Source organism: Schistocerca nitens, chromosome 1, assembly GCF_023898315.1.
Source record: "Schistocerca nitens isolate TAMUIC-IGC-003100 chromosome 1, iqSchNite1.1, whole genome shotgun sequence".
In the NCBI taxonomy this organism is placed as follows: Eukaryota; Metazoa; Arthropoda; class Insecta; order Orthoptera; family Acrididae; genus Schistocerca; species Schistocerca nitens.
The window spans coordinates 16073526-17226958 of NC_064614.1; the positions used below are offsets into that span (position 1 = coordinate 16073526).

Consider the following 1153433-nt stretch of genomic DNA (forward strand, 5'->3'; position numbering starts at 1 on the left):
AGAAGGCGGCCGCGATGCAGTCCCACTCGCCGCTGCGCCTTCCGCGTTGACGGTCAGGGCGGCCGTCCCCCGGCCACACCTGTGCCGGGCCGGCAGCTACCCGCGGCCGGGAATCAATTTGCCGTCCCGGCCGTTAATTATCGTCTGGGCGCGTCTTCATTGTGGACGCGCGTCGCGGCGGACGTCACCGTTTTTGTGGTCGCCACCGCGTCGGCATCGCGCACGAAAAACGTCCCCGGCGGAGCGCTAATTAAAATTTTCAATGCTCCGCCTAAAAGCGGCGAGTGCAGCCGCATAAAGGGCCCTAAACAGTTTGCTTTCAGCGGCCGCGCCGGCTTCTGCCTGCATTCCTGGCGGCCGCTTTTTTGCGGCGTCCACGTCGCGGTCACGCGGGCCGCCGGTCGGCCGCTCATTCAGTCGCGCTGCCGCGGGAGACAATGGACCGGGCCCCGCCGTTCCCAGGGGCTCCCTCTCCTCTGCCCCTGCCACTGCTGTGTCCGCCGTCGCCTTCCCGCCCCCTGACCCTCCCACACTGACCACCGGACTGACCACAGACTCACCCGTGTGGGGCGAAAATAACGCGAGCACCCACCTAATATGATGTTTTGTTTGTTTATACGGACTGATTCAGCTTCCCCTACCTACGGGATACATGCAACCCGCAACACTTTCAAATACCACGTGCATGTTTCCATATTTTCTCACTCGCTATGCAGAAACAACTATTCCTACAGAAAAATTAATTATACATTTTCGTAGGAACTTTAAAGCAGTTCAATTTTGAACTGATATACGTTTTCGCTAGAGTCCGTATTTTTCGAATTATTCCACAAAAACGTACAAAAGTGACCTTCAAACGCGTTTTTCTTGAATAACTCTAAAACCGTGCCCTCGAACGAAAACGTGTCCCTGTGTAAAATTCAATTACATTATTTCCTAAAAAAGGTCCTGTTCATTGTTTCTCTAGAACTAATTGCGTGAAGCGAGCGAGAGAAAATGAAACTCTCGATTGTGATTTTTGAAGGCGTGGCAGGTTGCATAAAACCCATAGGTAGGTCGTTGACGCTTTGTCTCAAGTGTGAATAGCACCCGCGAAATTGTTCTCATCCATTCAACAGAACGTCACAGTGCGCAGTTTATTCACCGTTACCCAATGTCATCCTGCCGTTCACAACAATGCAGTCTACGCGTTATTTTCAATACTTTAGCAGCGTCGTAACACACGAAAATCTGCCACTAACCAAGCCATACGACACCATCACGAACTCTGTCTACTATACATAATTCATTCTCGACTTACGAATACACTCTCACAACGGAAATCACCTGCTCATTATCTGAAACTTTATGGTCTAACACGTACGTTTGTAATTATTAAAATCAGTGTGAAGCATTTCATGAACAGACCCACGTAATTTTATGTAAATTTGACGTCGAAAAACCAAAAGTGTGCCCTTTTGTATTTATTTACTGTAAATAACTTCAAATCTAAATAACTTATATCAATTAATTTTGTGAAATTTTGTCATTATTTCATAAACAATATTTCAAAGATAGTACTTTTTTTTTTATAAAGTAAGGAGTGTTCCTGCTCTGATCTCTCTCTCTCTCTCTCTCTCTCTCTCTCTCTCTCTCTCTCTCTTGTCTGTTAGCCTTTATGCCTTTATACTGATAGGATGCACTATAGCTGTGTTCCTTGCGTATCACTAATACTCTTTCCTTTGTGTAGACAAATCTGATGTCAGTCTCATGTATTAGCTTTAGAACCATTTGCAATCAACTTAATGTAAAATAGTTAAATCTCATGAGTTCTCATTTTATCGGTTCTCCTAATACATATGCGATACAAGAAATGTTTTAATGTTTTACTGTTACAGCCAACGACCGATACGAGCTCGACGGATCGTGGCATGGAGACGCAATCGCCGAATAAAATTAGTGTTTTGTCAGTTATTCATTTGCAACTAGATAGAGCATCCCTCAGATTAATTGCCGATTATTACAAAGTGTTTAGCAAACTAATGCAAGCGCGGAATCTTAAATAACCTGGCCACAATCTCCAAGTTATGATTCCCTTTCACCCGTAAATAATGGATACAGGCTCTGTAAAACTGATTGTAATATTGAAAGGTGTAATCTTTTTTAAATTTTATAGCATTATTGTAGAAGTCAATCTGGCAACCAACAAAGATACACTCGTCATCAACAAGGACCGTCTGCTCCAGTTAATTTTAACAGTTTTCACTCCAGTGATTAATTTCAGTTGCTATTTACAATTCTTTTAGTAATCTTGCGTGGGCAGCGCGTCGAGTGGCGGCATACTATTAATTAAACATTACAAAATTAGTTAAAAAGAAAGGGAAAATTATTTACATATGCTGACCGTAGGTATTTCGCTACGAGTAATGCAGTTGGCTATTCCAGTCTGTGCATGATGGAAACTTTGATCTCGAAATGCTCATTTTTTTTCCTGTAAAGGGAAGCTGCTTTTATGGGAGGCACAGTGGTTTGCGATGCAAGCTCCACACGTCTTGAACTTCTCGTCTACGACTCTTTCCAGTGACACAGAAAAAAATCACGTAGGACCAACAAAAAAACAAAGTCGGTGGTATAATTTGGCAGCTATAAAAGTTAAAACTACTCGCATACGTTATAAAATTCGTCGCATCGCTTCCCAACATCTTTAATCGTTCCCAGCTCACGGCTCTCGCCTTTACCTCTTAGGAGGTGATGCTGTGGAACGCATGATCGTCATCTGCTTGGTGTGCTTGCAAGGTGCGTGGGAGTTTTCTTTAGAGGTAGTCGCCCATACTGCGCTTTAAGGCTGCACAGGACCACAGTAAGGTAAAGTCTTTCTCTGTCCGTCTCCTGCCCCTCCCCTCTCCTGCCCTCACTCTCTCTCTCTCTCTCCCTCTCTCTCCAAAGCCCGATTTATCCGTGAGGTATCGGCATGGCGCCTGTAGAGTGCGGTATCAGTTTCCTTGAAGCGATCATTTTCTCACCGGCTCATGATTGGAGGACACAGTCAGAGACTTAGAAACTGTTGTAGTATGCCGCATCTTTCCATCTTCTTCTGCACTTCACCAATTGCCCAAGCCAACTAATAATAACAATGCGTATTCCTCTGGATACATCACCATGCTTTCAGCCGCTTCTGGTCGGGGGGTGAAGGTCTGAACGATGATATCAAATCAAATGAAACTATATGGTTTCAGAGACCTTTCCAAGTCTCAGACATCTATGACGTATAAACACTGAAGAGCCAAAGAAACTGGCACACCTGCCTAATATCGTGTAGGACCCCCGCGAGCACGCAGAAGTGCTGCAGCGCGACGTGGCATGGACTCGACTAATGTCTGAAGTAGTGCTGGAGGGAACTGACACCATGAATCCTGCAGGGCTGTCCATAAATCTGTCAGGCACTTTATTGTGAACACCAGAGTAATTACGTGGACGTAAGAGTACGAGGGGGTGGAGATCTCTTCTGAACGACACGTTGCCAGGCATCCCAGATATGCTCAATAATGTTCATGTCTGGCGAGTTTGGTGCCCAGAGGAAGGGTTTAAACTCAGAAGGATGTTCCTGGAGCAACTCTGTAGCAATTCTGCACGTGTGGGGTGACGCATTGTCCTTCTATAATTGCCCAAGTCCGTCGGAATGAACAATGAACATGAATGGATACAGGTGGTCACACAGGATGCTTACGTACGTGTTACCTGTCAGAGTCGTATCAAGACGTATCAGGTGTCCCATATCACTCCAACTGCACACGCCCCACGTCATTACACAACCTCCACCAGCTTATACAGTACCCTGCCGACACGCATGATCCAAGGATTCTGAGGTTGTCTCTACATTCATACATCTCCATCCGCTCGATACAATTTGAAATGAGACTCGTCCTACCAGGCAGCACGTTTCCAGTCATCAACAGTCCATTGTCGGTGTTGACAGGCCCAAGCGAGGTGTAAAGCTTTCTGCCGAGCAGTCATCAAGGATACACGAGTAGAAATGGTTCAAATGGCTCGTAGCACTATGGTACTTAACTTCTGAGGTCATCAGTCCCCTAGAACTTAGAACTACTTAAACCTAACTAACCTAAGGACATCACACACAGCCATGCCCGAGGCAGGATTCGAACCTGCGACCGTAGCAGCAGCGCGGTTCCAGACTGAAGCGCCTAGAACCGCTCGGCCACAGCGGTCGGCCCAATGGGTAAACACAGCCTATACTTTTGTCACTCGAGAGTGCAATGAACTCTGGCACCTGAATACAGTATGTTCACGTTAAGGTTGGAGCTAACAGATCAGAACAAACTATTTGCATTAATATAACAGATAACAAAACACACTATTATCTTGAGGACTTAGTCAAACTGAATGATCTTAATAACGTTACTCTTAATATTCACTGTAGGATCGTAAATTGGACATAGGTTCAGTATTACTTTTCAAACAAATTGTTATCTTACAAAAAATTGTAAATGTAGTTCACTGCAAATTTAGTTACGCTGCATAGATTAAGTCTTTCACTACTAAACACCTTTCTACTTAGAATTAAAATTAAATGGAATTCACTAACAGGTTACTTTTCACTGTCTTTTAAATAAAGAAATTATTGTTTTCACAAATAGTGGTCTTTCTATTAATCGTTATCTAGCATGAGCAGAATAGACAAATTGTTGGTCCTGTTACGCCATTAATATGCACTTTTAATACACAAGAAGAGCACAATATTGTACAGAATTTCACTTGAGTAGCTAGAGTAATTGAAACTTTCTATAATTAAGTAACTTTGTGCATTTGCACTACTTTCAATGGAGGGGGGCCCTTAATCTTGACCACTGTAGAAGAGCAAACTAAACACACTCTCAATGCACTAGAGAAACAAGTACGTAGCAAGCATGAACATATAACTCTCAACAGTTGCAGTTCTTAACTTTTACTGCAGTGAAACACAAATTTGAGATATTTGTAAGATTCTTTCAACAAACAGTATTAAATTTAGCACACTCTAATGCCATATTAATATTAATATGCCTTCAATAAAGGACACTCGGTAAACACTTTAGCGTGGGAGGGGCCCTAAGTGGATATGTGACTGAGGATAAGTCACGGTAGGTACAAGAGTTCAGTCAAATTTTACCTTATACTTGGATACACTATAACATCTTATGAGCTGATCCTTCACTGTACATTACTATAGTGTTCAATTACAGTGATTGCGCAATGTGGTGGCGTTTGCTTGTTGGTAGGTAGATTTGCAGGTAGATTTGCAGGTAGAATTGCTGGACTCTGTCATTTCTTGGTGGCGATGATAGATACCAATTCCAGAATAGTTCCAGCTCTTTATCCATCCATCCCAGGGACTGGAAAGCGTCGGGAAAAGCCTCTCTCGGACCAGCACAATACACAACTGTTACATGAGCAGTTGAGAGTTTGGTAGCTCGTCTCCGACTGACTCTTTGTTCCATCTTTTCTACCTAGGCCAACCACATTTTGCGTGCGCTACGCAGTTCCGTTCCCGAGGGGAACCACAACAACTTCTACATACGAAATAACTAAGAACCCTAAGTGAAGTTCAGCAGTCTACGTAACAGCAACCAAACATATTAAATAAAACAGTACATTTGCACATATTGACATTTCTACAAAAAATTATTCAACCTCAAAGATAACCAAAGAGATTATATCAGAAAGGCAAAACATCATTTCCTCATATTATGCATATTACAGAGATTACACTTCATTACAGTATCGAATTAATCATACACTAATTGCAGAAGTTCAATGATGGGCTGTTGAACAAAATAGGAAGCTAAATGAATTAATAAAAGGTGTGTAGTGTCTAAGCTATGGTGTTACAACCCAATCTGGAATTCGATTGACGGGGCCTCGGACAACGGACGCCCTTGCAGCAGGCATTACTGGATTTTTCTTTGATGGCGTGAGAGTTCATGGTCGCCACTGCCACTGATCTACATTTCCGGAAAATCACCTCAGCAATCCAAATGGAATGGTCAGAGTACGCTCTTCTGGAAGCAGATTCAGAGTGGCATACATTTTTCCTAAAATGCGACCTACTCAGTGTTGTCTAGGGGTCTTCATGCTTGCCACAGAAGAACAAAGTGGTTGTGTCGTCATCCCACTGGCGTAGCACAGCTGATGCGTGGATCGATCTGTGGTATGTCTTGAGTGAAGGTTCTGGCGTGGCGACACGTCTACTGGATCACAGTCGATAACACTGAGAGGGGTGGGGCATTGGTTATCACACTGGATTCGCATTCAGGAGTACGGCGGTTCGAATCTCCGTCTGCCCATCGAGATTCGCGTTTTCCTTGATTTAACTAAATCACTTCAGGCAAATGCTGGCATGGTTCCTTTGAAAAGGACGCGGTCTATCTCCTTCTCCATCCTTCCGTATTCTGAGCTTCTGCTCCATCTGTATTGATGTAGCTATCGACGGAAAGTTTAATTGTAAACTCCTCCACCTGGCAATCATACCAACATTGGGTACATTGTGTGGGCTTGCTTGGGTTGCGCACAGTAAATGGCTGCACTGCTATGCCACTTTTCCCCTTTGCCTGTCCTGTAGTACCCTTGGGACAGGATGCGCATCAATTTTGCTGACCGTTTTTAGGAAGCCTGTGGTTCTCGATGGTGAATGTGTCGTCCAGTTTCCTCTATGCTGTCGAACGGTTCCCCGAGCTTTGCCAGTCATATTTGCTGTCGAAGGCTCCTCCTGGACCTTCGCGTCTGATAACGGACGGCAATTTGTGTCACTTACAGCTTGAGGTATTTTGCATTCGCTGTGGTACCCATCATCTGACTACCAACCTGTTTCGCCTGTCTTCTAACTTACAGGTGAAGCACTTCGTGCGAACGTTCGAGATCCAAATGAAGAAGTTCGTATCTACGTCGTCCCGCAACGATGCACTGTGTAGCTTTCTAGCCACCTACCAGGTTATTTCGGTTAACGAGTGCAGCTCGGCGGAAAGTTTGGCTCCAGCTGGTGTCGTCTTGGATTTTTAACAACCTGAGTCGCAGAACACCGCATTTCCCCCACAGGACTGCTGTTTGGATTTGTTCTTTCGGCCAGCAGCATGGTGACTGCAATGTGTAGTGGTGGTGGGCCACAGAGGTCAATATTTGTTTGTGGTGGATGTCGGTCTGATCATTCAGTTCAGTTGTATCCATGACCCATGGGGCCCAAGATGCCGCCATCTCTGCGCGAGCTGAGTAATGTGGTCAATTGTGGTGTTTCTCGCCTAGGAGGCTCCCAACTTCGACAGCGTGCGTACCAGTTCCCGCCTTCACCGTTCCTTGCACCGTCTAGTTTTCGCCATGGAACAGGGCGCTGACGCCGATCGCTCATGTGACTGTCAATGCTGAGCCCATGGAGTTGGAACCAACACTCTCCTTCCCCTACTCACCCGTGGATGAGTACTCGTCCCCGTCGATGCAGGCAAACCAGCCGTTACACCAGCCTCCGCAAACATCCACCATTCCGGTGGCTGCCTACTTCGATGGCAGGCGCACTGCCAGAGAAACTCGTGCTGCCACCGGATCTGGGACGGAGGTCGTAGCGAAAACAAGTCATTTTCGATCCACGTAGTCTTTTCGTGGGGGTGGATTCAGTATCCCCGCAATCAGAAATACGTATGGACGCTTGTGAGCTCTCGTGGGTCTCGCAGCAGACTAGTGTAGAAAGCTATCACGGACAACATGTGCACAGCGTGCCGAGCTGGTTGTTTGGTTACCATCGGCAAAAGGCTGGACGACTCTACGATCCACCGACACGGGCCTGGCTTTTACATCGCAACGCTCTTGATTCCACGCGCTGGTCGTTCCGGTCATTCTCGATGTTCGCGTTTCGTGTGTTCTCTGTACGGTATCCGGACGCTCTCCTCACCCGTAGATTGACCAACACGTCTAGATTTCCTTCTTCTGGGATACGGCTCCTCGGCTTCCGGGTCAAACATCCATAATCGGCTATTTGTGTCGATAAAAAGGTTTTGCGGAATGGTCACGCCTGTGCAGATACAAAAGATGACATTCTCTTGGGTAAAATATTTCGGAGGTAAAATAGCCCGGGAAATATTCAGCAGGATGTCCCCATCAGGAAAAAAACAAAATTAGCATTTAACGGATCGGGGCATGGAATGTTACATCCCTTAAGCAGGTAAATAAGTTAGAGAGTCTGAAAAGGAAAATGGATAGTGGAAGTGTTAGAATTTGTAATGTTGTTGCATTAATTTGAGGTGTAAGCGGTGCTGATATTCAAGACCATAAAAGTGGGTTAAAAGCTGTGAGCTATGCGGGAAAGTTAACCTTGCATTACTGCGAAACTGTTTCACCAGGTATCCAGTCTAGCTTACCAAATTCCCAACCAGACTAACATTAATTATAATCTTTTAATCGTCATACGACAACCGGTGATATATATATATATATATATATATATATATATATATATATATATATAGAGAGAGAGAGAGAGAGAGAGAGAGAGAGAGAGAGAGAGAGAGAGAGAGAGAGAATTTAAATAAAAAGAAATAAATCAGTTTATATTTGGAAATTTATTTTAACATTGATCATTGAAATTTCAGCATATTAAACTTGATTCATAACTGAACTGGTGCCTTATTTAGGATTGTGAAAATGTGAGTTTGTAATCTTACAGAATACATCAAATATGTAGCCAAGATTGGGAGACTGTATACAACACCGCATTCATAAAATAACCCACGAAGAACGTTGAAACATATGCAAGAGGAAATTAACCACAACCAACCGATTCAATTTTCACCCAAAGAAGTTACGTTCGTAGCGCAATCCTGTCCGTCATGTAATTACCACACACTGGTATACTAAATTCATACTAACTCTCTGTGAAATCTTCCCGAAAAGAATAGCTGAGGGCTACTTTGATGATTACACCACATGCTTCACGTGGTCAACTTGGTTTACACAAAGAGTGTAACTCCACAATAATTTTGATAGTTAAAATAAATTAGATTGAAAAGCAATTTACAAAAGAAAAACCTCGAACTGGTTACTATCGTCTTACTATTAACCTGATGGGTCAAACAATTGTATAAGCACGTGGTACTGGTCTCACAAAGTACACCCCACGTGGGTTGAACATAAAGAAAAGTTGCTATATTGAAAAATATTGTCAAGACGAGACGTTATAATCTCACGCACATTCGCATTTAAGATTGATGATCTTAGTTAGAGTTACTGATCAACACGTGGTTCCACTTTACTCACAAAGTAGTGACAAAGCAACTACCGGAATATATCCTGAACTTCACACTCGAATTACACTGCGTTGCAATTTAAGATAACATTAGATATTTTAGAGCTAAACATCAAATAAAGGTGATTAAATTTTCAGTTAGGCTGATCTTAAGAAATCCATTGTCCTATGGACTTAGCAGACACGCGCTTAGCCGGAGATCTTACCACTTCAGACGCTCACTGCGGACAGACTGAGCTGGGCCCCTACCGAGCGTGCTGAACAGATACAAACGGAAGTGACCAGAGAGGCAGCTTCTTATACCAACATGACAAGGGACAGACAGGACCATACTAAGAATAGAAACCTCTCTGCTTTTAGAAAGCGTAGCTACCTGTTCCGACGTTGGTCCTACTGTTATCTAGCAGACAGGCTTGTCTGCTACCATCCAGCATGCAACTAGAAATACATTTGCTCATTCATCCTCTCACACAGAAGGGAAGAGGGATGACAGTATCTTATCATATACAGTATATAAAAGAAAGCGGATGTAGGTTCCCTATGAGACTGTGTGACATGAATCACATATAAACTGTGTTTTAAAGTGTAGTAGTGTGACAGATCGTTCTTGTTAATGTGTAAAAGTAACACGTTTCGCTGTTCAGTCTCCTCCCAGATAGTCAGAAACACCACAGTAAATTTAGAAGAGGAATTTATGCCGTAAATGACAACAGATTTAAGAAATTAACATGAAAGGAATCCAACATAGACCTTTCAAGTTAGTAGAGGATTATTAACACAAAATCAGATAGCGGTAATGCACGAGTAGGCCTAATAATAAATAAGAAAATAAGAACATGATTAAGCTGCTGTGAAAACATAGTCAACGTATTAACGTAGCAAAGGCAGACATGGAGGTAACACCCATCACAAAAAAGCAAGATTATATCTATTAGCTCCGAAAACTGTAAAGGCATTGAAACAAAATATGAGGAGATAACAGAAATTACTTAGGCATTTAGACAAGAAGAACACTTAATTGTGTTAGAAGACTGGATGGAATACGGTATAAGGACAAGGAAGACAAGGAAAAATAATAGGATAATAAGAGAGGCAAGAGCAAGCCCCCTGGTACAATTTTTCACAGACGGTAACTTAATCATCGTGAACAATTGCCGTAACAATCATGAAAGAATGTCGTATACGCAGAAGACGCCTGTTATAAAATTGTAAGATAGAGACTTCGAAACAATATTTTAAGCTAGTAAAACAATTCCAGGGGCAGATTTGGACTCTGATCATAATGTATTGGCTTCGAACAGCAGGCTAAAATTTGATAAATTGCAAAAAGAGATGAACTTACGGAGATGGTACCTGGCTAAACTGAAGGAACCAGTGTTTGTTGAGAATTTTAGAGGGAGCATTAGGCAACGTTGAATGGGAACAGGGGACAGGAATACAATAGAAAGCGAATGTGTCGCTTTCAGAAACGAAATAGAGAAGGCAGCAAAAGATTACATAAGTAAAAAGACAAGGCATAGTAGCACTCATTTGATAAAAATGCAACAAAAAAGCACGCGAAAGTGAATAAAGACGCTAAACAACAAGACTGACAGAAAGTGCAAAAAAGCAAAGCAGGAACGTCCAGAGGAAACATGCTAGGCTGTAGAAACATACCTAACTAGGGGAAGATATTTCTCTGCCTCGTGATGACTGGGTGTTGTGTGATGTCCTTAGGCTAGTTAGGTTTAAGTAGTTCTAAGTTCTAGGGGACTGATGACCATAGATGTTAAGTCCCATAGTGCTCAGAGCCATTTTTTAGGGGAAGATAGATGCTGCCTACAGGAAAATTAAAGGGACCTTTGGGGAAAGGAGATGCAACTGTATGAATATCAAGACCTTAAGTGGCAATCCAAATGAAAGAGGGAAAAACTGGAAGGTGTGAGGAATAGAGAGAAGGGGAACACAGTTGAACACATTACCATAAAAGCGCACTAATCGAAAATACAGAACAGCTACTTTTCTCTCAAAGAAGTAAATAAATATACATGAGTGCAACCTGCAAGGAATTTAAGATCCATAACGGATTGTATGATACAACCGCTAAATTCAGAACTACGACTTAACTTAAAAGATTTGCTGGAGAGAAGGCAGTCCTACAATTATAGCATTCGTAGATTTAGAGAAACCTCTTGACTATGTGGACTGGACTACACTCTAAAATTTTTAAGGTAGGAAAGATAAAATATAGGAAGCGAAACGTAATTTATTATTTGTACAGAAACCAGATTGCAGTTGTAAGAGACGAACGACATGAATGGGGAGCAGCAGTTGAGAAAGAAGTGAGATGGGGTTGTAGACTATCCCCAGTGTTATTCAGTTTGTGCACCGAACAACGAACGAGACACTTGGAAAGTTAACTAAGGGAGAAGAAATAAACACCTCGCGGTTTGCCGATGACACTGTAATTCTGTCACAGATTGCAAAGGATGTGGAAGAACAGTTGAATGGAATGATGGTGTCTTGAAGAGAAATTGTAAGCTGAATGTCAACATAATTAAAACAAGGGTAACGGATAGTAATCGAAGTAAATTAGGTGATGCAGAGAGAATTAGATTAGGAACTGAGACACCTGAAGTATAAGACGAATTTTACTATTTGGGCAGCAGAATAACTGCTGATGGCCGAAATTGGGAAATATATAAAATGCAGACTGGAAAAAGCAAGAAAGTGTTTCTGAAAAAGAGGCATTTGTTAACGTCTAATACGAGTTCAAATGTTAGGAAGTCTTTCATGAAGGTATTTGTCTGGAGTGTAGCCTCTTATGGAAGTGATACGTCAACGACATGTAATTCAGACAAGAAGATAAAAGTTTCTGAAATGTGGTGCTATAGAAGAATGCTGAAGGTTGGATGGGTAGACCGAATAATAAATGAGGAGGTACTGGAAAGAACTGGGGAAAATGAAATTTCTGGCACACCTAGAGTAAAATGACGGATCGGTTAATAGAACACATCGTAAGCAAGGGTGCCAATACGGTAGTTTGTAGGAGGGACCCAAGACCTGGGGTTACGGAGTACAGTATTTTTAACATTTTGAAAGATGAATGGCGTCTTGCAAGCAGCCATAAGAAAGTTCCAATTCCGACCCTGTTACAAAATTGCTTAGTACCGATTTATAAGTTTATTTCTTGATAGAAAAAACCTGACTACACTTTATTTTCCCTTTCCTTGAGAGCAAGGGGGGGGGGTCACCTCTTCCTCCCCAAGCATGGGTACCCTTGATCCAAAGGCATCAAGGAATGGTAAATTTGGCAGTGGAAGGACATAAAAATTGTAGAGGCAGACCAGGTATTGCACACAACAACCGGAATCAGACAGATGGAGGTTGCGGTTGTTATGCAATGCAAAGATGAACAGATTCGCATTGCCTAGACTAACACGGTGATCTGCATCAAACTGGTCTTCGGATTGAAGAGCGCAACAGCAAAGTCTCTTCCCCAATGAAGTTGTACTGACTGTTAAGCAGGAGTTACAGCTACAATAAAGTAACAATGGCATGAGATATAGCAAGGAAGATGGAGGGGAGGGGGGCAGGAAGAGGCAGTGTTACTCTCGACGTGGCTTGGAATGTAACTGCAAAACAGAGCAGCCAACAAAACACAGCGAGCACTTTGCTTTCACGGCAGAGCTGCGCCTGGCTGCCTGCTGGACCCTACCACTCGGCACGCTCAGACGACTGTCAGGAAGTTATTTTAACAGCAGCACGAACAGGAGACGCAGCTGACAGTGGTGAGCCGGCAGGCGGGGCTCCTCCTGGTTAATTAGCCGCAGAGTCAGGTGGCAGGGCCGCGGATGACTCGCAGCGGGGCCCCGCGGGGGTCCACCCCGCGCCTTACCAACCTGACGGCCCTAATTAGTCCTCCCCCCGTAGCAAAAGTCCCTCCCGAACAGCTCCTGTCGCGCTCGTTCGATTCGGTGTTTAGCTCCTCGTTGACACCCGCGCCGTGGGAAACGGAACACTCGTGTACAATTCGACAGGGCTCCGTGGAAAAATCGGCGCCGAGGAACAGTCCCTTCTCCCCACTCCCCTCCCTCCAGTGATTTATTGAGGCCTTTGTACAATTAACCCAACTGTGGAGATGTCATCCGGCTCACAAGGCCAGCCCAGGCCGTGCCCTGAAAGTTGCAGCTCATCCATTACCCTTCACTTCGCGTGTATTTTTCATCACTGTCATATTATCAACAATTTTTTATGTTTCTCTTCACCAATAGGGGTGGCGCTGTGGATTTGCTTTAAAGAGGTGTGTGATTTTTTTCATTAGTCCCAGTCGCAAACCTTTACAGGTTTCACTGGTTTGGGTGTTTGAATCATCCCTACACACTGATGAGCCAAAACAAGATGACCACCGCCCACCGCAAGTTTCAATACCTCCTGGTGGTGTTGCGGGCCGTTACACAGTAAGGAAAGAATGTAAGCAGAAGAGAGGCGAATGAGCAGTCATTATAGCGAAGATATGAGGTGAAAATGCGGAAATCGACTGATACGCAATGCGATCATAAGTATCCGGATACCTGGTTGAAAATGGCCTACAAGTTCGTGCCGCCCTCCATCGGTAACGCTGGAATTCAGTATGGTGTTGGGCCACCATTAGCCATGATGACAGCTTCCACTCTCGCGGCCACACGTTCAGTCAAGCTGGAAGGTTTCTTGGGGAGTGGCAACCCATTCTTCACGGAGGGTTGCGCTGATGAGAGGTATCGATGCCGGTCGGTGAGGCCTGGCACGAAGTCGGCGTTCCAAAACATCCCAGAGGTGTTCTATGGGATTCAGGTAGGACTCTGTGCAGGGCAGTCCATTACAGGGAGGTAATTGTCTTATAACGACTCCGCCACAGGCCGTACATTATGAACAGGTGCTCGATCGTGTTGGAAGATGTAGTCAACAGTGGAAAGCAAAAAGGTGCTAAAAACATCAATGTAGGCCTGTGCTGTGATAGTGCCAAGCAAAACAACAAGGGGTGCCAGACCCCTATATGAAAAAGACGACCACACCATAACATCACCGCCTCCGAATTTTACTGTTGGCACTGCACGTGCTAGCAGATGACGTTCACCGGGCATTCGCCATACCCACAACGTGCCATCGGATCGCCACATTGTGTATCGTGATCGTCTCTCCACACAACGTTTTTCCACTGTTCAATTGTCCGGTGTTTCCGCTTCTTACACCAAGCAAGGCGTCGTTTGGCATTTACCGGCATGATGTGTATCTTATGAGCAGCCGCTCGACCATGAAATCCAAGTTTTCTCACCTCCAGCCTAACTGTCGTAGTACTTGCAATGGATTCTGAGGCAGTTTGGAATTCGTGTGTGATGGTCTGAATAGATGTCTTCCTATTACACTTAACGAACCTCTTCAACTGTCGGCGGTCTCTGTCAGCCAACTGACAAGGTCGACCTTACTCTTTTGTGCTGTACGTGTCCCTTCGCGTTTCCACTTCACTTTCGTATCAGAAGCAGTGGACCTAGGGATGTTTAGGAGTGTGAAAATCTCGCATACAGACGTGTGACACAAGTGACACCCAATCACCTGACAACGTTCGAAGTCCGTGAGTTCCGCAGAGCGCCCCATTGTGCCCTCTCACGATGTCTAATGACTACTGAGGTCGCTGATAGGGGGTACCTGGCAACAGGTAGCAGCACAATGCACCTAATATGAAAAACGTATATTCTTGGGGGTGTCCGGATACTTTTGACCACATAGTGTATAAGCTGACATATTGTAACAGAGGTTATATTATTATGGTCTTGTGGCTGGAAACGAGAATCTCTGAAACGGCGAAGGTGATGGCCTGTTGGCGTACCACTGTCGTGAGCACCTACGAAAAGTGGTTGAAGGATGGTGGAATAACGTGTGGGCCGTATTGTACTGGACGCTCGAGTCTCGTCACAAAACGTAGACGTCGGACGATTCCCATTTTGGTAATTCAGGGTAGGCAGCGATCTGTGGCAGACCTGAGGACAGAGTACAATGCTGGTTGCGGCAGAACTGTTTCGGAGCACACCATTCAAAAGTCATTGTTGCCACGGAGCTCCGCTACGTGCTCTTGTGTTGTTGACGCCACGACCGCAGTGGGCGCTGCATCACCGGCCACCGTGCATCAATAGAAACGTGTCGCCTGTCGAATGAATCGCATTTCTTATTACACCAGGTCGAAGGTTGGGTCCTTACACGCCATCATCGAGGCAAATGTCTGCCTGAAACGTGCACCGCGCCACAGGTGCAGACCGATGAGAGCACAATCATGCCATGGGGGGCATTGAGTTGGGCTTCTATGACACCTATGATAGTATTTTCAACATAGCTGCACAACAGCAACGGTTCCACGTATTAAAATTATAAACAGCCGACCAGTGCCAATGGATAAAGAATTCTTTACCTAGGTTTCAACAAATTTAAATTTGCCTTCTTCAGAAGGTGGCCTAAGGACAATGAACATCATCGCTTACATTAGAAAGGTATGAAACTTAAGTCAAGAATTTTTTTTTTCTTTATTGAATTTCAATTCCCCCCGAAGGGGGCGGGCTGGCAGCAGCTGACTACGCCGCTCTGCAGCCTACAGAATGTGTGTTAAAAAGAGGAAGATAATAAAAAATAACAGTTGGCGATAAAATCGGTGACTTAAAGGTAAAATGGCAGAAAATTCTAGAACTTAAAACATAAAACACATGGGTGATGATGCTAAGATAATACACAAGAAGCAGAAAAATAACAGACAGACAGTTAAAAAAACACGGCGACAGTCTGGTTTCTGTTCGCAAGATATAAAATGCACACCCAGCGACAGCATGATTTCTGTTCGCAACACTGTGGAAAGACGCACAACACTGAACACTCACTTAAACACGGCACTAAAAAGTTGGCACAAATATGACATACCACAGCCGAGAGCAGGTGGGGGGGGAAACTGGACAGATGATGGAGAAAAAAAAGGGGGGGAAAAGGGGGGGAATAAGTCAAGAATAGATTTTAACACAAATTAGAGAGCTCCTGCATTACAAAAATATGAGAACGACGACTGGTACTTACAATTTTACATTAGTATGGACTGATGTATCATCGCCGTTTTTACAAATGTCGGTATAAGTCCATTTGTCAAAATTAAAATATAGCCCTAGAAATAGGATTTGTCAAATAAATATAAATTAGTACATGGATGTTGTAGAGCTCACAACCGACTGAGTGTAATCGGCCAACGTAGTTACTCTGCGACCAGGGCAGGTGGCGCTCATGGCGCGAACCATGTGCCAATTGGCGTACAAAAGCAACATGAAATTATCAGTATTAATAACGTCCTTAGATAAAGTAACAATAAAAAGAAGGAAAGCGTTTAACACTCCCGTTATAACAGTATGGGAGCCTTGGTACAATTAATGTAGTTATACATCAAAAAGGCAGGTGGCGCTTACGCCGAGACAGTTACGCACAGTGGCATATACAGTCGGAATATAAAAATTACATTACTGTATTAGTGAAACCCACACACGGTATACATGTCAGAACTTCAAAATTGACAATAATGGCTCTTAAGACAGAATTACGAACCCTGGTCCACAATCCAGTTAATACACATTCGCAGGGAACCAACGTTTTAGAGCCAGACAAAATCACATAAGGGCCGATGTAGTGGCAGCCATACATCGTGAGAAAACCACATTAGATAAAGGGTAGTGAGCTTAAAGATTTGAAAGCGCATCATAGCTTCCTGAGAAAATAGACCACTGTGGTTACCAGCATTAATGTTATACCATAAACAGTACAGGTTTAAAGCCTTCGAAAAATTGTCTACAAGCAAGGTTCAACTGGCCGTTCAGTATATTACCGTCCTTGAGCTCTAGATGTTTAAAAATTTGTAACTCTTCCCACAGATCTAGTCTACGCCCTTTGACTTGTCTGTGTAGGATAACAGTGTCTTCTAACTGTTTAGGCGTATGGCCGGCTATCAAGAGGTGTTCAGCAAAAGTAGAGCTGTGTATATTCGCTCCTTTTTTACCTAATAGGTGTTCTTTATATCTTGTTTTCACAGCTCTGCCTGTTTGACCAATATAATATGAAGGGCAGTTATTACAGGTTATTTTGTAAACACCTGAATTGGAAAACCAATCGCTGGCAATCTCTACTGAATGTACAAGATTTCTTTTTAAACTGTTATCTGTAGAGAAGGAGACGTTACAGTTATTTTTTTTTTCTTTAGAAGACGTTTAATCCTATACGATATATTACCCAAGAAAGGAATGGAAATAAATTTTTTAGCTTCTTTGCTATCAGTGGGGAGGTTGTTGCTCAAAGTCGAACAGTTTTGGGTAGTTTTCTTACTGAACAAGTAATCAATCATATTCTGATTGTACCCATTATTAGCCGCAATCGCTTTGATGACATTCAATTCCTTTTGCTGATCAGTAGGTGATAAAGGAGTAGTTACCATTCGGCGAATGGCAGGATGAAAAAACGCCAGTTTATGAGCTTTTGGATGAGTTGAGTCAGCAGGGATGACATTATCTGAATACGTTTCCTTACGGAAGATATTGAAATTGAAGGAACTATCCTGTATAGAAATTGTTAAATCGAGGAAGTTAAGTTCACCTTTTTCATTCTGAAGTTCTTTTGTGAAGGAAATCTTTTCATGTAAACCATTGAAAGTATTGAAGAGAAGCTCTAACTCATGATCAGTACCATCAAAATCAATGATAATGTCGTCAACATAACGTGCATAATAGCGGATTTTGTGGCGTAATTCTGAACTTGAATTGAAGAACGTTATTTCCAGGGCGTTGATAAAAACATCTGCTAAAATACCGGCGAGGGGGCTACCCACTGCTAGACCATCTGGTTGCACATACATTTTCCCATTAAACGTGAAATAATTCTATGATAGTATGATAGTATTCGAAGACACCATGGCAGCAGTGAAGTAAGACAGTATTATTGCAGACATTATTGCGGGCCACCTGGCTCGCTACATGGTTGAAGTCTCCTCTGATGGCGGTGGCATCTTCCAGCAGCATACCTCTCCGCTACACAAGGCCACAGTCGTGCTACAGTGATATGAAGAGCATGATAGTGAACTCACATTCATGTATTAGCCGAAAAATGCTCCATATCTGTAACCATTTAAACACATATCGGGCGTCAGCTGCGTGCCACAAACCACTGTCCCGTAATTTGTGGGAATTTAGTGACCTTTGACTAGACATCTAGTGCCACATACTTTGGAAACCTGTAAAGCACTTGTAGAATCCATGCCAAGCAGAATCGCTGCTGTACTGTGTTTCAAAAGTGGACCAGCACGCTATAAAACGGCTGGTCATAATGTTTCGGCTTATCGGTGTGTAGACTGTGCTATTGCGGCTACTGATATGCCTAGGAACATCGCCATTACTAACATTTTTCTGATGAACATAGATTTGCTTGCCCGTCGAAATTGATCAGACCTGAAAAAGTACACTAGACACACCAAAAAAAGTTTTGCCTCACCTCGGTACCGAGAGTTCCGGAACCTGTACATAATACTGGAATAGAGATCAACGTAAACGTTATTTCCGCCCTTTTTATTGCTCATGAAAATCACACATTGCATGTTGTACCGGTCCGCAGCTCGTGGTCGTGCGGTAGCGTTCTCGCTTCCCACGCCCGGGTTCCCGGGTTCGATTCCCGGCGGGGTCAGGGATTGTCTCTGCCTCGTGATGACTGGGTGTTGTGTGATGTCCTTAGGTTAGTTAGGTTTAAGTAGTTCTAAGTTCTAGGGGACTGATGACCATAGCTGTTAAGTCCCATAGTGCTCAGAGCCATTTGAACCATTTGAACGAAGTTGTACCACCATACAGCCAGACCTTCAGAGGTGGTTGTTCAGACTGCTGTACACACTGGTACCTCTAATACCCAGTAGCACGTCCTCTTGCAATGATGTATGCCTGTATTCGTCGTGGCATAGTATCCACAATTTCATCAAGGCACTGTTGGTCCAGATTGTCCCACTTCAAAGTGGTGATTCGGCGTAGATCCCTCAGAGTGGTTGGTAGGTCATGTCGTCTATTAATAGCCCTTTTCAATCTATCCCAGGCATGTTCGATAGGGTTTATGTCTGGAGAACATGCTGGCCAATCTAGTCGAGCGATGTCGTTATCTTGAAGGAAGTCATTCACTAAATGTGTACGATGGGGGCACGAACTGTCGTTCATGAAGACGAATGCCTCACCAATATGCTGCCGATTTGGTTGCACTATCGGCCGGAGGATGGCATTCACGTACCATTTAGCAGTCACGCCATGGCGCCTACCGTGTCCATCAGGGGCGTACGTTGGTCTCACTCCGAGACGCCTGGACACTTCCCTTGTTGAGAACCCTTCCTGGCACGAAGCAACAATGCGGACGCGATCGAACTGCGATATTGACCGTCGAGGCATGATTGAACTACAGACAACACGAGCCTTGTACCTCCTTCCTAGTGGAATGACTGGAAGTGATCGGCTGTCTGACCCCCTGCGTCTAATAGGCGCTGCACGTGAATGATTGTTTACATCTTTGATCGGGTTTAGTGACATCTCTGAACAGTCAAAGGGACTGTGTCTGTGATACAATATCCACAGTCAACGTTTATCTTCACGAGTCCCGGGAACCGGGTGGATGCAAAACTTTTTTTGATGTGTGTGTTTGGACTAAAAATAAAAATGAATTGTAATAACTGACAGTAGGACAATGTCAGAATCTGAACTTAAGACAGCTAATCTTTCACTGATGATATAATGATTCTAACAGAAACAGAAGACCAAGAGAGATGATGTGCAAAAGCTACGTTAATTAAATCGGAAGTCATAAACTAAAATATTGACAAAGTGGTAAGTGTGACGACAAGCTGTAGAAGAACGTACGCATTAGCGAAGTAGGTGAACACATTGACGTATTAGTGGGAGCGGATAGAGCCGATTGGAGAAGACAACGAAGCTAATAAAATTATAATTAAGAAAGTGAAATTGGCTTATTAGCTGGCGCAACACATTTACAATAATAAATTGGTATTCAGGAAAACTAAACTGTGGCATTTCAACATGTTGATAAGGCCAAATACATTGCATACATCCCGATATCTGTACAACGGCAAAATAGAAAACGAGTAGATGATTAAAAGAGAGAGGAAAAATTAAAGAAGACATTGGACCCTAGAAAGGAAGACAGTTTTGGAAGAAAAGGAGAAATCAGTAACTGTAGATAAAGATCTACGAATTATGTGACGAAATGTTTGCCGTAGAATTTGCGCTATCAGACTACCCAGGAGGATCCTAGTAAACCAGGGCTAATTACTGAAGAAGTGGGTACGCAACACGTATAAAAGAGAGACAGATCCACACAAAGAAGTCAACAAATCTCAGAAATTGATAGGGAGAGGGAGAAGTCATGAAAATGGGAAACGTTAGCTAAAGTCAGTGCGCAGGAGGCCCCAGTGGAAGTAAATAACATGAAACTAATCTGAATTATTAATTGCATTGAGCACTCAATTAAAATATGCGAGCACTACGCACTCATCATCACAGTAAACAGCTTTGCATATTATGCAACGTTGCACTAATAATTTGGCCACCCTGTACAGTAACACCGTCACACTGAAAGCACGTTTTAGTATGTTCCTGATTATATTTGTTGAATGTCACTTAATCGTGGAAGAAGTTGTAGGAAGTGTGGTTCACAAGTTTTACACTTACTGAAGTTTAATTCAGATTTAAAAACCAACACAGAATCCTGCAGCCGCATTTAAAGTGAGCACGCTGGGGCTAAGGTGTCGCTGTGGCCGTGCGTAAGGAATCAACGCGCAGAAAGCACTACTTCGGAGTACAATGAACAGGCCCTGGAACCTCCCTAGAATGTCACTCAAGATTTGAGTAATGCGTTTGTGTCACAACTCGAAGGTAGATACGGGTTGTTCCAGAATTTGTGTCCTTATATGAGAAGCTTTCAGGCACTCTCCAATAGTCTCTTCCGCCCGCTTTTATATGAAACAAGTGTAACCGAATTGATACACGATCATGAAACAATCCGTACCAGTCGTGCTACAAATACTGACAACCGCTCATGCTCCGCCTTCACGTGGCTCATTTCAGCATCGTCGTTTAACTTCGACTTGAGTCGGTTGAGGTATGGACGTCTCCTTCGACAAGGCTACAAAAGGTTTCCACCTGAATCTTTTTTGGTTTGAACTAGTTTACCCACTTTACAAGCTACCAGCACTTCCTAGACGACAACCAAGATGTCTTATCCATACGAAGCTTTTACGCTGTCAGTGGGTGAAGGCATCCGGAAGCCAGTCACACATCCCTCTCACACAACCACTGTAGGTGACACTTGCCTATGACATGAACATTCACCTTCACTCAGCCCATTAATGCGTCCCCTCCCAGACCCAATTAACTAAGACCGTTCTGTAGATTTCCACACAGAGACAAGTAGTACTGTTCAGCACCTCGTCAAAAGTAGAAGCAGAACTCCATTAGACGCCAAACGTCATTGCTCCACATCTAATCTGTCAGTGGCCCCAAAAAGTGAATTCCTTCTGATGGCAGCATCATCCAACATTAAACGCCATGTGACTTGTCTCCTATGCAGTTGTGTGCCCAGTCTAGCTCAAGCCACGTACAGCCTTAGCAAGTGATGCTTGTGTCAGAATGCGGAGTCATTTGTGTAGCTTAATAAAGTAAAGCTACCTCAATTCGAAGGCTGGATTAAAGTATCAAGCGTTCCACGCCACGACCCGCAAACCGCCAGAATTTTTAATGGCGGGTGATTTCACCTCCGGAAAATTTTTCGCAAGACGATGTCATCGTCCTTAAATTACGAGGTAGAGATGCATGTCTTCGGAAAATATGACGGTTGTACTTTCCCTTCTGCTTTCAGCTGTGCCGCAGTCATCATCATAGTAAGGTCATGTAGATTAATGCCACAAGATCAGATCAGTCAGCTTTTGGGATGTTGCCCTTGCAACCATTGAAAGATAGCTGCACTTCTTTAATAACCATACGTTAGTCTATCCTCTCCATAGACAGAACTCCGATATTGTTGAAACACAAGGAAGTCTACCACGGAAAGGATCGGAAAGGACACCGACATTTCCATTTAGGCTACCAATCGCAGTACACCTCGGTGTTCTTTTCCATTAACAAATCATTGCATGAGATGAAAAAGGCAGTAAGTTACAGAGACGATTGGGGGTTGAACGCTGGACCTTTGGATATGAAGTCACTTACTCGCTTACTCACTTAGCCACTGAAGCAGGGGTTTATAGCATACATTTGAAAAAAGCGCGTCGTTCAAGGTACTTCAGCCAACTCACAACATTAAAGACGACAATCTACAGTACAGAGCATGGTAGAGGGTTACTTCATAACAGTACAGTTATCTCCATTATTTTATTTGCATACTAAGGATGGAAAGAACTGATGAATATACTCCTCCGTTGCGACCCACTCCTGCATCTCTCTCTCATGGTCAATCTATCACAAGGACCGGGAACTGCATTAACACGAGAAGTTTCGCAAGAGAAACTTCGCCTTTAAAAATTCTAATTTAAATTACACGAACATCAATTTCAACACACTCCTAACGGAAGGACCAACCATGGTTCAATAACACTGTTAGAAAGCCGCTCTGAAAGCAGAGAATTCTGTATGGTAGATTCAAATGATATCGCATGCTTCTCGACAAACAAACGCTGAACGAAGTGAAAACAAGTATTAGGACAGCCGTGCGAGAAGCACTCATTGAAGTTGAAAGCAAGACATTACCTCTTCAGGTACCTAAAAATCTTAAAATGTTTTGGTGCTACGAAAAATCAATCAGTTTATATCGATCTGTCGAGATACCAGTTGTTCGTGATGAAACAAAAATGAAAGATAATACATTAAAACTGGAATATACATTTTTTCTCTGAAGTACGAGAAAGACATGTACAGAAATAACTGAGTCCAAGTAGTCAGTTCACGTCCCTCGATACAGAAGACTCTATTGGACCTGATGTGTTTAATTTCTGCGAGCCAGTGGTCCGTCTCGCAGCAACACTTTGGCTCCGCATGATCGAATAGTAAACAAAAGAAAGGCAATACGGCTGTCGTTATTTATAAAAGTATTACATGGATAAAATCCAGTAGTTTTTCCAGCACAATGATATTTGTGGTGTCACCGCCAGACACCACACTTGCTAGGTGGTAGCCTTTAAATCGGCCGCGGTCCGCTAGTATACGTCGGACCCGCGTGTCGCCACTGTCAGTGACTGCAGACCGAGCGCCGCCACACGGCAGGTCTAGAGAGACGTCCTAGCACTCGCCCCAGTTGTACAGCAGACTTTGCCACAGATGGATCACTGACAAATACGCTCTCATTTGCCGAGACGATAGTTAGCATAGCCTTCAGCTACGTCATTTGCTACGACCTAGCAACGCGCCATTACCAGTTTATATTGAGATTGTAATTATGTATCATCAAGAGCGATGTTCTCCAATTATGGATTAAAGTTAAATATTCCAGAAGCTATGTACTATTTTTGGCTACTATAACTCCTTTAATTGTTCCAGACCTCACGCCAGTCTGCGTGTAATTAAACGCGTGCATTTCGGCCTCCTCTAGCAACACGGTGTTGGCTCTTCTGCCAACACATCAATATTTGCGAAATAGATCACGATATTACCAGGACTTATGCTCTATGCTAGGTGGATGCTAGGTGGATGCGCATGTATGACACCTCTGACCTCTGAGCCCATTTTAGAGAGGTAAATCCTAAGGTCCCTAACATGCGTGCACAAATAAAGACTCTCAAGGCGGAATTCCCTATATGTCCTGTTATTAACTTATTAACCGGATTGGAAACCCAGGTGAGCTGGTCGCTAATTTACAATGAGTTCACATTTCTCGAAAATTTTGCCATTTATAATAGTAAGGAATTTGTTCGACTCTTACATGATAAATTTTTCCCTTCAGGCCGCACTTTACTGTCGCTTGATATAAAAACTTTGTATACAAACGTCCCTCTAGCAGAGACTATATCAATTATTCAGCATAACCTTCTTTGGTACCGACGCCTGTGCACTGAGGAAATTGTCGAGGTTATCTACATCTACTTCTACATCTACATCTACGTGATTACTCTGCTATTCACAATTAAATGCCCGGCAGAGGGTTCAATGAACCACCTTCAAGCTGTCTCTCTGCCGTTCCTCTCTCGAACGGCACGAAGGAAAAACGAACACTTACATTTTTCTGTGCGAGCCCTGATTTCTCTTATTTTATCGCGATGATCATTTCTCCCTATGTAGATGGGTGCCAACAGAATTTTTTTGCAATCGGAGGAGAAAACTGGCGATTGAAATTTCATAGGAAGATCCCGTCGCAACGAAAAACGCCTTTGTTTTAATGATAGCCACTCCATTTCAGATATAATGTCTATGGCACTATCTCCCCTATTTCGCGATAATACAAAACGAGCTGCCCTTCTTTGTACTTTTTCGGTGTCATCCGTCAGTCCCACCTGACGGGGATCCCACACCGCTCAGCAGTACTCCAGAATAGAGAGGACAAGCGTGGTGTAAGCAGTCTCTTTGGTAGACCTGTTGCACCTTCTAAGTGTTCTGCCAATGAATCGCAGTCTTTGGTTGGCTCTATCCACAACATTATCTATGTGATCGTTCCAATTTAGGGTATTTGTAATTGTAATCCCCTAAGTATTTGGTTGAATTTACAGCCTTCAGATTTGTATGACTTATCGCGTAACCGAAATTTAGCGGATTTCTTTTAGTAGTCATGTGAAAGACTTCACACTTTTCTTTACTCAGGGTAATGCTCCAGACAGATATCTTATCTGGATCATTTAGCAATTCATTTTGGTCATCTGATGACTTTACAAGACGGTAAATGAGAGCATCATCTGCAAACAGTCTGAGACGGCTACTCAGATTGTCTCCTATGTCATCAATATAGATCAGGAACAATACAGGGCCTATAACACTTCCTTGGGGAACGCCGGATATTATTTCTGTTTTACTCGATGACTTTCCGTTTATTACTACGAACTGTGACCCTTCTGACAGGAAATCACGAGTCCACTCTCACAACTGAGGCGATATTCCATACGCACACAGTTTGGTTAGAAGACGCTTGTGAAGAACGGTGTCGAAAGCCTTCTGGAAATCTAAAAATATGGAATCAATTTGACATCGCATGTCGGTAGCACTCATTACTTAGCCTCTTGACATCATACAACTACTTCACTTTAAATAACAAATTCTATAAGTAGTCAGCTGGATTAGCCTTGGGTAATTGTGTTGCGGGGTTCTTGCTGATATATTCGTGAATTATTCTGAGTGCGACTATTTCATCTGGGTCTCCACCAATAAAAAAAAAAAAAAAGCTTTTGCTGGTAATATGCCGACAACATAACAATTGTTTTTGACAGTGAAGGATCGGATATTATGACTAAAATTTAACATTTATTGCAAGCCTTCTAAAAGCGCCTCAGTTATAGAAGCTACGTCGAATCATCCCTAGGTACTTTGGATCAATGATGCAGCGTATCACTGAAGTTCCACTTAGCGCTGAATCTATTACAAGGGAGCTGGAGAACTTGATATATATCGCTTCCTGTAATGGCTACAGCCCCTCCATCATTGACAAACTATACATGCATAAAACATCGCCCACACGACCGTGAAACCACTCGCAGTCCTGAATCTCAAAATTACAGGTTTACTAAGTTTCCTTTTTTAGGTAATGTGTCCTATGCCATAGCTCAACTCTTTCGTGATCAAAATAAAAGAGTAGCGTATACCACATCCAATAACTCCTATATCAATACGCTCACAATGAGCGTCCCCAGAAAGATAAATACGCTTCCTCTGGCGTATATAAGCTCGGGTGTTGTAAATGTCAGGTAGCTTATATCGGTCAGAGGGGAAGGCTTTTAAAATTAGATTTCAGGAGGATTTATTCATTAAGAAGGGGGAGGTTAAGCATAATTCCACCTCCGTTGAGCAACTGACGTCAGTGGCCACCAGCCACCTATGCTCGGGAACTTAAGGGTTTTGCACCAGGTTCCTAAAGGTAAGGGTGTCAGTCTTGAAGAGATCGAAATTGTTAAACACTCACTCGGTAAGAAGGATATGTTACTCGATGATCAGTTATCAAGCAAAAAGCCGGTTTTCTATGATTGCATGTTTCCCATTTTTAAAGAATGTGCTAGTCTTTAGCTTTTTATTAGCAGGACATTGGTCGTTTATCATGTGTATGCAGTTGTATTTTATCTTTTTAGCATTTTTCCTTTTAGCCATGTATTTGTAGTCTAATATTTATTTTATTTTACAAGTATTTGCTTCATTATTCTTTTATTCTGCTTTTGAGCGTAAGGATTTTCTATATCTCTGTGTATAACTTTCGATCTGGGATGTCCTGCATTGTGCATATTCCCGTATATTCTATTACGTTTTCTATACTTCTTGATTTATCCATTGCTATTTGAGTTTTACGCCCGCCGTTTTCAATGTACTCCCGACGGCAGCGCCGCATGGTGACTGTCAATACTACTAGCCAAATTTTTTGCACGAGCCCCTACCATTCATACGTATGCATTATGAGAATACAAACGGGCCTCCGGGGCCGATACAGCGTACGGCTGTTTACAATTTGCGCGCGGGACCCGTTCTGCGCTGCTATGCCTGCCGTCGAATTCATGAGGTTGCCTTTTAGTACGTTTTATGCCGTATCATATCTTCTTGACGAATGCGTTTTGGCAGACATTTTTTGTATTATTAACACAACCTAATAATGCCCTATCTGGTCGAAAAGCGGCGGCCTTAAGTTAATAAAAAACATTGTGTTTTTTAAATAAATACTAAAACAAAAGACGTGCATACGGAATATAAGAGTAGGTAAGTGAATGGATTGTAATAAAAGAAGTTAGTACATGGTTCTTAAAGCAGAAGCATCACCGGAAGCGAAAACAGCTCCCATCGTACCTCATGGTACAGTGAGACTGCCGCCATTGTTCACGATACAACTGAGTCGGCATGTAACACCTGCTGCTTTCTTATGCTGCTCTCGGCTGTGTACGGGAAGGTGACGTCGCGACCTTAGAAAAGTTTTTTTTTTCAAATAAATTGTACATAGCGGATACACGCCTGTTAAGGACTAAAATAACCATTTAACAGTGAAAAAGCAATATTTGATTTACTTGACGTAATTCTGGTAGTTAGTTACATGGCTACCGACATTTACTTCACTACCCTATTACTCTAGTCCAGTCAAATGCACTGAAGTTCATTAAACATTGATTAAGATCGTTACATTTCAGTCATTGAAGTTTGTTGTATAGATCTCTTCAAGTTCCTATAGTGAAGTGAGAAAAAAGGAATTAGAGAAGTAGACCTTCTTTCAGAGCAGTTTGTGTTTGTTGGACACGCTGCTAAATATGAGTATCTCGCAGAGATGAAATGTTAACAAGACGGTCGCCCTAGAATTCTCTGTACGCTCCACGCCGTTGCAGCTGCAATTTCTTGTTGCACTGAAACTTAAAAAAGGGTTTAGCGTACACTGCAGACAGATTGAAGACTAGCATGCAATGTAGCGCTCTCCAGGAAGTAACGGCGCTGGTGTGCTTAAGGAGAAAATTAATATGTGATGTAACGACTTCCCCCATGAACCATGGACCTTGCCGTTGGTGGGGAGGCTTGCGTGCCTCAGCGATACAGATGGCAGTACCGTAGGTGCAACCACAACGGAGGGGTATCTGTTGAGAGGCCAGACAAACATGTGGTTCCTGAAGAGGGGCAGCAGCCTTTTCAGTAGTTGGCAGGGGCAACAGTCTGGATGATTGACTGATCTGGCCTTGTAACATTAACCAAAACGGCCTTGCTGTGCTGGTACTGCGAACGGCTGAAAGCAAGGGGAAACTACAGCCGTAATTTTTCCCGAGGACATGCAGCTTTACTGTATGATTAAATGATGATGGCGTCCTCTTGGGTAAAATATTCCGGAGGTAAAATAGTCCCCCATTCGGATCTCCTGGCGGGGACTACTCAAGAGGACGTCGTTATCAGGAGAAAGAAAACTGGCATTCTACGGATCGGAGCGTGGAATGCCAGATCCCTTAATCGGGCAGGTAGGTTAGAAAATTTAAAAAGGGAAATGGATAGGTTAAAGTTAGATATAGTGGGAATTAGTGAAGTTCGGTGGCAGGAGGAACAAGACTTTTGGTCAGATGATTACAGGGTTATAAATACAAAATCAAATAGGGGTAATGCAGTAGTAGGTTTAATAATGAATAAAAAAATAGGAGTGCGGGTTAGCTACTACAAACAGCATAGTGAACGCATTATTGTGGCCAAGATAGACACAAAGCCCATGCCTACTACAGTAGTACAAGTTTATATGCCAACTAGCTCCGCAGATGATGAAGAAATTGATGAAATGTATGACAAAAGAAATTATTCAGGTAGTGAAGGGAGACGAAAATTTAATAGTCATGGGTGACTGGAATTCGTCAGTAGGAAAAGGGAGAGAAGGAAACATAGTAGGTGAATATGGATTGGGGGGAAGAAATGAAAGAGGAAGCCGCCTTGTAGAATTTTGCACAGAGCACAACTTAATCATAGCTAACACTTGGTTCAAGAATCATAAAAGAAGGTTGTATACCTGGAAGAATCCTGGATATACTAAAAGGTATCAGATAGATTATATAATGGTAAGACAGAGATTTAGGAACCAGGTTTTAAATTGTAAGACATTTCCAGGGGCAGATGTGGATTCTGACCACAATCTATTGGTTATGAACTGCAGATTGAAACTGAAGAAACTGCAAAAAGGTGGGAATTTAAGGAGATGGGACCTGGATAAACTGAAAGAACCAGAGGTTGTAGAGAGTTTCAGGGAGAGCATAAGGGAACAATTGACAGGAATGGGGGAAAGAAATACAGTACAAGAAGAATGGGTAGCTCTGAGGGATGAAGTAGTGAAGGCAGCAGAGGATCAAGTAGGTAAAAAGACGAGGGCTAATAGAAATCCTTGGGTAACAGAAGAAATATTGAATTTAATTTATGAAAGGAGAAAATATAAAAATGCAGTAAATGAAGCAGGCAAAAAGGAATACATACGTCTCAAAAATGAGATCGACAGGAAGTGTAAAATGGCTAAGCAGGGATGGCTAGAGGACAAATGTAAGGATGTAGAGGCTTGTCTCACTAGGGGTAAGATAGATACTGCCTGCAGGAAAATTAAAGAGACCTTTGGACAGAAGAGAACCACTTGTATGAATATCAAGAGCTCAGATGGCAATCCAGTTCTAAGCAAAGAAGGGAAGGCAGAAATGTGGAAGGAGTATATAGAGGGTTTATACAAGGGCGATGCACTTGAGGACAATATTATGGAAATGGAAGAGGATGTAGATGAAGATGAAATGGGAGATAAGATACTGTGTGAAGAGTTTGACAGAGCCTTGAAAGACCTGAGTCGAAACAAGGCCCCGGGAGTAGACAACATTCCATTAGAACTACTGATGGCCTTGGGAGAGCCAGTCATCACAAAACTCTACCATCTGGTGAGCAAGATGTATGAGACAGGCGAAATACCCACAGACTTCAAGAAGAATATAATTATTCCAATCCCAAAGAAAGCAGGTGTTGACAGATGTGAAAATTACCGAACTATCAGTTTAATAAGTCACAGCTGCAAAATACTAACGCGAATTCTTTACAGACGAATGGAAAAACTGGTAGAAGCGGACCTCGGGGAAGATCAGTTTGGATTCCGTAGAAATGTTGGAACACGTGAGGCAATACTAACCTTACGACTTATCTTAGAAGAAAGATTAAGAAAAGGCAAACCTACGTTTCTAGCATTTGTAGACTTAGAGAAAGCTTTTGACAACGTTAACTGGAATACCCTCTTTCAAATTTTGAAGGTGGCAGGGGTAAAATACAAGGAGCGAAAGGCTATTTACAATTTGTACAGAAACCCGATGGCAGTTATAAGAGTCGAGGGGCATGAAAGGGAAGCAGTGGTTGGGAAAGGAGTGAGACAGGGTTGTAGCCTCTCCCCGATGTTATTCAATCTGTATATTGAGCAAGCAGTAAAGGGAACAAAAGAAAAATTCGGAGTAGGTATTAAAATTCATGGAGAAGAAGTAAAAACTTTGAGGTTCGCCGATGACACTGTAATTCTGTCAGAGAGAGCAAAGGACTTGGAAGAGCAGTTGAACGGAATGGACAGTGTCTTGAAAGGAGGATATAAGATGAACATCAACAAAAGCAAAACGAGGATAATGGAATGTAGTCAAATGAATTCGGGTGATGCTGAGGGGATTAGATTAGGAAATGAGACACTTAAAGTAGTAAAGGAGTTTTGCTATTTAGGGAGTAAAATAACTGATGATGGTCGAAGTAGAGAGGATATAAAATGTAGAATGGCAATGGCAAGGAAATCGTTTCTGAAGAAGAGAAATTTGTTAACATCGAGTATATATTGAAGTGTCAGGAAGTCGTTTCTGAAAGTATTTGTATGGAGTGTAGCCATGTATGGAAGTGAAACATGGGCGATAACCAGTTTGGACAAGAAGAGAATAGAAGCTTTCGAAATGTGGTGCTACAGAAGAATGCTGAAGATAGGGTGGGTAGATCAAGTAACTAATGAGGAGGTATTGAATAGGATTGGGGAGAAGAGACGTTTGTGGCACAACTTGACTAGAAGAAGGGATCGGTTGGTAGGACATGTTCTGAGGAATCAAGGGATCACAAATTTAGTATTGGAGGGCAGCGTGGAGGGTAAAAATCGTAGAGGGAGACCAAGAGATGAATACACTAAGCAGATTCAGAAGGATGTAGGTTGCAGTAGGTACTGGGAGATGAAGGAGCTTGCACAGGATAGATTAGCATGGAGAGCTGCATCAAACCAGTCTCAGGACTGAAGACCACAACAACAACAACAACGACTTTAACGGGGAAAATCCTTCCATATATAAGACGGAGCGCAAGTAGTTTCGAACCCACGATCATTCCTCACGGAATCCAACAGTCTGAATACTATCTGTCCGTAGCGGTTGAAATCTGATTTCGGAGGACAGGGCGGATCAGGTTATGGTTGTGGAAAGGGGCCAAGGTCAGTTACTGTTAGTTGCACAAAACACACAAACTTTATTTTCCTAAAAACACTTAATCACACATGCCTTTAAAAGGATTCAAAACAATACGGCCGAAATCCCGAACACAAGTTTTTAGGATTACTTTAAGGAATACACGCGGCTGAAGGCATTATCTTAAAAATATTTGACATAAAAGCTCGGCTGAAGGCCACATATTGAACATAGAACAACTCACGGCTTAAGGCCTGAATAACAAGGGTTTGCAATAGACAAAAATTTCCCTTTTTTCTTTTTTTAAAAAAATTAGTCAAACAAGAATCTACAAAATTTTAATTTAAGACGGCTCAAAGCCTTATCTTAAAATTAATACAAAGTAAATTAATAGGCGGCTGAAGGCCTCGCACCGTACTTGAGACAAAAATCACAATCTACAAACAACAGAACAATGGAGCTGAGAATGGTTCCAATGTTCGGCCTGGGGAGGTAACTCTGAAATGGCTCTGAGCACTATGGGACTTAACATCTATGGTCATCAGTCCCCTAGAACTTAGAACTACTTAAACCTAACTAACCGAAGGACAGCACACAACACCCAACCATCACGAGGCAGAGAAAATCCCTGACCCCGCCGGGAATCGAACCCGGGAACCCGGGCGTGGGATGCGAGAACGCTACCGCATGACCACGAGATGCGGGCGAGGTAACTCTAACGTAAAGTTAGGTGAGATACGCAACCAAGAATAAGATTAAGTAATGAGGTGGCAACCCAACTCCGGGACGGCTGAAGCACCGACCAAGAACCTGATCAATTCCGCTGCGCCGTCCAACGGCACGAGAACGGAAAGGATCAGCCGAGGACGAAGATACCAGCAGCACTACGTCTTGAAAATTGGCTTCTAGAAACATCCAAGGCGCAATAACGACTCAAAAATATGAACAACACCAAAATCTGTCGAAATACTCGCGGTACGGACAGCATCAACACGGCGAGGAAAAACACTGCGGAACACTACGCTAATGACCTCGCCGCGGAGACTTCGTCGCTGGTCTGTCCCAACCGACCGACTGCCTACTTCAGTACGCAGACAGCATAAACATAACTGCTCAGTCGAAATTACACGAGCTAGACACAGTTCCACGAAAACACTTCCACAAGAACTCGAACACTCTTAAAAGCAATCACTGTGGAACAACAATGACGAATGACAAGTCGAGACACACATTGAACCCGAAGAGGTCGGCGATCAAATATGCGTCGTCCGATGAGACGACCGACCGAACGGCCAACCAAGGTGTCCCCACTCAAGTCATGTGTGTCGGCAACGGTCGGGCGAGTCTTGGCTGTCGGGAACTCACTTCAGCTCCATCCCGACTCAACTCCGTGTCCGTTCCGAAATCGGAGACACGGCGACCCGGGCACACTTGCTCGGATCCAACCATGCAGAGGTAACACGAGCGCATTGGCCAAACGACGTCTCTGCAGAAGCTAGGAAGCGACCCACGTCCGGAACGACCAACTGACGAGAAGAAACGGTCAAAAGACACTTATATATACGTCGTCGGATGAGGCGATCGACCAAACGACCAACCAACGGTCGTTCCCGCTCCAGTCTCCTTCCGTCAGACAGTGCATGTGTGTGTCGCCAGCGGTCGGCGAGTACCGGCTGTCTGGACCTCACTGGCGCTCCGTTGCAACAGAACTCCCGACACACGACGAGCCGAAAATACTAGCGGTCGCTCCAGAGATAGTACAACAGTGCACTTATCGATAAGCGCCGCTGCTGCCACTCACGGGCAAGCAACCAGCAGCTTAGTGACGCCAGTAAATCGAATAAGAAACGAGGCAACAGTACAGTAAAGACAAGATGACGAGCAATAAACGGCACTAACACGAGCCGCGCACGTCTCAGCGGTAATTACCTGAGTAGGTTTTGTGGGAGAAGAGTATTTTACCTCGTTAAATACCTTCAGTTTGCTCATAAAAAACCGTTTGCTAGCTAACTGAACACTCTTTTACATTTATAGAACAGTGTAGCCCAATGCAGAAGTACAATCATGAGTAGCTCTTCTCTTTACCTACAATTAATCATAGACGACCTGGCAACCCCCAGTACTGCAGCACTCGTGGTACTTTATACCGTATATTGTTGTCGCTGTTTGTGACCAACTCGCAGTTGAAAAAAGGTGCATCTACAATCGTTGCGCGCGCAAGATGCCGAAATCACATTTAAATATATTGTCTCTCAAGTCTGCGACGTGCATTAATACCATTTCAAAATGTCTTAAGGGGAGAACGTACGTCCTATACTCACAGTGTTAAATTTGCATTGTTGATGACCCATTACCTCAGAACCTGTGACAGATAGAGATCTGAATATAGTATCACTCCTTCTCTGATTACTGAACCAGAATCAAAATGTAGAGAGAAATAATTAGCTAGTTATGATTTTTTAAAAATGTTGTTCAATATTTCTTTCGTAAGTAAAAAACCGTTAGAGGTAGAGATGTTTTGGGATGTTCAGTAGCTGCAGTATACTAAGTGGTAACGTAGTGTAAACTTAAAGATATGTATCTGTAATAATTCCTGAGACAATGGGTCAAATAATTTTAAAAATGTCATTTCCGGCAAATCAAGTTCGAACATTTTACACTCCTGGAAATTGAAATAAGAACACCGTGAATTCATTGTCCCAGGAAGGGGAAACTTTATTGACACATTCCTCGGGTCAGATACATCACATGATCACACTGACAGAACCACAGGCACATAGACACAGGCAACAGAGCATGCACAATGTCGGCACTAGTACAGTGTATATCCACCTTTCGCAGCAATGCAGGCTGCTATTCTCCCATGGAGACGATCGTAGAGATGCTGGATGTAGTCCTGTGGAACGGCTTGCCATGCCATTTCCACCTGGCGCCTCAGTTGGACCAGCGTTCGTGCTGGACGTGCAGACCGCGTGAGACGACGCTTCATCCAGTCCCAAACATGCTCAATGGGGGACAGATCCGGAGATCTTGCTGGCCAGGGTAGTTGACTTACACCTTCTAGAGCACGTTGGGTGGCACGGGATACATGCGGACGTGCATTGTCCTGTTGGAACAGCAAGTTCCCTTGCCGGTCTAGGAATGGTAGAACGATGGGTTCGATGACGGTTTGGATGTACCGTGTACTATTCAGTGTCCCCTCGACGATCACCAGTGGTGTACGGCCAGTGTAGGAGATCGCTCCCCACACCATGATGCCGGGTGTTGGCCCTGTGTGCCTCGGTCGTATGCAGTCCTGATTGTGGCGCTCACCTGCACGGCGCCAAACACGCATACGACCATCATTGGCACCAAGGCAGAAGCGACTCTCATCGCTGAAGACGACACGTCTCCATTCGTCCCTCCATTCACGCCTGTCGCGACACCACTGGAGGCGGGCTGCACGATGTTGGGGCGTGAGCGGAAGACGGCCTAACGGTGTGCGGGACCGTAGCCCAGCTTCATGGAGACGGTTGCGAATGGTCCTCGCCGATACCCCAGGAGCAACAGTGTCCCTAATTTGCTGGGAAGTGGCGGTGCGGTCCCCTACGGCACTGCGTAGGATCCTACGGTCTTGGCGTGCATCCGTGCGTCGCTGCGGTCCGGTCCCAGGTCGACGGGCACGTGCACCTTCCACCGACCACTGGCGACAACATCGATGTACTGTGGAGACCTCACGCCCCACGTGTTGAGCAATTCGGCGGTACGTCCACCCGGCCTCCCGCATGCCCACTATACGCCCTCGCTCAAAGTCCGTCAACTGCACATACGGTTCACGTCCACGCTGTCGCGGCATGCTACCAGTGTTAAAGACTGCGATGGAGCTCCGTATGCCACGCCAAACTGGCTGACACTGACGGCGGCGGTGCACAAATGCTGCGCAGCTAGCGCCATTCGACGGCCAACACCACGGTTCCTGATGTGTCCGCTGTGCCGTGCGTGTGATCATTGCTTGTACAGCCCTCTCGCAGTGTCCGGAGCAAGTATGGTGGGTCTGACACACCGGTGTCAATGTGTTCTTTTTTCCATTTCCAGGAGTGTATTTGATATTAACTTACTCATGGAGGCATGCCAGCTTCTAGGAACAGCCAGGCCCATAATCAGCATTATCTTGATCCTGATCTTGACCATCCTGCAGACCTAGAAGCTTCCTTCTTCTCCTGTATCTTTACTTCTTTAGTCATTTCCTCTGCTGCACGCTGGGCTTTCATGATCCTAAGTCGATCCATTCGCTGAAAGGTTTGCAGTGTGTTGGCACCCATAGTGATACCAAGTTCTTCCCTTTATACCATCATTAAACGTTATCACAGCATCACAAACACCCAAGCATAGAGTTTTCCTTCCTACAAAGACATTTTATGGTATGCGGGTCCAAATTAGATTATTGAAAGACTCATTCGGGTTTTGTGTTCGACCATGGATACATTTGGAAAGAAGGTCAGGATGAGCTAATTCTCTACATATTGGTTTAATGGCTTCCATCACTGCAGATGGTGTGCTATTTTTGTGCCTAAATTGTTCCTCGCTACCCACTGCCTGAGCTTTGCTATACGTGCACCATGAATCAGCACCATGTGGACAAAGACCATGTATAGGTGTATCATCAGTGGAAGATTTGTGGAAGAATGTAGCCCAAACTGCTCGTTTCATCCCTTGAAGGTCATGTGTATTGTTTCGTATTACCATTCCATAATAATGCTGGAATTCATCAATGTTTTTGTATGTAAGTCTGCCTTTACCATTTAGAGTCTTTCCATCTGATAACTTCTCTTTTCCTTATGTCTGCTTCAATTTTCGTATACGTGTTCCCATCCATTTTTGAACGTGGCCCACACATTCAATCTTAACAATATGCTTATTATCATAAGGTTGGTTTCCACTACTGATTTGTAAGCTTTTGAATTACCATCCCCAAAGTACTCAGTGTAACACACACCTCTCTCCTGTTCTGGTCTGAACATAGAAGCAACTGCAGTAGCCTCCATACCCCCACTAGTTCCCTCGTAATTCTTAGCACAATTTGTTTTATGGCTTTCACTTGTTTCATCAACTGATTTACACTGATGACAGTATTTAGTTAGCACTTCAATGTCTGAAACTTTACCTGTGTGAACACTAGTGACAGTTGCAACTGTATTTTTAGATGTGTGACCTCTCTTCTCCCATCAACTGCCACAGGTAAGTCTGTTGTGTTATTTAATTCTACTGCTTCTTTAGCAGCAGCTTTCATAGAAGCAACAGCAACAGATTTGACACATTCACCAATTACGTCTGTGTGCTTACTTGATCTGGTTCGTGGGTTTGGCAAGTTCAGCGTTGCACATAACACTTCTGCTGCAGTCAATCCTTTCCCAATGCACCTCATTCCATACAGGAATCTAACATTGCTCCCAAACAATTCATTCTGCGCTTTTCAGAAGTCCAAAATGATCTCGAGAGCCTGCAAACTTCGCACTGAATATCAAGTTTGTTAGCCAGTCCAGTCCTTGCAGATGTCCTCAGAGATGCTAATTTGCCCACCACAAACCTTACACGACACAGCATCTTGCAAAACATGTCCTAACAGACTCAAATCTAAAAGAACATAACCTACACTGTTTTGATCTTTGCCAATAAATAAATCCTCATGGTCTCCAAGCTTCCTCTTCGAAGCACTAGTAGGTGTGTCCTTATCACGGGTCTGTGAAAAATTTATTTCACGATCGACACTGGATTCAGATTTTGTGATATGCTGATTTCCATGGAAACGTCGCTTCTTAAAACAACCCTTTCTTTTCGTCATGTTCAAAAGAGATATAAGAGCGTATAACAACACACCAAACCACTATGTTTTCAGTTCAAAACTTACGAAACACGACACCCACAAAGTAAATAAACAAAATGCATGTGCTATACCGCCATTTCTGTTTACACAGTGCATCCAACCTCTTAAGACGAACATTAACATGATTTGAAGGAATAAATAGCTGAAAACCACAGCCTTCTAGATTGAATAGTTCAACAGATAGAGATACTTAGGCAAGTCAGTGCAGAACGACCGGATAATTTTACACACGCACTTTTAACTTCGAAATGATAAAAGCTACACTTCCAATCGGAATTTTTCGACAAATAATGCATCAAATTATTCAGGAGAGATCAAATATTAATAAGAGATAATAATCCGGAAATGTCACTTTTTGATAAATTCCGTCATACGTACTCCTCTTAACCTCTGACAAATTGATCCGTTATACGTGACACACCTTCATCTCAGTCTTCCATTCTTACATTTTCTCCACAGTTCTGTACATACTGTGTATTATCCGTCTTACACTTTCCGTTGTAGAACACCTTTTCTAGTTCGAAGAAGCCCGTGAAAATCTCTCGATTTCTCTCAAGTCTTACTTTCATTAACCGTAATGTCAGAACCGAGCGAGGTGGCGCAGCTGACTCATACAGTTCAGACCACCGTCCGGTCATCCTGATTTAGGTTTTCCGTGATTTCCTAAATTGTTTAAGGCAAATGTCGGGATAGTTCCTCTGAAAGGGCACAACCACCTTCCTTCTCCATCCTTCTCTAATCCGAGCTTGTGCTCCGTGCCTAATGACCTCATTGTCGACGGAACGTTATACACTAATAACCTCCTCCTCTACTCTGAATTACCTGCTGGTGCTTTTACCTTTCCTAATGACAGTCTGGTTGCTATGTAAAAAATCCTCGGTTTTCTTTTTCATTTTTCTATAAGTGACTAACAAGGATGCTGACTGGAATAATTTCCGCATTTAGGGGGGAACCAGACGAAGTGACCAGGTTAAGGTATTCCTATTTTTTATGCTAAGTAGCAATAACGTTATAGAAATGCTTGATTATAATCTGCAACTACTGAAGTATGATATTGAATACTTTAATAGGTTCAAACAATTCAATTTTCACGAAGTGGGCCACAGTGGACTCGCATTCGGGAGGACAACACTACGAACAGGCGTCCGAACATCCTGATTTAAGTTCTCCGTGATTTCCCTAAATCGCTTCGCGGTTCTGTTCTGACTTGTACGTCTCATCATTGCCACAGCCTCTGATTACTTGATAAGCGGATCTTATTGACTACTTAATGATTTGCGAGATGTTTAGTCTTCCCGGAATTTTGGGGAACACGTGATGTTACCCTGTCCGTCAATACGTCGCCGTTTGGGGTGGCTTCAGTGACGGGTTATGTTTGCCCGGAGTTATCTTGTGTGGGGCTGAAATTGACTGTCGAAGCCTGGTACACTGCTTTGCCTCTCGTTTGGTAAGCCTGCATAAGTTGACCTTGAGGGACCTTTAAGGGGCTCCGGAAAGGCTCAAAATCATGAAAAGTTCAATTTTTACTTTTTTGCGTTTTCTGAATCTGCAGACTATTACCTTTTAATAGATATATAATTTATTCAATTCCGAAGACTACAAATATTTTTAAATTTTTTTTGAAATGTGTTCTACATGGGCGTGACCCACTGTGGCGCTGTTAAACTGCTGTCAAATGGTGTTATTATTAACGTCCGTGTTCATCAGGTACATTTTAGTGATGTGAGATAAAGTATGTGTTGTGGCTAACCTGTGATGGTTCAATATATATCGCTGGTGTGATTGTCGATTGTTTCATGTTTATTTACTCGTAATTAATTCTGTTTCTTGAGTCTCTGTTTTGTTGAAGTATAATAATGAGTAAAAGTAAAGTTATTAGAAATCCTCTGAAGGCTTTTCAGAAAAGGAGAAATGTTGGAAAGCCAAAGGTATGTGTTATTACTGTAAACAATAAAGACGATAACCAAGTGAGTGAACCTAACCTCTCAAGTACACCTGCCCATAGCAGTCAAAGTGGGAAAGAAAATACTTCACAGAAGAAGCTTGGTTCAATGAGGTGATAAAACCTATTTTCAGAGACTTAGCAGCACCTGAACTGTTGAAAAAGTGTATACACGGAAAAACTCAAAAGTATTCTCTAATTAAGTTGGATCTGGTAATTGCTGAACTGTTTCCTCTCGCTGGGACCAAAGTGACGTTTTGCTGCCTAATGGATTTTGGTAAACTTCCCTTGTGTGTTGCCGATTAAAAGGATGTTGTCATTTTGGGGGAAATGGTATGGTTCTTTGAGCCCACGTTAAGCAAATTAAAGAGGTTATTGACTTGTGCCATTTCTCTTAAGCTCTAGTTGTGTGGTTTATACAGACATCAAAAAAACTTTTGCATCGCCCCAGTTCCCAGAACTCCTGAAGATAGGCGTTGACTGTGGATATTGCATCACAGGCACACACTCTTTGACTGTTCATAGATATCACTAAACCCACTCAAAGATATAAACAACCATGCATGAGCAGCGTCTATTAAACGGGTGGGGTCCGACAGCCGATCGGTTGCAGTCATTCCACCAGGAAGGAGGTACACGGCTCGTGTTGTCTGTAATGCCTTAACGGTCAACATCGCGGTTCGATCGCGTCAGCATTGTTAATTTGTGTAAGGAAGGGCTCTCAACAAGGCAAGTCTCCATGCGTCTCGAACTGAACCAAAGCGATGTTGTCGTACGTGGAGGAGATACAGAGAGACAGGAACTGTCGATGACATGCCTCGCTCAGGCCGCCCAAGGGCTACTACTGCAGTGGATGACCGCTTCCTACGGATTATGGCTCGGAGGAAACCTGACAGCAACGCCTCCATGTTGAATACGCTTTTCGTGCAGCCACAGGACGTCGTGTTACGACTCAAACTGTGCGCAGTAGGTTGCGCGATACGCAACATCACGCCCGACGTCCATGGCGAGGTCCAATTTTGCAACGACACCATGCAGCACGCTACAGATGGGCCCAACAATATACTGAATAGACTGCTCAGGATTGGCATCAAGTTTTCTTCACCCATGAGTGTCGCATATGGCTTCAACCAGAAATCGTCGAAGAGACACTGTTCAGCGAGTGCACCAAGGTGGAGGTTCCTTGCTGTTTTGGGGTGTCATTATGTGGGGCCGACGTAAGCCGCTGATGGTCATGGAAGGCGCCGTAACGGCTGTACGATACGTGAATGTCATCCTCCGACCCATAGTTCGACCATATCGGCAGCATATTGGGGAGGCATTCGTCTTCATGGACGACAATTCCCGCCCCCATCGTGCACTTCTTGTGAATGACATCCTTCAGGATGACGACATCGCTCGACTAGAGTGGCCAGCATGTTCTCCAGACATGAACCCTATCTAACATGTCTGGGATGGACTGAAAGGGGCTGTTCATGGACGATATGACGCACCAACCACTCTGAGGGATGTACGCCGAATCGCCGTTGAGGAAAGGGACAATCTGGACCAACACTGTCATGATGAACTTGTGGATAGTGTGCCACGACGAATACAGGCATGCATCAATGCAAGAGGACGTGCTACTTGATATTAGAGGTACCAGTGTGTACAGCAATCTGGGCCACCACTTCTGAAGGTCTCGCTGTATGGTGGTAAATGGTTTTCATGAGCAACATAAAGGACGGATATGATGTTAATGTTGATCTCTATTCCAATTTTCTGCAGAGGTTCCGGAACTCTCGGAACCTTTTTTTTGGTGTGTGTATTAAAGTAGGAAATAAAGAAATTGTTGCTCTTGTCGTTAATAGGTATTTCTCACATTTCCATGTTGTTTAGAGGATACTTCACTTGGCGTTGAAAAAGCGGGAGCCCCAGTTTTTCCAGGCTGCCCATATTGTAACGAATGCGGAAATTTTTCCGGTGACGCCGGGGTGTACCTCCAGTCCTGAGAATTTCGCCGGCCGCGGTGGCCGAGCGGTTCTAGGCGCTCAGTCCGGAACCGCGCGATTGCTACGGTCGCAGGTCCGAATCCTGCCTCGGGCATGGATGTGTGTGATGTCCTTAGGTTAGTTAGGTTTAAGTAGTTCTAAGTTCTAGGGGACTGATGACCTCAGCAGTTAAGTCCCATAGTGCTCACAGCCATTTGAACGATTTGAACCTGAGCATTTCCTTGTTTGCTACATTTACCCCACATTTTGGTCTCGTCTTTCAAATTGTCACGTTTGTTGTAAATTTTGTCATAAATTAATTTGATTAGGACAGCTTCAGTTTAACTTTTAAAAGGTTACAATATTTCTCTTTCGTTTCCGAAATTTTTAAAGGTTTCCAAAAATTCTGTTAACTTTTCAAACTTTAAGATGTTCAAATTTTTTGGTTTAACTTCAGTTTATTTTATTTTATCTGTTATTTTAAGAAATTAAAAGGTGAAACGTCCCCTTAGAAAAATTAATGAATTACTGTGCTGATAAACCCCTTACGTTATTTGATTTACAAACAGCTGAGCAAAACTCAACGTACTCAAACATTTCGCTCTTTACTTATTCTGATCAACACTAAACTGACACACAATATTTTTAGCGCAACACAGTCTGACTTTTAATAATCCCTACAAAAGAATGGGTCTGACTAACAATAACCTATACCTTTCACAAATCACTTACCTCACAAAAATCTTCGTTACTCGAACTACTGCAATACAGCGAGAGCCACTACTGCCAGGTAAATAAAAGATTCAAAATACTGAAGGCACTAACTACTGATAGGCATAGTTAGCAAATGAAAGATTTTGATGGAGAACAAACAATGTATTTACCTTAATATTGTTCAAAAGTCATATTATATATATCACTTCATGACATGCAGTCTTACAAATTTACTGTCTCTGTCCAGATCATCCGCTCTCAAAATTCCGCCATCTCTCTCCCCACATCCACCACTGCTGGCGGCTCACCTCCAAATGCGCAACACTACGCGCTGTTAACAGCCAACTGCCCAACACTACAATAGCCAACAACAATGCAGACCAGCCACAGACTGCACACAGCACAGTCAGTGATTTTGATACAGAGCGCTACGTGGCGGTGGCGTTACCAATATAAGAACCTAAACAGCCTACTTACAAAGGGCACAAAGGAAGCTAGTCATTTTCTTAGGTTTTAATGCTGGTTTCTTCATTGGTTAACATAAATATTCAGACTCTTTATTATTGTCTGAACTAAGTCCCCTGTAAGGTAATACTAAATTGCGATGGAATTTAACTTTTTGTGTGTATAATCGTTGCCAATAGCGATCATTCTCTGAAGGTCCGGTCATTTCTTCCAAATCAACCAAAATACAAGTAGAGTTTAACAGTGGGGTGGTATGTTTCCAAAAATGGTTCAAATGGCTCTGAGCGCTATGGGTCTTAACTTCTGAGGTCATCAGTCCCCTAGAACTTAGAACTACTTAAATCTAACTAACCTAAGGACATCACACACATCCATGCGCGGGGCAGGATTCGAACCTGCGGCCATAACGGTCGCGTGGTTCCAGTCTGTAGCGCCTAGAACCGCTCGGCCACACCGGCCGGCGGTACGTTTCCAGTGTGACTAGCACGATATAGCGATATTGGCTACGGAAGCGTAGCTGTTCGTTGCTTTACATTGTCAAACAGTTTGCTGAGACGCCAGTTTGCGGTAAATTCACTTTTCGTGTGGTACCGGGGCTTGAACCCGGACCTCCGCTGCAGAAGGCCTTCGCCCGGCCACCGGCTGGGCCGGTTTCCTGGCAGGCGGCCCGCCCGTGGCGGCGGACGCGCGGCCCCGCTCAGTGAGTGGCAGCTGTCGGCGTTTCGGCGGCCGCGCCCGCTGCCATCCTCGGGCGGCGCGTGCCCCGCTGACCGGCGGCTCAGGCAGGAAGCGGCGGCCCGCGCGCATGCGCGCAAATTGCCGCCCGCGGCGCGGAAGCTGCGTGACCCAGTGAGCCGGCGCGTCTGCGCCACCTCGCCACCAGCTAATGACATCCGCCAGCACGGCCATCGGCGCCGCTAATGAATGGCGCGGCGGTCCGGCGCTACTCACGTCCACAGTGAATTCAGAGGCGCAGCGTCTGGATATATGATACTCGAGAAAAACCAGTACCGGTTCTGCAAACATACCGCCAAATCAATGAGCGTTTTAATAGCCCTCATCCGCAATACAGATTGCGTCAAACTTGATGAAGAGGTCATAATCCGGAAGGAAAAAACATCTTGTCCTAGGGTTTCCCCGTTAATTTTAAATTTCCGCAGAACGCGAGCTCACCGGAGGCGACACATCAGCGCAGTTTGATAAAGATCTACATCTATATATAACCTCTAAAGTGCGCTGCAGCTGCAGAGGCAATATTTTCCGTAGCTATATTCAGGTTTCTTGTCTTTCCATTCTCGGATGGCATGTAGGAAGAGAGAGCGTGTGAGTTTTTTATTTGCTTGATTTGAATAATATTTACGTCAGTGATATGTGCGGCTGAGGTACACTCGTATTTTCTGCCCTAAAATACGGATACTGGATTTTACCAAGCAATTATATCACAAGATATACGACGTCTTTCGTCCAGCAGTCCGGCACTTGAGGTCTGTCAACTTCCCTATTACACTCTCTCTGCCCTTGTTCGTATACGCTCCATGTTCCTCCTCCAATTAAACCATCAGTTGTGAAAATTACTGATTTAGCAACGTACTTCTACACTGTGGATCTTGCTTGTGTAGTGTGGTATTAATGAGCGAACGCTATAAAATTGGTCGTTCTCACCATGGAAAAGCTGACATGTTATCGAATTCAGTACCTCAAGTTTTACCCCATTGTCTGCCACCCTACCTCCGTCAGCTACGAGGTTGCAGCAGTGTATGGAGAGTGAGTCGACGTATCTATCTCTACATACTCAAGTTTGGGTCCAAGTTTTAGGATTCAATTGCAGACTTCAAAGAGCAGGCTGTAGTGAGCCTTTGTGCGGTGGGGGAGGGGGGTATGGGGGGGGAGGGTGGCCAAACAACTGAGAAAGCACACACAGTATTTGGACAACGCCTTCTCAGGTAGCCACATTCCCCAACTACAGTACACTGCTTTGTAAGGTGGTTATAATTTCTCACCTTATAACCACTCATCCACATACTTTGCCGTGAACTACAACCACAAATAGATATCAGTTGATAGGTTGTACATCGTATACATGAATATTTAAAGCAGACTGGCATTATCATGTACACCTGGTAAATAATTGTTAACGCTTATTGCATGAAAGGTGACGGAGTGTCTTTATTATAAAAACGGTGTAATGAATGATTGCCTTTACTAGTTGAGGTTAGAACGCCAGTGGATATGAAAGAGCAGGCAGAACTCAAACTCTGGCGGAAGGCCTGCACAGGTGTTGGTCCTGCTTGAAAACAGGAAGTCCCTAGACAGGCGTCGTGACACCTGAGCGCTGGGGCGCAATAGAGTCGCGACCGGCCAATATTGTAGCCAGGCGGGAAGGATTAATCTTCGGAAACTACGAAAATCTTGGACGCAGCTGAAACGCAGGCTGGGTTATTTCCAAGGATTTTTACTCAGAAGCGTACCACTGTACGAGTCTAGGTTTTTCCTCGTAAAATTTCCGCGCTGGACGACAACAGACCAAAATATGGTTGGTCGGCGTTCGGAAGAATCTGTAGAGAGGGAGAATATTCCGTGGTTTCGGGGATATGATTCTTTTTCGGAATTACGAGGGTGGGGAGCCGAGCCTTGCTGGGAGGCCAGCGGTGAAGGGGACGAGGTCTTCCGTTGTGAGCGCCCGCGTGTGACGGTAGCTCGATATCAGCTTTGTTGGTACAGACGGGTGGAGATCTCTTCTGAACAGCAGACATGCTCAATAATGTTCATGTCTGGGGAGTCTGGTGGCCAGCGGAAGTGTTTAAACTCGGAAGAGTGTTCCTGGAGCCACTCTACGGCAATTCTACACGTGTGGGGGTGTGGCATTGTCCTGCTGGAATTGCCGAAGTCCGTCGGAATGCACAATGGACATGAGTGGATGCAGGTGATCAGACAGAGTCGTATATAGACGTATAGGGGGTCCCATATAGCTCCAACGCCACACGCCACTTGCAACACGGTCCAATTTGCCATCATCAGCCACCACCTTCGACCGAACATCAGCTTTGATATTGGTAAATTCCAGTCAGAAACACGAAAGAAATTGGCAGGTGGAATACATGGTGTGCCGGAAAGAGTCTCAGGCATAAAGCTGTGAGCAATTTGTTTCAACATAACTTTCTGCCACTGGGAAAAGGCCAATAACTTCAGAGAAATACTCCATCATCAGTTAATAAGGGCGCAGCAACAGTCTAATGCATTGGTGCAGAACTATTTTGTCAGTTAATTGGGAATCAAATGTTCAGGTTTGGTTTCTTAAACTGCTGACCTTTATTTCACTAAAGCCTTAAATACCCCTAACTGAAAAATTGAGTACTTTCACGTGGAATTCTGTTTCGGTCCCAAAGTAGGAGCAGGTAGGACACAGCCCGACATTGCTGTACTGAAGACTGCACACTCTGCCTACGAAAGGCAAGTGAACATTAGCATTACGTATAACAGTAACCATGTCCTTTCACTGGGAAGATTCTGTTTCTAGCGTGGCTTGTTGCTGGAGTCGTCATTATCCTCATTAGTTTTTTTACTAGCAATAATAGCGGTGCAAAAAACTGTAGACGATATTAGTGGTTTTGATTCTCGGTGTGTAAGTTGGAGTCAAGACGTATTACAGCATTGGCATGCGTATATTATATAGGGTGTAACAGGTATAACTAAGGATATTTTTATTTGTTGCACCTTAATATTTGCACTCATCAGTGTGTTGTTTTTTCTTTGCATCTGTGGTGTCACCGCCAGACACCACACTTGCTAGGTGGTAGCCTTTAAATCGGCCGCGGTCCGCTAGTATACGTCGGACCCGCGTGTCGCCACTACCAGTGATTGCAGACCGAGCGCCGCCACACGGCAGGTCTAGAGACACTTCCTAGCACTCGCCCCAGTTGTACAGCCGACTTTGCTAGCGATGGTTCACTGACAAATTACGCTCTCATTTGCCGAGACGATAGTTAGCATAGCCTTCAGCTACGTCATTTGCTACGACCTAGCAAGGCGCCATTATCATTTGCTATTTATCTTGTGATGCTTGTACCGTCAGACCGATGTTCACCAATTATGGATTAAAGTTAAGTATTCCAGAAGCTTCGTACTATTTTTGCTACTATAACAACCGTGTCCTGTTCCAGACCTCACGCCAGCCTGCGTGAGCTAAACGCGTGCCTTTCGGCTTCCTCCAAACCCCGTGGATTGGCTCCTGCCAATTCACAACAGCATCAAACGATCTTCCACAGGCATGTCACATAATTTGGGACCTGATATATTCTGCATGGTCGTCGCTCACTACTAAGTGAACCACACCTGTCAGTATAGACTAAACATTTTGCGTGCCTCTCTCGGCTCAACACCTAACCTGCTGCCCCGGGGGGAAAAGAAGCATTACACTTGATTGCTCGTCCTGCAGCCCCACGAGAAAACCGACGTTATGCTTCAACAACTGAGCTGGCGCCCTGGGGGGGGGGGGGGGGGGGGAGAAGCATTAATGGCTTGCTCTTGCCGCATGTGCTTGAAGATACTAACCAGCCTACAGACATACTACTCCGAATAGCTTTAATCAATGGTCTGCAAATGAAGTAAATACTAATGCAACGTTGTCCAGTACACTATCGTCAGTCAACAATAAAAATATTTACACTTGCACCCATTACACCATTACACCACATACACATATACAGACACCACGTTATACACTATTCTGATTGTGGTTTTGATGTTGGCATTGATGAAGATTGATTATATAATAACAGATCAGGAATTCAGGAAGGCTGTGAGGGACACACGTGTATTCAGGGGATTCTTTGATGACACTGATCATTATTTAATCTGTAGTGAAATTGGGATTGTGAGGCCGAAAGTGCAGGAGGTCAGGTCCATATGTAGGATGATAAGAGTGGAGAAAATTCAGGATAAGGAAATCAGGCACAAGTACATAACAGCGATCTCAGAAAGATACCAGTTAGTTGAATGTAGTCAATTACAGTCATTGGAAAAGGAATGGACAAGGTACAGGGACACAGTACTAGAAGTGGCTAAAGAATGTCTTGGAACAGTAGTGTGTAAAAGTAGGAGGAAGCAAACAGCTTGGTGGAATGACACAGTCAAGGCAGCCTGTAAAAGGAAAAAGAAGGCGTATAAAAATGGCTACATACTAGAACTCAGGTAGACAGAGAAAGTTATGTTGAAGAAATAAACAAAGCCAAACAGATAATTGCAGCATCCAAGAAGAAATCTTGGGAAGACTTTGGAAACAGGTTGGAGACATTGGGTCAAGCTGCTGGAAAACCATTCTGGAGTGTAATTAGCAGTCTTCGAAAGGGAGGTAAGAAGGAAATGACAAGTATTTTGGACAGGTCGGGAAAACTGCTGGTGAATCCTGTGGATGCCTTGGGCAGATGGAGGGAATATTTTGAAGAGTTGCTCAATGTAGGTGAAAATACGATCAGTAATGTTTCAGATTTCGAGGTAGAATGGGATAGGAATGATGATGGAAATAGGATCACATTTGAGGAAGTGGAGAAAATGGTCAGTAGATTGCAGTGCAATAAAGCAGCTGGGGTGGATGAAATTAAGTCGGAACTCATCAAATACAGTGGAATGTCAGGTCTTAAATGGCTACACAGGATAATTGAAATGGCCTGGGAGTCGGGACAGGTTCCATCAGACTGGACAAAAGCAGTAATCACACCAATCTTTAAACATGGAAACAGAAAAGATTGTAACAACTACAGAGGTATCTCTTTAATCAGCGTTGTGGGTAAAATCTTCTCAGTTATTGTTGAAAGGAAAGTGCGAGTATTGATTGAGGAGCAATTGGATGAAAATCAGTGTGGGTTTAGGCCTCTTAGAGGTTGTCAGGACCAGATCTTTAGCTTAAGACAAATAATAGAGAAGTGTTATGAGTGGAACAGGGAATTGTATCTATGCTTTATAGATCTAGAAAAGGCATATGACCGGGTTCCTAGGAGGAAGTTATTGTCTGTTCTACGAGATTATGGAATAGGAGGCAAACTTTTGCAAGCAATTAAAGGTCTTTACATGGATAGTCAGGCAGCAGTTAGAGTTGACGGTAAACTGAGTTCATGGTTCAGAGTAGTTTCAGGGGTAAGACAAGGCTGCAACATGTCTCCACTGTTGTTCATATTATTTATGGATCATATGTTGAAACCAATAGACTGGCTGGGTGAGATTAAGATATGTGAACACAAAATAAGCAGTCTTGCATATGCGGATGACTTAGTTGTGATGGCAGATTCGATTGAAAGTTTGCAGAGTAATATTTCAGAGCTAGATCAGAAATGTAAGGACTATGGTATGAAGATTAGCATCTCCAAAACGGAAGTAATGTCAGTGGGAAAGAAATATAAACGGATTGAGTGCCAAATAGGAGGAACAAAGTTAGAACAGGTGAACGGTTTCAAGTACTTAGGATGCATATTCTCACAGGATGGCAACATAGTGAAAGAACTGGAAGCGAGGTGTAGCAAGGCTAATGCAGTGAGCGCTCAGCTACGATCTACTCTCTTCTGTAAGAAGGAAGTCAGTAACAAGACTAAGTTATCTGCGCACCGTTCAATCTTTCGACCAACTTTGTTGTATGGGAGTGAAAGCTGGGTGGATTCAGGTTACCTTATCAATAAGGTTGAGGTTACGGATATGAAAGTAGCTAGGATGATTGCAGGTACTAGTAGATGGGAACAATGGCAGGAGGGTGTCCACAATGAGGAAATCAAAGAAAAACTGGGAATGAACTCTATAGATGTAGCAGTCAGGGCGAACAGGCTTAGATGGTGGGGTCATGTTACACGCATGGGAGAAGCAAGGTTACCCAAGAGACTCATAAGTTCAGCAGTAGAGGGTAGGAGGAGTCGGGGCAGACCAAGGAGAAGGTACCTGGATTCGGTTAAGAATGATTTTGAAGTAATAGGTTTAACATCAGAAGTGGCACCAATGTTAGCACTGAATAGGGGATCATGGAGGAATTTTATAAGGGGGGCTATGCTCCAGATTGAACGCTGAAAGGCACAATCAGTCTTAAATGATGATGATGATGATGATGATTGATGAAGATATGTGGCTGCTCTATGGTGCCAAATCTAATTTCCTTTGTGACTCCACTTTTTCAAGTTTTTTCAACGAAATTTAATAGTTCGTTTATTCAATATTATCAGTTTTTATGGATTCATAAATTTTATTTCACAGTTCTGAAAGTTTCTTTTTTCTTTTTTTTGTATTTGTGGCTACGCTCTGTTAAGCAGGCTCTACGTGTTAACTTGGAATTGTCTTTTATGTATACTTTTTATTATTGTATATGGTTATTTGTTTCCACATTCTGTGAGACTTTCTCAAATATTTTAGTTTCCATGTATGGACATTATAAAAGTACATCATCTTACTGGGTGGTTTACACGTCAAGACTGCTGGCGCCAGAGGCTAGCTGCTTTCTGTGAACTGTGTGCCTTAATGCGCGTCTGATAAATTATTTTCATGGCTGTGGAGCTCATGTCCTCTTCTAATGCACTTTTGTACTTGTTTGCAATAAACTTGTTTACATTTTCTTATTTTCTCTAAAGAGAAGTACTGATCTTCAGTCAAATAAAATAATGTCCTTTTTTGGGGGGGACGGGAGGGAGGGGAGGGAGGGGAGGGAGGGCAGGGGAATGGATTTTTACTGACAGTTTCCACTCCCAGTTCCTCGCTCTCTACCTTTCCAGTTTCGGAATGAATTTTCTTAACAGTAAGTAAAGTCGATAGATCTGTGGCCCAAAACAGAAAAGAAATTGTAAAGTATTCGCTTTATATTCATGCAGTTGGTATACTTAATCGTTTTCTTTCCTATTAGTTTTGAATGTTGCACACATCTGCAATTTGGTACTTAATAAATGTTACTAACACAGTTTCTCAAGATGAAAAATGCCGCCACATTAATTAACTTCCACAGTTGGCCTAAGCAGAAGCACTCAGGACACAAGATATTTTACCAGCGTGTGGCTTAAGAGCAAACTGCCCACAAGAAGCCCACCTGTGAACTATCCACGGGCCATCATTTGATTCCACCATTAGCAGCGGGGTTGCGCGCGGATACAAAGAATGAGTTGCGGCAAACGGAAGACTGTGAATAAACCTCAAACTGGCGTTGCTGGGTATAACGAAAACCTGTATAACCTTAGGTCCGTCGACATCACAAGGCAGTAGGCGTCGTGGAAGACAATGTCCCCTGTGTTCTGCGCAGTACTTCAGAAAAATTTCATATCCGTGCAGCTCACTGTGGTGAATGGGACCGGCTTCTGGGATAATTCTGTGTAATGCTTTTGGGTTGCTGCTGGTGGTTGCCTTTCATCCCTTTCAAATTATTATCTATTTTATGTACATATCATGCCTTCAGTACTCGTGACAATAGAGTGAAATGTACTGAGAAAATTAAAAAAGTGCGAGTAAGGTTCGCCCTGTGAGGTTTCCACACAGACCACATAGACAGCCCTGTCTTTTGATTGTTCTGACTTAGAAACTCACATTTTTATGCCGCCAAGGTATCGTAGACCTTGGTATTTGACATAAACTCCAACTTCATACCTCTAACCGAGAAAAATATGTCTTAATAGACGGACGAATAGAGACAAAGAAGTGTTCCTTTTTCTACCGCTTGAAGTAGGAACATTATAAATCATCTAATATTCATAGGGATTATAAAGGAAAGTATCCAGAACCAGGATATTTTTTCAATGTAGTGTTGAAAAACGGCAAGTTAACTAGGTGGAAAAACAGAAGAAGAAGAAGATCCGAGAAACTCGGTCTAAAGAACGGAAACAAACTCATAACAAAACAATCTGTTGCATTTGGGGACGCAAGCCGTGACAGTAAACTATCCAGCTACTCAGTGCAGTCTTCAATTGTATAATTAAAAAAGCAAAAATGACATGTAATGTAGTAGGCGGTGACGACTGAAATTTTGCTCAGCTTATTCGTAATTGGATACTATACATTAACTGCCAATTCTCTCAGTGGTTTAATTCGCAAAGCTGTCTGAAGTAATCACGACTGCCTTGCCAACACAATCTCGCGCGCACCCACCCACCCGCCCTCCCACACAAACACACACTCACACACACACACACACACTTTGCTCGCTTAATTAGCACCCGTTGTTTGACCTTAATTTATAACGATATTAATTTCCGGCGTTCCCTTTTAATTTGCCTGCTTCGTCATGCTTCCTCTTCCTTACTATCGCACATGTCTATTTTTCCCGTTAGGACACACTTTCTTCTTACTGCTCATCTTCAATGAGTGATGAAATCTTTCTGTCCGGTGTGCTGACCTGCTTTTGCAGATGTATGAATGAGAATGCAGTTTTTGTTCTCCATTTGTATCCTCTTCATTGGCAAACGCTCTTGAGGTGGTGGTGGTTAGTGTTTAACGTCCCGTCGACAACGAGGTCATTAGAGACTGAGCGCAAGCTCGGGTTAGGGAAGGATTGGGAAGGAAATCGGCCGTGCCCTTTCAAAGGAACCATCCCGGCATTTGCCTGAAACGATTTAGGGAAATCACGGAAAACCTAAATCAGGATGGCTGGAGACGGGATTGAACCGTCGTCCTCCCGAATGCGAGTCCAGTGTGCTAACCACTGCGCCACCTCGCTCGGTGCAAACGCTCTTGAAAAGCATTCTTAAACTCACATTCCGTGGTTAGAACATGTTCTTGTAACGGTTGCATCCGAAGACTGAAGCACTTCTGCGCTATCCAAGGGAGTTCACTGCAAGTATTCCTTCATTAAGGCTGCATCCAAAGATTTGGCATTTCCGTCCTGTCAGAGGCATCCACCTATAATGTCCCACCCTGGTTTAGATTAATCTAAGTTCTTGGGTACTGTAGTTTTCTGTCGTATTGGTTTGGCGTCTGACTTGATCCTGACAGCACTCTGGTGGGTCGCTTTACTCCCAGGGTACCTGTACCACAGTAATAAAGTTCCTAACCTTGTTCCTATGTAAAATTCGCTCTCTCTAACTCTCACTCACACTACTCCAATTATTTGATTCGCTAACAAATAAAATATAATAATAAAACTTTCTTATTTTAGTTTGCGTTCGTATAAGACGTTCCTCATGATCTGACAAAAGTCGTGGGATACCTTCTTATATCGTCGGACCACCGGCGTAGCGCAGCAGACTGATGTGCCATGGACTCAGACTCAGCAGTCGTTTGAAGTCCCCCTGCAGAAATATTGCTCCACGGTGCCTCTATAGCCGTCGATAATTGCGAAAGTATTGCCGGCGCAGGACGTTGTGCATGAAATGACCTCTCGATCAAGTCCCAGAAATGTTCATTGGAATTGATGTCGGCCGATCTGGGTAGTCGAATCGTTCTCTGGAACTGTCCACAATGTTCTTCAAGCCAATTGCAAACAGGTGTGGCGCGGCGACACGGCGCATTGTCATCCATAATTGAAGTCCATGAAGTCCAATCAGTGATCAGCTGGACCACAGGACCCACATTCCACGTAAACACAACCCACATCACTATGGAGCCATCGCCAGTTTGCATAGTGCCTTGCTGACAAGTTGGGCAATGGCTTTGTGGGGTCTGCACCACACGCAAACCCTACCATCAGCTCTTACCCACTGACATAGCGGCTCATCCGACCAGGCAGCGGTTTTCCATTCGTCTACGGTCCAACAGATACGGTGACGAGCCCAGCAAAATCCCTGCAGGCGACGTCGTGCCGCCAGCAGAGGCACTCTCGTCGGTCGTCTGCTGCCACAGCCAATTAACGCCACATTTCACCGCACTGTTTTAACAGATACGTTCGCAGTACGTTCCACATTAATTTCTGAAGTTATTTCAGGCAATGTTGCTTGTCTGTTAGCACCGATAACTGCTCTCGGTCGTTAAGTAAAGACTGCCGTGGTGAGAGGCAGCGCCTGTAATCTGGTATTCTCCGAACACTGTTGACGCTATGGATATCGAAATACTGAACTCCTCAACGATTTCCAAAATGGAACGTCCCATGTGTCGATCTCCACATACCATTTCGCGTTCAAAGTCTTTTAATTCGCGTCGTGCGGCCACAATCACTTAGGAAAACTTTCCACATGAATCACCAAAGAACAAATGACAGCTGCGCCAAACCAGTGCCCTTCTGCACCTGGTGTACGCGATGTTACGGCCCTCTGTGTTTGTGCACATCGCATTTGTCACCTCAGTGTAAGGTTCATTCACAGTATATTAGCATTCACACTATACCACAACTATATTGCTTGCTAATTCAATATGGTCTCCATGAATTATTACAAGTTTTCCCATTTCATACAAAAGTAATGTGAGTCAGCAGTTATTAACTTTGGCGCCTACTTTCTGCACTGCGATGCGTGACCGTCCACGCCGTGCTCGCCTACGAGCAATTGCCGCCCTACAAGTCGTAACGCGCCAAAACGCTCCTACACTAGGATGAAGAGGCCTCTCCACGTCACCCTTGGGCTCGGGTCCGGCTCAGGTGAATAAAGATACGATTCGATACTTAGGAACTGTATCGATATCTCTACCACTATAGACTGCTAGCTTGTATTGTATATTCTTATACGCCTTTTTTCCTGTAATTAACATCGATGGCAAAGCACTTAAAGTAAATAAAATATTTATTCAACAGAAGCTGACAGTAAGAATATTGTGTAAAACCGATAACAGAACGTCTAAGATGTATTCTTGCTGAGGTCTCTCTAAAGATCTTGGAATTCTTACACTCTCTTCGTTGCACATGTCCCTCAGATGACCCGCTATTAGGGCAATCACATTACGAGACCCAAAAATAAATTTCATGTAGGCTTCGTCGTCTTGTCTGGGTTTAATTGTTCAGCTGCATACACTTGGGGAAAGGGCTTCCTCTAAAACAAAGCAAGAAACCCGTAATACCTACCAAATGAAATAGAAAATACGAGTAATAGCATTTCTCCATTCTCATTTCTACAAATTATCTGATTACTTTGATTCAGTAACTGAGAATTGTAAGTATGAATGTTCACTGTAGTCTGAATCAAAAATACTTGTGTATTGTAGGACTTGGTCTGTTTTATTTTATTTCAAAAATACCAATGTATCCATATCAGTCTTAAGTTACTAGTTGGAGGTTTAATACACCTGTGGAAACATTGCCTCTTTTCAAAGTAGTGGCATTCCTGCTACGTTGTATTTAGGTTTAGAAACAAAATTACTTTTTCCTTTCTTCAGTATTACTGTTTAAGTTCCTATATGGACTTAGCCAGCCGGTGTGGCCGTGCGGTTCTAGGCGCTACAGTCTGGAACCGCGTGACCGCTACCGTCGCAGGTTCCAATCCTGCCTCGGGCATGGATGTGTGTGATGTCATAGGTTAGTTAGGTTCAATTATTTCTAAGTTCTAGGCCACTGATGACCTGAGAAGTTAAGTCGCATAGTGCTCAGAGCCATTTGAAACATTTCAACATATATGGACTTAGCGTTTTATATGAAAGACATTTTAAGTTCTGTTATTATACACACATATAAAAAAGTTTTGCATCACCTCGGTTCCGAGAGTTCTGGAACCTGTACAGAAAATTGGAATAGACATCAACATAAACATCACTTCCGCCCTTTTTATTGCTCATGAAAACCACACATTGCATGTTGTACCACCACACAGCCAGACCTTCAGAGGTGGTGGACCAGATTGCTGTACACACCAGTACCTCTAATTTCCAGTAGCACGTCCTCTTGCACATATGCATGCCTGCATTCGTCGTGGCATACTATCCACAAGTTCATCAAGGCACTGTTGGTCCAGATTGTCCCCCTCCTCAACGGCGATTCGGCGAAGAACCCTCAGAGTGGTTGGTGGAACACATCGTCCATAAACAGCCCTCTTCAGTCTATCCCAGGCATGTTCGATAGGGTTCACGTCTGGAGAACATGCTCGCCACTCTAGTCGAGCGATGTCGTTACCCTGAAGGAAGTTATTCACAAGACGTGCACGATGGGGGCGCGAATTTTCGCCCATGAAGCCGAATGCTTTGCCAATATGCTGCCGATATGGTTGCACTATCGGAGGGAGGATGGCATTCACGTACCGTACTGCCGTTACGGCGCCTTCGATGACCACCAGCGGCGTACGTCGGCCCCACATAATGCCACCCCAAAACATCAGGGAACCTCTACCTTGCTGCACTCGCTGGACAGTATGTCTAAGGCGTTCACCCTGACCGGGTTGCTTCCAAACACTTCTCCGATGATTGTATGGTTGAAAACACATGCGACACTCAACAGTGAAGAGAACGTGATGCCAGTCCTGAGCGGACCATTCGGCATGTTGTTGGGCCCATCTGTACCGCGCTGTATGGTGTCGTCGTTGCAAAGATGGACCTCGCCATGGATGTCGGGAGTGAAGTTGCGCATCATGCAGCCTATTGCGCAGAGGTTGAGTCGTAACACGACGTTCTGTGGCTATACGAAAAGCATTATTCAAGTTGGTGTCGTTGCTGTCAGGTTTCCTCTGAGCCATTATCCGAAGTTAGCGGTCATCCACTGCAGTAGTAGCCCTTGGGCGGCCTGAGCGAGGCATGTCATCGACAGTTCCTGTCTCTCTGTATCTCCTCCATGTCCGAACAACATCACTTTTGTTCACTCCGAGACGCCTGGACACTTCCCTTGTTGAGAGCCCTTCCTGGCACAAAGTAACAATGCGGACGCGATCGAACCGCGGTATTGACCGTCTAGGCATGCTTGAACTACAGACAACGCGAGCCGAGTACCTCCTTCCTGGTGGAATGACTGGAACTGATCGGCTGTCGGACCCCCTCGGTTTAATAGACGCTGCTCGTGCAAGGTTGTTTACATCTTTGGGTGGGTTTAGCGACGTCTCTGAACAGTCAAAGGGACTGTGTGTGTTCCACAATATCCACAGTCAACGTCTTTCTTCAGAAGTTCTGGTAACCGGGGTGATGCAAAACTTTTTTCATGTTTGTATATACTTTATTAGTCATAAAACAGTTCTTTTCTTATTATTTTTATATAAATAAAACGGTAGTTACAGCAGGTGTTTTACCTTGCCTTCCTTTCATACGACCACAGGATCGAAGACGCTCATCCAGTTACCTTAGAAAAATGTAACACATATTCACAGCAAAATTTTCCATTTCATGTCTTTCCAGAAGCAAGCCTGCGTGACTTGAGCATTTCACTGATGATACCACAATTAACTAAGGTGATGATCATAAATTTTCAGCCTCCCAGTGACATCAGAAGCCTTCTAAAGACATCAGAAAAGGAGTTGAAAGGTCAAATTCTGAAGAGCCGTAATGGAACAACCCAGAAGATTTTACTTTTAGTTTCAAGATAAGAACTGCCGCAGTTTCGGGGGAAAAGCTGTTTACTTATCACCTGTTGTTTGTTTCTATGTCAAAGTCTTTCCAACATACTGTACGGTTCTGTTTGTTCTGTCTCTCTCTACCTGTCCCCCTGTCTCTCTCTCTCTCTCTCTCTCTCTCTCTCTCTCTCTCTCTCTCTCTTTCTCTCTCTCTCTCTCTCTGTTGGTTGGTTGTTTTGGGGAAGGAGACCAGACAGCGAGGTCATCGGTCTCATCGGATTAGGGAAGGATGGGGAAGGAAGTCGGCCGTGCCCTTTCAGAGGAAGCATCCCGGCATTTGCCTGGAGTGATTTAGGGAAATCACGGAAAACCTAAATCAGGATGGCCGGACGCGGGATTGAACCGTCGTCCTCCCGAATGCGAGTCCAGTGTCTCACCACTGCGCCACCTCGCTCGGTTTCTCTCTCTCTCTCTCTCTCTCTCTCTCTCTCTCTCTCTCTCTCTCTCTCTGTGTGTGTGTGTGTGTGTGTGTGTGTGTGTGTGTGTGTGTGCAAAGGGGTAAAGGAGCGCAAATTTTGAATTTTCGGAGGTAGAGAGGGAGGACAATGTTTCAAATATGTGATTAATTTATGTAAAAACATTGCTTTATTCTACTCGACAGCATCCACTAGAGATACATTTCATATAAAAGGCGAAATGTGTCTGGAAAGTTAAATACTAATATCGCTACGGGGTTTCCTCTCCACACTTGACACTCTGCCAGGAGCGGCTCTTAAGAAAAGCGTGAAGCTGATTTTGTGTGGGAACTCCTGTACAATCTTTATGAATGAATCTCTGGAGAAACGAATGCTGATGCACTTACTTGAATCTTACAACCACGTACAGGCAGTATATTTCCAACTAGACCGCTGGCAAGCGGCATCACCATGGTATACGGTATCTATATAGATTGCTCTGTAATTGGTGGGCTCAGTAAAATTAGTAATGGCCTGCCAGATTATGATACACAGGCAGTAATGTTGAAAGTAATGAAGGCTGAGGCATTCCCCATCTGTAGCTACATTACTGCTTTTCAACTCACATTCAAGCGTTTGTCAGCGGGTTCACAGAAGCAATTTGAGACTATTTCTCGATCATTTAACTTCTGAATCTTTCGGTGCGAGCTCTAACTTCTCTTATTTTATAACGATGGTCTTTTTTTCCTACGCAAGTGGGAGTAAACAAAATATTTTCGGATTCGGGCGAGAAAGTGGTGATTGAAATTTTGTAAAAAGTTCTCGCCGCAACGGGAAACGGCTTTGATGTAATTATTGCCACTACAGGTAGTGTATCAAATCTGCGACACTTTTTCTCCTATTTCGCGATAGTAGGAAATTAGCCGCACTTTTTTGAACTTTTTCATTATCCTCAGTTAGTATTATCTGGTAAGGATCCTATATCGCGCAGCAGTACTCAAACAGAGGACGGACAATCGCAGTGCACAATAGATTTAGCGGTGTGAGTCCACTTACAATACAGACAAATTTAACAACATGTCTACAACATACAAAAGACAAATATACGTATAATACACTCATTCAAACGTTTACCACTCTGCGAACTTCCAGCATGTTGAAGTGTCTGTGGGTCAGCAACTTCTGTTAATCAGCACAAAGAAAAACCAGTCGAAAGCTGCAAATTTTATTTTTTTATCTCATTCACTCGATGACTAGTTTCGGGCCGAGACTCATTTTTAAATCATGAATCTTCGTAGTCAAAAATGATATTTCCGAAGATGTGAAAACCATGTCAAAAATGTGCAACGAACAGGTTACAGCGATACAGATCTCTGTATACGCTGTAACTGTTCGTTGCACATTTTTGATAAGGTTTTCACATCTTCGGAAATATCATTTTCCACTATGCTTCGATGATTTGGAATTGGGTCTAAGCACGAAACTAGTCAGCGAATGAATAAAAAATAAATAAAATTTGCAACTTTCGACTGGTTTTTCGCTGTATTTCATCACTTTATTTGGCAGCTTCTTCCCATTAACACATTTCAGGCAACGATTTAGATACCCAGTGACATTTGAATATCATGCAAGAAGAATCGGTGGCTTTATATGGACATTCAGACAGTTTCATTACAGACAAAAATGTAAAGGACCGAGGAATGTCGTCAGACGGCTAGAATGATATATTGTATTGAGAGAATAGAAAGCTCTCAGAACAAAATTAGAACTGTATGGACACCTGTGAAAGAGATGTCAGGGGACTGTGTCGGTGCTCAGCATACTTCATCCCTATTATGTGAGAAGGAAACTGTTAATGATCCAGCAGGACTGCGCAGATCATTTAATAATTACTTACTGTCAATAGCTGTCAATAGTTGCGAAGTTGAATCTAAGTTTTCTTGGTACAGGTAAACATGCAGAAGTCTTGAAAGGTGGTGTTACGAGACAATTACATGACCTGCAGCTACAGAAAAGACGCTAAGATTGAAATGAATCAATTATTATATCGAAGAACTGCGAATACGATTACACTTGAGCTGTACAATTTATTAAGGACATAAGAATATTTTTGCCAGACCTGTAGGCGACCCTGAACTTCCCGTTTTACGGGTGCGGTCGCCTTAGACACTTATTTTATTTTTTATATTTTTTCGTACTTTTTAACTGAGGATGCCCATCCGGTCATACAACATAAGGGCGACGACCACTGGAAACACCAGAAAATAAACGCTGTCCGGTCCTAACTCCCCACAGCGGGAACCTTGGTACGTCTTCTAGGAGTACATTCCTGTTCAATGGCGCATTGCGAGATGTAAATCAGTGCCCAGATTCGGGGGAACGGAAATCCTTGAATAGACCATTAAGTAATTAGCAAAAATCTGCATATACCTAGAAGAATATTTCATGTTATCGTGTCGTTCCTGTAGGAGAAGTCAAAAGTCAAATCACATCTTTGAGACCGTTCTGAAAAATGTTGTTGTTGTTGTGGTTTTCAGTCCTGAGACTGGTTTGATGCAGCTCTCCATGCTAATCTATCCTGTGCAAGCTCCTTCATCTCCCAGTACCTACTGCAACCTACATCCTTCTGAATCTGCTTAGTGTCTTCATCTCTTGGTCTCCCTCTACAATTTTTACCCTCCACGCTGCCCTCCAATGCTAAATTTGTGATCCCTTGATGCCTCAGGACATGTCCTACCAACCGATCCCTTCTTCTAGTCAAGTTGCGCCACAAACTTCTCTTCTCCCCAATCCTATTCAATACCTCCTCATTAGTTACGTGATCTACCCACCTAATCTTCAACATTCTTCTGTAGCACCACATTTCGAAAGCTTCTATTCTCTTCTTGTCCAAACTATTTATTGTCCATGTTTCACTTCCGTACATGGCTACACTCAATACAAATACTTTCAGAAACGACATCCTGGCACTTAAATCTATACTCGATGTTAACAAATTTCTCTTCTTCAGAAACGCTTTCCTTGCCATTGCCAGTCTACATTTTATATCATCTCTACTTCGACCATCATCAGTTATTTTGCTCCCCAAATAGCAAAACTCCTTTACTACTTTAAGTGTCTCATTTCCTAATCTAATTCCCTCAGCATCAACCGACTTAATTCGACTACATTCCATTATCCTCGTTTTACTTTTGTTGATGTTCATCTTATATCCTCCTTTCAAGACACTGTCCATTCCGTTCAACTCCTCTTCCAAGTCCTTTGCTGTCTCTGACAGAATTACAATGTCATCGGCGAACCTCAAAGTTTTTATTTCTTCTCCATGAATTTTAATACCTACTCCGAATTTTTCTTTTGTTTCCTTTACTGCTTGCTCAATATACAGATTGAATAACATCGGGGAGAGGCTACAACCCTGTCTCACTCCTTTCCCAACTACTGCTTCCCTTTCATGCCCATCGACTCTTATAACTGCCACCTGGTTTCTGTACAAATTGTAAATAGCCTTTCGCTCCCTGTATTTTACCCCTGCCACCTTCAGAATTTGAAAGAGAGTATTCCAGTTAACATTGTCAAAAGCTTTCTCTAAGTCTACAAATGCTAGAAACGTAGGTTTCCCTTTTCTTAATCTTTCTTCTAAGACAAGTCGTAAGGTTAGTATTGCCTCACGTGTTCCAACATTTCTACGGAATCCAAACTGATCTTCCCTGAGGTCCGCTTCTACCAGTTTTTCCATTCGTCTGTAAAGAATTCGCGTTAGTATTTTGCAGCTGTGACTTATTAAACTGATAGTTCGGTAATTTTCACATCTGTCAACAACTGCTTTCTTTGGGATTGGAATTATTATATTCTTCTTGAAGTCTGAGGGTATTTCGCCTGTCTCATACATCTTGCTCACCAGATGGTAGAGTTTTGTCATGACTGGCTCTCCCAAGGCCATCAGTAGTTCTAATGGAATGTTGTCTACTCCCGGGGCCTTCTTTCGACTCAGGTCTTTCAGTGCTCTGTCAAACTCTTCACGCAGTATCTTATCTCCCATTTCGTCTTCATCTACATCCTCTTCCATTTCCATAATATTGTCCTCAAGTACATCGCCCTTGTATAAACCCTCTATATACTCCTTCCACCTTTCTGCCTTCCCTTCTTTGCTTAGAACTTGGTTCCCATCTGAGCTCTTGATATTCATACAAGTGGTTCTCTTCTCTCCAAAGGTCTCTTTAATTTTCCTGTAGGCAGTATCTATCTTACCCCTAGTGAGACAAGCCTCTACATCCTTACATTTGTCCTCTAGCCATCCCTGCTTAGCCATTTTGCACTTCCTGTCAATCTCATTTTTGAGACGTTTGTATTCCTTTTTGCCTGCTTCATTTACTGCATTTTTATATTTTCTCCTTTCATCAATTAAATTCAATATTTCTTCTGTTACCCAAGGATTTCTATTAGCCCTCGTCATTTTACCTACTTGATCGTTTGCTGCCTTCACTACTTCATCCCTCAGAGCTACCCATTCTTCTTCTACTGTATTTCTTTCCCCCATTCCTGTCAATTGTTCCCTTATGCTCTCCCTGAAACTCAGTACAACCTCTGGTTTAGTCAGTTTATCCAGGTCCCATCTGCTTAAATTCCCACCTTTTCGCAATTTCTTCAGTTTTAATCTACAGTTCACAACCAATAGATTGTGGTCAGAGTCCGCATCTGCCCCTGGAAATGTTCTACAATTTAAAACCTGGTTCCTAAATCTCTGTCTTACCATTATATAATCTATCTGATACCTTTTAGTATCTCCAGGATTCTTCCATGTATACAACCTTCTTTTATGATTCTTGAACCAAGTGTTAGCTATGATTAAGTTATGCTCTGTGCAAAATTCTACCAGACGGCTTCCTCTTTCATTTCTTAGCCCCAATCCATATTCACCTACTATGTTTCCTTCTCTCCCTTTTCCTACCAGTCACCCATTACTATTAAATTTTCGTTTCCCTTCACTACCTGAATAATTTCTTTTATCTCATCATACATTTCTTCAATTTCTTCGTCGTCTGCAGAGCTAGTTTGCATATGAACTTGTACAACTGTAGTAGGCATGGGCTTCGTGTCTATCTTGGCCACTATAATACGTTCACTATGCTGTTTGTAGTAGCTTACCCGCACTACTATTTTTTTATTCATTATTAAACCTACTCCTGCATTACCCCTATTTGATTTTGTATTTATAACCCTGTATTCATCTGACCAGAAGTCTTGTTCCTCCTGCCACCGAACTTCACTAATTCACACTATATCTAACTTTAACCTATCCATTTCAGTTCTTCAATTTTCTAACCTACCTGCCCGATTAAGGGATCTGACATTCCACGCTCCGATCCGTAGAATGCCAGTTTTCTTTCTCCTGATAACAACGTCCTCTTGAGTAGTCCCCGCCCAGAGATCCGAATGGAGGACTATTTTACCTCCGGAATATTTTACCCAAGAGGACGCCATCATCATTTAACCATACAGTAAAGCTGCATGCCCTCGGGAAAAATTACGGCTGTAGTTTCCCCTTGCGTTTAGCCGTTCGCAGTACCACAACAGCAAGGCCGTTTTGGTTAGTGTTACAAGGCCAGATCAGTGAATCATCCACACTGTTGCCCCTGCAACTACTGAAAAGGCTGCTGCCCCTCTTCAGGAACCACACGTTTGTCTGGCCTCCCAACAGATACCCCTCCGTTGTGGTTGCACCTACGGTACGGCCCTCGTGATGGCTGGGTGTTGTGTGCTGTCCTTAGGTTAGTTAGGTTTACGTAGTTCTAAGTTCTAGGGGACTGATGACCATAGATGTTAAGTCCCATAGTGCTCAGAGCCATTTTTACGGTACGGCTATCTGTATCGTTGAGGCACGCAAGCCTCCCCACCAACGGCAAGGCCCATGGTTCATGGGGTGAGGCTGAAAAAGGTAGTACATGGAAAGTCTTTTGATCCATTTCATCGCACGCGTCTTTGATTCGGAAAGGTAGGTCTCAACCGAGCGAAGGAGAATGCCGAGCTCGATGGTGTGGGGTTTCACTCGGAGACAGAAGGCAAGTATCTTCTGAATTAAAAGTCAGGTATCTGCTGAAGGTCCGCACGCCAGGCGGCCGCACAACACTGCGTGCACATTCTGGATTTGGTCGGAGCAGTGTCGCGTAGTGTATGCCTTTTCGTTGGCCACGAGGCGCGGATCTCCGTCGAGGAAGGTGCTCAGTGAATCGCTCGCCACACCGCAGGCAGCGCCGGTCTCTCAACCGCATTTCGAGGGTGATTCGTTATCAACAGGCCGTACATTATATCATGCGCCGTAGGTGCTCTGGAACGGAGGAAGAATGTTTTGATGTGAAACAGGGAGCGGGCAGGGGCATCATCAATGATGTGACCAGTGAAACTGTGTCGACAATGGGCCCACGTCTGTAGTACGGTGCTGATAAAAAGGACCGCGGGAAGCGAATTCCATTGCTACCGAAGTATCCAGACGCCACCTGGATCCGCTGTGCCATCGTCGGTTTCATCGGTAGAATCTACGCCAAGTGTTGTAACTGGGACGTCATGTGGGTGTTAATGAAGTCAACCGTTTGGACGATATCTAACGTATGGAGAGCGTGTAAAAGGCGTTTACAGTTCAGCGCTGTCGTACGGTGGCCATCTCTCGCAAATATCCAAATACGGGAGTGTATCCGTCGTCCTCAGTGGAGCCACACTCCCCTTTCGGAGCCCTTTGCTGATTTCCACGGCACCTAACCTGACCGTGTACATGTTCCTGCCTGCCGCGTTCCCATACCGCTCGACCCATCCTAGCACCATCCACATTTCCTGTTCAAAACGGGCGAAAAATGCTAGACCATCCGCTTAAGCGCGGCATTGGAAATTGTGTCCTCTTGGCGTTATCCCCAAAGATGTCGTTTCAGCCCCTCGGAGAAGAGACTCTGTTCTTGCTGCGATAGGATAATTGAGAGGGTACATCCGTGTCGAACTTAATGTAAGATTGCGATGCGTACTTTCATCCTCCCATTAATCATAACCGTCGACGTGGCGCCATAGACAATAGGCATGGTTACTCGGCTAAAGGTAGCAGGGAAAGCCAGACGATCCATAACGGCGAGGTTTGGGCTGCAAACAACCGACAGGCCGACCCAAGGGCTATCACATTTCGATAGTCACTGAGGGCCGTCTAAATATTACTGTCGTCCCGTTTCCCCCCAAAGAGGTTTGTTCATATGAAATAACTTTTCACAATATACGCTTACGACACTTCGACAAGATTGAGCTTTAAATCACGTTTGTTCAATTGGCCTGGGCACTGGAATAATCAGACATTCCACTAATCTCGGTGGAATGGGAACTGCTAATTGCAGCAAGTCTTGGTACATCTCTTTCCACTGACAGGCCATGAGACCCTTACGTCTGGCAGAATTCCAAGTGACACACATCTGGACCTAAATATTAACTACCCCCCATGGCAAGGGCATCCACAACATCATCACACAACATCTCCTCTAAAAACGATGCCATTGCCATATCATCAAGTGTGTCAGTTAGGGTCTAGGGGATTGCTACGAAGTCCATTGTGATGCACCTCGTGATATAATCGATGACAGATGTCGACGAACGCATGTACGACGTCCTCTTGGGTCGTTACCCTGCAACCATCCACGAGAAGCAGATCGTGCACCAATTTTCGTCGTCTTTGTCTTCGTTCGGAGAAAATGTGTTGCGTTGAGGGAGGTTAGCCACAAATCCTGTCTTGGCATCTCATTGGCATAATGACACCTTCTAGCCTATGGTGGGTAAGGGTGAGACGCTTCGCTCGGGCATGACGAATCTCTGCCTGACGATCTTGTTATGGTGGGTGCGCCGTAAGCTATTGGAGAAGCGCAAAACAGCAGTCTGTCGTTTGTCGGTTCCAGAGCGATCATTTCCTAGCGTAACCAACCAGCACACGCTGTAAAGACATTCTGATGCATTCGAGATACCATCGAATCGTCAACAGATACAGCAGCAATCGACGTTCAGTCGCTATTAGTTGCGTACATTCCGGATTCTCAAGGAGTTCAGTTTCCATAATTTCCGACTTGTCCACACTGTGTGCTTCTGGAGCTTGATTGAGCAGATGTATGTTGTCCGAGAAAGACGTGAGCCAGCGTCCGCTTCCAGAATCGACGATGCAAGGTCAGAGAATATGTATCTACGATCGAGTCTGCTGGCGGAATGGATAGTTATATAAGTAAAGGCAGGGCGGTCACCACCCCAATATCAGCAAGATGCAGGTGTTGTACTAGGACACAGTTTGGAGCATGGAGTGTAGTTTTGGGTTGTTGGTCCTTCTGAGATAGTACACTATTAAAATTTCTGACAGTAATAATGTGGTCATAGCGGCCCACAAACAGAGGCTTAATTTCTTCCTCATAAAACCGTGAACAGTCCCGCGTTTTACCTGTTCCAGAAGGGCATAGACATTAATAACTCGATTAGAGTAGATTAGATTAGTACTTGTTCCATAGATCATGAATACGACACTTCGTAATGATGTGGAACGCGTCAGGCTAACAAAGTTGTCTATCCAAGATATTACATTGCACAAAATATTACATGACACTTAATATTTTAAATATTTTTTTTGTGGGTGTTGGGGTAATTAGCCACTTACTATATCCAAAAATTCGTCTAATGAGTAGAAGGAGTTGCCTTTAAGAAATTCTTTTAATTTCCTTTTAAATGCTATATGGGTATCTGTCAGACTTTTGATGCTATTAGGTAAGTGACCAAAGACTTTTGTGGCAGCATAATTTACCCCCTTCTGAGCCAAAGTTAGATTTAACCTTGAGTAGTGAAGATCATCCTTTCTCCTAGTGTTGTAGCCATGTACACTGCTATTACTTTTGAATTCGTTCGGATTGTTAATAAAAAATTTCATAAGTGAATATATATATATATATATATATATATATATATATATATATATATATATATATATATATATATTTCTAGCTCTTTAAGTAAGTGTCTGCAGGATGATCTTGGATGAGCTCCATAAAAAGAAGTCAAATGGGGTGGTGTCAGGAGAGCGTGGAGGCCAAACCCTTTGCCCATCACGACCCATGCATCGCCCAGGAAAGGTCATATCGAGATAGGCACGGACGTCCAAACCCCAATGAGGCGGTGCACCGTCTTGCTGAAATAAGACATCAGGGTGATACTGAAGCAGCTGTGGAACAGCATACAGTTGCAACATGCCCAGATACACTGCAGATTTGATGGCAGCCTCAGCGAAGAAGAATGGTCCGATAATTCGATCGTGCAACAGCGCGCACCAAACATTCACCTTTGGACGTGCTACCAAGGGTGCTCATGTGGACGTTTACTGATGTGTGAAAAAAAGTTGGATAGATTGTAAACAATTAGACACCAGTTTCATATTTGTGTCTTACTTCTAGCCTGAGTTATCAATTTATGTAATCAGGGAAAGACTTTTCGGATACCCTGTAGATTGGGAAACCCTGAACAAAGTACACTGAGCTTAACTGAAACCTCACTGTTGAAAATTGTATTTTTGGCCAAATTGACAGCCGAGCCAGGACGTGCTTAGTTTGTACAAAATTGCATTGACCGAAATTATGGGTACCCTATTAATATGTGTATTTGTGACGCAAGAATCGAGGTGTTTGGCACCAAAGTGAAAAAAACCGTCAGCGTGCGCTCGTGCACTGTTTAACGCCGGCCCCCAACGGATCGCTTCATAAATAGCTCTTTGTGCGCGAGATGGGCCGCAGCCGTGAAGGCAGCGGCCGGACTGCGGGACTTAATGGGCGCCTTCCTGGACGGCGGGCGTGTAACGGCGCACCGGCCGCAGCTTCCGGTCGATCACTTTCCCTGGTCCAGTGTCCAGCCGGGGCCGGACCTGTTATGTGGAGAAGCGCGGGCACGCCGGCCGAGTTTCCCGGCCGCAGCGCCAGCGGGCGCCGCGATTAGCCGCGAGATCCTACGCAGGATGCGGCCACTTACAGAGGCGCGGGCAGCCCGAGCAGGCGCGCCAGGTGTCGGCAGGTGGGACACGAGCCACTCGTCCAGCAGGAAGCTCGCACTGCACTAAAGCCACTGACAGTTAGAACACGGGGACTGTCATCTAGCACTGCTTGTGGAGCTTCAGTCCAGTTTATCGTCTCCCACATCATTATACCCGGGATATCTGGAAATATTCTACTCGTCTGCAGTCCGGACCTTCAAAGGCATCGATTCAATGGCGGTCACGGCCTGAATCCAAGCACTCTCGGCGATATACACTACTGGTCATTAAAATTGCTACACCACCAAGATGACGTGCTACAGACGTGAAATTTAACCGACAGCAAGAAGATGCTGTGATATGCAAATGATTAGCTTTTCACAGCATTCACACAAGGTTGGCGCCGGTGGCGACACCTACAACGTGCTGACATAAGGAAACTTTCCAATCGATTTCTCATACACAAACAGCACTTGATCGGCGTTGCCTGGTGAAACGTTGTTGTGATGCCTCGTGTAAGGAGGAGAAATGCGTACCATCACGTTTCCGACTTTGATGAAAGTCGGATTCTAGTTTATCGCGGTTGCGGTTTATCGTATCGCGACATTGCTGATCGAGTTGGTCGGCATCCAATAACTGTTAGCAGAATATGGAATCCATGGGTTCAGGAGGGTAATACGGAACGCCGTGCTGGATCCCAACGGCCTCGTATCACTAGCAGTCGAGATGACAGGCATCTTATCCGCATGGCTGTAACGGATCGTGCAGCCACGTCTCGATCCCTGACTAAACAGATGGGGACGTTTGCAAGACAACAACCATCTGCACGAACAGTTACACTTTTGCAGCAGCATGGACTATCAGCTCGGAGACCATGGTTGCGGCTACCCTTGACGCTGCATCAGCTACGGGAGCGCCTGCGATGGTGTACTCAACGACGAACCTGGGTGCACGAATGGCAAAACGTCATTTTTTCGGATGAATCCAGGTTCTGTTTACAGCACCATGATGGTTGCATTCGTGTTTGGAGACATCGCGGTGAACGCACATTGTAAGCGTGTATTCGTCATCGCCATACTGGCGTATCACCCGGCCTGATGGTATGGGGTGCCATTGGTTACACGTCTCGGTCACCTCTTGTTCGCAATGACGGCACTTTGAACAGTGGACGTTACATTTCAGATGTGTTACGACCCGCGGCTCTAACCTTGATTCGATCCCTGCGAAACCCTACATTTCAGTAGGATAATGCACGACCGCATGTTGAAGGCCCTGTACGGGCCTTTCTGAATACAGAAAATGTTCGACTGATGCCCTGCCCAGCACATTCTCCAGATCTCTCGCAAATTGAAAACGTCTCGTCAATGGTGGCCCAGCAACTGGCTCGTCACAATACGCCAGTCACTACTCTTGATGAACTGTGGTATCGTGTTGAAGCTGCATGGGCAGCTGTATCTTTACACGCCATCCAAGCTCTGTTTGACTCAATGGCTAGGCGTGTCAAGGCTGTAATTACGGCAGAGGTGGTTGTTCTGGGTACTGATTTCTCAGGATCTATGTACCCAAACTACGTGAAAATGTTATCACATGTCAGTTCTAGTATAATATATTTGTCCAATGAATATCCGTTTGTCATTGCATTTTTTCTTGGTGTGGCAATTTTAATGGCCAGTAGTGTATGTAGCGAGCGAGACTATTTAGGCTATGGGCTGCTACTCATGAACAAACATTTCTAAGTAAGAGTCACCAGCCTCGCTTTTAACCACGGGACAGGTTCTTAACATATACACTGCCGGTAAACAATTAATACAAACTTTTCCAGGTTTCCAGTTCACTAAGGATTTGTTGTTGCAACAGTGTCTACAGCATGCATGAAATGATTACGTTTACATATCAATAGCACAAGCGGTTCTGAGGTACGAGGAATCGACCTATGCTTAAACACGTACATTATGTGATCAAAAGTATCCGGACACCCCCAAAAACGTATTTTTTCGTATTAGGTGCACTGTGCTGCCACCTAGGGCCAGGTACCCCATATCATCGACCTCAGTAGTCATTAGACATCGCGAGAGAGCAGAATGGGGCGCACCGCGGAACTCACGGACTTCGAACTCGGTCAGGTGATTGGGTGTCACTTGTGTCACACGTCTGTACGCGAGATTTCCACACTCCTAAACATCCCTAGGCCTACTGTTTCGGATGAAATAGCGAAGTTAAAACGTGGAGGAACACGTACAGCACAAAAGCGTGCAAGTCGACCTCGTCTCTTGACTGACAGAGACCGCCAACAGTTGAAGAAGATCGCTAAGTGTTATAGGCAGACATCTGTCCAGACCATCACACAAGGATTCCAAACCGCAACTACAGAGTACTATGACACTTAGGCAGGAGGTGAGAAACTTGGATTTCGTGGCCTAGCGGTTGCTCATAAGCCACGCATCACGCCGGTAAATGCCAAATTACGCATCGCTTGATCGCTTGGTGTACGGATCGTAAACGTTGGACGATTGAACAGTGAAAAACCGTAGTGTGGAGTGACGAATCACGATACACAATGTGGCGAATTGGTGGTAGGGTGAATGCCCGGTGAACGTCATCTGCCAGCGTGTGTAGTGCCAACAGTAAAGTTTGAAAGTGGTGGTGTTGTGGTGTGGTCGTGTTTCTCATGGAGGGAGCTTGCACCCTTGTTTTGCTTGGCACTATCACAGCACAAGCCTATATTGATGTTTTAAGCACGTTCTTGCTTCCCAGTGTTGAAGAGCAATTCGGGGATGTCGATTGTATCTTTCAACACGATCGAGCACCTGTTCATAATGCACAGCTTGTGGTGGAGTGGTTACACGACAGTAACATCCCTGTAATGGACTCTCCTGCACAGAGTCCTGACCTGAATCCTATAGAACACCTTTGGGATGTTTTGGAACGCCGACTTCGTCCCATGCCTCACCGACCGACATCGATATCTCTCCTCAGTGCAGCACCATGTGAAGAAAGGGCTACCATTCCCCAAGAAACCTGCCAGCAGCTGACTGAACGTGTACCTGCGGGAGTGGAAGTTGTGATCACGGCTACGGGTGGGCCAACATCATAGTGAATACCAGCATTACAGGTGGAGGGCGCCACGAACTTGTAAGTCATTTTCAGCCAGGTGCCCGGATACTTTTGATGACCTAGTGTATTTGTATGTTGTGTAGCCTCCACGAGCGGCAATGCAGGCGCTGGATCTGCCATTCAGCGGATAGTATAGATGGTGAATACTGTCGTGGGATACGTTATGCCGTGCCTGTTCGACATGTTCACGTAATTGTTGGTTGACAAGTCGCACGAGTCACTTCTCGTTCCATCATATCCCACACATGCTTGACTCGAGACAAGTCCAGAGATAATGCTGGTCGGTGAAGTTGCTGCACGTCTTACAGAGCACGTTGAGTTTCACGGGTAATGTGTGGTCGAATATTACCCTGTTCGAACAACACATTACCTTCCTGTTGGAAGAACGGCAAGGGAACGAGTGCAACAACGTTCTGCATGTACTGAGCGCTGGTTAGCGTCCGATCCAGAAACACCAAAGGTGAACGAGAGGTCCCTGTATCTTGGATGAATGCATCCTACGAGACAGCGCTAGCCAGGTCTACGATGTACGTGCGAAAGACGATCACTTCCGTGTAGGCAGAATCAGATTTCATCGCTGAAGGCTGCGGCGCTCCTTTCCATCTTCGTAGAGATCCTCTGACGGCACCAGTCGAGCCACGGATGTCGACGCTGAGTGGCGAGAGTGGAAGACGGGCTTGAGGTGTGCGTTCCCGTAGCCCCACTGCTAACAACAGTGCGGGTGTTGATACCTCTGGCGTCACCAGCCGTTGTGGTAGCTGTACGATCTGCCACTGCTGCCCTTACAGTGCGACGATCCTGGAGGGCGTCTGTGCTTCGTGGACGTCCAGAACTTCGTGTTCGCACAGTCCCTGACACCAGTTGTACTTACAATGCTCGCACAACTTTTGTTGCAGTCCTCCGGAAGGACCATCCCGCCACTCGGAAGGTCATAGTATGACCCCTTTCGAACTCATTCGCTTTAAGAAGCACGATGTCGTCTCTTTGGCATGGTTGCCTGTTTGCTTCACTCGTTTGCACCACACTGAGTCTGCTGCATGCGAGCATTCCCTACTGAAAGGTAGACACAGATGTTGCTCTGAAAGCCATGCCGCCACGCTGTCTGTTGTCAGACGACGTTGAAACCATTATTGGTACATCTAGTGTCCCGCAGGTGGCATAGGTCGTCATCGTATAAAAATCGACATCGTCTCCCAGGTGCACTGTTTCTTTTCTGACAGTGGATAATAGTCCCATACGCATCAGATGAGCGTTCCGGAGCAGATGGAGGAATCATACAGTGAAGGCTTTCACTACCGGACGTTTCAGCTGCCAAGCATTCTTCTGGGTTGTATTGCCATGGTCCATGGAAGTCTTCTATCCCTGACGTTTCGTCCAAGGCTACGTTGGACATCCCTGTGTCCTATCGTTGTCATTAGGCCTCCTGTTATTCGGTCGCAGCGATGGAACAACACAGTTTCTTTACCCTTCATCAAAAAAGTAACGGATCAAATCGGCAAGATTTTAAGGAAACATAACGTTCGACCGATTTTCAGACCAACTAAGAAAATAGGTCGAGCACTTCGTTCCGTTAAGGATAAACGTCCCCCTCTGTCTGCAAGTGGTGTATATAAGATTCCGTGTACATGTGGTAACGTCCACATTGGAACTACAAAGAGAAGTGTGAATACACGGTTGAAGGAACATAATAGTCTTTGCCGACTGGGGGAAACAGACAAGTTGCCGACTAGGGAAAACAGACAAATCAGCCGTGGCGGAACATGCTCTTCAGTCGGGTGATCACGCAGTGAAATTTTCGGAAACTGACGAACTATTATGCACGGCTATATAGAGAAGCCATCGAAATATATAAAGATGTGGATAATTTTGACAGAAAAGAAGATCACATGAAACTCAGCGATATATGGACAGTACCGCTATACAATCGATGAGAAGTTTTTGTCTTTGACATACTATGACCGACAGTTATATTTTATCTTTGACAAGATTTATCTCTGCTATCACGTGAAATCCAGACAGCGCCCACTTTCCACGGTATTTAGGCCGCTCTTACACGTCCGACTCGTCAGTCGGCAAGACTCAGCACAACCAGGAGCACTTCCGAAGATGTCCAACGTAACCTTGGACGAAACGTCAGGGATAGAAGAGTTCCATGTACCACGGCTATACAACCCGGAAGAATTCTCGGCAGATGGAGGAATCGTGCACCTCCGCTCGCGGCAAGATCCTAGTTGTAGTGGTTTGCCGTTGTCTTCCCCCTACCTGTTGTTAGTTGCTCAGTGAGTGCCTGCGTCGTCGAAATGACTGGGGAGTGCTTGTGCAACGCAGTGTAGTGCTGGGTTCGTGTTGCTATGAATGAAAGGAAGGGAGAGGGTGAAACCCTGTGCTGACACGCAGCCCACTCCTGTGGAAAAGCACCAAGAGACCGCTGAGCTTAACTTCGCCATCCGACTAACGGTTCCCCATCAGTTATGTCACAAGCCATCACTTCAAGAGGCAGTGTAGAAAGGTTTGGAATTTAATCCAGGACATTTGCGCAAAGACTCATGGTCAGGTACTTTACGCTACCACCTTTCCTCCCTTTGTCGGCCAAACATTAGGAGTGAAAATTTCACCCACCAGGACTCGAGGCGGCTTATTTTCGAGTCGAATGCCACTGCAATGACGTGCATTAGCGACCACAGCTACGGAGGCAAATTATGAAAACCCTGTAAAAATCCAACTTCTTTCAGAAATATTCCCAAACTGGCTCCTAATAATTCTCGACGATAATCCGTCCGCAACGAAACAGGAATACAGTTGAACACCAACTACGACAAAGTCACACGAAAACACCACACACAAATTTCCACAGAAACAGAGAAAACTTATTGGTTTCTATAAAGCCCTGCAGCATCTCTCTCGCTGGCTACACCGCCACCTTTCAGTCAGCTACGAGTGCTTGGTTTCAAAGTGGCTCTTCCTGTTGAGCACTTACAGGCTCACTAAAAGGCATCAGTCGCGCAGAAAAACAGGAAAAGGACTAAACAGAAGTCCAAACCCCTGTAAGGGAACACACTTTCCAATCTTGTGGTCTCCCATAGTTGAAAAATAACTTCATTGATCACAAAGGATCGCTAACGCTCAATTACAGTTCAACGCTTTAAAACTCCGTGACATTACTGTCAAGCAAATATTGATTCATTTTTCCCGCGGTTTCGTCGTTAATTTTCTTTAGAGTTTACGGGGCACATATGCTAGGAGGAAAACTTTGCGTTTTTGTCACAGGTAAGTTAAATTCCCGGTATGATTCTATGTCCTCTTCGTCGTCAGCAGATGGTCTGTGATTCTTATTAAGAAGTGCAGAGGTGTACTGGGAACCTGGCAGTATTCGCTTCAGTAAGGCTGCGACATGCTTCGTGGTTAAATCGACAGAGCTGGACACTCTCCTAGCCCTGAGTAGAAGCTGCCGTCCCACAAATGCCATCCACATAGAATAATTGAGCTGGTCATCTTTTTTGTTTCACTTCGATAACACAGGACGAGGCACCGAGGCGATAACCTGACCAGTAAAGGAAAGTCCATTGCTTTCATTCCAAAATTTGTTGTTTCCAGTCGAACTGAGTCACTGCGCCACAGTGTTTGGAGCAAAAAGGCCGACCAATCAATAGGGCCATTGCTCCATCCAATACCAACCTCTTACTTGTTACGGTGAGTTTTGCACGCCAAGAGTGTTGGCAACAACATTGAGCTGCACGCTCTATATAGACTTTTATTGTATTCCGTTGCCTCGAATTGTGGAGCGAGATCTATCTTTCGCATTCATTCGACTGACGCCCACCGTGAGGATCGCTCGTCTCCTTGTCGCCGTTTAATGCCGACGGGTGCACAGTTTTCTAATTTTGGGGAATTGTAAGTGACGCATTTGCAGTATCACGATCCATATTCTGAACAGCTTTTCATTTCCTTATTTTGCCACTCAGTTTCTGTTATATAATTTGATTATAATTTGGGGCATCTTCTTATGCCATTAAATTTGATTTTGCGAGCTGCCCAGATGAGGAGATACAGTCTCTCCATGCAGTCTTCCACACTCTCAGCGTCAATTTTTAATTTGATCGTAATTTTGAATAATTTTGTCTTCTGTTAATTTTTGTTGTGGTTTTTGTCAGTCATTAGAGCAAATAGATATCTGTTTATCTCAGTCGTGATCTAGGTGACAAGATTGTCTTACAACTTTTCCATGTTTAGATGACCCACTAATAATAAATACAACCCGGTGCACACCTGTGTTTGTTGTTCTGACGGTGACGACGTTACGGCTGTGCACAGTGGGCAGACTCGGCAATCAGTTATGTGAAGACCTCAGACTAAAGCACAACCATTGCACTTGCTCGTCTTTTATGATCACACACCCGTTTTATAATAAGCATTGTACTTAAGCTCCTCGGTTCTGATTCAGAGCTCGCACGCAGCTTTCAACGCCAACTCCGTCCTACAGTGCCCACAACTTGCGACGTGAAACCCACAACCCATCTAGGAGGGTTAGGGGAACACCACCCCAGCACTCCAGCCTACAGAGAATCTCCTTCTCTTCGATGTCGGTAAATGGTAATCGAGGATGAGCACACGGGAGCGGCAAGGAAATGTATTACAATCTGTTCCACCAGTTGCAATGGATAAAGAATTCTTTACCTAGGTTTCAACAAATTTAAATTTGTCTTCTTCAGAAGGTGGCCTAAGGACAATGAACATCATAGCTTACATTAGAAAGGTATGAAACTTAAGTCAAGAATAGATTATAACATAAATTAAAGAGCTCTTGCATTACAGAAATATGAGAACGACGACTGGTACTTACAATTTTACATTAGTAAGGATTAATGTACCATCGCCGTTTTCACAAATGTCGGCATAGATCCATTTATCAAAATTAAAATATAGCCCTAGAAATAGGGTTTGTCACGTAAATATAAATTAGTACATGGTTCTTGCAGAGCTCACAACCGACTGAGTGTAATCGGCCAGCGTAGTTACTCTGCGGCCAGGGCAGGTGGCGCTCATGGCGCGAACTATGTGCCAATTGGCGTACAAAAGCAACGTGTAAATTATCAGTATTAATAACGTCCTTAGATAAAGTAACAATAAAAAGAAGGAAAGCGTTTAACACTCCCGTTATAACAGTATGGGTGCCTTGGTACAATTAATGTAGTTGTACATCAAAAAGGCAGGTGGCGCTTACGCCGAGACAGTTACGCACAGTGGCATATACAGGCAAAATATAAAAATTACATTACTATATTAGCGAAGCCCACAAACGGTATATATGTCAGAACTTTAAAATTGACAATAATTGCTCTTAAGACAGAATTACGAACCCTGGTCCACAATCCAGTTAATACACATTCGCAGGGAACCAACGTTTTAGAGCCAGACAAAATCACATAAGGGCCGATGTAGTGGCAGCCATACATCGTGAGAAAACCACATTACATAAAGGGTAGTGAGCTTAAAGCATTGAAAGTGCATCATAGCTTCCTGAGAAAATAGACCACTAAGGTTACCAGCATTAATGTTATACCATAAACAGTACAGGTTTAAAGCCTTCGAAAAATTGTCTACAACCAAGGTTCAACTGTTCGTTCAGTATATTACCGTCCTTGAGCTCTAGATCTTTAAAAATTTGTAACTCTTCCCACAGATCTAGTCTACGCCCTTTGACTTCTCTGTGTAGGATAACAGTGTCTTCTAACTGTTTAGGCGTATGGCCGGCTATCAAGAAGTGTTCAGCAAAAGTAGAGCTGTGTATATTCGCTCCTTTTTTACCTAATAGGTGTTCTTTATATCTTGTTTTCACAGCTCTGCCTGTTTGACCAATATAATCTGAAGGACAGTTATTACAGGTTAGTTTGTAAACACCTGAATTGGAAAACCAATCGCTGGCAATCTCTACTGAATGTACAAGATTTCTTTTTAAACTGTTATCTGTAGAGAAGGAGACGTTACAGTTATATTTTTTCCTTAGAAGACGTGTAATCCTATACGATATATTACCCAAGAAAGGAATGGAAATAAATTTTTTAGCTTATTTGCTATCAGTGGGGAGGTTGTTGCTCAAAGTCGAACAGTTTTGGGAAGTTTTCTTACTAAACAAGTAATCAATCATATTCTGATTGTACCCATTACTAGCCGCAATCGCTTTGATGACATTCAATTCCTTTTGTTGATAGGCAGGTGATAAAGGAGTAGTTACCATACGGTGAATGGCAGAATGAAAAAACGCCAGTTTATGAGCTTTTGGATGAATTGAGTCAGCAGGGATGACATTATCTGAATACGTTTCCTTACGGAAGATATTGAAATTGAAGGAACTATTCTGTATAGAAATTGTTAAATCGAGGAAGTTAAGTTCACCTTTTTCATTCTGAAGTTCTTTTGTGAAGGAAATCTTTTCATGTAAACCATTGAAAGTATTGAAAAGAAGCTCTAACTCATGATCAGTACCATCAAAAGCAATGATAATGTCGTCAACATAACGTTGTTCCATTAGTTCCTGTAAATCCTTGAACACCGTTTCACTTACCCGATCGACTCACTCTCCCCTACTGGGATTCTTTACCAACTCACCAACGTGTAAAGTCAACCCTTCCGTCTACGATGCTGCAGAGCCAATACCAACACATCCCACCCAACCTACAGCTTTACACCCTCCAGATCCTCTCCCAATGGTACTTCCATAGACTCCTTCTAGCAGACAATAAAATCTGCCCCGATACTTACCCTTCTTAACTTATTTAATCTGCTTGAATTTTCTGAATGTGGAAATAACGAAGGGCGATCTGTTTTAATTGTTAAAAACCATTCAAAAGCCCAAGATCGCACAAAATATTTTTTTATTCAAGACGACCCCCGCTTTCAACAGTCTTAGCTGTTATCTTCAGGTCGTAAACATGTTGTGTACTAAAACATGTTCATTTTACACTGACCTCACGCACAAGATGTCAAGTGGGTAAAACTCAGCACATTTATCCACTTGACATCCTGTGCAGGAGATCAACCTAAAATGAACATGTTTTGCCACAAAAAAATGTTTCATGACGTGGAGATGACAATTAAGACTGTTGAAACCGGTTGTCTTGAATTAAAGAAAAGTGCGATCTTGGCTTTTCAATGGTTTTAATAATTTAATCCACTCCCCCCCCCATACTTCCTAATCCCAGGGTTCTCTCTTTGTTTCCCACCTTGTCCATTCCTTTTCTACATCTGTTCTGTTGACACCTTTAGTCCGAAAACTAGTTAGATGCGGCTCTTCGTGCTACTTAATTCTGTGCAACCGCTTTTCATTTCTGTAACCGACATCCCTTTGAACCAGATTGCTACATTCACGCTTTGGTCTTCCTCGAAAGCTTTCAGTTGACGGTGATGCCAAGCACTCCAGCAGTACGCAGGAATGGGTCGCACAAACGTTTTGTATACTTGTGTGCAATTCTCGCCACAGGCAATAACCTTGCCTTATCTCAATCACCCTGTCCGAGATCCTATGCTTCCTCCAACCACTTCCTCGTACTATACCCTTCCACGGCACCACTTAACCGTTCTGCACCCAAGTTCAGGTTTCCCAGTAGAGAACCTTCAACTTACGGCAGTAAAATGAAGTTGTTCGTTATTATTGGTTTCTTTTATTCTAAGAGAGGACACACATTTATAACATCTTTAATATGCAACCATTCTTTTTAATAATTGTCGAAAAGAATAGAATGAAGACCAAGAATGAGACAACAGCAAACAACAGTAACAGCAACAAAGAAAAAGTAGCTCTCTGGATAAACTAAGGCCCACTTCTCACTGCAAGAAACGAAAGAGTGGCTAAGAAGTGTAGCTAACTGTGACCTTGTGGCATCTATGTTTCTGCCAGTGTACATAGTGACGTTTGTTACAGCCATGCTGCAGGCATTTGTTCCACTGTTTGTATTCTCAGGAATATTCGGTAAATTTAAAAGTTATTGCCAGGTACTAACTTTGAATTACCTGTGAAACTAAATCCGATTATGCCCTGATTTGAAAAACTGTGCTCTCTTATACCGGGTGGTTTTGATCGTGCGGACCGAGCATTTGGAAACGATCGGCTGATAATCTGATCGTTTCCAAATGTGTTTCGGAGAAGCAGGTGAACTTCACGAGCGACGTGCGGTGGGGCCTCATCTTCAGTGGAAACTGTTGAGATCAATGCGTCTCTCTCCTGTAGAGCGGGTATGACACGCTGACGAAGCATATCGCAGTAAAGCTTGCCAATCACACTGCACGTCTCTGGTCCTTGAGAACCAACCTGTCCAATGATGAACGTAGCAGTGAAGCCACAGCATAGAGAGGAACTTCACGCACAGTGACTGGAGGTGAAGATCCCCACACGCGGCAATTCTGTGTTATCACCTCATCCGTCAGAGAAAAATGAAATTCATCTGTCTATAGGATGGTCCAGGTCCAGCCCTCGTCAACTTCAGTCCTTGCGAGAAAGAGGAGAGCGAAGTCAACACGTGGTTGTGCACCCTGTGGTGAAAGCTGCTGTATGATACGGATCATGTACAGATACCATTTGAGAATGGTTTAAAGCATCTTCCGTACAGTGGGCCACGGGATGTTCAACTGTGGTGACACAGCACACCCACAGACCTGGCGATCGGGAATTGCGCGCAACGTTGTCTGCCACCGCAACAGCGATTCCATCAACCACCCGTGGTGCAACAGGTCGTCGGCCTCTTCTCGGAGCGAAGCTCAATTCTCCAATTGACTCCGGCTTCCTCATCGTGCTCAGCGCAGCATGTGGGGAAGAGCCCCCTCCGGTAATCCTTTCAGCCGGCGATATTCTCGAAGTGCAGCTGCAGCATTAGTGTTGTTTTGATAATAGGGCTTCACCAACAATGCTCTGCTCCTTTTTCCAAGCTCATGTTGACACGTCAACAATTGCAAAGCGACTGGTCAGGTGAGTGAGACTTTGAGTCACGATGACTGATCACGGCACGTGGTGGTCATAGTTGGAACTGGACGGTGGCGCTCTGGCGCCTGGAAATCATGCACCCCATACTCTGGACATTAATGCTACCAAGTTTGGTACTCGTACGTAATAAGTTTCTGTATTGTAACATGTTAAAAGGGTAAGTTTAATTATAACCACCAGCTATACAGAATTCTCAACCATGAATCAAATTTAAGAACGCGATCTCACTGCGATGTGATGTAGAAAATTACCGAGGCAGTTAACACATGGTTTGTTAGACAACTATTAACAGTGGGCATAGCAAAGCGCAAACGGAATTTAAGTAAGTAGAGACAATCACGTCAGATATCTCACAGAGCGGTGAAAGTGTTCACGCAACTTGAGTTATACACATTTTCAGTGCAATGGGAATGTGGCCCTAGTTTGTTGTTGTGATACACAAAACATTAGACACTGAATAAACATACTTCCTGCAGAACAAACAATGCATCTCTGGAATCTGTGTCAGTGTCAAGACTTACTTGATCTGCTCGAAATCATTCAAGGAAATGTGCATGTAATATCCATGCTACCGGTGTAAATCGTAGTGAGAAATTCATTAAATGTTATCAACTGCTGAATGCAGATGGTATGTTATGCAGCGTGCGATTGCGGGATACAAGTCAAGAAGAAAAACTGGTGGCAAAGAAAATTGATAGGAAAAAATACTTTAGTGCAAACTCATATATTGACTTCAGAAAAATGAATCATGTGGCACACACAGTTCCATTATACACGAAGAGTAAGTAAATGGAGCTCAATACAACTCGCAAAGCAACTACGAAGATTCATTAACAGGGAGTGTGACTATATTCACTGTAAAAATATATATATATATATATATATATGAAATGATCGTGTGCAGCCGGCCGCTGTGGCCAAGCGGTTCTACACGCTTCAGTCTGGAACCGCGCTGCTGCTATGGTCATAAGTTCGAATCCTGCCTCGGGCAGGGATGTGTGTGATGTCCTTAGGTTAGTTACGTTTAAGTAGTTCTAAGTCTAGGGGACTGATGACCTCAGATGTTAAGTCCCATACTGCTTAGAGCCATTTGAACCATTTTTTGATCGTGTGGTATTGGTGGTCAGGAGGCCCCAACAGGTAAAGTTCGCCCGCCGGGTGCAAGTTTCATTTCAGGTGACGCCACATCGGGCGACCTGCGCGTCGGTGATGACGAAATAGCACAACGCCCAGTCCACGACCGGAGAAAATCTTAACTCGGCCGGGAATCGAACCCGGGCTCGTTGCACGGTAGGCAATCACGTTACCACTCAGCTAAACAGGCAGACAACATTCACTCTGATGTATTCGGATCAGTTAATAGCAAGCACAACCTGTACTGTGCCTCAAGGCGAACTCGCCTCACAAAGACACAAAGAGTCGACAACCAATTCTGAGACGTGACTGCTAGTTATAGCAGTTTCACGGCGCGAATCACGAAGATAGTTAAGCATGAACAGCACGATCGTCCTGAAACTTCAACAAAATCATATAGCAAATGTGCATTTCTTGCATTCAACTAAGCAACAAAATGGTTCAAATGGCTCTGAGCACTATGGGACTCAACTGCTGAGGTCATTAGTCCCCTAGAACTTAGAACTAGTTAAACCTAACTAACCTAAGGACATCACAAACATCCATGCCCGAGGCAGGATTCGAACCTGCGACCGTAGCGGTCTTGCGGTTCCAGACTGCAGCGCCTTTAACCGCACGGCCACTTCGGCCGGCAACTAAGCAACACCTCACCAAACCACCGACCAGCGACCAGTAACATACGGCATTCTACCGCAAACATGTCCTTTCTCTGCACGACGGAAAACAGGAGCACGTATTCAAAACTCAAGCCCAATATCCCTAGCGCGGCGGGTAGCAGTCTGGTTGGCTCACTAAACCAGAACCCAAAGATGTATCCCACATACCTCAAACACCGCCCCGCCCAAAGCTAACCAGACTGTTACCAATCCACACTAGCTTCAGAGTAGCATCTTTCAGTATGTCTGAGATGACTAGTATGCGAAATAAATGAAATGTAAAAATAGAAAATTGAAAATTTCATAGTAACAGCGAACTTTCAAAGGGAATTTACTTTTTAGAGCATTTCAACACCTAGAATGTGTTCATCCTGCATATAGCCACCATGTGATGAGAGATGTCTGTGTACACGCAGATCAGTGGTAAATACACTGGCGGAAAAAAAATCACAACACCTTGAAGGAGTTGAGCGACATAAAGGAAAGTTGGTAGGCGTGTTTCTACTTCTGAAAGATGATGTATACTGAAATTAAGCGCGAGTCGCATAAGACTTGTGCTAATGACACCTCTGTGAGGATTAGAATGAGGTGTGCTTCGCATACACGCTGTAACGCTCCTGAACATTACTTACCTTTGAGACTGGACGTGGTGAGTTGATGCTAGTCAAGGAAGCCTTTAAACAGACGAAGACACCATTATCAACATGTCGCTGATTTTGAACAAGATCATGTAACAGGGCCACGAGAATCTGGATGTTCCTTCTGCAGTATTGCAGAAAGACTTGACAGGAATGTAGCACTAGCCACTGTTCACAGTTGCTGGCAGCGGGCCCACGAGAATGTGAGGTCGCAAGAAGACCGGGCCCTGAACGGCCGCGTGCCACTACCGACAGGGAAGACCACCGTGTTCGGCGTGTGGCTCTGGTGCATCCTGCTGCATCTGCAGCAGAACACTGAGCAGAATTTGGCACCACGATGACGCAACGAACTGTTACAGATCGGTTACTCCAAGGGCAGCTCTGGGCACTGACCCCCAACCATGGCCACTGGTGGCAAGTGAGATCCTAATTGGAGGTTTTATAATGAAATCTGGGTCTGTCTCGATGCCGATAATGGTCGTGTGGGTGAGAAGGAGTCCTGTTGAGGGCCTGCAGCCAACCTGTCTGCGTGCTAGACACACTGGACCTACACCTGGAGTTATGGTCTGGGGTGCGATTTCGTATGACAGCAGGAGTACTCTCGTTTTTATCCCACGCACCCTTGTAAGTAGGCTGTTTAGGTTTTCTTATTGGCAACGTTACGTAGCGCTCTGTATGAAAATCACTGGCTGTGCTGTGTGCAGTCTGTGGGTAGTTTGCATTGTTGTCTGCCATTGTAGTGTTGGGCAGCGGCAGCTGGATGTGAACAGCGCGTAGCGTTGCGCAGTTGGAGGTGAGCCGCCAGCAGTGGTGGATGTGGGGAGAGAGATGGCGGAGTTTTGAAATTTTTAAAACTGGATGTCATGAACTGATATGTATATTATGAGTTTTCAACATTATTAAGGTAAATACATTGTTTGTTCTCTATTAAAATCTTTCATTTGCTAACTATGCCCATCAGTAGTTAGTGCCTTCCGTAGTTTGAATCTTTTATTTAGCTGGCAGTAGTGGCGCTCGCTGTATTGCAGTAGTTCGAGTAACCAAGATTTTTGTGAGGTAAGTGATTTGTGAAACGTATAGTTTAATGTTAGTCAGGGCCATTCTTTTGTAGGGAATTTTGAAAGTCAGATTGCGTTGCGCTAAAAATATTGTGTGTCAGGTTAAGCACAGTCCTGTATAATTTTTCAAAGGGGACGTTTCACCCTGACTGCTATTTGTATGTCAATCTGGTGATTCGACCTGATGTGCTGTCATTCATGACCAGGTTACGCTCTCTCACATGCCGCTGTTGTAACCCAGCGTGCTCAACAAAGTGTCGACGTGTTGCCTGGGCCTGCTCGATCACCAGATCTGTCTCCGATGGAGCACATACGGTACATTATTGGACGACAACTCCAGCATCATCCATAATCAGCATTAACTGTCCCTCTATTGGCCGACTAAGCGCACCAGGCATAGAAGTGCATCCCACTCTGCACTCGTACAGCACAATGGATGCACCTTTGCTGCCAACATTCTGGCGGCTACACTGGTTACTCATGTACTACATTTCACATTTGCAATGGCAATTTTGTTAAAGTGTCTTCGTGATTCGCATCGTGAAACTGCTACAAGCTGCACTGACGTCTCAGAGTTGGTTGTCGGTTCTTTGCGTGTTTGTGAGGCGAGTTCCCTTTCAGGCTCAGTACAGATTCTGCCTTCAATCTGCTTGTTATTAACTCATTCGAATATATCAAAACGGATACAGTCCGCCTTCTTACCTGACAAGGGAACCTCCCCATCGCACCCCCCTCAGATTTAGTTATAAGTTGCCACAGTGGATAGACCTTGAAAAACTGAACACAGATCAATCGAGAAAACAGGAAGAAGTTGTGTGGAACTATGATAAAATAAGCAAAATATACAAACTGAGTAGTCCATGCGCAGGATAGGCAACATCAAGTACCGACAGAACACAGGAGCGCCGTGGTCCCGTGGTTAGCGTGAGCAGCTGCGGAACTAGAGGTCCTTGGTTCAAGTCTACCTTCGAGCAAAAAGTTTAATTCTTTATTTTCAGACAATTATCAAAGTTCAGGCACTCACACATAATCAACTTCGCTCTCCAAAATTCCAGGACATGTTCAGATTTGCTTGGACATATGCAGGATTTGACGCTCTACACACGGAAAAATTTGAAAACGTAAAAAATATATGTTTTGACAGAGCACAGGGAAAAGTGTGCGAGTGTGAGACTTTTGGATTCATTTGTTGCAGTTTATGTGACAAACTCTTATGTTTTCATCACTTTTTTGGGAGTAATTATCACATCCACAAGAAAACCTAATCGGGCAACGTAGAAGAATCTTTTTACCCATTCTCCAAGTGTACAAGTTAGTTGGGTCGACAACATATTCCTGTCATGTAACGCACATGCCGTCACCAGTGTCGTATAGAATATATCAGACGTGTTTTCCTGTGGAGGAATCGGTTGACCTATGACCTTACGATCAAAAGTTTTCGGTTCCCATTTGAGAGGCACTTCCTTTCGTCTACTAATCGCACGGTTTTGCGGTGCGGCTGCAAAACACAGACACTAAACTTATTACAGTGAACAGAGACGTCAATGAACGTATGGATGGATCATAACTTTGCTAAAATAAAGAAAAACTTCTCGTTTGAGGGGAGACTTGAACCAAGGACCTCTCGCTCCGCAGTCGCTCACGCTAACCACGGGACCACGGGACCACGGCGCTCCTAATCTCAGAATGTCCATGATGTTGCATATCTTCGCGTGGACTACTCAGTTCGTATATTTTGCTTATTTTTTTATAATTCCACACAACTTCTTCCTGTTTTCTCGATCGATCTGTGTTCAGTTTTTCAAGGCCTATCCACTGTGCCAACTTATAACTAAATCTTCGGGGGGTGCGATGGGGAGGTTCCCTTGTCAGTAGTAGCGTGATTGCCTACCATATAACGAGCCCGGGTTCCATTGCCGGCCGAGTTGGAGATTTTCTCCGCTCGTGGACTGGGTATTGTGCTGCCCTCACATTAATCTGTGATCTTTCTGTGTTAATCAATTAAATATGTCACATAGATAAATGTATTTCCGAAGTTTCAGTACGCTACATTCATTACTTTTTGTGCTGCTTTTTTTTCATCTGTGTATTTGCCGTCTTCCATATATTCGGTTTATTTCGGATCAACTACTCATCAGCCACTTTTACTGTTATCTCTGAACCCACTGGTGGAATTCCGTACGTCAGCTGCGGCGCCTGCAACGTTAGCTTTCTCTGCCGACGATCTTTGAGGCGAGTGCGGCCTCAGCCAATGAGGAGTGGAGGTACTCAGACGATAGGTTTGCAACTCTTACATTCTACTCTGTTCAAGGCTGTGCTACACCACAGAAGGTGTGTGTTTTTTTTTTTTTTTTTTTTTTTTTTAGGTTTGATAAATCGTACTATTCGAAGTGACTGCATTTAAGTGCACTGGGGAGCCGTGAGGGAGAGAGGTGGGGGGTGATGGCGGGAGGAGGGGGGAGAAAGGAGGAGAGAAAATTACGTATAACAGTAGCAGTAGGTTTGTATTAGTGAAGCACTACGTAAAATTATGAAGCTTCAAACACGCAAATATTCTGGAACCGAAGGCAACATTTTTTTCTGCATCTGTATGTTAGAGAGTCATATTCGATTGGCGAGATTTCTTAGGTTCTGACATTGAACGCATAGCAGAGTGACACTTGTGGTTACAATCAAGTGAGTAAGATTCTGTTCTGTGTAGAAACAGTATCTGATTCGCGATCCTGTTTAGTAAGACAATAATTCATTCACCGAAAACGTTTTGCATCTAATATGCCTTTGATCTAATGTACGTAGTAGAGCAGGTGTTTGCGAGTCTGTGCTGTGGGCTCCATATGTCTCACTTAACCTCAATCGCTTTTCCTTTGTTCAAATGGTTCAAATTACTCTGAGCACTATGGGACTTAACTTCCGAGGTCATCAGTCCCCTAGAACTTAGAACTACTTAAACCTAACTAACCTACGGACATCACACACATCCATGCCCGAGGCAGGATTCGAACCTGCGACCGTAGCGGTTGCGCGGTTCCGGACTGTAGCGCCTAGAACCACTCGGCTACTCTGGCCGGCGCTTTTCCTTTGTAAAATTTTTTATCGTTGGGAGTAAATAATAAAGTTCTGAGGAATCTCACACATTAATTTCATAATTCATTCCCTTCATCAGTCAAATTACAGTAAGAACGCATGTTGCAAGACGTTAGCACGGGGGTTTTCACTAGTGCTTCATGTGCAGGTAGTTAAATAAACGTTTCCCTGTCTTTAATTCAAATGTTAGTTTAACCAGAACCACTAATGGTCATAGTACGTAATCAGATATCAAGTACTCTTTTGAATTTGATAACAAGAGGTAAATTAGTCTAGAAACTTGAGGAGGGAACCAATTTCGCCATTCGAATTGTATGTTTTGCGGTAGCGTGGACTATCAGTTCACAAAAGCGAAGTATGTTAAATTTGGGAAGGAATGAATCCATGGTCTTCGGGTGCATATCCTCTCGATCAGTTCCAAACGAATTATTGTTCGTGGTATTCAGATTTGGGTACAATAAAGAGAAAGTTACTCAGTGGTCAACAGTAATACACTTCAGATGCTAAAGAATTTTGTGTTGCATTTACGTGTGTGTGTGGTCTCTGGCGAGCCACACCTGGGAATAGTCAGATTGCGTAATATTTTCTTTCGGGGATTATTATTTTTTTTTAAAAAAAAGAAAGAAAAAAAAGGCAAGTATTCTGTGAAAATTAGCAACAACTGAAAGAAGCACATAGATACATACAACTATAATTTTTCATAGACATCATACAAGATTTCATACTAATATTGCATACCGGCGTCGCTAATGCTTATTTGCACACGGGGAAAGCCGCAGGGCCTACGAAACGGAGCTGTTTCTTGACCGGCCAGCCGACAATCCATTCCTCCCTAACAGCTCCTCCTCCCGTCCCCTCTAACAGTCGAGGATATTATCCGATTTACCACTACAGTCCTACAAAACACACTCCAACATTTGTCCATATCTGCCTACTCCATCTTCCATCTCAGTGTAACGGACTCACTCTCAGAACCAGAGTCAGCCCATTTTCTGCAGTTTATACGCCATAGTTTAACCCACCTACCAACGCATTTATTCCCATGGCTTTGAAATGGGACGATAGAAAAAACAGGGAGTCACATTTTACTCCAACATCGGCTCAACGTGAACAAAGCATCGCTTTCCAACAACCTCTTCCTAGATTGAAAGATTCCTTAAATCATTTTCCAGTGCCAATCAGACTACGACGGCATAAATGGAACTAACGTATCGACCAGCTACCGTAAAACGCATGGAAACTTTCATCCACTTCAACACTCATGTTTCAAGGAGAAGGAGACTGCTGTCATTAATAGGTTCAGGGTAGGACACATGGCAACGAACAAAACGAAACGTCTGCTCTAGTTAATACCTTCCAGAACTAAGAGTAATGTATAACTGGAAAGAACATTGTTCAGTTGTTAGTGGACTACGCAAGTTATAACAGACAAAGAGCAAAAACGCTAACGAAGTTCTCAAATTTCGTTATCACTGCCCTTACCGATTAGTTGAGAGTTCTTTGAACAATCAAGCTTTTAAATATGTTCGTAAATTCATCGTATAATGGACCTACACTTCGGTTAATTAGGATTTTTTTTAAATGACAGGTGCAGCTAATATTATCTGTTGTTTGTGAAAGGCATCTGTTCCGAAGAAAAATGAAAATACTGAAAAATGCAGATACAGTTACATCCTGATCGCCTCGCACGATAACAATCGAAAGGAATGCTTACAAAAAAGGTAAAAATAATAAATAGTTAGTGAAATTTGGAATATATAAGCTCAACCTGTTATAATTATAGACAGCTAATTACTTAAGAACGCTCGTCAGCTCAATGTGTGAGCAAAAATTACTGTATGATTATTAATTGTTTATAAACCGTAATTATGAACTAATCACAGAATTTGAATCAAGCGAAGATGGAACTAAAGGCACTGACTCGAGCTCAGATATAAAAACACAGTTAATGCCGTGAATCGAAGTCAATCAGAAAACCAGCAGAATAACATGCACTGAAAACATGCACGTAAAAGCTAATTCCTTGCAAAACAGTTCGCTTAGTGAATAGCTTTGAGTTACTCAGTGTAATGCTGTTCCTGATTTGAGAATTGTAAATTTTCAAAAATACTTCTTTTATTATATAGTACTTCTGGAAATTCCTTAATGTTCCATCAATGAGGAATAAGTATCTTTACACTACACTGTTATGTAAGTCGCAAATGTGAGCAGAGTTTGCAGTGTACACAAAGAACATGAAATTTATTATTCTGAAGTAATATTCTGTCAACATTCACTTAAATTATGTTTTTACTCTTTTACTGTTAGTCATCATTCTTTGACAAATTCTTTAAGCAAGCAACCAAGTTCACTATTGTGAGATGAGTTTTGGAGAGTTCTCAATTGCACTTCTTTATCTTACTTACCGAAATTAAATAAGCTCATCACTTTAAATATTTTACAATTCTTTCAATCGGAGTCAACAACGGTGATAGGATAGCATCCTATTAGGTAAAGTTCAGAAATACTGTAACAGTTGTTGCATTAAGCACTCTGTTATTTAAGAAAAAGTACTGTGCTGGCTAGCCATGTACGACCTAAGGACGAAACTGGTCTGATCTTACATTGTTGAGTTGCTGCTGGTGCGGTATAAGGTATTATTCGTTGACAATGTATGGCAACAGGCTCTTCTTTATCGTCGCTCCGTACAAGAAGTTCGGGCCCAAAGTACTCTTCTTGAATGTTAATTCCTCTTCATGACAATTTACTGTTCCCATATACAATCACATAATATGCCTTGCAGCTTATTCCTTACATTCCCGCGCGTCGTGTCTGTACTAGACCGCTCGTCGCTAATAACTCTCTCCATCGACTGCTTCTGCCCTCTGTACAATAGCGGACTTCCCTGAGTAGACCAGCGTTTTTACATAGTTCGTTGGAATTAATTCTTTTACATTTGCTTTGGCAACATTAATTAAATAATAAAAGCTACATGTGACAGAAATTAAAACAGAGTTATATTATGGCTACATAATTAATTATGTGAAAAAATTATTAGGCACCGTGTTGTGCTTTCCTCATAGCAAAAGGCCTAGTGAACTGTAGGTTTATTGGCTTCTATAAAGCCCTGCCAACGTCTGTCTCCCTGTTTACATCACCACCAACGGGTACTTGCCTTCGAAGCGCCTCTTCCTGTCGATGTTGCACGCTTTGCGTTTTCCTCACTGGGAAGGTACAGTCTCGGTGCGGTCTCTTTGGATTTTGTAAAAAGAATCTTGAACGTTAAATTAAGCTTTTACTTCATACTGACTTCTTCATTCGTCAGTGTCTTCAAGTTCATGAAAGGAAAAGTACACAGCGATAAACTTTTTAAAAAATTAGTAAGTTCATGTTTTATATACTTTGTACTTCAGTTTAATCTTGTCTCGAATTTTCTTAGTTCTGAATTTTGTTTCATGGATCATTCTCCGAATTAAAACAAAGGAAATAAAAAAGGTACCCCCCATGTTTCTGAGCATCTATCCTAAAGGAAACTTCCCTTCAACGTCGCCCCATGTCTCCGCATAACTAACAACAGACTGACAGCCCAAGAAGTGACCAGCGACAAGGTAGACACGGGGAACCTGAGCAGCATGGCACTTCGGCCACCTCTCTCAAACACTTTAGCTTGAAAGACACCTAGTTAAATAAACATGACTGATTCTTCCCGCAAGATTGCTTTTCGGTTTAGCAGTGTGGTCTTAGCTTTTGGATAACACAGCCTCGCCGCTATGACTTTGCCTGTCAGCTTGCCGAGGGGCCTTCCACCTGTCAGAGGTTTTCGTTGCCATGTGCCCTGCGTGCTGGCTGCTAGTAGTAATTTGTGGAAAACGTGCCGCGCGAGAGAACGTCCTCTCTGCCACTGGTTCCAGCTTCCGCCCGCTGGAAGCGACTGGTTCCAGCATCCGTACCAGGGGCTACTGATGAACAGCTGCGGCAGCAGCCGGCCATGCTAATTAGCTCCTCGATGATTGGTGTCCCCAGGCGACGATCAAAGAGCGCCGGGGCTGCCCTCAGTGCGGTCCGTTTTGTGGCGGAAACCAGCGAAACTGGAACACGTCCTCTGCCCGCTACTAGTGGTTGCTAGTGGTTACATGCCGGTCTCTTATTCACCTGAAGTGATTTAACACGTCACATTCTAATCAAACACATCCCATCAGTCAAAGGAGTTTCGATACTGGTCAATAAAAAATAGAGAAAAGTCAAGGTGATGATTTTAATATTTTAGGTGCTCTACTTCAGTACAAAGCACATAACATCTATATGGCTGTGTAAAAACTTTATGACCTAAAATACCAAGAAAACTATCACTAAAATAACCTGTAAATATCGATAAAAATACGTAAAAATTATATAAAACATACGTGAATATTTTTAAAATGAACTAGAGTAAAAAAGAACCTTATAGGAGACTGGAATTGAAATTTTAAAAAAGATGAGGCCAAATTCATTTCCTTTAAGAAATCGCTTTGTGTGAAGATATACGAAAATTGTTGTGTAACCATCTTAGAGCTATTGCAGTGTGTGACCGTAAGCGCGCAGAAGGTCTCGAGAGCGAGGGAACATCTGTTGCGCATAACAAGTGCTTGATTAATGGTGAGCTTCCGGGAGTTCTGTCAAGTTATTACTTACATTTTATGCAGAATATTTCGACGTTCGATCCAGTAGTCTTCTTCAGGTGCTGCAAGTTTTGCTGTTATGTCTACTCGCTGCCTCCAGCCAGACTGTAGGTACCCAGAAGTATACCCTTAATCAATCACTTCGAGAAAACCTTAGATATCACAACATGTGCGTGTAGTTCGAAAATATTTTTCCAACGTTTGCTGAAATCGTTGGTACGCGCACATTAATTTTTCCATTAAGTTCACAAATGAATAAAAAAAACGACACATTAATATCGATATTACACAAATGGACGATATATTTGGTACAATAGGGATATTTTTCGTTCAGTGCCCATTACCCCGGTACAACGTAACAACAATGATACAACAATGACAGTACGCAGATGAATCATCAGTTTATTTTTTTGAATCTAAAAATACATTCTTGTGCATCACTGTTGTGTTTTTTCTGGAGGCATGTGCATCGTTCATTCTTACCAACATTAAAAGATTTAATTGTTGAAGCTGCGTCATAAATGGTCTTTAAATGCAAACATGTAAAAAATGAAGTAAAATCTTAAAAATGACGTCTAAAAACTAAACGGTAGAAGATCACACGACGTCGTCTGGCTTCCGCTGTCACCCTTTGCATTGTGGCGTCCTGCGTATGCAATATGGAGGGGCGTGGGGTCTGTACGCTACTCTCCCGGTCGTTCTCGACATTCCAGTCCTTAGAGGCGCTGCTTCTCGTACAAGTAGTTCCTCATTTGGTGTCATGAAGTTGTGTGCATCACGTTGGAGTCCTCCTACCAAGGAAAAACCCGTAGTAATACTGGCAACTGAACTTGTGTCCTCCATATGAGAGTCGGATGCGGTGATCAATCGGCTATGGAGGTAGATTAAGAGCGACGCCATCCTTGACAAATCAAATACTGTACAGTGCCTTTCTTTTTTGCGTCATCAGTCTTCTGATTGGTTTGATTAGAGCCGCCACAAATTCCTCTCCTGTGCTAACCTCTTCATCTCAGAGTACCACTTGCAACCTACATCCTCAATCATTTGCTGGATGTATGCCAATCTCTGTCTACATCTTCAGTTTTTGCCCTCTACAGCTGCCTCTAGTGCCATGGAAGTTGTAAGCGTGTGGGGTTGCTATTCTGTCATTCTGCACAATGGATTAATCTGAGATGCAGCCTTTACCCTTTGGCTCCTGCTAGATGCAATTTCCACCCCAACACTACTACAGAAGTCAGACAGACGCTCCTAACGTTCTAAAGAGAAATGCCTGAAAAACTTTCAGCAATAAATATCTTCTGGAGTCGTCCGCTGTAAGGAAATGACACAAAAATTCACAAAATTTCTTACGTAACTAGTGGGATACTTGGGTACTGGAGTAGTGCTAGTTAGTGTAAGAAAAACATGAAACTAACGAAAATTATTATTTATTTTGCAAAAATTCTGAGAAATCACAATGGCACTTTTAGTTATGAACTGAACACGTTATTTTCTGGTTCTTTTCGAAATGTGAAGTTACCTCTCAAGGATAGGATTAGCTAATGAAATTTCTTTACAAAGTTTAAGATTGTTATTGACGTGGTAAAATGGCTGAGAGCCGCGCCTACTCAACTTGAATAATTATCCGTTAGAATGTTGCTAGGTATGGTCGAGGTGGTCGTGTGTGAAATGCAGTTAATTGTACTGTTGTGAAGGAAATAAGGGGCTCGCAAGAGCTGTAGTGCACAATACCGTAAGCTGCGATGACTGCTGTCTGCGCCGCTCGCTGCTGACAAATAAGATAACTCTCGTTCTATCTGGAATGATCTTCGCCAATCAAACTCTTGATGATGTCAAGGACTCCTCTTCACCCCTAGTCTAACTATTGGCGTGGTACACCGGTCAGATAACCCGTCCACCATGATGCGACTCAAAATTCGCTCGCAGGCGTTTAACTATAAATGTGTCCGTTCACACCACACACTGAATGTTTCAGCCAACACAGTGAACAATGCTTAATCATAAGGACTCAATATAGAGTCGCTCTCGGACTCGCTCTCGGCAGAGGTGCTCTCCCAGTGAAGTACTGAGGAGGGACTTGTTCCTCACTCTTTGAGTACACGTACGAGCGCGCACGCTCTCGTTACGTGTTCTCGCTCCAGGAGCGACAACGGAACGGCCCCCCTCCACGCCAGACGTGAAGGGGTATATCTTTCGGTCTCTTCCATTACTCCTTCAGCTCAAGGCGTCAGAAATATCGTATGCCAATCAGCATTGCTCTTCTAAAACGGGAGAATGACGTTTCGTTTAAGGCGACCAATCCGGAAATCTGTAGTATCGGCGTTTGGCGTTTTCTGTCTCCTGTGAAAATCTCTGAAACTGCTTGCTATGTGTAAAGAATGTGTAGGCTGGCCGTTCCCACACAATGTAGCGGAATTTGCTTTTAAGCCGAACACGGGGTCGTCCTTTCACTCGGGCAAACGCTGTCTGCTCTACAAGCGGTCACCGGCCGACGTAGAAGGGTTGGGACCGGCCTCCTGGCGTGCGGTTGCGTCTCTCGAACTAAACGCTCCTGCGACCGTCGTGTCTGGAATGTATGTGTGAACGCCAGCCTCGAGTATTTCAACCAAGGTGCGCACTTGCGATTTATTAGTTATTTGCATTTCTTTTAAATGAATTCATACAACATTGACTTTATCTTATCGAGTTTGGGTTCGAATGAAGCGTCTTGATGTGCGGAATATGACTGTGAGGGCGGGATATGTAAGCAATACAGGTCAGGAGACCACGATGTCTTACAAAGTCATTCCCTCATGTCTTAACAGATGTCCTATCATCCTGTCCCTTCGCCATGTCAGTGTTTCCCACATACACCTCCCCTCTCCAAATCTGCACAGAACCTTCTCATCGCTTACCTCATCAGTCCATATAATTTTCAACGTATGTCAGTAGCATCACACTTCAAATGCGTAGATTCTGATGTCCTTCTTGCTCTGTCCATCATTGGTTATTTTGCTACCTAGGTAGCGGAATTTCCTAACTTCATGTACTTCGTGACCATCAGTCCTGTGGCGTTCAGCAAAGAAAACGAACGGGCGACCAGGACGCCACCACAGACCGCCGACATGGGTGCAGACTGCGGAGAGAACGCCTCATAGGGGGAGGGGAATTAAGACGGACGCCCGCCCTCAGCAGCTCAGTTCGTCAGCACACCTGACGGTGGCGACATTTCTGATCGCCGAAATATTGAGCCTGTTGGACATTACGGACCGGCAGTACACCCGTGGACTGTTCGAGCATCAATCCTGATATTAAGTTTCTCGCTGTTCTCATTTCTGATACTTCTCACTGCTTTCGTCTTTCTTCGATTTACGCTCAACCCATATTCTGTACTCATTAGATTGTTCGTTCCAGTCAGCAGATTATGTAATTCTCCTCCACTTTCACTCAGCATAGCAACGTCATCAGCGAATCGTATCAGTGATATCGTGTCACCTTAAATTTTAATCCCACTCCTGGACCTTTCATTTATTTCAACCATTGCTTCTTCAGTGTAATGATTGAACAGTAGGGGCGAAAGAGTACATCCTTGTCTTACACCCTTCGTTCTTGATCGTCCACTCTTATTATTCCCTCTTGGCTCTTGTACAATTGTATATTACCCGTCGCTCCCTAAAGCTTACTCTTATTTTTCTCAGAATTTCAATTATTCCCTCTTGGCTCTTGTACAATTGTATATTACCCGTCGCTTCCTAAAGCTTACCCTTATTTTTCTCAGAATTTCAAACACCTTGCACCATTTTACGTTGTTGAACGCTTTTTCCAGATCGACAGACCCTATGACCGTCTCTTGATTTTTACCAAAATAGACCACAATTTCATCTTTTACACTTAACACCATTCATAAAAACTAAAAAGAAATCTATATTTTATCATCTCAAGACTTTCTAAATGATTTGCTTCAGCGTTTACAAAGCTAAGCTAAATGTAAGAAAGACTAGTCTTAATACAATTTACTTTCAGATTTTTGAATTTACTTGATGTGCAAGAATAACTTTGCCTCTAATCAATATTTACGTCAACAGTGAAGTTACTGAGGCGGATTAAAAAATACTTTTACTTTGGTTTTCAAAATTATTAAAAAATGTAGAAATAAGCTGGCTCTGAAATGAAATCTGATATATTTCTTTCCTTTCAAATATCAATTGGTTCAAATGGCTCTGAGCACTATGGGACTTAACTGCTGTGATCATCAGTCCCCTAGAACGTAGAACTACTTAAGCCTAACTAACCTAAGGACATCACACACATCCATGCCCAAGGCAGGATTCGAACCTGCGACCGTAGCGGGCAGACGGTTCCAGACTGTAGCGCCTAGAACCGGTCGGCCACTCCAGCCGGCGCAATATCGACGTTGGATTATTTCAGTACCAGGAATGAACATGGAACCTAATTGTTAATAACGACTTTGGATAATTACTAGGTTAAAGTTTCTAAGTTTTTGCAGTAATTATTATTAAAACTAAATGTTCATCAATATCACTGGGTAATGTCGTTACATAGCTGTTAAAATAACATGATCTAAGTGGAACAGTCTTAAAGTTGAGAGCCGTGGCTGTCGTCGACAATGCTGCAGTAGTTACAGAACAGATTTACTTAGCAGTGACCACTGGCGGGGCAGGACCTGGATATGAATGGAGCTGCCCTTTCATCCGCCCACGCTCGCCAACTGCTATCGTGCCGCCAGTGAAAACTGACTTCGCACACAACTCGCGCGTCCCATCAAATCAGAGTCCGCAGCCAGGTGCCTGCGCAGTGCTGACGTCACTCCTCTCGCGTCCAGAGACGCCGCTGCACAGTGCGCCTTAACTCTTTGATACAGACTCCTAACTTTTCCCTAACACCACTGACCCATTATAGATTACAGTTATTTACAGTACCATTTACACAGATCAATAAACATTCTTTACACTTACAAAAATCTTTTAAGGCTTCGGAGAAACTCGAAATACAGTATTTGTAGTATACAAAGGGAAAAATTTTAAATACATACATCTGGTTAAACGGTTACAAACTATTTTTGGCGCAAAGAAGCAATTTCCCAAATCGTCAGTTAATTCCAACTTCCAAAGCATGTTCTTCATCCCCAGGGCGGAAAGAGGACCTCACGGTATTCCTTTAATTCGTCGATATACGCGAAGAGCAGCAGCGTGTTGCTGTTGTTTTGACACAACAGCTTTACGAGTAAAGCCCTGCTCATCTCGTCCAGAGCCGTGTAACTGTCTGCAACTGTAATTCACGCCACTGCTTGTGTTTCAACTATACGTACCGACGTCTAACAGCAAGTTATTACACTAACTTTATTAACAACGCAAATGCTGCAGCATACATTCTGAACATCGTTCTTAAAGAGTTGAGTACCCTTACGATAAATAGTTTTCCGTTTACTCTGGCTCGACTAGCGGAAGTTCAATTCTAGCAACCCTGTCCTCGTATATCAACATCCTAAAAATAAAAGTCCCTAAAAGTTTTCCCTCGACTTTCTAAACAAAGGTATGTTTCAGAGAAACACAAAATCAGTGGTAGAACTAGAATCATTACATTATAGGTTACAACAGCGCAGCAACAGCGTCAGTCGTAAACAGGATGTGGTTAAAAAGTGGAATATGCCAACAGCTTCAAATCACACTCATACTCCAAAAACCTAGATTCATGCAGAAACTACTCGGTGGAGCACTGAAACATAACTCTTGTCAATTCTACTACCTTCTAATTTGTGTAATCTGTAGAGTGAAATTTTTATGCGCTATTTGTGCAGTGTTGTGTGTCAGACATCAGTTGAAGGGCTTATTTCAATAGTGGTACAAGTCCACTCTTGTTCATATTTAGATACAGAGTCCTAAAGTTAAATGAGCGCTGAAAAATCTGTAGTTGAGATACCAGAAATATTCAAGCATGTGGCTTCTTGCTAGAGATGAACCTTTCTTTCTGTCTGTTTGGCTCATTAATTTCAGAAGCATTATAGACAGAGAAGTGGAGATAATGGACTTCTACCACTATTGAAATAAGCCCTTCAGTTATTGTCAGAGACTTAATGATTACTTTCAGATACAAGATAATTCGTTTTTATCGACGTGCAGCTATTGACAATGAAAAGTAGAATTGAAACAGTGACCCAGTTTTATGATTCCGTAGGGAAACAATTTAGTGAGACTGAACTTGTTAGTGTCTTTGTTCCTGTTTTTGTTGCCAACAGACTGAAAAGTGGTATGAGTAGTTGTGCACTCTAACGTAACCTGTACAAGTCTCTTCATATCTGAGTAACTAGATGTCTTCGAACCTTATGTCCGTACTCAACTCTTAGCACCATCTACAATTCCTATCAACTTACCGCTTCTTTTGTTCTAGTTGCTCAAAAAATCTCTCTTCTCTCCGATTCAGTACCTCTATATTATTTCCTGAAACTTTCCCATCGAGCGACGTGATGCTGTGGTTAGCACACTGGACTCTCATTCGGGAGAAGGACGATTCAAACCACCGTCCGGCCATCCTGATTTAGGTTTTCCTTGATTTCCCTAAATTGCTTCGCATAACTGCCGGGATGGTTCCGTTGAAAGGGTATGGGTTGAAAGGGCATGGGCGATTTCATTCCTCATCCTTCTCCAATCCCAGCTTATGCTCCGTCTCCTATGGCCTCGTTGTCAACGCGACGTTAAACAGTAATCTCCTCCTCCTTCTCAAACTATCCGTCTAATCTCCATTATTCTTCCGCAGCACCGTACCTTTGATTATGCTCTTCTGTGCACTGTTCGTCGCCCAAGTTTCACTTCCCTATAACGTTACGGTCCAGACAAATACTTTCAGAAAAGATTACCTAACACTTCAATTTATATTCGACGTTAACAAACGTTTTCCTCGTTAAAGTTTTTGGGTGATATTGCCAGTCTACATTTTCAATCCTGCTTATGTCGATGTAAATATATCCATCTTCCTCAGAAAGTTTTTCTTGCTGTTACCATTCAGTTTTTTGTATCTGCTTCATTTCGTCACCATTTTGCTACCTAAATAGCGAAACTAGTCTACGACATGAAGTGTTTCATTTCCTAATCTAATTCCCTGCAGCATAAGCTCATTTAACTCAATTACATTCGATTATCCCTGTTTTACTTTTGTTGATTATCACATTAAAATCTATTTTCAAGACACTATCAGTTCTGTTCAACGGATCTTCCAATTCGTTTGTCATCTCTGAGAGAATTACAACTTTACTGTCAAATCTAAAACTTTTTATTTGACATCCTAACTTTGAATCAGTTTGTAAATTTATGTGTGATTCTGTTAACTACTTACTCTATATGCAGATTGATTTGGATGAGGGATAGAGTATGACTTCATCTCGCTCTGTTCTCAAATACTGCCTCTCTTTCGTGTTCCTGAACTGCAGCCTTGGTACAGAACAAGTTGTTGATAAACTTTCGTTCCCTATGTTTATCCGTGGTAGCTTCATAACTGCAAAGGATACAGTCATCACTGCCAAAATCTTTTTCTTATTCTATAAAACCTTTGAATTTGTGTCAATATGTGTCCTTCAACCTATTCTCTGGGGTAAGGTGTGGGATTAGATGCCCGGTAGCTACCTCTGTCATCAAATACAGCGGTGCTGTGCTGTTGATGCAGTAGGTAGCGTTTTGGGTGAGGATGCAGGAGGAATCGCGCTGGGAAGTCCGAGTGCACGAACTTTTCTTCACCCTGTACACGCTCCTAAACGCAAGATGATATCCTCCCGGGCTGGCTTGCATCAGTCGTTCCATTCTGCTGTTGATACTTTGAGCCAGCGTCGATCGTGGCCAGACCCATCTTCAGTATGAACTACATTCGTCCTGGAAGCACCCACAGCACTAAAGGGTCTGCAATCGACGTCCGCTAGCTTAGACAGCTCATCTCTGCTCCTAACAGATTCCTGCCACTTTTTCGAGCCCAGTTCACCGGTTCCTTAATATGCTTATCCTAACTTGGGTTTTTAATCTTAGCTGATACTTTATTTTTACATTACAAAGCTAATAATTGCATCCCGGCACAAGAACCAATGAACATTCAATGTTTCTCTACATATTTTTTAATTACTACCGTTATATATCTTATATATTATGTTTACAGTAAATATGATATAAATAATATTCTATTTTTTAATTACACTTGAAATAATTTTCACATTAAAAACTGAAATTTACTGAGTGTGTTTTTCTGCATGTGTTACAAACTTGCAAGACATGTCAGGGAGAAACTACATCATGCAGGGCAGAACTAAAAGCAGATCGCGATTCACTGCCAGACTAATCCGGAGGAGTAGGGCACGACTTAGGAATCTGCAAGACGACATCACTCCTTGTTGTGTTGACGCACTCGGTTTATCAGTTTCATTCACTCTCTCTTCTTGAAATTTGGTATGTACTGTAACGAAAATTTATTTAAATTCAAGGATCTAATTATTCCCCAGAGAATACCTCATTAGCTTACATCACAAAAACTCTGTTTTGATCAAGTATGAACTGTTTTCAAAATATTGTCATACGACTTGATCTTATTTCGACTCTTTTCTCTTGCTTCTTGATCGTTCTCTCGAATCCTACTAACCCGAACCATTTATTCGTTTCCAATAAATTAAGCCGTTTGAAGTGGTCAGTTTGGTGTCACGACGATCGCATGCCATCAGCGACCGGTAGATTTACATTTTAACAAGTCGAAACTGAAATCCAGTTTTCTTTTTACGAAGTCCGATTGTCTACTCTATTGTCATGAAAATTATTTATTAGATTGAAATTTAATTTTGTCACGGTCCTGCGTCAGCAAGCTTTTCCGTTCTCCAGTGAAGACTTCTGCACCAGACTTTTACAAGTCTCAGGTATCGGAATTTTATCCCACGCAGGAGGAGTGTCGAATTTTACGATTAATAATAGAAAATTATAGTTTCAAGTTATTGCTATACTCCAACTGTCGTCAACGTGTGTGATTCACTTCTCGAACAATGAACATTGAAAAATCATCATTATTTTATTTATTTTATTTTTGTGGAACATATTACAGTATGCATCTCATAGGACACGTTCTTAGCAACTTCTTGTAAATGAATCATGTGTTCTCGATGTAAATAAAAGACACAAGAATCATTAACTGGTGCATTGTGCACTAAATACCACTAATTAATATCATGCTTGACTCATAAACAAGGCACACAGAAACAAAATATGTTGAGAATCTAACTACACTGTTTATTTTTTTTTTATTCTTCAGCATTTCTACTGGTTTCCTACTATCGTCCATCTTTTCCTATCTTTTCATCCTTTCGTAGCTTTTACACTCATCATCCTGTATAACATTTTGAACACTGTACTCTCTGTCTGCCGCTGCATCGCCTGCCCCCCACCACCTCCTTTGTCTACATTTTTGTACTGCTATACTCCACGGAGCGTTCTAAGTACTCAGTGACGTCACGTTGACCGTCTTCTCGTGTGGCTGTCCGGACGACGGGCTCAGCTTGAGACGGGCCGCCAGTCGCTGGTTCGACTGTGTTCCGCTGCGTCGCCCGCGCGCCTTCATATGAAACAGAAAAAAATAAAACAAGCGTCAGTTGCAAATAGTAATAGATTGTCTTACTATAAAAATTACAAATCTACTCCGATAAACGCTTCAACTGTACGCCCTAATGTGAGGAGGCCATCAGCGAATTTTGTCACACAACACTACCCAGGAAGTAACGAAAATTCATTACCAGCAACGACTCATTCAAGGACGACGATAGCTCGCGGCAAGTTAAATGCATTGAAAATGAAACGAACTGTGCAACACATGACACGCTATGCATCAATCAGTACCAGACTGATATCTGTGCGACTGTATCGAAGAACATACTGAAAATGTGCAAAGAAAATCATCACAGTGAGGCCATTTCACCGCACTTGCTGTCACTGGAAGAACCAAAACTTGCCTATATTTTGTTTCCGTTACTATGCAGTGTCAGTGTCTGTGCATAACTACGGCCATTCTAAGGTCAGCGTGTGAGAGTAACAGTGTACTCGTGAGAACTAGGTCATATTTCACAGTAAAGGGCACAGCAACAAGCCTATCTAGAACAGAGTACTGCTTATGAATGTACAGTTACATCCATGATTCTCAGGCACTGTACATACATCTGAAAATGGCTGAAAGTGTACAGTAATTTAAACAAAATGAAGGGACGTCTTTCTCCAGTGGTAGACACCGTGAAAGACTGTTACCATTCACATACTGTACGTAAGCATTTGACCCTACACTTCCCGATCAACGAATGAGTCTGTCTCACGCAACAGAGATGAAGCCAGCAGAGGAGACGGGGTAGCTGTCACAATTTATAATCTTTAATTTTTGAGGAGCCATTGTTCACAGTTTCCATTTCTGCATTAGTGTATCTCGTAATTTGGAGCCTGTATGTAACGTTGCAGTGGGTGTCATGCTGTTAGCAGAGGCACTCGCGGCGGTCGTCTGCTACCATAGCTCATTAACGCCAAACGCCTAATTGATACGTTCGCAGTGCGTCCCACATTGATGTCTGTGATTGTTTCACGCAGCCTGCTACTCTGTTAGCAGTGACAACTCCATGCAAACGCTGCCGCTCTCAGTCGTTAAGGCCAGTATTACACTATCAAATTTCTTTGTCAAATATCTTTGTCCAATATCTTTGTCAAAGATATTTGATGGTGTAATAGGGAGTTTTGTCAAATGTCGTCCAATATTTGATCAAAACTAGGGCCTCGCTGTAGATTTGATCAAAGAAGTCACTTGTCTTCTGTTCACTGCAATGTGGCATGTTACCACATGGAGCGCTAGCATCGCTGCAGCATTCTGTCGTCTGTAGTGTTTTTATAAACATTGCCGGTAAATACGATTGGTGTGTGCCGACAACTACAAAATTAATAGAGATGTATGAGCTGATGAGGCGCTTTACAAGGTAAGGCACGCTGAATACAAAAATACATTAAGAAGATTGGAGACCTGATCTGACCTAACCTAACCTAACCTAACCCTCTCCTGCAGCAAGGATTCTGAGTGTTACAGTGAGCCTGTCTTCTGAAGATGTAGCAGTTCTTAAGTGAATATTGTGCTTTGTGATATGAGGATACACTTCATTGAGCACATAAAGAGATCAATGCTCATCCATTCTTAAGTATTTGATGTACGACTTGACGTCCTCCACTGTAAGCTCACGTAACAAGTTTTGTTGAATGCTTGTATCGTATCGTCGTAAAACCCACGGCTTCACCGAGGTATGTTCACTTTTTTTCCCCCGCTTCTTTCCGCTTGTGCACACAGCGCAATTGTTGTTGTCAGTCATCTTGAACTTTGACGAAAAATATGATGACAGAGTAATACCCCTTCTAGCGCTACGTCAAAGATCTTTGTCAAATATATTTGACGGATTATTGGATCACATGTTTGATTAAATCTCTGACAAAGAAATTTGATAGTGAAATACCGGCCTAAGTGAAGCCCGTCGGCCCCTGCGTTGACCGTGGTGAGAGGTAATGCCTGAAATTTTGTATTCTCGCACACACTTGACACTGTAGATCTGGGAACATTGAACTGCCTAACGATTTCCGAAATGGAATATCACATGCGTCTATATATCCAAATACCGTTCCGCGCTGAAAGTCAGTTAATTCCCCTCGTGCAGCCATAATCAAGTCCAAATTCATTTCATATGATCATATGAATCACCTGAATGCAAACTACAGCTCCCCAAAGCACTGCCCTCTTATACCTTATTTACCGATACCACCCCCATCATTCATGGAGCGCCATTTCACTCAATAATGTGCACATCGGTATCCCACGACTTTTCACCTCGGTTTTAAGTTACTGTCGAGTTTCTGGGCTTCTCCGGCGGCGTGCGTGGCGGGCGCGCCTACATTCCGGGGCCGTGTGTTGTGTGGGCCTCATGCGTGGTGTCGCCGGCGGCGCGTTGTGCGGGCTGCCTGCCTCCGTGTATGCGCCGTGTAGCCACCAGCCAGCACACGGCGCACGCCCCAGGTCACGCCGGGCAGCTGGCTTTCGTTCATAAAACAGCTCTCTCTCTTCTCTCCTCCTCTCTCTCTCTCTCTTTCTCTTCTTTCCAGTTTGCTAATTCTTTTCCATGTTCGTAGTAGGACAGACGCCCATGGCTAGAGGTCCACGATCTTCGCGCCACTTCAATGTAGAATTATGGAAAGTGCTATGATCACGCATAATGTATAGCAGCCTGAACAGTTTCTCTGTCAGAATCGACACAAATTCTGCAAGGACACGTCGTGGAAAACACGATTCACTCTTGCTATTGCTGAGATTCGGAAGACCGTAGACGACGAGCGAGCCCAAAAATTGGCTGCGCTTCTCGACTTACATTCTTACGAAATGTGAGATCACGCATACGATTCGCAAACAAAACTCAGTACTCACTCTCTGATGCCTCTCTCTTCATCTTCGAGGCGCTTTCCATATTGATCTTTTCCCATCATTCGTGGTGCCCCATTTGACTCATGAATGTAGTGCTTTGGTCTAAGCGTAGGTGGTAGGACAAGCACTGACAGTGTAAGCCTTGCACGCTACAGTCTATTTTCCCATCTGCTGTCAGTACGTCAGCGTACAATATGGAGTATGATCACATCAAAGCGCTGGACGACAGAGTTTCTGTGGAAGAAGGGCGTAAACAATACAGATATTCATAGGCGATTGGTAGCAATGTATGGGGAATGTACACTGTCTCGAAATGTGCTCTTCCAACATGACAACGCTCGTCCGCATGCGAATCGGAAATTCACGGTTTCCACCGTTGAAATTCTCCTGACTCGGTCCCTGTAACTTCTGTAGGTCCTCCTTTTTTGGAGCCCGTCGCAGTCACCGAAAGACAACAGTTACTGAAAGTCTGCAAAATGATGTCTGTGCAGAGGTAGCTTCATAGTTCGGAAGAGCTGGTAGTCAGAGAGAGCCAAGTCAGGAAAATATGGTGGGTGTGACGGTACTTGGAATCCCATTTCAACTATTGGAACCGTGATTTCCCGAATCGTATACATGAAATTTAACAAAGTTGTCAAGCTGATTCTCATAAGAAAATAACAAATGATACACTGTTAGTCTGAATGGAAGGGCTGCCTCCAGACGTATTAACAATGAACTTCAGTCGGCAAATCCAACGTGGCTGGTTGCCATAGCATTGCCTACGAATGGTAACGTCCCTGAATGAGTTGCCGTCCGACGCGTTGTGTTTATCCAACAAATAATTTCAGCATATCAGCAAGTGAAATACTGCACCAAAAGATTAACCCTACATTAAGAAAACGATCATTCTTATTTTATCGGCTATGGGAAATAGCCGACTCGTTCTAATAACTTATTCCAAACATCCCGACTCTGATGATCAATCGATTCAATAAACTGCTTCAAGTCAGTTCCTTTATTATGCCTTTTTATAGGTAATGTAAAAATAAAAAATCTCGCTTACTTTGATTCTGTATTGTCATGCGGTATTATATTTTTGGTTAACTCATTAACGAAAGATAAAGTTATATAAATGTAAAAGCGCCTAATACGGATTATTTATGGCGTAAATTCAAGGACGTCTTGAAGAAGCCTGCTGAAATAACTGGATATCCTAACTACAGCTTCTTAGTATAGTCATTCTTTTATGAAATTTTTTGTAGTAATAGAGTCTTATAGAGCAGCAGTTCTGTCACGAATCCCTAACAGGAAGAAGATTCCAGAATGAGATTTTCACTCTGCAGAGTGAAAATCTCATTCTGGAAACATCCCCCAGGCTGTGGCTAAGCCATGTCTCCGCAATATCCTTTCTTTCAGGAGTGCTAGCTCTGCAAGGTTCGCAGGAGAGCTTCTGTAAAGTTTGGAAGGTAGGAGACGCGGTACTGGCAGAAGTAAAGCTGTAAGTACCGGGCGTGAGTCGTGCTTCGGTAGTTCAGTTGGTAGAGCACTTGCCCGCGAAAGGCAAAGGTCCCGAGTTCGAGTCTCGGTCGGGCACACAGTTTTAATCTGCCAGGAAGTTTCAGGAAGAAGATTATTTTTCATGAAGGAGTAGTCGCTCACTTTGCAGCAGAAAGCTTTTCCTTATTCATTTCGGTAGCATTCCAGCAGTCATACGTTAACTGTTGATAAAGTGCAGCAAAAGACTGAAGTTTAAAAGATTTGTTGGTGGGCAACTGCTGCTATTCCACTAATAGATTCCTCAGCAGAACCAACTGCTTTAGTTATTAATGACTACGTCACATTACATTAAAGCTTTCTAATGTCTGAGTGTGGCATAGCTTCAGTGTATTATTACAGGAGAGTGCTGTAACTTTTTTTACGATTTTTGGGTACAATAACCTTGGAATCATCTTATGCATTGTAGGACATAAACGTACAATGTTTCTTAATTAATGTGGAAAAGCATATTTTTGTCCAGATCTTTGAAAACCATCTCAGTTAGGATCTATAGAAAAGAACATTTTCAAATCAGTTCTCTTGCAAACATTGTCTGACACGTTTCACATCCTCGACGATCTCGTCAAGTTCTCAATGTAGTGGAAGGATTGGCAGCTTGTTTTAAATGTACCTAGATATTAAATTGTTAATTTCAGAAAACTTATAATGCTATGACCACAGTATGAATGACATACAATTGGTATCAATCAACTCTTCGGCGTAGATGAAAGACGTGACTGACTTCAGTCTTCAGTGCTAGGCTTCTGGGGAAATGTAATTAGTTCACAAAAGACTCTCGTGCAACCCATCCTCGAATATTGTGGAACACAATCCACAGAGGACTACCAGGGGATGTTGAACGTATATAAATATGAATGACAAGAAAGGTCACAGGTTTGTTTGATTGAGCGGCGAGTTTTTCGGAAATGCTGAAAAACCTACAGTAGCAGATGCTTCATTTTCGACGTCAACTGTGCCGAGAAAGCCTGCTAACATAGGCTCAAGAACCAATGTTAAATGAAAAATGTAGGAGCGTACTACAATCTCCCATGTACCACTCCCCTGTGGACTGTGAAGAAAGCGTTAGACTAATTGAAACTCTCAGAGTGGCATTTAGGGAGTCAATTTTGCAGCACTATATAAGTGAATGGAAGGGGAAAAGGGAATAATATGCTGTACAAAAGGAAATGCCCTCTTTATGTCGATGCTGATTGAGTTCTGGACCTACCGAACGAATAGTGCACTTAATCTACTGTAAGATTTCGACGCGACTGATGCTTCAACGTCGTACCTATCTTAGACTGCAATTGAGTCCCGTGTTTCTAATGATGTAGGTACGGAAGTCAGAAAATACCACTATAACGAATAACATGGACATTAGGACGTCTTCCGATAACGCAGTGGTGGGTTTAGCCACAGTGTGGAGCCTTTGTGACGCTGGGTTGTAGGAGGAGTACAGAGGAACGCGCAGATGGAGATGAGGAAATGTATGGCCGGTCATAGTCGGCTGCGCCCGGCAGGAAACCCGGCGGGACCCGCGCAGAGCAGAGCGGAGGAGAGGCACATATTAGGGGGAGAGAGCGCGCCTTCACCGGCCCTGATTACATCTGCTCGGCTGGAGAAAGCCGCGCCGGACCCCACGGTGCGCTATGACGCGCCAGCCGGCGTTTCCCTGTTCTGCACAACACAGCACATCACTTCGGACAGCCTCGTCCGCTGACCACGAGGCGGTGTCCGCGTTCTTGCCGGAGTTGGCGTCCACAGCTGGGAGGCGCCTAACTGCGGCAGCGTCCCACTCGAGCGACTCAAACTGAATAAAAATTACTTTCAAACAAGTTCTACCACCCATCAAGGTATTTTATCTTTCAAACTCTGCATATGTGTACAATCGATGTTCGAAGATTGACAAATTTAAAGACTGTAAAAGAACAATAATAGAGACACTTATGGCCTGCAGATTCATAAATGTTTAGTCGGCAAAAGGTCAACGTTTGCTTAAAACTATTGGGAGGTATTCAGCTGCCCCTACCGCGGTCGTTTTATGCTGTCCGCAGTGTTATATTTGGACTTCATAAACCACGAGCGAGATTTTCACATTCTCTGGCATGACTACGCGCAAAATACTAATCCTACAGCAAAATGAACGTGACTCTTTTTTGTAGGAAATTTAATGTAATTAAATTTTGTGTCGGGATACGTTTCCGCTGTAGGCCACAATTTTTGAGTTATTCAAGAAAAACGTACAAAAGTGACCTTCAAACGCACATACCTCCACACTAACGAAAGACAAACGACTTTCGTTAACGTTAAGCTAAAACTAATTACGGTGACAGTTCGATCCAAACTTAACCCTTACAAGCACAGTAGGTCAGAAGTCAGAAGAGCTTACGAAAGCAACGATGTAATTGCTTACTTTATTCTGTTAAAATTCATAAAAATTGTAGGGAAAATTTACACAAACTTCAGTTTTGCACTTTGTAAGTGCTCGACTAAACCGGTGGCGTAATAAGGCCAGTCAACATAGGAAAAAAAATTCGAATGTGGGAAATAATTAGCGCACTCGCCAATTTTTGTGCAGTGGTAGGAGCGAAAACATATTCCAGTACAAAATTTAACTACGTTAAATGTCGTGTTCGTTTTTTCTGTAGGACTAATAGTTTGCGCGTAGCGACCGGGAGAATATGAAAACCTCGCGCGTGGTTTATGAAGACCAGATGTAACATTTCGGGTTGCATAAATCTACATCGGTAAGTGCAGTTGTATGATCCTGTATATTAACAAATGGTCGATATTTCACCATCCGTGTTCACGTTGTCTGCACCGACATACAAAGCAATGTTGACAAACGCGTGGAAAAGATCCGATGTCGATACTCCTCTTTGATCCTCTGATAATGTGAGCAGTGTGGCTTCTGAGTTTGGACTGTCGCAGTGATGTAGGGCGTTTACATTGGCTTTGTCAAGTGTGCATAGTCTTCTGTTGAGCCTTGTTTTAGTAACTACTTTGAAAATCCACATTTTAACTTCGATGACAAATAAGTATATAAACAGAGAGATTTTGTTTTGGGAAATCTGAGTCCGCAAGTACTATTTGTTAACATTGTTTCAAGCAAATGCTTAGCTTCTTGTCACGTAATACCACTTTTCCGACTACTGTGAATCTTCTGGTCATTACTGTCTGTTACACGGTAGCGTTTACTAGTAAATATCTCTCATGGTTAGCAGAACAGACATATGTCCGTATTTAAAAATCACTTTATCCCATTTCAGCCGTCCTGACTGGAGTGCTTTCCCTTGTAAGCGAAAGCGTGAACCAGTTTAAAGAAAACTAAGTACCTTCCACGGATTTTGTGAACTACGCAACATTTAATGATTATTGGTGAATAACGGAACCAGCCACAAATACCTTTTTAAAATAATTTTTTTTTTCAGAGCCGTAACCGGTTTCCGACATTCATGCCCGTCTTCAGATGGCTAATGTTTCCAGTTACATAAATGTTTTCACCAGCAGCATGTCGTCAGCTCCACCACTGCAGAACAATATTTGAATATTTAGTGCAACTTTTATGTTGTTTCGATAGCAAAATCATGCTAATATGCCTGCAGTTACTTATACATATAACTGCTTCATCCTATACATAGCTAAATTCAGATATATTAGCATATTTCTGCCATCTAAATAACATAAAGGGGGGCTAAATATTCAAATATTCATGTGCAGTGCTGGACTAGCAACATTCTGCTGATGGAAATATTTATGTAACTAGAAAGGTTAAACCGGTTACAACTCTGAAATAAAATCATTTTAAAACCATTTGTGGCTGGCTGCTTTATTCACGAACAATTTCCATAATTGGTTGGTTTGTGGGATTAAAGGGACCAGACTGCGACGGTCATCGGTCCCTCTTTCCAAACAAAATTAAAACCACCCAAAGAGAATAAAAACGAACAACAGGAAAGACGTCAGACGACACAGGACAAGAAATACTCCGACAGAGAGCAGACAAAACAAATTAAAATCACACAGAGTGTGTCGGTGGTTGGCCGACCATAGAAACAAAAAGGAAAAGCCAACCACCGGGAAACACATTAAAAACGCAGACTAAAATCGTAGGCCAAAGGCCAGAATCAACACAAAAGGACATAAAAAACACTCAGATGAGACGATAAAAAACCCCTGCCCGAATAAAACGTAAAACTAAGCCAGCCATAGCAGGGTCATCAGATAAAAGGGGAGGGAGCGTATCAGGCAGCGGAAAGGTCTGTCTGAGTACAGCTAAAAGCGGACACTCCAATAAAATGTGGACCACAGATAAAATGGAGCCGCAGCGACATAGAGGTGGGTCCTCACGGCTCAATAAGTGGCCGTGGGTCATCCGTGTGTGCCCAATGCGCAGTCAGCAGAGGACGACAGACTCCTTGCGAGAGACGCGCAAGGAGGAGTGCCACACAGTCGTCGTCTCCTTGACGGCACGAAGTTTGTTATGGGTGGCCAGACCGCGCCATTCAGCGTCCCAAAGCGAGGAAATGTGTCGTCGGAGGACTGCCCTCAAATCAGTCTCCGGGAGGCCAATGTCCAGAGATGGTGTACTGGTGGCCTCTTTCGCCAGGCGGTCAACATTTTCATTTCCGGGTATCCCAACATGGCCCGGGGTCCAAACAAAGACCACAGAGCGGCCGCAACGCGCAAGAGTATGCAGGGACTCCTGGATAGCCATCACCAGACGAGAACGAGGGAAACACTGGTCGAGAGCTCGTAAACCGCTCAGGGAATCGCTACAAAACACGAAGGACTCACCTGAGCAGGAGCGGATATACTCTAGGGCACGAAAGATGGCGACCAGCTCAGAAGTGTAAACGCTGCAGCCAGCCGGCAATGAACATTGTTCGGAATGGTCCCCTAGAGTAAGCGCATAACCGACACGACCAGCAACCATCGAGCCGTCAGTGTACGCAATGCCAGAGCCCTGATACATTGCAAGGAGGGAAGGAAAGCGGCGGCGGAAGGCCTCCGGAGGGACTGAGTCCTTCGGGCCCTGTGCCAATTCCAGCTGCAGGCGAGGGCGAGGCACACACCATGGGGGTGTACGCAGAGGTGCCCGGAAAGGAGGCGGAAGAGGTAAAGCCCCAAGCCCGGAGAGAAGCTCTCGGACGCGGACCGCGATCGTACAACCTGACCGGGGCCGACGTTCTGGCAGATGGACGACCAATCGCGGGAACAGGAGACGACAGTTTGGATGCCCGGGCAAGCTAAAAACATGGGCAGCATAAGCGGCCAGTAAATGTTGGCGCCTGAACCGCAATGGAGGGACACCTGCATCCGCAAGTATGCTGTCCACTGGGCTGGTCCGGAAAGCACCAGTTGCAAGCCGTATGTCGCTGTGTAGAATTGGGTCGAGTGCCCGCAGCGCAGATGGGGATGCTGAGCCATAAGCCAGGCTCCCGTAATCCAGACGAGACTGGATTAACGCCTGGTAGAGCCGTAACAGGGTAGATCGGTCGGCGCCCCAGCGGGTGTGGCTCAAGCATCTCAGAGCATTTAGATGCCGCCAACACGCCTGTTTAAGCTGCCGAATGTGTGGTAGCCAGGTCAGCCGGGCATCAAAAACTACACCCAAAAACCTGTGGGTCTCCACCACAGCAAGGAGTTCGTCGGCAAGATAAAGCCGCGGCTCAGGATGGACCGTTCGGCGCCGGAAGAAATGCATAACACGGGTCTTGGCAGCCGAAAACTGAAAACCATGCGCTACAGCCCAAGACTGGGCCTTGCGGATAGCGCCCTGTAGCTGACGTTCAACAGCTGCAATGCCAGTAGAGCTGTAGTAAAGGCAGAAGTCGTCAGCATACAGGGAAGCGGAGACAGAATTTCCCACCACTGCAGCGAGCCCGTTTATTCCGATTAAAAACAGACACTGAGGACAGAGCCCTGTGGTACCCCGTTCTCCTGGACTCGGGAGGAACTATGAGAGGCCGCGACTTGCACGCGGAAGGTACGATACGACAAAAAATTTCGGATAAAGATCGGCAGAGAGCCCCGAAGACCCCATCCATGAAGCGTAGAAAGTATGTGATGACGCCATATCGTATCGTACGCCTTCCGCATGTCGAAGAAGACAGCGACCAGGTGCTGACGGCGGGAAAAGGCGGAACGGGTGGCCGACTCCAGGCTCACCAGATTGTCGGTGGCTTAGCGGCCTTTACGGAACCCACCCTGAGACGGAGCCAGAAGGCCCTGAGACTCCAGTACCCAATTCAAGCGCCGGCTCACCATCCGTTCGAGAAGCTTGCAAAGAACGTTGGTGAGGCTAATGGGCCAGTAGCTGTCCACCTCCAAAGGGTTCTTCCCAGGTTTCAGAATGGGGATAACAACACTTTCCCTCCATTGAGACGGAAACTCACCCTCGACCCAAATGCGGTTGTAAAGGTCGAGGAGCCGTCGCTGGCAGTCCATTGAAAGGTGTTTCAGCATCTGACAGTGGATGCCATCTGGCCCAGGAGCGGTATAAGGGCAAGCGGCAAGGGCGCTGTGAAATTCCCACTCACTGAATGGAACATTGTAGGATTCCGGATGGTGGGTTCGAAAAGAAAGGCTCCGATGGTCCATCCGCTCTTTAATGGAGCGGAAGGTCAGTGGGTAATTGGAAGAAGCGGAACTAAGAGCAAAATGCTCTGCCAAGCTGTTGGCAATTTCGTCGGAGTCTGTACAAACTGCTCCATTTAGTGAGAGCGCAGGGACGCTGACAGGGGTCCGATAGCCATAGAGGCGTCGGATCTTGGCCCAGACCTGCGATGGAGAGACATGGAGGCCAATGGTGGACACATACCGCTCCCAGCACTCCTGCTTGCTTTGGCGAATAAGGCGGCGGGCCCGCGCACGCAGCCGTTTGAAGGTGATGAGATGTTCAATGCAGGGATGTCGCTTGTGACGCTGGAGCGCCCGCCGGCGATCTTTAATCGCTGCAGCGATCTCAGGCGACCACCAAGGCACAGTCCGCCGCCGAGGGGACCCAGAAGAACGGGGAATGGCAGATTCGGCGGCAATAACGATGCCCGTGGTGACCGATTGAACCACCGCATCAATGTCATCACTAGAGAGAGGCTCAATAGCGGCAGTGGAGGAGAACAAGTCCCAGTCAGCCTTATTCATAGCCCACCTGCAAGGGCGCAGAGAAGACTGACGCTGTGGCAGTGACAGAAAGATCGGAAAGTGGTCACTACCACACAGGTCGTCATGCACTCGCCATTGCACAGACGGTAAGAGGCTTGGGCTGCAGATCGAAAGGTCGATGGCGGAGTACGTGCCATGCGCCACGCTAAAGTGTGTGGAGGAACCATCATTTAAAAGCGAAAGATCGAGCTGTGCTAATAAATGCTCAATGGTGGCGCCACGACCTGTCGCCACTGACCCACCCCACAGTGGGTTATGGGCTTTGAAGTCGCCCATTAACAAGAAAGGCGGCGGCAATTGGGCTATCAGAGCAGCCAGGACATGCTGCGCGACAGCACCATCCAGTGAAAGGTAAAGACTGCAGACGGTAACAGTCTGTGGCGTCCACACCCGAACAGCGACAGCCTCTAAAGCTGTTTGTAGAGGGACAGTCTCGCTGTGAAGAGAGTTAAGGACATAGATGCAGACGCCACCAGACACCCTTTCATAAGCTGCCCGGTTCTTATAATAACCCCGATAGCCACGGAGGGCGGGGGTTCGCATTGCTGGAAAACAAATTTCCTGAATAGCAATGCAGAAGAAAAGGTGAAGGCTGATAAGTTGTCGGAGCTCAGCTAGATGACGGAAGAAACTGCTGCAGTTCCACTGGAGGATGGTATTGTCCATGTCTGAGAGAGGCGTGACGGGACTGGGAAGGCAGATTACGCCGCTGGGTCACCTGCTGCCTCCAATTGAGCACCGGTGTTAGCGCTATCCATGGCGTCGGAGGGACCGGCGAGATCGAGGTCCTCAGCGGACGCCAGAATCTCCACTTCGTCCTCAGACGCAGAGCTGGAAGGTTGCGGTGGGGTGGCTGCCACCGCGAGTTCCTTGGGCTTAGAGCTCTTCTTCTTGGATTTCTCACGCTGCTCCTTGGGTTTAACTGGCTGGGAGGGCTTCACCGATTCAGTCTCCGGGACTGAGGAGGATCGTGAAGCCCTACGACCAGCGGATTGTGGGCACTTACGCAACTGTCGGTCGTCACCCTTCCCGCTGGTGGAAACCTGGGAAGGGAGGGACCCAAGGGACCCCTTGCGAGCGTGAGAAGCCGAAGAAGTTGGACACTTCTCCGGCTTAGAAGCAGGGACGGACGTCGCCGATGGGTGGGATGGTGTTGCTCCTGAGGTAGGTGGCGCAGGAGTAACCCGGTGGGTAGAGCCCCCCACTGGCAAGGGGGCAGGAGGAGTTGTACTACTCGTCGATCCGGCCGGAAGTCGCGAAACTGATGGGGCTAGCACAGGTGTTGTAGCAGCGGCGTAGGAAGATGTCATTCTCACGGGGTGTAATCGGTCGTATTTCCTTTTGGCCTCAGTATAGGTCAGTCGGTCGAGGGTCTTATATTCCATGATTTTGCGCTCTTTCTGGAAGATTCTGCAGTCTGGCGAGCAAGGTGAATGGTGCTCCCCGCAGTTGACACAGATGGGAGGCGGGGCACATGGAGTATCGGGATGAGACGGGCGTCCGCAATCTCGACATGTGAGGCTGGAAGTGCAGCGGGAAGACATATGGCCGAACTTCCAGCACTTGAAGCACCGCATCGGGGGAGGGATATAGGGATTGACGTCACATCGATAGACCATCACATTGACCTTTTCCGGTAACGTATCACCCTCGAAGGCCAAGATGAAGGCACCGGTAGCAACCTGATTTTCCTTCGGACCCCGATGAACGCGCCGGACGAAATGAACACCTCTACGCTCTAAGTTGGCGCGCAGCTCGTCATCAGACTGCAAAAGGAGGTCCCAGGACCATATTTAAACTCTTATGCGGTGTGATCGTAACAGCAACATCCCCCAACTTGTCACAAGCAAGTAACCGTCGTGACTGGGCAGAGGATGCCGTTTGTATCAGGACCAATCCAGAGCGCATTCTGGACAAGCCCTCCACCTCCCCAAACTTGTCCTCTAAATGCTCGACGAAGAACTGAGGCTTTGTGGAGAGAAAAGACTCCCCATCAGCTCTCGTACAAACTAAGAATCGGGGCGAATAACTGCTACTGCCATCCTGAGACTTACGTTCCTCCCACGGTGAGGCCAGGGAGGGGAACGTTTTCGGATGGTACTTCTGAGCGTTAAAGTGAGCCCGAGAACGCTTAGAGACTGCTGGCGGCTGGCCACCAGCGAGAGACGATGTACCACGCTTCATTGCGAGTCATCCGCGCTGTTGCCACCTACTCCGACCAAGGGCCCTCCCCACGGGCGCCACCCAGCCACAGCAAAGGCCACCTGGCAGGATGGCCATTGCCGGGAGTCCTGATGCCCCAAGGAGATGGGCATCTGCTCCTTGGCATACGTGGGGAGTTAACGGCGCAGGCATCAGTAGAGCGATTCGTGTGTTGTCAGGGGGCTACAACCAACAGGGTACATGGCGGCCCCACCACAACGGGCTGGCTACCGTGCTGGATGTTAGGTGACATGTGGTCCATGGTCGACGTCAGTGCAGAAAGAGGCACTGCACAGTGCAAGGTGTAATCAGCACGAAGGAACGTATCCATGCCCAAGAGATGGAGAGCGAGCAGGACTGCAATTCAACGGCGAATAACCTGGCGAAAGGTCTGATCGCAAGATGGACACAATGCACCAAGTAAGGCGCCCTTCCCCAATCGGCTCGCTCTTCGGAAAATTTTGAGAGATGGAGGTCAAACCCAACAGGGGACCATCACATAACGCCGAAACGTGTGAGACTCCTTTTAGCCGCCTCATACGACAGGCAGGAATACCGCGGGCCTATTTTAACCCCCGAACCCGCAGGGGGTTTTCCATAATTATTTGAGGAGTTACAGTATTCTTTCGCCTGTTAGTATTGGTGTTTTGGCAAGTGTAGTGATGAAACAGCAGACGTCCAAATAATTTCCAACATGGCTATACAAATGGTGTTAAGAATGCGGATCCCACTTTAAATGTATGTACTATTCATCACCGGCACAACTCTTTACCACTGCCGTGTTGTCTGTACGCTGGACAGGCGATGAAGAAACAGAACTGGAAACGAAGTGCGAGGAAGACAGATACAAATGTTAATGTCACAGCAGATTATTGCTGACAGTAAGTAGAAATTTAAAAAGGCAGTATACTGAGTGCACACGAATTATGTGGTGCATAATATAAGAAGAAACGAAATAATGAAAAAAGCTATGAAAAGTTACAGAAATGATAACTGTCAGGTGCACACAAAGAATGAAAAATTTCAGTAGAACAAATTACAGAATTCTAATTACTAGGGACGAGATAATATACTTTTTAGAAATCATAATTATGGTACGACAGAATGTGCCGTTTCAGTATGGCCTTGTGATTCGGCCTGGTGACATGCTGCCTTGTGTGTTACTCTATTACCTTCTCACATTTTATAGACTCAGCAAATGGATATCGGAGATCTAGATTCAAATGGTCATGGTCGACGCACAGCCTGCAATAACGTCGTTCTTAAAGCCCGTGGACGGTCTGTTGTTTGACCGGAGATAGCGGTGTTTTAATAAAGAAGCTGTTATGCGAAACTATAGTTTTTGAAAAGGTTTTAGAAACTGTAAAATGTCGATACAAGAAACATGCAATTAGCAGAAGTAAGTATAACGTCAGTTTCTGAAACTGTACGGCAGAAAATTTACATCATATAAAGATTATATTGCGCTATAGAAGACTATAATAAATTAAGTGACGGGGTAAGAGACAAAGACGAACTGTGTCCCAAAAGTGGAAGACAGTATTCCCGTTATGAGAAATAAGATAACTGTAGTAATGAAAGATTTGAAGACGCTGTAGTAAAGGTTCGTATTAACAGAGGACAAAGTAGAGCACAGAAAAAACCTAATCGCAGATTCAGGAGTCGAAACTTATAAATGTCGTCTCTAGCCACACTCGAGACGTCCATTACGTGAGTCACTTTGTTGCATCTCAAAACATTCACCTCAGATTTTATGGCAAATATAACGTAATTTTCTTATTCGAACATTCCATTAGGTCACATTAAATACTCTTAACCTGTGCGAATATCTTTTCTTTGTGTATTTTGTTCCTTTCTGACCTAAAAGAAGCTTTTTTTTATAAGTGTTCGCGTATGGCCACTTTCGTTTGCATCAAAGAAACATCTCTTGTGAGACTACAGAATGGAGGCAATTAATGATACGGCGTAGACACTGCCAGAAATGATTCATAGGCCGGCCGCCGGTTCTCTGTGACGCTGCGACAGCCGGTCCGCAAGGAAACGCAAACACAATGCACAGACAACTAGCAACAAGGTCGTTTGCGATAGCTGTTTTGACCTGTGAGTGCGTTTCAGTGCGAGAGTTTCGAGTCTATGTTAGATAGCGTGACCATACGCTTTGTTAATAAACAGGAGTTTTGAAGTTGATTGTGCCCGCATCTCGTGGTCGTGCGGTAGCGTTCTCGCTTCCCACGCCCGGGTTCGATTCCCGGCGGGGTCAGGGATTTTCTCTGCCTCGTGATGGCTGGGTGTTGTGTGATGTCCTTAGGTTAGTTAGGTTTAAGTAGTTCTAAGTTCTAGGGGACTGATGACCAAAGATGTTAAGTCCCATAGTGCTCAGAGCCATTTTTTTTTTTAAGTTGATTGTTCACCGAACTGAGACGAGATAATCCTCACCAAATTTCTAGGTTTTAACGGACGAGAGGGACCTAAATAGCCACAAGGATGACACACTGTGACAAAAAAACAAAAGAAGCCGAAGGTAACTTGGATCAAATAAATTAGGAAAGAACTGGAAAGGAATAACACAAAAGAAATTGTTTTAGCACTAAGATCCTCGATTTAGAAGGCCACCAAGACAGGAAAAATAAAATTTCAACAAGGAAAACAGAAACAATGGATGGAAGAAAAAATGCGAAGTGGAGAGAAAATGAAGCAGCTTTGAAAAAAAAAATAGGGAACAAGGAATGTAAGGTAAGTGAAGTTGTGACTCGATCACAGTCCATCAGTACGCAGATGTCTATGTTCTTAAATAATCGCGCTAAAAACTAGCTACTGCCTTCCTTTCAAAGGTGCTGTTAGATTACCAGAGGACAGAGAGGAAATTACGGTAGAGTAACTTCATTAACTGTAGTGAACGGATCACTTCTGTCAACCGACGCAGGTGACGTGAAATGAAAACAAGTACGTGGAAACAGATGCCCGTTCACAGGTCACGCTTTTCCTGTAATTACGATATCGTGATCCATAAGCACTGCTCCCAGATGTGCTGTGTACCTGAAAATCGTCAGCACGCTCATCGAACTATTGTGGCAAAACATGGTCCTGTTATATGGATAACAATATTTTTCAAGTTTTGGGCGTAACTGCGTAAGCGTGGCGCCTCCCGCCGCAGCTGCAGGGGTCGGCGATGTGCGTATGACAGCCACCCCTCCCACAGAACAACACTGCCCCAGACAACCTTGTACTTCATACCTTGCAAACTATGAATAGTTGTCACCTGAGTCAGGAGGAAAGGTATAGGGTTTGAGGGCTGCTAGTGTAAACGATTCTGAACAAAAATCTTCGTATGGACATATGCCCTATTGCGAATGGTTTCCGAGATAGAACGTACGTAATAATACTTTGTTTCTTATTTTCTGTGTTATTCAAACATCGTTATTGTTCAAAACGTACGACGGTAGCGCAGAGGAACCTGAGATGAACTGTTTGATACAGGACACGTGTGTTCCATCAGGTCAGGAAACTACTTCAAATTGGGCCACAAAGAGTACCTAAGCTACAGCGCATGCTCATCGCGCCGGATTTTCAATATACTCGCGCAGTGGTTGGGCCAACTGTAAGTCCTAGAGAAACATGAATCGGTCCTTTTTTTGCAGGGAACTGAATGTAATTTTGTACTGCGACATGTTTTCCAAGGAGGGTGCGGGTTTCGAGTGATTCAAGAAATCATAGAAAAGTGAAATTACATGTTACTTTCGAATACATTATGGGAGTGACAGTGATCAATATGTTACAAATATTTACTATTTGAAACAGTCTTGATCACAATTTGTTTAGTACAGTGACCGGTTTCGACCACTACTGTGGTAGTGTAGTCATTGTCTAGCAGAAGGAGGTTCTTACTCATGGGTCTGAAGATGACCACAGTAGAGGTCGAAACCGGTCACCGTACTAAATAAATTGTGATCAAGACTGTTTTAATAGTAAATACTTGATATTACATGTGTTTTATCTCGGAAACCATTCGGAACATTGCATTTGCCCATAAGGAGTTTTTTTTTATTCAGTCAGTAATGCTATCATCCCTCAATGCATGTCCCTTTCCTCCTGACCCACACTGTATTTCTGAGAGCTCATCCCCTCAGTTCCGTGGTCCCTTGAGTAAAATGAAGCAGTTATCAAACCGCAGTGCTTCACAATCCTTGGCTCCACTTTCAGTGCCATGTCCTCACCTTGCTTTTACCTAACAACTGGTTCTTCTGGTGAACAGTGACGGGACGCACATTTTTACATTTATTTATTTATTTTTTATTTATTTATTTATTGTTCCGTGTGACCAAATTAAGGAGAAGGCTCCATGGTCATGGAACGAGTCAATACATGAAATTATAACACGATATTGGAAACAGATAAAATGAAACATAAAAAATCGTGTTCGAATCACTTCGGTACTTGGTATGTCTATATACGCACTCCTTTCGTAGACCTATATATCACGTTATTGCCAGAAAAATAATTCTTAGGACGCACGGAGCACTGAACCATGGTGTTTGGCTCTTATCCTGACGCTCTGGTATCCACCAACCCACTCTCTTCCCAGACGGTCCTACACCCATTACATTCTTAACTGGCAGTGTCATCCAGTCAACAACGTCAAATGGACGGATCCTCTGCTGCCAGTGGAGCGAGACGCTGAGAGGCGGCACGGTGTTTAAAACATTGTGAGGTGGCGTGGTGCTTGAAACACTGGGTGAGCATCTGGGAGGTTGGCGTTAAAATGCCCGCCCTACCGTCCATATGTAGGTTTCCCGTAGAGCCCCAGAATCTTTTAAGGTAAATCACAGGCTGGTTCCTTCCACAGTCGAAGACTTCGCTCAGTCGCTACTGATCCCATCGTCGATGCGACGTTAAATTCTACTTTTCTTCCTTCTTACGGATGATGATGATGATTGGGTTGCTCAACTGCGCGGTTATCAGCGCCCGTACAAATTCCCAACCTTTGCTCAGTCCAATCACGCCACTTTCGTGAATGATGATGAACTGATGAGGACACCACAAACACCCAGTCATCTCGAGGCAGGTGAAAATCCCTGACCCCGCCGGTAATCGAACCGGGACCCCGTGCTCGGGAAGCGAGAACGCGACCGCGAGACCACGAGCTGCGGACCCTTGTACTGGAAAGCCCATCTGCAACAATTTGAGATGAATGGTGCACCACGATAAGCAGCTGTGTTACTTCATTGTCTCTGATCAGCTCCGAAGCTGCCATGCAAAGCGTGTAAAACTCCTAGATGTACGTTCTTAAGAGACGCGGGCGTTCAACGTTTTCTGTGCTCTACTACTGACTCCACTTTCTTTCGTCAGCTTCCGGCAGAGGCAAACGATCGCAAAACGTGAAATTCTGAAAAGCGTCGTCTGTTTCCAACAAATCACTCCCAGTTGTCAGGTTATTGCAATTAGTCTCACCTAAACTAATAGCTGGCGGCAACTGTTTCCGCTCATATCTCAAGTGTGCGCACTCATTCGCGCAGTACAGTGATCTCAGAACGCCCTGCCACTGAACCCGAAAACAGTAGCGATGCCGTGTTTTGTTTCCCAAGAAAATCTTAATCAACATCAAGAATCGCGTGATGCCGTGATTTGTAGTTCGCTTCGCTCCTCAGTTCTTGGTCATAAAAAGGGGAGCAATTTCTCAAGACTAGCCGCGCCACTTATGCAGAGCGGTAGCGAAACAATCGGATAGATTTCCGCAGAAAAGAAACCGTGGGGCGGGTGGAGCGTGTCGTGAAGGCCGCCGCCGGCTCAGCAGGACACGACAGGAGCGAGACGAGACGAAACGGCCCAGATACAGACCTAGCCAGGCCTACGTGGCCAACAGCACACAGCTAGACGCCACCATCTTGCGGAGGCAATGCGGAACATGACAAAACTGGTGACCGTCCCAGGAAACCATCTCACGGAAACTGAGACTTATCGGCACGACGTGCAAACTTCACAATCGCGCAAGACGTTGATGGGCAGCCGACTAATAACGGGGTCAGGCCTTGTGCAGCTCTTAGTGTGTCGTTCACGTTAGAGACCTTACGATTGTTCCAGAGATTTTTTACACAGTTTTCATTAGAAATTTTGTATCACCAATCTACTATGGAGGCATTGTACTGTTGCCTCCAGTTCAGGTAAACCTGAACAGAAAATGTAAGAGCTCGGTGGAATAAGACTGAAAGTGTACTTGAAAATCAATTACATTAAGACTAAAATAATGTATACCAACATATTGAAAAGAAAATCAACAATGAAATCATAGAGGCAGTGGATGAGATTTTGTACTTAATGAATGGATGGACAAGAAAATAAGTAAATGGAAGAGCTCAGAGTGCTTTCTGTAAATAAAATATAGTTTTCATAAATCAGCTTCTGATGTGTCTGAATAGGAACGTTCGTAATCAGTGTTTGTACGTTTCTACCCTATTTATCCTGGATATCTGATTGGTCCTCAGGATCATGTGCAGGCTGCAAGGAGAGGAATCTCACAAACATTGTTGGTAACATCCTGTGCAGCTCATCTGAGGAAAGGTCTACGACCATCACCAGTTAACACCTAAGTCATCAAATATGTTTATTTTATCTGTTCCACAGAGCATCCATCAAGATAGTTATTAATTTCTTTGAGGACTGTGTGCCACGACTGCACGGCGTACAAATCGTGCTATTCAGTAAACTCGGCGGCCCTCTGGACAGGCCTCCACACAGCGACTCATATCCTCGCGCACTATTGCACAACACTTACTGCACGCTAGTGGGCGCCAAACCAGAACCTCGATTCAGACCAGAGACAAAGAGCATTGTACTCTTACACTCTGACAACAGTAGGTAATTCAGAAAACTCACACACACAGGTACACCATTCAATAAACTGACACAAAACTGGAACACCTGAGGTACACGTATAACTCACAGGTGTATGTCACCAGTTCTGTCTTGCGCCAATGTCAATGCGAGAATCAATCCAAAACTTAAAGTGCTGAGCGACCAATGAAAAGATGTGCCTTGGAAATAACTAGGAGAGGCAGTAAAACAAGAAAAATTGGTCAGGGAGCAGAGTGGGGTGGAAGACTTAATTATGACGGCTATAGAAATGTAATTGAAATAGATGGGACGGGTATCCAAGTGAAAGGATGATAGCTGTAGCACGAAAGTTCTTTGCTGAAGTCCAAGACATTACAAAATAAATAGATGGGTACGATGAACTAAAGGACGATAGTTAGAAGACATTATGAAACTTGCAGGAACACCATGCGCTTAACTTAGACAGTAGTGCATGCAAATATTTAGAGACGGCGTTTATTCAGTACTGGATGTGGAATACCTGTTGATGGATTTTTTTGTAAAATAATAAGTAATGCTTATAGAATTTTTATGACTCACTCCAGAAAAATTTGAAAAAGAGAGATGAAATAAAATGCCCATCAACTTTATAAAGTAAATAGAATGTGATAACAACAGTCATCGAGGTGCAAATACACTGTACAATATTTTAAAAATTAAGGATTCTTTTTCTTAGTTCTATGAAAAGTCCGTTGCTAAATGTATTTTCCATTTCATTTGTCTTTGTAAAAGAAAACATTGTTTATAGCTCAGCTAATTCAACCTTCACAAGTCTCTTTAAACTGACAATCATAATTTCAATAGCTGTTTACACGCCTCCCTGTCTATTTCCATCTTCTGCCAGTTGAAGCCTGAGACTTTCTTCAGCTTTCCATCCCAGACGTCGGGGATCTGCCTTGCAGCCCTCTTCTTTGTCTGGTACACCGCTCTAGTACTGTTTTTGTCCATCTTCCGTCACTCCTTCCAATTTAGAGCCTTTACCCTTTCCACAACATCCTGAATTCCTGTTATTGCTCTTATGTCTTCAGTTTTTCCCCTCTTTGTTATGTAACCTAGGAGTGACCGTTCCATACCTCTCTGAACTGTTCTTACTTTTCGTTTCAAAAACTCGTTTTAAGTCCAAGTTTCATAGCCAAAGGGTATACGTTAGCACGGGAAGAACACTCTATTCAAAAACAACAGATTTACAGATTTAAAAACGAGTGCATTTCGTCCACAGGCCTTCCAACCTAGCTCGATTTGGCGAAATTTTTCTGTTTTAAGTTTCCTTGGATATCAATTAACTGTCCCCAGATGAACGCATTGCTTAACATTTTTAGACAGTTGTTGCTCAATATTATTTGTTTTGCAGTTATCCAGTTGTTGTGCATAGTATTTGTTTTGGACAGATTTATCTTCAGGCTGTTTTTCACATATCGGATAAATCCTTTATAGAGGCTTGCAGTTCTGTCATATTGTTCCCAAGGACTACTACATCCTCTACGAATCTCACGTTATTGACTGTTTTGTCATCAGTTCGAGACCCCTTTCTTTCCAAATAATTTTGTGTCGAGCACTGGTGTAAATAGTTTCGCGAATGTAGGATCGCCCTGCTCGCGCGTTTTCCTATGCTGACAGAAGGATCATAGACGTTAAATTATAAAATGTGTGTTTTTACTGTAATTGTGCAGTAAGACTAAAATACTTTTTAGACTAACCATCTCACATAATTGTTTGCTTATCTTGTTTCCAAATAATATATTGTTTAATTTTTTGTAGTTAGTTACACAGATGTCGTATTTGTATTATTATCTCACATAATCGTAAATGGTGAAATGGGCTTTGCCTGAATCCGATCAAAAATAAAATAAAAAAGGCTCACCGCTCACAACGGAAAATGAAATTTTGTTATTGTTTAGAGTTTTATTGTGCACTATTCATCCAGTAATGAAATTTATGTGACTACCTCAGACTGAAGATAAGACCTTTTATGACTTAGTTTCATGCATTATTGTATCATATAATTATTTCTTACCTGCACTACTTTCAGTTATAGCCAAACATTTGGACGGAATAAATGTGTTCTATTGCAGTACAGCGCTGATAATTTCTCTGTAGTCTTGTGCTTAATTTTTAATACCTTCTGTGAATGGGTGTTAATGAAGAGTACGTGTAGTTGTAGAGGTACCGAACAGATTCAGATATTTAGAGAGTTCACTTATTAAAGTTTCTTGAGTTCGTTAGAGTTACCTAGCAAAACAACAGCAAATTAACTGGGATGTTGTTTGCAGTGCTCTCTATAACTGTCTGCGTACATATTGCGTCATGTGGCTAGTAGAATCCCCCACATAACTTCTCTTGCTTCTCTGGCATATACACAGCAAGAGAACGCATAGACACATTTTTCTACGACATTCGGTAACGAAATTAAATCACACGGCCATACGACGTGTGTTTTAGTTGAGATATACGGCTGTGGTGAGTATGTCATCGTAAAGAAGCACACTCATACGTGAACAGAAAATATTTTCTTCATATATCGTAACTAGTTCCCGTTATATACATAAGAAATCGGAAAAAGGACCTTTGGAGAGGTGGGCCTTACTCATTATTTACTCAAATTGTTGCATTCTAGGAGAAGAGTATACTTATTAATAAAGCGGCTTTCCATTAATTGAATATGCAGTTGCTGAACAACTTTGAACATGGAGAAATTAATAACTGGACATATATTTGTTCAGACAGAGCTATATTCTGTCAGTATTTATACCCGAAGTAGAAGTACGTTTCTAAATAATTGTAAAATTACGATAATTGTATGCACTTCCACAACATGAGTGATATAATTTTAGTTGTAGTGTATTACTACAAATTCCTCTCAATGCTTCCCGCACATTAACATTTTTTATGACAGTACTTAACTCATTCCTGATAATGAATTCGTAAAGACAAATCCTGTTGCTAATAGAAATAAATACTACCTTACTACTCACATTACTGGATTTTTCATTGTACCGTTAGAACATTTCACCAAAATGTATCACAACGGTTAAGGGCATTTGCAACAGTAACCGAAAAGTTTGGCTATGCAGCGACATGACGACCCGGTAACAAATTCAAAAAAAAAATTTTTTGAAGGAATACATTGTGCATTAATTGATTATTTCACCGCTATGTATTAGAAGAAATTCATCTTTACCATTGAAACACATGAACTGAGAATCTTGTGGCGTGTTAATCTTCTGTTCTAAAATATTTTACGGCTTAGTAGGATAGAATCAGACAACAAGTTACTGCAGAAATTTCGCAGTTTTTATATCTGTTCGTAGTGAATGAACAGAGACGGTGGAGAACATCTGTTGTTAGTAAAAGATTAAATTGTCTTAAGATTTATTTGTCACAAGAAATCATTTGTTACAGGCAGTTATTGGGTTTTTTGTAAAAAGTGACACTCCCTTTAATAGTAAAGAACGTAAATTCGGTACGGCCTGTACCCTTGTAATACATCAGATTCATTTGCAAGCTGCACATGCAATATCATAAATCATTGTTTTTGCTCACGACTGAGAGTCACGAACGACAAATATAAACTTACTACTCGCGAGAGCCTCAGGAAGCGGAATAATAATGGAGCGATAAGGTTTCAATGAACCAATTTTGCACACAGGCAAACAGTGACAATTATAGTTCAACGTGGACTCCGAAGCACAGTGCAGCTCGGCCTTTTGCATTAATAAACATTGAAGGGGCGAGAGGAGCGATGAGCCAGACAGGAGATCGAAGTACAGAACTTTGCATCCATACCCTGATAATTCAGAAGTGGGCCACCGAGACGCGGTCTAGTGATAATTATCGCAATTTGGAAAATACAGCCGGCAAGTAGTAACCAGTGGCGAGATGTACTGCTACGTGCGAGAGTAATTAGCACTTCACATTTTGATCCACTCCATCACTGGATCTCTACCGGCTGCCGTGTCGACATCTCGGCACGCAGACGGGAGGATGTTTTCCGTCGTACACGCAGCAGGAATTCTCAGCCTGCGAGGCGAGGCAAGTGGAAAGTGGTGTGTCCCTCCCCACTCTCAGTCTGTCCACAGGACAACAGCATATGCTACTTGTTTGCGAATAACAAAACTGTTAACTGTCGATGGCTTTACGAAATTATGCCACGTCAAGAATAGGAATTGCGTGATTTCTTCCACAGCGTCAAGTAAACATCTTCAGGTTGGAGTAACTGCAGCATTTAACGCGACAAAAGTTGTACCTTACGGCAGAAAGAGTTCATAATGCTTACGGGCATAATGTGTTTTTCGGTGAAAACTCCGTCTCTGATATCTGGTGCAACTTTGGATATGGCTAAAAGTAACGTCCGGTATGAGCCAAGGAAGCGTGATAAGACGTCACTGTAATGTTGTCAGTATATTACACAATTTATCAGATAGGACTGCGAACAGTTTACAGAGCTAGTCGTTTCGGAAATACTTTCACCCTTGGAAGAAACGCCCATGACCGTGCTCTTCTGGGCGTCAGATGAACCGCTGCGTTTCCGCATTATGAAAACGACTGCACTGTTTCCAGCGTCCCCCCCCCCTCCCCTCCCCCAATCCCGACACGCTATATATACCCTCCACTGCTAGTGCTGCCACCTGCCGCATGTGAGTGGTCACTGCATCGAATCCGAAGAGTTCGTCCAGACAAGCAGCACCCTCTCCTCCAGGATAACAATGCCAGACCACAGAGTAGTGGCCGCTGCGTCATCTGCAACAATCCGGTGTTTTGGGTTCGCTGTTATCGATCATTCCCCATAGAGTCCCGACTTGACCCCAGCCGATTTCCATCTCATTGCAAAACATAAAGAAAACCTTCGAGGGTATCACTTTGACAGTCATGAAGCGGTGCAAGCAGAGATGAGGTTGTGGCTCCGTCAAGAAAGTCAGACACTCTACAGTGAGGCTATCAACAAACGGGAGTCTCGTTGGGAGAAACGTGTTCTTCGTCAGAGTGATCATGTTAAGAAATAAATATGTAGACACGAAGAAAAAAGATGGAGAATGTTAATAACGTTTGTTTCGTTTAAAAGCCTTAAGAGTTTTCACATAAAATGTTCAGAGGCATTACTTTTCTGCAAACCCTCGTAGAAAGACTTGGCCGAAAACTCCGCATGTTGAAAGTATCTCTCTCTAAGTGTGGCTAATTCCACATAACGCTTATGACGAAGACAAAGAAGCCGATAGTATCCGATTAAGTTGCCAGATACGGGAATATCCCGAAGACTTTTTCAGTAATAGAACCCAGAATTTGTCCTGTACGGCTAGTGTACATCAGAGACCAGGGTATTTTCTGAGTGCCTCAGGGAAGTCTTGCAGGAGTGACCTTGTTCTCCATGTAAATGAAAGATCTGTCGGATAAGGTGAGCAGCTGTCTGCAGCTGTTTTCTGACGCTGATGTAGCGTATGGGAAAGTGTCGTCGCCGTGTGGCTGTAGGACGATAAAGGATGACGTAGGCAGAACTTCATTGTTGCATTGCTTCATCTAGATAAAACACTTCTTTATGGGGACGCCAGATGACTTGAAATTTCAGTGCCAATGTATCGTACGATAAAACTGCTCTCAGCCGCCACCCTTTGTTGTGCTGGGCAATGCGACAGAGAATCGAGTCGGTGTTGCATTGCCGTCGTTTTGCTGTGAACCAGTTAAGTCGCTTCGTTCAGTTGTCCGCGCACTCCACCGACGCGGATTGCTCCTGGGTCGTACCACGGGCCGTATCACGTATCGTATCACATATCGTGAGGACTAAGCCTTAGAAAATCTGATCAAACGTATCCGGATACGACCGCGTAATGCAAAATGCCCACTAGACGTGATGAGAGTAGACCCGCCAGTACTGCGTTGTCAGTGGGGAAGCAGCAACGACAGTATGGGTCAGTCACGAGAGCTCACTGATTTCGAACAGGGACTCGTCACTGGATGTTACCTGAGTAACAAATCCATCAGGAAGATTTTAACTCTTCTAAAGCAGCCCAGGTCGACTGTTGGTGATGTGATTGTGAAGGGAAAACGTGAAGTAACAACGACTGCTAAACTTAGAGCAGGCAGACCTCATCTATTGACGGATAGAGGCCGCGGAGTACTGCGGAAGGTGGTTGTAAAAGATCCTATGAAATCAGACGAAGGAATCCCTTGTGAGTTTCAAAGTGCTACCAACAGTCCGTCTAGCTCTATGAATGAGCGTAAGGAGTTAAAAATAATAGGGTAAAATTGTCGAACAGTTCCTAATGAGCCACAAATTTTTCAAGCGACGCTTGAGGTGGTATCAAGAACTACGCCACTGGACAGTGGACGATAAGCAACGAGTAACGTGAAGGAAGGTAGGGGTGAAGATTTGGATGTAACGCCCCGTCGCCATCGAGGTCATTAGAGACGGTGATTTGGAGTGATTAATTCGTGCTTTACCCTGTAGCAATCCGATGGAAGGGTTTGTGTCTGGAGAATGCCTGTAGAAAGGTACCTGCTATCATGCGCAACAGCAACAGTGAAGTGTGGATGAGTTACGTTAAAATGTGGTCTCCTTATTGCGCTTAAGGAAACGCTAAATGTGGAACGTATATGATCATACTTTACAGAACTGTGTACGGAGTACGTCAGAGGAACAGTTCGGAGACGATGGCCGTTTGTATCAAGATGACAATGCACCCAGTCATAAGGCGGCATCTATGAGACAATGTTTTGTGGACAATAACGTCCCTGAAATGGACCGACTTGCCCATTGCTCCTAACTGAATCCAATGAAACACCTTTTGGATGACTACGGACTTCGACTTCGCTCCAAAGCCCAAAGCTAATATGACCATTATCTCTGGTTTCGGGTCTTCAGGAAGAGTGGGCTGACCTTCCATCACAGATATTCAGATTCCCCATTGAAAGGGTCTCCAGGAGAGATCCAGACGTCATAAATGAGAAGGTTGGACACACCTCATACTGAAATGTGCGTATGGTACTATTGGCAGGGAGATCCCATCTAGGATATTCGACTACTCTTTTTATTTGACGTCACATCGGTGACTTGCGCTTCAGTGGTGATGAAATGGCGATACGGACAATACACACACCGGTTCCCGAGTGGAGAAAATCACCGACCCCGCAGGGCCCCCTGATCGATAGTCATTATTAATATTAATATTAATGTCCACTAATGGTGTCTGTATACTTTTGATGAGATGGTCAAGTAATTTGTACGAAATGTCTTTCGTAGAAACATTGTAATACCCCAGTCCCCTATCCCGTTTGCTTTACCTACAGTGGATCCTATGCTCGTTCCACGTCGTATTTTACACAGTGTTACTCCGCAATATTTGTACGCAACGCGTGACTGTAACTCATTAGTCCTGTAGCCATAGGACACTTTTACATTTTGTAGAGGGCACAACTTTGCAGTTATCTAGAGTAATAGCTAGCAGTCAGTTTTTGTGAATGCCAACCTTAACGACAGATTTAGAAACGGACGGCATTTCAGTACATCTTCCACTTGAGTTGTATATGTACATGTCACATAATACTTGTTTACATGGACCGTCTGCAATGACACGCGGACTAACGAAACCCCACACCTGTGTAAAGAGTGTAAAACGGATATAGCTGTAGTTCAAGTTAGACGGTGCTGGAACCGTGGCACTCGCCAGCTCCCAGTTACAACCGCCTCCCTTTGCCCTTTGATCTGGAAAGTATGAGTACTTTGCTACATTTTTACTGTGTCAAGAACGTAAAGTATGCTAGTGGTGTGACTATAGTAATAATTTAGAACCAGGGAACGTGGAAATACAAAACAAATAGCACTGTAGCAAAGTATTTTGATACATCAAAAAATCTGTCGCATTTTCTCGGAAGTCAGAAGCCACTTCTAAGGCAGAAATGGTGTCTAGTATTCGGCAAGTAGTTTAAAAATATTCCGAGAACTTAATCAAAGTTAAAAGGGGTTTAAATGTTGATCATAGCAGACGTGTGACGTTGTACCAGTCGTGAAGCCTAGTTTACGTATAAATGAGTTCAAAAATTAGCTGTTAAAGTCGTTTTAAAATATACGAGGTGAAACTGGGTGACTGAAGCAACATCGCAGTGCTGCAAATATTCATTGTTTCAGCAGCCACGTATGACAAGAGAATATCAATACTGAGGGCGGAAGAATAGCTACTCCGTTTTAGATTAGACTTTTGTGAGGCCTCAAGGTATTTTCATACAAAGGACGCGGCTCCATTAGTAACTATATGGAAGCCAATTGTTTGCAGATATGTTGTTCAGTATGCAAATATCTACTCGAAGAAAAATTGTTGTCGGATATTGTCCTCAAACAAGGATGCACAGATAGGGAGGATATAGTGAAGACGGGAAACCGTTCCATCTGATGGAGGATATCTATTGTTACCAAAAGGTAAACGAACTATAGCGTGTGTACCCGAGAGACGCACGGTTTATCCATACCACTTGAGGCGGACGTCGTAATGAATGCAAAGTCACGGATGTCCAGATCAGATCTCTTATGACTTCCCTCCGTTCATTCGAAAGGTGGTGTTTGAACTTGTACTATTGTACCACGCTGGCGACGGAGTAATTGATGTTTACAACACACCGTATTTTTTACAAATATTAATATTTTCCCTTTCTCCTTTCCACGTAACAGAAACGGTAATTTCACAATAACAAAAGATGACCAAATAAAGAACGCACGTTGACTGACCTTTAAAGCGGTAACTTGTTGGTCGAGATGTTGAAGTGCTTCACTTATACCTGTAAGTTACATAATGGACTAGTCAGTTTGTCAGAAAGGTTTGGTTTTGAACAGATGCTACTTTTGAACAGATGCTACTTCGTCAGCTTTCATAATCTTTTGCAATGTGAGATTACGTTCTACGGAAAAAGATAAAACAATCAACGTAAATAAAATTAGTTTCTTGAAAGAAGTGATTTCCGCGCATCTAGTTATTTCTAAATGAAACAAACTCTTTATTCCAGTAATGATTAGCTAATTTGGCCCCCTTTGGCACTACCAAGCAACTCACCATAATATTACATTTCATTCTTCGATTTGTCAGAACGTCATCATTCACACAGCAGTGTTGAATAGTTAAATATGTAACATTGCCCCACATTTTCGTCTAATGGCGTAATCTCTAGCAATCACTAATCAGGTTCTATTTCAAGCGTAGCGAAGTGCCACCCATCACAGACAACATATTGTAATAAAATGGGGAAAGATAAGTCTTGAAATAAAAACACACAGGCTGTAGTGAACGTCTCGAAATCAGTTAACATAAAGGGAAAAAAAACCCTATTATCAAAAATTTATTGACTGATGTTGGCTGATAAAGCTCACATTCGCAGAACTACGAAATCACCAAAGAAATAGAGGGTTAGTTTTAAATACAAAATCATCCTGATTCAAGAAAATGATTTCTTTCATGAAATTTACTGCGGCTGTACAACGAAGGATGATAATTAAAATGTAGCCAGTTCTTGTTTTTGACTCCATAAAGTACGTAGTGGCACTGTTCAGCCCTTACCAAAGCACTCGGCACGCCTTCCAAATCTGTGCCATGCACCCAGCTAATAGAATATTGTAAATGACATTCGACTTTTGTAAATGCCCAGGTCACATAATTAAACTGTGAGTGTTTTTATGTATGCTTGTGCATCTACACTTATGTACGTACATACCTCACAAAAGAGCGAGGAAAAAAACGGCTCTCTTTTTTTTAAAAAAAGAAAAAGTCATCGGTCTTCTGACTGGTTTGATACAGCCAGTCACGAATTCCTCTCGTGTGTCAACCTTTTCGTCTAAGAGTAATCTCCGTAACAGACCTTATTTCTTTTATCTTTGTGGTCCTTCACTGAATGTACGTCGGCGGTAACAATGTCGCTCTGCAGACAGCTTCAAATCCCGGTTTTCTTAATTTTCTCAATACTGGGAGTGTTTCGCGAAAAGGGCATCGCCGTCCCCCCACGGATTCCCATCTGCGTTCGCGAAACGACTCCGTAATACTCGCCTATTTACCGAACCTACCAGTAACAAGTCTAGCAGCAAAGCCCTGAACGGCTTCTATGTGTTCCTTTAGTCCGACCTAGTGGGAATCCGAAACAATTGAGCAGTACTCAAAAGTGGGTAGTACTAACGTTCTACACGCGGACTTCATTACAGATGAGCCACAGTTTCCTAAATTTGCCCCAATAAACCGAAGTGGACCATTCGCCTTCCCTATTGCCGTCCTTACGTCCTCATACAATTTCATGTCACTTTCCAGTGTTATGCCTGGATATGTAATCGTCATGGTTGTGTAAAGCCGTATTCTAACAATGCGGGATCATTTTTCCTGTTCATCTGCATCAACTTTTTTTTCTGTATTTAGAACAAGTGCCATTCATGACACCTAACAGAAATTTTGTCTCAGTTATCTTGTATTATCCTCCACCGTCCCAAATACACAGCGTCATCAGAAAACTACTGCAGATTGCTGCTCAGCCTGTCCGCCAGCCACAGAATAAGAGGCACTGCTGCTGATACCCCTGTCTCTGATGAACACTCGCTGCCCCGAGAGTTCTATTACTTAAGAAGTCTTGGGGGCACTCACATACCTGGGGACCTATTCCCTATGCTCGTACCTTCGTTAATAGTCTGCAGTGAGCCGCGGTGTCAAGCGCTTTCCTGAACTCTAGAAATATGGAGTCCACCTGTTGCCTTGACACACAGACACAGAGCAGCCATCCGCTAACGTTATACACAAAACACTGAAGATCTGTCTCTTAGTGGACGCACGTTGTCAACAACAGCAGCTGATGGCCACTACCTACAAAATATGGCTAGTAGGTAAAATCAGCAGAATGAGTCTATGCGCTGCCTTCTGGGAAGCAACTTTTGGGGCTGTGTCGACGCAGACAGTATGCAACCGTCTCCAAACACCTAGGCCTTCATTACGACCAACATTACAAACCACAGCACCTAGGTGCCCGAGTAAGTGCACAGGAGAACACCTAGGATGAAACACTAATCTGTAGCTTCGGGTTCTCTTCAACGAAAGGACCTGATGAGAGTCGTAAAAGGGCGTGGAGGTGGCCAAGTACCAATAAACACCTCAGGCATGCAGTCCCTCCGATTCACACAGAGATAGTTAGTTACATTTTGTGACGCTGTCACGCATGAATTTCAGACGCCTCTCCTCGCTGTGGATGATACTCGTAATTTGAGGGCTGTGCGGTACAGTAGGGGAGGAATCCTGCAAGCTAGTGTCTAACTTCTAAAGCCAACTTTTGGCAGTGGGTACGCCTTCCAAGACGACGTCACGTCCATGAAGTGAACACTGTCTTTCTGGAGGAAGGAACTAGATGAATGGAATGGTCTGCTCTTCCTTCTGACATTAACCCGATTCACTATGTCTGGAACTAGCTGGAAATATCAGTGCCTTTTCGCAGCAACCCTCCATCTTACACTGGATGAACTCGGAAGGGGGTGGGACGCAATCGGATAGCAGGCGGTGGGCGGGGGGGGCGGGGGGGGGGAGGGAGTAGGAGGCGCAGAGAATCGACGTCCAGACCACCTTTTAGACGGCATACCAAGGAGGATTCAAGAGTGCGGGGTGAAGCGAACCGGTTACCGAGTAGCTGAGTTTGATTTCACATATGTGTCGATGTAGAACAGACTCATCAAACTCAGCCCACAGCTAATAGCAGCTTTATTTGAAAAATTAATTTAAAAGGTTACAAAAGGACGTCGTCTGTTCATGCTCTCGATCCGTTGAGACCGGTGTTCGCCGTTTTGAACTCTTGTTGTAAAATACGGAAATGCGTGTCGTCATCTGTCGTTCCCACATGACTGTGAATGCTAAGAACTTGATGTTGAAGACAACGCGCACGGTCGATACAAAGTATTGGTGATGATGATATCCCGTGGAATGGCTTTGCGATTTCCAAGGAATCTAAAAAGTTTGCCGCGCTTTATTTGTTTCAAGAACCATATCAAAGCGGAGCTTCTTCCAAGACAGCAAGTCACTTTAGAGCGTCTATCTCCGTACACACTCGGCCAGCCCCTGCAGAGCGTAGAGAGCAATGTTTGTGGCTTCTAGAAAGCCCGGCTGACTCGGGCGGCGGTCTTCCGCAGGAAAGTGCAGTTACCGGATTATCTGGGTTCTCGTCGAACAGCGCGCTTTCGTAGCGCTGCACCGCACTAAACTCGGTTCGTTCCGCGTTTAACGATGTTGCAATTTTCTGATGCGCGGTTTTAAGGAACGCTCACAAAACACTCTCATACATCGCAGTTTCAGCACAGAGAATTCCCAAAAGCAAAACACTACCTTAATTTTTTTACGAAGCGTTATTTTAAGGAATAGTAAATGACGAAACATTTTACACTGAGGACCGAACATCTGCTTATGGAGAACATGAAAAATATTTAGGAGGTACCTATGAGTCTTATGATTTTCAAATTCTTTGAGTTTGAAACTTTACCGTAACACAGTGTGCGCAAGATTAAGCTACGTCTTTTAAGGCGTTTAATCGAAGTACTAAAGCTCTTTAGACTACTGGGTTCGTTAATAAATGTGTGAGAAGAATTGTCTGTCAGTGTGAGGTCTCACGTGTAAACACTTTTCTCGAATGCGGCAGATTTTTTTTTTTTTATTAAAACATTATTCGCCACGATTGCAGTGTAGAAAACACTAACCACTCTTTTCTACATTGCAATCACTGACGTTGGAGGTTTTAGTAAAAAAATCTACAGTTTTCAAGTTTACAGACCGTTGCCTCCATGCCATGTCAGGTAATTAGAAAAGCTTACTCCATTCCACTGATTTTTACATGCTATTAACAGGTGAACGGTCAACTACTACAAACGTGCCTCCATGCCATGTCAGGTAATTAGAAAAGCTTACACCATACCACTGATTTTTACACGCTGTTAGCAGCTGAATGGCCAGTATCTACAAACATGCTTGCATGCCGTGCCAGGTAATTGCAAAAGCTTACTCTATACCACTGAGTTTTACGTGCTGGTAGCAGCTGAATGGTCAACATCTAGAAACACTGAATTCTTCAAGCCACCGTATGTATAACGTGTTTTCCATTCTCTAACGTAGAATGAAAAAAAAAAAAAAAAAGAAAAAAACGTAGATCAATTGTGCATTCGTAGCACTCACGCGAGGCTAACTGTAGGCTAACGAAAACAATAATATAATAACGGGGGTACCAAAAGAAAGTATCATAAGGCCATATTGTTTACATTATAAGTAAATAATTTAGTGGTGAGTCGGAAGTTCTGTGAAGCTGTTCGCAGACGATGCTGTAGTCTGTAGGAGGATTGCGATAACGACTGCAGTGAAGTACGAGAAGACTCGCAGAGGTTCGAAGGTTGGTGATTGGTGCAGGGGCCGGTAACTGATCCCGCTTGTAAATAAATACGGCGTAAGTACAGCACATAAAACGCTGAAGACATTTATTACTGTTCGATTAAACCATAGGCGATAAAGCATTGTAAAGAGAAAACAATCGTAAAATACCTGGGACTACATCTCCAAAGCAATCAAACGTGGAATCATCATATAAAATAGTAGCAGAAAGGCAGATGCCAGTTTAAGATTCATTGTAAAAATCTTACGGAAATGTAGCTCATCCACGAAGAAAGTGGTTTACGGAACCGCCGCTCGAGCGGTTCTTTACTCTTGCTTGTCAGACTGGGACATTTCCGAAATTTTATTAACACAAGAGATAGGGAAAATCCAACGCAAAGCGGCGCCTTTCGTCAGGGGATCATTTAGTAAACGTGGTAGCGTCGCGGCGATGCTCATCGAACTCCAGTGGCACGCGCTACAAGAGAGGTGTTCCGTATCACAGAGAGATACCTCGACACTCCGAGAGCGTACGTTCCAAAAAGAGTCGGGCAGTATATTACTTTCTACCAAATACGTCTCGCGAAATGACTGTGACGACAAAATCAGAGCAAATGGAACGTATATGTAGAGCAATCAACAGGGGCACAAAAGAAGCGTTACGTACCGTACAGACTCGTTCAAATTCCGCTAGTGTAGATTTCAAAAGTAATCGGACAACGTATTACTTCCTTCCGTATTCGTCCCACGAAATGATCATGACGAAATTATTAGAGAAATTACAGCTCATATGATTTACTAACAGTCGTTCTTTTCTCGCGAATGCAACAGGCAAAGGATGAAATAACCGTGCTACCAGACATACCCTCAGCCGTACACCTAGCTTGTAGGGTTGGGTATACATGTAATTGTAGTTGGTCACAGTAAAATCGTTTTTCTCTCAGTAGCAAATGCACATTCACAAAATTTACCCAATATTAACGTCCTCTTACTTCTTAGTAACCCCACTTTTTCCTTCATAAATCCGCATTTTCCCACTCAGTGATTGGAGCCCATGTGCGCGACTCTGACGTTTTCCCACCTGTCCGTTCGGACCGATCTCACGACACCCCAAATGCTGCAGCAAAACTTTAGAAAATGGTTGTAGTAGAGGCGAATACGTTCGTATATACTCTACACTTTCGTAACATTCTCCCCTCTCTTATGGACCTTGCTGCTATTAATTCCTCGTATTGAACCTCATACTAGTTGGTAACTTTACACGTAGATATTTCTCACACTGCGTAGCAGACGGTTCACTCGTTCTAAGGTTGACTAACAGCCTCATTCTTTCTTGGGCCACACGCAAGTCTTTCTCTATATCTGATGAACACCAGTCATCCCAGCATCGCTCGTTACGTCCGTTAAGAATAGGAAAGAAAGTTAGCGTCCAGCGTTCCGTCGAGACGACGTGATTAGAGAAGGAGCACAGTCCGGGATAGGAAGAGGCTGCGAAGGAAATGGACCGTCCCGTTTCAATGAAATCATCCCGATTTTACCTTAAGCGATTCAGGAAAATCACAGGAAACCTAAATCTGGATTACCGGGAGTGGATCTGAACCGCCGTCCTTCCCAACAGAACTCCATTGTCTGTTTTACTGCTCCCTCAGGCACCTTCCTTGGCTCTGTTAAGAACAGACATTTAATACGACTATATGGATGTCAGTAGGCAGTGTGTCATAAGTACAGCTGAAATCCAGGCAGATGAAGTCTAACTTTTCTCTTTCGACACCAGCTCGGGACCATAAGGTGGATGAAGACAATCAACTGTTTTTGACACGATTGGTACTTCTTAAATACGCCCTAATTTTAGAGATACTACCGGAAACCACCAAGTGCATGAATTTGAGTACTGATCGCACCCCTTCACTGTAAAGCTTTCAGACTGCCTATCAGAAAACATGAAACCAATCTACTGAAACCGTATCACGTGTCGAATATTTTCGATAGACGCTGCTCCACAGCCCTAAAGTATTTCATTTTATGGAAGTCGCATTCGAAAACACTCTGACAGCTGCTAAGTGAATCTCTTTATTGTGCGAGCAGTCTACAGCGAAATTATTAGATCACAAAATATCACATTACCATGTGTACGTATAGTACATCGCGATTTCGATGACGGCCATTGTGTTTATAGTTTAAAACGTGATGTGATAATATGTATCGCTGCGCGCTGTAACGATGATGTCTAGATTTGAACGTCAGACAGTTTAAGCTATGACAGAACTGACATGCACATCTTGCTCTTCCACAGTTTCTGGCATTTGACGCCAGCAGAGAAGTGTGTGAGAAGGTGTCGGCTTTATAAATTAAGCTGTGACGCATATTGTACACGTTCAACTTGTGATTTTGTTGATATCTGACATTTCGAAGGCAGAAATGTATGATCAATGAAACCTTACATATTTTAAACTTGAGACAGAACGCACATTATAAAAATTACGATATATTATACATACACTAATGCAAAATTTTGTAGTCTAATCACTTTGTAGATCGTAACTGAGTGTACTCCAAAGAGATTCGCCTGCAAGCTGGCGGTGAGTGTTTAAACAAGTGAATTTAACGTCACTTGTCTTCTGCTACAGATCGAGTGGATAGTTACGGACAGCAAACGAACTGCGATTTGTATCCAATATCCAGGTAGATTATGTACATGACTGTTTGCAATCCGACTACTTTACCTAAAAGTTTCATTTTTAGTGGATATTACTCTAAACTTTCAGTCGTTGCTCCTCTTTCCTCTCCTCCCTTTGCAACGATTATCATAAGGACTGGCGGACAGTAGGGTAGCTAATTAGTCTGTCCGGCGTCGTCTTCGTGGAAGGAAGTTGCCGTCTACACGTTGAAACTCGTAGTAGACGCGGCGCCGCTGTTCTCACTGCCTGCACTTGCTTTACGGTTCTCTCTCCCGTCGGGGAATTCGGTAACTTTTTTCCGTGATACATTTCGCAAGGGGATGACCGACTGTCTTCCAACTCTTAAAGAAAGCAGGAATTCAACCATATTCTACAAAAACACCTTGCTCCGAAATCTGTATCCATAAACGGGAAAATATTCTAAAAAATCTGGAAACACGATAGGCTTTATGACACCTAGACGGCTCTCTTATCAGATCCGTTACTATCACATATTTTTTACGAGAAAGTTGCCCGCCTCGAACTGCACTGAAGCGTTGCAGAAAACACACTGAAGCTAGTCAGTAATATTTGATGCAAGACAGTCCTTTATATAGGTAAACATGTTAATCATAACATGTTCATCATCTATTCCAAAGGACACAATGGAGACTCGTCAGAAAATGGAGATTAATTGCCAACAGCGCGTTACGTATGGGCCTCTAATACTAAGTTCCTATAGATTTAGTTAATAAATAGGATGAATGTTTGCACATAATTAAACGTGTCATTCGCTACTAAATAAATGGATCTTTCGTCCACGGAATAAGAGTCTCTCCCACGGCTGTTGTGATAATTATGTCATCGTTAACACTAGTCGTCTTCTGCCCTCAGACTTTTTTAAACTTCTCTGTTGCACTAAGTAATAGTCATTATTCCATAACACGCTACAAATAGGTAGAGTGTCGTGAAAGATCCGTTTTATTACAGAGGACACAATAAACGTGTTACGTTACGGCACAGACCATTTTCAGACTGTCATCAGATCATTGGTATTCGAACTCCAACGCAGAAAGTGAAAGCATAATTTGATCAGAAGGGCACGTCGTTGGCATCTTAGAGAAACCTTTCCCCGTGATACAAGTGTGTACCCGTTTCACAGATCGGAAAATAAAAAATAAGTTACACTTCCTTCCAACGGACAAGAGCAGTTACTCTCAAGAAGCTGTTTACTATCGATCCGCTGTATACTTTGCGTTCACTGAAACAGTGTGTCTCGTAATGAACGACATGTGTGTTTTACTAGGCACGTGCATTAATTGGCAGGTCAAGGTTGTGTTATTAAAATTATTCTACAATTTGCTTCTTGGTCTAAGGATTCATGCGAGTCTCCATTATAGTCAACAAGTCGATTCTGACGTAGTCATCACTTATGTCGTACATTTGTACCCCGTCTATTGTGATCGTTAACTGGATGTCCTTCATTTTAAATGCAGGCTGTGTAGAAATTACCTTTGTGACCTTGCCGAGATAATCGTCTGAGTTTTGTTTACTGCAGGGTCTGCGTACAACAGCATGCCTCCGTAATGACCAAGGCTCTCCGCAGACATCTGACAGAAACTCTCTTCTAAACGTTTCGCACCTGCTAATGATTACTGTGAATTTTTACGAGTCATGTCTGTCATTCTGAAAGTAACTACGTTGCTGTTTGTATATCGTATCTGTCGGGTCTAATTTCAACTGATAGTGAAGAAGAAGAAGAAGAAGAAGAAGAAATATAACCGATCACTATTCCTCTAGTTCAATGCATCACAATGCCTTTCGGAGCCTATTGTTCATCATAAAGTGATACCCAAGCCGGGCAGCTTCACTTCCTGCCACCATAACATTTACATTGTTCTGAATGACACAAACTCCCAGCCCTTTTATTGACTAAAAAGCCGTTGCTAATAGTGACAAGTCTTTCCAGCTTCGGCCACAAAAGAGTGCGGAGCTCTGTATCGATCTACAAGTTACAGTGTTGGATCGGAAGCAGGGAGCCTTGTACATCACCTGATAATGGTGCACAGAGTTCGAAACGATATGTGATAACTATAAAACTAAACCAGAGAAGAAACAAAGAAAGAAAGAAACCCTCAATCGTTCCTGTTTTTTCTCCTCTTTCATTGCTACGAGTTCTCACAGTTCTTTCGTCCAGATCGCCTACATCAGTTCACAGTCACATACACAGTCCGTACTGTCGCTTGGAAACAATGCAAGACACAATTTTTTTTTTACAAATAAACATAACTGATAATTACTTTTAGAAATCACACAGTTACCGATAGCGCGTTACGTGTCACAGTGCGTGGTTTCCAGGCTGTTTCAACACCGTCGCTTACAACTGGGGTAACTAAGCAGAGCTACCGACAGCGGGTCAGCGCAGAACGGACGGCACGAGATGGCAGTTGGAAGCCCGGCGGCGGCGGAGCGCCCTCGGACGGTCGGCACCGGCTGGCTACGCAGGACCGCACTCGCCAGCTCAGCCGGCGTCGCCAACGCAACCGACGCCTGCCGCCGCGGCGCCGCAGTGCAACAGGTGTCCGGGCCGGAGGTTTTTGCGTATTGCCGCGGCGCGTCCTCCGGGCGGCTCGGCAGCGGCTGTGTGGGTGTGTGGGCGGCTGCGGCCGCGGGGGGGCGGGGCCAGCGGCAGGTGTCGGCCAATAGGAGGCCGCGGGCCGCGGGGGAAGGGACGCGCGCGCGGCGGTGGGGGCGGCGGTGCGGCCCAGGTGCGCCACGCCGCGCCACTACGCTCCAGCAGTCGCGTGTGTAGTTCTGTACAGTGCGCGCGCGCGCGCTCGGGCAACCGGAAAAACTACTCGCTCGCGTCGCGTCGCACCTCATGTGACTCGGAGCGTCTCGCCGCGCCCAGCTCTCAGTGATAGCCACCGTGACGACCAAACTGCCGACCCAGTGCCTCATCCACGGCGGCTCGGCGCTTTTCCGAAAAGGTAAGCACTTTGACAGTGTTTGCGGAGACGCACGCGCACTGTTGCGCTCTTCGAGTGTTGTGTGTGGATCGTGATGTTGCGGGTGGTCATCGAGATCTGTGTCTGAGTGGCTTCCCAGTGGTGCGTAGCTCTAGCTGGAGCGTTCTTCCCAGTGATGCATCCTCCTAAGTGGAGCGTTTGTTGTGCCTAAAGCCATCAGTTTTGTGGGTTGATCTGGATTTGTCACACAGGTGATTCATTTTTTTCACACTATATGTATCTTATTAACCTGAGTGCCGACGCCAACCTTGACCTACGAGTGAGTTAATGTACTACCTGTCTTTGCAGACCTTGTGGCGTCGAATTTCGTCTGACTTTCTCACTGTGCAAATATTTGTCAAACGCAAGAGGCTGCGCTCATAATTGTAGAAAGAAATCATCCGCAGTATATGTACATAATACGTGTTTCTAACCATGTGACACATCTTTAGCGAGCGTCGATGCAGGCCCACTTAGGGCCGCACTCGTAGCTACAGGTGGTCACCGCTCCGCAGTGGAGACTCCGACGCGCGGTCGGAACAGCAACACTTAGCGCATCAGCGCTGCCCGCCCATTATCTTATCCGCCTGGCCGACCCTAGGCGAGACCGCGCAGAGTATCGCATTGCGTGCTCGACTGAAGACCACGCCGAGATGCACTTGACAGAACACCGGTTTGCCCCGCTCTCCGAGGCGCGAAGGTTAGCCGCCGCCAGAATGGTGCAGGCTAAAAATAGCGGGGGCCCAGGGCACCGCTTGCGGTCTCCGCCCGGGCCCGCGCCGGCTAGAAAGCGTAACCGCAGCGTGCCACTCCAGCCCCGGCAGGAGCAGAGGTTCCGGGCAATTACTGTCAACGGCTAGTATAATTGCTGTTATAAAAACCGACACCACACGTGTGCTCTACAAAAAGTGATTATTTTCGAAACCGTTGTGGTGAACATACGCTTAACAGGATGATTCGGGATAGCTCGTGTCAAGTTATAATGAAGCTCGTATCTTTTGTTCGAAACCGGAAGCGATATTTGTTTTTATGTAGCAACAGCATAGAATTATCTTCGTTGACAAATATTGCCTTCTTCGAAAGAGTTTATGTGGTCTAGCGGTAGGTTTTCAAGGAAGGAAAAAAATAATAATAACAATAATAATAATAATAATAATGACAAAAATTTACCTTCTATGCCTGTGTTTTGTAGTGCTGGACTGAAACCTAGCTAGTGTTATATGATACCGATAGTATGTAGTTAACAGTGATACGCTTCGGGCTCGGAGCGGCAGAGTCCACTTGAAAACTTGGTATGTTTGGGGTTCGCTAGTTGCGCGTAGAAATCACAGGTCCGTACTTAGCGGCGGTGAGTCACGGGCTGACTTTCTAGCTGCAGCCTGCGATGCGTGACAAGGCAACAAACCCGTGTCACTGAACTGCCGCCCACTGCTTTTTAGATTTCCCTACGCTTGCTCCACGTCCTGGCAAAAATACTTTCTTAAGTAATGACGCTAGTGGGACAAAGGGGAATTTTTTTACGGTCTGGTCACTGTGGCTGTAGCAGCTCCATTCCAATACAACGTAGGGTTGTGGGAGCCCGCTATAGAAACGCTGAGAACCAAACTGTTTTCGAAAGCTCTGGTCGATTAGTGTGAAATTACCCAGTGACTTGTTATCGGTTAGCGGGTTCGCTCTTTTTCCGAATACTATGCTGCAATATGCAAAAGATAGTGTGATCTCTAGCAGTGGCTAGCTGCGAAGACGTGTCTCAAACTGATATATTTAGAGTGAAAATTAATTTCGTGTTTTAATATTGGCTTCATAGCCTCGTGGCTTCAGGGAAAGACGACTACACTCTTTTGGGACAAATCGGGTAATGCACTGCAGCGCAAAATTTACAGAACTATGATGCCTCAGCAGTAGCAAAGTTTCGAGATTGTACATTAGGAATGACATCATTGAAAACATATGAATGACACCTAAATATTTGATCAAATAACACCGCCCATCGACAAACGTTTATGTTGTAAGTGTACAAACTTAAGGAAAATATGTGACGCGAGTATTTTATAAACAGAGTAAATTTCGCCTTCCGATATTACTGGAAGAGGTCATTGATCGAAAGAGTTTGTGTTTCTCTTTCCGTAAGCATTAATGTCCTACCGGCTACTTATCGGAAAAATATTGTTACCTTCAACCCCACGTCAAATTCGTCAATATTGCTGTCAGGGACACTTGGTCTATTGCTGCTATTCTTTTCCCGCACTTCCATTTTATCCAAAAACCGTATAATTTGTGCACTTCGTCGTACGTATTTCAGAATCATTTTCAGATGTACCGACTGTGGACATCTGTCGCGTCTGTTCATAACATTCACCTGTCAGAACATCCCACTACAATAGCTGTAGATGAATGGTTCGTTTAAGTAGATGGGCACTGTGTGTGGGAGTAAAAACCGAGCTCAGTATTACCACTATACGTCACAAGTAAGAAACATGTTTTCTTGAAGGTGCACATTGTAAAAAGAAAAAATTTAAAATGTCAAGCAAACCTAAAGTTGTTCAGCCCAGGGGTTTCCTGTACCGAATTTCTAAAATCAAATTGTATGACTGCATCTTATTTTGGTAGAGTAACGGAGTAATGTTCTTTTTTATTCTGTCAGCAGAAAGATGATGTCTTCACAAGGCATTAGCTTAATAAAATGCTACAGAATTACTTCAAAGTTGTCTATTAATCTTTCGTGGACTTTTTGTCTCTCCAAACGATTTTATTCAGTCAGTATTTAGAAAAACTCGCGTTATCATTCTCCTCACTTCTTCCAACAAAACAGAAACTAAGACTTGTTTCCGCATGTATCACATTTTTGTCCCTATATCTACATCAAAATGCTGCAGATCACTACAGTAACGTCAGGTGTTACTGTTTAGTGTGCCTCATGACACTGCTAAACAAAATTAACGTGTGTTTCGTCGAATACCTGCCAATTCATAACCTTCTGTCAGTCACATTCCCCCTGGATTCAAACACGTCCGGGAGTATTCTGGGTATGAGCTCGACATTTGCTGGTTTGTATTCCGACCCGATATGCTGCCCACGTATTTGAATAGTATTTTAGTACAGTTCGTACAACCGTTTCGTAAGCGACCCCTTTCAAAGAAGTAGTGTTGTTTCCCAGTCTCCTACACGAGATTGGAAACTCGGTGCTGTCTTTACGAATGACTGAGTCTGTGACATTGATCACCTCCATAACGTCAGGGATAACGAGTCCAGCTGACGTCACCGATAACAGGTGTGCCTCATTAATAGTGTTGTGAAAACAACAATTAGTTTACTTTGAAGTGGTATTTTGCTAGTCCGTGTCTGGTATAATTTACGGCTTTGATCAAAAATCTCTTCTCAGCCACTTTGAACTTATTACATGACCGGTTATATGAGACTGATGCCGTATTTTCAATTGCATCGTAAACCACTTACCTCGTAACTAAAATAGATATTTACCTCTAAGAAAAGCGTGTACAGAGATGTTCTGAATATATTACATAGTTGCTCGACAGTGCCGATTTCTGCTACAAAATAACTGGTTTATGAACCATTTCAAACTGTGACACTGAGAGCTCAAAACCAGTCATATAATGAATAGCTCAAATGGCTATTTTGTCAAAAATCAACATTTTTGCAGAATATAGAGCAGCAACCAGACTAAATTTAGTTTCATTCCATGTCACTTTTTTTATAAAATACAAACTAAAAATACGTCTGTACGAATTTCGAATTTTCAAAATTCATCCTCAGACAGCTTTACGTGCTTCTGCCTTCAAAACACATGAGTCGAAATCAGCTGCTCTACACCTCACACGTAGTTTCTGCATTAGGATACACAAAAATGAACGATCTTAAAAGAGGGACAATGTTGGCAGAAATAGAGCTTGGGTTACAAATATCGTGTTACAGTGTAACTTACGTGGTACGTCAACAGAAATATTTGCAGTCAATGTATTTCCCCAGTGAGTAACGTCTCATAGTACTAAGTGGCTGTGGAAAGATTTTTAGTCAAATTTCTATAGCGAAGTCAATGATTTTATACTCTATAAAGCATCGAGTAAAAATTTCTGAACATTAAGAGCTAGGTGCCAACGTTCAGTGGAGGCTAATTTAACTGGACATAGCCACAGTCCTTATCGAATACTTCTTGCACATAGATAACAGCGACGTATATAAAACAATCGCACATTAGAGGTAAGACAATGAGCCAAATCCTTAATTTATATACACACGGTAAGTCTAAATCAGAAAAGTATTGCAATGACCTCTTGCTGTTGTGCATAATAAATCAAGAACAGCTGTTATTTTTCTTGTGCTATTCGGTTACAAAACAAACAAAAAAGACGGACAATTTAACGAGACATTGAAGAACCTCGAGATCGGTATGTTTATTCTCCCACAGACGCCTAACATGACATATCTAAATCCTGATTGATAGGAGCCAGTGCTAGATTGTTCAAATGTGTGTGAAATCTTATGGGATTTAACTGCTAAGGTCATCAGTCCCTAAGCTTACACACTACTTAACCTAAATTATCCTAAGGACAAACACACACACCCATGCCCGAAGGAGGACTCGAACCTCCGCCGGGACCAGCAGCGCTAGAAATACATGCAGTAAAAACTCAGAGAAATGGTATGACAACTTGTGAGCCACACGATGCCGACAATGACGGAGTGTACAGTTTCATGTGTTGCCAAGTTGGAGCTCTTAGCGGAAATAGCGACCGACAGCTCCTACTACTGCAACGTGTCCACATCTTCTTTCTAGGTACTCTTTCCTCCTGGTTTATATAGGCCCATTGGATCACAATAAAGTTCATCCACATTTCTCGATTTTATGTTTAGTTCCATTGCCATTTGTTGTCGCTGGAACTTGGGGGAAATTATTTTTTACTTGCGGCTCAGTGAGTGCCACTATAAAAAAAATTATTTTTTCTCGTGTACGTCACCTCGTATATTTCGAATGAGACTGGTGACTTTGCAACAGTTCCCATTTTATTAGTGACGACTGCATCACATTTACAGTTATTCTGTGGCTTTAGGATTTCTGCACCGCGCCTTTGGCGAGCTGAGAGAATAACGTAGCGGCGAGGCGATGGCTATCAGCCGGGAGCTGTTCTTTCATTCCGCGGAGCGCCGGGCTGCTGTAAACAAGCGCTTATTATGACGGCGGAGCCTCCGCGGTATGCAAAGCGGCGGCCGGCGATGCCCGTCACGGCCGCGCCGGCGCTGGCAGAGCCTGCGGACAATGGCCGGCCGCCCGCTGGCTGCTCCGGCTGCCGGGCTCCCCGCTCTGTGCGCCTACCTGCCGCGGCTCAGGGCAGAGCGGGGGCGAGGCCGTCCGAACGCCGACACCCCGCAACGTGTTGACGCACGTGGCGCTGGTCCCACCTGCTGCGTCTGCCACTCCCTGTTTGACTCGAAGGAGAAGACTTTAACAACGGCCTCTGCTAAGTTTCACCAGTGTGGCATTGGAACGGTTCTTTCCTTATGGTCCTACCAGTTTCCACTTTACGTAGCTCGTTATTCGTCTGAGTGTGTAGCTGCTCCCAACCGTTGCCATGTGGTTTTGGGGCTCTGCGTAAGATGCGGGGAAAATACAGGAGGCGGTAGCAGATTCCGCGGTTTACATTGACAACCGCATGTGTTGCCAACGTAGACAACACTATGCTTGTTCCCGGTCCTTACCTCGGAACTGTGACGAAGTCTACTGAAAAAGCACAAGCACACAGAACAAATTTTATATGATTTACGAACATCTACATCTATGTCTGCATGATTACTCCTATTAAGTGCCTGGGAGAGGGTTCATCGAACCACCTTAACGCTACTTCTATAGCGTTCCACTCTCGAATATGGCGCGGGAAAAACGAACTCTTAAACATTACCGTGCGAGCTCTGACTTCTCTTATTTTATCACTTCTCCCTAAGTAGGTGGGCGCCAACAAAATATTTACGCACTCTGAGGACAAATTTTGCGATCAAACTTTAATGAGAAGGTCCTCCCACAACTAAAAACGCCTCTGTTTTAATGACTGCCACCATAATTCTTGTGCGGTAGCGTTCTCGCTTCCCGCGCCCGGGTTCCCGGGTTCGATTCCCGGCGGGGTCAGGGATTTCCTCTGCCTCGTGATGACTGGGTGTTGTGTGATGTCCTTAGGTTAGTTAGGTTTAAGTAGTTCTAAGTTCTAGGGGACTGATGACCATAGATGTTAAGTCCCATAGTGCTCAGAGCCTAATTCTTGTATCATATCCGTGGCACTATTTCTCTCTCCAATTTCGCGATAATACAAAACGAGCTGCCCTTCTTTGAATTTTTTCGATATCATCCGTCAATTCTGTCTAATGCGGCGGATCTCACAACGCACAGCAGTACTCCAGAAGACGGCGGACAAGAGTATTAAGCAGTCTCTTTAGTAGACCTGTTAAATTTTCTAAGCATTCTGCCAATAAATCGCAGACTTTGGTTGGCTGTCCCTATAACATTAGCTATGTGATCATTCTAATTTAAGTTACTCGTCATTGTAATCCCTAAGCATTTAGTTGAATTTACAGCCTTTAAATTTGTATGATTTTCTTGTAACTGAAATTTATCGGTTTCTTTTTAGTGCTCAGGTGGATGACTTGACACTTTTCATGATTTAGATTCAGTTGCCACATTTTGCACCAGACAGAATCTTGTCTAATTCGTTTTGCAGTTCATTTTGATTACCTGATGACTTAACATGTTGGTCAGCATCATCTGCAAACAATATAAGAGGACTGCTCAGATTGTCTCCTAAATCGTTTTTGTAGATCAAGAACAACAGAGGGCCTGTAACACTTCCTTGGCGAACGCCAGATGTTACTTCTGTTTTACTCGATAACTTTCTCTCAGTTATTACGAACTGTGACCTTTTTGACTGGAAATGACGAATCCAGTCACACAACTGAGACCATACTCCATAAGCACACAATTTAACTACAGTGGCTTGTGACGACTAGTGTCAAAAGCCTTCTGGAAATCTAAAAATGTGTAATCAATTTGACGTCCACTGTCGATAGCACTCATTACTTCGTGAGAATAAAGAGCTAGTTGCGCTTCACAAGAACGATAATTCTGTAATCCGTGGTGCCTATTTGCCAATCGTTTTCTTCGAGGTGATTCATGAAGCTTGAGCACATTATATGTTCCAAAATCCTACTGCAAGTCGACGAAAAAATATGGGTCTGTAATTCAGCGGATTATTCCTATTTCCTTTCTTAGGTATTGGTGTGACTGGTGCAGCTTTCCAGTCTTTGGGTACGGATCATTCTAGAAGCGAGCTGTTGTATAACCGACATATACGATATTGTAATGGCCGGCCGGTGTGGCCGTGCGGTTCTAGACGCTTCAGTCTGGAACCGCGTGACCGCTACGGTCGCAGGATCGAATGCTGCCTCGGGCATGGATGTGTGTGATGTCCTTAGGTTAGTTAGGTTTAAGTAGTTCTAAGTTCTAGGGGACTGATGACCACAGATGTTAAGTCCCATAGTGCTCAGAGCCGTTTGAACCATTTTTGATATTGTAATGTGGTAACGGAGTCCCCATTCTGTTAAAGAAATAAAACAGTGCTCAGTAGATCATCATTTCAAGCATCGCACTAGCGCGAGACCTACGGTAGCGAAAGAGAACAAGACAATGGTCAAAACGGCAGTTATTTGTACAAAGCCGGTCAGAGTAAAAATAAAAATTAACTTACGAGGATTTACAAAATCAGTGTTCTAGTAGTTTCGTTGCGAATAAACCGTGTTATAGCTAAACAGTGATCGTCGCCTTGTGTAATGAGACGTACAGCAAACACGAGTGTTTGTTTCAGTTGAGAGTCACTCTCTGCTGCTATGACTCCATTTTTGCATCCAGTTCCACTCGTAGCAGATCATCAACTACGGAAAACATTTATCACCTCCGCATTTGTGTATCACTCCAACCATTACCGTATAAAAACATAGTAAGCCTTGTAGAATAACTTATCAAAAACGTCACAGACCATCTGTAACTTTTTTCGAAAGTTATTCGTCAACGCTTAGATCTTTTTTCATTTCTTGCTTGTAATGATACACTAATGCTAAATCATAAAAAAAATTATTCGTTTCTCATGACGGTCCGTTAATGGTGCTGTTGCCGAAATGAAGGTGACTTGTCGTAGCCGCAGGTGGTGCGACTTCATATGATTTTAAACAAATGTTTACAGCCCGTGCAGCATCACCTACTGAAAAGTTCCTTTAATTTCGTTGGTCCACAAAATCAGGCAATCGATGCCCTTCAGAATGATCTATCATTCAGCCCTTTTCACGTAACAGACCGTACTCGTTACCCGTGGATTCGCAGATACGCATTACCATCGTTTTCATGGGGCTACTCAGTGTCATATCCACACCGACTGTCCAGCATATCTTCACGATGGCAGTTCGATTCATTTGCCAACGCAACCCTGTGCATAGGGCTTGAAATGCGATTCGACTCAAATCTTCCTTCCCAAGACTCGGGATACGTTGCCAGTCCATCGCGAGCGAACCGCGACGTCCATCTGTTTCTCCGTAGGGCTACCTGTGTTCCCTCTGAACTGCGTCGATGTGTTCTAACTAGCTCCCTGTGGTTTACCATCTTCAAAAGATGCAGATGAAGTATCTTTCTTTAATTTTTTAAGTTCTTCCTCTAACGTGATCTTGCAAGTCTACTCTCTGTGCGCGACAAAGGGTTCGCGACACCACCTTATTTTAGACACACTCCTGTTTCATTCACGAGTCGTTCGCGGAGAAGCGGTCGTTGTGTCCATCGTGGCCTTCCTGTGTATGCCGAGACAGGAATATGCATTTTGGGTCGTCACCGGGGACAGTTTTTCGGAATCTCCGTGTTAGATTATAGCTTTCGCCTGGTTTTCCAACGCTTCCGTATCGCTTTCGGCCTTGCAGAGGAAACTGACCAGCTCCGCTCGGTACATCCCTCTTTGTTGTGGCCTCCGCTGGCGAGTGTCGGGACGGCCCGGCTGACAGCAACAGGTGTGAGGCGCGGCGTGGCCGTCTCGGGTGTTTGGTGTCGGGTGACTGGGGGGCAGCGGGCAGCGCCGGGTCCCTGCTTGACCACGCCACTGAAGGAGGACACGCTCTCCGGCCTCCTAAACGCCGTGCATGTCTGAACAACGTCCAACTCACCTGCACACCTTCTTCTAATTCTGATGTCCAGGCCCCACGATTACACTTACTCACGGGTTTCATTGACAGCAGACTCAACTTGGTCGGCAGGACGTATAACCGTTACCAAGTTAACAAGAAAAATGTGAGTTAGCAGCAGCAATATTTTCAGAAGTGCAGCCGGGTTTTCGGAGCAAGTTTTATGCATAATGTGTCAACCACTGACCTCTTCCTCTACGTCTCATATAAATGCGTTCTTCGCCTGGTCTCCAACCTGTCTGAGCAAAAATCGGCATCCCGTCTCGACACCGACAAACGCACCTTCCAGCAATCACGCCGTTCAAAAGCCTTAAATCGCGAGCGGTTCCCCATTGTCCACGTAAAACCGTCATTTCGGGCTCAGTCCCTCCATTACCGACTGGACGTTAACCGCGTTCCGTTTCCCTGTGCCTCTTCCTTAATTTTCTGCTAATTTCGGTTTTAACTGTCATCCAGCATTCCAAGGATTTACCTTTCTCTCCTCCCTGCAATCTTTTCTTCGGCGACTCTTCCTTACACACAACTTAATTCACAATACATATCCCAACACTAATGCTTCCCCCAGTCTCATGTTTTCCTTCCCCTTTTTTTCTGAGAAGTGTTGCTTCATTATTTATTTGATTAATCCATTTCACTTTAAGCATCTTTTTCCACAACCTCATTCCAGAAGTATCAAAAAGTATGTTTTCTCTTTCATTTTGACTGTCTACGATTAACTTTCATATAATACTACACTTTGGATAAAATAATAAAATGCTATTTTATCTGATAACTTCTCAATAATAAATAAGCTGTGATGGTTCAAATGGTTCAAATGGCTCTGAGCACTATGGAAATTAACATCTGACGTCATCAGTCCCCTAGAACTTAGAACTACTTAAACCTAACCAACCTAACGACATCACACACATCCATGCCCGAGGCAGGATTCGAGCGTGCGACCGTAGCGGTCCAGACTGAAGTGCCTAGAACCGCTCGGCCACACCGGCCGGCTAAGCAATGATGAACACTGTCGTAATTATTTATGTGAAGCGAGAAGGTTGAAGTAATGGTGAATATCTACATTACAGTGTCGTTATGCTGACAGATCTTTTTCTGTGAATCTTGCAATCATTCAACAACACTGCATCCGACACACAATATTTCTTTCCCATCGTGTTCAGAATCGTAGCAGTTATGCCTCTTTTAGTGATATGCGCTTGAAGGCCCGAAGGGCGAAAACGAAGCCGTTGAACTCTCCGGGCGGTCGGTGTTCTTCCAGTGAGAGGTCCAGAAATGGTTTAGATACTTGTCATTTAGACTTTAATTGGTTTCAGTGCTAATTAATTGCCTTTTAACCGCATTGTGGCTTTAGCACCTCACAAAAAAACATATCTTGAGAAATGTTTTTTACTAAAACTACCAGTAGAAATATGTAAACATGTGAGGTGTGTACACGATAAATTTAGTTGGCTAAACATTGGTTTCTTTGGAGGAAAAGGAAAATTTCATCCAGATTATAACACAGCGATTAAGAGAAAGTATAACTGAATTCTTTTCTTTTAATGTTCTGTCTTGCTCTTCCTTAAAAGTCGATTTTTGTTCAAGAGTAACATTACAAATCTGACGGAACTTTAATTCATCTTCATAGTCGTCAGTGACATATTCTTCTACCTTTCATATTGTTACTGCTAGTACAGTGTTTTGACAAGTAGGTAAAGTGCCTATTGCTTGCCTGATATCTTCTGGCATACCTCTTAGCTGTCCATTTCAATGATTTGAATAGTACATGGCACCAGTGAATAACTCCGTACAGTCCTTTTCTTTTCCACGGCATCCTCTGCTGCCGCTCTCAGCAAATTTCTGTGTTTGTGTTCCCTCTGAATGTAAGCTAGCAGAATTCCGTTTACAACAGAAAACCTAATTCCACCTCGTAAGTGTCTGTAATGTACTGCCATAATTTTTGTTGATTTTGTTCACCTGTAGCTCGAGCCTCATCCATCCCCAAAGTGTTGGCTCTAGCCTACTTTGTAGTGAATCTGAATCGCGAACAGAATAAAATTCTGGTTTGCGTGACACACTGGAATATTCTATTGCGTAACGAGTCGCGGCGGTCTTAATTCCCCGAGCCGCGCTTCTGCCGCTCGCGTCCGGCTTTGTGATTCAGGACTGGTTAACGAAGCTAATTACTCGGCCTCTCCTTTTCCCCGGCCCGTGTTGTTAGTGACGTTGGCAGGGCCTCCTTAATGAAGGCTCCCCGTCTCCCCGGCAGCCGGTTTGCACGTAACGCCGCCCGCGCTGGTCCGGGACAATTACGCCTACTGCCCCAGTAGCTCGCCTTCCCTGCGCCGCTGTTTAAGTAGTCTGCAGGCGTACGGAAGAACCCGCAGCCGCGCACAGACGTCTTCGTGGGGTCGCGTTCCCCATAACACGGGCCAGACCAGAAGGCTCTGCAATCCTAACACACGGTACAATGTTTCAGTACGTAACGTCGTTGCAAACTCAGTAATGAAATCTCTCTTTCACTACATTGCATGGGCTCCGGAACCGGTATTCTTAAGCCGATTTCTCAGTCCCCCTTTTGGTTACCGATTCTGGAAATTCATTTCTGGCCTCCAGCTCTCACAATCCGATTTCGGTCAGTATTTGCGCCGTGATTAAGTTGTCGGGTTCTTAAAATGTTGGTCACTGTGAGCGAAGCGATTTATGTGGAGTAAAGAAGAAGTAGCACTGAATTGACGAGTAAGTTACTAATTTCCTTCGTTGGTGAGAAACGAATTTTTTTCTTTGTGTTACGGATCGGGATACATGAATTCTAATATATTTACTGAATTAGCAAATTCGAACCGCTTGGCAACAACCTATATTCTGAGTAGCCGGCTAAATGCTAAACTACTATACCCACTCTCGCATTCATTGGAAAAAACTCCCCACACCATCAATAGCTGTTGACAAAATAATGCCCGCATCTCGTGGTCGTGCGGTAGCGTTCTCACTTCCCACGCCCGGGTTCCCGGGTTCGATTCCCGGCGGGGTTAGGGATTTTCTCTGCCTCGTGATGGCTGGGTGTTGTGTGATGTCCTTAGGTTAGTTAGGTTTAAGTAGTTCTAAGTTCTAGGGGACTGATGACCATAGATGTTAAGTCCCATAGTGCTCAGAGCCATTTGAACCATTTTGAACAAAATAATCGCTAATTCTATGTGTAGGGTTAAGAAAGTGTCTTTTCTCCTTTTTTCGTCATCAAGTTTTCTAGACATTCCAAATTGTAAATTGCTATACGCTGTCTCGCTTTTAGTTGAAAAAGGCTCCCCACACAATGATTAGCTGTTGATAAAATAATCACCAGTTTCTTTCGCAGGAGTAGGAAAGTGTTTTTTCTCTTTATTAAGTTTTCTAGACACTCCAAGTTTCCAGAACTTTAGCGTATAATAATGTTCCACCAGTTATCGGTTAATACTTTTTCAATAACTTGAATGATCTAGGTGAGTGTACTAAAACAGCTGCGCACGCATTAATTGGCGTCGTTAAGATTATTGTAAACATCTTTCCTTTAAGATTCTTATCCAAGTTCCCCATTCTCTTCCCTAGGAGTTCACTGACATCCGTATGGAATTCATACTCTCTCTTTATCAAACAAAACAGATTACGGTAGTTCTTATAACTTCACTTTATCGTGTTAACGAAATAGTTGCAGCTGATTTACAAACACCGTTCGCGCAAAACAAGGTATTCACGGGAAACCACTCTTCGATCGAACTATCAAAATCAGTTCTGGCCTCACATGTCAACTGGACAGCAAGTACCGTTTTCCGAATTTCACATTCGGCCCATTGCAATTTGCGTTGCATATAAACGTGGTGATCGTAGCTCACAATTTCGTGCAACAATAACACATTAACAGTTAAAAATAACGATCGATTAGGTTTGCAAGATGGCGCAGTGTCTGAATGCCATCACACCAAGTTCCACGTACAGTTAATCTTCCACTGATCAAAAGACACACACAGATATTTTGCAGTAATAGTACAATAAAAATTTACACCTGCACAAAATCACATTTCAAATCAGACAATATGATTAATCACAATAACTTCTCCTCCTGAATATTTCTGTAGTTAGCATTTTTCATTAAAAATAGAATTTCTGATACAAAGGAAAATCATAACAGTAATAATTTTTTTAAAAAAATTATGGTTTTACGAGTTATACTATTACAAATCGACAGTGTAAATATCCGGAACATACAGAATAATTTGTTTCGTGCATTTTACCCATGTGGATCTGTCTTCAAACTATAGTTAGTCGTTAGATTAACTAGAGTTTCGGAATTATTCCACCTCGGTGGAGGTTAGTAAAATACCAAATGTAATATCAACGATAGCCGGTACTTCGATGAGGCAATATAATAACACAAAATGGAACTCTATTTAATCATAAATATCAGTATCAGAATTTAACAGCTAATTCGATACGAGATGAGACTCTCAGTCCAAAACACATTATATGATAGATGCACAACACCAGTTGCGCGTTCAACATGTCAGGAAGGTCGCAGTTCGTAGTAATAGACGGCAAATCATCGAGTAAAACTGAAGTGATATCAGGCGTTCCCCAGGGAATCGTCTTGGGACCTCTGCTGTTCCTGATCTATATAAATGACCTGGGTGACAATCTGAGCAGTTCTCTTAGGTTGTTCGCAGATGATGCTGTAATTTACCGTCTAGTAAGGTCATCCGAAGACCAGTATCAGTTGCAAAGCGATTTAGAAAAGATTGCTGTATAGTGTGGCAGGTGGCAGTTGACGCTAAATAACGAAAAGTGTGAGGTGATCCACATGAGTTCCAAAAGAAATCCGTTGGAATTCGATTACTCGATAAATAGTACAATTCTCAAGGCTGTCAATTCAACTAACTACCTGGGTGTTAAAATTACGAACAACTTCAGTTGGAAAGACCACATAGATGATATTATGGGGAAGGCGAGCCAAAGATTGCGTTTCATTGGCAGGACACTTAGAAGATGCAACAAGTCCACTAAAGAGACAGCTTACACAACACTCGTTCGTCCTCTGTTAGAATACTGCTGCGCGGTGTGGGATCCTTACCAGGTGGGATTGACGGAGGACATCGAAAGGGTGCAAAAAAGGGGAGCTCGTCTTGTATTATCACGTAGTAGGGGAGAGAGTGTGGCAGATATGATACGCGAATTGGGATGGAAGTCATTACAGCAAAGACGTTTTTCGTCGCGGCGAGATCTATTTACGAAATTTCAGTCACCAACTTTCTCTTCCGAATGCGAAAATATTTTGTTGAGCCCAACCTACATAGGTAGGAATGATCATCAAAATTAAATAAGAGAAATCAGAGCTCGAACAGGAAGGTTTAGGTGTTCGTTTTCCCCGCGCGCTGTTCGGGAGTGGAATGGTAGAGAGATAGTATGATTGTGGTTGGATGAACCCTCCGCCAAGCACTTAAATGTGAATTGCATAGTAGTCATGTAGATGTAGATGTAGATGGACACAGAAGTGCGCACGCATTATCTAGCTTTCTGCACACCAACCACCGATTCGTATCGAGAACTTAAACACGAGAAATATTATTTTCTGGAAAGTTGCCGCTTAGAAGTAGGCGTCAATGTTTTGTAAATAACATTTGTTCTAAACATGCTAACCTGTGTTTACCTTATTGAGTAATAGATTAACAAATTCAGATTGAATTAATGTAACTTTAATGGAATTTTCACCTCTGGCAAAGCTTCGCGCATTCGGCAAATGCTAAACTATATGACGGTTCTGATTCGGCGGTAACTGTTAGTCAACTTGTAAATGATCAGATAAAGTGGTCCCCACGTTCGATAAAGACAAGATATTTTACCTTCGGCAGATCCACTCATGTTACGGCGCTGCGGTGCTCCGTTGGGCTGGAGCGCTGATGGCCTTTTTCTTATCAGAATAACTGATTTTCTTTCCTTTTCACTTTCCGTCAGTAGCACTGAATTTTCCGGCAGACATTCCTCTCCAAGTGCTTCTTAACCTGACAGATGCTCAGCCAGAATTCGAGAGCACTGTTGTACAGTACAGCAGTGTTTTCTTTCTTCAGTTTTACTGTTCCACACTTCCCACAGCTTGTATTATAGTATTCCACACGTGTTGAAAATTAAATTTGAGCGACGGGATGCACGTGCACCCTGCTTCTGATACGAGTGTCCTTTGTTTCAAGAACGTTGGCAGCTGACTAGCATCTTACAATACGATCGACATGAAAGGGTGATTTACTTAGGAACATGGGTAAATATTTTTTTCCACTTTATCGCCAAATTTATTCGCATTAAACATACACTGAAGACAGTGCCTGAAGCAAAATATAATTCATTTTTTGCTCAGTTTGCCCAAACACCTTTCGGTGATGTAACATCATCTTCAGTGGGTTTCGTTTTATTCTATTGTAAAACACAAGTACATTTTACCAGTAATATAGGTTACACACCGTCTTTTGCAACTGTAATAAAAGTCTTTTTTAGGCCATTCGCTTTTCACTTTGTTTCAAGACAGGAATTGTAAATGGATCTACGCAACACGGAAACGAAAATATATTCAGTGTCAGTGAAGTGCAGGGTACTAAAAGTTGAACACCCGTTCTAGAAGGCCTCAGGAAGCAAAATAAATCTGACCGCTGGAGATACTTTAAAATAAAACGAAACGCGTTTCTTTTAAATAAGACTTTCATTACGATCGCAGAAGACGATACAGATATTACTTGTATAATTGCGACTAGGAAAAAAGAGGCATTCAAACAAAACAAAAGCAACACGCGTAAGTAAAGTTGTATGACAAAACATTTAAGCTCCTATCATGTTCATTCTCAAAGATGCTTCAAGAACTTATTCACAGCCTTTTCGTCGGGATGTTTTACAAAACGGCTTTGCCGTCTCCTGATTTCACGTTAATCTCTGGGCCTGGAAAGGTCAATCGCCGCTTCGAGCGAGAGGCCCTCCTGTGTTTGATTAAAAACCACGTTTTTTGCAGATCCTCCATGGAAGTCTTACATTCTGACTCGTTCACCACTGGCGGTAATGTTATGGAAATTCATACGAATAACAACAAACCTCTCACTGAAACTTTATGTCGGCGATGCCAGTTTGGTTTTGAAAAAATACGGTCTCCTTTATTTTGAAGAAAATATCATGTAGTAAACCGGGCTATCGGTGTAATAACAAACTCCGCCTGGAAGAAAAATACACAGGAAATACGACGAACGGAGAGGCCAAAGGAGGAAAAAATTGCCTAGGTGGATAGAAGGCAGTTACTGTTTGTTTGTTACATTATGTCATAGGTTTTGTGGTAACAGACGTGCAATAATTTGTAGAAAATTTCAGTAGACAAATGCTGTGAAAATCGGCAGCGCTCGGGGATTCGAAGCCTGCAGCTGGAATCATGAACGGGAAGTGTCCAGTTATTTCAGTGACTCATACCCTCCGGAGGTCTTTTAGCAATCGGGTGAGTCATGCTAGACACAGGAGGGCATTGCAGGCACATCAGGGAAATACGCATTCCCACAACAGACATTCAAAGAAAGCGCTAAAAATCGCGTGTAAAGATACAGACATCAGAAATTTCCAAGAAGTAGCTTTCTGAGAGGAATCTATCAACAGTCTCCAGCCCACTGTTATTCGCTTCCGTTCCCACTTTGGAGATAAAATTAGGATAACAAAAAGTTGGCACGCCTGCTTATAAGCCTTTATTTTCTCCGCGGTTCGGCATTGGATATGCAAAAAAATAATAATTTCTGTAGTTTTTAGCGCAGCAACGGTAATTCAGTCGTGTTCACTGAGTATGAAGTCTCAGAGAGTATTGTAAAATTCTTCAGAACCAGGAAATATGTGGCCGTTTTTATTTGACTATGTCTCCAGAGCATCCCCTTTTCTCCTCGTCGCCAAGATAGACAGGACGTTCACTGTATAGGATTTTCCACATCAGTCGTCCGTTTCATGTTTCCTTTAAACTTGTTGATCAGGAAAACAGAGACATTTGTTTTTAGTGTGTACAATCAACTTTTATCCACAGCCTTGGAAGCACTTTCAAATGGCTGTCAACTTTTTGCGATTGGAGGGATACTGTCTTAAGCAGTTGTTGGTTTAATAAATTGTCCTTGTTTTAAAATACGATTTTATACTGAACATAGGATTAAAATGAACTCGAGCTCAGTTACAGATCAGACGCTGAAATTATTTCTGGTCACTTTATCTGAAAGCTTCGCAGATGACGAAGATTACACAAGTCTCCCACAAGTGATGTAACATAGTGAAATTCTGTCACTTGAAAATGAAGAGAATCAAAATGTTTCGAACGCACTGACTGAAGTAATTCAACAATTGATTTACTCGTATTAAAGTCCATTATAAAATTTTCATTTTGGTTTTCAAACTGTTAAATTACAATTTCGTTAGGAAATCCTCAATATTAGACACAGTTGCAACACGAATCACTTCATAAAACTTAACACATCAAGCCGTACTGGTCCTGCTATGAAATTAATATACAGAACATTGCTTCAGTCAGAATTTTCATTTGTAAAGTCTTGGCTATAATAACCAACAAACACAAATAAATTTAATGTAATCATATCATATTATAAAAACGTATTTTCGAATGTATAGTAACAGTCAATAGAAATTGAAATTTAAATAAGTTTACGATGCACCTGAAACATCATGGCCCCTTTCTTTTATATCTTTAGGGAGTGATTGAGGTTAGCGAGCTATCGATGAATCTACTGGTGTCAGTTTCCGCATGTATTTCATAATCACGCTATGAACTTTACATATTCCATATCTATAAATGAGATTATTGCTTTATTACACTTAGCGCAGTTGTTTCTGTACGGAGTAAAATATGATCCGTACTTCGCCAAACGTCAGTGCTTGCAGCGTTATAGAGCAGGTAAGGCCAGAAGTGGCTTACTAATAGCTGCTTGGGAGCTTCGGTTGGTAACCGTTGTCAGCGTAAGGGGAAGACTCGGGTTCGAGTACCACTCTGGCAAATTGTCTCAGTCTACCTCGACGATTTGTAAGCACAATGAATTTCGCCGGGATGTTCTGCCTCTAGAAAGGTCGAACACTTTACAGACTACCGTAGTACCTGTGAGCAAACGCACTCGGGCAGGTTTTATCGTGTTCATAATTTATAGTCTGCAGTTGTATCAAAAATATTCCTTGTGGTGGTTTTCCTCTCATCATCATATGCGCTTAACTCTTGCAGTACTCCTGATAATTAGTTTCATGTAAATTCATTATTAATTCTTATATAAAATTTGTGAGGTTTTCTTAAAACTTAGTATCTTCGTTTCCACAGATTTTCTTTGAATGGACTTATTTCTTTCCGTCATCTACATTCTGAAATTTAAAAAAAGGTAAAGACACCAGAGGTGTCGCCATCAGAGAAAATACTACAGAATTAATGTTGTGAATTAGTTTTGGACCACTATATTGAGAGAACTAAACAACATTTGATTTGCTAACAATTGTTTCTCTTGTCCTATAATATACCCCTAAACGAAAAATAAATAATTTTTCTCTCTTTTCAGTTCTTCTACGGGTTTGATACGTAGTCTAACTATTCACTTAAAGCATTCCTTTCGTTCCTAGTGAACTTTGTGCTAAGAATTCGTTTATTTCTTTATCTAAAATTTTAGTACAAATTCGAATTAGCTATTGTCGAATGCCAGACTAGTAATATCCTATGAAATTACATTAGATAAAGCTACTTTTTAATGTTTCTTCTCTTTTGTCTTTCAAATAAACAGTAATAAGGATGGTTTGTAATAAGCTTCTAAGTGAGGTATAAATTTTTGCCAATACCGGTAGGAGCAGAATATTCGTACTGCAATTTGTTCCTAGAACATCCAATGAAATGTGATTCTTCACCTAAATACGTTCTCAGTTGTTCCACGACATTTCATGCGAGCTGCTGGATGTCAACAACGAGCTACCGCGATATTTCAGTGCAGAATCTTCTGACCATTTTCAGGTGTGTAACACCAAAAGTCCACTGAACTCACCCCCATTTGAAACCCCGTCAGCGCCCGCGTTGTTAGAGTATACAACGGAAGATGATGAGAAGACTCTGCTTCCAAATATTGTGGAGCAAGTTATCAACATCCGGCAGTTCTCCCGAAATTTGATGGAACAATTGAAATTTCACACATTTTTAGTTGTCATCTTCCTTAAAAAAATTTCTGTTGTTTCGAATCTTTGAAAATCATCTGCAACATTCGTTCTGACCGTCTTCGGACTGCTCAAAATACGCCACTGATTCATACTGAAGTGGCTTCTACAGTAATTTATTGATTTATTTATATATTGTTATTATTATTGTTTTTCATTAGTCCTCTGACTGGCTTGATGACGGCACCAACGATTTCGCTTCCCTCCCGTAATTTTGCAGAGTAGCACCTACATCTAACATTTTCACTAATTTTCTGTAGGCCTATATATTCCGATCTCAGAATTCCCCTACACTTGCGCTCTACATTTCTCTCTGGGTCGGGCGCTGCACTTTATCGGCAATCAGGCAAATATTCCGATCACGAGCTTGCACCACAGATCTTACATTTCCTTTTACTGTTGCCTCTAGTACCCTGAAAGTTATTTCTTGTAAGTATCTACCACGCTGTCCCTTCCTCCAGTCAGTGTTTTCAACATATTTCTTTCCTCTTCGTACTGCAGAAAACGTCCTCTTCACTTAGCGTTTCACTGAAATTTGGGCACCCTTTTGTAACACCACATCTCAGTCCCTCCGGTGCTTTTCTTTTGCCATTTTCCCGCAATCCATACTCCACTTCCGTTAAGTGCTGTGCTCCAGACGTATATTCTGACAGATGACTTTCTAAATTAAGACTGTTTGAAAATAATAAACTTGTCTTGGTGAGGCATGCTCTGCTTCCCTGTGGTGCTCCTCTTATCCCCTGCTGGCTTCTTTCATCACGCTTTACACATACGAGCAGTCTTCCAGCAACGAACTGCTTCGTGTAAGAAGACGAATTCATGAACAGCCCAGCAGTAGGCCACCGTTCCACCACGTGCTGACTGCGACGTTCCCACCAGGTATCGAGTCGACGTTAATGGCCACCCCCTTAACGCCGCTTCCCCCATAACCTGCGTGGCCCCAGTAATTGCGGAGTACAAAGCGGCGAGTGGCGAGTGCGGCCCCCGCCCCTGCCCCCCTGCCCCCCTGCCCCCGGCACGGGGCAGCGGAGCGCGTCCGCCCCCGACTTCCGGCGCCCCCGCCACCCTCTTCCGCTGGCGCTGCTGCTGCCCTCAGTGGGGACACTCAACAAGTCTCCCGCTATGCATGCCGCGCCTCAGCGACCGCGCACAACAAATGACGCGACCCTCACCCCCCTCCCTTATCTCGCCTTTGTTTCCCTCTGTGGTTATCCGCCCTCGGTGAAACTCGTGCTCGAGCTGTCCAACCGCCTGATCTCTGCCCCGTTTAGTCCTCGGCGCGACGGCTTTGATTACGGTACTGGAAAGGAGACGTAACGTGTTGCGCACAGAAGAAAAGTTTTCTCCGTGTGGAGCAGCGTCACGATGTTACGGAGAAGTTTCTCCGCTAGTAATCAGTTGTTATTCCATCTCTCTCTCTCTCTCTCTCTCTCTCTCTCTCTCTCTCTCTTCTCAGCGATCACAGGCCCTGTAGACCACGCGCTGCATCAATGATCTGCTTCCATCGCCTTCTATCTCTCGCAGCCTCTCTCCACCCTGCGGAAATTCCTAATGCTGCGATTTCCTTCTCTATGTCATCTTTCCACCTTGTACGAGGTCGGCCCAATCGTCTTGTTGCCTGGAGAGTTCCTTCAAATTATTTCTTGGTGATTCTGTTGTTTTCCATTCTGGCCACATGTCCAGCCCATTGTAGTCTCCTACTTTTTAATTTCTGGATGATAGTGTGTTGCTTCATTAACTGATAAATTTAATTGTTCTTTAGAATTCTCCATACGCCATTCTTCAACACAGGTCCCCAGATTTTTCTCCTTACTTTTCTTTCAAAAACATTCAGTTTTTCTCTTTCATTCTTTGTAAGCGTCCAGCTTTCTGAACCGTACAGTACTATGGGGAAGATAATAGTGTTGTATATCTTCATCTTTGTGGTGATTGACAAAGCTTTACTTTTGAGTGGGCTGATTAGTGAGTGCAGACATCTTGACCCTGAGGCTATTCTTTCGTTTATATCCATTGTTATGATATTTTTAATGTTGAAACGTGATCCAAGGTATTTAAACTGGAGAACTTTTCTGAATTTAGAATGTTGTTCAATTTCGAAGTAAGGATTTGGGTTTATCACTCGACCTATTTCCATATATTCGGTTTACTCCATCGGTTATTCCATCTTTTATTAAAATTTGTTAAACACGTTTTTCAGAGACTGCTTCTGGTCCATCAGTTCTTCACTAACTTGCTTACATTATTTTAATATTGTACATGTTTCGAGGTATGACCCAACCATAACGGAAAACGACAATATAACGATTTTCCCCGTGAATACCACACACATGTTACGTACCAGTCATCTGTGTTATAGACTGCGCCGCACTACATTGAGAGCGACGTGTATTCGCGTTAAAAGTTTTTATGCTACTATTTTGCCTGATGATGTTTCATTTCGAAACGTGTTGTAACACAAAATAATTTAAGCAATCTGACAAAGAATTTTCTGAGAGACTGCACTGTCTGAAAAACGTGTATACAAATTCTCCACCACGAGACCATGAGAAGACCAGTACAACCGTGGCGTTAGCTTTCGTTTTACCCCTCTAGTGACAGTTACTTTATAATATGGCCTGACCCAACGCCCACAAATTATGTCAGATACCATTTCCGTGGCAGCCTACGCAATTATATACTTCTAATAAATAGACGGGATGCCTATTAATGTTCGATTTCACTGTTAGTGATAAAGCACTTGGAAAAGTAACATTTAAGATATATAAAAGAAGCTATCCATGTTGTTGTTGTTGTGGTCTTCAGTCCAGAGTGGTTTGTTGCAGCTCTCCATACTACTCTGTCCCGTGCAAGCTTCTTCATCTCCAAGTACCAACTGCAACCTACATCCTTCTGAATCTGCTTCGTGTTTTCATCTCTTGCTCTCCCTCTACGATTTTTACCCTCCACGCTGCCCTCCAATACTAAATTGGTGAGCCCTTGATGCCTCAGCTGTCCATAGCCAACTAAAACTGAATGACGACACAAAACTAGCTATCTGATGCCAGGCAGAGTTTCATTGGGAAAATGCTAAAGAAATATAATTCATTTTCCGATAAAATTCTTCTGGGTGTTCGACTATATAATTCAGCCTTCGTCAGGATAAAATGTAATCCATCCAAGAGATAAATTAATTACAAAACACTCAATCGACTGGTTTTTGAGCTCCGTTCGTCCGCCTGCTATATTTAGCAGGTAGGGTGGAAAAAGAGAAGATCCAAAGAAACGTTTAGTAAGTGTTTTACTTCGATCGTCGTCAAAGTCCAGTGGCAGGCAATACAAGACATGTGTTGTGCGTCACGAGGAGGCTTGAAGTTAAAATAGCGACAGCATTCTTTCCAAGAGGAGTCAGGCAACACATTACATCCTCGCCCACACATCTCCCGAAACAGTCACGACAGTTTGAACATTTGCGCCACTGCCAAGCGCGCTTGGATTAGAACATTCTTACAGTAGCTGCACATCCGAACTAAAAACCACAAACTGCTCCTACGATCAGTATAACAGGTTTGTATAAGAGTCCACACCCGCCGAAATATGTTAACCTATAATGTGCGCGGAGAAGTGACCACTCTGTTCACTCGAATGTGAGCACATCTAGACACATGTTTCACTTGTCATGCGCGCCGGTGTACCAACGATTCGCGGCTTTTGTTGTTGACGTGGGCTTAGTTTAAGAATCTTCTAATCCATGGCCACTTGACAACGGCGCAAATGCCGAAATAGATCGCTAGTGCAGAAAAAAATGTTTATTTTAAATGAACAGTATTTCCAGAAATGATTTTTTTCTTCATCATCACTTTTTGTATTGGTTATCAGCTCTCCATCTGTATCATTTACAAGCTAACTCCTTCATTTCGGCACAGTTATATATTCCCGCATTATTCGTGGGTTGTTTTAAAAATGCCGATCAGATCTTCCTTGCACTTATTTCCTTAGATTGACTTTTGTAGAAAATTTACGACAAAATATTTGTGGCTTCGTCTTCGTTCGATTGTTTTCGTCAATGCTCTTTCGTCAGCAGTTCTTTGAAAGACTTCCTGCTTGGTTATTCTTTTCGTCCATTTAATCTTTTAGCTCATTCCTCCAGTGCCACACCTAAAAGTCTTGAAGAGTTTTCCTTTCCCTTCTGCTCCTGGTCCATGTTTGATACCCGTAGTGTGATACAGCTCAAATTCAATTTTCAACCACTTTTTCCTCCCTTAACCGAGCGAGCTGGCGGACTGGTTAGGACACTGGAGTCGTATTTAGGAGGACGATACTTCAGATCCATGTGCGGCCATCCATATTTCCGTTCTTCGAGATTTCCTTAAATCGCTCGAGACAAATGCCGGGATGGTTCTTTTGAAAAGGGCACGGCCGATTTCCTTCCCCATCCTTCCGTATTCCGAGGAAGCGTTCCGCCTCTAACGGCAGCGTCTTCCTTCCTTTTGAGTAAGGCATTTTCTTTTTATTCAAAAACATTTCGTTTGGACTCCATTTTTTATTTTATACCTTCCGCGTTTGTTCCATATTCAGTTATTTTGCTACTTAACTACTTTTCTGGACCTGATAACTTATCTCCTTTAATTTGAATTTTTAGTGCTCTGATTCCTTGGATCAACGAAGTATTTATGTTCTTTTGTGTTAATTTTCATTTTGTCGTCATCTCTTAAGTACTGAATGCATATCTTCTAAGTTCGTTTGGATGTTATTTTTATCTGGAGCTGTGAAAGCTATGCCATCCACAAACCTAAGCATCTGCATACTTTACCCATTTATTCTAGTACGTGTACAGCATTCTCTGCACTCATTTACTCTCTATTCTATATAGATGTTGACAGGAACGGGGATAAATTTCTTTCACATCTAACGCCTTTAGGAGTTCTTTCTTCTTCCCCTGTATCGTTTATTTTTACTATCGCTGTTTCTATTTTTTACATTTGCCTAGCTATTTACGGAATCCGCCGAAACTGCGGTGCCCGAATGCTGAGCTGGTTCCCCGGTTGCTCCGCTGGCTCTCCACCCCCGCTCGCCCTCCATGACACGGCGCGCTATCAGCCGCCAGCTGTCGCCAGTTGCAGTGCGGCGTCCTGTGCTGGCGCGCCACCTGGCGGCAGATAGCGCTATCGCAAGGCCGCGGCCTTTTACGCAGACAGCGCCGCCGAAAGCCTTCCGCTCGCCGCGCGCACCTGGGCCTAGCATCGCTTTTCCATTTCCACCGCCGCCGCCATCCTTGTTCCTCGTTTTACGACGGCCCGCAAGGCGTGCACCCAGTCACCGGGCGCGCCTCACTCCACTCCGCACGTTTCCTTTCTCTCTCCCGAACTCCTCTTACTACTGTAAGAAGATTACTGTTCGTCGTCACAACCTTTCCTTGCAGCTTCTTCCTCCGATTCATCTTCCACGTGAAGCATCCTTTGCTCATAATTTATCATTGCTTTTTCTCTCGTATAAAACACTATTCGCTACATTTATTCCAGCTACGTCCTTTCTGTTACCAACTTCGCCATATTTCTTTCATTATTTCCCAGTACATGTGGTTTCCCCCTTCAGTTAGCTTCCTTTTCTGTTCTCCGTTTTTTTCTTCAGATAAACTAAGAAATCTTACAATCTACCCTAAAGTAGGCTACACTTCACAATATTTCTGGTGCGTCTTGCTGGTTTTCGGTTGAACTCATAAAAGAATTTTGTTTTATTCATTTGAGCATTAATGTTAGCCGACAAAGATATCACATGATTCTGAATATTACCAGACATGGTCAGAGAATGTGTTGACAGCTTACACGGCACTTTGCAAGTTAAATGATTTACACAAATAATAATAATAACAGAAATAGTCATCAACACAGGTACCACAGTAATGTCAGTGTTAGCAGCATTTTGTCAAAACCGTTTCTCAGATAATAACATTACTGTAGAGTAGAAGTAATGATACATTAACAGAAGTTCTTGGCGGCGCTACAGAAATAATCAGATCAGGAGGAGAACTGCTCTGGGGAATAGCGAGAAACTGTAATGTTAGGAGATGTTACACAAGAAGGAAACAGAAATAGATACGAACTAATAGAGTTGGGAGAGCGTTGATGATGTGGAGATTCATTCCTTTACGGCGGTGGTTGTCAACTGCGGCCCCCGGGCTGCATGCGGCGCCGATCAAGGAGACCTTCCCGAGCGGCCCGCGGTTGTCAGCCGTATTTTATAATACACTCATGGAAATTGAAATAAGAACACCGTGAATTCATTGTCCCAGGAAGGGGAAACTTTATTGACACATTCCTGGGGTCAGATACATCACATTCACACTGACAGAACCACAGGCACATAGACACAGGCAACAGAGCATGCACAATGTCGGCACTAGTACAGTGTATATCCACCTTTCGCAGCAATGCAGGCTGCTATTCTCCCATGGAGACGATCGTAGAGATGCTGGATGTAGTCCTGTGGAACGGCTTGCCATGCCATTTCCACCTGGCGCCTCAGTTGGACCAGCGTTCGTGCTGGACGTGCAGACCGCGTGAGACGACGCTTCATCCAGTCCCAAACATGCTCAATGGGGGACAGATCCGGATATCTTGCTGGCCAGGGTAGTTGACTACACCTTCTAGAGCACGTTGGGTGGCACGGGATACATGCGGACGTGCATTGTCCTGTTGGAACAGCAAGTTCCCTTGCCGGTCTAGGAATGGTAGAACGATGGGTTCGATGACGGTTTGGATGTACCGTGCACTATTCAGTGTCCCCTCGACGATCACCAGTGGTGTACGGCCAGTGTAGGAGATCGCTCCCCACACCATGATGCCGGGTGTTGGCCCTGTGTGCCTCGGTCGTATGCAGTCCTGATTGTGGCGCTCACCTGCACGGCGCCAAACACGCATACGACCACCATTGGCACCAAGGCAGAAGCGACTCTCATCGCTGAAGACGACACGTCTCCATTCGTCCCTCCATTCACGCCTGTCGCGACACCACTGGAGGCGGGCTGCACGATGTTGGGGCGTGAGCGGAAGACGGCCTAACGGTGTGCGGGACCGTAGCCCAGCTTCATGGAGACGGTTGCGAATGGTCCTCGCCGATACCCCAGAAGCAACAGTGTCCCTAATTTGCTGGGAAGTGGCGGTGCGGTCCCCTACGGCACTGCGTAGGATCCTACGGTCTTGGCGTGCATCCGTGCGTCGCTGCGGTCCGGTCCCAGGTCGACGGGCACGTGCACCTTCCGCCGACCACTGGCGACAACATCGATGTACTGTGGAGACCTCACGCCCCACGTGTTGAGCAATTCGGCGGTACGTCCACCCGGCCTCCCGCATGCCCACTATACGCCCTCGCTCAAAGTCCGTCAACTGCACATACGGTTCACGTCCACGCTGTCGCGGCATGCTACCAGTGTTAAAGACTGCGATGGAGCTCCGTATGCCACGGCAAACTGGCTGACACTGACGGCGGCGGTGCACAAATGCTGCGCAGCTAGCGCCATTCGACGGCCAACACCGCGGTTCCTGGTGTGTCCGCTGTGCCGTGCGTGTGATCATTGCTTGTACAGCCCTCTCGCAGTGTCCGGAGCAAGTATGGTGGGTCTGACACACCGGTGTCAATGTGTTCTTTTTTCCATTTCCAGGAGTGTAATTTGGGTCTTGAAACTAACAGACCAACAGAAGAACGACCGCTAAAGTTAAGAGCTTCTTAAGAATGTAGTTTCCGTCCTCACTAAGAAACAGAAATATTTCCAGAGGCAGTAATATTTTAAGATGGGTTTAATTTTAACCGTCGTTGATGGGTTCGGCTGTGAGCTACGTAAAGTTGGCCGCTTAGCTCAGGGGTAGAGCGGTAAGTACCGTGGCCGTGGCTGGTTAAGTTGAGAGTGGGGAATGTTTTATTATTTGTTCCAAACGCGTGTGAAACTCGTACCGATTAGCTGCTATGGTATGAATTTCAAACCGAAGAAACATGGACTTGTCAATGAGCACTACAGAGATGGTCAACTTTAAATGCGACACTTGTAACAAAGAACATGAAAATAAATTAAGGGTGCTATAATACAAGGCAATGAGACCCTGGAAGAAAAATGACATTAAATATACTCAGTCAGCTTTTGTGATCGTGTGTCATATTGCATATTGCATTGAACTATAAGAACGATTACTGTTATTAATCAATTAATCGTTGCTAACACAGAAAAAACAACGACACTTCGAAGGGCAATTACACAATTTTGGGGTTGCTGATGGTGGCAGCAATCTCAAACAAGGATCATTAGACACGAAGTGTTCCAAATGGTGCCGATTTTTAACGATCAGTACTTGGGGGGAGAGAGATTCGACGGTCAACATATAGCGCCCTTATTACAGCAAGTCTACTGGGGTCCATAACATACAAATTTACGTCAGTTACCCATTATTGGTAAGATCATTGCTTATGCGGACCAATGTGCCTCCCAATAATGGCAGAATTTGCCCTTGAGGAAAAATGTTTAAGAACCACTGCATTATGGTGTCCGTAGTACCTATCTTCTGGGTATTCATTCCTTGATGGTGTCTGTAAAGACAATCTTCTGTTTGTAAGTGTATATATATATATATATATATATATATATATATATATATATATATATATATATATATATGTGTGTGTGTGTGTGTGTGTGTTGTCAAATTTTTTTTTCTGTTGTATTTTCCTCTATTCACTAGGTGCATATTTTTACGTCCATAATTTATTTCTGATTACGTTCTTCCTTCTCGATTTCTCCCAATGAAACCCTTCTCTCCACGTCCCATTACATCATTCTTTTTCCTTTTCTGGTTCTGTTGACATCGAGTTTCTCGCTGATGGAAAAAATTAATACTTCTTTACCTTCTTTCACTAAAATATGTTCTGTGTCTACATTTGGCTATAATGTATGATTCTGTCAGACGTGTAACATAAATTTCTGAGCTACCTGAGTGTTTTCAGAACTTTGTCTGGCATCTGTTTCCCATCAACGCGATTACTCACGTTGGAGTAAATCCATTCCGATTAGTAACCACTTTATTTTTATCTTACCTCAATTTTGTTCTAGCCTTATCAGTTGGAAAGAGACTCGTTACTTCCATGGGCAACACTCTATACTGGAAATGAACTGGTATTCGGAATGACAACGGTTCAAATCCCCGTCCGGCAATCCAGAACTAGGTTTTCCGTGATTGCCCTATGCCGCTCCAGGCATTGAAAAAGGCTCGGCCGATTTCCTCCCCCGTCCTTCCGTAATCTTGTACTCCATTTCTAGGGACGGCGCTGTCGACGGGACGTTAAACTCTAATATTCCTTCTTGTTTTCTTCAGCTGAGCCAGGCAAAGTAACTGATAGTTATTAGTTGTTCCGGTTCTAAGCGATTTAGGGTAATCACGGTAAACGGTAATGTGGATGGCCGGACGTGGGTTTGAACCGTCTTCCTCCCGAATGCGAGTGTGTGCTAACCACTGCGCCACCCAGCTCGGTGGGAGCGCAGGGGTCTCCCCATACCAGACGAGGAGACACGTGCCTGTACTTGCGTGTGGGGTCAACACAGCCGCACGGCGACTTGCCGCAAGGCGCATAGAGATGAACGCGTGCGGCTGTGTTTGCTTCACACGCAAATAGAGACACGTGTCTCCCCGTCTCCCCCGTGCGCACAATTGAAACACATGCACGACTTTGCACCGGTACATGCGTCTCCTTGCCTCTTCCTGCTACGGCTGCGTGCGCCATAGTTCAATTCTTTTATCTTGGCGGTTCGCGCATGCCCGCCCAGACGCTGGAGATTGCTGCGTTGCCAGTTGCGCGCGCCAAGAGAAGCAGCGCAATAGTATAGTTCGCAAACTTAGGTTTAGGGGGGGAGCGCGCAGTTTATGAAGTAAAGCCACCGCGGCCGCATTAACCCTTTCGCTGCTACAGAGACGTGCTCCCCGCATTCCGCGCTTTTGTCATCACTGCACTGCTCGCCTATGCAGACACATGGTGATTCGACTGCTTTGACACACTTTATCATTCGATTTCACGAAACCTATTTGGCCCAAAAATTTGATTTTTACATATCTTCTTGACTGATACCTTCCCCCCCCCCCCCCCCCCATAAATGATTTAATTTTGTTTCGATGTTCAACGCAGTTGTTGTGCAGCATTAGATGTAGTAAACCACTGCACGAAATTTTGAAGAGTTTGCAGAGGTAAAAGTCCATAGAGTATACTTTCTGTATGGACGATTTTAGTTGCCAGTAGAAATTTCGAAAAATTACATACAAACGAATGAAATTCATGAAGTAAGACCCTTCGATATTGTTTTTAAATAGAAAATATTCAGCACCGAACAAGGCTTGAACTCGGAACCTTTCGCTTAGCAACCAAACATTTTAACCATTATGCTAACACAGCTCATCGTCCAAAGGACTTTCTGGAGGGCTTTAAAATATCACGCAAAATACCGACAAACACTGTTGGTGTGACTATTACTTACTCACGTTTCGTCGAAGTACAATAGGAAATAAACAATCACCGCTGTTCTTTATTGCGAAAAAGCGGTTAGTGAGAATGATACAAACACCTTTCCTTGCTATCGCCTGAATTAGGAGGCTTATTGCTTGTTTGGTTTAATTAATTAATAGAATATGAAGCAGTTGGTATAAAGAATGCTTTTTCGAAACTTTCTATAAAAGAAAGTCTGCTATGAAGACATTGCTTTAGTTCAATTACTTTAAATGACTGAACGTTTCTAAAACTGAAGACACTCGTCCGTGCTCTGCACTGCCGTCGAGCTCTGGCAGCGTCGTTCTCTGTTCATTGGCTGACCGTGTTTTGTGACGTCAGATGCGCAGAACGAACCTAAACTCGGCCGCCGTCGTAAATGAGGCGCACTTTAGTGCCCACGGAAAGTAGACGGGGTGGCGGGTGGTCTAACCAGGAAGCTGCAGGGGAACGGAGGCTGGGAGGCGGCGCCACCTTGCGGGAGCCCCACTGTAAACACGGGGGCCTGGGGCCGAGGTTGGGGATGGGGGCCCCCGAGCCAGCAGTAAGTCATGCGCGCCCATTAGCGGCGTTTAATTGCCGGCGGGGGCGGCGTCGGCGGGTCGGCGCGACTACTTTGTATGCAAATCGCCGCCACAATGGCTGATCGCCGGCGCGGCCGGACCCCGGCTGATGCAAGGCGGGCGGCGCGTGCTGCTGGTAACAGCGGCAGCCGCGGTGCCAGGGGTCAGGACCGCGGGGGCCACAGCGCGCCCGGACCTGCGGCTCTGCGGCCGTCTCCCACCTGGTGGCACTGACTGAGAAGAGCACTGCGTTTCGTCACCGGTTCGTTCTGTAGCTGCCAAAGCGTCACTGAGGTAGAGACGCAGTACATCACGGTGTGGTTTAGTGTTAAGACCCCAGGACGTAGAACAGATCAGCCAGAACATTGTAACCTCCTACCTAGTAGCCAGTATGTCCACCTTTGGCACCGGCAAAAGTGGCGACACGTCGTGGCACGAAAGCAATGAGGCCTTGGTAGGCCGCTGGAGGTAGCTGGCACCACATCTACACAAACGTCATTTAATCCCCATAAATTCCGAGGAGGGGGCGATGAGCTCTGACGCCACGTCCAATCACAACCCAGATGAGTTCGACCAGGTTCAGATCTTTGTGCATCCATGGTTGAAATGGAGGACAGTGGGACGTCATCTACATCTACATCCACATCTACAACTACATCCATACTCCGCAAGCCACCTGACGGTGTGTGCCGGAGGGTACCTTGAGTACCTGTATCGGTTCTCCCTTCTATTCCAGTCTCGTATTGTTCGTGGAAAGAAGGATTGTCGGTATGCCTCTGTGTGGGCTCTAATCTCTCTGATTTTATCCTCATGGTCTCTTCGCGAGATATACGTAGGAGGGAGCAATATACTGCTTGACTCCTCGGTGAAGGTATGTTCACGAAACTTCAACAAAAGCCCGTACCGAGCTACTGAGCGTCTCTCCTGCAGAGTCTTCCACTGGAGTTTATCTATCATCTCCGTAACGCTTTCGCGATTACTAAATGATCCTGTAACGAATCGCGCTGCTCTCCATTGGATCTTCTCTATCTCTTCTATCAACCCAATGTGGCACGGATCCCACACTGCTGAGCAGTATTCAAGCAATGGGGGACCAAGAGTACTGTAACCTACTTCCTTTGTTTTCGGATTGCATTTTCTTAAGATTCTTCCAATGAATCTCAGTCTGGGATCTGCTTTACCGACGATTAATTTTATATGGTCATTCCATTTTAGATCACTCCTAATGCGTACTCCCAGATAATTTATGGAATTAACTGCTTCCAGTTGCTTACCTGCTATATTGTAGCTAAATGATAAAGGCTCTTTCTTTCTATGTATTCGCAGCACATTACACTTGTCTACGTTGAGATTAAATTGCCATTCCCTGCACCATGCGTCAATTCGTTGCAGATCCTCCTGCATTTCAGTACAATTTTCCATTGTTACAACCTCTCGATATACCACAGCATCATCCGCAAAAGCCTCAGTGAACTTCCAATGTTATCCACAAGGTCATTTATGTATATTGTGAATAGCAACGGTCCTACGACACTCCCCTGCGGCACACCCGAAATCACTCTTACTTCGGAAGACTTCTCTCCATTGAGAATGACGTGCTGCGTTCTGTTATCTAGGAACTCTTCAATCCAATCACACAATTGGTCTGGTAGTCCATATGCTCTTACTTTGTTCATTGAACGACTGTGGGGAACTGTATCGAACGCCTTGCGGAAGTCAAGAAACACGACTGGTATGAATTTATATTAAAAATGAAGAAATTCCTCCAGCCGTATTTAAGGTGTCGATTTTATTTTGGCAGCTAGTTTCAACGTTGCAACAACGTCATCTTCAGGCCCATACACTTGTTGACGTCAACTGCGTGCGGCTGATACTAGAAGTCAGTGGTGAGATACGGACGTGCTCCGTGTGGAAGGTGGTTAATAACTAACACGATAATAACTAACTCGATATAGTTTCCACATATGGAGATTTTGAAATCGATATTGAAAAGCGTGATACTGGTTCAAAAGCGCTAAAGCTGGGTAATGTTATCTATATGAAATTAATGGCAGGAAAACAAATAATTGAGCGAATAGTGCTCAAGGTGGATCGAATAGAAAATTACGTAAATCGCAGGAAGAAGTGAAATCTGGCAATGTAAAAACAGATTTTACTTTCAAAATATCCACGGGTGTACTGCCGGTCTATAGTGTCCAACGGGCACAATATTTCGGCGATCATACATGTCGCCATCATCAGGTGATCTGACGGACACTGTAGACCGGCAGTACACCCATGGATATTTTGATCATCAAATACGCCGGGAGAAACTCAAGAATCACAAGATTTTACTTTAATTATAGTGTTAATTAGTTTTTGTTCGTAACACGGACCACTTATTAAAAGTACACTGTAGAAAGTAATAGGAGAAAATGCTGAGCAGATAACAGAGTCCTCAAAATTTCTAAATCGCGTATGGGGAAAATGTTGTGCCCCTACTGACATGATAACTTTTGGATGCCGCTGGGTATAGTGCTGAGTTGAAATAGAGGGACCTAATTTGAGCATTCCGATCCCTGAGCAGCCGGGTGAGAATGGTAGCGGCACGCGTGCTTTCGGTCCTGGTTGGATCGCCCCCAACCGCCAGTTCTTGCGTCGCCTCTATTAGAGTCTAGAAAGTGCGCGCCCGTTTCTGTAAAAACGACGCAGCGAACGCCAACAACAGCTTTATACGTCGTAGTAATAATGTGGAGTCTCAGAAGAGCCTATAAAGTTTCCATCGGGTGTTTCTCTTACAAAAAGCAATAGCACCAGCTGTTTGCCTAGCCCGCTCTGTTTGCTCAGCTGAAATACTATTGTCCAGTGACGGACAGTTTCAAGAGCGTGTTCGTATTACGTATAAGAGACGAATATACACATTTCTCCACACGTACTTAAGTCTTGATTGCGATAGAAGGAACAACGAAATTCCACGTGATTTGTGACTGTAAATAAATATTGGTAAAATTAATCAAAATTACCAAGATATAACAATAATTACATTTGTAGGACACAAACGGATCATAAGATTCTCTCTTATACTTCTATAAAAGTCGCCAATGTTGCTCTCATTTCTTCGCAATTATTACTCATTTTTACAGAACATAGAATTTGAACTGCGATCGTTATGAGAAGCAACGAATACACTGACGACTACACAAAGAGAAAATTCTCCAGCTGCTTATTACTTTAGTAAAGGACAAGTAGCTGCTGAAACAGGTGCTGTCCTGTTCAGAATGAAATTATATTTAATTTGCCAAACCTTTCACAAAGGAATAGCTTTCAAATTAAAATTCTCCTACCACGGTGTCCAATTTATTTGGCGTTACGCAATATAAGAAGGTGTTCCCTGCACTGTAATTACGTGATCCGCAGACACAGACCTTGGGTAACCAAGAGCCACGGAGGAAGCACCGTATTCCTGTTTCTGAGCAGACTCGGCTTTTTCACAAAGCCTCTCGGTCCCCGGTCTTTCCTGCAGATTATAATGAGAGAACAGATAAGCAATTAAACAAAAATATTTAATCAGTTACCCTTAGTTCATACACTGCTGCCAATGTTTGTTCCAACATTGGGCAATATTTATGGGACGGCACCCCCACACATTCGAACCAACGTTCAGTTGAATTCGTACAGAGCCAAGGTAAACGTGTCTGACGCACACATCGCGGCCGCTGCATTTGCGTTTTTCATCGTGAATAATTATATTTTGTCATAGCAAAACAAAAAAAGAAAAATACGTAAAAGAAGGTGGAGGGTGCACGCATAACGAAACCAGTAATTTTTAAATAAGGCATAGGATCGTAGGCGAACCATATACTTGGATATATTTCATCAGAACTAATTCTTTTATATCTTTCGGTAAGGGCAATAAGTTGACTTCAAGACTCCTTTTTTTTTTTTTTAATTCGGCTATGGTGCAATCCGTGTTGAATTTTTGCTGGATACATTGCCATTCATACACAGTGGTGTAGCGATTATCATAGTTCCCCGTAGAAGGATTCCGCAAATGTATTTCTTGTTAGTAAAGTTGCAAACACTAAGGAACTTACATGTTACTGTACTGTTTCTGAGAAGCTGTGATTTCAAAAATCCAATCTGGAAGAGCAAGCGACAAGCAACAAACGAACTCGGGTTTCCAAACGACAACCACTGTTCGGCATATCGAAGGGACAATGTTGGTTTCAATGCTATTTCATCACCTACACACTGCAGAAACGCTGTTGGTGCACCAAGCTTGATCCCACTGTATGGGTCCGATCTTATTAAAAATGGTATTGTGTGTCTTATTTTCACCACGTTAACTGTAAAATGGTATGAAATGAGGAAGGAAATAATTTTCTGCTAGAAATATTTATTTTCATTTTCCATGGCAGTTTTCGAGCAGCCACGTGCGGCTAAAGCCTACACAGTTAAATACCACTGGAAAGCAGTAACTACAAAAGTGATTGAAATTTGTTCTAAACTTCACGTCGGAGGGCACTTTCATTGCGAAGCACGGTGTGTTTTCATAAGTGTGGTCCCACCTTCACGCGCTTATGTCAGGCGTCGATAAATCATTCTGTCGATCAGTAGCTCAACGAGTTTCCAGTAAGGTAGAAATCAAAAGTGATGAGAAAGTGCAAGGAAAATTTGGCAGATGACTATTTACTTGTTCATACAGACGACAGTCACAGTTTTTAGTTACACACTGACTGGTTTCGACTGTAGCCTAAAGTTATCTTCAGACCAAATGAGTAATAACCCAAAAATTTACACCAAACGTGGTATCTCTTCTGAAGGCAAATATTCACAGAAAGTCATATTTACGTATCACTGACAGCTGTTGATAAAGGTGACCTTTACCGGCTACCAGTTAGAATTAAAACGACCATCATGAGCCAACAATAAATAAAATACTATCATCATTATTGCGGGGCCAATAGAAATAGATACACTGCGTTCCAGTCTTCAGGGGTAAAATTTGTTTACACAATTGAGGGACTAGCGATGTATTGATCACATGTTCCACACTCATAGATCGCTCCTCGTATTGCCTTGTACGCAGCAGTTGGCCAGTCAGAACTTGCCTAAAGACTAATCCGTAGTGGTGCTTACGTTCATAATTACTTTCCTAATCACGGTGGAACAGAACGCACTGTCAAATTATAGCAGTGTATTTTACATCAATTGAAATCAAATTCTAGAAACTATATGAACAGTTAATTTTAAAATCGAGGTTGAAGAGACAGCCATCTACTTGTGTCCATAATACAGGTAGATAGAGCTGTCACTGGCACGCGCTTCATAACCTTCAAACCTTCTCTACAGTTCCGTCAAACTGTTGACATACACCGATGATACTGCGCTCTTCAAGCATTGTCGCAACCCACTTTATATTGTTAGGGATCTTCGAGTCGTCTGTACAAAATCAAATAGTTTTACAATGAACGGAAGATGAAAATACGTCGAAACAAAAGACAAAAAATTGCGTTCATTGAGAAGCTAAGACGCACTTACAGCAGTTCACAGTCGGCAGAACGGACTTGACTTGAAGTGGGTCGGTCACATACGTTGTTCTTACGGAAGACAGGAAACTGAAGCGGCGGTTGGAGACAACCAGTGCGATCCAGTGCGATAAACAAAGGTGGCCCCCTAATTGGCCAGTTATTCCGGATCTGACGACAGTGACGTCACAAAAGTGGATGGCGCGCCATCGTTCACCCTGTCATCCTGTGTGGTTCGGAACTGTGGTCAACAGCGCCTAAAACTTCGGCAGACTGTCTAAAACAAACTCTTCGCAGGCATCGCCGACGTCGACCGCTATGCCCCCGACACCACTTAGGGCAACTAACCTGTCACATCATCCAGCTGAACTCCATCAGTATTTATATTATAACAAATGCTCCTGTTTTTGTAGCAAAAACTACCAGGAGAAAGTAATCGCCCGCTAGTGGAAATTTCCAGTTCGATCTACGACTGTTATCGAAAACAAGATACTTGTCTTTCCGTTATTTAGGCAGTGACATAAATCTGGAAGCAAAGACGTAGAAAGAAAACCAAGAAATTTCAAGATATATGTGGAATTTAAACAAAGCTTTAAAAAGTGAAGTTTACAACTCCACAAAATAGAAACTGTATAAAATAATTGTAGTGCCCATGCTACTTCATGGCGACGAATCATGGACTGAGAGAAAAAGGGATGAAAATAATACACTGTCAGCAGAAATGAGATTAGATTTTGAAGAACTGTCAAAGGGGTATGTATGATCTGACAGTATGCGAACTGTTTGACGGAACTTTAGGAAAGGCTTAGCAGGTTACGAAGTGAGTGTCGATGACACCTTTGTCTGTCATGGAACAGAATAGCGATTGTCAAGGAGTGACAAGTACCCGTGCATCCGGACAGAATTTGAAATTTATAATTTAAATGAGAAATGCACATTTGGATTCGACCTCCAGCGGGAATCTAAAATTAGCGAGCATGGGGAAGATGAGCGGAGACCGCGGAAAAGCGGATACGCTAGGTGGGAGTGGATGCTTCGGCCGAGGATCTCGCCGAGATAGTGTGTGCATTTGCTGTGTCTGGGTGGCGCAGTGGTTAACGCAAATAAGCAGGATGTCCTGAGTTCGAGTCCCAGTCCAGCACATACTTCACTCGCCGTCGCTGATTCCGCATAAAGTCCCGATGCAGCTGATACCATCAGTTTCTTCCCTTTCCTTTCCTTTCTCCTCCCCACCACCTTCACATTAAATTTACATTAAATGAGAAAACTGAAAAATGCGGAGAAGAATGGAGAGACCTCAAGCGGATAGATGAGGAAAGGATTCCATTCGTTGTAAACAAGTACAGGCCCTCAGGAAGCAGAGATATAGGACGGCCGAGGAAGAGATAGAGTTGATTACATGAAGTCGGTACATGCGTATTGCCGAAGCATTTAAGTGTATAAGAAGAAGAGGAAGAGAAATAAATACTTCTTACAATCTCAGAAACTCATTAGGACAAGAACTCCCAAATCCTGTTCACAAGGTGACCCTCACAAGATACTTAAGGGACTGAGACACTCATTCTCAGACGATGCAAGCACTCTCGTACAGACAATATTTGCAGCTTTCCACGGCATAATGAATAATCCTTTAAATTTCTCACCTGTGGTCTCATGGCTCATACTGAGTGTGTCAGGAAAGTACGTGATAGGAATATCAGCGGAAGAAATGGAATTTACAGCGCTGCATGCCCGAAATTAAATGTATCACACGGTTAATAACCAGTCACATTGCTGTACATCTGTAGTGGTGTCAGAACAGAGACTGGCATGTCACTTAATGAGCTGGTCTCGTACTACGTTAAGATGAAACAGGCCCTCGGTATACCACCGAAAGGTCCTGCTGCATAATTATATACGGTGGCGCACGAAATGTGTTACCATTTTGTTTTTGAATATAAACTTTATTGTCAATACAGTCTGAAAGGAACATATACTACAATGAAGAGCCGTCCATGGAGATTTGTTCTAACTCAGCACATGCTCAATATGTCCACCATTTCGTTTCCTAACTTCCTTCAAAAGAACACTGAAGTTAGTGATTACCCTACGGCACATGTCGCCCGTAATTTCACTGCAAGCTTGAAGAATAAGTCTTCTGAGCTCCATTAAATCACGTGGACGTTTCGGGAAAATTTTTTCCTTTAGGTACCCCCAAAGAAAAACGTCACATTGATTGAGGTCTGGACTACTGGGGGGGCCAATTTTGTCTGTCATTGAAGCGACCTGGAAACCTGAGTGAAATGATCCGCATGTCGAAATGCTCGTGTAAAAACTCCAACACAGTGTTTGCAGCATGTGGTCTTGCTCCATCTTGCACGAACCACTGCGTGTTGAAGGGCAAGGCAGTAGCAAGATTCTGTGTAATGAAGCTGTTGCGAAGCATGCTCAAATAACGCTCGCTGTTCACAGTTTCTTCAAAGAAAAATGGTCCAGTAAGTCCGTGACTGGAAATTGCTGCCCACGCTGTAATCCTCGGAGTATAATGTTGTCGTTCATGAAGCACTTAAGGGTTTTCAGTGGCCCAAAAGCGTACATTTTGTTTGTTAACCACACCGTCTAAATGAAAATGCGCCTCGTCTGAAAACTAAACGTTGTTGAGAGTTTTTTTGCTATCCTCCGCCCACTGAGCAAGCAGTATAGTCTGCTGCTTATGTTTTTCAGTGAGCTTCTGTGCACGGGTCATCTTGTATGGTTACATATGGAGGTCACTTTTAAGAATGCGTTGAACAGAGCGTCTGGATATTCCCAGTTGCACTGCTGCCTTTCTACAGGATTTCCTCTGTAAGGACGTTCTACAGGAATTTCCTCTGTACAGCAACTCGTACCGCTTCAATATTCTCCGGCGAACAAACAGGCTTAGGCCGAGGTCGCTTCGCTTCCAGCACTATTCCTTCCTGTACAAATTGTTCGTACAACCTGTGGATGGTCTTCTTGCAAGGGACCCATCGTCTGTTAAATTGTTGTCGAAAACGCCTCTGAGACACAACAAGGCTTTTCGTTTCATGAAAAAGTAACACAACTGCCGATCGTTGCTGTGTCGTCAGTCTTCCATTGTCAACCATTGCTGCTTACTAGTCTCCTAGCGGCAGTATCGTGAACTACACGTCATTTCGTAACTCTTTTGTTTTTCCAAGTTCTGCTGGTACTGCTGTAGATTCCAGCGGGATATCTAATGTGCGTCGTAAATTGTGACAGAAAAAAATTGGTAACACATTTCTTGCGCCACCCTGTAGAATACGAGCGGTCAGGAGAAGAGACGAAAGTGCCGCGAGCGAAATCTACTTGCTGGCAGGTTGTGGAGTAAAATGAGTGTAAATCTAATTCGAGTTACGCGGTAGAGGACGAGGCTGTCAGACTGCTGCGAGGCGGTGACAAAAACAGAGCGCGAACTGGCGGCCCTCCAGCATAGCAAGTGGAGGCGGGCAGAGCGGCCGGGCGACAGGTGGCGGCGCGGACCGGCCGAGTGGGGCACGAGCCGGCCTGCAACCGGAGCCGACGCGCTCCGCCGTGCGCGAACCCAACCGCCGGCTGCCGGCCGCCGCCACAACACGGGGCACGGGGAAGCGCCGCTCCGGAACGCCGCCACGCGACACGGCGCTCCGGCCGGCCGGCACGCGGCAAGCGGCGTCTCGTCTCAGCCCGGAAATGTTTCACAAACATTGCCGCCCATATGGACCGTGACGCAACGTTTCCTGCAAACACTACTCCAGAACTTGTGAAAAAAAAAAAAAAAAAGCCCACGACAAGTGAGATAGCACTCGCGCTCTGAGGGTCCCGTACGAACTTAAATACGTATGCTGGGTCACTCAGCTACTCCTACCGATAGGTTTTATGCAACCCGCAGTGCATTCGAAAACCATGCTTGTAATTTTCATATTTTCTCACTCGCTACGCGAAAACTGTTGGTCCTACAGAAAAAATTAACATGATTTTTTTGCAGGAAATTTAATGTAGTTGAATTTTGTACCGAGATACGTTTTCGCTGCAGGCCACGGTTTTCGAGTTATTCGAGAAAAACGCGTTTGGGGGTCAGTTGTGTACGTTTTTCCCGAATAATTCGAGAACCGCTGCCTCTAGCGGAAACGTATCCCAGTACAGAATTTAACTTCATTAAATTTCCTGCAAAAAGGTTCTATCCAATTTTTTTTATCGGACTGACAGTTTGGGTGTAGTGAGAAAGAAAATATGAAAATCTTTCACGTGGTATTTGAAGGTGTCGCAGGTTGCATGAAATCCGTGGGTAAGGGCAGACAGACAGTTCACCTATTGGTTTTGATGAGCGAGTGTGCGAGTATCGAAATATGTGACATAAATGGCCGTATCTTTTGATTGCATTGACTAGGATGCTTAAATGAGATACAATGTCAAGGAGGCCATAGGCGTTAGCATTTGAGACAAACTTCAACTTACACTTATAACCGTTCCTGAGAAAACGGGGATCTTAGCAGACGAACAGAAAGACTGACGCACAACAAATGGTAGATATATTTTTTTGCGTGACGTAATAATAAATTAGCAATCTTCGATCTTTTTCCTTTCTTGTACAGTGAAACCTGGATTACTGCCAAATTTCGTGTTTCTAGGTTAACGGGAAGTACTCTACAGGTTTTGAGGACTGAGTCTGCGAGTATCAAGATACGTGACATAGAGGGCCATGTCTTTTTATTGCACTGACATAGAAGCTTAAATTTTTTTTACCCAGACAAGGGACTGTAGGCATTATTCGAGATGAGTTTCAACTTGATACCTTTGCCAATTCCTCAGAAAAAGGGGGATTAACAGAGGGACAAACAGATGGACAACAAAGTGATCCGGTAACGGTTCCGTTTTTACTGATTGAGGTAAAAATGGCAACAGGGAAGCTGCTCTACGGATAAATACTCTTTAGTGATAAGCGGTTTCGATGAGATGACCACTTTATGATCGACATGAAGCATACGTACACTTCCTTAGCGTCAAATACCAACACTTTTTTGTGCATTGTACAACACAGCTTCAAAGTAACTTACAAATTAACTCGTTATTTTTCACACCAGTTGCTAAGTGTTTTGCTTGACTACTGGCTACCATTACACGGTCATCTTTCAGACGTCAGCTGTACGCCGTAATATTAAATTTCGTTATAGCCGGCCGGAGTGGCCATGTGGTTCTAGGCGCTACAGTCTGGAACCGCGAGACCGCTACCTTCGCAGGTTCGAATCCTGTCTCGGGCATGGATGTGTGTGATGTCCTTAGGTTAGTTAGGTTTAAGTAGTTCTAAGTTCTAGGGGACTGATGACCTCAGAAGTTGAGTCCCATAGTGCTCAGAGCCATTTGAACCATTGCGTTATAGGCGCTCGTCAAATTCTTACATAGCTTCCGTTTCGGTAAAAAGGCGTAGTTTCGTCATTTCAGGACAGCTCGATCAAAGCATAACAGCAAGTAGAGGGAAATATTGTCGTATTAAACGTCACGTATGCGTAGTAACGCTGCTAGTCATAATCGAAACAATTATTTGTTACATCTGCAATATTTGTCACGATTTTGCAATAATATATTCTCCTGTTTCTGGTAACGTGAAACTCTATCCTGACAGCATAGTGAATGGCATGCAACAATGTAAAGTTTGCTTATAACATGGTGTAACATTACGAAAATTTTTTACATCTGATCATGGCCAAGGGAATGTAACCTGCAATGCAACATCTGTGGTGGAGAAGAACGACATTATAAGGGGTTGGGGACGACGGTACCGTAATATCAAAGCTCAAGGAATGATCATATTCACTAGGGGTTCCCTGTCTCTAACGCCATAGCGCAGCGATCTGAAATGAACGCAGTATTGACTATATTCAGTGTTCTTCACTTTACCTTCAGCTTAGTTTGCACATGATACAACATTAACCATAAATCCAGGTGCATGTTCATAAAAAATATAAGAAATAAAAGGCTAAATTTTGTAATTTCCGATTTCTATTCTGATGTCTATCACTTGAGGTATACACGGGTAGTGGAAGTTTTATTATATCTGGAGGCATCGAGAGTGTTTGCGCTGTGGTTGAGACAGTCGACTCGCTATCTGTAGAAACGGGGCATTCAGAGTTACGTTTTCTCAGGTATTCCATGTTCCTTTTTCACTTTTTTTTCCTATATCACTTCACTGTGGTGTTATTCTCCAATAACCCATACCTTTGGCGGCACGGAGGTGGGCTCAGAGAATGGTGGCGGTATTATTTGCGTCTAAGACAGTTCTGCTTTCGGATACTGCGACTCTGCGTGTCTTGGCAAACACGTGACACGTGGGTGGTCGTCGCACCGCACTAGGGAAATAAACAGCCGGCCCGCAGCGTGAATCGGCAGTCCGCGTCTCGTGTCTTAAATGTCGTTTCCCTGATTCGCGAATACGTTTCCTCTGTTTTATGGCCGTGGACTTTGATTCGGAACTTTGGGTTTTGTTGCTTATAACGACGCTGGCGACGTTCGTCGATGCTGCTTTGAAGTGGTTTACCTGCAGTAGGAGCTACTGCGTTCTTGACCCTCGACCTTGCGTCGATCTTGTTATCCAGACCCAAACTCACATTTCAAAGTCTCATTAGGTTGAGTATAGCAGATAAGTTAGATTAAGAATTCCCTGCATGATTTTCTTTAATTTGTTACCTTTCTTTATTTTAAAGCATTTTTCGTAAAACATATCGAGATTGAATTCCAAATTGTATCTAAACTGTTAAAACTTGAACATAGAAATGTGATATCACTCAACAATAAAAGATAAAGGTGAACAACGCAGAAAGTGGTCCGGCTCCACGTGGCAGGGACGGGCAACATCGAGGGTGGCCGGAAGCTAGCAAACTTGCGGCCAGTCACGATGGCTAAGAGACCAGAAAACCTTGTTGGGTATATCACAAAAGTATTTTTTGTGGTAAAAAAGGACCAGCGATATACCCAGAGGCGGCTGGTCACCCACCTGGTTTATATAATATAATAAAAATAAAATATCCAGACGCTATGGGGTTCGTGGTTGTTTGGAAAGGCCACAGCCGATATCTTTGCCCATCCTCGTGCACTCGGACCTTGTGGCTCGCTTCCAATGACGTCGTCATCGATAGGATGATAGTAACCTCCCTTCCTTCCTTCTTTACGTATGAAGAGGTCGAAACGCCTTGAGGTACTGGCTTCAAAACGTTAGAATCGTTAATGAAATGCCTCGGTACGGTACGCTCGCGTATCGCGGTGCGTGAATTGTAGCGGTGCTGGGATTTGCCGCACGGCAACAGGTGGGACGCGGCAGATAGCTCGCACACACCTGCCGCGTGCGCACGCTCCGGCGCTCGTCTCGGCCCGGCACGTCAGGCAGAAAAGCGGCCGCGTGTCGTCGATACGGCACGGCGCCCAGACTGCTGACCGCGCGCAGCTGCTGCTGAGGATGGCGGCGCGCCGCCGCACCGGAACGCCGCGGCAGGTGCCGCGCGCAGATTGCCGCGTTCCGCCCACTGCTCGCAGCTACAGCTGACTGCTCGCCTCTCTCAAACTTGTCACACTGCGTGCCGCCTCACCGCTTCTCCAATTACAACCTCTAACACGATACACATCGAGTCAGGCACACATCCCAATAGACGTATATGCGTACGTAGGACTGTAGTGTATTTCAGTTTTTTAGCTCTTTCTTCCTACACTGTTCGTCGTTATAATTGTAACACCATACAACAGACGTCAAATTGGCATGAAGTGTGCCACGTGTTTGTACCGGGTCGTTCTAATTAAACTGTTCCGAGTGCTCCAGTGCGGGCTGTACACATCGCAGGATGTTGAAACAGCGAAGGACAGGGTGACAATTACCGAACTATATGAAAAAAAACGTAAATTAGTTAACAACTACGGCGTGCACACTGATATTCGCATTTAGGTTAGTCTCCAGAGGAAAGTAGGCGTTCTTTTCGTGAATCGCGACTCAGGAAATTTAGAGGACCAGCGTTTGAGGCTGACTGCAGTACAATTTTACTGCCGCCAACTTACATTTCGCGGAGAGACCACAAAGATAAGATGAGAGAGATTAGGGCTCGTACAGAGGCATATAGGCAGTCATTTTTCTCTCATTCTGTTTGGGAGCGGAACAGGGAGAGAAGATGCTAGTCATGGTACGAGGTACCCTCCGCCACGCACCGTATGGTGGATTGCGGAGTATGTATGTAGATGTAGATGTAGATGACATGTTCAATATGACTGCCATCGTTTGCGATGACGTGGCGCAGACGAATAGCGAAATTCCGCGTGACTCGCTGAAGTGTCGGAATATCGGTGCTGTCGATGACCTGCTGAACGGCTGTTTCCAACTCAGCACTGGTTTTGGGGTTATTGCTGTACTCCTAATCTTTAATACAGCCCAGCAGAAAGGAGTCGCTTCAGTTGAGAGCCGGAGAACACTGCGGCCAATCGAGGCCCGTACCACTGGCCTCTGGGTGCCACAGAGCCAGAATGCGGTCCCCAGTGTACTCCTGCAGCACAACAAACACTCTCCCGCCTCGACGGCGACGAGCTCCGTCTTGCATGAACCACATCTTGTCGAAGTAAGTGTCACTTTTGACAATGGGGATGAAATCATGTTCCAAAACCTTCACTTACCGTTCGGTAATCAGCGTGCCATCGAGGAATATCGCACCGATTATTCCGTGACTGGACACTGCACACCACACAGTCATCCGTTGAGGGTGATGAGACTTCCCGATGGCGAAATGCGGATTCTCAGTCTCCCAAATGCGCCAATTTTGCTTACTGACGAACCCATCCAAATGAAAGTGAGCTTCATCGCTAAACCGAACCATGCATGCGCATACTAATTCCCGTCATGCCCCGCGGTCAACCGAGCAGTTTAAACGTCCTAACGCAAATCGTTCAGAAGTTATCACGATTTTATTTTACATGGTTCAATAATTGTCACCCTGTATGATCGTCAACACCTTAGGCATGTATTTTTCGTACATATTCTCCTTTCGCAGTGGATAATTTCCCGTAGCTCTAACAGTGCCACATGCCTTGCTTACTTATTAGAATATGTATTGAGAATGAAATTTTGTTTTCCCATCACCAGCCGTTTTCTGTGTGAAATATTTTAAATCGTGTTGCACAGAGAGAAACTGGGTAAAAAGTTTGGGAAATTCCTAGCTATAAGACGGGTCACCTTTGGTGTTCGAGGTAAGATATTCAATAGGTAACAATAATAACGTGTCTCGCAATGGCCGAGTGCAAGTGTTTCGAGAAGACGCCACTCCGGCTGTAAGCTACCCCAGTTACCCAACCGCAGAAAGAAGTCCCGCTGTTTAACGTGGAATCAGAACTACATACCGTTCGTAGAGTACTCTCACATTGTGAGGTGGAGGTTACGTTAAAGGCAGACTGGAAATTGTTGCACTCCGACCGGGTTTCGATCGCCGGTACGCGCGTTACCGCTCGACCACAAGGAGCAACCACCAATTCAGGGTCCTTCAGCGGAAAGGATACGGACAACTGTTCCCTAAGACTAGTCATTAATTCCATTATGTTTTTTGTCGTCTTTTGTTATTCAGGGCGCATGCAGCATACAACGTCCAATAAACGGCGTTAATTTCGTGACAATATTTTTCCCGTCTCTTCCTGGCCATTTGCTAGCTTTGCAACTTGGAGTTCCTTCTGCTAACGCCTGCCACATTCCTTTTTATAATGCATGACAGAACCTGGCTTTTTCACGATGGCAGTCTTTGAATTTCCTTCTTGAAATGTATCGTCACGGGACGTGCCAAGCACCATGAGGTCTCTTTTGTCCTTCCACGTCATCAAGATCTACTTGTTCCTGTGCGAAGTTTTGTATTCGTCCTTCCTCCTCCTGTTTCTTCTTTCGTTTTTCATGAAAGCAGGGAAATCCTCCTTTTTGTGCCGTAATGTTCAGAAAACGTCGGTTTCCTAACCCATTAGTTTCTGGACTGTGTACGGAATAATGTACCAATTCTCGCCGTAAATACAACAACCCTTTCCTAGCAAATAATAAGCAAACTCCAAAGAAAGTCGAACTCTTCAGTATAACGATTGCCAGAATCTGTGTCCACACTAGTATAAACAATGAAAAACGTTATGGTAGCCAACAGTGCTTTATATAGAGTGATGAGAGGTACTATCTACTGGAGGAAACATTAAATAATAGCATTATAGCAACTGCTGCCCGGAAACTTGTCAGTGTCATTAGCTAAAGTGTACAGTATCTGCGAACCTATTGAGAAAGAGCAGGCCATAGCCAAGTATATCCATTATGCTCCCTTAACGAGTTAATCAGTGCGCTCGCGGAGCATGTTGAAAAAAACATCAGGTGAAGATATAGAGTTGTAATCAGTCAGCATGTGAATGTTTCATGTTCTTGGCGATCCGTGTTGATTTCTTTTGTGAAGTGATGTTGGTGTCAAGGGTTAAGAAGGTTGAAGTTTTCCGTACTAAACGCTTGGCTGTTGCAAAGAAAGACAATGTACTGCTGGTACAGTTGTTGTATCAGAACGGCAGCAAATGCAGCTGCGGGAATAGCGCCGATAGAGACAGCTGCGAAGAGTCCCCCTGTCAATAAATGGGTTAAAGAATATGTTTAAGAATTCTGTAAAACAGGTGAATTAGGTGATGCAGCGGGGATAGAGAGGCGGTCCATTCCCAAGACAGATGTTGAAATTGCTTCAGCTACAGCCGACGGTGAAGGTACATACCTCAAATTCTGCAGCCAGTGCTCGAACTGTGTCACGGGAATTGTCTCTCTCCTGGTCAACGGTTCAGAAGATTGTGTGGCGCATTTTACCCGGGTAACCTTACAAGATTTAGAATGCGCCGGATGAAGGCCAAAGGTGGGCTACCAAGACCGTCACCTTGCCCTCGTTTTTTTGGCGCCCACGGTAATGGGTGACATGTAGCCGGGGAACATTCTTTGGACGGACGAAGCACATTTTACTCTGCGCGGTGCCGTGAATCCACAGAACTGTCGCACAAGGGGTTCTGTTGCCTCACATGTTGTGCCTGGACAACCACTGCACGTAGCTGTGTGGTGGAGGTTACCTTTTGTACCACTGTCCACTCCCAATTTTCTTGTTCCAGTCGCGTACGGTTCGGGGAAGAACGACTGCTGGCAAGCCTCGGTGTGGACTCGAATCTTTCTAATTTTATCTTCATGGCCTTTATGCGAGTTATATGTAAGAGAAAACAGTGTATTTGTTGACTCTTTCACGAATTTACCCTCCCGGAATTTTAACAGGAGGCTCTATCGTATTGCAGGACGTCTCTCTTGCAGCATCTGTCACTGGTCTTGACCGAGCGTATCCGTGACGCTTTCGTGCTTACTAAATGAACGTGTCATGACACATGCTGCTCTTCCTTAGTTTTTTTCTATTTTCTCTATCAATTCTATCTGGTGCAGATCCTATAGTGACGAGCAATATTCAAACATTCGTCGAACGAGTGATTTGTAAGCTACTTCCTTTGTTGACGGACTACATTTCCTGAGTGTTCTTCCAATAAATCTCAGTCTGGCATCCGCCTTACCCGTGATTACTTTTATATGTTCATTCCATTTCAGATCGATCCGCATGTACAATCTTATTTGTTTTATGGAAGTCGAAGAAAGTTCTGCTTTTGAATGCTACGACTCTCCGTGTCTTGGCAAACACGCGACACGCGGATGGTCATCGTCCCGCACTCGAGAAGTACACTCCTGGAAATTGAAATAATAACACCGTGAATTCATTGTCCCAGGAAGGGGAAACTTTATTGACACATTCCTGGGGTCAGATACATCACATGATCACACTGACAGAACCACAGGCACATAGACACAGGCAACAGAGCATGCACAATGTCGGCACTAGTACAGTGTATATCCACCTTTCGCAGCAATGCAGGCTGCTATTCTCCCATGGAGACGATCGTAGAGATGCTGGATGTAGTCCTGTGGAACGGCTTGCCATGCCATTTCCACCTGGCGCCTCAGTTGGACCAGCGTTCGTGCTGGACGTGCAGACCGCGTGAGACGACGCTTCATCCAGTCCCAAACATGCTCAATGGGGGACAGATCCGGAGATCTTGCTGGCCAGGGTAGTTGACTTACACCTTCTAGAGCACGTTGGGTGGCACGGGATACATGCGGACGTGCATTGTCCTGTGGGAACAGCAAGTTCCCTTGCCGGTCTAGGAATGGTAGAACGATGGGTTCGATGACGGTTTGGATGTACCGTGCACTATTCAGTGTCCCCTCGACGATCACCAGTGGTGTACGGCCAGTGTAGGAGATCGCTCCCCACACCATGATGCCGGGTGCTGGCCCTGTGTGCCTCGGTCGTATGCAGTCCTGATTGTGGCGCTCACCTGCACGGCGCCAAACACGCATACGACCATCATTGGCACCAAGGCAGAAGCAACTCTCACCGCTGAAGACGACACGTCTCCATTCGTCCCTCCATTCACGCCTGTCGCGACACCACTGGAGGCGGGCTGCACGATGTTGGGGCGTGAGCGGAAGACGGCCTAACGGTGTGCGGGACCGTAGCCCAGCTTCATGGAGACGGTTGCGAATGGTCCTCGCCGATACCCCAGGAGCAACAGTGTCCCTAATTTGCTGGGAAGTGGCGGTGCGGTCCCCTACGGCACTGCGTAGGATCCTACGGTCTTGGCGTGCATCCGTGCGTCGCTGCGGTCCGGTCCCAGGTCGACGGGCACGTGCAGCTTCCGCCGACCACTGGCGACAACATCGATGTACTGTGGAGACCTCACGCCCCACGTGTTGAGCAATTCGGCGGTACGTCCACCCGGCCTCCCGCATGCCCACTATACGCCCTCGCTCAAAGTCCGTCAACTGCACATACGGTTCACGTTCACGTTGTCGCGGCATGCTACCAGTGTTAAAGACTGCGATGGAGCTCCGTATGCCACGGCAAACTGGCTGACACTGACGGCGGCGGTGCACAAATGCTGCGCAGCTAGCGCCATTCGACGGCCAACACCGCGGTTCCTGGTGTGTCCGCTGTGCCGTGCGTGTGATCATTGCTTGTACAGCCCTCTCGCAGTGTCCGGAGCAAGTATGGTGGGTCTGACACACCGGTGTCAATGTGTTCTTTTTTCCATTTCCAGGAGTGTATATAGCCGGCCCGAAGGGTGAATAGGCAGTTCCCGTCTAGTGTCTTAAACGTCCGTTACCCTGATTCGCGAATACGTTACCTCGCTTTTATGGACATGGACATTGATTTGGAACTTTGAGTTTTGTTGGTTTAACGACTCAGACCGGACTTGTCTCCTTCTGATTTTCGTCTCTTTGCCCACATGAGGCGCTGACTATGAGGTCAACATTTTGACACAGACAACGAGCTGCAGACCAGTGTAGAGAATTGGCGGAAAGCGTGGGTGCATGCCTTCTATGACGGGGTACCGGAAACTTGGTACCGCGCTACGACAGATGTCTAAGTCTGAGCGGGGACTACGAAGAGAGGTAGCTGCAAGGTGTAGCTAAATGTTGCAAATAAAACATTTTTGAGTTTCACTGTGGTTTCCGTTTCACGACAGAAATGAGCCCGAAAAAAATTGTTGTTGAATTATTTTTTTTAGTATTACTTGTGTAACTACTCTTAAAAGCTATGTGGTACGCTCAACGGCACTCTTGGACACAGGACCGACATTACGCCGCCGTTTCAGACGTGTCCCAAGTTCAGCGTACAGCACGACGATGCACGTATACGTGTAGAGGCTCCGAGGATAATGAACGTTGCCAGGTTGCGTTCCTCGCCGTCATACGGGCGCAGCAGCTGGCGTGGAGGTATGGCGTACCACTGGGTACACAACACGACAGCGTCTGCTACCCGCAGCCGCTACTTTTGAAAGCACCCGTCTCACACGTGACGAGCTAAGGCCTGTGGCTGTGCACTACCTTCGAGGTCTCTGTGTCTTTCTTTCAGTAAGAAAAAAATGGTTCAAATGGCTCTGAGCACTATGGGACTTAACATCTATGGTCATCAGTCCCCAAGAACTTAGAACTACTTAAACCTAACTAACCTAAGGACATCACACAACACCCAGCCATCACGAGGCAGAGAAAATCCCTGACCCCGCCGGGAATCGAACCCGGGAACCCGGGCGTGGGAAGCGAGAACGCTACCGCACGACCACGAGACGCGGGCTTTCAGTAAGACAATGCAAGACCGCATGTTGCCCGTGCTGTTCCGACCTATCTCGATGCGGCGTGTGTTTGACTGTTGTCTTGTAGATGACTTTGTCCAGATTGTAAACATTTGGCCATCAATCTCTTGGTAGGCACGTCATCACTTGAAAACTATTTTGATAAACTCTGGCATAAAGTTGGAGCGGCACTGAATGTCACGGCTGAATCTGTCATCTAAATTCAGTTCGCCACATGCCCAGTCATATTAGATCCATTTTTGTTGAGGCTCTGAGTACTAAATTTCGCACCTCATGCAGTCGGGGATGAGAAATACTAGATAGTTCCGAACAGAGCGCAATAGCTACGCAGCAATTAAAAGATTAGCACCAGTTACGAAAAGATGCAGGACACCATGAAACGAATGGTTGAAGATACAAAATATTGTCATTAGACCTTAGAACCTGTACGACACGACGCAATGCCTTCTGTTAAGCCTGTGTGTTATCTCAATTGCAGGGCCGTTTTGCTCAGAGTTTCGGCTGTCCAGTGAAAGCCAACGTTTCGTTCACGGTAAATTAACAAAAACCAACCAATACGTGCAGAGTACGAAAAAGACACTGTTTTCTGAGGGGTTGCGTGACTTTTAGGAGAGGGCAAAAGTAAACAAACTTATAACGAGTTATTAAATAAAATAACTAGCACTTCTAGCATGAGCTTAACGAAATGAATACAGTTTGAGTAACAGTTTAAGAGTGATATCGCCAGATGTTTTGATAGTTTAATGATTATCAGGAATCAAACCTCACTAAAGTTCACTGTGTGTTGATCCACTTTGAAGCGGCTTTTCCCCGTAGATTCCCAGCGCTGCTCTAGGTAGTCATAGAGCGCTGGACAGTGGCTTCACGCTTTCTGGCCCGCCTTTCACGCAGCCACTTCCTCGCGGATGTCGAGAGCGGCGTCTTCGGGAACACTCCGTAACTGGAGCAGTTTGCCACCCCTCAGCGCCACGCAGGAACGCTTAGCGTCGGCTCTTTCCCTCCCACTCCAGAACACCGAACAGCGCTTTATCAGAACACGTGGTGGGTGAAAATGAAGAACATTGTTAGTTTATTCTTTCCAACTCGATAACGAATCAATATAATACTATACTCGATTCCCCTTTACTGATGTCCGTTGCCTTTACCCTTGAAACATCCCCTTAGAAAAATTAATGAATTGCTGTGCTGGTAAACCCCTTACGTTATCTGATTTTCAAACAGCTGAGCAAAACTGAACGTACTCAGACGTTTCTCTCTTTACTTATTCTGATCAACACTAAACTGACACACACTATTTTTAGCGCAACGCAATCTGACTTTCAATAATCCCTACAAAAGAATGGCCCTGACTTACAATAACCTATGCCTTTCACGAATCACTTACCTCACAAAAATCTTCGTTACTCGAACTACTGCAATGCAGCGAGCGCCAATACTGCCAGCTAAATAAAAGACTCAAACTACGGAAGGCACTAACTACTGATAGGCACAGTCAGCAAATGAAAGATTTTGATAGAGAACAAACAATGTATTTACTTTAATAGTGTTCAAACGTCATTATATATATATATATATATATATATATATATATATATATATATATATATATATATATATTCATGAGATGCAGTCTTACAAATTTCGTTTTTCTGACGGACACACGTCCAGATCGTCCTCTCTCAAAACTCTGCCATCTCTCTCCCCACATCCACCACTGCTGGCGGCTCACCTCCAACTGCGCAACGCTACGCGCTCTTCCCATTCAACTGCCCAACACCACAATAGCAAATATTCCAAGAATGCAAACCAGCCACAGACTGCATACAGCACATTCAGCGATTTTCTTACAGAGCATTACGTGGCCTTACCAACATAAAAACCTAAACAGCCTACTTACACCCTGTCTAACAGTATGAATAACTGACTGACGATAAAATTACTTCTACATTATCTTATTTAATGTAAATATGATTTCATTCCTAAAACTGATACTACACCTTAGTGAGGGCGGACCTTAATTATCTCTCAATCTATTCTCTGCGAACAGTGTTCTTCTCGGCCACTTCTACCTGTACCAGTGAATCAATATATCTGGCATGAGATCTGTTTTATTACTGTTACTTGTGCAGGGCCCTTTTGCATAGTGCTGCACCTTTATGATTCATGTTTAAAACCTCCCACACGTTTCTTATCTTCTTTCTGCGGTTCTCTTCGTTATTTGCAGTCTCTAGAAGTTTCTACTACCACATTAGACTATTTCAGAGATTTTTACTCGGTTCTATTCTGTATCCGTCCTCAATTTTTTTTTTTTTTTTTTTTTTTTTTTTAACAAGAACTTTGCTCATACTCCTTGGTTCCCTCGAGAATGTTTCCCACACTGCATTTCCTCTCGAATACTGAAGTTTCAGTCACATTCGTCGTTTCAGACTTGATTGCTGTGTCCAATAGCTCTGTAGATGTTACGTGTTCTCCAGTACTCTCACTTGATTTTCTGTAAAGTAACACTCGGTGTCATTTTTCCAACCGACGCAGCTGCTTTATTGTATACTTGCCTTCTGCGTTTCTTTCCCCAAATTCCTATCGGATGTTCGGTACAGAGTCTCGCTGGAACTGCTGGACGCTCACTGCAGAGCCGGAGCCTGTCTGCACCTTGCGCCTGTCACAGCTCCGCTTTGTCCCGCCAGACTGTTGTGACGCCCCCCTTGCCGCGGTGGAACTTTGCTGCGCGGGTTGCAGCGGCGACGCTCGCAGGGGCAGCCGCACCGCTCGGCCGTAGGCAGTCAGTCGGGCTCCGGAGGGGAGGCATTCGCCGAGTAGTAAGGTTGCGTCGTGTGGCGCGGCCTCACCGTCGCACAAAAACACCTGCATTTTCCTCGCGAGTTTCTGAAACATGAAAACAATTTCTGCGTCCGTGATGCTCTTCATGCAGTGTTGCATACATTCACGAAAACTGAAATACGAATAATGGAGAGGGAGAAATACTACAGTTACGATACTACATTTGAATATGAATATACCGATTTTGCTGCCAGTACGTATTGAAGCAGGGAGTGAATGAATGACGGAGCACCATTTTCTCTCCGAAGTAATCAGCCAGAAGCACCCACTTGTAGTACTATGGAAGCCCCAGGCATGAGTCAAGCCCCACTGCAAAACGATAGGTTGGTCAGGAACTGACCGTGAAAAGAATTTTGTGACAGTTCATTTCATTTAACGCGCTACACGAAACGTTTCGATAGGCGCATTTCGTCCGAACTTTTTCCATAAAAGCATAAAGCTGTGGCAAATGTATCAATACGTAATAAAATTTAATGTGAAATTTATTCGAAAACTTTCTCAGTTATTTTCTCCTTAATCAGATATGCACCGTAAATTCTCGTTAATCACTTCTGCTGAATTAGCATCGTCGATCGCCGTAACACTGTGGCAACAGGTATACTTGAAAAAAGAGACAGCATTGGTCGTATATTTTTTACTATTGCAAAATCGATTTTCTGTCACTGAGTGACCATCTTCAATAGTAAAAAATATACGACCAATGCTGTCTCTTTTTTCAAGTATACCTGTTATTCTGGACGTTGTGCACAAGACAACATGGAGTCGCCAATCAACTGTGGCAACAGTCACATAATTAACAGAACATGGAACAAGGGCCGTCAGTACGATATAACTGGCGAGTATTTATACGTGGAGATGTAATAAGTCTTCGTTTCTGAATAAGTCGTGTAACGAGGCATTACAAGTCCTTCAAAAATGCCCTGTGAAAAGAAATTTGGGTGCCTGTCATGATTAACGAATAGAGAATTTTCTGATTAACAATGCTTTTGGCACACATATTTCGTCCAAAGCACTACTTGAAAATTTCTAACTGGCCTCTATGTTATAAACAATAACTCCATGGAGGGGGGGGAGACGTTTACTTATGTTATTCCACAGGGTGATCGGAAATTTCCGTTATAGACATCTAGGACTTTTGTAGAGGGGAGAGAATAGATGATATTTTGAAATGGAATCCATGCCCGGAAACATACCGTTTGAAAACATTTTGGTAACTTTTACAAGTAACTGATTGGGCGTGAGCAAGTACGTCACTTGTGTTACAACTTCACTCATTAATCGCCAGAGAAACTGCTCGAGTACTCGTTGAATGGTTTTGTTCAACGTGATCCAGCATACGGCCTCTTCCATTTCGGGAGTGCGGCGTCTCCCTGGAGCACGAGTCACGCCTGCTGACGGTGAAGGTAGCCTTTCTCGAAGCCGCTGCATAATTGTGGCGAATAGCGTATGCAATGGAGTCGGACGTTCTGGACAACGATATTGATAAAGGCGACAAGCAGCTCTTCCATTACCGTGAACTTCGCCATTCACAAGTACCATGACGGCGTATTCCGCAAACGTGTACTCAGCCATGTTTCTCTATCACTCACAGGTACGTGAATGAAGCTCGAACCAGGTCAGAGAGGTAGGATGGACGTCAAATGGCGTCAGCCGATCCGAAGTAACCACCCACCCAGCCATGACTACCCTGTTGTAGACCTACCTAGCAAACATTATTTTCAAACGGCTGTAGCACGGAAACGGTACGTTTCCGGACGTGAGTTCCTGTTCAAAATATTATGTGCTCACTCCCCTCTACAAGTGCCAGAAATTTGTAACGGCAATTTCCAAAGACATTGTATATGCTGCAATGAATAAAGAAAAACTTTTCCTCAAGGAAGTAAAACGTATAGACACATTGCATATAATCTAAAAGCTTTTGCAAACAACAGAAATACGGATATTCTGAAGTATTATGGGAGAAAAATGTGGTATTTGTACGAGAAATCCGTTATACTGTCTCACCATGGCCATCGGTTCCAAACCAGGAGCGGCGAAATAAATACTGTGATTCGTTCAGAAAGTATGGATGCTGTCAATTTTCCTCTTCAGTATTATTCAGTAGATACGTCACCGACTGTTCCATAAGCGACTCGCTTATACGGCGAAGTGAGCGTTTACTGTAACTACGTACCTCGCATAGCCTTGACGTAAGCCTGACGACAATAGAGATGGCTCTTGGCAGACTCGGACAGACCTCACAGACTAAGCAGTTAATGGCTCTCACTTCTCAGCACCACCTATCGTTTCTGACATCGAGTGTTACGCTGCTGTAATTTCCCAAGTCTCTCACCAGATGTCTCACAGCATCACGACAGCCAGTAACAGAAGCACTGTTACTCCTACCTCTTCTGTTCGTGTCCAGAAGCCTAATCAGACCGTGCGTTCCAATTTCCGGGTAACCTTGGTAAATTTATTTATTAGTTTCAAGAATTCATCGGTCTGCCGTCTACGTAGTATAACTAAAACCGAAGAGGCCTCGGAAGGCCCAACGGCACCGACCGACCGCCGTGTCATCCTCAGCAACAGGCGTCAGTGATACGGATACGGAGGGCGATGTGGTCAGCACGTCATTCTTCCGGCAGTTGATAGTTTTCGTGACCGGAGCCGCTGCTTCTCACAGTAACTCCTGAATTGGCCTCACAAGGGCCGAGTGCACATCGCTTGTGACAGCGCTCGGCGCACCCCGACGGTCACCCAACCAAATGCTAGCCCAGCCCGACAGCGCTTAACTTCTGTGATCCGACGGAAACCGGTGTTAGCACTGCGGCAAGGTGTTTGGCGTCTACGTAGTATGATGGACGATAATTCCATTCAGGTTCCTAGGTAGATTTATTTCTTTGTTTATTTATTAGTTAGTAGGTATTACGCTGGACGAAACATTCCTGTAACGTTACAACTAACAACCACTGCTGTAATAATTAAATAATACACAATTATGGCATTCGGTCACAATTCATCTATATAGTGTAGTTTTAAAGTACAGTAACAATTTGAAGAATAATAGTTCTATTAGTAGTTTGTGTATCCTGTCATTATTTAATGGCTGTAAGCACTATGGGACTTAACATCTGAGGCCATCAGTCCCCTAGAACTTAGAACTACTTAAACCTAACTAAACTAAGGACATCACACACATCCATGCCCGAGGCAGGATTCGAACCTGCGACCGTAGTAGCAGCGCGGTTCCGGACTGAAGCGCCTAGAACCACTCGGCCACAGCGTCCGGCCATTATTTAATCTAAAAGCTATGAACTATGTGGAAAACTGAAGAAATTTGACTAAAATATGGTAAGAGAAAAGACGAAATTAGGGAGAGACAGAGGTTAGTTCTCCATCACAGCCACAGAGGTCGTGACCTTGGAACACGCACCCAGTACTGACCGCCACGGCCAGTTGCGTACATATTTTTACTATATTCCGCTTCTCTGGAGTTCTGCAGATGTTCAAAGGCTGTATCTGAAGATCTAGAGCAGTGATCGACACGTACTAGGGCGTAAAGATGCCTAGAACATGTGCTCGGAAATCAGAAAAACAAACATGGAGTCCTGTTGCGATGGCACTGGCCGCAGTACCCCCTTAGGTACGGAAAATTGTCCACTATGTAAGCCTTAAGAAAAATGCTTGTATCTCCAAATATGTAAGTGGTAAGCTTCTACCAGTAACCAAGATTGGTGAAAATTGAATTTCTGTTTGAGTAACAACTTAAGCCCTTTCCCATCTGCTCTTTCTATGCGACCAGAGATGACGCCCTACAATGACAGTACAGGGTGATCGTTGCTAATAACTACGGAAAATTATGCTACAACACAAAGTCGTGGTTGTATTTTACACTGAAGACACCCTTTAGCTGTTCTCATTATAACTGTTACACTAGGAGTTATCTAGGCGTCCGTGCGTGACTTGCACCTGGTGTGGGGATTGCACTTCGTTTTCTGTTGTTTACGTTGCGTTTTCCAGTAACACAGTCTCCTCCGCCTGGCGCCCCATGTACGCTAGCATTCCCTGCCATATTGGGAATTCCGCGGCTGTCTGTTTGTTCGCTACGTCGTTAACACAACGCCACTGGGTCGCTCGGAACAAGCGGTACGGAGGTGGCAGAGTGCGCCAGCGTCGCCGGCCGCTATCTGGGATGGATCTGGGCGCCTCATTTGCACGGCCGCCAAGGTCGCCCCCCGCCTCCCAGACGCGCCACAGGAGCAATTAAAGCCTCGCCCCCCGCCCCCTCTGCTATCTGTGTTCCCGCTTCCGGCGCTCGCTCTGCCGGCCTTGGGCGTCCCCGCACGCTGATTGGCCGCTTCCTGCTGTCTGCTTTCAGTTGTCATCCTCCACTCCTCCGCATTCAGCAACAATGATTCGTAATCAGCGTGAAGGCTGCTGTCTGTTACGTGTCGACGGTTCGATGACGATGACGGAGACTGCCGTCGAAAGCTCGAATATTTAAAACGAAATGACGCGGCTCGCCAACCGGTAAGATTCTGTTCGGGCGTGCCGCTGCGGAAGATTCCTGGTCACGACACGGAAAACTGGTTGCCCTCTTCTCCGGTATGTTGAGTTGTGGCTGAAACGCTGACCCCCTGTGAACAATGGCTGGTCCGCCTCCCAGGCTTATACAACTGACAATAAGTAAATCACTAAGGCTTAATAGAAGTCGCTATGGTTGTGCTTAGTGTAAATGACATTTTAGATATGGAGATATGGGGATGAACATGGTTCGTTGAGAAGTCTTGGGAGTAATAGCTGCCATGGCGTCTCACTTTGTCGTACGCAACACTGATAAGTAAAAGACCTGAGATTGTTTATGTCTCTGTCAGAACTTTGTAAGAAGGATAGGAGTGCTGGACCTTAACGTCTAGTCGAAAATGAAATCATTACGGTTTGCCTGTCTAACAATACCACCACTTGCAAAGTAGGTTAGAAATCAGATTAATAATGTTGCTCACGCAGCATATGTTCGCTTTATCGGCCAACAAATGGTTCAAATGGCTCTGAGCACTATGGGACTCAACTGCTGTGGTCATAAGTCCCCTAGAACTTAGAACTACTTAAACCTAACTAACCTAAGGACAGCACACAACACCCAGCCATCACGAGGCAGAGAAAATCCCTGACCCCGCCGGGAATCGAACCCGGGAACCCGGGCGTGGGAAGCGAGAACGCTACCGCACGACCACGAGATGCGGGCATCGGCCAACAACCAAGTTATTGACTGTGGACGGTATCGTCAGAATGGAAATAATGAGGTCACTGTAAAAAAGTCATTAATTTGGCACTTATCTTGAATGGATTCCCACGTAGATTTCGTCGAAGTCGTTATGGCTTATCTTGCTGATTCTAGGGTGATTCCACTATGACTGCTAGAAGGTCCAGATCTGTATTTTAGCAATATTTGAAGACCTAACAAATGCGTTTTTCAGGAAATTCTTAATGATCAAACAATCCCAGATCAGAACAATGGTATGGTAGAAGTAATTTTTGACTTGGTGTTCACGATCCACATTTTTATTAAACTTCTTGTAAATTCACATATACTTCTTCTTAATTGTCACATTATCAAGAAAACAGTTTTGTATCAATCTTCATATATTTAATTTCCACCTTAACCAAACACAAGACTTGACTGTTCTTTTACTAAGCGAAATAACAACTTAACCTCTGCCAAAGTGAAACAAAGACTGCTCCGTGCTCTCTGCGCATTCGTGTCAAAACGATTACAAGTAAGTCAGAGATTATGACAGTCTCACAGAAATGAATACACAGAAGAACCATACCACTGTAATATATCGATACATCGGAGTACCTATACATTAATAAAACCAAATGTGAATGTTGTTGTTGTCTTCAGTCCTGAGACTGGTTTGATGCAGCTCTCCATGCTACTCTATCCTGTGCAAGCTTCTTCATCTCCCAGTACTTACAGCAACCTACATCCTTCTGAATCTGCTTAGTGTATTCATCTCTTGGTCCCCCTCTACGAATATTGTCACAAAAATATGTCTGTTACTTCGCAGAAAAGTAGTACGATACTACTGGTATGTAGAACTGGGGTTGGAGTGCCGTAACAATCATGTAAATAGGGAGCCATTGCACCTGAGCGACCGAGAGTCTGCAGCCTGGTCGAAAGACTGTCCCATTTGTGGCCAAATAGATTTAGCGAAAACTGTGCATATCCGAATCGGGCAGCCAGACGGGTACTTGAACGTCGTCCTCCACCAATAAGGGTCAAGTGTGTTAAACGACCTGCTTCATGCTGCAGCCGCTATGAATCGATATTTGGTATTTCGACAATGATTGGCGTTCCACATTAAGCTACACATCCGCTATGAACGATTCAGAGCGCAGGGTCAAGAGCACACTGCCTCTGCCGGAATCACACCACCAGAACGCCGTACTGTACAAACATCTGAGTTGATCAGACTTTTACTTGATCTGTGTATGAAGGGGGAGTGTTGCGATGGCGGCTCGTTGTGCACCACGACACAACCTATCGAGAGTCGTGGCGAGCTAAAGTCCTTCCCGAACTGTCATTCCCAGCTGCCAAGGACGTGTAATCAACCCTCTCCTGAGCAAATGAAAGCTACTAGCGTGCTCACTTAGCGCTGGGACTTAGGTTCGTTTCCAGGTCCTGTATAAAACGTTATTCACCAAATTCAGATTTTAATCTAACCATAATCGACAAGAAACTCCATGAGTATAGTAAATAAATTTAGCGTTGAGTAAAAACAGAAACCATTCATTTGCGCCAGTTTTCATGTAGTTCATTACGAGTTTCCAGCACCTGTGCTCATCCTCAGGTGGTACACCCTCTGTCACTGTCGCGGCCCGCTGGTTGGCTGTAAGCAGCAACCATCACCGACGATCTCCACTGTACACTCACCTGCCTATTACACCTGGCACTATCTCTCTCACCGCCCCTAAGGCTGCATTTTTCAGCAACTATTCAAGTCGTACTCTGTGCTCAACCGTCATATCTTTTCAGTTCATCGCATTCTTTTAATTCAGGCTCTTTTTTCTCGCTGACTCCTGCAGGACATCCTCAGACGTTACTCGATAACTCCACATGATTTTTCAGTTCCGCTTTCCGCCCTGCCCACGTTTCGCACCCAGATACAGATACAGTCTCAGCGTGATTTTTCATGAATCTCTTACTGCTCTCAGACATCATACTTTTCAATTTTACCCGCAGATGCCTTTTTATAGAAAGCTCTTTTACCTGTACTCTCCTAGTTGTCGGCCTGTTCTGCCTCGAAGATACTAAAATTCATTCACCTCTCGAGGATTTCCTCCTTCTTTAAAAACGTGAAACTCATAAATCCGAAAGTTGGTTTTAACATCATGATACTTTCCATCCATTTTCAACCACGGAGGAACTCGGCAGTATTCACATTAACAAACGTTGCCAGAGGTGACACAAGTGATATGTGACAAATAAAAATCATAGGACTATCCAGGGACTAAACCAGGCGCTTTAGTAATGACCCATATCATCCTCCCTTATACGAATGTGTTTACTTTGGAGGGTATCAGTTTTCACCCTGAAGGTAACAAGGGATTACTTCAGTCCACATTCACGCATTTTTTGGTACATGCCTTGAAAAATACAGTGTAAAATCGTTGAGCTGCCGGTTTCTGCGTGTGGTGGCATCGAAATGCACGCCACCTTAAGACGAGCCTTCTCGCTCGAAACCGTTGATGGCACTAAAACGCGTTGATGATGTTCCGTTCCCGCCGGACTCAGAAGGAATGATCGACAAACTGCGACCCCTCGTGGTCTGAAGATAAGCGAAGCAAAAATGAAAGCGATGAAGAGTAGTAGAAAGGAGACTAACCATTTGCTTAGCATGAAATTCCAGAAAAAGTGAAAAAATTCTATTATGTACGGAGCAAGAGATCTGGAGAAGAAACTGGAATCTTTTGAAGCGTGATGCTATCGAAGAATAGTAAAAATTGAGTGGACAATTAAAGTTCAAAACAAAGAGGTATTAGGATGGTGCATAAGTTCGCGGCGTTTTGTTTCGCTTGTTGGTATTCTGGTTGCTATGGGTTTACTTATCGATTGTCATTTTTTATTTGTAGTTCTGTGTTGCTATTTGAGTTTACATATTGAAATTTTGTCATTTGTAAAGAGCGAGCGGAGTTGTGGACGCTAAGAAATGGAGTGCCAAGTGGAGAAACCGTATTGTTTTCCGACATATTCTTTTGTTTGAGTTCAATAAAGGGGTGACAGCAGCGGAGGCAGACAGAAATGTTTGCGCCGCACGTGGGTATAATGCGACTGAACAGAGCACGACAAGGAAGCGGTTTCCTCGTTTTTAGGTGGATTGTTTTGACATTAGTGACTCTCCACGTTCAGGAAGACCTTGGGGGTTGATGAAGATCGTTCAAACGTATTACTTGAGAATGATTCACGGCAGGGGAGCGACGAATGTTACGAACTGTACTCATTCCACCATCGTGCGACATTTGCATGCAGTGGGGAAGGTTCAAAACACGAGCGTATTGGTACCGCAAGCTCTGAGCCAAAATCACAGAAACCTGCGGGTGGCCATAAAATGCATATCGACTTGCTCGCCATCGACTGCAGTACCATTTTACTGCCGCCAACTTATATTTCGCGGAAAGACCACAAAGATAAGATAAGAGAGATTAGGGCTCGTACAGAGGCATATAGGCAGTCATTTTTCCCTCGTTCTGTTTGGGAGTGGAACAGGGAGAGAAGATGCTAGTCTGCTGACATTTATTGCCAACAGCTGAGGCGTCTTGCAGACGCACTCCAGGAACAACGACCAGAAAGACTGCGTGAACTGATGCTACTCCACCAAAACGCCCGCCCGCATTCTGCTAGACTGACAAAACAACACTATACAGGAGTTGGATTGGGAAGGCATTCTGCACCCACCTTACTCACCTGATCTTGTGCCCCACACATTTTAACCTTTTCTGCTCTCAATCGTACAATCTTCAAGGATCGTCCTTTCCGGATGAAAATGCGCTCCTGACATGGCTCGACCAGCTGTTCGCCTCAAAACCACGTGATTTCTAGAGTCGCGGAATAGGAAAGTTGCCGTAGTGTTGGCAGATTGTCGTAAATAGTGAAAGTGAACATATTATTGATGGCTCGAGTCTCTGTTATAAACTTATGGATAAACCCTACCAACTTATGCACCAACCGAATAGTAAAGAGAATGGGTAAGGAATCGTGCCCGTTGATGAATTTTACCAGAAGAAGGGACAATTTAGACGTACATCTGCCACGGTATCCAGGAACGTGGTCATGACGCTGGTAGGAAAGTAGCTTTAGGGGCAGACAAATACTGGAATACGCAAAACGGATTATAGAGGATGTCGACTTGTAGTAGTTATGCAGAGATGAAAAGACCAGCACAAGTAGATCAGCAAAAAGTGAGAAAAGACGGCAGCGTCAAACGTGTCGCGAGAGTGATTAAACTGCTGTAGGTTGTTGCTGTTCTTGCTAGTTATCGGTTTAATTTCGCTTTTATTTCCGCCCGGCACGAATAGGGGCCGACGTCAGACAGCTGCGACGTGTTCAGTTACTGCAGTGGAGTGGAAGAGGGCAGGCGCGGCCCGGTGGCGGAGACGTTTCGACAAAGGCTGCAACATCAGGAGACAGGCCGCGTCAGCAGACGGCGCATGCGCCGGGCGCAGCGCGGCAGGCCGTTGCCTCAGCGCGCCGATTTCGTCGCTAACTGTGCCGATCGCTAATTACCCGCGCCACGGCGAGGCGAGGCGAAACGAAGCGCGCCGATTTCTCCGCGGTGTCTCAACCGGAAGCGGCGCCAGGCGTCGTGACGAGCGGCGACGCCGCCGCGCTGCAGCCGTGGCAGGGCGCGGCGGTCCCTCCGACGACTCAGCCACAGATGCCTCTCGTTAAGCATTTGCGAACCCCGCACGTTCATCTTCAGGTGCTGCTTACAGCGTGGAGATTCCCCAGTGTCGGGTAGTGAACATTCACGCGCCTTCCGCGAAAAGATTCTTAACAAGCTACCTTTTTTTACCCCAACACGGAATATATTTTAAGATACCTAATAGGTTTTTGACAACCACTGACAACCACTACTGTACACATTCTATGGAGAATCGGCGACGAAAGGAATATACGAAAAACACTGACAAATGAACGGACAGGATGACAGGACAACTGTTAAGACATGAGGGAATGACTTCCATGATACTAGAGGGCGCTGTAGAGGGTAAAATCTGTAGAGGAAGGCAGAGATTGGAATACATCGAGCAAATAATTGAGAACGTAGGTTGCAAGTGTTACTCTGAGAAGGGGAGGTTGGCACAATAGAGGAATTCGTGGCGGGCAGCATCAAACCATTCACAACACTGATGACTTACAAAAAAAAAAAAAAAAAAAAAAAAAAAAGTTACAGACCTGTTCACACACTGCGGTGTTCAGAAAAACTGATCCATGTCGCTCCTGCGCGTCTTATAACAAAACCACCTGCTATTACGTCGTCGTATCGATCTTTGCTTACCTGTTGCACTCCAGCAAACAACTCCCTTGCCCCATTCGACTGTCTACCTGTCCCGCATACCTATATTTCATTTTCATTACTTTCATAGTTTTAGTCAGCTTTCCTCTCTCTCTCCCACTTTCTCGTTCTGTTTCTCTCAGTAACTCCTATCTCACCCATTAATTCCCATCATGCATCTCTCCATTGCTCGCCAAGCAAAACTCGGTATTTGAGTGGCTTGTTTGTTTTTTATTATAAACCCAAGTCCAGCTGTCTTTCGTCAAAACTAGCACTACACACACACTTAAACTTTCCGTTCCACGCACGTGACTAGCTTGCTTTTCAATCCTCCATTTAGTCTACCAAAAGCACTCCTGAGTGGTTTTACTCTTCGGTGTGCTTCTGTTTCTTCCCAGCTCTTGCCTCCATCTGTCCTAAATATAAAAACTCATCAACTGGATCTATCATTACATTATTAATTTATACAATTTTCTTTTCGATGTCTAACTGCTGACTACCTGTCCCATCTTCGTCAGACTAGACGTGTAAGTATGCATTGGCCCGTTTATACGAATTACATTATTTTGTAGTTCTTAAATTGTAACACCAAGACACGTGCAATATCCTTGTAAAAGTGAGCTACAAATGAAGAAAAGAACTTCAGTTACTACTACTACTATTACTTAAGTGATATTTCTCGTTTCGTAACTGACACTCAAAGCAAACAAAAGAAAAACATTAATTTAACGGGATTGCAGCGAAGTAAGCGACACCTTTTATGCATCTATACAGTTTTCGACCTCTCTTCTCATCAAGTTCTCATCAAGTAGTTAGGTTTAAGTAGTTCTAAGTTCTAGGGGACTGATGACCTCAGAAGTTAAGTCCCATAGTGCTCAGAGCCATTTGAAGCGAAGAAATAATACAAGTATCTGTACAGCAGTTTCTCACTTAACGATAATTTGAAATATAGTCCTGAAATTTTGCATCCAAGGACTAAAAACATTTTTTGTTTTAATTCCATTGTTTTCTTTCTCTAATTACCTGTATCTATTATCACATTTACATATGCATTCTGTTGGCACTGTTTTAAACTATAGAGTACCTGCGGACACTGTAACAGGATAATGAGGGTTTAATACTTAATATTAAAATTAACAGCTGTTTAAATGCATTTTTCCCCACACAAGGGATGCCAAGTGTAACACTGTCACAGCGGGCAGGGGAATGAGTGTTCTAAGTATCGTCTCCCACAGTATGTACACGGGGACGCATGAGGATGCTAAATATGATTCACGTATGCAAGTCGATGGCGCCCGCCCACCGTTCTCGTAACTGAACTTTATCCAAGTTGCTTATTTCGTGTCTTGTAGACTTTGCCACGATTAGTTTCTTCTCCGTTGGTCGTGAACTCTAACAATTGTACGATAAACATTGCCCAATAATGTGGCACGTGGGTGGGTTTAAATACTTAAGTATAATAAGAATTGTAAAATGTCAGCTAATTTTGTTTTATTTGTCCAATAGTAAAATTAGCAAAACTGTTTCTAGAGACACTCTCTCGTTACATTAATAACAAGATTTCCGCTCATTAATCATTAGTTTCCACGCACCGTAGAAGTCACAGAACACTTCACACGATCGTAGAATCCACATGAGATCAAACAAATATGTTTCCCCAATTTTAACACTAATTCTGGTGTGTCACCTCGAAAACCTTTCCTAGACTGACTAGGATTAACAAACGCAACATCGCTCAAGTACGTCATCCGAGGCAATTTTTCAACAAATTGTTTCGTCTTTACATGAGATCATATTTTATGCACAGATTCATAACTTCCACGGAAACCGATAGTATACTAGTAGTGAGCTGTCTTAGCAGTTTGGCGCCTGCTCTCACAGGTCCGTCATTTCCATCAATAAATACTGACAGTAACTAAAATTTGTAATTATCATTTTCTGGTGAACTGAGTGATACTGAAATTATTATTAACAAGTTCTCAGTGTATGTAACGTCATCAGCGTGGTTGGAGCTGTATATTACACTACTGGCCATTAAACTTGCTACACCAAGAGGAAATGCAGATGATAAACGGGTATTCATTGGACAAATATATTTTACTAGAACTGACATGTGATTACATTTTCACGCAATTTGGGTGCACAGATCCTGAGAAATCAGTATCCAGAACAACCACCTCTGGCCGTAATAACGGCATTGATACGCCTGGGCATTCAGTCAAACAGAGCTGGAATGGTGTGTACAGGTACAGCTACCCATGCAGCTTCAATACCTTACCACAGTTGATCAAGAGTAGTGACTGGCGTATTGTGAAGAGCCAGTTGCTCGGTCACCGTTGACCAGACGTTTTCAATTAGTGAGAGATCTGGAGAATGTGCTGGCCAGGGCAGCAGTCGAACATTTTCTGTATCCAGAAAGGCCCGTACAGGGCCTGCAACATGCGGTCGTGCATTATCCTGCTGAAATGTAGGGTTTCGCAGGGATCGAATCAAGGTTGGAGCCGCGGGTCGTAACACATCTGAAATTTAACGTCCACTGTTCAAAGTGCCGTCATTGCGAACAAGAGGTGACCGAGACGTGTAACCAATGGCACCCCATACCATCACGCCGGGTGATACGCCAGTATGGCGATGACGAATGCACGCTTCCAATGTGCGTTCACCGGGATGTCGCCAAACATGGATGCGACCATCATGATGCTGTAAACAGAACCCGGATTCATCCGAAAAAATGACGTTTTGCCATTCGTGTACCCAGGTTCGTCGTTGAGTACACCATCGCAGGCGCTCCTGTCTGTGATGCAGCGTCAAGGGTAACCGCAGCCACGGCCTCCGAGCTGATAGTTCATGCTGCTGCAAACGTCGTCGAACTGTTCGTGCCGGCCGCGGTGGTCTAGCGGTTCTAGGCGCTCAGTCAGGAGCCACGGGACTGCTACGGTCGCAGGTTCGAATCCTGCCTCGGGCATGGCTGTGTGTGATGTCCTTAGGTTAGTTAGGTTTAAGAAGTTCTAAGTTCTAGGGGACTGATGACCATAGATGTTAAGTCCCATAGTGCTCAGAGCCATTTGAACCATTTGAACTGTTCGTGCAGATGATTGTTGTCTTGCAAACGTCCCCATCTGTTGACTCAGGGATCGTGACGTGGCTGCACGATCCGTTACAGCTATGCGGATAAGATGCCTCTCATCTCGACTGCTAGTGATACGAGGCCGTTGGGATCCAGCACGGCGTTCCGTATTACCCTCCTGAAGCCACCGATTCCATATTCTGCTAACAGTCATTGGATCTCGACCAACGCGAGCAGCAATGTTGCGATACGATAAACCGAAATCGCGATAGGCTACAATCCGACCTTTATCAAAGTCGGAAACGTGATGGTACGCATTTCTCCTCCTTATACGAGGCATCACAACAACGTTTCACCAGGTAGCGCCGGTCAACTGCTGTTTGTGTATGAGAAATCGGTTGGAAACTTTCCTCATGTCCGCACGTTGTAGGTATCGCTACCGGCGCCAACCTTGTGTGAATGCTCTGAAAAGCCAATCATTTGCAAATCACAACATCATCTTGCTGTCGGTTAAAATTCGCGTCTGTAGCACGTCATCTTCGTGGTGTAGCAATTTTAATGGCCAGTAGTGTAATATTTAAACGGCAAACATAAATAATAAAAGGTACTCTCCTTGGTGCCCAGCGTTCTAGGTGAACCCCATTGTCTCCCTCTGCTCCAGTACGATACGGTCTTTCTCGTCCGGCCGTTTTGACAGTGAGTCTGCCTTATGTCCCTGCCTACTCGCTAGCTTCCCGTCACAGAATGTTCCTGTACAGTGCAGTAAAACATAGCACAAAAAATGTAATAAACGTGGGCACGGTTGTGGCACTAACGCCACAATACCACGGCGATACAAATTAGGAAGGAAACCTCGGCTTGTCAGAAACAGAAGCGCAGTAAAGGAGCTTCGCCTGGAGGAGATGAGGTGGAGGATGGGTGAGGCGAGGAGGTGCCCGCAGCGCGTTGCCCCTCTCTGTGTGCAGTGGTGCAGGGAGCAGCCGGTGTGGCGCGGCTCGCAGGCAGCTCGGCCAGCGCCCGGTGCCGGGCCGGCCTCTTGATTTATGCGTGTCGGGGGGAGGGGGGGGGGGGAGGGGGCCTCTAATTGTGTGCCGGGGCGGCCAATTACGGTGCCGCGGGCCTGCAGGGCCGCCTAATTGTGCGATTCGCGATCGCGGCCGGCGCGCCGCGCAGATAGAGCCGTCCTGCGCACACGCCGGGCTGGGCGCCCCGGACTACACCTAACTCTGCCCGGCCGGCTGCCGTCGCGTCACCTGCTCTGCGAACGTCGGCGCACCAGGCTGTTGTTCCTGGTGGCAAGCCGGACCGGGCCGGCATTCCGCTGCGCGCCTTATTGACTTAGCAGCTTTCTACAGAACGATAACGTCGAAGCTTCGTGGAGGCAGACGGGGAGCTGTCAAAATTAGGGAGGCGCCTGTATCGGAGCAGAATTCTGGAGCTACGCGTACCAGAGCATTTCCTAAAGAGTCTCCCCTTGCAGCTTGTCATTTCCTAGGCAAGCAAACAAGTGAGTGACAAATTACGGAGCTGTTTCTTTTTAACTTTCCGAACGAATGGTTCAAATGGCTCTGAGCACTATGGGACTTAAGATCAGCTGTCATCAGTGACCTAGAACTTAGAACTACTTAAACCTAACCAACCTAAGAACATCACACACATCCATGCCCGAGGCAGGATTCGAACCTGCGACGGTAGGGGTCTCGCGGTTCCAGACTAAAGCGCCTCGAGCAGCTCGGTCACAGTGGCCGGCACTTTCCGAATGACTTCGACTTCTCAGCCTTTACAACAGGTGAAAGGTGCACGAGGATGACCGCACGAATGTCTTGCACAGTTTTAATCTCTTCGCTAGATCCTTGTGCAAAATTTTGTCATTCTGATGCAGTTTTACTGCTTAGAATGTTCAGTGAATTAACAGTATCACGTGTTAATCGTACGTGACGTGAGTGTAGCACTTTCGTGGAAATTATTTGGAACATACAGTACCATTACTCCAGAATTTTTAGGGAGTGCATCCGGGATATTATCAACTCCAGTGCCGATACTTCGGCTGGCAACATTTCAGATATTCTCAACGTAAGTCGCTCGCAAGATTTTTAAAGGACGCGCATGCGCTTACCCCACAGCGTAAAGCGCTTTAAAAAGCTTGCAAGCGACTCACCTTGAGTATGGTTGAAAGGTCGTGATCCTAAAGAGTTAATAATATCGCAGATGCACTCCCCGAAAAGATCATGGAACATTCGGTCCACCGGGGAAAACTTCACGAAATACAGTACCATGGCCGGCCGCTGTGACCGATCGGTTCGAGCCGCTACTACGGCCACTACGGTCGCAGGTTCGAATCCTGCCTCGGGCATGGATGTGTGTGATGTCCTTAGGTTAGTTAGGTTTAAGTAGTTCTAAGTCTAGGGGTCCGATGACCTCAGATGTTAAGTCCCATAGTGCTTAGAGGCATTTGAACCATTTTTGAGTATTATACGAATAGTGAGGAAAAGTTTAGGTCCAACCAAGAAGCAAACATGAAATATATTAAAACTAGCTACCTGTCCCAACTTCACACTCAGAGCACAACGTATGTACGGCCGGATGACTTGCCTGTCGCAACGACAACACGCTACGTATACATTCAAACTATCCTCGTGAATTAGTCTATTTCTAGCGAAAACCTTATCACAATTCCCACAGTAGTTCCTGAGACAGCCTTCATATAAAGATATTAAAATGCGGCGGAGAAGTTAATTTAAAATACGAGTATATGTAGAAGAAGATATCTACAGATGTGGAGATTTTGGTTATAAACAGACGAAGCAAATCTTCGAGTATCTTTGGGAAAATAATTCAAGAAGTTAGATCATTGAAGCAGAAGAATCAGCAGAAAGAGCTATTTTCAGAAGAAAAATGTTAACGCTACAAGGATTCCATGCCAGAAACAGTAACGGAAGAGGCATGAAGTAGCCTGAAGCAAGAAAAAGAGAATGAAACAATTTTAAAGGCAAAGAGAATATGAGATGAGAAGGAATTAAAATTGTTACGTGGTCCGTAACTGCCTAAAACAGAAGAGGATAAAATAAAAATGAATAAATACACTCCTGGAAATGGAAAAAAGAACACATTGACACCGGTGTGTCAGACCCACCATACTTGCTCCGGACACTGCGAGAGGGCTGTACAAGCAATGATCACACGCACGGCACAGCGGACACACCAGGAACCGCGGTGTTGGCCGTCGAATGGCGCTAGCTGCGCAGCATTTGTGCACCGCCGCCGTCAGTGTCAGCCAGTTTGCCGTGGCATACGGAGCTCCATCGCAGTCTTTAACACTGGTAGCATGCCGCGACAGCGTGGACGTGAACCGTATGTGCAGTTGACGGACTTTGAGCGAGGGCGTATAGTGGGCATGCGGGAGGCCGGGTGGACGTACCGCCGAATTGCTCAACACGTGGGGCGTGAGGTCTCCACAGTACATCGATGTTGTCGCCAGTGGTCGGCGGAAGGTGCACGTGCCCGTCGACCTGGGACCGGACCGCAGCGACACACGGATGCACGCCAAGACCGTAGGATCCTACGCAGTGCCGTAGGGGACCGCACCGCCACTTCCCAGCAAATTAGGGACACTGTTGCTCCTGGGGTATCGGCGAGGACCATTCGCAACCGTCTCCATGAAGCTGGGCTACGGTCCCGCACACCGTTAGGCCGTCTTCCGCTCACGCCCCAACATCGTGCAGCCCGCCTCCAGTGGTGTCGCGACAGGCGTGAATGGAGGGACGAATGGAGACGTGTCGTCTTCAGCGATGAGAGTCGCTTCTGGCTTGGTGCCAATGATGGTCGTATGCGTGTTTGGCGCCGTGCAGGTGAGCGCCACAATCAGGACTGCATACGACCGAGGCACACAGGGCCAACACCCGGCATCATGGTGTGGGGAGCGATCTCCTACACTGGCCGTACACCACTGGTGATCGTCGAGGGGACACTGAATAGTGCACGGTACATCCAAACCGTCATCGAACCCATCGTTCTACCATTCCTAGACCGGCAAGGGAACTTGCTGTTCCAACAGGACAATGTACGTACGCATGTATCCCGTGCTACCCAACGTGCTCTAGAAGGTGTAAGTCAACTATCCTGGCCAGCAAGATCTTCGGATCTGTCCGCCATTGAGCATGTTTGGGACTGGATGAAGCGTCGTCTCACGCGGTCTGCACGTCCAGCACGAACGCTTGTCCAACTGAGGCGCCAGGTGGAAATGGCATGGCAAGCCGTTCCACAGGACTACATCCAGCATCTCTACGATCGTCTCCATGGGAGAATAGCAGCCTGCATTGCTGCGAAAGGTGGATATACAATGTACTAGTGCCGACATTGTGCATGCTCTGTTGCCTGTGTCTATGTGTCTGTGGTTCTGTCAGTGTGATCATGTGATGTATCTGACCCCAGGAATGTGTCAATAAAGTTTCCCCTTCCTGGGACAATGAATTCACGGTGTTCTTATTTCAATTTCCAGGAGTGTATGTATTTGTGATCGCAGTGAAGTCGTATTCTGCCACGATGCCCCTTGCCCGGCTTCGGTCCAGCGACTTTCTCGAGGACGGGGGGTTAGAGCATCACCTCCCTTCCCCCCCTCCCCCCTCTCCCCTCACACAACCTCCTAGTCGACAGCAGGGCTTGGCTTGCCCGTACTCCTGTAGATACCGCGCGAGATGTGACGCAGCGTGTAGGTGCTGCCCGCCGCCGCCGTATCCAGAGAGATGCGAGCCACGTGTGGCGGCCGACGTGGGCACGTGCTGCGTGCTGATAGCCGTGTGCCTCACGTGTCACGAGTCCGCAAACTGCCTCTGCCGCCGCCTCCGGTCGTGCCTCCCTACGTCAGCAGGCCTAGCTGGATCCTCAGTTTGCACACTCCAGTCTCAGCACATTGGACTCGCGTTCGGGAGGACGACGGTTCAGACCCGCATCCGGCCATCCTGATTTAGGTTTTCCGTGATTTCCCTAAATACCTTCAAGAAAATACCGGGATGGTTCCTGTGAAAGAGCACGGCCGTCTCCCTTCCCCATCCTTCCCTAATCCCCCGGGACCGATGACCTCCCTGTGTGATTCCCTCCCCTAAATAAACCAACCAACCTTATCGACCGTGTTTATCCAAACAATCGAAGATACATTCGCGGATTGTGGCTCCAACAAAATACCACTGTTTCTTTCACAAGTTCCGGTGCTGTTACACTACCCTCAGTTCATTCCTCTTTATTTCACTAAACGGCACGGCACGATAGATTACTCGTGCTGCTTTCTGCCTTAGTAATTACCAGTGATGTTTTAGAGCAGTTAACTTCTGCCAAACTGCTACTCAAATACTTCAGGATATGAATCATGGACAGTTACAATTTACTTTACTGCGTGTTTATTTTGTCGTAACTAGTTTCGGAGCTAATTCCCCAGTATCAAATTTACGCTGTATGATGCTGTCGAGTTTTTGATAATGAGGCTTCAACGATGAAAGTAGTTATGACAAAATAAATATATAAGGGTAAATTGTAGATGTCGGAGATTTTATCTTCTGACAAGTTATTATCAGCTGTCGACCGATAGTATTTCTCTCTGAAAAAATAGAGAAAATTATGAAGAATGCTGTTATAATTACGTTAGCTTCATGCTGGACGTCCGTTTTTAACCACGTAATTTCATTTTCCATCAGCATATTCTTTTGTTGCTGTAAATGGTTATTTTCCCACTGTTAAATGACTCGTTACAAAATACGTTCAAAATTTTTGTATGCTCAATAAGTTTAGTTTGCTTATTTTATTTTAATGAACGAGTGTGGACTTGCGGACCGAAAAACGATGCTTTTTCATTATTTGGTGGCTGAATTTTGTCTGCCATTCCCAGTGATATCCGTTAAACGCACATTCTGAATGCGTCCCCACTTTTTGTTCAGCGCAGAGTTCAGTTACGCAACTGCAGCGCACAGACGCTGTGAAGTGCTGTTGCAGAGTAGTGTTGCATTTCGTTGTTGATGATAACTTTGGAGCGAATGCAAAAGAGGTGGCGGAAGTCAGCAACTGAAAGTCCTCCAACGGACAGTTCAACATGGCTGCCACGATGTGAAGAGATTCGAGGTTCAACTTAGGACTCTAGCGTGCGGTGCACATAGCGTGTAAGCCGCCGGCGTTCCTCATCCTACCGCCAATGTGAGAGACCTTCGCTAGTTTAATGATTAGAAGCGCTCTATTTATGAGTTTTACGTAGGCACCTCCATGTTCAACATCGTCAGACCGCCGTTACACGGTAACGGTCGACCTGGACTCTAGCGGAGTGAGACAATACGGCGTGCGCTACCGTCTCCTGACTTACACTACAGGTCGCTTTGTAGGGCTTCGCTGACCCATGGCAGAAGATGCTTTTGGTGGGCACCTTTATTTCGGCAGTCCCCTTGGTGCCGACAGAGAAGGCCAGGTTGTCGATCCACACTTAGCGATAACTCCTCGCTGCACTTGAAAAGAGTGCTCAGCAAGGTCATACGTGCTACTCACCTCAGTTTCGTACAAATGATCCACACGACAAATGAATGCCGTTTCGCCAAAGAAGCTGTGACACCTTCGTTGTCTCCGTCGTAATAACCGCTCTTCTCCTCCGATTACTTAATCAGGACCAGGTACTTGTCGTCCTTATGGTAGTACAGTTCGTCATCAAACTTCCAGGTTCCGTCTTTCAACGCTAAATCACTAAACTCTCGTAAAATTTACCGTTTCAGCGGGATTAAAAAAAAACGGAACATATTGTAGTTAATTTGGTATGTAACATACCATTGGAGATTCCATAACTTAGTTAACTAATGCATAACCTCTAAATTGAGACTTCTTTTGAACAAAATGTAGACTAGCAAACTTTACGATGGTGTAGTACCAATGCAACATCCCCCCCCTCCCCCCACCTGAAGTGTTCTAGGGATACTTCTGATATTTTACGAGATACTGCAGAATTGCTGCCACTATGCTTCGGTGTGGCGTCAGCACGAAAAATGCACTCTGACGCCAGATGAGAGTTCGGCTGGGCGACGCGCCTGCGTGAAACGCACCTGCTGAATGAGGACGCCGGTCACGCCCCCTGCCGGCCTGCTCTGCATGCGACGAACCCCGCCCGTCTGTCAGCCGTCAGCCGTCAGCCGTCAGCCGTCAGCCGCTGCTGAATGAATGCTGCTTTCCCTTATCTGCCGTGGAGCGGACGTGGAGCGGCCCTGTATGCTCCTCACGGCGAACGGAACTCGTGTCCGCTGGCTGCGTTGCCCGGCAGCAGCTGGGTGCGAGCTGAGATTTCCACGTGTCGGTGGACAGCAACCAAGTACAAGGCGGTGGCAAACATCTGGAGTGCAACGCAGCCCCATCAAATAATGAGGGGTTTGACTCTTTTTTTTTCTTTTTTGAAGCGGTCAGGTGTAGCGCGGTGGGTCTGTAAACAAAATCACATACAAGACACTAGTGTAATCGGTTCTAAAGTAGAGCCCCAGCGTTTGGAGTCCTTATCAAGTGCGTGATTACAAAGTAGACGCAGTTAAGGAATTCTGCTGACTTGTAAACAAAGTAACCCATGACAGACGAAGTGAGGAGGACGTAAGAGGCAGACCAGCACCAGGCGAAGAGGACATTCCCGGCCAAGTGAAGACCACTGGTATCAAACACAGGCCTTAATTTCTGGAAAAAATTTCTCAGAATCAGCGTTTTCAGCACAGTACTGTATGGTAGTGAGCCACTAAGGTACAGAAAATAACTGAAGCGTTTGAGACGTGCTGCTATGAAAGAATGTTGAAAATCAGGGGGGCTACTAAGATAAGGGATGAGGAGGTTCTCCGCAGAATCGCGAAGAAAGGAACATATGGAAAACAGTGACAAGAAGAGAGGACAGGATGATTGTACATGTGTTAAGGCATCAGGAAGTAATCTCCTTGGTCGAAAATGGGCTGCATACGACATGAAATATAGAGGAAGACAGAGACTGTAATAGATCCAGCAAATAATTGAGGACATCGGCTGCAAGTGTTACTCGGAGGTGAAGAGGTTGGCGGAGGAGACGAATTCGTGGTGGGCCGCGTCAAACCAGTCAGAAGACTAATCGCTCAAGAAAGAACGCAACAGATACCGAACGGATTCGCAGACGCGCTTCTAGGAACGCAACTGGTCGGCATAGCGGATACGAAAAGTAGCAGAGATGCTCGTGGTACGTAAAACGAATCTTTGGAAGAAAGCCTACGTTGTTATCGCGAAAGTCAATTTGGCAGATTTAGAGACCTATATTTGAGAAAGACTGTGGGGCAATTCCTCTGCGTAGGGCCTCGCGTGCTGACTATAAGATCAACAGAAAGATTAAAGGGCCAACGACAAGGCATTTTTCTCTCGTTCAGTACGCTAGTGCGAGAAGACAGAAGTACACTGTACTGTGCAGTCGCTTGCGCAGTATAGCTGTAGATGTAGATGTGCCGCGTAAGTGACTTATCAAGTCAGGTTCCGCTACTGTCAGTTAAACTGTAGCAGTTAGTTTCATATAGAGCGGATAAGGTAAAGTACTTTGTACAACTCCGTCTGATAAAGAACAGAAGGCCAGTCCTACGTGGGAACGGAGATCTGCTATAGACGAGTTTGCTTTTCATTTCATTTTTCCCTTTCATATCTTTGCATCCCTAGACAATGACAGAAAACTGCGGGAGGTTCATTTTCGGTAGGTGTTTTCCTTCCGTTCTTTCTGTTACTGATCAACGTAAGTGTGGGTGCCAGTTGGCCTCGAGATGTGTTAGAAACGCAGTGTTCTCAACGACAGCACGGAACGATCTGCTCTACTCCACCGATTCATACTGTCATGATCAACGTAAGTGTGGGTGCCAGTTGGCCTCGAGATTTGTTAGAAACGCAGTGTTCTCAACGACAGCACGGAACGATCTGCTCTACTCCACCGATTCATACTGTCATCAAGGAACGCGATGATGATCTCTGTAATCGATCGTAACCGGTCATCCACAAATGAAAAATAACAGCTTACATGCGACCACGACTGTGTTTACTAAATAAATTATAATACTATTAGATAGCTGTTTCGTGGAACAATTTACCAAAAAATTTTAAATATTAGAAGTGCGTTGTTCTTCACAGAAATAAGGTATTCGTTTACAATTGTCCACTTCCATAAACAAAACGAATCCTCGTTCTGGTACCCTAACTGACGTTTAGATTAGATCAGATTAGATTTACTTTCATTGCAATCGATCCGTAGTGAGGAGGTCCTCCAGGATGTAGAACAGGAAAACAATAACACATGACAAATATTTACAACTGAAACGAATAATCTGCCGGCCGGTGTGGCCGTGCGGTTCTAGGCGCTTCAGTCTGGAACCGCGTGACCGCTACGGTCGCAGGTTCGAATCCTGCCTCGGGCATGGATGTGTGTCATGTCCTTAGGTTAGTTATGTTTAAGCAGTTCCAAGTTCTAGGGGACTGATGACCACAGATGTTAAGTCCCATAGCGCTCAGAGCCATTTGAACCATTTTGAATCAAATAATCTACTGTACCTTCCACATGTCCCAAGTGGATTGATAGTCAACTTTTTTTAATGAACACTATATGGAACAATCATTTTACAAACACAAATGCACTGAATTTAAAATAAAAAAGTTTTTTTTTATTTATAAGGTAATAAACATGTAATGGAACTACTATAATACTAATTTGCAATGAACACATTACTGCACTGAAATAGTGCAGAAGTTACATTGTACTTACACACGCACACACACACACACACACACACACACACACACTTATTTACAATGAACACATTACTGCACTGAAACTGTGCAGAAGTTACATTGCACTTATACAAATCAGTTGGTTCTACTGAGAAATTCGTGAATGGAATAGAAGGAGTTGGCCACCAATAAATCCTTTAGGCTTCACTTAAACTGAATTTCATCGGCTGTTAAGCTTTTTATGGCGTCCGGCAAGTTATTGAAAATGTGTGTTCCTGAATAATGCACACCTTTTTGTGCAAGGAGTAAGTGACTTTAAATCCTTGTGAAGATTATTCTTATTTCTAGTACTGATTCCATGAATTGAGCTGTTGGTTTGAAAAAGTGATATATTTTTAGTGACAAATTTCATTAAGGAATAAATATATTGGGAAGCAGTAGTTAGTATCCCTAGTTCCCTAAACAGGCTTCTGCACGATGTTCTTAAGTTCGCACCACAGATAAACGTTGTTACGAAGTATCTACCCACATACATTGGCTATACTTTCGGCCAGCCAAGAGTTTTGCTGAGAGACTCTGGTACTGTCTTTCTCTTGAGCTCGGCACGTCTTTTCCCTTGACGTATACTTGTTCGACTGTCCCAGTCTAACAGGATCTGGCGAAGTGGGATTAAAGAAACATCGTGGAACGCTGGTCTTGACGCAAAACACGTACACAAACGCATACACACACGAAAAGGGAGGGAGAGAGAGATAGAGAGAGGGAGAGAGGGAGACGGTTGTGTACTAACGCATGGACGAGGTATGCTTTTGTGTCTCGTTACATACTAACGTAGCGAAGAGCGCGCACATGCGCGCGTACACACACGCACAGATACGGAGAAAGAGAGAGAGAGAGAGAGAGAGAGAGAGACAAGGGGGCGGGCGAGAGGGTTTTGAGGGGAGCCTCTCAGCATTCAGCGCCAGCCACATACCCCGACCGCGTAGCTTTGGTTTTCGCGGTAGCCGCCGGCACCGCCCACGTGGCCGGCTCCCCCTGCCAGACACCGGCAGTGGCGAGACGTGAGGCGTGGCCCGGCAGCTCGGTCACGGGCGTGTCGTGGGAACAGCCGCCTCAGCCCGGCCGCCGTCTCTCCCGCTCTGCTCTGCTGTGCGGCCAGGCGGATTCCAGGCGGCAGCGCCGGCACTCCAGGGGCCTGGAACCTGGAACACGGCCACCGAGCCTCGGCCGGCGTGACTGGCCGCACGCAGTGTCTGCTCACCTCGCTGTACGCGTGTCGCCGGCGCAACGGGAAGAAGTAGAGCTCGCAGTATGCACAACTGTCACCTGTCAGACCGCGTCGCCGATTATAACTCGTCACAGAGCTAGAGTTCGCGACACTTTCCGTCAACGTACCATTCCAGCACATGCTGCCTCCCAAACCCCAGCAGTGACAACAGAGACTAGAACCACGCAAGACCCTTCAGATCAGAATGTCGGCGATAAGACTCTCATAAAATTTCCTCCGGTTGTGATGATGGCAGCTCTCCCTGAATGTGGATAAATAGAAGACAATGTCTGCCGGCCGGGGTGGCCGAGCGGTTCTAGGCGCTTCAGTTCGCAACCGCGCAGCTGCTACGGTCGCAGGTTCGAATCCTGCCTCGGGCATGGATGTGTGTGATGTCCTTAGCTCAGTTAGGTTTAAGTAGTTCTAAGTTCTAGGGGACTGATGACCTCAGAAGTTAAGTCCCATAGTGCTCAGAGCCATTATTTTGAAGACAATGTATGTAACACGGATAAATCGCGGCAGTGTTCGGAATAGAAAGTTACTGGTGAGCAATTGGAGCACATTACATTCTTTAAATACGATATCTGATCAAAAGTACGACGGGCGTTTCAAAAGTCCGTGCAAAAATAAAAGCTACTTACGTGTTTGGGGTAAACCTTTTTTATTTTTCGACATAGTCTCCTTTTAGACTTACACACTTCGTCCGACGCTGTTCTAATTCGTTGATCCCTTCCGAATAATAGGAATTGTCCAAGTCTGCAAAATAGCTATTACGAGGGTTGTTTTTTAAGTAAGGGCCGTTTTTATTTTTAAAAAAAGATACAAATACTTTTGTAAAAAAACTTTTATTTTCTGATTCTACACACTTTTACCTATTTTTCTACATAGTTGCCTTGTTTATTTAAGCACTTGTCAAACCGTACAACTAAGTTTTTAATTCCCTCTTCAAAGAATTCGGTCGCCTGCTCCGACAGCCAAGAGTTCACGGCCGCTTCCACTTCATCGTCGTCATTGAAGCGCTGCCTGCCAAGATGGTGTTTCAGGTACCGGAAAAGGTGAAAATCGCTAGGAGAAAGGTCGGGGCTGTATGGTGCATGGTCCAAAACATCCCAGCCAAAAGAATCAATCAAATCCCAAGTCTTTTGAGAGGTGTGAGGCCTAGCGTTATCGTGCAGGGGCAAAACTCCTTTTGTCAGCATGCCGCGCCTTTTGTTTTGAATTGCTTTGCGGAGCTTCTTTAGAGTTGCACAGTACGCATCTGAGTTGATTGTCGTTCCTCGTGGCATAAAGTACACTGGCTAAACACCGCGCCGGTCCCAGAACACAGTTGCCATAATCTTGCGCTTTGACAGCGTCTGTTTGGATTTGACCTTGACGGGTGTGGTTGTGTGTCGCCATTCCATCGACTGTCACTTGCTTTCGGGAGCGATATGGGATACCCATGTTTCATCTCCAGTGACAATTTGACTCAGCATGTCATCCCCTTCTTCCTCGTAACGAATCAAAAAGTCCAATGAAGTGGCAAATCTCTTCCCTTTGTGGTCCTCTGTGAGGAGTCTGGGTACCCACCGAGAACACAGTTTCTTAAAGTTTAGGTTTTCAAACACAATTTTGTACAAAACCGATCTTAAAACTTGTGGAAATTCCAAAGAAAGAGTGGAAATTGTGAATCTTCTGTCCTCACGAATCTTTGTTTCGACTGCAGCCACCAAATCATCAGTGATCACAGAGGGCCGGCCTGAGCGTTCTTCGTCATGGACGTTTTGACGGCCATTTTTAAACTCTCTAACCCATTGACGCACTTTACCTTCACTCATTGCATTCAAGCCATAAACTTCTGTTAACTGACGATGAATTTCTTCAGCTGATAGGCTTCTCGCGGTCAAAAAACGTGTCACTAACCGTATCTCACACGCGGCGGGCGATTCAAAAATCGTAAACATTATAAAGTAGCACAGCGATGCGTACACGTCAGCTACAAAGCTGCAACTTGCATCAGTGTGAACGGGAAGGATGCCGGCAAGTGGCGCGGTGGCTTGTTGCGGCGTCCGCGCGAACTACGGGACTATACGCGCGAACGGCCCTTACTTAAAAAACAACCCTCGTAGTTGCTACAATCACCTCCTCGTTTGAATAAATTCTTTGTCCCGCCTGCCATTTCTTCAAATTGGGGAACAAATAGTACTCCGAGGGAGCCAAGTCTGGAGAATAGGGGGGGGGGGATGTGAAACGAGTTGGGATCCTGTTTCCATTAATTTTGCGACCACAACTGCTGAGGTGTGTGCTGCTGCATTGTCGTGATGGAAAAGGACTTTTTTGCTGTCCAATCGCCGGCGTTTTTCTTGCAGCTCGGTTTTCAAACGGTCCAATAACGATGAATAATATTCACCTGTAATAGTTTTACCCTTTTCCAGATAGTCGATGAGGATTATCCCTTGCGAATCCCAAAAGACAGTCGCCATAACCATTCCGGCTGAAGGAATCGTCTTCGCCTTTCTTGGTGCAGATTCTCCCTTGGTAACGCATTGTTTGGATTGTCGTTTGGTCTTAGGAGTGTAGCAATGTATCCATGTTTCATCTACAGTGACGAAACGACGCTTAAAGTCCTGCGGATTCTTCCTGAACAGCTGCAAACTATCCTTGCAACACTTCACACGATTCCGTTTTTGGTCAAGCCTGAGCAATCGCGAAGCCCATCTTGCGGATAGCTTTCTCACGTCCAAATGTTTATGCAAAATATTATGTACCCGTTCATTCGAGATGCCCACAGCACTAGCAATCTCACGCACCTCAACTCTTCTCTCATTCACCAACATATCACGGATTTTATCAATGATTTCTGGAGTCTTAACCTCCACAGGGCGTCCAGAACGTTCAGCATCACTTGTGCCCATATGGCCACTCCGAAAATTTTGAAACCACTCATAAACTGTTCTAATCGAGTATGCAGAGTCCACCGTAATGCTTATCAAGCTTCTCTTTAGTCTCCTGAGGCGTTTTTCCTTTCATAAAGTAATGTTTAATCACCACACGAAATTCTTTTTCGTCCATTTTTTGACAATCACTCGACTTCCTTGATTCACACGAATGCCAAACACAAAGAAATAGACCAACATGGCTGAAACTTGGTGTGCTCTCTTTCAAAGATGCTACTAACTAAACATGACCTCGATACGCGTCGGTAGTGCCATCTCTCGGACTTTGCAAGGACTTTTCGAACGCCCCTCGTATTCCAAAATCACTATGTAATGCGGAATTGACTACTACATGTCGCCAGAGGTGGACCCGATAGTATAAGAGGAAGTGTAGAGTTTAGTGTTGACAACAGAGAAGTGGTAACTGGGAAATGGGCCGGTCACAAGATCTCAATGACTTCGAATGTGTCTTACTCATTGGATGTTACTTGAATAACAAATCCATCAGGGACATTTCAACACTTTTAAAGTTCCCGAAGTCGACCGTTGCTGATGTGACTGTGATGTTCAAACGCGAAGGAGCACCACACTTAAGCCAAGACCAGGTAGATCTCATCTACTGACGGTCAGGGATTGTCGAGCATTGCGGACAGTGGTGGTAAAAAAATGACATGAAATTAGCGGAAGGAATCACTCGAGGCTACTTGCAATCATGAGCAGTACCAACAGTGATGTACAGAGGAGGTGGTGTTGCGGTATGGAGGTGTTTCTCGTGGTTAGGGTGCGGTGGCCTCATTGCGCTTAAGAAAAATCTAAGTGCGGTATTATACGAACACACGTTACATCATTGTATACCGCGTACAGTACATGAATAGTTCGGAGCTGATGACTGTCGTTTCAGCATGACAATGCACTGTCATAAAGTGGTAACTGTGCGGCAGTGGTTTGTGGACAACGACAACCCTGAAATGGAACAGCCTGTCCAGATTCCCGAGCTGAACCCAACGAACACTTCTGGGGTCGACTAAGCTCAGACCCCAGAGTCGAATGTCATTACCTTCTCTGTTTCGGCTCTTGAGGAGGAATGGACTACCATTCCTCCAAACTCATTCAGACACTTCATGGAACCTCTAGTGTAGTTCAAGCCACCATAAAGGCGAAGGATGGATACGCCACATATTAATGTCCAATAACAGGCGTCCACACTCTTTTCATCAGATGCTATGTTTACGACCAACACTAAGAAATGTTATCAAAATATGAAACGGGAGTAGGAATGGTTCTGGGAAAGTGTAACTCTTCCTTTTATATATATATATATATATATATATATATATATATATATATATATATATATATATATATGCCCAAGGCAGGATTCGAACCTGCGACCATAGCAACAGCGCGGTTCGGGACTGAAGGGCCTAGAACCGCTCGGCCACAGCTCCCGGCAGAAGAGAAGAGAAAATCGATAATATTCATTGTACCGCCAAGGGTTGCACAGTTGTTTCCGAAGTGTACATGCATGTTGCAAGAATTAACGAGAAGACTGTTCACGGCAGGTCACGCTGTACGTCTGTACCACGTTAACGCTTTCCACACGACACAACTTTCTCGCACACACCTTGCTGTACTAGCACTGTCGCGGAATACGGCATGGTGAAGAATGGCTTAATCTTTGCTTAAACTTTGTATGTTGAAGAAAACAGTGTCATTTTTAGCGGGATGTCAACACAGTGCAATGAAGCTTCCTCACAGATTGCACCTGACGTTGCTCTGGGACCCACACTTCCTTGGGTCTGTCTGAAGACATTTCTTTTATTGTTATTATTATTATTATTATTATTATTACAGATGTTTCTCTCCAGGATATAGATTAACTCGAATATTACAGGATTATTCATTTTTTCCTTGTTTCCTTCTTCTTTTTTCGTTATTCTTTGGTTGTGTTACTGTTTCCTTTCCTCTGTCCATATTTTACCTGTTTTCCTCCCTTCTTTTACTTCAAATTTCGTTTTCGTAACTTTGTTTCCGAATTTGTCTCTTGCATGTATCATTTCAATACTGATCCCTGCTTGGTTTAGTTCTTCTTCTATTTTTTCAAATATTTTTTTTTATTTTTATTTATTTATTTATTTATTTATTTTTTTTTTTTTTTTTTTTTTTTTGACTGAACTGTTTACTGCATCAAAAATCCTCTTCGTGAGTCTGCTTTTGTTCAGTCTATGTATGTGACGATTGAATGTTAGTCGGCGTTTTCTGATCATGTCCGTGTTCATATAATTCTTTGGTTGGTCTCTTTATCCATATACCATCTCTGTGTACTGCTCCAAAAAATTTTCTGAGGATTTTACGTTCTATTTGTTCTGTCCCTGATGCTCCGACTGCGGTCGTTTCTGATGCGTAGACCGCTTCTTGCAGTAAGTTCAGCCCGTCCTGGAGTGTTTCTTTTATTGTAGTGCGTTCACGTCAGTTCATATGCTTTCTGAAGTTTTCCGTTCTTTGTATGTTGGATGCCTTCTTTGATGCTCCTATCTGTATATATTCCACGAGGTATTTGAATTTTTCCACTTTGTTAACCTATCCGTATTTTGTGTACAAATGGTTCAAATGGCTCTGAGCACTATGGGACTTAACTTCTGAGGTCATCAGTCCCCTAGAACCTAGAACTAGTTAAACCTTACTAACCTAAGGACATCACACACATCCATGCCCGAGGCAGGATTGGAACCTGCGACCGTAGCGGTCGCGCGGCTCCAGACTGTAGCGCCTAGAACCGCTCGGCCACTCGGGCCGGCTATTTTGAGTACATGGCTTGGTTGTTGTTGTTCTTTCTTTCCATCTATGGCGTCTTCTGTAGACCTCTGTCCACAGAGACCTCATGTAAGAATTCCAGTACTTCTTGTGCTTCTTGTCTATTGTTGCTGAGTACTGTCAGATCTGCAAATGGAAGGCATTTTACGATCGTCTTCTTTGCACGCGTTCTTTCTAACTGAATTGCTTTTACTTTTCCTTCACATTGCTATTATTATTATCATTATTATTATTACTGTAACTGAAGGAGTATGGAAAAAGTTTTACTTTTTATTTACAGCTATTAATTTCATTATACTGTTCAAGTGAGTAGCAAGTCAGCCGAAAAAGGAAATCGATCGGCAAAAGCCTACACATACAATCTGACATTGACACGTGTCAGAAGAGCCGAGGTGAACTCTTGGCTGCCCGCTGTACGTGACGGGAGGAATGGGGCGTGGGCGTGTCGGCTGAGGTGCGTGCGCTGAGCGGCTTATAGGGAGGCGGCGGCGCGTTTTAAGGCAGCGGCCGACAGCGGCCTGCGTGGCACGTGTCAGCGGCAGCTACGAAGCCCGCAGCCATCGTGGAACGAACGCCCGGCCTTGCAGCTCTCCTACTGAACGCTTTGTGTAAAGCATTTCCTGCCAGCATTGAAAGAACTCTAACGAAATGTAATTCATCCACGAAACAAATAACTTACGAAATACTAGTAAGACACATTCGTGGATCTGCGACTTTTACCGGGGACGACTGATATAGAAGATTGAGGGGATCAAAAGAAGAGCGGAGTATTTCGTCACAGGTGTGTTTAGTAAGCGCTAGTTTGTGACGGAGATACTTAAAGACTCCAGTCCGAGCGCATACGTTCCGAGAAATGGCAATGCAGCGACACTTCGTAAGACACGCAGCTCGTGAAATGACGACGACAGGAAAAATTAGAGAATGTTAGAGCTTATAAGGAGGCCTGCAGACAGACGTTGTTTCCGGATACGATTCGCGAATGGAAGACCGATGGGGCCACAAACGCGGGATGAAGATGTCACGCAGTTCCGAGCTGATCTGCACAGCCCACTTACCGCAATATACAGGTTGTTTCAAAGTCTTTGCGTCAGACGTCTAGCAGCGACAGATCACATCATGGCGAACAACTTTTGTTAGAGACAAAGAGTTCGGCGACACTTTCTGGCTACGCTGGTTATGCCCCTGAGAGGCGGCAGGGCGTTAGGACTCTGCACTTTGGATATGTCTTGTGTGTTCCCTATAATCCAGTCATCCGCTCCGTTCGAAACTGTGCAGGCCCAGCAAAACTAATTTCCTGATTCGCTTCTAAAATATCAAGTAGCGCTACCACAGTTTCGTATTCCAGGCTGCATACATGGGAAGAACTTGCACCAGGTAGCGGGCGAGATAAATATTGATAGGCCATCGGTGTCTCAGGTTATTATTGTACCCTGTATTAGACAGTGGGTAGACAGTGGGAAGGCATGGACTGCGACCCTACTTGCAGGAAGCCACTGATTTGAATGGATACTGGCTGAAAGGTTAGCACTAAACCGCAACACAAATAAAATATTTACAAACTAACAGAAAGAGATATATTGCGAAATCAGCAAAGAACAGCGTACTCTTAACTGAGGGCAACCTTCACTGACATAGACGCATTTTCAGAATGACATATAGAAAGAGCAATTACCTATAACTACACAAGTTTAACTGAGACAAGTTCTGAGAGGGAATACTGAACCATCAGAACCAGGTTTCGGCAGCGGAAAGGGGTTGGCAGATTCCGGTGAATCTTACCGCACAGCTAGCGCTGCTGCTCTCGTGAAATACTCGCGATCACCGAACGACCGAAACGGCGACCGAATCCGACCATCATCGGGAAGAGGCCGTCGCGGGCGAGACGGTGGCTGGTGAACCTTCCAAGAAAACGTTGCAGGATGGGCGATGCTCAGGGATTTTGTTAGCTCACCGGCACCTCACACCGGAAGTGAGCCTACGGCTGATAGAAGTAGTTCTGGTGCTAACTTGCTGGATGGTCAAGCGGCTAGCCGTCGACTTCTAGGTTACAGAACGCGTCGCTTCCTTTTTGCATCAGAGGTTCCCTAACCAGGAGCAGTTTCGGCCGTTGGGAGGGCGGGCTTTTCTGTGTTCGTCCGCGCCTCAAGACCAAGAAAACGCTGTGTTTAAAACTGAGTCTCTTTAACAGCTGCCACCGTACTGAACAATTTCTTTCAAAATGACAGCAGCCGAAATCTGGTTACAGATTTCGGCTCCCCTGTATGTAGGGAATTGTTATAACAAGCTTTCTTTCGTTTTTGCAAATCTTTAGGAGATTTAATTTGCGGTTGATTCTTTAGATGCACCGAAATAAAAGTGATATGGAATTTATGGATAGAGCAGCTGTTTGTTCCTCATCAGAAAGTCCCGAATCTGTCACCTGATTTTATGTCCGTTAATAACTTCTCGATTCAGCCTTTGTTTCCGGCCCTGCGCGGTTGCCCACGCGCTCGTCACAGCCCTTAAGTTTCGTAACACGGTGTCTTGTGAGGTGCGCTGAGCAACTGATGGATGGTGCTTTGGTCCCCAACCGCTGGCAGTACACCTACGAATTATTTTGTGACGAGAAATATCGTTGCTGTAACAGTTTGTAAGCCTCAGATATGCCCACTGGTTGGTGATTTGCTTCGCATGACACAGCCCTATTGTGTAAATTGAAGGTGTAGAGGGGGCGGGGGGAGGGGGAGGAGTAGGAGGAGAAAGGAAAGGAAAGGGAAGAAACTGTGTGCCAAACCGGGACTCGAAACTGGGCTGCCCTGCTTACTAGGCACTTGCATTAACCACTGGCCGCCCGGACACAGTGTTTACCGCAACTGCGGCGCCTACCTCGGCCGATCCGCAGCCCCATCTCGCACCACCTGGCCGCGGTCCCCGCCCATATCCTACATTTTCATTACTTTGAGATTCCCGCAGGAGGTGGAACGTGACGGTGCACCCGCACTGAAGGTGGTGGACTCATTGGCCATCGAGGCGAATCGATTACATGAATGCGCGGACACCACGCATTGGTATAACTGACACGGCCCTGCCGACACGTTTTCCCGGAGCTCCAGCAGAGCGGTCGGCGCGCCGGAAGCCGGCAGACGCGCCGGCCTTCACAGCGGCAGGAGGCGGGGGCGGCGGCGGCGGCGGCGCAGGCAGCCACTGTGCGTCGCAACAGCACGCTGCTCTGCTCTCGTCGCTCCTCCCTCCCTCTCTCAGCTGGAGGTGCCGCTAGGCCCCTGATGTCTAAAGCGGTCGCACACTCGTCCCTTGAACTCAAAATTTCAGCTTCTGGTAGATGAAAATCTGCGACCAGTCAGTGGTAGGCAGCCGCGGCTGTGCTCGTCTCAGGGTCAGCAGTTTTATTGGTTTACTACAGTCACATATTTTACGTAACACGCTTGTGCAGTGGCATAGCTGGATGCTGTAGGTAAAGCGGAAGGTTGCTTTTCTTTATGTACTTCATTGTCTCTGACTACCCAGTCACTTTCCCTGAGGTTGCTATGAAGCAACCGTTCTCGGTCGTGAAAGTTTCGAACACGTAAAGTGAAAACGTGACGCATTTTTTTGAACTTAAATACACAGCTGATATAAAGCCAGCGGTCACGACAGCACGACAACACGCGCGTCACTACGAAGCTGATGCCTGTGTCTGCACCACCGTCGCGCCCTCGTAACACGCTGCAACTGATATCCGCTGGCCACAGAGGCGTGTTCACGACACCCTTGCCGGCCGAAGTGGCCGTGCGGTTAAAGGCGCTGCAGTCTGGAACCGCAAGACCGCTACGGTCGCAGGTTCGAATCCTGCCTCGGGCATGGATGTTTGTGATGTCCTTAGGTTAGTTAGGTTTAACTAGTTCTAAGTTCTAGGGGACTAATGACCTCAGCAGTTGAGTCCCATAGTGCTCAGAGCCATCTGAACGACACCCTTGTCTGCCGAGTCTCAGCAGTGCGAGGCCTGCGCCACGGTTTTAGCGCTGTAAAAGCAATATTTGTTGTCTCAGAATGAATCGTTCGCTCTGCAGCGAAGTGTGCAGTAGTCTGAAACTTTTGTGACAGATTGAAACTGTGTGGCACACCAGGACTCGAGCCCGGAAGCTTTCCTGTTGCCCACTGAGTTACACACGCGCGAATGACAAACTTACCTCCGCCAGTACATCTTTCCTACTTTACAAACTTCACAGGGGCACTCCTGCAAACCTCTCAGCACTTGGAATTATAACTGAAAAAGACTAAGATACATTGTCTCCGAGATTTAACATGCAAACGAGCGCAGGATGTTTAAAAAAAGGATCTTCGGCGGGCGCCGCTGCGATGTAAGGCTGCCTATACATTTACAGTGTTGGGAGAGCCTGTGGATGCGAAGACGTTGCTGTCAGCTGAGTGACGACGTGAAATACACTGCCGGAAAGAAATGAGTACACCTCGAAAGACGATGACGTCATGTGACGCCTGGGAGACAGTAGGCGTACTGAGAATGGTTTCAACGTCGTTCGCAACAGATAGCGTAGTGGCGTAGCTACCAGAGCACCACCGAGAATACTCACGGCCAGAGGCATCAGTGTGGGAAGCAATCACGCCTCGAAGATGCACTCGTGCTTCCTACAGCCAACTGAGCGAGTCTGAAAGAGGTGAAAGTGTGGCCTTCCGAGTGGCTGGATGGTCCTTTCGGAGAATTGCCACAGACGTTGGACGTGCTACGTCAGCTGTGCAATGATGCTGGTCACGAGAACATTCTCACACCCGTAGACGACATTCTGGACGTCCAGGCAGCACAGACGTCCGCTAGCATCGTCGTACTGTAAGGGCAGTAGTGGCGGATCGTACAGCTACCACACCACAGATAAGAGGGCCTGTGGACGCATAGGTGTGAACACGATCTGTTGCGAAACGGTTATTGGCAGTGGGACCAGGGGGCGCACACGCCTAGCCCGTCTCCCACTCGTGCCGCAGCATCCACGTGCACAGGTCGACTGGAGTGGTCAGACGACCACTTGGAATGGCGCGCCGTGGTCTTCAGCGATGAAAGCAGACGTAGACCGGGTGAGCGCTGTTTCTTGGGGTGCATTCGTCGGAGACACATTGGTCCGAACCCAGTTCTTATGGTCTGGGATGTGATAAGCTACAACTTTCGTTCACCTTTGAGGTTTCTGTAAGGGACGCTAACCAGCGCTAGGTACAGGCAGTATGTTGTTAGTCCCGTTCTTTTGCCGTTGTACCAACAGGAAAGTGATACGTTGTTCCAACAGGATAACGCTCGCCGACACATTGCCCGTGGAACTCAAATGCTCTGCAAAACGTGCGACAAATTCCCTGACCACCACGATCTCCGCATTTGTCTCCAATTGGCACGTGTGCGATATGGTGGGGTGAGAAGTGACTCGCGCGACTCGTCAACTAACAACTCTCACAGAACTACGTAAACAGATCGAGCAGGTGAGGCATAACGTTTCCTAGGACAGAATTCGCCATCTGTATGGTCGACATGATGATGAATTCAGCGCCTGCAATGCCGCCCGTGGAGGCTACACCACGCAGTAATATCGGTTTTTCAGCATGGGGAGGTACCTAGTACCTCAGAACCGCTTGTGCTACTGTTCTGTAAATGTAATCATTTCGTGTACTCCATATGCACTGTTGCAACAATAAATCTTGAGTGAATCGGGAACCTTTGAAAGGGCGTACGTTTTTTTCGCAGCAGTGTATTTGTTTGTTGAGCTTGAATTTCGCAATAAAATGCAAATAATATTTAAAATGATAATTAATTGAAACCCTCAGCTGCCGACAGGTGTCGTTGACATACCTCGATGGGATATATATATATATATATATATATATATATATATATATATATATATATATATATATATATATAGTTAAAGGCTACCCGACCATTGACCATCGTCCATCGTCTCTGCGAATGCGCACAGGTTGCTCGAACTCTTACGGGAATCGTCACCTTAATGGGCGCGAGTAATGAGTAGATGGGTGAATATGTATTAGGTACATTACGTATGTAGATTGTGGACAGTTGGGAATGTGGGTCTCACGGGAAGCGAGCAAGGGATAAGTCCCTGCAGTCGCGCTATTCATCTGTGTCCTCGGTGACTCAGATGGATAGAGCGTGTGCCATGTAAGCGGGAGATCCCGGGTTCGAGTCCCGGTCGGGACACAAATTTTCAACTGTTTCCATCGAGGTATATCAAAACTGTCGGCAGCTGAGGGTTTCAGTTAATTATCATTTATTCTAGAGAAGCTGCACGGTCATCAATGGGATCTGTTATTTCGAGAACAGTTACTATCTTCATATAAATATTTAAAATGTATTTCAAAATGAAGTCTACTTATTCATCTCGGGCGTAATTGTAATTCGAAGCGAGATTTTAATGCAGAGCTAGATTACATCATTCTGGGAGCTCGCAACGTCGAGTCCGGTAACAAAATATACTGTCCGCGTGTTAGTGAGGTACACTTTCGCGCCTTCTCGTTTTTGGGTTAGTGAAGACGCAGCAGGTGAGTCGCGGGCAGATTCAGCCTCCGCGGCTGCAGCCGGGCAGAAGCCCGCGTTAATGGGGCGTCCACAGGTGGAGCCCGGCGCGTACGAAATCGATTCTGCCCGCCGCTGCCCCTGCCCTTGTCGCTGCCGCTGCTCTGGGGGCGGCGGCGGCTGATTGCAGAGTCGCGGGGGCGGCGTGGAGAAGGCGCCGCGGGGGTCGGCGGAGGCGGCGGAGGAGGCGGAGGCGTGAATTAATGAGCGGCCGCGCGCATGGGCCCTGATTTACGAGCGCCGCGGCGCGAATCGGGCCGTGCTGTGATGCCGCGGCCTGCCCCCGGCTGGCCTCTGCTGCCCCCGCGCGCACATACACACACACACACGCACACACACACACACACAAGCATCACTGCCGCGCGCTCCTGCAGGTGCCTGGCGTCATCATAAGGGCGCGGCGGGAGGCCGCGTGTCTGCAGCGCCAACAGTAGCCGCCCCCTGCGGGCGCAGACGCCTCTCGACGGGCACGTCGTCACGGCCACGGTAATTCCACTCACATCTATCTTACGCAGGCTTCTGTCTGCCGGCACAAAAAGGGTTGCCCCGGGAGAAAATCTCTATACACTGGGTGTGTCAAAGTCTTTACGTCAAATGTCTACGGGTGATAGATCGCTTCAGGGGAGTAACGGTCGTGAGAGACAATATCTTCTCGACGCCTCCTGGCAACACTTTACGTCCTTCAGTATTCGCCGCCCTGGGACGACGAGATTTCACCGAAGTAGCGGGATCTACCAGGCGTTCTGCATAGCACCTAACCCAGTAAACTGATAAGAGTTTTATTCAACAAGAAAACCTTAAGAATGAGTGCCTATAAGCCTTACATCTCCTTACAACGCCGGCCGAAGTGGCCGCGCGGTTCTGGCGCTGCAGTCTGGAACCGCGAGACCGCTACGGTCGCAGGTTCGAATCCTGCCTCGGGCATGGATGTGTGTGATGTCCTTAGGTTAGTTAGGTTTAACTAGTTCTAAGTTCTAGGGGACTAATGACCTCAGCAGTTGAGTCCCATAGTGCTCAGAGCCATTTGAACCATCCTTACAACGGCACGCGATGCAAATTACGCGACATTTGCCTTCAAATATTTACGAAAAAATGTTTATTGAGGAACCGGGACTAAGCGTGTGCGGTCTAAACAGGGGTCGTCAAAAGTGGCTCTGAGCGCTATGGGACTTAACATCTGAGATCATCAGTCCCCTACACTTAGAACTACTTAAACCTAACTAACCTAAGGACATCACACACATCCATGCCCGAGGCAGGATTCGAACCTGCGACCGTAGCAGCAGATCGGTTCCGGACTGAAGCGCCCAGAGCCGCTCGGGCACAACGGCCGGCTTTAAACAGGGGTAATCCGCGAGAGAATCTGAAACTTGTTAGCGCTGCAAAACGAATGAGTAATACACTGGAGTTGTCTTGCTGTATTCCGAAGGATTCCGAGACCCTGAATGGAAAATGTACAGCGCTGAAATAAACTGCTTCCAGCTGGTTTCATTAATGTACTCTGATCATCCACTCCTGAAAGAAAGGATATTGCGGAGAGCAGGAGTGCTAGTTGTGCAAGCTTCGCAGGAGAACTTCTGTGAAGTTTGGAAGGTAGGAGACGAGGTACTGGCGGAATTAAAGCTGTGAGGACGGGACGTGAGTCGTGCTTGGGTAGCTCAGATGGTAGAGCACTTGCCCGCGTAAGGCGAAGGTCCCGAGTTGGAGTCTCGGCCCAGCACACAGTTATAGTGTGCCAGGAAGTTTCACATCAGCGCACACTCCGCTGTAGACTGAAAAGTTCATTCTACTAACTCTTACAAGTGGAACGATGTTATTTTCGTGGTATCTGTGTAGGAGCCTAACTGTTCCGCTTTATATTGTTTCCTTTGTGCTTTTTCAAAGTTTGAATCACACTGGTTGGTGGTAAAGTAGGAGAGTGAGTGTGGGGCCCTGACACGCACAGTGTGTCAGCGCGGCGCCGTGCTCAGGCGGCCTCGGTGTCTGCGGAAAGCGGAAGCACCTGCCTTCCTCCGCCGGCCTTGGCCGGCAGGGGCGCGTCGCGCATCCTCCGGCCGCCTGCCGCGGCTCTCAGACGTCCCTCCGTCTCTTTCTCGGCACTCCACGGCGTCCCAGTCGCAGCCGCGTCCGCAATCCACGTGGTTTACGGAGCGCGGCACACGTTACGCGACGTGATGCTCCGAAGACTGACGAGGGAAATCTTAATTACCAGACCCGGATCAATTCACTCTACTTAACAACCGTCACCAGCCCTGCGAAACAGAGTAAACCTATGAACGCCCTCTTCAACGAGCACAGAAACACGAACCTCTTTGAGGGACGTATCCCTGGAGAGAGTTCATGTCCTCTCAACAGAGAAAGCAAATGCTGACACTAGCGTTGATCGAACCACCTCCTCCGTGCGACAGATTATTTTTACACTATGTTCCAGCAGCGAGAATCGAACCCTTCCTCCTCGGTGAAAGCCAGGAGTCCTAACGACTATATCACACTAACTGACAGAGCGTGACAGGTAGGTCGCTTGACTAAAGCGCTGTACAGTATCTACTTATAATGATTCAGAGAAAGTTGCTCATTTGTCAGTAGACAACGTGGCCGAGTGGTTTCATACAATATACGCTACACCTTTCCCAGCACTGTGTGCCGATAGGGGCACGTATTTGTGAGAGACTGGGTGTCAGCGGGGCTCCTTGAAGGCTGTCGCGGCACACAGATCGCCATATTGGCCCAGCAGAACGGCCCAGCGTAGCAGCCAGTTGCCAGGAGCTCACAGTGTTGGTGACACGCGTCTCAGCGCCCTGCAGCAGCTGTATGAACGGCCAGTCCAAGACCCCCGCCCGCCTGCCAGCAGGGACGCTCCTGGCGCAGGGGTCGTCAGTTCGTTGTCGTTGTTGGGTTGGGGGAAGAGACCAAACTGCGAGGTCATCGGTCTCATCGGATTAGGGAAGGACGGCGAAGGAAGCCGGCCGTGCCCTTTCAGAGGAACCATCCCGGCATTTGCATGGAGCGATTTAGGGAAATCACGGAAAACCTAAATCGGGATGGCCGGGTGCGGGCTTGAACCGTCGTCCTCCCGAGTCCAGTGTGGTAACCACTGCGCCACCTCGCTCGCTGGTCGTCAGTTCGACGACCGCCCCAGCCCCCCCTCCCATACCCCACGTTGGGTCGCTGCCTCACGTGACGTCACATGTTGTAACTGTCGGCTTTGTCTAGCTGTAGCCGTGGGGGATCAGGGGATCTGTAACTTCTCTGCGAGTAGCGCTCGCAAGCTGCTCTGTACACTGTAAACAACGTTCCATCAGACGAGGCCTGGTGCATCCTTTCTGGGAATAGTTACTCGCAGAACATGTGTCAGTCTATACTCTGTCCAACTACAAGATCAGTGATGAACGTTTCGCACTGTATAAATATTTAGGGACAATACTAACAAGGGGGCCACACGGCAGTCAGATTTTTGAATTTTTTAATATTTTTGATACGGGAAGTTTAGAAAAATATCATTCTCCCAAAGCAGGTCCACACAACTCTGAAAAATTCTCGAGAAAATCGTCTTTGATTTGTTCTGACAGCTTGATATCCTGCGGAAAGAACGACTATTTCGACGGACGGTGTGGCCCTGTCGTAGAATTCCATGTAAGGTTCTTGGTCCGGCTACTAACCGATGTTAACTTTTAAATAAAGGTGCAAGTTCTACGATCATTTTCGTGAAGCGTGAAATGCATAAACATGGAAAACATCAGTGGCGCTCGAGACTGGTAATCTCTGGATCGCTGTGTCGCTGGTTTCAGTGTCGCCTCCCTTATCATTTTTTTCGTTTTTTTCGTTCATTTCGAATACATACGCTATTTACATATAAATCTGTCAAATACATGCTGTTTAACACGTATCTAAATGTTTTTTATGAAAAAGCACGTCTTCTTGTTTCTAATTTCATATCGCACACAAAAATCCAGTTTTTCATTGCAAATATTAATTTTCAGCTATCGATCTTTTACAAAAAGACTGTTAACAAAGACTCTTTAAATTTTACAAAATTACAAACTACTCATGTATTGTACGCTTTACAAGAATGCTCATGGAACTTGCATCTTTGTTAAAAAAACTGCCACGGCCAGGAATCGAACCCAGGCCATCCACGTTTTGAAGGTTGCATCCAATTAATTAAAAACAGAGATCAGTAGGAAGTATTCTGGGAAGGCGCAATGCATATGGGTAGTAAATCGCACATAAGACGCTACTGTGGTCGATTCTACAGTCCTGTTCCAACATTTGGTGCTCGTATCAGGCGGTCACGACAGCAGACATCGAACGGATTGAGACAAGAACTGCTAGGATCGTAACGGGACGTGATATGATAGAAATCCTGCAGGAATGTATATGGAAATCATCAAAAGAAAGGTGACGTAGATCTATCGCCACATATCTCGTGTAGCGATCAAGAGACAGAGACCGGAGAGATTATATCGCGTGTAGAGGCATACTGACATTCATTTTTACCTTGCTCGGTACACGAATGGAATACGGCAGAAATCATTATGTTGGTAAAAAGCTCCCTCCGCCATCCACTGAACATGCAGATGAAGGAAAACTTCGTCATTGCGATGGACAGCCGTTGCACAATACAGTGACAGGATTTCGGCGCGCCACATCCGAGAGTTTCATTTTTTAACATTTAGATTGTAGAGCTCTCACAAGTCGTATGTAACTTTTTCCTTATCTTACATGTTTCACTCAACCAACGCGAGCTTCTTTAGAAATTATCTGGCCGGGGGCCACTCGTTACAAACATCAGGTTGAGTAAAGCGCCGCCGTCATACATAGTTTTATTTTTTGCTATCCTCTATTAGGTATGCTAACTGCTCGTGCAACGCATTTGCCGCCTGTATAAGATATAAATAAAATGCTCTTCATCTTTCCATACCCCATCCCGTCTCTGCTTTTGCTGACTTTTTCCTCCGCACTCACGCCGCAGTACGGCGACATTGCTGATATCGATGCGACATGCACATCTTCCGCCCAGAAAAGTGTAGGCAATGCCAGCGCGTTGCAATTCGGCGAAATTACGTCGCAACTTCTCGTATCTCATTTCTATTGCCCATAGAGTACCGCTCTTTGAAAATTCGTTAATCGCATGAAATCGATTACAGGATACTTAAATCCCTGCCCTTAGCTTCTTCTGGTCGTCACCAGTAACCCAATTCGTAAGCCCAGTGCCAATCGAGCTAGATGAACGCCAGAAACCGAGCTACTGCCCACCGGGAAGAGACCACGCGGGAGCGACTTGGCGCGAGAGCTGCAGAGGGCGCCGCTGAGATGGTCGTCAGAGTCGTGTTGATGGCGCCGTGCCAAACCGACCATGAAATAGCTTAGCGCGGGGCGAAAGCCGCGACGGAAGAGCGGGATACACGAAAACGCCGCGGATTGGCAGCTTCTTTGGAAATCCGATTTCTGTACCGGTAACACGATAAGCCTCTAAATTTACAGCTTCGTGTGTCCTGCGTGATGTCTGACATGGAGCACTTCACGAGTCATTGGTGAACTGTTTCACGTTATGCACTCTTCTTTACCGACCACCAACGTAATGTGTTGTTCTGTTTACATTATCCAAAGCAGTTCTACTCGGTCTCATTGTAAGATTACATGACTTGCTAGATAATCGTCGCTCTTGTCAGCATGTCTGCAGTAGTCTTGTTAACGCTCCGAATATCTGAAGCAGTGTTCTGGTTTGAAGTGTAAAGCTGGCACCAGAAACCTGTCTATTGCCACAAATTTCAAAGACTACAGTTTCATTTAATTTGTTATTTTTTTACTGTTCCTTTTTTTTCTCAACAGTGAGGCAGTATGTAAGATTTATTTAATTCGAGGTGCTACGTAATATTATTACTGTTTGTACTTACGTAACTAGCCTGCTGTTGAAAGCTGCTGTAACATCAAAACCGTGTTTTGACATGCGTGCATTATTATCTGTTATGAAATATGTTGTACCAAAATACTGGTGATGTACTTGCGTTTTTAACGACATGTTACTTGAACAGTTATATGATACCAGATAGCAGATCATTCAAAACGGCAATAACAGATGACAACTTGGTAAAATTGTAGCAGTGTATTCAATATACAATTAGTTTTGTACTAGTCTGCAATATTTCGTGGACACCGGCCTCCCTAGCAAAGTTTCATTCTTTCATTTTAATTACTGGAGTCTTCCACGCCAGTCATCCGCCTCCAAACAGTTGAACACTTCATACAGCGTTCAATGATTGAAGAACAATAGTTCGCGAAGAAGAGAAAATGTTTTATCACAAACAGTTCAAATTTAAACTCTTTATTAGTCTCTACCTCTGATTAAGCAACGTTCAGAGATGCTTAACTTTCAAAAGATATCATTGCCCCTTAAAGTTATTTTATTTACATATCTCACATCTGCAGTTTAAGCCATTGTACTGTTCTCAGCTGGAACAATTTGATGATTTAGCACGTATCAAAATTCAAAATGTATAAGACAAGTATCCAATGTCAACGTCACATGGTTCATCAGCAGTGGCTGCGTATATAATGTTGGCGTTTCTAGCATTCTGAGTATAAGTAACAGCAAACCAAATTGCATGTCCAGCATTTGGATAAGAAATGTTAAGATTCGTGAAGTCTAGTATGTTACTACTACATCTTGTAGTGAGTTTAGATGCTGTACACTGAAGATGTATTTGGGAACTGCTGGTAGTGTTGAATTAGCTGAGTGACAGTGAGTTCTCAGGATGATTCCCAACAGTGGGGTCGAAACATCGTGAACTGAAAACAAAAATGACACGGCCAGGCCAGAAGATGAACTGGATTCAACCGCTGAAACGAAATGACTGGAGCGACGGAAACGAAACCAGAATGACGTGGTACGCCTGCGTCTGGCCTGGGACACACTGAGACAACGTAAACAGCTAAGGCGACTGCTCTCTATGAACTCGAAGTGCGACTTCGAGTCGCGGGCTGAGACAAGTTTTGAGTTTGAAACTTGTTCAAAAATGTTCAAATGTGTGTGAAATCTTATGGGACTTAACTGCTAAGGTCATCTGTCCCTAAGCTTACACGCTACTTAACCTAAATTATCCTAAGAACAAACACACACACCCATGCCCGAGGGGTTTGAAACTTCATTGCAGATTCTGTGTACCAGATGCGTACTCGAACATGGAACCTTTGTCTTTCGCGTGAGTATCCTAACCGGCTGAGGTATCCAAGCTTCACTCACGCCGCGCTCTCACAGCTGTACTTCCGCCAGTACGTCATCTGCTACCTTCCAAACTTCACAGAAGGTCTGCTGGAAATCTTGCGAGCGTAGCATTCCTGGAAGAAAGATACTGCGGAGACATTTCTTAGCCACAGCCTAGAGGATTGTTGTCTGTGTGAAATTATCACTCTGCAGCAGAGTGTGCGCTGTTTCAATACTTCCTAACAGATTAAAACTGTTTGACAGACCGATACTCGAATATTTTGTTTTTCACCAGAAAGTGCTCTAGCGACTGACCTATCCAAGTGCGATTCACGACCCGTCCTCACAGCCCCACTTCCGCCAGGTTGGAAGAAGATAGGAGATGAGGTTCTGGTAGAAGTAAAGCTGCGACGGCGGCTCGTGTGTTGTGCTTGGATACCTCAGTCGTTCCCAGGTTCGAGACTCGTTCCGGCACTCAGTTTTAATCTGTCAGGAAGTTTCAAACCAGCGCACACGCCGCTGCAGAGTGAAAATTCGCTGTGGAAGTTTTGAGATGACGGAAGACTCTCAGTTGAGGAGACGCCACTCGGGCTGTCGTGTCCAGCTTCTGCTGGTGCAGGAGGGCCGCCCCGGGCACCTCGCCCTGACCCGTCGGCCTCGTCGACACGGCCTCCCTCAGTGCCGCGCCGCGCACGCGCAGTGACCGCGCCGCGCCCCGGAGGACCGCCAGACTCCGGGCGCCAGACACGCCCGGAGGTGGTCCTGGGCGCTCTCGAGTCCGCGCCGGCCTTCCCGGCGTGGGCGGCCTCTGGCGGGCTGCGTGGGCGTCGGCGGCCTTTGGCGGCGGCTGCGAGGCCGCGGGCCCGCGGAATCGGCGCCATCTGCCGGCCTTGGCCAACTCGCGCGCTGCCAGCTGCTACCGTGGGAAACACTCTCCCCTCCCTGGCCGTGCTCCGCATGGGCAAGCCAGATCAGCTGAAAACAGCCAACATAGGAAAACACGGCCACTAAGCAGTACCATCGGCCTCAGTAATTCTGCGACCGGCATCCAACGTATTCAGAAATGCAATGTCGGTATAGTTTCTACAAAAGTGTAACAGAAATGCACGGGAGCTTACATGAGAATGCTTGGAAGGAAGGCGATGTTCTTCTCAACAAACCCCGTTGGTGAAATTTGTTGTTGTTGTTGTTGTGGCTTCAGTCCAGAGACTGGTTTGATGCAGCTCTCCATGCTACTCTATCCTGTGCAAGCTTCTTCACTACTGTAGCCTACATCCTTCTGAATCTGCTTAGTGTATTCATCTGGTGGTCTCTCTCTACGATTTTTACCCTCCACGCTGCCCTCCAATACTAAATTTGTGATCCCTTGATGCCTCAGAACATGTCCTACCAACCGATCCCTTCTTCTAGTCAAGTTGGGCCACAAACTTCTCTTCTCCCCAATCCTATTCAATACCTCCTCATTAGTTACGTGATCTACCCACCTTATCTTCAGCATTCTTCTGTAGCACCACATTTCGAAAGCTTCTATTCTCTTCTTGTCCAAACTACTTATCGTCTCACTTCCATACATGGCTACACTCCATACAAATACTTTCAGAAACGACTTCCTGACACTTAAATCTATACTCGATGTTAACAAATTTCTCTTCTTCAGAAACGCTTTCCTTCCCATTGCCAGTCTACATTTTATATCCTCTCTACTTCGACCATCATCAGGTATTTTGCTCCCCAAATAGCAAAACTCCTTTTTCTACTTCAAGTGTCTCATTTCCTAATCTAATTCCCTCAGCATCACCCGACTTAATTCGACTACATTCCATTATCCTCGTTTTGCTTTTGTTGATGTTCATCTTATATCCTCCTGTCGATTCCGTTCAACTGCTCTTCCAAGTCCTTTGCTGTTTCTAACAGAATTACAATGTCATCGGCGAACCTCAAAGTTTTTATTTCTTCTCCATGCATTTTAGTTCCTACTCCAAATTTTTCTTTTGTTTCCTTTACTGCTTGCTCAATATACAGATTGAATAACATCGGGGAGAGGCTACAACCCTGTCTTACTCCCTTCCCAACCGCTGCCTCCCTTTCATGTTCCTTGACTCTTCTAACTGCCAGCTGGTTTCTGTACAAATTGTAAATAGCCTTTCGCTCCCTGTATTTTACCCCTGCCACATTCAGAATTTGAAAGAGAGTATTCCAGTCAACATTTTCAAAAGCTTTTTCTAAGTCTACAAATGCTAGAAACGTACGTTTGCCTTTCCTTAATATATTTTCTAAATTTCTAAATTTAGGAAACCTATATTCGAAAAATGCTGTGAGACAGTTCTGTTGTCAGCATCCTGTATCTCGAATACGATATATGAGAGTGAGGTCAGATAAACTGGGGTGCGTAGTGAGGAATGCAGACAGTCAAAAAGCGAATGGAATAGCAAACAAATCGCCAGTACTCTTATGAAGTAGCCTCCGTCACACACTGTACATCAACTTCCAGTGAGTTATGTGGATGTAGATGTGCGTGTAGGTGTGGACTGGAACCATGGCTGGCAACGGATTTTTAACACAAAGGCCGGAGTTAGCAGAAACGAGTGGAAAGGCTTGCCCGCGCGTACCTCGACAGAGAGAGCCGAGTTTGACACCTTCCGATGTGGCCTCAGACCCACACAAACACATCTTCCGTTTACGATTGGTGATGGGGGGGGGGAGGGGGTAGCGTGCGAGACTGCTGATGTCCAGTTCGGCCACGTCTAGCTAGCTTCTCCGTTGTTTCGCTTAGCTTCTTCAAAGAAATGCTGGAAAGGAGGCTTCAAAAAGGCTGCCATCGACATCCTGACTCATCCTGTCCAAGCCGAAATTTTGCTCCTGGACTTAAATTTCTAATTCAGTCCTGTATTCCTTTCCGTCAGTTTTGTAGCATCTTAGAGGGCGGTAAAAGGCTCCCTTAAGGTGTACAATATAACGTCATCTCTTCCCGTTATGAGCCGGCCGGCCGCGGTGGTCTCGCGGTTCTAGGCGCGCAGTCCGGAACCGTGCGACTGCTACGGTCGCAGGTTCGAATCCTGCCTCGGGCATGGATGTGTGTGATGTCCGTAGGTTCGTTAGGTTTAATTAGTTCTAAGTTCTAGGGGACTTATGACCACAGCAGTTGAGTCCCATAGTGCTCAGAGCCATTTTTGAACCGTTACGAGCCATTTTATCATGTCCTTGAAGAGTGCTATGTTTTCGCGTCCTTTGATGTGCACAATTCTTTATGTCAATACTACTTTTAACATAGCTGCTGAGTGTACAGTAACGACGAGAAAGTCGATTACTAGAATCGAACACCGCTACCAAATTTACTGTCAACACATAAATTTCCTAAAGACAAGCACTGGATGTCTCAAACCTTTAAAGGGGATCGTAAACTGAGACTTTTGTCGGAAGGAACTAACTACGAAAAAGAGACGGTTATTTTTTGTTATAACAACTTAAATGCGTAGCAGTAGTTCATAGACACGCTTCCAAGTCTCAATCCATGCTATAGAATGCCGCATGAAATTTTTCCAACACCATCTCCCTAAATTCTATTGTACGAACGGCAGCCATGTCATTTGTAAGTTTTATCGGTGGCGATAAATGTCTCGAGTCAAAATGCAGTTTCTGATTTGTTTTCATTCCTTCGGCCTTCCGAACACCACACACCGCCAGTTACTGCGGCCAGTGACGGACAGTAAACGGTGGTCACCTCCTCAGTAAATTGCTATTCAACGCAACGCCGACTGTGCCGATGTAGCTGGCAGTGGTTTGTAATGGAACTTAAGGAAGCAATTTACGAATACCATTGTCATACGCGTTGCTCATTGAAGTCTACATATTACCTTAAATGTCCATTTTTGAACACTGCTGGATACCGAGCTACTCTCGACTTTCCCGTGCATACGTACAGGGGCTCGACAGAATACGGAAACATAAAGAACACTACACACCTTCAAATTAGTACGGTGTAGCAATACCATTTGCGTTCAAAACAGCCTGCAGTTATTGTTGTGTTGGCAGAAGAGCCAACACCGTGTTACTAGTGGAGGTCGAAATGCACGCGTTTTAGCTCACGCAGGCTGGCGTGAGGAGGGAAGAACTATACTGACGTGAGGTCTGAAACATGACAAGGAATTAGAATTCAGAAAGCGGATGTAATTAGTTTGATAATTAACTTTAATCCATTAATGATGAACGTCGCTCTTGACGGTACATGAGTCACAATATTATCTGTTCAGAAGACATAGTAACTGAATATGGCGCCTTGCTAGGTGGTAGCAAATGACGTAGCTGAAGGCTATGCTAAACTATCGTCTCTGCAAATGAGAACGTATGTAGTCAGTGAACCAACGCTAGCAAAGTCGGCTGTACAACTGGGGCGAGTGCTAGGAAGTCTCTCTAGACTAGACCTGCCGTGTGGCGGCGCTCGGTCTGCAATCACTGATAGTGGCGACACGCGGGTCCGACGTATACTAACGGACCGCGGCCGATTTAAAGGCTACCACCTAGCAAGTGTGGTGTCTGGCGGTGACACCACAGTTATCTCGTAATGGATAAATACGGGTCCTGCATGGTTTTCAAGTGAATATTATTCCATTCTTCCTGCATCTGTAGTGGCATTTCAGTTAACGATGATGAAGGTGGACAGCGATCACGTGACCTTCTCACCAAAGTATAGTACGAAGTATGAAGGCTTTCACGACCGGATGACATATCTTCTGGTAAACCTTCCGGGATGAAAGGTCGTGGTCCAGATAAGAAACCATCTCGCTGGTATGTAGACGATACATTTGTGGTGTGGCCACATGGTAGAGAAGCCTTAGACGAATTTTTTGATTACCTTAATAATATAAATCCAAGCATCCAGTTTACCATGGAGAGAGAAAATGATAACAAAATACCGTTTTTGTATGTTTTAGTTATGAGACAGACAGATGGAAGATTGAAACAACAGATTTTTACAAAAATAACGCACACAGACAGATACTTACATAAAAACTCTAACCACCATCCACAACAAAAGAGAGGTGTGATTAAAAGTCTCGTTGACAGAGCCAGACGGATTTGCACGCCGGAGTATCTAGACATCGAATTAAAACATCTAGAGCACGCTTTTGAGAAAAATGGCTACTCAAAGAAAGAAGTAAGCAGAATTCTGCACCCAAACAACAAAAAGCCTAAGGACAAGCCCGAAAAACTATGGAAGAATACAGTCTCTCTCCCTTTTATAAAGAAAGTAATGGATCAGATTGGAAAGATTTTAAGTAAACATGATATTAGACCTGTTTTTAGACCAACGAAGAAAAATTGTCATGTTCACTGGTCTGTAAAAGATAAACGCGCTCCGCTATTAGCCAGTGGCTTATATAAAATTCCGTGTACATGTGGTAAAGTTTATATTGGAACAACAAAAAGAAGCGTAAATACACGGTTAAAAGAACACAGAAGTCTTTGCCGATTAGGATGGTTCAAATGGCTCTGAGCACTGTGGGACTCAACTGCTGTGGTCATCAGTCCCCTAGAACTTAGAACTACTTAAACCTAACCAACCTAAGGACATCACACACATCCATGTCCGAGGCAGGATTCGAACCTGCGACCGTAGCAGTCGCACGCCGATTAGGAAAAACAGATAAATCGGCTGTAGCAGAACACGCTTTTCAGTCAGGAAATCATCAAGTGAGGTTTTCCGAAACAAAAATTTTATCTACGACGACGAACTATTACCCACGGCTTTGTAGAGAAGCAATTGAAATATATAAACATAGGGATAATTTTAATAGGAAAGAAGAGACCATGAAACTTAGTGATATTTGGACAGTAGCGCTACAGAATTGCTAGACAGTTTTATCCGTGACGAGATTACGATCGATAGTTAAGTTTTATCTCTGACAAAGATTATCTCTGCATATCACGTGTAATTCTGGTCACGCCCACTTTCTACGATATATAAGTGGCTCTCAGACGTCCGACCCGTCAGTCGGCAAGACTCACCGAAGGAGAAACACCCCTCTGAAGATGTCCAGCGCAGCTCTGGACGAAACGTTAGGAGCTGAAGAGTTTCATGGACCACGACCTTACATCCCGGAAGGTTTACCAGAAGATAAAGTACGAAGGCTCAATAACACTGAAATCTGGTGACTGTAGTGACGAGGTGAGAGGCAATAATTTCTTCCAGTGCTCACAAAACCAGTCCTGGACGATGCGAGGTGTGTGGAGACCTGCTGTCTTGGGAAAGAACATCATCGATGGGCATAGGAAGGTCCTGACAAGGCAAAACGGTCACGTAACGCTTGGCAGTAATGGCACCTTGCAGATTAAACATGGATCCCATGGAATACCACAGTATGGAAGCCGAAATCATCGCTGAACCCCCTCCCTGTTCCAGTCTTACCAGCAAGCAATCGACACCGTCATTTGGGATGGCGAAATCCGGACGTATACTCAGCCTGAAGTTGGAAGCTGTGTCAGACATGCCTCATCTGACAAAATGACTTACATCCGTTGATCCAAAGTCCAGGTTTTATGGGTCCGGCACCACGTTTTCCTGTTACGAACGTTTTCGTCCTGATGAGTGGTTTTGGAATTACAGCTCGTCTTGCAGTTTCCAATTATGGAGCCCCCTTCGAGCTTTCTGTGCTGGCAGTGGTCGCGAGTAAGACATTCAGGTTCTGCTGTGATTTTTGCAGCTGTCGTCCTCTTACTTTTCATAACAATCCTCTTCAGTGGCCGTCTGTCTGATAACTCAACACTCACTACCGCTAGCGTTGTGACTTAGTGGAAGACGCTTTTCCGCTTTCCCTGCATGCGGTATAAATCTTCGATGCGGCGCCTCTTGAAACACCAAAGTCTTCGGCTTACGGAAGCACCCACAATACTAAGCCACGTTCGAATTCGTGTAGCTCCAACACAGTGCATTGGCGTCTATGGAAAAAATGGCTCTAAGGACTATGGGACTTAACATCAGTCCCCTAGAACTTAGAACTACGTAAACGTAACTAACCTAAGGACATCACAGGCAGCCATGCCCGAGGCAGGATTCGAGCCTGCGACCGTAGCAGCAGCGCGATTCCGGGCTGAAGCGCCTAGAACCGCTCGGCCACAGCGGCCGGCGACGTCTATAGAGAATACTGTTCTGACCAAGACTCACACTTACAACGTATTGAGGGCATTGCACAGGTGCCACTCGTCAAGTACAACAGCGCCAGCTGCTGACTTGTCTAGCACCTGCATTTGTGTACAAGCACGTATTTCTCTCGGCGTTCCCTTCCTTTTGTCCGACCCCCGTAATATATAGATGAGGCGCTGATTTAACGGACGGCCGAGTCGGCTCGGCAGGCCAGCAGCTAGCGCGACGTGCCGGGGCTGCTTCCGCAGGCTGGCAGGCCGGCAGGCGACACGTCACGCGGCGCTCCGCGGCCGGAAGCTGCGGAGGACGCGAGGCGTCCGGCCAGAGCAGGCAGCGCCCACGGCCAGTGAGTCAGTGGCGCTCCGGGACGGCCCGGCGCTGCTCTGCTCTGCTCTGCAGCGTGGCGCTGGCGCTGAGGTAGCCCGCAGTCTCAGAGAGCCGGCAACGCTGTCTGTGGTTCAAATGGCTCTGAGCACTATGGGACTTAATATCTGAGGTCATCAGTCCCCTAGAACTTATAACTACTTAAACCTAACTAACCTAAGGACATCACACACACATCCATGCCCGGGGCAGGATTCGAACCTGCGACCATATCAGCAGCGCGGTTCCGGACTGGAGTGCCTAGAACCGCTCGACCACAACGGCCGGCAGGCTGGTTTACGTACAGCATCGTTTACGTACACCATACAACCCTCAGGTGTACCAGACGCCAGTTTCTCTTCAACGTGTGGCGTTCAATAACCAGTGCAATACTTCTTTTCCGAAAGCGGGTTTCTTTTATTCAGAATTCCAATACTTCATATTACTCCCCACTCTTTTGGCTACAAAACAATGTTTTTCGATATAATAACCGTTCAATGCGACGGCCTTACTCCACGTTACTGGGAGCGCCTGTAAGCTCACACGGTAGTCTTCTACTGGTCGACGTCAGAGCTCGATAACTCTGTATGCGCTGTAAATGTTAGTTCCAATTTTTGACATGGTTTTCACATCTTCGGAAATAACACTGTCGACTATATTACGATGATCTGAAAATGGGTCTCGGCCCGAAATTAGTCATCGAGTGAATAAAAAAACTTTGGACTGGTTTTTCGTTGTACTGATTAACAGTATTTGCTGACCCACAGCTATTCCAGCATCCTGAAAGTTCGTAACTAGGATACTTTTTCTAAACTTTTCTCGTTTATTACTATATTCGATTTGACTGGATTCTTTCTTTGAAAGCTGTTGCCTTGTTATTGTTGTTGCGGCCTTCAATCCAGACACTGGTTTGATGCAGCTCTCCATGCTACTCAATCCTGTGCAAGCCACTTCTTCTCCGAGTACCTACTGCAACCTACATCCTGCTGAATCTGCTCAATCTTTTCATCTCTTGGTCTCCCTCTACGATTTTTACCCCCCACGCTTCCCCCTAGTACTAACTGGTGATTCTTTAATGCCTCAGAACGCGTCCTACCAACCGATCCCCTCATCTAGTCAAGTTGTGCCACAAAATCCGTTTCTTCCCATTCTTTGTCTTATTTGCAGGTAAAGTTGTAATATATCTCATTCTGGCTCCATCTATATACAGCGCTTTATACGTTATCTTCTGTTTCCTGCATAATTATCTGGTCATCACCGAATAACAGGGTACTTACTGGTGCGCTAAATCGTATTTTAATTCATCTTTCCATTTCATAACTAGGTCGTGAACATATAAATAAAATAATGTCGTTGATAAGCTGCATCCTTGTCGAACAACTTGATTTATTAAAATTTTATCTGATATTTTCGCACATGAACTTATAACTATTTTCGCACTTGGATATTGACTTCCTATGTCATTAATAAGATGTTTAGGAAACCTTTTTATTTCCAGTCTTTTCCACAAAAGGGGTCTTTGTGCCTTATAAAAGGTGTTCTCATAATCAGTAAATGCTAATGTGCTAAGGAGAGTTCAAAACGATAGTAAATAAAAGAATCTACCGTGAAGTGGTAAATACCCGTACGTAACAGTGGAGATTGACTGAATGTCATACAAAAACGAACACTTAAAAAGCTGTTGCAATAATGTAAATTATGCTTCCAAGTGCAAAAGATAAAAAATAAAATGTATGCAATAAAACACAGCAGGATGAGGACAGCAGCTGTTTTACCGCGCCGTCTTTGACAGAATTACGATGTCATCGGCGAAACCTTAAAGCTTTCGTCCCTTTCTTTACACTTTTAACTCCCATCCCAAATTTCTTCCTACTTCTTGTAAGCGCTTTCTCATTGACGACTCCCTGCCATGCCTTCTGATTCCCGACTGTAGTCTTGTTTGTGTACAAGTTTTAATTAACTTTCCGGTCCCTTTATTTCATCCTCGCTAATTTGAACATTCCAGATTTCGTGATGAAATAAATATTATTTTGTTTAGTTGTAGTGTATGTGTGATCTCAGGTGTGTTATGCGAAATATTAAAGCAAGTGTACTAGAGAACCACCCGCAGTCTGCTGCTCGGGGCACGCGTTGAGGCTGCCGCGGAAGTGAGCAGGTAGGTCCCCCGGCAAGCAGAGGCTAGCAAGCGCCCAGCCACCACGCCTCACGCACCACGCGGCTACAGCTACAGCTTTGCTTTCTTTTCTTTGCAGATGTTAATTGCTTCCTTCCAGGATGCAATGGGACTTCATGAGTCGAACCTCTTGACGTCAGACGGCCGCCTCTCCGCGTTCGCAGGTCCATCACCGATCCTTACCTCTCTGGCGCTCTGCTCTCTAGCTCTCTCAGTACTCTGTAGTTTGCCTGCATGATCTGTAGAGGACACGTCCTGTATGTAGCATCCGTATGGTACCAGAGTGTGGCTGCGCAGTGCTCCACACCTTTACATTTGACGATTAGCGTAGCATGAGTAAGTAGAGTAGGAACCTAACCACAGTGTTGAAAGTAGAAATTGTCGGAAACTGTACATTAACCTCATCACTTTCAGAGTTCCTAGTCATTTTGCTTTCCATTTCATCACGATTACTAACGAAATAAAAGTGTTGCATGTATCTGAGATGTGTAGTGTAGTGTCAAGTTGTGTACCGACTGCGTCGTGCTGCATGCGTATCATGTTTAAGGTAACTAGTGCTGGAAGATCTTTTATTTTTCCAGCTTAGTGTCACAAAAATGCTCTCGTTCCCGGTTAAGAATTGTTAGCGGGTCATCTTCAAATGATATTTCTTAAAAACAAAGTAAAAATACTAGGAAACTAAATTACACGATCAAATTAACTTGCACAAGGTGGTCAGAAACAGTCTGAAAAGCTTGTAAGGTGGTTGCAAGGGACATTGCGCTGAGAAATAACTGTCGGGTTATTTAGGATTGCAGTTAGCCAATCAGATCGTCCTGTGCGCAAAGTCAAGCAGGCTACAAGAGGCGGTGTCGCCAAACGCCTTCTTCGTTTGCTTTCCTCAAACCGAGGAAACGTAACTTTTGCTCATTGCCTTAAATTGATCACTTCGGAAAAGGCACATTTTAACTGATAATGAGAAAGTGGTAAATCGTCCCACAGATGACTGTGCATTACCACGTTCTAGTGGGTTGAATGTGCTTGAATTTTCGTACGATGACCTGATTGTCAAACTTCAATATTAAATAACTCGTAAAAGGCGCAATGTATCGAAATTTTTTCTTAACGTTTACTTCTCAGCACAACCTATCCTGCAACAACCTTACAAGCTATTTCAGACTTTTCTGACCGCCCAGTAGACACAACTACATTGCATTTAAGCAAGCGTTCAGTTCATAGTGCTGTAGAATGTGGAAAAAAACCGCAAATTGGCATTCATAAGAAGAAGAAGAACACCAAAAATGCAACAGGAGCGTAATATGTAAGAAATTGTCCACGCAACCTGCCACTGATGATGCCTTGCAGAAAATAAAGGCGAAACGCGTATGGCACTAAAATTGCGTTTTATTCAGTTGCTGTCAGACGGTCCCTAAGTAAAAATTATCAATTACCGTAACAACTACATGCACTTGTCCAAAAATGTGTGGGAATTCCTAAGGAACCGAACTACTGAGGTCATGGATCCATAGACTTACACAGTATTTAAACGAGGTTATACTAACTTATGCTCTTGGGAGGACTCGAACCTCCGGCGCGAGGGGCCGCGCAATCCGAGACATAGCGCCTCTAACCATGCGGCCACTCCGCGCGGCACACGCACTTCAATTCACTGCATAGCAACTCGTCAAAGTACAGCTGAGGAAGCTAGCAGAGGTTCTCGCAATGTAATATCTGCGTTCTGATTGCTGGACCAGAAGTTTACAGTCAACTGAGTGAAAATATTATGCTGATACATTTTAAATCTCAAAAAATATTAAAAGATAAACGTGCAGGAAGTTAAATGGCGGTCAACTACAGATGTGATCCACGAGTGCCAACTTCCAGTACAGGTCTAGGTTTCCGTACACCAACAACTTTTGTAAATTAAAAATTGAAATAATATGTGTGTCAGTTTTTAATATGTCAAATCTGCCGACAGAACGTTCCACAAAAGTTGCCTTCGTAACTGTTTACTAGTTTCGCTTTGACGAGGGCTTATGTCGCAATCAATTCTATATCGTAATTATTTCAATCTTATTTTTGCGTTTTCAAACGTACCAGCTTTCTATTATTACGTAGTTGACTGAATCTTCTGTTCTGAGAATCAGAGCGCAAATATAATGGTACTGCGAACTGACGAGTTGCTTCATTTTAAACAGGTTATCTGGTGATGACCTGCTAAGACGTCGAAACCAGCCACGACACTATTTGTGTGACCCGAGTCTAGAAAAAGTACAGAGGCACCGTGACGTCTACGAGACGGTCAGCGTGTTGCGCCAAGGCAGTACAGTAGGCCTGCACAGGGTGTTGTGTATATGTTCTCGCCTCGCGGGCGGCCTGCAGTTACGTCACACCCCCACTGCCATCTCTTAGGTCGACAGAGAAAACGCACCGGACAGGAGCAGCAAGTAGGGGTTGCGGGGACACGAGGCGTGAATGCTGCAGTGGCGCCGAGTGGCAATTCTTCCAGCGATCCGCTTCTGCCGCTAAGCGGACCAGTGCCACGCCTGCTCACCACAGCAGGCGTGCATCAGCTTCGTTAACGATCCCAGCATCCACACAGTTATTCACACACAATACTGCAGGGAATACTTTTAACGCGCTTAAACTTCCCATTATTTTCGGCATAAAAGACTTTAATGTATGTTCATTATAGTTAATATCACAGTCAGAAGTAACAAGATGAAAAAATATTTCTCTCCGTTTTCGAACATGGGGAGGGATGGGGCATACAGCGTTATTCAAAAGGACCTCTGCGGTTTCAGAAGACAGCCGCACAAAAACTACAAGACTTATTGAAAACAGACACACGTCAGTAGAGACAGCATCTCTCCAACATTTAACTCACAGTACAGCTGCTCCATACGGGCACCGTTAGTGATGCGGCAAACGTCGAAACGCACGTGGGGCTCATCACATTCATAATCCGGAAAGGCAGCCCGCTTTACAAACCTGTCCATTGGGTTGCATATCAGCAGGCGCGATGCGCCAATACGGGACGAAGCAGAGGGTTAACAATGAAACTTGAAGACAGCACAGCCAACAGGTGCAAGGTGTAATTACATGATTTCCGCAGGTAATTAGCAGGGTTAATAGTGAGCTTCCGGGTGTTATTCGCTCTACGAGTGGAACACTGATACATCGCAATCATATGCAGCAAATTCCCACTGGTTCTCTGATTGGGAGCATACGTCTCAATGGTAATGAAAAAAAATCAGTATTTAACAAATTTGAATGCTGTTTATTTACCGAATCTCTAACTGGAACTGGAGTATTTGAAATTACTGGTCTATTGACATTTGCGAGCATATAGATTCAGAGAACTCAACGGTTAACGCAACAGCACTTCTCGCACTGAACCGCGTTCCTACAGCAGGTCTCGTTCACAGCATTGGCGCTGCACGGTGGACGCTCCGCAGAAACGGTACTTACGTCGTCTGTGGCACAGAGAAAGACTGCAGGGCCGATTACGCTCTCCGCACAGCAGGAGTCTCTCACTGTTTGCGGACGACGACGCTGCCTACAGAGCGGAGAGCCCACTGGATGATTCTAAGGAAATGTAAAACGAGAAGGGCAATGTTTCCGTTTGGTACACCGAATACCAGCTCTCATTAAATCTGGAGACACGCAAGATAATGCCCGCAACAAAAGGAAAGACTCCAACAGCATCCGATTGCGAAATTAGTCGAAATCATTAGGGGCCTGCCAAACACTATAAACTGACGAATGCAATAACAGACGGAGAAATACATACTGGAAATTACTGTACAAGCAGAGAGATAGGAAAAAGACTGGCGTGAAAGACGTAATCACGGCTGTAATCACAAATGGAATGGAGTTGGCCGGGCCATGTAACAAGGCGAATAAAAATTAGACATACCAACGAAGTTATCTGTTAAATTCCTATTAGTGAGGCAACACGGACACCACCACCTTGTGCAAGCTGCCTAGACGCCATTAGGAGACATGCAGGAGTGATGCTGGAGCAGGCTGCCCTGCACACAAGAGTCTGCAGGGGGCTTTTACTGAGCTGGTGGCAAATGACTGATAACAATCATGCTGAATCAACAAGTTGATACTATATCTGAAAATTTAGAAGTGCATAAAATAGTTGGTAACTGTTTCACTGTTCTGGGAAGGTGCGGTGCTTCGGCACGCTAAAAAGCGTAGAAAACGCTAACGCGACGAAGTGTAGAGTACTTCCCCGCCTTGTGGAGTTCTTAACGAGGAGGTACGCCAGTAGGCATTGGAATCAGAGCGAAACAAGCCGGAGCAGACAACCTAAATTTTAATAGAGGCGCTCCGTGGGCTTGAATGGGAATCTTTTAAAGAAAGATCTCGAAAAACAATTTAGAGATACGGCATTCGCTCAACACTGTGTGAAAATTCTACTGCCCTGACCGTGTTTCTCGAGTAGGGAGCATGAGAATAAGATCGTCAATATTATGTCTCCATCCACGAATGCAGCAGGGTGAGGAGTTGCTAATAGTAGCACAAAATACCCTATGTCATGCACTGTACGTCGGTTTGCGAAGTAAGTATGTAGCTGAAACACTGTAGCAAGATACGATCAGACCATACTAAGTCGTTTTGTTTCTCATGGCTTTTCGAAGGCTGCTCTCCATCTTCATGTCATCTACATTTAGTTTCATCTTCGCAAATCGCCCGTCCCTGATAACAGCAACTTGATTTACATGCCAGTGTCACTGTACCTCAAAGGAAGCTATTCCGGACAGTGAGTAGGTCTCGAAGCAGTTATTTAATGGCCATCAAGGTGAAATGACCTTTCACCGTTATTTAGTTTTTGTATGAAAGACTGCTGGTTGCGTTTCGCTGCGGTACGAAATGTGTAGGAAAAGATGCAAACAGTGATTAATTTTCCTGCTCACGCTTTTTATTTTGTAGAGTCGTCAAGGAAGAACCAAGCAAAGAATCAAACACTGCACCCCTATACGCCAGCTACAAGGTGCAATCAAGTTAGCGCTACATTTTTGAACGCGAGCTGCAGGGGGAAGCCGTTAGTAAAACAAGGAAAGCAAAAGTGTGTTAATGTACAGTTTAAAATAGTTGCATCTCGGACGGCAGTGAAGACAGTGTGTAAACACTGCGCTAGGGCGCCCGATACTCCTTAAAGCCTGTACTATAGTAAGTTGACGGTCTTCACCTTAAGAGAAAGGATTTTTGTATAGACATTGACCGCGTGTACCTGAATGGAGGCAAATCAGACTTACACCCACTCAGTAATAACAATGATACATCAAGCAAGTCCGAAATGCAACTACACGTCAGGACGGACAAGAAACAACACAGAAGATGTTACCAATTTGTTAATAATACGGTCGCCAGCCTAATTAGGCATTAACTGAGTTTCTTCTCTGTACAAGTTGATGTACGTTCGAGCATAACAACACGTAGTAACACTGCATAATATGGTAAATTTTAGAACCAGAAAATCTACTGAACTGATAATACCACTTTCTGTACCAATATGGATAAACCATCAATACACAACATTACGCTATAATGTTTACTACGAAACTTCGTACTGTCTATTGATCTAATTAAAATCGGGCATAGGTTACCCTAGAAATAGCACTTTCGAAACACACACACAATGTCAATTTTGATAAATGTAAAACACTGATAAATTTTGGTTTTTGTATTGGCTTTAACTTTACTGGTCTAATCAGTTTAGAACACTTCAGAATTCAAATGAATAAAAAAAAAGGGGGGGGGGGTCCTGAAACTATTATGATCACTGTATTGAAACTATTAACTATTGAAAGCATTAAGCACTCAAGATTTCCAATATATGAATTACTACTCTTTTTAGCTTATTTCCTGCTCATTTAATTACCATTATATCTGCCTCAAAATAATTAAACTTCATTACTAAACCAATTTCAAAATTATCTTCCCACTTTGTCAGACCTTTGTTATTTACCTATAGATTCATTAACAAAACAGTTCTTTAAACATCATTCTAACATAGCTAGGTCTGCAAGTAATTATTATTAACATAAACTTTAAATCTTCATCTCGGGACACTCGGATTGCACCACATGTGGAAAGGACCCTGTCTAGGTTAGTTGTGAGGATAATTAAATGATAGGACAGTTCTGGTAAAATTTAAGTTGTTATTGAACAGTATGGAACAAAAGTAACACTGGTCCACACGAATACAGTACTAAAAGTTTCAACCTGTTCGTATCGATGCGGCGGTCGGCAGGCAGCGAGATGGCGAAGCACAGGGCACACATACAATCACAGCAATGGCTCTTGATGTATCGGCACTTTACTTCTTCATAGCGTCGCAATACTTTTCCGTTTAGTGCCTATGGAATATTGCCATGTTGTATAGGCGTCGGAAACGGCACATCCGAGGCTCAATGAAACTGCGTCTTCCAGGAGAGCCTCCTCGATCCAGAACGTGTTGCTCAGACCAATGCCCAACTCCGACTACTACTGCTGAGCCCGTTATGCCGTGCCGCGCCCGTGTGCATTTTCCCGCGCTCGCCTGCCATCCACCTTTTACCGCTCCCCTACAGACAGGGTATTCACCCGAGGTTTTGCATTCTACATATCCTAATACATTGCCTACGTATGGACCAGACGCACAATTACAACTTCGACATCTTACAATAGTTTCAACGTTTCTTACATTTCAATTCTGTTATAACATTGCTTGATATTTGACATAAATATTAATATTTACATTGAAAGTTGTTTATAGTTTCCTTAACATAATGGCATGAAACAAAAAAAAAGAAATGAAATCAGAACATCGATTACACTAATTTATCAAAAATCAGAAGAAAAAAATTATTATATGTACAATAGGACAACGTTGTTGTTGTTACAAGTGCACTTGTCTAAGTTATGTTTCCGCCTCAAACATGCCCACACTACATTCCCTTGCGAAACATTCTGCATGTTAGATCACAAACATTATGTTAAAGTGGTGCAAATTTAGCTTTCTCGCAGGAATTGCTTCAAGGGAATGATGGCATCAGGATCACCACTGCCAGAACACATGTGCTCCCTCATAGAGAGACAGTTTTTTTTTTCTTTCTTGTAATGCGGGTGGGAACAGGGATAAAGGACGCAAGCTGGTCTGTGGCCACCGTGACGTATGACCCCGCCGGTTCCCGCTGGCTGCTCAGTTTCCACCAAGAGGGCCCGCGAGTGCCCTCCGACACTTCCTCCTTTCTCCCGGCTGGTACGGTGCGGACAGCCGACGCCGATACACACCGGGATAGCAGGCGCGACTTTCACAGGCCGATACACGCGGTTTTACGACCCGCAGTTAGTTCCGGCGTCAAAGGCGTTCTTAGCACTCCTTTTGCCGTGAAGAACGAACCCTTCTTCAGAGATGTTAATCCCGTGAACGACTGACGCCGCATACAGCTCCGTAGCGGAAATTAATTCTGCTGCCGCGGCCAGTGCGTAAATGGCGGAAGGACGAGGCTGCTGGTCAAATGTGTGAATAATGGGGCGTGACTACAGCCGATATACAGTATATATACAGGGTGAGTCACCTAACGTTACCGCTGGATATATTTCGTAAACCACATCAAATACTGACGAACCGATTCCACAGACCGAACGTGACGAGAGGGGCTAGTGTAATTGTTTAATACAAACCGTACAAAAATGCACGGAAGTATGTTTTTAACACAAACCTACGTTTTTTAAATGGAACCCCGTTAGTTTTGTTAGCACATCTGAACATATAAACAAATACGTAATCAGTGCCGTTTGTTGCACTGTAAAATGTTAATTACATCCGGAGATATTGTAACCTAAAGTTGACGCTTGAGTACCACTCCTCCGCTGTTCGATCGTGTGTATCGGAGAGCACTGCAACATACATAGCGTTTCTACAGAATGATCTGCCAACGTTGCTCGAAAATGTCCCACTGGAAACGCGTCGACGTATGTGGTATCAGCATGATGGTGCACCTGCACATTCCGCAATTAACACTAGGCTGACCCTTGACAGGATGTTCGAAGGGCGTTTCATAGGACGTGGAGGACGCATAAATTGGCCAGCCCGTTCTCCTGATCTTACACCTCTGGAATTTTTTCTGTGGGGTACGTTAAAGGAGAATGTGTACCGTGATGTACCTACAAACCCAGATGATATGAAACAAAGTATTGTGGCAGCCTGCGGCGACATTACACCAGATGTACTGCGGCGTGTACGACATTCCTTACGCCTGAGATTGCAATTGTGTGCAGCAAATGATGGCCACCACATTGAACATCTATTGGCCTGACATGTCGGGACACACTCTATTCCACTCCGTAATTGAAAACGGAAACCACGTGTGTACGTGTACCTCACCCCTCATGGTAATGTACATGTGCGTCAGTGAAAAAGACCAATAAAAAAGTGTTAGCATGTGGACGTAATGTCCACGACAAGACTCAGTCGTGCTCACGTGTCACTGTTGAAAACCAGCCTCACGCATCGAATTAGTAGATAAATAAACAAAGACCGTTTGGATCACTTTTCTTATTGCCTACTACCGGTTCAATCTGTGTTGCAAATCATCTATAGGCCTGGCGCCGCAAAGTGCAGTTTGTCAACTAATTGCCCAACTGCACTTTGCGGCTCCGTACCGTGAGATAATCTGCAGCGCAGACTGGAACCGATAGTGGGTAATAAAAGAAGTGATTCAGACGGTGTCTGTTTATTTGTTATAATAAAAGAGATCAAGGTTCCTCCGACAAGGCGTTAACTGTAATGAGAAGATGATCGAAGAAGCCGTTGGTCAGTACCAGAAGTCACGTGTAAACTCCGGTGTGTAGACAGAATCTTTGAAGGGAATGAGCGTCTACTGGCCAGATATGTAGATGTAGTGTCTGATCGTGCCACAGACATCTCCTCCAGCCGGCCGCGGTGGCCGAGCGGTCCTAGGCGCCACAGTCCGGAGCCGCGCGACTGCTACGGTCGCAGGTTCGAATCCTGCCTCGGGCATGGATGTGTGTCATGTTCTTAGGTTAGTTAGGTTTAGGTACATCTAAGTTCTAGGGGACTGGTGACCTCAGATGCTAAGTCCCACAGTGCTCAGAGCCACTTGAACCATCTCCTCCAACGGAAATGACATTTCCAGTACAGTTGCTCCTTCGAGTGCTTGAAGCGTACGACGAGGACACTCAAGTACGTGTACGAATTCTGAATGTTGGCATGTAATAGAATATCCTTTATAAAACAATGAAATCTACATCTACATTTATACTCCGCAAGCCACCCAACGGTGTGTGGCGGAGGGCACTTTATGTGCCACTGTCATTACCTCCCTTTTCTGTTCCAGTCGCGTACGGTTCGCGGGAAGAACGACTGTCTGAAAGCCTCCGTGCGCGCTCTAATCTCTCTAATTTTACATTCGTGATCTCCTCGGGAGGTATAAGTAGGGGGAATCAATATACTCGATACCTCATATAGAAACGCACCCTCTCGAAACCTGGCGAGCAAGCTACACCGCGATGCAGAGCGCCTCTCTTGCAGAGTCTGCCACTTGAGTTTGCTAAACATCTCCGTAACGCTATCACGGTTACCAAATAACCCTGTGACGAAAGGCGCCGCTCTTCTTTGGATCTTCTCTATCTCCTCCGTCAACCCGTTCTGGCACTGATCCCACACTGATGAGCAGTACTCAAGTATAGGTCGAACGAGTGTTTTGTAAGCCACCTCCTTTGTTGATGGACTACATTTTCTAAGGACTCTCCCAATGAATCTCAACCTGGTACCCGCCTTACCAACAATTAATTTTATATGATCATTCCACTTCAAATCGTTCCGCACGCATACACCCAGATATTTTACAGAAGTAACTGGTACCAGTGTTTGTTCCGCTATCATATAATCATACAATAAAGGATCCTTCTTTCTATGTCTTCGCAATACAAAGAAAGTCGAAATACATAATCATATTTCAAGAAAAAGTCAGCTAATGTAGAAGGCAGTTGCAGTGACTGGCTCCGGTCTAGATAGCCATTCTCCTGTTTGTATGTTGTACAGCAAAGCACTCAGTTGGGGTGTGTTGTCAACACGTAGCTGCCGCACCCGTTAACGTCAGCTTGTTCATTCAAGCAGTTCCTCAGATGTCCTGATGCCGACAAAAATCGCCTCCTAGAACAGGGGCTGCGGCCCGGTACCTCGCGTGCCAATGAGACACGGCGACTTCTCAGCTGTCCAGAACGGTCTCACCAGGTGCTAACTTGCTCCAGTAAAGCGCTGGGTGCCGGACACTTGTCAGTCGAGGCCTCGGGTAGCAAAGTGCAGCGTCGCGGAGCAGAACCAATTACCCGGGGGCTGCGGCTGCGGTGGCGGCGGCGGCGGCGACCCCGGGGGCCGCGGAGGCGGCGGCGGCGGCGATGCGGCGCCAGATAGCCGGCCGCGCTCATTAGGCGCCATTGTTCCGGGGAGCGCACCGCCGAGCCGCGCCGCGCCGCGCCGCGCCGCGCCGCGCCGCGGACAATACCGCCGCTACCTCACTGCCCGCACCGCCGGATTCCTCAGCCGAGCTCAACACGACTGCCCTTCTCATTTGTTTCCCCTGCTTTTTCTGTGTCTTGGACCCCCCCGACGCTAAGCGAGTCTGCAAAAAATGAAATGATGGTATGGCATTTTTGGCCGGGACACCCCATCGGGGCTTGTTCGGCCATCTAGTGCAAATAATTTGGGATAACGCGGAAGTGTTATGATTGAGTCATTGTTCTATCCATATCCAGCACGGAGAATAGGTCGGCCGCTGTGGCCGAGCGGTTCTAGGCGCTTCAGTCCGGAAACGCGCGCGGCTGCGACGGTCGCAGGTTCGAATCCTGCCTCGTGCTTGGATGTATGTGATGTCCTTAGGTTAGTTAGGTTTAAGTAGTTCTAAGTCTAGGGGACTTGCTACGGTCGCAGGTTCGAATCCTGCCTCGGGCATGGATGTGTGTGATGTCCTTAGGTTAGTTAGGTTTAAGTAGTTCTAAGTTCTAGGGGACTGATGACCACAGATGTTAAGTCCCATAGTGCTTAGAGCCATTTGAACCATTTGATGAAGGGAAATCACCAACACCTAAATCGGGATTTAGGGAAAGCATGGAAAACATAAATCAGCCGGTTTGAACCATCATCCTACCGAATGGGAGTCCAGTGTGCTAACCACTGCGCAACCTTCCTCGTTCCCAGATGTACATTAAGAGACACTCGATCGACAATAAGTTAATCCAGCTGCCTTCAGTCGGTAATCAAATGCTCAATTCCATTATTTGCAACAGAGACGTCCTGGACCAGAAGGGTCAAATACTGAAAGCCACTGAATAGGGTAACGAACATGTACATCTATTAACGCGTTAGATGGACAGGCAGATAATTTTAAAACTGGGGCAGCCACACCTAAAATAGTTACACATGATTCATTGGCAATTCATGCAGTACAGTAAGTGTTTCAATACAGGTGTTAAAACTATTGAAATGTAAAATTGAATACAAGTCCAACAATCCGCTGTAGCTGTATTTATTTAAGTCAGTTAGAGAGCCACAAAACCAGTTTCGCCACTTTAAAGTTGCATCACTTATAATATGGTATAGGGAGTTGTTACAGAATGCCACAGAGTAACAGTTGGCGTTGCTGGGTTGTCTGTAGCTTGACGTAGGCCGAAAGGAACGTACTTTAGCCGGTAAAATGATGACAGTTCGTGATTTGAACGCACACTGGAAATTCATCATAGATGATGATTTTTATCAATTGTGGAGGGTTGATAACATTACGTAACCAAGCCAACTGTTACTCTGCGGCATTCTGTAACAACTGCCTATACCATATAACATAGCATTAACGTACATCATAAGATGCAACTTAAAGTTGCGAAACTGGTTGTGTGGGTCTCTAATTGACTTAAGGGTGGTAGGACGTGAAACAGGCCAACTTGGAGCAGGATAGGCACCACAAGACATTTTAATTTGCACTGTCTATACTGTTACAAATAAATTCATAAAACTTTGTCAGCATGACCAGGAAGAATTCAGGATTCACACACATAGCAGAGGAAGTTCAAAAACATAACAAAACAAATTTTTTTACATGTGAAATTTCATCATTTTTTCACTTGGTATTGGCTGCATTTGTTGCTGTAGGTTCACGTTTCTTCATAAGTAAGAGAGATTCTTCGATGAATTTTGCACAGCATACAAACAATACTTACAGGTGTATGAAACTCAAGAATTTCCCAAATCTGTTAAAAACTGTGGTAAAAATTGAGATAATTAACTATAAAATTCGAGTTTTCCCTAAACACGAAGTTTAAAATGTAACAGCCCATTCATTTTTCCATAGATTAAATAAATTCTAGAGTTTCTTTCACCTGTAAGTATGGTTTGTAAGCTGTGCAAAATTCATCAAAGAATCTCTCTTACTTATGAAGAAAAGTGTACCTATAGCAACAAATGCAGCCAACAGTAAGTAAAAAGAAATCATGAAATTTCACATTTACAAAATATTATTTTTTCGTGTTTTTGAGCTTCCACTGCTATGGGTGTGAATCCTGAATCCTTACTGGTCATGCTGATAAAGTTTCATGAATTTATTTTTAAAAGTATAGACAGTGCAAATTAAAATGTCCTGTGGTGTCTCTCCTTCTCGAAGTCGGCCCGTTTGACGTCCTCCCCCCTTAAATAAATACAGCTACTGTGGACTATCGGATTTTTCATTCAGTTTTGTATTTTAATAGTTTTAACAGCTGTATTTAAATGTCTGTTGCGCTGTATGAATTGTCAATCGATCGTGTATAGTCGAATGGAGATCAGTGATCAACAACGGCAAAGCAAGTGCAAATCACTGTTCTGCCAGTAGACTGAAAGCGGGGCACTACACAAACTGAACCTACGTTAACCCATGCGATGCCGGCGCTCATGAGTCGTGAACTGAAGCCGATATGAGAACCGAAGTGAGGCCGAAATGAGCGCGCCAGTCGAATTAGCCGGCGCCCGCTGTGCGACTGCCGAGCGCACCCAGCACTCCGGAAGCACTGCCGCCCGGCGGGCCACGCCCTGCTGCATCGCTCCAGAGGCCCAGACGCAGCGGCTGCGGCGGTGCGGGCGCCGCGCCGGGCAGCTGCCTCATCAGCCGGGACGCCGGAGGCTCGCACAGGTAGCCGAGAGCCGGCGGCGGCGGAGGCGGCGCACGCTCGTCCTTGCCTCCCCCTCCCCCTCCTCCCCCGGCGCCGCCCCCGCATCGCGACGCTGGTCAGGCCCGAACCGCGGCCCCCCAACGCGGCGCGGTGCGATGCACGCGGCCCGCATCTCATTGCGGCAGTCCTAACGGTGACACACACACACAAACGCACACACACACACACACACACACACGAGCACGAGCGCGCACACGCTAAACCCTCCCACAGCGACAAGCTCGCGATACACCTCCCGACGTACTTCCCGAACGTCTCCGTTACCAAATAGATTCACGTCTAGAAATACGTTGGCTTCAATGAGATCTGCATGTCCGATTGCATGAGAATGATTGTGCCCCACGACCGTGATGTAATCCGGGACAGAAAGAATGTTACGACCGATGCTCCTTACTGTCCTGGATTCAATGAAATCCTTGTGGATATTAGGTTGCTACGTTTTGCGACTCAAAAAGTAAGCATAAAAACCAAACAAAAACATGTAATAACTAATGGAAACAAAACCGACGTTTCGATTGTCTTCGAAGTGGTCTCTTCAGGAGACGAAATTATTCGGTTCTGATGATGACCTTTCCACAAAACACCGTCCTATTCCGTGGAAACTGACGCCACTATTCAGCAACGTCACTGGACAGTCCAAAGTCAAGAGGCCTTAGGACGCGTGGTTGTGATGGTGGTTAGCGTCTGTGCTCCTCTAGCAGGTTCATGTGTTGGTAGTCGAAGTGGCCAATAAACACAATCAGAATCTACAAAATGATAACACAATAATCACTTTATTTGCAGTATGAACAGGTAATAATTGAGATAAGCATTGAAGTGCTGTAAGACCTTCGCCGTGGCTAAGTTAAATGTAAGGGGCAGCCAAAGGAAAACCTAACACCAGCCACATCGGGACCACGGAATGTTTCCATTCAAAAGTAATCACCATACGCATTAAGACACTAATCCCACTGGGACACTAGGCGATCAGTTCCTGTTTCGTAGCACCCACTGGGCTGTTTCTCTAGGTTAACCATTTCCAGGGCTGCGAATCGAAGTTCTCGTATGTGTGTTTTGAACTATGGCGCTTTTGATTGTGAGTAGCCTGTCCGTCGTTGACCTCACACTAGGCTTTAAGTTCAGGATTTAGGGATAAACTTTTGCCATCCACAATTCACAGTCTTCTTTGATTTCATTCTGTACTTCTATAACATAAGATATACACATCCAAATACTGTTGATAGAGCCACTAAAATCGTCCAAATTACCGCCCTACGTTTCGCACATTCGCACAAAAATCGTATGAAGTCAGTGGTAAGGCACGCAAAACCTACAAATAAATAGCACACCTACGCACTGGTGCAGATACGACCATTTATATTGAAACGTCCCCTTAGAAAAATTTATGAATGACTGTGCTGATAAACCTCTTACATTATTTGCTTTTCAAACAGCTGAGCAATACTGAACGTACTCAGACATTACTCTCTTTACTTATTCTGATCGACACTAAACTGACACACGATATTTTTATTGCAACGCAGTCTGACTTTTAATAATCTCTACAAAAGAATGGCCCTGACTAACAATAACCTATACCTTTCATGAATCACTTATCTCACAAAAATCTTCGTTACTCAAACTACTGCAATACAGCGAGCGCCAATACAGCCAGCTAAATAAAAGATTCAAACTACTGAAGGCACTAACTACTGATAGGCATAGTTAGCAAATGAAAGATTTTGATAAAGAACAAACAATGTGTTCAAAAGTCATATATATATTAGTTTATAACATGCAGTCTTACAAATTTACTGTCTCTGATGGACACGAGTCCAGATCATCCGCTCTCAAAACTCCGCCATCTCTCTCCCCACATCCACCACTGCTGGCGGCTCACCTCCAACTGCGCAACGCTACGCGCTGTTAACAGCCAACTGCCCAACACTACAATAGCAAATTACAACAATGCCAACCAGTCACAGACTGGACACATCACAGTCAGTGATTTTCATATTGAGCGCTACGTGGCGTTACCAGCATGAAAACCTAAACAACCTACTTACAATATCCGTCTTTCACAGCCACAGAAGTAGACATCGGAACATAAAGCTCTATCAGCCTCTTCTTGACAAGGCATTTGCAAGAAAAGACCATCAGTTTTTTCTTTGTATAGAAAAGCCTCTTTGCTGTGCATTAGGATTCTATCAGGACTTTATTCTGAACGTGCCTACAAGTACACTCAAGGCCTCCTTCCTGTCCTGCTCTGTTTTTCTTTCCTTTCTTGTCTCGTCCGGTGCTTCACACGATTCAGTACGTTACTCATAGGACTCGGTGGCGTACGGACGTTATATCTGGTATCTTAAATTAATACAATGACGTCTCCGAAACTCTATAACTGTGTTCTGTACAGTCCCTAGGTTGCGATATGGGAGCACAGGATGTATCGACTTACCTCTTTTTCTCCGCGTCGATTATAATCCGATCCACGAACGATGGCGGTTCGAGCATGTCCAGGCAGAGACGGGGATTGCATTACTGACAGTTCCAAACAAAAGTCGCTGAACGCGCATCCACGTGTTTTTCGCTTGAATAAAGCGTATATTACGTCTCTCGCTTGCTTCTGCAGAATTTATCGCTTACCACCACTATCAGCGATGACAACTCGCAGCAAATGCAATAGAAAATCACTGAACAACTCGTTACGATCAGTTGAATGCTTAGCCACGGCATTAACAGGAGACTTTGCAAAAACAGACATAACGTCTGACGGGATACCGCAATCAAGGGTTATACAATGTCACTTATAATCCGTTTTGATTGCAAAAATGTTTATTCAGATGACCGGTTTCGGTTCCTCTAGAACCATCTTAAGATCTGCAATTTCGGTTACGGGAGTAACCCGTCCAAACACAGCAACCTTTGCTGAATAAACATTTTTGCAATCAAGACGGATTATAAGTGACATTAATTAAAAGCAGAGCCCGCACAATGCTACTGAACGCCCATTGGCTTTCGGACAATGCGTGACGTAGGTGCGTAAGCCCCACCGCCATCGTTCGTGACTCAAACTACAGGGTGATTCAAAAAGAATACCACAACTTTAAAAATGTCTATTTAATGAAAGAAACATAATATAACCTTCTGTTATACATCATTACAAAGAGTATTTAAAAAGGTTTTTTTTTTCACTCAAAAACAAGTTCAGAGATGTTCAATATGGCCCCCTCCAGACACACGAGCAATATCAACCCGATACTCCAACTCGTTCCACACTCTCTGTGGGATGTCAGGCGTAACAGTTTGGATAGCTGCTGTTATTTCTCGTTTCAAATCATCAATGGTGGCTGGGAGAGGTGGCCGAAACACCATATCCTTAACATACCCCCATAAGAAAAAATCGCAGGGGGTAAGATCAGGGCTTCTTGGAGGCCAGTGATGAAGTGCTCTGTCACGGGCTGCCTGGCGGCCGATCCATCGCCTCGGGTAGTTGACGTTCAGGTACTTACGGACAGATAAGTGCCTTTTTCGTAGGACTCTCCATACAGTTGATTGTGGAATTTGCAGCTCTCTGCTAGCTCTGCGAGTCGATTTTCCTGGGCTGCGAACAAATGCTTGCTGGATGCGTGCTACATTTTCATCACTCGTTCTCGGCCGTCCAGAACTTTTCCCTTTGCACAAACACCCATTCTCTGTAAACTGTTTATACCAACGTTTAATACACCACCTATCAGGAGGTTTAACACCATACTTCGTTCGAAATGCACGCTGAACAACTGTCGTCGATTCACTTCTGCCGTACTCAATAACACAAAAAGCTTTCTGTTGAGCGGTCGCCATCTTAGCATCAACTGACGCTGACGCCTCGTCAACAGCGCCTCAAGCGAACAAATGTACAACTAAATGAAACTTTATAGCTCCCTTAATTAACCGACAGATAGTGCTTAGCTCTGCCTTTTGCCGTTGCAGAGTTTTAAATTCCTAAAGTTGGGGTATTCTTTTTGAATCACCCTGTATAACGAGATACTTTCGCCGCCATCGGCAAAAACTTGCTTGTCCACGTAAATCGTTGACACCAGCGCAACGCACCGCAGTTGGTAGTCTTTTTGCAAGCAGAAATCGTTAAGGATAGGAATTGGTTCCCTGGTGAAGACTAGCCCTAACGAAGAGGTAGATGGCGTGTAATGGGCTGCTAATGAGAGTGACCTGCAGCTGGGCAGCAGGTGACTGTACATTCCCGCTGACGGGTGGACGCCGGAGCACGCCACGTGTCTCCCTCTGCTTTGCAGCGCAGCAGAGCAAGGGCACCGCTAATGGCGAGCAGAGGCGCGGATTTACGCATCCGGCGCCTCGTCAGCTGCGGCACACACGGCTATAACGAGTGAGACAGACATCTGCGAGACCGGGCTGCCGCCGGCACGCGCCGGGCTGCTCTGACGTCACCCGCCGCTGCTGGCCGCCCGGCAGAGCGCCGACGGGTGCCAAACTGCCACTCACCCTGACTCTCGAGCTCGTGGGAAACACGGATTTGTCAGCCGCCGGAGGCTTCTGAATCACAACTGCTGCTCACTCCTACGCGTGTTCGCCTTCCTGAATGTTACTTGTGTATCCTCTACGTCTGCTCCGCAACCCACCGTACGGTGTGTGGCGGAGGGTACCTTGTAATACTATTAGGTACTTCCTTTCCCGTTCCACTGGCAAATAGAACAAGGAGAAAACGGCTGCTTATATGCTTCCGTATGAGCCCCAGATTCTCGTATCTTATCTGCGCGGTCCTTACGCGACATGTATGTTCGCGGCAGTAGAATCGTTCTGCAATTAGATTCAGATTCCGGTTCTCTATATTTTTTCAATAGCGTTCCTCGAAAAGAACGCCACCTTTCCTCCAGAGATTTCGATTTGAGTTCCCGAAGCATCTCCGAACAACTTCCGTGTTGTTCGAACTTAACAACGAGAATACTAGCAGCCCGCCTCCACACTGCTTCGGTGTCTTCCTTTAATCCGACCTAGTACGGATTCCAAACACTCGAGGTGTACTCAGGAACTGATCGCATTAGCGTTCTATATGCTGTCTCCTTTACAGACGTATTACACTTTCCCAACATTCTCCCAATAAACCGAAATCGACTATTCGCCTTTCCTACACAATCGTCAAATGCTCATTCCATTTCATATTGCTTTGCAACGTTACGTCCATACATTTAAACGACGGGACTGTGTCAACAGGTCAATACTAACGAACATTACGGGTTTGTTTTTCCTACTCATCCATGTTAACTTACATTTCTCTAGATTTAGAGCTAGATGCCAGTCGTCACAGCAACTACAAATTTTGTCTGAGTCATCTGTTATACTCCTACAGTCGACCCCTTCCCGTACACCACAGCATCATCAGCAAACAATCGTAGATTGCTGCCCACCCTGTCCGCCAGATCATTTATGTATATCGAAAATAATAGCGGACCTATCACATTTTCCTGGAGCAATCCGGACGATATTCTTGTCTCTGATGACAACTCACCGTTGACGACGTGCCGAATGCTTTCCGGAAATCTAGAAATACGGAATCTGACTGTTCCGCTTCATCCATAGTTCCCAGTATACCACGTGAGGAAACGGCAGGCTGAGTTTCGCACGAGTGGCGCTTTTTAAACCCGTGCTGATTCGTGGGCATTAGCTTCTCGCTCTCAAGAAAATTTATTGTATTCTAACTGAGAATATGTTCCACGAATCTGTAGCAAACCAATGTTCGGAATATTGGTCTGTAATTTTGCGGGTCCGTTATTCTACCCTTCTTGTATACTGGAGTCACCTGCGCTTTTTTCCAGTCGCTTGGAACGTTGAGCCCGGCGGGAGATTCTGGATAAATGCGAGCTGAGTAAGGGGCTAACGTCGTAGAGAGCTCGTTGTAAAACCAAATTGGGTTTCCATCCAAACCTGGTGACATTAAACTCACCTCGCCGTACAGATTCTGCTATCCGTCTTCCCCTCTTTCCATACCTTTCTTCTCTCAACCAGATGCTCAACAGCCTGGACAAATTCGGTCCTCTCTTTACATCTCCTTTAAGACTGTTCACATTTCCACAGAGGGACAGGCCGACTACAACTCTGAACCGACACAGTCACCGCCCCAGCCTCATCTATCGCCTGCTCGCATTCAGCCCCAATTTTCCAAACTACCTACTAAGCCCGCAAGTCACCCTTCATGGCCAACTATCGCCTCCCAACAACACACTCCCCAACACTCGTCAACTGGTCCCTGACGTAGCACATCTAATGGTTCAAATGGCTCTAAGCAGTATGGGACTTAACATCTGAAGTCATCAGTCTCCTAGACTTAGAACTACTTATACCTAACTAACGTAAGGACATCACACACATCCATGCCCGAGTCAAGATTCGAACCTGCGACCGTAGCAGCAGCGCGGTTCTGGATTGAAGCTCCTAGAACCGCTGGCGTAGCACATCACCCAACGCCGTTTCTCATCTCGCAAAATTACCTTCATTGCCTCTCACGGAGATCAGGAACATCCACAAATGAGTCGTAGTAGCAGTAAGGTCATCATCAGTGAACACTGCATGCATACACTCCAATCACCAAACGAATTCTATCATCAGTAGTAATATTTACAGTCAAGTACTATCAACGGAAATAGATTTTTATTGTACATAATCCTGAGAGGTGGCATCTTACGATATTCGTCTCTAATTGCATGCGGTGAAAAGTTGCTGTTGCTTCACACGCGGACTTCCCACGCAGCATCTCTCGTCACCTGGGTGGTCCGGTGACAGGCGTGCTCCGCTGATCTGGAAAGGGTTAAGCCGACGGGTGTGAGGAAGTCGAGTGAATGCTTTGCAGACGCCGACATTGTCAAAAGACACGCCCGGAGGGGTCTGAAGTAGCGGCTGGGCTAGAGGTTCCGTTACTTCGCAGAATCTTAGCGAAAACACTTTCTGGCGGGCTACCAGCGAGGCGTGGGAATGACTTGTGTACCCAGGCAGTTGTGGCGGGAAAATTCCCGCGCTTTCTGCAAAATAGTAACTGTGATTGGCTTGCTCAGGGCATAGCTCCGTGACGTAGCAAAATCAGCGCAGAAATTGGCGCGAAGAATCTCCATTGGTGGAATGGTAGTGCTCCGGCAATGGAGTGGAATTTTCCGCCGGTTTTCGAGTTGCTGATTGGAACGTTTAACCACGGCCACTGTCGTGGGGACGGGAATGTTGTGTGTTCGGCCTGTACGGGTGCTCTAGGCAGTCGGCTCTCCCCTTTCGGTCGAGGACGTCGAAGCAACCAGCCATCGCCTCCGGTACGCCAGATCGTGTTCGGGCAGTTAAGAAGACAGTTTGGTAATGTATGTCCGCAGCACCGGCAGATAGGGATTTTCCTAGGTGATAATCAGAGCTCAGCAGAGCGCGCCTGTTCGTCTTTTTCTAACTTTGTTCTGTCTTGAGTAGCAGCAATTAATGTTGGGTTAGCTGTGTGTCTCTCTTAAGATTTGAGTGGGAAGGAATTGGCTCCACATACCACTTCGTCATAAATCTCACAATCTAGTTTAGGGACAACTTCACCTTCACAGCGTTTGTTTGAGTATCCAATTTGAGCCAGTTTGATGTATTATAAATGTTTCATGTGTTTTTGTTTATTATTTTGTATTTAGTCTTAATAAATCATACTGTTATTTTGGACAGAACTTTCATTCTGTTAATCGGTAGAGCAACCCTATCATTCCTCACTATGTTAATGAGACCTTCGTTTATTTAACTTATTTATCAAATTAAATTATTGCAGGTACTAAACTCTCTTCTACTCCACTGGCAGGGTTGATTAGAGTCAGTTCGCGTATTTTTTGTAATCCTTGTGCAACAGCAAAAGTCGGAGTTAGAATAGGGGGGGGGGCCTTAGAGCATCATTTACATATGTAGATTCTAGAAGAATTTAGTGTTAAATACACTGCTATCCCCGGCACCTCGCAATCCTCAACTCCCCTATCCTGAAGATAGTAAAAATCTCACCTCAGTTTTAAATTCCCATCGGCCGCAGAGCAGCAATATGAATGCTGTCAGCTCGCCCACAACGTGAGAGGAAGAAGGGCCGAAAGTCAGGAAAAAAGAGTCCGACCTGTGGTTGCATGAGAAGGGCTCAAAGCCCACGGCATATTTTGCGAGAGCATCGTTTAAGGTAGATTTTACTTCAACCAGAATTCAAAAGTTGTCTGCTGGGACGAAACTTTGTTACACAAGCTGCGGCATGATCGCGAATAGAACAATGATCCACGAAGTGTAGAATAAATTTGTTTTATGTCCGTCTATGATCAGAAAATTGTCAGGTCCTTAGACTACCAGTTTCTGTCGGCGACGACCATCTTCAGATCCGTTTTAAAACGTGTCTTTTGTCGACTTTGTGGTTATTTTCTGACGATGCCACTGTAGCTTTATTATATTAGAACGGATTTTAAAACAGGTCGCAAGATGGTCATCGCTGACCGAAACCAGTAGCGTAAGGAAATTACCATTTTGTGGTCATAGACGGAAATAAAAGATGTTTACTCGAAACTCTGTACATCAAGATGATTGCTTCTAGCGATTCCACTCGTGGTTAAAAAAAGATCTGTTGCTATACAGGGCTGTATAGCACCTCGCGAAATATTTTGCAATACTCAACGGATCCTTTATCTTCTAGACCAGGGGTCTCCAAACTACGGCCCGCGGGCCGAAACCGGACCACGAGGGCCGGCAAACCGGCCCGCGTTAGCTGGCCGGACACCCCCGGTATCCGGCCCGCCAAATATTTGAGGTGCTACCTGTACTGCCAACTATTGAGTTTCGAGGCCTACCGCGACCAATAAACCGCGACGTTGTCGGACCCAATCACGCAACAGAACTATCAAATATATGCTCTGGCTCTGCTACTCGCTACCAGAGTACACAACTAAACTTATTGTTGCGCCGCTTGAAATAACAATGCGTTGACATTCTCTACCTGTACGGCTTGCAGTAATAGTGTTTCTAACAATGATTTTGAGATTTCGTTAACTTTGCAGGACGCTTTCGTGAAGAATGTGCGGTGACATACTTTTTTTCGGTGAAATTCGCCAGAATAAAATACGCCAGAATTTCGGTCAGGTACGTCCACCAATGAAAATTATGTACTTAAATAAAAATCGTACATCGTTTCAGTGTTAGCTATTCCCACAACCTTAGATTTTTGCGATTTCATCTTTTCTTTAGCCTTACATTACGGTGATCGTGGAGTGCTAGGGTGCTTTAACCCCACTACGTAGATCTTGGCCCTTATGACTTCGTGGAGGAGTCAATGTGGCCCGCGGACTAAAAAGTTTGGAGACCACTGTTCTAGACCATAAATCATCATTTGATTGTTCACCAGCAGATTAGCATTCTGAATAAAAAGGGATGGGTGTTCATTTCGCATAGTGCAGCTTCACTGCTTACAAGCACTTGCCAAGGTGCTGTCGATTCTGGCTCACCGTGCGTGGAACAAGCACAGGTCGCTCAGTTCCAGCCTCAAACAGCAACATAATGGTAAGGTGAGCGGGCGCCCGACAGAGCAGAGAGTGAGAGGACCCGGCACGCAGGTGCCGCAAAAAGCGGCCGCCGCCCCGCCGCCCCCGCCGCCCCCACTCCGCCGTAATGGCAGCTATTAGCGCCAGCTCGCAGGGCCGGTCTGGCGGCAGAGCTGCCCAAAGGCCGGTCCTGCACTGTGCTCCCTGCACGGGGCGTCTCCGGCGCGCACTCCGCTGCTGGCGGAGCAGAGCCAGCTAACCTCATCCCGCTCTGTAAGTCCCTCTCGCAGGGGCCACGGCAGAAACCACGGCCACGTGACACTGAGAAACAGCAAACATTTCCACGTCACAAAATTAGCTTAATACATTTATTACTTGTTACGGTTTACTACTCACCCGGGTTAATTTATTGCCGTATTTCTACACTCCTGGAAATTGAAATAAGAACACCGTGAATTCATTGTCCCAGGAAGGGGAAACTTTATTGACACATTCCTGGGGTCAGATACATCACATGATCACACTGACAGAACCACAGGCACATAGACACAGGCAACAGAGCATGCAGAATGTCGGCACTAGTACAGTGTATATCCACCTTTCGCAGCAATGCAGGCTGCTACTCTCCCATGGAGACGATCGTAGAGATGCTGGATGTAGTCCTGTGGAACGGCTTGCCATGCCATTTCCACCTGGCGCCTCAGTTGGACCAGCGTTCGTGCTGGACGTGCAGACCGCGTGAGACGACGCTTCATCCAGTCCCAAACATGCTCAATGGGGGACAGATCCGGAGATCTTGCTGGCCAGGGTAGTTGACTTACACCTTCTAGAGCACGTTGGGTGGCACGGGATACATGCGGACGTGCATTGTCCTGTTGGAACAGCAAGTTCCCTTGCCGGTCGAGGAATGGTAGAACGATGGGTTCGATGACGGTTTGGATGTACCGTGCACTATTCAGTGTCCCCTCGACGATCACCAGTGGTGTACGGCCAGTGTAGGAGATCGCTACCCACACCATGATGCCGGGTGTTGGCCCTGTGTGCCTCGGTCGTATGCAGTCCTGATTGTGGCGCTCACCTGCACGGCGCCAAACACGCATACGACCATCATTGGCACCAAGGCAGAAGCGACTCTCATCGCTGAAGACGACACGTCTCCATTCGTCCCTCCATTCACGCCTGTCGCGACACCACTGGAGGCGGGCTGCACGATGTTAGGGCGTGAGCGGAAGACGGCCTAACGGTGTGCGGGACCGTAGCCCAGCTTCATGGAGACGGTTGCGAATGGTCCTCGCCGATACCCCAGGAGCAACAGTGTCCCTAATTTGCTGGGAAGTGGCGGTGCGGTCCCCTACGGCACTGCGTAGGATCCTACGGTCTTGGCGTGCATCCGTGCGTCGCTGCGGTCCGGTCCCAGGTCGACGGGCACGTGCACCTTCCGCCGACCACTGGCGACAACATCGATGTACTGTGGAGACCTCACGCCCCACGTGTTGAGCAATTCGGCGGTACGTCCACCCGGCCTCCCGCATGCCCACTATACGCCCTCGCTCAAAGTCCGTCAACTGCACATACGGTTCACGTCCACGCTGTCGCGGCATGCTACCAGTGTTAAAGACTACGATGGAGCTCCGTATGCCACGGCAAACTGGCTGACACTGACGGCGGCGGTGCACAAATGCTGCGCAGCTAGCGCCATTCGACGGCCAACACCGCGGTTCCTGGTGTGTCCGCTGTGCCGTGCGTGTGATCATTGCTTGTACAGCCCTCTCGCAGTGTCCGGAGCAAGTATGGTGGGTCTGACACACCGGTGTCAATGTGTTCTTTTTTCCATTTCCAGGAGTGTATGTTAAGCATTGGTTCACTTCCATACGAAAAGGTACAGTCGAGGACAAAACGAGCGAGCCCCCTCGCCTTTTCGTTATGCTGATCCGCACAGCTTTAAAGTCTGGTACACAGCATAACAGACAAGGCGACCAAGTGTTACCAACATACTATGCACACGCGTGAAATTGACAAACTATCCGAACTTTGTCAGACTGTTTTCAGTCATGTGTAAGACTATATTAATGCTGATTAGTGTGTTAAATACAACACGTAAATATAAGATATAAACGAAAGACGAAACGCTAATTAGCATGAACTGCAGAACAAAAATCAATTTCAGCTTATCGAGATAACACAACTGTTCTACTAAGACAAAGTACCCGAGATCGTTACGTATTAGCAAAATATTATGCGCACTCGTCCGCGAAACGGTTTGTGTCAACTTTCAGACCAGTCGTAGTGGATTACCATTGCTAACCTACCACGAAAGTGTGCAAATTTAGCAATGCGTGAAGATTCATAACGAAATTCAGTTAAAAATCATTCAGTGCCACACGTAAGTCAATTCAATTATTGACAGAAGCGGGAAAAGGAAGGCAGTAACAAGTATGAAATTCTACAAGTGTTTCATATTGACATCCACAGGGCGCCACTACAGAGTAAATGTAGCAATAAAACGTACTGGGGGCGCGAGAATTTCTTAAAATTGCTTTACTGATAGTCCATCTGCCTCCATAGAGATCAGAACCGAAAACAAACCAGACCTCCTTTGCAATAGCAAACACCTTGAGAGGTGGCATGAGCCCCCTCTCATATTTCTATCTTACGATTCTCCTCTCTAGTTGCATGCGGTGGAGGTTCCGTTGTTCCTTCACACGCGGACTTCCCATGTAGCGTCTCTCGCCACCCGGGTGGTCCAGTGACAGGCGGGCTCTTCTCACTTTGAAAGGGTAGGCTGACAGGTGTGGGGGCCGAGTGAATACTCTCCGGACGCCGACATTGTCAGGAGACGCGGCCGCGAAAGCCGGAAGTGGCGGCTGGGCTGGTGGTTCCGTTGCTTCGCAGAAGCTTAGCGAAAACACTTTCTGGCGGGCTACCAGCGAGGCGTGGGAATGACTTATGTACCCAGGCAGCTGGGGCGGGAAAATTACCGCGCTTGCTGCAAAATAGGAACTGTGATTGGCTTGCTAAGGGCATAGCTCCGTGACGGGGCAAAATCAGCACAGAAATTGGCGCCAAGAATCTCCATTGGTGGAATGGTAGTGCTCCGGCAATGGAGTGGAATTTCCGCCGGTTTTGGTGTTGCTGATTGGAACGTAACCACGACCACTGTCGTGGGGGCGGGAAGGTTGTGTGTTCGGCCTGTACGGGTGCTCTGGGGTAGTCGGCAGTCGCCTTTCGGTCGAGGACGTTGAAGCAGCCAGCCCTCGCCTGCGGTACGCCAGATCGTGTTCTGGGAGATAAGAAGACTGTTGGTAATGTACATCCGCAGCACCGGCAGATAGGGATTTTCCTAGGTGATAATCAGAGCTCAGCAGAGCGCGCCTGTTCATCCTTTTCTAACTTTGTTCAGTTTCGAGTAACAGCAATTACCATTGGGTTAGCTGTGTGTCTCTCTTGAGATTTGAGTGGAAAGGAATTGGCTCCACATACCACTTCGTCTTAAACCTCACGATCTAAGTTAGGGACAACTTCACCTTTATAGTGTTTGTATGAATCTCCAATTTTAGCCAATTTGATGTTTTATAAATTTGCTGTGTTTCTTTTACTATTCTGTGTCTAATCTTAATAAATCATATTGTTAGTTTGAACAGAACTTTCATTCTGTTAATCAATAGAGCAACCCTATCATTCCTCACTATGCTAATGAAACCTTTGTTTATTTAACTTATGTATCAAATTAAATTACTGCAGGTGCCAAACTCTCTTCTACTCCACTAGCAGGGTTGATTAGAGTCAGTTCGCGTATTTTTTTTATCCTTGTGCAACAGCAAAAGTCGGAGTTAGAATAGGGGGGGCTTAGAGCATGATTTACACATGTGGATTCTAGTAGAATTTAGTGATAAATACACTACTAGCCCCGGCACCTCGCATAATATGGCGACCCTGCCAGGATCTTTCCTGCGAATCTTCTGATAAGCAAGCAGTAATATTAGTAGGGACACTCAGAATTTTTTTTGCTTAATTTTTATTGATTAATACGCAAGTTTTTTCTGGTAGTTCCGCATTTAGTTTTTAAGTAGCGGCGCATGTTTACTGTTTTTGTTTTCAGCGTATATATTTGTTTGTTTGTTCATTGTTTTATATGTTTCTTTGATGTGGTGTCCGTACCACTTCACACTTTGTCGAATTTGTGTGCGGTTTCTGTACCACAACAAATCGTGCGTATAATTACAGCGTTGGAGCGGCGTTGTTGAAATTTTATGTTTATGTGTAAAAATATATGGAGTAGATTAATTTTATTGTGCATTTTAGATAAATTTGTTTTTCATGAATGATAACGAGAAGTAAGGCACGACTATTATCGAGCGCAGCTAAAACAAAAGAGGATAGCATAATGGATAAGGGGCAGCTTACTGACGGGAATAGGTTCGGAGATGAGATGGGCACATTTTTAGCAGGGCAGGACGCCAGGGTCATTGATGAGAAAGGTGATTTGGACGCGATCTCAGAACAGCGTTGCGGCCGTGATTATGATAGTGAAGTAGAGGATGAAACAGAGACAGGCACACAGGTCGAGACGGTAGCAGAAATTTATAATCAAACGAACGAGAGCAGACAGGGGCTAGCTCGGCCACGTCAGAGCTCTAGCGCCCAGGTGTCCAGAGTTACATCTCCCACGTTTGAAGAGGATCAAAAAGATGACGTAAACCCAATACTGAGCTTCCTACGATCCATGAAAGAAGAAGATGAGAAACAGCGTAAGAAGGACACTCAGACTATAATTTCGCATATAGGGGAAATTCGTGGGGAATTACTAACAATAAAGAAAGAATGTGGAGAAGCAAAACAAATGTCAATAGCTGCACAAAAAGTAGCAGGCCTGGCCAAAACGGCAGCAACAGGGGCAATGAAAATCGCAAAAGTAACTTCTCAACTTGTAGGTCGCTTGCGACGTGCGACACAAGCCCACTCAAAATCCCTAGCGTTCTTAAAAACCCAAGGTAGTATTGCGGTTACCAACATCACGAAACGAATGAAAGAAGTAGAGAGTCGGATAGCGAAACTAGAGCGAAACGGGCACACGAGCACTGCGCGTTCGGATACCAATGATGGAGTACACAGAAGTGTGTCTCCGAGGAAAAGCCCGCCGTGCTCTAGCCCAGTGACAGAGGGCGGAACTAACAATGCACACGCAGAAACACCTAGTAATAGCTCCAATAATTGTAGCCCACTTAGGAGAGTGAATTCTGAGTGTCACCGCCACTGTGATACAGAGGTAGCACATCACAGTTATCAGCAAGATAGATCAGGACACTCAGCAGACGTGCAAGTATCGGAAACGAGTGACAACACCAGTGCGAGGATCGGACAGGATTTTGATCACAATCACTTCCTGTCGATACTAAAATTCCAAAAGTTCAGAGATAATGGAGGGTCGATGCATCCGAAGAGCTGGGTGACGCAGTTTACTAATTCATTACCGTCATCATGGCCAACCCACGCAAAATTAGAATTCATGTGTGGACACATCGAGGGCCGAGCCGCGGAAAAGATGCGGGGTGTGGCAGCGACGTGTCGGACCTATCAGGAATTTGTTGATGCATTCCTGCGGACCTACTGGTCAAAGGAAACGCAAGACAGGATTAAAGAGGAAATAATATTTTGTCCTGAACTGGAAGTGTCCGGGCATAAGAACGCAACCAAATTTTTTGATGATTTACTCAAGAAGAATCAGTTTTTAGATAGTCCATATAGCAACGGAGAAATCATTAAATTTTGCTTTTCCAAATTGCCTATTAGGTATCAACAGACACTTGTCGGGAAGTGTGGATCGGACATAGAAGCATTCAAGAGTCTATTGCGCGAACTCGAAGTAGTCTTCGATAAACAAGACGCAAAGGACAGGAAGAAGGCGCAAAATAACAAATACCACGGGCCAGCAAGGGCAGACGACAACAGATCGCATAATCGCGCTCGTCGGTTAGGAAACCGGGGTTACGGAAATCAAGGTTACGCAAGTCAAGGTTATGGAAACCAGAGACACGGAAACGAGAACGTTAGGGAACAAGGTCAATCTAGACAAGGAATCTGGGACAGGAGGAATGACGAACGGCAAAGCGACCGTAATTGGAGAGAGCGAAATCAAGGACAACAGGAGAACCGGGAGATAGAAATTAGACCTCCAAATCCTAATACACGTCAGAGGAGGGGGAGTCTAAGAAGGGATTGACGCTAGTCCATAGGACTCCACCACTTCTCTCACACAAAGAAGTTCGTGGAATAGTAGTAGTGTAAGAAATGTACATAGTAGAATAGGCAAAGATATGAACCTTTTTTCGGGGAACAATAACCGTTGAATTAATAGATTAAGATTGCTAAAGTGTTAACACGCTGCGTTGTCTTGCATAAGAATTTACTGCTGCTATCCTCTTTTTGTTTATGTTTGCGATCTCCAATGTCGATGGAGTAGGAGACACTACCTTTTCATGAGCAATGTTTTTGTCCTTTCCTATCTGGTGTCCATGTTAAGGGATAAGGATGAGTGACGAGACGTCGCACAAACGGGCGCATACAAGAACGTGCTCTTAGAAGCGTTCTGAGAGGTCGTGATACGCTCCATAGCGGCCACAACCAGTTCGTGAGACGTTCATACCAATGCTTGCAGGCACGCGTCAGTGCACTGCACGATTGTGGTATATTGCGCGATTTCGAGGGTGAATATGGGCAGTATAGTTTTGCAGAGCTGCGCCGGTATCGTTGTCTTGCAAGTCGGGGTGAACCTGTGAGCATTTGACTCTAATGGTGCCCTAGACGAGAGAAATGAGGGCATAAAAGCCTACCATGCTAATGTGCTGGTTGGGGATTTAGCGTGCTGCTCGTTTTTGTCACAGATGAATCACCAAGGAATTGTACTTGGATATTCGTGACATACTGTGTAGCTGGCGTGTGTTGGGTGTCTGAATCCTCAACAGGAACCAGTCCTGGCTTGGTCATATTACATTGCTTCTGGAAAGGTGTACTTCGATCGCGAAAACCGCTTCACATAGAGAAGGAAGTTGCAACTATAAATTTATTGTCGTGTATAGCCATGGCTAACCCAGTCTCTGGAGTTTCAGTGAGGCGTAATGAAAACTCGGAGGTCATGTCGTACGGCGCGCACATCACTGTCGTCAATAGCGGCGAGCAGCAAGACATCTCAGCGTAACAGGAACTATGTAAGGGTATTGTATAAGGTAAAAAAAAAAAAAAATAAATAAATAAATAAATAAATAAATAAATAAAATAAAATAAATAAATAAATAAATAAAAGGGAAAGTACGATACTAGGATAAGTTAATCTGTAGGATTTAACAATAACTAGATTAATATTGTGGGGGTTTTCTACCACAAGTGTGGCGCGCGCCTGTTGAGTTGCTATTTTTCAGGTCACCAAACCACAGACCCGAGATGGAGGGACGACGGGCTAGCGAAAGTAGCGTAGTTGCATGTTCTTTACAGCACAGTAAAACTTAGACCTGCATAACAACATAATTTAATTAAAAGACGTAGAATGTAGATCGTTGGGATATGGTAGTTAATTCTTGAAGCATGTCTACTGTCGATCTATATAATTAATAGTAATATTAGTGCGGGCCCGCACATTTAGTTGTTCATCCATTATAAAGCATCAGTTATCACACACCATGTACATACTGAGATCAGTCTCTACACATATATCAAAATAAATTATTTCCATGTCTAGATTAGATGTTATAATGATTGCCATAGATTAATAACTATAAAAGTGAAATAAGAGTGTCTGAAATGACAGACCATCAATGTATCACTATGTAAATTTATTATAACATAGAAGGTCATGGGAAAAAGTTAGGCTTAAGATTTTTGTAAGAATTGTTCAGATGACGAGGAACGTGGCAATGCAGAGGCCAGCCAGCGCAAAAACAAGAGGTCTTCGGCTACCTGCTAGAGGGCGAGCGTCCCGTCCTACACGCTGACAGTCACCCGGCTGCCTACCTGAGGGATTACACGGGACCCTTGCCCCGCCACAAGCGAAAGTGGGGCTGGCCGTTGACCCTGACACGCGACAGCCTGCTAGCTCTCCGGACGCGGCAGCCGCTTGGAGGGATTCCCTGCGGCAGACCACGTTGTCGTGAGTACACGAAGAAGATCACATATCGTGTCAGAACCTGCGCCTCATATGCCTCAGGACAGAAAGGGACGCTCTATACTCACCTGTTTGGGTTTTTACAACTCACTAGCATTGGCCGATCTGCATACACAAAGCAGCATCGTGCCACACTAACAAATGTATGGTCTCATGTCTTACTTCTCCTCTCTATTAGAGAGCAGTTTTTAACAATAGTCGCTCCTAGTTCGATCCTGTATGGATGACCTCACACACTTGTGGAGTCACTCCACGTGCCATCATCCCTCGTCGAACTGCAATATTGGGAAACGTAAAGTTCTGTCCAGCGAGAGAAGAGACCTAGACTAGCGATGTATCCCAACAAGGAGATCTCAGAGACAATTAATCGACGTGAGGAGAACCTATCACTGTGTCTTCCTACCGTACTGCCGTGATCATATGCGTGGGTCTGACTACAATCTCAACAGCGTACTGCAGACACTCCAGAACTCCCTATTGCTGTTGCCACAACGTAGCAACTACACCCGACGTTTAGCCTTATGTGATGTCAGTACGGTGGAATTTGTGAAGTGCCACGGATATTTCTAACAATGTGATTTAGTGCCTCATTCTCAGCACAGTCGTGAACTTTGTGCAATGTGCACGCACAATTTGATGCCCCATGAACCTTGTTTTTTTTGTTTTTCTTAAATTTCTTTCTCTTATGTTGTTTCTGTAATGTATGTTATACCTTGTATGCGTTTGTGTTTTACACTGTAATTCTTATTACAGATTATTGTATTGTTCTCCACATCATGTTTTTTATGTATTTTGTGTTTATTGTTGTGTGTATGCTAACAGTGTGCCTGAAGTCCCCATAAACTGAAGCAGATACCACCACTGTCATTGTGAATGAACCATCAGTTCAGGGAACATTTTGTAAAGGTTATTCTTGCTGCAGGGAGACAGAATGAATCGGAGGTTGTAACTAGATTCGGAAAACTCACAAAGAGATTGTTAACTTAAATATTACCATGTGTGAGTGAGGTCAGGTTAGTTTAATGATTAAAATTGTTGTAACATCTTGGGCATTTAATTGCGGAGCACTCCAACTCTGATTGTAAAGAATAAACTGCTCCATATTTGGCTCAGATGCCCGGGCCATGTTTAGAGCGTGAATGTCTGCGTGAATCGGTGTTTGGAAGGGGCTCCCTGGGTATGGATGTGTGATGTGAGTGTTAGTGTTCCATATTAAGAAGGTGAAGTTGGCTACATCATAAATAATCCTCCCTCTATGAGCTGCATTTTTCAGTTGCAGTGATTTTCTTTATAGAGTGCGGCATGTGGAGTCACTTTGTAAGATTGTTCTTGGGCGATTGACTCACTACCTTGCTCCTAAGTGAGCCAACCGCTCACCAATTACAATCTAAAATGGCGTAGGGGCAATGAGAGGTGGCATGAGCCCCCTCTCATATTTCTATCTTACGATTCTCCTCTCTAGTTGCATGCGGTGGAGGTTCCGTTGTTCCTTCACACGCGGACTTCCCATGTAGCGTCTCTCGCCACCCGGGTGGTCCAGTGACAGGCGGGCTCTTCTCACTTTGAAAGGGTAGGCTGACAGGTGTGGGGGCCGAGTGAATACTCTCCGGACGCCGACATTGTCAGGAGACGCGGCCGCGAAAGCCGGAAGTGGCGGCTGGGCTGGTGGTTCCGTTGCTTCGCAGAAGCTTAGCGAAAACACTTTCTGGCGGGCTACCAGCGAGGCGTGGGAATGACTTATGTACCCAGGCAGCTGGGGCGGGAAAATTACCGCGCTTGCTGCAAAATAGGAACTGTGATTGGCTTGCTAAGGGCATAGCTCCGTGACGGGGCAAAATCAGCACAGAAATTGGCGCCAAGAATCTCCATTGGTGGAATGGTAGTGCTCCGGCAATGGAGTGGAATTTCCGCCGGTTTTGGTGTTGCTGATTGGAACGTAACCACGACCACTGTCGTGGGGGCGGGAAGGTTGTGTGTTCGGCCTGTACGGGTGCTCTGGGGTAGTCGGCAGTCGCCTTTCGGTCGAGGACGTTGAAGCAGCCAGCCCTCGCCTGCGGTACGCCAGATCGTGTTCTGGGAGATAAGAAGACTGTTGGTAATGTACATCCGCAGCACCGGCAGATAGGGATTTTCCTAGGTGATAATCAGAGCTCAGCAGAGCGCGCCTGTTCATCCTTTTCTAACTTTGTTCAGTTTCGAGTAACAGCAATTACCATTGGGTTAGCTGTGTGTCTCTCTTGAGATTTGAGTGGAAAGGAATTGGCTCCACATACCACTTCGTCTTAAACCTCACGATCTAAGTTAGGGACAACTTCACCTTTATAGTGTTTGTATGAATCTCCAATTTTAGCCAATTTGATGTTTTATAAATTTGCTGTGTTTCTTTTACTATTCTGTGTCTAATCTTAATAAATCATATTGTTAGTTTGAACAGAACTTTCATTCTGTTAATCAATAGAGCAACCCTATCATTCCTCACTATGCTAATGAAACCTTTGTTTATTTAACTTATGTATCAAATTAAATTACTGCAGGTGCCAAACTCTCTTCTACTCCACTAGCAGGGTTGATTAGAGTCAGTTCGCGTATTTTTTTTATCCTTGTGCAACAGCAAAAGTCGGAGTTAGAATAGGGGGGGCTTAGAGCATGATTTACACATGTGGATTCTAGTAGAATTTAGTGATAAATACACTACTAGCCCCGGCACCTCGCAACCTTTCACTACGCTAGCAGACAACCCTGGCAAACAGCCCTCTATTATTACCCCAGACATGAATAAGCCGGCAATTTGGCAATGAAAATCGAAAAATGATCTGCAGTTTCGGTTGCATAGAGCTTTCTGGACTTTAAAACATGAATTTTTTACCTTTATGTCACCTCTTATGTGACAATCATTCGGGATGTTTATCCAAATAACAAAATACTGTTATTAGCCAGTAGCGGCAACGGTTTCTACACAACGCTGGTGACTACTTTGAAGGACAGTAACAGGTGCAATCATGTAACCCTTTTGTATCGGTTGTGAATAAATAGTTGTCACTATTTAAGTTCACACCCTCGTATAGTCTTACATATGATTGAATACAATCTGACAAAGTTTGGATAGTTCGTCAGTTTCACGCCTGTGCATAAAAATGTTGGTAGCACTTCGTCGCCTTGCCTGTTATACTGTGTGGCAGACTTTAAAGCTGTGCAGATCAGCATAACGAGAAGGCGAGGCGTTTTGTCCACGACTGTACATGAACACAACCGTTAATGTACCGGGTGATCAAAAAGTCGGTATAAATTTGAAAACTTAATAAACCACGGAATAATGTAGATAGAAAGGTAAAAATTGACACACATGCTTGGAATGACATGGGGTTTCACTAGAACCAAAAAAAAAAAAATAAACGAAGTTCACAAAATGTCCGAAGATGGCGCTAACTGCTACGGTGACGGGCGAGAGGTACGCCGATATGTTACAGAATCGCATCATCCCCACCCTGGCTGATAAACACCTGCTGGAACGTACGCGGGATTAGCCGAGTGGTCTTAGGCGCAACAGTCGTGGACTGTGCGGCTGATCCCGGCGAAGGTTCGAGTCCTCCCTCGGGCATGGGTGTGTGTGTTTGTCATTAGGGTAATTTAGGTTAAGTAGTGTGTAAGCTTAGGGACTGATGACCTTAGCAGTTAAGTCCCATAAGATTTCACACACATTTGAACATTTTTTTTTTTTTGAACGTACGATGTTTATGCAGGATGGCAGTCCACCCCATATTGCTAGACGCATGAAAGATGTCTTGCGCTCGTCGTTTGGTGATGATCGTGTGCTCAGCCGCCACTTTCGTCATGCTTGGACTCCCAGGTCCCTAGATCTCAGTCCGTGCGATTATTGGCTTTGGGGTTACCTAAAGTGGCAAGTGTATCGTGATCGACCGACATCTCTAGGGATGCTGAAAGACAACATCCGACGCCAATGCCTCACCATAACTCCGGACATCTTTATAGTGCTGTTCACAACATTAATCCTCGACTACAGCTATTGTTGAGAAATGATGGTGGACGTATTGAGCATTTCCTGTAAAGAACATCATCTTTGCTTTGTCTTACTTTGTTATGCTAATTATTGCTATTCTGATCAGATGAAGCGCCATCTGTCGGACATTTTTTGAACTTTTGTATTTTTTTGGTTCTAATAAAACCACATGTCATTGCAAGCATGTGTGTTAATTTGTACCTTTCTGTCCACATTATTCCGTGATTTATTCAGTTTTCAAATTTATACTGACTTTTTGATCACCCGGTAATATACATAAGGAATATGAACGTGGTGATGAGCTCATACACTGACGGAAAAAAGTCGCAACTCCAAGAGGGAGACACGCGGCATAAATGAAAGTTCGTCGGTGTGTTCCTACACCTGAAAGATGATGGGTATTCAAAGTTACCACCAACTTCATAAGAGTGGTCCTAGCAGTGCAACTATGAGGATGCAAATCGGGTTCGCTTTAAATACACGCTGTAGCGGTCGTGAGAGTTAGCTGCCTTTGAGATTGGACGTGGTAAGTCGACGTTAGTCGAGAATGCCTTCAGGGTAACAAAGTTGCCGTTATCAACACCTCACCTAGTTCGAACGAGCTCATGTAATAGGACTACGAGAATCTGGATGTTCTTTCTGCGATATTTCGGAGAGACTTGGCAGGAATGTAGTTACTGAACATGGCTGCTGGGAGCGGTGGTCACGAGAGTGAACGGCCAGGTAGCGCGACCGAGAGGCAAGACCATCGTGCTCCGGATACGCCTCTGGCGCACCGTAACTCCATCTGCAGCGCCAATCTGAGCAGTGGTTGGCACCACAGCGACACAAATCGGTCACTTCAAGGACAGCTTTGAGCCGGACGCGCTGTAGCGTGCATTCCGCTGACGCCAAACCACCGCCACTTGCGACTTCATTGGTGTCAAACGAGAGGTCATTGCACAGCAGGTGGAGAGATCTGTTGTGTTTTCTGATGGAAGTTGGTTCCCCTTTGGCGCCACTGATGGCCATGCATTGGTTAGAAAGTCAGCCGAGGTCCTGCAGTCAGTCTGACTGCTATCCACACCGGTTCTACACCTGGAGTTATGGTCTGAGGTGCGATTTCGTGTGACAGCGCGAGCACTTTCGTGGTTATCCCACGCACCCTGACTGTAAATTTCTACGTCAGTCTGGTGATTCTTGAACAACAAAAAATGGTTCAAATGGCTCTGATCACTACGGGACTTAATTTCTGAGGTCATGAGTCCCCTAGAACATAGAACTACTTAAACCTAACTAACCTAAGGACATCACACACATCCATGCCCGAGGCAGGATTCGAACCTGCGACCGTAGCGGTCATGGGGTTCCAGACTGAAGCGCCTAGAACCGCTCGGCCACTCTGGTCGGCAAGAACAACATTCCAGGGTGTGTTTTCCAATAGGATAAAGCTCGCCCACATACCGCTTTTCGAACCCAACATGCCGTACAGAGTGTCGACATGTTACCTGGTTCTATTCGATTATCAGATCCGTTTCCAATCGCGCACGTATGGGACATATACAGACAGCATTAAACGTCCCTGTATTGACAACAGGCGTGGAACTCCATCCCACAAACTGACTTCCGGCACCTGTATAACACAATACGCACGTTTGCATGCTTGCATTCAACATTCTGGCGGTAAGACCGCTTATTGATGTAGCAGCATTTCACACTTGCAATAGCTTATCTCGCGCTTACATTAACCTGGAATCTTGCAAGGTTAATCACTTAAATTTCTTCCCTAGACAAATTTATTCCCGAAAATTCATTACCCTACATTCTTTATTTTTTGGTGTTGCCATTTTTTTTCTCGGTGTGTATCTAAACATGCGTATGAAATAAATTCATTCATCTGTTTCCCACTTACTGAGTCGACTTATTTGTTATAGTAAGAGTAGGCGATCATTTTTATTAGCACGTTATTACAATGAACAGTCATGTTCGCAATTTTATCGAACAAACATCCCAGATAATTAGTTTCGGGCAGTGGTCCTCATATGATCGGAGGTCATCATCAGAGGAATAGTCGGATACTAAGCATCTGGTACAAGGCGGTTGCATATTACGTCTGACGAGACGATTTTTATCGGAAGACAGCTGCAAGTAGAATAAGACAATGACCACTGATCGAAAATATTTACCGTTTGGGTTGTGTAATGTGTATAATTTCGATCTCTCCTCTGCATTATACCGTCAGTCAGCCCGTGTCATTTAGCCACTACATCGACCGACAACGCCTTAACGAGGCAAAGACACCGGCGCCGCCCAGCTGCGGATCTCCACAGCAGTTGTGGGACCCCCCCGACACGGGCAGCCGGAAGGAAGCCCCTGGCGGCCCAGCTGTGGCCACGAGTGGACGGCAAGTAGCGGCAGCGGCCGACAGGCCCAGGCGTCGTGTGCAGGGCGGCTGCTGGGGACGCCGACCCACTGTTCTGTGAAGGGGCAGATTACACTGCAGTAGGAAGCGATGACCCCGCAGTTGTGGTCTCATAAGACCTTACCACTACAAAATTACCCTGTAGTCCAGAGCTCGTCAAAAGTTTCGGCTCAACAGCCAATAACGACATGTGGGCAGGCACCTAGGGCCGCATATGTACCGATCTCGTTGTTAATTGGCGATCTACACGAGCTAGTGTTTTGTAAGCACCCAATAGAGAAGCTACAGCAAGTTGGCCAGCGGCACCTTTGTACTCATCGTCGGCAGCATTCGGAAAACTTCTTGTCGACTGTTCTCTGTTTCGTATTGCTGCCACCCACAGCGTCCCTAAAGTTGTGACACTGGCGAAGCGTTGGGCTACCTGTGTGAGCGGACGATTAATTGATTAACAACAGTGGCGGAACTATATTTAAATGCCTTACGCAACAGGAGACACATTTAGTAAGCGTTTTGAACGTCGCTTTTCTTCTGCTCGCTGCACTGTATAACAACAGCCTTAATTTAATTCCATGATTTTTGGTACTACAAGTATGAACCGCTGTTGAAGATTATCATTCCTATAATGTGCATTGACGAATCCGTGTTACTCCCAATGAAATGGTAATTAAATCAAAACCCTAAGCTGTCGACAGGCGTTGATATGCATCAACGGGGACAGCTGAAATTGTGTGCCCTGAGCGGAACTCGAACGGTCTATCCATCTGAGCCTCTGAGGGCACAGAGGATAGTGCGACTGGAGGGATTTATCCCTTGCACGGTCCTCGTGAGACCCTCATTCCCAACTTAACGTCCACACACTACATTCTCAGTGCCCCTGCCCATTACACTCATTACTCGCGGCAGACAATCTTACCGAGTCCCGTAAGAGTTGGGGCAATGCGTGTGCATCCAGCACAGAAGAAGGAGGTCAATGGCCGGTTAGCCTTAACTATATGAACATGGTATCTGTTCTTTCGGACATGTCCGAAAGAACAGACACAATCTTCAAATAGTGTTACTTTCATGTCAAGATTTGTATCATAGTAGCTGCTTGATACGTTCGCGCACGCCAATGATTGTCAGTACTGGAAGAGAAACAACAAAAATGGTTCAAATGGCTCTGAGGACCGCTCGGCCACCGCGGCCGGCAGAAACAACAAAACGTTCCCTCTCTAACATCCTCTAACCACGCAGCATCTGTGCTACTTATCCCTCTATCCTGAGGTATGCAGCTAACTTGAGTCATTTCACGGCAGAATAAACAAAAGTCGGTTACAGTGAGCACTTCGTGAAATATTACTGTCGCTGTAAGTATTTTTATTTGTTACTGAGCATGAAAACTATACTCTTAAGAAGTTCGTAATGTTATTTGACGTTCTTGGATTCGGCTGTTTGCTGCTAGTTGCGTATTATTATAAAATACGTCTGAGAACCGCGGGCCGCGTGAATACTTAATTCACGCCTCACGCAGCCCGCGGTCCGCAGTTTGACGACCAGTGCTGTAATAACGTGTCGCAGAGCATGCCCTCCTTGTGGACAAAAATGGGACAACGAACAGGCCGTCTCCTTAACCGATGTAGCGAAACCATGGAAAACGTAAATATACTTGGCTGGGCGGGGATTCGAAACCTGCTTCTTCCGAATGCGGTCACACTGTTACTGTGATTTTAGTTGACCTTTCTGCCTTTTCATTGAACGCATCACTCTATCTTTTCCACAGATTACTGAAAATACGACGAGCAATTCATAAATGGTTATATTTTGTCAAAAGTACGAAGCGTTAGAAAGGAAGCTCTTGTCCCAGTTTGACCTGCTCCGTAAGTACCAAGTTCGATAGTCCAGTGTATTATTAAATGCTGCCTTGACCAGCTCGCTCGGTAACATGGCAACAGGTGCTAAGGCTCATGCTGCCTCTTCCCTATATTTCCTGTGGGCCAAATTGTTCAAATGGCTCTGAGCACTATGGGACTTAACATCTGAGGTCATCAGTCCCCTAGAACTTAGAACTACTTAAACCTAACTAACCTAAGGACATCACACACATCCATGTCCGAGGCAGGATTCGAACCTGCGACCGTAGCGGCCGCACGGTTCCAGACTGAAGCGCCTAGAACCGCTCGGCCACACCGCCCGGCCCCGCACATAGCTGCAGAGTTTTAGGCACATGGACCGAGTGTGGTGCAAGCGGAAAGGCGACTCTCTGACAAACCAAATGCCGTCACTGGGTTTAAAAGTACAGCAGCAGTGAGGTGCGAGGATGCACCTGTTACCCAGTAAAAAAAAAAAAACGCTGATCGAGATAGCAGAGAATAGGTTTAACGTTTGTTAGAAATCTAGGAATACGTCAGCCCGGTGGAGAAAGCTCATGGTGTTCATCGTGGCAGTACACAAGCTGAAGCTGCCACGGAGATGGCTTCTCGCAGGCAGATGTTACACGTGCAAATGAAATATTTGTTCTCATGTTTCCTTGATATGAAGCGCTACAAAGCGTTTTGACGATGTGTATGTCTGTCTGACAGAACGCAACACTGACGTTACCGTAACGGCTCAGGCTGGATTTAGCTCACGCTTCCAGGAGAGAACTGCGAGAAAAGAAGAAGCAAAACATTCGCCCCTGCGGGCTGACACCTCGGATCCTGGCGCACTATATGCAGGTGACGTCAGAGAACCAGAACCTGGCCCCGTCTAGAGTGCTGTATCGTTTACGTGAAGCTGGGAGCGAGTCACGAACTGTGCTGAGGAATAGCTGACGATTCGAGCCAGCGAAATGTCTCGAGCCACTTTATGTATCGTGTCCGTAGAGGACCGAACGGGATACAACGGCGGTAGTAGGCGATGCTGGTTGAGCCTCGCGGCGGCGATCGTTTCGGCCGCTGGTGGGCGCTCATCGCCGGGAAAAATAGAAGGGCGCGGCGCCAGATGCGGTCGGCCAGGTGTGCGGCAGGCGAGCTGACAAATGCAGCGCATTAGCAGTGTGTGGCGGGGGCTACCTGCTGCTGCTGCTGCTGCTGAGGCGCGCCATCCCGGGGCCTTAGGAGACCGGCGAGGCATTAGCCCTACTCCGAACTGTGGCACTTGTGTGCGGCACAAAAACAAATCACGAGTAAAAACACAGCGACCAAAACATATTTCGCGAGTTCTGCTGGCTCAACTTCACGAGCAAGTTCCTGTTTACATCTTTAAAATCATTAAGGTGTAGCAATACAATCTAAACTCGAAAGGCATGAAAGGAGTAGGAGTCTGCCACCGAGATGTAACTTCGCCGTGATTTTCCTAAATCAGTTAAGGCACATTTCAGATGCTCCTTATTCAATAGCTTTGTCGTTGACGATACGTTAAATCTTCAACACCCTCATTTATTTTCTGTCGAATGCGTTGCGAACGAAACGCAGAACTCATAATATTAGTATCTGTACAGAGTGAACTTCATTAACGTAATTTCTGACGTTAACAGGCTTAATAGCCTTGTGGGAGCCCTTTTTAAAATTTAAATGGTAGTAAAAATTTTATTATGTTCAATAAATTTTCAAGTACGCTTTTCGTGAAGCGGTGCTTTTAAACTTTGTACACGCACGGCAATGTAACAGTGATGAAGAGGGGCACTTTAGGCATTTCCATAAGTGAAACTGCACGGAGATTCCGACTGCCTCTCGAGTGCAGTGCGAAGCACCCAGGTGTGTCCGGTTGACTGCCTCGACGCGTCTTCAAAGTGTTGTTACGGCAAGTAAAAGGAGAGCCCCGGCAACCTCCTCCTAACAGCACAGGGCAGCACCGACCTTCAGTGCCAGTAAAACCCGCCCGACTGCACCTGACTTGGGGCTCGAACCCAGAGCACTGGCTCAGATTCGCCAGCTGTGGACTGATTGCTACCATCTCTCCTTTGCAGATACCGTCGATGGGAATAATAAATCGCCCGCTGTTATTCGCTCGGCTGTGCGAGGTTTAATGCTGTGTTACCCCATTCAGTCGGGCATTGTGATGGAAGACAGGCGCAAGCCTGAAACTGGTCGTACGGTATTAAATTACTCACACACATCGAGAGGAAACTTTTTATTAATGCTGGTCGGAGTGGCCGAGCGGTTGTAGGCCCTACAGTCTGGAACCGAGCGGCAGCTACGGTCGCAGGTTCGAATCCTGCCTCGGGCATGGATGTGTGTGATGTGCTTAGGTTAGTTAGGTTTATGTAGTTCTAAGTTCTAGGGGACTGATGACCTAAGATGTTAAGTCCCATAGTGCTCAGAGCCATTTGAACCATTTGAATTGATATGACATGTTGACAAATTCCTCGTTGTTAGATATGATTTTCTTGCTATTGCCAGTCTGTATTTTATCTCAAGTTCTCCCATAATCAGTTATTTCGCTACCCTAATCGCAAAACTCATCTGCTACTTTAAGTATCTCATTTCCTAGCCTACACTAACGGAAAAGAATCGCAGCACCAAAAAATAATTAATGTAGCGTAATGAAATTTCGGGAATACATTTGTCTTGATAACATATTTAAGTGTTTGACATTAACAGATCATAGGTTAATTTAAAGTACGCGATAAGCCATTGGAAAAGCGAAATACTGGTACAATAATAGCCTGTGTAACCGCCCGAATGTTGAAAGCAAGTATGCAAAGGCTCATGCGTTGAGCTGTACGGGTGGCAGATATGAGTTTGTGGGATGGAGTTCCATTCCCGTTGCACCTGGTCAGACAGTGCAGCGACTGTTAATGCTGTTTGTGGATGACGCTGGAGTTGTCGTACGTGCTCGACTGGACACAGGTCAGCTGATGGAGCAGGCCAAGGCCACATCTCGAAACCTCATACAGCATGTTGGGTTACAACAAAAAAAAATGGTTCAAATAGCTCTGAGCACTATGGGATTTAACATCTGTGGTCATCAGTCCCCTAGAACTTAGAACTACTTAAACCTAACTAACCTAAGGACATCACACACATCCATGCCCGAGGCAGGATTAGAACCTGCGACCGTGGCGGTCACGCGGTTCCAGACTGAAGCGCGTAGAACCGCACGGCCACACCGGCCGGCGGGTTACAACAGCGGTATGCGGGCGAGCGTTATTCTATTGGAAAACACCACGTGGAATGTTGTTCATGAATGGCAGCAAAAAAGGTCGAATCACGAGATTAATGTACAGATTTGGAGTGAACGTAAATGGTATAACCACGAGAGCGCTCTTGCTGTTATACGAAATCGGACCGCGGAACATAACTCCTAGTGTAGGTTCGCCGCGTGTAGCACACAGACAGGTTGATTGGTCTCCCAAGTCTTTTACCGTGTCTAACAGAACTCCAATGTCATCGGGAAACCGAGTTTTTATTGTTCCACTGAATTTCGAGCGAACAGCCGGATGCGTTTATTTCTTCTCCCGGATACTTAATTCCCTTTCCCATTTTTCTCCTTTCTTTAATTTTTAATGTCTAACATTCGTTGCTTGTTGCATTACCCTCGCAATTAATAGCTAGTGAAAGCGGACAAAGTGCTGAGGCATGTTTGCTAGTAGCGAACAAGAGTAAGTGACTGTTTTTTAGTCCTGCACGTGTTTTTGCTATGGAAGCATGGAAAACAATAGGACTAAAATATCAACAAGTAGCACGTGATGCCGCCAGACCGGTGCTAACACCTGTGGCTGTCGGTGAGAGGTGGTCGCCGACTCGGCTTGAACAGTGTGGGTCCGCCGGCCGCGGCCGCTGCCGGTCGGCAAGTGTCTGCTGCTGCGCTGGCTGCCGGCGATCAGCTGTGACGCGGGCGGCAGATGGCAGGCGGCGGCCGTAGCCGGCAGCGGCGTAGCAGCGGCTCACCAGCGGCAGCCGCATTCCGCGGGGCGTGGCGGGGCGCCGACCGCTCCGGCCGGCCGCTCGAGTGGCCCGCGCTGTACAGCCGGGCCCGCGGCCCGCCTCAACACTTCTCCTCGTCCCGCGGCTTTTCGGCGCCGTCGCACCTCTGGTCGCGCAGTCGCGGTCGCTGTTTGGGGTGGGGCAGGTCCTGTTAGACTGCATCTGTTAATCGACCAGTGACTCAGTGAACAAAGTCACGCTATGTACCTAACACCAACACTGCAACATTATACCTTCCGCGCAGTTTATCGCGACCGTCTCAGTATTCCGCGATAAAAAAAAGGCTGATATTTCGATGTCACCGTAGTTCCAAAACGGTTCATTGTTTCCAATATACAGCAGAGATTAAAAGAATTGTTGTTTGTTGTGGTCTTCAGTCCTGAGACTGGTTGGATGCAGCTCTCCATGCTACTCTATCCTGTGCAAGCTTCTTCATCTCCCAGTACCTACTGCATCCTACATCCTTCTGCATCTGCTTAGTGAATTCATCTCTTGGTCTCCTTCTACGATTTTTACCCTCCACGCTGCCCTCCAGTACTAAATTTGTCATCCCTTGATGCCTCAGAACATGTCCTACCAACCGGTCCCTTCTTCTTGCCAAGTTGTGCCACAAACTTCTCTTCTCCCCAATCCTGTTCAATACCTCCTCATTAGTTATGTGATCTACCCATCTAATCTTCAGCATTCTTCTGTAGCACCACATTTCGAAAGCTTCTATTCGCTTCTTGTCTAAACTATTTATCGTCCATGTTTCTCTTCCATACATGGCTGCACTCCATATAAATACTTTCAGAAACGTCTTCCTGACACTTAAATCAATACTGGATGCTAACAAATCTCTCTTCTTCAGAAACGCTTTCCTTGCCATTGCCAGTCTACATTTTATATCCTCTCTGCTTCGACCATCATCAGTTATTTTGCTCCCCAAGTAGCAAAACTCCTTTACTACTTTAAGTGTCTCATTTCTCAATCTAATTCCCTCAGCATCTCCCGACTTAATTCGACTACATTCCATTATCTTCGTTTTGCTTTTGTTGATCTTCATCTTATAGCCTCCTTTCAAGACACTGTCCAAGTCCTTTGCTGTCTCTGATAGAATTACAGTGTCATCGGCGAACCTCAAAGTTTCTATTTCTTCTCCACGGATTTTAATACCTACTCCGAACTTTCCTTTCTCTTTCCTTTACTGCTTGCTCAATATACAGATTGAATAGCATCGGGGAGAGGCTACAACCCTATCTCATTCCCTTCCCAACCACTGCTTTCCTTTCGTGTCCCCAAAGAATTATAAGAAGCGAAAATGTAAAAAAGAGCTACGCTGGTGCGAGTAACTTAAGGGCGAAAGTAACTTTCGCACGATGCGTCACTGCCAAATAACACAGCTCGGCGATTCTTTGACCATACATACAAAGAACTGCTACATTATATAGCAGTACAGTACAGAAGGTATTCCAAAGATAAATGCAATGAGACGAACAGAAACGATACTTTTACTCAAAGGCAATAATTGTGCTGAAGTCACTACGATTCACGATGGTCTTGTGGACACTACAAGACGCGGGACACGGTCATCAATAGGGTGAGCGATCACCGCGAACGGTGATGCATGCTCTGCAACGCGCTCACATGCTGGCCACAATGCGATTGCGCACAGGTTGCCCGAACTCTTACGGGAATCGTCACCTTAGTGTGCGAGGGTAATGAGTGCATGGGCAAATATCTATTAGGAACACTACGTATGTAGGTTGCGGACAGTTGGGAATGTGTGTCTCAGGGGAAGCGTGCTAGCGATAAGTCCCTCCAGTCGCGCTATTCGTCTGTGGCCTCAGTGGCTCAGATGGATAGAGCGTTTGCCTTGTAAGCAGGAGATCCCGGGTTCGAGTTAAATCGGACTTGGAAATTCCTCTTCATTCTCTGTCTGCCTCCAAAGTTCTGGACAACCACGCTGTTTGACACCCACTCTGTTATTTTCCACCTAAGGTCTCATCGTTCCTTCTACAAACATCGTATACAGGAACAAATCTATTTAAACTCGCTGACATTTTATGATGATGATGATGATGATGAAGTCCCATACAAAGCGTAGGGGACGGCGCGGCAAACCCGCACCGCCGTACTAGGCAAGGTTCTAGCGGAGGTGGTTTGCCATTGCCTTCCTCCGACCGTAATGGGGACGAATGAAGATGATGAACGCGACACAACAACACCGACTCATCTCGAGGCAGGTGAAAATCCTGACCCCGCCGGGAATCGAACCCAGGACCCCGTGCTCGGGAAGCGAGAACGCTACCGCGACACCACGAGCTTACAGCACCGAAAAATAATGACTTCCATGCAGTTTCTTGCAAGGAGGTGCGGTACCATCGTCTCTACACGGCATCCACGCCGTGCCATGGTTATTGCTTCGTCAAATGCATCTGTCTGAACTGAGCTACCTCACACACGTGAAAACGTAAAATAGTAGCCGAACACAGCTGAGCACTGACTACCAGACTGACAGTACCCAATAAGAGCATTATGTCGGCATACTCGGAGACGACCAGATCTGAGGGATCTAGACAGCGTCTCCGTCTCTTGGAGCTAAGCAGAGGCAAGTGGGGAAAAATGCATCAAGGGAAGATGAGGGGCAAGGAAGGACACTGCCGAACAGAAGGCGGGAGCTTCTGAATAAAATTTCATTTACAGCATCTGCGGTCAGATTAAGGATTAATTCTAGAGCAAAACTATGAATATTTTATTTTGCGAATGATGATGCCACCGGAAATAGGAGGGCTCGAATAAAAGCCTTGGCTTGCGCAAAACTGGATTTCAGTCTCATGCACGCTGTGTGCAATCCTAATGTAACCCCACTTGGGGTAGTGACTAGAATTAGATTTGTGTCGCAAAAGCCGAATGACATAGATTTAATTGCGTGGAACCGACTGACCCACTCACAGAGATCAATTAGAGGACGTATTGAAGCATTATGTAGATTGTTGTTCACTATTCCCCCTAGAGTTTCAGTCAGGATTTTGGCCACTGGTGATTGCTCTGCAAAATTTTACATCCGACGGAGTGGCTATGGCGATTTTTTTTTTGTCTCTGTGTTAGTCCTGTAAGGATTAATACGTATGTAGTATGTATGTTCTCTCTATTCATAGGCTAATTTCAAACCGGTGATCCTCAGTGATAGCATAAGATAAGTTGGCCCTCCGTAGATACGGGTATTTCAGGAAAACGGAAGACGAGTGCGGCTTTCTGCCGTCATTAAGTCGAGCTAGTCTTGCAACATTCAGTAACGTCACTTACGGAAGGGAGCATGCAAAAATGTTCCGTTACAATACCCAAGGGCGGTTCTTCAAGTACAAATAATGATTTTATTACATTTCTAAAGTTTTTGTAGGTATTTAATATCTTGTTAACAAGCATTGGTTCATTAGATATTAGGCAACACTTCTGGATCATTTAAGGAAAGATAACGTTGCGTTACTTACCGTCGTAAAAATTTCTCCTAATACAATGAAATTTCGCGAGACCCTTTACGGTCAGAAGACAGACACGCGGAACAGCGTGTCCTATGGCTCTAGACAATGAACCGATCGATTATTTCCTCACTGCCTCGGTTTTAATAGTACTCGCGTCACGAGCTACTGTGCGCGCTCTTATTCAGATTTTCGCGGAAATTAATCGAACACGAACAGGCCCCCGGCGCGAGCTTATCGCGTGCCACGAGCGGGAAGGTGGAGAGTTTTCTAAAGAAGGTCATCGTGTGGTGTGGGCGTATCGCGCACGAGATCGCTAATTAGACAATAGGCGGACCGCGGAATGTCACGGGCTTCCCACGTGTGTCGCCGGCGCGGGCCGCGTTCCAGCGCGCTGGAATCCAGAGGCCCCTTCCACCCGAGCTCCAGCTCCACGTCATCTCACGGCGATCAAGTACCGCCGTCATACCGCGGCCGCTGACACACCTCAATGATCACTTTGCAGCGCTGCTTAGTTGTTTTTCTTCAAATTTTGGAGGAGTTTTCATGTTGCACAACCTAACTTGTCCCAGTCACGATATAAAGATCACCTACGCTACGTCAATGACTACTGATTTTGCTATTCCACATTGGCAAATCTGCTTTGAAATGATGGTACTAATGTATTAATCAAGTAATTGACTGCGACACTGGTATGCGGATCCTCAAAAATTTCGCCTCAAATGAGCGTATCGCCGATTATTATGTTGTCCTGGAATATCATTTATCAACGTTAGTGATTTTCTTGGGGTGGTGTCACTAACGAGTGGTGCCATGTTGTTTGTCCTAACGAACTACACCGAAGCGCCAATGAAGCTCGTACAGGCATGCGTATTCAAATACAGAGATATGTAAACAGGCAGAATACGGCGCTGCCGTCGGCAACGCCTATATAAGACAGCGGGTGTCTGGCGGACTTGTTAGATCGGTTACTGGTGCTACAATGCCAGGTTATCAAGATTTAAATGAGTTTGATCGTGCTGTTATAGTCGGGGCACGAGCGATGGGACACAGCATCTTCGAGGTAGCGACGAAGTGGGAATTTCCCCGTGCGACCATTTCACGATTGTTCCGTGAACATCAGGAATCCGGTAAAACATCAGTGTCCGACATCGCTGCGGCCGAAAAGAGATCCTCCAAGAACGGGACCAATGACGACTGACATGTGATTACATTTTCACGCAATTTGGGTGCATAGGTCCTGAAAAATCACTACCCAGAAGAACCACCTATGGCCGTAATAACGACCTTGATACGCCTGGGCATCGAGTCAAACAGAGTCTGGATGGGGTGTACAGGTACAGCTGTCCATACAGCTTCAAGACGAACCCACAGTTCTTCAAGAGTAGTGACTGGCGTATTGTGACCAGCCAGTTGCTAGGCCACCATTGACCGGACGTTTTCAATTGGTGAGAGATCTGGAGAATGTGGAGGCCAGGGCAGCAGTCGAACATTTTCTGTATCCAGAAAGGCCCGTACAGGACCTGCATCATGTGGTCGTGCATTATCCTGCTGAAACGTAGGGTTTCGCAGGGATCGAATGAAGGGTAGAGCCACGGGCCGTAACACGCCTGAAATGTAACGTCCACTGTTCAAAGTGCCGTCAATGCGAACAAGAGGTGACCGCGACGTGTAACCAATGGCACCCCATACCATCACGCCGAATGAGACGCCAGTATGGTGATGAGGAATACACGCTTCTAATGTGCGTTCACCGCGATGTCGCCAAACACGGATGCGGCCATCATGATGCTGTAAACACAACCTGGATTCATCCGAATAAATGACGTTCTGCCACTCGTGCACCCAGGTTCGTCGTTGAGTACACCATCACAGGCGCTCCTGTCTGTGATGCAGCGTCAAAGGTAACCGAAGCTACGGTCTCCGAGCTGATAGTCCGTGCCGCTGCAAACGTCGTCGAACTGTTCGTGCAGTTGGTTGTTGTCTTGCAAACGTCCCCATCTGTTGACTCACGGATCGAGACGTCGCTGCACGATCCGTTACAGCCGTGCGGATAAGATGCCTACCATCTCGACTGATAGTGATACGAGGCCGTTGGGGTCCAGCACGGGGTTCCGTATTACGCTCCTGAACCCACCGATTCCACATTCTGCTAACAGTCATTGGATCTCGACCAACGCGAGCAGCAATGTCGCGATACGATAAACTGCAATCGCGATAGGCTACAATCCGACCTTTATCAAAGTCGGAAACGTGATGGTGCGCATTTCTCCTCCTTACACGAGGCACCACAACGTTTCGCCAGGCAACGCCGGTGAACTGCTGTTTGTGTATGAGAAATCGGTTGGAAACTTTCTTCATGTCAGCAGGTTGTAGGTGTCGCCACCGGCGTCAACCTTGTGTGTGGGTGCTCTGAAAAGCTAATCATTTGCATATCACAGCATCTTCTTCCTGTCGGTTAAATTTCGCGCCTGTAGCACGCCATCTTCGTGGTGTAGCAACTTTAATGGCCAGTAGTGTATCTGCGTGCTGTTAAGGTGCTCCAGATCTGTTGCCGACGGAACATTTGTGGGACCAGCTCGGACGTCAGCGCCGTCCTTTTGTCAGTACGCAGTCAGTTAAGGACAGTTAGAACAGCTGTGTGGGAGCATGTCTCAGAGGAGGATACAACGGTTTTATGACAGCCTTCCCGGCCGAATCAGTGCAGCCACCCAGGCCAGGCTAGACTGGTAAGTGGGCTGATCTGCCAAGGTCTCTGCAGACTGGACGCAGCAGGTGGGGAGTGACGGCTGTGCCGTGACCTGGCCACGGGAGCCACGCAGGTGTTCAGCCGCAGACACAGACACGGGCACTTGTTTGTGGCTATTGAGGTAGCGCAGCAGCGGGTCTACAACACGTGCACTGGCCGGCTGCTGACTGGACTAATAATGGTGATGCGACACGACACGCCGGCGGGCCGAGCCTGGCCGGGCGTGGGAACGGCCGGGCAGGGCTTCCGGATCTGCCTGCGCTCGCAGCCGCGGGCGCGGACCTGCCGACGCTACGCGGCAGGCTTACAAGTTCACACGCGCACGGGCGGGAACGTGCCGGAGCGCATTCCACATTCCTGCTCCGAACATTCTTCTACTTGCCCGGAAAAGTCGTTACACTTCATAATGTTGCTCGGGACATCGCTTCGACGACTGGTTTCGTGCAGCTCCTCTGCAAACCATTTCATCTTTGCATAACTACATCCACTCGAGCATGCCTACTGTAGCCAGGCGTTGGACTGCCTCCGCAATCCCTCCTCCCCCTTCCGATATCCCGCTCTCCCTTGTCTCCACTCACAACCTGACTCTCTCTTTTAACTGAGATGTTAATGAATTTCTTTTCTGCAAAATTCGATTTAGCATCTCGTAATTAGTTACTCGGTGTGCCCACCTAACTTCATCATTTCTTATATCATCAGTTACTGAAAACCTCGTTTCGTCGTCTATGCCGCCTCACTACCACTCTAGACAATTGCTTTCAGAAAATACTTATTAACATCTTGATTTATACTATATCCTAACATATTTTTCTCTTTCCGGAAGCTTCTTCTTGGTATTTCCAGTCTACGTTTTAGACCCTTTGCCGGCCGGAGTGGCCGTGCAGTTCTAGGCGCTACAGTCTGGAGCCGAGCTACCGCTACGGTCGCAGGTTCGAATCCTGCCTCGCGCATGGATGTGTGTGATGTCCTTAGGTTAGTTTGGTTTAAGTTCTATGGGACTGATGACCTCAGAAGTTAAGTCGCATGGTGCTCAGAGCCATGTGAACCATTTTTAGACCCTTTTTCATTCAGTTATCGTGAGTTACTTTGCGGCGCAAATAGCAAAACTCATGTACTACAGCCAGTGTCTCATTTTCTGATCTAAGTTCTTCAACATCACACGGCTCAATTCGAATATATTACATTCTCTTGGTTATACGTTTATTAATGTTTATTTTATAATCTCTCTTAAAGATATTATCTATTTCGTTCACCTCATCTTCCAAGTCCTTTGTCGGCTCTGACAGAATTACAGTGTCATCGGCAAATCTCAAATTTTGTATTTGCTCTGCATGACAATGATTCCTTTCCCAAATTTCTCCTTGACTTCCTCTACATGTTGTTCAGTGTGATGAATACTGGGATTGGCTACAACCCTATTGTACTTCATTCTCAGCTACTGACTCCCTTTCACACCCTTAGAGTGTATAAGACGTAGATACGCTTCCACTCTTTTTATTTACCAGTGAAATCATCAGAATTGCAAAGACGATATTCCAGTCAACATTTCCAAAAGCTTTTTCTACGTAGGCTAAATAATATGTAGGCTAAATGTAAGTTCATTACTTTGAAACTGAAAAGAAAATGATGGTAACGCACGATCCTAGATGACGAGACTTGAGAACCAACAGGTAATTCGGTACATTAGTAAAATCATAACACGTTTTTCTCCAGTTTGCGAACAAGATAATTAATGCATTAATCAGTCACACAACGAATGTGTAGAGATTCCGAGATGTGAAACTCAAACGAGGATTTGCTCCGCGCAGGGGAGAAGCAAAGCCAGGCTTGAGCATTAGACTTTACCAAGGTCAAAGCATTTGATGCAGGAAAAAAGTGCTGAAGTCTTCAGCATGATGACAGACCTCTTCATTGGAGCACGCAGCTTTCCGTCGAGACGCATTAACATCAGTTATTGCTTGTCTCGACGTCGCCAGTCTGCGTAGAGCGCGGAGAACATTTCCAGGCGGCGTGCCATTCAGACGGCCGCAGCAACACCAGTTGTGTATTCTGTGCAGTCTTCCGTCCAACGCACGCATCGTCACCGACAGCGCCACATGCCCTCACTCTGTGAGACACGGCGGCGTGGTTTGGGATCGAACCGAGGACACCCGAGCCAAGAGTCTCAATCAGGAGCTGAACGCCATCGCCACTTCTCCTCTTGCCGTTCAAATGCTAACGCAGAAAATTTTGGCCACACTGAGGAGTCGAACCAGCAACCTAATATCCGAAAGCCGTCGATAAAGTGTCAGCTACTGACGTCACTACGCAGGCGAGTATAAGATTTTTCAGTGAATTTATCTCTTCTACATCTACATCTACATACATACTCCGCAATCCACCATACGGTGCGTGGCGGAGGGTACCTCGTACCACAACTAGCATCTTCTCTCCCTGTTCCACTCCCAAACAGAAGGAGGGAAAAATGACTGCCTATATGCCTCTTTACAAGCCCTAATCTCTCTCATCTTATCTCTGTGGTCTTTCCGCGATATGTAAGTTGGCGGCAGTAAAATTGTACTGCAGTCAGCCTCAAATGCTGGTTCTCTAAATTTCCTCAGTAGCGATTCACGAAAAGAACGCCTCCTTTCCTCCAGAGACTCCCACCCTAGTTCCTGAATCATTTCCATAACACTCGCGTGATGATCAAACCTACCAGTAACAAATCTAACAGCCCGCCTCGGAATTCCTTCTATGTCCTCCCTCAATCCGAACTCTCTCTTAAAGATTTTCCGGCGAGAAAATACCGTAGTTTCATCTAGCAAAACAAGGTTCGTGCCTGTTGCTCGGTAGTTACGAATGTTGCCAAAACGCTTCGGTATTTGTTTCGTCAACCCCTAGGTTCCTACTTTCCTGTCTCAAAACACCTTGCAAGTATCTTCAAAGAGTCAAAAGCTACGGTGGGTGTAAACGGCAGGCGCCTCTCCCGGCGGGTCTAACCCTCAAGACTTGATGCTGCGCATTTCTGGAACGGCCGTGAAACGTGCCGGCTGGAGGGGGCGGGCAGAATGTGCCGCAGGTGTGCCTGGAGAGCGGCGCTGGAGGCTGCTCGGACCGCCACGTAATAATAACCAGCGGCCGGCCGCCTCCCCCGGCGCTGCCCTCATTTTTCAATTATTGCGCGATGGCGGCCGGTGATAGCGGGAATTAGATTTGTTAGCCCGCCTGGCGATTCTCGCTCGGCCGGGGTTCTTCCCTGCGCCGCGCCGCAAACACGTGTCCGCCTCCCCGCCCTGCCGCGGAAGAGACGCGCGGCGCTCAGCTCAGCTCAGCACGGCGCGGCGGGCCGGACGTCGCCTCTGATCTCCGACGTAACGATGTAGCGCTGTGTGACGTCATACCTGCACAAAATGAACTGTAACTTCACACTGTCAATATTTAGAAAATGCTTCTGTATCAGTATCTGAAATACGGTTTGTGGTAACGGACTTATCAGTAGTGCAGCCCTTGGACTAGGTTATGTTGGAAGCCAACAATCTCTTTGACAGTCAGAGAATGTGATTTATTTATTTATGTATTGAGTTATCAGCTTTCTGACTGGTTTGATGTGGCCCGCTGTGAATTCCTCTCCTGTGCCAACCTCTTCATCTCAGAGTAGCACTTGCAACCTACGTCCTCAATTATGTGTTGGATGTAGTCGAATCTCCGTCTTCCCTTACAGTCTTTACTCTCTACAGCCCCTTCTTGTACCATGGGCGTTATTGGCTCAAATGGCTCTGAGCACTATGGGACTTAAGATGTCAGGTCATCAGTCCCCTAGAACTTAGAACTACTTAAACCTAACTCACCTAAAGGACATCACCCACATCCGTGCCCGAGGCAGGATTCGAACCTGCGACCGTAGCGGTCGCGCGGTTCCAGACTGTAGCGCCTAGAGCCGCCCGAAGTGGCCGTGCGGTTAAAGGCGCTGCAGTCTGGAACCGCAAGACCGCTACGGTCGCAGGTTCGAATCCTGCCTCGGGCATGGATGTTTGTGATGTCCTTAGGTTAGTTAGGTTTAACTAGTTCTAAGTTCTAGGGGACTAATGACCTCAGCAGTTGAGTCCCATAGTGCTCAGAGCCATTTTTTTGTAGCGCCTAGAGCCGCTCGGCCACTCCGGCCGCCTGGGAGTTATTCCCTGATGTCTTAACAGGTGTCTTACCATGATGATGATGATGATGATGATGTTGGGTGTGTGGGGCACTCATCTGCGCGGTCCAGTCTAACCAATGTCACGAATGATGATGATGATGAAATGATGAGGACAACACAAACACCCAGTCCCCGGGCAGAGAAAATCCCCAACCCGGCCGGGAATCGAGCCCGGGACCTCGTGACCCAGAGGCAGCCACGCTAGCCACTAGACCGCGAGCTGCGGACGTCATCCTGTCCCTTCTCCTTGTCCTCGCCAATTCGGCGGAGAACCTCCTCATTTCTTGTCTTATAACTCCATCTAATTTTCAACATTCTTCTCTGTTCAAAGGTTCGTGAAATCTTATGGGACTTAAGCTGCTAAGGTCATCAGTCCCTAACCTTACACACTATTGAGCCTAAATTATCCTAAGGACAAACACACACACCCATGCCCGAGGGAGGACTCGAACCTCCGCCGGGACCAGCCGCACAGTCCATGACTGCAGCGCCGAACACCGCTCGGCTAATCCCGCGCGGCATTCTTCTCTAACACTACATCTCTAATGCTTCGATTCTCTTCTGTTCCGGTTTTCTGTTTCACAGCCATACAATGCGTGATCCAAACTTAGATTCTCACGAATTTCTTGCTCAAATTAACACCTATGTTTGATACTAGTAGTCTTCTCTTGGCCAGAAATGCCCTTTTTGCCAGTGCTAGTCTGCCTTTAGGCCGGACAGCCCAGAGTGAAGGTGTGGGGTGCCATTTCTTTTCATAGCAGGACACCTTTGGTTGTCACACACGACACCCTTACAGCACAGCTGTACGTCGACGATATTCTACGTTCTGTTTTGTTGCCCTTCATGGCAACTCATCCTAGGCTTACATTTAAGCAAGATAATGTCGACCCACACACGGCGGGAGTTTCTGCTGCTTGTCCTAGTGCATGTAAAATCCTACCTTGGCCTGCAACGCGGCTGGATCCGTCCTCAATTGAGAACATTTGGAGCATTATCGGAAGTGCTATTTAACCAACTCGGGACTGGACAGAACTTAGCACGAATCGCCCAAGAAGACATCCAATAACTCTATCGATCAATGCCAGGCCAAAAAATTGCTTTCATGAGAGTCAGAGGTGGACCAAAACTTTACTACATTGCTCAGTTTGTGACGCTTTTTCTCTTGAATAAATCATCCAATTTTCCTGAAACTGTTATCATTTCTTTGTCTGTACGTGTAAGTCACATATACCCGTTTCCGCGCAAATAGAATAATTTCTTCGTGGTGCGTTGTTTCTTTTGTTTCTCTTAGAATGTACTTTCAGGAGGAAGGAACATTAGGGTGTAACTTCGCGTCGAGCTCATAAGAGACGGTGTTCGGAATGTTCCAGGGTTGGGGAGGGTAATCGGCAGTGCCCTTTCAAAGGAACCGTCCAGGCATTTGCTGGAACGATTTAGGAAAATCAGGGAGAACCTGATCTGCGAGTGCACTTTCAGTGAATGAATATGAAATCAGTGTGTGTTCAAATGTGTGTGAAATCCTATGGGACTTAACTGCTAAAGTTATCATTGCCTAAACTTACACACTACTTAGCCTAAATTATCCTGAGGACAAACTCACACACCCACGCCCGAAGGAGGCTCAAATGGCTCTGAGCACTATGGTCATCAGTCCCCTAGAACTTAGAACTACTTAAACCTAACTAACCTAAGGACAGCACACAACACCCAGTCATCACGAGGCAGAGAAAATCCCTGACCCCGCCGGGAATCGAACCCGGGAACCCGGGCGTGGGAAGCGAGAACGCTACCGCACGACCACGAGATGCGGGCGCCCGAGAGAGGACTCGAACCTCCGCCGGAACCAGCCGCACAGACCATGACTGCAGCGCCTTAGACCGCTCGGGAAATCAGTCTTTCCTGAAATTAGTTTCCTGCGGTCGTTCCACTTTCAAGCACTGCGTAGACCTACTCCCAGGTAAAGAATTTCCGCTGATTGTGCTGCGATCTTGTAATCGTACACTGACGATTGTTTCTCCGTATTTACGAGCAAATGTCGTATTTGTTTATATCGAGGGTCAACTTCGAATCGCTGTTTAAAGCTTCGAATTTCTGCTGGTCTTCCAGTATTTCACTGCAACTGTCTAGCGTCGTCAATAACAGCATCGTCTAGGGACAGCGTCATGGCATACGGGATTTTGTCTGTTAGGTTATTCAGGCATATTGTGACCAGTAATAATCCTATAGCACGGCGTCTAAGTACTCTCGACGTTAGTTTTGCGTCTGGAGATTCCTCTCCCTTAAGAAAGACCTGTTCTCTTTGCTCGGAACTCTTCAGTGGAATCAAATGCCCCGGGCTCCTACCCCGTGACCTGCGTCACGTCTCTGGCTGCCAGCTGTCCTTCGCACAGCCTGTGCCACCTGAGCTCAGGACGGTGGCTAGCAGTGCGCAGCACACTCTGCAACTGCGGCGCGACCGCCCCGCCATCTGGCGCTGCGCAGCACCCAGCTCTCCAGCTCTCCAGCTCTCCAGCTTTTTCCGCGCTTTTACGGCGGCCACAGGTGCGCCGGCGCGGGCGCGGGCGGTTCCCACGTGTCCCGCCACCTGCCGACGGCCGACGGCCGGCCCGACAGTAAATCGTAATTACGCCAGCAGCGCCGATTTACGGACTTCTTCTGGCCGCGGGCGAGCCGAGCCGGCTGCAAAAGTCCCGCCAGGCGGCCGATTGTCGGGTAAATATTTAAACAGCGCTGCCGGCTTAACCGCCGCTGCGGCCGCGTCGTGAATCAGCCAGTGGCGAGACGCAGGTGCCGGCAGCATCTCCGTAAATCAGCGAGCCGGACGAGGGAGACCTCTTGGCGCCCGCCTACCTCTGCACTGCACTGCACTGCACTGGGCTGGGCCGGCCATTCCGTGGCTTCCCCAGATCACGTCAGGCCACATATTCTGAGTTCGAACATAACAAACTCGCTTGAGATATAAAAGCTTCTGTTCACAAATCAGCACGGATTGCTCGTGCGAAACTCACCTTGCCCGTTTCTCACAGGATATTCTACAGACAATCGATGGAGCGCAACAGTAAGATTCCATATTCCTAGCTTTCCAGGAAGCTTTTGACACAGTGCCCCACTGCGTATTGTTGACGAACGTCCGAGCATTCGGTTCTGCCTCCTAGGTACGTGAGATGTTTCAAAACGTTTTACACAATAGAGACCAGTAAGTGGTCCTCAACGGCGAGAATCCATCAGAGACAATAGTATCGTCACGAGTGCCAAATGGTCCAAATTGGTGTAAGCACTATGGGACTAAACATCTGAGGTCATCAGTCCCGTAGAACTTAGAACTACTTAAACCTAACTAACCTAAGGACATCACACACTTCCATGCCCGAGGCAGGATTCGAACCTGCTACCGTAGCAGCAGCGCGGTTCCGGACTAAAGCTCCTAGAACCGCCCTGCCACAGCGGCCGGCGTCACGAGTGCCCCGGGGAAGTGTGCGAGCAGCAATTTACAGCTCTGTACTGATGAGACTGTGTTGTATGCGACTGTAGGAATACACGAGACGACACAGACAAAACTTGTAGTTGGTATGATGAGCGGCAGCTTACTCTAAATGTAGGAAATGTAAGTTAATGCAGATGCGTAGGGAAAACATTCAGATACAGAATTAATAGGCTGCAGCTTGAGACATTCACTTCGATTTAACATCTATGCCTAACGTCGCAAGGCGATACTGAATAGAATGAGCAGATCAGATTGCTAGTAGGTTGGAGAGTCCTCGATTTTATTTTATTGGCACACTTTGTTATCTGTAAAGGACATTGCGTACATAAGGTTAGTACGACCCATTCTTAAGTACTGTTAGAGTGCTTGGGATCCCCACCAGGTCGGATTAAAGGGAGACATCGATACAATTCACAGGCGGGCTGCTAGATTTATTAGCGGTAGCCTCGATCAGCACGAAAGTAATACGGAGGTCCTTCGTGAACTAAAATGGAAATCCCTGGACGAAAGACGATGCTCTTTCAGCGAGGTCATTACTGGGCAAATTTAGAGAACCGGCTTTTGAGACCGGCTGCAGAAAGACTCTACTGCCGCCAATGTACCTTTCGCGAAAGGGCCATGAAGAAAAGACACGAGAAATTAGGACCAGTTGTTTTAGGAAGTCCTTTTACCCTCGGTCTGTTTGAGACATGAACATGAGAGACCATGACTAGTAGTCTTACGAGACGCCCGCCAACATGCACCATACCATCATTTAGACGCACAATGCTTCCTTTGTCTTCCTAGCGCTGCGGCCTATTTCATCCGCCGTCCTTCATGAACAGAGCGACTGCTTCGTAGCCAGTGATGTCCCCTCCAACGGGCAGCCCAATCCGCAACCTTCATTGTCACGGTCGAGCAATATCTCTTCATAGCTAGTCGCTGAAAGTACTCGAAGCACTGTACGGCGGTCGGTTCACCCCCTCATCCGTATTTTTTTACCCAAGCAGCGCCTACCATTTCTCTCTATAATGTGTTTATTTTTGGCAGTTGCTTGGGCATGAAAACTAAGCTCACACCCTCATGCCGCGAACATACGCCACAGGGCAAAAAACTACCGTCCTTGGCAGCTAGAACTGGCAATCCGTCCACACTCCACCGCCAGTTTCCCTCCCTCGGTGCAGCTACCAGAGTCTCTTTATCATTCTGTAGAATTGATCAGCCCAGTACGGACACTCACTCTGCTTGCTCGAAACTTCCTGGCAGATTAAAACTGTGTGCCGGACCGAGACTCGAACTCGAGGCCGTTGCCTTTCGTGGGCTTCACAGAAGCTCCTTTCTTCCAGGAGTGCTAGTTCTGCAAGGTTCGCAAAAGAGCTTCTGTGAAGTTTGGAAGGTAGGAGACGACGTAATGGCAGAATTGAAGCTGTGAGGATGGGGCGTGAGTCATGCTTGGGCAGCTCAGTCGGTAGAGCAATTGCCCACAAAAGGCAAAGGTCCCGAGTTCGAGTCTCGGTCCGGCACGCAGTTTTAATCTGCCCGTAAGTTTCATATCAGCGAACACTCCACTGCAGAGTGAAAATCTCATTGTGGACTCTGCTTGCTTTTGCCAGCTGCACAGATGGGCAGGGATAAGAGGAATTGCACTTGGACGGCAACACCAAAGAAGTACGTGCGTTCAGCAATGCACCGCCAGCAGAACACGCTGAGTGCAGCCAACACCGACTGAAAGGAAGGCCTCGGCGCTTGTTGGTGACGTCACGTCAGCTAGGCACGGCGAACGCCAGGTCTGTTGCAGGCAGAAACGCTTCGGCGTGCTTATCACTATAAATCTCTTATTTTTGGACAAAATGTTTGGTATTGTTTTGGAATCTGCAGTTTTATTTAGATGAAAGATTTTCTAACTATCGTAAAGCTACAAATGAAGATCATAGTTCTGTATTACTGAATCCTGTCGAAACAAACGTAGATCAATATGAGAAGACGTTTTGCCCCATTGCAAGCTTCGGAAATTTTACATTCAAGTAACTGTATTTACTTGATCCATTTTGCTATCGAAACTTACCCCAACCCCATTACAATGAACTCGTTTCTTTTATTTATTTATTTATTTTCGTTTGACATCGTCACTGGAAATGTGAACTAATTTACATGTGTAAATGTCCAACTGTTGCCAGTCATTAGATTACTGTCGTTTTCAACGAAAGGAATTCTAAACAGGAAACAAAATAGCTTCATACATCGAAAATACTGCTGAGCTTAAACTTTTTTAAACATGCACATTAGAAAAGATAAATATTCCCCTCTTGCAACTGAGAGGAGGAACTTTATAAGATAAAAATTTTTTTTGATAAAACAAGTATCTCTGTTTTGCCTCTTCTTCTGTCCCCCACCCCCTCCCCCAACGTGTACAATCGCAAGATATTTCATTAACATTCAGTGCTCCTCACCCCATAGTCAACCAAGATACCTAAAGAAGAGCACCAATATGTTCACAGTTTCTTGTAAAAGCAACCCAGAACAAACGTAACTTCCTCAGATTTCCAAATAAGGTAAAGAAGCACGAATTCTGTTGCTGCTGGACCAGAAAGTTGTTTTTGTATGTCAGTCCTTAAAACAGGTGGAAATTTAAGTTCAGGAGTACACTATTTGTTAGGAAGTGTAATCAATTGCACAATTAATTGGTCAACTACCGCCAATAGTTTCACATTTTCCTGTGTCAGGGAGGGAGACACCACCATTACGAGTATGCCCCTGCAACAGACCTGGCGTTCGCCGTGCCTAGCTGACGTGACGTCACGAACGAGCGCCGAGGCCTTCCTTTGAGTCGGTGTGGGTGCAGCGCGCCGACCGCAGCTGCGTTCCCGAGCTGTTTGCAAGCGCCCGCAGGAAACGTTGCGACGGAAGCCTGCGGACAGGATCCGGAACCGACCCGGTGCGATACGCCCCTCAGGCAGGTACTTGCACGGTGTGGGGGGTCGCAACAGGTGGCACGCGGCTCGGCGCATGCGCGCGCTGTGACGTCATCGCGGCTGGCTAAGGCTGCGGTTGCGGCGCCTGCTCGGGCACTGGGGCTCATTAGCCCGGCGGCGCACATGGCGCTCGTTACGGGCGGGCTGCGGAGACGTGAGAGGGATTTGCCCAGCTCGTCTTCCAGGCCTCGTTGTCCCTAGTGAGGAGCAAAGGGTGCGCCTGACATATGTGTGCGGGCAAGTCTGGCCGGCAGCTGCCGCGGCTACGCTTCCTCTAATTGTTCTGGTACCTCCTTGCCGAGTCAGACCTAACACGTGGGCAACTGCACATCTCCGTCTCCAGACTGTCTTTAGGCGCGTACGTACTAGGCCAACGAACGACAGCCAACCGCTTCGTTGGCCGAGGTTTGCTTACTGTGTACTGAGCCAACGAAGATTTGGCGGTTGGTTGGCGTTGGGACAACACCGACTCAAAGGAAGGCCTCGGCGCTCGTTCGTGACGTCACGTCAGCTAGGCACGGCGAACGCCAGGTCTGTTGCAGGCATACTCTATACAGTTCTTAACAGATAGTGTACTCATGACCTTAAATTTCCACCTGTTTTAAGGACTGACATACAAAAACAACTTCATGGTCCAGCAGCAACAGAATTCGTGCTTCTTTACCTTATTTGGAAATCTGAGGAAGTTACGTTTGTACTGGGTTGCTTTTACAGGAAACTGTGAACATACTGGTGCTCTTCTTTGGGTATCTTGATTGACTATGGGGTGAGGAGCACTGAATGTTAATGAAATATCTTGCGATTGTACACGTTGGGGGAGGGGGTGGGGGACAGAAGAAGAGGCAAAACAGAGATACTTGTTTTATCAAATAAATTTTTTTTATCTTATAAAGTTCCTCCTTTCAGTTGCAAGAGAGGAATATTTATCTTTTCTAATGTGCATGTTTAAAAAAGTTTAAGCTCAGCAGTATTTTCGACGTATGAAGCTATTTTGTTTCCTGTTTAGAATTCCTTTCGTTGAAAACGACTGTAATCTAATGACTGGCAACAGTTGGACATTTACACATGTAAATTAGTTCACATTTCCAGTGACGATGTCAAACGTAAATAAATAAATAAATAAAAGAAACGAGTTCATTGTAAGGAGGTTGGGGTAAGTTTCGATAACAAAATGGATCAAGTAAATATAGTTGCTGGAATGTAAAATTTCCGAAGCTTGAAATGGGGCAAAGCATCTTCTCGTATTGATCTACGTTTGTTTCGACAGGATTCAGTAATACAGAACTATGATCTTCATTTGTAGCTTTACGATAGTAAGAAAATCTTTCATCTAAATAAAACTGCAGATTCCAAAACATTACCAAACATTTTGCCCAAAATAAGAGATTTATAGTGATAAGCACGCCGAGGCGTTTCTGCCTGCAGCAGACCTGGCGTTCGCCGTGCCTAGCTGACGTGACGTCACCAACAAGCGCCGACGCCTTCCTTTGAGTCGGTGTTGGTTGGGACCCCTCTCCTAGTGTGGACGCCGGGTGGGATGTTTGCTGGTTCACCAGCCATTTGCTGTTTCTCTAGAGCGGGTGTGTATTTAAGTTTTTTCAAGACGGCCACAAGTCGCTCTGATTACGTTTTATTGGCTGCTTTCCTCCTTTAATTTAATGAGAGCATCATCAGAGGCTGTCTAATTTAGAGTTTAATGGGCACTAGTTGGCTGATAAAGAGCGTAACCAGTCAATAAAACATACTGCGACTTGTGGCAAACATGAAAAAATTTCAACAGATGCTATTTCCCCCTACAGACAATACCTGGTCTCGCCTAGCGCGTGTATTTATCGTGTTTAGAAACACTGGAGTATCGAGAAGAATTGGAGAGAGAGCGTTAAAGCTGATAAAATTATATCGCGAATGGGAATGTTTATGGGCACCTACAAGCTGCGATTATAAAAAAAAAAAATGGTTCAAATGGCTCTGACCACTGTGGGACTTAACTGCTGAAGTCATCAGTCACCTAGAATATAGAACTACTTAAACCTAACTAACCTAAGGACATCACACAGATCCATGCCCGAGGCAGTATTCGAACATGCGACCGTAGCGTTCGCGCGGTTCCAGACTGAAGCGCTTAGAACCGCTCGGCCACCTTGGCCGGCGCTGCAATTATAAAAAGAAATTGAAAAGCCTGGACGCTTGGAGAGGAATAACTGAGCTATTAGAAGATGATATGCACAATATGAAAAAGAAAGTGTTTTCTTTACTGACATATTTTCACTGTGAACGAGAAAGAGAAACAAACAAAACTGGGAGTGACTATTAACTTTCTACTCCAGTACAACCATCCTAAAAGAGGTACTCTCCTTGATAATTTTAGGACCACACAGTTCAATAAAAATTCGAAATCTGTAGCTTTCACTTGGAAAAAAATTATGAAATAACCCATAGTTTAATTCACATTTAACGTAGACATTAGTTTTGTCCTGCCACACTGATACCTATTATTTATGGCCGTCCATCAGGCCGGCTGTAGTGGCCTAGCGGTTCTAGGCGCTTCAGTCTGGAACCGCGTGACCGCTACGGTCGCAGGTTCGAATCCTGCCTCGGGCACGGATGTGTGTGATGTCCTTAGATTAGTTAGGTTTAAGTAGTTCTAAGTTCTAGGCGAGTGATGACCTCAGAAGTTAAGTCCCATTGTGCTCAGAGCCATGAACCATATTTTTCGTCCATCAGCGTCGCTTCTTCTTCTTCCTTTATGTCTGAAGATCAGCATCTTCCAGTAAAATAAATACTGCACACGCGACGGCTCCTAATTCCTCTTCTTTCTTCACAATATCGGGCGGTGAAATTGTAGTTAAAATGCTACCTTATAGCGATAACAAAACGGGAGCCACGTCGGCAAGTTATCAGAGCTAACCGTCGTCCCACATGCCAGATTCCCTTGGCCCCATGGTTATGTGTGAGAGATCTTGCGGAAGACAAAATCTGAATTACGAAAACAGTTTTTCACTGTCGTGTTTAAAAGCCTGAAGCGGATTCCCTAGCCTATTCAAATATGGCTTGTGGAAAACAGCTGATCCTCTTTCTGATTTAATCAGCACGATAGCTATTTCTCTTAAATATTAGAAGTAGACATCTTCATGCTCAGTCTAATGTTTCCACTTCTCTTTCACCGTGCAAAAAGCCACTCTGTCCATATTAGTCGAAAATTTTTAAAACCAATACTTAACCTGATAGCACAAGCACGTTTCAGAAACGGTTGCGCGTTTACATGGTAGCGCAAATGAATAGTGGAAGTGGAAAACCAGCAGCTGGAATCGAATTTACAGAATCGAGTTTGAAGCGCTTACGTGGCCAACCAGAATCGGTATTGGGAAATTGGTTAACGGAACTGGGAGGCGCATGTAAACGTAGTAACTCTTATGTACGTACATAGGCTTCCACGGTCTGTGTCTTTCTGAATAAAATAATTTTGGGTAATGGGCATCGCCATTGCAGGCTACTAAAGCGCCGCGCGGAGTGGCCGCGCGGTTTGAGGCGCCATGTCACGGACTGCGCGGCCCCTCGCGCCGGAGGTTTGAGTCCTCCCTCGGGCACGGGTGTGTCTATTGTTCTTAGCATAAGTTAGATAAAGTTAGTTTAAGTAGTGTGTAAGTCTAGGGACCGATGACCTGAGCAGTTTGGTCCCATAAAAAAACTACTAAAGCAACTGCCGGCTGGTGTGGCCGAGCGGTTCTAGGCGCTACAGTCTGGAACCGCACGACCGCTACGGTCGCAGATTCGAATCCTGCCTCTGGCATGGATGTGTGTGATGTCCTTCCGTTAGGTAGGTTTAAGTAGTTCTAAGTTCTATTGGACTGATGACGACAGAAGTAAAGTCCCATACTGCTCTGAGCCATTTGAGCCATTTGAACTAAAGCAAGTAATTACCGACGTTTCCATTGACTTGCTGTGGCCCTCTTCAGGGCGGTGAACGTCCGCAATTAGTTGCTTTAGTGATTTGAAATAACACGGTCCAATGTCCAAAATTATTTTATTCAAGATAGTAAGTCTTAACGCACAATTAATGCTGCCGGAAAAGAGAACCCTAGAGAGAACCGAATAGTAATGGCAATAAACTTGAGGGCAACAATGTATGTAGGGCATTACTTTTCTTTACAGCAGTGAATACCATCAACATTGGCACTGCTGTGCACAGTAAGTGCAATACCAATACAAAGTTACTGGGGCATAAAACCACTCGAAATACAATTATTCTGCAACGATCCGCCGGAGACCGTGGTTCACTTATACCAAAATACTCAGAAGATACAATCGTTGGAAGACCGTCGGTGGAGTTTTGGTTGAACCTGTACATTTTCATGCAGATGTACATGTCTGGGTTCGGTAACTAGCGATCCTCATAGTTCCGAGGGTGCGGAATGGGAGAGTGTTGGGGGAGGTTCAAATGGTTCAAATGGCTCTGAGCACTATGGGACTTACCTTCGGAGGTCATCAGTCCCCTAGAACTTAGAACTACTTAAACCTAACTAACCTAAGGACATCACACACACCCATGGCCGAGGCAGGATTCGAACTTGCGACCGTATCGGTCGCGCGGTTCCAGACTGAAGCGGCTAGAACCGAGCTGCCACACCGCCCGAATTTTGGGGGAGGGGGAGGTAGATGGAGTGATTACTTGGGTGAACGCAACACCGTGAGAGAACGCTCACTCTGTGTAGGAAGACAGCAGCTCATCTGTACTGCGGACGAGAGGGAAATGTGCTCGGCTTGGCTTCCACGGTGACACTGCAGGGCAGCGGCTTGTGGGCAGCGCGCAGCAAGTTGCTGCAGCCATTATCTAGAGCTAGGCGTATCTCTCTAGGAGGAATCGAGATTCTAGAAGGTGCCAATATCGTCCTTGGCTGCAGGAAGGCAAAATCCTCCCCGTGGGAGATGGGGGGGGGGGCGGATTTTTGTTCATATATGGAGACGGACGGTTACTCGGGAACCGAGTTCTCCTGTGCAACTGTCAACACCCACTGTGGAAGGTTGACAAAAGGGAGGAAAACTGGAGCAGCTTCACACCCCTCGACCGCCATCGAGTGCTAATTCCTATTGTGAGTGACAGCGCGGGTTTGGCAGTGTCCGTGGACTGCGGCTATTCTGTAGCCTGAAGGCAAAGGGGTGGGTTCCAGTAACCCGGCTGAAGGACGGTGGCCTGTATCGACTGGGTGGTGTTCAAAGGCGAGTGTTTCTCTCACAAAATGCCTCGCATTTGCTAGTGCCGTTGAGAAACAAACGTCCGACCGGGACAGCACGCAGCAGCACCTTACAATAGATCTATGAGTGTTAGCAGGCAATGGCCTATAACAGTGTACGTTTACCGCTCTGGAAGCTGGCTGGCCGTAATGTCAGAATGTGAAAGACGTTTAGTGGAGCTGGTGGCATCTCACCAAATGGTGGAGTCGGTCGGTGGCAGTGATAGGGTGCAAGAGGAGGGTGAAGCCACCTGCGATGGAGGTGGTGCGGAGGCGTGTTTCGGAAGTTTACACCGAGCGAGGTTGTGCAGTCATCAACACACCGGATTCGCATTCGGGAGGACGATGGTTCAAACCCACGTCCGGCAGTCCTGGTCTAGATTTCCCGTGATTACCCTAAATCGCTTCTGGCAAATGGCGGGATGGTTGCTGTGAAAGGGCACAACCGATTTCCTTCCGAATCCTTCCGTTATCCGAGCCTGTGCTCCATCTCTAATGACCTCGTTGTCGACGGGACGTTAAACAGTAACCTCGTCCTCGTCCTCCTTGGAAGTTTAGTAGTCAGGGTCCAGTAAGGTTATTTTCTAGACATGGAAAGTTCAGAAGTGTTCAAATGTGCATTTACTTTCGCGCACTTGGGAAATGTCTTAATATTGTTATTTTTCGAGGTTGGAGCTCACGTTAGGGACCATACGGGGCCTGTTAAGTAAGAGACCGCCTGACAATGTTCCATAAAGTGAGTGAAGCTTCTAAATGTACGGCACAGCGTATGACAGCCTATGGGAAGCCCTAATGTTCAAGGCTATCGTGGTATGCTTCGCTACACTAATGAAACTACACGTTCTGGAGAGCTGCGGTCGATACCAGTCATAAAACAGCTGTGTCGTATATGCCTGCACTTCAATGGACGAGAACACATCTACTCGTTGAGAGTCGTAAAACAGGTATGTCGGAGAATTCGTACGTGCCTGCACATTAATGGACGAGAGTGGAGACATGCGTCTGCTGCAAAGTGTTGTTGCGATGATGGCCGTCTTACCCAGGACACGAAGACGTGACACACGGTGGTCGACATCCCATCCTGGGCTGCTGGAAGGCGGAGCTCGCGGCCGTCAGAGGACCTGCGGCAGTGCCGGAGTCCTGTGGGACGTGCCCCAGGGAGATATGAAATTGAGGGAAAGGGGGAGGGGGGGGGGTGGCGCTTAGGGTGGGCGCCGCGTCCCGCGAGATGGCCGCCGGCGGAATCCCGATGAGGTAACGGGACGCACACGCGGCGCGCCGCGCGCAGTCTACGCACGGGTGCGACACGCGACTCGGCGTGCTTCTGGGAACAGCACGTGCTGCCACACCTCCAAACGCGGCGCCGCGCCGCCGACAGGGGCGGAACTCTTCCGTCCGGGCGCTCCTCAGGGGTCTGTACCGGGCCCTGCTCTACCCGAGAGCTCGGCCACCGCCACTCGTCAGCGCTTAATTTCAGTGATCTCAAGGAGCCGGTATATCCACTGCGGCAAGGGCGTTGTCAGTCCTTTGAAGGCCTAGTAATATTATCGGTAACGTTTAAAATACCGATTTGCGTCGTAATTCGGAATCGACAATTAGCTGCAGGTGCTTCTGTAGTTGGCTGAGTAAATGAGTTCAAAGGTCGGAGTAAGGCGGACGCTTACCACCTGCCAGAGGACCGCGTGCAGTGAACCAGCGCGGTGACGCCTCTACCTCAGGGGCTCTGCGCATCGCCGGCCTCCCCGGCTGTGTACACGGAACAGGTGAACTGCAGCTACAGAGCCGGCGGCCCGGCGCAGCAGGTTGCAGGGCAGTCGTGATTCGGAGGCCGGGAAATTAGAATATGGATCGTGCCGGGGGAGGAGGCGTTGCGCAGCGAGGGCGAGACTGCGGAGTGGAGCAACTGGTGCAGCCGCGGCCGTAAAGCAGCGCCGCGTGCCGCGTAAACAAAGTGTGAAGAGCGTTGGCCAAGCGGCCGCGGCGCCGGCGCTGGCGGCGGCGGTGGCCGTCGGCCCGAGCTGCTGCTGGCCGCCGCCCGCCGCCCGCCGCCCGCCGGCCGGCTGAAACACGAGACACCGGGATGGGCGCGTTGGGCAACGCGCGATGCCCCGCGCCTGATAGGCCGCTCCGCGCCGCGCCGCGCCGCGCCGCACTCTGCCGGCACCGCCGCCGTGCCTTACCTTACCGCACCGTGCTGTGTAAGGCCGAGCGCGCCGGGTCGCCGCCTTACGAAATGCGGGGGAGGCGCCGCCGCTCCCCACTGCCCGTCCGGCCACTGCGCCAGCGGGTCAGAACCCACCGTTGCAGCAGAGTCCAGCTGGGTATGTCAGCTGCGGCGTTCTCACAAAACTCGACGTCAATAAACAAATTTATTCTGAGTCACCACACTAGGAGAGGCGTTCTATATGTAACACAACTTTTTTTTTCTCCGCCAATTTGGGCTGAAAATATACGGAATTTGTTGTGGGACAGCGTGCAATAGTCCCGCTTCAGCTCCTATAGTTTCATGACGTTTCGACAGGTGGCTGTGCTTTACGTTCATACAATGAAGTCTTTCACGACCGGATGTTTCAGCTGCCGAGAATTCTTCCGGGTTGTATGGCCGTGGTCCATGCAACTCCTCTACCCCTGACGTTACGTCCAGAGCTACGTTGGACATCTTTGGAGGCGTGTACTATAACGAACTATTTTCCACGGCTACATAGAGAAGCCATCGAAATATATAAACATGTGGACAATTTTAACAGAAAAGAAGAAGCTATTAAAGTCAGCGATATATGGACAGTGGCGCTACAGAATCGATGAGAAGTTTTTATCTTTCACGTACTATGATCTATAGTTATATTTTATCCTTGATAAGGTTTATCTATGCTAACACGTGAAATCCAGACCACGCCCACTTTCCACGGTATTTAGGCAGCTCTTCGACGTCCGACTCGTCAGTCGGCAAGACTCAGCACAACCAGGAGCACCTCCGAAGATGTCCAACGTACCGCTGGACGAAACGTCAGGGACAGAACAGTTGCATGGACCAAGGCCATACAACTCGGAAGAATTCTCGTCGGCTGTGCTGTACGTTGCTTTCAAAATGGAGTCTTTAGCGGAGTTTCGTTCCAAGCAGAGAGCTGCCATTGAGTTTCTTTTCGTGCAAAATCAGTGCATCTCAGAGATTCATAGGCGTCTGTACAATGTGTAGGCAGACCGCTCAGCGAACAAAAGCACGTTGAGTCGTTGGGTGAGGCATCTGTCATCATCGCATCAAGGTTGCGCAAACCTGCCGGCCGATCTCACTCGAGTATCTCTCCTGCGATGCTGAACAAAAGCACGTTGAGTCGTTGGCCGATGCATCTGTCATCATCGCAACGAGGTCGCGCAAACCTGCCGCCAGATCTCACTCGAGTGTCGGTCCTGCGATGCTGGACCTCAACGTGTTCGCACACACCTGTGATTCCTGCAGTGCCGCACTTCAGAGCGTTCGTCGCCACAAAAATGCGAACTAACTTCTCCATGACAACGCAAGTAGTCGCACGAGTCTGCACACCCGAGAGGAGCTCACAGAGCTTCGTTGGACTTCGCTTTTCTTCCTCACGCACCTGACAGCCTTCCATCCGTTTGGCCCAGTGACGGACGCACTCCGCGGGAAGCAGTGCGTCGACGATGGGGAGATTATTGATGCAGCGACACGTTTGCTCTGACGTCGACCAGTGGAGCAGTACCACATGGGCATACGGGCCCCTCCAACAACGTGCCGCAACATTATGTTGCAAAATAGGGTTTTGTAGCTCAAATAGTGGGCAATAATATAATGATTGGAATCCTAAATAAAACTAATAACTTTTTGAATGCCCCTCGTCTTTTACCAGAAATTCGTATTATTACCATACTATTAACGGACTGAAACCTAAACATATCATTTTTTAACCCTGCAGGAGAGTGAGACCCAATTCTATATCAACATTTATTTGGATTCTTTGGGCACCCAGACGTTTACGTTTTAATTTTACCAGGATTTGGTATCATTTCACATACTGTATGTCAAGAAAGAGTGAAAATCGAATCATTCGGAACACTAGCATTTCATCGATAGTTAACTGTCAATTAATTAAACTAGCTGGAGTCCATTCCCGAGATTTTTTCCCAGACTTCTCTTTTATTGACAGCGCGTTCCGTGTACAGCCTAATAAGTCTAAACATGTTTACGTATAACTACACTGATTATGTGAACGCAGTTCACATAGACAGTCACAATAACAACAGCCATCGCCAAGGTTTTTGCAGGGTTGCCAGTTTAATTTAGGCAGGCTTTCACAGAAACATGGTTACTGTAGGTCACAATGACCTATCTAAATATCAGCTTCCAATGAACTCTTAAAAATCTGTATATCGTGTGGTTATAATTGAAGTGTATCTACTCACAGAGGACCATTGTGCGCTGTAATAATTACATCAACGTCGTAGCAATAATATTTGAGTCAATGATTGTTCCCGCAACTCGTTCTGCCATCTTAGCAAGTGGATATAAATGTAATTTGTACGAAAATAGAAATGACTGTAAAATTATGCTAAAATTCCTCACCTTGAACGAATTTTGTACTGATCCCAAAAATTGTGTTACTTTTTCCGAGTCCGTAATATTTATGAATTTCATAGTATGATTAACATTTTGTTAATATCATTTCACCTGATGCGTTTCGCTCACTGTCGTATGTGAAAAATACGATCTTTCGTTCTCTATCATTACATAAACGAACGCTGCTTTTTAAAACAGTCGTCTAAATGAATTTCAGTATTGCACCATACAATATTTCGTTGATAAGTGACACAATCTTGGGATTAGTCACCTGAATACGCCCTCACGAAATTTGTTAAACTGTTATGACTTTTAGTCGTTACAGACCCTCAAAGCATGGCAGCAAAGTATGGCGTGACGAATTTAACTGGTTTCCTTCGGACATGACCTCTATAATACGATTTCATAAGGATTCTTAGGTATCTGTGGAATCAGCAAGCAATCAGCAACGTAGTGCTGGTCTTATTAAAGGTGTCTCATATTTTTTAAATAGAGTATACGTCATATATCTAGATTAAGTTCAAAGAGTATATTGCTAGTGATCGTGATAGGCTTTGCTTTGATAATCGATAGTGGACATCATACGACAATAGACGAGGCAGGACAGTGTAGCCTAATCCTTTCGCCTTTGCGGCTCTGGCAATGAACATATGCGTCCTCCCCCGAATACCTCGCGAAAACATCACGAAGACAAAATTATAGATATTCGTATTCACTCAGATGCTTACTAACAATCGTTCTTATCGCGAACCCTGTGCGACTAGTGTAGGAAGGAGAGGGAATCACAATCGCACAAAAAGTACTCTCCGCGATACACTATAATGTAGCTGGTAGAGTATAGATGTAGATGTAGACTTTCCGTATTGCAGAAGTGGCTTAGCTGATCATGAAGAACCACTAACTATTGACTTCAGAAATATTAAATACACACATCAAAAAAAGTTTTCCATCGCCTCGGTTCCGAGAGTTCCGGAACCTGTACAGAAAATTGCAATAGAGACCAACATAAACATCATTTCCGCCTTTCATTGCCCATGAAAACCACACATTGCATGTTGTACCACCACACAGCGAGACCTTCAGAGGTGGTGGTCCAGATGCTCTACACACCGGTACCTCTTATACCCAGTAGCACGTCCTCTTGCATTGATGCATGCCTGTATTCATTGTGGCATACTATCCACAAGTTCATCAAGTCCCACTCCTCAACGGCGATTCGGCGTAGATCCCTCAGAGTGGTTGGTGGGTCACGTCGTCCATAAACAGCCCATTTCAATCTACCCCAGGCAAGTTCGATGTCTGGAGAACATGCTGGCCACTCTAGTCGAGCGATGCCGTTATCCTGAATGAAGTCTTTCACAAGATGTGCACGATGGGGGCGCGAATTATCGTCCATCAAGACGAATGCCCCGCCAATATGCTGCCAATATGGTTGGACTATCGGTCGGAGGATGGCATTCACGTATCGTACAGCCGTTACGGCGCCTTCCATGATCACCAGCGGTGTAAATCGGCCCCACATTAGCCAGCACAAAACATCAGGGAACCTCCACCTTGCTGCACTCGCTAGACAGTATCTCTAAGGCGTTCAGCGCGACCAGGTTGCCTCCAAACAGGTCACCGGCGACTGTCTGGTTGAAGGCATACGCGACACTCATCGGTGAAGAGAACGTGATGCCAATCGTGAGATGTCCATTCGGCATGTTCTTGGGCTAATCTGTAAAGCGCTGCATGGTGTCGTTGCAAAGATGGACTTCGCCTTGGACGTCGGGAGTGAAGTAGTGCATCATGTAGCCCACTGCGTACAGTTTGAGTCGTAACACGACGTCCTGTGGCTGCACGAAATCATTATTTAATATGGTGGCGTTGCTGTCAAGGTTCCTCCGAGCCATAATCCGTAGGTAGCGGTCGTCCACTGCAGTAGTAGGCCTTGGACGACCTGAGCGAGGCATGCCATCGACAGTCTCTCTGTATCTCTTCCATGTCCGAACGTCGCTTTGGTTCACTCCGAGACGCCTGGACACTTCTCTTGTTGAGATCCCTTCCTGGCACAAAGTAACAATACGGACGCGATCGAACCACGGTATTGACCGTCTAGGCATGGTTAATTACAATCAACACGAGCCGTGTACCTCCTTCCTGGTGGAATGAGTGGAACTCATCGGCTGTCGGACCCGCTGCGTCTAATAGGCGCTGCTCATGCATGGTTGTTTACATCTTTCGGCGGGTTTAGTGACATCTCTGAATAGCCAAAGGGACTGTGTCTGAGATACAATATGCATAGTCAACGTCTGTCTTCAGGAGTTCTGGGAACCGGGTGATGCAAAACGTTTGTTGATGTGTGTGGTTTGAAACAGCACCTCCGCCGAAAAAATCCACGACTTGCCTCTGACACCCACGACTAATGTCTACCGACGCAGCGTCCTTCTCACCTACAGGCAAACCTGCTAAAATTGTTAATCACATCTAATCCTTCCGACGGATCGACCTCAGGAGCATAGTGTAACTACCTTGATCAGACAGTTCCTGCTCCCACTGACAGCACTCTTCTACATAGAGTTGCTTCCTTTCCGACACATGCTAAAAAACACCTGTCTGTACCCTAGAGACTCCAGCACTGCATATTCCGACCACAAACCACGTCTCTTGGGTTGGACAGAGACCCCTTCCAGCAGACACAGGGGGCGACAGGTCGCACTGTGCACGCACGGCGCCCAGCCGGCGTTCGCCCTCGTCGCGTACTGAGTGGCGCGTGACGCGTGTTGCAGAGTCGGCCGGAGGCGGCGGCGTGGAGACCGGGGTTCGCGGCCGCGGCGAGGCTATGCTCAGCATGGAGCTGCCGTCGGCCGGCGCGCTCCACCCGCAGCAGCTGCACATGGCGCACGTGGCCGAGCACATGGCGCAGCACCAGCAGCCGCAGCAGCAGCAGCAGCAGCAGCAGCAACAGCAGCACGGCCTCATGCACCACGCCATGGCGCACGACGAGCCCAAGAAGAAACGTGAGTACCCACACAGCCTCACTGCACTTTCTCCACTCTGCGGCGGGCAAAAGCGTACGTATTTCAGGTCGCGGAAGATGTTTCGAAATAAAACGACAGCTATACCAACTCAGCTTCTTCACCTACACACTGATGTTTCTGTAGTTCCGTCTTGTCTAAATGGAATGGGACTGCGGCTGGTCAAAGACTTGAAAAAAATAACAACAGCCGTAATTATATAAATTATTATATTTGACTATCAGTTTCGGTGCCTCATTGGCACTATCTTCAGGCCCCTATACACGTAGGTAAATATGTCATATAAAAATCTGTGTCATTATAGGGACGACTAATTTCAACTGGATACCGTAGATTCTGAAACTTCCCTGTGGATGTGAGCTCTCCACACTTCCAACAACTGTCAGCTCAAGTCTTCGAATACACAGATGTGTCCTTTAAGAAGTATTAAGACTATAAATTTGTAACCAATTGGGATTCATCGTTGCCGATGCTCGAAAGTTTCACTTCCAACGTCGCTACAGTTAGTATCCCCGAAGGAACAACTGCTTCACGGCCTCGAAACTTCCTAACCAGTTACGGAATGATCGTCGCTGCTTCAAATATTCTTACGCTTAGCTCTTCATGCCCCTTGACTTCCGCTCTCTCGACCTTGTTTGGCTGTCGTTTAGTGACGGCAGTCATTCCACAGCTGTGCGTTTGCTCGATGCGACGTCCCGTGCCCTGGCCTGACTTTTTTTGGGGTTTTTTCTGTGTACCCTAAGCTGCCTCCATAGTTACGAAATACTGAATTCTGGAGTTGAGACCAGTAACTTAACTGAGGGTGGGGGGCGGGCGGAGGGGGCGCATGAGAAATTTTAATACTCTGAAGGAAATCTCATAAACTCCAATGTTTTCAAGACAATGTAAATAAATTTGGTATAGTTGTTAAGACATATTACGTGCATACACACTTACGTTTTCGTGCTTATTCACATTATAACGTTTTAGTTATAAACAACTGAATTTTTTTCAAAAAGGCGAGCACAAATATTCCTTTTTTAAAAAAAAGTCTATCAGAAGGAAATTAACGCCTTTTTGTACAAATTTTGATATACAGTTATTACAAATATCTGTGGAACAGAATTTTGATGTATTCTTTTGCTGGGCTTCAAAAGCTCTCCAAGTATCTGTGAAAAAATGCATGAAACTTTAGATCTTTTTTCTGACGTAAATGGCTTAACACTGTATTAAATGAAAATTCCTTCCACATAATGTTTGATTATAGTATTGACTAATTGCATGCCAATTTAAGTACTCTAACGTCAGTTGTTTGTGAGGAAACGGTACATAAAGATTCCAAAATGTTATTTGCGGGAAACCTGAATCAAAAATTTGACTCTGTTTTTATCAGGCCTTACCTTATCTGTGTGAACTAGTGCAAACCATACCCATACTCCCCTTCATCCTCAAGCAATCTTTTCTTTGTTTGTCTTCTTGGGTTAACCCGATTTTTAAACTGAGCAGAAACGACGTCGGGTAAACCAGTTCTCCTGTTCAAAGCACTTGCTTCCTTGTTCCAAGAGACGTCTTCATTCATTACTAGTGAGCTAGTTTTCAAGTTGTTTTTATGACATCAAGAGGACGGACACTTCCTAACCCTTTTCAGCACTTTACTAGAACTATGCATACTACAGAAAGTAATAATGGAGCTACACACAACTTTCGTAAAAGTTACTGCTTTGCAAACCAAAGAATGCAACATCAGTGGCAGTTATGGTATTCCAAAGCCTTTTTTGATGTACCACACGAAAATCATTCCCCGCGTTGTGACTACATAAAACTGCAACAAAACGCCGCAGGTATAAAAAATACGGTGAGGAAATACAAAACAAGTAAGGGGCTTGGCGCCGTGGAAGAGTTTGTCAATTATCATTTTATCACATTTACCAGTAGAATTGGAAATTAATATTCCGGAACTGAAATTTCAATACCATGCAGTAAATGAAGTGCCAGTAATTTTTGACAGTTTTAGTCGCTTTCACGTACGCCCCCCCCCCCCCTTAAAGATATAAAGAACCTACTTTTCCTTTAAATGTTATAGAGTATGTTCGGGAATGAAATAGATATAAAGGGGGCAGTTCCAGGTATAGCAGCGATACCCCGCAGTATTGTGCCGGCCGCGGTGGTCTCGCGGTTCTAGGCGCGCAGTCCGCAACCGTGCAACTGCTACGGTCGCAGGTTCGAATCCTGCCTCGGGCATGGATGTGTGTGATGTCCTTACGTTAGTTAAGTTCAAGTAGTTCTAAGTTCTAGGGGACTGATGACCACAGCAGTTGAGTCCCATAGTACTCAGAGCCATTTGAGCCAGCCAGTATTGTGATCAGATGGATACTCCGGAATCAGTACTTGATATGTTTGGTACGAGAATAGGCACTACGTTGACGGAATTTCACCGTCATTTACTCATGCTCAACACGGAAAATTTTGTTCCTTTTCATCAGAGCTCGTGGGACGTTTCTTCTCTGTTTTTCTTCATCTTAACGAGTCAACTGTGTGTCTAAGGCGCTTGTGAGATAACGATGTCAACTTGTACCGTGTAGTGCTGTGACTGAGCTGCTGTGGATGACGGTGAAAATGAGAGGCTGCGAGACGATGAAGTGGCAAACTCCACTCGAAGTTGCAAGTGTACCGCCAGACCTAACGAACACACCAGTGGTATCACATCGCCTCACTACATGATGCACTGACGAGACGTTTGGATATTGGCGCTGAAGAGTGTCGCACACTCTGATAATAAACAAAGTCTCACCTGTTGTCCTTTAGCGGAAAATGTTCTTCCGCGACTAGTATTCGAGTCCTACGCCACACAGCTGTCATCCGTGACAGCGTGAGCGCCTGTGTAGATGGCGTGGGACGGCTTACTTGGTGTAACAGAATACTCCAAAAAAAGTGAGCAGCAGTACAGAATAACGGATCTATACTGAAATGGAGCCCACTGCTATTGTGACAAACTTCCGATCACAAGATGAGTGGGGACATTAACTGTGCTGTTCCGTGCACACAACTACTGACCAAACTCCTGTTTTAAGGCTTTATTCTGATACACTACTATCAACAATAACAAATTTAGGAAACTGTCAGGCACACGAAAAAGTAATGGGACGATGGGAAAAATATCACGTAACCAATCAGTAGTTGTGAAAATCCCGGGAAAAGGCCGGAGAAACCTCTCGCTGCTGCGGCGCAGAGAAGAATGCGATCTGCGAGCCTACGGAATTGCGGCGGTGCTCGACCGTTAGCTCCACATTTTTTGGGTCACCGGTAGTCAATTCAAACTCGTTTCACGTGATTTTGCCGGACGGCGGCGTCCGAATCTTTCGTACCCCCAATTTCGCGGGACATGACTGGTGAGATTCGGGAGGTAATTTCGGAAGTCAACAGAAGGTAAAAAAACGGAGCCGCAAAACACGTCGGCCTGCGCAGCTGCGGGCAGAAGCGGCGGGCAAGCCACAGTGCAGCGCTACGGGGCACGCATCTGGAGCGGAACCCGGCAGACCTCACTCCAGCTCCAGCGCGCGGCCCAGCAGTCGGCGCAGCGCCAGGAGGAGCAGGTGGCGATTCGCCACTCAGACGTGGCGGAGGACGCGCTCCTCTGTCCGCCAGTCGCCGCCGCTCGTGGCAAACTGGGTAAATGGCTAAATGGTCACGTGACGGTCCCACGGAGGTAATCACTCACTCGGCATTCAGCGAGCGATTCAGTGTTTGCTGTGGGTGCATTTTAATCTGGGACTTCTTCATAATGATTAATTTTTTTGTATTTAATTTGTTTTCTTTCTTGCTTTGCCTCAGTCTCATCTCGACTGATTTGCCCTGTTCTCGTACGTATATTGCATTGGCTAATATGGGTCCTCTCTTTATTTGAAAGATGAGTGTACTTGCGAGATGAGGTCAGCAAGCTAACGTAGGTTGTCAAGCCCTATTTTATCATGACTACTGTTGAATTTTGGACTTGTGCCCGAGACGTGTTCACTGTGAGAAATATAAATTAATGGCGCAGTCATGGATGAAGATGGTGCTTGAACAGTCTTCATCGTGGTCTGGTAGAGCACTGGGATGCGGGATGACTGCTGAGGAAAAGACAAAGTGTGAGTTCAAATGGCTCTGAGTAATATGGGACTAAACATCTGAGGTCATCAGTCCCCTAGACTCAGAACTACTTGAACCTAACTAACCTAAGGACATCACACACATCCATGCCTGAGGCAGGATTCGAACCTGCGACACTAGCAGCAGCGCGGTTCGGGACTGAAGCGCCTAGAACCGCTCGGCCACAGCGGCCGTCAAAGTGTGAGTACAGAGGCAGAAAGGCAGAGGAGATCCCAGGGGTCGACGGTCTAACGACGGACCCATTAATATCAAACCAATATCTTCTGTACTCGCTTTGGGGATCTTTTCATTGCAAAATGAGTATGATCTATCTATAAGTGCAACCGTTGCATGTAAACGATATATCGTTTTCTTGTAGGGCAGAAACGGGTTTTCGTGGATGAGAGGAATACAAAACAGAGTGAAGGATTACCATAAGCGGAGTGTGTGATTCCCTTTCTCCACGACACAATTCGGAGAAGTTTATAATGTAACATACAATTTAGTGATCAAGAAATTTACCCTTTGTCCTTCTTATCGGGAAGTGTTCGGTCCATCCGTATTCGAAGCTGCGGCGACAGCGAACACAGCAATGAGGCAGTCGACGCCTTATTTACTCACACTTTCCATGCCTCCCTGAGTGCTTTGAAGAAAATTTAAAAGCCACGATCGCATTCTCGCGTTAGTTCTACTTGTCCCTGCTGGCCGGTTTCAACAGTTAAGACTATCATTTTTTAAACAAAAAATTTTGTTGCTATACGTCCTGTTCCGTTAAGGCTGTATCACACATACGATGTTCACTTTATAGTGAATACTGTTTAACACACTCTACGCATCTTTGTTAAAAACCGGTTTTTTGTTGTTTTTAACAAACATGTGTTACGTAATATACACTATAATGTCAACGTGGTACGTGTGATGCAGTCATAATGCAACAGGACGCATAATAACAAGCTTTTTAAGCACGTAGGCTTCCGCAGCCATTGTCACATTCAATAAAACACAAAAAAAAACATCCTGAAGAAGGTCGCTTACAACAGGGACCGAAACGTCGGTAGTTTTATATATGTTGACAATGCGGTCACAAACCCAGAAAAATTTTGTAGGATGTTCAGAAGATGACAGTCTTGACTGTTGAAATATGTCATCAGGAATAAATAATACTGATTGCGATCCTGGTTATTTAATTTTCTTCGAAGCACTTACGGATCCCTACTTCTTATCTCTAATTATGAGAATTTCCATCCTAAGTGAATGCGGCCGTATGAACTTGGCGTTACCCTCGTGGAGCTTACCCGCTCTAGAGTTTAGCAGTGCGATGTGAGGCATAGTCACTCATTCGCTTACTCTCGGCAGAGGAGCAAGCATAGGACTGGTTGCAGGTATCACGGTCCCGTTGCAGACTAGCAGCGATAAGAATTTGGCAAACGTAACTGGCAGAGGTGAAAGTATCATCAACTAGACAACAAACTGCTATGACCTTTTGATTTGTGATCTGGTGTTCACCTTCCTTTAGTAAGCCGCACTGTTTGCTGACTGATTAAAGAAAGACGTCACGTCGTAAGAAAAGAGCGTTCGCAAGAGGTGGCGGCCGTAGTCAGCATTGCCCCACCACGCAGAGCCCGCAGCAGGTCACAGGCGAGCCCCGCCGTAACGAGGCGCCCCTCACGTGCCGCCCAGCCAGCCGGGCCCGTCACTTCCGGACCGGAGCCGTAATCTGCGCAGCTCAGCGCGTGCCACCGCCGCAAATTGTCTCGCACACAACAGCACAGCACGGGCCGTGATTCCGCCAGTACTTGCCGACAGCTGCGCTCCACTAACCAACCCCCCCTGCAGCCGCACCCGTCGTATTTGTAAACTCAGCACGCCATTGTCCGCTACAAGGTGGAAGGCCCTGTTATTTCAGGTCGCTGATGATACCAGAGGTAATAATTTCTCGTACTTCACCAGGTTCCCTGATCTAATAGCTACGATCTTCTACTGAAATAATGGTTCTCTATATGAATCATAGCGGTTTCCCACATTTCTTAAAAAATAAGGGTGTCTTCGAATCGTTCCAATGATGAAATGTGACACTACTTAGCCGAGAGCTTGTACTGAAGCCCCTTCTTGAGTAGTTAAAATTTTCGGACTCAGCGACACGAAAAAAACCAAGACTAGAGTTCAACGCTTCGTCGACGCCGATATCATTGTAAACGGACTTACTTTGCAGTCTCAGTTTTAGGATGACGAACATTAAAATTTCCTTGGTTATATACGGTTTCTGTGACTTTGGTCAATATGCTAGGTACAATTGTCTCTTGTCTCCTGATGGCAAAGATGTCACGGGCTATCGAGATAGCTCTCTCCATTCCCCGATGTTTACTGTTTCAAAAAACTGATTAGTTTCAACACAGCCTAAGTAAGCCATTTGCCATGAGGGAAGTAAACATGAAATGTGGACGTGCATGCATTAAAATAATATCACTTAGTTTTATTTGTCCCTGGTTGTTTGACCTTGATGACTACAATGGTCTGACCAGTAGGCAACGTTCTTCCAAAATTTTGCATCTTTCAACATTATTTAATGGATGAAACTAGAAATATTGTTGTCAATAACAACGTGCCAGAAATATCCACTGGCTGACGTTATTAGTGAATACTAAATGTCTGTATCCATAACACACAAAATAGGTGAGCAAATACGAAATAAGTAGCACATATACTACTTTTCTAAATCACTGATGCTGTCTAAATCAATCGTGCTAAATATGGGCGGTTGACAAATAAAATAAAATCCAGTCCCAACAGACGAGGTTGTCGTTTCGAATAATTAAGCAAAAAAGAAAAGCTTGTAAATGTACTTTTTGTTCGCCACTCAATGAAGAGTCACAGTGCCAATTATGTACGGTGACAGATCCCGTGCGAACGCCAGGTAGGCCGGAGACTTGGACGCGCGGTAGGGAAGGGAACCCGGAGCGGTGCGACAAGGCCGGCGGGGCTCGCCCAGCCTTGGCCAGCTGGGCAGAACACCTGTTGCTGCAGCCGTCGCTTTTTGCTCGCCCCCCCCCCCCCCACCCCTCCGCCGCCCTCCGCATATTTACACTGGTCGGCTACTGGGAACAGCGCTCGGCCGCAGATTAACTGGCCGCCCACCAGCAGCATCCAGCCAGCATTCCTCCGAGCATTCACACGCGCTTTCTCACGGGAGCCGATCATTGTCCGGTCCTGCCTGACGCTTCCAGTTCGTTCCTCTGACATGGGATTCCTCTGACATGGGAGGCCCACCTCACGTCTCGTTAAAAGTCTCGGAACAGAGAGCAGATTAAAAGATCGGGAGACGTTTGACAGTGACATTGCGAAGCACTGGAGGGGCAGCCGTCTGCTCCTGTTCCTCTCCTTACGTTCCTGTTCTTTTTGTGTCACACAGTAGTTCAGTGACAGTTTTAGCCAGGCTTCAAGTGAGGTGCAGACAAAAGTTATACAGTCGCGTAACATACTTTTTGAATAGTTCTAACAGCTAGTATCATGTGAGAACTGGCGGAAATTTGACATCACTCGATTAAAGCTGAGGACTACTATTTAGAAGCAATGACTGTGATGAAGGCAGTAGCTGAAGAGCCAGGTCTCCTTTTCTCACGGTAGAAGATGATTCGCAGGCGGGACTGTTGCCTACGCTCCATCATTGTCACGCCCACCTCTTCCGAGTCCTACGTACTCTACAGCGGAATGACGCCTGGTTATGTCCTAATTACTTCAGCATTACATCCACATATTTTCGACATCCGTTTCCAAAGAAATTTCAAGTATGTCTCTGCTCCAAGCGTCCTGATATCTGGATGCCCTACCAAGTATAACACACCTTCACTTCTCTCTCGAAACCAGAACTGCTCTCAAATCCTACCCATTTCTGAAGCTGATCTGAGGATATGTACCAAGGTTATAATATTCCTTTCACACCTCACCATTTTATTTACTATTCTTCTACGCACTGATCTCTACAGTATTTACACCCATTTCTCCATTTGCCACTTTTCTTTGAAACATTCTGATGTGTATACTTTAGCAATTTTTTGCACTTTCCTTCAGCGTTTGGGTTGTGAATTATCACCTAATTCTGAAACTGAAAAGCTTCAAATAAATTGCTTCAGTTAATACGTACACCATAAAAACTAATATCTTCATTCTTTTTTTTTAAATTTCTTTTATTTTACACTTTTTAAAAAGTTTTAAGTAATTGAAGTTACATTTAAGCGCCCGGGAGAATAGCAGAAATCACTGTATCTTAGTCGTTCAGCTTTACTCCTGATGAAGATGCTGCTCGTTATGCTCGAAACTTTGAACCTGAACCCGGGTTTCGACATTGCTGACAGGCCGGGGATAATTTTTGTGAACAGTAGCGAAATTCCACGTGTTAGGTAGGGAACTGTTTTTAGCAATACGTTGTTGAAGGAAGGAAGCGTTTATAGTCTCTTCGACAGCGAGGTCGTTAGACATTTAGCACAAGCTCCAACGGCGGAAGAATGGAGAAGGACATCGGTCGTGTCTTTTCGAAAAAAGAAATTCTGGCATTTTCCTTAGCGGTTTAGGAAAATAGCAGAAAATGACAGGACGGGTATTTGAAGCAGCATCCTAGCGAGTTCGAGTCCAGTCTCGTACCACTGTGCGAGCTCGCTCGGCAAGAATTGGCTGATGTACGAGAGGAAGCAGAAGAGGAAATCGGCGAAAAGAGCTGTGTCAAAGCAGAAGGAGCTGAGAGCTACAGTTGCGTGGCTTGTTGACACGGACGAGAGAGTGGCGATGTTGAGGATCCGTTCGGACGACAGTTCGTTCGGAGGGAGCAGGAAGCAGTGAGAAGGAGGCAGATGGGCGTCCGCTGCTATCAGCAAGCGGCAAGGACAGGCGCGGCGCGCTTTGGGAACCAGTTCCTTCTCTCACGGCCGCTGTGTGCGCAAAAAGAAACGACTGCAGGGGCCCCGCCCGCGCTTCTGTCCGCTGCCGGCGTGGAAACGGGGGGGGGGGACACCCAGCGGGCCAGCCACAAGACGCACTCTCAACTATTACGTGTGAAAGTTCTTTATTTGTCCAGACTCCTCGAAGAGAGAGCAGCTTAGCTTGTCTAGACGAACTTACTGAATGTGTTGTCTTACGAACACATAAAAATGGTAACCAAACGTGGATATTTTTAATACTTTACACGCAGAACATGAAAAACTGTTCGATTATGTCACGGTAACAACGACGTGTAAATATTACATTCACTTGGAAAGCCTATCAGAAGCATGTTACAACTTTATGTGGATTTGTTACTAAAGACCGGCGCTACAGTCTGGAACCGCACGACCGCTACGGTCGGAGGTTCGAATCCTGCGTGGGGCATGGATGTGTGTGATGTCCTTAGGTTAGTTAAGTTTAAGTAGTTCTAAATTCTAGGGGACTGATGACCTGTGAAGTTAAGTCCCATAGAGCTCAGAGCCATTTGACCCATTTTTTGACTAAAGACCGGATGCTAGCGAAAGAGTGAATTATTACCGCCAGTTACTCTTCCAACCGTTTTGTACTACTTGAGATGCTAATTGTATACAAGTCGAAGACTAGAGCAGGTAGGAGTTAAAGACACAACGTATGGAGCAACAAATTGACAAGTGTCGAAGTTATGGAAGATCGAGGGAGGAAAGACAAACTTTCAACGTCTATTGATACTGAGATCGCTAGGAAGAGAAGATTTGTTTGGTTAAAAGTAAGGAGAGAGAACAAACTATTCATATATCCGGGAGAACTTATTCAGCGAAAATGCGAAGAACCTAAATCAGGATGGCCAGTACAGGGTCCGAAGCCTCCTTTGCAGACGGGAGTCCCGTGTGGGCCGGCCGGTGTAGCCGAGCGGTTTTAGGCGATTCAGTCTGGAACCGCGCGACCGCTACGGTCGCAGGAACGAATCCTGCCTCGGGCATGGATGTGTGTCATGTCCTTACGTTAGTTAGCTTTAAGTAGTTCTAAGTTCTAGGGGACTGATGACCTCAGATGTTAAGTCCCATAGTGCTCAGAGCCATTTGAAGTCCCGTGTGTTGATATTGTTCACATGCTCTACTGTGCCCGCAATAGGAAGAAACTCCACTATTTGGTATAACAAAAAAATACCGTCCACGTGCATTTCATGTCGCTTCGTTGATTATAGATATACATGGTTTGTAGACGTAGAACAACTGTGCAACCTTGTTCGACCGAAAGTAAGAAGAGAAAGTAATGAAATATTGATACAAAATGGCAGACTACCTTGACAGCGGTTAGAACGGGAAATCTATCAAAGGAACCAGGAAGACGTGTCATATGTAAATAAATAAAACTTGAACGAAAAGTATGGATGTAGGTTTTCATGTTACAGTGCGAAACTAATCACTAAATGGACAAACAAACTATGAAGATACTATTAAGTATAATAACTGAAGAAAGAATTAAATCAGATTAAAGTTAGAAGTCAAAGACAGGAGAAAATCAAATCTAGTACATGTAATACAGCCAGCTTACAACGCTGGATCTTGGAGAAAGAGGGATGAAAGGTTACGATTGAACGCCCCGTCTACGACGGAGCACAAAATCTTGATTGCAGACGGATAGGGAAGAAATCGGCAATGCCCTTTCAACGGAACTAGCGCAGCATTCACCTAAAGCAATATACGGCAATCAAAAGGAACTTAAATTTGGAAGGCCGACGAAAATTTGAACTACCGTCTTTCCGAATGATGTAGGAAACGTACAGTTATGAAGAACTGGCGGCAACGTCAGAACCATAGAGAATTTGATGACACAGGAGAGAAGTTAGTTAAAAGTCCATATCGAGAAAACTCCGACGTCAGGTAAGCAATAGTACGGCAAGTGCACAACTGATACTTGTTTTAGGTATGACCATTTCGTTTGCCAGATAGGAAAAGAGAAGCGACTTTCTGCTCGTGCTTTATCACGAACTGCCACTATGGCTGCGTGATTTTTAGGGAACTTCCCCGGGTATATGTGGGAACTACTTCTGGGAACTACTCGTAACAAGAAACGTACACAGCAGTTTGAGATGACACTGAAAGTCTGAGAGGCACGGCAGTTGAAAAACGGGCGAGTAATGGAGAGGAAAGGAGTAGAGAGGAGACGAGGGGTGGGGAGAGGAGAGGAGAGGAGGGGAGGGAAGACAAGTGGCCGCGACAGACGGCAAAGCTGCCACCACCGAGTCAAAGCCACAGGTTGTCAGGCCGTGCAGAGCCGCGCCGTGAATTCAGCGGCGCGCCGTAATTGCCGGAATTAGCGGCGGCGCAGCAGAGCAGCAGGTGTCTCCCCCCCCCCCCCCCCCCAACCCCATGCCTTCCGCACTCCGGCTGCTCACTGCTCACTTAATCCTAATAGCGCTGCTCCAACTGTCAACATCGCAAGGCATCGATGCCTACGTGTGTACCCCGCACTGCGTGTGACTGTGCGGCGGTCCGTACACCACGTACAGTCCCTCGCTGTTGCTCTCCTAATTACGTGCAGGAGGAACCACGCCATATTCACCTCCGTGTGAGTCCGGATTTTCCTATCTTTGTTGTTGTGCGAAATGTTCAGCTAAATATTTCATTTTAAGCACTAATTTGGCGTTTCAACCTTGACTGTGTCTTTCAGTTCAGTTTTAAATAACAGCCACACACATCGAGAAACATTCATTTATTACTGCGTCACACTTTTCGTGCCGATTCATCTTCAGGTACTCTGTCTTTTATGCGCCATTTAAGTCATGTGTTTGGAACACAGCACTTAAATGGCTGTGGGAAAAGCAGAAAAGAAGAAAATCTGAGCGTTTGAGACGTGGCGCTACAGAGGAATATTGAAAATTTAGTGGACTGATAAGGTAATGAATGAGGAGGTTCTCCAGAGAATCTGTTAGGAAAGGAATATATGGAGCCGGCCGGGGTGACCGAGCGGTTCTAGGCGCTATAGTCTGGAGCCGCGCGACCGCTACGGTCGCAGGTTCGAATCCTGCCTCGGGCATGGATGTTTGTGATGTCCTTAAGTTAGTTAGGTTTAAGTAGTTCTAAGTTCTAGGGGACTGATGACCTCAGAAGTTAAGTTCCATAGTGCCCAGAGCCATTTGAACAATTTTGAATATATGGAAAACACTTACAAGAAGAAGGAACATCTGTTAAAACATAATGGAATAACTCCCACGGTACTAGAGGGAGCTGTAGAGGATAAAAATTGTAGAGGAATACTGCAGCAAATACTTGAAGATGTAGGTTGCAACTGCTACTCTAAGATCAAGAGGTTGGTACAAGAGAGGAATTCGTGGCGGGCCGCATCAAACCAGTCAGAAGACTGATGACCCAAGAATTGCTTGTTGTCAAGCGTACTGTTTTTTGTAATTATTTACACATCTCTCCTCATATTTTTGGGAATGGAGTACTTAGAAAATGATGGAAATAAGTTTCATCTGCCGTTTCAATCGTCAATTAATTTGCAGGTTCAAATGGTTCAAATGGCTCTGAGCACTATGGGACTTAACAGCTATGGTCATCAGTCCCCTAGAACTTAGATCTACTTAAACCTAACTAACCTAAGGACATCACACAACACCCAGCCATAATTTGCAGAGGATCGTAAAACAACCACAGTTTGTGTTATCAGTAACAAAATTTAAATATTGCAGGACATTCTCAATTTAATTTTTCAGTGATAATCCATCAACATGTGAAAACGTGTCAGCGCAGAGCAACTGTTCGTCTCTCAAAGTATATCGTTGAAGCTCGTAGAAAACTTCGCCCAACACATATAGCTTAACGAAAAACGTCTGAGCCAGGATCTTACACAAAATTACGTGTACGTCACGTCGTTAGGAGCTTAGACTCTGAAAATATATAAATGTCTTACAGGGCTATAATCGAAAACAGAGAGTGCTCCTACTGCATGCTGAATTTTAAAAATTCGCGAGAAAATGAGCAGGTAGGTGGCATGTCTTAATACAGGCAGATAAATAAACAGAGCCTCCGAGTGCTTGAGCAAAGGCATATTCCAGATTCTTCTTAAAATTGAATTATCTACTACGATTTGTCGCGTCGGAGAAGTTATGTCTTACAGGGCTATAATCGAAAACAGAGAGTGCTCCTACTGCATGCTGAATTTTAAAAATTCGCGAGAAAATGAGCAGGTAGGTGGCATGTCTTAATACAGGCAGATAAATAAACAGAGCCTCCGAGTGCTTGAGCAAAGGCATATTCCAGATTCTTCTTAAAATTGAATTATCTACTACGATTTGTCGCGTCGGAGAAGTTATGTCGCCTACTAGAAAACGTTTTATATATATATATATATATATATATATATATATATATATATATATATATTTTCTGGACTGGTTTCCTCTACCACTCTTAAGAGTGAAGTGCTTTGCAATCGCTGTGCTAGAGGCCCATCACCTGTTGATTTACCACTTTACACAGTTCAGGAAGATTATCTGTTGTGGTCTTGACGAATGAGCCGTAACTGTTCATTCGGTGTTGCCTGACGGACGGACCTGTCCGTGGCCAGCGCACCAGAGAGCCGGCTGTGCAGGCGGGCAGCGAGTGCAGGTGATCGGCGCGGTCGTGACGACACTTGCTGCCGCGGGAGGAGTGACGTCAGCGGCGGGGGCGGGGCGTGCGTGCCGCCCTAAGATAATCGGCGAGTTATTAGGGGAAAAGCTCGTATTTTACGGAGGCGGCCGGCGGCCGGCGGTCGTGAATCACGACTGCGCCCCGCTGCCGCACCGCCGGCACGCATGCGCAGAGCGTCCGCGCGGGTAGGCCCCGAGCTATACAGTAGAGGCTCTGCGGGCTCCAGAGTGCGCCGGCTCAGCGTGGAGCGAATCCTCTCCGTCCACTTTGAGGGCTGCACTAAAATCTGAATCAAGCTAGCGAGGATATTCTTTTTGCCCCACAGTACAATAATGACTGCTTAGGCAGTTATCAGTAGTAACTAGAGTTGTAAAACTACAGTAGTCTACAGTAGAATATCGTAAGTAAGCGTAGACTACGGTAGGTTACCTAGTAGCTTTGGTCGGTGCCCGTGTTACCTGTATGTTACGTGTGTTGCATACCTATCGGGCGTTACCTCGTTAAAGGTCGCTTTCTTTACATATATGTCTTACTAGGTTCTCCTAAAAATCGGAATAGGTGAACAGTCTAGAAACTGAGTGAGGATAGGGCTGGGGGACCTACGGAACAGTTTTGTTCTACATAGTTAACCTCCTGTCTGTTATTTAAGAATAAACACTATTTATAGAAAAATTGAAACTGTCGATGTTTAAGTCAGGTTTCATTAAAAAATTATTGATTTGTATGGTGAACAGAGGTATGTCATAGAAAAATAAAGAAAGCAATACAGATTTATCATATAGCGCTAGAAAACGCCATTCCTCTACAAAAAGATAAAATAATGCATCAATGCCTCATGGACTAAAGCAACTTTCTGTTGTTCACAAACAACTTCCGCGTTTATCAGCAACAATGGGAAACTCTTGCCTTTGATCATGATGAAGAAAGTTGTACTGAATAGAAAATAACAACAATAATTATATATATTTTTATGTTTGTGCATTTAAACTGTATTTCCCTCGAAAGTAACTACCTTGCTTACAATAAGCGCATACGTTACGCGATCAACTAATTTTTATTACTTATAAAAGGCAATTTACAAAACACACCAATACAGTAATCCTACCATTTATGTGGTGTACCAAAACTGTCGAACGGTAGTTTTTACAGATCGAAACTCTCGTGTCGCAGTGTGCACAGCTCGGTGTACAGTTAGCACATTATTGTGAAGAATGTGTTTCCTACGCTTCCCGTATTAGACCATTTCTTGCCTCTTAGTCCCAAACTTTTCTTTACACTGCTGACACACATATCTCTGTCTGGCGTGGCCTTTTTCATTAACTACTTCCTGTCACCGAAGTTGCCACACGAATAAATTCTTCGGAAACTGTACGAGTAAGGTGCTACGATTTGTATCAAGGTGGGAACTTGCACTCCAAAATAAGGAATGAAGATCGTTTTAATATGAAAGACGGCAAATTAATCACGATTTGTAGGTTCCACTGGATGAAGTAATGGTCACCCAGGCAGCAGTGACAGCACTAACGATACGTACACCACTGGGCATTGCGACCCATCCCTCTGTGGTTCCAGAGGACTCAAGCCAAAGCCACGCCGATAACTGCCTACAACCTCAAAGGAGGGTACGTGACACAGCGTGTGTACACTATGTGATCCAAAGTATCCGGACACCTGGCTGAAAATGACTTACAAGTTCGTGGCGCCCTCCACCGGTAATGCTGGAATTCAATACGGTGCTGGCCCACCCTTACCCTTGATGATAGCTTCCACTCTCGCAGGTATACGTTCAATCAGGTGCTGGAAGGTTTATTGGGGAATGACAGCCCATTCTCACGGAGTGCTGCACAGAGGAGAGGTATCGATGTCGGTCGGTGAGCCCTGGTACGAAGTCGGCGTTCCAAAGCATCCCAAAGGTGTTGTATAGGATTCCGTGCGACCGTAGCAGCAGCGCGGTTCCGGACTGAAGTGCCTAGAACCACTCGGCCACAACGGCCGGCTTCGCATTCGGGACGACGACGGTTCAAGCCCCCGTCCGGCCATCCTGATTTAGGTTTTCCGTGACTTTCCTAAATCGCTTCAGGCAAATGCCGGGATGGTTCCTTATGAAATGGCACGGCCGACTTCCTTCTCTATCATTCCTTAATCCGATGGGACCAATGACCTCCCTGTTTGGGCCCCTCCCCCGAATCAACCAACCAGCCAGTGGCAGAATAAAAGGTTAAATTTGGCAATATTTCACGTGAAGTACCTTAAAACAATTGTTCTTTTGGTACAAAGCAAAGACACACGCAATTTTTTCACATTTTGCAGACGAATACCCTTGAGAGCAATGCTCACATCTCCGTTCTTGGCCCATACTCTGGCCAGTAACAAAAACTTTCACATCGAATATGGTTCAGTGGCACAGGAGCTGCTGTTTTCTTCTTCTTCTGGACTTTTTTATATCCAACAGCCAAAACCAGAGTTCCTCTTGCTAGAAAATATCTGTCGATTTGCAATGTGACAGATAATAACTCGTTTACACATTTGTATAATAGCGCAATCACAAGACCTCTTCTTTTCGTTTATAATTAATTTGTGTTGCAAAAGAAAATACAGCGTCACAAAATCGAAAGAAACTGCTACGCCGGTAATTGATGCTCACATAACCTTGCATGGTATCAATTGCAGAAGGATATTATTCAGAATCTTTTCACTGGAGGCAATAGAATACCGCTCTATATGAGAACTTGCTTGAAAGCGCCATTACCCATCCAAAGGTGTAATTTGAAACATCTTACAGAAAAGAGGTGTGCAATTTTGATGTTATTTAAGAACAAAATTGCCAAATAAAGGATTAGTGAAAGCGTGGAACACTTAAATCCGAGTGGCCGGACTGAAATTCGGACGCAGCCCACCGTGATCCGCTAAGCGGCTATGGGCTGAAAACGATTCTGCCGTCCATCAAGGACGTTATGCGTTTTACTGCCTATTATGACAATAATCATTATCCCTGGTGCATCAGCTACAAGCTTGTTATTTACGCACTTCTTACGACTGCAAATGGCTACATTCACAAAACCATTGTCTCTGACGTTCGTATCAGCTTCCACGGCATGTCTTACACACAAAGAGCCCCCTCTAGAAACGACGCACACGGTACACGTCGGTCTCTCTAATTAGCGGCGTAGTAAAATACGCATCTGGGGGTAACAAAGCAACTCATTAATAATTGATAAGAAGGGTCTGTCATCCTTTACCGCTCCCTGGCCCTCGAGCAGAGGAAGTCGTATACTTTTTGTGGGTTACTATGAGGAAGAGCCTCTATTGTTAGACGCGTACTTAATTTTATGCGGAAATGTCGCCACATGCTAAGAGTGGCAATGATTTTTCATTCGTACGGTAGTGGCAGATACGAGTGACAAGCGGAGAGTACGACTAACCTCAGAGACCAGGATTGGCTGAATTGTAATTACCAGTCCTTCATTGTACTACTTAGTCACTTAAATAATCCCGTCCACTCGTAAATATCGCCCATTTCAACAGTCTCTGACATTCGAAATGTCGCTCGTGAAATTCTGGTGGAACAGTGAACGTTCCTGAGTAGCAAACAGTATACACTCATGCTCATAAATTAAGGATAATTGCAGAATGTGGTGCCACACAACGTGGCACTACACAAAACTGGCGCTAATAGCATAGACACATAGGGAAAACATACGACACAGATCTGTAAGTCCACGGTATTGGTGATAAGTTGAGAAAACCGTCCCGAAACACATGTGCTACAAAACGCCACTGTTTCCTGCGCATGTACCACGACATCAATATAGGATATGATCACCAGGCACATGTACATAGGCCGCACAACGGGTTGGCATTCTCTGTATCAGGTGGTCGAGCAGCTGCTGGGGTGTAGCCTCCCATTCTTGCACCAGTGCCTATCGGAGCTCCTGAAGTGTTGTAGGGGTTTGAAGACGTGCAGCGATACGTCGACCGAGAGCATCCCAGACGTGCTCAGTGGGGTTTAGGTCTGGAGAACAGGCAGGCCACTCCATTCGCCTGATATCTTCCGTTTCAAGGTACTCCTCCACGATGGCATTTCGTTGGGGCCATGCGTTATTATCCATCAGGAGGAAGGTGGGACCCACTGCACCCCTCAAAAGGCGGACATACTGGTGCAAAATGACGTCCCGATACACCTGACCTGTTACAGTTCCTCTGTCAAAGACATGCAGGGGTGTACGTGCACCAATCACACACACACACACTCCTCCCCCCCCCCCCCCCCGCACCATCAAACCACGACCTCCATACAGGGTTCTTTCAAGGACATTATGGGGTTGGAATCTGGTTCCTGGTTCACACCAGATGAAAACCCGAAGAGAATCACTGTTCAGACTATACCTGGACTCGTCCGTGAACATAACCTGGGCCACTGTTCCAATGACCATGTACTGTGTTCTTGACACCAGGCTTTACGGTCTCTCCTGTGAGCAGGGGTCAGTGGAATGCACCTTGCAGGTCTCCGGGTGAATAAACCATATCTGTTCAGTCGTCTGTAGACTGTGTGTCTGGAAACAACGGTCCCAATGGCTGCGGTAAGGTCCCGAGCGATATCTTGTGCTGTTGTACACTGTGGACGTCCCGTACTGTAGCGCCTGGACACGTTTCCTGTCTGCTGAAATCGTTGCCATAATCTTGAGATCACACTTTGTGGCACACGGAGGGCCCATGCTACGACCTGCTGAATTTGACCAGCCTCCAGTCGCCCTAGTATTCTACCCCTCATAACGTCATCAATATGTGTTCTTTGAGCCGTTTTCAACACACAGTCACCATTAGCACGTCTGAAAACCATTATCAACACACAGTCACCATTAGCACGTCTGAAATCGTCTGCACACTCACTCGCTGCACCGTACTCTGACATGCACCAACACACCTCTGCGCATCTGAACTGCTGCCAGCGCCACCGTGCGACGACCGCTGCTCAAATGCACCGCATGGCCATACCCCGAGGTGATTTAAACCCGCAAACCGCCCACCAGAGCGTTGTTTCAACATGTATCGGCATTATCGTTAATTTATGAACATGAGTGCAGTAAACTTTTAACGACCCGTTTCGTGGAACTTTCCCCTTCGGGCAGGCACCCATACCATTCATGCATTCTTCCTCCACAGCGAGTGTCAGAAGTGTTGCGACAAACTTCGAGGGGTTTTGAGGGTGTCTTGAGCAACAAATCGAGGTCTGAAAACGTCATCCAACGACGCTACAGAGCATTGGAATTATTGGAGCCGCCGCAAGCCGCTAGACCATCCCTGGAGCGGCAAACGATTGACTGCATATTTCTGTATTTTTCTTGTGTACTTTAATCTAGATTTCTGCTTTAACGCCACTGGCGAATACAATGTTCTTACACCATTAACATAATTTTGCTGTGTACTGTGCAGTATGAGAAATACACAGCAGAGATAATGTATTCGTCATCTTGCACAGTAAGCAGCAAACTGATGTTAATGGTCTTGGTTCAAATGGCTCTGAGTACTATGGGACTTAACATCTGAGGTCATCAGTCCCCTAGAACTACTTAAACCTAACCAACCTAAGGACATCACACACATCCATGCCCGAGGCACGATTCGAACCTGCAACCGTAGCGGTCGCGTGGTACCAGACTGTAGCGCCTAGATCCGCTCGGCCACCTCGGCCGGCTGTTAATGGTCTAAGAACATTAAAGCCGAAATCTAGATTAAAGTACAGAAGAAAAATACATAAGTATACAGCCAAGTGGCGACGTATTCTTTCAGAGAAGACTGTGTGAGTGTGTCCCAGCATCATCTAAACCATTAAATGTGAGTTTTTACGCTGACAGACAACAGGCGGAAGGTTTCGCATTGTTGCTTGTTATTCAGTAATCGTACTCAGTGATCGTCACGATCGGCAGAGGAAAAGATGGAGCTAGTTGATGTGTAGACAGGCCTCGTCTCCCATGAATGCGGTACGCTGTTGCCTTGGTGGATGACGGTTCCGGTCACGGATTTTGACCTACAGTTTATTTTTCTCTTGCATATCGAAAATCGCTGGTTATTTTAGAGGGTGCCAGAAGAAAAATAAACTGCGGATGGAATTCTCACTGATGAAACTTCGCCCTTCTGAATTGGGATACAGTTTTACAGATAATCCACCGTATCTGAGTCCGGGGTTACCGAAGTATATTTTTGTCACAAGCACAACACACCTTCCGTGCAGAGCCCCAATAGAGAGGCGCCTTCGTCCTTCACCTGCTAAGTTATTGGCTATGCTGCGTATAGTGACGGCTTGTATGCGAAGCGGCGTACGTGTTCATTAGTGCGGACTTGCCATTTCAGCCGGCCGGAGTGGCCGTGCGGTTCTAGGCGCTACAGTCTGGAGCCGAGCGACCGCTACGGTTGCAGGTTCGAATCCTGCCTCGGGCGTGGAAGTGTGTGATGTCCTTAGGTTGTTGTTGTTGTTGTTGTTGTTGTTGTTGTTGGGGTCTTCAGTCCTGAGACTGTTTTGATGCAGCTCTCCATGCTACTCTATCCTGTGCAAGCTTCTTCATCTCCCAGTACCTACTGCAGCCTACATGCTTCTGAGTCTGCCTAGTGTATTCATCTCTTGGTCTCCCTCTATGATTTTTACCTCCCACGCTGCCCTCCAACACTAAACTGCAGATCCCTCGATGTCTCAGAACATGTCCTACCAACCGATCCCTTCTTCTAGTCAAGTTGTGTCACAAGCTCCTCTTCTCCCCAATTCTATTCACTACCTCCTTAGGTTAGTTAGGTTTAATTAGTTCTACGTTCTAGGCGACTGATGACCTCAGAAGTTACGTCGCATAGTGCTCAGAGCCATTTGAACAATTTTTTTGCCCTTTTCATCGTCCTGGCTTCTGTTAAAGTCACACAAAGAGAATTCACTACGCTTACTGTCAGTTCTTGACAGGAACATTATCATCTGAAACTGAATATAAACGGTCCTTGCACATTTTTCAAATGGTTCAAAAGGCTGTGAGCACTATGGGACCTAACAGCTGAGGTCATCAGTCCCCTAGAAGTTAGAGCTAATTAAACCTAACTAACCTAAGGACATCACACACATCCATGGCCGAGGCAGGATTCGAGCCTGCGACCGTAGCGGTCGGGTGGTTCCAGACTGTAGCGCCTAGAACTGCTCGGCCACACTGGGCGGCGCACGTTTTTCCTCAGTTCTCGTACCTGCCGGATTCACAGTGTGATGCAGGGCCGTGGTCTGTAACTGAAATCTAAAACGATGTGGAATGAAATATTTGAAATACTCAAAGGACAAAGGGTCTTTTTTTTTTTTTTACATAACGAACGCTTTACTGGGCTCCTCGCCAACTCATACGAATAAGGAAAACGAATAGTGTTTATGCGTCACGCTAGGCAGCAATGCTCTGACACCGGTGTAAACAACGTTAGGATAGTCACAATACGTCTGAGACCTGACTCTCACACTTCATCAGCCGTACGCGGAATGCCTGGCATTCGGAACGGCAGTTCAGAAACCTGCGGGAGAATCACTTCCAGATTTTGCTGGCATAATAGCAGTAACATGCGCTTCTACAAAACCTATCACATCCCAGTGACACGGTGACGGATGGTCGTACTGGCGACACTGTAACATCTTGATTGGAAGTAACGAGTGTGGAACTACTGGCTGCTCATCTCTAGCAGCGCAGAGGAACAGCGGGCGTGTTACATGGGCGGCGACAGGCGCAGTTGCTGCTGCCTCTTCAAAGCACAATAACGGAGTAACCTCGCTAAATCTGGCGCGTACTGTATTCGCGTCTATGGATCATGTGACGCCGTTTACAAAGACAATTCAAGCCAGTGTGGCAGTAATTTATTTTACTGAGGCTTTTCTTCAGAACTCGGTTACTTGTCTGCACAATCGTTTTCTGGCACTATAATGTTAGGGGTGGAAAGTCAACGCAGAGGACGATTGTTTGTTTTTTATTTTATTTTTAATCGGCGAAATGGGAGAATGGAGGAGAGCGGAACAAATTGCATCAGGCTTTTGTTGTCTGGACGACAAAACCCAGCAGTCAGCGGGTCTGTTGGCGGCAGACGACTGACAAGCGGGACATGACGGGAAAGTCGCTGTGTTCTTAGCCGGGCGCTTCTGGGAAGTCGCGCCTCGCGGGCGGACGGGCAGAAATAAATTGGCGGCGCAGCTGGCGGCGTAAAAAAAGTATAGTGGAGTGAAGGGGGCGCCTAGGGACAGGTCCGCCTTTCGCTGAGGCCGCGGAGGGCACCCGCTACACCCTTCGTGACGTCACGCCGCCCTGCAAAGGAAGCAACGCGGAACTCGCCCCGCTTGTCAGTTTCTGTCGGAGAGGCAAGTGTTTTTAGGTGTGACATCAGATGACGGCCTTACTTTATAAACAAGAAAACATCTCTGTTGGCAATAAATAGCTATGGTAGCAAAATAAAAATCAGTGACAAAAATTTCTGTAGGTGCTACTCGAATTACTTTTATGGAGTCTTTCGCAAGCATCGTAGGACAGCCTTTCGCAGTTCCTGGAAGTCCGCGAAATTATGTCCGCGCAAAGTTTTCTTCATAGTCCCGAATAGATGCTAATGAGAAGGGGCCAAGTAGGGAGAATACGGTGGGCATGGCAGTATCTGCGGCCCCGTTTCCCGACTCGTACGAGGACGAGCGTTGTCGCAATGGAAGATAACTTCTTGTGACGTTTCAAGAAATTCAAGCAAAATGAGGAATAGAAACAATGAATGCAGTAAAGTGAACGAAGAAATACAATGATAAAACGAAAGAAATTAAATGGAAATTAATACGTAAAATTAATTAAAATCACATGTGCAAAGCTTTCAAGCAGAAAAAGAGTGATACAAAGAAAAATGAGACCAAATGAAGACGTTGATATGGTGATTAAAATGATGTGTTAAAGGAACACAAATAAAACTTTACATTTAAACCAATTAATTGAAGAAACATAATGAGCATAGACATTCCGATGAAAATTTAAAAAAAAATTAAAGTACCTGACGAGATTCAAACCCACGACCTTCCCCAATTGAAGTCCTTACCCTAGTAATTACGCCATGCAGCAGGTCTATATGATACTACTTTTTTAATGCTATTGCGCGTCACTCAAATTTCCGAAGTTATTTTGCTCAATTACTTGCAACAGACGCGACTAGACCGAGTGGCTGCACAGTTTGATACCTGGGATCTTAAGGGGAGTTGGAACGCCCTATCCCGACAATGTAAAATATAGTGACTTGGCTTTCCCTGTATTTCACGAACCACTGTAGCCATTGACATGAAACTTTTTCAGGACAGTAAACAGCATGTTTTGAGTCTACTGAACTACAATAGCTGCATTTCAGCCACTACTTTCGGAAATACAATTCTTTAATTGCACAGTTAAAATTTTGTCATTTTTTTGTACGTTATCCTAAATAACTCCAATTATACATAACATTATGTTCTTCTTTTAGTTCAGTAGACTCAGGATATGTATGTTATTAAGTGTTTACTCACTTAACATATGCTTAATTTTTTTTAATTTTTAGTCGCTGCACCGTACTGTGTATCATCCTCTTGATCTTAATCTAAGTTTTTTCTTCTTTTCTTCTTTCTGGACTCTTTAGTGGCCAACTGTGCCGCATTCTCTGCTTCATCAGTGCGAATCTTGTCCATTCGTTCAAGTTCTCTGATGCAGTTTGCTCCAGGTTTAATTCCCGTGTGCTGTAGCACTTTCACCCTACCAATGTTGCCATCATTAAAAGCAATAACAGCATCACTGACCCCACAATTCAGTGTCTTCATTCCAACAAAAACAAGTGTTGGTAAGCGAGTCCATATAAGATTACTGAACGACTCACTGGGATTCTGAGTCTGACCATGCTGACACTTCTTCAGTAATGCGGGATTTGTGAGGTTTTATGGTATCAACGACTGCTGCTGGGATGGAATGTTTATGGTTGTATGAACTGTCTGAGGACTGGGCGTTGCGGTAATTGCACCGTGAATCAGATCCAGGAGGGCAAAGGTGGTGTATCGGTTTTTCATCAGTTGACAGTCTGTGGAAGAAGGTAGCCCATACTACCTGCTTCATTTTCAACAAATCCTCAGTATTATTTCTAATGGCCATGCCATAACACCGCTGTAGTTCATCAATCGTTTTGTGTGTGAGCCTGCGTCTTATGGTTTTACTATCAGAAAGTTTCTTTTCTCTCAAACTTCGTTTCAACTTCCTCAATCTGGTGCCCATCCGGGGCATGACTTTTATAATACAGCAATCCACAACCTCCTACATAAAAAAAATTACCGATTCTATTAGATCTTGAAGTAATGCACGTAAAAATTTTAACATTTTCAACTGGTGCAGATTATATTTAAAAAATAAAATAAAATACTTCCCATGTGAGTTTATATACAGGTTGGTCCACTGATCGTGACCGGGCGAAATATCTCACGAAATAAGCGTCAAACTAAAAAACTACAAAGAACGAAACTTATCTAGCTTGAAGGGGGAAACCAGATGGCGCCATGGTTGGCCCGCTAGGTGGCGCTGCCGTAGGTCAAACGGGTACCAACTGCCGTTCTTTAAAAAATAGGAACCCCCAATTTTATTACATATTCGTGTAGTACGTCAAGAAATATCAATGTTTTAGTTGGACCACTTTTTTCGCTTTGTGATAGATTGCCAAATGCATTGAGGTTGACGGACATCATTTTCAGCATTAATTGCATTAATGTGGTATTTACAGGTAATCACGCTGTAACAGGATGCGTTCTCAGAAATGATAAGTTCACAAAGGTACATGTATCACATTGGAACAACCGAAATAAAATGTTCAGACTTACCTACGTTCTGTATTTTAATTTACAAAACCTACCTGTTACCAACTGTTCGTCTAAAATTGCGAGCCATATGTTTGTGACTTTTACAGCGCCATCCATCACAAAGCGAAAAAAGTGGTCGAAATAAAACATTCATATTTCTTTACATACTACACGAATATGTAATAAAATTGGGGGTTCCTATTTATAAAAAAACGCAGTTGATATCCGTTTGACCTATGGCAGCGCCATCTAGCGGGCCAACCATAGCGCCATCTGGTTTCCCCCTTCAAGCTAGACGAGTTTCGTTCTTTGTAGTTTTTTTCGTTTGATGCTGATTTCGTGAGATATTTGGCCGGGTCACTATCAATGGACCACCCTGTATGCAGAGTGTTAGAAAAACGTACGGCCAAACTTTCAGGAAACATTCCTCACACACAAATAAAGAAAAGATGTTATGTGGACATGTGTCAGGAAACGATTAATTTCCATGTTATAGCTTATTTTAGTTTCGTCCACCTACGCTCAATGGAGCACGTGATCATGGTTTCATACAGGATATTCTACCTGTGCTGCTAGAGCATGTGCGTTTACAAGTACGACACAACTTGTGGTTCATGCACGATGGAGCTCCTGCACATTTCAGTCGAAGTGTTCGTACACTTCTCAACAACAGATTCGGTGACCGATGGATTGGTAGAGGCGGACCAATTCCATGGCCACCACGCTCTCCTGACCTCAACCCTCTTGACTTTCATTTATGGGGGCATTTGAAAGCTCTTGTCTACGCAACCCCGGTACCAAATGTAGAGTCTCTTCGTGCTCGTATTGTGGACGGCTGTGATACAATACGCCATTCTCCAGGGCTGCATCAGCGCATCAGGGATTCCATGCGTCGGAGGGTGGATGCATGTATCATCGCTAGCGGAGAACATTTTGAACATTTCGTGTAACAAAGTGTTTGAAGTCACGCTGGTACGTTCTGTTGCTGTCAGTTTCCATTCTATGACTAACGTGATTTGAAGAGAAGTAATAAAATGAGCTCTAACATGGAAAGTAAGCGTTTCCGGACACATGTCCACATAACATATTTTCTTTCTTTGTGCGTGAGGAATGTTTCCTGAAAGTTTCGCCGTACCTTTTTGTAACACCGTGTATATATGATTTTATTCGAAAAACTGCAAATTCTGTAATGAGATAAAAATCGGAAAATGTGAAAAAAATTTCCGTTCTAACTCCCCTTAAGGGGCTCCGGAACGCCCTATACTTGCAATGTTAAAATAACGCTTATAAATTACATCTTTCCTCACAAAGTATTTGAGGTAGGAAGTTGAACTTTTTACATATTATTTATTGGAATATGGGCTACAACTTAACACAGGGATTTTACAAAATTTTAGTTCAGTTATTAAAGATGATTTTTTTTCAATTGTAATGAAAATTCATAACATTTTTTTGCAATTTTCTATTTATATATTCAAAAATATACAGTTTTTTGGAAAAAGGCTGTGTTAAATTATGCAGAAGGTACTGTGTAACATTTACTGAAAGTTTGAAACAAATATGTTTTGAAGATCCTTAGAAAACATGTAATTAGTATGAGAAAATAAAAGTTTTGGGAATCGAGCGACAAAGATTGGATTAACTTTTTAGTGCATTCCAGGTCCATAGGATGGATTATCTTCATCCTCTGCAAACTCCTCCTCCAGCTTCCTCTTGTTCCTCCTCCTGTTTACTGTTGCTTGTGTTTGTAGACTCTTTACAGCCCTGTCTGCAGCCCGAAGGCGTTCCTTGTCTAAAGCAAGCATCGCTCGTACCATGTTAGAACCTATCTACATTCCCAAATTTCTAAATACCTTGCACCTTACAATGTTGCCATCATTGAAAGTCGCAACAGCATCATACACACCAAAGTGAAGTGTTTCTATTCCAACAAATACTGTCTTGGGGATTCTCGACCATATAACACTATTTACACTTTCATTGGGGTTTTGAGTTTTTCCGTGAATACACTTTTTCAACAGTTCAGGTGCTGCTAAGTCTCTGAAAATAGGTTTTATCACCTCCATTATTGCACGAGGCAGACTATGCTTATGAGTGTACACTTCACCAGTTAGCAATCCTTTGTTATATTTACACCAACTGTCTTCTTCTTTGGGACACAAGCTATGTTGGGGATTTTCATCGTCTTTATTGTTTACAGTATTAACACATACCTTTGGCTTTCCAACATTTCTCCTTTTCTTAAAAGCCTTCAGAGGATTTCTAATAACTTTACTTTTACTCATTATTATACTTCAACAAAACAGAGACTCGAGAAACAGAATTAATTACGAATATTTTCGAGATAACGACAGAGTAAATAAACATGAAACAATCGACAATCACACCAGCGATATATATTGAACCATCACAGGTTAGCCACAACACATACTTTATCTCACATCACTAAAATGTACCTGATGAACACGGACGTTAATAATAACACCATTTGACAGCAGTTTAACAGCGCCACAGTGGGTCACGCCCATGTAGAACACATTTCAAAAAAAATTTAAAAATATTTGTAGTCTTCGGAATTGAATAAATTATATATCTATTAAAAGGTAATAGTCTGCAGATTCAGAAAACGCAAAAAACTAAAAATTGAACTTTTCATGATTTTGAGCCTTTCCGGAGCCCCTTAACCTTCACCGCTGTACGAATGATTTCAAAAAGTCGACCCCACCGTGGGGTCCCCTTTTTGTTAAGACACGAGTCCCGTACAATATATCCCAGCTAACCTCTAGAATTTATGGAACGTAGAGAGTGGAAAAATTGACGGACAAAAGGCATCGACTGAGAATGGGAGCACGCCGGCCGGCGAGCGAGTGCAGGCAGCGACTTTGAGCGGCGGCGTATTTCATGTGGCGGTCGGTCGGTCGGCCGGGCGGCCGCTATCTGCGGCATCTGGATGCGCCTGCAGGCCGGGCTACACGCCGGCGCTGCGGCCTCAGCCAGCCCCGGCCGAGCCGCGCAGCGCTCGTGACGCCCCGGCCTTGCCTTCCGCCGAGCTTTATAGGCCGGCGCTGGCGCTCGCAGCCCGGCCGGCCGGCTCTTCTTCTTGTTCTGCGGCCGCCAGCGATTGAAACCGCCCGCCTCCGCCCCCGCAGCCGCCTCCGCCGACTCTTTTTGTGTGGCCGCGCGGCGCTCGCTTCTATTTCTGTCCCCCTTTGAGGACGGCCGTTGGCCCTGCCCCGCCGGCCAGCCCTGCGCCGGCGCGCGCCTCATAAAGGGCTGCCGACGCCCGGGGGCAGGCGGAGGCGGCGCGCCCGTGGGAACCGCCGCCGGGCGTCGCCACTGGCCGCCGAAACGTAATTAAGTTTCCTTCTGGAAAAAAGGACTGCTGCCGGAGCCGAGGCGATCCTTGCGCCATTGTCGCCGGCGTGTCGGGGCGCACACCTCCTTAATTGATGATTTAGCTCCGACAATGCGGCGCGGACTCCCCGGTGACCGCAAGAAGTCCGGCAGGCTGCTGCAGATTTCGCCCGAGGAGGCTGCGGCAGCAACGACAGTCGCGACCTCTCACTTCGGCTCGTTCTCCGACGTAACAGGAGGAACCACCTCTGTACCGTCCGCGGAAAAAAGTAGGCGCCCCTGCTCGGTAATTGATTTCTTGCCACTCGGCCGGCCGGTTTGACACCAGAGCCAACATATAGAGCGCCACTCTTTTCCAACCGTTTCAATTTTCAGTCAATACGGATTTTTGGGTTTTCAACAAATCACACTAGATTTAATGTTACTCACCATCTCTTCTTTCGGAGATCCTGGAGTTAGTTAACGTACGAGTAGTGCAGAACATCCCACTTACACACACGTACAACATTACTGGTTTTATAGTCGATTTCTGAAGCTAGATACAGTTTTCTTGCTGGGTATACAATCCGTCATTAAGCAATAGAAAGTTGCTAACAATTTTTCTTTTCTCGTATTCGCTTTTCCCATTACATGTTTCTTAAGCAGATATTGCGTGACACACCTAAAGCGTTTCAAGTCGGGTGTAGACGACCTGACGCCTAGCGGTGGAATCGTTTAAATGGTTCAAATGGCTCTAAGAACTAAGGGACTTAACATCTGAGGTCATCAGTTCCCTACACTTAGAACTACTTAAACCTAACTAACCTAAGGGCATCACACACATCCATGCCCGAGGCAGGATTCGAACCTGTGACCGGAGCGGTCGCTCGGCTCCAGACTCTAGCGCCTAGAACCGCTCGGCCACTACGTCCGGCCGGCGGAATGGGTGAAGCTGCAATTTCAGTAGACGGGTTGTTCCAGGGAGAAATAAGAACCGTTCTATTCTGCCGTGGACCTGCGCATGCGCATGCTTTAAACAGGTTTATATGCCGTCGGATATATTTATATTGGAGGTATCGGACCAAAAAATCCCTTAACATCTGTACATAAGCCCTAATTGATCCCAAATTCTTACTGCTAGAACCCCTTTCACCTATTACACAGGCGTTAACCACTGTCAACATATACGAGCCACCTGACTTCTTGTTCAAGTCACTACTAAATACACTTCAAAAATGTGTGTGAAATCTTACGGGACTTAACTGCTAAGGTCATCAGTCCCTAAGCTTACACACTACCTAACCTAAATTATCCTAAGGACAAACAGATACACCCATGCCCGAGGGAGGACTCGAACCTCCGCCGGGACCAGCCGCACAGTCCACGACTGCAGCGTCCTAGACCGCTCGGCTAATCCCGCGCGGCCGGCCGGAGTGGCCGAGAGGTTGTAGGCGCTACAGTCTGGTTCGAATCCTGCCTCGGGCATGGATTTGTGTGATGTCCTCAGATTAGTTAGGTTTAAGTAGTTCTAAGTTCTAGGGGACTGATGACCACAGCAGTTAATTCCCACAGTACTCAGAGCCATTTGAGCCAATCCCGCGTGGCATTAAATACATTACCAGGGGTGCCTAGCTCAGAGACAAGTACAGACGTTGCCATTCGTACTGCCGTCTACTGAATCAACAGCCACTTGGCGAAACTACTAATCAACTGGTCCTTAGTCTAATGCACAGGAGTCTGGCACTCTGCAGCTAATTCTTCCTAACATCAAACGAATTCCGCTACACTTCTATTTGACATACAGAAACACTCTGTTTTCCATACTAGTGAATGAAACATATACAAGATACTTGTAAAATTGCTACTCATTAGAAAGAGGCAATGTTCGCTGCCCACACTGGATTCGCATTCGGGAGGACGGCGGTTCAATCCCGCGTCCGGCCATCCTGATTTAGGTTTTCCATTATTTCCCTAAATCGCTCCAGGCAAATGCCGGCATGGTTCCTTTGAAAGGGGACGGCCGACTTCCTTCCCCCTCCTTCCCTAATCCAATGAGACCGATGGCCTCGCTGTTTGGCCTGTTCCCCAAACAACCCAACCCAACCCAATGGTGCCTGCCTGTTATCGGCGGATAAATACTGCAGTGCCTATGTTGTTAAGAAGTATGATGGAATGTTCCTTCAGACATGCATGCATGGCTCTTATTAACAACACAAGCACTGGAATGTAGTATTTATCAGTCGCTACTAGACAACCACTTCTATTAAACTTTCTGTTATAATGTTCTCCTCTGTACGGGAATTACGTAATGTGTACGAATACAGGTTGTCACGCAGGAATGACGACGTATGGAAGTTCGTGTCTGGTGGTGAGTCGTGCACGGTTAACCTAAGCACTAAACGTGACCACTCACGTACAGCAACAATTACGGGTTCGGGTCCCGGTCCGGCACAACGTTTCATTGTCGTCATTCCTTTATACAGCTGATTGTTGTTCGTATTCACCAATGTGAATACATTTCATGTATTTGATAGCGGCTACAGTCGCCGCAGTGGCTGTTCCTTCGTGCATGCATGCATCCTCGAAGCAATACCGCATTGTTCTTCGTAACAACACAGGCCCTGCAATGTCGTACTTCTCGACGCTCAGCCACTGCGCTGCTCTGCTGCTCTCCTCCATTGCTGGCTCGATACTGCCTACGGCATACCCATATCGAGAGCCTTTGTCTACTCGGATCTGGTTGCATACTACCTGCTTCATTATCTTTCTGCAACATTCCGTCTACTCTTGATCACCTTAATTTGCGTCTGACAGCCAAGACTCGTGGTTGGACGCTTGCTGTCACGAGCGTGCCCTCAACGCTCACCTCACTTGCCACGGACTGGCTCCTTAGCCGACCTTGCTGCAGTGTCCAGAGCGTTACCTCTATCAAACGTCCTGGCTGCGTCCTCACACACACACACACATATGCAAGCACTGGGCCCAGGTTCGATTCCCGGCCGGACTGGAGATTGTCGCCGCTCGTGGACTTGGTGTTGTGTTGTCTTCCTTCTCATCATTGGCCGCAAATCGCCCCACGTGGCGCCAGCTGAAGTAAGATTTGCACTTGACGGCGGAACCCAAATGGGACATCACGGTCACGAATGCCATACGACCATTTCATTTTATTTTTTCATGTGACATTTAAAAAAATATAATTTCCTGTCACGACAAGGGATTCAGTCGCACACCATAGCTTCCACTTACCCACTTCATTATTATTATTTTTATTATTAATGTTCAAATGTGTGTGAAAGCTTATGGGACTTAACTGCTAAGGTCATCAGTCCCTAAGCTTACACACTACTCAACCTAAATTATCCTAAGGACAAACACACACACCCATGCCCGAGGGAGGACTCGAACCTCCACCGGGACCAGCCGCACAGTCCAGGACTGCAGCGCCTTAGACCGCTCGGCTAATCCCGCGCGGCTATTATTATTATTTAACCACTTGTCCAGTCAAGGTGTCGAAGGGATTCTTGAAATCATCATCACCCTCGTTGGACGAAGCATTGCTACTGTTACTTGACTAATTCTGTGTGGAACGTGAACTGGCTTCGAACCTCGGTCGCCTGCGATGGTAACACAGTTGCTCTGCCATTCAGCTACTGCAGGTTTCCCCTAAAAAACGTTGTGAAACGGGAGCGTCGACTTGCTTGCAGAATGGCCGTACGTTTTGGTCTAATAAGTGGCGGTAACAGGCAGAACTAACCGAAACGGGCAGCCGTACGGCTGCGATCACACAATATGACAAAGGAGCAGGCGGAATGCCGACGCCGCGGTCAGATTGACTCGCGGCCGCGAAAAACAGGCGTGTGGAGCAGAGATGTGCGTGCTCGGGCGCGCCGGCGCACAAAGGCGGAGGCGTTTTTGTGGGGGAGAGTGCGGCCGGGCGCACCCCGGAACAACCGCTACGCATTCAGCGGCTAACTGGCTGGCCGGCGAGCCCGCGCCAGCCGCAGCCCTGCAGGCGCTCCCGTCTTTGCAGGGGGTGGGGGGGGGGGAGAGACAGTCACGTGCCGTACTGGCAGCAAAAGGGGAGCGTCGCAGCGTCCTGCACATTTCTCCACTGCACGGGCAGACCTTCCTGTCACTGCTGCGATAACTTCAGATACAGAACGTCACTAATGCGACCTCGTATGTTCCGATCCCTCGCTTAAGCCATTACAACACTATCATATTTCTTTTTGAAAGTCGGTTGTTTTGTTGCTGTTGTGGTCTTCAGTCCTGAGACTGGTTTGATGCAGCTCTCCATGCTACTCTATCCTATACAAGCTTCTTCATCTCCCAGTACTTACTGCAACCAACATCCTTCTGAATATGCTTAGTATATTCATCTCTTGGTCTCCCTCTACGATTTTTACCCTCCACGCTGCCCTCCAATGCTAAATTTGTGATCCCCTGATGCCCCAGAACATGTCCTACCAACCGGTCCCTTCTTCTTGTCAAGTTGTGCCACAAACTCCTCTTCTGCCCAATTCTATTCAATACCTCCTCATTAGTTATGTGATCTACCCATCTAATCTTCAGCATCCTTCTGTAGCACCATATTTCGAAAGCTTCTATTCTCTTCTTGTCCAAACTATTTATCGTCCATGTTTCACTTCCATACATTGCTACACTCCATACAAATACTTTCAGAAACGCCTTCCTGACACTTAAATCAGTACTGGATGTTAACAAATTTCTCTTCTTCAGAAATTTGACAGTGTAATAGGACAATGTCAAATCTCTCCCCGCCTATGACTCGATCATAAAAGCCTTTCATCTTCCGTCCACTGCCGTGTGAAATCTAACCGCTTGGAACGCTGGCATCGCTAGACCTATTTGACGTCTCTGTTGTGTGTTTGTAAACACGGCTTCAAACTTTAGTTGGTGTGTTGCTTCAGGTCTTTTTAATAACCTTGCTTCGACTGCGGTGGGAGGTGAGCAGTGGGCATAATGCATGCGACTAATCGTGTGGTGATGTGGTGATCGGGAAGCGGGAAGTACTGGAGCCGTTCACCTCTACATCTGGAAACATCCAAGCAGAGGAGGAGGAGGGCACACACTAAAATAAAAGATTTTTCCTTAGCTTTCCATTCTATTTCGTCAATTTTTGAACTCCGGATACCACAAATTAAAAAAGTGCTTCATCTGTTTCGTACTTTTTATTGATTTTGTAGTTGTTGGAACACTAACTCTGTTAATTAAATGTTGTCTTTTTTTTAACTCTGGATACCACAAGTTAAGAAAGTGCTTCATCTGTTTCGTACTTGTTATTAATATGTAGTAGTTGGAACACTAACTCTGTTAATTAAATTATTGAAAAATAAAAATAGCTATTACTGGCCATATTATGTACTAAACATTTATTTATCTTCACATATTCCTCCTTCAGAGCTTCATAAATCGCTTCACACATTTCTGGAATTATTTTGGTTAATGTGCACTGTGCTATGCGAGTGCTGTATTGCAAACTAGAGTAGCTCTCTCCTGTGTCAAGAAATCGCAGTGTTATGGCGAGCCTGTCTTCTGCAAATATAGCATTTCTCAAGTGAGTTCGTAATATGAGAAGCCAACTTACTGGGAAAACAGTGAACTGCATTCTTATCCATTCGTAAGTAGCTTATATAAAACTTCAAGTCGTCCACTTGCAGCTCTCGTAACAGATTTTACTGAACTGTTTATCATCTCAATTTAAAACCCACAGCTTCACTCAAGTATGCTTCCTTTTTACCGCCGCTTCTCTTCCAAATGCACACACAACGCAACTGTGGTACAAACAACTGCAGCGCATAATAAGTTGTTGTTGTTCGCCATCTTGAACTTTGACGAAAAATATGATGACAATGTAATACGGGATATTTAGTGCCACCTGAAACGTTTTTGTCAAAGAAATCTCACGAATATTAGGTCATATTTCTCTGTCAAAGAAATACCATGTTGTAATACCTGCCTTAGTCCGAACATCCCATTTCCGGTGTTTGTTTACCTACATCGGCCGCTGCTACAGTCAGGACTAGACTTGTCGACGGTTCATCGTCTGCGATATGGATCAGTAGGCAGTTGATAGTTGCTAGGTGTGACCGTTCGACTTGTCGATGGCTCATCGTCTGCCATACGGATCAGTAGATTGGTTCAAATGGCTCTGAGCACTATGGGACTTAACTTCTGAGGTCATCAGTCCACTAGAACTTAGAACTATTTAAACCTAACTAATCTAAGGTCATCAGACACATCCATGCCCGAGGCAGGATTCGAACCTGCGACCGTAGCGGTCACGCGGTTCCAGACTGAAGCGCCTAGAACCGCACGGCCACACAGTCCGGCGATAAGTTTGTGGCTATGGCAGCCATACGAAAAAAAAAACCTATTTAAATCTCAGTGCTACTGCCACTATAGATTGAGAATCAATCTTTTATCTCCCAGTTTATTCAAAATTCTCTTTGTTTTTCGTATAGTATCTTAAAGTCCACTCTGTCAAAAACCTTCTGTTAATGAAGGCGGCATACACTTTCCTGCTCATTTCAGTTATTCTTTCCAAGAACTTTCGTATTGCCGTTACAGGTTCCCTGGTTAATTTCCTTTCCTGAATTCAAACTGCTCTTCTACTAAATGTTGGTTAATTTTAGATTTTAGCCTTTGCTTCAACAGTAATGAGTAGAATTTTTTTTGGGCGCGGCTTAGTAATGCCAAGGTTCTATAATCTGAACAGTAGTTCGCGTTTCCTTTCTTAGGTGTGATAATTGTTTTACTTTTTTATTAATTCCATTGGTTGTGTTCCAGCCTTACAGCAGACACAGATAACTCTGTACTGTTATTCTTTCGCCTTATCTCCAGCATTCTCTAATAATTAGTCTGTTCCAGTCACTTCGTTATTGTTCACGCTGTTTAAAGTATTTTTGGATTCTGATCTAGTAGCCGGTGGTCCTATGCATTCATTTTCCATTGACCTTATGTAATTTGAATAATATATGACGTCTCCTCCATCACATAAAATTCTTCAATGTATTCATTCCACGAATGCGCTGATTTTTTTTTTTTCAAGTTTGATAGGGTTTTTTAAGCTGTGCTATTGCCACTACTTATCGAATAGCGTGTACGGGAACTTCTGGTCCACGCAGTACATTTTGCGCTTTCAAAACAGTGCGCGATTCGCCACTCATTTGTTTTTCACGTTGACTTGATCAGGTCGCAGTGCCTCAGTCGTCAAAGCACAATGCCTGGCCAAAAATCCCCTCGGCTTTAAATGCGTCCCGCACCACATAATAAAACAAATACAACTAATCTCTCAGCAGCCAGCTACGTCTTGTGTTCATATGGCGTACTGGCGGTTAAATGCGTCCCGCACCACATGATAAAACAAGTACAACTAATCTCTCTGCAGCAAGCACAACCAGCTACATCTTGTGTTCGTCGAACTGACGGTGCAGTCTGTAAGCGCGGCTTAGCATCTGGGATACAACGCCACAACTATGGGCACATGACTTATAAATAATAAGATCGATGTGAGTGAAGTCGAAGCATTACTTTTGATGGTGCAAAAAAAGCGTATCGAAATGGGTAAATTTTGGGGCTGATAAGGCTGCAGATGGTGGCGAGTGATTATTAGTGTCCATGGGACGATTTTACCCCCGTAATTTCGTATATCTCCTGAGCAAGTGTCAACCACATTAATACAAATTACAGCGGAACGTTTGAAAGCAGTGAAAACTGCAATCATTAATTTTTTTAGGAAAGACATTGAAAGTTTATTTCCATTCAGTTTTTTTAATGTTGATCCGTAGTGGATATTTGGCACGAATTCATTTCAGTATTTTACCAAAAACGTCAAAACGTGGTAACCAAAACAGCAGTCAAAATTTCCGATATATTTTGCAGAGGTAATTATAGTACCATTGAATTCCAGAAAATTGTAATATGACGAGACGAGGAATGGGATCACATAAATTTGGTAAGCAACCTGATGCTCAGTTTAAGGTTTCGTAGAAATCATCTCCATAAATAGCATGAAGTTCTTACAGCATCGAGTACTTTCGTATTGGATGGCTTCTATAATTAAATATCATTAAATGTTGTCTCATCAACGGCATCACAACTCAATTACTCTTTGTGTGTTACATCACAAACTTTCATATATGCACCTCCTTGATCGTAGAAAAATACACAGAAGCTACGAACCGGTAAGATTTAGATATTGCACTCGTGTACAACCTGTGAAAAACTGAGACTATATCTGATATCGCTGACAGCATCTTGCAACAATAAGTATTGCTGTCGGATGCGCTTTGTGATTTGACGATTCGAATCAAGTTACGGTTTCACATCCTACGAGGTGGCGTGTGAGTTGTCGACCTATTTTTGCCAGTGTTCATTATTGTCCTGTTCATTATTATTTGACAATATGCATCGAAGTATTAAAGATGATCGAGTATTACACCAGCGTTAAAACAGCTGTGCAACCAAAGAGCTTACTCGGTCGAATTAAATAATATCACTGCTCTGCAAATTGCTGCCATTTTGTGTTCAATTAGCAATAAGTGCTGTAAGAATTATGATCGCTTCAAGTCTGCAGATGATTTTACGTGCTCCACTAACAAGAACTGCAAACTGTAAGTGATATTACGTATATCTTTCCAATCAAATCAATAAATTCGTGTTTTACGAGAGCTGTTTAACCGAATGAGTTGTATAATAGCAATCCACGGTATGCGTACTCTGTTCTCCGAGCTGATGCGTAAGTTTGTTTATGACTTTTCATACGTAATTTAAACGTTAATATGAGTTCAAGGTGTTCTTCGTTGGCGATGTTACGCTGCATTTCAAAATGCACAGACTTTTTATGACACGTTTCGAAAGACATAGCGACGATTGTAATTCTAAATAGCCTAAATAGATTTCGATAACGATACTTGATTTCGGTGGAGAGTTTAGGTTCATAAATATGGAATCAAAACTGATGGCTATCTCCTGGATAAGAAATTGAAATTTGCAGTTTTAGTTACTATCACCGAAACTCTCTCTGTTTCGATAGATCACGGCGCATTTATTAAAGATAATCGTCATCGTTAGGAAGCTAGTGTTGCGAATCACAGCCAAAGTTTTACAATTTATGCTCTATCCATTACGCCTTTAATTTGATTTTCGGTATCGCCTTATTTGATAAGAGCACAACTTTAAGTTCAACTGACAGCTTAAAAATTGCGCAAGAATGCTTGGCTAACAAGGGGAGGCCGCCAACTGTGAAATTCAGATTCGATTCATACTGCGCATAATAAAAGCTCATGGCCAGAGGTGTAATGTGGCAAAGCACCAAGATGCACTTCTCAGCCGTTGAGAAAATCGACAGTTAAAAGAAACCGTTGCGGTGAAATACTCTCTACGATTAGTAGTTATCTACAGCGTCGTGGTGCAGCGGTAAGCGCTCGGGTTCGTAATCCGAAGGTCGCCAGATCGAATCTCGCGCCATGCAATTTTTTTGTTATTAGTTTTTTGTAATTCATATATATATATATATATATATATATATATATATATATATATATATATATATAAACTATTAATGAATTGCTTATGCATGTTGGTGAAGGCGGATCGCTCTCCAATTGTACCGCCTCCATTTTTCCGTTTTTTTTTTTAACAGGGTGTACCAAAGCTCTCCCGTCCGCACTGATTTTCGACGATGTTATAAGTTGCGCTAGGGACCGCATCTAACCTTCTTTCGAAGTTAGCAGGCAACTACGCTGTTATGCGGCGGCTCGTTTCGGCCCATTCAACATCTGTCCTTCAAGTGTAACGAGCGAGTAACGGAGTTTATATTTCATACCTGCCACAGCGAATTTGTGTTCGTGGGGTCTCTATTCTAATTCGAACGTTTGACTTACACTATACGTATTCGTTTCGGAATATCGTTTCTACGTCTTCCGTTAACTATACGTGGTTAACATTATGAAGACAATTAATAACATTTGTGAAATACAACTTTGTTTGCGGAAAACATAATGATGTTCCAAGTCGCCAATTTTTCCACGACAAACGACTTTCAACAACTTATTATATGCATAATTGTTGCAACTGATTGCCGGGATATATATATATATATATATATATATATATATATATATATATATATTTGAATTACAAAAAACAAATACTAAATAAAAAAGTTTGCATGGTGCGAGATTCGATCCGGCGACCTTCGGATTACAAACACGAGCGCTTACCGCTGCGCCACGACGCTGTAGAAAATTATTAATCGTAGAGAGTATTTCACCGCAACGGTTTCTTTTAACTGTCGATTTTCTCGACAACGGCTGAGAAGTGCATCTTGGTGCTTTGCCACATTACACCTCTGGCCATGAGCTTTTATTATGCGCAGTATGAATCGAAACTGAATTTCACAATTGGCGGCCTCCCCTTGTAAGTAACTTGTGAAACTGATTATATGTCAGAGAATCTCTAATATTCCAATATATCCACTGTATATTCCAGCGACTGCACTAGTTTTATTCCAAGTACAGTGCAACATTAAGTTTCATACTGTTAAATAATCGATTGCACGTTATGTCAATAGTAATTATAGTAACAGGATGCCACTCTCAAGATTTATTACTCATACAGAGCAGACCGAATTTGCCGTTGTCTTCGGCGTCTATAATTCAACAGTTTCAACGGTTAATCTTTTCTTATCCTACGACCTAATTATTTCTACAAGTAGGCCTGATTTGTAGCACGGGCGTTAACAGTCACCGTCTTCTGATATTTTATTTTCATACCAGTCAAATCGTTTGTTACAGTTTTTAAGTCTGTCAGAAATCTTAGGTTACAAGTTTGCATGTATGTAAACATTTTTTGCGACAATCCAAGTTTTGCATAAATAAGTCAGTATCAGAAAAGCTTTAGTATTGTATAACTTAATAGTTATAGAACGAAGACACTGTGTTACCAGAAGAGAACAGAGATTTTGTTTTGTACTTCCGTGAACAAAGCACAGTCTCGATCATGTTATTTATTTCTGCGACAGTTTTCGTCGAGTTACACCATCTTCAGATATGAAAGATGGAGACAGTGATGGGTACCAACAGCACCAGATGGTGGAATTTGTCAAAATCGGTCATCCTCTGCATATTTTAGATCTGGAAATGGCCTAAATCAGCTTAATCCGGTCATGGCAATAAAACCAGTTTCATAGTTTTTTATGTGTTAGCTTTATGGCTGGCCCAGCATTTCTATTAACCCCTGGGCGGTGCTCTTGGCGATGCCAAAGCATTTTATTTGTAGGCAAACTCATCACGAGAACATTGGGTAGAACGGACATACGCAGAAATAACAAGATACATGGATTTCTGGAAAAAGATGGCTTGCAAAGAAATATGTTACACCTCTTGCAATCAATGATGTCAAACATAATTTTTTTTTAAAACAATCGGCACTAAGAAAGAGTATTGCATACGCTAAAGTCCAACAACTATCGGCTTTCTTACATGTTTCATTGGTAATGTTAGTAAGTTGCATAAATATAACATTTTTAAATGTTTGGCTGCGTTCAGACAGATAATTTACATTTGTCTCTAGTAAAGTCAATTAATTCTAAGTTTTTCTTAAATAGTCATATTGTTGTTGTTGTTGTTGTTGTGGTCTTCAGTCCTGAGACTGGTTTGATGCAGCTCTGTCCATAAATAGACGGATATTTTATGTTAAAAAAAAACTCTGTGGAAAAGTAGAAATTTTAAGTTACTTTTATAGTCTGTAATAGCGTTCTGCTTTTGAATCCATCTTTTATGTGTAATCGGGAGCAGTCGGAAATGACGGTATTTTAAAGAGGGGGAATCTGTTACGCATAGTTGCTTATAATGTAATCATAGGCGTACATCTTATATTGTCCTGATTTGTGCATTTTTATCAGCAATGCATATTTTCTAATTGCAGAATAGCCTCAACAAAATAGTGTGACGTAAATGACTCAAAAGAAGGTGTCTACATTACCTGAATCACTAACGGTAACACAACATATTTTGCTGAACTCGGCGATTTCAGGAGATCTTCAGTATGTTGCTGTTATGCCATTTTCTTCGCAGAGTACCCGCCAAAAAAATTGAATTTTGTGTTTCCCATATTACCTGTACCTTACGCCAGCGATGATTCAGTTATTTGGTTTTGGCGGCAGAAGCTCTACTAGTAACGTATCGTCTTTCTGTTTGTTTGCACCTTTGCCTTGTTGACTGCTGCGCTAGTTTTATATAGTTAGAGCTGTGTAGAACTGCACGCTTGCACTGTTGCACGCGCATGACACGTTGTGTTTTGTTTTTGTAGAGGACAGCGGAGGGCACGGCCTGGGACAAGAGGGTGAGTCCGCACACCACCCTGCACCCTGCACCCTGCACCGCGGCCGCCAGTAAGTGCGCGCGCTCATGACACTCACGTAGACGCACCACACTTGCATGCGCACCGCTCCCATTGTCTCACGCCACATGCTTTTTTTTTTTTTATCGTCCTTACTGCGAGAGATCCACAACAGTCAAAGTGGGTTCTGCGCGGCTGCTTCTATTGTGTCTGCACGTCCAATCACGTAACGCGATTTTATGTCTCTCTGGCAACGCTTCAGTGTTGCCGAAACACGGGTATGGTTTTGCATGCAGTACTGAAGGCAGACTTTAGCGCTTTGCAATTGAAAGCTGTCGACAGCGCTGCCAACTGTGTGGGTTGTACTGTCCCCGTATGCAGTGTAGTGGTCAACATGGACTCAAGCGAAGTTGTGTTAGCGCCTGTGATTCGTAGGAAGCTGTGGGCGCATTGTAGAGCTGGAGTGCATACACTATCATTCGCTTGACCAATCATTGTTATTAGCAGCCATGAAAAGTAGTAACTCTACAATCTCGATAGGGATAACAAAGTGACTAACAGCTGAGGCGATATCGCCGGTTCACGGCAGTTCGTAACCATCCTTCCTGTTTCACGCGCTACGCGTTAACGTGCAAGATTGACTTTCCTTTGTGGGATCGTAATAGCTTTATAACCCCTAGCTTCACTCATTCTGCCTCGTAAAAGGAACGCATCCTGCAGGGACGCAAGGCACATAACAACATGTCACAATTTTGTTACAGGCCGCAACTGTCATCGTCAGCTGTGTTGTATCTAGGGAACTAGTGAGAGTGGGGTGGCGCAGGCATAATCACGTGTTATGAGCGCCATGCACGCACTGTACAAAGGTGTCGTACTCGTGAAAGAATCGCCACCTCGAGGTATTATACGGCAAAATGTTCTGTAGAACGTGTAGACCAGATACACTCTACGGCTTTAGACTTTCCATCTTTGTTTTTAAAATCTTCCAATAACAGCGATTGTCGATTTCACAAATTTTAGATAGAAAAATATAAGCGTTAAATCAAGCAATGTTTTTTATTTTCATTACAGATAACTTTTCAAAATTTCGAGCTTGGAATATGAAATTATAGAACGGGTTATTAGAAAAACGGTTGAATAGTACACAAAAGCCAGTGAATTATATCTCACCTAAACTTCTCATTCTCCTTCCGCGCAGTCGCTCATAAGCAATATTTTATCCAGTCGTTTCGCTGATAATCTGTTACGTGACAACGTGCTGCCTGCCCCTTAAAATAAACGCTCCGAGGGTGCTGATGTGAGTAGATATGCCAGGCATTTGTTGGCTAGCATACGTAACTGGAGAAATAAGACCGTCATACCTTCCCATTTCTTTAAACTAAAGGATTAGCCTGCAGTAATGACGTAGGTCTTACCAAATAAAGGCTCATTACGTCTTTTTGATCAACCAGAGAATGTTCGGAAGGGGCAAATTTTTTTCTATCTTTTCCAGTATTATAATGACACGGAAAGTCGTATACCGTTTCAAGAGCACAATCGCTATCTGGTACGCTGCTATTGGTGCCAGCGGCAGCAGCAAGATTAGTTGCTGATAAAAGCCGTATTATAGATATTGCCCTAGCACAAGATCTAGGATACCTGGAACCCTGAAAATGCATATTTTTCAATCTGTGGTTAAACAAACAGCCAAATGATTATCTTCAGTTTGTCAATATCTGCTCTCTATTTGCTTGTTTAAATCTATTTTACTGTCTCTACTACATTGCTGTTAGGTCAGTCATCTGACTTTTTGAAACCATATATCAGTGCTTATAAGGCACTCACCTTTAGTAGAATTTTTGCTTATTCTCACATAATGCTCATCTGACAGCTTTTCGGTCACGTGTTATACTGGATTCTAAGTATTAAGCAACAGTTTAATCCATAAAAATATTATAAATGCGAAAATAACTCTGTTACCTTTTCACGACAAAACCGCTGAACCGATTTGGCTGAAATTTGGAAAGGAGATAGCTTGAAAGCTGAGGAAGGACATAGACTACTTTACAAAGTGTGTAGTGCAAGATATTTATTTATTTGAAGAATATTAGGTGAATCAGGGGAAAATATTTACTCTTTGACTTTTGAATTTTATCATAATCGTGAAAATGCTTTCATTGGTTGGTATGTCCTACACAATACGATTCAAGGTAATGAATGCAACGCTTATATTCTTCTCATCGTGTTTAATTCGTACTTTCATACGATAATATAATTGCGAAGGTTATCTTTGTCCGTTTTGTTTTCACGACTAAACCGCTGACGGATTTAAGCGAAATTTGATATAAAATGGCTTGAAATCTGAGGAAAAAAATAGGCTACTTTATAAAGTTTAAAAACATCGACCACTAAATGATACATTAGAGAAAAGAACAACTTTTTCCGTCGGTGACCATAAACCATAGTAAAAATTATTTAATTTGCTGCTTATTGTATAGCTACTGTGTATACCGCATCAGGAGTTGTGACTATTCGAACAGGCAGTCATGCAAGGGCAGCTGCTGTTATTACATATACAATAGCTTATTTACTAAGCATCAATCATCATAACATAACTACTGATATGCAAGTTGAGCAACGGGTGACAGCAAGTACCCCATATTTCTAACGCTGAAAGAATAGGTTGTGCCTTTGTATTTTTAGTGTCAAAATCTAGTGTACAGTATAACCTAAACCAGTCCGTGCGGCCGTAATTTAGGGTAAATAGTAAAAACTTAATAAATCATTACAAGATCTTTCGATACGATACCTTCTATGAAATATCGATACGAGGAAAAATATCAAGTGAAAAGTTACGGTAGAAAAGGTATCGGTATCTCGATGAAAATGCGCGACACTATATCCGTGTATTTACCGTAACCCAGCTAAATATGGACAAGGGGAATGTATGTATGCCTCACGATGAGGTCTCATGGACGTAAAGGAAAGTGTTGTTCCAACTCTTGCAGCAAATGAGACAGTAAGACATTTCGTATGACTGTCCTCTCAGAAGACGGAGTTTTAAAACACGAGTAAGCAAGCCGACCCAGTACGCGATGATTTCAGCCCGGCCTGCGGAAGAAATTCATTGGACAGGGAGCGAGTAAGGCCCATCAGATTCTCAGTATTGTTACAAAATGTCAATATAATGACCGTGTGAGGGAGAATATTGACGTATTGTCAGCGCTAGAAATATTGACGGACAGTATTGATGCCGACCTAAATGCTAAATATCACCAAGGTCGAGCGATTTAGACTTTTAAGCGTTTTAAAATGAACAAAAATGATAGCTTAATTTATTTAATGTTAGAGAAGAAACCCACGACTGTCCGATAAGTCAAGAAAAAGTATGTTTGGACAAATATTTAAAAAATTCTACCTAATAGCGTTCCAGGATATTAACACCCTCTAATGACGTGCCTATGGCTAAAAACCGCAACCGACTGGTACTGCCTATCTCATTGCATTATTTTGTTTTTCTGTTCTTACTCGTACTAACATTTATAAATAATTTTCGTGCGTTGTGGACGTATCAGAATATTGCAACTGTTGAAACTGAAGGTATTTTATCATCAATTACCTGCAACTAGTTTCTTTTATAGGCGTTATTCTTAGATGTGTGACATCAAACCTACAAATGTTTGCATTTATTTACGTGTCTTGAGCATTGTTGCTTTGGTAACGCCGTTGCACAATTTGGCAACGTAAGTTTTTAAGACAGCTATTGTGAACCATGTTAAGGAAAGAAACAGATTTCATGAACCACAACAAATGTAAATATCTGAAGAATGGGTGGCCATAAATGAAACGCGTGTTTTGAGGCACAATTTGTTGGCGTGACGTGTGAGAGAAGGGGTGTTATTTGTATCCGTGTGTTATTCTGTAAACATTTAACGTCACGGACGCTTTAGTTTTCACTTCATGCGCTAAGAGCGCTGCCGTCGCGTCACGTGACTAGACGGCCTGCGAAAACCATAGGCAGGCGGGATGCAGCTAACGCTGACGTGCATGCAGGCGGTATATCAAAAGTTACGAGACAAGCACCGTGCGCACATGGCACGAGCTGCCTAACGTGATTTTTTTGCGCTCTATAGCGGCAGTTATCGCCTTTATTTAGCTTGCAAATCACACAGTTTGTTCACGAAAGTGGACGCACATAAAATTTGTACGTTAGCTAGCTCTGTTATAACGCACGTATCCAAGCTTGACCATATGCTATTCATGCTGATCTGTATTTGGTACACATAAATAAAAACGTCAATATCCGCGAACGTGTAATAAAGCAAAAGCGAAAGATACTTACCAGTCACACAAGAGTCATAATGTACTATTATTTGGTAAGAAAGTAAATATTTACTTTAACAAATATACTTAAAAAAAATTTATGAAGTCGCATTTCCCAAAACAGATGTTGCTGTATTGCCATACGTTCCTTCCTTAATCATGATCAAAGAGCGAAACTGGAATTTCAGTGACGTTGTTAAAAACACGGAAAAATAGAAAAGCTATGGGTAAGTGATTACTGTCCCTTCTGCAATGGACTGGTGCCGTGAAGACACATCGGAATTGATGTAGCTTGTGTACATGTTAGATTTTGCCTTTCTCAAGCTTGCATACTGCCCCATATCTCATTTTTTCCTCGCGAATCTGCTGGTAATAATTGTCCCATATGGCTGACAATGGCAAGCGAAAAAATGTTGAGTGTTGACACGCTGCACTACATGCTTTGTGAACAATTTGGGTCTCGATCGATTATTCAGATTTGTGACCATTCCCTCGAAGCTGATTGAACGTTGAGGTTAGGTCTCTTCCGGAATCGAATTGGAACGACTTAAAAATTCGACGTGACGCAAAATCAGACAAGATGTTCAAATGGTTCAAATGGCTCTGAGCACTATGGGACTCAACTGCTGTGGTCATTAGTCCCCTAGAACTTAGAACTACTTAAACCTAACTAACCTAAGGACATCACAAACATCCATGCCCGAGGCAGGATTCGAACCTGCGACCGTAGCAGTCGCACGGTTCCGGACTGCGCGCCTAGAACCGCGAGACCACCGCGGCCGGCGACAAGATGTAGTAACGAATTCGTTTTACGCTGTGGTTATTTAATACTCATGTTTACTGGTTTCTCGATGAAATGTATTACAGTGCATGGACAATCTGTAATGGGGACCATGCTGAATCTTCACCAACGCTTCACTTTGATGAACCCTTTAACAAACTACCCAGCCTTTGGTAAAGTTCTAAACTACATGACAAGTCTTATATAAATTTACGAATAACCCAATCAGCTTGATGCAATTATAGACAGAGCTTGAAGATTCTCTTCTTAAATTTGTATAATATCAGTTCTATTAATCGGGCTCGGGTGAACCATCCCTAAAAAGGGGCCTGACATAAAAATCCAGGATAATAGCAACGGGTCTAGTACATAAATCCCTACTGGGACCCTAAATTTCTGACTTGACTGCGAATTCATTCCGACGGTAACAAGAGTTCCGGTGCCCCGGGCATGTAATAATGCAAAGAGTACTCAGCAATAATTCCAAGAGTAAACAATACTCCCCACAACGTAACATTCTCCAAATGAAATTAAAAGCCGCACAGCACTGTAAATTAGTAAAATAATCATCACATTATCATTGAAATCCAGTGAATTGCTGTGAACGAAGAAATCCTAAATATATTCTGAAAACACATATACAGCTATTGCGCCTTGTGATATGACTATTCCTTTGATGAAAATGGAACACATTCAGTTCAACCAATCTGGCCTGGCGCAATAAGGACTGAACAAAAGTCTGCATTCGACACAAGACAATGCCTGATGCTTTACAAATTTATTTCAAATCATCATTTTTCTCTCTAACAGCATACTGTATGTGTACTTCGTGCTGCACGGGCCATTGTTATATACTGTCACCGCCCACGCCGCCTCCTTCCAGGTAATCCACCCCTGGCGGCTCAGTAGCTCGTAATCGTTGAGAATATATAACATGTTTTATAACACAATTAATAACTTGATTTTCCCCCATTTGCGATCATTATTCCATCACTGAGCAGGCATTTTTAATGCATCGCCACAGCCTTACTACTTTAAATGGAGACACAGTAAAGCGCATTTGCGGCGAATGTAGTCGGATCGTCACAAGGGAGATGAGACGCGGTGGAGCTAATTGGTAGTGTGGGCTGTGTCGCCATTCGGGGCAATGGAACAGCCACTTATGCCCCTCCCCAGTTCCGTAATAAATCAACCCAGGGTCTATAGAGTGTGGCTACCAAATGCGTTATGTCAAGCGGCTGAAATCATGCGGCATAGATGTATAAGATATCGTTGTGTCATTTATTCCTTCTATATTGCTACTGTCTTTTGTATTTAGGAGCCGGCCGAAGTGGCCGTGCGGTTAAAGGCGCTGCAGTCTGGAACCGCAAGACCGCTACGGTCGCAGGTTCGAATCTTGCCTCGGGCATGGATGTTTGTGATGTCCTTAGGTTAGTTAGGTTTAACTAGTTCTAAGTTCTAGGGGACTAATAACCTCAGCAGTTGAGTCCCATAGTGCTCAGAGCCATTTGAACCATTTGTATTTAGAGAAGAGGGCTAATTTGCCAGGGCAAGCGAATAAAGTAGCATTTGTTATCAATATTCCGTCTGGATCGTAATTTGTCAGATCATCTTCTGTAGTTCACAAGTATCAGATAGCATCGTCATCTGTCAAGACTGCATTTATTGATTGCGAGTCGGTATTAATCCTGGCTTGCGACATCATATTTTACACGAAATATGTTTATTGTATAATTTAATTCAATGGATTCTGATCCAGACTGAACACTTTTTTATAAGAGCAAGATGTATTTATATTGAACTGTGCGAGACTAGTGTAATACGATAATAAGAATTTAGGAAATTTGTCAGGGCAGCGGGCTCTGTCATTTCTTTTGTTTGCGATCAGCCAGCCACACTTCCCTGGGCTCGTATTTTAGCCTTAGCAGATTTTCGAACAAAGCAGCGAAAGAGGTGACTTGCAAAATAATCGTTGGACCTATTCTTGAATACTGTTCGTCTGTTAGAATAAGCGAAGAGAGATAACAGATTCAAGAAGAGATGCATGATTTTTCTTCGATTTGTTTGGTGCATGTCACTAAAATTCACAACGAACGGGCAGTGGGAGACGCCACAAGAGAGACGAAATTGCGAGAACCCACGTTCCGAAATTATTGAAGAAACACAGTATTTCCTCCAGCACTACGCTACAACTAGGGAATTTCCGGCGCATACGGACGAACATCGACTCTTTTTCTTTTTCTTGCATACCTTCCATGAAGGACAAACAATGAAGTGAGTGGAGGGTGAGGGGAGACGGGTTGGGAGAAAAGATGCGGTACAGTGTGTACCCTCCGTACGGTGACGTGTGGACTGCGGATGATGGAGATGCGGAGCTAGAGGTACGACTTGCAAGAGGTAAGCGAGGGGGTCACGGAGCGCACGAAAGGCCAGTCCGCTGCGAGGTTCCGACATCGGGAGCAGTAGTGGTTACACGCAGCGCCGGGCTGTGATCGGTCGCCCCGGTGCTCCCCCTCGGCACGGTGAGTCAGAGACGGCCGCGGCGCGGTGTCGGCTATTAGTCTGCTTTACAGCGCGTTTTGTTCCGACGCGCAGCCGCATCCGTCCCTGGTCGGCGGTCGTAGCTCTCGCTAACGATATCATTTTTCCCTAATGCGCGTCGTCGCGAGCTTTCATATGCTCTCGAACGAGCCCCGTACCGGCGGTTATTTATTCGTCCATTACCGCGGGCGGACCGGTAGATATTTCAGCGGCAGTAACCCCGCGTAAACAGAAATCGAGTAATAATCGAGTGTTAGCTCGCAGGCGCGCCGTCGGAAATTTAATTATAGATCTCCGTTCCCGGAGGTGTCAACATGATTTAGGAGTCGGGCACCTACCGGCGAGAGGCGTTCCATTTGTCTGGCCGGCAGCAGGCGCGCGTTTCTAACAAGCGGTCGCCGGAGATTTATGCGCCGCCGGGCGTGGTCCGGCGTCGTCGCCGGCGCCCAATAGGCTCGTTACACGCGTCGGCGCGGCGTCGGCAGAGGGCTGCGATCGGAGAAATACGCCGGCCCGTCGGTTCGTTCTAGAGACGTCGCAGCGTGATCAATTACAGGATTTATGGCACTCTGCAGAAACCTGTTACGTGCCATTATCATTTAGAACATATGCGACGGCCCGTCCGGCATTTTTGCGGTAAGACAGCTAGTGACTCGAATTCACTGGCACAGAAGCGGGCAGCTGAAATGGTCTGCGTCAATAAGTACGCACAGATTCATGATTAATGCTGTGCTTCGTGAAATAACGCATTATTTATACATGTCTCGGCGGCTGTCATCACCAGATACAAACTTACTGCTTCTCGAACGAAATCTGTGTCAGTATGCAGCATACCCTTTTCTGAAGCTGGCCGTTTTTGTGCATTATTTTCAGAAGTTTCAAGTGTGGTTTTGGCAATAGCAGTGGCCAAAACATGTTATTTTATAAAAACAAAATTTCACCAAGCGAAGTACCCAGTATTATTTGTTAAATTCCACAGTGACCGCGAACTCATTTCAGGGATTGAAGGTGTCGGCAGAAGGAAGTACGAACTATGTAACACGCCCGGGGGTACGACTGGGTGGGGTGGTACCCTTAAACTGTTTGTCGATTCGTTGCTTTTCTTGACCGTGCGCCCTGTCCACACCACGTACCTGGTAATCCCGCGGCGGTCGTACTGTTCTGCTCCACACTGCTGCTGGGTTGCCTGAAATTATTTATCGAAATATGTAAGCATTTATCGAAATATGCAAGCGAATAAGGCGAGCCACTCAACGTTAAGCACAACACTGTCCTACGTCTGGTATGAACATCTGTATTCTGAGACGATATGGAAATCACAGGTTGCACTGTTTACACTATAAGTCGTAAATGTTTATCCCAACTAACAGTCTTGATGATTATCTGTCCACTTGGACGAGCGTACGCGTACCGAACACGGCGCGGATGATTGTTGTTGATGCGGAAGCCGAATGGTCGCACGAAAGTTCTTACGCTCGTCACGCATACACAGATATTTAGTACCAGTCCTCCTAGACACTAGTAATAAATTTTATCACTGTTCACAAGGTTAAATTTACAGTTCACAATTCTTTAGTTGTACGAGCGTGCGCGTAACAGTCGCGGCGCGGCTGATTGTTGATTACGCGGAACGCGATGATCGAACGGACGTCCTCACGTTCGCTACAAGACACTGGCACTTGACTGCACTCTTTTGTGGTAACTAATTTTTTTCTGATTACATTAGTTCATTCTGGGAGACCGAACACGGCGCGGATGATTGATACTGTACGGTACGACACGCAATGAGAGGATGCACAAATAGGTTATCAGCAGCACTGCTCATTTTTAAATTACTTCTTGACGCACTTTCCTCTGAATCATTTACTTATTTTATCACTTTACTACAATAGCACTTGTAGCATCACTTCAACTTCCATACTAACAATGCCTCTCACATGCAGAGCTACACACTACGCAACAGTTCCGTGTCCGGTGCTCGATTCACAGACGCGGCTGCCTGCAAAGATACTCCGCAACCAAACCAGCGATATGACAGTAAGTTTACAGCTACAAGAGCGTATTTCGTGTTAGTACCTGTTATATGTTCGGCAAAATTCACAGACAAGGTAAGGAACACAGTGGCCAAGAAGTTTATACAGGATATTCGGAAATCCCTATTACAAACTCCTAGGTCTTACAGAGAGGAGTTAATACGTAAAACCCATGTCCGGAAACGTGCCGTTTCCGTTCTACGACGGTTTCAATTCTTATGTTTAACCTGTCCACCTCTGCTAGGGGAAAGAGAAAAGTCTCAGAGTTACTTGTCCTGGTATGCAGTAGGGTATACAGGATGACGTGTACCACGTCACTTAACGTCTGCCTTACTACGAGACTCCTGCAAAGACAGAGGAAGATCTGCTGGCACGAGTTCTGGCCGTTGCACTAGAAATTTGAGAGACATCACGTGGGATGGAGAAAGTGTACTACAACATGCATCGTAGGCACAATGTGTGCAACAACGTTGGTGGTCGCCACATCGAGCCGCCGTTGTAACGCGTCAGTACTGTTCTTTACGTGCAGTATGTTGGATTCATTTTTGTTTTGCAATAATGTAAACACGTAAGGTTTAAGTGGTTAATACAGACAAATGTGGTTAAGTGATAAATGGATGTTTCGTAACGTTTCCTTTCGAATTGTTATTGATGACAAAGTGACACAGGACGGAGTGATGGTTGGGTGCAGACGACGAACCGACTAGAATCAGGAATGCAAAGGAACTCAGCTATAGTCTTTTCAAAGGAACCACCCAAGGATTCTCCTGAAGACGTTAAAAAAAAGTTATGATTGCGTAACAGCTCCCGAATAGGCTATCAAGTGAGAACACCGAGTCAATTATCCTAATTAGAGCAAATCGAGAGACCTGTAGACAGCCGTTATCCCCTAACTAAATTATGTTCAGGAATCGAACACAGACTGAGTTTAATACAAACAGTAGTAATAAGAACCCTATGTCAGGGACTTCACAGTTTCCATAGAAAAGAAGTTGATTTAAGCATAGTGCCGTTGCAGAGATTTAGTTAGAAGCGCACCAATGGTTTCGAAAGTGGAAGTATTATAAATCACAGCTGAAGACATGACCGTATTCACTCACGGAACGTTCAGACTAAGTTTTGTATACTGTATCTCAGCCCAGAGATACATGTGTCGCTTAGCTGTAACTTTCAAACATATGAATTTCACGTTGCAAGTTTTATTCCTTTCCTCTCATCACAAAATCGTACACTAACATGTCTCAGAAAGTATTCTAGCGATATGCCGACCATATGCATATGTCATAGAGTCATTATTTGATAGTATGTATTAAAGACGGCGTAGCATTAATGTTGATACGTGTACATTATGGCGATCCAAGAGCACTGAAGAAATTATTGCTACAGTTCTCGAATGTTACATTTATTGCTTTATCATTCAGTAAATAATATGTTGCTGTAACTGAGCAGGTAAACTGGACCACTTAAGATACTGAAATGTATTATGTGGTTCGAAGTCATTAAAAAAGAAACTAGGTACTTTGTATTTTGGATAGCTTGAAGCTGACCGCATGATTCAACTGCGACGGACGTTGGACATAAAATTTGAGCCATTTCAGACTGCAAATGATTCTGAATCTTTTCAGTCAACGACTCAGTATTACTAGTGGACGCAACTACATAACACTGAAGTGTTCCTGTTTAAAATATATTGTGTGGCTCCACAACTGACATTCAGTTGGAGGGAATATACGGTAAGGTAGTGATCTCTGTTTTGTCTATTTCTTGGAATCTCGAGTATATGAAACAGTGAAGCTCCCAGTACGAAACGGAAAGTTTCCGCCCACCATTTCGCTTCACATCCTGCCGGAGTCGCACGTTGCGGATGCGTCCTTGACTTCATTGCACAAGGTTTGTGAATGTCTAGGCAGATAATGAACGTGGGAATCTGCGTACAAAGGAGTGCGGCGATGCTAGATTACGTTAACGGCCGCCGTTTTTCCAGCATTCATCAACTTACTAATCTGGAAGCCCCAAACTGGACGGCAAGCAGGGAAAATTAAAATGCGACGCTTGTGAAAAATTGATTTAGATCGGATTTGTAACGCTTGTCGGTAGAGCGAACACATGGAGATTGGCGACAGAGAAGAAAGTATCCGATAGTGAAAGATAGTTATAAGAAACGTTGGTGTGGTTTATGAAACTCAAAACCTGCTGCATAGTTTTCTGTAAAAGATGTACTGGGGCAATGAATGGGGAGAGAGAGAAAAATAATTGTGCTAATAATGTAGGAATTTAAGAGCTATCAGAACAGATATGTTAAGAAAGGAAGGAATAAGAATGGTAAAACGGCAAGGAATAAGAAGGGCGCAGGTTGCGAAACTGAAGAGATTGACCTGGCACACACGGGAAGAAATGGATCACCTCACGTCACAGGGCGTGACTGCGGTGCCTGGTGGACGCTGCCACCTGAAATACTGGACAACACGGCAGAGATTTACATCTACACACTCCAGGAGACAGTCGCAGAGAAAGCACATTTTAACCAAACAGGCAACAAAATGCCTTATCAGGGACGAAAACAGTTTCGCCCGCGATAGACGTTTGATGTTGTGCCGGTACTCACTGTAGAACAGTGAACAGAAAAAGATTGCTCGGCCGAAGTGAGACTTGCTCAACAGCGGCAGGCAAGAGCGAAGGACGACGCGACACTAAAGCTGTAGGCTGGAAACACTTCCTGAGGCTGCGCTTTACAGCGCCTTACTGCGTACCGCTCAGCGACCGTGAGTGGGTGAGTGGTCACTCGTCAGCTCTTCCGTCACGTACCTCTTGCGCAGTTCCTGGATTCTGTGTAGCCTCTGGTATCATGTATGCATCATCAGCCGAAACTTTGAATTTAACTGTTTTGTCTATCACGACTTTTGACTGAAGTGGACATTACTACAGAAACTCAGCCAGGCATTATCAGTGGACTTTTTATAAGACGTGCAACAGTTCGAGCTGATGTAAAATGTACCTCCTTCTGTTTCGTATTGATGGATTCACTACTGGTGTTCGCGCTAGAAATCTGACGCATCGGTTCTGTGAGGAGTGATTGTATAATAATGGCCTGTAGCAAGCACCTCGCCCTGGTGCTACTCGGAATGTCTGCTACAGTGCCACTGTCTTCGACAACTACTTGAGTGTTCTCACGAGGCTCAGCAAAATATGTGCCACATGTAAAAACAAAAAAGTGGTCACTTCGTTCCCTGTGTAATTTTTACCCAGCACTTCTTGCTCCATTATCAAGTAAACTATCCTTGATGCCTCGGGATACGCCTTACCAACGTGTCGCTTCTTTTTGTCAAGTTACGCCGTAAATCCCTTTTCGATTTTCGCCTCTTGAGTTATCAATCAATCCTAGTAATCTTCAGCACTATATTTCACAATCTTTTATTCTCTTTTCGTTTTTGCTGTTTATCGTCCTCGTTTCACTTCCAGTTAAGGCAGCGCTCTAGGCAAATACTTCCAGCAAAGACTTCCTAATAATTAGATTTGTATTCGCTGTAAATATGTGTTTCTTTGGAGAAAGATTGTTACTGATGCCAGTCTGCGTTTTTTATGCTCTTTTTTGCCATCGTCAGTTATCCTAGTGTTCCAACAGTAAGAAATGTCTAGTACTTTTGTGTAGTGTCACTACACTTCGTTAACCTCTTCTTTTAGTTTTGCTGGAGTTCATCTTATAATTTGTTCCCAAGATACTAGACCATCTGATTAACCGATCTTCCAAGTTCTTTGAAACTCTGATAAAATAACAATAGTAAGTTTTTCCTTCTTATCTGTGAACTTAATTTCCTATTCTGCGAAATAAATTAAATAGACTTGATCGCAAAAAAGTATTATAATTGGCTCATTACCGGTTTCAGTTGACTGACAACCATCTTCAGATCGTGCTTACTGCGGAAACACTATGATGCAGAATGTTGGGCACCACACGATCTATACTAAGTATAGCTCTGACCTTCTAACTAAGGAATCTGTATCGAAATACAAAGTTGGCTTCATCATCGTTACCAAGTGCAACAAGCCAATAGTAAAAAGTTGGCCAAAACACGCCTGTTAACGTCCAAAATCATCAGTCGACTAACCTCTCCAAATCAGCTTAGCCCACTTACGTCTGAGATGAATTTCCACAGCAGATATTTCCTGTTTGACACGGAATTCGGAACAGCACGCACATTTGTAAATAACTGACGGAAAAAAAATTGCAACACCAAAAAAAAAAAAAAAATGTAAAGTAATGAAATTTCGAGACTTGATTTGTCTAGGTAACAGATTTATGTCATTAACATTGCAAGATCACAGGTTAATTTTAAGTGCGAGATAAGCCATTGCAGATGTGAAATGCTGGGTCATTAATAACCGGTGTAACCGCCAGAATGTTCAATGCAAGTATGCAAATGCTCAAAACATTGTCGTGTGCAGGTGTCGGAAATGGGTTTGCGGGATGGAGTTCCGTGTCTGTGGCACATGCTCCGTCAGTACAGGGACGGTTAATGCTGTTTATGGATGACTCTGCAGTCGTCGTCCGATGATGTTCCATGTGTGCTCAATTGGAGACAGGTTTGTTGATCTAGCAGGCCAAGGCAAAACATCGACACTCTTCAGGCATGTTGAGTAACAACAGCAGTATGTGGGCGAGCATTATTGGCTCTGAGCACTATGGGACTTAACATCTATGGTCATCAGGCCCCTAGAACTTAGAACTACTTAAACCTAACCTAAGGACATCACACAACACCCAGTCATCACGAGGCAGAGAAAGGCGAGCATTATTCTGATGGAAAACACGCTCAGAAATGCTGTTCATGGCAGCACAACAGATAGAATCTCCAGACTGACGTACAAATATGAAATCGGCGTGCGTGGGGTAACCACGGAGTGCTCCTACTGTCGTACGTAATCGCGCCGCAGACCATAACTCCAGGCGTAGCTCCCTGCGTGTCTGGCACGCCGACACGTTGGTTGCAGGCCCTCAATTGGCCTGCTCCTAACCAACACACGGCCATCACTGGCGCCGAGCCAGAACCAGCTTTCAGCAGGAAACACAACAGACCTCCACCCTGCCTTTCAGTGAGATCTCGTTTGACACCACTGAAGTCGCAAATGGCGATGGCTTGGGATCACGCTACAGGACGTCTGTCTCGGAGTTGTTCTCGAAGTATCCACTTTGTAACAGTTCGCTGTGTCACTGTGGTGCCAATTACGGCTGCGGATACAGTACGATGCACCAGAGCCATATCCCAAACACGATGCTGTTTCATCTTGATAGTGCCACGTGGCTTTCCGGAGCCCGGTCTTCTTGCGTCTTTACATTCTCGAGACCACCGCTGCCAGCAGTCATATACTGTGGCTACATTCCTGGCACGTCTTTCTGCAATATCGCGGAAGAAATATCCAGCTTCTCGTAACCCTATTACACGACCTCGGTCAAGCACGGTGAGCGTTGATAATGGCAGGCATTCTTGACTACTAACATCATCTCACTATGTCCACTTTCAAAGATAACTAACGATCACGACCGTTACAGTGTGTATTTAAAGGAAACCTGATTCGCATCCTCATAACGGCGGTGCTAGCGCCACTCTTATGCGACTGGTGCGTAATTTGAACAGGTATTCTCTTTCAGATGTCGAAACACACCTACGACTTTCGTTTGTACCGCACATCTCCTTCTTGGTGTTGCAATGTTTTTCCGTCAGTGTAAATTGCGTGGTGTTTAGACTGCGGTAAAGCAGTTGCTTTATTAGATTAGCAACGGGGCTGCTCTCGCCTCGGAGTATGACCCTCGCTGGATGAGCTGTCTGCTCTTTCCACCGAGGGGGTTTGTGGCTGGCGATTGGCGGCAGGCAGTTTAGCGCATCTGGCGGCCGCGGCGCACCTGTTGCCGCTGTCCCAGAGTTCGCACCTCGTGCCCTCACAACGCACGCCCCAGGCTTGCCTTCGGCCTCGCCTCAGCTCGCGCTGCCATTCGCGCTTTGGCTACAGTATCTGTTGCGTCTGTGTACGCTGTTACGCCGAGATCAACCGGTCGTTAAAACCCAACCTTCATTCCTTCCTTTCTCCAAAAAGCTTTTACTGAGGCGCTGCAGGTTCTGGGTGCGAAGAACACACTAGAAAGCGCAGGCTGCTGTCTGGTTCAACACGGCGCAAAACTGTTAGCCGACTACACCACATACGAATGCAGCTCGTCAAGTACATTAGTGACGTCGATCTGCTGGCGAGTACATTTCTAAGTGATTTATTTTCGTTAATGGTCATCAATTACGTAACTAATATCGATCGTGCCCGCCCGGTTAGCCGTGCGGTCTACCGCACTGCTTTCCGGGCGGGAAGGCGTGCCGTTCCCGGCACGAATCCGCCCGTCGGATTAGTGTCGAGGTCCGGTCTGCCGGCCAGCCTGTGGATGGTTTATAAGGCGGGCTTTCATCTGCCTCGGCGAATGCGGGCTGGTTCCCCTTATTCCGCCTCAGTTACACTATGTCGGCGATTGCTGCTCAGTCACTTTCTCCACGTACGCATACACCTTAATTACTATACCATGCAAACATTTGGGGGTTACACTCGTCTGGTGTGAGACGTTCCCTTGGGGGTCCACTGGGGGCGGAACCGCACAGTAAACCTGGGTTCGGTGTGGGGCGGCGGTGGGGTGAGTGGACTGCTGTAGCCTGTTATGGGGTTGTGAACCTCTGAGGGCTACGGCGGGGAAGAAGCCTATCCGACGTTTCTAGGTCCCCAGTTCAATACAATTAATAATGATAATAATATGACTTAAAACACGGATTACATAAAGAATAAGGCGTACATTACAACCAACAAAAGATTGAAAAATGTGCCATAAAGAGATATACGTAAATATAAGCAAAATTTCGGAAGTAATAGCAAAGCAAAGGATAATTTTCTTTGGGCACCGCTACTCAGTGAATGATAACAGTGTAAGAAAACAAATGTTCCAGCATTTCTGGAGAAAGAAGTCAGCCATTGCCTCAGTTACAGAAATAAAAAAAATTTGCGCTCTAGTAGATAATGGCTCGTAGCAGGAGTGCCCTGGAGCTGGTGTGTCCCTCCTATTAACCGATGACCTGGCATTCCACAGCAGGACGTGGTCAGGCGTGCGTACTGCTCCACAATAAAGTAACAATATGAAAGTATCGGAAATAAAATAAACTATTGTGAGAATAAATTCCTAAATGTAGAAGGTTGCAAGGCAGATAAAAATGAGGTATTAGGGACAGAAAAAGATTGCATGGGGAGAAGTTGAAGGAATAGAGGAAAATAGAAACAACAAAGAAAGAAGAGGAATAGAAGTTGATATGTGATTTCAGTAACTAAATACACGGATAAGAAAGAGCGAGAAAGAGGAAGAAAATGGTAAAAAGAATAGAAAAGAAGAACTTCTGTGTGCACAGTTTGGTTCCGCGCTGTTGATATTTTGTGAAAACTTGGGGATGAAATCATAATAGCTGTTTTGTATTAATATATAATTAAATTATCGATGTCTTTTATACAATCGTTACACGGAGTAATGTAACGGTTACAGAGCATATACATCACAAGTTTGGATTGTCGCTGGCCGCTGCACACCCGATGGGCCAGCTACGTAATCACTTTGCGCCCTTTTTCATTTGCTTTTCGACGCTGTCGTAGCTTTCAAAATCACTCCGCAAAATGGTATTCTGGCGAATGTCTTTATTGTCTCACTTTGGGTCCTAATAATGCTCCAATAACTCTTCACAATGGCGCCCGCATCAACGCCCTAGCCAAACGCATTTCCACACTACGGAGTTTGTAACTTCACACTAAGCTACTGCATAACAACACTAGTACGATGACGTCACAGGCAAAACAAATACTGCGCGACAAACACGTAGAGACATGATTTATCCGTGTCGACTCAACCATTGTTTACACATAATTAGTCTGACAGTTAGTGATTCAAATCTAACGGTATTTTGTCCACAAATAAGTTCGACAGGAGAACGAATAGCCTTTTTCACACAGAAAAAAGCAACAAAACAAATTATTTGCCACTATCACTAAAACATGCTGAGGAGCCCACTATAACTAATCTCAGCGGCTGTGGGACTCTACAGTTAGTTTCCACGCTACTTTTTGTTTCCACGCCGCACTAGTTTCTAGGAACCTCATATCCGAAAGGAAGCCGGTGGTCTACTGGCATATTTTCCATTACACAACCGCTGTAATGGCTAGGTACTCCAGATCCAGTCTACCTTTCAGACTCGTCTTTATATAAAAACACAAGATTACAGTTTCCTGCATACGTTTGTCTTCACTCGGTTAGCCAATTCTTATCCTGTCAGGAAACCCCTCCCTTCTTATACGACCGCCGGCCGCGGTGGTCTAGCGGTTCTGGCGCTGCAGTCCGGAACCGCGGGACTGCTACGGTCGCAGGTTCGAATCCTGCCTCGGGCATGGGTGTGTGTGATGTCCTTAGGTTAGTTAGGTTTAAGTAGTTCTAAGTTCTACGGGACTTATGACCTAAGATGTTGAGTCCCATAGTGCTCAGAGCCATTTGAATCTTATACGACCCGCCGTGTGCATCTGCCGTGTGCACCCATTACTTGATCACAATGTTATCTTTCAGCTGTCGGCGAGAAAAATTTTGCGCTCTAGTAGATAATGGCTCGTAGCAGGAGTGCCCTGGAGCTGGTGTGTCCCTCCTATTAACCGATGACCTGGCATTCCACAGCAGGACGTGGTCAGGCGTGCGTACTGCTCCACAGTCGGAGCTGGGTTGCGAAGCCCGTTCTCTCGACTGTGTCCAGAGTGTGCTGGGTATGGGCCGTTGGGCCGTGGCCGGCTGTCCTCTCCCAGCGCCTCAGCAACCGCGACAGCTGTAGCAGGACGCTGCCCTGCGGTCGCCCGCCTAACGGAGCGCCTTCGGCCTCCCCCGCTATTCCGTTTTGCTCCCGGTTTTTGTAGTCTTCTGCCTGGACGCTTGCAGAGGAGCAGGCGGCCGCACCAGCCATTGTAAGCATTGATACAAATACCGCAACAATGAGAGCAAAAAGGAAAAAGCCAGCAATACCGCTGCTGGCACTTTTTCGCACTTATTCCCTGAACTAAAAGCATTCGCATATCCCCTTTCGAAGGCAATTTCATAATAAAAGGAAAGATATATGCGTCTTTCAGCCGCATGTTGCTGCTTACGGTAGTCTGCTCGTGCCTTCTTCCTGTCGACTTAATGATTTCACTTTTCTGTACAATAATTCGACAACTGACCTGATCATGTACACTACCGGAAGTCCCAAAAACTTAGGGTGAGAAATATGCATACTGCACAGGATCCTGAACTGAGTATGCTCAGGTAAGGAATTAATGACGGGCAATTAATGTAGTAGTTTCTTATTGGCAGAAACAACTTACACCTTACAGCAACACTTTAAGCTCATAGTATCTGCTAAAACTGACGACCGCCAGTCGCTGCGTCACCGCGGGGCATAAAATTTTGACACACTCTGTAAAATAACCCCCGCTGAATGTCGTACAAAGCCACAGGCAGCTAGAACAGTAGCAACCAGTTATTATTTACTCTCAGCTTTCTACTGGGATCTCATACACCTCCGGCTTCACAGAACTCTCTTGCGAAAAAATTCTCCGTGGACGTATTTCAAAGGGGCGCCACCAAAGTCGATGGAGAAACGAAAGCTGTCTATGCATACGGACCAAATATGCACTGATCATTGAACACTTCGTATCGCCTGAAATATTCATTCACGGGCGTTGGTTCCTTATCTCAGTATACTCAGTTAATATTCTGTATACGTTTCATCCTAGACGTTTGGAACACCCAAGAGAAGATGCTGAAGATCATCTTAGGTTTTGCAGCATCACTCCACAGAGAGAAACCAATTAACCACTTTACCAATTAATCCTGCAGTAACCTGTCGTCATTAACGCGCTTGACTTAAGACAAAGGCATGTTCCGGTTGCTAGCGCCGTATGCTACCGTTCCATAGATCAGAGAATGTTAATAGTGAATTAATCGAACCAGATAATAATCTGTAGCTTTTTGCGTTTGTAGCTGGACTTCTGAATCCCAAGCTATCTTTTTTGGCTCGAAATATCGCGTAAAACTACATTTAGTTTTTTGCGAACTAAATTATCTGACTAAGCAGTTTCACCGAGATAGCTTGAAAGATCGAATCACAAGAGTATCCTGAATCTGATTAAAAGGAGAGCAGTATTTCTGATAGGAATTTGACTAAGTCAAGTAGTCCTGAATTAAGACAGTCCCTAACGTTTGTTGGTTGAGACACCATTATACAGGGTGGTGAGAAACGGGTTCAAAATCTTGCAAGTCTGTTGTAGGGTACGTTGGGCTGAGAAATAATTGTTAACAAAACAATTCGATACGTTGCGTCGTTTCAGAGTTAATTAGCACTGAAGTTAGCCAATTAGGCAGTTGCGCGCGGAAATTCAAGCGGCCCGCCGGAGACGATATCACCAAACGTTATTCGTTTGGTTTCCTAAAACCGAACAAGAGAGCGATACAAAAACTGGACATGGGGCGGTAGTAAGAATCGAACCCGAGCTTAAGGGTGTGCAGTCTCGCGCGCTATCATCTACTATGTGAGGAGAACTGGCGTTAATTGTCTCTGACGGGCCGCTTGAATTTCTAACAATTATTTCTCAGTACAACCTACCCTGCGAGACCCTCACAACATTTTGAGAGAGTTTCTGACCACACTGTATATAATCGCTATTTGCCGTCATCCAACCCTCCCCCAAACCTATTGTAATGAAAGGCTCCGTTCGGATGCACTGTTTGCAGGCCAAGTATTTTTCGGAAACTATGTTTATCTTTCTGTGAAACAATGCAAGCTTTTCTGACTTTAGTTTTTCCATTGCATGCACCTTCAAAAGTGAAATGAATGGTGCCATACCTCTACTTATAACTGTCATTCTGAAAATCACTACCGGATTACTGTTGACGCAGTGTGCGCGGAAAGCACCCCTCAGTCAGAAAACTGGCAGCTCTGCGAAACTCACTGTTGGCATTCGGAACAGCTCAACAAAACCGTTGTGCGCTCGGATATCTACGATTGTGCATACTGTTCTTGCTAAATTGTCAGTAAGGAAAGTGGCAACTGGTTGTATACTAATCAACGTGGTTTTTGGACATTCCTCCGCATTCATGGACGACATTTCTGGTTATGGTTTTACGTTTTATGTTGTCAGTTCCTCTCTGTTATACGTGACAGAAAGCTACTTTGCTCATTAAGGTAGACTTTTGAAAGATAACAGCAGCCACTTCATCGCCTCCAGTAGTACAAAGCAAAATGAAGTTAATGCATCCCTAATGACCCTTATGTTGGCGGCAGAATATTTTAGAAGATCGAAAACAGAGCAAGGAAATAAATAAATGTTGGATGATAAAAAAAAGAATAGAAAGTTACTTGCCGACAGCAGCATTCTTCTGCCGTGCAGACGAGCTTATTAGGCGTGTTCTGAGGGGAGGGGCAGCTAATTGTCCCCGCTTTCAGTCACGGACATGGACATCCTCGTTAGAGGTTCCTGAAATACATATCGCGGGGAAAGCATCGCGATAGGTCGCCGCCCGCCCGATAGCATCGTGCAGGTTCCTGCGTAACAAAGCACCGGTAATTTGTTTTGCACTGTTTCCCTGCCGTCGCTGGTCCGCCGAGATTATCTGTTGCACGTGGCACGCTCGCGCTCTCGAACTCCTGACAAATAACCCGGCCGCGTTTCGTGACCAGTGCGTGCGTTCAGAACCAGAAAGCAGTCGCGCCCGCAACAGTTTTCTGATAGCTGTACAGAAGGGCACTGGACTGCCTGAATATGCGTGACAGGTTTTGTCGAAATGTTTGTTGTACTGGATTGTATGACAGGTCGTCACTTTGCGGCAGCGAAGTGATATAGGACCGTTTTACCGCAGAAGAGGACTGTAGCAAGGTCGGTTTGAAGATACTATTTTTATTGTTAAAACAAAACCAAGACAAAGCGCTGCACTTGCGATGTTGAATACGAATAGTCTAGCTGCCTTTTTACCGTAAGTATATAAGTAAACTATTTCACTAGTCGCGTTTAATGGCTACAAGTGAAGCAACTAATGAAGTGATAGTAAATTTCTCCCGGCAGACTCGGAGAATTCCTGTGGTTCCGAACCGGCACATGCCCTGTTCAAACTGCTGTCTGCACAGCCGTGAGAGCTTGTAAGGCTGCTTAGTTAGCAACATTGTCTAGGTGTGGTCACCTGATACGTCTCGGTTTTCTGTGTTCTTAATACCAAAGTATGATATCTGTGTGCTTCACTACTCATCCTTCATGACCGCTGTCGAGTTATTTGGTCACTTTGTCGTAAAGATGAATCCCTATTTCACTTGCATCACGAGCTTTGAATGACATTTCATATCTTGAACAGAAAAGCTTAAACTCATATTCGGTATGTAAAGTACTGCCATAACACTTGCAGTTCCCATCTCGAAACGAATTACATTTAATTAATTTCAGCATATTTGATAACAATACCGAGAAACGTTGAGGGATTGTTGATTGAGCAACTACAGACGTCGAGTTAACAATCACTATCATTTTCCATTTTTATCTCTTGTTCGTCTGCTAGCTTATATGTCCTGCCAGTACATCTTCAGCCCGTTAGTCATGCCTTCTTCTGGTCTTCTGACAGAGTTCCCCTTCGTCTTTTGGGCTCTTCTCCTAGCCCTTATGAAATAACAGATATTCTATATTAGACGATCATCGGACATTCTGAAGATATGCCCATAGAAAAACAACCTTTATCTTTCAATCGATGAATTTATAGGTTTTGTCTTGCTGTACTGTTCGTCATTTGATTTCAAAATTGTGTTCCCATTAATCCATCTGCTGCCTAAAATCTTCCCTAATATCCTGCGTTCTGCTTTGACTAATATATCGATTATTCCCCATCTGATCAGTCAACATCTCGGATGCTTGAAATCCTCCTGATATGACAACCATATCGAGTTGTCGTAACTTGGTTCCAGTGCTCAGCAACTTCTTATTATTGAAAGTCTTTTGTCAGGAAGTATGCTCGGTCCTATTTGCAGGTCTAAGATTGATCGCTTCCTGTTCTGAGACATTCTGTTGGATTACCTCACTTAGCTATCCACACTTCTTCACACCATTGATCTCCTCTTAATGTAAAATAATCCATTCTGGTCCATCGCCGATGTTTGTTGTTTATTTTGTCTTCTCAAAGGAGACCTGTAACCATACTTTCCCAGCTGCCTCTGTCAATCGACCAGTCTTTATGACTGCTGAGTCAGTATCGAGTATCTCTTCTAATATTCCACACGGCATCACGAATCCAGAACTAATGTAAGATGTACCTGATCTCACGGGAACACTGAAACAGCGTAGTTCACAGAAACCCGATGGAGGTAAGTTGCCGCGATATATCGAGCGTGCTAAGACATTCAGACTATGGCAGATGTTATCTAAGCATGCGTTAGCCAGTGGTTTGTCCTGTGAGCGGTAGGCTGTTCGAATACTTCCTGTAATTTACTATTCTTTTTTAGCGTTATCTTCAGCGATAGTCTTCCAATTCTAACTTGCACAAAAATCGTTGATATCTTCGAACGTTTGCTGTTACTTATGGATCTCGAATCATTACCTGAATACTCATATCGAAATAAAGGCTGACAGTACACGTGCAACGCCTCTATTAGAAACAGTAAATATGTATTAATAAATGTATGTTACAAATAGTAAATATGTGGAAGATAAATAGTACATCAGTGAAGAAATTTGTAATAGAGTACATATAGCATTATATGCGCGTCAGATTTAAAAAGAATACTAGTGTAAGGAATTTCTAAATACAAATTATCTTTAAGCCAGACCGGCTCCGGGCGCGCGTCCAAAGAATAATTCCTTCAAGATTGAAGAAGATCCCGAAAACAAACAAACAAACAAAAAACTTTTATGCATAACAAAGCATTCATAGGAATCTGGCGGCTGTTGGTTTTGGACTTCAGGATGCAGTTCTCCGGCATTAGCATTCATTGGTATAATGGAGCGACGAAAATCCGAATGGGAATTGCCGGATTCGGCCTGAATCCTTCTGCTGAGTCTAGCGACTTGACCACTGAGGTACGTTGTCGAGATTTATTACCAGATGGTGACCGTGATGTTGAGGAGAAATGTAAGGTGACAGCGCGAGTAGAAAGCCAGGGATTTCTCCGCGGAAGTGTCCTCTGGGCGGAACCAGATGAGGATGGGCACGCGCTAATTACGGCGCCACCTGCGCTCTGTTCCGGCCCTCGAGCCCGGCCATTAGAGCGGGGTTAGGCGCCGCTTACCAGAGCGTCGCAGCCACGGCGCGTGCCCACGCCGGCCGCCTGCCTACCTGCTCCCTAGCAGAGCGGTGCCGCCTTGTCCCTGAAATGTGTGCTGTAAGCTGACCGCCAGACGCTTGGCCCCTACCGATCTGCCGGACTGTTGTAGCATTTACACTTACGTCGGTGACCGAAGCGGTGAGGAACCAGCACGGAAAAAATTCGTACTCACTCAGAAGTAGGCTGAGTGAGGTGGCATAGTTGTTTGCCCGCGGATTAGCCGAGGGTCTAAGGCGCTGCAGACGTGGACTGTGCGGCTGGTCCCGGCGGAGGTTCGAGTCCTTCCTCGGGCATAGTTGTGTGTGTGTTTGTCCTTAGGATAATTTAGGTTAAGTAGTGTGTAAGTTTAGGGACTGACGACCTTAGCAGTTACGTCCCATAAGATTTCACACACATTTGAACACTTTTGTTTTCCCACTAGACTAGAATTCCGGAGGACAGTTGTTCAAAAACCCACCTAGCCATCCAGATTTAGGTCTTCCGTGGTTTCTCTAAATCGCTCGAAAGAAGTACCAGGATGATTCCTTTGAAACGGAGACGGTACGTTTCCTCTCTCCATCAGAGTTTGTGCGCCGACACTAGTAGCGAGATATTAAAGCCCTAATCTCCCATCTGTTTTGCGGAGGAAGGCTGTAGCTCATTCTTCCTAATAAGACGCGTGTAAGCCGTTCTTCAAAGAAAACAAGTTAGAAGCAAATCTGCAGGAGGTGTAAGATTTATTAAAGCGGAAAGAGCGTGAAAACTGCCTCAAATACCTGAAATGAGAAATGCATCTCTAGAAATATGGAACTAAAGTCCTGTTTACCCTGCAGTAGGCATACGTTCTACGAGTAGTTCTTAGAAATAATCTGCAGACTGGATGGAACTGGAAGAAAACCTACATGGGAAGGTAGGCAGAAGGAAAATTGGGAACAACGAGGAACGAAGACGACTCATATGTGTTGCGTAATCAGAAGATTAAAAGTCTCGGTAACAATAAAAAATCATGAAGTCATTTTTGTGTTACCCTAATCAAAACTGCATATATTCGTTTTGTTTCTTAGTTCGGAATAGAAGTTGGTAGCAATGAGATGGCTCTTGGAACAATTAGGGTCCTCTTTCTGGTTTTTGACTGTCGTGAACTTCGAATAAAATTTTTAGTAAATATCATAATAGCGTTTCACAACCGATTAAAAGCAATTTTGCGTGACCTCCAGCCTGGCACAAACCTTTCGATTTGAAGTGAGGCTTGAGTGTCAGTAATGCTGCTTACATGCCTTCGCCTTTTCAGTCTCAGGCTCTGTGAAGCTCGATGCGACCTTACATTCTTTATTATTGTTATTATTATTATTATTTACATATAGCGTCACTTTGTTGTGTACGACTTTGCACACATTGGTAAGGAGAGATGGGCTACAGAGCGGTGCAACAACTGACGTCATAGGAAAACTGGACAGGAGCAGAAATAATTAACGAACTAGTTACCACAATAAACAGAAGATTTACTTAACCTGTATTTCTCCAAGTGTACGAAGACTCATTACAAATAATACAGCAAGAATAGATCCAGCTATCATTGTCAACGAGGAAGAGGCTCGGTGTACTAAGCCCGGACGATGGCATCGGAGCAACGACTAGGCGGCTTCAGCTAGCGTCTCTTAGCAAAGTGGCTTCAACTACGAGTGGGTTGGGTGGCTGCCACCGGCTGTCCTGTACTGCGGGCGGCGAGGGCGTTCGTGGTACGAAGTCGCAGCGTGCGCACTGTTGGGTCCGCCAGACCCCGTGCGACCGCTATATATCGGCGGCGGACTTAGAATACCGTTGCCAATTCCCGTGGTGATAGCACACACTTCAGTTCTAACAAGGGAACCTCCCCATCGCACGCCCCTCAGATTTAGTTATAAGTTGGCATAGTCGATAGGTCTTGAAAAACTGAACACAGATCAATCGAGAAAACAGGAAAAAGTTGTGTGTAACTATGAAAAAAATAAGCAAAATATACAAACTGAGTAGTCCATAAGCAAGATAGGTAACATCACGGTTAATGTTAGCTCAGGAGCGCCATGGTCTCGTGGTTAGCGTGAGCAGCTGCGGAACGAGAGTTGCTTGGTTCAAGTTTTCCCTCGAGTGAAAAGTTTAATTTTTTTTATTTTCAGACAATTATTATCTGTCCGTCCGTCCGATGCGAGATAACTGCGCCTTAGTATGGGGACGCTGCACCTAAACAAACATCGAAACAAAACATCTGTTTTGACAGAGCACAGGGAAATTTGTGCGACTGTGAAACTATTGCATTCATTTGTTGCAGTTTATGTGACAAACTCTTATGTTTTCATCACTTTTTTGGGAGTGATTATCACATCCACAAGAAAACCTAAATCGGGCAAGGTAGAAGAATCTTTTTACCCATTCGCCAAGTGTACAAGTTAGGTGGGTCGACAACATATTCCTGTCATATGACGCACATGCCGTCACCATTGTCGTATAGAATATATCAGACGTGTTTTCCTGTGGAGGAATCGGTTGACCTATGACCTTGCGTTCAAATGTTTTCGGTTCCCGTTGGAGTGGCACGTCCTCTCGTTACTAATCGCACGGTTTTGCGGTGGGGTCGCAAAACGCAGACACTAAACTTATTACAGTGAACAGAGGCGTCAATGAACGAACGGACGGATCATAACTTTGCGAAAATAAAGAGAGAAGACTTTTCACTTGAGGGAAGACTTGAACCAAGGACCACTCACTCCACAAGTGCTCACGCTAACCACGGGACCACGGGGCTCCTGAGCTCATGTTGTCCTTAATGTTGTCTATCTTGCACATGGACTACTCAGTTTCTATATTTTGCTTATTTTTTACATAGTTCCACACAACTGTTTTCTCGATTGATCTGTGTTCAGTTTTTCAAGGCCTATCCACTGTGCCAACTTATAACTAAATCTGATGGGGAAGCGATGGGGAGGTTCCCTTGTAAGTACCATAGTTCTGGTCATAGAGCGAACCCCAAGTATCTGGATCCGCTGTCTAATGCCTTTTGACTTCTCCGTGCCACAGAGGAGGAACAGCTTCCGAGAACACGGGCAGAGCGACACGAGGTAGGAGACAAGTGGCGGGAGTGAGAGGGGGTAAGTAGCAGAGCGCCGGGATGAGGCGAGCTCTCATTACGGGGGATTTATGGAGGGGCGTCGTGACCGGCACCGGGCGGCGCAGCGCGGCGCGGCGATAAGCGGGCCGCAAATACTGCGACGTCAGATGCGCGATACCTGTGTTCGGCCCTCTGCCCGCGCGCTGCCCGCCCTATCGGCCCGCCGCTGAGTAATGGCCGGCCTCCCGAAACCCCACAGCGGGCACAAGCCGGGGGCCGATAACCGAGGCGCGGGCGCTGCCTCCAGCTCCGGTTCCTTCCTTCACACTCACTCCCGCGACACGCGGTGAAACCTCTGACGTCCGATTCTCCTCGTTCCTTCTCTCCTTTGTTAGGCTGAGGCGTTGACGGAAACTACGTGCAACTGACACGGTCTCGATTCGAAACCACTGCCTTTCACGGATATTGCTGCTCCCGTACGCTACCCGTGCACGGCTTACAATCTGCTAAAAGGCATGTAGGCCGTAATGTAACTTGCCAGTTTATAGTCGTCACATGTCTTTTGACGATTCATAAAGTGGGTTAATAGGAAAGCTACGTTACTACTCTCATCTTATTCTTCCCTCTCCGGATTTCACTATTGTAGCTTAAAACAATAAACCTGCCATACTCTCGCATGACACTCACCAGAACCTCTCACTTTTCTTTGTGTCATATTTCTTTTCTTTTTAATATTATCATCTCTCTAATTAGAACGAAACTTTCTCTCTTTAGCGAAGAGCTTGCTAAAATGAAAAACAAATATTTTCTTTCACAGTGAGTATCCACTTGAAGTCGTTCACAGTATGTGTGAAGCCTTCCACAGTTGAAGTTCTGCCGTGGAAAGTGTGGGTAATAGCTTGTGCAAGTCGAGTGAGTGGCCATCTCTTGGACCGACGAATGGCAGCGGGACACCTGCTCGGCGATCAGATATGCGGTCACGGAGTCGGCTCCTTCGCAGGTTATCGGTCTGCATCCTCTTTCGGCGCTCCACATTTGCGGCCGGCGCAGGTACTGGCTCTCTTACTTGCAGGTGTGATTGACGCAATAAAAATAACGAAGGTAATCGTGGAAAAGACGGAAAACTTGGCTCGTTGAAACTGGTGGACGGAGAAATGAAGGTCTCGCGAATATTGCATCTCTTTTGACTCTCCCTCTCTAACAAGCTTCGGTAGAAATTTGGCGGTAATATCGTTGGTTGTGGTAAGAGAATGGGAAAAGTACGGTCGGCATAGCATTTTAAGGTCTGATCGGTAGTGAAATGGAAACCGAGGTGAAAATGAAAAATATTTTATTCGCATCATTCAGCTACACCGTCCAGCTGCTTCTCTTACATGGTCACCCTTCCAACGTAGACGTTTGTCCAACGTGGTACCAACTTTCCAATACTCTCCTCATAGAAGGCAGCCGCCTCTGCTTTCCGCCAGTTCTCTGCGCTGCTCTGCAGTTCGTCGTCTGTGCCAAAACGCTGTCCTTATAGCCAGCGATTCGTGTGAGCGAAGAGATGAAAGACAGAGCGAGTCATGACCGGCTTATGTGGTGGTCGATCCCATCGAAAACGCTGTAGGGGCATCTTTGTTGCAGCGGCAACGTAAGTGCAGTCGAGCATTTTACAAAGAGGGACAATGCCTGATGAAAACATTCGTCTTCGCTTGTTCTGAACTGCCGTTCGTAGACGAAGCTCTCGAATCGCCTTCGTTCAATAAGACCATCGCGTTCACACTCACTCACTTCCTTCCCTGACCACCTGCATCACGAAGGCCCGTGCGTCCTGCTTCAAAATTCCTGCGCTGTTGCCGCTCTTTGTTGTCACGCATGACAATTTGTAACACCTCCGTTTATTTATCCCGACCTGATCTGATAGAATAGCAGCCCAATAATTATTATTAATGTGACCGTGTACCTAATGGGGCTGGCAATCGGAATTGACTGCTACGGAAGTTGTTACTTTCCAGTTCGTGCTTCTCAGTACTGTAATAATGAAATGTCTGGTAACAAGAAAAACACCAACACAGTTTCACTAATTACGAACCTATATTCGTCTCAAGTACACAAAAAGGAGGAGACAGCCACTGCCTTCGTTATACATATCTAATTATGGCTAACCTCAGCACAGGCTTCTTCATTCTCCATTATCATCACACGCTAATCCATCACTGCATCCAACACTGCAATCCAAGGTGATGCCGGCGCGGTAGACGCGAAACCAAAATATCGGCACTAGAAATGTCACTGACCACTTCCGTAATGATACTTCTTCACTTTCCCGGTATTACTTGTAGTACAAAGGGGTCTAACCACGGCGATGGCGACTTCCGTAATGATACTTCTTCACTTTCCCGGTATTATTTGTAGTACGAAGGGGTCTAACCACGGCGATGGCGACTCCCTTCTCCGATAAAGCCTCGCATTACAACAACTGGCCTCCACACACCTCTACCCGCAACATGGCACTCGCTCAACTCCACACTCGCTCTCGCAACACGACACAATCGATTGCTCACCCTATCGACCTGTGCCGAGTGCAAATTTATAGTAAGGGCCTACGGACCCCTTACAAGTTACGTTTTCTGGGCTGCATGAAATCAGGCGCAAAGAAACTGAATGACAGAATACACTTCACACATGCCGGGAGACCACTGTTCCAGGCATCTTTCCGTGCCTTTGTGCTCCCAGAACTGACGAATACCAAGTGACGTGATCGACAGGCAAAGTAGAGACACTGCGCAACCCATATGCGTTAAAGCTTCATCGGACCGTAGTTTTGATCTCGCGACCTATCGGACCTAGGGAGAAAAAAGTAGCACCCGTACAAGAAGAGTGATTCTTGAACTAACATATGACACAGAGGATCGCCTGTCCTTAAGATACTGTGTTTATAAAATGATTTCTCAGCTTAATTCATTTTTTATCCAGTATTTACTAGCACGACAGTTTTCGGCTGTATGCTGCTATCATCAGCTGCCTAAAACAATTATTAATTGCCATTGCAAGTGAAGTGACGAAATTTTTTCCTAGGTATACCAGGGAGCTCATGTTCCGAATGTAACTACCCTTGTTGATGAAAGCAGCATGTTGCAGAAACGCGTCGGGCGAATAAATATTGCATAAAAAGTGCCTGAAGCTGAGAAACTGCTATTTTATAAATTTATTATTATAGTCGCAGATGCAAGTAACTCTGCCTAATACGCACAAAATTAAGTATGAGATACTGTAATTTAATTGGGAGTGTACTGCGGTGAAATCCACGGACAATGAAACTTTTATGTTTATTAGTGACTCCTAAATCACTTACAGTGAACAGCCAACCACTTTGCGCTGGTCAAATGGTGGCGATGGCGGAGGGTCGATGTGCAGTGACCGGTGTAGGCGCGACAGCGGCTGCGGCAGGGAAAGGTGGAGAACAGAATACCGCGCAGTGTAGACCTTGCAACGGGGCGTCAAAGTTGGCGCTCACAAATGGAGCGGTTTCTCAGCTGAGCGAGCCGCCTCGTGACCGCAGACTGCGCCGAGGCAGGCTACTGGCCAGCCGGGCCGCCTCTCCTGTTGCGGGAGAATAATTTGTCAGGCGGCGGCATTATGCTCGCTGCACGTGTCCGGCCGCCGTAAACGTCGGCGCGCCAGAGTTAAGGCACACGTCGCGGGGCCCGAGCCGGGGTCACCAGCCGGCCAAAGCCCGCCACCCGCCTGTCACTTGTTCTGAGCTCAAGCCACTGTAGTGTCAACGGTGGGCAGTTTCAAGCTGCAAAGCCAGAGAGTCAGCTTCAGATCCACAGTGACACCTATCGCTTTCACCTTGGCAATGATCTGTATACATTAAAAATGCACCTTGGTGAGGAGTCTTTGTCAGTGACAATGTAAGTCAGTTCAAACTTCGGAGGCAGGCAAGTGCGTACCACATCCACTAGGAACGTGCCAAATAAAGCACTGTGTTGTTCACATCAGTCTGTAGAGCCTTATCCTTTAAAGTAACTTGCTAGTTTTGACGTGTGGCTCGTAGGAGGGGAGAAGGTGCCGTTGCCCCTTTGACGGTTCCAATCAAGTGCCCGCCGCCAACATTGCTGTTGATAAAGTATACCCTCTCTGCGAGTGACAGCAACAACTCCGTCCCCTGTTGTCAGCAGCCTCGAATAATTTTAATAACAACACTGAACAGTGACATATTAGCGTTTGTTTCACCTCAAGTTGCATGCAATAACATTGCGCAAACTTGAAAGTGAAGAATATGTACGTAAATATTTCTACAGCCGTTAACCTTCACCACAATAAAAGGGAATTGAATATGAAATATCAGAACTGACATTGGTCTCACCCCTCAGTATCCTAATGTGATATTTAGGGGTGAGACCAATGTCAATTTTGATAGGTCCCGCACCCAGCGACAGGTGGCAAAACTAATCTCTAAGCTTTTACATTTGAGGGTTAGCCCGTTTTTCTGCGCATGTCTTTAGTTGAGGATGGAAAGTGTAATCAGACATTTTATATCACGAAAACTATTCTCCTTAGCTGCAGAGCCGGTTTTCAGATCCCTGTATTGGGAAAAGCAAAGAGGGGTAACCATTTCCACTGTGTTAATGACAGAACCAAACAGGCTACGTTTTACAAGCATTCATTAAAAATGAGTCATAATACGCTTAAAATAATATACACCAAAGACACAGAGAAGAAAATAATAAAAATTAACAATAAAGTCTCAGGAACGGTTGGTCACATTTTGTACTTCAGGCACTTAGTCAACTGTTGAGCGGACAGCATACGAAACAAATGAAAGTGTAAAACTGGCCTGGAATGCTTTTTGTAAGTTAAGAGTGATTTTAAAAAGTAAGATTTCGAGGTGTCAGTAATGTTGATGGAAAGTGTGTATTCCCAGGTTTGCCTCCACTTTCAGTGCGAAAACGATCCAAACACTGAAGGTTGCTCACCGGGTAACAGGGAGATAATTGTTAGGAATTGCTACGAGAAACAGGAAAAGAAAATAGTGGATTGGGAAACAGACTGAAATGGAAGAGGGAATTATGAACTCGATTAAATGAAATCGAGGTTACAGTACATGAAGCCGTGCGGATTTACGATAGTCTCACCGAGGAAGTTCTCGCTGACCGAGATGACCTGATGGACGGTGGCTGGATGACGTAAGAAAACGTGCAGGAGCAACTTGCGAGCGTGTGGCTGACACAGCAAAGCACGGACGTCAGGGGGGTAACTTTATGCAGCAGGGGACGTCAAATGGCTGATCACGGCGACCACGATGACCTACAGTAACTCATTCCGTTACAAACAAATTCCGAACGAACAGTCACTAAATGATAACGAATTACGGAAATTGCGGTACAGTGTATCTGCACGAAAACCGTACTCGTTCACTCGTAGAACTGCAGATGGAAGCAGTGGCGTGGTGCAGACCGTTAACTACAGTACGCCCACCCACCTGTTGCTGTCGCCTAATCTTATTTACGCAGAGGTAAATATGGGAACTGACTGCTGTTGGCAGCGGTAGGTTTCGCGAGGGCCTGCACTGGCCGAGGCGTGGCATCCTTTCGGCGACCCGCGAGGCCGCGTATTTCAGCATTAGGCGGCCGGCGGTCCCGCCTCCTCGTCCTCCGCCTACGGCAGCCCGCACCAGCAGCAGTAGCAGGGATCAGGGGCCACGGACCAGGCAACTCGCGTACGACGCATCGTGCACAGAATTTTTGCTATGGGTCTCTTCTATTTTCCGGATCGTTGAAGCAAATACTGTTTCTCCAAATACTCCAAACAGCATTTAGGAACTCTTAGAAAGTATGCTGTAGTGAAACGGTCTCGGTCGAAAATTGTAGTCAAAATTTCTCCAAAGGAAATGTGCTAAATGTGAAGGCCACGTCAGGGTTTCCGTCCCTGTATGCGATATTAAAGTGGCACTGAAGGTAAATTTTCACCATGCAGAATTAGTACATTTCTCACATTTTTCATCCCAGAAGTATCAAAGCGAATTTTAACAAGTATCGTATCGCCACGCTCCTTTTTAAATATTTTAAACACCATTAAAAAATTCTTTATTTGCGTGGCCGTATTGTCCGTAGTTGTTTTACAGTTACTGAGGGTATTTTCGTTCCGTCGTTACAACTGCAATAAAATGCGAGTTCTTTTCACCAGACGCGTTTCGCTTTATGGAGATAAAGCAGCATCAATGGTCTGTAATTAAAGATCTTTACAATTTGATTTGTTTTTAATATCTGAAAAACCTGTTCGTTAACAATATGTTGGTTTTTACTTACTGAGAATTCTGCTTGGTTCCTCGTCTATATCAGGATATGCCATCTTTGGTTTCTTTCTTCAGCAGACACTGAACTGTCGTTCCACTGAATACCATTGTGTACCACTGTGGGTAGTGAACTACATCTGCAAACAGCAAATACCTGCCACTAACATTATGAATGGGTGCGAGGGAAGGGTAACATATGGTAGGCTCGTCCGAAGGTTTCATTCCATTTATATGTCATTGGAAAGTTACAATTAGTCTGCGAAAAACACTGAAGATCAACGATTTTCTCGATGTAGGCAATTAAGACTTGCAGAGGATATACAAAGGATATTAAAAAGTCAAAATACTGACCCAGTCACTCGAAACTTCAACAGAAATTATGAAGAATGAGAAAGTGCATACGCTTAATAGAAGACAGATTATCCGGTGAATACCTGACTACTACCTAGCAGCACACTACACACCACTACCGTGGCTTTTCACAGTCCCTGCATCAAGTGGAAAGAGCGGTGACAATGGAAAGCACATTTTTTCTAAAATGGTTCAAATGGCTCTGAGCACTATGGGACTTAACATCTGAGTCATCAGTCCCCTAGAACTTAGAACTAACCAGAACTACGTAAACCTAACTAACCTAAGGACAGCACACACACCCATGCCCGAGGCAACATTCGAACCTGCGAAATTTTTATACACACAGGCATTATCAGATACAGATGTCGATAAGAAATGAAATTTCCCCTACTATAGCGACAGACACAGTGAAGACCTGCACAGTGTTCACCGGTAGTAGTGTCAATGCTCTCTCCCTCTTTGTCGTGCAAGAGCTGCCAGCGGTATTTGCGCACGCTCTCTCACTCACCACAGGCAACAGGTGAGAATATGCTGCAGTGGTATGTCTTCCGCGTTATGCTGTGCTGCGTTTAGAAAGTGACAGAAAGTCGTCTTACCCATGACACCGAAACGGAAATGTAAGCAGTAAAGCACCTGGCTGTGAGCTAGTAGGTAGCAAGTGTTGTTATCATAGGTGTATACGATGATTTCGACTATTTCTCTAATATGACCTTGCATGACCAGAAAAACCTGCGCTCATTACGGAAGGCGCAAGGTGGAAAGAAAGAAATAAGCTGTCACTGCAGGACTAGGTGCGAAGTGTGTCTCGCAGGCTGTAACCTGTCTGCAGTGACATCAAGGCAAACCGCATAGACCATATCAAAGCTAATTTTCATCTGGTAGCGCAATCCAAGTATTGAATTCGAGCCAGGATGAAGTAAACATTTTTGTCTGAAGCCAAGGCTACACGTATTGCACAGTATGCAGTAAGCTAAAAATTCAGTCAAAATATCAGCATTAAGGTACGTTTAATTCTGTTACGTCTCCTTTCTGTCTTCCGAATGTGACAGGTTGGCAGCAGTGTGGAGTGTTTCCAACGAACTCTGAACCCCAGTGGTATACGTCTGTGCGTTACGAAACTCTATACAACATATGTATTTTGAGATATTTCTTTTAGTTACATATTCCTCGTGTCAGTGTACGGTTTAAGGTGGAGAGGACCCCGTGCCATTGCTAGTCACTCCGTTATCTATTCTACTCGCAAGTGGAATAAGGGAAATTAACTGCCTGTACGGTTCTGTATGAGCCCTGATTTTCCTCTTTTTCCCTTCTGTCCTTACGCGAGATGACTGTTGGAGAAGGTAGAATCGTTCTACAGTCTGTCGCAAATATTAGCACTCTAAAGTAACCCAAATGTGTTTCATGGAAGGCTCGTTTGCTTTCCTCGAAGAATTCCCATCTAAGCTCAAGGCCGCGCGGTATACCCGCGTGGTATAGGGCGCCTTGCCACGGTTCGGCTTTCCCCCCTCCCCCGTCGGAGGTTCTAGTCCTCCCTCGGGCATGGGGCCCGCAGCTCATGGTCGTGCGGTTGCGTTCTCGCTTCCCACGCCCGGGTTCCCGGGTTCGATTCCCGGCGGGGTCAGGGATTTTCTCTGCCTCGTGATGGCTGGGTGTTGTGTGATGTCCTTAGGTTAGTTAGGTTTAAGTAGTTCTAAGTTCTAGGGGACTGATGACCATAGATGTTAAGTCCCATAGTGCTCAGAGCCATCGGGCATGGGTGTGTGTGTTATCCTTATCGTAAGTTAGTTTAAGTTAGATTAAGTAGCGTGTAAACCTAGGGACGAATGACCTCAGCGGTTTGGTCCCATAGGAACTGACCACACACATTAAGCTCATCGTGCTGATCCGATAGACCGATAAGATAGTATAACAATGTGCCTCCTGAAATGCTCGGACGTCTTGTTTTAATCCAACCTGGTCGGGATGCAAACACTCAAACAGTATTCAAGTCTAGGTCACACGAGCTCCTCTACATGATCCCCTTCATACGGTGCCACACTTTTCCACGACTTTCCAAGTAAATGGCAGTGGGCACTTGGCCTCCTCTCCAGCTGACCGTCGTCGTGTCGTTCACCAGCACAACGCCTAGATATACGGAGTGAACATTAATAGAATCGACTAACTGCAGGGTCGGATTACTGACAGGAAATGGAGGAAAAAAGGTCCTATGAACACGTGTCCGGAAATGCGTAATTGCCACGGTAGATTGCGCTGACGAATGAACGTTCATCTGACGACGTGCCATGTGTTCCTCATGTGTTGCAGGCTGTCTGACTGAAGCAGCGTAGAGAGGCAGCACGGTTATACCAAAATAAATACCTTCACAGACACCACACATCACACAACATTTCAAGCCCCTGGTTGGGTGTTTGTGTGATCGTGGGTCCTTTCAGACAGACGAACGTGCAGGGAGACGTCGGACTGTGCGCACACCAGATTTGGAGGACCTGGTTGTACAGGATAATAAGACGAACCATAGCACAAGCTCCAGGCAAGTGGCCCGCCAACATGGTTTAAGCCAAAGTACGATTTTGTGGATCCTGAATGACAGCCGCTACTATCCCTATCACGTACAATTCCATGGAAGCCACTTTGAAATTCTGTTGTGACGCGATGGAGCTCTGTACTGTGTTCCGGTCAGGAATCCGCCTCTGCAGTTTGTGGTCTTATTAATGTTCACACTGTATATTGTGAAACTACAGAGAAGTTTACCTTACCCATTCGTATTAAGTTAAAGTCATCCACATTTATAGCTACCTGTCACTGATAGCACCGGCATGTACCAGTGTTACGTGTGGTCGTCATACCAGCTGACCTAAGATCGCAGGTACTGGAGGTAAATCATGAGGAACATTGTCCGCAGGTATAGGTGCTAGTGTATATTTTTCCCAGTGCCGGTGACGACTGAGAAGATCGTGAAGACATGGTGAGGCAGCGGCAGAGGTCGAGGGCCGGCCGAGCCCGCAGGTTGAGAGTTGCGTGTGCTGGGATCCGGGTCGGCGCCGGCAATTTGAGTCGCAGGCGCGGCGCGGCGCTGGAGACTGCTCACTGCCGGGCGGACAAATTGCGGCAGGGGTCGCCGCTCCGCGCTCTTCCCGGTCACTGGCGACTGGCCGCGGTGCGTGGAAGCCGGCAAGTTCCCAACCCGCAGTTTTCGCCTGCGGATGACGCGTAGAAACCGGAATGTTACTTCGGAAACTCCGGTTATTACTCGGATGATAATGGGACAGTTCAGGAGATGCATAACTCTGCGAGCTGGGTCGGCCTGCAGCTGACTGGCGTGGCGGATAACGTCTTTACCCTATGAGGCTTTACGAAGAGAACGCAGTACTGTACAGGGATGTGACATCGTTAGAAAATTGTTACGAAATTTTAGTGGAACTTGTTGACGATCAACGCCTGGTGGAAAGAGGGAGAGCTAATTCTAAATATGTAGACAAATGTTGTCTAAGACTTACAAGTAAGCGAGAACATCCGATCTCGCCCGACTAGGCGGTCGGCGAAAGTTCACTTGACCAAACCTTCAAATCCTGTCCTCAGCGATTTTAGGTACAGTAACAGAATCAATTGAAGAACTAAAGACAGATGCCAGACGCAGATTTCTGGAAGAATCGTAGGGAAGTCTTAATTAACGCACGACAAAGGTCTCTTCGACCAATTCTTGCCTTTGTCGTTGTTCTGAGATATTTTCCGAGGCGGGAGGGACAGAAAAGTATAATGCGGAATTTCTCTCAGACAGAAGAGATTCATAGAAGAACTGTACGATTAGTCGTGGGCTTTAGTCAGTTTGAAAATGTCACGAAAATACTCGGTGAACTATACTGGCAGACATCACGCTACTCACAAAATTCCGAAATCCCACATTCCAAAATGAGGCAGCAATCTCACTACTTCCGCCAGAATAGCCAACATGTCACGTAATGGCCACGATGCTGGAATTAGTCAAGTTCGGCAGATGTAGAGAACATTTCACAGCAAACTGAGCCACGGCTACCGTTGTGAGCAGCACGCAGACAAACACCCACAGGCCGCACACAGTTTGGCGTCACAACCGGTTTCGCGCCCAGTACATGGGCGTCGTTAGGTACTCGTTACTGTGGTAGCAGCACGCTGGTGGGTTAAAAGTACCGATCGGTACCGAAGTAAATACTTGGTGTTTACCGAATTGCCCATTAAAACGCAAAATCCAGAAAGCATTACTTCTAATTCTAATGGAAACAGTGAGAAGCATATTGATTAGAGAATGCTAATGATGAAATTTAGCGAGTTAAATTCATCACAGGACTCGCTTCTGCGCATAACATACACGCCATTTTCTTCATAATGCAGAATATATTACGCAAAGAAATTAAGTACGTAAAATGATACAGAGGACGATAGGTCGTTGGAACGTCGTGAATTTTGAAGAATGAGGTGTCGTTTTGAGAGAACCAATCTGCGTCATTATGTGACTGTTTTGCAATGCCATGGTTCTGAGGCAGACGACGCCTTCAGTGGATTTAGTATTACACACAGAAGCTTCTTTTCGAGTTAACAGCCCAGGATGTACAAGAAAACGTATTCGTTTTGTGAGTTAAAACAAAATAGTGTGGTGAGCTGAGAATGAACTTGGAGAACGAAAATAATGATGTATATTGCCAGGGCCGTTTCTACCATTACGCAAGACTAGGCGGCCACCTAGGGCGACAAAATTTTAGGGGCGGCAGAGGGCGGAAGAAGTTACTTTCAAATCAAAATCAGAAAAATTTGAGCATATGAGGAGATAAAATTGTTTAGAAAAGCATACGGAACAGTTACTTAATAAGTCTTTACTTACTTTGACGAAAGTAAACACATTGCCTCTATCTGCATCAAAACTAATTCAAACTTATTAAGTATTTCGTGGCCAGTTCTTGAAAAATTGCCTGTTGGCTTCTGTCTGAGGTTCTACGAGCGGCGTTTGTTTGGTGAGTTTGTGACGTTCCGCCACCACTCGTGCTGGCGTAACATCAGAAAAATCATCAAACAAACGCCTATTGAAAAACTCGAGACAGAGGCCAATAGACAGTTCGTCAAAACTAATTGTTAGGAATTACTTTGGGATATTTCAAAAATTCAGGAGAAAAATACGAAATTGAGGACAAATCATGAAAATTGAGGAAAGCCTCCAGAAGGAGATTTGCTTTGTTGTGCCTTTGGCTATTGGTGGTGATTGCGTCTGGAGCGCAGGGTGGGGGGGGGGGGGCTGGTAAAAACGGGGAGACAGATGGTAGTAAAAACGGAGCGTCATTTTTCAGTTTTCGACTAGCGCAACAGAACACCCAGCTATGGACCTGTGTGTACCGCAGCACTGAGTATAACAAATGCCGATAACCTGAGCTTCTGGTATCGGAGACATGTTTCGGACACTGACAGGGAGCCAGCTGCCGCCCACCTGGCAGACGCTGTCGCCCTCGAGTTGAGCCGGCGGACAGAGGATGACTGGCCGGCGGCCACGCGCCCGCGCAAAGTGCCCGGCGCGCACGGCCGCTCTAATTGGCCGGCGGGCGGCGGCCGGACCGCCATCTGGCAGCTCCAGCGCCCGTGATGCTGCAGACCGCAGCTGACGCCCGCGCACCAGCTGTTCCCCAGCTCGCCTTGCCGTTACCGCTCAAAATGCCTCCGCAATTACACTCTCGCCGGCCATATTTTCTGTGCTTTGGGAACTCCCCGATTTGGGTTCGCATCCAGGCAAGTGCCAGACACTACACACCACTGCCAATAGATCGAAAAAAAGGCATCGTCTCGTGTCGATATTAGAGGCCCTCACACGTACGGTTTTAACCGCGCGGCTGAGTGGGGGCACCTGCGCATGCGCGGAGAACCGTAGTGCGCAAGCGCGAGGAATGAAGTTTAGGGTCAAGTTCCTACCAGCGCGCAGCCGGCCGCTGTGGCCGAGCGGTTCTAGGTGCTTCAGTCTTGAACCGCGCGACCGCTACGGTCGGAGGTTCGGATCCTGCCTCGGGCATGGATGTGTGTGATGTCCTTAGATTAGTTAGGTTTAAGTAGTTCTAAGTTGCAGGGGACTGATGGCCACAGATGTTAAGTCCCATAGTGCTCAGAGCCATTTGAACCTGTAAGTAGGCTGTTTAGGTTTTATATTGGTAACGCCACGTAGCTCTCTGTATGAAAATCACTGGCTGTGCTGTGTGCAGTCTGTGGCTGGTTGGCATTGTTGGAATATTCGCCATTGTAGTGTTGGGCAGTTGGCTGTTAACAGCGCGTAGCGTTGCGCAGTTGGAGGTGAGCCGCCAGCAGTGGTGGATGTGGGGAGTGAGATGGCGGAGTTTTGAGAGCGGATGATCTGGACAGAGACAGTAAATTTGTAAGACTGCATGTCATGAACTGATATACACTCCTGGAAATGGAAAAAAGAACACATTGACACCGGTGTGTCAGACCCACCATACTTGCTCAGGACACTGCGAGAGGGCTGTACAAGCAATGATCACACGCACGGCACAGCGGACACACCAGGAACCGCGGTGTTGGCCGTCGAATGGCGCTAGCTGCGCAGCATTTGTGCACCGCCGCCGTCAGTGTCAGCCAGTTTGCCGTGGCATACGGAGCTCCATCGCAGTCTTTAACACTGGTAGCATGCCGCGACAGCGTGGACGTGAACCGTATGTGCAGTTGACGGACTTGGAGCGAGGGCGTGTAGTGGGCATGCGGGAGGCCGGGTGGACGTACCGCCGAATTGCTCAACACGTGGGGCGTGAGGTCTCCACAGTACATCGATGTTGTCGCCAGTGGTCGGCGGAAGGTGCACGTGCCCGTCGACCTGGGACCGGACCGCAGCGACGCACGGATGCACGCCAAGACCGTAGGATCCTACGCAGTGCCGTGGGGGACCGCACCGCCACTTCCCAGCAAATTAGGGACACTGTTGCTCCTGGGGTATCGGCGAGGACCATTCGCAACCGTCTCCATGAAGCTGGGCTACGGTCCCGCACACCGTTAGGCCGTCTTCCGCTCACGCCCCAACATCGTGCAGCCCGCCTCCAGTGGTGTCGCGACAGGCGTGAATGGAGGGACGAATGGAGACGTGTCGTCTTCAGCGATGAGAGTCGCTTCTGCCTTGGTGCCAATGATGGTCGTATGCGTGTTTGGCGCCGTGCAGGTGAGCGCCACAATCAGGATTGCATACGACCGAGGCACACAGGGCCAACACCCGGCATCATGGTGTGGGGAGCGATCTCCTACACTGGCCGTACACCACTGGTGATCGTCGAGGGGACACTGAATAGTGCACGGTACATCCAAACCGTCATCGAACCCATCGTTCTACCATTCCTAGACCGGCAAGGGAACTTGCTGTTCCAACAGGACAATGCACGTCCGCATGTATCCCGTGCCACCCAACGTGCTCTAGAAGGTGTAAGTCAACTACCCTGGCCAGCAAGATCTCCGGATCTGTCCCGCATTGAGCATGTTTGGGACTGGATGAAGCGTCGTCTCACGCGGTCTGCACGTCCAGCACGAACGCTGGTCCAACTGAGGCGCCAGGTGGAAATGGCATGGCAAGCCGTTCCACAGGACTACATCCAGCATCTCTACGATCGTCTCCATGGGAGAATAGCAGCCTGCATTGCTGCGAAAGGTGGATATACACTGTACCAGTGCCGACATTGTTCATGCTCTGTTGCCTGTGTCTATGTGCCTGTGGTTCTGTCAGTGTGATCATGTGATGTATCTGACCCCAGGAATGTGTCAATAAAGTTTCCCCTTCCTGGCACAATGAATTCACGGTGTTCTTATTTCAATTTCCAGGAGTATATATATATATATATATATATATATATATATATATATATATATATATATATATGTGTGTGTGTGTGTGTGTGTGTGTGTGTGTATAATGACTTTTGAACACTATTAAGGTAAATATATTGTTTGTTCTCTATCAAAATCTTTCATTTGCTAACTATGCCTATCAGTAGTTAGTGCCTTCAGTAGTTTGAATCTTTTATTTAGCTGACAGTAGTGGCGCTCGCTGTATTGCAGTAGTTCGAGTAACGAAGATTTTTGTGAGGTAAAAATTCATGAAAGGTATAGTTTAATGTTAGTCAGGGCCATAGGGATTATTGAAAGTTAGATATTGTGTGTCAGTTTAGTGTTGATCAGAATAGGTAAAGAGCGAAATGTCTGAGTACGTTCAGTTCTGCTCAGCTGTTTGAAAATTGAATAATGTAAGAGGTTTATCAGCACAGTAATTCATAAATTTTTCTAAGGGGACGTTTCAAACCTACCCGCGCGCATGTCGGAGCTCAGAAGTGCCATGCGCAAATGATTGCGTGTAAATGGTAGAGCCCGCGCGCAAGCGTGGCGTGAGGAGTTTCATCAGTAATGAAATCTTGCGTGGCGTGTCCGCGGCAAGGACGTTATCTGCAGCCATGTTCCGTGCGAGAACGGATCTACCGACTATTACTATCGCCGCTTCAGCAATAGATGTTGCAGCTAGGAACATGAACATAAAACGAAGCAAACATGCTACTTGGGTTAAGGAGTGGAATTACCGTCACAAGCATACTTCTTTGATTAAAGATCCGCAAGAAAATTACCCGTATGACTATCGAAAATATTTGAGAATATTACATAGCCGGATATCGTTAAGTACAGATTCAGCTGGAATGACACAGTTATGAGGAAGAGCATTTCTGCAAAGGACATTTTTCAGCTTTTCTATTTTTTTAGTGAAGTGTCACTCTCTCGAAAAATTTGCCACAACAATTTCCACATCGTCACAGACTAATATAATTCCCGAAACATTCAAAGCACTTCATTATACGCTACGGCTAGAGGTCAGTAACGTAAACAACTAACGCTACGGCTAGAGGTCAGTAACGTAAACAACTAAAAGTATTGATTATTGTGTTCATATTATTTATTTATGACACTGCTGAAAATTGAATGGAAGAAATCTTACAAAAGCATCGAAGTAAATTTCTTAGCGACGTCACTGCTTAAAAACGAGAAACTCTGACTCTGTGGTTATTTAATTACGATATTGGACGTAAAATGTGTTAAGAGAAGTGTGTGAGTCCTACAGGTGCAGGAGGCAAAGGGGAAAAAGAGTTGAAACGCGGGATGATGCTGCAAACGGCCTGACTTTTTCTACACATATTATTGACAATCAAATCAGTCTGTGTAGTCAAAGTTTTCAGCAAGCCTTGGAATCTTTTGATCCACAGTAAATAAAAGCAAATCATAGTACCAAAAAGTTGATGCATAAATGTAATCGAGAGACCTTCCACTGTATTTACTGTCACAAAATTCCTTCAGTTTCTTTCTAAATAATACACGTAAGTCTCCTACCATTTTTTGCACAAGCTCTCGTATGCTAATGTTCCTGCCAATGAACCTGACTAAGATGGTTCTCAACGACAAGGATATCGAAAACGTCAAAATTTCATTTAAGTGTTGACTGAAATGATTATCGCAACATTTAAATGTCAACAAGGCAAAATGCTTAATAGGATTCAAGGATATTATAGTCAAATATCGTAGAAAAAAGTTGCAGAACTTGCTTACACAACCGCACTGAAGCTATACGAAAGTCAAGTATTGTAGTATTCATGTTGAGTGATATAGTTAATAATACATTAATCAGTTGGTTCTGATGAGATGGTAGCTAAACCTGTTATTGTTGCCGAGAAGCAGTCGAAAACGTTTATTGCTGAACATTGGACATATATCTGCATCAATGTGTGTGGCTTTAAGACTTTATGAAGTTTATTCTTCTTCCTAGTGTTGTTTCCGTGAACAGAGCTGTTCGTTTGAAATAGACTGTATCTTGTGCCACATTCTGTTGAGGAATAAGTATAATGAGAAGCGGCAATCAGTAAACTCTTTTTTTTTTTTTTTTTTTTTTTGGTACGTGCAGTTGGTTCTTAAATTTACATCAAAATCGTGATGGCCAACTAGAATGTTTTGAGCTAACTAACTATTTCTGAAATCACAAAATCAGTCAGTAATAAGGCCAAGATATATTTTCCACATTAACACTTTAATAATTATTTCAAAATCTTTCCTGACTATGCAGCAACGCACAGAACAAAAGTTTTTAAAATATAGGTTTGGTAATACAAATGAAAACATTCACTTTGAAAAATGTTGCATAGTGCTTGACAGAGGAACGAATTATAACAGAAATTAGCGTCGAAAGAAGAGGCCGTGGAGTGAACTGTAAATGTTGAGCAAAACAGTATTACCTAGTTTGGTGAAACAAAAAAGGGAATGCATTTTCCTGTCCACCAGTGTAAATCACAACGTTTGCTTTAGAATAGTTCTTAACTTCGGAGAACCAATTAAATGCAAAAAGGAAAGGATGAAGGTGAGGTTTTAAAACTCGCCCTGGACGACGAGATCGTAAGGGACGCGACACAAACTCGATTGGACATGAACGAAGAAGGATACAGGCCATGACCTTCGCAAAGGAAGGATCCCGGCAGTGCTTTTAGCGATTCTGCTTAAATTAACAGAGATTATACTATGTGATTGTACCTATCGTCATAAACGATTCTTTTTCGGGTACGTTTGGCGGTTCTGGGCAACTGTATGGTGTGACAAGTAGTGAACACACTGCTTCTGTCGCCCTCACAAGACTTCCAAGTCCGTCCCACCGCTCTCATGAACAGCTCTATTTCATGCAGGACGAACCCAGATACTTCACGTGGCTGTCAGGCATGTTCCCACGAACGCGGATTGCCTGTTGTTACTGGTACTACATCTCTCACAAACCTCAGTTTTTATTCGTTCATGTTCGCCATACCCGCTCGGGTATTCCCTCGAAATGGATACCAAAACTCGCTTTACCAGAAATGTTCAAGAGGCTGGCTGCGGATGGCCGCCGCAGCGGTGACCGAGGCCGCTGACCCGCTGCAACTCAACACTCAGGGCTAATCTGCTTACTGTGACTAATGGCCGGCCGGTAATGCGACGCCCGGAAAAAAAGGCCAGCAACTCGCTTCCCTTTCAATGGGCTCCTCTTTCTCCCGTCTTCTGTCGGCTATTACGTTTATCCGGTACAACCTCTTGGGAATAACCTGTCCATATTCCGTCTCTAGAATGTGATACGTTGTTCATTAGATGGCACACATTTTTTTTATCCTTTTGGACAGATCATACAGCTGTGTAATGGTAGTTAAAGCTGAACAGCACCAGAGTATGGTATGCTGAATTTTTTAGTCGTTTCTCCGAAAACTGTCGAAACTATCATACGCAACTCAATGGGCTTTAGACCGAACAGACCTTAAACACGGGAATAAACACCAAGTACTGTGAGAGTAATTTTTCTTTCACCACTTTCTATGTGCTGCTCTATGAACTAGCCAGAGACAAGAGTGTTGCACTTAAATTACTCCGCTTCACCGACTGGTGCAATTGCAGACCGACAATTACGAGGCAAGTATCTTGCAAGGCATGTAACGAGCGCCTCACGCAAAGGCTTAACAAGAGATTTACAGCGAAGTAAGTGACGCGAGTGAGGTGCCGAACCGACAACAGGTTCGTCTTTTTTCGGAAAGAAATCCAATTTACATTTACTCTCTCTCCCCAAACCACTTTTTTTTTGTGGCACGTTTGTAGTTAACAGCGTGGAAAACAATCGTTTTGTCTGCCAGAGCCACGTTAAACGAAAATAATTGCCCTCTTTCTTTTGTTACATCTTAAAATGCTAAAACCAAAATGGTTATATGCATCGATTTAGTAAAAGCAGCCATTACACATGCTGCTGACTTTCTCACTAATACAGGTTTTCAGAAATAATTACAACGAGTCGTTTATTGTGATGGTAGAATTTTTAGTTTACCATGCTCAATTTCAAGTCGCCCAACGATTCATCATCACTAGCGACGCATTATCAGACGGTTTGTACCATTGTGGTGATGGTTGTATAGTTGTCGCAAGACAGAAAGAACCGAAACAAGTAAGCACTGAGTGTGGCAAGAAGCGACCAACATTTACCTAATAAGGTCGAGTTGATGGTTTTACTTACAATTATACAATTCAGTTTGGGAAACATCATGTTTTCAGGTCATTTTTTACTGGAAAGCATAAACAATTTTTTTGACGCTTAATCTGGAGTGAGATTTAGCCCAGAACATTGCTCACAGCTTGATTATCTAGAGCTACACGTCACGTTCTCTCGTCCCCTTGTCGGGTAAGAACTGGTTACGAAACATTCTTCTGCCGTCAGTACTCGAACCAGCTACCTCCGCTGTGAAATACTCATTCACTGACAGAGATCTGCTAACATAAGCCGTTAATACTTGTAGTAACCTACCTGTATATTGGATAAAGGTACGTATAAACGTGTGGAATAAATAGCGACACCCTGATTAGTATATGTAGGATCATCGGCATTTCTTCTAGAGCTTTTATTTCGTCAATCGTCGTACACTAACAGTCCGCTCGAATTTATTTTTAATGTCTCGTTAACGTTGATTCATTATAAACCGAATACTAGCTCATACTGATTAAGTTATGGAAGAAATAGGCTGTAGTCTTCGTTTCTGAAAAGCGCCTAAAATTCGCCGCTGGTAATCTAGGGGAAGTACAGGAATGTAAAACATCCGGACAGGAAACTGAAACTTGCTCCTCCAGAGTGCAAAAGCAGTGTCTTACTACCATCTTCTCGAGGTATTTTTACCCTCTCAACTTACAGTCGTACTCGATTAACAATAAAATACTTACAGGTCCTGAACTTTCAAGAAAGCAAAAATTTTTGTTCTTTACTCTGATCCGAAATGTTTCGACCATCAGTATATCGTCAGTGGTTCAGTAGTTACTATAAACAAGTAGATAAGGATATGGAAGTGGTCATCGTTTGCACTAAAATTTTACAAAGAAATATTCCCACACTCAATAGATTTACTCAACAAGTGGCTTAGTTGCACGTACGCCAGCACAACAGGGACATGTTTTGGAACCAAGAACCATTTCAGTACGCGAGGTTGTAAACGTCCGGTAGGTATTAAAAATCTCAGTGCCTGCAGAAATGCATACAGAAAATTCCCCTTATTATAATACTCTCTGTAACCATGAATATTGATGGTGAAACTGATGTTGTACCGCGATCTGATTTCATTTAATAAACAGCTTAACACAGGCATCATTTATTTAGCGCAACGGCGTAAAGAATATTTAATCCACATTAATGATCAAATTTCGTTCCAATAAAACTGTTACTTGACCTCTGAAACGTTTAATATACTCCGTGCAGAGAGCATACTAGGCTCATAATAAGAGCTTAAACTATTTTCGACAATGAATCTGAAAATATCGACCAATAGAAGAACGCCGTTGGTATATGTCATAGCCTTTGCTGCTCCGAAGATAACAAACCTGTGAAAACCGTTCCAAAAATACTGCTGTCTGCCTTAACGCTGATTAATTTAGTGAGGCACATGGAAAACAATCCTCACTCAGTAAATACTATTGCCGAAGGCAAAAAGTCACAGTACACTCCCTATTACTGAATAATTTATAAGTTGATGACCACGTGGCTTCTTGAAAAGAAAAGTTTTGTAAATGCTCCCAATGTATAACATTTTGTATCATTATTAATTATTGCAGTCCGAAGATATAGTTATTTTACTTGAATGACGTAATTTAAGTTACGTGGACCACGTGATATCTGCACCACAGAATGACAAAGACTCCGCTCACACAGTATTCATGAAAGAAATGAAAATATAAATAATTGTTAGATGAATGAAGAACTGATTTCCACATCTCTCCTACGAAACAAATGCGAAGGATAAAGATAACGAATGCTGGTCCACACTAACCGAAACTGCATGTCTCACAATCTCACAGTGGCTCAGTACAGACGCGAGTACCTTGCGTCAATACGGCACGCCAAGCAAGCATTTGCAGCGTGTATTACCTGATATCTCGTGTACGGAGATACGCAGGATAAGTTTCCACGTACAAACCCAGTTTGTGTAACCAACCAGTATGTTTCCCTCTCGATATACCTCTGAGCAGCCACGGTTCCTTCTTAAAACCGATGCAGCACAGACCATCCTGGAGCAAAAACTTTTTCTCCTCATTAAAATGTACGGACTGTGCTGCTCACACTGGCCGTGTCGAGTTCGCATTGGCCGAACCGCCACTCACCCAAAGAATGTCACAGCTAAGTCAGGACTGACTACATCACAGATATCGACTGGTAGGCACAGATTAATTATCACAGCAAAACTGCTCGCGAGCTAACAGACGCATAAAACAGAATAAACTGGAAGTTGACAAATGTAACAGGCAACTTTCAAGGTTCGTATATGATACGATGTTTTAAAACAACAAATGGGGGTGTGGGTGACGGTACAAGAGTAGTGGCTGGACGGAGCAGTCGACTCGAGGCCCACGAGAAAGACAGGCCGCGGCACGTTCGTCACGAAGGTAGTCCTGAACTTGTTCGCTCGCTCAGGTCAGCAGACAAAATGCGTTTCTAAACCTGTTAACTCGCAACTGGGCGTGTAAGTACTTTCGAGAAATATATCTTCCACTGGAATCTACTGCTATGAAGTCTTACTGATTAACAGTACTACAGCAGAATTTAAGATGAGTACTCGATATAAATGGCATATTGGCTTGTTTATAACATTTAGTCTCTTCTGCTTAACAGTACTCATCACATGCTGGAAGTGGTGCCTTATGCAACTGATAATCATTTTAGCACGATTTTATTTTATTGTACGCCAGTACAACCGTAACAAATTATAAGTAGCCCCATGGACTTCCCATCATTCCATAATAGCGGATTCCAGTAGAAGATTCAGTTTTCGCTTGTACGGACACGCCTAGTTACGAGTTAACAGGTGTGGAAACGTAGTTTGTCTGCCGATTTGAGCGAGCGAGCGCAGGACTACCTTCGTGACGTACGCGCCGCGGCCTGTCTTTCTCGTGGGCCTCGAGTGGACTGTGCTTCGGCGCTGGCAGACGGGGGAGGCGAGGTGGGCGGCCGCGCACCTCTTGCCCCTGGCCCGGCGCGCCCAGCTGCGGTGCACTCGAGCCGCCGATCTCATTTGAATAGAGGCCGCGCCGCGCCGCAGCCGCTCCTCTGCTCGCGGTCCGCTGGAGCACCGGGAAGCCGAGCACACCCCACGGCGCTCCTCATTAGCGGCTCCTGCCAGCAACACTTGCGGGCACTCAGTCTCCGGCAGTCTCAACCTGGTAAGAGCAGTCATACCACAAGGCGAGGAGTATGCTGATACAGTAGCTCCGTACTCAGTAATCGTATACAGCCGCTCGCTCGTGGAAAGATTCGTACCCAAACAACGGAAAGTTGCACAAGTCACACCAGTAACCAAGAAGGAAAGTAGGAGTAATCCGCTGAATTACAGACCCATATCGCTAACGTTGATTTGCGGTAGGATTTCGGAACACTGTGTTCGAACACTAAGACATACCTTGAAGAAAACGATTTATTGACAAATACTCAAAACGGATTCAGAAAATATCGTTCGTGTGAAACACAAGTATCTCTTTATTCTCACGAAGTGATCAGTGCCATCGACAGGGGACGTCAGATTGATTCCATATTTTCAGACTTCCAGAAGGGTTTTCACACTGTTCCTCACAAGCGACTTATAATTAAATTGGATTACAATGGGGTATCGTCTCAGTTGTGTGACTAGATCCCTAATATCACGTCAGAAAGGTCACAGTTCGTAATAACTGACAGAAAGTCATTGAGTAAAACGAAAGTAATATCTGGCGTTTCCCAAGGAAGTATTATAGGCCCTCTGTTGCTCCTGATCTACATAAACGACTTAGAAGACAATGTGAGCAGCCCTCGTAGATCGATTGCAGATCTTGCCGTCATTTACCGCCATGTAATCAGATTATCAAAGCGAATTGCAAAGTTATGTAGACGAGATACCTGCATGGTGCAAAAAGTGACATTAAATCAGGAAAAGTGTGAAGTTATCCATAGGAGAACTAAAAAGAATCCGCTAAATTTCAGTTACACGATAAATCACGCAAATCAAAAGGCTGTAAACTCAACTAAATAGACGGGGATACAATTACAAATAACTTAAATTGGAACGACCACATAAATAATGTTGTGGGGAAAGCAAACTAAACGCTGCGATTTATTGGCAGTACACATAGTAGATGCAACAGATCTACTAAAGAGACTGTATGAGACTGCACACACTACCCTTGTCCGCGCTCTTCTGGAGTACTGCTGTGCAGTGTTGGATCCGCATCAGATAGGATTGATGGAGGACATCGAAGTTCAAAGAAGGGCTGTTGGTTTTGTATTACCGTGAAATAAGGAAGAGAGTGCCACGCATATAATTCAGGAATTGCGGTGGCAGTCATTAAGACAAAGGCGTTTTTATTTGTGACATAAAATCTGAATCACCAACTTTCTCCTCAGAGTGTGAAAACATTGCACGTACCGCAGCATTCGCTACTGGACTGCTATTTTTTGAGTCTATTCCATGGAACACGGATAGGTCTTATATTTCGTAAACACCTCATCAAGACACCGGATCATGGTTTTTCGCAAGTGCTAGTACACCAAAGAACCGAGTATATTGCGGTATGGTTACTGCTTAGACCCTAAGACGACTATCCTATGCGTCCTCTTTTCTCGATTTTTTTCTGAAGCTACATGCCGTTTAATTCTGTGATAACGTATGACGAGGATTAAGCCAAACAAGCATTGCCTGTGGGGTTTTTCGCAAGAACGAGGAAGAGTAGTGTTCAGCGTCACTTCAGGGCAGGGCAGGAGCTCAGATTTGGGAAGGAAGAAACGGAAAATAGAGTTTGACTCGTCGACAACGAGGCCATTAGAGACGGAGCACGAGCTCGGATTAGCTAAGGATGGTCACGGATATCGGCCGCGCCCTTTTCAAACGAACTATTCTGGCATTTGCGTAAGCACACACGCGGACCGGCACCCCAAGTCAGTTAACATCGAACTAGAACTTCTGCGTTTAAAACTAAACGTTCACGATGCATCACGCGGCGCACTCCTTCCTGATTGGTTGCCAAAGTGTTTTCACACATATTCCTAATGAACAATTGTCAAACACAGCTGTACTTTCAGATGTGAACAGAAACATCGTTGCAGATTGTCTGCCATTTAGAATAAGCGTAAGAAATGTCGGTTCTGTAAGTTGCAGTTGTGAGGGGCAGCTTACAGGCTGAAGTGTCTCAACCGCCGCGCCACTTCGTTCCGTGTGTTTCACTTGGCCCACATAGTCTTCGCTGCTCCACGTATAAATTACTGTCTGTCATTCTCTGTCCGCACCAGGAAGTGTCCTTGAACTGAATACCACAGCCAAACTAATTTGCGGTCGCTAAATTGAATGAGGAAGTAGAATTACTCTTCAGGCATCATTTTGTTTGTTACTACGGTTTAATTGCCAATATGGCTTGTTGCTACTGTTTACTTGTTGACACGGCGTCCCAGGGGACACCCATTAGCTAGCAGTATTCGTTTGTACTGGGCTACCTAAACATCACAAGAAATAAACTGAGAATAACCTGAGAAATATTAGAGAAAAGGTACATAAAAACTGCCACGAGACACTCCTACTGTATATGAATGGCGCACTTAATAGGGAATTACTGAAAGGAGGAGTAAAAGAAGTGTGCTAGATGTGAAAGCGAAAGTTGTGAATAAGATGCCCCGTTTGCTACTATTCAGTGGGCGATAGAGGCGCAACTGCTCTGTGCATCGTACTTGCCTTCTCATTTAACAGCTTTCCCGTAGCCAGCAGCAAGATGTTTGGAGTGAGAAACGAATCTCCCCCCAGTCTGTGTGTGACTACTGCACTCCGTCCTCTAGAGTGCTAATGTATAAGTCTGTTGTGTCGAACTATCTTTTAGTGTGGTTGATTTAGGCTTAGTAACGTTCGAGTACACACTCTTGTGGCTTTATACATTTGAGACCCTAAGTGCTAGATGCTTCGAATCGATCGGGTGGCCTAATTGTTGAGATCATGGATTAGTATTCGGAAGGAGCGAAGTTCAAAACCCCGTGCCATCATCCACGTGAGGTCTTCCGTGATTTGCGTTAAACCGCTTGGTGCGAATGCTAGGATGGCTCCTTCGGTGAACCGATGACCCGCTGCTATCCATACCCTTGTCCAGCTGACCCACTGGTTCTACTCTAAAAACAAGGTTATCGACAAGATGTTAAACTTTTAGCCCACGGTGTTTCTTTTTTATGCCTTGGAAAGCCTGAAATGGATCTATATGTTGGGAACGCGGCTACCACGTGCAGTGACTTGTCACCTGACCGTAGGACACGTGTACATTTGTAGCCTTGCCGACCGAGAGGTGACGTCCTGCAGTGACGCCAATTACGAGATGGCGTAGCCCGGGGGCAAACACGTCCGTCGCGCCGGCTGATTCTGAGCGCAAACAGCACCACGCCTACCACTCGCCCGGATCACTTTCTGGTAGGCGGGGCAGCGGGCAGCCGCTCTGCTGCCGTGCCGCCACGTCTACATACAGTAAACGTAGCGACTCTCTTATTTTACAGGCTGGGATTTGCACTGTTGCATACGTACTTACGGCAGAGAGTGGGTGAAGACAAAACAAATGGACGGCTGAGAATTCCTGGGAAACAGTGTGAGAACGTGGAATGCCTGACCTCGGGCGTAACCGACAAAGTTATGCCTAGGACGGGTCGAGCTGTGAATGCAGAGGCGATGCCGGCCACGTGTGGCGATTTACTGGTGACGTTTACTACCGGCAGCCGCTAATGAATAAATAAACTTGTCGCGGCCGCTTTGAGGCGGGCGGGTCTGCGCCGTATTTCGCGGCGCCGCCGTCGGATTTGGAAGCGGCGCGCCCCGCTATGAATAGTTCATCCCGCGCCACCGCCGCACGAGCCCAGCCTCCAGATGGCTGCGGGTCGGCGCTCCAGCCGCGCCACTTCACAGCACCGCCTCTCCAGTCCTGCTGCTGGGACACAGTGTCGTCTGCCCAGAGATACGGTCGCGTACAGTTAATAATCGCCACACTCTACACTCTCGTATAGGATAAGGGCATGTGACTTTCTTGACGGTCAACCGTCCGTCCTACGGGGACGCCCTTGGGCACAGTTGAAACACGGCCGCATTTGATTCTTCTTTCTCCTCTCACAGTGAAATTGAGTCATCCCATTCATAATCAGGGATAATACTTCATTTATGCTCAACAATAATCTCAGACTAGTTTCATTCACTGCAGACATTTTGTCCTTTGTGTATGTAGTGGGCATTTGGAAGGAATGGGCACTCCATTTAGAGGTATCCGAGAAGCTGAAATAGCTTATCCTCTATACATTCTAATGTCTTTTTGCTCACTTCTCCGTCTGAATTTAGTATCCCATTTCGTCTCGTTGTCGTAGCAAAGGAAGTCCCTTCAGTCAGCTTAAGCCGTGAACACACAACTGTGCTAATCTTGTATCTTAAACGAACATTTAACTCTGAAACGCCTGGAACAAACGAAGAGAAGTAACACAATGGTTAGCACACTGAACTCGTATTTGGAAGAACTCCGAGTTGGGAAATTCTGATTTAAGTTTACCGTGATTTCCCAAAATCGCTCCGGGGAAGTTCCGGAATAGGTCCTTTGAAAAGGAGACGGCAGTCTTCCTTTCCCGTTCTTTAGTAACCCGAGCTTGTGCTCCGTCTCTAATGACCTCGCTGTCAACGGGATGTTAAACTATGATATTCCTTCTTCCTTTTTCCTGGAGTAATTTTAAATGATTTTCATTTACACTTGACTACTAAGTGAAACAAATTACTGTCGAGTTGCGACGCTTCTACACAGTGAGCATTTTACTGGAAAATCAATAATCGGACAATCAGGTACTTAGCCGATAAAACATGCCGGTATAGGAGAAGAGAGAGATGTTACCACTTATGTTTACATTCGTTCTACTCATTCGGGTCACTAAGAAAAGCCGCTTCGGCTGTCATAAAACTAACCCCCCAACATTTTACCCGACGCACTTATTGTACATTTACAACTTCGAGTCGACGACTATATTCCGCTCCAGTTTATTCACGACTTCTGTGTATTTTTTGATATTTTCAAATAAACTCGTCATCTGTTGCTTTTTATTTTGTAATTTCTATAGGCATTTTCACTGAATACTGCTTCTAGACCAACCAGAAATATTCAGGGATGATTTGTACTATAGTCGAGAAACTGTAGTTCTGCAACAATCCATTACGTGAAACGTCTGGCGTCGGCTGCTGCTAATGAGTACCGGGATTGTTCTCGATAGGGCGTGGGCGATTTCGCGCTCTACAGTCCTCGTCCTAGCTTCTTCAATGTAAATGCGCGAGACTACTTTCTTCCGCTTCTTCTCTCTTCGTCAGCGAACATTTTGAGTTTCCCACACTGGCTGTGGTTCATAATTAGTGTCGACACGAGCGCGAGTTTTTCATTGTTCTCCGTAACAACCTGCTGGGCCGTGCCCGCCGAGTGTCGGCGTGGCCAAGCGAGAGGAATCCGCGGCGCTAGGGAGCTGCCGAGGTGACCGCTGCGCTGGCGAGGGTATTTTATTAGCGACCCGTGGCGCGCGCACGTGACCGCATTTCCATCCCGCGTCCGTTTGTGAGGTAGCGCGCCGCTTCTCACCTCGCGATCCACCATTTTTATTGCCATTTCGCCTTTTTCTCTTGTTTTCGCCGCTCGGACCGCTTCGTCCTCCTCTTAAATACCGGCCGGCGTACATTTTTATCGCCGCATCGGCGAGCGCCCGGTAAATTACCATATTACCGGCAGTGCATATCTAATCTGGCGAGAGCTGCCGAGATTGACACGTTCGATAGCCGGCCGCGATGTCTATCGGGGGCCGGCGGCCCTCGTTATGAGATGGTAATTGATGAATGGAGCGGGCCTGCGCCTCGCCCCCGCCCGCGGCGGCATCCGCGGTTCGCGCGCGTCTAAATCTCGCGCTAATCGTGGAAGGCGTCACGCGCAGCTGGGGGCAGACGCCGCGCCGGCCGGGACTCGCAGGCCGCGTCCGAGGCGCGGGATGATGTGAGGCAGGACACACGCTCCAGTTGCCTAAACCTGGATGACCGGACAATGATCTGGACGTCGCTGTCCACTCCCTCAACCACTGTGTGGAAACACAGAGAGTGGGAGGAATGACTTACTTACATGCATAGAGGTGCGAGAGACAGAGCGTGATATGTCAGTCAGAAAAAAGAAATAGTTTAGCAATTATTTACTGAGCAATGGGACAACATACAAATTCTGTTCCGGTAAGTCAACGATTCCCGTTGGTCTCATCTCGGCGGTGTCTGTTGCTTGGCACGGTTTACACGGCATTTAACTAATGACACAGTAGCTTGACTCATAAGGGGAGGCCGCCAATTGTGAAATTCAGATTCGATTCATACTGCGCATAATAAAAACTCATGGCCAGAGATGTAATGTGGCAAAGCACCAAGATGCACTTCTCAGCCGTTGTCGAGAAAATCGACAGTTAAAAGAAACCGTTGCGGTGAAATACTCTCTACGATTAACAATTTTCGACGGCGTCGTGGCGCAGCGGTAAGCGCTCGGGTTCGTAATCCGAAGGTTGCCGGATCGAATCTCGCGCCATGCATTTTTTTTATTAGTTTTTTGTAATTTTTATATATATATATATACTATTAATGAATTGCTTATGCATGTTGGTGAAGGCGGGTCGCTCTCCAATTGTACCGCCTCCATTTTTCCGTTTGTTTAACAGGGTGTACCAAAGCTCTCACGTCCGCACTGATTTTCGACGATGTTATAAGTTGCGCTAGGGGCCGCATCTACCTTCTTTCGAAGTTAGCAGGCAACTACGCTGTTATGCGGCGGCTCGTTTCGGCCCATTCAGCATCTGTCCTTCAAGTGTAACGAGCGAGTAACGGAGTTTGTATTTCATAGCTGCCACAGCAAATTTGTGTTCGTGGGGTCTCTATTCTAATTCGAACGTTTGACTTACGCTATACTTATTCGTTTCGGAATATCGTTTCTACGTCTTCCGTTAACTATACATAGTTAACATTATGAAGACAATTAATAACATTTGTGAAATACATCTCTGTTTGCGGAAAACATAATGATGTTCGAAGTCGCCAGTTTTTCCAAGACAAACGACTTTCAACAACTTATTATATGCATAATTGCTGCAACTGATTGCCGGGAATTTAATGTGTGTGTGTGTGTGTGTGTGTGTGTGTGTGTGTGTGTGTGTACACATTTGAATTACAAAAAACAAATACTAAAAAAAAAAATTGCACGGCGCGAGATTCGATCCGGCGACCTTCGGATTACGAACCCGAGCGCTTACCGCTGCGCCACGACGCTGTAGAAAACTATTAATCGTAGAGAGTATTTCACCGCAACGGTTTCTTTTAACTGTCGATTTTCTCGACAACGGCTGAGAAGTGCATCTTGGTGCTTTGCCACATTACACCTCTGGCCATGAGCTTTTATTATGCGCAGTATGAATCGGATCTGAATTTCACAATTGGCGGCCTCCCCTTGTCAGTCTACTTCCTACTACGTCTAGAAGGAGGATAGATTAGTATTTAACGTCGCCTCGACAACGAGGTAGTTAGAGACGGAGGACAACCTCGGATTGGCTGTGGATGAGGAAGGAAATCGATCGTGCTATTTCAAAAGAAACATCCCAGCATTTGCGTTAAGCAATTTGAGTAAGTCATGGAAAACCTACAGTTGGACGCAAATTCGATCGAACTGTCACCCTCTGCAGTACGAGCTCAGTGTGCTACACACTGCGACACCTGAAGCAGCTTGCATTCTGCAGATGCTGGGCATCGCCTCACTAAAAAATCGTTACATCTCCGGGCGACCAACGCTTAACAGCTGAAGAAAAACGTAAGAAAATATATTACATATAATCACAAACGGGCGAAAAGGTGATCTGATTTTACCGCTGCCGAACGATCACTGTAATCAAATATGGCTTTCAAATATTTAGTATCATCTATCCGCAGCGATTTGGGGTGAAATGACTTCATAAATGTAGATACTCGAGAGACATGTGAATCAAAGCACTCACTCCGTCTTCAGGCAACGAGTGGCCTACCGGGACCATCCGACCGCCGTGTCATCCTTACTGGAGGATGCGGATAGGAGGGGCGTGGGGTCAGCACACCGCTCTCCAGACCGTTATGATGGTATTCTTGACCGAAGCCGCTACTATTCGGTCGAGTAGCTCCTCAATTGGCATCACGAGGCTGAGTGCACCCCGACATATGAATCAAAGAAGTGTTATATCCACGAAGAAATTAACTTGCGCAGTCCTCATACTATTGATTCGTTACTATTGTTATTATTTCTGGGACATTCACCAATTTAGAATAACATAAAGTATGGAGAAGTTTCAGAGCGTAGTTTCGTAATTCTGGGGTTGCCGCCATTGGTCCCAACAAACACGAATGTAAGCTTAACGTTCCAAAATAACTCAAAAAAAATGGTTCAAATGGCTCTGAGCACTATGCGACTTAACTTCTGAGATCATCAGTCGCCTAGAACTTAGAACTAATTAAACCTAACTAACCTAAGGACATCACACACATCCATGCCCGAGGCAGGATTCGAACCTGCGACCGTAGCGGTCACGCGGTTCCAGACTGAAGCGCCTGTAACCGCACGGCCACACCGGCCGGCCGAAATAACTCGATAAACGTACTATTTACTCCTATCATCTCCAGTAACGGTGGTGTCGGTGGAATGAAAGATTTCGGGTGTATAATAAAGAGACGTACAGTTTCATTCAGTACGTGCGAATTAAATAGAAAGTGGGTAAATTAATGCTGGTGCCCACATATCCTCCCTCAGGCACTCTATGCCAAATTGTGGAATACAAACGTTGTCGGTGCAGAGATGTGCTTTTAGTCTACCATTGCTTAAACGTTGTCCGAACCTCTGTCTTGATTATTGAACGCCGGCCGGTGTGGCCGTGCGGTTCTAGGCGCTTCTGTTTGGAACCGCGTGACCGCTACGGTCGCATGTTCGAATCCTGCCTCGGGAATGGATGTATGTGATGTCCTTAGGTTAATTAGGTTTAAGTAGTTCTAAGTTCCAGGGGACTTATGACCTCAGCAGTTGAGTCCCATAGTGCTCAGTGCCATTTGATTTGATTATTGAACATTTTGGATTCACAAATTTTTCGCGTTCAGAAGATTAGATCTTGCAAGTTATCCGAAAAACGATTTTTTTTCTTTTTTAGTCTTTGCCGGTGGTATTGCGCTAATGCGTTGTTGTTGTGGGGTGTCGAATCACACTAAGAGACAAAGCAGCGCTCGACTTTCTTTCTTTCTCGCCATTACACTGTTACACAACGACGCAGAACGCCCTCTGCCATTCTGTGAGCATTATCCCGTTCTAATAGCTGCCCGGAGTACGTTTTGCGTCTTTGCCGTTCTCCCCTTGCGTCATAGGTGTTTACTGTCAGCGAGACGTAAGTGCAGGAAATAAAGATCGATAATCGGAAGGGTTCGGTTCGGCTGCAGAACGTATTTGTTTTTTTTTTTTTTGCGAAGCAGCGAGCGGAGGGCCTGGCTCACTTGTGCGAGCTTTCGCCGGTCACGGAGCGTTCGGCGAGGTCGCAGGTTAACTACCGCGGGGACACGCCCGCAGGGATAGTGCGCAGGCGCGTGTTGTGTACCATAGTGTACAGCGGCCAGGGGGAAAGCCGGCGTGGAGAACGGGCCGCAGCGGCAGCGTGGCAGGCGGGGCAGAAGCGCGGCTGCACGGTGCTGTACTTGGCTCGTACGAATTTAATTACTGTAGTGAAAAAAAAACTCACGCTGCAGTGTCCGCCCATTGGATGTTGTGAAGCCGCTAGAGCTAACAATGCTTAATACATAAATAATATATTAATCATTGTATTAGACTTCTTGATTGTTATTGCTAATCTCTGTTTCAAATTCCATTACACAGTGACTTTCCCTGTGTGCCAGTCAGGCCCCTATAATCCTGTAGTTCGTATGCCCTGTAAAATATGTGACGTTACTTCGCGTTTTTCAGTGAAAATTACATACTGAAATCCGTTAAAAAGAAACGAGAAACATGATTTTTAGGAAAAAATCCATCGATAAACACATGGCTGATTGCGGAAATAACCTCTGAGTTCACTGTTGTTTTTGATCGAATGAGTTGGATGCGCGCTAAGAAAAATAATTTATTATTCGACTGGTAGGACACTTTTATGCTGCAGCAGATCAAAACGACCTTCGGAGTGTGCAGCGCGATTAATGTGCCAGAATAGAAACTCGCCAGTCGCGAAGTTGCTTTGTAAACGTGCTCACATAATTACTTGATAGAGCGTGATTTAGGAACGACGGATGGAGCACTCCATTACGTGACAACAAACGCGGAAGGATACATTACGCAATTTTTACTTCGTGTTAAACTTGCAGTGAACAGAGTCTACGTACAGAGGTACATAAGGTGGTTATCCTTAATGATTCATGAATAATGAAAGACATCGTAATAGTCTACGCTACTTGCTAGAACACTAATGACCTAGTATTTTGCTCCATAGATAGGCCTGAGGTTGTGAAGATAGAAAGTGTAACGTCCCACATCTGACAAGGAGGACGAATAAAAGCTCGAGTTGCGAAAGGATGGACAAGGAAATCGTCCTTATCCCTTTCAAAGGAGCAAATCCAGCTTTTGCTCTAAATGACTTAGGGAAATAATGGAGTACCTAAATTTGGATGGCCGGATGTGGACCTCGAAATGCCTGTCGAGTGTCTCACCACTGGGCTAACTCTTTGAGTAGTTGATTGTCAGAAGAGAACTGGCGCGATGTAACACCTGTCAACACTGACGTCAAATGTTTCGCAATAAAAAGTGGGAAATGTACCAAATGTGCGGTGGACAAAATAAAACTGGCTGAAAAACTGTTTTCCGCATTTCGTGACGACGAGGCAGAAAGCGGAGAGGTCATCAGAAAAGTAATGAAAAGCGCTGAGCACCAGAAAACATATCTCCGGTGAAAGGTAGCCTTTAGAGAAGTGTGATAAAGACAACATTGTTACGCTATACTGTTGTGGAAATGAGAATTAAAGGGGGTAGTGTCACAGCATAATCAAAAATCCTTACAATTTTTTTTTTGTTGCGCGAGAGTTAACGCTGTCAGGTCAGCCTACTCGTTTTTAGATTTACTGGTGACGTCCGACTGACGTGGCGTCAGGATTTTAGGAACCTCAGTTTTTCATTACTCCACATGCGGCCGAGATAGGGTTGTCCTGCTATGCGAACTCACAAAACAAGAAAAGCTCCACTATGCATCATAAAATCCTAATCAGTGTTAGTAACCATTTTACAGTGTTTGGGGTGATTCATAATTCCGCACCAATTTTATTTTGAACAGTATACGGGTCTAAGTCTGCCAGCGAAATGCAGTTCCGCATATATTTCGTCTGTGCACCTTTTATACTGCACTGAAAGTGCAGTCTCCTTGCAGCCCAAAGCTTCAGTGTAAACACGCCATGCATGTACGAATACACTCCTCGATCCACTACTGCCGAATGCTGCCAAAAAAGAACGTCTTTACATTAATTTCTGTACGTTGGCAGCTAAACTGACGGACATTAGGTGTAATCTGTATCGCCGGACCCTACCCTCCTGCTAACAGGTAGCTCGCTACCGAATTCGAGGCATTAGGGAGTGGTTCTCCTTCTGATCCAGGGGACGCCACCACACGAACACTTGAAAATGCGACAGAAGCGATAACGTTGCATACAGGGGAGATTTTAGAGTGAAGCTCGTTGCTCTACTCCGCATATTGAGTAGTCTTGGGTGTAGGAAATCAAAAGGCAACGCAGATAACCTCCAACGCTACAAATGCAAAATTAACCGGGAGAAGGGATGACAAATGAAAATAAGGAAAGTACACGTACAACTGTATCTACACCTGTACTCCGCAGCCAGCTTACGTTGTGCGGAGGGTAATTTCTGTACCATTGTCACTTCCCCCGCTCCTTTTCCAGTCAGAATGGTTCGCCTGCTGGTAAGCATCCGTGTAAGTTTGAATCTCTTTGGCTGTGCGTTCATCGTCTTTTTTTGAGATGTACGTGGGAGAAAGTGGTTGACTCTTCTAGGAACGCACTGTCTCGGGATTCTAACAGTAAACCTCACAGTGATGCAGATCGGTTCTCTTGGCGCTTCTGACACTGCAGTATACTGAGTGTGTGCTTAACTCGCTTTGGCTCTTTCAGAATGAACCTGTAGCGAAATGCGACGCTATTCTTTAGATCTTCTCTACATCGTCTGCCAATCCTTTCTGGTACGGATCCCATACTGATGAGCAATATCCACGTATACGTCGACTGAGAGTTCTGTAAGCTACCTCTTGTGAGGGAAGAGTACGTTTCCTGAGGATCCTTAAATCGTTCCATACGCGTGGTTCTAGGCTGATTGTGGATATGGCTGCATCCAGTGGTTGTTGCGCAATCGTGTTTCATACAGTACATCTACATCTACATCCATACTCCGCAAGCCACCTGACGGTGTGTGGCGGAGGGTACCTTCAGTACCTCTATTGGTTCTCCCTTCTATTCCAGGCTCGTATTGTTCGTGGAAAGAAGGATTGTCGGTATGCTTCTGTGTGGGCTCTAATCTCTCTGATTTTATCCTCGTGGTCTCTTCGCGAGATATACGTAGGAGGGAGCAATATACTGCTTGGCTCTTCGGTGAAGGTATGTTCTCGAAACTTTAACAAAAGCCCGTACCGAGCTACTGAGCGTCTCTCCTGCAGAGTTTTCCACTAATGTTTATGCCTATTTATGCGCAATATGTTACATTAGTTTATGGGTCTACTGCCAACCCCTACACCAAGCGTCAACCTCTGTGGGTCTTTCTGCGTTTCGATACAGTTTTCTAGCATTGCAATTTCTCTTTATTTACCAGCATCATCCGCGTAAAGCCACTACGTGATTTATATAGACTGTGAAACGTAATGGTGCTATAAGACTCTCTTGAAATACGCCCGAAGTTACTTTCGCGTCTGAAGATTTCTCTCCGTCGAGAACGACATGCTGCGCTTCTATTTCCCCTAGGCATTTTTCGTTCCAGTTACACAGGTGGTGTGGTATTCCCCGTACGCTTTTATTTTGTTCGTTAGACGGCAGTGCGGGACTGCATCGAAAGCCTTCCGGAAGTCAAGGACCTCGGCATCAACCTGGGTTCCGGTATCCACTGCTTTCTGGGTTTCGTGGGCTTCCAGAGCAAGCTGTGTTTCACACGATCGTTGTTTTCGGAACTCGCGTTGATTTCTAAAGAGGAGTTTTTCAGTGTCCAGAAATGTCATAAGAGGCGAGGATAAAACAAGTTCTAAAATTCTAAGACAGACCGACGTCAGAGATATAGGCCTATAGTTCTTTCCGTCTGTTGGACGATCCTTCTTGAAAAGGGGAACGCTTCTCTTCTCCAGCGACCTACGGTAGACTGCTGCTGGAAAAGCAGTAAGTTGTTTCGCATACTCTGCGTAGAACTGATTTGGTATCCAGAGGCGTTTCCTAAGTTGAGCGATTTTCGTTACTTTTCTGTCCTAGAGTCACTTTTTTCGACATGTCATTCTGACGCTTGTGTGACTATTTAAAGGAGGAGTTACAGTACGACCTTCCTCGGTGAAACGTTCTAGGAAAAGGCGTTTAGTATTTCGGCCTCCTTTGAATCATCCTCTGTTTCGATGTTATTATGGTCGCAGTATGTTCCGTCAGATGGCTTCGTTTTTTTTAGTAATTTAACATACCAAAACTTCTTGGGATTTTCTGTCAAGTCGGCAGACAGAATTATACTTTCGAATTCATTGAACGCTTCACGGATGGCTCTCGGTACCTCAATTTTGGATTCGTTCAATTTTTGTTTGAGCGAGGCTTTGGCTAAGTTTAAATTTGCAGTGAAGCTCTCTCTGCTTAGTAGCGGTTACCTGACACGGCGCCATAATGTCGAATCATGGCTGGTCTTAATCACGCCTCACAACTTCACTCGTCACGTATACATGTCTAAAGCGTATGGTACAATACTCGTGAACTTTGTCCATTTATGAATTTTTCATATCGACTGCTCAGGGAATCTGAATCTTTTTCTTGTCGTTCTTGCAAAGTGGTAATATCTTGTTTTCTTTGTATTTCTATTTACAGCTGTATACCGTGTGTAACGACTCCGTGATGACTGATTCCCTCTTCTGCGCTGAATCCAGAAGTACACCAGTATTTACGAAGAGCATTAAGCTGCAGTAAAGGTCAGACATTGCAACAGCAGCTCGTGTGTTTGTGGGAAATATCCGCAGTGTGACTTCAAGTCGAAAGCTGATTGGTTATTAGAATTTTCAGCCGGTGCACAGGCCTCACCTGCACCTAGCTGGTGTTGCTTGCGATAAAGCGTGCATTCTTTTTCATACTTGCAGGCGCTTCTGCGTCACAGGTGCAGAAGCAGTCGATAAAGCGTAGGATTTCCCCAAGTTAATTTATATACACCACCGCATAAGTGAGCAATGTTCAGTATTACGGAAGACCTGCGCAGTCATCTTTGAAAGCGTATTTATTAATTTACTTATTGCCAAATTATAGACCTCTTACGTGATGTTTTTAAACACGTCGTACATCTTAGAATCTTGAAAGCGTAGGAGGAACGTACGCAATGGTAGTATCGGTTCTTACAAGCGTAGACGAAGCTCATTCACCATTTTAATACTCTTAAAACGCTTTTGGCCAACCAGTCCCTTACGTACAGCAGCAAGGGAAGGGAAGGGAAGGTCAGCTAACGGCCATAATTCCATTACATTATTACTCGTGTTGTAAATGGAGTGACGAAATCAGCGCCCAAATGATGTGACATTAACTTTTGCAACTGTGCGGCGTACATCAGCATTTACCGAAAAAGGCCGTATCCCGGTGTTTACGACCTGCGGCCTGACCCCGGCAGGACGCGTAGCGGATAAGTCCCGGGAGGGCGAGAGAATTAGGCGGCCATTGAGGCCGTTCCGGCGCGATGTTTCGGCACGCCCGCCGCTTACGGGACGCACAATTTCGCGGCGGGCCTGACATATGGCGAGCGGCGCGGCGAGGGCGCTAATCCGGCGTGATGGTGAGGACTGGAGAGGGGGTGGGCCGCCGGGGGAGGAGCGGCCGCGGATTAATGAGCGAGCTGCGGGCTGCCGGCCGACGAAAGCGGCCGCTCCTCCGCTGGCTGCGCTCTTGTTTTGCTTGTGCGGCCGAGGCTGCGGCCCTGCCGGTAATAACTCGATGTAATCTCCGGGTTCAGTTTAGACTGGAAATTGTTAAGAAGCCGAGGTCCGGTCACGATACGGTTTTTGATCCGGCCCCGGGAGAACAACACACCTCTCCCGCATCGGGGAACGATCTCGCGGCCGGGGTGGGGTGGGGTTATTGTGCTGTGGCGAGCTGCACACGGCACGGCGAGCGCGGCATGGCGGGCCGGTCACGACGCGAGGTGCGGCTGCGCTGCGGCCTGAGGTAGCCGCCGGGTCGCATCGCCATCGCCAGCCCTGCCCCTGCCCTGCCCTGCTACGCCGAGGCCCGCCACCGCCCGTCTAACGGGCCCTGCAATCACTAATGGTGCTGCACACGGGCCCACGGTTTGCTACGCGAGGGTAAGAGAGACGCCTGCGGAACTTAAATGGGAATATCTGAAAGAACGACATTGTTTTCGCGCGATCCTCCTGGGTATGTTTAGAGAAGATTTTTTTTCCACTAGCTGCTTATTTTTTTGACCCACCGTCTAGTTTCTTATGGTGGGTCGTATGTTGGCACTTAGCCGCTGTGACTGGGCCCGGGGTCCGGTGTGACTTAAAGTGACGCCACACCGGCTCCCGTCGCCACTCACACCGTTGCCCGAGTCCCGCCACGTGGAGGCGGGCTCCATTTGCTTACATCCATTTGATATCTTTTCTGTGCAGCATTAGAAAAACTTACAACTAATACAAAATCAAGTGAGATATTAATACACAAACCGAAATTGAGTATTTAGAAAGAAGGAAGGAAGAGAATTGAATAGAGAAGAGATAGGTATAATATTGCCCGTCACCTGTTTGTGGGCGGCGGCCCGGGTCTTGGAATGACCCTCAAGACGCTGGCCGCCGCTCACCATGCCTTTAACATCTACCATCCTAAAAACTAACTTAACTAGAAGAGATTAGGGTACGTTAAAGCTAGAACCTAAGACTGAGACCTCCATGTCCAACATGCTAAACTTTTTGCGATATACAATAGAGAGGTAGCCGATTTGGTGCTTGGCTCAAAGTTGCTAGTGAAACGGTACTTGTGATAAAAGTAATAAAGGTAATGACGCTAACGGTTTGTGTTCAGGCGCGAGCACGTCCCGGCCCCGCCGACAACACGACCTGAACGGTGGTTTTCCCCGATCTACCATAGGTATCCGTCGGGTTGGGCTCAAAAGAGAGGAACCACAATTAGAGAAGACTGTACGACAGTTCTTCTGCACCATCGTATACCTCGATTTGGGACCACTTCACTGTTTTGCATTTGTTGCTCCGTATATGACGCAGCGCCTGATTTCTCAAATGGCTGTGAGCACTATGGGTTCAAATGGTTCAAATGGCTCTGAGCACTATGGGACTCAACTGCTGTGGTCATAAGTCCCCTTGAACTTAGAACTACTTAAACCTAACTAACCTAAGGACAGCACACAACACCCAGCCATCACGAGGCAGAGAAAATCCCTGACCCCGCCGGGAATCGAACCCGGGAACCCGTGCGTGGGAAGCGAGAACGCTACCGCACGACCACGAGATGCGGGCTGAGCACTATGGGACTTAACATCTGAGGTCATCAGTCCCCTAGAACTTAGAACTACTTGAACCTAACTAACCTAAGGACATCACACACATCCATGCCCGAGACAGAATTCGAACCTGCGACCGTAGCGGTCGCGCGGTGCCAGACTGAAGCGCCTAGAACCGCTCGGCCACCAAAGCCGGCGCCTGATTTCTCATGCTGAGTCGTTTTTGGCTTCTTAGCCGCTGCACTCGTTGGCCAACAGTCCCTGCGCCCACACGCACCGCTGCTCGTGTCTGCCGCGACGAGGCGGATCATTTCGTTTAGTCTTTTGGTTTATTTATTTTTCAAGTTGCTACGAGCCGACAATGCGAGGCCTCAAAGGAAGATGGTAAATAAAGAAATGCTTTTTGGGAGGGGAGGGGGATCATCAGGCGTCCGATTTGATGCGGCCCGCCACGACTTCCTCTGCTGTTATATCCTTTCCATCTCGCATTAGCATTTGCGTTTCCCCAATTATTTTTTGGATATATTCGAATCTCTGTATTCTCTGCCAACAGCTTCCTGAGTTACCACGGCAGTTATTCCTCTATGCCTTAACACGTGTCCCTTCTTCTTATGAATGTTTTCCACATTTCCCCTCCACGCCAAGTCTGCGGAGAAGTTCCTCATTTCTTATCAGTCCACCAAATTTTCAACATTCTTTTATAGCACCACACCTCAAGCGCTTCGATTCTCTTCCTTTCCGGTTTCGCCACAGTGCACAAGAGCCATGCGACCAATCACATATCTCTTGCTCAGACGGAATGGTGCTGTACAAAAGATGACAAGTACTGGCAATAAGAACGCTCCTACAGAGAACACACAGTGATTTGTCGAGTACACTTATACAGGGTGGTCGTAAACAGTCTGAAAAGCTTTTGCAAACTAGATTGCGCCGAGATATAATTCTTAAGAAGAAGTTCCATACGTTTCGCCGTTTCCGAGTCAGTTAGCGTTGAAGTAAGCCAATCAGGCCGTTTTGCACGCAAGTTCAAACGGTCCGCCTGTTGGAATTAACAGCTGTTATTCTTATAGTGGAGGTGATAGCGCACGTGACTGGTCAGCCTCGGGCTCGGGTTCGATCCTTATTACCGTCCCACGTCCAATTTTTGTATCGGTCTCTTGTTCGGCCTGAGGAAACACCGTCTCTGGCGGGGCACTTGAATGTGCGAGCGCACCCGGCCTAATTAGCTAACTTCAATTCTAATTAACTCGGAAACATCGCAACGTACTGTATTTTTTTTAACAGCTATTTTCCAGTACAAGCTAACCCGCAACACCCTCTCGAGCTGTTCAGACTGTTTCTGATCACCATGTCTATACAGACGTAGACTTGCGCGAAGTAATGTGAACCCGCCACTTGTGGCAGAAAATTTTACTGAAAATGGTTTGTTGTTCCGGAACTCACATGCTGTGCGTGGCAACGACCTTCTCAAAGTAATTTTAACCACCCAAATGTGAGTGCATTTTGTGCAAATTAACGATGAAAACTTACTCGCAACTTGTTGAAGTTTGACCTTTAAGGAATGTGTGGTCGACGCCTAGACTAGCAGCAAAAGAAAATTACAGGAGAGTAAAAGTGGCCTGTAATGTTTACAATCAGCGACTTTAACTAGCTTCGTCTTGTGGCAATGACATGTGGGCTTTTGTTGTTTAAAGTATTCGTCGAGCTATGGAAGACATGTATTGGGAATTACTGGGAGAGGCTTGTACGCTACGGTCGCAGGTTCGAATCCTGCCGCGGGCACGGATGTGTGTGATGTCCTTAGGTTAGTTAGGTTTATTTAGTTCTAAGTTCTAGGCGACTAATGACCTCAGAAGTTAAGTCGCATAGTGCTCAGAGCCATTTTAGAGGCTTGTAGACAAGCTTGTGGACCGGGGAGCAGTCTGTAGTGGAAAAATGGCTCTGAGCACTATGGGACTCAACATCTGTGGTCATAAGTCCCCTAGAACTTAGAACTACTGAAACCTAACTAACCTAAGGACATCACACACATCCATGCCCGAGGCAGGATTCGAACCTGCGACCGTAGCAGTCGCGTGGTTCCTGACTGAGCGCCTAGAACCGCTAGACCACCGCGGCCGGCAGTCTGTAGTGGAAGATGCAAACATGACTAATGAAAATAAAATGGAAGTGTACGGGACATGTAGCCAGGCGAATAGATGTTGTGTGAACCAAGGAACTTTTTTGTTGGTTTTCAAGAGATTCTTATCTATATCGAGACGACGATCTAATGGAGTTTGGACTGGCGACTTTGGGAAACGAGCAGCCGTATGTAGCCAAAGATCCTAACGCATCCATAAGTCGGGAGGAGGGAGGGAGGGGGGGGGAGCGAGAGAGGCTGTAAAATAACTAACGATGATGATGAGGTGAGAAATATGTGGCTGGATTTCACGTTCTCCTTGCGGGAGCGGAAGTACGACGTAGGCTACAGGTGCTTTCGTGTCCCGTATGACTGGGGCATGGGCAAGCTGTTTATTGTGACTCGGTAACGTTACGGCATCCCTCGGGAGGTGGAGGTAGCCTAGCACATGGGAAGCGAGGAATGCAGCGAGCGACCGGCGTCGCGTCGCGGACGACGACGACGAGGACGAGGACGCCGCGCGCGCCCCGGCCGCCCAGCGCCGCAGTAATAGCGGCGCGCCCTATCTGCGCCATCGGCCATGCGTGCCGCAGCACGTGCCGGCCGGACCGGGGCAGACGACCCCGCCAAATTGGTTGCCGTGTCCCGAAATTACAGCCGCGGGAAAAATGCGGCCGCCGAATATTATTTATAAAGCGGCGGTGATTACACGCATTTGCCGCTATCAGCACATCGTATAAAACAATGTCGTGGCGCGGCGCGGCCGTTGTTTATCGCCGGTTTCCGGGGATTACAGGCATTAGGCCGCGGGCCGGCTCGGCGGCGCGGACCACGGGCCGCGGACCGAATGAGCCGTCACAGCTGCGGCCGTGTCCGAGCCGTAAGCAGGGTGCGTCTGCTGCGACGTTGCTGTCGCTCGGCACGGTCCGATGCTTTCTGGACACCGTCCCATTCGACCGTGCTCTCTCCGGATTTTCTACTTTCCGGTTGATATTCCCTACTTCAGTGCTGTAAGCAGTTTTGATAAATTCACAATGGACGTGACGGACTTGAAGGTTGTCTGTACTCGGTTTTCACCAGTTTGTGGTCAGACTCCTCAATTAATTCTAGACAACGGTTAAGCCATATGAAAACAAATACAACTAACTGCAAGTTGAGAGAAAATCAGACATGTGGAATACGAGGGCTATCGACAAAGTACATTACGTTTTGGAATTAAAAATAAATAAAGTATTGGACATTTTTTTATTACATACAGATGAAAGCCACACTTAAATACTACTTTTCTACATAGTTACCATTTAAATTAAGGCACTTATCGTAGCGATGGACGAGCTTGGAAATTCCTTCGTCGTAAAATTCGGCCGCCTGCGCCTTCAACCACGTGGTTACCTCTTCTTGAAGCTGTGCGTCGTCATCAAACGCTGCATAGCCAACCACTTCTTCATTGCTGGGAATAAGTGGAAGTCGCTCGGTGCCAGGTCGGGACTGTACGGCGGATGAGGAAACAACTCCCACTTAAAAGATTCGAGAACTTCACGAGTGGCATTTGCCGTGTGGGCCCGGGCGTTGTCGTGAATCGGCAAGATCTTTGAGCCCAACTTTCCCCTGCGCTTGATTTGTATTGCTCTTCTGAGGTTGTGCAGAGTTTGGCAAAACCTTTGAGAGTTTATTGTAGTGCCTCTTTCCAGGAAATCCACAAAGATCACACCTTTTCTGTCCCAAAAGACAGTCGCCACGTGGTGGAAGGCGCAGGCGGCCGAATTTTACGACGAAGGAATTTCCAAGCTCGTCCATCGCTACGATAAGTGCCTTAATTTAAATGGCAACTATGTGGAAAAGTAGTATTAAAGTGTGGCTTTCACCTGTATATAATTTTAAAAAATTCCAATACTTTACTTATTTTTAATTCCAAAACGTAATGTACTTTGTGGATAGCCCTCGTATATAGTGAATGTATCACCATAGATAGCACAGTTGAAAATCAGAAACAAACATAAGTTACAGATTCCTTTCACGTTTCCGCTATATGCAAAAATGGTGCAAATGGCTCTGAGTACTATGGGACTTAACTTCTAAGGTCATCAGTCCCCTAGAACTTAGAACTACTTAAACCTACCTAACCTAAGGACATCACACACATCCATGCCCGAGGCAGGATTCGAACCTGCGACCGTAGCGGTCGCGCGTTTCCAAACAGTAGCGCGTAGACGCGCTCGGCCACTTCGGCCGGCGATGCCGTTGTACACCGGTGTTCAAAAAGTAAGAACGAAGAAAGATTGACATTATGTGTCACTACTAGTTAACATAACTAGATGAGACGCAAACAATACACAAAATAGTGACGGTATAGTACATAAGCTAACTGAAGGAAATACGCATCGAGACTAACAGAAATGTTATTTTTATTCAAAGACAGTAATTAACTGAAGTCATGGCGATGCATGATGGGTCCTGAACATTGCAAAAGTCGGGACACGGTTGTTGATAGATTCTGTGATCAACACGAACGACAGTGTGTGCTCTGCAACTCCCTCTCGTTCCGACCACAAGGTTGGTAAGGAGCTCATTTGATAGGGCGATCCATTCCTCCTGCAGCGCTGTTGACGCCTGCTGCGTGTCGATGGTGCAGTACGTGTCCCCAAAGCATCGCACAGGTGCTCGATGGGATCCGACACTGTCACCCATAAGAATAAAGTGACGCCGACTGTGCGCCTGAAGTTGCACATATGGCGAAGGAGTTCAATGTGACAATAACCTTTGACCGGAGAGCGTGCCGTGTTCAAAGATTTGTAGCTCTTGCAAGATTTGCCTCCCACACCACCACCTAGACCAACTAAACTATCATGTACGACAATGTTCGTCGCCGCATTGTGTGTTCCTACCTCTCGCCATAAGAGGGTGTCTCCACCACAGTCGAGGCCGATCATTTGGTGATTCATGTGTTACCGTGTGGGGGCGGCATAGTGTTGCATGGGCATGCTGACCAGCAAATCATTGGACGCGGTTCACTCACTACTCAGAGTTATTGTAATACTGCACTAGATTTCCACGTGCGTCTTTTGAGGGTCTCTTTCGGCCGTAATTTCATTTTCACGGTTCACAGTGCGCACCCTCATCCAACAGGGCAGGCGGAGAAGCTTTCGTAACAACACGATGGAGAGGCCTGCTCGTTCCCCGACTTAAATCCTACCGAGCACGTGCTTGGTGCTTTGGGGAGAGGTATGCAGTACGTCCACATGCACCAACGACCATCTACCAGTTGGGGGAATGGATCGCCCTAGTAGAACAATTCCTTACCAGCCTTGTCACGGCATGGCAGCACACTGTAAACCCTGCGTTCCCATCACACAACCTAGTAACAACCATGTCCCGCCTTCTTTAATGTCCAGGAGACCATCATGCATCGCAGTGACTTAAATGTAATTATTGTCTTCGAATAAAAGTGTCATTTCTGCTCCCCCCATTGCACGCTTCTTTCAGTTTTGTGCTGAAGTATACTGCAGCAGTTGTTTCTGTTTACGGTCCAGGTTTCCACTAGCTACGTTATTTTGCAGTGACACATCATGCGAAAGTTACTTTCGTTCTTAAGTTTTGCACATCAGTAACTCCTGACTTTGCAAGTGTAGGTACCACAGGAATTATGACGTAATTCGTGCAAAAATGGTTAATTTCGCAGAATGGAGCCATGGTTGTGGTAGATTCGTAAGACTGAGGCACTTCTGAAGACAAACAGTGTCTCTGAACTTACTCTCCCCGAAATCAATTCTGTATTGTGGGTACAACGTCCAGGCAGTTCAATGGCTCTGAGCACTATGGGACTTAACATCTATGGTCATCAGTCCCCTAGAACTTAGAACTACTGAAACCTAACTAACCTAAGGACATCACACAACACCCAGTCATCACGAGGCAGAGAAAATCCCTGACCCAGCCGGGAATCGAACCCGGGCGCGGGAAGCGAGAACGCTACCGCAAGACCACGAGCTGCGGACTCCAGACAGTTCACAAGGATGTTTTGCGCGGTTATGTGGGATCTGCATCCCATAGTAATGAACAAAACGTTTCAAGAAATTCAGAAAAGAGAACTGAATAGCCTAGATTTCTTGAAATAGTTCAAATGGCTCTGTGCACTATGGGACTTAACATCTAAGGTCATCAGTCCCCTAGAACTACTTAAACCTAACTAAGGACAACACACACATCCATGCCCGAGGCAGGATTCGAACCTGCGATTGTAGCGGTCGCGCGGTTCCGGACTGAACCGCCTAGAACCGCTCGGCCACAGCGGCCGGCTTCTTGAAATGAAAACCGCGTACTGATAACTAGACCTAAGAAAGAGAGAAGTTTAGGAAGTTATTGCTCTACTTGTCTTGCTCTGATGATTCTAAATGTGTATGGTGTTAAGATGTGAGGGCTTAGGGCATTTGTCGAAGGGTACGGCCTAATTTTTTCTGTGGATGTCTCGAAAATTTGACTAGAATAGGAGGCAGTGGGTGGAAATAATGGCTTTTTTGCATAGTTCCCGTCATACGCCGTTACAGCAGACAAGTAAATGTAGCGTAACTGCATGGCACAGGAGTCTCGCCTGCTGCCTAAGGCGTCACTGAAGGGCGCTGTTGCAGGGCCACGAGATGACACGCAGGTCACCCGGCTCCACAGCCGGAGCGTCCGCGGTGCGGATTTCCAGTCTAGGACACGCCCCACTGTTACCGAAATTGTGGTTGCCTGGAGAGCGAGGTGTGACGTGGGCCGCGTCTCCCCCGCACAACATCGCGCATGCGCGGCGGGGTGGCGTCGGCGACGTGCAGCGCCTGCGCATTGCAGAGCCCGCTGTCTGCAGCGTGCACGCGCATTCCTCGCAAGGCAGACGGCCGCAGCTGCACTGCGCCGAGTTTGACGTTACTCATATCACGAGCAACAGTCCAGAAATGTATTTATTCCTCTACTCAAGTGATTTGCATTATTAGAAATTAAATGGATGGATCGAGGAGGACGAAACTAATGACACTGAAAACCGCAAATCCGTCGTGAGGAGAACAAATGTGTAGAGTTTGGAAGTAAAAGGACGGCTTAACAGTAACAATGGAAATTTGAATCGGACCTGCAGGCGTAGTGAGTTGCGTAGTGGTTCAAGTGACTGCTCGCTAAAAGTAGGAAATCCGGGTAATAATGCTGGCGTGGCACAAATTTTCAGTTGTCATGATATATTCGTTTCTCTATTATACTGTAACCATAAACTGCGAAATTTTGGCAGTTTTATAGTTGTAAATAATGACAGTATTGGAGTAAGTGAAGTCGTTTGGATAAGGGTAGTTGTGGGAATGACGAGAAAACAGCTTCAAAAACGAATCGAACTATGTGAAATAATAGCCATGAATTTACGATACATCCTTGTGTATACATTTCCCTGTATCTAATTTTGGACAAAATTCTTTGCAGAGCATTACAGAACTTCAGTGTAAACTATATTTGACGTAAGAATAATCTTCTCCTACTTTTTTCATTTTCTTTGAGCGATACAAAAATGTAAAATTTAGTTACCCCTGCAAAAGCTACGAACAATTGTCCGTGAGTAAAGACGTGACTTTGTAAATACAATCGCTCTTTCACGCGTTTGTCCGTGCGAAATGGTTAAGTTAGAACTTAGTGTTCGCTTCTCATCTGGTATATCACTAAGTATACAATAACCTCTAACTGTATTTGAAGATTTTGATTACATTTCTTAGTTTATGCTATAGTAGCAACATGTAAGTGCACTACAGAAGCAGCATTTACAAATATGTATTTGCGTCGAAAAACGTGTCCAAAACGTATTTTGCATTGGGAATGGTGGTCCCGGCTTGTATGACGGGCGGAGATGAGGGATGTGAGTTGGGCCTCATAACGTATAACATTAACCCGACAAGCATTTTTCAATTACAGCAAGCACGTTAGGCCATACCAGCAGTAGGTAAATCACAATTCAATGTGAAATGACAAATATGTTTGTCATTTAGGAAAGTACATTCGTTTAGAAAAGTCAACTTGTACGAAGGGCAGATATAATGGACTACCGCAGTGGTCACGGGTATTATCTATGACAGTTCTGTATACAAATTATCCAATTAATAAGTACTTTAAAAGAAATAAAGTGGTATATGTAATAAAGTGATATGAAAAAATTCTCTTATTCGTGATTTATATGTTACCCTGCGTGAAATATAGATAGGAATCGAGGCATCAATGATGTCTTTTTGGTTATGATACTTAAAAGCCTCATTTATGTTAAATTTCTCCACAAACAGTAAGTTTTAGCACAATATCGTTTTGCGATATCAGAAGCGAGTTAAAAAACCTTTCTAATGATACTTCATTCATCCCTTTACGATTAGTGTGTGCTGAGAAAACGAGATGTCGACTTCAGAAATAACATATATGATGATTTAAAATGTGAAAACAAAAACAGAGATTTAATTTACCAACTAGACACAACGGATATTAAAGAAACCAGCCTAAAACAATTACCTAAGATGTAGACTAAAGAAATCGATGTAGCATGTGTTAATGAAGATACTGTTTCCCAACATCTACACCATTCTTATAGGAGTGACCTGAGAAAAGACAGCGCGTCTGCTGACACTCATGCAGGGGGCTACGCAATGTTGCACACCTGTTGTATGTGGAAATTGCTAGCATCAGTTATCGGTGAATCCCCACACCGGCACTTACAGATAAAGCGCAGCACGCTAGATTTCGTTAGCCTTACGGGGTCGCTGAGCTATCGACCGCTGGTCCAGTACAAATGCTGACCAGCGAGTGGTTGTTAGGTTGTTTCCTCACAATCGTCGAAGTAAATGCCACGTCGCCTTAGAATCACAGCGTGTAACCGATTCAGGGATCGAATACAATGGAAGCAAGTTCACATACGCCACAGACAAGCGATCCTTCACCCTCGGAATAACTGACATTCCGATATTAGGAAAGGCGAGCGGCCGCGGAATGAAAAGAGAATCAATTGACACTTCGTGGAAGAATGATTGCGGCTCCTCAGTGGAAGAAGCTGTCACTGTCAGACAAGCACTGAAGGCAACGAAAGAAATTGATAAGTGGGCATAAGGTGCCTAGTTTGGTGGATTAGGGCATTGGTGGAGTGACTAAGAAATCAAGAATTATGAAGTGTACAACACGTGCTGATAAGCAAGAAAGTGTTACGGGACGTTCTTCACAGACTATCGTGGACAAAATCGTAGGCTGCTGACTTGCTATGTGCAGGGCGGCCTCTGCCAAAGAGGTGTCACCGCTGCATCGTACACGCAGTGTAAGAGGCGAGTCGCCTCGCAGCTGCATGCATCGTCTACATACGTCATGCGGGCTGTAAAGGCTGAGGTTTAGTTGGGAGCGACGCCGTATACCGGAACGAAAATACAAGTTGTAATAGTGGAGGGGGCTAATAAACTTCAAGGACCCCAGAAGCGTACCGAAGGTGCTGAATAGCTTATACCAAAAGAATGGATTACCGCAAGGGAGCGTTGTTTCTCCTGTTGTGACCAATATGTACACAAGCAACACCAGCAGGAAATAAAAAAAAAGTCATATATGCAGACAAGAGTCAATCACTGCTCAAGAAAGAAGATTTGAGGAGGTTGAAGGAAAACCGGCAGAGGCTATAAGAAAAATCATCTGCGACTTAACACAGGAAAGGTCAAGCATGCTGATTCCATCTGTGTAATTGAGAAGCGACAAGACAGTTGAAATGAGAATGTAGAAGGGTCAGACTAGACCATTTCACCAACCTAGAATACTTGCGAGTCACCTACACTGTACGCTATCACTTTTAAAAGACACTGTACTGAGCTTAAAAGAAAAATGTGTGTAAGAAACAATATTATACGTAAACTGTCTGGGGAGCGCAGCCTAAAGTTCTTCGATCATCAGCAAAGGGACTTGGGTTTGGAGCTGAGGAATATGCATTACCAGTATGTCGCTCCAAAGAAGCAGACGCCGCTTTAAATGAGGTGGCCAGGATTGTCCCGAAGCGTGAGGCCTACACCTACCTGTCCACCAAAAATACCCACTTGGGGCCATGGCACCACCAGAGATCAGACGCAAAATCGCCGATGCGGTAGGCAAGGAAAAACTGAAAATGGACCACGACATTTAATGAATGACCACCATATCGTTCGAACTTGTCTTAAATCGAGGAAGAGCTTTGTCCAATGGATAGCTCCGCAAGAAGCTGACTTGAGACCGGTCGAGTATACCTATGGTTGGACTCTGTAAAGTATAGACCTCCACCGACAAGAGGAAATCACATAAGGGCAGCGATTCAATAGTATAGTAGAAGGAGACCACGGAAATGACTAAGATCAGGAGTCGCGAAACCTAAAGTAAACATGAATAAGTGCGACTGCTATGAAAATGACCAGTGTGTTTGTGCAGAAACACAGTACTGAACAGCTGTTCACGTGCCCAAGAATGGAATTTGCTTCTACAATGGAAGATCTATTTTTATCCAATGACGCGACTATTAAAACTGCGGAATTTTGGAGGAAGCTAGTGTAGATGTTCCTGCCCGTACACGGAAAGTGAAGAAAGGAAGTTTACGGTGGCCGTGTGGCCGTGTCGGCGCTCGCTCGCGGGGAGCCGGCCGGCTGCCGGCTGTGGTGGATCGCGGCGGGGATGAATGGGAGGAAGGGCACGGGCGCGCGCGCTGGCATCTTGATTGGCGACCGGAAGCCGCGGCCGCGGCCGCGGCCGCCGCAAAACACGGTCGCCGCCGGCGGCGGGGGCGACTCGCGCTGCGCGTCACGTCTGCGCGCGGAATGCCGCCGGCTGCAGCCGCGCACGGGGGCGGGGGTTCCCCGGCGTCGTGGGAACGGCGCCGCTGTTTACTGCCGCCGATGCTAATGACGGCGCCGGCGCCGGCGCCACCGGCCATTAGCGCGTATCTGCGCGCATCTCAAACCCGGCGCCAACTGACGCCGACTGCGTGAATCTCGTCATAGCCACACGTCCCCTCCGTGCCCTTCTCTGAAAGACCTTGCAGTCTCTGACTAAGGGGGATCTTAGTAGTAGAAGCAAATCAAGTGGGACGAAAGGCAGGACTTGCGATATCTTATGCTATTATAAACACAAAATAACTCTGAAATAATCCACATGCAGCTCATAATATTATTAGTTTTTTATTTATGAATAACTCCCAAAAATGCTTAGGGAATGAATAAGTCATTTTTACGTACTAGTGCGACAATCGACAGTGGTCTGGCTTTTCTCAAACCATACTAAATTTTCCTCTGTGTGGTATTGTATGTTAACCGGGGACCTAGAAACGACGGAGAGGCTCCGTCCCCGCCGCAGCCGCAGTGGTCCACAACCCCACGACGACTGCCGCAGTCCATTTCACCCCTCCGCCGCCCCACACCGAACCCAGGGTTATTGTGCGGTTCGGCCCCCGGTGGACCCCCCAGGGAACGTCTCACACCAGACGAGTGTAACCCCTACGTTTGCTTGTGTACACGTACGTGGAGAACTTGTTTGACCAGGAATCACCGACATAGTGTAACTGAGGCGGAATAAGGGGAACCAGCCCGCATTCGCAGAGGCGGATGGAACACAGCCTAAAAACCATCCACAGGCTGGCCGGCTCACCGGACCTCTACACAAATCTGTCGAGCGGAGTCCTTAGTATATCGTATTCAAATGTGCGATATCTTTTATGTGAGGAGGCCGAGGATTTGATAGTTAAAATGGAGTGACGCGTGCAGTCTTCACTTGAAGGAATGAAACATAGGGCATCCTTTCATGTCTCATTAGCATCGTTATAATACAAGTTGTACAGAGAAGGAACTTTTTAGACGTGGACAAATGTCGGAACGGAACTTTTGAGACAAGTATGGGTTAGGGGGGCGGATTTATTGAACTAACTTGGGAAAATACATTTTGAACTAGTATGATGAGGGAATGTGTTGCACATATTGAGAACTTCCTAGACTCGTCCTTCGGGATACTGTGGCATCACACGATTTGTTGCACCACTGTTCAGCAAAGAAAGTTTATCAGCGGTTCCGAATCACTTCTTGGCAGTACCATCGTCAGGACCGCAGTCTCGATTTGATCCACAAAACACAATTACAGTTGTCACTGCTCCAGCTGATTGTAATAACTAACAATCACCAATGTAGTCGCATCCTCCCCCCTCCCCCCACCCCCACCCCTCGGTTCATATTTTTCCTCGAATGTAAAATACTGGCGCTGAAACTTTCTGCAAAAGGATACGAACTACTTTCCTTATGCGCGAATGGTTTTGCAGTCGCATGTGTCAGCGGGCTTGGCAGTGAAGATGAATCTCTGTATGTTTTGGATTGGATCGCCACATTGGCCCGTACTTCAGTGCAACTATTAGCCTCCACACTCTGGGCTCTCTCCATAAAAGACGTCACGTTAGTCGCAGAACGTATACTGCGATCATTTTGGGAGGCATCCGGGTGAACCTCGACCCGCCTGCCGTGCGCGGTGTGAGAGGGGAGAGGGGGCTCGGCTCGGCGCGGCTCGGCGGTATGCGCGGGACGCGGCGGCGAGGCCGCGGGCCTAATTGCCGATGCGCGGGCCGAGCGCCGGCGGCCGCCCGGCCCGCATTTTGACAGCTCGGCTCGCCGCCATCGGCATGCGGCGCTGCGCGTCGCGGCGCGGCGCCGGCGCGCCCGGCTCCGCCCATGCTGATTGGCCCGGGCCGCGGCGCTAATTATGCGCGTCTGCCCAGCATCCCGGGATTACCGGCGCCACTGGAAATCCCAGGGTCACGGCCGCGCCGTGGGAACGCCTCTGCTCCACTCCCAGAGGACTCCGACGCTTTCCATACCGACGCGGGCGCTAAGAAATGATGGGTCGTGAAAAGGAAATCACAGTGAAAATCCGATAAGGCTTAGCACAGGTGTGTTGGGCAGTGACTCTAGTATGCCCGTAGATAGTGTCACGTCGGTCTCCTCAGTTCTGAGCGGGCAGTCAGCACGTAAGGACGCCCAAAACAATAGTGTCCCTTCGTTTCGCCTGACGTCATGCAGCCCGCATAACGTAACTACCATGCGTTTCCTTCTTCGCGACCATTCTGGGTGGCAGGGGCAATGAGAACGTCCCGGCAACGTTTTCCGTGGGAAGTGTTTCGTCACCCACCGTACAGACCGGACTTGGTTCCCTTTCATTATCATCGCTACTCAAATGAACCGCTGGCTATGAAGACAACATTTTGGGCCCGAAAATGAGCTGCAGTCCAGTGCAGAAAATTATCGGAAAGCGCGACAGGTTGCCTTCTATGACGAGAGTATTGAGAAGTCGACACAACGCTACGACAGATGTCTAAATCGGAGCGGCGACTATGTACAGAGGTAGCTGGAAGGTGTAGCTAACTGTTGCAAATAAAACAGTTTTGATTTTCACTGCGTTTTCCACTTCGTGAGACATCGGAACTCGCTTTCCGAATAGCCCGCGTAATCACTAAGAAGATACTAAGATTAACCACGAAGTGAATTACTCAGAGAGGTTGTACGGAAGCAATACATTTACAGCGATCGCTGAATTACTTCTCAACCTACTCACTAAGGCAATTGAGGCATACATCATAGTGCCAAATATCTGCTATATTCTCATATCTTAGAAATATGCCACCCGAAATTTGAACCAGAGTTTGCAGCCGTGTACAGCATTTCGTCATTGTGAAAGATGCAGGACGGCCCACACAGTTAATAGTGCTTTTCATAATGCTGCGTTCTGCGTCTTCGGAAGTTGTATCACAGATGTATTCCCGGTGCAGGCGAGAGGAAGAATCATTGTAAAAGCGATTCTGAGAGCGGCCGTAGAGCACCATCGCTCTCATCCTCTGTATGTGCGCACTCACTGCTACTGGACAGTGCGTGGCCTGTCTGTTCTCGGAGTGGAGAAATTGCTTTCGGACCCTCGCGTATGCAGCGCACTTCAATTTCCTGTATAATAGCCTTGGAATATTGTAATGCAGATAATGGTAAAATTGTAACTGTCCCTAAACTGCGAATACAGATGAAATGAAAACAACTGGAATCCGTCCTCCCATACATGTATCTGTGTGTGAAAAAGCGTAACTGGCATCATTCTGGGCTACTGCAGTTTGTCTACACAAGAGGGTGGCGTCTGAAACGACAGCGCGGCTTTCAGTAGGATGTTGCTCTTTTGAGTGAGATTTCTGCATTGTAGAAAGATTAACTTCAGTGCTGTATTACGTTTCCTATATCTGCTCAGGGATACTCAGCAACATAGTCCTACTCGCTTAATACTCATATTTTCCAATCTTTTGCACACAGTTATAATTTCTTCTACCGCTGGTGAAGGTAAATTCGAACTTGAATCCCAGGAGAGCAACCAAAATACGTACGTCGTTTTTTAACTAGGATAACAGTCTGAGACATGTTAAACTGATCCGTAGAATTTATATTTCTCTGCGCTGTTAAAATCATACGGAGCTCCTAGTTCCACTATTTGAAGCTCAGTTGTGAGTTATCTCAAATTTTGCCCCACGTATTCCAGTACCCTGGTTTGAAACATACCTGCAGATGTTGTATTCTAATTGACACAACAATGGTGCAGTGTCTGGTAAACATCAATGCAATCCTGTGACTACTTTTGTTAATAGGATACACATCGCTTCAGATGGAGAAGACGGAAAAGACGGATAGCGCGTTCGGGCAGCATTCCACGATTGCCGTGGAACACAGAACGCGTCTACCCTACCTGAAATTTCGGGACCGCCGATGATTCTGGAGTAGCACACCTTGCAAAAACTAAATAATTCAAATTTAGTTCGGATTTAGTTTGGCCGGTCACCAAGCCTCACTGTCGAGTTCTGTTCGTCGAGGCCCTTGGCGCACGAGCTGCGGAAGCACACGTGTCCGCTATCAGAGGCTCCTCCCACTCGTCTCGGAGCGCCAGAATTGAGCAGTGAGAATCTCTGAGCGGCGTCGCTTTTAGACCACTAGTAAACGCCGCAACTAACTAGAAGACAAAACCGTGCGGGATACTTTTCAGAGTCGTTAAAAGGAACGCCTGTTTTTGTATAACGACGGCTGTTACTGCTCGGCCGCAGTCATAAATTCCGCAGCTGCGTTGAGGGGCGCATGGGCTGTGTTTTTTCTCCGGCGCTATTACGTTTTTTCTCTCACTGTGCCGACTTAATAGACCCGTGACAAGGCGACAGTAGCGGCCTGCCCTGGCCGCAAGAACGCCGATTGCCGTATGAGGCGACACCTGTTGCGGCGGCTTCCGTTTCTTGCTTTGCCCCGCCTCCGGCTCTCTCCTTATTGTACCCTTCACTGTGTAGACGCGCTGGACTTGCCGAACAGGAAATGAGTCTACCGAATGAAGTAATGCATACCACTAATTCTGAAGGATTTCAGTCGTGTTTCATCCTTGTCAGAAATGAAGACGTGATATTTAGAAAAACGAACTATATTTATTTTCGAAAAGATTACTTTTTTTGAACCTACACTTACCCAAACGTCTCCGCCAGTTAGTTACCTGCTTAAAAAAATGAGGAACTGTCAAAATGTCAGACTCTGTGAAATGTGCCTCTGTTTCTTACGGTGACGTCTTCACTTTCGCAGATTTTTTTATTCCTGCGAGTCGTTTCCTCACGTTTGGGAACAAGGACACCAACGGAGCAAGGCCGGGCGAACAAGGGACGTGCAACAGCGATCCGTAGCGCATCTCGGCAAGTTTTACGGTGTCAGATACAGAGGAATGTGGTGGCTCGTTTTCGTAGTCTTTAGTCAAACTGGGTTGGTTCCTTGTATTTCTTATTAAAGCGGCCCAGAATTTCGCAGTAGTTTTGTTCATTAATCGTTCGTCTCGCTCTTAAGAAGTCCAATGGGAATGACGCCTTTCCCATTCCAAAAGATCGTCGCCACAACCTTCCCGCCGAATGTAAACGTCTTTGTCTTCTTTGGAGCAGATTCGTCGAATAAAATGCATTGCTTTCATTGTTGCTTGGTTTATTGGGTACACTGACAAATGCAGTCTCGAGAAAATGACGGCCTGACGCAGTAAATATGTGGTTGAATAGCTCCAAACACAGATTATAAATCGAAAGTCGCACCCGATTGTTACTCACCGTCACCCGTCGGGCGGAAGTGTTTCAGTCGTCACATTATCACGTACATCGGCAAAACTGCATCCTGCACTATTTCGCCACGAGCGAGAATGATGTCGTGGTTTTTTCAATGATTTCTTCGGTAATCACATCCGCCTGGGCGTCGCGGGCGATCCTTACCAAAAACGGCCATGTCTGAAATATCTGAACCAATATCTATTCAGACTGATGGCCCAGGGGTTTTCTGCATCCAGTTTCAGTTCTAACTGGTCAGACGCTTTCCGTCCAAAAGTAAAAATTCAAACACTGAACGCTCCGGTATTTCCTTCACCTCGGCGAAAACCTATTAATACAAGTTACTGAAACGACTGCCAAATCGAAACTGACCTGCGAATCAGTATAATTTTTATTTTAGCGTAACCAATGACACTAAGATGCGTTAGCAGCGACATTGGTCTCCAAACACGGGTACTACATTCTTCACCTGTGTTTGGAATAAAATGCGCAGGTCATTCTTTAGAGTCTTATGTCGCTAACTTTAGTCAGTTGTTGAATTACGAGAAACTGTTAATGCTCTCGCATTACTACTTTTATGGCGTACGCAACTCTTCACTGTGACACTGATTTCATAAACAAAGCTATCTTTTTAACCTCAGAAACACAGAGGATGACACACTGGGGCTCCCAAGATGACGTCGTGTTCCTTGACTTCGATAGAGTTCGGTACTGTCGCCTAGTGAGCAGTATACGAGCTTTTGGAATATCGGGCCAGGTTTTTGATTGGATTGAGGACTTGTTACTAACAGGAATGATTCGCCGAGTCGTTCTTAGTGGGGAAAATATTTACTCCGCGGAATAATATCTGGAGAACTGAATTCGTTAAACCATTGTCGCCGCAGCGTGATAGCTTGCAACCTTGTTTGACATATCTTGAGTTTCATCTATTATGTTAACACGTCTTTTAATAACATTTTTAAGCGTAATTAGAAGACACCTCTTCTAATTACACTGAAGTAAGACATGACTGAAAGAAAGAAACGGTTGATCTCGCGGAGCCGGACCGCGAAATGTTTGTGGTGATCCGTGCGGCCTCGGCTGCTCACAGCAGGTGGACTGTGGCGCAATTAATATCGTCGTCCACCTGACAGGGTCCGTCATATCCGTATAATTCCTCTTCTCGTGCTGGACGTCTCTCACTGTGATTCCCTTCGGTACAGTAGGTGTCAGAGAGACGGTCTCACAGAGCTGTGCCCAGTAGATCGGTCTTCTTTGCGTTCGTTTGCGGCTGACATGGTGACTACTTCGCGGGTCTTTAATTGAGAAATAACAGAATGAACATTTATATAATTTGCTTCTTGTAGTAAGGGGAAAATAATTTATTCATTCTGTTTTAAATTATTTTCAGTCTTTAGCAATTATTGTGTGATAACGTCATTACTGTCACTGCTAACAATTTCTCCAAAATGCCTTTTTTTGATGAGCGTAGAGCTCTTCTCAGATAGCCATACTGAGCTCCAGTCACTAATGGACATAGTAAAGAAACTGGAATTCTGAATCATTAAACAGAGGCCAGGCCACGATGAACACATGGTACATAAACAAACTGCGGGAAGCCCGTTACGGTGATTAATTTACTGATCTATAATTTCTTTCTGAAGAAGACAGAATAAGACAAAACTAGAACGGCGAAGGCGTGGACCACTGAGTGTAGCTGGAGTGACATCAGACGGCCAGAATTGATCTCTCTGTGTCGTGTACACTACTAGCGAACAGGAGGGCGATCGGCCGCAGTGTAGCTGCCCCGCGGCAGCGCGACACGACGCCCGGGAGGCCCGCGAGAGCGAGCGAGCGAGCGCACGAGCGCACGTGCGCCGCCGGCGGGCTGCTCTGCGCTGCCCTGCTCTGCCCTGCTCATCCCATTGTGCTGCTCCGCTCCGCTCCCGAGGCGCATTAATTATGAAGCGGCGTGTTAAATGCTAATGGAGGGCGCGGGCCGCGGCGACGTCCGCGTCATTACGGCTGGACGCGACGCGCAGCTGCGGCTTTAATTGCGCGCCTCGGTATGCGCGCCGCGTCTGCAATGAGGCGCTCCAGCACGCGCGGCTTTTTCCTCTCCGCACACCGGAAGGGCCGCCTGCTGCGCTCTTTGTGCCGGCCTCCAGACGTCTCGGCATTCTGCTGCGGTTCGAGCCGGCACAAAGTCCAACTGCCAAATTCCGTCGTCTCGCAAAGAGTCTGAGGCCACATTTCATTCCCATAAGTATGTGAGGGCCCAGTGCAGAAATTCCTTGTTGCAGGAGTAATGTTAACATAAGCTCTGTTTACAGCTTCTGTTTTATTCAGACAGCCGTGTTGAGTAGACCCGATACTATTGATTGCAGCCATGCTACGTTTGTGCTAGTCGTGAGTGCTCCGGGCTTGACATGTGTGCGTACAGTCAGCCAGCCAGAGGAGTTCAGCGTCGTGTGAGCGTCCGTAGCACTGAAGGCCGGCCGCGGCGCAGGTGGCTGGCCCGACCGCCGGCCTGGCCCGGCCCAGCCCGGCCGAGCGCAATTAGCGGCCTGAGTTATGCCCGGGGCCGGGATTGCACGCCCCCCGTAAGCACCGCATTACTCCTCCCACCCACGGCGTTTTGTTCCTTCGCCAGTTCACAGCGATTAGGTAATTAGAACCTCTAAGAGACGGACTGCCAATTTGTTTGTACCTGCTCGGCGGCACGGCTGTAGCCTGCTCTCCCGAAAGCGTGCAATTTCAGCTCACAGATGCTCAGTCGTTACGAGGGCACAGAGCAAACAGAGACTTGCATACCATTAGGCGGGCAGTAACGAGCCCGGCGTATCCGCCGCCGGCGATTACGCGATCGCAGTTTACTGAAGCTGAGTGCTGCTCCGAATGAAGGAAGCGCGGTTCTGCTGCCCAGGGAGCTGGCCTCGATGCGAGGCATCGGCGCCGGCCGTCAACTGCCAGAGACTGCGGCAGCAGCGAGGGCGTGCGTACTGCACTGTGCTCCTCCTGTTAGAGGACTCTGTTACTTAACGTGGTTCTGGTGTGGACAACAGCAGCGAGGCTATAAAGCCAGTGCATTCCAGCGATTTTTCTGTCATTTATCGCTTATTCTATCTGTATCAATAAATTATTAATGTGAAAAATGCTAAGGTGCATCGTGCTTGAGGTCCTCTATAACTGGCTGGATAAATAATGTCACCATTTAGGAAATGCAAGGACTTTCCACTTCCAGTAATAACATGCCTTGTGAAACACTAAACCAGCCTCCTAGTTAAGTGCAGCTTTACATTCTCAGGAGTGCAAAGTAATATTTTCGTCATGGACTGTTTGTGGATTGAAACCTAAGAACACTTTTGGGATAGCAGTAGTCACACGTCTTGTATAAATTGGAGCCAGCAGTACTGCCATGAGTATTATTCGAGTAGAATTCGCACTTGTATGTAGAGGAGCGACATTTTTGCTATGCTTTGCTGACTAAACGAGTTTTGTCTCTACATTGCCTGGCAAGGACTACTTTGCGCTAGAAAGGCTTCCAATTACTATCTCCTTATAGCTTCAGACGAAAGGTGGAATGCCTGTTTGAATAAGGCTAGCACCGTTTCCGTTCCGCAGTCCTTGTTCAATTCAGTTAATGCTTTGTCGACAGACGGTTGTGAAGCTAAAAACTTCTGATTATTGTCCAAACACAACAAATAAGAAAATTGAAGCCGTTTTATGCACCGTCACTGAATTACCACTTGCAACATCTCACTCGGTCCCAAACCAAACTGTTGTAAAAGCATTCTCAGAGTGACACCACTGACTATGTAGCCAGAGAGCGGGACATTTTTTCGGACATCTTGACACACTACAGAAACAGTCAACGAAATAGTTAACACTTAAAAAATAGTTGAAAATTTTAACGCTAAAGGGGGCTTTCCTACGTGTCCAACGACGTCTTGAACTATCTTCGATACGCCCTCATGCTGCTTCTCAGTTGGTTTTGAGCTCTCAAACAAAAGTTGAGGCAATGTCGTCAGAGGGCAGTGAGTCACGTGAAACGTGCAGACTTCGTTGGCAACGCAGGTCGAAGCGCTCGATATCTTGGAAACTCAGACCGGTGTACCTTCGTACGCGCTATAAACTCGAACCATGTGAAAAATTTTCCAATTAAAACACGATCGCTGTTCTATTGCCGATAAAATCGATCGCACTCTTAATTGTGCCCCTATATCGCTTAAATCAGATATATACGTCGAGATAAATTCTGCAACGGCGATTGATAATAAAGCTGTCAATTAGCGGCCGGGCAGTAAATCAGCGCCCGCAGCGAGCGCTAAGCCAGCTTCCATTAAGTATCCGCGCAGCCGCAATTAACACAGGCCAGCCTAGAACGAGCGCGTGAAAACAGCGGCTGCGTAATTACTGGCGGCTGCTGTTGATGACGATGCTGCCGAGCAGCGCGGGGGAAGGGCAGCAGCCCGTCGTCGCCGCTCCTGGTTGTAATTCAAGAGTGGCCGCTGGAAATAGTTCTGCGCGCCGGAAGCTCGACTACCCGATCAGACATAATCTGGATATTAATACGGGGTGTGTCCGTCCATCGCCTTTATGGCGGCATGAGCTCTGCTGGGGACACTTTCAGTGAGGTATTTGACCGAACCCAGAGAAGGCAGTGTTGTTGCAAGCTGGAGTCGGCAGCGAAGTCGCCGTTCTGACCCTCCCTAGAAGTGTTCCATTTGGTTCAGGTCGAGACTCTGGGCAGGCGCCTCTATTTCAGGAACGTCCGCAAACCACTGCATCATAGACGCTGCTTTATGACAGGCTCCATTCACATGCTAATACGGATACTGATCGTCCTCAAACTTTTCGTCTACTCTCATCAGCACACAATGCTGTAAATGTGTTCATATCCTTCCGCATGTAGCGCAGTAAAGGGTCCAGACCCATTCACGAGGGATTCCTTCAGTTTTAACATGCCGCTGTTCACAGCCACTCTCTGCAATTGTCGACGGCCCCTGTCCGTCAGTAAACGTAGCCTGCGTGGTCTTAGTTAAGCTGTGGTTGTTTCTTCGCGTCTCCACTTCACAGTCACATCGGTAGCAGTCGACTTGGCAGCTTTAGAAAGGTTCAAATGTCTCCGACGGATGTGTTACGCGGGTGACATCCAGTGGCTAGTCCACGTTCGAAGTCATTGAGCTGTCATGACCGACCCATTCTGCTGTTATTGCTTATATACTGACAATACTTACTGCGTCCTGTTGCACTGGTGGGTCCCTCTCGTGACATGTAGTGGTCAGTTCCGTATTACATATGGATGTCCGGAGACTCTTCATCAGGTTATTGTGTACGGGTGCTCAGTTACTACAGAGCATGCCGCTGAATTACCAGTACGGCCGACGTCGAGTTTTGGAATGAAAAGAGCGCACTGAAGAATGGAGGAATTTTAATTAATAGAACGGAACTGTCTGACAAATGATGTAGGGAGAAAGTAATACTTCGAGAAGTGGCTGACATTTGGCTTCAAGAGACAATAGGAAAACCACAAGATTTTATAACAAGATTGCTGCGGAAGACAAGGGCCTATGTTCGAGCTACTTTTAGTCGAAATTTAATCTGTACTGCTTGAGGAGCAGAGATACTGGCGTTATAGCTTCAGGCGGGGGGAGGGGGGGGGTGAGTAGGTGACGACAATGGAGCACTCAGAGTATTTTGTAAAATAGGTCTTCGGCGATGTGTGAACTCTCAGGATCCTTAACAAAATATGTTATATGACCTCTGCAGTACAACTAAAATTAGTAGTTTTTGTCATATATTCCTGACATTGTCAGTCAGGGGCGATCTGCGATGTGCAATAAATGAAGGAAACTTCGCAAGCCAAGATCCTGACATCGTCAATCAGGGGCGATCTCCGAAAACTTCACAAACCAAGATCGTTAAAGAGTTTTATTGGGTGACTGGTTTCGGCAGAGTTATGCTGTTATCATCGGATCTCATGCTTTAAAATTTTAAAACAAAAGATCCGATGATTTCAGCACAGCCTTGTCGAAACCGGTCATCCAATAAAATTCTTTTTAGCGAGCTTGCCTTGTGAAATTTTCTTCAGTTATCATAATAATTTTGCGTTGTAACCAGTAACCAGTAACCGTGAGCCTCCTTATAAGACCAAATAATATTTCAATTTGAGCGGAGAGATATAAAACTGCTGACGATCGATGTGATACGGTAGAAAAACAGCAGACGCGCGTACGGCAAGAAATAGCTTTCATCGTGAGCAGTGTATCCAAATTATGATTTGTCGTAGTTTTCCTGAATCATAGTTACAGATAGTGTACCAATTTGTCAAATATCGTCTTTCGTAGATCAATGTAAGAACTGTTCTTTGTTGCATATCTAGGGCTTCACTATTTTTCGTCTAAATAGACTTTTTAAGATAAGGATGTGAATTATTTTCTCGTATCAGTTATGAAAACTACTAAGGGGCTGTTTTTACTTGGCAGTTTTTTTAGATTAGGACATCGACTCAACAAGAAATGTCCGGTGGACTGGAACTATTTCTTCAAAGTAATAATTATAGCTTTCGCCTCAACGTGAATAAAAATACGATTTCTGATGGCAGCATTCGCTGTCTACAGTTGGTTAAATTACTAGTTTGTTGAAATATTATCCGTCTGGATGAATACGAATGTTGGAAAAGTCGATAATGTTATTACAAGACGGAGTCAAGTAGTGCCACTGGTAAGACAGAAGACGAACGGTGTGTATATCTCTCGCATGTCATTGTTGGCTTGGTTATTTATCAAGGCCATGATAAATGCTACCTCCTTGTCTCGTCTAGCGGAGCATCGACGGGTCTTTACCCTCTAACGTTCCTTCAAAATGAGAGAAACAGGAATAACAACATCCTCTATTTGTTGTAGCAGTCATCAAGGTCGACGGAGTGTGAACAGAATACGTTGGGAATGTGTTTGTTCGTCGCTGAGTAGGACCAGAGTACTTTGGAAATGCGTTTGTTCGTCGCTAAGCAGGGGCGAGACATTTGTAGAGTTGCGACGGACCCGGGCTGGCCGTAATGTAACGGGTGTGAGGGCGGACAGGCGATGCACGCACGGATCGGCTGGCTGCCGCCTCTGGCCGCCGCGGGCGTCGACGCCGGGCCTCGTTAGCACGGCCCGCAGTCACGCGCGCGGCCCGGCCGGGCTGGGGTAGGCTGCGTCGCTCACTGCCGCCGCACTCGCCCTCGTCCAACGCATATGCGATTCCAAGACGTTGGTACTAACGATAAGAGTCCGTAACTGCTGTACTTGTTCCACCCCACAAAACACTGTGCGGTGTACGGTGGCGGTAAGAAAGCGACGGCGAGGCGCATTCGCGTAGCAAGCAGAAGTAACGCTGCTTGTATGCCTCAGCGTGAACTCTTATTTCTGTAATTTGATCGTCCAAGTCACTGAAGTGTGAATGCGGAGTGTTTCCATATGAACTCTCACTAACTGGTGCCGAACCAAGCACGTGCTGTTCGTATGTTTTGTCTTTATTATATAACTGCCAATTACTAAGCAACTTCAACGAAAGGAATGGTGGTAAAATTATTCGAACGATAGTTTCATTTGTTACTTCTTTCACAGAAAGACAAGTAGTCCCCGCAGTATATCGCATTACTAGCACCACAGAAACGAGTTTCCACATTCATTTCTCAGTAATAACGTATCCTGGGGTCGGTCAAAAAGTTTTAATTTGGCGTGGCGGTGTGTGAGTGCGATGCTCTTGCGCTGTTTAAGGGTGCAGTTGTGAACCTGCCTGTCGTCTGCTCTTCCTGCCCTTAATGTGGGCCTGTCATCTTACGCCGCGTCTTACGTTCAGCTGTAAGTATGAGCTTACGTTGACTGTCTGCATCGACGTGATCACCGATGCAGTGCTCAGGTGAAGCCTGGAATTATCATCAGTTGATGCAAATTACCCTCTGATTTAGTTGAGGATTGATTTTCAGTTGGCGCCTAAGATTTCAGGTATCTCCAAGTTTTCTACACTTTGTTACAATTTTCTAACAGATCGCATTCTATGAACAGAACACTGCGCTACATCAAGTGTTGTCATTGTGTACTAAGTTTTAATCTCCACTCCGAGATAGTAATATTTTTCGGTATGTCTTTATATTTTCGTAGGTCTATGTTTTGTTATTCTGTTTACCCCGGCATTTCGACATTTTGTCTCGGTATGAACTTAATGTCAAGAATGGAGCTAACTTCAGTAACTGCAGCACGTTGTAGAAAAAGTGGAATCTTCTTGCTGTTGTTAGCAACAGTTAGGACGACCGTACTACACTGCCTGCTAACGAACAATTCCTGGGTTGCTCCGCTGAGTGTATCGTGTAGCACTAGGTCACTTGTCTGCATCTCAATGCGAGGCGCCGCTGCGCCGTCCCGCAAGTGCCGTCCGTTGCAACTTGTGCTTGTTACGGCATCCCTAGGAGAAGATGCCGCAACAGGCGGAACCGGCCGGTCACGGAAAATTAATATTTATGTGGCGCGGGATCACGTGTTGGCGCTAAATTTATGCGTTGCGCGGCAGATAACAGCTAGGTACCTCCTCCCCCTCAACCTCCGCAGCACTCGTGCGCTATGGAGTCGCGTTTCCAAATGCGCAAATTGGATCCGCGAAGCCGTGCGTTTCGGAATCGATGTCTGATGCCGGAGCGTGACGTTGTTTCACTTGCAAGCCGTGGAGACCCGCCTCTTTACTTTCACCGCACGCACCGGGAATTTGGAAACACGCATTAACATGCGCCTGTACTTTTACTGGCATTCCGGGGCAAGACGTTGGTCGGTCCGATTTCGGAATGAAAAACGGCGACCGTCAGATCATAACATCTGGCAGGAAAACGTTAACGTTGCATGTAGACACAGACCCTGTTTACACTGTATCCAGTGTTCTCGCTAGAAGATAAACCTCTCTGTTCATTCCGAAATGGGGTACAAATTCACCGAGTTTATAGTGTGGCAATTCAGTCGTCCATTCATATCTGTCATTTTGACAAATTCACTTACACTGTGCAGAAATAGTGACATTTTTGTGTAGCTACAGAGGTAGGAAAGAATGGCACTGCTTGCCATAATCACTTCTCAAGACATTTGAGTTCTGTTGTCAGATATGTCTGATTTTATACTCCTTGGCATATAATTAAAAATGGTAGTAGGATGAGATCGAACTAGTTGACATTGATGGTCAGATATTCACTCGAATCTGGGAATGGAGTTGTTCAGATCCTCCTAAATAATTTCAGGCGATTGGAGCACTTTCTCCATTCGACCACTGTTTATACACTGACCTCGTTCTCTAGTTTTGTGGTGTTCTGTCTCCGGAAACCTCAGCAACAACAAGATGTTCAGGCGCTGTCTTTTTAATTATCTGTAGTACTGGGGTGTACGAATAAAAGGATTAGTACCTTCATGCCTTAGTCATTGGTGCCATAATAACACTGAATCCTGCAGCACGTAATAATAAAATAAATAGCAGGGTTGGCAGAAAATATCCCAGTCATCGTATTAAACCACTACTACTTCATAAAGTATTAGTAGACGAGCTGAAATCCGCACTGTCCTGCCGAAACAGTCGCTCACATCATCTTCATCAGGACCATTCGGAGATGGCAGTTCGACCGTTTCATTCGAGTTGTTGTGCTCCATAGTCCGAACACAAGGTAGCTGCAGCTAGTCTGTCCTCTATCCTCCGCAAGCCTCTTCATATTTTATAACTACTGCAATGTACTTACGTTAACACGTGCATATTGTGATCGAACCTTCGTCTCCCTCTACAGCTGTTTCACCTCCCACCCCCACCCCCACTCACACACTTCCCTGCACTGACAAACTAATAACTCACTGACGGCTCAGGATGCGTACTGTCAACCGTTATTAGCTTTAAATCAGTTTGTACAATAAATTACTTTCTTTCTGTAATTCAGTTGAATATCTCCTCATTAATTATTTGATCTAACCATATAATCTTCTGCAGTCTTCAGTAGCAACTTTCAAAAGCTTTTATTCTCTACTTGTCTGAACTGTTTATCGTCCGTACTTACTTTCCATACAAGGTCAGATACAAGAAAAGTACGGTAGAAAATACTTTTTAACACTTAAATTTATACTCGATGTTAACAAATTTCTCTTTTTTAAAAACACATATCTTGATATTCTCATTCTGCGTTTTATACCTTCTATTTCAGCAGTCACCACTTACACTACTCCCTAAACTTCATAACTCGTATACAGCTTTCAGTGTCTCATTCCTAATCTGATTCCCTCAGAATCGCCTAATTTAATTCGACTTCATTCCAGCACCCTTGTTTTACCTTTGTTGGTAAGCCTCCTTTTACACTATCCATCCCGTTCAATTGATCTCCCTGTCTTTCACTGTCTCTTTCAGTGAACTTTAGTTCCCTTTCCAGATTTATCGTTCGTTTCCTTCACTGCTTGTTCACTTTACTGGTTGCTCTACGTCAGGGATAGGCTTATGTGTTCGATATCTATTTTTTTGTTTGCTGCTCCCACCAACTGTACAGTAACTGCGAGCCGTCTCTTCATTTTGCCATTTCATTTATTTTGGAAGTGTTGTTTGATATGCATTCACCTGTTGGCTTTCTTTTTTAACCTGTGAGAGCGCTGACGGAGTGATCAAAGCGCACTTCGTATTTCCGAGATGATTATTGCAGTCAGGGTCACGACATGATCATGAATTTCATTCAGAAACGCTGCACCTTTTAATATTGCTTTGTCCGAACCGTTAGTGTACCACTCCAAAATGTTTTCCCATATTTACTTAATTCAGTCAAAACCCGCTGTGGAACTTACATAGGTTCATCGTAGCGATATGGAACCACGTAGTCGTATTACGAGGCAGCAGTCCGTCTTCGTCGTGTAACATTTTTTTTCTACGGGCAATCGTTACTGCTTCCCACAGACTCATACTAATCTCTACGGAACCAAAATATAAAATATTTATGAAAAGGAATAAACATACGCATAAAAACATGTACTGTGAACATACAGATTGCTATGTACAGCTTATGAATATACACATTGGACTAATGACAGAAATATGCTGTTGGTTTCAGAAGTTAGTACTGTATGAATTACTAATACTCAAGTATTAGTATACCAGACGAGGTCACCAACAAGTTCGTTATGTAGTGTAATATATGATACAACATCGCATCTTACTTGCACACAGTTACGTCATTTACATAAAATTACATTTCTGATGCTTATAAGCTACTATGAACAACATGCTGAACGCATTGTCGTAGGCAAAATATACACGAAGCCAACACTAACCACAGTAATACAAGTTTATATGACAACTAGTTCCGTAGAATATGAAAATATTGAAAAAAATGTATGACGATATAAAAGTTGGTGAATATGGCCTCGAACAAAGGAATGAAAGAGAGAGATAACTGAGAGAATTCTGCACCCAGCATAACTGAATCATCGCTAACACTTGGTGTAAGAATCACGAAAGAAGGTTGTACATGTGGAAGAGACCTCGGGACATAGGAAGGTTTTTGAGACTGATTACATAATGGTAAGACAGAGATTTCGGAACTATATTTTAAACTGTAGGGCATTTCCAGAGGCAGATGTGGACTCTGACCACCGTTTAATGGTTATGAACTGAAGATTAAAAGTGAAGAAATTGCAGAAAGGTAGGAAATTAAGGAGACATAGATAAGTTGAAAGAACCAGAGGCGAACGAATTAAAGTACAGAAGAAGACAAAAATATTGGGATTTTCCAATGACACTGTAAATCTGTCAGAGCCAGCAAAGGACTTGGAAGGGCAGTTGGAGGAAACTGATACTGTCATGAAACGAGGACATAAGATGAACACCAACATAAGAAGAACAAGAGTAATGGAATGTGACAGCATTAAATTAGGCGAGGCTGAGGGAATTAGGTTAGGAAACGAAACACTAAAATTTGCAGATGAGTTTTACTATTTGGGCAGCAAAATACCTCATGATGGCCGAGGAACAGAGAATATAAAATATAGACAGGCAAAAAAAAAAAAAAAAAAAATAAAATAAAATAAAAAGAGAGAGAGAGAGAGATTGACAAGAAAGGAAATTTGTTAACATCCAATAAAGATTAAACTGTTAGAAAGTTTTTTGAAGGTATTTGTTTGTCGTGCAGCCTTGTATGAAAGTGAAAAGTAGACGATAAACGGTTCAGACGAGAAAATAGCTTTTGAAACATGGTAATACAGAATAATCCCTTCCTTGGCTGAAGGAAGGGATCAGTTAATAGGACACATTCTGAGATATGAAGGGATCACCAGTTTAGTTACTGGAGGGTAGGACGGGGGTGGAGAGGGGACAGGGAATTGTAGAAGGATACTAAGAGGTGAGGAGACCAACAGATGAATACAGTAAGTAGTTTCAAAAGGTTGTAGGATGCAATACTTATTCGGAGACGAAGAGGCTTGCACAAGATAGAGTAACATGGAGAGCTGCTTCAACCAATCTTCGGACTGAGGACCAGAACAACAACGTTAAATCTCCCCCACATGGTCATCAATATTCCGCTGAAAAGTATTTGTCGAAATAAATTTCTGCTATAAAAATGGTAATGCCAAACTTATTCGGGTTGTACAGGATGACAGCTGTTGAAGTATATGAAATAATGTCGTCATAACTTCTGAACGGTTTGCGTTAGTATGTTCAAACTGTACGGTTGGCCACTGGGCTTGGTGGGAATTGGTATAAGCATGTATGGTTTGGTTTAGCGACGAAGCCCACTTTAATTTGGGTGGGTTCTTCAGTAGGCAAAACTGGCGCGTTTGGGGGGACTGAGAATCCGCATTTGGCGATCGAGAAGCCTCTTCACCCTCAACGCGTGACTATGGGGTGTGCAATGTCCAGTCACGAAATAATCGGTGCGACATTCCTTGATGGCCCGGGAGTCACCTTCCAAAACGCGAAGATTTTAGAAGATGATTTCATTTCCTTTATCCAAAGTGATCCTGATTTCGACAAGATGCTCTTCATGCCAGACGGAACTGGACCTCGTAGAAGAAGGAGAGTGTCTGACGTCCCGGAGGAGCACTTTGGGGACCGCATTCTGGCTCTGGGGTACGCAGATGCCACTGGCGTGGGCCTCGATTGGCCGACATATTCTCCGGATCTGAACACAAGCGACTCCTTTTTGTGGGGCTATATTAAAGACAAGGTATACAGCAATAACCCCAAAACCATAACCGATCTGAAAACAGCCATTCAGGAAGTCACCGACAGCAGCGACGTTTCGCCGCTTCAGCGGTTGATGCAGACTTCCGCTATTCGTCTGCGCTGCATCATCGCTAAGGATGGCAGGCATATCGAACGTGTCATAACCTAAATCCGAACATCTGTAGTGACGTTTACATGTTGAATTAAGTGTGTGTGCGCCGTTTGTAATTAATTTACGTTTTTTTTTCATACAGGTCAATACTTGTCACCTGTAGAGCTCTGATATCTCTACCAGTAGCATTCAGACGGTACCGTAACGATACATAAGACGAGCAGGATGGTGCAGTAGCAACAACCTCGACGTGTATCCGTAAGATACGAATCTATATTCGTTTGCGGTGACTCCACTTTCCCTAATTGAAGAGTACCGTAACTATTTTCAAGCAATATCTTGGCAGATTTGTTTCCTAATCCTCGGCAGTTTCTGTGCTTCGTTGTCCCTAATGACTAGGTGCTGTGTGAAGGGAAGACAGGAGAAGGTGATGGCTAAATTGTGTGGCTTGCGATACACACAACTTCCCCGAGTGAGTGTCTCTACGTCGTGTTACACGGCGACAAAGGAAATTCTCACGTGCAGTGTTGACGCCGGGCAGAGTTTTGGCAGCTAACGACGGCCGGACGCAGACACGCAAATGTATGCAAGCGAGGGGGCGAAGTGTACCAATTCGGATTCAGAGCGGGCCGGGGGCGTGGCGCGCTGCCAACCCCGCCGCCGCCGCCGCCGCCGTCGCGACGCCGCCAGCATGGCGATGCGCGCGCAAATGGCGCCCATTTGTCAGCGTTCGGCGGCGCCTAATGTGGCCCTCACGTCTGACACGGCCGCCACCTTGCGAATCCCAAGTCTGCCTACACTGCAGCCGTAGCTGTCCGCGTACTGTAAGTAAACGGTACTACTCATATCGGGAGGAAAACGGCAGCAGCTGCACCAAGTTTTGGTACTCGTACTACTTGGAAAACCTCCATATCATAGATTTGCGTGCCTTACCTGCATATTATCGTCGTCGTATAACAGTGATTAGTATTATTAGTCTTCCCCGCCATATTATTTGGAACATATTTCGCTGTTGGCACGCCGTCGGGTCGGTAAATGGTTCTGAGAGTGGGATTGTTGTGTAAAATTAGCCGGAATCCTGAGTTCAGGCGACATCACGATCGTTAGAGAGGGATTACTGCCTCGTCTGGATAACGAGTGGGGAAGGAAGCGATCGCAGTCTCGATGAGCTAATTATGGCCGTATTCACCGGATTCGTGTAGAAAAGCAACGGATATTCTGATGAGCTGAAGGAGACATTGCGATTGTGATGCCTCGCATAGAGGCGGCGGCATCCGGCGGCCCGCAGATCCTCGGATTCGTCCGTGGGGCGCCGGCAGGTGCCGGCATTCCAATGCGGCGACGGATAATCGAGATGGTGACGTGTCAAGGCTGGCAGGATGTGGCTGGCGGCCGCGTCCTCGTGCCGGCCGCAGCTTCCGCGGTCTCAGGCGCGCCGCGCCGTGGACCTGCTGACCGAGCGAGCCGCCCCGTAACGAGAGCGTCTCGAGCGCTGCACATTGCCGTCGTCATCTTTTTATAATTATGTGCAGGTGGTAGTATACGGAATTGGACGCTAATCAAATTCGTCGTTAATCATCAAAATCATTTTGAGTATAGAGAATCAATGTGGAAACAGAAATTGGATAAAGGCAGTCTGAAAAGTTGGAACATTAAAGAAAAACTTCCTGCTGGATCACAATTGGAATGGAGAGTTTGGAAGAGCCTAAATAGACTTAGATGTCAAATGGGAAGATCACAGGATAACCCGATCAAGTGGGGATACGCCGAAGAAGAGCCCTGCCAATGTGGAGGAAAACAAACCGTGACACACCTGCTGACCTGTCCATCTTTGCTGGCCCCATGCACCTTCCAAGACCTGTTGTTGGCCAACGACGCTGCAGTGAAGTGTGCCGAACACTGGAGAGAGATATGAGCCTTGCTTTAGACAATAATGACGACTTACAATATGTGAAGATCATGAATGTATATATGAATGAATAACTACCATTTACTTGTATTTCTAATCTAGTATATATAGCGTAGTAATTAATTACAGATGTAGCTCAGACACGATTAAATAAATAAATAAATTTTGAGTAGAACAGTCATGTCAGCATCCATAACATAATAGGGAAAAATAACTTTTATTACCCTTTATTAAATCTGTCAGTGGATCAGCAAGGAGTTCAAAATGCAACAACAAAAGTTTTTGCCAAATAACACATACTGTCTGTCAGGTAGCAAAGTATGTTTTAAATCTAACCTAAAATGATGTTGGACGAGCCGGACTAAAAAAATGCACTAAAAGTACACCAAATATGCATACATATTCTGTAAACTAATTCGTTCTCTTCTGGCAGTAGGATAAACTTTATCCTCCCTGGTTCGAATCTTAAAATTAATGGTTTAACCAGCCTCCCTCGACTCTCGACGCACTTCATACCTACCATTACAACTCACAGCCGAGCATTGTCGCCATATCGCAGAGATAATATGGTGATGCTGTTGTTGTGGTCTTCAGTCCAAAGCTATCTTGTGCAAGCCTCTTCATCTCCGAGTAACTACTGCAACCCATATCCGTCTGAATCTGCTTGCTGCATTCATCTCTTGGTCTCCCTCCGCTATTTTTACCCCTCACGCTTCCCTCCAGTACTAAATTCGTGATTCCTTGGTGCACCAGAATGTATCCTACCAACCGATCTGTTCTTTTAGTCGGGTTGTACCACAAATTTCTCTTCTCCCAAGTTCTGTTCACTACCTCCTTGTTAGTTACATGATCTATCCCTTTAATCTTCAGCATTCTTCTATAGCACCACATTTCAAAAACTTCTATTCGCTTCCCGTCTAAATCGTCTATTATCCATGTTTCACTTCCATACATGGCTACACTCCATACAAATACTTTCAAAAAGGACTTTCTGACACTTATATCTATGCTCGATTGCCTCACTATAAAGAGACAATTCTGTTCACTATGTCCGCAGCTCGTGGTCGTGCGGTAGCGTTCTCGCTTCCCGCGCCCGGGGTCCCGGGTTCGATTCCCGGCGGGGTCAGGGATTTTCTCTGCCTCGTGATGACTGGGTGTTGTGTGCTGTCCTTATGTTAGTTAGGTTTAAGTAGTTCTAAGTTCTAGGGGACTGATGACCATAGATGTTAAGTCCCATAGTGCTCAGAACCATTTGAACCTGTTCACTATTTTCGCTGCCTGTTGCGTCATGCTCTTCCGCAAAAAGGCTGGCATTAGACTGCGCCACTCCTGAAATTGTGATGTGCATTGATTCACTCATTTCATTCATTCATTTACATGACCTGTTTCACGGTATTTTGTTTGGAAATTTGTGATATTTACAGCGTGGTGTAATACTACTACTAATAATTGTAGTAATAATAGTGTAATTGATGACTAAAAAAATCCTACGATCATAGCCCATATATAAACTGCTCCAGTTCTCAGAATTATTTCGAACATAAACTCTGCTATAGATTGGATCCGTGCCAGTCTCGGTAAACTCGAGTGTCGGCGCTCACTGTGCTTGTTATCAGTTTCTGTTGTCCATACAGAGCCTTATGCTTTCGAGGACTCGGTAGAGGTAGAGCTGCACCGCCTCATTCCGGTTGCCATGTGTCCAGTTGTATGATACCCAGCATGAACTATACACGACTTATTACGCACCTCAGTCCGGAACCGTGCTGCTACTACGGTCGCAGGTTAGAATCCCGCCTCGGACATGGATGCGTGTGATTTCCTTAGGTTGGTTGGGTTTAAGTAGCTCTAAGTATAGGGGACTGATGACCTCAGAGGTTATGTCCCATAGTGCTTAGAGCCATTTGAATCATTCTTTATTACGTACCAGGAGTCTTGTCTTAAGGGAACGATAAAGGATGATGTACAATATGCAGTATGTGTTTAACATATTAGGCAGCAATAATTGTTCTTTCTGTTGTCTGAAAATGTGATTGCAATAAACTTTGGTGCGCTTGATGCTTCGGCTGCTTAATTTCTTTGTGCCCTGAACTTAAGAAGTTTACTGTGGGTTATTTGGTTAGCAATGTTATTTATAACAACCCAAGAATCAGGGAGCCGAAGGTCCACATCTACAGCAGTGCCACATTCGCATCTCTCTGATTTGTTTTTGGCCCATTGTTTACAGATATATGTCCCGTTGTGAAGTGGATCAACCCATTACTTGGGTTCAACATGCTTCTTTTCTCGAATGGTAAACAGGATGACGAGTTCCTTATTGTCCAGTCAATTTGGCACCTATCTGTTCTCCACGACATAAGTTGCACTTTGTTCGCGATCTGCCTAAGCTTTTCAGTGTCCCCTTTCCGCAACGAGTAGCACGCGGCTCTGTACCTGACGCTTCTATTGGCAGGATATTAAGACGGACACATGTCTTGCACATTTATCGATTCGCTGTGGCGTCACCGCCGAAGTAGAACGCCCGAAGCAGACAAGACGTCTCCGAACATCCGCCGCCCTAGACGTGGAGACATTGGCCCAGTGGCATCGCCGTCTGCAGAACAGCAGGAATCGCCCCTGGTGGGGGAGGCCCCAGCCGCCTTGCGTCATTACGTGTGTGTGGGAAGCTCTCGGCTCCCACCGTGGCCGGCCAAGGCCGCGGGAAATGCCGCTGCAGTTCACACCGCACTAAAAACTGAACACCGACTGCGCGATCTCAGCGCCGACGCGGTGGCGCAGCTTACAGTTCTGCGTTTACATCGCAGTAGAGGGCGCCTGCAGGTGAGAACTGGTCGCTGTACCGCCATTCGAAGGCTATTACTCCCTGGAGTGCGGATCAAAGCCATCGTGCTGTGGCTTCCGCAGATGTAGTCTTAAAGAAACAACATCTCAGATTCTTGTCCAGCTAGGATAGTGTTCCGATCCTAATGACAGTATCCTTGATGGGCCATTTATCTCGAAATGGACTAGCAGCGACAGCGACTCACATCAAAAACACAACTCTTAATGTTAACTTTGTACGAGGTTGTAGGCGGAGATGTCCTCTAGAAGATTAACCTAGTAAATGTGTTTATCTGCATCTGTCTGTTTGTGAAGTTTATGGACACAAACTGTTGTGTGCGTGCCTGTTTGAAGTGCTTCTACAGTGCTATTGTTCTGAAATGATCGTTTGATATTATTGGTCGGGGTAATTCGGCCGCCTAGTGCAAGTCTTTCTGTTCGACACCATTTCAACGAGTTGCACCTCAATGAGTATGAGATGAAATGAGGAGGACAACACAACACCTAATCCACGAGCGAAGAAATTTTCCAATCGTCCACGCGTGGAACCCGGGACTCCAAGACACACGGGCGGCGACGATAACCACCTTTTTCTGGTTATTTTTTATCTTTGACCTGTTTCTCCGTTGTTTATTCGTCACTGGTTCTGTTCGAATGTTGCATGAGCTCTTTCAAATTACATCGATGAGAGTTTTTTTTCCGTTATTGCAGAGGGTGGCCAGTCTCCTGAGCGAACTCGATGAGCTACTGTGCCGGCCTGCTGACTATTGATCACAGTGTAGTAGAAAAGAGACGGAGAGCAGTCGTGCTCGATTCATAGCCTGCGCTTTCCCGTTGCAACAAGGGGGCTGTTATGTTGAACGTTCCATTCCTACGAATGGCCGCGCGGGGTAGCCGCGCGGTCTGGGACGCCTCGCCACGGCCCGCGTGGCTCACCCCGTCGGAATTTCGAGTCCTCCCTGGGGCACGGATGTGTGTGCGTGTTGGTGTGTTATCCTTAGCATAAATTAGTTTAAGTTAGATTAAGTAGTGTGTAAGCCTAGGGACCCACGACCTCGGCAGTTTGGTCCCATAGGAACTTACCATAAATTTCCAATTTTTCTCAAGAGCAGATTACAGTGCCACGCACTCTCATTCCGTGAGACGTGGCGAAAAGCTTTGGTATTTGGCCCGGAATACTGGTTCGAAATTTCATAACCGTGGACTGTATGTGTGGTGTGCACTTCTCTCTCCTCTCCCCGTAGGTACTGGTTGTAAAAATGTCTTCTACTACCAGAACTGGAACCGGCTACTCTGAGTCCAGCTGCACCATTCTGGAATGAATTAGTGACTTCGCGGAGACGATGAAAAGGACCACTGGCGGGATATTACGCGTGAAACTGTAAATGGAGGGCGAAGAGAGAGGAGCAGGAGGAAGAGTGGCTGGGTGGGGGGGACCGGCGAGGCAGGACGCCCCGCCTCTAATTGCCCTGCCAGCTGCTTCTGCGGCCGCGGCTTTTAGCAGAGCGAGCCGAGCTGGAGCTGCGTGCCTCTTATCCGCGCGCCACATCGCCACCCCCTGCGACACTTTATGGCCTCGCCCATAAAACCCGCTAATAAAGATACCGGCGGGCCTGATTTGTCGGTGTTTTACGGTTAATTGCCTGCCGAGTGTGCGGCGCCGTAACTGCGGCCGGTTTATTATGAGCAGCAGTTAAGCCATCAAATTCGAGTGAATTAAATTTGTTAGCAGCTTATATAGTAGCCGCTTTTATGGCGTATAACTCCTGGCGACTGCGGCCGCTGAAAAATTTGCATGTTCTTCGTCCGACAGAGATTTCCGATAAGGCGCTCCTCAGACAAAGCCGGAGGAGGTTACGTACGGCGTGTGCAAAGTGAAGCGCGTATCTCGGGGCGTTAGTCTCGGCCGGTGCGGAGTGGGCTTTGCGGGTAGCGAACGGGCTGTCCGCGGGAGGTATGGAGCGGCCGGCGCCCTGGTGTTTACTCGCCCCTAACGAGCTGGCACGCCGCCGCTTCACCACGAGCGCCTCCCAGTCTGTTTCACTGACTGACTTGGGGTTAAATCTGTTGCGAAACTAAATATGATGTGGCCGTATGTACTTAAATATAAAATGTAGGGAACAGCGAACCAAGGTTCCTGCCCAAGTCGAGAGCTCCTCAAAAGTCGACGGAAGGCAATTGAGAAAGGATGAAATGAAATGGCTCTGAGCACTATGGGACTTAACTTCTAAGGTCATCAGTCCCCTAGAACTTAGAACTATTTAACCCTAACTAACCTAAGGACATCACACACATCCATGCCCGAGGCAGGATTCGAACCTGCGACCATAGCGGTCACGCGGTTCAAGACTGTAGCGCCTAGAACCGCTCGGCCACACCGGCCGGCGAGAAAGGATGATTACTGTTTAATATCTCGTCGATAAATCTGTGGCAGCCCTAGTTCATGCAGAAGAAGGATGCAGAAGGCAGTCGGCCGTGTGCTATTCAGAGGAACCTGCAGGTCATCGCCGTAGCCAGTTTCACTGAAAACCGAAAGCTGCATGGCCAGATGGGTTGCCGCACCCCGCCGCTCCTGGTGCCAGCACTGCTCGGAGGAAGAGGTAGTCTGATTCTCCGAACAGTGTGTGGGACACAGAAGGAAATGTTGGCCATTCTTTAACCAGTAAGCCATGTTTCGGTATGAGATGCGCTAAGGTACTTATTTTCTCTGATAATGCCTGTATTCTCCAAGACGTTTTACCCGACGAATCGCTTAGTGTCGGTTATTTGAGTTACCTTTTTCGGTGTTGCCAAACAAGACTCATTACACTCGTTGCTATTGTTTGTACCCTAACATCGGACAGTACAGTGTACTATTTTCTCAGTGGGTGGCTTACTATAGAACTCTCAAACTCTTTATAGCTGTATTTCTCTTTTCGTCAAATTTAGTGATCCCAGTTCGCTATTTTTCGGCTCCTTTCTGTCTAAACATCCCACATTGCTTCTTCTTAGGAATCACTGCTGTTTATCAGACATTTGATTCGTAGACTCTGAACATTCAAACAATGCACACCTACTTGAAGCGGAAGGAAGCTGGTGGGGGGAGTGGTAAGATGCTGGGCCAATAACTGCATACAGAATTTTAACAACAATTCATTAAGAGTCACCAAATAAACAGATAGTGAACACTTAATGTGAAAGCTCTTATGGTTCTCGAGAAAGCGCTTTGAAAGGCAGAATAAAAAAGTATTACAATAGTCCCCGAGAAATGAATTTAGAAGGACATTTGGATACTGTTCTTTTAGTACCACACATAAATACACACTTAATAACAACTGAACGACTTACGACAATAATTAAAAAAATAGAATTAAAAAATTTAAATAAATTTTAAAGCTTCTGGCGAATGAATAATTATCTAAAAAACAATACTTACTGCCAACGGCAAATTATAAGTTAACACCAAGTGGGGCGCCTCAAAACTGTACCAAACTTAAAGTACACAGAATGAAAGACTGGAATAAAGGCAAAGCCAACTGAGGATAAGAAAAATAATTTTAAGCCAGAATTCGCCGACAACGGTCAGTTACAAGTTAGAGACTGAAAATCGCCTCGCGACGGTACCAACAAAAATTTATTTTAGTTTCTTTAACGAAAGAAAACCACCAAGGCCACGTATACTTAGGCTTAGAACAAGCGCCTTATAGCAAGCTTAATAAATCAGCTAAAACGCCTTGGGGCAACAAGCAAATTAAAACTTTTTAAAAATAAAGAAAAATTCTTGGTAATCAGTTAACAAAAAAATTATATTGTCCTCATTGAACGGTCAGAAACAGTAACAAAAAATTCTTAAATTAATTTTTGTCAGAAGAGGTAGGAGAGAGAGGCAGAACGTCAGAGAACAACAGAAAATGATGGCAATACCGCAAAGGGTCGAGCTCACCCAAAATGTGGCTCAACCGTTCAAAAATTACAACAGAAGCACACGAATCTAACTAGTTCGCCAGCTGCTTTAATAAAAAGAGACAGAAACCTTTGTTAGCCATTGCATTCTGAATAAATAGTAGGTCAAGGGGCTCTTTGTTTCCAACCAGTTGTAAACGGAGGTGCCTGATAGGAGGCAACGTAGCTCTATACAGGGTGGCCTACTTCTGGGCTTCTTTACCATGTGGGTGGAATAATAATAATAATAATAATAATAATAATAATAATAATGTGCACGTGCTACATAGGGATATATATTAATAAAGTCCCTACCGACACACACACACTCACTAAAAGAGCTGCAATATAGCAGACGAAGCTTCCGTGAGCACCAACGAGCTACACACCTGCAGTAAACACAGCAACCACTCGCCTGGCGACGTTAACAAGAAAATTCAGCAATTAATAGAGGCACCCAGCAATTCACAATGCTTGCTCAAAACGGCCAGAAACAACCTAGCACAGTTAGCTGACGAGCGCACTCCCGCCCGCTTTTATGCGACGCAAATGAAAAACGCTTGGGAGGTGTGACGTAACCGGGACGACGGGCTCTCAGGATACGTGTTCAACAAGTTCAAATCGTTATTCAATGACGGAGATAGATGCCCACCATAAAGAACCCGACAGTTTTAGATGAGAAGATATTCCAGGCCAGGTTCCCCTCCGTTAAATGGTCGAGTGGCTAGTGGCTCGAATTCAGACAGGTGTCTCAGCGCCAACAGTCCTCAGTCCAGGCTGCCGCTTTTGCCCCGATGGTCAGCCCGCTGGGCAGGTAAACAACTCGGCAGTAACAGAGAACCCCGAACAGCACACTGTGCCTACAGTAAAGGCAGCTCTCTGCATGCCCATATATCGCCGTTCGGTTCGGTATCACTTCGCTTTGGGGAATCGCGTCCACCGGTCACCCAGCAACTAGGCAAAGACGCTCCTGCTGAGCGACTGCTAACGATTTCGCACGCGCCGCTCAGTGCTTGTTCTGCTGCGGAAGTTGTCTGGAATTGTTGTTTGAAATAGCTCTGAGCACTATGGGACTTAACTTCTGAGGTCATCAGTCCCCTAGAACTTAGAACTACTTAAACCTAACTAACCCAAGGACATCACACACATCCATGCCCGGGGCAGGATTCGAACCGGCGACCGTAGCGGTCGCGCTGTTCCAGACCGTAGCGCCTTGAGCCGCTCGGCCACTCCGTCCGGCGGAATTGTTGTTTGACGTGACGACATGCCACTGCGACAGTGGTGGGTATCGATAACTAGCAGAATGCGAGGAATGAGGAGACTACCAGTACTGCTTAAATATTGTACTGAATAGGGGTTGCAGCTACTGGGATTATTTCCCCCGTCCTCGGCGGAATACTCTTATTACCTGTTGGAAGCGATCGAAGATTCGACGAACTGCGGGATAGACTGATGGTATGCCATAGCAAATCGAAAAGGAATCGAAGCGTTCGAGATACGGTGTTACAGGATACTGAAAATGAAGTAGACTGATAGCATACGATATGAGGAGAACCTCCACAAAATAGGCGGCAAAAGAAATATGCGAAAAACAGGAACTGCATCAGGGAATATCTTCGTAGATACTAGAGCGGAGGGACACACGACAAAAACCGCAGGGGGAAGGAAAAGCCTTGAATAGCAGTATTAAATTCCGTAAATAACTGGCGACGTTGTGTGTGCCTGGAATAGCAGTATTAAATACTGTAAATAACCGGGGACGTTGGTGCGTGGGTGTGTTACTGTGAGGTGAAGAGGTTTGCACAGGAGAGAAAATACTAGGAGGGCGTGCCGAAGGACACAAAAGTCGCATGATTATCCCTCCCTATTCTCCCCCCCCTCCACCCCCCTGACGCAAAAAAAGGAAAAAAGATAAATACATCGAAGTAAACATCTTAACTGCAGCGTCATATCGTGCTGGAATGCTGATCTCCGTATACACGTATCTGATTGTCCCACGCGGCCTGCACGGCCCTGTGAGGTCCCACGGCTCGCTCCTCGCGGCCCACAGCCTGCTTACCGACTCGCGACCGCACGGTCCACCGGCTACCCCAGCCGCGGGACGCTGCAGGCGCTGCCCGCGCTCACGTTCTCAAAGAGGAAGGCTGCCTTACCGGCGCGATGCCCCATTCTGGTCTGCTAAATTATCGCGACCGAGAGCATATCCACTCGGCCCTGTGGACCTCCAAAGTGCCGAAGAAGGTTGTGTCGTAATGTTACAAACGAGGCAGATAATCCAGAAGAGCGGAGCCGGCAGCGTAGCTCGTGCAGCGAGAAGTGCTAACAGAGGACATTACCGGAGATTGCGGGGAGTTTTTCCGCCAAACGTAACGTAATGGCTGCTGCGGTGACGGAGCGTTGCTCCCGGCCGCCGAGGGGCAAGAAGCGTCCTTGGAGACGGGAGGGAGGCCGTGCGCGGCCCCGCCCTGCAGTCTGGAGCCTGCGGGCAGGCGCTAAGCGACAGCGACAGCGACAGGCGCCGCTGACAGCACAAAAGGCCGTAAACAACGGCCGGCGGCGGCGGCGGCTGCTTCTGCCAGGGAACACCCGAATATCAATTCTTTGCCGCCCATTGTCAGCCGAGGCGTACTGGTCATTCTGTCGATTAGGCAACTGGAGCCTCGAGGCGTCCGTCACGCCGCTGAAACCGAACTCGTACTGGTGCACGTCCTGTGCACCGGCGTCATAACCGTGACAGACCCGAATGAAGGCGTATAGAATCTTCTGTGTTGTTAGGCAACGTCACTGTGTTCTTTTTTATAATTGCCGGGAGAAGGAGAAGCGGTGGGTGCGTAACTTTCCCTCACTGGACTGGGTTACACTTCAGACTGCACTCCCCAGTTCCTCCCGAATTGAGGCCATATGGTGACTGACATATTTGAGGGAGGTCTATCCTTTGCGTGGTACACCACGGTGGTTTTCTAGAAAAGTTGGCTATGTATTGGCTCTGTGTCTGCGTCTTTCCCTCATCATCATATCATCAACAGCAAGAACGCGAAGAAAATCAACAGGTATCACTCTCACTCACACGAAACAGAGCTAAGACTGCTGATAACACAAGCGCCCAAGCCACCTTAAGAGGAAAGCTTGTACGGTGCCGTGAACCAGATGAATAAATAAGAAATAAACTGAAATCATTTCAGACCGCTGATCACTGAAGTACTCGTGAATGATATCGCAGTAGTGCGACTGGACCGTGCAACTGGTGAAGAGGAGGAAGTAGCCAGTGAGCGTAGCCTGACAACCTACGAGAATTCGTACACATTTACAACGACCTTTGAAGACTGCCTCCTATATAGATTTCTGTGAGTCAGAAGGATGCGCGGTACACCTTGTGCGGTGAGCGGCGGGGGAAAGGGGGAATAAGGAGGGTATGCGTGCGTCCGTGGGGATAGTTCAGGGTCACTGTTAATAAACTTAAGAAGTGAGAATGTTGGTGAAGTACCAAAGCTAGTCATTGGTGCCTTTAGCCCGCTGTACCAACCATATTCAAAGGTCCTCGTCTACTATTGCGCAGGACTTGGGGTGCAGTCCAGAAGCAGTACCGGCGCCATGGCGACAAAGCGACGCGTCCAAAGACGGCAGCACTCTGCTTTCACAGCGACCGTGACTTCCAGGAGCTGCTGACAGCAACACGCGTAGAAGTGGCGCAGGCAACAGCCCTCATAACCTGTGGAGCTGAAACGCTTTTCTGCAATGAATACCGTATCTCTATCTCTGTAGCTGCAGGGTGGAAGAACGGTTTACATCTCTCGAGGAAATTATCCCAGTCATAACCGCTGAAGCGGAATAAAATTGATTTTAAAATACGAAGACGTGTATGATCTACTAGCCATAAAATTAATGTACCTGCAAAATTCATTATCGTGTACAATTTATGTTTGAATTTAAAGATAGAAAAACAAGTCACTAAAGAAGTAGTACCAATAACTAGGAGACACAAGAATCAAGGTATTCTCTGTCAAACAGCTAAAAACTTCCTTGAAACAATATAAATTAGCAAACACAGTACTTGCAAACTGATATTTAGTTGGAATGGCAATCATTGAAAAAAAGGACGTTTTCCTTTCTGGCGTCATCTTTTCACGAAATTTCAATCACCAACTTTCTTTGCGGACAGCAAAAATATTTTATTGGCGGCCACCTGGATGGGGAGAAATCACACAGGAAGATTCAAGTGTTCGTTTTTCCACGCGCTGTTAGAGAGTGCAACGGAGGAGATATAGCTTGAAGGCAGATCGATGAATCCTCTGTCACTTAATTGTGAATTGCTTAGTAGTTGCTGGACGGAGGTATTTCCCAGTGTAGAAGTTACTGTCCTGTCGCATGTCCTTGCCTTAGCCGTCAAATTTGGAGTTTAGTTGAAGTGATTAAAACACAGCGGGGCCACACCCTTGTGCAGAGACGCGGCGTGTGCGATGCGCAGCAGCCGAGGAGGCGGGCCTCGGCCGCTCTGGAGACTGTGTCGGTAGGTGAGCGCCGGCGGCAGGCGGCAGGCGGCAGCCGGCTCATGCATCATGCAGCGCACGCACTTGCACGCGGGATGTGCACGACTTGGACACTGCAGCTGTGCACTCTGCCAGCGGCCTTATTTGAATTTGCCGGATAATATATATTGCCATGGGGAGCCTGAAATCCGGCAGTTTTTTTTTCCATTTAGCTGTGAGTACATTGGCCCACGGGTACTCATCCCTCTCGAGTCGATCCTCAGGTCTCACTCGTCACGCACCTGTGTTTTGTACTCGGTTCCTAATCAACCACTGCTGTCGTAAACCAGGCGTTTCTTGTTCTAGGTCCGAGAGGTGCCTCAAGCCAAATGCGGTATAGCTGCACGAAGTACCTTTATATACTTAACATCTTATTCATTACTCATTTGACTGTAGCTACAGACAGCTTGTTAGAGATATTCTTCTGCGATCCTTGACAGTCCAACATGCGCCGCAATTAATTGCAGAACACAATATATTCAATTTTAGTGATGAACAGACAGATTTGCATCTTCAGCATCTCCTAGCGTCGACATCGACAGTTATGAATCACATTTTCTTTTAAAAAATTGATACCTAACTTGACACAAACAAAACCGCAATCATCAGCATACAATTATTTGTAGTGTGTTGCAGCCAAGCAGCATCGATCAGAAAACAGTTTACCACAGTCATATTTTACGCATATTTAAATTTATCTGTTATTATTAATAAAGTATACATTAATTGGTCCTACAAAGACCTTTGTCAGTGCAGTAGAAGTAACTGGCCACAAATAAATCTTTTAGGCTCCTCTCGTCCTGTACTTTATTACAAGCTACACTCCTGGAAATGGAAAAAGGAACACATTGACACCGGTGTGTCAGACCAACCATACTTGCTCCGGACACTGCGAGAGGGCTGTACAAGCAATGATCACACGCACGGCACGGCGGACACACCAGGAACCGCGGTGTTGGCCGTCGAATGGCGCTAGCTGCGCAGCATTTGTGCACCGCCGCCGTCAGTGTCAGCCAGTTTGCCGTGGCATACGGAGCTGCATCGCAGTCTTTAACACTGGTAGCATGCCGCGACAGCGTGGACGTGAACCGTATGTGCAGTTGACGGACTTTGAGCGAGGGCGTATAGTGGGCATGCGGGAGGCCGGGTGGACGTACCGCCGAATTGCTCAACACGTGGGGCGTGAGGTCTCCACAGTACATCGATGTTGTCGCCAGTGGTCGGCGGAAGGTGCACGTGCCCGTCGACCTGGGACCGGACCGCAGCGACGCACGGATGCTCGCCAAGACCGTAGGATCCTACGCAGTGCCGTAGGGGACCGCACCGCCACTTCCCAGCAAATTAGGGACACTGTTGCTCCTGGGGTATCGGCGAGGACCATTCGCAACCGTCTCCATGAAGCTGGGCTACGGTCCCGCGCACCGTTAGGCCGTCTTCCGCTCACGCCCCAACATCGTGCAGCCCGCCTCCAGTGGTGTCGCGACAGACGTGAATGGAGGGACAAATGGAGACGTGTCGTCTTCAGCGATGAGAGTCGCTTCTGTCTTGGTGCCAATGATGGTCGTATGCGTGTTTGGCGCCGTGCAGGTGAGCGCCACAATCAGGACTGCATACGACCGAGGCACACAGGGCCAACACCCGCCATCATGGTGTGGGGAGCGATCTCCTACACTGGCCGTACACCACTGGTGATCGTAGAGGGGACACTGAATAGTGCACGGTACATCCAAACCGTCATCGAACCCATCGTTCTACCATTCCTAGACCGGCAAGGGAACTTACTGTTCCTACAGGACAATGCACGTCCGCATGTATCCCGTGCCACCCAACGTGCTCTAGAAGGTGTAAGTCAACTACCCTGGCCAGCAAGATCTCCGGATCTGTCCCCCATTGAGCATGTTTGGGACTGGATGAAGCGTCGTCTCACGCGGTCTGCACGTCCAGCACGAACGCTGGTCCAACTGAGGCGCCAGGTGGAAATGGCATGGCAAGCCGTTCCACAGGACTACATCCAGCATCTCTACGATCGTCTCCATGGGAGAATAGCAGCCTGCATTGCTGCGAAAGGTGGATATACACTGTACTAGTGCCGACATTGTGCATGCTCTGTTGCCTGTGTCTATGTGCCTGTGGTTCTGTCAGTGTGATCATGTGATGTATCTGACCCCAGGAATGTGTCAATAAAGTTTCCCCTTCCTGGGACAATGAATTCACGGTGTTCTTATTTCAATTTCCAGGAGTGTATTTTCCAAGGTTGCTGGCACGTTATTGAAGATACATTTTTATAATTTATCTTCATTTGACAATTACAGAACGTCTACACTGGCCATCATCAGAACTGTTAAACGAAAGCAGCAAATGACGAGGACGATGACAGACACTATGGGAAGATCTGAGTGAAAAGATTTGAGACATTCTGCTCTGTGATAGTTCCACTCACGTTTAGAGAATTAAGTAGTAAACTGTGATAAATGGGAAATTTGAGCGTGCTCATACACAAATATTCTTTTTACTAGCGAAAAATGTTTCGGCACTCTAGCGAGTTTTTCAAGTTTACTCTTTTGTTCAGATCTTAAAAATTTAGGTCGAAGCACCAAAGTACTCAGAATAGAAAGAAATAAACATACAAATGTTATGTTTCAGAAAAATTTCTCTACTGAAGAAACTACACTTTTACAAAATACACTGACAATGAACACTGAAAATGTGATCTTTTTCACCTCTGGTGTCGTGTGAGCGGGAGTTATACATTTCTCTGACGATGCTTGACTAGCGACGAATGAAAAAGCAGATTACGTTTGCTTTTGTTTTTCTTCTTCATTGCCTCGCACTGTCGAGTAAAATACGTGATGAAATTCCTGGAAAAGTAAATTCTTCTCAGAGAAGCGTTTCGTAATTTCACGCCAAACCGCGAAATTAGTGACAGTGAAAAGGAAGAAACAAACAAAGGGTTCTACCGCGAAGAAACAATTAAGTTACACTGTATTTTTAGTTTACGTAAGCTGATGGCCTGAGTGACAGATCGGATTGTCAAATACACAAAAGAAATGCTTCATTCAAGAACAACTGTCAATGGTAATAGTAAAAACACAATTGATTTAAAACGTATGCGTGTACGGGAAAAATGCATTGACGGAAAAGAGCAGTGGAGGGAAAGAGTAATTTGTAAATGAGTTTCTTCTTGAGCTGTATTTTCTGTATGAGCCTTTGGCCACCTTAACCATGTTTTCAACGAAAGTATATGAAATGTTTTATACTGCGCTAGAAACCGCAAATGTCGAGCCAGAAGCGTTTGCCCGTTATTTCCTATTGTCGTGTAATTTGCTAGTTTACTTTTCTAAAGCCTCTTCGTATATGCCTCTTCATGTGTGAAGAAACACGCAAGTGTTTTTTTTTCTGATACATGCGTACACGGTAGAGGAAACCTGCTTCAGATTGAAATCTGTGTTTCAAAGAATATGAATTACAAGAATGAAATCTGTCTTGATGTCAGGACAAGAACCAGATAACATGCTAGGCTGTGTTCAGTGAAGGTAATCTGGTGGTACTAAGCTTCTTTGTGATAGTGGGAAGCATTACCTTACTTTTTTGTGGAGCTCTTTGAAAGACTGACTTACATTGCGTTTCATTTTTTTCCAAGGCAGCTCCACGCAGGAAGTAGTTTGCGCGATGAGTTCAGCATTCACCTCAGTAATTATCGAACATGTCAGAGGAACGCCTGTTTTAGGCCAATTGACAAGCCGGCAACTAAGACATCTACGAAAACTCACATGACCTTAAGGTAACTAACAAAGCTCTGACTTTGTCGTACCGCACAATGGAAAACAGGGATCAAGAACGCGTGTAGTAAACACACATAGATACAAAATTGTGAACACTGCCCTAATATTTTTTCATCCCAGAATTCTTAATAGCTGAGTGACATGATTGCGAGAGAGTTAAAACTGTTGCTCTTCTTCTAAATCTTCGTTCATTCCCAAAGAGAAGAAAGGAAGTATGCTTACCAAGGACAAATAAGCTAAAAAAACTAAAATATGTTGGTTGTGATTTTCGTTTAGTATTCTTCCGTTTAGGTGAAACCCGCGCGTAAACCAAGCGGCTGCTACAGCGGTATGATAGTCATTCCAAGATTACCTACTGAATATCTCCATCCTAAAACGCTAGGTTGCTGTCCCATTTTTTCCCAGTACCCAAATAACTGAAATTAACAGAGATCCAAGACACAGATGTAAATGACCTGTTCCAGCAAAAGATGATGGTGGCCCCAGCAAGCCCACTAATAAAAAGGACTGTGTACGATGGTTGTCTTCTTCCTCTAATAATCATTGCTGTGCCATTAATGTAAGGTAGTCGATCTAAGCAACTCGAAATATTCACTGAATCAGGCAGTGCTTTTTGTCAAATTTAACGTGTGATAAAAAAAAGGTAGAACCACTATACTGTGTTTATTTTCTGGATAGCAGTTGAAGTAACACGGGTAAAGACAGTTCGTAAAAGAAGTGTGAAAATAATGTTCGTTAGAGCGCGAGTGCTTTCTGTGCGTGAATCTGAGGAAGGTTGCATGACTGCTAGCGTTACCAATAACTGAGAACCAAGCCACACAAACGCTTATGTGGTACGCATTGCTCAAACTGGAACTCGATATGAAAAAAATAGTTCAAATGGTTCTGAGCACTATGGGACTTAACTTCTGAGGTCATCAGTCCCCTAGAACTTAGAACTACTTAAACCTAACTAACCTAAGAACATGACACACATCCATGCCCGAGGCAGATTTCGAACCTGCGACCGTAGCGGTCGCGCGGTTCCAGACTGTAGCGCCTAGAACCGCTCGGCCACATTCCGGCCGGCGAACTCGATATCATGTTGCACTTTACCATTCTTCGTAGAGACCTTGTACTTGTATATGTGAAGCCGGCCGCGGTGGTCTCGCGGTTCTAGGCGCGCAGTCCGGAACCGTGCGACTGCTACGGTCGCAGGTTCGAATCCTGCCTCGGGCATGGATGTGTGTGATGTCCTTAGGTTAGTTAGGTTTAAGTAGTTCTAAGTTCTAGGGGACTGATGACCACAGCAGTTGAGTCCCATAGTGCTCAGAGCCATTTTTTGTATATGTGAAAGTCATGACAATACAAGAACTTACTCAAACGTCAAATTTGTTGAATGGCGTGCACTTACGGAACTACAAAGGTCCAGTGACACTTGGACTTGCACGCTGTTTGGGTGAGTAATGGCGACCGTTAGGCGAGGCAACGGCCGCGGCTGTGGCTCCTGCGAACTTCCGGCGGCTACCTGTGGAGGGCGGAAGTTCGCGTTTCACGACTAATGCCCCATCAGGGGGGACGACGGAAGTGACGTCCGCACATTAATATCCCCACAGCTCCGCTCTTCTTCCGATGACATTCACGCTTCCCCAGACCGTTGCTTGCTTGAGAAGACAGTATACATGTTGGCTATTAGACAAACAACGCGGCCGGCCGCGGTGGTCTCGCGGTTCTAGGCGCGCAGTCCGGAACCGTGCGAGTGCTACGGTCGCAGGTTCGAATCCTGCCTCGGGCATGGATGTGTGTGATGTCCTTCGGTTAGTTAGGTTTAAGTAGTTCTAAGTTCTAGGGGACTAATGACCACAGCAGTTGAGTCCCATAGTGCTCAGAGCCATTTGAACCATTTTTGAACAAACAACGCATTGCAAAAAAAAAAAAAAGAAAAAAAAAGTTCAAATGTGTGTGAAATCTTATGGGACTTAACTGCTAAGGTCATCAGTCCCTAAGCTTACACACTACTTAACCTAAATTATCCTAAGGACAAACACACACACCCATGCCCGAGGGAGGATTCGAATCTCCGCCGGGACCAGCCGCACAGTCCATGACTGCAGCGCCTGAGACCACTCGGCTAATCCCACGTGGCCGACACATTGCAGAAAAGATTAAAAACACCCAGCGCTAACATAGATAAATCGAACAAAGCATGCCTATACCAGCCAATCAGCAAAGACTGTGATTCAGTATACATCGGACAGACATGTAGAATTTCAGGACAAGATACTCAGAACAGTTGAGAGTACTCGAAAGTGACGGGACACATTCCACATTTTGCGATGCCTCATTAAAAACAACGAGCATCCCAATGCATAGGAACCGACCTCAAAATCCTGAAACTCAGTAATCATCTGTACCATTTTTTAACAACAGAAAAATTACCACTTCCAAATAGCTATCACAAAGAGCAAAAAAGTCATCAATGACCAAACAGTACTACGCAACAAAATACTGTTAAACACTCTAAACGAACTATCAGACAACACAAAATAAAACAGAAGCACACACACACACACACACACACACACAGATAGATAGAGAGAGAGAGGGGGGGGGGGGGAAGAGAAGAGAATGAAAACAGACGGAACAGATTCAAACTTGCTGACGTCAAATCAAAACAAAATAAACAAACGCAGTCGGAAGCGCACGAGAAACTCAAATTTGTACAGTTCAAATGGCTCTAAGCACTATGGGACTTAGCATCTGAGGTCATCAGTCCCCTACACTTAGAACTACTTAAACGTAACCTAAGGACATCACACACATCCATGCCCGAAGCAGGATTCGAACCTGCGACCGTAGCAACAGCGCTGTTCCGGTCTGAAGCGCCTAGACCCGCTCGGTCACAACGGCCGGCGAAATTTGTGCAGTTAAACGTGTCCTAGCCACAGCAACATAACAAGAAGTAGTATTCACAAATGAGCAGTGGAAAACATGAGTAAACACTGTTAAAATAGGAATTGTAAACCATGAATAACAAACTGCACGAAATAGTTCTCCATACTTAAGCTGCACAAAAGTTTTACCTATGTTCACTGGTTAGTCTAGTTACACAAAAACACGTTTGGTAGACAAAAACATATCAACCACAGTTCAGGACTAGCCAGATACTGCAATGGTAAGGCCAAAATAAAGGCATAAGCGACGATTTTTACATTTTAGAGGTTGTATTATAAATAAAAATTCAGTGTAGGCAATATCCTAACATCCCTCATGTTTGCAGATGACGTGGTGTACTAGTTTAGACTAGAGGGTGATTTTGGTTCGCAGTCACAGAACATGCACCACCTAAAATAAGAGGTAAAGTTCATACACAATTTAAATAACAACAAACCACGATGTAACATATTTTCTAACATAATCTGTATGTATGTATTTCAGAAAAATAAAAGAAAATACTCACTGAGGAGTCCACAGCTGTGGCGAAACATTTTCGTGTGTTAAGCGATAGTATAATTGTGTACTTGCAAAAAGGCACACCATCCTTAATTTATTATTAGTGTGAAATACTTCATTTTACGCAAGAGAACATATTAAATCACATTAAAAGCGAGGCAGAGAAGTACTAAGCTCCATCTTAACGTTTGAATTACGGTGCTGTAGAAAGTAAAATTTGAGCGAGATGCCTCAAACATTGAAACCCAAGAAACACTGAGAACGAAGCACTCTTGTTACATCGGCAAGTAACAGCTTAGATCTGGATCTCCAGACTGGGGTCCCCGCAGCTGAACCGTGCAGAGAGCGTCATTCGTAGGTGTACGTGAAGTTTGGTCGTAGAGTCGAGACTGTTCGCAATGAAGAACGTAGTCGTGGCTGTCAAAAGAAACTGAAGGGAAGTTGTCGGTCAGTCAGTACAGGGAATAAGGCGTTGAAACATAACGGTGCCAACAGTTACAACCCGATTGACTGGAGGAAAGTGCCACTACTTTATCAGCACAGGTAGCATTTTCCCTGCGGCACTAATTTGCTTTGGGGAGCACACTTGTCCATAATAACTGCAAATAACATAAAGCGAAGACTGGGATGGGTCCTTAACAAGTACACCTTCAGCTCGGTTCGTGTTTCTGTGTAAGGAGAAACGTAAGTTATCCAAAGTAGGAAGCCCATACTGTGCGTTAAGAACAGATACATTTACATAGAACAGTTATTACATTAACTGCAAACATCAGTTTGATTGTTGTTTATGCGCGTCATTTTGCTCATTCATTTCATTCCTCTCTGTACATTCTTCTTGTTACAGTGAAGCTAACTCGGTGGATTAAACACTTTTCTCAGGAAGGCACGGATACCCGAGCGCATTGAGACGAGTTTTATTTTGTGAGAGAGCGTGCTGAGGCTCGCCCACGCGTCGCGCCAGCTCAGCCACTGAAGCGCCTCCTTGCCGCCTGTTGCTGACGACAGCAGAAGCCAGCAGGTATAACGGCGGCGGGCCAGGTGTCGGGCTCTTTAGCGCATTGTCTCTGCGACCGGCTCGTGTGGTTTTTTGCCCGCGCAGCTGCGGCCGCCCTTGACAGATTACGGGTCCTGGCGGCTGGCTGCTGACGTTGCGAATATTAGTTCTGTAATAGCGAGCCGCACGCCACCTGACGTGACCGAACCAGTCATTTCCTATTGTGGCCGTGTTTGCCTTCCGACCTCCCGCCACTCGACACCGCCACGGTACCTCACCGGAGGGAGCCGCCGCACAACCGCCGCCTTCAGAGGTGCCTTGAGCCTTACGGGCGCAGGACGGAACCCTTTTTGTATTTATAGCAGCAGGCGCGCGTAGTTATTTGTTCGAATTCATTGGTCTAGCTTATGCGCAAATAACCATACATCATTACTGCTACTTTTATTATTGTTGTTATTTAATTCTTCCGCCTGCATTTGCCATTATAGATGCTCTGCAGCTTTTATGCTTGGGAAATCAACAATTCTGTTGTACCGCTATCTAGTCGAAAAATAAAACGTAGGGGCCGTGACTGTGCAAAGACAAAAGTTAATTCTTAGAAAAAGTAAAAAGAAAGCAACAATACTGTTTATTAAAAAAATGGCCAGGTGAAATTAGGAGACGGCCACTTAAGGTTCCGAACAGACTTAATTACGTATACAGGCGGTTGATTCATTCCAGGAATCGAGAATCCCGACGAGTTTTGCCTATTATCGACATTGATATTCTCAGCATATTGGTCCCAGGGATTCCAAGACTTTCAAGAATGTTTTCATTTCAATTTCGAAGTCGGATAACAAATGACATAAGAAATATTTTTTCGTGTGATATAATTGTAAATTAACAATTTCCTATTTTTTTCCCCGTACTTGTACTGTGAAACCTTGCTTCTTGCCGAAGATCATGAGTCTGTGCCAAGAGGAGAACCGCACCGGAAATGACCGCGGAGAAGCCCTCGGACGTTGGCGCGCCAGGTACATATAGTCTGTGCCCGCGAGCTCGCCTCCAGTTCACCACCGGCAATGGAGGGTGAAGCTTTGACAATGCCAGCCACTCGTGCTGGCGAAACGTCAGAAAAATCACAAGATGAACGTCGGCCGAAGAACCCGAGACAGAAGCCAATAGGCAGTTTGTCAACAAGTGGCCACGAAAGCCTTAACAATTTTGTAACGGAAACTAACTTACAGGATTTAATGAGTGAGTTTGTGAGCGTCAACAAATGGTTCAAATGGCTCTGAGCACTATGGAACTTAACTTCTGAGGTCATCAGTCACCTAGAATTTACAACTACTTAAACCTAACTAACCTAAGGACATCACACACATCCATGCCCGAGGCAGGATTCGAACATGCGACCGTAGCGGTCGCGCGGTTCCAGACTGTAGCGCCTAGAACCGCTCGGCTCCTTCGGCCGGCCTGAACGTCAACACATGTGACATAAATGGCCGAATCTTTTGACTGCATTGACTTAGAAGCTAGCGTTTATCAAACCGCCAAGAAACCATAGACCTTACAAGGGAACCTCCCCATCGCACCCCCCTCAGATTTAGTTATAAGTTGGCACAGTGGATAGGCCTTGAGAAACTGAACACAGATCAATCGAGAGAACAGGAGTAAGTTGTGTGGAACTACGAAAAAATAATCAAAATATACAAACTGAGTAGCCCATGTGCAAGATAGGCAACATCAAGGCTAATTCAGAATTAGGAGCGCCGTGGTCCCGTGGTTAGCGTGAGCAGCTGCGGAGCGAGAGGTCCTTCGTTCAAGTCTTCCCTCCAGTGAAAAATTTAATTTTTTTTCAGTTCATCTGACAAACTCTTATGTTTTCATCACTTTTTTGGGAGTGATTATCACATCCACAAGAAAACCGAAATCGGGTAAGGTAGAAGAAGAATCTTTTTACCCATTCGCCAAGTGTACAAGTTAGGTGGGTCGACAACATATTCCTGTCATGTGACGCACATGCCGTCACCAGTGTCGTATAGAATATATCAGACACGTTTTCCTGTGGAGGAATCGGTTGACCTATGACCTTGCGATCAAATGTTTTCGGTTCCCATTGGAGACCGAGCGAGGTGGCGCAGTGGTTAGCACACTGGACTCGCATTCGGGAGGACGACGGTTCAATCCCGTCTCCGACCATCCTGATTTAGGTTTTCCGTGATTTCCCTAAATCGCTTCAGGCAAATGCCGGGATGGTTCCTTTGAAAGGGCACGGCCGATTTCCTTCCCCATCCTTCCCTCACCCGAGCTTGCGCTCCGTCTCTAATGACCTCGTTGTCGACGGGACGTTAAACACTAACCACCACCACCCATTGGAGAGCCACGTCCTTTCGTTTACTAATCGCACGGTTTACCGTTGCGGTCGCAAAACACAGACACTAAACTTATTACAGTGAACAGAGACGTTAATGAACGAACGGACAGATCATAACTTTGTGAAAATAAAGAAATTAAAATTTTGAATGAAGAAAAGATTTGAACCAAGGACCTCTCGTTCCGCAGCGGCTCACGCTAACCACGGGACCACTGCGCTGCTGAGCTCATGTCAGCCTTGATGTTGCCTATGTTACGCATGGACTACTCAGTTCGTATATTTTGCTTATTTTTTCACAGTTCCACACAACTTCTTCCTGTTTTCTCGATTGATCTGTGTTCAGTTTTTCAAGGCCTATCCACTCTGCCAACTTATATCTAAATCTGAGGGGGGTGCGATGGGGAGGTTCCCTTGTTAGTATGTCATATAAATTTCAATTTGGTACATGTATCCGCACCTGAGAAAAAAATAGGTCGTAGTAGACGGACGGACAGACAGTCTAATATTAAATGACTTACAAATTAACAACTGTCGGAATTTTTCCTTTGGTTACATTGTGTGACATTGCTTCCTACCAATCTTCATAATTTTAGGTCAGCGGGAAGTGCTCTATAGGTTTTGATGCGTGAATTTATATGGCTTAAATGTCTGTATCCTACGGTTACATGACTTAGAAGCTTACATTTATTACACCGGCGGATGACCATAGACCTTACTAACGTAGATTTTAACTTGATACAGCTACCTGTACTTGAGAAAAGGGTTTTTGACAGTTGGACAGACAGTCAGACGCATAACGAGGTGTACCTATAAGTTCTGCGTTTTCACCGACTGAGGTCCGGAACAGAAAAAAAAGGATGCCGCCGTTACACAGGCCAGTACCCAGGCAGCTGAGCCACGTTAATTTTTGTCACATTAATTATACTGCACGCAATACGACGGCGGTTTTTGCTTGTAGGGAAAGTTCCTTGGGTTGACACTGCCGCTGAAAGTCCTGCATCGTTTTTGTGGCACAGTTGACTGTTGTTAAACATATTCTGCGGAATATTAGGTCTGACAAAACTGAAACAAACCCTTATTCTAATGCAGGTACAAAGGGCCTGATCATTCAGAGAAGCTTCCGCAACAGCTTGAAACCACTGACATGTTTTGTACAGCATAATTTAAATGACAAATAAACGTGAACACCCGCCGAATGATGTTGAATGTGTCAGTTCATATCGGCTAAAGTTGCTATTTTCTTTTTACAAACAACATTATTAACAGTGGGTGGTTGTTGTCCTTTTACTTTTTGTAAGAATTAATCTATTATTTTCTTCTGGGCCGACTCCTCTTTCACAAAATGGATGTACAATACTGCCGACTCACACATCTCCAGCGGCACCAGGAAATTACAAACTGAAGATAAAATAGGCCCGAAACTACTTCCATTTTGTACAGCTTCAGTCGATCTTGAATGAAAATACCCCTTTTCCACTTTTATATATATATTAATAAACGGTGGCATTTCGACAAGACGAACAAAATAACGAGGTCTATGATATTCAGTGATTTTTCGCTAGTGTTACAGTCAGTTTTAATTGCAAAGACAGCGCTTAACGTAGGTCGTAAACATAATCATTTTTTGCCACCTGTATGTTGATACTTAGTTTAGACGTGATTTGGGGTTTTTAAATAACGTACGGTACCTGAAGGTGAGCTCTCAAGGTCTCTAAATGTTTTGGAGGCTGAATGTTTCACCCAGATTAACTGACAAGCGTCACGTGAAACGCAGTCGCCATGGGTATCGCGGTGCTAATGCGTGTTTTCTAATTGTATATGACGCTAAGTTCCACTTACCTGCAAAGATTTGCGGTGTGTGAAGTTACCTTCGAGCAAATGTTTTACACTGGAAAATATACTGTATATTGAGAACGATTTATGCAGAGCTTATGTGAGAGTATATAGTGTGGTATGAAAGACAGTATTATAAATTTAGCACGCAAACGTTTGAGAAAGTGTCACGAAAAAAGGTGCCCCAAATTTTGATGTTATCATGAGCAAATTGAAATATGAATAGTGAACGCAAGGAACAGGAAAGAAAAGAAAGATCCATGTTGTTTGGGCAGGTTGAGGAAAAACAAGAACTGCTAAGTAATGCTCTGTTTAGGGAACGTGTAATGCATCGCTTTCGAAACATCAGTTCATCAGTGTCAACAGTCCTCAGGAACTGTGCTGAATTTCCTGTTATCCAATTTTGGCATCTCTGTTTGTTGAGTTAACAAAGGAACTCAACGACGCCGTTGGTTCTGTCTTGGAGAAAGAACGGCAGTAGCTGCGAGGTGTAGTGGTACACCGGGGGCCGAAGCCGCAGCAGGCGCGGCTGAGATGCCACCCAGGCGACAGCAGCGGTTCCCACGCCACGCGCATGCGCATACCCAATGACGGATAGACGAGCGCGCTGGCGCGAGATGCAAATCGACGGCGGGGGCGGCGGGGGCGACGCGCCATTGTGGCCGTCCGCGCGCTCCCCGCATACCCAATGGCCTTATCAGCGGCGAGGCGGCGCGCCGCGGCCGCACGGCAGGTCCCGCGTCCCCGCTCCCCGCCGTCTGCCATATTAATCGCCGGCGCTGCCAGTCTTAATATGCTCGCAGCACAGCTCTGCTAGTTAGCGACTGCTTGGCAAGGGCCAGCGTGTGAGCGCCTTCCAGCCCAGTCGCGAAACTGGTGGCTGCTGGCTGCAGGTCGCAAAGCAGTTCCAGTTGCCCAGCTGCGGAAGTGCCGTTCGTGAAGCCGATACTCGATACAACTGCGTAGGTGGGCAGCATGCAGTCAAACGGCACCAGACGTTAAATCTTGGGCAGAGTCCGTCACCGACCAACGGCTCATCAATTGAGTTACTAAATATGTAAAGACTACACGAACCATTTAAAAAATTGTTAAATATTAACTTATACCGCAGAATGTTAATCATTAAACAGTTCATTAATTCTCACAAATTTTTGATTATCTGCCTGATGTTTCGGAGATTTATTGTAATTGCACCGTTTTGACGATTACTTCCTTGCTGTGCGAATCTAGAGCAATGATGGGTGGGCAGGAGAACTTAAGCGAATAGAGAACCTGATTCTCAAGAACCAAAAGGAATCGAACGCACGTTCGAGAACATTTACCACTTAACGAGTAAGTCTAGTTACTAGGGGCACAAGACGCTTCAGCAACGTAGTCGGTTGTACTCGTCAAGTTCTCAGTTCCATCGCCTACTTTCTAGCGTGCATCCATCCGTAGTGTGTGATTTCGTGTCACCTAGTGCACTCTTAAAGTAACTAGCTTTATGTAAATGTGACAAAGCAATGTCCGTTTCTGAAGTTATTTTTTCGGATAATATTTTACTTTTTCGATGAGTTCATTGATACAATTGTAATATATGTGCGAGCCAATATTGCTTTTTTTATGAATCTTTCAATGTAACATTCTTTTTCACATATCAGATGAAGCCGTTTCATCAATTGGTGCAAATGGCTCTGAGCACTATGGGACTCAACTTCTGAGGTCATTAGTCCCCTAGAACGTAGAACTAGTTAAACCTAACTAACCTAAGGACATCACAAACATCCATGCCCGAGGCAGGATTCGAACCTGCGACCGTAGCGGTCTTGCGGTTACAGACTGCAGCGCCTTTAACCGCACGGCCACTTCGGCCGGCGTTTCATCAATTCCCGTAGTAACAGATAGCAAACGGTTACGAATACGCTTGCGAGAACCTTTAGGAGGACAACCAAAAACTAATCTCGTGCTCCCTGTAGCAGTTAATCCAAAATGTGGTATTGAAATACTAGACCTCGGTTCTCGGAAAAAGGTACAAGAACACGTTGGAAAAAAATATTCATCGTTCTTTGTTCTCGGATTGCCCAATACTCTTTTTTTTTTTTTTTAATCTGATTTTGTTCGCTTCATCTGCTACGGGCGGACGTCGTAAGACGTCCATTTAGGTTCGTTGTTGATCGATTAACCCAGTTTTTTTTTATTACAGAGGGCAGCTAACCCTCTGACCGAACACGCCGAGCTACCGTGCCGGCAATACTAGTCAATATCCGACTTCCACTAATGCACATTTTGCACCTGTTATTCATGCTGGCTACAGAATTGTTGAGGAGTCATTGAAGCATATTGTGCCACTCCTCTCTTAAGTTGCTTTTCAGTTCATGTACGTTCTGGGAAGGGGTATTTGCTGATAAACACGTCTGCCAAGAGCATCTCAGGCACGCTCCATAGTGTTTAGCGCCGGGGAGTACGCAGGCCGTTCCATTCGTTCAATATCTTCGCTTTCCAGTGTGTCCGATAACTCAGCAGTCCTGTAACGACGGGCATTGTCGTCTGTTTGTAACCTCCCCCTCGCTTATCGACCTTAATGACAGTGAAAAATTAAACCGCATGTACCTAATGGAAATTTGGGAAAAGCAATCGTCACCGAAGTTAATTTGTCGGTAAAGAGGGAGGAAAGGGTTACATCTAAATGAAAGGAAAAATTAAAATGAAACTGGGGGAAATTAATTTTGAAAAGGGGTAAAGTTAATAAAGAAAGTAAATGTGCGGCCGTTACGTCAACAATTAACCAGCGGTAATTAGATATTTGAGATTTGGGGGAAATTACGGTCGCCAGTCCTAAGGACAATTACAATAGTAACTGAAAAAGAAAGGTTATTACACATATAATTAGCACTAGAAGCGTGGCAACTGAAGGTTGACACGTGTAGTGTGAAAACTGAAAGTTTGTCAGAAGTAATAAATTTCGCTACACTCTGACTTAATTTAGCAAAAGAATTAATAAAACCAGAAAATTGAAAGTTAATTTAGTGACTGAAATTAATAGTGAACTTTGTTTCTGAAGCATATTGAAATTCTGTAAAATACAGTTAGTCTTGGGCTACCTCAGCAATCATTTCAAAAGCTACTTGAATCTGCGCAATTTAGAAATAAGAGATTTAACTTTGAACTTGAATTTAATGATTCTGAACAATTAACAATAGTAAAATTTAGTACGTACCAAGCTGAGCTGCAGTCACAGGTAAGCTAAAATACGGTAACAAAACTCGCACTCTTAATTTGTGCTTGTGTAATCTAAATATTGTAGCCAGCTATGAATACCTTAACTGAACTTTGAAATTAAAGCAGTGAAATCGAATGATATTACTTTAATGCTGGCGTTTGAATTTCAACGACACTCGGGTTCATTCCGGAAAAGGAAGGGACCCAGCTTGGTAATGCAATTGGGACAATGAGCAACAAAGGTTCATGCTACGTTGCTGTAATTTAGTGAGAAAAATTTAACAGTTTGAAAAGCTGAGGTCTGCCATACAGTTCTAAAACTTTACGTGCTACCAGTCTTCCTTGTTGGTTTATTGAAGGTTTGAAGTCGTCGATCGAGGAGGTGGCGACAGTCACTCATCGTCGGCCGTCGCTGTTGCAGAAGCTTGATGTTGGCGCACCTTCTCCTCGACACGGTCTCCAGGGGAAACGGGCTCTTGATGTGTGCCAGGTAATGCTTCCCGTCCGCGACACCGTGCTAGAAACTAACAAAGCCAGTCGATCGCAATTACACGCTGCCAAACCCCGAAAGCGCGGCAACTTGCGGGAGCGTCACACAACACACCTGCTCAATCGCACTACTCCAACCAGACTTCCTCTCGCTGCCCGCGCTCCACGCGGCAGAGTTAACACTACCAAAGGTCCTAAACACTTTGGTTCGCCACACGACCTATTGATGTATTCGTTCGATAGCATAGTTTTCCCTAGGCCAGACCCAGCGTATAAATACAAATAATATTCACAAAACAAACCAATATATATATATATATATATATATATATATATATATATATATATATATATATATATATATAAACAGTACAACAATTACAATATATAAAGAAACAGAAAAGTCATCTCTTGAGGTAACAAAACAAGGAAAACAATTTGCAGTGCAATAGATGGAAATAGGTGGATATGCATTTCCGGCGTTACACGTTAACAGAAGGTCGGGACCTATCGCACCCCTAAACAGACGGAATTGATCAAGACTAATGTCCCTGCAATACTGCTGTGTTGTAATGGTACCTCGCGCTAACATATGCAGCAATATTCCACTGCTCATAGTGCCTTCCCGTAGTGCCTAGGTCATACCGATGACGGTCACGCACATTTGCGGTGTGTAAGGTGTTCACTCTCTCCGCATTAACTCGCCACTGTGACGGGGGATTCGTCGAGAACATAATTTTGGATGACTGTAGCTGAACCCACGATCACTTTCTGTTCGATGACGTGGTTGAGTGGGATCCATTTGACAGGCTTCCGAGCGTACAGACCAGTCTGATGTAATCGCCGTGAAATGGTTCTGGAAGAGACTCGTGTTCCGGCAGTGGCTGCAGTGTCTACAGCGACCTGCCTAGGCATGAGATGACTGGTACTTTCCGTCACTATGGCTACGTAACGATCCTCTTGCGGCGAGGTAGTCCGTCTGCGTCCACCCGTGTACTTCCGTATAGCATTTCTATCGCCAGTGGCCTTTTTTAAGTACGAAATGACACTTTTGCACACACCCATTGCTGTCACCAGCAGTACTCACACTTTGACCAGCTTCGAGCCGTTCAACTGCTCTTCCACGAACGAGAGCACTCAAATGATGTCTTGCGGACATGTTGCCGTATTACGCGGAATGTTGCACTAAGCGGATCCACAACAACGTTCGTCAAACATCGTACTGCGTGAACTGCCGTATGCATACAGAGCGTTCATGCACAGACTTCGCTGCAGTTAACACGTCCCGCCATCTACATTCCTTATATTTTTGGTCGGGTGTTCCGGAGCAATTACCTGTTGTTCCGTAGCAAGAGTCAGTTGTTACTTAGCAACTGTCAAGCAGTGTAAATTAAAGAAATATCTAAGAACGAATCAATAAAAGCTCTAGTTTAAAACTGTGAACTGTGGTACTTGTTGGGGAACTTTCGAAATGATTGTAGAAACTCGTATGTACCCGTTCTGTGGAACAGCGAAACTGGAGTTAAGAATAGGCATCGGTGTGGTTCGGGTCCGTGGGCTGCGGCTGCGGCTGCAAATACGCTACGACGGTGCGCCCAGGGCGACCGAAGCATACTGCTAATAAACACTGAGATGACACGTGACGTCAGAGCGGAAGCGGCGAAGAGAAGCGTTGCGGCTGCTGTATCTTTCCATCGCTGCCAGTATTATTATGAAGTAAACTAGGAATATTTATTAGACTGCCGAAGGATCTAAACAAAGTGTGGGGCGGCAGGTTGGAAAATATTATTTACTGTTGTATAAATGTTTGAATGTAGAAACACTTCCCGGCCGATTAACCATATGTGCGGCGGCGGGTGAAATTATTGTTCTTAAAAATGTTCCTATTATTTTTGCTGTTGTTTGCCGTTCTCAACACTGGCTCTCTAACTACAATATTGGCTACCAGAAAGTGATTAGCAAAACGTGAAGCCTGTAATTCGAATTCCTAGTGCCCACTTCATCTGAGAATACACTTATAGTTACAGCTTATAGCTCTGAGGAATTAGGAGATTGTCCGGGATTTATAATCAAAAACGATTTTCTAAAATAGTTGAGTATATTCTGAAAGTCACAGATGAAAAACAAAAGAATCCACACAACCTAACTAACAGAGCAGTTCAGAGTCTAATGCGCTGATGCATCTATAAATGTCCAAATTAAATGTTAAAATGAATGCTCGCCATAATTTGATGATTAGGTTCATCAAACGCCACGTTAAATAATTGGTAGAATGTCTGTCCCGCGGCGGCACGTTAAAATACGACAATACGCAAACTGAAGATCGATAACTAAAGTCATCCCAGAATTAACACTTCACTCGAAAATGATTTCATGGTTACGCGTATCTCGAGTAACTGAATACGGCATTCGAGGCTGTTTGTAGCAATGATACCGACGCGACGCGACGCGACTCCCGACACAGATGGCGTGCTATTCAGCGTCTGGAGAGAACTGGGGCCTTCCTACCTCGCGCAGCGTTCTTATATACACTCCTGGAAATGGAAAAAAGAACACATTGACACCGATGTGTCAGACCCACCATACTTGCTCCGGACACTGCGAGAGGGCTGTGTACAAGCAATGATCACACGCACGGCACGGCGGACACACCAGGAACCGCGGTGTTGGGCGTCGAATGGCGCTAGCTGCGCAGCATTTGTGCACCGCCGCCGTCAGTGTCAGCCAGTTTGCCGTGGCATACGGAGCTGCATCGCAGTCTTTAACACTGGTAGCATGCCGCGACAGCGTGGACGTGAACCGTATGTGCAGTTGACGGACTTTGAGCGAGGGCGTATAGTGGGCATGCGGGAGGCCGGGTGGACGTACCGCCGAATTGCTCAACACGTGGGGCGTGAGGTCTCCACAGTACATCGATGTTGTCGCCAGTGGTCGGCGGAAGGTGCACGTCCCCTTCGACCTGGGACCGGACCGCAGCGACGCACGGATGCACGCCAAGACCGTAGGATCCTACGCAGTGCCGTAGGGGACCGCACCGCCACTTCCCAGCAAATTAGGGACACTGTTGCTCCTGGGGTATCGGCGAGGACCATTCGCAACCGTCTCCATGAAGCTGGGCTACGGTCCCGCACACCGTTAGGCCTTCTTCCACTCACGCCCCAACATCGTGCAGCCCGCCTCCAGTGGTGTCGCGACAGGCGTGAATGGAGGGACGAATGGAGACGTGTCGTCTTCAGCGATGAGAGTCGCTTCTGCCTTGGTGCCAATGATGGTCGTATGCGTGTTTGGCGCCGTGCAGGTGAGCGCCACAATCAGGACTGCATACGACCGAGGCACACAGGGCCAACACCCGGCATCATGGTGTGGGGAGCGATCTCCTACACTGGCCGTACACCACTGGTGATCGTCGAGGGGACACTGAATAGTGCACGGTACATCCAAACCGTCATCGAACCCATCGTTCTACCATTCCTAGACCGGCAAGGGAACTTGCTGTTACAACAGGACAATGCACGTCCGCATGTATCCCGTGCCACCCAACGTGCTCTAGAAGGTGTAAGTCAACTACCCTGGCCAGCAAGATCTCCGGATCTGTCCCCCATTGAGCATGTTTGGGACTGGATGAAGCGTCGTCTCACGCGGTCTGCACGTCCAGCACGAACGCTGGTCCAACTGAGGCGCCAGGTGGAAATGACATGGCAAGCCATTCCACAGGACTACATCCAGCATCTCTACGATCGTCTCCATGGGAGAATAGCAGCCTGCATTGCTGTGAAAGGTGGATATACACTGTACTAGTGCCGACATTGTGCATGCTCTGTTGCCTGTGTCTATGTGCCTGTGGTTCTGTCAGTGTGATCATGTGATGTATCTGACCCCAGGAATGTGTCAATAAAGTTTCCCCTTCCTGGGACAATGAATTCACGGTGTTCTTATTTCAATTTCCAGGAGTGTATAAAGCCGCGGTGCGGACGGCTAAGGGAACGCCTGATCAAATCGGCTCTCCCGACTAGCCGCTGGGCTAGTATTGCACCACTTTAAGTTACCTAATAAATCATAGCTTCTCTTGCTGATGGCCGATGAAGCTCTTAATTTAAATGTGCATTCAGCACGCAGGTAAGTATTGATAATAAAATTTTGACGTGGCTAAGTTAAATATTTTGGGCGAGAGAATTAATTTAATTACACTGCACGCAGTAGACGAGCTATGAACTGGCCCTTTGGAGATACGCTATCGTTACAGTTTTATAGGTATTCAAATGAAACTTCTCACATCTTCATAGTTATAGCGGATCTCCAACCTACTTAAATATAAACATCCTAGCCTTATTTGTTAGCCTACTTAATCTATCTTGCTTCCTTAAGTTTTAAGACAAAAACCAGAAAATATTGAATTTCAACTAAAATCTTAAATTGTGAGATCCAGAAGACTGTTTCTATTAAATATTTATGAAAAAGGAATCTAATTATAAATTTTGAAGTCTCTAGCTCTTTTCTGTTGCGCCAATGATTTTTACAGAAAAACGTCCAAATTTCGAAAATGGTTAAAGTTATCGAACTGATATTCAACACATATTAATTTAGTATTACTCCTGACATGCTAGAAATGTTTTAGGTTATTTACTTGATTTTTAAAGTATTGCGCAACATTTATGACGTCAGAGCTAGTTACAGCGGACTGGCTGGCACACAATGGAAAGACTGCTGTGAATTTACTACGGCGTGAGTAGGCTGCTTCCCTACAAAAGACTCCACTGAAGAAACTCGTTGGCATTTCATTACTAGCGCTTGTTTGAGTGAGCAGCGAGATAATCGGTTCGACTATAAATCAGACTTTTTTTTTTCAAATGCATTGCCCCGAATTAGTTTCTAACCAATGTGTGTGGGATACTTAGCAGTCGGGGGCAGTGAGGGAATTAACACTCTTGATTCATTCGAAATAAATACAAAAATCATGCGGCGCCGAATGGCCGCGCGGTTTAAGGCGCCATGTCACGGATTACGCGGCCCCTCCCGCAGGAGGTTCGAGTCCTCCCTCGAGTCCTAACTTATCATAAGTTAGTTTAAATAATGTGCAAGTCTAGGGACCGATGATCTCAGCAGTTTGGTCCCTTAGGAATTCACACTCACACATTCTACAAAAATCTTGGAAAAACTGAAATGGCATTTTCTGAGAAAAGCCTACATTTTTGTACCGCTGGGACAGAATCTGGAAAGTTTTTGCTCAGCTTCTATTGGTTCTGCGTCTCGGGCCGCCAAATATGGTTCAAATGGCTGTAAGCACTATGGGACTTAACATCTTAGGTCATCAGTCCCCTAGACTTAGAACTACGTAAACCCAACTAACCTAAGGACATCACACACATCCATGCCCAAGGCAGGATTCGAACCTGCGACTGTTGTAGCCGCGTGGTTCCGGACTGAAGCGCCTAGAACGGCTCGCGCACCGCGGCCGGATTATTGTCGCCAGAGGTGCGGTTGTAATTAGTTATGAGATTATGAGACGTACCCTATCTGCGAATAATATATTTTTATTATGTTTTTATGTTTTTCGTTTGAGGCGGATATGGATAGTTGCATAAAGCATTGCTTATCGTCTGTTATGAATTCAAATTGGAATCCTCGTCTTAGAATATCATAGTTCTATGAATTTACCACCAGACATGTTCTTCTTTGAGTTGTCTTTCAACTCCTCCGAAATGGATTAGCTCCGAAGAATCTCTCCCCCTTGTCTCCTAGGGAAGTTGGAAAATCACTCCAGTGAATAAGCTGACTGTAAATTGTCTATTCGCTTACTTAGTGGTTTTAGTAAAAACAAAACTGAATGAACTGCTGGAGGTGGTATAACTTCTTTAGTTGATGATATCGGTGTAATCTGTCTATTTAATGGACGAGAGACAGTTGGAATGTACACGCATGAAAGCATTTTATACTTGATTGTGCCACTCTACTTTTATTCTGATCTGTTCTATTGGCATATGACGTTTTTATGTTTCGCAAAACAGTCACCAAACGATAAATCGGTGTCTATCAAATTAAACCTCCAAGAGGCTGAGCACTGATCATCTGGGTCCAGGTCGCAGCGTCTGAAGGCGCTGGTTGTTCGGAAGCCGAAAACCGAAGCAAAAAGCAGGCGGGCACGCTGCGCGCGGTGTCCGGTGGAGGCATACGCCACCTGGGGGCAGGGAGCCGAGCCGAGCCGACGGCGCGCCGGCCGCGGTGGGTTTTTCGAAGCGCAGCCGCGGCGGATCAGGTTTGCGCTGTGGGCGGAGGAAGCGGCCGGAGCAGTGGCCGGGCCGAAGGCTGTGCGGCCGCCGGAAGCGGCAAGTGTTTCCCTGTCCGCGACACGGACTGCCACTCTGCCGCGGCGCGGCGCGGCGCGTCACCTGCCCCACGCCAGCCGGTGGACTCGCCCGCAGTCAGGTGCCACGCGAAGCTAAGTACTGTATCCGACGTCGCATAATCTCTACGTGGGAACAGGACTCAGCTCTGTATAAATTTTTGTATTAGTGTCAACTGATGTCCACAGAAAAAGAAACAACCTCAGCATCACCTAACTCATCTTACGGTCCGTTCCAGTGTACACAGCTCCAAACTGAACACACCAGGGTTCACAATTTTAACTACCAAAAAGTAGTTGGATGAGTGACGTTATTTGGAAAATAGGCGTAAAAAATAGTTGTCTCGCGCGAAAAAATTATTATTGTAGCTATCAGTCAGAGTACTAGTTTGATACGAGTCTCTACGATCTTCTGTCTTGTGCAAGTCTCTTCCTCTCAGCATAACTACTGCACCCGAGACCCTTTTCAAATGCTTACTGTATTTAAGTCCTCAGTTTTTACACAGTTTCTACTCCTGTTACTTACTTCCATCACCAGACTGATGGTTCAGGATGTGTTGCATTAGCCTAGCCATTATTTTAACAAGTTTTTCCATAAAGCTCGCTTCTCCCCAATACGAGTCTGTACCTCCTCATTAGTTATTCGATCTAAGAGCATTTCTCTGCGGTACCTCATTTTACAAGCTTCTATTCTCTTCCTCCCTGAACTGCTTATCGTCACATTTCACTTCCGTACAAGGCTGCACTCCAGATATTTATCTGCTATTGTCAGAAAGAATATTATATCTTCTTTACTTTTATCGCCGTCAATTATTGCGCTGCCGAAAAAATGGTCCAGATGGCTCTGAGCACTATGGGACTGAACTTCTGAGGTCATCAGTCCCCTAGAACTTAGAACTAATTAAACCTAATTAACCTAAGGACATCACACACATCCGTGCCCGAGGCAGGATTCGGACCTGACACCATAGCGGTCGCGCGGTTGCAGACTGTAGCGCCTAGAACCGCTCGACCACCACGGCCGGCTGTGCTCCCGAAACAAGAAAACTGTGCTACTACTTTTAATGTCTTCTTTTTTTTTTTTCGAGTCTAACTTGGTCTACATATTCACGTTTTCCCGATTGGTCTATAATTTATGATTATTTTGGGTAGTCGGTTTTCAGCCTTTAGTGTGTCACTTCCTAATCTAATTCCGTCGGCTTCACCTGCTTGTATTCGACTGCATTCCATTACCTTTGTTTAACTTTTGGCGATATTCAACTAACGAACTGTTTTCAAGACACTGTCGACGGAAGTTCAACTTATTTGTCACGTCGTTTGCCGTTTTACAATGCCATCGGCAAAAGTTAAAAGTTTTTACTTCTTCTCGCTTTAAAAATTTCTCCTTAGTTTCTTATACTTTTTGATCAGTGGCTGGATTGAATAACTTGGGGTATAGGCTACAACCGTGACTCCTTTTTGTGTCCTAAGACTCCTAGTACGGGAATCTGATTTTTGTACAGGTAGTAGGACCTTTTGCTACCCCTATCATTAATTGGAAAAAGATTAATAAGTAATAAGTTCTTGTCGGTTTCGTTAGTTTTGTTAAAGTACTGCCCTTCAGCTAGTCCATATTCATCGTGTAATGTGTGTGAATAAATTAACTGCTGAAAGTTACTGACATACCTCACCCGGGTTTTACAGTCACATACCAATACCTATGAAACACGCAATTAACTCCGTCTTGTCAAGGAGTCCGTGAACGTATCGAGGAACGAGAATATTTAAATTTTCTCAAGACAAAACCACTTGAAATGTAACTCTTTCGCTTCCGAAATGTCTAATGGCGGTTCGGACACGTGTAGCTCTTGATGCCCTGCGGTTGCTCCTCACCAGTGTCCTCGGCCGTCTCCTGTTGAGTCCCGCTGCATCCAAGAGGAAGGGGAGAGGGGGGGGGGGGAGGACGAGTAATTGACAGTCAGTAGTAGTAGGTGTAGGTGAGTGGAGTGATTGGCTAAGTGAGCGCCTGTACGACAGTAAGTGACAACATTACTTACAGGCGGTGGTAGGCCATTTATGTTTTGTGAAAGATTTGGAAGCCGTTCCGGATCGAAGATAAAGCGGAATGTTACATTTTCTTAAAACTAATGTTCTGTCATAATTTGCATTTTTTCAGATATATGTATGTCCAAAGTAACTGTCAATCGCCAACTGCTCTTATTCCGATTATTTCTCTTACTGACTATCTTTTTGTGAAGTGTCATTTTCCGATGCAGTGACAGGGATTGGGGAAAAGTATAGGTGGAAAGAACGAAAATGATCCTTGCCAGCGGAGCGGAGTTCGTGCTAGTAGTAAAACTAATTGCGAACCAAGTCTCAGTACAAACGACTCGATGTTCTAGTCCATGTTTTGTCTGCGCAATCAGAAGTGAAGGAAATCGCACAGTGGCAGACGTTGATTGCGAAATGCTTGTACAATTCATACTTCGGTGTAAGGGAATGCACCTCAAGTAAAAACAAACTGAATGACAAGTCGCATAGATAGCTTCCTTGCTTATGGCAAAACATAAAAATTACCACCCGTCGCAACATCTGCAGGATGGAATAGGTTTCGACAGGTACTTGTTCCCGTGTGACAGGTCACAGTCAGGAGGCTGGAAGGTAAGTGAGTACCTCTCTCTCGGAGCAGTCGCTGCGAGTCCGTCGCGGGATGGGTGCGGTGTGGGCGGTCGGGCGCTGTGACGGCCGCTTCCTGCCGTCGGGTCGCATAGCCCACGAGCGCGGCCGGTAAAAAGGCGGCGCCCGCCACCGCCCGCGCCTCTCGGCTTATAAATCGGTTAATCGCGGCGGCGGCCGGCGCTGCTGACGGGGCCGGGCGCCGTGTCCATCACTGTCCGCTTGTCCGCCGGTGATGCATCGCCCGCGCCGCCGCTCCCCGCCCCCGGTACAGCTTTTTTGCCTCTGCAAACGCAGCCGGCTGCTGCACTCGCCGTCCTTCACATCTCGTCTCGTATAAAGCGCAAAGTTGCTGTCCGCGCGTGACAGCTGCTCTGCCACCACATAACGATCTTGATATTATCGCCTATTAAAAATCTCATTTCGGGGCGTACTCTTTCAATTGATTTCAGAGCGGAGTTGTTTTCACAGTTCTCTGACAGGATATGACGGAATTTCGTCAGTTTTTGTTCACCGTGACTGACCGTCCAGTACACTTGAGCAGTTTCATGATTCTCATGCGCCGGCTATCTCATACCTTTCACAGTCTGCTATTCCTTAGACTCTCTCAAGCTACAAGAAACATTTTTCTCTCGAAACATATTCTTCTGCTAGCCATCTCATTCACAAAATACGGTGATCCGAAAAGTGTTCATAAATATTATACAGTCAGGGAAACTGTTTTACGGTCTGTCTGGAATACTTGTTCATTAGATTTACCCATCAGCCATCTGCAAGAATAACGCCATATTATTCTAATGTTCAAATGTGTGTGAAATCTAATGGGACTTAACTGCTAAGGTCACCAGCCGTTAAGCTTACACACTACCTAACCTAAATTATCCTAAGGACAAACAGACACACACCCATGCCCGAGGGAGGACTCGAACCTCCGCCGCGACCAGCCGCACAGTCCATGACTGCAGCGCCTTAGACCACTCTCTTCAAATGGTTCAAATGGTTCTGAGCACTATGGAACTTAACTTCTGAGGTCATCAGTCCCCTAGAACTTAGAACTACTTAAACCTAGCTAACCTAAAGACATCACACAGATCCATGCCCGAGGCAGGATTCGAACCTGCGACCGTAACGATCGCGCGGTTCCAGACTGTAGCGCCTAGAACCGCTCGGCCTCTCCGGCCGGTAGATCACTCGGCTAATCCCGCGCGGCTAGTATACTAATTACTGTTGTGCAAATTTTCTGAGCATTTCCGGAAAGCTTGTGCGCAAAATTAACCAGTTAATTCTACATCTACCTCATACACATTTCAAAGAACTGTGAAGTGTTTGGTAGAGAGTACGTAGAGTGGTACTTCATAATCATGTCTGTGGATTCCATCCTTCAATAGGCCAACAAGAGGGTCCGGAACGCAGTAGAAATTCAGTTTTCGAAAGAAATTTCCGCCGTTTGACTTAGATATGTATTTCAGTCATGATTTCGGCTTTATAGCAATTCTCAAGTGCAATTTGTATCCTCAAAAGATGCCCGACCTGCCCAAATGACGTGTCAGCATCTAAATAACATTTATCTGGTCTGATAAACGATGATATGTAATTTGAGGTATGAAATTGCACTTGGGAATGGTTATCAAGCTGAAATCATGATTGTGTGAAATCTATAGTCAAATGGCGTAAATTTCTTTGAAAAAAATCTGCGTCACTGTGGTCCTCCAGAAGGAAAAATGTGTAGAAAATCTAGTGGTCAGAACGGCCAAGTTACAAAGAACGCACATGAGACAACATTTAAAACTACAGATTGTTTTTGAATGAGAGGGGGTTAGGAAATGAGGTGACGTGTCGTAGCTTATTGATGGACAAATACGTGAACGCTTTGTCGCGAACTGAAGCTGGCCACGCCTCGTTAATAATGCAGGAACAGAGTCTGTAGCGGTAAAGTGTGCGACTTTGCCGTTCTGAAGCGTCCTCAACCTGCGTGGCTGTGCTCGGTGGAGACGCTAGCTTCCCACGGCGACGGCTGGCTCTCCAGTAGGCAGAGCAGCTGTGTTTGAGCGACACGAGGGCCTCGGTGCGGCAGATCCGGCTGTTTGCAGAGCGCGGCGGACCTGCCGGCCGCAACATTCCAGGTGGAGCGGGCGGCGCGGCGCAAAACACGGCTAATAATAGCGCTGGCCGCCGCTGCCGCTGCCGCTGCAGCCAGGCAGTCTGGCCGCGGCCGCGGAATGCGGTGATTCAGCGCGCCCTCAAAACCAAAACCAAGGCCACGGCCGCCTCCTGCCCACAACACGCATCTGCGCACTTGCGACGCATTCGCTTTCCTGGTCCGCTGTATGCCTCTGTACAGGCCGTAATCTGCCAGTCCTAACGCGACACGAACGTCGAAGGCAGCAGAATTCTCTATAGTCTGCAACAAATATTGGTTTGCTAAAGAGCCTCAATAGCGTTTTTCAAACGTATTGCCTTCTTCCCTCCAAAGACTCCCATCTATGCCCCCGGATCTTTTCCGTAACACCCTTGTACAGCAAAACTGTTGAGGGTTTCGTGGCTGTTAGCTTCTGTCTCCGGGTCTTCGGCCAACCTTTTTTTGGCGATTTTCGTGACGTTTCGTCAGCACGAGTGGCTCGCACTATCAAAGATTCAGCCTATGTTGCTGGTGGTGGAACACAGTCGAGACCCTTGCTGAAGATTATACGTAGGCCTACCTGTCGCGCCAACGTTCGGATGGCCTCTCCCTGGTGGAAACAATACTCCGATGTCTACCTTTAATACCACCTGCTAGGGATCCCAAACACTCAAAACAGTACTTGGGAATGGGTCACACAACCGTTTTGTACGTAGTTTGCTTTACGGGCGCTACTCTTGCCCAGGCGTTTCCCAGTAAACCGTAGCCGACCATTCGCTTTCCCTACATCCCTAATCTCATGTGCTCGTTCCATTCCACATCATTTCGCAGCGATACGCCTGTATACTTAATCGTATAACACCGAAGGGGGGAAACGTTACATTGCTACTACACCATGGTAAATATTACTACTCCAAATTTTCTTCAGAGGAAGAATTAATTTGTAGGTTATGCATTAGTTAATTACAATTATTAGATGCCCAGTGGTACGTTACATACCAAATATCCTGTTTTATACCCTGCTCAATGGTAAATTTTACGAGTGTTTAGTAATCTAGATTTAATCAAATATTGCGCTCGAACATTACAGGTATATTTCTCGTAGTCATCGGCAGTAACGTGCCTTTGTAAAATTTGTAAAATGTGGAGCAATGGATGCAGCGTTCCGGGTGCACGCCTCCAACCGAGGGCCAGTACTCGAGTCCAGCGCCCTAAGCGCTCGACCACGCTCGCTGTAGGACGTCACGCAGCACTGACACGACGACTGTTGCGATCAGTATCTCTGAGCGACCCGTTGTTAATCTGCTGCTTCCTCCCGGGGCGCCGAACGAGACGCAGGAGTGGTTAGCTCACTGGACCCTGGAAGTCAGGAGCAGCGCTATTCAAAAGCCCCTCCCGCCATCCATATTTAACATTTCCGTTGTGGAAGACAAAATCTTAGAAATAATGAGCTAGACAATTATTTCCATAATTAGCATACAGAACGTAATGTCATGATTTAATTGCAGTAGTTAGCCACTCTTTAAATTGGGCACCCAAACTGTAAGAGCGATCAATCTGTTTCTCAGATTAATACGATGGGCAGGCGAGTGTTGCATCCAGTCAACTTGACTGCGCTTACTGATGGTAGCGGCCACAGAGATCGCTGGGGTTGGTAATTGATTGCAGACAGTTAGAGAGTCAAACAGTCTTGTTACATAACGCCACGAAGCAGGCCTGACAATGACCATTGTGGAAGATGGCCCACGTACTTGGGGTCTGGCGAATCGGGACGGCCGCGCGGGATTAGCCGAGCGGTCTCAGGCGCTGTAGTCATGGACTGTGCGGCTGCTCCCGGCGCACGTTCGAGTCCTCCCTCGGGCATGGGTGTGTGTGTTTCTCCTTAGGATAATTTAGGTTAGGTAGTGTGTAAGCTTAGGGACTGATGACCTTAGCAGTTATGTCCCATAAGATTTCACACACAATTGAACATTTTTGAATCGGGATGCTTTCTACTGTTAGCTGCGATGACAGAATCAATAGTCTGATAAAAGAACCAACACTGCAGGATGTGTCCATTCCTCTGCAGATGTATTTGCTTCGCAAATAACTGTTTCATTTTGATTGCCTCGCGTGTGAGCAGGCCTTCCGACTCCGCGGAGCGATTCCTTAATCCACTGGCCGTTGCTCACTTGGGGGCTGCCGCTCAAGATTAATGGACTACTGTGATTTATTGTGAGCGACAGTAAAGTGGCTCTTCCCAGCAAAAAGCGTTGCTGACTGACTTAGCGCTTCCTTCCGGTCTGTTGGATCAACATATTCGTCCCTTTGCTCCGCGCACTGTATAACGCAGAGATTGGAGTGATACTTCATAAACCAGTATTCGTGCCGAAAAGGCATTATTATGCCTAGAGACAGCTGAGACTGCACACGAAATGTTTTCGAACATCAATACTGTATTCAGATACTTCCGACAGGAGAGACTGTGGAATAATATCATCTACTCGTACATCTACGTCAGTATTCCGCAAGCTACGTGACAGTGCATGGCGAAGACTAGTTCTGGCACCACTCATTCCACCTACCTGTTCCAATTGCGTGGGAAAAATAATTCACGGTAAACCTCTGTATTAGCTCTAATTTCTCGAATTTTCCTTCTGTGATCACTTCGCGAGGCGTTTGTGGGAAGAAGTTATGTTTTCTCCGACTCCTCCCGGAAAGCATTCTCCGGAGTTTCAGTACTAAATCACTCCTCTTGTAACGCCTGCCACTGAAGTTCGGTGAGCATCTCCAATGACAGGCGCTACAAGAGAGGCGTCGTGCATCACGGAGCGAAATTTGGAGAGAATATGTCTTGGGAAGAGTCGGACAAAATATATCTTACTCCTACACGCTTCTCGGGAAATGACGACGACTAGAAAATTCGAGAAATTAGAGCTAATAAAGGGCTTTACCGACATCAGCTTTTTTCCCTGGAGACATGCTGTGCTGAACGGCGGTGTGACGCAGAACTGGGCGTATGTCTGAGACGGCAACGGGCCACACGTGTGGATGGGCCGCGGCGCACGTGAGCGGAGCGCGGCCATCGCATCGCCAGCGCTGGAGATGGTTATCGGGCGCGGCTGCCGTTGGCCGCAACAGCTGCGGACCGCCGCGAGGCCCGCCGCCGTACGATGCACTCTCCGCCAGCAGGGCGCTACACTTGCTGTAAAGGCCTGTGCCGTTGGGAGTGACAGCTGACGACACAGAGCAGTACTCTCGGCGGTAACGTCTGTGGTACACATATACTCGGACACGTCTCGCCCTAAAGAAAAGACGTGAAATGGTAGCGCCAACCCATATTTCACTTCCTATATTCTCGCTAAAGAAGGGAAACGAATCGTTTGAGATGTAGATTTACAGGAGATTGCCGACAGTAGAGTACACTCATGAGATGAGAGATGAGAAAGTTCTCCAAGGAGCCATGCCCCAGAAATTTTAGAGCAGGGCTGTCCAACGGGATTCCCCCAGGCACCATAGTACGTGTAAAATGTTCTGATGCAGCCACTCAAACGTAAATTTCTATACCGACGATTTCTAATATTAAATCAAATTTAGAACAAAGCTGGTTTTTGTACACACAAAGCGGTACTCATTATTTCCCTGAACAAATATGAGACATTAATTGTTGGGAATTGTAGACTGCCACTTTAATCCCAACAAAACTTCGATGCTTGCAATAAGTTCGCTCTTTTTGAACACTGTTGTTTGTACCCATAGCTTCTTGCTGTGCAGTTTTATGGCGCTGTCTGTTATACCTTGAGAGCTTCTGAGTCACAATTCAGTTACGCGTCGTGCGTGTGATCGATTATTATTAATAAATGGTTCAAATGGCGCTGAGCACTATGGGACTTAACATCTGAGGTCATCAGTCCCCTAGAACTTAGAACTACTTAAACCTAACTAACCTAAGGACATCACACACATCCATGCCCGAGGCAGAATTCGAACCTGCGACCGTAGCGGTCGCGCGGTTCCGGACTGTAGCGCCTAGAACCACTCGGCCACTCCGGCCGGCGCATTAACAACAGCTTGTACGAGTTACACACCAGGGTTTTCAGCAAACGTGCAGCGCCAAACCTCACATTAATTATGTGAGTGTAACTCTGGTGTCTGCCCGAGCACGTAAGGAAGTTAGAGAACACTGTTGTGGAGGAATACATGGCATCCCTGAAAGTAGTAGAGCTTGTCTGACGGACTGTATCTCAAACTGGAACCGTCCACGAATTGTTAAGCATGGAACACTATACGTATTAACTTCTGAATGGTGAGAAACGATACGACTACAAACACTTTTGTGATTAACCTTCGTGACGAGCTGGTGAGACACTTCTCTCTAATTTAGGAGGACGGCGGTTCAAATTCCAGTCTGGCCGCCCAGACTTAAACTTGACATCGTTTCTGTAAACCGTTTAAAGCAAATGCCGGAGAAGTCCCATTCAAAAGAACGGGACCGGTTTCCTTCCTCAATGCGAACTTGTTCGTCGTCTGTAAAGATCTCATCGCTGAAGCGACTTTGAACGCTGGTCTTTAACCACTTCCCTCACCTGCTAAATAACTTTCTTGTTCTGAACGCATGCAGAATAATTTATTTTAACATTGTAAGGTCTCCAGCTGTTGTAGAGAGGCAGACGAATTCGAGTAGCAAAATCTTGATTGCTCATACATCAAGTACCTTATCACACGAAACAGTGGAAGACAATACTGATGAATTTTATAGATTATTAGGTAATTAGGTGGAAGAGGGAGTTCCAGTGGCTTGATATCTGGTGATTTTAAGATCACCAGCCTGCATCTAGTTCACTTACCCACATATTAACGCACACGATTTAACCGTAACTGCATCACAGGCGTGATAACGTATAACAATTACGATAATTATAATTATTATGCAGAATTTGACCTCCATAACATGTAATCAAGTAAAATGATATCAGTTTTCAATTCGAGAGCTATTGATTGCCACCGCGCTGGGAAGAACTCAGTGAACCTATAACCGTACAATTAATTTAGACAAAAACTGAACAGTGACGAAATCTGTTAGTTGTGGACACGAATTTTACCAGTAAGACACTGCTTGTGATAAACATTTGTCGTTGGCAGTAAAGATGTGCCTGCCTCTAGAATGTAGAGGGAAGGACTACGAGCCGAGGAAAGGGACGGTGGGCTAAAAAAGTATCTCGAACCGCCACGAGTACATGGCCTGACATAAGCGCGTTTCCATCAGCAGTTCTGAATCACTTAAGTGGAGTGCGATGGTCTGAGAAAGCCATTCCCTGCCCGTGTAGTTTGCGTTTCCTTGTGGCGATTTCCGTTAAGGAAACAATAGCTGTTGCGTGATGCTCGATGTTAATGGCCGCGCGGAAGACAGGTTCACGCGCCTCGGGGGCAACATCCGAGGGGTTTAAACGGAGTCGTTGGCGAGCCGGGGAGCGTTAAAACGGCCGCCTTGTTTCATTTGCCAGGAATTTGTCCGTTGCGCCTGCCGGCCGGCCGGAAGTGTTTCGGCGAGGGACGCCATCTGTCGGCAACCGACGCGGCGTGGCGCGGCGCGACAGCGACGGCGAGTGCGAGCGCACGCGATCTTCCGTAACGACCTCTGTACGAGCGCGGGCGGGCTGCGAAGGCTGCACGTGTTCTCTGTAGTCGCCAGAAGGCGGAGGAGGCGGAGGCAGCTGGCTTGTGCAGGTGCTTTCAGCGGCGTAAACACTCTTAAGATCTGTATTTTACTGAGGACAAGATTTGGCAGACGAGACATGAGACCAATACGTGTAGTGGAAGGATATTGGAAATGTTGGTGACTATTTTTTTTCATCCTTCTTCTTAGAACCCACATTAGGCACAGCACAGTGGACAAGCTCCCCATCGTAAAAAAAAAGGAAATTTCTATTCTTTGTTTGTACGTCTCACTTTCTTGCTGTCTTCTTTTTTCATTGCGTCGACTGCTAGTTGAGCACGTCTTGAGAGGGAAGAGAAGTTGTATGTGCCATGTAATGAGGAAACTGGCAGATTTTTCCCGAAACTAATGATGTGTTAGTGACTCAGTTTATACTTTGAATTCAACCCTTAGTGATTTGTGTTTAGCCTTATAACATTTCGAATTTTTTCGTTTCCGGATGTGTAAGTCTCAAAAGTAAAAAAATTACAAGTAAAGCGTGAAATTTTGTCTTCCCACAATCCAAACGAACTCGCGTCGATACTCGGTAGATCTTGTACTTATTCGATGCATTCAGCAATTTCTCCTTTCTCTGCTGCTCCAGGATCGTCAGCATAGTCAAACGCAAAAGTTGCAAGCTACAGCGTGATCAACTATAAACCCCACCGAACATAAATGAAATCCTGGTGCAGTGGTTTACCATGCCTCGCCCTATGTTACTTACGTATCATATACGAAGTGGCTGACGATGCTGAGCACTTGGGAGAGTAATGGTATGTTCGTGTCGCTGTAGCTTAGTATCAAATTAAATTAAGGGAGAAAGTCTAGTCCAGTGACGGCATATTAGGGTTCCTGGAGGAGCAAGATTCAAATCGGACCCGGCCATCCAGGTTTTCGGTTAAAGCAAACACCAATATTGTTTCTTTTAAGAGCATACAGCCAAATTCCCGCTTGATGCTTGTGCTCTCTCTCCGTGACGTCGTCAAAGACAGGTCGTTAAAATCTAATCTTCCTTTTACTTCTTTTTACCCAGCAAGCTGTCGGCCCTAAGCCCCTGTCCGGCGAAAGGAGCACGTGAGCTCTGTCACAGCCACTCACCCTACGAGCCGACAGGATTAGTACTTATCACACAGCCTGGCGATCATAAACGGCAAACAGGGACTTGTCCTAACCTTGATGACCGAGCACTGCTAATGCACAGGTAACAGGTAACAAAGTGGTTGAAATGGCTGTGAACACTATGGCACTGAACATCTGAGGCCATCAGTCCCCTAGAACTTAGAACTACTTAAACCTAACTAACTTACGGACATCACACACATCCGTGTTCGAGGCAGGATTCGAACCTGCGACCGTAGCTAAGAGGTAACATCCAGATCGAATGTTTGTGTCCTGAGGCACCGAAGAGGATCTAAGGCAAAACAATGCGACGTTTCAGGTAACGTTCGTTGTATTGACTACTTTCCAGTTTTCACGAATCGGCACGAGCACCAGGCTGGAAAACGTGGAGGAGCTGGAAACACAGGAGAAAGAGAGGGCACTATGATAGATAACGACGCATCCCTCGCTTTCAGCTAGTGGCTTCACTCAAATCTACGTCTGTATCAGTTCTCTGCAAACCACTGTGAAGTGCACGGCGTAGTGTACTTCCCACTGCACCAGCTCTTAGGACTTCTCGTTCCATTTACGTGTGAAGAGCAAGAAGAGTGACTGTTTAAATGTGACTGTACGCGGTCTAACTACCCTAAACTTGTCCTACGGCAGCGGTACGTACATCATTTAAAGCTAGTTCTTGAAACTGCGTAAGAACGCTTTCTTGGTATACTTTGCGTCTATCTGCAAGCGTGTGCCAGTTCGGTTGCTGCAGCATCGCTGCGACACCGTCCCACGAGTCAAACAAATGTGTGACCACTCGTGCAGCCCTTCAACTTCCCATTTTAATCCTATTTAGTGTGGGTCCCACACACTTGAGCAATATTTTAGGCTGGATCGCACGAGTGATTTGCAAAACTTTTCTTTGTAGACTGGGTGCATTTCCCTATTATTCTACCAATAAACCAAAGTCTGCCATCTGCTTTACCTACGACTGAATCTTTGTGATCCTTCTGTTTCATATTTCTACGTTGTGTTACACCCAGTATTTGTATGAGTTGTGCGATTCCGTTTGTGACTCGTTGATGATGTAGTACAGAACATTACAGTTTTTCTTTTCTCGAAATGCACACTTTTACGTTTTTGAACATGAAATTAAGTTGCATATCCTTGCATTACTTCGAAATCTTACAAAGACCTTGCTGAATATTTGTGCAGCATTTTTCAGACAGTACTTCGTCACAGACATCTGCACCATCTGCGGAGAGTCTGAGGTTACTGTTAATATTGTGTGCAAACTCATTAATATACGACACGAACAACAAGGGCTCCCAACACACATCCCTGGCCACACGTGAAGTTTCTTCTACATCTGCAGTGACTCTCCAGCCAAGATAACATGCTGCGTCCTCACTACCAAAAAATGCTCCATCCAGTCACAAATTTCGCTCGACGTGAGGCCGGTAGCGGCGGAGAGGCCGCAGAGGCCGCAGCTGGCAGCCTAGTGTGTAGTGTGTAGTGTGTAGCGTGCCTCGGCGTGTGTGGCGGCGCGGGCAGGCGGACGCCGGGGGCCACCGGCGCGCGGGACGTCCTAATGGTGGCGAGCTGGCGGGGGCGGCGGGCGCGGGGGCACGCCTTCGTTAGCGGCGAGCGTGCCGGCCCAGGGCAGGGCAAGGGCTCTGCTGAACCCTGCCGCCGCCTCCCAGGCCGAGTGGCGCGGCTGCCCATAAATCAGGCGAATGTGAGAGGCCTGCTCCGTGCTTGTCCAGTTCTCGCTTGTATGTCAGCTGCTTCTTCTCCCACACTGGTGCTTCGCCAGTGGTATGTATTTTTACATCTCTTCTCGATTAGACACTGGCAGGTAGCTAAACGCTACAGCTACAGCTGACTGAAGATTTTGACGCGACATCATGCTTGTGGGAAGTTAGTTAGTAAAATTCCGAATATAAAAATCGCAAGAAGAAGGAGTCGGCAATCGGATAGCTGGCCAAAAAATATAAATATGTTGATGTTGAAAAATTACAGCCGAAACGAGACCCCTCTACAAACAGTCTTCTCTTTTGATCCATTATCATCACTGGAAATGCCGCGATCGCAACAGGGTCAGCCGAATTCAGCAATTATCGAGGAACAAGGCATTCAGGTGTGTACACGAGACAAAGTATCTAGACTGTCTTCGTACTGTAGTGTCTATAAACAACCCGTTACAGAGACAATTATGCACAAAAGTAGTAGGACGGCCTAATTCTGCGGTCGGCAACGTTTTTTCCCACAGCATCGAAGTTACATGCCGTAACACTTCAACACTCCTTGAGACTGACGTTTGAGGTCGCCGAGTGTCGACGTCGGAGAGCCGTCGCCTGAGTGTGGCCAGGCGCGCAGCTGCGTCCGCGGGAGGCGGGACGGCGGCTGCGACAGCGATGATGAGTGTGGCCGTACGTCAGGCGGACGGAGAAATCGAAGGCTGCGGCCACGAGCGAGTCGTTGCGGTAAATGGGGGAGAGCTCCGCGCGGCCGGCCCAGCTGCGCGCAGAGCCCGGAACGCGTGCTGGCTGCCCGGGGGAGCTCTGGGGGCGGGAGCGTCGGAAACACGAGGGGCCGGAGCAGAGTCCGACGAGAACGTGGTGGTAGTATATGTGGAAATGTCGGCGCTACGGCGGGCGTCCACCAGCTAGTGCCTCAGTCGGTAGTAGGCAGGTGTGACGCTTGAAGCAGACACCTACGACACTCTTTGTTTCTTTCCTTTCAGCTTTAGCCTCACTAACTAGGGGTCCTTCTTCAAACTCACTTTGCACCTTTTACCGAGTGCAGTAGATATTTTTATACGCTCTAGCTTTGTTTTTTCTTTGTACGAAAGAAAAGTTTCAGATTATTGTAAGCTGGGAACAATGGACAGATGGAGCTAATGCGATGCTCTAGTGGCGTCTCGCTACGTGTAGGTTCACGTTTCTTCAAAGCTATTTACGTTACATTACATTTCAACTCTTGCGTTCCTCTAGTTGATATCTTTTGCAGCATCTCACATACTTCTGGGATCGTAAAAACGCAGCTAGTATAACATACCGTTGTTCTCAAAGAGGACCGTCATGGAGCAAAGGTTGACACACTAAGTGTACAGATGGCACTATCGAACTTTGAATAGTCGTCCAGCCAACACGATGTTTTATATTTTCTCCGAATCTTGTGAGACCAGCGGCTGGACGCTTTCTGTAGAAAGGTCCCAAGCTTCTATAAATGACCACCCGACACATTGCTACATCGATAATGGCCTCGATTCTGCTGATGTTAAAAGAATGAAACAATTACTTCATTTATACATTTGTGTGTCAGTGTTATGTTGTTTGTGCCAAAAGAGCTGTATGCGGTCAGTACAGTAATGTGCATTCTCTGAGCGAAAGAAAAGTTCCGCTGTTGCGAAGGACAATTTTCACTCACGCCAGTACAATAAACACGCTTACTTCCTTCGAAACGGCAGTAGATGAACTGTTTAAAAAATCTGTAATTCTAAATCCACCAACTGTTTCATGTGTAGAGGGGTGGTATCAAATTTCTTACTGTACCACTGTCTTCTGCGCGAAAGCATTGTATTTACTCTGAGCTGATAAGTCATGGGATACCTCCTAACACAGTGTCGGTCATTCTTTTGCTCAGAGTAGAGCAGTAGTCGACGGGGTGTCGACTCAACAAATCGTCCGAAGTCCGCTGCAGAAATTCTGAGCCACGCCACCTCTGTAGCCGTCCATAATTGCGAAATTGTAACCGGTGCAGCATTTTGTGAACTGTCATCTCGGTTATGTCCTATAAATGTTCGATGGGATTCTTGTCAGCCAATTGGGTGATCAGATAATTCGCTCGAATTGTCCAGAATGTTCTTCAAACCAACCGCGGACTGTTGTGACCGGGTCATAATTCCGTCGTTGTTTGGGGCCGAGCGGTTCTAGGCGCTACAGTCTGGAACCGCGAGACCGCTACGGTTGCAGGTTCGAATCCTGCCTCGGGCATGGATGTGTGTGATGTCCTTAGGTTAGTTAGGTTTAAGTAGTTCTAAGTTCTAGGGGACTGATAACCTAAAATGTTAAGTCCCATAGTGCTCGGAGCCATTTGAACCATTTTTTGGGAAATGAAGTCGATGAATGGCTGCAAATGGTCTCCACATAACCATTTTCAGTCAATGATCAGTTCAGCTGATCAGAGGACCCAGTCTGTTCCGAGCTAACACAGTCCACAACATTACGAAGCCTTGTTGACAGCTTGGGTCCATGGCTTGGCGGGGTCTGCGCCACACTCGAATTGTACCGTCAGCTCTTATCAAGTGAAATCGGGATTCGTTTGGCCAGGTGACGGTTTTCCAGTCGTCTACGGTCGCGAGCCCAGGAGAGGCGTTGCGGGCGATGTCGAGCTGTTAGCAAAGGCACTGCTGCCCTAGTCCATCAACGCCAAATTTCGCTGCACTGTCCTAACGGATACGCTTGTCGCACGTCCCTAATTAACTTCGGTGGTTATTTCGCGCTGCGTTACTTGTCTGTTAGCACTGACAGGTCTACACAAACGCCGCGAGTCTCGGTCGATGGTGAAGGCCGTCGTCCACTGTGTTGTCAGTGGTGAGAAGTGACACCCTAAATTTGGAATTCAAGACACGCTTTTGACACTGTGGATCTCTGAATACTAAATTCCCTAACGATTCTAGAAATGGGTCTATCTCCAATTCCTCGTACAAAGTCTGTAGATTGCCGTCGTGCTGCCATAAACACTCCGGAAGTATCAAATGGCTCTGAGCACTACGGGACTTAACATCTGAGGTCATCAGTCCCCTAGAACTTAGGACTACTTAAGCCTAACTAACCTAAGGACATCATACACATCCATGCCCGAGGCAGGATTCGAACCTGCGACCGTAGCAGTCGTGCGGTTCCGGACTGAAGCGCCTAGAACCGCTCGGTCACCGCGGCCGGCCCGGAAGTATCACCTGAGTGCAGGTGACACCTGTGCCAATGCACTGCCCTTTGCTACTGTGTGCACGATGTCACCGCCATCTGTATATCTCGTGACTTTTGTCACCTCAGTGTATTAACGATATCCAGTAATGTATAAAGTAACTGACATGCGGACCGCGCGTCTGATTCCTCACTAGCTTGTGTGAACGCTGTAGCGAATAAAAGATCCAGGCGTTATATCGTTCTGTCTTTACTACTTTTGCCCCATAACGCGGTATGCTCGTAGTTTGTGCCGCATCTCGCTAGACATTCCTCAGCCTCGTTAAAGCACCTCGCGGCGACCTCACATTCGCACGGCCCGCCTAACAAGCTGGCGGTGACGCCTAAATAATGCGGGCTGCCGATGCCAGATAGCGGCTATTTGCACTCGGCATTCATTTGCGAGTCGGAACCAGGGCCGCCGGCATGTAGACACACTGTTCACTGACGCGTAATTACTCCGCCACACAGGTAGGCTACGTACACCTGCCGGTCGGGCGCGCCCGCAGGCCTAGGCTCCGTGCAGCTTCCACAGTGGGACGGGGAAGGAGCGTATCAGTAGCACACTGAGCGGTAAACACGGTACAGTCGATCACGGTCAGAGTATCTTTGTACCACTTACTAATTTTGTTTCAAATGGCTACTTGCACTATTTTGTTCTAAAAGTAACAGTTTTATTAACTCTGTGGTTTACAGCTAATATTTCAGTTTTCTTTCCACATTATTACACCCTCTAAACCTTGTGAGTATCTTTTAATGGCGTTGGCTATGAAGAGAGCTTCTCACGACAGTGTTTTAAATTGAACAATACGAGGTCTGTACAAATGTCTTGATAATGTCAAAGTACACCTGCAATACTGAATTAACACTGTTTGTTTTTACTATTAACACCGGTTTTCTTCCGGCATGATCTAAATTTACCCAGAGCATTAGATATAACATAAATACTTTGTTCTGTAACAGTGCTCTAAAATTATCCTAAACGACAGCTAATCTTATACCTTTACTAAAATAGAAATTTTACTTTTACAGGGCGTAGTTAGTATAAATATTCACTTTCTCAAGCTCCCAGTATATATAGGTGTAAAATGTTTAAATTTCTGTCGTAATGTGAAACTTATTTTGTGTCTAGTATTTTCAAAAAATGGAAAAAAGTGGTACCAAGTTGTTTCGATTGACTGTACTTCACAAGAAGCCGTGCTCATTCCGTCTAGGATTCTCTGCTGCACGAAATATAATGATACATCAAATTTCAGCGATGAGTTGGCGATGCACACCGAATCTTTGCTTTCCAAACGGTTCGTTCTTCTAAATGAGCCGTCCCAGTACGCTTAACAGGCAGTTATTTTATGTTGTTGTAACTCCCAGAATTCGCTTTACTTTCTAATGCAGAAAAAAGTTAATCAATCATTCGTTCTTTTTCTCTGTTATTACCCACAATTTTTTCCACAAAGCCATTGCGAATTTATCACTTTCTCTGCCGTAGTACCTAGTTCTCAGAGTTCTGATTTTACGTTGGATTCGTGGAAGGACGCTATTTTTCGGCGTGAAACCTTTACAAGATCTGCAAAGAGCCGAAAAGGTATTAATCATTCAAAAAAAGAGTAAAGTATGCACCAGTGTACATGCCACGTGCTGCCTCTATGCCCTACAGCTCCACCATATCCTTTTTCCTCTCATTCTCCTCCATATATTATCAATGTCACCATGCTCTTTTACCATATTAAAACCTGGAACTTATGTGTGGACTCCTTCATGGGCATTTGTAAATTATAATCGATGTTAGGTCGTTTCGTGAAATCGAAACTTTATGCTTGTAGTCAGTGCTATAATTAGAAAGGAAAAATAAGCTCCAGTCTTTTTATCCTTTGATCGAATGTAGACTTTGCAGATACCATCTTGTCATCGGGTAGAACACGCAAATAGCGAATTTGGTCTCTCTAGATAAGTTTCTACAAGTGGAGAAGATGTTATGACTTTGTTTCTATTTCGGGGAGATGCATTTTCACCGATGACTTCCTGCTTTGGCAGTGTCTATCTGGTATTGAAAGCGTTCGATGACAACGTCTATTTCTGAACCTATCAAAATTAGTCGTTTTCCTTTGGAGTAACGCAGTGGAGAGCACATCAAGTGAGTACTACAAGATGAGTACCGTTCGGGGTGTGTGTAACGGACCTTCTGTGATGCCGGAAGCCTCACGAGTCTTTCCGCGGACGGAAGTGTGGAGCCTAAACCGAAGGCAAGACACTATTGAATGGTCACGTATTTGGCAGTCAATGTCAACAGTAACAACCGTCAAACGTGTTCGATTGTACGCCCGGAAGGGTTAAAGGAGTTAATTGCAGTAAGGGCAGTTGGGAGTACTGAGATTCATCCGAAAAATCCTAAGGAAATGTAATTCATCCTTGAAAGAAGTGATTTACAAACACTTGTATGACCGTATGTTGAATACTGCTGTACAATGTGTGTATCTTACTGGGCAGAATTAAGAGGGGAAATCGAGAAAAAAACGGAGTGTTTCGTCACAGGTTAGCTTAGTGATCGCCAGAACGTTACGAAGGTGCTAAATAAAATGTAGTGGCACACTCTGCAAGAGAGGCGCTGTGCAGGAGAGTCAGAAAACATCTTACGCTTAGTCCCACGTACATTTCCCTAAATGGTCACTAAGGTCAAATTTGAGCTTGTACAGAGGGCTATGGATAACAACACCTCTCCTGTATTATTAGCAAATCTGGAGGTGGGCGGGGGTGGTGGTTGATAATGTTAAACGAGATACTCACCGCCACACACTGACAGCTGTCTTGAGCAGTATAAATGTATGTGTAGATATTAAACAATACTTCCGTTAGGACAAGTACTTTCCCTACGGTACGGAAATCCTTTCTCTGTATGTGGCGCACAGATGAGCAGTAAATAGAGATGTGAACGTGAGCTGTGCTGTGGGGTCTCTTAATAGCAGCCAGCCCCGCCCCGCTTTGTTTCTGTCTGCGAAACCCTCAGGCGGTCCGCGAGATTTAGGACTCCATTGTGAGCGGCCGCCTGTTTCCCGTTAGCTACCCTCTATATCGTTCCAAATACTGATGCTCGCTATTAATAACTGGTCTGCAAAACAGTACTGGCCATGAATTCGTTTAGGCCAGACTGCACCCACAACTAACGCGACTTGATGACATGCCGAAGCAGGGAATTAAGATCCTCATAAAAATTATGTCCCACGTAATCCGTCTGGAGGCTTTCAGACTGTTGTCTGGGACAGTCTATGAGTCTATCTTGAAGTCCACTTGTGTAACATCCCTGCTGCAAATTAACCTGAGTGTGTCACCTTCGGCAGACAAAGCGTGTGTGCGTGAAACGTCTTAAGTCGTTTCCCTGGTGCCCTCCTCTGTAATGTCTGGTTGAATGAATATAACCACCACATCTAATATAACATTTCCTAGATAGGCACCGTAGGATTTGAATGAATATAACCACCACATCTAATATAACATTTCCTAGATAGGCACCGTAGGATTTGCACTCTTCGTCGCCTTATTTATAGCGTTATTTAGAATTTAGTTCTTACTGGACACACACACACACACACACACACACACACACACACACACACACGGCGCCTAGTGCCTTCCTGCATCCCCGTCTTCCTCCGTTCCTGTCTTCCTCCTCCTCCCTCAGCCAGCGACGTGAGGCAGTGGTCAGTACACTTGATCGGCATTTGGGAGGATGATGGCTTAAATCCCAATCCGGTCAACCAGATTTAGGTTTTCCGTGATTTCCCTAAATCGCTTAAGTCTAATGCTCAGGTGGTTCGGTTGTAAAGAGCTTGATCGATTGCCTTCCCCATCCTTCCCCTGCCCGAGCTCGTTGTCGACGGGACGTTAAGCTCTAATCTTTTTTCCTTCCTTTTCGTTCTTCCTCCCTTCCTCCCATTCTCTGTCTTTCTCATGATGGCCGGCCGGAGTGGCCGTGCGGTTCTAGGCGCTGCAGTCTGGAGCCGAGCGACCGCTACGGTCGCAGGTTCGAATCCTGCCTCGGGCATGGATGTGTGTGATGTCCTCAGGTTAGTTCGGTTTAATTAGTTCTAAGTTCTAGGCGACTGATGACCTCAGAAGTTAAGTCGCATAGTGTTTCAGAGCCATTTGAACCATTTTTTTCTCATGACGGCAGCAAATGGTTTGCTGCGTCTCTAAGTATGTGTTCTTCGAAATTTGGCGTATTTATAAACAGAATACTGCGCAGATCGTCGGCCTTTCTTTCTAAATTATGAAATTAACTTATATTACTTGTTTTATATGATGTTATTTTTTTCACCTAGCTCCAGATCTGTTGTACTGATCTGAACAATGGATTACGCCATCTTGCTGGAAGTAAACTGTAAAGGGTCCAGATAAAGTTAAAAACAAATGGTGCATGGTGCGAGGTATGTGCAACTGTTATGCAAACAGCCTTCTCAAGTACCGTTTCGTAAATGCGACTTCTAGTATCACGTTTACAGAGAACGGAAACAACGGAGCGGAAACTGAGAGCTAGTCTTGCAAGAACTCATAAAGGAGTGGAAAACTGGTATTATAAAGCGATACTGGTCTGTTCTGAGATCGGATAATATCTTTGTAAGTGGTTATCTTTTTGCTGCTATGTAACTTAAAATTATGTATGTGATAGTGCAGTTAAAATGTCTAACTCCTTGAAGGGTCAACACCACATACTATTCCTATTGTTCGCTTTTGTGCAATGAGTAATTTCTTTCTAAGTGATGAGTTACTCCCGAAAACTACTCCATAGAACATTATTTAGTGGAAATATGCAAAATACATCAGGAGGTTGATTCGATTGTTTCCAAGAATAGCAATTATACGAAGAGGAAAAGTAGGTGAAAGTAACAGTTTGCGCAGCTCAGTAATATGCTTCTCCCAGTTCAAGTTTTCGTCAACAGGTACACCCAAAAATTTGGAGCATTCTACTGTGTTCATGTGCTACGTCAGTCGTTAGTAGATCTGTTTTTTTGTACAGAATTGAACATGGTGTGTTTTCTCAAAATTAAGGGAGAGTCCATCTTCGGAGAACCACTTAAAATTCTTTGAAAAATATTTTTGACAGTCTCAGCTGTTGCTTTCCCTCTAATGATATTTATTGTCACAATAATTTCGTCTGCAGAAAGCACTAATTCTGCTTGTTGATTGTTACTTGGATTGTGATTCTCATACCATATAAGAAATAGGAGTGGGCGGAAAATTGAACCTTGTGGGACTTTCTTTGTGATTTCTCCCCAGTACAAAATTTTCTCTCTTTCCAAGATTGAATATTTCCATTCTGTTTGTTAAGTATGTTTCAAAGAAGATACGTAAAGTCATCAATTCCATAAAACATTCTAATAGATTATCATGATTACGCAATCAGATGTCTTTGAGAGATCACAAAGAAACCAGCTGGCGAGATTTAATCATTTAAGGCTTGCAATATTTGGTGAGTGAATATATAAATAACGTTCTCAGTCAAGCAACGCTTCTGGAGTCCGAACTGCGGTGTATTAAGTAAGTACATCCAGAAGAAACGTTGGTTTCAACAGTGATAGGTTATTCACAGTATGGCGCGGTACCATACTTAACAAAACTTTCACGTTATTTGACCGTATTTCGCCATGATAGCTGTTGATGAATTAAGGGTGAATTTCGGATGTGATTCGACCAAAATGAAGGAGTGTTTGTTTTTTCAAGTTTTATATTGAACGTGGTGGTAGCCGGCCTGAGTGGCCGAGCGGTTCATGGCGCTACCGTCTGGAACTGCGCGACCGCTACGGTAGCAGGTTCGAATCCTGCCTCGGGCATGGATGTGTGTGATGTCTTAGGTTAGTTAGGTTTAAGTAGTTCTAAGTTCTAGGGGACTGATGACCTCAGATGTTAAGTCCCATTGTGCTCAGAGCCATTTGAAGCATTTGAACGTGGTGGCATATGTCTGCCCTTTTGTCGAGACGTAGACATTAGGAGCAATCGCGAGCTTGACGGTGTGTCTTGCAGGATGTGTTCGTTTGTTGAGAACAGGTGACTTGGATATGATCAGCTGACAACTTGTTGGTAGAAGGATCGCGATTAGAGCCTGATTGGCCCGAGCGAAGCTCAGGTTCCTAGTCGATCAGCATGGCGTGGGAAGTGTGTCGGTTTTCGCTTCCGATTCGCTTCTCACTTCTCATGAGAATCCGCTGAATCTTATTACACGACTGTAATAGACAACAGTTTAACTGCTGACAGTGATAATATTCCTAATCCTGGCTGGTCGAATCGTTTAATCCGCATTCCCCGATTGGCAACCCGTGTGACGTAACTTACGAGAGATCGGAACAACGCTTAGAATCAACAGGCGTGCACCACTAGCAACAAGAGCTGTCGTGCTGACACCTTGTTTCCCATTGCTAAAGGCGACGTGCAAGCACCGTGTGTCCTGGCTCGTTACCCGGCTGCAGGTGGTCGTGAGCGGCGGTCACGCCCCCGGGGCGCCCGCGGCCGGCCTCGCCCTTTGTGGCCGGGGAGGACTCTGGCCTCGCCTTTCGGCGACAGGCCGGCTGTCACTGGCCGCGCGCGGATAGATGCGGCTTGTTTCGCGGCACAATGCGGCCATTACGCGCACAAAGGCGCGCCCGGCGTGTCCGGCCGCGGCCGCGGTCGCAGTCGCGCTCTCTGTCGCGATGCTATCGGCAGCGGCCGGCGAGCCGGGCCGATCGGCCGGCCGGCCGCTATCTGCGGCAGCCATCTGGCTGCGTCTTCATCGGCCGAGGCGCTGCGCTGCGCTGAGGCCGGCCCACACCTGGAGCTGGCGCCCTGCCTGTGCCGCACTGCGCGCCGGGGCCGCTGCCACCGACAGTGGCTGGGCTGTGCTATTTTCCTCTTGGCTCGAATATCCTTTTTCAAATACTGAAACTATCTGGGTAAGATCAGTACACGTAGTCGTAAATGGAAGTTAATCGTGCACGATAAACAGCAGAGAACACAGATTTTGATACGTGGTGCTTCAAAGGCTGACGAATATTTGGTGTGCAGATCGAGTAACTTCAGGAGGTACACTGAATGGACCTTAATAAAAAGAGCTTAATGATACGATTTGTAGTAAGAAGGGATAGGTTCGTCGGGCACTTCCTGAGGTAGTGGAGGGTATGAAAACTGTGGAGGCCAACGTTCGACTGCATAAATGAGACTCAAGTGGTTGAAATAGTTATTCAGAGGGAGATTTCGCTTTCGTTGACAACGATCATGAAATCCTGTAGACATTTAAATCAATGTGACCTATTTTTTTTTTTTTTTTTTTTAATTTCGCTCTAACATCTTTCCAGTTACTTCCAGAGTTCCACCCATTTACAAAGTAAATAATATTCCATTAATCGTGTTTCTTTTCCCCTAAAAATATTTAGAGGTGTTGTACTTTTCAAGATATGATCACTGTTACAAGTCTCGTGCATTAATTCGAATATCTCCGTATATTTTCTATTTGTCAGAGGCAGCCGAATAGGCTTTCTGTGAACTAGCTGGAAACAGTTGGTAGTGTTTATGGTATTTTTGGAACGTTACTTGGAAGATCTTGTATTTTTCTCTATCTTAATAGGGTCATAATTATTCTTAGTGGGCTCACTTGAGGAATCTGTTTCCTAGATTCACACACGGCTCTACATTTGTCTTCCCCACAAACTATTGTTTACTAATTTTGGTCCTTACCGTCAATAACTTTGCATTGAATACAGAGCTGTTTCAAGGACGTAAAAATTCTTCATGGTACTTGTCGTTGTAAAACATCGTGTTTCGCCTAGTTATTTAAATTTATCCCTTTGAAAAACGTGATGTAGTTTATGGCACTCTGTAAAAAAATGTAGTTGCATGAACAGAACTAAAAATATATTCATTGATGTTAACACTAATCATATATATAGGTCTACATATCCTGTAAACTGAGTAGTCCCACATCATTTCGATAAAAGAATCGTTGGTATGATGTATGGAACCTACAGCTAACATAGACGACATTTTTCTGCCATAATTATCTCCTCTCGGAGAAAATTTTGCAGAAAAATTCATAAGATGATTTCCACATTGGTTTTCGCTAGTTGTCCACAGTTTCGTGAAGAGTAGGCTTGCCATTAGCGGATAATTTCTTCTTTCATACAACGAAACGTCTCCTATTTTCTCTGATTTACCTACTGCAAGTCTTTTTCCTCTCTTAGAATAGAATATTTCCCGTCTTTCTCCAGTTAGCTTATGGCTGCTGAACATTTACCCGAAAAAATTTGCTTTAGTTTTTTTTCTTATCTCTCTTAGTTTGAAATGATTTAGTTTTTTAATAGGTAGTGTCTGATGGCTTCTAATTATTTATTGAAACTCACACTGATCTACCACCAACTGCTATGGTGAATCCCATTGTATAACCAGGCCTGTTTCAGTTATGTCAGGTCATCATTGGAAACGAAAATGTTTTATAGCATGAACGTTTGTGCTGCATTCAAGTCGTGATGAGTGTATTCATACACAAATGTGCTTAATGAATATTATTGGTGGCAGAGGAATGTCTGTTGGACTGAAACTAGTTGCACAACTAAAGTGATTCGTCGTAACAACTGCAGATTCAGTATGTTTTTCGAAAGACTATTTTATGATAGATACTTTTTTATATCGGTAGACTAATCTAATGTTGAAATGTGTGTGAATTCCTAAGGTACCAAACTGCTGTGGTCATCGGTCCCTAAACTTACACACTAATTAATCTTACTTATGCTAAGAATAACACACACACCCATGCCCGAGGGAGGACTCGAACCTCCGTCGGGAGGGGCCGCGCAATCTGTAACATTACGCCTCAAACCGCGCGGCCACTCCGCTCGGCTGTCGATAATCCATTTCACCATCTACGTATCTCCTTTCTCCTACCTCTGTAGAACTAAATTAAAATTTGTCGAGTGTTTGTGGTTTCATTTAAAGTTTTAATTTCCGTTTTATGACGTAACAACAGTGACTGTCTGTGCCCCTTTGCCCTCTTCCTTTTGTGTAATTTTTATTTTGCTTTTCGTAATTTTAAATATATGGTTTCACATTCAGTATTTTAATTTTTCCCGATACACAGAGACAGGGTATAACCATAATGGCTCCATTTTGGATGTGTGGTGTGATACAAGTACTGTAAAAAATTCAGTGATGTTGTTTCCACCTTTCGGCATCTAACGGGATTCGATTTTCCTTCTATCGCATTTACATTTGTTGCTCTTCCACTGGCGCTGTTTCCGCCCAGTGGGCGGCCTGGCGGCACCTGTTGGCCGCCGCTGCCACTCGTGGCTGCAGAGCAAGCTCGCCGTCGCCAGTGAGTGGCCTCAGGTGGGGCGGCGCTGCTAATTGCAGCAGCAGAGGACTTGACAGGGACAGCTATCGGCTGACGGGCGGCACACCTGCTGCCCGCCGGCCCGACTCCCACAGACCATTCTCACGGGAACCCAGACACAGGGTCACGCCGAATCAGCCGCCCCCACCCTGCAGAACGGCTCCTGCCGCTGCTGGTGCCGCATTCCTGCAGAGCAGCGAGCAATTTGTAGCGCTGCTGCAACCAGCGGCTACGCGAGTTCCGTGTTGTCACTAATCCACGAAACAGGGAAATCGCACGCTCTAAGGAAATAGCGGTTCGTATTCTTCATAGACCATGCAGTGAGTGTCACACACAAACGTATAGAAAGTTGTGGCACGATGCGGGAGAAAGTTCTTTTGAGGGATAACTTACAGATTTAGAATGGAATAACTGAGTGCAAAGTACAAGTTAGGTGAAACGGAACTCTTAGGGAAAAAAGGAGCGTCCGGTGTATAGGACCAGATTTGTGACGATTTAGTATTTCTACTCAGAAAGAACGCAACACGTCTTCCTTTTTACCATTATCATTGGATATATATATATATATATATATATATATATATATATATATATATATATATATATATATATATATAGGATCAGCATGGGAAGCAGCATCGGGCGCTTCAGGGGATATGACGTTATACATAGTAAAATGGCTCTGAGCACTATGGGACTTAACATCTATGGTCATCAGTCCCCTAGAACTTAGAACTACTTAAACCTAACTAACCTAAGGACAGCACACAACACCCAGCCATCACGAGTCAGAGAAAATCCCTGACCCCGCCGGGAATCGAACCCGGGAACCCGGGCGTGGGAAGCGAGAACGCTACCGCACGACCACGAGATGCGGACTATACATAGTAAAACTGCAGCGCAAGAAAACTGTATCGAAATGCAAATACACCTGCAGAGGACTGATTAATGGTGCATGGAGTGGCTTTTGATCTGAACGTTAATGAATGTAATGCATTGCGTATAAATAGGGAGAGAGACCTGTTACTATGCAATGACACTATTGGTGATAAATAAATAAAACGGTAACAACCGTAAAATATCGAGGAATCAACGTCCAGTGTGACCTAATGTGGGACGAGCACAAGAAACTAATTGTAGGGAAAGCTGATACTAGGCAGATATTTATTGGAGGGATGGTAAGAAAAAGTAACTGATCCACAAAAGACGTGGCTTACAAAATAGTCGTTAGATCGATTCTTCAGCATTGCTCGTCATTGGCGGAACGTTAGCAGTTAAGATAAACAGAGCATATAGGAAGATCGGAAGAAGATTGGTGTCTTTCTTGTCTGGCTCCGGCAGCAGTCGTCAGAGCATTACGATGGTGCGCATGAAAGTCCTGTGGCAGACGCTACAAGAGAGATTTGCGCATCAAGCTGTTGTTTGCTGTTAAAAATCAAGAACGTATTTCGCAAGAATAATCAGACAATATATTATTTTCGCCTACATACACCTTGGAAAATGAACACGTCTGAAAGATGAGACAAATTAGAGGTGAAAAGCAGAATCGTCCTTACCATACAGTATTCGCGAACAGAATAGGGAAGTGGGAGAATGGGAGACAGAGTAAGGCAGCTCGCGGAGTACGTAACGTTCAGCCGATGCATCCAGAAGATGAGGTAATCGTGAACGCTGCTCCTACGGACGACATTAGCACGTTAAATGGCAGAGAGCTGGGACAGCTGCCTGGGACTCTTGAGCAGCCGAGATTCACAGCGCGGCCGGTGACTGACGACTGCAACGGGAGGTCCGCGGAGCGTGAAACGCGCCGTCCACGCCGTGCCCCCGGCAGACTTTCCTCGCTTTTCACGGAACGGAAGGGAAGTGGCCAGTCACGGCCGCATTGAGCGGCGCCGGCCGCCGGCCGTTCCCATCGCCGATTCAGGGAGGCCTTGCCTCCCTCCCTCCCTCCCTCCCTCATTCTGCCCATTGACTGCCCGGGATGCTCTGGCCGGAACCTGCTGCTCAGCTGCGGCTCCACCGTGGCCCTCGCTGCGGAATGCCCAAGTGCTGACTGTGGCGTCAGTCAAAACAGGTACGAACAAACACGTTCGAACGATGTAATAGCCTGTGTGTGGTTACAAACTGCCACTGACTTAACCACGAAGTATTGCCCCGGCTAGCACAAAAGCAGGCACCACCTGCAGGGGGACAGCGACCGTTAGAAATGAAAATTACACAGCAGCCACAAGAGGTAACTTTCCAGTCTAAAATAAAACAGCCTGTTGTAATACGAAAACACAATAAGAGCAATAAATTGAGACAGATATACGCCATTTTTATGGACGTTAACAGACACAAGTCCAAAATTCATAACAGGTAACTAAAATAAATTTAAAACGACAGAGTAAAATTATAAATTGATATTATAACCCCCGCTATTACGAGCGTTAATGTATACATATGTCATGTGTGCAACACGTTATTAATGCCATTAAAATTAGAGCGCAATATATGGAAAGAAAGAGATTTAAAACATACGTTATTTATTTGCCACGTAAAGAAATTTTCGTCTACCTACGAACGTAATAAATTTCAAATTGCAAGAAACTTTCATATTTAAGTAAGACGGCAAATAGTACGACCGTCTTAGCACTGCTGACGTCATAAATATGGTCAAGAGTCGTCGCTTGTTCAGCTGCGTTATGAAGGACATTGTAATCTTCCTGTGCTTTACGGTTGGAATGCAGACAACCATATTTTAGGTGAGATTCAAGATAGCATGAGTTATTCTCACCGCAGATAAGGACTCAACGTTGAATGTATTGGAAAAATTAGAAATCTTCATAGAAACGAAGAGGAACCCACACAATTTGTTCAGCGATCAAAACGAGTTTAACGGTTGTTCGATGATGTATTATAGAAAAGCGGTTCTCACCTACTCATTAGCTAACGCTGTAGTGCTGTAACTATTATACACCGTCCGCCCCGGGATGAATATTACCCATCATTTTACAGTGAATAACTTTTAACTGCCTCCTTTTATACCCATATACATGTACGATTAATTGTGTACTTATTACTCTTGTCTGTCTGATGAATGTTCTTCGCATATATCGTTTGTTTGTAAATAGTATACAACGCACTGTATTTGTCGCATGTCATCTATGTTTACACGCTGACATTATTTGATGTTTAATAAGCATTGTGCTGCACTGTATCATAATGGGAACAAATTATTCCAGCTTGTATATAACCACTACCTCGAGCTAATAATAGTGAATCAGATCCGATATCATTGAAAAGAATGACGGTTATGATTTTCTCAGTGCCGCCAAGACTGCTATTAGTATCTTCCCGCATCAACGCCTGTGAAGGCGGCAGTTACAATTTTATTTTATTCTATTTTATTTTTTTACTATTTGCCTTCTTGTTAAAACATGAAAGTTCAATGCGAATTGAAATTTATTCTTCATAAGTTCACGATATACGTATATTATAAATACCTCCCCTGCCAAAACCCACGCTTACTTACAATACAGATCAATTCTATTGGTATAAGTAACCTGTTGCACACATTAGATATGTATATTAACATCCTTAAAAACGGAGATTACAGTTTCCATCTGTAATTTTACTATATATCACAAAACGTTTTGGAACACACCGGTTCCCAGAACTCCTGAAGATAGACGTTGACTGTCGATATTGTATCACAGACACAGTTCGAAGATGTCACTAAAACGCACCCAAAGATGTAAACAACCATGCATGAGCAGTGCCTATTAGACGGGATTTGACACCTGATCAGTTCCAGTCATTCCACCAGGAAGGAGGTACACGGCTCGTGTTGTCTGTAGTTCAACCATGCCTAAACGGTCAATACAGCGGTTCGATCGCGTCCGCATTGTTACTTTGTGCCAGGAAGGGCTGTCAACAAGGCAAGTGTCTAGGCGTATCGCAGTGAACCAAAGCGATTTTCTTCGCGCGTGGAGGAGATACAGAGAGACAGGAACTGTTGATGACATGCCTCGCTCAGGCCGCCCAAGGGCTACGTAGGTTGCATGATGCGCAATTTCACTCCCGACGTCCATGGCGTGGTCCATCTCTGCCACCATGACACCATGCAGCGCGGTACGGATAGGCCCAACAACATGCCAAATGGACCGCTCAGAATTGGCATCACATACTCCTCACCGATGAGTGTCGCATATGCCTTCAATCAGACAATCGTCGAAGACGTGTTTGGAGGCAATCCGGCTGGGCTGAACGCCTTAGACATACTGTCCAGCGAGTGGAGCACGGTGGAGGTTCCCTGCTGTTTTGGGGTGGCATTATGCGAGGCCGACGTACGCCGCTGATGGTCATGGCACCGTAATGGCAGTGCGATACGTGAATGCCATCCTCCGACCAATAGTGCAACCATATCGGCAGCGTATTGGCAAGGCATTCGTCATCACTGACGATAATTTACGCGTTCATCGTGCACATCTTGTGAATGACTTCCTTCAGGGTAACGACATCACTCGACTAGGATGGCCAGCATGTTCTCCAGATATGGACCCTATTCAACATGCTTGGTATAGACTGAACAGGGCTGTTGACTAGTGGCACAATCTGGACCAGCAGTGCTTTGATGAACTTGTGGATAGTATGCCACGACGAATACAGTCGTGCACCAATGCAAGTGGACGTGCTACTGGGTATTGGAAGTACTGGTGTGTACAGCAATCTGGACCACCACCTGTGAAGGTCTCGCTGTATGGTGGTACAACATGCAATGTGTGACTTTCATGATCAATATAAATGGCGGAAATGATGTTTATGTTGATCTCTATTCCAATTTTCTGTACAGGTTCCGGAACTCTCGGAACCGAGGTGATGCAAAAGTTTTTTTTTTTTAATTTTTTTTACATATATATTACTCGGGTGATCATTCGCGCCGCGCGGAAAGGCCGCGTGGTTGAAGGCGCCATGTCACGAATTGCGCAGCTTCTCCTGCCAGAGGTTCGTCCCTCGGGTATGGGTGTTGTCCTTAGCATAAGTTACTTTTTAGTAGTGTGTAAGTCTAGGGACCGATGAACTCAGCAGTTTGGTCCCTTAGGAATTCACACACATTTGAACATTTGATTATTCATGGATACAGGAGTCGCAGTATTCGTATTGAAGGCACTTTGGAACGTAGGGACGGTCATCTGAGACTCGGTCCAGCTAACTGGAAGGCTGTGTAGTTACAGCAATTGCACCACGCACCTCCACTGTTTGTCGGCGCCAGGGGTTTCATACAATTGTGTCTCGATTTGCTCGGGGAGAGGATACATGAGAGTGGTGACGTCTCGCCCGTGCAATTCTCTAATCCATGGCGCTTAGGCAACGACCTAGTGGTTTGTTTGTCAGTAGCTAGCTGTCGACTTTGTATAGTTAACACTTTCAAGAACTTTTAATATATTTGTCGGATGTCTTTCATTATGTTGACACTGAATTTATCTGTTTCTGTGTCTTCTGTATGCAGTTCAACAGTAATACGCCTGAGCAAGAACGTAACGCGAAGTTCAAGCGTGCAGTATAGCACAGTAACAACCATTTGAGTATTTCGTTCCATAAGTAACCGCATCATGAGGGCTGTGACTGCTGATAAATAGAACAGTTTACTGCGTCAGTCACTTGTCAATTGTCCTATTACGCGTTTCGACAGGTCACACAATCATCGTCTGTGCTCTGCACTAAAAACAGAATTGTAAAAACACATTTCTCTGCCTGAATTATTGAAACGCTTATTGGGACAATAAATGACTTTGACGCAGTTTTTAAATCGTGTCGTATTTGTAGTAGCCTCACGTTCTCAGCACGCTAACGAGACAGAGTGAACGGTGGCGCGTCCAAAGCTGTACCATGTTGACAGAGAAGAGCCGCACGAGGAATATGCTTGTTCTGTGTTAATTTGCCCTGAGATGTGTCGGCAGTTGCTAGCAAGTGCAGCAGTCCTTTTTTCATGTTTTCAGTCCTTTACTGCTGGCTAATTTATATTTCACATTACAGTCCGAATGCAATCGGTTGCGAGGTACATTAATTAGACTGGACATATCGATTGCCAAAACGGACGAGGCATCATCTCCTTCGTAATGGGTATTTAGCTACAAATGTCAAAATTTTATCGGCGTACGGAAAACAAGTGACATGAGATATCACTTTTGCAGTCAGACTATCAGAGAATTTAAGTAGTATTACTTGCGCAGTCCTAGGCATTTTAATGGTTCGAGTTGTAGTCCTTGCAGGTTTTAGCAATGTAAATGGCTGCTTCTTCTTCTTCTCTGCTTTGGAACAAGTACAGCTAACAGATTTTTCGTTTCAGTGGCAGTACTTCCTCATTTTAACGCGGCTGTGTGACTGTCGGCTCCTTTATTTCTAGACAAGTGCCCAATCGAGCGAGACACGGCTACAGCGCGGTGGATAATTACTGTTTACTGTTGCTGAAAGGTCTCGAGTGGGTGCTGCAGTGACGCCGCACAGGTGAAGAGTCCGACACGCGGCGCGCCCGCAGTCGCGTGTAAGCCGGTGGCGGCGGGGCAGGCCGCTTTCAATTACAGCGTCTGCCCCGGCCGCGGCTCTCGCCGGTCACGAAATGCATAGCGCGGTGCGGGCCGCGGGCTGTGTGGAGTGTGGACGCGCCGCCCATTACCGGCCTTCACGCCGCCCGACAGCTCGCCCTGACGTAATTTACACGATATTTGTCGACGCCTCGGCCGATCGCGCCCGCGTCAGGCGTCAGGCAGGGGTCCCGGCACCGCGCCAGCTGCGGCGCCGCCGCCGGCTGCGGAGAAACGCGTCGGCCCTCGCTCGATACCATCGCCGAGAACAGCGGCCGTAAGGCAGGGCTCGCACAGCTGAGCTGCCACAATCCCTCCCACACTCTAGTTGCCGTCTCACGTATCTCGTCCTGCTCTTTGAAACCGTTTTGTAATCTCGAGGAGGCTAAATGGTACCTGTGATTACTCCCTGCCCTCACTGGTATTCCAGACTTCTAAATGGGTCTCGAGGTATATCGTATCACTACCGTAATCTTTACGCCATGCGTACATAGTGGAGAAAAGTAACCTTGTAAATTGTTCTATAAACACAGGTTTTTCAGAATTTCTGAAGTAGTTGTTAACGCGGTGTTCGATATCTTCTTAACACACCCTTCTAACGGACATTGTTGAAAGTCCATGTGACGCTTGCAGACCTGAAATGGACAGGAAAAAATATTATGGGGGGCTGAATTCCTAGTTTACGGCCGGCCGGTGTGGCCGTGCGGTTCTAGGCGCTTTAGTCTGGAACCGCGTGACCGCTACGGTCGCAGGTTCGAATCCTGCCTCGGGCATGGATGTGTGTGATGTCCTTAAATTAGTTAGGTTTAAGTAGTTCTAAGTTCTAGGGGACTCATGACCTCAGATGTTAAGTCCCATAGTGCTCAGAGCCAACCCAGTGTGTATTACTGATTACGGTGATCGATAGGCAACTCTGGTTTCAACTAGTGGCTCAGAAATGCGACTGTCACTGTCCCACAAAACGAAGTGAATTTATCCTACCACACGTTCCTCACTACCAAATTTACTGACAGTATCCTTCTCATCAAATGGCTCTGAGCACTATGGGACTTAACATCTGATGTCATCAGTCGCCTAGAACTTAGAACTACTTAAACCTAACCAACCTAAGAACAACACACAGATCCATACCGGAGGCAGGATTCGAACCTGCGACCGTAGTGGTCGCGCGGTTCCAGGCTCCTTTTCATCACTTCGCCACATTGTCTTCGTCTTTTCCGTCATCGAATTTAGCGACTACCACGTACTATTGTTGTCCGAAAAGTTTAGTTATCGAATTCTGTTTCCATATTTTGTGATGCGCCTTTCGCTGCCATGTGGTACGTGGTATCGATATTTATTTACAGTCTCATGCTGCATATTCTTCCATACGTTATGTGTTTGTTCGATATTGACCGTCGGCAACTTGGTCATCGGCAAAAAATTACGTACAGTATCGTTCTTCAACTTGACTTTTCTTAGATGGGCAGAGCTGCATAAGTTATCCGATTTCCTCTAATAAAGATGATAAAACGATCGACGAGGCCTGCTTAGGAACAGTACACTCTACAAGATTTTAGCAAGTCGCTTTGTCTTCTCTAGCGTCGTCATGTGCTACTCGCTGAAAGTTACTGCTAGTTTGCGGGGGAAGGTATACTTGGGACGTAAGTAACCGCCGTCGCGCCAGGTGGCGCACATTTTAAAGTGCGACGTGGTTTGAAGGAACGTGACGATATAAAAGTGCCACTCCAGCAGAGTCGATGCGACGAGACAGGAGAGCGGCTGGAGTGCTAGCAGATGGCGCGGCAGCTGCGACCGAGTCCGCTCCATTTAGCGAGTTCCGTCACAAAGCTGGCGCCAGTCAGCTGCGCCGCCCTCAATCAGTCACCGGCACACGTTCGTCTGGCAACGGAAGACCTCGCCTCTACTCAACGGAAGACCTCGCCTCTACTCGCCTCAGCCATTACAACCTGGCGGGCACAAAAGCTGCCCATAATATTTTCCTCTTGACTTCTATGGCGCCAGTACTAGTCGAGAACGTTAAGGGGTTGTCAGGCATAGACCTTTCAGTTCGCAGATTCAAAAATTACTGTCATCTGTTCGATCGTGATGGCTCAATGGTCGTGCCGCGGTGGATACACCGGCTCCCGTCAGATCGCCGAAGTTGAACATCGTCAGACTTGACTGGCACTTGGATGGTGACAATCAGGCGCTGTTGACTTGCAGGGGTGCACGGAGCCTCCTGATGCCAACTGAGGAGCTGCTTGGCAAGATCACGAAAACTGACAACGCTCGGGAGAACGGTGTGCCGAATCGACGACCCTCAGTCTCCGCATCCAATGTCGTCAGTAGGTTGAGTATGGGATGGCGGTTGGGCAGTACCGTTGGGTCTTCCGAAACCTGTCGACTGAGGTTAAGTTTTTAGTTACATATGATTTTACGGTTTGGGCATCCTCAGTTTAGATACCTGATAGAAACAGCTAATCGGACTGCCAAACGTTTTTTAGAAGATTTAGTTTTTAAAATTTTAAAAAATATTTCTACTTTTTACTTAGTTTGATCATGATGCCTCCCAAGGATTGTTTAAACACCCAGTTGCGAGGAATTTCAGTGTTGCTGTCAGTCTCTCGTGAGCGGATGTGGATTTTCTCGTCACAGTATCCTTTTCTTCGGCTGCGCGGATTACAGTAGACAATAACTTTAAGTACACCCTCTCTCATCCATACGCAGAAACATTTACAACCCTTTGGCTCTCTGCTGATGTTATTTAACAGGTTAATGTAGGCGTAGTGTCTGCTTTTCAGAAGCCACTTCTTAGAGCACTTCTAGCGTTTATGCTGTATTTGTTTCGGGTTTTTAAAGCAAGTAATTAGTCTGGTCAGCCAATACGTCTGCTTCAGTCGAAGCCGTGTTCAGAAGTGGAGTGAAGTTGTTTGTGCAGCGCATCTGCGCAGCTACACCGGGACGCGACTGGTTTGGCTGTGAGCCCGTGTGAGACAAGAGTTGTGTCTTGTGAGACGCTCATTGGGCAGGCGGGCAGCCTACGCGGCAGGGGCCCGCGTGATGGACGGCCGACCGAGGCTACACGAGCCTCATTACGGACGGGCGACAGCAGCGGCGCAGCCCACCGGCCCGGCCCGCGGCTCCGGCCGGCTCATTGCTGCGACAGGTCAATCCCAGGCGTGCTGGCTCTTTGTTACTCGGTGCCCGTTCCCTGTGACGACGAATAGAAGCAGTCATTCTCTTTCTGTGCAATGAGCAAAGATCTGTTATGTGCCGTCTGTGAATACTATTTTCTCTGTACAAAAGGCGCAGTCCATATAGCAGTATGTAATGTACTAGCGTGCGCAACGTAGTTCACTGATATTCGGCTGCTCCTCTCCGCTGAAATATACTGTGCAGTATTGAAATAGCACCTTAGCATTGAAAGAAATGAGGATAATCCTGCCTGTGCCTTCATCCTGTATTCATTATTATGTCTCTGAAACATATAACTTCATCTAATTAATTTCTTTTTCTTTTCAGGTAAGTGCCATACAGTTTGCTTCTCTTCGTGAGGTAAGTGTGGAGCTGTTTGTTAGTTTGGAAATACGTATGGAGGGAGATATTTTGAATGTCTAAAAACATATGGCAGGGAGGAGACTCACATCATACCGTGCAACATGATAGGTCTCGTTCGGTCGATTTTTCGCCAGCATCGATTTGAAAATACTTTGGCCCAGTAACAGGCAGCTTTTAGCACCGGAGGCTCTTAAAGAACTATGTGGGCGTAAAAAAATTAGGTCCCTTCGAGGTCCTGTCTGTACGTCAACCAGTGGTGTTCCGCCACCCCCACGCCTTACAGGGGCTGTCAGTAAGGCCAGACCTACGCCTTACCTGGCAGCACCAATTATAGAGTTATGGCTGTATTACTTAAGTATTAACATCAAATCTGCAGACAAAATAAAACTCAGTTTTGAAAGCGGGATGTTTTAAATTTCTAGATCTTCTGTCATTTTGTTTGAAACAGAACTACCAAAGCAAATTTTTTCTGTTTTACCTCCTGCTAAAGAAAAGACAATATTTTAAAGCTACACGACTCTGCATTTTGTGATTTAAAAGAAGACAGCCAATTAAAAGCTATAACTGTGGCCGTATGTTTGGAAGAATGTGAAGCGAGCCACAACGCTGTTGTTGTTACTGGTTCATTTTCGGGAATACCTCTGGCTGAGACAGTCGCTGTTTCCCTCTCGTTGTTACATCAATAAATATGTCGCGCGGCCTGTCTAGAACCCATATATTTCCGAAGATGACTTTTCTCGTATTTTCCCGAACGTGTCAGAGCACAGTGGCAGCCCCCGCTCGCAGTTTTGCTGAAGCGCCCTCGGATGTTTACAGGGAATGGAGGTGTGAGTGTTTTGGGAGCTCCTTTGTTCCGGCCGGCCGGCCGGACAGACAGGCGGCGAGCAGACGCAGGCAGGCAGGCAGGATGCGCCTCGGCCGTGGGAGAGGCGCGGCGCGGCTCGGCTTGCCCAATGTACTGTGGGGAAGCGGAGCCAGACTTAATGTGAGAGCGGCCTTGCGTGCCTCGGCCAGCCAGCCAGACAGGGCCCGGGCGCAGCCGCGGAAGCGGCGTCTCCCTCCTGTCCGTGTAAACACTGCTGCGGGAACGACTCTGCGAGTGTACGCTCCACCTAAACTCTCTGCCGCATTTCAGTGTTTAGTGTGGTGTCAGCTTGCAGTTTGCTTTTGAGAACTTTGGCTAAAATGAGGAAAGTGAGTTTCTTTTAAGGAAATGAAGTACTGGACACTGATCAGGCAGTTAGTTCGTTCACGGAGTACAATAATGCTCCAGCAATAATCGTTTCTCACTTTTTCGAACACTGCACATTGATCTACATGTGAAGGTGTGTAATAAAACAGTTTTGGACGCGATGATTGCTACGGACAGATATTGTAAAATATCTGTCCTTGAACAATCTCATCCTCGTCCTCCTCTCAGTACTTACCAGTTGATTGACACTCGTAAGGGAATCGTTGTTTCTCTTGTAAGTAAATCGCTGTTTCTTTTGATTAAAAATTTCACGAAGATACTGACAGCCTCACATCACCTTGCCGACTGCTTTATAGACACTATTCAAGTGAAGCAACTGATACCGAAAATCCGATATTTTATGGAGGCATTAAAATTGATTCTGGGCCAACATGTGAAAAGGGCAGAGTAAATGGCTCCGAAATTCCATTTCCGACTACCGGAAGTTTATCGCATGTGAACGTGGTGAGTGTTAAAGTTACAACTATCGGAGAAGAGAATGACAACGCCAACAATTTGTAAATAAAGAAATGGAAGGTTTACGAAGGTCAGAGTATACTTTCGCTAAGATTTATGTCCAAATGTAAATTACTTAAGCTACACGTTATTACTCTAATTTTTGACACTTATGTCGCATGGTGGGTCTGCCCACACGTCACAGCACAAATCGAGGTGGCTATCGTCAGTCTGCCTTCGGATTCTTCTAGCTGTACCAGCGGCGCTCTATAAAAAAACTAAATGGAACAGTTATCAGGTCGAAAGAAGTCAGGTACACTTATTCCTTCCCATCACTGTTACTAGACCACGGATTTGGTGCTGAGACCACTTTTTAAGTTGATATCTTGTTTAATTAGAGTTAATGCTTAGTTGTGGAGTCCTAAAAATTCACAGCTTTCACACGAACTATAAAATACAGAAAACACGTTCTCGCTGAACATCCTTCCATGTTTCCTGTTGAGTGGAGGATTTTTTTCTGTTTTAAAGAAACTGAAAGGACTATATCATAGAGCGGTTACTGGGAAGAAATGGATAGAAACTCAGGATTATCGACAGAAAATGTACTCGTACTGCCACCTCCTTAGCCGCAGACATTTCGCGAATGACATATTTAGAACTAAGTGGTCTATTCTGAAATGAAGTTTCAGCATCTCAACACGGCAGCTGTGTGGAGTGCTCAGCGGTTTTACCTTCTCCGCCTCTCGCCCCCCCCCCTCCTTTTCTGACGCGCGTGCACGCCCGTGTGTGTGTGTGTGTGTGTGTGTGTGTGTGGAGGAGAGCGGCGTCATTAGTCTTATGACTAGTATCACGCGTCCCGCAACGATCTCCTCTTGTGCCAAACTTTTCTTTTCGTGGTACCCCTCGCGCCCAACGCCCATTCCATATCATTAAGTAAAGCACGTCCTGTAACCCGTCGGGTCGAAGCGTATTACGATCTGGCTTCAAATGGCTCTGAGCACTATGGGACTTAACTGCTGAGGTCATCAGTCCCCTAGAACTTAGAACTACTTAAACCTATCTAACCTAAGGACATCACAAACTTCCATGCCCGAGGCAGGATTCGAACCTGCGACCGTAGTGCGATCTGGCGTCTAACAGATATCTTAGTTCATAACCAGTTATAGGGCGGCCGAAGTAAAACTGGCCGGAGAAGTGATTTCGTCACTTTGTGACACCGTAACTTAAGCAGCAGAGAGATCATTGGAAATCGGGACGGACACGGCTGAATGTGATAGGATGCATAGACACGTGACAGCTACAGATTATTTGTGTGGGAGCGGTCAGGCCAATTTTTGTTTCGATCACACTGTACAGGCACCAAGTAGGAATGCCTATGGAGTGCGCATGACCTATTGCTCACGTCGCAAACATCAGACCGGAATTGTCACGTGATTTTATTATAACGCTATTTACCTTTTTGAACTATGTACGAAACTTAAATATTTGATGTGTTTGTACAGTTTATACACTCATATTTATATGTAGCAGGATTGTCGAATAATTGTTGCTGCCACGGACGGAAATCTGAGTACCTGAAACAGGAACATTTAGTTCTCATAGGTTAAAGCATCACGTAGTCAACTGAGCTGGAAGGCAGTGTACGTCGACGACAGAGATGGTGCTCTGCATATCTAAATGCTCGATCCATAGATATTCTTACCGTGTGAGTGTATGTGTAACAGGGACCTAGTGGAAGTGGCAGCCACTGATACGAAGCAAACTTCCGGTGAAAATTTGGCCGCAAGCTCTCCGCGTAGTATGGGGTTCCTTGACAGCAGACGAGAGCGGCCGTGTGTGCGGACAATGGGAGAGGCAGGCGGCCCATCGGTATTATACGGCCGGCCGGACGCTGCCGGAAAATCGCCGGCCTCGCACGGCACGCGATGGCGGCCGGATAGCGGCGCGTGATTGGCGCTGCGTGCGCCGCGCCGCGCCGGTCTGCTCTTCCTAGCCTTCCCTTCCCAGCAGTGCCGCTGCCGCTGCAGAAACCGGGCCGCGGCCCATTGTCTTCCTGCAGGGCGTGGCGGCAATGTCCAATGTGTCGATACATCCCGCCAACACCCGAACAACTCGCGCGCTCCAGCTGGAAATCGCCTCCGGCTCCCACATTTCGAGTTGAGTGCCTTGCGCATGAGGCACACGTTTTTCGTTCGACCATGTACGTTGAGTGTCTCGCATAACCTGGACGCTCTTGTCCGTTTGTAAGCGCTCGCTGATGTCGAAAAGAGGCACTCCATTTGTGATGGTATGCTGAGAGTGCCAAAATTTTAACTTCTTCTTCTTCTTTTGTTCTAATGTACGAGGCTCGCCCTTAAAGCAACGCCCCTCATTCTTTTTGTCAGCCGAAAACAATGCTAATAATGCGAAAAGTTATGTATGTATTATTTAGGTCTCCTGAGTGAGCTCACCAAGTTTCCGTCACTTCCGGTAATAGCGTAGCTGCAGGACAGTTTCAAAATGGCGTCTACAATGTGATGTACGTTACAAGCCACGTGGCGTCATTGAATTTCTCGCTGCAGAGAAAGAAACTGTGAGGAACATTCACTAACGCTTGTGCAAAGTCTACGGAACATCTGCTGTCAACAGAAGTACAGTCAGTCGCTGGGCACGGAGGGCGAGGTCATCAGCAGGCGGTTCGGCGGAGCTCCACGATCTGCAGCGGTCGGGGAGACCAACCACGGCCCTCACACCTGACACACCTCCCGCTGACTTCCACTTGTTTGGGCCATTAAAGGATGCCATTCGTGGAAGACTTTTTGAGGACAATGAGGAGGTGATTGACGTAGTGAAGCACTGGCTCCTCCAGCAGGACAAGGATTGGTACTGACGGGGCACAGACGCCCTGGTTTCGCATTGGAGGAAAGCCAAAGGACGGGATGGAGATTACGTGGAAAAATATGGTGCATAGATAAAAGACCATGCCTTCGTGTGTGTAATTCTCATTATGTTCAGTACAGAATTGTTGAAGAAAAAAATGCTACAGTGCATTTCTTTCTGGGCAACCCTCGTACTATAAACCTATTTTAATGGAATTATTGAATTGTTGAATTTTGATGGAATTCGAGAACACTGAAAAAGGATTGCACAGTGATATGGCTCCTTTTCCACTTCCAGTGAATGGCTGGCTCTGAGCACTATGGGACTTAACATCTATGGTCATCAGTCCCCTAGAACTTAGAACTACTTAAACCTAACTAACCTAAGGACATCACACAACACCCAGTCATCACGAGACAGAGAAAATCCCTGACCCCGCCGGGAATAGAACCCGGGAACCCGGGCGTGGGAAGCGAGAACGCTACCGCACGACCACGAGATGCGGGCTCCAGTGAATGTTTTGGCAAAAAATGGTAGAAACGAAAGTGGAGACCACCATCGCGGCACAGGTGCCGGACCGTTACCAGATGTCTGCTGACAGGCCGGGCGCGCCTACACAGTACCTTGGCATTAAGCATATTCCTTGACACTTCTGCGACAAGTTTTATTACAAGCTATAATAAATATCACATCACTGTATTGCTCTTCCCAAGGTCTCTAGAATTCCTCTAAAAAAATTAACGTAGATCGTTTGATTTTGTACCTCGCTTGTTGTCCGTTCAGAAAAATACTTGCAGTTTGCTTGCAGTCACTAGCCAAACAGCTTTCTTCGACGTCTCGAAGAGTGTGTGAAGTATTAGGGACACCATGTTCAAAAGAAAAGGTGAGAAGGAACACTGTGAGAATAATTGAAGTCTTTATTCAAAAGTAATCACCAGAATCCTGAATCCAACTATGTTACTGTTTCACGAGTCGAGGGATTCCCTTTTTCCAGAATTCCTGTGTCCTTTAGTTCGTCGTACGAGTTGAAGCGTTTCCCCTTGACATCTTCTTTTAGCGAAATAAACACGGTCGTGGCGGGACTGTGGAACGGATGCTCAAGCTGCTTCCACTTGAACACTTGGTGTTGCCTCGGACGTGTGCCGACGCGCGTTATCGTGGAGCAGAATCACTCCCTCCGAGAGCAGCCCAGGCCGTTTGCTCTTGATGGACTTGCGTAGGCTGTGGAGTGTCTCACAGTACACGTCATGTTAATGGTTTTTCCGTGTTCGAGGAAGTTGATGAGTATCGGACCTCGGTCGTCGAAAAAGACGGTGAGCAGACGACACCGGTCACTAATCTCGCATGTCTACCATAGATGTTACCTCAAAGCGGCATTTGCAGATTTCAACCGGTTTGCTTGGTACGACGTTAAGTGCCTTTGCATTTGAAAACTCCTTACATACTTCTAGAAGGAAGCCCCACTGCACGCATACCCAATGTCGACATCATTCTGAAGCACTGCAAGCATCGTTTTACTATGCTGGTCTTTTTTTTATGCACAGAAAATGTGAAATTCGATCAATTCTGTACGTTTGATTACACTGGTTCGTTTTGAGGTTTTTAATTATATTTATCGTAAAGCGATATTTCAGTCTTGTTATCTATGGTTCGGAATTTTTTGTAAACATGAAATACAGCAGCAGTAAAATTGCCTGCAGCCAGTCGCAACTTAAAAAACATCAAGACAGTGTCAAGTAAGTAAGCAGGTATGCGAGAGCTTCTGTGAATATTGAAAGGCAGGACAGGTCGTGGGTCGTGTCTGGATACCTCCAGCGCTAAGAACATCGACAGCGAAAGGCAAAGTTCTGGGTCCGAGTGTTGGCCCGGTATACGGTTTTAATCTTCCAGTACGTTGCAAGCGGTCTGACTGAAAGACAATGATGAAGAGCACACGCTACAAGTGCCTGACGTAATGTTATGTGGTGGTAAACAATAAACGGCTGTCGTGTGGCTTCCACACTGATGCCTTTCGATTTCACGCCGTTTCAACGGATTGTACATCAATTTAAGTGCTTGTTTACTCAACTATCTTTTCATTCGGACTGATGAAATAGCGCGGCACTGGTTCCAGGCTTTCTACCGCAGAAATATACAAGGTGGTCACACGGAGTCGAACCCAAGACATCTGCGTCAGTAGACAGCATTACCAAACAGTTAACACTGGAAGCACTCCGCAGAACGTTGAAACCTACGGTGTATGTAGTATTTGCGATATTTGTACAGGAAACAGTAAAGCTTGTGAAAGTTCTTTGTTCTATATATAGCTTTCTTGTAAGCTGTTACAACCTGTCACTCCCAAGCTACGCCTGTCGTTTACGATTGTAGCGAAGGACGTTAGTGTGCTACAGCCGAGGTACACTACGACACAAGTCCCTGGGTGTAATGGACAACTAGGACGAAGGCGCCTTTCTCAAAGAGGACATTCCCTTGGTGCTCCATCAGTTGTTGCGATTCTAATTATGTCTATCACCGTTCTACAAGAGATTCTCTCACTCACACAGTTCATCCCTTATATGTTTGACGTCAACATTCTACGTCATTTATTGCGTCAACTGGAAGTTTCCAATAGTACTTTACCTCGGCTCAAGTGTTCAATATAACGCTAGCAACAAAATTAATATCCGCACAAGAGGCCTGGGCGGTAAATGCAGTATTCCACTTACAGAGAAGTGGTCGTAATGACTGGTACAAGGTACACCGGCGCTCATAATGTTCGCTTCAGCATTACCGCGGCGGTCATAACTGTCGAGGGGCTGACAGTGGCGTAGTATTTTCTTGTCGAGAACGACACCGCCCTCTAATGATGCTGTAAAAGATACACGCTCGTAATTAAAAGTGTAAGCGGTATTGCGCCCATTCAATATCGCAGGTGGCATTAGGCAGGCGCAGGGCGGCCATCGGACGTAATTGGCCGGCGGTCCATCTACATACGGCGTGCGGTCGTGCCGCGTCTGCGCGGAACATAATGGAATGTTTGTGCCGGTGTCAGACTGGGACTTGTAACTTAATTATCGGGAGGGCACGGGACGGGGCGGGAGGGCGCAGCGGTTATTATATTTAATGACGGCGCTGCAGGCCGGCTCATTAAGCGCCGCCATTGTCTCTGGCCTGCTATCGGCGCGTCATCGCCGCTCGCCGCCAGGTAGTCGCCGGGCCCGTCTCTGGCTGCGATTAGCGGCTTCTGGCAGTCATCCGCTGGCGAGCTGGTTTCAACGGCGTAACTTGCCAGTTTTTGTTACACAAAGCATTGTCGTATTGACTGGTAGAGAAGACTCAGGGCTCTATTAGAAATCGAGCCCCGTACTTTTGAATTAGCAACCTCATTCTTAACCCGCTGACTCAGGACCGTTTCTATAAATATTTTAAGCCGGACGGCGGCTTGTGACTCCTAACACCGCGCTTCCGATAACCGGGAAGGTTGTTGCAGTGTTAGCACACTGGACTCGTATCCTGGAGGATGGTAGTTCAGGTCCCATTCCGAGAGTCCGTGGTTTCCAAATCACGTAAGGCAAGTGTCGGGATCATTCCTGTGAAAACGGTAGTCTCAAATATCTTCCCCATCCATCCGCGTTGTGCTACATCTCTATTTAGTGTTGCTGACAGGAAGTTTAGCCACAAGATTTATTTTTCTTCCCTTAATAAAACGTTTAGCCCTCCTGGAACGACCGATGTATTGCCTCGGTGCCAACTATGTAGCGTCAGTGAGACGCTAAACGCTTGCCTGGGACCTTAGAGGTTGTATCGTAATTAATACCGAAAACTGAGTGAAAGTGTACAACAATAAAAGCAAAAACGTTTCAGTAAATGTGTGTACATAAACGAGCGAATATTTGGTTACGAGCCGGTACTGACTTAAATAGATATGATTGTCCTATCAGTACAAACGTACCTGAAACGTATACTTTCCGTTATAGTTCCCGTCTGATTGGGCTCAAATTTCACCAGCCTCGTACCTGTTAAAGGAGGCGTTCCATGTGTCGCCCTCACATTTAGATGCGACGCTGCACTCTTCTCTGCAGTGCGTTAATTTTCTCCAGCAGAAAGATGCCGAGGATTGAGACCAGGTGATCTTGGAGGCCAAGATTCCAGTCCTGCCTCAACTATCAATTACGGTGCATATTGGTGTTTTAAAAGTTGATGTACGTCAGCAAAATGTGCCAGTATCTAAGCATATATGTGTCATATTTTCTAGCCGTTGGTGATGGGTGACATTTGAGCTCAGTAAGATGGGAACTTAATCGAAAAGTTAATGTTAAAGATACATTTGTACCAACTGAGATAATATTTCGTACTTGAATCTGATTCGTAATCGCACATTCACAGTTATCTCTCAAAGTGCTCTTTTGAGAAAGCATGTACACTATACTAGGACGCTTTTGCTTCTGTTGTCACACATATATTGTTCGTCTTCGTGTTTGTTGTGGTACACGAGTGTAGTTAAAATTTACTCTCTTAATCATAGATGTAGTATGCTTTTCATTAAACACTGACATTTTATCTTGAAACTGTCCTTAGTAATGATCTGAAGTAACTGCGCCCAAAAACGACAGTTTTTAACGATTTCATTTCACCTTCAATAACTCATTTATAAGAGGAAGGATGAAAGATTGTTGCGAACAAACGTTGTTACATGAACTCACCTTTTTCTACTTAAAGAATTTGAACTCTGTTCTTAAACGGTATCACATCTCAGAGAGTGAGATCTTAATATCTCAGAGAGTGAGATCTTAACGATCCAAGTGTCTCGCGTGTTGCTGCATCTCGTCGCCCCGTGCGCCTGTTGAGTTCGATGGTAAGTGACTAATTACACTACGTAATGCAATGTGCGGCGCATTGCCTATTAGGCAGTAGTGCTGGTTTTGAAGTATGTGCTGGCGTAATACGAAGACTTTTGTGTTCGGTGCCTGGTGCGATGTTTGGGGCGGCCGCACTTTCCGCGGAGAGAGGGAGTGCCGGCCTGTCGCACTCCAGATCTGGCCGGGATCTGGTCTATTCCTGGAGTCGCGCGTGGCTGGAACGCGCCGGGTGCCGAAACCTGTCCGGGCGGGCGGGAGGTCGCCTGTATAAACAGGGAGGCGATTTCACGGGCCATTTGTTTCAATAAGCGGCGCGCGCTCCGCGTGTCCGCACACGGCCGGCGTGCGCTACCCGCGTTTCTCCCGCGTCCCGGGGTCAGCCGGAACGTTCAGCGCCGTGCTGTGTCCGGGCGGCTGCGCGCTGGGTCCGCTCATACCGCGGGCCAGCCGGTGTCAGAGGCACGGAGCGCAGTCCAGTGTTTGCGAGCTGCGCTGCTCACTGCCGCTCCTTGGGCGGCCCGCGCAAACATTGCGCAAATGAGAAGACGCTGCGCATGTCCGGAGTCTTTATGAAAATCCTCCTTACTACACGAGCCTCTCCAGTTACTGTTCTTGAGGTGGTCGATCTTCGTTTCTGGGAATCTACATTCCGAGTGATTAACTTTCACAAAAATATCAACTAGACACTGGTCGATATCTTTACAAGTCCAGAAAGGCAGGATTAACCAAACCAATATTTTATACATTTGTAATGAAATGACGTGAATGATGATACCAAATGAAACACGAGAAAGAGAAATTAAATAGACTCCTTTCAAACTCCATTACACACCTTTCGAATTATTCGAGAGTACAGCAGCCTGCCGTTAATTTGAATTCCAGCAATTGTTTCAAGGAGCTCCCTGATCTAAGAAGACGGTGACCTACAGACATCATAAAATGATTGTGACACGCAGAGTTCGGAAAACTGTCTGTGCCAGTTTCTGGCCATCGAGTTTTGAAACGACATTCGACATCCTCGCCTAGAGTGTGTACATGCCTTCACATTATACATCAGAAACTGAACGCGAATGACTAAAGGTTTCAAATGAAACTTCACTTATTACGTGTTTTGTTGATATTTTCCACTTTGAAACAGAATTGTGAATTTTCCTAGGATCAACAATTCTGTGTAGATAATGTTTAGTAGATTCAGCTTTCTGTGAAATAAAAACACTGGCCGTAAAATCCTGTTGCAGATCTTCAGTCATTTACTGGTAGTCTAACTACTACACGGTGTGCTCATACACTGCATAATCCGGAGAGTTTCACAATACTTCGATATACAGAGTACACGTCTGTTCACTAGCACACCCAAAAAGCTTCTGTCTTGTTAAGATTACACGTCACACCATCGAAGAAAACCACAGGTATCAGCTAGATGCTTACATTTTGACGTCCGTACGTAAGCGAATTGGTTCAAATGGCTCTAAGCACTATGGGACTTAACTTCTGAGGTCATCAGTGCCCTAGAACTTAGAACTACTTAAACCTAACTAACCTAAGGACATCACACACATCCATGCCCGAGGCAGGATTCGAACCTGCGACCGTAGCGGTCCTGCGGTTCCAGACTGTAGCGCCTAGAACCGCTCGGCCACTCTGGCCGGCTAAGCGAACTGAAAGGTACAATATTTATGATAAAACGTATCAGACGGCGGTATTTTCTACGAACTAATTCAATACTTATATAATCATCGTTTTTATATGGAAACATTATCGTTGTTTTTGCGTTTGCAAGTACTGGTAATTTCAACTCGGAAGCTGTTCTAACAGTTTGCTAAGTAGATAAATATTTCAGACTATGTTTTCCTCTGGAAGAGGTTTTTTGAGCGTCGGGCATTCTGTTATTTGTGCAATAATACAAAAGGAGTAGTGGTGTTAACAACTTAACAGCTGAAGTATGTTTTGTAATTTAGAATAACCATGCATTTTAATTGTTTGTGTTTCAATATTAACTCAGTCCAACAAATTTGAAAAAATATGAAATGTATTCCCGATATTCCGTCTCCTGAGTTTCCTCACGACATATAATTCTTACAAAGGTAATTACTTTTTGTAAAAAGTAACTCTGCAGATTCGATATTTCGTCAGTTTGCTTTCCATTTCTACTGTGTGTAATTTAGATCGTCATTTACGAGTTTCGGTAATTATCAGACTAGAGTGAGTGCCATTGTGATTTAAACTGCACCCTAATCTGTTAGTTTTGGATGATTGGGTATTTTTAAACATGGCAGTAATACTGTTATGCCAACAAACATTGCTAACTGAGAGAATATAAGATGAATGTTATTATATTAAGTAAGAATAGTTACCGGAACTAGTGTACAGAACATTGTCATTCCAGCTGTAAGTGTTATTTGTTAAATTAGAGCGTAAAAATGTCAACTGAAGACATCGATACCCAGTTACTAGTGACTCGGTGCTCGACAAAATGACCACATGACTTAGTGAATCGACCGTTACCTGGACTAAAGCATTACAGTATATCGGGCAGTGAAACAAGGAGAATGAGTTCTAAATTGCCAAAAGGTACATGGAGAAATTGATGAAACGTGCGGGGATATGCTCGGTGGAGCACGTTAAGAGGAATGCTTATTGCTGCTAGAGGACCATTGCTCGCTGAGCAACAAAGCCAGAACGCTGTGCGACTGGAAGACCGTGACGACATCACGCTAATCGCTGCTCACTACTAGCCGAGGATGTTTGGCTGACCTGGGTCATACTAATACCGTGGTGAGGGGAAGATGTAGTGGGACATTGTAGTGCTTTTGTGACTTATGTGCCGCGTACATTATTATGCTGTAGCCAGTTACTCTGCTGATATGGTGTGTTCTGAACAGACACTTCTGGGTCGGCCGCGGTGGTCTCGCGGTTCTAGGCGCGCAGTCCGGAATCGTGCGACTGCTACGGTCGCAGGTTCGAATCCTGCCTCGGGCATGGATGTGTGTGATGTCCTTAGGTTAGTTAGGTTTAAGTAGTTCTAAGTTCTAGGGGACTTATGACCACAGCAGTTGAGTCCCATAGTGCTCAGAGCCATTTGAACCATTTGAGACACTTCTGGTCGTCACAAGAAATGGCTAAGGCTAACAAGTGTCGGGAAGCAAATGCATCAGACGTCGACAGCTTTAGCCATTTGCATGTGAACGCTGAGACAAACGAATTTCCTCGGAGCATTAGCCGCTCGTATACAAGGACCGCCCGTGCGTCAGAAGATGTGATGGCGGAACACGGTTTTCGAGTATGCCGGTCAGATTTTGTGGCAGCCTTCTGGTTCAAAAGCCAACATTTGATATTACCTGGGCGCTCGCTGAGAGTTAACAGCCTGCGGGTCAGCAGTAGCTGCGATGTGATGGACGGGACGTGTGGTCGCCGCCGAGACGCTGGTGATGCGCGCGATTAGCAGTAGTAGCCCGTCGCCACCGCGGGCCGCGTGTTCGCTGCCTTCCCAGGCTTCCGCCGGTAACTGACTTAGGAATTCTGGCGCAGAGCTTTCACGAATGGGCGATGCGCCAGGGCGCATCCGAGCGGCAAGTCTCGTTATAAATTCTCGTCCCAGGCTGGCCATTACAACAGAGTGTGAATGCCGAATACGATAATGTCTGCCGGGAGCGGATAATTTATGCAGAGCGCGTCGCCGCTGTTGGCCGAGGGATTAAGAAGGGCGCGCGCTCGCTTGTCGGAACATGCGCCGGCGTCATTTGCAGCGCGCGTGCTGTGTAGCGTGTAGCGTGTAGCGCGTAGCGTGCTCAGCCGCCGCCAATTACCGTCTACTGCGGGCAGACGTAGGTGTGCTGCAGGTCACGGCATGTGCAGCCTATCCCATAAGACGAGATGTCTCGTTCTGCGATGTTCAAAAGGAAGAAGTTAACACACTGGCCCAACCTTCAAGTTATTCTGCCTTCCTCGCTGAGAAGGCGTAGAAGCTGGGACAGTGCAATTTTAGATTGTATTGTAAAAATAGGTTGTCGAACTACTAAAGCCACTTCAGTTACTTATCGCTGTCAAGTGCGACCAGCTGTGGCATTTTAAAATATTCCAAAATTCGAATGTATTGGATGATGTTAAAGATACATAACTTCTGTTCGAACAAGATGAGACACGATTGAGACATCTTCTATTTGCCGATAGACATTATACGAGTATAAAATTACGATTATGCGTGTAAGCTGAAGGAAGAGCGGCACGTTTTATTACAGGTTCATTAAGTAACCGCAGAGCGTTATGGAGGTGCCCAGCCAACTCCAGTGGCCTTCCTAGAAGAGACTCCGCGCATCTAGCGAAAACACCACCAACATAAAATTAGAGAGATCCGAGCCCACACAGACGCTTACCAGAATCGTTCTTCCAGCGAACCATACGCTGCTGGAACAGAAAAAGTGGGAACTGCCACTGGTACACAGACTGTCCTCCGCCACACAGAGTGAGGTGACTTGCAGAGATGTAGATGAGAGGCGCATCGCGTACTCTTGTTGGGGGAGTAATCCTTCCGTTGTTCTTTTCTGAGTAACCACCGAGGCGTTTGTGTTTTTCAACATCTAAAAATTTTTTTCTATTGCCCTTTGGTGTTAATCATTTAACTAGAGAAGTGACAAATTACAGATTTGGTATAATATATCGTGTATACAACATAGACATTGGAAATTACATTAAGACCAGTTAAAATTCATGGTACACTTTGTACACTCATACATCCAACACAGTTCGGATATAACATCTCACGTCGGATCCTTTGTATCTGACTTATAAATGAATATCCGCTTCTTGTAGAAACATGACAATAGTGACATAGTTCGTTGCGAACATCTGCCGAAACAGGTCCGACTTCGATGTAGGGTGGGGAATTCCATCTCTGATCAAGGCCCTGAGGAACTTGCGGGACTAACACCCTATCATGTGGTTGAGGTCTGCATCTCAGATGGGTGGACTTCGCAGTACAGAGGTGACTTTAACTTTCATGCTATGAAGATGTGAAGGATAGAAGCCGTGACTCAGCCGGATGCGCGTTCTGGTAGTTCTATGACGTCGAAAGAAATTGATTTGCGAGAACTAGACTTTTTGCTGAATGCAGCTTAATGTCTTCCTCTGGACTGTTGTGAGATCTCTCACGTCATTCTTGAAGAACGTGTTTCTTTACGCCGACAATAAAATCTGTATGTGGAAGACAACCGTAGTAAGGTTGGCCATCAATCACACTTTGTTTCGACAGGTGGTCCGCCAGCTCGTTACATGTCATACCGGAGCGTCCTTGGTCCTTAATAACTGGACATGTTGACTTTCACTCTGGCCGATTAACTTAAGTACATCGAGCACATGGCAGTTAGTATTGGAGTCCCCACTGCTGCTTTTCTAAGTTTCCCAGGGCACTCCTCGAATCTGTGACAATGAGGTGTCGTCCATTTGATTTACCCCATAACGTAGGGCCTCTTTGTTTGTTAGAACTTGGGCAGTGAAGATGCTGTGACTGGCGCAACGCCGCGACGCATTACGCAATATATGAAGACTCTTACGGTAATCGGTAGATTGACTGCCGCGAGTAATGAGTATAGTGGGCAGTGGCACTGCAAATGTAGTGTGTGTACAGCAAGTTGGAAATGTGGGTCTCACGGGGAGCGTGTCAGAAATAAGTCCCTGCAGTCGCACTTTCCTCTGTCTCCTCGATGGTTCATTCGGATTGAGCGTCTGCCGTGCAAGCAGGAGATCCTGGGTTCGAGTCCTGGCCGGGGCACACCTTTTCAATTGCCCCCGTTGATATTTATCAACGCCTGAGAGCAGCTAAATGTCTGGATTTCTACAGTGTGGGTGGCTTTGTTGTTAATATCTATCTATCAGTTTCCACTGCGTAGGCAACGAAAACCTCGTAACTCTATTTTGTTAAATTTTGCAGGTGAAGCAAATTTTTTCTTAGAAATAATATAAAGTTATACAGAAAGTTGCTGTAACTGTGTAGTGGAAGCCTAATTACAGGCAGATTAGCGAAATCCATTCACTTTCAAATCTGTCTTTAATTATCGAGTTACTGGTTACGAGTTTTCACAGACAGATGGAGTTACGAGGTTTTCATTGCCTACCGTATATATATATACCGTAGATACAAAATCTCGCCAGCATCCAGCATGTGCTGTACAACTGTTGCTTGTTACAATGATCATCATATGAAGATATTACATAATTTGCTCAGAGACTTTGTTTGTTTTTGTTTTGCATGGAATTAAATCGATGTATGGGCAGATGCTTTAGACAAAAGTGGTGTTAACATGAATGCCCAAAAATGAAATAAGTGAACAAAATACTACAAGCATAAATTTCAAATGATCTAGTGTCTTACTTCAATTTTACGTTAACACATAATACAGCCATTGCACGGGCAAATACTTTAATGAAAACTGCCATTAATATGAATGCCCAGAAGTGAAATAAAATAAATTATAGTGTTCGCAGAGAACTGCATCTGTCTGTATGGTCATGAGCTTTACAGTTAAAAACAACAAGAAAATAAATTAAAATGAACAGCTGATTATTTCTTTTCTTCCATTAACACGATGTGGAATGTTACTTAAAGCAGATTCTGCTTATTGCGGGTAATATGTATAGAGGTATTGATTTATTTTAACAGTAGAAGGCTTGAACATTTAGACGTATGGTAGAGGATTTAAGCTGCGGTAGAATATTTACATTGACATCAATTTAGTTATGAAAGAGGGTGATAGAGGGGGGGGGGGGTGCATTAATGAGGTGGGGTTTGGTTGACTTGGTTCAAATGGCTCTGAGCAGTATGGGACTTAACATCTGAGGTCATCAGTCCCCTAGAACTTAGAACTACTTAAACCTAACTAACCTAAGGACATCACACACATCCATGCCCCAGGCAGGATTCGAACCTGCGACCGTAGCGGTCGCGCTGTTCCGGACAGTAGCGCCTAGAACCGCTCGGCCACACTGGCCGGCGTTGGTTGACTCATTAGCTGTTCTGAACTGGTAAGTCTTCGAAATTCTGAAAGAAAAATTTGCTTCTCAATTCAGTTTCTTTATTTAATAGGTAGCCAGATGCTCTATTTTTATTGATAAAGATTTCAGTTTCTTCATGGTCCGGTGTCATACCTTTGTTAGTGTGATGAAGTATTTAGAAGTTCTGTTCAATGCTGTTTGCAGAATGATTGTGCTGGGCAAGATGTTGACAAAGCTGGATTTGTCCAGTATAGAAGCTTGATTTTGCCTACTCATTAACTAACATTGCCAGGGGGGAAAGAAACAGCAATCGCAGATAACAATCTTAAACGAAATATATTTTTGTGATTTTCTTCGCCCCACAGAATTCTCGATTAAGTGTTTATCCAAAGTAAATTGCTTGGAGACTGCATCACCTACGTGTTCCACTTTACTTTGTAATAAAGTCTGAGATATTACACTACGTATGTTTCGGAAACATTCTTGCTTTTTGCAAGTGATGGGCAGAAGATCTAAGCACCTCCTATAACGATCCTGTGTTTGTAGTTCGTTCTTCTTAAACGTTTCGTATGCCAAATACGCACGAATCTTGGACAGAATCTGTGTTGCAAGCTACGCCTTTCAACTTATGGGTAGTACGTGCCTGGCCTTTTAGCACTTAACTACCGATCACACGGCAACGTTCGTGACATGCATAACACTCGCCGAGACGTTTCAGAAACAGCGGCTGAAACTTGCGCAGAGAATCGCCAACGGTTCCTCGGGCGATGTTGTTGAATCCATCCACGTGGCAGGTGTTCACGCTTAGCACCGGCGGCTGCAGAAACGCAGGCGAGAGTGTTGGCAGAGTTAGAGTGTTGTGTCGCGCGAGGGAGATGCGTCCGGTGGGCCCATTCTCACGGCTGCCGCAGACCGAGTGGCGCAGTTCCCCCGCTCATTAGCCGTGTCAAGGCCGGCCCGGCCGCTCCGGAGACCAGAGCAGCGCGCGGCGGGCACGCCGGCAGACAATGAGCCGCGTTGACAGCCGGCCGGCTGTGCTCTGCTCTGCTGTTGCGCCACCAGCCGCCGCCGCCGCCGCCGCATAACACAATGGCGCATTAAGAGCCGAGTGCCGGCGCAGCGCATGCGCACCGGAGCGGCCTGCGCCACGCACTGCGCGACGAAATGTAGCGCCAGCGGCTGGCGATGGGAGGAAGGCGGTTCAGAATCCACATTTTGGTTCCTGTTGTTTCCCCTCTATCTGTTGAGGCGAATGACGAAATTCTTAGTTTGAAAGGAAGCGGCAGATTCCGTTCCACATAACAAGTGTTCTCGTCATCGACTGAAAGTTAAACTCAGTCATCTCTCTTTCATATGACTGTTTCGAGCCACGCGAGGTGTATTATCTTAGGAGAGAATCTCAGCTGTATCAGGAATGATTAACACCATTTCGCAAACAAAAAAAAAAAAAAAAAGTTCAAATGTGTGCCGGCCGAAGTGGCCGTGCGGTTAAAGGCGCTGCAGTCTGGAACCGCAAGACCGCTACGGTCGCAGGTTCGAATCCTGCCTCGGGCATGGATGTTTGTGATGTCCTTAGGTTAGTTACGTTTAACTAGTTCTAAGTTCTAGGGGACTAATGACCTCAGCAGTTGAGTCCCATAGTGCTCAGAGCCATTTGAGCCATTTTGTTCAAATGTGTGTGAAATCTTATGGGACCTAACTGCTCTCGGCTGATCCCGCGCGGCACCATTTCGCAGTTCTGTAGAAGTCGTTATACGATAATCGAAGAGTTGCTGAGTCAAATTTTGTGTTCACCACTTACGTGGTTATACTATAGAAAATCATAATCCAGTTCCTCAAGTAACGTAAATAATGACGGCAGTAAAGAATCTGGTAGTGGGTCTTTGAATACTGGTAGGCTTAAGAGTGCGTTCAGTCGTGAGCAGTTTGCAGCCTCGACCACCTTGAGATGAACCGAGAGCTATGGCCTGTTGGCTGGACAACAAAATAACTCATTTTATTAGACTGACTAGTTACGCGAAAACGTTTTACGAAATATGCCGGTGTATAATAATTTAGGTCCAAAATTTTCTGCAGTTCGAATAAGTGGCTGAATCATTGTACTCAATGATATCTTCTGGGTAGGTCTACCGTAAGATGGTTTGCTGATGCCTTCCTCTGACCAATCAGTTAAGTGTGACTTGAATATCTGAGAAATAAAAGGAAAGGAAAACTAGTTAGACGCCCTCACCCCATGAGACACTGCGCACAGGTTCCAGACCTACACCAGGACCCTTGCGCAAAGTCTGGCGATCGCGAACTGCACCAAACTGAGTCCTTCGCCTTGCCGACTGGATACTGCTGATAAAATTACTTCCGCCACCAGGATTCGAACCAGCTTCCTACAGATCGAGTCTCTCGCACTCGGCATGCGTTGACATCTATGGCCATGAAAGCGTGTCTGACTGGAGTAAACGGCCCATTCGCTCGTGGCTGCAGCGTACGATACATACCGACTCAGACGAAGTAGTGGTGACACACTGGAGCCGCGTTCAGGGGTGCACTGTTCGAGTCACTCACATCCAAGTGTTCCACGGTTCCCCTCCATCGTGTAAGCCAAATAGTGGTACCGTTCCTTTGACAACAGCACACGGCTGATTTCCTCCCCAATCTCTGTCCAATTCGAGGTTGTGCTCCGTGTCTGATGATCTTAAACCGAAATATCGCGTTCGTGTCGTTCGGTACGTGTGCTAGCTGGACATAGGTTCACTCTCACTCCTAGAAGTAGGCTCGTTTGGGTATTTTATTATTTATTGCCAAATTATAGACCAGTTACCTGATGTTTAAAACAGGTCGTACATCTCACAATTTTCGTTTTTCATCTTTTTACAGTTTTCTTTTCTTTTGTTTTATATACAACGTTTGGGTAAGACTACACAGTAGCGACGTCAGATACAGCAAGCGCGGTGGTTTTCTGGAGAGGAGGAGGCAGCCGAGCATGTGAGCTGCAGCCCGGCCGGCGAGCAGCGCGGACGCCCGAACCTGGGCCAAGCGGAAGCCGCGCCCGCCTAATGTCAGTTGATGCGCCGTGACGTCACCCCATCCGCCCGCCGCCGCGCGTGCTCCCAATAGCTGCCGTGCCTCCCGCGCCTGGCTAAGTCTGCACTGTGTGTGACAAAACTGCGTGCAAGACCGTGACTCGAACCTGGTTACCTACTTTCCCGGACAGTGCTCTACGCCGTACGGACTGCCGCCAAGTTTCGAGACGGGATAGCTCATTTGGAAAAGGACACGGCCCATTTCCTTCACTATCACATATTGCGCTCTGTCTCTAATGATCTCGAGGTGGAAGGAACTTCTTGTGAAAGCCCTGAAGCTTGCTGGGACAAGCTGGTACTTGGATTCGAGTCTTGGTCCTTTATAAATACATTGAATACCGCTTATCTTCATCTTAGTTTCGAGCACATTCGTTATCCGTTCAGAGGTAAACGGCCGATATTTTTTTTTTTCTGAGCACTATGGGACTTAAACATCTGAGGTCATCAGTCCCCTAGAGCTTAGAACTACTTAAACCTAACTAACCTAAGGACATCACACACATCCATGCCCGAGGCAGGATTCGAACCTGCGACCGTAGCGGCCGCGCTGTTCCGTTCCAGACTGAAGCGCCTAGAACCGCACGGTCACACGGCCGAATTGCAATGACGTCTATTCCCTGTAAATCTCCCAGTATTTCTGACAAAGTTCTTTTAACTGACCTTACAACGTTAGAAAACAAATACTTACACGGGCCCTTCTGTTTTGTGCCGTTGTTCGCTTCACCATCACTAGCCATTACACATCCGCTGTTGTATCTCTTCCAGACATATCGAGCTCTAAGCGTTGTTGCCGGCCACGGTGGCCAAGCGGTTCTAGGCGCTACAGCCCGGAACAGCACGACTGCTACCGTCGCAGGTTCGAATCCTCCCTCGGGCGTGGATGTGTGTGATGTCCTTAGGTTCGTTAGGTTTAAGTAGTTCTAAGTTTTAGGGGACTGATGACCTTAGATGTTAAGTCCCATAGTGCTCAGAGCCATTTGATTTCTCTAAACGTTGTTACTCAACTGATCTTCGTGCGATATCACTCGCTTTCCAATCTGCAACAATCTAAGAACAGTTTTATGCACGTAGCAGCAGCCTCGGAAGGAGCTTATTTCACGTTCCCAGATGGTGTGTAATCCAATATTGTTTCCTACAGGTATGTGATGCGTACGTTTTGTATATTTACTCCGGTGAGATGAAGAGTGGCATTGGGTAAGGTGCTGTCGTCGTATATAGTCACTCATATGTGGGACTAACCTGCTTTTCGTGCACCACTGCTGCCGAACGGCGCTATAATAGTTACAAAAAGACCAGCGTCAATCATCCCGAATTTATTTCGCAGCTGAGCTAGCAAGGCTTCGTACCGACTGGTGGTTCGTGATTCGGCTGTAGCACTCTTTCTGCTCGTCAGACGCGCATGCATGATACTCACCATTCTGAAACCAAAGTTTATCGACTTTTTCACTTTGCTTTTCGACAGTTGCAGCGAACTTGTGAACATCCCGTGAAAGCCGTGGCTGTTAAGAAACGAGCAGTAATGGTCCTGCGACTGCTCGGACAGGGGGAAGAATGGCCGGAAACGTCCTTTTCAGCGTTAGCGGCGACTTGGGCATCGGCTGCGGAGCACGGCTGTTGTGGGCAATTACACAGATTATGTTAGCGGCGCGCTTTTTACGAGCAGCCGCCATAATTAGGCATAACTGGGCCTCCCTGGCCGGCGGCAGGTCGACGACCTCTTCCGATTCTGTGAGCCGCTTCCTACTTTCACGGTATTAGCCGCACAATGAGATCGGAAACCTCGAGCGTGCATTGCTCCTGCAGCGTCGCTGAAGCCTCTCTGTCGCAAAGAAAGTGGGCTGAAAAATTGCGAATGTGCAGAAAAAGTGCCCGGCCTGTCAGATGCCGGTCGGTTCCGCGAAGGAGGCGCTGTGCAGTCGGCCTAGCTGTAGCGACGCCGGTGTCTGTTTGGCTGACGCTTCATCACGCAGCCTGTGGCCAAGACTAGAATGACAGAGGAGGGTGACGTGGTAGCAGAGAGCTGTGTTTGCTCTGCATTTCACTTCCCGTCGTCAGAATAAACGTCCAGATTCTTAGGCGCACGAAAAACGTTACACACTGCTACACAGACAGCATTAAAGTTTTTAATCTGATCATATAAAATGTTTTCTACCACTTGCTGCCAGGGAAGATACATCGTGAAATGAATGCACTGAAAGCAGTCAGTGCACTGAAATCACTTCTCTTTCAAGCGTGGACGTGCGTGTTAAGTCACTCTAATTACTTAAGAGACTGATCTCTCGTCAGAATAGTTCTGAGTGGATTGAAATTGTGCGGTCGCACCTCATACTTATCCAGCGGAAAAATTTCGTGTCTTCTGTGTCTGCGTCTACGCTCAGGAAGTCACCTTACTGTGTTTGAGGAAGGGTATTTCTGGTACCACTATCATTTTGCTCCCTTTCCAATTCTATTCGCCACTCGTGTGGAGGAGGAAAGCCTCCTTATCAGGTCTGATATCTCCATTTTCTCGTCATGGAGACGTGTGTAGTAGGAAGTGATATGTTGCCCTTCCCTTCTTGGAATGCACGCACTCGGAATTTTATCAATAATCTTTCCGCTGGTGCACAGAGCCTCCCTTGTAGCGTCTGCTGCTGGAGACGACAGCATCTCCCCAACGGTCTCACGCCGACTAAGCGATCCCGTGACGAAACGCGTTGCTCTTCCATCGGTTTTCTCTATTTGATCAATGAATACTACTGGAAAGGTTCCGAGACTGACGAACAGTACTCAAGAATCGGTCGAATGAATGCTTCGTGAGCCACTTCTTTCGTCATCAGTTCTGCAAATAAATCTAAGCCAAGTAGCTATCTCCTTTTTCTGTTACTAGTTTTATGAGGCCACACTACGTATTGAGTAAGTTTTAGTGCGACTTGACACATCCCACTACAGGACATCCTTAAATAACAACAGATACTGTACCAACACAGCTGGGACGCCCGGGGCTACACATCATGAATAGCAATTGCGCAGACAGAAGTCCACCGCCCCATGGGCTGCGGCTAACCGGGACATTGATAATATCGTACAGTTACAGCTGCTATTCCTTCTTTGCATGTATGGTACCGGTAACTAGACAGAAGCACCTACATGGACCGAGGCTGCTAATTGGTAGGACACCGGAGGACGGCGTTTCAAATTCCCGTGTGATTGTCCACTTTTACACTTCCCTGTAACCATTTACGGCCATTGCAGGGATGTTTCCCTATAGGCTAATTAACCTCATCGTAGATGGGATGTTAAACCCTAAGGTTCCTTTCTTTTTGTTGTAATTTCGCTTATAATTATGTAATATTTTGCAGACCAGAAGGGAATGCCAAGTCCGGTGAACGCAGAGAATCATCAGTCTGCTCTTTCTGACGGAAGTATAGGCCGTGGAAACGAGACGAAGTGGAGTTAGAGTGGCGGCCGGTGAAAATAAATAAGATGTTACTTTACACACACCGCGGGAAATACAGCGAGCGGAAAGCCTGGGTAAGAACGCACCAGCGTCGCGAATTCACGAAAGAGCATCGTGGGAAAGTCATCAGGCTGCACAGATTTCAGCGAGTCGAGGGCTGTGTGGTAGTATCTCGCGGTGGAAATCAGCATGGCCGAGGAACGAACACAGAGCAAGTTGCCTAAGAGTCTGCCTGTTCCGCAATCGCCTCCACTAGTAAATACGCAAGAGTACGTGGGTACGGCGAACTTTGTGTTAAACTGTAAGTAACCATCTCGTTCGTAATCAAGCCCAACTGAAGCATTTAGCTGTCGGTCTCTTGTCTGATACGCTTCATAGTACAGCTACAGAAATCCATTCCTGCCACAGTCATCTTGTTGATATTGCAAGTAATACTCTCCGACGAGCCCATGTAATGGCAAGATTGCGTGAAGCATTTGCAGCTGGGTGATTACTAGGAAAGCCTTTGCAAAAATCCGTAGCCTCTGTCCAAACAAGTCGCCAGTGCACCGTGATGGTACAAGATACTTTTAAAATGTACGAAGAGCCCAACAATTCTGAACATTATATGATACATGAATCTATTCTGAACATTGTCTCATTTCAGAGGGTGTTCCCGGGGCCTCGTTTTGTTTCAAGAACAGACAGGAAGAATATCCTCACTGCCGTGTTCGTATGTCTTTAGCACAATTTTCTGCTGTTGAGGTCCGATACGCAACCTGTCGTGTAAGTTCCTACTCCTAAATACCGATTATCTGCACCTCGATACGCAGTGTCATGTGTTTGGAGATATTTTTGCTATATAGTTACGAGGCAATACACTGAAGGCTGAAGTTCTCGGCCGGCCGGAGTGGCCGTGCGGTTCTAGGCACTACAGTCTGGAACCCGGCGACTGCTACGGTCGCAGGTTCGAATCCTGCCTCGGGCATGGATGTGTGTGATGTCCTTAGGTCAGTTAGGTTTAATTAGTTCTAAGTTCTAGGCGACTGATGACCTCAGAAGTTAAGTCGCATAGTGCTCAGAGCCATTTGAAGTTCTCGGATGTGGGACAAACGGGATGTGCCCAAGTTAGAGAAAACTGTATGTAGTGCTGGCATCAACAGCCCTCAATGTGATGAGCAATAAATGGCTTGTGTTGCTGGGCGGCCCAGAGAGACCAGTTAGACGACGGCGCATTGTCGCAGCGCGTGTCGTACAGAACTGAAGCGCCGCTTGACGTATTTATTGGAGGCAGTCGCCGGTGACCGCTGGAACCTGGCTGGAGGCGGGCGGAGCGACGTTCGCGGGTATCGGTGCGGGCGCATCTCGCCGCTAATGCCCGCCGATGGCCGCTAATAAATTTTGATAGCGGGCTGTGCCGCGCTGTGCAGTACTTGTGCTGCGGTTCCGCGACCCTGCGCCAGCGCCGGCGGCCGGGTCCCCGCCGCCAGATGAGATGGTATCGCCGCCGCTGATGGTACCCGGCCCGTATAAATCAGCTGCGAGGCACCGTGTAATCCGCGACCATAAATCGCGGCCACGCGCGCCGCTCGGCACCCCTAATCTCGGGCCGGGCCTGCTCTCTTCTTCCGTAATGCGCGGGTGGCCGCGGCGCCCGCTACGAGAGGACCTCGGGGCGGCCGCCGGCCATAAGCCACGCTACACATGTCAGCCCAGCCTCCCCCCCCACCCCACTGTGATTTTATACATTTCTTAAGCCGCCTTCCGCGAGACCAACATCGTCCCTGTGCAAGTTGTCTGCACCTGTCTCTGGAATCGTCGGAACAGGTCAATGAGCTTACGACAGTGTCCTTTCGATGCCTTACTCGAGGAAGATTTACTGAGGATTGTAAGGAGTCGATCAGTAATTAGCAACATATCGTACGACTGCCTACCACTCGGTTTCCTACACTCCTTATTTTCCCGAGGCCATTATTTTTCTCACATTTCAAGGAGAATATCGTTCTGTCGGAATGTTTCTAGGGTCGTTTGAAGTTCCTCGCAGTCATCAAGAGGGTAAGCGATAGTAACAAAACTGCCGCACACAAATAAAACGTCCTAGACAGAAATGGGAAGCCCCTAGGTAACGTGCGCGGTAGCAGCTCGCTGAACCGTTCCTCCTGCATCTGAGGGCAAATAATGCGAGAGCCAGAGAAGACTGAAGATGGACCACGTGAAGAACTGCAGCAGTGAAGAAGTGAATAGCGTGGTGTTTACTGCTGCGTGTAGTCGGGTGGCATATTTGATATCTGTTGTGTCCGTACAACCTTCATTCGTGACGCAACAACGGCAAAGACCTGCTGATTCTGTTGACCCGTATCGTTGGCACCAAAAAACAACTAATCGTGAGTGTGATCTCAGATGAATCTTTGGTATTCATAGCTGTGCAGTGGTAATGGTGACGGGAGATCAAGCACGGGAAATATCTACATCTACATCTACATCAGTAACCCCGTTCGTTGCCGTAAATGGTGGACCAAAATCAGAAAGTGCGTGATAAAAAAATTCCTTCTTTTACCCTCGAGGTAGAAGTTGAAGGTAATGATACTGCTTTGTAGAGGCACGTTGGCTTCCTGAGTTCTGGAAGTAACACACGATGCAGAATGCATATGTTGTAGCATCTCCGACAAGAATTTGCTGAGAATTTCTGAGACATTCTCACACGGACAAAAGGAACTTACAACAAAGGGCGCATCTCAAGTTTAAATACTCTGTATCTACACCGCTAATACTACTTAATAAGTGCCCCAAACAGACGAAAAATTTTCCAGAATTGGTTGAACAAGGGCACGTCACTCGTGGGAAAAATACTTTTCGTAGAATTTGTAAGCATCCTTCATACTTCCACCCCTAGCGAGGCGAGAGGTCGCAAGAACATCTTTCGGGGGTGGCACAGTGTAGGGGAGTGCTGTGTGTAGTCGGATGGCGATTATGAGGTGCAGGTAGGTGTTTACGTCGTTGACAGTACAATGTGTATGGGTTGCTTTTTTCATGTTTTCGAATTTATGTGAACATAAATGCTAGACAGCAATTAACACTAAATCTTAAATTTGTGAGCGACGTGGTGCAAAACGTTACAGGTGAACGCTTTTGGGAACTGTCGCACCGTTTACGAGCCTTACCTGTGGGCCAGGGCAGAAGTATATGCAGGAAGTTGTGGCCAAATACAGGATTTCAGTCGCCATTGAAAAGAGGAGACAACGAACAAACCCGTAAGTCGCCCAACGTCCGCTTACAAATACTTGCGATAAATCAGCCTGGTACCAGCCTTGCCGATGGCCAGATATGTATGATGTGTCCAGTCTTAAATTGGTAGGGGTTAATGGCTACACTTGGAAACGAGTATTCAGCCGAAACTGTGCGCTAGTGGAAAAGACAAAGTAAAAGGATGTTCTAAGTTAAGACAGCCTGTGCAGCAGATTTCTGTCATTCAGTAACTTTACTGCGGACTCGGACCATGTTTCAACTAAAATATTGCAACCAAAATAACTGGTGGTCGTGCCCGATGCCAGTGACTGACCACCTGTCGCCTGTTGCCCAAACAGATCTGCTGTCACATTCGTTTATTGCAAGCTATTCTCGCGTGTTAACAGGTTTCTCAGCCATGATCTATACACACGGTGCACCGATAAGGAAGTGTTCAAACAAGGCGGTGTCTTCCACTCCTCAGGTCTTAAACTCCTCAGCTGTTGATATTCTTATTTTCCAAGGGCTTCCTAACCGGCACCACAGTGGAAATGTCCGCTCTATTCTGACGGCTGCTTAATCCATTCAGTTGTAACAGAAACAAACCACCAAAATATCCGAGGTGGACTGAAGCTGTATACGCGATAAGAACGTCCTGTTTAAAATTTACTTTTGTCCCCTTTGAGGAGAGCTTTGCGTGCTTAGGAAGGTGACCCAGAAGACGGTCGTCCCCGCTGCAAATGAAGACACGTCCGAGGTATGTGCAGGGGCCAGCCCACAGATCTGCGACCGCAAAAAGCGCGTGACTCACGCCGCTTTAAATAACGAGCCGCGGAGGCTTTTTGCGAGCGGCGAGGGCGTGCGGCGGCCGCCTAACTGTACGCCGCGCCATTCTGTCCCGTGGCTAGCTGCTGCGCTGTGCTCGCAGCGCCGAGCATGAGGGAATGCGGCGCTGCTGCCGTCTCCAGCTGACCACGTCTCCTTCGTGGGAGTACTCTCCAACTGGGTGCGCTGATGCCCGTAGTGCCTGACGTGCGTGAAGCTGTAAGCTCGTTGTCGAAGTAGTTCACGGTTACACTGCCGAGTGTCCGTGTGCACCGGAGCACAATATGTCGGCAAACGACCACGTTGCCGTCATCAAGTGGGCTGATGAACTGACAGATGTTTTTTAATTTTTATTTTTTTAACTCTAATTTACAAAATGGCGTGCGCTTTTTTCTGTCGCCTTCTCCCTCTGATCGGCCGCTCCATCGGCTGTCCACGCCCAGCATCCCTGCCCCACTCCACCTGCCGACTTGGTGTTGCGTCCGAGGTTCGCGCCCAGGTACGCGTGCTGGTGGCACATCCGCTGTTCCTCCACCTGACCCCGAAGTCAGTTCGTTGTCTGGTATTTCATTACTCTTCTTGACCATTCTAATAGCGGAGTCCCAGGCCTTACTAAGGATGTACCCGCTATCACGATTTATCAGCAGTTCCCTTACTCTAATCTCAATAGATTCCTTCGTGGCACAGTTCCAGAAGTTGGACGTATGTGTCAGAACCTTGGTGGGGTCATAATCCATTCCGTGCAATTCCGTCAGGCAGCGCTCTGCCTTTGGCGACTCGTTAGGTTGTTGCAATCTGGTGTGCCATTGGCGTTCTCGGCAATGACCTTCTACAGTACACGTCGTCTGACCTAGGTATATCTTACCACACTGACACGTTATCTGATAAACCCCGAATTTCTGTAGTCCGAGGTCGTCTATCACGCTACCAAGCAGTGCCCCCGTGTTTGCTGGTGGGTGGAAGACCGTCTTCACTGGATGTTTCCGGAGAATGCGTCCCATCTTCCCAGACAACGAGCCACAAGAAGGTATAAATGCAATGGCCGCGTTCTCCTAATAATCTGCTCCTGGTTCCGGCGATTGTATAGAGGGTACAGGACGTAGGGCTCTCCGAATTTGCCGCTGTCTGTAGCCATCCTTCCGGAATACCGCTCTCGGACGAACAATTTCTTGATTGATGCTTCCGTTGTCAGAGACGGTGCGAGCCCTATGTACAAAAGTTCTGAGGACTCTCTTCCTCTGAGTGGGCGGTGGCAGCTATTGGAATGTAAGTGCAGGACCATGTCTTCTGCAGGTAGATGCTGTGGCCCGCTCTTCTTTTAACCAGGACGTCTAGAAAGGGGAGCACTCTATCCACTTCGACTCCATGGTGAAACTGATATTCTGTTGTATCGAACTGTTGTGTGTAAGGAAGTCGCTCAGCTTCTCTCTTCCATGCGGTCGTATGACGAAGGTGTCATCTTCACACCATTAGAAACAGGTATGTTTCCATTGGGCTGATTCCAGGGCTTCCCCATGAAATATTCCATATACATATTGCGGACGACTGGTCAAAGTAGATTCCCCACGGTTGCTCCTTCTGTCTGCTCGTAGTAGCCCTCTTCGGAAAGAAAGTATGTCGATATCGAGACGTGAGTACAAAGAATGGTCGTCTCTGCGTCAAATTTCTGGCCAGTAAGTTGTAAGCATTCTTATAAAGGCACTCTGGTAAAAAGAGAGGCAATATCGAAACTCAAAAGGATGTAGACTTCTTTAAGCTTAGAGATGTTAAGGCGTCTCACAAAATCCACACAGTTGGACCCTTCCACACAACGGAAGTATGAACCACGAAAATGAACGTCTGACAGCGGTGTTCCGGAAGAATGGCTACATGGAGTGACGGCAGAGCCCAACGTGGTCGTTTGCCGAACTATTGTGCCCCTTGGACACGGACAAACGGCAGTTCACCCGTGATCTCTTTCGACGTGAAGTACGCCGGGTGGAGCTGACGAATCACATGTAAACTCGCTGTTTACCGACTGTTTACGCCAGTGCCACCTATTCCCGCACTTTGTCAAAAGTAGGTAGTACTATAGTGGTCTCACGTCTGTGGAGCTGTTAAAGGAGATACAGAGAAGAGCAGTGTAGTAAGCGCCAAAGCACCACGGAGTTACCAGCCTAAATCCAGCTGCAGACAACGCAAATGGCGTTGTGGATGACGGTGGGTTTACTGTTAAGTTTCTGAGAGCGTGCATTCCAACAGGGATCAGGCAGCATTTGCATTGCTCCCTATATACGTCTTGCGAAAAGTACATAGGGTTAGAACTAGAGCCGGCCGAAGTGGCCGTGCGGTTAAAGGCGCTGCAGTCTGGAACCGCAAGACCGCTACGGTCGCAGGTTCGAATCCTGCCTCGGGCATGGATGTTTGTGATGTCCTTAGGTTAGTTAGGTTTAACTAGTTCTAAGTTCTAGGGGACTAATGACCTCAGCAGTTGAGTCCCATAGTGCTCAGAGCCATTTAGAACTAGAAAGATGTGTGTGTGTCAATATTTGCAAATAGCTTTCCTAAAAAGCTATTCAGAAAAGCCATTACCATGAAAAATCCAGTAAGCCATAGATAACTGACGGAATTAAAATCTCGTGTAAGAGGAAGAGGGAAATTTCTCGCTTGAGAGAAAGAGGGAAATTTATATAACGGCCAGAAATAGTAAAGATCCGACGTTACTTACATAATATAAAAAATACTATAGTGTTTTGAGGAAAGTCATTAAAATGTTCAGAAGTATGCACGTCCTGACAGAAACAAATAAATAAGATAATAAGATTAAAACTATATGGGATGTAGTCAGACGGGAGACGGGGACAGCCAGTCAGTGGGCAACCATAACAACTAAACTAAATGACTGTGTTGTGACTATCAATCCATAAGTTGTTTCTAAATGTAGCAGCAAAAAATGGGATTAAGTGGTTCATTTGAAGAAGCAAGAAAAAAATTAAAGATGTCATTCCACGAAACTTCAAGCAACTGGAAGTAATACTAGTATCCTTCACTGAAATTAATGGAATTACAGAAGTTAAAAAAAAAAACAAAAAAAAGAAAACACGAAAGCTCGCATGGGGTGGATGGAATTTCAAACAGTATTCCGAAAAGTTGTTTTTACTTAATAAGCAACGTCGTTAGTAATGTATCAGAAGCGCAGGGAACTTTTCCAGATATATTAAAATAAGCAATTGATAAACCTCTTTACAAGAAAGGTGACAAAGACTTAAAAATAATTACCGCCCAATTTCCCTACCAATATTTTTTCCCAAAATATTCGAAAAAAGCAATGTATTCAAGAGTAGGCTCACATTTAAGAAAAAAATAATTTACTTAGCGTATCACAGTTCGCATTCTAGAAGGGCACTCGACGGAGAATGCTATTTATACAATCACCCACCAAATATTATGAGCCTTTAACATTAAAATATCGTCAGTTGGTATTTTTTATGAACTTCCAAGGCATTTGGTCGTGTAGATCGTGTTACACGCTTAGAAAAACTAAGTTTTATGTAATTGATAGCTTTACACAATTGGTTTGAATCATACTTAACAAACAGACTGCAAAAAGTTGTAACGAACAATTCAAACTATGATATATACAAGCAGACTGAAGCGAAGAGTGAAATTTCATTTGTACCACGGCCAGGATTTGAACCAGGATCTCCTGCTCACTAAACAGATGGGCGAACCACAAGGCCGCTCTGGCACCGTGGCTTCGCATAACTGTGCGGTCTACCCTAGCTCGCCTCCCTCACCAATCCAAATTTCTGTTCACGTCTTAGCTCACGCGGTGTTCCCACTAAACTCTAAAAGCGTTACAAAGTCTCTCGAACTGTATTGGAAGCCACTTTTTGTTTAAAAATTGGTACCGTGGAAACAAACATTGTTTTTAAGTGTAGTTGCATGAGTAGTACTAATCATGGTAGATAACATGTAAGTTGACTTATTCCACACCATTTTGCTTTAAAAAGTCATTCAAGTGATCTGTGGGACATGTAACTAACTAACGAGTCTGGCCATACATCGTGTAGTCCAGATTTCAGCTCGTGGATGCAATTAAGCACTGTCGTGCACATGTATAGATTTAAAGCGCTGCTTAACCGTGAAATCAAATCAGAGCCGCTTAATTACATCCAGTTCCTGTCGCAGCTGGCTCTCCGTGGTGAACGTTAGCGGTGTGTTCTTCATTTAGGGCGCGTGACTCATCCTATTGTTTAATGGTTATAGATACATAGCATATTTAAGGCTTCAAACAGCACATCTTCAGCTCGTGATAGAAAACCTCGAGTCGTTATCTGTTCATTTGTGTTCTTGGCTTTCGTTCTCTAAAGAAACATTGAGAAAATGCTCGTACATTCTGTGGCATCTTTCACTGTTTCTCTCCTATAATGCTGAATGTGTGCTGAGAAAAGTAGAAATTGGGACACAAGATAGCCAAGCACACTTCTACAGGTGTGTTTAAACAATTGAAGTACAGTGATCAACAACATGAAACGAACTCATCCACTTGGTTAGTTGCGAGAAGCAATTTGTCACGAAATATGGGCCCCGCAACGTCTTTCCAGTTTTCGCAACATTCAGCATTGCCACCGCTGAAACAATCGTTAAACGCCAGGTAAAATCCACTACTGTCTGGCCATCGAGTGCTGAGACTTGGCTGTAGACCCTACCTAGCTGCTGAACCAAATAACTGAATAAAACTCTTGTTAGCGTATCGTTTCAATATTTCCTGTGCATGCCGCGACGTCGTGTTTCGTCGAATTGCACGGCGACTGTCTCATTTACGGTGTGTCTACTTTCGACGTCGGCCAGCCGAGAGCAAAAACGGCAGAGTTTCTTTGGATTACAAACCGAAAGACGGTCGAAACTGCGACGAGATTGGGAAATTCCTACTGTCTCTCGTTGCCGACTGGCAGCCATTTCTTGTCAAGTTGTGACGGGGCAGAATCTGAGTTACAGTCACACTGCTCCTCTCTCCTGCAACGCTACTTTTGTCCTTTAAATACTATACTGCTATTTTTCAGTAAGTGTAACTTCAGCTTTCTCCAAAAATGTATGACTATTTTCTTTTTTTGTGACGCGCTAATCCGCGATGCAAGTATCAACAGGTTTCGTACCACTTGTTTGCTTGACAGTGTACTCTTGCGTGAGGTGAGGATGATGAATGACAAACTGTCATTAATATTTTTTATGATTCTGTACGTCATTTTCTGCAGCGACTGCACCGTAGTCATATTGCCGTCTCTTTGTCAGAGCTAAAACTTAATTTGCGTCCGGTGCAAAGAAACTATGAAAGATATCTTTGCCTCACGAGGTATTGAAGGTTTCTAGCTCTGTACTTTCACATCGTAGTTTTGCACTAACGTTTGCTTACTGTAAAGACTTTCAGCGAGGGAAACTATGAAAACTTCGTACTTATCTGTTAGTCTGTGTGGTGTGTAATCGGGCCTGGCTTCAATATAGTGCAACTGAAATGCCTATGTATAAAATGCATGTCTGACTATCGGCTGTTTTTATTTTAAACCCAAATATTAACCGGTTTCAGTCATGGACCATCTTCGTGGGTAAGGTCTAAAATATTTTAAGCTACCACATTGCATCTGTCATTACTTAAATAATGTGTAGAGCATGTACAAAGCAATGACAAATGTAATGTGGTGGCCTAAAGCATTTTAACCCATATCCGTGAAGATGGTCCATGAGTGAAACCGGATGATACTTGGGTTTAAAATAAAAACAGCTGATGGTCAAACATTCATTTTATACGTTACTTGACGTCTGTTGACAGTCACATTCCAAAAATTTTTAAAACGCCTATGTTGCACGAGAACCCAATCGGCACGTTCCGGGTCGAAAACATTTACCATGGATGTTTGCTCAACTCAGTTTGTGGAATCCCTAGATGAAATGTTATGGCTTTGCGCTCATTCTGGTTTACAGTACGGTCACTGATTCTCTCGAAGACCGATCTGATCGCCAGACTTACGTCTGTGCTTGTAAATTACTGCTCTATTGTGATACACAGGGTAGTTACAGTTAAACCTTCGCTACTTGAGACGGTCCCGTGGAAAGTGAGTGATTGTAGAAGAATGAAATCTTGTGGAAACGTTTGTAAGGACATACGGAAGAGAAATAAAGAATAAACCACATACTAATTTCCACACGAGAGGGTAACATTTGTTAACTACGTACCGTGTATGCGTTCCAGGTTACAAACGTTCATTGTGACAACCATCTGAATGAATGGCAGCCTGGCACCGTACTAGAGATTGCTGTTACTGCTGCTCGAAACAATGTTCACTGTTTAAAAAAATGGTTCAAATGGCTCTGAGCACTATGCGACTTAACTGCCGTGGTCATCAGTCCCCTAGAACGTGGAACTACTTAAACCTAACTAACCTAAGGACATCACACAGATCCATGCCCGAAGCAGGATTCGAACCTGCGACCGTAGCGGTCGCGCGGTTCCAGACTGTAGCGCCTAGAACCGCTCGGCCACTCCGACCGACTCACTGTTTAAAGTTCGCACATTGCGTCCAGTATTCTCAGTCATGGCAACAGTAACTTTTTCAACAATTTGTGGCGCAATTGGCCGTCGGCCTCTCGCAGGAACAATTCCCAAGCCGCCAGTTTATTCAAACTTCCGAATCACGTTCTTCAACCCCTGTGCGGTAAGAGGACCTCTCCGCATTACTTTGAGCAGCACTGTTGCCGTTGTTTTGATAAAACATCTTTACGAGTAAAGCGCTGCCCACCTTGTCCAGATCCATGTTGACCGTCTGTAATTGTAATACACTGAGCTTGTGTTTCAGTCCTACGCTGCCGTGCCAGTCTCTGCGCCAAACGGCAAGTCATGAAACAAACACTAAGACCGAGGACAGCCTGAACATCATTCCTGTAAAAGTTTAGTACCCGTCCTTACAAGGTGGCCGCCGGCTCGACAGTGGCTTGATATCGGCTCTGCGCTGAGTCGTAGTTTCCGTGCGGTACAAGTTTTATTTAACAGCTGGTATTTATTCTCACACGTGGCAGAAGTGACATTTGACGTAGAACGCGATATTTCGAGGGTATCCAAGGTTTAAATAAGGCGGCTCGAGTGATCAAAGTTCTGAATTAGAATCGGCTGCCGCTGGCTTGGAGGTGTCGCCCCCCTCCTGCGGTGTTGAGCAGGAGCAGCGTCGCGCTACGTCACGCGTCGCGCGTCGTCAGCCGAGCTGCGCGCGACTCAGCAGACGCCGATTACTGCTCCTCGTTGAGGTGTGGCTTACCGGCGGCTGTTGGCAGCTGTTGTCGCTAGAGGTTCTGGGCCGTCTCTAACGCGAACTTTCAGCGTTTTAAGAACTTAATTACGACAGCTGGAATAGTAACTAAGAATCTGACTGTTAACCACTAAGAACAATCTAGTGGGGGAATCAATAGTTATTTCTACGACTAATAACGGAAAGAAGCAGTAAGGTATATAAAAGCCTTAGCTCTGCGTCTGCGTTTAAAAACGAAGATCCTGGAGCAAACAAGCTGGCGATGGCGACAAATACTGGTGGTGGCGAGGGTCTGTCCTCGGCTGTAACCTTACTGTCACGTCGCTTGAGCGAGGTGATTCGAAACGCCGAGCGGCAGAACAACCGGTGCAATGCACTATTACATTAGAAGACCTAGTACTGAAATGAGCCAGCATGGAGGCCAAAATTGTACAAGCAGTCCATGACATCGTGAGAGAATTGCAGGACGAGCTCAGAAAGAAAATGTTTCGACTGCAAAACGAGTATCTTTCAGAAGCCAGATCCGGTCCTTAGTGGTGTGCAAGGTGATTTAAAATGACCAAAACGAAAAGCTTCGAATTAACCACAAATTCAAATGGCTCTGAGCACTTTGGGACTTAACATCTGAGGTCATCAGTCCCCTAGAACGTAGAACTACTTAAACCTAACTAACGTAAGGACTTGACACACATCTATTCCCGAGGCAGGATTCGAACCTGCGACCGTAGCGGTCGCGCGGTTCCAGACTGAAGCGCCTAGAACCGCTCGGCCACCTCGGCCGGCGCTGCCGTATGTAACTCCATATGAGTGTCACCCTGTCTCAGGATCACTGTAACCCGCCATCGAGGTTTACACCAGGCGCCACCAAAGTGTAGCCTTTGCAGTCACCGAGGTCGCAGCCATCAGCACGAGACTGGCGAGGCATAGGTGCTGCACGCAATAACATCTGAGTGTGGGCGATGACGTGGCGCGTCTCTCGCGAGCAGCTGTACTGGGGCGGGCGGTCGCTGGAAGCGGCGGCCGCTCGTGAATGGCGCAGCTCTGTGAAGGCCGATGTTCCAGAGCGTGACCGCGCTGGAGCCTCCAGACGGCCAGCTGAGTGCGCGTCGCGAGTGGTCAGCCAACCGGGAACACCGGGAAGATCCCAGCAGACGAGTTCCGACCAAGACGTTTGTCGGCGGATGTGACTTTCGAGAGACGATGTGCTTGACGTGGCTATAATAGGATTTACCTGCACGATCGGTCCAGTCCCTAGCAGCCTCCACTACAGATCCCTCGGGCATGGGTGTGTGTGTTGTTCTTAGCGTAAGTTCGTTTAATTTAGATTAAGTATTGCGTAAGCCTAGGTACCAAAGACCTCAGCATATTGGTCCCATAGTCCTTACCACAAATTTCCAATTTACTACAGATCCAACCACACTCCGCCCAAAGCGCACAGTGTGACCTTTGTTTGCTACTTCAGGTATTCAGTGTGGACCTCTCCACCAACTGTCTCAAGTTGATCCTACTGGACACAAACACACGGTATTTACTAGGCTGGCTGTCTTAGGGATACAAAGTGACTGGCTTGTAAAGTTGTTTTTATCAGATGTTTCCGAAAACGTAGGGAGGTAGGATCTTGGAATGGTAAGATGCTGAGCGTAAAGAAAATAATCCTTTCGACGTATTTATTTACCACTGAGACCAAATTTAACACCAACAAGGATGAGCTACACTTGTTCACCACAGACGCCAAAATTTAAATTACCGTTTCTACGATAGTATAGAGAATTTTAAAACCAAACGCTCTTTGAGGTCTGTAACATTAGAAAATCGCTTCAGAGACACTTACTGGGTCTCTCAGAAAATATGTACTTCTATACAGGCTTTGAAATAAAAGAAGTGTGCATTAACAAATTAACAAGCATAAGAAATTATTCACAAGAGCAACCAACGACAAATGAAAGGTCTGAAGCTCATGAATTCACCAATGTACGGTAACTGGCTTGAGCTCGGCCCACGCCCCGAACGTTGCTGGATTCAGTACTGACTCTAAAACACACACAAATAAAATACAATAAATTTACGTGAATAAACAAAATGGCAAATAGCACACTGGCCTCCAACCACGACAGAGAAGATGAGTGCAGGCTACGGAGTACGGTTGTCCTGCAAGTACTAGGGGTTACCAGAGGAGAATTTACATAACTAATTACATTAGAACACACAGGTTGGTCCTTTAACTAACAAAGAAAAACGTTAAAAATACCTAAACCCGGAGAGTATACGCATCAGTTGTGCAGATAAAGGCAAATCTTTCTTAATCATAGTTGACTGACAATCAAAAATTTTTAAGATACCTAAACCTAGAAAATACACGCGTCAGTAGTGCAACTAAAAGTAAGTTGTTCTGGAGGTCGTACTCACAACCAGAACAAGGCAAAATGGAAGCTCTCTTACAATGGTATAAATGTTTAATTAGGGTACGTTCTTATTACTGGGAAGCTGATCCACGTTAATGGCTTCGGCGAAAACAAGGCCAGCGCTAAGATCCATATCAGATTAGGACAGGAACATCAAACGAAATTCAGTAGCAAAATCAGAGGAATTTTCACGAACCGCGGCGGACGTTTAACCGCCCACAAGAAGTGGTTGTCACTCTTATTCTGGCGTCAGGCCTGGGAGAATGGAGGACAGTGTACGTGGCCACGTCCACCAACCAAAGCAGGAGGAAACAGGACTTGTCGAACTTCAGAGCAGTGGGAAGCAGTGGGAAGCGGCGACTCACCAGTAGGTTTAGGCACGCTCCTCACAGTAAACTTCCGCCATCCAAACGCGGCGAGGGGACCACCACGTCCAACAAGCTCAGAGCCTCCTACTCAGGCAGTCGACCCCAGGAATACCGCAACTCGTATGAGCTGCTCGCGCGCTTAAATCCTGCACCTGCCGAGGCGTCAGAGAAGCCGTAGCTAGGTAAGAAGACTTTTCCCAAACAAAGGTGCCCATTGTTTACTAATAACTGTAGCTCACTTACTAAAACTAAACTAGCTGCAAAATTTAATATAAATGTATAACTGTTAGGACCCACTAATTAATTAAGGAAGTGCGTTAATTTGTATAAATATAATGGTTTAATAATAAAGATGTAACTTGTTAACTGAAGGAGCCTGGAGAAATAATACAAGTGTAAACATATCTCAGCACATGTTTGTTTCTTTTCAGACGTTGTACTCGATATTTTGTGGTGGAATCCAGAACGCGTCTGTAGGCACCTGCTCGTCCACTGCCACTGAATTCGCAGGTCGCGATGATAGTGGCTACAGCGCAAGGGCACATTCCACGTTCGGAAAGCAGGCGCGTAATAACTGCTGGAAGACCGGCACGTCCTTGGTGAAGCGAGTTGACCCCGTACCCGTTTTCTCCTCCGCTTTGTTTTTTAAGTCTTGCAGGATAGGTAGAAAGAGAGCAGTGTGCAGATTGGCTGTCCGGCGGATGACGCAATGGTTCCAGCACGAGTAAGCTTTCCGGGAATGAGATGCGGCGAGTGAGTGGGGAAATTAGTCGGTTGTACGGGGAGTCAGCTACGCGGGTGGCACGCGGCAGCGCTGCAGAGCGGTTAATTCCCGGGCATCGGGTGCGAGACAGCCAGCAGGCAGCAGGCAGCAGGCTGCGAGGTGTCGGGGGCGTGGCCCGGCCCGGCCCGCAGGCAGCGGACCACCCCACAGCGACGCCCGGCCGGCTCCTCTACACTGAGGCTCACTGTGCACCACGTCAAGCTTCATAGCATTTCACAGTCACCTTCGCACTCTTATGCACTCAAAGTTGCTCCATTACTATTGAGTGGGCTTTTCTTGCGCTCAACGGGCCACCCCTGTCTTACTTTTGGCTAATTACTCATCAGTTTATCCCGTTCGTATCTCTCTCTCTCTCTCTTTATTATAATCTTTTTAAAAGAAGAAGAAGAAGAAATGTATGCCAAAGTCTTCAATTCCTTTGAAGTAATCTTAGAATCCTGCCCATCTTACGTGAATCGATTGCATGTTTTTCTACTTTGCTGTAAATTCTTTTGCTGTTTCTTTTTGCGAATACAGTCCCCATAATCGGTTGTTAGTGTTTCCTCAGGAACATGGTTCCGACTGCATACGAAACTAGTGGTTTTCGAACAGTTCTGTAATAACGTAGCCTGGTGTAATGAAAATTATTTTTGGTTGTAGATTGCTCGTTATGTGTGATACCCTACTTTAGCTTTTGGAATCTTTCCAAAAGTGCTGCAGTGCCCATAACTTTTATTATCAAGTTCGCCTCTGGGTACTTACATTTTTCTACTTGGTTCATGTATCCGGATTTTTTCTAGAATTTTACTGGGGAATGTTTGCTGTTTCTCATTACCGACGTTTATCTCAAATAAGCCAGTTTGTTCTCCGATCTTTTTTACTATCGTTGTACTTTTCAGTGGTTTAATTTTCTATGTAACTTGCTTGCTACGAATTTTTAAATACTAAATGGCTCTGAGCACTATGGGACTCAACTGCTGAGGTTATTAGTCCCCTAGAACTTAGAACTAGTTAAACCTAACTAACCTAAGGACATCACACACATCCATGCCCGAGGCAGGATTCGAACCTGCGACCGTAGCGGTCTCGCGGTTCCAGACTGCAGCGCCAGAACCGCGCGGCCACGTCGGCTGGCTTTAAATACTAATGTGACGACATTGTCATCCCATTTTATATGCTTAGATCTATGAAAAACTAAAACATTGACAATGAACCAGGGCCATGTACTTGCTTATAAGCGTTCATTCATATAACATATACCTCTCAGTGAAATGGCAATATTATATGCACTGTGAAAATGTTTCCCCTACGATATAGAATGCGTGGAGCGATTTACGGAGAGTAAATATAGTTAAAGGGATATCATATGGCACAAGAACTCAGTACTAGTCCCCTGCATTAAGTCAAGGTTAGTGCCCTGAAATCGAATGCTGAATCAAGTGCTCTCTTTCGACATGACCTCTTTTCCTTTCACGATTCTCTCCTTGTATAAGTTAACTGCTCCATTTCGCTGTTATAAAAACTCCTGGCTCTAATATAATTATCTGAGAGCACCGAAAGGGATTTTGTAGTCTATTCACTAAGCTCGGTCTTCGACTCTCCTTTCGGGCGTCCTCAATCCACGGGCCGGTGTTTGCCTTTGTGAGTACACGAGATCCGGCCTTCGCTGGTGGTGCAGAAAAACGAGCCTCGGAATGCGGGAGAGGGGGCAGAGCCCGATCCGTTACGTGAGATGTGTCAGGAGGTTAGCTAGAACAACGCGGGGAGAGAAAAACACCCAGCAGTCGCCTTTCCGTACTTGCTGAGGGGACGCCACTATGTGTTTGTGCACGACCAGTGCTCCGTCTCGGTGTGATGTGACATCGCTGACGCGAAACCGGGGCCCACGAGTTCGAGTTTGCCAACGCGATATTATAGCGCTTGAACTCGCTAATGGGTTGCTGTATGGCCTATTATCCTACACGTGTGACGTTCTGCAAGAACACGACAACATTGACTGACCAACGCGTTATTGCCGCTCCCCTGTGTTGGAATATGAGCGTGAAGCTCGAAGCGCACCGAGCGTAGAGGAACCACAAAAGATAATAGTATATCCGAGATAAAATTATTTACTAGTGTACATCTGGAGTGCTGTCGACACCTCACTATTGCTGCCTCTTCTCACTTGTTCAAAGAATGTGTAGCAGAAGAAAGTAGCAGGCGCGAACTCGAGTTATATCTGCAGATAATCGACATGTGAACACAAAGATCCACTGTGCACATATCGGCAGCAGTCGCTTTATTTAGGCTGACATATATACGATAGTGGTGGACACTAATTGTTTTTTATGTATTATATAGTTTTGTAACTATTGTTTAACTGGTCTCAATTAGCAAAACGTTTTTAGTTGTATTTCGAATCGAAGGTCTGCACTATCTAGAAGGGTGCAAACAGAAAAAGGCTGTGTGAAACAGCCCACGCAGAAGGAGCACACAACAGGCAGCGGGCAGAAGAGGTCCCGTGCCTGGGCTGGCGGCGCGCCGCCGGAAACGCGACCAATTAGGGCGGCCAGCGGAAACCGCCTGATGTATCCTCCGCTATTGGCGAAGAGCAGGCGAGTCCCGCGGCCGCAGCAATTACCTGCCGTGCCGTGCCGTGCCGGGCTGCGCTGCACGCCGGCCGCGCAGTCGCCTGATTGCGTTGTCACTCGAGGGGCGAGCGACTGCTGTGTACTCGGCACGTCAGGCGCTGGCGACTGAGGGACCGAAACAGAAAACATCGCAGGTCTCTGTACAGGGTAAACAGCCGTTCCTCTGCGGTCCCAGATCCATCCGAGGAGTCAAGGGAAAGGTTTCCTCGGCCCAGAATATTTCCATCTATATTTCGTGTTGGCCATGTGAATTGCGCGAAAAATACACTAAAGCCACCAAATACTTTTCCTCCTCTTAACATACGGAATAGTTCTGGGGGAGCAAGTTCGTTCTTCTTCCAGCAATTCCCACTTATCTACCCTCGAAACACTTTCTTATCAATTAAAGTGGGCAGTTGAGATTGTCTGAGGTCTTTGCTCATACAGACTTAAGGAGCATCGTCCGGTTCGAATCCCGGCTGTGGAAAGAATTATATATATATATATTCTCTCTCAGGCGCGCGCTCATCGTCAAAAACGAGACGACATGACTCTAAAACTCCGTCGTAAAATTATGCATTTGGTGAAGTTTCTGTTTCTTAGACCAACTGAATATAGAGGGTGATTCAAAAGTAACTGCACACGCTTCGTGTGATATAGGCACCAAAATAAGACTAAAATATTACATAAAGATTTGTCTGAAATTTCTTCATTACCGAGATACGTGGTAGAGTATGGATCACAAGTGGCCCACAAACAACACAAAAGTACTTCTTGGTGATTCAGAAGTAACTTACACGTTTCATGAGTGTAATGTATGCATCAAAATAAATAAAATTCTAAATCAAGTTTTTGCTGAAAGTGTTTCATATCCGAGATACGCAGCAGAGCAGGAATGACAAGCGCATCACGAACAATACGAAATTAAGTCTTCTCAGATAGCAACGACACGGAAGGGGCCCGAAATTCTTCACAACTGTGTACTGTACATGTACAGCAGAACATGTTCAGAATGATGTCCACGTAGACGAAGAAAGTGACGTTTTCAACATGTTATCGCTGTCGGAATGTTGTAGGCCCTGTTCATCTCATTCTGCACAGCTACAAAGTCATTTTCAGTTCGCTGCTGTGGTTACGCTACGTTCTCAACTGCAACTCCATACGCGAGCTCCTTGAGATAGCCCCAGGGGGTTAAGATTCGGAGATCTGGCGGGCTGAGCAACTAGTTCCACTGGTCGGGATAAGCAACAATAGAGATACTCTCTTGCCTCCCGCCTGGAGTGTGCAGGGGCGTCGTCGTGCGTAAGCCATACGTTGCTTCGTTTAGCGAGTTGGACATCATGAAGCAGACCACCCAATTTATGTTCCAAAAAACTGTCGATGCACTCTGCGAGTCAAGCGCTACGGGACGACATGCAGTCGGAGTAACAGATTGCCCACTGTAGCACAAGAAATGTTCACTGCAACACTGAATTGGTGTCCTGTTACTGTAGCTAAGTGAGGATTCTCATTCGCCGACAGGTGCATGCTACGATCGTTGATGGTACACGCACGGGTCGAGAGGCTCTCATCCGTAAAAAGTACCCGACGACCTAACAGTGGGTCAGCAGCATCGCGCTCGCGTGACCAGTGACTGATATTCTGACGTCTAGGGTGTCAGCTCCTGTACCTTCTGCAGGCGAAAAGATTGTAATTGCTGTCTCCGTAACAGGCGCCATACAGTTGATTGGGGGAGCCCTACAGTGGCACTTACACGGCCGGATCTTCATCTACCACATCCAGGATCTTCTCAACACCCATGATGTAATGCCTACCACGAATGACACTCTGCATTATAACTCAAGAAATAAAGTAATTTCAGACAAATCTTTATTTAACATTTCAGCTTTATTTTGTTGCATACATTACACCCACGAAGTGTGTAAAGTTACTTTTGAATCGCCCTATATAGTTTAACTAGTTTTCCTTAGTTTCTTAGTGACAGTTCCACCCAGTAGCTGTCAGCAGCTGAACAAATAAAGATCCTATCACATTTAATCGTCTTTTTCTTTGAAACCTTGTGGCAGGTAAACTGTGTGCCAAGTGTAACAGTCACATTTAGACCCTTAAATTCACCGGACCTGTGACGTACCTAGGTGTCTGTGTTTTGCACCCAATTCACAGGACCTGTGACGTACCTAGGTGTCTGTGTTTTGCACCCAATTCACAGGACCCGTGATGTACCTAGGTGTCTGTGTTTTGCACCCAAAGGTAAAAGATCTCGTTTGAGTCCCGATCTGAACGCAGATTTAATCCGTACGTAGTTCTCATTAAGGCGCAGTTTCCATTGCAGAGTGCCAAACTCATTCTGGTGCTGCCTTTCTTTCTAATCGACGCTTGGAGTCCAGCTTTATATGACAGGCCACTCGATACAAAGATGCAATGTTCGCACCCAAGCATTGCTTCAGACAGGAATAAGCGTGGCGCTGTTAACATTTGGTACGACCCGAACTTGGCTGGAGAAAGCAAAGTAAGGAGCGGCCGCGCTGCCAGACACGACGCGACAGCAGGGGAGTGGCTGTGGACTGGTGGCGCCCCAGATCCCGGAACGCAACTTCCCCCGGAATTTGTTTTCGTTTCGAAATGGCGCCGAATCATTTTTCGCCCCCGCCAGAGATGGTTATCGTGGCGCATGCAGCGGGAGTTGGGAAACGAGTCGGTGGCTAATAGTAATCAGGGGAGCCGGCCGTGCATGAAATCGCCGTGGGTGCCTTGCCCGCACCAGCCACCAGCCTTTCCTCGTCACGGCTCTGTCACCCTGCGAGCCAACGGCTGGCCGGGGGGCGGTGCCGGGAACTGCCCACTGCTGGTCCCTGCTGGTGGCGCTCGAGTGGCCAGACCAGCACACCAGCTTAGTTACTGGCTTTTGGGCGCTCCTTGCAAGTGGACGGACTCACAACTCACAGTAGCGCAGAACAGATCCTACCCTAGGCAAGACGCAGTTTCTGAAAGGCGTAACGTCTGTTGGTCCGGTATTCCGGCCAGCACGTGAGTAGATTTTAGGCGATTTGCAGTCTTTTTTTGTTTATTAAATTTATAGGCTTTTGATTTCAGGACCATGCAGCCAATTATAATTTATGGATGTTTGTAAAAATTGCCAATTTTGGACCCGCCAGGGTAGCCGAGAGAGCTAACGCGCTGCTTCCTCGACTCAGGTAGGCGCACCGGCCCCGGATCGACCCGCCTGGTGGATTAACGACGTGGGCCGGTGTGCCGACCAGCCGGGATGTGGTTTTTAGGCGGTTTTACACATCCCGCTAGGTGAATACCGGGCTGGTCCCCACGTTCCGCCTCAGTTACACGTGTCGCCGACATTTGAAAAAAAAAAGAACGAGTTCCCACTATTTCACTATTTTCAGTAGATGCAGACAGCTAGGGTACACTCATTCCATCCCGGGGGGTACGGGGTAGCGGCAGGAAGGGCATCCGGCCACCCCTATGACTAACCTTGCCAAATCCGTTGTAACCACGCCGACCCTGCAATCGCTACGGGACTATGGTGTAAGCGAAAGAAAGATAGTAAAAATTGTCAATTTTGAGTATAATCCGTGTACAGAATTTAAATTCCTTTATAACGGAAAGGATAAAATTTTTATAAAATTTATACGTGTAAACTAATCTTAGCGATATACAAAAGACAAATTCAGCCACAGCAAAAGGAGTATCCTTTTTTTATAAGTTACGTGCACACACTGCACTTTGTGTGTCCGGTTTGTCTTTTGGCGTGTTTGGTTACTGAGAACGGTTTGCGGTGCCCGTCTAGCCAAACATCGCACCTACAGGCTTCTCCGTTTACTGAAATAAAACCCGAAAATCGCTAGAATGAGAAAGAAATACAGAACGGAGTTGAAACGGTTCCTCGAGAGATGCGTACATGGATTTGGACTAATTTGACGTCACGGTGACTTTGAGAAGACTGGAATGGCGTTTGGCCATAGAAATGTGATGGCGGTATTCTCGGGGCGTCAGAGTTCCATACAGACGGTCCTTCATAAATCAGGGATATTCTGGTAAAAGGATAAGGAGGGAAGTACAAACTTAATTAGTAGCTCGATTTAGTTATGTTTTGTTTGGCTTGTATTTATTGACAGCTTCCGAGAATACACCTCTGTTCGTCAGGTATAAATAAAACCTCAGACTTATGTGATGGACAGAGATGTTCGCTTTCCATGGGCAGAGGTCAGTCTCTCGTAACGTTTTCTGCATCTTTTGTGTGACAGTCGACCAATCGATTGACTCTGGTCTTGATCTTTAATTTCTTGCTAAACAGACTGCTAATTGAAAACTGCGTCTTCAATGGAAGCAAATTTTCCTTCCGTGCCTGTGCTATTCGAATAAAGATAATAAAGTGGCAAGAGCAATACAAAAGATACGCACTCCATATTAGCAAAGAGAAACGTCATTGTTTCGTCAGTAAGATATAGTGATGCTGGATCAAGGTAAAGATGAGAAGCAACACAGTAAAAGCCATCTGTGAAAGAAGAGAAAGAGTGAAGATTAGAGTTTAACGTCTCGTCAGTGACACAGCGCACTAAACGCAGCTATCGAGCGAGGTGGCTTAGTGATTTGCACTCTCGAATCAAATTCCGGATGACGGCTCAAATCCGCGTCCAACCATCCAGATTTAGATTTTACGTGACTTCTCTAAATCCTTCCAAGCAAGTACCAGGGTGGTTCCTTTGAAAGTGCACGGCCGTTTTCTTTCCCCATCCCGGAAGATTCCGATTTCGTGCTCCGTCTCTGTTGACCTCGATGTCGAAGGGACGTTCAGACTGCAGTAGGAGTCGAACTGGTATTGTGAAGGAGACCGTCTAGGCATGCAACGAAATGATTTGTGGAAACACTGGAGAACCAGAATCGGATGGCCGGACCCCGCTCGACCGTTGCGACAGCTTGACCTGCGGCTGGCGTCTTAGTCGGTAAGAAGAGAAAGTCCCGTAAAAGAAGCGACTGCGGAATGCCTGAATGAACCGCGGCGCGCGGGAAACGCGCCAGTTTGCTGTACGAGAGGGGGGGGGGGGGGAGCTTTCCGGGAGTGGAACGGATCGGATCGCATGGCGACCAAAGAGGCTCGCGGAACCAATCGCAGAGCCGGCACTCCGCCCGGCTGCAGCTCGCTTCGACAAGCGGCGAGCGGCGGACGACCTTCCCGCCGTGCAGGAAGGCTTGCACGGTGCTGTCACGGTGGCTCCCTTCAAATGTGTGTAAATGCAACATCATGTCTATGACAAGCAGCTAGCCCTAAATGTGGAAAAATGTAAGTTAATGCTGGTGAGTAGCAAGATCAAACCTGTAATGTTCGGATACAGTATTGCTAGTGTCTTGCTCGACACACTCAAGTCGTTTAAATATCAGGGCGTAACGTTGCAAAACGATATGAGATGGAACGAGCACGTGGTAGGGAAGGCGAGTGTATTAGGAGAACTTTAGGAAAGAGTGGTTCACCTGTAAAGGAGACCACATATAGGACGCTGATGCGACCTGTTCTTGAGTACTGGGATCTGCAGCAAGTCGTATTGAAGGACGACATCGAAGCAGTTCAAAGGCGGGCTGCAAGATTTGTTACTAGTGGGTTCGAACAGCGTAAGTGCTACGGAGACGCTTCAGGAACTCAAATGAGAATCCCTGGAGGGAAGGCGACGTTCTGTTCGAGAAACACTGTGAGAAAATTTACAGAACCGGCATTTGAAGGTGACTGCCGAACGATTCTACTGCCGCCAACAGATATTGCGCCTAAGGACCACGAAGATAAGACACGAGAAATTAAGGCTCATGAGGAGGCATATAGAGTATTTTTTCCCTCTCTCTGTTTGCGAGTGGAACAGGAATGGAAATGACTAGTAATGGTAGAAGGTACCCTCCGTGACTTGCAGAGTATCCTTGTAGATGTAGATAGTTCCGATTACAAAGTTAGTGAACATCTTGACCATGTCATAGAGTTTAAATATTCGAAGGTTATACTAGCCAGCGGTACGAAACGTAAAGAACACCAAAAATGAGTGTTATGGAAAGCGAATCGAAGATTTAGATTTGTTGAAAAAGTTCTGGGAAAATGCGGTGACTCTGCGAAGAAAATTGCATTCAGTAAGTTAATGTGGCTAATGGCAGCGTACTTCTGCAGTTTTTCCAGTTCTTATCAGGCAGAGGTGAAAGTAGACATGAAGCGGATTCACAGACGAACTGCAAGTGTAACATGTCGAATAGTTCGTCGCAAGCGTACAACAGGGATGCTTGGGAATCTTTGGAAGAAATGCGATTCATTCTCGCGAAAGCTTGTCGTGTAAATTCCTGACGTTCAAACCAGTATTCCCGGGTAGCTGAAGGCTACCATACTGTAAAGTGTGGCTTTTTCTTCGCAATTCGACGAGTGGTGTTCCAAAAACAGTGCTCGACTATCGTTTCTAAGGAGAAACACTATTACGGAGAGGGACAGCATTGAAAGTAAAGTTTAATTTAAGCGAGAAAATGCGATATGACTCGGTCTTTAAACTGGCACCGCATTGACAGGGCTGAGATGTTTAGATACGTACGGAGGATATGAGAAGGCTCTTGCAAGTCGAGTCAAGAAGGTGCAAAGACGGAGCGGTGACGTAATGGGTTGACTGCGGAGACTGCCGAGAGCGGGTAATGGGAATGTGTGCTCCGCGAGAGGATGGCCGGGAGGGGAAAGGCGCCGCTGCGGTGCGAGAGGGAGTGGGTCTTATCGCTGGCGGCATCGCGCGATAGCGGCCCAGTTCGAGCCCGGGCGCGGGGCCATACGGCGCGCCTCGTGAGCTTGTTAGCGTGCCGGGCCGCTCCTGACACCGCGGCCCACACTGTGGCCGCGCCTCTGCCAGCGTTCTCTCATTCCCCAGGCTAGAGACCGGTAGTGCTCACTGAAAAATAACTCCTTACTTGTACTTGCCATGTGGAACATCCGTTCTTGGGAGTGGACCAGTGCCTGCTTGTCTTGTAAGTGCCAAGGACAGAAATACCAGCGTTAGTTGTAGCAGCAATCATAATTAATTCTTCAGCTACAGATTTTCATGATGAGTAAAAAACTCTGTATATTTTTAAAACTGGATGCATAACAAGTAGACGGTTAAGTCATACTTCGCTGGCGGTGCAGCATCTTGTACCTTGAAACATATGAAGGTCTTCTGCCATAGAATACTTGATACGTGCATATTGAAATGAGTATCTTTAACGTCGTATCACTATTCCTGTCTTGGAAAGGGAAATTTGTATTAGTTGCCAGTAGCTCCTATTTCAAAATGTTTTGAACATAATACATCTTCTTAATTTGATTTCCCTTACTGATTCCTGGCGTGTAGTAGAGGACCGAAGTAACACATAGATTATTAAATACAGCTTTGTTTTATGGCGCAGAAAACAATGCGAACTGCTGGAACCTTAAACACGAACAGCTAACTTTAGTAGACGCTATTGGCACACGTTACCGCCCTTAACAAATGTAGATGTGTGCTTGTGCTGCTCACTCTGACAACAAGAACCCGGAATATTGCACCACAGATGGATCAAGAGACGTGTGTACCTGGAATACAACGACACTACTTTTGCACGCCGTTCACGTTAGCGTATCATTTGCTTTCGAAAACAGTAATATGTATAGCAAAAGATTCTGTTTAGCTCCACGTTTTTCATTTGCCTCGAGTACACAAACTGCTTCCCACACCGAGCAAGTAGCTGGACTGCAGCATGCGCCTCACTGTACTGTCACAATTACCGAATGTCCTTTTATGGGTTTTCGTAGCCGAAGGAATTCTCCGTACCCGTAGTGTTACCTGTAGCGTTAATGAGTTGTATTCGTTCTCAGGCGCTGACTGCGATTCTTTACTTTACTTCTCTGCTGCATACCTTCGGCTGGTGACAATCCCGCATGTGACTGTATTTCTGCAAAATACTGACATTAAAAAACGCCAGAGCAACTGAAACTAAAAAAAAGGACAGTATTTTTCCTTGTAATGATAGAGTTCGCCATTCGTGTACCCTTTATCTCTATTTGGCTTCGGGAATATTTCCATTTAAATATATTTATATGCCTCCCCCGCGGAATATGATCGGACTAGGATGTGGCGGCTTGTATTGCATTGATATACATCCTGTTCTACGCCATGAGTGTATGCCTTGCTAGAACAACAACTCTGGAGGTGCATTACAGTTGATTTGTTTCTATTACTTTGATGATGCATGAAATACACAGACCTGGGGGAAGAAAAATGAACTGAAGAGCATCTGTGTGATACATGGCGAATTTTCTCACAAGGCCTTTCGCTGGAGCTTGTCAATTGTCTGGGTAGCGCATTACTACCCTTCGAACAGACCCTCACACAACGCGCGGATACCCCTTGATCTTCTACAGTTTCTTGTGTCATTCCGACTCCACACCGGCTCCGCTTTGTTGCTCACAGTTGATCTGGGTGTCGTGGGAGTGTCTTGAGAGTTACGTCTTTCGTACGACAGCTTAAAGTGGATCGACTGGACCGTACTTAACCGTATGGGCTGATCAAACTTGACGGCATAGACCGTATAACGGTGACTGGCTACTTTCACTTTCGTACCCTCGGTCAATTTCTGCTGCCGCCAGCGCTACGCGCGAACTGCTGGTAACGAACTTCTGAATGAGCTCGTTACTTGGCGGTCATCGCCTTAGACTCCGCGTTCCAAAACTGCAAAGTGATTCGAGTTACAAATCTGAGGAGCTCACTGTCATGGCTGCTAAACAAACCGTTTGGTGTCGCAGCAGAAGATCATTCCGACCTACGACTCTCGCAATAAGAGGAAGTTTTCCTGGTGACTGGACAAAATAGCACCATAAATCATTCGGAGTGTTTTCTTACGAGAAACTGTCAAAGTTAAACCCGCCGTGCAGTAGGGCAGAAAAAGTAGAAACGTTCTGTTACTGATTGTAACTCGGCAGGAAAAAAGTAAAATAAGTGGAGCTGGAGGTGCGACCCAAAGAAGTGGCTGTGAAAGATGTTTGAATCGATCAGGCGTTAAGTGTTCTTGCTGACGTCGCGGCGGCGGCGGTTGTGGTGGCGGCGCAAGAAACCTCAGCTGCTACGTCACGCGGCGGCGAATTATTCTCCTCATAACCAGCCAGGCAGGGTAGTCTAGCAGCTGCCCTCTGAGGGTGCCTTCGCCTCGCTCGACGACGTCCTCAGTTTCCTTCTGACTTGCAGCGTTCTTTCATTTCTCGGTCACCAAAAGTGTTGGGCGAAAAGTGCCTCAGATTTCAAGCTCGTTGTTGCCCCCCCATGGCCTTAATCCTCTTTACGGAAAGAGGTTCTCAGGTCTACCTACTAGCATTCCTACGTCGCGAATGAAAGGCAACTAGGCTAGAGCTCATTTTCCCGTGCGTAGCGACATCGCTACAGAAGCTGCGTTCGCTCGACTGGAAAAGTAATCGGCTGTGGGTTATTCGAAGCCACCGGACAGCCATTCGTCTAAATGGACTCGAGGCGATATAGGAAACGTATATCTTGATGATCGGCCATCGACCTGAAACCATCGCTTCAGTAGCCGATGGTGCACCTTGCTCTGTTGGTGGCAGGACGACTGGTCAGCCTCTGTTGTGTCGTTGGCTTTCTAGAGGAAAGTTGGGCCTCTGTAATGTGTGGTCCAGTAGCTGTGGCTGTTGACCACCTCTGCCGACGCAGTACTCCATTTTTTCCAGTAGGCTGCGGCACCACGAGATTTCTTCGAGTTGCGTAGTCACTTCTCGGATGTTTGTTAATCTGTTTTTCTTCTTTTTTTTTTCAAAACTTCTTCAATCTGTACGCGATCTAACCACATAATTAATGGAGCGCTCCTTCTGATGACTACATTTCAGATTCCCGTATTTTCTCTGTGCTGTTTGTACAATATCGGAGCAAAGGTATCCAGACACCTGTTACTTGATACAAATAATGGGCGAGTCCTTCCTTCGCCGTTATGACAGCTTGAACTCTGTTGGGGACACTTGCAGTGAGATGTCAGAATATCTGTGCAGGAATGACAGGACATTCTTCCTCGAAGAGCCGTATCGAGAGAAGGTAGTGATGTTGGGCGCTGGGGGTCTCGAGCGCAGTGGAGGTTTAAATTCATCCCAGAGGTTTCCGTATGTCCATCCTTTTGACAGGTGGTCTTGCGGACGCGGTCGTTCGCTATTGTAAGAAAATGAAACGCCATCAACTGCCAGTTGATGGTTGTATTGCTGACACCACAATTACAGATAGTCTGCGTAAACCAGTTATTTTGACCACTGATACGGATCGTGGTAACCCGTTAAGCATCAACTACGATCTGAAGATGGTGCATTGTAGTGCTGGAACTGGTAGAAACACAGCCGAAACTGGTAGCTACACAATAAATAAGATGATAAGGTCGGCGGTGGGCGTTTCATTTTCTTATATTCCAAAGGTGTTCCATTGGGTTCAGGTCAGAATTCTGGGCAGGCCAGTCCATTTCAGAAATGTTATTGTCCACCGACCATTGCTTTATGGAGCAGTGCTTTGTCATGCTGATGCAGCCATCATCTCCGGTCTGTCGCAGTAAAGTACCCAAGTACAGAATGCTGGACAATGTGTTCATATCCATCCGGATTTAGTGTTTTGTGAAGGTAACCAGTAAGAAGACCCGAAAACTCTAAAACCACTTCCTCCATACTTCACTGTTGGCTCTAGACACGGTAACAAATAACGTTCTGCAGCCTATCGCCCAATCCAAACTGTTCCAGAGGATGGCCGCGTGATTCATCACTCCAGATCACACATTTCCAGTCATCGACTGTCGCATAGCACTGACTACAGAAATGTGTGACTGTTCGATGACTGTACGCCATTGTTTTCAACTCGCTGCGCACAGCAACCGTGCCAGCTGGACTGGTGGTAGTAGCACTCTGGACTCGCGAGTGATTCCTGCCGCCCGTTCCATGCGGTTAGTGGCAAGCACCGCCCGCAACACTGGGCGGTCCCTGTCCGCCAGCACATCAGACCTGCCTGGTCTCAGTTTAAACGTGGCTGTTTCTTCGCCTTTCCACTCAGTCCAGTAGTCGACTTAGGCAGCTTTAAAAGCATTGGAATGCCCCTCACGAATTTGTCACTCGGGTGATATCCAGTGAGTAATCCACGTTCGATGTCATTGAGCTCACTTGACTCGACCCATTCTGCTGTTCCCGACTACCCACCTCTTTTGATGCTTGCGGGTTCCGCTCTCGTGACATACAATGGTCGGTTGTGTTGTACATAGGTGTCCGGATGCTTTTGATCAGGTAGTGTAGTGTTCTGCTTCGCACTCGCTCTATGTACAGATATATCTGCACCATGGAAATTACCGTGCTGCGTATGGCGAACGTTACGTAGTTTGCCACTCTCATTCACTCCCCCCCCCCCCCCTCACCCCCTATTCACCACCCTATTCCGCTCAAGGAAAATAAGCAGGAAGAAAGTGCTCCTCTGTATGGGCTTGGATTTCTTTTATATTAACGTCACGGTCATTACGCGGGATGTATCTTGAAGGAAGCAATATTTTTATTGACTTACCTGGAACGTAAGCACTGGGAATTTTTTGAGTAAGGTTTTCTGCGATGCGCATCGTCTCCCACTACAGTTTGTGGTCCAATTCAGTATAGTGATACTGACTACCGTGACAAAAAAATGCATTTCTTCTCTGCATCTTTTATCTTTGTTTTCTGCTCATATGTCTTGGTAAGAGTTCCAGACACTCGGGCGATTCTCAAGGTCTGGTCGATCGAGAATCTTTTAAGCGACCTCTTTTGTGCACAAATTGCACCATCTGAGGATCCGTCTAATGATTTACTTATGCTACTGTGTAATATTTCTGCACGTTGTTATTGACATTAATTTAGCTGAATACAGCCGGCGGGGTGGCCGAGCGGGTTCTAGGCTCTACAGCCCGGAACCGCGCGACTGCTACGGTCGCAGGTTCGAATCCTGCCTCGGGCATGGATGTGTGTGATGTCCTTAGGTCAGTTAGGTGTCAGTAGTTCTAAGTTCTAGGGGACTGATGACCTCAGATGTTGAGTCCCATAGTGCTCAGAGCCATTTAGCTTAATACAGTCACGTTTAATGAGGAGTACGTACCATAGTTCGCGTTTGGTGACATGGTAGATAGAATTCGCGAAGATTCCTCCGTTATAACTGGGCGAAAGAGACGCGGTGAACTAGCGGCACCTGACGGGTGACGGGTGAGGGGTGAGGGTGTTGCACGTGGGGGCGGCGCCGACGTCCGGCGGAAGGGGCGGCAGGTGGGGCAGGAACGGTCCCACGGGGGCGGCCGCTCGACCGCGACGCCACGCTGCCTTCTGCACACCCCACAGTGTTCCCTCATAGCTCGCTCGCGCTGTTACACAACTGGCTAATTTTTTAATGCCCTTTCAGCTGTTTTTACTGACACTTTCGGCCGTTAGGGCATTATCAAAAAACATTAAGTACGAGCAGGCAAGTTCTGAATCTACATCTGCACCACGCAAGTCATCTTATGGTGTGTCGCATAGGGTACTTTGTACACCATTGTCAGTTCTCCCCTTTCCTGTCCAGTCACGAGTCGTCCGCGGTAACAACGATTGCTGTTAAGCCTCTGTGTGCGCTCGAGTCTTGCTAACTTTACCTGTACAGTCTTTCCGGGAGCTACACGTATATCGGGCGACTCTTCTGGGAACGTACGCTCTCGGAATTCAAGCGGCAAATAACGCCGTAATGGGCAACGCCTCCATCGTGGATTACGTGTTTCACTATGACGTAACGTCCGAAACTGTAACCAGCAACAAATGAAAGAACCCATCTGTAGAACAATGTAAATTGACAGTCGCTGAGAATCCACAGGCAACAAAATTGATCCAAAATACCTCATGCATCGCTCCCGCTTGGAAAAGCTCCGAAGTCACTTTTACTGTGGTCCATTTACTGCTGATGTTGTTACAATTATTCACTTTGTCACTACTTGGAAAGCAAAGCAAAACATAACATTCCTGTGGCCAAGGTACGTCCTACGAACTTCAGCCTAGCTATGGAATAGAGGTCTCTTATCAAAAGCTCTTTTTGAAACATTTTAAGTACTCAGTTTCATCATTTCACCAAGTTTTTGCCAACAAGTTGACCGTCGAGTAAAATGCCGCCAACTCCCTACTTTATATTACACTTCCAAATTTTCAAGTTACTGAGCGGAACTGGCAGCTATTCTCACTGTGTAAAAAGTAACGTACGTCATACGGCTCGCATCTGCTCTTGTGTTCCTCTCTCCGTAGTGCTTAGGCCCGTCATTAACACCATCACGCTGCCTAGTAGGTATGGCGTATTTAGAAGTGACGCGCCCTCGGCTTCTTCGACCATAAAACCAACCCATCCTGGCAGTCAGTGGAGCATCTACAGCTAGTGTCGAAAGTGAACGGTGCGGCATGAGATCTTGCACCCACACAAAATCATTGCCAGAGATGAAACTGATGTTGGGATAAACTTAAGTACTCACGGGGAATACAACCCCACACTGTACTTGTATGTACGGTCAAATCTGTCATATAGTAGACAGTATGCTAAAGAACAGGGTGATTCTAAACGAAAGAACAGATTACAGCTATTTATTACAGGGAAACTATGGGAAGCAGAAACACATTTCGCATGTCACTGGATAGAGCAAAATTCACAGTTCGCACAGACACTACACCTTACACTCGACATAAGCACCGTGTGTTGCTCTTGAAACATCGAGACGGTAGTCCATACCATTCCACATTCGAATCAACAGGTCGCTGTTTGACTCGACTGCTTTAACATTCGATTTCTCAGCCATTAAAGAGTAACTGCCGTAGATGGGACAAAGACTCTGTCATTTATACACCCCACAGAAAAAAATCACGGGTTGTGGGGTCCAGTGATCTGCGTAGCCAAAAGGAGTGAACAAGATATCGTTGCCTACCTCTTCCAGTCCAATGTTGTGAGATGGTGTTTTCAACAAGTTCTGGCCCTCCCGCCTTCCCGCCTTGTGGACTTCCGAGGGCTCCGTGTGAACGCATCTCAGAAACGCTCAACACTTGCATTAGATGGGCGTGGCCGACCAGTGCTCTCCCCTTTGCATAAGCAACCAATTTGCAAGAATTTTGCACGCCGGTCATAAATCTCCTCGTGCAGAGGCTGCTTCTTGCTGAATCGAGGCGGAATACACGTTGCATTTGAACAATGAGTGGCTGACTTCACGCACTTCCAGCACACTAAATTGGTGTAGTTTACATGTTGTGTCAGAACTTTGAAACTTCCTCTATCCAATGACACGAGCAACGTGTTTCTACCTTCTGCAGTTTGTCTGTGATACAACTGAAATCTGTTCTTTCTTTTTGAATCACCCGGTATTTCCGTAGTATGCCACAACACTGAAGTAACAATCATTGATTACTGGATTGCGTAGGCTCTCCTAAGGCTAAAACATGTTTCCTTCGCGGCCAGACGTTTATATATCAGCGAGTCCGTGGTTCGGGATCTCTGACTTGCCTTCAACTTGCTCATATGGCTCATCCGTCTTCCCTAGGCTCTGTAGCCTTCTCTTTTCTCGATTTGCACCAGGACGCCATTTGAAGGCGTTCCCCAGACGGGAGGTACCAAATAGAAGCCAGAAATTTTCTGACACCATCTAACGAATAAACTTCCACTGCAGGATGGCTCGATATCCAGTCTGATACTCGGCCGCCTGACAACTTTTCGAGCAAGCCCATAAAGCTCCATTATAACAATTTTGAGGGTTTTGGAAAGAATCAAAGTTTTTCTCTGTAGCCTACGATAGTAAAAGTAACTCTGGCCAGTATATCAGGGTGACGTAGATCACAATAAGCTGCGGAAAAATGTGCTGTGTTGATTGACACTTAAAAAATTTTTGTTGCTGCACTAGTATCTGTAATACAAAGTAATAAAGGGGCACGACTGCTGCGTCTTCTGTGCTCAACATTTGCTGGGCACAACACGAAGATCGTCCTGTCCTTACGCGCAGTCTCCCAGGGCGCTGCCTTCTATGCACTATATAGACTACAGAAGGCGTCTCGCGGCACTTCAGCTGCGCCGCGCATGCGCAGTGCGGCCGCAGCCGCAGCCACGGAAACCGCTAGCTCACCGCGACCGACGCTTTTTCCTCTCCCCGTCCTCCTCCACCAAACCTCCCCCGCACAAAACAAAAGAATCTCATTTGCGTCCGGCGTTCCACCGCATTTCACACCACATCCTGCCCTTTATTTTGTCTTTTTTCTGCTGTTCCTTCGCATTTTTCAATCCCTAAACGCTTTGGGGACAAGAGATTGTCCTTATTGGGAAATCTGGACTTAGTAACCTCTGCCCTCAGACATACTGTTCGCACTAAATACCACGTCACTAAGACCACCGTCGCTGACGCGGGCAACGAACTGTGAACAGTGAGAGCTTCGTGAACCAAGTTCATGCAACGCAGCAAGTTTGAGTGTATTTCGTGTGGTATTAAATAGCAGTGGCGGAGACTGAGACAGTGTTGACCAATCAGGAGCGTGTATGTTATTCTGTTAACAAGTACGTCAGCCTGTGGTATAGCAGTTGAAATAATGAAGTGAGGAAGAAATTTACGATCTTATGTTCCGTCGATTACAGCGTCATTAACTAGCGAGAAGCAGAATGAGGAAGGAAATCAAACGTGTGTCCTCCTCCAAGAACCACCTGGAAAAAATTCATACGAAAACGTAAATCTGGACGGGTGGACGGGGATTTAAACCACTGTCCTGCCGAATGCTCGCCCAGCGTGCTATCCACTACACAGCAGTGCTGGGTTCTGCAAATCTGATTTTCAGAGCATTCGCGTACTGAGTCAGAGAACTAACTCTCAAGACCTCATGCGTGGAGAGGTCGGACTTGTTTGGAACATAGCTTTATCGTCGAAAGTTTCAAATCTCGTGGTTACATCGTGTGACTAATGACGAAGTGATGATTGTGAAGTCCTAATCATCATAAAACATAAAACAACAGCGTATTTTCCGAAGCAAGAAGTACAGTTTCGTTATACTTATTGCCGAAGGAAAAGTAGAATGGAAATGTAAAACTAACCGGAGATTAGTTTCACGATCGCAGAATCTCCGAAAGTGGTTTCGACTTCAAAGGCATGTCCACCCTCATTAGAACAGCGTATGAAGATAAAAGTACTTACTGATGGCGACGAACCATCTATGTGGCGTTGGTTCAATTTTCTTTTTCTTTTTTTTTTAAAAAAAAAGAAGAAACATTTTATCGATCTAACTAAAATTAGTCATTGTAGTCTAGCTTTCTGTAGATCCCGAGCTTGTTAAATGCGAACACCTTAAATCTTTCAGATAAATGTAAAGCAAATACAGACAGGATGGCAGTACAAATGAAGACTGTAGCTCTTGCTTTACGGGACGCTGTTAGTTGGTGGTTACGTTACAAATGAAACTGCTCAGCTCGTAAATGTCAACGTTCGGTCAGCTGAGAATAACGAAGTGTATCATTGGACATTAGCATGAGCTGGAAATTATAAACGGCTCAAGAATGAATGAGGTGGGCTGTATTTAATCGCAATCAGATCCGCTCGGTCCGTTATTTAGCGTGGTAAGAAACACTTGCCCGCTGCGCTGTTTTCCCTTCCCGCCAGAAGAGAATGTATGACAAGCACCGACCCCTGGCTGACCCGTGCCGACATTTCACGAGTTTCTGCGCGAAACAGTGAAGCTGCTAGGCGACGCCGTCGTCGCATTGGACACGCGCGCGCCAGGGTGGATCGGCGAGCCGCGCCTCTCCCGGCGTGTTTGCTCGGCTGATCGGCGGACGGTCCGCTTTCTAAAGCGGAGCCACCACAGCCGGCCACAACTGAGACGAATTCCAGCCGTGCACGCTAATGCTGCCGGTAGATATCTGCAGGCGCGGCCAGCTTTGCGTCTTTACCGGTCAACATAATATTGTGAGCGGCCATTCACCGCGAGAGGGAGCACGCCCAGGTCACGCGCAGGTCACAGCGCGCAGCAGTGCAGGAATTCAGCAGCTGCTGTGGAAACGCGGAAACCAGGCGAGAGTAGCTTTAGAAGATACAAGTTGAAGAGGACGACAAACCTGGCAGGCTGACGAATCTCGCAGGACGAGGAAACTGCCTGCGTGGACACCGCGCAGGGAAATGATGTCGGTGGATTAGGCGTGCAGAGGAAGGAGACTGCAAGTGATTAAATAATTTTTGGTGAATGGGAGACTTCGGTGACTGGACGGTTGAGGCAGGATGTTATTAGAACTGTTCTCTGCTGACGGCACAGAGATTTGTCCTAAATGGTCCAGTTATGGTGCGACGGTTAAGTAGACTTCAAACCGCTGGAATTTCCTGGCTCATCCAAGAGCGCTGAGCTCAGAGGCTACTATGCACTATATAACAAAGTAGGCGCAGTCTGTAGTGCGAACGGTAGCGTAGTAGAATCGAAGCAACGGTACGTACAAAAGGCTAACTAGTAAGATGGAGATGTTACCATGGCAACAAGTAGCGCAGTGGAAAGGAAATCACTGACCTGGGAGGGACAGATTGAAACTCCGTCGCAAAGCAAACATACACACTTCAAAAAAAGGTTATCCATCACCTCGGTTCTGAGAGTTCCGGAACCTATACAGAACACTGGAACAGAGACCAACATAAACATAATTCTCCCTTCTTAATGCTCACGAAAACCACACATTGCATGTTGTAGCAGCATACAGCGAGACCTTCGGAGGTGGTGGCCCAGATTGCTGTACACAGCGGTACCTCTACTACCCAGTAGCACGTCTTGTTGCATTGACGCGTGCCTGCATTCGTCGTGCCATACTATCCACAAGTTCATCAAGGCACTGTTGGTCCAGATCGTCCCACTTCTCAACAGCGATTCGGCGTAGATCCCTCAGAGTGGTTGGTGGGTCACGTCGTCCATAAACAGCCCTCTTCAATCTATCCCAGGCATGTTCGATACTGTTCATGTCAGGAGAACATGCTGCCACTCTAGTCGAGCGATGTCGTTATCCTGAAGGAAGTCATTCACAAGATGTACACGATGGGGGCGCGAATGGTCGTCCATGAAGACGAATGCCTCGCCAATGTGCTGCAGATATGGTTGCACCATCGGTCGGAGGATGGCATTCACGTATCGTACAACCGATACGGCAAGAGAGAGAATTACGCTCAGTCGGGTCGACTATAAGAGAAGTGGCCCATTGTAGTAATCTTATCTTGTCAGACGAATCTCCGCGCATTTACTGCACAGTATTGTGACAGACTCACGTTGAAGACGGCTATACGGTCATCAGAGGTGGAACACCGGAAGAAGAAATATTGCTGTACCGGATGCATACCTGTACGGCAGATTATTGCTGTACTGCTGGTAAAACTTCGAGAAGCACATGATAAGTTTTATTTACGGATGAGCGACCAGGCTGACAATTCCACACGCACATTGTTTCGCCGTCTTGTCCAGCCCTCACCAGGTGCTCGGAGCGGCGGCCACCGACGCTACGGATACGTCTGCGCGCGTGCGAAATGTTTATTCCCGTGCCCAGTGGAGAAGAGACGCGAGGCTGTGGGGATCTGTGGCAACCCGAGACACGTGCTGGGCTGCTGGGCGAGAGCGGGCCGGTGGCCGGGGCAGGTCACGATTGCCGGCTGCCCGCTGAGCATCCGGAGCGAGCGAGGTCCGCGGCCCGCGGCGCTGCCAGCTTTGTCTCTAATTACAGGCGTATCCAAACAAGAGGCTGCGACTGTGGCTGCGGCCGCGGCTACAGCTGCGACTGCGGCCGGCCCGCACGAACCCACCGCCGGCTTTCGCAACGCCACGCCATCCGCCGCGCAATTAGTAAATGATATTTTACTCGCGGCGCACGAATTTTATGTGGGCCGCTTTCCTTTCCACGGCTCGGCCCAGCCCCGCCCCGCCTGGCTAGCGCACACCGCCGACACTTGCACTGCGAGCCGAGCGGCTGTTGTCTGGCTGGCTCGGCGGCGCGATGAACCGGCGAGCTTGTGCTAGTACTCAGAGCAAACTTCTCTCCAGCCGAGCCCTTTAACCAGATAAAATCTTCAACTTCCATTCCTGCATTACTTAACAAAAGTCCTCGGTTTGCGTCAGTTTCCTTCTATTTTGCCGGCCGGGGTGGCTGAGCGGTTCTAGGCGCTACAGTCTGGAACCGCGCGACCGCTACGGTCGCAGGTTCGAATCCTACCTCGGGCATGGATGTGTGTGTTGTCCTTAGGTTAGTTAGGTTTAAGTAGTTCTAAGTTCTAGGGGACTGATGACCTCACAAGTTAAGTCCCATAGGGCTCAGAACCAATTCGACCATTTCAACCTTCTATTTTTTCCCTACGTGCATCATCTGCGAACGTGTGCGATCCCTATCATCTAAATGGAGGCTTCTTCTCTCGTCTACACACGTAACACTGTGAGGTGACAGACACTGCCTTTACAATTGGTATATGCTCAATTGTTACTTTGTTATTTACGTTGTAAAAAGCGCAGACGCCAGGAGGGGATAGATGATGCTGAAGATATTAGCAGTTGACCTTGAGCATAAAGAAATGTAGTTTATTGTGAACAAATAGGCGGAGACAGCCATTCCTAATGCAGTACACTATTTACGACGTATGACTGTCAACGGCAGCAACCGTACACTGAAGTGATGGAAGTCAAAGTATCGTGTCGTACCTTGATTTGCTCGTCGTAGTGCGACAGCTCGACGTCACATGGACTCCAAGTGTCGTTGAAAGTCGCCTGAAGAAATATTTGCTTATGCTGCCTCTGTAGCAGTCCATAATAGCGAAAGCTTGCCGGTGCAGGATTTTGTGCACGAACAGATCTCTCGAATACGTCCCGAAAATATTCTGTGGGATTCATCTCGGGCGATCTGGGTGGACAAATTATTCCATTGTTCTTCAAACCAATCGCGGACACCTAAAAAATCGATCGGTGTTTGGGAACAAGTAGCCGAACATAATTATTTCTAGTCAGTGATCGGTACAGTGGGGCCAGAGAACGCAGTCAGTTTCATGTAAACACAGCGCACGCAGTGCATTGTTGACAGACTGGGTGCATGGTTTCCTGGGGTCTGCGCCACACTCGAATTGTATTGCTTCTTTTAAACAAATCTTCTAACGCGACCACCTGTTTGTGTAACATGTGAGCGAGTGATACGTAAGAAGTACCTGCAAAAGATGCAAATCCGGGAATGTGGAACTTCTTCGAGGTGAACCGACATCTATGGTTGATGTAATTGAATAGTGAAAATTGAAACGAACAGCTGTATTGTAATTCAAACGTTGTTTATAGAAAAGATGCCACTAGTTTATGCACGAAAAAGTGTAATCTTCAGCACCAGACGTAATCTGCCATCAACGTACGAACCACAATGGGAAAGACCAACGGACTCTTCAAGTGGAAACTGTACAACTTAAGAAGCATATTACGCCAGCACGTGCAAGCCGGGAAGTCGAGTGGAGTGGGGTCAAAATAACTTCCAGTAACAAGCCCAGCAACGATCAGACGACAACATGCTTAATAAGTGGTGTTGTTTTCAATTGAAGACTCAATTGGTTTTTGTCATTGTAGGTCGTACGTTGGTGGCAGATTACGCTTGGGGCCTGAAGATAGTGCTCTGTCGCGTCGAAAGTGGTAGCGTGTTTTGAATAAGCGCCGTTTGAATTACAATGTAGCTGTCGATTTCAGTTTTCATGTCTGGCTGCTGTCCCACCGTCGTCGATGGATTGCCAGAGACTTACTGTCGTTGCGGTCACGAGTGGAGCCGACGAGAGTCGATCCGCAACGTGGAATGGTCGGTCTTGTTCTCGGGTGTGGTATACGAATACTGGACGTCATTTCTGGCCATCACTGTGGTCCCGTTGGACTCGATGACCAGCCAGCATCCCTGCGGTTTCTGTTTCACTGGGCGCAGGCTCGGACACAGAAGTAGGCGGACGGAGGAGGTAAAGAGCGCGCCGGAAGTGACGCAAGCGGCGTCCCGGGATTACGGCAGTGGCAGCGGCAGGGGCAGGCGTTCCCACAGGGCCGGCGCCTAATCTGTCAGTTCCCAGCGAACAATGGCACCGCCAGCCGGCCTCCCACGGCGCTCACAACGAGCCGGCTGGGCGAGGCGGGAAGGCAAGGCAAGGCAAGGGAAGGCAAGGGCCACCCGCGACACCGCCAGCCTCGAGAGCCTGGCAATAAGGTTTCAGTCGTCACCTCCGACACACAGGGGTACGTTATGTTGTGTTTCTGTTTACAGGTAATGGCTGCAGTCGCAGTAGCACTGCACGCCGCTTCAGGAGAGAAAGTAAAATGACGCCGTCCTGTAGTGTAGTGAAATGCGGTTATTCCTTTTCAGCAGCACCCGAAATTACAGGGCGTTTCAAAAAGAATATATTTATTAAACTATAAAGATATACAGCTATTAAACTAGGCATATATATTTACGAATTCCTCAAGTTTAGATTACAGATGTTCAATATGTCCTCCCCCGATCACATCGATACTCGAATTCCTCCCGTACTCGGGTAAGAAGACCATCGTCACTGGTGTTAATCGCATTGCGGATCCGGTTCTTCAACTCTTTTAGGTTCTGTGGTACTGTTGGTGCGTAAACGTTGTCCTTAATGAAACCCCACAGGGCGTCAAATCTGGTTATAAACTCCCGTCCCCTTGGAGATTATATGGGTTAATTAATGATTATTATGTTACGATCCTCTTGTTGTAGTTGACCGTGTATATCGAGACTTCGTTCATTGTTAAATGCAATGGTGTGGTACTAACTGATGGAGACGCATTAAGAACTGGTAAAATTTTATTTATTTCCTTTATCACACTGCACACCTATAAACAGTCTATTATTCAAACTGTGTGCCACTACCATTAAACACAGAGATAAATCCTTCGCTACGCAACCGCCTCTGGCTCACGCAGCCCACACCTTCCACAGCCTCTCAACAACTGCCTCTGCTTGCGAATGTCTGCGCCACTGGGCATTGTCGCCCTCCAAAGAACAACCACTTACAGATACTACACACCAGTATCCTCAGATGGTGACTGTGGGGGCCAGCTGAGAAGTCGTCGGCTTTTGACGACGAACTCAACGGCTCGGTATTCATTCAGATATTCACACACTTGGCGAATCCAGTGTGGGGGGTGCCCCGTCTTGTTGAAATGTGAAGCGTTCCTCGTTCGCCCTCGGAAACAACCAGATTCGTAGCATAGTAAGATACTGCTCACTGTTAACCGTGTTTCTATCAAAGAAGAATGGGTCTAAACAGGTGAACTTTGGATGAATCTCGCAGATGTTCAGTGTATGCATGTGGGTTCTGTATGCCCCAAGTTCGAACATTGTATTTGTGTACTTCCCCACTAAGGCGCAAAGTCGCTTCGTCACTGAACACGATGCGTTGTGCTCGTCAGAAAATGCCACAAGTTTGCGTTTGTCGTCATGACGCTGGACCTGTAACAGCTTGAAGTTGTATGGCTTCATAACCAAGCGTCGCCTCAGAACACGCCAGACTGTTGTTACAGACAGTTGTAACTCCCGATTGGCATGACCAGTTGAATTTGCAGGATTACCCTGGGCACTGTAAGAATTCGTGCGACATTTTCGTCGGAAGTAACAGGGCGGCCAGGACTGTTTCTTAACATACACGTTCGGTGTGTACAAATTATCGATACCATATGCTAATGTTCCATCCATTCAAAGGATCAGTTTGGTACCTCAACGTGAAACGTCCTTGTTCTGTAATCACGGACTTACACTTCGCAAAATCGAGAACACGCAATGATTCCGGCCGCGGAGTAGCCATTTTGCAACACGTGACGGTAACCGAGCAAACAGAAGGCAACTTATATGCAGCGGCAGTGGATGTAAACTGAACAATGTATTCGTCCCTCCGGTGACAGAGCTGCGGCGCAGAATCGACACTTTTGACATCAGACTTTATAATACGAATATTGTTTTTGGGATACCCTGTATTGCAACTGCGTCAGGACAGTTCAGATTGACAAGCAAGTCCACTGGTGCTGAATGCCATTTACCGCACGATTCTCCAGTGCTACCAATTTTGTTTTGGCTGCTCTAGCACTGTGCTGCTGTACTGTGGTGCAGACTACCTCACCATGTGCCATGGCTGCAGACAAGTACCTGCAAACAAACAAAAAATTAGTTACGTCGCTTTATTTTTTCGAGCTGATACCGAAAATTTTATTCCTACCAGTGGTAGCCATATATAGGCCTGCCTTTGCGACTATTCTCTTACACCTTCCCTTCAGCTACGTTTTTCATTGTTGTTCCGTTGTCGCGTTGCAAGACGTTTCACTTCTACTCGGTGGATCTCTTTCATCTTCGACAGTCTCCTGCAGCAACTCATTTCAAAGTTTTCACCGATTGATCGCGTTTCGCACACAAGCACGTGTATGCTCAAACGGTAGCTTTTCGCGTGTGTTCTTCTGTTCTTCAGGTATACACCATATGTTTCGATGTATGCAGCAGTTTGTTTCACAGAGAACCCATTACCTCTGCCGTTACGTCCGTCTTAGATTTTCTCTCTTTTATCTGTTCTGCTTCTTAGGTAGCAAAATTCATCGACCTCTTCAGTATCCTTCTGTCCGAGTTTGACATTTAACGTTCCTGCAGGGGAGTTTCTGCTCCACTGCAGCAATTTTCTTCTGGTTGTATAAAAGACCAAACATTACACTTAATTTTTGTAATATAGGGCTCTTTAACGTCTCACCTACACCGATGTCTGATTGTTGACTGCATCTAGGAGGGGTGTAATTCATCACAGGTTTGTCGACGTTCGCCCTAAATCGTTTGAACACATCATACGAAAATCAGCCCTAGTTATTATTCCGTCAAGAGACACATTTGTTTCCCCGAAAATATATTGCCTATTTAACAGTATCAGATCAGTGTAGACGGTTCTGTTTTCACTCTTGCTTACATCTTTTTCTGGAGTATGCCATGTTATTGTGCTTTCTTCTCAAGTGGTGCTTCCCGTGTGAGAAAAGGTGTAGTTATTTATACTTCCAATCCAGGTCGACGGTGTGGGAAGTGGTCAGTGGAGGAAATGAACCTATTGTAGTTGTATTGAACAGTTGCCTAAATGAACTTAGAGAAGCCACGGAAATTCTTTTGTTTGACTCTGCCAGGCGCGAGATCAGAAGCCAATGTGTTAATGTTTCCCCTCTGTCTCGCTGGAGAAATTACTATCGTTACAGAGATACCAATGAGAACTCAGTGAAGTAAGCGTCTCGTACGAAAAAAGAACAATTTAAAATAAACGTAAATAAGCGGTTAAAGTCTCTGTTGATCCTTGCGGTTACGTTAAAAAATATCCACTCCAGTGGTTCTTTTCTTTGGTGTGCTGGATCCTAGTACTAATTGAAAAATAATACGTCCATCTGTACAGAGAATAACGATGCTGCAATGGAGGCAGATAGCGCACCATTTGTACGGGTCATCCGGAATCTCCGTCTGGAGAAACAGCATCATTAATTACTGCTCATTTCGTGCAAGAATGTCGAAAAACTGAAACAACATAATTGGCAAAATTGGTTTACCTCTGTGTTTAGCCGGTCTTCAGCGCCAACAGTTGTGATTATCACCCAAGTAGTTAAGCAATTACATCTGATAGAAAATTATCGCTACACTTGCAATCATCCGCAAACCATTTAAAACTGATTAATCACTGCATGCCTTTGCAGCGGGGGTCGGCGGTGCCGTAGCGCCGAGTTTCCCAGAAGCGCGGTTATTACAGCCCAGTCGGCACTTACTCCGCCGTTGGCTACACTATCATTTCCTCGCGCGTGCGTTTAGTCACGCCTCATTTCTATTCCCGCTGATTTATACCTTTTGTGCGCCAAGTGCACGGCAGTTGACTGGTTCGATCGCGCAGATAACATATTTGAACTGCGATCAAACTGGTGGAGAATTAATCGCGGTTCGGCGCAGATAATTTTTCCGGAGTGTGCGTATCTGCCGTACGTGCCGTTCGGGCGTGGCGCGCTCGTCTCAACGACTACTTAGTTCCGCCTGCGGCCACCAGGATCGCTTTGGGGGGCGTAGAGTGTCATCTAGCGGCCGGCGTGTGAACTCGCACGCCTCCACACACGACCTGAAGATCGGCTACGGCTGAGCTTTAGGCCGACTGTGTCGCACAATGACAGACTATTAATTTCCGTGCGCCGGGTGCTCTGCCGGGCTATTAATAATAAACAGGGCTCGCTGCCGCTGAATGGAAAAAGGGAGGGGCTAAAAACTGTCGAGAGCTCGCATAAAATGCGAGATAAAAGCATGCAGAAGCGCAAAGTAACTGATTAATGATATCTAGTTGACATAACCCCTTTAAAAAGTTTTCTGCTGCTGAATTACCGGCAATGAATGAATTAATTGAGCAGCTAGGGCTCTATTGTGAATTCATCAGCGATATTCGCTTCCAAATAAGCTCCTGCAGCGCAAAGAAGAACCCTCCCTTGGCATTTCAGGATCAGCGCGCATTAGTGTGCTTTCCAGGTGTTTCTTCGTAATGTCAGAGGCTGCGTGGCTGAGACAGACGTGCCAGAGTGTAGCGGCGAATTAAACCGAACCTTACACTCAGAACTGTGAGCCGGCCGGTGTGGCCGTGCGGTTCTAGGCGCTTCAGTCAGGAACCGCACGACCGCTACGGTCGCAGGTTCGAATCCTGCCTCGGGCATGGATGTGTGTGATGTCCTTAGGTTAGTTAGGTTTAAGTAGTTCTAAGTTCTAGGGGACTGATGACCTCAGATGTTAAGTCCCATAGTGCTCAGAGCCATTTTGATCAGAACTGTGAAATTAGGCGATCGCCTTTTAATTAGACACGCGTGCGTAGTTTTTGGTATGAAACGGTAGCAGGGGGCTACAAATATATTGACGTGAAGGGTATGAAAAGCAGAATTGAGATCAGTAAATGGGAAAACAGTGCTTCTTTTTCAGGTGGTGATTCAACATGGACCAAGCGTTTCTGAAAGCAAGGCAGTTTAGAGACTGCACGGTTAAAGGATTTTATTTCTCATCGACGTGAAAGGTATTAGAGGAAAAGGAGTATCTCGCTTTGGCGGAAATGTGGGAGGAAATCGGGTGTGATCTGGTTATGACAACCACCCTGACTTTCGCCTAAGTGGAGGGATCTATGGCAGGACGATGGGACAAAATGTAGCCCAGTTCGTTCGAGTGCGATCACATTCAATTGATTATGATTTTAGCAGCCGTTTCAGACGTTGTGGGATAGGTTACTTGCTATGGAAATTAGGACATCGTTACTGAAGGGTCAGCGTGGCGGAACAGCTGGCAGATGACCCACGGCTGAGGGTTTACTCTCGGTGAGAAACGGAGGGGTCTCAGAAGAAGCTAGGAGTAGCAGCGGCCGGCAGCGATGTGTGCCCGGCCCGGCAAGTAGCTCTCCACGCTGAGGCTCACCGAGGCCATCGGCGGCACTGTGTCCATTCACGCGTACTCTCGTCGTGTTCCGGAGAGCCCGGCAATGTGAGAGGTGTTGAACGAGGAAGCGAGCAGCTTATCACACCTCAATCTGTATGCCGTAATAACTACGATTTGTGTTTGCGCCAACCAAATGTAACCTAGAAAACTAAAAGCTACTACTTTGAGATACAGCCTCTGCATCTTCAGATACGTTAAATAATTACTTTTTATTTCTTACTGGCAGCTTAATATGTACTTGAGCACAATGGTCTTTATCTAATGCAGTGATCAGCTTATCTGCGTGTGTAACAGCCGAGACCTGTTTATGTTACACTGCTGCAAGCCATACAACTTGACGGTGAAGACTGTTACTCGCCGTTTAGCTAGTAGTAATCATAAATTGTTCAATTCAGACAGTCAATTAACTCGTAGAACCAGTGATTAATGAAGTACTTTTTAATACTATTTCGTTGATAAAGATTCCTAAATTGTTACTTCATGTTAGACAGGAGGCTGTTGAACACTCTGCTCTGAAACCTAGGTGAGGAACAGTAGTCTATCTGAGAACAATTTGTCTTTTGTATTGTAGTTGTACAATTCCAGGTTCACGTGAAACTGATTTTTATCATCAGCAACGAAAACCAGTAAGGAGTAAACGTGCAGGGACTGAGAGTAAGAACTTCGAGTCATTTAAATCTGCCTAGCGAAACGCGTGAGTACCTAATGACGTTCTGGTCCTATCGCGGAGCTTAGGTAGCAGTCAACGGCTTCACGACAATGTCACCTGTTGTGATTTGTGTATAGGCCAGTGGGTACTAACTACCCCTCTAATAGGTAAAACGGCGATTTCTGAGGGCTAAAACCAAAAGTGTTCAATTGTCTTTCGGTCACGAAATTAAAATTATTTTCAAAAAATCAATACCGTTATAACTATTTCGTAAGACTGTAAAATTTATTACATAAGCTACCAATGATTATATATTTTTTCCACATACCATCATTAACACGTGACACAATGTGGGTGGAGGCTATGGCTTACGAAAGGAAAGTATGAACGTACTCCTCACATAGTATGAACATATTCCTCACATAGTCTACCCACTACGCATATACTTTGCACGCCGTGCCTCTATGACAGTAAAACTGACATATATGCATCACATATGCATAAATAAACCATGAAAATGCCTCGCAGTAATAAACGAACTAACTGACGGCACAACACAACGCTAACTGTGTAATGGCTGCTACATCGCTGTAGGATCTAACAGTTTTATTTTCATTATTATTATTGTTATTATTATTACTGTTTGTTGTTCCTAGCGACAGTGGTCAAACACTAAGCTTCAGCAGCCTGAAGTGTTCCAATTTCTGCCACTTCAGAAGTGAGGAGTCCGGCAGCCGACTGATTTACAGACGATAGATCTAGTGCACAACTTCAACTTGGTTGATTTTAATTGGGGCAGGGTGTGAGTGAAGAAAGCGTCGCTAGGGCGGCGACTGGTGCAGCAGAAGCGTGTTTTATTAACAAATGTGGATAGTTAGTTTCGTTTCTGGGAATACGTTGTAGGTAGCACTTACGATGCACTGAGAACTGCTTCATCATTCTATAAAAAAGGCTTGTTAGAAATGAGGAATACAAATTGTATCTTCGGCTCTTTAGTTCGTGGTTTAATTTAGAAAACCTGTAAAAGGCAAATGTCATTTCATAAATTTAAAAATAAAAGAGTGCAAAGAAAATTATTTTTCACTCTAAAGTTTAATTAGGCGCTATTGTTGACGGGGACAGGGTGTGGTGGTAGAAATTAGCTTCTAATTATCTCGGGGGTAATGGTCTTAGAAAGGCTGCGAACTACTGGTATAGGCAGTGTGTAACAGGAGTTAACCTTGTTCAGTTTGAGTGTGCCAGGCTTTTTATGTTGCCAGACATCTTACCGGACATTCAAATTAGAGAAAATGGGAATAACTTAGTATCTCAACTGAACACTTGGAGTGGTTGGAAACAACAAATGCACCATATAAATTTACAAGTGCCTACGTTAAATACGAAGTGCCACAAGACTCTGTGCAAGCAACTTCCTTTGCAGGCTTACGTAATGCATCACGAGATAATGGAAGCGGGGCGGTGCTGCAACAGAGAGAAATGACACGAGTCGCAGTGTGGAAGGTGCGAGGGCGCGCCGTCCCGCCCCCACAGGCTGCAGGCAGACTACGTCACCAGCGTCCCAGAGGGCGGCCGCCAAGTTTTCCCATCTCGCGCGGGTCGCCACAGATTAGACGCCGACGCCGACGCCGACGGCGACGCTGACGGATGGCGGCACAGTGTTGTGCGGAATTAAAACAAGGCCCGCATTTCACGGGCGGCGCGCGCCGCATGCATCAGCCGCGGCTCCGGGCCGGCGACAGCGCAGCGCCGAGCAGGGGCTGGGGCGGGGGTTCCGGGGGGTAGGCGCAGGTGGCGTGGCACCCCAGTAACGTCGCTGACAGACGCGCCGCTAACGGAGAAATACGTTCTTCCTTTGTACACCAACTGCATTACAGAAGGTAAATTTATTTTGCAAACCTGGATTAAAATCGTCTGAAGATGACGAATAGGAACGTTGTCGAAACGCTGCCGCAGAACGACGCCTTGACTCGGCTGATAACCCGAGAAAACTTAATCATCGACATTCGCCGCGAGAGCCTGCATATCCGTATAACAATGGTACAGTTCAACGCGTCCAAAAAACAGCGATTACGATGATTCAGATTAAGTTCAAAATGGTTCAAATGGCTCTGAGCACTATGTGACTTAACATATATGGTCATCAGTCCCCTACAACTTAGAGAACTACTTAAACCTAACTAACCTAAGGACATCACACAACACCCAGTCATCACGAGACAGAGAACATTCCTGACCCCGCCGGGAATGGAACCCGGGCGCGGGAAGCGATAACGCTACCGCACGACCACGAGCTGCGGACTCAGATTAAGTATTAGGACATAGAAGAGCTTCTAAACACAACAAATATAAAAATGATGCCGAATAATATGAGGCAGAATACCTACGTACTGCACATAAAAATTGGGCAAGAAGCATAGAAGAGAAAACTACGTGGGATACAAAATTACACTAGAGGAACTCACCATGGTAGGTGTGAGAACGAGAGACAGCCGTTTTTTCGGGACCACACACAGACTTGTTCTGAAATCTCCTATGGGATTAACCCCTTCAGCCTCAGTGGTTCCTGCCACAACCCATGTAATTTTGTTTCGAAGTACCAGTGACTTCAGCACGAAACAACCGATGCTACGAAAGCCCAGAATTCAAAACAAAATGAATAAAATGGTGGCTTGTGGCAGAAACAACTGGGGCTCAAAGGGTTAACGGAGGTGTTCTGGAACTGCTCTGTAGGGGACAGCGCCGACCGCTGTGGCCGAACGGTTCTAAGCGCTTCAGTCTGGTACAGCGCGACCGCTACGGTCGCAGGTTCGAATCCTGTCTCGGGCATGGATGTGTGTGATTTCCTTAGCTTAGTTAGGTTTAAATAGTTCTACGTTCTAGGCGACTGATGACCTCAGAAGTTAAGTCGCATAGTGCTCAAAGCCATTTGAACCATTTTATAGGGGACAGCGTACAGCGTGTGGGGTCCGACTCATGATAAAACCGGAAAGAGAGGAACACCAGGTACTTTCGCACAGGTTGTGCACAGATATCGGTAATGTCTGTGGTAGAGCGAATAAACGGGGGATGAAGTCTACGGAAAACTGAGACATTTAAGAGGAGCAGTTGGTGTGGACGAACACTGCACAAGCGGCATAGATAGTAATTTGTAACACATATTATTAGCGGTGTTGGGTGTGGCCAGAAATAGCCTGAGAAGCTTGTAAGTGTGTTGCAGGACAGGTTGCACTGAGAAATAACTGTGAAGAAAAAAATTCGATACGTTGCGCCGTTTCCGAGTTAATTAGCTTTGAAGTTGTTGCGCTTGCAAATTCAAGCGACCCGCCAAATACAATTGTTATCAGCTGTTTTCATTGCGTAGGTGATGGCGCTCGAGACTGCTCAGCGTTCGATTCGAGTTCTATCTTTATTACCGCCTCATGTCCAATTTCTTCTTCGCTTTCTTGTTCGGTTTTAGGAAGTCAAACAAGGACCGTTTGGCGATACTGTCTCTGGCGGACCGCCTGGATTAGCGCGTGCAACGGCCTTGATTGATTACTTCAACGCTAGTTAACTCGGACACGGCAGAACGTATCTAATTTTTTTCTTAAGAATTATTTCTCAATGCGACCTACCTTGCAAGACCCTTACAAGATATTCAGTCTGTTTCTGACTACCCTGTATATCTTCCCTGATGAAAATGGAGATTATGTGACATCACTTGAAAAGGATCTCTGAAGGGTACATCATACATGCTTCCTTTTCTAACGTAATGTACGCACTCAGATTATTGCCTTGGCAAAAATTACTACGTTTACTGGTTTTATATGACGACTCACGTTTGAACAGCATTTTATGCCTCAACAGAGAGCAACCATTCTTCCAATTTCATAACGTTCGCTCCCCCTAAACAAGTAAGCTGTACTATCAGCAGAAGGAGCGAGTTTCTATATATTAAAGAGCGTCGTTTGGGGGGAGGGGGGAGGGAGGCCAATCAGACCAAAATAGAAGCCAGTAGCTCATAAAATTACATAATAGAGTTTCTTCGAGTTCGTCTCGAGCAGTTCATTATAAAGGACACGGGCTGAAAACTGAAGCACACAGCTCGCCGTTCATTCGCTGTCGAGAGACAAAGAGAACAGCGGCAGGAGCCAGGGTGATCGCTAGGTTACAACTGGATGAGCCATCCACTAAACCGTCTGCAACATAATCGACTTGATGAATGAGATATTACAGAGACTAGACGGAAATCTAAGCGCAAATACTTAGGCTCCGGCCTCGCATTCGCCTTATGTCGCGCCTGCCGCACTCGCACCGCCCGCCTCGGGGCTCGCTGGGCGCTATTCAGTCACCTGTCACGGGTGGGGCTCGCCTGTCAGCGTAGCAACCCACGGAACAACACACGGCCCGCAGCCGACACCTCGGCCCCAGATGCGGAGGGCGACGGCGCCGTACATTCCCGCCGCGTGGCGGTTAGTGCTGCCATCTGGCGGCTGCGGGCGGAACCACGCACCAGCGCCGCGCTATTCCTGGGCCCGCGCCGCCAGCGGGAGAAAGCATCCATAAAACGAGCAGAAAATTGGTTCCGAGCTGTTGGAGCCGCTTGGAGTCGAACCAAGGACCGCACACGCGGTGCCAGGCGCGCTAACTTTAGCCGCGCCGCGCCGCGCCGCGCTCCACTTAGCACGCGACGTCTGCAGCCTTGTTTATATCGGAGTTCTCTCTTCGCAGAAATAGCGCACCTTCCCGTTTCTTTATTTCTGACGAGTGGCTTCCAGATTGTAAGGTGGCTTTTACTATTATTCGATACTGTACGGTTGCTTTCGAATTGTCTCTCTCCCCAGAATGTATCAGATGGTAGACAGGTACACACATTTCAGGGCTGTATGCAGGATGAGATGCTACTTGATTATTATTTCCTTCGCTACGTTGGCCATGTCTCTCGTGCTGTTGTGTTTGGGATCACAGCTTGCCGTTGTGTTTCTACGCCATTGGTAATACCCGTCTCAGAATACAGATTACCGTGACGTCACGAGAAACACCAGTCTTTTCGTTTTAAGTGAGTTACAAGCACTTTATGTGTAAAGAATCTTATCCCGCGATATCAAGTAAAATCCAGTCCACAGCTTACCTGCTGCCATCTGCTTGCTTATGAATGAAACGTAAATTTTGCACTTGATGTTTCATTCGCAACTGTCAGTACCCATCCTTTCCCTTCGCTTTATTTTAATTTTTTATCTTCATTACGTACACGACAGTAAAAAAAACCGTATTTGGTTACAGCATTTGTGCTATTGTCCTCTGTACATTTATGTATTTCCAGTAGGCACATCAGTTATAAGGATGACTACTATGGTTATCTGATCAATTTGTCCATTATGTAATGAACGTGGAAAACGATAGCTCTTGGACTTCAAATATACACTCACAACACTGCATGATGATCTGCGGAAGAAACAATCATGTACTGAGATTTTCGCTAACTATGCAGTGGCATTGTATTCTTGTACTCAGTATTGCAACTATTCATTTCCCTGTTTCGGTATCTTTAAGAAATATAATATCAGCCATAAAGTAACATTGAGAATACATCCTTAATTCTATATAACCGCCATGACAGAAAGCAATGTAAAAGATAAGACTGTTTTCTCGATATTAAATAGTAGGAAACGAAATATTGTATATTTACCAAAAGTTTTGTAAATCAGGAAATGTATTTGTAGGTTGAACTTTATAATTTTAATAAAGTACTGATGAAGGAAAAAAAGGAAAATGTTTTGTGATCAAAGTTATGACAGTCCAGAATCTATGTTGACAGTTTCTGTAACAAAAACGACAATCCTCTGTTGTTCTTGTGCAAAGAGAATATTTGTAGCTGCAAAATTTGCATCAGAAATGTACCTCGAAAGCTAGGGCAACTTGCTGTCCAATTCTCCCGCGCACACGTCCCCGAGTATTCACCTCCCGACGGTTTGAATACAATTTAACTTCTTGAGTCCTCGTAGATGAAGCCTGTACGTACTAACAAACCTCGTGTCCTGCTTTCACATCATTCTTTGTTCTTATATATTTAAGCGAGAATGTTTAACAGCTGTAGCTGCTTTTTTCCAAGTTGCAGCGGCTCGCACCTCGACGACGGCCTTCTTGGAGACCTCTTACAGTGTTCGCGTGACGGGCGTCATCCCACCGGCTTTTTGTTGTATCCCTTCATTCTTCCCTCTATGCAGCAATCCTTCCCCATGCTATATTCGACCATCTACTTTCATTCACCCTCTCGGTGTCTCCTTAATTCTGATTTGTTCTATTTCGTACTTGTAAGGTGTTTCTAAGAAAACCAGAAATGGACCAGATACAGGGAGTCCAACGAAGTACCCCCTGATTTCGAGATTATATATCTCGAAAAATATGATTAGTGTTCTTCGCAGATGAAGCATACTTCCACCTGAATAGTGTTCTGAATGAACAAAACTGGCGGTTTTGGGATTCCGGAAATCCCCATTTGTTTGAAGCGAAACCACTGCATTCTCCCAGAATTACTGTTTGGGCTGCGATATGCAGCAGAGGCATTATTAGCCTTTTTCATGCGAGAAATGATCAGTAGCGAATGTTAATTTGCAATTTTGGAACAGTTTGTCGCCAAATAACTAGCACTGTGTGATCGACATGGCACCGAGTGGTTCATACATGATGGGGCCAGACCGCATCGCTTTTTTGATGAATGCTTTGGGAATAGATTCACTGCGTTGGGTTATTGCAAATTGACGGGCGCAGGGATGGATTGGCCTCCATGTTCGTCCGATCTGACTCCTTGTGACTACTTTCTGTCGGGCACGTTGAAAGACACTCTCTACACTCTACAGGAATCATTCCACCGCGCTGTACATGTTTGAAGTGGCGACCTATGAGGCATCTGAATGCGTGTATGTTGAGACACTACAGGATGTGATGACAGATTTCACTGTTCGTTTGCGACGCTTCCGTACTGCGAGTGGTCGACATTTCGAATCGGTTGTGACGTCATTAACACACCCGTTAACTTCAGACATTTCGCTGCAAGTGGTTTTTTTTTTAAAAAAAAAACTTTATTGATACAACAACATCAACATTATAAAACAATCGAAAAGAAGGTATTATGATACAAATTATTTATAAACAACAAACATTTTATGATACACACTAACCCACCACCTTATGTAATTAGTGGGTCCAATTATTATACTTGAAAAAACAAGCAGCTTATACTAGTTACTTAATGGCACTTGCTATGGACAGGGTTAATCTAACTACTTGACTACTCTGGTTATTCTAAGACTAGCTACTCTGCAGCGTTACAAATGTACCAGACGAAATACAAACCTACTAAAACGGCCTACTCACTGAGCTAATCCCAGTGAGTGTGCCCCTGGCACTGGGCTGGCCTACTACTTTTAGAATCGCTGCAGTCCCTACCTATGTTACTGATGTTAGTATTCTAATTTTACGTTATTCTAGTGTAACTACTTCCTATCAAATCTTAGTGCATATGTCAAGTCTGGGAATGGTGCTCCTGCTCCCCTGATCCGACAACGCCGCGGATTCCAGTTGTGAAGCAACCGGCCAGTACCGCGCTCGGTGGAAATTGCAGGTGCACCTAAGTCTTCATCGGGTTATACTTTTTGGTCTCTAACCGTGTTGGTTACTAATAAAATCCCTCAAGATCTTTTGGGATATTTCATTTGCCAAATTGTTGAGGACATTGAAGGTCTCGGCACGTCGCAGTAGTGTGTATATGTCTCTGGTAATTGATTCCTAAGTTCGAGCGCCACATCGTCATATAACGTGCAGTCATAGACGACATGTTCGGGTGTTCCATCCTGAGCACCACAATCGCACGCTGGTGTTGCCCGTTTTCCAAATCGACATAAATATATTGGATATGGCCCATGTCCTGTAAGAAAGTGCAGCAGACCTCTGCTCGGCTCAAAGTGGCTCATTTGAAGCCTTTCTCTGATCTTTGCTAATAGCTGGAATACCCTTCTTCCCGTTTCCTCAGTTTCCCATTGCTGTTGCCATAACTCTTCGGCCCTTCTCTTTATTGCATATCTATCCCCAACTTGTACCCCCATGATTTCCCTGGTCTTATCTATCTTTCCTTTGGAGACCCAGTACCACGCTCCCTGTTCTCTAATGTTTATGTCTAAGGGACATAATCCTATTATTATCAGTAAGGCCCCCCCATGTGTTGTTCGGTATGCCCCGACTGAACGCAACAGCATGTTCCGCTGCACCCTTCTTACGGTCACTGCGGGCACCACCCTCGTGAGCCTGTGTGCTCAAACCCCGCTCGCATATCCTACTAAGGATGTTAGGATACTGTTGTGGTATAGTTTGATCAAGTTGGGAGGTAGGTGGAATCTTCTATGGCCTATACTGATAAGATTATTTAGAACTTCTAATGCTTGCTGCGTAATGTTTTCTATATGAGTATTATAATTCCATTTTTCGTCTATTGTGACTCCTAGGTATCTAGCCTCTCGACGCCGAAGAACTGGAGTTCCTTCAATTCTAACAGTTGGATTTCTGACTAGTCTGCCTTGCATTAACAAATATGTGGATTTGTGCGGTGCAACTTTCATTTTTGCTTCTTGGCACCATTTCTGAAGCACTATCATTGCTTACTCTACCTTAGGCTCAAGTTCCTCTCGGCTGCGGCCGCCTACCAGCAGGAGGAGGTCGTCAGCATAAGCTATCACGTCTAGCACGTCCTCACTTAGTTGTAATTTCTCTAGGAGGGGTTCTATGTTTATATCCCAAAAGAGTGGCCCCAGAACTGATCCCTGGGGACACCCTTTCGTGATGGTTTTACTTGTTCTTTCGCTAGGCGACGATAGCCAGACCTCCCTGTCCATGCAATAGCTCCTCAGACAGCCATAGAGGGGCCCTGGGCACTCCTTCTCACGCAAGCGGGAGATGAGCGAGGGCCACCACAGGTTGTCGAAGGCGCCACTGATGTCCACCATGATGCCTACCACATACTTGTGCGGGGTTGAGCTGCAGACCTCAGCTGCCAGGGCAATTGCGTCAGACGCCGATCGCCCCGGCCTAAAGCCGAACTGCCTGTCGCTCATCCCGCGCAGTATCCTGTGCGCTGTCAGTCTGTCAGCCAGCAGCTTCTCCAACAGTTTTCCTAGGTTGTCTAGGAGGCAGATTGGCCTATAGGATTTGGGTTCTGTGGGGTCCTTATCCTTCCCTTTTTGAATGATTATTACATTAGCCCTTTTCCAGATTTTAGGGAATCTCCCAGTTCTTAGACATTCATTGAACAGTGCCGTGAGAGACGCTACTAGCTGAGGGGCAAGGAACTGCACCACCTCCGCGATTATGCCGTCTGGCCCCGGTGCTTTGCCCTTTTTCAATGACTGGATTTGTGCAGCCACTTCTTCTTCTGAGAAGGGGTACACCATGGTGTTGTTGGTGTATTCATTTAGATCCTCCCTGCGAATTTTTTGTTGGAGGTCATCCTCCTGATTTTCATCGTGATCTGGCAGCAGAGTGCGCAGGACAGCGGTTTCCTGCCACGACTCTGTCATTCTGCCTCCGTCTCTGATCGTCGAGAGGACTGCAGGGGACCTGATTTTTTCCATGACCAGTTTGTATGGTATTCCCCAAGGATCTGTGGCTAGCTGGCTCAGAACATACCTCTCCCAACTTTGCATTCTTACTTGTTTTAATTCTTTTTGGAATCGTTCTTTTTCCTCCCTGTACTGCTGCAGCCAGAACTGTTTTTCTTGCCAGACGGCACTTCGCTGATAGTACCTCCTCGCCCGTCTCACAGACTCAAGATCGGCAGACCATGGCGATGGGGAAGCCGCCTCGGCTCTCCTCCTGGTTGGCACAGCGGCCTTGACCGCGCTCACTATTGACCCTACCAGCTCTTCGGCGTACCTATCTATGTCCAGGTCACCTTCCGGCAATGGAGGAATGTCACACTCCCGAGCTAGGCAATCCCAATCGGTTTTATTGTAATTAAGTTGGATTTCCCATCCTAGGTCCCAGCGGCACCCTTCTTCTCTGAGGCAGAAGGTAATTAAGTTGTGATCACTTGTAGTGGCGTGTTCAATAACCTTCCAACCTTCAATGACGCTGATGGCGTTAGCAGTTGCCAGGGTGCCATCAATGTTTGTCCCCTGCCGTCCACCTCCTCTGTAGGTGGGGGGATTACCAGGTTTATTTGCCACTAAAAGTTGGGAAGCCATGATTAATTCTTCAGCCTTCTCACCATTTGCATCCCTTGTGCCGCTGTACCACATAGGGGACTTGGCATTAATATCTGCTGTAACAATAATTTTGCGCCCGCGTAGTGTCGTGATGATTCTTGCAAGATGGTCTAAGAAATCTTCGAAATTTCCTCCGTATTGAAAATACATATTTACGAGGTGTATTAATCCTAGTGGTGTTTGTAACTCTACTACATTGCAGTGACTATCCGATAATTGTGTTAGTACAGTGGCCCTTAGGACCTTGTTTGTGACTATTAAGACTGCCTTTGGCTCTTCTCCAGTAGAGATAGTCTGCCAGGTGGTAGACATGAAGGAGATCTGCCCCTCCCTGGAGTATGGCTCCTGCAGACAGACTACATCCAGTCTCCTCTCCTCCACTACCTTCCGAAGCTCCTGCATGACCAGCCGACTGTTATGGGTGTTTATTTGTCCTATTACAATTTCAGATGTTATGGGAAGTAGGTGTGGAAATAGCAATCAGGCCATGGTTTGTTGTAATCTGAAGCAATTCGGCCATTTGCTAGGACAGATAGCACATAGATCTCTTGCATGTTAAATTCCTCACCTCTTCTCTCGAAAACCCTTCTGAGCAAGTCACGCGGAGCTCCGAAATCTGTGGGAAGATTCATTGACTTTAACTGTATCCTATCCACAGCCTCCATTGTCGAGAAGGTGACCTTCCCGCCGTATTTATGCCCTATACGTACGGCGTGCCTGAGTGCTGTGGTAAGGACAGCCGGCTGCTCCAAGCGTGAAAGTTGCATAGCAAGCTCCAGGTTCGGGTAGATCCTTCTAGGATCCGGATCTGGGGCTCTCGGAAATGCTTCCATATGCATTGTACTTGTGATTGTATTATCTTGTACAATAGTTTGGAGAGATCCTTTTTGAAGCGGAACAATGCTATTACTTTCTACCGGTTGCAGACTGTCTTCTGTTTCCTCTTCTGGCTCCGTCTGTATGCATAGGTCAACCATGATTGTCTGTTTTGGGCTTGTCTTGTCATGATTGGTGATGAAGCTTTCTGCCTCTGGGTTGAGTGTCGAATTGACACTCAAGTGAACCAGAGTCTTGGGCTCTATCAAGGTATCTGAGTCAGCCGTTTCTTCTATTTCTTCAATCTCTATTTCTGGTTCGGTTTGGGTGCTTGAATCAACCACAATTATCTCCTTTTTCTTTGTCTCCTGGAGAGATTTCAGAAATTCTTTGAATTTCTCTGCTCTTTCTGCGTCCCTTCTCTTCTTACTTGGCGACTTTCTTTTATTGGTTGATCTGGTTTTGTTGTTGCCATCAGCCATAATCTGTTCTGGAGATTAGGCGTTGTTAGAGTAATCTGTATGTTGGGCAATTCCTTCCGGTTGTGCCGCACGTCTTTTTGCCCCTTCGTGTACATGGTATGCATACAGCGAATTTCCTACAGTCTTTTCTTACATGATCGTCCTCTCCGCATCTAGAGCAGGCCGGCTTCCCACTGCAATATCTATGAATATGATCAATGTCCCCACAATTGTGGCAACGGGGTACGATTAGGTAGTCTTTCACGTTTATGGCGTGAAAACCTATGTACACCCTGCCCATAGCTGTCAGTTTCCTCCATAGTCCCCCTGTAACTTCAGCAACATGATGAACTACATCTCTGTCCCTAGGTCCCGTCTTAAATCTGAGTTTAAAATCTTTTAGAAAGGTTTCCATACTTACATTTGAATCGTCAAGGTTTTGTTGATACAGGGTCTCACATAGGTCCTCGTCCGTCATTGATTTTGGGACGTCATACAGAATGACCAGTGGATTTCGCTTTCGGGGGGTTCACATTTTACTGACTTACATAATTTTTGATTTCTAAAAGCTTATTTTTATCTTCCCCTGAGGCTACATCTACAATAACTACAAAGCTGCAAATAACTAAAAGCTGCAAGTGGTTAATGGAAAGGCTAGTTACGTTGAAACTTCTTGGCAGATTAAAACTGTGTGCCGGACCGAGACTCGAACTCGGGACCTTTGCCTTTCGCGGGCAAGAGCTCTACCAACTTTTTTTTTTTTTTTTTTTTTTTATTTAGAACAAGAGTTTCTTCTAAACTATGAAAAAGAATTTGAAACAAATAGTGTGATGATAGATAATAACGAAAGAAAAATGTAACCAAATCCCGCACGCCATTCCATGTGCACGGCCCCTCGGCGTACAGATTCCATGTTCCAAATTGTTACAACATTTCGCGGCGTGTGGAGCCCCATGTCGGCGGTCATCCTCTGCCCGGTACCCCCCAACTGTGAGGGGGGTTGTCGAAGACACTGCGCAAATAGTTCGCAAATAGCTGTCGGTATCGGGGTGTACACTCAAGTGTGCTATAACTGTCCTGGAGAAATTGCCAGTAATCAAGCACCATCTTCTCATCATCGCGAAAGAGGTAGTCTATGGACATGCCTTTAAACCATGTGAGAGCGTGAGTCTTCGCAGGTGGGAAATAAGTATCCTCTGGACAAAGGAGGAGCCGTGGCTCAATTGTGCGAGGCGCGATACGTAGGTAGCAGGCGAGGATCTTCTGCACTAGCAGCCATTCCGCTAACGCCGATCCACATGTTAAACGGTGATCGTCAGTATCCACGAGGTGGCAACGTGGGCAAAGGGGGGAATCCGTCATCCCAATAGCGTGCAGCCGTTGTCGTGTTACAACCTTCCCGTTCACCACCTGGTACCACGCGGCTCGCACCAGCGTGGGGAGGAACGGCTGCTGGACCGCTCTCCACACTGCAGGCCATAGGGTCGTAGGGCTCTTCCTCTCAATCACATTGCGAGGGATGGGCCTTAGCAGCAGTCTGTAAACGTCTCTCGCCTTGGGAGTGCGAGTGTTGGGAAGGTCTGGGTGCACGTAACTATATTCAAGAATAACCAACTGAGCTACCCAAGCACGACTCACGCCCCTTCCTCACAGCTTTACTTCTGCCAGTACCTCGTCTCGTACCTTCCAAACTTTCATTCTAGAAACATCCCCCAGGCTGTGGCTAAGCCATGTCTCCGCAATATCCTTTCTTTCAGGAGTGCTAGTTCTGCATGGTTCGCAGGAGAGCTTCTGTAAAGTTTGGAAGGTAGGAGACGAGGTACTGGCAGAAGTAAAGCTGTGAGGAAGGGGCGTGAGTCGTACTTGGGTAGCTCAGTTGGTAGAGCACTTGCCCGCGAAAGGCAAAGGTTCCGAGTTCGAGTCTCGGTCCGGCACACAGTTTTAATCTGCCAGGAAGTTTCATATCAGCGCACCTCCGCTGCAGAGTGAAAATCTCATTCTGGAGGCTAGTGACGCTTGTACTATTTACTAAAGTTCATATGTAGTCAGTTATTGACCATGCACATTCTGTGAGAAAGCAACACCACTGTCTCTAATAATGGTTATTTTTTCTGTTTTTAGGTAAGTATGCTGATTAGTGGATGCTACACTGTATTTCGGTAAGTCGTCGCCTCTCGTCTGGCATGGAGTACGTTGTCCGGAATTGGCGCTGATTAAGAGGTACAGTACTGCTTACCCATCATTCCGTGACTATATCGAAGATTAGTACGGTAGAAGCTTGGCATTTGTTTGAAGCTCCAGCGACGGGAGACTGTTTCACAAACCGACATTTGTCGGACTTGTTTGTGTAGTCTCTCCTTAAAGTCACCTAATGAAATATGAAATCCGCTGCGTAGTAAAATAAGAATCTGCTATACTGCCTCGTATCTGTACGTCCACCGAAGGAACCGGAGAGCCCGGGTTCGCTTACCTCTCTCTTGTCCACATGTGTTCGGGGATAAGCAGTTTCTTTATTGCCATGAACTGTGCCTCGCACCTATCCACGTGGCAGGAGTTTTTAATTAAAATGACCAGCTAAGTGTGCTTGGTGTGAAAAGGATCGTAAACTTGTTCCATCCAATGTAAATTTTCACTAATTTTTGTTACATACAAGAAAAGTGGTGCAAGGATGTAAAGTCCTATGGTGTCCTCCATAATTCCTAGGGGTTGTAAAACCACAATAAGACGAAATGCAGCAAAAACCTAAAGGGTGGCATCAGGATTCGTTCCTTCAGACTGTAGAACCATCCTCGTATTTCTCCATCGTCAAATGCATCTGAACCAGCATTACTCCCCTTCTGTTTGTCGCAAGGAAATTTTAAATGTAAATTTCTTCCATTCACGCGTGAAACTTGCTTCTGTTGTCTATCTGTATGTCTCAGTGCGACTTGCTGATTTAATTTTCACTGTTGGCGCATGCCGCTCTGTACGATATTCCTTTATATCGCTTTGGCCATTTATTTGTTCTTGGGATTTATAATTGGAATTTTAAGTGCTGATCATATTGGCCGTGTTTATACGCACCCACAAAAATTGCAGTTTATAAGCTTCGCTGTACCCGAGACTGAGCTTACGTAATCGTTCCATTCAGTACGTGCACTAATTTTTAATCCACAATGTAGTTGTGTTAAACGCCTAACTTCATTTGAGATTTATCTCACCTTGTAGTAGTTGGTAGATGTCTCCCGACTAAAAATGGGCCTGGTGAAGAGGGCAGTACAGTGCCTTTATCTGCCTTGGAAAACTACTGGAGCTATTCGCGTCGTCATAAAAGTGAAGAGCGGTACTGTATACCACGTGTAATATTTTGCTAGCTGGTTTATTCTCCTTTACTCAAGAGGAATACGGCCGAGTAAGTGACAGACGTGATATGAATGTACTGTGAATTTATGTAGTTCCAAATCGCGACATCGCCGTTCAAGGCACGTGTTTTCCTTGGAGGCGCTTGTACCAGCAGTGTGTTGTTAGTGGTGTACAGAGCTACGAATAAGGTTTCTGTTTCCTACATCACTTAATGCGGAAGTCCTGTTAGAAGTATCACGCATTGCATTAGCGTGATTACTTTAATCGACTGGAGATCTGGAGCATCAGATCATATGGGAAGTGGCACTTTTCGTTACTGAGAACGTCGCGGAAATGTTAATCGAATGTGAGAGAGAGGCTCTTTACATCGACAGAGTACGTCCCAAGGAATGTCTGGCACCTTATTATTTCCTCCGACATGCTTCTCGCGAAATGAGCACGACACCGAAACTAGGTAACTTACAGCGCATACAGAAACTTACCGACAGTTGTGACAAAAATCATGGGATATCGAATCGGACCACCTTTTGCCCGGTGCAGTACATCTCCACGTGACATGGTCTCGACAAGTTATTCGAAGTCCGAAGCAGAAATACTAAGCCATGCTGCCTCATTAGCCGTCTTGCCGGTGCTAGATATTGTACTCGAACTGACCTCTCGGTTATTTTCCATAAATAAATGTGGCCAAATCATTCGCTCAAACTGTCCAGGCGTTCTTGAAGCCAATCGTGAACAGGTGTGGCCCAGTGACATCGCGCATTGTCAATCATGAAAATTCCATCGTTGTTTGGAAACATAAAGTCCACGAATGGCTGCAGATAGTCTCCATGTAGCCGAACATAGCCATTTGCAGTAAATGATTGGTTCAGTTAGACCAGAGCACCCAGTCCATTGTATATAAACGTAGCCCACACCTTTATGGAGCCACCACAAGCTTGCACAGTGCCTTGTTGAAGACTTAGGTCGACGGCTTCGTGGGGTCTGCGCGACAGTCGAACCGTACCATCAGCTCTTACTAACTGACCAGATTACGGTTTTCAAGTGGGCTACGGTCCAACCAGTATGATCATGAGAGGCTGAGAGAGGCGCTGCAGGCGATGTGACGCTGTTAGCAAAGGCATTCGCTTCAGTCGTCTGCTGCCATTGCCCATTAAAGCGCTGGCCGGAGTGGCCGAGCGGTTCTAGGCGCTACAGTGTGGAACCGTGCTACCGCTACGGTCGCAGATTCGAATCCTGCCTCGGGCACGGATGTGTGTGATGTCCTTAGGTTAGTCAGGTTTAAGTAGTTCTAAGTTCTAGGAAACTGATGACCACAGCAGTTAAGTCCCATAGTGCTCAGAGCCATTTGAACCATTTTGAACCCACTAAGCCAAATTTCGCCGCACTGTGCTAACGGATACGTTCGCCGTACGTCCCACATTGATTTCTGCGATTATTTCACGCAGTGTTGCTTGTCTGTAAGCACTGACAACTCTATGCAAACATCGCTGCTGTCGGTGTTTAAGTGAAGGCCATCGGGCATTACGTTGTTCTTGGTGAGAGGTAATGACTGAAATATGGTATTCTCGGCGCACTCTCGACACTGGGATCTCCGAATATCGAATTTCCAAACAATTTCCGAAATGGAATGTCCCATGCGTCTAGCTGCAACTACCAGTCTGCGTCGAAAGTCTGTTAATTCGCGTCGTGCGGCCATAATCACGTGCGAAAACCTCTCAGCACCAGTCAGCCGAGTACAGATGGCAGCAGCGCCAATTCACTGCCACTTCCTACCTAGTGTACGCCTAGTGTACGTGCATGTTGGTATCCCATGACTTTTGTCTCGTCGTTGTGGGTTCCACAAGTACCGGCCCCCACACATCCTAAGACGTAACGCAGAAATATTGTGCCGTAGGAGAAACGAAGTTTGATTGATACGTCGTCGTCGGTTGCTGTATTCCCTTGTGAACAAGAAGTTACATTTTCCTTCCGTCACCATCAGTAGGCAGTGTTCGTAGCGGCGACACTGCTCTCAACAGATATAGTGTGTCAGCAGTCAGTTCTGGAAAGGTGCGGCTCGTTTTCGCGTGGACACGCCGAGTTTGCCGCATCGGGATTCGTGTGACGCCTGCCGGACGGGGAGCAGCGCTTTGATAGCTGGAGCCCGCCGCCGTAAACCTGTCGCGTAGCGGCTGACGGGGACTGGAGTGGAGGTGTAGTGTGGCGAGGTGAGGCGAGGCGAGGCGCACGGGCGGCTGCCGAAAAACGCGCCGCCCGGCGGCCCGGCGGCCCATACCAAGCGAGCGCCGCTCACAATGGCGCGCCCTAACGAGCCACTTAAATAATCGCCGTTATGAGGACGCCGTGTCGCGCCATGTTTACACATGAAGCGGCGCGCTTCTTCTGGCTGCCGCAGGTGTCCGCGCCGGCTTACGCATTCAGATCCCGGGACAGGGCTTACCGAAAAAACGTCGCCGGCGCTTGAAACAGTAAACAGCAGTGATACACCTGTGACTTTGGAGACAGAGGCCGACAGCATTCTCCCTCCAGTATATACTGCCCACGTGTGTCGACACTCCCCCGCCCCCCACACCTGCACTACCCCTTTTTGACATCATCTGTCGTCAACATCTCTGGTATGGTAGGAGCTATGAAGTAGTGGTAAGGTGGCGGGGCTAACATTAATTTAGACATCTTTCAAAACAAATTTATTAACAAACCATTCTTAGTCATAAATTATTAAATACATATGTCCTACCCTTTCATTATTTTTTTTCTTCTTTTAGGGGCTTTCACATGGCTCTGAGCACTATGGGACTTAACATCTGAGGTCATCAGTCCCCTAGACTTAGAACTACTTAAACCTAACGAACCTAAGGACATCACACATATCCATGCCCGACGCAGGATTCGAACCTGCGACCGTAGCAGTCGCGCGGTTCCGGACTGAATCACTAGAACCGCTCGGTCACTTTTAAAGGGAAGCAATTACAAGCCTTACCTCTAACTGATAAAATACGGGGTGTTACAGTACTGTCGAATTTGAGCCCAGATGAATTAAAACATCAATTAAAAGTTTCTCCTCAAGCTCGGGAACTACTTGTGATAAAAAAGTTTAAAATCACGAATGCTATCTTAAAATGCATGTAGTGGCCCTTAAACAAATTTATAATAACAAACTGACAGCAATTAAAAACTAAAAACAGTATTCAAAAAATGTTCAAATGTGTGTGAAATCTTATGGGACTCAACTACTAAGGTCATCATTCCCTAAGGACAGAGACACACACCCATACCCAAGCGAGGATTCGAACTTTCACCGGGACCAGCCGCACAACAGTATTCATATAAAACCAAGTTAGCAGAAGCACTTGAAATACCCAACAACAAACTATAGCGGGACCCTCTTATCACAAGTTTTGTAGTCACCAGTGTTTCTCGTGCCGCAATTTAAAATTTGCTCATTTACTTTACAGGAGTACAGAACAATTTCAAAACTAGTTTAGCTGCAAAACGTCTTCAGATGAACGCCAAATTAACAGACGCGAACTGTTCAATTAAAATAGTTAAGTAATTAACTAAAGAACAAATCTACAGCATTAGAATTCATACCCAGCTGCCTCCGTGGGTTTACAAAGCCGTATTCTTGCAATCTTATTTTATTTCACACGCCAATCTTGCGCACGCTTCCTGGCAGTACATTAAACAAATAACTAAATTGGCGGCATACGACCTGAAACATAAATCAGTTACCACTGATCACGCATATGCATACAAAATAATGGCCCCACCAGGGAAAAGTCACTGACAAGTTTGTAACATGAAAAATTAAAACAAACAAAAATAGTGGAATTAATGACGCCCCACTAGAGTAGACTCGATTGTTCAAAATGTGTGTGAAATCTTAAGGGACTCAACTGCTAAAGTCTGTAAGGTGTCAGGCAAACCCAACACCTTCCATGAAAACCCTGACATGATAAGCAAATCCAGTAGTATGTCACATAGCTCCGAATAAATCGTGACATTAAGTTAACCAAAGTAATACGAGTAACGAGTGAGCAAATGGAATACCACAGACTAACACAAGAATGCCTAAATGCATGTCATACCTTCCCACCGTGAGACAGACGCAGTTCCGAGGGGAGAAACGAGAACAGAAGCCGAGAGCAGAACCGTGTTAAGCTAGAAGGCCCTACGATAAGCGACGGACACCCACGTCTCCAGCTAACCGATAGGACCACCCCTCAGCCCATGTTAAAAGCTAGAGCCGTCCAGAAGAACAGTATAGATCTTACGATAACGCTAAAAGGGCCACACCAGCTGCAAGTTTTAGCGTGAGACTTTTTCGCGTCTCTGTTACGTCAGGACCACCCCCCAGCCCATGTTAAAAGATAGAGCCCTCCAGAAGAACAGTATAGATCTTACGATAACGCTAAAAGGACCACACCAGCTGCAAGTTTTAGCGTGGGACTTTTTCGCGTCTCTGTTACGTTGCAAACTTTAAAAACATTGCCCCACCACGAAAAGTATAACGTTTCTCATTGGATGGACAGAATTTTCGTAGGCGGAGCTTAAGGTTAACATTGAGACCCTGATTGGTCAGATCAAAACACAGCCAGATAGTTTTTTTAAATCAACTTCGGTAAATTGTAGTAAGGAGAAGTTAGGAGAGAGTTGTTTCCGAGACGGCGAGGTGAGCGGAGCTGTGCTGCTCGCCGCTCCCTGACCAACACCGACAAGGTAATGAATGCACGCGATGCCGCATAACAGCGCATAAAGCTTCACTCAGAACTGCAGAAGTCTCATCTGTTACATCACCTTTTTGCGTAATACTAGTGTCGATCGTCAATTAAAGCTCATGGTGTTTACTGCCACTTGAAGTAAAAATCTGAAACGCGATGATTTTTCTGTTATATAGTTATTGAGAAGCCACATCGGCCACTGTAATTAACGACAAGTTAGATAAGTAATTAAAGGTAATTGAGGGTCACTGTAGACCATTTTGATAGTTTTCTCTTTTGTGAAACTTAATTTAAACCTAGATTATAGATGTGATATGGCATAGGTCATCCTTCGATCCATTGTAGAACTTGGAAACCCATTCAGGGAATATTCGTTCACATTTTTGTTGAACGCAGCTGGTTTTTACCATCCTGTATTAAAACATTTCCTTTTATCAATAGCGCAATTTATAAACAATGTTTTGTGAGTAGAATAAAATTTCCAATGGTAAACTTAACTGCTTTTTCGACGTTATTTTCCCCAGCTAACTAAAAATAGGAAAGCCTTGAACCCCTTGCACTAAATTTAGTTAGTATTAAGATTCTTTTACAGGGTGTGCAGTGGAGCTGACGCTGAAATCATTAAGTATTTGGTTATATCATCGCTAGTCTCACTGAACTCTTCTGAACTCTACATGTCATGTGTGGTCTGACGTCTCCTTACCAGCAACAGGTCCCAGGTTCAAACTAGTCAATTCCCTAAAAAACACGCTCAGAGCGTCGTTGCGCGAAAGTGGTAGGGAGACTCGATATAGAACAAACAGACACCACGCAGAATGTTAGAAGTCTACAGTCCCTAAGCTTACACACTACTTAACCTAAATCATTCTAAGGACAAACACACACACCCATGCCCGAGGGAGGACTCGAACCTGCGTCGGGACCAGCCGCACAGTCCATGACTGTAGCGCCCAAGACCGCTCGGCTAATCCCGCGCGGCTAGACCCGATTACAATTTTACAAGACGAACAACTAAAACACACAGATGGACAAGTACTCAATAACCAAGTTATTCAGTTTCACGTGGAGTTATCGGGTACTTGCGTGTAAATGCAAGCAGGGCGCAGCGACAGTATAGCGACGGCTGTACAGATCTCGAGCCGATCTCCTTCGGGCAACACTAGGATTATGCAACCGAAGCGGTCTTGCATGCGAAAGGGGAGCTCCTTTCCAAATTACAGCTTTCCAAACAACTGCTCGCAGCTACCACTAGGCCGCGCTATCACTCCAGGTGTGGCCAAGTCGTTCTCTCGCCACCTTCTTCGTACCGCTGCTAACTCAAGAATACTTCGCTACCGCCTCCCTGGTAAAGAGATTCTGCACAACCAGCGATTCCACCAGAGAGGCACAAAGTCGAACAACAGTACCAAAACATTGCGGAAGATTTCGACACACAGAACAATCTCTTCCCTCATATATCATATTCGTCCTGCTGAGGAGAACTTGATTGACAAGGGGGGGGGGGGTAGTATTAACGTTCAAAGTCAGAGCCATTATAGAGTGAACGTTTTGGCTGCAAGGCACTCCGCAGCTCCCGTACACTTGACAAGCCACGTTTATTATTATTTTTCTATTGTTTTGGCCTACTAAGCACCACATGAAATAAATTACGTCTTCTGTTTCTATCCTTTCTTTCTTTCCAGAAGGTTTTCATTCTTCCCCTATGTTTTTCTATTCTTTCTTCTGTCCACGCTGTGCCTTTTTCTTTCTTTTCCTCTGGAAGCTGTTGAAACTTTTTACTTTTGTTCTGGCCTTTTCTCTTTCTCCCCTTTCTTCCTTCGTTGTTTCTGTTTCTCTTAGGCCTGCTTTAACCTCTTTTTTATCCTTGTCGTTGATGTTTTTGAGATCCTGTCAAAAAAATTAAATTCTTTTGTCTATCATCTTTTCATCCAGCCGTTTTAGATGTACATAGAATCCAGTTCCTGTCTTCCTTATTGTGCTTGATATTGGTTCTATTTTTTTCATTACTTCTTAATTCCCATTTCTCATACTCATATTTGGGTCCCAAGACTTTCCTGATATTTTTCTTTCCTTCCCTTCTATTTCACATAATAGTTTAGCGGTATTTAACGAAAGGCATTATTATTGTTACTATTACTATTGTTATTATTTTGAAAACAATACCTTTGTAAGCTGTCTACAAATTACTGGTTGTTCTAACATTGGGCCGGCAGGAGTGTCCGAGCGGTTCTAGGCGCTAAAGTCTGTAACCGCGCGACCGCTACGGTCGCAGGTTCGAATACTGCCTCGGGCATGGATATGTGTGATGTCCTTAGTTTAGTTAGGTTTAAGTAGTTCTACGTCTAGGGGACTGATGACCTCAGAAGTTAAGTCCCTCAGTGTTCAGAGCCATTTGAACCATTTTTGTTCTAACATTGTCGGGAGCAACCCATAAGCAGGAATTTTATGCGGGCAGTAACCGCACCCATATTCGCGACATGTTGCTTAGCGAATGTCAGCGTTACTTTTGTTTGGGCGAATCTTAAAACTTTAATAAAGTTAATAGGTATTTACGTGTTCATATTTTCCAAGTTTTCCCCGCCAAAAAAGCAGCGCTGACAGTTGGTAGGCAGTATACGTGATGCCAATCGGATGTGATTAGTGGCAGTGTAAGATTGTTGACGATGGCCCAGTGGTGATATAGATGTCACAATCGTAAAAGAAAAAGTAGTGAAGGTGTTGGACACTGAAACAATTCCAGAGAACTAGAAGATTGCGTTAGTTCTTCCACGTCATAAATAAGGTGACAAAGCAGATATCTATAATTACAAAGGAGTTTCATTACCATCCTTAGAATACAAAATATTGTCGAAAGCTCTTCTGAACATGTTAAATCTTGAATTAGATAAACAAACTGAAAATTATCAAGCTGGATTTTTAGAGGTAACAGACCCTTTCCAGAGCGAATTCTAAACGTTAAACAAATAATTAGGTATATGAAAATACCAAATAAAAACTTAGTGCTAGTATTTGTTGATTTTTAAAAACATCTTATGGGTCGTAGACAGAGACTCCCCTCCCATCACTTTGAAGGAATTTGCAGTACATAGGAAAAGTCTTTTAAAATATAATCTGAAGTTAAAGCTATTGGAACAACCTCTAGTCCCTTCCAGATTCTATCAGAAGTCAAAACAATGCGACAGTTTGTCACCTCTTTAGTTCAACTGTCTACTGAAAAACGTTATATGAGAACGTAAGATAGAACAAGAGAAAATAGATAACTACATAAAGCTGTGTAGATGAAAAGAAGCAATAAAGTGTTTGGCGTTTGCAGACGATCTCGTAATATTAGATGGAACCTTAGAGAATTGCATGGATGTGTGTGATGTCCTTAGGTTAGTTAGGTTTAAGTAGTTCTAAGTTCTAGGGGACTGATGACCTTAGCAGTTAAATCCCATAGTGGCTCAAATGGCTCTGAGCACTATGGGACTCAACTGCTGTGGTCATCAGTCTCCTAGAACTTAGAACTACTTAAACCTAACTAACCTAAGGACATCACACACGTCCATGCCCGAGGCAGGATTCGAACCTGCGACCGTAGCAGTCGCACGGTTCCGGACTGCGCGCCTAGAACCGCGAGACCACCGCGGCCGAAAATCCCATAGTGCTCAGAACCATTTGAATGTTAAAGTCAAGTATGTCAGTATCAAGAAAACAGGCTACATTAAATATTCAAGTGAAAATATAAACATAAAAAGTGAAAAAGAAGCAGTTCAGATCATAAGTGAAAAAGCGAAAAGAGCATACAGGGAAGTAAAAAATTTCTACTGTAAAAATGTTTTCCGGGAGATGTTAAATTAAAGCATTATAAATACAGGTGTAAAACCAGAAGTCCTCCATGGTTGAAAACACTACTTTTATCTCGATGGAAAATGGAAATAGGAAATATGAAATAGATACAACAGAAAGAAGAATCACGCGAAAATGTTAGGTGCAGTCTAGAACAAAGATGGGAATTAGATTTGGAGACAAATAAGGAAATATACTCATTTTGCCCTAAAATAACAGATGATATCACCAAAAGACAGTGTAGACATCTAGAGAGAATGAAGGAAGATTGATTAACGAAGAAGATCCATACATTCCGGCTTTATAGTAACGTGTCTCAATGAAACCACAGACAGTGTACGGTAGAACAGGGATTTTACAACTGCTCCCCTGAAATACAGATGTCATATCTACAACGACACCGCAATTGCCTCGGTCAGTTCCCGTAATTTTTTGAAGCACGTCGCAAAAGTTTCCTTGATTTTTCTAAGCACGTCATAATCGTTACGTAACTATTCTAAACAGTTCGCTGAGGCAACAGAAATCATTTTTAAGAGGTTTCACTGGACCTTGGTTACACCCGTCGACAAATTATCTCGACTAAACTTTCTGTGGAGCAGAGTTACGAACGTGGAAAACCAGATCGACGCGACGAGGCTAATTCGGAAGCAAAGTGGCGCGATTTAATAAAAGACACTGCTTGACTGGATCACGTTAGAACTGGATCTTGCAAAAAATGGTTCAAATGGCTCTGAGCACTGTGGGACTTAACTTCTGAGGTCATCAGTCCCCTAGAACTTAGAACTACTTAAACCTAACTAACCTAAGGACATCACACACATCCATGCCCGAGGCAGGATTCGAACCTGCGACCGCAGCGGTCTCGCGGTTCCTGACTGTAGCGCCTAGAACCGCTCGGCCACTTCGTCCGGCTGGATCTTGCAGGACGGTGATTTGAAGCTGGCTCTTCTCGAGTACGAGACGGCTGCGCCAAGGTCTCTCTGTACAAAGTTTCAATGGTGATCACGGGAACATGAAGCAATCTCCAAACACCACGGCGGTTTTATTTGACGTGAAGCGCTTCAGCTTGGCCAGCCTGTTACGGGGCGACCAGTCGGCTGCCTCTGTTATCGCGGTGCCTGCCTGCCTCCCTCCCTCCCTCCCTCCAGAGCGCCGCAGCCCCTGCAGTCTGGACAGTCGTGCAGACGGCCACGGCCGCGGGCCCACAATTCACTTGTGGAGCAGACGCTCCGCCCCGCACGGGCCGGCGCGCGAGATGCAGTCGTAATGATAAACACATCCATTATTTTCCGGCTTAACAGCCGTTCGTAAATACACATCGATTAGTGTTTATAGAGCGGCTTACACTGATGGTGGGCGGCGATAGGCGCGCCTGTTATTAGGGCCTCGCTCTGCCGGCGCGGCGGTGCCCGGCCCCCGCGCCGGTGACAGGGGGCGGGCCCGCCTCGCGCTTCGCTTCGTTCCCTCAGCGTTAGCGGCTCGCCGCTCCGAGATTTACATCGCGCGCTCTGTCCGGACTTCACACTACTTACGTGACGGCAAGCAGGCACTTCCAGAGTAACAAGCGAGATCTCCAGCAAGCTCAGCCTTCTGAGGCGACAGCGCTCTTCACGCTAATTCACATCTTTTTCTAACGCGGTATTAAACACGATATTTCTACCGAACGAGGTGGGCCGTGAGTAACACACTACAGTTGCATCTAGGAGGACGGCGGTTCAAATCTCCGTCCGGCAGCCAAAATATGTTTCTTCGTCGTTTTCGTAAACCTTTTAAGGCAAATGTCGGGGTGGTTCCTCCCAACTTGGGCTGCGTGTCTAATTACGTCGGCGGGACGTTAAACTCTTTATCTTCTTTCCTTTTTCCTTCTAAAGACATCTGTATTTTCTTATTCGCTTCCAGTGAGAAGACGATGTGCACACATTTCGTACTTTAAATTTTTTTCTCTTAAACTAATATGATAATGGGCAAGCTGTTATAACAGTTAGCCCTACCACCTTGTTTTCAACAGTAGTCCAACATGCAAAATTACAAGAAACAGTAATAAAAATGTGGAAAGCACCCGTATTCGAAAAAAAATTACAGTTTTATGTCGGAAGGGATAAGTGTGTGATTATTATTATTAGTGTTTTAGGGCGCACAACAGCGAGGTTATCAGCGCCCGGGAAGGGATAAGTACGAACCCCAATAAATGTTGCAAATCATGCTTATGCATACCGAGGAGTTTCTTGTCATTGCTAGTAGCTATGACGCTACTCGGCACACGCGCGGTACAAAATATTCACAGAAAAAGAACCGTCATGGTTCTTCGTTCACGAAGTGAAAATTAACGTCATCCAGAAGATGGTCTAACGTTTCGTACTTTGCCTCCTGACTTTGCCAGTTGCTGCGTTTTAATGTTTATGGGGCTTTTTGGATGAAAAGAAATCTCCGTTAAAAAACCATTCTAAGTTTCATGTTATTAACATGAGAAATGCACTCCAGCAGTGTCCTCAGTGGAGGAACCTCTGGAATTGTGTCCACGTCCTCTCCAAAATCGCGCTGATTGCGTCAAAGTAACAATACTAGGAGTAGTTTCCTTCCAAAACACATTAAGTTTCGCAAGTTTAACACACCCTACCGTTATAAAATTAACCGCAACGTTTTTAAATCTTAAATTCAGTTCTCTTTAATTAAACGTGATACTGTATTCAGTTCTACTGGTAGGAGAAAAATATGAAAGTATCTTAATCTTAGTTACAATGTATAAGGGCCGGGAACTACCGATCCAGACGACTGACAGGTGCAGATGTAACATCTCTGCGTTTGCTTCCCAGTCTCTGACGTCCACCTGCTATAAGAGCGACACCTTACTGTAACGTTCAGAGTGCATTTCAGTTTTTAACTAGGTGGAGCCGCTTTCTGTCCGTGGTCTCCAGTCTGACAGTAAGCTCGATGTGGTCCCTGCAGACTGGCAGCCGCCGGCTAATTGGTTATGCGCCTCCCCTGGAGTCATCGGCGCGTGCAGCCACAGGAAGCTTATCTGCTGTGCGCTGTTTCACGCTTACTCGCGCGACACCCTCGCCATGGGAGCGGCCGCTGTCTGCACGCCGCCTGCCCGGGCGTAGCGGCTGTTGTCGGCCGTCAACACCGCCACCATCAGTCAGCACTGACGCCACATTTGTGACGTCACCAGTTGCGAGATACGCTTCGCCCGGAGGACTGCGCCACGGCGCGTTTCGTTGATCTGGCTGCGAACGAGACTTCATCCCAACATCCCTTTCATTCTGTTGCACCACATCTGCACTCCGCAAGTCTCCTTGCGGTGGGCGGCAGGGAGTACTTCAGGCACCACTATCACTTTGCCCCCTCCTACCCCATTCGCGAATGTTGCGGCGTAAGGAAGACTGCCGATAAGCAACCGTCACGGTCATTTCACGAGATGTGGAGGAAGTAATGTGTTGCCCGACTCCTTTTAGAAAGTACTTTCTCGTAATTTAACACCTCTTCGTGGTGTATAACGATCTCGCGCTTACTAGATGAACCCGTGATGGGATGCGCCGATCTTCTTTGGATCTTCTCTATCTCCCCTACTAATCTTACCTCTTAAGGATTCCAGACTGATGAGCAATACTCGAGAGCCCCTAGAGCGAGTGTTCTACATGCCACTCCTTTCAGGGATCAGTTGCATTTCCTTAGATTTTCCTAATAAATTTCAACCTCTCATATATTAGATTGGTGCATAAGTTGGTACCGCTTTTGTTTTGTATGTTGGTATTCCGCTTGCTGTGGCTGTATTTATCGATTGTCATTTTTTTATTTGCAGTTCACTGTTGCTATTTGAGTTTACATATTGTCATTACTTTAATTTTATCATATTTTGCAGCTTCAAACGTGACTGTATTACACTCGAGGTATGAATTAAAAAACGCCTTCAGTCACAACTTTTCGTGTTTTATTCAGTACACGATGCATTTCAGACCCTGTGGGTCCAGATTCAGGTGTAATTCATCATAATACATGCTTTAATGTTTCTCTGTAATGAGATGAAATGCCGGCCGGGGTGGCCGAGCGGTTCTAGGCGCTGCAGTCTGGAACCGCACGACCGCTACAGTCGCATGCTCGAATCCTGCCTCGGGAATGGATGTTTGTGATGTTCTTAGGTTAGTTAGGTTTAAGTAGTTCTAAGTTCTAGGGGACTCAGCTGTTAAGTCCCATAGTGCACAGAGCCATTTGAACCATTTGAACACCACACACACACCCATGCCCGAAGCAGGATTCGAACCTGCGACCGTAGCAGCAGCGCGGTTCCGGACTGGAGCACCTAAAACCGCTAGGTCGACAAAGGAATCTTGATAGTAACTAAGGGAGCGAAATTAAGTAATCGACAGTGAAATAAAAAACAACTACACACAGGGAAACGACTCCTTTCAAGAGTTTTCGACCCCTTTAGACTCATATCCGTGACAGATCTCGTTGTCGAAGCATTGCTGAATTTTAACCAGTAACTGTAAAGGGTAACAAGAAGCGGGCGGTACAGCTTAGCGCTGTGGCCAGTGACATACAAGAATCTACTGTAAAAATTACGCTGACTTTCCTGCGAAGAGTGAAACCTTTGCAAGTCATGACTGACTGGAAAGAGCAGAACAGATAAGGGGAGTCCCAGGCGACGGGTCTGCTCGGCTGCCATTAACCGGCAAATGTCAGCTCCAAGCCGGGGGCGGGCGGCCCCCCTGGTGAGTGGCGAGTGCTGTGCCCACCGTGCAAGTGCGGTACTCTCCAGCGTCCAGTGCTTGCCGTCATCCCTCCTGAGGCTAGAAACACGCCTACCGGCAGCTGTTGTTTCTGTTTCTGTCAGCATGCTTCGACAGTTGACCACGGCTTGTGTGGTCCACAAGTAATGTTGCAAGGCCCCCACGCAGTGGAAGGAGATGGCACAGTGCAGTACTGGAGTACCAGCGCAATTCCACTCGAATAATACAATTCCCATACTTTTCATGAGGCTTAAGATGTCGGTAAAGGTGTCAATAACTAAAGTCTTGTAACGTGAATCGTCGGTGCCCAACACAGAAGGCGATGGGAATGCTTGAATCCCGCATCGTTCTTTAAGAAAAATCGTGGCGGACGTTTGCCTTGACTCATAACGGTGGTGTAATGGTTAAGACAGTGGACTAGTAGTAGGGAGGAGCAAAGTTAGTCCTTATAAACAGTCCGTCCCACAGAAAATGTGACTGATTTTATATATGCGGAATCACTGCTGCCACCTGTGATACGTTGTAGGAATTAAGTAGCGTGATGTTTCGACTACCTGCCGTTTTAATAGGAGGAGCGCTGACATCACAGACTGCTTGTAATAAACAAGACTGTAACAGTATGTTTTGACCTCGCTCGTGTGAAGAGCAATGGAGCACCATGCGAACATAGTTTTGTTTTAAAGTGGGTAAGAGTGCCACAGAAACGCTTGAAATGATACAGTTTGTTTATGGCAGTGAAGCAATGAGTCGTAAAAACCTCTTTAGATGGAATGCAAGATTTCGTGATGGCAGAGAGAACATTAAAGACGATCGACGTCCAGGAGCAGCAGCTACAATTCCAGTCGATGAAAATTTTCGAAAAGTGGTTGAAATTCTTCGAAATGATAGTTGTGCATCTACCAGGTTATTTGAGGAGCTCACTGGAATTATAGAAACAACTATGCATGGCATTGTGACTGAAAATTTGAGCAAAAAGATTTATTGTCGTTTTGTGCTTCACTCACTCACGGAGGTCAAGAACATTGCACAGTGGAACACTGCAAAGATATAAAACAATCGGTCGATGGGGACACAGACCTATTGTCAAGCATTGTAACAGTTGATGAAACGTGGTCTTTTCAGTACGAGCACTCACAAAGCGCTAGAGCTCGGAATGGAAAGGTCCAGAACCTCCGAAAAAAAGTGCGAATGCAGGACAATCGTGTCAAGACATTGCTCACAGTTTTCTTTGACTTAAAAGGAATCATTCATAAAGAATTCGCTCCATGCGGTCAAATGGTGAATGCACATTATTACATGGATATTCTAACTCGTTTATGGACGATTATTGTTCGGGTGAGACCCGAATGTCGCAACCAAGAAGATGGTGTTTGTTGCACGACAATGCTCCGGTGCACAAAAGCGTGATCGTACGCCATTTCTCGGCTTAAAAAGTTATCGTTGCGCTTGACCACCATTCTTATTCGCCTGATTTGACTCCGTGCGGCTTCTGACTATTTCTCAAGCTGAAAATGGCGATGAAAGGACGTCGTTTCGACACGATTTCCAATATTCGGAGGGGTACTACAACGGCCCAGAAGGCGATTCCAATTGTTGAGTGTCAGAATTGTTTTGAACAACTTTTCCAACGCTTCCATTTGTGTCTTGACTCACAAGAAGACTATTTTGAATAAAAAAGGCACGTACACCACAAACAGCCAACGTCTTGTACTTTCAAATCATTCACCTTTTCTGTGGGACGGGGTGTGTGTTACTTTGTGAGAATCCACAATGATTCCTCTACCGTCGATTTGGAACCCCATCCGCATCTAGTTAAAATAGTGCTCCGCCTCAAGATTTAACGACATTGACGTGACAAAAACTCAATCTCTCCATTCTTCTTTCCTTTCTTCCGATATGTTACCGACAACTGTGCACAACACTTCTAACAACTTTCATTGCTTTGAGCAACATATGAGTATTTTTCTAGAGACTCAGCTTCCCTTCGTGAAGGCGTTAGATTGAAACAAACGCCGATAACTGTGCAATAAATAAAGAAGCAACACCTTCAATCGTATAGAACTAAGCTAGTGGGCTAGTATTTCGAACAGCTGTCATCTCTTCCTACATGTCGCAAAACATTGTGATTCATATACATTTGCTTTACGCTGTGCTCCATTCATTTCTGGCGTGTGTAAAAACCGTTATTCATTGCCGACGTGGCCGGCCCAGTTCCTCTTCGGCAGCAGCAAGGCATTTAAGTACGAATTTCCTTTTTCTTGTTTCTGGCGTTCCACCTCACCTTCCCGTGGTCTCTTCCATTGAAGACGCTCGGCGTATCCGTTTTGGTTGCTAAAAACGACCATGACGACTCGTGTCGGTCGTTCTTGGAACTCTCGCGCGAGTCTTTGTCTTTGAAACTCTGTAAGAGACACACGTGTTTAAAGAACAGCCCGTTACAACAGATGCTGCAATCTTGCCTTAGACGTCTACTTCGCCTTTCCCTTGTAGTGAGAAATCTTTTGTTTACACACACACACACACACACACACACACACACACACACACACACACACATTCTTAAATTTTGTTCGGGCAATCACCAACATTGTTCCAGAAACAATTTTAAAATAGTTCAAACCCCAATTTACGATTGAGAGTTTCAGGAGGTTTCGTTTGGTTTTCAGATGAATGTTGGAATTACAAATTCCGTCCTAAACATTCTCAACCTTTTAAATTCTACCTGGAGCAATTACCCTAGAAATGTTTTAAAAGTAGTTCGAATCCGCAGGTTCCTAGTAATGTTTTCGGGAGATTTACCTTAGTTGTCAGGCGAATGGCAGAATGGAAATTCCGTCCCACATATTAGAAGCTGGAACCCGCTTACTGCACTACCAGCTTGTTACGATGTTTGGGTGAAAAGCTTCTCACATGGGTAGGAAGTTGCAACGTAAAGAGGAATCGATCCAACGCTTATTTACGAATGTATCAGTTAGCTGTTAACATTCTCGTACAAAGAGTACTTGCACTTGGTTTGTACGGGCACAAAGTCAATTGTATACGACGCGTGCCGCAATTAATTGAATGTTCAGCAGTGATTTCCTCTTTTGGAACAGCCGTGCATGATCTAAGTTTCATTCTCAAGATTGCTGTTGTTTGTGCTCAGCTTCTTTCTAAAGTGTTTATTACAGACGTTCCAGATTATAATCCGTAACTCGACACCGTCTTTCAACTAAAATTTTTATCTTTTCATTAAGCAAGAAATGCAGGTTTGCACTTAGGTTTTCATAATTCTTCAGCACGCCATTGTTAATTGCAGATATCTATTAATTGAAGACAGTTGATAAATATTATGTCCACATGTTTTATGACTCGTCATGTCGTTTTATCTCGCTAACGTTTACTGACACATTCCTGACAAAGAATTGTCATGGTTGCAAGGTTGCAACCAGTTAGGATCCTTGCTGAGTGAGAGCGAGAAGCCGGCCGCGGTGGTCTCGCGGTTCTAGGCGCGCAGTCCGGAACCGTGCGACTGCTACGGTCGCAGGTTCGAATCCTGCCTCGAGCATGGATGTGTGTGATGTCCTTAGGTTAGTTAGGTTTAAGTAGTTCTAAGTTCTAGGGGACTAATGACCACAGCAGTTGAGTCCCATAGTGCTCAGAGCCATTTGAACCATTTTTTTGAGAGGGAGACACAGTACTATAGTTCGATGTTCAGCCCACACGGATATCATCAGAGCCTACGTCGTACAGACACGTATCGCAGGAACCACCCCATTGTTATTTACTGAAATTACAGGCTGATCCAGCTCGGCCCTTCCCAGATCAGAGTCTTAACCGCTCCGCCAGGTCTCTCGATGATGTTCTGGTGAGCCCCGCTGTCCAGTTCCACACAGCTGCTGTCCTCTGGTTAGTGATCCACACGCCCGCCGCCGCCGCCAGCGCCCCTGGCGCCAGCAACGAACGCCTTTTGTGGCCGCCACTAGGGCGGAGTGCATCGATTATCAGCAATAAACAAGCGGCCGCCAACATCGAGTTTCAGCGGGCATTAGCCGAATTAAAACTACCCCCGCCCCACCCCACCGGTGTGCTCAGCTGTCAGCCGCCGCTCACATCCGTGTGTACAGCAGGCGCGCGCCACTCAAATTCCACCGAAGCCACTTTCTGCTCGTTTCCGGCCGTCCTCGGCAAATTCATTAACGCCGCCATCGGTGTTCGGGAAAACAAGGACGTAACCCCAGATGCGAGTCGAAGTGTCGGTTGGAGTCGCGGTGCAGGCATTCCTATACTAGCACCTGCAGCAGCCGTCCTAATAAGTGTCTAGCGGTCTACCCCTATTATATTTTCTGGAAGTGAAGACGATTTTCACCTCTGGCAGGGCTTTGCTCAAGGGAAAAACGTAAAGCTGCTTCTTCTTCCGGAGCACAAATTTAGCTTCCCTCTCCTGCCGACTGCTTAAAACAATACACACGTCGGAGCAAAGCAAGGTCTTACCACCTGTAGTGGTATCATTCCTGTTACGGAACTTCGGAGCTCAAACTAATCGTCACGTTGATAACTGCTATATGTACTACTTCAGTCGAATGCCAAAACTGGCAAATGAAACCTTAGCTCCGAAGTCTGCCTTGAGCTTCTGTGTAAATAACGTAAACGAATTTATTCGTGAAGCATCTAACACTAATAGTGGTTGCTCCGAATAATTTTGTACTGTGCGTGGCTGCCTATCAAACACTGCGTGCATCCGAAGTGGAAAAAACCTTCAATAATGACTTAGCTATGTACTACACTACAGTTAATATGAAGCAATTGGAATAGCAGCCGCCAGTGTAAGCCTTTTAGTGCAGCTATTACGTGCCTCTTGGGAATTCAACGGATACAATGAATTATTTAACGAAGACTGTGTATGTTTTTCTGTTTAATTTCCTAATGTCGTTATTGGCGTGCCCGTGGGGTGGTTGTAGAAACTGACCGGCTACAAACATAACTCACTCTTAACTAAATTGCTGCTTTTCGTGTTTATACTGGAGCCACAAAATATAAATGTACACATCGTATGAGAATTGAAGAGCTTCTCAGTTACAGAAATAATCGAGGAACAAAAGCGAAAAATGGCACAACCATGTTCTTCGAGTGGGCAACGAGCGGTTGCCTAAATATACTACTGAATACCTTTAAGAGAAGTTGTTTTCCTGAATAGGCTGTTTCTTTATTTTATTACTTACTTATTTTTTTAAACACCTCATTACTGACGACTACCTTTGTTCGACCCCTTGCACATTTTCAAATTATTTGGTAGTAAGGACTTCGAGTAAAACAAGAAATAATACAAATATAAGTCAATATTTAAGTACATGTGTCAAGTACATCACACAATAAACTATTTATTCTTGCAGTTTGGGGGAACAAAATCATGTGATAGCGTCCCAAACAGGAGTGCAGCAGAACTGTAGTAAGTACATGATTCCCACTGAAAAAGCTGAATATATGTAAGTCTCGTATAGTATTACCGTCAAATAGCGTAATAAATTACTATTGCAGATGTGAGCTTTATATGTAAAATTTTAAAAAGATTCAACCCATATGATAGTTTTGTCACCGTACCAGAATATGGCCGGCCGCGGTGGTCTCGCGGTTCTAGGCGCTCAGTCCGGAACCGCGCGACTGCTACGGTCGCAGGTTCGAATCCTGCCTCGGGCATGGATGTGTGTGCTGTCATTAGGTTAGTTAGGTTTAAGTAGTTCTAAGTTCTAGGGGACTGATGACCACAGATGTTAAGTCCCATAGTGCTCAGAGCCATTTGAACCATTTTTGAGCCAGAATATGTAACATATTAAAGTACTTCAAATGGTTCAAATGGCTCTGAGCACTATGGGACTCAACTGCTTTGGTCATCAGTCCCCTAGAACTTAGAACTACTTAAACCTAACTAACCTAGGGACATCACACACATCCATGCCCGAGGCAGGATTCGAACCTGCGACCGTAGCGGTCGCTCGGCTCCAGACTGTAGCGCCTAGAACCGCACGGCCACTCCGGCCGGCCGTAACTAGTTAATGCCGATAAAGTGAAAATAGCTAACTGCCAATCAAGAAATAAAGTGATTATTTCAAATAGAAAAGCAGCCTTCTCGGGAAAATAACAACTTCTGAGAGATTTACAGCGGGTGTGGACTCATATGTGAAAAAGTCTACTGAATATCGATCGGCAGGAAAAAAGATGTTTGGGAAGAGCAAGGACTGATGGACCATAATACTCGTAGGCCTGCCTCACGAAATAATCGACAACACTATATTTTAGGTATTTACGTTATGTTTCTCAATAAAAACTGAACGTCAGAATCTCGTAGATATGTTTTAATTAGGTAGTCGATATGTTCCTCGCACTCCATTACCACATCTACTGCACCATCTCTGTGAGAATGTGTTTGTTGTCTCGCTTATGGACGGAGCAATATGAACCACCAGTTCCTTTCATCGAAATTGAAATGAAGTAAACTCCCGAACCATTTGTTCCTTATTTGAAGCCAAAGCTACTTGCTGTTGATGTAGTAATCATTTTTCCATCTTAGCAATGCGTGCCGTAATGCGTTGTCGTAAGGAGTGCTGAATCTTGTGATGGTGTGGTTTGTAGCAAGTGGAAGCAGAATAGCGTCCTTTCACAAGCGTACATTGTTGCATCCAGTTGAGTCCTGGATGAAAATTCTAAAAATCGTCCGCTACGAACACGTGAACGACCTCGCTCGAAGAACACCACATGTTTGTCGCAGGCTACATTGCAGGTGATTTACGCAGGTAACCAAGAGTATTTAGCGAATTTAAATCGTCTCGGTAGAGTTTCTCCGGAAACATTGCTTGCCGGAATGGATATCGTGAGCACACTTTGGGGCGGTAGGTAATAATCAAATGGTCGTTACTTCGTTATGAGTATATTCTTAAACTGTTAGTGTGTACTTTCCACATACCTTCGCCGTCTGAGGTAGGTGCCTGAAAATTATTTTTGCTGTCCGCCAGAAATCGCTGGAGAGCATAGTGACCATAATTTCCAGTGTGCAAGTCACATTACTCTTTGTACTCACAGAAAGAAAATGTCCGTACTTGCTGCTTACTCACCGGGATCAGGAACTATGACTATAAATAAAAGTTATGAGTTTTAAATGATTGATATCTTCTGTAAAAGTTCACAAGCAAAAAATATGTCTTAGTATTGTAACGAATATCATATCGGAAACAGAATTATTAACACTTCTGAGGAGACATCTACGGGAAGTTCCAAGTGAAATGGCCTATCGCCCTGACATCTAATCACCAAAAGTTAATTGCTCGCATTAAAAGTGGAAAATAATCTCGCCACTTGCCACGCGGTTATGTCAACAAAACAGGCGGAAATGTAAGCGATCCAGGGCGGTGGACAGTCCTCGCGAGCTCACTTCCTACTTTTACTCAAAACGCATTTAGTCTGCCCAGCTCTGAAAAGCACGCTAGCGTTTGACTGACGCAGGCAGATAATCTGTGTGCGAAGTGTGTGCTGTTACTGCCTCTCTGGCTGTATTTACACTCCTGGAAATGGAAAAAAGAACACATTGACACCGGTGTGTCAGACCCACCATACTTGCTCCGGACACTGCGAGAGGGCTGTACAAGCAATGATCACACGCACGGCACAGCGGACACACCAGGAACCGCGGTGTTGGCCGTCGAATGGCGCTAGCTGCGCAGCATTTGTGCACCGCCGCCGTCAGTGTCAGCCAGTTTGCCGTGGCATACGGAGCTCCATCGCAGTCTTTAACACTGGTAGCATGCCGCGACAGCGTGGACGTGAACCGTATGTGCAGTTGACGGACTTTGAGCGAGGGCGTATAGTGGGCATGCGGGAGGCCGGGTGGACGTACCGCCGAATTGCTCAACACGTGGGGCGTGAGGTCTCCACAGTACATCGATGTTGTCGCCAGTGGTCGGCGGAAGGTGCACGTGCCCGTCGACCTGGGACCGGACCGCAGCGACGCACGGATGCACGCCAAGACCGTAGGATCCTACGCAGTGCCGTAGGGGACCGCGCCGCCACTTCCCAGCAAATTAGGGACGCTGTTGCTCCTGGGGTATCGGCGAGGACCATTCGCAACCGTCTCCATGAAGCTGGGCTACGGTCCCGCACACCGTTAGGCCGTCTTCCGCTCACGCCCCAACATCGTGCAGCCCGCCTCCAGTGGTGTCGCGACAAGGCGTGAATGGAGGGACGAATGGAGACATGTCGTCTTCAGCGATGAGAGTCGCTTCTGCCTTGGTGCCAATGATGGTCGTATGCGTGTTTGGCGCCGTGCAGGTGAGCGCCACAATCAGGACTGCATACGACCGAGGCACACAGGGCCAACACCCGGCATCATGGTGTGGGGAGCGATCTCCTACACTGGCCGTACACCACTGGTGATCGTCGAGGGGACACTGAATAGTGCACGGTACATCCAAACCGTCATCGAACCCATCGTTCTACCATTCCTAGACCGGAAAGGGAACTTGCTGTTCCAACAGGACAATGCACGTCCGCATGTATCCCGTGCCACCCAACGTGCTCTAGAAGGTGTAAGTCAACTACCCTGGCCAGCAAGATCTCCGGATCTGTCCCCCATTGAGCATGTTTGGGACTGGATGAAGCGTCGTCTCACGCGGTCTGCACGTCCAGCACGAACGCTGGTCCAACTGAGGCGCCAGGTGGAAATGGCATGGCAAGCCGTTTCACAGGACTACATCCAGCATCTCTACGATCGTCTCCATGGGAGAATAGCAGCCTGCATTGCTGCGAAAGGTGGATATACACTGTACTAGTGCCGACATTGTGCATGCTCTGTTGCCTGTGTCTATGTGCCTGTGGTTCTGTCAGTGTGATCATGTGATGTATCTGACCCCAGGAATGTGTCAATAAAGTTTCCCCTTCCTGGGACAATGAATTCACGGTGTTCTTATTTCAATTTCCAGGAGTGTATATTGGGGCACAGGGACCGCCAAACGGAACATCTGCTCTCAACCGCCCTACACAAATGGTTCAAATGGCTCTGAGCTCTATGGGACTTAACATCTGTGGTCATCAGTCCCCTAGCACTTAGAACTACTTTAACCTAAGGACATCACGCGCATCCATGCCCGGGGCAGGATTCGAAGCTGCGACCGTAGCGGTCACGCTGTTCCAGACTGTAGCGCCTAGAACCGCTCGGCCACCACGGCCGGCGCTCTAGGCACAGGTAGCAGTATCTAAAGGGCCCTTATCTGGGACATGTATTAAATAATAGCTGTGTCGCTTAACAATTTACAATCTTCTTAATTTTTATATAAATAGAGTTAAGTTTGCTTTAGTTACTGAAAAAGTTTTAGCTTGACTGCATTTAAACATAGCCGGCGAGAATTTTTAGAAAGAAATTCACAGCACAACATGACATCAACTGTCTCCTTAATATTCCTTGTAATTATTGTTATTTACAATAAAGTCTTGCAACTTGCTACAGTTTTTTTTTTTTATTTCATGAATGTAACTAAGTACTCCAATTAAAACTTTCTATTACAAATACAAATGATCTGCCATGAATAAGGATTTTTTTTGTTCCAATTTTTTTTCGGAAATAACGGTAAAACTAATAGAGGTAGCTTATTGGCGTCACATATTTAATAATTTTACATGAACTGAGGCTACATACGCATTTTAAGTTTTCTGAATTTAACATTTAGCGGTTTCGATTTTTCGCAAAATGTGGAAAGTTGTGGTAACATCTTAAGGGACCAAACTGTTGAGGTCATTGGTCCCTAAGCCTACATACTAGTTAATGTAACTTAAACTAACTTACGCTAAGGGAGGATTACGTCCGAGGGAGGATTCGAACCTCCGACGGGGAGAGCCACGCGGACCGTGACAAGACGCCTGAGACCGCTCGGCTGCCACACGCTGCCCGATTTTTCATAAAAACGCCGGTTTTAACCAACCCTCTGATCAATTTGAGACCAGTAAATTTTAATTGTGACACATTTGCATATTCTGACCATTTTTAGGTTTCTAGTTTTAATACTAAGCGTCACTTTTTTTCTCTTAAGATTGTATGTCTTGCCTAACATATTCAGTTCATGATTCTCAGACTTTACAATACTAGCATTAATATACTTAAGCATACACCGATGAAGTTTAGAATAGTTATTTTAATTTTTAATTTCACTCTTAAATTGTGGTGCAGTCCTTTGTATGTTAAGCACAGGCGCCTTATGATGACGGGGCGCTGGTAGTAGACCCGCTCGCCTCTCTACCTCCTACAGTGTTACAGCGCTTGTTTCGCCTCAACATACGACGCCCTGTGTTCCCGTCAAACAGCCCACCTACAAGCTGTTTGGTTGCTTTTGCTTGAAAACGTTGCGGTACAGGCTCGTGTCCTTATGCTGCACTTGTTGACTCTCAAATAAAACTGCGGTTTTTGGTAGAGTCAGTCGCCTCGGAAGTGCGCGGCCGCTGTCCAGCCGCTGGCTCGGTGGCGTGGGCGGGCGCGCCCGGTGTTTGCAGCGGCGCCCTCCTTGCGCCGTGATTAACGAGCCCGGGCCGCGGGTTTGTCGCGTGATTAATACGGCGCCGGCCGTCATAGCCGCCGCGACGCCGCCGCCGACGCCGCCGCCGCCTGGGCCGAGCGCCGCGCCGCGCCGCGCCGCGTATTGATCTGTGTCGCCGCTGCTGCCGCCGCCGCCGCCGCCGATGAAGTGCTAAACTGGCCAGTGGCGCGGACACTCGTCAGCCCGCGACACCTGCCCGTGGCTGCCCCGGCCGCTGCGGAGGTCGCCTGCGCCCCTCCTCTGACGCTTAGGCGGTCTTGCCGACCCACGGTTACTGTTTCGGCCCGCTACATTTCCACGAAGACCCCGTTACATGCGTAAATCACACTTGCGGTTACGACTGTGCGGTTTGCTCTAACATGTGCCTCTTCGTTGATGTGCAGCAAACCGTCGACTTTTAATGTCGTCCACTTCTTCCTTCCACTCCTTTTCCTCGCAATCTCTCTTCCGATGGCTCTTCGTTGTAACTAACTCTACGCATCACATTACCCAGCCGTTTTCTTTATTCTGATCATTTCCACTAACTTTCTTTCCTCAGCTGCTCATAGAAGTACATCTTCCTTCCCCAAAAAATGTTCAAATGTGTGTGAAATCTTACGGGACTTAACTGATAAGGTCATCAGTCCCTAAGCTTACACACTACTTAACGTAAATTAACCTAAGGACAAACACACACACTCATGCCCGAGGGAGGACTCGAACGTCCGCCGGGACCAGCCGCACAGTCCATGACTGCAGCGCCACAGACCGCTCGGCTAATCCGGCGCGGCTTCCTTCCCCATTCTCAGTTTTCACGTAGTAGTGTTTTGTCCTTTTAATTATTGACTGTCCGTAATTCACTGCCATACGATATCACTTCCCAGACCATGCACTTGACGAATCTCGTTCTAGCTTCAATGGGAATCATTTTTGCTGTCATAAAACCTGTAACCTTTTCAAAAGCTCTTTCGCCCATGTGTATTCTACCTCTTGTTTCCTCCACAGAAATTTCTGCCACTAAAATATTTTCTTGCAAATTCTTACCAGCCAATGATATTTTGGCGGAAGATTGTCGTTCTCCCCTCGTTCGAGCTGCTCAGTCTCTACAAAAATAATTGTTGGCGGGAAATTACACCCTAATTTTTCTTTTGTCTTTTTTCTTTTTTTTTCGACGAATAGTTATCAAACTGAATAAGGCGCGCCGGCCGAAGTGGCCATGCGGTTCTAGGCGCTACAGTCTGCAACCGAGCGACCGCTACGGTCGCAGGTTCGAATCCTGCCTCGGGCATGGATGTGTGTGATTTCCTTAGGTTAGTTAGGTTTAATTAGTTCTAAGTTCTAGGCGACTGATGACCTCAGAAGTTAAGTCTCATACTGCTCAGAGCCATATATATATATATATATATATATATATATATATATATATATATATATTTTTAATAAGGCGCGACAGTTGTGTGAAATGCGAAATGGAACTTTTGGCGCTGTTCACGGAATTTGCTATGAAATAAACTTCGTAATTAAAAATTTTCTATCGAACCGGACCATCCGAGGCATTCTAGTATGTTTCATGTACCAGCCTTCCACAAGTCAGAACCTCTTTCCTACATTTGAAACGCCTCGTTTATGTCGTCCGGTTCAAACATTTCTAAGTCTTGAACTTTTTACATAATTGCGTATTTTATCGAATTTATTTGTTTTGTTTTGTTTTGTTGACACAGTGACGACACCACTCACTGACGCAGCAGGGAAAACTGCCACCGGTGTGCGAAAATAATACGAGATAATTACTGGTCCCTCGGCTGTCGAGGAAATTACAGCATTAGCAGGCTTCGGACTATAATCGGACCCAGTGCTGACCAGAATGCGAAGCGGTCGAAAAGGAATTACTTACGGGTCGACACGACTCACTGGTAAGCTGAAGCATCGACGAAGGTGCAAATACGCAGTTGGGAGCAGTCAATTCTAGAACTTTCCTTTCCGAATTAATAATTCAGTGAATAAATATTCCATTCGACTCCATTTCCGGGGCGCGTTAGACTGGGCCTACCCTCTAGACGAACAAAAGCGCGGTCATTTTCAGGCGCCGCCGGCCGCTGTGTCAACAGCGTTCGCGCTCCAGCGGAGCCTGACGGCGGCGAGTGGCGCCGAATGACGACTCTTTCCTGGTAATGGCTCGTTGTCACTCAAGGCGAAAACGCAACTTATCTGTTTGGAGCGGAAAGCGTTTCTGGACATCTCTTCTGTTGATCTTGACAGCAAATGCCAAAGCGATTGAAACTGTACAGAAGCGGACCATCGGGTGGGGGCGTAGGGGGGGGGGGGGGGGGTAGCGTCGCATGTTGTGAGAGTCCTATTGCACCATACTTTTCACAGCAATTTGTTCTTCAAGCATTTCATATTAATGAACACAAATGTCATTTGGGAAGCAAGCTCTATGCGATAGTGAGCAAAGACAGAAGAATGCGAATAATAAATATGTTTACTGTTGATGCAAAGACCTACATTTCATTACCTTTCCAAATAACCACCTGCACTGTCGAGGGATTAATTGTAGCATGTAATAGGCATTTTGCACGCGGGAGAAATTGCCTGCCTGTAGAAATAATCATTTGGTGACAATTTCTTTCACTTCGTCGCTCTCAGGAACTGCCGTCATGATTACATTCTGTTTTCTCTAATCACAGCATCAAAGTTTTCCTCATATTCTTCAGTCACTTTTGTTGGTCGACTGCTGCGCTCCATAGCGCGGGTGTTCTCACACCCTCAGCTGAATGTGAAACTCACAGCAGCCTACGGGTTCGCCAGTTCGTGAATAGCCCAAATGTCTGCTGATGCTATGTGTGGAACAAACGCTACGACCCTTTAGTTTTTACTCATTCCTATTAACATCTGTCACTACTCCTATACCTGACAAATCAGTGCAAATGGGCGGTTATTCCTAGCTAATACAACAACGTCTGCATTATGCGCGCGCCATATAGCTGATGGCAGTGTCTGTCAATGCAATTTGTTTTCCAGGTGATTTGTTGCGAATAAAAAGAAAAATCAGTTAATGGACCTTTTTTGTGGATCCATTAAAACATCGGGATTCCATTGTGATGCTATAATTTAGCACTGTAAAATGCGATCATTAATGTCTGGTTTCTCGCTAACCAGATGACCGATTGGAGCACTACATCTATATCTACGTATGCTCCAAAGCCTCTCAACAGTGCGTGGCCGAGGGTACTTGTTACTGATATTAGCACTTCTATGTCCTATTCCATTCGTGAAATGAGGGTAACATGGTTGTCTATAAATGCCTCAGTTTTCCCCTCGTGAGACATAATTGTTGCAGCGTAAATATTACGCAGTCTTTCTCGAATAATGGTATCCAAAATTTACGCGATAGGGTTGTTTCGGAACAATATCTCCTTTCTTCCAAAGATCCTCATTCTACGTTCGCCAAGCATCACTGTCAAACTTTCAAATGTGTCTTATTGTTGATGGGCTGCATAAAGTGAGGTAGCCTATCCTTAAGTTATTCAACCTGTACATAGAGCAAGTGGAAAAAGAAACCAACGAGAAATTAAGACAAAGAGTTCAAGTTCAAGGAGAAGAAATAAACACTTTTGAGTTCGCCGAAGGCACTGTAGGCAGAGACGGCGAAGATCTTGGCAAATGGAATGGTTAGTGACTTGAATAGATGTTGTAAGATGAGCACCAATAAAAGTAAAAATAGATTAATGGAGTGAAGCCAAATTAAACCTGGCGACGCTGAGCGAATTAGAGTAGGAAATGATTCACTAAAACTAGTAGATGAGCTTTGCAGTTTGGGTTGCAAAATAACTGACGATAAAGGGGAAGGCAAGGGAAGAGTAGAAATTTTCGAAGTATGGTGCTACAGAAGTGTGTTAAGGTTACCTGGGAAGATTGGGTGAGTAATGAAGAGACACTCCGTCAAATTGGAGAAGAAAGACAAATTTATCGCACAACTTGACTAAATGAAGGGATAAATTGACGGAAGAATCGTTAATTTGGGAGTAGTGGGAAGTGTCGCAGGTAGAAATTGTAGAGGGAGACTAAGGCTTGAATACAGCATGGAGGCTCTTGTATATGTGATGTGCAGTAGTTACTCAGAGACAACGACGCGTGAACAGGATACAGTAGCGTCCAAAGCTGTGTCAAAGCAACCTTTGGAATGAAAACCGTAAAAAGGAAAAAATAAATACATACTATCCGTCTTGTTGCAATCCTAGCGGCGTAGCTCTGAATTCGTTCGACGTCCGCTGTCATTAGAATTTGATACCCACACCAGATGCTCGAGTAATAGAGCCTACTCTGTAACTGTTCGACGCAGCTGTTGTATACGATTTTTATTCCAGATGTACTGCACTTTGCTAGAAACGTTCCAATGAGTCTAAGCCTGCCATTCGGCTTATCTATTACAGAGTTTAACTGTTGGTCCTACTTCACATCGCTTCACAGTTCAGCCCCCAATATCTGTATAGTGTGAGCTGCTTAAGGTGTTCGCCACTGATCTTGTAATAGAATATTAATAGGTCCTTTCTCTTTCTGTGAACACTGCATTACATTTATCCAGATTTAAAGAAAGCTGCCAATCACTAAACGAAGTGGAAATTTTGTACCAAATCTTTCTGCGTTTCCTTAGATAGGCAAACGACGATACTACCGTATAAACACCATCATTAGCGGACAATCTGGTAGTGCTGCTAAGTGTAATATGTTCAAATGGTTCAAATGGCTCTGAGCACTATGGGACTCAACTGCTGTGGTTATCAGTCCCCAAGAACTTAGAACTACTTAAACCAAACTAACCTAAGGACATCACACACATCCATGCCCGAGGCAGGATTCGAACCCGCGACCGTAGCAGTCGCACGGTTCCGGACTGCGCGCCTAGAACCGCGAGACCACCGCGGCCGGCCAGTGTAATATGTGCTAGATTTGTATAACACGGCTGAATGGGTACTTACTAAAGTGCAGAGAGTCGAAGTCAGCAGTTGCATCAAAATTTGGAGATATTATGCCTTTATATTTGTTACCTGTCGTTTCGATCAGTACGGAAATGCTCCGTGTGCTTATATTTATATGAAAACTGTTGTGTGTGTGTAGGGGGGGGGGAGGAGGGGAGAAGATCTTTTCACGAAAAGTTATTGAGAAAGTTTAGAGAAACAACACTTCCGACAGAGTGCAGTACGATTCTACTTTTTCCAAAGTTCAGCTCCCGTTAACGCCGAAAGGACAAAGTATGGGAGATAAGAGCTCGTCCAGGGGCCTGCAGTCGCTTACCCTTCGCTCCATCTGCGATTGGGACACGAAAAGGAGTTTTTATCGGCGACACGCCGCACCTTCCGCCGCTGACAGTACGGTGGTTCGCGGAAGGCGGACGTTAGCGGGGGATGTGGAGAGCGCGTCGTCTCGGACCGAAGGCGGGACTTTTCCGCCAGGTTCGGCCGGAAAAGCGGCGGAACGCGGCAGCTCCACCTGTTTTATTCGATGCGCGGCGCCGAGACTTCAAAGTCCGCGGGGAGCGGCGTGGGCCGCGGCTGGGCCCGCAACATAATGACGTCTGGTGTGGCGGTGCCGCCGTAATGTACGGCGGCGCTCATTCAAAAGTGGGGATGTTTGTGAGCGCGGGGGAGGCAATAAAGGGCGGGCCCTCAGAGTGGGGGGATTAGCGGCGCAGCCGGCAGCCGGCGCCCCTAAGTGGCTTTCTGGGCGCGGCGCTCCTTAATGCTCCGGCGAGGGGTGGGCGCGCGGAAAACCGGAGCAGCCGCCTGCGGTCGCCGGCGAGAGCAAAGGCACTGGCGGGCAGCGCGCTGCAGCGCTCTGACTCACTCGAGGGGGAAGTCTTCACCTATTCTGCTTGGAGCGTGGCGAAGAGATTTCGCCGGATAAGTGATCTGGTACGTGTCAGCTGCAGAAGTTCAACCCACAGCTCTTCCTAACTGGAGAGATCCTGCCACTGGATCTCACCATCAGAAGAACTCAGCCTCGCTTCAAGAAAAGTTGGACCACCTGGAAGTCTCTGAATCGACTTCGGACTGGTGTCCACTAGGTTGCAACGAATGTATATACCGCTGCCGTTGCCTTGATACTCCGAAGTGCATCTCGTGCGGGACTGCTGTACTGCGCAGTATTGCTGGGAAGAGCTCATATAAGTGCGGCGCAGTCGGTTGGGCTAGAATGATAGTGCGCGAACTTGGGGTCATTTATTACTTCTTAGTTCATGAAGGAGCATCTGAAACTGAGAGATTGGTATATCTAATTGCCATGCGGAGGCCAATTGAGGAACTGCTCGGATGTAAAATTGCTTCCGAAAGGCGACGACGGCTGGGAGAACAGCCTGTGGGCCTCATGACCCTCCATGCACTATATAAAAAAACAAACACACACACACACACACATACATACATTCGCACACATGCAGAATTGTTATTTTTATCTGGGACAATGGACAACATTGCCATTTGCCACACACTCACTCATGAATTGGAATGTACAGGATGCTCACAAACAGTCTGAAGAGCTTGCAAGGATATTTCAGGATATTTTATGCTGAGAAATAATTGTTAAAAAAAATTCCATACGCCGCGCCGCTTCCGATTTAATTAGCATTGACGTTAGGCGATCAGGTAGTTGCGTGCGTAAATTCAAGCAATTGAACGTGCCAAAATGCTTTAATGCACGGAGTTACTACTTGTTCAAATGCTCATTACCAGCTAAAATACGCCTTTTTCGTAAGTGATAAATTCAAGCTAGATGAGCAAAAGCTGTGTTTCCTCGGCTTGGGAAAACCGAACGAAGAACACATTTGGCGACACAATCTCTGACAGGCTGCTCGAATATTCTTAACAATATTTCATAACGCAACCTACCTTGCAACGCTCTCATAAGCTTTCCATGTTGTTTCTGACCGCCCTGTGTGAATACAACAGTCAGGCACCCAAAAGGGAAGGAGGAAACAAAATAAGCTTCACACGTTGAGAGGGTATGCAGTGTTATTTCAGCGATGAAGAAATCGAGTTAAATTTACAAAGAACTTGGGAGTTGCACTCACTCTGGCGTCATGCTTCCACTGTTTCGATTGGGGCTGTTGAAAAATTGCACCACGATACTGTAGCATGAGAGGTTACACGTGAGGACGCAGGACGTCCTTGACATACTTACCTTCAGAGTTCCATCAGTCATTATCAGGCGTGACCTAATGATTCCCCGCACCACAATGCCAGGAGTAACATCACTGTGCCTCTGAGAGCGTCGGCAGAAAGGGACCACTCCCCAGGTCGCCGCAAACAGGCTGTGATTCGTCGCTGAACACACTGTGACACCATTTATCAACTATTTCATGTGTACAATCGAAGTTTAACTGAAACACTGCATAATTTACGAAAGATGTGCTAGTCTGGAAGCGTTAGTTATCGAACTGGTACGTTTAATCGATCTTTAATTTGTGAGTCAACATATAAGTGGAATTATATCATACCAGAGACCGTACAGGTTTAGACACTCCCATCTGATTGAGATACCTTTCCATAAAACCTTTCTACACTACTCCTTGAAGCACTTGTGGGCACCAATAAGACCGCGGAAATCGACTGTAGCGCCTATGAACGGATCATGATTTCACTGTCCTCTGTATCACAGAGCACTGCAACAGCTGAAGATGCACCGCGTTTGCGCCTTACGGCCCTTTCAGTTTACTTCTGAAGCTCACCATAACTTTTCTCTGCCTTTCCCGTTGACACAACGGCCAAAGTTGTGTAGCTATACAAACTATACTGCTCAGTTGTGTTGGCTCATTCTGGAGGAACACAAGTCGTGAAACAGTGTGTCTCATGATGTGTATAGAGACTTTAGTAAGCATAGCGTCACCTTTATGCATGTTCTGAGAAGTTGTATTGGCTCATTCTAGAGGAACACAAGTCGTGATGTGTATAGAGACTTCAGTAAGCGTAGCGTCACCTTTAAGCATGTTGGACAAAGATCCCAGACCAGCGCCCTGCTGGCATCCAGGCCCCTGGTGCTCGGCCTGCTGCCGCGCTCCAGTCCCTCCTCAACCCCGCCCCATACCCCAGTGGGCTGTGCTGCGGCGGCTGCAGCCGTCCCCTGGGAGCCAGTCTCCTGTCATCCCATCAGCGCCGTAATGGCACGCGCGCGGAATCGAACCGGCGCCCCCTACCGCTGCCGGCCTGCTGCTCCCCAGACCAACCGCTGCTACACACTCCACTCGCGCTGCGCGGACGCTTACTCTCCTAAACGCTGAAGTAACATCCCGCTGCCCACTCGCTTTCCCATCTTCTCCAACAGTGTCAACAAGTAGTGAAGCTTGCCACTATCCGATTGATGTTCCAACGTATTATAACAGCTTTCGTTGTTTCTTGACATTCAGTCTGTGGCCAGAACGCCTAATGTTTAGCTGAAACGTAGCTTTTCGACACAGATCAGGTATGAGATACTTGCTGCCAAAAGCAATGAGTTAACACGCATCTTCTTTTCCAAATTGCTCACGATTCCAAGCCGGATCAATAACATGTGGGAGGTGAAACTCCAAATATTCTGCATCACTGTGCACTGGTTTTATCAGTGCAGTCAGTTTCGTAGCGCTAGTCACACCATGGTTGGAAAACCACATAAGCGGATTTGAAGTGAGACAGCCACGCGAGATTTTGATGAGGACTGGTGTGGTTCTGAGGCCGCTGGTGTAATCGGACCTGGCTCCTGGATCCAGTCGCACGGTGTTAAACAGGGCCAAATTGAAACTCTAGTTTGTTTTGACAAAAGAGCTGCCAGAGTGGTAGGCAGAACTTTGTCATTCAATCATCATTACTCTTGATGAGTGCGTTCGGCAGGTAGAAAATTTGTAACAAGCTAATACAGTGCGTCGGGTCGAGATATCGAGCTTGGGTCATCCAAGAGCGACACAGGAACAGAGCTGGGGCCAGTTGAGACCGACATCCCTGGAAAACGGCTGCACTTTGAACTGTGTCCCCGGGGCTATTACAGGAATGATGCCGGGAGCGGAGCGTTCGCCCCGTGGCCTGCTAAAGCCGTACCCTAGCCCGAGACTGGGGCACCTGTGTGTTCAGGAGTCTGTTACAAGCGGCGACTCCATTCGCCCGCAGGCCTGAAAAGCAGCCGCTGAATGGGTCCCGGCCGCGGCCGCAGCCGCCGTCCGCCCCTCCGTACGTCTCGCTCGCGGGAAGAAAGCGGCTGTGGCTGTGGGTGTGGGCCGTAAATAAGCTGACAAAGGCAGCCTACCTGCCCGCGGCTGACGGATGTGGCGGCAAACCACCCTCTGTCCCAGGCTGCCTGGACCCACTGTCCGCAGCTCGAAGCCCGACAGCCGCCGGGGCCTGCAACTCGCTGCGACCTGACCCGTCAAACCGAGTAGCTGTCAACTCCGAGACTGACTTGACTGAAGCAGCGGTTCCCTACGCGCCGTCCTGTTGTACTGTCTGTCACCAGGCCAAGCATAGGCTTGCGCCACATAGTTATACCGTAGTTTGAGATTTATGGAACAGAAGCTTAGGAAGAAAAGTAGATTCAGAGTCTGGCTGCAACTGAATTGGCGCCTTGTTGTGATCCATTGCCAGATGGAGGAACCAAGATCCAAAGCGTCAGTGGAACAAGCTACATATAACAATGTAAAAGCTACAAGGTATATCTCCCCGAGCTTGAAGAAAGAAGGCGTGAAATGTATTCACATTTGCGAATGTGGACAACGATCTGCTGCATAATGGAATGACGAAAATGAAAATTTTTGCCGGGTCGGGACTCGAACCCAGATTTGCTTCTTATCGCGGGAATGCATGTCTGAGGGAATATTGCCCGCATCTCGTGGTCGTGCGGTAGCGTTCTCGCTTCCCACGCCCGGGTTCCCGGGTTCGATTGCCGGCGGGGTCAGGGATTTTCTCTGCCTCGTGATGGCTGGGTGTTGTGTGCTGTCCTTAGGTTAGTTAGGTTTAAGTAGTTCTAAGTTCTAGGGGACTTATGACCACAGCAGTTGAGTCCTATAGTGCTCAGAGCCATTTGAACCATTTGAGGGAATATTGCAACGTACTTCTGAAAAACACAGCCGGTATCTGCCTCAAGGGAACTAGGAAACATCGTAAAAGCTAAATGTGTATTGCCGTACAGGGATCTGAAGGCCAGTCGGGATCTGAACAGCCACGCTACCAGTGCACCATGTCGCCTGGGAGTACTGTTACGACAGTGAGATCATTAGAGGCAGAAAGTTGGACGAGGATGGAGGAGGAAATCGACCAGAGTCTCTTTTTTTAGGAACGAAATCCGAGCTGTACCTGATGTGATGTAGGGGAACCTCGGGAAAGCTAAACCGAAACGGCAAAATAAAGACGTTGGTGCCAATGGGCTCGTGAAGTGTTGCAAATGCTTACAAATATATTTATGCAGTGTTTAGCATGGTGTGAGACACTTAATAAAACACAGATGTGAAGCTCTGAATAGCGACAGTATCAGCATAGTATTCCATAGCGTCTTAAAGAAATACACTGGTGAAAATCTTGCAGTTTGTTAGGTAACCGCCTCTTCCTGACCTATGTATTTTCGAGTGTAGCTTTCGAAGCGAAAGGAGATGTAAAGAGGCCATTTGTAGCATTCCGGGCACTTTACTTTCGGCCGAATTACAGAAAGGAAAAGTACTGATGAAGGTGGTACGGCTGTTTTGCATGTTGTGGACCTGTTGACGTTACCCCATACCATAGTAGTGCTTGGGACAGCCTGTGTACAGTGCCAGTAGGGCTGAAACGGAAAAACTATACGAGGCATCGGCTGCACCGTGCAAAGCAGTGCAGTGTTTACTGCGCATCGGAATCGGATTATCCTCCGCAACTGCTGAGGACGAAACGGTTCCACCGTCAGACTAGTGCGCGGTGCAGCAAGTAGCTCCGAGCTGTCGACGGAGCCAACTGGAACGGTGTCAGAGATGCCCGATTACCGCGGGCAGCGGTCGCGTGCGGCGGAACAGCTGAGCGCCGGCCTCGGAGTGACCGGGCAGCCCTCGGCTGGCCTGCCGCGGTCTCGGGTTGCAGACCACCCGGTAAGAGTGTCCGTGTGAGACCGCCGGCGCGCCGCCGATCACAGTGGTGTGCCTTACACGGCGCCCGCGCTCTCACGGCCGCCGCCGCCTCCGCCTCCGCGACTGCCCGGCCCGCAGTCCGCGACACAGCCGCACCTGCTGCTCCTTACAGCTTCCCCGTGCTGCCCGCCTATCGAGCCCGCCCAGTATCGGACCAGCGTTGTAGCCAGGAGCGGCTCAGCGCTTCACGCTTAACGGGGCGAACTCGGCAGATATAAACGGAACTTCGCGAGTATCCCATGGCACTGTTGTAGGGCCATTACTGCTCACTGTATGTACAAAGGATCTGGTGGATAACGTCGCGAGCTTCGTGACTATTTTATTGACGTTCCTTCTGTATATATCAGGAAGGCCTGCAAAGCACCAGTGCTTGCTGCAGGGTCTGACACTTGACCCTCAACGTAAATAAATGTAACGTACTGCGCATGAAGAGTCTGATAGACCCTTTGCTGTTCGATGGCGCTGTTAACAATATATTACTGAAAAGAAAATGTAATCCATCCTCGAAAAAGTATTGGCCGTCAGTCAGCTACTCTTACCAGGTAGGATTAATAGAGGAGATACGGAACGTCCGATGAAGAGCAGCGCGTTTCTTCACGGATTAGTCATACTATAGCGGCTGGGGTTAAAAGAGAGACATTGTAGATCATGAAGAGTTTTACCGTTAAAATTTTGAGAGCGCGCGTTCCAGGAAGAGGCAGGCGACGTATTACTGCCTCACAGAATCGTGAAAGGACATTCGAGGGAATCAGTGCTCATACGAGGTTTATCGACAGTCGTTTTTCCCACGAACCAGAAACTTGTGGAAGTGAGATTTTTACCAAATCTATCCTCCACCACATAATGTCTTTCGCGGAGTATAGACGAAGGTGTAGCAACTTTCGATTGTTAATCTGGTCGCGAGATAAGCTGCTGCGATCAGATCTTGGACGTGGTTCATTTACATTCGCGCTCATTCACGGTGAAGTTCCTTTCTCTGCAGTGGGAAGGGTACACCATTTAAAACTGCTTTTGTTTTAGACGCGGCACAAAGTGAGCACATCACAGTCGAGGAGAGCTCTCAAATGCATCGTATCTTTCATGTTTCCCACAGTTTCTGAAAATTACATACACCTATTTGAGAGGGAAACTACAGGTCAGAGACACTTTGAATAGCACTACAAAACCTCAACACCCAATAACTATTTAAATTATTATAAACATTATAACAAATAGAAAAATCAAAAACGATAAGTTCTTTCCAAAATCCGCATAATTTTTGTAGGTAGTTTTTTGATTGTTAGTTCTGAGAATTCCGAGCAGTAAACTACTTTTTGTCGTCATCGCCCTTACGATCAGTTTTGTGTTTTCATTCACGTCACATGGCATCCGAACGACAAGAATATTCCGATGTAGCAGTCGCATTCATCATTACATCTGCGAAATGGCTGATCAGTTAAAAGCCTAGAAACTGTGGTTAGCGACAGACGAATATAACGCTTCGTAACCACCCTGCGAAAGACACAACTTCGTAACTGATGATACTGGGTCAAAGTATACGTATTCGTTTATGGATTTCTTTTTTACCATCCGAAGCGTTTGTCTTTAAGTCATCCAAAGTAGCAACAATAGAGTCTCCCTGCCATCACATTCGCGATTGTGCACTTGTAGGCCAGAAACAGACCGTGAACAAATAATTTATATCGCTATGGAGGACTCGTGTTTTAGCACTGCGCAGATCTGTGGCGCGCGTGTGTTAATTTAGCACTAAACTATAAGTAACAGGGAACTCGTCGTTATTGACGAATAGGAGGAGTATTTTCAGAATTTGGAGCGGCATGGCGTCTCTTTGTGTTGCTCCGGTCAGGCTTACTTCACGAAGCATCAACGGACCTGACTCGAGAAACGTTCCTGTCTGCTAGCTTCGGCTACAAAGCATAACGTTCCGCTCACTGTTCGTTTCTGCTGCTTATTGACGACCAGTAAACAGGTTTATAACATCTTTACTTGATTTACTATTCGCTAGTAGATTCCGTCAGAGGTGATACGACGAATAAGCTAATTACATCCTTTGTCACAAATATTGTCTCTCTAATTAAGGCTCCGAATCCGTATTCTACAGCAAGTAGAGCTTCATCTGGGGAAAGTGGTACACAGTTTTTGTTGTTTCCCTAAATGTCTATGAACTTCGAGATAAGTCGTCAGACTCTCGTTGTCCGTAATAATGTCGACAGCTCGATATGCTAACCAAACCAAAGAATATTTGGGTTGCTTTTAGGTGGATATGATAAAAAGTACATTGATCAGACTAAGTGTTAAACAGAAGGATATTGGGAAGGGAAGTCGAGGACCACCAGTACTGAAACCAACGCAAGTGAGCGGGACGGAATGCTGCAACACACACAGAGGCTCAGTAACTTAAGTTACTGAGAAGCAGGTTCGCAAAGGTGAGTAGACTGGTGGGCCTTAGCAGTGGAAGGCGGCACGAAATCCGTACAAAGACTCATTAATCTGCTTATAGAGATACGTCTGATTATTTTGAAAAATATGTCCTTATTTTTAACGTTAACAACGTCATTTTATATTTAATCGTACAGTTTGTGAAACTGACAGTGACGCATGTGGGTATCTTTCGAACTGCTCGAAATGCCCTCTGATTTTCCTACTTTCCGTATCTGTGCGGAAGGAGGCAGCCGCGTTCTGAATGTAGTTTTGTAGCGCCAGCGGTGGCGGATGTTGATAAGCGCGAAGTAAGCGGCGAGAATTGCGCGTGATTGACGGCGCAGGTGTGCGTGCAACTGCGGGCCGCTTATTGACCGCCGCCACGACTCAACAAGTGCCCCCCTTATACTAAGCCGCCCCCGCTGCTGCCGGCAGCCACCGTGTCGACGCCGACACTTAGCTCCCAACAGCCCTTGCAAGAAGCTATCCTGATCAGGTATAACTGTCTAAGGTTTTGGCCCAAGGTAATGGCCTGTGACGCTGTAGTGATTCGTCTGCCGGATGGGTACATTAAGCTCGACGAACTCTTCGTACTTTTGAAGAGAGGCAGACTATGCACCCGTAGCAGCGTTCATACCTGCCTTTTGTCGTAAATATCACATACTTTACACCCTACACAGATAATGATCACAGTCACTGAGGCGACGAAGATAACGTGGTTGAGTCGTACTCACATTGCAGAGAACAGTAACCGTACGTCTTACTTCGGCATGTGTGAATAACACTGTTAGAAGGGAACATGAAGCTCAACTTCTACTTAGTTACTAGTGGGGAGGCACTTGTTCAAGTCCGGTAGAAATGTTTTCTAGCGATATCAAGGGGCCGGCCGTTGTGGCCGAGCGGTTCTAGGCGCTTCAGTCCGGAACCGCGCTGCTGCTACGTCGTAAGTTCGAATCCTACCTCGGGCATGGATATGCGTGATGTCCTTAGGTTAGTTAGGTTTAAGTAGTTCTAACAAGGGAACCTCCCCATCGCACCCCCCTCAGATTTAGTTATAAGTTGGCACAGTGGATAGGCCTTGAAAAACTGAACACAGATCAATCGAGAAAACAGGAAGAAGTTGTGTGGAACTATGAAAAAAAAAGCAAAATATACAAACTGAGTAGTCCATCCACAAGATAGGTAACATCAAGGAGAGTGTGTGCTCAGGAGCGCCGTGGTCCCCTGGTTAGCGTGAGCAGCTGCGGAACGAGAGGTCCTTGGTTCAAGTCTTCACTTGAGCGAAAATTTTACTGTCTTTATTTTCACAAAGTTACGATATGTCCTTTCCTTCATTGACGTCTCTGTTCACTGTAATAAGTTTAGTGTCTGTGTTTTGGGACCGCACCGCAGAACCGTGCGATTATTATTGAAGTCGCGAGCTATATTTGCTGGATTCATATTGCCCACGGAATACACCTCACGTATTTAATGCACTCTCGTCCAAAGTAGTGAACAGTCAACTGCCAGCCAGGGAGCCTCGTTAGCAGGAATACTCTCTCTTCCGTACGCTGTAGTCGACTGACGTCGTGTGTTTCGATGCTTGTTTAGGTGTAGCGCCCCCATACTACGGCGCAGTTACCTTGCATCGCACGGACGGATAATAATTGTCTGAAAATAAAAATTTAAACTTCTCACACTCGAGAAGACTTGAACCAAGGACCTCTCGTTCCGTAGTTGCTCACGCTAACCACGGAACCACTGTGCGCCTGAGCTCACGTTCTCCTCGATGTTGCCTATCTTTCGCATGGACTACTCAGTTTGTATATTTTGCTTATTTTCTTCAGTTCCACACAACTTCTTCCTGTTTTCTCGATTGATCTGTGTTCAGTTTTTCAAGGCCTATCCACTGTGCCAACTTATAACTAAATCTGAAGGGGGTGCGATGGGGAGGTTCCCTTGTAAGTGTAGGGGACTGATGACGTCAGATGTTAAGTCGCATAGTGCTCAGAGCCATTTGAACCATTTGAATACTCATACTTGCGAAAAATGAGAAAGCAGGAGGAAGCCACCAGAAAAAGAAATTAGGAGACATTCTATATTTATAACTACAGCTCGCAAATACACTGGTGGGATAAAGTGCAACAACTTCAAGGACACGGTCATTTTATTGACAAGTGAGGTGGTAGGTATTTTATCTTTGTAGGAGTATATAACAATAAATTCAGACCAAATGAAACACACGTCACAGTAAAGGGTGCCCAAACAGGTACATTAGTGCACAGCGTACCTACCTCTGGCGGAAACGCAGGCGTGTGTATTCTCGCGTATAAACGCCGTTGAAGATGTGGAATGGCATCCAGCACTAAATTGTCCCAAACATGATTGTTGCAAGCTCGGGAGAACGAGTAAGATCCCACTTCATCATGTCCCATACGTGTTCAATTGGCGAGAGATCTGATGATATTGCTGGTCAGGGCAGTTGATGTATGCTTCCACGAGCACGTAATGTCACATCAGCCGTATGTGGACGTGCATTGTCCTGCTGAAAAAGGACATACTTTTGTCGAAGAAAGGCAGTAGCATGGGAATAAAGCCTGCGCAATGTAGTGGGCGCTGGTTCCTTTACCCTGTAGCAACATTAAATGCGACCGCGAGTCGTAACTCACGGCCCCCCACGCCATAAAGCCTGAGATGGGACCTGTGTGTTGTGGGCGAATACACTCTGGAATAGGCAGCTCAATAAGTCTGTGCCACACACGTTTATGCCCATAATTCGCATACAGAGCCCAGTCTCATCACTGAAGACCATAGAGCGCCGTTGCAATCTCCGCTGAACTCATTCACAAGGCGAGAGTAGCCCTGCTTGGTGGTGTCGTGGTGTCTGTCAGTCGCAGCATGGCCAGAGGCACGCTGGATCTTAATCTTGCTGCAAACAAACGCTTCCCAGTGATACTTGACGACGCAGCAGGTTCAGAACGTGCCAAAAGCTGCTCTACAGGTATCAAAAATGGTTCAAATGGCTCTGAGCACTATGGGACTTAACATCTATGGTCATCAGTCCCCTAGAACTTAGAACTACTTAAACCTAACTAACCTAAGGACATCACACAACACCCAGCCATCACGAGGCAGAGAAAATCCCTGACCCCGCCGGGAATCGAACCCGGGAACCCGGGCGCGGGAAGCGAGAACGCTATCTACAGGTATCGAAATGTTCCGCAGACCTCTTTTGATTGCAGCGTCTCACCACCGATACATTCTACCCAACAAGTTCAGCATTAATGAATCGATACGTTCATCTAGCTTCCTGCTGGCCCACAACGCGATCCCGTTCAAATGGCCGAAGCTGTTACGCAGGACTTCCTACTCGTCGGTGGGGCACGTTTGTACCCTAGAATGAATGTTGGAAGCGCTGTTCACCTTTAACGTCTACAGAGTCAAAACAGAGGGTGCACAGACAGGCCTCATGAGCGCCAACTGATCGCCGATGACCGAGATAAATAAATCATTATCGTTACAACCCCTCAGTATGCACATATTATAGCCCGGTGCCACGAACACAGTCCTCTACCAGTGACCAACCTGGACGGTTGACCTGCTATCAGCCGAAATAAGCGAAGAAAATATTATACTACCCTAAGTGCATGCTCGAAAGGACGAAATAGCTGGTACGTACATCGCAAACCACTGTAGAGTGGCCGGCCGGAGTGGCCGTGCGGTTCTAGCCGTTACAGTCCGGAGCCGAGCGACCGCTACGGGCGCAGGTTCGAATCCTGCCTCGGGCATGGATGTGTGTGATGGCCTTAGTTAGGTTTACTTAGTTCTAAGTTCTAGGCGACTGATGACCTCAGAAGTTAAGTCGCATAGTGCTCAGAGCCATTTTGAACTGTAGAGTGTATGGTGGAGGACTCTTTGTAGCGCTACTAGTTTTCGCTTTTCTGTTGCACTCACAAGGAAGTAAGGGAAAAATTATTGCCTGTGTGCCTCCTTGCGGGCCATAAGCGCGCTTATTTTGTCCTCGCGATGGCTACATTGATTACTGAAAAGCAGTTTTTGAGAGATTCTCCGAATTGAAACGCTTCTAATAATGTGTCAAGTGGGCAGGGTGGAAAGGTGATGCGACGTTTCCCATACGTAGGACGCAAGCCGCGTTTGACAGGAGCGAGCAGCTAGGTGTCGCAACACGCGCGGGGGTCGAAGCGGGGCCGTCGCCATGACAACCCTGTGTCTGCCGTGGGACGGTTGGCGAGGGGGGTGGGGGGCGGGGCGCCCCCCACCCAGCGCGGCGTGCCACGTGACGCGATCTTTGGCCGGCGGCGGGCCAATGGCGTCGCCGCAACCCCCGGCCGTGCCGTGTGACGGCGCGCACCCCACCCCACCCTAGCAGAGCCACCCCAGCGCGGGGGGCGCCAGGGCGGGGTTTAGAAAGAGAGGGAGAGAGAGAGAGAGAGGGAGAGAGAGGGAGAGAGGGAATGGGAGAGCGGGTGACACCGCGAGGAGATTACGCTCACGGTGGCGAGGGCGGCTAAAAAGAGAAAAGAACGAAGGAGGAGGAAATATCTGCCGCGGCCGCGGGCGGCGTTTTTTCGTCGGCCGCTGTGAATGTGTGAGTCAAGCGGTGAGACGGAGAGGAAGGAGACGGGCCCGGGGAATCTGTGCTGTGCGGCGCGGCGCGGGGGTCCGGGACCGGCGCTTGGCTTTTATTATTATCTGGCTGCGTGTCGTGTCGCCCGTTCCGCCGCTCCCGCTGCCGCTGCCGCCCCCACCACACACTCGCCCTCTCTCTCTCTCTGTCGCGCTCCCCCCGCGCCCCTTCCCTTCCCTTCTCTCTGTCTGTCTCGCTCGCTCGCTCGCTCTGCGGTCCTCTCGCTCGGGCCGGCCGGCTTCCGCGCTTGGAGGGGCGCGCCTGAGCCTCTCGAGAGTCGCGAACTGAATGCCACCCCGTCAAGTGGCAAAGTGCGAACGCCGCCGCCGCCGCCGTCGCCACGTGCCGGTCCTCGGGCCGCGAGCAGCGCCAGCGCCAGCCGCCAGCGGCAGCAGCAGCAGCGCCAGCAGCCAGTGCGACGCCGGCGACCGCGGCCCCGCGCCGCGGCGCGCTCAGCCACGGCAGACCTGCTGCCCGCCACCCTGGAGCCCGGCCTCGGCAGCCTGTTCGCGCTGCGCGGGCCCGCCATGGACCTCACCACCGCCTACCGCTACAACCAGAACATGATGGAGTACTACACCTGTAAGCCCAGTGCGCTGCCACGCTAGCACAGGCCACGGTCTCACATCAGCGTCACAGTAGCTCGTTTGTGTGGATACGGACGTGGCACGGTCTGCACTACGCTAAAAACCAGAATGTGATACGTAAGCTCTAAACATTGTTCAGAAGAAAACATGTCGACACTAGATCTTTCCGAAAAATGTTTAAATTTCAAAACTTTGAACATAGCTGCTAAGGTTCAGTGACCGTGTCAGAATTATATTGGAACAAATAAGCCCTCGGTCACAAATATTAAGTCAAAATTGACCTGGTTTCGACGCTACTATGAGCGTCGTCTTCAGAATTAGACTAACTGTTCTAAAACATATTAGGTATATAGTACATTAATAAAATTAAAGTTTGTACTGACTGGAAAAGATGCAGTACTTACAAGTCACATATTAAAAAAGATCTGAGCCGGAAAGACGACGTCATTTACGATTGTGAGATGGCGAGCCTTTCCGGCTCAGATCTTTTTTAATATGTTACTTGTAAGTACTGCATCTTTTCCAGTCAGTACAAACTTTAATTTTATTAGTGTACTGTATACCTAATATGTTTTAGAACAGTTAGTCTAATTCTGAAGACGACGCTCATAGTAGCGTCGAAACCAGGTCAATTTTGACTTAATATTTGTGACCGATGGCTTATTTGTTCCAATATGTTTAAATTTTATTTACCACATTGCGACGCTCAGTTTCCTTTTTTGTCGTTATGTGGACTATGGTTGAACGTCATGAGCACGTCCAGACCGGTGCTGTACCGTAACTAGGGAACTGCCTATGCCTGACGTTGATGTGTGATAATTGAATGCCAGCAGTAAGAAGGGCTTTTCCTTGCAACGGATGGTGGCATATTTTTTTCGATTACTATCTGCAAGGTGAGGGGCAGTAGAATCGCGTGTGAAAATACTACATAGTGGATTATTTTCCGCGAATCCAAGTCCCCAGTTCAGGAGTAGGACCACGCAGTGATAGCCTACCCTGGAAGCGATGCGAGGGTCGTCATGGGACGACCAGGCGCAGCTGCAGGTCGTGCGCGTTCGCCGTACGTCTCTTTCCTGGCCTCTCCTCCCTGGAAGGTAGCCCCTCCTCCTCCGTCGAAGCTGAACGCGTCACTGTCTACTCCCTTGATAGTGAAGTTACTTCTACAGTGTGGCGGAACACTTGCTAGTCGTCACCACCCTTTACAATTTCAAATGTTCAAATGTGTGTGAATTCCTAAGGGACCAAACTGCTGTGGTCATCGGTCCGTAGACTTACACACTACTTAAACTAACTTAACGCTAAGGACAACACTCACACTCATGCCCGAGCGAGGACTCGAACCTCCGGCGGGAGATCCACAATCTCGTTCCTGTTATTTGCCAGTGGACGTTTCCACCCATGTCAATCCTGACTGAATTACTTTATTTTTAGCTGTGCCACAAATTTACTTCTGATGTCTGAGTCGACAGTTTCTGTACATATTTCATTTATATAGCGTCCAAACCGCACTGCCGCATATAAGGTAGTATTCTGTGAGATTCCGCAATTCTTGCGCGAATGAAAACTTTCTTGTGAATTCATATTCGTTCTCAACACTTTCTCGACAGAGAAGTAAATATTGAATCCCAGATCTCATAAGGAAGACAGTGAGATAAGAAGAGAAATTACTGTCCCGTACCTTAGACGTTTTTAGACGTTTTCAAGAGTAAGCGAGGTCCTACTTAATGCAGTACTTCGTCTTGTATTTATTTATTTATTTTTTGCTACATCTTCAGTGAAGTGGAGCACGATGGTTCTTGTTATTCATTGTTTATCATTTTATTTGTATATCCTTTTATCAGTTTATTTGCAAAATATGATGAACCATGTGCTAGGCTCATGATCTTCTTTCATCTATTCGTACAACATTACATCAAACCAGCGGCTTCTATTACAATTCGTCTAGTTAGACTTTCTTGTGACATTTGAAGAGTGAAAATATGAAACCTTCAAACTGCCAAATTCAAACCTGCGAGAAGAGTCATAAAATAAATAATCTCTTTTTGTACATAACTTATTTACACCAAAAAATGGAGAAGATATTCTCATACCACAGAATTATTCTGCTCGCCCCATCACTGGAAAAAATAACGAAACAAATTAGGAAACTAATCATTTATTAAGAATGTTCTGTGTGCCATTCCTAGGAACTGACAGGTTCTGACAAGTCTCAGAAAGTTTTTGTTTCATCTGCACTAACGTTCATTTGTGTAATAAAAGTGGGGAAATATAGCAGTAATGTTTTAACTTGCAGAACTGTAGTCAACAATAACTAATTGTCATACCTTTAAAATTTTTTCAAGAGAATAACAAAATTAAAAGAAAAATCTTTGAGTATTGAGTTCTGTTTCTTACACAACTCCATTCTTGAGATAAGATATTCGAATGATTACTGTAGTGCTCCGTGCGGTGTTGAGGAAGAAATGGATTTTCATATCAGTTTCCAGACACACACCTATTTTGTGTGTTCACTTTTCTAACTTTGTGTACTGTTCCTGAATTCCAGATTGCCTCTTTCCATTACAAATACGTATTTGTTTCCACAAAGAGAAGCGTGCACGCACTCCGCTTGCCAGACAATTGTGCGTCACCTAAATGGAGGAGACCATGACGAGTCTCACCTAAGAGGGAACCACGGCTCGGCACAAATACCAAGTGCGCTCTAATAATGAATGTTTTAAACGATTTCCCCGTCATTTGATACTTGGAACAAGTCTACAAAGATGCAACAGAGTACTGAAAAAATGGTGCTTAGAACGCTTGACGTTTCCACGCTTCATTTATTTCCACGTTATGGAAATTTTGCTTTGGTGCTTGTAAAATATAAAAGCATTTTGTGTTCTTGCAACGTGAATCTAACACTAGTAGCACCACCCGGCCGTTTATCAGAACCGTACTGCAATATACTTGCACCGACAGTGCTTCTTAACGAGACGTTGAGCGCCTGTGACGTCTGCTCAATTTCGCTAACGTGATAACGCTGCCATATCAGCAACAGTGCCTGAAATTGCAGTACTATCTTAGAAGTATTCCGCATATGTGGAAAAGAGAACTAACCAGTAGAGGCGGTTGGAGAAGATGACGTGCATTGAAACACTGGTTTTACGGTGAACAGCATTACATATGAGCTGCGCTAGAGTAATTTCGGCTTAGCTGTAACCCGCCGTGTCCCTTGTGTACGATGCCGTATGAACAGTCCTTAAGTAGCTGTCAGTCTCTTAATCAACGCTGTTTTTCAAGAGTTTATAGCTGTTCTTCAAGGGAAATAACGGTTTAAAGGTTCGTTATTGCATAAGCTATGCGGCATTCAGCAGAAATTGGACCTGGAAAGGGAATAGAATTGTTGCGTAAGCGTTCTGAAATAGGCCTACAGTCGTAAATACAAATATTTGTTTCAACCGTTCCGGTTACTGACTGATGGTTTAAAATTTCTGCATCTGAGTATATATTTCTCAGAAATCCATTTTAATGTCTTCTGGAACCAGATACGTAAGTAGGGCAGACGCGAAAATTGAACTTGTTAGTTATGAGTATGTATTCTGTCTTCACAAAATGATTACTTTTCTCGTGTCACGTCTCTTTGTTGAAAGGTTGAGAAAATGTTCGGATAACGAACTTGTGGATTGTCTCTTCAGCCGTTACGCGTCAGATTTAATGAACTTTCTGGAAGTAATTTTATGGTTTAAAAAGGAGGAAGAAATTTCTGAACTTGAACACGTGAAATTGCAGCAATGTGTGGCGGTGATACATAGGCCAAAAAAATAAGTGGGAAGATAACTCATGAAATGAGGATGTGTTAGGCAAAACGAAAAAGTAGTCGGTGAGGGATTTCTGATGGAGAAATGGTAAAGACCTGTTCTGTGGCTAGCAAGCGGGTAACCAGCTAGCACAGAGTGGGGAAAATATATTATGGGACAACAAATACTGAAGTACGTTGCACTATTTGTAGTGGACGCTGGATGTATTGCATCAGAGAGATAGGAAGTTTCACAGGATACATACGATGCTAAATCAATCAAAAGGACCATTAATAAGCAGAAATACCGCCACCAGATTGTCATGAAATTGGATTGCGGTTCCAGTACCGACGCCAACGTGTAGACTGCATCGATACAGTTGTCACCGAACAGTGAAATGAAAATATATCACATAACATGGTCGACTGCTCAGCTCTCCTACATACTGATAGCTTTTAAATTCGACAAAGTTTACTGTAAATTCGTACTGGAACGGGCAAATAAAACTTGGGTGAATTTGTGGACTTGCCAGTTTATTTGTTTACTCTCGGTGACACCGACTGGCGGTGTTCCATGTGCCAAAATATGTAGTGCTCATGCATGTACTACACTTGTAAAATATTGAGACAGTTTACGACAATGCTCGTTAAAATACATCAAGGAGCCATGTAGCGCAGTGGTTAGCACACTAGACTCGCATTCGGAAAGACGACGACTCAAACCCGCGTGCGGCCATCCTGATTTAGGTTATCCGCCATTTTCCTAAATCGCTTAAGGCCAATGACGGAATGATTCCTTTGGAAGGACACGGCCGATTTCCTTCCCCCTCCTTGACACAGACCGAGCTTGTGCTCCGTCTGTAATTGTCGACGGGACGTTAAAAAGTAATCCCATCCTCAGCATGTCAGGTTAAACACATTTCAGCCGTCTAGTTTCCTATCTTATTTTATTTAGCAAGCAGTTTCAGCGTTTTTACTGCGCCATCTTCAGGTCCCTGACCGACGTGTAGGAAGATTCTACCTAGGTTGTGATCAAAACAGGGGCCAGCAGTACTGGTCTTGTAGATTTTTGCTATAGCTATTCTTTGCAAGTGAGTTTAAAGTGTGCGGCATTTAGCGTGGATTAAAGATTCTTGCCGGTACATTTACAATTGGAGGATGCGGCACTTGGCGTCCTCTGTTAAGCTGTTATTGTTTTAACACTATACGATCTGTGTAGAATAGGACACTTCGAGGGTATTCCGAAATTTTGAAATGCCATAATTAATTTTTTACTGATAATCGGTGAGTTTCTTCGTGCGTTTCCCAGTGAAGATTTTTTTAAAACATTTCTACTATAATTTCTCACGATTCAAACAAATTTCACAACCATAACTATGTGTATGGGTTTGATGTAAGCTAATAACTGAATGACACGTACATTCCTCCTATAGAATGATGTTGTAGGTAATTTTCGAGTATACTTTCGATAAACCGAATCCCATCGTTGACAGTTAATTAAATGGATGTGACTGTTGAATTTTGTATCACGAAGCATCGTCGCATACCCGTCATTACAAATTAGAAGCTCTGGAGACACTGTACAGGAACATTCTTCGATGCGGTTCGGGGCACTAGTTTATGCGGACGGGGGTGCTTTAGTCTGTGACCCGCGCGCACTCAAACGAGTGAGAAGCGAAATGGATGAACCCGAGACAGTGATTACAATGGTTGCCAAATTTCGGAGCGATTTGTTAGCTGCAGGGATAGCTAATGAAATTAGCGGCTAGGCTAGGCGAGGCGAAGTGAGGCAAGGCCGTGCTAGGCCCGTCCTGGCGGTAAGCACCACGGAGGGCGGCCGCTTTGCAAACAGAATAATGGGCGATTAATCTTGCGGCGGGCCTCGGCGCGCCTGTAATCGCGTCACTCATTAGCGCTGGCCTAATCAATCTTGGCCGACGTCTTGTGCAGACAGCCGGCCGTCGCGCCGCCGTCGTTTTCAGCCGGCAACCCGGGCATTGCTTCCGGACGCATCTTTGTCCAGTCGGAGATGTGACGTTGCTCTTCGAGTGACTGAAAGGTAGCATTTGGTTTATATATAGATTTTGTGTCTCACACACACAAACAGAATGCTAAGTCATGGTATCTTTTCTTTCATTTTTATTCTGTTTCCAGTTCAGGTTACATAGTTTTCACAATACGTTCCAAATCTCGAGACGTGTGGCATTAGTTGTGGTTACCGAGTTTCTTTAACACAACCACATGATAGGCCGTGTATTACAATCCCAGAGAAGATGCACTGTAATTTTTCTAAAACGTTATAATCTCTAAATCTCTACCATCCTAAACACAACAAGCCTGTAAGTAACAGAATTTCCTGGTTACTGGATTGTTCGAAACAAAAATTACTGTAAGGCTCGTTTGATATTCTTATTATCTTTGCTGCTTACTTGCGTTTTAGACAAAAGTTTTAAGAATATGAAACTCAGAAACTGAAAATTGCAAATTTAAACCACTCGCCGAAGAAACGGATGAAACCAAACGCTGTAGCGTCTGCAGACAGTTGCTTCATATTTGCTGCTAGGAAGTTTTACTGATGATGCGGTCAGGCAGGTAGATCTAGTAAATGGAATAGTCAACATATCAGGACTCAAAATACTAACTGAAGGAACAAATTTTTTACAGATGTACACAAATATAACCGACAAGAGGAGAACTGAAAAGGTTCCAATATCTCGGAGAAATCGTAAAAGAGAACGAATCAGATAATTTACGTTAGATGCGCTGATTAGTAAAACGGATAGTGTTCTTCAGCGAAGGATATTTGTAGTAAGAAATATACCTCGAGGTATCCAAAATTGTCTGAGTGACGTACTACTGAAAATACATTTTACATTTAACATTAAATTATAGTGGACAGGAAGAAAAATAAAATGAAAAAATGATATGAAACCAGTACAGTAAAAAAGATGTGCTATGAAGACGCTTACAGAAGTTTAGAGAATATAGTAGACTGCCCGTTTCTAAGATTTCTACAGGTTTTTTTTCGCGACCTCCAAAAACTGAGGTGCCGCTTTAGAAGGACTAGAGAATGGTCTAGCGAACACATGTCAGTGAAACGTATCAATATCGAATGATAAATAATACGTTTGCCCGTACAACTTGGCACACAATTTTATTGTCTTTACTACGCAAATCACTATTGTGCTCAGTTACAGAGCTTTGATGCTGTGTTAACGTACCACTATTTCTGATATGCGGTGGGTTGACGAAATCAAATCCGGGCGACTATAAAATGTGCTTCAAACGGCCCTAGTAGTGCAACGACGTTTTGAGTACCTTAAGGTACGAGGGAATGTCAAAAAAGTATGTCTTTTGAATTTAATCAGAAAAATTGGTAATAGGTTTTTACGATTGACAATGATTGTCGAGTGTCTTGTCGCCAACTACAAAACAACAGCACTTCCGTTGAGCAGCTGTAGGATGCGGTACTGTTTACTACTGCCATTTTGAACTGCAGGTAAAGTGCTGCCGCTTACCTCATAACTGCTATCAGTTGTCGTTTGAAGAGTTTGTATTAACGTATAATTTACTGGGAGGTATTTACATACAAATAAGTAATAAATCATGCTATACCTTTTCGATTTAAACAGTTTGAAAATAATCCCATGTGATAACTATGTTATCTCGGCAATTTCGCGGAATGTCCATCTTTACGGAGAGAGAAATACGCTTGAGATATAAATGTCTGATGCTAGTACATATGTTTTCCGTTTCTCTTGTTTCCCTGGTAGTGCTTTGTATTAAGTTTCGTGTCAAACGATAAATTTATGGAATTTATTGTTTGGTATGTGTGCCACTGCTTTCTCACCATTCATGTCTCTAATCGTGCCTCACTTTGTGTGTATAAACATCAGCATTCCTGTAAACACTATATCTTACGAGCTTATTTATGGCAGAGGAAATATTGATGTATTGGTAGCTTTTTTAGACGATATATTGTTAAAAGAATATGAAGTACTGATACCCGCAAAAGGGTTTGTATTTGAAGTATAATGTATGCTGAATGCAGTCCGGTTCATGGAAAATGATAGTTTATTGAAATTACTTAGCAATGAAAGAAACAGATTATCCTACCTCCTTCTCAATGTTGCACTGACTACTCGAATACTCTGCCACTTTCTTTTTTTTTTTTTTTAAATCTGTAAAAGTTAATGCTGCTTTGCAGACCGAGTAGTCCTCAGCCAGAAAGATGCTCTCAGCCTTTACGTTCACAAATGTGTATTTTTTTATATAAGCGTCATGTGACTTCCTAAGGGTTATTTCTTTCTCCCAAAGAAACCCTACAAAAATTCCCATTCGTAATTGGTATTATTTTCAAAAATGTGCTTAATATGTTAGAATGATGAGGTTACTGATGCTCAATATTACGTCTGTATTCTGTCGCTGAGATGAAAAAAAGTTAAGAAAGTCCTCATGTCAACTAACGTTAACACGGTAATTGCTATCCCTTTTGTATGATTTCCTTGTGAATAGTACCACCTGGATTTCGCTGATACGGTTCCAGATTATTTGTATTTTGCTTAACCTTGTGTCTAATACTTTACAAGAAAAGATACCATAAAACCAGAGTAGACTGTACCCAGAACGTGTCGCCAACTCTTCCTGAAAACGCTAAACAAGATCTTTAGTTGAGGAGTAATAGGTTTTCTACTACTGGACGCCCGATTCCATCTCTCAAAGCGTATTTAGTTCTCTGCAGATTCAACCGTACGATGATTGATTTGTTAACACTGATACTTCACATCAGAAGAAGTGGAGCCAGAGTTTTTCCTCAGTTATTTCTTGCTACGCGATTATCGTCATCATATCTGTAACCATTTCACAAATGGAATACGAGTTCCGGAATCGAAATAAAATTTTCTTCCACCTCCATCTGTCACGCTGCGCTGGTTAAGTCAAACTACCAACACCAGTAAATTTTTTAGGCTCTCTTGGAAAGCGATGTTCTAGCCCAATCATTGCTTATGGATAAATGACGGTTAATGGTTGCGACAAATTATGTCATACTAATAAGAACAGTTGATAACTTAAGACTTTCTTTTTTATTTGGGTTGTGTGATCACAAAACAATGGTTCAAATGGCTCTGAGCACTATGGGACTTAACAGCTATGGTCATCAGTCCCCTAGAACTTAGAACTACTTAAACCTAACTAACCTAAGGACATCACACAACACCCAGTCATCACGAGGCAGAGAAAATCCCTGACCCCGCCGGGAATCGAACCCGGGCGTGGGAAGCGAGAACGCTACCGCACGACCACGAGCTGCGGACTGTGTGATCACAATATTGGTTACAATAGCGTATTGTAAAATTCTAGGATGATAAGTTATTGATCTTGCTAAAGATACTTAATGATGTTATGAAAAGTACACTGTTAAACAGTACTTCGGAACTGCCTTCCCAGAAATGAAACAGGGGAAAAACTATGTAGAACTAGACTGTTGACGAGAGATGCATGCTGGGAAAAAGGAGCAGAGAGTGAAGGCTGACCCTGGACACCGTAGATCTGTACCAGGTATGGAACACTTGGGTTTTGAGAAGTCCTCCATCTCCCCCTTTACAAGCCTGTGGTGGGGAACTCACCATTTGACATGAGACAGAATCACAGTGAGATGTAACACTTGGACGTACATAAAATACTGCGAAAGAGAAACAGTTGGATTAGCAGTTACCAAGTTGCACAAAATGACAGTGATAATATTGTTATGGTCTTCAGTCCGAAGAGTGGTTTGATGCAGCTTTCCACGCAAGTCTATGCTGCGCAGGCCTCCTCGTCTGCATATAACTACTGCAGCCTACACCCACTTTAGCTGGCTAATTAAACTCAAACTTTGGTCTCCATGTAGTACCAAACTGATTATTCTTTGATGCTTCAGGAAGTGTATTGTTTACGTGTTTCTTATTTTAGATAACTTTTGTCATAAAGTTGTTTAAACCCAGCTCGCTTCTCTACTCCTTCATTAGTAACTCGGTGTACCCATCTGATCTTCAGCATTTTCCTGTAGCGCCATGTTTCAAAAGGTTTCTCTTGTCACAACTGTTCATCGGCCACGTTTCCGTTCCTTAGAAGGCCATACGCCGTACTGTTGCTTTCGGAAAATAGTTCCGACGCTTCAGTTTATATTTGTTATTAACAGATATCTTTTTTTCTTTATTTTTTTGCTATTTGCTGTCTGCATTTTATACAGTATCTGTCTACTTCTGCTACCTTTAGTTGTTAAATACGGAAATAGCAAAACTCGTCTTGTACTATTAGTTCGTAATATGATTCCTTCTGCACCACTTGACTTTGACCACTCCCTGTTACCTCTGTTTCACTTTTATTGATGTTCATCTTATACGTCGTTTCAAGGCATTATTCGTCCTAGTTAATACAGTATTGACAAGATTTTCTCTATTGCAGCGTACGTGAATTTAAAGACAATATTTGTGCCAAGTACGTGAGCATTATGTGTCTTGCAACACCGTTGCAGGTTTGGTGAAACCCTAGTTTTCGAAAGCAGTTTTTGTGTTTTCAGGAAATGAGTGCAGCAGATAAAAAGTGAACCATATAATTTAAATTCGAAACTGTATTAAAATTCTATTTTAGGGCTAGCCAGAGTTGAATGTATGAATGGTGTAGCAAGTTACAACACTCTCGCCCACCCACTAGGCCGGCTCATCCATTCCGTAAGGTCAGAGTATGCTTGCTGCTCCTGACGATGAAAGCACTGCCAGTCACCCGAATTCTTGTTCTTTCATTGTGCTGGCACAGCACCTCCTTTATAAGCTGTGGCGACGTCTCAGGAGGTAGTACTTGCACGCGACTGTGAATGGGCTCCGCCGATTCGCCAGCTGGTGGGCAGTGGGTGCCCTTGAGACATCGCTGGCCCGACAAACGGTGCCCTCGCGAGCAGCGGCGATAAATCCGAGACAAAGGGAGCAGCAAGAAGACGGCAGGAAGGCTGACCGCGCGCGGCGGCAGGCTCATTGACGAAAATAAAGCCCCGATGCGCTACGTGCCCGCACTCGCCAATGGCCGCCCGCTGGGAAAAAGCCGGCCCGGGCCGGGCCGGAGCGGCGCGTCGCCTCGCGTCGCACGTGTGTGTGTGTCTGCCTGCCTGCCTGGCTGCAGGGGCCGCGGGAGCCGCCGCTCGCCCGCCGCCGCAGACGGCTCCATCCGGCGCGCCGGCCGCCGTCACTCACTGGAGGAGACTGTCCGCGCCCAGCTGCCGCGTTACGGGGTAATGAAGAAGGGGGTGTCAACACCGTGAAGCGCTATGCTAGGCACGAGTTTGCCTTCCTCCGAACTTTGAACTGTCCTACGCAGCCAGGTACACGGGAACCTACAGTTTAACGTGCACGGCGCAACTCGATATTTTCACATTAGCAAACATTCCCTAAGATGATAAAACTAATAAGTGACAGATCAAAGTTGTAGGGCTGGCGGGCGACCCAAACCGAGACTCTTGGATTTGTAGCTTGACTCTTTACTACTGAGCCACCGAATTAGACGAGGGAGGTGTGGAAGAGCAGAAAGACAACGATGGGAAGAAAAAAAGACTCTCGGATGATTACAGTGAATCCATTAAGAACAGGAGAACAGAAAATGCACAATTCGTTCTCTAATAAATTTAAATTAAGAAAGGGCATAAGGCAGGGATGCAATCTCTTTCTCTCTCTTGCTGTTCAACGTGTACGTCCAGGAACGAATGACTGAAATAAAAGGAAGATGCGGGTGTGGGAACAAAATTCATGGTGAAAATGTGTATCAATGAAACGATGCGCTGATGATGTTGCTGTCCTCGCTGGAAGTGAGAGTTACAGGACCTGTCGAATGTTAATAGAATGTGGACTGGGTGTAAACACGAAAAAGACTAAACTAGCGAGGAGTAGCAGATATGAGTTTAACGTGAAAAATAATTGGGAACCTTGTTGTAAACAAAACGAATGAATTTTGATAAGCAAAATGACATATGGTACATGAAGAAAGTAGGATATCACAGGGGAAGAGAGTATTCCTCATTAAATCAAGTCCAGCAGTACCAAACATATCTGACAATGTATAGCTGAAGCAAAGCAGTTCTACGAAAGAGTATCATGGAATGTTGGAAAACCGGAAAAGAAGAGAATCGAACCGCTTTACATGTGTTGCAGGAGAATTGTGAAAATTGAGTAGTTGAATAAGATGAGAAATCAGGAGGTTCTCCGCAAACTTAACAAGAAAAGGATTACATGGAAAACACCGATTAGAAGAAAGGACAGAATGAAATGACCTATTTTGCGATCATCAAGAAGTAACTTCCAAGGCATTAGAGGCAGTCGTAAAGGGCAAAAACTGTAGAGGAAGACGTAGATGTGAACGTCTCAGACCGGCCATGGTGGCCGAGCGGTTCTAGGCGCTTCAGTCTGGAACCGCGCGACTGCTACGGTCGCAGGTTCGAATCCTGCCTCGGGCATGGATGTGTGTGATGTCCTTAGGTTCGTTAGGTTTAACTAGTTCTAAGTTGTGGGGGACTGATGACCTCATCAGACCTTTGAACGTCTCCAACAAATAATAGAGGTCGTTGGGTGGGGGAAGAAACCGGAGATACTAAATGTAAAGTCGATATCCCAGAAACACAGCTGTCTCACAACGGATACACATTGCACCTGTTCTCAGACTGACGATCTAGTAATTCGTGTTACCGTGCAGTCCATATTCTAGAAACCACCACGTGGAAACTCATTGCTGTAAAAAGAATCTCCTGGCACTGTTCACGGTTACTTGTCTGCGTAAGAAGACACATGCCATACAGCATTCGCGAGCATTACTCTGTTCAGAGAATCTGTGACGGTTTCTCTGCGACGCAGACAGCTGGTCTCTGTACGGCGGCTCACTGCAGCAGGACGCTGTGAACTGTGCGAAAGACAGAGTAGTCTGGATGTTACTCTTAATTCCACGCAACCATACCCAGTCACGGCAATGAAACAAGTTGGAACAACGCATACGTGTGGTGGCTACTCGACGTTCCACGGCCGTAGACACTTAATTACGTGGCGGGTTTGCGGTCACTGGCAAAACCGCGGAGTCGCTTCGTTTATTTGTGCGAGAGCTCAGCTACGCTCCAAACCCGTCGCCTGATCTTCAAGTGTGAGAATGGATGTGAGCGAATGCCAAGACTTTTAGCTTCGTGGTTGCTTTATTGAGCATTATTACGTACCAAACGTCCAAGCGAAGATTTATTTTCTGAAAGTGCATTGCATTCAAGAATCAGTAGTGATACAAACCGAAAGTTTTTGAGCAGATTGAGAAAGTTGCGAAAACTTTCGACAGGTTCTTGCTGTAAAAAGCTGCAGGAGAAGATTTTTGTAAAGCAGTTAATTGTTAGTGTAGCCAGTTAATCCTGCCAACAAAGGACAAAAATATTTCTCAAGTACAATACTAAAACATTACAGTAATAGAGTGCTTGTGATGTGTATCTATTTCCTGCGAGTCTTCAGAACTAGCATTCTGTAAAAAAATTAGTGCCACTCGCCACTCATTCGCGAAATTATTGTGGGTACGTCATTACAGATTGATGTCGAAATGCACATTTTTTGCTGCGTTCACGCGGAATAGGTACAGCATAAAACTAATGATACACGTATTTTCCATTTCACACCATTTGGAAAATTGTATAACAGTCTTAGATGCTGGCGGTAGTTGCACTATATACACCGCTGCAGTGATGAGCAAGTGGTTTTTATTGCCTTTCAGAGTACTCGTAGTCACATTGCTACTTTCCTACTAAAATTCTACCTACTAAAACAGTGACTAAGTGTAATTTATGCCTGACTTAGTACGCGTCTTCCGAAATATTGTTTGTGCGTTGAAAAATTGTTAGTTACGGAAATCGTTTCTGTTTATTTTCCATCGCTCATTTACGCTGCATTAAATCGGATTTGGAGTTAGCTCACGAAATGTTGCAAAAACATAAATTTATCACTCAGTCGGCAAGTTGTTTTACGATGTGGCAACGTCGGTAGGTGATTTATTTCACTGATCGCCGAGAGTTACAAAAATACGAAAATTGCCATAAGTCAAAGCAGTAATTTTATGAAACACTGGCTACGGTGAATTACGTTTCCGCAGCAATAAATAACGGAAGAGATCGCTGTAACACTAAAAACGGGATGGTATAATATCTTCATATTTGTTGCACGAGTTGGTTTCAAGTATCAAAAAATATTATTCGTGTTTTTTTTCCTAAATGAAGCCGAAAATCACCTATTTTTGTGACCGTCAGTGGACAGACTATTTCTAACAGCGAGCTTTCAGAGAACTGTCCGCATTACGCTGTTGATTAGATTCGTTCAAATGGCTCTGAGCACTATGCGACTTAACTTCTAAGGTCATCAGTCGCCTAGAACTTAGAACTAATTAAACCTAACTAACCTAAGGACATCACACACGTCCATGCCCGAGGCAGGATTCGAACCTGCGACCGGAGCGGTCGCTCGGCTCCAGACTGTAGCGCCTAGAACCGCACGGCCACTCCGGCCGGCATTAGTTCGTCTTCAGCCTCAGCACATCCTGGAATGTCTGCTACTCCGGTCCCATATGAATAAGTACAAGAGTCTCGAAATCTATTCAAGCGAACATTGTTCTTCTAGGACAAAACTAATGAATCAAATTAAGGAGCCGTTAAAGGAGTCAGTTTCCAAATTTTTCTTTGCATTCGAAACATTATAAATCTTAATTACGAACTTTCTCTGCAAATCGTTCTTATGATTTAATATTTATGATGCAAACACTTTTGTTTTGCTTTCTTATGCAGCATACCTTACGAGCCTCTTTAGTACGAAATAATCTGCGAATGAATGACATCATAGAGGGAACTGCAGATTGATATTTCCTGAGTTTTGATACTGCATTCTTGAACAGTAAACCATTTGGTATAGTCTCTTCAGTTGTGATATTCGAGGTCATTACTAATAAAAATCTTCTTTAAACCGCGCTCCACAGCTTTCGTAGAAACCCTTTCTCTGTATAGCCACCACAAACCTGTTGAAAGCTGTATTGCTCTGCAACTACTTTCGACTGTATTTAATCGCATGGCAAAGATTAAAATCTTAAAATGATGTATCTCTCACGTTTATAATTTTAACATATGTTACATATCTTTTTAGTACTATGAACGTAAGTGGAAATGGAGTACGGCCTTACATCATCTAGCCCACAGCACAAGTTTTAACATATGCCAGACGATAACATACTTAGTTATGTTTACTTGCGCGATCGGCAGAGGACCGCGTCACTTCACAGTTGGCTCTCCATCTGTTTCTGTCCTCTGCTACCTCCCTCCAGTTCTCCACGACTCTCGTCTACAGCTTGTCTTGTCTTAATCCATCCACCAATCTCTTCCTACGTCTTCCTACTGGTATATTGCCTGATGGTGTCCAGTCCATTCTTATTCCTTTTTTTTAATATTTGCATTCACGTTTCACGTGCTGCAGGCTTTTTTTAAAATAAAAAAAATTACTCCGGAAAAGAAAGGTTTCACCAAATGTGAAAAATTGTTGTAAGGGACAACATGGTCATTTACATAGAAGCAAATGTTCTATCAAAATGTAAAAGCGTAGCAAACGGGAAAATCTTGTCAATACTGCATTTCGTCGTCTATCTACAACACGCAGTGGTTCAGTAAGTGAAACGAAATTAAGCAAAAGTTAACAACATTTTGATTCTGAAGTCACTGAAAATAACACAAATTTCCATTTCCAAGACAGATAAAGTTGTTAATACATTAACGAAACTCAGTTAATTTGCAAATACCAATGTATCATGGAAAAAGACCTTCTGTTTCAATATTGTGCACGACCGACAAAGTATGGCTTAACCGTTCACGCAAAGTGTAACTACTTTTAAAAATAAATAGAATTTACTTGCCATTAAAAACTGTAACTGCATAATTAACGGTATATTCCGGTAGCTTTAATAAGTAATACAATACTTAAACGTACAGAACTCACAGTGTTTACAGATGCCACAGAAAACACAACTTCATGTGTGACAACAACAGAAAATGTGGGAAATGGCAGAAACTGCTTATGGATGTCACCATTGTGAATTCCTTCATTTGATTCTAAAATCGGTCAGTAGACTGAAGTACCGACCAAGAAACATCACGTGTTCCTAGCTACACCACCCTCCAGGTACAACATTCTCCCGCCCTTATACTTTTGACTTTGTTTCGAACTGTAAATACAACAAATACTCAGTATAATATTTTGGATACTAACTGAATAATATGACGTTATTCGAGGTTATTTTGTAGTCTTACTACAATTATTGCTGATTATAAATGGTAAATTACTTGTAGTAATAACTGTACAACATGTCCCACATGCCATAAACATTGAAATGTCACGCTACCTCCAGAACAGGAGTGTTGTGATGTATGAAATGACGTACGCTTGATATCAGGCTCCTGCGTTTGGTTACCTGCTACCGTGCATATCATTGATTGGTGAGAAAGTAAAGCAGGGAAAGTAGGTATCATACACAAATGAACTTACTCGTCCTTAAAAGCAAAATAAATTCCCCCATTTTTGGCAGTACCTTGCGATAACTTACGGAAATCATGCATGAAAAACTTAAGGTTAGTGCATTGGTGGAAATGACATAGCTCCCCAGTGGCTTACAAAGGTGTCCTGTTATCAAGGTTCCCGTTATTCATGATCAAAGTCGCCGCTTTCAATCGTCAAAATTAATGAACAGTGACTGCGTTTCTTTTGGAGTTTGCACTTCACCTTATTCCGTTTTCTGCTACCTAATATATAGTAAACCGTTTTAATAATCTCTTCGAACTAGAGTCCACAGCCTGTGATAAAATTATTGAGGCGAGTTTTTTTCTCAATAATTTGCTGTGTTTAGCAGACAGAAGTCGATGTACCTCACAGTGTGAGCTGATTTCGGCCTGTACAGTCATGTCCTAATGGTCAGGTCGTAGAGGCAACTCAGAAATATCCCGACTACATCTGTATCTGTACAAAAGCGCATCAACTGTCCGCACATATTCTGCAATTCGTTTACCACGAAACAGTGCTTTTCCCATGGCTAATCACAGTCAGTCACTTGTGAAGAATTGTTGCTGAGGCAGCCTTGCTGCCGGCCGCGGTGGTCTCGCGGTTCTAGGCGCGCAGTCCGGAACCGCGCGACCGCTACGGTCGCAGGTTCGAATCCTGCCTCGGGCATGGAGGTGTGTGATGTCCTTAGGTTAGTTAGGTTTAACTAGTTCTAAGTTCTAGGGGACTGATGACCTAAGATGTTAAGTCCCATAGTGCTCAGAGCCATTTGAACCATTTGAATCAAGCAGCCTTGCTTGAACCATACCCTACCTTGTTTGAAACATCTCGGCCTTCATCGGGAATTGAAAGTAATAGTTATTTATACACTAATCATTTTCGTTATAATATCAGATAGGCTATACCAGTTTATTAATAAAGAAAAAATAATGAAAAGGTAAATAATGAATACTCACAGGGATTTAATTACTTACACCTCTAGTTTGACTTAAGTTACGTACATTGCTGTCCGTATGTACGTACTGGTGGACAATTTAGGATTTCGTCATGTAGTTGTTACTGACAGAAATATCTGAACCATCACTGTATTCTTAATAATATGTCATTGAAAAACTACCTGCTTGAAAGAAATATCATGATCATCATGAAACGCAATACTTTTCAGCATTACTTTGCTCTTTCATTCTTTCGAAGACCTTTTCACTTCGTGCTCCTTCAAACCATCTTAATCTCGAAGAGGAAATTTCTTTTAGAACGAAGTTTATAGATATTCCATTTCTTTACATCCGCCTGCTGTGTTTCCAGATATATATTTCTGATTCCAAGTATAATGTTTGACAGAAATAAACCTCTTTCTCATCGCGTTTATGTACTATCTGTCTACTGATAGACTCTCCATTAGGCCAAGAGGGAAAGTCCATCGGCTGAAACATCAGTTGTATTCAGTAAGAGTTATTTTACAGTACGACGCGGCACCACGCCCAAAAAAGTTTTGTATTAACAGATTCTGGCCGCGGAAGCCTACGAACTGGTACGTTTCACAGCTGTTACTTACTTTTTCAGATTACGATATTTAATCCACGATCACCGAAGGATTATCCCCATAACTTTACCACCATACGACTAGAAAAGCGAGTCAATTACACATTTTTTGCGAGTACCTACGTTTAAAAACAGAATTAGAAGAACAAAGGGTCTTGAACTGCTTTAGATACGCGTACATACAAGTACTGACAGAGAGCGAAGTCTTATTAACGGCAGGATGAAATACGAGGGCCCGCCCCGTACATCTGTAATAGAGTAATCGTCAGAAGACTTGTATACGAAGGAAACATACATTACAGGACATCGGGAGAAAGTAACTTGAAGAAATACAGCAACAAGTCTTTTCTTTCATTTTTGTTGATGACAAAGCAAATTTTAGACATTCGCTCTTCTTGCTTTGGTTTAATGCAGTTATTTACCATCATTTTGTAGACTGCGTTTTGAATTCCATGGCTGCACTATGCGAAATTACCGTTCCCCTAGTTTCCCGTTTCCTATTCGCATATTAACGTCTAGGCTGCCTGCACGAGTATATGCTTATTTCCGTAATGCAGTCAACAACATTTCATTCATGTGAGTCTTCAGTTTCGCCCGGCGTGTTAGTTGATCGTGCCGGCCGAAGTGGCCGTGCGGTTAAAGGCGCTGCAGTCTGGAACCGCAAGACCGCTACGGTCGCAGGTTCGAATCCTGCCTCGGGCATGGATGTTTGTGATGTCCTTAGGTTAGTTAGGTTTAACTAGTTCTAAGTTCTAGGGGACTAATGACCTCAGCAGTTGAGTCCCATAGTGCTCAGAGCCATTTGAACCATTTTGTTAGTTGATCGAACAGCCCACGACTTACTACCGGTTGCTAGAGTCCAGCGGATTCGTTATTTCGGTCAGACATGTCGCCATAATCAGGTGGACTAACCCCACCACGCACATTGGTATACCAGACGTTAACAGCTTCAGTGGCCGACTTACACGTTTAATTTGCTGCGAAACTGCATACGAGGCAGTTTATAATTTTGTTTCTGTCCATAGATTACAGACGAATTCAGTTGCTCATAGAAATTGATACTTAAGGCGGTCATACTTACACCAAGCATATGTGGAAGTAATACGACACGAAGCTGTATTTAATCATATTCTTTACATTTGATTTGTGTTACAGTTATGTGTGAGCTATCATAAAGGAAGAACTGAAGCTAATGTTACCAGCATAGCGATTCCACCACAGTTATTACTTGAGCAGTAAATGAAATTTTACATATACTTTGATGACTTTGGGACCGTTATAGAATAGGCCGGATGCCACATTTTACGTAAGATTGGCTCATTACACAGGTCAACCGAAGACTAAAGCAGTTTGGGGACGAAACGTGATCTAAAGTTGACAGAACTGTTATAGATGACTAGGTTTTACGGTTGATTAACGAAAAATTAAATTAGGAACTTTTCATGGAACAGCTCTATTTGATCACTGAGGATGTGGTTCGGAGTGTGTGCATTTGCGTGTGTATGCAAGAACATTCTCCCTGGAGATTTATCGTTCTGCCTTGTTGGCCAGTTGAGAAATGTTGCGCGTTGCTCTATTTCTTGAAACAGTTTAATCGGCGGCTTCGGTGCTCGAGTGCCATTACCGTATTTGAAATTACGCTGACATGAGAAATAGTGAAGTATTTTGGGAGTGATGAAATTGTAGGGATGAAATTTGTTATTTACAGACGGAAAGAAGTAAATACACAGTGGAAAACGAAGGAAAAAAAATGGAAATCCCTATTGGAATGAAGCAAATAAAAGCGCGTCTCTCGGAAGGGAAGCTTTCAATGGGGCAAGGTTGTTGGCGCAGCCTCAGTTGGCTCTCCGACGGAGGTGCTTCGCCGACGCGAAGGTTGCGAGCGACCGGAAGGCAGGAATCAGGGAGCGAATCTCGGTGCCGGATTAAAGAGGAAGGAAGAAAATGTAAATGGCGTCGCAGAGAGGCGCGGCCGGCCGGCGACGTGGCAACCCCGCAGCCTCCTCCCTCCCTCCCCCCCCCCCTCCCCCCCGGCCACGACATAGACTCTGCCGACATAAAGAAAACCAGCCGCGGCAGATCTAATTTACTGGAACACCAGCCCCAGCCCGCCGTAGCGCGGCGCCTATTGGTATTCTGCAGCAGGCGCCGCCGGCACCCCGGTAATGGAGTGGTGGCGATGGTGCAGCGGCAGCAGGCAGCTGCCGCTGGCGAAGGCGGCCCACTTCTCCGGGGTCACACGGCGAGCGCGAAGACTCTTGCCTGGCTTTTGAGTGCGCATGCTCACAGTTCGTTCAAATGGCTCTGAGCACTATGGGACTTAACTGCTAAGGTCATCAGTCCCCTAGAATTCAGAACTACTTAAACCAAACTAACCTAAGGACATCACACACGTACATCCCTGAGGCAGGATTCGAACCTGGGACCGCAGCGGTCACGCGGTTCCAGACTGAAGCGCCTAGAACCGCTCGGCCACACCGGCCGGCTCACAGTTCGTTCCCGTTAGGCCGGTATTACACTATCAAATTTCTTTGTCAAATATCTTTGTCAAAAATCTTTGTCAAAGATATTTGATGGTGTAATAGGAACTTTGTCAAATGTCGTCCAATATTTGATCAAATCTAGGGCCTCGCTGTAGATTTGATCAAAGAAATTGCTTGTCTTCTGTTCCCTGCAACGTGACATGTTACCACTTGGAGCGCTAGCATCGCTGCAGCGTTCTGTCGTCTGTAGTGTTTTTATAAACATTGCCAGTAAATACCATTGGTGTGTGCCGACAACTACAAAATTAATAGAGATGTGTGAAGCTGATGAGGCGCTTTACAAAGTTAGGCACCCTGAATACAAAAATAGATTTAGAAGATTGGAGACCTGACCTGACCTAACCTAACATAACCCTCTCCTGTAGCAAGGGATCGGGAGTGTGACAGTGAGCCTGTCTTCTGCAGATGTAGCAGTTCTTAAGTGAATATTGTGCTTTGTGATATGAGGATACATTTCACTGAGCATATACAGAAATGTATGCTCATCCATTCTTAAGTAATTGACGTACGACTTGACATCCTCCACTATAAGCTCACGTAACAAGTTTTGTAGAATGCTTTTATCGTGTCGTCATAAAACCCACGGCTTCACCCAGATTAGATTAGTTTTTCGTTCCATAGATCCGTGCTGAGGAGATCCTCGTGGATGTGGAACATGCCAATCTTTTTTAAGCTGAAATAACAATACTAATAGTATGAATAAATACAATACATCATTTGTTTCTATTAAAAATTTCGTCAATGGAGTAGGAGTTGGCCACTAGTAAGTCTTTGAGGCTCCTTTTAAACTGATCTTTATTTGTAACTAAATTTTTTATGTTTGCTGGCAAACTATCGAAGACGAGTGTTCCTGAGTAGTGGACACCTTATTGAACTGAAGTAAGTGCTTTTAAGTCCTTGTGCAGATCATTTTTGTTCCTGGTATTGTATGTATGAACTGAGTTGTTTGTTGGAAAAAGAGATATATTATTTAGGACAAATTTCATTAAGGAGTAGATATACTGAGAGGCAGTAGTTAGTGTACCCAGTTCTTTGAAGAGGTTTCTGCAGGACGTCCGTGAATTTACTCCACAAATAATACGTATTACACGCTTTTGGACTCTGAAAACTTTTGTTTGTTTTGAAGAGTTACACCAAAATATTATACCATATGACATTATGGAATGAAAGTAGGCAAATTATGCAAGCTTTTTCATTTTTATGTCTCCTATGTCTGCTAACACTCGAATTGCAAATACAGATTTGTTAAGGCGTTTCTGCAGTTCTGTGGTGTGCTCCTCCCAACTGAATTTATTATCAAGTTGTAATCCCAGGGATTTAAGACTGGCAACCTCGTAGGTATGGTTCCTTTTTTTCCCCCACTTCTTTTCCGCATGTGCACGCAATGCAATTGCGGTACGTGCAACTGCTGCGGTTAATAACAAGTTGTTGTCAGCCATCTTGAACTTTGACGAAAAATTTGATGACAGTGTAATACCCCTTCTAGCTCTACGCCAAAGATCTTTGTCAAATATATTTGACGGAATATTTGATCACATCTTTCATCAAATCTTTGACAAAGAAATTTGATAGTGTAATACCGGCCTTAGTAGATAGTTAGCTATATTTATATCATGTACTAGGTAAGGAACCAATATGCACGATTAGGTGTTCATTTATAAGCAAAACGCCTCTTTGTTACTGCATTATCGGTATTCAATTTCTCTTAAGCGTTTCACCATGTATATGAAAGATGTCTTCAGTGGATGTTAGCTGTTTTTGCCTACCCTGGCGAGATCTGTGTTCTCCATCATGTATTCGCAGGCTGAAATATTCACTTCGACTTCACATATGAGGTAAACACAAGTTCTTGCAGAGAAATCACTACACAATCTTGAGCAGGTTGAGCACCACAGCTGACACTAATTTTAGTGATTAATGAAAAATATCTCAGCTGCATCGTTGTATGTTTATTGTGTTACGACCGGTAACGTTCTTCATCAAAATATTGGGAGTTTAAAGAATAAAATAGATGAGCTTCTGGTTTGTTTAGGAGATTTAGAAGCTGAGGATGAAATAGATATACTATGCCTGTCTGAGCATCACATTGTTACTGATATGGATAAGGTAAATGTAAGTGGATATAAGCTCTCTGCACATGTAATGAGAGAAAATATGGAGAAAGGAGGAGTTGCCATATATGTCAAAAGTTATCATTGTGCAAAAAGTGTAGAAACAAAAAAGTTTTGTGTAGAGAAACATATAGAAGCATGTGCCTGTGAACTTAAATTAAAGAAAGGCACATTTATAATTGTAACTGTATATAGGTCGCCATCAGGAAATTGTCATCTATTTCTGAAAAATTTGGACTCCTTGTTGTGCTATCTGTCAGACAGGGGGAAGCAAATTATTATTTGTGGGGACTTCAATGTAGATTCTCTGAAAGAGGGTAATAGGAAAAATGACCTTGAAGTATTACTCAGTTCTTTCAATTTGACACCCATTATTGATTTTCCTACTCAGGTGGTAAAGGATTGCAGCTCACTGATAGATAACTTCTTTATAGACCAAGATAAGTTTAACCAGATAAATGCTCAGCCTGTTGAGAATGGTCTTTCCGATCATGGTGCACAGCTAGTTACAATATATGACATAGCTCAATTCAGCAATACTAAACAGTCCTCCAAAGTAGTACGTTCAGTCAACGATTTAACAATTGCAAATTTCACGGAAAGCCTACAGCAGTTAGACTGGGATGAGGTGTACCGTGAACCTGATGCCAATTTAAAATATAATTTATTTCATGACATTTTTGTAAATGCATTTGAAAACTGCTTCCCCAAGAAAATAGTTAAATATACTCGTCAGAAACCTTGTAACAAACCATGGCTTACTAAGGGTATAAAAATATCTTGTAACCAGAAAAGGGAAATGTATCTGACAGCAAGAAAGAGTAGTGACCCAGAAACTATCAAACATTAAAAAATCCAGGAGTATGTGTATCATGTCTGAAATCAGCAACTCTGATAATAAAATTAAAACAATTTGGAATATTATTAAATGAAAAACAGGTCAACCAAGAGCAGAGGAAGACTATTACCATAAAATTGAATGAAAACTTTATGAACAAAAAGTCAGAAGTTGAAAATATTTTTAATAATCATTTTCTAAATGTTGTGGATATAGTAGGATCCAGGTGTTCATTAGAAGATGCTAGGCTGTTAATGGAAGAGGCCATACCTATGCAATTTGATACAATTGAAATCTCACCCACTTCTCCCTCTGGAATTAGGAAAATAATAAACTTGCTTAAAAGCAAAAACTCACATGGAATTGATGGCATCCCCAACAAAATACTAAAAGCTTGTTCTCAACAGATAAATAAGATTCTCAGCCACCTGTGTAATAGCTCTCTGGAACAGGGCATTTTCCCTGATAGACTGAAATATGCTATTGTTATACCTTTGCATAAAATGGGGGATAGATCTGATGTCAACAATTACCGTCCAGTCTCCCTTCTAACAGCTTTATCCAAAATTTTTGAGAAAGTAATGTATTCAAGAGTAGCTTCACATATCTGTAAAAATGAAGTACTAACAAAATAGTTTGGTTTCCAGAAAGGTTTTTCAACAGAAAATGCCATATATGCTTTCACCAATCAAATTTTGAATGATCTGAATAACCGAACACCACCCATTGGGATTTTTTGTGATCTCTCATTGGCTTTTGATTGTGTAAATCATGAAATTCTGCTAGACAAGCTCAAGTATTGTGGCATGAGTGGGACAGTGCATAAATGGTTTAATTCGTTCCTAACTGGAAGAGTGCAGGAAGTTGAAATAAGTAGTTCTCATAACATGCAAAGATCAGCACATTCCTCAAACTGGGGAACTATCAAGAATGGGGTTCCACAAGGGTCAGTCTTGGGTCCTTTGTTGTTCTTAATATATATTAATGACTTGCCATTCTATATTCATGAAGAGGCAAAGTTAGTTCTCTTTGCTGATGATACAAGTATAGTAATCACACCTGACAAACAAGAATTAACTGATGAAATTGTCAATACTGTCTTTTAGAAAATTACTAAGTGGTTCTTTGTAAACGGACTCTCACTGAATTTTGATAAGACACAGTACATACAGTTCCGTACAGTGAATGGTATGACGCTATTAATAAATATAGACCTTAATCAGAAGCATATAGCTAAGGTAGAGTATTCCAAATTTTTAGGTGTGTCCATTGATGAGAGATTAAATTGGAAGAAACACGTTGATGATCTGCTGAAACGTTTGAGTTCAGCTACTTATGCTATTAGGGTTATTGCAAATTTTGGTGATAAACATCTTAGTAAATTAGCTTACTACGCCTATTTTCACTCATTGCTTTCATATGGCATCATATTTTGGGGTAATTCACCACTGAGGAATAAAGTATTTATTGCACAAAAGCGTGTAATCAGAATAATAGCTGGAGTCCACCCAAGATCATCCTGCAGACATTTATTTAAGGATCTAGGGATATTCACAGTAGCTTCTCAGTATATATACTCTGTTATGAAATTTGTTATTAACAACCAAACCCAATTCAAAAGTAATAGCAGTGTGCATAACTACAATACTAGGAGAAAGGATGATCTTCACTATTCAAGATTAGCCGGCCGAAGTGGCCGTGCGGTTAAAGGCGCTGCAGTCTGGAACCGCAATACCGCTACGGTCGCAGGTTCGAATCCTGCCTAGGGCATGGATGTTTGTGATGTCCTTAGGTTAGTTAGGTTTAACTAGTTCTAAGTTCTAGGGGACTAATGACCTCAGCAGTTGAGTCCCATAGTGCTCAGAGCCATTTGAACCATTTATTCAAGATTAAATCTAACTTTGGCACAGAAAGGGGTGAATTATACTGGCACTAAAGTCTTTGGTCACTTACCAAATAGTATCAAAAGTCTGACAGATAACCAACAAGTATTTAAGAAGAAATTAAAAGAATTTCTGAATGACAACTCCTTCTACTCCATAGAGGAATTTTTAGATATAAATTAAGAAAATAAAGAAAAAATATTAAAAAAATAAAAGATAAAATAAATTAAAAAAATAAATAAAAAACACAAAAAATAAACAAGTTGTTAAATTAACTTAATTATGTCATGTATTGGAAAATTTGACTCGTTCCACATCATTACGAAATATCGTATTCATGATCCATGGAACTAGCATTAATCTAATCTAGAACATCTTCTGGTTGCCGAGTTATGCTAAAGACATGATATAAATGGTCTGGTTGTTGCATGTAATGTTTCTGGATTTGGTCTTTAACATTAAATATGTCAACCAAATCATTTATATCATGACTTTAGCAGAACTCAGAAACATGAAGATGTTCTAAGAACGAAACCGGCCATAGCACAATAAATCCGTAATAATGCAGCTGAGGTGGTTTTCAATAATCATTAAAAAAATCATTACAGTTCTCGTGTTTCGTATCTGAAGTCATGGGCGATCACCAATGAAGTATTCACATCATATAGCAAACGCAGAAAGAAGTTTGGAAAAGTAAGAACATTCCCGCACGAGTGCCTGGCGTATATTCGTTAGATGAAGTCGAAGTACATCTTTTACCCTACGACCACAGGACAGAAAACACAGAAGACGTCAGTTAGTACAGGCAAGAAAACAGCTTAACATCCACAGATGTTAAATATCGCTACTGACTCGAAAAAAAGCCGTCCAGTAAGAAACGAATTTTTATGTTACTGCTGCGGAAAATCGCCATGCCAATAGATGTATGATTAATACATATTTTCAAAAAATTAGAGGAATAAATAATTTTAAATGTTTGACATAGTTGGCCTACTGGAAATTGGCTATGCCTCGGGAACCATTAACATAGGCCAACCCACATGAAAATAACATTACACTTAAGTAAACACCCCTATAAACAGAGATCTACATTCTCCTATTCACTGCCTATCACAGAGATAGGCTATGAATACAACAAAAGAATCAATGTTGAGGTGTATAAATAAATTAACAAACTACATGAAGCCACGAGAATAGTGGGTAGGCTGTAAGTAACCAGGAATTACCCCACAGAGTTAAGACCAACAGACTGTGGCCCACAATAAGAAGACACTTTCGGGTAAAAAATAAATTACGTGTACACTAAACCGAATAATGTTTTAATGTAATCAGGCTGTCGAAAAAAATTGCACTTACATGGAAAGATAAAATATTAGAAGAACCATATGGGGATCATATGATTCAAGGAGGTAACCCAAATCGAGGACAAAGATGTTAGCGCGCGCCGTAACGTCTGAGACGTTGATTGATGAAGTGATTGCTGAGCTTTCACATATTCATATATATATGTACCAGCTTAAAAAGGAGCAGCGCATCTCAAAGTCCGTTGCAAATTAGAGACCACAATCAACGAATACTTACGGTGTGACTGGCTGCGGCATCTGCAATATGTTTTTATTAGTTGATAATAATATACGCCCCCCCCCCCCCCCCCCCCCCGACCTCTCTCTCTGTATCTGTGACTGCCCAATATAACTGTAAACTCAAAACTTGTAGCCAAATATGAAATGAGTGCTCCGCACCATTCCTATGCAACTTGTACAAAATCCTGTCTGCAGTAGAGCTCCAGAAGCTTAGTCAGTTTCGTGCTTATCCTTGGCAGAGGGGATGGAAAACGAAGAAAATGGGTCGGTGGGCTGTAGAGATATTAAGCTGATTTGTTTGACTGAATGTGACTTTTTGACACAGACACCTTTTCTCACGCTCTGTATACAACAGCTGATGCTCTGCTATTGACTATCTTTTAAATAATTTGCAGTTTGAAGTAGTTTCTGTTAATCTTACACTTTTTATGCTATAGTGCTAGATGTTCAGAGAGTAAGTCCCAATATATAAATTTAATTTTAGCGTCGCTTAACTTTGGGATTGATAGGTGGATTAATAAAATCGACAACGAATTTCTACATCGACTTAGGTAGCGCTATAGAATCCAAACCACATTGACTTTACTTTCATGCGTGCAAAATCTTCGTAAAGTTTTGAAGTTTGAAGCATCTTTTTTTTAGCATGTGTTGATATTATCGGAGGAACAAGTACGTTTTTTTAGTAATTCACATTCTTTAATTTTGTGGAATGTATATGTTTAAATTTTCTTTACGACTTCTTCTTTCAAAACTGTACACTTTGCAATATTTAATTTTTATATAAATGTATTACAAGAATGTAAAGTGCAGTATAGAGAAAAATTGAAAGCATTTATAGATTTGTTCTACGGTAAGACAAGTTCGTAAGACGAGTGGGGTGCAAGACTTGAAAAGAGTTACCAGATGATTTCGTTTATAAACGACCAACCTGTTGAGATGTGAAACAACCATAAATCACCTATAGTAATGTTTAAATACCTTATATGTTGAATACTTCACGAAAAATAATGTTTTATTAAAGGACAGATAGAAAGAAGCCATCCAGGCTTAAACGGAGAAAGGAGCAGTAATGTGAGTGCTTTCACACTGTGTACCGCAGTTTGATAACACTTTCATGGAAAATCGCAGAAGTTCCTGAGTTTTCGTTATTCACAGTTTGAGTACTGTTACTGTTCCTTTTGTATTGTGTATGTTGGCGCAGCATGAGAATATTGCATATGCAGAAACATGATCAAGGAATTTACGCGCATTTGCCTGTGTGCTAGAAGTGTTGTCAATGGGTAAAGTAGGTTGACTACCCGAGACTTAAAATTCTGCGGTATGTACTTTATATATTTGTGAAGTAACGTCAGTTATTGTGTCTTAAATTTCTGATAGCATTAAGAGAGTTTAATGTCAAGAATAAGGTGTTACAAGAATGTAAAATGCAATATAGGGAAAAAACTTAAAGAGCTCATAGAACTGGCTTAATTTTGAATTTTACCGATGTATAGAATTAATGATAATTACATGATTGTCATATCTCTGCTGATTGATATAAGTAATGACATAATGTACATTATGTAATCTCACAATTCTATGTATTTGAACTACTTGGCGGCAAATGTAAACGTTAGCAGATGTCTCCATCTTGTCAAAACCATTGCAATCAGCGTTTGGCGGTCTCCACAAAGGACAAATATTGATTACATTACAGCTGTTCGAAATATAAAAGAAAATACTTGTAAATGTAGTCATATTTACTCTGAATGTGTATGTGAATGTAAAACGACTAGTTCCACGTCATTCCGATTAATCCTACAAATGATTCCCGGAACTTGAAACTACTAATCAGTTCTCTATTACTGAATTTGGGTAAGGTATCATTTGTTTATCTTTGTAGGGACCAAGGCTTTCCGCCTTCATGTTTGATTTTTGTCCAGTTTACGTTTATCGCCACAAGATCGCTAACTTTGTACTTGAAGCCTTTCTTCCGACATCGGTTGAAACTAGCTCAGTTTTCTTAAGCCCCTTGCTCGTTTGTGGTTTAACATCTTTCCTCAGTTCACATCATCCATCTTCAAATTATTTAATAATTTCTATTTTAATAATTTCATGATGCAATGATTAGCCTCTGTTTGCGTCTTAATTCCTATCAAAAGTTCAAATGGTGTTTCCCCAATATTAAATTCAAGACTCGTTGAACTAATGGTAGAACTTTGTACCATTCTGTAGGACTGTCGACACTAGGCTTAACGATGGTCATAGGCAAAGTAGAATTGTTTATCTCAGTCTGTCTGTTGCTTGTAAAATACACTTTTCCCAAATCCTGTCGAAACTACATAGGTATCTTGCAATCTTGGAGCATTGTCTGACAGCCATAGTCAATTAGCGTCCTCACATTATTTACTCGAACATTTTTCAGTGCAAAGTTGTTAATGCTCTTCGTAACAGCGTTTGCATTCATTGTAGTCTTTTTTTATTCTTCTCCTTCGTGGATTTAGATGAGATACGGTCTAACTCTTTGCATCTGTTCTTGTGGTTGCAATGACTGGACCTGTGGCTGCTGCCACAGTAGTTGAAACACTTCCAGTTTGGTTTCCAATCCGTGCTTTTTGTGTTTCTGTTCCTTGAGTCTTTTGCATCTTTGTTTTTGGCATTCCAGAAAACTTAATTGTTGTAATATTTGTTATTTCTTTTCAGCAATGAGTTTACATCTCTTTCATAGTACCCCCACCCCTCCTTAAACGCTTTCACATTTCCGGCACCATGAAGCCGGATTCGTCTGGAATAACGATTCTTTATCAGTATCAGCATAACGAGAAAATTCTTGGAGAGACTGATTCCATTTCTTCTTTAGTCAGAACAGCAGTTTGTGCATGGACAGCAGTTTGTGGGTCACTGCACCACTTGTCTTAACGACGAAATCCTCTTGCAAAGCTTTCTTCAGTGCAGCGCTCAATGTAATGCCCTTCGCGCCCTGAATAAAAAGTTCAGCCTAGCCGTAAAGCAATTTTTTGTGAAAATAATCGACTGTAGTTGATTCCAAACGATTAAAAATGCTTTTCCTCAAAGTCCAAGATCCATTTTTAAATGGATATCCGTCGCTGCTGTTAAATGACTGAAGAGCAGCTCAACGTCACGAAACAACAGAGAAAATTTATATTGATTCTGTGGATGCGTAAGAAATGTGCTTCGCTTTTACCTGCCCTTTCTGCATCGGAATCTTCCTTCGATTTATTTTCCAGTAGACACACTCTTTTATCACTACCCATTTGGTTTGCATTATGTTCTTAATCATAAGCGCCATCAACACACTCATCACATTCTATGTTGTCACTAATTTGCAACCCAAGTGTGGGTTGCAATAATTTCTTTTTTTGCCCACTATCTCCAAACAATATATTGCAGATTGCTCCCAATCCCGGTTCTCAAAATGACTGTTCATTTTAAATGACTTCTCGTCTTTAAGATCTTTAGCCTTTGATTTAAAAATAAGCCAGAAAAGTCTCAAGCATTTCCAATTTTTCCTGTAATGTGTAATTGCTTCGAAAAGGCTATTCCCAACGCAAAGCTTGCTTTTCATTTTGTTTTTAAGTTGAAATTTTATATTAACTCTGTACTGTTAGAGCTATAACTAAAGCTAAAATAAATAAATAAACAAAAACGGCTTTAACCGACGCAGAGGTTATATTTTCATCTATTTTATCTATTTCGTTTAACGTTTCCATTTCTAAATATTTTATCAGCTCCTTTAACTCTTCCCAACGTTCCAAAACTGCTCAAGCATATTTGTAATAAAATCTAAAAATTAGTGTCGTACTTAGACCCGTCGTTGAGAGTTCCATCTCGTTTTCACATTATAACTTGTTTCGTCTAACAGTTTTCGTTTCGTCGGAGATTCCTCCTTTCGTCGTAGCAAAATTTCTAATTGTGTCGTTCTGCTATTGCTAATCGTTGTTAACACATGGATCCTCGTCGTGGATCCAAAATCTACTTAATTACACGATGCTACGTCGTCACATCGAGAACGGCGCTCAGAAATGTGCGTCGTCAGCAGATGGCTGAAACTGCGACGTCACTCGTTCAGTTGATTGCAGCGGAGCCCCCAAAATTTGTATGAAAAACGATTCAGACTTTCGCGTAAACTATTTATTACTTTCACAGGTGCAAACTCTTAACAAGGAACGAACCAAAAAGACAGTAAAATGCAAGTCGCGTCTTCTCCTTCACCAAAGCTTCCCCATGAACACACAAATACTACTGTCGTCCACTGTGGAAAATGTATTTTTGAGGTAATCTCAAGTGCGATTCCGACTGATTCTACCATATATGTGTTGATACGCTTTCTCTATATTTCCGGTGTTATGATCGGGACTAATTTTCAGGCCGTTTGAAAAATTTAAAGCCGTTTGCTCAGAAAAACAAAGGAAGGAAAAAAAGAAACAAAGAAAACGAGTTGACACAACGGAGGAATGTTCCCAATGTGGAACAGTCACCTCGTTTAAATGCTACACACTGACGCTTGATTATAAAAAAATTTCGGAAACCGATTTTCGCGGTCATGTCTACATGTTAGGCCACACCAAATATGGATTTTCTGAGCGTGACTTACTTTACAGCAATGGTGTCTGTAAATCAGCTGTACCGATTTCGTAGGCATTTGAACTGAAGTTATCTGTACCTTTATAATTTATTTTAATAAGGAGAGAATATGATTTATTTATGCGTGTCAGTTAACTCACAAGGGAGAGATCTAGAAGGTCATTGAAGAAAAGGTGTTTAAATAATTTGTGCAAGCCAAATAATGCATGTGGAACTGTTTTACTGCTCCTGTCTAGGTCAGTCGCATCGTGGAAATTAGTGCGAAGTGATCCCCGGTAGAACGGTATTGTAGTTGAAGTGGCTAGAAAAGATTTCCTTGTGGGTAAAGATGAATTCTGTTACTATCCATAGAAATAAGTTTTGAGACCAGCGCACTACTGTGTATTATCCAGCTGCGCGGGATGTAAGCTTGTTAACAGGCAGCTAGATTTTGATAAGTCACTGAATATATCTGCATTAATCTCTTCTCATCTAATAAAATAATAAAATGGACTTCTCTTCATTTCAACGAATAACTTTATGATCAGTCCTATACTTTTTTATTTTCTACACTTATCACCCCTCCGCATCAACCAGCACGTTAAAACCAAAGTGTGAACTCAACAAGCCAGTCACGACTCACATACGACAGAGTATTTTCCATGGAGCAAAAATCGATTGTGAGATCTGTAATGCGGCAGCCAAACTCGTATTTCCGTAATCGATATTATTTTACAGGACCAACCACAAACAGTATTGGGGAAATCGATTTACAAAGAGTGCTAAGCCCAAACAGTATTTGCGAGCCCTTGTAACCGCCCTATTAATATATTTTGTCATATCGTATAAAATATAATCGACATGCATTTAAGCTGCAAGCCACTGTGGCGTGTACAGCAGAGGGCATTTCACATTACATCGAATATTAGAGTTTCTACTTGTTCCATTCGCGTCTACTGACTGCTGAAATGCATCTGTGCGCGTTGTAACTAGTCTGTTGTTGTCTTCACCGTCTCTGCGGTTGCAAAACGTAGCAGGTTGAAGAAAATGTCTAGTTTCTTTACTTACTTACTTCTGCTTTTTGTAACTGTGTAAGTAGATTTTCACGGGATGCTTGACGTTCTGCTACAAGCGTGTGCCATTTCAAATTTTTCAGTATTTCCGTGCCACTCTTCTTGAGTTAAACAAACCTGTCAACATTCGTATTCCCCGTCTTTGTGTTAGTTTAGTATACCTTTTTAGACATAATGAGTATTAAATGTCGTGTGGCTAGGGCCTCCCGTCGGGTAGACCGTTCGCCGGGTGCAAGTCTTTCGATTTGACGCCACTTCGGCGACTTGTGCGTCGATGGGGATGAAATGATGATGATCAGGACAACACAACAGCCAGTCCCTGAGCGGAGAAAATCTCCGACCCAGCCGGGAATCGAAACCGGGCCCTTAGGATTGACATTCTGTCGCGCTGACCACTCAGCTACCGGGGGCGGACAATGTGTATTGGCCTCATATATTAAAACAATATTCTAGGATTGGTAGCGCTCTCGTTTGTAAGCCGCATATTTCCAGAATCCTAGTAGGTGGTTCACATAATTACAGTGGCTACTGGATGCTGCACGCATTCGATTGCTTCGTGTAATAATAAGAAAGTTGAGTGGAATTTTGACAGCTGTAAGTATTTCGTAGAGTGTTTGAAGTACTAGAAAGAAACACTAAAGCACTTTCTGCTAGGTATCGGCGGGTGCGACACTGATAGATTTCGCGGCAGTAATACTCATCTTGGGGAATCTGAGAAAACAGCCACAGACCGCGAGAGTGCGGCATCGACCCGAGTCGACGTTTCCCCCCGTGCTTGTGGCAGAAGGTCCCGCCCCGCCACCAACCCCGTCTCCGCCCCGCCTAGACTCGTCGCGCGCGCCTCCGACTGAGCCGGGCTGACGCTTTGGTCAGCGGGGGAGGGCAGGAAGACTCTCGCGTCGCCGTCGATCATTAACGCGTGTCCCCCGGAGCGGCCACCTGCTGCCGAGGCGGAGGCGGAGGCGCAGGCGGTCAGTGCCGGAAGAAACCGCCGCAGCGGCCGCCCCCGCCAGTCTCCGCGCGCCGCCACCGCCGCCGCATGGACCACAGCCACTACGTCGGCTACCTGCTCGCCCTCCTCAAGATAGGTACTCCGCTCTTGCAGCCTCTTCTTCTTTTGGTTTTGTCAACCTCATCCGCTTTCTATTTTCTTCTTCTACTACTACTACCTCTTCTGCTTTTCTCCCTCTTCATTTCATCCGCTTTTCTTCCTTTTGCTTTTCTCCACCTCCACACCATCTCCGTTTCCCATTTCTTCTTCTTCCTCGTCTTGTACGCCGTCCGGTAGCATTACTGCTGGCGCCACTGTTAGCCCCTCTTCATCCCGATATCTTCCTTAACTACTAATGCTTTTGTCAATGAGTCCGTGTTACACCGACACATTTCCAGCATCCTATTATCTTTGCTAGCTGTCATTCTCTGCATTCTTGGGGAAATTTATCTCAGTTTTCTTCCAGTTTCGTATTTTCTTTAAACCAGATCAGTAGTAGTATCTTCATGAAACATTTGTTAGCATGGCCTGCTTTAAATCCGACTTTAAACTAGAAGGACAAACGTTGTAGCATTACTCCGCACTCGATTATGCGATTACCCGCATTCAGTTCAGTACTGAGGCTCGTTCAGCAACTTTACGTTCTTGCTGTATGTCTGCGCTTACTTGCATGAGAAACAGTCGCGCCACTGATTGCCGCTTCGCTTTTAGGAATCGCTAAACATTTTGCAGAACGACTGTTCATTTTATCGGTGGTACTATTTCGAGCCACGAGAGTACCTGTGACGTAAAAAGCCTATGCGATCTGCCTCCCGACAAAGCGTCTGCGATCGCATTATGGGATTCTCGAAGCGCGCCGTACCCAAGCACCGCCGGAGATGGTCCATAGCAGTAGCGACTTGCATCAGAGGTTGCACTGCCGTGCGGCTCAAAGGGCGGAGTCTCAGGTTCCCAGAATGCTGCGACAAAGCATTACGACATAGCTGCATATGTGCAGCAAAGAGGAAATTCTTGCGTGCTGTCGGAGTGTGAATCAAGAGGCGAAGCACATGCTCACGTGCACGAAGGCGTGTATCGACCGCGCGGTTGTCATTCTGCCTACCGTGCAGTTCGTCAGAAGGGGATCAGCACAACAGCAAAAAAGTATTTATGGTGGGCAGATGGGTTTTATCAACGTTGTTTCTTTCTAACGCCACACCCTACCGTCTTGCTTCACAAAATGTAAGAATATTTGAGGAGGAGATCATTATTGGCTTCCAGAATATTTCTAACACTTGTGTAAAATTCGTTTTACTTAATTTCCGTGTCTGTCCCCTTAATTGGAACCACAGTAGTTTGGTGGTCACAGATTTCCATTACTTGCTTATTTTCTTTGGTTATGGGTTATAAAGTAAAATCTGAAGCTCTGTTAGCTTTCCCGATTCTTTTAAAAAATGTACTCCACTCGGCTCCTTGTGTTTAGCAGACGGGTTACCACTTAAACCCTATTATCGAAAAAAGTGATTAACTACCCACCTATTTTTATGTTCATTCTGTGTTTAATAATATTCTAAGAGGATCTATAACTCTCACTACCAGTCGTAAACATTTTAGTTTCATACTCGTGCCGTCGATTATAATGTTGGCCACTCTCCTTGCGGCGGAATTAGCTGGTTTTGGCAGGCCTACAAGCAAATGCACCCACACCCACACGTTCCCACAGGCAAAGACTCAAGCGCCATTTAGAAAAAGTTATTACTTGTAAACATAAAAAGTAATACTTTTAAAAATATTGCGATTATTATTTGTCATGTGTCATAGAGTGAATAACAAAACTGTACTATAGATATGAAGCATAACTTATTTTTCCGTAATTCCTTTCTATTTGGTAACTGGAGAAATTATGATTTATGCATGAATTGCAAAGATTTCGTTCGCGTGATCCCCGATCATTTAGATTTGGGACTGAAGCAGCACCTGATAAGCATTTGTAGTCTACTATTATTATTATTTGGGGAATTAATTTTTTTAAAGTCCAATCATGTTCCGTCTAGAGAACAGCGTTAGCACATCCATTGACATCATTTATGTATCAGAATAGTTTCAATGTTAGCTATTAATTATGATACGAACTGACTGTTCTCATGTAAAGAAAACAAAGAAATTAACATTTGCAAAAGTCCTTCTCCACTGCTCTTTCTTATTCGACCATAACACCAGCTCTTACTTCTAAAGATTGTGTATCATTATGAATTCGGTTTAGTTTGATTAAACCTTACGTACGATGCCAAGCGATCGAAATATAAATGCAAGGCACGATAACGATTAAAATAATGCAATATTGTAATAGAGATATTTAATAGAATTTGGGAAAATAATTCTGATTCTTTTTACCGCTGTATAATCTAACACGTGGTACGATTTACGTATGTTTGGTTCTGGAACTTTGTTTCTGTTTCCAATCTAGATAATATCGACACCTGTAGAAAAAAATTATGCCTTTCAACTCGATATTACGGAGAACTTTTATTAAAAAAAAGTGACTGTGCCTGAGAAATCGAAGTCGGAATTCAAAGCGCTGAGCACAGACCTTGAAATAGTTTGTTGTGCATTGTGCCGGCCAAGTATTTTGTAGGGTATAACGTAAAGATGGCGGAGATATTTATCTGGTATATTACATGATTTATAGTTTGATAGCTTCGGGACAACATGTACACCGAGCCTACCGTACGCTTTCCTAGAAAACTTTTTGTTCTCCTTGCAGTTAAATTAAATTTCTGTTATTAAGTATTGTACCGCTTGCGCAAAATTTGCTTGAATCTCTCTTACACAGCTCGTGATATTCTCAGTAATTATATCAACGTAGTTGTACCACAAGACGCTGGCCCTATTTATTCATTATAGACTTCTCGAGTAGAATGTTGTCCTTCCCCCTCCTCCCCCGTATCTTCCTTGTTCCCATCCTTTCCCCCCCCCTCTCTCTCTCTCACCTCTCCCTCTCCCTCCACCCCCCCCCCCCTCTCTCTCTTTCTATCTATCTTCAATCCACTGTGGAACTGTTACTCTTCTGTACCTGGCAAGCGAAGATGTAGGCTTAAACAATATTGGATGTAACAGTGTGAGGCATGAAAGGAGCAACCAGAAACTCCACGGTAATGATTTTTTTAGTGTTATTTCACTTTTATTTTCTTGCCATTGTATGTATATTGATATGCGTTTAGTTTTCCGCTCTTATTGCGTATTTCTAAGCAACATATTTCGTTATTCTCGACGTCAACGTTTTTCATTTTCCTGTTGTTCTTTCAACATGACAAAACTGCTTTGGCAATAATGCACTAATGCGATTTTATCTTTTTGACGTAATACCTAATCACGCTTGCATTAATGGATTCTCGTTCATCAATGCCCTGTACATATTAATTACGAGGTACATCGTTTGTATGCAAACCTCTTTTCGTTTACTTTAGATGTTTAATTTTCTGAGTTGTCATTCACTTTCCATAATGTACCACTCAGTCAGAATGGAAGTAGACATTTCGTGGTTTGACGTGGACACTTACGTGTGCCGACAGCAGAGAATTTCAAAGTAATTTTTCCGACTGGAGATATCTGCTTCGAGCACTGTGTATAACATCAAGTTTGCAGTACTTGACCAGTTGTCCAGCTTTACGTATGGAGAGACACCCTTCGGTCGCGGCTGAATGGCTGTGGTCGGCGTCGCTCGTTATAATTTTCGTACCAGTCTGCAGTGGGCCCAAGGCCGCCACGAGTAGGCAGGAAGCGACGTTGCGTCAGAAGCGAGGCAGACAATGCCAGCCAGCAGCTCAGAGAAAACCGGTGTCCTTCTCGCTTGCTTAACCTCCTCATGTTTGCTGTCAAGATTTTTCCAACCGAATCTCGCGAGAACTTGTTTGAGTCTTTGAGTGCAGTTGTCGAATTTTGAGACGTTGAAGAAAGGTGACCACAGAAACTCAAACAGGTAGTTCTAGACGCCTCAGTGAACTGATGTTCTTCTCTCTGTCTTGTTCTTCCATAGCTATAGAAGAACTGACGACGTAATGTACAGTATACCTTACAGCGAAGAAAAAATTTACATTTACTCCCGTATTTTGTCTCAGATCAACTGTGCGCAATGGTTTCTTTGTCTGTTTGCGATCGAATTCGCAGTTCTAAGGCTTCAATTGAGACACTTTAGCGTGGAGGCGGGTATTGTGTGGCACCGCAAGTATGTTGTCTTATCGTAATCCTTTTGCTACTCGACGAACCACAAATGCTTGTTGTGTCGTCGCGCAGTTATACTGACATGTATGTTGGTTAACATGAGGGTCTAGAAGTAATGTCTGCATTGACAGTCTATAAAGTAGTAGCTGACAAATGAATTAAACATCTTAGTATTATTTAGTGTTCCTACGTGTTTCTGAGGTTCATTGTATTCACTTGCTAAACTGTCTGTTGGTATATAGATCTGCCATAATGAAACGTTGGATCTATATGCATCTAAATTTTAATGACATAGCGTGAAATTTATTTATGCCCCCAATATTTTTTCTCATGACGTCACAATTCATGTTATTTTATAAACGAATGTTTCGTATGTGTAATTCTGAAATTTTAGGTACCACTAGGCAATGGCTTAAAATCTCCTTAAATAAATTGTAAGGCCACTTAGCCTCGTTTGTTCCTACATTTCTTTTGAACGGAAAGTGGTCTTTCTCCCAGGTTGGCTATAAAGCCGTATACAAAACAAACTGTTTGGAGTAATCAGCCCCCTTTGTAGCCTGTTTTTCTCAATGTGGGCCTTAATGTATAAAAATTCATTCCGTTATTAAATCTGGAAGATAGATAATGGTCAGTTGCCCTGTTATTTTCGACTCGAGGGGTGAAGCTTACCACAAGGGCAGCCAGCAGCAGATTGATCGGACGCAGAAAATAACAGAAGAGCGTGTGGCGTGGAGACGTGTAGCCTACGTACACTCGTCCCGTCCCGCCATTAGCCGCAAAGTGGCGCGTTAGGCGGAGAGATAGTGATCGCCTTCCGAGTGGCGCGTAGCCTGATGAGGGCTCGACCAGCGAGTATCTGGCTGGCTCCCCTCACATGTGCGGCTTATTAGCCGCTAATGGCGAGAATTACTGCGAGAAGCTGCGGGGCGCCACGCCCGCTTTTTGGAGGGAGGCAGGCAGGCAGCGCAAATCGCGTTACTGCGGCGCCAGTGGCGCGCGCGATGCGATTATGCCGGCTGGCGGCGCAGCGCTAACTCGGCAGCGTCCACACGAGGGCCTGGCGGCAGGGTAGCTCCTCGCGGCACCGCTCTGGGGCCAGTGTTACTCTCTGCCAACTGTCTGCACGTAAAAGGTGCTCTACACTGTACCAAGCGGCCAGCCCATTGCATCCGTCCCATAATGCTGCGCAACGTTCGTCATCCTCGTTGGGAGACACGTACCAAAGACCTTTATTTGCTTTCCGACGAGAAGTCGCGAAGAAGATATGGAATCTCTTGAGCTTTAATCATTTTTTGCAAACACACGGGCAGACCTGGACAGGAAGGAAACACACGTATCTTAGCGCTGCGTCAACGGCTTTTTGTAACTGCACGTAAGGAAGACTCGACACATGGAGTAGGGACTACGCATAAAATCCGAGCTGCAGATAGATAAGCAATAACCAAAGTAATAAAGATTAATGTTAGCTGATTCCTCCGACAGCACTTTGCTGTAGTTACAGAACATCAGAAAAGTGTTTCCTATTAATAAAGATTAGTACAAACCAATATAACAACTAGCTGAACATCCATTTCGCAGAAGATACAACCGAAGAAATGACACAGTGTCTTTGAGACAAGATCGGAAATGACGAACTGAACAAGAAAGTCATGATGAATATTTCGGGCGTTCGCAAGGAAAGTTTTACTCGACAAAGGACGTGTTCTCCAACATACATGGCCCTCAAATCGAGGAACATATTTATTGAACTACACGTTTGGCCTATTGTTTGAAATTCTCAAGGTAGCAGGGATAAAATACAGGGAGAGAAATGTCATGTAGACTTTGCAGTTGTAAGAGTGGAAGGACATGAAAGGGAAGCAGTAGTTGAGAACGGAGTGAGACGAGCTCCCAGTCTATTCCCGAAGTTATTCCGTGTGTACGTTGAGCGAGCTGGCAAGAAATTTACTAGACATTTTGAAACGGAACTTAAATTTCAAGGAGAAGAAAAGAAAATCGTGAGGTTTGTAGGTGGCATCATATTTACGTCAGAGATGGCGAGGGACTTGGTATAGCATTTGAACGGAACGGAGAATGTCTTGAAAGGAGAATATAAGATCAACATCAACGAAAGTAAAACAATGGTAGTGGAATATAGGCCTAGTCGAATTAAATCAGGCGATGTCGAATGAATCATATTAGGTAATGAAACACAAAAAGTAGTGGCTCAGTTTCCGTATTTGGGCAGCAAAGTAACTGATGATGGCCAAAGTAGAGAGGATATGAAATGCAGACTGGATACAGCACGAAAAAATTTTTGACGTAGAGGAATTTATTAACGTCAAATACACATTTTAGTCTTGGGGTCTTTTCTGGAGGTATTTTTGTGTAGGATAGCCTCTCTGGATAGTTCAGATAAGAGGAATAGAGAAATTTTTGAAATGTGGTGCTACAGAAGAATACTGTAGATTTGATAGTAGATCGGATAACAAATGATCGCCGGAATGGAACTGTGGAGAAAAGAAATTTATGTGACAAGTTCACTAAATGTAAGGATCAATTGATAGAACGTATCCTGAGGCATGATTGAATCCTCAGTATGGTAAAGGAGAGTAGCGTAGGGAGGGGGGGGGGGGGGGTAAAAATAGTAAAGGGAAGCCAACGCTTGACTACAGTAAGCAGGTTCAAAAGAATGCAGGTGGCAGTGGCTGCAGAGGCTCGCACAGGATGGTCTAGCATCAAGAGCTGCATCAAGAAAAACCTCGGACTGAAAAGCGTAATGGCAGCAACACGTTTGGGAAAGAGAAAAGTACAGCAATCAAACGTGTGAAGTCGGAAAAATAGGAAGGAAGAAACAGGAGCATTTCAGAAATATAAAGCAGTAAACTGGAGTTAAAAGTTAAGCTTGGGTGGGAGTGACGTATTAGACAGATGTGAGGTACCGGCAGAAGTATTGCTGACATTGGTTTGCGGACACGGGTAATACATTGATGACTTTTTAACTCGCCCACTAAAGGAGCAGTGGCGGCGAAAGAACGTTTGCAATTTTTGGGTAAAGGCAAAGGTTGGAAGACATAACATGGCCATAGAGGTCGTTGGGTGTAGCAGATGGAAATAATGTAAAGCGACGAAGAATAGCTAAGTAACATTGTGAAGAGCTGTAGTAAATGGAGCAGAACTGGGCGGAAGAGTGGAGCGCGCCAAGACTGGGTAACGTGGGTCAGGCAGCGACAGGGGCACATCACGAGCCGCGGATCGCGGAGGGCGGGCTGCGATGGGCGTGAGGAGCCTCTTGTGTCGACGGGGGCCGCCTTGTAATTCTGCCGGCAGGAGGGGTGACGCGACGCGCCGGCGATTATCTGTCGCCGCTTTCCACGAAAGAATGCCTCCGGCAAGCGTCTGCCGTCGCCGTGCCAAGCGGTCTCCAGCTGTCGTCCACCATAATAGTTAGTCGCGACTGCTCCGCTCCGTTCCGTTCTTTTTCCGTAACTCTCTTACAAACACTCCTTTTACGAATGTTGGGCACTGTTGAATGTAACACAAAATTCTCTTGACCCACTAGTAAAAGTATATCACGTATTGCCAAAGTATAGCTAAGTCAATACAAAAGACAAAAATCTGGCCAGCGAGAATCCTTATTTATTTATTTTTGCTTTCTAGGGCAAGAGGATATCATGTGTGGTGTAGGGGTAGCGTCTTTGATATCGGATTCGAATCTTGCCACCGCTTACATTCTGAATAAATATCATCAGCAGTTGCGCCCGAAGACTTCCGGCGTAAGAAGCCAGGCCTCATTCAGCCAGCGGCCTTGTCAAAGAGGGCTGAGGAGCGGACACATATTCGTAACATTCTGTTACCCTTGGGGTAGGAGAAGGCGGAAGAATCAGCAATGATCACCGTTATGAGGATTCAGAACGCAATGGAAACCACTGCATTAAAGGCACATAATGTGTATATACAGGACATGTGATCGATAACTGAAAAATGTCGTGATAGTCTCTCCCTTGGCAAACGATTCCGCACTAGTCCCCATTCGGTCTCCGGGAGGGGACTGCTAAGGGGGAGGTGATCATGAGAAGAAGATTGAATAACTAAAAGTGGACGACGAAGAACGAAGCGCTCGGGTTAAGAAAGGTGTAAGACGGGAATGTAGTCTTTCACCCCTACTGTTCAGTCTATACATCGAAGAAGCCATGACGGAAATAAAAGAAAGGTTCAGGAGTGGAATTACAATTAAAGGTGAAAGGATGTCAGTGATAAGATTGGCTGATGGCACTACTATCCTCAGTGAAAGTGAAGGAGAATTACAGAATCTACTGAATGGAATGAACAGTCTAATGAGTACATAATATGGATTGAGGGTAAATCGAAGAAAGACGGAAGTAACGAGAAGTAGTAGAAATGAGAGGAGTGAGAAACTAATCATCGGGATTGGTCATCACGAAGTAGATGAAGCTAAGGAACTCTGCTGCCTAGGCAGCAAAGTAACTCATGACGGAAGGAGCAAGGAGGGCATAAAAAACAACTGGCACTGCCAAAAAGGTCATCGCTGCTCAAGAGAAGTCTACTGGTATCAAGCATATAACTTAATTTGAGGAAGAAATTTCTGAGAATGTACGTCTGGAGAGTACAGCATTAGAAAAGGAATATGTGGAAAACCCTGACATGGAGAAGGATGAAAGGATATCTGCTAGCTACGGTCGCAGGTTCGAATCCTGCCTCGGGCATGGATATGTGTGATGTCCTTAGGTTAGTTAGGTTTAAGTAGTTCTAAGTTCTAGGGGACTGATGACCTCAGATGTTAAGTCCCATAGTGCTCAGAGCCATTTGAACCATTTTTGACATCTGCTAACACATCAGGGAATGACTTTCATGGTACTAGACGGAGCTGTAGAGGGTAAAAGTCGTAGAGGAAGACAGAGATTGAAATATATCCAGCAAATAATTGAGGACGTTGGCTGTAGGTGCTACTCTGAGACGAAGAAGTTGGCACAAGAGAGGAATTCGTGGCGGTTCGTGTCAAACCAGTCTGATGACCCAAAAAAAAAAAAAAAAAGAAGGAAGGTTGGGGGCTGACAGCGGTACATTATTATTTAGAGAGAGATTGTAGCCCACACGAAAGTCTACCAGCAATCGTTCTTCCGGCGAGCGGATCGCGACTGCAGCAGAAAAAGGGCAGTGACACAGGTACTCAAAGTATGCTCCGCTACAAACCGTAAGGCGGTTCGTGGTGTATAGATATAGAGCATTTGTGAGAGATATTGGCATACGTTTCTTGTATAACATATATGAACAGGTTTTTAAAATTATAAAAATAAGCGATTGGACATTTCACTTTTAAGTAAAATGTTTCTTTTAAAAGCATAAGGGGAAGGCTAATGTTGGCTGGATGTATCGGTACAAGCGGGACAGAATACCAGGGTTGAAAATCAGGGATAGAGCGGTTGGGTGGTCGGCGTCAACTTTGTGGACAGGACATGCGATCAGGGGCGGGGGAGCTGCTAGGCGCACAGTCCATAAAAGCCTGTATTACTGCCAAGAGCAACACCCTGCCGCCAGTGGTTAATCTCACCGACCCGATCGGTATTGGCACTGGCCGTATCGGACGAGGCCACCCCACATGGTGCACAGCTATTCCACGATCCCATCTTGACGGTACTGAACGAACGCTCGGAAGGAAACAGTAAGTAAACGAGCTGAAGTGCGATTCGAAAGCAGCGAGCGACTTACCTTTTCGGCAGAGCAGTGATGTCACACGCCGCTTCCGCGTGTCTGATGCCGCGCGATTATAGACGTACGTGAATGGAGGGTTGTCCATTGTTACGTTAAAGGATTGCCACCGGGTGGGCGCACACATACTGCCGCACAGCTTGTGTCGGCACAGTCACCGTACTGGAACCGCACTTTTATGAGCCCGTAATTCACCGTTCAAACGGTTTTGATTCGAGTACGATACCAGTCGAACAAGTAGCCTTATATATAGATGATCACTTCTTCCTTCCCATTCGTGTTAGACGTTTCAGACTTTCAAATCTTCGGCCAACCACCTTACTTCAGCTCCGTCGACAAAATCTGGACGGACTTTCTTGCCCAACTGAGCTAGAGCATTCTGTACTGTACCCTCCCATACTACCAGTGTTACAATCTCAGGCTCTTTAAATGGCGCCTTCACTTCACTTCCGTGCCGCAATGACACATGCACAAATGTGGCCAGTAAGTGAAGTACTTCGCACTGCAACACTTCTTCGCACTGCATCGTCACTGACGATCCACTGCATAAGCTTTGTGCTCATTTGGTCGAACCAGAATGTAAAGTTTCACTGAAGAGTGTGAATTTGCGACTTGTTAATGTTCTAAAATTCCATGTTCGACTAGTGCTTTGCCTTTTACTGGGATATACGCAATAACGAGCGTATTGTTTATCGATCGTCGTACAGCTAAGAGGGCGCTGTTTAGGCCGCAAACGGGCCAGTTGGGTCTGATCGACCGCCGTATCATCCTTCAGCCAATGGCGGCAAGGGGATGCGGTATGGAAGAGCGTGGGCTCACGACACCGCTCTCCCACCAAAGACAGTGCCGGGAGTCGAACACGTGCCTTCAGCATGGCAGTCTGCACTGTCCACTTGGCTATGGAGGCGGACTCCTTCACCTATCACACTGAAAAAGTTATTTTTCATATAGAAAGGCTAATTTTCCGCCACGCGATGCATTTGCTGAATTCCGGCCAGATACATCAAAAAAGCTTTTAGGAATCCTTATGAATTCAGAGTTCACTGGCTGACAAACGCTGTTCATTGTCCAAAACGCTACACGACAATACATACAGAGGATTAGTTCCAGCAGTGTGTACATAACCTTATGTCATGCAGTGTATGATAATTTTAGTTAATAACAATATTAACGCACAGTTTCTCTATCTCTTAGTAACTCATACGCTTTTGTGAATAATAATTAAACATTTCCTAATTTTTGGAGCATAATTTAAACTTGATTCATTCTTACACTTTTATACAAAAAATGACGTTTTAAAGTTAAAATCAGTTGAAATTACGGTATATTAGATAAAATTAAACACACTTGTTTACTCAGGAGGTATACTGCTGTAAATCAGTATAGGTCAAAGATACAAAGAAGTATTTGCATCGGAATCCAAAGTCTTGATGCACAAGGTACTGTGAACTTCTTAATAGCAAATCTTTCTCTGAAATAAAGACCCTCAGTCAAATTAAATGCAGCGCAGTAGTCACAAAAACAAATATTAGCGTCTGATTAAAAATAATTTTGAAAACATAGCCCGAGAAGTAATTTTTTATTTACTAGTTAGTTTTTGTCTGCAAATTGCATAAAGGTCAGAAGAAGCGTTTATTTGCTCTAGGAGAGATCCCGGATTCAGTGCAGATGCTCCTCTCTGCTACGTTTGAGTGGGGAAACTGCATCAGCGTGGCGAGTCGGTCACTTTTAACCGCGGCCCGCCGGGTACAGGTCGAGTGTCTCAGCTGGGGCGCCGCTGGCTGGTGTATCGACAAACGCTACCGATTGTTGCCGTCCCAGTAGCGGGCTGGACATGCGTCATCCTGATGTCCCGACTCGGTGTCCAGTCGCTCAGTGCAGTGATCTCGCCCAATCTGTGTCGAACACGAGCGCCGGTGGAGAGCGTGTGGAGGATGGGACGTGGGAAAGCGTTAACGAGGTGTGCCAGCGCCACGTGAGGCGCCGATACCTATCGCTTTTCTAATGGCAGCGCGCCTCTTGCGCCTCGCCACTCCCAAAGGCTTCCCCAGGAGAAAGTGTGGCTCTGGCACCACGAGAGCACCGCTCCCAACCCTGTCCTTTCGTATTGCCCAATGCTGCTAATGTCTGGCCAGTTCGCTGCATAGCTCTGCATGTTCGTCTACAGTATAGTCCGGAAATCTCCTGGGGATATTTTCTGAGTATTTTGGTATGAGCGACCCTGGTTTCAGGAGGCTCGTTATAGAGTAATAATGCAACTCTACCACAAAAAAAAAGAAAATGGGGGTGGGGGAGAGTACTGTAGGAAATCAAATAAATTGGAATTACACTGCCACCAGAGACCACACATCCGTTATTGTTACAGCGATTCTGCGACAAGTACCTACGAAAAACCCGCGCGCAGAGTCACGGTTTTGGGGAGAGGTGTGGGGGGTTCTTTGGTGCTCGATTCCTTTTTGACGTAGGAACAAGGGATAAAAGGTTGTTGTTTCTTTTAGCCCGGATCATCGGCCGTTTGTGTAGCCATTCGAACACATGTCTCGCTGTTACAGTATGTTAATCAGGGTTTGTATGAAAAACCGGAACTGGCTCCCAGACAAATTGTGCGAATCGATTAATTCCTTTTGCAGAAGATTTTAATTGGGCTGAAATTAATGCTCATCTGACGGCGTGATTTGTAAGTGCGCCTTTCGGATTTTACGTGCAAACTCAGTTAGCGTTAAATAACTTAGGACGGAGGCAAGACTGGTGGCTCAAATTTGGTCCGTCAGTGTATCGGATCTTGTTGTAAGATAAGTTTTAACCGTTTGAAAAAACCTTACCGCGTGTGGATTTTACGTGCCAAAATAAATAAATAAAAATAAAAAATAAAACGTTATTCTGGGACGTTTCTGAAGCGCGCCGCTTCTATACTTGTACGAATCGATTCAAGCTCTCCATGAAGGTAGGTTAATGAATAAAGTCAGAAAGATTGTTGTATATCCAACAATATTTATCAGTCGGGATTTTATGTGCAGAAAACATCTTTTTCTAAGGAGATTTCTGAAGCGCGCCACTTCTGTACTTTAAACTGGTACGAATCGGTTTAAACTTTGCACGAACGTAGATGAATGGATGAAGTGAAAATGAAATTATTTTTAACCAGTAATGTTCATCCGTTGTCGAGGTACGATGGTTTAAAATCGAGCCAAATGTCGCAAGTAAAATTCGTTCTTATGTGACTTGAATGTGCGGAAACAGTTTAAAGTGAACCAGATAAATAAAAAGTTGATTATTACGATAAAACTGAAAATTCGCTTTCAGACATCTAGCTTCATCAGGATTTTACGACCTAAAACGAGTTTTTTTACCCTCGCCACTTCTACATTTCAGACTTTTGCGAATCGGTTCAAATTTCGTACGAAGGTACACAAATACACATATTTAACGGTCATCATGTCGTTTTCTGAAAGCTTTATCCTTTGCCACGACATAAGCAACGTGTTTGAGAGGCAATAAAAGAAACCTATACCGGATCAGGCGTTGACCGGGTCAACAAAAATCTACGAGTACATCGGTTGCCAAGTATGGCGACTAATGGCAGGTTACGGTCGTAGATGTTGTGAACCAGAATGGAAAATGCTCCTGTCATAGCACAAAAATAGACGAATATGACCTGGGCAGAGTTAGGGATGTAAAAGAAGGCAGATAGCTTTTCGACATATCTGGCAGCTTGGAAGACATTTAAATCAGAACAACTTGACCTATTCACGCTTTTTTACGAGTTAACCCTATTTACCCAGCGCTGTGAGCTGTCTTAGCTACAACGTTTCGTGCACCAGCATCTTGCAATTTACAGGCTAAATTTCCTGGTCCTGTGTCCAAAACGGCAGCCATAGTAAACAATATAATTGGAATGAGAAATCGCATGCCTACCTCGAAGTGCGGCATATTTTCTTCACCCTGTATAATATCGCACGGCTGAAGGGCATACATATAATAGTTAAGAAAAGTTTTTCTGCGTAGGGGAGCGGGCTGGGGGGAGGGGGGGGGGAGATAATATTTCACACGTTGGATTTGGTTTTATGTTACTTTACTTGACATGGTGCATTATTTTACATTACGTGGTTACTAATACTAACAAGTAAAAAATGCGCGAATATGTGGAGATGTGATTTTAATGTCTTTGAAGCTACCATATAAATCGAAAAGCTAGTTCTCTTGTTTTACATTTCTAATTGGTTCAAATGGCTCTGAGCACTATGGGACTCAACTGCTGAGGTTATTAGTCCCCTAGAACTTAGAACTAGTTAAACCTAACTAACCTAAGGACATCACACACATCCATGCCCGAGGCAGGATTCGAACCTGCGACCGTAGCGGTCTCGCGGTTCCAGACTGCAGCGCCAGAACCGCGCGGCCACTTCGGCCGGCTACATTTCTAATTCTGCACAGAATGTATGCGCCTTTTTGTGCTGTGATAGTAGCATTTTTTATTTTGGTACCAAAATTCTCTGAAAATATCACTGAACAGCGTCCGAAATATTGTAGACGGAGTCAAGGTTCAGTCTGTACATCCACACACAAAAAGATGAAAAATTCGTGCACTCGGATTTGACGGAGCCGTTCGCTTCATGTTAGCGGTACAAAAATGTCTGTGGCAGAATATCGTTCTGCGCATACGTTTCCGCAGGAAGTCGGACGTCAAAGACGTGAAGAGTAAATCGCGTAACACTCGCCAGAGAGTATGACGGGAGAGCGGCAGACAACTCGCAGCCCGCACAGGGCGGGATTAGCGGAGAGCCGCGGGCGGCCGCGCCCGCAAGTGACGCGCGCTCTGCGAAGCTGGGCTCGATTCGGAATTTGGGAAACGGCGCGGCAGAGCCTTAATTAAGATGACGCGGCAGCGATGGCGCGATACGGCGCGGCAATTATCCGCCGCTAAGTCGGCTGCCAGTGCGCTGCCGCATGATAGATAGATGGCCGGGGCGCCAGATAATTCAAAAGCCCTGCTGCCGCGCCGTGCCGCGCCGTGCGCTGCAGCCGCCGCCGCGGCCGTGTGTGATTGCTGCTGGCCGGCCGAGGCAATCACGCCGCCCGTAAAAGCCGGACGGTACGCGCCGCCGGGCCGGACTGCGCGTAATTTAGTGTCGCCGGGCGGCGCCCTACTAATTGGACTAATTAACTCCGTGACACGTCTGCAGTGCGAGATGACACCGCAGCGGCCGCCGCCTCGCTTTGACACGCCAGCCTCCGGCTGCTGACGTTAAAGCTAACACTAACAGTACCGCCAGCGCCGCCGGCGAGTTCTCGGCGTGCCGTGCACGCGTGGCCCACAGCGCGTAAACGAGGAAAAGGCACGTCCGCTGGCGCTGCCCGTAGCTGGTTGGCGCTTGCTGCCACTGCACAAAGGAATCCCAGGTGCTGTCATTTCTAACCAGCTGTCTGTTGTGGTGTCTTACGAAGAACCACACGAGTGCGAGGTCGCAAGTTCAGTCTTCAGTAGCGCTCTTTTGAGAGTGCTGGGTTAACAATTATGAGAGGAAAAATATTAGCTGCTTATGATTCACCACGTGCGTCAGGACGACGACAGAAAATGAGTGTCCGTAAGGTGCTGAGATCAAGCTTTCTACGGGATATGTGTATTACACTTCACAAAATGGACATCGCCGACATTCAAGAAATGTTCAGAACTTGTACTATGAACATCGGATAAAAAAATAGCACGCCACAGTGATCACAAAAGTTCGCAACATCGAGATCGAAGGCGAACTCCCTGGGAGTTGCAAACCGTGCAGGACCTTCTGTTAGGTGGTCCACTCTCAAAGACCGCATATAGTATGATATTGGTGTAACAGGGTGATTACAACTGGTCGAATGTAAGGTCATGCAACAGAATGCGAAACTCTCTGTCGTGGAAAAATTCGTGAAACTAGCTGTCCTTTAAGATGTAGCTGCAGATAGTGCGTTAATGTGTTTCATAGGCTCGGAAAAAACAAAACTCGGAAGACTCAATTTATCCAGTCGTTCCAGGCGGTATGAACTGCCATATCAGCCGCGCGGGATTAGCCGTGTGGTTTGAGGCGCTGCAGTCATGGACTGTGCGGCTAATTGCCGGCGAAGGTTCGAGTCCTCCCTCGGGCAGGGGTGTGTGTGTGTTTGTCCTCAGGATAATTTAGGTTAAGTAGTGTGTAAGCTTAGGGACTGATGACCTTATCAGTTAAGTCCCATAAGATTTCACGCAGATTTGAACATTTTTGAACTACCATATCAAACACTTTTCAGAAAGGACAGTATTCTCTAAAGGAGTGTGATATCTATACGAAGGGCAGAAATCAAGCGAAGGCAAGTTATTTTGACGACCTATTGGCCAAAAGCAGTCCTCTCAGTTTTCGCCAATTTTCCCACTCTTGCTTGCTGTGACGTAAATATTTCCTTACGTGTTCCAGTTCTGTAACACCGAAATTACGCAACCATCGACTGCTTCCCTGAAATCACTGTAATCTATATCGAGCGCAATTTGATGTGAATAGCGTAGTAGGTCATTATCATGCACATCCTGTAAATTGTATCGAGCACCCCTGAAACGCGCAACCACCAATTTTTGAAACAAGTGCTTCTTGTCCTCCGTTGAATACACGTAAATTTTCTTATGCACTACGCGGTCATATTGCTGCGGACTTAGTCGAAATGTGTTCATTATTGCTTTTTAACTGTGCTGCGGATCATCTTCCACGTACGTAATTATGTTTACTACCCGCTCCTTGGACAACGACTGTTCTTTACTGCGTTTGACTGGAGATGGAATTTGTGGCTCCCTGACCGACAAGGATGATGAACTACATGCCTCGATATCTGTTTCACTATCACTTTCATTTGTTAATACTCCTCGTGTACATTTCCCGCACAGTCGAGCGTATTCGACACCTTAAATGCTACTGAGTCATGCCGGCCGCGGTGGCCGAGCGGTTCTAGACGCTTCACTCCGCAACCGCGCGACTGCTACGGTCGCAGGTTAGAATGCTGCATCGGGCATGGATGTGTGTGATGTCCTTAGGTTAGTTAGGTTTGAGTGGCTCTAAGTTCTAGGGGACTGATGACCTTAGATGTTAAGTCCCATAGTGCTCAGAGCCATTTGAACCACTGAGTCATCTAGCAGAAACGCTAATATTTCATTTACCTGCCGGCCGAAGTGGCCGTGCGGTTAAAGGCGCTGCAGTCTGGAACCGCAAGACCGCTACGGTCGCAGGTTCGAATCCTGCCTCGGGCATGGATGTTTGTGATGTCCTTAGGTTAGTTAGGTTTAACTAGTTCTAAGTTCTAGGGGACTAATGAACTCAGCAGTTGAGTCCCATAGTGCTCAGAGCCATTTGAACCATTTCATTTACCACTTCTGTCGCACTCAGCGAAATTTAGTTCCTTTCTGACGAAATATCAACGTCGACAACTGGTGTTGCAAATACAATGCAATGCAATGTTTGCTTTGTTTACCGTTGCCGTTGCTCTGCTTTGTATCAACACCACTGTTGTGAATTACTCGCCGACTAAGCAGTTCAGCTAAGCCCCATAGCCTCATGCTGCTCTTACAATTGGGTACCTCCAGTCCTGCCTCCTGTTGCCATACGCAGCCAGTATTGTGGTTGCATGGTAGACAATACGATGGACGTCGAGTGACGTAAACGTCATAGGTCTTTTGCGAGCTCGCGCTCAGGCGGTTCCTTTCCAGCGAGCGACCTGCTACAGTCGTGTTCTTGCGCTTCACCACAAAATGTTGTGTACGAGATCTGAGAAAAGAAAGTCTAATGCTGCACCTCGGCACATTTCCGCAATGAGTTCAATTAGCGATTTTCGTCTTCAGTGTAGGAATTATATGATTCCACATACACCTGTATTCGTACCTCCTACTGCCCCAAACAGTCAACACTGCTGCAAATCTTTTCCCGAGGCTACACAGATTTTGATCGTGTCAAAACACGGTCATCGAACTGGATGAAATGTAACATCGAGTTGTTAGCATGCGACTCAGATTGACATTAAAAAGCTAATTGCTACAATTCTGTATCAATCATATTTCTCTCTATCTAAGCGGATGATATCACAATGGATATGAAGTAAATTCTCAGGGACACTTATAACCCCCCGTTGTGCGCCAGAAATGAAAGGTTGTCACCATCTCGCTCCAAATATAGCAATCTGTTATGGCATGTTAAATTCTCCGATCAACCGACCAGTGATAACTAATATGAAACACAATATTATAAGACGGCATACGGCTATAATGGTTTACCAACTGAGCTAGCCGAACACGCCTCACGGTCTGAGAAAGCTACAGCTCATCATCTGTCCATGTCTTCCGAAATCCATTCCTTAAGGTCTCAATCAACATTTAGCAATATCAAAGGAAAACAATACTGCAGTGGTAATGAATAAGTGACTGTGCTTATGTGGAGAAGTTTGATGCTCTAACCGCTCACACCACCAGTAAATGTTGGCATAACGGGCAAAATAATGTCCGGTCTAGGAAACAACTGTTCCACTACTGAGGCGTTAATTGTCATAAAAGTTTCTCCTAACTGTCTCAAATCTTCTGGCAGAAAATTTAGCATCAAATTCCGAGTTTCTTCTGCAATAATGTCATATTCGAGGAACGGTGGACATCAGAACTTTCGTCAGGATCATATTTGGAGAAAAAAAAAATCTTTCAGTTATTGCTTGAAATGTTGTGCACCGAATATACTTTGCTCTACAGTTCTGTGAAAATTGGTGATGTTCGAGTAATGAACTTTATGAACTGTGAAACAATTCGTCTAAGGAGTATTCGAAATTACGTTTTTTTAACTTCGTCAAAACAAGTTAATTGTTTCTCTCCGTTGTATTAATCAATAGTAGGCATTTTCTGTTAATCTCACGTCATTTTATATTGTTCATAAGTTTTGAATTTTACGAGGGGACAGTGTTTGGTGTATTTTATGGCCTAAGAGATATTTTTAATATGCTCTCGGTAAAACGGGCAATGAGGTACATTCTAGACATGTTCTACGGGCAGCTCATAGGTAAATGAAATTTCGTGTCACTGTGAATACTCGTAAGACTGTTTTGCCTGGAGTGACAGGAGTTCCAAGGCATTGCTGCAAAAGTTTTCCTTATTCCACAAGACACTGTTTGATTCGCAGTGAGATTAGTTTTGACTAACTGAATACACAGAGGATGTCCGAGGTCTCCACAACATGTAGTGGTCGTTGGTTAAGCAAGAACTTTCAGAACTTTCCTTTCCGTCTCTTTTTTTAAGTAACTGACAGAGAGAAACGAAAAAGGCAAGCAGTCATTAAAGTTCTTCACAAAAATCTATTTCCCGATGAAACTTGACCATGTAATCTAGGAAAGGTACATTCGCCCCTCCGCATGCGCTGCCATAAGGACAGACGCAGGGCTGCACTACGTTGAGATAGTGTCTTAAACTGTGTGCTGTAGGCTTTATCCCGCTCCGACATCTGGGGCACGTCACCACGCAGGAGCGCGTAGCTGCCTCCTGCCGGTCTTATTAGGCCGGCTGGGACAGCGGGAGAAGAGGCGCGGAGGATTACAGGCAGCGCGCTGCAATCACTTAGGCGCGCCGGGCGGACACCATTAGCCCTATTTACAGAGCGGTGCCGCTGCCGGCCACGGCCGAAACGACGGCGCTCCGCTGCGTCCTGCCTCGGGTGCACTTCGTGACTCCCGCACCGGCCGCCGCTGCCGTCGACGAATGTGGTGGGCCTTCATTCCGCTCTGCGTGGTTTACCTCCACCTGGGTTCGTTTCAGCTCGTCCTAATACTGTCTCACGTCTGTCTGTTGGATCCGAAAGTATTCCAGCTAAGACTTCAAAAGGACGATTGGAGCTGAGAAACAAGGAGGTGTAGGCTACCCTTTTAAAGTTTTTGTGATTTCCACGGCTCACAGCTACCTGTACTTGCATGTCTCTAAAGTACCTCCTGTCCGTTGGCGAGCACAAGGCTCCCATATTCGTCCGTTGCAGAGGTTCTCAAACTATGGGACACTCGTGATTGGGAATTGAGAGGAGAACGGAAGACATGGTTTTCCACTAAGGAGGTCAATGTAAGTCCGAAATGCAATTCCTCTTCAGATACTCATAATTTTTCTCCAAAAACCTCTGTGATTTAAGAACTAACAGCTCTCCAATGACAGTAGCCACTTGAAGTATTACACTATGTTTCTCTAAATTCAGACGAATCCGTCGTATTAAAATTTGAGTATTATGTCGCGATAAAATGAACGTATTTTCTGTGGCTGAGATTCACACAATTCTTGTATAGGCCGAAGTTCTGGTTGGAACTGAAAATGTCTGTCATCTTCAAAAAACGTTTGTAATATTGTTATTAGTACTTCAGTGAGTATTCTATTTACTTATTTTAACTGTAATTATGGAAAAAGAAAATCTCAAGTTCTTTAGTTCAGACTTTAAAAGAAGAACAATTCTGTGTGTGAAATCCTATGGGACTTAACTGGTAAGGTCATCAGACCGTAAGCTTACACACTACTTACCGAGCGAGGTGGCGCAGTGGTTAGCACACTGGACTCGCATTCGGGAGGACGACGGTTCAATCCCGTCTCCGGCCATCCTGATTTAGGTTTTCCGTGATTTCCCTAACTCGTTTCAGGCAAATGCCGGGATGGTCCTTTGAAAGGGCACGGCCGATTTCCTTCCCAGTCCTTCCCTAACCCGAGCTTGCGCTCCGTCTCTAATGACCTCGTTGTCGACGGGACGTTAAACACTAACTACCACCACCACCACCTACACACTACTTAACCCAAATTATCCTAAGGACAAGCACACACACCCATGTCCGAGGGAGGACTCGAACCTCCGCCCGGACCAGGCACACAGTCCATGACTGCAGCGCATGAGACCGCTCGGCTAATCCCACGCGGCGAAGAACAATTATTTAGGGTATCTTGAGATGCTCAGAAATTTGCGAATTGTAAAACTCGAGACTGTACAGGAAATATTAGATTTAGTCCAGCGTTTTGCATCTTAAATGTCGTATGCAAGTATTATACTGTCAGTAATTTCATACAGTGTTACAATATTTCATTGTAAACGAATATATTGATTTCATTCACTGTTTCGCAGCTTAAATTTGTGTGTTACAGAAGTACAGTATGCACTCTTATTAATTTCTCGCAAGCATACAAACAGAAATGTCGGCAAGAAGAAACTGAACTAAATATGATTAAAAGTGTGAAACACAAAAACCACATGCCAGCATATAAATGTAAAATATTAATTTTAAAACAGCGTACCCTCCAAATGGGTTATTCGAAAGAAGAAGAAGAAAACAGCGTGAGGGTGTCTGAGGAAGCGAGAATGATGATTTTTACGTCATGACACTGGGGGAGGCATGCAGATTCAAATATTTGAGAATCTCTGGGCTAAATGAAAGAGCGTACTGCTTGCTGTTGTTGATCCAAATATTTGAGAATCTCTGGGCTAAATGAAAGAGCGTACTGCCTGCTGTTGTTATTTTTACTTTTAAGTTCTCTTCACAGTTTCTGCAGATTCTTTCTGCTTTCTGCTTCCTCATTTACAAGAACTGATTTTAGATACCATAACTGAAAGTTGTAATGCTCTACCATTTGTAGCCATGCACATCTATGGAAACTATAGTTCACTCTCCAACAATAAAAAATGTTGCTCCCTCACTTATAAACGTGCACTTTTACACTTTATTTTCTTATTTCCGAAATTTCTTGTTTCTGTGCTATCATCATACATAAATTTCTTCATACTGTGCATAATGTAGATGCATTCTACACGGTTATAAATCTCTCTTATTCGTTATCTTCCTTACGATACCGAACAATATTCCTTATCATGCCAACTGTTCCTACCTTGATTCGTTCCATTTTCCGTGTCGTTCACATTGTGTTTAGCCTTTTCCGAGACGGTGTTGAAAGGATAAAAGGTCTTTCAGTAAGAGCTTTGTTGATACTCTCTGCGTTTTCTGCGACCCATCGATTCGCGCTGCCTCTCCTCTTCTTCCAAGTTGTCAGCTCTCGAGCAGTGTTATTGCCAATTTTCCGTAATTTTCACATCGCCCCAAGTTTTTCGTTACTCGCGGCACGTACCTCTCGTATTCCCGTCCCGCTATTAATTAATTAGCTCTATCAGCTCTAACATTCTGCATGGTGTCTGTTTTTTCTATATCGTGTCTCCCTACCACTTTCGCGCAACTACGCTCTGAGCGTGTTTTTTTAGGGAATTGACTAGTTTGAACCTGGGACCTGTTGCTGGTAAGGAGACGTCAGACCACACATGACGTGTAGAGTTCAGAAGAGTTCAGTGAGACTAGCGATGATATAACCAAATACTTAATGATTTCAGCGTCAGCTCCACTGCACTCCCTGTAAAGGAATCGTAATACTAACTAAATTTAGTGGAAGGGGTTCAAGGCTTTCTTATTTTTAGTTAGCTGGTAAAATAACGTCGAAAAAGCAGTTAAGTTTACCATTGGAAATTTTATTCTACTCACAAAACATTGTTTATAAATTGCACTATTGATAAAAGGAAATGTTTTAATACAGGATGGTAAAAACCAACTGCGTTCAACAAAAATGTGAACGAATATTCCCTGAATGGGTTTCCAAGTTCTACAATGGATCGAAGGATGACCTATGCCATATCACTTCTATAATCTAGGTTTAAATTAAGTTTCACAAAAGAGAAAACTATCAAAATGGTCTACAGTGACCCTCAATTATCTTTAATTACTTATCTAACTTGTCGTAAATTACAGTGGCTGATGTGGCTTCTCAATGACTATATAACAGAAAAAACATCGCGTTTCAGATTTTTATTACCTTGTCGGTGTTAGTCAGGGAGCGGCGGAAAGCACAGCTCCGCTCAGCTCGCCGTCTTGGAAGCAACTCTCTCCTAACTTCTCCTTACTACCGTTTACCGAAGTTGGTTTAAAAAAACTATCTGGCTGTGTTTTCATCTGACCAATCAGGGTCTCAGTGTTAACCTTAAGCTCCGCCTACAAAAATTCTGTCTATCCAATGAGAAACGTTATACTTTTCGTGGTGGGGCAATGTTTTTAAAGTTTGCAACGTAACAGAGACGCGAAAAAGTCTCACGCTAAAACTTGCAGCTGGTGTGGTCCTTTTAGTGTTATCGTAAGATCTATACTGTTCTTCTGGAGGGCTCTAGCTTTTAACATGGGCTGGGGGGTGGTCCTAGCGGTTAGCTGGCGACGTGGGTGTCCGTCCTTTATCATAGGGCCTTCTAGCTTAACACGGTTCTGCTCTCGGCTTCTGTTCTCGTTTCTCCCCTCGGAACTGCGTCTGTGTCACGGTGGGAAGGTATGACATGCATTTAGGCATTCTTTTGTTAGTCTGTGGTATTCCATTTGCTCACTCGATACTCGTATTGCTTTGGTTAATTTAATGTCACGATTTATTCGGAGCTATGTGACATACTACTGGATTTGCTTATCATGTCAGGGTTTTCATGGAAGGTGTTGGATTTGCCTGACACCTTACACAGCTTTAGTATTGTAAATAACTGTATCACCTATGGCTATAAGTTTCTTTGGTAGCAGTAGTTTGTCCTTAGAAACAGAAAATGCATATAATCTTCGTCAACTTTGTAGGATGGTCCCACAAAGCCATCTCAGTTCTTGGTACTTTTTATGTGCGTTTCGGTTCTAGGATAGTGTTCGTGTGCTTAAAGCATTACTTGCCTTCCTGTCACAAATAGCAGCCACTACAAGTAAAAAAACGGCTTTTTAATTAACATTCGTTTCGTCTTGGACATTGTATATCGATTAGTTGGTGCTGAGTCTTATTACGATCTGTTCACTTGCTGGCACTCGAGCATTTCACTGTGTGCTACGACTGCAGCCGTGTAATTAGCCACGTTAATGTGAAGGACAGCTACAAGTAGAGGCGTAAGGCCTATCACTACAACTGTCTGCAGGAGTGGTCATGTACTGCAGGAAAATAGTGCTCAAGTAGCAACGTGGAGTCATACACTACATCGGCGACCTGTTTTCTGTGTAATACTGCGGGTCTACATTATTTTCTTCTTCTTTTTGCACTACAAGCTGCAACCTGTTAATGGTGCGAGAAGTGGACTTTTACGCATAACGTGCTCCTGTTTTTATGTCTTTCTAGGGAATCCATTGCCATATAATACGGGCACTGAAGCTGCACCCGCAGCAGCTGTATTAGCAAGGCAGTTGCCGATTCGCGCTATGCCTGTGACCGCCCCTCTGCCGGGCAGCGACCTCGTGTCGCTCTGCCCCTCGGCCAGGCTCGCGCAGGTGCGGCCCTCCAGCGCAGCGCTATCAGAGCGCCATCTGTCGCTCAGATAGCAGCTTATTGCCTCTCCAGCGGCCCCCTGCTGCGGTGTGACTGCGCGTAATTCCGGCAGCACCAGCGCCCTTATCGACACCGCCACTCGCCTTCTGCAACTGTTTTCCCACGCAGTCTGAAAGCTAATGAAGTGGTCACTGCGCTAGCGGAAGTGCCTGCTGGGCCGATCTAGTTCGGTGGGTCCAGCGATCCCTTCACCTGAGCCCTGTTTCCATGTGTGTGTGTGTGTGTGTGTGTGTGTGTGTGTGTGTGTCAAGTCTGCCCTGTTCCCAACAGTTTTGTTTGACAAGCATTGCATTTGTATCTAGTCAAGGTAATTACGCATCAAGCGATCGGCTGTTTGCCTGAACCAGTGTGGCAAACCGCCTCAAACCCACAGCCACCAACCCTGCGCCCACCACTGTATCACGCAGTTTGTCGCCATTGCACGACTGGATCACACGAGCGCTGACCGGTCTGTAGTCCGATTAAAATTACTTGGCTGTTTACAATTCATGTGTTGGAGCCGATTAGCTCCAGTCAGAGCACTCGGTGGCACACCCAAAATGTTCGCCGTTGCCAAACTGCCACAACAGGTTGTTGGTTCACTTGTAGTTCCTTGTCCGTCATTCTTTCTTGATGTATTTGGATCCCGAATAATGGGTCTGGAACTTTCATTTCGTATTTCATCACACATGATAGAACGCACCAAGACCAACACACACACTATATATATATATATATATATATATATATATATATATATATATATATATAGGGCTATTACAAATGATTGAAGCGATTTCATAAATTCACTGTAGCTCCATTCATTGACATATGGTCACGACACACTACAGATACGTAGAAAAACTCATAAAGTTTTGTTCGGCTGAAGCCGCACTTCAGGTTTCTGCCGCCAGAGCGCTCGAGAGCGCAATGAGACAAAATGGCGATAGGAGCCGAGAAAGCGTATGTCGTACTTGAAATGCGCTCACATCAGTCAGTCATAACAGATCAACGACACTTCAGGACGAAGTTCAACAAAGTTCCACCAACTGCTAACTCCATTCGGCGATGGTATGCGCAGTTTAAAGCTTCTGGATGCCTCTGTAAGGGGAAATCAACGGGTCGGCCTGCAGTGAGCGAAGAAACGGTTGAACGCGTGCGGGCAAGTTTCACGCGTAACCCGCGGAAGTCGACGAATAAAGCAAGTAGGAGCTAAACGTACCACAGCCGACGGTCTGGAAAGTCTTACGGAAAAGGCTAAAGCAGAAGCCTTACCGTTTACAATTGCTACAAGCCTTGACACCCGATGACAAAGTCAAACCCTTTGAATTTTCGGCGCGGTTGCAACAGCTCATGGAAGAGGATGCGTTCAGTGCGAAACTTGTTTTCAGTGATGAAGCAACATTTTTTCTTAATGGTGAAGTGAACAGACACAATGTGCGAATCTGGGCGGTAGAGAATCCTCACGCATTCGTGCAGCAAATTCGCAATTCACCAAAAGTTAACGTGTTTTGTGCAATCTCACGGTTTAAAGTTTACGGCCCCTTTTTCTTCTGCGAAAAAAACGTTACAGGACACGTGTATCTGGACATGCTGGAAAGTTGGTTCATGCCACAACTGGAGACCGACAGCGCTGACTTCATCTTTCAACAGTATGGTGCTCCACCGCACTTCCATCGTGATGTTCGGCATCTCTTAAACAGGAGATTGGAAAACCGATGGATCGGTCGTGGTGGAGATCGTGATCAGCAATTCATGTCATGGCCTCCACGCTCTCCCGACGTAACCCCATGCGATTTCTTTCTGTGGGGTTATGTGAAAGATTCAGTGTTTAAACCTCCTCTACCAAGAAACGTGCCAGAACTGCGAGCTCGCATCAACGATCCTTTCGAACTCATTGATGGGGATATGCTGCGCCGAGTGTGGGAGGAACTTTATTATCGGCTTGATGTCTGCCGAATCACTAAAGGGGCACATATCGAACATTTGTGAATGCCTAAAAAAACTTTTTGAGTTTTTGTATGTGTGTGCAAATCATTGTGAAAATATCTCAAATAATGAAGTTATTGTAGAGCTGTGAAATCACTTCAGTCATTTGTAATAACCCTGTATATATATATATATATATATATATATATATATATATATATATATATATGAGTGTGTACGACGACGCTAAAGGAATTGGCACGTTTCATACACTCAGCACTAACCAAACACCACTCGATATTCCCGCACAAGGCGCGACTCAGTGTCACATACACAGCTATCATAATCACTCAGCCGGCCGGAGTGGCCGAGCGGTTCTAGGCGCTACAGTCTGGAGCCGAGCGACCGCTACGGTCGCAGGTTCGAATCCTGCCTCGGGCATGGATGTGTGTGACATCGTTAGGTTAGTTAGGTTTAATTAGTTCCAAGTTCTAGGCGACTGATGGTTCAAATGGCTCTGAGCACTATGGGACTCAACTGCTGAGGTCATAAGTCCCCTAGAACTTAGAACTACGTAAACCTAACTAACCTAGGGGCAACACACACATCCATGCCCGAGGCAGGATTCGAACCTGCGACCGTAGCGGTCGCGCGGTTCCAGACTGTAGCGCCAGAACCGCTCGGCCACCAGCGGCCGGCGGCGACTGATGGCCTCAGAAGTTAAGTCGCATAGTGCTCAGAGCCATTTGAGCCATAATCACTCAGAGCGGCTTACATTAGATAAGCTTCACATGACACTGTGTGAAGCCAAATTTTTAAAGGCTGCAGTTCATCTCCAGGCGGGATTAGCCGAGCGGTCTCAGGCATTGCAGTCCTGGACTGTGCGGCTGGTCCCGTCGGAGTTAGAGTCCTCCCTCGGGCAGGGGTGTGTGTGTTTGTCCTTAGGGTAATTTAGGTTAAGTAGTGTGTAAGCTTTGGGACTGATCACCTTAGCAGTTAAGTCCCATAAGATTTCACACACGTTTGAACGTGTTTTTTGCAATTCATCGTTGCAACTGGATCACTACTCTCGTAAATGTAACTACCTAGTTTATGTTGTCTCGTAGCGCAACTGTTAGCACAGAAACCTGACGTATAGAATGACATAGTCTTTTTTCTTTCTTTCATTCTTTTTTCGTTTGATATCTGCCTGTGCCGCCTATAATCACTGCAACTGGAGTGCGAGCGAGGACAGCTCATCGTTTGTTAAGGCGCCAGCTCGCTCAGCCAGTGTGAGGATAGTTTCAGATAATCGATGAGAACCAGTAATTAGAGTCTTGAGTTTTCTCGTGGAGGTCAGCTTTAATTGCCGTGAACAAAGCGATCGTTATTTTAGTTGTGCCGCACATTGTTGACCACCGTATTCTCGGATACATCACGAGATTATGCTTAAGTTACGACACGAACTTAAATTCAGTTGTACAAAAAGTGTCGTCTGCCGTGGTCCAGTCACTGGTCCTTCAAAATCAACAGTCGACAGAGCATCTCGCATTTCCGACGTACCTCGCGTCGGCGGCTACCGGCGTTCCTCCACGTTACACATAAACATCATTTGTGGTGTGATCCGCCGTGTTTGTGTATCATCTCTAACCGAGCGGTAGCGTGCGGGCATTTGACAACACTGTAGTGGCAAGTGACAGACGTCGGCTACCGAGTAATTTTAATCGGACTATAGGTGTGAGCTGCGTGCTGTTGGCGGAGGTCGTCATACCGCGCCGGCGTGGCCTCGATTTAATTCGGAGACGAGAGCGACGTCTCGGTGACGTTTGCCGGGCAGTAATTGCGAGGAGACGGACGCTTGTTGCGGCCGGCGGGGGCGGGCAGGTAATCTCGGCGTAATGGCCGCGCCGCGCCGCCCCCAGAGGAGGCGGCCCCGCACAGCCGCTAATTGCTGCCGGCCGCGCTGCCCGCACACTGCTTCGCCGTTGCCGTTACTCGCTTCTGGTGATACGACCGTGCATCTCCGTCTGCATCATCAGCAGCAGCAGGCAGCAATTTGACATCCGCTGCTGAACAGTGGCCTCCTCTTCACTTCTGCGTACACAGCGCTCTTCAGCTGTACGAACCCATCTGTCTCGTGCGAGTTCCTCCTGTCATCTACCCGCCTCTTATTAGGTCATCGATTCCGTATTTTCTTGTTTTCTGCGGTCCAGCGCAGAACGTCTCTGGTCCATCGAAGAACCATTCGCCTGCCTACTTGCCCCCCTATCGCCGTTTCCCGTTTCCACCATTACTACGTCTTCATTTGCAAACTCATCACTGCTCCATTTATCTGTTTTCCTCCTCTGAAATTCCCAGCGACTTACGATGCTCTACCACCGGTATAACAATGGGAACTTGTAAACGTGTTCAAATAAATGATTAACTGTTGTGATAGGTAGTCAAGTTTGTTTGATTCTGCATTAGTTTACTATAGCGCATTGATTCTGTGCAATGCACGTTGCACTGGTGGCCGTCAAACGCACGAGAGGTGCTCTTAACGGAAAAAATCTACGGATGTAAAGTTAATTTCGGGAGTACCCCAAGGATGTGTGATAGGGCCGTTACTGTATACAGTTATACAAGTGATCTAATACAATGCGTCGGAAGATCTTTAAGGCTGTATGGAGATGATGTGGTTAGAAAACAGGTAGCAACGCCAGGAGACGGTAAAGATTTGCAGAATGACCTGCAGGGAACTGATGAAAGGTGCATGGGATGTCAGTTGACATGCGTAAATACGTCAATAAATGTAACAAACTGCGCTTACATACGAAAAGAAAGCCACTACTGTGCAACTACGCTATTGTTGGCAAATTACTGGAAACAACAACTACAGCAAAATATCTAGGAGTATCTATCCGGGGCAGTCGTAAGTGGAATGACCACATTAAAAATAATAGTAGGTAGAGCAGATGCTAAAATGAGATTCACAAGAGGAACCTTAAGGAAATGCAACTAATCCACTATATCAGTGGCTTACAAGGCACTTGTTTGATCCATTGTGGAGAACTATTCATCAGTCTGGGATCCATACCACGAAGGACGAATAGGAGAGAGAGAGAGAGAGAGAGAGAGAGAGAGAGAGAGAGGGAGAGAGGAGAAGATCCATCGAAGAGCGGCGCGTTTCGTCACGGAATCGTTTAGTCCGCGCTGGAACGTTGCAGAGATGCGCAACAAAACCCAGTGGCAGACGCTACAAGAGAGGCGTTGTGCATCACGGGGGGTTTGCTATTCAAATTTCGAGTGAGTACTTTACGGGAACAATCTGACAACATATTACTTCATCCCACGTACGTCTCGCGAAGTGATCATAAGGAGAAGATTCCAGAGAACAGAACTAATACAGATGGTTGCCGACAATCGTTCTTCCCATGCGCCATTCGCGAATGAAGCAGGGAAGGGGTGACTAGAAGGGTGCCGGAAGTACCCTCCGCTACACACCATCAGGTGGCTTGTCAAGTGTTAATGTACAGCGTGCGCGACAAGTCCCCGTACCCCCTTGTATCGAATACTAATTGATATGATTTGTTCAAAAAATGGTTCAAATGGTTCTGAGCACTATGGGACTTAACATCTGTGGTCATCAGTCCCCTAGAACGTAGAACTACTTAAACCTAACTAACCTAAGGACATCACACACATCTATGCCCGAGGCAGGATTCCAACCTGCGAACGTAGCAGTCACGCGGTTCCGGACTGCGCGCCTAGAACCACTAGACCGCCGCGGCCGGCATATGATTTGTTTTAGAACATGTTTGTGCTTACGTATTAAGTGTCCAACATGTAACTGTGTTCCCCATCATGCTGTAAACACATTTTCATACGCCTCCATATTCTTCTTGAGATATTTTTGAGCATGTTTCATGTTATATTCCGTAATGCATCTTCAGCAGCATTGCGCAGTTCTTCGTTTGTAGCATAAAGACTGGCAAGTACGTGCGCGTTAATGACTCCCCGTAACGAGTTGTGAGGTGCGGTGAGGTCAGGACTTGCTGGTGGCCGTTTCAAAGGAGCTGGTGTTCCTGATCAACCATGACCTACCAACCGTACTGACAAGTGTTCATTCGGGAACTCGCACACTGCAAGAGCGTAGTAAGGAGGTTCTCCGTCTTGCTGCAACCATGTGCGTTCTGTGAGGCCTCTTTCCCCAAGTTGTGGCATTAACCATGTTTGTAACTTGTGTAAATAATTTGCGTCATTCACTGTCCCTTCAAAAAAGTGCTGTCCCAATATTGTGATATCATCGCTTCCCGTATTATTACGTGAGACGGTTTCCTTTCAAACACGACTGTCCAATGAGGATTCTCATTGGTCCAAACGACAATATTTGCAGCACGTGAGCTGCGATAAATCGGACATTCATCTCAAAACATAACATCGGCACGGTTCACCGCATTTGGAAACAGAGTTAACAAAGCACGTCATGCTAAGACTCACTCATACCGGTCTGTATCCGAAAATCGTTTACGAACTTCGTTCGAAAAGGTCTGCCCTTAAGGTCTCTCTTCATGTGATCTCGCATTATTGTCCTCGGTGTACCGATTCCCGGAGCACGTTTACGTGTTGACTTCATAGGTATCGAAGCAGAGACTCCGGGATATATTTCTTCTCGCATCTTCTTTCTTCCACTCCGCGGCCTGTCTTTAATATTGATAAATGCAAAAGCACGCCTTTCCCAATGCAAAGGTGTTGCCTTTCGCGGTGTAGCCTTACTAAATATTTCGTGGAATGCTCCCATAATCTGTCTAATTGTCTGCCTTGTGTGTTGCTTGTGCACTCACACATTTGTCACTAAGTGTTCCTAACGACTATACGAGGTGCGGCTAGAAAAAAACCGGACTGATGCTGGAAAAAACATTTATTTACAATTATTTACAATTTCATGTTATCTCCTTCAATGTACTCTCCTCCTCGGTCTCTACACCGCTCCATACGAATTTTCCACTGTTCATAGCAATGCTGCAGATCATTTTCGGTAAGTCCATACATTACTTCCGTCGCTTTTTCTTTTACTGCTTCAACAGTCTCAAATCTAGTTCCTTTCAAAGCTGACTTGACTTTAGGCAAAAGAAAAAAGTCACAGGGGGCCAAATCAGGTGAGTAGGGTGGATGATCTAAGATGGGAATGTTGTGTTTTGCCAAAAACGTCTTCACTGACAACGCACTGTGAGCTGGGGCATTGTCTTGGTGAAGGATCCATGACTTTTTTCTCCACAAATCGTTCCGTTTTCTCCGTACTCGCTCACGTAGGGTAGCCAGGACGCTAATGTAGTAATGCTGATTCACTGTTTGTCCCCCTGGTACCCAATCAATGTGCACAATCCCTTTGATGTCAAAAAACAATCATCATTGCCTTGAATTTCGATTTTGACATTCGTGCTTTTTTTTGTCGTGGAGAACCAGGAGTTTTCCAATGCATCGATTGCCGTTTAGTTTCGGGATCGTAAGTAAAAAACCACGATTCATCGCAAGTAATAACATTTTGTAAGAAGGTGGGATCACTTTCAATGTTTTCCAGGATGTCAGAACAAATCATTCTTCGGCGTTCCTTCTGTTCAATTGTGAGACACTTTGGAACCATTTTTGAACACACTTTGTTCATGTTGAAACTTTCATGAAGAATCTGCCTAACACTTTCCTTGTCAACTCCTGTTAACTCAGACACTGCTCTGATTGTTAAACGGCGATCTTGTCGAACAAGTTTACCGATTTTTTCAATGTTTGCATCAGTTTTTGCTGACAATGGTCTGCCAGTGCGAGTGTCATCACAGGTGTCTTCGCGGCCATCTTTAAATCGTTTAAACCACTCAAACACTTGTGTTCGCGATAAACAATCATCGCCGTACACTTGTTGTAACATTACAAACGTTTCACTTGCAGATTTTCCTAGTTTGAAACAAAATTTGATGTTAACACGCTGTTCTTTGTGTACACTCAACATTTTCCGACGCACAGACAAAACGTCAACTACTTAAAACAGACGCCACGGGCAGACTGAGTGCAGGAGGCAGATGAAACTCAAGCAGTAGGCGGAGCGAGAGTCACGTGACAGGCCACTCGACTTTCAGCCTTATTGCATTCGTTTTATTGTTTCACCAGTACTAGTCCGGTTTTTTTCTAGCCACACCTCGTATGCTTAACTTCAAATTTGATCTCTTAACTTGTTTCCATTAGTTGTTGGTGTTCCATCAACACTTACTCCTTCTTCATTTTCCCAGCTAAAGCATTCAAAACTTCATCTATAGATGGAAATGAAGTCCCACGCTTTTTGTCAGAGCATAAGGGAACGATGCAGGAGACCCGCACCGCCGTATTAGGCAAGGTCCTAATGGAGTTGGTTTGCCGTTAATTTCATCGGACGGTAATGGGGATGAATGATGACGATGAAGACGACACAACAACACCTAGTCGTCTCGGGGCAGGTGAAAATCCCGACCCCGCCGGGAATCGAACCTCGGGCCCCGTGTTCGGGAAGCGAGAACGCTACTGAGAGACCATGAGCGGCAGACTTCATGTACAGTTACTGAGAAAAATTTGGTGACATGGTATCACCTTGCCTGACTCCGCTTTCAGGTCTGAATTTCGTACTGGTTGATGAACTCTAATGGAAGCTGTAGCGGTGACGTATACATAGCTGAGTATACCGACTTGCTTCCCAAAAACTATTTGCGCAGATTTTGTTGACACTGAACCAAAATCCTACTAAAAATCTATCGATATGAAACAAACTGAATGAACAGCATGAGTCTTCAAAAAGTTACATGGTATCATAATGTTTTATAATCCATTCTAAAGGTATCCTCGTAGTAAATGCAATTGGTGCTGTAATACTTTTCCTGATTCAAAATCGAGGCATATTTTATCGAATTATTATAACAATTACTAAGTAAACTATTCTTAAAAGTAATCTTGATTACATTAATATAAAATGTTACACAACATATGATCGAAGCATAAATCGACAAAAAAATAGCAAAATTAAATGGCTGTAGAAAGTGGTAGCAGCAATTCACGATACTAGAGGAGAGTATTGTAACAAATGGATTTTAAACTACATTTTAGAAAAATGTAATGTAACGTAAGCGTGAAAGATTCATCGGCTGGCGCCAATTAATGCATTCGTTACGCCACTTTGAAACTGAAACCAATGTCAATGGCCAAAATGATTTTACTTGAGGTGTAAAATGTTTCCAACATTAACAACCGGTTCCAGATAAGAGACAAACTATTATCGATGTAACCAGATGCTGTGTGAAATGTATTCTGTATCAAGATCAACACTACAGCTCCTATCCTGCAAGTAACGCCGCAGCACAGGAACAAATTGCTGCACGAACAAGAGGAAAGGCACGTGTTAAAGTAGTAGTGAGACGAATATAGGCAACGGATGCAGCCTGGGAGTGATGGCGCGGGGACACAGTACGTGTGTGCCGCATGCGCCACGACGCGTTTGTCCAGCGGAAGCGTTTTATGGCTGGTCGCGCGGCGGCGCGGCGTTTTTCTGTGCGCCCTGGGCAGGCGCCGGAAGCGGGCACGATCGGCGAACTATTTATGCCTGTTAACATGGGCTGTGCCCGCTTTTATGGCCGGCGCTACGGACACGGGCGGGGCGGTGGATGCGGAGGAACAGAGGGGAAGGACGATCTTTTTGCGAGTGCCGCGCACCCCATGTGTCGCCTACGACACGCCTCCCAGCAGCTCAGCAAGTACAGCTTCCACACAGTGCAACTTTCTGCCAGCGCTTCTTCTTCAGTTTGAGTGGAAAGGACATGCGGTCCGAAGATATGCCAGGTCCGATACTCACCTCAGATAATTTCTTCCCCTTTTCCGTGTTAGATAGATTGTACTAGACGCTACAATTAATGGTAATTAGCTTGACACACAGTTAACCTTCCATAAACGGAAGAGCCCTTTAGTCGTCATCATCAACCGCCCACGGTCACCGCTCGTCGTGGCCTGTAGACACGAAACACAGGAAGTTTTGCAGATGTGTACACGCGCATTGTAAATCATGGTAAGGTATGTCTAAGAGGGTACTTTTCGGTCTGCCAATTATGCCACCTCCTGTGTCTTTCACGGGAAAACTGAATGGGAAAATGAATTGCGGGATTTGTGCGCTGTGCCGTTTGCCGAACCTTATCTTAATAATCGTTATACAAATGGTATGTTGCAGAATTTGTAAGGATGCTCCTCCATCACTTCCCGGATACATTTTCTTGAAAATTACCAGTTAATCTATCTGTTCAGGCATGTGACATTTCTTCGACGTTTTTCGCGCCTTAGAGTTTGTATCATTCGTGATGTTCCTCTTTTGCCGGCCGGAGTGGCCGAGCGGTTCTAGGCTCTTTAGTCTGGAACCGCCCGGCCGCTACGTTCGCAGGTTCGAATCCTGCCTCGGGCATGGGTGTGTGTGGTGTCCTTAGGTTAGTTAGGTTTAAGTAGTTCTAAGTTCTAGGGGATTGATGACCACAGATGTTAAGTCCCATAGTGATCAGAGCCATTTTTTTATGTTCCTCTTTGTACATTTAGTTTGAGACGATACACATAAGTAATTTGTCCCAACGTGTATCACCCAAACGTATTTGAGGAACATGGAATTTCTCAGTTGTCTGCCACATTTTTACTCTGTGTGAGCTTACCGTCTGTGTATATAACAGGAAATGTTCTGGCTAATCATCGGCCAGGCTAAACTGCTATGGATAGAAACACGAAATTTGGAGGGGGTGTTGAGCTTATACTGTCGACATCGTTTAAGAAGGAATGTTTCGAAATTCTACCACTAAGGCGGTTACATATGGGATGAAAGGTATCTTTTGAAAATATGTCGCTATTAAAGCAATTTTGAAGCTAGAACCACCAAAATTAGTATTTGGTTTCTCGGTCAGAAATAAAAAAAATACATGATTCAGCATTTTTAGAAATTCAAACGTTAAATGGATGAAATAGTGGGTGTATTTTTGAAATAAATCATTATTAAAGAACTACTACAGCATTTTATAAGCTACATCTATGAAAATCGGTATTTGACATCTCGGTTGAAAATAGAAAAAAATACAACGTGAAATAGAGGAAAGTTTTATGAAAGTGTTCCAATATGAAAGCATAATCGCTTTTTGGTCAGAAATACATTCGGAAAAGACCGTGCTTCTATGGCCTTAAATAGCGTGATAAGTGTAGAAGGTGTTGCAATTTGTGGACTAAATCAAAGAAAGCTATTCAACAGACAGACGTCAGAATTGCATAGAAAAAGAAATGTATCATTAATGCATTAATTTTTCAATTAGGCCTAACATATGTTTTTAAATTTATTTTCGTTGTACAGTAGTTACGACGCCAACCAATAATCACTGGTGACAAACCAGGTACCACGCTTAAATGCGTTAAGATGTCGATGTATATCAGAGTGGAGAGAATTCGGTACCAAGTGTAAGACTGGCGCTGATAACTACAGAACCACTTACCCCGTTTCTCTCTTTCTTTTTTAACTCACTCTATGAAATTAAACTAAACCCACTGGAATGCTTTAATTATGCAGAGACTGCCAGCCACCTAAGGGAACACTAACTCTTTTATAGTGTGTAGATTTACACATGACCAATGGCAATATGCAAATTCGATTAAAGGACAACAAAAAGTAGTCTCTGGAGACTACATAATCTACGCGAGCCAAGCAGCGGCCGCTAAGCTACATACGGACTCTAATGACTCAGTGACTACGTTTCCTGATTTCTCCACACGTAGAGTGATGTGCTACTATTTGCGTCATGTTAAATGATGTCCTGCACCCTGATCTGTAAGACTTACGCAGCTGTTTAATCCGTTATTGTGTATTTCGGCTGAGTTAACTTGCAAAGACAGTCGGTCGGTGACCGTCTGAGCGGGCCTTTGACGCGGCCCGTTAATCTCAGCTTTTACGGCAGCACGGAGACTGGCAGTGTGCGCCGTAATCTGCCCCCCTGTTTCCTGCGCACCCGCCTCTAACGGCCGCCCTCGTGTTGCGCCACCGCGCCACACGGCTTGAACACAGTTCACCGTCCACCGCCGAGCTTCGCAACTTGTGTCATTAGAGTTCCAGGTGATTACCCGTAGCCTTACACAACTCAAATTTCATACATACTCATACGTTACCTCAATGGGAAGAAGCGGAAACAGCACCCTTTGGTTTGGTTACCCATCTATTACTTTCCATAATCTGATAGATTATTGTACTGCCTGCAAGAATTGCGGGAATGTCACCCTTTTATCATCGGGAAAAAAACATGACAACATATCCAGCAAATAAACTAAAAAGAAATCGCTAGTTTCAGACAATATCTCAGACTTCGTAAACTTCATCCTCTGAGAATTCGCGGAGGGCCTCGTTAGACACTCACAGTGCACTTTTCGTGTTCACGTATTTCTGAGTAATTTTACATGACGTACTTTGGCTGTTACTGAGAATAAACTCGGTTCTGCACATAACTTGGTAACTGACCAAAACAAGTTTATAGAACTAATCTTACAATTTCCGTTAACATAATTTCCTTTCTTCAAATGGCTCTGAGCACTATGGGACTTAACATCTGAGGTCATCAGCCCCCTAGAACTTAGAACTACTTAAACCTAACTAACCTAAGGACATCACACACATCCGTGCCCGAGGCAGGATTCGAACCTGCGACCGTAGCGGTCGCGCGGTTCCAGACTGAAGCGCCTAGAACCGCTCGGCCACACCGTAATTTCCTTTCTGTTTAGTATTCATTTGCATTGAGAATTCCGACAAGTAATACTTACTGCTTGTCCCCTTTAAATTAGTTCTTCAGACCCAGCAGTATTTGACTGATATTCAGTGCGCACTTGATCTTGAGAAGTGATAGCTGGCAATCTTTTTCTGCGTTCCAACGACTGGTTGATTTTACTCTGTAAATTTCCCTCTTCTAGAACTGTCCGTAGACTGCAGTCACTCTTTTTGTACGGTGCCTTGCTAAAAGCGCTCACGCACTGAGGAGAATTGTACTAAATTGGTCTACGGCCTCGAAAGCGAAGCTCTTAGAAAAGAAAAATATACGGCTACCATATATTGCACATTCAGTCATCCTCAATTAAAGCTCGGTTAACTCTGGGATGTTTTGTATTTACGGAAAATCATCCCGTCCCATTTTCTTCGAATTTTTGCTTGTTGAACCGCAAAAAGCTACTTAAGCTTTTTCAGTTGCAATTTTGGCAATAGAAGCTTAAGAGAGAACGAAGTAATGTTTCTTACTAAAAGAAATACAGCGTCTCAGTGACAGGTAACACGTACAGTAGGCTTGTTAATTTTAACCAGACGTCGAGCCCTGCGAGTATATGACGCGGCCACAGGAAAACGTCCCACGTATTTTATTTGAGCGCAGACTTCGCGAGTGTGCGATATTGGCTGTCGGCCGTTTGCAGCGCAACTTGTCAAACCGGCGGCAGGCTGTCTTTGGCGTTCCGCGCTGGTTGGCAGACCTGGTGACAAATGAGCGGCGGCCACGTACGCGCATCCGATTTACTGCGGCCAGCCGCGCAGCCACTGCTGCCACCTGTTTGAGCTAAATATACCGGCGCGCGCAGCGGCGAAGACGTGGCTGGCTGCCGTCTGAAACCAGCAGCCCGTGAGGCGCGGCGGCAACGGCTGGTTGCAGTAAAGTAGAGCCGCGCGCAACCAGGGACCGCTGGGACAGGTCAGTCGCCATCACTGTGTGTGCAGGCGACGCGAAAAGCCTCCGATGTGAAGCTACTGCGGATAGCACGAACCACATTCGGTAACTGTATGAGGCGAGGAACAGTTAAGCAGTGGCACCAGAACTGCGGTGGAGTAGCGTTTTGTTAGAACTGTGCAGTTCTTTCACGTGCAGTTTGCAGCAGGAGCCTCTCTGTATTCCTACGACATAATACTTTTCAGATTCTTTTCTTCATAAATACAGCTGAATAGACTTTATTTACATCATACGCCGCCTTCATGTTCTGAAACTGAATCCCTCTGTTCTCATCCGTTTTTTTTGATAGCGTTGCTTTCGTGAGAATTTCACAGTAGAGTTGCCAATTGCTAAGTGACAACCTAAAAATTCACTATTGTTGTGTTCTTTAGTGGGAAGGCTCTTCATGTTGGCCTATCCTCTGCAAGGCTGTTTATCTTAGAGTAACCACTGCAACCTACATCTGTTTGAACCTGCTTACTGTAATCATCACTTGCTCTCCATCTACAATTTTTAATTCCCCCCCCCCACCCCCTCATATGCACTTCCCTCCATTACCAAACTGACGATTCCTTCATGCCGCAGTGTGCGTTCCGCCATCCGATCCCTCCTGTTAGTGAAGTTCTGACATACATTTCTTTTTTTCCCAATTCTGTTTAAAGCTTCTATCCTCTTCTTGTCTGAACTGCTTATCGCCCACGTTTCAGTCCCGTGAAAGGCTACACTCACCACCAATACCTTCAGAAATTCTCTTCTAACTTTAAAATTCATATTACATGTTAACAAACGCCTCTTTCTCAGGTATGGTTTCCGCCCTATAGCCAATCTGCATTTCATACCCTCTCTATTTCGGCTGTCATCAGTTATTTTGTTGCCCAAATACCAAAACTCAGTTACTGCTTTTACTGTGTCATTCCATAGTATAATACACGTAGCATCGCTTGATTTGATTTGACCACATTCCGTTATCCTTGGTCTACTTTTCTTGATATTATCTTCTAATATTTCTTTCAAAACACTGCGTTCAACTATTCTTCCAAGTTCTCAGCTGTCTACGACGGAATTACGATGTCATCGCTAAAACTAAAGAGTTTTCATTTCTTCTCCCTGTACTTAAATTCTGTTTCCAAATTTTCCGTGATTTCGTTTACTGCTTGTTCAATGTACAGTCCACAAAACAAAACTGTTCGCGTGGGAAATGGCTATGTTTCAGATCGGAAATTCTCGTCGAGTACAGCCACGTGTCAAATTGGCGACACTAACATTATCGTACCAGTGAGACGTACTATAAACTACACTGGAAATTAAGAACAAATAAACATTATACACGGAATTTAGGATGGGATTTGACCGGCCGCGATTTAGGATCTGATTTGACCGGCAGCGCTGTAAGAGCCACGCTCCTACATTATCTCACGGTCGAAGTGCGCGATCATGAGTCGCTGAGTCGAAGTTCGGTTTCGCCATGTGGCCGATATATAATATACTGTCCCCGTCGTGGTAGGTGCCAACGGCCTTATTTGAAGTCTTTAAGAGCACTGTTGTAATATGAGACAGCAAAAACTGTATCACAAAACTCACAAATTTATAAACAAAACTCATCAAAAAAGGATATTAGCGTTTTGAGGAGTAAGTGATTCTAATCGAAGCGGAGTTCCAGCAAAAATGTATCATTTTTCCAAGTTCATGTTTCAAATTTGGGATAGAAAGTAACTACTCGAATGATTGTTCAGTTGTTCGACACAAATTAACTAGTAATGATACACCTTTTTCCGACTTACTTCCTCAAATGCAAGCGCCAGGCTCAACAGCAACCAATTTGTCCTTTTATTGGGAAACACGAAATTTCTCCATCGCTTAGAATTTCGAAAACACTCAGGTCCAAATTAAGTTGCCGAAGACAAAATTTTCTTTCAAAGTCTAAAACTATTCACGGAAGCAGAAGATAGAACAGGGAATCAGGTGCATCAGAAAAAAGGATTACGATGAAATTGGGTGTGAATAAATGTTTAACGATGAGCTCATGAATTTTAATATCGAAGTAAAATTAGTAATATGCTTGGGAAAATAAGTTCAACTGTTCGGCGTAATGGGTCATAGAAAGACGTTTAAATTCTGTCAGACTGTAATTATTAAAATCCGGTTGGACACATATAGCGATCCGATAAGAGATAAGCAGGTAACGAATTGTACGACCTTACAGTTGACAAGACAGGCGTACAATATGGTTTTTGAACGAAAATTATGGATCGTTTCTCCCCACTTTTCAAGTAAAATAGAAGTCACTGATTTCGGTGGCCTACGGGTATGAAACTGTATAAAATGCAGCCTCCCGTGTGCATTTCATGGGACCGTTTAAAACGCTTTATCTCCAAGGTATAGAAACCTTGAGGGAATACACTCAGGCCAAGTAGTTACATCGTTTTTGATAACGAGGTTATTTCGAGCTGCCTTCTTGAGGACAGTAACAATGGAATATGTTTGAAACGGCCTCTGAAGAAAGGGGCTCTTCCCATGTAACAGGCATACACTTGAAGACAATGGCGTTGCAATACACCAGAAGTTCGACCCACAAGGTGCAAACAATGGAGTAAATGTGAGTCGATTGGTATCCGACCAGGCCCCACAATCAGCAGGCCGCACCAAGAGCCACCACCCGTTTTAAGACTGGCTCTGTTGGCTGTTGACGTCGTTCGCTGGTTGCTGCGCCACACAGAGTCTTCTGGCTGTGAGCATTCCCTATTAAAGGGTCTCGAAGCTGGTCGTAGGTTGTGTTCCAAAACTGAACAGCATAGAGACAGGTGTGATGACACTTTCTGCAGGACCTGACCATAGTTTTGTAGGACAATGCTCAAGTACGTACAGTGCAAGATGTTATTGATTTGTCTGACTGATGGGGCTGCTAACTGCTATACCACCTACTGCACTCCCCTGACTTAAGCCCTCGTGAGTTCAACACGATTTCTAAACTGAAGGAAACACTTCACGACATTCGCTCCAGAACTGCTACAAATTCGTCGGGCAATAGACCGCGTCGCTCGAACTGTCAACACAACTCTCACTGCTAAGAGTATCCTACGGCTTTCACATCGCTGGCAACGGGTTATAAACAATGCTGGTGACTACTTTGAAGGTCATTAAGACTTTGATACATGGATCTATTTTGTACGAGCTGTAAATAAATAGTTACCACTATTAAAGTTCCAACCCTCGCAGATAGCCTGTTTCCGTCCAGGTATTTAGTAGATTATCGTGTAAAAATTTGAAGCTAATTTATATATTCATACTCTTATTTGTATATTAAAAATATGTCGCTTTCGTCCGTCCGTTTATTACAGTATCGCGTAAAACTCTGAATAGAATCATTCAACAACTGTTAGAGATTTTTGGTAACAACGTTAATCAACGAGTTGTGTTTGTATAGTAGTATAGGTCTTGTTTGAGTACGTTTCCTCTAAGTGCAATAGAAACATCGTACTTATATTGCAGATATAGTCGCACATAACACTGTATAATGAATAGACGGGCACCTGTCGACGGCAATAAGCAGCCGAAACACGTAGTTCCAAATGAAATTTTGGTATTAGAATGTGACTAAATCAGGAAACCGTGTTGTTAACAAGTTTGTAAGACAGTCACAGTTCTTAAATAGTTCAAATGGCTCTAAGCACTATGGGACTTAACATCTGAGGTAATCAGTCCCCTAGACTTAGAACTACTTAAACCTAACTAACCTAAGGACATCACACACATCCATGCCCGAGGCAGGATTCGAACCTGCGTTCCGGACTGCAGCGCCTAGAACCGCTCGGCCACAGTTCTTATCAATTTCTGTACGTGTAATGTATGTTGAGCATAAGTCGCCCCTGAAATGGTTAGTTGGCGCCGGTGCTGAGGGTAGAGGACTCGGCTGCAAACGTCACCGGCTGCTGAACGCGTGGACAGACGGCGACACAGAGGGCGCGCTGGTCCGGAAGGTGGCGCCTGATCGCATTAGGCGCGCAACAACTGCCAGCCTGCTCTGGCGCCACTGATGCACGTCAATGGAGCGCGCGGCGCCGACATCTGCCGCCACTGTGCTACTGCTGCCCTCGCACGTTGACCTCCGAAAGATGCAACACGCTAGGGCAACACGGCCTCCAACAGCGCTACCTACGCTACGCTAACCATCCTGGCCTCCGAGAGTTTGGCGTGAGTAGAGCTAATCCTAGGCAGAGTAGCTTCTGAATATCAGAATCTGGGATCGAGCTGACCACGTCGCATGCTGAACACGTGCCAGCAGAATCCTGATGCCTGCAGTCGATATCGTCACCTAACAATCAGTCTGTGCGCCACCTGTAATACATTTAATTAAGAACTTGGAAGTCTTCGACTCACCACGCTGTCTCCAGCGCGGGTTGGTGTTCAATGCACCCATATTTGTTCCCCATACAGCCATCCGTGAATATTATTTACTTACGAATACTACCAGTTCCATGGCGTGAACGTCTACATTGAACATCAAGATTTAACCTACCTGCTTCCCTTAAATCTCACTGCTAGTCCAGTCACGACATTTACAGGGTGTTTGACAATTCTTATTACAAGCTTGTAGGGTTTGTAGCGGTGACTTAGCGAATAGAGCTTTGGTAATCAAGCCACATCCGGAAGTTTACCGTTTGGATATAAAATACGTTTGAAGACGATTATTTAAACGATTTAAAAACACCCATGAGCAGTTTGCATAGCTTGCAGTGTCTAACATAATCAGCATTTCAGTATTGGTCACATAGCGATGTGAACCCGAAACTTATGAAAAGCTTTTGGAAAGCATGTGATTTGACGGCGACTGATTAGCCTGAAACCGGTCGTTGCGCTCGAACGAAACGCTATATAGAAACGCGAAATGTGGGTTATTTTCTAATTCTAGCACGGGTAAACCAAAATACATGAAATGAAACTTTCCGAAGAAGCATGCACATTAGTGACTGTGCTAACTGAAAACGGAAGTGCAGTTTGGATGACAGGGCGGCCCACAGCTGGCGTCTCAGCCAGCTAATCCACTCCAGGAGGCCGGCTCCTGCAGGGGTGGCGCCGTCGTAGGCGAAAATGGAGAGGAGGAGGAGGAGGAGGTGGAGGAGCAGGAGGAGGCGGAGACGGAGGCGAGGGCAGCGGCAAACAAATCCCTTCTCCGCGGGTAATTACAGCCCAGCTGCGGTAGTGTTGGTTACGGTCGCCTCCCGGCAGGGCCGTACTCAAAGGGCTGTCACGTCCTAGCGATGCAGTTACTGGCTCAGTCTCTCAAACACTGGCAAGCTGAGCGTACGTCACGGGTCTGACATTCTCGCTGCAGGCCATGCTTTGGTCTCTCGTGAGGGGAAAAATTACATGTTTCACACAGATTGCAATTCTAAAGTACGCTGGGGGATATAAGTGTGTAGGGCTCGCGCCGAAGAAAGGTTAGTACCCATCACTGAGTGCAACACAATGAGGTAAGCTAAAACTCCAGGTACTGGGCCAGGCAACGTTGTTTGCCTTTGGTTTAGATGCCGTCGTAAGATCTTTTCTGGGTGTACACTACGGAGATGGTGGTTCAGTCGCGTGTCATAGTGTGGTCGCACTGAAGACCGAGGGTCCTCGTCGCTGGAATATTGGCTACAGAGTTTTCCATTAGTTTATGTACATGCAAGAATAATTGAATCAGACTGTGACGCTGTCGGAGCTTGAACTGGCAGCCGGCATGTCAGTGGACGCAGGTCGGGCCAGGAACGTAACTCAGTGAATGAGGATCCAGTGATGGATCACAGGCCACGTGGAACACCTTACGTACAAAGTACGTGGCCCACCATTGGCTTGTTAATGCAGCACAGTCTCTTGTTAGGGGTGGATGTCATAAAATGGGGCAAGGATACGTTATCGAGTTTATGGTAATTCTCGCCGCGGATCAGTCTGTGCACATGTGGAAACATACAATGGTACAGTGTAAGGATGTACTACCCTATGGAGTGATCCACTTCTAGCAGGACCACTCACAGGTTCACAGGAATCGAATTGCTCAGCAGTGATTGTCGCAACAGGCTGATGTCGACCTGATCGACTGACCTTTCGAGCGCCGCACACGAATTTCATTGAAAATTGGGCTAAAGTAAAGCGTCACATAAACTTACACAGGAAGACACCTACTTTACGAACACCTGGCCCACTTTGGAACCTAGTGTTGGATACAGCCGGCCGCTGTGACCGAGCGGCTCTAGGCGCTTCAGTCCGAAACCGCGCTGCTGCTACGGTCGCTGATTCGAATCCTGCCCCGGACATGGATGTGTGTGATGTCCTTAGGTTAATGAGATTTAAATAGTTCTAAATCTAGTGGACTGATGACCTCAGCAGTTAAGTCCCTTAGTGCTCAGAGCCATTTTTTTTTATTGGATACATGGGAGACTTTCACGGACGACGAGACATATCTACAGAAGTTGACTGCCTCCATACTCCGTCAGACGAGGCAGGCAATCATTGCCAGTGAAGGGTGGACCTCATTCTACGAGGGTTGGAACTTAAATAGTGGCAACTGTTTGTTCACAGCCGATACAAAAGAGTTGCGAGGTGCCGGGGCTAGCAGTGTATTTAACATTAAATTCTTCGAGAATCTTGATATATAAATGATGCTCTAAGCCCCCCCTACTCTAACTCCGACTTTTGCTGTTGCACATGGATTAAAAAGAAACGCGAACTGACTGTGATCGACCCTGCAAGTGGAGTAGAAAAGAGTTTGGCACCTGCAATAATTTAGTTTGATAGATATTAATTAAATAAAGGAAAGTTTCAGTAACGTAGTGAGAAATGAAAGGGTTGCTCTACCGATTAACAGAATGAAAGTTCTGTCCAAAATAACAATATGATTTATTATGACTAAACTCAAAATAATAAAAAAAACACATGAAACATTTACAATACATCAAATTGGCTCAAATTGGATACTCAAATAAATGCTGTGAAGGTGAAGTTGTCCCTAAACTAGATTGTGACATTTATGACGAAGTGGTATGTGGAGCCAATTCCTTGCAACTCAAATCTGAAGAGAAAACACACAGCCAACCCAACATTAATTGCTGCTACCCAAGACAGAACAAAGTTAGAAAATGACGAACAGGTGCGCTCTGCTGAGCTATGATTATCACCTAGGAAAATCCCTATCTGCCGGTGCTGCGGACATACATTACCAAACTGTCTTCTTAACTGCCAGAACACGATCTGGCGTACCGGAGGCGATGGCTGGTTGCTTCGACGTCCTGTCGTGGTGATGATAATGTCGCGAGTACAGCCCGAAACAAATGATCCTGGTTTGGTTGTTCCAGACTAAAGACTTCCTAGCAATACAAATGCGCCTCTGAGGGAGACGAAGAAGGCTCGCCACACAATCACTGACGGTACAGTGATTGATTTTAACAAGCGAAGTCACACTGTAACTCCGATACAGTCAACTTTAGCCAAAACTGCTCAAGACAGACAACATAGGCCGCTTGTACGTAGAACGCTCAATTGCCAACTGTACTCGGAAAGTTACGTTAAAGTCGAAACTTCAGCAACTTCGTCAAACAGTTACAATTAAATAAAAGTATATTAGACAGCCAACGGAAGGCAGGCTGTCCAGGCGAGAGCCGACTACCACAAGAGCACCCGTACAAACCGAACATAGAACATTCCCGCCCCCACGACAGTGGCCGTGGTTAACCGTTCCAATCAGCAACTCGAAAACCGGCGGAAAACGCGGGAATTTGCGTGCCAAGGCTGCTTGGGAACACAAGTCATTCCCACGCCTCGCTGGTAGCCCGCCAGAAAGTGTTTTCGCTAAGTTTCTGCGAAGTAACGGAACCTCTAGCCCAGCCGCTACTTCAGGCCCCTGCGAGCGTGTCTCCGCCGCTATTCTACAATGTCGGCGTCTGGAAAGCATTCACTCGACTCCATCACACCCGTCGGCTTACCCTTTCAAGATCAGCAGAGCCCGCCTGTCACCGGACCACCCGGGTGACGAAAGACGCTGCGTGGGAAGTCCGCGTGTGAAGGAATAGCAACTTTTCACCGCATGCAATTAGAGAGGAAAATCGTAAGGTAGAAATATGAGAGGGGGCTCATGCCACCTCTCAGAGTTACATGTTTGCACCTGTTACTGTCCTTCAAAGTAGTCACCGGCGTTGTGTAGAACCTGTTGCCAGCGATGTGGAAGGCGCAGTATACTGTTTGCAGAGCCTGTTCTGTTGGTGCGAATGGAGCCTGGCAGTCTCTGGAACAGTTCTGAAGCGAATACCACGAAGTGGTTCCTTCATCTTCGGAATCAAATCAAAGTCACAAGGACTTACGTCCGGGGAGTATGGTGAAGGGTACAGTACTGCCCAGTCCCATCGACCAAACAGAGCAGCTCCAGCGTGCGCGTATGTGACCGCGCAGTGTCGTGCAAAATGATGGGTGGGTTGCGCAGAAAGTGTCTTCCCTTCTCTCGCAAAGCTTGATGACACTGTCGTGCTGTACGACTTCTGGCACATTCAATCTTGATCCAACTCCGTTGTTCCTGTTCGGAACATAGTGACACCGTTACGCTAGACCGCTCGCTCGCAAGTGACTGTATTTCCCTCGATTGTGTGCACGCCGGTGACGTGGGACGGGCGAGTCCATTTGCTCGGAGGTAAGGTAGGTATGTCAACAACGTGTGCTTATTATATAAAATTTCATTTTTTATAAATTTGTGGTAAGATCTTATGGGACCAAACTGCTTAGGTCATCGCTCACTAAGCTTACACACTGCGTAATCTAACTTACGCTATGATGGACAACACACACACCCATGCCCGAGGGAGTACTCGAACCTCAGTCGGGGGGGGGGGGGGCGTGACAAAACGCCCTAGACCGCGCGGCTACCCCGCGCGCGGCCCGCGGCCAAAGTGTACTATCAGCGACAATAGTAGATTCCATTGCATAGTGTCTCCACAGCAGTGTTGCCACTATTTATGTTCCAACCTACGTATCTAAATCAACGTATATTCATTGTATTTTAAGTTTTACATCTACATTTACATATATACTCCGCTAGCCACCAAGCGGTGTGTGGCAGATCGAGCGAGGGGAAAACGACTGTCCGAACGCCTCAGTACGAGTTCTAATTTCCCTTATCTTTGAATGGTCATCATCGTGCGATATGAAAATTGGTGGTAATAATATATGCTGTGCATCCTCGGCGAAGATCGGATTTTGGAATTTAGTGAGCAGACCCTTCAGTTTAGCGAGTCGTCTATCTGCAAGTGTGGCCCACTTCAAACTTCCTATGAGATTTGTAACACTCTCGCGATAGCTAAATGTACCAGTCACTAATCTTGCCGCTCTTCTTTGGACCTTCTCAATCTCTTGAATCAGACCCAACTGGTAAGGGTCTCATACAGACGAGTAATACTCTAAGACTGGAAGAACTAAAGTATTGTAAGCAGTTTCCTTTGTTGGAGGACTGCATCGCTTCAGGATTCTACCAATAAACCGCAATCTAGAGCTCGCCTTACCCGTTACTTGTGTAATCTGATCGTTCCATTTGAGATCATTTCGAATAGTCACACCCAGATACTTGACGGATGTTACCGCTTCCAAGGACTGGGCATTTATTTTGTAGTCGTACATTAATGGGGATTTGCGCTTTGTTATACGCAGTAGGTTACACTTACTAATATTGAGAGATAACTGCCAGTCATTACACCACGCATTTATTTTCTGCAAATCCTCATTGATTTGTTCACAAATTTCGTGTGATACTACTTTCCCGTACACTACAGCGTCATCGGCAAACATATTATTGAATTGGTGCTACTTAACACTCAATACACATAAATTTGAATAGAACACAAATAAGTCAATCTGAATGGAATAACAGTTGTATCCTAACACGGGACAGTCAAAAAAACAATCTCGAACAGTATAAGAACAGGTAAAGTCCAAAATAATAATATTATCTTCCTTAATGCGTCTCCAAAATTTTCTGTTTTTATTGTACGGAAGAAGTGTGGTCAGGGCATACAAAAGCTCTTTTTCAGACTAACATTATTCGAAAGCCCAAGGATTTTTCTATATTAGTCTTCAGAGAAACGACCACTGAAGAACGTTCATTCAGTGTATTTATCTTTAGATTGCACGCCTGAAGGATTGTCCTTAGTTAAATTTGTGAAAGAAGAAGTCGTGGGCTCAGCATCAAGACAACGCGCCGGCACATGGCGCATTGTTTGTTAAGAGGTTTCTAGCAAAGTGCACCATCTCACTGTTAGACCACCCACCTTATTCGCCTGAACTAGCACCACGTTACTTTTGTCTATTCCCCATGGTCAAATCTACATTAAAAGAAATAAGGTTTCAGTGCGTTGAAGCAGTGAAAGAAAAAGCTGCATGTGTCATCAAGGAGTTCGCATGGGAAGGCTTCCAGCACTGCTTCCATCAATGGAATATTCCTATGGAGCATTGTAGGCATAGAGGAGACGAGTATATCTAAACAAGTATGTTTTTGAAGTAAAATGCTTCCCAGCAATAATCCCATTACTTTGTAGCCAGACTATTTAGTAATTGCGCAGCATTGCCGGGTTAGCTAGTGATGAATAATCTCAACATAGGCAGATGGTGATGGTAACATGCTGCCGAAACGCCTAGCTCCAAATTAAATATGGATATTAAAACGTGAGTTAGAATCAACGTTTGTTGTAAATACACACACACACACACACACACACACACACACACACACACACACACACATATATATATATATATATATATATATATATATATATATATATATATATATATATATATATAGATAGATAGATAGATAGATAGATACGCACATTTTAATCGTATCGCACCAGGTCACGTAAAGTAGCGTCGCTCGGTTACTAGAACGATTAAATTTGGGAATAACAATAAAGGATATGGCCTAATTAATCTGCCTGAATTGTATTTTTCTTTAAAGTATTCAACGCGCATTTGACGGCTTTGTGTACGGTAGATGCAGAGCTGCATCGTTGTTTGGTTTGCACATTAAAATGCCTTCGTTCCTTACTCTCTAGTTGTGTAAAGCGAAGGACCTGCAACCTTCTTTACAGCTACTGCAAAGAAATAGCTAAGCTGATGAAACCAGCCTTAGGTTTGGTGACTTCTGTGGAACATTTAACTGCGAGTAACCGATAATAAAAGTTTGTAAGAGTTGCTGTCATTCTAAATACGTTAGAATGCGCGGAACCCTTTAACGAGGAAACTACAGCGAAGTTCAATGAATAAGCAGAGACAGTACGTACACAGAAAGACGGTGTATAGCTAAAACAGCAGTGGAAATGCTTCCACGAGATGGTGGATGATGGACACATTGAGTTGCTGCCTGAGAAGTGGGGAATGAGGTCGGGGTGGGGGGATGGGGATATAGATTCCAATCACCCGACTGTCGTCGGCATTGTAGCTACTCCGCGGCCAATACGGACAGTGTTCCCTGGAAGGCACGTGCCAAGGAGCTCGTACGATGTCACTACTAATACGATCGTAGACGGACGCTTCACAATATTATAGAAAAGTTTCATTTTATGCTTAGTGGATATTACATGGAGATCCGTAGGACACCGAGGCTTTGCTACAAACTACTGTTTTTAAACAGCATGTTCGTTGTCACTGATGTGCAAAACAGCAATTATTGTACAATTTTGGTAAACATTTTTGGAATACAGTGATCAATAGATTATTATATTTTGACTAAAGTTCAGTCTTGATCACACCATTTACGTTTCAATGACATAGGTAACCGGTTTCGGTTATTTTTACACAACCATCATCAGACCCATGGCTCCCTTAGGATGGTAGGCGGAGCTCTCCTCAGCTGCTACAAAGTTGACTTCGTAGCAGCTGAGGAGAGCTCCGCCTACCATCCTAAGGGAGCCATGGGTCTGATGATGGTTGTGTAAAAATAACCGAAACCGGTTACCTATGTCATTGAAACGTAAATGGTGTGATCAAGACTGAACTTTAGTCAAAATATAGCAATTATTGTATTGCACATTATGTGAAGCGCTTACAATATTTGTCGTCAGCTGGAATTTAGTGCTTTTAAATGTGTCTGAAAATAATGAACGTACCTTATAATATTCTTTTAGTATTATAGTACACTAATGTATGTTAAATACTGTCAACACGGGACACAGCAACACATAATTACAAGTGAATAGAAGAAGGCAAACGAGTAAATGCTTTTTGAAAGTAACCAGTTGATGTGCTTGGAGATGTATTGCTTTTCGCGTGTTCTGAACTCACCGTGTGACCCAGCTGCAAGTCGAGGTTCCCACACACCGAGTGTGGGCTCGTGTCTCTAGAGGTGTAATGGTTATGTCGCCCGGGTGAAACGCCGAATAATGCTGCGAATGTGCAGGCCTCGTGCAGCGCCGCGCAAAAAAACGCGCACGACTCGTCGATGTCGCTAGATGGTGTGAGAGATGTGAACATTGTGAAAGCAAACGGAGCCTTTATCTGTCGCGGCCCGATATTGCCACAGACGTTCAGTTGCCCCGCTCTCGATATATCGGACACGACTCGGGAAAATATTTCAATTTTTGGCGAGTGAAAGTTTTTCATTAGCGGAATATATCAGAGCGCAGGCGATGCTATCTGCGGTCCTATTTATAAACGGGGGAAGCGGGACCGGCCACCGCCGGTCGACGCAATTGTTTTCCAAATGGCCGCTCGTTACTCGTCGGCGATTATCTCTACCAAATAATTAGAAAGGGCCGTTAAATTACGGCAACGGCTCGGCGTTTTGTTTTACGCCGACCGAGTGCGAATTCGGTCATTCCCGCGCGAGCTAAATAGTTATTGTAACACGTGAACAACGGGAGCGAGGACGCGGGGTCAGGGGCCGTTCCGACTGCAGTGCAACTGCGATCTAAGCCCCGAGCTGGGCTGCTTGGGGCCGCCTGCGCAGCGAACCGGGGCGTCCAGCCTAGCGTGTTGTTTCCACGTATTAGGCGTCACTCTACGAGGCGAAGTGGCGCTGCGACGGAGAGTTTGAGGACGTACGGAGGTCGAATCGCCTTCCGTCCACCCTCAGCTAGGTTTCTCGTCTCGTCTAGCGCATACTGGCCCCATTTCTTCAACATCGTCACTGCCTGTCTTTCTCTAGATACATCGTTGTCCTCAGTCTCTAATGATCCCCCTGTTAACGGTTAAATATATAGGGATAACGTTAGAAACTACATGAAATTGACGAACACATAAGGTCAGTTGTGCCCACTACAGTTTTAGGAGATGATTCTAGGGAAGCATTGAAACATCCCTTAGAAAAATTAGTGAATTACTGTGCTGGTAAACCTCTACGTTATTTGATTTTGAAACAGTTGAGCAAAACTGAACGTACTCAGACATTTCTCTCTTTACTTATTCTGATCATCACTAAACTGACAAACCTATACCTTTCATGAATCACTTATCTCACAAAAATCTTCGTTACTCGAACTACTGCAACACAGCGAGCGCCAATACTGCCAGCTAAATAAAAGATTCTAACTACTGAAGGCACTAACTGCTGATAGGCATAGTTAGCAAATGAAAGATTTTGATAGAGAACAAACATTGTATTTACCTTAATAGTGTTCCAAAGTCATCATATATATATCAGTTTATGATATCCACTATTACAAATTTACTCTGATGGACACACGTCCAGATCGCCCGCTCTCAAAACTCCGCCATCTCACTCCCCACATCCACCACTGCTGGCGGCTCACCTCCAACTGCGCAACGCTACGCGCTGTTAACATCGAACTGCCCAACACAACAATAGCAAATATTCCAACAATGCCAACCAGCCACAGACGGCACACAGTACAGCCAGTGATTTTCAAACAGAGCGCTTCGTGACGTTACCAACATATAAACCTAAACAGCCTACTTACAGCATGGCGCCCCTGTAAAGGACAACGTGTATAGAACGCTTGTTCGATGAGTTCCTTGTACTGTTGGAATTAACAGTGAACTCGCAAACTGCGATCATGTTTCCGCATCAGCTGTAGAATATGTCGGAACAAATGACAATTTGTAAGATGCGTGCTCACCTAGCCGAAGTTCAGGTAACCGCCCGCGACCAGCAGAAAATCCGGGTTCAAGGCCCGGTCCGGCACAGGTTTTCATTTTTTTTTTTTAAATATTATTCTACATCGGATGTGGCACCAAAATCTTAGTTTGCGAGTTCATCGTTAATTGAATGCGGCTGTTGATCGTCAACGCAGTGTTTTGGACACTGCACGGGCAGTACTGTTGGAATGTTTTGAATTCCAGACTGGTGGCATTAAAGGAAGACATCCATGCAGTTCATAAGCTTTCTGCTAGCTTTGATCATGGTCTTTTGGATCGGTGCGAGAGAGCAACGAAAATACTCCCTGAACTAACATGGGAATCCTTGGAGGGACGACGACGATCTTTCCGCGAAACGCTACTGAAGAAGTTTGCACTGTGTGTGACTGGGGAACATTTCTCCTGTTTCGAACGATTATTTCGCTAAGCACCGTAATGACAAATAAAAGCCGGCCATAGTGGCCGAGCGGTTCTAGGCGCTACAGTCAGGAACCGCGTGCCCGCTACGATCGCAGGTTCCAATCCTGCCTCGGGCATGGATGTGTGTGATGTCCTTAGGTTAGTTAGATTTAAGTAGTTCTAAGTTCTAGGGGACTGATGACCTCAGATGTTAAGTCCCATAGTGCTCAGAGCCATTTGAACGATTTGAACCATTTGACAAATAAAAGGATATTAGGGCTCATAAAGAGGCATAAGGGCGATTATTTTTCCCTCATTTTCTTCGCAAATACAACAGCAAAGGGAATAACTACCAGTGGCACAAAGCACCCTCTAATGTGCACTGTATAGTGACGTCCGAGTATGTGTTGATGCAGAATGAAACGAGAAATTCTACGAAAGGAAAGGCATCTATAGAGTACAAAACTACTTCTCGTTTGGTTCCCCGTACCTTCCTCCACGACACTTTGTAAATCTACGTGTTTGTATTGTGGCCACGAAGTGCATCCATTTCAGACAGCGTCAGCGTCGTAGTGAGGATAGGGGGAGGGGGCAAGGGGATCTATCATACCCCGGGCAGCCGGCCGCAGTGGCCGCGCGGTTCTGGCGCTGCAGTCTGGAACCGCGAGACCGCTACGGTCGCAGGTTCGAATCCTGCCTCGGGCATGGATGTGTGTGATGTCCTTAGGTTAGTTAGGTTTAACTAGTTCTAAGTTCTAGGGGACTAATGACCTCAGCAGTTGAGTCCCATAGTGCTCAGAGCCATTTGAGCCATACCCCGGGCGCCGCTTGTAGAGGGGCGCCAAATAATCTCCAAGACAAACAGGATTTTTCGTAAAATATGTTGTCATTAGAGAAAATTATATATATTTGTGTTTCTGAGGTTTGGGGGATGGGGCGACAATGAAATGTAGTGTCGTACACCTGGAGCCGTGGAGGAGGAGGAGGGATAGGAGGGAGGGCAATAAGGCGCCTATTGGCGAGGGGGCGTGGGGAAGCGATAAAGTGTTGTTGTCCGGTCGCCAATTATGTTCACTACATCACTTTTCAGTGAACTTCAGCTCATGTGATGTACCTTGGTCGACCCCAGGGAGTAACTAACTTGCAAATATTTGAATACATTGTGTATAAAGCTTAGTAGTGTTAGCGTCCTAAATTCTCATTCAAGTAAAATTTTCATTTATCACGGAGTAACGTTTTTGTTTCTCTCCCTTATTTTTTTTTTTTTTTTTATGACTGTATCTGATAGAACAAAATCAGTTTTGTTCCCTATTATGTCCTTTATCATATAGTCAATTCGATGACCAAGGTCAGATTACTCCTAACAGATCAGAGTCGCTTGGTAGTTTACATACCTGAAGTACTTGCACTGCGTTAGCGATGTTGCGATGTTCATCAACGGCGAACATTAGGGAGCGCTACTACTGCCTTCAGTGGCCCACTTTTAGGGTTTAGTTTCCCTCGATAGCACTATCATCAATCTCAGAGCACTCACTCAGTTGGATGTGGTTTAGTTAAACATTACCTGAGTTCAGTATCCTATCCATGGAGATACAATTAGATAACTTCAAAGAACGAAAATGCAACGAATGAGAATCCAAATAAGGATTCCGTGTAATGAAATAAATGTAAATGAAACACAAAAATCTTACGTGAGACATAGTGGCAAATTTGCCTCACTTGTGTTTAAAAAGACAGCCCGTTTATTATTATTACTTTTTTAAGAGATAGACCTACAAACGGCACCATCAGTATCTCATTCGGTACAACGTGGCTGTGGCTGTGGCCAGAGTGTGTGGCACAGACGGAACGATCGTATGGTGTTATTGATCGGGTGACCCCGTCTGGAGGTTTTCCAGCCTCCTAGTGCATTTTTTTTATTTGATCTACTTTGCCAACAGACGCTTCGATGATGATCAGGACAACAGAACAAGTCACCCCCGCCCCTCCCCGATATCTAGTGGTACGAGGCGTGTCCTATGGGCATACACGACTCCACTCCAAAACATGACGTAATCATCTTGATAAGGGTGGCGGCCTGCGGTACAATTAAAGTGTAAACTTTGTCCTCGTTGACTCCACACACGCATACGAGTGTTTTTGGGGTCTCATCAGAAAAGATCGCATTGTCTCACTGCTGCCTAGTCCAGAAAGAGTGGTTCCTTGTTCATGTGCGTTTCTTGTTCATGTGACAAGAGCCCCTCTTCAAACCCGATTCAGAGGAGGAGCCTTTTGAGAAGTCTTCTGGCAATAATCCCTGTTCATGAAGCCCATTTCGTATCGTTTGTGTTGACGCCTGCACTCCTGGAGCTGCTGCCGCAGATATGTAGCATTTTCTAGAGGATTTCTGCTTGCAGTTATACGCAAATGTCGGTCCAGCACACCTGTTCTTCTCCAGCGCCGCTTCTTAGATGATCATGAACTCACCCTATCGCTAGAAAATTATATCCGTTTCTAGAGAGATCACTCTAACTCACACCAACATTCGCTGCGACATGCACCTGTCTCGTTCCCTGCACCTATAGACTAACTATACGTAGCTCCTGATCGCAAGTTATTGTTGCGCCATCGTGAAGGAACAGAACTCTCTTAATGACACATAGCACAAGTACTGCAATGTTTGCAGGTGACGCATTGCATAGACTGCACTTACTGCTCCCTCACGGCAGGGATATGGACTGTTTCGGCTAGAATTACCATTGTATTGACATCATAACGTGTTTTCGAATCGCTACGTTCAGTATTAATGTTTCGACAATATGCAACGTTTATTTTGACCACTGTGTTATTATAACCAAAGTATCTTCTAAAATTGTGCAATTTCATTTAAATTTCAAATATTACTGTACTTACGTCGAGAGACCGATGCTTAGGAGCATTTATACTGGTAACCCAGTGGTGGGCATCGTGCTACCGAGGTTACTTGGTCCACAGAAGACGCGAGCAGCACAGAGAGAGCGAGCCTGACAAAGGGCAGCGCCGTGACATTTGTGAAGCGTCGCGGCGCGCCGCGCCGCGGCGGCGTCGGCGTCGGCCCCTCCCACGGCGCGTTTTTGCGTCGCGCCGGCCTCGCCGCCCCGCCCACCCACAAATCGCGGCATGACGCACGGGCCGTGACGCGTTCATTACTGGCCGCCAGCGCCGGCCCGGCCCCATATTGCAGGACGGCGGCGGCGGCGGCGGCGGCCGGCGTTTTTGCCCGCCACACAGCCACTGCTTCAGCTGCTGGCGCGTCTCTGACTGCCGAGTGCTACCGGGCGGCGACTGCTGTAAACACTCTCTCGCAAATGTCCACTAGGGAGTGTATCCTGACAAAACGAGTTCCTTAGAGAAGTAGCTCGTGATGTGGAACGCAGAGTTCTCAAGTGGTGCGCTGATTCCGTCGTTTGTTACAGCGGCGAACAGGAAGATTTTGACGATGCGTTACGTAATCTTCCGTGTAATTCATAATACTGAAGTGAAACACGAGGGCCAGTAATCTCAAACATTGGTGAAGTATCTTAGAACGAAATTAGTATTTTTAAGGCTAGCAAATACCCACATCAAAAAAGTTTAGCATTACCCCAGTTCCCAGAACTCCTGAAGTTAGACGTTGACTGTGGATATTGTATCACAGACACAGTCCTTTTGACTGCTCAGAGATGTCACTAAACCCGCCCAGAGATGTAAACAACCATGCATGAGCAGCGCCTATTAGACGGAGGGGGTCCGACAGCCGATCAGTTCCAGTCATTGCACCAGGAAGGAGGCACACGGCTCGTGTTGTCCGTGGTTCAACCATGCCTAGACCGTCAGTACCGCAGTTCGATCGCGTCCACATTGTTACTTTGTGCCAGGAAGGGCTCTCAACAAGGGAAGTGTCCAGGAGTCTCGAAGTGAACCAAAGCGATGTTGTTGGGACATAGATACAGAGAGACATGAACTGCCGATGACATTCCTCGCTCAGGTCGCCCAAGGGCTACTACTGCAGTGGATGACCGCTAGCTACATATTGTGGCTCGGAGGAAGCCTGACAGCAGGGACATCATGTTGAGTAATGCTTTTCGTGCAGGCACAGGACGTCGTGTTACGACTCAAACTGTGCGCAATAGGCTGCGTGATGCGCAGCTTCACTCCCGACGTCCAGGGCGAGGTCCACGACACCATGCAGCGCATTACAGATGCGCCCAAGAACATGCCGAATGGACCACTCAGGATTGGTATGACATTCTCTTCACCGATGAGTGTCGCATATCTCTTCAACCACACAGTCGTCGGAGACGTGTTTGGAGGCAACCCGGTCAGGCTGAACGCCGTAGACACACTGTCCAGCGGGTGCAGCAAGGTGGGGGTTTCCTGCTGTTTTGGGTGGCCGACGTACGCCGCTGGTGGTCATGGAAGGTGCAGTATCGGCTGTACGATACGTAAATGCCATCCTCCGATCGATAGTGCAACCATATCGGCAGCATATTGGCGAGGCATTCGTCTTCATGGACGACAGTTCGCGCCCCCATCGTACACATCTTGTGAATAACTTCCTCCACGATAACGGCATCGCCCGAGAAGAGTGGCCAGCATGCTCTCCAGACATGAAACCTATCGAACACGCCTGGGATAGATTGAAAACGGCCAACCAGTCTGAGGTATCTATGCCGAATCTCCGTTGAGGAGTGGGAAATCTGGACCAAGAGTGCCTTGATGAACTTGTGAAGAGTATGCCACGACGAATACGGGCATGCATCAATGCAAGAGGACGTGCTACTGGGTATTAGGGGTACCGGAATGTACAGCAATCTGGACCACCACATCTGAACGTTCGTTGTATGGTGGTACAACATGCAATGTGTGGTTTCCATGAGCAATAAAAAGGGCGGAAATGATGTTTATGTTGATCTATATTCCAATTTTCTGTACAAGTTCCGGAACTCTCGAAACCGAGGTGATGCAAACGTTTTTTGGTGTGTGTACTTTGCTCGCGCCAACACTTTGTCAATACAGGGACGAGAATCGGTCTCAAGTAAGTGATCATTCAACATTGGGGTGACTGTTGTAGAGGTATTACCTATCAAATGAGAGCAGAATTCAGCCATCGCCTCGAACCGTCACAGTTCGACGTTAGCTACAGGAATTGGGCATTCGAATGCTGGTGACAGTTTCTAAACTCCTGATTCCTGTCAGTAGCCAGTAGCCTGTTGATAATAATGAAATACAACTTGGACTTTCGTTTTGTTCAGACATCGTCGCCTAGTCCTTTTCTTAATGTAATATAGCATTTCTGGCCACGGGCAGTATAGAACAGAACATGAACTCGCTATTCACTCATTCTCGCATGCGGAGCAGTAATAAATGTGGCGACCTGCGCGGATCTCAACTTGCTGCGGAGAAATTCAGGAGCAGAGAGACAAGCACAATGGAGCACATTTTACCCGCCGTGGAATTTTCCCTTTTCTTTTTTGGCGTGCAGCCTTCCGACTGCCCGTTTCTTCCTGCCGCTTGCCAGCGTCGGATACCGACGCCCGCAGGCCGCGCGGCGCACAACAAAGCGACCTCGGGGAGGCACGCACCTGCTGCGTGGGCGTGGCGCCGTAATGAGGGGCGTCGCGTCGCAGCCCATGAAGCGGCGCAATGGCGCGCGCCGGACCACACGCCTCGCGACGCGCCGCGACGCGCCTAATGACGGCGCGCCACAGAGGGCCACTGTGCGGGCGCGCGCTTTCATGTCGCCGCCGCCGCCGCCGTCGCCGCGCTCGCTTATTTCCGACTGCCCAACTATGCGGCGCGAGCCCGGCCCGGTGTCGGCAGCTGCCTGCCGGCCGCGGGGACAGCACTGCTGGGCGGCGTGTGTGCGCAAGGCACCGTCTCCAGGTCCCGCTGTAGTTTCGCGGCAGCGCTAATGAACTAACCGGAAATGATAAAAATGAAACGAACAGATGCTACGAACGAAAGGGGTACTAGATGCAGTAAATCAGAGCTCCGCATCCGCTTTGTAATATAGTTGCGAACATTTCGGCGATTGGCGGCCAATTTCACACTTGCTACAGTTTCGGGTGCAGTCAGAAGTACTTATAGGGAAAGAAAACTGATGCGTAATAGGAAAAGATGGAAACTGTTGAACCAGTGGAAGGACTGAATAGTGTAGAAAAAAGGAAAAAAAGTAAATGATGTGAATGTTTGATGTTGTTGTTTTTGGACATGTGTGGAAGAAGAGACACCACGCGGAGTCCGCAGCTGTGATATACTGTGAAAATTGAAGGTGGAGAGGGGCAGAAAGGAATGGAAAGGGAAGTAACTAACGCTATTGGCTGCATGAGGACTCGAGCGGAATCAGCGGCGACAAGTGAAAATATGGGACTCGAACCCAGAATCACCTACTTACTAGATAGCTTACTAGGCATTAACCACTGCGCCATCCAGAGACAGTGTTTATCGTAAATGCGCGGACTATCTCGGCACATCTGCCACCCATCGACAGTCCTACTCCATGTCTTCCACGTTCGCTAATTGTGCCAGGAGGTAGAACCTAACTGTCAATCCGCACTGAAGGAGGCGAGGCGGATTCATTCCTGAGAGAGCAGGTACCACTCATTCATATAACTGATTCAGCTCAATGGGCAATGAATCCGCCACCTTCAACGAGGCAGTCCGCGCATTTCCGATAAACACTGTGAAAGAGGAGATCCCGGGTTCCAATCACGGTCCGGCACACATTTTCACGCGTCGCTGCTGATTCCGCTTAAGTCTCGATGCATCTGACTTCTCTTTCCTTTCCGTTCTCCCCCCTCCACCTTCAATTTACACAAAAAAAGTAAACACAGCATGTATTTGGGCTCGTGCTGCGACAGTGGCGTCATGTTTACCATTCACAACTATCAAACCTTAACATAAGTGGCCCATACGTCCTGCATTCTGGGTCCAGTTTTCGTAACTTGACATGTAGTTCATTGTAATATGAGAACCTCATAACAAATTTCAAAGATCAAGTATTTTTGAAGAAGACCTACTGTAATCCTGATCAAAATTTTAAATCAGATTCTAGATAAGAATTAGAAAAAAAATGAAAGTAGATAAACTGTGCCATCACGAATCTATGGGTCTTGAAGAAGCAATCCAAACAGCAGAATTCTTACAGGCTACACGTTCGAATCTAGGTTGCATAGTTGTGTTCGTGGTATGTTACCCTGGTGATTCCGAATTAATCGCTCTGTAACGGTTACAGCTATCCGTCTACTATGCCTGCGTACATCTTTCAGTCTGTGTGATGTATCCTTCTGCACATACCTTGGAATACCATACTTATTGACACATGTCAGCTATGCAACAAACTCTTTTTGAGCAGCGTAACGGGTACGTTTTTATTCCCAAGTTCAGTGCGGCTCTGAATCTACTATACAGTTGAACGAAACGGCCAATGCCGCAGTGAACGCGACGTGTAACTGAAAGTTCAACACTACAGTGTGACCGGAATTCTCTGCAAGAAAAAAAGTGAAATATGAATTTCCATTTTGCACACAAAAAGGAATAATAATGTGTGTGTGTTATTTCTCCCTCAGCTCGGTACGAGAGATTTAAAGTGAGTGCGCAGCAGCCCAGTGGTTCTAACTAACGAGGAAGGGCGCCATAGTTTTCATGGAGTTTCAATTTTTGCCCCTGTCTTTGAACAGAATACATCACTCACAACGGGTACAGCCTTGCTCTGTGATATCCTTTCATCCGGAGTTTCAAAACGATCCCGGAACCCATCTTTTATGTCATATTTTCTGTATACGTGTTCACCGACAAGGGAGACAGGGTGTATCCCTGCCTTACACCCTTTTAATCCGAGTACTTGTCTCTCGGTCTTCCATTCTTAATCTTCCCTATAGCGTATAGATGTTCTAAGGATTTCAATCATCTTGCACCACATTGAGCAGTCGAACGCGTTTCCTTTCTCAACAGTTGCTACGGAAGCGTTTCAGACACAGCTACATTCGACCAGTTTGTCACACTCATCTGTGCACGTAACCCTCACTGATGCTACTCTCTATTCACGTGCAACCCAGGGGCAGTGCAAGCCGTGCACACTGCGGCCTTGGCGAGACGCGACGGCAGGGATCAGCTGGTGCCGTGTGGTGCGGCGCGTCTGAGGCACCGCAGCCGCAGCCGCAGCGGCGGTCTCCTCTTGCATAATGTGCGGCGCGTGCAGTTGACACGGGCTGCCGGGGTAACGGCCTGCCCTCCTGCGGCCTCCGCGCCGGTTCTCTACTCCCACGGCCGCCGCGCGAGCGAATCGATCCGCCGTGTGAATGGAGCGCCATTGACTGCCGCCGCAGGAATGCCGCCCCCGCCTGCTCCTCCCCCTCCGCCTCCTCCTCCTCTTCTTCTTCTTCTTCTTGCGGTCGGCCACGACCACCGCAAAAACACCTGCCGGCTACCGCGCCGCAAAAGCGGGCCAGGAAACGCAGGCCCTCTGCGGTCGCCGGCGACTGCGGACTGTACCGTCAGTGTGAGCCGATGGACTGTCCGCGTCGTCTCTAGTGGAGAGCTCGCGACGGAGGTGGCAACGCCGCTCGTCGACACGGCTCACTACGTAAAGGTCAGAGACGGCCGCGCGCGGGGGAGCGCCAGAGGAGGGCAGCACTCGTGACGTCGGCAACCTCCCCCCCCCCCCCCCCCGCTGGTCCGACACGATTCCTCATACATGATTGCTGAACGCCTCCCTAAGCTTTTCTGCTGCATCTTACGCCTATTTTCTGGCTTTTGGTCTAGTAGGTTAGTGCAGCTGCCTCTAGACAGGGAACCTGGTCTCGATTCTCGGTCCGATCGGGGATTTTGTCACTGGGGACTGGCTGTAAGCGTTCGCCTCATCTTCTTCCGACGCGCAACTCGAAGTGAGACTTGCATCTGGTGTTCGAACAACACCAGACGGGGTCTTTCGGCCAATAAAGCCTGAGACCTGCCCTTAGAAAATTTTTATAAATGACAGAGCTGGAAAACCTCTACGTTATTTGATTTTCAAACAGCTGAGCAAAACTGAACGTACTCAGACATTTCTCTCTTTACTTATTCTGATCATCACTAAACTGACACACAATATTTTTAGCGCAACGCAATCTTGACTTTCAATAATCCCTACAAAAGAATAGCCCTGACTAACAATAACCTATACCATTCATGAATCACTTACCTCACATAAATCTTCGTTACTCGAGCTACTGCAATGCAGCGAGCGCCAATACTGCCAGCTAAATAAAAGATTCTTACTACTGAAGGCACCAACTACTGATAGGCATAGTTAGCAAATGAAAGATTTCGATAGAGAACAAACAATGTATTTACCTTAATAGTGTTCAAAAGTCATAATATACAGGGTTATTACAAATGATTGAAGCGATTTCACAGCTCTACAATAACTTTATTATTTTCACAATGCTTTGCACACACATACAAAAACTCAAAAAGTTTTTTTAGGCATTCACAAACGTTCGATATGTGCCCCTTTAGTGATTCGGCAGACATCAAGCCGATAATCAAGTTCCTCCCACACTCGGCGCAGCATATCCCCATCAATGACTTCGAAAGCATCGTTGATGCGAGCTCGCAGTTCTGGCACGTTTCTTGGTAAAGGAGGTTTATACACTGAATCTTTCACATAACCCCACAGAAAGAAATCGCATGGGGTTAAGTCGGGAGAGCGTGGAGGCCATGACATGAATTGCTGATCATGATCTCCACCACGACCGATCCATCGGTTTTCCAATCTCCCGTTTAAGAAATGCCGAACATCATGATGGAAGTGCGGTGGAGCACCATCCTGTTGAAAGATGAAGTCGGCGCTGTCGGTCTCCAGTTGTGGCATGAGCCAATTTTCCAGCATTTCCAGATACACGTGTCCTGTAACGTTTTTTTCACAGAAGAAAAAGATACCGTAAACTTTAAACCGTGAGATTGCACAAAACACGTTAACTTTTGGTGAATTGCGAATTTGCTGCACGAATGCGTAAGGAATCTCTACCGCCCAGATTCGCACATTGTGTCTGTTCACTTCACCATTAAGAAAAAATGTTGCTTCATCACTGAAAACAAGTTTCGCACTGAACGCATCCTCTTCCATGAGCTGTTGCAACCGCGCCGAAAATTCGAAGCGTTTGACCTTGTCATGGGTGTCTGGGCTTGTAGCAATTGTAAACGGTAAGGCTTCTGCATTAGCCTTTTCCGTATGATTTTCCAAACCGTCGGCTGTGGTACGTTTAGCTCCCTGCTTGCTTTATTCGTCGACTTCCGCGGGCTGCGCGTGAAACTTGCCCGCACGCGTTCAACCGTTTCTTCGCTCACTGCGGGCCGACCCGTTGATTTCCCCTTACAGAGGCATCCAGAAGCTTTAAACTGCGCATACCATCGCCGAATGGAGTTAGCAGTTGGTGGATCTTTGTTGAATTTCGTACTGAAGTGTCGTTGCACTGTTATGACTGACTGATGTGAGTGCATTTCAAGCACCACATACGCTTTCTCGGCTCCTGTCGCTATTTTGTCTCACTGCGCTCTCGAGCGCTCTGGCGGCAGAAACCTGAAGTGCGGCTTCAGACGAACAAAACTTTGAGTTTTTCTACGTATCTGTAGTGTGTCGTGACCATATGTCAATGAATGGAGCTACAGTGAATTTATGAAATCGCTTCAATCACTTGTAATAGCCCTGTATATATCAGTTCATGACATCCAGTCTTACAATTTACTGTCTGTAACGGACACACGTCCAGATCATCCGGTCTCAAAACTCTGCCACCTCTCTTCCCACATCCACCACTGCTGGCGGCTCACCTCCAACTGCGCAACACGCTACGCGCTGTTAACAGGCAACTCCCCAACACTACAATAGCAAATTCCAACAATGCAAACCAGCCACAGACTGCACACAGCACAGTCAGTCATTTTCATATAGAGCGCTACATGGCGTTACCATCATAAAAACCTAAACAGCCTACTTACAAGCCGTACCATCATTTCATTTTTTTTTTTCTGGTGTCTTCTGCCTATCTTTTGTTACATCGTCGTCTGTGTCTGATGCCATCTCTTGGAATCCATCTATTCGCACGCTCACTTCCATTTACTTTGACTACTGCCACAGTTAAGTCTCCCCCTCCAGTCTGTCCGCTAATGTATTTGTCTTTCTTCCTGTCTCTTCTAGCAGCTCTTTCAGCAGCTCTCAGTTTTTGAATGATTTTCACATTAAAAGTCCGTGTCGCATTGTCATAAGATAATACTTGTTTTACTCACGTATTAGAAGCTTTCCTTTTGAGGGTCATCACAAGCTTACCTTAGAAAACTATATTTTGTTTACCAAGAGCACTCGCTCGATTCGTTCGCCATACACGCTGTCGTTCTAAATATCAAAACTCATCATGTCCTTGTATTCCGTCATTTTTAACCTGCACTATTTTCTTTTCGTTGCCTTATTTATGTATTATTTTATAACTGATTTGTAGTCCTGCTTTCACATTAGAATCCTTTCAGAACAATAAAAACAACTGTGAATCAAATCTGATGTTTCGACCGTCTTTGCAGTGGTCCTCTTCAGGGCGACAAAGCTGCCTTTCGTACGACCATCTCCCCATCGGCATCTTGACTTTGGAGTGTCCAATGTTCTACCAGTATAGTGACATCGGTCGTCGAGTGACGATTTTAGTAGGACAATATACAGGAGAGACCTTCACCAGACTTGACAGTCCACAGGCACTCGAAACGTGTTTTTGCTTATAGTTGCTTTTAGTGTTATTAAATGACGCGGCGCAGTACGCGAAGTCGGATATCCAGTGAGTGCGGATTGTGACGGAGTGCGAGTTGCCCCCTCGGTCCCAGCCCCGGCTACGGCTGCAGGCAGCCACATTACCATACGGCGGGTCGCTTTCAGAGGGCTGGCTGGCCCTTTCTTGTCGCCCGCCCCCTGCGCCGCCACTCGCTCGCGAGCGGACGGAAAATGATCATCACTTTATCATTCCCTACCCTGGCCTGGCCTGGCCTCGCCTACCCCTCGGCGCTGCGCCCCCTGAATTTTTTCTCCATTCATTAACCGCGCGGAGTGCAGTCGTTTTATGGTAGCTGTGCTGTTACACCGTTAAAGCACTGCCCTAAGCCCGCAGAGGAGAGGATAAGCGCCCAGGCTACAGACCTCAGCAGCCAGAATCTGTCGCAGATGTTTATTTCGCTCGGGGTGCGATCTAACAGCTACCAGCAAGCGCAGCAGGGCTCCCGGGGGCAGTTAATCTCTGAGCGCTGGGGGAGAGTCTGGGGAAGGGGGCGTCAAAAGCTGCCGTATGTAAAGGACCAGCTGAGTGGCACTTTCAGGTTTCTTGTATACGTATGTGTTCCGACAAAAAACAAATAAATGGGCGAAGATGTTCATGCAATCAAGTTGATGTAATCAAATGCCCAACAACTCAAAACAGAAATACAGTTAAGATGGCGATGTAGAGAAATATGCTGAACAACGGCTCAGCGCTAGTATTACGCACGAATTGGGTGTAATTAAATACGACTGTACGACGATGAACATAGGAGTGGAAGCTTAACAAACAGAAAGGAACGGAGGACCTGGGATGTGTAGCTAAAGCTGTGTTTGTTTTATTTTTTCCTAAAGTTACTTAACTGGGAACATGTTTCCAATCATACAGTATTGCACCCATTTACCGCTTACGGCAGGGAAATTAAATGAACCACCCGACACCTATCGTAAAACTGCACAGGAGCTGCTTACGAATTCACCCCTGTAAGAAAATCAGGAAAGTTGTAAATCTTGTTAACGGAGGAAAGCGACCTGGTGGTCGCGCTTCTCTGAAGACAATGCTGGAGTTTCTCGGGACTTGGAGAAAAAAAGTAAAAGAAAGTAGACAGTGTCTTTCAGTCGTTTTGGATTGGCTGAGTTTCTTATATGTTACAACACGTTTAGTGAAGGGAATCTGTAAATGTCGCCAAAATTTAAATGATTCCTTATTTTCTGATGTGCAAGGCGCGATATACTGGAGCAAGATTTCCTCTAACCGTGGCATCATATATCGGACACGACCGTAGGACCTTTCGCAACAACATGAGATGAAAAAAATAACTTAATATTGCAGTGCAGGAGGGAAATGTCATCTGTGCTGATTTTGAAAGTTTCTGGAAACCCTCTGTTCCTATGTAGAATGAAAGTGTTGTTCAGTAATGTTGTTTCTCGCTTGGTGTTATGAATGGCAGCTCTACTTTAATGCGGATAAACGCAAGGAGGTGGTACTCAATTACAACATTTCTGGCGAACATTTGGAGCACGTCACATCGTATAAACGTAAAATGTTTTAGATTTATTGGAAGAGTTCTTCGAAAGTGCACTGCAGACGTAAAGAAATGACACAAAAGAACGTATCGTGACCGATTATAGCAGCATCCTTGAGACCTTACCAGACAGTCACGACAACGAACGAACTCAGAGACGTGCCACTAGGATCATAATTAATGGTGTAGTCCATACGCAAATAAAAGGTGATTCTTACAAAGAAGAAAGCCATAATTTTACTCAGGGACGGTCTCACAATGAAAGTTCTCTGCAAAATACCACACGCAAGTGTAAGAGACATGTTTAGGGAACTGAATGGGGTATGTTCGAAAGAAAGATAGAATTACAAAATTTTGAAAAACACAGCCCTCTGTCGCGAACACTGTAGCAGTGGACACACGGCAGCCCCTAGTGGCTTGCACCTCTGTTGCATTTTATTTTAATTCTGACTATCTGACGCTGTCAGGCATGACCGCAGCTTTCGTATTTTTTGGCACGTTATGCTGTAACATTTAGTTTTAATTTTGTCCGAAGAAGGTGTCCCTTATGACACCGAAACCTAGGTTACAAATTAATTGTGTTCGCGACTGAGGGCTGTGTTTTTCAAAATTTTGAATCACTATTCCCTTCGATCAGTGCGTTGATGGAATAGCACATAAAATCACCAATATTGGTACGAAGTAGTCACGTCACTGCGATAAGAGCGTCCATGCGATAGCTATGTGTCGAAGGAGTGACTGAGTGCTCTAGGCGCTTCAGTCCGGCACCGCACTGCTGCTACGGTCGCAGGTTTGAATCCTGCCTCGGGCATGGATGTGTGTGATGTCCTTAGGTTAATTAGGTTTAAGTAGTTCTAAGTTCTAGGGGACTGATGACCTCAGAAGTTAAGTTCCATAATGTTTAGAGCCATTTGAACCATTTTGAAGGGGGGGGGGGGGAGAAAGAGCTAGACCTGGGAGTATGGAAAATTTTTAAGATTTTGGAAGACGAGTAGCGACTTGCAAGTTGCCATAAAAATGTTCCAGTTCCGACTCGGTTGAAAACCTACGTAATACCGTCTTTTAAATCATTTTCTTGCAAGAAAAGGACCTGATTACACTATTTTTTTGTTTCATTTCTCAGAGAGCTAGGGGCCAGGGGGCGGCCCGCCCCCCTCCCCTTCTCGTTGGGTATGGACGCCCTTGCACTGCGTAGTATATCTGTAGATGATTATCACTTAGGAATCATCAAGGAAATTGAAAAGGCTCAGACGACGCGTGATTCGTGTCAAAGAGAATGAGTTTGAGTGATGTTCAGCAAATTCGAATGGGAGACTCTGTAACAGGGGCATTTCATCACGCACCTCGTAGTGGGCTAGTTTCTAAAATCCTAGAACCTTTCTTCAGAGGCCAGTGACGTGGCGCCGTTGTTGCGGCAGCAAACTAGTTTCGCACGGTAACACGGATGGAAATGCAAAGCCGCAGAATACTTGAAATGTTGCTTGTATCTGCGCAGTATGGAGGCGGCGACCCCTCTGTGCAGAAGCGACGGCTCCTCGCAGCCATAGTACTCGAGACGAGCGCTCGGCAGAGTGCCACGGGCGAGACACGGGGCGCGGCGCATATTTCAGCGAAGCCGGGCCGGGCCGCGCAGCGCAGCGCCGCACCACATAATGGCCGCTCTTTTCCCCCGAGATGGAGACGGCGCTCTCTGAGAGCAGCGGTGATTAGCATGCAAAAAATGCGCGCCGCTGGAGCCGGAGCTGGAGGTGGCCGCCTGCTCGAGGCGGGCGCAATTTTTAATTCCGTTTCTGGAGCAGGCTCGCTCTCCTCCGAGGCACCTGCCACGCGGCAGCCGTCTACAGGCCCGGGCGACCTCTCAGCTCAGACGAGGCGCGCGTGGGCGCGTCTTCTGCCGAGGAAACGGCGTCTCACTGCTGGTGTTCACATCTTACACATGGAGCGCCTTCTTCATTATTTCCAAATACGAGCTTGTGAAGAAAGATGGCTCCACTAGTTTAGTGATAAACTGTTCTCTGTACAGTGGAAGATGAACGAGTGTCAACACGTAGCTATAATGGTCAAAACAAGTCGACCACAAATGTCAAACGGTTAAGTTCATGCCGAGGTATTTATGTCAAACGGTTAAGCTTATGCTGACGTATTTTGAGGATTTAGATTACGGCATCAAGTGATTCTCTATCAAAGAAAATGATAATAAAACAACCACTGGGATTATATTTTATTATTCACGTCGTAGCTTATGATTAGTCCATTATCTCGAATTTTTGAAGACTCGATGATAATTTATGTGATGGCAGCTGGCGGTCAGTGAAAACTATTTATTCAGGCAGCAGCCTGTACTGCGGCTCATGACGTTCTTTAAATTTTTTTACAAGCACAGGGCAACACCTACATAAAAAGTGTTGTACTTTTCCGCTGCCTCTCCAGAAGATCGTTTGGTTCACATTGCAGATGCGCGGGCCCTTCTGGCTGGAGCCATAACGAGCCTAGTCGTTAGCCGGAGAGCTTCATCCGCGTGCCCTTAATGCCTTAAGCCGGCCTGTAGACAGTAATTGCTGCGCTCAGCTCCAGTAACCGCAGCACGAGAGCGTATTCCTCTAGGCTAGACCATCTCTATAAACATCGAACTGCAACAAGTGGTGGAGCGTGTGGAGGATGTCCATGACGGCCAACAACGCATTCCACTTTTATTCATACGACTACAGAACTCTTATTGCTAAACGACTCTGTTTCTCTTCCCGCAAGATGAAGTTCTGCTCGTCCCCGGGCCAGGCTGGTGATCCGAACTCTTGGCGTCCTCCAGCTGGCAGCAGCTCGTAGTCTGGTGTCCCGAAAATACTGATTCTCTTCCAGATTCGTCCCTCGGACTCTCCTGACACTTCGTCTGAGAATCTGTGAAATGGGATAAACTTTGGTAAGCCGCTGCTCTGCTATACTTTGGCGAAAGTCGACGTCTTTCGCAAGTGTGCGAGCAAGGATTATCTTATTCACTTTATAAAATTATCGTTCTTTATTAGATCTCCGCCTTCGTATTCTTCCTTGCCGTAGAAACAAAGTAAAATCTCAGTTATGAGAACACCATTTTTAAGTTTACATGCTTGTCCGTTGAAGCGTGTTATTACGGTTACTGTTATGGTGTCCTTTTAAGAATGGAAACAATGTTGCGAATTTGATAAGTCTTTACGCTGATCGAGACCTCAATTAACCTGTCACTTACGGGGAAAGTGCTTCTGAGTGACAGCACTGTCGTGTGCTAAGATGGCGCGTTTGTACACAAAGTGGATTGTACGAGAGAAAAAAACAAACTGAATGAGGACTGGTCATTCCGATAAATATATGAGTGTTGTCTCGTAGTGCAAAAACATGTCATGTTATTAAAATATTTCAGTTGTTTTGTTGTATTTCCAGGCCGTCTTGAGTATTAATACTTGGATGACTTGGCGGTCTAGTGATAAGACGCGAGCTTCGAGGGCGTAAGATCGTGAGCTCGAATCCTGGTCGGACACTGGAATTTTTCTGTCCACTTCTACGCTGGCTTCCGCCTCTCAGTGATGCGAAGTCGTGCCAAGAACGACAGGTGGTGGGGGTTCCACGTGAAACTGTAGGTCCCTTTTCCCCGGGATTGGTTAAGGCGTGCAAGTCGCCGAAGTGGCGTCCAATTGAAATAACTTGCGAACAGCCAGCTGAACATCCCTCTTGAGGGACGTGTAGCCAGTGACGCCATGCGAATTTACGTTTACTTTCTAAAGCGGTCTATTTTGTTCCACACATAATATTGGCTATAAGGAACATATTGTTGGTTGTCAGACTATATATAGGGTGACCCAATAGTCTGTTAACATTTGAAAATTCAATACTTAACGGAATAATGGAGTTAGGTAGAAGTTGACATACGTGCATGGAATGACAAAGGATTTATTTTGAAACAAATAAAAAAAAAACTGAACAAAATGGCCGACAAATGGCGCTTCATCTGGTACGAAAATAATAATTAGCATAGCAGTTGATTTTTAACAAAAAATATGTTCTTTATTTGTATAGGTTCCTCTTGATCAATAAATTCTACAATTCACAATTACGAGTTTCGGCCGTGTTCATATTTGTTCCAAATAGAAACCATATCTAGGTGGGTAGTAAGTGTCGGTGGTGGTCTGGAAGCTTCCAGTATATGTACAAACAACTGAGGCCAGTAGAGGGCACTAATGCCATGATACATGGGGAACCAGTACCGAAGTTCAATACTTAAAATTTAGTTTTCATTGTCATTAATTAAAATTACTTCATGTGGCAAAGAGAGTGTCTGCCAATAAAATATCATCGGACGTAGAAGATTTGGAAATACTGCTTCGGCTAATTGACAGTAGTTTGTTACAACACTTTTTATGGCGATGAGATCGTAAAGATGCTTTAGCAGATCCTTCATTCTCAACTAAAGCTTTGCTACCAGTACAGACTGCTCCTCTCACTACAGCTGATTCTATACAAAATTCTCATGCGGCGTCACCGACGTGCTGCTGTCCAGTGCCGTCTGTGGGTCGGTTTTTGCCGTCGTTTTTGGTTTCAGGCATGTGTGTCAAGTTCTACCTTTACTTACTTTATTCTGTGAATTAATGCATTTTCAAGTGTTAACGAACTTTTGGGTCGTCCTGTGCAACGAATGAGTAACGTAAACATAAAGTTGTAAAAGTCTCTAGGCAGATTTTAGCAAATAAATACTCTGGTTGTGTTGAATGCCGTGCCAAACATTCCGTACTGGGTGGACCGGAAGTGGGGATGGTGAACCATGGGTGGCGGCTGACAAGAGGCGACTTTGGACGGAAAACTCGCGTCTTTCACTGCCGTCTCGTAGCTCCAGAGGCTTACTTCCTTCAGCTCCCTGAGCGCGACAACTCTCTTTCGTCGTTTTGTTTATGTTAATTGCACATAAAATATCATAAATAACTCACATGCTGAGATCAAGATAAACCGAAACTCTCTGGACTCAGGAGAAAAGCTGTTCAGAATAATGAAATAAGGCCAATCAGGCGACTTACAAAAGGTCAGCACTGATAAATAATGTAATAAGGCATGTACTCGTACTGTCAGCTATAGCATCAAGGATGTATTCTGTTCCACTCTATGTTAGCGAACCATTATATTACGTGAAACATAATTTAATTTAATTAAGTAAAGGAGAGAGGCTGTAGCGCTGTCACTTGCCGCCCCCCCCTCCCCCAAGTTTTGCATAACACTCTTCAGGAGACGCAAACCTCCACTCCAGATTTCCGCGCCTTCCTTGTCTCTCGTTCGAGCTTGCGGGTCTAACATCGATTTGCTCCCTGGAGTATTAACAGATATTTTCCTGCACCTTCTTTCATGGATGCTGACCATATGGTTTTTCTTCGCTAGACAGTTTTCAGAAGTGATAGTCGTGGACACGCGTCAAATTACAGTCTTCACCTGTCACCTCATTCGATATCTTCACAGCTCGGAGTCGTTTGTACACAACAGAAGTTTCCCACCCACCACATGAAACAAACTGTAAGCTCGTCTAACTTATGCTGCTTTTGCAGTGCCAATTTATTCACCTCTGCTGCTAGCTCCTTCAATACGAGGAAGTAACGACCGTCTGGATTCAGTAAAATGAATAAGGATTTTTATAATGAAAAACATATATTGAAGTTTATTTTATTTCTGTACAGAAGTCTTCTCCGTTATTTGAGCATTTTTCGTATGTATCCACGGGCATTACAATTCGGTGTCGCCAGTCCATTAAGGGAGTTGTTCACAGATTCTTAACCCCGGCATCACTCCCAGAATGGTTCCCGGCCAGACAGTCTTTGAGCTTTGTGAAAGGGCGCCTTGTACCTTTTCGGTTACTTTTTATATCTTCTGTGATGGGTGGCGAATGTCCAATTAGAGTTTCTTCATCTACATTTGTTCATCCTCTGTTGAACTATTTCAGATCGCTTCCTCACTATTCTGTCGTGCATTACCGTATCACCGTAGACTTCCTGTACTCGGCCGCACATTTATGCTGGTTTCAATTTCCGAGCACTCAAAAATGGAATGACACCTCTAACCTCGCAGTCGACAAGACACAGTTCGTTTCAGTCAGAGAATTCGTTTCGCCTGACAGTCACACAACGCTGAGATGTCCACCTCGGACAGAAGCGTGTTATCGGTGTCAGTTGTGTGTGGTTACTCGCTGGCCTACCCGCCGACAGCCGGAGTGACTGTGTGCCGTGTGTGTCCGCAGGCCACGGCGGGGTGAACCAGCTGGGCGGCGTCTTCGTGAACGGGCGGCCGCTGCCCGACGTCGTGCGCCAGCGCATCGTAGAGCTGGCCCACAACGGCGTGCGGCCCTGCGACATCTCGCGCCAGCTGCGGGTCTCCCACGGCTGCGTCTCCAAGATACTCTCCAGGTAAGACGAGCCCGCCTCTGCACCCGCACCACCTCCCGCCCGTTTCTGTCTAGTGTCGTCATCTCTTGCAGTCCAGCAAATCAGTTCCCTCCTCAGTGTCTCCATTGATCTCTTAATAACCTTCAGTGTTTGAATAGTTTTCGCGTTTAAAGTGCATGTACCACTGCCGAAAATTAAAACAATTCCACCAAAAATACTCCAGGCCTGATTTATTTACCATAAACATGTTGCAAAACAGTTGTGGACGTCCTACAAATAAAAATTAATAATCTTCTGTTTACTTCTTCTGCCGTCAGACAATTGTTGTCTTCAACTGCTCTAAATAAAAGCATTCAGTAACTGGTTATATGACTTACTGTTAGTTTGTTCAGTTTTATTTTCGGTCTTTTGAAGATACCTTATTTAGGTCTTATTATAACTTGATTTTCGCAAACAGTGGTTCTGTCAAGATCCTGTTACAGTTCACTTGCACTATATGCAAACAATACAATGCCTTCAGCAAAACGTAGGTGTTTCAAGTACGTCTCATTAGCTAATATCCCTTCTCCTCCTCCTCTTCCTTCTTCTTCTTCTTCCCAGTTTTATGATTACATAAGACCCTTGAAATTTTCACATAAGCCATGTTTCAGAACTTCAGAACCACAAAAATCTCCCATTTTAGATCATAATTTTATTTTCGGTACCAGTGTGGTAAGTGAAAATCTAAAATAACAGCTCTGCCTCAAAGTAAACCATAAAATCTTTTGTGCAAGTACAATATGCTATTTTAGAAATTGTGTGTCTGATGCTTCTCATTCACTTATATTGGTCCCAGAAATAAAACAGTTATCTATGGCAGCAAATTGTGGCGGTTCTTAACATGTCATTCATTAATTTTATCAATACAGGGAGTAAAATTTGCAAAAAAAATGAAAAAGACTCGAAAACCAACTTTAATGCACGTCGAAAATCTTTTTCTTGTGGAATTATGCGCTATTTCAAAAGCTTCAGATGTTTTTGGCATTCGTTGGTGACTGTTTTCTGTACGCTCATGAGATTTTTCGGCGTTAGGAACGAAATCTGGATAAACATTCCTTATTCCCTTCAAATTGCTATGTATATAAGACGCTACTGAATTCAAAGGTGCTGATGGCTCATATCAGCCTGAAAGTGGTGTGTGAGCGACGTATTCTTTGGAACTCCTCCATCTAAGACTGATTACATTTGACTATACGCAACAGTCTGGATGATTGACTGATCTGGCCTTGTAACATTAACCAAAACGGCCTTGCTGTGCTGGTACTGCGAACGGCTGAAAGCAAGGGGAAACTACAGCCGTAAATTTTCCCGAGGACATGCAGCTTCACTGTATGATTAAATGATGATGGCATCCTCTTGGGTAAAATATTCCGGAGGTAAAATAGTCCCCCATTCGGATCTCCGGGCGGGGACTACTCAAGAGGACGTCGCTATCAGGAGAAAGAAAACTGGCGTTCTACGGATCGGAGCGTGGAATGTCAGATCCCTTAATCGGGCAGGTAGGTTAGAAAATTTAAAAAGGGAAATGGATAGGTTAAAGTTAGATATAGTGGGAATTAGTGAAGTTCGGTGGCAGGAGGAACAAGATTTTTGGTCAGGTGATTACAGGGTTATAAATACAAAATCAAATAGGGGTAATGCAGGAGTAGGTTTAATAATGAATAAAAAAATAGGAGTGCGGGTTAGCTACTACAAACAGCATAGTGAACGCATTATTGTGGCCAAGATAGATACGGAGCCCACACCTACTACAGTAGTACAAGTTTATATGCCAATTAGCTCTGCAGATGATGAAGAAATAGATGAAATGTATGATAAAATAAAAGAAATTATTCAGGTAGTGAAGGGAGACGAAAATTTAATAGTCATGGGTGACTGGAATTCGTCAGTAGGAAAAGGGAGAGAAGGAAACATAGTAGGTGAATATGGATTGGGGGAAGAAATGAAAGAGGAAGCCGCCTTGTAGAATTTTGCACAGAGCATAACTTAATCATAGCTAACACTTGGTTCAAGAATCATAAAAGAAGGTTGTATACCTGGAAGAATCCTGGAGATACTAAAAGGTATCAGATAGATTATATAATGGTAAGACAGAGATTTAGGAACCAGGTTTTAAATTGTAAGACATTTCCAGGAGCAGATGTGGATTCTGACCACAATCTATTGGTTATGAATTGCAGATTGAAACTGAAGAAACTGCAAAAAGGTGGGAATTTAAGGAGATGGGACCTGGATAAACTGAAAAAACCAGAGGTTGTAGAGAGTTTCAGGAAGAGCATAAGGGAACAATTGACAGGAATGGGGGAAAGAAATACAGTAGAAGAAGAATGGGTAGCTCTGAGGGATGAAGTAGTGAAGGCAGCAGAGGATCAAGTAGGTAAAAAGACGAGGGCTAATAGAAATCCTTGGGTAACAGAAGAAATATTGAATTTAATTGATGAAAGGAGAAAATATAAAAATGCAGTAAATGAAGCAGGCAAAAAGGAATACAAACGTCTAAAAAATAAGATCGACAGGAAGTGCAAAATGGCCAAGCAGGGATGGCTAGAGGACAAATTTAAGGATGTAGAGGCTTGTCTCACTAGGGGTAAGATAGATACTGCCTACAGGAAAATTAAAGAGGCCTTTGGAGAGAAGAGAACCACTTGTATGAATATCAAGAGCTCAGATGGCAACCCAGTTCTAAGCAAAGAAGGGAAGGCAGAAAGGTGGAAGGAGTATATAGAGGGTTTATACAAGGGCGATGTACTTGAGGACAATATTATGGAAATGGAAGAGAATGTAGATGAAGATGAAATGGGAGATAAGATACTGCGTGAAGAGTTTGACAGAGCACTGAAAGACCTGAGTCGAAACAAGGCCCCGGGAGTAGACAACATTCCATCCGAACTACTGATGGCCTTGGGAGAACCAGTCATGACAAAACTCTACCATCTGGTAAGCAAGATGTATGAGACAGGCGAAATACCCACAGACTTCAAGAAGAATATAATAATTCCAATCCCAAAGAAAGCAGGTGTTGACAGATGCGAAAATTACCGAACTATCAGTTTAATAAGTCACAGCTGCAAAATACTAACGCGAATTCTTTACAGACGAATGGAAAAACTGGTAGAAGCGGACCTCGGGGAAGATGAGTTTGGATTCCGTAGAAACGTTGGAACACGTGAGGCAATACTAACCTTACGACTTATCTTAGAAGAAAGATTAAGAAAAGCCAAACCTACGTTTCTAGCATTTGTAGACTTGGAGAAAGTTTTTGACAACGTTAACTGGAATACTCTCTTTCAAATTCTGAAGGTGGCAGGGGTAAAATACAGGGAGCGAAAGGCTATTTACAATTTGTACAGAAACCAGATGGCAGTTATAAGAGTCGAGGGACATGAAAGGGAAGCAGTGGTTGGGAAAGGAGTGAGACAGGGTTGTAGCCTCTCCCCGATGTTATTCAATCTGTATATTGAGCAAGCAGTAAAGGAAACAAAAGAAAAATTCGGAGTAGGTATTAAAATTCATGGAGAAGAAGTAAAAACTTTGAGGTTCGCCGATGACATTGTAATTCTATCAGAGACAGCAAAGGACTTGGAAGAGCAGTTGAACGGAATGGACAGTGTCTTGAAAGGAGGATATAAGATGAACATCAACAAAAGCAAAACGAGGATAATGGAATGTAGTCAAATTAAATCGGGTGATGATGAGGGGATTAGATTAGGAAATGAGACACTTAAAGTAGTAAAGGAGTTTTGCTATTTAGGGAGTAAAATAACTGATGATGGTCGAAGTAGAGAGGATATAAAATGTAGACTGGCAGTGGCAAGGAAATCGTTTCTGAAGAAGAGAAATTTGTTAACATCGAGTATAGATTTAAGTGTCAGGAAGTCGTTTCTGAAAGTACTTGTATGGAGTGTAGCCATGTATGGAAGTGAAACATGGACGATAACCAGTTTGGACAAGAAGAGAATAGAAGCTTTCGAAATGTGGTGCTACAGAAGAATGCTGAAGATAAGGTGGGTAGATCACGTAACTAATGAGGAGGTATTGAATAGGATTGGGGAGAAGAGAAGTTTGTGGCACAACTTGACTAGAAGAAGGGATCGGTTGGTAGGACATGTTTTGAGGCAACAAGGGATCACAAATTTAGCATTGGAGGGCAGCGTGGAGGGTAAAAATCGTAGAGGGAGACCAAGAGATGAATACACTAAGCAGATTCAGAAGGATGTAGGTTGCAGTAGGTACTGGGAGATGAAGAAGCTTGCACAGGATAGAGTAGCATGGCGAGCTGCATCAAACCAGTCTCAGGACTGAAGACCACAACAACAACAACAACAACATACGTAAGAGTGGGCCATAAACATCCAATGATTGTGTATAAAAGTGAAGCTAGAGTAGAGCAAAGTAGAGTTACTATAGTGGAGCAGAGTACATAGGAAAGAGTAAGGCCCTAATACGGATTGCAAAAACAAAGTGGCTATATTTCGCTAAACGAGAAAAGGAATCTTCAGATAAAACTTAACGCTAAGAGACAGTGTTCGTTGCATAAAACTGTTTCTCGATGTTTCGTATCCGACACCGCGAGCCATTTTCGAAGGACCCCCAAATTTATGGAGCTGAATAGAGGGTACCAGAGTCCGTCACGTGATGTCGATTGCGTGATGTCTCTGGCTGGCGCCATCGCCATTGATTAAAAGTAATCGGTCATCATTCTGCTGCCGCCAACTCGACATAGGTATCTTATCTAACGTCACACTATTTTGTTGTCTATTAAAATTATTGTGGTGTTTGTGAATCTGTACGTCCTCGATACATATGCACGCGTGATAATGCGTTCTCTTCGCTAAAACTCTGCTCTCATTGAATTTTGTTTCGTGGTTTCAGTCTGGAAAAAAATGCTCTGCTACGCCCGATTTGTCAGAAGGTTAGCTCGAACATACAGAGATAAACGGCGGCAGGCGGCTTTGCAGTGCTGTGACAAACGTCATGGGGTACCTCCTGATACCGCATGGGACCTCCTGATACCCGCCGTGATGCAGCAACTCGGTGTGGCTTGGACTTAACAGGCCGCTGGAAGTCTCCTGCGGTCTCTGTAGCGGTCCATAATTGCGAAATGTTCCCGATGCAGGATTTTGTACACGAACCGAGCTCTCGATTATGTCCCATGAGGGTTCGATGTAATTCATGTTTGGCTACCTGGGTGGCCAGATCATGCGCTCGAATCGTCGACAATGTTGACATCTACATTTATACTCCGCAAGCCACCCAACGGTGTGTGGCGGAGGGCATTTTACGTGCCACTGTCATTACCTCCCTTTCCTGTTCCAGTCGCGTATGGTTCGCGGGAAGAACGACTGTCTGAAAGCCTCCGTGCGCGCTCTAATCTCTCTAATTTTACATTCGTGATCTCCTCGGGAGGTATAAGTAGGGGGAAGCAATATATTCGATACCTCATCCAGAAACGCACCCTCTCGAAACCTGGCGAGCAAGCTACACCGCGATGCAGAGCGCCTCTCTTGCAGAGTCTGCCACTTGAGTTTGTTAAACATCTCCGTAACGCTATCACGGTTACCAAATAACCCTGTGACGAAACGCGCCGCTCTTCTTTGGATCTTCTCTATCTCCTCCGTCAACCCGATCTGGTACGGATTCCACACTGATGAGCAATACTCAAGTATAGGTCGAACGAGTGTTTTGTAAGCCACCTCCTTTGTTGGTGGACTACATTTTCTAAGCACTCTCCCAATGAATCTCAACCTGGTACCCGCCTTACTAACAATTAATTTTATATGATCATTCCACTTCAAATCGTTCCGCACGCATACTCCCAAATATTTTACAGAAGTAACTGCTACCAGTGTTTGTTCCGCTATCATATAATCATACAATAAAGGATCCTTCTTTCTATGTATTCGCAATACATTACATTTGTCTATGTTAAGGGACAGTTGCCACTCCCTGCACCAAGTGCCTATCCGCTGCAGATCTTCCTGCATTTCGCTACAATTTTCTAATGCTGCAACTTCTCTGTATACTACAGCATCATCCGCGAAAAGCCGCATGGAACTTCCGACACTATCTACTAGGTCATTTATATATATTGTGAAAAGCAATGGTCCCATAACACTCCCCTGTGGCACGCCAGAGGTTACTTTAACGTCTGTAGACGTCTCTCCATTGTTCTTCAAACCAGCAGAGAACAGTTGTGGCCCAGCGACGCGGCGCATTGTCGTCCATAAAAATGAAGTCCACGAGTGGTTGCAAATGGTCTCCGGGCGGCCGAATATAATCATTTTCAGTCAATGATCGGTTCAGTTTCAGGACAGTACCCAGACCATTCCATGTAAACACCACCATCTTGTACAGTAGCTTGTTGACAGCTTGGGTCCGTGGCTTTGTGCGGTCTGCGCGACACTCTTCCCTACCATCAGCTCTTACTAGCTGAAATCGGGACTCATCTGATCAGGTCACGGGTCTTCAGTCGTCTGGGGTCCAACCGATACGGTCACACGCGCGGGAGAGGCACTGCGGGCGATGTCGTGCTGTTGGCAGAGGGGCTCGCGTCGGTCTTACGCTGCCGTAGCCCATCAACGCCAGATTTTGCGGCACTTTCATAACGGATGCGTTCATCGTACACCGATTTCTGCGGTTACTTCGCGCAGTGTTGCCTGTCTGCTAGCACCGACAACTCTGTGGAAACGCCTGTGCTCTCGGTCGTTAAGTGAAGACCGTCGGCCACTGCGTTACCCGTGGTGAGAGGTAACGACTGAAATCTGGTATTGGTTGGTTGGTTTTGGGGAAGGAGACCAGACAGCGTGGTCATCGGTCTCATCGGATTAGGGAAGGATGGGGAAGGAAGTCGGCCGTGCCCTTTCAGAGGAACCATCCCGGCATTTGCCTGGAGTGATTTAGGGAAATCACGGAAAACCTAAATCAGGATGGCCGGACGCGGGATTGAACCGTCGTCCTCCCGAATGCGAGTCCAGTGTCTTACCACTGCGCCACCTCGCTCGGTGAAAATCTGGTATTCTCGGTACGCTCTTGACACTGTGGATCTCGGGAGTATTGAATTCCCTAACGATTTCCGAAATCGAACGTTCCATGCGTGTAGCTTCAAGTAATTCCGCGCTGAAAGTGTGTTAATTCATGTTGTGCGGCCATAATTGCACCGGAAACACCTGAGTACAAATGACAGGTCCGCCAATGCACTGCGTACGCGATAATACCGCCCTCTGTATGTGTGCATTTCGCTATTCCACAGGAACGTTGATATTAGGAAAGAACTTTGAGTGGGAGTTGTAGGTACAACTGTGGATATCTGGCCCCTCGCCGGTGGTTAGTGCACACTTGCGAGCTAAAGCGTGTCGGCACGCAGACGGCGGCTGCGCCTCTGCCTGTTTGTTTTGGCAGGTCGGCCGCGGCTGCCACGATACGCCCAGATGGCCGGCGCAGATGAGCCGGCCGGCCTTTGGGTCTGCGCCGCCATTAGGTCGGACGGCAATCTGCGGCGTGAGTTAGCGCGGGCGCCCGCGGCCGGCGGGTTTTCGTGGGCGAGAGGAGGCGTAAAATCCCCTAATTGGGCGCCGCCCACGCCTCCCGCGTGCCGAATCGCGGCACACACAGAGCGCCGTGCAAATTGATAAGGCCGCGCCGCGCCGCGCCAAGCCGAGCCCAGGCGGACGGGTGGGTACCTTCGCGTCCGCTCTAGCGGCGCTGCCCCGCTGTTCCTCCGCTCATCTGTCTGGCTCAGCGCGGAGGCGCCTCGCTGACAAGGTGTTCTACCACTTTTACTGAGTAACTTTCCGCCTTACTCAAAAATGCACATTTGCGTAAGCGTAATACTCTTCTTCCTGGTTTGATTCGGCTCGCCACGAATTTATCTCCTGCGCCAACTTCCTCGTCTCAGGGTAGTACATGCAACTTACGTCCTCAGTTATCTGCTGGATGTTTTTTTGTCTTCCTCTACAGTTTTTAACGTCTGCAGCTCCCTGTAGTACCATGGCAGTTACTCCTTGATGTCTTAACAGATGTCCTTCCATCGTGTCCCTTGTTCTTGTCAGTGTTTTCCAAATATTCCTTTCCTCGCCGATTCTGCGGAAAACCACCTCACTCCTCACCTTTTCAGTCCACCTAATTTTCAACATTTTTCTGTAGTACTACACGCTTCGATCCTTCTCTTTTCCGGTTTTCCCACAGTCCATACAGTACTGTACTTCAAATGTGCATTCTGAGAAATTTATTCTTCAAATTAAGGCCTATATTTGGTACTAGCAGACTTCTCTTGACCTGGAAAGCCCTATTTGCCAGTGTTAGTCTGCTTTTGATGTCCTCCTTGCTCCGTCCGTCATTGGTTATTTTACTACCTAGACAGCAGAGTTCCTTAACTTGATATACTTGATCACCAATTCTGACGATTAGTCTCTGCTGTTCTCATTTCTGTTACTTCCCGTTACTTTCCCGTTTCTTCGATAAATTCTCAGTCCATATTCTGGACTTATTAGATTGTTCATTCCATTCAACAGATCCTGTAACTCTTCCTAACTTTCACTGAGGATAGCAGTGTTATTAGCGAATCTTAACAGTGATATCCTTTCATCCCGAATTTTAATTCCATTCTTGAACCTTTCTTTCATTTTTGTCATTGATGCTTCTATGTATAGATTGAACAGTAGGGGAGAATGAATACATTCTTGCCTTACACCCTTTTTAATCCGAGCACTTCGTTTTTGGTCTTCCACTCCTTATTGTTTCCTCATGGATCTTGTGCGTATTGTTCATTACACTATAGCTTTCCCCTATTTTTCTGAGAATTTCGATCACCTTGCACCATTTTACACTGTCGAGCACTTTTTACAGGTCTACAGATCCTACGAACGTGTGTTGATTTTTCTTTACTCTTGCTCCCATTATCAACCGGTACGTCAGAACCGCCTCTTTGGTGCCTTTACCGTTCCTAAAGCCAAACTGCACTATAATGGAGAGAAACATAACGTTTATAAATCGAGTCTGATAAGCAGCACTTGGATAAATTACTGGCGGCTGCTGAGAAGAATGAGTGCGGCAGGAGTACTGCAAGTGCTGTCGAGCAGGAAAGTACACGCCTTTCCGCAACATCTCTACATTACAACTGTGACTGATGTGATCGTGTTGGAGGGATGCAAATTTACGACATCGTCTCAGCTCTTCAGAGCACTGAAACTTCTATAATACTACCTGTCGAATTCTCCTTTTATGTGTGCATGGTACTTGTGAATCGGTACTGGTACTGTATACTCAAATACGTTCTTTAGTGACGAGAAACGTTTCGGTTTGGTCAGTTAGAACATCGCCAGTGGTAGGGTTTTCTCGTCCGTTTCCTGCTTACGGCAGGGGTATGATGTCTGTATGCAGGTTTCACTAAATTTTTTCTCTTTGACCCTAGTACCTACGCAGAAAATAACATAAAACGGGAGACTATCATCGGTGAATAGTGAAGCACAGCAAGGCCGATAAAGAGGTCCGCTGGAGGGTCAGTATTTTTCTGACGGCCAGTAACACAGACCGTGGGTAGCCGCGTGGCGCAAAGAGAGTGAGGAAGGGGGGCGAGGGGAGTGTGTGTGTGTACGCTCGCTCCCTGCCCTGCCTCACGCCTCAGACATTCACGTCGACCGCACAGTGCATTCATCAGTTCCCATCTGATGCTCACTTTTACGTTGTGTCCGTGATACAGTATTACTCGCTCGCGTTTTTTATTGCAGTAGACACAGACTGTTAACAAATGTCAGGTTGACTCTTACACAGAAGATTACAGCAACCAGCCACTTTTTACAATGCCATTTATTTATTTAAACAGGGCTGTTACCGGTTTCGAACCGATAGGTTCATCTTCAGACGGCTAGTTCACGTTTTACATTACATTTCGTGTTTTGTTTCCCCACCTGCCGAAACTTCCTGGGGTGGTGATGCCCTACAACTAAAACAAGATGTGAGACAACGTCTTTTTAATTCTAATTGTGCCTCACGATGATTTTAAGTGATGTAAACAAATTATTATTATTATTATTATTATTATTTAATGGAAGATGTTTCGGCTACCTTCAATGAAGAATCCACACTATTATGCTCCAGTGCAGATTGCTTGTCATGTTGCAGCATCGAAAACTGTATAATGTACTTTTTTTTCTGTAAGAGCCAACCTATATTTTGTACACAGCCACGGCCTCAAAATGTCAGTTTTGGCAAAATAGCATAGAACAAATGTCAGGTTTTTCAGGTTTAGAGACCTATGCTACTGCTTCAGGAAAGCGCAAATATCTATGGAAACTGTTTGAAATAATTCATTGTTTTAGCTCTCTGGGGCACTCTGGGATGCTCTCTGGGTTCCCCATTCTGTCCACAGTGAGATAAAAATGTGCTTACAGATAGTTTACTATGGGTGGTGGCTGTCCATTGTTGGGGTTGGTGGGCGGGTATTTTCATTGTTTCCCTCTGTTGTGGTACTTAGAATTTTTCTCCGTCTATTATTTTACTTGTCTGTTTGTTGCTGGAAAACTCACTTCCTGTTGCGCAACTTTCCTGATAAGGACTTCCTGTACAGCGGTAGCAGTTGTTCTGATGTTTTACATCAGACCGAGAGCAAGACACTTAAAAAGAAAAGAAAAAAAGTAAAGAAAACTTCTACCGATACCGTCATCAGGATTGTTCTATTCGAAAAATATGTTTGAATTCATCCCAGCACAACAAATATGTATACATAAAAATGAAAGTGCATACCTGCGCGTGAATCTAGAAGTGCTGTAGAATGATGGCATCGTGGTGTGCTGGGCCTACCGCCCCTATAGTTTTCTACTCACCATTCTATTAACACTCTGTCAATGTCTTCAGAAGGCATAATTTCGTGGAAGCTATCCAATATCTTCTTTTCCTCCATAAACACAACTTTTACGGATACTAATGAAGTTCCTTAGTCTTGGAAATCTGTATTTGGGAAATTGCAGTAACTTAGGGAACGCAGTTGGGTAACGTTCTCAGGAATCCCCCATGTTTCGACGGGACAACACCCCGTCGTGTCAAGTCCTTGAATATGACATGGTACTCAAATGTTGCAATATCGGCTCTTGTGAACGACGTCACCCGACTGTCCTCCCACAAATTCTTTAAGCCAGAGAAAGCTAGAGTTTCACAACATTCAGGAGAATTTAAAATAAATAAGAAAACAGTGAAATTTTAGGTATCTCAGTATGATTAGAGAATTCATTGCATTCAGTAAACAAAAAAATATCTTGAGGAGAAGATATTCAGGAGTATGACTCGTACTCATATCGTAAGCACATCACAGAACGACACTCGCTTTACAAATTTGAATTGCAGCTCCACTGTTATCAGCAGGAACTGCCCACGTATTGTACTCTGAATAACGAAAGAGGAAATATTGGAGCTAACAGCCGCAGACGCACGGCACACAAGGGGTTGACCTTAGCAATACCAACGTGTTTTTCATCGCACGCATTACCAAGGAAGCGGGGGGGGGCGTACTTCATGCCCATCCCAAAAAAGTTAAAAAATCCACAGTTTTAGCAATATCAGTACATTTTCAATAACGTATACTATCAAGGTGGAGGGGTACCAGTACTACGTTAACACCATAAAAAATTTTGAAACGGCAAATTTCATTGGCTTTTGTTGTCTTTTGCTCACAACGCACTTTTTAAAGAGATTTTGTTGTGCAAGTTAGGTCCTAAACCTGAAAATACTGAATAACATCGAATGTAGATAGTGACATCTACTACTTAAACGTAAATTTTTGGTTTCAGTTAACTGAAAAATTTTAAACATCTGCGGAATCTGGTACAGGAATTAATTAAAAACAATAAACATTTTAATTTTTCAAAATTTTAAAATATAAAGTAACTAACCAGATACAATAATTTCAAGAGGTGGGCATAATGTAACCCTCGCTTTGGAATCACGAGGGTTAACGATCTTTTCCCGCTCTCCGGAACAGCGGGTTTCAAACCCCTGTCGCAATTTGCGCTTTCAGAATTTTCACTCGATTATATGAAGAGGATCCTGAGGTATTTCCTTCATCAAGACTGCTGATGATTCCTTCCTCTGTTCCTAGGACCAACTGAACTGCTGCTACTCCTAAATGATTAATGTTTCCACGATCATGAAAATATTGTTTCTTATATTTTCCTCTTACTTAAAAAAGTTTCGGTATTATTGTGTAATTATTAGTGTTTTTTATATAAAAATATGTAATATATGCAAAAGTGTATGCATGCTATGTACGATTATGTGGTCACTGCAGTTCTTTTAATATATCTCTCGCAAAAAGTAAAAGAACGCACTGCTGATAAGGAAACTTTCAACCTGAGCGTGTACGATTTTCTTTTTTTCTTTTTTTATCAATCTCATATGGAAAACCTATGAACTCATACCATAATTTTGCTGTTTCGTGATTATGTTTCACTACAGACGAAAGTAGATTTTACATTCACGGTGGCAGTGAGCGGTTGCCTCCCTTCCCATAAAAGAAAGGCGATTCCTCTGTATATGTTGCGTTATTCCCTGACAGACGAGGGAAGAAGAAAAGACACGTAATCGTTTGACTGGCAGGACGGTTCCTCCACGGTGAGAGAGCGCCGTGCTATTCTCATAGGGCCCCCTACGCTAAGGTGGACGTCGCTGTAGCCTGTTCTCAGGAAAACCGACGCAGCTGCGGTGCTGATGTACACAAGTCCGAAAATAGCCCGGCCCGTGTAGAGGCCCGGGGGAGCCGCTATCGCTGTATCACATTAATCGACAAGAACAAAGAGGAATGGCTATTCAGTTCGTGCCTCTCGTAATTTAGAATCTGCGAACATCGAGTATCTCAGAGCGGCCATCTGCGCCGCCGTATTATTCCAGATGCTGATTACGGCGCGGCTAAATTAATGGCTCGCCAGATTAACACCTATCCCGTCCCGTCCCATCCCATCCCATCCGATACTAGCCGTGAGAGGCACGCGCTGGCCGCAGCGGTACAGTCTCTCCGCTGTGGCCGCGGAAAGCGAGTGGCGGGCCGAAGCGAACTCGAGAACCGGTAGCCGTACAGGGAGGGTTGGGCGGCCTCGTGTCTGCAGGGTTCCTGTGTATCAATGCGCCTGATTTACTTGACAGGGAGACACCTGGAAGGACGTTGTGAGGGCAACAGTCTCGCCGTTGATGTTCTACATCTCAGAGCAAAGCCTGCTGTGAAGCAGCTGTCTACGCTAGTCTATCATGCACAAGTCTCTTCATCTCTGCGTAACTGCTACAACCTGTACCCGTACGAAACTGCTTACTACAATGAAGCCTTGGTCTCCCTCTACTATTTTTACCGCTTAAAATCCCCTCAGTTACATACAAACTATTTTCGGTCACAGTGTGTCCTACCAACATATCCCGTCTTGTAGTCAGTAAGCTATAAAGCTATTTGAAGCTATTTATTCGTCGATTCAATTCAGAACCTCTTCGCCGGCCGGAGTGGCCGTGCGGTTCTAGGCGCTACAGTCTAGACCCACGTGACCGCTACAGTCGCAGGGTTCGAATCCTGCCTCGGGCATGGATGTGTGTGATGTCCTTAGGTTAGTTAGGTTTAATTAGTTCTAAGTTCTAGGCGACTGATGACCTCAGAAGTTAAGTCGCGTAGTGCTCAGAGCCAACCAGAACCTCTTCATTACTTATCCGACCTGCTCATCTAGAACCAGCAGTCATGTATAGTACCACATTTCAAAAGTTATTATTCACTTCTCGGATGTACTTTTACGTTCCTCTGTCACTTCCAAGAAGGCGACACTCGAGTCAAACACTTTCAGAAAAGGCTTCTTAGCACTTTAATTTGCATAGAGTGTTGTCATATTTTTTTTAGAAAAGTTTTTCTTTCTGTTCGTATCCTCTTTGCTTTTGCCTTAATCAGTTATTTTTCTTAACAAACAGCAAAATTCATGTAATACTTTTAAGGTCTTACTTCCTAATCTAATTGCTTCAGCATTGCGGGACGCAATTCGACAACATTCCGTTACCATAGTTTTACTTTAATTAAAATTCATCGTACTACCTCTTTTCAAGACTATTCTTTTCGTTCAATTGGTCTTGCAACTCCTTTTCCGTCTCTGATAAAATTACGACACCGATTAACATAAAAGTTTTTATTTCTTCTACTTGAACTGTAATTCCCTTCCAGATTCCTCCATTTCCTTTACTACTAACTCTACGTAGAGATTGAGTGGAATGGGGGAAGGGGGGGAATTGAATTGGAGGCAGTAAATCAGAAAGCAAGAGACAGAACTATAAGATACCCCCTTCCTGGCCGAGCGGTTCTAGGCGCTACAGTCTGGAATCGATTGACCGCTACTGTCGCCAGTTCGAATCCTGCCTCGGGCATGGATTTGTGTGATGTCCTTAGGTTAGTCAGGTTTAAGTAGTTCTAAGTTCTAGGGAACTGATGACCTCAGATGTTAAGTCCCATTGTGCTCAGAGCCATTTGAACTATCTTCTGTACAAGTCGTAGATGCCGTTTCGTTCACTGTATTTTATCCCTAATAACTTCATAATTCCAAAGAGTAAGAGTTATTTTAAGATAAAGCCGCGTCTGGCAAAAACAACGGTGACTAACTGAGGCAGATTTCCCTGCTAACATTGAAAACTTAGAGCGCGTCGCTTAACGCGCTGGAGGGTCGGTTTACTCGTGGCCAACCCGCAGCGGTGCGGTGCGGTGGGCCAGTTGCGACAGCGCAGGGAGCGTACCCCGGCATAAACAACCGTGGCGAATCGGGCACGGGAAAGGAACACCTCCAGGAAAAAGAGAGAGACGGGCGCGCCGGCGCTCGCCGCCTCGTTGTCTGGAACGAGCGGTACCCGCCGAGTGTACACAGGGCGGCCGGCATACGCGGGCAATATTTTAATGATGCGCTGCGAGCGCCGCGCCGCCTGCCCGAGACGAATGCCGTGGTGATAGAGCGGCCCGCCCAGCGCTAAATACCTGCCGCTGGAGGACGGCAATTAGGAGGGCCGCGGGTGATTGATTCCGCGGCCGATACCTGCCCCTCCGGCTCTGTCTGGCCTGTTGCCCCGTCTGCTGCCAGCCGCGGCAACACTCCGCTTACCGGCTGGTAGTAGGCGTGTGCTCGAGAGTGAGAACACATTACCGCATCACGCCGAGCGCTGCGGTTGGAAGTTGAGTGTATATTTCACCAATGCCGTGTGCTATGAACGCAAAAGTCCTTGTACTGGTTTAACATGTACATGAGATAAAAGAAGAAAAGTGAATAGAAAGTCCTGCCGTAGGTGTACGAATACGCAAACGGGAAAGAGCATGGGGAATAACGAAGATTATTTACAAAGTGGAACTGGAACGACTCTACGCATACGCTTGTCTAGCACTGTATAGTAAATAGGACAAACTAGAAGTCTTGAAGAGAAGAGGTATGAGGGACATTTTACTTTAATAAGATGCATAGGAGCCTGGAAAATAAACAGCATTGATGAAATATTCGTACTGAAATCATAAGGTAAAGAAGACTGATTTTTTTTTTCGACATTCGAGTGTCTCTCGCAGTAAATATTAACAACTATCTGGATCTTAAAAGTTAAAAACGATTTATAGATATAGCACATTACAGAAGAAGAAGAATCAGTTGAAAGAAACGTTTTCAGAAGGAAAGCCGTAAAATTAGGTTTTCAAGGCAAATTCGATACAGAGGTGTGGAATTATCCGATGAAAATAAAGAAACACAGAATATTGGAGGAACAGGAAACAGCAAATCAAAAAACTTCGAAATTAGCACGTGTATATAACCCCCCGAAGATACAACGTTTGACGACCACATAGTTAAAAGCAGGATACTCTTGGATTTGTGCACCTCATTCTAATTTAGACTATGTGATCAGAAGCATCCGGACACTCCCAAAAACATACTTTTCATATTAGCTGCATTTTGCTGCCACCTACTGTCAACTACCTCAATAGTCATTAGACTTCGTGAGAGGGCAGAATGGGACGCTCTGCGGAACTCACGAACTTCGAACGTGGTCAGGTGATTGGTGTCACTGGGTCATACATCTGTAACCGATATTTACACACTCCTAAGCATCCCTAGGTCCACTGTTTCCGATCTGGTATCGGAGTGGAAACGTGAAGGGATACGTACAGCACAAAAGCGTATAGGCCGACCTCGTCTGTTGACTGACAAAGACCGGCGACAGTTGAACAGGGTCGTAATATGTAATAGGCAGGCATCTGTCCAGACCATCACACAGGCACTCCAAACTGCATCAGGATCCACTGCAAGTACCATGACAGCTAGGCAGGAGGTGAGAAAACATGGATTTCATGGTCGAGCGGTTACTCATAAGCCACACATGACGCCGGTAAATGCCAAACGACGCCTCGCTTGGTGTAAGGAGCGTGAACGTTGGACGATTGAACAGTGGGCTAACGTTGTTTGGAGTGGCGAATAGCGATACACAATTTATCGATCCGATGGCAGTATGTGGGTATGGCGAATGCCCGGTGAACGTCATCCGCCAGCGTGTGTAGTGCCAACAGTAAAATTCGGAGGCGGTGGTGTTATCGTGTGGTCATGTTTTTCATGGAGGGGGCTTGCAGCCCTTGTTGTTTCGCGTGGCACTATCACAGCACAGGCCTACATTGATGTTTTAAGCACCTTCTTGCTTCCCACTGTTGAAGAACCATTCGGGGATGCCGATTACGTCTTTCAACACGATCGAGCACCTCTTCTTAATGCACGGCCTGTGGCGGAGTGGTTACACGACAATAACATCCCTGTAATGGACTGGCCTGCACAGAGCTTTGACCTAAACCCTGTAGAACACTTTTGGGATGTTTTGGAACGCCGACGTCGTGCCAGGCCTCACCGACCGACACGATACCTGTCCTCTGTGCAGCACTCCGTGAAGAATGGGCTGCCACTCCCCAAGAAACCTTTCAGCAGCTGAATGAATGTATGCCTTCGAGAGTGGAATCTGTCATGAACGCTAAGGGTGGGCCAATACCATACTGAATTCCAGCATTACCGATGGAGGGCGCCACGAAGTTGTAAGTAATTCTGAGCCAGGTTTACGGATACTTTTGATCACATAGTGTATATCTTACAGGGCACCCACTCTCAGAGTCGTTAATGAATTTGAATTGTGCATGCTAAACAATTGTGAAAGTATCAGCGTTACAAAGGCATACTTTCCGGTGAGAATTGCAAAACTAAGCCCACCAGTTGTCAAAGTTAGTCGACGAGTTGGAGTAGTTTAATAATTTCCCTTCCCTGAAATGTATCGTAATCTGACTATATGACGATTGTAGTGACAATTTGTCTAAATCAAGAACCGAAGAATCCTAAAGATCTGAGGATACATTGACTAACGTGAGATAGTGAAACTTATCATGAATCTCAACTAGAAACTCTTGCTCATCCTATGCCGGAGTTGTAAGTGACGCTCCCCGTAATATTCGTTGTGATACGAGCAGAGTGGAGACGCTACGCTGCGCTGCCGTGAAGTTGGGCGCCACCAACGTATGACATGTTAATATGAGCGTGAAGAGGAGGAAGAAGTTATGTCTCTTGTTGAATGCAAGTCTGTCTTGTGATTTATCTCCTCTGTCCGTGTGTCCTGCTGTTGATGTACGACAAAGATACACGTGTAACTCAGCTGTTCTTCATGGTTTTTACTACATCGTGAGCGATAAGGTATGCGAAAATCCATCAAAATTTCCATTCTTCCTGCATATTTCTATCTTTAATACAAGGACCTTCAACATTTTACACTTGGCTCCCTGTGCCCATAAGGCCGCGCGTTCACCAGATACAACTGTGTTCTTCGTGACTGGAGCTGTCGAAAGAAACAATTACTGAGGTGAACGGCTGACTGACGCTAAACTGCGGTTCTACATCGTAGGTACTGCAATTGTAGTTTCACTGACTCCACACTGCAGACTGTAATTACGGTTCGGAAATTTAAGCATATCTATACCTAGAGACGTTGTGGTGACGATTCCAATGCGAAAACGCGCGTCGAACAGATACTTTCAGTTATAACATTTCCGCTTGACGTATTTGACCACTTGTGATTGTTTAGTTCTTCATTGATTTTACTTCATCGTATATAGTACAACTGAAAATTTCGGCATAATTTTGTTGTAAATGCATCTTCTGACTGCTATTCTGCTCTTCCTGTACAAGGACTTGTCACTGAGAGAACTATATTTACACTAAGGCGTTAGTAGATATCGCATATGTTACTTGCGCAATAAACGATATTGTAACCGTGGAAATGAAATCAGCTTCTGCGAATTTCTTCGAATGACATTCTGTTTACTGCAGGCAGTGATTTTGAGGGTAGACATAGCAGGATTGTGTGGGAAAACACTAAAGAAAAGCAGACAGTACACGGTAACCGGTGACAGTTTAATATCGTGTGAAGCCTCTTCAGGTACATGTTTCCTATAACTCGAAAGGAGTCTTTATGAAATAAATTGTGAATGGTTACAGCGTACAGTCTTGTTTCTACACTGTTTCACTCTGTAGATTTACGAATGGTATACTTTAAAGAGGTACTGGGGTTTTTCTACAGAGGAGTGTATCTGGCCACAAAAGAGTGGTGAGGTATCCCGCGCTTGGAATGGGACTGGTAGTACGTGTCAGAGGCCTAAGCAGACACGATACGTTTCTCCTCCTGTATCCGGTTAGCGAGTGTGCTGCCCTGGAATTGGTTTGATTCCAGAGGCGCATTCTGGGATCCAGACAGCTACTCCAAGGGTAGAGTCCGGCGGCAGAAGTCAGACGGGGCAGCGAGAGGACGGGGGGGTTGGCCCATTGTGAGGGCGGCGAGAGGGTGCGAATGGAGTGAGTCGGGAGGAGTCCATAAGGCAGCGGCCGCACCTGGCCCCGATGTATTGTGCTGGGCCGGCCGACACAAAAGCGGCCTCGGCTGCCTTCTGGACGCTGGACGCTCCCCCGCGGCCACTGCGCTTCTGGACACCTGGACGCCGAGGACGCTCTTTCTACTTGAGCGCTCATCAGTCTCAGGTAATCTGCCAAGGACGGCTTCCTCACCAGCTGGGGATGAGGGACGTAACGTATGAGATGTAATTGGAACCACGATACTGCATCTCATTGCTCGCATAGACAACAAAACTTGGATGGAAATCGTTCAGGTGTTAGGCTGTCAAGGGGATCGGGTTGCGTTGTAAGTAATGCCTCCATGGGCAGTGCGTTACTGAACTGGAATGTTTTACGAAAGACAGAAAGATATCGTCGAATTTCCTCTTTTCCTCATTTTTCGATATAGTCGCTTGATACGTTGGCACTGTACGAACAAGTTTTATGGAGTCGCACGGAGGCAGCCAAGTCCTCACCACCGTCTAGATTTTTACACTGGAGCCGTAGTGATGTCCACGGACGCCTTGCTTTATTTTACGAATCACATGAAAACCACAGAGCATCCCATCTTCGCTGCACAGTGGCTGCGAAATTGTCACGGATTTCACTGTACTAAAGGTTGTATTTTGATGTTTTAAAAATTGCGTAGAGAATATTTGTGTTGATGCTCCGTGAGCTTGCGTTTCGTTTAGGATTCATAATGGCGAATCAATCTACCATCTCAAGTCACGATGCTAAGGACAGATGGAGCAACAGCTTCTGCTGTAAGAATCTCAATGACAAAAGGTTGCTTCGGTAGCAGCTGTACTGGCCGCTTCCCGCTTGTCCTTTTTTACGTACTCAACCACTACTCGGCGTGATAATATTAGATGCGTCAAGTTACCGTAAAAGTATATGTAGCTACGGGAAGCTAGCAACAGCCAAGAATAATAATCATTCGTTACGCCGGCAAAAAGTTGTTAATATGTGCGAGACTATTTGAAGGTAAATCACGTGCTCAATGCTGCGCGTAATAAGTGCTATGCTTTGCCCGACACAAACTTTCGCTCTACGGGAGAAGCTACCATTGCAACACAGCTAGGTAACTAAAGAAATTTATAGGGAACATAGGCTGACCTTTGACTGAAAATAATACTTTATGCTTTCAAATGGGTCATTAACTCATTAGTTTATCATATAGGTTCGTTCAGAGATTTTTTTTTTTTTTTTTACAAATTTATTTCATAGTAAGAGTAACCAGATCGGAGCGTTACGTATTCTCATCAAACTATTTCAGTTAATAAAATATTCTGTCAAAAAACGATCGGTATAGCTTTCTCTCTTAAATAACATAAATAGTGCTTCTTTACTTATGGAATAAAACCCGTAATATTTGCAGTTAAGTTGTTGTGGCGTAATGAGGGCTGATAATCGCCAACCAACAATGCTTTAGCGACAAAGCTTTGCAAAGCTAGAAAAATTCTTATTACTCAATTCCATATCACAGAAGGGAAGTGAAGGTAAAGGAAACCATGACAACTTGAAATTAACACTTGCTATATTATCCCAACACGCTTACATGACAGGTACAGCTTCAACAAGACGATAATTCCATCGTTTAATGAGATACGCTAGTAGAGAGATGCTCTCTCTCTCGAACGCAGCAGCAGAATCAGAATGGACAAAAGTTAACACATAAAAGAGGTGGTTTATAATAACGTCTTATATTACTTTCAACGTTCTGTGATGTTACCGTCTCTGTCACGCACCTTTCTTTAGTCCAACACTGTACACTGTATTTGATTCAGTATTTATCGAATTACCTGTGGACGTCGCACAGTGAGGAGCTGCCCCCACACAGTTCGCACCTAAGCGCAAATATAGATTCTCAAGTATTGCAAAGGCAGTACAAAGTCGTGGAGACGTCTCATATTCCTCCTGCCTTTGACCAATGCATCACCTCGCTCGCTACTTGTACGAACAGCAAGTGGGGGTGGACCGAGAACTGCCCCCCGAGGAACTACGCTATTGTTTATCTAGGAGGGCGATTTGGGGCCACCGTGACACACCACCCGCATCAGTTCTCCTCCTCGGGAATAAAGTGGAGTGTCAGCCAGTGTGGTGCGGCAAATGAAGAAAGCGCGTGGCCGTCTTCGCTCCAGATGTAAATGCGCGGCCAGCCACAAAGGGCGGTGGCGGCGGCTGATGCGAATTGTGTGTCGCGCCACGCGCCGCTCGCCGCTCCCGGGCGCCTCTTTTTAGCCGCGATGATGGATCGGCCATTGTGGGCCACGCGGCCGCCACCCACCCACCCTCCCCCTGCCCGCTCCACTGCAGGCGTGCGCCGAGCCACTCCCGGCCTCGCGTTCCACGAGCTCACTCAAACAGCGTACGCAGTCTGCCTTCTACCACGCTCGGCGGGCCACGTCACGCTGCGTCGCAGGGGGTTCGCAGTTTTACGGAATCTTTTTCCCCTTCCTGTTCCATTCGCGTTAAGTGGGAAGGACGAACTCGGTCTCATACAGAGCTGTACCTACTGTCCAGTTTTAGCATCGAGCTCATTACGCGAGGTACTTGTTAGAAGAAGTAATGCGGCCCGTTCTAGTATGTGGAGAGCCTCGCTGTTTCGTCTCCGCAATGCACGACGTTGCCCTTCTAACGTGTCCCACACCAGCTTGTTGAGCGTATCCGAGACTCTCTTCTACTGAAAAAAACAACTCGTGACGAACCGTGTAGCGCCGGCCGGCGTGGCCGTGCGGTTCTAGGCGCTACAGTCTGGAATCGCGTGACCGCTACGGTCGCAGGTTCAAATCCTGCCTCGGGCATGGATGTGTGTGGTGTCCTTAGGTTAGTTAGGTTTAAGTAGTTCTAAGTTCTAGGGGACTGATGACCACAGATGATAAGTCCCATAGTGCTCAGAGCTATTTGAACCAGCCGAACCGTGTAGCCATTGTTAGTATCTTGTTTATCTATTTCAAAATGGTTCAAATGGCTCTGAGCACTATGGGACTTAACATTTGAGGTCATCAGTCCCCTAGAACTTAGAACTACTTAAACCTAACTAACCGAAGGACATCGCACACATCCATGCCCGAGGCAGGATTCGAACCTGCCACTGTAGCGGTCGCGCGGTTCCAGACTGAAGCGCCTAGAATCGCTCGGCCGCTCCGGCTGGCCTTACCTATTTCGTCAGTCAAACTTCTTACTGATCCCACACTGGCGAATAAAACACTGGAATTGTTGGAGCGAGGCATTTACAACCGACGTTTCTTCTTCTTCTTCTTCTTCTTCTTCTTCAGCTTACGCCAGAGCCCCGCAGCGAGCGCAGGGTCGGCGTGGTTAGAACGAATTTGGCAAGGTTAGTTTTAGGGGTCGCTGGATACCCTTCCTGCCGCCACCCCGTACTCCCAGGGAGTGAATCATTGTACCCCAACTGTCTGCATCTAGTGTAAATCGTGAAAGAGTGGTCAAGTGTTGCAAATGTCTGAGACGCGTGTAATTGAGGCGGAACGTGGGGACCAGCCCGGTATTCACCTAGCGGGATGTGGAAAACCGCCTAAAAACGAGATCTAGGCTGGACGGCACACCAGCCCTCGTCGTTAATCCACCGGTGCACCTACCAGAGTCCAGGAAGCAGCGCGTTAGCGCTCTCGCCTACCCTGGCGGGTATTTACAACCGAAGTTTATAGTGCATAAATTACTCTTTAGGGCTCTTCGGTCTGCCTTCCCAGCGGCTGTGTTTGTGTTGGCGTTCAATCTAAATCACTCCGGTCAGTAACTACTAAGTATTTGATGTTTCTAGTTGAGTCCAGTGATCGATCGCCGACGTTTCTTTATCTTCAAAGTCAGCTGTTAATGTGTGCATCATTTTCAAATCTCTCTGCATTCTGGAAGAAGTTTGTAACGACGTCACCTCCCTGTTTATAACTGCATCTTCTGCGAACAGACTCATAGTCCTGTACCCTTTACCCGCCTGTCATTAAAGGTCATCGCGAAAGGAGTCGGCCCGACTGCTGCAGCGCACGTCCTCCCCCTCACTCGCACGCTGGGCTGCTGTGCCCATCCGCAACTCTTCTGCCGACGTCCACACAACGGCCGCAACCGATACTCGCTCAGTTGTAGTCAGCTAAGGCCGGGCTCGAAAATTTCCACGACAGATTTCCGCTGTCGGCCCACTCGCAGTACACAGCTGAGTTCGCGATTTCGTGTTTTCTGTGCCCCTTATCCCGAAAGCTGATGAGCCAGTGTTTAAGTAACCACATCAGACAGCTTCCTTTTATTACGACGCCAGTAAACAAAATGAATACGGGGAGACTCTGAACTCCATAGCGAAGCTGCTTTACATACCTCGAGATCTCTCTCTGTAAGCGCCACGAGAAAGAAATACTCACTAATTTGTTAACCAGATGTTCCATACACCGCTTGCACGAAATCTACGGTAATTATGAGGAACGTGTCGGTTTATAGGTTTTCGTATTTGTGATTTGTTTGTGGTTATAACAACATTAAATAACAAAACGGTTTAAATTTATAAAACACCACTATTAGCCTGTGACGCTATTCGTGTTTCTAGCGAAACACACATGTCATTATCATCATCATAATCAGCTGCTGCGTTCGTTACAGCCGTTGCTGAGTTCTGCACCTCATTATCTAGTCTTGTTCGTCACTCAGTCACCCGACTGCAGTCTTCGGGTATTACTTCAAACTTAATAACAAAATAAATAATTTACTCTTATATACTCCATTTACCCATTTTAATTAATAGACATTTGAGACTAGGGTTCTATCAGACATTTCTGGGTAAATTATCAAGGACTTTTAGTGGTTTTCGAGCAGCCGCCGCAATGTTTAAATAGTGTGTCATGACGATTGTTTTTTCTTCCAGTACTTTATCTGTGGACATTGCTATTCATCTATAACTGTAACCGTTTGATAAAGACGCATTTCATCAGCGAATATACAGGATTAGTGGACAATTCCAGATATCGAAACATGTCGAGAATGAGTACATAGATTTCTTTTTTGTTGGATCATCTGACTTCTGACTTGTTTGATGTGACCACCCACGAGTCCTCTCCTGTACCAACGCCTCCATCTCAGCGCAGCACTTGCAACCTACGACCTCAGTTATTTGCTGAATGTATTCCAGTCTATGTTTTCCTCTACAGTTCTCACCCTCTACAGCTCCCTGTAGTTATTCCTTTACAGATGTCCTCCCATCCTATCCCTTCTTCTTGTCAGTGTTTTCCGTATATTTCTTTCCTCGGAAATTCTGCGTAGAACGTCCTCATTCCATACCTTGTCGGTCTACCTAATTTTCAACATTCTTCTGTAGCACCACATCTCAAGTGCTTCGATGGTCCTCTTTTTCAGTTTTCCCACAGTTTCACTAGCATAAAAAACTGTGCTCCAAATGTACATTCTCAAGAATTTCTTCCTCAAATTAAGGCCTATGTTTGATATTAGTAGACCTCTCTTGACAAGAAATGCTCTTTTTGGCAGTGTTGGTCTACTTTTTATGTCGTCCTTATTCCGTCCGTCGTTGGTTATTTTGCTGCCTAGGTAGCAGAAATCCTTAACATCATCTACTTCAAGATCACCAATCCTTATGTTAAGTTTGTTACTGTTCTCATTTCTGCTGTTTCTCATTACATCTTCTTCGATTTACTCCCAGTCCACATCCTGTACTCGTTAGACTGATCGTTCCATTCTGCATATCCTGTAATTCTTCTTTACTTTCACTAAGGTTAGCTATATCATCAGCGAATCGTTATCATTAATATCATTTCACCTTGAATTTTAATTACACTCTTGAACCTTTCTTTTATTTCTGTAATTGTTTCTATCGATGTATAGGTTGAACCATACGGGCGAAACACCACATCCTGTCTTACACCCTGTTTAATATAGCAGTCGATGTACCTCTTGTTAACGTCAGCGTTGGAACATTTCCAGTCTGAGAGCTTCCGAATGTTGCTAAAAATTACATTAAAAAGTCCTTAAAATCATGTGTTGCTTGAAGAATAAACGTTGCTGTGCTGGATGCACGCCCGAAAGATGATAGAATGATACGTTTAAAAACCTGCACTGTCTCAGTGTCTCGGCTGATATAGTAGATACCGACATAAGAAAATTACGTGCTCCTCTGCGTACTAGTTTCAGTTGCCGGAAACCGTATGAACTTGTCCACAAAATAAAAGAGCCTTCAGCCTTACGCAACTGTTCCTGAACTAAACGCGAAGGTGCAGTCGGAATGCATAACTGCTCGAACTGCGCCAACAAGATGAGTGTGGCTGAACGGCACAGCCCGCAAAGTGTGCTCGCAACATCAGTCTTCTACTACGCTCTAACGACAGCTTTCCTCCTCCCGTTACGTAGTGTACGCCGTCTCCCTCCTCTCAGCCCCCTCCGCTCTCTCTCTCTCTCTCTCTCTCTCTCTCTCCCTCTCCCTCTCCCCCTCTCTGCCTGTGAGGCTGTGTGGGAGGCGGCAGCTCAAAGTTGTAGCAGCTGCTATTGCGGCACGTCCCCGTGTCCAGCGTTTTGTCTGGAGTCGGCCCTGGAGCTGCAGCGTCTGATGGCTTAATGATGGAGCGCGCCGAGCCGTGAAACCCGCCGCTGATGGCCTCGTGTCATCATCCCTTGTCATCAATTTTGCGACCCGCCGACAGCGTCCCGACCGCCACGTGAATCATCAAACATACGCACCGCCGCGCTTCCTCTCCACACAATCTGAGTTTATCACTCTCTTCATTACATCACTTGACTCTTTATCTCGAAACAATCTGCTTCTTCCCTAACCGACACTGAACTTACGAAATTGTGCGACACATTATGAAAGCGTGCACATTACTGATGTAGCAGTTGTACGAAAAACTGTCGTAAGACATACAGCGTGAGAGAATAAAAGAATTTAAAACGCTACCGAAAAACTGCCTGACCGGTTCTGATGTATTCTTTATTGTTCGACAGCCTGCAACAGTTAGTTGCAATTGAGAGAGAAACGTCACAAGGCGCACTGGTCATTTTCCGGCCTGCATCGCTCAATCACTACGTAATCACGATGTCATCTGCGTTGTGTCGGGAGTATATACAGATACGGTGAGCAAAAGGCGTTTCTTTTACGCAAAACAGGACAACTTATTCATTTGTGATATTGCCATTACAGTTTTGTTCCACATAAAAGGAGTGACATGTGTGCAGAACAGTTCGGTTTGCCACATTGTCTGCCAGGGGTTTGGCCGTGTTTCACCTTGTAGCTGTTAGGATATTCACACCTAAACGGCGATAGAAAGGCGACAAAAAGCAGATATTCTGTCACGAATGAAGGTGTAGCGAACATTACGACTAGTAACTCCGCAGTGCCAAATCTGTGGTGAATATTTTTTCTTCTGCTTGCATTGAATAATATAGAGTGAGATTGTTAATGGATTATAGGATGATAATCATCTCCCAAAGTTCAGCACGTGACGCCAACGCAACAGCCTCAAGTACAGGGCTCAAATAATTCACAAAGAACCTATCTTACGGTCTAATGTTTTCCTCGACGATTACACACCATCAACACCTGCCCTGCAATCTTACCGGGTGAGTGCTCCATACTGCCTCTGACACAGAAAGAAAGCATAGAATTTAACGTCTCGTCGACGACGAGATCATTAGAGTCAGCATGCAGGCTCGGTCTGGGGAAGGAAATCGACCGTGTTCTACAGTGGAAGGACCTCAGAATTTCGTTTAAGCTGTTTAGGGGATCCGCGGAAAAGCTAAGCGTTGATGGTCGAACAGCAGGAATTTGGAACCCGTCCTTTCGAATGCGGATCAGGTGGAGTACCTCGCTCAGGAACAAACGAGACGTCGTTGAAAGAATTGTTTCGGTATTGGGAAAAATACCGAAAATAGAGACTGGTTTACACGTCTGAAGTTCTTGTGGTCCCTCTGGGAAAATACTTGTGCGTTTTCTTGAGTTGTAAACCAGCTCGTGTGCATCCGTAGAGTTTAACTGGTAACTAGAGTTACGGTATCGTTTGGTTTTTGTAACATGTAAACGTAATGGCTAGGGCTGCAAGGCTCCACGACTGTCAGAGACACATTTTAGAACTAATTGTTTTTCAAGATTAGTCATTCACCGATTGCTACACGTGTCTTCGGTCCTGTCCGAAGCCGCGTGAGGCTTCTTGTTAAGGAATCTGCCTCCTGGTCCCACCACGAGCGCTAGGCGGGGCTAGTCCGCCGTTGCTGGACCTGCGCTCCTGTCTGTCCTTCCGCCGGGTTTGCCTCAGCCAGCCAGAGTGTTGGAGACTCGTCTTTCATTTTTCACCGTCTCCCGTCTGCTAAAGGTCATATGTGGACCTTCGTGGACACGCAAGTAGAATTTGTCAGTAGAACTATTGAGATATCGCAGAGGCACTTATCTCCAGTTCAGTGTCCTAACCTCTCCAGCATTGGCCAGGACCTCTGAGACCGTGCCACCCTTAAGCCTGGTCACCACTCGTTCCTTGATAGGAAGTGAAATGAAAGACATCTTGATGTATGCCAGTTTCCTTTAGGCCTTCTGGTAGCCAGCTGCTTCGTTCCCGAATCTTTGAAATGCTGATCGAGCATTTTACCAATTGAGCAGCATATTTGTCCAAATGTAAATGGTAATTAATACAATTGTGAGCTGTCAAGTGACGCGATACTTGTGTAGCAGCCGATTGGATAGATGTTGATGGGTATATATTGATCTAGATAAGTCCTCTGAGAAGTGGACGCGGCCCAAGTGAGGAGACTGTTCCGTGCACTTAGTAAGACCACGAGAATGGAATTAAGTCCAGTGGGCGTGTTTAGGGGGGAGCTGGAGTCCTGTGGCTGCGCAGGCAGTTTGCTCAGTTTGGTGGCGACACGGAGCGCTCCGGAAGCTGGCAGCGGCGCGAGTTGCGGCGGGGCCGGCCAGCAGGGACAGCAGCGGCAGGAAGCCCAGCAGGCCAGCGCCCACAATGGCGCGCGCTTCCGAGACCACTAAACTTGGCCGCCGTCTTACGGCGCTCGAGATTCAGGGCCCGCTGGACACGGAACGCCGCTCGATTTCCCGGCCTTCTGGACTGCGCGGCGCTGCAGGCGACAAGGAGCAAGGCGGAGTCGTCTGCAGGCAGTGAAGCAGTGTCTGGTGTGTCCCAAGGCACAGTGTCAGGACCGTTGCTGTTCGTGCTACGCATTGGTGACTTTGCGGGTGGTTTCGGTTGTACGTCAGCTTATTTACTGCCATGAGCAAATTGCATCTGGTAAAAATTCTGGCAGTAATCAGTTAGACTTTGACGTAATATCAACCTGATGCGTAATCTTGTAATTACCTCTTCACGAACTAAAATGGACTATAGAAGTTCAAAAATGGTTCAAATGGCTCTCAGCACTATGGGACTTAACATTTGAGGTTATCAGTCCCCTAGAACTTAGAACTACTTAAACCTAACTAACCGAAGGACAGCACACACATCCATGCCCGAGACAGGATTCGAACCTGCGACCGTAGTAGTCGCGCGGTTCCGGACTGAAGCGCCTAGAATCGCTCGGTCAATGCGGCCGGCGACTATAGAAGTAATGAGTGACAAATAGAGATGGTCATATCAATGAAGAATATATGAAACATTGTATACGGATATGGAGTGGAACTACGTAGGTCACTTGTATATAAGGCGAATTCACAAGCTTTGATTCATTGGCAGGATGTTGGGAAACTGCTGTCCGGTTTGTGTACAAAAGAGATTGGACATAAAACACTTGTGCGGCCCATGCGTGAATATTCTTCTCTTGTGTGGGATACCTGTCATGTGCAGACGGCACGGGAGACCGAGCATAAGTACAGAAGGGTTGTGCGAATGTTGACAGCGTTGTTTGACGGCCCACATCGTGTTAGAGAAATACGCACTCGAAGATGGCGTAGATATTGAGATGTCATCTTTAGAAGGCTTCAAGACTGATCTTTCACCACAGAAACTACGAATAGTCTTCAGCGCCCGGCAGATAAAATTAGGCAAATGAGAGGTTATTAATGTAAGGTGCATTAAGAATACCCTCTGCCACGCATTGGGAAACGTTTGGAAGGTGAAATGCAGATGTAGGTTTATCTGCATAAATCGTCTCATTTGCCAGTGTGGTTAGATTATTAAGAGGAATTTGAAGCAAAGAGATTCCCAGGCTAGAAGGCGCGGTTTCGACAATCACGCGGCAGGAAGGCGTGTGGCGGTGGGTCAGTTGTAGCGTAAGCCGCAGCCGGGAGAAGAGCTGTGCGGCTGGCGGCCGGCCGGGACCCGGCGCCGCCCCCGCCGCCCCCCGGCGCCGCCCCCGCCACCCCCCGCCGGCCTTCCTTCCTGCTCCTAACGCAATCACCAGCGCCGGCGGCAGCTCCAGCGCCGGTAATGCTCTTTTTATTCCGGCCGCGGCGCTGAGAGCGCGGACCCCCGCTGGGGGCAGGCGCCCCGGGTCCGCCCCCGCCGCCTCCGCACACGGCCGGAAGCCGCCCGCATTATCGTTATGCTGCTCAATTTGAATAACGCGAATTAATTTTTATAGCGGCAGTGCGCGCCGCTCCGCGCATCTTGGCGACCCCACGGCCGACCGCATGTAAATCATATTTTTATGCGTGCACTTGCTGCTGCCCATAATGCCGGCCGCCGCTCTCTCCTTGCCTTCCCACAATGAGCGCCACTTGTGGCCACCACGCGGCCCGTATTTTTCCTTTTTCCTTCCTCTGCCCCTCGCCGGGTCGCTCTACTCGTCTGGCGCTGTAGCTTAACCTCAGCAGAGAGTGTGGCGACGATGGTGTTGTGTTCACCAGCGGACGAGAAGGCAGAAATGATCGGACACGGCTTCCACTAGGTGCTCTGTGTAAAAATGGGAAACGTAATGTAATGCCCATGACAAAGATTAGAAGCCTCGTGGAAAAAGGTTACGATTTTCGTGTGGAATATTTGGAACACGCCACATCGTGTAAGTATTTAGGGGTAAGAACCCATACCAGATGGGACGATCACATAATTTCACTATCAGGGAAGCCGAATGGGTACTTTGATTTGTTGGAAGGTCCCTTTCAAAGTGCAGTTCATCTGTAAACAAAAACGCGTATACGACACTTGACCCAGCAATTCTAACGTAAGAATATGATTCCAGTGTTTGGAGTCCGTAGGCGTATTCATTACAGGAGACACAAAACAAATTCAGAGGCGCGCCGCTATTACGAGAACAGGTCGGTATCACTCTTGCGACAGTGTAACAGAAATTCTCGGGTAACTTAAATGAGAACCTGTGGAAGGACAGCGGCGTCGTTCTCTTTTAAGAGAAAAACTTCGAGATGAAGAGTGTGCGTCAGTTCTGCCGCATCTATCATACATCTTCCGAAGGTATCGTGACGGTAAGAGAGAGCAGAACGCTTACAGATGCACGTTAACAGTCATTTTTCCTCTGCGCGTATGCAGATGGAGTAGGACAGGTTATCACTAATGCTGTAAAATGATGTGCGGAGTATGTTTGTAGATGTAGATGTGGTCTTTGTGCTTTCTGTTCGCTTCTCTTCACTTCTCTAGAATAGATAAAAGCCTTGCATAAGAAACGCTCCTACAAAACATCGAAACATTGTTATAAAGCCGCTGTTATAACCTCATCTGTAGCTGTGTTGAGAGTACTCCGCCCTTCTCAGGTCACTGCCCGTGTTGTCCGCGATGTCGAATGCCTGGCCCGCTGTTCGGTAGGCCGTCTGACTCGAACTGGAACGGTGTTGGTAGACTCGTTGACTGTCCACCAGTGGCAGCTTCTTTACTGGATGCTGGTTCGTGGTCATACGTGGCTATGATTAGTGGTAATCGCTTCAGGTAACAAGGGTACAACCAATAATTATCTTGTAGTCGAAGCTCTTTTGTCTGTGTTTGCTTTAACAATACATATGTTTGTGGATGGTTTCCGCCTTTAGCCAAACACAATTTTGTTTCTTATCCCACACATGTTTCACTGGATCCTCTGAGGGCTTTTAGTTTATGGCTTTTTAACCACATGGTGTGGTTTTTGCCTGAAGTTATTCTTTACAGTGACTGATTTCTTTCACAGTTTGTCATGTTTTCTGTTTTCCTCCTCTTCTGCACTGTGTTATTGAGCTCTCACTGTCACTGTTTCACTGTTTACCAGCCAGCGGGTTGGAGTATTTATAACGCGGAGAAGCGGCTATGCTGTACGAGATCATTTGTAATGACCAATTAGGTCTCGCTCACTATGACTCGCCAGTGGTCTTCAGTTTTGCTCTATTGATGTAGTCAATTTGTTTCAGTATCATAACTGCTTCGTCAAATCCCTGATCGGTATCATTGCGTCCTCCCTAGTGTTTCTTACGTAATTTTACGAGTGTAAGGGAGGCAAGTTGGTCTGCACTTGCTTACACTTTTCTGTTGAGCTCGTTCGCACTTGCACATAGAAGTGATTTGTCGTACTCCACTCCTAGTGACCGGCTAACCGTGTCGAAATGTTTACGCCTACCGGCTGGTTCGTGTTAATAGTTCAGTGTGCTTGAGCAATGCCGGGCTGTAGGCACTTAGAAAAATTTCCTCTCTCTCGTGGCCTTACTGACTTAATGAATAACACCCTCCTGTACTTTAATAAACTTCGTCCCAAATTGTATTCCTTCCTTGTCCGCTGATTAACTATCTTGGATATTTACATTTACTCCGAACCTTTAGATCCTTCACAACAGAAATCTTTCCGTAGTTTAATATTATCTTCGAAGTTGGTTCTTTGTACGTTATATCCTCTAAAATCTCTTAGTTGCTAGTACGATTCCATTCCATGGAGATCTTCTTGCATAAGTGATTTTCAGCCTTAGACAAAAGTAAACTATACAAGGAAAAGCTAGCTTCCGATAACAGTAATGATTGATGCACTGATCATAATGATATTCCGTCTAATTTTCTCTTGATCGTACGTGCTGTAACATTTGATCTAACGAAATTTGACCTTTCTATATTGTTTGTAGCAAAGTGGGATACAAGGTACTAGTCAGGAAGGTTGCGTTTTGCGTGTAAAACGGACTTAGAGGTCCAATACAACATCTGCCGAGTTCTGTAATTATCATGGTACATGTAATTGTAGCAGGAAGGCGAAACTGCGGCCCAGCTATATCACACTTGGTTCCATTAACCAGTAACCCACTCTGTCGGAATTCTAATTTAATCATACCTGTAAATGTTTCGTTGTTATAGCAATTAATTTCTGCCGTCTCTGGTGATATCATGAAAGAAATCCGGTGATTACCAACCAGCTAAAAGTGTGGTTGTGGCATTGGTACTACCATTGTGTATTCCGGTGTTTCGATTTTTCCTAGGAGTTACTGAATTTCACACCATAACTTGTCGGTTCGCACCACCTGAGCTGGGCAAATGATGACTGACCCCTTGATACTAGGGGTATAAGTCGCAAACGCCAGAATACCGCACATCGTTTTAAATTTCGCGCCTATGTGTATCTAGAAGGTAGCACCACATATAGTGCGGAAAGTAGCCGTTACACCTATATCGCGGTCGGACCAAGATGGAAGATGTGTTATGAGTATGTACCCGACTAGAACAACGCGATTTTTGTCCCCAGAGCACGCCCATAGCGAAATTCTTCCTATACGTGCTTAGAACTTTGTTTCATTGAAATTTGTGTTCAATTGACTTCAGAAAGGACAAAAATAGTCACAAACAAGGAGCGGCCTGGCCGCCCTGATTATCCAGTGCTGGAACATTCTTTCATCCCATAGGGGTATTTCGCTACCACCAAGACAGATGGATCGTGAGAGTTGCAGCAATTTAAGGAACCAAATAAACCTGCTATATCCCGAGAACTCATTCGTTAGATGCGAACGGTGCCCCAAGAATTTTATGCTGCAGACTCTTTAACACCTTGTCGAACGATGGGGTAAGTGTTTAAGTTTACAAGGGGAGTAAGTTGAAAAGGAAAATAAATTTCAGGCTAGTACACCCGGCTCTGATATCTCTATCCGTTAGCGACTTATTTATTGACTCACTTCGTAGAATTTTTAAGATCTCTTATTGGCGTAGTAACGTGCGAATCCTTTTGTTCTTAAACAAATGATACATCGCTAGTTTGACACTGGACCCACTTATTAAAAAGCTTTGTTTGACTGGACATGGATGAATTGTGGGACACTGGTATCGAGAGTTTAAATCCGCCACTGGAAAATATGTTAATATTTATCCTAGTCTGATCTGAACAAATCTTAACCGAAGTAACGCGATAGAAAAATGGCATAGTAGAGGTAGAACGTTCGTAACCCTGTTCGAAATCCTGGTGTTGTACTTAACTGTCCATGTGTGGCATGGTGAACTGCTTCCTGTACGCTTTCCAAGTTCCATTCTGGCATCTCCCAAACTTTTGACTAGTTCGCCTAGTAGTCTGGCTACGGCTAGTTTCTCATCTAATGTCCTTAAACAATTTTTTATCTTTCCTAAACCTTTGTTTAGCGTTTCCATCGTTCCTGTCGCACAATGCTTGCAACTAACATTTCCTGTTCCACATTCGTCTACAATGAACGTCATGATGGGGAAATAACTATGCCGAAGGGAACGCGGAAATCTATCCTACTGGTATCACAGACTAGGCAGCCAGGTAGACCTTATTTGCAGCAGTACATATTCGCTCATTGTATTAGTATATCACGTAAAACTACAAATGTTCGTCAAAGTTCAGAGAACACGGAACGTATGTGATTATGTGTTGCTTCCAGTGCCCTATAGAGAATACTCGATAGATTAGGACATTGCAGACTTTCTTTTAGCGAAGTGGCAATCGAGCCCCGTATTTGTCGGATTTAGCGCCGCCTGCAGCCTCCTTTCAGAGGCAAGTTGGGGGGGTTGGGTGGTAGAAGTGCATTCCCGCCGAACCGAGTCGTGTGGAGTGGAGTGGAGTGGAGGAGTTTTTGGAGCGCGGCACACGGACTGGCTTGCGGCCATTGTAGGAGCGGCGGCGGCGACGCACAAAGGCCGTGTTTTGCCAGAGTGCCGGAGCCCCGGCCTGAGTGGATATCGGCGAGATGGCAGGCGCCAACAATCTACGGTTTGTTTGAGCCACGAGGCCGTCGTTAATAATGCAGGGGCCAGCGCCGCCGCCCGCTGTCCAGGGGCCTTCGCACTAGCCTGCTGCAGCCGACTGCCGCAGCGCCGGTTCTTTTGTTGATACCTTTTACGCTTCCAGATGGTCCCAGTCTGCATGTAACCGCATCACGAGCACCCGCAACTGAGCCAACTTTCTTCCGTTAGAAGCTGCTCGATCTCACAAACATAACGGCATAGCGCATGATGGACTGCCGGGGAGCAGGGGGGATGGGGTGGAGAGGTGGGGCGTTACAAGGTTCAAATGGCTCTGAGCTCTATGGGACTCAACTTCCGAGGTCATTAGTCACTTAGAACTGGTTAAACCTAACTAACCTAAGGACATCACACACATCCATGCCCGAGGCAGGATTCGAACCTGCGACCGTAGCGGTCTCGTGGTTCCAGACTGCAGCGCCTAGAACCGCACGGCCACTTCGGCCGGCGGCGTTAGAAGGGCGAAGCACTGAGTGCTAGCAGGGATCCACATCCACATCCACACCGAAGGGGGCACTGTGGCGTCATACTACTGACTGCTAGTGTGTTTTATCCTGTTGTAGCTACTACTGTTTACACTATTTACGTCCTAGTTAACTCCAAATGTTGGATTCAGTGCTAAAAGTAATATATATCTGTGTTGTCATTTACGTAATATAAAATTTAAAGAATGTCTGGTGGCTACAATCTTGCCAGGCTAAGTCAATCAATACCAAAAATAATCACACAGTGGCAAGCAAATTCTCAGTTTTTGTTTTAGTAATGACGGAATGCACGAAATTAAATGAAAAAAGAGATAGCAACGTGAAAATAGTCTACAATGGCCGCCCACATTTCATTACGTTACAGAACTACATCTACATGATTACTCTGCAATTCGCAATTAAGCGCCTGGCGGAGGGTTCACCGAACCACTATTAAGCTACTTCTCTACCGATCCACTCTCGAACAGCGCGCCGCAAAAATGAAGTTAAGTCTTTCCGTGCGAGCTCTGATTTATCTTATCATGATGATCGTTTCTCTCTACGTATGTGGTTGCTAACAGAATATTTTCACTCTCTGAGGAGAAAGTTGGTGATCGAAATTTCATGGGAAGTCCTGCCCCAGTGGAAAATGTCTTTGTTTTAATGACTGCCACCCCATTTCGTGTATCATATCTGTGGCACTCTCTCCCTTATTTCGCGATGGTACAAAACAAGCTGCCCCTCTTTAGACTTTTTCGATGCCCTCGTCAATTCTGTGTGGTGCGGATCCAAACCGCACGGCAACAACCTAGAAGAGGACGGACAAGCGTAGTGTAAGGAGTCTCTTTAGTAGGCCTGTTACATTTTCCAAGTGTTCTGCCAATAAACCGCAGTCTTTGGTTTGTTTCATTCACAACATTATCTACGTGATCACTCCAACTTAAGTTATTCGTAATTGTAATCTGTAAGTACGTAGTTGATTTTACAGCCTTTAGATTTGTCTGGTTTATCGTGTAACTGAAATTTAGCGGATTGTTTTTGTGGTCGTGTGGATGACCACACTTTTCATGATTTAGAGTAACTGCCACTTTTCGCACCATACAGATATATTGTCTAACTAATTTTGCAATTAGTTTTGATCATCTGATGACGTTACATGACGGTAAATGACAGCAACATCTGTAAACGATCTAAGAGGGTTGCTCAGATCGTCTCCTAAATCGCCTATGTAGATCAGGAACAACAGAGGTACTATAACATTTCCTTGTGTAACGCTGGATAATACTTCAGTTTCAATCGGTGACATTCCGTCAGTTATTACGAACTGTGACCTTTCTGACAGGAAATCGTGAATGCAGTCACACATCTGTGACGACACTCCTTAGGCACCCAATTTAATTAGAAGTCGCTTGTGAGGAATGGTATCAAGAGTCTCCAGGAACTCTAAAAATATGGAGTCAGTTCGAGGTCCCCTGTCGATAGCACTCATTACGCCATGATTACAAACAGCTAGTTGTGTTTCATAAGAACGATATTTTCTAATTCCGTGTTGGCTATTTGTCAATATATAATTTTCTTCGAGGTGATTCATAATGTTCGGGCACAGTGTACATTACAAAATCCTACTGCAAATCGATGTTAGCGGTATGGGTCTGTAATCTATCGGATTACTCCTATTTCCTTTCTTGGGTATTAGAGTGACCTGTGCAACTTTCCAGTCTCTGGGTACGAATATTTTTACGAGCGAACGTTTCAATTTGATTCCTGAGTACGGAGCTGTTGTATCAGCATATTCTGAATCGAACGTGAATGGTACACAGTCGGATGTCTTAAATCTCGAACTGATTATCCCTTAAAATAATTCAGTCAAACAAATATGACTGACTACCATGGACCGTTCACTCATAGTTGTCAGCTTGTTTTACATCACAGAATTTAGGGTCGTTTCTTTTAAGGCAGATGTTTATACTGTAGACGGCTCAGAAGAATGGCTGCGAGGGATGGGATGGGACGGAAAGGGGGGGGGGGAATATTCTCCCCTCACTCTCTCCACTCCGCGGCTGCCCACGGCCGTCTGAAAAATATTGCCTTGCCAGTCATCTTGATTGTCGGCCTTGTTGTGTGTCATTTTTTGCTGATTGTCGTCACACAGTTTCGTTCATTTTATTTCTTTTTTACAGCTGCACTCCCAAAAGGCAGAATTTTGGTGAAACATGAATGCAGAGACAACATCCACGTTATGAGCAAGAAACGGACGAGAAAATCGCACCAGTGGCGATGTGTTGACTGAGTAAAATTCAAGAAACACATTCCAGTAGTTGCGTGAAGAGTTCCACAATTAACAAACTGTTGACACTGTATAGTTACTGATACCATGTTCACAAATGGAGCTAGACATTATTTCGGAAATATAAGCGCACTGGAGACGTTACACGGTTCAATATATTTACGTCGGCCAAACCTTTTCTTGTCAATCACAATTACAGTTCTCACTCAGTTGCAATCATGAAAAATGTTTTTATAGTAGTTCATAGTATCCTGTAGAGATAGCGTCACTCGACTCGCAACCGCATTCCTGGCGCATTCTTCATAGCCGCAGATAATAATCGTTCATATAGCCCAGTGCACGAAGACCAAATGATATCGTTTGGGGGAAAAATTCGTGTACAGTGGTAGGGGAAGAGGGGTCGCTGGAGTATCATGAACAAAATACTAAAAATCCTGATCGGTGGGGTGTCAGCGTTGGGGCGGGGATAGGGGGTAGAGGAGTATGTAAAGGTCACTTTTTTGTTTTGCTTGGACATCTCGAAACCCGCGGCTTCTGGTGAAAATGTTTTTCAGTACGAAATTAAACTACATTAAATATCCTGCAAAAAAAGATAATTCATTTTTTCTCTAGGACTAATAGCTTCCACGTTGCAGGTGATGAAAAACCAAACAAAACCATTGCTGAGCTGAAATCAGCAGTTCTGGAGGTTGATCGACAGCATCGATGTTCCGACACTTCAGCGGGTCATGCAGAATTTCGCTATTCATCTGCGCCACATCATCGCCAATGATGGCAGGCATATCGAACATATCATAACTTAAATCCGAATATATGTAGTGACGTTTATATGTTGAATAAAGTTTGTGCACTCCGTAGTTTAGAAGTAATTTACTTTTTTTTCATATAGCTCAAAAAGTGCCACCCTGTATGTTCATATCACGTATCCGCATAGGTCTCTGCAAATTATCATCACATTTAGTGCCGTGCCGTGTGGTTTTACAGCCCTTTGTAAGCTCTGCTTGTGTTGTTTCCTATAACGCACTTTGTATTTGGCAGGCATTATAGTCCGAACCACGAACGATGCCGGTTCGCGCAGGTCGACAAATGGACGGGGCTTGTAATGTTGCCGTTTCCGAGCGACAGTTGCGGTTCGTGCTTAAACGCGGCTTTGCTTTTGATGTAAGCGTGTCTCCTGCAAATTGCGTCTCTCACTTGCTTGTGTAAAATTTGTCGCTGACCGCCACCATCAGCTGTGATAGCTCGCAACGAATGGAATAAAAATTCACTAAATAACTCGCCACGATCACGTTTAACGCTCGCACTGGACAGGGCGCTAAGAACACTACAGAACGTTCATTGGCTGCCGGAGATGGAAGTGCGAAGAACGAGCCTAAACTCGACCGCCATCGTTTCTGACTCCGACTATAGCGATGCACGAGGGTTGTGTTATAATGCGGCAGTTCGGCTTTAATTGTTTCTTCTTTTGTAATAAAGGAAACATTTGTAATCAGAGCCTATTTGTGGAAATAGTCGATTATTCCTTAGCACGTCCTGTTAATGACTGTTATTATTTCAATTACTGATTTCTACTCTCGTATCACGTTAACTGTACCGAAAGTAGACTTAGTGCGACGTTCAGACTAATTAGCGTGGTTGTAATGTTGTTACTTTAATTTGCTATGTAAGCGTTACTGCTAGCCAATAAAAGCGGGTTAAAAGCTGTGAGCTGTCTGGGGAAGTTAATCTTGCATTACTAAGCAACTGTTTCATCAGGTATCTAGTCTAGGTTTACCAAATTCCCAAACAGACTAACATTAATGATAATCTTTTAATAGTCATACAACAACCGGTAATATATATATATATATATATATATATATATATATATATATATATATATATATATATAAGAGAATTTAAATAAAAAGAAAGAAATCAGTTTATATTTGGAAATTTATTTTAAGATTGATCATTGAAATTTCAGCATATTACACTTGATTCCTAACTAAACTGGTGCCTTATTTAGGATTGTGAAAATGTGATATTGCAATCTTACGGAACACATCAAATATGGAGCCAAGACTGGGAGACTGCATACAACACTGCATTCATAAAACAACACACAAAGAACGTTGAAACGCATGCAAGAGAAAGTTAACCACTACAAACAGATTCAAATTTTCACCCAAAGAAATTACGTTCGTAGCACAATCCTGTCCGTCATGTAATTACCACACACTGGTATACTAAATTCATACTAACTCTCTGTGAAATCTTCCCAAAAAGAATAGCTGAGGGCTGCTTTGATGATTACACCACATGCTTCACGTGGTCAACTTGGTTTACACAAAGCGTATAACTCCACAATAATTTTGATAATTAAAATAAATTAGATCAAAAGCAATTTACAAAAGAAAAACCTCGAACTGGTTACTAACGTCTTACTGTTAACCTGACAGGTCAAACAGTTATATAAGCACGTGGTACTGGTCTCGCAAAGTACACCCCACGTGGGTTGAACATAAAGAAAAGTTGCTATATTGAAAAATATTGTCGAGACGAGACGTTATAATCACACAAGCATTCGCATTTAAGATTGATCTTAGTTAGAGTTACTGATCAACACGTGGTTCCACCTTACTCATAAAGTAGTGACAAAGCAACTACCGGAAAATAATCTGAACTTCACACGAGAATTACACTGCGCTGCAATTTAAGATAACCTTATATATTTTAGAGCTAAACCTGAAATAAAGGTGATTAAATTTTCAGTTAGGCTGAACTTAAGAAATCCATTGTCCTACGGACATAGCAGACACGCGCTTAGCCGGAGATCTTACCACTTCAGACGCTCGCCACGGACCAACTGACCTGCGCTACTACCGAGCGTGCTTCCTGAGGGTGGCTCACAAATACAAACGGAATTGGCCAGAGGGGCAGCTTCCTATACCAACATGACAACGGACGGACAGGACCATACTAAGGATAGAAATCTCTTTGCTTTTAGAAAGCGTAGCTACCTGTTCCGACGTTGGTCCTACTGTTCTCTAGCAGACAGCCTTGTCTGCTACCCTCAAGCATGCAACTAGAAATACGTTTGCTCATTCATCCTCTCACACAGAAGGGAAGGGGGATGACAGTATCTTATCATATACAGTATCTAAAAGAAAGCGGATGTAGGTTCCGTATGAGACTGTGTGACATGAATTACATATAAACTGTGTTTTGAAGTGTAGTAGTGTGACAGATCGTTCTTGTTTATGTGTAAAAGTAACACGTTCCAATACTCAGTCTCCTCCCAGATAGTCAGAAACGCCACAGTAAATTTAGACGAGGAATTTATGCCGTAAATGACAACAGATTTAAGAAATTAAACATGAAAGGAATCCAACAGAGACCTTTCATGGTGTATATTACAAGTGGAAAGCGGACGGAACTTAGCTTCAGGAATATTTTCCTGGGTGTAAACACTCTTTTACTTTAACTCATCATTTCGGAAATTGTATAAGCAAAGAGAGTGTCGAACGCAGTAATAATAAAACTTAAGTTGCGTCTATTGTGGCTGTTCACTAGTCATGATAACTCGGAAGTTCTCCGAATCATCTCCTGAAATATTCAGTAAGTACTGGCTCGATTGAACGCCGTGCACTTTACAAGGAAAAGTCAGCCTGTGTCTTGCGCTCTAAAGAAACACCAAACAAGAAGATTCTCCGCTCAGATTCCCCGAAGTTTCTTTTGCCAGCCTCTTGAATATTTCATAAATGCCCGAGATCTCGGTGTTTTGCCAGCATTTTCTTCCGTCGACATTGATCTGCTCTTGATGTATATCTGATAAGCAGGAAGTTCCATGTTTTGTGTCCCTTTTTTATTTACGTGCTTCTTCACCACGAATACCTTGTACTTCAGTATCATAAGCGTGGTCTTAGAAACCAGTACAAGAGCCGATACAATCTTCTCTTGCATTCTTTAAAGTGGCTGCGTGGAAATTCCGCGAAGATTCAATGAATGTCTTTCTCGTCATCTTCTGGCGAACGTGTTATAATTCTTATTCTCGTGGATAAGAAATTTTAGGTGATTGTCGGATAGGCTCGTGTACTGCGAGTGAGCCTAGAAAAAGAGCGTAGCAAATATTCACAGCTATCGTGGAGTTCAAAGCGTTTGACGGGCAGATGCAGAAAAACCTTATGGCCTGAATAATCACAGAAATCTTGAGTAACTCACATGCGGATGTTAAGACTTTATTCAGAGCTAACAGCGCTTCTATCACATCCAATAATGATTACGTAAGCAACGAACCAGTTTAGGGCATAATGGAGGAATTGCTTGAATGGTGTTCTGGATTCACTGGGTAAACGTTTAAGATGACCTGCCTCTCTCTCTCTCTCTCTCTCTCTCTCTCTCTCGCTGTCTCTCTTCCTTATCGCACATGTGTCTATCTGAACACAGTTGACGCTCCTTGTGCTTTGCTAAACGTCGAAGTTTACCAGTGGACAGCACAGCCTGCTTATCACCCAATAATCGTAGCAGGTGTAAGAATAGATGCAGCCATACCTTTGTACGATGTTTATACTTTGTCTATATGCTAACAGGGCTTTGAATGCGGTTTAAGACAGGTAACCGATACGATTGTCCTCTGTTCACTGCGGCCTAGAAATCAAATTCATTCGTTGTTCACAAAATGTTACGTCGGGATGATGAGTGTGAAGTGAGCGCGGCGCCTGAGGTTCGCCTGAGTGTGGTCTCCAGGAAGTGGCCGAGAGAGCAGCGGGTGAATCAGAGTGCGGGCTGCCGGCTGCCCGCTGGTGATGACTCAATGACTGTGCGGAAGCGCCGGAACTGCGGATGCCCGGCTGGACCCCATAAATGGCTGGTGGGGCGGCGAGCAGCGGCGCGCAGGCCGCTCGCAGCCCCCAGCTGTAGCCCACAGCTCTCTCGCCGGCCCGTGTTCCTTACTGTGTACAAACAACTTGCCGAGACGTGGCATCGTGTTCTGCGAACTTTGTGCTCTACGCCCACAAGAAGAGCCACCACTTGTGCTGAGTTACAGGTGAAGGAGAAAACTTCCATGTAAGGGTAGGATCCCGAGGTAATCGTTGAACTGCGAGAGAGACTGTTTGTTCTGTTCCAGCACAGGAATAGCCTAGTTTCCTGCAACACGTTTCGTATTCGCTACGTCCATACAAACATGTCGACACACACTCTCCTGAACAAAAAATTTCCTGGGCAGAAGTTTTCACACGGTGAGGAAGTATGGTACTTACCCATTTAGACGTATAGGTAGGACCCGCTGGTCAACGCCACATGAGTGATTTACGTGGCATGTAATGAGTGTGTGTGAGGTACAGCACCGCTGACGCTGCAAAAGTGTGGGAGCACTGATTTAGTTATGGTAGCAGGTCAGACGTTGCTGTGGAGAGAGAGATTCGTCACCAGAAATGTACGATGGGAAAGAATTGAAAGGATTATTGGTCTACCTTGTGGACGTTAGTGACTGCATTGCATGGTGGTACGATGACAAACTTCACCAGCGTCATTTACCAAATAAATGGCTGTGACTGGTAGAAGCTGAGGTCCGCCCTAAATTCTAGTTGCTTCATTATCCCGCAAAACCTTTCTTGAGATTTGTTGAGAACAACCGAACGTCTGTATTCGTGCTTCACAAACCTTTTTTTTTCTATGTAGCAGAGACTTTGTGCCATCGATATAGTTTACGATAGTCCAGTCATTTCATGGAAACTATGTGGCTGTATCGACCGTAGTTACATTCCTCTTCAAGCAATTATCACTTTCATGTCATTACCTTGGTTTCTGTCCCATGGGGCTGTGGAACAGAATGGCATGTTCTGAGAACGACACAGAGTGCTTCGTTGGGCCCTCAATATCAAGGACATAGAGCCGCATGCTGTGGGGCTCAGCGTGTAAGATATGCAACTAATGTTGGAAAGGAGTGGGCTAAAAATAACAAGCTGCCTGTGATTTCCTAGAGTTAGCTCAGGAGCCACCAACGTGGTGTGAGAAAGTGATATGGCATGTGGTGTGACAAGTACACGGCTGTGGTGTGACATGTATATGACGACAGTAAAGAATGATTTCATGTCAGCCTTCTTTTGACGTTGCAGATCTTCTACGTTTTATGTAAATTAAAATAGCTACGTCCTTCTCTGTACTTATTTTTTCCGTAAAAAATAATTTTCACGTAAAAAATTAAAAAAAGACGCTGTTTCGTGATTCAATATGCAAACTTTCGATCTTAAAGGAAACTATTCAATAAAAAATTAAATCTATTACACCCTACAGTCTTACATCACAGCTTGCTAATTAACAGGCTTTCTTTTCGTTATTATGAATATTTCTTAAGATACTCCGACTGCACGTTCTTCAAAAATCTTGCAGTGAATAATGTAGTCTCTGGCCAGCTTATATTTGATGCATACATTGGGCAACGGCCTTGGTGGATACACCGGTTCCCGTGAGGTCACCGAAGTTAAGCGCTGTCAGGCGTGGTCGGCACTTGGATGGGTGACCATCCAGGCCGCCATGCGCTCTTGCCATTTTTCGGGGTGCACTCAGCCTCGTGATGCCAATTGAGGAGCTACTCGACCGAATAGTAGCGGCTCCGGTCAAAGAAAACCATCATAACGACCGGGAGAGCGGTGTGCTGGCCCCACGCCCCTCCTATCCGCATCCTCCACTGAGGATGACACGGCGGTCGGATGGTCCTGGTAGGCCACTCTTCGCCTGAAGACGGAGTGAGTGAGGTCATTCATTGCTGTGTACAAAATGTAACTAAAGCTGGAAGCAGCGTCATGCCTCTTTCCAGTCTTAAGTCAGTACGCTGTATGTATAGGCAGTGTGTCGTAGCCCGTAGTTGGACTTCGAGACACCATGCTATGTCCAGTGTTTCTATTTCATATGTTTTGCGTTGTGGCTAGTGTTTCTATTTCGTTTGTGTTTTATGAAGTCAGTTACAGTCACACTCTAAATTAACATTGCATTTTTTTCGAGATGCGTTGTCATCTTCACAGATGAAGTAGGGAGCATAACGGAGATACAGGGGTGGACAAAAATTTGGAAGCAGCAAAAACAAAACGCATTACCATGCCTAATACGGTGTGGGGAAACCATTGGCCTTCAAAATAGCTTCCACTTGTACCGGGATGGATAAACAGAGATCCTGTGTGGTATTCAAGGGAATCTTATACCACTCTGCTTGCAAACTAATGGCATATCCAGGTAACGGTGATGGAGGTGGATAGGTACCACGCACTCTTCTGTTCAAAGTAAGCCACAAAGGCTCAGTAATATTGAGATCTGGCGACTGGTGGCCAGGGGAGATGTGACAGTCCGCACGAAACCAGTCCTGGACTATGCGAACTGTGTGAAAACGGGTCCTGCCGTCTTGTAAAACAGTACCACCACTGGGGAACCAACGGCGTACCACGGGATGGATCTGATCAGCCAAAATGGTGGCGTAGTACTGGCAGTAATGCGATCTTGCAGAGTAACCATGGGACCCATGGGCTCCTATGGCGGCCCAAATCATCACTGAAACCATGTTTCACTCTTGGGACGTTAACTTGCCAGAAGTTGGAAACAGTGTGAAGAGACCAAATGACTTTCTTACATTGGTCCACAGTCCAAGTTTTCTGGCTTCGACATCACGTTTTCCTGCTACGGACATTTGCATCACTGGTGAGTGGTTTTGTAATTCCAACTCACCCTTCAATTCTCTGTTTACAGAGCTCTCTTCTTGTCGCCTTGTTGCCGACAGTGTTCGCCAGTGCGACATTCAGTTCTGCAGTGAGTTTGCAGCTGTCATCCTCTTGTCTTTCGTCACAATCCTCTTCAATGACGGTCCGTCACGGTGACTCGACACAGGTTTTTGTTCGCGTTGTGACTTAGCGGATGGTGTTTTTCCGCTTTCCCTGTGTGCGATATAAATCGTCGATACGGTGACTCTTGAAACAACGGACACTTCGGCTGCCTTGGTTACAGAAGCACCACCATAAAACCACCAACAATTTGCTCAAGATCGAAATGATGTAACTCCGACGTAATGCTCTCACAGCTGCAAGGAACGCTGTTCAGATCACGACTGATACTTGTAACGTATTGAGGACACTGCACGGTGTCGTTCGTGAGCAAGCGCAATAGCGCAGCGTGCAGGTTTGGCTAGCCATCTGCATTTATGTTCAAGCGTACATTTTTGCGGTGTTTCCACTTTTTTGTCTAGTACCTGTAGGTGAGTATGGACTCACCATCGATAGGCGACAATTTCATAGCATTACTTCATATCAAATTCGTTTCTGTTCGGTGGTACATGAGGCATTCACCCTTCACAGAAACGTAATGAAATCAGTCTCGTGTGCCGGCCGCGGTGGTCTCGCGGTTCTAGGCGCGCAGTCCGGAACCGTGGGACTGCTACGGTCGCAGGTTCGAATCCTGCCTCGGGCATGGATGTGTGTGATGTCCTTAGGTTAGTTAGGTTTAAGTAGTTCTAAGTTCTAGGGGACTGATGACCTCAGAAGTTAAGTCCCATAGTGCTCAGAGCCATCAGTCTCGTGATGTCTATTTACAAATGAGCGAATACTCAATATTAATTTTTAAGAGGACGAAAATCAGCAGAATACATATTTGGTACGTTAACATAAAAATTAGAACTATCAATTCACAACTGCGTTGCAACCCTTGGAAAATTGATCTTACCTTTCGAGTTATTTACATGTTACACCAAGTTTTTCCGCTTTGTGACGGGACATTCTCAATACTTCAATGAGGCAATACCGTAATAGGAAATAAAACAAACGATTAATTGCTACCACAACAGCCATCTCCAAGATCTATTAAGGAAAGTCTTTCCACATGTTCCGAAAGTTCTCTCGCATTTCATTTCAACATAGCTACTGCATTCCTTAAACACTTATATGTATAAAATTTTATTTGCAGTAATGTTCCAGATGATGGTTTAGGTGCTTAACTGTTGCCAAGCGATGAAATAAATTGTTTCTGATAAGAATTGATTTTATCAGATGAATCTGTTTTATGCTTTCAGTTAGGTCTGAAACTTAACAAATTCTCACAAGTGGTAGCTTATCCATTCAAAGCGTGCGGTACCACACTTCACCCGAGAGTAGAAGCAGCAATGCGCTCCTTGGACGTTCTGTGCGTCACTTTGGAATGCCACCTCTGTGTGCGCTGAACTGTTTGTGAACCCGGGGATGGCTCGAGACACCACCTCCCCACCACGCCACCTGTTACGTGTGCATTGAGGCTAAGCTGTGTTGTTTCCGTCGCCCTAGTCACTCATCTTAGGCACCTTCTCGTCCACCACCACATCATCAGGAAAGAACAGATTTGTGCACCTCCCCCTCCCCCCCCCCTGCCCGGATCATTTATGTAAACAGAAAATAACAGCGGTCTTATTGCACTTCCCTGGGACACTCGTCTGACGAACACTCGCCGTCGCAGACGACGTAATGGGTTGTATTACATAAGAAGGATGCACGACTGTTGAGGGACAGTGTCAGCCCTCTGCAGTAGTTCTATTATGGCCGCTTGATCCTTCTCCGTTCCAAACGTGCTGATGCGTTTGATTGGGGCCACTGAATCTGTTAATGGTTCAAATGGTTCAAATGGCTCTGAGCACTATGCGACTTAACTTCTGAGGTCATCAGTCGCCTAGAACTTAGAACTAATTAAACCTAATTAACCTAAGGACATCACACACATCCATGCCCGAGGCAGGATTCGAACCTGCGACCGTAGCGGTCGCCCGGCTCCGGACTGTAGCGCCTAGAACCGCACGGCCACTCCGGCCGGCAATCTGTTAATGCTCAGCTGACACACAGGAACTTTTATCAGCTTTTGGTAGCATTTGGGACGAACTTCGAGAGCTATAGAGCAATTTGCGATACCAGCCGTCGGTGTCGCGTCACCTTTTGCAGAACATTTTGAATTTAATTTTTTTGCAGCGTTGTCCGTTGTTATATTTTCCCTCGTAGTGTGTATCGTGGTCTCTATAGAAGTTATTTTTAGGATAACGGATAAAGTTTCCTTTGCGGTAAGTCTTTCTTTTATTGCGTCATGACTAAACATCGGTGTAACAACCCGAGTTGTTTTCCAAAGGACCAAAATCTCGTAATGAAACAAAGCCACAAACTTGGCGTTTAAGTCTTCGTGTTGGTTGGTTTGCTATAGTCAGATGCGTAGGCGTGTTCATTACATCAGTGGTAACATAACGAGTATCAGGTTGTTGCTCCAAGCAGTAATTTCCTGCAGGTCTTACCGAATATCGGCCGGGAAACCGCCTGTGCAGTGTTTCCAGAATCGTGGCGGAGCGAATAGTGCTGCCGTGACAGGTCGGCGCGACTGAGGCGGCACGCGTCCGCTGCGAGTGCCGGCCGGCTCCTGCTCTCTGCCTCGACTGGAGTGGAGTGGAGTGCACTAATAAGCCCCGTAATGACGTTGCCGGCGGGCGCGTCCTCCGGGACGCCAGCCCTTTGTTATGAAAATCGGCGCCGCGCTCGGAGTTTGTGTAAAATAATACGGTTTGTAAAGTTGTAATGCGGTTGGTTTCGGGCTGCGGGCTCTCGCGGCGTTTTCGATATTGGGCGGTAGATGGCAGAGCGGACGCGCGCGCCGATTAAGCCGGCTTTGTGGTCCTAACTGCGGCCGCCATTGTCTACCCTAACGTCACAATCAGCGTCGGCTGCGTCCGCCGCGAGCCGCCTGCAGCCGTCAAGTCTTCGCGGCCGCCGCTTGTGAGGCGCAAGGGGCGCATTCTGGAGGCCAACCGCGGTTGTACAGCGATAATGCCTCAGAAGGGAAGGCACTGCGGTCTACACCTCGCCGAGGTAGTAAGAGGCAAAAAGCTGGCTCGTCTGGAGCAGATTAGTGAAGGCGAAATGTTTCCTGCGGGTAATGGACTATTAGCGTGTAGCTTTTGTTAGTGGTTGCGCCATCTCTCCTCAGAGATTTGTCCACACTTTCCTGAGTCAGTCCTTTGGTGTCCTATCAAAGATTGTGAACTATCTGTGCCTTTCAAGGCTATTCCTGAGAAAGTTTTATTCGTCATCTCTCGAATCTGCGGTTGCTGAATTTAAGTCGTGCGCCCTTGGTGACTTCAGTTTTATGGGCTTTAGGCCACGGTTCAAGTCATATTTTCTACCTAACGTAGCATTCTAATGCTCGAGACAACACCAAAGGCTATAGACGGCACAGTTAGCAGTTTCAAACTTAAACAAGTTCAGCCGAACCGTTCATACGCATTCACCCAACGTTCGGTTCGTGACGTGTTCACCCTGCTACCTAAAGATAGCACGTTCTCACCGACTGTGTCTTAGAGGTTGTAATGAGGAAGAAATGGCGGTCTATGCCTTATTTCAGACTAAGGGACAAGAAATTTTATGAGCAAACTGATGGTGCTACTACGGGGAACCCGTTCAGCGCAGTTGTAGAGAATTTTTTGTAAGCAAATAATTGAAGAAACAGCCCTTCAGACGGTGAAGAAAAACCGTTATGTTCATTTCGGTACACTTTATATAGCCCCATGGAGAAAAAGATCTCTAAAGAAGATGTAAATTTTCTGAATGATGGTAACTATTTTATAAAGTTCACTATGGAAAAGAGAAAGAAGTCAAATGTCATTTTTGGATATACAGGCACGTAGAAAATCAGACGGAAATTTAGGGTACAAAGTCTGCAGAAAGCCCACTCACATGCATAGATGGCTCTGAGCACTATGGGACTCAACTGCTGAGGTCATTAGTCCCCTAGAACTTAGAACTAGTTAAACCTAACTAACCTAAGGACATCACAAACATCCATGCCCGAGGCAGGATTCGAACCGGCGACCGTAGCGGTCTTGCGGTTCCAGACTCCAGCGCCTTTAACCGCACGGCCACTTCGGCCGGCCCATGGATAGATACCTTCGCAGACAGTCCAGTCACCATCCCAAGCAGAAAAGAGGGGTGCTCTAACATGCTAACCAGGCTAATAGAGGCTGTGAAACACAATACTTGGGAGGACGAACTCGATAATTTAGGAACTGCTTCCAGAAGAAACGGTTACTCAGATGAAGAGATTAATTGGGGAGTACTCTCTAAGAGATCCGGAGCTTCTAGTGAAAAAGAACCAACAAAAAGAAACTTTTTCTCCCATACATCTCATCGGCAGCAATTTAAGAATAGTATAGTTAGCAAGTACAACCGCCTTAAGAAACACAAGAGCAATTGTCGTTAGGAAAACACGGATAAATCGGCAATAGCACATCATGCATTGGCGCCAGCAAACCGCCAAATTCATTTCTTCGACGCTATTGTTACATCAGGATCCAATAATTACTATGCTAAGATTTGCAGAAAGGCAGTAGAAACTCTCAAACACAAAAATACCATTAACAGAAAAGAAGGACATAAATTACGCAAGTCGTGGATCTTAGTGTAAAATAAAGCAAGCAGTATCAACTCTTCCTACCTGTAACCTGCTTAGCTCACCACACGCCGGTGTGACTCCGCGATCTCTGGGAGAGCTGTGAAGACGTCAGGAATCGACAGTTGCTTGGTTACGTACAAACAGTTCGGGTTGTTGAGCTCGTTTAAGTTTGGGACTGCTATCTCAGTCATAACAGCTTCTGATGATAACACTAGCATTGTAAAACGAAATGTTGGGCAGGTAAATATGCCTTGGACCATGGCCTAATGCCCATGAAACCAAAGTCACGAAGAACGCAAATGTTGGCCGTGGAAGCCTCCACCGTGTGGTTAAACCGTACGCCCTAACCACGTGTGTCCCAAAGGTAGAAAGAAAATATTATTTCCTAATCATATGGCCTCTTGAAATAATACAGTTACTTGAAATGAACTTGAGTTAGTAATACTTTATTTTGAACAGGTTTAATGTCCCCCTCCCCTCCCCCATACTCATTAACTTAGTCTTAGCTTGACCAGTTTTAAATCCAGAACGAGCGTAACTTAAGCGTTTATTTTTGTATAATAGAAACGTACAAAATCTCAGTCACGTGTAGAAATACTCTTCAAAATTCTGAGCAGCTATTCAAACTTGATGACCTTCGCGCCTATAGTCATTGTGCAGTAATGGCGTGTGTTTCATAATACGGTTTCTGCTCACTTGTGTTTGCACAAATAGTAATATGTTGCATGAACGCAAAATGAAATGAAATGGTATCAGTTGTACTTACATGTATGTTTATCTTGAGCTCTAATATTGTATTAATTTCCTGACGCATTTCGACCACTGACCATCATCAAAACGACACGACGTAAACTGATACAGTGTATCGCACCAGTGTGGACGGTACAAGTCATTACTGAAAACTTCCTTATGCGTAAATGAGTTCACACTTGTGATTTGTACCGACAACGTCATGAAGATGGCCAGTGGCGGAAACGCATCATGAAATTAATGAAATATTTTTGTGGCAAGACAAATACATAATTCACTTAAATTTCAACAAATTCTAATGACGAACGAAATATACATTCATGATACTGATAAGCGATACTGCTAAAAATATTCCAAACCATAACCAGCTGCACGCTGCGGCTAATTAGGGACGTTTCTTGTGGAATCTTTCTACCGCGGCCGGTGTGAGCAAATCGATGTGACCGTCCACTTGTAACACATTTTCTGCTAGCAACGGAACCACTCCTACCCAGGCAACTCCACATTGAGCAATGATGCTGTATATAGCAACAGTCAACAAACTAGGATCACAGACGACCTGACTATAGGACCAGCGCGACTCTATAAGAGAGTCCTCGTATTTGGAGGGGGGGCGGCATGTCGTCACCTTACAATAGGTGGTCAGACAGAGCAATAGCGCTCCCTAGCAGTTGTAACCGTTGCTACAGAGCCGCAGCAGCCGCCACTTGCGCGGCGCCCCTCTGTGGCTGTGGCACCCAGAGCTCGTACATAATTACAGCGAGGAAGCCAGAGGGCGGCGGCAAAAAGCTCTGCGGCCGCCACCAGGGGATCAGGCGTTTCGCTTCCCACACTTCGCTATCGTGGGAACTATTATCGACATCACTCTTCATACCTTAGTGTATGGTGCGGCAGTGTGTTGTCCTCACAGCCCTTGAACGGATAATTACATCTTTCAGTTTTCCGCCCAAGTTATCGAAAGTCGACCTATATCTATATTGATGCTCCAGCGTTACCTCTATAACGCTACTAACACGCGAATTTCCACTGTTATTGGTATTCTTATCTCATTTAGTATCTAATTTGAAAATGCTGTTCTCATACGATCAACACCAGAAGTGATAGGAAAGAACTAATTAAGCTGAATTGATGAATACTGACAGTGACCAGATGTTTGGATGCTGCAACCGTGTCCGGCGGTGCAGCTCGTCTCGGGATGTGATTGCAGCAACGTGCCGCTCGAGGTGGCGATTGGGTTTGGAAATCAGCTGCGCCTCCTCAGCTCTGCAGTTCTGTGCTAACCCTCTGCAACGTTCGACAGAACTCGGTATTGAGAAACTGATTTCGTCTAATATTACTCCATGCTTTACGGCGTGCCACACAAGCCGTGTAGGTCGACATCGAGTTTGACGATGTTGCCTCCTATATTCTTCACTCACTGCTGGGGTTCGGTACACTTCTTCAACATCTTCTCAATGAATTTTACAGCGACACTTCCCTGTACAAAAGATAGTATCAAACACCTTCAAATATACAAAAATACCTGCTTCTCAATCACCTCCCATCTTATTTTCTAGCTCTCTCTCGGCGACAAAAACGTTGCGCCTCTATGAATATGGAGACGGAAGCGTTTATTCAAATACAGTTTTGCGAAAACTACGTGTGAATGAAAAATATGAGAGTGAAATACAAGAAATGGTATGGAATACAGCGCGCGCAATAGCAATAAAAAGAGATACCCAATAGAGGTGCACAGCTAGACGGATGATGTAGGTACAGTCACATACACAAACACTATTCACGAAAAAGTATTCCCAAAACAAGCGAATTTCTTCGTGAGTAGTACTTTGCAGATGACATGCAGCCAAAAACAATAAAAAAGCACACAAAAAGACGACCAGTAAAAATCAGTTCTCACAAGCCCTTAATTCCGGGTGAGCAATCAAAACAAATTAAACAAAATGTTGTAGTTTACGGAAGTAGGATAGAAAAAACCACGAACTTTGTATGACTTTTTACAGAAATAAATCGAGAGCCTAAGAGGATGACACATAGGTACCAAACATTCCTGGATAAATAAAAAAGAAATACGTTATGTTTTCTGTAAGGCTGACTTTAAAAAATCTCAAATTTAACTCGCAAACACGGAAATGATACCAACAGGATCTTCCAGCCCGAGCAAGTCGACGGTTGGATTCGCAGATTTCGGCCAAGTCATTTGTGCTTCAGGGTTCTCGATCTCAAATGGTCACATTTTGCCTTCTCTGTTGCTCCTGAAACATTGTACCATCCTGACGGAAGAAGCCAATAAGAGAAGCAGCACGTTTTAAGTGCGGGTGTCGCTCGTTGCGCAGGTACTACGAGACAGGCAGCTTCAAGGCGGGCGTCATCGGCGGCAGCAAGCCCAAGGTGGCGACGCCGCTGGTGGTGGACGCGATCGCCAACTACAAGCGCGAGAACCCCACCATGTTCGCCTGGGAGATCCGCGACCGGCTGCTCGCCGAGGGCATCTGCTCGCAGGACAACGTGCCCAGCGTCTCCTCCATCAACCGGTGAGTACTGCACGGCTGGGCGAGCGCTTGCCGTGAATGCAATTATCTGGTCTACGAGTAGACCGCGATAGTACACTGTCTGATAAAATTAAGCGTCTAGAAGGAGAGGGGGAAGTTAAATGGGACTTCTAGTGTTGAGAGGTTACGAGGTTTTATTTCACTGACTAGACAAAAGTCAGGTTAAATGAACAGTGAAACTGGTAGGACCAGCACACTGCTGGACCCCTCGCATTAGGATGTTGTGCTCATTCGGGCTTGGATGTATATACCGATTCGATCACTGAGGGTACCATACATCAGCCGTATTCTGTCCTACAGTTACTTGGCCTTCTTCTCTTGTAACTGGTCTTCGGAATTCTTGATATTAGCATTGAGGTGAAGTTGACGCACAAACTTGTCCAATACATGTTCTATCAAGGATAGATTGGACGCTATCTTGTTGCCCAAGAGCGTACCAGATAACGATGCAGGTAGTTCATAGAGACTCGTGCCGTGTGTGGCAAACTGATGACGCGTTGACAAATGGTATCAGGATACTGCATCTTCAGAGGTAGCGTATAAGGACTTAAAGATGTTTCGGATGTATGTCTCGTTAGAGTTACAATCACTACCGGATATGACGCAGACTAGTACTGATACCCAATGACTGGCTACACCATGACGCTAGGGTTCAAATGGTTCAAATGGCTCTGAGCCCTATGGGACTTATCTGCTGAGGTCATCAGTCCCCTAGAACTTAGAACTACTTAAACCTAACTAACCTAAGGACATCACGCACATCCATGCCCGAGGCAGGTTTCGAACCTGCGACCGTAGTGGACGCACGGTTCCAGACTGTAGTGTCTAGAACCGCTCGGCCACTCCGGCCGGCTATGACGCTAGGGGCGACACCGATGTGATGCTCCAAAACATTGACATAATGTTTCCTCTGCGCCATAATGCTCGATGTGTTCAGTTTTTGATAGAGCGGCGTATATGCCTCGACGTCAATATAACAGTTGCTCTATTTTCTTGAATCATCTGATTCTAAAGCTAGCCTTAATAGTGAATATTCTGTGTATACTCAGTTTAGTGAAAAATTTGGGTAGCCCTACGGACGGCTAAAGATTGAGCTATTTAATTTGCACAACAATATGGCCGGCTGAAGATGGAGATATTTAACTCGGAAAATAATAAGATAATGTGAATACGAACATCATAAATAAAGGCAGCTGAGTCAAGTATTACAAAAACATATTATTGGTGAAATAATGTTTGAGAGGGGACATATTTTTGAGCTATAATGTAAATACGAACATCATAAATAAAGGCAGCTGAGCCAAGTATTACAAAAACATATTATTGGTGAAATAATGTTTCAGAGGGGACATATTTTTGAGCTACACATATCGCACATGTATGAGGCATGTCACCCGGTATTTTATTTCTTAAGTCGCGACGAAATGAAATAGGAAAACCATGAAGATATTGTATGAGAGTATTGAGTAACAGGCGACATTATTCTAACAAAGCCAATTTGCACCCACCTGTAAGATGTTCCTAGAAGTTTCTCGTCTTCCCTTAACTTCACAAATTTAAATTATTGCCGTCCATTAGTTTCCTTCCAGTGCAGAAGGCGTGAGAGTGCCTGTTGCAACACGTTCATGTGTAAGGAACTGTGTAGTCCAAGTTTTGTTGGAGTCACTGTCGCCGTTTATGAACCACCTGTTTATGCTTCCCGCTATGCTGCCCGTAGCACGAAATCGATCTCCACCAGAAAGCCGCTTGATGTTATGGCGGCACTTTACAGTCTCGGTCCAGCTGAACGTGGCGTAGGCCTGCAGTTGAGCGTGAAATCTGCAGCGCAATTACTTGGCATTTCACAGAAACGCAGAACATCGACAAATGAGTCGAGTAACCATGAGGCTTAAAGGGAATTGAATTTAAAATTTTCTGCACTGTTATGGAGTCGGATATGAAATCATTTTACTGGTATCATCAGCGAAGTAAACATTTATCTAAGCGGACATTCCGTTCGAAGGTCGGTCGTTGATGAATAGCGGGCAACAAAGCTCCAGGGGACAGATACTTAAGGCGTTACTTCGGTGCTCAGTGTTAAACTATGTGAGTGGAGAATTGCCTGTTATTGGGTATGTAATTCAGAAATTGTTTTGCTTGTCGGTCGATAGCTTGAGGAGTAGCCTGGTTAGGTTTTGATGTGGAGAAGTGGGAGGCCCTGACAAGTGCGGGCCGGACCACATGTCGCGGAAACGTGACACCTCTCTTCTCTGTTCTACTCTGCTCTGCGCTATCGCACCGAGGGGATTTATTTTCATGGCTCACGACAGCCGAGCTGCCGCGGAGATAGCGGCGCCTGCAGAACGCGCCGGTCGCTCCGTAAATGGAAATCCGGCGCCCTTATCTGGTGTGGGTGGGGGTGGTGGGGGGAGGAGGAAAGGGTGGCGGGGCGGGTATAAACCCTTAATCCTGTTAACCGGCCGCTGAGGCGCGGCACGGCGCACTTCAAACGCGCGGCCCGGGCCCGGCAGGCGGCGAGCAAACAGCGGCGCGCGCGTAATTGGCGTGTGGCGGAGGCCCGCAGCCAGCCCTGCGCCTCTGCCTGCTGCCGCCAGCCGTCTTATCGGCCATCTCGTCCGCCGGGCCACAGCCGCGCCGCACCGCGCAGCGCCGGCCGCTCCGAGTCCTCCGCCGGGGAGAGGAGCGCGTCCTGCTCTAAGGACAGTTTGAGGCACAGGCGCCTTACTTAGCCTGTTATTCAGGGCTGCGGCTTCAGCTTTTGGATCCCTTATCAACTAGGCCACACAACAGTTGTAGTGGTCTTCTCTGTCAAGCCTGCCGTGTTGCAACCACCGCTCTAGACTTTCCCGCATGAGTCTCTTAATCTCTGCGTAACTACTGCAACTTACATCCCTTTGAACCTGCTTACTAGTACACCTTAGTCTCCACCCCCGCGCCCAGCCCATTACCGAATTTCTCGATACCTTGATACCTCAGAATACGTCCTGTCAACGGATCTCTTCCTTTATTTAATGTCGCTGTAAAATTCTGTTCTCGCCAGTTCGATTCAGTACCTCCTTATCTGTTATTCTTTCTGCCTAATCTTCAACTTCCTTCTGTAGCACTACGCTTCAAAAGCCTCTTGCCTGTGCAGTACATCATAAGTTATTACGTTGCCAATAGCGGAAGTCATCTACGACTTTTTCCTAATCTAGTCCCCTAATCATCGCCTGATTTATTTCGATTGCATACAACTACCCTTGCTTCCTTTTTGTTGATGTTCATCTTATAACCTCTTTTCGAGATACTATCCGTTCCAGAATGAAATTTTCACTCTACAGCAGAATGTGCGCTGATATGAAACTTCCTGGCAGATTAAAAATGTGTGCCGGACCGAAACTCGAACTCGGGACCTTTGCCTTTCGCGGGCAAGTGCTCTAACGACTGAGCTACCCAAGCACGACTCACGCCCCGTCCTCACAGCTTCACTTCTGCCAGTACTTCGTCTCCTACCTTCCAAACTTTACAGAAGCTCTCCTGCGAAAAGCACTTACAAAAGTGAAACAGGAGAGCTCCGGCACACAGTTTAAATCTGCCAGGAAGTTTCACTATCCATTCCGTTCAACTACTTCTCCAAGTCTTCAGACATCAACGAATTCAGACTTGCTGTGCTAGGATCGTGACAAATCGTTACAACACTTACTTAAGTGAAACAGAGATGCTGCGGGAAGTTAAAACAGATTTTTTGCATGTAATAGTGTCTGGATCTTTTAATGTATCTTTTTTTACTTGTTACGGTATTGACATGTTCTGCCTAGAGCCGTCATCAGATCCAAACTTAGATCTCGCGAAACAAAGTTCAGCGGGATTTCAATAAAACTTGCACTAAGCGTTCACACATCTCTCTGTGACGCATTGTCTCAGCCGGCCGCGGTGGCCGTGCGGTTCTAGCGCTGCAGTCCGGAACCGCGGGGCTGCTACGGTCGCAGGTTCGAATCCTGCCTCGGGCATGGATGTGTGTGATGTCCTTAGGTTAGTTAGGTTTAAGTAGTTCTAAGTTCTAGGGGACTGATGACCTAAGATGTTAAGTCCCATAGTGCTCAGAGCCATTTGAGCCATTGTCTCAGATATAAATTAAAATGACTTGGGTAAGTCGGTCCAAATATTGGCGGCCGTGCCCGGTAAAGCACTGAGGAGTTCAAACCATGCATCTACATCTACATCTACATTGATTCTCGGCAAATCACATTCAAGTGCCTGGCTGAGGGTTCATCGAACCACCTTGACAATTCTGTTATTCTAATCTTGTCAAATTAAATCGGGTGTGCTGAGGGGATTAGATTAGGAAATGAGACACTTAAAGTAGTAAAGGAGTTTTGTTATTTAGGGAGCAAAATAACTGATGATGGTCGAAGTAGAGAGGATATAAAATGTAGACTGGCAATGGCAAGGAAATCGTTTCTGAAGAAGAGAAATTTGTTAACATCGAGTATAGATTTAAGTGTCAGGAAGTCGTTTCTGAAAGTATTTGTATGGAGTGTAGCCATGTATGGAAGTGAAACATGGACGATAAATAGTTTGGACAAGAAGAGAATAGAAGCTTTCGAAATGTGGTGCTACAGAAGAATGCTGAAGATTAGATGGGTAAATCACATAACTAATGAGGAGGTATTGAATAGAATTGGGGAGAAGAGGAGTATGTGGCACAACTTGACAAGAAGAAGGGATCGGTTGGTAGGACATGTTCTGGGGCATCAAGGGATTACAAATTTAGTATTGGAGGGCAGCGTGGAGTGTAAAAATCGTAGAGGGAGACCAAGAGATCAATACACTAAGCAGATTCAGAATGATGTAGGTTGCAGTAGGTACTGGGAGATGAAGAAGCTTGCACAGGATAGAGTAGCATGGAGAGCTGCATCAAACCAGTCTCAGGACTGAAGACCACAACAACAACAACAACATAGCGCGCGGAAAGAATGAACATCTATATCTTTCCGTACGAGCTCTGATTTCCCTTATTTTATCTTGCTGATCGTTCCTCCCTATGTAAGTAGGTGTCAAAAAATTATTTTCGCATTCGGAGGATAAAGTTGGTGATTGTCATTTCGTGAGAAGATTCCGTCGCAACGAAAACCACCTTTCTTTAATTGTGTCCATCCCAAATCCTGTATCATTTCTGTGACACTCACTCCCATATTTCGCGATAATACAAAACGTGCTGCCTTACTTTGAACTTTTTCGATGTACTCCGTCAGTCCTATCTGGCAAGGATCCCACCCCGCGCTGCAGTATTCTAAAAGAGGACGGACAAGCGTAGTGTAGGCAGTCTCCTTAGTACGTCTGTTACATTTTCTAAGTGTCCTGCCAGTAAAACGCAGTCTTTGGTTAGCCTTACCCGCAACATTTTCTATGCAGGTTTATCTTTACGTATATAAATTAAAAATGACACCAATCGCCCTTTGGTACTCGACAGTGGTTCATATTTCCCAACCAGCTCATCAATGTTGAAGAAAGATCAGAGGAGGTATCGCCGCCACCACGCACACAACGCGTGGGCCCATCTGCTGACACGAGAGTGAAGGTAAATACTGCGGTCCGACACTTGTCCCGCAGTTCCTCGCTATTTTCTGAAGCCTTCGGTACGTGCCGTTTAATATTTAATAGGAAAGTGATTAACCTTGCCTATGGTTACGTCTTTCATTCTAATCGCTTCCTAGACGATTTTGCACGCGCTTACGACGACTGTCGCTGCGCTCTGGACTTTACTTCTGGCTAAGTGGTCGCTCTGCGAACTCCGCCGACATCGACGGCAAGAACTGGCCGTTCTGCCGGTCTCCGCGGTACTGCCAGTGCGACGGATCATAAACTGTGTTCTACTTACGCAGAATGGCATAGAAAACATTCCCTCCCGACGGCTGTATTCGGAAAGTTTCATGGTCGTAAGACAAATGTCTGAAGTACAATAACACTCCGAAATATTTTCAGTTGTGACTTCCTCTGACTCACTATCAGCTCACCCGGTATTTTGCTACAAGAACTGTACTTACAATGGCTGGGGTCTTGAACTGTTCACTCCACCATTCATGGTAGAGAATAAAAAAAATTTGGGGTGCGTCCAAGCATTTGTAGAGGTAAAATACGATAAGGAGCCAATAATAAAAGGTACGATTACATGGATTTGACTCCAGATGTGGAAGAGGTTTCCGGATTTTTTCAGTTTGCCCGCATCATAACTTTAAATTAATTTAAGCTTTTAAAAATATGCAGGGTTCCTAGTGGTTGTAGCGTTGTGTCGAACTGAGGTCAGAATCCCAGAATCCTACGTAAGAGCCCTCGGCTCGCCTGCCTGACAGGCAAGTTGCGGAGCTCGGGCAGGGAGATTAGTGGACCTTTCCTCCACCTTTTCTGGGCACAAATTTTACTGGGAGCAGTTTACAAGCCACCAATTAGGACATGCACACTGTCTTTTCTCCGCGATTCATAGACCATCGGCGACTGGGGGACTACGGATGTAGATGCAAATCTCAGCATGTAAACTGAATGTCGAGTACAAGGGCGCGGGACAGACTACGAGGAGACGTAACAGGCTAGGCTGCGCGAGACCAGCTGTGGGCTGCGATGCTATCTGCACCCCCGAGATGGCAATCGGCCCCCGGGCGCTTGTCCATTAGGGGCAGGGGCAGCAAGTGGCGCGATTATTAAAACACGGACAGATGGCGCCCCCCGGGGGAACGGGCAAGCCAGCCCCCCACCCCCACCCAGCAATCTCGGCGGCCCTCACCAGGGGCCCGTTTGTCCCGCGCTCGCTCTGGGGAAATAACTCTGGCGACGTAATAAGCTCGACGCATATGTGTTGTGTTGTAGCGGCAAGTGCGGGGTCGTCAATTGAGAGAACTTTATAGCGCTCTGTTTCTTTTTTTTTTTTTAATTTTTTCCCTACTTAATTTGTATCGGCTTCTGTGAATTCGGTATCATGGAACTAAACATGGCCGTAAAATAATATTTCAGAATGAAGTGTATTCCAGACTGCTTTCTGTTTAGATTGACGACTCAACGACAACTAGAACCGTATGGATGTAAGTAGCTGACGGAAAATTAACACCAAGAGGGATTTAATAACGTAATAGTAATTTTTATCCGAACTATACATAATCAATTGATGGGTTAAATTTCACCCGATACGATAACAGTTGTCACAGAAACTCAAACGTCATGCGATGTGGATCCTAAAACCAGCCATCCTCTACTAGGGATGGAAACAATCGCTTTCCAGTTACACCGGTTCTCTTCGACTCCATTTTAATTCCACTGTTACAACCGCTCAAAATGATTGGTTTCTGATTTTGGATAGTGCCAATTTCTCACAGTGAAGCAACCTAAAAGTTAAGGGTTCTGTTAGACCCAAGTCTATTGCACATCAGTGAAATATAGGTATATCATTCAAATTTACCTTCTCTTCCAAGGACATTGTGGTTGTTTTCTCCTTATACGATGTCGCGAGTTTCTTGTGCCTCCTCCAGTTTTCAACCTTTTATAGCAAACTGAGCATGGAACTTCACTGCTACCACACTTAGTACAATACTTCCAAACTAGGGATGATGTTATTCTGCAATACAACTGATGTCCAAGGACGACAACGCTAAACTACTGAATAGACAAGGTGCGGCGCGGAGTGCCCGGGCGGTTAGAGGCGTTATGTCACGGATTACACGGTCCCTCCCGCCGGAGGTTCGAGTCCTTCTTCGGGCATGTGTGTGTGTGTGTTGTTGTTCTTAGCGTAAGTTAATTTAAGTGTTGTGTAATTTTAAGGACCGATGACCTCAGCAGTTTGGTCCCTTAGGAGTTCACACTCATTTGAACAAGTCTTCCACCGTGCACATACCACAGCGCACGGAATAGGTACATTATTGTCTCTGCATTGCTCTATGATCACTTTTCCCAGTTTTCAAATTATCCAGTGTCAACGGCCTTGCCGCAGTGGTAACAGTGGTTCCCAGCGGATCACCGAAGTTAGGCGCTGTCTGCCTTGGCTAGAACTTGTACGGGTGACCTTCCCGCATCTGCCAAGCACTGTTAGTAAGTGGGGTGTACTCAGACCTTGTGAGGCCAATTGAGGAACTATTTGATTGAGAAATAGCGGTCCAGGTGACGAATGTGAGAACGGCTGGGAAGGTGGTGTGTTCACGTTATGCCCTTCCCTATCCGCATCCAGTGTCGCCAATCGGCGTCCATCGGTACCGTTGGGCCTTCCGAGATCTATTCGGACGGAGTTTACTTTTAAATAATCCAATAACTAATGAGGAGGTATTGAATAGAATTGGGGAGAAGAGGAGTTTGTGGGACAACTTGACAAGAAGAAGGGACCGGTTGGTAGGACATGTTCTGAGGCATCAAGGGATCACAAATTTAGCATTGGAGGGCAGCGTGGAGGGTAAAAATCGTAGAGGGAGACCAAGAGATGAATACACTAAGCAGATTCAGAAGGATGTAGGTTGCAGTAAGTACTGGGAGATGAAGAAGCTTGCACAGGATAGAGTAGCATGGAGAGCTGCATCAAACCAGTCTCAGGACTGAAGACAACAACAACAACAACAACAACAACAATCCAATATTTTAGAGCAATGGAAATTATGCGAACAAGCATTACTAATTGTAAAAAAGATTTATCTGAAAACCAAAAATTTAGCGCTGCTGTTATGGCAAACTGACATGCCTGTTATTTTACCAGGTCATTAGAAAAAAATATAAAAAGCTGTTATAATCGAGATCAAACAAATACCGAAAAATACCGTTTATTCAGAACTAAAATACCGGCAACCGGTCGGTTTCTCCAATTCCTATTCTGTACCAAACAGCCTACTCACCTTCCAAGACAGAAATGAGTAACTAGTAGGAAGCTGGAGGTATTCATAATGCTGTCCGTTTTTCCGAATGATACCACAGTGGCGCTCCATATCGTAGAAATGAATCCTAGGGAACACAAATGGAGTTTCCTTACCTGCATGATGCTTTATATCGCCATGTCTGACCGATGATTTTATTATCTTCTTCCAAACTATGACACATGAAAGACATCATTTTTACGGAAAAAGCTAAAAGTGACAGCTGTAACAGAAGTTCCGTCCACTGAAGAGCCGTTAAATTACGCCAGTACCCGAGATGACGTAATCCTCCCACTTGCGTTCGTCTTGTAGCCCGTTATCCAGTCTAATAGTCTAGTGTCAAAACAGCGACTTAGTTTGTTTTAAATTCGTCTTGTTTTCTCGGGTCTAGGAAGAGTACCATATTACCTGCGGTCCTGCTTGCTAAACGCTTCCACCAGTTCGTTCCTCGGCGGCAGCAGTTTCGCACGCTTGCTGTTAATGTGCCTACATCGTCGATTCTTCACTTGAATGTACTGTCACCCGAAAACCGCTTCCACTCTGTACTAATGTGAACAAATGTAAGGTAGAGGACATAAAGTGAGGTAAGTCCTGCCATCATTCCATTAACAGTGTTACTGATCTGAGTTCCGATCGCATCGTAACGGTTAAATAGGTATTGCAACGTCGAATAGCAACTGCAACCTTCATCCTTAATTATTTGCAGGATGTATTCCAATCTCTGTCTTCCTCTACAATTTTTACCGTCTACAACTTCCTCTAGGACCATGGAAACGATTCCCCGATGTCATAACGGATGTCCTATCATCCTGTCACTTCCGCCTGTCAGAATTTTCCGTATATTCCTTTTTTCGCCTCGTCAGTCCACCTAATTTTCAACATTCTTCTGTAGCACCACATCGAAAACGCTTCGATTCTCTTCCGTCTCGGTCTTCCCAAGCGATATTAAACACACATGAGAGATGGCAAACCGAACCTTTAAAACAGCGGTAACGTATTCTGCATCTGTAAACGAAAATCCAAACGCGATAATCGTGCGACCTATTCCTCCTGCTAGAATGTTCATAATTGATTCTTGGAACAACATTTGGATGGAATCTGTCCATCTATTGTCGTTCACGCACGTCCCGGAGAGAAACGAGTTTATTTATTCTTCGTGACGTCATTCTGCGTGATTAAGACATGACGTAGTTGATGATAAATTTTTATTTAAATTTTTACTTACTTTACACTTATTAGTGTACAATGCCGGAAACCACTCATTTAGAAACCAATCAGGGATCCTAATAATTATCTAGGAAAACCACTTTTTTGAACTCTGCTGGAAAGTGTTTTCGGATTTATTGACAAAATAGTGATAACTCACACACAACACAGTTTTGACGTCAACTGTGACGACTTCCATCATCTTCTGTAAAGAGCAGCGGTTTTTTTGTTAAATCTCGTGTCAGAGTAAGAAACATTCTGTACTTCAGCTTTCCTATATTGGAGTTTCAATTCGTGCGCATCTTGGAGGAATTAATATTGTTTAAGGTCGTATACACCATAAATAAACTTCAGCAGTTTGACCGAGAACAAAGGTATCGTTAAGAGACACACTGTTACATCTGTACGCAGACACTTTTAAATAACGCTCATTCAATCCCCATATCCAGCTCCTGAAAGTGAATAAGAGCGGATTACGCCCTATCGTCAGTTGTCGACTCGCAGTGAGAACAGCCGGTCAGTTATTGGTACAATACGTAAGTGCGATGCAGCTGTACGCCAGAAAACTACTCGAACATGCAGTAGTCGGAGAATGTTTAGAATTCCCGAGAGGCCGTGAAGGAAGTTGTTATATTAAGTCCGGTAGATTTAGTCCACTGTGGGAAGTAATGTTAGATGCACCGTCACATTGTTTTATATTCTTACGAGACAATCGCGAAAGCATTTCACAATTCCATAACCGGTTCCTCCTAGTCAGTGGTCATCATCAAACTAAAAGCACTTACACTGGAGAGGTGACGGGACGTTACCGTCGCTTTGTCAACGTAAGAATATCTTAAATATACCCCGTTAGTCCAGAAAGATTGGAAACGCGATTCATAAAAAAGTGTATCACGTTTCTACATAGTCTCCCCCAGTCGAATACATCCATCAAAACGTTCATACAACCATGTGCAACTGTCAGGAAAGTCCTTTGGGATGTTGTTCAACCAGCTTGAATGTCTCAACTGGCTTGAATGGCACTTCTGTCGTCAAAGCGTTGACCCTTCCTGTGAGTTTTATAACTGTGTCGTTTTGTGGTTGGCTGGAACTGATAACACCAACTCCAGTCAGCCTCGATGATTTTTTTCAGAAAAGAATTGTTCGCGTTTCGCATATCACGTAAGTGCCGGTTATTATTCAGGACTTACGGTGTGCGGACCACACGTTGCACACAGTCCGTGTTCAAAGTATTCTGGACTGTGTCAGCTTTGTGTTACAAACCGCAGTGGAGATGTATACTTTGTGGTTGACATACTACAGCCGAACGTCCACTACGTAACACTGCACTCTCGCAACTGACTAGTCGAATGCACATCTATTGTTTACAGTCGCATGTTGGAGCTGAAGTTGCTTAAACGCGCCGGCCGCTGTGGCCGTGCCGTTCTAGGCGCTTCAGGGGACTGATGACCTCAGATGTTAAGTCCCATAGTGCTCAGAGACATTTGAACCATTTCTTGGAAGTTTTGGGATCGAGTGTGTATATATGTATATGCATACTGATGTTGACAAAGCAACGGGAACTTTCTGGCACCGCTTGCAAGCGTGTGCTTTTAGTCCGATGATGATCAGTGACTGGTAGGAACCGATTACGGAATTGTAAATCGCTTTTGCGATTGCGTCATAAGGAAATAAAAGAAGGTAATCAGTCAGTCAGGCATCCCCACTGAGAATACGTAATCATTTCCATAGTGGATAACCTAGGTGGTGATTTTCTGAGGAAAGTATTTGGTGAATTTAGGCAACGGGTGTTTCGGAAGAGAAATGTATCGATAAGACAAGTGAGTTAGAGCGTTTATCGAGGCTTTCAGATGCGCGTCATTCTCCCACTGCCTCGGTGGCAGGAGGAACAGAAGGTGCTGCGGTCGCGGCCGGCCGGGCAGCGCGGCGGTGTGGCCGACTCCCGCCGCCGTTCCCGCGGCGCCTCCTGGTGGCGTCGGCGTCGGCGTCGCGGCGTGCCGCCATTTTGTGGTCGCGGGGAGGCAAACGAGCGCGACGGCGTCGAGCGGCCGGCGGTGGGGGCGGGAGGCGGCCGCCCGTCCCCTCCCCCCACTCTCCGGCCGCCCCTCTCCCGCGGGAGCGGCGGGGGGGGGGGGAGGGAGTGGGCTGCCAGGGGAGGGGGAAGGGGAGCGGCGCCGCGGCGCCCGGAGGGCAGCAGCGCGGCACTCGTCCACGGCTGCAGCGAAACGCAGCGAGAGCGTCAACTGTACAGTGAACAATGCTGGCGCAGGTCCGACCGGGCAGACAACCACTGACCGCGGCAAGGGAGAAGGTGTGTCGTGGAGATCTGGACAATCTACCTCACACGTTAGTTTGCGGGAGCATGCAGGAAAATTAGCGACGAATGGTGCTACGTTTGGTGTAACAATGTTTCCTCCGCGCCATAAGGTTCCCCGGTTTCCTGCCGCGTCATTTCGCAGCGACCCTTCGGCGTTTCGGAAGGACACTGTTTCGTGGCATTTTCTTCCGGTGAAGTGCCGGTGTCTGGCATAAGGTCTCTTTCTACAGTCATCGGCGGACATTGAAATCCCCGCAGCCGCTTCCAAAAAGCGCTTCACCGCCATGTATTTACCTAGCAGGCGGCCCGGGCTCGCTGTACACCGCTGATCCACGGAAGGCGGCGTGGCGTGTCGCGGGTTGCCCACCCCTGTCACAACTCACTAAATTTTGCGTCACACATACTCCGATTACCTTGTGAGTAGCACTGCCTCAGAAACCACTTGTTGTACAGATAACAAACGAAAAAAAAAACAAAACAAAAAAAACAAAGAAACGCTACTACTTCTACCATGTCGTGTTAATTATTTGCAGTTTCCTATTGTCCTGCCCATGCACCGTGGCCCGACGCCTTCTCTGCTAATGTTTCCGTACCTCCACGTCGTTGTAACTAGAGGACGTTGAAACAAGCAGGCTGTGGGAAAAAGTCGGAGACAGAGCTATGAGATAAGGAAGGCATGGAGCGAGGCTGGTGTGCAGTGCAGTGACGGCCAGTGAGCGGCTAGTGAGCCGCGCTCCCTACCTCGAGGATGCGCTGTCGGATACACCCACTAGCCGTGGAAAACACCGGTCACTCGTGGGGGGCGCTGCTATCTGGTAACAGCCATCAAGTCGGACGTACACGACCACCGAAAGCATCGGGATACTGGTACTATGCGTTTGCTTCCTGGAACTGCTGAAGTACTCAGCTCTGGTAGTTGAGGGCGATGCAGCACCTGAGTCGAGATGTCACACAAACGACGGGCAAAGCTGACACGGTTGTTCCCCCCACAGTTATTCAGACTCGGGAACCTGAACGTCATTATGTGACGACGATTTTCTACATTTGTTGAATTCTTTCGGGAGAAGGGTTCTCGTGATGCGTAGAGACAGGGTACAATCGAATTGACTGTCCGGAGGAATAGGAAATTAGAAACAGAGAATTGCGGTTTGTCTGACTAATATTTATCCATTACTAACAGGTATTCTGACCTTACGCCGTCTTCGCGTAAGAAATAAATAGTGCACACAAAGAAATAGGTGTCCATGACATCGAGCCTTGAAACGTAAGAATATTAACCACCGCACAGAATATTTGCTCATTACGTAAACAGGAAATGCGGTGTATCACCATTACAATCGTACGTGAAATATACTGCAACCAGTCTGTGGCTTTTATTTACTATACTGCGTTAGAAGTGCACCCGCTCGGGTAGGCGAGCGTGGTGACGCACCGCTTCCGGGATTCGGAGAGATGAGCCTGTCCCGTCTCGAATCCGTCTCGTGGATTAACGAAAAGCACTGGTGAGCCGGCCAGACTGGATGTGGTTTTCAGGCCACTTCCCACATCCAACTATATACATACCGGGACGGTACCGACATACCGCCTCAGGTACACACTACGCAAACTTTTAGGCAACGTTCTCACACTTGAACGTGGGATTTTACTCTAGACCAGGCGTCGTGAAGCTGCAGCCCGCGGACCTCGTGTGGCGCACATAAAATATTCGTACACTCCGCGAGTCTTAGCCGTATTGTATTATAATGTGCATCTACCGAGCAACAGCCGAATCCGAAAACATCAACTGACGTTAATAGCTTCGAAGAGTGTACTTTTCCTTCTCAGTAACAAACAAAAATTCTTGCAGAGACAGCAGTATTCTAAGATGTGCTTAATTTTTACTGGCGGTGGTGAATTCGGCCATGAGCTAAGTAAAGCTGGCTGCTCACCTCAGGAGCAGAGGGATGAGTAGCGCGGCCACTGCGGGCTTAGAGGATGTGGGAAGGGGGAGTGTTTAATTGTTTGTTTTTCAGTACTGACAAGTCACGAGCCAGGGCGGCTCCCACTGATTACCTGCTGTGGTATACGTTTTTCGCGGCAGTACATGGATTCGTGAATGCGCATTACGGAAGTGGTCATCTTAAAATGTGCTACTTGTTTCTAGCAAGCAACATGAAATTAATCGAGGCTGCTACAATATAGCGCAACTAGTAGAAGAAAAAATGATATGCAGAACTTCTGGTACAGAGTTGTGATCATGTCCCGTACTTCTTAATGCATCTAAATATAAGTACAATTACTGCTATTAATCAATCATCCGCTCACACAGCAACACTTCTACGGGAAATTACAGTGCCACAAGTTTCGGTTCGCAGCAATATGAGAGAAAAGAGTCAACACCACGTGTTTCGAATGGTGCCGATTTTTAACGATCAGTATTTGACTAGTGGCCAACGTATCGCGTACTATAGCAACTCTGGGCTCATAACATACTAATTTATGTAGCTTACTAATTAATAACAAGACTGGTTCTTACGCGGCTCGAGATGTCCCCCACGATGTCAGTATAGGCTCTTGAGCAAAAACGATTGATGACCACTGCTCTAGATGCAAAAAGACAAGTTGCACAGATTGCGTCACGACGTAGGGTCACGAATCACATGCGCCCACCAATTGCCGCTACTGTCACTAGCATTACCAAAACCCATATACCAATGCCGACCCCGTAGACAAACGGGAAACGGCAAAGAAAAAGAATTCGAGTACCAGTGTACAGGGACATAAGAAGGCAGAGGCCATGAAATTACAAAGTAAATAATGTTTAATGTACGGTCGACATTTTTCAATACAGAGATCACATGTGTCCTTCGTACGGTAGCCATTATTTACATTGTCATTTTATGGCCACCCTCAATTTATTTCCCCATATACTTGTACCACACTATAGTAAAGCCGCCATATACTTGCAGGATATTTCACTATTAACACGAGAGATGAGTACTTGAGATCGCGTTTCCTCCGTTACGTCAGGACGAAATGTTCTGCATGGCTGTCAATATCTCCACTTTAAATGTTCTTTTCTTTCGTGCTCACTGGTTTGTTTGTGGACGATACTTATCTGTTACCTCATGATGAGGTAATAATTCGAATACCAGTTAACAAAAAACAAATATTACCAGAATAAATCGCAATTAACTTTTGTTTCGCCCTTAAGTATGAAACTGTTCTACTGAGCAGCTACAAAAGAATGTGTTGCCACGAGTGACAGAACAGTTCTCGGGCAAGTCCGGGGCTGAGGAGTGGGTGGGAGCGCCGGCAGAGTTGGGACGTCCACTGAGGGCCCGGGCGGCGGCGGCCGGCGGCCAGCATGACGCAGCGGCTGCGTGCCATGCAGAGCGCCTTTTTGCCCGCCGCTGTGTAATCGCCACTTCCTGCCGCCGGACAAGAAGTGACCGCCCTGCTTCCTCCTCAAAGTGGCGCGCGTCCTATTTCCACACGGCCCGCGCTCACCGTAGCCATGGGAACCGCGGGACGTGACCGGCGGCGCTGCGTACCTGCTCGCGTGCTTCGGGACCGCCACTGGGGCCCGGTTCGGCCATCCGCGTCAGTCGCGCACCACTCTACACACAGAACTGTAGCTGCCTCGGGTTAGAGGGCTACTTGGAAACAACCTGCCGTAGCGTACCTGGGAGTGACAGCACGTGACTTACTTAGTGGAACGATCACACAAGTTCAATCGTGCAGCTTTGACGTCGTTACTGGGATATTGCGTAATTGTAGTTTCTGTCCGAAAGAGACTGTATATAAAAACACTTGTTCGACGTCCTTGAAAGTATTTTACGAGTCTGTGTCACCAACACTGATATCAAATAATTGCTGTTATTGCATGGAAATGAGGAGCGGCTGAGCCTATGGAGTTTACATTCCAGAGCCCCATTCACGAATAGAAACAACCTTATTTTTATTGACATGGGAGCATGATAAGCGCATGCAAGTTCTGTGGGCTTGTTATTTAACGAGGAACAAGTATATATTTAGAAAGTAAGATAATTCACAAATTGGGTTTAGTAGATGATAAAATAGGACACAGCATATCTTTTCTCTCTTTTACAAGAGAATTTCGAGAACTGCCTTGCTCGGAGATGCGTTACATGTTATGCTTGTTTCTAAACAATATGCTTGAAATGTGGCCTGTAAATTTTCAGGGGTCGAGTGGTTGAGAGCGGGTTGCGTCTCAAACGGAACGATTTCGTGTACGACCAGAACATCGACTTTAAAAAATACGAAGTCCTTTCTTATCGTAGAATGCTGAATAAAGAGAACGCACATCAATACACTGGCCGAACAAAATCTGAACTGATGAAATAAGAGTTATTAGTGGACCCGTGATCAGCTCTAGGAGAGCGGAAGGGTAAGGGGAGGGGAGAGCTTTTGCCATACGTCAGCCTGAGGCTTGGGGAGGACATACACACGTATACTAGTGGAGCAGATCGCAGGATAATTGATTGTTTAGTAAGTTTCTTGCGACTTAAAGGAAAAAATACATCTTCTTGCATTGAAGTGTATTTACATAATTTAAAGCAGACCGATGGTTCTGTGTAAGGTTATCCAAGCTAACAGTCTAAAATTTTGTGCAATGTCCGTCTCAATGTGACTTTTAATACTTTCCGATAACACGAAGGTCTACAAAATTATCAAGAGAAATAGTTTGCATCCAGCGGTGGAGAATAAGCTTTTAATTTGGCATATGCGTCTCACTGAAACCTACCGAATTTTTAATTCTGTTATACTACATTTACAATGTTTACGGCTACACGACTGACACTTTGTTGCGGTGTTGATCTAGGTCCGGGCGGTGCTGGACACTGAAAAAGAACCGCGTAAAAGCACCGTTGTACGTAGTCCAATAGGTGTCTCTCTCCCGGAAGGACGACTGATAAATGTGTTGTAACGTAAGGCTGACTATTTATTGGATTATCCGAGAAAGCGGAAAGGCATTGTGTGTTAACAGGCAGAGAGGGAGAGGGAGGGTTGAGGGAGTGGGGTGGGGGGGAGAGGAATGAAGAAGAGAGAGAATTGTGGTTCACAGACAAGTAGAGGGTGCCTTTTGGCGTTGTGTTGTTGTGGATCGTGGTGGTGGGTAGGATACTCGGTCGGCTCCCCTTTAACGCCGGAGACTGTGTTAAGCAGAGGAACAGCCATGGCCGCGGCGTCTCGGTCGCCCTGGCCGAGCCGATAAACAGGCGAGACCAAGACGCCGAGCCGTGCTCAGCCATGTTGATCAATAAGACGCCGGCCCGGCCCCTGGGGAAGTGAAGTGCGGGGGCGGCGCTCGAGGCGATGGGGAGGAAGCGGACGTCGCGCCGCGCAGCGCCGAGCCGCAGGCAAAAACCCCACGAGTGGCGATAAAACCCGCCCACCCGTCTACCCACTCTACCGCTGTCTGCCGCGGCTGTGGCTGCTCTCTCTCTCTCTCTCTCTCTCTCTCTCTCTCTCTCTCTCTGCCCGAGCTGTCCTCCACCGGGGAGCAAATGGCTGTTCTTCACTTGTCCTATTCTCTGATGTTACGACATCAGCCCTTCTCATACTGTTGTTGGTCTCTTGCTTGTTCCCCACTACATCATTTACACGATTCCGTCGACGTGGTACGTAACTATTCAGTTTGGCGTTGTGCGTACGCGTGTACAGATTACTAAATTACACTCTCTCTTGCATTTAACGAGAATGGACATACGAGAGGTGATATCAAGTTTTAATAATCACTTCGAACAAACGAAGTTGTTTGATGGCATCTACATCTCCGCCCCACAGCTGTGTAGTAAGCTGCTAGAGGAACGAGCAGATCATTTGCAGTTTGTCAGTGGGCTGGTTCTTCTAGCAGCGTGCTACAGCGCCGTGGGGTGCGGATTTCAAAGTGCATGAGCATTGCAGAGATTGTAAGTGCAAACAAACAATTAATTACATGATTATTTTATCAAAGCCGTTATTATAACTTTGCAACTATCCCGCGCACCTCACTGGTGCTCTCGTGCGCTCCTTATCATCTATTTGCTTACTTTAAAATGCAGTCAAGTTTATTATCTGCGTAAAATTTGTTGTTTCGTAATTTATCCGTGGATTTAGAAAGCGCCAAGACGCTTCGGAATTTTTATTACTGGTAACAATAATATTGATAAAGCACCTCGCAGCTGCAGCTCGACTACGGATGGGGGGCAAAGGGGCACGACTATCAGAGAGCTGAGCACTAAAAGAACCGAATTCCCGAGTATTAAACAGCTTCAAACATCTGATTACTTTATAAATCAGTTAATGTGTTAAATAAGCGATGTTAAGCCTATCAGCGATAAAAAGTTTTAAAAAAAGGTTGAAGTTATGTCATAAAATGTAAGCAGCGTTCGTCTGCTGTATGTGGTACAGTGTCACATCTGCACAGTGGAGCCGGCCGCTATGGCCAAGCGGTTGTCGGCGCTTCAATCTGGAACCGCGCGACCGTTACGGTCGGAGAATCGAATCCTGATTCGGGCATGGATGTGTGTGATGTCCTTAGGTTAGTTAGGTTTAAGTAGTTCTAAATTCTAGTGGACTGATGACCTCAGATGTTAAGTCCCATAGTGGTCAGAGCCATTTGAACCATTCTGCATAGTGGAAGTTTTTAAATGACCAGTTAGGATGTCAAGCATACATTTTATATTTCCTACAAGAAGACAAAAACTAAGATTATTGAGTTAAATGGGCATCATGTATAATAAACCTGCTTATATATCTACATCTATTTATCCAAGATGTTTCACAGTTCATGTTACGCATTTATATAAGTTGTAGAGGGAACTTATCAGAGAAAGTTTCATATAGGAGCCGATGTCCGGAAACTACAGAGCATCGAACTTATACGCGCCGACGCTTGTAAACGTATGTATAGAGAGGGTGATTCCGTGACGATGTTACAAACTTTCAAGGATGATGGAGACGGAAAAATGTATCAATTTGAGGCACGGAATCCTCGTTCGGAAACGGACGAGTCGAAAGTTACAAGCAAAAATAATTATGATACCTCTGACAATGGAATACAAGTAGAGATACTGTTGTTGCTAAGAATTTAGGGTTTGCAACCCCCAGAGGTGGTAGTATGGACCAAGGCAAGAAAAAATTTACAGTAAACAAGGGCTCTAAAATAAGGAGCTATGCCGGCCGCGGTGGTCTCGCGGTTCTAGGCGCGCAGTCCGGAACTGTGCGACTGCTACGGTCGCAGGTTCGAATCCTGCCTCGGGCATGGATGTGTGTGATGTCCTTAGGTTAGTTAGTTTTAAGTAGTTCTAAGTTCTAGGGGACTGATGACCACAGCAGTTGAGTCCCATAGTGCTCAGAGCCATTTTTTTAAGGAGCTATGGCAACCTGTTCATCTTCGCTAGTGTTACTTTTCCAGACCTGGGTTCCTATGTAAAACGTGATCTAATAAATCCCCTCTACAATCTCTAGAAGTATGTAACATGAATTGTGAAGCACACTGTATATTTCGCAAGTCACTGCGAAGTGCATGGCGGACGGTATTATCGACATTCTGTACTATTCCATTCGAGTATTGAGCGAGAGAAAAACGACTGTCCCTATGCCTGTGTACGCGGTTCTGATAGTACTCCTACAGTTGGTGCTGACGTCACCACTTCGTCAAGGAAATACGAAAATTTCTAGTGTACACCTGTATCTAAATTTATGATTTAGTGGACTGCGGCGTCCACAGCTGCCTTCAAACATCGCAGCGGCGCCTCCGCCGTGTTCCACTTCGCGAGTTGCTTCTCTGACGTTCCTTTTTGCGGCTGGTGATTGTCTTCTGCGCCTGAAGGCCTGCTCATTGTGTTTCGCTACACTACACTTAGACAGATGGAATAAAACCTACTCGTTTTCCACCCATCCTGTTCATTGAGTAGTGACTGAGCTTTTCACCTTTGGCACCAAATATTTAACTTGTTGTAGTCTCCAGTCCGAAGACTGCACGTTAGTCTATTCTGCCCAAGCGTCTTCATTTCTGTATGCCTACTGTAAGCTCCATCCATTTGAGTTTCCGTACTGTAATTGAATCTTGGTCTCCCTGTACTATTTTTGCCCTCTGCGCTTCCCTCCGTTACCAAATTGACTATTGCTTGATCCCTCAGGATGTGCCCTATCAACTGACACTTTCTTTTAGTCAAGCTGTGTCATAAATTTATTTTCTCACCAGTTCGGTTGAGTACCTCTTCATTAGTTACCCTGTCTATACATCGTATACATCATTCTTCCATAGAACCACATGTCAAAATCTACTCTCTTCTTGTACGAACTGTTTTTCGTCCATGCTTCACATCCATACAGGCCTGGATTCCAGACCAATGCCTTCAGCAAACAGTTCTTGACGTTTTACTGGGTATACAGTATATACGAGGGCTACTCGAAAAGGAAGATCCGATCGGTCGCGAAATGAAAACCACAATGAAAGGCAGCAGTTTATTTGCAGCAGTTTGCTACACCTTCCAACTACCTCACTGCATAGTCGCTGCCCCGAATTAGACATTTGTCGTGGCGCTGTACCAACGTTCCAACACCCTCACCATAGAAGGCAGCCGCCTGTGTTTTCCACCACATTCCTGCTCTAGTCAGCAGTTCCTTGTCTCTTGCAAAACGTTGTTTTCATAGCCATTGGCTCAATGTGAGCATAGATTAACATCGGAGGGAACCAAGTCCGGGTTCTATGGCACGTAATCACGTACTTTCCATCGAAAACGCTGCAGGAGCATCTTCCTTGCCCCTGCAGTGTACGCCTGAGAATTGCCCTAACGACTGTATTATTCCCTCTGCAGAACTCTGAAACCATTCTGAATGCCTCTACTATCGTCTCTTTAAGTTTTCGAAACGGATAATATATACAGATTTTTCGGATTTAGCATCCTCCGTGTCCTCTGTGTGTCGAACGAACGCTCTCGGAATTGTGAGTTTTCCGTGATGCGCAACGTTTCTCTTACGGCTTCTGCCACTGTTGGACTAACGTTTCCTTAACGCACTAGCTCCTACCAGACCAAACTGTGATGGAAGGCTCCTTCTTCTTCTGTCGTATCTCCTCTGTTAATTCTAACTGGTTCTGTTTGAAGCTGAAGCTGCTTCTAGTCTGGCCAGCATATGATATATCTTTAAGCACGTTCTACTTTTTGTGCTACATTTTACCTATACTTCCCTGTTTATTGCAAGGCTGTTGTAAAATCTGTAACGAAGTGGTGGCTTCACCTCTAATTATAACGATTTGTCCAGCCGGTTATGTAAGTAGAGTTTTTTTGTAGAGTTTCACATTACTGTCAGCAATATTAGATTTCATCTTGGTACTTGACAAACAAAATCGGTGTACCTTGCGGTACATACTACGAGGGCTAGAACTTTAATAATAGCAACTATTTATTTACTGCTGCTACAAAATAGATACGTGTTTCAAAGTTTTACTAACCTCCAAAGTCGTCATCAGCGTTGTGTATAACCCGTTGCCAGCGATGTGGAAGTCGTAGGATACTCTTAGCAGTGCCAGTTGTGTTGACAGTTCGAGCGGCGCGGTCTGTTTCCCGACGAATTTGTAGCAGTTCTGGAGCGAATGCCGTGAAGTGTTTCCTTCAGTTTAGAAATCGGGTTGAACTCACGAGCGCTTAAGTCAGGGGAGTGCAGTAAGTAGTATAGCACTTAGCAGCCCCATCAGTCAAACAAATCAGTAGCAGCTTGCACTGTACGTGCTTGAGCATTGTCCTGGAAAATGGTGGTCAGGTCTTGCTGTTCATTTTTGGAACACGACCTACGACCAGCTTAGAGACAGGTGTGATGACACTTTCTGCAGGACCTGACCATCGTTTTGCAGGACAATGCTCAAGTATTTATTTGACTGATGGGGCTGCTAAGTGCTATACCACCTACTGCACTCCCCTGACTTAAGCTCTCGCGAGTTCAACTCGATTTCTAAACTGAAGGAAGCAATTCACGGCTTTCACTCCAGAGCTGCTACAAATTCGTCGGGCAATAGACCGCGCCGCTCGAACTGTCAACACAACTGGCACTGCTAAGAGTATCCTACGACTTCCACATCGCTGGCAACGTCTTATACAAAATGCTGGTGACAACTTTGAAGGTCAGTAAGGCTCTGAAACACGGATCTATTTTGTAAGAGCTGTAAATAAATAGTTGCCACTATTAAAGTTTCAACCCTTGTATATACAGCGTGTTGAGAAATTCTCTTTACAAACGTCTAGGAATCGTGGAGGTGAGTGAGTACACAATATTTTGAAAAGGAACGCATGTCCCGATACGTCATCCAAAGACGCTGCAGAGCGCCAAAGATATAGGCGCCGGCGTCTGCAAGTGTATTACATTCCGTGATGATGCTACAAATTTTGAAAGATGATACACAAGGATAAATATATCAGTTTGAGGTAACGATCCCTGTTCTGAAAACGAACGAGTCGATAGTTATAAGCGAAAATTCTTGTGATACTTTTGGTAGTGCAATAAATATGCCGGTACATTTGTTGCTAATATTGTAGGGTAGGCTACGTTCGGAGGTGGTAGTATGGACCAAAACAAGAAAAAATGATTAGTAAACATTTGCTTTAAAATGGATGCCTCGAAGAGCTATCAGCACTTGGTCAGTAGAGGAGCTGTATTTCACACTAGCGAAGATAAACAAGAGCTCATTGCTCCTCAGGTATGCATTTTAGAGCTAATGTTTACTAGGCATTTTTTCTTGTTATGGTCCATTCTACCACCTCTGAAAAGTTGCATACCCTACGTTCTTAACAATAACAGTACCGATACATGTATTCCACTGTATGTAAGAATGATCTTCGCTTGTAACTTTGGACTCGTTCGTTTCCTTGTCTCAAATTGGTACATTTATTCTTCTCCGTCATCCTTGAAACTTTGTAACATTGTCACGGAATTATCCTCTAGATACATATATTTACAGGCGCCGATAACTAAGCATTGTTGGATGACGTTTCCGGCCATGGGTTCCTACTCAAAATACGAGGGCAGTTCAATAAGTAATGCAACACATTTTTTTTCTGAAACAGGGGTTGTTTTATTCAGCATTGAAATACACCTGGTTATTCCCCAATCTTTTAGCTACACAACACTATTTTTCAACGTAATCTCCATTCAATGCTACGGCCTTACGCCACCTTGAAATGAGGGCCTGTATGCCTGCACGGTACCATTCCACTGGTCGATGTCGGAGCCAACGTCGTACTGCATCAATAACTTCTTCATCATCCGCGTAGTGCGTCCCACGGATTGCGTCCTTCATTGGGCCAAACATATGGAAATCCGACGGTGCGAGATCGGGGCTGTAGGGTGCATGAGGAAGAACAGTCCACTGAAGTTTTGTGAGCTCCTCTCGGGTGCGAAGACTTGTGTGAGGTCTTGCGTTGTCATGAAGAAGGAGAAGTTCGTTCAGATTTTTGTGCCTACGAACACGCTGAAGTCGTTTCTTCAATTTCTGAAGAGTAGCACAATACACTTCAGAGTTGATCGTTTGACCGTGGGGAAGGACATCGAACAGAATAACCCCTTCAGCGTCCCAGAAGACTGTAACCATGACTTTACCGGCTGAGGGTTTGGCTTTAAACTTTTTCTTGGTAGGGGAGTGGGTGTGGCGCCACTCCATTGATTGCCGTTTTGTTTCAGGTTCGAAGTGATGAACCCATGTTTCATCGCCTGTAACAATCTTTGACAAGAAATTGTCACCCTCAGCCACATGACGAGCAAGCAATTCCGCACAGATGGTTCTCCTTTGCTCTTTATGGTGTTCGGTTAGACAACGAGGGACCCAGCGGGAACAAACCTTTGAATATCCCAACTGGTGAACAATTGTGACAGCACTACCAACAGAGATGTCAAGTTGAGCACTGAGTTGTTTGATGGTGATCCGTCGATCATCTCGAACGAGTGTGTTCGCACGCTCCGCCATTGCAGGAGTCACAGCTGTGCACGGCCGGCCCGCACGCGGGAGATCAGACAGTCTTGCTTGACCTTGCGGCGATGACGACACACGCTTTGCCCAACGACTCACCGTGCTTTTGTCCACTGCCAGATCACCGTAGACATTCTGCAAGCGCCCATGAACATCTGAGATGCCCTGGTTTTCCGCCAAAAGAAACTCGATCACTGCCCGTTGTTTGCAACGCACATCCGTTACAGACGCCATTTTAACAGCTCCGTACAGCGCTGCCACCTGTCGGAAGTCAATGAAACGATACGAGACGAAGCGGGAATGTTTGAAAATATTCCACAAGAAATTTCCGGTTTTTTCAACCAAAATTGGCCGAGAAAAAAAATGAGTTGCATTACTTATTGAACTGCCCTCGTATTGTGTACTCATTCCCCTCTACAAGTCGTAGAAGTTTATAACGGGGAACCTCCGAACGCCCTGTATACTGACCACTTGCTGTCGATCTGTGGCAAATACTACTCGAGAAGAGCTTTGACGAGCAGAGAACGCGCGCAGGTCAGATAGCGGCCGCCGGGTAAGAGGAGAAGGGCTCGCACACGCTAGTTACGCTGCCATCTCAGATAGCGCCGGCTGCTCCCAAAATAAACACGGAGAAAGCGCACGGCGCCGCGCGGCGCGTTAACAAACGGACCGCTCCGGAGAAAACCCGTGTGTCCGGCCGGCCTGCCGGCGCTGCCGATCGCGCCCCCATCTGCGCGATAGCGGCCGAGCTGAGCTGCGGTGCCAGCCGGCGACGGCGCCCGGCCCCCGGCGGCCCACGCATCTCGCAGTCGAGAGCCCGCAGCCGCGGGAATATATTAAATACGCGACAGCTTCATGGTCAACATTGTGTCATTGGCTGATTTTACATGCTGGCCACTGGCGAAATTATCATGGGCCAAATTCGAAACAGCTCCAACCTGATGCAACCTTTCCACGAGTTCGCTAGTGCCCTTGTTCGGGCTACAGAAAATAGCGTTAGCTTTTCAGGATCACAGGAGAGGGTACCGTTTGCTATTAACAATGGGGACAGATAAAAGGGGTGCGGTGTACCGTATCGTTTCCTGGTCGCGCATGTAGACTAGTCGTCTTCGATACTGCGCTACCTGGGCCAGTTTCCGGTTGCACGGGGAAGGGACTTTTGTTGTTCCTGGAGATGATGGGCCTGTCTTTCTTCTGATCCTCGTAAATTGTTGGTGACAGGAATCGGCTAGGCTGATGCCAAAGGCGTACGTGTTCGCCGTGACGGCCGTTGCTTCCAACGCACGTGCAGAGAAACCTCTGCAAGTTCTGACGGGAAGCAGCACCTTACAGAAGTGTATTCTACATCTACATGATTACTCTGCGTTTCACATTTAAGTGCTTGGCAGAGGGTTCATCGAACCACAATCATACTATCTCCCTACCATTCCACTCCCGAACAGCGCGCGGGAAAAACGAACACCTAAACCTTTCTGTTCGAGCTCTGATTTCTCTTATTTTATTTTGATGATCATTCCTACCTATGTAGGTTGGGCTCAACAAAATATTTTCGCATTCGGAAGAGAAAGTTGGTGACTGAAATTTCGTAAATAGATCTCGCCGCGACGAAAACCGTCTTTGCTTTAATGACTTCCATCCCAACTCGCGTATCATATCTGCCACACTCTCTCCCCTATTACGTGATAATACAAAACGAGCTGCCCCTTTTTGCACCCTTTCGATGTCCTCCGTCAATCCCACCTGGTAAGGATTCCACACCGCGCAGCAATATTCCAACAGAGAACGAACGAGTGTAGTGTAAGCTGTCTCTTTAGTGGACTTGTTGCATCTTCTAAGTGTCCTGCCAATGAAACGCAACCTTTGGCTCGCCTTCCCCACAATATTATCTATGTGATCTTTCCAACTGAAGTTGTTCGTAATTTTTACACCCAGGTACTTAGTCGAATTGACAGCCTTGAGAATTGTACTATTTATCGAGTAATCGAATTCCAACGGATTTCTTTTGCAACTCATGTGGATCACCTCACACTTTTCGTTATTTAGCGTCAACTGCCACCTGCCACACCATACAGCAATCTTTTCTAAATCGCTTTGCAACTGATACTGGTCTTCGGATGACCTTACTAGACGGTAAATTACAGCATCATCTGCGAACAACCTATGAGAACTGCTCAGATTGACACCCAGGTCATTAATACAGATCAGGAACAGCAGAGGTCCCAGGACGCTTCCCTGGGGAACACCTGATATCACTTCAGTTTTATACTATGATTTGGCGTCTATTACTACGAACTGCGACCTTCCTGACAGGAAATCACGAATCCAGTCGCACAACTGAGACGATACCCCATAGGCCCGCAGCTTGATTTGAAGTCGCTTGCGAGGAACGGTGTCAAAAGCTTTCCGGAAATCTAGAAATACGGAATCAACTTGAGATCCCCTGCGCATGCGTCAAAATTCAACTTCACAGATGGACCACGCTTCTCGGCGGCAGCGCCCTCGCTGGTAGAACCGCGCAACTCAGCTGTCCTCTGCGTTACTGCTCGCCGCGGCCTTTAGCGTACTCTCTTGTCTTCAATTGGAACAAATGGAGGGGATGATGGGGTTCCACGCACTGTCCAATTGCTAGCCGCTATCGCATCTCATCAGATTTTCCGCCAGGCGTGTTTCCACGGATTGTTTAACATTGGAGTCCCAAAAAGATATTTCTGTGGTCAGTATCATAGTTCCGTCATACTCCATTGAATGTCCACTGGAAATACAGAGTTCGGTGACAGGGGACTTGCTTGGTTGCAAAAGACGAGTGCAACGTTGATATTCAGTGCAGCCTTCTTTGGATATTCAGTGCAGCCTTCTTCGACAGTGCGTGCGGTCTATCCTATGTAAGCCATACCACACTGACAAGTTATTTTTTAAACTCTGGCCATCCGCAATAACAAGTCGTCGTTCGCTGATAGCTGAAGGTCTGCAATCTTGAAGGATGGACGGAAAATCACTTTCACCTGAAATTTAAAGAGGGTTGTTGCTATTTTAAATGAAATATTGCCCACAAAAGGAAGAAAAGCTAAGGATTTTACCGGCGTGTTCTCCTCTTTACGCGCTTCATGATTCTCGGTTTTAAAAGACAGTGCCTTGTTAATCTGGTGGGTGGAATATCTATTTTTTCTGAACACTGTCTTTAGCTGGGCGATCTCTTTAGGCAAGATATCAAGGTCTGAGGCAATGTGAGCTCTGTGTATGGTTGTTTTAAGCACGCTCACAGTTTGTGACGGGTGATGACAACTTGACCCTTACAAATACAGCCCAGCATGAGTGGGCTAACGATAAACGGAAATCCCCAGAGAACCATCATTCTTTCGTCTAACCAAGATATCCAAGAAAGGCAGACAACCATTTTTCTCTGTCTCCATGGTGAACCGAATATTATTAAGAATGTAGTTGATGTGATGAAGAAACGCTATCAATTTATCTTGTCCATGAGGCCACACTATGGAAGTATCGTCCACGTACCTCCAAAATACAGTTGGCTTAAGGGCAGTTGATTCAGGCGCTCTTTACTTGCAATCTTCCATTAAAAGGTCGGCCACCGAGGGACACAGAAGGCTGCCTATGATGACGCCGTCAGTCTGTTTAAAATGTTCTTGGTTGAACATAAAATAGGTTGAGGATAGAGCATGCGAAATAAAGCAGTGATGTCCACCTGAAATGCCTTGCCGATTATTGCCTAAGAATCTACGAGAGGTATCTTTGTAAAAAGTGTTACCATACTAAAGCTAACCAAATGATCAGAACTGCTTGGACATAGAGCCCCCAGCCTGTTGATAAAGTTAGCTGAGCTACGAATGTGATGTTGGCATTTTCCCATCAAAGAGAAGCGAGATGTTTGGCTAAATCACATGCAGGAGCCGCAGTGTGGCTCACTATTGGACGTTATGGAACACTTTCCTTGTGAATTTTTGGAGGGCCATACATTTTTGGTGGTATACAACCATGTGGTCTTACCCTCTTAATAATCTCATAAGGTAAAGAAGAGGAATTCAGTAGTGCAGAAGCTTTGCGTTGCACACGTCCTATAGAGCCGAAATCAATCTTCCTACAGGTAAAGTCACTTAGCGGACGATACATCTCATCGCCATACACACTACGCGATAGCAAAACGGTTGCATTACCTTTGTCAGCCTTCATTACCACTACATACCTATCCTCTCTCACCCCTAGGTTTCGTAGTGCAGTCGTTTACAATGTCTTTCTAAAGTGTGTATCAAATGCCAGTATTTCGTGGTCCTCAGTCATCAACCAGGTTTTTGTTTCCAGTACGGAAAGCCTCCAAGAATAGAAAGTGCGCTCCCATGGATCAAAGTGGAATTACGCTCTGGCACTTTCCGGTTCTCTAGGCGAACGTTGCCTTTCAGTGAGCGTGAACGTGCTCGATAGGCAGAGCCCTTACATCAGATCGTGAGACCAGTGGTAGCTGGGCGGTGGCGTTTCACTGAACGGAACGGAGTTCGTGAGCTTTAACTAAAGGAAATAAATTCTATTTGGTTCCGTAGAAGCTTGTGTGTTGTATTTTGTGAGACGTTTTCCTTTATTGACATTAAGCGGTATTTCTGTTTTGTTATGCGGAGATTACGGCGTGATTTGCTAGCAGCCAGTAGAGGCTATGAGCGAATTGTTAGGGCTGTACATATTCCGGTCCACTTGTTAGATCTCGGAATATTTCTGAAAGTAGCTGGGTCTTAATTATGTAACTTTTGAGCCACTGAGATCTTTAAAACTTTCATGCGGGTCAAAGGGAGGATGGTGACCCTTACTGGGATTGTCTAGTAGTGGAGAGAATCAATGCAGGTCCGCTGATAACCGCTTCCGAGGAGACATATGCGGAGCAGTATGTCACTTAATTTGTCTCGCATGCCGCACATGGCCGCGAATGCATGGATTGGCGCCTCGGCCACGGTGTGATTTCGCGTGACTGTAAGGAGCTCCGCTGTACAGACAGAAGGAACATTTCAGCTCTTCGGTAGGATCGTTCAGTATGCGAGAGAGCATTACGGAGATGGCACTACAGTGGCAGTGGTAGACGCTGCGGGAGAGACGTTGCGCATCGCGGATGAATGTAGTGTTCACATTCAAAGATCGAACAATCCAGGAAGAGTCAGTCAACATAGTACCTCCAATATGCGTCTCGCGAAATTGGCATGTTGTTGTAGTTATTTGGACCGCTAACTTATTAGCTACGACCGAAACAAAGTACAAACCTAAATCGTGTCGCACAGATCATTGGTTGGTCTGTAATGCTCATTTGATGACAGAACCTGCTTTGAGCATTGTCAAATGATCGGAACTGCTGCTTTGCGTCTGATAATAGATACTGATGTTGATGTTCGTTGACGTTGCGGGTTCGCGCCAACAACGTCCTCCCATATCTCTGAAAATGCCCTTCCGTTCTCCTGTCGAGAATGGCTGCCGTAGTAAACAGAATAAATCTTGCGCTGCACAGAAAGAGTTGGAACGGAGAGAAAATTCAGCTGCACCGTATAGCGGTGGCGAGGTTAGTGCAGGACGCTGTTTCGGGAACAGAAACGGCACAAACTGTCGGCTCGAGCATCGTGAGAGCTCCCTTTCCCCCGAGGCGTGCTCTGTACGCGCACGGCTAGCGCCGACACCGCTCAGCCAGCGGGGCAGGAGGAAAGAGTCAGATGGAGGCTGCCCAAACTCCTACGATCCCAAGCTCGTCGCGATGCACTCATTCGGCAACCTCGTGATAAGGAAATTCACATTGTAATTGTAGAAAAACTAGTGTGCTGAGCTGAACGCACTTGAATTAAACTTCCGTGTACGAGAAAAGTTTGGTTCTTAATATGACGATGCCATACTTTGAAAACTGTAATTTATAGGTAGCTTCACGTCGGTACATGACATAGCAAGTTGACCTCATTGGCCAAGGAAAACGTCTGTCGACAGTGAACAGCAGCAGGGAAATCGCGAAACAGGGAGAAACAGTAATAGTGATAAGCGACAGTTATCGGACCAGCGTATTCCACTCGCTTCGTTCCGATATGTGTCTTGAGATCGCGGCTGCCAACGGGAACGCCTATCGCAACTGCACACAATCTGGCAACCGCCGGCCACGGCGCTACCCGAAAGATCACTTTCGCCACAAAAGCGGCGGTGGAGTGCGCGTACCCCCACACACAGCGCCGGTCGGTGTCAGGCCGATAACCATCTGGTGGCGGTGGCGGGAACTGGCCGGCGATCAAACGCGGCCGATCTTTCTGGTGGCTGCCCGCAGTCCCAGGCACGCAGCCGCGCGCGACCGCGCCGCCGGAAGGGTTGCATAACTGCGGGGGTCACGGAGAACGTGCGCCGGGCGCCCAATCTGCGGCGCGTAATTGCCGCATGCGCCACTGATAGGGAGCGCTGCAGCCCTGTGAGGTGGAAACCACATGTTCGGCCACGCCAGTCATCATTTACTGACTAGATTAACACGATGCGTTTCGTCAGCGTAACTTGTCACTCGTATCACATCAACTACTCTTAAGGAACATGGTATCAGCTACAGCGATATACGGGAAATGCATATTTTTTCATGCGGAACCAAGTGGCATGATGAGAACTAATGGAATGATACGAGATGCCAAGGTATGAGTCAGGGCTGCTTATTGCCACCACTAATTTTGTATTGTTGCACTATGACATATGGCATAGACGGCCAGGAGTACCCACCTGAGGAAGTTCAGCCTCCGAGTCTTTTCAGGTGCCGCATTGGTTGACTTGCGTGTCGATGATGATGAAATGATGAGAAGGACTTGAAAACACCCACTCCCCGAGAGGAGAAAGTCTCCGAACGGGCCAGGAGTCGAACCCGGGCCCGCTGTAAGGTAGTCGGACACGCTGACTTCTCAGCTAAGAAGGACTGAAGAGCCAACGAAAGAAGGACGTTGGAGGTGTTTGTCATGGATAGACGATCATCATGATATGGCGCTATATCAGTGGTCGCCGGAAGTGATCAGGAATTGCGTTGTGTGATTTATGAAATGGAGCGTGTACTAGCTGATGGGTACAATATGCACACAACGAAAGAAAAGTATGCTACAGGTTTTAGTAGCACGTGGACAAAGCGTAGAGACTCTTGAAGAGGTAGATGGGTTTTGCTATCTCTTAAGAAGGACAGATAAAGAGAAAAGATACAATAAAGACATAACAGCAAGGATTACACAAAGCAGAAGAGCCCTCTATCAAATGAAAGAACTGCTAATTTTAAAAGATACAAGCTTGGATACAAGAAAAAGCTTCAATAAAGTGTATGTTTGGAAACAGCTCTGCATGGGAAGACGGAAATTAAATAAATAGAGACCTTTCAAATGTGGTGTTACCGTAGATCAGAAGAATTAACCGGTAAGGAATGAAAGCGAGGCAACCAGGAAAAATGCCAATAAACAACATAACGAATTCAAGAGACAGAGGGTAGTTGAGCACGTGAATTGTTGCTGCAAATAGCGGCCTGAATGTTGGAAGGGAAGAGATACAGGGACAGGTCTAGATATAAGGTAGACCATTTTTGACGTTGGGTGTAACAGTTAAAGCGGAAATCAAGAGGATACTGGCCAGCGGAAGGAGTGGAGAACTGCATCAAACGAACCTTATGGTTTATGATGAGCGAAACAACAATACGACAGATCGTTTTATCCATTTATTGCGTGTGCGCTTATATGCCTCGGAAAGATCCGTAACGTCACATTGGCGCAAAAGGTCCATTATGGTGTTAGAGTTTGCTCTAATTATCGTATGTTCAAAGCAAGAAAAAGGCTGAATGTTGGGTATAAAAATGTGGGTCACTTGAAGCGAGTCAGAAGCATATAAATCGGATTCCATAAATTACAATTTCAGGTAAGAAAAATATAAGGAATTTATAAATATACTCACACATCCAAAATTGAAATCAGTTTCTGCCTGGAAATGACCATCTACGACGACATCTTCTTGCTCCCTGAACAACCTCTGGTGTTCGCAGGAGTCGGTGTAACATAAACACTGACACAGCTGTTTCGTTGTCGACACCTGTCGACATTCAGTCATTGTTGCCCCTTGTAAGTATCCCTGTTTCATTGGGTCGTACTTCGATTTCCCGACGTCCGTTGGTATCCTGTTCAGTGATCGCCAGGTGGTCCAGTCCAAGTTGTGCCTGGCAGGTAAATATTCTGCTATTTGAAAATGACTTCAAAATGGTTCAAATGGCTCTAAGCACTATGGGACTTAACAAATGAGGTCATCAGTCCCCTAGAACTTAGAACTACTTAAACCTAACTAACCTAAGGACATCACACACATCCATGCCTGAGGCAGGCTTCGAACCTGCGACCATAGCAGCAGCGCGGTTCCGGACTGAAGCGCCTAGAACCGCTCGGCCATATCGGCAAGGCGTGAATGACTTCTTTTGGCTGTCCAAAGTTATCTCTGCCGGTAACGAACTGCGTAGAGGTTGATTCGTTCAAATGCAGAAGCAGTTGTGATCATCACTTGTCATTAAGAAGATCTTCTTGAAGACCGAATTTGAGCATTTTATCTGTAAATAGAGCGAAATCAGAAACGCTATTATAGAAGTTTAGTACTGTTTTGGCTGAGCTCTAGTGAAGATGGCCATACGGCAGGCAGGACATTAAGTGATGCGAATACATCGGAATAATTGCTTGCCGGAAAGAGAATTCGACTGAGGAAGTTGTAGAATTTCTTTCATTTCTACATGATATTTTGATATTAGGAGGAGAGTCGCGCGTGCGGAAGTGTTCAAATACCTCATTCCAACTTCAGTGACGGTTCATTTTTTTGCATGTCGCATCCTTTCCAAGTGGAATACGCTACTCTCGCACACAGCACCAGAACCAGTTCGTTCACGTTCGTGTAAACTCGCTACCACAGGAGAAGTTTCTTTAAAAAATTCACAGTGTCGTTATTCTCGTATTTGAACATTAACTACACCAGTAGTCAGAGACTCTCGTGTTTAGATTCTGCACAGCCCTCAATTACAACTCCTTTGTACCTCTCTGAGATTACTGAAGGAAGAGAAACCAGTGCTCTTGTACTGGTCAGCGGCTATTTTGATCTAATACTTCGAACAAAACATTTACGTAATAAGAGTCTTGATATGGATTGTACGTGAACTGAACATCAAAGTAAATTGTGTGATACAGGTGTATGGAGAATTTGACATTGTTACTGGTATATATCTGGAAGAATGAAACTGCTCGGGAAATTAAGACTGTGCCCCGAATCGAGAATCGAACCTGGAATCTTGCCATTGGTGGGCCCTTACCGACGGAACTATCCAGGCACGGCCAATGACAGGCCTTCACAGATTCACTTCTGGCCTCCTGCTTTCCAAACTCCACAGAAGCGTTCCTACATACTTCGCTTAACTTGCCCGCTCTACTTACTTCTAAAAGTTGTAAATGTCGGCTAAAATCTCGGAACATATTGACGGTGGCAACACAAATCTTCCCGCAGTTATAGTGGCGACGAAAACGTAAGTTACCTGGCATTACTTTCGCTAGGAAGAAATATTACTGTTGTGTGAGTGCAGTGTACTGAAGGTAAGTTGAGACGGTGTTGTTGACGTGGATAATCTGATGCGGGGCAGGTGTGGGAGAGTTGTAACCTGCCCGGCCTGCGTGGCGCTGCACTGCTGCGCTTCTCGTTTCGTCTTGCTTCGCCTGGGCGCTAATCCGGCGGCGTTAGCGAGCCGTCTTGGCGGTCGCCCTTTAAGTCTGGCCGGGAGGAGCGTGGCTGTGTGTGTGCGCGCGCGCGTGTGTGTGCCGGCTGAGATCAATAGCAGCCGGAGCGGAGCGGAGCGGAGCAAGTCGCGCGGCCGCAAGACGCCACGGCAGGCCGCGCACTCCGGGCCGGCGGCGCTGTCAACAGGACACCCGCTCTGCGTGCACACTGTGCCCGTTCTGACGTCATACGGTCACGCGTACTGCAGAAGTATGGAGTCAACACTTTTTCTCGCAGCTCCCCAACTTTGCAACGTTTTCTTTTTTCCTTGTTTATCACCAGGCCCCCACGTTTCATGTTCTTCTTAAGTTTCCTCCCTGTACATTCAGTATCTTCCCGTCCTTTAGACAGGTGAAACTGAGACTGAAACGGAGCCAGACATTTGATTCGTCACCGTTAACGTTATTTAATTTATTGGTTCAAAAATGGTTCAAATGGCTCTGAGCACTATGGGACTTAACTGCTGTGGTCACCAGTCCCCTAGAACTTAGAACTACTTAAACCTAACTAACCTAAGGTCACCACACACATCCATGCCCGAGGCAGGATTCGAACCTGCGACCGTAGCGGTCGCGCGGTTCCAGACTGTAGTGCCTAGAACCGCTCGGCCACTCCGGCCGGCCAATTTATTGGTGTTTTTGCTCATATTTCAAGTAATAAGCGACCAGTGGACCAACGGACAGAGTAATCTTATTTCGTCTGTGTAAACGTGCGATTTGGAAACTGCCAGTGTTTATGACGCAAGTGAGAAATTAAAAACAATTATCTGTATCAGTCACTTTTATTTTCTTTCATGACGCCTTGGGAGAATTCCACCCTCATCTAGGTGGATCTGTAGATTATTTGGGAATTTATTCTCATAGGTTAGACAGCTGTTTGCCTTTCTTTTCTTTTCGGAGATTTTCTTCTTCTTCTTCTTCTTCTTCTTCTACTTCTTCTCCCTAGCCTGTTCCCATCTCTCTATGGGGTCGGCACTGTCATATGGGTTTTGGTGATATCTTTCTGAAGCCCTCCCTCCCCCTTCCCCCCTACCCTCCAGGGGAATTTGTCTACTCCATCTGTCTGCGTCTAGAGTGAATCTGATGTTCAGCTGTGAGAACGTTTTCTGAATGTTTGCATATCTTGTACCTTATGCTGAACGTCGGTACCAGTTTGATATTTACCTATGTGGCTGTGGGAAACTGCCTAAAATGCGCGTCTAGGCTCACCAGCCCTCGTCGTTAATATGCAAGGCAAATTCGATCCGGGGCAGGCTCGGTTCCTCGGATCCCGGAAGGGACGCGTTAACGCGCCATGCTATCTGGTTGGGCTACGCTTTATTTAGGAGATCTGAGGTGGTCAGCCGGCCGCTTTGGCCGTGCGGTTCTGGCGCTGCAGTCCGGAACCGCGGGGCTGCTGCGGTCGCAGATTCGAATCCTGCCTCGGGCATGGGTGTGTGTGATATCCTTAGGTTAGTTAGGTTTAAGTAGTTCTAAGTTCTAGGGGACTTATGACCTAAGATGTTGAGTCCCATAGTGCTCAGAGCCATTTGAACCATTTTTTTGAGGTGGTCACAAATGAACACTTGTATCACTGAATAGCAGTGTGATCCACTAAAAACGCATCGTGGATGGAAATGAAAGTGACTAATACAGATAATTTTTTAATTTGTCTTGTATAAAGGACAGAATACTACGTGAAATATGCAGACATACAGAATGTTACAAACACGCTAATTTTCGCTTTTAATTTTATTTCCGTAAGTGCCAGTTTAACGTACATAATATATAACTTTTATGAGCGTATAATGGACCCAGTGTATTAAAATTATTTTCACACATTTTACAGTTTCAAAGTTTAAAAAAAGCCCAGTTTGGTAGTCTTGTGTTAACTAATAAATTAAATCTTGTCATGACATGAAGCGGTACTCCGGATGCTGCTAGATGTTTCTAGTTTTCTGATCGCAAACTGGTTTCTGAAGTATTGAAACTGAGTTTTCATGAGTCAAAGGGGCAGAAAACGTGTTACCATTCTTCGTACAGTCTCTATTTCTGCTGCCATACCAGCGTAATACGCAGCCTCCTGTCTGCGTGGAATATCTTTTCATACGACGGCTCAAACTGTGTTTGCAGTTATAGTTGCAATGTTGCCGCTGCCTCCGTGTTGTGTGTATACGTCGGTGTACGACGTACACGTCCGTTGTCGCAATTCCGCCTCTGTACGCAATGGAAGAAGGCGCAGCAGCGATGGTCTGGAAGGACAAATTCACGAAGATTATCCAAGAAGGCAATGGATGACCATTAAATTGCGGTGGAGAAGATCGGTCGAGAACTACAACTAGCATCAGACATCGCGACAGACCAAATACTTTGCAGTGAAGCATTCGGAAAACTGCTCAAACAAGCTGCGTCGCTATTACCATCCTACAAGCCCACACAACTGATATAATACACACTTAGAGAGCCTGAGACAGTTATTAAATAAAAAAAGGTGTCTTTGTGTCGCCGGCTCACCGCGCACTGCAAAATGTGAACAGTGTAGATCGTTACACACTGCTATACGCATATGATCAACCAACTAAAAAAAATGTGGAAATGATATTCAGTTTAATATATGTAACCCCAAATACAGGAAAATGCGTGGTCACTTGATGTATTGCCGGTTGGGTTTTGTTGTGGAATATTCGGCGGGCTTTCGTTAAACGATTTTTCAAACATTTCGCTAGCAACGGAGGGTGAATCTATCAGTCATTCATGCTGACGAAACGTCAGAAAAACCATGAAAAATCACCCACCGAATGTCCAGAGACGAAGGTCAACAGGCAGTGTAAAATTCCAACTTCCAGTGCAGTGCAGTGCACCAACCCAATATAATCTGCAGGTAGCCGTTATTTAACGATCTTGATCTCTTACTCCTTGAATAGTTCGATGTTAACGGTGGCCAGGATCTTGTATTGAAAGACCTTTTCTCCGAAGATGTGATGTCTGGGCACACTGAAAATTTGCTCATAAAAACAGTTTCTGCAAAATAATCTCAAGTGCTTCTCATAATTGCGTATATTATGCTTTCATTTACAACTCGCACATTCCAGTTAACCATTGCTTACAGATTTGAAAGGTACAACATTTTGGAATAGAACTTAGCTTCTTTAGCTCGAGATATACAAGAAAATGCCTTCTTCTTTTCGCGTGACGTCGTACCGGTTGTCACCCTTTTCTAGAATTTCATGGTATGGAGTGTATTTCTGAGACAGGACGTCAGCGACACGGAGTAATATCCACCCATCAAGTGTCGCAAATCGGCGATACATAACCAGATGCGCTGCGGCCATCCCCAACCCATGATACATGCATAAAAATGAGAACATTTCCTCACACAGTAGAATGGCCGAAATGAACTACCTAACAGAGAAAAAGACGGCTAGAGAGACAAAAGGAATAATACATGGTGTTGGGTAAAGTTATATGTCACACCACAGGATGCCAGGTAGCAACAGTGTACGTACACCCAGCCCCGCAATAAAAGAATGCGCCAGACTGTTTTTTTCTTCTTTTTTTTTAATCTCATTTTGTTCGTTTTCGTTCGTTGCAGCTGCTCGTGGCGGACGTCGCAAGACACCCGTTTCAGTTCGTCGTTGATCCATTAACTCAGGTTTTTTTTTTTTTTTATTACAGAGGGCAGCTAACCCTCTGACCGAACACGCTGAGTTACCGTGCCGGCAACTGTTCGACGCTTACTCTTGTGGCTGGCCCCCGTTAGGCGGTAGTGCAACCCCTCGACAAGCTTTTTCCAGCAGCTTCTCTGTTGGCGGCTGGTAATACATTCCGTTTGCTCAAAAGTGTTCCTGTCACTGCTGCGGAGAGGGAGGCGCGCCGGGGGCGTGTCAGCAGCTGGGCGTCAGCGGGCTGACTTAGCGCTGCCGTGTGCAGCCGCCGCGACCGCTGCGAGTTTGTCAGAGCGCTGCGCGCCGACAGCTCGTAAAAGCGCGGCCACGTGGCGGAAGCGGCTCCACACGTGGGTGGCCTTCCTAAAGCTCCCTGTTACCAGTTTTTACCCGCTTACCAGCGAGGCTGGTGACTGTCTGAGACCGGAAATCGCGCACGTAAATCCTCATATATCTCAGTTTGTAGCTACTACTCAGCATTGGAGTACTGCTGAAGCCTTTCTTGCCCAAGAATATACGCGTATGTTTGGAATATTCCACACAACTGCCTTTATTTTTGGTATTCATATTCGCATTATAATATCGACTTAGAAGGGCTGTATCTCCATCTTCAGGCTGTTCAGTGCAATCGGCCATGGAGTGCATCGACGAAATCAGATATCGCACTCATAGAAGATCCACTCCACAACTTTAGAACCAGATGACTGAAGGAGATGAAACGTCCGCTTAGGAAAATTTATCAATGACTGTGCTGATAAAGCTCTTACATTATTTGCTTTTCAAACAGCTGAGCAAAACTGAACGTACTCAGACAGTTTTCTCTTTACTTATTCTGATCAACAATAAACTGACACACAATATTTTTAGCGCAGCACAATTTGACTTTTAATAATCTCTAAAAAAGAATGGCCCTGACTAACAATAACCTAAACCTCTCATGAATCACTTACCTCACAAAAATCTTCGTTACTCGAACTACTGCAATACAGCGAGCGCCACTACTGCCAGCTAAATAAAAGATTCAAACTACTGAGGGGACTAACTACTGATAGGCATAGTTAGCAAATGAAAGATTTTGATAGAGAACAAACAATGTATTTACCTTAATAGTGTTCAAAAGTCATAATATATATATCAGTTCATGACATCCAGTCTTACAAATTTACTGTCTCCGATGGACACACGTGCAGATCATCCGCTCTCAAAACTCCGCCATCTCTGTCCCCACATCCACCACTGCTGGCGGCTCACCTCCAACTGCGCAACGCTACGCGCCGTCAACAGCCAACTGCCAAACACTACAATAGCGACCAGCCTCAGACTGCACACAGCACAGCCAGTGATTTTCATATAGAGCGCTACGTGGCGTTACCAACATAAAAACCTAAACAGCCTACTTACAAAGAGACTAGCTAAAGTTACACTGATACGCCTTTGTAAGAGAAACTAACCCTGCCTCGAAAATTTAACTTAGAATCGTCGGAAGAAAGGTGACATTTTTCTCACGAAACCCTGTTGCGTAAATTAAGGGGGACCTCTTTGAGAAAACACTTCTAATGCCTCCAACGTACTTTCTCGCGTAACCATCATGACAATAACATGAGGGGAATTATGGTGTGTAAGAAGACATACAAAGAGTTTTTCCCGGCACCATGTTCGATTGAAGTACCCTCGCCGGCCGCTGTGGTCGAGCGGTTCTAGGCGCTACATTCTGTAACCGCGCGACCGCTACGGTCGCAGGTTCGAATCCTCCCTCGGGCATGGATGTGTGTGATGTCCTTAGGTTAGTTAGGTTTCAGTAGTTCTAAGTTCTAGGGGACTGGTGACCTCAGACGTTAAGCCCCATAGTGCTCAGAGCCATTTGAACCATTTGAAGTACCCTCCACCATTAGTTTTCTATGGATTGTGAACTAGCTATGTTTGTACCGATAGGGCTATCCTGGACAACTGAGATGTTTAAACTGTGTGAACTATGGAGGTGCGTACTATCACATTTGTTGATGAACCGAAATCCTGTTTGGAAAAAGGTAACAATACCCTTGAATCAGGGATGATTCTTTGTGTGTGTGTGTGTGTGAGAGAGAGAGAGAGAGAGAGAGAGAGAGAGAGAGAGAGGAGTGTGGAGTGGAGTGGAGTGGCGCCGTGTCCAGCACTGCCGGCCCTGGAGCTGGCGACCGCCGCTCCCAGCCGTCCATTTGATGGGGGAGGCAATGGCCGTCATTCCGGCGTCCCGGCCAAGATGGCGGCCGGCCCGCTCGTAAAATCGGGACATAAACCCGGCGGCAGCGGGGGCGGCGAGCTTCTGGCGCCTCACCTCCGCTGTCCGCGTCCCTCGGCCCAGCCCAGCCGGAGAGGAACGAGCTCGCCCAGTGTCTACTGTGGTCGAGTCGTGACTGTGTACGCAGAACAATGGAAGCGGCACATTACACCACTCCACTGCTTTTCTTCCTCTTCTCGTCTGCTTCACACCCCCTTCTGGGTCCGTCTTTCCTTTCCTTCACTGTGTATCCGATGTCACCGCTTCTGTCTGATGGAGCAACAGAATGAAGCGAGTTAGCTTTACACACTGACTATCCACTGAACAGTCGAAATATCTGTTTGTAGGTGTGACTCGACTGAAGATGTGGATCATATACCAGCTTCCCACAATGAGAATTGTTTAGAAATCGGAAAAGGCGGGCTTTTACGCGGAGTCATTTGGTCGTTGTCTAGTTAGTTCGACTAGCTTACATCTCACAAAGCTGGCTGTCGCCTGGAATTTCACATACGGTAATGTCACTATGTGGGGCAAGAAGGCCTGTGTCGTCGGTGGAGGGTACTGACACATAAGGGGACCTTCGATGATTCATCCGTCTAGAGATGCCATACGGTCCACTACGGGTTCATATAGTCAATGTGGGAGATGAGCATGCGTTTTCAAAAATGTACATGTGAAATTTCAGCTACAGGTTTTCGTGAAAGAGGCTAAGAACGTCTTGCAGGCTCAAACGTAACGTCCCCACAGGGAAGGCGAAGGCAGGATTAGATTAAACAAAGCTTGCATGAAGGCAAATGGGCGGCGATTTATTTTCGTTATCGGTTTGAGAACGTGAAGTACTCACTGCTGCCCGATTAAATATTTAGCGTTTTATATATCTTCAGCAAATGTATATTTATTGAGAAAATCAGCAACCAGTTGCACAAAATAAATTTCGTTTTCTTTACCGGTTTCCCGGCACCTAGTGCCCTTTTCAGGAAGTTATAGTTATGGCAAAGTCGCAGATAATGCGATAACTGTAACCTTCTGAAGAATGACACTAGGCCTGAAAATGTTAAAGGAAATAATCACATTATTTTTTGCTTTCAGTTCAAAATGAATAAATACGTACATAAATCGATCTCCGGGACCAAGCAGTCAGCGTGCCACACGACAGATATCTCCAAAAATCTCCTCTCGTTGAGCTGACAGGAAGATGGTTCACCCAGCCTCCGCGGAGAAATTAGTAACCACCACAAGTAGAAGAAGCTAACATTAGTGACCGGAGGTCAGCGCCACCTCCAACAGTACCAGAGAGTGAAGCGCGAGGCCAAAGTCGCACAGTGTATGCAGCACAAAGGAGTTAAGCTGCATTTTAACTATGCGATCTCCCCAGCCATTTGTATGGCGAGGATACCATGACGGTTTAAATGGACCTGTAATATCTACGTGTACATACGTACTCCGCAAACCGCTGAACCGTGCGTTACGAAGCTTATCAATAGCAGCGATTTTCTGACCTGTTCCGTGCGCGCCATAATCTTTGCATTCGTATTTCCGTGATTCCTATACGAGATATAAGATGTTAGCAGTAAAACTGCCGCACAATGTACCTCGAATATGGTCCTCTAAGTGTGTTCTATAGGTTTCACGAGCACTACTTCGTATTTGTACCAAAGATTTTAATTGAAGTTCCCCGAACGTTCGTGTTACACTCTTACATGGCCTATCCAGACCAATGGTGATATCAGCGGCGATTTTCTGAATTCGCTAGGTGCCTGTTGTCATGCCTGCATGATATGGACGCCAAGCGCTAAAGCAGTACTCCAGAATTGGATGCGCAAACATCTTACATGCGTTTTTGTTTCAGAAGCGTGTTTTTATGCGACTTCCTTTGCAAAAGCACCGCACTTTACCAGAATACTTCCAACAAATCAAAGACGTCTATTCTGCATGTGTTCGCCTCATCTCATATTTGTTTTTCGTATCTCCTCTAAATGCTTTCACATGTTTCAGGTGTCTAGTCTATTAAGGGGGGTAGGACGTCAAACGGGCCGACTTGGAGCAGGAGGGGCACTGACTATACTTTTACAAATAAATTCATAAAAATTTGTCAGCATGACCAGGAAGGATTCAGGATTGACATTCATAGCAGTAGAAGTTCAAAAACATAACAAAATAAATTTTTTGTACATGTGCGGTTTCATCATTTTCTCACTTACTATTGGCTGCATTTGTTGCTATAGGTACAATTTCTTCATAAGTAAGAGAGATTCTTGGATGAATTTTGCACAGCATACAAATCATACTTAGAGGTGTATGAAACTCTAGAATTTTCCAAATATATTAAAAACTGTGCTAAAAATTGAGATAATTAACTATAAAATTTCAGTTTTTTTTTTCTAAACATGAAGTTTAAAATGTAACAGATCATTCATTTTTTCATATATTAAATATATTCTAGAGTCTCACACACCTGTAAGTATTGTTTGTATGCTATGCAAAATTCATCGAAGAATCTCTCTTACCTATGAAGAAAACTGTACCTATAGCAACAAATGCAGCCAAGAGTAAGTGAAGAAACTGATGAAATTTCAATTGTACCAAAAATTTGTTTTGTTATGTTCTTGAACTTCCACTGCTATGAGTGTGAATCCTGATTTCTTCCTGGTCATGCTGACAAATTTTTATGAATTTATTTGTAAAGATATAGACAGTGGAAATTAAAATGTCCTGTGGTGCCTCTGCTGCTCCAAGTCGGCCCGTTTGACGTCCTACCCTCCTTAATCTGAAACTACCAAGTTTTTTCTCCTTCTTATAATTATCTTGTGTTTATCGACTTTCAAAGACAGCTGCTGTTCCTTACACAACGTGGAAATTTTATCAAATTGTTTTTGTGTCCAGCTACGATACTGTCGTTTAGAGAACTAGAATGTCAGGGAATCATAGCGTTGATTATCCTCTATGATGCTTGTCAAATGCTTACGCGTGTAAAGAACGCTGGAGGTGCAATTACGCTTCCCCGAGGCCCGGTGTTATTTTCATTGATGTTGAACTTTCGTCCTCCGGGGTAACGTTATGGGCACTGTTTTCATCGAGCCAGTCTCACACCTGCGAAGACAGTACTTACGATCGTATCTTGGTTATTTGTCGATCTCTCTTCGGGTATCTAGGAAGACTGAACCTAGAGTCGCGAGGCCCGAGTGAGGCGAGAGAGTGAGAAGGCAGCCCCGGGCCGTGTTTACGCGTTTGGCTGGGGGGGCAGGGGGAGCGGCAGTGAATGCGGCCCCCCGCGGCCTGATGGAGTGCCGCCACTTCATGCGGCCGCAGCTGCCGCCTGCGTGCGCCACGCTACACCACGGTCCCCAGCCCTGCCCTGTCCTGCCGCGGCGGGCAGATGCCGCGGCCTCATAACGGCGCGTCCTGCCTGCCGGCCGACGTCGCCGGCCGACCTCCCTGTCCGGTGACACGCCATTCTTCCTACACCTACATCCGCGTATGTACGCAGCAAGGTACAGTTCTACTCGTAAGTGGAGCGAGGAAAAATGACTTCCTATTTCCCGCTGTTCGAGCGCTAACCTCATTTGTTTTATCCTTACGGTCCTCAGGCGCGGTGAAAGTGCGGGGCAGTAAAATCGTCCTGGAATCTGTCGGAAATGCTCGTTCTCCAAACTCCTTCAAATAGCGTATCGCGACGAGATGGTACCCTTCTTTCGAGGTGTTCTGTCTAAGCTCACGGACATTTTCCGAAACTTGGGGAGAAGAGGAGCTTGTGGCACAACTTGACTAGAAGAAGGGATCAGTTGGTAGGACATGTTCTGAGACATCGAGGGATCACCAATTTAGTATTGGAGGGCAGCGTGGAGAGTAAAAATCGTAGAGGGAGACCACGAGATGAATACACTAAGCAGATTCAGAAGGATGTAGGATAGAGTAGCATGGAAAGCTGCATCAAACCAGTCTCAGGACTGAAGACCACAACAACAACAACCTCCCGCTGATCGAGCCCCCCAGTAACTTACCTAGCAGGAAAACTGTGAAATGGTCCCATGTCTTCTGTCGATGCGCATCGATAAAGGCTAAGTAAATTTTGAGAGGTACAGGTTGTAAAACATTGTAACACCTCCAATGACCAGTGGGTACACCGATATCAGGATTCACTAATAGAGGAATGCAAGTTGTTGTTGTGTGATTGGTTGTTTTATGGCAGTGTTGTTTCACTGGTGGAACATCCGAATCGGTAGACATTTCAAGAAAGACGCGCAACTTTTCGCGTACACTTGGGGTCGCTATAAATCTTTCGTGTACACACCGTGAAGATAGAAAGCGCTACCCACTGAGCTGCGTTAACGCTCATTTTTCCATGACGACACTCGTAAATGTAGCGGTGAGAAAGTTTAACGTAGGACAAAGTAGAAAATACTATCATGTAATTTCCTCTGGTGTGATATACCGGGTGGTCCAAAAGTCACTATAAATTTGAAAGCTGAATAAATCACGGAATAATGTAGACAGATAGGTACAAATTGACACACATGCTTGGAATGACATGGGGTTTTATTAGAACCAAAAAAATACAAAAGTTCAAGAAATGGCCGACAGATGGCGCTTAATCTGATCAGAATAGCAATAATTACCAATAACAAAGTAAGACAAAGCAAAGATGATGTTCTTTACAGGAAATGCTCAATATGTCCACCATCATTCCTCAACAATAACTGTAGTCGAGGAATAATGTTGTGAACAGCTCTGTAAAGCATGTCCGGAGTTATGGTGAGGCACTGGCGTCGGATGCTGTCTTTCGGCATCCCTAGAGATGTCGGTCGATCACGATACACTTCCGACTTCAGGTAACCCCAAAGCCAATAATCGCACGCACTGAGGTCTGGGGACCTGGGAGGCCAAGCATGACGAAAGTGGCGGCTAAGCACACGATCATCACCAAACGACGCGTGCAAGAGATCTTCCACACGTCTAGCAATACTCTTTTTTTGTTCTAATAAAACCCCCATGTCATTCCAAGCACGTGTGTCAATTTGTACCTCTCTATCTAAATTATTCCTTGATTTGTTCAGTTTTCAAATTTATACTGACTTTTTGATCACTCGGTATATTACCAGAAGTGAAAGATGGAGAAGGAACACCCAAAAAGATGTGACGGAGGAGCACCGTATTTACAAGAGACCCTGACGGATAAGGCAGTGATTTAGATCTGCATGCTTTAGACGCATTAAGTAATTAAATCTCTGAGCACAAAATGCACGTTGTTTGACGTGCTGGTTCAAATGGCTCTGAGCACTATGGGACTTAACATCTGAGGTCATCAGTCCCCTAGAACTTAGAATTACTTAAACCTAACTAACCTAAGGACATGACACACATCCATGCCCGAGGCAGGATTCGAACCTGCGACCGTAGTGATCGCGCGGTTCCAGACTGTAGCGCCTAGAACCGCTCGGCCACTCCGGCCGGCTGAGTCTAGTCAGCTTTGGGTGTTTACGAGCTCGGTGTGTAGAGTGGGTGAAGTGCGTGCATTACGGGAGAGAGCGTGGTAATGGGATCACGGGATTACGCGCCACGAGGCGAGGCTTAGCTCAAGTGGGTGGCGGGCGGCCCTGGAGCAGGCCGCGGCTGCTGCTGCGGCTGCGGGCCGCTCTGAAAGCCGCGACCCGACCCTCACGAGGGTGCGCGCCGCGCCGGCACAAAGCGCTTTGTTGACTAACAGTAAGCGATAGGGGAGCGGGCGGCCGGAGGCCGTGGAGGGCCCTTTACCTGTGCGGCCTGCGGGCTGCGCACTTCCAGCCGACACCCTGCTCCCTGCTCCGTAAACATGCTGCGTCACACACAGTACTCACCATTCCCTAGCTACAGTGTCTTTCGTGTCTATTACGTCTGCCACAACTTTCCCTACGAGCAATGTTACTAACAATTTAACCTCAGCTCACACAGACCTGAGGATATGTCTGTGACGCTCTTGCCCAATTCCGACTGGTTTTTGTGTCGTGCTCGTAATAAAACTGGCGAACACGACAAGTGCTGTAACGTTCATTTACACATTAACGAAAATACTTATCTTTTACTGGATAGTGTTGTCCAGGGTTGAATGTCCTCGCTTTCACTGTTTATAAAATTACTTAGTTAATGAACATTATACTGATGATGTACAGAAAAGCTGTCGGTTTCACACACGTTTGTTTGGTAAACAATAGCATCATTATCCTTCCAGCTAAAGCGGACATACCGAACTAAGGATATTAAATAAAAAGCCATCAACATACTGCGATTGTATACTAAAGTCTTGTTCCACGAAATTTCGGTCGAATTGCCGGATGTCAATAACTTGCTGCCAGAAGTCGGCAGTTCACCCGAAATTTATGGAATAACCTATTCGCCGTGAAAATTTTAAAATTCTCAGCTTAGTCTCATTTTTACACGTACAACTACATTTCGTACGTCGTGGCGCATTAGCTTCGCGTTTTCGCTTTTATCACCAGAGCGCCGCACGCACTCCTCAAAGACAGACCACTAACGACCGACACTGTGCACCTTTTATGCTTTTACACATTCAGTGGAACTCTCTGGAGAGTGCGAATCATTTATCTCCACACGTCCATACTAGTAGCAACATTCTTTTTTCTTTTACAGTCTCAGGCTTTCTGTAATTAGTCATCCAAAAAAAGGAAAATGCCTGCAGCACATACGCTTTAGGGATTTTCATATTTCCAAATATTAAACAGTACTCCGTAATATGTGGAAAGAAATTAATCTTTGAAGTCACTTTTGATGACTCTCTTAACTCCCTGAACGCGTCCAAAATACGAAGTAGTCAGCTGATCTCCCATGTTGCGCAAAATAGGTTAGAACACTGTTCCAGAAACAACGGAAAACGCATGCCAAATTGAAACGAACGCAAAATCTCAAAGACTGGCGATCTCTTACAGAAGCTCGAAATTCAGCGCGTACTTAATGCGAGATGCTTATAATAATTTCCTCAAGGAAACCTCGTCTCGATACCTGGCAGAAAATCCGAAGAGATTCTGGTCACATGTAAAGTATGCTAGCGGCAAGACACAATCAGTGCCTTCTCTGCGCAATAGCAATGAAAATACCCTATCGATGACAGAGTTACTTAACACAGCCTTATGAAATTCCTTCACCAAAGAAGATGAAGTAAATATTTCAGAATTCGAATCGACAGAAGCTGCCAACCTGAGTGACTTAGATATCCTAGGAATAGTGAAGCAACTTAAATCGCTTAATAAAAGCAAGTCTTCCAGTGCAGACTCGATATCAGTTAGGTTCATTTCAGAGTATGCTGTTGCAATAGCTTTATACTTATACTTAACAATCATATACAGCCGCTCTCTCGACGAAAGACGCGTGCACTAAGACTGGAAAGTTGTACAGGTCGCACCAATAGTCAAGAAAGGCAACAGAAGTAATCCAGTAAATTATGGGCCATATCATCATTAAAGGCGATTTGGGAACACACATTATGTTCGAATTTTATGAATTACATCGAAGAGAATGGTCTATTGACGCTATTGACACACGGATTTAGAAAACATCGTATTTGTGAAACACAACTACCTCTTTATTCACAAGTAGTGTTATGTGCTATCGATAGGGCGTCTCAACTTCATTTCGTATTCCTAGATTTCCAGAAGGCTTTCGACACCGTACCTCACAAGCCGCTTGTAATCAAACTGCGTGCTTATGGAATATGGCCTCAGTTATGCGACTGGGTTCGTGATTTCCTGTCAGAGAGCTCACAGTTCGTAGTCGTTGACGGAAAGTCATCGAGTAAAACAGAAGTGATTTCTGGCGATCCGCAAGGTAGTTTATAAGCGCTCTGCTGTTCCTTATCTACATAAACTATTTCGGAGGTAAGCTAAGCAGCAGTCTTAGGTTGTTTGCAGGTAACGCTGTCGTTTACCGGCTAGCAAAGTCATCAGAAGATAAAAAAAAAGTAGCAAAACGATTTAGAAAAGGTATCTGTATGGTGCGAAAATTGACAGTTGACCCTAATAACGAAAAGTGTGAGGTCATCCACATGAGTGCTAAAAGGAATTCGTTAAACTTAAGTTACACGATAAATCAGTCAAATCTAAAGGCCGTAAATTCAACTAAATATATAAAAATTACAATTACCAACAACTTAAATTGCAAGGAACACACAGAAAATGTTGTGGTGAAGGCGAACAAAAGACTGCGTTTTATTGGCAGAACACTTAGAATATCCATCAGAACTACCAAGGAGATTGCCTACGCTACGCTTATCCGTTCTCTTTTGGCGTTCTGCTGCGCGGTGTGGGATCCTTAGCAGATGGGATTATCGGAGTACATCAAGAAAGTTCGAAGAAGGGCAGCGGTTTTGTATTATTGAGAAAGAAAGGAGAGAGTGTCACGGACATGAGAGAGGATCTGGGATGGACATCATTAAAACAAAGACGTTTTTTGTTGCGGCGAGACCTTCTCACGAAATTTTAATCACCAACTGTCCGCCCCGAATACAAAAATATTTTCTCAACGCCGACCCACATAGGGAGAAACGATCATCATAATGAAAATAAGTGAAGTCAGAGCTCGCACAGACTGTTATAGGTGTTCGTTTTTTCCGCACGCTGTTCGAGAGTGGAATAATAGAGAATTAGTGTGAAGGTAGTTCGATGAGCCCTGTGCGAGGCACTTAAGTGTGATTTGCAGAGCATCCATGTAGATATAGATGTACACAAGCAACAGATCGCTTAAAAAACTTTGTCCAATTCTGGATTATTATTCGCTGGTCAGGGACCATTGCCAAGTTGAATTATCACAGTCGATAGCAAAGAATCAAAGAAAAATCCCACAATTTGTGACGGGTTTTGTTCAGTCTGCTCGAGAATGGAACGTAGATGACTAGCTGCAGTGGAAGACACTGGGAGAAAGAAGGCAGATCGCGATCAAACTTCCATACAAAATTCAGAGAGCACACGTTTCAAACAGAGTTAATGACGTTACTGTTTCATCCAACATACATATCGCGTGCTAATCAAGACGCCAGAATTTGGTAAAGTCGTTCTCGTAGTGAAATATACCGTTATCTGCCCCCCCGCCCTCCACGCCTTCTGGGTACCACCCGGAAATGGAGTAGGAAGAGGTGAAATTTATGCTGATGGTAGTGTACCCTCCGCCACGCACTGCACGGTAGCCTGCCAAGTACGAATGTAGACGTAGATGTATTCGTCGACATTTAGGCAACGGCACAAGTGGAGAGTCCCCGCATGGCCGCCGTCATCGTAGTTCCTTCCCCCCAGGTGCTTCCCGAGTGCGGAGCGAGCGGCGATTGTTTCCGGCGCTGCCGGGAACTGGCGGCGCAAGTTGGCGTCGCCGCCGTCGCCGTCGCCGGCCATAACTCGGCTGTTTACCCGCGGCCCACCAATCACGGCGCCGCCCTAATGTGTCCCCGAGGGGCCCTCCGGGCCAGATTGTTCCGCCGCCAAGTTTTACCTCCCCCTTTCTTTACGATCTCCGCCGCTAGTGCCGCCGCCGTCTTAAACTTTTCGGAGACATTCATTCTACGCCACTTAACATTAATTGCCATTTAGTATTACGCTATCAATTAGACCGGCGCCCGAGGTGGGCTGCGGAGACCGGAAGCGGAAAACGCGAGTGCGTCTTCCGGCGGACCGCGCCCTGGCCGCGGAAATTTTAAATTAACTTTATTTCCGGTGGGCGATTTCCGTCGCTAATGCGATTTGCCGCCGCGCCGTTGTGTTTTCCGAGGGAATCGCCGGAGTGTCTGTCTGGTGACGAGCCCGCAGTAAACCGAGTCGGCAGTCTGTGTGCGGCAGGTGCCTGTGGGCAGTGCGCAGCGGCTAACGACCAGGCCGCGGCTGCACAGAACACACAGTGGCCATGCGTACGAGAGATACATGCGGTCTGCACCCACCAGCGGTAACCGAGACTGGCAGAGGTTCTGGCAAGAGCTTACAGCTCTGTCGGAAATACGTCCTCCTAATACTTTTGGGTCCCGTTATACGTATCTCCTATCGCTACCTTTTCACACATTTCGTACACAGCGGCAATGTGCGAAGCAGGTATTCGATTGTTGTTCTCAATATGCGTAAACGAGAAAAGAATAGAACCTAAGTGTTACACAGAAGGATATTTGAAGGTAAGTGGACTGATGAAACAAGGTGTGTAGCGTTTCTCCGCAGAGTTGGCCGGGAAAAGAGTGGGAAGAAAACACTAATTAGAAAAAGACACACGGTGATACGACATCGGGGGATAACTGAATACTATGGGAAGCTGTAGGAGGCAAATATAGTTAAAGTACAGGAGCTGAAATTACAGCGCGCCACATCAAAGCAGCAGAAGACAGATGATTTATACTGAGGATAAAATGCTATACTCACTTAGTGCCTTAAATAATTTTTCATCGATCGACATTATCAAAACTCGCATGACGGTGCAGATGAAGCTCCCAAATGAGCTGCAATACTTTCCTGCGATGTTTTCTACGTGTCTAATAGGTTTCTTAATACTGTACACGCCGGATGCACGAGCGTGTAGGTACTTGTCAGCACTCTCGTAATGTCAGAGTGATATTCTTATCAACAAGGAAGTATTTTTACTTGCGTCACATACCTAAAAGTGTTTGACGACATGGACCACTCATGCTTATTTTCATTTCATCAAACATCTTTTATTTTGAGTGACAGTGGCTCATAATGTAACTAAATTTATATGATACACTATACGAAAATGCTGTCAGAAGTTAATAAAAGTGTAAAGACGCACAATTTTATACTGTAGAAAAAAGTGACCCATCTCTCGTGCACTTACCTGTATTGTGCTCAGTGAATTCTTCAAGATTCTCGTTATAATTTTTTCCTCCCACGAATGTTCAGAGAGAAGTACTGGGTGAGACGGACCATGTAAAATCGGGTATACACGAAGAAAAGAGTCAATGTAAATTACGTATTTCTTTTTGGAATCTGCTGTAATGAGTCAGAATTATACTATTAAAAATTTTAGGCGGAAATAGTTTTATCTGTTTATTGTAAATCTTGATTGAACATGGGCTTTTCTAATGAATTGTTGGTTTTGTTCGAAAGTTGTAGGAGTTGGCTTAAGAGCAGTCGGTTTCGAAGTGTAATCTTGGAAGGTTAAGATTTAGTGGGAGTGGAGTCGAAAGTTGTGACAGTGAAGGAATTTGACTTGTGCAGGTAACTCTGCTCTTTCCATGTGCTGGAATTCACTAGGAATTTTGATGAGTTTCTAAGTGGTCGGTTGGCTTGTGCGTTACATTGTGCTCTTCCATTTGTTGGCAAATGGACATCTTCCGACAAATAAACCTGGTCCGGGACTGCGGCCATATTCAGTGGCTTTATTCCACCTGCGTTGAAGTCGCTTGTATCATTTCGAAATTGAAAACGTTTAATTCTCTTCCCTATATTATTTACGAAGGAAGTGCTGCAAGCGTTGTAAAAATAGCTCTTCAGGTGCCGCAACCAGTGGTTTGTATTTGGAGGCAGACTCTTTAAAATAGTCCCTTGCTGCGCTGCTAACTCTAAAGTTTCAAAACAGCTTGTATGAGAAGTTTGTCCATAAAATACAGGCAATACTTTTCCACCTGGTTTCCTGGGCGTGAAATGGGTTTTTGACCAGAACCAGTTATTAAAAAAACGCATGTTATTCAGCACTCCCTCAAAATATAAATTAAGCGTCTATTAGCACCTAAACTAAACTTAATTGTGGTCTCCCACATGAAAAACACGTGGTCCATCTCTCCTGACTTCTGTGTGGACGTAGCTAACTTGGTGGCTATTTTACGTCAGTTAAAAAGAAAAGAAACTGCATCGATACATCGATATTATACAAACTAACAATTAAAATTACATAACTGCACAATAAGACTTTTCGGCTTAGCAGAACAGAGAACGTGATTTTGCTCTAGAACTAATACGAAAACCACAGCAACACTTTTGCATCCTTTTACGTTCACAAAAGAGCTACTCACTAGCGGCGCATTTGTGACATAAAGCCGCTGGTCAGTCTCACCCAGTGGCCTAAATGGTTCAAATGGCTCTGAGCACTATGGGACTTAACTGCTGTGGTCATCAGTCCCATAGAACTTAGAACTACTTAAACCTAACTAACCTAAGGACATCACACACATCCATGCCCGAGGCAGGATTCGAACCTGCGACCGTAGCGGTCGCGCGGTTCCCGACTGTAGTGCCTAGAACCGCTCGGTCACTCCGGCCGGCGAGTGGTCTAATTCTCCCCGACTTACCCTATTGCATCGAGAGCGAACGCACATCCGATTCGACTGGACCCAGATGTAAGGGTGGTCGGTTTCTGGGCTTTTCATTTCCTCCTACCGTATCGATTCTGTAACCACACTCGTGAGGTGCGTTTGAGTAGCAACGCTTTTGATAGCTCCCTCGAAAGTAATTTGCCCCTGTTTAATGTAAACATTACCGGTTTGTTTTCCGATACGATGCGATACGAGACGGGACGAGAGCAGTTAGCTGCGAGATCAGGGCCCCACTCGATGCTGAACGGCAAACCTCTGCTGGAGCAAAACATTCAATTACGGCCGTGATCGGTCCGGGGCGCCTAAATTAACTGCGTCCCGCCGGCAATCACGGCAGAGCCGCCTGCCGGCACTCGAGCCGCCTTATCGGCGGCAGATGCCGATTATCTCTGCCCGCGACAGATGGGCGCGCGCCCCGGCCTCTAATGAGCCCGGAGGCTGGCTGCGGTGGCGCGCCGTGAGCCGGCCGCGCTTCCGGTCGGGTCTGTGTCACCGCGCACAGTCCGCAGCTGATGTACACCACATGTAAACTGAAGGTGGAGAGGGGAAGAGAGGTAAGGGGAGGGATCACTGCTGTCAGCTGCACTGGGACATTACGCGGGATCGGCGGCCACGAGTGAAAATGTGTTCCGCACCGGGACTCGAACCCGGGATCTCGTGCTTATTAGGCAGGTGCGGTAGCCACTGCGCCACCCAGGCCACGGCGTTATCGCCGCTGCACGGACTGCCTGGGCTTGCGCCACTCTCCCATCGAGCGCCACCTGTCCGCAGCCCCTGCCCTTTTCCACCATATTCACTCTTCCGAGATTCCCACAGAGGTCGGACGTATTTGTGCATCCGCACTGGAGAAGGTGGATTCATTGGCCAGCTGGAAGAATCAAATTGTATGAATGTGTGGTGTGTGTTCTTTTGGATATGCAAAGCAAATTGTTACTCAAGCTTGAAAGGTTACCGTCAATCCTCCTTGCCTAGGGACGTCAGATGAAAGTTGATGTGGTCAAGCCCTGAATGAAAATTGCGCAACGGATAACTGGGGAGGGGAGCTTGAGAGCGCTACCTAGAGAGCGTGCCCTTTCTGTACGATACTAGGCCAGGGGCAGGAGGGCTCACACGCTGATGTGTGGGTCCCTGCATTCTATATCTTTTATTTTAAATGAATTCCTTTAATTTGACTTCTTTGTGATTTTTAGGGTATGTTAAGGATTGATGACAATTGATTACGTATTTATTTTAAACATTATCACTCGATTTTACAGCGATTGCAGCAATTGTGCCAGTTTACAGATATTACAATCTTACAACTTATAGCTCGGGTATATTATATACTAATCTGCACGCACATTTCTACCGGCAACAAGGAATTTCGTTGGCCAAATGTATACCACCAAAGTCTCCCCAACATTTTACATAGGACATCCACTATGTGAGGAGGATAACGGGCAAACTGGGGACCAGATACATTAACACAGCGGGTCAAATTTCCTAAATTAACGAGATCATTCATTTCCTTACAGAATCCGAAGCTAGAAATAAAAGAATTAGTAAAAATATTCAAATACCTCTCTTCCATGCGTGAACATTGAGACAGACGCACTGAGGGCACGTCTGCTCACTTACCCGTCTTCTGTAACACTCCTGAATATGGCGGGCACCCGGAGCTCTTCCTGGGCCCCGGTGGAGGGGGTGGTCGAACCACTTGACCGTGACCAACCTCTCCACCCCAAATCTTGTGACACTGGAAAGTCTTTTACTTTTACCTGCCTGTGCTGTCTCTCTGATCCCCTACCCAGTAGTGAGGTTGTCACTACTATACTACAGAACTACTTCCCAACTAAGATTTGGCCACGCTTTACGGAAAGGTGTGAGGAGGATTAGGAAAGTTCATGTGCAGATTCACATTCACGTACAACAAATGCATAATACACTATACATGTAAATACGTATTATGTAGCCTGACACATTTCTTTCCACCCGTCCACATGGGTTCTGTTGCACTCGCGGCCGGCCGCGTCGTGTTATAAAATTGGCGGCGGAGCCGCCTCTGTTTCTATTTCCCGGTGCGAGCGAGCAGCAAAATTTGCTGCTTATGGAGCGGAAACTACTGTACCGTTTCAAGCTAACTGAAAATCCTCTTTGGTCCCAAAACGGTTAAATATAAAGGAGGGGAGTTCTCATCAGTTCATTGTCAAGTGAATTCTTCGGTGAAGTCTACATAAGTTTTGTCTGAAGCATTTTCTTCGTTTCCCCACAGATGGCACTGTAATCGTAGGAATAGAAATGGCTGCACAATCGTAATGTACGACGTGCTACTCAGTGGCTTTCGAGTATCCAGTGTCACGTGGGACCTCACCTCGATGCTGCCACGGTAGGACACTTTTTTTTTTTTTTTTTTTTTTTTCACTAGCTGCTTATATTTTATGACCCACCGTCTAATTTCTTATGGTGGGTCGTATATTGCCACTTAGCCGCTGTGACTGGGTCCGGGGTCCGCAGTGACTGAAAGTAACACCACACCGGCTCCCGTCCCCACTCACACCGTTGCCCGTGTCCCGCCACGTGGAGGCGGGCTCTGTTTAGATCCATTTGATTATTTTTTTTTTGTGCAGCATTAGAAAAACTTATAACTAATACAAAATCAAGTAAGATATTAATAAACAAAACGAAATTAAATATTTAGAAAGAAGGAAGGAAGAGAACTGAATAGAGAAGTTATAGGTATAATATGGCCCGTCACCTGGTTGTGGGCGGCGGCCCGGGTCTTGGAATGACCCTCAAGACGCTGGCCGTTGCTCACCATGCTTTTAACATCTACCATCCTAAAAACTACCTTAACTAGAAGAGATTAGGGTACGTTAAAGCTAGAAACTAAGACTAAGACCTCCATGTCCAGCCGGCTAAACTATTTACGATATACAATAGAGAGGTAACTGATTTTGTGCTTGGCTCAAAGTTGCTAATGAAAGGGTACTCGTGGTAAAAGTAATAAGGTAATGACGCTAACGGTTTGTGTTGAGCCTGCAAGGCTCCTAGTAGAGTACATCAGGCGCGAGCACCTCCCGGCCCCGCCGACAACACGTCCTGAACGGTGGTTTTCCCCGATCTACCATAGGTATCCGTCGGGTTGGGCTCAAAAGAGAGGAACCACAATTAAGATCCTTCCATCCAGGACGTGCGCCGCCTCCTACCAGGGGGGCGTGGGTCCCTTGAAGAGGTGCCCAACTTTAAGCTTCAGATGAGAAGTTCTTAGTATAGTGGAGGTTGAGGTATAGGCTGTGTAGGTTGGTTGTACAAACAGTTCACACTGAGCCAATGAGACTTACAATGATACATGGTGCGGCAGTTAGCACCTTCCGGCCCCGCCAGCAACACAGCCTGAGCGGTGGTTTTCCCCGATCTACCATAGGTATCCGTCGGGTTGGGCTCGAAAGAGAGGGACCACAATTAAGATCCTTCCATACAGACTGTGCGCTGCCTCTTAACGGAAGGTGTAGGTCCCTTGTAGAGGTACCTAGCTTTAAGCTCTTATTGGACATGGGGATGCTGTTAACTATTTATATATACGGTGCAATCTGTTTTTAGGATTGTGTGTGACTTGTGCACCTCTTGTCGGTTGTTCCACTCTGTTCTTTGAATTTGACTTGGTTGACACTATGGATCATCCGCACTGGACGCTTCAATATCTGTGTTGGTGCCCTGGTCTGTATCTGTTTCTTCTTCATCACTCGTGGTGCTAATCATATCTGTATCCCCCTGGGCATCGTGACGTCTGTTTGGACCGACTTGCCTTCGGTAGGGTCTGTTGCGCAAGTATTCTATTTGTTGGATCTTCGAGATTTCGTCCGTTAGTTTGTTGAGTTCAGTCCACCTTTCCGGGTCGCGTATTATGGCATGTAGTTCGTTCTGTGTGTTCAGGCGATTTATGTGTACTGTGTGTCTTATGTTCGTGCGTTGTCCGCAGAAGAAGACAGTATGTTCAGGGGAACCTTCTTCCCCGCATGTGCATCTATTAGTCTGCTGCAGACTCACGCGGTACAGGTGCGTGGGATAAGGGCCATGTCCTGTGATGAAATGTATCATACCGCGGCTGGGATCAATATGTTTTAGTTTTAGTCTTTCCCGGATGTCAGGGAAGAAGTTGTAGACACGGCGGCCCTTATCGCTGTTGGCCCACTCGCTCTGCCAGGTATCCACTCGCCATGCTCTGAGTTGGCGTGTTGTCTCAATCGGTACACCAGTGATCTGCCGAACCTGGTCTATTCTCCCCATCCTAAGCCAGTACATTGCTGCGCGGTACCTGATGGTGATATCTATGGGGAAAATTCCCATGACGACACATAGTGCGTCATTTGATGTTGTGTTAAATGCCCCTGTTAGTCGAAGTAGAACACTTCTTTGGCCTCGACGTACAATGGTTCTGTTGGTTGAGAGATTTAACCTGTGGGCCCACGTACTGGCAGCAAAGCATAGTACTGACTCGAAGAGAGCGCAATGGTATGTTCGTGTCACTGACAGGGGTAGTCTGAATTGTTCCGAATTTAGCCTAGCCAGTTTGTGTAGTATCTTTTCTGCTTTGTTTGTGCATATTCGCATGTGTTCGTGGAAGTTCAATCGTTCATCAATGTATACTCCTAGATAGCGTGTGACTGCTAGTCTTTTTATGTTTGTGTCCCCGATTTTGACTATTGGGTTCCTGCGCAGGATACCCTTTAGCAATGTATAAGTTGTTTTGTTTCCTGCTATCTTTAATTTATTATCTGTGCACCATTGGGTTATTGTCCTAAGTGTTCCATTGGCTCTTTCTTCTAGCTGGGCACGGTTATTTGCTGAAACTACGACGAGTAGATCATCAGCATAAGCGACAGCTCCATCTGTCAAGATGTGCTCCTCTAGTAACTGTAGGAGCGGTTCTATAACTATGTCCCAGAAGATGGGGCCGCAGATCGACCCTTGTGGACAGCCTTTTGTAATTCGTTTAGTCACTTTCTGGTTGTCCATTTGCCAAACGACCGTTCTGTCTCTGCAGTAGTCCATGAAACTATTATACAGAGACTCCGGTACCTGCAGGTGTCTGAGCCTCTTGAACAAGGCCGGCCACCAGAGGTTGTCGAAGGCACCTGAGATGTCTATCATAATTGCAAGTGTATATTTGGAGGGTGTGTCGTGTACTATTTGAAGTGCTCTGTTAATTGCGTCGTCTATAGATTTCCCTTCCCTGAAGCCGTATTGGTGTGGTGTCAGTCCCCGTAGTGTTCGGTGTGCTTGTAGTCTTTTGCAGAGTAGTTTTTCTTGTACTTTACCGAGTGTATTGATAAGGCAAATTGGTCTGTATGACTTGGGGTCTGATGGGTCTTTGTCTGGAGCCTTTTTTATGATAACCGCCTTCGAGGTCTTCCACACTGCAGGCACACGGCCCAGCCTTAATGCATCGTTTAACAACGTTGTGAGAAACGGGGTGATCTGCGGTGCAATTTGTTTCAGTACCTCAGAGTGGATACCATCCGGTCCAGGCGCCTTTTTGTTTTTGAGTTCTGAGATCGCTGTCGCCACTTCTTCCTGCGCAAATGGACAGGTGACGGTTGGTGTGGTGTATACTGTGCCTACTTCGCGTCTCAGTGCTGCATGTTGTGGTGTGTCTGTGTATGCGATGTCGTCGGGCAGGAGTTTGCTCAGCAGGAACTCCGCTGTGCGTCTCCAGCCCTTAGTCATCTCACCATCCTCCTGTCGCAGCGTTCCCAGAACCAGTGGGCTCTTAATTTTCTCTGTCACGATTTTGTATGGTTCCCCCCAAAGCCAGTATTTCATCGCTTCTAATTGGAAACCCCATTCGCAACGTTGTATTCCTCAGACATATCGAACGGGGGACTACTCGACGCGCCAACGTGGCCGTATAGCGAACTACGACGTATCGTAACGGGCAGTACACTGCGACCGGAGCCCAAGTATTGTGTAGATACAGAACAGATAGCGGCTCCAAACATTACAATACAATTATTGTCTGCACCCATATTGTGCCGTAACTATTTCCTCGACTCCCTCTCTACATCCGCATTCCAAACCCCCATGACTACTAGATTTTCATCTCCCTTTATGTAGTGAACTACCCGTTCAGTTCCTCATATGCGTTTCCCATCTCCCCGTCTTCGGCTTGAGACGTCGGTATGTATACCTGACCTGTCGTCGTCGGTGTTGCTTTGTTGTCGATACTGATGAGAACAATCCTATTACGGAACTGTTCACAGTAACACGCTGCCTGCCCTATCTTTCTGCTCATAACGAACCGTACTCTCATCAAACCATTTTCCGCTGCTGTTGATATTACCCTACACTCAACTCACCAGAAATCCTTCTCTTCTTTCCATTTCACTACTGTAACCCCCCACCGTATCTACATTGAACCTTTGCAATTCCCTTTTCAGTTTTTCTAGCTTCCCTACCACGTTAAAGTGCCTGACATTCCGTGCCCCGACTCGTAGCGCTTTATCCTTTCGTTGGTTATTCAGTCATTTTCTGATGGTCACCTCCCCCTTGGCAGTCCCCTCTCGGAGATCCGAATGGGGACTATTCTAGATTGTTTTGACAATGAAGACGTCATCACGATGCTCTTTCAGTTACAGGCAACGTGTCCTGCGGTTATAAATTATGTGTCTTTATTGCTGTACTTTCCATTGCCTTTGCGTACTCATGATGTTGATCAGTGCCTTTAGGGTTACTTTCTCACCGATAGGGTTAAGAGAGTGCCCTGAACCTCTACCCTCTCCTCCGCCCTCTTTAACAAGGCCGTTGACTGAACGATAGTGACTTCTTATGCTGGATGCCTTCGGCCGCCAATACAGACGATTTTTATTCTAAATTTAACGGGTAGCTGGGTTCGAATTCGGGGCCGAGGTAGTTTTGCTTACTAGTCATAGACACTACCCGTAGACCACTAATACGGTTCTGTTATTTATTTATATCTCGTCCACGGATTTACTGTAGGGAATTTTTGTACTAAGGTGTGATTTTGTCTCATTAGTTCACTTGCGGCTATGCACGCATTTCTCTACAATTGTTCTTCCTCACATAGAAATAGGCCGTGGGACAGAGAAGACAATAACGTCGGGGAACTGGATTCTATACACGCGGGGTGGGGGGACTGAAGCGATGACACACGCTGCACCGGTGAACAGAGTGCGCACACCGGCCCGACTGTACCAAAGTTTGCAGCGCGCGTTTTTCGCGCACCGCGGGGGAGGCGGCGGTAAACGAGATGGTTGTGCGGCCGTAACATTTTTGGAGCACAAAGCGGCCCTGGGGAGCGCCGCGGCTGTCAGGTGCGGGCCGCCGCGCAGTGGAGCGCGTCGCGACGCCGACGCCAGCCGGCGGCGCGCATTTCAGGCGCCATTGCGCGCTGCCGTCGCATATTTCGCGGGCCCGCGCCGCTCTGTCCTGCCCTGCCCTGGCCTGGCCAGGCCGCCACACTAATGAAAAACCGGCGCCCGCCGCAGCTTCCGTTTGTTCGGGCCTCCCGCGCCCGTTTATATTAGAATCTCATTACGCGGCGACAGTAAAACTGCCCTGCCCGCCTCTCCGCCGCTGGCCCCAAACAACAGCGGGAACAAAAAACAACAACAACAACTGCTGCCGCCCCCACTCACCCCGCCGAAAGGCAGGCGGGCGCGCGCCCGGCTAAATAATATAAAAGCGCGCACTCGTCGCGCCCATTCGTCCGTAATTTATTCGCACATTTCACAATCGGGGCGTTCTCATTACGGACCCCGCGTTTAGTTCGGCGCCGAATATTTAATTATTGGAAACACAACAATGGGCGCGCGTCACGCCGGCCGGCATTAATTATGATCATTGGCGTCGCGTCGCAATGGAAGCGGTGTTTTTGTGCGCTCCCTAATGCGCTGTTTGCCCGCGACAACAAAGTGTTTATGGCGGCGCTTCCTATGCGGCCGCAAACACTGTTTGTCATCCGGCGGTCGCACTGTCAGAGCATCCAGGCCAACGCGTTTCGCGATTGTTATTGTAAATAATTCCGTCAGAAGCGTTCGGCGCGATGTATGCTGGTGAAACAGTGCCCCGCACGCTACTACTGGTGCTTATTTCCTTTATCGCCACCATAATGGAAATGGCGTTTCGTAATGTCAGTGACGATTTTATAAGTGATGACAAGTGAACTGAATTCAGTATACTACACGAACGGGATGAATACCACACGTTTGACACCTTTTTGGCCATCGTAAGGTGCCGTTGCGGCTATTGCCGAGCAGTGGTTAGACGGTGAACCCGTATTTCGGACGAGATGCTACGGTTGTTGGTACTGTGTTTGGATCTATGAGAGCAACATCGCCGTCCACTCAGGTGCTTTTGACTTTTTTATTTCTCTCTTTAAATGGAGGCTATTCCAGATTTCCTTCGTCTTTCTGCTCACATAAAATTAGGGCTTTGCCCCTTGAATAGTTTTTTTCCCTTGAATATACTTACTTTGTCATAGTGTTTACCACTCTGGTCATACGTGCGTTGGGACAGTTGCATAGTGTATCACAGAGCATGGCTGCAAGAAAATATTCTCAGCGATACAATGGTCTCGCAACTACTTGTTTCTTGCTGCAGTCAATATGGATCATGACTTCGATAAGTTCTTGCAACAACTGTCTAAGCCAATAAACGACACATTCAAGCACTGAAAAATGATACCTCAAGTATAGTATCGTCTGGCTCTAACTTCATCGTGCTAATCGTCTCATCTTGCACAATTGACGCACGAGGAACTCTACTAATGTTCAGTCACTGTGGTGTGATAGATTGTGTTCGATAAGTAAATCGAAACTAATGAGCAATCACACGGAGAGAAGGAAGGACGAAGTAGATAGAAGTGCAATAACAGTAGACATGATGTTTTGTATTTACTTACCTGATTATCATCTTCTGAAACAGTAAAATCTACAGGTTAATGGGTGTCAAAATGCTACACTTGAATTAAACTACATTTTATTCTATATTCTGCGTTTCATTTTGATGAGTGTGTCTCAGTGTTTTTTCTGTTAATATCGTGTATTGAAATTTCTCCCTGTTCCGTTTATGAATACAGCCTCTCTGCGAGCAGTTATCTTAAGTTGGTATGCACGATTTCTGCGGAAAAAGTACGTGTGGAGCCGAAGAATATTCGAAATTTATCCCTCTCAAGATGGTTTTTGACATTTTCTAAGTAGATTGTTGCAAAATCTACTGCTTCATTTTTCTCGTGTCTCCATTTTAGATTTTTCGACGCCTTCTCGCCACTCAAACAAGCCTGCGATCATTCGCGTTGTCCTTCCGTGTGTATGCTGGACATTCCCAGTTAATCCGATCTGATGTGGATGTCACATACAACAAAATCTAAAACACCACAATTGTATGCCATTAGGATATTAACAATCCCTTGGGTGGATAGTGATTATAAAAAATAAAAAAGATGTATTGGACTTTGAGCTGTTCGTCATGTTTCAGATGCTGAAAGTTGTGAAGCGTTGTTATACGAGGTGTGGCTGGAAAAAAACCGGACTAGTACTGGTGAAACAATAAAACGAATGCAATAAGGCTGAAAGTCGCGTGGCCTGTCACGTGACTCTCGCTCCGCCTACTGCTCGAGTTTCATCTGCCTCCTGCACTCAGTCTGCCCGTGGCGTCTGTTTTAAGTAGTTGACGTTTTGTCTGTGCGTCGGAAAATGTTGAGTGTACAGAAAGAACAGCGTGTTAACATCAAATTTTGTTTCAAACTAGGAAAATCTGCAAGTGAAACGTTTGTAATGTTACAACAAGTGTACGGCGATGATTGTTTATCGCGAACACAAGTGTTTGAGTGGTTTAAACGATTTAAAGATGGCCGCGAAGACACCAGTGATGACACTCGCACTGGCAGACCATTGTCAGCAAAAACTGATGCAAACATTGAAAAAATCGGTAAACTTGTTCGACAAGATTGCCGTTTAACAATCAGAGCAGTGTCTGAGTTAACAGGAGTTGACAAGGAAAGTGTCGAACAAGTTTACCGATTTTTTCAATGTTTGCATCAGTTTTTGCTGACAATGGTCTGCCAGTGCGAGTGTCATCACTGGTGTCTTCGCGGCCATCTTTAAATCGTTTAAACCACTCAAACACTTGTGTTCGCGATAAACAATCATCGCCGTACACTTGTTGTAACATTACAAACGTTTCACTTGCAGATTTTCCTAGTTTGAAACAAAATTTGATGTTAACACGCTGTTCTTTCTGTACACTCAACTTTTTCCGACGCACAGACAAAACGTCAACTACTTAAAACAGACGCCACGGGCAGACTGAGTGCAGGAGGCAGATGAAACTCGAGCAGTAGGCGGAGCGAGAGTCACGTGACAGGCCACGCGACTTTCAGCCTTATTGCATTCGTTTTATTGTTTCACCAGTACTAGTCCGGTTTTTTTCTAGCCACACCTCGTAACTAACAATTGTGAACCACTTGCTTCGGTGTGCCACTTCACTTTTCAGACGTTCCCTGTGTCATAAAGATAGTTTTCTCTCTCTCTCTCTCTTTCTCTCTCTCTCTCTCTCTCTCTCTCTCTCTCTCTCTCTCTCTCTCTCTCTCTCTCCTTTGGTCGACTGTCTGCAGCATTATTTGCGTGACGTTACACGTCCGCTGCTCTGCTGTAAACCGGACAGCGGCCTGGCAGGCTTACCCCTGCGGCAGCCGCGATGCAGCCAGCGCTACAGTGATCAGACAGTCAACGCTCCGACCGGATTTGTGCCGTCGCCAGTCAGCTAGTCGGAAGGATTTCTGCTGACTACCTGTGCTTCAGGTCTGTCAGCGAGAAAGAACTGGCCCCCTTTGATTACCGATATATGCTCACACAAGTGGTTTCGGCAAAATTCGCATTATCAGTGCTGTATGTGTATGTTTTATTTCCTAGGGTTCTTATCACTTCAGTCATCCTTATGTAAATATATTGTTAGGTCCAACAATACAATATTCACGAGACAACGTAATGGTTTCGTTAAACGGTATTTATGTAATTAACATCAATATCTACGTAATGTCGATTACTTGCCCTAATGAAGTAAGGTGTCCGTGCAGGTAAACATAGAATTTCAGCTCAGCACTTACACAGTGTTTTATGGTAGCTGATATAAAACTAAATATAGCTTCGAAAGATTTTGCAAACGTTCGAGTTCAAGGGCACATGGAATACACTCTCCTACAGAAAGAGTCACACGCACGCACACACACACACACACACACACACACACACACACACAGTTCGTGAACCGTTCTTGGTTGTCGGCCTATTGGTTTTCGTCCTGCTAGGTAGTGGGTCCGCCATCATGACTTCAGAAAGGAAATTACGCGGTTTTTCACGGGAATCCGTTCCAGAAACGTTCGGGGGGGGGGGGGGGTTGTTTTGGGGAAGGAGACCAGACAGATTAAAGAAGGATAGGGAAGGAAGTCGGCCGTGCCCTTTCAGAGGAACCATCCCGGCATTTGCCTGGAGTGATTTAGGGAAATCACGGAAAACCTAAATCAGGATGCGCGGGATTGAACCATCGTCCAGAACCGTGATAGGCCGTAGAGTGAGAAGCTTTTCTTTGGACTGGAAGGAAACAACGATGCGCCAAACATTTGCTTGATCTGTTATAGAGTCCTCAGTACAGACGTCCTTTTGTTTGGTATTCGTGATCAGGAATAGTCAACTTCTGTGGTTAATACAACTCTTAAAAGCCGAACAACTTCTCAGTATTTTTGTTCAATTTGATTAGAAATTTTGGAGTCAGTTGTTTTGTGTTGCATTCGCTTGTTTTTAATCTGTTTTCGTCTTCCTCCCGTAAACGGAAGAATGTTCGAATGGTTAACCGCTGCAGCGAAGAAGTCGTGGGTAACCGGGATTCGATACCCTACTTCCTCATGCGTGAAGATTTTAGGCGATATTCCTCCTTTGTTGCGCTCGGCCGTCAGCTACGCCAAGTGATGGCCAGATGGCGTGGTTTGCATTGGACTTTCAGGAGACTGCGAGACTGCAGGGTACTAGAGAGACGTACGACCAGAATTGTCACTGGTTTGTTGAGATCTTCGGAGGGAAGAAGGCGACCTTATCGCTGAACGCTATTCGCACTTTAGAGAACCAGCATTTGCGACACAGTGCAGAACGATTCTACAGCGTCGAATATTCGTCTCACGTAAGCAATGAAAGGAGAACGTAAGGCTTGTACAGAGGCTTACAGTCACTCATTTTTCCTTTGTTGCATTTGCAATTGGATCAGGAATAAGTATGGCCAGTGATGTTATAAAGTACCTACCGCCATGCACAGGCAACTGCATTGAACGCTGCCAAGATGCCTTACAGAAGGTACCGTCGACGTTCTCGTCAAACAATCTACAAAACAATTGAGAACATTGAATTCACGACATCAGCTGCAGACAAGAAGAAAAATACTGTGAAGAACATTGCTGCTACCGCACTTGTCGACGGACAGACGAACAGAACACAGACAGTATCATTCACAGCTCTGCTAGAACCAGCAGGGCTGCAACACCTGCCATATTTAACTAGCGACTTCTTAGTGCTCGATTTTTCTCTTTGTGTAATAGACGTAAGTTATCTGTAAATGAGTCTGTATTCATTTGGATCAAAGGCACAGCTTGTGCGTACATGTTGATGTATACTGAAACGATTAAGAAGAAACAAACAAGTTGCGTCTTTCTTCACTTTCCACGTTTTGCTGTTTTAATTCCCACAAGTCGTCATTCTTGCTTGTGTGGCCGTTTAAGAACTGTTTCAGTATACCAGACCCTGAGCCACGAACAGAACACAGACAGTATCATTCACAGCTCTGCTAGAACCAGCAGGGCTGCAACACCTGCCATATTTAACTAGCGACTTCTTAGTGCTCGATTTTTGTCTTTGTGTAGTGCTCGGCCACTGTCGTTTGAACCTCAAACAGCAGATGCACTGATAACCACAGGCAAACTCCAAATAGTTCAAAGGAAAATGTCAATTGAAGAGTCCTGGCGCAGGAGACCCATATTATCCTAGGTACGAGACAGGGACTTTTCTGCTACTCGTTCGCATTTATTTGGATTCAGCTCGAGGTCCGAGTGGAAGCTCGAAGAGTTTCCTCGGCGACACGCACGTGCCTTCCCACACGAGCGTCAATGGGCTGAGCGGACTGCACTACTGACCGCCGCTGTCCCCCTGTCCTGCCTCGACACGCCGGGCGCCAAAGCGAAACACACGGCCGCGCCGCCGGCAAACAAGTTGCGAGCTGCTGGCTGCTGCCTGCTGGCCGCTTTGATATTCATTAGGGAAATTGATGATGGATTGGTCGCAGCGCAGGCGCGGCGCACGTATTAATCACGTCATTACTTAATTGAAGGGTTGCAGCGGTGTCGCGTTGCAGGCGCCGCCGCGGCAGCTCCCCGCTCGCGGGTCACGTGACCGACACCCGCCCCGGCGCTCCGCGCGCATGCGCACTCGCCGCGGCGTGGCGAATGTTTTGTGCGGCGCGGCGCGTGGCGCGCACGCCCGCCGGCGTCTCCACAGCACCCTCTGCCACGCTCTGGCCGCAGAATTACTCGCCCTTCCCTAGGCCCTATCTCTTACGAGCTGAGCTTCATTACGCCTTTGTATCAAAGAACTGACAGCTTGTGATCCAACTTGTGCGTCGAATAAGTCATGAAGGAAGTGTAAGCAAATTTCAGAAGACAGATAAAAGTGCAAAGGAAATTGGTTCTGTTGCGAAGGCTCGCAGATGACACGGTCTGTCTTGCTGGATGTCGACAAGCCTTGTTGAACGGATCGAGTAACATTCTCGGCACAGGACATTGCTTAGAAATAAACGATGGAAACATGGAAAAGATGAAGAGTAGGAGAGTGGCGCATTGATGAAAGCTTTATTTCTTATAAGAATGCTACTGGTATCAGATATTAGTCTAGAAATCAGGGACGTGTACGTCTGGAGCACAGCACTGTACGGAAGAGAAACTTTGGTCGTCGGAAGTGTGTAGAAGAAGAAACGGCAAGTATTTGAAATGTAGTGCTGACAGAGATTCTTACAAGTAAAGGTAAGGTCCGAAATGAAGAAGTACTAAAGAGAGTGGACGTCCCTTACTGGAGGAAGGAACGGGTTAGTCGGACGTCTCCTATGACATCCGTGGACTTAACGTGGGAAGGATCAGCAGAAGGTGGAAAAATAACAGCTGCAAACAAAGACTATAATTTGCAGTATCCACTTAGCTTATAGGGGACATCGTGTGCAGAAGTTAGACGCAGACGAAACCAATGACATAAGGTAGGAAAACATGGCATGCTGCATCAAACTAGCGATAAGACTGAGGACTTAAAAATAAAAATAAGAAAAAGAAGAGGTCGTTAGCCATACAACTTACTTCAAGGTCCATGTGGCTGCCACTAGATTCTCTCTCTGTTTATGTATTAAATCAGTCGCATTCAGTCTGCAAGTGTTGAACAAAACTGCCGTATTATCTATTAAGGTGACCTCTTAGTAAGGGACAGGTTCGTAGGTGAAATTGTGAGGGCGTTTCGTGAATCGTCCTTGGGATGACTCAGTCCGTGGAGCACTTGCCGATAAAGACAGAGATTGGAGTCTCGGTGCGGCATACAGTTTAAATCTGACATCGTTTATCACTGTTTCGTCTTCGGTTTCCCCAACCTGGTGATGTTTCAGCGTCCTCAAGAAACACAGAAATGATAAATACATTCTCTTCTTGTTGCTGTTTCTACTATTTATTCTCATACATGCACTTTCGTTCGTAAAAACCAATTTAAACCAAACGAACCGCACTCACGAGATGCCTCAGTCGGCGGTTACGCTTTGCTGGTCGTTTGGCGCGCTACAGTCGTTTTGAATGACAAGAAATGAACTGGAGTGCCGCCGTTGCACGTGTCAGCCTGTCGTGATAGGGTGACGCCGTAGCGAGTTCTCTAGGAAAATTGCGTGGCGTGCGGCAGGCGGCAGGCGGCAGGCGCGTGGCGGCGCTACCTGCGCACGCGGCCGGAAGTCAACAGGTGCCGCGGGCCACGTGCGCTGCACGTGCCGCGCCGAGTGGCCGCACTCGCCAACAACGTGCTCATTCCTTTCTTTTTCATCAGGGGTTCATTCCATACAGTACTAATCTTCCGATGAACAACTCCCCGTCTTTTTTAACAATTGACGTACATCCACACTATGGTGCGCACATCGAACGTGGCCTTCTTACTGCTAGGAGCGAGCATGGCGGGAAATCGTTACAGCCAGATGTCTTACAACGCTATCCCGAGTCATTATTTTCCCAAGTGGCCCGCACCGAAGGTCTCTTGAGTAATATTCCAGTCTACATTCCAAAGAAATTCCCTAAGATATGAAAACGACATATGAAACTGTAGGCCGGAGTGTAACTCGAACTCGGATCCCTGCTTTTCGCAGGCAGAGTTGTTCAGCCCATATTACGGTGACGCAACGCACCGGTTGTTGTTGTCGGCTGCTTCTTTTAGCATAGCATGTGGTATCTGGACTTGTAAAACTGATATATTCACGTACTGAAATGTCTCAAAGTTTGCCTGTTTTCATCTCCTGTATTAAGTATTTTGTACGTATACTGTACAAGTGTTGATACTACGTTTTTGCCCCAATGGTGATCGAGCTACGGTGCTGACAGGGATCTCGTCTTCTCTTCCAGAATTGTGAGGAACAAGGCGGCGGAGAAGGCGAAGCACGTGCACCAGTCGCAGCAGCAGCAGCAGCAGCAGCAGCAACAACAGCAGTCGGGGGCGGGGGCGGGGGCGTCGCCGGTGGGCAGCGGCGCGGGGGCGGGCGCGGGCGCGGGCCCCGGCGTGTCGGTGATCGCGCACGCGCCCTCCGCCTCCGCGTCGGCGTCCGCCTCCGCCTCCGCGGCGGCCGCCGCCGCCGCCGCCGCTGCCGCCGCCCACGCGCACGCGCACCACGACGCCTCGCGGCCCGGCGCCTACAGCATCAACGGCATCCTCGGCATCCCGCAGCACGCCGACCAGCCGACCGCCAAGCGGAAGCGCGACCACCACCACGCAGGTACGTGTCCTGCCACGGTCGCCAGATCTAAGAAGCAATCTACAACACTGGGTGGCAGTCGCACAGCCCACGGCCGTTGACACTGGAGGAAGCTTAGGGTCTACTACTGACCACTGGATGAAAGTCATGTGTGCGAAAACATGGTAACATTTATCTAAATGAAAATATAGTCGGTGTTAGTGTGGAAGCTTTTATTTCTCACAGTGAAGATGTTTCCATTTTCAACATTCGTCGTTATAAAATAAATATATAGGAAATCGACATTAGCTTGGTGACCTCATCTCGCAGCTAGATTTATTTAACTGTACAATAGCAACGAGAAGTCCCACATTCGTCATTAATTGTCAAAGTCTTTCAAGAAGTTCATGTTAATGACATAGCATGTATTGATAATAACGACCACTATGGAGCAAAACCACGTAATTGTAAGATGGCATCCTGCAACAAGCAACATACGCCAAAGGTATTCTCTAAGTATGATCGCATTCATTGACAAGGAACCATCTCACCGTTATTTTCTGTTCGGGGATATCCAGTCCAGTCTATTGTCACACTACTGTCAAGTTGACATTCTTACACCCTAATGACAAGTGTCTCTGTCCTTTCTTTCACCTCCTTCCTCATTACGCTTGAGCCACACTTGTTTGCTTTGTCAAAGAATTCGTTCTGGCTCCCTGTACCACCTGCCTCGTTGACACTCAAGGTGCTAGTTGCCTCTACTGCTTTTCTGTTGTAACGTTCTTCTGAATTGTTTCTCACACTTGACATTCTTCTGATAATGACGTTCCATAGTTTTCTTTCCCGTCGTATCGTACCACCTAGTCTCCAGTTTAATATTTTGTGGTTCCGTAACAGCTGATTTTAAACGTTTCTAGTTTCATTTTTTCACCTCTTCTCGATGTTTTCTCTTCCTTGAATTTTCATTCGCTTGTAGAACAATGTTGCGAGACTATCAGATTTGCTTTCTAGAAGAAAACTTCCATTCCCATTCCTGTCTTCATTTATGTCTCTTCTAATATGACCGCTTAGTAGAACCAGTTCTTTCCAATTTTCTCCGAATCTGATACTTGACCAGCTTCTGCCTACGTTTCTACGTTATCTTAGTCTTTAAATCGAACATTCGTGCAAAAAACAGCCTGTTACATTAACATGTCCTGTAAGTTTACACACATTCAGCGGAAAGGACTTCAGACAGTCTTGATAATATGAATAAAGCGCGCACAATCAACACACTTTCTCGTAACAGGCAAAGAAGAGTATTAAGTCAGTTAACTACACGTTCTGAAGGGAAAGAAGACCATAACTACCGCACGCCCCAAAAAGAGTGAATTATCTATCATGCCGGGGGAGCCTCAATGACATATTTGGTCTTACAGGTCGCAGACTCATTTGTCAAATTTATTTACCTCGTTCACTGGAGGTATTATCCATTCGCTTTCTGTTACAGTAAGACTAAGTTGGTAACAGTGACTTTACGATAACAACTTCAGTATCTGGCATAATACATTTCGTAAGGGCAGCTCTAGAGGCTGGCTGAAATTCAGTTGCTAGAACTGAATCCTTTATTTTTTCCAAATAGCTACTGGTTTCGAACGTGGAAAGTTCATTGTCGGATGGAATTACGTTTTACAGAATATCTCTTTGTTTTTCATTACTCTTGCTCAAGAGACGTTCTATAAAACGCATAATTCCATAGGACATGTTAATAGGATTTGTCGACCTGGAGAAAGCATTCGACAATGTCCAATGGTGCAAGATGTTCGAAATTCTGTGAAAAATAGGGAAAAACGGATAATATACAATATGTACAAGAACCCACTAGGAGATAATAAGAGTGGAAAGCCAAGAATGAACTGCCTGAATCAAAAAGGATTTAAGACAGGGATGTAGTCTTTCGTCGCTACTGTTTAATCTTCACATCGAAGAAGCAATTCAAGGTGAAAGGATATCAGTGATAAGATTCGCTGATCACATTGCTATCCTCAATGAAAGTGAGAAGGAACAGGATCTGCTGAATGGAATGCACAGTCTAATGAGAACAGAATGTGGATTGAGAGTAAATAGAAGAAAGAGTGAAGTAATAAGAAGCGGCAGAAACGAGAACAACGAGAAAGTTAACATCAGAATTGGTAATTATCAAGTAGATGAAGTTAAGAAATTCTGTAAGCTGAGGATATAAAAAGTGGACTAGTACTGGCAAAAAGGGTATTCCTGACCACGACAAATCTACTACTGCAGTGTCAAATATAGGCGTTAATTTGAGGAAGAAATTTCCGAGAATTTGCGGTTGGAGCACAGCATTGTATGGCTGAAACATGGACTGTGGGAAAAACGGAAAGGAAGAGAATCTAAGCGTATGAGATGTAGTGCTACAGAAAAATATTGAACATTAGGTCGACTGATGAGTTAAGGAATGAAGCGGTTCTGCGGAGAATCGTCGAGGAAAGAAATATAGCGAAAACACTGACAATAAGAAGGGACAGGATGGCAGGACGCCTGTTAAGACGCCAGGGAATAGCTTTCATGGTACTGGAGGGAGCTGTAGAGGGAGACAGAGATTGGAATATCTCCAGCAAATAATTGAGGACGCAGGTTGCAAGTGCTACTTTGAGAAGAAGAGGTCGGTATAGGAGAGGAATTTGTGGCAGGCCGCCTCATCTTAAAGAGCAGAGATGGACATCAATAATGTGGAGTAAAAGTCAGCCAAAGACTAGTTCGCCATGAACCCGGATTGCGGCAGATTCTGTCTTCGGAGCTAAACCTGTGGTACCACTCAACAGAAACAGAGATAAGGGAGTCAGTAGTGCGCCGTGTAGTTTGACGGGTGCACCAGAGGAGGTGCTGGCTGTGGGAGGCGGCAGAGCTGGCTGGCGGCGGCTAATGGGCGCGCCGTGTGCGCAGCTAATGGTCCGCAGCTGGAGCCGTGGAGCCCCCTGCACTGCGCGCTGTCCAGGCCTGCCTCCCGTGCGTGCGCAGTCTCCAGCGTACGCGACCGAGGCAGGAACCACTCAGCAGGGCTCCATCAACTGGGTGGAACGTCCCAAATTTTTAAGCGGACGATGTATTGATTAAAGCTTCGTAGCTAGTTGTGAAAGAAAAATACTAAGCATTAGAGAATATGTTCCATTTTTCCACTCATTAACGTCTTTTAGCGCGATTTTTTGGGGTAATTCATCGGTGAGAGAGTACCGATTGCAGGAAATGGTGAAATGTTGTTCATCCACATTTCACTGTCACCTTGTAGACTCGTCTTCACTATGGGTACATTCGCTAATGATATTTCTTAAATGTAGTCTGTTACAGTCTGAGAAGAACAGCGATGACCACATCATCATCAACACTAAAAGACAAAATAATAACCTTTATTGATCAATAGTAAAGCTGTCAGTGGCTCAGACAGAAGTTCGATGTGTAGTCGCAAAAACGTTTAATCATTTCACAAACAATACAAAATATCTGACAGGCAGAGAAGCAAAATGAAAGATGTAGCGTAAATTATTTCTTCTCAACAGCTCGTTCTGTTCCAAAAACGAATTTTTAATTAAAACTGGAAGCACAGGTAGCTAAAAAAATGAATAAATAAAAAACTAAATTTAAGTGTTTCACTAAGAAAATGAGTAGTGTCAGTGACATAAATGTTGATTCCAGTTCAGTTTAAGCCAATGTGGTATTCAGTAACTGTAAATTGCCAGTATGTAGCACTCCGCGCAGCATATCATGTGTACACTACCCGTAAACTGACTCACACCATACCAGTTCGATAAAAATCATACAAATGACGTACGAAACTGTTCAAAAGGAGTTTGTCGAAGTGTACGACACAGCTTTGCCTGTCCCAGACAAAGCTGATTTGAGTTGTAGATTGACGACTGTAGTTTCCTTCACATGGGCGACAACAAAATGTTATCTGAATGGCTCTCTTAGAATAATTTCCACCGATAGAAAATCATATCGCAGTGAAATTATAAACTGTTATTGACTTCATAGTATTACCTATTTTAGCTACATAGTCCCTACTTTTTTATGGACCTGGTAATCTGTGTTATCCTAATTCGTAGTCAGCAAAAGGTTTTTATTCAAGCAGCAGCTTATCCTGATGATCGTGCCATTCTGTAAATTCTTACAAAATACAATAACAGTAATGTCCAAAAAGTCGTTCGTCACATGTATATGGCAGTTACAACAGTTGTAGAAAGTAGAAGTAGAGCTGTGAGGAGAGATCGTGACTCGTACTTGGGTAGCTCAGTCGGTAGAGTACTTGACAGCGAAAGGCAGAAGTACAGATCTCGAGTCTCGGTGCAGCACATAGTTTTAATCTTCGAGGGAGTTTCAACAACAGTTGTACTTAATACTACGTTATTAACAGACGGGAAAAACGCGGTACTTCCTAATCGAATTGCCAGTCCCGAGGGGTGCGAGATTGGGCCATCATGATCTCTAATGTTAGGACTCAGACCAGTAGAAAGACAGACTGTCCGTGTCCAGAAATCAGTGACTCACTACACCATAACGTCTCCAGCTGAAACAATGTCGCTTCCGCTTGGGGAAGAGGTTACTGCGAGAAAGTTGTTATTGAATGCCTTGTCACCTATCACCCGTTCGTTCCACAGGAAACTGAGAGCAAGAACCAGGAATGGCTGCAGCCATTTGACCGAGCGGCGTGGGATACTGTCAGTGGCAACGCGGGAGATGAACAGTATTGGTGTTCTGAACTAGCTGAAGGCGCGATGTTTGGTTGGTCGGTTGAAAATGGTTCAAATGGCTCTGAGCACTATGGGACTTAACTTCTAAGGTCATCGGTCCCCTAGAACTTAGAACTACTTAAAGTTAACTGACCTAAGGACATCACACACATCCATGCCCGAGGCAAGATTCGTAGCGGTCGCGCGGTTCCAGACTGTAGCGCCTAGAACCCCGGCCGGCTGGTTAGTTGATTTGGGGAGGGGACCAAACAGCGAGGTCATCGGCCCCATCGGATTAGGGAATGATGGGGAAAGGAAGTCGGCAACGCCCTTCGAAAGGAACGATCCCGGCATTTGCGCGAAGCGATGTAGGGAAATCACAGGAAACCTAAATCAGGATGGCCGGACGCTGGTTTGAATCGTCGTCTTCTCGAATGCGAGTCGAGTGTCTAAACACGGCGCCATCTCGCTCGTTGGCGGGATGTGTGTAATATCTGAAATGAGAGCAGTCATTAAGACGGCGTCAGCTTTATGTATGTCGTGGGTGCTGCGGCCAATACAACTGAAGTGGGGCATAGGCGTACTCACTCGCACGGGTGACGCCGTCGGCCAGCGGAGTGCTCGGAACTCGCCGTGAGTCGTGGCTTCTCCCGCGATATCGCCACTAGTACGGACGAAGCGCACTGGCGGCAGAGGAACGCGGCCGCGGCTAGAGCCCGGGCCGTGTGCGCTGGATGCTGGAGGCTCCAGCACGCGGCTAATTGGTGGGCGGCGCCGCCTCAAAGGCCCGCCTCTTAATTGGCCCCCCGCGGCTGCCGCTACGCTGGCCCTGGCTGTGTGCCCGGCCTGCACTACCTATCCTCCTCCTCCACTGTCCCTCTCACAATGACAGCGCGAGCAGCGAGCACAGTGGGAGGCCGCCTCTCCAACTGTCTCTCCTCTCCTCTCCTCTCCGTCTCAGCTGGTCTACCTTGTACGAGGGAAGATCGGAAAGTAACGCACACTAATTTGATTACCAAAAACGTAACAAAACAAAAAAATCACCAATGAACTTACATGTTTATCTACTTTTCTACATAGTCAACAACGTTCTCAACACATTTCTCCCGTCATGGTACCAATTTCAATATGCCCTGTTTGTAGAAGTACATATGATTGGAGTAATCTGCGGATTGCTGATTTGACAAACGAATCTGTCGCAAATCTTTAACCGTCGAGGAATTTCTTCATGGGACCAAACTGACGAAAGGTCAGACGTTGCGAGGTACGGACTGTATGGTGGACGCTGGAGCACCTCCCACCGAAATTTGCCGATTTTCTCACAAACAGGAGCAGCAACTTGAGGGCGAGCATTGTCATGAAGAAGTTTAACGCCGTCAGCATTAATGTTGTGAACAATATCGTACGCCGCACCATTGGAAATGTTGAGCTGCTGCGATAAGGTCCGCAGCTGCACACGCCGGTCGTTCAAAATTGCTGCCTCAGCGACTACGGCATTCTGCAAGGTTGCAGCGTGGTGAATCACTATGGTCCACAACTGCTATCCGGAGCGTGGTGAATCACTAAGGTCCACAACTGTTACCCGTATCCGGAGCGTGGTGAATCACTAAGGTCCACAAGGCACTCACCTGGAGACGTCGCAGCGGTCCATACGGTCGTCCCCATGCATGTCTCTGTGCTGTGAATTTCACTCGGTTTATCCCTTTTAGCCCACAAATATCGAACAACACTTCGTTGCGCTTCACAAGTTGGCGACAGTAACATGTGTGCTATGTTTGTTTAGTAGTTCAGAGTTCTCTCGCTAGAGCTTCGCGTGTAAACAACGTACCCTCTGTCGCGCAAACATCAAACTAGTCGTGAAATTTCAACATCCCAGCTGCAAGACCAGAGAAAAAAAAATTATCGTGCGTCACTTTCCGATCCTCTCTCGTATTAATATCTTCGCTCTCTGCCAGTCCCCACCGCCAGCTGGCGCTGCAGCGACGACATTACACACTATGTGGGCTAACCTTCTGCAGGGGAAAGAGTTTGATAGGAGAAGGAAACAGCTCTCTGAGGGTACGATATGTCGCACGGAATCCTAGGGCACGAGAGGCACGGAGCCCACTCAAGGAGGCCAAGGCAACGACTTAACTCACCCGTCGGTACGTGCAACGTTTCTACTAACGCTGGAAGGAAATTACGGTGTGTGTGTGTGTGTGTGTGTGTGAGAGAGAGAGAGAGAGAGAGAGAGAGTACGCGTGCCTGTGCGAGGGAGAGAGAGAGGGGGAGGGGGGAGAGAGACAGAGAATACATACGCAACCCTCAACTTTCGTCTTCCGTGTTCATTCTTACCCGGTTACTTTTTCCCAGTGAAGTATCGATCGCTTGCAGCCCACGATTATTACTCGCCAATTTGAATCTCCGCTGTGGCAGTGGAAACTAGCTCGTGGTTGTCATTTGAAGTTTATGACAGTAATTCGGCTATGACACTTAGGACGTTAATCACTTTAAAAATCTTATCGTGTTAAAACTGGCACGTTTCGGGACATCAAGTTTCCATCTTCAGACACAGACACACCAAGGCAGAAATTTAAAACTGGCAGGTTTCGGGACATCAAGTTTCCATCTTCATACACAGACACACCAAGGCAGAAATCAGAATACAAGCTAAAGTTCGTAAACAAAATAAAATGAAACCGAAATGAAGCAGCTGTTGCCAGTAAACGAAGGCAGCTTTCCTCCCCACTTTACCTCCTCAGATTTTTTTCACTTTATCGGATAAAAGCTGCGTGTGGACGCTCTGAAGCAGTGACCGGAGACAAACGCGGAAAGGGAACAGGAGCACAAAGTGATGCGCCTACTTGTGTAAGCGACGCTAATGTGGTATGTCGCAAACTGAAACGTTGATCTCCTATTTTTTTGTGGATCAGCAGCAGTCGGACTGATTTTATGCGATCCGTAACGATTTCTTCTCCACTTCTCATCGCTCCATCTCAGAGTAGCACTTTCACCCAACGTCCACAATTAGTTATTATATGTGCTCCAATATCCCTCTTCTCACACAGTTTTTGTCCTCTACACGTCTCTCTAGTAACATGGAAGTTATTCCATTGTGTCTTAACACAAGTTTTAAATCATTTGCTGCGTCTTTCCCTAGTTTCATGTCAGTACATGTTCAGTTGACAGTAGACTCTTCATTACATTCAGCAGATCTTACAAATCTTCGTCAAAATGGCTCTGAGCACTATGGAACTCAACACCTGAGGTCATCAGTCCCCTAGAACTTAGAACTACTTAAACCTAACTAACCTAAGGACAGCACACACATCCATGCCCGAGGCAGGATTCGAACCTGCGACCGTAGCAGTCGCGCGCTTCCAGACTGAAGAGCCTAGAACCGCTCGGCCACACCGGCCGGCAATCTTCGTCATTTTTGCGGAGATTTGTTATAATTGATATTCAAATAAACCCTGAATTTCTATTGCACTTCCGAACACTTCTTTTATTGATTTCATTCCTGTTTTTAATGTACAGCTTCGAAAATAGAGCAAAAATGTTGAATCCTTGTCTTCCGGCTTGTTTAATTGGAAAATTCATTTTCTGTCATTTCTATTATTCCTTTTGGTCCCAGTAAATATTGACTGTTCTCCGTACTTCGCTATAGCCTGTACCTATTTATCTGAAGTTTTCGAACGTATTGCACGATTTGACGTATTCGAACTATTGATCCAGGCGACAGATTCTTATGAATGGGCCTTGATTTTTCTAGAGCCTAGATTTCTTCATCAATATGAATGTAAGAACTGCCTCTCCAATGCTTTTACCTTTCTCGATCGTTCACGGTAAACAAACCCGCCACAGTTGTAAAATACTTGATTGACCGAAATCATGCACGACAGAAGTCGCTATAGTTTACCACAGTTTCAGAGTCTGAGCCCCATCATCTGGTGTATCTGAAATCTAGCAGCAGTAGGACGTCGTGTCTATGCTCAAACAACTTGTAGGCAGACATCTGCCGTAGGTGGACGGTCAAACAACATCGCAAATTGTTGGAACTTGGGATTCTTTGCAGCAACAAGTTGGGATGTTTGTCAGTCCACCTACGGCAGATCTTTGCTTGGGCATGGACGTGACGTCCTACTACTGCTAGATTTGAGATACACCTGATGATGCAGCCAAGCCCCCGAAACCGTTGTGTCGTGCATGACTTCGATCAGTAAAGTATTTGAAAACTGAGGCGGATTCGTTTCCCATGAACATGGCGCAGAGCAGTTGTGGAAGTCCCTCCAATAAAAATTTATGATCATGTAATAACGGCCGTTGTTTTGAGTATTGTTGTGGTCAGCAACTTGGATGGACGGTGAGTTGTGAAGGTAGTTGTACGGTAGTTGCTACCCTAGGGATTACGCGGACGGTATCGTGCAAAGCGCCCTCCGCCTCGGTCTACCCGCTAGCGTCGGGAGTGGTGAGAGGCTCTGCGTGCAGCTGGGAGTCGCCAGTGTGTGGCGTGGCGGCCGGCTGATAGCGGCCGGGCCGGCCGTGGCCGCAGCGGCCAGCGGGCTGACAGCGCCGGAGCCGGCGGCGGCGCTGATCCCCGCCGCCGCCTGCGCCCGCCAGATAGCGGCCGCGCCACGCGTCCTCCCAGGGGACCGCAGGAGCGGGCCAGCCCAGCACAGCCCAGGCCACGGCGACGCGCTCTAACCGCGCGCTCGCCTCGTCCGCTTATCGCTCACAGGTGCCGCGTTTACACGCCGAAAAACTTTCCGACGGCGAAAACCGAATTTCGGGCACCGTCTTTCGCTTTCGTATTACGCAGTTAGCCCTCTCTGAACGCATGAAAAGCAGGTGATCGTCGAGATTTCCTTTTCCAATTAAAATAGAAAGTAATTCTAAATCTGACGAAATAGCCTCATTCCTTACACTATTATTGTTAAGAAATCATATTTGTGCTCACATCGGGCGCTCCAGTAACCGCTGTTCCAGGTCGAAGGACCCCCTGCAGCCGGTTCAAAAATGGCGCTGAGCACTATGGGACTTAACATCAATGGTCAGCAGTCCCCTAGAACTTAGAACTACTTAAACCTAACTAACCTAAGGACATCACACAACACCCAGTCATCACGAGGCAGAGAAAATCCCTGACACCGCCGGGAATCGAACCCGGGAACCCGGGCACGGGGAGCGAGAACGCTACCGCACGACCACGAGCTGCGGACTTTTCTTGCAGCCGGGAATTAAGGAAGTCCTCCTATAGGACCTGCAACAAAACAACAAAACAATTTTTTATTAGGTATTTTCATTATATTTTCTGCTAACACACATAGGTTAATTGAAAAATATTGAGTTCCAAGACAATGGTGACGTGTTGACACATACTGAATTTTCTTTGCCCAAAAAATCGAGAAAAAAGCTTGTTCCGAAAATCCATTTTTCTAAAGATGGCAAAACAGATACGTAAGCTGATAGGGAATACAATTTATAATGCCACCACGAAATTTCGATCAAAATCATGTGCACCGTTCTCAAGTTTTCTTTCCAGAGAATTTGAAAAACACGGTTTCGAGAAAAACGTGTTTAAGGTTTTTGGTTACATTTTTCGTAGTAAAATTAAAAACATCTCTAGTCAGCGACCCCTGGCCCACACAGCAACCCTTCCAGATCGAAAAGGAGGTCCCCTGTCTTCTTCGTGGCCTTGCTGGTCCTGCAGGCCTCTTCTGTTGTCCGCTGCTCCGATCGCTCGACACACTTTTCGTCCTCCCTTGTGCAGAAGTTGAAACAGGCTAGGCACATTTCAAGTTCGCGCACGTTCGTTATGCCTGTTAGGCCGTCCTGAAATTACATGCTGCCACATTGGCCGCGATTTCGCCTATTTTGTCCCCGTTCTGAGTGAAACACTTTACACAAATCGCCTTGTAACACGAAAAAAGAGTTTCTGGTGAACTTGGAATGAACACTGTAATAAAGTACTCATCTCAAAGCACATTTTAAGCACAAAAATTGAGTTTTCAGATCGGTTTTCCTAGACTAGCCGTGTTTCTGTTTCCCGATCGTCAGTTCTTTTATACGGATTGGAAATCTGCTGTTGAGGTATAACATACCATTTCCTGACCGGTACCGTGTACCAATTGCGCTCGCTATTGCGGTTGTTAGAGCTAGTTCCAGGGTTGCAGGGGAAAGAAGTTGTTAGGAGCCAGTTGGAGGTGTATTTGAACTGCTAGCGGCCTACATATGCCGGACCAGTGGTCGGGTCTCGGAATGTTTCTCAGAGTGGTTAGATTGCTACAGGATTTTTAAATATTACCTTCGGAATATTGAAAAGTTTAATCCTGTCTCTCGGGGCAAAGCGAGACTGCCGACCCCGTTTAGATTGATTTCACATTTGTAGCAGGGCAGAGAATTAATCTGGGTCTGCGATTAACTCTCCAGTATGTTGCGTAAGGTGTCATACGTGCCGTACGTGGCCAAGGGTGCGTGGAGTCTGGTGCGGCCTCAAATGGATTTCGCGTAGCACCACTGAAGCTCCGAAACACGGACGAAAGGAACGGTTGAACGGTTCACTTGTTTCCGGTTTAATCAGTACAATGACCACTCCTTTTCAGTCAAATACGGGAGGTGGGCAATTTCTGTCTCATTCTAGTATATATGCCTCTACTTCACTGCACAAGAAGTCACTCCGTACTGACTAGTGATGGTTTTAAAAATAAGACGGAAGATTACACCTCCAGCACGTTGCAAACATTGTTGAGCTTTTGTAGTTGAGCGAAAATCTATTGTGTAAGAGGAAATGCGACTGCTCGAACCGTTTCCAACATCAGTATTGGAGCGTTTACATGACCAATCCGAGACAGTATTGGCAGTCAGTTAGCGTAAACCGATTTTCGAAGCCCAATGTAATAAACGTAGTAATTGTTGCGCAGAATAACCCTCATCGCCAAGGCGTACAGTGTATAGTTCTACGGACATCGTATGGCTTAAATCCTGGCGGACAGGTCGTACGTGTCTGACAAGAGTGATTTAAGACTTGCTAATTGGTGAAATGAAGGACAGCTTCCTTTAAACACACAAGGTACTGGCGATAGCAGAAGAAGGAACCCGATTGTTTCCCACTACAGTGTTAGTAACGGACGTCTAGATCATATTATATCTTCCAAATATTTATGTGTCATGCAAAGAAATGGTAGGAAATGGCACGGGCACGTAACATCGGTACTAGTGAATGCGAATAGATGACGTAGTTTCGTTGAAAGAGGTCTGGACAAGGGCTGTTCACTTGTAAAGGAAATCGCAATGCAATTGACACCGACCTTCTTAGGGAGAAACGATCACCATGATAAAATAAGGGAAATCAGAGCTGGTGTTCGTTGTTTCCGCGCGCTATACGAGACTGGAATAATAAAGAATTGTGAAGGTAGTTCGATGAACCCTCTGGCAGACACTTAAGTATTGTTTGCAGAGTATCCATGTAGATGTAAAGTAATTCAAGAACCCTCAGATACAAAAGTACTGAGATGCGGTTGTAGCAGTTCGGGAACACATCAGCATAAGGAAGTTGTGCCCTCTTTCGTTGCATTCAGTGAATCCCTTATCGGCCAACTCTTCACTATTAAACCCAGCCATCGTCCTGCTGTGTATCACTGTTGACGCACAGCTAACAATAACGGACAACAAAGCCCTAGACAGGACAGAGCAATACAGAATGCAAACTTGAGGGCAAAGGAGTAAATCGAGCGTTACTGTTGTCAACAGCAGCGCATACCGTCGACATTTGCACTGTTGTGCACTATTTTTCAGAATACTACAGATACAAGAAACCGAATGAAATGCAATAACTCCCTGACGAGCCACCAGATACTCTGGATACACTGTACCAAAATATTTTGGAGGCGTCGCTGAACAACCTCTAAAAGTTTGTCATGGGAGTTCTGGTTCACCCCGCATAAAACTCGCATCAACAATACCATTCATCTGTGTAATACTCGTCAAATTTCCGCAAAACTGAATAATCTTTATTAAGAACATTAAGCAGTTTGATGAGCCACGCTATATACGAGGCCTGTTCAGAAAGTAAGCTCCGATTGATTGCCAAATTGAAACCACAGTGAACATCAGAAATGTTTTACTTGTAACAATTAGTTACACCTTTCAGCTACTTCTCTACGTAGTCGCCGTTCTGACTTAGACTTTTGTCATAGCGTTGTACCAACTTTTCAATAGCCTCATCATAGAAGGCAGCCGCCAGTGCTTTCCGCCAATTCTCCACGCTGGCCTACACCTCGTTGTCTGTGTCAAAATGTTGTCTTCAAAGACAGCGGTTCATGTAACCAGAGATGAAACTCAGGGGGAGACAATTGCGGACTGTATTGTGGGTAATCTAACGTTTCCATCTGAAAACGATGCAGGAGCATCTTCATTGCCCCTGCAGAATGCGGCTGAGAATTGTCTTGAAGAAGAAACAGCACGACAGTTATGTAATGTTAGCTGCATAGCTTCAGGCAAAATTTCTCACCAGGCCCTCGTACTTGGCGGCAGACACTATTTTCTAGACATCTTTACGCACTCACTGCGAGCTCAGAAATGAGAAGGGCAACGTGATGCTAACTGGGGTTATACTAGAGATACTACCCAACACATCTGTGCAAAGCTTTATCGGATTTTCATAGTCGTTTCCATTTCGCGACCGATCGGAGCTTACTTTCTGAACGCCCCTCGTATAAAAGAAGTCGTAAGAGATAATGCTAGGCAGTGAAGGTCGTAAGTTCTTTCACGGTCTGAAAAGAAAAAGGCTGTGATTCGCACTCTTTGCTGCCGGACAAAGCCTGTCCCCTGCTTCTCAGTACCTTCCGCTACTCATGTTCACCTTACATAACGCTGTTTTCAGTAAGCAAGTAGCTGCGGAACATTTCCACGGTGACTTCCAGACACTGTGCCCCTTCACTGTTTGCGACAGCAACCTGCGTAACATACCGAGAATCCATCGCAATACCCATTCGGAGAAGGACATTTCGCAAGTGAAACTAAAAACTGACGGCGAAGCAACCCGATACAAACCGAAGCCCGACACGCGATACAGGCGGCGAAGGCTGTGTGAAATTCGCGGGCCGACACCTTACACTGGGCGGAGCGCCCGTTGACTGGCTGTCCGACCGACCCGCCGGCGGATGGAATTCCTCTTGCACTGTGCGAACTTCTGGCTTCTGCGGCCCCACTGGGGCTCTTACAGGCCTACAGCTGTGCCTCCGAGTAATGTGACAGCGAGTCGGCGCACGTCCTTGCCCAGCTGCTTCTGATGGCGTAGTTAATGTCTTCGCGCCTACGAAGAGTCGAGGCAGTGAATGGACAGTCGACGCAGTTTCTGTAGAGTCCTTCATTGCAGTTGTTTTGGATCACTATAATATTTTAAGGAAACACATCATGTATTCGGAAACCTTCTTCGATTTTTCATAGTTTATTTATACCTAATGAGAACCCTAGAATACTAGTTACGGACAGGTAGGCACTGCATACTCATAAGATGCAGGAGCATTTTTCCTAAGACATTCCGGGTTCAAGTCCCAGAGAGCATAGCACATATTTTTCCGTTATCAGAAAGTGACACAACCGACCTCAGAGAAGCCGCATGCAAGTTCTGGTGCAGACAATTCCATTTAGGCCAGCTGAAGTAATTGTCTGTGGGACTTCGTTACTGTGGTTATCACTCCCAGTGTGACGCAGCACTTCCACGCTAATCTATGCTGCGCAGGCTTCTTCATCTTTGCGTAAGTGCTGCAACGTGCATCCATCTGAACTAATTTAGTCAATCATAGTACTCCATCTACACGATGTTTACGCTCCACACTTCCCTCTGTTACTAAATTAACTATTCCTTGATGCTTCTGGATGAGTCCCATCAACAATTAATCAACTAGTCAAGTACTATTACAAAGCTCTTTTTTGTGTGATTCGTTTCAGTACGTCCTAATTAATAATCTTCCCATCTAATCTTTAGCATTCTTCTACAACACCAAATTTTAATAGCTTCTATTTTCTTCTTGTCTGAAATGTTTATTGTCCGCGCTTCATTTCTGCAGAAGGCTACGCTATCTTCAATTACGAGTTGCTAACACTTAAATTTGAGACACTGAGGACCATAAGTGCCCAAAGCACCGACACTAAGTTTTCAAGAAAAAAAAAAAAATTAAAAAAATGTGAAAATCATATTTCTAGGAAAACCACCAGTCTCATAGGTTTGATTTTTTTAACAGGTCTCGACGTTCTATACTTCATTTGAAAAAGTAATGTTGCGACGTTTGATTATGAATTTTTAATTAATGACTCTGAGCGCTATGGGACTTAACTTCTAAGGTCATCAGTCCCCTAGAACTACTTAAGCCTAACTAAGCTAAGGACATCACACACATCCATGCCCGAGGCAGGATTCGAACCTGCGACCGTAGCGGTCGTGCGGTTCCAGACTGTAGCGCCTAGAACCGCTCGGCCACATCGGCCGGCTTTTAATTAATGTTTAGGATTATTACTATTAATGTAAATTCACAAAATTTTCGCATATAGCCTAGTCACAATAGTTGTTTTGACAGCTGTGAAGTTTGTCAATTAACGCGAAACTGGAATCAGAACATAAAGAACATATACTAAATGCAACGCCTACAACTAGGACATGTTCCAACACTTCATGGAAATGCACCCATTATCGTGTTCATCACTGTCAAAAATGGTTCAAATGGCTCTGAGCTCTGTGGGACTTAACATCTGAGGTCATCAGTCCCCTCGTCACTTTCATGTCTATCTAACGCAACGTGAAGTGGTACTGTGTTTTACACTTTACTTCAATTACAAGGCTTGCAAGAAATGCATTCTGTAAATTATATTTCGCGACTTTGTAAAATTCAGCAAATCTACTTTTTTTTGTCAGGAAGTTTCGAAAACTGGCACGATACTTTAACCTTACATTTACCTCGTTGGCTACATAGGGCATCCATTTCCCTCCTCTTTCCTTGAGATCACCCTGTTTACGACATTCATATACTCTTCAACACTGTTCCCCTTATGCGTTTTCTCACTACGTTTTTTGCCTTTTCATTATTACAAACTATAACATTGCCGCCAATCTACCTCGTATTACGAAGTACTGCTACGTACAAGATGTAGACACTAAAATATGTTGGCAACCCTAGATAAAAACTGAGCAGCGCAGAGCAATAAAGCGATGCTTTGTGCTTTGCGCCCATATGAAACGGCATATAACACAAATCGGTGAGACAGCTTTTCGTGAAAGTTCATACATAAATTGTGGGCCTGCAGCACAGTTAAAGCTAGTTTACCACAAGATCAGTATGTGTGAGGAGCATGCATCCATGCTAAATCTCAAAATCGACGACGGTGATTAAGGTTCTTAGCGCCTCATTTGTATTGCATATTAACTCATTTCTTCTTTCCGGAATGACTTTCTTGCTATTGCCAGTCGTCATTTTGCATGCTCTTGAACTATGGCATCATCAGTTATTTTGCTGCTCAATCAGAAAAACATCTACTATTTGTAATGTCTCATTACTTAATCTAATTTTTTCAGCCTCGCCTGATTCGATTCGGCTACATTCGATTAGCCTTTTTTTTTTTACTTTTGTTGCAATTCTTCTTATGAACTCTTTACATAACACATGCTATTCCATTCAACTGGTGTTCCGAGCACTTTGCCATCTCAGACAGTCTTACAGTGTCCTCGGCCGACTTCAAAATTTTCATTTCTTCGTCCCATTTGAGAAATTAAAACAAAGGTAACAACCGAGAAAAAAATTGCGGACATAAAGAAGACTGCGAAGCGACTGAAAACGCTTGTAACGGAGAGTTGCTTTCGGAGGCACGTGTTTTGATCTGAGGTAACGGTAACGGAACCGCGCGTTTTCCCAACTGCTGCAAGTGGCCTCTCTTCCTCAGCGCACTTCCTCTGCCCAGCCAGTGCTGCGCATCTGTGTAGTATGGCCTCTCCTTGAGCGACTGGGCCGCCGCCGATGCAGTGCAAGTGCAGCCTTGGGCGGCAAACAAGCAGGGTGGCTGCCTGTGGGCACAATAGGCGGTAGGCGGTAGGCGGCCGTGCCTAATGGCCGCCGCTTTCCGGAAGAGCCTTGCGCCGCTCTTGTTCTTGCGGCCGACAACACGCGGCTGCCCAGATCTGGCTGATGGATGGCAGGCGCCGGTCAGCGCCGGCCCGGGACGGCCAGACAAAGCCGCTTCCAGAAGCGTCCTCCTCCTCCTCCTCCTCATCCTCAACTCCCTCGCCTCACACGAAGGGGGAGTGCGCCGCATCGTCACACCCGTGCGCATTACGACGCCCAGCTTAACGAAACACTACATTTTGATTTGCTAATGTGGCCAACTGGTTTAAAATTGCTAATAGATAACTGCTTACAGGGAGCGAAAGGCTATTTAAAATTTGTACAGAAATCAGATGGCAGTTATAAGAGTCGAGGGACATGAAAGGGAAGCAGTGGTTGGGAAGGGAGTGAGACAGGGTTGTAGCCTCTCCCCGATTTTATTCAGTCTGTATATTGAGCAAGCAGTGAAGGAAACAAAAAAAAATTCGGAGTAGGTATTAAAATCCACGGGGAAGAAATAAAAACTTTGAGGTTCGCCGATGACATTGTAATTCTGTCAGAGACAGCAAAGGACTTGGAAGAGCAGTTGAACGGAATGGACAGTGTCTTGATAGGAGGATATAAGATGAACATAAACAAAAGCAAACCGAGAATAATAGAATGTAGTCGAATTAAGTCGGGTGATGATGAGGGAATTAGATTAGGAAATGAGACACTTAAAGTAGTAAAGGAGTTTTGCTATTTGGGGAGAAAAATAACTGATGATGGTCGAAGTAGAGAGGATATAAAATGTAGACTGGCAGTGGCAAGGAAATCGTTTCTGAAGGAGAGGAATTTGTTAACATCGAGTATAGATCTAAGTGTCAGGAAGTAGTTTCTGAAAGTATTTGTGTGGAGTGTAGCCATGTATGGAAGTGAAACGTAGACGATAAATAGTTTGGACAAGAAGAGAATAGAAGCATTCGAAATGTGGTGCTACAGAAGAATGCTGAAGATTAGATGGGTAGCTCACATAACTAATGAGGAGGTATTGAATAGAATTGGGGAGAAGAGGAGTATGTGGCACAGCTTGACTATAAGAAGGGATCGGTTGGTAGGACATGTTCTGAGGCATCAAAGGATCACCAGTTTAGTATTGGAGGGCAGCGTGGAGGGTAAAAATCGTAGAGGGAGACCAGGAGATGAATACACTAAGATTCTGAAGGATGTAGGTTGCAGTAGGTACTGGGAGATGAAGAAGCTTGCACAGGATAGAGTAGCATGGAGAGCTGCATCAAACCAGTCTCAGGACTGAAGACCACAACAACAACAACAACAACAACAACAACAACAACTGCTTACAAAACAATACAGTATACACATTGTCTGTCACTTCCCGCTGCAATTTTTCGAATCGGTATGTTGCTATTGAGTGGTCGCAACTCACACATTCCAAAAGCCTCCCATTTTTCGCTGGTATCACGCGCCGCCCTGTTCTCCGTGAAAATGCTGCCGTCCACTGTCTTCTCGCAGTCGCTGTACAGGTCGCTCGGGAATTCCCATTACACATTTCTAGGACCGGTGGAGGGCAGTGAATACATAATATTTTGAATAGAAACCAATATCCGGAAACGTTACCCAATGACGCTAAAGAACGCCAAAGTTAAAGGCGCCGGCGCCTGTAAATACAAAAATCAAAAGTAGTTTTGCATCACCTCGGTTCCGAGAGTTGCAGAACCTGTACAGAAAATTGGAACAGAGATCAACATAAACATCATTTCCGCCCTTTCTATTGCTCATGAAAACCACACATTACATGTTGTACCACCATACAGCGAGACCTTCACAGGTGGCAGCGTGCTATACTCCGTGATGGCGGCTTGCACGAGCTCCACTGGACGCACGGATGCCCACTTGAATGTTCCCCAGAGAATAACAGAGCCGCCGCCAACTTGTCTGCGTCACGCAGTACAAGTGTCAAGGAGATCTTCCCCTGGATGACGACGGATTCACGGCCTCTCGTCGGCATGATGGGATTCATCAGACCATGAAACGCTCAGCCACTGCGCCTACGTCCAGTGCCGATAGTCAAACGCCCATTTCAGTCGTAATTGCAGATGTCGTGGTGTTAACGTTGGCACATGCATGGGTCATCGTCTGCGGAGGCACACCGTTGGGAGTTTTAGGTGCACTGTGCGTTCAGACACACCTGTACTCCGCTCAGCATTAAAGTCAGATGTTAGTTCCGCCACACTTCGCCGTCTGGTCTGTATTACCAGTCTGCCCAGCCTGTGACGTCCGTCGTGTGCAATGAGGGCTGGTCGCCCAACCCCACGACGACTGGACGTGGTTTCACCCTGGTTTCGCCACGTGTTGAAGGCTCTCACCACAGCACTCGTCGAACACCCGGTAAGCCGTGTAGTTTCCGAAATGCTCGTGCCGAGCCTCCGGGCCATCAAAACCTACCATCGGTCAAACTCAGATACATCGCGCGCCTTCCACATTGCGCACACGGACGGGCAGTTCACTGATACTACAGGCACCGTGCGTGTGTCTGACCAGCAGTCATTCCTCTCCAGTTGGTGCTGCTGTCGTCTGGACGGGTATATGTCGATAGCAGACCGACTGGCTGATCAGTGGGTGACTTACCTGGGCCAGTCTCGAAGATTGCTTCTATGTGTTGAAAAATCCGCAGGGAAAAAGAGTGACGTCTCTTGTTTAGATGGTCGACCCGGCTCCAGGCCAGACAATTGCTGTATCTGCTGCTGTACTTCCACAGGTGCTCTGTGATCCCAAAGCAAATGCGGCACTTGCTGTCAATCGCATTCCTCCATTTCCATTTTGTGACTACAATTGAGTATGAGGAGATTACATCAATGAATTCTGTATACTGTCAGACTCAGCCGTAGGATGGCTCTGTTCTCAGTTCGGATGTGCTGTGAAACAGAATGTATTTTGATCGCGGCGCAAGAAGCGTCGCTAACGCAAGGAACGTCTGTTTCTCCTGTGAGTGACGCCTGGATTCCCACGGTTTCCGCTCCAGCGGATCTCGGCCGCTTCCGTGATCCAGGGCACGACGAAGGCAGCCGTCACTTCTGGCTTTGTAGTCCTACGTCGCCAGCGTAAGACGCGATATTCCCCAGGCACTCCACAAGGAGTTACAAACGAGATACTGACTGTACTAGTTAGTTTCATGCATGCGCGACAGGTACATGTGCACAATGCAAGAAACAGAAGCGCGCAGCAGCTTGTATCATAAATTAACGGTTCCTTCACTTTCATTCGGATAAAGGACATGGAGGAAACAAAACTAGTGTTTTGAACGTAAAAGATACAAAGTCTTTAGAGAGATGGGCGATCAGGGTGCAGTTATTCGACAAAGGGACCGACTAGATCGCTCATGAAGTGTAATAGACGGCAAATCATCGAGTAAAACTGAAGTGATATCACGTGTTCCCCAGGGAAGCGTCCTGGGACCTCTGCTGTTCCTGATCTATATAAATCACCTGGGTGACAATCTGAGCAGTTCTCTTAGGTTGTTCGCAGATGATGCTGTAATTTACCGTCTAGTAAGGTCACCCGAAGACCAGCATCAGTTGCAAAGCGATTTATAAAAGATTGCTGTATGCTGTGGCAGGTGGCAGTTGACGCTAAATAACGAAAAGTGTGAGGTGATCCACACGAGTTCCAAAAGAAATCCGTTGGAATTCGATTACTCGATAAATAGTACAATTCTCAAGGCTGTCAATTCAACTAAGTACCTGGCTGTTAAAATTACGAACAACTTCAGTTGGAAAGACCACATAGATAATATTGTGGGGAAGGCGGGCCAAAGGTTGCGTTTCATTGGCAGGACACTTAGAAGATGCAACAAGTCCACTAAAGACACAGCTTACACTACACTCGTTCGTCCTGTGTTAGAATATTGCTGCGCGGTGTGCGATCCTTACCAGGTGGGATTGACGGAGGACATCGAAAGGGTGCAAAAAAAGGGCAGCTCGTTTTTTATTATCACGTAATAGGGGAGAGAGTGTGGCAGATATGATAGGCGAGTTGGGATGGAAGTCATTAAAGCAAAGACGTTTTTCGTCGCGCCGAGATCTATTTACGAAATTTCAGTCACCAACTTTCTCTTCCGAATGCGAAAATATTTTGTTGAGTCCAACCTACATAGGTAGGAATGATCATCAAAATAAAATAAGAGAAATCAGAGTTCGAACAGAAAGGGTTAGGTGTTCGTTTTTCCCGCGCGCTGTTCGGGAGTGGAATGGTAGGGAGATAGTATGATTGTGGTTCGATGAACCCTCTGCCAAGCACTTAAATGTGAATTGCAGAGTAGTCATGTAGCTGTAGATGAAACATAGTGCGAGTGTGCACGAAATGTGATTATTTACGTCTTCTCTAATCTGACGACGCGTTATTTACAGTTGCTGTGCATAAAGAAAGCGCGATCTAGACGTCTCATTGCAGTTACAACAAGGTTAGTGTTTTACGTCCCATTGAAGAGGAGGGCATTGGATACAGAGCAGGGATTTGCAGACAGACACGGTGCAGGAAACGGACCTTGTCCTTCACAAAGGAGTCGCCTCGCCATTCGCCCTAAATGGCTGGACATTTATTTACTTATTTCATTAACAGTACAGAGTAATCCAACGCCTTGAAATGTAAGGTGGGTCGGATGCTTCTAAATCTTACTGGTATACAACTGTTAATGCTTTTTAAAAATGGTATAAAGAACATAATATATAAAGATTTCTCTAAGGCTACAGAGAACTGAATGCTTAACAGTTGTTAAAGTTGTTCTATATAATTTGTTTCTGCCTAGTTTATGAGATTATAATTCATATAATGCGAATGTCAAAGAAAAAAATGTAATGCAATAAGTGTAGTGAAAAGAAGTTGCAGTACATAGAGGGAAGAGACAGGTGATTGACATCCTATGCTATCGAATCCGATTCCATTTGACAATCTGGCTAAGTACCGAAAGAACTCGGCAACGACAATTGCTGGCGTACTTCAGTATGAGACGCAGATGAGCTAATTCAACTTCCGCAATGTCTTTGGGAGCGATACGTAGGCAGCTGCAGAACATTCATAAAGTCATCACAGAAAGCTGCTTCTAAAAATAGATTTTCTCTAATACCTAGCGTGTTTCTGCGAAAATCTCTTAGTTTAAATTTTTAAACAGTTGTGTGGTTTGGCATTCCGTGGTGCATTTTATACCATACGCTCGATTCCACCATTAATGCAGATTGTTTCGTGTTCTACATGAACTGGCGATATTTCAGCATTGGTTGTACTAGGCCTTAGTAACCACTGTCTGTCGTAGAGTAGCTCCATTCTCGTTCGTATTCCAATGAAAAGTGGCCTTCTCTTTTACCTACCCGCAACCAGATCAACATCTTCATGGTATTTCATATCACAACGCTCTTCATAACGCGATAAATTTTTGGGGTAAACTTGATGAGCTTTATGTAAGTCTGCAGGCTTTCGTGGCCATTGTCACTGAAGTTAAAATCTTCTGGGTTATTAGGCTGCGTCATGTTTCTTCTAAAATGTTCGACGTTTCGACCCCTCTGCTGGGATCTTCCTCAGGATCTTTTGGTGTCCACTACTGCTAGAACACTTTGATTGACATATTTTTCCGTGTCATACAGGGATGGTTTCTTTAAAAGGTCACTGTGCTCCATTTCCCGTCCCTCACTTCCGCAAACATAGTTTGCGTCATCGACGTTGTGCCGATCAGTATGCACTAGAGTTGCATTTGGGATGACGGTGGTTCACATGCGGTCTCCCTAAACCGCTTTGGGGAAATGGGGGTATGGTTCATTACGAAAGGTCACGCTCTATTTCTCTCCGTTCCGTCTCTTTCTGAGCTGGACGATTAACCCGAACCTTACATCGTCTTGGACTTGATATGCCGGATCGACAGAGGTTACATATAATAATATCCACCTAGTCAATATGTACCATTAGGAGGAGCGATGGTATCGCGTTTGTCTTGTGATAGACTGCAGCTACACAGCCGTCTCTTGATGATATTAACGCTGTGCCGTATGTAACAATTCCTGGAGAGCTGTTGTGTTAAGTTGGACACGCCCCACCCGTTGACAGTTCCAGACAGAGCCGAAGCACCGTCAACGGACCTCTTTGTACTTGCACGAAGTGGTAATTAATACGTAGTCGAGCCCTCAGGGAGCGTTAATTCCAGGCAAGGAAGAAGGGGCGAGTCTTACCTCTGACCCCCCGCCTACCACTCCTTCACACAAACACGACGTCAAGACTAATGGAGAAGGGGCACCGTGCAGGCGGACTGCGTGCGGCCTCCTGAGCAGTAGTGCGATTACTGCCGCCTGGCACACTTACTACTCTGCTGGAGCAGGGCAGCACGGTGTGCTGTCAGAGGAGGCAGCCAGCCACCCTTTGCAGCGCCAGCTCGATTCCATCTAATAACCCCGTGTGACACGCGACCAGCGGCCGCCCCCCTGTTTTTCAGAAACGCCCCCCTTCCCCCTATAAAATCCCACTCGATCATCATCATCGTCGCATATAACACTAGCTCAACACCCGTAATCCAATTCCGCGCCGCTCGGGGATCGGGGTTTCTCCCTCGCGCCAGCCGGGCCGGCAGGCAGGCAGCCGGCATCGCAGCCGGCGCGGCCGCCAACAATCTAATCACAATTTTGCAGGCGGGGGGCGGGCGAGTGGGGCGGCAGCGCTGGTCAATTGAAACGTGTGGGAGGCGGGGGCGGGAGTGGCGAGGGGCGGGCTGGCGGCGGCGGCGGGGGAGGGCGCGCGCATTGTGTGTGCCGCTCCCCACACTTGTTCGGCGCATTATTTTAATTGGATCGCCGTCCGCTGGGACGCATTGCAATCTATTGAGGCCGGGATTGGGCGCCGCGATGTGTCCGGCCGGACACCCCCGCAAAACACCCGCTTTGTCTCGTCGTTTTGTCGAGACACCCACACACGTGCGCGCCCGCCCGCTGTCCGCCGCACGGACACACGGACGAGGCCGCGGCTTTAATTATCTTAGTATTAACGAGGACGCGGCCCGATGTCCATCCGGGTGACCTTCTCTAATTAAACGACGATAAGCCGGGGGTGGGCGCGACGCCGACGCCGACGCCGGCTCGAGCGCCGGCACCCTGGGCGACGCCGATAGCAGCGCGGGATTACGCCGCAAAGTAGGTCGCGGAAAGCCGGCCGTGGCTATCGCAAACCTCATCTGCCGCGGCCTCGCCCGGGCCGCCACTGTCTGCACTGCCGGGCAGCCCTTCTTCTTCAACCCTAATATTTTTGCTGCTCTCCCCTGCCTCGTGTGCGTCTCAACAGTGCCGTTTTTTTTTATTACCTTATCTGGGATGGCATCATAGTAGAGTATGGTAGCCAACACGTAAAATTTTACCTGTTTAACTTATCTGGAAGAGACATATTCGAAATGAATATGTTTAAAGTCTTTCCTGTATTACGCAGTTTTTAAAAATGCAATAACTACGTCAAAATGCATCAAAATAAAAAATTCTTTGTTTTGTTTTCTTCCACATACGCTCCTATGTAAGTGCGGAAAATTACATCAGGCATATGCCCACCTCCATTCTCTCGGCAGGCAATTACTCGGTCTATGAAGTTCGTGAAGACCCTTCCACAAACATCTCTGTTGGTGTCGTTGATGATACGTGGAATTTCTACCTTAATTTTGAGAACTGTTTGTGGCTTGTTTTCCGTAGACTTTGGACTTCAAAAAACTCCACAGAAAGAAGTCACCTGGAATAAGGTCACAAGATCTGGGATGCCATTCCAAGTCGCCACAAACTGAGATCACCGACTGAGTGATTTTTTTTCATGGTGTAGGGTTGTTGTCTTGCAGAATGTGTGACAAGTGGCCCGGTGCTGCTGAGACGACATATTGGCTGTATCCGTTTCAGCCCGAGAAGGCTAGAAGTTCTTTCTGACCGTTTCACGACAACGCTCACCGCCAGCACCGTTGCATTACCGTCGAAAACTTCAAAAAAGAATGTGCCGATCACACCACCTGCCCATAGGCCACACCCAACTGTGGTTTGCAGTGGGTGCGTGTGGCTCTCTTGGATCACCCCAGGGGTTTCCTGACCCCAAATACGGCTGTTTTGTCGGCTAACGAACCCAAACAGATGAAAATGTTCTTCGTCACTGAAGATTATTCTTTTGCAAAATTGTTATCCTCTTCTTGTTTTTCGAGAATCCACTCGGCGAAATTTCTCCGTCTGAAACGATCTGTGGGTTTAAGATATTGCGTCAGCTGGATCTTGTATGCATGCCTATGTAGATCCTTTTTCAAAATTCTTTCCAAGGAGGCTTCGTAATACCCAGTTTTTGAGAACGACGTTGAAGCGACGTGTGAGGCCTCACAGCCACACTATGCTGCACCAATGCAATGTTTTATTCCATACGAGCCGTACGGTTTCGTCTAGGCGATTGTATGGTTGCAGTGGACCCGGTTTCCTCGAATTTCCTTGTCTACCGTACAACTGTTGATGGTGTAGGAAGATTATGATGTTCGAAGATTCAGCGAAGTCTACGAACAGTCTCTGCATAGTAGCCGCCGGTTATGTAATGTGTTTTCACAACGTTAACACATTACTCCTTTGTGAACCCTTCCTGAAACACACAAACAACGATTGATCAAGTAATAGGAATGACACTCGATATTGAAAGTAATAAAGACAGTGCTGTAAACTCGATAACACAATTTCACCACTCAATTTAAAAATTTCGTAGTATATGAAAGACCTTGTAGTAACAAATAACATTTTTATGCCAGTCCGTGAACTGTATATACTGCTCATCGAGCAATCACGTTAACCGTCAGGCTACCTGAGCACGCCTCCGGGTATGACTCAGTCTTTCGACGCCACTGACATGTCCACCTATAATTTCCCATTATATAGTAACTAGCCTGTCTTCGCTACTCCCTTCCAATAAGTTCAATGTCCAAGTCGCTGAAGTCTTATCGTTCTCACGTAGCGAGTATTTGTTTGAGAAATACGTTCAGGTATCCGCTTTCCTCTTGTAAACAGTCTAAATTATTCTATAGTTGTGCGCTCAAGTATTGGTGGACAGTAAGAAAGAGTCAAGGGCAATTTTACCGTTCTCCTTAGTGATTTGGCTAGATCTGTTTTCACTTTGCGTCTGACGTACATCGCTGCTAAACGTCTTAAACGAGATCGAAGTATTCTTTTCGAGTAAAGTACTTGGGGAAATTCTGAACAAAACTTGTTTGCGGAAGAAACATAAGAAAAATCTGAAGCCGTTTCTACGGAAAAGAAACAAGATATCAAGGAGTGGGTAAGTGTTAAACTACAACCCCGACGATCATGGCTTCAGTTTGTCGTCGGTTTATTATTTTTTTTCTGTCACTTTTTACTTCCTTGATCGCTGACAGTACTTTTGATATGCAAAGAATTCACTGTGGTTCGGTGTCCACCTTAGACTCTAGGTCTCTTCATAACCGGCTGGGTGAGTCACTTCAAACGTCGGAGGAAGATGGGGTTACCTGCTATAGGGACGTGCGCAGTAACGCACTGCGCTGTTCGAATCATGCTTCAGGCATTATTTTAATGTAAAGTTGCAAGTTAGCTTGTGGTGAGTCTTAATTAGGGCTGACTGATTTACATTCGTCAGTATCAAAAGGAAACAATTTTGATATCCACTATTATCAAGAGGATACGCGTTGATACTGTGGCGCAAAGGTAACCGAATGTTAATTTATTTTGATTCTCGTGCATATCAGTATATGAGGTGCCAACTTTCTCACAAACACAATTCCTAACGAAATTATGTGACAAAGCCTCCAAAATACGTGAGCAGGGATAGGAAGTTAATCTATAATCACGAACTTAGAAAACAATGTGCTAAGCTGTAACAAACAGATTTATTTCCGCAATGACAAAATTAAAACTTGGATTTTGACACAGAAGCTTACAGTGGGTGAAACATAGTGTTAAGAAAAGAAATCCATCCTCACCGATGAAATTCCTCAGAGATGCAGGTACTGTGATCACCGATTCCTGCCAAGTATTCCACAGCAGAAATAAGATGACAACGTTTGAATTATGACTTATTTGTAGTTGAACTACAAAAAGAAAAAAAACAGATGAAAGGGAAAGGACCTGACGGGCCTTCTAACAAGAGTGGAGGGGCCAAAAGGGCCTGTCACCTTTTGGCGTACTGTACACGAAAACAGTAAAAAGAGTGGTCGCGGTAGGGGAGAAACAATAGTCGAACACAGGAGAGACTAAGGTTGCTGAAGTAAATAGGCTGCAGCACGTAACTTCACCAGGATACTCCGGCTGTGAGGATGACTGAAGGAAAAGTGACTTCAGAACGGAAGGACGGGGAAACGTCTCCAGCACTTTAGCGCCTCTGCGTTAGGGTGACGACGCGGTCTGGCGCAGGCGGCTGTCCACACCTCTGAGACTGCTCTGGGTCTACTCTCTCTCTCTCTCTCTCTCTCTCTCTCTCACACACACACACACACACAAAACGTACGCGCTCGCGCTTGTGCCCCTGCAGGAAGTGCAGTTAAGCTGCGCCGCGCCACCGTGTTAGCATAAGTGGACGCCGCAGCGGCGGAGCGGGCCAAGTTGGGACACTTAATCTATCAGGGCGGCGCAACACATGTTGTGAAACAGCGCACAATGCTCCCGCGAGAGCGCAGCACGGCTCCATTAGGCCGGGCTTGGTCGGGGGTTCCCCTGCTCCCCCGGCGGCGCGCCCTGTCCCTACCACTGTTGAGTCACGACCGCTTCTGCGACATCGTTGGCGCAGCCACCAGACCCCTCGGTTGTTTTGAAAGACCGCCACATTACCGGAACATAATTAAAGAAACCGACGCACAACGGATGATACTGGTAACAGTTATTCTAGTCGGCATATTTCACATCTGAAGGTGGAATAATTCAAGAGAAAGCGGTCACATCGACAAATTATGTGATATAAACCGTCCTTTGTTTAGAGAAAGCAAGACACACAGCCGCCTTTCTATATAAACACTTTTTTTAGAAACATTGAAAAAAATGTAGTGAACACTGATTCATAGGCAATAAAATGACGTTCTAGAAGCATGCCAACTGGTGAGATAGGGTTCTTGGTCGTATGCGGATCGACTTAGATTAACACTGATTGGTGTCGCACACCTGTGAGCCAGAGTGTGAATTTTAGGCGGTTACGGACAGCGGACTAGGCAAAAAGCTGTTAGTCCATGCAAACCCCTCATAAATACAACCCACAATTGTGATACGACATTTGAGACGTTGATTCCACAAAAGCAAGCAACGAGAATAATATACCTTCGCCCTGAATACGTCCTTCAAGGACTTTGATAATTACAACCTCTCCTTCACAACATGTATATTCGATACTGAAATTTTTCTTAACTAATTCGTCAGCGACTGATAAAGTCTTGAATATTCAGCCACAAAAACGTTTCATCATTTTAAGAATAACATAAAATATCTGAAAGGTAGCACAGCAAATTTTAAACGCAGCCTAAAATGATATATCCTCGACAGATAATTGTATTTAATAGTTTTTAATTGAAACTCGTGAGTGTTGTTAAAAAAACAGTAAATTTAAGTATATCAGTAGTGACATTAGTAGCGTTAAAGACTAATATGTTCATTCTTATTAAATTGTATGCCAATATGCTATTTAATAAAATGTCAGTGGCTAGTTAGTAGCAACATTTACAAAAAAGAACTTACATCATTTCGATAAACATTGTGCAGATCATGTACGGAACATGAAGATAACTGCGAAAATATGAAGAAAAAATCCTACATGATTCTCGTAGGGATGGCAAACACAACATTCCGATTCGCCTTATGTTAGAGTGAAGTGACAATGCGGTGACATGATCGAGATCCTCTCCTATAAATGAAATAAAATGCTACACACAGTATGAGTAACTGTCCAAACCTTGCGTACTGAGAAACAGCGTATGTAAGAGAAAGTAGTAAATAAGAATTTGAGGCTGCTTACCTTCCAACTGAAGCTCTGTCTTCCGATTGCTAGACTTGAACGTCCACTGCGGTCAGTGACGTCACTAAGGCCTGAGCTCAGCTGCAGTGGCTCCCCAGTGTCTAGCGAGGAACCGTTTTCTGAAGTGCTTTAATATGGCCCCCTAGTCTCCAAGAAGGAACCAATTTCTGAAGTGATTTAATGTGGTCCCCCAGTATCCAAGAAGGAACCATTCTGAAGAGATTTAAGGTGTCAATGGTGAACTTCAATCTGGGTGCTATGATCCCAGTCAGTAAACAGCTCGCACGCACTACAGATATTGGGTATTGGCTATTGCACACGCTATCCCGTCTGGTAACACGTACTAGGAGGGGACAATTTGTGGTGTACTTTTTGTCACGGGTCACAAAGTGTGTGCCGGTAAAGGCTGACGGCGTTTTCTTGTTTCAGACGAGAACCGCGACCTCAACGGACACCCAGATGACGACATCAAGAGGCAGAGGACGCACTACAACGGAGAGCAGCTCTACTCCAACGTGAGTACACGGCGTGCGCTGTGCGCTAGCAGTAAGGCCAGCAGGCCTTATCCCTGGGTCGTAGCAGCCTCTCCTGACAAGCAAACTCTTCGCCGTCTTTCGTAGCATGACGTAGTAGAAGTTCGAGTGAGAAACATTTTAGCCCGTATGACAAAGGCGAAAGTAGTATCGTAAGACATAATTATAGCGGCTAACTCAGGATTTGTTAAATTTTGTGTCATGATACTCTTCGGTGATAACGTAAAATTCGACTAATCACATTGCTAGTTTCGTTTTATTGATTGTCATTAGCTGCGTTTTATCGTAACTTTCAAAACGTCGATGATGATTCTGATCCACTAAAAATAAATTACTCAATAAATTTTTTACTCCTTGCTAAAGCAGACGAGTGGAGAAGCAATCCCAGTTGCTGTCAAACAGTGTTGTGACATATTTTCGTGTTCCTGCATTATGTTCCATTCCATTTCAGACAGATAAAAAACTAGCAGCGCAAGGAGAAAATAACTCCAAATGTTCTATCATCGATTCCTCTGTGCAGTTTATTAATTTCATTGTGCTAACAATTGCAAAAGTGTTTGTAAAGGACCGATATTTTAAAAAAGCATCTACATCTGCATCTATACTCCGCAAGCCACCTGACGGTATGTGGTGGAGGGTACTTTGAGTACCTCTATCGGTTCTCCCTTCTATTCCAGTCTCGTATTGTTTGTGGAATGAAAGATTGTCGGTATGCCTCTGTGTGGGAGCTGATCTCTCTGGTTTTATCCTCATGGTCTCTTCGCGAGATATATATGTAGGAGGGAGCAATATACTGCTTGACTCCTCGGTGAAGTTATGTTCTCGAAACTTCAACTAAAGCCCTTGCCGAGCTACTGAGAGTCTCTCTTACAGAGCCTTCCACTGGAGTCTGTCATCTCCGCGCGCTGCTCTCCGTTGGATCTTCTCTATCTTTTCTATCAACCCTATCTGGTACGGATCCCACACCAGTGAGCAGTATTCAAGCAGTGGGCGAACAAGTCTATTGTAACCTACTTCCTTTGTTTTCGGACTGCATCGCCTTAGGATTCTTCCAATGAATCTCAATCTGGCATCTGCTTTACCGACGATTAATTTTATATGGTCATTCCATTTTAGATCACTCCTAATGCCTACTCCCAGATAATTTGTGGAATTTACTGCTTCCAGTTGCTGACCTGCTATATTGTAGCTAAATGATAAAGGATCTTTCTTTCTTTGTATTCGCAGCACATTACACTTGTCTAGTTTGAGATTAAATTGCCATTCCCTGCACCATGCGTCAAATCGTTGCAGATCCTCCTGCATTTCAGTACAATTTTCCAATGTTACAACCTCTCGATATACTACAGCATCATCCGCAAAAAGCCTCAGTGAACTTCTGATGTTAACCACAAGGTCATTTAAATATATTTTGAATAGAAACGGTCCTACGACACTCCCCTGCGGCTCACCTGAAATCACTCTTACTTCGGAAGACTTCTCTCCATTGAGAATGACATGGTCGTAATAAGTGGTGTCGTTAAGCAAGTACAAAGCTTTACACTGAGCCAAACATTAATTTCACCATCTCACTGCACGTAAAAACTGTTTTTAATGTGATTCAGTTAAAGGCGACGCATTTGGAAGCGGCTAGGGAAAACTGTTGAAAACCGAGAAGGCAGCGGGACATAGCCAGGTAGAAGTTTGGAGAGGGGAGAGACTTTATCTGAGCCGTCAGGTGTTACGCAAGCGAGGACTGCGACGTGACTGGTGGACGGTTTTTCTTATTTCTTTGCTTTTCTCTTCTTTTCGTGCGCCGAGAAGCGAAATCGATTGTTTGCCGGCGTAACTCTCTCCGCCTGCCGCTGCCGCGGGATGCAGCGCTTCTCGCCAAAAAGTGTGCAGCCGCTGTCACGGGTACGGTGGGAGCGCCGTGCGACCCTCTGGCCGCGCAAACACTTGCTACAGTGGCGGGACACGGCGTCTCTCTCCCACCTCCTCTACTGTCCAGTCTACATTAAACGTTCGCTTGGCGCTTCACCCCTCCTCATACTCACATTTTCTCAATTTCTTGCTCGCAGCTCGCACTAATATTCCTAGACGCAATACCAAAAAGGTTCCCGAGTGTTCCTGTATCACTTTAATTGGGATAAAATCAAGTAAAACAGTTCGTCCGAAGTGTTTTTTTGTAGTTATTCAGCCATCAGACGAGTACGTCATATTGATAGGGAATTCTGCTTGTCTGTCTTGACGTCATCACCTTTTGGACCTCCCGCATTTATAAGAAGACACTGCTGCGCTCCTCTGCACCCGAGAACTCAACAGCGCCCATATAATCTCTGCCTTATATTTATTACGAGATGTAAATGTTTCAGGCAGTAAATTATGTGTTAAAATCTGCAGCCGACAATTGCCTTCTACATTTACTCTGGAGGATTCCACGAGAGGCAACGTCTTCTTTCTTCTAATGATTCTTTTCCGTAATTTTCAGTAACATACGTAACGCAACGGCCCTGATTGAGCCAGCAGGTTTCTTTCGATATATGTTCTAGGTAATCTCGTAGGTATTACTTTATCACAGTAGTACTCATAATCGATTTTGTATATATGTCAGCTTAGCCAACAAATTCTTCCAAAATACGGAATTATATAGTGGCGCCATTATCACTGTCGACAGTAATGCTTTCGTTACCCTTCTACAACTTCGAAAGTTCGCTGCAGGATGTTTCACGAATATGTCACAACAGTCAATATTACGCCGTGCCCGATAGCCGCGTTAAATTTTTAGAAACAAGTAATTTTTTTCTATTGAGTTCCGTTTCCGTTTGAAACAAACATTTATTTCATTGTCGAGCAACCTCACACGAAAATACGTTACATCCTTCTGTTACTAGTACTTCATTATCCATACAGAAGTGTGAGACGGTCAACATGTAACGGTGTGTAAGATTCCAGCACCCCCTATACTCAGTTAAAGTAGGTCAGCATATATCTTGAAATAAAAGAAAAACACTCACAACGTTGTCTGTGTCCTACAGTCATGTAATGTGAACGTCTACGTGACAAAAAATACAAATGTATTGTCAATGACATCTGGCGTTTTTTTACAGTGTAACTCATTTCTTGGTGATCGAACAATTTTACAGAGCTATCCGCTCTATCTGATAGCTGATTTTTGAGCAATTAATCACTCAATATCTAGTTTCCTAAATGATTCAACTGACGAAGGCCCTTGTTCGGCAATAGGCTGTACATAAAAGGGCCAAATGTTTGCTGTGTTATTCATAGGAATATACCAGTCTGCTGAGATGCTGACAGAACTTTGCAATGAGATGTTCCGTATTTAATAGTATCAGGAAGCCCATCAAAAGCGGAGTGCCTCATCAGTATTGCTGTGGATCTTTGCGCAAATATAATCCGGAAAAACGACACGAAGATATTGGTTGGTAATGTAGAGCATGGAGTGCAAAAATCGGGTAAAGAGAGATGGACTGGATAAACCTACACTCTTACGCTAATTTTGAAAGTTATGTCGTGACATTTATTGACCACGTTTGGGAAAGGTGAAAGGACAGACATTCACAAGGTATTTATGACAGTACAGCTCTTTTCATGAGCTGTCGAATTTCAAAAAAGATCGTTCCTACTTTCTTGAATCCGGCAGTACTTTTGCGATAGAACGTTTTGTGCAAGGTTGCCAGCGAGGGTGCATCACGTACTCCATTAAATGATCTTTAGCCGTGGTCCATGGGCACTGTCAGATGGTTCGTCTGTAGACCATGGTTCGCGCTAAGTCACATCAAGACCATCTGAAAATGGTTAGTTTGACGAAGTACATCGCGGGAAAAAGTTTGAACACGGTATTCTTACAGTAAATTGGTGAAACACTTGTCGTTTCTTAAATACGGTATGACTTTGTCGTCAACGAAAGAGCAGATATTGAAAGTTACGACTGTTAATTATGCAGTAAATATTCCTCCTCTTATGGAACTCATTTGTGAAATATCTTTATGCCCACATTAACAGCCAGCGCTGTTAATAATTCTTGTGAATACTTGTCGTCCAGGCTGACTTATTGGTTCTGGTTGGTGAATAATAGTTTGAGGAAATGTTGCATATTGGAGAGGATACTTGATATAAATCTGCAGTGGCCGTTGAAGGTAAAATCTTCCAGGTGATTAGAAGTACATTCTGGATCTCGTGTACCTGGGTGACTGATTGTTTGGACACTAGAAGACCCCTGAGGAAGGTCCCAGCGGAGATATCGAGAGGCCGAATCTGGAGAGGGAGTTGACGAGCAGTATGACGAGGCTCGATCACGCGGAAGATTTTACCTTCGGGGATACTTGTTAGTGAATACGGTGGCTGGTGCTGCACCGCTTTAGCGGACACGCACTGCGGCCGTGTAGTGTTTCTCGTGTGCGAGCGGACAGTGCGTGACGGTCTGACCATCCGCAGCTGTGGCCGGGCAAGTGGAGCATCAAGGACGAGCACAAGCTGCTGTCGGAACTGGGCAGCAGCGCGGGGTCGCCCTACTACGACGGTGGGGGCGGCGGAGGCGGCGCGGGGGGCGGCCAGGGCAGCCAGGGCTTCGCCGCGGCGGCTGCGGCGGCGGCCGCGGCGGCGGCGGCGGCTGTCGCGACGTCGTCCGCCTCGGCGGCCGACCTGTACGACGGCATCGCCTCCATGACGCAGCAGGCGCCCGTCTACACGCCCTCCCCGCTCGGTGAGTACACGTCCGGGCGTCCAGCCTGCTCTGTCAGGCGTTGACATCAGTCTCAGCAGGGGCCAGTGACCTGCTGGTACTGAAACTACCTGACCTGTGCACGGTCCACGGACGGCTTGGCTTGAGGTCTTCGTCACTAATTAACGATGTCAGTTTGCCCTGACTGAGACTTCCAAAACTCTCTCACCATCTCACCATCGGAAAGTACCATTTCAGCTGTCCACACTGGTTCGGTATTCCTATTTTACGCAAATATTTTAACGACGGACAGCGAGTGGTTAACGCACTGGACTCAGACGTCGAAGAGACAGGATTGCATCCCCACCGGTCCACTCAGGTTTGGGATTCAGAACTTTCCCTAATTCGATTGAGACGAATAGCGGGGTGGTCCCTTTGAAAACGAGACGGTCGATTCCTTTCAACGTATTTACGTTATGCAAATATATGCCCCAACTTTGATGGCCTCCTCGTCAACCCTTAGCTTCCTGACATAGCTATCTCCGTCAGATTCTGTGAACAATACTCGTTGAAGCGCATTCTGTTTGGACATCACCCAAACGGAAACGTCGTGCATTAAAATAGGATAATTACTATCGCCCGATATTCGAAAATTTACGTCCTGTCAGGCGCATCGAGAAAACTTGATAAATGATATCTTACTAATTGTCGTAAGAGTTGACAGTTGGTGTGCAGATCTTCTGTGCTATTTTTCGACAACGCGCATGTTACAAACAGACGGTTTAGGTAAGGTAGTCTACATGCACACCTTTCCAAGTTCCCATGTAGATGCGCGGCGTTATTCGGTGCGGGGAAGGCAAAATTAATAGCGTCTAGTAGCTTCAGAGGACTAACATGGTCATCAAAATGAGCACACTGTCCTGTTATACCAGTAAATCCTCTACTATGCAGGGAATTGAATTCCCATGTATAAAAGAGCTTCAAATTTATGATTATTTCACAAATATGAATTAATACATGCGTCTAAGCGAGCAAAGTTAAAAAAAAAGGTTTGAAACTATCTATTACGTTCGTTGGGAGTCGCTAAGTACTCTCATTATCAAACACAGGATAAGTACCATTTGGGTAACTTGTGCTCCCTTTTAAGCAAAAGCTAGTTTTTCACGCATCTCAGTGTGTATGACGTCGTATGACCCAAATTGTGCGTCGTACAACGATACAATTATGCAGGTACCTTCATTGGTACATGTGAATACTACCTTCAAAATCTGTCACGAACAGAGATAGTAGTAAAGAAGCCTGATGCTGTAGTTTTACTGTGTGAACAGCGGAAAGCGATAAACTTTGTTCCTTTCATCATTTTGTGAGAACTGTCAGCGGCAAAAGCTGTGGTTCAAATGGCTCAGAGCACTATGCGACTTAACTTCTGAGGTCATCAGTCGCCTAGAACTTAGAACTAATTAAACCTAACTAACCTAAGGACATCACACACATCCATGCCCGAGGCAGGATTCGAACCTGCGACCGTAGCGGTCGCTCGGCTCCAGACTGTAGCGCCTAGAACCGCACGCCCACTCCGGCCGGTGGCAAAAGCTGTGGTAAAAGTTTGAGATTATATGTAAAATTTCCTGGAAGTCGCTGAGTTCTGCAATCCTCAGATACTGACTGAATATAAAACCGAGTAGTTTGCGGGGCGCGAGCAATGCTACTTCACAATATACACACAATATCTCACCGTAATACTTATTATGTGAAACCTTTAACATAACGTTATTCCCCTCAGTGAATGGACTATGGCAGCATTTTGAATTGTAATTCCGGCAGTAATTACCCTGAAATATCGATTATCAAATATTTGTTGCCCTTGGAAGCCGTTTCATAGGCAACTCACAACTGAGGCCGATGAAGCATGAAGCATGTTAGTTGTTTAGTAATACAGGTATGCCTACGCCGCAGCGATTTGTGTTGCTGCACGAATTAAGAATTTTGAAGTTGAATAAGCACACGTAAACCAAATGTTTAGATTAATTCACTTTCAGCGGTTTCTATCTTGTTTATCGTTCGTCTAGTACATTTGCCCTGTGTGTGTACCATCCCAGCCTCGTCTCTGTTGTAGACACAGAGTAATTGTCAAAGAATACATCATGTCACATTTACGAGTTCTACTACACATAAAGAGCGGAACATTCTGTACTTTTGCAGTAATAGCTGTTCACGTAATGGCCGCCAGGCGAAACCGTACTTTCCCCTTGTAAGCGCAAACTGCCTACCTGCCATTCCATACCAAGAGGTAACCTTTCCTAGGTGAAAACGAGTGTTTTACTTCAGCGTACTATGTCACTGACCAACGTTATTCCCAAATACTTTTTCATACGTATGTAGAGAACAATTTTCATTCCCTGCTGTGTCTCCTTAAGAACCCTGTAAAGTTGCAATGGTATTACGTAACTGGACCGACTGTTCGGCTTATCGCTCAAACTCCTACCTAAGTACATTATACATTTAGTTACTCATGCATTCTGTTTAACGTAGTTTATCATAGCTGATTTGTAAATTTATTTGTAAACTTTGTGGTAACTTCTGTTTAGTGCACCTTAGTATAGATGCGAATGAATGATTAGAAATGTTGCATGTAAGCATGGTGGCATTTTTTTTTGTCTGACTGATGCAATAGTTTTGTTTTTGGAATGCATAATTATTTTACTATATTTGATTTGTTTACTTTTTATTCGACGCCCACGCAGTGCATCACAGAGTTTATGAGACGTTGACATATTTATCGAAGAATTTACCTGATTTAGCTTCTATTTTTGAATCTTAATGCCATACAAACAAGTCGATGGCTATTTCCTCAGACAATTTTTTGCTGATAACGCATGACGAAATGCGCCATGGCTGTATCTGTATATCAGCGCTCTTGACTGAGAGTACGAAACTACTGCAACGAAATGTACACAAGAAAAGAAACATAGATGCGCAATTTCTGTGTGCATTGCCTTTGTCCTTGTCGCCATAATATCTAGGTCTTTTTTGATGCATTTGTTTGGAGCTACTATGAGCCACGTGAAGGTCTCAGCGCCCGCTTATTAAACTTGGAGATGAACCACGAACAGATTAACGCGTTATGCGGAGCTCTCGGAAAACCGAGCAGGCAGTTTGTGTGACGTCATTAAAGCGGCTCACACCGTTTGTTCCCACGGGAACAGCACTGGTACCTATCATGGAGGTGTTGGAGACTTCAAAGCGACATTATTTTTGAAAACATTAATCGCAATCATTACACTGAAAATCTAGCGTGCTGCGACGCTCGTACGAGCTCTTCGTTTTGTTGCTGAAACATTTAGAACATTTTTCATCCGGTAAAAGGGCTCGGTCGTTAAGGAAGGTACTAGGCTTTCAGAGTTCACGTTACGGTCCGGCAGCCAGGTCTTGTGTACTGGGGGTAAATGTCTATCCTTGTTCGCTAGAGCACAGTGTTCCAGCTGTAATTATCTCGATGTCGACTACTCGTTCAAACACAGTCGTGAAAGAATGCCGTCCAATTTACGTTTGAGAGTGTGGCTTCAAATCGCTATCGAGCGCTGCAGTAAAGTGAGCGAAGCGTCTCTAATGCAGGCCGTAGGCGTTCGAGTTCACGTCACGTCTGGCCGAGCAGTCTTCCCCTAGTTCGCGTAAATCACCAGACGCGAATCGCCAGTATGCGAGGATACGCCGGATTGCGTCACCCAGGTCTTCGGTTGCTCACACAAAGAGAAGCGCCGAATGTTTTCGCTACAACCCCATTTTGGACTCTTTACAGATATCTGTAATGTCACCTCACCTAGGTTTATGGTGACCATGGACAACGAGACAGAAACCAGCACGCTTACACAACTTGATAAATCACCAAGCCACATTAATGAAATCTGTTTTTTCCAAATCGGACCATCGTGGGCTTTCTTCCCCTCAGACTAATATATCTGTATGAAACAAATTCAGGTCTGACGAGAAATTACGAAGTAAAACTACAATGATTATGTGTATCTTTATGCTGCTGATGTGCTGCCTCCAATGGTGCGCCGTCTGTAAGTTTGCGCCACTTCAACTTTGAAAGTGGCATAAACATCACGTATCGCTTGCTTCAGGAGCGCCAGTTTCCGTGGAGAGCGCAGAAAACTCCCGGGAGGCAGCCATTCGACGGACCACAGCTACGGCATAAAGATACTCAGGGTCAGTTTTATTTTACTACCCAATTTCCTGTCATACCTAATGAATTTTTCCCACACAGATGTGCTATTCTGGCAAAAGAAAACAGAATCTCATTTAAGGTAACAATGGTGATGTCTTTCTCTCGGTGATTAATTAAATCCCGAAAACGCCTTGGTATTTCATCATGAGGGTCTGGTCACTATATGTGTGAATGAAACGAGATTATAAATATCTTACAGACGTTGAAAGCTGCTTGTCCGGAAAAAGTATACACAAATGACAGGTTGGGGCACCCTTACACCTGACGCGTCTTATAAAGGCTTGCTGACACAGGTTAAGGAGGACATACTACGTTGTGAGCAGGGCATAAGTACGGCAGCTGTCGATCGAAGTCGAATCGGATCGTGTACCTGAGTGGCATAGGCGCTGCGGGAAGAGAACAAGAGGAAGACGGCTGTAGGTGGCAGGTAGCCGGTAGGCCTGTGGCGCGTGCACTGCGCGGGCGTCGCGCACGAGCTGTGCTGGTAGCTGTCTGTCTGGCTGTAGTTGTGCACCCGGCGTGTTGTGTGTGCGACAGGCGGCTCGCTCACTCCGCTGGCGCCCATCACGATGCAGGAGATGAAGCTGTGCCCCAGCGCCGTGCTCGACCCCTCCATGTCTCCGTACCAGCAAGGTGAGTTCGCCTGCCAGTAGCAACATCTAGTGTACACCAACCAGGCGCGGCACTTGCCGCCCACCAAACAGGTGAGTCAGCCACGACTCCATCAACAACAATCTAGCCTCATATTGTTTTATTATTTCACATTACAAAATCACAATAATGGACAAAGCAGAATTCGATGAGCAGTTACTGGCCTACTGTAGGACGATTACCTCATATACCAACGTTGACTTCCTGCGTTCCAACGTTGTAACTCAGTGGGGTGTATGAGTCTCAAAAGAACAAATTGCTTTCCGACCGTAGTTGCGATAAAGAATATTTTGGTACATTAGGTATATTCTCTATACCTTTACGAGAAGTCTGAAAAAATTGACTAAGTGCTTCCATTACTGTTGAAGTATTTGTCGCGTCGTAAAGGACATTAAGAACGATTAGTAAGAATGGAAGATTAAGAGAAAAGGCATTCAGGTTAAAAACAGCTTAAGGCAGAGATGCAGAGGCAGAGAAGCAGTCTTTCTGCTGTGCTGCCGAAACTGTATGTCGAAGAAGCAATTAAGAGTTCAGAGAAAGGATTCAGAAGTGGAATTAAAAGTCAATTTAAAGGCTATCAGTGACAAGATTCGTAGAAGACGTTAGTATCCCCTGTGAAAGGTATGGCGATTGCAAAATTACGCGTGACGGACGAAACAAGAAGGACATAAGAAGCAAAGTATCACAAGCAAAGAGAGCGATCCTCTCCAAGCGAACTTTGCTAGAAAACCGAGTGTAGGCCATAATTTTTTTTTTTTAATATGGAAATTTTTGACAATAAGCCTACTCTAAAATCAAAGGCTGGGTGGCAGGACATGTTTAAAAACCCCTGGAAATATTTGTGTTGTTAGAGGCAGTCGTTGATGGCAAAAATTGCAAGGGAAGTGAAAAATTGAATATATACTACAAATAAGTGAAGACCTTGGTTTGTGTGCTCCGTTGAAATAAAGAAATTATCACAGGAGAGTAAACCGTGTCAGGCCTCATCAAACAAGTCAGAAGACAGCTGACCCACATTCCCTTAAAAACCATTTGTTTACGTGTACAGTAAGGAGAGCCAGCCTCGTATGTTCCAGTAACAGAGCCGAAAGTGGATCGGCTTTGGTACCCGCGTACGCGCGGGCCCCTGGGTGGCAGGCAACCGCGCGTGGCACGAATTAAAACGGGCGGCGGCGGGCAGCGAGCGGCGGCAGCGCTCGCCAGAGCCGGCCGGGGCGGACGGCCGCATTGTGCGCCTTCTTCCTGCCGGCAGCGCGCCGGACGTCCGCCGAGCCGCCGTCCATCTCCGCCCCAATATGTGGCCGGCCACGTCCATAACCCGCCCCACACGCCGCCTCAAAAAGCCGCCATTCGCCGTCGCATGTAAATTCACCCCCTCCAGCCGCCACTCGCCGCGTTTTCCAGCCTCTCTCTCTCTCGCGCGCGCCGTATTTGCATGATATATATACGCGCGCCCGTATTTCCTGCCAGATATATATGTAGTCGCCGGCGGCCAGATTTATTCGGTTTCGCAGATACACGGCTCGGCCGCCATGTTTTGTTAAGCGGCCAACAATTGCCGTTCCATATGCCCGGTCCTCCGCCTGAAATATTCAGCACTTTTATTCCTTTTGATCTGTGCATGTTTCATGTGCTGCCCTGTTCCCTTTGTGCCTGCTCGTTAAGTAATTCCATTATTTATCGCCTAACTGGAGTTTCCCGAAGAGCAGCGCGCGCGGAGAACGGCCAGAACGCACTCGAAAAATTGTTTGTCTGCTGAAAAATTCAGCGGCGCCGCGATTGGCCGCCGTCGTCCGGCCTAATTCTATTCCGCTCGCATTCGCGCTCCGTAACTGAATTAAAACACGGAAAACCAATCCGGCGCTGTCATCCCTCCCGGGGGCTTTTTTTGAAGGCGCGTTCGCATCGGCTCACCTCCGCGCCGCTGTATCTATTAGCCTGCCTGTCGCGAGTGATTTGCCTAGTCCACGCCGACGGTTTGATTCTTTTATTTTTTGTTGTATTTGCAGATTTAGAAAAAGTTGTCAACAATTCTGATCAGAACACATTTTTTCAGATTCTGAAGTTATTGGCGTTAAAGAGTAGGAGCGAAAGATTATCTTCAACTTGTACAGATACCAGACTGCAGCTATAAGAGCCGAAGGACATGAGAGGAAGTGAGACAGGATTGTAGCATATTTCCCATGTTAAAAAAGTATGTAAATCGAGCAAGGGATGAAAGGAACCAAGAAGAAATCTTGAAAGGGAATTAAAGTTCAGAGAGAAGAAGTAAGAAATCTGAGGCGAGCTGATGACATTGTAAGTCTGTGAGAGATGGCAAAGGACTTGGAAGATCAGTTGCACGGAATGGGTAATGTCTTGATAAGAGACAATAAGGTGAACACCAAGAAAATTAAAACAAGGGTAATGCAGTATAGTCGAATAAAATGAGGCGATACTGAGTAAGATAGATTACGATTTGGGAATCTTAACAGTAGTGGCCAGCAAAATATTTGACGATAAGCAACGCAGGGAAGAGGAGACTAGAAGCTTTTGGAATTTGGTGTTCCAGAAGAACGCTGAAAATTAGATGCGTAGCTCGAATAACTAACCAACTTGCATTGCATCTTATTGGGGAGAAAAAAGCTTAAGGTACAACACGACTAAAAGAACTTCTGAAGAGGTTGGTTGACTGAGTCTCTGCATCTACAGCTACATAGATACTCCGCAAGCCACCGTACGGTGCGTGGCGGAGGGTACCCTGTACTATTATTAGGCATTTCCTTTCCTGTTCTACTCGCAAACAGACGGAGAGAAAGCGATCGTCTATATGCCTCCGTATTAGCCCAATTTCCCGTATCTTATCTTCGTGGCTCTTAAGTGCAATGTATGTTGGCGGCAGTGAATCGTTCGGCAATCAGATTCAAATGCCGGTTGTCTAAATGTTCTCAGTAGTATTTCTCGAAAAGACACATTTGTGTCATCGCGTAGTAGTTAATTTTGCGATGTAGGGAAGAATGGGTGTGAAAACTGTAGAGTGACACCAAGGCTTGGCTACACTGAGCTGCTTGAATTGGATGTATCTTGCAGTGGTTATGTAGGAGACTCGTATTGAACAGACTGGCGTGGAGAACTGCATCAAACCGCCTTCGGACAGAAGACCGCAGTAACACAGAAGAGATATTCAGAGTGGCTTTTTACTGGTAACATGAACATAAATAGGTGTTGATGTTTCGCTTGCAATTTAGTAATATTTCGAATATTCAAAATGCAGTCGTGTAACGTTCAATAATATGCAGCTACGGAATGTAAACTCAGATGTGACGAAAACAATTTTGAAAACGTAGGGTTGAATTCCCAACAGTATGCCGTTTCAGAAATGCTTTCAACTTTGCCATGATTTATCCGCCTTTAGACCTGCTGTGATAAGGTAATGGATTCACATGAACTTTCTTCTGGTTAGTAATGTAGGCTTTCCTTTGGTTCTTGCGTCATCTGGGATAGTAAACTCTGTCTTGTTGCAGACTTTTGTGAAGTGCTTCCTACTTCTCACATGAAACCAGTGAGGGAAGCACTGAAATACCGAATACTAAATGTAACTAAGGCACTGTTTTCTCCTCCAAAAACAAAAATACAGTGGAGTGACGATTTCTGTTCTTCGATTTGTTATTTACGTGCTCTTGCTTCCTTCATGTCATTAAAACTGTAAACGAATATCCTGCAGTGACTCTTTACTTTCCCTCTCATTCCAACTCCGCGCGCTTCGAGGTCGCCCATATCGATACTCGAGGACAAGTGCAGGAGAACAGTTTTCCGCAAATTATGTGTGCAGAAGTCTCTTTATTAAATCAACAGGAAAGTATTACGTACCGAGTATTTCTGAATGTTTTTTAAATAAACACTTGGAGCATTGCTGTTATCAGTCGTTAAGTGGTATAGATAATCGATTCCTGAAAATATGATACGAAATAATCTCGGCTGTAGGAGGCCAGTTGCTTTACAACAGTAAAGCACTTTAACAACTTTTCTCATGTCTTGACCACGCTTTTTATTATTAACGATTGTCATATTGAATGATTTTACTGTCGAAAGCTTCAGTCCACTGTTCTGGAGGAGTAGGGTAAAGCAACACCATCACACTGTAGAACAGTTTGTCACTTCTCACACGTTGTGCATTTTTTTTATTCCTTTTGTGTTTCCTCTCCAGTTATCCTTCCCTTTTATACCAAGAAACAAAATTACTCTCTTCGAGATTCCACAGTTGTCGGATAGGGTATAACACTCATGTTCGTCCTTCACATATTCACACCTTATCTTCAGAAGCTTCGGACGAAACAGCTGACCAGTGCAACAAGTAAGTAAAATAAAACTGATACATTTACCTATTTGTTAATGATCTATGTGAATTAACAGATTTGTTTTGTAGTACTTTTCGCAGGCTTGTGTATCCTGCCAGTGCTTGTGTTTTTTGTGTTACTTGTTCTTTGTGTTATTGTGTGTGTGTGTATGCCTTGTGCCGTCCGCTACCAGCCGCCATTGCAATTAACGCTTAGTCACAACCCGACTGCGCCGCAGGTTAAGTTTCTCTAGAGTCCGACTGATAACCATCTGGACAGAAACTCAGTCATTGCTTTAAAACCTGACGTTACGAGTAGCTTTAATACATTGTGGTGCAGCATACAGACTAACTATGGGCACTGATATTAGCCGCATTTGTTTTGTGGGCATCATAGGTTATCTCAGTACGAGTCGATAACCCACGTCAGGAAACTATCGCTTAAATTTCTCTTTACATATACTTGATCTATTCTTCTTATTAAACCAGTGCCCTGCATGTAATTTTTTATTTTCCCTCAGCATGGCCGTGCGTACCTCGGTAGATATTGCATGCTTGGCTTTAATTAAATATTGCTATGGACTCTCATCCCGAGCAAACAAAATGCATTTGTGGTATTAAATACTGGTCGATTGCTTACAGATTTTCTGCCTTATTGATCTCAGGTGTAAAGTTGTAAATGTAAAAGCATAAGCAAAAAACGATCTCGGTGCTTTAAGTGCAGCTGTTGTAAGGAAGACTCACGAACTCAAGTCTTACGTTTCAAGTACAATATCTCTCAAAATCATATGTTTCCCCTTCTGTGTGCCACACGTTCTTCATTGATACTTGTAGTCACTAGTGAACGCTTATTCATCTGCTTACTTTAATGTTTTAAAAGCTGTCTCTGGGTATTTCGGCATAGATTACTTAATTAATTTCATTCGACACTTTCGAATAGTTCTGAGTATCATCACTAGTGCCACTAATCTTACTCATATGGGATGGGATTAACTTTTATTTTTCCGATTTTGTGAAGGGGTCTCATATAAATATTCTACGATTTCTTTCGTAGAATAACTTTACGATAAGTTCATCGCTCGCAGTAGATACTTTTTGTCAGATACTTGTTCTTCCATGACTGCACTATTTATTTGTTTGAGTTATATTTAAAATGTGGCATCAAATTGTGATAAGCATACTGTATCTCCTTACTGGCTGTCACATATATTTCAATAGAAAGGATATCGTGTGTGTCAACGAGGTGATAGTTTCTTAAACATTTACAAATTCATCGCAACCTCCATACAGTGTAATCAGTAAATCAGTATCTTCATGCTCACCAGAAAACTTTAGCATTATGAACTCCGCCGAAAACAGCGAAGACCTGACGTGACGTAGTCGACGACAAAATTGGCAGTGCCGAATCGTGTTTCCTCTTGGACCTTACCAATGCTTCCAACATTAATCTTATGTAAATTACAAAGGTGCGGTAAAATATTTTTTGAAAAATTGGTCGTTGTCCTATAATTTTTATTCAACTTCTTCTCCTTTGTGGTAAGCTTTCACGTTAGTCACTGTCAGTAAATCCTTCTTGGCGCCACATCCTTTTACTTCTGTATGTGTGGAGAACTTGGAGGAGAAGAAAACAGAAAAAGAAGCTCTTCGTCTCTTGTCACTTCGCTGTATCTGTTGCTAATCCTGGAGGAATAGTGCTGTTCATTGATTTCCAAGTAAGTGCAGTGTTGCGCAGCTACCAAATTGCCATCACAGCCATAAGGAAAAGGTGTTATCGATTCATGGGCTTTCAAGGGCTTATTTCTAAAGCATTGGCTGTGGCTCTCAATTTTTTCTCTCTTCCTCCCCCCTTCCCACCTCTCTCTTTCTTTTCGTGCAGGCTGTTGGTAGTACACCCTTCGTGTAAACTAACCAGTATTCACACATTCGTGCATACAGGGAGTGAAAGCAGGCTGCACTTATGAGTCGAATAACGTGAAAGGGAGGCAGTCATTGAGAAGAGGATGAGACAGGTTTCTAGCCTATCCCACGTTATTCAATATGGACATCGTGCGAGCAGTAAAAATATTAAGGAAGAAATTGGAAAATGAATTATAGATCAGGGAGAAGAAATAAAAATTTTGGTCTGCTGCTGATACCTCAGGTCTGTCAGAGGCGAAGGAATTGAGGGATCAGTTTGAACGGAATGTATAGTCTCTTGGAAACAGGTTCAAGTATGTGCATCAACAAATGTAAGAGAAGGATAATGACACGTAGTCGACTTAATTCGGGTGATGCTGACTGATTGCATGCTCCAAACATACATTGCAAGTAGCGCACCAGTTTTGATATTTGGGCAAAAGATGAATGAGGACGGGAAAGTAAGGAGGATATAATTTTTGTATTGGCAATAGTAAACAAAAACAAATATGAATTTAAGAAGATTCGATGAATATATTGGTTAACTAATGAAGAGGACAGAAAACAGCTTTATGACACAACTATAATAAAAATAAGGGACAGGTTGGTAGGACACATCTTGAATTGTGCGAGAATGATTAATTTAGTTTGCGCCTCGTAGACAAGCGTGCACAGTTGCAACAAATCATTTTTCGGACTGAAGACCACAAAAGTAGACGTCAGATACAGTATCCAACTACGGTGGAGACAGTGGATCACTCGTTGTCTCGTCGTGTAACACGGGCGTGTAGAGGGCTGTAGGGCTGCTAGGGAGGCGGCGGCTGGTAGCGGCGCGGCGGGGCGCTGGGACGGCGGACGGCCGCTCACCGTGTGTCCTCTGCTATGCGGCGCAGAGAGCGGAGGCGGAGGCGGGGGCTCGTACCCGTCGCCGGGCCCCGGGGGCGGCTCCAGCGCGAGCGCGAGCGCGGGCTCCGAGCCGGTGGGCGCGGGTTCGTCTCCCGGGCTGCCGCTGTCGCTGCCCGCCGACCCGCCGCCCGCGTCGCCTGGCCTGACGGTGCTGCAGCCGGCCGGCGCCGCCCACGCGCACGCCGCCGCCGCCGCCCACGCGCACCACGCGCCGCCCCCGCCGCTGCCCTACGCTGCCGTCCTGCCGGGCTTCGCGCACTACTCCGCAGGCAAGGCACACACTTCCACGCACTCAGCGGGTGACTGCCCACAGTCATATTGCTCGTAGCTCCGTGCTCGTCTTCCCTGCCCAGTCGACTCTTCCAGTACGTCGTGGCAGCTGAAAATTTGTGCTCGATTGGGATTCAAACGAGGATTTCTGCATTTCGCGAGCTGTCACCTAATCTGTAACGCTGTCTCAGCGGGCTCGGGGCCTGACGCCAACTCTCGTCGTCACTTAGATTTCCACCTGTGATTTTTGGGGACTGCACTGCAACCAAAGGTTCTCCCACGGGGTGTCAGGGAATCGGAGCATATTGGGAACTAATCTGATGAATATCCGTGGCTTACCCTGCCACAACGAATGTATATATTCATTTAATTAAATGCAGTGAAATGAAACGAGTTGGTCGTTGTCCATCAAATCATTGTAGATACAGTGACGTGAGACGCTATCAGTGACCCTATTGAGAAGCGTTGGACTGAAATATAATGAGTATGTTTTGACAAATGAAAATATGTGGTGTTTGGAAGTAACGCATAGCAATATCAGCGACATTGAAAGCTTGAATCATGGCTCAAAGAATAATGAGAAAGTGCTGTTATCGAGGAGACTGAGTGTGTGTGTGTGTGTGTGTGTGTGTGTGTGTGTTTTCCAAAAAAGCTCTGGAACACGTGGAGCAATCTCCACCCTTCGTGGTAAATATATGACTCGCTATATGGAAAAATTTATTTAATGGAATAACAAATGCCTAGTACCCGTAAAGTGCGATGAAGAAGGAAGGGCGTGACATGTAAGCATAGCTGTGGCAAACCTGGAGGAAACTCAACAAAACTCCGATCGCATAGTGTCTACTGTCTAATAATAACAGTAATAATAATAATAATAATAATAATAATTCTCTGAGGGGTAAGATACACACTTCACCGCCATAACTGGTGAGAGGCAGGCTGCGTGTAACTCATTACCTCTTTAAGAGATTGCAGTGTCTAATTAAACGTGCTTTCTCCTTCACGATCAGTGAGTCACAGTGGCAGTGTATTACGCACCGTAAAGTGGATCTGAGTTCGCCATATTTCATCCACAAGCAGTTGTATGTTGCTTCCTCAAGAATGGGTTCACCCAAAAATTTATGTAGTCTTGCACCTGGAGGGAACACTAGAAATGTTATATGTTATAATCTTGTGTATTTAACAATATTACAGCGAATTTGCAAAGTATTTTATAGTATATTTATGCGCTTAAAACATGTAAATAAACAAAGTGTCTTTTTATTTTATGTACCAATTTCCTTATTATAGTTGGGTAATGTAAGATTTGGATAAACAAGTTGCTGGTAACTGCGCTTAATGAGCTAGTTGATGCGGGCAGTAAGTAGCGCAGGTCCCAGAACGCAGCCCCGCGGAGCCCCAGTCCCCGTGTGTCGCCTGACGGAAGCCTGTGTGTTTTGTGCCGGCAGTGGGCGCGGGCGGCGGCGCCGGCGTCGTCCCGGTGAGCGACTACTCGTACGGGCCGCCATACTCGCAGTACTCGTCCACGTACGGCTCCTACGGCTACGGCGCCGGCGGGTTACTCAGTAAGTAAACAGTGAGTATTCCACGCTGGCAGCAGCGGCGGCAGCGGTTCTCAGTTTGTCGACGGCGCCTCACACAGCACTCCGCACACAGCACTCTCGCCTGCACCACTCCTTTCTGCCAGCACGACTCTCTCTCTCTCACGGTAACTTCTTCACACGTACGAGACTCATTCACTGTATGTGCCTTCCTTTTTTTCATCTGGTCTGGTAATATGCGTGGTGTTTCCGTGATGAAGATGATGCACACTTGCAGGTACGGTAGAAAATTTAGGTCCGGAAATGTTGACTCACATGGTATAAGACAACGTGGGAAAATTTCAGGTTTACGTTAGTCTTATAATGAAAACGAAAATACCAGTAGACACACCTGTAATACATTCAGAACAGTTGTTCAGAGTGGCATCATTCACCTCCTTCCGAGACATAAAGTCGTCGCACAGTGCTTTGTTAGGCATGATTCTATTGGAGTGACATCCCCTAGCCGTCCTCCGAACTTTCAGTTCACTTACCCAGCCAGTTACAGGGAAACCTGTACTTGTAGCTCAAGGAGGACTCCAAATTGCGTTTAACCATAATAATTTTTACATATACGATACAAAGGTGAAAGAAGAGAAAAATGACAGAGAAACATTCTTGGACCGAATAAGATTTGAATACAGAACCTATGGAGCTGAAATGCGACGCTTACACGTTTATTTACTCGTACTCCAACCACAGCACAGGCAATCGCGTGTATTGAACGATCTATATCTCTTGGTACTTTTGTCGTGTTAGGGCTGGATCGAACATTTTGTGGCAAAAGTTTCGTTTCCTGAAATGACTGATATCATCTGTAGCCATTATAATCTATATTCCAACGCTTCTCAGAATTTTTGTAGACACTTCCTCTCTTCCCGTAAACTTCTTCGCTTTATTTTACTCGTTGTTCAGTGAATCCATGTCGGATGAAAATTCCGGCATGAATTCACGTGGATGCTGGAGTTCGGTCGGCCAACGAACTGCCTGTGTTTGCTTTATGTTATAATTACTACTACATTTATGTTACTTTAAGAGGGGTAGGACGTCCAACGGGACGACTTGGAGCAGGAGAGTCACCACAGGACATTTTAATTTTTACTGTCTATACTTTTACAAATAAATTCCTAAAACTTTGTCACCATGACCAGGAAGGAGTGAGGACTCACACTCATCGCTGTGGCAGTTCAAAAACGTAGCAAAGTACCTTTTTTTTACATGTGAAATTTCATCATTTTTGCACTTATTACTGGCTACATTTGTTGCTATAGATATATTTCTTCCTAAGTTAGAGAGATTCATCGATGAATTTTTCATAGCATACAAACAGTAGTTACGGGTGTATGAAACTCTAGAATTTTCCAAATCTATTAAAAAACTGTGGAAAAAATTGAGATAATTAACTATAAAGCTTGATTGTTTTCTAAACATGAAGTTTAAAATGTAACAGTTCATTCATGTATTCATAAATTAAATAAATTCTAGAGTTTAATACACCTGTAACTATGGTTTGTATGCTGTGCAAAAGTCATCGAAGAATCTCTCTTACTTAGGAAGAAAAGTGTACCTATAGCAACAAATGCAGCCAGTAGTAAGTGAAAAAATAATGAAATTTCACATTTAAAAAAATGTGTTTTGTTACGTGTTTGAGCTACCACTTCTATGAGTATGAATCCTGAATCCTTCTTGGTTATGCTGTTAAAGTTTTATGAATTTATTTGTAAAAGTATAGACAGTGGAACTTAAAATATCCTGTGGTGCCTATCCTGCCCCAAATCGGCCCGTTTGACGTCTTACCCCCCCCCCCCCTTAAGCTCTTCAGCATCAGTATTAAAAATGTCCTTCTTTTTTCGTTATGGTGTAGTAGGGTAAGGTGCTTGAATACCACCGTTATGAGGCAGTCACTAGTCCGAAATGTGTGCACATATCTTTTCCTGTTTTGTCACTTAAGATAAAAAATACTGTCATACATAACACGATGACAAAGTATTTTAAAAACACTGTTCTCCTGTATATGAGTTGGCGTATAGGCTTTAATCCTGAACAAGTACAGCTTTTCATTGCCACATGAATTGATCTATAGTTAAATTTGTAGGCAACAATATTGTGGCAGAAATGTTTTGAAAGTGAAGTTGATAAAACCGACGCTTCGATCCAACTCTGTAGCCAGTGAGTAGATCAGCCAGCCAGGGCGAGAGCGGCAGCTGTCGGATAGAGGAACCACGGCCCCAGACGAGGCCTCTGCTAACTGCAGGTCGCGGTGAGCTGAGGCCATGGCCGCTGGATTTTCCGAGAATGGAAGACGTGTTTCTGGGAAGTCGTTGGAAAGATGCAGTCGTAGCAAACACGAGGCGGCAGAAATTACTTTCTAAGACAGGGGAGGTTTTTGGCCAAAGTCAGATTGGGGAATGATTCCTTGGGACAACACGAATCAGAATTCCTCATCTATTAAGGTTGCAATGAGTGTCCTCTTTATTTGCGAACGAATAGTTTGATAGCTTTTAACGTTCTCCAATGCATGTACAACCGAGTCACACGTGAAATTTATTATGATGACTAGTTGTCCACCTGATGGGTGCAAGCTTCTAGTGCAGCATCTGATGTCACCTGACCTCAACCCTAACAATGACATCTTGAATAACACATTCCTAGCATACTGTTATGGCTTTATTAGCACGGTTCCCCTCCAGTTCTGGTAATATGTTCAGGGAAAGACAATCTTACAAGGTTTACAGGGAGTTGTTCCTTGTACAAACAGCAAATCAACGTGAAAATTTCAGTGTGATTTTTCTCATTTTCTTGAGACCTACGACATACAAACAGTATACGTTTATAATTTCCAGTGCTAATAATATCACAACTGTGTTTCAAAAGGCGAAACCCACCTCTATACTGCATCATCATAGGCTTCCGTTTGTAGTTCGTTATAAACTTAAGCGTATACTAAAACAAGCCAGTAGGTATCTGTGTCTGAGACAGTGTGTCCTTTCCACAGCAGGCTCTCCCTACTATCCGTACGGTGGCTGCGGCGGAACCGGCAGCACCAGCAGCAGCTGCAGCAGCAGCAGCAGCAGTGGCAGTGGGGGCGGCAGTGGAGGCTGCGGGGGCGGCGGGGGCGGCTGTGAGCCTCCGCAGCTGCAGCTGCAGGCGCACCTGCTGGCCGCGGGCCGCGCCAGCTGCGCCCACTCCGAGTCTCGGTCGCCGCTGGCGGCCACGAGGGCCAGCTCTGGCGCCAGCGCGGCCTCTCCCACAGGCAGCGCCAGCGCCGCCTGCTCCAGGGCCCAGGGGCTGGACCTCCTGCTGGGCTGAGGCGGGGAACTCCCAGCCGGTCTGGTCTGAGCCTCTCACCAGCGCCAGGTGGGGTTTCCGCCTACCGGGGCCTGAAGCCCTGCCTCTGACCTCACACTGCAGAGCCTTAGTCCATCAGAGGCCGATCCCTGATCTCACACTGCTTCTGGGGACCCACATCACCGTCACTGTCACCGCTGACGGTCTCGTACCAGTCTCCCCCACCACTTGCCACAGTGCCCCGTACTCTACGCGCTACCGGACTGCGCCACTGATCTCATCTGCTGCGGTCTTTCTACCGAACGCGAGAAAAGGCTGTCTCGGCACTTGCTGACTACTGGACGACTAGTCAGCACGAGAGGAAGAGAGAGTCGCCTGGTGCTGTACGTACGTCCCACTGCTACCACAATGTCGGTGTTCGGAGTGTGGAGGCATAGGACCTTTGGTGACTGCACGACAGTTACACTCTGAACTGCGACCTTTTGTGTCTGTGGAGTACACCACTGGGATACACTGTCGATGTGAAGACTACGGCCACGAAGCTATACCTATATACAACCGGAAGTAAAATTATGCGACCATCTTATACATATATAAATATTAAAAGGAAAGTTAGATGATTTTTATTTTTTGTATACAGAACAGCCAAAGACTTGATTTATCATATCCCTTATCATCATAATCCTCTTTTCCATATCATTATATGTACATATTAACGAATGTTTCTTTTTTATATAATATATAAATATTCCTCACAAATCTCGCACTTGCACAAACAGTAATCCTTAATTGTGTCGTTAAGGCCTACTTGCATCCCACCTGGAAGAACCTCTAGGCAAATGTTTCTGAAAAAAAAAGAATAGCCACCTTCATTAGCTCAGCAGCTTCTCATTTAAACACAGTATGAGGTACTTCAGGGAAAAAACGCAATCCGGTACATGTAAACAGCCCAGGAGGTAGTACACCAAAGAAAAATTCTTGAAATTAGTTTGATTTGTGGACTGAGAAATTTTGACAGTAGAGCTCATTGTGATAACAGAACTGCAACCATTGTAATCACCTTACTTCCAACAGGAAAGAGCAAAAATTAATGAGAATCAACAATAAATTTCAGTTTTCCTCCCACAAGAAACGTATGTTATAAAAATTTTGTAGTAATGTTAAATGAAACCAGGACACAGTCTACTGCCCGCAAGTACTAACTTATGTCCTCTAAGGATGTATTTTTTGAACTATTATAGTACATAGCAGGTACTCAATGGTTTCTGAGTCATTATAACATTAAAATTAAGGCCCCTAAACGTATACTGAGAAGGTCCTTGCAGGTGGAGATGCAAGTTCGTGCAATTATCAACATTTTTTTGTTTTTAATTTGAGCAAACAAAAATAGGCTAAGTGTAAAAACTGTTATACATGAAGTGTTGCGGAATGACAAAAGAAACACTTTTACTAGGCTTTCATTGAGTAAAAACTGAAGCAATTAACATCCCTAGTCAGAGTGTCTGTCCCAAGATACAGTTGCGCCTGCAAGACAAGTGGTTCTTACACACGCCTCTACGTATACATTATTTATTGCTTATTTTCATAATAAGTAAAACAAAGTGTAATATTTTATTTTTCATTTTTACCAAAGAGATGTTAGCAATATTCCCTTGCACATAATATGCGAGTAAATTTTTATTGATAAAAAAGTAAGATTGTGACCTATATCTTTAAAATTAATTTTTATATATCTGAGAAAGAGAAAAATCTTAATTGAATTGTTATTATGTTTTAAGATTGCGATAGTTCCTTTTGCCCCTTTCATATTCCTCGACGATCAGTTGATGTTCGTTTCCAAAAATTTCCTGCTCCCATCTTCCCAATTCCTAAGAGCATCAGTCACTTTATCTGGTATCATTTAGACTAGGTTACATAGCGTACAGTTATTGTAAAGAAATAAAGAAGTTTCTCCCTAAATTGCTTGTTCCACTCATTTTCATATTCATGTTTCCTCCGCATGTACCATTCAACTATTGATCTACCAGTATTTCACGTGAGTTGATGTTTTGAGTTTGAACTGTTATATAGTGTACAAAAGACACTAATATACTAATGAAGTTTGACATAATCACATGGAAGTGTAGACTCCCATTGCGTAAAATTTGTAGAATTGTTCCAACTCAACTTTTATTGTATTATTACCTTATCCTACAATCCCTTGTGCAGATTTTAATACCAGTATAATCGTTTTTGTAAAAAACAATTGAAAACTGAACATGCAGGAAGTGGCATCTAGCAGTCAAACCTATTCAGTTGCCTACACTGCAGGTGTAAGCACATATTGCTGATGGTGAGGCTACACAAGTCAACTGTGTTTTGTCACAGTTTTATTTAATGGTTCCATCTTAGCCACAAGTTTGTTATGTTTTGTTTACTAGTTTAGAGAGACAGATCTGTTCACATTTAACTGTTTCTCAGATCATGTCTGTTAACGATATTAGCAATAGTAGTATATGCTGTCACAATCGTTCATCATAGACAAGGGTATCGTCAAGAACGTCCCAGGAAAGTGTCATAGGACGGCTGTTGTTCTCCATACACGTAAATGATTTAGTGGGCACGGTGGACAGCAATCTGCGGTTGTTTGCTTATGATGCTGTGGTGCATGGTAATGGGTCGAAGTTGAGTGACTGTAGGAAGATCCAAGACAACTTAGACAAACTTTCTAGTTGGTGTGATGAGTGGCAGCTAGTATTAAATGTGGAAAATGTAAGTCAATTCGGATGAGTAGGAAGAACAAACCTGTAATGTTCAGATGCTGTATTACTAGTGATTTGCTTGACACACTTAAGTCGTTTGAATATCTGGGCGTAACGTTACAAAGCAGTATGAGATGGAATGTGCATGTGAGAACTGTGGTGGGGATGACGAATGGTTGACTTTGGTTTATTGGGAGAATGTTAGGAAAGGGTGGTTCACCTGTAAATAAGACTGAATGTAGAACGATGGTGCGACCTATTCTTGGGTACTGCTCGAGTGTTTGGGATCTTTACCACGTCGGATTGATGGGAGACATCGAAGCAACTCAGAGGCGGAATGCTTGATTGTTACCAGTGGGTCTGAGCAACATGTGTTTCGGAGATGCTTTGTTAACTCAAATGGAAATCCCTGGAGGGATGGCGACATTCTTTGCGAAAAACACTGTTGGGAAAATTTAGAGAAACGGCATTTGAAGCTAACCTCATACACTATGCGATCAAAAGTATCCGGGCACCCCCAAAAACATACGTTTTTCAAATTAGGCGCATTGTGCTGCCACCTATTGCGTTACTCCATATCAGCGATCTCAGTAGTCATTTGACATTGTGAGACAGGTGACTGGGTGTTATCTGTGTCATACGTCTGTACGCGAGATTCCCTTTCTGATGTGATAGTGAAGTGGAAACCTGAAGAGACACGTGCAGCACAAAAGCATACAGGCCGACCTCGTCTGTTGACTGACAGAAACAGCCGACAGCTGAAGAGGGTCATAATGCGTAATATGCAGACATCTATTCAGACCATCACACAGGAATTCCAAACTGCATCAGGAGCCACTGCAGGTACTATGACAGTTAGGCAGGAGGTGAGAAAACATGCATTTCACGGTCGAGCGGTTACTAATAAAGGCCACACATCACGCCGGTCAATGCCAAACGACACCTCGTTCAGTGTAAGGAGTGTAAACGTTGGACGATTGAACAGTGGAAAAACGTTGTTTGGAGTGTCGAATCGCGATACACAATGTGTCGATCCGATGGCAGTATGTGGGTATGGCGAATGTCCGGTGAACGTCATCTGCCAGCGTGTGTAGAGCCAACAGTAAAATTGAGAGGCGGTGTTATGGTGTGGTCGTGTTTTTCATGTTTGTTGTTTTGCGTGGCACTAACACAGCACAGGCCTACATTGAAGTTTTAAGCACCTTCTTGCTTCCCACTGTTGAAGGGCAATGCGAGGATGGCGATTGCATCTTTCAACACGATCGAGCACCTCTCCATAATGTACAGCCTGTGGCGGAGTGGTTACACGACAATAACATCCCTGTAACGGACTGGCCTGCACCGAGTCCTGACCTGAAACATGTAGAACACGTTTGTGACGTTTTGGAACGCCGACTTCGTGACAGGCCTCATCGACCGACATCGATTCCTCTCTTCAGTGCAACACTCCGTGAAGAATGGGCTGCCATTCTCCAAGAAGCCTTCCAGCATCTGATAGAACGTATCCCTGCGAGAGTGGAAGCTCTCATCAAGACTAAGGGTAGGCCAGGACCATATTGAATTTCAGCATTACCGATGGTGGGCGCCACGATCATGTAAGTCATTTTCAGCCAGGTGTGCGCATACTTTGGATCACATAGTGTACATACGAGGAAGAGTCAAATGAAAACCTTAATTTGTAATAACAAATCGAAATTTCGCGCCGTTATCCTGTAAGTTGGTAAGCCTGCTACAAACAGCGTGCAGGATGGCCTGTAGGCGGCAGCACCGTGCAGATGCACACATACCGTCGCAGAATTAGTATAAAGATGGCCGCCCCACTTGCGACTTGCACCAGGGAAGAACAGCGCTCTGTTATTCGGTTTTTGCGTAGTGCAGGTGCGAAACCTATTGAAATTCAGCGACGAATCAAGGTTCAGTACGGTGATGCATGTTTGTCACAGCAGCAAGTCTACGAATGGAGTAGGAAGTTCGCAAATGGTGACTTCAGTGGAAGATGCTCCTCGTCCTGGTCAGGCACAACGAGTTGTGACTCCACAGAATATTGCAGCAGTTGAAGCCGTAATGAAAGAAAACCGCCGAGTGACACTGAATGACATTGCAGCTTGTTTACAGATTAGTCATGGGTCAGGACACCACATTGAGCACGATGTGCTCCAGTTTCACAAAGTGCTGCAATATGGGTGCGATGGCAGCTGACTCATGAAGTAAGAGAACGACGTGTTGATGCTTGTGAAGAACATCTTCGGCGCTTTGAACGAGAAGGTGATGGCTTTCTTGCAAGAATCGTTACTGGGGACGAAACCTGGGTTCACTTCCACCAACCGGAAACGAAGAGAGCGAGCAAGGAATGGCGCCATTCCTCATCACCAAGTGATTACCACATGTTTGGACCACTCAAAGAAGCAATGGGAGGAAAGAAGTTTCGTTCTGATGAAGAGGTACGCCACGCGGTGCATGAGTGGTTGCGCGGACTACCAAAAGAATTTTTTTCTAAAGGAATTTATGGGCTTTGTAACCGTTGGAGGACTTGCATTGAGCGTGGGGGAGATTATGTTGAAAAGTGATACAGTTTTGTACCACTTCTGCATAATAAAAGATATTTAAGGTTTTCATTTGACTCACCCTCGTACATTGTGCGTAAGGACTAAAAAGATAAGAGAAATCAGAGCTCATATGGAGGCATATAGGCGGTCGTTTTTCCCTCGCTCTGTTTGCGAGGGGAACAGGAAAGGAAATGACAAGTAGTGGTATAGGGTACCCTCCGTCACACACCATACGGTGGCTTGCGGTGTATCGATGTAGTTGTAGAATGCTTTTATTGATAAATGTGAATTTTTTTTTTTACCTTTGTAGTGGCACCTGTTGATGTCATAGATCAACCGTCTTAAAACAAAGGAAAAAAATTGCGATCAAATACAATTTTTAGTTCCACTTACAGATTGGAATTTCTCTTTTTTAATTACTTGAAATGTCATTAATTCTGTTACACCATCATACAACCAGCAAAGTTACATTTAAAATTATATCCCAATTAAGTCATGTTCTCTTGATAGTCTGCAGGTAAAACTAGGAGAGTCACTAGTATTCTCAAATGCCTCATATCTTCTTCATTGAATGATACCTGTCGGATCCCCTGTCATAGCACCATCACGAATTTAGGTTTGTTTCCTTTCTCCATTAGGCGGACATTTCAGTATGTGAATTCAGATATCATTCATGCATCATTTTTGTCCATTTTCTTCATATTCTCGTAATCAGAGTATAGTTATCTTCATCACCCCTTACGATTTTATAAAAGTTTACTTTATGCAAGCCTTGGTTAGATCTACTTTCTAGCAAAAAATTGGTTTGAGAGAAATTTGAGCATTTAGGGGCAAGTAATATAGATTCTAAGACAAAATTATTGACTGGAAAGCTGCATCTCATGATGAGGCTGACTTCTGTCAATGATTTTAATTTCTCATAGAATGGTAACAAATCATACTGGCTATGCTATCTATTCATTAACAGAGGAGGAATATTCTAAGTTTCCGTGGTTAAATAGTGACAGCTGTTGAAAATTATGAAACAACATTGTGTGTTTTAGAAAACAATTACATTCAACAATCTTTTAGCACAACATTTTGGGGATGGCTGTACATACAAAAAATATGTTTACAATATCTTGCATATTTCAGCTGACTGACATTTTATAGTACTGTATTTTTATTAAATCATAATTTAGGGAAATGGAAGTTCACTGTAGAAAACAAGAGCAATATAGATATGGGTTAATATCTGCACACATCTGCTTAAGCAGTTTGTAACACAAGCAGTCTGTTGATAGTCTCTTAGCAGCAGTTGACAGACATCACACGTAGGTAATATTAGGTCTTTTGGACAGTCGTTAGTATGAAAAAGTGAGACTTTTGTTATGTGGTGTGCATATTTTTGCCCAAGGAATTTTGAGAAGACTTGAGAAGTGGTCGTCTATGTTAACTGTAATATTTCATTCATATTCAGTTAGATATGGAAGCAATGTACTGGACAACTATTTTAAGGCCATGCAAGAGTGACTTCAGAGTAAAAAATTCCTTTAAGTATGACCCTCTGCAAATTTAGCAGTTCATTCTATTAAAACTGTTCTACTCATATTCACGAATTAAAAGTTAGTACAGTCAGTGTACTTTATCATCAAGGAACCACAGCATAGTAGAAATCTACAATTCAGACAACTTCAGTTGCAAAGCTGAATCGTTTTCTTTGATAACTTTGTCCCATTGAAATCATGCAATAAAAATGCAGTGTTATTAAGAAACCTCTAAAGTAATCTAATAGTTACAAAATTTTAATTTGTTTCGGTTTTTAGTTATTGATACTAACTGACCACATATGTGAGTTATGTCAACATGGCCTTAGATCAACTATTTCAGTTAGTTATAGTGATGAGCAGTGGTTAGTTTCTGTTGATGCTATTGGCAAGTGGGATATGATGACTCACAGTCCACATCTCCATAGGAGAGAGAAAGAGAAACTAACTGTGCTGGTAGTAGAACATTTAAGGTGATAAACTGCCAGCCATAGGTAAACCATATGAAGCCAGTGACTTTTTTAGGTAAACTCAGATTTCCAGCTATATTTATTTAAAAAAATTAAATATAACCGAAAATGTAGAGTTTGAAACTTGTTAAAACAGGAAAGCTAAAGCAAATATGTTGTATAACAACATCATAGGGTTAAAAATTAATATTGATGGACTTCTGATTTGTTTAGATGAGCTGAAATCCATAAATCATATAGAAGACATACATTTGAATATCATATTAAAACTGAAATAGATATGTTGAATAAGGCTAGATGTATCTAAGCATTCAGTTTCTGCAGATCAGATATGGAAAAAAAGGAGTTGGTTTATACATTCTGAAGGAATAAAAATGTGAATGATTTTGCAATGATCAGCATTTGGAAGCTCTTGCTGCAGACTCTGAACTAAGACTCTGAACTAATAAAGCATAAATCTTACAGTCAACAATCTCTCAGATCATGATATTAAAATGGCGATCTCCAGTATAAGAGTACATGACATGAGTATAAAAAGTGAAAAACTAATTGGGCTATAAATGAAATTACATTAAGGAATCCAAAAAGTGTTTGTGAAATAGTATACAGCACACACAGTTTCGATGAAAAATACTATGATTCTTAACATACTCACTGGCTGCTTTGATGTTGTGGTCTTAAGAAATTAACATTTGGAAGTAGATTATATGTCCCTAAATCAGAACATCATACAAAATTAAGACAGACTCTACATAGCATTATGGGACATGAACTACAACACAGTCAAACCATATTATAAGTTGTATTGTAAAATTGTAAGTGAAATTATTTGAGTGTTAGTATGTATGTATTTTCAAAACAACTAAGTACTTACAGCAATGAAATAATTATTTGAAATTCAGCAGAAAATGAGAGAAAAAACAAATTAGAAAAATGAGAAAACCTCTTTTCAGGTGTATAATGATCTGTTAAAGGACAATCTCATAATGGTAGTAAGTGTTAGTAACCCTTTTCTCAGTATCAGACAATTTAGGTCTGAACTGTTCCTTTCCAGATAGCCTACAATTTACAAGAAAAGCATTCCAATACACGTTTTATAAAATTCGACTCCTTCCTACTTCTCAAAAAAAGTTTTAAACTTTATGAACCGTCTTATAAATAAATGTTCGAATAATTAAGAAATAATAATTAATAATAATTATGAAATAATAATGAAATCAGTAGTAACTTTATCTAGTATTCTTCAGTGAAATTTTCTACTATGTTATGTTACATAATGAATTGTATCACTGTGGTTTTTTGTGAAATTGACTTGAACATGTCATTGTTAAGTCAGTTCACAGAAAAGTAGATTAAACATTAATAAAAATCACTGATGCATTTCATTATTTTCAAAAAAATTACGAGAAGGTAATATAAAATAGACTTTACAAAGCCCTGGTATAGAAGAACAAAGAAGCAAAACATATGAATTCAGATGTGACAGTCAACTGAAGTCTATATTCACTGTGAAGGTGATTCACCATAATTAGTAAAACGGAAGTTATCTTCACAGGAGGTTCATGATTTTGATCTTATTTGCATGGCACAAAGCAGAGTTTATCAGTTTCACGTCGATTGCACAGCATCAGACACTCAGAACTTCAGTCAGTCAGGGTGTACTGCAGAGTTCTATTATGGGTCCTTCGTTGTTTCTGATATGCAAAATTTGATCTTGCATTTGTACTGCCATGATATGTAAATTATGTTCTTTCTGCAGATAATACAGGAATGAAAAAATACCAGTCCTCTTATTTAAACAGAAACAAACGAAATATATGAGATTATCTCTGGACTATGAATTGATTTTTACAAGACTCATTATTTATCATACACCTACACAAAATATAAAAATAATCTACTCAAACAATGAAATACGAGAACCAGACATTGTTGAAATACAGGAAATAGTGTTACACTATTGAGGGCACATGTAGATCATACAAAAATATTGATAAACTCATTGCCTGAAATTAATGATGCATCTTGAAACTGTTTTGCGGATTAAATACTGTCAAGAGATGTGTGATTCACTGTCTTAAGTGGCCACAATATGGAGTAGGTCTACACTATTTGTGAACTTCAGCCATTGATTCACAAGTAATTAAGAATAGAATCTCAAACAAATGCAATGCAACAGTATCTACATCAATGTCTTCATCTATGTGATTACTCTGCTATTCATAATTAAGTGCCTGGCAGAGGATTCAATGAACCACCTTCAAGCAGTCTTTCTACCGTTCCACTCTCGAACGGCACTCGGGAAAAACGAACACTTAAATTTTTCTGTGCGAACCCTGATTTCTCTTATTTTATCGTGATAATCATTCCCCCCTATGTAGGTGGGTACCACTAGGAAGAAACTGGTGATTGAAATTTCATGAGAAGATCCCGTCGCAACGAAAAACGCCTTTGTTATAATGATTGCCACTGCAAAGGGTTCAAATGGCTCTAAGCACTATGGGACTTAACATCTGAGCTCATCAGTCATCTAGACTTAGAATTACTTAAATCTAACTAACCCAAGGACATCACACACATCCATGCCTGAGGCAGGATTCGAACCTGCGACCGTAGCAGCAGCGCGGTTCCGGACCGAAGCGCCTAGAACCGCTCGTCCACAGCGGCCGGCTTGCCACTGCAACTCACGTATCATGTGTGTGGCACTATCTCCCCTATTTCGCCATAATACAAAATGAGCCGCCCTGCCTTGAAGTTTTTCAATGTCATCCGTCAGTCCCACCTGATATGGATCCCACATCGCACAGCAGCAATACTCCAGAATATTGCAGACAAGTGTAGTGTAAGCAATCTCTTTAGTAGATCTGTTGCACCTTCTAAGTGTTCTGACAGTGAATCGCAGTCTTTGATTTGTTCTACCCACAACATTATCTATGTGATGGTTCCAATTTAAGATATTTGTATTTGTAATCCGTAAGTATTTCGTTGAATCTAAAGCCTTCAGATTTGTGTGAGTTATCACGTAATCGAAATTTAGCTGATTTCTTTTAGTACTCATGTCAATAACTTCACACTTTTCTTTATTCAGGGTCAATTGCCACTTTTCGCACCACACAGATATCTCATCTAAATGGTTTTGCAATTCTTTTTGGTCATCTGACGACTTTACAAGACGGGAAATGACAGCATCTTTTGCAGACAATCTAAGACTAAGATTGTCTCCTATATCGCTAATATAGATCAGGAAGAATAGAGGATCTGTAACACTTCTTTGGGGAACGCCGGATATTACTTCTGTTTTACTCGATGACTTTCCGTCTATTACTACGAACTGTGACCTTTCTGACAGAAAATCACGAATCCAGTCGCACAACTGTGGCGATATTCGATGTGCACGCAGTTTGGTTAGAAGACTTGTGAGTAACGGTGTCGAAAGCCTTCTGGAAATCTAAAAATATGGGATTAATTTGACATTCCCTGTCGATAGGACTCATTACTTCACGAGTATAAGGAGCTAGTTGTGTTTCGCAAGAAGGATATTTTATGAAGCAATGCTGACTATGTGTCAATAAATCGTTTTCTTCGAGGTACTTCATAATGTTAAAATACAGTGTGCGTTCCAAAACGTTACTACAAATCGACGTTAGTGATATGGGACTGTAATTCAGCGGATTACTCTTACTTCCGTTTTTTGGTATTGGTGTGACTTGAGCAATATTCCAGTCTTTAGGTACGGATCTTTCTGTGAGCGAGCGGTTGTATATAATTGCTAAATATGGAGCTATAGCATCAGCATACTCTGAAAGGAACCTGACTGGTATACAATGTGGACCGGAGGCCTTGCCTTTGTTAAGTGATTTAAGCTGCTTTGCTACACCGAGGATATCTACTTCTATGTTTCTCATCTTCGCAGTTGTTCTTGATTGCAGTTCGGGAATATTTACGTCGTTTTCTTTGGTGAAGGAGTTTCAGAAAACCGTGTTTAATAGCTCTGCTTTAGTGGCACTGACATCAGTGACTTCACCGTTGTTATCGCGCAGTGAAGGTATTGATTGCGTCTTGCCACTGGTGTGCTTTATGTATGACAAGAATCTCTTTGGGTTTTCTGTCAGATTTCGAGACAGAATTACGTTGTGGAAATCATTAAAAGCATTTCGCATTGAAGTACGTGCCATATTTCGAACTTCTGCAAAACTTTGCCAGTCTTGGGGATTTTGCGTTCTTTTAAATCTGGCATGCTTTTTTCGTTGCTTCTGCAACAGCAATCTGACCCGTTTTGTCTACCATGGGGGATCAGTACCATCACTTATTAATTTATGTGGTATATATCTCTCAATTGGTGTCTATACTTTTTCTTTGAAATCATTCCACATCTTTTCTACACTTGCGCGATCAGATCGGAGTAAGTGGAAACTGTCTCTTAAAAAGGCGTCAAGAGAATTTTTATCAGCTACTTTAATTGCTTGTACTATCATTGGCACAGAGTAACAATAATACAGTTTTTCGTTTATATGTATCTGATGTAATTGCAGAATATGGAAACTTTGTTGATAATTGTTTTACTTGTGGGACAATAGGGAAAGTAAGATAATGTAAACTCTTTTCAGAGTACGATATTATTATACCTGTCTATTTTTAATTATAAACAAGTTTATTTTATTCTACATACTGTACGTGGTTGTAGATAAGCACCCCCGTTATTAAGAATTTACTACGATACCTGATATGGTAAGAATTTTAGTGTATTCAAATTTAATGTAGCTTTTAAACATGGCTGCTGCTTCAGGATGCCTGATAATTACATGGATGATAGTCGCACCTTCTGAATCTGGCATATAACGCCAAAGAGAGGGATTGGGTCTATCTATGATTCACTGTTTACGGCACGACTATCTTTGAGCTACCATAGAGGTGGCCAAAAGTTTTGTCTCTAGTTTGATAGTAGTATCATTACAGTCCACACGACCTTGTGATTCATTTCAAGTAAGTCGAGTGGGGTGATGCAAAGATTCTAGCGAAGCAAGTCGCACATTTTTGGTGAGATCCCTAGATGTCTTTGTGTGTAGGATAGTAGTGTAATGCTGCTCTTCTCAATTCATTCACAACGGAAAAGGAGGCCTATGATTTTCATGTACATAATGACATGGAGTTGTGTTTTCTAATTCTTTAGTTTTTGCTTTTGACTGTGGTATTTCAACTTCATAGTTTACTTGAGCAGGTTGTGCACATTGGTAATCAAATCTGATCAATTCATTCCTGATTCTGATGGTAGCTTTCTGAAATAATCCTTTTGAAATAAGCATGAGGGAATGGGAATCTTTGTGGGCCATGTTTTTCAGGACGCAATCTGCAATGTGCTGATGTTCCCCAAGTCTTAATCTAACAAGCCCTGAGAAAAAACAAATGGTTCAAATGGCTCTGAGCACTATGGGACTCAACATCTGAGGTCATCAGTCCCCTAGAACTTAGAACTACCTAAACCTAACTAACCTAAGGACATCACACACATCCATGCCCGAGGCAGGATTCGAACCTGCGACCATAAACGGTCGAGCGGTTCCAGACTGAAGCACCTAGAACCGCTCGGCCACACCTGCCGGCTCAAGCGCTGAGCATGTGCATCCATTTCAGATTCCCCGCTGAATGAGTTCTTTGTTTAAGTAATTATCTTTCCGTTATGTTGATTTATTTCCCGAATATTACAAGTAAGTTTTGTACAATCAGTCCAAATGTGGAATTTTATTGTAATCTTTTGTGAATGTGTGCGAATGCTTGTGACGTTATAGTAACAGAGTTTATAGCCACGTGCTCTGTCAGTACCACATTTTAATGACCTGCAGAGAATAAACTTTTTAAATGCCGTTCGAGCTATTCACCTTTGCTTTGATTATGTCTGTCCTTCTCCTGAATGGCAGCATACAGCAGCAACATTTAACACACAAACATATGCAATCTTTCTGCTATGAAAAAGTAACACTTTCGTGCAGCGTAATCAGTCTACAATGACGTGAAACTTCCTTAAACCACGGTCAGTTGCTGTAATCTCAATGTACTTAGGCGATTTTAAAAACCATGAACAGTCACTGCGCACAGCATGATTCTGAATGTTACGTTACACGGCTATAATCAGTACTGGAAAGTGTTGAAACATAGACCCACACAGGTGGACATGCAGCCAAATTTCAGTTAGTAGTTTTTACATACTGTATTCTTAAATATAAAAATAGTGGAGTGAGCTTGAACTTACGCAGTCAGATAGTGCTACTTTTCTGCTTTATTCAAATATATTTACGCTCACGCAAGAGGCAAAAATATTGCACAAGCTGTTCATATATGGAACAACTTTATTACACTAAAGGCTATGTATATAGATTCACTCAACTCACAGTCCTACGTTATTACACTTGACCAATCCCAATTAAGGATATAAAATGTTTCAGCTTGTAGAGTTTACTTGTTGTTAAAGAATTGTTTAAGTGGTCAGGTGTGTGGTGGGGGTAGCGCCTATGTAGGAATACATGGAGATGGGCAAGGCAGTTTAAAGGAGATGAGGCTACGATAAAACCTCATGTGTTGGCTGGACTTGGCGTGAATCTGTGTTGTGGAATAGTTATGTATCAGGTTGTAGTCCGTTCCAAATGAAACACAAACTGATTGCGGAGTGTATGGTTAAGACGTTTTTCAGAAATATGATTTCTTTACTTAGGAAATTTGTATGTAAAACCGTGAAAGACGATAGTATATGGCGTGAGTTCCAGCACAGGCTATCGTGTAAGGTTTGAATCGTTTTCGTATGTCCACATTGAAATTTCGTTGCTCCGTCGTGCAGGGAACATAAAATTTGAAATGAGTAAAGTAGTTTCGGACCTCCAAATATTTCAGCAACTCTATTGTGATATAGTTCCAGCGTTAAACTTAGTTTTAAATGAGGTCGGGTTGAACATTAACTTGCAACTTTTGACATTTTAAGCCGGGTCTGGGAAAAATCCTGACGACTTCCCACTCAATCAAACTTGTAATTCTTAGTCAGTGAGCGCTCAGTTAATCTCTATCCACTAGCAGTTTACTGTTGCTGTAGCGGAAATAAGTTACCTTATTGATGATTAATTCGACGTGAGTGGTGTAAAATCAATTCTGCCCCGATCCTACATTTTCTTAATTTTAAATTACTGCTGATGTAGGCGCAGATATCAAATTTCAAAAACATATTCAGGCAGAGAATGGTCGCCCCTCTGACAGTTAACGAGCTACGCGTAAACATATTTGCCAGGCGTCATTCCATCGACCTCTTGGCAAGTTTCCAGACGGCTGATTTGATCACGGAGTGTAGTAAGTAAACCAAGGATTAAAACGTAACCAGCTGTCAGTCAGTTCCTGCGTTACCTGTAATAAATGCATTTGGGTCAGAGCTTGGGAGACTTCGCTTCTCCTCGCTGTCTGGAGCTTGGCTTGATGAGCAGGCCATGCATACTTGATTCCCATACAGAGATCCATCCGCAGTGTTTCCTTACGTGGACTAGCAGCGGCACGTCGTGAAGGTATCTGAGAGTGCCACCTCACGTCGTTGCTTCTCTTGCCCTACACAAAGGTGTAATTAATGTACCTCACCACAGTCTTTCGGGAAGTCGTCGGTTCAGTTTCCCATCTGAATTCAGCTTTTCGGTGGTTTCCATAAATCGATGAGAACAGATGCTATGACGGTCCCGCTGAGAATGATACAGTCGATTCTTCCGGCATCCTTGCGCACGCTGAGCATGCGTTCTGTCGAAACCGTAATCGCCATCCACGTCGGATGCTTCTTGATGCTGCGGGGGGCGTCGATGGAAATCGTAAAGTCGGAGAATGGTGTCGAATCTAGAAGACCTGCAGGTATGAAGGAACTGATAGTTGAATATCTTGGAAACTGAAAAATATACAGGCGTAGACAAAAGTGGTAGTTTTTTAACAAAGCCAAGCTGGCAAACAGTAAAAACACCTACGAAGAGTAAGAAAAGAATTGAAAAATAAGAGTAGTATCTAGAAAATAAAGCAGAATGTTATCTCAAATAGACGTCACGTTTCCTCAATTAACATGGCAGACGGCACAGCAACTAAAAACTGAGAAAAATTATACGAGTACTCCAACTTTTCTTTACATATTTATGTAGTTCAATAGGTGAATGAAGTAATAATGAAAATGATGAAATTCAAGAGATAATGCCAGATGGCAGGTTCATAATCATTGAAGACGCCTGGAATCTAAGGTCTTTCAATAGCTATGGTTAAAACTGGTCCTAAAGCTCTAGAGGAGCTACACGAAACGTCGGCGGAGGTAACACTGATACCACACTGTAATTGTTCATCGCAAAGAAGGAGACAGGTAAGGCATAAAAAACTTTAGACGCCTCAGCCTCATTTCCGTACTGTTCAGCCATCACTAAGGCTATGGGTGTTTTCAGAGAGAGAAAAAAAAAAAAGATTGCATTACAGTTATGTAAAGGAACAAGCTACTCTCAGACCATGGACAACAGCACAATGGACCATGCGTAACTTGTGAACGACATTATAGTGTTTCTGAACGAGTTTTTTAGTAGAATTTGGGGTGGGGGGGGGGGGGAAGCGTTTTTCAGAGTAATGCTTTCAGCATTTTTCTCGAAGTAACCCGTAATGTGAAACGTGTCATAAAGTATATACAATACTATGAGATGTTTGATTTTCTATCCCTTCGATATTTCGTCTTCCATGAACAGATGCTGTGTTATTGCAGTGCGTTTGAGGATGGATAACAGGTATATCTTCACAACACTTTCCTGCACAATAAATACTTTGTGTCCACGTGTGAGATTATTTCGTTGCTTATGGTATTCACGAGTGGAAGTATGCAGAGTAAGCATGCGATCTCCCCTTACCTCACCTTTATCCACATTTTTAAGAGTGAGAGCGCAAGTAGAACAAGGTTACACGAGAGGGACGAAAAATGCGTGGTTTTGACAGCTCTGTTATTATTGAGCTGAAGAACAGATATAGCCTCTAAAGTATTGAAGAGCAGGAGCCCCCATTCAGCTGCAGATGAACGTGGGGCGTAGTAGGCTATTAAAAATAATTTGAGAGACGATCGAAAATTGAGTTGATAACGATGAGATAGTTTTTTGTTTTCAGGTATCGGTCATTGACGTGGTGTAGGCCAACAGCAGCAGGAAAGCCCAGGAACAGGGTACGACGCATCCAGTATCATAATACAGTGCTGGCGCAGGGCAGGTAATAGAGAATACTGAGGCACTGAGCAGTGATCGGAGTGAAAATGACCAGGTGTCGATAGTTGAGGGAGGAGGCAAAAGCCTGGCCAAGAACAGAGAATACCGTATCAGGGCCATCTGGAAATATGCGAATTGTGGAAATTCTCCGGCGATGCGATCAATCCTGAATGAACTAAGCCGTTAGGCGAGTTAGCCTGTCGGAAAGTAACTGGGTTGCTGCTGACTTCAGATGGGGCCCACACTAGTGCTGTGCCAGTTGCTGCTATTAAGAGGCGGGAGTCACGAGACACGGCCTAAACATCAGGAAGAAGAAAGATAAAGTAGCTGAACTGATGGCCAGAAAGGTAGGGGTTGAGGTAGCGGTGAGCGTGGGGTTCGGGGGCAATGTAACCGAATGTACGACCCCTGTGATTACTGATTCGACGTGTAAACCTCTTTTAGACTGGATACCTTGTTCAGACTGACTTCCGTAAAAGAGGTCCAGACAAACGCAGTATCCGACACATTCATTTGAATAAGCATGATGTCTCGGATTGTCAGAGGACTGAACTACAAAGTCAATGAACTTCGTATTAGTTTAGGCAATTAGAACGTCAAAAAGATTTAATGTTTTACGCCTGTCTAAGCACACGTATCTACATGAATCCATAGGACTATAACGTAACATAAGATAATATACACACCAAAAAAAAGTTTAGCATCATCGCTGCTTCCAGAACTCCTGAAGATAGACTTTGACTGTGGATATTATATCACAGACACACTCCCTTTGACTATTCAGAGATCTCACTAAACCCGCCCACAGATGTAAACAACCATGCATGAGCAGCGCCTATTAGACGGAGGGGATCCGACAGCCGATCAGTTCCAGTCATTCCACCGGGAACGAGGTAACCGGCTCGTGTTGTCTGTAGTTCAAACATGCCTAGACGGTCAATACCGCGGTTCGATTGCGTCCGCATTGTTACTTTGTGGCAGGAAGGGCTCTCAACTAGGGAAGTGTCCAGGCGTCTCGGAGTGAACCAATGCAATGTTGTTCGCGCATGGAGCAGATACAGAGAGACGGGAACTGTCGATGACATGCCTCGCTCAGGCCCCCCAAGGGCTACTACTGCAGTGGATGACTGCTACCTACGGGTCATGGCTCGAAGGAACCCTGACAGCAGCGTCACCTTGTTGAATAATGATTTTCTTGCAGTCACAGGACGTCGTATTACGACTCAAACTGTGCGCAGTAGGCTGCACGATGCGCAGCTTCACTCCCGACGTCCATGGCGAGGTCCATCTTTGCAACCACGACACCATGCACGCGGTTCAGATGGGCCAACAACATGCGGAATCGACCGTTCAGGATTGGCATCACGTTCTCTTCACCGATGATTTTCGCATATGCCTTCAACCAAACAATCGTCGGACACGCGTTTGGAGGTAACCGGGTCAGGCTGAACACCTTAACACACTGTCCAGCGAGTGCAGCAAGGTGGGGGTTCCCTGCTGTTTTGGGGTAGCATTATGTGCGGCCCACGTACGCCGCTGGTGGTCATGCAAGGCATCGTAACAGCTGTACAATACGTGAATGGCATCCTCCGACCGACAGTGCAACCATATCGGCAGCATATTGGCGAGGCATTCGTCTTCATGGAAGACAATTCGCGCCACCATTGTGTACATCTTGTGAATGACTTCCTTCAGGATAACGACATCGCTCGACTAGAGTCGCCAGCATATTCTCCAGACATGAGCCCTATCGAACATGTCTGGGATAGATTGAAAAGGGCTGTTTATGGACGACGTGACCCACCAACCACTCTGAGGCATGTACGCCGAATCAACGTTGAGGAGTGGGACAATCTGGACCAACAGTGCCTTGATGAACTTGTGGATAGTATGCCATGACGAGTACAGGCATGCATCAATGCAAGAGGACGTGTTACTGGGTATTATAGGTACCATTGTGTACATCAATCTGAACCAAGACCTGTGAAAGTCTCGCTGTATGTTGGTACAACATCAGTGTGTAGTTTTCATGAGCAATAAAGAGGACGGAAAAGATGTTTATGTTGATGTCTATTCCAATTTTCTGTACAGGTTCCGGATCTCTCGGATCCGAGGTGATGCAAAATTTTGTTTGATGTGTGTATTTATAAATATGTGTGATATAAATAATAACAATAATATGCAATAAAATAATACACATGATCATAAATTAACAGTTTTGTAGGGGAAATATGAAGAAGTAGGAGTTACCATATACACTCCTGGAAATGGAAAAAAGAACACATTGACACCGGTGTGTCAGACCCACCATACTTGCTCCGGACACTGCGAGAGGGCTGTACAAGCAATGATCACACGCACGGCACAGCGGACACACCAGGAACCGCGGTGTTGGCCGTCGAATGGCGCTAGCTGCGCAGCATTTGTGCACCGCCGCCGTCAGTGTCAGCCAGTTTGCCGTGGCATACGGAGCTCCATCGCAGTCTTTAACACTGGTAGCATGCCGCGACAGCGTGGACGTGAACCGTATGTGCAGTTGACGGACTTTGAGCGAGGGCGTATAGTGGGCATGCGGGAGGCCGGGTGGACGTACCGCCGAATTGCTCAACACGTGGGGCGTGAGGTCTCCACAGTACATCGATGTTGTCGCCAGTGGTCGGCGGAAGGTGCACGTGCCCGTCGACCTGGGACCGGACCGCAGCGACGCACGGATGCACGCCAAGACCGTAGGATCCTACGCAGTGCCGTAGGGGACCGCACCGCCACTTCCCAGCAAATTAGGGACACTGTTGCTCCTGGGGTATCGGCGAGGACCATTCGCAACCGTCTCCATGAAGCTGGGCTACGGTCCCGCACACCGTTAGGCCGTCTTCCGCTCACGCCCCAACATCGTGCAGCCCGCCTCCAGTGGTGTCGCGACAGGCGTGAATGGAGGGACGAATGGAGACGTGTCGTCTTCAGCGATGAGAGTCGCTTCTGCCTTGGTGCCAATGATGGTCGTATGCGTGTTTGGCGCCGTGCAGGTGAACGCCACAATCAGGACTGCATACGACCGAGGCACACAGGGCCAACACCCGGCATCATGGAGTGGGGAGCGATCTCCTACACTGGCCGTACACCACTGGTGATCGTCGAGGGGACACTGAATAGTGCACGGTACATCCAAACCGTCATCGAACCCATCGTTCTACCATTCCTAGACCGGCAAGGGAACTTGCTGTTCCAACAGGACAATGCACGTCCGCATGTATCCCGTGCCACCCAACGTGCTCTAGAAGGTGTAAGTCAACTACCCTGGCCAGCAAGATCTCCGGATCCGTCCCCCATTGAGCATGTTTGGGACTGGATGAAGCGTCGTCTCACGCGGTCTGCACGTCCAGCACGAACGCTGGTCCAACTGAGGCTCCAGGTGGAAATGGCATGGCAAGCCGTTCCACAGGACTACATCCAGCATCTCTACGATCGTCTCCATGGGAGAATAGCAGCCTGCATTGCTGCGAAAGGTGGATATACACTGTACTAGTGCCGACATTGTGCATGCTCTGTTGCCTGTGTCTATGTGCCTGTGGTTCTGTCAGTGTGATCATGTGATGTATCTGACCCCAGGAATGTGCCAATAAAGTTTCCCCTTCCTGGGACAATGAATTCACGGTGTTCTTATTTCAATTTCCAGGAGTGTACATTAAAATAATATCGAGATCAAAACTTTCACTTAGTTCAACAACTGCAAGCCTGAGTTTGTGAAGTGAAACTACTGGGAAATACATTTATAAGCATTACAGTATACAGATACTAAATACAACATATAAATGTTAAATAAGAGCATAACGAGTATCAGACGAACGAAGTGGTTGGATTTAAGATTTCGTAGCAAACTCCGAACGAAGAAGTCTTGAGAAGTCTTGAGATGTTAAAAGTAACTTCGGGCTTGTCCCAAAGGCAAATTTCACAACATATGTAAATGACATAGTAGATAATATCAGAAATTCTATGAGCCTTTTTGGTGGATGGTGCTGCACAGAATAGCCGCGACGCTAGAAAATTGTAGTGGAATGCAGGAAGACCTGTGCAGGATCGACGCTAGGTATATGGAGAGGCAGTTGACTCTCCATATAAACAGGTATGAAAAGAGCAATATGAAGCCTAACAGCAAGGCAGACACCAGACTGCGATTCATTTGAAGAATCCTGGGGAAATGTAGTCCATCAGCAAACGAAGTAGCTTACAAAACACTCGTTCAACCAATAGTTGAATATTGCTCGTCGTTCTGGGATCCGCGCCAGATGGCATTGATAGAGGAAATAGAGAAGACCCAAAGAAGTGTTTCATATTTCGTTACTGATCCATTTAGTGAGCGCGATGGCATCATGGAAATCTTCAGTCAGCTTCAGTGGCAGACGCTGTAAGTGAGACATTCTGCATCACGGTATGGTCTACTGTTAAAATGGACGTTCCTAAAAGATCCAACCGATGTATTGATTCCTCCTGTATAAACTCCTCAGGAACAGGCCACGAAGGCCCAACGGCACCGACCGGCCGCCGAGTCTCCTCAGCCCAAATGCGTCACTGGATGCGGATATGGAGGGGCATGTGGTCAGTACACCTCTCTCCCGGCCGTATGTCAGTTTCCGAGACCGGAGCCGCTACTTCTCAGTCGAGTAGCTCCTCAGTTTGCCTCACACGGGCTGAGTGCACCCCGCTTGCCAACAGCGCTCGGCAGACCGGGTGGTCACCCATCCGAGTGCTAGCCCAGCCCGACAGCGCTTAACTTCGGTGATCTGACGGGAACCGGTGTTACCACTGCGGTAAGGCCATTGGATTCCTCCAGTATACACCTTACTAAAAGACCATGAAGATAAAATTAGGGAGATTCGAACCAACACGGAAGCTTACCTGCAGTCGTTCTACCCGCGAACCACGGGCGACTGGAACAGGAAAAGGGGGAAGTGACTGTGGTGTACAAAATACCCTCCGCCACACACCATAAGGTGGCTTTCGGAGTATAGATGTTAGATCTCGATGTAGATCGACAGAGAAAACTTTCAAATTTTCTTAGGAACTAATGAGTTCTTATTATGCACCAAAGCAGACAAACGAAAGCATGTGATATTCAATGGTGTTGAATATTAATTCTGTGAAAGATTCACATAAAAGAAACATTTAGGAAATGCTACTTAACGCTTATAACAACTTCTGTTGTAAATATTTCTACCAGAATTACACATTAAAGCAGTGCAATAACAGACAACTAATTCATATTTTGTACATGTGTATGGTATTACTACGTCAGTAGCAGTAACAGTACAACAATAATAACCGTATAAATCGCACGTCGGTGAAGCGAACCAAGTACTATTTGCAGCAAGGTATCTGGAAAACATAGTCTCCAGAACACCGTGCCGATAGGCCTGTATCCGAAAACAAGGCGAGTTTGCTTTTGGAAAGCTAATTATCTGTGTTGCTGGCACATTTTACTTTCCATGTTTCACACGAAACCCCCTTCACACTTTGTAATATTTCCTTGGCTGGATCAGAGAGTAACAACGAGCTGTTCGCAGGTTCCGAAAATATATATTCAACTGTTATCACGTCTCTCTTGTCAGACCCTAGGAGACAATTATTATCACACTTACACAGAGAAACATGCGGGTGTCCATGTGACCAAAAGCACCCAGCTAACACACTCTTTCTTCTATAATCTCATTATAATATCATATCACCATAGCCAGCACATCAGTCACGCATTTAGTCTAATCTCGTGAAATGGACTTTTCATTTTTGCTTACTTGAAGTTGTGTTGATAAGCTACGCTGTTCTCTGTAAAGAAAGCCGTAACCGATGCCAAGCAGGTGTGATGTGGTGGCCCGATTCAGATTAGTTTACTACCTCTATCACAACAAACAGCAGCCATAAAAATGGAAAATGAAATATAACTCTCTCCCGTAAGGTGCTATACTGCAGTCCACATACAATACAAAACCTAAAAACTTTTGTACACCCACATACGCCATCTTACCCTTATCTCTTTCCCAAAAATACAGTAAATTGTGCATAGCACTGTTACGTATCCGAGAAAAAGAACATTTTGTTTTTTAATCGTTTTATTCATGGCACGTAATTTAAAAGGTCCCCGAAATTCTGTTTCAAGCTCATTTCACTCACTCTCAGATGACACTGGAGTCGTTTGTCACCGATTTTCCAAATAACTTCATTTTTCACCACAAGATGGCACTAGAGTTCGCATCGTATGGCGTTGAGTGTCCCTTTTCTCAATGGCGTACATCAAACTGTTTCTTGCGATACAGAGCAACTGCTAATCCTTTCATTTCTACCTAGCTTAAAAAAAACATTTAACTTAAGTTACTATTTCGGTCGTTTCCTGAGAAACTACCTGCATTCCTTTCTGCCAAAATGCACTTAGACTGCAAACGAAGCTCGCTAATCCTTCCAAGGAAGAACCTACCCATAGCAGTGTTACATTATAAATTGAACACCTACATGAATTATATACATGTTTATCCAGTAGTGAAAATGTTGAAATGTGTGTGAATTCCTAAGACTTAGACACTACTTAAATTGACTTATGCTAAGAACAACACACACACCCATGCCCGAGGAAGAACTCGAACCTCCGGCGGGAGGGGCGGTGTAATCCTGGACATGGTGCCTCTATCCGCGCGGTTCCAGTAGTGAATGGCACCTCCGACCATTATGCAGAACTAGCCACATGTACCTGATTACAACGAACTGGCATCAGAAACGAGTAATTGAAATGTAGGCAACAGGGAGTTTCAAGGCAGCATCACAGGAAACTAACTGGAGACATAAGCACAACTGTCAGTTCTAAAGTTAATGTCTTTATACTTAGATTTCTATCAGTCTGTAACAGTTGTCTTCCAAATCTGATCACTGCCTACCGTTGGCTTGCTGATAAAGTCAACAATTAAATAAGCTGAAATTGCAGTTTGCAACGTAAAGCTATTTTTCTTTTCGTCATCAGTCTTCTGACGGGTTTGATGCAGCCCGCCATGAGTCCCCCTCTTATGCCAACCTTTCCATCTCAGAGTAGGAATTGCAACCTACTTCTTCAATTATTCGCTGGATGTATTCCAATCTCTGTCTTCCTCTACAGTTTTTACCCCCTAAGCTCCCTCAACTACAATGAAAGTTATTTCCTGATGTCTTAACAGAAGTCCTATCTTCCTGTCCCGTCTACTTGTCAGTATTTTCCGTGTATTCTTTTCCTCGCCCATTCTGTGGAGAACCTCCTCATTTCTTCCTTACCTCGTCAGTCCACCTAATTTTCAAATTCCTTTTCTTCCAGTTTTCCCACAGTGCATCTCTTACTACCGAGCACAGTTGTGCTCCAAACGTACATTATGAGAAATTTACTCCTTGATACTAGCAGACTTCTCTTGTCCAGGAACGCCCTATTTTCCACTGCTAGTGTGCTTTTTATGTCCCCCTTGCTCCGCCTGTCATGGGTTATTTTGCTGCCTAAACAGAAGAATTCCTTAACTTCGTATACTTCCTGATCCCCGATTCTGATGTTAATTTTCTCGTAGTTCTCATTCCTGCTACTTCTCGTTACTTACGCCTTTCTTGGATTTACTCTCCATATCCTGTACTCATTAGACTGTTCATTCCATCCAACACATCCTGTAATTCGACTTTATTTTCACCGAAAATAGGAATGTCATAAGCGAGTCTTACCATTTATATCCTTTCACCCTGAATTGTAAACCCACTCTTGAACCTTCTTTTTTTTTTGTTCATTGCTTCTTCGATATATAGATCTCTGTGTTACACCCTATTCAATGCGAGCACTTCGTCCCTGGTCTTTCACTCTTATTGTTCCCTCTTGGTTCTTGTACATATTGTATATTACCCGGTTTTCCCTAAAGCTTACCCATCTTTTCCTCAGACTTTCGAATATCTTGCACCATTTTTCACTGTCTAACTCTCTTTTCAGGTCGACAGATAGCGTGAACGTATCTCGATTTTTCTTCAATCTTGCTTCCGCTATCAAACGCAACGTCAAAGCAGCTTCTCTGATGCCTTTACCTGTCCTAAGGCCGGACTGGATGTTACAAATCCTCAGTTTTCTTTTTCATTCTTCCGTATATTTTTCTTGAAAGCAACTTGGATGCGTGAGCTACCAAGCTGATTGTACAATAACTGTCGCAACTGTCGGCTCTTGCAGTCTTCGGAATTGTGTGTGGATGATGTTTTTCCAGAAGTCTGATGGTATATCGCCAGTCACCTACGTGAAAAGTCATTTTGTCGCCACTTCCCCCAATGACGTTAGAAATTATGATGGGATGTTATCTGACCCTTCTGCTTATTTGATGTAAGTCTTCCAAAGCTGTTTCACATTCATACCCTTTCTTTCCCTATCCACATGTATTTCGGCTTCTGTCACCTCATCAGACAAGTTTTCCCGCTCATAGAGGCCTTCATCGTACTTTTTACACCTATTCGCTCTCTCCTCTGCAATCAACAGTGGAATTCCTATTGCTCTCTGAATGCTACCACCCTTGCTATTAATGTCACCGAATGCTGCTTTGACTTTCCTCTATGATGATTCCGTCCTTCCGACAATCGTTTCTTTCTCGATTTCTTCAATTTTTTCATGCAGGCGTTTTGCCTCAGCTTCCCTACACTTCTTGTTTATTTTATTCCTAAGTGAATTGTATGTGACTTGTATTTCAGTATTCCTGAATTTCCCTAAACAATTTTGTGCTTCCTTCTTTCGTCGATCAGCTGTAGTTTTTCATCTGTTATCCGTGGTTTCTTCGTATTTGCCTTCCTTTACCTACATTTTTCTTTCCAACTTCTGTGATTTCCCTTTTTAGAGATGTCCATTCCTATCCAATTCAACTGCTTACGCAGCTATTTTTTAGGGCAATGTCTACAGCCTCAGATAACTTCAAGCGTATCTCTTCATTCCTTACTGCCTTCGTATCCCACTTCTTTGTACCTTCTTTCTTCCTGATTAGTCTCTTTAACTTCAACATACTCATCATTAATAAATTGTGAACTGAGTCCGTATGTGCTCCTGGGACCGCCTTGCAGTCCAATACCCGAAATCGGAATCTTTTCCTGACAATGATGTAATCTATCTGAAATCTTCCCATAACTCCCAGCCTTTTCCAAGTATATTTCCTCCTCTTGTGATTCTTGAACACAGTATTCGCTATTAATAACTCATGTTATTGCAGAATTCAATTAGTCTTTCTCCTCTCTCGTTGCTACTACCACACCCACATTGCTCCGTAACACTTTCTTGTACTCTCTCCCCTACAACCGCATTCCAATCCTCCATGGTTATTACATTTTTGTCTCCCTTTACATATTGAATTATCAGTTCAACATGCTCGTATACTTGCTCCGTTTCTTCATCCTCTGCTTGCGACGTCGGCATGTATTACTGAACTGATGTTGTCAGTGTTGGTTTGCAGTCGATTCTGATGAGAGGAACCCTATCATTGATTTGTTCACAGTAAAATACTCTCTGCCCTACCTTCGTACTAATAATGAATCCTACTCCCATTCTATTGTTTTCTGATGCTGTTAATATTACCCTATACTTGTCTGATCAACAATCCTTGTCTTCTTTCCACTTTAATGACCCTCAGCACTTTAGTTTTCAGGTTTTATGGCTTCCCTGCCACATTTAAACTTCCGACATTCCACGCCCCAATTCACAGAACATTATCCTTTCGTTTGTTACTCGGTCTTTATCTCGTGTTTACCTTCCCTTTTGCAGTCCCCTACCGGAGATCCAAACGGGGAGCTAGTTCAGAATCTATTGGCCATGGAGAGATCACCATGACCCTTTTTTAAAATTCTAAGTACGTTTCTTTAATGCAGTGGTTTCCGTTGTCTTCTGCATACTTAGGCCGTTGATGATTGCTGTTTCTTCCGCCTTTTGTTGGCAGGGTAAGAGAGTGGCCTGAACCTGTGTCCACTCCTCTGCCCTCTTTGACAGGGACGTTGGCAGAACGACGATGCCTTCTTATGCCCAAAGTCATTGGCCGCCATTGTTGATGATTTTTATGCAAAATTTAAGCAATGGTGGCTTTGAAAGTGAGGCGGAGGACATTTTGATTACTGGGCAAAGACATTACCGATCGTAGTTCCAAAGCCCACTTAAGCTGTAATATTAAAGATAGTTTTTCAGTAGCTGTGGTAGAGACTGTAGTTAATTTACTTATCCTATTCTGGCAGCAGTAAGCTAGGGGTACCAAAATTTCCTTCGAACATTCCAAAATTCAAGTCTGGGTTTTCTTTTGTTAACTGAAACACATTTTATGCTCTCCACATCTTTTATTATGACGTTTACTTGCGCAACGATTTTGGTAAATCAGTTTTGGATCACGAACAAAAGGTTCACACATAATGCATCTCAACTTCGACACAATCTTAAAAGAGCTTCATCATCAGTAGCAAATAATCCTGTACATGGTGTCTGATATAACAGCTGCCTGTAACATGACTGCCTCGTAACCAAAACTGTTAACGTCACATGGCTGAACTCAAGACCAGGGACAATCGTGTACCCAAATTACATGTTGACAACTTAACAAAGATTTAAATACAAGCTGTGAAGTGCATAGTGCACAATAAAGAATATTAATTCTTGTTTTACTTTAAAATATGATTTGTATTAAGTTTTATAAATGTAGCTGAATTTGATTTGTGTTTAAATTAACTATGTATGTAGCAGGAAGACTAAATCTTCAAAGTTTTCGCACTCTTGCATGTTGGGCATATAAAATGTTGTCATGGGCCTCAAGAAATAATAAATGAAGACAAACAACAGAATAGTACGTAAAAATATCTAGCTGCCCTGCAAAACCGAGGATCGTGCAACTATGTATTATCGGACAGATAACTAGAGAAACCAGCACTGGTAAATTCAGGTTGGATCAGAGAGTATTAACCTTGGATCGTTGCAATAACACCTGTCACTGAATGTCAAGCACAGCAGACACATGCCATTTTGTGGCCTTAAGAAATATAAATTTCCAAACACATAGTCATCCTGTATAATTGTTGAAGCAAAGTTTGCAAGAACATAAATAAGTTTTTATATCAAAAGATTTTTTTGAATATGTAGTTTTTGTTAGTGTGCGGCATGACAAAACATCTGTATCAGTTGAGAATGATATAGCAAACTTAACAATAATTTTCTGGAATAAAACAGATTTTTATATTTCATCAAAATTCTATAAAAGAATTCAGGATTTATTGTATCATAAGAACAAACACAAAATACAGAGTTTACAGTTCTGACAAAACAAAGGCGCAAAGGGCTCGAGGTATGGCACAAACGTTTTTCAAATGGGAGTGAAATACACCAAAGATGTAGTATCTATAAAAAGGGTGTTCAGAAATTCTCTTCACAAACTTCTAGAAGTTGTAGAGGGAGGTGAGCATATAATACTTTGGTTAGAAAGCCATGGTCGGAAACGTTATCCAACGACGCTACAGAGCGTCAAGGAGCCTTCCCCTGTAAATGTGTGTATTCCGTAATGATGTTACAAGCTTTAAAAGATGATGGAGATGGATAAATATATCAATTTTAGGTAAGGGTCTCTACTTTGGAAACTAACCAATCGCAAGTTACAAGCGAAAATCATTCAGATACCTCTGACATTGTAATACATGTACCGGTACTGGTGTTGCTAAGAATGTAGGGAATGAAACTTTCAGAGATGGTCGTATGGACCAAAACAAGAAAAAAGTCCAGTATACATGGGTTCTAAAATGCGCACCTGAGGAGCTTTGAGCACTTGCTCATCTTCGCTACAGTGAAACACATCTCCTCTACTGAACAAGCGCTCATAGCTCTTGAAGCAAACATTTCAGAGCCCATGTTTACTGGACATTTTATCTTGGTTTGGTTCTTACTACCACCTCTGAAAGTTGTGTACGCTACATTCTTAGCAACAATGTCAGAGGTATCAGAATCATCTTCCCTTGTAACTTTCGATTCGCTAGTTTCCGAAGCTGGAACACTTACCTAAAATTGATACATTTATCCTTCTCCATTATCCCGGAAATTTCGTAACATCGTGATGTAATCACGCTGTATGTAAATGCATTTACAGGCGCTGGCGTCTGTAGCTTCGAAAGTCTGTAGCGTCCTTGGATGACGTCTCCAGATATCGGTTCCTATTCAACGGGAATTACCGAATACTGTATACAGGGTGTACCATCTAACTCTGCCAACTATCTACGAATCGAAAAAAAAGTGAGAAAAGACATTGGCCAGGGATGCACTTATGTCAGGGGCCCACACAATGGGCAGGAATTCATTACTCATAAACGAAACAAACATCAGTTTCACACAAAGATACATTTTTTAATGGCACATGTTTGTTTTTTCTACGGAAATTAGAACTAGAGGTACAATTAGAGATGGACACTTGTTTTTACTGTTCTAAAACTCATATCTTCCTAAATACGTAAACTTTAGAGGATGGCAACGACACCAAAGTTTCTGCTGTAATACACACAGCAAAGTTTGCCCACGGCAGACAACCCGCATTACGGCAACACTGCAGAATCTGTGGCACCGTTTCTGTTATTTAAAGTCTAAGTATTCCAGAAAGTATAAGGTTTTCAGCGGTGACACCAAGTCGGCCATCACTAACTGTAGCTATAGTTCCAATTTCTGTAGAATAAGCATACATGTGCTAATAAAAAAACATAAATTTGTGAAGAAAGTGACGTTTGTTTATTTGTAGGGACTGTGCATTCCTGCCCATTTTGTTAGCCCATGACATAGGTGCATCCCTGGCCAATTGCATTTTTCACATTTTTGTTTCGTTTCGGAAATATATGAAGTGGTAAAGTTATGTGGAACACCTATACATTATCCTATGTTTGGAGAACACCACTGCTGTTTTTGCAAATTACACTGTAGGAAATACTGCAGACAGCCACAAGTATACCAAAGTTAATACCAAGAACATTAGTAAAAGTGCACAATTGGCAAAAGTAAAGTGTGAACTGTATTGATTATGTAGCGAAATAAGAGATAAGTACAAACAGAAAGAGCTTTTGAACAGATGGATATATGTACTTTATTTAGAACCAAGTAACCTGCTGTTGCCTCTGCGTTTCATATGTATTGTAAATTTAATTAGCGTTTTCATTAGAACAGAACACTATATCGTACCACAAAGACATAAGAGGCAATTAACAGCCCTAATTTCAAGGCAGAAATCATACAATAACCCAGCATCTGGTGAAGATTGATTGAGTTATCAGCTCCACAACTATTAATTTTTCTGATTCTGCACAAAAGATGCTAAAGAAGGGCCTAGAACGTAACACTGCACCCAACACAAATATAAATAACATTAAAGATGTAGCTGTTCAAACCAAACTTACATGTGACATGGCCAAATTAAATAATTGCTATGCAGTAGGTAATAAAATAAGCAAACTAATCCAGAAACATATGATCACAAAAAAGGCACATGCCAGTTTTCATGAGTCAAATGATCTCGGAAAAATAGATATAAAACTAATGGACAATAAAACACTTGTACTGACCTGCTTACAGCAGGTAAAGCAAGCTCTGCAGTAATAATGTATGAAGACACTAACATGAATAATAAATAAGACACTAGATTTCTCAGAAACAACAACATAAATTCCGATCCAATGTTAAAACTTCAGGCTAATCTTAAAAATATCCACAAAGAGTGCAACTTTCTCCTAACCTCATTTGAAAAATCTGAATGTACAATAATGAATCCTTCAGATCCAAAACTTCAATCGCAACCAAAGATTCTCAAAGAACATTGTCCTGTATGTCAGTTTATGAATTGCTTGTAAGCCCTTTCTATAAAATGAGTACAAAAGATAAATGAGACCTTAACCAAGGCCTTTAAATTTGCAGATAATTTTTATGTGAACAATAGCTTTGAGCTTTCAGAAAATACCAAAGATATTCTCATACCAAACACAGCCAGATTCGCATTCTTTGATATAGTTGACTTGTATACAAATATACCAGTAAAAGAAAAATCTCAGAATTTAGAAATAACTTGTCAATTATAAAAAGGTCAGTCTATCTTAAATTTATGAGCTTGTTAAAACTCTCACCTTAGTGCTATCACATAACTACTTCAGCTTTAATAACAAATTTTGCAAAGAGGAAGTTGACCTCACAATGGGTAATTGCCTAGCTAGTCAACATTTATGTAAATTCTTTAGTAAAATGCTCTTTCAATACTAGTTTGACAATAAAGAAAAAAATAGATTACAAACGCTATGTGGATGACGCATCTTATTTGATGGAAGAGTAGAAAAAGCTAATCAGTTTGCAAAAGAGCTTGACAAACTCCTCCAAAACATAAAATTTATTGTTAAACATCAAACCGATAATGGCAGAAATTGCTTGGATCTAAAAATTACTAAATACAATGGTAAAAATAAATTTAAAACATACAGGAGAGCTACTACAACACATGTCACAATCAACAGCTCATCATGTCACCCCAAGTGACGCATAGTATAGGACAGTGTTCAACAGAATGGAAGAAATCCTCTGGACACTGAAGATAAACTACAGGAACTGAAAACATCAAACCAATAGCCAACAGTAATGGTTACAGCTCTGACATCATCAATAAATTCCACAATAGAATTGAAAACAAATGCAGTAACAATGATAATTCTAAGTCAAAACAAACAGCAGTTTAGCACAAATAGTTCCTCAGAACTGTGTGAAATATGTAATTGGTCAAGTGTCATATCAGATTGCAAACCTATTCCATGCCTCAAATGTAAAAATTAGTTTTTCCACAAACAGTGAAATGAAACACAAGATTGTGCACTTCCTAAATAGAGAAATGTAAGTACAGCACAGGTCTGCCTTTTATAAACTAAATTGTTCTGTGTGCCCCAAATTTTACATTGGCCAAACTAGTGGGAGTTTCAATTTACGACTCTAGAAAAACATGGATGCTCTCAGGCTTGACAACTTAAATAAATCGACTTTTCCTACTCACTTGGCTCAACACGGAAACACTTGCACAAGCATAAAAGAAAACTTGAAAACATTACATATTGCCAAAAAGAAGAACAGATGAATTTGTTAGAGGAATTAGAAATATACAGCCACATTCACAATAAATCAGATTGCATACTGAATGATCAGCAAGAATTGAATAACTAAATGTACATCCAAAATTACATATAACTCTTAAAATTTGATATGATAGAAACATTTAACTGACAGAGAGAAATTTCTTCATTGGGCATTACCAGCATCTTTCAAACCTAAATTATTAAATGTCTAACTGTATAAAATTATCTGTCCTATGTAGAAGTTTCTTTGAAGTAACTCCAGAAGTGTAACATTTCTGTAGACATATCAGTCACATTCTTTGCACATTATATCAGTAGCTGATGTAAACAAATGAATGGGCCATCTTCATTTTAGTTCATTTCGTGGATCAGTATGAACTGTAAAAGAAAACCAAACCTCTGTCTAATAATATGCAAAGGAGGGCTTTCCAGGAAGTAAGTACAAGGTATAGAGCATATATATATGTATAACACAATAAAATCACAGAAACTTTGCTAATTTATGAAACAAATAAAAATTGAAAATGCTTTGTAAACTATGTATCAGAGAAATGTTGTATTTTAGGACACGAATGTAAAACTTACAACAAGTTAATGCTACCATCTAATGATGGTCTCAGGCCCAAAACTGGTGTGGGTATAATAAAATCATTTCAAGCAAACTTGTGGCTATTTACAGTATTTCATACCGTGTAATTTAAGAAAAGATCATAAAATTTATCAGAGTTTTCCTTTATATAGCACCACGATAAAAATGGGTATAGGGTTAAAAATTTAATCTAATTTTTGTTCAGTGCATGATATAGACTGAATTAGGAATAAATTTTTAACAAAGTTAATGGAACTATAACAAAAATACTGCACGTGACTGATTTTCAACTTATACTTGTATTTTATGTCTTCCAAAAATCATTTTGATGCAAGTGATAAAACATTTGTTACAGTTATTCATGGAAAACAAAAGCGACAAAATAAAACTGTTTGCACATTTACAACAAATGTGTGTGGTGTAACATCAAACTATTTTCAGATGGACATGAAACATACCAAAACTGAAAAATGTAAATAAAAAATCCTTGCAAAAAGATTTTCAACTCATTCTCACACTTTAATTAATCTTATATAGAAAGCCAGAGTAATCAAATTACTAAAAACAGGAAACGAGCTGCACTAATTTCTCTGAAATAAGCAAAAACAGCTCCATTAAGTACTAAATATGTATATTTGTAAATACTTGCATAAATATTAAATCATTGAGAAGATACATTCATGAACAAATTTCAATTGAAAACTCAGAAATTATTATCAGAGCTGTACATTATCTCAAGAAATAATTCCACTTACCCAAGTCGTTCGATACAGTTCCTGACAGTCGTTTAATGAACAAAGTAAGAGCATATCGACTATCAGACCAATTGTGTGATTGGATTGAAGAGTTTCTAAACAAAAGAACGCAGCATGTCATTCTCAATGGAGAGAAGTCTTCCACAGTAAGAGTGATTTCATGTGTGCCACAGGGGAGTGTCGTAGGACCGTTGCCATTCACAATATACATAAATGACCTTGTGGATAACATCGGAAGTTCACTGAGGCTTTTTGTGGATGATGCTGTAGTACTACGATAGGTTGTATCAATGGAAAATTGTACTGAAATGCAGGAGGATCTGCAACGAATTGACGCATGGTGCAGGGAATGGCAATTCAATCTCAATGTAGACAAGTGTAATGTGCTGGGAATACATAGAAAAAAAAATCCTTTATCATTTAGCTACAATATCAGTAACTGGAAGCAGTTAATTCCATAAATTATCTGGGAGTAGGCATTAGGAGTGATTTAAAATGGAATGATCACATAAAGTTGATCGCCGGTAAAGCAGATGCCAGACTGAGAGTCATTGGAAGAATCCGAAGGAAATGCAATCCGAAAATAAAGGAAGTAGGTTACAGTACACTTGTTCGCCCACTGCTTGAATATTGCTCACCGGTGTGGGATCTGTACCAGATAGGGTTGATAGAAGAGATAGAGAAGATCCAACAGGGAGCAGTGCACTTCATTACAGGATCATTTAGTAATTGCGAAAGCGTTACGGAGATGATAGATAAACTCCAGTGGAAGACTCTGCTGAAGAGACGCTCAGTAGCTTGGTATGAGCTTTTGTTGACTTTTCGAGAACATACCTCCACCGAGGAGTCAAGCAGTATATTGCTCCCTCCTATGTATATCTCGCGAAGATACCATGAGAATAAAATCAGAGAGATTAGAGCCCACACAGAGGCATACAGACAATCTTTCTTTCCACAAACAATACGAGACTGGAATAGAAGGGAGAACCGATAGAGGTACTCAAAGTACCCTCCGTCACACAGCGTCAGGTGGCTTGCGGAGAATGGATGTAGATGTAGACAGAGGTACTTTTCCCACTTTATCGCAGAAATATACGATTTACGTCAAAATAACTACGGAATGTCACTCTATGAAATAATGTGATGTACTTTATGTGCAGCAATAATAAAACTTTTTTCATTGGATTTTTCTCTTCAATCCCCCACTTCCTTCCTAGCTTCCAATAAATTCTTTCAACCTCAGTCTACAGAAGCAGTCTAATTAATTATCTCTCAAAATATATGAATCTAAGTTCATTGTACAGAACTTGACAAAATTATAGACAGTTGAGTAACAGACATATAAATGAACCCTTACAGAGTAAGTGTGAGTAATAAAGCACATGGTACACAGTCATTCAAATTTTACTGTTCTACATCTACTTAGGTAAGTACTGATGTGTTAAAACTAGCAGATGATTCTCAGTCTACCAGGAAAGCAATGATACCCATGTTAAAACACGTGAAGCTAGTAATAATGTGTTGAAAGAACTAGAGGTGTTTCACACTATTAGGAATGTAGAAAAGAATAATTTCAAAATTAATAAAGTATATACAACTTACAGAGGAATTTCGTTCAGAGAAGGAAAACACTGCAAAGTAGAAAATAATAATGACAGTTCCTTGTAACCTTTTGATGGAAAAGTAAAAGAATACTAAAAGTACTCTCAGAAGTCTGATTTTAAATTATTTTATTTAACACCCAAGTTTGACAAGGTATGCTTTCTTCATTCAAATAACAACAGTAAACTACCTTAACATTAGTCCAACTACAACAATTTCATTTCAGTTGATCTATTTTCTATTTTTGATAAATCTCACATCGCCTTTAATGTTCAGTTTTATGTTAATTTTACCTCAAATAGATTGTAAGACGAAGAAAAGACGCACCACAAAGAAATTATTGGAATGTGATGGAAATTGCGACATGTGATGTACATGTGCAGACAAACAAATGATTACAATTACAGAAAACTGTATCATTTATTCAAGAGAAAAAATTTCTCAAATTGCACAAATCAATAATGCGTTGGTCCACCTCTGCTCCTTATGTAAGCTGTTTTGCGGTTTGCCATTGAAATGAGTATTCTGGGGCGCTCTTGCATATGGCACCAGAATAAGATAAGAATATTAATAAATTAAAAAGAAACTAGTGAACTATAAACGATGAATGCCTGTGATAGGCTCGATAATGTGGATCGCTGGCTGTGTGCGACCACAGAGCCAAAGATACTGTACTTCTCTGTTGGCGTAAGAGAGCACTGGGCGCCCAATTGTAGGTAGCTGTCTGTTGCGGAAAGACGATGGAGTAGGCAGTTTATGTGATGTGCTGTGTGAAGCCACCAAGAGTTAGATTAATGTAGGTATGTAAATATTGCTGAACATGAAAGCAGAAGTCTTCAGGCAAATAAGGTAAGGATTTGAATAATTATGATTTCTGTTTTTGCCAGCAAGTTAGTATAGAGGAGTTGGCTGATAATTTATAATTGTTGAGTAACCCCAGAATGTATGTAAACTTTTTTTGAGAAAAAGACTAGTTAGATATTTCACTTTTGTAATTTTTTTAAGATTTGTTAACAGAGCTATGTGAAATCTCATAATTTGCATTTATGTTGGATTAATGAAGTTAGATAATACTTGCTGTTGAAATCTCATTGTTTATAAATAAAATGTGAGTAATGTAACTTAAATTTTCAGATGTTTTTGAAAAGCCAAACTTAACTTGCAATATAATTTTTGCTAAAAAAAACTGTGAGTTAGTATTCCACCATAATCAGTACCGCCTCCTAGTCCAGGTTATATATTTTTCAAAGAAGTTGGATTTCCTTAAATGTTCTCGTTTATCAGCCAAATGAATTTCAAGTATTATTCTCAGCATTGCACACTACTGAACCTCTAGTTAGTGTATTCATATTTTTTTACAAGAGACCAAAATATATGGCGTTACTCCGTTGCTGCTTTAGAGGTAAGACAATTTCATTTATTTGTTTTGAACAGGGCCAGATGATTCAGTGCTTAAGAGGGTGGATGTATTTTCAGTGACTGTATTTCTTTATTAGTATTGGGATTTGCATTGCCCAATCGATTCGTAAAATTTTTTTAACAACAAGACAGGGAAAGCGTACACTTGCAGTTACAACAAGCCACACGACAATTCGAGTTCAGTACCCATTCCGCAGTTCAGACTTCATTTAACGTAACTGTAAAGTCATTTCCTTTTTTAAAACAACATTACACCATTAATCAAATCATCCACGGGTGTACTGCCGGTCTACAGTGTCCAACGGGCACAATATTTCGGCGATCATACATGTCGCCATCATCAGGTGAACTGACGGACTGAGCTCCTGTGAACGTGCCGGCACGGAGATCCGTACGCTATGGCTGCTCAGAGGGGACTGGGTTCGGTCGCGGCGGCGGCCGATTTAAATACCCTCCGCCCGCGGCGCTCTCCCTCCGAACATTACACCATTGATCGATAGACTTGTTGGAAGTCCTTCTGAGAGACATCGTGCCAGATTCGGTCCATTTTGCGCGTTAGATCGTCAAAATGCCGAGCTGGTTGCACGGCCCTGCCCATAAAGCTCCAAACATTGTCAATTGAGGAGAGATCTGACGACCTTGCTAGTCGACATAGGGTTTGGCAAGGATGAAGACAGGCAGTTGTGGGCATTATCGTGCTGGAATGTAAGCCCAGGATGGCTTGCCATGAAGGGCAACAAACTGGCCATAGGATATCGTCGATGTATCGCGGTGCTGTAAGGGTGCTGCGGATGACAGCCAAAGGCATCCTGCTTTGAAAAGAAATGACACCACAGACCTTCACCCTTGGCTGTCGGGCAGTACCTCAGTCCAGAGCATCTTCGCTGATCATCGGTGCTCCGTTCGAAACGGGCCTCATCACTGAAGACATTTCTACTCCAGTCAATGAGATTCCAGGCCAAATGTGACCGACATCACTGCAGACGGGCTTGCTGTTGTACAAAAAGGTCCGTGGTAGTCATTCGAAGGAGCGCTGTGAGCCCATCCTAACTGTTCTTGTGGTCACTGAAGCACCAGTTGCACTTCGGATCGATCATAACGATGAATACGAAGCTCTGAGTGCCTCTCTAATTATTGCTTGGTCCTCACATTCTGTCGTCTCTCTAGGTTGACTGTTACCTTCTTGACGCTATGTTCGGCAATGGTTCACTCATTCCTGCCAGTATTGTCGAATAGTGACATCGCTCCTTTTCAAATGCGGAGCGACTCGTCGATTACTTCGATAGGCTTCTTTGAGTCGAAACTACACGTCCTCTCTCTAATACTGGCATCTGCGTACAGTGTTCACGCGTCTGTCTGCGGGGCGTAGTTACTGTCCAGCTGAGTACTCGAGACGAAATTCGCAAAGTCTTTATGCCCTGGTATCGACATGTCCCCTGTTCATTATTCTTCCCAGCTGTAGAGTGAAACTGCGCTGCAGTGTCACACATACATCCGTCAGCCGCCAAAGTTTCCAATTCAGGATTTTCTGTCGGTACCTGCATGAATATCATTCGTGCTGCGTCGTTTTTTTGTCGCAAAGTGTATGTCAGCCAATAGTTTGAAAACTTGTAATCAGATGGTAATAAATTACAGTCAGCTACAACATTAATTTATCCATCATCTAATAGATTTAGCTACCTTAATTTCTTCATCCCAGTAACATGTCATCATTATAAAACTGGTAACTGAAATTCCAAGTATTTTGAACCATTAGGCTCGCAATTACATCACAGAATCATCTTTGCATAAACAGATAAAATTATCACAATTGCGAGCACAGAATAAACTAATCTATGTTAAAAATATATTCAAAATTGAAATAAAGAATACGGAACACTACAACTCAGAACACATGAAATCCCTGGCCCATCATCAGCATAACACCACCATCACCATCTCTGTTGGAATCATCATTATAATCATCACTTCAAAACACATTGCATATACCGTCGAAAATCACACACAATATTCACATAAACTCCACAATACGATGTCCTCAACGTAATACCTAAGTTACAATGTTGTTTGCTATTGTAGTCTGGTCATCGCAGGCATTTCTCCAATGAACGTTCATCGCAAAATGACACTGTGATGAAAAAGAAGTTGATACAATTTGAAAGCTAAAATAGTTCCAACAAAAATCGAACTTACAGAGGACTACACCCACAATGTTACAGTAAAATACCACTGAGTCTGACATCCCATACGTGTGCAAATAGTTCATTAGACAAACAAATTTCATCAAAATGTCCAATAGTTCCCTAATGAAGGGCAAATTTCTGTGTATTTACATTATGAACTCAACTAGTAATAAAAATATAAAATGCCCACTCTTCATACGATTTGTTCAGAACATATACTTTTAAAAAATGCATTATTTCTCCCAAACTAGTCACATTTCTTTAAAAGAGCGTGAATATATTTTAGCATACCTGATATTTCATCAAGATAGCATCATAGTTTTCAGATATGGTAAACATTTCATCTCTTACTTCCATGACTTCAAATAAATTAAAAGATAGAGATGCATAAAAATTCTTATGTCATGAAGCAACATTTTCAAACAAACATAACAGAGAGCATATTACTTTCCAAAAATTACCAGAAAATTTCTCATTATGGAAACATAAAATGTTAATGCTTTTTCCTTCTACTGAGACATTAGATTTTATTTCCAACCATTCTTAATTTCTAATGCAATGATTCTTAACTAATGGAGAGAAGAGACATTGGCAGTAGAGGATAACATATAACTAGGGATGGATAAATAAGAGAATGCATGCAGCATGGAAGGGTGAAAATTTCTGAAGTAAAGCCACATTGGTTCGAGACCATGGGTTCACCACACCCAAATCATGAACAGGATTCATGATCCTTTGGTGACTGAAATGTTAGTGTACATGCTCTTGGGCATTGTCTTCTACAATATCAACTTCAACAATTGTCGCCTTTCTGTGTATAAGAGATTGTTTTCTCTCTCCAGTACACAAAGTTTTTGAAAAGTACACTACTGAGAAACAAAATAGTTTCACCTTAATAAACTGCTGAGTAAAACTCCAGATAATGACATCTCTTGAAACTTTGTCCTTACAAACACATCTCTCTACACAATAGTCGCCAACATTATGAAGTTTCTATCAAAACAGGCATTCTCAAAATCAGTTAAATTTGTCATTGACCTTTTGTTGTACTATCTAGTCAACATCTTGAAACCACCATTCCTTTCATCACAAATACTTTTGATATGAAGCTCTGCAAATTCTTCACACTTTTCTATAAAACTTTTCGTTACAGCATATTTGTGAATCTTCTTTAACACCCTGCTATTTTTGGCAGAAGTTAAGTCTATAACTCGTGCCAACAAGAACCTTATTGGTGACATCAAATGTATTTTCTCCTTCAACAACAAAATTATCACCATAGTCATTGCTATTACTGTTTCATTATAATTTCATCTTAAAGCTTTGCATTTTTGATAAAGCCTGTTCCAAACTTTCAGTTGTCCTACCTACTTGTTTACTTAACTGTCTCAACACTTCTACTACCATCAGTGCTTCGTACGAAATTAATTTTCCTGCTTTTGGCACATCGAAGTGTTTTGAAAGCCATATAAATCAAACACCATTTACTAAACTTCACACGCTTGAAACGATACATCAAGCTGTATATATTTTTTATTATGAAGAATATTAGGAGCCTGTAATTAAACGACTTTAATACACATGGACAGAGAAGGACAACTCCATCTATGTCAGTAATTCCGATAAAAACCAATAAAATATTATTCTAACGTGTTCATCACTTGTTTTGGGACATCCTTTTTCGTCTTCCGCTTAAGTTAGTTTACTTTTTTCTGCCTTAGCCATTGCTTATGGAAGCATTTGTGATTCTTAGTTAATAATATTTGCATTAACTGAAAACTGTGCATGTGTATTTTTTTTTTAAGTGAGAATTATGATGCTCACATCTGACCAATCATAGCTTCCAGTTTCTGTAAGTACATCTAACGCTTTCCGGAAAAACGGTTTTTTGAGGACAATAATCAACCATTTTCTACATCTCATACTGATCACTACTAACGGCAATAAAATTTTTCAGAGTCTGCAGCTATTATTTCATTACGAAGTCCGATGTCTAAGAGTGAATAAAAATAACGCGTCTGTAATAATTAATATTGAAACGTCCCCTTTTGAACAATTATACATGACTGTGCTTAAACTGACACACAATATTTTTTAGCGCAACGCAATCTGACTTTCAAAAACCCCTACAAAAGAATGGTCCTGACTAACATTAACCTATACCTTTCACAAATCACTTACCTCACCAAAAATCTTCGTTACTCGAACTACTGCAATAGAGCGAGCGCCACTACTGCCAGCTAAATAAAAGATTCAAACTACGGAAGGCACTAACTACTGATAGGCATAGTTAGCAAATGAAAGATTTTAATAGAGAACAAACAATGTATTTACCTTAATAGTCATAATTGACATCCAGTCTTACAAATTTCAAAACTCCGCCATCTCTCTCCCCACATCCACTGTGGTGTCACCGCTAGACACCACACTTGCTAGGTGGTAACTTAAATCGGCCGCGGTCCTGTAGTACATGTCGGACCCGCGTGTCGCCACTGTGGGATCGCAAACCTAGCGCCACCACAAGGCAGGTCTCGAGAGACTGAGGAGACCTCGCCCCCAGTTGTACGGACAACATAGCTAGCGATTGGACGTGCTAAGCCTTGCTCTCATTTGCCGAGAGATAGACAGTAGAATAGCCCTCTGCTAAGTTAAATGGCGACCACCTAGCAAGGCGCCATTTGTAACAGTGCCAATAGCTTACGAGTATGCAGGAGAGATGTATTCCAACAAGAGAATAAAGTTAAGTATTAAAAAAGCTACGTATTTTTCTTTAGTGCATTTATAAGTCTCATGTTCCAGACTTCACGCCCGTCTGCGTTAGCCTTGCGTGCCCTATCGGCTACAGCATTGTGTCTGGGCTGTATGGTCTAGACACAACATTATTGGCGACGAGAAAAAGAGTTTGTATTAATTCGTTTGTGTCATGGCTTCGCCACAATCTCCGGATGTACTGTCCGAATTTTTTCGCTTGCAGAATCAGCAGTCGCAGGCGTTATTGGATGCCCTGGGACAGCTCGTCCAGGGTCAACGTGTGCTGCAACACGATGCGGCAGCCGCCGCTTCATCGCTACCGCAGCCACAACACGCCATTGCACCGCCCTTCCGTCATTTTGACTCATCCTTGGAGTCCTGGCCGGAATGGTCCCGCCAGTTCAGCTTTCATCTAGCCGCCTACAGAATTCAAGGTAATGAGCGGCAGCCGTTTTTGCTTTCTTGTGTCGGTGTGTGCACCTACCGTGTGATAGTGAAGTTGTTTCCCCGGCGCGACGTAGCAACTCTGTCCTACGAAGAAATTTTGTCGGCGTTAGATGCCTATTTCAAAGAAACAGTAAATGTTGTTGCAAAACGGTATACGTTCTTTCGTACAAAACGTACGGCCGGTCAGACTAATAGGGAGTGGGTTGCGACATTGCAAGGACTTACTAGGGAGTGTGCGTTTGAATATGAATGTGACCTCCCTTATTCAGATACTATGGTGCGTGATGCAATTGCACAGAACGTTTCTGATGTTCGCATACGGGAACAGATTTTGAAACTAGTAAATCCCTCCCTTCAACAAGTGATAGACATATTGGATAGGCAAGACACACGTGACTCTGCTCAGGACTCATTTGAAACTTCGCCAGCAGTGTGTCACATTAACCGGCCCGCCGGGCCCGCTGCACGGGACGCTACGCGGCCCTCGCGCCCGTCACAGCAGCGGCAGCCTACCTTGCAAACACGTGCGCCGCGTAAGCAAGCAACTGTAGTGAAATCATGCCCGCGGTGTGCAGCTAGACATTCGCGTGAAAATTGCCCGTCACGCCACGCTATTTGCTTTTACTGTCAAAAGAAAGGACATGTTCAAAGTGTTTGCCAGAAAAAGCTTAGATCAGACAATCACAATAATTCCAGGCCCTTTGCTTCGCGCCGGAATCGAACCCAGGACAATCAGGCTCGTGGACCTTCGCCCATGGACATTCATGTAGTTCATTCCCACCCGTCCAGTGACACTTTAGCTAACGGTGACTGTGTTCGTCCCACAAACAGTGTGCGTCGACGTCGCCGACAATCCCGTGAAGTCGCAAGTGCTTCTGTACCTGTATCAGTTCAAATTGCACGTGACAGTCGCTCTTGTCGTCAGCAGGACAATAAACTTTTTGTGGACTTAGACTTTGAAGGCAAAGTGATACCCTTCCAGCTCGATACCGGAGCTGCAGTTTCATTGCTCAATCACGACACGTACAAACAAATGGGCAAACCGCCATTGCGTGCCGCAAATGTTAAGTTACATAGTTACTCTGGACAGCATATACCTGTGTTAGGACAGTGCAGCCTTCTTGCCACATACATGGGACAGACAAAACTTGTATCATTTTACGTTCTTCGTTCTACTTCTGCAGTGAACTTGTTTGGTTTAGATTTATTTCAATTGTTTAATATGTCTATCGTAAATCAGGTCCTATCAGTGAATCAGACTGTGCCTTCCGCCAGTGTTTCTAGTCTTTGTGAAGAATTTGCAGACATTTTTGCATCGGGCCTTGGTTGCGCTAAGAACTATGAAGCGCATTTGGAACTGCAAGAAAACGCGCAACCGAAATTTTTCAGAGCGCGCAATGTTCCCCACGCATTGCGTGATGAGGTCGCCAGAACATTAGCCGATTTAGAATCTCAAGGTGTAATTGAACGTGTGCAGGCTTCTCTCTGGGCCTCACCCTTAGTAATTTTGCCAAAACCTTCCGGTAAACTGAGACTTTGTGTGGACTTCAAGGCAACAGTGAATCCACAACTTGTGACTGCCACTTTTCCTTTGCCCCGCCCGGAAGATCTTTTTGACAAACTGTGCCCGGGAAAATATTTTTCCAAATTGGACCTAGCAGATGCGTACTTGCAAATACCTGTGGACGAAGAATCCCAGCGCGTCTTAGTGGTTAACACGCATCTTGGCTTGTATCGCTTCAAAAGACTACCGTTCGGGTGTGCATCCGCCCCTGCTCTGTTTCAGCAATATTTACAAACTGTGTGTGCGTCGGTCCCTACTGCTGCGAACTATCTGGACGATATTGTGATCTCAGGAAAGACAGAAGCCGAACATTTGCAAAATCTCCGAACATTATTTCAGGTCTTGCGTCAGAATGGTCTTCGCTTGAGGAAGGACAAATGTGTGTTTTTTGCTCGTGACTTACCCTACCTGGGGCATGTCATAAATGCCCAAGGTATACATCCGAGTCCAGAGCACCTCCGTGCCATACAGGATTTACCTGCACCGCGGAACTTGAAACAGCTACAGAGTGTGTTGGGTAAAATTAATTATTATGCAAAGTTTGTGCCGCGCTTCTTCCATTTCAGCTCCGATTCATCGCTTACGCCGTAAAGGTGTTCCGTTCGTCTGGACGACGGAATGCGACCGCGCCTTTCGCCAGTTGAAATCGGCGTTACTTTCAAATACGTGCCTTACGCCATTCGATCCCCGAAAACCTCTTTTGTTGATGGTAGATGCCTCGGATTTCGGGATCGGTGCTGTGCTTGCGCACAAAGATGGTTCGCATGATCGCCCTATTGCCTTTGCGTCCAAATTGCTCTCATCTGCGCAAAGAAATTATTCCCAGATAGAGAAAGAAGCTTTAGCTCTCGTGTTTGGTGTTACAAAGTTTCATGATTTCTTGTATGGTCGTCACTTTACAATCATCACGGACCAAAAACCTTTGACATCGCTTTTTCATCCGAACAAGCCTGTACCTCCACGTACAGCGCAGAAATTCATTCGCTGGTCTCTTTTTCTCTCGCAGTACCGCTACGATATCTTGTATCGGTCCACTGCTAAGCACGGAAACACTGATGCGTTGTCCCGTTTGCCTGTTGCTGAGGATAAAGCATTCGATTCTTCCGAACTTGCTTGCATGTTCATTGATTCGGAAACCGATGACGTGGTCGAATCGTTTCCGATTGATTTTCGTCGTGTAGCTACAGCCACAGCTGCTGACCCTGTCCTTGCTACTGTTTTGCGTTTTGTTGCTACGCAATGGCCCTTGTCAAAGTCACGGATCGAGGATCCTTTGGTTCGCCGTTTTTTTGCTCACAAGGAGAGACTTTTTGTACGACGTGGTGTTTTGTTGTTGCGTTCCGATAATGATCAATCCAGAGTCGTGGTCCCACGTTCGTTACAGTCCTCTGTCTTAAAGCTTCTTCACCAAGGACATTGGGGTATAGTGCGTACGAAACAACTTGCTCGTCAGCACTGTACTTGGTTCGGAATCGATGCTGCGATTACGAATATGTGCTCCTCTTGCGTGGCGTGTGCCGAACAGCAATCCGCACCGCCGCGGCAATTCTTTGCATGGCCGAAAGCCACTTCCCCTTGGCAACGCTTGCACATCGATTTTGCTGGTCCATTCTGGAATGCTCGATGGTTGGTTGTGGTCGATGCTTTCAGTAATTTTCCTTTTGTTGTCCGGATGTCTTCAACGACGTCTTCTGCCACAATCCAAGCCTTGTCTGCTATCTTTTGCATTGAAGGTCTTCCGCAGACTATTGTTTCCGACAATGGCCCACAATTCATGTCCGCAGAATTTCAGTCCTTCTGCGAGGCCAATGGTATTCAACATCTGACATCCGCGCCGTTTTCGCCTCAGTCAAACGGTGCCGCTGAACGATTGGTCCGGACTTTCAAGTCACAGATGTTGAAATTGAAAGAGTCGCATTCTCGGGAGGACGCTTTGTTGCTCTTTTTGTCTTCGTATCGCTCTCAGCCCCGCGATGGTCGCTCGCCGGCTGAATTGCTCCATGGTCGTTCTCATCGCACCTTGATGTCTTTGCTGCATCCGCCACATCAGGTTCCTGTGCAGCGGCAGACTCCTGCTTTTGCTCCTGGCGACGTTGTCTATTATCGCACCTATCGCGGTTCATGGTGTTGGCTCGCAGGGCGCATTCTTCGCTGCCTCGGCCGCGCGATGTATTTGGTTTTGGGGGCCTCTGGTGAGGTGCGTCGGCATCTCAATCAGCTGCGCCTCTGTCGTCGCCTGGGTTCTGCCGCTCCCCGTCTGCTTTCAGCGACGGAGCCGTCCGGTCAGCGCCTTGGGGACCCATCTACTGGCTCGTCTCATCCCCAGGTGTTACCGACGCTGCCTTCCCTTTTGCCTCATGGCGTCGCGCCGCCGCCGCAGCCGCCGCCGGCGCCGCCCGCAGTGGACGCTTCGCTGCAACTGCCCGGCGCCTCCCAGGGTCACGCGCCGCCGCTCGCTTCCCGTGACCAGCCGTCCTCCGCCATGGACCTCTTGCCCGCTCCGGACCAGATGTCGTCATCGCGCGTCGGATTCCCCGACGCAATGGAGGTCGACCCTTCGGCCCCTCCTGTCTCATTACGTGCGCATACACCGCATGTTGACGTGCACCCTGGACTAGGTTTTCAGGCGTTTCCTAGCTCCCCTCGGACCGAATGGCCGGGTGCGGGTGGCACAGCCTCGCCTGTTGTTAGGCTCCCCACCTCATCGCATACGTCACCATGCGGTCCTCCCCACGGCGGACGGAAGCCTTATCTCACGACCGTTCGCCGATTTGCGGGGGAGGAATGTGGTGTCACCGCTAGACACCACACTTGCTAGGTGGTAACTTAAATCGGCCGCGGTCCTGTAGTACATGTCGGACCCGCGTGTCGCCACTGTGTGATCGCAAACCTAGCGCCACCACATGGCAGGTCTCGAGAGACTGAGGAGACCTCGCCCCAGTTGTACGGACAACATAGCTAGCGATTGGACGTGCTAAGCCTTGCTCTCATTTGCCGAGAGATAGACAGTAGAATAGCCCTCTGCTAAGTTAAATGGCGACCACCTAGCAAGGCGCCATTTGTAACAGTGCCAATAGCTTACGAGTATGCAGGAGAGATGTATTCCAACAAGAGAATAAAGTTAAGTATTAAAAAAGCTACGTATTTTTCTTTAGTGCATTTATAAGTCTCATGTTCCAGACTTCACGCCCGTCTGCGTTAGCCTTGCGTGCCCTATCGGCTACAGCAGTGTCTTGGCTGTATGGTCTAGACACAACATCCACAACTACTGGCGGCTCACCTCCTACTGCGCAACGCTACGCGCTGTTAACATCCAGCTGCCGCTGCCCAACACTACAATGGCAGACAACAATGCAAACTAGCCACAGACTGCACACAGCACAACCAGTGATTTTCATACAGAGCGCTACGTAACGTTGCCAATAAGAAAACATAAACAGCCTACTTACATAGCCCCCATGCTCCCCACAAAAAAAATTTTCAAATTGCTTTGGGCACTGGCCAATACAGATTTGAAAATAATTTTCATAATTATAGTAAGAAAGATATCAAATGCGCACACTTCTTAATACAATGTTGGTCAAAAGCTAAAATTTTCTTACAGTCCATAAAGACAGTCCTGATCATTCATCACAGTAACATTGCAGTGTTTTTCTCAAAGTTTGAGCAGTAAAAGAAAATGCACACGGAAGTAGTGGATTTCCATGCAATCTTGAAGAAGCAGTGTTGTCCTTCCAACGGAAAGACAGTGCTGACTCTTGACATGCGGACAGGTATTGGTCCACAACAGAGCAAACCCACAGCAGAGTCAGTTGAAATTTTGAAGAGTATTGTAGGTAGGTCATCACAGAGCAGACCCACTGTAGTCCTGGTAGAGATTACAGTATTGGTGGGCCATCAAAGATGCAGACCCACTATAGTCCTTGTAGAGATAATGGTATTGGTGGCCCATCAAAGATGCAGACCCACTGTAGTCCTTGTAGAGACGGCCAGCAGCCATCTGTTGCAACTGTGCAGGTGCTATGAAACGTCCCCTTAGAAAAATTATACAAGACTGTGCTTAAACTGACACACAATATTTTTTAGCGCAACGCAATCTGACTTTCAAAAACCCCTACAAAAGAATGGTCCTGACTAACATTAACCTATACCTTTCACAAATCACTTACCTCACCAAAAATCTTCGTTACTCGAACTACTGCAATAGAGCGAGCGCCACTACTGCCAGCTAAATAAAAGATTCAAACTACGGAAGGCACTAACTACTGATAGGCATAGTTAGCAAATGAAAGATTTTAATAGAGAACAAACAATGTATTTACCTTAATAGTCATAATTGACATCCAGTCTTACAAATTTCAAAACTCCGCCATCTCTCTCCCCACATCCACCACTACTGGCGGCTCACCTCCAACTGCGCAACGCTACGCGCTGTTAACATCCAGCTGCCGCTGCCCAACACTACAATGGCAGACAACAATGCAAACTAGCCACAGACTGCACACAGCACAGCCAGTGATTTTCATACAGAGCGCTACGTAACGTTGCCAATAAGAAAACATAAACAGCCTACTTACAATATTTACTCGATGGCGTATTAGAAACTGCGAACCTGTTATCCCAGCAGGGAACAATGAGTCCACATATCTACATTCGCAAATAATTTCGTTTACCAATGTAACTCCTCGTCTTTGTCGGGGAGGGAAAGATATACTGGCGACTTCGTAAGCACGACATGATTTTTATGCGGTACATGTTGCAATTATTTCGTTCTTTTCTGTTCAATGCGAGCATTGATTTCTGTAGAAAGCAAACAAACCTGGAAAGAAAAGAACAAGAGTTACAAATTTATTATTTTAATCACTGTTGACCTATAGCTGCACCAATTGCTAAAGAGAACAGAATCACTTACTGCTTTTAAATTCAGTAGATCCGCTTCAGTAGAAACAAATTTCCTGGGCGTTCAGACTTGTTTTTATACATTTAGTTCGATTTTTTGCGATTAAATTAAAATGTATAGAAATCCCACAAGATGGCGTATCCACATAATGAAGCACGTGTCGGCTTCTGTTGGCAAAGATAGATTTTACGACGTGCGTTAACGAGCGGCAGGTAATACCACTGTAATATTTTTAGTTGTATTACGTAAAGGTGATAACGTTTTAGGAAGTTGCTACTCCTTGTGATGGTGTTGTTGCCAAAAATGGCACAGACTAATACTGTAAATGTGATTAAACTAACGGTTCACGGCCGGCTCAGCCAAGGCGAGTAGTGTAAGGTCACCAGGTGGAAATGACGTGTTTATAGAATCCAATATTACGAGCGCTGATTCTATTTCTGAAGTTAATACTATGAATTTTAATCCAGTAATCGACCAGATGTAGATTTATAACCCCATTGTCGGAGTAGATGAAATAACAGTAACCCTCACAGCAGAATCTGTTACTACAGCGCAAGATTCTCCTGTACTGATTTTGCAAAAATTAGAAAGCATCTCTACTGACTTTTCAACACTAAAACCACAACAAGAGACCATGAAGCAAAAACAATAGACCGTGAATAGTAGCATGTCCTCTATGAGTCATAAGCACGACATCGCTTCTAATGATTTTCCTACTTTAAACAACAAGAGGAGCAAGTCAGTGAACAAGATAAGAATCAACCGTTAAAAGTGGCTAAACACGTAACAGAAGTGTTAAGATGAGATCACATAAGTACCGAAATATCAGGTTTGCAGGAAACCATCAAAGGCCTCCCTGAAGAGGGTAAAAGACGTGTCCGAAAGGTTCAAAAATGGCTCTGAGCACTATGGGACTTAACATCTCAGGTCATTAGTCCCCTAGAACTTAGAACTACTTAAACCTGACTAACCTAAGGACATCACACACATCCATGTCCGAGGCAGGATTCGAACCTGCGACCGTAGCGGTCGCGCAGTTCCAGAATGAAGCGCCTAGAACCGCTCGGCCACCCCGGCCGGCTCTTGTCCGAATGTTTTGACACTTTGCAACTAGTGCAAAATGGCCTTTAGCTCACAGTGAAACAAGTAGTGTTGTGCGTAGAACATCTGTGTGCTGAGCCCGAAAGAGAAATAGAGCAATTTCTAAAAGGAAAGCGTAATTAAATTACTGAAAAATTTGAAGTTGAGCTAAGGAAAGCGATAGTTCAGGCTGTCAGTAAGGCAGGTGCTGAACAGGGCACCACAGGCAAAATATCAGCAGCAATCTTGGTTTCTTGAGGAAAACTTTGACTCACGATCTGCTAAAATGGCAACAAGAGGTTGTAGATAAATTAACTAGTCAAGGTCATCGCCAGGAGAAGGAATTAAATACTGTAAAAGGTCAAATTGGTGATAACACATCACACAAAGCTCAAGCAGATGGAGCCAGTGACCACTATGATAGTCCGCTATCACAAACCGATGCGTGTACTGATGAATATGCTGAGGTAGACAATTGCCCCAAAACTATAGCAGTAGGAGTTTAGTGGAAGGACCCATCCTCACAACTGTTTTGCTGGAGAGAAACCTCTTCAAACACAGGCAGTTTAACGATTTTTAAGGTTTTGAATTATTTCCACTGTTCATATCAGAAAAGAAAACTTTACATTCTGTTATTTTCAGAAAATCTTTTAGAAGTATATAGGCTAAAACATGCTCTGCCCCACAAAAGATTCAGTTCATTACAGGCTTTGTGCAGAGCCACGCTGCCCTATGGCAGGTGGTGGTGAGTACGTAAATACTGAATCTACACATCATAAGAGAAGCAGGAGGACCGATGACAGCCAGTATCAATGGTACTCTAATGCTAGAAACACACCACAGTGCAGTACAACACAAAGTAATTCAAACAACCAGCGGCATTCCAGTCAGAAGAATCAAACATCCTTCAATGCGAACAGTAACACTTACCCGCAACAGAATGTTGAAGTAAATCGTGACGTTGACACTCGTTGGCGTAATCAGAATCCCACGGTGATATTGTCGACGTCATACATGGCTCTCGCCCTGTAGTGACTAGTTCAAGAGACTAGTGTCGACCACATTCATCCCTTCGATGTTGACCTAGGATGGATTGGAGGCGTGAAATGTATTGTTGGTTTATATTACCTATTGGCCTACCCGACTACGAAGAAAAATAAACGTATGTACACTCATCATGAATTGAAGAAGTCTTTTCCATGGCTGTATGCGTTTATTGACTGAGCCTATAAAATACGATGCGCATACTCTTCAGTAATGCACCTGGGTAATTACTGGGAGCATAATATTCATCTCAGTTAATAATAATGTTAAGAATGTGAGAAATAAATTACCATGTCCTATTAAGTTTTAGTTTTTGCAGAGGAAATGCCTTGGCTGCAAGTATGTCAGAATGTACATGTAATACTCACGCAAATGTTACTGGTTTAGCAACAGGAGCTAGGACATAGACGACGAGCCTCTCATTTGGGTGAAAACATGCAGTTGATGGGCAAGAGGACGAATATTTGATTAGTGTGACCACTGCAATCTTAAGTATTGATTAACGGCAGCGGAGTCAATTGTCATGACCAGTTTAGCATGTGAGTAAAAGCATAAATGACGTATGTTTTTGAGTGCTGTCTGCCTTTAGCAAAACCAAACTTTATTTTTTGTCCCAGACATGTATTTTTATTATTATTGTTGTTAAACGTAAGAAATCTACTTTACTGTTTAAATACATACAAATATTAGTTTCTAAATCGTAATTACAGGTTTCTGAAGAGCACATAAAATTGTGTACTCATACCTTCTTACCACATGGTGCCGTTTTCCTGCTGTATTACGTTTTGACAGTAACTGTTTTTCTTTACCGTTTGTCACCTGCAACGATATACAACATAATGTAGGCAAAACATTTACGCAAAAATTACGATTTCTAAGCTGTAACGGCTATGACTGAGATTATTAATTCATGTGAAAGCTTGCGTGTGTGTATCTATTTGTATTATGTTTCACTTACGGTTTCTTTTTTCGTCATCTTCTTCATTGTCAAGTTCTAAGCATTTAGTTGTCTCAGTCACTGTGTACCAGCTGTAATAACAAGATGGGTGACAGCGGAACAGTAGAAGGTGTGATAACAAGAAGACGGACTTCCAATGGTGTCACCAATCAGTGGACTTTTAGCCAATATTTTTCTTGATCACAGTGAAAATAAAATACTTGGACCAATAGTAGGACCCAAACAATACTGGGTAATATATTGGTATCGTTATGTAGATTACGTCATATGCCTTCTAGATGAAACACCCAGCCGCATCCAACAACTTCATAGTGATATGAACGAAGTCCATCCAAAAATAAAATTCACCTTAGAAGCAGAAAACAACAAAATGTTAAATTTCCCGGACCTCACAATACACAGACACAACAACCAACACCAATTCTCCATATTGAGAAAAGTAACCACGACCAGCATAGCCATTCACAAACATTCCAATCATCTGACTACACACAAACTACCTGGTTTACAATATATGTCACACAGACTGAACAGAACTCCACTCACTGAAAGCACCTATAACAATGATTTACAATCAGACAAACAGCTGTAGAGAATGGATATAACACAAACACTGTAGATAAACTGAACCACAAAATTAAAACAAAATTAAAAAAGACACCCATCACACAAAAGCCTTCTCACCAACTTACAAATACACAAAACACACAAACGAACACACATGAACAAGAAACACACACAACAACAAACAAGTGGTCCACTCTCACCTACAACAACAAAGCAGCCCACAGAATAGGAAACATACTCAAAAAACAAGGCCTAAAGATAGCCTACAGGACAGACAAATCAACACAGAGGAAACAAAGGACAACCAACACAATCACAGACAAACACAACACATCTGGTATTTACCAACTAACGTGTCAGGACTGCAAATCAGCTTATATAGGACAGACAAGCAGAAACTTTAATACCACATACACAGAACACACATAATCATTAAAAAGTAACAGCTGTCATTCCACATTTGCTGAACACCTTATGGACAACAAACATAGCCCAAGAGACATCAACACTGATTTGAAAATTCTCAAATGCAGCAACAGCCCACCACAAAAACTAATAATTGAAGAAAACTATCAAATACAAAAAGCCATAGTTGTAGGCAAGCAAGTAATAAATGAATTTACAGTTCTCTGCAATGGAAGTCTGATCTCTGCCCTCAAAGAAATCTTAGATAATACCAACCTATACACCTGCACATGTAATGCAGTTGCTAGCACCACTAAACGAGAATTATGTTATGCCCCATCCATCTTCACTGTGTGAACCTCTCTGATTGACCCATTTCCAAGGAAGAGACGTGGCTTAAAAAGGGACAGTGAACTGTGATAGAAAGAGCTGATATGTCAGTAAACAGTAGGGCTCTTGCTTGGCTAAAGATTGCATTGTCTTGGCCTGTTTCCAAGAAATGGTACGCCTTAGGCAAGAGAAAAGGATGGGAACAGACACAGCTTATGAAGTAGGAAGAGGATAAGGGTGGGAAGGAAAGAGGAGAGGGCAATGGGAGGAATTTTGCTTAGGAAGGGACTGTGGCTCAGGAGGGAGGTGAGACTTGATGCCATCATGCAACTGTCCTTACCCCTGCAAGATGGCAACCCAACTGTCTAAGGTCATACCAACACATTCCTATCATGACCTGAAATGCCCATAGCACCCTGCCTATGTCACAGAATTCCCACTGCCGTCCTACTATACAGCACACACACAGATGTAGTTAAATCAGAAACTCTAATAAGTTTATGAAAAGCACTTGTGGTCATTTTACTCTTCCATTTGTTTCTTTTGGATCTTGAATCCAAGCCCTAGTTTATCGTTCTATTGTTTTCTTGTATCTAGTCGGTGGCTTCAAGTTATATAAACATAAAAAGTCACCAACTGTTTCTATGACCTCTTTTTGTTAATCTGTATTATTTTCTTTTATATGTGGTTAATTACACATTATTTTACCCTTATTACTGTTAATTTTCAAATTTGCTATGTGAAGTATGTCCATTCATTGTTGACCTTTGTCTGCACTAGAGACAAGGATTAGGCTATGGTCCTATCACAAAATCTATTTGTTACATTGAAATATTACTTCTTCATTTTCTTAGTTTGAAACTCGGAAGATTTCTTCTAGGCCCAGCTAAGCGTACTTTTGGTGAAACGGAATCTCCTTGCCTGGCTCGACGTTCAGTCTTGAAATTCTGACGACCCTAAAGAGTCTAATGAGAGCCGTATGACTTGGTTGTAGTCGTATGTTCTGCGTTTTACTGACATAGGTAGCATCAGTGCTGGTTTCACATGGGCTGTTATCACAGATTTTGTTTTTTCAAAAGCACCCCAGACAGAGTAGTAGTAACTAGTAACCTGTAGAATTTTCAATGTAGTAATAACTTTTCACTGTTAAATCCTAAAGGCTGTTATTTAACGAATTTTTCAAAATGCAAGAGATTGTAGAGGGTGATATTTAAAACACTTTTCTGCAAGGAGGCTATGGTTAAAAAAATCAACCAGAGTTTCTGCCTCACTGTGAAATGATGTTTCTTTTCTTGTACTTTTTTACGCATTCAGTAAATTAAATACAACACAGTTTACTCTGAAAAAATCCACTGATAATTAAAATCAAATTAAACAGTCAAATCTGTGTCTTCACAGCTCGAAGACCCGAAATGTTTTAATAAACAATCAAAGCTGAAAAGAGAAAATTGTTGAATGTAACAATTTATTTAAAAACAGGACACAAAATAATGAAGGAGGTGGACCAATTTGAATATTTGAGGAACTTGATATAACCAAATGGAAAAGACAAAGAAGCTAATAAAAATAGAATTAGGAACATGAAATTTGCTTAGATGACGCAACACATTTACAACAAGAAATGAATATATAATAAAGCTAATAAAGTGATAACGCCAAATCCGCTATTTCCGTCAGAATGTGTACTGTGGGTGACACTGAGCCCTAGAAGGGTGGATGATATCAGGAACCAGACACACACACGCACACACAAACACACACGCACACACACACGCACGCACAGAGAGAGAGAGAGAGAGTGTGTGAGAGAGAGAGAGTGTGTGTCAGAGAGAGAGAGGCAAATTAATTAGAGGATGAAATTAGGAAAAGTCTAATGAAATTTACTGCATACATCTTGAATGAGTGGCAGGTGATCGCCCAGAAGAATCTGGAAGTACAGCAAGAAACACCCATAACAGTAGAAATGCGTTCTGGGGCAAGAAAGTATGCCCAAATGTTCCTTGGGTATTGTCAGGTGGAAGCGAGGAGAGCTGTGGGGTACATGTCGATGCATGATGTGTCTCCACATACACACATATATAAATTTGAAAACTGAATAAATCACGGAATAATGTAGATTGAGAGGTAAAAATTGACACACATGCTTGGAATGACTTGGGGTTTTATTAGAACTAAAAAATACAAAAGTTCAAAAAATGTCCGACAGATGGCGCTTCATCTGATCAGAATAGCAATAATTAGCATAACAAAGTAAGACAAAGCAAAGATGATGTTCTTTACTGGAAATGCTCAATATGTCCACCAACATTCCTAAAAAATAGCTGTAGTCGAGGAATAATGTTGTGAACAGCACTGTAGAGCATGTCCGGAGTTATGGTGAGGCACTGGCGTGGGATGTTGTCTTTCAGCATCCCTAGAGATGTCGGTCGATCACGATACACTTTCGACTTCAGGTAACCCCAAAGCCAATAATCGCACGGACTGTCTGGGGACCTGGGAGGCCAAGCACGACGGAAGTGGCGGCTGAGCACACGATCATCACCAAACGACGCGCGCAAGAGATCTTTCACGCGTCTAGCAATATTGGGTGGAGCGCCATCCTGCTTAAACATCGTACGTTCCAGCAGGTGTTTATCAGCCAGGCTGGGGATAATGCGGTTCTGTAACTTATCGGCGTACTTCTCACCCGTCACGGTAGCAGTTACAAAACCAGAATCACGCATTTTCTTGAAGAAAAAAGGCCCGATAACGGTAGATGTGGTAAATGCAACCCATACAGTGACTTTCTCGTCGTGCAATGGAGTTTCCACAACAGTTCTATGATTTTCGGTAGTCCAAATTCTGCAGTTGTGGGCGTTGACAGGCCCTCTGAGCATGAAATTAGCTTCGTCGGTCCACAACACGTTACTCAACCAATCGTTATCTTCCACCATGTTTTGAAACGCCCACACCGCAAATGCCCTCCGCTTCACTAAATCGCCAGGTAACAGTTCATGATGCCGATGGATTTTGTACGGATAGCATCGGAGGGTACGCCTAAGTGCCAACCAAACAGTAGTGTATGGAATGTCTTTGCGACGTGCGACTGCACGAGCGCTGACTTCCCCGAACATAGACGAACCCGCTACAGTCTCCATTTCTTCCTGAACTGTCTCAGCAGCATTACGCCTTGTGCTCGGTCGGCCACTACGGGGTCTATCGTCTAAACAACCCGTGGCTTCGAACTTCGAAATCATTCTCGCCACAGCTGCATTTGTCAACGGACCTTTACCCGTTCGAATCCACTTCCTATGGCGATAGGATCGTAACGCTGAACTAGCACATCCCCCATTCTGATAATACAGCTTCACTAAAAGCGCCTTTTCAGGTAACGTCAACATGCTGCGACTGCTGGCGCATCTGATTCTCTCTCTCATTAGAGCACACAAAATGACAGCATTCCGGTACATGATTAATAGAGCTATCCAACTACCACTCTCAGAAGATAAGTGTTATAAAGAAATTGAAATAATAAAACAAACAGCTATTGAAAATGGTTATAACAGCTCCATAGTAGACACCCTAAAACACTCAATAATGACGAAGCAATCACAACACAAAAAACAAAAAGAAAATAACATCTTCCGCACAACCCCTTTCTGAGTAACATTTCATACCAGATTGCCAATGTCTTCAAACGAAAAGGCATAAGCATATCCTTTACAACAGACAACAAGGTTTGACAGAAGTTACCCCACAACATCGGCACACGAAACCCACTTCATCACACAGGTGTGTACAAAATTGAATGTTTGGACTGTGACTGCTTCTACATAGGCCAGACAGGCAGATCATTTGAGATTAGATTCAAGGAACACATGGCAGCACTAAAAAACAAAAAAATACCACACATCAGCAATAGCTACCCACCTACATGAAACAAAACACCATGTTAACAACACAAGTATTAGCATCCTACACATCCAACCAAAAGGCAGAAAACTAGACATCCTTGAAACACTCCAAATGTACAAACACCAAATGAAACAACCAGAATCCATCTTAAATGACAAAAATGACAATATTTACCGTAGTATCATCTCTGTTTTCAGCAACCGCCTACACTCTTAAAAATGCACACACACACACACACACACACACACACACACACACACACACACACAGACACACACACACACACACACACACCTAATTTTTACCATAAATATTGACAGCTGCCAAGAGTAAAAGTGATTGACCTCATTCACAGATAATTCATCACACCAACAGCTTGTACCCCTTGTCAGCTTAAAACTGTATGTACATCAACTACTGGCACAAATGTATATCTATCTACATATTTTATAGCATCAGCTAATATATGCAACATGTAATCTTAAGACTCCTTGCCATGTAAATGTTTGCTCTCATATAATCACTCTTTCCTCTCTTCTCCTTCTCCCTGCAGCCCCTCACGTCTGTTTATTAATCCCAGTCAAAGAGTGTCATCTATGTATGATTTTAATGCTGTAGCCAATATGATTATTGTAATTTAAGTCTGTAACATTTCACCTAATTGTTATCAACAAGTATGAAGTTTAAGCCATTTTAACATTTCACCTGATTGTATAAACGAGTAGGAATGTTTAGCTGCTTTAACTTGTCAAAATTGGATTTATATACCACCTGAAGTACACACACATATATACGACACCTCAAAACAAATACCTCCAAATGCTTAAAACAATTATTCTGTAATAATGTTGTTACGATGTATATTTTTTGCACTTTGCGATTATGTCTTTTCTTCTGCTATACGAACCTTGCACCCAGCTGATTCCAGACGCCATATTTGTTTACAAATGTGGCAGTATACATGTGATGTGTTACGACTGCAAAAGGAACCTGTGACCACTGAAGGTACTCTAGTTCACTTATTTAATGTTTACCATTAGATATCAGTTTAATTTTTTGTCTAAAGTAATCCTAAACCGTATTCTGAAATAATGTCTTGTTTCTCCACTAGGCAGTGCCACAAGTTCCTCCAAAAATTGTAACACAACACACACATAAATGTAATACTTACTAATGTAAATCCACCCGATGATGGAGATTTAAACCTTCGAAACGCGTCGTGGAAATAAATAAAACGGTGACTGGTAACAGTGAACTTGTTGTTTCATTTAATGTCAGTAACAGTCACGGTAAAGCCTAATCTAAAAATGTTCGCATTTATAGTTAGGTTTAAGTAGTTCTAAGTTCTAGGGGACTGATGACCTCAGAAGTTGAGTCCCATAGTGCTCAGAGCCATTTGAACCATTTTTTTGCTAAAATGCTCAATAATTTTCTCAGCCTTCTTTTCAAGCTTTCCTGTAACTAGCTTTAGTTCGGTTAAGTAGGGTAACCTACCATAGTTCTCTCTCAGATACAGGCGAAATCTGGTAGAGTGAAAGAAGGGTGAAAACAAATAGACAACTATTTTGTCTTAGGAGTCGACACTCTAGTCTCCGACAAAATTACGGTCGAAGTTTTGACGCCACTTCAGCACTCCGCTCGCGCAGCACGTAACCAAGTGAGTTGGTAGCGCTCTGGCGAAGAGTACAACTTCGAAAATTTACAGTCCGTGTTCAGATCGAGCCTTTTTTTTTTCTCTCTCTCTCTCTCTTCTGCTGTCGCGGAACTATGTAACATAAAAATATTTCTGACATTGTGAAAAACAGAATTATTGACAACAGAAATAAACATTTCGAATATTATTAAAAATAGCTTTTTATTATAGCAACTGAACCAGTTTAACACTTCCCAGAAAACTGTTACCGACGTTTTTTGTTTGTCTCTAATATGCCAGTGGCAAATTTGGTCCCAGCTTTCAAAAATACGTAAACCAATTGATGGAACGGAAACAGAATGTGTACGCAACACTGACAAAATCGAGAGATCTCACAAAAGCAACCTATCATCAGCCTCTGGACAATGTTTAGTGATCCTACGCGAAATTGGAGCCGCTTCTCTACATTGTTGACTTGTGGAGTGGGCAAACCAATGACTCCATATACGATGGGCTGTTTGTCTATGAAATCGCAATACCCATTTGTTCGTTAAAAGTAATTCCGACGATGTGTATGCCTTTATGTTGGACTTCCGACGTATACTTTTACTGACAGGTGAAGACTGCCAATCGCCAATTACATTTTCATCGCACAGAAAAGGGAGATCATAAGTAGAAGAAATAGAGTTAAAACACACACCTTGATGCATACTTAGCTGCAGCCTCCAGCTTTCGAGAAAATATTTCGATATGCGTAGTTTGTTGCGAAATTATCGGCAGATCGCGAGTTATTTAGCTGCGATAACGAGGATGTGCACCTAGTTATATTCAAACTAAAAATTTAGCTGAGGCATAGGTCCCTATGCATGTCGCTGACGCTGCTCCAAATGTTTATACTTACAATGTTTTTGTGACAGGTATCGCCGTGGGGAACGCACTGGTTCCCTTGAAGCGTGGAGGTAAAAATCAAAACAAAAAACGAAATATTAGAATCTATATGTTTCTAACAACAACAACAACATGTTCCTAATTTTTAATTGCTGTTAATTGTGTAATTTCTGTCAGATCTGAGATGATAAAATCTATTTTTAATAGGATGTAAAATGTTCATTTATTTTATCATTAGTTCTATTGTATGCCCCTATATCACAAAAAAAATGTTGATGTCACATACTTCCGCGACAACAAAGGAGAAACTAAACTGAAAACAGGGCGCAAAAAATCGCAGCTGTGATCCTAGCCACTGTATCACCATCTCTCCTAGATACAAGCTGCACGAGGAACTGATGAAGTGTGTCGAAACTTTGACCATCATTTTCTCAGAAACTACTGAGTGTTGGCAGCTAAACCAAAATAGGTTGCAACGGATCGGTTAAATGTTCGTCCTACAGAATAATGCCCACTCACCTACAGTCCTGTACACACGGCTGCCCTGTTCGAAAACGAACGACTGCAAAAGGTTTAGTGAAATCTGTCGCACTGTACGTGTCTAGATGGTGCAGAAAATAATTCTAGCTTCAGATTAACAGAGCTTTTAAATGGCAGTGTGTGAGTGAAGACTTCAATACTTGTTTGATACACACACCCGTGCTAATCTTAAGCTACAGTTTCAGCACTAGCATGCAATCACACTCTCCCATAATAACTAGCTAACGGTAGTTAACTGATGCCTTTACCAAAACGAGTGCAAAACAGGTTGCCTGTGACAGAATGCTCACTGAAGTACTGCACAACTCGATACCTACGAACGTTCATTTCTCGTTCCAGACTTGCACAACAGTCCACCTGGATTTTTGTTACTTCAAAAATTACAGTTTACACATTAAAAGAAGAATTTCGCTAGTTTGTTTTTCTCACAAACAAAACATAAAAAGCAGAATTTCTCGAGTTTGTCTTTCTCATTCGTCCGCAATTATTTTGCGACACTTCACGATCAGCTTTTAGTCAATATTGCGCAAAGTACAGGCTGTTTCAAAAAGAATGTACGTATTTTGAATGCATATATTTATTAACCTTTAAGACATACGTATATGAAACTTTACACACACATTTACGAACCTCTCAAGTTCAGATTACAGATGTTCAATATGTCCTCCATCAGCGACACGAACAATATCACATCGATACTCATGTTCCTCTCATACTCGGGCAAGCATGTCCTTCGTCACTGACGTTAAGGCAGTACGGATCTGGTTCTTCAACTCTTCCAGGTTCTATGGGAGTGGTGGCACATAAACGTTGTCTTTAACGGAACCCCACAGGAAGAAGTCACGGGGTGTCAAATCCGGTGACCGTGGACCCCAGCTGAGAGATGCGAAGCTCCTTGACGACCAATCCAACGGTTTGGCAGAGTTTCATTCAGATATTCACGCACTTGGGGACTCCATCAAAGAAAAATGGGCCGTAAACAGATGATCAGGTGAATCTTGTGCGTGTTCAACGGCTGCATGTGGGTTCTGTAGGCCCCAAATTCGAACACTGTGTTTGATCACCTGACCACTAACATGGAAAGTCGCTTCATCACAGAACATGGTGCGTTGTGCCAAAATGTTATCATTGCCAGCAGCATTAAGAATCTCGTTGCAAAATGCCACACGTTTGCTTTTATTATCAGGACGCAGAGCTTGTAACAGCTGTAACTAGTACTGCTTCATAACCAACCGACGTCTCAAAACACGCCAAATTGCTGTTGTAGGCATTTGTAACTGCCGACTGGCACGAGGAGTTGATTCTGAAGGACTACCTTGGAAAGCAGTTTGAATTGGTGCAACATTTTCTTCAGGAACACGAGGGCGGCCAGGACTCTTTCCTTTACATGCACATCCTCTATCTAGAAACTGTCGATACCATCTACGAATGTAGACCTGAAAAGTCTTTGCACTGTAATCATGGAATTGGACTGCGCAAACTCGAGAACAGAAAATGATTTCTGCTTCGGAGTAGCCATTTTAAACATGTGACGGCTACCAAGCAAAACAGAAGACAACTGACATATAGCAGCTATTAATATAAACTAGGCTATGTATTCGTTTCTCCAATAGCCGATCTGAGGCGCAGCGATCGACAGTTTGGACGAAATAATACTTTGTAATACGTATATTCTTTTTGAAGCACTCCGTATTTCATGTGTCCAGAGTTCCCTATACCCCATCCGAACTTAATTTAGAATTCACAAGGCAATTTTTAGCCCACAAAACACGCGTCAACATACTGTCCTCTGACTGTCTGATATACATCATATCCAATCCAGTATCAGTATTGAACTACACAATCACACGTCTTCTACTAGGAACCAATCACAGCTCGTTACCATGTATGAGTAATTACGAAAAGAACAAACTTAAAAAACCCACAAATATAAAAAACTCCCTCTTTTGCCGGTACCATAAACCGGCTAGCTCCGTTTTATAAATTTCCCCTGAGAGTATGATTCGCTCTCTTTGTACTGATACAATTCCCAAGCTATCATTCACTCACTTAATAGACGTAACAGTATTCATTTATTATATTACTTTGCATTCACACCATTATTCACACTAATAATTAAACATATGAAATCAACAATAATTAACAGAAGATGTAATATTCACAGAAGACACATTTAAAAGTCCATAAGATGCTGACACCTTTCGGCCACAGCCATAACTATTAGGAACTGTTGCATCGTAAGGGCATACTTGTGATGCAAGACCCATGACTCATTTGTGAAGCTATCTGCTAGCCAGTCCGTCTTACATTGGCGTGATACATCTTACACCCCCCTATGGTTATAAAAATTGAAAAAAAAATAATTTTTAATAATTATACTACATCAAGACTATTATTCAAATTCTAATAGTATTCCAAAAGTAAACTTCAAAAAGCCGGCCGCGGTGGCCGTGCGGTTCTAGGCGCTCCAGTCCGGAGCCGCGTTGCTGCTACGGTCGCAGGTTCGAATCCTGCCTCGGGCATGGGTGTGTGTGATGTCCTTAGGTTAGTTAGGTTTAAGTAGTTCTAAGTTCTAGGGGACTAATGACCACAGCAGTTGAGTCCCATAGTGCTCAGAGCCATTTGAACCATTTTTTAAACTTCAAAAACTAAAATACGTAATTCTTACTTCACACTTAAAGCTCTGAAACTAACCTAGACTATCGTCTTACAAGATTTTATTTTGCTCAGACACTCTTTATAAAATCTGAAAATATAGAATTCCTTTTAAAATAACAATTTACTTCTTTTTCCAAAACGGTTCAGATTACTTACAGCATTTTAGTTAAATTTTTCCTACACTTTACGCTTAATAGTGCGTCCATGTACATTTGTGGAGCCATCCTACCTTGTGGTCGCCACTGCCTGTGTTATCCTACAATATGAATAATTTTTTTTTTTTATTTTTGTCGACATGGCACGTTATTTGTGTGAGTCCGTAACACTCAATCTTTAGTTAAAATAGCAGAGGCTGCAGTTATGTTCCGATTTTCCTGAAGACATAATTTCGTCTAACAATATTATTTTATATACGATCTTCCTTATCAATAAATATTCCTACATATATTTTTTTTGACATTATTCTTTTTCTTTAAATAATGAACTGTATTCAATGAAAGAAAATTAACAGCGAGTTTTCTTTAATAAGGGTACTTAAGTTTCAAGAATTGAAATTTCTTGAATAATTATTACGAAGTTAGAATAAATCAACGACTTAAGCAAAATATGTTGCTAGTGGAAGTATTTTCTACACTTACTTAACTTATTCACGATATTTACTTTATACTTTTTCCAAATTTATTCAGAAAAACTTCAAACTTGTACAAATCAATCTTTTACAAAGATTACAACATTACACGATTACCATTTTTCTTACCAGTTTCTCCCCACAGTTTATGTATAGTCACATGTATTGTAGGCCGGTCAGATTGCTTCCCAAAATCTTTGAACTAGTTTTGTTTATCAGCTTTAACTGACTGTACCAGATGTGATTTCTTAGTGGTCTAAGAACTTTTAGCATTGTAGTCGATTATGAAATAAAAGCAGAAATGTAGACACTACAGAAGAAAAATCCACTGAGGTACAGGCAAATGGCGGTTTATTCTTTCGAAAAATAGAATACAACGGATCCTATCAAAAATATCATGAAATTATATATATCCACTCTTGTACTTTCCCATTTGTGTTTGACCATGTTATTGTTAGGACAACTATTCCGAATTCCCTCTGAAGCTTCATCACGATACTACTTTGTTAATTTTTGGAAAGTCACGTCCTATAATTTTCGATGCTATTACTGAAAATTCCATTATCCATTTTTTCATTACAGCAATGCATCATTATGCAGTTAGTTATCTTTCCCTTCATTAGTTTCCACACATTAATTAGTTTCTCTTACTAGACACGCCTGGTAAGTTTACATCACTATTCCAAAAACTGTTACCCATGTTCAACACAGAAACACACCCTTCCACTACAAGTCACATTATTCCTCCATTAATTTCCTTGTACTCTTTCCTTCTACTCTCCCTATTTTTCAACACAGTAAGACACTGCTCAGCAACAAGTCATTTTATTTCATCGTTAATTACTTCCTTCAACAATCACACTCAATTTATGTACTCTCCAAAATCATTAATACCTTTCTTTTTCCTCTGACTTTTGTTCATATTCTCACTAGCTAACTTCAGCCTCTTCAAACCCCCTAATCCCTCAGCAAGATTTGAAGGAGTCGGAGATGATAGATATAGTTCAGAATGACAGAAGAGGAAGACTGAGAATTTGAAAGGAAAATGAAGTATTGTTGCCAATAACTCGAGTGCCACGTCACCTAGCATCACATAGAGTGAATGCCACCTGAGGTTCTTACCCTTAGCTCCTATTCAGTTCATGCAAATGTTCCACCTGTACCTCCATTTTATTATTATTATTAAACATTTTTGCCTCCACCACAGTGGTTAACTTGAGTGTTATGTGATTATTATTTTGTTTGCTTGTTGTTTTCTTTTTTTTATCTTCCCAAAATCACTTCATTCTTTCTCTGTGTTCCTGTTTCCTTTTCTCTGTCCATATTTTACCTGTTCCATTCCTTTTTTTTTTTACTTTAAATTTCATCGCTCCAGGCAAATGCCGGGATGGTTCCTTTGAAAGAGTACGGCCGACTTCCTTCCCTAATCCGATGAGACTGATGACCTCGCTGTTTGGTCTCTTCCCCCAAACAACCCAACCCTTTAAATTTCATTTTCATAATTTTATGGAAATGGAAGAGGATGTAGATGAAGACGAAATGGGAGATAAGATACTGTGTGAAGAGTTTGACAGAGCACTGAAAGACCTGAGTCGAAACAAGGCCCCGGGAGTAGACAACATTCCACTAGAACTACTGATGGCCTCGGGAGAGCCAGTCATGACAAAACTCTACCATCTGGTGAGCACGATGTATGAGACAGGCGAAATACCCTCAGACTTCAAGAAGAATATAATAATTCCAATCCCAAAGAAAGCAGGTGTTGACAAATGTGAAAATTACCGAACTATCAGTTTAATAAGTCACAGCTGCAAAATACTAACGCGAATTCTTTACAGACGAATGGAAAAACTGGTAGAAGCTGACCTCGGGGAAGATCAGTTTGGATTCCGTAGGAATGTTGGAACACGTGAGGCAATACTGACCCTACGACTTATCTTGGAAGAAAGATTAAGAAAAGGCAAACCTACGTTTCTAGCATTTGTAGACTTAGAGAAAGCTTTTGACAATGTTGACTGGAATACTCTCTTTCAAATTCTGAAGGTGGCAGGGGTAAAATACAGGGAGCGAAAGGCTATTTACAATTTGTACAGAAACCAGATGGCAGTTATAAGAGTCGAGGGGCATGAAAGGGAAGCAGTGGTTGGGAAAGGAGTGAGACAGGGTTGTAGCCTCTCCCCGATGTTATTCAATCTGTATATTGAGCAAGCAGTAAAGGAAACAAAAGAAAAATTCGGAGTAGGTATTAAAATTCATGGAGAAGAAGTAAAAACTTTGAGGTTCGCCGATGACATTGTAATTCTGTCAGAGACAGCAAAGGACTTGGAAGAGCAGTTGAACGGAATGGACAGTGTCTTGAAAGGAGGATATAAGATGAACATCAACAAAAGCAAAACGAGGATAATGGAATGTAGTCAAATTAAGTCGGGTGATGCTGAGGGAATTAGATTAGGAAATGAGACACTTAAAGTAGTAAAGGAGTTTTGCTATTTAGGGAGTAAAATAACCGATGATGGTCGAAGTAGAGAGGATATAAAATGTAGACTGGCAATGGCAAGGAAAGCGTTTCTCAAGAAGAGAAATTTGTTAACATCGAGTATAGATTTAGGTGTCAGGAAGTCGTTTCTGAAAGTATTTGTATGGAGTGTAGCCATGTATGGAAGTGAGACATGGACGATAACTAGTTTGGACAAGAAGAGAATAGAAGCTTTCGAAATGTGGTGCTACAGAAGAATGCTGAAGATAAGGTGGGTAGATCACGTAACTAATGAGGAGGTATTGAATAGGATTGGAGAGAAGAGAATTTTGTGGCACAACGTGACTAGAAGAAGGGATCGGTTGGTAGGACATGTTTTGAGGCATCAAGGGATCACAAATTTAGCATTGGAGGGCAGCGTGGAGGGTAAAAATCGTAGAGGGAGACCAAGAGATCAATACACTAAGCAGATTCAGAAGGATGTAGGTTGTAGTAGGTACTGGGAGATGAAGAAGCTTGCACAGGATAGAGTAGCATGGAGAGCTGCATCAAACCAGTCTCAGGACTGAAGATCACAACAACAACAACAATTTTATTTCTGAATTTTTCTCTTTCATTTATCGTTTCAATACTTATCCTTGCTTGTTTTAGGTCTTCTTCTATTTCTTGAAACCAATTGGTTTTTTGATTGAACTGTGTGTTACATTAAAAATCCTCTTTGTGAGGCTGTTGTTCTTCATTTTATGCATGTATCCCTAGAACGCTAGTCAGTGTTTTCTTATAATGTATGTGAGTCTGTCTGTGCATTTGTATAATTCTTTGGTTGGTCTCTTCATCAACATACCATCTCTGTGTATTGCTCTAAAAGTTTTTTTTTTTTAGGTTTTGAAGTTCTATTTTTTCTGTCTCTGAGGTGCCTGTTGTTCTGGTTGTGGTCATTTCTGATACATAAAGTGCTTCTGGTAGTACGCCTCTATTGTAGTACCTGATTTTGACCTGTCTTAAAATATTTCTTTTATTGTAGTGCGTCCATTTCAGTTTGTACGTTTTCTGAAGTTTTCTGTTCTTTCTACGTCGGATTCCTTGTTTGATCCTCCTATTTGTATATAGTACACACAATACTTGAATTTTTTCACTCTGTTAAGTTTTCCATTTTTCATGTAAATGGCTTACTTGTTGTTGTCCTTTCTTTCCATGTATTATGTTTTCTCGTATGATTACGTCTGGGCACCTGTTTTGGCACAGACGTCTTGCGCGTATTCCACTGCTTCTTGTCTATTGCTGCTGAGTACTGCTGTATCATCTGCAAATTCCAGGCATTTTATGATCTTCTTGTTTGCGTATGTTCTTCCTAACTGAATTCCTTTCACTTTTTCTTACCATCTTTTATAATTTTGTCCAAGACCATGTTGCATAAAAGTGGTGAGTGACAATCTCCTTGTCTGTTCCCTGTATGTATCTCGAATGGGCCTGAGATTTCTCCTATAAATTTTATTTTGGTTTTGGTGTCTGAAAGTGTCTGTTTTATTAGTGTCGTAATTCTGTCTATTCCAGGAGTTAATTAAAGTAGTTTTTCAGAATTTTACAGTTTCCTTTACTATTTGTTTCCACAGGTTCGTATGTTATATTGATGCAGATATTTAGAGGGTGATAACCTATTATATTTTCTGTGAATATTCTATGGAAACTTCTCGTGTTGTTCCTCTTTAAATATTCCTCTATTTTATTTAATATATTTTTGCCGTAAGTTCTTTCACTCTTCTAAGATCTTTCGAAGACTGTTTCTGGACTTTGTGAAAAACCTGCCATGTCTCTGTTGTTCTGTTACCAGTAAATTTCTTCCAGTCCTGGATTCTACGTTCAGTGGCCTGATCACAAGTTGGAGTCCACCATCTATATTTTCGTTTCCTAGGACACTGACACCAACTCATTGCATTCTGAATTGTCTTCACGAGAGGTGTGCCCAATTTTCTGCTGAACTTTGATTAATTTTTTCAATAATTTTACCTTTATTAATCTTCAAATATTCTGGGTAATGTCTGATATTTTGTTCTGTGTTGTCTTTCTGTTTCTTGGGCTTGGCCTAATTTTTACTTGTAGGAAGTAATGGTCAGACTCGAAGAATACTTTGTATGTTCCCAGGTTCAGAATTACCCTTGTATTTTTGATTGTTATGGCTACGTGACCTATTTGGAATTCTTCCCATATGTTTTTGCGTGTTTTCCATGTTGTCAATTTTCGTCTTGGGTTTTGAAACTGGGTTGACATAATTTTTAAGTTAAATTTTTGACAGTAAAGTATGAGATGTTTCCCATTCTTGTTGGCGCATTCGTGTGCTGTGTTGGGGCCTGTGATTTACTGGTACTTCTTCTCTTTGTCTAGTTATGCACTGAAGTCTCCTAATACAATTGTAACATGTCTTGATGGTATTTTATATATTATTTCTTCCATGTCTCCCTGAAAATCTTCGACGTCCTGTGTTTTCTTTCTCTAGTGATCTTTTGTCGGTGATGTGCATTGCTGCTTGTGTGTCTTTTGTGTCCTGCTTTTAAGATTATTGTAGGGGTCCTCTCTGATTCTGAATTGAAATCTAGGATGTTGTGTATGACTGATTTGTGAACCACAATTTTATGTGTTCCTTTACCTCTAGTTTTCTGTTGACCATTCCTAATTCCGCTGGATCCATCCCCATTTCTTCACCATATTCGTAATAACCTTCGAGCCCCGTCCTTTTTTCTACAATATCTTATACGAATATTGTCCCTGTCCTCAGTTGTCTATTTATTTTTTCTAGAAAATGGTACAGTAACTTTTCTCTCTTTCCCATAACAGCAAATCTTAATTCAAATGCAACTTCATTTTGAATTTATTAAAAAAGCCTACGCCAATCAGCAAGTGAATGCTCACACCAGGAATAATCAGAAATATGTGATACAACTGGATGCCATGTTTCTCAACAAGTAACATAATATGTAATCGGCTTCTTTACGTCTCCAGTGGGTACAATTAACTGAACACATAGTACGGGTGTTGTTACCAGTTACTCCGTATAAGGCAATGTTTATCACCCCTTCTAGCAGCATGAAGATCACTGACACTCTCAAGTAACTGCTGCATTTCTCCACGTTGTACACTCAGCTTAATTACTGATCTATGACGTCACGAAAACATTACTGCGTCGTCATACAAACTCATAAACGCCGCAGACTCCGCCCCACATTTTAGCGTAAATTCCCCATATTACCTTACGTTTACTACGTTAGTAAACAAATGGTTGTGAAATACGCTTATTTAATAAGATTTAAACCCTCCATATCGCTTCTTTTGTTCCGAGATGCACAATATTGTGACAACCACATTTAGACACAATGTAACCATACTTTTTAAGGTTATCCAAGCTGGAATGTAGGTTAATAAACAGGTTTTTCATATATTCTGTAATGTAGTAAATGTCCTTGGATCGAACATTTTCTGCGAGTACTCCGCTGTATGATAGTTTGCACCACACTGGAGCAATTGACACAGAGTACGGCGGAGTACATACTAAATACTGTTTGTTGACATTTAATATACTTAGACTGTCTTCCATAAGGTCAAACACAACACCCATTCTGTAGCTATAAATTGTAGCTCCCAATCTAGTAATACCCTGTCCTTTAGATGGGGAAGACCTGAGAGTTTCTCGTGGGCACATGTCAGTGCACTGTGACGTCACATACTGCCTCCAGCCCCATCCTTCCTGTCCCCTCCACCGCCCTCCTCGCCGCAAGCGTGAGACATCAGGGACGGTGCCAAGACGTTTATGCAGGCTTAGCTAGCGAGGTCTTAGACAGCTCATGGCTTGCTGATGTGTTCAAACTGGCATGTGTCTTATGTCTCATTTTATAGAGATGTGGGCACCACATATCAGTTTTGTGCGAGAAAGAGCAGCTGTGTATTGGTGGACTGCCAAGAACAACTAGAGAAGAAACTGTCTACAGTGTTATAGAAGGAAATGCATGGTGCATTTAACAGTTATATATGTGGCAAATTCTCCGCGTTCATCAATGCGAGACGCAACATCAAGGTGTAACTACACAGGAAAGACTACGTGACAGCATTAGGAATACGGGAAAAAATCGGCGAGGAAGCACCGGAAACCATTTCATGGAAAGTTAAATATCCTATGGTTGTACAACATAAACAGCGATGGGCTGACTTCAAAAATGCTGTGAATTTTAAAATTTTCCCGGCGAATTGACTGTTGAAACAAATTTTGGGCCTGCAGCCGGTCGTCGTTCAATGCTTCGCACGATATTTCAACTGGGCATCTGCCAGTCATGTTCAGGTGAGCCGTCGCAGATTGTCGAGAACGTTTTCTTTTTTTCTTTATTGTATTTCAATTCCCCATCAGGGCGGGCTGGCAGCAGCATATGCGCTGCTCTTCAGCCGAAAGACATAGAACAAACAATAGAAGACATTTAAAAATAACAAAGGAGAGAGTATGATGAACATAGATATAAAAAAGGAGGAACATCATGGAAGGCAATAGACAAAAACGGGGTGACCGTAAAATGGAGATTAAAAAAAACTGTTTTAAAGTAGCACACACAAAAAGCCACACACTGCGACAATTAAAAGAACACAAGGCACAGTATGACTGGAGCATAGAAGGTATCGACGGATGGCGTACCGCAGAAAAACCACCGACGGCGAACTGCAAGGCAGTACACAATTAAAATCACACCTCTTGACGCACAGGAGAAACAGCACAAAGCACAACACTGACGTGGCACACTGACGATGATCAAAACAGAGGATCTGCCAGGCACAAGGAGATGAGGTTGGCCGGAAGAAGGGAGGGAGGGGAAGAGATGGGGGAGAAAAGTGGGGGGCGCGCTGAGGAGGGCCAGGTAGGGAGGGATGTGGGAAGGAAAGAAGCAAGTACGGGGTGCAGGGTCTCAGGGGAGGTGGGGGGAAAGGAGGAAAATCCGCTCTGGGAGAAGGAGGGAAGAGGAAAAAGGGGGCCCTGGGGTGGGGGGGGGGGAACAGGGTCAGGTTATAGTTGCTAGGAAGGGTAGATGTCATGGCGAAGTTCGTCATCCGGGAGGGGGAGGTGTTGGAAATTGCCCTGATGAAGGAGATGGAGGGTGTGGAGGTGGAGAGAGGGAGGGATACAGCGATAGAGGCGCGGCAACGGGCGGGGGGTGGAGAGGAAGGAGGAAACCAGAGGGTGGGGGGGATCAAGCCTGTGGACAATGTAAAGGATACGGAGATGTTGGAGGAGCAGGAGGAGGTGGGGGAAGGGGATCAGGTAATACAGGAGCCGTGTGGGGGAAGGAAGGCGGATACGGAAGGCAAGGCGGAGCGCATGGCGTTCGAAAACGTCCTCCGTTCCGCAATATATAGCGTACCGTAACTATTCTGCGCATGCGTCGAAAACTTGATAGTTGAACCACACTGCCCGCCGGCAGCGCCCTCGCTGGTGGAACAGCGGAACTCAGTCGCCCTCTGCGTTACTGTTTGCCACGGCGGTCGACGCAATCTGTCGACTTCGATTTGAGCAAATCGTGGAGATGATGGGCTGGTAGCCGCTGTCACGGTTTAACAGATTTTCCGCCAGTCGTATTTCTACGGATTCTTTAATAATGGAGTCCCAGAAAGACGTTGCCATGGACAAAATCATTGTTTTCTCATACTCCATTGAATGTCCAGTAGAAATGCAATGTTCAGCAATAATCAAACCACACGCAACGTGAAAGAACGCTGCACTGAACATCAACATTACACCCGCCTTCTGCAGCCAAGCAAGTCCGCTATTGTATTTCTACTGGACATTCAATGGAGTATGAGAAAACAATGATTTTGTTCACAGCAACGTCTTTCTGGGACTCCATTATTAAAGAATCCGTAGAAATACGACTGGCGGAAAATCTGTTAAACCGTGACAGCGGCTACCAGCCCATCATCTCCACGATTTGCTCAAATCGAAGTCGACAGATTGCGTCGACCGCCGTGGCAAACAGTAACGCAGAGGGCGACTGAGTTCCGCTGTTCCACCAGCGAGGGCGCTGCCGGCGGGCAGTGTGGTTCAACTATCAAGTTTTCGACGCATGCGCAGAATAGTTACGGTACGCTATATATTGCGGAACGGAGGACGTTTTCGCCAGTCTGCGACGGCACACCGGAAGATGACTGGCAGGTGCCCAGTTGAAATATCGTGCGAAGTATTGAACGACGACCGGCTGCAAGCCCGAAATTTGTTTGAACATTCAAAAACGCTGTACTCAAGAACCGTATTTAACCATACCAGGTGGGACTTGATGTAACCCGGATTAGCGAAAATCTGGATAATCGAGAAATATTCTACTACATGCAAAAAATTATACGTATTACAAAACACTGTATTGCCACTAAAGAGAAACACTTTCTTGCCACTTAGACTCCGTAATTAGTGTAGTCAACTGAAACTTGTGTGCCTTCTGAGAGGAGTACGGCTGCGCACGAATTTACGTAATATCAGTTGGGCTGATTTCCGGCTGACGACACAGATTAACAGTTAGTTTTTCCAGCTGTACCATTAGCTCCATATGAGGCATTATGTCTTCCCCTGCGCCACTTGCGTTGTACAATTCGCCATCACTGTCGTTCTTTGTAGTACAATACGTCCCAATACTAATTTCGTCATCGGCTATCCTGCCGTAACCAACAAACAGTCATTCAGCAACCAGCCTTCTGTGTCACTGCTGTAGCCAAGCAACCAGGAATCTTGCTAACATTCCTAGGAATTCAGATGTGTTGACAACTTCACAAACTTCACCAGCTGAAATAACTTCTTCAAATTATTTTTTGAAGTCTTCTGCAGCCACTGTATCTCCTGAAAAAAATCTATCCTATCACTGATAGCTGGCGTATGCCATGACAAGCTTTCCATCTTTGCATCTTACCTTGGCGGGCTGGATCGCCTTCAGGTAGCTTGGTGTTTAAGTTTAGCGCCTTTTCCTGCAGGATGTGACAGGACGTCCGAACACCGTGCTCTCTTTCTTCGTTGAACCATCCAGTGTTCGATTTCTTGCCTTGTTTGTTGTACAGCAGTTTTGCAATCCGTCTTTAGCCATCATTTTTTGAAGCAGAAGTCTTCCATTTATTTCGGCCCTTCTGCCAGTCTATCAGGTGATGTCCTTACACGGTATTCTGCAGCTATGTTTTTCAGCAGTTCTCCTTTGTCTGTTCTGTTTAGTGCTTCCAAGTTTTTGTCCGGCTTCGCAGCCGTTTCACTCACTCATAGTCAAGGCACAGGAACATAAGAACACTACCGGTACAGATTCTTAACTCTGTAAGGAACAGATCCACACTGACCTTTGTAATGGTAGCCGGAAGCGTGGCGCTGGCAATGTCTATGCTGCCTGTGCCGCCAACGTAACAACTGTTCATACCGTACCGTACCAGCTGCAATCGCACAATCCTGCGTTAAAAAAGAAAGGAAAACGTAACAAAAAAATCAATACGGCTAAACTAAAACTCCGGATTAATGAGAGCTGGATAAACGAGGTTCTTGTGGGCAAATGGATCAGTATGCTGGGGTATTGCAGAAAATCCATGTAAATGACAATTATATTACGGATCCGGATAGAGTTCAACATTTTGTTGGGAATTTTATTACAAACGAAAATGTTTGATCACCTAACATCAACAAAACTGAGATGTGTGGTATTTTAACATGAAACCACGACCTATGTGTGAAGAAGACTGTCAATGAAACAGCAGTGTGATTGTGAATAAAGACAAGACAGTTGGAATAGATAATGTGGATCTGCTCCAATCCATACATATTATAAAAATGTGTGTATGTTCCATGTCTCCTTCTAAACCACTGGAGCGATTCTAACCAAACTTCGTACACATGCAACTTAGTTCCAGCAAAGAATCGCTGTGGGGTAATAACGACGAATCTATCAAAGGGGCGGAGGTGAAGAGCAAAACAAGTGTAGCTCACTGCACACGAATTCCCAAGTTTTGTTTATCCACTATCTGAAAAGAAAGTGGTTCAAATGGCTCTGAGCACTATGGGTCCTGAAAACTGAAGTCATCAGTCCCCTAGAGCTTAGAACTACTTAAACCTACCTAACCTAAGGACATCACACACATCCATGCCCGAGGCAGGAGTCGAACCTGCGAACATAGCGGTCGCGCGGTTCCAGGCTGAAGAGAATAGAACCGCTCGGCCACACCAGCCGGCCTATCCACTAGTTGAGTACCTGGCGTTGGACAGGTATGTATTTATTCCAGTCTTCTACTAATCTACTAATTAATCTTCTCCTTCCCTCCTTCTGTTCATCCCCACCACTCGCTCTCCCTGTTCATCTCCTCCACCCCCCCCTCCCCCCTTATTTTTCTAGGTACGTTGAAGTGCAAATCTGGAAACCGTTTGCGAAAAGTGTTGCGAATCTAGTTAATTAGAAATAATTAACAAATTCAAAAATCTTGCATGATGCGGTAGTTTTTCACGCATTCAGTGTTTGCCGCATCATACTCCTGAGTTAAGTGCCGTACGAAGATGTAATTTTTCTGGTACATTCAGTGATATATGTGAATACTGTCTGCAAAATGTGTCACGAAAACGTTTTGCAGTAAAGAAGCAATAAAGTGAAACGTCATGCTTCATATGGAGTTTCCTGCACGAAGAGCATCATTCGGTGGTGATCATCAGGTAGAAAAGGTTTAGTTAGAGTTCGAAATTATGTGTAAAATTTGTTACAAGACTCTAAGCGGTCTCATTCTCAAATACTGGATAACTAAATTACAGCTATTCTCGTGTCTTCGGCTACTCTGTTTTCTCACCCCCATCCCCACTCCTTGCAGACATTAAATGATATGTATAAAAAGTCTGTGGCCGAGCGGTTCCAGGCGCTTCAGTCTGGATCCGCGTGGCCGCTACGGTCGCAGGTTCGAATCCTGCCTCGGGCATGGATGTGTGTGATGTCCTTAGGTTAGTTAGGTTTAAGTAGTTCTAAGTTCTAGGGGCCTGATGACCCCCCAGAAGTTAAGTCGCATAGTGCTCAGAGCCATTTGAACCGTTTTGATTGATATCGGTCCAGTGTTTTAGGAGGAGATGTGGAACATAACGCTGATCAGAACATTACGACGACCGACCTACTATCGATATAAACCCATGCAGGCGATAGCAGCGTCACCTCAAGACGAATGACTGCTAGTCAGACCCACGCACGGTGCGTGTAGTACCAGTGAGCGTTCTATCCGTGTTAAAAGGGGGAAGTTAGACCGAGGGCAGGTTGTTATGGTCTGGAAGCTGGGCGCGAGCATTTCGCAAACTGCCCGGCATGTCGGGTGTTCGAGGAGTGTTGGGGTGGGTGTCTTCAACGCGTGGTGAAACCGAGGTAAGACGACGTCCAGATGTCGTGGGGCTGGGCGGCCACCCCTCTTTACAGATGTCCGACGTCGTAGGCTAGGGAGAGCGGGAGAACAGGTGGGACTAACATCAGACTTATGCCCCTCAGAGTACAAGTGCGTCCGAACACACAGTGCACCAAAATCTCCTGACAATGGGCCTCCGCAACCGACGATCCATGAGTGTGCCAATACTGACGACGCGACATCGGCAACTACGAGTGAAATGAGTAAGTGACTATCGGCACTGGACGTTGGCGCAGTCGCAGAGCGTTGCACGGTCTGATACCTTCTTCAACGTGACGACGAGAGGGCGTGAATCCGTCGTCTTGCAGGTGGACAGCTCCCTGACACCTGTACTGCGGGGCGGAGACAAGCTGGCGTCGCCCCCACTGTGCTTTGGGGAACATTTACGCGGCCATCGACGGGTCCAGTTGAGCTGGTGCAAGGCACCATGACGGCCAAGGGGTATCGATCACTGGTTGCAGACTACTTACACCTCTTCATGACGAACGTGGCGTCAAAGCTCATCGCCCCCTTCACCAGAATTTACGGGAATTGTATGACCTGTTGTACAGAAGTGGTGCCAGCTCTCTACAGAGACCTACCAGGGCCTCACTGCTTGCATACCACGACGCTTCGCCGCTGTTATCCGTGCCAGAGGTGCACATTCCGGCTGTTAGGTGGGTGGTCATATGTTCTGGCTGATCAGTGTATGCGGTTAATTTAAGCACAAGAACAAACACAACTGAATTTATAAAAATTAATAGGGATTATATCACGTGTGAACACAACAATTACTATTCTTTAACGTGCACTGCGTACTTCACAGGATGTATTTAAATAGTTGTAAGGTTGTCGAAATGTAGCTTTGCAATACAGTTCTCTTTGGTCTTCAGTAGGCACCATGTGACGCGAACAGTTTTGGTTATGAATCAGTCGTAATATCAGCTGTGGGTTAAAAGATTATTGTTTACTATTGATGAAACTCTTTGAAGATTGTGTCAGAGATGAGATACATGATGTGTGAATCTTTTGTTTGTGATCAAGAACTTACTTGACAAAGGGTATGCAAGTAAGCTTCCCAATAAAAGATATGAAAAGTGAAAAATGTGTTTCAGCTGAAAAAAGTCTAGGCCTGACATAAATTTGAGAATGTTTGATGGAAATTTTGCTGAGCCTAGACTGCTGCGGTAGGAAGAAGATAACGAAATTAACATTACTTTCCGCCACCGCTACTGTGCAACTACTTTTAATGTTACACATTAAATTGCAGTTTCAAAGACAATTATTGACTTTACCAGCGAGCTAACGGTAGTCGGTGGCTAGAATTATTGACATCAGCTGGGATAAGTAAATATTTGACTGTTATAATAATTATAAAATCTTTGATTCCCTGTATGCCGGGTTAATAACAGGTGAGCAACTTGTATAAACGAGTTTGATGTAGAAAGTAGCAAAAGTTGCGAAATTCAGTTCTTTTTATTCAACTGCTGACCGGTTTCGGGTACCATAATCCGTTCTCAGATCTTCCAAACGAAGTCTTTGTCCTGCCAATGGCCAATGAAAAATTTGACTTACACACAAATGTGTACAATATTACCATGGTTTGTGTGCTATCGCTGAATACACAGTTTTTTGTTTGTTTGGGAATGGGTTCTGATTCCCAAAACAGGTCATCAGTTAAATAAAAAGAACTGAAATTCGCAACTTGTGCGGTTTTCTACATGAAAAAATGTTACTGTGTTTTCCAGCAACATATATAATGACTGTCCACAGTGTACATAAAAGACTAGATGGCAAATGAGTACACTGAGTGATTTTTAACGTAATTAATTACTGGAAGAACTGAGAACAGGACTTCACGGTCGAAAAACAATTTTGAACTGGACTGGAGCAAACTTTCCCTACCCGATCGAGGAAAAGAGTTACACTGGTAAAGGAAATTATTTGAGAATGTAGGTAAGTAGACTTATTGTCCGCTGCCCGGATGAAAAGCTCGCAGTTTCTAATTCTCGACAGGGTAAAAATTAATTATTGCAGAAACAGTAAATTTTATTCGAGCTTGTGCGTCGGACTTCATAATGAAATAATAGCTACCGTTAGTAGCGGTATGCACGAGATGTAGAAAAATGGTTGATTATTGTCCGTCGACAACCCGTTACTGCGGAAAGCGTTACAAGTACTTACAGAAACTGGAAACTTTGGTTCAATTGTGAAAATGGTAAAAAAAACACACGTACATCATTTACAATTAAAGCAATTACCGTTAACCAAGACTTACAAATGCTTGCATAAGCAGTGGCCACGGCAGAAGAGAGTAAACTAACTGAAAATAAGTGAACAACTTACAAAAATGCATGGATAATGTTTTGCTGATTTTTGTCGCAATTACTGACATATATTAAGTTTTCCTTCTCTGGCCATGTGTATGAAAGGTCATTTAACAAAAGATTCGTAATATCATTTGTAATAAAATGTGATTGTAATAAAGTTTGTAGCACTTGATGTATCGTTTCATTCCCCACTCTAACTGAGACTAGGAATTTTCTTTATAAAATTAGTCGGTGAAACCAGATGTTCCTCTCAATACTAGGAGTGTCTATGTAGGACATTTATTTCATACTTAGAGACACTTTTGTACTGATCACACATCGGTTTCAGACATTTTACTCTACTTTAGTCCGTTCACTTAACATATAATAGAAAGTTACAAAAAATTGCTTCGAATATTTTTCTAGAAAGAGGGAAAAATTGTGAAATAGTCACTTTATCGGTTTTTGAGATAAACTGTAGTTCATTCATATTGGATTGTAGTGATGCTTGTGGTAGACGTGAGATTAGAAACGACGAATCTCACTACAGTTCGGAACGACCAAAGAGCTGTCGTCTGAACCGGGGAACTCTAGGAAAGTTTTTCAGTACAGTCGGTTTGGGTACTTCCAGGCTGCTTTGTGTGGGCCTCCAGGAAGTTGCATCGACGTCCAGAACTGGTGGTTTTCATAGAAAAGACGTAGAAATGGGAATTATAGTGACTGAACAAGGGAGTCTCTTGCGGGGGCAGCAAAACACGTACCCCTAGCGAATTATTTGCTTAGTCTTTTGTAATTCTAGGCATTAAACGTTATTTTTGATTTATGGCTTTATTTACATGAGATTCTTATGATCGCAACAAAGGCCGTGTTACCATTACATAATCGTAGTGTTTTCACACTGACCACATACATTGTTTGCAAACTCCGGTATGTAGATCTTGAACTAGTTGATTCACTTGACAGCAGCTAAATAAAAAACAGCGAACAGATGCTACAGGTGGCATCACCTTTATAAACTTTATACATCATCTCGTAGGTTACAAAGTTATCTTGATTCATTGATTTTAACTTCAGGAATATGGACTCGTCAGCTGATACATCCACAACAATTAGAACAGCCTCAACGGCCGGTTCGTTGCTCACGCCACCATGTTGCTAGTCAGCAGTAGCACCCGGACCGCGTGGAACACTCGTGAAGTTTTAGGCAGGCACTCTTCAGCTGCTACTTTTACTATAACATCAATTGTCTTTTGGATAGACTAATATTCTGAGTGGATGGCGAGGACTCATCTCAAGATCGCCACACCGTATCACAGTGTAGGCTATGCCCATATCAGTTACAATGTTAGCTTTCCAACTCCATTCTAGTACTGGCTGATTGAAAATGATTACTATCGCAATCTCTCTCCACCTGGGTTTGTTTTTATAGCATTTTACATGCATGTCCCATAGGCCTCATCCAGGAAAAATGCCATTAGAATACAGTGTGTTACAGACGTGCCTAATGTCTTAGCATTTCGTTACAACAATTTGCAGATTTACAGATTGGCTGCATATCTCCTTCTCGTTTTAAGGACACACAATTTTTTACACATACTGTCACTGTCAGTTGTTCATTGCGGGCTTTCAAAAAACTACTACCCACCCTCCGACTAAACGTTGAAATGTTAAAAGTTTTGGTTGGTTACGTTGTCTACGGACTGCGATACGTAGTTGCCCCATTACAGGACAAATACTGCTGAGTCTACATTACACGATAAAAAGACGCTCATGAATCGAATGGTCGAAGGCTTCTATCACTCGGAAATTGCGAATTATGAAAGAAACATATAAATTTATAAATGAAAGATTGCACTTAAATAAAATCTGCAGGTACTGTCTTAACGACTTTAAATGAGGAGTAAAACAGTAGAAGTACTTTTGAGAATGCGGTATATTTCTGCAAAACACTTATTGGTGGCGATGGTCCAGCAATTACATAAAATATAAGTCGAATAACAGGGAAGCAATAGATTCCTATTGCACGTAATTAGCTATGAACAACAACATAGCAAGCGAGATATTCGCTTATAAACTCACACTACATCTTCACTTTAGAAGCCACGGAAATCACACGAGAGCACAGGTCGGCACTCCGAACTATTTCCATTCTCCGCGACCACGCGCAGACTGCTCCAGCCGAGTGGTTCTAGGCGCTTCAGTCTGGAACAAGGCGACCGCTACGGTCGCAGGTTCGAATCCTGCCTCGGGCATGGATTCGTGTGACGTCCTTAGGTTAGTTAGGTTTAAGTAGTTGTAAGCTCTAGGGGACTGATGACCTCAGATGTTAAGTCCCATAGTGCTCAGAGCCATTTCAACCAAACTGCTCCACTGTCCCAGTCGTCCCGCCGACTGTGCGTCCGTCGCGCTGTACTGCCCGCGTCGAACACTCACTCCCGTGTCCTCTGCCGTTCTGTCCAGCACTGCCGCACTGTTCCGAAGTCCTCGTGTCCTCTCCGGAAACTCGCTGCCATCCAGTCTCCCCATTCACGAGCGCTGTCATTGGCTAGAGCGTTCGCGCCATCTCTTCATCCCGATGCCCAGTCACGAACATAATGAAACATATTCGAAATACTGGATTTACATTTAAATACTTGAAATTAAATAAATATTCCTACGGCTGGACCATAAACACGCTCTAACACAAGTTATTAAATACATAACCAATTAAATAAAGATATATCGAAAGACTTCCCCCATGAACCACGGACCTTGCCGTTGGCGGGGAGGCTTGCGTGCCACAGCGACACAGAGTCGAGGGGCATGAAAGGGAAGCAGTGGTTGGGAAGGGAGTAAGACAGGGTTGTAGCCTCTCCCCGATGTTATTCAATCTGTATATTGAGCAAGCAGTAAAGGAAACAAAAGAAAAATTCGGAGTAGGTATTAAAATTCATGGAGAAGAAGTAAAAACTTTGAGGTTCGCCGATGACATTGTAATTCTGTCAGAGACAGCAAAGGACTTGGAAGAGCAGTTGAACGGAATGGACAGTGTCTTGAAAGGAGGATATAAGATGAACATCAACAAAAGCAAAACGAGGATAATGGAATGTAGTCAAATTAAATCGGGCGATGCTGAGGGGATTAGATTAGGAAATGAGACACTTAAAGTAGTAAAGGAGTTTTGCTATTTGGGGAGCAAAATAACTTATGATGGTCGAAGTAGAGAGGATATAAAATGTAGACTGGCAATGGCAAGGAAAGCGTTTCTGAAGAAGAGAAATTTGTTAACATCGAGTATAGATTTAAGTGTCAGGAAGTCGTTTCTGAAAGTATTTGTATGGAGTGTAGCCATGTATGGAAGTGAAACATGGACGATAAATAGTTTGGATAAGAAGAGAATAGAAGCTTTCGAAATGTGGTGCTACAGAAGAATGCTGAAGATAAGGTGGGTAGATCACGTAAGTAATGAGGAGGTATTGAACAGGATTGGGGAGAAGAGAAGTTTGTGGCACAACATGACTAGAAGAAGGGATCGGTTGGTAGGACATGTTTTGAGGCATCAAGGGATCACAAATTTAGCATTGGAGGGCAGCGTGGAGGGTAAAAATCGTAGAGGGAGACCAAGAGATGAATACACTAAGCAGATTCAGAAGGATGTAGGTTGCAGTAGGTACTGGGAGATGAAGAAGCTAGCACAGGATAGAGTAGCATGGAGAGCTGCATCAAACCAGTCTCAGGACTGAAGACCACAACAACAACAACATATCGAAAGAAAAGAAGCAAAAGGTAGCCCAGGAGCCTAATGTCTCTGTGCTTTCCAAAAAAACACAGTAAATATTTAACCAATTTCTTCATGAATAGTGTATATCGGATGCCAACAAAGACAGAGACGAATAAATATATTCATAAGCATGCTGCTACCGTTTTTCCGTGTAACTATAGAGTACTTATGGCCTGATGCGATCGACAGTAATCGGCCACTTTAATCTCCAATAACTCATGTACTATTCAAATTATATGCCTGTAATCCGTATTAATATAGGTTTACACTAATAGCTTTCTAAAGACATCGCGATCGACAAAATCGGATGAAGCGTTTAGATTTTGGAAATTCGTTGCTGGGTGTTACTTGTATAATTTACCGTCAGATACTAAGCTTTAAGTCCGCAGCTCGTGGTCGTGCGGTAGCGTTCTCGCGTCCCACGCCCGGGTTCCCGGGTTCGATTGCCAGCGGGATCAGGGATTTTCTCTGCCTCGTGATGACCGGGTGTTGTGTGCTGTCCTTAGGTTAGTTAAGTTTAAGTAGTTCTAAGTTCTAGGGGACTGATGACCATACATGTTAAGTCCCATAGTGCTCAGAGCCATTTGAACCATTTGATCTAAACTTTAAACTAATAAAGAAATTGAAAATCTGATTACACCTTCAGAATCGCTGTGAATATAATAGTAATGTACATGTTTCTTTTTGAGGTACCATGATTCATCTGGCTACTATTAATTTCTGTACTAAGTGTGACATGTGTGCCTTGACGGTTTCACAGAGTCCGCCATCTTTGGCACAGAGCAAATTTCAAAAATTAACAGTAATAAGCGTAAAATAATGTGTAATTAACCACATATAAAAGAAAATAATACAGATTAACAAAAAGAGGTCACAGAAGCAGTTGGTGACTTTTTATGTTTATATAAGTTGAAGACACCGACTAGATACAAGAAAACAATAGAACGATAAACTAGGGCTTAGATTCAAGATCCAAAAGAAACAAATGGAAGAGTGAAATGACCACAAGTGCTTTCCATAAACTTATTAGAGTTTCTGATTTAACTATTTCTGTGTGTGTACTGTGTAGTAGGACGGCAGTGGGAATTCTGTGACATAGGAGGGGTGCTATGGGCATTTCAGGTCATGATAGGAATGTGTTGCGTATGACCTTAGACAGTTGCATGATGGCATCAAGTCTCACCTCCCTCCTGAGCCACAGTCCCTTCCTAAGCAACATTCCTCCCCTTGCCCTCTCCTCTCCCCTTCCCACCCGTATCCTCTTCCTACTTCATAAGCTGTGTCTGTTCCCATCCTTTTCTCTTGCCTAAGGCATACCATTTCTTGGAAACAGACCAGTAAGAGACATTCCAAGACAACGCAATCTTTAGCCAAGCTAGAGCCCTGCTTTTTACTGCCATATCAGCTCTTTCAATCACAGTTCGCTGTCCCTTTTTAAGCCACGTCTCTTCCTTGGAAATGGGTCAATCAGAGAGGTTCACACAGTGAAGATGGATCGGGCATAACATAATTCTCGTTTAGTGGTGCTGGCAACTGCATTACGTGTGCATGGTGTTGGACATATTCACATCGTCGCTAATGTTAGTTCGTTTACCATACTCACCAGCCTAAAATGGTGAATCGTTATACTATGAAAAGTTGGAAAAATATTATTGCCTTATTGTACTACATGTTCTATTTTCGATTTAGCTGGTGTGAGGAGTACGGACCTGAACATAAGTGTACTAACGCTGTAGGAGTTGCACACAGATTGTGTAGCTTTTTTTCGTATTTTACTGTTTCGAAAGAAAAGACTTGAAGTTACAGTCATTTTGACAACGAAATCAATACCCTACTTTTATTTTCCTATACTTGAAAACGAGTCTTAGGTATTTGTCAGCAAAGTGCGTTGTCACGCGGTAGCTAGCGAGCCGCGGCTTGCCCAGCGGCCCGTGCGGTGGCCGCCAACTCTGAACTTGGAATATTTCCAGCGCGCCGCAACTCGTCCGTTGCCTCACAGAGCGAATCAGTCTATAACGTTTGGCATCACCAATCAATCAGCCACGATCACTTTAGTCATGCTGTGCTTAGCACCATATTTCTGTAAAATATAAATCTCAACGTCGGAGACATGTAGTAAAATCACTATTCGTGTAATTCCTTTGGAAAAGGAAGAGAAAAATTCCATAAATTTGGGACTTGTTTTACACTAGTTCTCGATCTTGGAGGCAGGTGACACAATTTTTAATGCACAATGCATGCATCGAAACATTTCTAGAGTGCTTACTGTATGACTACTTTTGTCTCTTTGCTTTCGTTATATGAAATAGCTAATTGCTAGTGCCTGTGACAAAATTTACTGTTACCACATATACATACATATACATGCAAACATACATACACATGGTACTTCATAAGATAAAGAAAAGAAAATTCTTTGCTTCCGCTATGTGGTTATTCCAACATTGCAGTGATATTCTGTGTTCTACAGTTATTGGTAGTACTGTTAATTTTATTCATAGTCTCATTCATCAAGGCGTGGTTAACACATATTTCTTAATTTGCAACAGAAAACTATTAGTTGACTCATTTACGTATTACACTTTCCTCATATCGTTTGACCATCTTGTGCTCGTAAAAGTCTGTGCTACATGAATTTCATGAAAGCAAGAAAGTGAAACTATTTCGTCATCGTCCATTACAAAAATATTCCTTCGACATTTACTTCGATGAAAGTCATTTCGACATCAGAAATCTTCACTATCTAGGCTCGCTTGAGCATAATTATTGGTCACTTTATATATTTATTTCCAGACATCATACAATACTTCTCGCATTTTGCTCATCACACTTAAAATCGCATAACAGAAAACTCTTCTACAACGCAGACAGAGCACTCATTAACACGGATTCAGGTACATGACGGTTAAATAAAATCCTTAAATTATAGAACGCCATTATAGAATTAAAAAAGAGCTGAATAACTCAGCGAATGAAATGCAGCCAATATAAACCATTCAATAAAGAACAAATTATGAGTTGACTTAGACAGAAAAAATATTGCAGTAACTGCACGAGGGAACACGAAATAAAATATCAAGTAACGGCTTTCTACCGTTGAAGAAGCTTTTATTACGTAATTGTAGCTGCTCATTAAGAATGAGGCAATCATTTCGAGAAAGACGTTTAAAAATTTCAAATTCTTCGAGAACATCTAATCTATGCCCATTCTTCTCAGTGGGCAAAATTTTGATGTGAACAGCTTTAGGCGCGTGACCTGTAATCAGAAGGTGGTCACCAAAAGACTAGTGCCACTTTTTCTTAACAGATGTTTGTATTGACTGTAAATGCGCGGCCTGTTCGTCCTACGTAGTAGTGAGAGCAGGTGTCGCAAAAACTCTTATAGACAGCAGTGTTTTCCAAAGGGAAACGGGACGATTTTAAATTATGAATAAATTTTTTTTCAAGCTATTATTGGTTGAAAGGCCGCGTTACTTATCACTGCCGAAACCTTGGGCAAAAGACATCTTTTTTGTGACCGAGGGCTGTTATTGCTTTAATTTTACTTTCTAAACGGGCGCTGTTCAAAACTGTATCCTTTTAATCATCTTGATGTTGAAGCTCTTTTGTCTGTGTTTGCTTTAACAATAACATATGTTTTTGAGTGGAGTCCGCCTTTAGCAAAACTCAACTTTGTTTTTTGCCCAGACATGTTTCACTGCAATTTTAGCATGAGTAGTGTTTTTTTTTTTGTTATTATGACTGTTAAATATAAGGAATGTTCTTTACTTTTTAAATACATATAGATACTTGTTTCCAAATCGTAATTATGAAGAGCAGATAAAATTGTGTATTCATATCTTCTTCCCACATGGTGTGGTTTTCCTGTTGCATTACGTTTTTACAGTGACTTTTCTTTACGGTTTGTCACCTGTAACTATATACAACATAATGTAGGCAAAACATTTTCGCAAAAATTATGATTTCTGAACTGTTATGGCTATGCCTGAGATTAATAATTCATGTGAAAGCTTGTGTGTGTGTGTGTGTGTGTGCATCTATTTACATTATGTTTCACTTACGGTTTCTTTTTTCGTCATCTTCGTCATTGTCAAGTTCTACGTATGGAGTTGTCACTGTCACTGTTTATCAGCTGTAATAACAAGATGGAGGACAGTGGAACAGTAGAAGGAGTGAAAACAAGATGGCAGACAGTGGAACAGTTAAAGACGTCGTCGGCAGCTGTTTTGAATTTCTCAGAGAGGTGTGTGTGTGTGTGTGTGTGTGTGTGTGTGTGTGTTGTGTGTGTGCGTGAATGTCTGTCTGTGAAAAGAAAGAGGGAGAGAGAGAGAGAGAGAGAGAGAGAGAGAGAGAGAGAGAGAGAGGGAGAGAGTAGGTTAGAGGATTTATCATTATTATTAGAATTATATTTATTTATTTTTAGTTTTATGTGTGTGTGTGTATATTTTAGTGACTGTGTGTATGTGTGGGGTGGGTGGGTGGGGGCAGTTGTATAGGTTAGTATTATCTAAGATTTCTTTGAGGGCAGAGATCAGACTTCCATTGCAGGGAATTGTATATTCATTTATTACTTGCTTGCCTTCAACTATGGCTTTTTGTATTTGACAGTTTTCTTCAATTATTAGTTTTTGTGGCGGGGCTGTTGCTGCATTTGAGAATTTTCAAATCAGTGGTGATGTCTCTTGGGCTATGTTTGTTGTCCATAAGATGCTCAGAAAATGTGGAATGACAGCTGTTACTTTTTAATGATTATGTGTGTTCTGTGTATGTGGTATTAAAGTTTCTGCTTGTCTGTCCTATATAAGCTGATTTTCAGTGCTGACACGTTAGTTGGTAAATACCAGATGTGTTGTGTTTGTCTGTGCTTGTGTTGGTTGTCCTTTGTTTCCTCTGTGTTGAGTTGTCTGTCCTGTAGGTTATTTTTAGACCTTGTTTTTTGAGTATGTTTCCTATTCTGTGGGCTGCTTTGTTGTTGTAGATGAGAGTGGACCACTTGTTTGTTGTAGTGGGTGTTTCTTGTTCATGTGTGTTCGTTTGTGTGTTTTGTGTATTTCTAAGTTGGTGAGAAGGCTTTTGTGTGATGGGTGTCTTTTTTAATTTTGTTTTAATTTTGTGGTTCAGTTTATCTATAGTGTTTGTGTCATATCCATTCTCTACAGCTATTTGTCTGATTGTAAATCATTGTTATAACTGCTTTCAGTGAGTGTAGTTCTGTTCAGTCAGTGTGACATATATTGGAAACCAGGTAGTTTGTGTGTAGTCAGATGATTGGAATGTTTGTGAATGGCTATGCTGGTGGTGGTAATTTTCTCAATATGGAGAATTGGTGTTGGTTGTTGTGTCTGTGTATTGTGAGGTCCGGGAAATTTAACATTTTGTTGTTTTCTGCTTCCAAGGTGAATTTTATTTTTGGATGGACTTCGTTCATATCACTATGAAGTTGTTGGATGCGGCTGGGTGTTTCATCCAGAAGGCATTTGACGTAATCTACATAACGATACCAATATATTACCCAGTATTGTTTGGGTCCTACTATTGGTCCAAGTATTTTATTTTCAATGTGATCAAGAAAAATATTAGCTAGAAGTCCACTGATTCACTGATTGGTGACACCATTGGAAGTCCGTCTTCTTGTTTTCACACCTTCTACTGTTCCGCTGTCACCCATCTTGTTATTACAGCTGGTAAACAGTGACAGAGACAACTAAATGCATAGAACTTGACAATGAAGAAGATGACGAAAAAAGAAACCGTAAGTGAAACATAATATAAATAGATACACACACGCAAGCTTTCACACGAATTAATAATCTCAGGCATAGCCATAACAGCTTAGAAATCGTAATTTTTGCGTAAATGTTTTGCCTACATTATGTTGTATATCGTTGCAGGTGACAAACGGTATAGAAAAACAGTCACTGTCAAAACGTAATACAGCAGGAAAACGGCACCATGTGGTAAGAAGGTATGAATACACAATTTTATGTGCTCTTCAGAAACCTGTAATTACGATTTAGAAACTAATATTTGTATGTATTTAAACAGTAAAGAAGATTTCTTACGTTTACAGCAATAATAATAAAAAGTACTGATGATGCTGCAACTGCAGTGAAACATGTCAGGGACAAAAAATAAAGTTTGGTTTTGCTAAAGGCAGACAGCACTCAAAAACATACGTCATTTATGTTTTTACTCACATGCTAAACTGGTCATGACAATTGACTCCGCTGCCGTTAATCAATACTTAAGATTGCAGTGATCACACTAATCACTTTCGTCCTCTTGCCCATCAGCTGCATGTTTTCATTCAAATGAGAGACCAGTCGTCTATGTCCTAGCTCCTGTTGCTAAACCAGTAACATTTGTGTGAGTATTAGATGTACATTCTGACATACTTACAGCCAAGGCATTTCCTCTGCAAAAACTAAAACTTAATAGGACATGGTAATTTATTTCTCACATTCTTAACATCATTATTAACTGAGATGAATATTACGCTCACAGTAATTACCCAGGTGCATTACTGAAGAGTGTGCGCATCGTATTTTATAGGTTCAGTCAATAAACGCATACAGCTATGGAAAAGACTTCTTTAATTCATGATGAGAGTACAGACGTTTATTTTTCTTCGTAGTCGGGTAGGCCAATAGGTAATGTTAAACTGTTTCAGTTGTTATAATAAAAAGCTATTTTTAATAATATTCGAAATGTTTATTTCTGTTGTCAATAATTCTGTATTTCACAATGTCAGAAAAATATTTATGTTACATCGTTCCGCGACAACAGAAGAGAGAGAGAGAGAGAGAGAGAAGAAAAAACATAAGTCTCGATCTGAACACGGACTGTAAATTTTCGAAGTTGTACTCTTCGCCAGAACGCTACCAACTCACTTGATTACGTGCTGCGCGAGCGGAGTGCTGAAGTGGCGTCAAAACTTCGACCGTAATTTTGTCGGAGACTAGAGTGTCGACTCCTAAGACAAAATAGTTGTCTATTTGTTTTCACCCTTCTTTCGCTCTACCATATTTCGCCTGTATCTGAGAGAGAACTATGGTAGGTTACCCTACTTAACCGAATAAAAGCTAGTTACAGGAAAGCTTGAAAAGAAGGCTGAGAAAATTATTGAGTAATTTAGCAAAAAAAAAAAAAAAAAAAAATAAATGGTTCAAATGGCTCTGAGCACTATGGGACTCAACTTCTGAGGTCATCAGTCCCATAGAACTTAGAGCTACTTAAATCTAACTAACCTAAGGACATCACACACATCCATGCCTGAGGCAGGATTCGAACCTGCGACCGAAGCGGTCACGCAGTTCCAGACTGTAGCGCGTAGAACCGCTCGGCCATCCCGGCTGGCATAGCAGTTCAGACTAAGTATTAAACGACGTTAAAAAATCGGCTGTTCAGTATGTAATTCGATCCTACCTGCTTACAGTTTCCACAGTAAAGCAATGTATATTGACATAACAAAAGATGGGAAATATCTCATTCTCAAAGTGAGCACTGTAGCGTGAGGTGTAAGCCTAGCTGAGCCTCGAAAGCTAGCCCTCAGCTGCTTACCAATTTATACACTGTAAACTCATTGGGGGCACAGAACGAACTACAAGAACAAAGATGGCGGAGTACAGGGTCGGAGACCAAAATATCAGAGCAAGATTGCAGCTCTGGGGTAAGTAAAGCGCACTACAAAAACAGAGATGGTGGAGTTGAGATACGAGATCAGTCTAGCAGAGTAAGATGGCGGCTCTGCGGTATACACAATGAAATATGTGGATATGGAAGAGTTCTCAGAGGGTCGAAATTCGGGGATTTTGACGCCAGTTAGAGTACAACATATATATACCAGGTGATCAAAAGTCAGTATAAATTTGAAAACTGAATAAATCACGGAATAATGCAGATAGATAGGTACAAATTGACATACATGCTTGGAATGACATGGGGTTTTATTAGAACCAAAAAAATACAAAAGTTCACAAAATGTCCTACAGATGGCTCTGGACAGCAAAACGTCAGTGACTGCGTATGACAATCGTGTATAAAAGGAGCTGTAATGAGAGAGAGAATCAGATGCGCCAGCAGTCCCAGCATGTTGACGTTACCTGAAAAGGCGCTTTTAGTGAAGCTGTATTATCAGAATGGGGAATGTGCTAGTTCAGCGTTACGATCCTATCGCCATAGGTAGTGGATTCGAACGGGTAAAGGTCCGATACAAATGCAGCTGTGGCGAGAATGATTTCGAAGTTCGAAACCACGGGTTGTTTAGACGACAGACCCCGTAGTGGCCGACCGAGCACAAGGCGTAATTGCCGGCCGCGGTGGTCTAGTGATTCTAGGCGCGAAGTCCGGAACGCGGGACTGCTACGGTCGCAGGTTCGAATCCTGCCTCGGGCATGGATGTGTGTGATGTCCTTAGGTTATTTAGGTTTAAGTAGTTCTAAGTTCTAGGGGACTGATGACCACAGATGTTAAGTCCCATAGTGCACAGAGCCATTTGAAGGCGTAATGCTGCTGAGACAGTTCAGGAAGAAATGGAGGCTGTAGAGTGTTCGTCTATGCACGGGGAAGTCAGCGCTCGTGCAGTCGCACGTCGCAAAGGCATTCCATACACTACTGTCTGGTTGGCACTGAGGCGTACCCTCCGATGCTATCCGTACAAAATCCATCGGCACCATGAACTGTTACCTGGCGAATTAGTGAAGCGGAGGGCATTTGCGGTGTGGACGTTTCAAAAGATGGCAGAAGATAACGATTGGTTGAGTAACGTGTTGTGGACCGACGAAGCTCATTTCATGCTCAGAGGGTCTGTCAACGCCCACAACTGCAGAATTTGGACTACCGAAAATCATAGAACTGTCGTGGAAACTCCATTGCACGACGAGAAAGTCACGGTATGGGTTGGATTTACCACATCTACCGTTATCGGGCCTTGTTTCTTCAAGGAAATGCGTGATTCTGGTTTTGTAACTGCTACCGTGACGGGAGAGAGGTACGCCGATATGTTACAGAATCGCATCATCCCCAGCCTGGCTGATAAACACCTGCTGGAACGTACGATTTTTAAGCAGGATGGCGCTCCACCCAATATTGCTAGACGCGTGAAAGATCTCTTGCGCGCGTCGTTTGGTGATGATCGTGTGCTCAGACGCCACTTCCGTCATGCTTGGCCTCCCAGGTCCCCAGACCTCAGTGCGTGCGATTATTGGCTTTGGGGTTACCTGAAGTCGAAAGTGTATCGTGATCGACCGACATCTCTAGGAATGCTGAAAGACAACATCCGACGCCAATGCCTCACCATAACTCCGGACATGCTTTACAGAGCTGTTCACAACATTATTCCTCGGCTACAGCTATTTTTTAGGAATGTTGGTGGAAATATTGAGCATTTCTTGTAAAGAACATCATCTTTGCTTTGTCTTACTTTGTTATGCTAATTATTGCTATTCTGATCAGATGAAGCGCCATCTGTCGGACATTTTTTGAACTTTTGTATTTTTTTAGTTCTAATAAAACCTCATGTCATTCCAAGCATGTGTGTCAATTTGTACCTCTCTATCTACATTATTATGTGATTTATATATATATATATATATATATATATATATATATATATATATATATATATATATATTTGAAGATGGGAAATATCTCATTCTCAAAGTGAGCACTGTAGCGTGAGGTGTAAGCCTAGCTGAGCCTCGAAAGCTAGCCCTCAGCTGCTTACCAATTTATACACTGTAAACTCATTGGGGGCACAGAACGAACTACAAGAACAAAGATGGCGGAGTACAGGGTCGGAGACCAAAATATATATATGTATATATATGTAAAATAGAAAGAAACATTCCACATGGGAAAAATATATTAAAACAAAGATTCCATGACTTACCAAACAGGAAAGCGCTGGTAGACAGACACAATAAAAAACACACAAACACACACACAGAATTTCAAGCTTTCGCAACCAACGGTTGCTTCGTCAGGAAAGAGGGAAGGAGAGGGAAAGACGAAAGGATGTGGGTTTTAAGGGAGAGGGTAAGGAGTCATTCCAATCCCGGGAGCGGAAAGACTTACCTTAGGGGGAAAAAAGGACAGGTATACCCTCGCACACACATACATATCCATCCACACATATACAGACATGAGCAGACTTCTCCTTCACTCTTTCCTGACGAAGCAACAGTTGGTTGCGAAAGCTTGAAATTCTGTGTGTGTGTTTTTTATTGTGTCTGTCTACCAGCGTTTTCCCGTTTGATAAGTCATGGAATCTTTGTTTTTAATATATATATATATATATATATATATATATATATATATATATATATATATATATATATGTGTGTGTGTGTGTGTGTGTGTGTGTGTGGAGGCACATCATGCATCGACATGTACCCCACAGCTCTCCTCGCTTCCACCTGACAATACCCATGGAACATTTGGACATACTTTCTTAGCGCAGAACGCATTTCTACTGTTATGGGTGTTTCTTGCTGTACTTCCAGATTCTTCTGGGCGATCACCTGCCACTCACTATAGATGTATGCAGTAAATTTCATTAGACTTTTCCTAATTTCATCCTCTAATTAATTTGCCTCTCTCTCTCTCTCTCTCTCTCTGTGCGTGCGTGTGTGTGTTTGTGTGTTTGTGTGTGCGTGTGTGTGTCTGGTTCCTGATATCATCCACCCTTCTAGGGCTCAGTGTCACCCCCAGTACACATTCTCACGGAAATAGCGGATTTGGCGTTATCACTTTATTACCTTTGTTATATATTGATTTCTAGTTGTAAATGTGTTGCGTCATCTAAGCAAATTTCAGGTTCCTAATTCTATTTTTATTAGCTTCTTTGTCTTTTCCATTTGGTTATATCAAGTTCCTCAAATATTCAAATTGGTCCACCTCCTTCATTATTTTGTGTGCTGTTTTTAAATAAATTGTTACATTCAACAATTTTCTCTTTTCAGCTTTGATTGTTTATTAAAACATTTCGGGTCTCCGAGCAGTGAAGACACAGATTTGACTGTTTGATTTGATTTTAATTATCGGTGGATTTTTTCAGAGTAAACTGTGTTGTATTTAATTTACTGAATGGGGAAAAAAGAACAAGAAAAGAAACATCATTTCACAGTGAGGCAGAAACTCTGGTTGATTTTTTTAACCATAGCCTCCTTGCAGAAAAGTGTTTTAAATATCACCCTCTACAATGTCTTGCATTTCGAAAAATTCGTTAAATAACAGCCTTTAGGATTTAACAGTGAAAAGTTATTACTACTTTGAAAAGTCTGTAGGTTATTAGTTACTACTACTCTGTCTGGGGTGCTTTTAAGAAAACATAATCTGTGATAACAGCCCATGTGAAACCAGCACTGATGCTACCTATGTCAGTAAAATGCAGAACATACGACTACAACCAAGTCATACGGCTCTCATTAGACTCTTTAGGGTCGTCAGAATTTCAAGACTGAACGTCGAGCCAGGCAAGGAGATTCCGTTTCACCGAAAGTACGCTTAGCTGGTCCTAGAAGAAATCTTCCGAGTTTCATACTAAGAAAATGAAGAAGTAATATTTCAATGTAACAAATAGATTTTGTGATAGAACTATAGCCTAATCCTTGTCTCTAGTGCAGACAAAGGTCAACAATGAATGGACATACTTCACAGTGCTAATTTGAAAATTAACAGTAATAAGCGTAAAATAATGTGTAATTAACCACATATAAAAAAATACAGATTAACAAAAAGAGGTCATAGAAACAGTTGGTGACTTTTTATGTTTATATAAGTTGAAGACACCGACTAGATACAAGAAAACAATAGAACGATAAACTAGGGCTTGGATTCAAGATCCAAAAGAAACAAATGGAAGAGTAAAATGACCACAAGTGCTTTTCATAAACTTATTAGAGTTTCTGATTTAACTGTGTAGTAGGACGGCAGTGGGAATTCTGTGACATAGGAGGGGTGCTATGGGCATTTCAGGTCATGATAGGAATGTGTTGAGTATGACCTTAGACAGTTGGGTTGCCATCTTGCAGGGGTAAGGACAGTTGCATGATGGCATCAAGTCTCACCTCCCTCCTGAGCCACAGTCCCTTCCTAAGCAACATTCATCCCCTTGCCCTCTCCTCTCCCCTTCCCACCCTTATCTTCTTCCTACTTCATAAGCTGTGTCTGTTCCCATCCTTTTCTCTTGCCTAAGGCATACCATTTCTTGGAAACAGACCAGTAAGAGACATTCCAAGACAACGCAATCTTTAGCCAAGCTAGAGCCCTGCATTTTACTGCCATATCAGCTCTTTCAATCACAGTTCGCTGTCCCTTTTTTAGCCACGTCTCTTCCTTGGAGATGGGTCAATCAGAGAGGTTAACACAGTGAAGATGGATCGGGCATAACATAATTCTCGTTTAGTGGTGGTGGCAACTGCATTACGTGTGCATGGTGTTGGACATATTCACATCATCGCTAATGTTAGTTCGTTTACCATACTCACCAGCCTAAAATGGTGAATCGTTATACTACGAAAAGTTGGAAAAATATTATTGCCTTATTGTACTACATGTTCTATTTTCGATTTAGCTGGTGTGAGGAGTACAGACCTGAACATAAGTGTACTAACGCTGTAGGAGTTGCACACAGATTGTGTAGCTTTTTTTCGTATTTTATTGTTTCGAAAGAAAAGACTTGAAGTTACAGTCATTTTGACAACGAAATCAATACCCTACTTTTGTTTTCCTGTACCTGAAAATGAGTCTTAGGTATTTGTCAGCAAACTGTAAACCAGTTTGTTTGTTTACTATATACTCTAGTTTTGCGCCACTAAGTCACTACATTCCAAGTAAAATGGACTGAATTTTGGTGACATTGTTATGTACGATCTGGAGGTAGCGTCTGTTTCTGCAAAAAAAAAAAAAAAAAAAAAAAATCATGAAACTGTGGGTACTACAAAAAATGAACTATTTCCACCTGAAGTTGGAAAAGTTCATTATATCAAACACAGCTATATGAGAGGAGGCGATAATGAATAATGTTCTGCATTAGGATAACACTTTTGTACAACTGAGTGAAGTGTAAATATCATTGTTAGAGAAATGTTTAAACATTATGCTAACAAGACCTAGTTAAAAAAATCAGACATTACGTTTATCTTAACAGAAACGGAACATATTATAGCACAACAAGGAAAAAAAACTAAAACGAATGATATAAATACAGGATTAATCAGGGAATCTATAGTCAAACAAATAAATGAATTCGAATAAACAAGAAAACTCATAGAAATAAACAGGATGATAACAAGAACGCACTAACAATTAATACAAAAACGAAACAAACTGCAGGAAAGTGACAAATAGCTATAGAATCAGACAAAAGTAAGACTACAGTGCTCATAGATGTAGGGGAACATGTGATAAAACACAGGTGAATTATTAAAAAATAATGTACAAGAACTAAAGCCTCATCCATCTGTTAGATTCTAAGGGAAACCGAAAAATACATTAAAAGTGTCAAAACAATACTACAAAAACACGAAAACAAAAGTTGGATAAAAAAATCCAGCAGTTCCAATGGTCAGAAGCCAACCCAAAATGTAGGAAGACAAGAAAGAGTTAATTGAGACTACTTATCAGTTTGAAGATCTCTCCCACACACCATATCGCAAAGTTCACATCCAGCTCTTACCTGAACCTTACGAACTAGAGAACAACAGATATACATAAATCATCTTAGCATTAATCTAAAAAATAAAATGTACACATGCTCCACGAACTTCAAAACTGATTTCGTTTGATAACCAACTCATGTACTCATTAATCCCACTCAGCAACACAATCAATATCGTGAAAGAACAAACTGACAGGAAACCCAGAAGTTGCAAATACTACTACAGGAGTACTAATATAAATAATAAAACTACATCCAATTTACCAGTTCATCTGTTTACAAAGGAAGCCCTCTCAATGGAGTCCAGTCTCATTCATTGTAGCAAATATCTTAATTAATCACATTGAAAAGTGATTTGTTGTGCAAATCAAGGAAACGAAAAGGTCTCATACTAACACACGTGTAGATGATGACATACATCTCATAGGCAAACCACAAGAACATATAAACAGTTAACACATGCAGATAGGTAACAAACACCACAATATACAGTTCATTGTGGAATGGTAATAAAATTACAACACATTACTTTGATCTCAAGATTATAAAACGCAGCAACAGACAGAGCTCGAACATACTCAAAAAAGATACAGCTACAGGCATAATAAGGCACAATACGTAAGAAAGCCACATTCTCACAAAGTTGTAGCCATCAGATATGTGGTAAACAGACAGTGCAGAAGTCCTCTAAGCGTAAAAACTATCAAGAAAACTGAACATGACCAGTATAGCACAAAAGAATGGATACAACAGAAAAGCTACACAACACAATTAAAATAATATACAAACAGAAATCTCATCCCAAAACATAGATTCGTAATGGCCCACCATAATATACTGTACCAACTCAAACACACAAAATTAGTAACATCCACGAAACACATATAAGACACATAGTGCAATTCAACAAATGTTGAAACACATAAAGGAAAAGAAACAGAAATACAGTACAATACTTCAGGCACATGCGAATTAAAATGTGATGGTTGCAACTATAGATACGTTGGGATGACTGCAGGAAATTTTAATATCATTGACGAAGATCATATAAGGGCACTGAAGAGTAAATGTCCCATTTCACATAGGCAGTACATTTAATGAAAGAAACTCACCACCACACTGAGATAAAAAAAACAACATGGCAATTTGATGCTGCAATAACAAAAGAAAAGGAATGGTTACTCTCCAGAAAGAATGTTTCACACAGATTGCATGAAGAAAAATGGAAATAGTGAATGTCAAAAGCAAGCAATGTGACACACTTGTGATTGTGTGAAAAGAAAAGTGCCCAACGATTACCTGAAAGTACAGGTGTAGCCCAAATTTCTGTCAATGAGAAATAAGACACATGCAAGTTTAAAGATGTCAACCAGTTTCGACTTCTACATCTACATGACTACTCTGCAATTCACATTTAAGTGCTTGGCAGAGGGTTCGTCGAACCACAATCATACTATCTCTCTACCATTCCACTCCCGAACAGCGCGCGGGAAAAACGAACACCTACACCTTTCTATTCGAGCTCTGATTTCTCTTATTTTATTTTGATGATCGTTCCTACCTATGTAGGTTGGGCTCAACAAAATATTTTCGCATTCGGAAGAGAAAGTTGGTGACTGAAATTTCGTAAGTAGATCTCGCCGCGACGAAAAACGTCTTTGCTTTAATGACTTCCATCCCAACTCGCCTATCATATCTGCCACACTCTCTCCCCTACTACGTGATAATACAAAACGAGCTGCCCTTTTTTGCACCCTTTCGATGTCTTCCGTCAATCCCACCTGGTAAGGATCCCACACCGCGCAGCAATATTCTAACAGAGGACGAACGAGTGTAGTGTAAGCTGTCTCTTTAGTGGACTTGTTGCATCTTCTAAGTGTCCTGCCTATGAAACGCAACCTTTGGCTCGCCTTCCCCACAATATTATCTATGTGGTGTTTCCAACTGAAGTTGTTCGTAATTTTAACACCCAGGTACTTAGTTGAATTGACAGCCTTGAGAATTGTACTATTTATCGAGTAATCGAATTCCAACGGATTTCTTTTGGAACTCGTGTGAATCACCTCACACACCGTACAACAACCTAAGAGAACTGCTCAGATTGTCACCCAGGTCATTTATATAGATCAGGAACAGCAGAGGTCCCAGGACGCTTCCCTGGGGAACTTCTCTGGGACCTTGTTGACTATGCACGTCCGCACATCTTACCACTGTCCCTGTGATGTCGCACACGAGTCGCGACCTGCCTGAGACATGGTGACTAAGCGTGTACCTAACTTAGCAGTGTCTCCATGATGTTACACACATCACAGCTGCTTCCTCCCCTCCCCTCCAGCGTGGCCTCCTCCCCCACAGATAGTAGGTGCCATCATGTGGCAGTGGTAAAATGGGTATTTATTCTTAGTCAGTGGGGTCTCAGACAAATTGAGACCTGTTGATCTGTTAAAACCAGTTGGCAGCTGATGTTGCTGGGCGGCAGCTGATGTTGCTGGGCGGCAGCTGATGTTGCTGGGTGTCAGCCTCAAGCACTAACACTCTCCGTTACAGAGACGTAACTTTGAAAATTCTGCTATGTTTACAAAACCCATCCAAGACCATTTTAACTATTCAAGTAATTTCTTTTGCTGTCTCTCCAGCCACTGTGTTCACACAGCTCTAAATACAAAATTTCATTTGTATTATGTCTCCATTCTTAACTTCTATTGATTTCTTTTTGATGTGTTCATTTTGTATAATTTTAATCTTTTGTTCATTGATTTTGGAGTCCACTTTCCAACTGACTACAAGCAAAAACGATGCGACATGTAGTGAAGCGTATGCGGCTCGTATGCCGAGGACTTGGGATGCTCACCGCTCTGCTTGCCTCGTGTTTGACACATGCTGACTTCATACAGACTGCTCCTGTGATTACTAGTTTCGACGCCGGGCTTCCTCCACCGATGCTGTTCGGTACCTTGTTGGCCGATATGGCATCGTACTTCTTGATTTTGGAGTCCACTTTCCAACTGACTACAAGCAAAAACGATGCGACATGTAGTGAAGCGTATGCGGCTCGTATGCCGAGGACTTGGGACGCTCACCGCTCTGCTTGCCTCGTGTTTGACACATGCTGACTTCATACAGACTGCTCCTGTGATTACTAGTTTCGAAGTCGGGCTTCCTCCACCGATGCTGTTCGGTACCTTGTTGGCCGATATGGCATCGTACTTCTGACACCAGGGCGGAAAATCCCAGAAACGCCTGTGTGGACGTTTTTGAACCTCTGAAATACACTCCTGGAAATTGAAATAAGAACACCGTGAATTCATTGTCCCAGGAAGGGGAAACTTTATTGACACATTCCTGGGGTCAGATACATCACATGATCACACTGACAGAACCACAGGCACATAGACACAGGCAACAGAGCATGCACAATGTCGGCACTAGTACAGTGTATATCCACCTTTCGCAGCAATGCAGGCTGCTATTCTCCCATGGAGACGATCGTAGAGATGCTGGATGTAGTCCTGTGGAACGGCTTGCCATGCCATTTCCACCTGGCGCCTCAGTTGGACCAGCGTTCGTGCTGGACGTGCAGACCGCGTGAGACGACGCTTCATCCAGTCCCAAACATGCTCAATGGGGGACAGATCCGGAGATCTTGCTGGCCAGGGTAGTTGACTTACACCTTCTAGAGCACGTTGGGTGGCACGGGATACATGCGGACGTGCATTGTCCTGTTGGAACAGCAAGTTCCCTTGCCGGTCTAGGAATGGTAGAACGATGGGTTCGATGACGGTTTGGATGTACCGTGCACTATTCAGTGTCCCCTCGACGATCACCAGTGGTGTACGGCCAGTGTAGGAGATCGCTCCCCACACCATGATGCCGGGTGTTGGCCCTGTGTGCCTCGGTCGTATGCAGTCCTGATTGTGGCGCTCACCTGCACGGCGCCAAACACGCATACGACCATCATTGGCACCAAGGCAGAAGCGACTCTCATCGCTGAAGACGACACGTCTCCATTCGTCCCTCCATTCACGCCTGTCGCGATACCACTGGAGGCGGGCTGCACGATGTTGGGGCGTGAGCGGAAGACGGCCTAACGGTGTGCGGGACCGTAGCCCAGCTTCATGGAGACGGTTGCGAATGGTCCTCGCCGATACCCCAGGAGCAACAGTGTCCCTAATTTGCTGGGAAGTGGCGGTGCGGTCCCCTACGGCACTGCGTAGGATCCTACGGTCTTGGCGTGCATCCGTGCGTCGCTGCGGTCCGGTCCCAGGTCGACGGGCACGTGCACCTTCCGCCGACCACTGGCGACAACATCGATGTACTGTGGAGACCTCACGCCCCACGTGTTGAGCAATTCGGCGGTACGTCCACCCGGCCTCCCGCATGGCCACTATACGCCCTCGCTCAAAGTCCGTCAACTGCACATACGGTTCACGTCCACGCTGTCGCGGCATGCTACCTGTGTTACAGACTGCGATGGAGCTCCGTATGCCACGGCAAACTGGCTGACACTGACGGCGGCGGTGCACAAATGCTGCGCAGCTAGCGCCATTCGACGGCCAACACCGCGGGTCCTGGTGTGTCCGCTGTGCCGTGCGTGTGATCATTGCTTGTACAGCCCTCTCGCAGTGTCCGGAGCAAGTATGGTGGGTCTGACACACCGGTGTCAATGTGTTCTTTTTTCCATTTCCAGGAGTGTAGTTCAGGGAATTTAGGATGATTTTTGCTCACATATTATGACATTTCTGGGTGCCGAACATCTCCTCTGTAGGAACCAACATGGGTTCAGTAAACAGTCATAATGCTAAACCCAGCTCGCCCTGTTCGTTCACCAGACCCAGAAAGCAGTAGCTATTGGCGTCCAGATTGATGTCGTGTTCTCGACTTCCAGAAGCGTACAACACAGTCCCGAAATACCGTCTAATGAACAAAATACGTGCGTACCAAATATCACACTATCTGTATCATTGGGTTGAAAACTTTCTAGCAAAATGATGACACATACCACTGTTAAGTTAGAGAAATCTTCAGACGTATAAGACACTACGTATGTACTCTATTGGGAGTGTCATAGGACCAATACTCAGCTTAACATGGGTAGCACTTTGTACGTAGACTATGTGATGACAAGTATCCGGACACCTGGCTGAAATAGACTTACAATTTCGTGGCGCCATCCATCGGTAATGATGGAATTCAATATAGTGTTCACCCACTCTTAGCCTTGACGAAAGCTTCCACTGTCGTAGGCATGCGTTCAATTACATGCTGGAAGGTTTCTTATGGAATGGCAGCCCATTCTTCACGGAGTGCTGCACTGAGGAGAGGTATCGAAGTTGGTCGGTGAGGGCTGGTACGAAATCGGCGTTCCAAGGCATCCCAAAGGTGTTCTATAGGATTTAGGTCAGGATTCTGTCCAGGCCAGTCTATTACAGGAATGTTATTGTCGTGTAACCACTCCGCCACAGGCTGTGCATATGAACAGGTGCTCAGTCGTGTTGAAAGATGCAGTCGCCATCCCTGAATTGCTTTTCGACGGTGGGAAGCACAAAGGTGCTTAAAATACCAATGTAGGCCTGTGCTGTGGTAGTACCAGCAAAACAACAAGGGGTACAAGCCCCCTCCATGGAAAACACGACCACACTGTAACACCACCGCCTCCGAATTTTACAGTATGGGCACAACACACGCTGGCAGATGACGTTCACCGAACATTCGCCGTACCCACATCGTGCCATCGGATCGCCACATTGTGTATCGTTTCTCGTCACTTCACACAACGTTTTTTTTTTACTGTTTAATCGTCCAATGTTTACGCTCCTTAAACGAGGCGTCGTTTGACATTTACTGGCGTTATGTGTGGCTTATGAGCAGCCGCTCGAGCATGAAATCCAAGTTTTCTCACCTCCCGCCTAACTGTCACAGTACTTGCAGTGGATCCTGATGCAGTTTGGAATTCCTGTGTGATGGTCTGGACAGATGTCTGCTAGTACACATTACCACCGTCTTCTACTGTCGGCGGTAGAAATTGGGAAATTTGTGGTAAGTTCCTATAGGACCAAACTGCTGAGATCATCGGTCCCTAGGCTTACATACTACTTAATCTAACTTAAACTAACTTATGCTAAGAACAAAACACACACACCCATGCCCGAAGGAGGACTCGAACCCCTGAAGGGGGCAGCCGCGCGAACCATGGCAAGGCGCCCCTGACTGCACAGCTACCCCACGCGGCAAAAGCTGTTAAATTCTGTCGGCGGTCTCTGTTAGTCAACAGGAAGTCAGGCAGACGCAGCAACAGGGAAATAACCGCTTTTGTGACATTTACAAGTTCCTGACCACTACCAAATTTTATTATATCATCTGTGTGCTTTAATAGTTTAGTTTCTTGAGTTTCTGCATGTAAATTTAAAATATAATAGCCACACTTCTCGCGTTTTCGTTTGCGTCAGAAAGAAAACCGATTTTGTGATATATTACAAATTCCTTATTAGGGGCAAATTATTTAGTTTCACCTGAGTGCTTCGGTAGTCAGGTTCTTGAATATCTGCGTATTACTAGAAAGAGTTCGTGCGTTTTCGTCAGGGTCTACATTAGAGTTGCGCAGAACGTGCCGATAGTCCGTTGATCTGCATAGTTTAGTTTTCCACTGTCTTTGGTATGAACAGGGACTGCGATTGTTGCGTGCGGATGCGAGCCGAGTTGGTGTTACTTCGCTGTCAGCTTCAGGCTGTGATGGCTTCGGTTACACAGTTTGAGCCTGCAGTGGATGGGCACCACTGTTGTGGGCCGGCCGTGGGGATCCAACGGACGTCCAGCACGTCAGAGTCCTCCCACCGGTCCTCACCGGTGGCCAACCCAGTTACTGCTCGCCCAGTAACTGCTCACCTGTGGTCGAGTGGGAGGTCGCCCCGGGGCGAAGCAGGCGGCGAAAGACTTCCCAGACGGCCGCACGTAAGGCCTCCCCGGTTTGTCTGACAAACAGGTTCCAGGTGTTGTCTGTGACCAGATGCTGTCGCTGAGCCGGGTGCTGTAGCCTGTCCTGTTTCAAAGGAAATCACTCAGCCTGCAAGATCCGAGCAATTGAAGAGGGTGGGACTATTGGTAGTTGGGAGATCCAACGTTAGGCGCGTTATGGGGCCCCTTAGGGACTTGGCTGACAAGGAGGGTAAGAAAACCACTGTGCACTCCGTGTGCATACCGGGTGGAGTCAATCCAGATGTGGAAAGGGTCCTCCCGGATGCCATGAAGAGCACAGGGTGCAGCCAACAGCAGCTGGTTGCTCACGTCGGTACCAATCATGTGTGTCACTTTGGATCAGAAGAGATTCTCTCTGGTTTCGAACGGTTAACAGAAGTGGTAAAAGCTGCCAGTCTTGCTTGCAAGATGAAAGCAGAGCTGACCATTTGCAGCATAGTCGACAGGACCGATTGCGGACCTCTGGTACAGAGCCGAGTGGAGGGTCTGAATCAGAGCCTCAGACGGTTGTGCGACCGTGTAGGCTGCAGATTCCTCGACTTGCGCCAAAGGGTGGTTGGGTTTCGGGTTCCGCTGAAAAGGTCAGGTGTCCACTATACGCAGGAGGCGGCTACACGGGTAGTAGGGGCTGTGTGGCGTGGACTGGGCGGTTTTTTAGGTTAGAGGGTCTCAGGAAAACTCAAGAAGGGCTTCAGTCACAAAGGGTGCAGGCCGAACACAGGAAGAACGTAGATACAGGGACCATCGGCATAACACTTGTAAATTGTCGTGGGGAAAGTACCAGAGCTCCAAGCGCTAATAGAAAGCACTGATGCTCAAATCGTTATAAGCACTGAAACCTCGCTAAAGCCGGATATAAGCTCAGCCGAAATTTTTACGAAGAACCTAACAGTGTTCCGAAAGGATAGGCTAAACACGGTTGACGGTGGCGTGTTTGTTGCTGTCAGAAGTAGTTTAACTTGTCGGGAAACTGAAGTAGATACTTTCTGTGAGTTAGTATGGGCAGAGGTCATTGTAGACAACCGGAATAAAATAATAATTGGATCGTTTTACCGACCTCCCAATTCAGATGATGTTGTTGTTGTTGTGGTCTTCAGTCCTGAGACTGGTTTGATGCAGCTCTCCATGCTACTCTATCATGTGCAAGCTTCTTCATCTCCCAGTACTTACTGCAACCTACATCCTTCTGAATCTGCTTAATGTATACGTCTCTTGGTCTCCCTCTACGATTTTTACCCTCCATGCTGCCCTCCAACGCTAAATTTGTGATCCCTTGATGCCTCAGAACATGCCCTACCAACCGGTCCCTTCTTCTTGTCAATTTGTGCCAGAAACTCCTCTTCTCCCCTATTCTATTCAATACCTCCTCATTAGTTACGCGATCTACCCATCTAATCTTGAGCATTCTTCTGTAGCACCACATTTCGAAAGCTTCTATTCTCTTCTTGTCTAAACTAAACTCCTGGAAATTGAAATAAGAACACCGTGAATTCATTGTCCCAGGAAGGGGAAACTTTATTGACACATTCCTGGGGTCAGATACATCACATGATCACACTGGCAGAACCACAGGCACATAGACACAGGCAACAGAGCATGCACGATGTCGGCACTAGTACAGTGTATATCCACCTTTCGCAGCAATGCAGGCTGCTATTCTCCCATGGAGACGATCGTAGAGATGCTGGATGTAGTCCTGTGGAACGGCTTGCCATGCCATTTCCACCTGGCGCCTCAGTTGGACCAGCGTTCGTGCTGGACGTGCAGACCGCGTGAGACGACGCTTCATCCAGTCCCAAACATGCTCAATGGGGGACAGATCCGGAGATCTTGCTGGCCAGGGTAGTTGACTTACACCTTCTAGAGCACGTTGGGTGGCACGGGATACATGCGGACGTGCATTGTCCTGTTGGAACAGCAAGTTCCCTTGCCGGTCTAGGAATGGTAGAACGATGGGTTCGATGACGGTTTGGATGTACCGTGCACTATTCAGTGTCCCCACGACGATCACCAGTGGTGTACGGCCAGTGTAGGAGATCGCTCCCCGCACCATGATGCCGGGTGTTGGCCCTGTGTGCCTCGGTCGTATGCAGTCCTGATTGTGGTGCTCACCTGCACGGCGCCAAACACGCATACGACCATCATTGGCACCAAGGCAGAAGCGACTCTCATCGCTGAAGACGACACGTCTCCATTCGTCCCTCCATTCACGCCTGTCGCGACACCACTGGAGGCGGGCTGCACGATGTTGGGGCGTGAGCGGAAGACGGCCTAACGGTGTGCGGGACCGTAGCCCAGCTTCATGGAGGCGGTTGCGAATGGTCCTCGCCGATACCCCAGGAGCAACAGTGTCCCTAATTTGCTGGGAAGTGGCGGTGCGGTCCCCTACGGCACTGCGTAGGATCCTACGGTCTTGGCGTGCATCCGTGCGTCGCTGCGGTCCGGCCCCAGGTCGACGGGCACGTGCACCTTCCGCCGACCACTGGCGACAACATCGATGTACTGTGGAGACCTCACGCCCCACGTGTTGAGCAATTCGGCGGTACGTCCACCCGGCCTCCCGCATGCCCACTATACGCCCTCGCTCAAAGTGCGTCAACTGCACATACGGTTCACGTCCACGCTGTCGCGGCATGCTACCAGTGTTAAAGACTACGATGAAGCTCCGTATGCCACGGCAAACTGGCTGACACTGACGGCGGCGGTGCACAAATGCTGCGCAGCTAGCGCCATTCGACGGCCAACACCGCGGTTCCTGGTGTGTCCGCTGTGCCGTGCGTGTGATCATTGCTTGTACAGCCCTCTCGCAGTGTCCGGAGCAAGTATGGTGGGTCTGACACACCGGTGTCAATGTGTTCTTTTTTCCATTTCCAGGAGTGTATTTATCGTCCATGTTTCACTTCCATAAATGGCTACCCTCCATACAAATACTTTCAGAAACGACTTCCTGATACTTAAATCTATACTCGATGTTAGCAAATTTCTCTTCTTCAGAAATGCTTTCCTTTCCATTGCCAGTCTACATTTTATATCCTCTCTACTTCGACCATTATCAGTTATTTTGCTCGCCTAATAGCAAAACTCCTTTACTACTTTAAGTGTCTCATTTCCTAACCTAATTCCCTCAGCATCACACGACTTAATTCGACTACAGTCAATTATCCTCGTTTTGTTTTTGTTGATCTTCATCTTATATCCTCCTTTCAAGACACTGTCCATTACGTTCAACTGCTCTTCCAAGTCCTTTGCTGTCTCTGACAGAATTACAACGTCATCGGCGAACCTCAAAGTTTGTATTTCTTCTCCGTGCTTCCCTTTCATGCCCCTCAACTCTTACAAGTGACATTTGGTTTCTACACAAATTGTAAATACCCTTTCGCTCCAAGTATTTTACCCCTGCCACCTTCAGAATTTGAAAGAGAGCATTCCAGTCAACATTGTCAAAAGCATTCTCTAAATCCACAAACGTAGGTTTGCCTTTCCTTAATGTTTCTTCTAAGATAAGGCGTAAGGTCAGTATTGCCTACGTGTTCCAACATTTCTACCGAATCTAAACTGATCTTCCCCGAGGTCGGCTTCTACCAGTTTTTCCATTCGTCTGTAAAGAATTCGCATTAGTATTTTGCAGCTGTGACTTATTAAACTGATAGTTCGGTAATTTTCACATCTGTCAACACCTGCTTTCTTTGGGATTGGAATTATTATATTCTTCTTGAAGTCTGAGGGTATTTCATCTGTCTCATACATCTTGCTCACCAGATGGTAGAGTTTTGTCGTGACTGGCTCTCCCAAGGCCGTCAGTAGTTCTAATGGAATGTTGTCTACTCCTGGGACCTTCTTTCGACTAAGGTCTTTCAGTGCTCTGTCAAACTCTTTAGCAGTATCGTATCTCCCGTTTCATCTTCATCTACATTCTCTTCCATTTCCATAATATTGTCCTCAAGTACATTGCCCTTGTATGGACCCTCTATATACTCCTTCCACCTCTCTGCTTTCCCTTCTTTGCTTAGAACTGGGTTGCCATCTGAGCTCTTGATATTCATACAAGTGGTTCTCTTCTCTCCAAAAGTCTCTTTAATTTTCCTATAGGCAGTATCTATCTTACCCCTAGTGAGATAAACCTCTACATCCTTACAATTGTCCTCTACCCATCCCTGCTTACCCATTTTGCACTTCCTGTCGATCTCATTTTTGAGACGCTTGTATTCCTTTTTGCCTGCTTCATTTACTGCATTTTTATATTTTCTCCTTTCATCAATTAAATTCAGTATTTCTTCTGTTACCCAAGGATTTCTATTAGCCCTCGTCTTTTTACCTACTTGATCCTCTGCTGCCTTCACTATCTCATCTCTCAAAGCTACACATTCTTCTTCTACTGTATTTCTTTCCCCCATTCCTGTCAAGTGTTCCATTATGCTCTCCCTCAAACTCTCTACAACCTCTGGTTTAGTGAGTTTATCAAGGTTACATCTCCTTAATTTCCCACATTTTTGCAGTTTCTTCAGTTTCAATCTGCAGTTCATAACCAATAGATTGTGGTCAGAGTCCACATCTGCCCCTGGAAATGTCTTACAATTTAAAACCATTAGATAATCTATCTGATACCTTTCAGTATCTCCAGGATTCTTTCATGTATACAACCTTCTTTTATGATTCTTGAACCAAGTGTTAGCTGTGATTAATTTATGCTCTGTGCAAAATTCTACCAGGCGGCTTCCTCTTTCATTTCTTACCCCCAATCCATATTCACCTACTATGTTTCCTTCTCTCCCTTTTACTACTACCGAATTCCAGTCACCCATGACTATTAAATTTTCGTCTCCCTTCACTACCTGAATAATTTCTTTTATCTCATGATACATTTCATCAATTTCTTCATCATGTGCAGAGCTAGTTGGCATATAAACTTGTACTACTGCAGTAAGCGTGGGCTTTGTGTCCATCTTGGCCACAATAATGCGTTCACTATGCTGTTTGTAGTAGCTTACCCACACTCCTATTTTTTTATTCATTATTAAACCTTCTCCTGCATTACCCCTATTTGATTTTGTATTTATGATACGGATGTTGAAAGGTTCAAAGAAAACTTGAATTTGATTTCAAACACGTACCCGACTCATACGATTATAGTTGGTGGTGACTTTAATTTATCCTCAATATGTTGGCCAAAATACATGTTGAATACCGGAGGTATGCATAAAACATCATCCGAAATTATGCTAAACGCATTCTCTGAAAATTATTTTGAGCAGTTAGTTCATGAACCCACCCGAATAGTAAATGGATGTGAAAAGTAACTTGACCTCTTAGCAACAAATAATCGTGAGTTAATAACGAGCATCGAAACCGATTCAGGGTTAGTGGACACAGAGTTGCCGTAGCGAGACTGAATATTGTAATCCCCAAATCCTCCAAAAATAAGCGAAAAATATACCTATTCAAAAAAGCGGATAAAAATTCACTTGACGCCTTCCTGAGAGACGAACTCCACTCATTCCAAATTAATAATGTAAGTGTAGACCAGATGTGGCTTAAATTCAAAGAAATAATATCGGCAGCAATTAAGAGATTTATACCAAATAAATTAACGAACGACGGAGTTGATCCTCCTTGGTACACAAAACGGGTTAGAACACTGTCTTAGAAACAACGAAACAAACATGCCAAATTTAAACAGACGCAAAATCCCAAAGATTGGCGATCTTTTACAGAAGGTCGAAATTTAGCGCGGACTTCAATGCGAGATGCTTATAACAGTTTCCACAACGAAACTTTGTCTCGAAACCTGGCAGAAAATCCAAAGAGATTTTGTTCGTATCTGAAGTATGTTAGCGGCAAGAAACAATCGATGCCTTCTCTGCGCGATAACAATGGAGATACTATCGATGACAGTGAGCCGGCCGCGGTGGTCTGGCGGTTCTAGGCGCTCAGTCCGAAACCGCGCGACCGCTACGGTCGCAGGTTCGAATCCTGCCTCGGGCATGAATGTGTGATGTCCTTAGGTTAGTTAGGTTTAAGTAGTTCTAAGTTCTAGGGGACTTATGACCACAGATGTTGAGTCCCATAGAGCTCAGAGCCATTTTGAAGACAGTGCTGCCAAAGCAGAGTTACTAAACACAGCCTTCCGAAATGCCTTCACAAAAGAAGACGAAGTAAATATTCCAGAATTCGAATCGAGAAGAGCTGCCAACATGTGTAACGCAGAAGTAAATTTGCTCGGAGTAGTGAAGCAATTTAAATCACTTAATAAAAGCAAGTTTTCTGGTCCAGATTGTATACCAATTAGATTCCTTTCGGAGTATGCTGATGCATTGGCTCCATACTTAACAATCATATACAACCGTTCGCTCGATGAAAGATCCGTACCCAACGATTGGAAAGTAGCACAGGTCACACCAATATTCAAGAAAGGTAGTAGGAGTAATCCACTAAATTACAGGCCCATATCGTTAACGTCTATATGCAGCAGGATTGTTGAACATATATTGTGTTCGAACTTTACGAATTACCGCGAAGAAAACGGTCTATTGGCACACAGTCAACATATGTTTAGAAAACATCGTTCTTGTGAAACACAACTAGCTCTTTATTCACATGAAGTGTTGAGTGCTATTGACAAGGGATTTCAGATCGATTCCGTATTTCCGTATTTCCGGAAGGCGTTTGACACTGTAGCACACAACAAACGGCTCGTAGTGAAATTGCGTACTTACGGAATATCGTTTCAGTTATGTGACTTGATTTGTGACTTCCTGTCAGAGAGGTCACAGTTTGTAGTAGCTGACGGAAAGTCATTGAGTAAAACAGAAGTGATTTCTGGTGTTCCCCAAGGTAGTGTTATAGGCCCTTTGATCTTCCTTATCCAAAGAAACGATTTGGGTGACAATCTGAGCAGTGGTCTCGGGTTGTTTGCCGATAAAGTCATCAGAAGACCAAAACAAACTGTAAAACGATTTAGGAAAGATATCGGAATGGTGCGGAAAGTGGCAGTTGACCATAAATAACGAAAAGTGTGAGGTCATCCACATGAGTGCTAAAGGGAACTCGTTAAACTTCGGTTGCACGATAAATCAGTCTGATCTAAAAGCCGTAAATTCAACTAAATACCTAGGTATTACCATTACGAACAACTTAAATTGGAAGGAACACACAGAAAATGTTGTGGGGAAGGCTTACCAAAGACTGCGTTTTATTGACAGGACACTTAGAAAGTGTAACAGACCTACTAAGGAGACTGCCTACACTACGCTTGTCCGTCCTCTTTTAGAATACTGCTGCGCGGTGTGGGATCCTTATCAGATTGGACTGACGGAGTATATCGAAAAAGTTCAAAGAAAGGGAGAACGTTTTGTATTATCTCGAAATATGGAAAGAGTGTCACTGAAATGATAGAGGACTGGGGCTGCACATCACTAAAAGAAGGCGTTTTTCGTTGCGACGCAAGCTTCTCACGAAATTGCAATCAGTAACTTTCTCCTCCGAATGCGAAAATATTTTGTTGACACCGACCTACATAGGGAGGAACGATCACCACGATAAAATAAGGGTAATAAGAGCTCGTACGGAAAGATACAGGTGTTCATTCTTTTCGCGCGCTATACGAGATTGGAACACTAGAGAATTGTGAAGGTTGTTCGATGAACCCTCTGCCAGGCACGTAAATGTGATTTGCAGAGTATCGATGTAGATGGAGATGTAGATGTAGACCTGTCCCTTCACGTTTCCCCTTCACTATCATATCGGAAACAGTGGACCTGGGGATGTTTAGGAGTGCAGAAATATCGCATACAGGCGGATGACACAAGTGACACCCAATCACCTGAAACGTTCGAAGTCCGTGAACTCGACGCGCCCCATTCTGCTCTCTCAGAAAGTCTAATGACTACTGAGGTCGCTGATATGGAGTACGTGGCAGTAGGTGGCAGCACAATGCACCTAATATGAAAAACGTATGTTTTTGGGGGTGTAGGGATGCTTTTGATCAAATAGTGTACCAACATCTCGACAACTAGTCTGACGTAGCGACAATAAATTATATACACAAACCTACCCTTTGAATCAGTCTTGTAGTGAAGACCGTATTAATATTCTTACAGTCTTTCCTGGGGCTAGCCTTCACATACATACAGAAAAACCTATTTATGAGTACACGACTGCAAAACAATCAGTGGAAGCAGTCACATCGTGAAGTATCTAGGAGTACATGACCGTAGCGATTAAAAGTGCAAGGATCACATAAAACTAAACCGAGGTAAGGCAGATGCCAGACTGAGGTTCAGTGGAAGAGATTTCAGAAAGTATAGTTCACTCCCAAAGGAGGTAGCTAATGAAATCTTCGTTCGACCAGACTTGAATATTGTTAGTCAATGAGTGATCGGTACCAGATAGGATTGATAGAGGAAATAGACAGGATTCAAAGAAAAGCAGCTCGTTTTGTTAGAGGTTCATTTTGTAAACGCTGAAGCGTCACGGTGACGCTCATTCAAATGGAGAGGCAGACGCTGCAACACTGGAGCTCTGCAGCACGGTTTGGTTTACTCCTAAAACTCTGAGAACGTACGTTTCTTGAAGCGTCAAGCAATATGATTCTTTGTGTTACTTATACCTCGTGAAAAGGCTATGAAGATAAAATTAAATTCGAATCATACGGAGCTTATCAGCAACCGTTCTTCCAGCAGATCATTCGCGACTGGAGCAGAAAAGGGTGAAGTGACAGCGGTTCAATTCAATTCAATTTATTACTACGAATTTTAGACATATTATATGGAAGCTGTAAACAGGTCGTACGTATTAATAATCATTTTGACATAAAATGTTTTACATTAAGCGTACTGCAGTACATTATATCAACAGAAACCGTTGATAATATTGATGTATAAGTAAAACAGAGTCTTGAAAACAAGAATCAAGAATCGGAGTAAGTTGAGGTTTGAGGACGAACTGTATATACGAGTGAGTGATTGCTAAAAGGTACCTACATCATACTTTTTACTTTTTGAGATAACAACATTTTCGCTATATGTAAGGGTTTACAAAATAGGAAACAACAACAAAGGGAGAATAGGAACATAAGTTTTTAACGTGATTCTAGTTGGTCAATACGATTGTAAAAGAAAAGAGGGTTTAAAAAGTTTGAGAGTCAAAACGTGCCTCAGTCAAGCTTCCTTTCTAGTTCTTACAGTCAGTGTCTTTTATATAGTGAGTGACAAAAGATACGTAAATCAGTGACTCGGTTGCTTTCAACACTTAACAGTTAGTGACACTGCAAATTGTTTACTGGTTCTTTTTGCTTTCTTTGTTGGTTGTGTAGTGCGTATTGTATTGATTGGTAAATAGTGGAGGTTATGTTAGTATTAGTAACTTACGGTAATTATTAAAAGATGAGTGAATGTTTCGATTTAAATGACAATTCATTAAAAAGAGGAAACCAAATCCAGTAGCCCACGAAAGGAATGTTATTAAGAAGTTGATAGTACAAGGTTGGTTGGTTTGTGGGATTAAAGGGACCAGACGATAGTACAAGGCAAAGAATATATTGAACACGGAGAACTGCAGCACCGATCTAGATCAACTCGTTCACTTTGCAGGTAAGGAGATAATTACTGTAAAACGTACTGTTGTAGTTTTGAGAAACTTACTGGTATAGCTGTAGATATGGATAGGTGGTTTATCCGAATGAATGGGGTAGTAGGTATATAGTAGATTGCCGCTAATGGTAAATATTTGCGGCTATGTGACTTAAATAAACACATTACTACTGGGAAAAAAATCATTTCTCATTTCAATCTTATTAATTATCTTGACGTACATATCTCATTATTTGGTTTTAGGTGCAAGAGAAACGGGCTAATGTTGAGAAAAATTCGAGGGACAATTATGACGGCCGAGACCGACATGGTCATTTGTTGTTCTACTTGCTAGCGAACTTATTATAAGAAGTTGTCACTCTCTCTTGAAACCAGATGCCTTCCACGAAATGAAAGTGCCCAATCTAGTGTTCCAAATATCATTACTTTGAGTACTGTCATGAAGTCAAAGATATTGTAAAAGCAAGAGAGTACATACGATCAGGTGGTTTTCAAAGCCTGCGTACCTTTATCTGCAAGAACACTAATGAAGTATCTTTACCTAGTCCACAAGCGTAACCACAAAGAAAAATATCTACAAAAAATTGCAAAATGGAAGACTTACAGGAAGTTGTGCCATACAGTATGTGATCGAAAGTATCCGGACACCCCAGAAACATACGTTTTTCATATTAGATGCATAGTGGTGCCATGTACTGCCAGGTACTCCATATCAGAGACCTCAGTAGTCATTAGACATCGTGAGAGACCAGAATGGGGCGCTCCGCGGAACTCACGGACTTCGAACGCCAGGTGATTGGGTGTCATTTTTGACATACGTCTGTATGCGAGATTTCCACACTGCTGAACATCCCTAGGTCCACTGTTTCCAATGTGATGGTGAAGTGGAAACATGAAGGGACATGTACAGCACAAAAGCGTACAGGCCGACCTCGTCTGTTGACTGACAGTTGAAGAGGGTCTTAATGTGTAATAGGCAAACATCTATCCAGACCATCACACAGGAATTACAAACTGCGTCAGGATCCACTGCAAGCACTATGACAGTTAGGCGGGAGGTGAGAAAACTTGGATTTCTTGGTCGAGTGGCTGCTCGTACGCCACAGATCACGCCGGTAAATGCCAAATGAGGCGTCTCTTGGTGTAAGGAGCGTAAACATTGGACGATTGACCAGTGGAAAAACGTTGTGTGGATTGACGAATTACGGTACACAATGTGGCGATCCGATGGCAGAGTGTGGGTATGCCGAATGCCCGGTAAACGTCATCTACCAGCGTGTGTATTACCAACAGTAAAATTCGGAGGCGGTGGTGTTATGGTGTGGTCGTGTTTCTCACGGAGGGGACTTGCACCCCTTGTTGTTTTCCGTGGCACTATCACAAAACAGGCCTACATTGATGTTTTAAGCAACTTCTTGCTTCCCACTGTTGAAGAGCAATTCGGGGATGGGGACTGCATCTTTCAACACTGTCGAGCACCTGTTCATACTGCACGGCCTGTGGTGGAGTGGTTACACGACAATAACATCCCTGCAATGGACTAGTGTGCACTGAGGCCTGACCTAAATCCTATAGAATATCTCTGGGATGTTTTTGAACGCCGACTTCGTGCCAGGCCTCACCGACCGACATCGATACCTCTCCTCAGTGCAGCACTCCGTGAAGAATGGGCTGCCATTCCCCAAGAAACCTTCCAGCGCCTGACTGAATGTATGCCTGCGAGAGTGGAGGCTGTCATCAAGGCTAAGGGTGGGCCAAGACCGTACTGAATTCCAGCATTACCGATGGAGGGCGCCACGAACTTGTGAGTCATTTTCAGCCTGGTGTCCATGTAGTTTTGATCACTTAGTGTATATTGTACAAAAAGACAATAAATTTTACACTCAACTTGTACAGTGGCCCTCGACAGGCATAGTGCGAAATACAATGGCGAGCCTCAGAAATACGCTCCGCTCAGTTTGTCGCAGAATTGTTTTGTGGTTGCCTCGTCGAAGGCGATGCGTCCAGTCGATGGCGTCGAAGACAGCTTCGTGATATGATCGTAAGCCATGCATCGGTAACTTGTAGTCAGCAGTACCAGCACGGGAAATCTTATACAGATAGAAAGTGTTGAGGGGAAGGCGAACCAAAGACTACGTTTTATTAGCAGGACACTTACAAAATGTAACAGATATACTAAGGAGACTGCCTACACTACGCTTGTCCGTCCTCTTTTAGAATACTGCTGCGCGGTGTGGGATCTTTACTATGTAGGACTGACGGAGTACATCGAGAAAGTTCAAAGAAGGGCAGCAAGTTTTGTACTATCGCAAAATATGGGAGAGAGTGTCACTGAAATATAATGGATTTGGGCTGGACGTCATTAAAAGAAAGGCGTTTTTCGTTGCGACGGAATCCTCTCACGAAATTCCAGTCACCAACTTTATCCTCCGAATGCGAAAATATTTTGTTAACACTGACCTACATAGGGAGAAACGATCACCGCGATAAAATCAGGTAAATAAGAGCTCCTACAGAAAGATATAGGTCTTCGTTCTTTCCGCACGCTATACGTGATTGGAATGATAGAGAATCGTGAAGATGGTTCGATGAACCCTCTGCCTGGCAGTTAAATGGGATTTGTAGCGTATTCATGTGGATGTAGGTGTAGATGTATACATAATTTGAGGCCCTCTATGAGTAACAGATTCTACATGTTCTAGAAATTTTCTTTTCTCGTACAGAATTATGCGTGTTTTTTAAGGATTCCATCAAGCCTCGGGGAAGAATTTCAGGGAAGAGAAAGTCTTCCCTTCAGAAGTGGGTACGTGGTTTTATGAAGAGCTGTAGTCAGTTTGCTGTCCTTGCAGCAATGCTGCATATCCGCAAGCACATCATTCTTCTTTTCCTCAGTTCTTGCCCTGGAGTCTGCAGACACTACTACTAGCAAATGATCTGCGTGTGCAACAACGCCTTGAGTCGCATCTGCCCGTATAACAGATTTAATGGTGGTGCAATACTAAGATCGCTTCACAGTAGACTATTTATAGAGCCTTGAGGACAGCGCCTGGTAATCTTTTGGATTACGTTGCTGTGCGCTGCAAGCCGCTGCATCCACTACAAGAATTCGCAGATCTCTTATACAGTCATCTGTGGACCCTGAGATTTCTGAGGCGAGCGACTATCGCAGGCCACCAAAGATTAGCGAATGCGCCTGCGATGTCAATCATGAGGGCGATCGCACACTTCGTTGTCGAAGTTTCTGCAATCTGAAGAGCTCTGCTGACCCCCATCATCTATAGACTTTCCTTTTCTGAAACCATATTGACACCGGTTTAGACCCAAGAGTTTTCAGCGCTCCTGGAACCGATCACAGAGTAGACGCTCCTGAGCTTTAGCCAATACGATTAATATGCAGGTAGGTACAGTTTTTCTGTGATGCTGGGTGTTTATGCTTTCCCTACTATACTCTAGCTGCTTCTTGAGCGAAGAGTATCAACATCTGACCGTCGTATTCGTTAAATACTTCATTTTTAAGCTCGGCGTGTGTTGGAGTATGTCTGTTTGTCTTTTCATCAGGAAGGAGACCGCTTGGCTGATATTCTGCCGGCTCCCTCCATCCAGGCATCATTGAGCCATCTCCTTTAAGGATTGTGGACATGACTGTAGGTGTCATAACCTTTTCAGCCAACACCTAATACGGTATTCCATCTATGTCAAATTTTAGTTGCCTCGTAGAAACTTCTCGCAGAGTGTTCTTTTAGTTTCCTGAAGCAAGAGTTTGTAGCGCATTTTAATTACCCAGTATTTGGGGCTTAAGAGTGCGCTATGATTGCCCTACAATACGTTGCCTTTTTTCTTGTTCTTACCTTTCGTCTCAGCGTGGAAAGTCTGGGCCTCAAGGCACTGTAGCCTGCTTGGATATAAATATCCTGTGACCTTTGCAAGAGTTTAGTTAGTAACTGCACACCCAAGTCTGCACTTACCGGAAGCGATTCCATGGGAAATGCTGCAATGCAGGCTACTAAGTCTCCCAATCCGTGTTCCTGATGAATAACTCAATCATGCTTTTACTCTGCTTATCTCCCTCTACTGTTGCCACTTCCCCCGATGACAAGTGCTTTATGGTCACTGGATATTAGGAACTGGAGCACTTGCCAACTACTAATTTACCTGCTGCCATGCAGTTTGCTAAATTGAAATCTATGTTAGTGGCTACACCGACTCGTCCCTCGAATCCACTCCGCTGATTTTCTAGATTTAAAACAGTTCCTGTATTGCGTCCTCTAGTATCTCACCTCATGCCTACTGTGCGACAGAGAGAATTTCGCAGTCGCATCTGTTGCCACAAGGAGACACACATCTCGTCCGTATAGAGGTACTGCATGTGTAAGCTTACTACAGCCCACTTGGTCTGTGCATCCTTCACTTCTACTGTGGCCATGTGCTTGCCACGTAGGTGAGCCGCGTTAGTCACAGTGAATTTCCTACTTGTAATCTCTACAGCAGATATTGCCTCATAGCTGTCAGTAACCTGTAACGTACTCGTATATGCAGGAAAATGTGGGAGCCTATTGTTTCTACTGTATGGTACTTGCAAACAGACTATATCAACAGCCAACACAACAATTAGCTTTCATATGTCTGTCACAGCCAGTTTACTTCACGCAGTGTTTATCTGGAGCGATACTGCCACACACCTAAGGTGGCTTCAGGAGTGTAGATATAGACGTTGATGTGGATAAACGCCAAGGAAAATGACTTCGTGCAGCGAAGAGGCGGGCGACGGCTGTCATTTCCTGCCGTCCAGCCGGTTTGGCGGAGGCGAGACGACCCACAACAAAACTCCCCGCGGGAGTAGCGAGTAGCGGGCGGCGAGTAGCGAGTAGCGGGCGGCGGGTGCGCCGGGTAGCGGGCCGCGCGGCGTTTTGATTCGCGATTCCGTGTATACATTACGGGCACTTTGCGCTCTATTATAAAAGGCGTCCCTTTGAGGGCGGCGAAAGACTGGCTAAGTGGGCCGCCGTAATGGCGCCCGTTGCCTGCGGTCGGCTGAACAAAGGCTAATAAAGCCTGTTTGCCGTCATGAATATGGATCGCTGCAGCGCCGGGGGCGTCTCCACCCCCGCTCCGCCCCTGCCCGCACCCGTGCCCTGACACTGGCCGCATTGTGAGCGCCGGCGCAAGTGCAGCGACTCCGGTGCCTCGTGTGGCAGTCCTCGTCCGGTTCGTTTGCGTGTCTACCCTATTGCTACCGTAAACAACAGGCTCACCGTAGCTACCGTAACACCACCTTGTCACTGCTGAAAGGTAAACTGTACCCATCTAAAAACTCTACCCTCAGATTGGAAGGAATTTCTATTCTCTGAAGTCAAGTGTGCAGCTGTTTAACGCTGTATTTCGATGAGAAAAGGAAGTATCTACTCAGAATCAACAACAAAGCTTTTCAAACCGTCAACAATCTATCTCGTGTTGGAAATGTGAAATAAACACTGCTTAACAGAAGAGTGAATCACTCACAGCACGCGGTGGGATATCAGTGAAGCTTCATACACGTACACACCATCAGTGGGTATGTAAATGATTAGACTTGCAACTCTCTCTGACAGGTAGATTGGTTCAAATGGCTCTGAGCACTATGGGACTTAACATCTGTGGTCATCAGTCCCCTAGAACTCAGAACTACTTAAACCTAATTAATCTGAGGACATCACACACATCAATGCCCGAGTCAGGATTCGAACCTGCGACCGTAACGGTCACGCGGTTCCAGACTGAAGCGCCTAGAACCGCACGGCCACACCGGCCGGCTGACAGGTAGAACTACCACCAGAGAGCACTAGTGTTTCTCGTCTTTAGCGTTGTTAAGAGATCTGGTAGGGTATACAATGGGTGTGGGCAATATCAGATGTTGAAACACTTCCTGGCAGATCAAAACTGTGTGCCGGAGCGAGACTCGAACTACGGGCCTTTGCCCCTCGCGTGCAACTGCTCTACCAACTGAGCTACACAAGCACGACTCAAGCCCCATCCTCACAGCTTTACTTCTGCCAGTATCTCGTCTCCTACTTTGCAAACTTCACAGAAGCTCTCCTGCGAACCTTGCAGAACTAGCATTCCTGGAAGAAAGGATATTGCCGAGACATGGCTTAGCCACAGCCTGGCGGATGTTTCCAGAATGAGATTTTCACTCTGCAGTGGAGTGTGCGCTGATATGAAACATCCTCGCAGATTAAAACTGTGTGCCGGACCGAGACTCGAACTCGAGACCTTTGCCTTTCGCTGGTAAGTGCTCTACCATCTGACCTACCCAAGCACGACTCAAACCCCGTCCTCACAGCTTTACTTCTGCCCGTAAAGATGGTAGAGCACTTCCCCGGAAGGCAAAGGTCCTAATTCGAGTCTCGATTCAGCACACAGTTTTAATCCACCAGGAAGTTTCATATCAGCGCACACTCCGCTGCAGAGTGAAATCTCATTCTGGAATATCAGATGTTGAGTGATCACTGTGTAGAACGTGGAGATGCCGCCTACTTGTGTGAGACGTGTTATCAGCAGGTGACAGAGTTTGGAAGGGGCCTCGTTGCGCGCGACCATTTGGCCGGCTGGACGAATCGTTGGATGTCCAGTTCTGTGGTGCAGCCTGGTTCGACAGTGGTCCGATGTTGGACTGCATGGGAAGGTGAGACCAGGCATACCCGTCAAAATTCCAGTCCACCACAAGAGATCACTAGCGTAATGTTCACCAAGCACATCGTAACCCCTTCATAAGTACTGGATTTCCTGCAATATTCTGAATCATCCCGCTCCATTTTCAAAACTAGCAGTAGCCATACTAGGGAATTAACATCCGATTCATAGGCTGCCGTTAAAACCACATCGCAGACTACTGCCTTTGGAATGGAGCTGTGACTGACTCGCATGGACTACTGATGAACAATATTGCATCGTGTCCAGCGATGACTATCGGTTATCCACTACCCGACATGACCATCATTAGTGAGTGTGGCAGTGAGATGGGGAGAGGCCCCATTCTTCCATTGTTTAGGAGATGCTGTAACACCTATAATCTATAGATTTACGTATATTCCTTATAAGTTCTCTGCTGACATTGTACAATAGTGTGTCTGCATAGTCAAGATATTTGGTTGTATAAATATGTAACAACTGTGCCAATTATTTTGGCGTTTTAAGAAATTATATTGCAACTGTACCTCTGGTTTTATATGTAATATTCTCTGAATGTAACAGTTTGTAAAAGCTCTGTACATTTTACTGGTCCATAAGTAGGGAAGCTAAATGTGAAACCTGTAGTAAAGCTAGATTGCTACGGAAGTAGTTTGACGGGACTGGAAAAGCTGGGCCTGACGCGCAAGATGCTTGATTTCTTTTTGGCGAGTGACAGTTTCTAACGGGACATCCTCCTCTAGCATTACTGTTCCTCAACAGTTGTTGTCGATACCAGTATCATTTTTCGAATTTTCAACAGGTCAGTGTTATCTCAGCTGCTTTTCTCAAAAATTTCATATAATTTTGTAAACAATATGTTATATCTTAAGCTAAAATTCATGAAAAGCAATTACTTTATTTTGGATGTTACAATCTATAAGTACTAGGTCTGAATGTATAGTTATAATTACTTTTAGAAACATTTGAAATTACGAATTATTTGGCACACTTAAAATTTCTATTATTAATTACACAGTCTAATACTGTTTACTATGTTTATCTCTGGAATCATTTATGAAACAATAATCGAAATTAGTAGAAAATCATCTGTCAAGAAAAACTGTAAACCCTTTGGAATATGATTTTTACCGCAGAGTGAAGCAGTAGTAAGTATGCCTCTGATGTGATCGGACATATGTTTATATTTTGAGCGAACAACGTAATTTCGTCTTTGTTAATGTGAAAATTCAAAAGATTGTATGATATAGTAAAACCTGCCAAAATATATTAACGTAACAACAAAAATTCTGCAACAGCTAACTTCAAATTTATTTAGATCAATTCAACCATGGAGACCTAAAATGTGAGAATTTCAGCTTCAAGAATCAGACCCCTAGACAAGAAGAACTGGAGCCAACTCTGCGCTAAAAGCTAAGTAAATCAGAAGGCTTATTGTAATCTTCGCTCCACTCAAATTTTCCATAAAAGACCGCGCTTATTGTGGACAATGACTGGAATTAGGAAGGGAAGGAAGGAGGAGATTAGAAGTTCGAGTTTGACTGTGATACTGAGTGGTCAGCGGCAGCCTTGATCAGCTATTGTCGTTAATTTGGATGTATAAATTGAACCAAGAACAGCTTGCGAGCATGCAAATTAGCCTCGGATGGAATGTAAAGTCGCCTATTGACCATGGTATCCTTATTGGCACTGTTTGGTTAAATTTACGACGCCAAGAAGAGTTATATTAGGAAGCGGCTAACATCAAAAACCATGGTTGCTTTACCGCCAGCTTTGTAGCCGCTGTAATTTGCCACAAGCGCCGCCTTCAGCAGAATTGTTATCTAAATATGGACATCCAATGGACCAGATATTATGTATTGATAATAACCTTTTGTGGGACTTCTAACTTACGTGTGCACACCCGTGATTATCCTCAGTCACATTCCTAGAGAGGGTTATTTCCAAGTGAGTTAATTCCGAGTATCTTGTTTTTATTAAACTGACAAATTTGGCAGTAAAGCATCTTGCAGGTTTTATTAACTTTGTTGAGTGTGAAGTTTGGTTAGTTTTCTGTAAATGGTTTACTCCATATAATTTTTCATCTTTAAGTTTCCTAAAGTTTTTCATTAAGTAAGAAGCTGCCATTACGATAATCAATAACAAAAATATAAAGTTCTTATAGCTGTCTGTAAGTAAAATAAAAAGACAGCAGTATTGTTTCATTTTGAACAGCTTTGTAAACCTGTAATTGTTTGCTTCTTTGGATATGTTGTTTTAAAGTTTGTTTATTAAGTTGTGTAGTCATTCACAAAGTCAGTTTGACTTTGAGTTAAATGAGAGACTAGTTGCTATCTCCTGTTAACTGCTGAACTAATTTTGCATTATTCATTATACTTCAAGTTGTTACTAAAGATATTTCCAATTTTCTTAATTTTGTGTGTTACTATTTACAACTGATTATGGTTTTTCAAACCATAGCAGTGTAATGGCTCCCATAAGCTAATTGACTTCTTTGATAAATGAAAGGAAAGGCTCCTGAGCTAATGTAGCAACCAGTATAGTCATTTATTCTGCACCAAAACTTCTCTTACGAATAATAACTCCACTTTCCATTTGTAAAGAGTAACATCATGTGCATATTTCGGTAACCCGTAGTAATCAGTACTGTTTCAAAATCATGATCTTTTTTGAGATAGTTAATTACAATAGTAGTAGTTGATGCTGCCGCCAGTCAGAGTTTGTTAGTAATTTCACATGTCCTTCTGCATTTTTTCACTATACTGCACAGTAGTTTTCGGTAATAACAAGTGTTATTGTGAGACACTGTCTACTGCTGCATTTATTGGCCATTCTATGTTCTGCATAAGAGTTAGCTTTTGTGTTGTTTGCTAGGCACGTTAGTGTAATATTGAAAATAACTATGTTGGAAGAGATCAGTTTGTGTATCGAGTGAAGTTAGTTCCTTAGGTGAAATTTATTTACGCTTCGCCATAAAACGTGATACCGCATTGCCTAATTAGGCTGGCGAACGCATGTACATATAATTACAGTTTATTTACGTATTAGTAGAATTAAGTTCAAAACCCTTTTGTTTTGCTGTTGTTACTGGTTCACTTGCTTCGCGAAATTACAGTTCGATTCCTTGTCATTAAGTACTGTCACGGTCAGACTGAACTCTTCACAGAAGGTTAACACTATCGGCGATTGCCAGTTTGGTATGGGCCAGTAATGTTACAGGGCACAGCGGTGTTACTCCTGCATTACAGTTGGGGATCCGTGGAGTGTGACTTCAAGTCACGGCTGATGGTGACTGAGGAAACTTTGACAGCACACAATGGTTTTTTACTGGCATCCTGCGTCCTCGTGTGTTATCTCTCAAAGCGACAGTACTTTGTGCCATTTTTCAACAGAAAACTGCTCGTCCACACTTGGCACTCGTCTCTAGGAATGTCTGCACGATGCTCAGGTACTCACGTGGCCAGCAAGATCCTCAGATCTGTCCCCGATAGAATAGTTGGACCATTTAGGACTTAACATTGTCCCATTATCAGTTTCGAGGACATCGAAAACCAGTTACAACAGCTGTGTGCCAGCTTGCCTCACGAGAGCATACAGTGGCTTTATGACAACCTTCCCGTCTGAATATGTGCATTAACCCAGGCTAGACGGTGTGCAACGTCATACTGATAAATGGGCTCTTACTGCTAAGTTCTTTGTAAATTTGGGTCGGTTATGGAATCCCACTCTCAGACTATGAAGTTTAATTTCGTTTCCTCCTCTCCTTCTGAACGTCTCAGTTTTTAAGAGGGTAGCAAGCTTTGAATCAATACCACAGTGTCATCCTAGTCGTCACTGCTGGATTCACAACAAGTCTGTGTGTGTCCAGCAGCTGTGCTACCACCGTTCGACAGTAGGACAGTTTTTATTAATATTTAGTACCAGATTTTTGACAGTATCCGTAGAGTCACCCTTTAAATATTCTTTTCAAAAAATTTAATTGCGTGTCAGTCTTAACCATTAAAGAATAGTTACCTGTTACCTCCATTTAAAATGAAGTTAATGTTCTAAGGAAAAACTTACGATATGTTCCTTTACTATATAAAAAAATCTTTTCCTATATTATTTGTCCCTCTGCCATGAAATTGTACAAGAGTTTATATACTTTTATGTCTTCCACCGCTAAAAGAGATATAATGCTTGTTGGTAAAGCATTGGAAAAGAACATCAGGCGATGCATAAGTTTCGTAGTTTCTTAATACATTCTGTCACACCCGAAGAAAATTTGACTAACATCATCCTCATAGCCGCATTCACACGAGAAAAATGTGATCATATTCAGCGGCAGATGTTGTTTTTGTGGGCATCAGTCCGAAGACTGGTTGGCTGCAGCTCTCCGTGCTACTCTATCCTGTGAAAGGCTTTTCATCTCCGAACAACTATTTAACCTACGTCCTTCTGAATCTGCTTACTGTATTAACCTCTTGGTCTCTACGATTTTTACCCGTCACACTTCTAGTACCAAAATCGTAATCACTTGATGTTTCAAAATGTATCCTGTCAACCAAACTTACAGTCTAGCTTCTGACGTTTGAGCTAAGTACAGCTTTGACATGGTACACACGTACCGTTTGTTTTACATTTTATGCGAGTCTTTTCCCCTTTTGGGCGTTCTGTATTGATGATGGACCATGTCTCTTTAGGCAATTTGTAGTTTTAGTGTGTTCCGAAGAAGGCATGGTTATCCGCGCCGAAACCTAGGTCAACATCCGGTTTCTATTTGCAGTCGACGCGGATTCTTTATAATCATTATCTTCAGCATTGTTTCGTAGCACCACATTTCAAAAGCTTCTATTCTTTTTTTGTCTAAATTGTTTCTCGTGCTTGTTTCACTTCCACACCAAGTTATACTCCATACAAATACTTTGAGGTAAGACTTCCAAACACAGAAATCTATATTCGACGTTACCAAATTTACCTCCTTCAGAAACTCTATTCTTGCCGTTGTCAATCTACGTTTTATACACTCTCTACTTCGGCCATCGTCTCTTGTTTTGCTGGCCATACAGCAGAACTCATCTACTAGTTTAAGTATTTCGTTTCCTAAACTAATTCCCTCAGTGTCATCTGATTTAATTAGATTACATTTCGTTATCCTTGTTTTGCTTTCGTTGATGTTCATCTTATATCCACCTTTCAAGACATTGTCCATTCAGTTCAACTGTTTTTCCAAGTCTCTTGCTGTCCTTGATAGAATTACAATGTCATCGGAACAACTCAAAGTTTTTATTTCTTCTCCCTGAGCTTAAATTCCCACTCGAAATTTTTCTTTTGTTTCCTTTACAGATTCCTTTTCATACCCCTCTACTCTTCAACTGCCGGCTGGTTTCTGCGCAAGTTGTAAATAGTCGTCTGCTCGCTGTATTTTACCTCTGTTACCTTCAGAATTTCAAAGACAGTATACCAGTCAACACTGTCAAACGCTTTGTCTAAGTCTAAAAATGCTATATACAAAGGTTTCCACCTAACTTCTAAGCGCATTCGTAGACTCAGTATTGCCTCGCGTATTCCTACATCTCTCCACAATCGAAACTGATCTTCCACGAGGTCGGCTTGTACCAGTTTATCCATTCTTATGTAAAGAATTCTTGTTAGTATTTGCAATCATGACTTAATAAACTGATAATTCGGTAATATTCACACCTGTCAGCACCTGCTTTCCTTAGAACTGGAAATATTGTATTTTTTCTTGAAGTATGAGGGTTTTTCGCCTGTATCATATATCTTGCATACTAGATGGAGGAGTTTTGTCGTGATTATTCCCTCCAAGGCTATCAGTTGTTCTGCCAGAATGTAGTCTATTCCTGGCGCCTTGTTTCGACTTAGCTCTATCGGTTCTCTGTCAAATTATTCTCGCAGTATCAAATCTACCATCTCATCTGCATGTATTTCCTCTTTCATTTCTATAATATTGCCCTCAAGTACATATCCCTTGTATAGCCCCTCTATATAGTCCATCCACCTTTCAGCTTTGCTTTCTTTCTTTACGACTGGTTTCCATCTGAGTCTTGATTCATAGCTACTTCTCTTTTCTCCTAATACCTTTTTAATCTTCCTGCAGGCGGTGTCTATCTTTCTCCTAGTGATATGTGCTTCTAAATCCTTACATTTGTCGTCCAGCCTTTCCTGCTTAGGCATTTTGCACTTCCTGTCGATCTCATTTTTGAGACGTTTGTATCCCTTTCGCCTGATTCATTTACTGCAGTTTTATATTTTCTTTTTTCATTAGTTGAATTCAATGTTTCCTGTACTATCAAAGGATTACTACTGTCTTTTTACCGAACTGATCCTTTGCTGCCTTCGCTATTTCATCTCTCAGAGTTACGCATTCGACATACACTGTATTCCTCTCCCTGTTCTTGTCAATCATTGCCTAACACTCTCTTTCTCACTCTCAACAATCTCTGGTTCTTTCAACTTGTCCAGGTCCCACCTCCATAGTTTTCTGTCTTTATCCAGTGTCTTCAGTTTTAATCTAGAGATCCTAACTACTAAATTGTGTCGCCAGTTTTGTTTCTCCCGTTGACGCCATACTCCTGAGTGGCTACCGACTGGAGATTCGAATCAAGGCGCTTCAGTCCGGAACCGAACGACTGCTACGGTCGCTGGTTCGAATCCTGCTTCGGGCATGGATGTGTATGATGTCCTTAGGTTAGTTAGGTTTAGTTAGTTCTAAGTTCTAGGGGACTGATGACCTCAGATGTTAAGTCCCATAGTGCTCAGAGCCATTTGAACCATTTTTTTATTTTACCCAAGAGGACGTTGTGGTGTCACCGCTAGACACCACACTTGCTAGGTGGTAGCTTTAAATCGGCCGCGGTCCATTAGTACATGTCGGACCCGCGTGTCGCCACTGTCAGGATCGCAGACCGAGCGCCACCACAAGGCAGGTCTGGAGAGACGTACTAGCACTCGCCCCAGTTGTACGACGACGTTGCTAGCGACTACACATACGAAGCCTTTCTCTCATTTGCCGAGAGACAGTTAGAATAGCCTTCAGCTAAGTTAATGGCTACGACCTAGCAAGGCGCCATTTGTACCATTGCATGTATCTCAAGATAGTCTCACTTGTATCATCAAGAATGCTGTATAACAAAGGACGATATAAAAGTTAAGTGTTCTAGTAGCTACGTTCTTTTCTTTATCACATTCATCACGTATCCTGTTCCAGATTTAACGCCAGACGGTGTGAGTTGACGCGTGCCCTTTCGGCTACTTCACTGTGGACTGGCTGCCTTAACAGTCCACTACAGACGCCATAATCATTTAACCAGGCAGTAGAGCTGCATGCCCCCTGGAAAAATTACGATCATAGTTTCCCCTTGCCGTTCGCAGTACCGGCTCAGCAAGGCCGTTTTGGTTGATGTTACGAAGCCAGATCAGTCATCCAGACTGCTGTCCCTGCAACTACTGAAAAGGTTTCTGCCCTCTTCAGGAACAGCAAGTTTTTATAGCCTCCCACAGATACCCCTCCATTGTGTTTGCTACTGCATCGCTGAGGCATGTAAGCCTCCCCACCAAAGGCAAGGTCCATGGTTGACGGGGAGGCGGTAGATATGTTGCCAGAATCTTGCGTGACTAAGTCGAAGGCGTGGCATTGTTACTACAAAGTTTCTTCTGTATCTTCATTTTTGCTATCCAGGATGTGACGACGGATCAAATACCACTGCGGCATAATCTCGCCATTTAATTTCCTGAGACTGATGGAGGTGTTTGGTCCATTGCGCCCTGTTTCTAGTCCTTTTAGTGGAGAGATATCGTCATGTGACGCTGTATCATATTTTACTGAATCAGTGTATGCAGCTTCCTTGGTCATGGTGTCTACTTCTTCATTTCCCTTTATTCCGCTCTGTTTCTTCAACCAAAATATGATGGTCGTCTTAGTTAGGCCGTAAAGCTCTTGAACTTCTTCTATAAAGCGGTATACTGAATAGTCGTCGGTGCTGTTAATATCATAGCACTTTAAGAGCGTCAATGTTGACCATGAACCTGATAAAATAATAATTGCATCCTCTCGAAGTTCTCTTGCATTTCTGTGTCTCTCTAAAATCGTTACAAGTTCTGCTGCGAGTATAGACGTTACTTCATGGAGCTTGAATTTAACTCTTCGATTATTGGTGCCATTTAGGAATGAACTTCCGACCCCATTTTTTTCTTTAGACCCATCTGTGTAAATTTGTCTCGAGGACGGCCATGCTGCCAGATTATCAGTTAAAATTTTCTCATTCACTGTACCTTGCATGAATGGAAGGCGCTCCTTAGCTCTCAGCTTCACGAAGGATGTGCTGAAATACCTAAAATTTAGTGAAGTGGCAGAGTATTCACGCAAAGGCAAAGCATCGAAGTAAAGATCCGCTAACGTCTGTAGTTTCTCGTAAACCAATACCTGTTTGCAAAACGTTTTGTTGGTACACTGTAGTGTGACAGAAATGGAAATGCTTCAACAGGAAGTTGGCAGTGATATATTTCCTGCGTAGTTCTAGTGGCATTTAATTATCTTCCACCAGCAAAACATTAGTTTTAGTTGATTTGAATGCTCCATTACAACATCTAATGTCTTTACACTTCCACTTATCTAGTTTCTCTAGTCTATTTTGTGTTTCTGAACCATAGTAGACGCATTCGTAGTCCATGAAAGGTCTTATAGGAACGCGACATACAAACTGATTTAGCTGCCCCTACCGCTGTCGCTTTAAGTAACCCGTAATGTTATAGATGGCCTTCATAAACCACGCTCGAGATTTGCATTAGTTAAATTTTGTACTGGGTTTCGTTTTCGCTAGAGGCCGTAGTTTTCAAGTTATTAAAGAAAAACGTAGAAATGTGACCTCCAAACGCACTTCAATCCCACGTTCAGCTCCTAACGGTCAGAACTTTTACTATGTTGTTCGTGGCATTCCATCTTAATGTTTTCGTCTGAACAAATTATTTCCTACATTCGACCTTTGTTCTTCATGGACTGGAGTTATTACACTACCGGCTTAGCCGAGGACTTACAAATTGTAAAATAGACGTTTGTGTAAATTTTATCAGACAGTTTTTGAATTTTAAAATCATAAAATAAACAATTACATCGTTGTATTCGTCAGGTCTTCTGACTACGAAACTACTGTGCTTGTAAGAACTGTCAACATAATCAAATGTAGTATAACATTTACAAAAGCCATTTTTCGTTCATTAGCCTCACGGATATGTTTCAATTAATAATGTTAATGGGGTAGCTGATTACGCTGGTGGTGTAACAGTCCAATGAATAGAGACCAAAAAAGCTCGAATATTGGGGAAAGTTCGTGTAGTCGGAAATTTTCATGCAATGGTCGGAGGGATTACCACGAACAACATACTGAAAATCCTGACTGGTGAGGGATGAGTGTGGGGGTGGAGGTGGAATTGAAGGTCACTTTTGCTCGTTATTCTCGAATAACTCGAAAACTAAGCCCAGTATCAAAAACGTATCGCAGTACAAAATTTAACTACGTTACCTTTCCTACAAAAAGTCTTGTTCATTTTTTCTGTAGGTCTAATATTTTTTGCACAGCGAGCGAGAGAATATGAAAATCTCGCAGATGGTTTTTGAAGGAGTTGCGGATTGCATAAAACTCATTGTTAGGGGTAACTGATTCACGCCGTATGTCTGCTGTTCAACAAACGCCTGTCACAGAGCGAAGAATATTTGGGCACTTTCACAATTTTGGATCACATGTTTAATGTGATGTAACCATGTTATCGTGCAATGTATGTAAAGCCCTGTGTACTTGGCCACTCTTTTCACTGGAATTATAAATGGCCCTAATCTTGTATTCATTATTTCGTTAAGCCTATGTCTTGTATATACACTATGTGATCAAAAGTATCCGGACACCCCAGAAAACATACGTTTTCCATATGAGGTGCACTGTGCTGCCACCTACTGGCAAGTACTCCATATCAGCGAACTCTACGTCCACGTGATTACTGTGCTATTCACAATAAAGTGCCTGGCAGAGGGTTCAATGAACCACCTTCAAGCCGTCTCTCTACCGTTCCACTATCGAACGGCGCGCGAGAAGAACGAGCACTTAAATTTTCCTGTGCGAGCCCTGATTTCTCTTATTTTATCGTGATGATCATTTCTCCCTATGTAGTTGTGTGCCAACAGAATGTTTTCGCAAAGCGCGGAGAAAACTGGTGACTGAAATTTCACGAGAATATCCCGTCGCAGCGAAAAACGCCTTTGTTTTAATGACTGCCACTCCAATTCACGTATCATGTGTGTGGCACTATCTCCCCTACTTCGCGATAATACAAAACGAGCTGCCCTACTTTGTACTGTTTCGATGTCATCCGTCAGTCCCATCTGATGCGGATCCCACGCCGTACAACAGTACTCTAGAATCGGGCGGACAAGGGTGGCATAAGCAGTCTCTTTAGTAGACCTGTTGCACCTTCTAAGTGTTCTACCAATGAATCGCAGTCTGGTTTGCTGTACCGAAAACATTATCTATGTGATCGTTCCAGTTTAGGCTACTTGTAATTGTAATCCCTAAGTATTTAGTTGAATTTACAGCCTTCAGCTTTGTGTTACTTATCGCGTAATCGAGATTTGGCCGAATTATTTTATAACTCATGTGAATAACTTCACACTTTACTTTATTCAGGGGCAATTGCCACTTTTCGCACCATACAGATATTTTATCTAAATCGTTTTGCAATTCGTACTGGTCATCTGATGACCTTACAAGACGGTAAATGACAGCATCATCTGCAAAAAATCTAAGACGGCTACTCAGATTCTCTCCTATATCGTTAATATAGTTCAGGAACAATAGAGGGCCTATAACACTGCCCCACCATTTAGACATGACAGCGCTTGGGGCACTCTTCCTCGATCTCTCTGTCCACCCTGGCTGTCAGATCTTGACTGTGACTCTGCAATGCAGAGATTCATGTGAGATGGTAACGGAGAAACTCAGAATCATCAGTTTGGATCAGTGACCGCTCCAAATCCCACTCCCCCACACAGCCCTTTTTTGTAAGTAGGACTGTTCTACAGAGTAATTATGTAGATAAGATGTTTGTATGGTGCGAAAAGTGGCAATTGACCCTGAATAACGAAAAGTGTGAAGTTATTCACATGAGTACTAAAAGAAATCAGCTAAATTTCCATTACGCAATAAGTCACACAAATCTGAAGGCTGTAAATTCAACTAAATACTTAGGGATTACAATTATATATCATACAAGCGGAGTAACTCAAGGGTCCTATTTTGGAGCACAGTGAGACCGCTCGAAGTATAAAATCCCTTCAGGTGTTAAAGTATGGTAGCGTCTGTTCACCGCCCAGAATCAATCATCTCCATGATTGAATACCATTCATTAGCGCAGGCAGGTCTGCCTCCTTCCAGAACTCGTGTAGAAGTGTCCAGAATGCTCCCTTGAGCACTTCACTCCAGAAGTCCCTGTCTCCACTTGACTCCCGTAGTGTTCTGCTACTGTCTGCTTTTCTCTTGGCTAAGGCCATTCCCACCAAAAATACACTGTCCTTAAGCTCTGTAGACATGATCTGATTCACGTTGACCACTTCCTGGACTGAACTACTGTATTAGAACAATATTTAAACAAAGAAATGTCATAAACATTCGTTTAGACTCAGATCATTTGCAATAAATATTAGTTGTTTCATAAATAAATAAACCAGCACTCTTACCCGAGTATGCTCACGAAAAATTACAACAGATTGTCGTTAAGTACTGTTTAAACAGCTATTTATGCTTTCTTGACAGAAATGTCTTTTGGTTCTCTTTTCAATTGTAATATCCATTAACACGTGCAATTTTTAATAGCACTTGCAATCAACATTTAAATAAACTTACTAGTAAAATAGTAAACTGTTCATTAAGTAGCTAAAAAAGTACTACAATATGTGAGGTATTCATTCTGCATTTAGTAGCTGCGTAAATGTGGAGAATATGATGTTCTGACTCACATTTACGTAATAAGAGACGTAATAAATCAATAAGTGGAATAGATATAAAAGTTGTTAAATCACAGGTTCATTGTGAAAATGTTTATTCACTATGAAATATGTAGTTCTGTAGTTTTAAAAATATTCACATATGGTTGTGTACCTGGTGTGCCTCAGTTTCCTGAGATCGCAGATGCATTCGGATGTGCTCTAATATTTGACTGTGAGTTCTTATCGAATCTCAAAGAGCTGTAACTTAGCCATCCTTAAGATTGTCTGATACTCAGCCATTTTTTGGAGCAACTCCTGCACAAAGGCCACCCGAGTGACAGCTTCGGGATTTTCCCCATTTCTGGCGACGCTGATAGTCTTTGTACCTGGACACGCTCGTACCTGTCACCTAGCCAGAAGCCGGAACAGCCGCATTACGCCCTGACACCTGGGCTTGCTAGCGTTCAGCCGTACAACAAATTCGTCTTACTTGGTTTAGTACCAGGTGGCAGAGTAGCTCGCCTACTAACATACCTCCACTTTATGTGGCACACTAGCTTGCCAACTTTGCACATTAAGCCGAACCAAATGTGACATAATAAATACATACATAACATAACAAATGGAATACCCAACTAGCATCTCAGAACAACAGAGTAATTATTTTTGTGGTGGTATATGAAACAGCGTATACCTCCTAGGATATGTCATGTTTGAAATAGAGAATTACTCACGTCATTTATCCCTGGACAACAACATCTATTTTTATATATTTTCTTTGTTAACAACGGATCCCCTTTGAAGAAAGGTAGAAAAATTGAAGTTAACTTGCCATTACAGATGTTCAAAATATTGAGTGAGACAGGCCGGCCGGTGTGACCGAGCGGTTCTAGGCGCTTCAGTCCGGAACCGCACGACCGTTAGGGTCGCGGGTTCGAATCCTGCCTCGGGCATGGATGTGTGTGGTGTCCTTAGGTTAGTTAGGTTTAAGTAGTTCTAAGTTCTAGGGGACTGATGACCTCAGATGTTAAGTACCATAGTGGTCAGAGCCATTTGAACCATTTGAGTGAGACAGACGTTGCATTACAATAACAATAACCTCAAACAACGAAGAAATAAGACTTTAACACAACTGGCGTTTTTAAAAATTTTAAATTGAACAATTTTAAATAAACCAGCCAATTAAAATAATTAAAACGTTCTAGTTAAATTTCTTCAGGTGAATTGAAGCCAAAGACATTAGGCAGACCCCATAATGATAAATGTCAACAAAGATATCGTGGGGATTACCCAAAGGGTTTATACAAAAAAATTTACAATAAAACTTAGAACAAGAATACAATTTACACTCCTGAAAATTGAAGTAAGAACACCGTGAATTCATTGTCCCAGGAAGGGGAAACTTTATTGACACATTCCTGGGGTCAGATACATCACATGATCACACTGACAGAACCACAGGCACATAGACACAGGCAACAGAGCCTGCACAATGTCGGCACTAGTACAGTGTATATCCACCTTTCGCAGCAATGCAGGCTGCTATTCTCCCATGGAGACGATGGTAGAGATGCTGGATGTAGTCCTGTGGAACGGCTTGCCATGCCATTTCCACCTGGCGCCTCAGTTGGACCAGCGTTCGTGCTGGACGTGCAGACCGCGTGAGACGACGCTTCATCCAGTCCCAAACATGCTCAATGGGGGACAGATCCGGAGATCTTGCTGGCTAGGGTAGTTGACTTACACCTTCTAGAGCACGTTGGGTGGCACGGGATACATGCGGACGTGCATTGTCCTGTTGGGACAGCAAGTTCCCTTGCCGGTCTAGGAATGGTAGAACGATGGGTTCGATGACGGTTTGGATGTACCGTGCACTATTCAGTGTCCCCTCGACGATCACCAGTGGTGTACGGCCAGTGTAGGAGATCGCTCCCCACACCATGATGCCGGGTGTTGGCCCTGTGTGCCTCGGTCGTATGCAGTCCTGATTGTGGCGCTCACCTGCACGGCGGCAAACACGCATACGACCATCACTGGCACCAAGGCAGAAGCGACTCTCATCGCTGAAGACGACACGTCTCCATTCGTCCCTCCATTCACGCTTGTCGCGACACCACTGGAGGCGGGCTGCACGATGTTGGGGCGTGAGCGGAAGACGGCCTAACGGTGTGCGGGACCGTAGCCCAGCTTCATGGAGACGGTTGCGAATGGTCCTCGCCGATACCCCAGGAGCAACAGTGTCCCTAATTTGCTGGGAAGTGGCGGTGCGGTCCCCTACGGCACTGCGTACGATCCTACGGTCTTGGCGTGCATCCGTGCGTCGCTGCGGTCCGGTCCCAGGTCGACGGGCACGTGCACCTTCCGCCGACCACTGGCGACAACATCGATGTACTGTGGACACCTCACGCCCCACGTGTTGAGCAATTCGGCGGTACGTCCATCCGGCCTCCCGCATGCCCACTATACGCCCTCGCTCAAAGTCCGTCAACTGCACATACGGTTCGCGTCCACGCTGTCGCGGCATTCTACCAGTGTTAAAGACTGCGATGGAGCTCCGTATGCCACGGCAATCTGGCTGACACTGACGGCGGCGGTGCACAAATGCTGCGCAGCTTGCGCCATTCGACGGCCAACACCGCGGTTCCTGGTGTGTCCGCTGTGCCGTGCGTGTGATCATTGCTTGTACAGCCCTCTCGCAGTGTCCGGAGCAAGTATGGTGGGTCTGACACACCGGTGTCAATGTGTTCTTTTTTCCATTTCCATGAGTGTATATTAAAGTCTAAAAAGCAAAAATTTCCTATGCGAAGGCAGTTAATCAGAGGCCTCTTGGCAGACAACAAAATGTCGTTTTCAATGCAAGTCAGATGACGTAAGATGCTCAGCTTGAGCAAAGACTGCAAGTCGCGCTAGGAAATGTTGGAGAACCGTGCACGCAGCGGCAAATAAGCCAGGACAACACGCCGAGACGCTGCCGACACGGAACTCTCTCCCAGCAACTTAGTAACTGTTGTTAACAAACAACAAAGATAAGTGTCTGACTGGATTGTACTGCAAGTAAAGTTATGGTTTAACAATGATTGCATTTATAGAGCGTTTACACTAAGATGTTACGTCCTGGTAAATAAGCTTCGCTGATAGAACTGCAGAAATGGAGCTGTAATTTCTTCCAGGAAGAACTGTAAAAAAAAACTCACTAGAGTCTTACCATTAGCTGGAGTCCACAATATGCTTAGAAAGTCTGGATAACAGTAATACCAGAGAGCCCACCAACTTCTAAAGCATCGTGAAAACAAACATTAAATGTTAGAATGAGTGGTTGCCTTGGTTAAAGAAAAACTAGATAAGACTAATATAGCTATGCGTGACAACTGGGCACATGACATAACCACAGAAACATTGACCATGGCAACTTTGTCGAGAAAGAATGCTGGCCAGCAGATTAAGACAAGTTAATCCAAAAACACACGGAGCTAAAATGACAGAGCCCAAAAAACAAGGCGTGCATGACGGCTCAATTAACATAAACATAAATAAATACGTGTTCAAACAGCTTGCGGAGCGTAAATCGGTGCGCAGAGCTGAACAACTAGTTGCACTCAACGTAAACGAACCAGACCTTTGCCTTCTGTCCAGTCCTGGCGATGAAGAATGGACGAAGTCCTGGAAAAGACGTCGTGCCTATCCACACCGCGTGTCCTTTGATTCAAGCACTATTGTTGCCCGCTGGCTCCATACTGCACGAAAACTATCAGTCAACTGCCTGCACCGCTCTCGGCAGAGGTCGGTCTCTCTCTCTCTCTCTCTCTCTAGACGCGACTCCATCGGCCGCTGTTGAAGACTAGGCGAGGCAGCAACCACCGCACAATGGAGTAATCCGCGCCCCTGGTGAGACGCCAGCTAAAAGTTGTCGGTAATGAAATCAGGCGCAACGGCTCAATATTATCAGTTTAAATTTTTTAAATGTAACACGAATTACAAAATTACGGCATATTAATTATATGCCAAAATAAATACGTACATTTAAATGAGGTCTCGAGTCAGCTTTATCTTTTCACAAGTTTTTAACGCTTTTGCACTTATTTGGTAAAACGTTTTGCTTTGACCACACCGTAGCACACCAGTATCAGAAACACGGCACACGATCGGTGTTCTAGCATCGAATCCGCCGATACAAAATACAATTCATCACCAGCTGACGAGACTACTGCTACGCCGACTTCACAAATATCTTCACATTCTTCCATCGATGTGCCACAAAATTCATCACCAGCTGGCGAGACTACAGCTTCGCCGCCTTCGGAGACAGCTTCATCGACTTCCTCTGATTCAAAATCGTCTACATTACCTTCACCTACATTACTATAATTGTTGTCACTGATTAGTGCCTCATTAGAATTCGTCACACATTTCTCCTCCTCCAAATTCAGGTCCACATCCGCCTCTCTTTTGATCACAGAAGCTTGCAACAAACATACATTCATTCCAGCGTTCACTTCCCTATCACAAAATAAAATTTTCAGTCCCATATCCTTATCGTCAAATTTCTCTACATATTCTAAACCTTCCTTGCACCCAATTTACTATTGCACTACTTACAATTATTCCTCATTTTATTCGCACTCCATCTCCAACATTTGTGGCTTCTTTGCCGAATTTGCCACACCCGCGGGATTTTTAAAATAACATGTCCTTTTCAACACCAGTGAATTTCGCCATCTCCATATCTGAGATGCCGCGATTTATAATTTCCTGACCTCGTATTCTGGCATTGCATTTCGTGATACTGGTGCCCCTCGAATCTTCATTCCTGATTTTGATTTTTACTGTGAAAGTTTACGTTTCCATTTTTCCTGTGAAAATTATTATTACGGTGATAACAACTTTCGTGATTATTCCCATTTGGTACGCATCTCCCTCTCTACTGTTCCAATTATGTGGTTTGAATTTCAACGCCTGTTCAAGTTTCTCAATAAAATATAAAAACTCATCAATGGAATTTGTCGGATTGTGGACAAGATCAAATTGTAAATATTCAGTTAGTCGACTCTGGAGATTTTTAATCTCCACCAATACTCCCAGCGGACGATTTACACTGAAGAGCCAAAGAAACTGGTACACCTGCCTAATATCGTGTAGGGCCCCCGCGAGCAGGCAGAACTGACGCAACGCAACTTGGCATGCACTCGACTAACCTCTGAATTAGTGTTGGAGGGAACTGACACCAAGAATCCTGCAGGTTTCTCCATAAATTCGTAAGAGTACGAGGGTGTGGAGGTCTCTTCTGAACAGCACGTTGCAAGGCATCCCAGATATACTCAATAATTTCCATGTCTGGAGAGTTTAGTGGCTAGCGGAAGTGTTTAAACTCAGAAGAGTATTTCTGGAGCCAGTCTGTGGCAGTTCTGTACGTGTGGGGTGTCACATAATCCTCCTGGAATTGCCCATTGTTGTTGTTTGTGGGAGGAGACCAAACAGCGAGGTCATCGGTCTCATCGGATTAGGGAAGGAAGTCGGCCGTGCCCTTTCAAAGGAACCATCCCGGCATTTGCCTGAAGCGATTTAGGGGAATCACGGAAAACCTAAATCAAGATGGCTGGACGCGGGATTGAACCGTCGTCCTCCCGAATGCGAGTCCAGTGTGCTAGCCAGTGCGCCACCGCGCTCGGTGGGATTTGCCCAAGTCCGTCGGAATGCACAACGGACATGAATAAAAGCAGGTGATTAGACAGGATGCTCACGTAAGTGTCACTTGTCAGAGTCGTATCTAGACTATCAGGGATCCCATATCACTCCAACTGCACACCATTACAAGCCTTCACCTGCTTGAACAGTCCCCTGCTGATTTGCAGGGTCCATGGATTCATGAGCTTGTCTCCATACCCGTACACCTCCATCCACTGGATGCAGTTTAAAACGCGACTCGTCCGACCAGGCAACATGTTTCCTGTCATCAATGGTTCAAATGGCTCTGAGCACTATGGGACTCAACATCTTAGGTCATAAGTCCCCTAGAACTTAGAACTACTTAAACCTAACTAACCTAAGGACATCACACACACCCATGCCCGAGGCAGGATTCGAACCTGCGACCGTAGCAGTCCCGCGGTTCCGGACTGCAGCGCCAGAACCGCTAGACCACCGCGGCCGGCTTCCAGTCATCAAAAGTCCAATGTCGGTGTTGACGGGCCCAGGCCAGGAGTACCAGAGTGGGCCTTTGGCTCCGAAAGCCCATATCGATGTTGTTTTGTTGAATGGTTCGCACCCTGACACTTGCTGATGGTCGCAGCGATGTCGGAGATCTAATGTTTTACCGGATTCCTGATATTTACGGCACACTCGTGAAATGATCGTACGGGAAAATCCCCACTTCATCACTACAGCGGAAATGCAGTGTCGCATCCCTCGTGCGCCGACTATAACCCAAGTTCAGACTCACTTAAATCTTCATAACCTGCCATTGTAGCAGCAGTAACAGAGTTAACAACTGCGGCAGATACTTGTTGTCTTATATGTGCGCTGCCAACTGCAGCGCCGTATTCTGCTTGATTACACATCTCTGCATTTGAATACGCATGTCTATACCAGTCTCTTTGGCATTTCAGTGTATATGCGTCATCTTAGCTGGTCCACACATACAAAAATCCCGCATCGACGCAGTTCCGTGTTTGAAACATCGTCCGTTTAAGAACTCATTCTGAAGTCACGTTTGGTTCGATTCACACAGAATTTTTTCAGGAAGTAATTCTCTAGCACTTCATAGGTAGTAAATGAAGCACTAAATCTTTGCTCTTCCGACATTCCTCTCACAAAATGATCTCTACAAGCAGCAAGAAAATCAACCGGACTGTAACTTCCATTATTTGCATAACACTTTGTCGTTCCTGAATTACACCACTGAACACCAACCACTGTAGTAGTCTAAAACGCTGCTAAAGAATTTAATTCTGACCTCTTATCTTTCAACTGCTGTTCATACTGCACAGATTCTTTATTTAATCGTGATTCAAAATGTTCCCTATTTTTGTGCACCTCCTTTCCTCATTCTGCTACTCTACCTGACAAACTGTTAACAGACTTATTGGTCACGTCCTGAAGCGCATTTTACCTCTGCACATAAATTCTCACTACGCCACTCAGTTTGTGATATATCTTTCCTAACATGTCCTAGAAATAGTTTTCCACTGTGTCAACTCTGGATTTAACCGCGCGAACCTCCTCAGAAATTATGTCTACTTCTGGTCCTATAGCTTTTGAATCAATCATGCCTTCCACATCAGATTTAATTTCTGCTACACTTGTCTCTACCGCAGCTACCTTTGTTTTTATTGAAACTATCTCTGTACCCAACACCCCCATTGTAGAATTCAAATTTTCCAGAATTTCCCTTAACTATGGCACTGAATTATCCGGAATTACATCTCCCTTCGCTGATCTTGGACTACCTGCCCCGTCTCTGTTAACACCATCACAGTCAAATTTTGGACTTGTAACACCCCACCCGTCACTTAGCTGGTTTTGGCTTGTGTTCACCCCAACTAATTGACTAACAGATCAACAGAGAGTACAAAACTGCCGCAATATCGGATAACGCAAAAAAGTAATATGGCCCTGTGACTCCTGATTGAACTGCGGTGACAGTGTTGACATTAATTTACTCAGAATTGATCACTTTTAATTAAAAAGGGATGCACATTGATGTTATATTCAGCTATTGAATACCAGATGCAAATGTTGAACATAAAATTAATTAAGAAAGTGACTTGTGATTTCAACTACTTGATTGAAAACAGATGCAGTCGATTAGCACAAATTTATTTTAACTCCCGACCTTCAATCATTACATTACGAGACTCTCCTATCAGGCAGTGGTAATAAATTGCGTTTGTGTGGAGTAAAGCGCGATAACTCAAAAGTAATTCCTATCGACTGAGCCAGGTGTAATGCGAAGTGCGAGAAGAATTCTACAATACATGGCCCATGAAACCCTCGTGGAAACTTTGCCGACGTGATCCAACAAATTAATCAGTGGCCGGAGCGGGCGCAATATAACCTAGTACAGCGTGGCGGATCGGCGTCGTTGTGTGGACATCAGCCGACCTCGTGGCGCTGCAAGGCTGCGCTCGTCTATTCACTCCTAGCTATCTTGCTCAGTACATAGCTGAACCAAATCTTTCTATCTCCAAGCTCAATCGTTCCATTTGCTAAGTCCTAAACTGCAGAGATGCTCACTCTGTCTCAGGCAAGCTAAGTAAAGAACGCCACGCAAGCTGGGAACGGAAGACCTCTACTGAGACTTCTGCCAGTCCACTCTTCGACTTGGTTTCCCCTCCAGCAAAATCACTTACTCCAATTGCAGCGCAAGTCTCGTTAATTATACGTCGCTTCCCAGCGCCGACCAATGCCTGTTCTGGGAAGTGAACAAATTCCCTCAAAATTTCCCTTCCTCTCAACTTCTATTTAGCTCCCCCCCCCCCATCAAGGTTAGCGTCTGCACAAACACCAAGTTTTCCGAAATTCTGACTCCCAGGAGAGTACTTCAAATTTATTGGTCCTACGTTCAAATTCCTCGGTCCTACGTTCCCATCGGAGGCCAGCGTATTTCATGCTGTCGCTCTTCACCTGATTTACTTCAGGCTCTGCGGACCGTGAATTCAGCGTGAAGTTGCTATAGTCACGAACACGCATATTTTGACCTCTGTTGACAGCTCCACCATAGCTTTGCGCGGCTTTGTCGCATGTTTCACAGAAAACGGGACAACGGACATTTATCAACAGGCGCACAAGTTCTCCATCTGTTTCCCGGTACACCAGCATGGAGTCGGGGTCAACCACCCACTCAATGTCACTCATCTTAAGGCGGCTGGAGGCCGCGCACCATTACCACTTTCTCAGAGCTTGAGCTGCCCTAAGCTGCCTATTGTCGCTTCCCTTCGCTGTTCCCCAGCAGGCCACGGTCAACTCTAAATGTTTCCCTGGGGTAAACTAGCGTCCAGTAAATCGACTCGTTTCCACAAAGTTTTCATGTCGTGTGAATTACTTTAAAACCATCACCTGACATTAATTATTTCAATACGTCCATACTATACCCTCTACAAGATGCATTGTGCCTTGTCAGTCATTTTTGTTCAGCCCTACTGTTCGCTCAACGTGAGTTAGGTGATCTTTAATGACTTCATGTAAGGGGCATAGTTCTTGCCATCTTACAGACTAACTGGCCCCACTCACATTACCTGAACCACAGACACACTCAGACACTGATGATGTCGCTGCGGGTTCACACATTTTCATATTATCGCTACTGCTGCTGGAAGAGTCTATGCTGAAGAACTCGAAGTCGCCACAGTGGCCGGCCTTACTGTAGCCGCCGCTGCTCTCGTGCCGTGGTCCAAGTCTCCTCTGCTGCTCGCCGCTGCAGACCCAAACTTCACACGCCTCTACGTGGTCTTCTTCTTCTTTCTTGAAGTTCTGTGGTGAAATTCCCCACACTTGGCTTTCTCTACCAATTCTCATGCACACAACTGCTGCAAAATCCCGGATACTTCTTCAGAATCTTATGTCCAGAGCCATCACGCAGACTGCCTATCATGCAAAGTAGAATATCGGAAAGTGTTATAATTACAGCTGTAATTCGAAAGGGATTAGACTCATAACCCAATCGAGACCGCAATTGCAATGGTACCTAACGTTTACTGCTGGGTAGTTGCTCATCCCAAACAGCAGTCCATATGAGCAAACCGTTTGCATCTTTACCTATGGTTACTCATACTTTAGGTACTTGGGATATGCACGACTCTGTTTAAAAAGAATAGTTCGCTGTAGTCACAGTGCTCAGCCACGCAGGTCTCCTTTCATTACCTGAAGCTAATTTGATGTAAATAGTAACCTCTAGCAGTGATTCTGCTGTCAAACAGTCTATGCACTGGTTAGAATTGCTAATTAATAAAATACACAGAAATATAAAATAAAATGTAAATGAATAATCTTTTGAAAGGTGCTCCATTCTAAGGTCTGTAATTGATGTAGACAACAGAGAGTTATACTGAATATTTTTATTCAGAAAATGACATCACAGAGAAACGGAAAGTGGTCCTACGATATTCATTTAAATTACATACAGAAAATACTCTTATCAAATGCAGTAAAGTTACTCTGAGAGCGTTACAAGAATGGTAGTAAAATCCCTAAACTAAATGGTCATCAGTGATATGCAAAACCTAAGTCCATTTTGTACCACAAGATACGAAATTTTATCTGGCTCAAAACAGTTCATATCTCAACATGATGCTTCGAAGATTGTCACACATAATTCAAGGAATAGTAGCTCATACTCTGTCTCTCCTCGGATCCGTGATACAAGTGGAATAAATGGGAGCACATTCAGACCTCCCGAAATACAAAGTCCCTTCAGAAGTTAATGTATGGTACCGCCTTTTCACCATCCAGGCTCAGTCATCTCTATGATCGAATACCACTCATTACCACAGGCAGCTCTGCCTCCTTCCAGAACTCATGTAGAATTGTCCAGAACCGCTCCTTTGAGCTCTTTACTTCGAAAGTCCCAGTCTCCACTTGACTGCCATAGTGTTCCGTTAAATCTGCTTTTACATTGGCTGAAGGCATCTCCACCAAAAATACATTGTCCTTAAGTTGTACAGATATGATTTGATTCAAGATGACCACTTCCCCAGCTAAACTAATATTTTACAACAGTATTTAAATAAAGAAATGTCATAAACATTCCATTACACTCAGATCATTTATAATAGTATAAGTATTAGTTGGTTCGTAAATAAATAAGCTAGCATTCTTGTCCAAGTGTGCACATGATAAATAACAGATTGTTCTTCAGAATGGTTCAAATGGCTCTGGCCACTATGGGACTTAACATCTGAGGTCATCAGTCCCTTAGAATTTAGAACCACTTAAACCTAACTAACCTAAGGACACCACACACATCCATGCCCGAGGCAGGATTACAACCTGCGACCGTAGCAGCACCGCGGCTCCGGACTGAATCGCCTAGAACCACTCGGCCACAGCGGCCGGCAGATTGTTCTTCAGTACTGTTTAAACCGTTATTTACACTTGACAGAACCGTCCTTTAGTTCTCTTTCCAATTGTAGTGTCCATTAACACATGCCTTCTTACAGGCATTTGCCATCAACATTTAAATCAAGTTACTGAAAAAATAGCAAACTGTTCATTAAATAACTACACAAATACGACAATACGCAGTGTACTCATGCTGTTTTCATTAGCTGTGTAAACGTGGAGAAGACGATGATCTGACAAACATTTGCGTAATGATATATATATATATATATATATATATATATATATATATATATATATAAGACGTAATAAACCAATAAATAAAACAGATACAGTTACGTAGCTTTCAGAGATGATAGATACAGTTAATGCTGTCATTTGAGACATGGTTTGTTGAAATCGCATGACATATTTAAAAGTTGTTTATTCAGAGCTTAATTGTCAGAATGTTTATTCGTAGTTTGATATGAAGCTCCGCAGTTTTAAAGATAGTGAGGTATTGTAGTGTAATTAGATGTACCTCATTTTTCTGAGATCCCAGATGTATTCAGATATGCTCTAATATTTGACTGTGAGTATTTTAGAATCTCTAAGAGGTGTAACTTAGCAATCTTTAAGATTCTCATACACTCATCTGTTTATGAAGTATCTCCTGCATGAAAGCCATGAGAGCAACAGCCATCCAAATTCACAGCTTCAGGGTTTTCCTTGTTTCGGGCAGTGCTGCTGGTCTGCCTCATACCGTCCACCTAGCCAGAAGCCGGAACTGCCGCAGTGTGCCCTGAGATCTGGGCCTGGTAGTGTTTAGCCTTAGAACAAATTCGTCTCACCTTGCAGCAATTGTAGGTGGTCAAGTAGCTCACCTACATATGCGTACTGTTGCAGTGTGAGTCTCTTTTATTACAGAAAATACTTTTAGCGTGGGAAAAGACAGGAAAAAAAGTTGTTACTAAATAATTTGATTAGCAATACAAGAATAGGAGCTGGCCAGTAACATAGGTGGCACATGCATATCAAATTTTTCATAATTCTTTAGTTGAGTCCCTCCTACACTGGAACACTTTGCTGCTACGAAAATCGTCAGAACAGCGAGACACAGCCAAATTTAAGAAACGGTAGATAAATTGTCGCTAATGTGTAGTGTAGACCAATAACGTCTAATGATGAATTGTTAAATTCAAGACCACATCGTCTGAATGAAACTTCCTGGCAGAATAAAACCGTGTACTAGTCGCGGCTCGAACCTCTGACAAATGGTTCAAATGGCTCTAAGGCATCTGAGGTCATCAGTCCCCTAGACTCGAAACTACTTAAACCTAACTAACCTAAGGACATGAAAGACATCCATGCCCGAGGTAGGATTCGAACCTGCGACCGTGGCAGCAGCGCGGTTCCGACTGCAGCGCCTAGAACCGCTCGGTCACAACGGCCGGCGAACCTCTGACATTCATGGGCACATGCTGCGAAGATGTGTGATGAGTTGTTTCTGGACAAATCGTTTGTACACTTCCCTGTGAAGGTGAGGTTTTCATGTTTGGTTCCCTGTCCGTCACACAATTCTTATCTGACAGCAATTTTTAAAACAGGTCATACCCGACTGCAGAGTGAAAATTCATTCTAGAAATTATAAATGTATTACTCTTGAATGGCAGTCCAAGCATATAAAGTGATCTGAAATCCATGTTTCAGTGTTAATGGAAATGGCAAACGGTCAGCTTGATTAATGTGAACGCATGGCATGGAAAATTTAACGACAAAGTCCACATATGTATATAAATGAAAGTGTGTGTCTATAAAGACACACTTTTCTCCATGACCAATCACTGCCACCCACTCAAAATTGTGGTGGTAGGTAGCCTTTGGTCTCCTACTGTTAGTAATGGAGTTTGGCCACAGTGGGTGGAAGTGGGTGAGTGTGGGTGGTAAAAATCGTTTTCTCACACATTGTGTTTATTAATAGCGTTTCATATGTTTTGAGTGGGTGACAGTGAGAGGCTGAGATGTCTTTTGAATATTCTGGAAAATATCTTTTGGACTGGATTTTTCCAGAAAGTTCCAAAATCTTTGAATATATATATATATATATATATATATATATATATATATATATATATATATATATATGACTGAGAATTATAATAATACTTCTGAGAATATGATGGTATGTATAAGAATTTCTCCCAAGCATCTGGATCAAATTGGTCCAAATCTGATACACAAACTCCTTGTCCTGAGAAGACCAACATAAGGGGATGCGAGGAGAAGGGGGGGTTTATAACGCTCCAGCTCTGTTATAGTATATAGAGATGCACGTTTTTGAAGCCCCTGTTGTGTAGGCTGCCAGGCAGATGGGTGTGTTGTATGGGAATACTATCGGCCTGCCTTATCTACCAGCTTTACAGTGCAGTATACACATCTGGGGCAAGAAATGGTTTTTCCAGCCCCTGACGCGTAGGCCGACCAGCACAACAGCCTTGTTGTGTCAGCCTTGTTGTGTCAAAAGTAGTATCGGTTATTACTCTGCTTTGCATAGCAACCTACAAGCTACGGGAGAAAAAGGGTTTCCAAGCCTTTGACATATTAGGTTGTGCTGCGTAAGGGGCATGCTGTGAGAGTGGTACCGTCTTGCTTTATCTGCCTCTTGCAGATGCTTGCCGGGCTACTTCTGCAGATAGGGGTACCGAGCGATGTATAGAAGAAGAGATGGAGAGAGGGGCCAGGAGGAGATGGATAGGGAGAGAGGGGGGTAGAGGGAATGTACATAGGGGAGGAGGAGGGGATGGACAGGGAGATAGGGGTGGAGAAGGTGGGCAGAAAGAGGGGAGCAAAGACGAGATGGGCTGACAGGTTGGAGGTACATGTGGGCAGGCAGGGAGGCAAAAAGGGGGGTGGGAAGGAGATGGACCAAGAGATGTGTGCATTATATGCGACTTACATGTAGACAGGCAAAGCTGCAGGGAAAAGGTTAGTAGCATTTATATAATGCCAACGAACGTTTCGAAGTCACAACTCCATTCTCAATGCGTTCTGCTGTTATGTAAGAACCTTCACTGCGATGTCAAGACGTCATGAACGCATATTTGTGAACATCGTTCCTTTTGTGTATGGTATCTGGGGAAGCGTTCGTTGAGTGTAACCAAGTTCCTATCCAGTAGAAAGCCTTGATATTGGAACTGCGATTTTGAAACGTGTAGTGGAATTTTATAAATGCTATTAACACAGTAGATCAGGTTCGTTATTAAGTTTTCCGTTTATCTTATTGTCTCGGTTTGCCGAGGGTAGCCACTGTGGCTGCTGTGAAATGCTCAGCTCGCGTGTGTGTTATCTGTTTCAGGTAAAGCGTTCTTACGAAATAAGCTCGGGGAGCCGCAGGGGTGCCGACCGTCCTTCGGACACGGCGGCAGTCTGTCGATTGTTTGTGTAAGGCTTCCGAGGCGGCCAAGCACCGTGGCCGCGCACCGCCTACCGAGTCACGCCACCGCCGCGGCCGCTACATTTTTCTACTGGCCGCTGTCCTCATGAGTATTCATGACCAGCGTAGCTGATAGCGGGGAAGCGCCGCCTCGCGGACAGTAATTCCTGGCGGCGGCTCTAAATATCCGGCCCGCCCCCGCCGCTGGCAGCGTCTGACTTCGGCCCAGAACGCACTCGCCGCCGCCCTTCCCCAGAAAGGCCCGGCCGGCCGGCGGAAGGCCGGACAAAGAAGGGCGCCGCATTTTACATTGCAGATGCGGCGTCGCGGCGACGCGCAGGTTTTAGCGCGCATTGTCCGCCGACCGGAAGCGGCGGCGTGTGTGAGTGCGGGGGCGGCCGCGCGCGTCGGCCGGAAGGGGGACACACATGCAAATGGGCGGCCGCTGCTTGGAGGCTCCACATCTGCAGCCGCAGCGTCGCCGCGCCTCTGGAGAGACCCTTTTAAGTCAGTGAGTTAGGTAGTGCCGCGTTCCGTTGCAGTTTTGTCCGACTTCCGTTTGAAGTAATGCAGAATCAATCACTGTGCTGCATGCATCTGCTTGGAACGTTTCTGTGCGGATTACAATCTTTAGTTTGTAAACTTTGAATACCACTCTGTCCTAAATTTCAAAACAAATTTAATTAGACTCGACAGGAATTACTCGTAATGGCCGGGGGGGGTTATGAGATGTGACCGTCTACCAATAGCATTTCACAGTTTCTAATTAAAATTAGTTGGATTACTACTCAGTTCCATTCAAATACTCAGCTGTATAAGAATGTTCTACGTTCAGTAATTCAGAAAGATCAAAATACGTTACTGTCCATTAAAATTGCTACACCAAGAAAAAATGCAGATGATGAACGAGTATTCATTGGAGAAATATATTATGCTAGAACTGACACGTGGTTACATTTTCACGCAATTTGGGTGCATAGATCCTGAGAAATCAGTACCCAGAACAACCACCTCTGGCCGTAATAACGGCCTTGATACGCCTGGGCATTGAGTCAAACAGAGCTTGGATGGCGTGTACAGTTAGAGCTTCCCATGCAGCTTCAACACGATAACGCAGTTCATCAACAGTAGTGACTGGCGTATTGTGACGAGCCAGTTGCCCGGCCACCATTGACCAGACGTTTTCAGTTGGTGAGAGATATGGGGAATGTGCTGGCCAGGGCAGCAGTCGAACATTTTCTGTATCCAGAAAAGCCCGTACAGAACCTGCAACATGCGGTCGTGAAATGCAGGGTTTCGCAGGGTTCGAGTGAAGGGTAGAGCCACGGGTCGTAACACATTTGAAATGTAAAGTCCACTGTTCAAAGTGCCATCAATGCGAACAAGAGGTGACCGAGACGTGAAACCAATGGCACCCCATACCATCACGCCGGGTGATAGGCCAGTATGGCGATGACGAATACACGCTTCCAATGTGCGTTCACCGCGATGTCGCCATACACGGATGCGACCATCATGATGTTGTAAACAGAACCTGGATTCATCCGAAAAAAATGAGTTTTGCCATTCGTGCACCCAGGTTCGTCGTTGAGTACTGCTGTCTGTGATGGGGCGTCAAGGGCAACCGCAGCCATGTTCTCCGAAGTGATAGTCCATCCTGCTCCAAACGTCGTCGAACTGTTCGTGCAGATGGTTGTTGTCTTGCAAACGTCCCCATCTGTTGACTCAGGGATCGAGACGTGGCTGCACGATCCGCTACAGCCATGCGGATAAGATGCCTGTCATCTCGGCTGCTAGTGATCCGAGGCCGTTGGGATCCAGCACGGCGTTCCGTATTACCCTCCTGAACCCACCGATTCCATATTCTGCTAACAGTCATTGGATGTCGACCAACGCTAGCAGCAATGTCGCGATACGATAAACCGCAATCGAGATAGGCTACAATCCGACCTTTATCAAAGTCGGAAACGTGATGGTATGCATTTCTCCTCCTTACACGAGGCATCACAACAACGTTTCACGAGGCAACGCCGATCAACTGCTGTTTGTGTATGAGAAATCGGTTGGAAACTTTCCTCGTGTCAGAACGTTGTAGGTGTCGCCACCGGCGCCAACCTTGTGTGAATGCTCTGAAAAGCTAATCATTTGCATGTCACACCATCTTCTTCCTGTCGGTTAAATTTCGCGTCTGTAGCACGTCATCTTCGTGGTGTAGCAATTTTCATGGCCAGTAGTGTACGTCTGTTCAGTCTCTGTTTCTTTGACGAGCATTTCAGCCCCAGCAGTCGCAGTTGGCTCCCGCTCTCCTGACTATTGTCCCAATACCATTTTCACTATTGTCACTGTCATTGTGGATGCTTCCCCATGTAATCTATGAAAATTTTGTTGGACCTTTCCACATGACAGTTATCTTTTCCTATTACCTACAGGCGTGTGTTAACGCTTCTCATTTGTACCTCTTTTAATCACACCGTTCACACCGTTAAATATAATATTTTTTGTTAAAGTCTACTCTCACATTTGTCTTTACAATGTTAACCCATTTGTTTTATATTTTGAACATCTTCAGGACTGTTGAAAGAGGTACAAGACACGCTACATTTTATCCTGCATAACTAATCTGAAAACCACGAATGATAAATATAACAAGGTAGACAATGCCCACTATAGATGGAAAACATCCAAGCAGTGATACATGGTGTCTAAAATCTCCCTAAGTCACTAATGTAGGCTACATAAATTATGTTGTCAGGAACTGTGCAGGACAGTAGGTAACCATATGATGAGTAGATACCTGTATGTGTGGTACATCCAAATGATAAAGTCACTCTGTCAAAACAAAACAGATACAAAAAAATGGTGAGTATATAAAATTAAGACCTCAGTGCAAGAGACCCTTTAGTGTGGTTATATTTGAGATTAGTTCACTAGAAGGCGTCGGTTTCCATGATTCGGCAACACAGTAAGAATGAGATCACAAGGCAATTGGCTTTTTGTAATTTTTTGTATTTATGCTACGCGAATTTCAGAGCTCAAATGCCAGTAGTACAAAACTTCTCCGCGAAACTCTAAAACATTCTGGAGAAAATCGAATTTGAACTTATCCGAGAGTCTTAATTCCGTAAATTAAGGTACACATTTGGAAAGATCACATGGCTAAACAGTTCGGCTTTAGCAGCCGTGCAATGCAGACCTGTTGTGTGTTTCCGCCTACGCAACGTGTCCGCTCACTTTCAGCGGCATTCAAGTACGTGTACTAGAGCCATGGCCAACCGTTTCCGAAAATGCACACTACGATTCACCTTCCGTTAATGATTACACCCGACTAAATGCAGCCCGCATCTCGTGGTCGTGCGGTAGCGTTCTCGCTTCGCACGCCCGGGTTCCCGGGTTCGATTCCCGGCGGGGTCAGGGATTTTCTCTGCCTCGTGATGGCTCAGTGTTGTGTGATGTCCGTAGGTTAGTTAGGTTTAAGTAGTTCTAAGTTCTAGGGGACTGATGACCTAAGATGTTAAGTCCCATAGTGCTCAGAGCCATTTTTGACTAAATGCATTGGAAATGGAACGCTTCCAAAGCGATGAAGCTAAGATCCCATTGCCGAACATTTTGGCATTACGGTGGCCGTAAAAGTAGTTAATGACGCGGCGTTAGAACGAATACTTCGTGGGTCCAAACATGGACAACACTTCTGCCACTCCGACGACTTCAACACCATCACTGTCGATCACGCAGACTTGGGCATGCGCACCGTACGAGTTTTCGAACTACCATTCTAGCTCGCAGTGAAAGACGTTATCGCGGCTTTTCGCCCATGTGGCATTGTACGTTGTCATACTGCCCAACGCTGGGCGCACTTCAAAACGCACCCCTTTCTTAACGGTATGCGACAGGTCACTACTGACCTCCGTTGGCACGTGCCATCTTATATACACGTCAGCGGTCTTTATACAAGGCAGCCACGCAAGATCTGTTCCGGATGCAGCAAAGAAAACCAACTCAGGTCTGAGTGTCTTCATCGGTGCATCACGCATTTGCCAACCACTGCCGTGGTGCCTACGACGACAGTTTTACCGATCACCTACGCATCGGCTCCCTCTTCTCTGTCCGCCGACCGTCGCCAGCCGATTCGCGTACCAGTGTTCCTTGTAGTTGCCACGGAGAACACAGGGGTCGACGTGCCAAGCTCACAACCTGACGCTACTTCGGGGCGACTGTCAACAGTGGCGACTGCCGACACCCTCGCGGCCACCGATACGGGCGGCCCGTCACTCATCGTCCATGTGACGGCCTTCATCCTGGACCGCCGCTACTTCCGACACCGATGAACGGACTCTAAAACAACATTCGCATAACGGCTTGAGAAGAGGCATCGTACGGTCTCGGAACGAGACAGTTCACTCCATCCGCCTGATGCTTTGAGGCTGTCGGGCCTGACGAGGTCTCCGAGAACCTACACGACGAGAAAAATAACGACAACGCGATGTCGGATCTAATGGCGCCGATATATACCCTGCCCGCTAGCATACGACTCCACCACTACGAGGGCCGCGGAGACGTTCTCCGCTCCTACGCAGATGGTGGAACATAAGGACGCCACAACAACGGCATTCTCAATGGTGTGGACTGACGACGTCGGAAGTTGACCCCAAACACACGCTGAGGGCGGAGTTCCCCAGACGGAGACCTGGGTGCCTATTCTGTATCTTTCCACCACTGTGCCGATCGTTTCGGTACTTAAGAGCACCGAACGGTATAGTACTCGAATTAGAGCCCCTGCGTTATTCAGTATACATTTCGGAAGCGATACCGTTCGGAAACTTCCTGGCAGATTAAAACTGTGTGCCAGACCGAGACTCGAACTCGGGACCTTTGCCTTTGGCGGGCAAGTGCTCTACCGACTGAGCTACCCAAGCACGACTCACACCCCGTCCTCACAGCCTTACTTCTGCCAGTACCTTGTCTCCTACCTTCCAAACTTTACAGAAGCTCTCCTGCGAACCTTGCAGAACTAGCACTCCTGAAAGAAAGGATATGCGGAGACATGGCTTAGCCACAGCGTGGGGGATGTTTCTGGAAACATAAGGAATATTGCAGAAAAATTTTAACTTACACGAATAACAATGTCTCAGAACGTGTAGCATATCGTGTTGCATATATGAAGAGGAAAAAAAAAAAAACAAATATTTGCACCCATCCGTGCACAAACCCGTGTCCTTTCATTTCGCATTCCTGTGCACTAACCACTTCACCACGCCAAACAATGTGTGAGCCACGCTCAATTTTTGCACTATATCGGAGAGGAACGTAGGCTGACTTTGTTGCCAAACGGTGTTAAGTCACAAATGCGTGACAGTTTCGAAGCTTTCCAATATCAGGCTTCACATGATGGCTTTCCATTGTTATTTGAAAATTGTAAACACGTTTCGATAGTTACTAACTAATCCATTTGTGGGAAAAAGTACACAAAGTCACTAGTAACGTTAGTTCACACTCATATAATGTACGTAAGCACAACCGATGTCTTGATATTTAATGATCTTTAAACTCTTATTTGCATAAAAATAACACGTATTTTGAGAGAATATTGACCGAAAACGTCTTTTTTTTGTAATCATTCACAGTAACAACCTAACCTAACCATATCTCTAACGAAGGAAAAAAGTCTGTTACGAACTCACTTTGCAACTGGATGCGTCCTCTGGTCATTCTTTAGTAACACAATCACAAAATCCAAAGCTAAAACCGCTAAATATGTTTAAAATAACAGGATCACACCGAAATCCAAAACCTCTCGGTACAATTGTCGTAAAATCGGTGGCAGGACCGTTCGGTAACAGGTCTCAGAAGCTTACTGAATGGGATATTTCGGTGCAGAACCGAAAATGACGTCACTACCGAGACAATCCTACTACACCGATCGGTATGGACGATACAGAATAGGGCCCCTGGTAACGCCGATGGCAACGCCGTCAGGTGGTGCACGACGCGGCGCGCCGATGGCTCGTCCCTCCTCACCTCCGCTCATGGGGTTCCCCGTCCACAGCGGGACACGCCTCCAAACGTACCGAATAGAAACATTTAATACTAACAACATCAGCTCCCGGGTGAGAAAATTCAACTGCTGCAGGAGATGATATGGCCATCAGACGGCGACATCGCGCTACTACGGGAAGTGCGCTTGACCACACTTCCGGAAATTGCTGACTACGTCACTTATGCTTCCCCTGGCAACCATATCGGACGCCCGCTAGGGTATCCCGGTAGCTGACCTTCCGTCCGCCAGAGGCGTGGTGATCACTCTCATGGGGACGCACATCATTACCCTTTACCCCACATCAGGATCCATCCGCGGACACAACAGATGACGCTTCTAAGCAGAAGAAATGGGTCCTTTATTTCTGGAGCGCTGTGACCTTTATTTGCCCGAATGTGATTATAATTGTAGCCTGCACCCTGAACACGGAGCACCCCACTACAACACCTGTCAATAACTGTGCCTTGTCGTCCATGGTGTACTGATACGTGACGTTTGGAAAGTTTGCCAAAGCGACGCTCCTGGACAAATTTACCAGATATGTCACTCTGCGAGGATTTGCAACATTATCCTCGTGCAATGAGAAGTCTGTTGGACTCGTGTGCTGCGGAAGTTAAACGTCCCCTACATGTACGATGCTGACTGCTTTCAAAGCGTTACCATGACATGGACCATCCGTGAACGGCGCTTGCCTAATTAGCACACAATCTTGACATGGTGGCTGGAGTGTCGCGGACCTGCTTTTCGACATACCTTGATTCTATACAGCAAGGAAATAGCTGCATGGCGCCAGCATTCTACCAACTACACTCCTGGAAATGGAAAAAAGAACACATTGACACCGGTGTGTCAGACCCACCATACTTGCTCTGGACACTGCGAGAGGGCTGTACAAGCAATGATCACACGCACGGCACAGCGGACACACCAGGAACCGCGGTGTTGGCCGTCGAATGGCGCTAGCTGCGCAGCATTTGTGCACCGCCGCCGTCAGTGTCAGCCAGTTTTCCGTGGCATACGGAGCTCCATCGCAGTCTTTAACACTGGTAGCATGCCGCGACAGCGTGGACGTCAACCGTATGTGCAGTTGACGGACTTTGAGCGAGGGCGTATAGTGGGCATGCGGGAGGCCGGGTGGACGTACCGCCGAATTGCTCAACACGTGGGGCGTGAGGTCTCCACAGTACATCGATGTTGTCGCCAGTGGTCGGCGGAAGGTGCACGTGCCCGTCGACCTGGGACCGGACCGCAGCGACGCACGGATGCACGCCAAGACCGTAGGATCGTACGCAGTGCCGTAGGGGACCGCACCGCCACTTCCCAGCAAATTAGGGACACTGTTGCTCCTGGGGTATCGGCGAGGACCATTCGCAACCGTCTCCATGAAGCTGGGCTACGGTCCCGCACACCGTTAGGCCGTCTTCCGCTCACGCCCCAACATCGTGCAGCCCGCCTCCAGTGGTGTCGCGACAGGCGTGAATGGAGGGACGAATGGAGACGTGTCGTCTTCAGCGATGAGAGTCGCTTCTGCCTTGGTGCCAATGATGGTCGTATGCGTGTTTGGCGCCGTGCAGGTGAGCGCCACAATCAGGACTGCATACGACCGAGGCACACAGGGCCAACACCCGGCATCATGGTGTGGGGAGCGATCTCCTACACTGGCCGTACACCACTGGTGATCGTCGAGGGGACACTGAATAGTGCACGGTACATCCAAACCGTCATCGAACCCATCGTTCTACCATTCCTAGACCGGCAAGGGAACTTGCTGTTCCAACAGGACAATGCACGTCCGCATGTATCCCGTGCCACCCAACGTGCTCTAGAAGGTGTAAGTCAACTACCCTGGCCAGCAAGATCTCCGGATCTGTCCCCCATTGAGCATGTTTGGGACTGGATGAAGCGTCGTCTCACGCGGTCTGCACGTCCAGCACGAACGCTGGTCCAACTGAGGCGCCAGGTGGAAATGGCATGGCAAGCCGTTCCACAGGACTACATCCAGCATCTCTACGATCGTCTCCATGGGAGAATAGCAGCCTGCATTGCTGCGAAAGGTGGATATACACTGTACTAGTGCCGACGTTGTGCATGCTCTGTTGCCTGTGTCTATGTGCCTGTGGTTCTGTCAGTGTGATCATGTGATGTATCTGACCCCAGGAATGTGTCAATAAAGTTTCCCCTTCCTGGGACAATGAATTCACGGTGTTCTTATTTCAATTTCCAGGAGTGTATTTCTACGCATTTCTCCGCGATTCGGACGCCCAGCTGCCCACCCCCCAAAACCCAGAGCGATTTCAGCAGAATTAAGGCACAACTCCTGCCACTGGGACGTTGTAGACTGCGGGGAGTCGGGGCAAGGAACAGACTTCAGGATTCGGTGGAACAGGAAAACCACAACATGCACCATATTACCTCTAATGGTAAAGGACGACGACAATAACTCATAATCAATGTCTACACAGGCTGCATCTGGCGCGTCGCTTGGCAGGTCGTAATCATCGGTGCCTTTGTAGACCACTGCCGTACAATGATGTACCCGATGGAGCTCACACACACCCGTGCTGAGGAGTTGTGTTACCACATGTCAGCCGCGCCCTCGCTTGCGACGAGGCAGACGAGTTGACGAAGGTTATGTGCGACAAGGTCCACAACACAATAAACAACGGTGCTGTGAGTAAGTCGGCTGGAGCGAATTGCAGATAAAACTTCGTCTCGCCTTCCTTGCGCTAACGGCGTCGCGGTGGACGCCGGTGTGTCATGACCTGTTGAGTACCGACCGTGTTGTATGACCAGCGTTTGTCACGGGAGCTATTATAACAATCCACATTACAGCCACCTAACTCTGCTTAGCGCAGATAATAAATTTTTGGACGACTCCTTGCGACTTGTTGCCAGAAGGTACTCCCATTCTATCCTTGGGAACAGACAACCCGCGTTGCGCTATTAATATACAGTATAAATGGCACAGGGAAATGTCACGATTTAAACGCACTGCGAATTGCGTGCAGACTCCGCGCAGCGATCATTGCCATTGAATTTGATAGCCACTCGACAAGGTGTGGCGTCGTTTTCTATTCTCCATCATGACACGAATGGGATTCCTGCCCCCTCCCCCTTTTCCTGCTGTCATCCGACGGCTCTAACAGCAGTGGCGAATCCCTGATTCAGGGCAATGGCCCTGTTGTGGAACTGGTGACCATAAGCCAGTCCCTAAGCAAAGGCTGCCTATAATACTGGAGCCTGACGACCCACCTTTCTGGTCTCATGGTGTGAGAACACTCTTCTTGTTGTTGTGCGTATGCGGACGGCCACCTCCTCTTACTCCGCAGACCAAAATGCACGAGGTACTCGTTTTCATCTCAAAGTGTGGAACTGCAGCTCGCTGTAGAATGAACGTGGCTAAATCCGCAGCGACACCTATTGCACACGGTCTCTAAGATGACTACTTCGTGCCCTCCCCATGTGTACAGAACTTCTGATACCTTGGGATCACCGTGCGCCGCTCCGTTGCCATCAGATTCCGGCGTACCCTCCATCTTATCCAAAGACAATGCAGCTAAATCTCCTCCGTCGATTCGATTCTTTACAATGCATCAACTGTCTCAATAAACGTGTGGCGTCAGAGACGGTCCACTCGCATGGGTGCTCCCACTGGATGCAGCCTCCAGGTTGCGTTCGGACACATCCTTACAGGTGGTACACTTTTTAAGGTCCTTTACGAATCGCTTATCCTTTCCAGTGGGCGGGGGCCCTCGCCCTAGCCAATGTTCGAATCTAAGCTGCGGCTTTCTACGCGGCCACCATGCACAAGCAGTTGAACGGTGGTGCCTCGCTCACGCACAGCCTGCTGGACATTCTTATGCCCAAGTCCATATCCCTGCCCATGCTGATAGGCCACATCACATCCTACCTGGTGCACATTTCTGAATTCATCTGCGGCAACAGCTATGCTCACACTCACTTACCAAGCACGCGTCCACCTCGAAGCAAAGATGTCTAGACTCCACTACTGAGTCCCACATCTCGCAACAGTGTCCAACTCAACAATCCAGCCGGCAGGAGTGACCGTGTGGTTCTAGGCGCTACAGTCTGGAACCGCGTGACCGCTACGGTCGCAGGTTCGAATCCTGCCTCGGGCATGGACGTGTGTGATGTCCTTAGGTTAGTTAGGTTTAAGTAGTTCTAAGTTCTAGGGGACTGATGATCACAGCAGTTAAGTCCCATAGTGCTCAGAGCCATTTGAACCATTTTTTTCAACCATCCATTGACCTGGTGGCCCATGGATTTGGTGTCATGTCCATCAGACGTTCTTTTACTCAGACATCTTGGCAACATGGTACCATGTCCAATTTGGAGAACGCGCCACAGGTCAACATTTTCACGCAAACGGATTGTCCACCTCGTGGACGATGATGCCTATCACCTGACTTGGGTTGCCACTGGAGAACTCTGGGCTGGGTCGACAGTTCGTTACCTGCTATCTTCGCATTTCGGTCCCCATTGATCTGTGGACTTCCATCCATTCTGAGGACACTCATTTCTCCGCCACCAAAAACCGTGCTGTTGCTTGACTCAAGGGATCGACGATCACTTACTTGTGTACCAAAGGCGATAAATCACTCCTTGACGTCTGGCAGTACTTATAAACTGCCCGCAATGAAATCGAACACCTCCCGCTACCGAACCTTCTTCGCCAATTACCTCTGCAGAATCTTTGTTTCCCCCGCTCACCTCTCACCTGGAGTATCTTCAACAAGCGGTCGGCGCCCCTCCCTCTGTTGACGACTCTGAGACTCCACACGTTACATTTCTATTCGCTCCCATTTTTTTATGCACTTCATCAGGTCAGTCCCCCAGTTCTGCTGTCCCCACCTCCTTGGCTTCCTCCCTTCTTCGGTGTTCTCCTGGCCGGTGGTGGTGCCGGAGACACCGTGGCTAGGCCTCTCTCATGTTGATCCCTGCCCACTCTGCCACCACGCCCCGTGCGCTCAGCAGGACGATACCTGCAAGTCTTACCCAGTTCCTGTCCCTCCTTCTCTTCTCCTTTCTTTGGTAACGGCGCCACACCTCTTAGTTTTACTATCAGAGTACCTTGTCTACGAACGCTCGTATGTTTCTTGCCTCCATACCTTGATAATAAACAATTTTTTATGCTTTCCTCCCTATTCAATTTTTTAAAAAAAGTTTCGCTAACGCAGGCCTATAAGGTGGCCCTCGACTTGGGGGGAAAAAGAGGCACGGTCCAGACCATAGCGCTTTAGATTCTTATTTTCCGTTTTATTCGATGGAGTTGCAAACTATTAGAAACATTTGTGTTACAAATTTAAATGAAGGTGCCTGCATTACAAGCATTTCCCTGAGGCTTGAAATATGTGTGTGTGTGTTTGTGTATTCTTAAGGGACCAAACTGCTGAGGTCATCGGTCCCTAGACTTACACACAACATAAACTAACTTATGCTAAGAATAACACACACACCCACGCCCGAGGGAGGACGCAACCCTCCAGCGGGAGGGGCCACGCAATCCGTGACATGGCACCTCAAACCACACGGCCATTCCATGCGGCGTGAAATATGTAAAAAAGGAAAAACAATATATCAGCAGCGTTCAAGATTGGTAATCGCTGCTTCAGTTCTCGTTATGGTGATAATTCTATTTCGTTTTCTTCCTCTTCAGTTTGAATATCTCCGGTCACTGAAATGTAAAATTCAGTAAATATATGCTAGCCAGCACAAATGTAATTGTAATTTTTTACTAAAGTACACGTCTCCTTATGTCTAATTAAATGCTGTCTATAGAAACTCAATTTTCACTGCAAATATAAATTCTTAATTATCTATCATTTATAAAAGGTTATTCATAAAGTTTTATTTAAAAATATAGATGCAACCTTTTTGTAGGTTTATGTATTTTACGCTTCACGGAATTGCTTGTAGAACATATATCCTTATTTTAAAAATTTGTTACAGCCAGGAATCGAAACTAGGTCGTCGACGTGGCACGCAAGCATGCTGCTACAGAGCCGACTACCATAGCAAAAAATCTAACCTGACATAGAGAATTCAAGAAGAGCGAACAATTTAAAAATCGATTTTCTGGAGAATTTTTGAGAGTTGCATAGAACTGCTTTGTGGGGCTGATATTTGGGTTCTGAACTTCATATGCCTTAAATACAGAAAAATACGGACATCACAAAAAGTTTTGCATCACCCTGCCTCCCAGAATTCCTGAAGACAGACGTTGACTCTGGACATTGTATCACAGACACTGTCCCTTAGACTTTTCAGAGATGACACTAAATCCGCCCAAAGATGTAAACAACAATGCATGAGCAGCGGCTATTAGACGGAGGGGGTCCGACAGCCGATCAGTTCCAGTCATTCCACCAGGAAGGTGGTACACGGCTCGTGTTGTCTGTAGTTCAACCATGCCTAGCTGGTCAATACCACGGTTCGATCGCGTCCGCATTTTTACTTTGTGCCAGGAAGAGCTCTCAACAAGGGAAGTGTCCAGCTGTCTCGGAGTAAACCAAAGTGGTGTTGTTCGGACATGAAGGAGATACAGAGAGAAAGAAACTGTCGATGACATGCCTCGCTCCGGCCACCCAAGGGCTACTAATCCAGTGGATGACTGCCACCTACGAATTATGGCTCGGAGAAACCCTGGCAGCAACGCTACCATGTTCAATAATGCTTTTCGTGCAGCCACAGGACGTCGTGTTACCGGCCGGTGTGGCCAAGCGGTTAAAGGCGCTACAGTCTGGAACCGCGTGACCGCTACGGTCGCAGGTTCGAATCCTGCCTCGGGCATGGATGTGTGTGATGTTCTTAGGTTAGTTAGGTTTAAGTAGTTCTAAGTTCTAGGGGACTGATGACCTTAGAAGTTAAGTCCCATAGTGCTCAGAGCCATTTGAACCATTTTTTTGACGTCGTGTTACTACTCAAACTGTGCGAATGGGCTGCATGATGCGCAACTTCACTCCCGACGTCCATGGCGAGGTCAATCTTTGCAACCACGACACCATGCAGCGCGGTACAGATGGGCCGAACAACATGCCGAATTTACCGCTCAGGATTGGTATCACGTGCTCTTCACCGATGAGTGTCGCATATGCCTTCAAACAGACAATCGGCGGTGACGTGTTTGGAGGCAACTCGGTCAGGCTGAACGCCTTAGACATGCTGTCCAGCGAGTGCAGCAAGGTGGAGGTTCCCTGCTGTGTTGGGGTGGCATTATGTGGGGCCGACGTACGCCGCTGGTGGCCACGAAAGGCGCTGTAATGCCGGTACGATACGTGAATGCCATCCTCCGACCGATAGTGCAACCATATCGGCAGCATATTGGCGAGGCATTCGTCTTCGTGACGACAATTCGCACCCCCATCGTGCACATCTTCCTTCAGGATAACGACATCGCTCGACAGGAGTGGCCAGCATGTTCGCCAGACATGAACCCTATCGAACATGCCTGGGATAGATTGAAACGGGCTGTTTATGGACGAAGAACTCACCAACCACTCTGAGGGATATACGCTGAATTGCCGTTGAGGAGTGGGACAGTCTGGACGGACAGTGCTTTGATGAACTTTTGGATAGTATGCCACGACGAATACAGGCATGCATCAGTGCAAGAGGACGTGCTACAAGGTATTAGAGGCACTGTTGTGTACAGGAATCTGACCACGGCCTGTGAAGGTCTCGTTGTATGGTGGTGCAACATGCAATGTGTGGTTTTCATGAGAAATGAAAAGGGCGGAAATGATGTTTATTTTGGTCTCTCTTCCAATTTTCTGTACAGGTTCCGGAACTCCCGGAACCGAGGCGATGCAAAACTTGTTTTTGATATGTGTAGATAAACCAGCTTGCTCTGATGGTATGTCTTTATCTAAGTAGTTTTTCAGACGTTCATGGATGGCACTTAGAAAAACCGTGGTGGTAAGTGGAATCAATGAAGTGGTTCTTTAGTTCTCACAACGCTGTGCGTTTCCTTTCGTATGAAACGGAATCACTACCGACATGGTTCAGTCCTCCATCCATGTTTTATGCTGCTCATATTTCATACTTGATATCCAAACGAATATCTCCAGATGCTCTGATAATTTCAACAGTAAAATGGTCAGATGCAGGTGCTTTGGTATATTTCAGTTTCGCTACAGCTTTTTGGACTACTTCTTTTAAGATGTCAAGTTCCTTCTGTGCTGGAATGTTTTCACGACCAAGTTTTCCATTTTTAAGCATGTACAACTTCTTTCAGTATGTTCTACACCGATCATCAGCTAGTTCTAGGTTGGTTAGAGGCGTGCCATCTTCAACAGACTGTAGTAAATAATTGAATAATAATTCAAAACTGTGTATGAATTCCTAAGGGAGCAAACTGCTGAGGTTAAACTACTTAAAGTAACTTATGCTAAGAACAACACACACACCCATACCCGAAGGAGGACTCTAACCTCCGGCGGGATGGGCCCTGCAATTCGCGCATAGTGCCTCAAATCACGCGGCGACGCCGCTCAGGTAGAATAATTCCGCTCTCGTGGAATTATCTCCACTTAATATCATGTCAAGCTTTTTAGAACGTTACTCTTCTAGCAGCCTCTATCATATTCTCTTTGCCCGTGCTCCTAATTAATATTCTCGATTTCATCATGTTTCCGAATTCCACACGACCAATTCAAAATTCTGACTTATCCACCCACATTAAGTGATTCACCGACTGTTTGACATTCGGTCCGTTCTTGAATGAAAATCCACGAATTGTGGTCACTGCAGTGACCCAAGACTGCGTCTAGATCAAGAAAGAGCTTGGCCTCGGTAGATATAGCATGCATACACGCTACACACATTCATGGCACTCCTGGATATTTTATGCATCACTCCCGGTTCCTTTCTATGGGAACGTTTTTCCGGTCTTTTCTTACTCTTGAAATCTGCCTAAACATTCCCTTGATCAATCTTCCTCTCATCCTGCTGGCAACATTTCCGCACTCCTCCATTTAGTTTTTATTTCGTGTTTAGATACGTCTTAACTTGAGTTTGTTTCCTTTTTCAAAGACTGGTGTCCCGGAATATCCCATCGTGATGAAGACATTTGAGGGATGTTAAACGAGCCAAATTTTGCTTTAAGCGACAGAGGCAACCACAGCGAAGTTCTTCTGCAAAGTATACCATCAATAATTAATGATAATCTAATGTGACCGCTCTTTATGGAATTTACTTCTGGGTTAAATGTATAAGCTTTGCATTTTCTGAGGCGATTCGAGAGGTAACTGTCATTATTTTTTTCTTCCAAATTTGCTGACAGAGAGACAAGCCAAGCAAACAATACTCCTCACGTGTTTCATATGATGCGCAATGTAAACAGGAAATGCGTGTCTGTTATTTGTTACAATCAGTTTTTTAACAAGTGGAGTTTTATGTACCTCTGTCACTGGATAGGTCCCAAAGAGCCTCGTGCGATGTTCGGTTTAGCGACATGTATTAACAGGGACAAGAAAATACGTGAATGGCCAGCAGTCCAGCATCGGCAGAGTAGCGCAGTAGAATTCGAGGCTCACTTTTTCGAAACCCCGCAATTTTCTCCCACTCGACGCACAAATTCTAACCTAAGTCATCCGACCGCCACCTCCTCCTAGGGATTGGAGGGAAATTTGAATTTTGGTGGTAAAGAAAAGCCACTAGAGCTATCTCTACTAACCTAAGAAAATGGTGGGAAACAAAGGGCACTTGGGCTAGCTCCACTAACCTAAGTCATCCCACCACCACCTCTTCCAAGGGATTAGCGGGAAAATGACTCAGCCTGCACTGGACTGATGCAGAGAGGAAGGAGTGTACTTTATTTATTTTGGAACAATTTATTTACGGATGGATTTTGAGAGATAGTATATTTGTTACACTGATACAAAACACACGCTCTAACATGCTTGGGATCACGTCACACAGCCTACAGACCTGCCAACAACTCGTAAATAATGCAATACATTTATGTCGAGAGAGCCAAACAACTCATAAATTGTCAAGATAGTAATCCATCTAAATACTCTGCAAACATGCTTGCTAATCGTCAGTTGTTGAAATCATGCACCAGTTATTATTTAAACAATTAGAGACAGTACTAACATGAAGTGTAGTCGCCATGGGGTCCAGAGTCCAACTGACCTAGTACACAGTATTAGGAGAGTTTGATGACGTGCAGGTTATCCCACTTCTAATGACCTCACATTGGCACCAAATTTCACCACAGTTCTGTCCAAAACCATCGTGGAGACGATGAGAAAGTCGCCACAGCCCCTCTTACCTATATTTCATCCCTTCTATTGACGTCTGTTAGATGTGGATCAGAAGCACGACACCCTGCGTTGAAATCACGCGGTTTTTTGTGGGTCACAGAGGAAAACGTTTCACACACACCAATGCGTAGTATACACACGAAAAAGCCTCAGGGGTTGGCATAAAACGCGTCAATGAAATCCTCCCTTTCTTTGAACCTTTGTATCCTCACATTCGTGGTCGAAAACTACAGTTTGCTGCATGACGAGCAACAGGAAAATGTTTTTGATAATATTTTATACTGCTGACATCTCCCTGACACTTCCACACTTCTCTAAGGACATCATGAACTAGCAGCCCCAGTGTTGTAACGGCGATCGGAACGGTCGCGGGATTGAAGTGACGGAAAGCGCGGCGGGATACGCGAAGCGGCCCGCGGACAACAACACAGCGGGAGAGGCCGCACACGACCAACAAAGGACAGAACGAACAACAACAAGTTGGAAACAACGGAGTCACAAGAAAACCTAACAACCACGTCCACTCCTGCACGGAACAAGAAAGCTGTCTAGCGCGAGGCGATGTGTACAGAGACGTACGCAAGATTAGACTGGCTGGCTAAGCTTTTTGTTTTCTTCTTTATTGTGATTTCATTTCCCTGTCCCATATGGGCAGCGGAGGGCTGTCAGCGGCACAATCCGCCGCTCTTCAGCCGAGTGACACGACAACTAAAACAAGAATAAAATGATACATACATAAGAGATAAAAAATGGGAACATAAAACAGAGCAAGGGGAGATAATGGAGGTAAAAATACACTGACAGGGAGACGTTCATGGGGGGGGGGGGACAATTAAAAAAGTCACCATAAAGTTAAAAACCACAGTTGGCGATTCTTAAAACACAAAGAAGACACTGAATGCACGTGCACAGGTTAAAAGTCGGCCACAGTGTTAAAAACACTCCAGAACAACACACTTAAAACCCACTTGGAGCACACATGGTGAAGTATAAACTGCCAAGTGGGACCAGCCGAGGAGAGGTCTGAGAGGATGGGAAAGGAGGGGAGAGCAAGGGGCAGCAGGGGAGGGGACGGGATGAAGAGAGCAGGGACGTCAGCAGGTACACGATGAGGCAGGAGACTGGTGGGGCAGGAGATGAAGAGGGAAGACAAGGCAGGAGGGAGGGCAGAGACACTGAAAGGGAGCACAAGAGAGGGGGGGGAGTAGGAGCGGGAAGCGGCTCGGGAAAAGGGAGGGGGAGGAGAGGGAGCCCTGAGGAAAATGCGGGAAGATGGGGTTAGAGTTGGTAGGAAGGGTAGATGGCAGGGTGAAGCTCATCATCCGGGAGGGGTAGATGGTGGAAGTTGCGTTGGGAAAGGAGGTGGAGGGTGTGGAGATGGAGAGGAGGTGGGACACAACGGTAAAGGCGCGGCAATGGGCTGGGGGTGGAGAGGAAGGGAGACACCAGGTGGTGTGGGGGATCAAGGCGGCGGATAATATATATCGTGCGGATGTGTTCGAGGAAAAGGAGAAGGTGGGGGAAGGGGATGAGGTCATAGAGGATGCACGTGGGGACGGAAGGCGGATGTGGAAGGCGAGGCAGAGTGCATAGCATTCGAGGATTTGGAGGGCTTTATAGAACCGGGGAGGGGCGGAAATCCAAGCTACACTGGCATAACAGAGGATGGGGCGGATCAAGGATTTGTAGGTGTGAAGGATGGTGGAAGGATGCAGACCCCACGTCTGGCTGGACAGGCCAATCAGCAGGTGGAGTCTGTTGTGGGCTTTGTTTGGATGGTAAGGAGATGGGGAGTCCAGATGAGGTGGCGGTCGAGGGTGAGGAGTGAGGTGGATAGGACGGCCATAAATGGTGAGGTAGAAATCATGGAGACGGAAGGAGCAAGTGGTGCGGCCTATGATGATCTCCTGGGTCTTGGAGGGGTTGATACGGAGGAACCACTCGTTGCACCAAGTGGTGAATTGGTCAAGGTGGGTTTGGAGGGTACGTTGGGACCATTGAAGGGTAGGATAAAGGGCTAGGAAGGCGGTGTCATCAGCAAAATGGAGAAGATGAACAGGTGGGGGAGGTTGGGGCATATCAGCAGCGTACAGGAGATAGAGGAGAGGGGAAAGGACAGAGCCTTGCGGTATGCCGGCAGAGGGATAGAAGGTACGGGAGTTGGAACTGTGGATAGTCACATAGGAGGGACGATGGGAGAGGAAGGAAGCAACGAGATGGACGAAGTTGATGGGGAGAGCATAGGTCTGGAGTTTGAAGAGGAGCCCGGGATGCCAGAGACGCTCATAGGCGTTCTGGAGATCAAGGGAAACAAAAATAGCGGAGCGACGGGCTGGCTGAGCGAGAGGCAGGCTCTTAAATACTCTATCGGGGGCGCCGGTACTGGCTGCTGGAACCACGTGTTCCACTGTGGCGCCCTCACACTAAATGCAGGGCAGGAGGCGCGAGCCGCCACAGCTTATGGCGCGATGGTGCAGAGACCTCTAGGGGCCTTCGGCGTCCATGACGTCTGGCGGGGATTCAAATTCCGCAGCGCACGGTACCAGACCCAGTGAACCTGATGTCACCCCTTCGGAGTGCAGTGCGACCGCTATGGAGTACTGAGTGTAACTGCAAGGTACTGCTCAAAACCATTCGGCGCAATTTGAATATGATTTGAAGCACCAATGGGTTCTTGCAGTTTTTTAGCTCCTGATTCACGCCATCCTGTGGTGCGATCACGGAGGGGTGCGATATTGACACATGCGTGAATAAAATGGCAAAGAATATTTCTAAGAATCCCCTTTAAGGCAATAAGTTCGGTGGCAACCGCCTCCATTTATTGCGAAGTTTAAACATATGCTCTTACAGAGAAAATCTTGGAAGCAGTACTAGGTGCTTGCAGGTAGGCAACCACTCGATACACTTTAAGGTGCCAGGTGCCTTATTGCAGATGCCTACCACTACGTCGAAGGTTTTCTCCGTAAGGGCACATTTTTAAAATTGTCAGTAACTATGAGGGGGTTGGGTGACGGGGGGGGGGGGGAGCTGCCTATGTTATCGTCATACTGGGGGGAAGGGGGGTCTTAGAGGAACCCTTTGCCTTTTTATTCATGTATGTGTCAGTCATGTCACACACCGCCATGATCATGTCACAGCAGGAGGGCTCGAATAGGATGGCTGAAAAAGCACAAACACCGTTTGCACCTTCAGTACACGTTAGATTTCGTCCCATGGTTTTGTACAGCTCGTAGTGGTTCCACTTTGCGCGAGAGCAAAGATCGCAATCGTGCTGCTCTCCAGGGGGATGACATCATGGTCAGTGGGGGACTGCTGGCTCACAATGTCGTTAGAAACGGTCGAATCGTCCGGGGAGTCAGCAGTGTCAAAGAGTATGGAAAACGTCCTCATGTTGCTCATCGTAGTGCAAACTGTCGTTTTCTACCGCGAAATGTTTGGGAATCAAAGCTTCAAGGCAAGGAATGATTTCATAGACGCCCCTGAGTGTGCTAACCACATGCACTCTGATGATGCCTAAGGACTGAGGATGACACGGCGGCAGTCGATAGCGTTGGGCCATCAAGACATGTTCGAACGGTGCTTTGATTTGCATGTGTCACACACATAAATCTGAGACACTGATGCGAGAGTTCTAAGACCGGTATCAAAACACTGTGCACAGATTTGTTTATCTAATTACTAAGAATAACCTACCACTTTTCAAAATGATAAGTAAAGTAACCTTTGAGAAAATTTGCCTCACGTGAATTTATATGTTTTAAAATGTCCAGAAACGTTCTTGACCAAATTAAACTGTATTTGACAAAAAAAATTGAAGGAGTCCAGATTACATACAATAATATATTCGCAACATGCGCAAAAAATGGTTCAATTATCTTTCAAACAGTAAAAGCTACATTAACTTATAAATACCCACGTATTTTGTGATACGTGTCACCTTAACACAACTATACAGAAACTTCTATACATTGGTTTTGCACTAAACTATTTACGTTATTAAAATTTAAGCTTTGTAGCTTCAGTTTTCAGTGTACATTAAATTTGTTTAAATGACCAAGTTTTGTGGATATTATTGAACGGAGGAGGTAAAAACCGTGGATTAATTATCTATACAAGTTTATGAACAATATTACCAAAAACAATGCATGATTCTGAATTAGGAACAATTTTCATAGGCTGTTCCAGAAGCGTATGGCTACGCGCCCATACAATAGGTCTCAAGTAAGGCCACAGTGGCACTGATATCAAGGAATTATGCTGATGAGTGACGTCAGCGAAAACCTACTGCCGACTGATCTTTTCATACTAGCACACCAATATGTACGCAGTATTAGCGCAATCGATCTCAGTGCCCTAAAGTAGAGATTCTGGGCGACAGTCAGTAGAATTCGTATCGTTTGTTTTCCTCGGTCGAATCGGCCTACGTTCCCATACTCAAAATATGTATTGTGAGAAGTTTTTTTGTTTACAGGAGAGGAGTTTGTGATATCCTGAGGATGAGAAAGATAATTCAGGGGTATGTGCTGAAACCTCCATGTGCAAAACATAAGTTTCAAACAATTTAACAAATTTCATAGTAATTTAGTGAACTATCCTTTTATTCTGTATATGTATGTTCTGTGGCTGTCTAGTCATTTCGGCTACAAGTTTATAACTAACGCAGCTTGTATTTGCAACACAGACAAAATCTGTATACAGAATTTTAGGTATAGAACATAGCCCCAAAAAATTGTGGGTTCAAGTGAGAAAGGTGGCGCATGTCCATTTTCACCTTTGAAATTTCAGTAGTAGATCTTTTTTGCATTATGATAGATAGCCTCCTTGTTCCCTGTTTTTGTTTTTATGCAAGTAGGGCGGTGTTGCTATTATATGAGATGATTTGGAAATATGGTTTGTGTGTTTCCACTTTTAAGTGCTGTAGGTACTTTAGAGTTTATGTTTGCCTTCCATGTGTGTCCTGAATGAAAGTCACTGAAAGTTAATTGACGTTCGTCTGTTTTGCTGAATTTATTTGAAGTCTTACTGAGTGCTTTACAACGTAACTACGAATCATCTCGAGTACGTAATAGAACATTTCTCTTTTCATCTCATATATTAGTGAAACTTGTCTGACTATTCCAATAACCAAGGAAAGAGTGTACAGCAGTCTACACGCTCTGTTCGAGACAGATATCGGTTGTAGAAGATTGTAACCTCCTTGAGCCCAATGAAAACTGACGAAGGAGGTTGGACGCACTGTGATAAAGCTGTCGACCTCGTTGACCATGGACTGTTGTCGGTACCACAGTGAACGCATCCTCAGGTGCACAGAACGAATAAATGGTAGGGGTAGACCCACTCTCCCTCCTGATGTTAACTGACACCTGCGAACAGCTATCCACTTTACTTGCTTCTCCATTGAATCTATGTTGCTTCAGTATGTACGGATAAGGTGTCCAGTTTGTATAATGTCCTGACCCCCTAGTTATATCTTTTTTAAATGAAGGCCACTTTTCTACTTTTACTATAATAATTTTATTTCTTCATAACTATTTTCAAATCAAATGGTTCAAATGGCTCTGAGCACTATGGGACTTAGCATCTATGGTCATCAGTCCCCTAGAACTTAGAACTACTTAAACCTAACTAACCTAAGGACATCACACACATCCCCGAGGCAGGATTCGAACCTGCGAACGTAGCGGTCGCGCGGTTCCAGACTGTAGCGATTAGAACCGCTAGGCCATCCCGGCCGGCATTCATGTTGGTTCATAAATACTGTACTTTTGCTGTGACCAGTTGATGGCATGACATTTTCAAAGGTATTATATTGATCAAAGAGTAAAGCTAAGCATGGAATAAACGGAATAATAATTTCAGATACTGTGACTGTACATTTATGTGTGTATTTAAGAAAAACTTAAACAAAATAACAAGAAATAAAATAGTATAAAAATAAAATAAATGATAAAGTAAATATTAAAAATGTGGTGAGGCAGAATTATATTTTTAATTTTATTTTGTTGTATAGATCATTTGTGATGGGTCATCAGCAAAATGTGATTGATGTGAGGAATTTTTTGTTATAGTATCTGTTTGCTCATTAAAAAGTGTATTTGGCTGACTTTTTAAATGTCTGAAAATTTCGATTTCTTCTAACAAATTTATTAGCTTCCCCTTTTTTGGCACAATGCACAATCTGGAGCATTTTGTTTATGTTTTTGGGTGTATATTCGTTGTTTAGGAGATGTAATGCAATGGCATTTGCATTGTTATCATTAGATCCTATGTGCTCTTTAAAATGTATCAGAAAGTTTCTACCAGTTTGCTCAACATACCCTTTGCCACAATCATCTCATCCAATTTTGTATACCTGTGACTTATTAAATGGGTCTGGTGTACTGGTGATTAACGTATATATTACTAATATTATTGTCAGTATGAAACCGAATTATTTATAAAGGTTTTCATTATTTAATGAGAAATGATTCCTTAACAGGGCAGAACTACGAATTTAATTTTTTTTGTTTTCACTCTTTCTAAATTAATTTTATTTAAGTCTTATTGTTACTTAATAACTAAATTTCCTAGTATTGCTAGTTCCCCATTTAATATCGTCTTCATCATGTTGAAAATTTATTAGTCTTCTTATCAGTGAGTGAAAAATTGTCTTTTTGTCGATTCTGGGTTGCATGATTTGTTATTGATTCTGTCTGTAGTAGTTGATTCATGAAAAATTTCAAATTTGTACACTGAATTTTCCTTCTTTATTGTGATTTCTAAGTTGTTAATACAGTTACTTATTTCACTTCAAGAGGTAAATTTGACTTTATCATGCATACTATTTAATTGTGAATTCATGTTGGCTATTTCTTCTTCTGTACTATTTAAGATGGTTAAAGTGCCATCAATGCAAGGTTTGTAATAAACGACTTTGTCTGCTGTCTGTTTAAATTTCTCAAAAAAAATTACTTCTGTATGATCAACAAATGCTTTGGTCGAGGTTCCTGCCATGCAGGTTTCCATGGATAAAACCATGTGGTTGGAAGTATATATTGTCTTGAAAGCAAAAATAGTTATATGGAAAAGTAAGTTGTAATAGTTGAATGAACCCGTGAATTTCAGCTGTAATTAGTTTTTTATTTAATGTAATTCTTGTCAATTGTAATGATATTTTCTCTAATATGAATATTTGTGTAAAGGTTAGTGATGTCAAAAAAGAAAGATTACTGACACCAGGAATACATTTATTTTTGATTTGGTTAGTTAATTTATGTGTAATTTTTAGTGTGTGTTTTTTCAGATGTGTAGAACATGTTGAGTTAATTATTAAGTGTTTTGCTCAAAAATAGGAGTGGCTGTCAGTACTATTGATGGTAGATCAGATAGGTATGTCCTTTTTTTGTGGTCATAATGTGGAGGTTCTGGGGTTCATAACTGTGCATCCTTTACTTCTTTATCTGTGAAGAAAAGGTTACAATTTTCAACCGCTTTCTTGTGTTCTGAATTAAATTTGTATGGAGGATCATACATGACTTTTATTGACTTATTTATTTTCTTGTGTTATTACTTATGTGCTGCCTTTATCAGACTCTATGCCTAATGCAAAATGTGTATTTAATTACTTGTTAGTATTTCAAATTGTTTTTTGGTTGATTCTCATTTGGCAACTGTCTCTGTTGTAACATTGTATTTGCTCTGAAATAATTTTAGAGATTTTATAAATAATTTTGTTTTGGTCTGCAATGAGAAGCTGTGCCATTTCTAAGGCTATAGTCAATGTTTGCTTTGACCTTGTATTCTAATTACGATTTCTCTGATGTACATGAAGTCGTTTGAAAACGGCTACGCAACTGAAACATCGTAGTACACAAAACAAAAATAAAATTGATATAAAAAATGAGCTGCATCTGGAAACTAATTTGCTTCAAGACGTTTATCATAGCTGTGGACACTGCTGCAACTGCAATATTAGAAGTATGTACAATTATGCGGTGACTATATTGAAAACTGATAGTAATGAATTAACAATAATGACTTAAGAGATCTGTCCATGTCTTATTTATTAAATAATACTAATCCAGAATGTCCATAGAAATATTAGATACCAATCAGTAATTCTAGAACTAATAAAGCAATAAGAATTATATTTCTTTTAGTTTATTCTACCTTTAGTCTCTGAGGGATTAGTTATATCATCTAAGTTTACTGTGTAGCTGTTGAGTGTTCACTGCTATAAATGGAAGGTAATCTGTAAATCCAGTTTATACACTTTGTGGTAATCATCACATTTTCATCTCTGTATGGCTGATCCATACAGATATTAGTGGATCAAATTATCGTCTATGCCTGTCTCATAAAGGATTTGACCAGGACAAAGCCTCCAGAGTCTGGTGTGATACATGTTGCCCTACAAGACAGTGACGCTGGGTCCAGAGAAGCTAGTAGAGAGCAGAACGGAGTTTAGCACGGGTGTGAGGTGGCCTGCCCCCGGAGCAGCCTGTGTCCACAGAGGTGCCGCCCTCAACTGCCGCCCCCGCAGCCGGTCAGCAGTCAGCATCAGCAGTAGGTCCAGTCAGGGTGGTCTGGTGGCCGGCAGGCCGGGGGGCAGGGCTGGGCCTTCAGGCGGTGCGTGCCCTCTGAGGGCTCCGGGCTGCCCACGAAGTCGCGGCCCCGCCGCCTGGTGGGGAACGGCGACACGTGGCCGTGGCTGGCCAGCGAGGCCAGGTGACAGTAGTAGCTGTCGTGCTGCAGCACGTCACCTGCGGCCGGAACACAGCACAAGACCGCTGCAGCACCCAGGCTGTCTCGTCGCGACATCGCTGTTCGATTTATTTTGTGTCAGATTGTAAATTTATTTGTGTTTCTGACATGAAAAAATCTCGCTCTGTGTCATGCCTGTCCAGAAGCTAAGCATGTTGAAAAATATTTCATACAAATTTCTTGGGTTTTCACGCAGGTGAGTTTGTTGAAACGGTGCATTGTTTCTGTAAGTGTCACTTCCATCGCCTTGCAGCTACGTCTTCGCCAGAAGATAATGAGAGCGTCACTCATCAAAAGTGACACCACTTCAATGAACTGACTCATCTAGCAACCAGAGAACTGTATATTAGTTTAAGTCATTGTAGAGGGCAGTGCCATCATATGTACGTCACTCTCTCTATTCTCGACTATTTCTGAGAATCTATAAGTAATACTTCGGTCAAAGAATGCCGTCCTAACGGTCGGGAGTGCGGTGTGCTGACCACACGCCCCTCCTTATCCGCATCCTCCTCGGAAGATGACACGGCGGCCGGACGGTCCCGGAAGGGCCACTTGTGGCCTAAAGACGGAGCTTTTTTTTTTATAAGTAATACTAGCATATTCTCGTATTATTTTGTAGCTTATTGTCGTAACCAAACGCCTTAGTACAAGTTTTGGGGAATGTTTTACCACGCTCAAAGGAAGCTGTGTCTGGTAACTGATAAAGGACACATAATTAGTTCACGTAAAGAAACCGAAAGAAACTAACACATTACCCAGTAGGAAATACTTTGTTGTTTGTTATTGTGGTCTTCAGTCCTGAGACTGGTTTGATGCAGCTCTCCATGCTACCCTATCCTGTGCAAGCTTCTGCATCTCCCAGTACTTACTGCAACCTACATCCTTCTTGGTGCCTCAGAACATGTCCTACCAACTGGTCCCTTCTTTTTGTCAAGTTCTGCCACAAACTCCTCTTCTCCCCAATTCTGTTCAATACCTCCTCATTAGTTATGTGATCTATCCATCTAATCTTCAGCATTCTTCTAAAGCACCACATTTCGAAAGCTTCTATTCTCTTCTTGTCCAAACTATTTATCGTCCATGTTTCACTTCCATACGTGGCTTAACTCCATACAAATACTTTCAGAAACGTCTTCCTGACACATATACAGGGTGAGTCACCTAACATTACCGCTGGATATATTTCGTAAACCACATCAAATACTGACGAATCGATTCCACAGACCGAACGTGAGGAGAGGGGCTAGTGTAATTGGTTAATACAAACCATAAAAAAATGCGCGGAAGTATGTTTTTTAACACAAACCTACGTTTTTTTTAATGGAACCCCGTTAGTTTTGTTAGCACATATGAACATATAAACAAATACGTAATCAGTGCCGTTTGTTGCATTGTAAAATGTTAATTACATCCGGAGATATTGTAACCTAAAGTTGACGCTTGAGTACCACTCCTCCGCTGTTCGATCGTGTGTATCGGAGAGCACCGAATTACGTAGGGATCCAAAGGGAATGGTGATGGACCTTAGGTACAGAAGAGACTGGAACAGCACATTACGTCCACATGCTAACACCTTTTTATTGGTCTTTTTCACTGACGCACATGTACATTACCATGAGGGGTGAGGTACACGTACACACGTGGTTTCCGTTTTCAATTACGGAGTGGAATAGAGTGTGTCCCGACATGTCAGACCAATAGATGTTCAATGTGGTGGCCATCATTTGCTGCACACAATTGCAATCTCTGGCGTAATAAATGTCGTACACGCCGCAGTACATCTGGTGTAATGTCGCCGCAGGCTGCCACAATACGTTGTTTCATATCCTCTGGGGTTGTAGGCACATTACAATACACATTCTCCTTTAACGTACCCCACAGAAAGAAGTCCAGAAGTGTAAGATCAGGAGAACGGGCTGGCCAATTTATGCGTCGTCCACGTCCTATGAAACGCCCGTCGAACATCCTGTCAAGGGTCAGCCTAGTGTTAATTGCGGAATGTGCAGGTGTACCATCATGCTGATACCACATACGTCGACGCGTTTCCAGTGGGACATTTTCGAGCAACGTTGGCGCATCATTCTGTAGAAACGCGATGTATGTTGCAACTGTTCAAATGGTTCAAATGGCTCTGAGCACTATGGGACTTAACATCTGAGGTCATCAGTCCCCTAGAACGTAGAACTACTTAAACCTAACTAACCTAAGGACATCACACACATCCATGCCCGAGGCAGGATTCGAACCTGCGACCGTAGCGGTCGCGCGGTTCCAGACTGAAGCGCCTATAACCGCTCGGCCACTCCGGCCGGCTTTGCAACTGTTTGGGCCCCTGCAATGAAGTGAGGACCAATGAGGTGGTCGCCAATGATTCCGCACCATACATTTACAGTCCACGGTCGCTGTCGCTCTACCTGTGTGAGCCAGCGAGGATTGTCCACGGACAAGTAATGCATGTTCCGTAGATTCACTGCCCCGTGGTTTGTGAAACCCGCTTCATCGGTAAACAGGTAGAACTGCAACGCATTCTCTGTTAATGCCCATTGACAGAATTGCACTCGATGATTAAAGTCATCACCATGTAATTGCTGATGTAGCGACACATGAAACGGGTGAAAGCGGTGACGATGCAGTATGCGCATGACACTACTTTGACTCAGTCCACCGGCTCTCGCAATGTCCCGTGTACTCATGTGTGGGTTCATGGCAACAGCAGCTAACACACCAACTGCACCCGCTTCTCCTGTGACGGGCCTGTTAGGGACCCGTTTGCGTGTTGCGACCATACCTGTTGCATGCAGTTGGCGGTAGATGTTTTGCAATGTGCGGCACGTTGGATGCTCTCTGTCCGGGTACCGTTCTGCATACACCCTGCAGGCTTCAGCTGCATTTCGTCGACACTCGCCATAGATGAGTATCATCTCCGCCTTTTCAGAGTTCGAATACACCATGGTCACAGTTCCTACAACATTAGACTATCACAGACGTCTGGTAACACGGTGTACTACAGTTGGTCTGCGTGCGGAGACGAATGCAGAACAACAATAGCAGCAAGCGCTGCATGCGGACATTGCGACAGCTAGACCAAACCACAACAGTGCACTACAGCCACACTCGTAAACACGGTCGTCATCGTAAACATGTCGCTGCAGATGCTGCTCGCCGACTGTGGCCCGTGTTTGTTACAACACGCAACTGAACGTCGGAGGTTTCAAGCGTCAACTTTAGGTTACAATATCTCCGGATGTAATTAACATTTTAGAATGCAACAAACGGCACTGATTACGTATTTGTTTATATGTACAGATGTGCTAACAAAACTAACGTGGTTACATTAAAAAAACGTAGGTTTGTGTTAAAAAACATACTTCCGTGCATTTTTGTATGGTTTGTATTAAACAATTACAGTAGCCCCTCTCCTCACGTTAGGTCTGTGGAATCGGTTCGTCAGTATTTGATGTGGTTTACGAAATACACTCCTGGAAATGGAAAAAAGAACACATTGACACCGGTGTGTCAGACCCACCATACTTGCTCCGGACACTGCGAGAGGGCTGTACAAGCAATGATCACACGCACGGCACAGCGGACACACCAGGACCTGCGGTGTTGGCCGTCGAATGGCGCTAGCTGCGCAGCATTTGTGCACCGCCGCCGTCAGTGTCAGCCAGTTTGCCGTGGCATACGGAGCTCCATCGCAGTCTTTAACACTGGTAGCATGCCGCGACAGCGTGGACGTGAACCGTATGTGCAGTTGACGGACTTTGAGCGAGGGCGTATAGTGGGCATGCGGGAGGCCGGGTGGACGTACCGCCGAATTGCTCAACACGTGGGGCGTGAGGTCTCCACAGTACATCGATGTTGTCGCCAGTGGTCGGCGGAAGGTGCACCTGCCCGTCGACCTGGGACCGGACCGCAGCGACGCACGGATGCACGCCAAGACCGTAGGATCCTACGCAGTGCCGTAGGGGACCGCACCGCCACTTCCCAGCAAATTAGGGACACTGTTGCTCCTGGGGTATCGGCGAGGACCATTCGCAACCGTCTCCATGAAGCTGGGCTACGGTCCCGCACACCGTTAGGCCGTCTTCCGCTCACGCCCCTACATCGTGCAGCCCGCCTCCAGTGGTGTCGCGACAGGCGTGAATGGAGGGACGAATGGAGACGTGTCGTCTTCAGCGATGAGAGTCGCTTCTGCCTTGGTGCCAATGATGGTCGTATGCGTGTTTGGCGCCGTGCAGGTGAGCGCCACAATCAGGACTGCATACGACCGAGGCACACAGGGCCAACACCCGGCATCATGGTGTGGGGAGCGATCTCCTACACTGGCCGTACACCACTGGTGATCGTCGAGGGGACACTGAATAGTGCACGGTACATCCAAACCGTCATCGAACCCATCGTTCTACCATTCCTAGACCGGCAAGGGAACTTGCTGTTCCAACAGGACAATGCACGTCCGCATGTATCCCGTGCCACCCAACGTGCTCTAGAAGGTGTAAGTCAACTACCCTGGCCAGCAAGATCTCCGGATCTGTCCCCCATTGAGCATGTTTGGGACTGGATGAAGCGTCGTCTCACGCGGTCTGCACGTCCAGCACGAACGCTGGTCCAACTGAGGCGCCAGGTGGAAATGGCATGGCAAGCCGTTCCACAGGACTACATCCAGCATCTCTACGATCGTCTCCATGGGAGAATAGCAGCCTGCATTGCTGCGAAAGGTGGATATACACTGTACTAGTGCCGACATTGTGCATGCTCTGTTGCCTGTGTCTATGTGCCTGTGGTTCTGTCAGTGTGATCATGTGATGTATCTGACCCCAGGAATGTGTCAATAAAGTTTCCCCTTCCTGGGACAATGAATTCACGGTGTTCTTATTTCAATTCCCAGGAGTGTATATCCAGCGGTAACGTTAGGTGACTCACCCTGTATACTCAATGTTAACAAATTTCTCTTCTTCAGAAACGCTTTCCTTGCCATTGCCAGTCTACATTTTATATTCTCTCTACTTCGACCATCATCAGTTATTTTGCTCCCCAAATAGCAAAACTCCTTTACTACTTTAAGTGTCTCATTTCCTAATCTAATTCCCCCAGCGTCATCCGACTTAATTCGACTACATTCCATTATCCTCGTTTTGCTTTTGTTGATGTTCATGTTATATCCTCCTTTAAAGACATTGTCCATTCCGTTCGACTGCTCTTCCAAGTCCTTTGCTGTCTCTGACAGAATTACAATGTCATCGGCGAACCTCAAATTTTTTATTTCTTCACCATGGATTTTAATACCTACTCCGAACTTTTCTTTTGTTTCCTTTACTGCTTGCTCAATATACAGATTGAATAACATCGGGGAGAGGCTACAACCCTGTCTCACTCCTTTCCCAACCACTGCTTCCCTTTCATGCCCCTCGACTCTTATAACTGCCATCTGGTTTCTGTACAAATTGTAAATAGCCTTTCGCTCCCTGTATTTTACCCCTGCCACCTTCAGAATTTGAAAGAGAGTATTCCAGTCAACATTGTCAAAAGCTTTCTCTAAGTCTACAAATGCTAGAAACGTAGGTTTGCCTTTCCTTAATCTTTATTCTAAGATAAGTCGTAAGGTCAGTATTGCCTCACGTTTCCAATATTTCTACTGAATCCAAACTGATCTTCCCCGAGGTCGGCTTCTACCAGTTTCTCCATTCGTCTGTAAAGAATTCGCGTTATTATTTTGCAGCTGTGACTTATTAAACTGATAGGGCGGTAATATTTTGTTATAGTATTATATAACTGTAGATAGTATATGACATTATACAGGGTGTAACACACCAATACTGTCAAATGTGTCTTTAGGGAGGTTGTCTTAAAGAAGAAACTGAGCATACGAACTCATGACCAGAAACGTCATCGTACAATGCTTCAGAGTATCTAACATGTAGGTACCAACACCTGCGGTTGACACAGCTCTTCTTCAGCTGACGGGAGCTGTGACGCTGAGGAAGCTTCCATCACTGCGTTTAGCTGTCTGTACAGTGTAGTTGTAACTCGTACGGACGAGTTGCACACCAGCTGACGTCACGAATGATGTCAGGATCACTGCTCTGCGCGATCAGCCTGCGTACGAACTCATGTCTTCTGCCAAACGGTTGGCCTCGCGCCTATATCATGGATTCTGTGGAGCGTCATTCGATCAGAATCCCTGACGTGGGTTCCTGTCTGCAATTACTTTCTCAAGGCACCCCTTTCAGTACTTTACAGTTTGCCGCCAAGCAAGGTGCTAAATGGTAAAACACTGCACTTAGGGGAACCCTGGTTCAAAGTCCATTCCGGCTATCCCCCTTTACGTTTTCCATGATTTGCCTTAATTGTTTAAGGCAAAGCCGAGACGGTTCCTTTCAAAAGAAAGCAGCTGGTTTCCTTCCCCATCAGTCCCCAATTTCAACTTGTGTTTCGTATCCAGTGATTTCGTCGTCGACTTGACATTAGAATCTAACTTCCTTTTCCTTCTTAGTTATACCCTATAGGAAGGAATATGGAGTTTAACAAGCACGAAAAGACTATACGAGGTTACCAATTAGCTTAAAATGAAATGCGATTGCAGCAAATACGATGCAATGTCATGTGGAAAGTGAGAAAAAGATTATGAATGGTATCAGTGATGAAGTCACATAGACATTGAAATGCATGATCTTTTAAATAGACAGTTTAGCCAGATCAACAAGAGGAAAGTCTGTGGAGGAAAGAGGCACATTAAAACACGAACTTCAAACGTATGTTCGTCCATAATGAGCCAATCACTTTCTGACTTCACGACACTATATTAATTTTCTTTCATGACACATAGAAGTTGTCGCACTCAAAATACCCCTGACCATGTAGACGACAGAGCCTACCGTGTTCTTTGTAGGTGTAAATGAGATGCAGTTGGCCAGAATACACTGACAGGTCTGTAGGGGAAACCATTCGGAATACGGCGCATATCCTCACGCAGTTTTTGTTTCAAATGTGCCTTCCTGTTATATCCCTGAAAATTGGTTCAAATGGTTCTGAGCACTATGGGACTTAACATCTGAGGTCATCAGTCCCCTAGAACTTAGAACTACTTAAACCTAACTAACCTAAGGACATCACACGTCCATGCCCGAGGCAGGATTCGAACCTGCGACCGTAGCAGTCGCGCGGTTCCGGACTAAAGCGCCTAGAACCGCATGGCCACCGCGGCCTGCCCTGAAAATTGGCCATTCCTTTTGGGACAGTCCGTGCGTACATCATGTTCGGAATTGGGTGGAGTGAAATTAATCAGATATTGCGAGATAAATACAACTGCAAATACCGGTAACGTTAAACTCATTTAGATGTCGAGGAAGAGGAATATACTACCTACAGAAGGAAACGTTTATTACGTATTTGTGATCATTTACTATTTCTTATGTGTCTTCATATGAACAAAGTAGTTTATGCAGGATTCACATACGAATAAAACGAAACAAGATGAATATTCTCAAATAACTTCCGGGAATTCAGCCAAGTAACACATTCAGCGACCGCCGATATTTCGGCGGGAGAACACCCCGCAATTTTCAAGGCAAACTGCAACGGACATGCGGCGTACATGTAAATTTAAAACCTCGGTTCTCGGACTTAAGCAGGAAAGATAACACACACACACACTAAACACTAGTGCCACCAAAGATGACCAAAGTCAGAGCTATCGATAGTGAGACTAGAAATTCGCAGGTGAGGTAGCATTGACTCTGTCCCTCTGTTTTTTGACAAGGGAGAGAGCCGGATTCCAAACAGAGTTTAAACAGAAACCTCCATCCCTGTTAACGAGGTTGCTCGCTACTTTAATCTCAACTGCCTCCCTAATAACACTGTCCCAATAGCTGGACGTGCATGCCAATATCTCGGTGTTATTATATAACATGGGGTGACCAGTACCGATGCAATGTTCAGCAACAGCAGATCTACTTGGCTGCTGTAATCGTGTGTGCCGTTTATGCTCAGTATATCTGTCCTCCACGGTCCTGACAGTTTGACCAATATATGCCATGCCGCAGCTACAAGGAATACGATATACACCTGCCTTACGCAGTCCAAGATCATCCTTAACGGAACTCAAAAGTGCTCTAATTTTAGATGGAGGTCGGAAAACACATTTCACATCGTATTGCCGTAAAATACGACCGATCTTGCTGGACGTGTTTCCTACGTAAAGCAAAAAGGCAGTAGACTTAGGTGTTGACTCAGAATTATCATCAATCACCCGATGTATAGTTGGTCGATAGCGCAACGCACGTTCAATCTGTCTGTCAGTATATCCATTTTGATGAAATGTAACTTCAAGATGGGACAGCTCAGCTGGCAAAGTCTCAGCGTCAGAAACGACATGTGCCCTGTGTACCAAGGTACGAAGTACCCCTTCACGCTGAGCCGGATGGTGACAACTATTAGCCTGTAAGTACAAGTCGGTGTGAGTACGTTTGCTGTAGGCTGCATGTCCCAATGATCCATCATCCTTCCTCCTAACCAACACGTCGAGAAAGGGAAGGCAACCATCCTCTTCCACCTTCATCGTAAAACGAATGTTCGGGTAGATCGAGTTCAGATGTTCTAGAAGGAGATTCGAATTCTCCCTACCATGAGGCCGAACAACGAAGGTATCGTCAATGTATCTAAAGAAACAGGCGGGTTTCAAAGGCGCCGACTCCAATGCACGCTCCTCGAAATCTTCCATAAAAACTCTCCATCTGACTCCACAGGGGCAGCAATGACGGGTAGTATTGCCAATTGAAAATTACTGGAAAAAAGACTGACTCTGACCGTCTCCCTAGTCTAGGCTCCTTCACGGGTTTTCCCTGAAAACAGCACCACCATTGCAGCTACCAAATAATTTTAGTGGAGTGACTACTACAAGCAAGAAACGTATACTCTGTAAATCCCTAGATATATTCTGAAAAGTTCCTCCGAAACATATTACGCAAGCGAATCAACTACAAATCTCTTCCACATAGCGGCTTCTCAGTAGCTTGTATTGCAGAATAATCCAACCTGCTTGGAGGCAACTCTGTGGGAGAGATCTGTAGGTGGACCACAGCTTCGGCCGTTTCGTCAGCTCAGCTACCGAGCAGCTCGACACAGCGACTCACCCTCCATGAGGGGCCAGATGAGGGCGGCTAGCAGGGGCTGGTCGTTGTGGGCCTGCCGCCACTGGCACGCCACCACCACGTCCACCACCAGCCGCAGCTCGGAGCGCCGCTGCGACACCTGCGCGCCCCACATGCCTCCTGCAAGCAGACGCGCCCCTGTCTCTGGCCGTGTCTATGTACGGGTCCGCTGCGGTATTCACTAGTGGCCGCAGGGGACCGCAGCCGCGACATAAAAATAAAAACAAAACAGAGAGGTCGGAGTGTCACTTGTAAAGATACAAGTACCATTACACACGATAAACAGTAAGCTTCCATCCGCATACATTTTTTTCAATAATAACGTTACAGTGTTATAGTTGGCAACGCTTAAGCAATTGTCTGCTCTCATGATTAAGGAAGCGCGACATAGATCATGCTTAACTATACGCATATGTCATCTAGTGGGTGTAACAATAACTAATGTTGTGAAGTAACGTTAACATACGAAGTCACTGTAACATGCTGCCGCCTCGAGGCTAAAGTTTGTAACACGCCGGGGAGTACGAATGGGGGTGGGGGACCTTTTAACTGCTTGTCATTTCGTGACCGTGCGCCCTGTCCACACCACGTACCTGATAATCCCGCGGCGGTCGTACTGTTCTGCTCCACAGCTGGCTGTTGGCTTGCCTGAAATTATCCATCGAAAAAATGCGAGCGGATTTAGGAGAGCCACTCAACGTTAAAACACAACACTCTTCGACGTCTGATATGCACGACTATATTCTGAGACGATTAAAGGAAAATCGCAGGTTGCACTGTTTACATTCCAATTCGGAAGTGTTATCCCAATTAATGGATGATTAACAGTCCACAAAAATATAATTTAGACGAGCGTACGCGTAACAGACACGACGCGGGTGATTGTTGATGATGCGGAAGCCGAATAATCGAACGAAAGTTCTTACGCTCGTCACACATACAAAAATCCGGTAATAGTCCTCCTTGTCACTAGTCATGATATAACACTGCTCGTGAAGTTAATTTTTCAGTTCTCAGTTGTCACTTGTACGAGCGTGCCGGTAACGGTCGCGGCGCGGTTGATTGTTGATGATGCGGAAACGCGATGATCGAACGCACGTCCTCACGCTCGCTACAAGACACTGGCACTTGACTGCACTCTTTTATGGTAACTAATTTTTTACTGATTCACATTGGTTCATTCTGGGAGACCGAACACGGCGCGGATGATCGATGCTGTGCGACACGCAACGAGAGGAAACAAATACGTTATCAACGGCACTGCTCATTTTGTAATTACTTCTTGACGCACTTTCCTCTGAATCACTTCCATATTTCATCACTTTACTATGATAACTCTTGTAGCAACACTTCAACCTGAATACTAACAATGCTTCTACATGCAGAGCTACACACTACACAACATAACAGTTTCGTGTCCCGTGCTCGACGCTCTACAGACGCGGCTACCCGCAAAGATACTCCACAACTAAGCCAGCGATATGACAATACGCTGACAAGTTGCAATTAATGATGTTTATCTACCATATTAGTGAAATATGCAAATGCCTATTTTTATTTATTTGGTAAAAGGATTATGCTACAAACAATATTGTAAAGTTACGTATTTCTCCTTATTAGAAGACATATTTAGTATTAAGAAATATTCTATAAACGAATCCGTGCAGACGTAGTGGCTGGTATATCCTACCTTTCTTTCAGTAACTGTAGCTCCAGAACAGTACAATATAGAGTGACCTAGTTCAGACATGGTGAAGTGAAGACGTAATGTGTGTGTGTGTGTGTGTGTGTGTGTGTGTGTGTGTGTGTGTTAGCTAATTATCAATGAGAGCCATGGATGACAACTGTAGAATGCCGCATTTCTGCATGAACAGCAGATAAACAAATACGTGTAATTATGTAAGAAGAAGTGGGTTTGTAACAAAATAGGTGTAATTTATCTTCTAGAGTCGTGGGCTCTGCACAGCTTCGAGGTATATGGTGCTACCTATTAACGCAAAGGAGGAAGCAGTATTATTCAGAGCCACAAAGGTGTAAGCTGGGAAGTGCATTTCATAGTAGCATTTTCGACGGAGGATTGAAATTGCTCGCCACACAAGTGGACGACTTGAGTTTATTTTTATATGTGCTTTTGTGTAATTCGGACTGCATACAGGAAATCTATATTTGAGTCGTGAAAGCAATGCGCTATTATGATTTTCAAATTACGTAATAATTATTAAGTTATTCTAAAAGCAAGAATGCTTTTACAGTCTTATTATTTGACTGTATAGGAAATGATGCCTTTTTTCCTTTGAGAGTGTATGTTACATTCATTACATTTTGCAGTAAAAAAAAAACTCTTAAAAATCTGAATACAAATATTTTCCAATTACTTAAATGAAGCAAATATGTAAATTATGAACCAGCTACATCGCGATTACGTGGTGGCTGATGCTGAACACAAGAACACTGTACCGCAGGGTAGTGTCAAACTACTATGGTGAATTGTACATTAAGAAAAGTCCCAATTAGTGTGTGTGTGTGACGAAATAATACTCTACTTAATCAATGTCAGGCTCGAGGGATAGTTCAAACAGAAAGCGTAATTTCCTTTCAGATGCTGAGAAGTGATCTAATTAATTTCAGCTTTGCTATGAAACAAATGTTTTGAAATGTACAGTTACAAAATCTGACACCACAGTAAGCTAAGAATCTTCCGTGCTTTACAGTCTATTTAATATATGGTCAATGTCTGTAATGTGTCTTAAATTAAAAGTAATTATTTGTGTGTTGGTGTATGTAGATACTCTCGTTATGCATTGATACACATTAAGTGTTCATGTTACTTAACCATTTCCCATCATCGTCACCTCAAAGGCAGTTCGTGTAAGTAAGTGAGATGTCTGCTTTCTATTTGCAATAACTATTTTATATGTACAATTTATCATATTGTAGTGTGCAAGTGCTGTCTAATAAAGAGAGCGATCAGTAATTTTACTGTTGAGCAGCTACTGCACGCGATCGTTTCCCGTTTGCCAAACACGCTCATTAGAGCTATTAACACTCCTAATTAGGATATAACTTATACGGGCGGGGACGTCGACACTCCAGCACAAACGTGGTAGTGACTTAAGCACTAGTCCTCACATGTCAATCACTGTCACACAATATATCATGAGACATACTTAATTCTACATTTTTTTAACTTTTTAATGGTACGCCAACGATGTTTTACAGATTCTCTCTTTGCCAATGTCGTTGGGTTTGGCGGTTCGTAGCTGTTGCTTTCTCAATAAACGCTTCAAGTTCATTGTCCCTGATATACAAATAAGAATATAATGTTTGTCAGCTAGTCTTACAGGTGCTGCATATAGGTAATGTTGACCAACAACGAATTTGCAATTCAAAATCATTCACAGTTTATTCCATCGTCACACAAATTAAATAGCAGGCTAGTGAAAACATAATTGCTGTAGTTATTCAGATCTAAAATGATTCGAGCCCTTGCATGGCTGTTAGAAACACAAACAAATTTTAAAATATTTCTGGTAATACTGCAAAATTGCTTAAACTGCAAGTGTTTACAGTCCTGAAATAGTCTACATCCAGACCAGCACTATTTGAGATAAACACAAGTCCATCAGACACCTGATGAAATCATTCTAAGTTTCGACAGCTGCGAAAGTATTCACATTGAGGTTATGTAACAATGAGAGAAAGAGCCACTGAAAAGCGATCGTGCTTAAATTTCTAATTCTTTATTAATCCAAATCGTTTGAGAGATTTATTTCCCTACTTTGTTATTATTCCTTATTGATGTACTTACCTTATTAACCCTCATATTTACTAACAATTTCAAACGGGAAGAAATACAAACGATAAAACTGCAGCATGTGTTTGAAAATCGAACATACATTCACTGCTTCCCGTCCAGATCCCTTGACCGCTAGGCCAATAGCGCTTTCGTTAAACAGAGTTCATCTTATGGGTACATAAGTGGCAAACGAAAACGTTTCTTTCCTCGATTTTCAGGAACATATGGTTTGCGAAACCTATATATGATAATGAAAAATCTTCAATTTTCAATTGGCAGTCTTTACAGCCGACTATGAGTTGACTACACGTCATGAACTTTAGGGGCGGTTTTCTCAAAAACGGAAGGGTGTTAAACCAAAATATCTGAGGGTCTTTCATTTTAGATTGTACACCAGAGATCTGACAAATATGAGCCGAACCGATCCGTGTGTGAGGCCTTCCCCTTGTGAGAGGCAGATCGCTCCTCGGTGAACTCAGCTGCCGGATTAATACTATAACTGTTGTGCAACTGATTTAAAAATATCAAACGCGTGGCTGTAATAATGAATCATGCGTGTTGGTCTCCAAGAAGTCAACATAGTATACTGCTTGGAAGACGGATCCACTAACCGCTACATTAAAATATTTACCCAGTTGAACCCAAAATTTGTTACACTCATATTCAGGGTGCATATGTCAGTCAGCGACTTAATATAAGATTTAATTCAGCACACAATAAAAGAAACATCTCATAAGAATAGGTTACTGACAATTATTAACTTCGCGAAATTTTGAAAAATGAAGATGGAGATAAAGAATAATCAACATCCTAAAACGTTAATTGTATTAAACATAGCCACGATAGGCACTTAGTGACCGTAAGATTACACTAAAAATGACGATTAAATCATGTTCTGTGCAGATGTGGACTGTGATCACTATTTATTGGTTATAAACGGTAAATCAAAATGAATAAATTGCAAAAAAAGGTAGGAAATGAAGGAGACTGGACCTGGATAAGTTGAATGAAGCAGAGGTCGTTCAGAGCTTCAGAGGGAACATTAGGCAACGATTGATTAGAACGGGGAAAATCGATACATAGAAGAGTCCGAATGGGTAGCTTTGAGAGACGAAATAGTGAAGGCAGCAGAGGATCAAATAGAAAAAAAGACAAGGCCTAGCAGAAATCCTTGATAACACAAGAGATATTGAATTTAATTGATGAAAGGAGAAAACGTAAAAATGCAGGAAATGGAGCCGACGAAAGGGAATTCAAACGTCCAAAAAATCAGGTTGATAGGAAGTCCAAAATGCCTAAGCAGGAATGGATAGAGAGCAAATTTAAGGATTTGGAAATATTAATATCGCTGTGAAAATGATAAATACTGCCTACAGGAAAATTAAAGAGGACTTTGGAGGAAAGAGAAGCAACTGTACGAATATCAGGAGCTCAAATGGGAAACCAGTCGCAAGTGAAGAACGGAAAGCTGAAAAAAACGTGGAAAAAGCATATAGAGGGTCTGTACAAGGGAGACGAACCTGAAGGCAGTGTAATAGAACCGGAAAACTACGTAGATGAAGATGGGATGGGAGATATGATATTGCGAGAAGAATTTTCAGGAGCAGGTGACATTGCATCAGGACCACTGACATCCCTAGGAGACTCAGCCATAAGAAAACTCTTCCATTTGTTCTACAAGATGCATGAGACAAGCGAAATACCCCTAGACTGCAAGAGTAATATAATAATTCCATTTCAAAAGAATGCAGGTGCTGACAGGTGTGAATCATAACAAGCTGTCAGTTTAATAAATCACGATTGCAAAATACTAACTCGAATTCTTTACAGAAGAATGGAAAAACTGGTAGAAGCTGACCTTGGGAAAGATCAGTTTATATTTCGCAGAAATTAGGGACATCCGAGGCAATACTGAAGCTACGACTTCTCCTGGAAGATAAGTTAAGGAAAGGCAAACCTACGTTTAAAGAATTTGTAGACTTAGAGAAAAGGAAAGGCGAACTACGCTTTGTAGGCTTATAGAAAGATTTTGACAATGTTGATTGGAGTCCTGTATTTGGAATTCTGAAGGTAGTGGGGGTAAGATACAGGAATTGAAATGCTATTTACAACTTGTGAGACAGGGTTGTAGCCTATCCCCGATGTTATTTAATACGTACATCGAGCAAGCTGTGGAGGAAACCAAAGAACAGTTTTGTGGAGGAATTAAAAATTCAGGGAGAAGACATAAAAACTCTTAGGTTTGTCGATGACATTGTAATTCTGTCAGAGACGTTAAAGAACTTGAAAGAGCATCTGAACGGAATGGATCGTATCTTGAAAAGAGGATATAAAACGGACATAAATAAAAGCGAAACGAGGATAATGGAATGTGATCGAATTAAAGCAGATGATGTTGATGGAATTAGATTAGGAAACGAGACTCTGGAAGTCTGCATATGCTGCATATGTTTTTCTCTTTAGGCAACAAAATAACTGATGGCCGACGTAGAGAGGATATACATGTAGACAGGCAATGGCAAAGAAAGCGTTTCGGAAAAGTGAAATTTGTGAACACCGAATATTGATTGAAATATTAGGGAGCCTTTTTTGAAAGTATTTGTATGAAGTGAAGCACGAGCAAATGAAGTGTGGAATACGGACAATAAATAGCTTCGACAAGTAGAGAGTAGATGTTTTTGAAATGCAGTGCTACAGAAGAATGCTGAATATTGATCGGTAGATCATGTAACCAATGAGGAGGTAATGAATAGAGTTGGAGAAAAAAGAAGTTTGTAGCACAACCCGATCAGAAGAAGCGATCGGCCTATAGGATACATTCTGAGACGTCATGGGATCACCAATGTAGTACTGGAGGGAAGTGTGTGTGCGTGGTGGGCGGAGGGGTAAAAATCGTAGAGAGAGACCAAGAGATGAATACAGTTAGAAGATTCAGAAAAATCTAAGCTGCAGTAGTTATTGGGGGATGAAGAGGCTCGCTCAAGACACTGTAGCATGGAGGGCTGTATGAAACCAGTCCTCTACTGAAGACCGCAACACCGACACCAAAAAATAAGTGAAGATGCAACAAAGACGGCTCACTCAGTCTCAGATGATTCTTCGTGAATTTAACTAAGTATCGGAAAACGCGTAACTTCAGTCCTTCATAAACGAGCGATGCTACTCGATATTCTCACCATAATAGCTGTGTGTACAGCTACGTATACGTAGCTACTCTGAAAATCACACTTAAATGCCTGGCAGAGAGTACATCGAACCAACTTCAAAACAATTCGCTATTATTCCACTCTCAAACAACACGCAAAAAAAAAAAAAACGAACACCTATATCTTTTCGTGCGAGCACTGATTTCCATTATTTTATTTTGATGATCGTTTTTCCCTTTGTAGATCGGCGTCAGCAAAATATTTTCGCATTCGGAGGAGGAAGTTGGTGATTGAAATTTCGTGAGAAGATTCCGGGGTAACGAGAAACGACTTTGTTTTAATGATTTCTACCTCAAATCACGTATTACTCTCTCCCCTATTTCTCGATAATACGAAACGTGCTTCCCGTCTTTGAACTTTCTCGGTGTATTCCGTTAATTCCGTGTGGTGAGGATCCCACGCCGCGCAGCGGTACTCCAAAAGACGACGTACAAGAGTAGTGCAGGCAGTCTCATTAGTAGATCTGTTGCATGTCCTAAATGTTCTTCCAATAAAACGTAGGCCTTGGTTCGTCTTTCCACAACATTTTATATTTGTCCTTTCCAATTTAAGTTGTACATAATTGTAATTGCTAGGTATTTACTTCAATTTATGGCCTTCAAATTTGACTGATTTATGTGTAACCGAATTTAATGGATTCCTTTTAGCACTCACGTGGATGACCTTATACTTTTCATTATTTAGGGTCAATTGTCAATTTTCGCACCATAATTTATAAATTGTTTTGCAATTTGTTTCGATCTTCCAGTGACTTCAATAGACGATAAACGACAGCATCGTCTGCAAACAACCTAAGGCGGCTGCTCAGATTGCGTTCCTAAATCGTTTATATAGATAAGGAGCAACAGAGAGCCTATAACAGTACCTGGTGGAACGCCAGATATTACTTCTGTTTTACTAGATGCCTTTCTGTCCATTGCTACAAACTGTGACAGAAAATCTCTAATCCAGTCGCATAACTGAGATGGTATTTCAATAATCACTCAATTTGATTACAAACTGCCTGTGAGGTACAGTGTCAAATACCTTCTGGAAATCTAGAAATACAGAATCAACTTGAAACCCCTTGTCGATAGCATTCTCCTTCAAGTTCTACGTTCGAGCACAAAATATGTTCTAAAATCCTGCTGCATATCGACGTTAACGATATGGGCCTGTAATTTAGTGGATTACTCCTACTACCTTTGTTGAATATTGATGTGACATGTGCAACTTTCCAGTCTTTGGGTACGGATCTTTCGTAGAGTGAGCGTTTCGATTTGATTGTTAAGTATGGAGCTATTGCATCAGCATACTCTGAAAGTTTATTTAGTGATTTAAGTTGCTTCAATACTCAGAGGAAATCTACTTCTAAGTTACTCATGTTGCCAGCTGTTCTTGATTCGAATTCTGGAATATTTGCTTAGTTTCTTTAGTGAAGGAATTTCGGAAGGCTGTGTTTAGTAACTACCCTCTAGCTGCACTTTCATAGATAGTATTTCCACTGCTATCTTGCAAAGAAGGCATTGATTGTGTCTTGCGGCTGGGGTAATTTACATACGACCAGAATGTCTCTGAATTTTTTGAGAGGTTTAGAGACAAAGTTTCGTTGTAGAAACTATTGTAAGCATCTCGCACTGAAATCCGCGCTGAATTTCGAGCTTCTGTAAAAGATCGCCAATCGCGGGGATTTTGCGTTCGTTTAGATTTGGCATATTTTTTCGTTGTGTCGAAAAGGAGACGGTGGATGGTGTACGTGGCTGTCAGTGGAACCCATCAAAAAGTCCTCAGGCCACCTTGTAAAGCTGGAATTCTGCTCGATGCTGCGTTGCGCGGGGCCCCAAGAGAAAAGTCTGCTCCAAGTCTGGAATCGAAATGTATTACTCCAAACCCGAGAAATAAGTCATGTCTAAAAACTGCGCCTCCGCTATCTGCTCGGGGCGAGTGTGCACCAGTGAAAAAAGTTCTGCACAGTACCGGCCAATGGCGTAATTGTTAAGTGGTTATTGTCCCACGAAAGAACTGTGTATAAAGTCCTCTCCAATCAGCCGGCATTACTCCTATGCAGTTTTGAGAACATTCTGGGCCACTAACCTACGCTGTTGATTCTCATGTTAGCCCACCAATCAGCAGTCTTCACACATTCAACTTTCATACAGATGGCTCCCAACCTCCCAGTCTTAGCAATGTGGTTCTTTAAGAGTGCCCAGTAAGCGCCTTGGTGAAAGAAACCCTCATCTCACCTGTACTTGGCGTCAGATGACGCAACGCGCTCCCATCCGGTGGAGAAAAAGCTCAGGAAACAAAGCTGTATAGGTTGACTTTCTTCGTGCCTGGCTACCAGTCAGTCTCCGCCGTTAACCATTTCATTTCAACGTTTTCATTGGACTCGTGCATTCCGCTAGATCCAGTTAGCAGTAGATACAGGCGCCCGGGTAGCTGCCATGTTCCTTGACTTCGGGATTGCATTTGATACAGTTCTGCACAGACGCCTAGTTGATAAAATACGAAAATCAGACCAAATGTGTGAGTGGACTGAAGAGCTCAAGCAAACAGAACACAGCATGTCATTCTGAATGGAGAGAAATCTTTAGGCATAAAAGTAACTTCGGGTACGCCACAGGGGAGCAGTGCAGGACCATTGATTTTCACAGTATGTATATAAATGACCGAGTAGATATCGCGGCAAGTTCTATAAAGGTTTTCGCGGATGATGCTGTTGGACCTACAGAGGGTCGACATTTGGTGCAGGGAATGGTAACTGACTCTCAACATAACCAAATGTAACTATCGCAAATAAACAGATGGAAAGAACTTTTATTGTACGATTACACAATTGCAAAGCAATCACTGAGAGCAGTTACTACCATAAAATATCGAGTAGTATGTGTATGGAGCTGTCTGAAATTGAACGACCATATGAAACCAATGACGTGGACTGAGATACATTCGAAGAATCTACAGGAAGTATAGGCCACCCAACGAAGAAGTTATGGTAGCTTAGAAACCCTCGTTCGACCTGTACATGAATACTGCTTGTCAGTCTGCTATCCGTATGAGACAGGGCAGATACAGGAAATAAAGAAGATCCTAAGAAGAACAGCACGTGTCGATACAGGTTTATTTAGTAAGAGCGAAAGCGTGATGGAGATGCTCACCGAACTCCAGAGGCAGACGCTGCAAGGTAGGCGTTCTGCATAACGGTATGATCTGCTGATGAAGTTCCGACAGCGTACGTTCCTAGAAGAATAAACCCGTATATTGATACCTCCTACGTATATCTCTTGACTATAGCATGGAGATTAAATTAGACTTTGGAGCCCATACGAAGGCTTACCAGCAACCATTCTGCGCCTGAACCATACGTGATTGGAACAGGAATGTGGGGAAGTGACGTTGGTTCTTACAAGTACCCTCCGCCACACACGGTAAGGTGAGTTGCGGAGTACAGATGTAGTTGTAGATGTAGATGTGGATATAGCCGCACCTGTCTGTCATGTCTGAATGTGACTGAGTCAGCCAGCCTACCATTAACACTGCATTCGAAGCAATGCTTCACCTAATCTTCCTACTTAACTTGCATTTAGCCTCATTTAAAGGGAGCCCCATTTCTCGCAAAAAAAAAAAAAAAAGGAAATTCTGTCAGCTTATCCTGAGACATCATACATTCACGGTTTCCCGTACACAACAGCGTCGTCAGGAAATAGTCTGAAATTGAAAACCTTCTGCTATGATGGGATCTAAAAATATGTGAAAGTGTTTCCTTACTGAATACTGAAAAACATAGCCAAGGGATACCGAGAATGACGTGTTCCGACTTTTGCGTATCTCACGCAGAAATAGTAGTGTGAGCCTCATTAAAAAACAATGAGAAACATGTCATTGATGGAAAAATCTAGGAAGAATATTCAGACTGTGAAACTTATTTTATTTGAGGCATCAAAAGTCTTGAGAAACGTCTTAGTATTGTGCCAGACCCCCTTTTCTCCGGCGTAATGCAGTAACTCTACTTGGCATGGACTCAACAAGTCGTTGGAAGACCCTTTGCAGAAATATTGAGCCATGCTGCCTCTATAACCGTCCATAGTTGCGAAAGTGTTACCGGTGCAGGATTTTGTGCATCATATGAACTCTCGATTAGATCCCATAAATGTTCGATGGGATTCACGTCGGGCGAACAGGATGGCCAAATCATTCACTCGAATTGCCAGAAAATTGCAGCCCGTTGACACAGTCATCGTTGTTTGAGGACGCGAGGACTATAAATGGGTGCGAATGACCTCCAAGTAGCCGAGCATAACCATTTCCAGTCAATGATCGGTTCCGTTGGACCCGAGGACCCCATTCCGTTCCATGTAAACACAACCTACATCATTATGGAGCCACCATCAGCTTGCCCAGTACCTTGTTGACCACTTGGGTCCACGGCTTCGTGAGGTCTGCGCCACACTCTAACCCTATGGGCAGCTCTTCCCAACTGACATCGGGACTCATCTGACCAGGCCACGCATTTCCAGTGTCCAGGGCCCAACCGATACGGTCACGAGCCCAGAAGAGCCGCTGCAGGCTGTCGTCTGCTGCCATAGTCCATGGCCTTTGCATTGTCCGTGGTGAGACGTAATGTCTGCAATTTGGTATTTTTGGCACAGTCGTGACACTGTGGTCCTCGGAATATTGAGTTCGCTAACGATTTAGGAAATCGAATGTCGCATGCTCTAGCTCCAGCTACCATTCCGCTTTCCAAGTCTGTTATTTCCCGTCGTGTGGCCACAATCACGTCGGAAACCTTTTCACATGGATCACCTCGGTACAAGCGATAGCTCCGCCAATGCACTGCCTTTTTATACCTTGTGTACGCGATACTTCCGCCATTTACATTTATGCATATCGCTATGACGCGACATTTGTCACCTCGCTGTAACACTTTAATGGTTCATTTGCATAGAAATAGCTTGCACATATTTTATGATAAGCTGGATCATACAAGTAGTTAATGTGTTCAACCAGAAGAGTAGTGCGTTGAACGATTAGTGAGAACTATCTCGGCGGGTGCACAGTGACGGGGCAAACGCTGGGACCGTGTCCCTCTCGACAGGTGGCGGAAGGTCGCTGGAGCTGGTGGAACGTGACGCGGGCCTGTGGGAGCCTATGGTGGGCTGGCGACCCGCTCCAGCACACAACACGGGAAACGACTCCCCAGGCTCCTCCTTTGAGGCAGTGCGTCCAATTGTGAGTTGTTCCAGCTAACAACACCTGGGACTACAATAATCACACGAGTGTTACTGTCGGCCTTTCGTTTGATAGGAAAGTCAATCCAACAGCAATAGAGAGTTTTTCAAAACTTGTCAAGGAACAAGATTGGCAAGATGTTTATAGTGCCGATAATATAGATGATAAATACAATACTTTCCGTAACACATTTCTCACTCTCTTTGAGAGTTGCTTTCCATTAGAAAATTCTAAACGGGGTACTAGCAGTAATGGACAGCCCGGTTGGCTGACTAGTGGGATAAGGATATCATGTAGAACAAAGCGGGAATTACATCAAAATGTTAGAAGTAGTCACAATCAAGCTACAGTAGCCCATTACAAACAGTATTGTAAGGTACTTGAAAATGTTATTAGCAAGGCAAAAAGTATGTGGTATGCAAATAGAATAGCTAATTCACAGGATAAAATTAAAGCCATATGGTCAGTTGTGAAGGAAGTGTCTGGTCAGCAGCACAAGGTTGATGATATAAAGTCAGTTCGCAGTAATAATATTTCTGTTACCGATAAATCAGATATGTGTACAGTATTTAACAACCATTTTCTGAGCATTGCTGGTGAATTAAATAAAAATTTAGTTTCTACAGGAAATCATATAAATTTCTTAGCAAATGCCTTTCCGAGATTGACGTCTGAAATACTCCTCTGTGATACAGACAAGAGGGAGATTGAGTCAATAATTAAATCACTGAAGACTAAGGACTCTCATGGTTATGATGGAGTGTCTAGTAGAATATTTAAGTACTCTGCTGCACATGTTAGCCCTGTATTTAGCCGTATTTGTAATTTTCCCTTTAGGAATGGTCAGTTTCCTGAGCGCTTAAAGTACTCAGTAGTAAAGCCGCTTTATAAAAAGGGAGAAAGGGATAATGTAGATAATTTTAGACCCATTTCTATGCCATCATTGTTTGCAAAAGTTATCGAAAAGGCTGTGTATGTAAGGTTAATTGCTCATTTTATATCACACGATTTGCTATCAAATGTACAGTTCGGCTTTAGAAGTCGTTTGACAACTGAAAATGCTATATTCTCTTTTCTCTGTGAGGTACTGGGTGGGCTAAACAAAAAGTTTCGAACGCTTGGCGTATTTTTTGATTTAACAAAGGCATTTGACTGTGTTGATCCCACAATATTGCTCCAGAAGTTGGACCATTATGGAATAAGGGGAGTAGCTCACAATTGGTTCACCTCTTACTTTAGCAACAGACAGCAAAAGGTCATTATTCACAATGTTGATAACGGCTGGGATGTGGGATCTGAGTGGGGAACTGTCACGTAGGGAGTGCCCCAGGGATCAGTGTTGGGGCCGCTCCTGTTCCTTATTTATATAAATGATATGCCCTCTAGTATTATGGGTAACTCTAAAATATTTCTGTTTGCTGATGACACTAGCTTGGTAGTAAAGGATGTTGTGTGCAACATTGACTCTGTTTCAAGTAGTGCAGTACATGACCTCAGTTCATGGCTTGTAGAAAATAAACTAACGTTAAATCACAGTAAGACTCAGTTTTCACAGTTTCTAATAGGCAATTCAACAAAACCTGACGTTTTAATCTCACAGAACGGGCATATGATTAGTGAAACTGAACAGTTCAAATTCCTAGGTGTTCAGATAGATAGTAAGCTTTCGTGGAAAGCCCACGTTCAGGATCTTGTTCAAAGACTTAATACTGCCATTTTCAATATTCGAACGGTATCGAAAGTGAGTGATACTTCGACACGTAAATTAGTCTACTTTGCTTATTTTCATTCACTTATGTCGTATGGTGGTATGTTTTGGGGTAACTTCCCATTCTAGAAGGATATTTATGGCTCAGAAACGGGCGGTTCGGGCAATAAGTGGTGTGAGTTCACGAACCTCTTGTCGACCTCTGTTCTGGGTATTTTGACATTGGCCTCTCAATATGTATATTCCTTATTGTCGTTTCTTATTACCAATATTAGTTTATTTCCAACAATAAGCAGCTTTCACTCGGTTAATACTCGGCAGAAATCAAACCCCCATTTGGATCGGACTTCCTTAACTCTCGTGCAAAAGGGTGTCCAGTGTACTCCTGCATCCATTTTCAATAAGCTGCCACTCGAATTCAAAAATCTTAGCAGTAATCCACGCGCTTTCAAATCGAAACTGAAGAGTTTCCTCATGGGTCTCTCCTTCTATTCTGTCGAGGAGTTTCTTGAAAAATTAAGCTGATTCTCATTGTATAGCGTTTGCTTAAACTTATGGACTGATTTTCTTTCAGGTTCATGAACATTTATTTTTATCTGTTATTACAATTATGTTGTAAGTTCATGTACTGACGTTCCATGACCTTGGAAATTTGCTCCTCAATTAGGTCCTACGGAACTTGACATGTAAATAAATAAACCACCAGTACACCATCTCGGAAAACTACCAAGTAAACTTTCCAGACTTTCTGGGTGGAATTTTTGTATGCTCAAATGATTGTAGCGATGGCTCAGTATATTCCGATGTAAATTATACGTATACACAGTATCTTCGCTCTTGCCATTCTCATCGTCACTGTACAAATGCCACTCCACTGTGAACTTCCTTGCAGAATTCTCACTGAGAAACAATTTCAGAACAACTAGGGAGCTTCTTGGACACAACTTGCCAAACGCATTGACGAGAAGACATCGCCAAATCTAGAAAAATTTTCTACAGAACTGTGAGCAGCTCAAACAGTGACGGTAACATTATCAATTGCTTTATATTCTCTTTACGTTATTATCTCGGTCACTTTAATTACATGAAATACTGATGGAACACAGATGACTACAGCGTCTTTTGTTTTGAATAGACGTTAAGTACTAACTTCAGAAGAAAACAGGTACTGTGCATTGTTCTGATGATAATTGGGCTCGACTTCTTCTGCGAGGTCGAGAATCGTCGTCCACCGGTGTTGAAAGCATCCACTCAGTGCTCCGGTTAATCACCAATAGTGGTATGAATGAAACGCGTTTTACTTCGTGACACGTCTGCTTTAAGCTCCCCAGTTAAACGTCAGGGCTGCCGCGATCGCTAGAAAATGAATGTGAGTGTGGTGCCAGGCCGGCCTATTTCGGGGAGCTAGGAGTACAGTTTTACAGCTTCGAGCGGTAGCTGGGACCCTGGTGCGCCAGTTGCTTACGCGCAACTTGCATTCACTCGTAACTTTTAGTGTCAACTGTGAAAACATTATATTACTGAGTGTCGCTTAATATCGTGGGCAAAACAAAGTCCCATTGCCGAAGTGTTGTCACGACAATTTTATTGCTTTGTGAAGCCAAAGACTGACAGCAAGAGTAACTGGTCGGTCCCTCGTTGTTCAGCCGCATCGCAACAGAAACAGATGCAAAGAACATTTTTATTTTGTGTCGCACATTGTGTTTTTCAGATACGACTTCGCAGCATCGTGATGACCGCGGACACCTAGGGTCTCAGTAACTGCCACAAAGGATCTGTTGTTGCTTTGGTATCGCCGCCACGACACCTCGGCCGACTGGTGCCAGGGACACCACTGGCGATGCGTTCCACTGTGCACTGTTTGCTGGCGCGCACCGCCCCCGCCCCTGGACGGCAGGGAATGCAGCCACGACCACCGCCGTGGCATGATGGTAGCCGGCCGCTCAGGGGCCAGGGGCTCACCGGAGCTTAGTGCCGGGTGTTGCAAGGTTCTGCAGCCGCCTCCGGCGACAACTTTCTCATCTGGAATTTCTGCGAACTGAAGCGCCAGTGTTGTGCTGTCGTTACCCAATATCCGATTTCTTTGATACTCTTAGCAACAGCCGGCGCCCTTAATGCTTCGGCTGGCGCACCCGCAGCTGTTAGCCCCAAATTCTAGTTTCCATGACTTAAGAAGTTGTCAGTACTGGTTGGGAAAACATACAAATACGCATTCGTTATTCATAATACGTACCACTTCCTCCCCAAATCAACCATGGACCTTGCCGTTGGTGGGGAGGCTTGCGTGCCTCAGCGATACAGATAGCCGTACCGTTGGTGCAACCGCAACGGAGGGGTATCTGTTGAGAGGCCAGACAAACGTGTGGTTCCTGAAGAGGGAGAGCAGCCTTTTCAGTAGTTGCAAGGGCAACAGTCTGGATGATTGACTGACCTGGCCTTGTATCAATAACCAAAACGGCCTTGCTGTGCTGGTACTGCGAACGGCTGAAAGCAAGGGGAAACTGCGGCCGTAATTTTTCCCGAGGGCATGCAGCTTTACTGTATGATTAAATGATGATGGCGTCCTCTTGGGTAAAATATTCCGGAGGTAAAATAGTCCCCCATTCGGATCTCCGGGCGGGAACTACTCAAGAGGATGTCGTTATCAGGAGAAAGAACATTGGCGTTCTACGGATCGGAGCGTGGAATGTCAGATCCCTTAATCGGGCAGGTAGGTTAGAAAATTTGAAAAGGGAAATGGATAGGTTAAAGTTAGATACAATGGGAATTAGTGAAGTTCGGTGGCAGGAGGAACAAGACTTCTGGTCAGGTGACTACAGGCTTATAAACACAAGGTGAAAAAGGGGTAATGCAGGAGTAGGTTTAATAATGAATAGGAAAATAGGAACGCGGGTAAGCTACTACAAACAGCTTAGTGAACGCATTATTGTGGCCAAGATAGATACGAAGCCCACACCTACTACAGTAGTACAAGTTTATATGCCAACTAGCTCTGCAGATGACGAAGAAATTGAAGAAATGTATGATGAAATAAAAGAAATTATTCAGGTAGTGAAGGATGACGAAAATTTAATAGTCATGGGTGACTGGAATTCGGTAGTAGGAAAAGGGAGAGAAGGAAACGTAGTAGGTGAATATGGATTGGGGCTAAGAAATGGAAGAGGAAGCCGCCTGGTAGAATTTTGCACAGAGCATAACTTAATCATAGCTAACACTTGGTTTAAGAATCATGAAAGAAGGTTGTATACATGGAAGAATCCTGGAGATACTAAAAGGTATCAGATAGATTATATAATGGTAAGACAGAAATTTAGGAACCAGGTTTTAAATTGTAAGACATTTCCAGGGGCAGATGTGGACTCTGACCACAATCTGTAGGTTATGACCTGTAGATTAAAACTGAAGAAACTGCAAAAAGGTGGGAACTTAAGGAGATGGGACCTAGATGTACTGAAAGAACTAGAGGTTGTAGAGAGTTTCAGGGAGAGCATAAGGGAACAATTGACAGGAATGGGGGAAAGAAATACAGTAGAAGAAGAATGGGTAGCTGTGCGGGATGAAGTAGTGAAGGCAGCAGAGGATCAAGTAGGTAAAAAGACGAGGGCTGGTAGAAATCCTTGGGTAACAGAAGAAATATTGAATTTAATTGATGAAAGGAGAAAATATAAAAATGCAGTAAATGAAGCAGGCAGAAAGGAATACAAACGTCTCAAAAATCAGATCGACAGGAAGTGAAAAATGGCTAAGCAGGGATGGCTAGAGGACAAATGTAAAGATGTAGAGGCTTATCTCGCTAGGGGTAAGATAGATACTGCCAACAGAAAAATTAAAGAGACCTTTGGAGATAAGAGAACCACTTGTATGACCATCAAGGGCTCACATGGAAACCCAGTTCTAAGCAAAGAAGGGAAAGCAGAAAGGTAGAAGGAGTATATAGAGGGTCTATACAACGGCGATGTACTTGAGGACAATATTATGGGAATGGAAGAGGATGTAGATGAAAATGAAATGGGAGATACGATACTGCGTGAAGAATTTGATAAAGCACTGAAAGACCTGAGTCGAAACAAGGGCCCTGGAGTAGACAACATTCCATTGGAACTACTGACGGCCTTGGGAGTGCCAATCCTGACAAAACTCTACCATCTGGTGAGCCAGATGTATGAAACAGGCGAAATACCCTCAGACTTCAAGAAGAATATAATAATTCCAATCCCAAAGCAAGCAGGTGTTGACAGATGTGGAAATTACCGAACAATCAGTTTAATAAGCCACAGCTGCAAAATACTAACACGAATTCTTTACAGACGAATGGAGAAACTGGTAGAAGCCGACCTTGGGTAAGATCAGTTTGGGTTCCGTAGAAATACTGGAACACGTGAGGCAATACTGACCCTATGACTTATCTTAGAAGAAAGATTAAGGAAAGGAAAACCTACGTTTCTAGCATTTGTAGACTTAGAGAAAGCTTTTGACAATGTTGACTGGAATACTCTCTTTCAAATTCTGAAGGTGGCAGGGGTAAAATACAGGGAGCTTAAGGCTATTTACAATTTGTACAGAAACCAGATGACAATTATATGAGTCGAGTGGCATGAAAGGGAAGCAGTGGTGGGGAAGGGAGTGAGACAGGGCTGTAGCCTCTCCCCGATGTTATACTATCTGTATATTGAGCAAGCAGTAAAGGAAACAAAAGAAAACTTCCGAGTGGGTATTAAAATCCATGGAGAAGAAATAAAAACTTTGAGGTTCGCCGATGACAATGTAATTCTGACAGAGACAGCAAAGGACTTGGAAGAGCAGTTGAACGGAATGGATAGCGTCTTGAAAGGAGGATATAAGATGAACATCAACAAAAGCAAAACGAGGATAATGGAATGTAGTCGAATTAAGTCGGGTAATGCTGAGGGAATTAGATTAGGAAATGAGACACTTAAATTAGTAAAGGAGTTTTGCTATTTGGGGAGCAAAATAACTGATGATGGTTGAAGCAGAGAGGATATAAAATGTAGACTGGCAATGGCAAGGAAAGCGTTTCTGAAGAAGAGGAATTTGTTAATATCGAGTATATATTTAAGTGTTAGGAAGTCATTTCTGAAAGTATTTGTATGGAGTGTAGCCATGTATGGAAGTGAAACATGGACGATAAATAGTTACACAAGAAGAGAATAGCAGCTTTCGAAATGTGGTGCTAGAGAAGAATGCTGAAGATTAGATGGGTAGATCACATAACTAATGAGGAAGTATTGAATAGGATTGGGGAGAAGAGAAGTTTCTGGCACAGCTTGACCAGAAGAAGGGATCGGTTGGTAGGACATGTTCTCAGGCATCAAGGGATCACCAATTTAGTATTGAAGGGCAGCGTGGAGGGTAAAAGTCGTAGAGGGAGACCAAGAGATTAATACACTAAGCAGATTCAGAAGGATGTAGGTTGCGGTAGGTACTGGGAGATGAAGAAGCTTGCACAGGACAGGGTAGCATGGAGAGCTGCATCAAACCAGTCTCAGGACTGAAGACCACAACAACAACAACAACCATTACTTTCAACCCTTATATACCCCGGCCCCTTTCCCCCCTTTCTCCCCTTCTCTCCAGAAAACGCAAATCCAAGACGGCAGAAACTAACCCACTTATGATAGTGAGAAAATTAGTCAGAACTAACCCAAATGTGGTTTGGAACCCCCTCTCTCCCCTTCCCTTTTCTCTCCATTCCCCCAAACAGAGCCCAGTACTTTAGCTGACAGTAAAACGAAATAGTCAATTACTCTGCAGTATTTTACCAGGCATTAAACTGAAAAAGTAACTTTGTCGAAGTATTTTAATTAGTTAACGAAAATACCAGAACTGTAGGTGTTCAATACAGTAATATGGCAACCAGTCCGTTTAAGGAAAAGTCCTAAGATATAAACTACCTTCGATTAAAATTTAAATTTATGTAACAATTACTAAAATTTATTAAAGCGAAACAGTCATTGCACATGTGAGCTCGCCTGCAAATGTACGAGGTTTTAACAAGATTCACTGTTAGTTATCATAACAGAGAACGAACACTGAATACTTTGCAATAATTCAAACTCAAAATTAATTCACTAATTCCAACACGTAACATGAAATTGATAGAGAAATGTTGCTTCGTTATAATGTTCACTGTTTGTAGGTCTCACTATTTCTTTCTAGTAAATGAAATTCATTACTAGAAATATAGCAACTAAACACTGAATAGGCCGCAGTTAGCTACAATTAGAATAGGCAACGCCAAAAGTACTAAAGCCAAGCTCACACAATACATAAATAAATACTTAAAATTATATAACACTGTTGAATGTTATTATGCACTGTTTCTTTGACTGACTAGATTTGATAAGTAATAAGTTTCCATCTTAAAATGGTAAGGAAGTTAGTAAAATGTACTAAATTTAAATAATACTTTCAGTCAAATAGTAAAGTTTCTGTTCTCACTGAAATAGCAAAATTTTAGATTTAATTTCTGGCACAATGAATGTTTTCGTATTAGATCTTGATAACGTGAGACAGTTATTATAATGATATGAACAGGATCCTACTGTTGGCAGTAATGATATAGGAAAATTATTTATACTGAGTAAAATTTAAAGTAGACAAAAACTGTAGTATTAAGTGCTGATTCTACCATGATGGACGGTTTGTTACATCCCTAAACTTCTCTTATCTTCAGGTACAGCTGCTGTAGATGCAACCTGATGATCTGATGAAAACAATTATAATGCAAAGGCTTTTCTTCAATTTATGGGCAAAATTTAATATACCTGACTACTTAGTTATATTGTACTATTAATACTCTTGAAACTCTTCTAAAATAAATGAAATACTGTGGCTCACACATCTGACTCCTCGATATCATCACACTGACTTGCCTAATATTTTATCACCATGAAGTTCACACATATTCTGCACACGCTTTCACAGTTACTCAAATCTGACCTCGTACACTGTTAACTCGTATCTCTTCTCTTTTGCAGTCCCATATACCATGCTGACAACACATTAGAGATAGTTGTGATACGCTACAGCAAATCTAATACATCCCTTACAACATTATTTTTAAATAGCTGGTAATAAGTTTATTTTACAATCCTTCAAATTATTAGAATTGACAAGAAAATAATAAAATATATGAATTTACAATCTGAAGACAATATCGAAAGCCGGCCGAAGTGGCCGTGCGGTTAAAGGCGCTGCAGTCTGGAACCGCAAGACCACTACGGTCGCAGGTTCGAATCCTGCCTCGGGCATGGATGTTTGTGATGTCCTTAGGTTAGTTAGGTTTAACTAGTTCTAAGTTCTAGGGGACTAATGACCTCAGCAGTTGAGTCCCATAGTGCTCAGAGCCAACCAATATCGAAAATGCACAAGGAAATAATGTGATAATTATGAACAACTGAACTCTAGTGTTATAAATTGTATAAAATGGGGTCAAGGAGATGTTGTGATCTATGTTTCCATTCCTTATTACAAAATAGACTGTCTGACCAGTCACATCTGTAAATATCATTGGGCACTATGTGGCATTCACTGTAGAATATAAGAACGAGTATAAAACATTACTCTCCATAAACAGTTAAAAACAAACAACTACATATACAATGTAGTTAGCAAAGCCGAGATACATAGTTTCCTCAAAAGTTCATAAACGTGGAATAAAATACACTGCTGCTTGATACACCTGTTGCTTGTTGTCACCAGCATATGGCTGCCATCATAGTTCGATTATTGTACCACATATGCTGATTTGCTTTTGAACTAGGCATATTAAGGATTAAGTACGAAACGAACTGCTGCTATATTTACGAGTCCGAACTATTGTGTCATTTAAATTGGAGTAACCAGTCTCTTTAGTATACTGTTGCACCTTCTAAGTGTTCTGCCAATGAATCGCCGTCTTTGGTTCGCTCTACCCACAACGTTATCTATGTGATCGTTCCAATTTATGTTATTTGTAATTGTAATCCCGAAGTATTTCGTTGAATTTACAGCCTTCAGATTTGTGTGACCTATCGCTTAATCGAAATTTAGCAGATTTCTTTTAGTATTCATGTGAATATCTTCACACTTTTCTTTATTCAGGGTCAATTGCCACTTTTCGCACCGCACAGATATCTTATCTAAATCATTTTCCGTTTACAAGACGGTAGATGACATCATCATCTGCAAATAATCTAAGAGGCCTACTCAGATTGTCTCCTATGTCGTTCGGTAGCTCAGGAACAATAGAGGGCCTATAACACTTCCTTGGGGAACGCCGAATATTATTTCTATTTTACGCGATGGCTTTCCGTCTATTACTACGAATTGTGACCTTTCTGACAATAAATCACGAATCCAGTCGCACAACTGAGGTGCTATTCAACAGGAACGCAGTTCGGTAAGAAGTAGATGGTGACCTGGAAAAGATAGCCACTCAGACTGGCAACACGAATGTGCATTTCGTGGAACTGTTTCAGCGTCACGATTGGCCTCATCTTAATACAGCCGTCAGGCGTAATAACGTGAGACTTGGGGGTGCACTGATGACAGAAAGCATGGGTCACATTTCAGTGGTGTCGGTGGAGTCTATCAGCAGGACGGGTTTCACTAGACATGGCCTGCACCTCAACAGGTATGGGAAGGAGAGGTTGGCAAAGCTTATGGGTCACAGCATAGGTGGGGTTGGTGGGATCACTCATGGTAAAATTCCTGCAGTAGTGGGTGTTAGAGCTGCACCTTTTTTAGATTGAAGTCAGCTGATAGGTATTCCTGCTTAAGGGAAGTCTCTGTAACAAAGGAACCACTTTTGACAAAGCTTAGGGATCCGAGTAATGAGGGAATTAGTATATTTCATCAAAATATACAAGGTATTAGAGATAAAGTAAGTGAACTGCTTATAGATGTTGACTCTGAAATTATTGGTATATCTGAACACTTCTTAAAAAAGGAGATAATTCAGAGACGTCCTTTACCAGGATACAGTTTGGCTGGCAGCTTTTCGAGGAGCTCTTTGCGGTGTGGGGGAGTAGCCATGTATGTGAAAAACGGTATCCCATTTGAGTCAATTGATGTTTCAAAGTACTGCACTGAAAAGGTGTTTGAATGTTGTGCCGGTGAGGTTAAATTTAACGGAGCTAAACTTCTAACTGTTGTTATTTATAGATCCCCAGACTCCGATTTCACAACATTTTTGCTAAAGCTAGAGGAGGTTCTTGGTTCACTTTATAGGAAATACAAAAAGTTAGTTATATGTGGTGACTTCAATATTAATTGTATAAGTGATTGTACAAGGAAGAGGATACTGGTAGACCTCTTTAATTCATATAATCTTATGCAAACCGTATTCTTTCCAACGAGGGTGCAAGGGAACAGTAGAACAACCATAGACAACATTTTTGTTCATTCCTCATTACTAGAAGGGCATTCTGTTAGCAAAAAGGTGAATGGCCTTTCAGATCATGATGCACAAATTTTAACTCTAAAAGATTTTTGTGCTGCAACGCGTGTTAAATATAGTCATCAGCTGTTTAGGAAGGCTGATCCAGATGCTGTAGAGACCTTTGTAAACCTTATCAAGAAACAAGAGTGGCAAGATGTTTATAGCGCTGATACAGTAGACGATAAATATAATGCTTTTCTCAGGACTTTTCTCATGCTCTTTGAAAGTTGCTTTCCGTTAGAACGTTCAAAACAGGGTACTAGCACAAACAGGTAGCCTGGGTGGCTGACTAGAGGCATAAGAATATCTTGTAGAACAAAGTGGCAATTATATCAAAACGTTAGAAACAGTCAAAATCTAAATGCAGCAACCCATTACAAGCAGTATTGTAAGGTGCTTAAAAATGATATTAGGAAGGCAAAAAGTATGTGGTATGCAGATAGAATAGCTAAGCCGCAGGATAAAATTAAAACCATATGGTCAATCGTAAAGGAAGTGGCTGGTCTGCAGAGACAGGTCGAGGATATAGAATCAGTGCGTAGTGGGAATGTCCGTGTTACTGATAAGTCGCATATATGTACAGTATTTAATAATCACTTTCTGAATATAGCAGGTGAACTAAATAGAAACCTAATCCCAACAGGGAATCATATAGCGTTCTTAGAAAAAAGTGTTCCGAGACTGTTACCTGAAATGCTCCTCCATGATACTGACAAGAGGGAGATTGAGTTAATAATTAAATCACTAAAGACCAAGAACTCTCATGGATATGACGGGGTATCTAGCAGAATACTGCAGTATTTTTCTACGTATGTTAGCCCAGTACTCAGCCATATCTGTAACTTTTCCTTTAGGAGTGGTCGGTTTCCTGACCGATTAAAGTACTCGGCAGTGAAGCCACTTTATAAAAAGGGAGACATTGATAATGTTGACAATTATAGACCTATTTCTATGCCATCGGTGTTTGCTAAAGATATCGAGAAGGTTGTATATACAAGGTTACTGGAGCATTTAAATTCAGATAATTTGATGTCAAATGTTCAGTTTGGTTTTAGAAATGGTTTAACAACGGAAAATTTTATATTCTCTTTTCTCTGTGAGGTTTTGGACGGATTAAATAAAAGATTGCGAACGCTAGGTGTTTTCTTTGATTTAACGAAGGCTTTTGACTATGTTGACCACAAAATACCGTATTACTGCAGAAGTTGGACCATTATGGAGTAAGGGGAATATCTTACAATTGGTTCGCCTTTTACTTTAAGAATAGAAAGCAGAAGGTAATTCTCCGCAATATTGAGAGTGGTAGTGATGTTCAGTCCCAATGGGGCACTGTTAAGTGGGGCGTTCCCCAAGGGTCGGTGCTGGGGCCACTGCTGTTTCTTATTTATATAAATGATATGCCTTCTAGTATTACAGGTGATTCAAAAATATTTCTGTTTGCGATGACACCAGCTTGATAGTGAAGGATCTTGTGTGTAATATTGAAACAGTAACAAATAACGTAGTTCATGAAATAAGTTCGTGGCTTGTGGAAAATAATTTGATGCTAAATCACAGTAAGACTCAGTTTTTACAGTTTATAACTCACTATTCAACAAGAACCGATATTTTGATCAGACAGAATGGGCATATTATAAGCGAGACGGAACAGTTCAAGTCCCTAGGCGTTCGGATAGATAGTAACCTGTTGTGGAAAGCCCATGTACAGGATCTTGTTCAGAAACTAAATGTTGCTTTATTTACCATAAGAACAGTATCTGAAATAAGTGACACTTCAACACGAAAAGTAGTCTACTTCGCATATTTTCATACGCTTATGTCGTATGGTATTATTTTTTGGGGTAATTCTTCTGATTCGAAAAGGGTATTTACGGCTCAAAAACGGGCTGTTCGAGCTATATGTGGTGTAAGTTCGAGAACCTCTTGTCGACCCCTATTCAGTAGTCTGGGAATTCTGACATTGCCCTCACAGTATATATTTTCTTTAATGTCGTTTGTTGTTAGCAACATTAGCCTATTTCCAAGAGTTAGCAGCTTTCACTCAGTTAATACTAGGCAGAAATCAAATCTGCATGTGGAATTCACTTCCTTGACTCTTGTACAGAAAGGAGTGCAGTATTCTGCTGCATCCATTTTTAAAAAGCTACCACAAGAACTCAAAAATCTTAGCAGTAGACCAAACTCTTTTAAGTCTAAAATGAAGAGTTTCCTCATGGCTCACTCCTTCTATTCTGTCGAGGAGCTCCTGGAACAGCTAAAAAATTAAGCAAATTCTAGTGTTACATTGTTGATTTTCTTTATTTAAACTTACGACTTGTCACCTGAATATGTTTTTTTTTATATATTTCATTTTATCTGTTTCTAATATCGTGTTATAATGTCATTTATTGACTCGTTCCATGACCATGGAGACTTCTCCTTAATTTGGTCCCACGGAACAATAAATAAGTAAATAAATAAAAGACGCTTGTGAGGAACGGTGTCGAAGGCCTTCTGGAAATCCATAAATATGGAATCAATTTGGCACGCCCTGTTGACAGTACTCATTACTTCATCAGTATAAAGAGATAGTTGTGTTTCGCAAAAACGGTATTTTCTGAATCCGTGCTGACTGTGCCAATAAATAGTTTTCTTAGAGGTACTTCATAATGTTCGAATACAGTATATGTTTCAAAACCCAACTGCAAATCGACGTCAGTGATATAGGCCTGCAATACAGCGGATTACTGCTACTTCCCTTTTTGGGTATTGGTGTGACTTGAACAATTTTCCAATCTTTGGATACGGATCTTTATGTGAGCAAGCGGTTGTATATAATTCCTAAATATGGAGCTATTGTATCAGCATAATCTGAGAGGAACCTGAATGGTATACAATCTGGACCGGAAGCCTTGCCTTTATTCAGTGATTTACGTTGCTTTACTACACCGTGGATAATTTTATGTTTCTCATCTTGGCAGTTGATGTTGATTGGAATTCAGGAATATTTACTTCGTCTTCTTTCGTGAAGGAGTTCCGAAAACCGTGTTTAATAACTCTGCTTTAGTGGCACTGTCGTCAGTGGCTTCAACCTTGTTATCGCGCAGTGAAGGTATTAATTGCGTCTTGCCACTGGTGTGGTTTATGTATGACCAGAATCTCTTTGGGTTTTCTGCCGGATTCCGAGACAGAATTTCATGGTGGAAATTATTAAAAGCATCTCGCATTGAAGCACGCGCTATATTTAGAACTTCTGGTAAACATTGCCAGTCTTGGGGATTTTGCGTTCTTTTAAATTTGGCATGCTTTTTTCGCTGCTTCTGCAACAGCCATCTGACCCGATTTGTGTACCATGGGGGATCAGCACCAACACTTACTAATTTATGTGGTATATATCTCTCAACTTCCGTCGGTACTATCTCTCTGAAATCATTCCACATCATTTCTACGATTACTTGATCAGCTCGGAAGGTGTGAAGATTGTCTCTTAAAGATGCGTTAAGAGCAGTTTTATCAGCTTTTTTAAACAGATGTACTATGCGTTTCTTTTTGATGTTTTTGGGTGTTACGGTATGCAGCATAGCAGCAACTGCCTTGTGTTCGCTAATCCCTGTATCCGTCATGATACTCCTTATTTGTCGAGGATTATTTGTTGCTAAGAGGTCAATTGTGCTTTCGCAGCCATTTAAGCTTAGAGTGGGCTCGTGAACTAATTGTTCAAAATAGTTTTCTGAGAAATCATTCAGTACAATTTCGGATGACGTTTTATGCCTGCCTCCGGCTTTAAACGTACACTTTTTCCAGCATATCGAGGGCAGATTAAAGTCACCACCGACTATAATTGTATGAGCGGGGTACTTACTGCAAATGATACTCCAGTTTTCTTAGAACTGTTCAGCAACTACCTCTTCTGAGTCGGAGGGGGGGGGGGCGGTAAAATGATCCAATTAATAGTTTACTCCCATTGTCAAGTATAACCTCCACCCATAGTATTTCGCATGAACTATCAAATTCAATTTCACTAAAAGGTTAAATACTTCCGACAGCAATAAACACTCCACCACCAACTGTATTTAATCTATCCTTTCTGAACACTGTCAGATCGTTTGAAAAAATTTGAGCTGAAATTATTTCCGGCTTTACCTACTACTATTTGAGCTTCAATGCTTTTTATTACTGCTTGGAGCTCGACAATTTACAACTACAATACAGCTCGTTTCTACAACTACTTTACTGTGTTTTACCCGCTCACGTTTGGACGGACGCCCTTTCAGTGGTTTCCTGGGACTCTCTAACCTAAAAAACCGCCCAGTCACTTCCACACAGCCCCTTCTACTGGTGTAGCCGCTTCCTGTGCGTAATGGGCTCCTGATCTATTAAGTGGAACCCGGAAACCCACCACCCGATGGCGCAAGCCAAGGAGTCTGCAGCCTACACGGTAACAGAACCGCCTGAGCCTCTGATTCAGAGCCTCCACTCGTCTCTGCACCAAATGACACTGTCGGTTCTGTCGACGATGCTACAGATGGTGAGCTCTACCTTCATCTCACCAGCAAGACTGGCAGTCTTCACCATTCCCGCTAGCCGCCCGAAACTAGAGATAATCTCCTCCGATCCAAAGCGACACACGTCATTGGTACCGACATGGGCCACCACCTGCAGTTGGCTGCAGCCTGTACTCTTCAAGTCATTCGGAAGCACCATTTGCACATCCGCAATGACTCCCCCCCGATATGCACACGGAGTGCACACTGGCTTCCTTCCCCTCCTTGCCAGCCATGTTCCTAAGGGGCCCCATTACGCACCTAACGTTGGAGCTCCGAACTACCAGCAAACCCACTCTCTGTGGATGCCCAGACCTTGCGGGCCGAGAAACGTCCTCTGGACCAGGGTAGACGACTGCATCCGGCTCGGAGACTTCTTCAGCCACAGATAACGCCAGAAACATGTTCGTCAAACGAACTGGTGAGGCCCTATCATCGGCCCCTCGGAAAGTCTTTCGCTGCCCGCCAGACTTTGGAATGATCTTCCACTCTATCATGGGTGAGGGGTCAACCTCAGAGCAGGCAGTACCCGGGACAGCCACAGCAGTGGACCGAACAGGGGACATGTGGGACATGCTCAACGTCCGTCGCATCCCCCCGTCTGACCCCCCCCCCCCCCCCCCCCCCAGTGATGCCCATTGGCAGCAGCCTCAAGCCGTGTGTCGGAAGCCAACATTGCCTAGAGCTGTGAGCGAAGGGTCACCAACTCAGCTCGCATCTGTACACAGCAATCACGGTGCCTATCGATATCTGAACTCGCTCCTGTTTGAAACTCGTAAAGATACGTAATAAACGAAAGTGTGTACTCGCCTTATTAGCAGCAGGAAGTCGAGTGGCTGTGTCAAAGACGGAACCGACTCTGAGTGAAGTGAAGATAATCCCTCTGTGAACAATCGGGAATCGTCAGAGAAGTGGAAGCCCTGATTTTCGAAGACGGGTAAATCACGATCGAAGCGATAGCAAAAGAAATGAAAATCAGTCATGGATCAGTTTTCAACATATTACGTGTACTGAACATACAAAGGTCGCTGTCCACTCGGTTGTGCGATTGCTCATATGCATTCAAAATGCCCAAAGAGCAGAAGCACCAGCGGAAATGTTACTGGTGTGTCAGGCCAGTACACATTATTTCTGTATCTGCCGAATCTTCACGGAGGAGACCTCGGCGTTTCAAATGGTTCAAATGGCTCTGAGCACTATGGGACTCAACTGCTGAGGTCATTAGTCCCCTAGAACTTAGAACTAGTTAAACCTAACTAACCTAAGGACATCACAAACATCCATGCCCGAGGCAGGATTCGAACCTGCGACCGTAGCGGTCTTGCGGTTCCAGACTGCAGCGCCTTTAACCGCACGGCCACTTCGGCCGGCACCTGGGCGTTTCATTACGACCACAAGAGAAAGCAGCAAAACAAGCAATGGGAACATTCAGATTCACTGCTGAGAGAGGCGAAGTTCCAACCAAAATCGATGAAAGGTGATGGGGAATATTCCTGTGGGACTAACATGGTGTGATGCTAAAAGATGGGCAAACCATCACTGGAGCGTACTAACGACACCACGTGACGAGGTTGCTGGAAGGTAACAACACGAAACTTCGCGGGAAGCTGCCAGAGGGCCTGTTTCAGCTTCGTAACAACGCTCCAGCTCATTACGTACACGACACAGACGCACTTGCTGCTTCTTTGGGCTGTGATATTTTGACTCATGCTGTTGTAATCTCCTGACACGTCACCTAGTGACGATTTGATCTTTCCCCAGATCAAGAAACCATTAAGAGGAAGGAATTTCCAGAATGAGAACTAGGTCATTTTCGAGGAGCAACTTTTCCCGAACAGCTAAAATGCAAACTTCCATAGCGAAGCCTTTTGCCCAGTTAGCCATCATTAGTAAAAATACGTAGCATTGAAGGGTAAACGCGTGGCGAAGTAGTAAAACCATCATCAGCTTTCATGGATGCAGCTCGATTTTTTAGAGATGGTAGTTGAACATTCCTCGTAAATTCATTTTTTTGTTTTACGCCTGTCTCCGTTTATTACGGACATGGAATTTATTTGGACATGGAATTTTCATATATCGCGTCGATGGCAAACTTCTAACTTTGCACTTACGCTTCTAATAATGTAACGTAATTCAAATGACATACTTTAATTTGTGTTCTAGGATGTATTAAAGAGGGGAAGGGCGTATTATTGTCGACAGCATTATAGATTATATAAAATAAAATAATTCAAAGTAGTAGCACTAACATATTACATTTACTAATGCCATGAATTTCAGTTTGAAGAGGAAAAATGACAATGTTAAATTAAATGTAGAAGGCACCTCTATAGACTGTGTAACAAAGAAAAATTTCTGGAAATGAATATTGATTCTCAGTCGAAGTCGTGTGAACACACAAAGGTACTTGCAAACAGAATGTCATCAGCATGTTATGCCGTTAGAATCCTATCATCAGTGTGTAACACGCAGTGCCCTTTAGTTACATATTATTCATATGTACACTCAGTTCTTAGCTATGACATTCTTTTTTGGGGAACAAATGCACAAAATATGAACCCAATTTTCATACTCCAGAAAAGACACATAAGAATAATAAACAAAAATACTAGTCGAGCTCATTGTGAAGATCTGTTCAAAACACTGGGGCTTTTAACTGCTCCATGTGTGTACATTTACCAGTCATTTGTACACATAAAAAATAACATTGGTAATTACTGCACAAACGGCTCTGTCCATGACCATGGAACAAGAGATACGCAACTTACATTTACCAAGAAAAAAGAAACATAAAACTCAAAACAGCATTTTCTACCAAGGAATAAAACTGTAGAATAAATTACCAAAAGAGATTAAGGAAATTGCCAAAACACTTATTTAGTAATGCATGTTACGGAATACATACTATACATTGAAGGGTTACTTAGATAAAACAGAAAAGCGTTTTGATAAAAAAAGTTATAGAAATAAATAATAATAATAATAATAATAATGATGATTATTATTATTATAAAACATCCAACATTCAATATAACACCTTCACTTTATGGTTTTTCCTTCTTTTTTCCTTTCTAGAAATACTTACCCCCAAGCTATGCATAGCACAACACTAACACCTCTTCCTCTTTTTGAGCTCAGTATCTCACTCATTATGGATGGGTGCTGACTCAGTTTTTCAGGATAGCAAATTGGAAGTTGCGGTACAGAAAATGGCCCAGAGATCACCTGTGTGTGTGTGTGTGTGTGTGTGTGTGTGTGTGTGTGTGTGTGTGTGTGTGTGTGTAGTGAGTGTGTAGTGAGTGAAGTGTTATGAAACAACGTGCGTATATTGTGTGCAGTGACTGCTAGTGAGATATGAGTGAACGGTGTCACATTAAATTATTTAACAAGTTATTTGTAAAAAAGTATTCTATTGTTGTTCTTGTTGTTGTGGTCTTCAGTCCTGAGATTGGTTTGATGCAGCTCTCCATGCTACCCTGTCCTGTGCAAGCTTCTTCATCTCCCAGTACCTACTGCAACCTACATCCTTCTGAATCTGCTTAGTGTATTAATCTCTTGGTCTCCCTCTACGATTTTTACCCTCCACGCTGCCCTCCAATGCTAAATTTGTGATCCCTTGATGCCTCAAAACATGTCCTACTAACCGGTCCCCTCTTCTTGTCAAGCTGTGCCACAAACTACTCTTCTCCCCAATTCTATTCAATACCTCCTCATTAGTTATGTCATCTACCCATCTAATCTTCAGCATTCTTCTGTAGCACCACATTTCGAAAGCTTCTATTCTCTTCTTGTCCAAACTATTTATTGTCTACGTTTCACTTCCATACATGACTACACTCCATACAAATACTTTCAGAATCGCCTTCCTGACACTTAAATCTATACTCGATTTTAACAAATTTCTCTTCTTCAGAAACGCTTTCCTTGCCATTGCCAGTCTACATTTTATATCTTCTCTACTTCGACCATCATCACTTATTTTACTCCATAAATAGCAAAACTCCTTTACTACTTTAAGTGTCTCATTTCCTAATCTAATACCCTCAGCATCACTCGATTTAATTTGACTACATTCCATTATCCTCGTTTTCCTTTTGTTGATGTTCATCTTATATCCTCCTTTCAAGACACTGTCCATTCCGTTCAATTGCTCTTCCAAGTCCTTTGCTGTCTCTGACAGAATTACAATGTCATCGACAAACCTCAAAGTTTTTACTTCTTCTCCATGAATTTTAATACCTACTCCGAATTTTTCTTTTGTTTCCTTTACTGCTTGATCAATATACAGATTGAATAACATCGGGGAGAGGCTACAACCCTGTCTCACTCCCTTCCCAACCACTGCTTCCCTTTCATGCCCCTCGACTCTTATAACTGCCATCTGGTTTCTGTACAAATTGTAAATAGCCTTTCGCTCCCTGTATTTTACCCCTGCCACCTTCAGAATTTGAAAGAGAGTATTCCAGTTAACGTTGTCAAAAGCTTTCTCTAAGTCTACAAATGCTAGAAACGTAGGACGATAACAACTGCATATCTGCTCTTCCCAACATAAAATCTCTCCTAGCCTTCTTGATGGATTTATTAACTTCAGAAACCATTGTCGCTATGGGGACATCATGGTCAGCAATCATTGTCTCTACACTGTGACTCTCGATACGATCACGCTTGTTTGTCTGCTTCCACTGCGTGTGGGTGGGCGAACCAGTTACTCAAGACAGTTTTCGGAAAACGTGTTGAAACTATTTCAGCAGGTTATGTAATACAAATTAGTCGTCAAAAGTTTGCTATATCTATTGATAACTACATAATCTGCACATGATTTGAGTATCTTATGAATCAATATTATACATTTATTTGTGGTTTTTGAAAAACAAATGAAGTGAAATGGAATGGTCTGCTGTGGAGAAGTGACAGTAGGTGAGCTATGAGATTGGGGGAACGGGCGAGGGAGGAGATTGTGCGTGGTGTGACTCAGGGGATGAGAGCAAGAAGGAATTGTGATTACTCATTCTTGTGAGGATGTATTGAGATAGTCATCAGTGAATATGGAACATAACCAATTATATCCACTGTATATTAATATGGTATGTCAGTGGATTGGAAAATTCGTCCCTACCTATCCCTAGTGCCTCCAGCATGTTAAGTGTTGTCCTTGAGGATTGTCTATGCCAGATTGTAAGATCTTTAGTGTTGTCTCGTAGGTTATGTTCACTATCAGAGGGGGAGTTGCCATTGCAGATTTGTGGTTATATATCCCTCCTGATGAATACCATCACACTTATTAATTCTGCCACGAGCAATAGAAGAATGTCATTTTCAGTTGTAGGTAAAATAAGGACGTTTACTAATCTGTGAATTTCACCGTGATAATGTGCAGTTAACGCCGCTGAGGATGGAGTACAGAAAACGTGTCAACTAACTGTGTAGTTTGTTAACTTATTACTTAACAATGTAGCTGGATATATAGCTGATAGGTAGAGGCTATGCAAAATAAACGAATAAAGATTGTACATTATGGTGGCCTTACGACAGTAGCCGCTAGTGTTAAGGTGGCAGGCCATACCAGAAGCGGTAGCTTAGACGGGTGGGCAAACAGCAAAACCACAGGCGCCCTCGCTGCCGGTCTCACAAGAGTATATTTTGATGTTGGGAACTGGACGACCTGAAAGCAGCCATCACTTGAAATTAGGAGCCTCTGTTGATCACGTCGAGGTTTAAGGTGAAACGTTAGTGCAAGCCTGCTGTGAGCACAGTTTCCGTTCTAAGTTCCGCTTTCAGGCTTGGAGATGCTAAGCTGAGGCAACATGCAAGTGTTTCCACGCCGTCGAAGGAGAAATAATTGCAGTCAACCCCGCTTCCCTTCCCCCCCCCCCCCCCAAACTGGCATGCAGGAAACAAATGACAAATATTATTTACACGATGATCCGACCTCGCGAAGAAATCCGGACACAAGTGCACTTCGTACAATTCCGTGGTGCACTTGAAAAGATGTGAAACATGACTGGTCGTTCGTCCCGTCTCAGGAGAAGGTGGTGAAGATAGATATTAGCCTATAACATCTCATGTGTTTCTTTTTACAAATATAAATAAAGAGCACTATGGATATCAGGATAGCTGCTCCCAATCTGTGACGGTCGACTTCCGACAAGAAACATGTGTTAGTCAGGGCTTGGTGTGTCACCAGTCAGCTTTCACGTCGTCCTGTTCCCAACATCAAAATATAATCTTGTGAGACCGGTAGTGAGAGCGTCTGTGGTTTTGCTGTTTGCCCACCCGTGTAAGCAACCGCTTCTGGTATGGCCTGCACTGGTTGCATTCTTATATCGGTCTGAAACTTTAAATTTCTGCGTCACCTCCACGCTCCTAGACACAAGTTGTAGAGGCGTCTCATATCACTGATAGTATACAGGGTGATTCAAAAAGAATACCACAACTTTAGGAATTTAAAACTCTGCAACGACAAAAGGCAGAGCTAAGCACTATCTGTCGGCGAATTAAGGGAGCTATAAAGTTTCATTTAGCTGTACATTTGTTCGCTTGAGGCGCTGTTGACTAGGCGTCAGCGTCAGTTGATGCTAAGATGGCGACCGCTCAACAGAAAGCTTTTTGTGTTATTGAGTACGGCAGAAGTGAATCGACGACAGTTGTTCAGTTTGCATTTCGAACGAAGTATAGTATTAAACCTCCTGATAGGTGGGGTATTAAACGTTGGTATAAACAGTTTACAGAGAATGGGTGTTTGTGCAAAGGGAAAAGTTCCGGACGGCCGAGAACGAGTGATGAAAATGTAGCACGCATCCAGCAAGCATTTGTTCGCAGCCCAGGAAAATCGACTCGCAGAGCTAGCAGAGAGCTGCAAATTCAACAATCAACTGTATGGAGAGTCCTACGAAAAAGATTAGTTATGAAACCTTATCGTCTGAAATTGGTTCAAGCACTGTCTGCAGCTGATAAGATTAAAAGAATCGATTTCTGTGATTTTATCCTTGCTCAAATGGAAACAGATGAATCTTTCGTTTCAAAGATTGTGTTTAGTGATGAAGCAACTTTCCACACTAACGGGAAAGTCAACCGTCACAATGTCTGTATATGGGGCACTGAGGATCCGCGGGAAACAACTCAGTATGAACGTGACTCGCCTAAGGTGAACGTTTTCTGTGCCATTTCAGCCAATAAAGCTTTTGGTCCCTTTTTCTTCGAAGGTGCTACTATAACTGGACTACAGTATCTGGAGATGTTAGAGAATTGGCTGTTCCCTCAGCTCGAACAAGAAGCACAACAATTCATATTTCAGCATGATGGAGCGCCACCACATTGGCACTTATCTGTCCGTAACTACCTGAACGTCAACTACCCGAGGCTATGGATCGGCCGCCAGGCAGCCCGTGACAGAGCACTTCATCACTGGCCTCCAAGAAGCCCTGATCTTACCCCCTGCGATTTTTTCTTATGGGGGTATGTTAAGGATATGGTGTTTCGGCCACCTCTCCCAGCCACCATTGATTTGAAACGAGAAATAACAGCAGCTATCGAAACTGTTACGCCTGATATGCTACAGAGAGTGTGGAACGAGTTGGAGTATCGGGTTGATATTGCTCGAGTGTCTGGAGGGGGCCATATTGAACATCTCTGAACTTGTTTTTGAGTAAAAAAAAACCTTTTTAAATACTCTTTGTAATGATGTATAACAGAAGGTTATATTATGTTTCTTTCATTAAATACACATTTTTAAAGTTGTGGTATTCTTTTTGAATCACCCTGTATAGCTAGATACTTGGTTTCGGTGTTGGTTCCTTAGGAATACCTTTACAAAACTCCCTCTAGTAGTCGAGTTCGTTACAGTTGTCCGTACCATAGGACACATTATCACAACCTTCAGAGCGGACACCTGTTTACCACATGGAATGCACAAGGGTGACTGAGTGCAGCGGCAACGACGTGTACTCCCGCTGTGACCTAAGGAGTAACCACTCACCCATGATGGGCGCGAAGTGCTGCAGGTTGTCGCGCATCACGTGGAAGCTGAGGCCCGAGTCGAGCCACTGGCGCACGGCGGCCGCCTCGCGGCTGGACAGCCTGGAGTCCAGGTCCCTGGAGATGAAGACGTCGACCAGCGGGTCGGCGGCCGGCAGCAGCCGCCACAGCATCTGGGAGCCGCCTGCCCAGTTGGGGGGAGGGGCCACATCAGCTCAGCCGGCAGCGCGAGCGGCCACTGGCACAGATCACTTCATCTACGCAACCAGTTTCAGTCGAAACAGGACACCGCAACGCACGAAAAAGTGATTTCCCCCTTCACATTTAGAGCAATCAAAACCGGCCGAAGTGGCCGTGCGGTTAAAGGTGCTGCAGTCTGGAGCCGCAAGACCGCTACGGTCGCAGGTTCGAATCCTGCCTCGGGCATGGATGTTTGTGATGTCCTTAGGTTAGTTAGGTTTAACTAGTTCTAAGTTCTAGGGGACTAATGACCTCAGTAGTTGAGTCCCATAGTGCTCAGAGCCATTTGAACCATTTTGAGAGCAATCAAAAAGAATATATCTCCTTTCGAAACCGGCAATAGAAGTCATAAGGATCAATACTGGAACCAAAAAAAATCTCTATAAAGCTCTGAAGTCACTTATGATGGTCCAGGATGGTTTCCATTATAGTGCAGCGCACATTTGCAATAATTTGTCAGCAGGCATAAAAAGTTTGACTGCTAGCATACCACAGTATAAGATGAGACAACTATATTGAGGAATTTCTTAATAGAATCAGTTAATGTAGACATTATTAACAATATCGAGTAATATGAGTGTTATATAAAATAAGATTTCTGCACATCCTCAGTGCAGTAATGCGTTCTGTGTAACTATGTGTTGTAAAGTAACCTTGGGTAATCCAGTAAATATACATTAACATGTATGACAGAAGTTTACTGTTATCTTTTAAGTGACAATATGCTTGAGATTTTCAATTCTTCCACTTCCTTCAGGACGGTTTCACTTAGGATCTTTGGAAGGAACGTCAGCTTATCTCTTCTTCCGTAAATATGTATTAAGAATGTTTTTGATGTAGTCTACAACCCTGAGAATCTCCTCAGAATGAATCTAAGGAACTAAAAGTTAATCTGTAGATTTACGTCTACGATCCATTCATCTATCTTCAACGTTTCGGGACATGTCATTTCGGATAATGAAGAGGTTTCTCTTCGGACGGACAATTAACAGGTTCCGATTGTAGTCGGAAAATAATTTTTTTTGTAGTTTTGAGCCTGACCCAATGGACATTGTCTTTGGGCATAACCTGAGCTGACAGCGAAGAATGTAGCATCATCGGTCCAAATTTCCACTGGAACCACTCCCAGAACCTGTAATTGGCCTGGATTGCAGCCTGATGGCGGTGCCATGGTTTTCCCCTAATCTGCCCAAAGTATGCTATAGGGGAAACTCATATTGTTCGCCGAATACGTTGGTCCGAGTCAGTTGGCCTCTTTTGAAAGTTATTGACTTTCTGTTGACGTATTCCCGTAGTAAGCAGGAGATAATCATGCGACAGCTCCTGGCCATAGGTAGAACATACAGTACAAATGCTTTCAGTGGGAGAGAGCAGATGTCTAATAGAGTGTGCGAATTTGAGCCACAGAACTATCATTGTACAACTCAGGTTGACTGGCTAAAAGGTATCAATGTTGAAGCAATTTCAAGAGTCGCTCGGAATTCGCCAAACGGGGATGAGGTCGGCAGTCTCCGTGGGTCGATGCTGGTGTCCCGAAGCGTTACTGCTTTCTACGGTCCGCAGTTTGTGAGCCACAGTGATCGACGACACCAGTCTTCCAACAATGACGTCTTTCAAGAAATACCAAGTCTGTTTCACTGCGTAGGTGTGGGTTAACTTGATTGGTGTAACGTCTTGTATGAAATTATAGAGCTAGTCACTAGATGCCAGTAGCTAGATGGAACAGACGGACATGGACAGCATTAACTAAAGTCGATTAACTGCATTTGCTTCCGGAGGAACTTGAAGTGTTTTTTTTATTTTTGTGTGACTTTACTTACACGCAGCAGGCGGCTACACGGGTAGCAGGGACTGTGTGGCGTGGACTGGGTGGTTTTTAATGGTTAGAGGGTCTCGGGAAAACACAAGAAGGGCTTCAGTCACAAAGGGTGCAGGCTTAACACAGGAAGAACAGATACAGGAACCATTGGTGTGACAGTTGTAAATCGTCGTAGCTGTTGGGAAGGTAACAGAGCTCCAAGCGCTAATAGAAAGCACTGATCCTCAGATCGTTATAGGCACTGAAGGCTGGCTGAAGCCGGATATAAGCTCAGCCGAAATTTTTGCGAAGAACCTAACGGTGTTCCGAAAAGATACGATAAACACGGTTGGCGGTGGCTTGTTTGTTGTTGTTAGAAGTAGTTTAACTTGTCGCGAAATTGAAGTAGATACTTCCTGTGAGTTAGTATGGGCAGAGGTCATTGTTGGCAACCGGAATAAAATAATAATTGGATCCTTTCACCGACCTACTAGTTCAGATGATACAGTTGCTGAAAGGTCCAAAGAAAACTTGAGTCTGATTTCAAACACGTACCCGACTCATACGATAGTAGTTGGTGGTGACTAATTTACCCTCGATATGTTGGCAAAAATACTTGTTTAATTCCGGAGGGACGCATAAAACCTCATCCGAAATTGTGCTAAACGCATTCTCTGAAAATTATTTTGAGCAGTTATTTCATGAGCCCAGGCCAATAGAAAACGGTTGTGAAAACACACTTGGTCTCTTAGCAACAAATAATCCTGAGTTAATAACGAGCATCAAAACCGATACAGGGATTAGTGAATAGAGGGTTGTCGTAGCGAGACTGAATATTGTAATCCACAAATCCCCGAAAAATAAGGGAAAAATATACCTATTCAAAAAAGCAGATAAAAATTCACTTGACGCCTTCCTAAGAGACAATCTCCACTCATTCCAAATTAATAATATAAGTGTAGACCAGATGTGACTTAAATTCAAAAAAATAGTATCGGTAGAAACAGAGATTTATACCAAATAAATTAACAAACGACGGAGATGATCGTCCGTGGTACACAAAACGGTTTAGAACACTGTTGCAGAAACAATGTAACAAACATGCCAAATTTAAACAGACCGCAAAATCCCCAAGAATGGCGATCTTTAACAGAAGCTCGAATTTTAGCGGGCACTTCAATGCGAGATTCTTGTAACAGTTTCCACAACGAAACTTTGTCTCGAAACCTGGCTCAAAATCTAGAGAGATTCTGGTCGTATCTGAAGTAGGGTAGCGGCAAGAAACAATCAATGCCTTCTCTGGGCAATAGCAATGGAGATACTATCGAAGACAGTTCTGCAAAAGCAGAGTTACTAAACACAGCCTTCCGAAATGTCTTCACAAAAGAAGACGAAGTAAATACTCCAAAATTCGAATCGAGAACAGCTGCCAACATGAATACGTAGATATCCTTGGATAGTGAAGCAACTCAAATCACTTAATAAAAGCAAGTCTTCTGGTACAGATTGTATACCAGTTAGGCTCCTTTCAGAGTATGCTGATGCATTAGCTCCATACTTAACAATCATATACTACCGGTCACTCGACGAAAGATCCGTACCCAAAGACTGGAAAGTTGCACAGGTCACACCAATATTCAAGGAAGGTAGGAGGAGTCATCCACTAAATTACAGGCCCACATCGTTAACGTCGATATGCAGCAGGATTTTAGAACATATATTGTGTTCGAACATTATGAATTACCTCAAAGAAAACTGTTTATTAACACACAGTCAACATGGGTTTAGAAAACATCGCTCCTGTGAAACACAAGTAGCTCTTTATACACATGAAGTGTTGAGTGCTATTGACAAGGGATTTCCGATCGATTCACAGTATTTCTAGATTTACGAAAGGCTATTGACACTGTACCACACAAGCGGCTTGTAGTGAAATTGCGTGCTTATGGAATATCGTGCCAATTATGTGACTGGATTTGTGATATCCTGTCAGAGAGGTCACAGTTCGTAGTAATTGACGGAAAGTCATCGAGTAAAACAGAACTGATTTCTGGCGTTCCCCAAGGTAGTGTTAAAGGCCCTTTGTGGTTTCTTATCTATATAAACGATTTGGGAGATAATCTGAACAGCGTCTTCGGTTCTTTGGAGATGACGCTGTCGTTTATCGACTAATAAAGTCATCAGAATATGAAAACAAATTACAAAACGATTTAGAAAAGATATATGAATGATGCGAAATTTGGCAGTTGACCGTAAATAACGAAAAGTGCGAGGTCATCCACATGAGTGCTAAAAGGAACTCAAACTTCGGTTACAGGATAAATCAGACTAATCTAAATGCCGTAAACTCAACTAAATACCTAGATATCACAAGGAACACATAGAAAATGTTGTGGGGAAGGCAAACCAGAGGCTGAGTTTTATTGGGAGGACACTTAGAAAATGTAACAGACCTACTAATGAGACAGCCCACACTACGCTTGTCCATCCTCTTTTAGAATACTGCTCCGCGGTGTGGGATCCTTACCAGATAGGTCTGACGGAGTACATCGAAAAAGTTCAAAGAAAATGGTTCAAATGGCTCTGAGCACTATGGGACTTAACATCTGAGGTCATCAGTCCCCTAGAACTTAGAACCACTTAAACCTAATTAACCTAAGTTCCTATGGGTGCAAACGTTTGAGGTTATCGGTCCCTAGGCTTACACACAACTTAGTCTAACTTGAACTAACATGTCTCCGCATTTACGTTCATCTTTAGTAGGTCTCGCTTTATTTCTGTAACGGATAACACGAAGTTCGTGTTGGTTTTCCATTTTAAACCTAAATCCTATAAAAGTCCATTTTTGTTTTGATTGCTCACTTGCAAAGTAACGTGAAGAATTTCTTCCTTTCATTAACTGAAAACTGCTTCCAAAAGTATCATTGGTGCTTATCTTTTCCGTAGTATGGTATATCTTTGTTGTGCTTTCTTTAGTCTCGTATCAGCCCAGCATCGGCAGTCGGCATGATTACTTACATATTAGGCATGGTTAATTTAAGGGATAGCCGGATGCCCTTCCTGTTGCCATCCCATTTCCCCCTGGGACGGAATATGTATACCCCAACTGTGTAAGTAGTGTTATTCATGTCAAAATGAGATAAAGTTTTCTAAATGTTTTCGAATCGTCTAACTGAGGTGGGATTTAGGTACCATCCCGGTATTCACTTGTGGTATGTTGGAATCCACCGGAAAACCACATCCAGGCCGGCCGCCACACCGGCCCTCGTCGTTAATACCCCACGGGGATTCGACCTGCGGCTAGCGCATCTCGAAAGCAGTGCTATAACGCGCATGGATATCTGGATGGATTTGGGGTTTTTTCTTTGTCGGTTGTAATCACATTATTTACAACAAACAAAGTAAGCACACCAAAGCCGTACCATAGGACGGAAATCGTAAGTACATACCATGCGCCACTGTTACTCTCGGGCCGGCCGGGGTGCCCGAGCGGTTCTAGGCGCTACAGTCTGGAACCGTGCGACCGCTACGATCGCAGGTTCGAATCCTGCCTCGGGCATGGATGTGTGTGACGTCCTTAGGTTAATTAGGTTTAAGTAGTTCTAAGTTCTAGGGGACTGATGACCTCATAAATTAAGTCCCGTAGTGCTCAGAGCCATTTTTTTGTTACTCTCGGAGAAAGTATTCAGTAATAAGTCAAATTCTTCAGAGTGCCCTGCAGATCATATAGCATCAAGCCGCAAGAGTCCATAAAAGCAAGCGAACCTGTACAATTCCATCTTCACAATTAATTCAGTTTCGGGTGAGCAATGAAAACAAAGTAAAAATGCACATATTATGATTTTTAGAACGGCAATAGAATGCCAACAACAAACTTTGTATAACATCGTCACGGAAGTAAAAGGAGACCCCTTCAAGATGAAACACAAATTTTGGCAGAATATTTGGTTAGGAACACAAAAAGTGCGTGCATATTACTTACAAATGACGTGGGAGTTATGGAGTGAGCTCATAAATTTCCACAATAGCCACGTGTGGGCAGATGAAAATCTTCGAACGGTCACGGAAGGTAGGAAGGTATCAGATTCACTTTGGCAGCAAGACATGGACAGTAGTAGGGGGGTGACAGTTTCTTACGACGATACACATTACTGCGCAGATTAACAGGTACAGTTTATCACGAGTTTCTGCACAACAAACTATGCACGCCACGCAAGAATACAGACAACCCCAATGGATTTTGCATTGTGTGTTTCACCGCATTTTATACGCTTCACATGACAATAACTGAACTCCCTAAATTTATGGTTATGGAGACATTTAACAGCAAATGGTGTGTTCCACGTTGTCGATTATTACAGGAACTTGTATCCAACCCATGTAACCAAATCCGTATCACGTTTGCACGTGTGCGAGAGTTGGTGATTTTTTGAGACGGAGGGCTGGTGGTTTCGTAAGAATGAGTGGTAGTTTCTTGAGCACCTGTTGTAGTGTCAAAATAAAGAAGGCTCTCACAGTTTACAATGGTCCGTATTTCAGGGAGTACACTGGTGTGCAAATCTTAACAATGAAAGTAACTTTCGGATTATATATCACTGCCAAGTAACGTAACTTGATGAAACGCGGACCATACATAGAAATAACTACTACAGTATAGATGACTGAAAGAAATACGCCATGAGGCCAACTGAAATGACACATTTATTCAGTGATAATGTTCATAATTACACAGAATTCAACGTGATTAATGACGGTCCCGTGGAGGTTACAAAACAATTCCGCCTGCAGTACTAATGTTTGGATTGAATAACCCGGAAGTGATGCTGCCGACCCCAAGCCCGGATAAGGGAGGAAGGTTGGTGGATAAAGAAGCCGTAAAAGAGAAGAGCAGCCAGGTCACATCTCAAGGCCTCTCTGAGGCGCACAACCTAAGCTGCAGCCCAGTTGACGTCTATGTGCCTATGGTACTGTTACCGACGACTGTGCCGGTAAAGCGGAGTGATTGAACGCAGTTTTGCGAAATTCCTTCACCAGGGAAGGCGAATGTAATGTTCCAGAATTTGAAACACGAACAGCAGCTAGCATGAGTTTCTTAGAATTAGATACCTTAGGGGTATAGCTTGATACGGGCAAGTCTTCAGGTCCAGATTGTATACCGATTAGGTTCCTTACAGATTACACTGATACAATAGCTCTCTACTTAGCAATCATATACAACCGCTCGCTCACCGATAGATCTGTACCTACAGATTGGAAAATTGCGCAGGTCGCACCAGTGTTTAAGAAGGGTAGTAGGAGTAATCCATCGAACTACAGACCTATATCATTGACGTCGGTTTGCAGTAGGGTTTTGGAGCATATACTGTATTCAAACATTATGAATCACCTCGAAGGGAACGATCTATTGATACGTAATCAGCATGGTTTCAGAAAACATCGTTCTTGTGCAACGCAGCTAGCTCTTTATTTGCACTAAATAATGGCCGCTATCGACAGGGGATCTCAAGTTGATTCCGTATTTATAGATTTCCGGAAAGCTTTTGACACCGTTCCTCACAAGCGACTTCTAATCAAGCTGCGGGCCTACGGGGTGTCGTCTCAGTTGTGCGACTGGATTCGTGATATCCTGTCAGGAAGGTCGCAGTTCGTAGTAATAGACGGCAAATCATCGAGTGAAACTGAAGTGATATCGGGTGATCCCCAGGGAAGCGTCCTGGGACCTCTACTGTTCCTGATCTATATAAATGACCTGGGTGACAATCTGAGCACTTCTCTTAGGTTGTTCGCAGATGATGCTGTAATTTACCGTCTAGTAAAGTCATCCGAAGACCAGTATCAGTTGCAAAGCGATTTAGAAAAGATTGCTGTATGGTGTCGCAGGTGGCAGTTGACACTACATAACGAAAATTGTGAGGTGATCCACATGAGTTCCAAAAATTCTCAAGGCTGTCAATTCAACTACGTACCTGGGTGTTAAAATTACTAACAACTTCAGTTGGAAAGACCACATAGATAATATTGAGGGGAAGGCGAGCCAAAGGTTGCGTTTCATTGGCAGGACACTTAGAAGATGCAACAAGCAGACTAAAGAGACAGCTTACACTACACTCGTTCGTCCTCTGTTAGAATATTGCTGCGCGGTGTGGGGTCCTTACCGGGTGGGATTGACGGAGGACATCGAAAGGGTGCAAAAAAGGGCAGCTCGTTTTGTATTATCACGTAGTAGGGGAGAGAGTGTGGCAGATATGATACGCGAATTGGGATGGAAGTCATTACAGCAAAGACGTTTTTCGTCGCGGCGAGATCTATTTACGAAATTTCAGTCACCAACTTTCTCTTCCGAATGCGAAAATATTTTGTTGAGACCAACCTACATAGGTAGGAATGATCATCAAAATAAAATAAGAGAAATCAGAGCTCGAACAGAAAGGTTTAGGTGTTCGTTTTTCCCGCGCGCTGTTCGGGAGTGGAATGGTAGAGAGATAGTACGATTGTGGTTCGATGAACCCTCTGCCAAGCACTTAAATGTGAATTGCAGAGTAGTCACGTAGATGTAGATGTATGTGTTTGACTCCCAACACAAGTCATTCGATCCAGCATGATGGCAGGTTCGCTCATGCAGGTCACTACGCCAGATGGGAATCAATCCACCGTTGTCTACGGCAGTGAGTCAACAGAATCCTGGGGAGTTCGTACCAACAGACAAGAAATTGCATCACCTGCAGAGAGCTTGTGGGACGCGTACTGAAGGGACGTGGTGCGGCCCACCTGAGAGGTCGCCGTACCGCGGCAGGTCCCTGGCGTCGCAGAGGTCGAGGTGTGGGAAGCGCGCCAGCAGCGCAGACGGAGCCTCCGGCGTGGAGTCGTTGAGGCCGGGGAAGCCCCCGTGGTAGACGCGCATCACCCAGCCGGGCAGCAGGGTCGCCAGCAGCTCAGCGTTCTCCGCGATGCCCTGCGGGCCACGGCCAGGTCAGCTCAGTGGTCGTCACGCCAGTGTAAGTGCCTGTCGAAACTTAACGGCAGATCAAAACTGTTCTGCCGGCCGGTGTGGCCGTGCGGTTCTAGGCGCTTCAATTCGGAACCGCGTGACCGCTACGGTCGCAGGTTCGAATCCTGCCTCGGGCATGGATGTGTGTGATGTCCTTAGGTTAGTTAGGTTTAAGTAGTTCTAAGTTCTAGGGGACTGATGACCTCAGATGTTGAGTCCCATAGTGCTCAGAGCCATTTTTGAACCAAAACTGTTCTGGAGAGGGACTCGAACGTGGGACGTTTGCCTATGAAGTTTGGAAGGTTTGAAAATGAGGTCCTAAAGTGCGCGTCATTTATGACGGCGGCCGAGTTTAGGTTCGTTCTGCGCATCTGACATCACAAAACACAGTCAGCCAATGAACAGAGAACGACGTTGCCAGAGCTCGACTGCAGTGCAGAGCACGGACTAGTGTCTTCAGTTTTAGAATCTTTCAGTCATAAATAAAGTAATTGAATAAAAGCAATGTCTTGATAGCAGAATTTCTTTTATAGAAAGTTCGGAAAAAGCATTCTTTATACCAATTGCTTCATATTCTATTAATTAATTAAACCAAACAACCAATAAGCCTCCGAATTCAGGCGATAGCAAGCAAAGGTGTTTGTATCATTCTCACTAACCGCTTTTTCGCAATAACCTATTGTACTTCGACGAAGCGTGAGTAATTCATAGTCATACCAACAGCGTTTGTCGGTATTTTGCGTGACATTTGAGAGTCTTCCGAAAGATACATTTAACTACGAGCTTAGCCGGCACGGTAGCTCAGCGTGTTCGGTCAGAGGGTTAGCAGCCCTCTGTAATAAAAAAACTGAGCTAATCGATCAATAACGAACTTAAACGGATGTCTTACGACGTCCGCCCCGAGCAGATGCCACGAACAAAAGCGAATAAAATGAGATAGAAAAAAAAAACAAAAAAAAAGCTGCGTTAGCGTAATGGTTAAAATGTATGGCTGCTAAGCGAAAGGTCCTGTGTTCAAACCTTGATCAGTGCTTACTATTTTCTTTATTTAAAAACAATATCGAAGTGTCTTACAACATGAATTTTATTCGTTTGAATGTAATTTTTTGAAATTTCTAGTGGCAACTAAAATCGACCATAAGGAAAGTAAACGCTATGGACTTTTACCTCTGCAAACTCTTCAAAATTTCGTGCAATGGTTTACTAGATCTAATGCTGCACAATAACTGCGTTGAACATCGAAACAAAATTAAGTCATTTATGGGGGGAAGGTATCACTCAAAAAGGTGTGTAAAAATCAAATTTTTGGGCCAAATAGTTTTTGTGAAATCGAATGATGAAGTGTGTCAAAGCAGTCGAAACACCATGTGTCTACACAGGCGAGAAGTGCAATGACGACAAAATCGCGCACATCGCGGAATGCGGGGAGCACGTCTCTGTAGCAGCGAAAGGGTTAATGCGGCCATGGTGGCTTTACTTCATAAACTGCGCGCTCCCCCCTAAACGTAAGTTTGCGAACTATACTATGGCGCTGCTTCTCTTGGCGCGTACAACTGGCAACGCAGCAATCTCCCACGTCTGGGCGGGCATGCGCGAACCGCCAAGATAAAAGAATTGAACTATAGTCGAAATGAAGCTGTGAGGGCTGGTCGTGAGCCACGCATGGATAGTTCAGTCGGTACAGTACTTGTCCACGAAAGGCCAAGAAGTTTCAGATCGGGACACATTCCGCTGCAGAGTGAAAATTCACTCTGCAAATACCTGTCCTTAGGACCAAAGCGTCTTCACCTCGAAAGATTACAGAAGCCCTACGCTTCTCATGTTTGCTTTCTCAAGCACTTCTACAACTACATAGTACTCTGTAGGACGCTGTACAGTGCGTGGCGGTGGGTACTTTGTACTATTGCGGTGCGAAAGTATGGTATACATTCGGCGCCTGACAAAGCTGTTACTTCACATTTGACGACATCACCCCAGCAGCTGGCGCCCATATCACGGTGTCGTTGCGGTAGTACGACGCACAGACTGTGTGGAGTCTGCGTTGTGTGAACTTCGTTACACGACGCCTCCATCGGTAGTAGCCTAACAAATCGTCGCCGAGGCACTGTTTATAAGCGCCCATTTTAACACTTCTACTTAATTATAATCTACTCGTCGGTAGGCCGAAGTGGCCGTGCGGTTAAAGGCGCT

At 44.9% G+C, this 1153433-nt stretch overlaps 1 protein-coding gene, 1 long non-coding RNA gene and 1 pseudogene across 2 annotated transcripts; 1 reads left to right on the forward strand and 2 right to left on the reverse strand.

Annotated features, from left to right (window-relative positions):
* Positions 1–99463: 99463 nt before the first annotated feature.
* On the reverse strand, positions 99464–139261 carry LOC126234461 (uncharacterized). Its single transcript, XR_007544732.1, has 2 exons — positions 138951–139261; positions 99464–100022 (listed from the first exon to the last, which is right to left on the reverse strand). It is a non-coding gene; the product is annotated as an uncharacterized LOC126234461 (long non-coding RNA).
* A 241-nt stretch (positions 139262–139502) lies between these two features.
* LOC126240604 (paired box protein Pax-5) lies at positions 139503–930376 on the forward strand. The gene is given in 14 exon segments (XM_049947937.1): positions 139503–139640; positions 246534–246618; positions 318999–319229; positions 359451–359483; positions 756400–756565; positions 808802–808999; positions 876973–877340; positions 906523–906608; positions 911064–911201; positions 911204–911238; positions 911240–911331; positions 916055–916150; positions 925004–925120; positions 928131–930376. Coding segments are annotated over 13 exon segments (1959 nt in total). The 5' UTR covers positions 139503–139640; the 3' UTR covers positions 928445–930376.
* A 19264-nt stretch (positions 930377–949640) lies between these two features.
* On the reverse strand, positions 949641–949758 carry LOC126209429 (5S ribosomal RNA; annotated as a pseudogene).
* Between the last annotated feature and the right edge of the window lie 203675 nt (positions 949759–1153433).